The sequence below is a fragment of the Struthio camelus genome, chromosome 7, assembly GCF_040807025.1.
Source record: "Struthio camelus isolate bStrCam1 chromosome 7, bStrCam1.hap1, whole genome shotgun sequence".
Lineage (NCBI taxonomy): Eukaryota > Metazoa > Chordata > Aves > Struthioniformes > Struthionidae > Struthio > Struthio camelus.
The window spans coordinates 8,978,395-9,841,788 of record NC_090948.1 but is presented as its reverse complement, the minus strand read 5'-3'; the positions used below and the strand labels follow the sequence as shown (position 1 = coordinate 9,841,788).

General features: G+C 37.1%; 3 protein-coding genes and 1 long non-coding RNA gene across 7 annotated transcripts; 3 read left to right on the top strand and 1 right to left on the bottom strand.

The window, feature by feature from the left end:
- The first annotated feature begins 24,730 nt into the window (after window positions 1-24,730).
- Window positions 24,731-54,575, top strand: TRUB1 (TruB pseudouridine synthase family member 1). Its single transcript, XM_068951635.1, has 8 exons — window positions 24,731-24,948; window positions 26,159-26,254; window positions 30,217-30,272; window positions 44,152-44,233; window positions 49,938-50,010; window positions 51,268-51,407; window positions 52,538-52,594; window positions 54,026-54,575. Exons 1-8 carry the CDS (start codon window positions 24,789-24,791, stop codon window positions 54,238-54,240), a joined length of 879 nt encoding a protein of 292 aa, XP_068807736.1. The 5' UTR covers window positions 24,731-24,788; the 3' UTR covers window positions 54,241-54,575.
- Window positions 54,576-117,654: 63,079 nt separating this feature from the next.
- ATRNL1 (attractin like 1) lies at window positions 117,655-659,696 on the top strand. 4 transcript variants are annotated; one of them, XM_068951630.1, is made up of 30 exons: window positions 117,669-117,790; window positions 118,109-118,458; window positions 167,235-167,318; window positions 169,257-169,370; window positions 171,630-171,758; window positions 175,298-175,506; window positions 188,864-189,038; window positions 190,220-190,307; window positions 203,626-203,881; window positions 210,569-210,752; window positions 214,375-214,529; window positions 231,126-231,210; window positions 233,069-233,277; window positions 235,739-235,857; window positions 243,451-243,583; window positions 245,016-245,197; window positions 258,601-258,814; window positions 262,829-263,017; window positions 268,782-269,000; window positions 272,576-272,713; window positions 302,896-302,989; window positions 337,939-337,991; window positions 357,195-357,289; window positions 357,919-357,997; window positions 359,179-359,336; window positions 407,450-407,511; window positions 425,179-425,257; window positions 520,258-520,365; window positions 599,341-599,455; window positions 656,952-659,696. In XM_068951630.1, exons 2-30 carry the CDS (start codon window positions 118,175-118,177, stop codon window positions 657,074-657,076), a joined length of 4,134 nt encoding a protein of 1,377 aa, XP_068807731.1. In that variant the 5' UTR covers window positions 117,669-117,790; window positions 118,109-118,174; the 3' UTR covers window positions 657,077-659,696. The 4 variants fall into 4 exon arrangements, with proteins under 4 accessions (XP_068807733.1, XP_068807731.1, XP_068807732.1 ...); XM_068951632.1 differs by lacking the exons at window positions 599,341-599,455; window positions 656,952-659,696 and adding an exon at window positions 557,924-559,845 and having other exon boundaries at window positions 117,655-117,790; XM_068951631.1 differs by lacking the exon at window positions 520,258-520,365 and having other exon boundaries at window positions 656,952-659,235.
- Window positions 659,697-714,213: 54,517 nt separating this feature from the next.
- On the top strand, window positions 714,214-719,814 carry LOC104140090 (uncharacterized). Its single transcript, XR_693217.2, has 2 exons — window positions 714,214-714,328; window positions 718,482-719,814. It is a non-coding gene; the product is annotated as an uncharacterized lncRNA (long non-coding RNA).
- On the bottom strand, window positions 718,852-862,668 carry GFRA1 (GDNF family receptor alpha 1). Its single transcript, XM_009668622.2, is given in 10 exon segments — window positions 718,852-722,172; window positions 723,388-723,444; window positions 746,273-746,451; window positions 750,486-750,620; window positions 756,078-756,187; window positions 772,522-772,861; window positions 859,646-859,729; window positions 861,035-861,337; window positions 862,429-862,480; window positions 862,483-862,668. Coding segments are annotated over 10 exon segments (1,470 nt in total). The 5' UTR covers window positions 862,531-862,668; the 3' UTR covers window positions 718,852-722,010.
- Window positions 862,669-863,394: the final 726 nt, after the last annotated feature.

Genomic DNA, 863,394 nt, shown 5'->3' with positions numbered 1-863,394 from the left:
AGTAGCAGGTGGTACAGCTTGATTAGCTGGGCCCACGATCCCCCCCCACCCCACCCCCCCACTATGCTGAGCTACCTTGGAGAGAAGAAACAAATTACCAATTCCCTGAAACTTCATTATCCTTTACTTGAAAAACCCACTTCGACTTTGCTCATCTCCATATCTACAGGAAGCACCTGTCAAGTTTATATTTCTTAATTTGGGTTTATTTTCTCAGTCATGAATTTTTATTTCCTAAGGTTTTCAGAGACTCCAATTCTTGCTTGAGCAGCATGATTCTCAATACTGTGTTTATTTCCAGAATTTAATTTTCCTTAAGTTTCCTGTAAAAGAAAGAAATCTCCCTCCTGTTTATCCTGCCTTTTGAGACTCATATTGTCCCGCCTTGCTAATTCCATCCTTTCAAATCCCCTAGAATATTGTTCTTCTCGTCCTTCACCCCAGGAATTCTGCAGTCAACAGTTTGTTCAGCTCAGTAGGCAAAGATTGTTAAGGACAATATAGACAAAAGCAGAGCTGCTTCTCTCTGCACAGTCAGCTGCAGGATCTGCAAGGAAAATTGTATCTTCATAGCCAATGTGGCTGGGTTGATCAGAATGAAATACTGAACACATCATTGTAATTGATGGGAATTTCACCTTCAATAGAAACGATACAAGGTCTTCACTCTGCTTAGCAAACTCATTTCTTTGGGAAATAGGAATGAAAATTATTGGAGAAGAAAAAATGTGTTTGTGAGTCTCTTATGATGACTGAAGAAAACTGGATAGGTTGGTGGGTGTTTTGAAGAGGGATATTTAAGGCTGTTTCTTCTGTTGGTTTGAAGAACGTGCCTGTACAAATTGTGAACTGGAAACTGTTCTGAAATAGCTAAGAATTTTATTTGTTAATATATCAGCATACAGACAAAGAACCTGTACCCAAGAAATGTTCCAGGCAGGCATGAGACAACTTTCAGCTTGGACCAAGGGAAATTGGGATCTAATACTTACAGACTGGTGAATATCCAGGACAGGGATCTGAACTAGTATTTCCATCTGCTTATCTTTTGACCAAGAATCAAGGTCCTAGCTAACCTGGAATATTCTTGGAACATTAGGTAGCTGGATAGCAGGCATAGTTTGATAGCAGCATACAGTAAAACATAAACCAGGGAGAAGAGAAGCATGTTTTATTCTGATTGCTCAAAATTTTACTGTTTTGATGGTGCTTCTTTGTTTAAATAATACTTATCTAACACAAATTCCTGAGGAACCAAAGCCTGAAGAATCTGGGATCAAAAGATCTTTTGGCCATGTCTACATACGCAAAAAAATTGTCAATATCATGTAGGACAGCCATTTAAGCCAATGTTATTTAAGTATTACCCTCTGATGAACATATGCCAGAATACAAACAGCTGTCTGTGCTGTTGGTAAATAAGACCTTGTATTAAGGGCTAAGAATCCTGTGGTTCCAGTACTCTGACATTTCACTTAAATTTAGTAGTAGTAGTAGTATAGGGGGTAAATTGTACAACAAAATTGTACGATCTTTACTATGCAGTTTCTTGCTATATACGTAAAATATCTGCCTTACTGGAGTCACGATCTCAGCTTGGACAATTAAATAAGGAGTAGGTTTCATATCAGCCAACAAGTCACAATAAGGCTTGATGTTTTTAAGGTGGGGAATGAGCAGGAAAATAGGATTTATCAGACCTTATTTTTGCATTCTAAAAGATCAAGACAGCACAAACCCATTTTCTTTTCTTTTTAGAATTAATTCCAAATGCCAATTTTATCTACTAACATGATCTTAATTGCCAAATTTCTGAAAAAGGTTTGCCTTTTTGTTTGTAAATATCAGCCATACAGAATAACATATTTTAAGTATTTTAAAGAATACATGCCTTCCTATGATTAAATGTGATCTGTTCAACCCCTGAGACAGTACACAGCTTCAAAACTACTCTGACAGTTACGAAGTTTCTCAGTTGAAATTCTGACACGGAGAGTTCTGTCTGGTTCTGTCCAAGAAGGGAAAGCTGCAGCAAGAAAGTTTGTATCATTCATTCCTGAGGTGGAAAGTGCAAGTAAATTATAATTGGATAGTTCTGGATTATAGTATAATTGACACTGATTCACCAACAACCAAACAGGTACAACACAGTGCTGATATTTATGCAGTAAACCAGTATTTGCTTATTTAATTTTATTTCAGAAATGAGTAAAGGATGTAGAAACTGTTACTAGTTACAGCCAGCAGATGCAGTGGTTGATGCCATTTAAAGGAACATTTCATAGTTTTCTTGGTGTGCATAGTATTTTTTGCCCCGACATCACTGTGTCTTGTTCTGCTAATCCTTTATTTCTTCTCAATCACTTTGATTACTACGCACACGCTGTGGGGAGGTTGAATGTCTGAGCCATTTTGTTGGGTTTGTTGTTTTGAGAGACAGAGATGTTCGTTTCTTCGTATGACACCTGGATGACTTAGACTATTAGTAATGTCTGGAGCAAGTGAACTAGTGACATTTCATGACGAGTTTTCACATGTATGGTTGTAAAATGACAAGCTATCCCAGAGGGATTACCTGTATCAGGCATGTGCATTACAACTCCATTTAACTCTTTTTAAATACAGGTTGTACAGGTGCAACTCATCTTTTAGCTCCTTATGTATCTTCTTCAGGGGATTGACTTCTTATTCTTGACTGAGCTTTCTACAGAAACTTTTTACATTTAGCAGCTACATAAACAGTTATGAGGAACCCCTCAGAAATTGCTGCAACACTGCCCCCATGGTTTGTTATTTCAATGGAGAAGTCTGGACCTAAAAAGCAAGCTGATCCAGATGCCTGATGATAATCTTCTCCAGGTTCAAACTGAAATTTGATATGGAAAACTTATGCACCATAATGTCCCAAGGCCAGGATAATTTTTAATTCAACTATTACAGCAGCGAAAGACTCCACTTGATTAACCTAATTTTAGCTTCATATTTGTTCAACACCATTTATTTCAAAGGCTCCCTAAAAATTTATAAATATAGCTGAGAAGTCAGCAATCCTAAATGCAGGATTTTAATGAAGTCTCTTTCATTAACCCAGGTGAACAGGAAACTGTTCTGATGTTAGGTTGATCCTGCAGCCTACAGCTACCTTCCTTGGGCCGTGCTGGATTTTAGACGTATCAGAGTAGGATGGGAAGCAAATGCGAACCAGAAAAATAGCACAGTAATGTAACCATATAGGCCTATAATGTAGTATTGCCATTGCTAGTAACAGGCCATAAGCTCTGTGCTGAGTTTGCAAGGTGCCAGGACTGAGGCTTGTAGGGCTTGCTCTGTCTGATTTTTTATTGACCTGCCTACAGCTTCGTTTTAATTTGTTTTAGCTGTAACAGCAATTTTTCTTCCAACTAAGTGGCTATAGCTAATTTGCTTTACTTTGTTTATCATCCTAACGGTACTATCATAGTCTTATACTCTAATGTGATGATGTAGTATAGGGAAATGTAGGGCTGGTATGATAGCAGAGGCCTTGAGAAGCTGGGACACAGAATGTGACGTAGAGGAGTACGGGCATGGGATGGTAAGAGCTGGGGCACAGGCTTGGCACGAGAGACCCCATGGCTATCAACAACTCACCCATGGTTAGTTAAGAAATGCAGACCTGGAACTGGGCAAAACTGGGTTTAGGAGTAACAGGCAGAACAAAGAAATGGGATCTAGCATTTGTAAATGCACCTTATATAATAAATTCATATGTAATGCGGAGCTGCAGACCAATGAAAAAGGGGCAGAGATTTGAAAAGCATGGTAGCAAACATATAAAACTGACCCCAAGTGGAAGAAGAAACCATAAACATGACCATCATATTCCTGCTGTCGAAGGGATCCAGATCCTGATGACTTGCCATAACCTCTCCCCCCCACCCCATCAAACAGCAGAATGAGACCACCAAGCGTAGGAGCCAGAGGAGTAGGGGAAGGGGGAGCATAACCTCAGGAAACAAGATAGAAACTAAGCATGTATACAACAGTTTAAACTGTTCCATTATTATCCTTGACACTTGTTTGTGCATAAACATTCTTTTTCTTGTAACAATCTAATCTGGACTGATAATGATTCTTGAATTAGACTGTAAAAATTTTGATTATACTAGAAATAAATTAGTGGCTTTATAGATAGGATGTGTTTCCTCTTTGCCCCTGACAAAATTTTAGGCATAACAGTAACAAATATATTTTATATCTAGGAAAAAAAAGCAAATACCTGGGTCAAACACTCCAGGAACAGTTCATCCTCCTGCTACCAGGACTGTGACAAAGCGGAGATAAATGTTACGTTATCTATTTTTGTTCTTCATGCTGATATTCTCCAGACTGTGGAAAAGCTGCTTGCAAGTTTTCCTGAGTAAGAACAGTGGCATTTGATCTGAAATCAGTCTGGAACTGAGACCAGAAATATATATATAAGGCTGTTGGTGAATAGTATTTCTCAACATTTAAATGATGCTGAAGCCCCCACTTGGATACTTCAACCTGGTTCAGCCCCACCATCCCCATTAAAGAAACAAGAGCACATCTGAGTCCTGCCTCCAACCGTGCATTTTATAGCAAAAGCACTTATTCTTTGGTTTGAATCCAGACATTGCTACTCAAGTCAAATTCTACTCTGCAACTGCCTCCAGGCTTAACCAGAATAACAAATGACCACTATGACATTGGGGATGAACAGATTCCAAAAATAGACACACACAATTTCATTCGGATGCTTATCATTACTTAATCCAGCAACTAGTAGACATTAAAATTTAATTTTAGCAGAATGTATTTTTCTTTGAATTGGGTCCCAAAGAATTACATTCCCCAGTAATTTCATTGTTTCAGTGACAACCTACCCACACAATAATTATTCTTAAGGGGGCAATGTGCATGCACGAACTAAAGCATTCATCAGTGGGTACCATTCTTAACCATCCATTTTTCTCTTGATTTCCTGAATCACTGTTACAAAGCATTTCAAGGGAGCTGATGCTCATGCTTTAAAATCATTGTATTTCTCACCATCTATAAGCATATCTGAGCCAGAAATCATTAAGTGGCTGTAGCTGCTGCATCCTTCGGGGACAAAGTGTTCTAAAGAGCTAATGTTGCTCTTTCATTCGGAACCACAGAGAGCCATTCTCGCAGTAACTGGTGGTTGCTCTAGGGTAGAGGCTTGACAGGAGTCCTTTTTTAAGCCGAATGAATGTAACTGTTTATTTAAAGAAACAGAAACAGTGGCAGGTTTTAGTATGCACGTGTATGTATATATCTGTGTGTGTCTCGTATGCTCTCCCTCTCTAGATTGCACAAACTAATCCTACCTTAATAAATGAAAAAAATCTGTTATGGCCAGCCCTGGCGTTAAGAATAAGTAAAAAACAAAACCAAGCGATTCCTACAAAATCAAGATCAGTCATTTCAGCCTGAGTATCTCATGGTTTTCTAGAGTGAGCACACTTTGCCTTTTAATAGTATGGGGGATTTAAGCATGGGTGGGGAGAGAAGAGAAGGATATGAAGTGAATACGGAAGGTAAAGTGAAGGCATTAGGGTTAAAAAAGACAGAACAGATTAACTGCTTGCGAAGATGAACAAGGTTATAGTTTCACATTACAGTTCTTTTGGTGGCAAAGCTGATTTAAAAAGCTCTTGTTGAAAGAGATATTTAAATGAAAATATTTCACCGACCATCGCAACACAACCCTAAAAGTTCAACAGGCGCAGCCAAAGGTTATAAACTGAGGTGTGGAGGTGGAAGCGTGAACCAGGGTGGGAATGGGCTGGGATTTTCCAGTTGGCCTCACTGAGAAGAACTGAAATGGAGAACAAGCTCTGGAAAGGAAGGGTGGTCTCATGGTTGAATCATCATCCTGGGAGCTGGAAGAAGCTGCTTTCCGTCCCTGACTCTACTGCTAATGTGCTGTGCAGCCTGTAGCCTCAGTTACTCCAGAATGAGAGCAAAATCACTGAAAGCATCTTTTCAGAAGGCTGTGGTTATATCTCATTAGTGCAAGTTTAATGGAAATTGGTATCAAAACACAGCATTGTTATCAGTCCCTCTCATCCTTATAAGTGCCACTGCACAGGTAATTGTTGACTTTCAAAATTAGGTCTCTTCGTAGTGCTACTGAACACACATGCTTGCATCTTAGCAAAATGTTCTTTGTAAGGACTTTAGAGATCAAAGACAGTGTGGGCTTGATTGGAAACCAATTATCTACTGCTGCGCGGACCTTTGAAAAGTAACAGGATTTTTATTGCCTTTATCCTTTGATCCCCAAAACGAGCAATATAAAGATATGGAAGAACAGAACAAAAGAATAGATGTATTAAGCAAAGAGTGAAAAGGGAGACCAAGAATGTGCCTACAAGTTAGTTGGATAGATTAAAAAAAAAAAAATCAAGCTGATGGATTTAAAACCCCCTAAGAAGCTACAAACATAAGCAATGTATCTTTTGGCTCAATATCTTTCTAACTTGGAAAATTACTTGAACATAGGGCTGCAATATGGATTAACTGTAGCTCTCCACAGGAAGGATGATTTTTGCTCCGTATGCAGCTGGACTTCCAGAATTACTCATGGCACTTAAGGCACCATTACTGCAGTAACATGTTGTGTACCTTTGATCTCCATATTGCCTAATTCCTTTATCCTTTCTCCTATTCTTTTCCTGGTCCAGCTTCATAGTCCAGGGAGAATCCAATGCCATCAAAAGTGCTTTATAGTGCCAGCACTGACATGTTGTTTCTGCTGCTGCCAGAAGGCTATGGGCCAAGGGAAGGACCTGCAGGTCCATTCACTTCTGTAGCATTTCACCTACTCTCTGGTGCTGCTACTTTAATTTTAGTTTCACTGTCTGGGGTCAGTCCTTGCACTGAGGCAATTAACACTGAGCACCTGAAACTTGATAGGGATTTAAAGCAAAGGGTGAGTGTTTGCCACCTGGTGAGACAAGAAGGGAGGGGGCGGATGAATGAGCTGGACCTTTTCCTTCTTCATCCGGTGCACATTAGTGGATCAATGACTGAAATGGATGAGGGTGCTGCTGAAGTGTCACGGCAGTGTAATGATGTAGCTGCTATTAATGGCTAGAGCTCCAGCCGGAAATTATAGTGGAAGAACAGGAAAAAAAAATATTTCTAAGGGTGCTGAGTTGGTGATTTGAGGATTGCAATTTAGTGCTTGCTTTCATATCCCATAAAATGGCTACTGTGCTCATATTCAAAAGTTTGTCTGTTAGTTAAGGAAGGAATAGAGTCAATAAAGCATGTTTGATCACATTTCTCTTTCTATTCCATATCTAAGATATGACACAACCTTCAGTGATGGTGACTCTCCTTTAAATTGAGATCTATTTCAGGCTCTTTCTTTAGCATTTCTGTTTGCAGTGAGGAACTGTACCTTCACACTCTGGCTGTCTGGATTTAGAGCAGGCATGTACAAAATATTATAGTTTATATGGACTTGATATTCAAGATATTTCAAGATAATATTCCTATTACATTAAAATCAGTAGTAAAACTCTGTTTAACTTCAGGCAGCCTGAATCTAGACACTCAGAAAAATCAAAAAAACTAACCAAATCAAAACAAAAATTCCATAACAAAATCACCTTTTATTGCAAAATTGTTTAAGAGGACAAATCACCACTCTCAACTAAACCTATGACCCCCAAGAAGGCTGTACCCTTCCACTAGGGGTTTAAAGGATTCCAGGACCCAGTAATTCTTTTCCATATTGATTTTCTTTGGGTTTGTCCCCTTTTTCTACAATAATCAGACAGGTTAGAGTGAAGAGCATGAAGGGACAGAATTCCCTCCTCGCTCTGAAAACGATGCAAAGGAGTAATTATATGGTTACGATCTATTAAAAAAAGCAAATATACAGAAGTCCATAAGAAAGGCTGTAACAAAGAGGACGGCTTCCACTCACACCTTTCAGCTCTAATTTAATTTCTGCTGCCTGCTCTGAGGCTTCTCCCTTTGTTCTCCTGCTGCAGGAGGCTGCTGCAGTTGTTAACGAAGCTGCGGCTGCCCTTTCTGCAAGCTTGCAAGGGGAAAAGCATCCAGCATGGATTGTGTGAAACAACCTACCAGACACTTCAGAGGTTAATAACTGGGCCTGAAAAGCAGTTCCAGCTAAAACTGACAGCAGGCAGGCCTGCCAAGGAGAGGCGAATCCTGCCTTTTCCAAGCTTATATGGCACTGCTGGGGCACCGCTGGTCTCCACGTCCAGCCCTTTCTGCCTGTTCAACTAACTCTCCACACCTGCGTTTGTAGATGCTTCAATGCTCGGCAAAAAGGGTTTTCACTAATTTCCGACTCCTAACTTTTTTTGTGCCTCCTAAACAATGGAAACTGTACGGTAAGGCAGCTCAGGGTGAGCAACGAGAGGAGACCACGAGGTAAACAGAAGCGGATGATCAGGCATAAATATTTTAGAGAATTGTGTCAGTATAAAAGGCTTAGCTGCAGCTATTTGTCCTGAGGGGTTGTGTTGCAAGACCCTTTTACTCACTCCCCCCGTCTGCCTCCTTGGATGTCAAATGTGGAAAGATCCAAGTGAGTAATAATTTTCCCCTACAACTACAGGAGAAGTAGGAGAACAAGTATTTATGTTGCACTAGTAAAACAGTTCTTAAAATTATGCCTTGTCAGTGGCTAATTAAAGCTCACGCAGCCAGTTCATCATCAGTCAAAGGCTGCAAAACCTCCTCACTGCCAGTCAGTTATGCAGCTCTTACACCAGGCCCAGCGTACACCTCTGTTTTATCATAATTAAACTGGTTTCTGTGAGCCATATTAGCATCCATGTGCATGCTAGCCAGCAGTGCTTTATAATGCTAACTGGGACCTTAGCTGTTTGACCCTCTTCTAAGAGATTACCTCTCTGCAGTGAAGAGGCTTCACTGCAACTGGTATTTCTATATGTTATAGAAACAGTGCTGTAACGCTCTGCTCTAATGATCCAAAACATCAGATTCAGAGAATCACAGAACCACAGAATGGTTGAGGTTGGAAGGGGCCTCTGGAGATCATCTAGTCCAACCTCCCTGCTCAAGCAGGGTCCTCTAGAGCATATTGCCCAGGATCACATCCAGACGGGTTTTGAATATCTCCAGGGAAGGAGACTCCAGCACCTCTCTGGGCAACCTGTTCCAATGCTCTGTCACCCCCACAGGAAAGAAGTTTTTCCTCAGGTTCAGATGGAACTTCCTGTGGTTCAGTTTCTGCCCATTGCCTCTTGTCCTGTTGCTGGGCACGATGGAGAAGAGGCTGGCCTCATCCTCTTGACACCCCCCCCCCTTCAGATACTTATACACATTGATGAGATCGCCTCTCAGTCTTCTCTTCTCCAGACTGAACAGGCCCAGCTCTCGCAGCCTCTCTTCATAGGAGAGCAGCTCCAGCCCTCTAATCATCTTTGTAGCCCTCCGCTGGACTCTCTCCAGGAGTGCCATGTCTCTCTTGTACTGGGGAGCCCAGAACTGGACACAGTACTCCAGGTGAGGCCTCCCCAGGGCTGAGTAGAGGGGGAGGATCACCTCCCTCGACCTACTGGCAACACTCTGCCTGATGCACCCCAGGATACCATTGGCCTTCTTGGCCACAAAGTGTACTTCTGGTGTATCCTGGGGGTTTCTACTGTGCTGGCACAAGAGGTTGCTGTCCCCCACCCAGAGCAGAGGCAGCCGAAGGGGGAGATGCATCAACTTCTCACTTGCCCCAGTTCCCAGGCCCGCTACCACTCTAAATATCCTCTGGCATATTCTGCAGAGCTATTGCACAACGGTGTTGCACTGCAGGGCAGACAGCCTGAGTTTTCAATTTTTTGAGAAGATGAGAACCCCTTTGTTCTGGTTAATTTTAATGGGAGCTGAAATTCAAGCCCCCTTAAGCAGCCTATTTGTTCAAAATATCATCTTTATAAAGATTGATAAAGAACTTGCAAACTTACTGAAGATTATGAGCTGTGTCATGCAGCTATGCTTTACCTGAAAGTCACATTGAGCCCAAATGTTATTTACACAGAGGTATTTTTATGCTCTTCAAGAAGTGTGAGTAAGGATACATGCTAGTTTAGGAATTCTTTCTGCTGCCAAGTTCATGCAGTTGGACTGCCCTGTAAAGAAGGTTTTTCATTTAACATTTATGTTTTCAAAATGTGCATCTATCAGTTTGCCCGGAGGAAACAAAATGGAGCAAAAAAAAAAAAGAGTCTGGAAATGGAGAAAATAAGAGTTTTGGGTTCCTCAGAGGGTTTACAGGTTCTTTGCATGACCTTGAGAACTCAGATGCTCTCAGTGTCTCACAGTCCCACAGCCATTAGACAGAAAACCTCACTGTGTTCCTAGAGGGAAAAACATTGTCAGAATCACGATTCAGAAACTTTGCTGGTGAATGTGGGGCTTTATAGAGAAGCTTGGTAGTACAGTTAGTGTATGACTTTAGAGATTAGGAAGCAACCAGCTGTCCAGCAGACAGGATAACCAAAATTCCAGTCCAGACACAATCAACTAAAACACGCTACTGCCCTTCTCTTAAAGGTCTTGCTTCCATTGATTGACCAGTGTCTCCAAGCTGAATCTGATATTGAACAAGTCTGTGAAACCACTGCATGGAGGAAAATGTTCATTGGATTGCTGTGCTTATTGATAATTCTGTCTTCTGATTCTGGTTATACATCATGATACCGCTAAAGAGGATATGACAAAGTAAATCAAACTATACAAAAAGATACAATACAAGCCTGCCCAAAAAGTTTTTTTGCTTCCTTCCTCCCTCCCTGTCTCCCTCTCCTTCCTCCCTCCCTGTCTCCCTCCTTCTCTTTCTCTCTCCCTCTCCCACCTGAGTATATTCAAGATATATAATCAACATACTTTTAAACTTTTTTTGTGGGAGTTATATTCTTTACTTGCTGTATTCGGAGAAAATATATCCAGAATGTGGGTTTGTCAGACCCTTTACCTGGAAAAGAAATATTCTTCTTTGTTTTCACATATAATTTATGAAATTTTAATTATTAGTACAGACAATCCTGGACAAGCACTGTTTCTTCTTTTGGCCTTCGCTACTTAACATGGGAATTGGAAAAGTCAAGCCTAGTGAATTCAACAAGTTTTAACATAACTTAACTAGGGAAAAATACTCTTTGCATCATGTAACTCCGAGGGTTGTTTTCATCACACATAGAAAATCAATATTATCTGAAGCTGTAAGGAAAAATGCACAGAACCAACAAATTTGTCTTTGTTCCCATCCTCCAAAGGTCAGTTGTTAAGATGTGTCACAGTATTAAATTACTAGTGGAAAGGAACTGAAAATGCAAAAGAAAGTCTTGAAGAAAACCTAAACCAAAAACAAAAGACGACTTGAAGAATTCCAGGTCATTTTACTGTAGTTCTCAGAACATCCACTTGCTCTGTAAATATTGCTTAATTAAATGCACTTAGATTGGCAGCAATACTTAATTACAGCTGCATTACAACTGAATCATTACCTGCAATATTAATTCCCAGATACCACAGCAGAAGCAAACAAAATAGGAGCGGGTCTGAGTTTACATCCTGATCTAGAATTTATGATGCAGGTCCAAAAATATCTAGTCAAAGGACAATATCAATTTATTACAAGGTCATACAGACCTCTCTGCCTTGTTGATTCATGTTCCCTGCTGCTAGCTTTACTGAAGACCTTTGTAAAGACCAACTGTTTAGTCTGGAAGTCATGAAGAAGGAAGAAGCAGATATGGTTCCCTCTTCAAATTTTAGTTTCCTAGAGAAATCTGCTACTACATCAAATAGATATTTATCTTGGATGCTGAGGGAAGGAAAAGGCCGTTTTGGTGCATGTACCAGTAGCCGAACAGGAAATTTGAACTAACTACATAAAATGGACTTATGGTCTGTAGCAAATGAATGGCTGTCAATCACACAAAATTTCAGACTCTGCTAAACTAAATGGGTTTGTTTATGACTGTAATTATGTAGCCTTACAATGATAAGGTATTGCATATACATATCTTACTGTGTGCCAAGAACTGCTCTGCATAAGCCCAATAAATTTAATTACTAGAGGAAAAAAAACCCTTCATTTCATGATCTATCCACCCCTGCAGTGATTACTCAGGGGAAATTCCCACTGAAGCCAAGCAGATGGTTCTTACCTTGTTGTACACCCAGCTTATTTTCTTGTAAACTATAAAGTGTTTTATAATGCCATTTTTCTCTGGAGCTCTGGTATTTGGCAGACATTTTCCGACTGTGTGTGAATTCCTTTTTATTCTATATGTGAATGAGTTGTTTGGTGTTTTTTACCCCAAAGAACAAATCCCACTTCAGTTTCACTTGAATAAGGACATGAATTAGACAAGTATCTAGTCCAAATATGCTTTCAACAAGATGACTTTGTTGCTACGGAGTCAATAATCAGATTTAACGTCACCGAGCCACATTTTCTTTGGTGTATTTCCCAGAAACATCTGTATTGACTTCTTAAACACTTGTCTACAGACCAGTCTTGTGTACTTCTGCTTCCAAACAGTCCCTTACCCTCTTTTTGGATGAATAGATACGTTTTCAATAAACTTAAACAGGTGTCATTTCAATGAAGGAGCTGCCTGCTTTCTTTGTGCCTGCTGGTAACCTCCATTGGTCCTGACAGGAGGATGATATATGTTTGTGATATTCTCCAAGGTAAACTTTGTCCTTGTATCAGAAGCCAGCTCAAGCCCTACACGTTGTTCAAGGGCTTTATCCAGGACGGAGGTGTGGTATCTGATTGTTCTCAGCAGAAAGGTAAATTTCTGCTCTCTCTCCCTTCTCCTCAAAAAAATTCCAAGCTCAGAAGAAATATCACATAGGTTTTGGGAAAGTGATTTTGAAAATGATGACATCTCTCAATAAACTTTCATTTAAGTCAAATCTTTGTAAAACTAGATGTGCCCAGATTAAAGGATAAACCTAAATTGGCAGGTGCTAAACCTAAATTGGTCAGGGAATGGTATATACTTTATCTGATTTGAGACTATATAGCTCCAAGGAGTTCTTTAAAGAGAGATAAATCATTAATCCCCACAATCAGTTCAGAGCAGCCAGAAAAGAAGATAAAGTTCCAGTGTCTTTGTGCTGCACATACCTCCAGGCATCTTCTAACAGATTTCTCTCCAGCTTGAATTCAGCTCTCTACTTCAGAGTCAGAGACAGGGAGCGAAGCTGTGTTTGAAAGAAAAGAAAATAGTTGTAATCTCCCATGAGGTATAATTTAAAATTGACATTGTAGGAAAAAAACGTTATTTGCAAGCATGATGGCGTAATTTTTCTCTGATATCCATTAAGAGCGCACACAATACCTAGATGACTTAACCTGTGACCATTATTTATTGTAACCTGCTTTTTCCCAAGAGTTGATGTCTGAATTAGAATCTTCCATTTATTGCCAAGTGCACTTCTGGGAAGGGTGAATAGAACAGAGCCAGGCCTGGATCCTCAGGCAAGAAGCACATAGCAATCAAAAAAGGAAAGTAGAAAAGTAGCTGTAAATGTCCTCTTGCCCCTAAGCCTGGACTGGCTATATAAGGCAGAGCCCAGCAGAAATGAAAAGACCCTGCAGCCTGCTCGCTCCTTTAATAGTTTGCTTCAATCTCTCACTTTTTACCATGGAATAAAGAATCTCCTTGCAGTCTATAGGGGAAAAGGCATTTCCCCCAGGAATGACTCCAACGCACTGATTTATGCAATCCAGTGATTTGCCTCAGCATCTTTCATGCAGAGCTACTGTGACGATCAAAGCAAGTTCAATCAGCTCAGCATTTTATAAGTGTTTGCAGCCCCTTTTGCCTGCCTGTAACTGGTCAGGATGGCTCCTTCACTCTGGACAGCAATGATCCAAGGAAAATCAGTAATAGCTCCACGCTTTCCCCAAGCATGTTTTCACCCTCATCAGTCAATGGGAGGACAGATGGAAATACAAATTAGGAGTGGGAGATCCTGCCAACTCTCTATCCAGTAAAGGAAGGGCTCCTTAGGGAAGGTCATCCTTTCTATCTGTTTCCTACCCCATAAAACCTCTGAGATGGGCTCAGAGGATTTTCAAAGACGTCTAGGAACCTGACTCCCCCACAGACTTCGATACGTTGGAGAACCTGTGCCTGTGAACTGAAGCTCTGACTGCCACCATGGCCCAAGGCTGTTTCTCCGGCTGTCGGCTCCACGCACAAAGCGCAGTTGATTTTGGAAACATGTCAATGGTTTTATGACATGCACGTGTCTTCCTGTGAGCATCTATTCCGGCTCCACCATAGTTTTATACTGGTTGGACAAGGCAAAACTTTCCAGGGAAAAGCAAATGTACTGTAGCGCTGTCAGTGTCACTTTGGTGAAGAATTCAAGCAGAACACTGAATGTCATGAAAACCACAGTTTTCAGTGTTGAAGTGTACATTGAAGCTAAATCTTGATGAATTAAGTGCATGGAATGCTGCTGAAGATGAAAGCAGATCCTATTTTAGTCGTCTGAACCATTAAGCTGTATTTAAACTACTGAAGAAAAACGTCTCACAAGTCTTGTTCAATATAAGCTGCTATTCTAGTTTTTGTTTCTCCCCTACTTGATATCTCCTGCTCTCCAAATTCAGGGGGAAGCTATGGTGTTACTTAATGGGATTTACCTGAAGCTTTAAAACTGTACTCTGGTGCAGGCTGCGGGTGGCTGGGGGATAGGCACAGCTGCTCCCTGCCCAGCAGTGTATGGGGGAGCAGGCATCACTGTCGGAGGAACAGGGCAGGGGCTGCTACCCCACAAATTTGTCTCCACCAGGACTTGCATAAATCCAATTTAAGCTTTATTTTGAGGATTTAAGTAGGGAAAAGCCTTGCCCTTGTTTTCTGCACAAAAAGTAAATTTCTAGCAATTTAATCTGCCTGCCATGGAACACTCAAAATAACCATTTCATTACTGCCGAAAAATAGCATACATTTGATTAGCAAGTCACTGGTTTCTTTCAGAGTCCCTCTCTCTCATTGCCTATACTGAATGTGCAGGTTTCCCTACTAACTTTCTAAGTTGCCAGTGTTTGCAGTAGTTCATCTTTCCAATTTTTTCCTCCTTAAGCTTTTTCCACAGCTCCTTTGGACTGAAATAACTATAAGCTTCTTGCAGTTCATTCACTGGGGCTCTCACTTTGGCAGAGTGTCAGGCTGATGCCAGGACAGCCATGGCCATGAAGAATTTTTTTTTAAGGCTGTTTAGCTCTTACCATCTGTTCATTGGCTCAATTCTAAGAAATTTGGACCATGTTGCCTTCCCAAAGTTGTTTTTTTCCCCCTTGGACTGCTGTCAAACTATCCAATCTGTCTCTGTGAGTGTTCCAGTAAGACAACGTTTGAGATATGATAATATGCCTCTGACTCACAGATGTGTTATTTTATTTCTTAATAACAAATGGTGACAACAATGCATTATCATGCCTGTCACCTGAAAGGCAATGAGTACAAAAAGGTTCCAGACATTTAACAGGGAATTACTGTGTTTTAGACACAGTGGGACAGTATTTTCTATGCTATTTCCTCATTTACGACTTTTAGAACAATCCCAGGTTATTTTGTCAAGTCAAAGTGCAGGAAAGAGAAATTACTTTTTACGCTGTTGGTCTTCTGGACCAACAGGGCTTTCCACAGTGGGGCCATCTCACTGAGCAGGGCAGGTGGTGAAGAAGCAGCAGAGGTAGCTGCTCTCACTCTGTTTTTCTCTTGTTTGTGTATAATCTAGTTACACCCCACTTTTTTAACATTTATTTTCCTCTCAGATGTTTTAGACAGAGGTGATATTTCACTGACCCTTATGTACCCCTCCTCACGAGCCTGCTTTGCTCTATGTTGTTAGGCAGCAAGCTAATCTATAATAACACTTAGAGAGAAGTCTCAGAGCCAGTGTTTTGGGTACCTGTCCAGATTTGATGTTGTGCATATGTATAGACTGGGTTAAAGGTTTAAACTCAGAAGTAGCTTATGAACCATTCACTTGAGAACAACAAATTTTACTGGAAGATCTGATCAGATGACAGAATCTCCTTAACTGAAATTTCTGCTTTTATGAAACTTGGCTATTATCGAATCAAGCTGTATTTTGTGGTCCTGTTTTTTGTATTAAGATATGACTCTCAGAAGGGGACATTCCCATGAGGAATCTGAAAGTATAGTAGATCCTTCTGTTTTGGCACATAGATTATGAGCATGCCAACAGTTAAGATATGATTTTAGATTCTGCTTGATAGGCCACCTAGGCTTATAATGGACTTTTGACCTTTCAGGCATTATCTACTTTACACATTCTAAAAAAATACTCAACTGATAGTGTGTTTCTGGATGAAACTTATGCAAAAGAGACATTTAGTTTATATAATGAAACTATAACAATCTAAGAATGTGGGAGCACAGCTGGTTAATATAGGTGTCCTTGCCTAACTGACAGTTTTAAAAAATACTGTCTTAGCTAGAAAACACAATCACTACTTTAACAAAACTGATCTTCCCAGTCTTACTTGATGGCAAGGCTCACATTCTGCGTATACAGCTGAAGTCCAGCCATATTATCTTTCTTTTCAGCTGACTGCAGTACTTCTGCAGGGAATGATAATAAATTTGCAACAGATTAAAACTGTATGTTTTCAGTTTCAATAAAAAATAGTTAATTTTTTAAAGGGGGAATAACAACAAAGAGGCATAACTCAGGCAATATAGGATTTAGGTAAATTCAGGATTATGACAACCCTCTTGCCCTCAGTCAGTATCATGAATAATTTAGAGCCAAGTTTAGGGGCGCTCCAGCACTAAAGTATTGCATTATCAAATTTCTGTTGCTACTCTGAAGTGTAAGCAGCAAGCTTATTAAATATGAATGCAGTAATCAGACAAATTCTATGACTGTGCACGTGAGCGTCTCATTAATGTTTCACAAAGAAGTATCAAGAAAGACTAAATGACTGCACTGGATTTAAAAGTAATAACTGTACTCCAGGAACAAAGTAACTTAATGACCCTCCTGTGAACACAAGGACTTAAAGCAAAAGGATATTTCAGAAGTCATGGGCAAAACTCCGTAACTCAAGTAGATCGCCTTTCTATACCCCTGGTAACCTCCTGTGGATTCTCATCTGCCAAAACATCAGTGCAACAGTGCAATCCACTCAGTGTCTCATGTAAATGCTACATGATTATACACTGGTAGTCCTGGCCACCACAGGCTATCATAATCTAATTACAGCACAGGATGATCACTGTAAACTGTGTAGGGATGGCTTCTTAATAGGACACAGAATGTAGCTTCAAGCCAAGTTAGCAATTAGGGTAAGATTTTGAGCATCCTTTACCTCTCATTGACTTCAACAGAGAGCTCTCCTGGGATCAAGCTCTTCAGCTGTGTAAGCGAATACCCCTTCAAAGTGAACTTCTCAGCTAAAAGAAAAAAATATTTTGACTTTTTTTCAGGAAGGAGGAAAATATTCTTTATTTTATTTTATCTTGTTTTTTAGATTTGAGATTGGAAGTACTGATGTCCCTTTCACAGGTGGAGAATGTGAATCTAGATACCATGAATTGCACATTCTTCTCCTTAACAGCTTAAATAGAGGTTCAAATTAAAGGAAATCTGCTTAAAGTGGAAGCACCAGGACTGACTTTTAGGTGATATTGGATTTATCATTCTAGCAGATGGGGAAAATGCTTTTTTCTTGGTAAAAATATTTCTGATTAAACTTTGAATTATTTTTTCCCATAGTGATTACCAGAAAAAGTAAACTTCCTATTTCTCTCTCCATCTGTCTAGACTGTATCTTTACAAGTCCTGCAAGATGATACAGCCAATGAAAAAATTATAAAAATATATAAGAATCTGGGTGAAATGTCAAAAAACTGAAAAACGCTGGACTCCATTTTACCCTTTTGTATTTCAAAGAAGAAATCACAGGACTACACATGTGACAAACAAAAACATAGTCTTATTTTAGTGTTTTTCACCGTCCATGATCAAGATGTAAGAATGAGGTGGGATAACCCAGACAGAGTGAAATACTGGTCCAGGTATGTGAGTTGGTAAAAACATGTATTGCTTTGGTCAGAGACACAGTAGATATGGAACCCCATTTTAATGATCGCACCCCAGAATACAGAAGTGGAATGCTCACCATATTTGTGATCACTTTATTTTCAACAGGATATCTGTAAAATCAAACTCTTCCTTCTCTCTGCTATTTTAAGTCTGACTTTGTAAAAATAAAAAGTAGACATTATCAATTTGTTCTTACAGGTGGTAATTAGCATCTTTACAGACTCCAAAGCCTAAACAATTAGAAGCTGAATAATTTATGGTAAATGGAACATTTTCTATCAACAGTATTATAATGTGCATTAGAAAGACACTTTGCTGCCTGGAGCTGCTTGATTATTGACTCTGGAATTCTCATTAGCGATGCCATTGGCAGCTCTAGCCTGTGTGCAATGGCTACTTTTTATTTGTTTGCACTTCTGAATTAATTGGAACTCATCCAGGGCTACTTGCACTTCTTTAGGGTGTGATTCTGCCAATAAAAGAAGATGGAGGAGATGCGCTACTGCTGTTCTCATGCCAGTAGGTTATCTTCCAGGCAAAACCACAGTGGAATGGCTACTGTATCGTCCTGCAGGGACTGCAGCAGGCACTTCCTCAGCACCATTCTTAGGCCAATGGATAGCAAATCCACAACTTTGACCTTCTTGCCATGGGTATTTGCTTGGGCTGGTGAGGCTTACATGCCTCTCATGGCAAAGAAGGTGTTAAAGAGCAGTTGCAAGGGGTAAATGATTGAGAAGAAAATCAAGGTGGGGAGGGGGTGTCTTTGAAAAAGTTAGAGCCAAAAGGATTGAATCTTCTTAGGGAATAAAAGGAAGAAGAAGACTTGGAGAAAGACATTAGGTTAGAGGTAGGTTTAGAGAAAGCCTAGTTTCTGTCTGGGCAGGGGTATGACTGTTGTGGGGATGTCTCTAGTTAGAGGAGAGATTTCTTGATTGAGGTGATGTCTGGGAGGAGGTCCTCTACTTATATTCCCACTCTTCTTGGCATGCAGAACCTCAGATACTTAGCCGTTTCCCTTTGTAGGGCTTCCAGACAGCGTAAGGGGAGATAATATTTCCTTCTTCTTAGGAGGGTAGCGTAGACCAGAGAGCCTTTAAGAAATTGTTACATATTGGGCTGTAACTCCAAGACAAAGGAAACTCCCTGCACTCTTCATTCTTATGCTTTCCCTAAGCATTTGCCACTGACTCCCATTAGTGAGCTGGTGACCCAAACTGATTCAGCTGCTTGTGCAGAAGACAGCTGTGCCACCACTGCAGCTAGACCACCTTGCACCTAGCAGATCAGAAGGAGTGCTTTGGAAGAGAACTCTCATCTCCACTGATGAGGGCTTCATAGGCTTCAGCTTTCTTGCATCAAGAAAGTTGCAAAATATTTATTTAACTTGAGTTTAATGCTAGACATGAGTTTAATGCTAGAGGTTGAAGAGGGTTTTATTCTGTAGGCACAATCTGTGCCTTCATTCAAATGGGTAAGTGAAGAAATGAGGTGATTTGAGGTGTCAGAGCTCAGGTATTCTCTTTGCTGCACATCAGTCACAAACTATTAATCACAGTCTATAGGTATGCCCACAAGATGAGATCGAGTTTCTAAAGGGCTTATTATTAACACTTTTTTTCTGAATGTTGGAATTGTACAAAGCCAGATGAGAAAACAGGCATACATTTAAGTGACCCGTGAAGCTACAGACTTTTTTTTTCCTGTCTCCCAGTATCTTCAAATCAAGATGGAATGTTTTGCTAGAAAACACACTTGTTCAGCTCATATTGGTGAATTTAATATAGCAGTGGCATTTGCAACTTCTCAGATTTAATAGCATCTAGGCCCTTTTAGCCTCATGTTCTGAATTTACAGAGGGGCAATCTGCACTTGAATTGTACAGATAAACAATCCTCCATGTGCTGCACTCCTTCATGTGCACATTTGGTGATTCCTTCATTGTTCCTAATTAGGATGCAGATTCTTGGAAAATTACTTCTTTGACAGCAACTATAACAAGAAACTGTGCAAATTTAAATAAGAATGGAGAAACCCACCGAGAATTTTATTAGGAACAAAATAAAAGATCTGAAAAATGTGTTTTGCTCTTCTTCTCCTCAGCATCACTGAATCTTCTGATTCCAGAGGACTTGCCTAGTCCTCTGTCGTTACAGACCCAAGTGGGTACATATCAGAGATTAAAAGCAACTTCCCAGTCATTATTATTACTAGATCTGTCCTCACTTACTAACACAATATGTTTAGAAAAGCTCGTGAAGGAAAATTTTACATTGTGTGTGTATCATGTGTCTCCATAGCTCTACATCATTTGTGATTTACCAGCGGTCAGGACACATGGCTACTCTCTTTAGCTAACTGCATGAACTGGATTTCACGTTAAGAAGAGAAAACTAAAAACATTTGCATCGAACTACATTCTCTTCAGTTCAACTCTGACTGACGCTACCGCAAATCTGGATTAAATCAACCGAAATCAGTTGACCAAAACCTGTTCTTGCCTAAACTATTCTCAAGTAAAAATAATTCCTCTAATATCAGACGAGTCAGAAACAGAGAGGCAAGGGTATTTCTAAAAATAAACAAAAGCCTAAATGTTAAATCCACATTAGTGTAACCCTTAACTATCCATTTTCTTCTGAACAAATCACAAAAATCTGTTTATCAAATAATTATCAATATCAAATAATTTATCAAATAATTGCAATTTAAGAGGCTTTTTTCACGTGGAGACTGACTAATAAAAATTGCCAAATCTAATACTAGTGTGTGTCATGGCTAGTTTTATTTTTCCTTTGCTTGCAATAATTGACTTTTTTAAATTGCTGCCGTTCAACGAGATACTGCAGTACCTACTACCTGTGTTCCAGAGAACCTCTCAGGTACAATCAAGCATTTGCTTTGCGCTCATCTGAACTGGACTGAATGAACTAACAAGTTGAAGAGTTATTTACTCATTCCTTACTATCCAACCAGATGGAATAGTTGGAGGAAAAATAATTCTCTGTTCCTCAGGTTTGACAGCCTCTGATTAAGGGCCAATCCCACTAGCTGACAAGGGAATAGTTTACATGAACTAGGACTTGAACTTTCAAACAGCTGCACCTCTATTTTTTTGTTTACAGGAAGAACACGAGCCGCGATTGACCTCCTTACAATTATTTGCTGTGATTTGGACACAGGCAATAAAGCTGGAATCATAAAATGATTTGCTGAACACAAATACAGAAATGGCCTTCTGTTACTGAAGCTACTTTAAAAGTTGAAATATAGCATCATTTTCTTCTGCTTTGTGGTCTGTAAGCATTACTTCAGAAAAAGCCAGTCTGAAAGCCTACAAAGCAGCAACCACCATCCTGAAGAAGGTAATGTTGTATCTTTGCTCCACACACGCACGTAATGGATTTCTCCTCTCGTGCAACAGCATACATTTGCTACTTGCACACACCACAGACACCACCCATTAGCTCTTCTCTATAAAGCGTAATTGCACCAGATCCTCAGAGCATTAATTTGTGCACTTCCAGAGACCTCAGTGGAGGATTTGGTCTGTCTCTACTAGACCTACCAAGCTTCATGCATAAGGCAACAATGCCCTCTTAACCGTTTACTCAGCCCCTTTATTGAAGCTGCAAATAAAATCAGTAACCGTAATCATGCTTTTCGTTGTTGTGGATCCTGGCTGGCTAGGAATCGTTGGAGATAAACGTCTCATTTCAAATAGGCCACTGAGCAGACGGTAATGACTTTTAATCACTATCAACACGAGGCAAATCTCAAATAACACCCTTGAGATGAACAGTTTGGTACATCATTCCCAGCATTTTGAATGCTGAATAGCATTGCCCTATAAAGAGAGAATATGTGATTTATGTACTTACATCTACCTCTTGCTAACTAAAATACTGATAGTCATTGATGATTTTTCACATCTCTTGTTCTGGGCCCTTATCCAATGCCCACTGAAGTCGAAGCAACCTTTTTTTTTTCCCTAAGCCTTCAAAGAGTCCATCTGCTGCGATAACGAAGTGTTGTTTTTCAGTTGTTGATACAGAAGCTTGAGAGACCTGCAAGAACTTGCTGCTGGATACTAAAAATGAGAGTCAGCTGAAAACACTGTGCTTAAATGCAAAAAAAAATAAGCGTTTCGTAATTTGTGGAAACAATAGTGGGGCTCAGAAACTCACTTTCAGCTCATGTCCTATGTCTGTGTCAGGTTAATTGCTGCAGACAAATCATTTTAGATAAATCTCTGCTTAGGTCACTCCTTAACAGGCAAAGCAGGGAAGTTTTTCACAGGCCCCGTCTGCTGCCGCGCTACTGAAAAAGCTGAGGTGTTCTTTGCATTAATGACTTCTTTATGCTGATGGCGGTGCACTCATTTTTGTATAATCTCTCTCTGACCCTTCATAATGTTTTCCGAACAGTCTGATGACCTAATGTTAGTGCTAGGCAAGACTGTGTGACAGGTCGGCATTTCAGTCCTTCAATGGGAATCTCCTTTGTGGGAAGCTTAGTAGACTGTTTCTTAATAGTAATGTTTAAACAGTTTTGCCTGAGCTGTCTGACAGCACAATCTGTGCTTAAGTTCTTTTTTGCAGGGAATTTGTGAGAATTGTTTTCAGTTGGTTAGGTTAGCCTGACAAAACCGCAACAAAAACTCCATGACAGTTTACAATGTGTGTTCAATGCCTTGACTTAAGTTTTAATCTCATGGAAGTCAGCTGTGACTTTCCCACTGATGTTTTACCCAAGTTTGGCTTTGTCCTTTTGCTTCCTGGAAGAGGACGCTGACACCTTGCTTCCATGTCCTGCAATGATGGCGACGTGTACCAATCACCAGGAAAATTCACCCTCATAGCTTAACGTAGCAGCAAATATTTCTATAGCCAGATTACAGCTGTGTAAATGAGAACTAAGCAAAGAAGGTATACAATTAAAATCCTACCTGATAGTTCCCAGGGGGTTTATTTTTCCTAAGCTCGTCTGCAAAGCGCTGCATGGTATTTTCAAAGCAAAGGAGTCCTTTATTAAGGAAGGGTTAAGGGGAGGGGGAGTGTCCGTTGTTACTGAACGCTTGGGTTTTAATGAACCTGGCTGCACATACCTGGCCTGGAGAGAGGAGCTGGTGCTGCTCTTTAATGATGAGACCCCTTTGATAATACGAGCAAGAAGAGTGTAGGGGAGGTTGTCCAGCATTGCCAGCGGCAGGAAGCTGGTACTCATCTCATGAAAGCAGTGTTAGTTTGAAGCAGTGGGCCCATGGGAGGGGTGAGCATGCGCTGAGCAAGTTGCTGACGCTAGCACAGGCTGAAAAAGTACTTAAATACACATGGGCCTTGATCCTGCTCTAGGCAGAGAGAGCCATTGACTTCAGCTGGAAGATTTGCTTCTCTCAAGGTCTGGGAAGGACTGGGAACACACTTAGCCCTTAGCTAATCATGTATTTTTTTCTCAGTAACTGTCTTTTCATAGTTTCATCTGCAAGCTCTTAGCAATGAATAAATGAAATGAATGAATGAAACATCCCAGCTCTTGCTACCTTTCTCAAGTGTAGGCTGCTTAGCTGCCTCGCGAGTGTTGTCAGAGAAACAGGCGTACGCGTATGAGGCCTGAAGAGGAAAACCCAGGCGCCGTGCTTCTGTTCTGATTTACCTAGAGAGCCGGGAAATCTGGAAGAAGCCTACCTCAGCAATACTTTCTTACACGACACATACCAAGGCAGGAAGGCTAACGAACTGAGCGACTAGCCAGCAGAATATGAAGCTGTGCAATGAAGGTGCAATGACTAATGCTGTGGCGGGGGAGCGGGAGGGACAGCAGCTTTCCAAACCAGTTCATCAGGAAGCCATGCATCTTGCTGCTGATGCTGTAGGACAGGGTGAACACCGCACACAACCAGGAAGCGTACCGTACGTGCCCGAGCTTCCTAAGTATCACCCAGAAACGTGATAATCAAGCAGCCAGGGTCCTGTCAGATGACCCGAATCTCAAATCCAACCCTTGAGCCTGCTTGATAGTCTGTGAGGTTTTCTTCTCCGTGCTAAAGAGAGCGTGGCAGGGGTCTCAGCACATTTATTCTAACGCTGTATGTCTACTTTCTAATTGATTACCTCCAGCTGCTACAGAAGTCTAACAACTTTTATCTGAAACTTAGACCATAATCCTGCAAATTCTTACGTGTATGCTTAGCTGTAAGCAGAGATTACGAAGTCAGAAAGCTCTGCTTTCTGACCGTCATCCTCTGCGATCTGTCTTTGCGACACCGCCTAAGAGCTTCTCTCAGCTAATTCCTGCAGTTAAGCCCTTATTTCTGGGCGCGCTACAGCGCGTTTCAGAAAGACACCCGATTTCGATGGAGAACCGCGCCGGCTCCTTCCTTCATCCCCGTGAGGCCTGACCGACTCGCACAGCAGCTGATCTTCATTCTCATCAGAGTCGGATAAAAGTCGGTCCTCTGCCCACCCACCCCCTGTAAACCCCACCTCAGCGGCCCTGCCCGGCCCGGCCCGGCCCCCCTGAGGCGCCCCCCGCCCCAAGGCCCCCTCGCCCTGCCCGCCGTTGGACTACGTTTCCCAGCACCGCTTGGTGCCGGCGGGCCGGAAGGGGGGCGGGCGGTGGCGGCGGCGGCTCCCCGTGGCGGCGGGAGCATGGCCGGGCGGGAGCAGGAGGAGGAGGGCGGCGGCGGCAGTGTGTTGGGTAGAGCCGCCGACAGGCTCTTCTCGCTGAGCGGGCTGTTCGCCGTGTACAAGCCCAAGGGGCCCACCTCGGCCAGCGTGCTCAACCGCCTCAAGGAGAGGCTGCTGGCAGGTAGGCGGCGGGGCGGGGAAGGAGCCGCCGGTCAGGCGGTTTGGCGCTGACGCGGGGGGAGGCCGCGGGGGGAGCGGAGCGGAGCGGAGGGCGCCGGCGCTCCAGGGTCGGCGGTGCCGGCCGCGCCTCCCTCGGCCTTCAGGGAACCGCAGCCGGGCCGGCCGCGCTGGGGCGTGGGAGGCCGCAGCCAGGGTGCGGCCTGGGCACACGGCATGCAAAGGGTGTCTTATTTATTTTATTTTTTTGTTCCGAGTTGAAGGAAGCTTGGGTTGTCTGGTGTCAGCGGGGAAAAAAGTGTAATCGTCGCACAGATGCGGGGGAACGTGGTCCAGATCGTCTTCATAACCCAGCTGGGGACTTGAGCAGCTAATTTAGGTTTTAGGCACTGGCTGCCTGGGTGAAAACATAAGCTTTCAGGCTGGAGGGTGCTCGTTTAGGGTGATTCAGGGCTACTCCGTAGCGCCTGAGTTGGAGAGGCGCCGGCCGCAGCCCAGCGTTGTGGGGAAGCGACGGTGGCTTGGCGGGATCAGGTCCCGTTGTCTAACGTGGCGTTGGGAAAACACACACAGTAAAAAGCATAACCCAGGGATGATACAGCGTCATCGTAAAACATCAGAAATGGGGAGGGAGGCCTAGAATATTTTTCATACTTAGTACTAATAAATAAGGGGCTCCAGGGCCCGTTGAATTCACGGACTCATCAGCTGCATAAGAAATACAGTGAGTTGAGATGCTCTGACAGCAGCAAGCAACAAATCCCGTTTGTTGCACAGTTTCCACGGAGCTGCCTATATGCAAACAAACTTGGCCCATTACATGCAAGTAAATGCAACAAGAATGCTTGAATTATGTAGCTTAAGATTTCTATATGATTGTTTCGGGGACTTTGCTACTAGTTTGTGCACACCTTGTTAATGAAACTTCACAGGTGAACTATCTGCTGCAGTTCTGAAAGTAGTTTTCTCTGAGTATCTTTTTATAATGGTGCGTAAGACTTGATCGCAATCTACGTGAAAACAGTTTGAAAATTGTTTGAGGCTGGGAAAAGGTTTAGAAGAATCACTGTCTTATTCAGCACAGCAATTCCTGCACTACTAATTCATGGCTTAAATGATTTGTTTTCGTCTCTTTCAGTGATATGGAAATAAGCATTGTTTTTCCTGTGTTCTAAAGTTGTCCTGTAATGCTACCTTTCCATTTCTATTTGCAGAAGCTGGTGTGCAAGCAAATAGGAACAAAAGAAAGAAACAGATTTTGAAAATTGGACATGGCGGAACTTTGGATAGCGCAGCTACAGGAGTTCTGGGTAATGAAAATACAAATGCTGTTATAGAAAGATGACTTCAGCAAACATTTTCATGTCTACATGAAATCAGAGGTAGAGGAACGATGTGGGATGCACGTGGCTTTGGGGGAAGGAAGGGTTAGTGGGGGAAAGAGTAGTCGGAGGTAAACTTCCCCTATATATACTTTTACATGGATATAACGTTGCTGAATAGAAGGATTTTTTCACCTGCTTTCTCAAATAACCTGTGAATTGTCTACATGAAAATATAGAATCTTGTGTAGTGAACTCTAACTTCTACATTGCCTAAGAAATTGATGGTTTTGTTTAGCTGAACTGAGGATTTTCCAGTAATAACTTTGATTTTTCCAAAGTAGTTGTTAGTAAAAATAATGCATTTCTGGGGTTTTGAGGGAGTCTTTTGGTGTTATAATATTTTCCAAATAAAAGATGAGCAAGACCAATTCAGCTGCTACTTTTTTGAGGATCAGCACAGGTATAGGACAAGGGGATCCTGCCTTGTAAAAAGAGTCATCAAAAAGATTCTATTAATCTTTGTAATGATTTATCAGAGTCCTTTTTTTTTAAGAACAGGATATGTCAATTGCTTGGGTTGAAAACTTAGCTGTGGGCCTGATAATTGGCCTGGATTATGTCCATATCACACATTGTTACTGATAGTTTTGTTGATGAGTAATACAGAAACTACAGTTTGCTTTAATCCTAGCTTTGTTCTACTTGACTAAAATAAAATGGCCAATAATTTTTTTGGTAGTGGAATAATTTTTTTGGTACTGAAAGACAATGGATGCAACTATGAATATGCACTGGGAATAGAGTGACTGAGCTTTGATGTAATGACCTCTCGGGAAGAGCTGTACTTCAAGGGAATGTTATTTGCCGAGACTGTTGCTCGTAGAGGCCCGTATGCTGGTAACTGTCTTTCTCTACTGCCTGTGCATTTTGTAAAATATAACCTTTGTGGGCTGGAAGTAAGCACTAGCTCTTCCTCCAGTTTCCTGAACTGTGAGGCCACTCACTGGAGAGTGGATTGCTGAAGTGGACATTTTTCCTTTACACAGGTGTTCCCATTGAGCATGCTACTACTCATTGTGCGAAGTCAACAGCATTGATCCAGAGGAAAAGAAAAAGCATTCATACCTTTTAATTGCTTCTCCTATGGCTTTCTGATATCCAGTAGTCTCCAGGGCTAGCCCCTGTGGCATGAGGAAAAAGTACATGAGCTTGGTGTGCTTGGTAAAGACAGAAGTGCATCACCTTAATATGCTATGGATCGATCCAAAAAGGCACAGGATGTTTTGTTTCACTTCTATACAAAACAGAAAAATCAATGGTAGCTAGATTGGAAAAGACAAAACTGGAGAGGGGTGGAAAGGGGAATGTACTCAGATTTCTTAGGTTTCAGATAAAGTAATGAGGAGAGAGGGGAGGACATAATAGAAACAAGCTGTTCAGAAAATGTGTGCTGCTGCTTAGCATGGGGTGGTAGGGCAGGAAGCTTTCTTTCCTCATGCACAATAGCATAATCAAAATATTTGGTAAAACTTCTGACTGCTCTGTCTTGATCTTTACTGCTGTTTCTGAAATGTTATGTATTGCTGTAGTTCGTGCAAATCTCCAATTTTGTTCATGGGAGTTGGTTAATACCAAATTTTGCTAGTGCGCAAAGTGTACCACAAAAAGCTGGGCAGTGCTTTTTACTGGAAGATACACCTGTATGTTACTTTTTCTACTTAAAGCAAGTATAGATGAGGAAGGACCTTGGGGACAGAGGTCAGTGATCTGTGGCAAAGATGAAGTTTTGAATGGCATGTGGTCACCTGCAGTGGTGTGGGGGGAGCCTGGAGTGACTGCCAGATCTGAGAGATGAGATCTTTTGTCTTTGCCCCTCTGTGGCTTCTGTTGTACTTGGAAGGTGGTGGGAGCTGGGAGTTAACTACCACTTCTTACTGTGAAGTCTTCCATTTTAGATAGCAAAAGCAAGAAATAGTAGGTCAAATCTTCATGAATTGTTTCTTTTAATATCAGTCCAGGACTGTGGCTCTAGTTTAGAAATGTTTCTTGTTGTGTAATTGGAATTGTAAATGTTTTCCTTGTTTTGATATAGCAATAAACTGTGTCTCCCTAGTAAAAGAAAAGGTGAAAAACATCAAAATTTAGAGCTACTGGTGAAGTTGCTGAGGAGAGCTGTGATTGTGTCTTTGGGAGCAAGCACATATCTGTAATGTGTGTGTTACCTTGTGAAAGGAAGACTGGAGAATATAGTATCCCAGACTGGGAGTCCTCTGCCCTAGGAAGATCTAAAACCATTTATAAAAAGGCAGAGGTAAGTGAGTGATGGTATCTCCTTTGAAACTGAAGTAGCTGTTATGCAAACAAAGTAGAAAATGCCATTCACGAAGCAGTTTAGAGACTGGCAAATTAGAAGTGTAAAACTCAAACCGTACCGTCTCTATAGTCTGGCAAGGTTAGTTGATATCTCCTCTCCGTAGTACACAGGCTACACAAGCTAATGGTTAACAAGGGAAATTGTTAGTGTCTTGTTCACAAAAGCATTCAGTGTCTTTAAAATTATTCCATTGAATCTCCTGACACTCCAGCAAATTTCAGCTCACCAGTTATGTTGAAGTGTCAGTGATGTCATCCTGTTGCAAGGAAAGTGCTTGACTGTAAAGTTTCATCTGTGTTTATCTCCTTTTCTCAGCCTTGTTGTTGCCCTTTACTAGCTGCTGAATATGGCAAGAGCAGACTGAACTAAAGGCGCACAAAAGTGCAAGCACAAGGACATATGAGTGTAGAAACCCTAAAGGGATAAGTAATTGGGAGTAAGAAAAAGTCTGAGTGTTAGAATAAAGATCTAGAAGCATTAGTATTACAGCACAAGTGGTTATAAAGGATAAATATGTCTAAGGATTTGTTATCTGGTTTGCTTCTAGTACTGGTTCCTGGTTGACAAAAAGCTCATTTCCTACAAGCTGCCTTAACCTCTGTAATTTATTATTAAAGTCAAGGGCATGAGCTGTTGTATATTCCATGTTTTGTATGTAAAAGTAATTTCCTTCTGAAAATCAGCAAAGGGGAAGGCAAACCTGTATTATCCTAATAGTAGAATAATTTCAGAAATCACTTCCTCATTTCTCATTAGTGCTATGTCTTTGTGTGTGAGGTAATGGAAAATTCTACATTGAATTACTAGCATGGTGATATGTTCTTACCGATGTATGCAGTGACAGTGTATCTGACTTTTCATTGTTTCCCATCTTCCTCCTTCTGTTGTCGTTATTTCTTCTGATTGCTGTATGTGGGAGAAATCAGTGGAAAAGGCAATTCAAGGAAAACATCTTGTGAAAGGCTTTAAAGTAAAATCTTTTTTCCTGTTGCTTATATGAAAAGCTGTCTGGTGCTTTGCAGAATACTGATTTAAGATCAAAAATAAGTGATCTGTGCATACACATTAGTAGGAGGATTTGATATAAAAGATCTTTGCTGGAAACAGTGGGACCTTATGACTATTTTGCTTTCTTGCTATGGTCCTGATAAACTATTTCATTATGCTATCTTGGCTGTGTTACTCTTGGCCACTAATAACCTTTAAATGGGCCGTTTGGTTGCGGTGAAGGCTAGGTTCATTACTAGTGAGCCAAAGCCTTCATCATACCAGAAACAGGGTTAATTGCACTATCCATTTCTTTGATTAAAAGATAAATAAATCTAGGAGTGGAATTAAAGCTTTTTAACAATAGGTGAAGCTTATTTATCTTGTGCTTTAGACTTTTTTCTTTTGCTAATTTCATGTTTGAATACTGGAGATATATGAAGAGGGTCAATGCTTATGTTAGCAGAGCACAAAAGACCATACTTCTGACTAGCATAATATTTAATAGTGATTGATGTTGAATAAGGGAATTGCAAAGCTGGATTTAAAGTAGAATGCTGTGACATTTCTCTCTTTATCTTTACAGTGGTTGGTATTGGAAAAGGAACAAAAATGCTGAGAGCTATATTGGCAGGTTCCAAGGTAAGAAATGCTAAACTTGTTGTATTGTTGAAAGAAAAAAACCCAGAGAGTTGTATCATCATACAAGTGTCTCAGAAATTGAACATAATTAGTTTAAATATATACATTTAAACAGAAATTTGATATTAACATGTTGACATCCAGACTGTTCATTTAAAAAAATTGTTTCTCAAGATTCCTACTGAATGTTAATAAAGAACAAATTCCTGTTTTATAGGAAGATTTCTTTAACATTTCAGTGTTTACAATAAAAATGTAAAAATGGTCTTCATTCCTTTTCTTGCCTCTTAAATACCTCGATGTCTTATGAGTTACCTTTTAGAACACCTCATGTTTGAGATTGTAGAGCACCTGCCTAAGCGAGCCACAAATTGGAACAAAGGCATGGATAGGCACATGAAAGAAGCTGAAGTCTTGTGGCTGCATCAGATTATCCAGATTGGAGCCTTGATGGATAGGAATCTCATTCATTGCTGCTTTTGCCTAGTTGCACTACAGCTTTGACAGGTGAATGCACTCCAGATTGTAGGTACTGCATACACAAACAAGTGTGTGTGCTCCAAGAACAGTCTACCAGTGTTGATCCTTCCTCTGCAAGTAGAATCCTGCAGTTTTAGCCACTAATTTTAAATGAGAAGTTTAAGTAAGAATGGCAGGTGTAGGAATCAATTAAGCCTTCCAAATTTCATCTTATATTCAGAGAAAGTCAATACTGGACTCGCCAGGTTGACAGCTTTTTTAATGCATTTTATTCTACTTTTTCCTCATTTGTGTCTGATAAGAACCCTTAACCTATTTATAGGTGCTGAAGCAATAACTAGAGGTGGAATCTGATTGATAATCCTCAGTTTGACTCAAAGGAAAATAACGTGACAGGAAAGAATACCACCAGGAAAAAAAGCTGTAGCTGTAGGGTCTGATCCAAAGTTTATTTAGTCAAGTGTCAGTCTCTTTACTGACTCTAGTGGGTTTGCATTTGATGTATAGGACCACATTTCAGAGATATTTGAGAGCTGAAACATGCAGTAAGCTGCTGGAGCTGGATTTACAGTGGAATTGTAAGGAGTTAAATGAGACATCTAAAATGTTCAGAAGGGGTTTTGAGGACCTGCATGTTGAATTTTTCTTGCAAGTCATAGGTTTCTATCGATGGAATCTCATAAGTATCTGCATTTCTCCTATTGACAATGGACAAAACAGATTAATTTTAATCTGTGATTATAATAGATGATTGCATAGGAAAACCAAATCCAATTTCAGTCTTTGAAAATTCAAGCAAAAATTAGCAATTCAGCTAAAGTCACCTCCAGCTTTTCCCATCTAGTCTGACCAGTGCACTCTCCTCCCTGTGTCGCTGGGAGTTAGGAGACCAGAGCCCAAAAGTATCCAGGAGGAGCATGATGCAGCATTGAATGTTGCTTTCTCAGCAGCTTCTCCTCACCCTGTGCTGCTGAACACTTGATGAATTTAAACAGTCTGTTTAACTGGCGCTTTGATTATCTCTTCAACAGTTGTGCACAGAAGCACTTTTAAGCGTGAAACCCTTGCTCTTTTCTGTTGAAGGTGTATCGCTCTGCATAGAATACTTCAATACCAATTGCATTCAGGAGTTTCACAGAAGTTTTCATATGTTCCTACCCTCCAACATGTCTGCCCTAACCACTGGGATGGAGAGTTCTTCTGTCCCTGGCTTAGTTGATATTTCCATATGTCACTCCTGTTGTATCCTCCGACTTTTTTCTTCATAAGACAGCTGCCTAAACCAGGCCAATACTCTCTCTGGGAGAAGACTATAGCTGAGTTCTGGGGGGAGAAAGGTGCTGTTCTCCAGTTCTAGAGGTGAAGTTCCCAGCCCTCATTAGGAAATGATTATTTTGGCATTTAGCTTCTGGAAGCTCTAACCTTTTACCACCTGACATCTCCCTTTTAAGACCTTTTCAGTGAAGGGAAGGCATTGAGCCTTAGCTAAATGTAGCAAAACATGTGAATTTTTTTTTTAAATGATTTAAACACCAAAAGCAATTCGGGTATCTTGTAGGCTGATGTTCACAGTAGAAACAGCTATGATGGGAGTAGTAGTTTCTACCCTTTTGGTAGAAGAGAGCATGCACAAGCTCCTTGGTGACTTTACCATAAAGTCCAGCAGCCAGTGGGAGTCATATCTGGTCAAACTTTGTGCCTAGATAGCTCAAGAAGGCTTACAGCTGCTGCTGGCTGCTGTGGGGCAGGGGAGGAGGACACAGGAGAAGTGGACAATGAGAGGGCAGTAGGTAAGCTACTCCAGCTAGATCAATCAGCTCCCAATGATCTAAGATTGGTATAGGCTATGGGCCCATGATTCAATGAGGTGAGCAAAGGTACATCAGCTCTTCCACTGCAACTGTTTGTGTGCTCTGACCTTGCAGTGAATGCAAGGTAGCTTACACATCAGTGCCAGATGGCATGGCAGTCATGATCTTTCATTTGGAGCTTGTCTGTCTCTGCTTTCCTATTTTGTATTTATACTTTGATAAATTAGTCATGGTAACTTGAGAGGCTTAAATGAATTCAAGTGTCTGCCTTTGTTTTTGTTCTTTTGACCACACTGATGACAAAGCCTAGTAATGTAGTGAGAGATCTGGTATTGATAAGTCCATGACTGTCTAAATAGCACTGAATAGTTTTTTTACATCCCATGCTATGTGCTAGGAATTCAGACTCTTATCATCCACAATGGTAAAAAGAGAAGATAAAGTATACCCTAAAGAGTGCGATGGTTTTCCTGTGCTCTGTTAACTACTCTAAAGATTCAGCTGAACTGGCTGAGCTTCTCTGGTTAGAACCTGCTTTTTTGATTATGGGAACGTGTTTTGTAAAGAAGTAGTTCAGTCTATCATTGCTGGCAGCAGAGCTATGCTGAGTGGCCAAAACGTATGTTACTGCAGTAGATGCCATATGGCAGCTCTGTCAGATTGGACCGTTTCTGAATTTTTCCCAAACGTTGTGTGAAACTTTCCTCACACTGTGGCAGCTCTGAACATTATCACTTGATATGCAACTCATAAACATTTTACAGGAATGTTACTCCCTCATCGTAAGTCTAGTTCTCCACTGGTGCTCCATCGGTTTGACCTTCTTACGGATTAACTCAAAACAAATCGAATGTGTGGCCAAGGGCAGTACCTACTTAGTGTTCCAAATTTCTCATGGAATTCTTAATATTCATCCAGAAATAAAAATATGTGCAAGCTGGCTTAGGTTTTGTTTGTTTACTTTATTTTGTTTCAAATGCTCCAAGTGAGGGCGAGAATCCTGTTGGATGTGGAGCATTTAGTACATGCTCTGTAATAGAATCACTTTTCTTGCGTTCTGAGATTTTGTGCTTGGAATTCTTGCATTGCATTACTTTGAGAGAAATTCTATTTTCTTGTGCTTGTGAAATAAAAGTAGTAGAGCAAACGTTTCCTGCTTCACCATTAAAATGAGTATGATGGAGGCAGTCCAATTTTTATAATAAGTTGCTTCTGAAGGACTCAGACTAGTCCACTCACAAGCCTATCTGAAGCACAATGTGGAAGTGATGTTTTCGGGCAAACAGGTGAAAGGCTGTTAACTAGTAACACAGTTTCCAAAGGGGTAATCTTGTTTTCAAACCTCTCATCTTCAGTATGTGCTGTAATGTAGAAACTATGGAGGGAAAAGATCAGGGATTCATCAGAGAAGGAAGAAAAGGGCTAGGAGTAAGCAATGAAATTCTTCATTACTGTAATACTTTCCATCAGGAGGTGATGTCTTCCAACACATGCAGCCTTTACTTTTAGGTGGGATAGGACAGGGTAATTGAGATTTTCAGACTTTAGTTCCATGCTTAATTTGCAGTTTTTTAATGAAGTAAGATCTGGGTTCTCCCCAAGAGTTTCATTTGAGTCATTCAAGCGTGAATGAAGCTGGAACTCAGCCATCCATCAACCTGTGCTTGAAATCACTGGCTCCTGATGGGCTGCAAAGCTGGGCGTTTTGCTTTTATTTGAGGATGCAACTTCTTGTTATCGTCTGCTCTTAATCTGAAACCCCAGAAGCTCAGTGACTTATGGGGAATTGCCTGAGTACTTTGCATTAATTGCACAAACTTGGGCAGGGACTAGTTAAAATATTTGATCTCAGAAGTTGTGGCTTCTCCAGAGTAAGACACTGTCGAAAAAAACACCACTGGATAGAGTAAAATCCAGAGTCCAAATCATCCTGAACACTAGGGAGAAAGACATCATAGGCAGCAAAAAAAAAAAATACAGCGTAAGTGTCCTGATATGTGATGACTCCGATTTATTAAAATTGGAAAAAACCTGAGTTCATGTGAATTCTGAATGGGAAAGGGATACCAGTTCACTGATTAGGTCTCAAAACCTACCAGTTACACTTGTATTGCATGAAAATAGGGTATGCTTCAGAAGTAATTGGTTCAACATCCCTTATAACATGAATTTCTAATAGACCTGTAAGTTACTTGTTGCAGCGTGATTCCAGAATGTGTATATTGCAAAATTATTTCTCTGCAGTGTTGGCACCAGCTGCTGCAGAAATAGATGACCAAAAAGAAGCTTGTTTCTTTACCCTCCTGAGATTATCTTATTGTCCTAAGAGATTGGCCTTTAGTTTATATCACTTAACTTCTCAAGCATACAGGTTGCTAGCTTTCTCCATGAACTCATTTTATGAATTCTAAGTCCTTAGCTTCCATCTTTTGGCAGTGCGTTCAATGAATTAATAATGCATTAAAAAGAACATCTACAAGTCCTTTTAAGGAGCAGAACCAGTGAAACCTTTTTTCTGTGACTGTGTTTGCAGCTTGTTAAGCAGTATCTCGTGCGGACCAGTTGGTATTTATCTAGTCGTACAGCTGGGTTCCCTCTGAAGCCTTTTTCTTAGTGGAAGCTGTAATTGATTTATTTTCTCTCTCTCTCTTCGTTTCAGGAGGTTTGTAACAGCTCAGTATCTCTGAGAACTATCTTTCTCTCCCAAATTTAGTTAACATTAGCTAAGGATTTAGAAATAGAGAACGTTTGTGTGTGCACGTTAACGTGCATGTGTGGTGGTGTACGTGGTGTTTCATAGGGAAACCCTATTTTTTTTAAACTTCCCTTTTTTCCCTTTTAAAATGGATTTCAAAAGCAGTTTGTGCTCCAGTTCATATACTTAAATTATGAGAGCAAGAAAACTGAATCCTTGATTTTCTTTTTGAAGGATTCATTGTGGTGCGTGCTCTTACTTTTCATATTAAGAATTTGTCCGCGGTATCAGTAGCTGTATCTTGCATTCTTTTGGAGCTGGTAAAACCCAAACTACTTATTCATGCAGTGCATAGCAATATGTTCTGTTTTCTTTCTCATATTCTCATACTTTTAAACATTCTCTTGGCAGAGCAAGGTGTGTGGGTAGTGGTAATGCAATTGTTAGACTAACAATTGTATAGTAAGAAAAAATTAGACAGGCTTTTGGATATGCAAGACCTTTCTCAGGTTTAAAATAGCCATGGATTTTAAAGCTAAATGTAAGTTCAGATTTGTTTAGAGTTTAGTGAAGTAGATATCATTTAGACCACTTCTGAAAGAAAAAATATTAAATATTTGTGAAGAAAGGTACAACAACAGGACTGTGTCATTCTGTATGTTTGACAAGCTGACAAACGGTTTGCTGCATCCAGTAAAATCTTCCTCTTTCTGTGTATAGTCCCATGAGTGCTCTTTTAGTGACACCCTTCAAGACCAATGGAGGGATGAAGTACTGAAGTCTTCCCTCTAGGAAGTCCCTTTAACTACAACAATTATGGGTAGGCAGGCAGTAACGATAGGTAAGACCCCAAGACCCCAGGTCAGATGGGCCAGGTTTTATTATCCAATTAAATAAAACAGAGCAAGAAAAGAGTGCATCTTATATGGGGGTTGCTAGGTTCTTGTTCGCAACCTTGCTGGCCAGGCTTCAAGTCACAAGGCAAGCAGAATTGCTGTTACTTGCTTGATGATTCTTTGGTTCCCATCTTTCTTGCGTTCACCAATGTTTTTCGTTGGGCTTTTGCTTCCAAATAGTACTATTATCGTATCTGACTGTCTATACTTGTCTTGGAGGAATCCAACTAAAACTGTACTGTTTGCTCTTTAGCACTTTCCCTAGGAAAATTTTCACCTGCAACGTCTTGTTTGTCACACAGTTTGGGGTTTTTTGTTTTCTTTTTCTTCATTCTCCTGCCTATTTACTTACAGTCCCATCCACAATAACCAAGGGTCTGACTGAATTTGTTCCCCATTCTTACTGAGGTGGGAGAGGTAAGAAAAAAAGACAATGCAATTTGTGGCCTGCTCATTTAAGCAAAATGGAGTGTAGCTACACAAAAATCATTACTTTGTCTCTGTTCAAGCCCAGAGAAATTATTGTTCCCTTAAAAGGGAGGTGGGAGAGGAACGAAAGAGATAACCTTATCTCCTAGGGGAAAGAGAGCCTGGTAGGTTATACACTGTGGAATGTGGGGGGTTAGCGTGAGGTAGGATTACAGTGTGCCATAAATCCAATATATCGAGTCTGTTTTTTTCTGAACCTGGTGGAAGTACAAATTTTAGTTCACAGGCTTGTTTTGAAAGGTGCTTTATACGTTTCCCTTGAGGAACAGGACTGACAGATCAGAGATGGAGTGATTGTTTTGTGAGAGATGTTAATCCACAGGCAGATGGATGTTTCAGCCCTTACAGACACTCTTAACGTATAGTGATTGCTTAATTTCTCCCATTATTTACCATTTGGTGCACTCAATGAAGTATATTACATTCCTGAAGTACAGGTAAAGGATAGAGAGGTCTTGACTCTTCTGTTGTATGGTGTTACAATATATGCGCAAAAATATAAGGAAGTCTTATGTGAAAGATATTATAGAACTTGCCATACGTATTTTTGTAGCCCATAACAGCTATATCCAAGTGCCTACCACTAGAATACTGTTTGCTTTTTTTGACTGCTACTGAGCCCTGAGAAAGCTTTTGCAGAACCAGAACTTTCTATTATGATTCTAAGACCTCTTTCCCGAGCAGCAGTGGCCAGTTCAGAGGCAGTCACTGTTTATGTAAAGTTAGCGTTGTTTTTTATCCTATGTTACTTTGTTATTGACAATAAATTTCTTCCCTGAACATCTGAAGATAATTCACCAGAAATCAGTCGTTTGTGAAAATACTCTTGCCTTACTACTTTTTTGTCATGAGTAAAATGCTGATATAAAAGTAATGCTGGGAGACTGCATGAATTATGTTGTTTTTAATGTGCTTTGAGGATGTGTGGAAGGTGTTACCAGAACTTGAAGTGGTGTCTGTACAAACAAGATGCACTGAGAGAATGTTAAACCTGCACAGTAAAGGATGCAGAAATCAGGATGGGTTAAAGTGGTGGCTAGATTAATGCTCTTTTGAGCCCCTTACATGCGTACATACTGTGGGCTTCAAGTTCACATGGTATGCACTTTAAAACATTTGATGCCTATTTTTAATCTTATTTTTATTAGCAATTAAATCATAAAAACAGAAGAGGCTGATTAGAATACCTAGCCTTTTTCCTTCTCTACCCAGTACCCCACTAACGAAGTCGTGGAAGAATAGCAGTTACGTAGAATAGATATAAGCTTCTCTGCTACGGTGCCGTTAGTAAGCTGGTTTAATATGCTGTGTATTGCTCAAGTCTCTTTTATGCTAACCCGAGAGGCCTAATCTATTAATAGCTTGTCTTCATGCTCTATTAATATTCAGACTTTTATTTAAATATTGAAAATCTTGAGGAGACTGCACTTATTGTGCTGTATAAGCTCTTTCCTCCAAAAATGTAGACTATTTTGAGTGTGGATTTCTCTGTTCTTCCATTTATGAGGTCAGTATCTCCCTTTTTTCCCCTTGACTTTTCTATAATTGTACGTGTTTGTGCTACATATACAATTCTCTTGCACCTATTCAGAAAAAGTCCTTCAACGTTACAAGAAGGTGTTTTTGTCTAATTAAAAAATCACATGTGCGTGCATGCACGTGCGCACAGATGCAAAAAGATATTAACAGATTTGACCTATTCATTTTGCATTGTTTTCTGTAGTGCTCCTTTCTAGCAATTTGGAGATGCTTTTACCACTGCCTTTAGAATTTACTGCATCTTAGTGTTAGCAATGCCTTAGAGTTCAGCTCAAGGCTTTCTTTCAATTTTATGTTTGTATGAATTTGTCTGTATGATAAGTCTTACCCCCTCTGGAGGGACTTCTTATATTTCTGGGCAAAGATGTATCAATTTCTGTAAAACTCAGTTGCACAGATAGGAGCTGAGGAGGTTGTCTAGGTTTCTCTTGTATAATCGGTGGTGTGGGAGCTAGAGCGCAGAATGAGGGAACAGGCAGAGGAACAGGCATTGCAGCTGTAGAGGAAATACCTCTAATAGCCAAACTGAGAGATTTTGGTGAGTGTGGCAGGCTTCCACAGAGGGCAAGTATCTTGAAGATTTGAATGAAGAGACTTTTTACCAGCAGCTGCACGGTAGCCTGCAGCCGCTCTTGGATGTTGTGAGCCTGTGTTGTGTTTATCAGTGATGCATGGCTAAAGTGCAGCCGAGGGTGATCTAGAGTTGTTGGGATTTTTTTCCCCTCCCTCTCCTTTCCTCCCCTCCCACCGACACCAAAATTTAAACTGCCTGCAATTTTTAGCTGCTATCTGAAAGCTGCTCTTACTTCCAGATAAACTTTCTTGCGGGCTCCCCTATGGCAGGTGGTTCTAGTCCTTCACATTGAAAAATCTAGTCACCCCATATGTTTGAACTTTTAAATAGGAGGGGAGAAAATCCCGCTAGCCCTAGAGTAAAGATCAGATAGTTCTTCAGCAATGACAGTACAATTACAACATCTAGCAGTAAATAAAATTTAGTGCAGGCTTAGCACAAAGTCAGCTTTTTCTCTTAGGAGAAAAATGAACTGTAGAGAAGAGAAGTTGTAAAGTATCCGTATATTAAGAGGACATGTCTGGTGTGTGTTAATTTTGAACTTAATCCAGCATAAAATGCTCCTTCCCCACCCTCAGTTTACAGTCTTTAATTTTGCCTCTTTGTAAACTGCTTTTAAGAGATCAGGGCTCTTTGCTTTAAATATATTGGAATCTGCTTGGTGGGAGCCCTTTGTTTTGGAAAATACTCTCTCCCCCAGCTTACTTGTCTCCCTCTTATACTCTTCTTTGTGTCGGCAGATGATTAGCCTCCTGGAACCAGTTGGTAGCTGCTAATGTTCTGCAATGGCAAATAATATAAGTCACTTAAATATCAAATGCAAAGCATGTTAGTTGTGCTTTAGAAATCTTTTCACACAAACTGAATGTAATTTTAAAACGGTGTTTAAGGCCAGTTCTCCATATGAATGACCCAAGTCTACGGAAATACAACTACTTGCATCAAGCATACAAATTGAATGGTTATTAAGCACAGGAGCACCAATTCTGATCTGTGCTAGCGTGCTGTATGCTCGCTCCGATTTCTTTCAGGTTCCCTGAAGCATTTCGTTTTTTTGTGTTTCCTCAAACTTGTCAGGCACGTACAGGCATCGGTTTGCATAAGTTGACTTTCCGTTTCTATCAACTACGATTTCTTTCTTGACTTTCAATCTCTTGCACAGGGGACTGTAGCCTTTATTTGCTTTTACACTTCTGTGTTCATTTGCTGCTCTGGTTAGAAAATGGGTCATCCTTGGATGAACTCTTATGAACTGCGTCTTCCAAAGGGCTTGCTTTTCTGGGAAATTCTTGCAATGGGAGCCATCTTACGGTCTTCCTGACAGCTACTAATGACCTTATTTCTTAATTAATTGTGTCTCTGACTAATTAATTAATTGTGTCTCTTTTTCCTCAGTGTTGCTTTTCCATGTTTGAAAAAGCTTTTAGAGATGCAATAATTCAAGATTTCAAGGCTCTGGCTTCTTTCCAAACAAAACTTTGATATATTAACGATGAAAACTGAAGTTCCGTTCCATGATCGGTCTGGCATTTGCACTGATAAGTGGTGCAGACATACCTGGCAGTCAGCCCAGGGTCTTTAGCTACTGGGAGGCTGCCTGGGTGGGTTGTGCAGCTAATAGCTGTGCTGAGTGTAGAACTCCTCTTGGGAGAGGAGTCGTCCTGCTCCTCCCACAGTTAAATATATATACTGATAAAGTTTGTCTATACACTTTCCCTCTCATGCCAGCTAGTATCAGGATTTCTCTTAAATCAGATTTGAAAGCAAGAAGTCAAATGATGGTAATTCTCCTATTAAAACATTATTATAGTGATCATGTGGTTTATGTGGGAGGATTTTGACTGTGCCCTATGGGTTGAGACTCTAAAATAGCTCTTTCCAGGGTCTTTCATACTTATTAGTGTCTGTAGTTTGTTTCTTAGGGAGGGTCCTGTAATCCTATTTGCCTCTTTCGCCAGTACTGGCTTTTATGGCATGTGTCTTTCTGGTTACAGGTATGCTAGCAAATGTATGGCTACCAGAGCACTTCCCCATCTTTCTATTCTTGTTAAGGTTGCAGTCACCGTGCCTTTCAGTCTGGATGACAGTTTTCACTTTATCTCATTGACAGAGTGCAGTGATTTGTCACTCTAAAACGGTCTTCTTAAGGCGATCTCCTCATTGATGTGAGTGAAAGCGTTGATTACCCTGCGGGCTTCTGGTCACTTTGCTGCCTTTTGTTCCAGTTGCCCTAACATCAAGGGAATGGTTTTTTAGACAGCAGGGGATATGTAGCCATTCCCTAATGCAGGGTAGATAGTTCTGAGGCGGTCTATATGCCCTCAGGGTCATGCTGTTCTGTTATAACAACTGTGAAACTATGCTTTGGGACCATTTGGAAGACCATTAGAAGTTTGCAATGAATGCACAATGCTGTAGTGAATACAAGCTGTGACTGGGAATGCTTGACCTTAGCTTCTCATGGCCTACAATTGCACGTTGTGGAATTCCATAGGGAAGCTGAGGTGCTGGTTTTAATCTTTTAGTGGTTTGGATCCTGATCCCTTGAGATGAGTAGAGGGGCATGAACATAGGGGGCTATTGGGAGAGCGCTCTGAGCTGCTGATATTGGAACGTTTTCTGTTGCAGTCTGGATTTGTTAGGCTTTTCCACTACCTGCAACACCTACTACCTTGCTTTCTGTGTTTCAGGTTCGAGTGGGTTGAAGTCAGCATAGTTGTGAGCGGTTGCTGTCTGTGTTCCTGCAGTGATTGGCAATTTCAGAGTACAGGAAGAATGCCCCTACATGTATTTTGTAAAATTGGAAGAAATAAATGATTGGCAACAGAGGTGAGGAAAGGTCACCAAAGACTTAATAAATGACTCAGAATCCATTGGGTTCTTCTGAGGGCAGTGTGAGTTAGAGGCTAAGGAGAGGTAATGCTGAATTTTGACACAAATAAAATAAGAGAAACATGATTAAATCTGGGCTGTCATCTTATCTTCTGCAAGCTGCAGGTCCTGCCCACTAACAAAGGGGAAGTAAACCTATTTAAGTGGCTAGTAAGAATTATGATATATAATTGTAGATACCCAAGGGCACTTCAGAGGCTGATCATAAACCAACTGTAATTCTTTATTTCCTGGTCTCCTTCCTCTGGGTTATTGCATTTCTGGCTTAGGTCCTCTTTTGTGACTCTTTAAAGGCCCCTTTAAGGGGGAATTTGTGACTCATTTTTAAGGATGCTCTTTTTACATGTTAGATAGCTTTATGTGCTTTTAGCAGAAACTAAAGGGGAAGTCAGTTGTTCTGCATTGCGTTGTGTAGTCTGTATAGTCACTTATGCATGAACAAATGTCTGAGATATCCCTCCATTGCTGGAAGGTCAAACGTAACATGTCATTGTAACAGACCACCTGAAGCAAGGTAGCCCCAACTAGATTAAAAAATACATATAAATATATATATATATATATATTTATATGTGTGTGTGTATATATACATATATATGTATAAAATCATTCACACTAAAGTAGTATCAGCACTTCCATTTAGAAACCTCTGATTTTAAGAGATTTCAAGTTTCGAATTGGCAGATTTGAAGTTTTAATGAACTGCTAGGATCACTTGGTGTACTAGAATTATTAAGATCTGCTCACATGTTTCCTTTAACCTCTAGGTAAGTTACTGGATAGTGTCTATTTCTAGCTGGGCTATTAAATCTTAAGAGCTAGATCATTAAGTATGTCTCAAAGCAAGCAGTTTTAGGATCCTAAAAGCGATTAATATACTTTAAGGTTGATTTAGATACTGCTGTGGAGCAGCATTCATCCGTTCCTCCATTTTTTCCATGCATTCCAAAATACGTAAACTTAAAGAATTAATTTTAAAAAGCCTTATTTTGCAAGTAGAGACAGTTTTCAGGGGGTTCAGGCGCCTGCAGTGTTTAGCAAAACTGAAGTCTTGATGTGGTAAGCAAAGAATATAGCAATTTTTTTGTATTAAAGTCTGCTCTCCACTTCCTTTGCCTTTTGTTTGACTATTCCTGCGGCTTCAATTTCATGGCAGCTGCTTGAATAAATGCATCCGAGTGGCAGGTTGTCACACTGAACAAAATCAAGACTTCTCTTAGTAGTCCCGTTTTGCAGATGTGATTTATATGCCTATGCTGCTATTACTTGAGCTTATTCGTACTTGGTGAGTAGATCAAAAAGGAGGATGCTACTACTTATACCTATATGGATGTGTTGCATTAGAGGTTGCTCGACAAATTTATGAAAGATGCATCCTTTTATGTCAGTAGTTCCAATTTATATTGGCTTAGCTAGGAGTAAATTCAGTTAATCCTTACTGGGAATTAGGTATTTGGAATACCTTGATTTTTTTTTTCTTTCCTAAGGAACTGAAATATTTTACATTGAAGACCCCTGGACTTGCTGTAGGGCGAGTGAAATCTGGGATAGGCAGCAGGTCAAACTGCAGATTTTAATACCTGAAGGTATCTCTAAACCACTCCCAAATTCATACTATGGAGAGAATTTCCATGTGTTGGCTACCTAGTGGAAGCCACGAGGCAGCCAGTTCATGGGAAGGCTTCTGGCGGTTTCAGCAGGTTCTGGCTCATGCCCTCAGTCTGGTAGTACTTAGGGTGAAAAATGTGGGAAAGGAGGATGTCCTGTGAAATGCAGTAAGGACAAGAGCTACTAGCCTAGGAACAGGTTAACTCCTTCTTGCAAGCTACGAATACATATTCTGGGGAATTTTTTAGGGAAGAATTCTTTAGGAAGAGACCTTGAAACAAGCATTCTGAGAACCTGTCGCCAGCAGAGGTGTCACTAATCAGAGAGCAGATTAGTTTATGCTAATCACAGTGTCCTCACCAGATTCCAGATATTCAGAACTCCTTGTTTCTGCTTTTGGCTGTTGCATGTTGCTGCTTTTCATGGCTGAACTGTTGTTATACTTTGTCTTGCAAGTGGATGTTTTACTTTCACAGGTGAATTTGTTTCTTTCTGTTTTCTTTTTCTCTATTTTCTTTTTTGATTGTGAAGAAACAGAAAGTCTGCATGAAAGGCACTGTGTGCCTTGCTTAAACAGCAGCATACGACATCCTGCAGAGACTTTGATTTTGCCGCACTTTTTTCTTTATTGTATTGAAGTATTTGTAGTAAAATTTAGATACTGTGTTGCCTCTTTCTGGTGTTTCTAAAATGGAAGCTGTAGGCCCATGCAATGCTGGATTTAATTTATTCAGAGTTCCTTATCTTATCATCTATGCTTTTGCATATCCAAAGTTAATGGATTGGCCATTCAAATTAGACCAGGAAGAATACTCTGTGAAGTTTTTGCTCTTCTGCAGCCTTTTAAAAAATAATTTGAAAACTTAAGTCACTGATTTTTCTTTTTCCTTCTCAGAAATATACTGCCATTGGACGACTGGGCAAAGCTACTGATACATTAGATGCTACAGGAAAAGTAACTGAAGAAAAACCTTATGGTAACTGAAAATTGATCTATAGATCTGATCTAATTTGAAGGCAATAAGTGGTCTCTATTGCCAAAAGAGGAAATGTTGTGGACTCTGTGAATTAAATTTAAATGTCAAATCAAACTAAGGTTTTCACCTTCAACTTCAGTGCTCACGTGATTGGGTCCAGCTTTAGGTAATTAGGTCCAGTGCAAATGTTCGTATCTATTGAGAAAAATAAAACAAGCACTAGATGAGGAGAGAGAAAAGAGAATTGGGCGGGACTGTGTCATTCTGTATCTTTTAACAGGCTGACAAATGGTTTGCTGCATCCAGTAGAATCTTCCTCTTTCTGTGTGCAGTCCCATGAGAGCTCTTTTAGTGACACCCTCCAAGACCAATGGAGGGATAAAGTACTGAAGTCTTGCCTCCACGAAGTCCCTTTACCTACAGACCGGTCAGCATAAAATGTGGCTGACAAACTACTCTCTACAGATGTTCACCTACCAAATCTTGCTTGCGGGCTGTCCCCTAGCAACTTTAATAAATGAACTTTTCTGACCCACAGAGCATAGTGCAAGGGTTTAGTGCTTTAGAACTAATCCTGACTGTGGCTTTGTCAGAGTGGACGTTCCACAATACATTCAGAGCTGGCTTAAAGATACCCAAGAGTATCTTAGAAACAATATAGGACTAATTAGAGGCACAGCAAGCGTATTTGCCATTGGTTCTTTCACAAGCTGGGGAAAAAAAGTAATAAGTAACTGGTTGCTTAGCAACTCTTACAGGTCCTGTACTGTTTGTTGTACCTAGTAATAGGTACATTAAATGTATCATATTTTTTATAGTATTTTTATTATAAAATGGTAACCTGGATTGTTTTTTCCGTCATCTCCTTTCTTTTGCAGTCTTTCTTCTTGCACGAGGCATGCAAGTGCAAGTTTCTTTTCCACTTTAACTTGATGGATCATTCTAAATTGTATTATTTACTATGTGATATTACTCAGAGATCTTTGTTCAGTTGTTTCTATTTCAGGATCAAATTCCAAGTCTCTCTAAGCTTTCAAAGGACTGACCATCTGCATGGTATCAGAGTTGCTAATAGCCTACACTTGATGATCGGTCCCTGGCTTTGCATGCACCTCCCAGCATGTGGAATGCCATTGCTCTGCTACACTGACAGTTCGTTTTAGAATACTGGCAAATAAACTGTGAAATATCATTTCAAGTAGATACAGTAGCCATTATCAGACTAAGGTTTAAAGAACCCCCTGTTCCTGAAATACTAGTCTTGCTTTTTTTATTTTATATTGCTAACTGCAGAGAGAATTTGCAGTAGTTTTCAGAATAGTTTTCATGAGCATTTCTTTCAGTGGCAGCTCTTGTAATAGTAGTTACCACCTCTGCACCACCTCTTCTATTATGGTGGTATAGCTTTTTGTGAGACTGTATGGCAAGCAAGCTTTGGGAACTGATTTAGGTTAAAAATAACTGCTTTTGAATTGAGTCTTTTAAACTGAGATCAAGTTACGTGATCTAGTTCATGGTGCAGTCTGAAGAGCAGTACTGGCAATACCAGGGCAGTGCAGTGGGTGGGGGACAGAGTTTCCTTTTGCTGAGGCTGACTGCTGAAGGAAGTGCTTATGGAATTGGCCCCTGCCACTTTTCATATTGGTGCAAATCAGATTTAATTTTTTCAAAAAGAAGAAATAGAGAACACACATTCTCTTTCTCTTCATGTGTTTCCTTTCTTCCTCATCTTCTAACAGTGCAAGTATTTCCAGTCTTCTCCAAAACAGCTTGGTTTTGTGCTTGATTCTCTTGGTGACCCTCCCATCAGTAATACTAATTGATACTCTAAAGTGCTGGAATATACGCAGCAGATGTTTGAGCTGAATTTCAGCTTCCCTTTGATACCTAGAAGGATCCTTGGAGATGCTGAGCATCTGCTAAGGAATACAGAATCCTGCAGTGCCAGCAGAATCCAGGATTGGGCCTTAGTGCGGAGAAAGGGCAAGAAGACAGCTTGCAAGGTGTTTAAGTCCCTTCTTGAACAACCTCATTGGGTCCTGAGAGGAAAGTGTCTGCAGAAAGTTGCTCGTTAGATGAACCATAACGCAATAGAACATTTTAGTCCTCAAAGCATCTCCAGAGAGCAGTTTAGAAAGCAAGCTATTGTATACATATAAGTTACTTATAATGAAAGGATGTGTCGAAGAGGGCTGGTTGTCTTTAACTCCTCCCAACCTTTTGATAGTTTTTTTTGTTTGTGTCTTGGCAGAGGAAGAGCTTACATTTCCACATGAAATTAGCTTGTGGTTTCATACTGCTCCCAGGCTATCGGAGTGGATGATGTCTTTGGAAGCAGCTATGGTTTAGTGTTTCTCTGATGCTTTCTAGAGAACACTCTCTAAAATTTGTAGCCCTCTGTAACTATGCCCAGGAACGTGCATTCTGAAAACCATTTCCTCCCAGCTGCTTACAGGCTAAATCCAGGCATGGAGAAGAGAATTCATGAGGATTTTCTCCAGGCCTCTGCTGATTATGCTGAAATATGTGTTCAGTGGAGCTTCCTGAATAATTAAAAAAATGAGGTAGTCATTTCAACAGCCTGCTTATCTGCTTGCATGTAATTTATACTGCAGCATACTCAGTTGAGGTCAGCTGCTATAGTTCTGCGAAATTGTCATGGACAATTCTTGTAGTCTTGTTCTGTTTTGCTACAGTTCTTTAACAAGCATGGGACAACATCACTTTTGATGGAGGTTTCTTGAGGCCATGGCGCAATCGACACCTTTTGGTTCAGTAACTTTATTTAGCATTCTTCAGGTTTGTAGTAGGAAAATAAGTCAACAGTTATCTGCATTGAGACGCACAACTGTCCTTAAATTCTCGTGTTAGAAGCTAATAGGCTTATTCTGGATGTTTTTAGAAGAATTGGAGACCAGATGTTTTGGGTGCCATGGGATGCTGATAGGAATCGTCCATAGGAAGAAACCGACACGCTCCCGCTGTTGCTCTGAGGGCTTAGGAAGAGATTTAGAAAACATTGTGGAATTGCATATATTCCAAATAGTGTGTATGCAGAGCAGATGCAATAATTTGTTCTAAGCTAGGGCTGTCTGGCTGCTGGGTTGGAGGGTGAAAAAGCATTTTGGGATTGGATGCAGTTATCCAGTGGGCCGAATCTAGGTGGTCCTCACCACTGGAATCATTATGAAACAGGGTGGCAGTCTCCCAAGCCTTGCCCAGAAGGGCAAGGATCTGCAGTTTTAAGTCCAGCTTCTAGTAAAAATTTATGCTTTGTGGTATAGCTGATGAGGATGTTTGGTATTTATGATCAGGATATTGGGAGAAGTAGGCTATCCCTTGGTAGCAAGGGCAATAAGGATCTGTGACAGATGTCCCGCAGAAACCTCTCTCTACCCTTTGCTCTCAGGGAGTGGAGAAGGGGAGTCAAATTGGGAGAGAAAGTTTTGGAACTGTTAACACTAACCTTTGTAAGTATGTTTGTATCTCATGCTTTGTGGAGGACTGAGTCCAAATGCTGCCCTAAACTTATTGACTAGACAAGCTGTTAACCTGCTAACCCCAAGCCTTCGGCCAGGCAAGAGACCTCTGGGCCTAGGGCCAGAAGGAAGACTGTTTTTCTGGGCAAGACTGAATTCCCTCCCACCTGTAAGCATGGATGTAATGACAGCGGGAGCTGAAAGGCAGCAAAGAAAAGGAGAGAGTTGACAGTGCGAGCCGCGTGCTCTGCATAGCCAGGAGTCTGGTCTGAAGCCTGGGCCAAATATGCAATGTAGACTTAGTGAAACTATTTGGGACAGGATTAATAAGGCATTCTTGTCTGACTGAGAGCTGGATAAAAACACCAGCTTGTGTGTTGTTCGAGGAAAAGGCAGACTCTTAAATGCCACCCGTAAATGGAAAGGCACTGTATGCTGGAGGGGGCAGGGGGGAAAGGCATGTTTTCAGAATTTGTTACTAGCCAGCTTGAGCCATGAGATATGACAGAAGACAAATATGATTTATTCTGTATCTTAAACTCATCTATAAATATTTACTGTGATAACACACCACACAACCTTGTTTGTTAATGGCTTAATACATCACAGCTCACTTTTTTTTCCCTTAAATAGAGATTACCTTTAGCATGAGTGATTACCTCAGAGGCTAGATGTATCTTTTCATGTTAACCTCTAAATCAGGGGAATATGAGACCAGAGCAGGAACTGAACCCAGGTGTCTCATTTAATGCCCTAATACAGATTGAATGCATGGGGTGAAAACTGAAAGACACCTCCAAATGACAGGCGTGCTGAGATCTTACATACTGAATCTTGCCCTGAAGCAAACAGCCTTGCAAGAAGGTGACAGGATCACAAACGTGGGGTGGAGTCAAGCTAACTTTTTGCCATGTGATTTTTGTGTGGCACCTTGCTGGACTATAGTACTACACACAGCAAGACTGTGAAACAGCCATTGCAGAGGCACTTAGGAAGAAGCTCCAGGCTTACTATGAGAAAGATTTTGACATTTCTTCCCCATATTCTGATGTGCACTGTTCTTTCTCAGCATCCCTGACTGATTTATGAGCCTTGTGAGCTTGCTGTTAATGACACTTCTTCTTGAGACAGCTGCTAGGGAAAGACAGACCGGGCTGGGGACAGCATCTGCTCTTGAGGTTGCAAAGTGGGCTTTGTGAAAGTGAGATAACCACATTGCTGTCTTCAAAAGTTACCGTGGAAAGAACTCTTCCTTTTTACTTGCAGCATGCTTTGTGAGAGCTTCAAGTAAAAGACTGTACCAGGTAGAATAAAATATAACAATAAAATATAATAAGGGGTCAATAAATAAATTTTGTTTATGTTACAAGATGCTGTTGACTTCAGTAGGGTAATGCTAATCAAATATAACTTAGGAGAAATGGGACTCGTCAAATCCTAGTCAATCACTGAAGTGCATCATGGTTACGGATCCTCTGTTTGTGATCCCTAAACAAATTAGGGATGAATGTCATCTCTGAGTAGTATTTCAAGGGACCGACACAGTCACCTTAAGTTGCAGTTTTCTAATAGGGGGGGCATATGTGTGTGTTTGTGTTCTCTAAAGAGAGTAGATTGCGTAATGCAGATATTTCTTTAAAGGCTTTCTTCAATAAAATGGCCGTACTTAATATGTAACAATACCTTTATAAGCATCTGCAGGTTAGATATTTGGTAGCTAGGGAAATGCAATGTGCTGTTACGGATGCTGTCTTTACCAGAGGGGGAAAAATTACTTTTGTTCTCTAATAACCTGTGTATCTTTCTTTGCAGTTAGATCTTCTTAAAGAGAAGCTGCCAAGCTTAGATAAGCATTTTATTCTTTTTGGTCCTTAAACAAAAATTAGAATAGGACAACTTTTGTAGTTTTGCATCGTTCCCAGAAAAATGAATTTGCAGTCCCAGATGAGAGAAGTTGCAAAACAGAATTGTGTATTGGGAGATTTCTGCCCTTTTGGAGGTGTCCAGACAGTCTTAACCACCTTGGACAGCTTGTTTCACTCTTTTTTTTGCAATAACTCACACTCCTACCTACATTCTGTTCTTTCTTTCTTGTGGCGTTCTTCACTGAATCTAAATTCAAAGCAGAGGGACCTCTTTTTTGTATGTTTTTGCAGAACGCGGTTGATGTCATTAGTGCTATGTGAATAATCGCTGCTAACGTGCCTGTTGTTTTCTTTCTACAGATCAGATAACAAAAGGAGATCTTGAAAATGTGCTGCAAAAGTTCACAGGGGACATAATGCAGGTTCCTCCACTGTAAGTTCTACAGTATTCAGACACTCTCAGGAGCAGTGTTCAGCTGTCAGGACTTGCCAAGAGAAGTCAGTTCTGTCAGAAATAAAAAGGTACATTTTTGACAACAGGATAGATGCTAGGCAGACTTAGGAGTTTAACTTGACACATTTGTAGCTGCAGGTCATGCTGATTTGAACATCAGCGACAAATGGTCACTTGGAGTCTGTTTTGTTGGTAAAGTAGAACAGGAGTCTTAAACAGCTTTTGCAGGGCTTATGGGGTTCTGCCCTGTCTTCTAGTTAGAAGGGAAAGTCTTGAGACTTCAATTTTAGATGTGGGGTGGAGGGACGCTTTCTGACATCAGTGTAGATGTGCCTTAAATGGCTTTCAAATTCGTTTTCTAAAAACTCTGTGTATAAATGATCAGTGATTAAGCTTCCTTAGCTTAACAAATTTCTTCTAGTCAGGTGAGCCACAGTAAGTGGTGATGTGCAAGTGCTTAGCTTGTGACGGATGGCTTTTATGGTGATTTAAGCTAACATGCTTTCCTTTGCATTTGCAATGGGTCAGTTACTGTGGTTCCACTGTGAGTTCTGTAAGGTCAGTTATTTGGTAGGTATTCTGTTTCGTCTGACCTCCGTTGTATCCCTCAGGGAATTTGAATAAGACCTTCTTTTTTTTTTTTTTTTTCCCCCCCCCTATGGTCATCTTTCTTTCAGGGCCTGAGTTGGACCTTTGGATAAGGTCTCATGATATGTTTTTTTCATTTGATAGTGGTCCCCTAAACACTGTAGAACAAGGTTATGGTTCAGTCAGGGGAAGACTGCACTGAGTCAGTTAAAGACACAAGGCAGAGTTAGAGGAGGGAAGCTGCCTGAGCAACTTTCACCTCCCAGTGCTAACATAGCACTGAGACTCTGCGACTTGCGGACTTCTGAGAGGCAGTTTGTTAGCCACAGTTACAGGTGTTGTACCCCGATAGAGACCCTTTGCTTTCATAAACAACAAATCAAGTGATGAAACACTTGTAAATTGATACAGCAAGGAGTAAATACAGGACTGTCTCTTGTTTTCCAGTTTACCTAGCAAGTGGTGAATTAGATTATTCTGTCTTAAAGAGATTTCAGCAGCACTTGGTACGTTTTATTTTTCATGAGCTCTTGGAGAAGATCAGAAGGGCAAAAGGTATCCTATTGTAGTACAGCATTAACAGGATCTGGAGGATGGGAAGCTTGTTCTCTTGCAAATGTATGACATTTTTGTGCTCTGTTTGGTCAGCTATTCTGCTTTGAAGAAGGATGGACAAAGGCTATCCTCTCTCATGAAAAGAGGAGAAGCAGTTGAAGCAAAGCCTGCTCGGCCAGTAAGAGTGTACAGCCTCTCCCTCCAACACTTCCAGCCACCACTGTTCACACTGGGTAAAGGCCATAGAGTGATGCTCCCAGCTTGTTTGTTAGAGCTTATTTGCACTTGGAATTGGGACTGAGATAATGAAATGGGTTTTGTTTCCCTTAGCTACTTATTTTGGTGTGAGCCTACGTGCAGAGACTCCCACTCTGCAGTAAAAGCACTGTATTTTGGTTTTAAGTTAAGCTGATTATGTGTAATCTTTCTGTGAGGGAAAATTCTGAGAGGCTGGTCAGGGGGTTATTTGCATCTGTCCATGACTGCACAACCTCCAGCTCACTCCTCCTTTCTCAGGTCTGCTTACTTCACTTTACCCATTCTTTTGCTTGGATGCCCAAACCTACTGGTGTCTCTCCCAGGGTGCAGCAAGGGCCAGTGTGGGTTACTGTCAGAACTCTTTCTGTTTTGGGAAGGCAGGATCTTATCCTCCCTTTTGCCATACATGAAACTTGGGTAGTACATTAAGAAGCACATTAATAAATAAACAAAATGCTTTTATAAATGTTTGATGCTGCTGTGAGGTCAACATAATCTTATGCCTCGGGGAGCTACCCAGTTGGCCCTTCCATAGTTCTCTGGACTAGATGTTATGTGATGAGCAGGTATGAGTGAGAGAACTCAGTGCTGTGTTATTTCAGTCCTTATTTTGTGATGGGGTGACTAGCAGCTGATCAGTGGCAGAGGGGGAAGGGAAGAGCTGAGAGAGCAGGGAAAGTTAAAAGTGAATTTTAAAATGTCAGCAGCTTTTATTGGAGCAGCCGTTGCACTTTGTGCAATAATATCTTAAGTGTTGGTAGTCAGTTTAGGCTAGTACTTGAAATAACTTTTCACTGCTAGAAATATGAAACAACCTTTTGAAACTTCAAAATGAACAGGACTGAAACATTTATTCACATGCCACAGCAAGTACTTAATTTCTAGTGAGTTCAGTTGCCATTGTGTTTGCTTTCCCTCCTCTCTAGCTTAGCAGTCTCACCCACCCGTGTGTTACAGGATGAATAATTGATGTTGTATCCCATAAATATTTTATCACTGGGTTGTTTGCTTAGTGCATTTTTACATTTGTTTGGGAACATGGCTTCTATGTAAAGTAGATTTTATACTACGCTGGCAATTTACCATGTCACTGTTAACATTCCAGATGTTGAATGTGGTGGTGGCTTTTATGTCAGGAGCCTGGTCAGTGACATTGGCAAAGGTAGGCATGAAAAAAACATGACAGCTTAAGGAATGAATGTTTCTGTTAATAGAAAAATCATGTCACTTTCTATATCTCCAGCCACCAGACTTAGGTGCTATGTTGCAAAGTCGTACTCCTATCGTTTGTTCACTTGTTTCTATGTACTAGGGTATTTTCCTTTGGAATATGGGGTGATGAGAGTTAAATAATTGCCAGAGGACCCCGAGGAGGAGTAGAAGTGGGACATGTAATAGCACTGAGCAAGATAATACAAAGCAAGTTTTTAGATCTGGGGTTGGGTTTTTCTTTTCTCCTCCATATGTTAAAGCTAACTCAGAGCAAGGGTGAGAAGAGGGAAAAAGATACTGTCTTTTTAAACGTTGTTCATCACACTTTGAAAACAGATTGCGCAGAACATTATGATGCACATAATAAAACTGTCTGCTGGAAAGACTTCTCAATTTGTGATGTTTTTTCTAGTTTTTTCCTCTCTCCTTTCCCTGAACTGTGAGTGGTGTTGCTTTCCCACAGGGTTATTTGTCTTGTACCTTATATCTATCGAACTGCATAATGGAGAACAGACAGTCCATTAAAAATGTTTTTAATGATAGATTTGCAGATCAAAAAAACAAGTGATGTGGGGGAACCTCTGAATTTCAATGCTGTTCTTGGACTTGCCTAAGCACAAATATTCTTTCTGGTGCTGCGTTCTGAGCAATACTGGCTTGTGTTTAGTCCTTTAATGACAAACCAAGATAAAGTCTGTCCCCAGTTGGCCTCTTTTCAAAATAAATTTGAAGCGCAGTAAAAATCCTCCTACATTTGAGAGGATGGAAGAGAATATTTTAGTGTTAAATTCTAGGCCTCTGGGCTTTCAATTTAGCTCCAGGTGTTGTTATCTTTTGTAAGCCCTCATTATATAACTCCTTCCTACTGGCATTTATTTAACCCATCAGGAGATATGCTGGTTTTTTGATTCTTCCTCATCGCAGTTTATATTATCTTGATAGGTGGCACAGCATAAAAATGTCAAAAATCCCTTTTTGAAGGCAAGATATAAGCACTTAAGTGTGAAGGCCTCAGTCTGTGGGAAAATAGCTTATGGTCTTCTAAGTCACTTGTGAATACAGCATGCTCTGCTTTTATCTTATGTCATTACTTCTCTTTTTTTTTCTTTCTGATTTAAATCTGGAATACCTCCTGACAACTTTTTGTCAGATTTTCAACTTCATTATGCGGGAGATCTATTGAAATCAAAGGAAGAATTCCTTGCCTCAGATTTAAGATGATGTAAACGAGTGAAAAATCTTCATGAACTTCCTTCTCAAACTAAGCAGAGTAGCATTGAAGGCTACATGTAAAGATGTATACATACAAAGCATTTTAAATGAGTTCAAATAGACAGATTGGTCATTTACTTTTTTCTGAATCCTCTTCTCTTTGATACAGAACTCTCTACCTGTGCCAGTGTGCAAGAGCTGACCCGAACCAAACAGGGGCCATTTACGCTAGAGGAGCATGCACTTTATGAAGACAAATGGACAATTGATGAAATTGCACGATCCTTAGAGCATTGCATGTCTCTTCTCCCAGGAGAGCCATCTCATAAAAAATTTAAGACAGAGGCTCCTGGAGAAACCGCTGTGAGCTGTGAAGATAAGTGATAAGTTGGGTCAAGGAGAAAGACTGAATGATTGAGACATTTTAAGATTGGATTGGGATTGTCTTGCCTCTTGTGTGAATTTACAGGCCTGTACTGGGAGGGTGACAAACTGCAACGAAAGAAAAATGATTCCTTTCTTTTTTCCCCCTGAGCTAGACTATGCACCGAAAATATCCACTGCTTGCTGTTTCCTGATCTGCTTATTTCCCTTGTGGCCCACTGTAAATGGGTCAGCTACTAATGTCAAGTCGTCATAAACTCTTTAAAGAACCTGTGGGGTGCGAAAAGCTATGGCTTTTGTAACTAATTTGTCAATAAAAATTAAGATTTGCTAAACGTGCTCCAAAGAAGAATCTTTTTTTCTTTCTAGCTGCTAATCAAACCCTGAAATACCATGGTGACAAAACTCTTAGCTTGAAGGATGTATCTTGCTGTGCAGATATTTTTTTCGGTGAAGTGTTATCTAGAATGCATTAAACCTAGATGCTGAGATTTTAGATAAATCTGAAATGTTAGCATGAGTTAATATTTTGTAAGTATGAACAGTCCCTGATGATAATTTGATAACAAGGACTGAAGGATGCAGTCATCATTACAAGTATGCATAACTTATTCTGGTAGAACGCCCTAATCAATGACTATTGCTAATTTCAAGTATGGTTTACTGTTGTGCCCTTCATAGGACACATAAAAGTACATTTCATCATATGTGTAATGCTTGAAGTGTCTGCTGCAGATTGGGTAGAAGGTCAGTATGCTTCTGGGCTTTGAGTGGTTTAGTCCTGACTAGAAGTTGTGAAGGCAGCAGCGGCATCCACCGTTTCATCTTTGCTGAAACCATTTTAATTTGGTGGGTTAGGGAAGGCCTGTTCCACAGTTCATGCACTCAACTGAATTTGATTTCAGAGTAATTCCCACCACTGCTTCCCTTGGGATTTTTTTAGTGATTAAAAGATTGAGTTTGCTAAAAAGCACCCTAGTCATTTCTGCGTGTGTGGAAGGGACTATGCTAACAGAACTTCCATATTTGACCCCCTTCAAGAAGTTAGTGGATCTGCTTTCCTCCTGCTATAGTGGGGAATATGAGGGAATAATTTGAGCGTGTAAGTGATACCTGAGAGAAAGCCCTGCTTTTGAAATTGTGACTGATGCATCAGCAAAGTGGAATGGACTAGCTGCTGCTGCAGTTCTAGGGTGCTGCTAGCCGCCTGGCCTGCGGTGGCTTTGTACCACTTTTAGACCTTCGCTTTGTGGTTCTGGAGTAAAGAGTTTCTTATACTGAGTGACTGAAAGCTCTAAAGCCAAGAGTTTGTGGTTATACCAGGGTGTATCTGTTACAGAGGGACATGAACATTTCATTTAATGACTCTGTGTTAATGGACTTGCTACTTTCCTTGGTAAGTTATCTCGGTAGCTAATTACCTCCATTGTTTAAAAGACGTTATGTTTTATTCCCAACTTGAATCCGCACACACTGCGTTTTGTGTCTTTCTCTGCAAGATTCAAGCTGATTTGTGTGTGTGCTGGTATTATGTGAAATGATCAAGTTCCAACATTGCTTTCAATATTAGAAGTGAAATAAAACAAGTATCCTGAAGTTTCTCGTTGCAAGAAGCCTTTCCAGACTTTCTTATTTTATAGATAGCAAGTAAGAACTATAAAACTGAAGTCTGTATAACAGAGGATTTTTTTTGAGAGAGGATGGAGTTTGTTTTATTCTCCAGTAAGCAGTCAATTTTGTTTTTTTAATAATATGAAGAATGTAAAAAAAAAAAAAAAAAGTTGAAAATATCAGCAAGATGAAGTGTTAGAGCATTGTAGCAACAGCATGTTTATATGGAATGTGGATTAAGTGACTCTTGTAGACATTTCTGGTTTAGGAGATGGTGTTCAGTAGAACAGTGGGAGATTTTATTTGATTTTGAGGGGGCGGATGTTTTTTGGAACTTTGGATGGGAACAGAGAAGATTACTTTCTAAAGAAACCACATAAAACTGAAATTTTCATTTTCCAGTATATGTATCTTGAAAGATCAAAGACTTTGAAAGAAACTTAGCTTCTCTGATTGTCCAAATTTGGCTTTTTCCAAGAACCTAGTTGATGTTATCCCAGTGGTCTTCTACAATAAGAAGTTCTCTTTTTGTTCATTTATCCCGTTGGATATCTTTCTGCTCTCTTAAAAATAGCCCACTAGATATAATTCCACTAGTCTAGCTGTTACACCTACAGGGATTTGATTCTTTAAAAATTCCTGGAATTGAGAAATCTTTCTATTAATAGTGTACATTTGTGTACAGTGTGCTGTAAGTCTAGCACCTTTTTTCTCTCATTCTTTGTGCAGTGCTCACCATGGGTTTCTTGCTATTCCATATAAGACTGTCTAATTTTAAAAGAAGAATACTTCCATCAGCTTTTAAGTTAACTTGCCAGTACTCTGTTGTGATTATTGCTAACAGGTCTGTGATCCTGAGAAGAGAGGATCTGCTCCCTTGTCTAATCACTGGAGAGAAAATAAATGGAAATCAAAGGAAAGCATCCTGATGACATCAGCAAGTTTTGGTTTAGGCTGCAAGTCCCAACGCATATGGAAAGCACCAGGAGAAAAGAAGTGCGGTTGTCCATTTCCAAGAATCTGCATGTGGTGTGTGGATCATGCTATTAAAACTGGTGTCTTTCTCTCTGTTCCCATAAAACGTATTCCTGTGCAGCAAATGGGGAGACTTTCACCTGCTCTAGCTAGACTTACTGTCTGGAATTCTTCTCTTCCCTGACCATGGTTTCTGTCCCCTCCAGAAATAAAGGCAGAACTTATCTCAAATTAATGAACAGTTTCTCTCCAGATAAGTTATACTGAAGCTGCTTCTCCTACAAATTGTGTAGAAATAAGTTTGTTTGTTTGTAGTTGTAAATGGCTGCATAGCATGCAAAAAGTAAGGCAGAGAGCAGGTAACAGTCCTTAGAAGGTACAGTGCGAAGCATGCATTTGAGAAGGTTGTATTGATGGTAAAGGCATGAACAATTATGCAATAACACCTTATTAGTGTGACCACTGACAAGTGTCAGCATGATGGTATCCTCATTCTGGCCCTAAACAGTTGAGCTATCTTTTCACAAATTCAGACTCCCCTGGCTGCTTCCTAGTGTCCTTCCTAGATGCTCATCCTCACCTGCATGCCTTTTCCTAGATAATCCTGTGCTTTAATGGGTCTCTTCTCCTTGAGCCAAATAGTCCCAATGAATAGGGATTGGGGGAGTCAATTAAAAATCTGGGAAAAGCTCTTTTTGGGTATGTTTTAATGAGTATCTAACTCAGTATCTTGCAGCTTTCCAGGGCTGGAAGCAAGTGTTGTGTTTCCATGGGAATTTAGGAAAATACTCTAGTTGTAACTCCTGTATTCTTATTAACATGCATGTCCCTGAGATACAAGGCTTCAGAATTGTGATACATCTGTAGAAAAACTGATGTTTTTCCAGAAATAAATAACCTATAACCCTGGATCTTGTGACTTAGACTGTCGCACTATCTCTAGATTAAGGGCAATTTAGAGTGCGAAGAAAAGTATGTATATAATGCTTTTGACATTAGTAGAGGAGTTAGCACCAAGTGTCCAGCTGATACAGGTTTGGGGACAAAGCGTACTTCATAAGAATTTTATGCTGCTCTGGCCAGAAGATGTCTTTGATTTACCATTTAAAATGTCAATGATAGATGTGAAGATTTGTGTCATTTTAATGAACGTTGTTCTTGGGGAAAGTCCTAATGAAAAAGCTGGTCCTGCTTTTTGAGCGGAATATTGTCAGTCTTGCATTTGGTCTCATGATCTTTGGACCGTAGCAGTATGCTGCCATAGTCTGGCCCTGGCTCTGCCACCACCACTGGTGCTGCTTCGGTGGGATTGACACGGGCTTCATAATTTATCTCCTTCTAATGTCTCTGCTTGGCTGGGTCTCTTTCTTCTTTATTTAAATGGTAGTTTTCCCATGCGCTTCATAATTTATTTCAGCTGCCTGCACATTGAGAGATTTTTAAAAACATTTTTAAGGCAAAATCAATAGTTTTTTTATATTAGTCAAGCCTGAGCCATTAGTGAAATATTCTTAGATATTGATGAAGGCACTTCTAGAACTTAGCATCTTACTATGCAGTTCTGTTTTTGATTTATATGTTTTTATGAGAACATAAAGTTGAACTCCGAATAACTTCTGAAATTTTGGGATACTTTAAGAATTTTTTTTTTTTAGTGTAATGAATGGTGAAGTCACTGTTATGAGCATGAATGGCTCTAAGACATAAATGGCTAAGGTCATTCTGTGTGCTTGGTATAATCGAGGAATTGGTTGGCAGTAGTATTCATTTCATTAAAAAGGCCAGAGAGAGAGCGTGTGTGTGTGTGTGTGTCTCTTCGATATACGGCCAGAGGGAAGCCACATAGGCAGTGAATGGATTCAGCCAGCCTGAGCAAAATTACTGTCCCCACTAAAGAGCAGTCATTGTTTCTAGTTGTCATGTGTTTAAATTGGTTATTTTTGTGACCTCCTGATTAAGTAAATCACCAGTAGTTAAGTGCACCTCAGATGAGCAGGGTGAATGGTTATCATCTGAATGCTTATGTCTCCACTCTGGTCAGACAGCATGCCTTTTCTTGCTGTCTCTGAGATCAGCTACTAAAATCATGTAGGTATTAAGGATGGTTCTAGTGTTCAAGACCAGAAATGCTTAGTGAAAACAAGCCACTATATTGCAAAAAATATAGTGGCATATTTTTTCAATTTTTTTGGGCAGGGGGGAAGTGTTGAAGTCACTGCCATGGTTCAGAGAAACTGTGACTGTATGCGCCTGGAGAAAACGCTTGAAGATTTTTGTTATGGGCGGGAGTGTCTTGGACTTTATTCCTCCTTCCTCCTCAACTCTAGGTCAAAGAAGAAGAGTCAAGTGAAAGCAGCAGCCTCTCTCTGACTTTTCCATGTCACGTTGCCATGTGTGTTATGGAATGAAAATTTAGAACAACTTTGTGCTCAAACTTTGGGGCTGATGTGGCTTATCCCGGAAGTTAACAGTAGTTGAGAACAAGTAAGACGAGATGAGGAAATGGAATTTGTAGTATAAAAACACACAAGTATCTTTACAGCCTACAAAATAGCCTTCCTCTTACCAGAATTATTCATCTTTAATTGCAGCCCTGTGTGTGGCCTTTCCGTTTTCCAAGAGCTCCTCCTAAAATTCTCTCATTCTCTCCTTTGAATTCCTTTCCAGGTACATGCAGGCCTTGGAAAAGTGTGGAGCACAATGCTGTATACATTCTTGTGAGGAAAAAGTCCATAGCACTGAAAGTAGAACTGAAAAGGATTAGATACATTTAGCACATTCCTTACCCCTGCCCTTTTGGTAAGAAAGAAAAAGCCCTGGATACTTTTGTGTCATTTCTCTGGGACGTGGGATTATTTTAGGTATTTCAGAATTAAGTACTTGAAAGTCAGATCTGCAGCTGAGTGCATGCATTAAAAACAAAATACATCATTCCACAGATGTCACACTGTTTAGTGGCTTCAGAGCATGATTTTACAGCTTGGGGTGGCCGGGGGGCGGGGGAGAGAAAAGGAATGGCAAATGGTAAATGTGTAATTTCAGCTGTTACGATTTGAAATAGATGAACTGATTTTAGGTAATGTAGGAAAACACATTACGTATTATGAAAGCGAAAAGGTAAAGAAAAAGGATTTAATTTTTACTAGCCTTTCTGTTTTTTCGTGTGCATAAAACAACTAGCTTAAATATATCATCTCAAAGCTTAATAAGCTTTTATGTGGAAATGCGTAAGAAAGGTTGGTGCTCTTTCCTAATGTGAAAAGAAGCATTTATTTTCATTTCAGCAGTTAAAATGATAGCCTCCTATGATGCCCTTCAGAAGGCAGTAATGTTTCACTGTTTTGTTTGGCTTTTATTGAATTGCAGGAAATATTTAGTGTGACAATCTTTTTTGTTTGGTGCGTTCATATTAAATCATTTTTTTGCAGCTGGCTTTCCTAGGGGTCAACAAAATTGTTTAAGTTCTGCAGGCGCATAATACACATTAGCAGTGTAAATGGAATATTGTGTATGAACACTAAATATATTTAGAAAATAAGATTAATGCTCTGCTCTGCTGTGTTGCTTTGTATATACAATTTCTTCTAATTTGACTAAGAGCACTGGCAAACTCTGCTGACTTCTTGCAGGGGTGATTAATTTCACCTGGCTGCTGCTACTAATACAACAGCCATTACTGACTTCAACTTTTGTATTTACTAGTAATGATTCCTAGCGTAGTGCCCTGCACCTCTGCACGAGACTGTCCCCAGTAGAGCTAGCAGAAAAAAGTGTCTGCCTCATCTGTCGGGTTCGGAGACTGGTATATTGATGTAAATAAAGTGTTAATGGTAATTTGTTCAAATAAACTAGACGATGTGAGGAATAGCCTGTATGTCTCATCCTGTTGCCCAGCTAACCTCCAGCAAAACGGAGTGGGCAACAGGGGATGGTAATGTTGTAATACACCTCCCTCCAAGCAAGAATCGGTGGAAAATGTCAGCAAGGTACATAGCTAACTTAATGCCTGTGATTATTCCTCTTGACCTCGGTGAGAGGACTCCAGTGCTTTAATTAAGTATGCGTAAACTATTGCTTGCTGAACTAAGACCTTATGTATTTCACGTTCACCTATCTTGTGGCTTCTTCTCTTTTTTTTTTTTTTTTTTTTTTTTTAAGAGCAATGTGTTCTGATGGATTGAAAAAACTATATTTCATTTTACAAGAGGAAAATAAGATGGTCTAGGTGAAATAAATATTGATGGTGTGGCACAACGCTTAGAGTTGTTCTAATGAATATGTAACAGTTCTATTTTCTGCTTAAAAACAATCACACAAAAATTGTCAGGATAGAATTAGTGTTACTTTTTAAAAATTTGTTTACCTAGGAAATGCTTTTATTTCTCTAAAGAGTACTATTAAAGGATCTGCCAAACGGATAAACATTTTTAACTGTTTTGGTGATCTGTTTCTGGAGTTAGGAATGTGTAACTCTTACTGAATTGTATACCTTTTCTTTCCATCAGTTTTATCTGTCCTTCTCTGCGGTGCTGTGGATCTCAGTTATTACTGGAAAAGTATATTCATGCAATCTGAGTTGATATTCAGCTTTCTATCAATGGAAATACGGAGTACTCTCACTCTACCCCCCTGCATTAACAGATCCAGGGCTGGTCCTTCAGAATTGTACGGAGTCTAAGACTAGATAGCGCTTATAGATCACTTACTCTAACCTCCTGGACGAATTTAAAGGGCTGAGGTAAAATTTTTTTTTAATTTAAATCATTCCAAGAACAGACTATTGTATCACAGAGCAGGCAGTTACCATCATGCGATTCAAGGAGATGAAACGTATGTAGAGGCATGGAGCATGATCTATGGATGCAAAGAAAGAAATTCCCAGCAGGATACCCTTTCCCAGTTACATTCCCAATATTTTATATGAGGATCTAGATACTATGTCAGTACATCAAGTTTTCCCTCTCTGAGATCCTGCCCCCAGTGATGGGCAATCTCTAATGTTTGAGAGACAAGCAAATCCCTCAGTGCATGGTTGACCAAAAGTGCAAAACCCAACTCACCTGGCCCTCTGCAAGTCAAAAAGCCCCGAAGCATGTGTTAATATAGGACTGCAACTGGTGCGAATGTGTCGGGGGCAATCTGGGTGGTAGTTTCCACAGGAAGCAGGAGAATAACAAGAACTTTATGAATTTCAAGGCCAAAAGAGACTGCCGTTATCATGTGCACCCTGATCCTGAACGCAGCAAACCAGACAGTTTTTCCAAGGAACGTCTAGGAGAGCGTTCAGCCCTTGGGTCACAGGAGTGAAACTCCCGCTGTTCTGCTGTTTCAGAATGATTAAATAATCTTTCCATTTCCTCTTTGCTAAAGGAGTTCGTTGAGTCAGTTTTACTCTTGCTCTGCATGGCCTGTTTTTCAAGCCCTTCGATCAATTCTGTGTTTCTCCTTTGATTCCAAGCATTTTACTACATCTTCCTCGACACAAGAAGATCATGTATTATACGAGCTGCCTTGCAGATTGAGTGCTGGGGCAAGATCTGTTCCCTATTTTCGCTAGGTATTCTCTTGTTTTACATATCCCAGGGCTAGTTTTCTAGCAAGGGATTATCTAGCTGACTTATGATAAAAATATTCTCTGATTTCAAAGAGTTTATGATGAATTCCAACATTGAAAAATTCCCCCGTTTTCTATGACGGGTTTACGTGCTGCCTGTGGTTTGGAGAGCTCCTCTGACACTCCCTTTCAGTTTTCTAAGGTTTTCGGTTTGGGGAGGAAAAAAAGCAAGAAGAGGGAATATGTGGCACCACCTGTTTTGTTACAGGTGTACACTTTCAGTGTTCTCCTCTCTTCTGTGTAAGCTAAACCTGGCTGTGGGAGAAGGCATTCCACAGCCACGTCTCTCCTGGAGTGCCTTCCCAATCTCCCTGTGCGAGGAAAGGACAACGTTTCTGTAGTCAGCTCTGCAACATCTGTATGCAAGTTTGCTTTGCTTTGGAGTTGGACTGCCTTCCCCCAGGCCTCTCGCTCCTCAGTCCCTAAGAATCATTTATCTCTCGCTGCAGCCATCCAGTAGTTTCATAACGTGCCCAAGGCTATGAAACAAAGTTATAGTCTAGGGATGTTGCTAACTGAAGTCCTGAAGAGAGGAAAAAAATTGGCTGGAAGCAACTAACTGTGGAGTGAAAGAAACAACTGGGAATTCTTGGTAAATCAAGAAAAATGGCTGGTGTCTGAAAGCACTGTCTGGTATGGTGCGAAGCTGCAGAAAAATGTTCTTTCGTTTTCTGAGGAGTCTTTGTAGCACTGAACTTTGTTTGTTCTTAACAAGGTGGTGTCAAGTCCAGTTGCGGATTTGGGGAAGCTCAACTGATAAAGCTTGCCAGAAAGTAAAAAAGGTGCTGTAAGTATTTGTAAATCCTTGAATAAATGCAATAGGTAACCAGCAAATTTGAAATTAAAACTTATGTATTCCCGGTCACTCGCCAAGGACATCAGCTCCAAAATGAGTGAGTACCCTCTGGACTCTGCCTGTTTTTATGAAGTGCAGAGTAATTGCTCAAGATGGCGTGGGCGTTTTAGGGAAGAGAGCGGCTGAGAAGGAAAAAAAAATCTTCAGGCTTCATGTTAGTGTGTTTAATTCTTCAGTGAGGAAAATGGATTTTCAGTGTTCATTTTGAGATAAGGTCAACCGAGCAACTCTTTAATTATGTATAAGTCAAGCAGCATATTTCTCCTTCATCCTGGAGACTTACAGGACCCAGAAAGACCCGTGGACCTGTTGTCAAGGGAAGAACACACTTTATTTTGTGTTCCGCAAAACTGACAAAATTTCTGATGTGTGTCCAAAATGGAAAAAATTTTAGGCTGCGTTTCCCTTTACCTGAGTGTACTGACATAAGGGAACAAGGAGCTTTCTGATGTATCAACTTGATTCATTTCCCAGAACTTTTTCTCATTATGGAGGGTTACTTTACTGTACTTCAACGAAGCTAGAGCTCTCCCTTGCTCTCCTCGTAGCCTCAGGGCCGATATTCTTGCATGGCAGAAGTTTCCTTTGTTTTCAAAGGGAGTTCGATGCAGGCCTAGTTTATGGCCAGTCTCTCATAAGTTGTTGGAGTTATGCCATGGTTGCGCACCTTTTATATGCTAAAATTTAAAGATGAAAGCCAAATGTTGTCCAGGGTCACAGGATGTTAGTGAAAGTATTTGAAACCCATAACTTCTCTGAAGTGTTTTGGGTTATAGTGCTGTAGTTAGTGGCTAATGACGACAGGTATGTGGTTTGGTGGAACACCTCTATTAGTCTGATCAATTCATGTTCAAATCTGTGTTTTAAATACATTATTATAATATTTCTGTAGACTTGATCCTGTCAGCCTGCAATTAACTGAGAAACAGGAGTTACTGAACCTAAAATATGCATCTCACTGTCTGACTGCAGAAAAAGACTCTGTTCTTGCCTCCAGAAATGTTCAGCACGAGCATCTGACCTGATGATTGGATGGTATATAAGGAGAGCTTAAACCGAGCACAGCAGTTTTTGTTTGGATCAATATTAAAAGCCTCAAAAAGTGAATGTCAAGGAAGAATGTAAAAGGGGAAAAAATATTTATATTAGGACTGAAACCTTTGCTTTGGGAAACAAGCCGATCAGAGAGCTTTTCCAAAGCATATGTTAACGTATATTTGGAGAGGATGATTCTTAGATATGTTGTGGAAGTTTCTGGTTGTTTGCTTAGATGAACTGTTGGTCTGTAGGCCTGACTGCCAGCTAGCGGGTTGTTCCTAGCTGGGGTCTGGTGGAGTCATAAATGCTTAACTTGAATTTGGTGTTTCTGTTGTGCTGAGTTAGTCTGCCAGCTGGTCTGTCAAGGTTTCAGCCTGAGGTATCAAAGCTTGAAAGCTGCTATACAGCTAGTTGAATGCAAGTATTCAAAATTGACTCTGTAAGAAAGATGCAGCTTATCAAAGAGCACAAGATGTACTAGGCGTCAGGGTACCCAGAACAAAATTTGTGAGAAAGGAAAATTTAATTTTTGTTTAAAAAAAAAAAAATCTATTTAGCTGTAACTTATCTGACTTTGGATGGTCAAATTTGCACCAGTCTATGCAGTCTATTTTGGGTAGAAGGGAGGATAAAAAGAGAACCTGAAAATTCACAAAAGTTCTTCAGGCCCAAGCTATGATGCTTAATTGTATAAAGAACTGCAGTGCACTCAGTGTCATAAGCATCCATCCTATAAAGGCTCTTTTGAGTACTATTTAATACTCATCTGCTTAGCTGAGCTGAGTTTAGCAGCAAGTCACTGGGATCATGGCTCTTGTCACCAAGCTGAATTGTCACTGGCAGTATAATTTAGGATTCACGTGCATATGGTTATTGGAAATAAAAACTGCTATCTTAGGACAGGGAAGGGGCTTTGGGTCTCCTTTTTTTGTACAGGACTCATTTAAAGACATTTCTGGGTTTATAGTTTGGTAGTATATGCTTTAAAAAGAAAGCGTCCAGCCTGCATATGAGAAAGCCAAACTTGATCAGAACAGCACCTTTTCAAAGCATGCATACAGCTGTGCTCCCCTCACCCGTTAAGTAATTGTAAAATATCTGGATGTCAGTTCTTGTAGTTGGATCAATTTTGACCAATTCTGCTCAAAATTACCCATGTATAGTCTAAATATCTCCATTGACTTCAGTGACATTATTCCAGATTTATACTGGTGTGATTTAGAGCAGAAATCTGCTCCTGAGTATTTGGAGCCCCAAAGGCGTTCACTAAACCCATTTAAAAAAATGATGATGTCAAAGTTGAATTTCATTTGTCATCACCTCCCCTCTGCTTGCACCTAGTTATAAAGGAGGAATGCAAGAACACTATCCCATTAGTTGTAAGTTCAAAGAGAAAGCTCAGTGGCTTCCGGAATATCTTTCTAGCAGCAGTCTAATCTCTGCAGGTTACTGTTCAGAGTTATTTTAAATCAGGTTACGCGCAGTCTTCACTGGTTGGAAGTACCTGTTATCAGCAATCCCATTTAACTTACAACATTAAAGCATAACTGAGGATGTTATTTCAAAACAGAGTTTTCTGAAGCTCCGTTTCTGAGATGGATTTTGCTCTTTAACAAAGTCTTCCAATACAGTTAGCACTGACCTCTTTCCTATTTTCAATAAAAGTAAGGCTTAAATGGAAAGGCTCCAGTGTTCTTAAAATATTTCAGCTAAATAGTTTTTAATATTTCTGTGGTCCAAATTGCAGGAGAAATTTAAAAATCTGTCTTCTATTATTTTCTTTAAAGAGTACCACTTGCTAAGGAACAAATTATTCCCTAAGAAATTCCTTTTTCTCTGACTACTAAAGAAGTTCAGGCATAAAGGTCGTTCTCTATAACGTGACATATTCGTTTTGCACCTCTTACTTGGAGAAATAAAAATAATTTGCAAATGTTAATTAAGGATTCCAACCCAGTGAAGTGGTAAGACATCAACTGATTTTCTCTGGGAAAAAAGGATTTACGAGGTGGCTGGCAGATGAGAAGTATAGGGTCCTAGCAATAAGGTGCTTTACTGAGGATGATGGTCTTATCTGACCTAATCAATACCATTTCCCGTTCTGTTTCTTTGCCCTTCCTTTATCTGCCTGTCTGTTTAGTTTGAAGTGACTTGTGGCAAAAATATCTTCCTAATGTGCGCAGTAAAGCCTCCATTTCATTTTGGGTTTCTAAGTATGCCGTAACATAGATGGGTTTTTGCTTGTGGGTTCCCTTTGCCCAGTGTAGCTGCTGGGGGATCTAGAAAAAGTAATAACTTTTGGGCCAGCAAACCACAGGCTGAGTTTTGTGTCATGTCTACTGTACAAGTTAGAAGAAAAGCCAGACTGCAGTGCATGATGACACTGTGCTTTAGTGCTCTCTATATTGTGATGAGGGCATGGCAGAGGTTCTTCATACTCAGTTTTGATGTGAAACTTTCAGTTGTGAAAGATCAGTCTCCTTTTCATTTTTGAAGGTGAGCTGTATGTCAGGCAGAAATTAAAGTACCTTTACTTCTATCTACGTGCTGCTGTGAGCAGCTGGAGTGAGGTGCACTGATTTAAATCTGCAACTTCAGAAACTGTGGAAGAGTCTTCAACAGACTTCAAACAGCCTCAGCACCTGCAATTCGAAATCTTATTTGGATTCTTGTATTGTGCTTAATTGTTATCGTGTCTAATAAGCACTGAGAAATGGCCTATTTATGCTGTTTGCTGTTCTGTTTTATCAGTAGTCTAAGAAAAAGCTTGTGAACAGCGTGTGATTAGCAGGCAGTGAATTTTGCTGAGCAGGGAGGACGAATAGTGAGGGATTCTGTCATTTAAAAGTCAGGTCTCTTGTACCTGCACGTATCAGCTCTGCAATTACACCAGTGTAGCATGTACGTCTTTCTCCTGTGCTCTGTGAAATGGGGTTCTGGCTCTGATACTAATGAAGAATGGCACTAGTATATCATTTCAGAGGAATAGTAAGTGAATCACTGACATCTATAATGCAATCCTGATTAAACTGCAGATTTAAGTGAAACTTGGTATCGAGTCTGCAAAAGGAGCAGGTAGCTCTTCAGGCTGTCTGTGGTCTTGTCAACGCTCATGATTGCTGCTGCTGGTGTAGTGTAAATCCTGAATTGTGACAGCCTTAGGAGCCAGAGGGGTAACTGGGAGCCGAATGACGTTTCCTTTGCTCCATGCAGGGAATACAGCCAAGAGAAAGTGCCATCATGCACAGGCCAAAGGAAGGAGAAGCTCAAAGCTGCAAGTTCCAGGGGTGTCAAGTATCTCGGACAGGAAGACACAGTGATCAGTTCCCAGCCCCGAAGAGGAAACAGGGAACAGCTCTGTGAGCCAGCCCTTGCTCATACAGCTCCCGTTACCTTCATCATGCTGCCTGCTTGTCCAGATCTCTGCAATCAGCAAGGATAGCACAAAACGTGGAAGAAGGCGTTCATGAGCTGCAGGAGCTGTGATCTCCTGAAGCGTCAGGCTAAGTAAGAAAAGGTATAAGAGCTCTGAAAATGCACAGGTGTAGAAGGGTACATTTTGGAAGTGTTCAGTCAGCAGCCATTGCTTTCACCCAGCAGAACAAAGCAGAAACTACATGGCAGGAAACCTTCTTTGGTCCCTAACATCCTCATGGACTGATTTCTGGTGGGGTCTGACATGGGCTCCCTGAGGACCTTTTCCTCCTGCCTTCTCCCTATCACAGGCAGAGATTTAAGGCCTGTAAGAATTGTGTGTGTTATAATGGGGGACAATGCCAAAAATGCCTCCTAGATTCACTGCTAGGTTGCAGGAATGTGTTTTCTGCTAGGAAGATTAAAATTAGACTTTACAAATGACATCTGCAAGTAGAGTTCAAAGGTCAGTCTAGCTTAGATCTTTTAGATCTATTCCTAACATGCAGCTCTCTTAGCCTGCGCTCAGATGTGTGTGTGTGTGTGTGTGTTGGAGGAGGGGGTTGCATAATTACACTTGGTTTTAGGCCAACACAGTAGAAAAGAGAGAGAAGTCTGAGAGCATATGAATTGCTGAACATAAAACTTCTTTGCATTTTTCTTATGCCCATGAATGTGATACTGTTCTTGCAGCAATGTGAGTTGTATCATGTGAAGCTCAGATGATGAGACTAGATTTGGTGAAAGAGCATGTTTGTTTTTCATTTTACATAAGACTGGAACACAGCTAGACTGAGTTTCTTGTCTCCTCGTGCATGCTCATAAAGTGGAGACACTGACCTGTCGATTGTACCTGACGGGGCCATTACAATAAATCTTTTCTGTCAGTAAATACTGTATACTGGCCTAGTTTTCTCACAGCAGCTACACAGCATGGTACCAGCAGTGTAATTCAAATCTCAATTTAAGAATGTCTGCTGAAGTGCGAGTTGCGCTCTTATGTGCTGCTTATTCTCAAACATGTTAAATCAGTTATGAAAAAAAAAAAAAGGGTGGATGGAGAGACGGTGCAGTAATGTAATAGTAGTAGTGGAAAGCACAGTTTTCCTTCAGTCATCTATGAAAAAATGTGTTAAAAGATTCTGAAAGAGTGCTGAAAGCTTGATGTTATAGTACTTGGCTCCAAAATTTTAGAGGAGGAATGCTTGTCCATGAAGACATTGCCTGCATCTCAGAAGAGCCAGTGAGCTCAGTTATACCAGCAAAAAAATAATGAATTCTATATTCCTTGTATGTTCAAAATTATAGTTGGAAACCATCAGTAACCTTGGACCTTGGACTTCAAGTGATTAAGGTGGAAAAGCTTTCTGAATGCTTTTGAAAATCTCTAACATCAACCTCACAATCCTTTTAGTAACTGTTCCCAAGCACTACTTAACCTGTTTTGGGAATTACTACCTTTGACCATTTCTAAGGTGAATCTTGCAACAGGGCTTCCCCTCGGAGCACGTTTCCTCGTGAGCTCTGTTGCGGCAGTGTTATCTCCCTACCTCAGAACTTACTCCCTGAAGCACTTTCTGTTGCAATAGTTTATAGCTCTCTGCTTTGCTCTATCTCCCGGCACTGCTATTTCTAGATGCTTTTTTTTTTTTCTTCTGTCTTCACTTGGCACTATGTTCTGTCTCCAGTTTTTCATTGCTCTAATAGGTAATGGCCCTAACAGCTGTATTTTTCCTTTCCTGTATCTATTTTTGTGTTGCCTACTTTTCTTTTCACCTTAATGAGCACTAGACTCTACAGGTTTTCCAGCACAATGCTAGGTAATTGACAGGGATTCTCCAGCCTTTTCCTAATTTATACTGCCTTTTAGGTATATTATTGTTATTATTTGTTACTTAGTTTGCTTGATGGCAAGCTCTAAAATGAAAAATAGGGCTCCAGTTGTGATAGGCATTACACAAATAGATAATAGGAGAGAAAGACTTTGTTTCAGAGAACCTGGAACTTGACCGATGAAGGATGGGAGGAAAGATGGGGCAGAGAAGGATACAGTAATGACGGTTGGTGGTATCTAGGGAATTTCATGACATCCTGTCTAATACCTTTTGACGTTGTTTGCTGATTTACATAGCGCTCCAATCTCTGAGGAGTTAAAGCCAAAATAGTATATGTTGGAGAGGAAAATATGTTCTTAGAGTTGCCTTCCAATGTGCATCCATGTACGTACCTTGGAAAATGAGAAAATTAAGATAAGGTCATATTTAATTACTCTTCAAAGGGATTTTTTTCTGTTTCTTTATTACTGTCTCTCAGTAGCCATTCTTTGCTTTCTGCCTCAACATTACTTATGATCGCTATGCCACTAAAAGCCTATTGGGGACTAGGATCCCAAAGTGCTAGATGCTGGATAAACACAGAACAAAAATATGGTCCCTGCTCCAGAGGGCTCTTGGTGTAATGCCACCACTGGGCAATAGTTGGGTGCGCAAGGATAGGATGAGCCAGGGCAGGTTAGCAGGAGGTGGAAGTGATCTCAGGGCTCCAGTGGTCAAATGATTGTCACATTTTCTTTAGAAGTTCTAGTAAAGGCAATTTTCTGGAGCGTGTCGGGGGATATTGAGATATCTGTTACATGAATAGACATGCATGCATACGTATAGGGAGCTCCTTTCAAGCAGGAAGGAAGAATAAATGCTAAAAAGGTGATTTGGGTTCAAAAAACACCATGGAGCAGATTTGTGAAAGAAAGGTCTAGCCAACATTATTAAATAAAGCACCACCTCTGGCTCAGGAAGCTGCTGCACCACCATGTGCTGGAGGCTGGCAGTGCATCTAGGGAATTACAGCTATGCATCTGCCCAGGGTTTCCTAGGCGTCTGCTTTTGGTCGCAACCAGAAATATAATAGTGGGCTAGAAGGACCTTCTGTCTGACCTGATGCTGCTGCTTTTCCTCTCCTCTGAAGCCGAGAAGTTCTTGTTTGAAACCTTAACAAGTGGGTAATGGAGCCTGAGCTATGTGACGGAAGGGTTACCTTTCACATAGTATTTGAAAAGTAGGTTATTAGAGAGGGAATAAGTTCTGAAAGGCTTCCAGCCAAAGATAAGAGGTTTATTTGATGTGACAGCTGAGAACAAGTCAGCAATGGATGCAAAAAGTCATGGGGAAATGGTCATTGCAGCAACCTTCAGGGTAAATAGGAGTGGGACAAGCTCACAGGAATAAGGTCACAGGAAGGTACTTCAGGGTTTAGATGAGCATAAGAGGACTGTTTCGTAAGGATATTACTTACAAAGTAATTTGCATGATATAGACCTGGCCTGGCTGTCAATAAGAAAAGACTCAAAAGAAGGCAGCCAAATTACAACCATAATGCCTACCAGGGAAGCATTGGTGGTAGGCGCTGTGGCAAAGAGAGGAACTAGTGGGAGGGGCTTGTGAGGGGGAAATGCTGAGCTTTATTTTAGTTTAGTTAGGGGGGGTTGCTAATCCCCCCTAGCAACCCTAGGGGGATTGCTAGGTATCTGTGAGGCAATATCAGGCTGCGATTTTGCTTGAAAAAGGAGAGAGGTCTCAACTGGAGAGGCAAATCTGAAATGGTTGAAGAATTTGTCCTTTTTGCAGACAAAATTACCCAGAGATGAAGCACAGAGGGAAGCAGGGGACCAATAATAGCATTTCATGGTAACCCTCTTTTTGCTTTCTTTCCCTTCCAGTCCTGGAGAGGGAGATGAGCATCCTCCAGGAAAATATGCTGAAGGAGCAGTGAAAGGTTTAAAACAGAGAACTAAGAATACCCCTGTTCTCTTTTGTCCTTGTTTTCTTAATTTATTTGTATTTGTTTACAGTTCTTCCTTGCTAGCTCACTGCTTCTTCTGGGGGTTCCTATCTCTCTCTGAATGCTCTAGCTTCTAGCTCTGCCTTTATCTCTTTCCTTTCCTCTTGTCTCTTACCTTCTCCTTCTCCAGCTTCCACTTCTTTCCAGTCTCACTCTTCCTTCTTTGAATCTCTTCCTAGAGTTTTACCTTTATCCTACTTCTCCCTATTTGCGCTGCAGACTGGGCAAGGTGGTGGACCTTTCTTTAAGAGACTCTGGGTATTTTCCTTCAAAATTCCACTTCCTGTCCTGTGCCCTTCAGAGAGGTGTTTGTAAGGTTCCTTAGCTCAACTGATGCAAGGCAGTTTATGCCATTTAAGAGAGAGAGCTGTAGTCTTAAATTTTGAGTTAGAGATGCCAGCAGCGGTTACCAGGGAAACTTGACTTCTAAAATTACACTAGCAATGTCTTCTCTCAAATACTATATCGGATCTTCAGGAAATGCACCATCTGAACAGACACAGATTGAGAAAGTATCACAGTGGATGGTCACGGATGCTTTACCTACAAGTGAAATAAAGATCTCCCAAACCTAAGGATGATACAGGATCTCTAAGTAAGTCTCTAACCCTAAATCAAGAAAGTAGTATGAATGAGTTAAAAAGCATTGGTTTTGTAAAATGTCAATCAGACAATAGCTGTAATATCATTATACTTGTTAACTTTCAAAGCTGGTTTTCTGGTTTTATTTTTAAATACTAAGAAAAGAACACTTGTTCCCAAGAGGTAATTCACAAATATTGTGACTCCTGACGAGAAACTAACATGTGAAGTTACCCTGCTCTCCCCCACCCCTCCAAACAAGGTAAGGGTGAAGACATATAGTAATGCATATTTGAATACACGCTAATCAGAAAGAAAATTTGTGATTAAAGCAAATTTCAGAAGCCTGTACAATGGAGAGTTCAGATTGCACTGTAATAAACACCTAAACTAAATGCTCTAATGCTATCTCTGGCTTCAGAAGTCTGAGCCACAAGCTGCTGGAGGCTGCAATAATACTTTGATCAGCGCATATTTTCCCTGTCCTTGTTCTCTTTTTCAGCAATTGCTGCTGATCACTATCAGAGGATGGTCGAAGGCCTTTTACTGGGCTAGATGGTCTTTGGTTTGATCTGATGCAGCCAGACTTGTATCTCGACAAACTTGTGCCCTTCCTAGAACTGCCAGCGTGCCGCTCCTTGGGAGGCCTGTCCTTCCGTCCTGTGGTTGTACACCTGCTGGCCCGATGGAAATTTGTCCGTGCCTGGGGTTCCTAAGCACTGCTGAGGTACAAATAATAATTCCCACGTAATAGGTATCAGTTATGTGTATTTTATTATTGATTTCACTCATGCAAGTCTCTATTTTAAAATATGAGCTTTATACTGAGGAGAAAGATATACATCTTTATATACATATACATTTCACCTCATTAATTAAAATTAATGTTTGTACAGATGAGGCAACTTTACTTTGAAAATATATTGGCTGGCCAGGTAAGCCACATATGTTATCTGATAACAAATGTTATCGGATCAATCTCTTGATCCGATAACATTTGTGCAGAGTACAGTTGGGTTTTAATACATGTTAAAAATGTACCTCTTCTCCTTGCATGGTGCTAACTGCAGTGGGCTGATATATTAATAGGCTAACTTTTACTGTTACCGTGCAAGTGCTCTAAGAGCATAATCTAAACATAAGGAATGTGTATAGAAATATGCTATGTGTGTATCTTGTGACAGATAATTGGCCAACTTGAGAACTTTGGAATATACCGCTGTGAGAAGCTGACTGCTGTGCTGAATTTGAACTATGGAAAGGGTAGGTAATTAATCACTGTGTGATTAATCAAAAGCTCATTGTGTGCTGGATGCTATGCACGGAAAAAAAGGGGCTTAAGTAGCAAACTCCTATGGGGTTATGAGGAAGGTATTCTAGTTGCTGCAACATGAAAAACAATGACACTGAGAAGAAGAGGTGAACTATTGGTCTGACTTGGAATACTGCTGTGGGAGTAGCTGGTATTTTGCTTAACAAGAGCGTCTCCTAATATAGGAGAGTGGCTTTTCTTTTAAATCTTAGCAATCTTCAAAGATGATATCCACTCGAAATTATTAATAAAAAATTACCTCTATTTTAATTTCACCTCCGCAATATTTTGTTTCTTTTTGTTTTGACATGACAGGACCTACCGGCAGAGAGTGCTCAGGTAGGTCTAGTCTGGTGAGGTTGGCAGGAGGAAGTCTTCAAAGGTGAGTGCTGAGGTAGAGCAAAAGTAGCTTGCGGCCGCAGGAGTAGGTTCAGGAGTATGTGGTGACCTTCTGGTGTCACTTCTTTGTACTTCCTATTGTTTCACTAGGAATATATTTTTTTCTTAATGTGAGAAGCTAGTGTCCTGAAAACTTCAGTATTTTAAGTCACGTATGTGCTGAAGGGGTGATCCAGTATTTTTTTTTTCTGCAGCAGACAGCTTGTAATGGTACAATAGCTACCTTCCTCAAGAGCAGAACTGACACACCGATCAGCAGTTCTGACGTTTAATGAGATGTGTAACAGCTGGTCACTCTTTGAACCAACCAAGGACTGAGACATTAGGTTTGGGGCAAGGACAAAATAAAATTGTCCGTTCCACTGAGAAGCAAAACTGCACTTCAGGCACAGAAACAAAGAATAATTATCGCTGAGCTCCCAATAAACCCTACAGGAAATGGAAGGATGTTCATTATTAAGTGCACTTTTCTCACTCATTGGCTGTATTTTAGGTGTAGCTGTTTACAGTACTATGATGCATACAACAAACACATAAAGCTAATTTATAAAAGCTTGGAGATATTAACTTAAACCATACTTTTGTTCTTTAATCTTCACAAAAGTGTGAAGAAAAGACTGAAAAATTGTGGATGAGTGTATCGTAAGATCTTTCTGTTTCATTGGGGTTTCATTTAATGATCACTAGTGACTCAGTTTACGTACATTAAATATTTGTTTTTTTTCTGAAGAGCAGAATGGAGGCATGTGCTCACGTTCCTGCCAGATAACTAACGGGGTAACTGTGGATGTTTAGGGAGTTTTTGAAGGTGCAGATTTATCTGCAGTACTTATCTCATTAAGGATTTTACTGTTTGTATTCCAAGAGTCATGAATTCTCCAGCTGTGGTTGTGGCTTTGATAAATTATCATTTTGTATGCTTGAAACTTAACTTTATTATCTCCGAGTCACAAAAAATGGTCATTTTATGATTTTGTACATTTTTACAGCACAGATTTCTGTTCATTTACAGTGTTAGAAAAATGATAATTTTGGGAAATCAATCGGTTTGTAATAGTGGATCTGGCTGCAGGAACAAGACTATAAATCTGTGGGAGGTGTGTGATCTTACTACTCCTGTATTTCTTTATATTCCTATGCTTAGATAGAAATCTAAGAAATAGAAATATTTTTTTGTAGCTTCTGTGGCTGTATTCAAACTATGACCATTCTTCTGGCAGATGCAAATTTGCTTTGACTTTTCTTGAGCAGATCACATCTCAGGTGGTGACCAAGGGAATCCTTTTTTATCTGTGTTTGTTTATTTTTTATTTGAGTGTTCTGACATCAGAACCAACCTCCGTTTCATCTGTCCTTGGGATATTTTTGGGGGAAATCCCTCGTCTTTACAGAGTTAAATTCTGCCCAGCAAAGTTCCCTCGACCACTGAGGACATTAGAATTAGCTTTTAAGGTGGTGCTCAGCCTTTTTGAGGAAAGGTAAATTTCGAATTTGCGCTTCTTAGCAAGGCAACCTGAATGTTTCTGTGTTTATAACTGCAGAAAATTCCTCCCGAGTCTTGAGCGGATGCTATTGTGCCCGGGGTCTGAGCACAAGGGCATGAGAGTGAGGGAAGGGCGCTGAGCCGATGATATCAAAACCCAGGTAGGGACCCAGGTAAAGTGACCTGGAAGGTCCCTCTAATACCTCATCCTGCTAGCATTGAATTTAAGACTTTTTCCGTATCCTGTTTGGACTCCTTCCCCTGCAAGGACTAGGACTCCCGTCAAAGCTGCTTCCTCTGCCTGCCTTAGAGCCAGTCACGATGCCGGGAATTTCATTGGTTTTGTTGTCCTCTGCTGCCTACTCCCATGTTTTGCTGGGGGCACAGCTCCCCTCAGAGTAACCTCTTCTCCCCAGAGACCGCTCCTCTTCGTCACAGCTGAGCTGTGACACCAGGAGAAAGCAGCTGAGTTTGCATACAGTGTGCAGAGAAGGATCCTCCTGTCCAGGAAAACCTGGGCTCAGTGAATAAACCACATGCTTCTCCTTCTCAGGAGAGCTTTTTTCAATCTACTGTTTATTTTAAGTTCTGCCCCAGCTTCATTATAGGAGACTAAGCAAATAGCTTAGCTCTTTTCTTCAGCTTTCAGGTGGAAAATAATATCCAAATAGCACACAAGTGCTAAATCCCACACTTGCTACCAAAAAGCCCCGAGATATGGACATACTGAAATCTTTATAGGACGACTGTTTGTTAGAACTAGACTGTGCATTATTGATGTTGTCTCCTTTAGATACGCCCTCTTTGCCTCTCTAAAATGTTGTCAGGTAACCTAAACACCACTTTAAAATTTAAGCTAATGTTGCATTTTTAAAAGAATCTTCCCTAATAGAATTTTAAATAGAGATAAATGAGCATGTGACATGCTAAGTTTTTTTTAAGTTAATCCTAGTTGTTTCCTTAGAGTTATAACTGGTTCTTTTCCTTGGCACATTAACAATATGTATATATGGAGCACCCTAAGGAGGCCTCATAGCCAAAATATTTGAAGTTATGAAGGGTCGAAGCTGATGTTCTGAAAGCTCGGTTTGGAGTGACAGTAAGGGAATCCACAGTTAGTCGTTTCTAAGGTCAAACCGTGGCAGGTCACTGATTCCTCTGCGGCCCGGGAGAGTTCTGTTTAATGACGGCTGCTTTTGTATGGAAGAATAAAGAATTCAAGCTGGATTCTGTGCCACTTTTATCTTTAGAAATATTTAATATTTATAATATCAAAGTGAAATCTTCCTTAAGGTAATGACAGCTGGAATAATTTTAAATATTCCTGTAAGATGTAAGCTGTCAAATTGACGTACTGCTTTCGAGTATCGCTTTCTCCCTAACCTGCCCATCCCCCTCATTCTTTCTTGTTTTATCTGCCTTGAAGCTTTAAATTCACATAAATCTCTATCTTACCTATAAGGTTGCATACAAATTTTTAATGAAACAGATTATTTTCAGGTGGATTTTTTTTTTTTTGGCTACAGCTAAAGAACTGTTATTTATCTGAGCCAGTGAAGCGCTCCACATTTATGAGTTATGTCAGCTGTAAGAGCAAAATATTTCCTTTGTAACTACATTCTCTTAGATATCCTGTAGCTTATGTCCATCCACTTTCATATGCACTTATGAAATATAACATGGAAGGCTCAAACATCTAATTCAACCGAATCATTTGTTGTTCCTTTGATTAGTTTATTAGTTCATTTCTAGTGTAATATGATACGTAGACAGGATATCCAGCCTGAGTGTGTTCTGTTTCAACGTAATCTGCGGAATCAATAGATTCTATAAATAATTTTAAAGCTAAAGTACACGTCCATGGATCTACTGTCATTTGCCATTGCTTTTCACTGCCTGAATTATGAAACAGGTCTCGCTTACCATGCTTTTCTGAGTAGACTTAACTCATTTCAGTGTAAGTGCCTACAGGAAAGTTGTGAGTTGGTGCTAGGGAGGATTTTTGTTTGTCTACAGATAGTAAACAAATTGTCTTAGCTTGAGCAGTCCATTTATTTTGATCGATTCAGGTGAGTTTATGCATCTAAAAGTAAAGTTAAATTTATATAGATAGAATTGATAGATTTATTGTTACTGCTACATACATAGCTATATGGATATATGAAAATGAGCCACGAATAGTTAACAGAATGTTGCATACTGAAAAAAAAAATAGAGTAAACCCCGAAACTCCTTAACAAAACATTTAAAGATGGAGATCAAAACTGTTGTCCTCTCTGCCATGGTGCCCAGATGCAAACAAGGCCAGACTTACAATAACTAATACAATAACACAGCTGCAGGTTAGTACAAGGTACAATGTCATTTTTACTGTCTCAATCAACAAAGGAAATGCTAGCTTCAGTGAACTCAGTTTTAACTTGTGCATACATTTTTTTAAGAGTTTAAATCCTTTATTTGGTAAAGTACATGGATGTCGTGACAAACTTTGGCATACGTTTTAAAAAAAGAGTCCGGATCCCCACGCGCACTCCTCCTGCAGTAGCCACGATCGCAGGGCGCCGAAGCAGGGTGTCAGCAGCTGGCTGCCTAAACTCGAGCCCGGGGAAAACCCCAAGAACCTGATACAATTGTTCTTCTCTAGCTTGGCATTTACTGAGCCCACAGCAGGTCACAAATATTTATATCCTGGTATGGGCATTTCTGAGATGTGCCTTTGTATTTATGTTAGACAACAGAGTCAAGTTAATCCAAAATGCAGTTTCTAGCATGTTTCCACACTACAAAATCTAAGTAGTAAATGATGTTTCAGCTCCTGCAGTAGTATCACTGCAGTACTTGTAGCTCTGTTCTTTTAAGGACACAAACAATGTACTCTGACTGGAGAGAAGTAATATTTTTTTTAGATTTTAGACCAATGGATAGAGAAAGAAATAGATGGGATCGGAGGCCTGAAAGCTTGCTAGTTTTCTTTCCCATATCAGATAGCCTATCCCTTAGTCTCTAAAAATTCATGTTGAAGAAGGAGCAGAAACAGAAGAGCCCTGCTGTGCCTTAGAGGTAGGAAATGTGCACTCTGACAAACGCGTCTGCAGGAAGCCCTGGGAGTTTTGTCCTCCTTACGGGGGCGGTTCCTGTGCAGAAGGCTGGAGACCTAAGAGCATAATGTGACCCTATGTCTTTAGGAAATTAATTGTACTTCTTAGCTAATGCCTGAAAACTAAGCTATAATGATTCACTTCTGCAAAGTGAAAATGAAGGGTATATTAAAAACCCTTTTAATTCATTACTTCTAGGAAACCCAACATTTAGGCTGGTCCCACCACTGTAACACCTGTGTTCTAAAGCAGGTACATTTCCTAAATACAATATCTTTCATTTCTTTTCTCCTGGAAATTACAGATACATGTTAGTTTTGGAAAAATGTGTTATTTTATTGTGCTCAGCTTTTGGAAAAGATAATACATACAGTAGATTAAAGCTACTTTTTCTTGCCCCCCTCCCCCCTCCCCGCTTTTTTAAATGTTTGCTTAGAACATATCAACTCTCCTGTACTATGGCTTAATGGGTTTGTTTGTAAAGAGGTCAGAAAGAAATATCTTCTGATCAATTTTCAGAACTTATTTTTGTATCCTGCATGTACTATCTCATCTGAAATGATGGCATACATTTTTCATTCCGGTTTTTGGCTTATGCTCTTCCTGAAAGCAATGTTCTGCACTGCACATTGCTCTGTAATCTTCTTAAATCAGCATTTCACTTAGACTGTAAATAGAAATCCATTTGTGTAATTAATGATTTTGTTATTACAGGAAGATTTTTTTTTTAAATTCTCTTCTACATAGATGGCAAACATCCCATCTTTAGCCTGGAACTAGCCCACATAAAGTGTTTAAGTGGTCTGCTTTTTATTCAAGGCAAAGTCTTGAAAAGCCTTTCATGTAAGAAGCTAGGTTTTTAGACCTCGTACTTGGGAAAAGGATTCTTCTGAAACTGGAAGTCAAACAGCTGAGTAACCGTGTTTGCCCAAACCGGTGTCTCTGGGGGAGTAAGAATTCCACAGTCCCGTTAGTATTATTTAGGAGTTAATCCCAAAATCTAATGCATATACCAGCAATCAGTTAACACTTCTTACAAGGGCAGAAAAGCATAAGATGTAAAGCTCAGAAATGAATGCAAGGAGTGCAGAAGGAATTGGCAGCTGTCTCTTGGGAGAAAAAGAAAAGATATGGAAGAGATTATTGGAAAGTAAAAGGTAGTAATAACAGTGATCTCCAAAAGGAGCAGGTTTTTCCTGTCGAGCCACACTGAACATGAGAGCGCAACATTGGAAAGCACTTCTCATCAGTATGTGATCATAATTAAGAGACTATCTCTGAAGAATGGTTTATATTCCACTTTCCCTCTTTGTGTGAATCTCTTCCTGAGAGGAGAGCCTGCTCTGCTGCCGGTGAATGAGCGTGCAGCATCCTCCGTGCTCACCGTGGCACGCAGAACCTCATCAAACGTGGAATTCGGCTCTTTGGAGCAATAACCCAGCCAGGCTATTTAATAAGAAGAAATTTGCGTAGTTGCTGCTCTAAGGTATTTTTTCTTTCTTAGCCATCTCTAAAGCACTCTAGAATACCTTTAAATTGAGGTGGGAAAAGGTGAAAGAAACCGCTTATTGATAGGCTTTCATTGACAGCTTTAGCAAGACGGGAAATCCCTTCTTGTTCAGTTTTAAAAAGAAATCAATGCAGTTTCAGGAAGTACCATTTTTAATTATCTGCCTACTGTAGGGAAAAAGTATCTGTGGTTTTTTTCTCTTGGATCAGCCATAAAACTGATTGAAATATGTGTATTTTTCAGTACTTTGATATTTAATTTCTTTAGAATTCCCATGTCTGAATTTAAATTTTTTTTATTAAGAAGGATTCATCCCAAACCTTCAGTTAAAATGGAAAACCATACACTGAGGTAACCATCCTCTTTTATGGCTCTGTCTTGCCCTTTACAAAAGCCACCTTAAATTGGTTAGAACTGCCTGTGATTGCTCATCTTTTCTAGTCATTACTTTCTGCATGCGCATAACAGAAGAAAAGTCTTGTGCCAAAGAAGATTAATGAAAATCTACATTACACTTCATTCAAAGCATCTGCCTGCTTTGGAAGTCATGCACTAGCACACATACTAATTAGAGCAGAACAAAATATGCTTTTTTTCTTCTTTTGGGGTGGAAATTGAAAACCAAGAAGCTATTTTCTCCCTAATTTTTTAAATGGTCACACCAGCTGTGCACATTAAACATCTCATATGCAATGTATGTTTTGTAACTGAGACTGCTGCAGGGGTTAAATTAATAATTCCACTTTCTCAGAAAAAGCACAATATCACTATCGTCCTTGAAAAGGGAGAATTCTATTTTTCTATGAATGGAAAAGTCAAAATGATCAGTAAAATATATATGCACACTGAAGGAATCCACTAATGCTCTTGCCCATAATGCTATACGATAGATGCTGAATAAGGGAGAAAACGGATGGTACATAATGATTAATTTTTACAGTGGGAATAAAACACAGGTAATAATATACTGATTAACAAAGGGTGCAGTTGAGGAATTTCCTGAAATTATGGAATTAAATATAAGTTAATATGTGCCATTTCTAAACTGATTTGCCTGCTTCATGGCTGAAAGAGCCATGGGCGAAAGGCAGTTGAATTGATGTGAAAGCCAAGTTGTTTATCCAGTGCAAATGTTGCATGTAGACAAACCCTTCCTGCCCATTTGCAAGTGTGGTGACTGTAAGTTCTCCTTAGAGGCAAGGTAGATCGACGTCAGCCACGTACGCGTCCCTTGTCTGTTCCTTCAGGGCCACAGAATCTGAATTTCTAGGAAGAGAGGTTTGAGGCTCAGCAAAACTTGTCTCATCTGCAGGGCAGACTTGTCCTTGCCTGCTGGGCACGGCCTTGCGCTTGCTGAAGGCAGTGGTGAAATCCCATTGCAGCAGGACCAGGACCCAGGAGTAGAGGGGTCATAATAACCCACCTGCTAATTCCTATGGCACTTTGCAGTCACGCATCGGGAGTCAGCAGAGTTCCTCTGAATTTCCAGGAGTTCACCCTCTTGTCCTGTCAGGTGTTAATGGCTAAAAGTCATCAACGAACTAATTGCACATGATGGAAATGGAATGGCTGATTTTAGGCAGTCAGTATAATGTTCAAGGAGTAGGTTTCCGAATAAAAGACTCCCAAATGTATGTGCAAAAAGAGTGTGTAGCATAATTGCACTCCCAGGTGTCTGCTGCCAGGAGATGGATGTGCCTGAAAGAAAGAAAAGTTTACAGAGCTCTTCATCTTGCTTGCTACATGGCAGAATAACATCCTTCAGCCTGTAAAATTTTTGCCATCAAAAGGCTGTGAAATGCACAAAGAAATATGTTCTTCATACAATATTCAGGGTAGCTTTCCAATTACATACTTGGTAAATAGTATTTTTAGGTGTTTTGAAATGATGAGAACACAGGGGATGGCCAGTTTTCATTAGAATAAACTAGAATTTTCAGTAGAATACAAATTAATACTCTGACAGCACAGAAAATGGATAGTGGTTGAGGCATACAGTCATCCAGTTTTTCAGACAATGCAGCTACAGAAAAGGATGTTTCTGTCACTGAAATGTAGGTAGAGTGAAAAATCTGAGTACATTAGCTGTGTGGCTCCAATTCTCCAATTCTATATTGGCTTCCCACACCCTGTCAGTATTAGTGCTTTGGTAGCGAGCAAAGAATATAATACTGTTTTGAGCTTTTTATGTGATGATAAGTCTCTGGGCTCACTACTGCCTAACTTGCCACCACTGTGGTGAGATCAGCTGAATCTTAATTGCTCCGAGTTAGATTTCCTCCATTACTTAAGTAACTCCCTAACGTTCTGTGTTCCCCTTAGGGTTAAAGCTAATTTTCAAGGACTCATTTCAGTAAACTGTACACATATTTACTTAACATTACTGGGGGTGGTGTGTCACTACCTTTCTGCAGTTCTGTGGATCTTGAGGGCTGCAAGGAGATATCCCGATGGTGTTACACTTCAGGAAACTAATTCATAAGATTTTAGCTTGAAAAGTTGGAATAGATTCCATCACAAACATTCACAAAATATATGTCTATCTTGGGCATGTAAAACCAGGAGCTGGAAAATAAAAAAAACCTGAGATTTTGGATTGTCCGTCTTAGTGAAACCAAGTGTGAGAAACAATAAGGTTGATAGCTAGAAAGAAAGGGTGTGGGAGAGGAGCTAACACCAGAGAATGAGAACAAGTCTTTGAGATGAAGAGAACATAATAGCGGCTCAAGAGCAGATGAATATTCTCTTGCCCCAAGTATACCTAGATGGAAATTAAAAGTTTCCTCATGATTAAAAGAGTAAGGCTTTGCAAACAGTTTCATAATGGGAACAGCGAGGGGGAACTACCCAACAGATGTTAAGATGACAAATTTATTCAGAGATTATTATGGAATTTCCCCTGCAATTGCAGGCGTCTTAGGGCCAGCGATCCAAAAGACCCCTTTCACTCCTAGGTTTGCAATGAGCTTGCAAATGAGATCTCATGCAAATGTCAAAAGCAAAAGTGTATGCTGGAGGAGTCAGATCCTGAATTTAGGTAATGAGATATTTGCCAAGTTAAGGTAATTTACAGAAAACATGAAAGAAAAAAAGGAGAAAAAAAAAGACTTATTTTTTCAGCAGTGCCAATACAGGAAGCTTAAAATGATGCTAGAACCATTTATAACTTTCTGCACAGTATCTTCTTTATTTCCTCAGCTGCCACTTCGCACAGATACAAATAAGCTGTCCCTAATAAGCCTCCTGTTAATCAGCACTGCATTGATATGGGATGAAAATAGATTTATGTCTAAGAAGAGAGACACCTGGATGATACACTTAGAGGAGGAAGTTCAGTGTTCCCTTTAGCAGAGCTTGAGAGTTTGAAAAATAAGACTGTACTGAAGCGGCATCTTCATAATAGCATCTTCGGCTACTGCATTCACGGCATGAGCTTACAGGGCTTGAGAATTAAAAAAAAGATGTTGTTGTGTTTAGAAAGAGAAATTCATGAGGCTTTTTAGCATGCGGTTTAGAATTAGTCTTTTCCTCCACCCTGAATTTTGCCATTTACTGTTTATGAACATAAACAAGTACTCCATCACACTGATAAAATAACTCCTCCTTAAATTCATGCATTTTGTGACTGATTCTGAGCAAGGACAATCCTGCTTTGTGCTAACTGCCACTTTGGACTATGCGCTAATCTTCTGAAAAATTACAATAAGAACGAGTAAAGAATTAGTGTAAATGGGTCTGAAGAAGAGTCTCCTCTCGGAATCAAAAAACAGGATCCTCTCATAGTAAGTGGGCCCTTCAGAGGGAGCATCTCAGGCTATTAAACACTGATACTCTGTCTTGAACTCTCCCACTGCCGTGGGAAAAGGGATACAGATTCCCTGTAGTTTCAATATGTAAACATCACAGAAGCGCGTGATAATAAGTACGTGGAGAGACCTTTCAGTGGAGCTAAGGTAATGTTGGTAATGCATATTGGGTTGTTCTCTCATGTCTGTTTTCTTTTTATTGTTATAAACACACTCCTATCTATTCGTTGTGTCTTACGCTGTGTCTTTTTACTCTTCTCTTTCAGCTTCTGGTGCTTAGGGGATGAGAGCAGGTGGATGCCAAACCCTAGGTGATACAGGAAACGCTTCTCGATGAATGTTTTATCTGGTCGATCAATGAGTCTTAGAGCAACTGAGATAGGGGCCCTACTGCTTAGCCTTGCCTAGCATAAGCAGCACCCAAGCCTCTGGCCTTGCCCTGCTCCGTGTGCAGCTGATTTCACAACAGGCTGAGGTTGCTGTGAGGAACAGTTGTGTTTGGTAAACACGTCTCCAATGTGTCATGTAAAATCTGCTTAGAATTGGATATCTCTGCAGAATTTAGGCCTGTAAACCTGGAGGAGGCTGCTTAGGATAACAAATGCAGACTTAAATATTTAAACTTTTAAGTAGCTGAACTCTAGTAGGTAAATTTTAAGCCCCGTAAATCTGTTTGTTAGTCTGGGTACAAGGTAATGCTGTTATGCCAGAGCATTTTCCTTGTACTTCTAGCACAGTATTTTACTCCTGTCAAAATCAGTTTCCAAGTCTTTTAAATGTATTTGCTTACATTTCTCCATTAGGGATGCAAAGTCGTATAAAATAGGTCTCATCTCTGGAAAGGCAAACTGTAAAGGAAAGTAAGTGGGGTTTTTTAGTGTCTTCATAATATTTAAAGAATAATTGAAAAAGAAAAGTCTGTAGGGTTTATTAAAAGCTTTGGTTCTAACACAGGAATAGCAGAAATACCTTAAGCTAACTTACCTAGAAAATCCTGGTAGCATTAACTGTAGAAGTACTACTACAGATATAGCTTTATGCTTCATATGTAGACAGTTTCCAATTTTCTTTGCCCGTCGAAGACAACTAGCTAAGATTGAGCTCTTCATTGGAAACATGATGTCTGTGTGAATTGTTAGATTCAAGTTTTTCTTGTGTCCTTTCTTGCATGTTGTGGAGTTAGATAAGAATGAGCTGACCTGGTTTTGGCCAATAGTAGAAGAGTGGTCAAAAGTATAATTCTGCTGCAGAAACAGACACTTCCATTCAACTAGGAGCTTGGCTTCAAATTCTCACCTTTCTTACTACATAAATTTTTTCAATAACAGGATTAATTCACTGCTTTTAATCTTTGACATTCCTGTTTAGCATGTTAGTGTCATTTGCAACAGCTGATTTTTGGCTGACAATGCAATGACTCTGGTTAAAATGTCCAAGAATGAACAAATTGTAATTGTTTTTCTCTTTTCTGAAAAAATGAATCCTGTCATTAAAAAAAATGAATAAAATGAACATTAACTCAAAGACTTTTAGTAAAACAGTGTAAACTTGGAAATGCTGAAGACTCTGGTCCTTAGCTCCTACCTGCTTATGCACGTTGTGTAAGGAGTCTAAGAATGTTGCCTGCTGTTATAAATTTTACAACTAGTAGAATGCCTGAAAGTCAGTATTGCAACAACGAATCTGTGAGGCCTACGTATTTTCTTTTTTAAACGCATCCATCGATTGGCCAGTCATTCAAAGTTAGGAATTTAATGCCTGAGACAGCAGAGAATTTTGTTACCTCATGGTGCAGTCACACAGTCACAAAGACTAAAAAAGCCCAGTCCATTATGAGCCACTAAAATATCCCTTTATCTGGAAGAAGATGTAAAAACTGCTTTCTGTTTCTCCACACTCCTGCTGATGACTAAAATCAACCTAAACGGGTGCTTAACAGTACCTACTAAACCATTAAATTAATTAAACAGCCTTAGAACATTTGCTTTTCAGGAAAGCAATTTTTCTTTTATTTGTTTGCCATAAACACTCAGGAAACTGAGTAGAAATGATATATAATAATAACTCCCATGCTACTTGTGACTTTCAGCATGTTTTGGAGAAGCAGCTCCCACAGCGTTCTTGGCACACGCGTGTGCGTGCCTCTCTCTTTCTGTATGTGAGTATACACAGACACGCACACACACATATATATATATTTTTTTCATGAAAGTAATACTGGCAAAACAACTCCTGTCATCACAGAAATCAACAGCTGAGGAAGCCTGGAACTGCCAGTTACTTTGGTTACTACAATTTTCATACAACCTTTATCTTCTTTTTAAGGGAGCTGCAGGAAGAAAGTAAAACAGGAGAAAAGGTTGGCCTATGGAGAGAATAATAAGGAGTCTACTTATAGTGGTCCAAGTAAGGAAAAAAATCTAACTCAATACAGTCATCAAATATACTGAAGACAATGGGCGACAGGCAGTATTAATTCTTTGCTTATCTTTCAGTTTCTTTCAGTATGATACTCTAAAGATTTTGCGGACTCTAGGGAGTGAAGTCTTTCCACAGCCCGGGGAGTAGAAAGTCTCATTCTGCTAAGCACTGGAAGGCAAGCTGAGGACCTCAAATCTATCTCAGCACAGAGAATAATAACTAGATCTCTTGATCCACAATACCATATTTAAATTAACACTTTCTTCTTGTATGTCATACTGAAATTGGTGCTGCTCTAAATGCATGAGAAAAGTTAGATTTGTGACAGGAAGGTAAAGACCAGCAGAGGATTGTACCAACATAGATCAACTGGGTAGAAATCTGCAATGGTACAGAAACATCTTCAGGGATTTGGTTTCCCATTTTAAAAACCATATCTGAAATAGAACTGACAAATCTGGATTATTATGCAAAGGCTTTAATTTACTTTCTCTTTATATATTTTTGAAAATTGGTGCTTTTTTCTCGGTAAAGGTGATATATCTACTCATGTTTCCAGCCTTTTTGTACAATAAATCCCCTTAGTGCTTCCTTTTAGCCATTTCCGTAATTCTCATGGCTGTGGCTATGATTCTGACAGAAGCTTCAGTGGCAGATACACCTTTTGCCTCCATGAACAACATCTCTCCTAACAACTTTTACCTTCCTGCTTCGCTTTCTTCAAGAAAGTAAAATTTCAATTTCCTCTTTATAAGCATGTTATCTACAAGTAACCCATTATTTTTGCACTCTGTTCTTCAGCCTAGCATGACTTCCTTTTAAAAGCCTTATTTGACCAAGGACTGCAGGGCTGGGCCCTATATTCCCATCTTCTCGTCCAGTGAAATAGTAGTGCGCTCCTAATAAGTAGCATAATAGAATCATGCTGTTAGTCTGAATCCAGTGTGGATGTCCAAGTTAGTGTAAGAAATGCAAAATCCAGAAGCGAGGAGGACCAGTGCTCTCCATCCACATGGGTACACTCATTTTCACAAAAGAATGATTCCTAGTCAGCATCCAATTACAAGAGGAAAACTATAGCCAAACAACTATGCACAGATCCTTGCCAGTGTCAACATAAGTCATCCTTCTTATGATTTTTTGCATGCCACTTAGAGAAAGCCTCTGTCCCTTGCCAGAAATGATGTCATTCATTCCTAGAGATAACTAGGCTGTCCATGTGAATGCTTGGAATTCAATCCCTAGAGTATGGATAGTCTTCTGGATAAAGGTAATAGCAAGTCTGATTTAGGGAAGAAACAAAACAAAGCAAAAAAAAAAACAGAAGAAATACCTACTACTGATAAGAAGTTATTGAAAGCAAAGCCCTGGATGCCATGCCAGCTGGCATGCTGAATCATGGAGCAGATTTTCATCAAACAGGTTAGAATCTTTCTGAAGTGAGATGCAGGAACATATACTTTGGCTGAAATAATTAACCATCTAAAGCTTTGTATTGCATAACTACTTAGCTACAATTGATGAGTCAGTCCTGCTCACCCTAAAATCCTTTCAGTAGTTTGGATCCCCAAAAGTGGATCATTGAGAACTCAATGAAAAATGCTACATTTCTCTGTGTACACTAAGAAAAAATTTATTAACTTTTAAAAAGTGATGAACAGTTGAGTTCACACTAATTGTCTGTTACGTTGCAACTTACATTTATGAATTCCCACTGTAATACAAAAGCTGAAAGTATTTTTGCTTCAGCTGGTTAATGTATTCAGAGTCTTTTAACTACAGCTGGAAGTGATGAAAACATGTCATTTTTCTGACATGTATTCTCAACCAAGAACTCTTTACTTGTCTTTTGCAAGTACAATAGACTGTCTATAATAATATCTCAGATCTAGCCGTGGTATTTTTGAACCAGATGCTCATGTTAGTCATCAACTCTTGCCTTAGTAAGTAAGCCTTAGATACACCAATATCCCACTGAAGGCAGAGAGATTTTTCATGGCACAGGTGGACTCTAACATGAATGGGGGGTGCATTATCCAGTCCGTTGTGATCAGATCTATGCCCAAGGCAGAATATAAAACATTCCCAAAGAGCCTAGTGAAAGGAAATTGCAAAATTTCTCAAAAGTATATTTTGTAGGTAACATTCATAGTGCATTTGGGAGCGGTTACTGTAGTCTCCTCAGTTCTTCCAGTTTCTCTTCTTCACCACCAAAGAAATTTGTTTTGCGTCATGAACACATTTTTGTCTTTTTTTTTTTTTTTGCATGACAAGGAATAGTTTTTAGCTTTCTTTGCTGTTGCTTTGTTTTAATGTAACTGGAAACAAACAACGAGTGGAGAACTTCTCAGAGATCTTTCTTTAGCGTATGATCTCAAAACCTTTACCTTACAATTCTGTAGCTGTTCGTGCAATCCGCTGGAACACTTATATGTTTTAGAAATAATGACTTATTTAAAGCATTATGTTGGCATTGTGAAAGAGTAAAATGTAAAGATAAATAGTTATAGAGGTATGGGAGTTTTCACTCGCAAACAAAATGTTCAATGTATAAAGTCAAAACACAGTTTTTGTACCGATATGTATCTTTACCCATAGGTGCTGCGGCCCACACAGTTGTGCACAAGTGGATTGTACCCATCCTCTGCAGAAGGTCCTGAATTCCAGCTACCCTGTGATCTCCTTCTGCAAACGTTTTTGTTATGACCTTCGCATAACGTTCAACTCTGAGCTCCCTAGGCTAAATCAGCACAATCCTTCATCCGGATCCAAAAGTGCAACGTCTCTATGCCGTATAAAGTGCCCCAGGTACATGAATTCTGCAGTATTGTTTGAGAAATGGTTTGAATCGCCTCAGAAAGAAAGGATGTTACTGCAACAGACCGAGCTACTTTTGAGATCTTTTTCTGGCCTGCGTGGCTTCAGGACAGTTGTCTTGGTTACGGCTGTTAGAGGCTTAGCCAGTGTATTTTCAATAATTTGCCTTGGTTCCTGGAAATAGTGCTGCATATGACGTACATGTAAGGGAAGCGGTGTGGTGACTGTACCGTACTCTGATTATTTGAGCTATTGTCACGTTATCTTTCTCCTGTGAGCGTGAATTTACATTTCTGCAGGAACAGCAAAGACAAATTGCTTTCTAGAAACATTACCCTTCTAGCTGAGAGCACAATGAAATGATTCAATTCAGTCAAAAATAATGCTTTTTAGAAAGCAAGTTGACAAAATGGAAAGGGTTCAGTACAAGGCTAGAAAAATGATTCCCGGTTTTGAAAAACGGCCACATATTTAGAGGCTTAATTAGTTCACTCTTCTTTAAAAGAAAATTAAGAAATGATATGATCACAGACTATAAATACATATTTTGAGAGACTTCTGGTGACAGACAGCTTCTTTCTCTCACACACAGAGGCATAACAAGATCCAGCCAAGCTACTCAGTGCTGCCTAGGAATAAGATACACGTCTAATTAGGCAGATAACGGGCCAAAAGCAGAATGGATGCTTGAAATCTTTAAATCACGATCACTGAGTTGCTAGAGAGTGCAACCTAGCTCAACCACAGTTATGACTTGGTCCAGGCTAAAGGAAATTTGCCACCAGGGATATCCAAAAGATCAGACTGAAGGAGGAGCTATCATCACATAATGATTCTTTCTGCCCTTGTAACCTGTGAATGTACGCGAGGGCGATGGGTAGTACCGAACAGCGCTCATGGGGAATAGATGCTATTTTTACAGCCTACCGAAGACTTGAAGGCCAAAGTGAAATCCATAATGACTGCAATTAAACACAGCTGGCTTTTCAGGTGAGGCTTAGAGTAATCATACAAAGGTCGTTATTAATATCATTCAAACATAGCAGAAGATGTAAACTACCTCCGAACTGCCTCTGACAAAAATGGATTGCGAAACTTATCTTTCTCCCTGGTCAGTCTGGAAGTGGGGTTTTTTTGTTTGTTTGTTTTGTTTGTTTGTTTTTTACCAAACTATTTATTTGTTATTTAGGAACTAATTTAGAAATACAAGGCTCATTCCTACATATCTAAAATATTTTTTGGCAGTTTTAGGCATACAAATAAATTAGAATTAACTTGAGATTGTATCAGTGAAGATGTACACTTCTTTTAGCTAAAAAAAAAGATATCACTAAGTTCATTTTTCATTTACTTCAATAAAGTGAGCAAATACTGAAGTGAGATACATGGCAAAATTTGCAGGCAGTTAGACAAAGAAATCAAATATCCTTGAAAGTGTTATGTTGCACAGACTAAGGAGATAGAGCATGGCTATAATACAATATCACTGATTAAAAAAGGAAACTGAATTTACTTCTATTTTGAAATGCAAACCTTGCAGTCTTATTTATAGAGTTGCTTTACACTGTTTCATGCAGTTCACAAAATACTTTAAGTGAAACATTGTCTTAATTCGTTGTACAGAAGATGTTTCTATTCAGACACGTAGCAAAGATTATAATTATTAAAGCTTTCTCCTTCTCTATAGTTTGTGCTTCCATTCCATGGTTTTATATTGCTAGATACCCCTTTTCCTCCACCTTTTCTCCATAATTATGAAGCAGACACTGTATGAATCTTTGTTCATAGTGCAGGACCTATGTTGTCAGGGTCTGAGCCTCTTGCAGAGGATGATCTGTCTGCTGCGTTTCCACAAGGAACATGTAGGCAATTATTTTTAGGGAAGAGCTGACTTACAGTAAACACATCTCTTTTAATGGTGACAGACTTAGCTAAGGAGAGCAAAATAACAAATCTTATAGAAATAGAGAGCTGACCCTCCCTTATTGAAGTAAAAATCATTTCTGCCAAATACTAAGAAATTTGATGTCAAGAGAAAAAATCCCCAAACCCTGGAAGTTCTTTTCCATCTCTTGGATAATATTATTTTGCACTTACAGAGCTCTCTGTGTCTTCAAGGTGCAGAACAAATGTTTCCTAATTCTCCTAATAGTTCTGCGAAATAGGTAAGCATTATATAGGTGAAGCATCTGCTTCACAGATAGGCAAAGGAGGTACAGAGAGGCCAAACGATTTGTCTGAGACCATAGTGTGAGTCAATGTCAGAAACAGGAGCAGGACCAAGAAGTGCTTGGGAGTACATGCCCATACTGAAGCCACTCAACCACGCTATACCCATCATAAGAAAGTGGAATTAATTTTTTATATTCCTGTTTCTAAAGCAAGATTTTAGATTTTAGAAAAATTAAATATTTATTTCATTATGTATGACTTTATAAGCCTATAATTTATATCATCAGATATATTTATTGGCTTTATTTCCCTGCAGTAATTATATAGTCCTTGTTGATCTACTGTATCTGTCTGCCCAAAGAAATAACATTATTTGCCTATTATGTACTTAGGAATAGAGTAGAACAGTGTGCACATGAAAATTACACTGAGCTTCAATATTAAAATGAAGGGTTTTCTTTCTCCTAACTGCAGATTAAATATACTAAATTAATTTGCAACTACTTTGGTTTTCTAAGCATATTTAATCCTCTGATATTTATCAGGTTGGCAGCACTGTAGTCCTCTATTTACTTAAAATATTGAATATTTAAACTGCTGATATGCAGCAATGACACCAGCAGATTGCAAAGAATTTACAAACATTCATCGGTCTGCTTTTCGCAGGACAAAAAAAAGAAGCATCCACCGCCTCTGACTGGATGGTCATTCAGATGTGCTTTCAGGATATTGTGGTTGGCACTGGCTGGGAGAGAGCTATAAAGGCCTGAGACAGCAACTAGTAAGAGAGGTTTTCCTTTAGTCCCAGGAACCTTCTGCCTCAGAAACTCCTGAATTACTATACTGCTCACGGTATGATACTGAAGTCTGTACAGCCTGCATTGTAGCACTCTTATCTCTTCAAATGTGAAGTCTAAATTTCCAGTCCTTTTGTCCAGTCAGCCTCCAGATTCATTCCTCTCCCTGACTTGCTTTTTTATCAAAATGTCCTTTCCCAGAGCCACATGACTACCTGTATAAACATGCCTTCTTTTCCTATGCGGAAATGTGTCTCAGTCTCCTTAGCCAGCAAGCCTAAGGCTCCTCTAGTTTCACAGGCCAGTCTTGGGTCCCCATCATTTTTTCTGGGTGATGGTAGCCCCTGGTCCTCTACCATGGAAAAGCCGTGTTTCTGAGGGGCTGCACGTTTGGAACACCTTTGTTTGGTGGAGCCCAATTTCTAATGTAATATCTTGTTTTCCTCCTGTCGCTCCTCCTTTGTCCTTTGCAGAGCTTGATGGGAGCACCTCGTTCTGGTCTGACTCAAGGGCACAGGCCTGTAGAGCCAGCTTGCAACGCTGCAGACACTTCAGCTAAGATCCTCTGGACACAGAAGAAAACTTCTGAAGCCATCCTATTCAGACATTTCTCTGCCCATAGCAGGCCAGCATAGGAGCACTTCCTGCACCATGCAGCCTCCACCTCCAGTTTTTGTCTTTCTCTTACATGTTTTTTTTCCCCTTTACTCTTGGTACTTCCCATGTTTATCACTCTGACTGTGATTCTGAGAAAACTGGGGGAGGTTTTTGATAAATGCAGTTTTGCCTTCCCATCCGCTTCAATACTTAAAGTCCAGCCCAATCAATACTTCTATCTCATTCCAATAGTTACCTGCGACTCTGTGCATCCTCCTGACACAACCTGGCAGGCTGTTAAACCACATCTTCTTCTGTATAAACACTACAACTAGGAAAGCTGGGACTGCACGTTGAACACAGAAACCATGAAAATAGCCTCATATTTTCCACTAATGGACGCAGCATTTCCAACTGAAAAAAAAATTGTGAGCATTATTGTATTTTTCATTCCTGCATTATTATCCTCATGATAAAATTGGAGATTCTTGCAGGTGCATTCAGCTGGATAGTAAGAAGGAGAGACTTGCTGGGTATTTTTAAATAAACGTGTCTTTTAAAGGTTAAGTACAAATGAAAGAATGTAGCATTTTTTTGAACATTGTTCAATTACGCTAATCTTTTTCAAGATAGCATTAGTGTTATATAATTCAAGACAAACAACATATCAGACAAAAACAAAGATCAAGGGGGAGAAAAAAAAGGAACGACATAAAAGAATATATGCCCTATATAAATATAGGAGAAAAGGCAATGACAACTGAAAGATTGAATGGAATGGACTGCAAATTGAAATATTAGTTCTAATCCTACTTTCACTGCTTCTTTCTTTTTGGGTCTCAAGCTGGACTTAAGAACATCAGCCTGTGTCCAACTGCTACGCTAATTCTCTTCCTCTGCTCTCAACATTTCTGCTTAGCTTTACAAGGATCAGAACTAATCACTGAAGCAAGATAGTTTAATTGGTTTCCCTACCTTGACATGACCTTCAATATTCTGTACCTCTCCAGAAAGCCCAGGCACACAGATTAAAAAGAATTTGACCATAAGGCCACCAAGAAGGAAAAAAAAAAACTGCAAGAGAGGCAAGTCATGCAGAGTGCTAAGAGCTACCTGTCAAGGATTCTCAGTTTGTAGACACATTAATGATACTCTTTATTACCGCAGTAGGTGCAGCTAACTCTTGGCCACAGAAGTTAATGTGATACAGGAGTGAGCGGTAAGAAAAAGGTAGTTCCCCTTTTTCCTCAGCTATTAAACATAGGGGTATGGAGGTAGAAAAAGCAAAAGGGTAGGAGAAAGGAAACTGTTCATAGTACTCAATATTTCTCCACTTTACATGATCTTCTGTTTCTTTTAAAACAGGTAAGGTATAATGAACCTGTTTTTTTTTCTTTTGTCTTGCGTTATGTATTAAAGGCCATCTTATTCTAACTGCTGTAACAATCCTATCTTTCTTGTTTATAATGCAATTTGGTTGACAGTATGTCAGGGGTCTGAGGTTTGAATGCCTCATTGTAACTGGTTTGACAATCCTATCTTTCTTGCTTATAATGCAATTGGATTGACAGTAAGTCAGGGAATTGGGGGCTGGTTAGTTTGTTTGTTTTTCCCAGAATGAATATTTCTATCTAGGGCAAGACATCTATTCCTAAATAGCCTGGCAGATTATTTATACAGAATTCTAAAAGGCTGATATTCTTCAGCATTATTATTACAATAATATATTGCTTTGGTTTTGTATCAATTTCACTTTTAAAATTATGGCTTTCTGTCTTCTCTCTCTGCCAGTTGCTTCTCTATTTTTCATTAATATCATTCAAGCACTGTAGAGTTACTGTTTATATATTAGGAACTCTTATATCAGTTCTTGATAATTTCTCTTCTCACCAAGCATTCAGAAAAGCCATTACCTGTTCATGAAAACAACTTCCATAGAATATAATTAGGATGTTTAGGGAATTCATTTAACTTTTTTCAGTGGTTTCTCCTTTTCCATTATTGACTGTAGCTAGCCACTGGCATGATATCTTCTTTATTTTTGAGGGGAAGGAATTTTGGCACAATGTTGTTGATTAGTGTCATCTATAAAAAAATATACATTCTCTGACACTTGGCACACTAGCGCCTTCCACTAGTGACTCTCAAAGCCCAAACCAGCAGAGTTTGTAGTGATGTAGGATGCAAAGTAGATTGCAATGACCTTCTCTGAAACTTGGCCAGGAGTCCATGCAAACAAGGTCTACGAAAGATTCCCTCTGCAGTAGAATAACAACCCATCAGGATGCCTCCATGCCTTCCCTGCAACGTTCAAAGGCAGAACTAAAAGAGAGTGTGGAGAACTGCTGTCTCAGAAAGCATTTTTGCTTAGGACAAAATAGGCAGCAGATACTTGCATAATATTGTTGCTCTGTAGATTCAATCTTAGGTGCTCTAAACTGGATATATTTCATGAATGCAGTCAGCGTGGAGGTAGGTTAAAGGGTGGGGGAGAAGGGTTCATGGACAGGAAATCAATAATGGTGCAATTCCTAGGATGAGGCAGGAGATTTTGTAGCCACTTGTAAGTCCATTATACAAATCAGTTGTGGTGTCTGTGGTTCGCAGGTACTGCCTGCATTACAAAGGCCACGTTCTTCATGCCCCCAATGCACCCTCACAAGATGCATTTAATTAAAGAAGTAACAAAGTAAAGGTACAGAGAAATTCTATTTGTGGATGTTTTTGTAGAGCACCCATTAATTTTTTAAGTAAAAATATACAATTCATAGTAATTCTCTCTTGAAAGTTTAGCAACATTCGGTGGGCCCCTAACATGCCACATTCACATGAAAATGTTTTGTATACAGCTATTGAAAAGTTTTTTTCTAGTCTTTGACTAAATATTCCACTTGGAAATAGTTTCAAAATTCTTCATCAAGAATCCTGTCAGCTACAGCATTTAAATAGGCTTGGAGACTGTGATTGAACAAGCAGAAGTATAAATTGCACTTCAGCTACTGAGAAAGGAAAAGTATATCAGGCATGTTTGTGTCTAGGCTTGTTACCAAAGGAGAGAAGGATGAAAAAAAGTTTATGTTGGTACTGAAAAGACTTTAGACTGCAGAATTCGGATGAAAAAATATTCGGTAGAAAAGACACCTAAAATGAGAGCTAGAGGCACTAAGCCGGAAGATTGAAATTTAACACCTGTTCACAGTGGAGAAAAAAAATATTTATTCCTTGTTTTCCTGTCCAAATAAATTTCTTTCTGATGCTGTAATCTCATGCTGCTGCTCATCTCAACCTGTGACTTCCCTTGTTCCCGTTTACCTACTGAAAGTCACTGCAGCTAGTGGTACATTTAGTCAAAATCTCTCCCAAGATGATGTCAAGCAGGAAGCATTTTTCCCACCAGACACACAAAGATGTGAATTCTCCCAGTTAAACACCACCATTTTGAACAAGGAAGACCAGCACACTAAGAAAATCAAAGCAACCACAACTGAATTCCAAAGACTCGAGACTAAAATAATGCTGCACTGAGCTCTGTTTTCACATAGAGAGCTTTTGGCTTTAGGTATCCTAAATGCAACATGGTTTATATCTGGGTCAGGATCATAAAAATCTTGATAATGCTATCATTGTCTGGATTTTTTTGCCTGAACAAATGGCAAAGAATATCGCAACCACTGCTCCTGTAGTAGGGTGTACTACAGAATGGCTGTATTTTCTCACTCCTATTCCTTGGTTATTCAGCATTCAGATAGCGATATTCACTATTAACTTTTTAGTTAGCTACAGCTGGGCTGTTTGGGCCTTAATAGTGGCTAGCTATGGGATTGGGACAGATACAGTTGTTTTGTCCATCTTTCCAGATCCATATGACGTGGTTTCTACTCCATCAGTAGGAGCTGCTCTCTTCATGAACTGGAAGATAGAAGCATTTTATTTCTGGGTATGTTCTAAGCTGTGCTTTCACTAGTAGTTAAAATTCAAACATTCTGCTAATTATGAAAAAAAACATCAGCAAATAATGGGAAAATAGACCATTTTGTCCTTTGGGAGCGTATAACAAAAGATTATGGTGCAGGGAAGAAAGAAGCAAGATTAAAATTGAAGGCTCTGATTTTTTGAAATATGAACTCTCTCCAAGGTAACTATAGAAAAAAGGAGAAGAAAAATAAGCTTGTGGACACAGAGTAAAAGGAAAACATGGAAATCCAGCCTCCCACTTCAGTAGTCTACTTCGAGGGAATGTTACCTAAGGCAAATATACAAAGCAAATAGCAAAATATGCTTTTTGGTGGTGGTCGTCTATGTAGGAAACTGCCAAGCAGCTTCTCCCATTTTATTACATTTATTAGCATGTGCCTATTAGCAGTACTGTTGGTAACATTTACTTGTTTTTTCATACATCCAATTATCATTTCACACAGATAGTTTCACAGTTTCCAACAACGCGGAAATTCTCACATCTTCTTGTCCCAGCCCCATGTAAATAAAATGCAGATTCCAACCTGCCTTCTTTATCTAAAAAAATGAAGCTCATATGGTAAAATACTTTTCAGTGTTCAGTTCACAAGGAAGAGATTTTTTTTTTTAAATAGGTCATTCTGTTTTTTATATTAATTCTTCACTTTTAAGGGAGGAAAGAATACAGCTAGGCAGAAGAGACAATTTTCACTCTTTCCACCACTACTGGTGAAACATGCTTATGTTATATGAGTGAAAAAATTTACTTTCAGCTTTGATGGGTTATAAATAGAAGGCAGTGTAATTGTCTTGCAGGTCTCCTCCAAAGGAGAGGTTATTTGTGTGGATGAAGAAAATATTGGCATAAATTTTTTTTTTTAACTTAAATCTCAAAGTGACTGATGAAGTAATTCTGTCCTGTCAGCTCGTGCTCTGTCCTAGTAGTAACTTTATTTTTTTTTAAGAAGTTAAAAAAACCCAATACATAAAATACCTGAATTTGGGGAAAGTGCAGGAGTGTTTGACACTTTTTCAAGTTACATCAGACGGTAACGTTTTCAGACCTGCCATTCTCACAGAACCTGTTCAAGTATTTTGCTTTTCAGAGTACATCCCCAGTCTTACAGTACCTGAATACCTCACAGTTCACCTTGCTTGTTCTCCCAGTAGTTCCAAGAGATAGATATGTGCTATATTCCCATTTTACAGGCAGAAAGCTAAGGTTACCAGTCCACTGGACCACTGGATTTTTAGCAGGGCTTTGAGGCCAGGCCCTCTGACAGCATCTGCAACCTGTTTTGAGGAGCGCAGTCAATCTTAGACCAGAGCAAAGCAGCCAGTGCACTCTGGGGAGAAGAAAAGCACTGAAATCTCAGTAAGTTGTGAGACCACATCAGACCTCTGCTGATTCTTGGGATTCAGTTCAGATATGTTTTAGAAATAGCCAGGGAGATGGGAGGATTTGTCCAAGTTGGTCTAGAAAATGTGTGGCTCAGCCTGTTGGTTGAGGGTCTCAGTGTTAGACTTAGCGCTCCATCCTCCCTGTGCAGGGAGAAGTGGCTCCTGGAGCAGTTTCTCACTCCTGCACCATACCGAAACCTTCTGGCTGTGGACTGTAGAATTTTAGGGGCATTGTTAATACCCTTAACGAGGAATTAGCTTTATTTTTAAAAAAGTGTAATGTATGTCATATCAAACCCTGAACTATATCTACCTCAGAAATGCTAAGTTATGGGGCCCAGTGTTTTGGTGACAAATGGTTTAAAATCTAACAGCAATTCACAGCTCCAACATCAGCCAAAAATTTCTGTTTGGATTTTAATTCTTCTCCAGCTAAAGGATGACAGCATTGAAGATTAAAGCTTATTTTACTTCTCTTTAAGAGCTCAGCAAAGTGCAGATTTGAAACACAGAAACAGTTTGACCTTCATGTTAACCTGAATCTCTTTTCCTGTTTCTTCTTGAACATATTTTATTCTCTTTATGCACAATAGGGCTCTTTTTTCATGTGCTCTGCTGTTGAATGAAATGCCAGAAAGATGGAGTGTGCACTTTTACATCAAAGAAATGATGAAACCATAAAAACTCATTTCCCTTGCGACCTCCTAAACCGTTGTGAAGGAATTCAATGAGTCTGTTTGAAACAATGTGTCCCTTTAAATCCTGGTCACTTGTTTGTCTTGAAACATAAAACGACTATTTCATGTAGATCCCGATCCAAAGGCCACTGAAGTGAATGAGAAGATTCTTAGCTACTGTAGGGAGGTGTGGGTCAGATTTTTAAAGTATTTCACTAGGTAAAACTCAGGACAGACTGTTTCAAAAAGAACTAGTTATCGACTCAAAAAAATTGCCTAATCTTGTTTATCCAGTTATTTAAAAATGTTACCTTTAGATGGACAGCATTAAGCGAGCTCCTTTCTTACTGAGCAGAATGAATCTGACAAGGACAAGAAAAGTCAAACAGTAGTTAAATTCAGAAATATTGATTTACTTCAGTTTTTCTTATACATAAAGGTGATGTGCAGCAGAAAAACAAACACAGACACAAACTGTACAATTTAGATTCTCTTGGAGGGAAACCTTTCCTAGTTCTAAATATGAGTTTGGGGCAGTCATTTTCACTGCGAGGTCCTGAAAGATTTGTTAGTACTACAGTCCAATAAGTTGCTAGCAATGGTCTTGATTGGAGTGAAAAGCTATTGTAAAGCAATTAAGTTCCGACTATTAACAAAGCTCCCACAGGGAACATTAATTTTTAACAGTAGACAAAGACTGCATTATGAGATTCAAGTAAGGATATAACTGTGACTATACCGAAATACGAAAAACGCTGTGGATATTCCTTATCAATTTCCAAAAAAAGCTGTTCAAGTTCCAATTTAGGAAAGGATTTAAGCATATGCTGAACTTTCTTTCCTTTTAACTGGCTTTAAGTTAGGTTAAGCAAATTGTTAAGTTCTTTGCTTAATGAGGAGCAATTTAAGTATCTGCTTATAAACCACGTCTCAATTTCATTGAAGTCCACTGGTGTCTTTCTACTGAACTGGAGCCGTAATGACCCAACTTCCTGTAGTACTTTCTGGGTCTACCAACCAGAATATTCAAAAAGTGGGAAAAAAATGAGATGGATGAATAAAATATAAATGCAAAGTTATTGGGGCAGAGGGTAGAACTCTCTTTTCTATTATGTGAGATGTGGCCTCTGACTTTCTTTTCCCAGTTAAATCCCCATGAGTTCTGCATACAGATTAGAGGCAGACAATGATTTAAGGCTTTTGCTCAGAGTTCACAATCACAGAATTATTCTTCTTAAAGAAATATTTGATACGCTCACCCTTTGTTTTATTTGGCATTGTTTGTTGTTTTATTCTAAGCTGCATTTGTTGGTCTTAGGTGCTGATGTTTTTATACCAGAATATATAACTTTTTCATTAACTGGGATTTTACCTAGTTAAATACCTTTGTGTATGCATGTTGCTTTCCAGAAGTACGGCCTTCTGGTCTCTTTAATTACAGTTTACTTCTAACTCCAAAGACTTGTATTAATTTAAGCAGGTAATTTTATTATTAGTGATTTCTTACTCTACCTAGCTCAAGAAAAATGCAGACCTAGAAAAGACACTAAAACCTTTCTGAACGTTCCCAGAGGTTGAGACCATAATTCTTCCTCTTCTCCTCTCTTCTGTACATTGCAGACTCTTGTCACTCTTAGACTCATTTTCTGCTTGGTCAGTCTCTATGTCAAGTAAGAGACACTTTTATGATCCCTTGCTAGGATGGCAGAACAGTGGAAAAACATTGCTACCAGTAAGATGTGTAACTGTTTTCTAAGTGCTGGGGTGAGCCAAACGTCCATATCAAATCTTTTGCAAAGGCATCAAGCCAGTTTATCAGATTACTTTTTTTAATAATTTCCCTTGAGTTACTACCCAGCTATTTAGAAAATGTGTGGCTTTTTGGTGTCTGAAACTATTTTATCCAGCACTGAAGTCTCAGAATAGGGGATTTTTATGAAACAAGACTATGTGTCACAATCGGCAGTTCTTAGCGTTTTGATTAATTGCACGGTTATAGCAATTCTGTTGTTGAAGATATTTCAACCATCTTCTAAATTAATAGTTTTTTTTTCTGGCATCATAGTTCTGAGCCAACTGATTGTGCCAAGTTTTGTTCCACGCTACTGGTTCTGAAACTGTTGATGCAGCAGATGCAGGAATGCAGCTTCAGATCATCACGAAGGGACAAATGGGCAAATTTGCTCGGTGCTTCTGACTGTAGAGTTCCTCATGCCAAATGTTTATTGTCTGGCAGTCAGAGAGAAGTCGTCTAACTATACAGGTACTTTGCTTAAAAAAATTTCTTGTAAACTATATTAAAAATGGATATTTTAAACTATTACTTAAAACTCAGAGCTATTACAATTTTGGTTCCAAACCCAAAGAAAGCAGCTACCCATGTTCAATACCCATACCTCCTATGCTCTCTTGTGTTCGATACTCCAGAGCATGGAGAATCACTAGCTTCAGTGTTCTTTGAATCAGAGGAGAATAGCACTCTCGAAGGAAAAACTCTGTCTCCGAAAGATCCAATTTTCACTGTTAAATCGGTACGTCCCATTTTAAAAATCCTACGTGTGTAGTTTTTTAACCTTGCCATCTGAAAGAAGTATGTAACAAGTTCACATATTTCAATCTAAGAAAAATGGACAGACCTCCACATGATTAGAAAACCTGCTGTACAAACAGCTAACCCATTCAGACTTCCAGGAGTAATCTCATTGTAGCGATGCTTTCTGAGATACTTTGTTATTACAAAAATTGATGTTTTCCACCTGATAAAACATAAAACCTTTGATATTTTTATAATATGTGATAAAATAATAGGAATCATTGGGTTGCTACCCATTTCTCATTGTAATCCAATTTTTTGGGATAACATTTTTCAATAATTACATTTTTCAGACTAACAATGACTTTGAAGAAGGGGGAGAGGATCCACTTTCTGCAGCGATGTTGAGAAAAATTTGTTGCTGCTAATTACAAAATGCTTTGTGATGCCATTTTGACGAAAACTGAAGGTGAGAAACCTGACCATAGTTTAAGAGCCTTAGAGACAAAGTTCCTGTAGCTAACCACAAACTGAGATGAGCATATGAATTTCTACATCTCAAAACTGTGCTGCTGTGTAGAAGAACCATTTCTAGAAGTAAAAGGGCATTTGTCTCCAAAGTCTCTTCAGCCCGTGTGCCTAACTCCTCTGTTGTTCCAGTGACGTTTTGTTTCATCTTCTTACCAATTGATGTCCAGCATGAAATGAATTGAATACTAAATCCAGTGGCCAACGACTAGCTATTAACTAGTAGTATCTGGGTTGGATCTCCAGCGGTAGCATGTATCAGAGGTCAACTCCATGTGCTGTTACCAGGATAACAACTCAGAAGAATGAGCTATGCAGTCCTTGCAGAAGACAGTAACCCAGTTTGAGTACATTCTGTGTTTCCAGAATGTCGTAAGCTTTTGAAAATAAACAGTGAAAGTCCACTACAACAGTATTTCCTCTCCTGTTACAATGCAGCATGAGGGAATCTCAATGCTTATGCTTGTACTTTGTTGCTCTCTTCAATAAATACCTTTCTTGTGGAGAACATTTGTACTTGAGAACAGAGTCTTTGATTGCGAATGGACCAAAATTAGAAAAAGAAAGATACCTTCAGAAAGAATTGAAAAGCGTTTGCATATAGATGATCACCGTCATTCATGATGTCCTAATTTGTGCCTATGATTTAGCATGCTTATGATGATCCCAGGGCTGATTGCTATATTCATTTCAGGAAAATAATATAAATGTACTGATTTAGTGCATTACTCTTTTAAATCAGTCATAAGAAAAGATTTATCTCGGTTATCCTATGATAAAAATTATATTGCTCAATTTCATCATCTTTAGTGCATGCAGTAACACACAAAAATCACCTTGCGAAATACTTTATATCAAGGGAATTCCGGGCTACAATAAAGGAGTGCACATTGAAATTATGAAAAAGGTAATTTGAGGTGACTCACAACAGAATTAATTAATGTGTTTATGAATGCTAACATGTAAGTCTGTTACTCCGATATATGCTAATAAATTATGCACACATATAAACAGGGAGCATTCTTAACAATGAGGAGGAAGTTGTTTTGATGTTTAGGATGTGTCATAAATGGAAACAAATCTTTACCCGTGTTGCATTTATCACTGTTGGAATAAAAAAGATAATGTTAAGAGGGAAAGTTAAATAATAGGTTTTGTTTTGCCTTAGAATCAATTCTCTTTCAGTAAAATGGAATAACTGTGAAAGTGGCCTTTGGAACAGAGATACGTGAGGACTTGTAGAAACCAGTCAGAGGTCTAGAAAACATGAACTTGTACTCTTTTAAATTAAAGAAGACTAGGGCTAGATGACCTCTTTAATGTCCTTCCAGCTTTATATTTCTATAGTAATAAAAGCAACAGAAGGAGGATCACTGTATCCAAAGAAATAATCCTTCCTTTCAGAAAATGAATTTTTTTTTCTGTATAAATGTCAAACTGTGACCCATCCTACAGACATATAAAGAAATAAAGGGACATCAGTGTCCTTTCACTCCCAGAATGGACAGGAGAACAGCTTCCATGGAATGCCGAGATTTGGTTTACACTCGCGGGACGGTGGAGTGTTGATTAAACACTTGCACTTGTTAGAGTGCTCTTTGCATATTGTTTTGTTATTTTTTTATAAATATGTCACTGAAAGATCAGGTGATGCTTGGCACTATGTGATATCAATCCAGTAAATATATGACTTCTTTTACACTATGGGTGGTAAGCGTATTCACAAAAGTTTTCACAAGGAGCATTAGCCAACCTCGTCAGATCTTGAGAAAATAACTTTCTAGTAAGACTCTTAATCAATAATATAAATGAACTATATGCCATATGGCCATATACTTTTCATTGGGATGAAAAATGTTATCTTAGTTTATGAAAATTATCCTTATAAAATGGACATTACCCTTGCAATCAATCAGAAAAAAAGTGAAGGAAAGTGAATCCATTCAAAAAGATTATAAACTAATTGGGAAATTCTTCTGTGTTTGCTATTCTCCAGTTAGTCTGTGATAACTTTCTCAGGTCTTTTTGTTGCTCAGTTTCCAGCAGGACAGAAAGATGGCTTTTGCGGGGGGATGTTGCATACACAGTGTTGTAGGAATAGGTAGGCAGAGGAGGGCGAAGAGGAAGGAAGAAGATGGATGGAAGAGGGAATGCATTATAAAGGCTGTTCAAAATTCAGCGATGAAAGGTAGGCAAAGGCCTCCCTGCATAACTTGCTCACACAGAAAATCAGTGGTAGAATCAAGCAAGACTAGGACCAAAGTCTCCTAATACTTCATCTACTGCTTTACTCTCTGTCAGAGTTTCCCAAAAATAATCCTGCTTATGTTCAGTTATTCCTTGACCACGCTTACATGTAGGCTGCTCTGCCTCTGCCCCTTCATCCTGTCCAATGCAAAGACAGCAATGGAGAGTTAGCGCTACAGAAGGTTTTAAATAGATGCCTTTTTCAGACTGTGCTCAAATTTAGCTTATTTTCTTAATATAGCAAGAACACTGAGCATGTGAAAATGTTAATATTTTCAGTTGCTTAGATGAAGAAATAGTCCAAAGATATCTGATGCTATTTTTGAGAAATTATAGCAATGTACCTTGTCTTTCGGACAATTGCTGTAGAGACTTGTACAAATCTGGCATATTTGTGCTTATATGTTTTAATTTTGTTCTTTAGATTCTGCATGGGAAGGAGTTATTTTAAAAATTCATTATTATGTGATTGCAAGTTGGATGTGAGCCAACTAAATTTTTGAATTTAAAAGAAAATGCAGCATCAGCTTCTCTGGAGCCATAATGGAATGAAACCCTCCAAGCACTCGTTTAAAGGGCTTCTGATGTCTAGCGAAATTAGATGAGTTGTAAATCACTGAACTACCATATGTGGATTTGAAATGGAATATTTAATTCTGCAGAATCCAAACCCAAAGCTAAAGGGAAATTTAACTACATCAACGTAATATTTTGATGATGGAAGAAGTAATACTATTTTAAAGGTTTTATATTTAATTTAAAAAAATGTTTATTGGGGGAATCTCCACTGATCTCTATATTGCTACGTGGCATATAGGCAAATGCTTGAGGAATAAGAATAAGGCACAGTAATAACCTTCCTCCACTGAAGAGTTTCTAAGTGTTTTAAAAATATTAATAGAAAATTCTGATAGTAGAATCCTGATTATTATTATTATTATTTGTTTCCTTAGCTTTCTCCTGAGTGTCCTCTGCCCTTTGATACAGCTGTGTCTGAGGACACCTGCTATCACTCCTCAGTCATTCAAATACCAGAGTTGGTTCCACGGGGGAGGTAGAAGGGATCAGCGGCTAAGAAATATTCTTTCCTTTGAGTGTCCTCTTATTCAAAGTGCAGCTGAAAACTGCTGTTTTGTCAATAATAATAATAGTAGTGGCAGTAATTATTTCTACTCCTGTTGTATCCATTGACCCTTGTTGGGCTTGGGGGCTCACTATTCTGATGCCGTGCAAGTTACAAAGAAGGAATGTCTGGCCTGAGAAGTTTGCAAACTTAGACTGCAAACAGACGTCAGGATAGGGATGCTGGTGCATCATATGAACAAAGAAATGGAGAGACGGACCGGTCCCACTTTGTTATACACGAAGTAGGTGTTTCTTTTATTTTATCTTCTAAGTGTGTTCAGTTTGGATCCTTTGTGGCTCTATTTGAGCTATAACTTTATAAGATAATGTAGTCTGGTTTTACAGTATTTTAACTTGTCAGGCTGTGGTTCAGCCTTTAACTGAACTTTCAGGAGTAAAGGTGAGATGATGTTGTTTTGTCATTATTAGCATGATATCTAAATCCCTTTATGAAAGTAAGCAAGGAATTATTTCACCTACTGCAAAAATGTAACTGCCTCAACATGAAAACTTCAACCTGTTTAAACAGAAATGCATTTTTGTTCTCGTTTGTGTTGCAGATAAGAATGGAACACTCTTTTCTATAGAAATTTACTTCATTGTGAGGGGGTGAACTTTTCCAGAGGAATCACTTTTAAGACAAGAGACAGATTGTGTGAGAAACCTGGAATTGGAGGAAATCTTATGCAAAGTTTCAAATGTATTGAGTTAAGAATAAAGACATTCTTCAGAAAAGTAATGAGCTTTGAATGACTCGGGATATGCAGCACTGTGCTGGGAATAAGGCAGAGATTTGGTCCCTCCTCATTGTTCTCTGGAGTGGAGAAGCGAGGCAATGGGAGGATGCTGGGATCAAAGGATGGCTGGTAATTTATTTTGTGTCCTTTTCTACAGCTACTTTGATAGCCAGTATAAGCTGAAATGAATAACATTCGTTTCTTGAGCAAAATATGGTGCATTTGAAAACCAGCATTCAGATGTGCAATAATCCAGTCTGTCCTCCTTTGTGTTATCCAAAGCAGCAGTGTCTTCGGCTTGAGATAAGGGTAGGAAGACTGCTTAATTTCAAAGGTTTTCACTTTTATCTTAGACTGGGAAATCTGAATACTTTAATGGGTTTAGGTTTTTAATTTAATTCCAGGTTGCTCATCACTTCACCTTTCAGCTGGGCTATAGAGATAATTCAATCATATTTCCCTTGACAAGCCATCTGAATTACGCTTGTATTTCTATGCAGGTGTGAAATTCAGCAACCATAATAAGAGACTGATGAAAGACTCTCTTACCTTCCCTCCCTCTTTTTTTCTTTAATTTCGGGTCTGTTCTACTCTTGCTCCACAACATAGACCCCTTCCAGCACAACCACCTAAAAGACATGAAAATCTTTTGTGGCACTTTCACATAGACATAATGCCAAAAGATTTGGGTGTAAGGCCAGAGAGCAGTCGTAAGGCAAGAAAAGGACCTAAAATGAACAAAGAGCATATTTTGGGAGGTTGGGGAAGCGTGGGCTCTAGTTTTGCCCAGAGTTCAAATAATCCCCTCATCTGTTCACATACTTTCTGCCCTGCATAAAAATTCTTTTTCACAAAGACTCCTTCATTTTTGTCTGGGGTAGGTATGTTTCCCCTTGCTATCCAGCGCACAACCAGGCCTTAACTTGTAATCCAAATATGTGAACACTGAGGAGGATCCTCTGATCTGATTCTTGACCCCAAATGGGAGACCAAGAAAGAGACAAAAATAAGGTAGTCATTTCTTAAATTTATATTTTTCTATTAGACTTTACAATTTAATTTTGTGTGTGAAAGGTCTTCTCTTGTAGGTAACCCAACCAAATGCAAACATTTCACAGATTTCAGTGAATGCATGAGAAAATGAATGTTACGAATTTCCTCACTCAGATAAGGCCTGTCTTTTTAGTGCCGATCTGCCTTTTGAGATGGCTAAGCGTGAAAGAGTTTTTCTCCCACATTCATTTCATCTCTTCTGTTTTTATGCTAACCGTTAAGGTGAAAACAGTGATAGCTGCTCTGGAGTTAACCAGTGCCGCTCTACTAGAGTCCCCAGGTGCGAACTGCTACTGTCATTCCACAGAGACATTTCTGCCTTCTTTCCAATATACACGTAACTATACTACCAGCACTATCTTCTAGCTAAGAGGCAAATGGACATCAAAACTACATGAAATACTTTTCCCTCAAGGGGAAAAGTATTTCCCTAGCTCATAATACATGAGAAGTTTATTCTCTTTCATTGTAGGCCATACAAACTTGCTGAAAGCTCAGGATCTAAATCTTCTCTTTGCATGATATGCTGCCATTCGCCCGGTATAATTTTGCGACATTCTTCAGAGAGATGTGGGAAACCATTTCGCCCAAAATATTCACAAGGAACATCCGCATTATCTGTTATTTATAAAGCTGGCATTCATTATATACTTGGCAGGTGTTTCTACGCAACCCTGGACATCAAACAGCTACTTTATATATATATAAAGTTATTTTTCTTTCCCTATTGGAAAGAGTCCCTTTCAAATGGAGTAGTACCACCAGGATCCTTCTTCATATGGGCAGCTTCTAGAGTAAGGTGTGTACATAAGTGAGGGTATGCGAGTAAAAGAAAACCCCCAAACCCAGCCAAACAAAAAGCCTGGAATAATTAAAAAACTTAGAAAGTGTGCTAACGTGTTTGTGTGTGCGTGTGCGTACATTCACCTTGAGACCAAACATTGAACCATACAGTATTAGCACACTGTCAGACTATCACAGACTGCTTAGCGATATCGCTGATTGCTAGTGTCTTTGCGTGTCCTTTTGTAAAGCATTATCAACGCCAGCCCCCCCTCTTCACATGGGATTTCTGTACCGTGTGGCTTTGATTGAAGCACAGGTGTTAACAACAGAGTTGTATAAGAGCATATAATAAAATAACAAAAACAATAAATAGGACTTTTCTGTGGGTTTTTTGAAGTAATTCAGATAATACAAAATGAGAGTAGATTAGGCGGATGTGTGAAAGATCTTGAAGATCATTTATTTATACTCTTACTTACAAATAAAGGTAGACTGGTCTATTAAACAAAACCTCATGAACTTAAGAGAAACCCGTCTTTCTAATAAAATAAACACAGCATTCTGTCTTTAAGTGCTGTCAAGAGAATTTTATAAGCTCTGTTTTACTACGCTACGTTGTGCTTTAAGAGGGTGCACGCTTAAATTCTCCTCAAATAAAAGTGAATCAAGTATTCTGCATACTTTCCTTTAGTCTAGGATAGCTTCCAACTCCTCCTAGAGTAGTAAAAACACCTGGATTTTCCTAGGGTCAACACGGAAGATACATAAAAGGAGGAACAATTTTCAAAACCATAAAAAGACGGTATCAAAGTTGATGTAAACAAGAAAGGAAGTGAAACGATAAGGTCAGAATAAAAAAAAAAGTCAAAACATTGTAACTTCTCTTACATTAGGGTAGCTCTTCTGTCAGTAGATTATGTAGCCATAGTTTACGACAAATTATTTTAGGCAGTGTAATTAGACATTTGAATTATTTAAGCGGATGGAAAGTTGCTCAACCTAAATTATTATTTTCTCACTTTGTTTCCTGGTAAATGGCAAAACAGTCTTCCCATAGTCTGGAAAGGGAAGGGAAGGGAAGGGAAGGGAAGGGAAGGGAAGGGAAGGGAAGGGAAGGGAAGGGAAGGGAAGGGAAGGGAAGGGAAGGGAAGGGAAGGGAAGGGAAGGGAAGGGAAGGGAAGGGAAGGGAAGGGAAGGGAAGGGAAGGGAAGGGAAGGGAAGGGAAGGGAGAAAATGCAGAAGCACGAACTACAGTACACTTAATTATACTGTTGTGTTAAAAAGCTTTGTTGTGAAAATAAAATAAGAATACTCTGCTTCTATTATTCTATTATTAGACCTGCCTATTCTCATACTTTCTTATAGCCGAAGGTTATTTGTCCTCCTAGCAAAACAAAAGCATTCGCAGTTAGAGGCATACCTGATCCACAGTCTTACCTTTCATCATGTGATTCTTGATCTTGATACTGACACTCAGCTAATAACTTTTCCTGGCAATGATAAAGCCACAAATCTGGTCCAGGAGAGTTAGTCAAAATCGCATTGTATAACCTTGTTTGGAATTTCATTTTAATATTTAGTATGATGATGTGCAGCTCTGACAGAAGTAAACTGTGATACATGGAATTAATTTCAGCGGGCCAGATGGCCTCACAATGATGGTGGACAATTAAAGTCAACACGGCTGGGAAGGGCGCTGAGAAAATGGAACTGCTCTCTGTGTCTTTGCTTAAGGCTTGTGAAATCACTTTTGGAGGACTTGAAGAAATATAGTATCCATTTGAGATGGAGAATTTGGAGAGCAAAAAGGGTCAAAACCAAGGGATAAGCCATTGTAATGTGGCATAATCTTTGTAAGAAAAGCAGGGGTCTTCTGACTAGATACCAGGAGTTAGATATAGGAGTTATTACTATTTCCAGCACAGATCTGTCCTATTCAGACTAAATGTGAATATTATCTTGCCACTTGTGTCTCATTCGGTGCTTCAGCATTTTTTGTTTTATTCCTGCTTGCTTGTCCTGTTTCTGTATACTTATCATCAGTTTATGTGTCCTTCTTCCTACTTTGTATGTTTTTCTTTTTGATTCTCAGATCTGTCAAGAGTTCTCGATGCAATCAAGTTAATTTTTGCTAGGTTTCTAATCTTTCCTCCACGTTAGGATGGTTTGCTGTTGTGTCTTTATCTCCTACATTTCTTTATTCCTTATCTCTTCTCAGATACTTGCATTTCCCTGAGCTATTTGAAGTCCGTTGCCCTTATTTTGTTATTCACAATTTATAGGAAGAGTGGAAGACTTATCATTTTTATGATCTCTTTCACTTGAATTAACTTCCACTTTAAGATTCTCAACCACTTCCTCCTGACGAATTTGAATTAAATCTGAAATAACTACTTGCTGTGTAATTTCCTCCACCTCATGAAAGAAAAAGTGGTGCCTAGCACATTTGAAGAATTGAATATACCATCTATGTCCTGCTTTATTGCTTTTTCTGACAGAGCCCCGGGTAGTTATGCTCTCATCTAACCACTGCTGCTGTCAGTTAGGTGTTTCCATTTTCTGCCCCTTGGATGTCTCTGGTTGTTGCTATACTGAAGAAGCCTCCTGATTAGAAAAGCTTCAGTTTAAACCTGTCATCATGTACGTTTTATTCTTTTTTGCCCCATAGTTGAACTGGTCTTCAGCAAAGCTTCCCGTCACTTTTTCCTGGACTTTGGGACAAGTAAATATGCCCTTTACAAGCCACATCACCTGACTTTCTCCTCTGTCTGTTCTTTCAGAATATGCTATACAAATATTGTTCTATACAGAGTATTGTTATAGAGATGATTGTTCTAGAACAATATTCTAGTATTGCTATTTACCCAGCCGCAACTCTGCAAGGCCAGTTATGTCCCAGCAGGGTGTTAACCCGAGCGCCTGCTTGTTTCTCAGACAGCAAAACTTGTGGATCTGTGTCTCAGACGCTTGATGGGCTGCTCCTGCAGTCTCTCTTTCCTCTTGCAATATTTTTCTCCTCTCACCTCTCTCCCCATCACCTTGGCTTTGACCATGCATATTTTGAATCTTTACTCTGATATAGGAGAAGGAGGGATTTCCCCCCCCCCCCCTCTAAAGGCTGCAGTATATCTGTGACCTTTGAATACTAGTTCAAAGCTTCACTTATGAAGACCGACCTGCCAGGCTGGTGAGAACGGTCTTCTCAGCAGTCATGCTTGCAGACAGCCGTCCGGCATCGCAGGAAGCCAAAGCCCACCTCCCCAGCACCCGTGCAGCCCGGCGGTCCGCCCAGGCACGGTCGGGCCCTCCGCTCCTGGCTGCGGGCATCGACAAGGACAGCAGCTCTGCTCCTAGCTCCTTCAGCCGTGTATCACACACGGCGGCAGCACTAGTGCCCAAGTGGACCAACAGCAAGCGCTAAGTGTGAAGCTGTTTTGCTCTTTTGTGGCAATATCCGAGCGTGTGTCTGGGTACACGTAACACTCGTTACTTCAAGAAAGAAGATCGTTCTTAATAACGATTACTTCTACCACTATTCCAAGCTGCAGCTCGATGCGGAAGGTATTACTTTATATCTTCAGGAAAATTAATATCTTAAGTTAATTAAATGATTGCTTTTGTCATTGTCAAAACATTATATTTATACATGAGAATTATTTCTTCACATTAGGGAAAATAATTTCATTGAATTAATATAATTTGCCAATTAGATTCCTGGCATGTAATGCCTGTTTCAACGTTAATAAGAAGTAATATTGAGGGAAAAATTTAATCTATTCAATTCTTTTTTAACATCTGTATAGTTGACAAGACAGGGATCGAGGCGTGCACTGCCTCTCATTTTTACCAATTTTATGCAAATTAAAGAAAGAATAGGAGCATCACTTTATTGTATTATTCCATTATGCCTAACATAATTATTGTTTCAGTTTCCTTGTTGCAGCCTTGTTTTCACTTTCTTTGCATATCTCACTTTTCAAAGCTTAATAGCACAAACACTCGAGTATTAACTGAGAATATAAAGAAGCATACACAGGCTTTTAAGTACATAAGAGAGAACCTGTAGGAAAATTTACGAGGCTCCAAAAGCAGTAACTGGAAAGGAAATGAGATTTTTAGCAAAAGTGAATGATTTCTTTACAGTGCTCAAACAAAACATTGAAAAATTAAGTACTGTACAGGTTGTACTGTACAGCTTCGTTATAAGTAAAGTTTTTTTAAAAGAAAAAGTTATTAAACAACATGAGGAGATCAAATTGGAATGGATTCTCTCAGATTCAGCAGCATCACTCCAAAGGAGCTGAACAGTGCTATAAACGTTAGGAGGGGAATTTTATTAATCAGAATCCTGACTGTGCTGTTGATTTACCGGTTAATCAACATTTTACCAATTTTTTCCAAAGAGATGAAGTTTGTCAGTCTAAAAATACAGAATGAGCAGTCATGCTTTATTAGCCTTAGAAGCAACGTTATAGTACTTACAAAGCTCTTGGATAAAGTGTATGACGGGGAAAACCTACAAAACCTTTAATAACAGTAAATACAATCTTCCTACATCTTGAAAACAAAAGAAAAGAAAAAAGAAAAAAAGAGAAGCAATAGTTGAAAAGAGAAAATTGGAGCATATGGTTTGTTTTGATTTTCAGAATCTTTTAGTAAGGCTTTTTTTGATCTCATTCAGCAAACTAGCCTTACCCAGAAAAACAGGGACTCCTCTGCTAAATGGTGAAGGAGGATAAATCCTGGTAAGGTCAATAGAATTTCATTACAGACAAATGTATTTTTCAACATTTTGCTGAAACATGTAAATAAAAGGAACAAATAAATAAAGGCAACAGGAGTATGAATGCTAAAGATCATTTCCCGATTTGAAAAGGAAAGAGAGCAAATAACTAAAAGTAAATGCCATTTCAGTTAGAAAAAAAATCTAATAGATGTGTCCTTCTGGCATCGTTATGGGAACTGGATAAGTTCAGTATACCTACTAATGATGTGTAACAAGGGTTGAACTGAGAGATGCAGCTTTGCTGACAAGGAGAAAAATGCCTTAGTTTCGTCAAGATTAAGCCGAGTGTGAGAAACTCCAGGAGTAGCAGTGGGAATGAAATGCAGAAAAGTACTCAGCAAAGGGGACGTTTGCACTAGAAGATGTATCTGCTTCCCAAATAATTTGTAATATATTGCAGGATGCCTCAAGGTTTCAGTATGACCTGTGATTACATATCTACTCAGTAGAAAGCGTAGGCCAGACATCACAAAACCTTTTTTCGAAAAAAATCGAAGATGGTATTGAGAATCAATACAGCCTTTGTACCATATAAATACTACATTTTTCCATAAACTGATCATACTTGTTTTCTCACCTCTTCTCCACAGTTTATTGTTTTTAAAATTCATTCATAGATGAAAAGGTTATCAGGTATTGCTTGGCTTTTTAATTTTTAACATGTGTACAAAAAGTATATAAAAATATAAAATAACATTTTTACTGGGTCAGAGGACTTTGAGAGCAGACAGATGTTTCAAATAACTACAGCATCACTGTTAGTACTGCTGGAATTCAGGTCTTGTCCGGTCTCTATTTTTCTGAAGTCTCTTTCACTCGTTCTTTCACTCTTGATCCAAAGTCCACAATTTTAAAAATAAGTTTTTAAAAATGTAATCCCTTTTCCCCCCAGTGATAAAATTCTGCAAATGAACAGACATCTCTGTAAAAGTCTCACTTTTTCTTTACAGGATATATTTCACGCCTCAGCTTACGCACCTGTATAAAATACATAGCACTGACTCTAACTTTTTTTCTCCAAATATTGGCTTTTGATAAAACAACATAAACATCAATTTCCCTCTCTCCTGTCTGAGTTTTCTAAGCTTCCTACACCATTTACAATTATTACTGTATGGCATTTTGCTCTCCAACATTTACTGGAACGGATGACAAACCTGACCTGCTGTTGTTGCAAAATATCTGTGTAGGTGTTGAGAAAGATAAAATTCTCTATCAAAGTTTCCTGTTAGCTTAGACATAAGGGTTCAATGAGTCTTTTGCAAACTTTATTCTTTTCTAAATTAGCAATCTTTTCTAAATTAACAGTCTTGTTCTCAAGATTTGACTTTCTGGACAAGACAAATATGAATAGGTAAAATTGCAACATATACCATTCTCTTAGCATTAGAATCTGCTGAGTATGGAGAAGTTTGTTGTACTTCATGGAAGAGACTGACAGTTTTCATGTCAGAAAGAGCTACATGGGATGGTTTAAGGTGACTCGGTATCAGTCAATGGCAAGTTAGCATGGGGTTTAGGGAAGAAACCTTATTCTGTCCTCCGTCCAAGGTTTCCTGTGCATAATCAGTGTATTTGGAAATGAAAAAGGAAAGCCTATATCCAAGTTATATTTTTAAGGTTCAGTAATGAGCAGAATCTCTATAACAAAGCCTGTACCCTGCCCGGACGTGTTAAGTTAGAACAGATCTCGAAACTATACCAAATTATTCTGGGGCTATTACCTCCACTACAGCAATCTACATGCTAGTTCTACCAATAAATATATTGGTAAGGCCAGCTCAGATCTATATATCCCTGCCCAGAAGCAGTGCAGAGACTGGCTGCTTTTACTTAGTGTATCTGATAACGTGTGTCCCAAGGAGAAGGGAAAGGGCATGGACAACATTTGTTTCTCTTAATATCCTTGCAAAGAAGTCAACCACAAAGGGAATCTTTGTTCTCCCTCTTCTATGCAGGCAGTAATACTGTTCTCCTCAATATCATTGCAAAAACACACCTGCACTAAGCACCCTAAATAGAGCTAAGTATGGTAAAGGATAGATGTCCTCTGCAGTAAGGCTTAACTGATATCGGCCTGTAGGACAGGGCCAGCTGAGTAGGGGACTGCCTTCCTTTGCCCGCTCCACCCAGTCTCACTATCACAACTCTTTTAAAGCAAATAATGTAGACCTTTAAATATGCTTCAGGCTATTTTACTGCATGGACACCAATGTATCAGTCAGTACTTTTCGCTTTGTATATTAGTGCTTAGGTTTTGATAGTAATAGCTAAGAAGCCTTTGTACTTGTTGCCTTGTCTTTTTTCTTTGTATTTTATTTTCCTACTCTAACAGAGGTATGTTCCTGAGAGGCTTTGTTCAAAATGCCTTCTACATCCCAACTCTATTCTGTAACCTCATTATCTGTTCTTATTCAGTAACTTAAAACTGTTGATGACTTGTTCAAATGCTTTTAAGTTGTAAATTCTATCAAAGATGTTTTAGTATATTAGTCTTTCAAAAGTGTAAATGATTTTTATGTCAAGAACTGGAGGGATGAAAGGTGTAAAATGCTACGCGTCCAACTTCTCTCAGCCAGAGCTCTCTGCGCACTTTATCTCCGACACAAAAAAAATGCCATCAAATCAGCATACAAGAGAACCAGCGTCCACATTTGCACGCTATCCATCTCCCAAGGTTATGACATATCTAAGCGCTGATGTGACATAGAGCAGGCAAAAAGTTGGTGTTCCTGCATTTTTGTAGCTTGTTACTTTTTAGCCAGGCGATATCTGTCCAGCGTTTTCTCCTTGCTGTTCTCAAAAATCTAGAAACCTTTTTAGCTGCATTTAGGTCATGATCGTTTAGGCAGTACAAGTAGTGTCATACTACTCTGTGCACCTTTTGTAATTGTCTTAAACTTTTTCTGACGTGCTATTTCTGTTTTTCTTTCAGCTTTGACGAATTCTTACCTAAAAGCCTGCTTAGGCTCGTCCAATACAGGTTAGCATTTTTCTTTTATTTCCATTTTTTTCTTATTTGTGATTCAAGAAGAAATTTGGTATTTAATGGACAAATACACACTAATCATTGTGCTTTTGAACAGATCTCTTGCCTGGAAAAGCACTGCTGAGAACTTACCTTTGCTTTGTTAATTTTAAAAACTTAGGTGACTTCTGCAGATCTGAAGCAAAATGAGTATCAGTCTGTGAAAAAGATGAAGCAGGCTTTAATACTTTCTTGGTTGGTATAAAAGGAGGGAGAAAGTGGAGGAGGAATGTATCTCCCTCCTGTATTAAGCAAAAAGTGCTTAATGTGTTCTGAGATTAAAAAGTAGTCTTTGTATCTTGGAATATAATCTTAAGGTAACTGCATTTCTGGTCTCATAATGTTATTTAACAGAGGACAGTTGTTCAGCAGCCTTAATCACATGTAATATCGCACAATTAGCAGACTATTCAGCAAAAGCTTTGGCCTCAGCTTTTTGCATAAAATATAAAGCAGCACCACGATTTCCATTTCCCCTCGTTGCATGAACTCACCCATCATTTACAAGACACACGGAGTCTGATAGCTAAGAAACGAGTCTGATCCAGAACAATGAAATGATCTATCTAAGCTCAGTTAGGGGACGGTGTACAGACTCCTGGACTGAGGGTGGCTGTGGTTCTCCTGACACCCTCGAGTGAAACTCGACACGTCACTTTCCACGTCTGTTTTCCCCATGCACACTTCCACTGAGTCTCTCTATTAAGACCGTAAGCTCCTTAATGCACAGACTGTTTTTCTGTAATGTTTGTCTTGTGCTTAGCACTGAGATCTTGGTCAGAATCGAAGTCATACAAAAATACAAACAGTTACTGCTGGATTTTATGGTGCACCTTACTGCGGTGTAGATGTACCTTTACCTTTACTAGATGAGCCCTTTGAAATTCAGCTTAGATTTAATGCTGTGCCTGGGAAAAAAGACTAGTCTCTCAGGCTAAACCAAAAACAACCAAACAATCCCTCCCCATCCCCAAGAGCCTGGAGAAAGTTCAGTCTGGATCTAATTTTAGAATCGAACAAGGTGTCACTTAGACTTCTCTTTTCTGAAACAGTATTAGGAGACGAAATTAAATATCTATCCTTTCTCTTCTCGGAAGAGAGACGACATCATAAATTCTCAATCTTGGTGTTAAGAGAAGGTTTCAGAAGTTTTTATTTCTGTCATTGTCTTTATTGCAAGCAAGTAGCTCTCTTTTTTTTTTTTTGATTGTAAAATGAAACATTATTAAAGTTGAAAAAACCCACCTGTGTATGGCACATCTTGCCGGGGGGGGGTGGGGAGAAGGACATTTTAGGCCATTTTGTTAGAAAGATTATTTTTGTACACCTCTGCTGCTTATAAAGCCAAGGAGCTTTTGTTTCCGCGAGCCAAGCTGCGAGCGGAAGGCAGCGTCGTGATGTGTACTGCAAAAAGCGAGGACGGACAACATGTTAGGTAAGATGTGGGGCGGGCGGGGGGGGCTGCTAGTGCACCCCTCACCCCTCCTTAAAGAAAAAAAAACCCAACAAACCCTGAACTGACCCTCTCGGCTATAAACAAAGCGTGAAACTGCAAGGCGAGACAGGCGAGGCAGAGCGGTGCCGGTGCCGGTGCGGGGCCTCCGCGGGAGCGCGGCGGGCGCGGGGCCTCCGCGGGCTGCGCGGCGCCGTTCCGCCTCCCCCCCCCTCCCCCCGCCGTTTTTTAAGCGTGGTTGGTTGCGCGACATCTGCGTTGAAGCGCAGCCAGCAGCGCAGGTTGCTCTCGCTGGGCGCAGGGGAAGGGGCGGGAAGGCGCTGGTGGGCGCAGCAGTTGCTGGTGTGAAATCAGCCCCGGCGGCCCCTTCGCCTGCCGCGGGCGGCGGTGTCCATCGCCCCGCGGGTGGCGGTGGCGGGGGGGGGCCGGTCTCCACCCCCCCGCGGGTGGCGGGGGGGGCGGCGGTCTCCATCGGCGGCCGCGCTCCGGCTGCGGGCCGGGAGGGGCGGGTCCACACAGACCAAGGGGCGGGGGGGGGGGCATCGAACCGCCCAGACCAGAGAGGGGGATTACCGTTAGCCTTTAAAAATGGCTGCTTGGGAGCTGTCAGCTGGGGCACGGGGGGGTTGTTAATCCTTCTCTTCCACCCCATCTTCCCCGCGCTGGGGTCACTAACGGAGGCGTTAACGGCCCCCCCCCCCCCGCCCCGGCGCGGCTGGTGCGCGGTGCGGTGGCGGCTCCGGCCCCGCCGCCCTCGCTTCGCGTCTGACTGGCGAGAGGACGGCGGCGGCCGCCCCCGCCCCCCGCGCTCCTCCTCGCCGCTGCCTGCGTGTGCGCCGCGGGCAGAGGGACGACAAAGGAGGAGGGGAGGCCGGGTGACACGAGCAAGGGCTCTGTGTGTGGGTGCGTGCGTGAGCGCGGGGAGGGGAGGGGGGGCACCGCTTGCGAGGAGAAAACGCAAGGTCAAGAGGCAGTCCTCCTCCTCCTCTTCCTCCTCCTCCTCCATGGAAGAGGACGGGAGCAATGAGCCCTGAGGAGGAGGAAGACGAGAAGGGGCGGATGGCTGAGGGCTCCTAGTGCCGGGTTGCGCCTCGGGAGCGGCGAGGCGCGGGGGTTTGCAGGGGGACGGCGGAGGGGTCGGCGGGGGGAGGACGGGGAGGCAGGAAGGCGGCGGCGGCGGCGGCGGGTTTGAATCTGCCTGGCTGGATCGTGTCCCTCCAGGAGAGGCTGGCGGCGGCGGCGGCGGCGGCGGGAGCGGCGCTGCCATCGCTGCCGGCCGCGGCGAGCATGGAGGTGGGCAGCGCCGCGAGGAGAGCCGGGGCTGCCGCTGCGCCCCTGGGCGCCTGGAGACCTTTGCCCCCTTCCTGCTGCTGCTGCGTCTCCCCGCTCCTGGACGTGAACAGCTGGCTGCTCTTCTACGGCTTCTTGTACCTGGCCCTCTACGCCCAGGTGTCCCAGTCCAAGTCCTGCGACAAAATCTCCTGCTTCTCGGGTCACTGTGTCAACTCCACCTGCGTCTGCGACCAGGGCTGGGTGGGAGACCAGTGCCAGCACTGCCAGGGCAGGTTCAAGTAAGTTTCTGATCTTTACAATTCCCCTTTTTTCTTCTCTAGACCAGTGCTTGCCTTTTTTGTGTCATCATTAGTTGTGGGTGGGTTTTTTGTTGTTGTTGCTTTTTTTTTTTTCTGCTGTGTCTGCCGTGGTTTTGTTCGTGTGTGATGGAAGTATGTGACAAAAGTTAAGGATGAAATAGGCCTCTTCACCTCATGGTCCATCCCTCTGAAAAGAGAGGAAGTAGTCCTCAGATGGAAGAATGTACCTGGTGACTGACTTACACCCGAAAATAGGCTACCCCTCTTGATAGGAACTGAGAGGCAAGGAGAAATCGGCCTAACGCTGTGTCACTGCTGTCCCTTCTGGAAGTGTCATGGAAATGACATGTGTACTTCATGAGGTTGCCCAGTGAGCAAAACACATGAACGGATTTGAATTTCTTTTTCCTTCTGGAGACTGAAAGTCTCTTTCTCATTCCACTCTTTCTCCCTTTCTTGCAAGTGCCTTAACTAAGTGAGCGTTAGTCAGGCACGTTCAGGACAGCGTAGATGTATTTTTATAGCGTTATTGAGATGTGCATCACCAGTAATTAGGTTTGCAGGAGAAGACTATGGTGTAACTGTACAGCAATAACTTGTGAAATATTTTTGCGAAGGATTGAGCAGTTGGTGAAGGCAGAACTACCTAATTCTGGAAAGTGGATGTGGTACCAAGTTGTTGATCGGTGAGAGAGATGCACGCACTGATACTTGCTTTTCTCTGTGTAGTCCAACAGACTTGGTTTGTAGGTTTTTCTGCGTGTTTCAGACTTCAGTGTAAAGACTAGCAGTGAAGAACACTATTATAGGTAACGTTTTGCTGTTATTTCGCTATATAACCTTGGACAGGACACTTCATTTCATTCCCTTGTAAAATACCCCTTAAAAGCAGGAACTGTATTTCCTAAGTATGTTGCCATATCCAGCTGAAAAGTGCTATGATATCTAGCTAATAACAATGTATTAGTGGTGCTGTATTTTACAGAATTTAAATTCTGCTTTTGGAGAGTATTTTAATAGGTTAAAAATATCCATAATTATCCATTTTAAATTGTGTGCAAGTTCAAAGTTTTCTCTTTGTAGTACTACAATTAAGCTATATAACTTACATGTTTTTTATATGTAATTTGAGGTCACACTATCCCTAAACGAACAAAAAGTAAATAAAGGAATTTGGAAGGCTGGGGAGTTAAGGAGTAGTTAGCGGTCAGACATGTTAGTCAAAGTAATCTACATACAGTAAGAGAAGGAAGCAATTCTCTGGTAACCTCGTATTCAGTGGATTACTCTATCAATGAGATTACAATTGAGGTATTAAAGGCAATATAAGGCAAACATAATACATAGATATATTAAGACATCTTACCTATGTGTGAACTCGATAATGAGCTTTTAAAGTTGATTGTCTGTTCCCTGTGCGTATGGAGAATTTGGAGTTTGTCACAGATCTGTACTTTGGAACAATGGGCTAATTGCCATAAAGACTGTGAATGAGGAGAGGAGGCCTAGGTGAATCTTCTTTGTGCACGACGGTGTGCAGGAGACATGCTTGCAGAGCTAGTATTTCCTAGCTTTAAAGGGATTATTTGTATCCTTTACCTTGACAACAGTCACAACGCACCCCAATAGTGCGAGGGCTCAGGCAAATTTTAATCTCTTACATTTCAGAGCTTTTTGTGAATTAGTATTTTCTCTGAAGAACAGAGCTAGCTCTCCATGTCACCTAGAGCTGATGACAGAAGGATGCCTTTAGGCAGCCCTTAGAATTTCTGTGATGATTTGCTGTTAATACATTTTTGTTTACTATTTACATTGCTTGTATTTGTGAGGTTAGCTTAATGAGAGGAGGCACAGTGGTTACATTTTTCTCTGCTCACTTCTGATAGAATGCTAATAATCCATCTCCACCTAGAGGAAGTTTGGTCTGAGTGTTGAAAAGACACCTTTTCTGAGCTAAGCTAACGCAGTGTTTAATTGATGTGCCTTTAGGAGTTTTGGTGAAAACAAAATAGATTTCTCATTAACCTCTCTGCATTCTTTCGTGCTTATCTTTGATAATGATAGTGATGCTTGCATTACTCACAGAAGTAAGTCCCCCCCCACCCCCCCGTTATTTTTGGAGTTTTTTTTTCCCTAGAAGACATTTTCATAGTGATATCTTTGATAGGTCACCTTAAATCTTTATTCTACAAAACAAAATATACTCTACAATGAAAATAACCATTCTAAGACCTAACGCTTTACCAGTCTTGTGAATTGGGGGTAGTATTAAATATGCTAATATGTTAGAACACAAGCAGCAAATTAGAGTCATTGCATTTTGAATCTTGAAAATTCAGGTGGATGTCAAATGGCTGATCGGTCCAGTCCATGTATTTACAGAACAGTTGGAAAATGAATATTGGGCTACCCCAGAGGCCAGGTGACTAAAGACCTTTCTGACTTCAGCAGAGTATTGATAGTTTGACTTAACTAAAATGGAGCTTTTGCACATTGTTCCAATTGTCTGTGAAGCATGATTATGTGCTTTCTACACAAGTAGCCACGGTTGGATTTTTACAGCAGTGGTACTTGTGTTTGTCCAATTAGGTTGGATGTATATGATCTTGTGAGCAGTTGCTTCAGTCAGTAAGAATTATTATGGAGAATATTTCAGAAAAGCAGAAAGATTGATAAGTGTGTTTGGCTATTATAAACCCATTAACAATGAATCTATGGGTTAAATGTGACGTATATGAATGTTAATAACTTAACAGGACCTTGTATATTATTTCAAACACATCGTTGCACAGTTTAAGCAATTTGAAATGCTTGTGTGTGTCCATATTGGTAGGCAAAGTTAAAATGAACTTTTAATGGCCTAAATTTGACTGGTGTAAAGCCTGTTTTCTGTCACGTGATTTAGTTAAATAGTTATTTTCTCTCTTCTGGGAGTGAATGACTTGCATTAACAAACATCAGAAGAAACATTATCGTAAGAGAATTACCCTAACTAGGGGAAACATAATTCTTTAAATTCTTTTGTGAGATGTGCAGTATTTTTTATTTTGCTTTTATTTCTTTTCTAAAGTAAGATAAAACAGCATAGCAGAGACATCAAAAATGATTGCTCAATCTTAGTAAGCAGGTATCAAAATTAATTGATGATTCTGTGTAATCTTGCCTTTTTCCTGTAGAAAAACTACGGAGTGAGTAAGACTACCTCTCAAATGTTGCTTTGGAGTGGATGAAGGATGGATGGATGGGGAAAAATAAGTGAAAAGATTCTCAAGCATGATTTTATTACTTTTATTCATCACCTTATATATTTACTCCATATATTAAGTGTGAAGTATGTAATAACACATTATGTAAACAGTATAGCTTTGTTAGTGTTGCATTCACAGCCTTGTCTTTTTATAGAATGTTCTAGGACTCAACTCTGCCTGATGGTCAATTTTGTTTTCTGTTCTGAATGGATGTCTGACTGCAACTCTGATTTATTTTCATTTTTTTAACACTTTTTATTCTGCTCTGACAAAACGCAAAACACCTTGATGTAGAAGTAAAAAGGGAAATCCAGTTACTAAAAGAGGGGAAGAGAATTCTGTCTCTGCTTCCTGGAGATATGGTAAAAGGTACGAAAGCCAAAGGAAAAGCAGGTGCATCAAATGGCAGAGTTCCCAAGATGGGAACAGATAAAATTATGAGCATAAAAGCACAGTGTTCAGTTATATTTTCACTAGGTCATTCCACTTCACTCTGTTGTATTTATTTATTTAAAGCAGTAATGTTCTTCAGAAGTTTCTGTGACTAAACATGGCTGTCTCCAAGCAATAAAATCTTATCTATTGCTTGTATTTTATCTAGATCATTATAAACGCAAAAAATTCCTTCACTCTCTTCTCTATATATATATACACACACATACACACATATATACATACATACACACACACACACATATACATACACATAAATGTTTTTGGGGGGTGGGGGGGGTAATGAAAAATCTATGTTGTAAAACCAAATCGGAAGACACTTCTTGCAGATTTGAGCATGCTCTGAGGAATATGTAGAAGTGGTTGTTAGGGTTGGACACTTGAACTTCGAGCATGCAAAAACCTGCTAGTAGAATACTAGCAATTCCATTGTGTAAGCAGATCCAGTTTAAGGCTCTTCAGTATAAAGGAAAAAAACAAAAACAAAACTCCTAAAGAAAAAATCAACTATGTTAATTGCAAACCAGTGTTTAGTAGCCACTTAGTAGATGAGATCACCCTGAATTCTCAGGTCCACCAGAACAGCAATACTGTGTTCTGTAGTACCTGCCAGTTGAGATTCTCACGTTGCTGTGGCTTCTTTAGATGTTAAATGTCTTTACGTATTGTGGTCAACCCAAGCTCATAGGTCATACGCGCCTTCTGATTTTCTGTTGCCATTTTCTCTCTCGTGCCCTCTTTAATGAGGTCCAGTTTTTCTGGTGTAATGCTGGCTGTGGAAGTCTAAGCAAGAAATTTTGTTTTGTTGCTGGACAGTGACTAAGGCTTTAGTCTGACTTGGCTTTGTTTGAAGATTGTGCTTGCTAAACTTGTTGAACTTGCCGTCTACTTCTGACTCCTGTGCCTTTGCATGGTCTGCTGAAATGGCAGCACTTTGTCCCTCCAGGGCATGAGGATGAGAATCAGTGGTCCTTACAGGCCACAAGTGTTTACACCCATCTCTTCTTGGAGAAGATGAATTGCTGCTGCCTGAAGGGTAGTAGCGGAACTCTGTTGCTGATCGCTTCTCTCTCCCTTTTCACCTTCTGACCGAGAATCTTTCTGTGAAGTGAATCTTTCACTTCAGTCCACAAAGGACTTGGCTGCAGAATGCACTAGTCAAAAAGCGCAGACTTTAGTTCTAAAGTGGAACTATTTTCTTGTCTTTGAAAACTGCTGCATGCTGATAATAGTTTCTGTAAATTCTCTTGAATGATTTGATGAGCAAAAACCCAGAAACTTAACTGCGTTTCAGCTCTGGGAGTCCTAAGTATTGGAGGATTTGCAGGCAGGCCAAATAGCCTGCAGTGAACTGTAGCAACAGTGACTTGTAGAACAGCTAGCAGAAAACAGTGGGTGTTTGGTTACCAAGCCAGGTCAGGAAACCCTGTGATGTGATGGGAGTCAAAATCTAGTGGCTGCAGGTAGAAGCGTTTCATACCAAATAAGCTGAACATTTCCAATTAAGCTTTATTAAATTATAATGAAATATTATGTGCAGCACATGCTTTTTCTGACCCTGCTGCAGTGAATTTGTGTGAAAGAAAAGTGATGGCAACTGCTTTTTAGGGAGGGAGATGGCAAGGAAAATATTTCTACTGTACAAACAGTTCCCTCTTCAGTAAGTTGTATCTACAGCTATATAACACTTTGCCGTAACTTTCCTTTGCTATGAGATAGTCTTTCATGTTTTTGGAAGCTTGTCTGAGGTATTGGAAGGTATGTAAATAGTAGGTAGAGCTGAAATTGTTTGCCTTAACAAAAATAAGGTGACCTTTGCGTATGGAGCCCTAGGCATACATTCGTGAAAAATACGAGGATGCTCAAAGTTGCCTTAGTAGGCAACTATGTAGATAATTATAGTAATTAGCAGTGCTTTTGACACTACTGCACCTTTCTCTGCCCTGCCTTACAGGTGTGGGGTGACACTATCTTATGCAAAAATTCTAGTGGTAGTGTAGGAGCAACAGCTACTGCTCAGAAGAGCAAGTGTTCTTGTTAAACGTTTTCCCAAAGCCTGTCTTAACAGAAGATCATGAGTGCGGGAGAAAAATCCCTGATCTTGTGTATGGGCTCTTTTGTCCTAAAGACGTTTTATAACTTTTTTTAGTCTATATAGTGCCAATTTTGCAAATAACTGGTCACGTTGTGCTTTGTGTTTCTATGTAGAGGAGAAAACCTTTTCCTGTTAATCCCTTCCTTGTGCTGAAAGAGGGTCAGTGTTAAAAGCAGTGCTACTTACTTTCACGCTTTCCCTGTGGATCTCTTAACATGATCTCCACGTAATCCAGTGCTTATTTTGCAAAAGAGACTGATATTGGGAGAGTGGAAGTAGGGTTAACAGTTTCCATTATTTTCATGAATGTTGGGCAAAAATGATAATACAGTTTAGTACTTTCTTACATTATATCGTCTCAGGCTTACTCTGTGGACAGCGGAGTGGCTGAGGAGTGCAGTTCCTTGGCTGTGAGGTTTCAGAGGAGTTCTTTTTTTGGAAAGCCAGGTAGTAAGGGGTATGTCTTGGCAAAAAAAATGTGCTATATCTGCCCTTTATTGGAGGTGCCCATTCACTGTGGGCATCCCCAGAACACTCTTCCCTGACACTGTGATATTACAAAACCCCTATGACCTTATCCTTGCAATTTTTTTTCTTTTTAATACCCCTTTTAGTATGCGTGAGAGGTCTATTCCTGAAATAACTGTTTTATCTTTTTATAATAGGAAGATGGTAAGAGAACAGTAATCTGCCTTGGTAACACGAGCAGTTCTGGGTAGTTTTCTTTGACTACGTTTGGATTTGATTTTTGAGAATAGTCAAATCATGATTTTTTTCTTGTTAGAAATGCATTATAAAGTAGATGTGTAAAATCACAGCTAAAAGGCAGAAGCAAAACAGGGATTATTTTTAACTGTTTCTCACAACACCAGAACCTAGTGAAAGGACTAGTTGGTAAGCTTAAAATAACAATGGAAAATAGTGTGTGTGTGTTCGTTCGTTCTTCCCACAATACGTAATGAAATTATAGAGCTCATTGCCCCAGGATGTCAAAAGAAATATAAAGAGATTACGTAAACTCATTGCGATTAAGGCCGTGCTCCTCAAGGTTATGGCTCAATATTCAAGCTGGTGAAGGTAGGAGGACCGCTGTACTTGTCTTTAATCTTCTAATTTCAGTATTAATGGAACTTTACATATGTGATGTTGAGTTTACCTCTCCTATTTATGTGGCTAAACATACAAATGCATTGTTGTAAAATATGCCCTGTCTGAGAGATGATACTGCAGTTAAATTCTAGCATGTTTGTGTTAACAGTGCAAACTTAATGTAACATTATTTTGTTTTAAAAATCTGTAACAGCTTTCATTCTCCTCATCTGTAAATACATTATATAACCTTACATACATTCCTTCTTTGCTGGACAGATTATTCTGGTTTTGAAACTCCTTTAGTGACTAATCGTTTCAGACGCTCTGATTTCTCCTTCAATTGTTTCTGGTTTTCTCTGATAATTGGCTGTATTATTCTTTGTGTAGGTTGTTTGCCTAGAATATTTATAAAAAGTTCAACAGTCTAATGAAAGTTTAATTGTATTACATTAATGTCAGTAAAATATTATTTTGGTTATGTCCGTTTTTGCTAAGTGAACTTTACCAATTGTACTTTGGTCTCTGTGCTTGAAAAAACCTATTCTGTGATATACAATAGGCTGCTTTGTTTTCTGTGGTTGTGAGAAACACGTACATCTTTGTTCAGTCAGGTTCTGTGCTTGGGGACAAACAATGAAGCCAACTATCTTGGATTCTACTTGCTAACCCGTATCTGAGCAATGCTTATCAATCATAGCAAGCACGTTCAATAGATAGGCTTCACTGAAAAACTGTCTCCTCCTTTTTTTTCTTGTCAACACCTGTCTAACATTGTGCATTTTTTTAAAGCTTAATTTTATTAAGGAAATATGGCAGACACACAGACAGCAGTGTTAAAAGCCTGTCTTGTTTCTTCTGCTAGCACCTACCTTTGAACTTGTTCCTCAGTTACAGTTTTCATGAAGATGTGAGTCTGGGTAGAAGAGAGAGCCCCAAATGAGGGAAAAGCTGCCCATGAAATCGGTTGTGTTACTAGACCCCAGAGAATTTGGAGGAGAGAAGCAGACTGGCCTAACTGCAGAAAAGCTGCAGTCGGAGCTTCTGTGTTTTCAGATGTTAATCAGCCTTGAGATGCAGCACTACAGGGAAAGAGGTTTCATTATCATTGTATTCCATCTCAGAATGACTTTTTAAAAAAAAAAAAAAAAAAAGTATCCTTCAGGTTGGTGCAAGAAACTACCCCTTCCTCTAGCACTCTTTTGTACACTGGTTTGGTGTATGCAAGAGTATTAAAGAAAAAATTGTGGATGAAATTGCTCCTGTTAAGTTTTCTGAGTACATGAATGACAGGAAATGTCTAGTCTTTTAAAATACTGTCTCTAAAAAGTAGATGATATTCTCAAACAGTTATCCTTGCTTTTTTTTGATAACTTGCAGATAAGTACCAGTTGTCATATGCAATGATGCAGACTGCACAGGACAGGGGAGTACTTTTGAGTACTTTCCCCTCAGTTAATCTGCTTTATTGATTTGCTCATACTTTCTTCACAGCAACCTGGTATCAGCAGTCAAGCTGTTTGATTATCAAGCCTTGTCTTCAGATGTTTCCTATCGCATTTCTAAATTACCTCTTGCATGTTCTGCTTTCTTCTTCAAGGACCAAACAATTTCCTACACAAGAAACTTTAACGTTTAGATGTTAAAGGGGTCTCAAACGCTATTATTCCACAGAGTCCTTATTTTAGTCTTAAATTCTGAATTCTATTGTCTGCTAAAGGTGACACATGCATAGTGCCCTTAAACTGCAGACTGTAAACAGAAACAATACTGTGGTATAAGAAATAATCTCTAGAAAAAGGTACACTGTGTGTGTGTGTGTGGGGGGAAAATTGTGTAAGCACATACCTATTAAACTGTTGCTATTTCTAATACAAAGGGTGGAATCTCGAGTCAGGTTATCAGTTGCAAAACTGCCTTTGTTATCAATATGGTCTGTATCTAATGCAAGACTTCTTACACACAATTCCAATGAAGTCGATAGGAGTAATTATACAAAGATTTTATACCTGCAAATTGCATTTTTATAAGCCAGTATGTGAATACTGGTATAATTAAACTAGTGGAAACATCAGTGATTATACTATTATCTTTGTTCAAATACGATTTTTTTTGTTTTGTTTAGAATTGATTTTTAGTGGTGGTGCTGTGAAAAATATTTCTTCCAATATGAGTTATTGTCTCTGTGTTTATTCAAATCTTCAAATGCAGTGGTAGTTTATATGCTAGCAGAGGATTTTTAAATTTGTAAGAAATATATTTTATGAGACTCTTGTTTTGAAATGTAGAAGCATAAGCCATATGAGCCTACAAAACTCCTTGCAAAATAAACATAATCTCCGCTGAAAAAGTGCTTTCTGAAAGGAAAGCAGTTCTCTTGAAACTATGCTTAAAAATGATTTTAGGTTGTATTTTTGTTGTTGTTTAATAACACTTCACATATTTGAATGTTTTCCATGAGTTATCATAGACTAGAAATGATCTCTCTGATTAACTGTTTTCGCAGCTTGCATTAGGGAGGCTGTAGGATTGCTTTGAATTAATTCTTGTCTGAGTAGAATACATTTTAGAAAAGCATCCATTCATGTCTGAAAAATCTTCCAGTGATGGAAAGTCCATCACAGTCCTTCCTAAATTCTTCACTGGTTGGTTATGCTCTTGGGTATCTATATAAATAGATGGGATTATATATTTGATCTACTATTTCAAGAAAGTACCTCAACCTGTTTCTTGTCTGTTCTTGCGTTGTCCTATTTTCTAGTGTTTGGAGTTGTGTGTTCATTGAAGATAGGAGAGCCTTCAGTATGGCAGGTTCATGTTCCCTGTGTAGGCGAGAATATTGTCACCTTTTCTTCCCTGTCACTGAAGAAGCATGCTCCTTGAATTTTCTCAACGTAAAACAGACTTTCCCATCCTTTATTGTTTTCCTGGTTTTCAGCTTTCCCTATTTTATTAATATTTTTGAACTATGAATGCCAAAAGTAGATGCTTGTTTTTTGGTAACTGTTGTACTGGTGAAATACTGAAATAGAAGTAACCTCTCCTCCCTTGCAATAGCTAAGTCACCCTGTACGCAGCCCATTCCCCTGTGTAAGTCTGAAAACATCAATAGGCCGAATCCCTCTGCAATGTTAAGCAAAGAAACCTTGAATTCTGGAGTCTAGTTAGTTTTCAGACTAAGTGGCTCACTGCTGAACTAAGTAAGTGTGCGAACAGATGGCTCGTGACCCTGCCAGTCCTTTCAGATGTCACTGAAGCCTGTTTGCCTTTGCTGTATATATGCAAAGGACTCAGCTGAATTGAATGGATGCTTAATGCTGTCCATAAATGATACATAAATGTTAGCGCAAATTATAGCATTTAATATTTATTTTGTTTTTAATTTAAAACAAATTTGGCAAATACATAGTCTCTCACTGTGTTTCTCTTGCTTCCTTTAACCAAAAGTAAAGCATGATGATGATATTTTTGGCAGGAATTACCACAGTGCATGTCATCTTTTTAGAATGAGTACAAGTAGATTGCGAGATATCTGTCTGTCTGCCCATCACACTGCACTAGAAATTCATTTTAGTTATATCAAAATGTGGGCACAAAAGGCAGGAGTTAATACGAGATGCTACAATATATTGTTGGGATATTCTTGCGCGTATTCACTGAAGTGCTGGTGAAAAAGTTTAGTTGAGAACAATCCTAAGTAGAAAATCAAAGAAACACATTGGAAGAACTCATACAGTACTGAGGAATAACTTTCTTTCACTGTCTTGGAGAATATGTTACAAAATTTATATAAAAGGAACAAAGAATGATGATACCTAAAGGAAATTTGTGAAACTGATTTATATGGGTACTCCAGTGCACTGCAGCAGTTCACAGTAATAAAGAGACAATAGTAACCTATAGCCCAGTATACGCTCTCATGTGAGGTGAGCAGTAGGGATCTTTAAACTAGTATTATAGATTGCAGTATGTAGTATGAAAAGTCTCATGAGTAAACATGAGCTGCGTTGATTTTTAAAGCTCCATGTGGAATAAGACCCTGTTGAGAAATTGTAGCAGAACTGAGCTCAGTGCTGCCTATTACCTACAGTGTTTGTTCACAAGGTGCAAGAACTGCATTCGACTTTGAAGTCTCCTGCAGAGAGAAAAACCTAAAGCTTTTAGGCTTCTGAAGAGTAATGTAGCTACCAGCTCTCCAGAATATTTTCTAGGATAAACATCTTAAATTCTCTTGTTAGAGAAACAGCATTTCGCAGAACATAATTACATTGTAAAATCCCTATTCCGAAGTATAGAGCACAGGTCACTCATCTGGAAGACGTGGTTTCCAGGACCTGTTTGAATCAGTATTATGTATTACTTAGCTAAGGATAATAACCTGCAGCTAGTGATGGCAAAATGCCTACTTTGTTAATGCTAATGATGTGCAGCAATAAGCTAGCTATAGAGTATTTCCAAACTTTAAGCCCCTCTGGGCGTGCCTCAGAACTGTGATTTGGGCAGGAAATTTTGAAGCCAGGATACTCTAAGGTTACTTGGCAACTGAACAAGTATTGAAGTACTTACAGTTTGGATGCAGACAGCTAAAATGACACTTGAAAATCTAAATTCTTTTACAGATTTAGTCCGTAATTTCTGTGCTTCAGTGTCTCATCTATAAAAAAGGAAATACTTCCTAGTTTGTAAGGTTGAAGATTTGAGGTGATCCAGGACTGTAATGATGGGGCCAGCTAATGATGTAGATAGACTTTTAGAGGATCGAGAATGCATTTGTTCTTAGAACAGGATAAATAACATGCCATAAATCTCTGTCCAAACTGTACCATATATCTCAAAAAGATGAGTAAAACTACTTCATCATTAAGTCAAATGGACCTGAAATTTTCAAGTACTCTGTAATATTGGAGAATACTTGCAAAAATAGAACTTGTACATTGACTACGTCACTGATGAGCTTGTATCTCAGGAGGTACGCCCACCCACGAAGACCCAACTCCCTAGGCTTGAATTAAATGCTATAAACAAAATATAGTGACTTGCAATCATAAATAGTGCTACTTAACAAACATTTTAAACAGTTACTATTCTACCTATATGAATAAAATGGTCTATGTTAGTCATTAAATTATTCTGAATGTCGTAAAAACATGCATTCCCAATTTGTAGGATATCTGCATTATGTTATCTCAGGGCATGAGTCTGGTTTCACTGTCCATAATTAACAGATTTTTACTATAGACAAACAATTTTATTTTATATATAGATGTATGTTTTCTTCCATGTTTTTGAGTATTCATTTTTTCCTCTGTTAGCGCAAAGGCTAGTAAATTGCCTTCAATTAAAAAGTGGATAAAGTTGAGTATGTCCAGTAATTATTGGGCTGCAGGAGCTTGAATCAGAACACTTAGAAATACCACAAAAAGATCAAATCTAACTACTTAATCACCAGTCATGGCAGTAGAGTGTGAGCAGTATTGATCTTGGCCAAAAGCCTCGGAGGAGAGCTGCAGATAGTAATGTCTACCTTCTTCACAGAAGCTGTCTCTTCAAGATGTAAGAAAATCCTGAGGCATTGTCGAACATAAACAAATGTGCCTCCTTAATTTCTCCATCCAAGGAAAAAGAGGGAGAAATTAACTAGCCAAACAAAAACCCATAGAAACGTCATAGTGACGAGCTGTATGTTTAAAGTTTCTTTTTTTGTAATGAATACTAGTGGTGATTAAAATACAATAAACTTAATTTGCTTAATGTGCATCCCAAGTTTCAAAAATCTAGAAAATTTTGATTCCCTTTCGACTGTATTTAAAGAAATACTTGATAGTTCCAGCTTTAGTAGTAAAACTGTAATGCTGGTCAATCCAACTGGAGGATAACCTTTAATTGTTCTTTCTTGAATCTATCTTTTCTTGTATCTATCTTGAATCTAGAGTAAGCATGTGTGTGAAAAGTATGTACTTCTCATGGAGAAACGAAACCCAAAGAGCTTTTAAGAATGTTTATGTATGTGCAAGTACAGTTTGTTACGGATGTACTCTGGAGGATGCTTGATAATCAAACATATGCACGGTATATGCAAGAGGTCCCGAAGTATCAAAGTAGTTATGGGGAAGGGGGGAAATGAACTGTGTGTATTTCATAGGAAGTTTCATAAAATGCCTGTAGTTGAATTAAGCTGCATGCTTCTATAGTTTTCTCTCATATGTAGTAAATCTGTTTTGCTGGCTTCCAAAGTCATCTGAGGATCTTCTAAAGGATAATTTAACATGTCCAACAGGACCTGGAATGTACTCTTGAAAAAAGACAGGAGGTACTGGAATAGGCAAGCTGGCTTTGAAAACATACAAATTTGCATTTGTGCGCACAGATGTAATATAGTGTTAAGGCATATTTTTAAAATTTGAATGGCTGGATTCAGTCGGTCCTTTCTAGAGGAATTTTTGAATGATACAAATAAATGACTTAAATTGATGAAATCTTGTTTTCCGCTAATGAACTGCTGGGGGCCGTATTTGTCTTCCTGGTAGTTTTAGAACGAGTCTGTTAAGGTGTTGTTCCATGCTGAGAATATCTTTATTTTACAAACAATCCTCTCTGAGATTTAATTACAGAAGTGTTGTACTGAGAAGGTGTAATAATTAACTTATAAGGTGTTAACTTAAGGTGTCTTTTTAGTGGAGACTGTGGATCCAAATCTCTCTCCTTAAGTATGTTTTATGCATGTGAAGAAAGGGAAGTCGCAGATTCTGTTCAAGTAAATTCCCTGTCCTGTCTTAAAATATATTTAATTCATCCTTGTCAGTAGCCTAGTCAGAAAAACAAGTTGCCGTTATGAAATCTTGGGGAATGCTACTGTGTGTGGATGTAGAGGAGAAATTAGAATCTTTCTGCCAAATAGAATGGGCACTTGAAGGAGGAGGGGGAAAAAAAACCCAAACACACAAGTGACTAGACTACAGCATGCAACCGTTATTTTGGAAGAGCTGTTTTTGAATTTGTGCTAAAGAGAACAGATGCATTCAGAATGGATGTTGTTTTTATTGGTGGAAGGTTGAATCCTGAAAGATAAGAAAAAAACTTTGACTAAAGTTTCATGTAGGACTGGTTTGAAATATGAATATTCTCTATTTAAACACTTTTCTGTAGCCTTCTCTAACTGAGGCAACATACATGTGTCTGTCATTTAGTTTATCAAAACAATGTGAAGATGGGGATATCAGGGCTCCGGGGTACACGTAAAATGTAGGGAAAAAAATGGAGAAGGCTATTTAAGATAAATGCAGAAGAGCCCGTTCTGTTCTTCAGATCTTGTCGGTGTGTTTTCATACAGTTCAGATATCTGTAGTTCAAGAAGTGAACAGAAACAGAAAATTGCCATTCTTGTATCAGGTCATAAATTCCTCTGCTGATATTGATAGTGAATGCGTACATCGTCATAAAGCTACTTCTGCAACTGAAACAGAGGTGTCCACCAAGCAGCTAGAAAGAATTTCTTTTATTAATTCACTTTATACTCGCAATAAAATAGCAGTGTCTGCATTACTCAATAGTGGTATATGTATTTGTCAGAAATGTCTGAAGTTATTGGTGTCTTGGGAGACTTTTGTTTCTCGTCTGATCTTTTCTGTGATGTAGGTGTTGTTTAGGCATAACTTGATGCTTTAGGAATCAAGCAACCATCTGCTGTAGGTATCCAAAAACATTATCTAGGTGCATTTAGTTGTCTGGTTTAGTCATGCAAGGAGTTACAGGGGACCAAATCTGAAGCACAGATAATTTAACTGCTTATATGGCTGGTGGACCGAATTTGCAGGATCATACGAAGAAAAAGACCTTTTGTATTAAATAACTCGACAAACATATCTACTCAGCAGGTATAAGCAGTTAAAAGAAAGCATTAAAACAAAATGTTTTCTCATATGTAGAGGGCCATTCCTTATGGAAATAGATGGTGACTGAACATCTTCCAAAGATTTTTCAGCTTTTTGCATTGAAAAGAAGAGGTAGAAAAGAATTGAAGTCTATGAAGGCTAATAGATTTGATCAGCCTTCCCTTTTCACTTTATATAATAAAGCAAAACTTACACAAATCTGTACTTTGTATAGTGTAGATCTTGCTATCTGTATTCTGTAACTGAAGGAAGCAACAGTCCATTGTTCCCTTGAACGTTTCTGCAAACTGTCCTTGAAGTTGTGGAAATATCCTCTAGAACTTTGGTCTCTGCCATTTATCATGGAGGATGTCTCGGCTCCGAGGAATTTCATTCTGTTTTGAAAAATCCATTGAGGAGATTGCTTTGTTCAGCTCAAAGACTCATGAACTGCTTCACAGGAATCCTTTGAGTACTCCTGAAAGGCAGACCAAAATGGTTTCGAAGTCAAGAATATTCCCGTCTGTGCCTTTAGAAGAAGCTATAGTTTCTGATTCTGTTCTGGATCAAAACCTCAGGAAGGGCCTCTGGAGCACAAAGACTCCAACATGTTTGGCACCTGGATTATTTTCAGAGGGGTCTTCCACAAGGCGTATTCTTGATGAGAGAGAGAGGGGTGTGTGTGTGTGTGTGTGTATATATATATATATGTATATATATATATGTATATATAGCTATGAGTTTGTTTCCTCTCAAACCATCCCATTCTGCTTAGCACCATCATCTCTTTAACCTCCCCTTTTCAGGTTAGGCTCACTGCTAATACCCAGCATGACAGATAACATCATATCCATGAATCCTGCAGTTTGTATCAGCCTATGTCAGATCAGCAGATTCTCTTTTCCACTATATGTGAGCAAGAGAAGGATCTGCTTTTTTGTCCTGCTGTTTTTCAACTCAGAGTTTAGATTAAAACTCCATAATCAAACTAGTTGAAGTAATTAGGGGACTCAGACTGTCATGGCAGCAAAATCTCTTCTCTCTTAAGGCAGGTTTTGAACTATGATAGAATTCAATGGTCATCTAGAGTCTTGTAGATCTACTACAGTAAAATCCTGTGCAGAACTTCTAGGGCTGTATGAGTATATGCAGCTTTGATGCAGTCCACCAGGCAACATTTGAAAAGTCTGTGGGCCTTCCTTCATCTCACACAAGTGTCCTTTTGATTTATAAGTGAACTTTTCTCTAAAGGTAAGACTTTGTCTTTTTAGGGGGCAGACCTGTTCCATTTTTAAAATGGAACGTTACCTTCAGTTCTCCTTTCACATACCTATCAGTTGTAACAAATGCACTGCTCTTGCAGTGGACATCCTGTTTAGAGGTTCTGAGCAGTCTCCGACAGCAGAGTTTCACGTATGTTGTGGACCTGAGAGCTGAAAAGAATGTGCATGTTCATCTCTGTCCCATGTGAAGAATTATTGTGCTCAGATGATAACAGAGAAAACTGCTGCTGTGTTTCAGCCTGGGCAAGGTAGTAGAAGGTCAGGTGGGCTTTCTGTGTCTTTAAAAAAAACAACATTGCTCTAACCCCCCACCCCCCCCCAAACAAAGAGGGGGAAAAAAACCCTTAAACCTCCCAAACCAACATGTTTTCTGATTGGCTGTTTATTTTCCGATATGCTCTGCATTTTATGGATGCATGGAATCACTTCATGCTCTCAAATCACAGCTGGGAATTGTTTCGTATGAGGCCTTCACCTTTCAGTAATAGGGGCACCCTAAATTCGTTTATGGGATGCCACCAATAAACGTTAGCTGGATGGTGCCTATCATCTCTTTTAGATGTATTCCATACTGGAATAGACTGGTGTAGAACTTCCTTCTGATACTTCTTATCGTCCTTTCTAGGATAAGATAGCTTAAAGAAAAGGGGAAAAAAAAAATCCTAATGATTGCATTGGCCTAGCTAAGACAGTCATCCAGCTGGAGTACTTTCTGACTATCAGTGAGGAATCCAAGGCTGCTGGCTCTCCTTCCATACTGCCTATGTGAAATTCAGGTTTTGTGTGCCAACCCACCTTTGCTATATAATGACATGAATGCTGTACAGCTCTAGAGAAAACACTTTTCCTCCCGTCATTTCACTGTAATGGAAGTTCTTATTCAGTGTTTGGAAGTGCTCTCTGAGGTAATTTATGTGACTAAATAGATAGAGTTCTTGATCCAGTATTCCCAGTGATCTTTCTCTGCCATCCAACTCAGACCCTAATATTTTGGACTATCTAGGACACTGATACAAATTGTCCCTTTGTTTTTGCTTTGTATGTGTACACTTGTGAATTACTGATATAATCAGATGGTGCTTCCTGCTGGCTTAAAATGTCAGCCTGTTCCACAAAAATTGTGGAAAACAGACTGACTGAACTGTTTGTCCTTATGAAATGCACTGTTTCTCTCTGGAACTTAAATGGGTTTTTCCTTTGAACCATGAGCAACTTACTCCATCTTCTAATCGGTAATTAATTACTTTCAGGAGTTCCTTCTTGCAATTATTTCTTTACAATGTGCCCAGAATTCCTTTTCTGTGTAATTAATCCTCTACTTACAATGTTGTTTCTCCTCCTCCAGATCTGTTGGAGTCTGGCTTCTGAATTCTATTTAAGCTGTGTTTTCCCAAATATTGTACTTCTAGGGCTGAGGTAGGTCTTCACACCTGCAACATCAGCTCTCTTCTGTTGAAATGGTTCTTCAGACTCCACTGAGGTGATTAGTGGCAACCCATAAATGATTATGGGACACAGCTGCTGCCATTAAAAATTCTGTTACCCAGCTGGAGTAGACTCCATTTTAGCCTGACATACCTCCTGCTGAGAAGCGTTTCTGTTCCAAGAATTTTTGGAGCTTGACAATGATGTCAGTGGTGTCCAGGGCTAACGTGGCATTTAGTAGCATCCAACAGTTGTTTGCCCTGAAGATCCTGAAATCAGCCATGCAGATCATGAGTGGCTGAGGTTACAGTTTGGAAGCAATAAGAAACCTATATAAATGTATGCATAAACTGCTCCTCAGATTTCCCTGTATTTCCTGCAATATGCATAGTTCGCATGGGCACTTCCTTCTCAATCTCTTTTCTTTCCCTGATGCGTACTTTCAAAACGTCTGAGACCTTTGCCGTTGAAAAGGAACTGCAGTTGCATAGGGCACACCTGGCTTTTGTATGTTGAAGCAGCAGATGCAGGAGGATGAGATACAGGCATGTTCTGTGGGTAACTGCAAGGATTCAAAGTTCCCCAGTCTTTAATGAGAGCCCTATTTACACCCGCTCTGTGAATGTGCATATGGGCTATATGTTGAAGAACCTTTCCTTACCTGTATAAATAAGTAACTTGGCTTTGCCTTGTTCAGTATTTGAAGATGTTGGGGTTATGCTTCATTGAAGAAAAGATCTACAGAACTTACGTTGGTACTTTCAGGCAGTTATGTAAGTAACAGGTTTATGGTTAATGGTTAGTTAACAAAAATATTTTTATGTTTTTCACTCTACCTAAATTCTGCTCAGAAAACCAGTTCCTCACATGAATTCAAATCTAAATTAATGCATGTAAACAAGTTCCTATAGTTAGAAAGAAAGTAAAAAATGAAATTATCCTGATTATGGGACCATAGTCATTACATGAGACATGAATTAATGAAAGTATTTTTTTTCCTGTTCTAAAACGTCTTTCCTACCAAATCAAAAAGCGGTCTCAAAGAATGTCTGTTAAAATGTACTTTTCATACTAGTGCTTCTGAAGAAGCCTTATTTCAGGATTTAATCAAAAGTAAATTGATGATACACATCATGTAATGCTTCCCATTAGGTAAGAGGAAATGTTCACATACAGTTCACACGAGTTTTGGTGACAAAGCAAACGGGCAGATTCTTCCTGATGTCTGTTTCTATTTTTTCTGGTACCATGAATAGGAGCGCAGAGCCTATATTAAGGCAAATCTGTAGTTCTGAATATAAAAAGTACAAAGGGGTGCCAGGCAAACTGGCTAGGTTAATGGTAAATGACAGAACCTGCTTCAAATATGAAAAACCTAATGGGATATAAATTGGAGCCTAAAAAAATTAATGCTGCATATACATTCAGTTATTTATTTCTCTGCTAAACTGTAAATTGAAGGAAGTTATATCAAATGTTTCTGCTATAAACTTGTGTTTAGAGCATAGGCTTGATCGCTATATATTGTTGGTATGCTATAAATCAGCCAGTAGTTGTCAATTTTACTCTGTGTCTAACTTTTAGGAGTTTTCTAATTCAATGAAGTGGGGGCTAGGACTTCCTGAGCCTGGAGCTTTGGTAGTAAGGTGCTGTGGCAGACCTTGTGCTCCATTTAAAAAGTCGCAGTTTTGTTGGATTTGACTAACAAGTCAAGTAGCTTCCACTTTTCCATCTGCTTAAATGGGTTCTGAATTAGCCGTCTCATTCTTTAGCATCATATAGGCCAGGCTGTAATGGCTAATACTTGGTTGTGACTCTGCTTTGATTGCCTGGTCTCAGTTATTTGTCCTTTGCGGAAAACGTTTTAGTCTGTTTTACGTTCAGGTAGTTTAGATGCACAGCTTTATTTGCTTATCTGACATTCCTGTGGATAGATGATAACTTTCTCTCAGACAAACTGAGAAGTTTTTCATATTTGCAAGTAGCTCTGAAGCTTTATTTCTTTTTTTTAACCCATTCGAGCCTACTTTCAAAGCCTCGAGCCACATATATTCATAGGGAAGATTGCTTCCTTTTCATCTCTCCCCCCACACTGCCCCCCTTTCTAATTCTTGCATTGACAGTGTAAAAGATGCTTAGTGACCAATAGTCAGGAGAGAAGCACCTTCCTCAGGATTCAGTAGAGCCATGCCTGTAGTGTGAGAATCCACTGCTTTGTTCAGTGGTTGGAGTTAAAATGTATCATAGTTCTGTCAAAGATATCTGAAAAAGTTTAAGGCTGACAAGCTATCTAGGGTCCAATTTTTTTCCTTTTTATTTAATCCCTTGAGAGGGCCGTCATATTACTTGTATTGTCACAGTGTATTTCCAGCATGTTCTTCCTCCCACACTTTTGGTTGACATACATCTTTAATTGAGTTAAAACTGGAGTTGAGGCCTCTGCCTTTTCACCTCCATGCTTTCAGGAGATCATCTTTTGGTGGGAAATGAAAAATAGTTCTTAAACTGGTCCAGGAAGCTGTGGAGTCATGTGCAGTGGCCCATGGCAGTACAGTAAACAGTACACATGAGTTTGGTTTGTGAGAAGCACTGCATTTCATGTGAAAGTAAGATATGACTTATATTTTTTCTTTAAAAATAAGTGAACACTTCGAACTCGTGAGTAGTCAAAGACTGAACAGCCAGTTTTACGTGGCTAACTTGTCCCCTGATAAGAGATGCAAATGAGATTACTTTTTCTAATGAAATCACTTGGAGAACATGGAAGGTGGCATGTGCTGGGGCCTCCCTGAAGAAAGCCTCAGAAGGGCAGAACTTCTCTTGACTTCAGACGACAGGATTTTATTCAGAAGTCTACCTAATGTGTAGTGATGAAGAAGAAGAAGAGAAAACTGCTGGAGAAATGGACTCTCCATTTAAAGCATCTAAAGCAGTAAGGTGAAGCAGTAAACTCGATCAACTTGAAACTGTTATATAAATATTTTTGAAACTGTTATATAAATATTTTTCTTTCCCAATTAATTGCAGCAGGGATTCATCTTAGTGACTTATGAAAAACTCTTTTCATTTTGGACATGATGGTTCCATGCCATTGCTGTAACTTTGTGACAGAGCCAGAAATGCTGATGGATAGTTCATGGAGAGATTCTGCAGACATATTCATCATGAAGAACTCCCTATAAAGCTGTTATTTTATTAATTTACTAGGAATTAAGAAACATTAATTTTCACTCCCTTTAGAAGGGCTTAGTGGTGTGATGCAAAATGGATGTAGCTAGTTCAAAAAAGAAAAAATTTTTTTTCTGCTGAAAACATTCCCTAGGATGTTTCTAAATTTCAGTTCCTAAGGATCACTTCCAATAAACAGTGATTTGCAAGATATTTTGAATGATATTCTTCACGTATTTATTTGCCGTATCTGTTAATAGTATAATGTGCCAGATCATTTGCCCACAAATGCAGTTTCATTGTATGTTACGTTTTTCTTTGTTCTCTTTGTGCTTTGTAGCTTTGTAAAATTATTTGCTAACTGGAGTGGAAGTCATTCACTTGCCAGCAATGCAGCTAGCAAGGCAATAGACATTGTGTATTAATACTAGGACTACAGTGCTTTAGAAAGACCTTTTTTTTGGGGGGGTGACCTGGGAATTGGAAATTGAACTGCACAGTATGAATGTACCAACTTATTCACCCTGTGGAAAAAGTGCTGTTGGTTCTCTGACTTGAAGTTACGTTAGCACTGCAAACCTTCCATCATCCAGAGTAAGTGTTCCTAATCACTGTACTGCTGAGAAAAGAGTGGGGAGGAGGAGGAGGAAGGGTTTAATTTTTCACCTTATGTGCTCATATTCTAAAATAAAGTCACTGTCATTGGATTTCTGTGAGTTGTGTTCCCAGACTGCTTATTGGATCTTGGAGGTTTTTAAGCAGGCAGATTTATGTGCCAGGGTAGACATGACATACAACTTTGTTTAACAAGCAAATATGCCTTTTGAATACCTAGAAGCCCAGCTGTTGGAGGAAATCCACAAGCTGCGATGTGGAAAAAAAAATGAGGCAATCATGAAGATCAGCTGTCTCCAGGACTGGACAGCAATAGAACTGTTTTGAACTGGAATCTGAGGTTTCTCTTTCAGGCTACAAGCTACTTTCTCCTTCCTCTCCCCCCAACTTTCTGTCTGGTGTTACTGCTTTGGGTAGCTGAAACTGACTGACATGTCTGCAAAAGGATTATTCTGTGTTCTTTTCCTTGCTGACATTATTAACCATCCAATCTATGCTATTGTAGGGGCAAAGGCTTCAGTGGTTTGCAGAGACAAAAGCTTTGTGAGACCATAGTTTGGTGTTTCTGACTCCTTAATTACTGGAGTAAATGTAAAGGCTTGGCTAACCCAAAAGTGACGGACACATTTAGTTCCCCATTATTAGTTATGCCCAGACAAATTTTATATGGAGGGGGTTTTATATATGTTTATGTATGTATGTATGGGGGGGGGGGGAAGGCTGAAAACCCTGCAGACAACTCTAGCAGAAAAATCTGCAGCTTAAGCAGATATTTTCAAAAGAGTACCTTAATCACTTTGAATGGTTGATTTAGGTGAAGAATCTTGAATAAAACTTTTGTCTTATGCCACACTCCCAAACTCGGAATAAAATGACAGAAGGTTGCAACTCAAGTATGCCATAAATACTGTTCAAATTCTGACTGCGTGAAATTTTTGTGCTCTCTCCTTGATTAAATTTTTGTGCCAGTATAGTCTTTTAGCCAAAAATAGCTTCTCTATCTGGTTTTCCCTTTGCCTCCTTTGTATTTAGAGAGTGTGTCATATTTCCCCTTGGACTTCATTATGCTAGGATAAACAAAGTCTCCTCTTACAAGGCTCTTATTTCTTCTTTTCACTCTTGTAGCATTCTCTGTTCATGTTCCAGCCTAATTAATCTTTCCCATTCTGTTTCTAGATATGGTTTTGCCTGTTTCCTGTGCTGTGATATTATTTCTGCCTGATGTGTTCTGGAAATCCCGCATCTGATGCATCATCAGATCATTTCTCTTTCTCTGGCTGTATCCCATGGGTGGCATAGAGTCATTCCATCCTCTCTTTTCTTTTCCAGGGGACTAGAAGTTAGACTAATAGGCTCTATTAATTCTGAGCAATTCCTTCCCTTCTTGCCTTAAATTTAGGTACCATATTTGCAAGAATATGAAGAACAACGTAGCTATATTATAGTAAAGCGCCTACTGCTTCACTTGCAAGGTATCGTCTTGGGTCTTCTGTTTCCTAGTGCTTCGGAGTAGAGATTTTTAACTCTATTCCAGTAGGACATTAAGTTCTTTAAATTTTGTTGCTACTTAGGTTATGAGATATTATGATATTTAAGGTACTGGAGCATCTCTCCTATTTGAGGAAAGGCTGAGGGAGCTGGGCCTGTTCAGCCTGGAGAAGAGAAGACTGAGAGGAGATCTGATCAATGCGTACAGGTATCTGAAGGGAAGGTGTCAAGAGGATGGGGCCAGCCTATTTTCAGTGGTGCCCAGCGATAGGACGAAAGGCAACGGGCACAAACTGAAACGCAGCCAGTTCCGTCTGAACCTGAGGAAAACCCTCTTTCCTGTGAGGGTGACTGAGCACTGGAACAGGTTGCCCAGAGAGGTTGTGGAGCCTCCTTCCCTGGAGAAATTCAGCAGCTGTCTGGACACAATCCTGGGTAATGGGCTCTAGGTGACCCTGCTTGAGAAGGGGGGTTGGACTAGATGATCTCTAGAGGTCCCTTCCAACCCCAAACGTTTTGTGATTCTGTGATACTATCCAATTCTATGCACTCATTTCCATCAGCTGTCTTGCTTTTGCAAGATGGTATAGTAAATCATTATGCTGATTGAAAACTGAAGAACGTTTTGTTTGTCATATTTTATTTTGTTGCCTCTATGTCACAGTTGATTTTTTTTCTTATTATTTCATAAGTTTGTAATGGCAAACTCATCATATGTGCTCCATCAAACATCCCTAAGCTGAGAACAACAGTTTTTTAAAATTTGGACAAGATTTGATTCCTCTATGATTTCTAATGCCCTTATACCTTAAAGGCTTGTGTTTTTTGGAAAGATTTGTTACTAAAGTTCCAATATTTTATTTTTAGGGTTGATTAGGTAGTAGTCAGGTGTTAGCTAAGGTAGCGATCCCTTAAAGAAAAACTGGTATTAAAGAAAGGTAATGCTGCCAAAATCACCAATTATAATCACAGTATCCCACTCTTATCTTTTGAGACGTTGTCTTTAGATTTAAATAATTCCAAGACTTGTTTAGGGTTCTTTCTTTAGATATATATTTGATGATTTTTAGCCTCACTTGGAATTTGAACTATATTTTGATTTGTAACTTTTACTGCCACTGCACGAGGCACTTTTCCTGTCAGCTGTAGGATAAATAAAAGCACAAGGTTCATCTCCATCTTTCTATAAGTTGTTAATTACTTAAAATAAAAATTTAATTGTGCTGAATACTACCAGAAATACACACATGCCATAACGCTTCCCTGTTTGCTTCTTATCCATTACCTTTAATTAGGTAAAAGAAAATATGAAACATTTCATAAGACGTTGTGAAGTGAACAAACAGTAGCTGTCACTGGAAGAGCAGGTTCTAGCAGTCAATAACAAAGAAATAATATCTATTTATAACAGATAGTTTTATGATCTCATGGCCTGTATTTTGAAAAGGTGTGCAAGAAGATGAATTAGTTTTGCACTTGTCTAACTATTAAAAAAGCAACAATTTAATCAGTGTTGTTTGACTAATCTTCATTTCAGATTGCAGCTGGAGTGCTAATGAGTATGTACAGCTGTTTCGTTTTTCCATTAGATCCATACAGATACTGAAATTGATAGTGGTACACCGTGTGTGTGTGTGTATATATAAATATATATAAAAATGCTTTCATCTTCTCTTCATCTTCTCTATTTTTTCCCACACTTGAAAAATAGTAACTGATGGTAAACTTAAATAGAAATAGCTAAGAATGAAGGATGGTAAAAACTGACTTAAAAAGTGCTAATTAGTTTCACTTGGTGCTTAAAAAGTAATTAGCAATTTGCCCAATATAAAGAGCATTGCTGCTGTTCTATGGTCCAGTAATGGCCCTATTGTGAAGTACTTCAGGGCCTGTTGTGTTTGATTTAGTGTCTGATTGTTATGTTGCCAAAACAAGCATTTATATTGGAATCCTATGGTGGAGGAGAGGTTTATAATGAATGATATGATTTTTGCCAAATCCCTCCGTGAGTATGATAATGATGATTAAGCAGGTATTAAGCATAGGTATCTTTGGATCTAACAATACTGTTTACAAATAGCTGATTTTCATGAACACCACTCTCCTGAAAAAATATATATGAAAAGACAGTTGCATAATCTATCCTCGCCTCACTTTTAGATAGTTTAACTAGACAGTTTCTCAAGATATGTGGGAGTTGAACACAAAAGAACCTAATTAAAAAAGCCACTCTGCTCTATAAACCAAAGAAAATGGAAATTCTTGTATCAGTATAAATCTTAAATACAAACTAACACCACTTTTTAATGCATTTCTGTTGGTCTATATTCATATCTCTTATTTCTTCTCAAGAGCAGAGATGTAACTTCTAGAGAAAGAACTCCCCACTCACACTTGCAAGAAGAAAATAAATCAGCTTTGGAGTTTGTTTTTGTTGGAGCTGTTGATGTATTTACATGCTCAATAACTATGACATTGAGATTAGTGGATTAAAGGAATTTTGAGGGAATGGAGACACACAACTGGAAAAAACTGGCAGACATAGTAGATAAGATGGTAAGATTTAGAGTGTTTATACGGGGTTTCTCTATAGAAACTGTGTGATATGACTAAATGCGTTTGTAGGTTCACTGTCCATTATGTCCTTTGAGACACTTTACTGCACGTGAGTCTGCTAAGGGAGCTGTGATGGTTGAGAATGCAAGTACTGTTTTCTGTTCATACCAAGCCAGATACAAGCGCGACTTCATCTGTGTTTTGATGGCACTCTGTTGGCCCCTGACTTTGTCTAACGGAGTTTAATTCCGTGTCCTTCAGAGTCTCACAAAACTGTTCTGTTTTAGTGGATTCAGTACAATATTTAGCTGAGATGGCTGTAAAATCTGCTTCCAGATCAGACTCAATTTTTTTATCTTCTGTGCTGCTTCTGCCAATGAGGCAATATAGATGATTGTATGTTGGTGGTATGTTGCTGAATGGCAAAGTGAGGTGTCGTCAGTATCTCATACTTTGATCTCTGAAATGTTACTAAGGAGACATAATCCAAATAGGAGGCTTCAGAAGTGCTAGCTGATTGGAATGGGAAAGAGCAGTCGGGCCTCAAGATTCCAGGGATTAACAGATTGCCAGTCAGTCTTTGCTTCTATTCAGCAAAGATTTATGGTGAGCTTTTCCCAAGCTTTCTATCATCTGTTGTATCAAATTAAAAATTAAGACATTATCTGTTCTTTTTATCAGGTTTCTACAATAACAGAAATGGACAACAGCATTTGTTATGCAACTCTTCAGTAACTCCCATGTACGAAGACTTTTCCAAATTCTCCCTTTACCGTACTCCATAGTTTTTTCATGTACAGAGGTAGTTCTTCTGCATGACTATTCTGTTTCTTGGATAAGGACACAGAAGCTGCTTAATATCTTTTTAGACCAGCGAACTGACTGGTTCTGCCCAATTCACAGGAAAAGGGGGGGGGGTAAAAAAGTCACTGCCTTTGTTGATATCAAGTATTCATTCTTCTGCGTTCTAATGGAGTCAACTCCTTCTGTCTAGGGAACTACTTCTACTTGCTTCTTTTTCATCTAGAAGCCTAAGCAATCAGTACAGCAGCCTAATTCTAAGAATGCAGATTTATCAGTTTTGCCATTCAGCGGCAGCTGTCTTTCTAGATCCTTAAAGTGCCCCCACTGACTGGTCACAGATGAGTTTTTATGAAAGATCTGTTTTTGAAATGAGAAAAATCAAAGACTATGCAGACATATGGTATGATGAGTCAACATGTATTAGATCCTGTACTTGGCACATCTTTCCATGTTGACCCCTGCAGATCTTAGACAGGCCAAAAAGATCCCCTCTACGCAGCAGGTGTACAATGAGGCCGCTTTATCCTGACATAAACTATACCATCCATCTTCTAGCATCCGTCTTTTGACACTGCTGCTTTTCCAAAGAACTGTCTTTGAGGGTTTCTTCTGTAGTGCCTTCACTGTTCATTGTGCAGTTTCCTTGAAATTCCTCTCTTTCATGACAGAGGTTGACTCTAGACTCCAACTACTATTATTGCTCCTTCAGCAGCTTGTTGGATTGTATTACTTACTACTACTCTGAGGTTTACAAAAGAATGTAAATGGTTTGCTTCTTTCTTAACCATCATTCTCCATGTGCTTGTTTGTCTGCATACTCTTATCTCTTGCTCCTGATTTTAACAGATCCTTTTCCCAACTAAACCTATTTTATTGCTTCACTACTTTAAATTATCATGTCCATTCCTCTGTTAAGGTAAACAAGCACTTCTAAAAGTAGCTGGAACTCTAAAATATCTGACTAGTATACTTAGTATATTTACTGTCAATCTCTCAGATGCCATTAAGATAGTCCTAGAATAGCGTTTGTGGCAGCCTATGCCAGCAGCGCACATGCACCATGGAAAGGGCATGTTAGATAGCTGCAATATGCCCCTTACAGATTCCTGGAATGACCTGTAGGTTGCCTTGAGGGGTGAAAGGGTTTACAAAAGCCAGGGCACACAACGCTTAACAGTAAACAAACTTAATTCCTCTTCTAAAACACTTATTATATATGATACTATTTATATATATATGGAAATGCTATTAACAGAATTTCAAATCAAAATATAGTAAAGAAAGGGAAACCTTTATAAAGGGGAATAAGGTCGTGGACGGGGATTGATGCCCAGGCTACTGTTCGGCTGTGGCTAGAAGCGAACCGACACGAAACAGAGCTTTGGGGGGGGGGGGGGGGGAATATATCCCCAGGCGGAAGAAGCGGCACTTGCGTGCAGGGCCTCCCGGAATTATCCCTCCGCACGGGGTAATCTCCGTTCCCGGGGTCGGAGCAGCAGCTCCCTAGCGGGACTGCGACACGCGGCTGGGGGGAATAGCCCCATACAAAAGAAGCGGCACCTGTGTGCAGGGCCACCCGGAATGCCGCTCCGGACGGGGCGACGCCTCATTGTAGGAGTGGGGGGGGAGGGGAAATAAGCTTACGTTTAGCGAGACGCGGCGCTCCTCCCCGACGGGAGGGGCAGAGGTGCTGGGGGGGGGGGTCCCCCCGGTGTCCTCGCACGGCGTCCCGGCCGAGGGGGGGCGTTGGTGACAAAGTCCCGCGGAATAATCGCTTCCGCCGCTCCAGCGGGGGCCAGCCGCTGCAGCTGCTCGGCGTCTTCAGCCGGGGAAACGTGCCTACGGGGGGCGGCTGGGTCACTCCAGAGCTCCGACAGGAGCTGCCTCAGCCGCTTCTTCCCTTGGCGCCGTCGGTCTTCGGCGCTCTTCCACCTGTCTTCGTGATTTCAACCTCTTGTTATCTCCAACACGCACACGCGTGGCTTTGCCTGGGGTTTTTATAACTAGGCTAATCGGGTACGCCGTCACCCCAGGGCACTAACCTGACCGAGCACAACGTGCGCTTCCCATCCGGCCCTTTGCGTGCCGGCCGCCTTGCCAACCTTCCAGAAGGTTCCTCGGACTGCCCGCCCGCACCACCTGACCTGGGATGGCCAATCAATTTAAAAGTAGAGTGGCGGGAACCTCTTGGCGTCGTATCCGTTGCGCTCGAGGTTATAGAAAGGGGACGGTGACTGGTGGTTCCCCTTCTAGTCTGTTCCTATGCGGGGGGGGGGGGGGCAATGTTTGCCCCGTAAGTTAATGTAACTTTTGCACCTCTAAGGTTACAACCTAGGTATTTTATCGCCACGTTAAGCTGTTGTGAGTGAATCCGTAGTTCAGGAGTCAAAAATCTGCAAGCTGACATGGGAGAAACTGAAGTTTCTTCAGTTGTGTTTTTTTTTTTTTAAGCAAAACCTTCAAGAACTGTTAACCAATTCTAATGCTATGTTTCACAAAAACTGAAAGCCACGTGTGAAAATGATTTCGGGCAATCTGTTAACGTTACGATTAATTTTGAAGTTAGTGCGGCAGACAAATGAGTTGTGTATTTTTGCTGTCTTCAAGAATAGGGTATGCTGATACGTTCTTTCAGTGCTTTTGTTAAGTGTTTTTTTTTTACTGAATTTTTGAATTTCTGAATGTTAATGAGCTTCTGAAAGCTCATGTGCCTAAAAAACTGTGGTACTGAACACTCTTAATAAGCATACTCTCTGGAGCATGTCTTCTGACAACGAAAACATGACCTAATAGCTTCTACCAAGTACCTACCACTGCAGTACAGCATAATTTTCGTGGACCATAATATTTTAACATCTGGTGTATATTAGTACGTTTCCAGTTTCTGTAGCTAATTCTGGCCCAATTTGTATGTTTATCTCATAGTTTAAGTTTTATATCACAGTTGTATCGTGCCACGTTTAATACAACCATTGATCAATGTGTCAATGGAAAAGTGTTCTGAAAACATGACGTGGCGAACTGTTATTTGAACTGCATTACTTATGGGCTATATACTTTGTATGGAATTTTTGTCTCTAAGCTAATGTTTGTTTTCAGGATTTGACTCTTTGAGTTCACAATTCTTACAATAATTTTTTTAATATACTTTTGAATGCGCAAGAACAATTAATTCCCTGAATTCACTGTCAGGATATTTTTTGTTGTTGTTTAATGATCGTGTTTGACCGCTGAGTTGTTGCAGTGTTTTAGAACTTTAGTTTTAGATCATTAGAGAGGAACGTTTTAAAAATCTTTACAAGTCTCTACGACATGAATGCAGCTGACTTAGAATTTATGTATAATGTTTATTTTAAGAACTCTATGTGGAATAGGACACTATTCAACCTCATTCATCAGAGACATGGTTTTGCATTGTCCTCTTATCCATCACCAGGGGCTATTCACAACTGCTGAATTTTTTTAATGGAGACAATTATGAAAGGTAGCCTGTGTGCTAGCATATGTAACCATCCTTCTTTTTCTAATGGGATAGTAGGTGGCTACTCAGCGCTTCCTCGTGACTTATTCGTCTTGTCCCAGGGTGTTAAGTGCTTTACAGAAGATGGATGTTATTTCCTATCTTGAAGCTGGCAGAGGTAATTAACCTCATTTGGGCTGTTACCTTATCTAACACATACAGCGTATGTTATTGATCTCTTGTGTGGACTAGCTGCAGTGTGGAGTTGAGGAGATTCAGGCACAGAATGGGTAGAACAGGCCTGAAATGACTGTGCATAGCATATAAGAAATAGCTGGAGAAATAGAAGAATATGGGAAATTACCTATACAAATATATAATTATTCTCAAAGCTTACTGAACAACCAGGTTTTTTGTCTCTTATATATTGGCTGCTTAGTGGCTTAACTCTTCTGAAGATCTTTGCTTGCTTTCTTTGATATTTTCATTTGTTCAGCCACCTTCTTCATATTAGACAAATTTGTACGTTGACCTGATTTTTTTTTTTCTATTTTTCTCAGTTGCTGCCTAAACCTAAAACATCTTCATTTCCTCTTTTGGTATATGCAAAGTTTCGTATGTGTTGATACCACTCTTCCTAATGGAAGTGTTCAGAACTGTAACTCAAAAGTGTGAGAGCCCTTTCCGTGGGATTACAAAGCCAGGTTTTTCCCTGCCTGTCTTGCCCATAAGACCTAATCCGGTACACACGCAAACCCAAGCCAGAGGTAACACGATAAGAACATTGCTAGGGATGAAGAGAAGGATGGATGGATGTGTGCGTGGTAAGCTGACAGAAGAATATATGTTGAGGCTGGTGTTGTGTAGGCTGTCTGCAAGGAGAAGCTCTCTTACGCAAGTACTTGCCAAACTTCAGATGCTGCTTGTTTTCTATTGAAGTAGTGAGTCTGCTGTAATAACAAGGAATGTCAGTTCTTATTCCTACTCATTTGATTCCAGCTCGCTTTTTCCTATCATGGGTCTGGCATATAATACTAGCTAGGGTCCTGAGTTCATTTTAAGAGGATACAAAGGATATAATGGACAGGGGCTATGTTTGTACTGAAAAGTAGCGTGGTGCAACAGGGTCTGCAGAGCAAGGTGTTTGGTGCGCAGGCTGGACATTCATGCTCCACGGGTCTCCTGAAGGCTTTACTTACTGTCGCTCTAGTCTTCTCCAATGACCTGAATGCTTGTTTCGGTGGCTGAAGTGCATCTTCTAATTTAGCTTTGTCCAAAAGGAATTTGGTTTGTACATTCCAAGTCTGCTCTGGGAACCAGGATGTGGTTAGGTGGAGGCAGATAAGAGATTAATTTCAAAAGCGTGCTCTTGATTTGAACTAAAATGCTAATATAGATGAATGAATCACCTGAACTAAGCTGTTACTCCTGAACTCTGTTGACAGGTTTCCACTTTTTCTGTCACGTAGTTGTTTACAGACACTTGATACGCTTGAAGACGTGCTGACATTCCTGTATGATTAAATGATTAATTGATTAGCTCTAAATTTACAACAGCTCCCTTCTTAGAATATAAACTGTAATATAAACTTTTTTTTTTCTCTCAGATAATACAAGGATCGAGAGTGTTAGGGTGGGGCAGTTTTCCACTGGGAGTGGTGCTACTACTACTATTTCTACTTTTAGTTTGGACTATAAAAATATATGCTGCGTGTTAATATTCTAAAATATTTACATTTGAACAAGCAGATACTATATACTGGAAATATTCTGGAAATACTTGTATATTGTAAAACCACTGTAAGTATGATGATTGTTACTAAATATGAATCTAGAATGAGTTTTTATTATGTGAATAACAGATATATTCTACCATGTATTATTTTTGGTCATTAGTCTGTGAATGAAAGAAAAAGATAGAATATTTGCAAGTGTAGCAACAGGTAACTTTTGCAGAGTTATACCAAAGTAACTGAGACAAAGAATAGGTACATTTTATACTTGGTCAGATCTTCTAAAGTGTCTCCAGGTTTTAGAGATAGTATGAGGTATGTATTGAAATTCAATAAACACTTCTAAAAACGTCCATAAAGCTCATTTACCAACTGTAAGCTTTTTAAAGCAGACTTGTCAGTTTAAATTCCCTGAAAGTATCATATGTAACGTATGATATAGTTGTGCAGTATAATCTTATCTTTAGTAAATGGATTTGCAGCCTAAGAACTTCTATGAATTGGAACATTTCATTCAGGCTGATTCAAGAAAAAGCGTTTTAAAATGTAAAGGAGATTAAAAACTTGTGTTCTCAGTGATCTTGTGAGCAAATATTTGAATTATGTTCTGTCTAAATGCAAAAGCTGACGTTAGACTGGCAAGCCTAAGCGTTCAGGCTAAAGAAGCCGTTTCAATTTTGTGTATGCAGATAATTTTTAGACTTGGTGTTTAAGTATTTTATTAAGCTAATGACATGAGGAGGGAGAGGAAAAAGGAAAGAAATGAAACGAAGTCAAAGGAAAACAAACTGAACTAGAGTGTCCACCTTGATCAGGAGATGAACCTGGAATCCTATTGATCTGGACCTGACCCCAAACTCAGAGCGGCCAGGTGGTGGCACGTGCTAGATCAGAGGTGCCAACCTGTGGCACGCTGGCCACGTGCAGCTGGCTGGGTCTGGCTCCCCCCCCCCCCCTTTTCATCAGGGGAAAAGGGGCTCTGCTTCATTTTTTGTTAGATGGTATGTGGAGATGGGGCAAAATTTCCCCCTGAAAGATGGTGCCTTGCCTGTTTCACCTCTGCTTCTGGTAGAACGTTATAGAGAATGATCCGTATCTGGCTCCTACTCTTGGGAAGATAAATATAAAACAAAGCATAAATGAAGATGTGGGTCTTAGGAACAGTGGATAAAAGTGAGCAAATTCTAAATCAAAATAAAACTCTTCACAGAAGAAGTTTTTTTTTTTAATATGCTTGCTAATAATTATGTATATACTCAATATGTTTTGTTTGACTTACTTTATATAGTCATTGAAACTTTCTAAACTACCGCATGCTTTGATGGACACTTTTTTCCCTTTTGTTTTTCCCCCAAGTAAGTAGTTTATTAAAAAAAAAATTAACTTTAAACCCCAAGTCTTAAAAACTTTCTTCTCTTAAAGCAATGAATGAATGAAGTAGCAGCAGCTCACTACTTATATATTTTGCTGTGCTTTAAATTTCTAGTCTTCAAGTAATATTCCTCACTTTGATTTTTTTTTTTTTTGCCTTTACTTCTTTTAATAAAGAATATGGATCTGTAGAATTGTTTATTTCTTGAAGTTTTGAATAAAAGCTTGTTTCAGGGATGACTTAACAAGCCCTCTGACTCCTTAATAATCTTTTTAGGATGATAGTAATGCTTCAGCTTCCTCAGATAAAACAAACCAATGAAGTTGACTTTTGCTCTAACTAGAGCATGTTCCGATTTAATGACCTACTGACAGTGCTGTGCACAATACTGTCCTTGGAGAGTCGAGGTCAGGATTGACGGAGACTCACGTTAATGAGTTAAGAGGATCTTCTGGTGACCGTTCAAAGGCAGAAGATGCTCATGGCAACTGGGGGAATATACTTGGAAATTTGTCCATAAATATATCCTGAAAAAACATTTAATATATTTTGTACAGGAGAATATGCTGGGATATACTTTTCTTTTTAGCCTTTCTGTACTGGAATCTCTTTTGCTGTTGGAAGTGTTGCTGAACTGATGTTTATGTTACGTAAGGTCTAACAAAAAAAAGTACCGATAAAGAGAAACTTTAGATAAGTGTTTAGCAATTTATCAAAAACTGAGGATTAACTGTGGTCTGAGCTGTTGCTATCCTTTTTTCTGAAGCAGCGTTGTGTGTTGTTTTGTCCATAGCTCCCCTTGCACCTGTTTCAACTAATGAGTAATATTTTAGTTCAGGTGAGACCTGCAAGGTTTGAAAACCACTGTTCATATGTCAAAAGAAAATTGCATTATATTGCAAAAATATTGAAAAGGCCTAAGGTCAACTGAAAGCTTTAACTTTTCTTAAAAAGTTAAGTGTGATTTGTTTGTTATTTAGCTTGCATGAATTCATCCTCAGAATTATTTTCTTTAAAAGAGAAATTAATGTTATATTCATAAACATTGAATCAATTTTGCATCAGTCTTAGCTGATCGATATCGTTAGAGTTTCAGTTTCTGTGACTGTGTGATTTTATTTATTTATTTATTTTTATAGGAACTTTATCATTTGTTTGCATTTTATAAAATGGCTCGAAGTCCAAAAATCCAGAGGCAAATAAAAACAATACTAAGACTTGTTGTTAGGGGTTTCTTTTGGTCTGATTTCAAAATTCTTGATGAATGCTGCTTTTGGATTGTATTGATCGCTCAGAACCTTTTCTTTCAAGGAACGTTTGGCAAGCGTCCTTTTGTCCAACAAAAATTGAGAACGCTTGTTGCTGTGTTTCTGCTCCTCCTGAGGTTTAGAAGGAGAATTTTTTGTTAATTTGATGCCGGGTCCTTATTTTTATTTGCAGCTAATTTTTTTGAAAAGCAACAACAACCAAGCAAAAGAACATTTAGGAAAAGGAACTTTTTTTCTTTTTTGAAGATACTTGATGTAATTCAGTCATGCGTTCTATATTGCTTATGTCGGTGCATGCCTGTTTTCATGAGCACAGGACTGGGGAGGTGCTTAACAATTCAGTAAAATAGATAAGGTCAAGTAGTCAAGGGAAGTCATTACAGAAATTATTCAAACAAGATTGGTTTCAGCTGTCATCCTGGCTGCACTAAACGTCTTTTTTAAAGTAAATACTTCCCCCTTTAGATCTGTTGTCTCTTCTTTGCACAAAGCAGTGTACTTTTCCTGAATTTGCTGTGCGTTGTCGTTTGATTTAAACAAATCAAAGAAAGCAGTTATTACTATCTTTTTCTTATGTGTCTTTCGAAGGCCTTTTTGTAGCAGTTCTATCTATGGTATGAAATTTACTCTGAGCTTTACTGGCACCTGACTAAGTTGCCCTGGTCACCTCAGTCAACAAGATTATTCTTTTGATGTGTGGGAGGACACAGTTAAAAGACAGTTGAAACAAATGCTGACGGGCCTATTTAATGGCAGGTATATAAGTTGGTAGATGAAATAACAAAAGTTTAGCTTTTAAAATGATTGTCTTTCATTCTGTAGGTGAGTGTACACGGTCGCTGAGAGATGGGGAATTTTTACCATCAGCGGTGTCTGTAGAGGGTGTGCTTCTAGTATATCTCCTTTGGCATATGATTCATGAAATCGGAGGAGCAGCAGAGTGAATCCATCCCTCTCAGTCCGCGTAACTACTCAGCTGCATTGAAGCAATTCAGTGCACTAGTACTAGACCCAATTTCAGCGTGATGATTTGGCTTCTTTCTCCCTTTCCTCTACGTGCTCTCAACATACTGGCTCTCAGCTTTAGTGTATGGCTGTGATTCCAGCTGGTGTCAGGCGCAGACGCTGTGTAGCAGAAGTTCTCGTGTGAACAGGCATAGTTCCTGTTTATACTGCCGTGGTAGAGAGTGCGCGCTTGTTTGGACGCTATTCTGCTTTGTGCTGAAACTGAGTAAGAACAGATCATCAAGTTATTTCACAACACCAGCTTTGGAGGTGCTCCTTTAGCAGACATATGATAACAGCTGTCAAGTCTGACCTGACTTGATTTCTTGATGGACCTTTGTGTAAAGAGAAGGGGAACCATCATGTTCTAGAATTGACACTTATGAAAAATTAACCTTTCTAATTCTTACATACTTCTTTTTTTTAATGTGTAGAACTACACAGTACAGAGATGTCTTAGTTGCAGAGCATGCTTGTTCAGTGCCCAGCTTACATACAGCCTCTGGAGAGTAGTCCTTCAATTGCAGAGTACAGACTTGGGTTTTTGAAAGAGGCCTCTTGCTTTGGTGCTTTAAGGTTTGGGAATTGGTCTCCTGGAGTCCATAAGTGCCTTAGGAATCTATCAGGTAGAACGTGACAAAAATACCATAGCAACAAAGCAGGGATGGGTTTAAAATGGAAGCCATACCTAGGTGTGTGTTCATGCAGAAATATTTATTCCCCGTAACGAATAAAAGGTCATTTTAAATACCAAATTATGTCGTTGCTCTCCTTGTCAACGTTTTCTTTGTGATGTAGGTACATTGCACAGATATTTTTACTAATTTTTGTTTAGTTTGTCTTTTGTTAGGAGTTTCTCACCATTTATTTTTCATAGAGCTGTGAAAATTAAATGTTTCACAAGGGAACACTTGTACTCCTCTTTTGCCATTGACTGTTTTGTGCTTCCTGTAATAACTAGGGACTAGATAAATGTGATGACATTTAAAAAAAAAAAAAAAAGTTGTGCTAGAAGATGTGTTTTAGAATAGTGGAAAATCAGGCCAATTATCTTCCCAAAACATTGTCTTAGCAGATCTTATGCTAACTGTTCAATGAATGGGAAGCTAGTTGTATTTAGCTGAGTATCTGATGGATATAACGTGCAGCTGTGTGTGTATCTGTCATCTAACCCTTCTGATTACTGTTTCACACTCTCCACAAATCATTGCTTTTGGCGTCTAATTTCAATTGAAGGCTTGAAGTTAATTAATTTCAAGCTTGAAGTTATAACTGCTAACAAGTTTAGTGTTTGTAATTTTAAACTTTATTTCGGTGCTTCATTGCTTCAAATTGTTTGACATTTAAATACAGAAGAAATTACAGGCTACAGAAAATCCACAACATAAACCAACACTACTGAAATAGGGACAGTTATACTATGCTTCTGTAAAACCTGCAGCTGGAATAGTTAGGATTCAAAATATGTTTGTTCTTTTCTTGTGTTGTGATATCTCTTCATCCAATTCTAGAAGTAATATTGAAAGTTGCCAACAGTGTTACGATTACTCATGCAGTAAAAGTTCAAAAAAAAAAAAAAGATAAAAGTGAAATGACACCTGTCATAAATGATGCAGTCTGCACTGATGTATCCTTTTTGCTACTAGTAAGACTCTCTCACATCCCCAGCAGGGAGGCCCTGTCCTCATACCCCAGAGGCATGAACGCTGTTATATAAAATTAATATATAAAAACCATATGTTGTAATATATGTAAAATTTACTATATATAATATATATTATATAATTATATATGTATATGTATATATGTAATTATTTCAAAAACAGTATTTGAAGCCTAGTCAGCAAGCATTCATCAATCAATTAAGGTTTGAAAAGTACTATTCTGTTATCTCTGTCTGAGGTTATGCTCAGTACTGACAAGCTGAGGACAAAAGCAAGAGGGAACCAGTTCTGGAAATTCTGTTGTAACCTCTCGTGAAGAAGGTCTGCTGTGGGAGGTGGAAGCAGGAGGAAGGAGTGGTTGCAGTTTGCAAAAGCAGCTTTTTAGACTGAGGCTGCTTCACATAAATTTTTTTTTTCTTTATTATCGTATTGAAAAAGGAACACAAAATCATAAATACTATAAAATGAAATGAACTTCTGTTAGTGTGGTCTTAGAGATGCTAAGAGATATTGGATATGCTTTTTGTGTAGAAAGTTATTTTTTTGGTTTTATTTGTTTTTTGAGGGAAGCCAAAGTTTAACTCTGAAATTATCCAAATGTGGTAACATAGCTAATAGCAGCCGGTGCTTAAGATGTATGGTAGGAGGTAGTTTCCTTCTGGAAGTGTCCTTAACAAGCATATGGTTTGCTAGCTGGGCATCAATTGGTCTAAATGTCTGAAAGACAAAAATAGCTGCTTCCTCTTGAGAACAGGTGTTCATTAGAAATTTGTCTTAAATAGAAAATGAGAAATTTAGGAGTAGGTAACACACTGGATTAGAGCATTTGACTGTTACCCGAGGAAGCTTACGTTAAAACCCTAAACTAGGTAACAAGTGAAAATGAGGTTTATAATGATGTGCAGTGTAAAACTGTCAAGAGTTCATTTCCTTTTTGTCATCTACATTAATATGCATTGTCTATATGCTTTATTTTGTGTCCTACACTTTGGGACCCTGCAGCATTTTTGATTAACTATGGAAGTTGTATAAAAATACACATATATGGTTTCTTGGGCCATATATACACAGACTTTTGTGTGTATATTTACTTCTACAGTAAATCAAATTCAAAAGTAAGTTTATCCTTCGTTCTCGTTGATTTTATGATTAATTCAAAACCTGTGGACAATTTTACTTAGGATTGAAATCTATTTTTGGCAGCAGTGATGAAACAGAAAACATAAAACAATGTAAATAATTCATTAGAAAATACGCATAACCATGTCATTATAGCAGTGGAGGAATGCTTTGTAGGAAGTAAAGCTTAGGTAAAGAGCTCTACTGATAGCAGAAACCTGGTCTGTGATATTCATTTTTTTTAAAACAGTAGGCATAACATAAGATAGTATGTTACTTCTGGGTAATCTTGCAAAACAGTTCGCTCGTATTTGTTTAAATAAGTACTTTTCTAAATGAAATAATAAAAACTATTGCTATAATAGGAACAAAGTAAGTAATAGGACTGCTTCAGTATAGTAGAGTGTGTTCTTTGCTTCCATTATTCATTTATTTATTGTCTGGGCAGCTTTTGGCCATAAAAACAAGTCTCAGTTGAAAACAACGTTGTAAAATGTTAGAGCAATGGAGTGTCTTCCTGCTTCCTGCCAGATTTTTGTGTCATTTCCATTTACTTATAGCAATGGCTGTCAGATGTATCAATAAGAGAACTTTGGGGTTACTGTTGTTAATAGTCTACTGAGTTAAGAACGAATTAGTCAGAATTTCAAATATTTCAAACCAAAACCAATAGTACAAGGAGGATGAATTGGGTAGATTGCCTCTTACTCAAAACAGCAATTCTTACTATTTTTTAACGGCATTTTAATGTTTAAAACTCTATATCGGAAGTATCAGTCCTTGCTATATTGCCTTTTCTAGTTGAATGTTACATCTCTACTTACAGATAAGTGAAATAACAGTGATTTGTGGGTATATATGTCTTATTTTTCCATCAAGTGCTAGCCTGATTTTTTTTCTCAACTCTTAGTTTAAAACAGAGAGGCAGGCCTATTTATAGGCAGCATTTTGGATGACATCTATAGACTAACGTGGGCACTGCTAGCAGATGTTGTCCATCTCATATGATTTCACCCGATACAATATTAAAAGCAGGAGAGATGCGGTATATGTGTTAGTCCAGATAAGAGAGCAATGAAATTACATTTCTTAATGTTTTTCCAGATCAGTGGAGGATATTGTGCTATTTGTAGTATCTTTAAAGGGACTGATTTCAGAGTTGAGATGAAGAGGACCACTGCCAGCTGTGGAAAAAAAAAGGGCACGATTCAAACTGTTAATTGGTGTAGCAGTTCTACAAAAAGCATGCAGTTCACTGCTGAACTCAAAATTGGCTCAACTCCATTAAATTTGATAGAAACTTTCCATGAATGTGCTAAGTATAAACCTATCTGTGTAAAGCTGGATAGCATAAAACCTGGTTTAGTTGTTGATAATTTCTAAATGATTGTGAATGATACCATATGCAAAGTAGTAAACTGGAAGAGTTTGGAATTTTTAAAATATAACATACCCCTCCTCCCCTTTCCCTAGAAGGTTTTCGTTTAGAAAACATTTTCAGACTTCCTGTGAAACCTTCTGAAAACAGTTCTTCCATATTTCTGTAAAACATATGGACCTGGGTGTCTGTATGACTCATGGAGGCTGTAATCACTAAGAATCTATCTGTTATTGATACAGAATCAGAAACATTGAAGTGTTATAAAAATTTTAGAATTCCTAGTGGATATCTAATGTATTGAGTAGAGGTAGAACAGCAGCACAACAAGAGGTGAAAGTAGCAAGCAGTTTTCCTAAAGATAATTCTGGTACTTTGGTTTTTTTTTTTTTTTTTTTTTTAAAAAACATGTCTTTTTGTTACAGTATGTGTATATCTGTATTGAAAAAGGCTAACAATCCACTGAAGGACGATAATGCATTTTATGAGAGATTTCGGAGCTCCGAGCTGTTTTCCTTATAGCCTCTCTCTTCAGTCAACTTCCTGCTTGTGCTTGTCGGACTCTTCTGTAAAGTTTTGCTGTAATAAACTGTTTATCATGCTGGTTGCACTCTGCTACTCTCCTTCCTGTAGTGGTGTCTTGGCTGACCTGATTTTGTTAGACTTTTCTGTCTTTCTTGATTATTTTTTGGCTTTGAGCTCTCTCAAGTACCACCTCTTTTTGGAGAGGTTCCGTTATTCTAAATTCTGGGTTCATTTATTTAGCAATAAAAAATAAACAAATGCCTGATACCAGTAAAGAAAATGGCATGTTTCTTTACTCAGATCCAATGTCTTTTTTTTTTTTTAAATAGATCTGGCTCACATTTTAAAGAGTAGATGTATGTACTTGAAGATGACACTGAAGACAGAAGTTACTCTAACTTCTTCAAGACCGATACTATGAAGCTACACTTCAGTAGCTGTTATTTATCGAAATCATGCTGTTAAATCAAGCTGATAAATGAAAATAGTCTAGTTGTTTGTGCAGTGAAAATGGCTGCTATACCGCTCTTCACCTTATCTTTTGGCCTTTGCTCACCCAAAATTCTGGATTTCATTTTTTCAAAGAAACTTGAAATAGAACATTTTGATGTATGCTGTTACTGGGAATAAAAATCCCTCTGCACGCAGAAAAAGTTGAAAGCTCTTTCTGTATGTGTCAATATCTTTCCTCAATTGGACTTTATATTAGAACTGTGAGCAGGAGGAGATCCTAGTGTGTTTGCTTTTCTAATTTGAAGTGCTGATGCCTGGGAACCAGTTAGATTTCACCAGCAGACCAAGTTTGCACCATTTGCTAAATGGTTGAATGACTTGCACTGCAGTATTCATAACTAAATGCAGCTATCGTAATGATGGGTACTTTCTATCTGCATATATTTGTGTGAATTATTGTTAATACTTATGCTACTGCTTCATAAGATTCTGTGTATCACAACCCCAAAACTATTGACATATTTGAGTAATAATAGAAAAACTGCTGTTACAGAAAATGTGAGAAGTTTTAAGAACTTTATGATAAACACACAAATGGAATTTCATCTTCCCTGTGTAATCAATTGATTGAAGTAGAATTTCTCATGGTTTAGGATAGTATGCAATGTGACAAGGATTTACAGTCTTTTAAGTGAATAATTATAGAAGAAAGACAAAAATAGATTTTCCTATTGAAAAACTAATTTTAAATGGAACTTTAAAATGGGCTCCATTAAGTACATTAAATGATTCTGCTCTGGTTGCTGTGCTGGTCAGACTTCAGTTGGCGTAGTAGGTACTATTTCGAGACGCAGACAAACTGGAGAAATTCCAGAGGATCAGAAGGAGAACAAGAAGTCCAGAAAACAAGACACATAGGTAATGCTGGATTAAGTTGTTTAATTCAGAGTAGAGAAGCCTGAAGGTAGATGTATGTAGAAGTTAAGCAGAAAGAGGAAGGGAATAAGCTGTTTGCGAAATATGCTATGATTAGGTACAGAAGTAATAGGCTTAAGTTGAAGCATGAAAAAGTTAAGTTAGATATTAAAAGAAAAAGAAAAACTTTCTAACAATGTGGATAAGTCAGTGCTAAAATAGATTGCCGAAGAAGATTGTAAACTGCTGTCACTGGGATTATGGAGACCAGATTAGATAACAGTCAGGAATGGTTCCAGTATGGTTGATCCTATCTTGGGATAGGGAGTGTTGTTACACAGTCAATTTAATTTTGGTGGGGGGAGAGGGGAAATCAAGAACCACCTAATACTATACTAGTAGAAGAAAATCCTCAGTTTCATACGTTATTTCCACAGTGATCTTAATTTACAACAAAATAAATCCTAGATTACCTTTAATGTTCCTTTACTACTTTTATTTTCTCTATTTGGTTTGTTTTCCAAGTCTTCATATGTATGTGTCCACATTTGCTTGTTTCTAGTTACTTTTAATTCCTTTAAAAATTCCTTTTAAAGCCTCACAGGCACACATTGAAATATTCTATTCTAAATGACCTGAAAAGATCTATGTCCTATGGTTTTATATGTTATATAGCCTAAATAAGGAAGGAGGTTTTCTTCTTCAAATTTAAGTGAAAATATATTACTTTAAGATGTGTTTTGTAAGTGTACTGCGAGAGGAAGATCTACTTTTTAATGTAATATTCTTTCACTAGTTTTCAGAACGATTACAAAAAAGGAATATACAGTCGCTGCCATTCTCAGAAAGAGGAATGAAAGAAGCAAAATGCCGATTGAAGTTAAACTTTAGATGAATGTTTTGGAGTACTCAGAGATACTGTATCAGTGATAAATGTATTAAAAAAAGAAGAAGAAAATGAATTGTGTCACAGCAAAAGTGTTTATGCTTAAAATGCCAACTATATTTTCATAGGAAAAAAGTTGAAGTATTTTAGTTTTCATTTTACTCTTGCCTTTTTTTCATTATTTCAGAGCCTTTTTTTGTTTAACATGCAAGCAGGAACTGCATATTTGAAATAAGCAATAGGGACACTTTACAAAAAGAACTATTACTTTGTCAATAGATACAGTCGAACCTATTTAAGAGCATATTGGGCATACTTTTGATTAGCTGGCATGCTGCAAGTTCTTGTGAATTTTCTTACTGTTTCTAAATATCACACAGCATTTTTCTTTTAATGCAAAACTATTACAGTGAAATGTAGGAGCATGATTGGCATAGACAGATGTTTTATTAATGTATTCAATATTTATTGCATGTCATTAGCAGTTGAAGCAAAACTTGAACTGCGGTATGTTCAGGATGTTGTTAATACACACGGTGAAAAAATTAACTGACAACGAGGTTCTACGTTAAGTGTATAAATATAGTAAAATCAAATGCAAGTCCTTAGGATCTTTGTCAGGTACTGATCAATGCTTTATGCACTAGTTTATCTGAAGGGCATGAAATACAAGTTTTGTCTTCCCCCTACGTCATTAGAGTTACAATTTTGTCTTGGATTATCTGTTCTCAGTAACCCTTCATTTATGATCATACAGATGTTGATGCTTGCTATTTCATGCAGAGAAATTGTGTTACGTACATGGTGCTGGTGTTGCTGAGAACTCAGAAAAATAGAAAGAACAGTGTTTTCAGTGCTTGCTTTTTTGTGTGAGATATGCAATGGACGTTCCTGGACTTTAGGTGTACTCATGTAGTACATCACTTTCAGTGACTCCTACAGAGCATTTAATTACACCATCATGTATTGCCTAAGAGTTAAAAAGGTTAATTTTAAAGAAAGTGATACAGGCAGAAGACCCATTGCAAATGACGAAGGTCAAGACTATTTAATCTAGAGTAAGAGTATTAGTAATCAGAAGTAATGTGACTGTTTTTATTTATGTTGTGGAAGTGTCCATACGGTGGTAGGTAGTGATTTTATTTGTAGACTGTAGAGACTTTGTTCCACGATGCTTACAGTCTCATGGACAAGCAGTGGCTGCAAAAGTGGAAGGAAGGCTTTTGTATGTAGTGAAAAAGCTTTGTGCCTTACATAACTTCTATGACTTTATTTTTTTTCCATCTCTTCACACTCCATTTCTCTGCTCATGATTATTTGACTAGAAGGGCCCGATAGAAGTGTAGATCTTCAAGAAAGATTTAAGAGACAGTACAGTTGGTGGAGTGTGGATGCTTGATGTGTATGAACGGCAGCATGGAAGAAGCAAAAATAGAATGGCATGTGTATTTGATAGAAGGGATGGCTGGCAAGGAACAGGATTTTGATATACACTTTGCCTAATTGTTATGGAATTTGGCCGGGGGGGGGGGAGGGGGAAGGCTATTTAGAATAGGAAAGGCACAAGTCTTTTGGGGAAATTTTTTTTCCTGAAAAGGAAATCTGCTGCTTTGTGCGTAAAAACTCACGTGTTACAGACTAAGGTACAAATTTACTTCTCTTCCTTACGTACAATGTATCACTAACTGTTAAAAAGGTTAAACTGTTTAACTAGCTCTAATTGTAGAGCTAGTTGTTTCATCTCTAATTAAGTTTTCTGATATTTCTCCAATGATCTTAGTAAGAATTAGGGCTTTATATTTTATTATGTACTTTTTAAATGGATAAATTATGTTAAAGTCATAAAATTGAGCAGAATTCATGGAATTGTTTTTAAATGTCATTTTCTACTATTGAACATGTTCATATTTAATAAACTTGACTTGGGAGTATATATTTAATTTTAGCCAGTAGTATAATAATTTTTATTGTGTCAAATAAATCTTTATATATGACATTCATTAAGGAACCTAGGCAAAATTAGTGGAATGTTGATGTGGGTCGTAAAGTGAAACTTTATGGTTACTCATGCTCAGTTGCCAACTGATTCCTCTAACCTTTACTAAAACACCTTAGCTGATTGCATAGATTTGTTTACTAGATTATTATCAGTAGAAATCTGGCATTAAATGATGTAGAATGAATGAACCACTCCAAAACTTTCTTTTGTTCAACAGTGAATATTTACGATATTATGAATATGCCTTATGCTTTTTTTTTTTCTAATATAGCTATGTTATAATTCATCACTATCTGGTGAACTATCAAGGCAAGTTTGTGCTCTTCTTTCTTTTAGAAGTAATTATGATAAAAATTGGAGCTTCAGAAACTTTTAACTTTTATTTAAAGTCTCTGAAGTGGTAAATATATATAAAGTTCCCAATTTAAATTCTAACTCAATTATATTTACCATTGTATTATAACAGTGGTAATATTCCATTTAAATATAAATTCCTCCTCATTTCTCTTTCAGATGGCCAGTGCTGACTTTAGCCTTTAGCCCTTGCATTTCTCTTATGCTCTTATCTGCTGGATTAAACAAGCTGTAGTACCATAAATCTTTTGTATATGTTCTTACTAACTGGCTTGGGGAGTGGCTAATCTGTTACGGATACTTCTGGATATTAACTCTGTTGTACAGCATCCTGTCTTCTTTCTAGAACTTGGAAGTTCAGTTTAATTGAATATATGGAAGGGAAATGTTCCTTGGTATGTGCTTGTCATTCTGTAGAGATTTTTACTACAACTCTGCCACCTAATAAATCTTGCTGCTTATGTGAATACTGGCCTGCAGTTTAAAATGAAGGTATGCAACGTATGCTATTCTCCTGTGCACACCCTTCAGAAAGTAACAGTCTAGGTGTGGCAAACCTTTGGTGCTTAAGCAGGCCCCGCAAATTGCTCTTGATGTCTACTTTTCCTGAAGGTTTCTCAGACATCAGTAGGAGTGGGATGCTGTCTGTAGGCATTATTCTAGCTATGCCGCTTTCTGTGCTGCTGTCTTAATGGTGGTTGCATGGCCCTTCCTTTGCCAGTGACCAAACACCTCTTTCATGTAGCATAAACAGTTATGTGACAGTAAGTATATGCGCATCGTGTCTGTGCCCAGAGGGTGAATTTATACCTGGACTTGTGACTAAAGCACGTGCGGTCGTTTTGGCCAATGTAGATTTTAATTAGTTGACAGGGTCACTGTCAGTCACAGAGCAAAACCAAGTCCATGAATATTTGGCTTTATATCATGTAGAATATTGCCCTGATATGATTTGCTAAGAGGTTAGGTAAAGGTAATGCTGCTAATCTATGTGCTGTTGGTGAGATTTGGGATTTCGTAACATTTGGAAAGAAAAATGATACACTTGATATAACTCAGGAAACTTAAAGGCATAGCAAAACAGAGGGCTATTGCTTTGTTTTAAATAGAGTAGACCCTTTATCTCACCATTTTCCACAAACATCATTACAAAGCAGTGTCATGCTCTTATAATTATTACTATTTTTTTAGGGAAGTGAAATAGCTTCATCAAAGGTTATCTACTCTTGCTAAAGAAACTATTTATCAAAAAATCATCAGCCTAGTGAAAAGGGAAATTGTTGGCAATTTACTAATGCCAAAGGGCTGGTCTAATAAAAACAGCCCTTATAAGTCACCTTCATTACATTACATAGCTAGCAGGAAGATGGTGGTCATGAATGTGAATAAATGCCAGTGATATTTTGCACTTATTGCAGCAGCATAAATGTTCTGCGTCTTGGCTGTGTAAGACGACTTAACATTTGTGTCTAAACCATATGACAGCAGTAGAATTACATAAGTTATTTTGACTGGAGTTTTATGCAGTACAGCCTTTTCCACACAAAATTTATGAGCTCAAGGTAGTAAAAAAGCCCATACTCAAACATAAGATCTGATCCTGAAATCAGCTTTGCTTGAGGGTCTGCTAGGTTTCTGCTAGACGCTAAGCATTCATACTGGCTTGATCTCAGAATCAGTGATGCATGTCTTTGGTTACTAAATTATAGATTGGTATTACGTTCATCGTTGTCCAAACGTGTAAAACAGCAAGAAATACCTTTATAAGACCTATTTCTCCTGCATATAAACATGAAAGTATATCTTCAGGTAAAGCTGATAGTTCTCAGCAAAAAGAAGTATTGTAGAGTTTAAAAACTGCTTGTATTTCTGCTTTCTTCAAGCAAAAGTATTTTGCAGCCTGGCACTGATTCACACTGGAGTAACTGGCAGGAACGTGGTTCAGCCTTTCCCATTAGTATCATTTGCTCTTTTCCAATGAGCAGCAGGGGAGGCATGGGAGTTACCAGCCATGCCTCATATCTTGCATTGCTTTACTTTTGATGTGCACTAGCATTTGTATAGCACTCATTAAGAACCGTTGCTTCTCAGGAGTGGTGCACCATAGCATTCAGACCAACTCAATGTATTGGATTTTATTAGGGACATTTTCGTTCAGCTGTCAACTGGCTGAAGTATATTTATTTTTACCAGTCTGTCACTCATGTTACCAGCAGCATGTTATCTACTTTTCTGCCATTTTATTCAGACACACAAAATACCTTATCAGTACCCCTTCCATGCCTAAAAAATATTTCAAAGTGCAATCATTTGGACAGCTTCCCGCATTACAGACCTTTAACCAATCTCTTCAAAAAGGAATTAAATCCGAGAGAGGAATCTCCATTCGAACTACCAGCTATTAGAGCAGAGGGGCTTGTAGTATGCCTAACCAACTGCCTAGCAAGAATAAGCTTCAGTTTAAGGAGTTTGTGTTTTTACTTCATTTCTACACGTTTATGGTTTTGTGTTTGGAACTATAGACCTCTACTGAAAAGTATGCAATTAGTGTTTGATCTGAGTTAAAGTGTCAATAATTAATTTTGAGTAGACATGATAGTTAATTTTTTTTTTGATTGGTATAGACTGGGATACAGCTTTAAAGGTAGTAAGATAGCAGATATTAAATTCCAGGTCAGCTAGATTCCAAGAAAATTTAGCTGTGATTTGGTAGGCTTGCTCGGCATTCCCTCTGAGCTACTTATACCAAGTCTACTGTTTTGTAAAGAAAATTATTCTAATTATTCAGTGATACTTACTCTGAGTCATGCTGCAGGGAAAGAAACTAGCATTTCTGAGTGTGTATTTATATAATTAGTCATCATTGTTCTAACGTTTTAAAGAGTAGGATGGTCACTTTTCCCAGTAGAGGGTGATCACCAGAGGAGTGTATTGAGGCCTGAACTGCAGAACACATTCATAAATGATGTGGAAAATGTGGTGAATAGTGAAGTTACAGTGTGCTGAAGATATTTAACTATTTCAGAAGGCCATTATAGTAGTAGATGATAGAATTTCCTCTGCTGTTTTATCACTCAGTAGAGATTAATGTGAAGTAATGTGACATGAAAGGGAAAAAGATTCCTAATTTTACATATGTCGTAATGGATCATGAACTGTCTGTTACCATGCAGAAAAGAGAGTTATTGCAGCCAGTTCTGTTACAAATTTCAGCTTAGTAGTGATTGATAAGAGCAAATCAAATGTTAGGAAGGGAATGGAGACCAAAATGGAAATAATCATTATGTTACTGGACAGATTCTTGGTTCACTTGCAGCTTGAATCCTACGTGCTCATCTCTCTGTTGCATCTCAGAAAGGCTGCAGGAGAAGTAGAAAAGATGCATTAAATAAAGGCAGTGGGGTTGATCACAGTTAGTTATTCCATGTAAGAACAGCTGAGTGAGCTAGAATTTTTCAGGTTGGAATGTGGGCAGTGGGTAGAAGGGAGAGACGCGGTGCAGATCATTACATTTTCAGTGGGACAGAGAATGTGAACAGAGTGCTGTTGTTCCCCATTGCTTCCACTGTCAGACCTGAGGATGTCACGTGAAATTGTCGGGAGGTGCGCTAAAAGTAAAAACAATGAGATACCTTCATATGACATGTGAAATTCCTTGCTGCAGGAAATTCTGGATGCTTAAAGTTTACATGGATTTACATAAACAAATTCCTAGAAGAAGCGTTAACCCCAAATTAGTACAGAGACGCAACCTCTGGCTGAAACTGTCCCTGAGCTATAAGTCATTGAACGTATTGTAACGTTTTGGGGAGTATCTGTATCTACTTAAATTCCTCCCTGGAGCTGTAGGCCACTGTCAGAAACAGGATACTGGGATATGTGGGCATGTTGATCTGACCTTGTACAGCTGTTTGTATTCATTTTATTTAGTTTGTGTATTGTCCAGTGTTAGTCTGATTTCCCTCATCTCATCATCACTGACCAGGAATAAAAAAGGGAGAGCCTGGCGGATTTTGCTTGTTTAGATTTATAAGGTATCCATTTATTTCATTAGATATAGAACAGTTTCCGTGCTGCTGCTGCGGTCTACTTTTCAGAAGTAAGATGTAAATCAATGGCAAAAAACAAAGCAAACCAAAACAAACTCCTAAAACAAACATTTCCTCCCCTACAGCTTTGCATTTGTTTGGATCTATTTCATGTAAAGGAAAATTTAAATTATGAGTAGTTGTTTACTACTGAGGTAGAAAAATTACATGTATTATGTGATGGATGATTAGAGGAAAGAAAGCAAATCGATAATATAGAATAATCAAAGTTTTAGTTTTTATAAGCAGAAAGAAAACATGCAGGATGTAACACCTAACAAAAAATCTGAAAATACGCTTAACTCTTCCCTCGTCTCCAATTTTCTTCCTATCTAGAAAGAATCTATTAGCAACTTGATGATCTGTGTATTCTGTTGTGCTTAGAGAAATGTCTCTGGCTTATTGCAGCACTGTTTTTTGTTTTATTTTTTTCTCTTGTAGGTTAACAGAGCCTTCTGGATATTTAACAGATGGACCAATAAATTATAAATATAAAACTAAATGTACATGGTTAATTGAAGGATTGTAAGTATTTCTTTTGGAAGCTTAGTATTTCTTTTGTAGCTTTTGTGACTGTATCTGACAGTTTGCTGCTGTATATTCTAGAGATCTGAAGGAAGGACTTTGCTTTCGTAGATTTGCTAAAGTAATGTAAATGTAAAGTAATATAAGGAGAAATATTTTTTTTTTGGCTTCAATCCTTTAAAGGTAAAAAGAAGTTAAGGTAGGATTTTTCAGGATTGCTTAGAGTTGACTGAACTCCAATCTGATTCAAATTGCTGGCGAAACTCAGACTGACGCTGGAATTTGGCCAATTGACAAGCTCTCAGAATCCTATGATAGATTTTTTGCTGCCTGTTTGATAACACTTACATATGTCCCAAACGTGGTTACAAAATCCAGTTATTTGACTTGTTACCATTCTCTTCAGTGATGAATCAGCAGTGGCTTCAAGTACAGAGTATTTCCGGTCTAATGACAATTAGTTGGATACATGAGGTTTCAGTGTTTAAAAATTAAGGTGTTCTAGTTTCACATAGTAAAACTCCACTTTTAAAAAAGGCCTTTTGTCGCTCCTGGGAAGACGCCTACATGAAAATCTTTTAGCAGATTCACTGAAAGCTCTTGACGGTTCAGGTTCCCATCAGAGTTCCTTTTTAATAAAAAAAACAAATATAAACTACAACGAGATAACATTCAAAATGAGCAAAGCTCAGAATTGCAAGGTGAAGCAGATGAGTAAAAGGCTTGAATGCAAACCTGCCCCTGACTGCTGCCTGCCTTCAGCATGGGTACTGTTTCTGTCAAGTTTTTTGAGTCCAGCCTTCTGTCTGTTGCAGGCAGACATCTATTAGACAGCTGTCAAGTGGGGTCACGCTGCCGGCTCCTAGCTTGCCCACCCTCTCCCTCCCTCCTTTTTTTGGAGAAAGTTCTGCAGGGTTGTACATGGCCAACGGGTTTTTAGAAAGGGATTCTCCTTTTCCTTCCTTCTTTCCAGAAGGCTCAGCTGTGGTTCGGCGCTCAGCAGCAGTGACGAGGTAGATAGCTCTTCTCCACTGCCTTTACGCTGAAGCGCTTCGATACGATACACCCTGGAGCATGAAAACCAGAAACAAGCAAACTAAATGCTCCTACCATCTGACACACTGCTACAATATGCATCTCTAAGGAGAGCAGGAGACAGTAGAGGCAAGTTAGTCTTTTGTTGGAATGAGGGGTAGCAGTCCTTTCCTTTAACAGCACCGATTTACTGGTTTCTTACTGAGATCTGTTTGTTGCAGTTTGCTAAATTAGTCCTGAATAGGATTCATCTTGCCTAAGTTTTTCCTAGCAAATTATACGGTCATCCGTGCTGCAGAACTGCGCCATGAAACAGTAGCAAGCATGCAAAGACACATTTTGAAATGTTTTCAGACATATTTTCATACTTACTTAGATAGTAGTTTAGGCTTTGAAGTTGGGAAGAAATAGGGAAAAAAAAAACTTTTCAATTTCATCATTAATGTTGCTTGCTATTGTAAGTTTTACATTTTTTTAAGTTCTTAATTTCTTGTTCTCGGTCACTAGCACTAGCTAGAATAAGGATCTGTAGGTGATTGTTTTCTTTTGAAAGTGCCTTCAAACCTGATAGCTCTGACGTTGGAAAGTGAAAGTAATATAAATATGATATTAAAATGGGATATTTTAATGACTCCAAATTTGTGTTTTTGAACCCTGATAAAACCTTGTGAATTTAGTAAGTCTCTTGTTAATGGTGGGGTTTATTAGCCTTGGACTGCAAATGTTATTTTAAAAGTATTTTGAAATAAAATGAAATATAATCTGTGATGTTTTACTAGTGCTTAAATTGCTCTAATAAAGTTATGCTGGCATGATGTATTTTGTCAGAATTTCTGTACGTTATGAGCCTATAATTCTGCTAAGTAAAGTTTTACATCAGTATTCTCTTATTTCTTTTTTCAGTCCTAATGCAATACTAAGATTAAGATTTAATCACTTTGCTACAGAATGTAGTTGGGACCATATGTATGTATATGATGGAGATTCAATATATGCACCTTTAATAGCTGTATTTAGGTGAGTATTTATTTGTTAGCCCTTTGTTATCAGCAGTCATGTAGATGTATTTTTAGTTTGAGGGGAAAAAACGACATTAGAGCTTTTAGTTTGTTAGACAGTTTGCTTTCTTTTAGTAATATCAAGGGGACACGCATGTAAGTTCGTATCAGAACAAGTTGCATAACACTACTGGTTTTCATTAGGTGATCACTGCATTAAATCCCTTATGTGGCTTGTACTTAATGTTGACATTGCATGGAGAATTAATGCTCATAGATATGAAATCTCAAATTTGTTTCCCAGTAGGTTTTCAATATTGACTGTTAAGTTTTAATGTCAATGAAATGGGGCACTGGTCAGTAAAATCAGTCACTTATCCTATTTAAGGGAAAGTCACAATTTGCAACTCAGGCAATAAAGATACTGCACTATGTGTAAGTTTTATAAAGAATAACTCCTAAATTTATATGTGAAGCAACCTGTTAAGGGCATCTGATACAAAGGTTCTAGTTACAAAACACTAGTTTTGTAACATATATCCTTCAACTGCTAGACTGGCTATTGTTGTGACTAAATCTTAGTGGGTCGTACTCAGCTTTATCATATCAAATTCTTAAAAGTCCTGGAGGAGAGCTCAAATTTGCTATGAACTGAAATCGTGGACGTTCTTTTTGCTTGTTGTAATATCATTAAGTTATGAGAATTGTTACACAACTTGATCTTTTATTCAAATTAGTATTTGTTATATAGGATCACAGTATTACTTTATGCCAAGGTTTAGAAATAAACATAAAATCAGCAGCGTTAGGGAACAAGCGTAACTAGTACTGAATCATGACTAATTATTTGGCTTTCAAATGACAACAAACAATTAAGGCGAAGCATCGGGTCCATGCTCTAAAACATTGCATATATGTGAGAGGCAAAAAGCAGGACATGAGGACATGTGAATTTGTAACTTTTTTTCCTCCTCCATTTTTGGATATTGTTGAATCCAATTGGTGTATTCCTACCTTTCCATTAACATCTTAGGAGACATTCTAGAAAGAATATTCTATGCAAGTGGACTGTAGTTTATTAGACTTGTATAGAAAATAACCAAATATGTTTAATATTCTGTGCTTAGACCCTTGGAATGGAGGCACAAGGTCTTAAGCCGTTGAAATCAGTGGAAGTTTTTAGCTTTGCACTCAATAGGTATCCCAAGGTATATTAAGAAATGCAACAAAATACGTGTGTATGTTTACACATAGGTATATATGTGTATATATACATTTGCATGTGTACGCACGTGTCTATATACATACAAACACTATAAGTCAGGAGCCTGACTGCTAGTATAAACAGAAGAAAAGATGAGGTTTCTGAAACATCTCCTTCTCTTCCTCTGCTCATTACTTGAAATACCTTTTTTCAGTTTATTGTTTTTTTTTTTTAATATTTTTCCCCACTGTATTTTCTTTCTTTTGTGAAAATATTTGATATTTTGCTTTTCCCTCATAATTTTTAACACCTGGTTGGTCCCAGTGCTCTTCCTGTTTTGCAATAATCTTTTTCTTTCCATTTGTGATTAAAAATTATTAGATGATTATTCTGTTTGCCTTATTAAATATTTAAAAATTTCCCTGGGATTTCTTTAGCTTGTAGTTTACATTTGCCTTGTAGCACTGTTTTATGCAGATGATCCTTTTTCTCTGCTTCAATACGGTAGCGTACTGATTGTTTTCCCCATTTCAGTGTTTACTTCATGGAAAACACCCTTTAGAATTTTTTAAAAGTATTTTATTTTCCATTGGAAGTTACTGTTTTCATGGAAAGAAGCTAAGTATTAAAATTATTTTAAACACTGAAATTATAAGATAAAGGGAAAATTTTTAATGGTACAAATATCACGTGGAAATATAATTATTAATTTTGATAGACTGTGTGAGTTAAGCACTTAATTGTTTAAGCCTGAAGGTGGCACTATCCCCCCTTCCCCTGGCAGAATTAAAATAATTCATTTGAAAAATTACGTTGACATCACATGTGCCTAGTGTGAAATTTTGTATTACTGGTTGCTTGGTTGATTTCTGGCCTCTCCGTTTCCCCCAAAGCCCTACCTTACCTTGCAGAGGTGTGGGTAAGTTTTATATACATTGAATGCTTTTTAAAAAAGTTCTTAGTGAGATTTCTGAATAACGTTGTCTGTATAATTAAGAATCTGAATGCCTAACTCTTAATTTTCTTTTTTTTCCAGAGTGATTAAAAAGACATTATTCTCATTTTCTTTTCCAGTGGTCTAATAGTCCCTGAAGTGCGTGGAAATGAAACTGTTCCTGAAGTAGTTACTACATCTGGCTATGCATTGCTACACTTTTTTAGTGATGCTGCTTATAACTTAACTGGATTTAACATTTTTTACTCGTAAGTATTTTTAAAAATGTATTACTTCGTTAGTTAGCCCATCATCCTCTTTAGGAGGATGGCAAACCTAAGTAAAGTATTTATCTTCTAATTGTATTAATAGTGTCAAGGAGTTATGCCTTATAGTAAGTTTTTAGAACCAGGGCGTCAGAGTTCATTAATGAATTGTTGTTAACCTAGTGGTTTAAAATAAGATAAAGCACATTTTTCCCTGAGGCAATCCGCGTGTACATCCTAAGAGTATAGTTGTTCCCTGCCATATGGGACTAGAGAGCTTTCCCCTTCCAGTAGTTATCTAATGCGTATACTTGTCACGTGGAATCTGCCATCATCTCGTTTCCCTTCTCTTGAATTAGAGTGGTCTATTGCTGGATTTTTCTTGCTGAATATACCTTTATGGATTTCACCCAAATCCTCCTTTTATTCTTGTGCCAGCAAGGAGGGTTATATCTCATCTTCTTTTCTGTATTTCAGATACTTTCCTCTCTATTGTCCACCTCAACCTGCATTCGTAGTTTTTATCTGGACTGTTCTTTTAGTTTCTTTAACAACAAATTTTAATCTGGTGTAACTATACTTGCTTTCTTTCAATCTTTTTTTGTATGCCAGCAGCCCTAGAGATGCATCCAAAAGGCTTGTGCCTCTTTCTTCTTTTATGTACCATCTGTTGATTCCAACTTCTGTCTCATTTAGGAAGTGATTTGACACATCGTGTGGTATCTCATCCACAGTAGGTGGTTTGGTTCAAGAGAATTGCTTGGTCCTGTTGCCTTCTTCATGTGACAGTTTTTCCATGATTGTGGATATTCTTATTCCCTTTTTTGAATCCCTTTAGATTCCGAAATACTAATTTTTGGAATGTGGTAGCCGGCACTACACTTGCCATGTGGCAGCACATAAAATATTTTATGTCATACTCTTTATTCATTTAAAATCCTCACCTTCCTTTTTGGCCGTAGCTTTACTCTTAACATAGGTATTGCTTAGTTTTCTGTAGCAAAATTGCTTCTGTGATTTGCAGCACTTTTCCATCCTTATCCCAGATGATAAATAGCTATTCAGAGTTTGGGAATCCTCTCTAAATACATGGCATTGCAAGTGGCAGTCTGGAAAACTAGGTATTTTTATCTTCTTTCACCATGTTATTTCTTTTCAGTTGACATCAGTAAAATACAATCAGCTGAAAAACTTACCTTGGCTGTAGTTAGATACATTCCTCAGTTATTCCCGAAGCTTTTATTGCACTTTTTTGTTTGCCTTGGGAGTAAATGGCAATATGACATGGCATTCTTAAGGGATGAATGTGTGTGTTTTGCATTCTTTTATTAATTGGTAATGTAGTGCTTGCTATGTGTAATTACATGATTATTTTGGAAGATTTAAAATAACTGGAAAAACCTGCCAGGTTTAAAATCCCTTACGTGTGCAGGGGCATATAACTTAGGAAATCATACCTTCTCCATTTTTCTGTTTCTAATGTTCTAGTAAATACTAGTAAATTCTAGTAAATCTTTTTTTAAAAAAAGATTTTTAATGAGCCAACGAGAATTCTTTTTATGCTAAAAGAAATGCATATGCTTGCTTGTTATGGCTGCATTGTTTTGTCCGTTGTTCTAATCTGCTGTACTCTGCTTCTGTTGCCCTCTTTTCTTCCTTTGTTTGAAAGCAAGTGTCAAACGTTTTTTTGACTTCAGCTTTGACTTCGTTTTGGTGGACCATTCATGATGCCTTTATTTTGTGGAAGGCAGAAATGCAGCATCTGTGACTAAATGCCATGCTAACTGCAGAGACCAGTACTCTCTGAGGAAATCTTTGTGTTCCTAGGAGTCAGGCGTCCTGATTCCACCTTCACTGAATGCCTTTATCTCATTCTGTCTGAATCATTTAAAAAACTATTGAGGTATATTGGAAAGGGAGAATGTCCACTCTTAAGCTGGGTTTTCTCTTCCTAGAAAGACGTAAGTATTTGCCTGCCTTGCAGAACACACACTCTTGAGATATCCCAGTCTATGATGGTGATGTGAGAGGTTCAGCTGTGGTAATCAGTTGTTAATGCCAACAATGGTTTTAATGCCCCGTGTATACCAGACAACCCCTCTGCCCCCCAGGACGTTTCCCGTTCAGGAGAGGAATTCTCTTTTGTTAGAGTAACAGAAGCATTTCTCTGAGGTGAGTCCTTAGAAAGTGAAAATTTCTCTGAACTACGCTAGCACAACAACATGGGGCCGGAAGCCAGTTTTAAAACATTCCCTCCTCACTTTTTCAGCTCTTCCTTCCTTCCGTAAGAGCAAGAAAGATTTACAGTGGTGTCAGATGCTCACATTTACAGGCAGGTGGATGTCGATGCTCACATCTACAGGCAGTGGTTCGTGTTATCATTGTCAGGGGCTTTTAGTAACAGTTTATTCTGAGTTTCAAACAAATCCTTCCCTGTTTCAGGGATTTCAAATCCTTTTTGGATTTCATCAAGCATTTGCTTCCCGAGATTCACGTTCTGGTCGTAAAATCTCTTGGGCCCACAGTCCTCCTGTACTTCTGGAGCCAGTTTGCATAATTTTGCAGAGTTCGCTCTCCTGTGAGCTCGGTGTTCAGTAGGGTGGATCAAAGAAACGCTCAGTCCCATAACAGTCACAGACTTTTTCTCCCAGCTTAATCTTTCCTCTTTTAGCATTTTTCACTCTGTAGTAAAGAAGGCAAGGTTAAGGTGGCTCTATTATTAAGGACTCTAAGGCGGAAGTGCCATTTTTAGGTAGTCTCAGGGTATTTGCTATCTTGTGTACTTTCTCACTCTGTGTTTATTCTCCCTACATGTTAGGCAGCTTGTCTTGTTTTATGTAATGGGCCAAAGCCACTCAAGAAAACCCCTTAACTGCGTGTGTCTGATGGAGAGTTAAGAGACTGGGAATCTATCTTAACAGAGACACTTGCTCACTGTGTGACTGGTTGTGAACTGCCTGCAGCAGCGGGGCTGAACTGTGCTCGAATTCAAGCAACACCTTCACCTGCTGTGTAAAGAGCTTTTTCCTTAGGAGTTGCCGCTTGGCTCCCCATTCACACTTTGAAGCTACTTTGGAAGCCCATTAGTGGTCGTCTTTTGGAAAAGTACCTTTTATTCGATTGAGATTCCAATCCTCTTCTGTGTAAGTGGTATTCATGAGGGTTACTACTTGAAGTCACTTCCAGTGTGCATGTACATAAAGATAAGCATTTGAAGGGACTGACTAGAGATTACTTACAGTAGAACTCTCAGAAAATTTGATTGAGATGTTGCCTGTCCCTCTACTTATTGTCAATACTTCTTGTAAAGCAGATGTTTGTGATACTGACTGTGGCACAAACTTTGTGTGTAAGCCTGGTTTAGCTCCTGTTCAGCTCAGTTGTCTGTCTAATGATGATTGAACTTTCATTTTATCAGTATTTTAGAAAATTTTCAGCAAAAGGTGCTTTATCCAACAAATACTGTTGGAATAATATCAGAGAGAACCACTCTCATCCACTCTCAGTTTGTCATTTGCCTTATTTTACGTATTTTTTTGCAGAATTAATTCTTGTCCTAATAACTGCTCGGAACATGGGAAGTGTACAACCAGTGTGTCTGTTCCAAGCCGGGTGTACTGTGAGTGTGACAAATACTGGAAGGGAGAAGCCTGTGATATTCCGTATTGTAAAGCCAACTGTGGTAGTCCAGATCATGGATACTGTGATTTGACAGGCGAGAAGCTGTGTGTTTGCAATGATAGCTGGCAAGGTAAGGTTTTGTTATTTAGAATCAAGGTAATCTTTTTTTTTTTTTTTTTAAAGAGCACTTTTAGTGTGCCTTACCCAGTATGTCAATTAATGTCATTAAAAAGTAAACATAAATGAAAAAGTACTTTCTGAAGCAAATTTTCATATGGACTTAGACATGCTTCCTTTAATGAAATGAAGGGCTTTGCGTTCTGTTTAAAGATACTGCGGAAGTATCAGGTCCAGTCATTTTTGTGGAGGACATTCTTTTTTTGCATCATTGATTTGATATGTAATGGCAATAATTACTCAAAAATTAAGAGCTCTCACTCTAAAGACTGAGCTCTTCTGTAGCCTAATTTCTATTCTATTAATTTTTTAATTTCTAGGTAATTTGATCCCCCCTCCCCCCTTTCTGGCTGTCAGATCAGCCCTTATAAAATAAGTGCTTCATGAAATAAATATTCGCTATCTGATTTTACATAATTTGTTGCCTATTAGTTAGCCTCTTGATGAAAGAGGAAGGTAAGCTGTCTCGTATTGTGATGATACAGGAATGTGTATGTGAACAAATACTGTGGAAAAATGAATGTGCTGTGCTGTAAGCATGTATGCTGTAGTTATACTCCCAGGAACTTTTTTGTACCCGTACCATACATAACTGTTTCTTATTAAAAGTCTATTAATAAGCTCCTGAATGTTTATTGCACTTACTAAAATTGTACTAGATGCTTATGAATTCTTTTATCGTTTACCATTCATATTAAAAATCCCAATTGGATTAGCTTGCTACTTATTGAAATTGCCGTTTCTCTCCCAAAAGAAATACTGAAACCTCTCCAGATTACTTAGCTGATAACGCCCTCTTCCCATTCCTTTCTCCTCCTTCTTTTATTTTTATTGCTATTTATTTTTATGTGTTAAAGGAAATTAATTTTTTACTCCTGGCCAGACCTATTATACGAAAGAGAGCATGAGATTTAATAAATGTCTCTTGTTAATTAATTAAGTTGTTCCTTAAATGACAATCAGTCCACCATGGAAATCCACTAGAGGAAATGGATTAGCAGTAGGGTCACTGGAGGGAAGCAGTGGCAGACATCCTACTGAATCCTTAAAAACATCTCATGCTCGTAGTGCATTTAGAAACAGTAACAAAAACCTTGATAGGTCAATCTCTAGAATGAAGTTGTGAGCTGAGTTTGCAGCAAGAATATCACCTTTTCACTTGTGCATTGATTCTATGCCATTTCCAATTATTGCAAGTGAAACTACAAAACATCTCAAGTCTGTGGAACGATTTTTAAGATGGACCTTCATTACAGTCTTGAGTGGAACTTTTGAGCTGGAAAAACCCCCTCACTTTCGTTGTTAGTAACTTCTTTTAATATAGCGTTTCTGTATATACTAGTTTCCTATTCTTTCCTACGATAAGTAGGATTATAGAGAGCGAATATACTCAATTATTTCCTTATTTTTTCCCAAATCTACGTAACTTTCAAATAATATATTCCTTATTCTATGTCGGATGAGCTAGTTTGGGTGCATAGTTGATTTGTTTTCCAAAGGAAAAAAGCCCACAAAAACAAACAAACACCCCATGCACATACGCACTCCCCAAACTTTCAAACTTCCTGGAAGTTCTGTGGGAGGCTACTTGCTGTAGTGTTTTATTATGATTATTATTTTACATCTAAATGCTCTTCACAGTTCCTGAACTATTGTCATGAATGCTATCTTTTTCGAAGAGTTTTATGTTTCTTTTTGTTGCACATTTTGTTTCTTTGAGTATATTTAATCTATATGTATGGAAAAAGTTCTGTTATTGGACTATATTGATTAAAATGTTAAAAAACGTGGTTCAGGACATAAAAAGGCATTTCATATTGTACAATATACTTTTTTTTTATTTTGTATTTTTTTCACAATGGCGACATCTTGTGGATACTGTAGAAGGAACATCTCCCTTAAAGAAAATCTCACACCCGAAGTACTCTGAGAAAAGAGAGCATGGTATTCTTCAGGATAGAATAATGATTTTGAGTAAAAGATAGGTCTTCTGTAGATTATTATATGCAGTACGTTTTATGGACAAGGAAATTAGAGTGGTAAAAAACTCACAGTGAAATGTTTAAGCTTCGAAATCAAATAATTTATGTTCGTATTTTTATTCTTAGCACAAAAAACATTGATTTTATTATAGTAAAGATGACTGATATCAGAAATACCACTGGGCAGAAAATTTATTATTTCCTTGAAATCTGGTTAATACAAAATATTCAGACAACATAAAGGAGAGTGATATTTTTTCGGAAGAATGCTTCCTTTTAAGAGTACTCCTTATATTACACTGTTCTCCAGCTAATCCGTGCTGACATTATGAACTAGAATGGATTGATGCCTATTACTGTACATAATGGATGTAATTTTGGAAGAAAAAAGATGACTTAAAACTACCTATTTGCTATCTTTTTCTTTGCCAGATAAAGGCAAGAAAGAAATGGGGACTTGAGTGAAACAAAAGTATTGGTGCTTGCGGTATTTGACCTGTTTTCAGTTTAAAAGATTATAGGAAGATGTGACCATATGGTGAATCTGTTTGTGTTGCCGGCCAGTATCAATTCTATTTGATCTGGGAACACCGTGTCTCAGATGGATGCAGTCTCAGACTGCAAGTGAGCAGAGGAGACTTCAAAACAATTAATGCTGATTTCTATAACATTTTAAAAAACTGAGGATACTTTGAAGGATTCTTGACATAGTTCCACATTTTAAAAGGGTTAAGTGGACTATTTTTGCAAAAGCTGAAAATGTTACTAACTACTATCAATGTGTTGTACTTTTTAAAAATAACTTTACAGATCTTATTGATAGAGACATTATTTGGTTTCTTCAAGGAGCTTGACTTTATACCATGTAAAGGGAATAACTAGCCTGCCGCACATTAAATAGGTTAAAAACCGTTTCACGGAACGATCTCAAAATGTAGCGACCTGTAAAATATGCAGTAGCCCATTTCTTAGAGGATCTTCCAGTGACCAGGTTTTGTCCAGTGTTAACCAATATTTTTATAAAAAGTCTTGATTACTGCATATAACCTTTAGTGATAAAATTTTCAGGTGATAGTAAGGTTCACTGTGCAGTAAATAAAAAGGAAGAGGATGATTTCATTTTAGAGAGCTCTAAATTACCTAGATCAATAATCATAATTTTAAAAGTCACATTGATATTGCTCGATGTAAGGTAATAGATCCAGGAACAAAGACTGCAGGCTAAGCTGCAGAATAACAGGCTGGCTTATACAGTGGAGATAGAGAGTTAAAAGACTTGCATATCCTTACTGTATGTAATGACTTTAGCCTGAGTTTCTGTTGCAGCTCTGAACCTGAAGTGGTATCTTTAAATGTATGAAAAGAGGTATATCTAATAGAGAGCAAGTGACCCTTTCTCTGTGGCAGACATTTGTGAGATAATGTTGGAGTACAGTGTCCAGTATCAGGGATCAGCACTTTAAAGAGTATAAATAACAAGAGAATTCAAATTGGGCCTCGAAAAACCAGTGTATGTACTAGGAAACGATCTTGCAATTGGGCGATTAAAGAGTAGTTGCGGCTGTAAGGCTTTATCTTTAATGGGAATCCCCACTGAGAGCTACTGCATGGGCGCAGCCTACTTCATATTCCGGTTGGATGTGAGAATGATCTTGGTGCTGGCTCCATTTGCACTAGGTGCAGAAAGGGAAAAAAGAGTCAAAGGTTTTACTGAAGTTACCTATCAAAGAGAAACTTTATTGGTACTTTGATCATTGCGTGTCAGCCTCTTGTGAGGCTCAGAAGTGTGCCTTGAAGCAATTTGAGCAGTCACACCTATATTTTGGCCCACATCATGAGAAGGACTCAGAGCACATGAACTGCATTTCATCCTTTTAGATGAAACTGCACTAGAAGATGAGCTCAAGAGCTGCACATAACGCACAGCAGTCATAAGCGGGCGTTCAGTGCCAGGGATCAGATCTAGTCCAAAATCAAAACAACAACAAAAACTCTGAAATTTGTATAGTCAGATGTTACTCCCTACAGGTCTGCTCCTAGCAGATAGAGATGTGGCAAAAGACTGGAGTCTGAAATTACACAAATTTAACTTTGAAGTAAGTTTGTTAGCAGTTTGAGCAGCTCGTTTTTTATAGCAGCTCAACAGTGAAAAATGAGTAACTTTCTGCATGGAGAAAATGAAACAATGGACTTATAAAGGGAGCGCTTTGACTACTGCACTGTAAAAGTTCAAATATTTTCCTTAGTCACTGCTATGACACTTACTCAAACAGCATCTTGTGTATGGTCAGAACCACTATGTTAATGAGTGCCTATATTCAATTTAGATTACCTTGAATGGACTGTCTAGAATGGATGCTGTTTAAGTGGAAGGCTTTGAGGTCATACTCCCTTGTTTGGCCTGCCTCATTCTTAAAAATTGAGGTTTAGCAAATCTGCGTTTGTGTATATGGAGGTGATTTATTGAAAATAACCGAGAACGAGTGAGGTGTGAGCTCAGGCCGGGCAGTTGAAATGCAGTACTGAAAAAGAACTTGTGCCAAATGCCCAAAGGTCTGAAATCTGAGTTTTTGGCCTGCTGTGCCTGGATAGTCTTGAACAGCAAGTGCATAAGTAAGTGTTTTCAGAGAAGCAGATACATGAAGTAATATTCACTTTGGACAAACCTATTCTTGAAAGGGAAAAAAAACAGAAGCAGGTGTCTCATCACTCTCTTACCCTGTGATAACCCCCTCTTTCTGTAGTGGTTATCTGACAGGTTTTCGGTTGAACAAGTATCAGTTTGTTCAGAAGAAACTGCAGTTTTACAGTCTGTGAGATATCCTGTCAAATATATGTAAATATGCATATATTAAAACTATATACACACATATAGACACTCATCCAAGGAACTCTTTCCTCCCACAATGTAAAGTTAAAATTCCGTTTCTGCACTCAGTATTTATACATTTAATTATGAGTATCTCATAGAAGGAAAGGAATTTTTCTGGCTATCAATATATTTGAAAATTAGCTGTATAGACCTTTAAGGAAATTTTGACTGTTCAGAATTGATAGTAAAGAATATGCCTAAAATATGAATGGTTATTTCATATATACTGGAAACATGTTTTTCAGTCATATGTTTAGATTGAATTTAATCATTTCTCAAGCATCCCTGAAGGATTTTGTGCGATTTGTAAGCAAAATAGAGCTACTGTAATTAGAAATCTATTGTCTGAAAATTTTACATAAGAAAAATATTATTATTGCAAAAGAATGAACACTGCAGTTAAATAAAGAACCAACTTTGGTTTTAGATACCTTTTCCGTGTCTTTTGAAGATTAGTGAAAGCAGGTTTAGTAATATGTATTGAGTTCATTACAATAATTGGTTGGCTGTCCTAAAGAGGTAAATAATGCTATGCATATGCAGTTAGGGTGAGATATAGGAAGGAAGCCTCCTACTGCTTGTGAGTTTTAAAGAATGTGTATAAAATGCATGCATATAAATGTGGCAAGGCAGAACATGCAAGCACTTGATTCAACTAAGGAGCAAATGCAACACTATGTTCTGAATAGAAGAAGGGTATAAGTAGTGCTAATCTGCCTGATTAGAAAGGTTACTAAATTTAGCTAATTTTCTGTATCACCTGTATTTAAGAAATGGAGGAGAAGTGATTCAGGCAGGTCAAAAATGATTCAGGCAGCTCAACACTTGTTAGCGTGATTACAGCAGAATGTGAGGTTCTAAACTGTAATTTGAAGAAAGAAATAATTAAACATATGGTGTAATTGAATAGTGAAAAAAGATGAAATGTGGATTTATCAGTGTAGTTCATACTAAAATAATTTGTAGGAAAGCGGACAAGAACATGTGAAGTGTTTTATCTGAATTTCTGTATTTGATGATAGGAAATTATTATTAGAACTGCAGAAGTCAGGGAATAAATAAGGGAACAGCAAGGGGGAACAGCACTGGTTAATTGTGAAGTATCAGTGGGAGTGCTCAACAAGTAACTGTTAGGATGGGAAGATATAACACTGATCTTGACTGATTTTATTACATAATTTTAATTTTCCAGACACAAGACTTTGCTAATGAAATCTAGTGGAAAAAAGGGTGGGAGTTACTTCCAGTATAAAGTAGGACCAGAACATGCTACAGAAAAATCAAATGAGAGTTAGAGTAATGTGTATGGGTTGAAAGTACTTTAGTATAAATTGTAAATTCATACATTTAGGGACTAAGAATAGTAAGAATTTGTTTTATAAGCTGGGATGGAAGTGTGGAAGGTGATATAGAGAAGAAGACTTGTTTATGTATGTCAATTAGAATATGAACTGATTCATACTCCCAATTTCATATAGTCTATGAATGGTATAACTGTAGAATGCCAAGAGTCCTAGTAGGATGATCAGTCACGATATCTACAGTTAAAAAACAGGAAAATAATAGTAGTTTACTTCATTTTCATTACTACATTTTTAGGAATGCAAATTGAAACAGGCACAGAAGAGAATTATTAGGATGAACAGGGGTTATGGAAGATACTAACGGAACATGGCTTGTTCAAGATGGTGAAGGCTGTGAGAGTATATGACTACTTTTTATAAACAGTTGTCGGATGCATATACTTAAAGACAGATGAGCTACTTAAGTCAAAGGGTATCAACACCAGTAAAAGAACAGTTGGGGTAAAACTGTCATCAGTACATTTAGTTCGAAAACTGGAAGGCTTTAAACTATTAGAGCTATGAAGTTCTATAGAAGTCAGTAGCAGAAATCCTGGAGCTTCATATCCCACTAGCGTTAGCATGGAGTCTGAAAACTGCCTGTGTTCCTCTTGAAGTCCAACAGTTGTTGCCACCTACTGCTAATATGAATAAGCACTGTTTAATTTAGAGTATAAAAAGAAAAACTTTTATGTTTAATATTAGAAATCGACAAATTCCGTATGTACAGTCTACCAAAGAGTATTCTTGTGCTCGGTTATGAGCAACTAAGAAGGCTTTCTGTGCAGTATCCCTGGAAAGTACTACTTAGCTATTCCCCTCCTCCTGCTCAGTGCACACCTGTAGGACAGATCACTTCTGACACTGTTTCAGTGTCTGTCAGCTGTCAGTTTCTGCTGAGCCGAAAAGCTCAGCTGCTTGATAGCTTTTCTCTGTGTAGCTATTATTCCTTGCTGGTTTTGGTGTTGATGCCTTAGTCAAGCTGAGAGCTACCTGAAGGGCTGTGCTTTGTCATTAGACCCACATTCCAGGTGTCTGTGTTGCAGGGGAAAGAGGAGGAACCTGACCACTTCTGCCTCTAATCAGTCAGATGTTGCATAAGGCACAGATTGGAACTGCAGAGCACAGTGCTTTAAGGCCCTTCTGACCCCTGGCTTGGCAGCTATCCATGTGGCCAAGTCTGATCGCATAGATCCAGCTGCAGTGTTCCTGAAGGGCTGCTGTTCTAGGTTTATGCAGGACAGGTCAGCCAAGCATTTCTGGTGGGACTTGCATTTTCTTCTTTGTATTCCCCGTTCTCTACCCAGGCCCCTGGCCACTGTGGTATCTCACTTGGTAAGGGGATACTGTTCTTCACCCCATGAAAGTTTCTCTGATTCTGATCCACGTAGCTAAGCCTAACCATCTGCTAAAAGATTGCATCTCCCATGCCCTGCTGGCACTGGTTTACTGTGGAAAGTTATCGTTACAGGTAGTAATAACTGGTGTGGCTCGTTTGAAAGCCTATTTCTGCTGTTCATCTTCTGGCCCTTACACTGTTCACTGATAGTGTGTTGGCATTGTTGGGGTATGTTGGCAAGGGCTAACCCTAAATTCCTCTCTGTCCTTGTGTTTTGTGTTTCGCTATAGCATTTTCACTTCACTGGCAGGAGAAAGGTCGCTTTTAAAGAACAGGCAGAATGTGACAGAGAGACCCAGATCCATAGCCATTCTGAAGCTGATGACATTGTGCTTCCAGGAGAGTTGCCGTGGCGTTAGACTAGCCCCCTGTTCTTCCCTACCATTCTAGTTGCTCTTGAGTCCCGAAATCAAACAGTTAAAGGGTGGTGTCCAGAAGTCACACCAATGCCAGGTGGTGCAGTCCTTTTGGCTTACCCTGCCGATTCTCCCAGGCCAGTTCATCCTTGGATGATCCACTCTTTCCGCATATGGAAGGAAATAGGACTGCATGGTTGTGACCAGATGGTACTTAAAGAACTACGTAAGCATGTGTGTTAGAATTTCTGTATATTTCTTTCATGGAGGAAGCTGAGTCCTGTCACCACTTTCTACAGTGCTGCATTAGCTGAATACCCATTCAGGATCTCCCTGCCATTAAGTTTCCTCAGAGCAAACTTGTTTGCAGGAGGAAAAGAAATACTTACATTCTCTTTGGATATTGCAAAGGTCTTGTGGCAGTGTGTGAATAGACCCGCTATTGGAATGCTGGTAAGCTATATATCTTGAAGAATAGTTATTCTTAAAGTTTTTAATGTACATAGCAGCATTTTATTTTTTTTTATAGTTACCACCTTACCACTTCCTTGTGAGAAAGGTGATTTACTGCTTAGTAAAAGTTCCAACAATAAAAATTGTTATTGAAAGTGTATTCAGATACATTCTGTCTTCTCAAAAATGTTTTTCACTATCTAAAATTCATTATCGTACAAAGATTTTATTGGATACTTTAGAATAGTAATATGAGTTTGTATTTGTGGTAGTTGAAAAATTATGTTAAGGTGATAATTCCTGACTCAAATGCTCAGATGACGAACAAATATAGAATACATAATAATAACAGATACTTTATTTGAATGCATTGATTAGCTTGTATGAAAAACAGGACCTTAAAGCTTATATTCAACACATCAAAACTCTTTTTTTTTTTTTTTCCTTCTTTCCCCTGTGATCCCTAAGGAAAAGATTAGGGTCGAAGACAATAGATGATGTTTTCTCATTAGGTGGAAATTGATCTTATGACTGACTTGAACTGCTGGAACAGATTATTACTTTGGCAATTCATGAAACTCCTCAATAAATAGAAATTAGATTCCCTCTCTGGTGTTGTGTGAGTAAATTGCTATTTTAAACCTATAGAATTTTTTTCTACCTTTGAATATAACGTAATTGATTTCCGAATCAGGTTTGTAAAGTTGATGACTTTTTTAAAACCTCTTCTTTCTTCTGTGGATTGAGTGATGCATTAGGAAGGTAAGAAAGAAATCCAATCTTAAATAAATGGAGAAAAACCATATTTTCATAGAAAATAACACAGTTTTATTATCTTTGTTCTGCAGCTATCGTGCTGTCTTTTGCACAAAAGGCATGTATTTAGTGAATGTGATGTTTCCGAAGAGAAAATGTATTTATGCTGAAATAATGGAGATGTTTAATAGTATATGTATTTAGTTAGGAAAATACGTAAATGATATCAAAGTCCTATGTTTACCTTGTCAATATAAGGCTATAGCCACGCTAAAGCATCTCCTCTTTAAATGATATTTCAGTAGAAGTCCATGTTGTTCTGTTGCTTTATTTTGTTCAGTTATATCTTCTTTGTTTATACAGATTGATACGTACTGTGATAATTCAGTGAATGCTTTACGCTCTCACCAAAAGAGGCAATTCTGGCCACTCAGTCTTCCTCAGGTGTTGGTAGAACCATTTACATGTCTACACGGTGAAACAGGTGAGGAACACATCCAAACTAAAAGCTAGCTTGGCCAAAAATACAAGCTAGTTTTAGCCTGGATTCGTTCCCTCATCTGGTTCATTGTGCAGCCACAGGAGAACTGATGATGGTAGTGATGAAGACTAAGAGCAGGGAGTAGAGGGAGGCCAGGGGTGCTGCTTCTTGTGGTGATGTCAACTTATGTCACTTTAGAGCACATGTACATAATGCTCAGATATTACATGCTCTTTAAAAACAGTGTAGTACTTGGTGCTTTCAAGCTCCTGAGTTCAGGGGTGTGCCCTCAGAGTGTGTCCTGACTCATGTCGGAACAGGCCTGGGTGAACAGTGTGTGTTCTCCCTCTCTCACCGTTCCTGTCATTTAGTGTAGACCTACCAACAGTGAAGTGCTGAAGGTATAAGAAATTTATCTGTGACATTCTTTCAGTCACTGATCAGGTTAAAAAAATAGTTAAGATTTTTTTGCATTGTTAACTTACTGTTAAAACTTCTTGGTTGTCCTCATTTTAATACTTCCAATGACATCTAATCGTAGTGTACACAGGCATGATATTTTTGGATTTGCTCTTTGAATTTTTGGGGTACTGTGTCTCCAAAAATGAAAATCTCAAATCTATTGGCGGGTAGTTTGTGTGTTTTATTCATTTTCTGCCACTAGGGGGCACTTTTGACCACTAGATTTCTCTGCAAGAATGGTAACAAGAGGTAAAATACGTTTTCATTTTCTGACTGGAGGCGCTCATTCCACTAAGCTGAATTTCATATTTTTAAGTTCTTCATTACTCAAAGAGTACTTAATCAGCTGTTTATTTTTAAGCAATTTTAGATTTAAATGAAGTATTCCCTGCAGTGATTTATCAAACCAGAATCTTGTTGAGGTTACAATTCTATTACTGTTCCTATATTAATACTTAAAGAATAATATCCTGCGTTGTTCATACTTTCATTAGACTTCATTCAAATATCATTCATCTTTTCTGCGCAGAAATATATAACAAAAGATGATAATTGAGAGTCTCCATCATTTAAGGAATAAAAGGTTATTTGGATACAAGCAGACATCATTCTTCTGTAAAGCTGACAAATGGTTATGTACAAATGATCTGCGTGGTCATTGTGTATAAGGAGTCACTGTAACAAGTTCAAAACTGTAAAAACCAATTTTATACATTGGAAAAATCCTTTTTTTACTGAGGATAATTTGTTTTATAGTTAAGAACTTTATATAAATTACTTATACTAAAATGTCAGTTTGATTTGTTTTAAGAAATAAATGTTTTTTGCAGGGCTGAAGCTAGATTTTGATAGTATAGAGACATATCACCTCATTCTGCTTTTCTCTTATGAACCACGGTTTAAAATATAAATGAAAAAATGGACTTCAGGTCAAAACTTGCAACACAAGAAGATTGAATACATTTAGAATACTTTGAAATGTATAAAATGTACATTGATATGGATTAGAGGCTGAGCAAGAAAAGCGGCAGTTTTTTTGGTATAGCTTTCAAAATCACAGTACATTGTTTTATTGGAATATATTTATGCACAAGAGAGCACAATGTTTATTCATGTAAAGGAAAGGTTCCTCATACAGTACACAGATATAAATTATGTACTTGCATATGTTGTAGGTGATTGCTTTATTTGTACATAAAGAGCAGGCATAACATCAATTTACATGAATAAGCCAGTGTTCCTGTGAAATAATCCTTTAATGTTCATTCCTAAAATAAAAATGGAGATTTCAGGTAGTGTGCTGCCATACCTTTATCAATGTTGTCGTGCTAGATTACTCAAGACCTTGCTGTGAGATGAGATGCAACAAAAGTCTTATAGAAGTGAATAAGAGAGAAAGAGGCTGTTTTGAACTTTTGAAGTGTGTGTTTTCTTTGGATTTTGCAATGCTTAAAATTTTTGTCAGGATTACAACCTGACTTTTCATTCGAATTTTTGATGGTCTATCCAGAATAGAAATCTTAGAATCCTTAAGAAAGCATTGCTGTTTAGCCATGCTAGCTTCATCTTATCTTTACTTGGGCGTTTCTCAACAGGTGGTATGCATGGGCACTGTATCTCCCTGATACTGTCCTCAGTAACCTGCATGCATGCATGCATTAGTAAGAATCCAGTTCTCTCATTTGCCCCTTTTAGCGTCTTTTTAAATTGTTTTATCCCTTGCAATTATTTTATTCCTCATTTTTACATGACTGCTTCTTTTATGTTGAGTAGAACCGTAGTGGGTTTTCTGGCTCTTGTTACTCCTGTAGCATTACACTATTGTGCCAAAATGTTGTGAGAGAAAATAGAATTGGGTGTTAAGACAGCATTTTTTCCTTAAGAAACTGAGAATTCCTACAGTTTCTCCCTAACCCTATATGCCTCTGATTGAAGTAAATCCTTAAATTGTTGCCTGCTTTGCATTGTATGCACACTAGTTTTGTGTGCATGCGTGTGTGTGTGTGCGCATGCCCGCACTACTATTCTGTTCTTGAAGCTGTGCTCAGTGCCAGCCTGACTTCAACAACTATAATTTTCAGTAGTGTCAAGTGGCTTGAGTACAGGATTTATTACAGCTAGGCAGACTGAGAGGAACATATATTGCTTACTGTAAAAGCATCGAGTAATTTAGCAATCGTACAATACCTATCTGCCATCACTAATGATAAAGATTTCTGTTCCATGTGAACTAATGCTAAAACTAGAGCACATTGGTGTCCTAAAAAATTCAGTGTTTCCCATCCAGAAATAAAGCCAGTCAGTAATGTTATATGGTCACTGACAAGAGGCAAGTAGTGCATATACTGCCTTTTTTAGCAAAGTTCTAAATATATTCAGTTATTGAAATACTACAGTTGTAAAGTTCTTTTTAACATACAGAGTGCAAACTAATAATAAAGAGATCACATTTTGATTATTATAGACCAAATGAAAAAATAAATATTTCCGCTTCTCATGATTTTAATAAAATTATAATTAAAAAAGACACATTTCACTGACTTTTGCTGATTTGGCAAGAAATAAATGACTAAAAATATATTCCAAAATAATATGTAGTTGTTGGTCTTAGTAACTTTGTAGAATGTTCTACAAATTTTATAAAATTTTAACATTCAAAATCCTTCTATTTGTAAAGTAGTTTACACTGCATTTTCTTCTTGAAAGCCAATGCAGTATTGCATTGACAAAGGCCAAATTTTGATTCTCAAGATTTAATATACTGTAATCTATGTTGTAATGTAATTTTACTGTAATGTCATATACTTTGATATAAACGTACTCTGGTTAGTTCAAATGCAATATAGTTTTTCTCCAGAAGTAACGTGCAGTGTACATTTTGCTACGCGTTTTAGAGCTATACAGCATCTGAAAACGTGGTGCCTTATGCCTTTCTTTCAATTTGTGACTTGTACGGTGTGTTTTCTGAGAAGAATGCAGAAATGTATCATTATTATTTGAGCAGTCTTAACATTTTCAATTTCACTGACATCCCGTGTTGTCAAACTTTTTTCACTGAGCATCTGTTAAACATAAAAGTCTCTATTGTATTTTATCAAAATGAGCAATCCTGACATCTGTAATTAAGCCTCCCTTATTTCTCTTTTATTGGCTTTAACATCTTTGTGTAACAGATTGTACAAATTGCACATTTGTTTGTAAAACAGGTCCGGATTGTTCTTTGAATGTCCCTTCCACGGAGTCTTACTGGATTCTACCAAACGTAAAACCATTCAGCCCTTCTGTGGGCCGGGCTTCCCATAAGGCAGTTCTACATGGAAAATTTATGTGGGTGATTGGTGGATACACTTTTAACTACAGTTCATTCCAAATGGTGTTGAAGTAAGTGATTTCTCCTTTGTGATGTCCTTTTTGATACTGCTTAGGGAAACACTAATCTTGGTAGGGAGGTAGCATCTATTCTGCAACTTAATGGAAACTTTTATATTTTCATATTTTTCTATAGATTCTTCATTAATTTTCTTACTTTCTAGTTGTAATTTTCCTATAATAGAAGAAAGTTAAAATATGAGTAATACTGATGTAGATGTGATATTAGCCGGTAACCTCATGAGCTTCATGAAAACTATTGCTATTCTTTGCTGCAAAATATAAAAATAATTGTGGCAGTAAAACAGTGAAATAATTCAGTGTGTTGCTGTTTTCAAATAATACATCTAGGATGCTATTGGCAATTCTGAAGTTAATTTATAATTACAGGCGACTCATTTTTAATGCATGCATTTAGCCTGTGGTTGTCCTGCAGGGAGGGTTAGGTAGTTCATCCGTGTGCCATTGAGTTTACAGTGCCTCATGTTTGACAGGTTGTATGTGTATTTATTTGATCAGCTAATTAAAAACATAAAATTGAAACAACTGTAAATAACAGCTAGCTGATTTGTATGGTATTTTCAGTATATGCACAAGCCCTTAATGCGGAAAATGATCCAAGAATTAGGGTAGCATGTTTATTTTCCTTATTTTTGTCATCATCTTATTTTCTTATTTAACTTTGCAGCCATACAAAACAGTGTTGTCGTCTCTGGTGTTTCTGTTTCTATCTTGTCTTATTGTTGTTGCCTCTCTTCCATCTTGAAGTTGATGGAAATTAAAATCATGCAGCTGAGAAGGTGCTCAACAGTGTATTTTTATGCTAGTGCCAAAGATTGTAATGTAAGCAATTTAGTGTTTTTTTGTGTGTGTTTGGCTGATAATAGTGAGCTCAGTAATCTAATTTCATAACTTTCTTATAAATTTAGTGATTCTTTTTATTACAGTCTCATTTTCTGAAACTGTTAATGGGTCCTGGAAAGAGCTATTCCTGTTTTCTTGGATGACTATTTAGAACACTATTGTCACAATTGAAAGTGCTCATATTACTGTTGCTAACAAATTACCAGATGTCAGATAAAGCACAGTAACTCATCAAATGCGCACTCTTTGCGAAACGAAGTGGTTCAAACATGCAACAACCCCAGTTTCTGGGCACGTAGAAAACATTTACTTTTCTATTTCTCTTTTAGCTACAATTTGGAAAGCAGTATATGGAATGTAGTACCTGTATCCAAAGGGCCACTCCAGAGATATGGACACACTCTTGCTTTATATCAGGTTTGGACTCTTCAGCATCCTATTTAATTTCTTTGTGTGCACTGTTAAAAATCTTGAAATGGCTCATCATGAGCATAGATCTTAGAGGATGATGTGACTAGTAGGGACTTCTAGTCCCTAAACACTTTTGAGTCAGTGTTCTCTTCAGACCTTAAAAGATCTATTGCATGGTTTTTGGGGAAAGATTATAAGTCACTTTTCAGCTGACAATAAACCCTCAAAGCTGAACCCGCAAATAAAAGAGGTTTTATGTAATTGGAATTGTTGTGGTAAGCATCAGGGACCAGCAAGGGCCGTCCCTTCCTTAAGGGAAGGTGAGCCAGGAGCTGAGGGTGACCCAGCGTGGGCAGTGCCCTCACTGGCAGGTGCTGCCCCACAGGGTCTGAACCTAGCAGGCAGAGCTGGGTGCTGATGTGACAGGGTCCATCAACAGCCCCAGACTGATAGTCTTGCTTCTACAGATAATATGTAGTCTGCTAAGCTACTTTGTTGAGGGCACTTTCAAAGGCTTATTTCTTTAACTTTAAAAAGGGATTTTTATACTGATAGAATAGAAAGACAGGACTGACCTTTATGAAAACAGTTGCATTTTATTAATTAGTTAATATTTGGCTAGTGTTAATCTTCTTTCAGGAAGTGGAATTTTCAGTTGGTTGCATAATATACCTTCAGTAGGGAAGAACAAAGAAGACTCTACTGTAAAGTCAGACCAGAATGTCCATCTAGCCTAGTAACGTTTCTTGAAGAGTGGCTAACAGTGACTGCCTAGAGAAGAATATAAGAAAATGTGACAGTGATATTAAGAAGCTTCCTCAGAATGCTCTCCCATTCTGCAAATGGGATTTCTAAGCTAGGGTAGTATCTTTTCGTGGAAAGATCTTTGGCCTCCTGTTGACTATTTCAGCCTATTTTTAGCATCTGTGTCATCCTATGCCTAAGAATTCCAGGGTATTGTGTGAGGAAATATCACCTTTTAGGAAACTGCTACTTCCTGGTTTAATTTTGAAATTCCCTAATTCTTACACTACTTTCTATTCATTTTTTTCTCTATTGCCCATGATTTTGTGCAAGTCCATCATATCCTCTGTGTCATCTCTTTTTTGGGGGGGTAGAAAATTCCTTGTCTTTTTAATAATCCTGCAGAAGAAAGCTGTTTGATATCTTTGATAACAGTTATCTCACTGCTTCTACCTTTTCCAGTTCTATGATATCCCTTTTGAGATGCAGGGAATCACAGTGTTTGAGGTACTGGTACAACAGGGATTTAACATAATAACATAATTATGTCATAGATTTCATGGACTAAGCTTTTCCTAATAATTGTTAGCAGTATTTTCGCTTTTTTAAAAATGTGATATTGAGCTTCAAACTAGTATTTTCACAGAACTGTCAATTATAACCTCAAGTTCTCATTCCAGTCTATACAAAGCCATATGTACAAAGTTAAAATTATCTTATTCCAGTGTGCATCACTTCATGCTTATCAATTTGAACTTTTATTGATCCTTTTATTTGTCCTTTTATTATGCAGTTATTCAGTATTACGGGATTGTTTTGGAATTATTTGCTGTTGGTCGTTCTTAGCTATCTTGAGTAGCTTAGTATTGTCTACAAACCATGTCATTTATCTGCTCATACCAGTTACAGATTGTTTTTGAGTATGTTGAACAAATGAGTCCTAATTATAAATCTCTTTGGGACTCCATTGACGGCCTCTCTTCACTGTAAGACGTGACCATTTTTTCCTAGACTTCATTTAGTTATCCAGTTATTTAGCCATGTGATATTTGCTTTGTTTGTCCAAGAGCAGCTTAGTTTCTTTAGGAGATGAAAAAGGTTGTCAAGCACTTTTGAAAGCTCCAGGTATCAAACCAGACCTTTGATTGTTTCAGGAAACTCCAGTATTTGTGAGGTGTAACTTCCCTTTTCAAAAGCTGTTTGACTTTTCCCCAGTGTGTTTTAAGTTTTCATGGGTTCACTAGTTCTGACTAATTCTAAGTTTTATAACTTTGTACATGAGATACAAATAAGGTTTACTGGTTTGTAGTTTCTCCAGTCTCTCTTTGATTCCATTTTAAAAACTGGTAGCGGTTTTTTGGTACAAACACATTTTAAGGGGGGGGTATGTTGCTGATTATTTTGTCTTTTTTTTTTTTCCTTATTATTCTATTGGTACTAGAATGTAAATACTTCTGCAATGCCTTCTATGTTAAGAAAGATCTGCTGTGGAAATATGTGTGAGGTCTACCACAAAGAACTAAAAATGCAAAAATTAACTTTGTTGTATTGCTGTGGCCTAATCTTCTCAGAGTGCTCCTTCAAACTGTCTGTTGGCACCACGAGTTAGTTAGCTAGCTGTATTTCTAATGTGTTTGAAAAATGCTTTATTAGTAGTTTGTATACGTTTTGCAAGTAGCTTATCAAACTGTTTCTCGGCTTACTTTATACACCTTCACAATTTAATCTGCTGGAGTTTATGAACCTTTATTTTGAAGTATTTCTTCTTCGTTCTAACAGTTTCCATTATCCTCTTCTTAAATTGAGCTTGATTTATTTTGGTATTTCTGATGGGGAAATTTTGTGTGTTTTTTTTTTTTTTAATAATAGGAAGTATTCATGTGATCTGAGCAACATCCCTAAAATGTCTCCATGCTGTCATTAAAGATTTTATCCTTTTAGCTTTACTTTTTTTAGCTTCATTTTATGAGCAGTCTTATTTATATTTAGTATTCCTTTTTGAAGTCAAGTAGAATTGTAGGATGTGGGTGTTTTTTTTTTTTTTTTTCTTTTAGTGTCTTTTGGTCTTCCAGGAGTGTTAAATCTAAACGTTTTATAATTAACATTATAGAGCTGTTTTTCAGCAGTTGGGTAGAACTAGATTCTCTGCATGGCCCAGCATCAGCTCAAAAATACTTTTCTTCTCATCAGTTCTCTGGTTCATTACTATATGTTTTGTGTGTTTTTTGAGAGGTTAGAACTTTCTGACTGGTATTGTTGGTTATTACAGTTCTTGGGACCTTTTATTTGGGAAACATTCAAGTAATGTGTCATTTAGCAGTTCAGAATATAGACTAACAAAATAATTTAACCTTTTTTATTTGACAGTTCTAATAATTTTCTGAGATATTCCAGACTAAAGGCATTTTAGAGACATTTTAACCAGCAAATATAAATTAAAATGGACTTATGTCAATTCTCCAGAGGTCTTTTTGGACCTCAGTGAGGAAATGCAACTCGTTAATATTAATGAAAGTTACAAGCAAGGGTGTAGTTAAGGATGCATTGCTGTTGTGTAAGGAACACGTTAATTAGTAATTAGAATCCGCTAATAATGAACACAGGGCCATCATGTAAAATAAATAATTAAGTAATATGTTACTTATACTAGTGATTCTGTCAGATGGCAAAAACTGCAGGGGCTAAAAGGAGCTGATCATATAAGAAGAAGAACTTTCAAGTTGAAAACGTACAAGCTTTTAAAATAAGTTCTTAGGTTACATTATTAGGATAAAGTCTGATATTTGTCTTTTCAGATGCTCCGTCTCTTGAAAAACTGAAAAATAGTTTATTATGAAGAGCAGCAGAGCATCATATAATACCTAGAGATGGCAGTTTTGAGCTGTGTTTTATGCTGTATACTAGTCGTTGTGTAACGCTTTCTTTTTAGTTGAGAACAAAAATATCCACAGAGAAGAAATTAGATTAAGTTTTGGACTTGAGCTCCTGAGATTTCAAAGCCTTTCGCAAGACCAGAGTGAGTGCATAGAGCTAGTATTGCCTGATTGTGGTGCAAGGTAAATTGAAGCTATATAATTGACTCTGTGGAGAATGAAATAAGTTACTGTGCCCATTTCCCTCAGAAAGCTTCTTTAGTTAAAATTGAAGTACTGTACTTCTTTATTCTGAAGAAAAAAAGATCAGAAGACTCCCACTGATGTATAGTTATAACAAGTGACTAAGACTTTTTTATGCATTTATAGAGGAGAGGAGAGATATAAAGGTGTTCTTACTTTCAGACCAACTGTTATATAGTATTACCTTCAATGCCTCTTCAAACTGGTTATTGGAAAGGTGTTAGCTATCTCTGTTAGCCATTGGTTCTCCCATATCTCAAACATTATATGTAGTTCCAGGCATCTTAATACCAAAAAATATCGACATACTTTGAAAGAATTCATAGAAATAGATTATTAAGAGACTGGAGGAAATGGCTTCCGAGGTTTTTAAAGTTCTTACATATAGCTTTGCTAAACAGTGACTAGATAGGAAGTTAAATGTTTTCCTGTCTTATATTTTGAACACCACTGTAGTCCAGGAGAAAATTACTGGCTTTTACGATATATAGAAACAGACTGAAATGAATCCTTCTTTGATGAAGTAATACCTTTAACTACAGCCAGAAACAATTTTGAAATCAGTGGAAATAAAGAGGTAAAGTGCGACGGCTGTTGATGAGCTATGCCATCTGAGATATAAACTGCTGCAATATGTACTGTCTTGAACTTGAATCGGGTCCTGTTTGGAAGCTTGGGTTATAATACGCTCCTTTTGTAACTCAGCGTGTGTCTTACTCAGGTTCTTATTCAGTGCACATATAGTTCCACAATAAGCTAAGAATAATAAGGCAGACAGGGGAGGAAGACCTTTTTCTGAAGAAGATGTAATTACAATGAGGAGTGAGGTCTGCTTTCCATTCTGTCTACTCTGATCTGGTGGGAGGATTATGGGATCAAGTGGGGATGTTGATTATTCATTTTTGTACTTTTGATAGAAAAAAGAAATATTCCTGATGGTGTTAACATATTAAAGAAGTTAGTGGTCGGGGGAAAGGAGGAGGTTTTGGACGGTCCTAGCCCCGGTGCTACATATTAAATGCAAGAACTCATTTGTAGTGGAGGAGTTATTGTCAGATGGTTTCCTCAAGTCTTATGTTAACGTATGATAATTTCTAGTCTTACTGTAGTACATGGAGCAATAGGAGAGTTTACAATTGGCTTATCGTTGTAATGCCAATTTAGTATTATCTGATTTGAAAGTTTCACCAAATGCTGCAAGTTCTCTAGGTATTCTAAAGCTGTCATCCTGGTCTATCAATGAAAAATTTTCATCGTGGTTTTCTTGGAGGAATTGAGAGACAAAAGGAGCTGAGACTGTCATCAGAAATGGCTTCTCCCTGTCACTACCTGCTGTTGCTAATTACTGCCAAGAAACACTTGATACGATTTAAAAACTGGCTTTATACTTTGAATAGAATCCAGTTGTGCTGGATTAGTGTGGTCCTCTGTTATAGTGTCTGTAAAATGAGGATTCTTGGTGTTTATCAGGGATACCAAACAACATTTACGCTGATTGAGAATGTGTGTATGGTATCATTCACAAGGCTGTATCTTAATGCTTTTGTTTGTTTGCTCATTGTATTTACTCAGGAGTTCATGAGAACTACTCTCTGCATATATAACAAAAATTGCTTTAACTGGGCAGCAAGTCCTATTGCTTCAGCCGTAGGAACCTAGTCTGATTAAATAGATGAAGTATTGTGAGGAAAAGTAGTGAAATGTGAAGTTTTTTTATTTTTGTTTCTTTTTTGACTTTTTAAAATTCAACTAGTTGGTCTTATAGAGGGGAAAGGAATGGCATGAAGACTCAAGTAAGAGTCAGAGATGCTAAATTTTAGTTAACATAGGTATTTATTTGTATTTATGCAAAATTTTGAGAATGTTTGTGAAATGTCTAGGTATCTCATTTTTGGCTTCTCTTCCTGAAGGATGATGAGAAATTGTAGCGCAACAGAATTCATGAAGCTACAGTATGAAGGAGCAAGTCTGAAATAGGAATTGCAGTCTTTGTTACTGAAACAATTTAAGTGAGGGAATTGAATTCCACAGGCAAAATGAGGAATCTATTCTAATCTATCTGTTCCTGAGGTTCCTGATGGCAAACACTAAAGTGAAATACCAGGTTACAGTATCTTGCCTGATAATTTGTCCTGGAGAAATTTAGTATCTACTGTAGCTTATTGGCTGCAGCATACGGTCAGTGTTTGAGCCCTGTGGACACCAGTATGATCCTTTTCTTGAAAAGGATCAGTTGCTTTTTAGAGTTATCATTTGAGCCATTCTGCTGAAATATGGGAAAGGAGCCAAGTTTTTGTATTTTAATCATGTAATTCATCTTGAGAAATTCAAGGTACTATGTTTTATAAATATTCTTATCTTCTCACATCAAACTAATAATTCTATGTTCTGTATGTGCTTATAAAGGCTTTTATATTAATAGTTCCAAAACTTTAAGGTACTGTAGACTTTAATTTTTGACAAAAAGATTTGATGCAAAAATTCTCAGTTCATATACTGAAGGAAATATGTAAAACATGAAGGTTTTTTTTTTTGCACAAATAGAGTGTGATTATGCAGTAGATATTAGTTTAATTTTTCCTCCTCCTTCATTTTTTATTTTACTGTTCCTTAGAGATTATCAAAGAGGAAAAATTCGGGCTCTAGACAAGGGAAGCTAGGTAGAATTGAAGAGTGTTATTCTGCCAACATTTGAATGTGTAGTCACCTTGCACATAAATATATTTAGTGTCTGAATTAACATGTGTGTACATAATTGCCAGTTAAAATAATTCTTGTTTATTTTTATGTGGAGTACAGTGGCTGAACTACTATAATTTTTCATAAATTAGGTTGGTATTTGTTTTTCCAAATGAAGAAACTTACTACTTTAATAATTTTAAATGCACGTTTCTCCTTTTTTGTTATTTATACATATTCTGCACTGTATTCAGTCCTTACTGTAGCAGTTCAAACAGATTAATTTAGGAAATACGTTGACGATTCTGTGCAGTCTTAACATATTCGACATTTCCTTTAAGTATTTAAAAATATACTTTCACTATATACTTGACTTTCCTTCTCTAGTGAGTATGGGTAATTTTTACATGGTTGGGCCTTCTGTCCATGTTAGAGCCAAGCTGTTGGTCAAAAATATTCATATGCTTATATAGGGCTCTTAAACTTTGCAATGTCAAAAGTTGCAGAAGATGTGACACAAAATATTAAGTGTTGACAGATTAAATTCAGTTATCTACATTTATCTAATTATCCCCCTGCTGTACAGAGGAGTAAAGGAAATTGTATGAGGCAAATAATTCCTGGGAAGATGGTTTTCATTATAACTTCATAGAAAACTGCTATTAAACTTGCAGAAAGGGTGTGTCATTGAGGTGTGGTTGGTGGTGGTGGTTGTTGTCCACCAAAACCAAAAGAACGAAGGAACAAGGAATATACAACAAGGTAATTTCTCGTGGGAAGATGTTGCTTTATGTTTTATCTTCATGTATAGTCCTTAAGTTTCTGCATAAGCTACTTTTTCATTGTGTTGAACAGGCTTTGTCTTAACTTGCAGATAGTGAAATTATACCACGTATTAAGTTCTTGTTTCTATCGAAGATATGAGGCAGCTGGAGGTATAGGAGCAGGATGATTTACTGAATCTTTTCTGTACTTATTTGAAATATTAAGGGCAGCTGGCATCATGTACGTGTTGTAGATGTTTGTCAAGTATTTATTATAAATGCTGATTAATACTTATTAGATTATATAATTGTACTATCTATCTATAAATACTTACGACATTATCTAATTTGTTATTTTTGTATTGTAACTGCATACTTACATTTAGTTTGAGGAAAAATTCCAGATGTTTTTGAATCAAGTACAGGTTTGACCAAACTTTTAGAAATTTGAGGTAAGTCTTGTTAATATATGTAAATAAAACTGATTTATATACTAATATATAGGTACAGTCTAGGCAAGGCAAACATTGATAATTATAGTAGGAGAAATAAGGTTCCTTTTTTAAGCCATCATAATCTTATTTAATGTTAAATCTTGTCCAATTCATATTTTGGACAGACTGCCAAATATGAGGTTGGATTGGTTTTAATAACAATTCCCAGCATTTAATAACTGGACCTCCAAACATTTTAGGAAGAGACTCAAAAATCCCTTTGCCCTGCTGTTATTTCAGATAGGAATTAAGAGAGAGAGCTTGTTAGAAATTTTTTTCTTGTGTTTTCCTATGTTGCTTCTGTAGTTTATGTACTAAAATAAAGTTCTGTTCTTATAACTTTGAGTTAAAGTTGGGAATCTTCTAAGGCTTTGCTTCTTTTGTCAAAGGGAATGAGTTTGAGTATCAATTAACTGGCAATAAATCAGTTTTTCTTCACATGAGAAAAAAATTTCAAGTTATCACTTAATCAGCTTTTTCATGTTTGTTTGTTTATGTGTTTATTTTTCCCCTTGAAATGCCCCCAAAGTGGTGCAAAGCCTAATTTCTTCCTTTTGTGATTTCTCCTGTTGTTTTTCTGGAATCTAATTTATGGGTTGAATGATTCTTTATTTTCTCCAGTCTTGTTTCTTGTAGATGACAGATGTTCATGTGATTTGTGAGTGGCAAGTCTTCGGCCTTATTTTCAGGTATAGATTAGATATATGCAAGAATTAACACAAAAAACTGGTTTCCTTCTAGTAGATATGCTTTTTCATATAGCCGTGATACAGTTAAGAAATACAAAAGGAAAATTATATGGTTATTTTAATATGATTAATTTACTTCCAGTTCATTAGAAACAGATTATAAACTAAACGCCTTATTGCATTTCCTTACACTTTTTTGTAGGAGCTGCTAGATAAGACTTTTTTGGAATGTGGGCAGAATTTTAGATAACAATGTAGATTTTCCAGGTGCAGTGAGAGTAGCTGATAAGTATTGTTCTTTAGGGAAAAAAAGCACGTTTGCAAGATCTAAAAGAATAAAGACATGGTACGTTTCAGGGAAATCTTGAATTACTGTATATATATTAAATATTAAATCATTTTTAACAGTAACGTAGGGAGTTGGTAAGAGACCCCATCCAAGGTCAAAGGAAGTTATGGTTTTGGGTGTTTGGGATTTAATGTGAAGTATGTGGAAGAGTTGCCTTGTCTGCTATATAGTGTGTTCACTAGGACTTTTCAGACAAGTGGGTGCTTTTACTTGGTCTTTTGGTTATCTGCTGGATAACTTCCTTGCTTCAGTTTTTCTCACTGTAAAAGGCTCCTTTGTGAAGCTCTTTGAAGTCTGTTGATTAAAATTACTATGCAAGAGCTAGGTGATATTGTTGTGGGGGCATAATCTTCAGGAGGTTCTGAGTGCATAGCCTTAGAAATCAGAAGAATGTGAGAGAGCTGAACTAAAGCAGTACTATGCTCTCTGCAGGACTCAAGACAGGACAGGAGTTTTAGATGCCTTTTAAATATAAGGGGAAAGCAGGGGTCCTCAGTGTAGCAGAACATGTAGCTCCTTTCCAAGACATGTATGTAAGGCAGGGCAGGGCGCACTGAATTTGAATCTCTGAGAAAAAAAAATTAAGCCTGTCTGTTTACACTCTGGCAAACAACCTAAAACCTAGTTCACATTGTCACATTGTTTCTCAGTAAGAATGACGGGACTGGAAAAGTACTGTAAAAGTTACCATACAAAGTATGTCTTGATACAGTGATTGTAGACAACATCAATCAATTCATTAGTGCTGACACGAGCCATGTCTTCTTAATAGTAAGTTTTATTGCGGGACAATTTAATTGTAGCATACTATTACGTGCATATCTATTACTGAACAAAGTTAGGTGGTTAATAGTCTATGTCTCTTCTTGTTACGAAGTATGAATTTTGCCAGATACTGGCCAAATTTGTCTGGCTAAAGAAAAGATTAGGCAAAGGAAGGAAGCAGGTTCACTGGTTGACTTTGATTCATTTCATCAGGCGTTATTCCAGCTGGAAATGGGTCAAATGTTGATACACCTTCAAATCCTTTGCCACAAAAAGGAATGGGATGATCTTATTCAGTATGCTTGCTTCTCCCTCACCACGTACAAATTTGATCTGCCTTGGCATTGCTCTTTCCTGTAGGGTCAGAACATATAAAGAAGTTGATATTTTAGTAGTCTCCAGACCAAGCTTTAGCTGCCTGACTGAAATTGCGCTCTGATTATACTTCACAGTCTACTTCAGAACAAGAAGAGTTGTCAAGTGGCAATTAATTTTGCCTTTGTCAGCGACAACTAATGAAAGATGACAACATCCAAAGGAATTGCATCTTATTTTGGCAAAAAACCAAACTAAAACAGTTTCCTTCATCCTTCTAATTAATACTTACTAATAATTGAGGGCATATTTCAAAATAAGACTCCCTGTTATAGGGCAAAGCCGTAGAGAAGGACTTCTCAAGAAGGACCAGGAGGAGCTAAAATACAGCTTGGCTGACAGACAGGTACTGCTAGAACAGCATTCCAAGTATATCTTGAGTCGTTACCTGTGACAGCAATGACCATTATGGTATGACCACTATCACTGATGTTGTGGAAGATGTCTTTGTAGCTATTCTGGAAATTTGTCCTTTAAAAGCAACAAAATTTTTAGTAGTGGCTTAGGTCACTATTAGACAATGCATTGTTAAAAGCATATTTTGTTGGGATTATATATGTCAGTTGATATGATAACATAACATGATAGCAGGACAAAGTGATTATAGTATTCTCAGAAACACTTTCTGAAGGGGGAAGGGTTAGTCTTTGAGATTAACCTCAACTCTCTTATGATGGGCACAGTTAAAAAAATTTGGTGGAAAAATTTGGTGGGATTATTGGCATCTTGGAAGAACAGGTAGGCACCTACCAGTTTCTTTTTGGAGAAACTTAAATCTGGCATCAAGTCAGCTGATTTGATTCTTGAGAGGTTTACTTTTTTAATGTATCCTCTCTCTCTCTCTGGCCTTTTCAGGGAACTTTTTCATGAGGAGAATGAGACCAACAGTAGCTCCTTCTGTAGCTGGCAGCAATGGAAAAAGTGCTGCTGAAAATTCTAAGAGAAAAGTTTTCACCTTTTGCTGTTTGATAATTGTTGAAATAAATAAATACGTACATAGATGCATAAATAGCTATCTCAGTAATGTTATTTAATATTTTAACTCTGGATGTTTAACTTAGACTTTGTTATCCTTTGAAACACATAGACTTGTTTAGCGTTTTCATCCAACAAACACAATTTCTTAAGGCATACTCAGTGCGCCCTTACACAATCTGTGGATCTTCTCCAAGTTCTTTGAACTGATGTTATGTTCTATAGGAAAAGACTTTCCAGATATATGTAGTCCTGCATGACTGGATGAACTGGGGGGCTCTCTCAGAATTGGCTACAAATTCTGTTGCAGAATGTAAATATCTTTGGCTCATTCAGCCCCAGTTCAAAGAAAAGTTCATACTAGTCTCTAACAGAAAGTATCACTGCATAGGAGTAACTTTAAATTCCAAGTCAAGGAAGGCTTACCTGCTTCAAATGAAGTGGTGAAGATCTTGCGGAAATTTGTTTGTGCTCTTCAATACTTGTCAAACAGTTTAGTTGATCATTTACTAATTTTCATCTCTATCAGAGGGATGGGGAAATTTTTCATGTCGTCCTAGAATCTATGCATCTGTGAAAGTGGATGGTGTCTCAGTGATCTCTCAGTTAAAGAATTGCTTTGTGGTTCCTTAGAGCGCATTAATTTAGAACAGATGACTATCAGTGTCAGTTGCCTGAAAGTATAAATGCTCATCTCTGCAGATTATAGTCTGAGAAATGCTGATTTATTTGCTCTGCTTGGAGAAAACATGATTGCTTTTCAAACTTAATCTGAGGACGTTCAACATTCATTGACTTGCTGAAATACCTTGAAGCATTGAGACACAGAATCCTGCCATTGTAGGAGCCCTCTCTTCCTTGATATCTCAAATTATTAAGAATGTCAAACTACTTGAGGCACCATATCATACAGCTCCTTTCAAAAAATATATCAAGCCTTATCTCTAAAGAGGTTAAGTTTCTCTCCCTGGCTATTTTGATTGGCCAGTTGTTCCAGATTCTAATTTCTCTGAGAACTGGAAACTTCAAATTAATTTTCTAATATGTATTTATGACCTTATATACATTTTATTCTGGTACGAGCAGTGTCTGCTATTTTAATTAGCTCTTCTCCTTCACTGATGTTGGCCAAGCACCACAGGTATATAAACAGCATCATAACCCCCTGAAGCCTTTTATTTGCTGGACTAAAAAAGACTGTTCTTTTGCTGATTATGTATATTGTCTATTGTCTACCGTTTTTAGTTCATTTTTCCTGAAGTGCGTGACGCAAATTGCGTGCACTTTACATTTCTACTTAGATCCCATTGGCTCCTTGTATAGTTAAGATTGATATTTGCCCATGGTTGGCTCAGACACATATTAAACAGTTTCTTTATCTTCTTTTTTTCTGGGGCCCAGTAGTCCATGCCAAGTAAAACTTTGCTAACTGCGGTAAACCTGCAGCTTCTTTTTTGTTTTTTTTTAACCAGAAAAGATTGAATTCTAGGCTGTATTCTAGGGGTAAACCCTAGATTATTTCAATATATAGAAGACAACTGCCATCTCTACAAACGTGATATGAGTGGGGTGCAGAGTGTTTGTGGACCTGATGTGTCCTAACAAAGATGCATCAAGTATCGTTCTCAGAGGTGGAGGTAGTCTTTTCCACTGAGGATAATCTGTCCCTGAACAATGTGCCAATTTCTGAGGTCAACAAGTTTGAATTCATTCCATAATTTTATTCCTTTCTATGCCTTGATTTACTCCTCTGGGGGAAGTTTGAGCTTACATAGCAAAGTCGGCTTTCGATATTTAAGTAAATCATTCTTTAGTTATCATATGGCATTGCTGTTTGAGATACGTGGTCCATGAAGAGAGCAAAATCTGTTTTGCCTCCCCTTAGAAGATCTCAGGGTACTACTGCCCTATGGAATTTGATGTTAGCAAATGCACCTAAGAGGGTGCTGTACACACATTGTCCCTTTTCTTTAAGCTCTGGTTGTGAGGTTTAGCTTTGTTAGCTGTTCGTAAGGAAACAATATAAAATCCTTTTTATTCATTTTTTTTTAATAGAAAGCTGCATTATGAATTAGAAGAGCCAGGTAATTAAAGTTTTTCTGCTAGTAGTAATCTGGTTGAGATTCATTTTCATGGTTGGATTTATTTTTCTGTGAAGTAGTCTCCTTATCATCATTGTTGCTTTAGTTTAAATATCATTATCTGGGATTAAGTCTTGATACTGAGCTGATTAACGAAGTGTCAGTTAAATGTGAAGATTTATATCAGATTTTTCAGTTATGAAATATATAGCGCAGGATTATGCGGTTCAAATGTTATCTGTTTCTATAATCCAGCATTTCTCCCTCTCTCCTCTCCCTTCCAATTTTTACAGGAGGACATCTACATGTATGGAGGCAAAATTGAAACAAATAATGGGAATGTTACTGATGAGTTGTGGATTTTCAACATACACAGTCAAGCATGGAGTACCAGAACTCCTGCGGTACTTGTACATGGCCAGCAATATGCCGTGGAGGGTCATTCAGCACATATAGTAGAACTGGACAGCAGAGATGTGGTTATGATAATCATTTTTGGATACTCTGCCATATATGGTTATACAAGCATTGTGCAAGAATACTACATCAGTAAGTCACTTTCAACTTTCAAATTGTTTTTATTATTTACTAATAAAATTTGTTTTCCTGTTTTTTTTTTTTAATAACTGAAGGACACTTTTGTTGTTTTTAGAAAGATAACTATGATTTTGACCAAATAAATAGAATCTCATTTTGTTTTCTTTAAATTACGTAGATCAGATTTCTTGTTAATCAGCAGTATTTTGTACATGCTTGAAATATACTGGCTTTGGATTATCATGTTGATTGCTGTGGGCCTCTAAAGCAGGCAAAGGTTGAAACCAGAAATTCCATACAGTGGTTATTGTTATAAGAAAACTTGCTCATTTTTACCACAGAGTAGATGGAGTAGAAAAGATTAGAGGAAAAAAAAAGAGAAAAATGGAACACAACGTACAGTAGTCACTATAAGAATTTTCTCTTGCCTTTTTATCCTTATTTTCCATAGATTTGATCCAAATTTGTAACAGTTATTTAAACAATCACAAAATACATGCATGCAAAATAATATTTTTATGTTGAAGCATTGTACTTTTTTTGGAGTTGTTTCATTTTACCTTTTTTGTATGTATAGTACTGCATATGTGTATAAACACTGTATTTAGGTAGGTTTTTGGGGTGGGGAAATCCCTTCAAACCTTATGGTCAAAGAGTTCTTGTGCTTCCTGGCATATTACCTCTGTTGACAACATTAAAATTCGTAACAATGCTGAATAAGGAAAAAAGAGAATGGGAATAGAAGGAAGAGAGCCACAATACACTTTTTCCACGTTGATAAATTTCATAAAACTGCATGCAACTAACTTAAAAATTCAGTCTTCCCAGAATGATGTTTCTCTACAATATTTTAAGGTTTGTTAAGGCAAGGGATTAATGACCATTTCAAGAAAAAACTTTTTTCTTGAAGACTTATTTAAAAAAGAACAACAAAGAAAAGTTACTCTAGTATTCTGAGTGCTCGTTCATCTTAATGTCTATTAAAGCGTTGAATATCACATGCTTCTTACTTAGTCTGGAGTGGAAGTACCAAAATTGTTCTTAGGTATTATTCATTAGATTAATAGTGAAGAGGGAAGAAAAAAGGATGAAGAGCATACGATTCACTCTGCAATGTAAAATTTTCTCTCTCTGTGGAGTATTTTATTACTGACATTATAGTAATGTATAACTTGTTTCTATTTGAAAACTTTCTTAATATGTTAAGGCTATACTTCTGGAGGGTTATTAAAAATTAGACAGTTATCTATAACTAAGCATGTTTAAAAAAATCCAAACAAACAGAAAATCCTTTTCAATCAATGGCTGCAAGCTTTAAGTAGGAGAAAGCACATTTTACTCTGTTGGCAATTGCTGTGGATCTAAATTAATCTCAACTTTTTATGTCTCCTTTCCAACATAATAATTTTATTATATGCTAGTGAGAAGTTTAGTTTTTAGGAGAAAGTGTGCTTTATTATGGCATTAAATATAAAGTAAAATTGTAACAATATAGGATCTTTTTGTGGAAACCCATTGATTTCAGTGAATCTACTCATGTAATGAAGGATTATTGGCTCATGTAGTGCTTTGTAGAACATGGTCTATGTGCTGTAATTGGACAGTTTCCATGGTTGATAATTGTCGTGTTATGTTTAACCTCACTGACTCTCCCGCGTTCCCTTCCCCCAAGGTTAAATTAATTTTGTGGCAAATTTTCCTCAATTTTGTGCCAAGTGCAGCATTTATCTACAGTTTTGCAGCTATAGGATCATTTTTAACTATGAAATTCCGGGTGGTGGTTAAAATTATGAACAACTAGTTTTTTTGGAAGGTAGCAGCTGAGAATCCAAACTCGGAGGGCGCAGGAAGTGCTGGAAGTACTGCTGTGAACCCAACAGAATCATAGTTACAGAGTTATCAAGAAGGGCTTCTGATTTTGTACAAGGAAAAATTAGAGTCCCTTTGAGTCCCTCTCTCTGCTTGCTTTGAAAGCAAACACTGCTGTAACGTTTCACATTGTGCTACTTTATTCATTGGGAGTGTTACCAGCCATGGCTCTTACTTGTAATGAAGACTATTTTTCAAGCATTTACGTAGTTTCTTCCAGTAGGCATACTGGAAGAAACAGGCACAATGTAGAACATACCATTTCGTTCATATTAATTGAAACCTCTGTTGATCTACTCATGTTATGATATATGGAAATCTGGTGCTAAAGTCTGCTTGAGGTACTCTGACTCTGATTTCATCAGGCTTTACGTCAAGAACCACCTAAAGATATTTTAATTATTTCTGGACTCCCTAGCTTTTCACAGAAGTGTGGTGCTCTGCAGTTCTTTTTAACAAAGCGTGTTAATCTAGTGTGCATGGTCTAAAAATTTCTCTGACATTGTCAGACTAGTGAAGAAAGTGATTTCCATCAAAGTCAAATAGGTGGTAGAAAAATCTGACATGATCTGCGGCCAGATTTTCACCTTGTGAAAGCAAGGGAACTCATTTCTGCTCTAAAGGTATGGTGGTTGTTGCAAGAGCAAAGGAGCTTCCCATTGTCCTTTCTTGCTATGCCCAGAGTTATGGCTTTTGAGGAACCAATAAATCCTGGTGTGGGAATTATGTGAATTGTTTTACTAACTTGGACCATAAAGCTTTTCTGGGTTACTCCCCAGGGAAATTTATTTCCCTTTAGGCTAGCAATACCTCATAAACCTTCTGAAAATCGCAATGTGAGTCTGAAGGTGAATATAATATTAGTGGTGTTTTAGTTGAAGTTTCTAAAAGCCTTTCTAAAATTTTCTAAATTTACATTAATAAATGTAAATATTAAGAAAGTCTTTTTTTTTCTTTTGTCTTTCTTTTCTTTTTTTTGGAAGACAGATTTGTTTAGATTAGCAATGTATCACTTTCTTTTTTAGTCTTAAATTATTTTTACAGTTCCAGAAGTAGGTTGTAGGTTGCTTTTAAAAGAAATGTTTCCTTGAAGTAGCATTAAAAGAGATGATTCTATAATGTAACATGTACTTCCTCTTTTTTGTAAGCTAGCTGAAGCTTCATAGTAGCTAGAAAGAATTTAGTGTATTGTCAATGTAACGAAGTGAAGGTGGGAAATGAGCTTCTTGGATATTTTCTTCCTTTTACCCAATCTGTACTGTAGTAAGGGTCAGGCCAATGCATGTACCTTACCTTTGAATTTTAGTAGATTTATTATGGAATACAAAAATCTGCAATTTTTACAAAATTTTTTTGTTTACAGCATCACTGGAAGATAATTTCAGGACTTGTCATGTTAGTGGCTAGGTATCATCTAAATCCTAGCCCGCTTTTCTCAGTGGTTAGTTTATATCCATTTGTTTTCCAGGTTATGTACTGTTGCAGTGTATGCAGCTGATCTCCTTTCCTGGCATTTACTCTTTTTGCATATATTTATAGATACCAATCCACCTTTTTGCTAGACTAATTAAGGTAACCTCGCCTATTCCTCTGTCATGCTAATAGTTCACCTCTGCACCTCTTCCACAGTGAGTTCATCTTTCTTGAACGTGGATGCTTAGAAATGCCTGTGAGATATTTCAGGTGAGATTTCACCAGTGTCTGGCTAAATAACTGTTATCCTACTTTATTGAGAACACCTCACTTGAGATGTACAAAGATGACATTTGTAATACGACCATGAAAATGACATTAATGGCTCATAGAGTTTCTCCAGTGAAGTAGTGCACCTTCTTATTCTTCTCAGTCCTTACCAGCTGATGAGCTTCCATTTTATGGAAGTTCATAATCTTTGTGCTAATACTTATGCACAATAGCTTTAAGTTATTATTGAATTTTGATTGATTTTCCAGTAGCCAAGATCATCCAATGCACTCTGCATGTTACTCTGCTGCTTTTGTGAATTGATAGTGCCTAAACTTACGCCACCGTCATGTCTTAAATTTGTGATAGTGTTAAAAAAATGCAGTCATTCTTATCTGTGATCCTGTGTGAAGTCTCACTAGTAATCCCAGTGCCTTTCAGTATTGCTCATTGCTGCTTCTTTATCAGTGCTCAAATTGCCTTCAGTTATTATGGTTTATTTACTGATTTCCCATTGTGACATTATAGTTAAGGACATTGCTGAAGGCCAGAGGCTTGAGACTTTGTGTGCTCCCTTGTGTAGGTAGTTTGCTTTTAGGTAAGTGTAATGTAAACTGCTCGGTACACTTACATTGTCCTGTAAAGTATTTTCCCATTATTTAAACATACTTATTTTTACTTTTTTACACCTTTGTTCTTAACCTTTGCATATTTCTGAGGCTACATTAAGATTGGTAATTGTCCAGATCATATCTCTCCTCCCCTTTCTCTTTGCACTGTGGCTGCTATTCTTCAGTAATATCTACTGGGTTTTGCTTAAAATGCTTACTACTGGACCTGCAGTTTCTCATGCCGTGTGCATCAGAGGTTTGGAACGGAGCTATAGCTCTACCTGGAATACATCAAATGCCTTGAGTTCTGCTTCTGTAATTTCTTTTTCTACCTATTTCCATCCATCTACCTATTTCTGTTTATTTTATGATTAAATTTTTGCTTGATCATCACTCAGTTGGACCTGTAGTGCTTGATTCTGCTTGATGAAAGTATCCAGAATATTGCAGCATGTAACTTTGACCATGAGTTAATATGTGGCAGACCTAATTGTCTTAAGTCTTCACAGTAACTTGTCTAGAATTCTCTGGAAAATTGCCCCAATGTTGATGAACAATATTGTATTTATTGATAACATTCAAATTACAGGTGAAAAGTAAAAACAAGTCAAAGTGTAGTGGGTTTTTTTGTGTGTACGTGATTTTGAAAATTCATTTGACCATATTTTTACAATCTGTATTAGATTTATGAGATTTATACCTGAGAAATAAAAACAAAAACCATATGCAGAGCTATTTCTATAATAAAGCAGGAAGCTGGAGTAGTGATCTGTCAATTCTAGGCTAATTTGGGTTTTTAAGCTGTTGAGTTTGCAGGGTTTTACATGACTGATTTGGTCAATGAAGTAGTTCATCTGATCTCAACACAGAAAGTGGGATCTCTTTGGGTGCAGGCAGAGTTATGTAAATATCTCCACGAATAATTGAATTTGCCTAAAAAGAATTCAGTTTATTGATGAGTGAAGACCAATATCAGTGACTAGTTAAAATAAAAAAAAGGATCCTTCTGCATAGAAAAGTGTTTAAATTCAGACAGAAATGCTACAAAAACTGCCTTTTTTGTACCGAATATTTCAATATTCGAGATGCTGAAGAAATGCAAAAGAGAAAACAAAGTTACGTGTTTATACTGTGTTTTTCAGTGTCGAAGTTCAGGCAACTTAACAGAATTTTAGAATAGAAATAGAAATTATAATGCTCCTTTTGACTTTTGTTTCAAAGGGACGTCTCTGGATCTCTTTTCTCAAATGTAGTTAGCTATACATAGCATAGGTTCTTTATTATACAAGAAGGAACAGTCTTCCGCTATTTCGGCACAAGTCACGTAAAGTGATGTAATGTGCAATTTTACTGTAAAAGTATTCTAAATGCTATGCGAACAAGTGAAGTACAAATGCAAAATACTCTACTGTGCGTATAATCAACATCATCATATAAGTTTATGCAGATAAATAGTTTTTTTCCTGACGGGCATATATGCCAGTGTTTAGGACTGACCAATATTTAAAAAAAAAAAAAAAAAAAAAAGGAGTGGGGATGAGTTGGAGAGAGAAAGGTATATCAACAGGCCAACCCTCGTATTGTAGTAACACTATCGTATCGACACCAACCCTCTTACGTAAATTGTAAATTTTGATTATGCTGATTTCTACAGGAAATGCTTCCTTCTTGTGTGGCTCTTGAGGTGACTCATTATGTCATCAGTTGGGAAGACAGGGAGAAAATTGGAAATATGAGGGCCACAAGGAATGACAAATCACTTAACGTAGATTCATTTTATTCTTCAGTATGAGTGGTTATTGTGAATAGTTTTATTTAGTATCTCTTTATGGCTGTTAATGATGTTAATGATGTGATGCAAAAAGTGGATTTAAGTACAAGTGTACTTCTAAATGAGCTCCTATCATATTTATCCTTTTGGAAGTTTACAGCAACTGAATAGGTGTATTTGCAGTTTAATATATAATGAACAGTCATTGGAAACTGGTTTTAGTTTAATAGTTTTAATAGTTTACTAGCAAAATTTCTGTCTGTATCCAGCGTGTATTTTCAGCTATCTGAAGTTACATGTTTCTGTGAGATTACAGCTTGTAACAGTGCTATTTCAGCCATGCTTCTGTGAATGGCTCAATCACAACTGAGCACCGAGATTGTCTGTCCCTCCTGAGGGACAGAGTGAAGGTTGAGTGAGAATGCATCTTAATTCTTCATTTTCTATTTATCAGAAGATTTGGGTTTTTTTGTGCTTTTTTTGTGCATGTGTTGAATTTTGGAAGAGTATGAGATACTGTCTGGTACCTGTAACTCTTTATTAACATTGTATTTGTGATTTGATTAAGAATAGCGGATAACAGACTAGTAACGTTATCCAGTTGCAGATATTTTGATACATTAGTGTAAAATTATTCTTTAAAGGGAGTCCCTTGTCGTTGATGTATTTAGGTTTATAGCAATAATGACCTATTTTACATATTCTTCCAGTACTGTATGTTAGCAATACTGAGCCTTAAATCTGTGTTTTATACATCTATTTCAGGGTCTAATTCTTGGCTTGTACCAGAAACTAAAGGAGCAATTGTGCAAGGTGGATATGGTCATACAAGTGTCTATGATGAACTGACAAAATCTATTTATGTCCATGGTGGATACAAAGCATTACCTGGCAATAAATATGGATTGGTGGATGATCTTTACAGATATGAAGTTAACACTAGGACATGGTAAGTAGAGTTTGTAGTACAGGAAACTAAGTGAAAGAGCAAAAAAGAAAAATTATTTGTCATGGCAAAAAAAATGCAACTAAAAAGTAAGGTTCCAGTGAAATCACATAGGCAGCTCCATACTGTTTGCATGTTGCAGAACAGTGCATACTCTGCAACACAACAGGAAAATTGTTGTGAGAGAGTAGGCACTATCCAGCTCATTAGTGGAGCTACCCAGTGAAGGAGTGGCAGAGAGGAAGCTTGTTGCATGTTGTACAAATTAAGAAAAGATTCTCCTATCCACAGATAACCACTGTGCAAAAATCACAGAATCACAGAATGGCCAAGGTTGGAAGGGACCTCTGGAGATCATCTAATCCAACCCCCCTGCTCAAGCAGGGTCATCTAGAGCATATTGCCCAGGATTGCATCCATAACGTGTAGTGTTTCCATATGGTATGAAGATATGGCTTATGTGCACTTTTGTACATATTAAGATATAAACAAGCCTCAAAATCTTAGAACTCTGGAAAGACATTTTCACAAAAATATATGAAAAAAGAAGAAATTCCTCTTGCTTTTGGTATACGGATCCTTTGTTACTAACAGAATATATAAATATATTTTTGACAGCTTGGTGTTTCTATTTGTCAGTTTCATGTTCCTCAAATTTACTGTAATTTAGGAATGCTACTTAGTGTTATATATACAAACTGACCTTTAATTTTTCTTACCTTAGAGATGTTTTGAGATCAAGATATATCTCTCAGAACATTTTATTCTTGCAACTTAATATTTGCCTTGAGCACTAATGACCTAACTTTAAGCACCTAAGACTTATTCTCAAGTCAGATTATTGGAAATATGTGATTTTGATTTCACTGAGAGTTTTTATTTCAAATGCCACTGGCTCATGGCAGTTGGCGGCACGAATAGAAGCATTTTTCATTCCTTTTTATCTATTTTTAAATTGCTAGAATCACGATACTCTCTTATTATACTTACTAATAGCTTGTGGTATTTTTCTACTCTGGGAGCAGTGATATTGCATCTTTTGAAGGACAGTTCAATACAATGATTAATAACTCAGAATATTATTATTATTAGTTTAATAACTAATAGTGACTGTTTCTATCTGCTTATACTAGTAGGGCACTCTATGTCATGTAGAGCACTTGCATTTTATCTTCATTTCGTCAATATGCTTACAATAGTAGTCATTGTACTGTGGGACTGAAAACTGGCTGAGAGGACAGAGACGAATACACTCTATTACATGGAGTAAATGTAGGAAGATTTCATTACTATGATTATCTTATCAGTATTCAAAACATGCTTACTGAGCCAGCTCATTAGGAATTCCTCACTGCCTTGGTGCTATCTTCTGTGGTGGCAGAGGTGGAATCACAACGGCTACCTCTCTCTGTATAGGACTTGCTCCATTTCTCTCTCTCTCTTTCTCATGCTCAATCTGCTTTTCTCACGTGCTCTATTTCTCTTATCCGCTTCTGGGTGAATCTTGGGAAACAGTACTTGGGATCTTGGGAATCAGAGGAATGTAAATAAGCACACAACAGGCAAGAATCGGGAAAAAATCTGTAAAGAGTGGGGACCAGGGGTTGAGGCTGTGCAGTCAGTTGACAGGTGGAAGTCCAAAGAACAACTGGTGGGATTGCCAATATATTTGGCATGGAGAGAAGAGTGTCTTTAGTTTTTTCCCCCTGAAGGTGTATAGCATTTTAGTCCTTTAGTGAGCAAGAAGACTATTTGCAGAGAGCTGCATGGTGGGATAGTCAAGACAGTCTGGTATAGCGCTTAATATAAACTAGCAAGCAGGGAATTTAGAAAACTGGTACAGCAAAAGACTTGGGAGAAATGAATAGTCAACGCTTTTAAGGACAATATCTTTTCAGTATGTTATCACTTTTCACTCATAACAGTATTCCTCCATTACTAACTGAAAATAACTGTTAAAATAGTTCCTTGCTTTTTCTCTTGCTATTGCTATTTTTGTATAAGTATCATGATTTGAAACTAAATTTCATGTTCTCACAGCCAGGTACCATAACTATTCTTATACCAGGCTAATTCTTGTTTAGAAAAAGAACTTTATGTGGTGCTCTGTTTTCAAAGTATATTTATCAGAAGTAACAGCAAAAATCCACCCAATTTAAAAAACAAAAAAAGACAAAAAAAACCCCCACAGTATAGGGGGTTAAAAACATAAGCACATTGGACAAAGTGGGTGTGTTGGTGGCTTGAATGATTTATTGCTTTCTTTTTTTTTTTTTTTTAGGAGTAAAAGAAACATAATTGCTTAGTCTTTGGTGTTTCCATTGATGTTACTTTGTAGAGGGAGCAATATGTTTGAATAACAATATATGATCTCAGGTTTAGGGCCTTCCTCTCAGCTTATTTGAGCATACAAACCTCTTATCATTTTTGAAAATCTCTGTAGTTTATTAATTTATTGAGATCATTATATCAAAACAATGAGACAGTTTAAACTCCCCCACCCCCAAACCTTGAATAATGTGAAAATGTTGAACTGAATACTATCAGTGTGACTCAACAGAGACCAGTCAGGGGGAAACATAATCAAGTCAGGATGTTTATTATGGAAAATGAATGACAAAACAGTTTAATTGCATATGTAAGCAGTGTGTAATCACACAAGTGAAAGTGAGAATCTGATCGTGAACACTGTTTGATTAGTGAGATGAGTAGATGATTATTAGCTGAGGAATGTAAACAATAGTCTGCACTGTGGTCTAAGCAGCTCTCTACAAAGGTGTCTACAGTTGTTCTACTTGAATGATTCAAGTTGGAAAAAATACAAATGTTTACTCTCTCCCTTGGTGACATATATTTGCCATGACCAAATCGAGTGTATATTTTGTTCTTTTTGCTAGCTCCATATATGTCTGGTAGTAGACCAATCGAGTACAAATAGCCCTTGGCTGCTATTGGGCCCATGTCATTTCCCTGACACAAACAGACCACATGAAAAAGGATCAAAGACAAACGATACTCTATACATTGGTGGGTTGTTCTTTGAAGTGAAATTCTGGATGTTTGCATCTGGCAACCTGAGAACATCTACGAAGCAGGGCACATGTTTTCATCCTAACTAGAATGATGTCTGCTCTTTCTTTTCCATTTCTTTTCCAGGTCCGAGTGTCCCAATAAAAATGTTTCTCCTTTTCCAAAACTTTGCGTGGGCTAAGCATTCTTTCAGCCTTCTAAAAAATTTTATTACATTTATTGAGCAAAAATTATATAAGGGCTATATAAGAATAAGGATGAATATATACGGAGATTTTCATTTAATTTTCATTAACATTTACCACGTGATTAATCTCTTCTGAAGAACGTAAACCTGATGTTTATTTCAGATAAGCCATTTGACAAATAGATTTTTTTCACAGAAAGCTTAGCCTTTTAATTGGATGCTGAATATATATGACATGCAGAAATTCATAGTCTCAGAAACAGTCAGAATATATTCCATCATATTTATTGAATTGTTGCTTTAGTTTAGTGTTTTCCTTGTCTTAGATATTGTTTCTGTCTATAAAATTCTTCAGATATATATGACTTTTTACGTTAGTATGTATTGATTTATTCTCATATTTTGCAGGACTATTTTGAAAGAGAGTGGTTTTGCAAGGTATCTTCATTCAGCTGTCTTAATCAATGGAGCTATGCTCATTTTTGGTGGAAACACTCATAACGATACTTCCCTGAGTAATGGTGCAAAGTGTTTTTCTGCTGACTTTCTTGCGTACGATATAGGTAGGTATTGTATTTCCTTTGTATTTTTGATCACTGGAATTTTAAATACCAGTGTTACATTCTCAAGCCCTGCTAATGTGCTCCTTAAAAGTCTTGGTCACAAACATCTTACCAGAAGGGTGTTTGTAAGTTTCTTTGTTTAATTAAATATAGGCTTTTATTCCATAGTAGTTTGAAGATTTTGATTTGTGGGACAAAGCATACTGGCTAAAAATTACCAGTTTTGATCACTTTTCCATTTTCCTTATGCTGTCCTATAATATGAATAGCACACATATTATTAGAGAAATTGCAGCAATCAGTGCCTTTTAGTGTTATTAAAGAATATATTGAACAAAGAGCCTAGCAGTTGTTACCTCCAAGCGTGGATTTATTTTTTTCTCCTAAACATCTATATAGTACTAACAAAAGATATTGCTGGGATTTTGTGGAGGGGAAGAGGAACGTTTTATTCTATTCTGAATATAAATCCATTGCATTCTTTTGCTTTCCGTAACTGTTGTCAGCTTTTAATTATGAAACATTTCACCCTCTTTGGTAAACTAAGATGAATTATTTGTCTGGATGTAAGCCACTTACTGAAGTATAAGGCAGTGGCTTGATTGAAAGTCAATGGCATTTTGTTCAGATTTTCTACCTTTGCTTATTAGCTCAGATTTCTTGTTTCAGGATAAAAATTAAAAATGTTACACTAATTTTCTGAGTAGGGTTAATAGGAGAATTTAGGAAATGGATTTTCAGTGTCACGCTGACCCATGATTCTTGTCCTGATGAAAACGTGTAAAGCTGTTAATGGAGAAATAAGAGTCAGCTCACATGGAGAGAGGACAAGTAACTACTTTGCCATGATTGTTCTTATAACCGCTAAATTGCTATGATTTTATAGCTGCTTAATTGTCAGCATTGCTATTCCTTATTGCTGTTATTAGAGGCCATTCTTCACTGATAGCGAGTAAAAATGCACAGTGATTATTTGGCTGTAGGAAGGGGGAAGGCATATACGCAGTAGCCAACTAATCTCGATATTTAGTTTAAAAACTAAAAAAAATTATCACAGAAAATAAATGTTATCTTCTTGTCCAGAATCTCTGTGTTCGTATTGGGTATCATCCAGAAACTGGTGTCTGCTCCCAGGCACTAGTCTCTAATGTGACTTTATGTGTAGTGCTTAGATTGAGGCAATAAAAATTCGATATAAATATTTGTCTTATGCGTTTGAAAAGATAAGTAAGTGCATTTTTGGGCTAAGTGAAGACAGAAGTACTTACCCCTTTCTGTTGGTAGTTTTTATGTGATGAAAATGTTTTCAATGTATTATTCCCCTCTTATTGTTCAAAATTTTGTTCTTTTCTTGTATTCTCTATCTAATTTTTCCTTCCTTCCCTGTCAGGTTCTATCATTGCTCTGCATTCATGTTCCTAATGTTTCCTGTTTTTTTTTGTTTTGTTTTGGTTTGGTTTTTTTTTAACTTTCCTTGTTCTTTCACTCTTTAAAATAGGATACTACCTAATTTATGAATTTCTGGAGGATTTTCCTTAACTTAATCAGCATCATCCCTGTGAGGTAGAGCTGCCCCAAACTGAAGGGCTGAAACGTCTGCTTTCAGTATGGGACTTAAGGACATTACATTCATCTGTTTGGCCTGCCTTTCTCGTCTTTCCATCTCATTTTTAAATCCAGATTAGAACAGATTATTCTCTTTCTGGCTGTGCGTTCTTCCTCATCTTTTTTTATTGTCCCCTCTCAGATCCTCTTTAAAAATTGAGGTTCTCCCTGCTTATTTTCCCCTGACTTCTATTTCTGTCTTGGTTTAGTCAATTCCTTGAAGTCAGGGGCTCTCAAGTGCAAGACCAAGTGCAAGTTTTCATTCGTCGCTCAGTGCTTTTATCAGGTTGCCATGATGGGGGCTGAATTGAAGTCAGGGAGTGGAGAAGCCAGGGTAAGCATCAATTTGAAAGGCGAGATGAGAGTAGTCAGGTTGTGATGGTCAGGAAACTATGAAAGCTGGAGGTGCAACAAGCCAAAGAGTAGTCTGGAAATGCCGGAAGTCCACGCAGCAAGAAGCATGTGGGATGAGGAGGAGGCAAAACGGAGTCTGTAGAATCTGAAGAGAAATCCTGGGGGGAGTGATTGTGGTAGAAAGCTGGTTGTAGCTTGATTGCCTGAATAGAGATAGGTAGAGGTTGAGAGTAATGTGCATGGATTTTGCAGGATATCTTCCTTTGACTAGTTACTTTTTTCTTCTTTTTTCCCCCCTCTTCACGTGCATTTCAAATTAGAGTGCTAATCCCACCATCATGACAGAAATACTGAAATCTCATCAGTATAACTGCCCCGATACAGCCCTGTTTCAGGTGGAACGATGACCAATTCACAGTCTAGAATGAGAAGTTTTGCTGAGTGGGAGGAAATTTATAGGGGATGCATCCCATATAAAATAATGAGGTAACTACATGAAATGAATCAGGGCAATAATATAGTACAGAGCATGTTTGTATCATTATGTTAAGGATAAGCTGTGTTTCCATGGACAACAGCACAATGAAAATAGCTAAACTGTTTTTGCTGTGTTAATTTCATGGGCTGAAAGAAGTTTTAGGAGGATGGTGTGAAAAAAGCATATCTCTGAACCATCAAACCTGCTAGTATGCAGTCAAAATTCAGGATACATTTGTAGTGACTTGTGTTAAAGTAGAAATAAATATAAAATCCCCTAACTTTGCAGACAACAAGAGGCTGGGAGGAGGCTGGACTGTCGTGCAGGGAGAATGAGATGATTTTGAAAATGATAGTAGACATGAGATAACATTTAATACAACAAAATTCAAGTCATGCACTTAGGAACTGCTAAGAATTTTCTACTACAGAATGAGGGTACATTGCTGGAAGTGACATAGACTTGTTTTTCTGTGACTCAGGAGTGTCATATGGCAGTAAAAGTGGCCTATGCAGTCTTAATGAAAGAAAGAAGCATCAATACCATTCTCAAAACCCTGGATATTTGTATACAATTTTGGATGCAGACATTCAAGAAATATGAAGTCATACTGGACTGTTCTTGGGGAGTGATATTAAGCTGACTGGAGCATAAGGAGCCTTTGTGAGATAAGACCAAAAACGGATGTGGTACATTAATTTTGTAGAAGAGAGTCTGAGAGCAAAAAAGATTGTTGTTTATAAATATCTAATGAGAGTACACACTGGAGGAGAAGTGTTTAACCTAAAAGACAAAAATAATGGATGTAAGTGACTGAATGTAAGCTGTCACTCTACAGAATATTTCCAATCATTAGAGCTGTGTGATTATGGAAAAGTCTCCCTATAGGAATTGCAGAGGCAGTATATATATATATATATGTGTGTGTGTCTATATATATGTATATGTGTGTCTATATATATGTATATGTGTGTGTATATATATATATAAGGGATTGTAGTAAATCCATAAACTGCTTCCTATCCTGTTTGTCATTGTCGTTCTTACCATAAGCAGCTTTATCCCTTCCCTGCTGTTCATGCCCTTATTTTATGTATAGACTGTAAATATAAACACTCAGGTCATAGTTTAGCCAAAAAGCTCAGCCACTTGTCATGGGAACTAAGAAATGGGAAATGTGTCAGAGCAGTCTGGGAAAAAGACTCATTTTGTTGAGGATAGCTCCGGGATCTATTTTTGGCAAGCGTTTATCAGCTGACTACAGTTGTAGAAGGCAATAAGAAATGACCCTTTTTTGTAGGAGTAGCGGTTGGCTCTTTATGGCTTTGTATATCATTATCAACCATTTTGCATTTGCTCTCGAAAGAAAATAACTTGCACATTTAATACATGGAGTATATATGTGCTATTTCTTGCCAGTTTCAGTGAGCATCTAAATAAAGCCTTTTCATAACATGTCTAATTTTTTGACTGCATCCCCATATTACATATTCAGCAACTTCTTGTAAGAATCTGATAGTGCAAGCTATTATTTTGCTCTCATTTCAGTTTGCGTCTGGTTTTAACTTTAATGAAATAGAGCGCTCTCCTCACTTCGGAGAACAATATATTCCATACAAGCACATTTATGCTTGAGAAGCAGTTGTATGCATCCTGGGATCTGAATAAGTGTAACTTTCAGACTTTCACATACCAGGAATTTATTGTTCTATTTCATGAAAATATTTTACAATGTTTTTTGGTTTTTTTTGTTTGAGATGTAACAATATTTGTATTTTCTAATTAATTACAGTGTTTAATATATTTGTATTTTCTTGCAAGTTTCATTTTGCTTGCGTTAATCTGATGGAGTGCAAAAAAACCAGATGTAGTAATTCATTTTTTTTTTAAATTTCTATAAAGACTAGTTTGATACAAACTTAATTTCTGTGTTATTGATTTGACCAAATTATATATGCAGTCTTACAGCACACATCAGATAAAAACATACTTTTTCAGATAATAGTGAATACTTATTTTACTAAAAATGAGATAATTATGGAATGAGTATTTACAGAATTTTGTTTACATTACTTGCATCAGGAGGTTTTGAACAATGCTCGGAAGACAAAACATAGCATGTTATCAGTATCATGTTTCCTAGATAGGTTGCAAATGATGGCGTGTTGTGCTGTTTTGTAAAAAATGTGTGCTGTCTGGAAACAAGCTGAATCCTAGAGATAGAGCTTATACTGTTTATGTTCCAGTTGGTCTATAGAGTATTGTTGATTATATCTTTTATTATATGTGACATAGTTTTATGGATAGTTTACTTTAGCTTTTTATTATCTTCAAAAACACTTACTGTTTTTCATATTAATCTACAATAACTCTTTGGAGAGATTCATCTCAGTTAAGTTTAGCTGTGTAAGGTTTGTTTCTGATATGAACTGGTAGTCTAGACTCCTCCTTAGTCCCATTTACTAGAGGAGACCAGAGAGAGAGGTATTTCCAGAGAGCAATTCATTTTGTCTGTCTTAGGATATGTTCTCGCCCATGCCCAGAGTGCCGTTGCTGTCCAGGTAATGAACTTTGTCTGCATGCCTAAGTTTTAAACGACTGAACTTAGGTGTGATGAACCAAGAAAGAACTTAATTCAGTAAGTTTAAAAGCTTACTGTATGTCAATGTTTGTTACAGATGAAGACTGAGAAATCTGGAGATGTTATACAAATTGTTAAGTTGCCCTATTTTCATCATTCACTTAAATAGCAGTAAACACACTGATATAATGAGAAGTCTGCAGCATAAAATGGGCTTTAGAAACCTGGCCATTGCTATGATTTTTGCATTCCTCTGTTGTCTTGCCACTGGATTGGCCTCTGGGTTACTCTGTCAGTTCCTTAAAGATCCATAAATGATTATCCTCATAGAGCTAAGGGATAGCTGACTGTGCTGTTATTGCTTATGTTATGCTGAAAGAGGAAACTTGACAATGCGGTTAGGGCTTGCCACTGGGCTGTCTTGGATGCTGAGGTTGACCTGTTGTTTTCTAGTTGATGCTTTTCTTCATCTACTGTTCTTTAGGATGCCACCTACCTCTTCAGTACATAAAAAGAAGCTGAAAGGCCTCAACTGGTGCGATCATACCTATGATGACTGTAACGATCAATGTTCAAACTAGGATGTTTATTCATTTATTCTATTATAGCACTTTGAAAGATGCTTTAAAATAACAGTTGTCCCATTCAAAAAGGGGGATGAATAGTGTACGTAATGAAAATGTATATGTAATACTTATGCAAGTCTGTGCTCCATGACAGCTCTTTAGAAATCAGGCAGTTATGCAAAAGACAACGTGTGCATCATACATGCGTAGTAATGACAATTAAAAGTACAAATTGAGATGTAAGTGTTTGAAAATCAGGCCACATACTTGAAATTAATTAATAGGGATTTATCTTTCACAAATAAAACTTTGACTTATTCTTCAATCTTTGCTGTATAATTGGGAAAACATATCTGTTAAGATATATACCCCCACCTTTCCCAATTCCTTAGCACTATTATATGATACATAAAAGTTGCATACGTTTAGGAGACTGAGACATGGTAGAAAGAATTTAGGTAATCACCACTGACTTTAAATTCTACAAAGTGTTTAGTTATAAAATGGGCTATAGTGTAACCTGAATAGTCTGAAAACCATTATGGATTATGCTGGCTGCTAGTCACCTTGTGATATTGCCGTAGTCATGGAAAGACCTGCCAGAGCAAATAGCAAAACTCCGTGGTATTGCCCTGAAATACACCGGAAAGTATGTAGTGAATATTCAGTAGCCTTCTGTCTTCTGGGCTATACTAACAGACATTTTTATTAGGCCACAGTTATATCCAGCATATCTTAGTTATGGTAATCAGCATGTTGAAGGTTTGGAGCAAGAATTCTAGAGATAAAATTCTTTGTGTCTCTCTGTCCTCTCCTGTGCACTTGGAAGAAAAGAGGGGTACCCCATTCCAGCTTTAGTTCTTCACTTCTATCCTCGATCGGTGTACTTGGCATGAAGGTTTAAAGGGCACATCAAGTGTCCTTGTGCTGCCCTGTAATTAAAGTTACATTCTCTGTGCTGATGAAGGTATCATGTAAAACTGATTTGTATTAGCACACTGCCAGCATTACAGGAAAGGTACTCTCTCTCTAAACATATTTTAACTTTTCAAAACCAGCATGTTATTTGAAACAACAAATTTTCTCAAAGTATGGGAACAAAGGAATTGGCCAAAATAATTGGCATAAGTGATATGTAAATGGAGGGGATGAGTAGATGGAAGGCCATGTCCACCTGGGTTTTTCTGAAGGAGAGTTTTTAACCTGGGGAAACTGCTGAATGACTATTTTGTTTTTTTGTTTGTAATATGTATGTATTTGTGTATATATATATATATGTGTGTGTATGAAGGGAGGAAAATATTTTCATAGATACGTACAAATGTGCATATTGAACTTGTTTTCAGTCCAGCTGCAGATAAAACCTCTGAAGCTGTGCTCTGAAAGTTTGGGATAGATTTTTATGGGACTTGTTTGGGACTAATAAGAGCATTCTTTTTTTTTTTTAATTGTAAAACCATGATCTAGGAGCCCCATAAAAGCTTAGATCTTTTGAGTTTCTATCCCAATGAAAGCTTATGAAGTAAATTAGCTTTTATTTTGTGAGTACTTGGATTCTCTGCGAAGTTTGCAGAGACAAAATTGATTTGTTGTTGTTACAGAATCAGAATTTAAAACAGATTCTAAATACTGAGATTAGTTTTAAAAACAAAACAAAACAAAAAACTGAGGCTTTTTGAAAGTGTAAGGATTTTGATGTTGGCCCCGGGCCCCATGGTAGCATTAACAAATATTGGAATACAGCAGATGCTTTCACGCTCTCTCCTATTTGTAGCTGTATTTTCAGGCCTCTCTTTATCTATATAGGATCCTTATTAAAAAAATGCAATAATTTGTACATATAAGATGATATACTCTGCAAAGTTTCTCCGTCAAGTCTTGTTATATACTGGATTTCTGCTGACAGTTTAGTATTATTAATTAAATGAGATATAAATTTAGTTGCTTAGAAGAGACAATATTCATTGTAAAGTACTGAGATTCTTCCATGCTATTTAAATAAATATTAAAAACTTCTTTCCTGTCTGGAAAAAAAATTTAAGATAAACTCTTGAGACTAACTTTAGTTTCACTTATAATCAAACATATTGCTTATATTTCATAAGAAAATGAATGGTTAATTTGTAAATAATTACTTTGTAAAATACAATGTTTTACATCTATTCTTTATCATCAATAAAACTAGTAAATTTAAATGTGTCCATAAAATTGATTTAATACAAAAAATATATATTTTTCTAGCTCTCTCTCCTCTTAGAATTACAAATGGATTATCAATGTGCTATCACAAAGCAAATGTAAAAGAGACTGTGATAAATAAACTGTTATATGTTCCTGAGCACTTAAGCCGTAAACGTCGTTCTGGCGCAATCTCTTGTAGCAATTAGCTCTTTAACACTGTGGTATTAGAAGAGCAAAACCAGAATATTATAAAGCACTAATTACATCATTTAATAGTAAAGCTCAAGGTTGTTTTTTTTAATATCGCTTTATGAGTTATATATGTGGACTCTGTTGTAGATGTTAAATCTATAGTTAAAATTCAATTCATGCTGTTTCAGACAGGTTTGGCTTTATGTTTTGCTGCGAGTAAGGAAATTTTTATTATCTGAACAAGTGGAAATATTTATTCAACATGGAATGAATTAGAAAATAAGTTTTCTACTTGTACCAAACTTTTATGGTATTTCAGTTGTTTATGGTGTTTAATTTTTCAGTGTTTTGAAATACAGAACCAAAGAGAAGTAAAGTGTGTATCTGTACTACACTTCGTGAACCAAAATTTCTGGTTTTTGCCAAAGTTATTCTAACTTATTTTTACAAAAACTCTTATAACTTCAACAAGATAAAAGCCTGGCAAAAATTTTATCAGCAAGAAATATGATTTGATAGTAGAAGAAGGGCATACTGACGACATCTGTGATAACCTTGCTTTCATTATGCTTTATCGTTCCCAAAAATCCGGCAAAGTAAACGTTTAGAAACAACTGAGCAAAAAACTACCTCTCTATCTGCTCCTTTATTTATACTTCTAAGTAGAATTGTCATTCATATATCTGGTTACGTAGACAGGCTTGAAAGCTCAGCACAAGCAAAAAATGTCCTCTTTCCGTGAATATTCATTCCGAATGGCCCATACTCCTTTATGAAAGTGTTCCATGTTCCTAAGAGAATAATGGATCCAATACAGCAGCATGAAGTTGATTATATAAGTAAAAATATTTAATCAGATTAACTTATAAGTTCCTTCAGGCTCTAGTGGAAAGAGAGAAGAAAATTATATTATAGATTTCTTATGATTTCTTGATATGAGGAAAAATTTGTTTTCTTCATTGGACAATACACCATAGAGGTACCTAGAAAAAGGAAAACCTTTTTTCATTAAAGCTGGAAATACAATCAAGTTAAAGCAATGGTTAGACCTGAAAAGAAAGATTTGGTAGAGCAAAATTATAGGCCTTATTTTTCAGTGTGTTCAGCACATAATGGAATATTTTAAAATAGTTGCAAAAGATTTTAGTTAAAATCCTGGGTAACTTGTGGAGTATTTAACTCATACTTGCACACAGAAATTAGAATTGTTGACAAGGACCTTTAAACACCCTATTCACTTCATTTGATATGAGCAAGTTGTAAGTATGCGTTTAATCTGTTGCATTTCCTGTATTGAAAATAAATGATGTGTTATAGTCCTTAATGGTTGCCTAACATTTATATTCTAAACTAAGTAGTTTTATGCAATATATAAAAAGAGCGTGTTGAATTCCACATAATATGTAAGGTAGCACTGTTGATCTTACAGAGAGAATATAATTGAGCAGAATCAGTAAATTGGCATTTAAAATCTATTTAAATACTTCAAAATTGGGAAACTCTTTGATAATGTAAACATGCAATATGTAGTTTCTTGTATCTTTTCCTAAAGCATAGCTCCAAATGTGGTCAAGGAATTTGGTTATCACTGAGACCAACCTGCCAATGAATAAAATACAGATACAGTTGTGGAACCAACATATGGAACCTTGATCACCTCCCCCTTTTTTTTTTCTATGACTATCCTAGTAGCTACTAGCCTAGAGAGCGATGCTTCCTTTTACTTCTTATTTCTGACTATTTTTTCCCTCTTCTTTTCAATGGAATGGAGTAGTGAAGAGTTAGCTAGCTTGAACGTTTAGGGCACTTTACTTGGAGATGAAAGCTGTAGGTAGAAAATGAACCTTTCTCCTACATCCTGGGTCATTACACTAACTGCTATAAAATTACATAAAATAAGTCTTTTTTCTTTTCATATTTTAAAAGTGTGAACCTTTTCAGTTCTTTAAAAGAAATGAATGTGAGTACATCTTTTTCAGGAGAGAGTTCCATCTGCAAGTTCTGAGTGGACATGATGCCTCTGTTCAGACTTGAATGCAGTATTGGGGATTGCAGGGTGGAAGGGGGAAGAAGAGATTTAACTCAACTGCTCTTCTGTTCAATGCTTCCAGGTTTTTCTTCTCAGTTCCTATGGTGCTTTCTGCAAAGGGAACACTTCAGTTGTTTAATGTTTTCCTAAAACCATTACAAAAATTTTTTTTCTAGAAGATTTTGTAGTTTTGGAAGTGAGTTGTCAAGCTTTCCAGGGTCATTCCACAGTCTTTTTATTTGTAAACAGTGATTGAACTGGAGATATCTGTAATACATTTAGTAAATCAGATGAAGGAAAAAGGTGAATCATCATGTTTAAAGACAGCTGCCGGATGTAGGTATCTCTTAGGTTCTCATAAATCAAAATTTCAGTTGGAGGTATTTGGATGCTCAGCTGGTATAACTTTTGAAACTGCTTTATTGACTTAATTTAGACATCAGTATAACAGAAGTTTGTGAGCTTGTATTTACTGCAGTTTTGGTGTAATGTTTAAGTAATACACTGTGCAAAATCAAATGTGAATGGTAAGTGCAAATTTCATGCTGTCTTCCACATCTAGAAATGTTTTTAAAGGTGAGTTCAACCATATCTCTGAAAAGCACAAGTTACTCATGAAGAGACTTACAGGAGTAGCAAGACAGAGCCAGGATGCCATGTTTTGCCCTATTACTACTTCAGTCAAGTTTTAGTAAATATCATCTTAGTTTAATATTTTAAAGCAAATCTATATTTGAGTATTTTATTGATGTGACTGGCTTGATTAGAAGTGTGGTGATTTTTTTCTATAAAATCACACTGGGATACATCCTAGTGTTGTGTGAATATACTGTTCTGCTATAGCATATTCCTCTTGCCTTATTGTATACACTCTCATAGCATCTTTATATTGATTTAACTGGTCGTATTTTTAGTGATTTGAGTGAGAGAGCCTTAAGCGTCCACAGTGAAATCTCAGGCACTCATTCTCTATGTCCGTGCCTACCTTCTAGGCAGCCTGGATCCCTTTCCAAGTTTAAGCTACGTAAAATTTTTCTTCCTGTTGTAACATTGAAAACTTTTCTTTGAATTGCCTTGGTTATCTTCTCTGATACCAGTAATTCAACCTTGCCCTTAGGGTAGATGAGATGGGACAAGGTATAGGGTGCTAGGGAAGCCTATCCTCTTACAGTGGGTACCCTGGAGTACACTATACAGTGCAAAGTTCGTTTGGGGTTTTTTCTTTGCCAGCATTAGGTAGATCTTAAATCTGGTGCATTTTTCAGTTGTGCATCATCAAGTAAGTAATTTGTGTGGGTGGTGAATTTGTCTCAGAGCACTTTGGTATCACACTGTAGCCTTTTTATCTACACTAGGAAGGAGTACGAAAGTTTTTTCCTATAATGATAGAATGTGATAGAATTTGTTCTTGAGGATGAAGTCTTACCAATAGGACGAAAAGCCCCTGTATCCCTCCTTGTGCTTTTCAGTCACTAAAAATTGCGGTAATCAGTTTGAAATGAATAATATCACTCCTATATCTGCTTAATGGTAAAAAAAGGAAAAAAGTATACTTGTGTTTGCAGTATCTTATGCCGGTTTACATATGGAGACAATAGGAAATACAACCAATACTCTATCTTCCACTCACTAGCTATATAATATAACATAAGAGTGCATGGCATTTTAAAACAGAGGAAAATGTTATGTTCTTTATACCATGGAGCTTACCATCTTAATTAGACTTGATACCACAAAGATAACACACAAAAGGCTTTTACATTGATAAAACAGTGTTGAAAATCATGCTGCACTTACTATTTGCAACCTTCTTCTTGGATTTGTTCAGTAAACCTGAAAATTTAGCTACCTTGCCATGTTCAGAAGAAGTTTCAAGACGCCATATGAAAGCACTCTATTTGATTCTTTATTAAACAGAAAAAAAAATCTGTTAACTGTCTGCATTTCTTATCAACTAATCTGTATAGAGAAACACTGATCAGGAATTTGAAGCTCAGCAAAAGTATTTTTTTTTTCTTTGTACAATGCTCTCTGTTCAGTGTTCAGTAGTCATTGAGAAGGCTAAGAGGAGAAAACAGGGAAGGCTATTGGTAACATGCATCCCTCCTCCTTTTCCTCTTGTACTGTATTGAAAAGACTTACCAGTTTGACAAATATCATCAGCAAGCTAGGAATTACTATATCTCCAGCCCTCAGGAGTTTCTTATCTTAAAACCAGCCTTTATTAGGGGTTTGTGGCTTTGCTTCAGTGTTAAATCCTACTCTTTCTTTAAAAGTAGAAAACAAAAAACAACTAAATACAGGAAAACTGTGTATATTTGTTTAGATATTGGTACAAACACCAAAAATAATAGGTAGCGCTTCCTAGGTTGGATGAAAATTTATTGTTTGCATTTTTAAATTGTTTTAATTACTGTCAGTGATACAGGATCTCCACCCTGCTGCGTCTGTGAACATATACAGTGACTTCTAGCAACAAAAACTTGATTTTACAGTATAACAGAAAGATTTTGCTGACAGCTATAGTGTTAAAATGTGGCTTTTTATAGCTTTTAAGCGGAAGGATGTTCCTGAAATAGAAACTGAATTCATGATTATTCATCAGTTTTATTTTCCAATATATAATATTGTTCTTAGTCTGAAGTTCTTGTGTAATTCAAATACCACAAAGGCATCAAATGACAGTGATAACACTGTCACACTATTACACTAGGATACGGGGAATACCTGACTTCAATGTTATTCCTATCTTCATCTGAAACTTATGATCATAAGTAATAAATTGGTGATGCCCTAGTATTGTGATGGCTTCTGACTGAGCAGAGAAAATCAATAAGGAAAGCTTCTGATGTTTTCAGAGATGGAGTGTATTAGTAATATGCTGATACTATGGTAACATATTAACAGCAATAGTGATAGAAGAAGAAAGTTTAGGAAGAGGATAGATTTGGGAATGCATTGGTGCTATAAGGCAGTGAACAAAAACTTACTATATTTGCTTTTTCTTCAAAATAGTAAGTTCATTTGGAGTTGCCATCTGATGTTGAAATCATTGCCATTTAGACCATCTGTGTTACTCTGGTAATAATGTGCTTTTAGTATCTGTTCCCGATTTATAAATAGATGTAATTGATTTATCTGTCACAGTCACAGTCTTGCTCTGACTTTTTTTTATGGGCTCAACCTGTAGTTCTCTGTAAGCCTAAGTCAATGTAACTGCTTATTACTGCAATTTTTGCCCCTGGTTATGGTGTCCTGCCCCTTCTCATGTGCTGAGTCCACCCTTTCCTGACCTTGTAGTGTTTCAGCATGGTACGTTAACAGGAAACTAACTGCACGAAAAGCCACTGTGAATAATTTTCAGTACTGAAAGTGCCAGAACACCAGCAATGGAGGAGATGAACTATTCTGACAGTAGGAGCAAGAACAGGATCAGAGTCGCTAGCGGTTAGGTTGACTTAGGCTCTGTGCAACAGCAGCCTTGAGTGTAGTTTGTCCCTCTTGGACCTCCTAATATCCATTTTTGTTATTCTAAGCTTTATTTTTTTTTAATTTTGCTTAGATTTTCTTTTTTTAACCTTAAGCATACTGCCTTGGACTTTGTGGTCTCTGTGGATGATATTCCTTTAGTGTTTAATTGGATCAATAATGAATGTGAATTATTTCACCTTTTTTTTTTAATTTTGACATGCACAATGTTTACCTTATTTAGATGTAGTTGCATTAAAATTTTACAGGTAAATGAATTCAGCAGTAGAAAACTAGGTAAAAATCAACTTGCATAGTAATTGTAGTAAGCACTCTGGAGATGGTTAGGTTTCAGCTGTGCGCACTAAAATCTTGCTGTATTCCAGGAACCTTTTCTGACTGTTGATCTCTATAGGACACTTCTGCTTCTTCTGGTACTAACTCTCTAGCTGCACAGCTTCTACAGGCATATACTCCGTTTGCTTCTGTGAATTGCAGAGAATATGCTGAGCAAATAGGTCATTTTTATTGTGTCTTAGTGTGCAATTGATAATTTGCCACTACTTGAAATAAAAAGTGCTGTGTTGTTACTCTTCCAACCATGTTAAGGTTAAATGCAAGTAAGCGTTCATTCAGAATATCCAAAAGGACAATTTAATTACAAAAGACCTAAAAAGGGAAAGAAAAATCTGATTTATAGCCCTTTTATTTGGATTAAATTGGAGAGGTCCCTCTCCCTTTAACCCCTTTTTGACACTGGGTTTAATCCTTATCTTTGTGTGTATAGCAGGATTGTCTTAAATGAGAAAAGAACTATAATACCTTTTATGTATGACAGTCTAATTGAAATGGTAGTCTATTTTTAGTTAAAATATATACAGTTTTTTTGTTTGTTTTGCATAAATCAACTTATATGTAGATACTACTAAAACATCTGCAGAAGTTCTGTTTCAAGAAATAAGTAGTTCTGTTGATGTATCTCCTTGAAATTATGCAGTCCAGTAATCTCTCAGCAGCCAATCCTCCAATTTCCTACAAATGCTACGAAAATAAAAAGTCTTATTCTTTCACTGCACTTTCACCAATATATAGGATATGCTTCATTTTTGGCAAATGTATTTTTATGTTTGTGTGTGTGAAATCCTTTACTCTTTATAGACCTAGAAATAAATACCAATAAAAAAGATACTGTTCTTGTGTGCTGGTTTTCTTGTACCAAGTTTTCCCATGAGATTTGTTAAGGTATGACTATCCGAAGCTATGAATCTAAATCAGCCACCATATGAGGGCTTGGGATATGAATGAGGAAATAGTGGGCAGCTTGTTTGATGAAGAAAAGAGGTAGTGGACTTCCTGAGGCACCCTGGCCAGTGATGCAGGAAAAGCACCTGAGCCTTACCACTGTCCAGGGCCTATTCCACTGATGTTCCCCCAACATCCACAATCACTGGGGGATTAGAGGTGTTAGAAGGTGTATCTTTGCCTTTAGTATCTGTTTATAGACCTACAATCCATGAATTTATGTAATTCTTTTTGGACTTTCTGTGATCCTCTGCCTCTAAAACCTTCCTATGACAACAAAATCCAGAAATACACTGCCTGTCCTTTGGAAAAGTACTTTATCTGTTTTAAATCTCTTCTAGAGGTTTCATTGATTGCTCCCTAGCTCTGCTACCGTGGGATTTGATTATATGAAATCAATAAAGTTCAAGTAGAGAATAGTGGAGAAAGGACTAATAGTTCTTTAGAACTATCATCCCAGTTAAGTAAGACAGAAAAACACAACCAGACCAAAATCTGATGTGTAAATGCTCATACAGAATTGCTGAAAAAGAGCTGCTGGAGTGCTTAATTTGCTACTGATATAACCTTCATTCCAAAAATTTAGTGAAAGGAAGCTAACTGGTGATATCAAGAAATCAAACACAAGATAATGAGGTAGGTGATACTGCTGAAGGAGATGTTTGTCTTAAGACAGTTATAAAGAGAAGTAAATTTACTGTTGTAGATGTACCATGAAATACATTTGAACTGAAATTCTCTGACTAAAGTTAGTTTATATTACTGATCACTTGGTGAGGATGATGGCAGTGGTTGTCATGGGAGTTGAACAAGGTTGTGAAGGCAGAGAACAGCGTAATAACTTCTGCTAGTGTCCTCTAGACTTGATAAATGTCATGGTACTACGTGATGTTAAAGCCTAGGTTTTTAGTGATTGTAAATAACAGCTTCTTGGAACACCTACTCAGCAAACCCATCTAAAAGGAGCAACTACTGATATAACCCTGAGCAGCTGGACTACAGTTGTTAGTCATCCAGAACTAGTGACTACAATGTGCCCAAGTCCTGCAACTTCATTCCAGGAGCATAGAATAATCTGTATGCATGCTAATCCGTTCTTCCGAAATCCCTCAGTGACGTGAATTTAAAAAGGGGGCTTACATTAAATACATTAAATTTGGAGCTTGGTTGAAAAGAAATCAAAAGAACTACTAAAAATTATCAAATTACATTATGGGGTCTATTTAAAGACTTTACACTGAAGACTCGATAATGTGTGTATCACCAATAATGTGATATACATTGGTAAATGTATATCACAAATAAATAAAGACTCTGAAAAGGACCTTAAGCCCAATCAAACAGCATATTTTGACAGCAGAATAAAGCAGGTTATTAGGAGTAGAAAAAAACATCTTTAAAGATTGGAAATTGTGATGATATGAAATCAGGAAAAAAAAGTTGTCTGTCAAATCCTGATATTGGGAGAATTTTGCAGAGCAACTTAGTAAACAGCTAGAAGCTAATAATAATGATTTTGATTATGTCAGAATCAGAAATTGTATTTCAGAACTGGAACAGATGATGGAAGCGTGTAAGAACGTGTGAGGAAGTTGAGGAATATATCGTCTTGTCTTTACAGTGGAGATCACAGGGGTTATCTGCGTTGATCTGTTCTCCACAGTGTATCCATGAAAGAAAAGGAGGGTAAATAGGCCGTGAAGTTTGGCGCAGAATTATTCAGGATACTTAAAATGCAGAAGTCTGTAAAGTACCTTTTGTTAAAATACTTTTTGCATATATTTTGCTAAAATCTGACATTTTATTGTATGATATCGTATGCTTTCCTTTTGTCTTTCAGCTTGCGATGAATGGAAGATTTTACCAAAACCTAATCTCCATCGAGATGTAAACAGATTTGGTCACAGTGCTGTTGTCAGTAATGGGTAAATGAAGCACATTTTAAATTTTCCTGACCGTTTTTCTGAATCAAAAAACTGTGGCAACAATTACACCTCCATGAAGTGTGGCTTAATGTCATACAGCTGATGTAATTTATTAACATGAAGAATAGTGCTCAGAAGTGACTTTACAGATCTTAAATCATCATCAGTACAGCTAATCATCAATGTGACATGCCATGAAACGTGTTCAGAGGTTTTTCATATGAACCTTTTGGTGGATTTTTTCCTTGCTGTTGTAACTTACAGTGAGTTTGAAACTCTACGCTCCTCGCTTTCATATAATGGGCAAAATCTTTTTATAACATATTATGATTCCTTGCTGTTCTACAATCAGAATTAAAAACATCTAACTGAAATTTATCTAATGGAGGAAAAGCAAGATTTTAAAGATACTGATGCAGTCAATAATTATTATCAACGGCTTGCAGGAAAAAAAAAGTCTACCAGCCTCGGATTAGATTAAGCATATTGCTTAGCCTCTGTAAAATGTATCATACTTTCATGAAACTTGCTATGAGTAGAAGAGCTCAGTAAAACTTAATCTAGAAACGGGAGATGGGGTGGATCTGGAGTCTGCTGGATTTGATGGCTGAACTCTCTTGTTTCCCCCACAGCAACCCCCAAAAGATAAAATTGTATAACAAACATCACCTTTTCCATGTAAAAGGCGTAGAAAACTGAAAGCAGGTTTAAAAAAATTTCTATTGTTGGCTTGTGTGGGTTTTACTGGCTGCCAAATGGCCTAATCTATTACGTTTATGGTACTGTAAATGACTGTGCCTTAATGTCTACTACAGAACACGCCTCTTCTACATTATTAATTATTATAATAAGCTCAATATTTAAATATTTGCAGGTACCTGCATCTTCTACATATGAATATTATATGAGTCAAAAGTAAAGGAGATAGTATGTAGTACTACAAATAACAGATTTTAACAAAATTATTGGCAATAAGTTGCAACAGTTTACACAGAGTGCTTAAAATTCATCAATGAATAAATTACTTTATTAAGTGAAAATTGCTTAGAACGAAAGGATCCAGCAACTACTAGTTTTTGACAAATTCTGGTTTGTGTTATATTAAGACATTTAAGCTATGCTTGATGCTCCAAGAGCTATCATTTTCAATGAATTAGATTCAAGGTGAAAATATGTAAGTGTTTTTTACTTTATTATTAGTGGGCTTCTATCTACAAAATATATAATATGAGATACTCTCCAAAGGTTTTTGCTGTTGGTAGGATTAATTCTATTTTAAGAATATCTGATACAACAGATACACAGATTCTTTCTTAACATCTTTTAATTAGGGCTGTTCTTGATTTTAAATGAGCAGAGAAGGATAAGGGTAAGGTCTGTAGTCTAGTCTTCTATTTTTGATGTTAGCAAAAGATATCCATTTGCCAGTTGTTGTTTTCTATCTTAGGAATCTTCTTGAAGAAAAATGTTTTCACTGCAGCCCATTTAGTTGTGCTGTATGTGTTCTCATTACCTAATTCCAAAAACGAGTATTATTTCCTGCATAGCCTTTCTTTCTTCCTTTCAGATGTTTTCTGTGTGTCACTATAATAGGCACATATATGTTTTTACTAAACTTCAGCATGGAGGAGTATGTTGAAAAATTGAACCGCTCACAAAGTCATGATCAGCAAGAGCTGAAGGATGTTGTTGTATTATTATCTGTGTATATATATGTGTTTATATAGATACATAAAACACACACACACACACACACACACACACACTTATATGTTTTATTGTATACGGAGACAGCAAAAGAAACCAAGAAAGTCTATAGCTACAGTAACGGCTATATTTATGTGCTTTTTCCGAATAGGTCCATGTACGTATTTGGGGGGTTTTCAAGCGTTCTTTTGAATGACATCCTTGTGTACAAGCCTCCAAACTGTGAAGCATTCAGAGATGAAGAACTATGTAAAAATGCTCGTCCGGGGATAAGATGTCTGTGGAACAAGAAGCACTGTGAATCCTGGGAATCTGGACATGCTAATAACATCCTTAGAGCAAAATGTCCTAAAAAGACAGGTGCGTGAATTATCATGCACTAATATTTTTCCAGTAAATTCTAGTCTTATAGTATGAAATGTTGCAATGCCATGTAGGAATGAGAAAACAAAACCAGGTGTAACCAATGATTGGACTATTAAGGCAGTTCGTTTCTGGGAATATCTAGTGCAAATGATTTATGGATTGATTTTTTAAAAATCATTAAACTCTTAATTTTATTGAATTTTAAGTACAGAGAAGTAGATGCGAAAAAGCATGAGTTTAAGATGCTAGGGAGCAGGAAACATAGATGATTGAAGGACAAGAAGTCACTTCATTGATGGGCTAGAATGTAAAATGATTTTAGATTGAATTTGGCTCAGTGTGTTTGAAAGGTTAACAAAAGGGTAAGCTTTGAAATACTGTAAATGAATTAAATTTTCTATTTCTCCATCCTCTCCTGTTTTGTGATGTTAACAAATAAATAAATAAAAATCTTCAAATTGTTCCCAGTCCAAGAAATCATAATATCAGTCAGAGCACAGATGGACTTATAAAATGGTTTCTGGCATTGCAGTTGTATAGCACTGTCATATCTGTATGTACCAGTAACACAGAGGGGAAGTATCACTGCTTCAAGTAGATTACTAATACTCCTCTTTGATATGTATAGAAGACTACAATGCCTTCACAACTGTAAAAAAAAAAAAAAAAAACAAAACTTGAAACAAACAAACCCTTTGCTGCAGGGTGTCGAAATCAGTTAAAGTTTGTCTTGTGAAATTCTGTTTGTCGTAGTGATAGCTGTATTATTTGAAATGACAAATTGCTGTTTCAATCAACTGTTGCACCTTATTTCTAGAGTATTTTAGCTTGTCTAAAGTAGATTGCTTGTAAAAGTGCTGTTCTTATACTTTACATGAGCACAATATGCAACACTGCTACATATATCTGCTATTTTTTTCTGTGCATCTTTCCATGCAGCACGGTATATAATTGCTAACCAAACTTTAGCTGTATGCTAAATTTATGGACTATCATATTAGACTGCCAGTCTATTTTTAATGTTTGTTTAACAAATATTAGCTCTCCTCTTCATAGATATTTCCAGATGATTTTTCTGTTATTTTTCCATGATTTGTTTCTGAACTGGATATGAAGTTGCAAAGTTGGAAAAACATTACAGTGTGGATTACATAACAAAAACATTACCTAGCTGAAACTGTTTTCTGAAGAACTGCTCCTGTACAGTTTCATCAGATTTAGAGATCTGGAATCTAGGACATTTCAGCCCTTGAGTGTTTCTTCAAAATAATACAGATTAAGGATGATCTTATGAAAGGCTGATCATATCATCAGATATTTTTTAAAAAAGAGGGGAGAGGCAAAACAAACTACAGACAGGCTGAAGCAAAATAGAAAAATTAGGGCAATTTCTAAAATATGCAGTGGGATCTGCAGTGGGATCAAACTACACCTATATCAAAGCAGAGGAGGTAAGGTGTAAAAAATTCCAACTGTGAAGTTGTGTGGATCTACGAAAACCTTCAATAACTGGGCTGCACCACTTCACTTCTGCTGAATCCCTCCAATTTCTGATAGTAACATTCTGCCAAAAGCCGAATATTCATATATTCTTTTGCACAACCTGACTTGATTGTTTTGCTGGTTGAGAGCACCATGTGAGAAACTGCTGACAATCAAAACACAAATTCCAGTGGGTTTGCAGAAGAGCCGTTCTTGGATAGCGAGTCTTCCCTGGCAGTGGAATCTCTTAAACTTGCATTATCCCAGGACCAAAGAAGCCAAACTGCATAGCATTTAGAAAGAGAAGTCAATGTAGGAGATGGAAGACGTTCTCCTATATTGAACTGTGGTGATTTTTCAATTTTTATCTCCTTTTAACAGAAGTAAACATTTTTTGTCTCAAACTGTTTTAAATAACACAGATTTTAGTCTGAAGTCCAAAGTTTTTTCATAGAGAAAGGGCAGAGCACTGTAACTTACTAATCATTTTTAAGTTTATAAATTAATTTAGAAAGAGTTAAAATATTTATGTGTTGTTAGCAGTCATAGCATGTGTTTTTTGTTTTTGTTTTGTTTTTATTTTTATTTTTTTGTTTGTTTTTAACTTCTTTTACCATTACCTACCGGCATGGTGATCTTGTAGGTTTTTTGCAGAAACCTGCCTCTGAAGAAAATCTTTCTTTGTTAAAGGACTGAGCAAAGGATAGTTTAAGTTTAACTTGCTAAGTTTAACTTTTATACTGTACTAAATGAGTCTGTATGTTGCAAACCGGTGAGTGTTCCTTTAGTTGAATAAATGTTACTAAGTGAATACAATTGATTTCCTACAGTAACTTACAGCCTTTTAAATGGCCAGAATTCAAATAAAAGATATGACAGGAAGTATTCTAAGCAAGGGTATTCTAAGCAAGTAAAATGCAATGGTGTTCTCCTTCAATGTGATGTTTCTTTTTGATTTCCATTTGTATTGCAGCTCCTGCAGATGATAGATGTTACAGATATGCAGACTGTGCAAGCTGTACTGCCAATACGAACGGATGCCAGTGGTGTGATGACAAGAAGTGCATTTCAGCAAATAGTAACTGTAGCATGGTGAGTCCTTGCAAATCTATAATCATGGTATTAATATTGTTTCTTTTGTAGCTAAAACAATGGCTTCTTGCACAAAATGAAAAGGAGATGCACACCTAGCAGACTTTAATAGTAGCTTGTTTTGAACACAAACATAAACACACCAATATAGTATAACTATGTAAACGTTTTTGTTTTAAAAAAAAAACAGTCAAAGATACCCTGATACAGTGATTTATTATTCACAGCTCTGGGTGTTTCAGGATTTATTACTACCAGTTTGTTTATAAATTATATAATACTGTTCCAATGATCATCTCTAGACAAGTGAACCATAAACTTATCACATTGTGATACTTCACTGAATGTAAGAGTTGACCCACAGGAGTAAATACAAATAGCATTTGAGACTGCTGAGTATTGTGTCTTCTAAAGGGTAAAGTCATTACTTCCAGTGTCATTTGGTGAAGGTAAACATATTTCTAGTGAAATTAAAATCTAAGAAACTTACACCTGGCTCCTAAGAACTATTTTTTTTACAAGCTTGTATTTTATGAACATCTATTGACTCTATAATTAAAAATAAAAATACTTTAAAAGGAGAAAAAGCAAAAATTCTGACTAGCTTTAAAAATATATATATCACTGCAATTCTCTTTATTGCCCTACCTCTTACCACACAGGCAAATGCTATTGATAGGAAAGGAGTAAACTAGGTTTCCAGTGAAAGCAATTTTCTGGGTATTTTTGGCAAGAACAAATGGAAAAGTCAGTAGCTTACATAATTTATAAATATTGAGCTCAAACTTTTGATGGAATATGCAATCCTATAGATATGAAAAAGGATGTAGAACAAAATAAGCATATTTAGATTAATTTAACCTGTATGTAGAAGATAAAATGAATGAGAATTCTTCCTTTTCAACATTAGATCTCAAAGCGGATAATAGTGGATAATTTTTCAAATGGGGAAACTGAGACAATAAGCTGTTGAGTTTCCTGTCATCACACAGTTATTCAATAGCAGAACTGAATAAAAGTAGTCCTTTTTCCTTCTGACCTCCCTATTCTGTCAGTCGGTGTAAAGATATTCTGTCAGTATGATGATTGATTTATGTGATATACTTTATTTATTTGATATACCTGATTTATTTGGTATATAAGCTGTTTGTAATCTTAGCTCTTTGAGTATGGCCTAGGAACTTCTTTCTGAGCATCGTATGGTTATGGAGTCTTTTATTAATTTGGACCTTTCTGGCAGTCTTTGACATTGCAATACTGGTTTGTGAGCAGCACTTCAGAGCACTTAATATGCCTGCATATGTCTTCTCTGTAGTGACTTCCTGCCTTTAGTTTTATGTTCTTCATCAGCCAGGTCTTCTGTTGTCTTGGCTTTCTTGTTGCCTTTTGATTCCCTTTAGTTAATGATTTTTGTAATCTTTTCCCATCTGTTCCTCAGCACTTAGTTTTGGGTTCAGTCCCTCAGTCTATTAGTTGGTGCTCTCTATTTCCTTTTTATGTTGCGCCTTTTCACAGAATCACAGAATGGTTGAGGTTGGAAGGGACCTCTGGAGGTCATCTAGTCCAGCCCCCCTGCTCAGGCAGGGTTGTCTAGAACACATTGCCGAGGATTGAGTCCAGGCGTCTTTTGAATATCTCTAAGGATGGAGACTCCGCAACCTCTCTGGGTAACCTGTTCCAGTGCTCTGTCACCCTCACAGTAAAGTTTTCCTTTATATTCAGACAGAACTTCCTGTGTTTCAGTTTGTGCCTGTTGCCTCTTGTCGTGTCACTAGGCAGCACTGAGAAGAGTCTGGCCCCATCCTCTTGACACCTTCCCTTCAGATAGTTATACATATTGATCAGATCCCCTCTCAATCTTCTCTTCTCCAGGCTGAACAGGCCCAGCTCTCTCAACCTTTCACAGAATCACAGAATGGCCAAGGTTGGAAGGGACCTCTGAAGATCATCTAGTCCAACCTCCCTGCTCAAGCAGGGTCACCTGGAGCGTATTTCCCAGGATCACATCCAGGCAGGTTTTGAATATCTCCAGGGAAGGAGACTCCACTACCCCTCTGGGCAGCCTGTTCCAGTACTCTGTCACCCCCACAGGAAAGAAGTTTTTCCTCAGGTTCAGATGGAAGTTCCTGTGTTTCAGTTTCTGCCCATTGCCTCTTGTCCTGTCACTTGGCACCACGGAGAAGAGACTGGCTTCATCCTCTTGACACCCTCCCTTCAGATACTTGTAGACATTGATGAGATCGCCTCTCAGTCTTCTCTTCTCCAGGCTGGACAGGCCCAGCTCTCGCAGCCTTTCTCCATAGTAGAGCTGCTCCAGTCCCCTCATCATCTTTGTAGCCCTCCGCTGGACTCTCTCCAGTAGCGCCATGTCTCTCTTGTCCTGGGGAGCCCAGAATTGGACACAGTACTCCAGGGGAGGCCTCAGCAGGGCTGAGCAGAGGGGGAGGATCACTTCCCTCGACCTGCTGGCAACACTCTTCCTAATGCACCCCAGGATCCCATTGGCCTTCTTGGCCCCAAGGGCACATTGCTGGCTCATGCTTAACTTGTCCACCAGGACTCCCGGGTCCTTCCCTGCAGAGCTGCTTTCCAGCAGGTCAACCCGCAGCCTGTACTGGTGCCTGGGGTTATTCCTGCCTAGGTGCAGGACCCTGCACTTGCCTTTGTTGGACTTCAGGAGGTTCCTCTCTGCCCAGCTCTCCAGCCTGTCCAGGTCCCTCTGAATGGCAGCACAGTCTTCTGGTGTGTCAGCCACTCCCCCCAGTTTAGTATCATCAGCAACCTTGCTGAGGGTGCACTCTGTCCCTTCCTCCAGGTCATTGATGAAAAGGTTGAACAAGACTGGACCCAGGACTGACCCCTGGGAGACACCGCTAGCTACAGGCCTCCAACTAGACTCTGTGCTGCTGATCACAGCCCTCTGAGCTCGGCCATCCAGCCAGTTTTCAATCCACCTCACTGTCCGCTCATCTAGGCTGTACTTCATCAGCTTACCTAGGAGGCTGTTATGGAAGACAATGAGACCTTTACTTCAGGTTGAGACAGCAGTCCTGAAAGGCAAGCACTTAAGCAATTAGCAATAAATGGCTTCCTTCTCTGCTTACTTTCTTGTCTTAATACTCTCTAGTATGAATTGAAGCAGTCGCTGCAGATAAGAGTAACTGTAATCATATGCTCCATTGGTTATCTAGCTCTTTTGGTCTATAATCCTTCATTTTATATGAATTTTAACTGCCTACACTAGAAGTTTTTGAATGAAGTAATTTCATTTGAAATACTAATTATTTCCCTATTGCTTACAGAGAATATTTTGAAGTATTGAGATGCAGCAGTAGTATAATGTTAGACTTCACTCTAAAAATGTCTTCATTATTGATTTTGAGAGAAAAAATTTTCTTTTCAAAACTAATAGTCCTTGGAAAATATAGGAAAAACCTTTTCTTACAACATTTCAGCTTCTATTCTAGATCTTCACGTTGTTAGGCTTGTTAAAAAGCTACTCTTTTACTGTAACAAAACAGCAGACATAAGAGAGGCTGAATAAATTGAAAGCACCTAACCAGTTGGGATCAAGAACACCAGGCGGTAGCACATGGATGTAGTTCTTTTACAGTCAGCGTACCGGCTATATGACATGTTTTTTTTAAGTAGAGCACATGATTTTTTGCTTGGGGAGATGGTGATGGGAAGAGACATAGCTGAGGCACTCCTGCATCCAGTCAGTATTGCATTTTTGAAAGTCTCACTGTTTATGGCTGCAAAGGGCCACCTCTTCCATCTGTAACTGTGGCCAACCTGCACCCATATTTCCAGTACAGTTACCTGAATTTCTCATATGTCAGTCTCCACACATACAACACGATAAAGCCCCAGCTGGTGTATTTTAAATAAAGCACAAACTGCTATGTGAATTTAAATTATTTTATATATGAGCGTGGCAACATAAACTAAACCTTGTAGAACCTATAAAGGGTATGCTAAAGAGCATCTTTTGAGGAATAGAGGGTACTAGAGGATGCTCCAAAGAAAAGTATAATCCTACCTTTAAATTATACTTTTAACAATGACTTAAAGAGAGGAATCATTGTCTTTTTGTAATGTGTTTGCACAGCTTCCAGAAAGATGGCCTCCTGTTTCATGATGGGAGTCCTTAAATGCTGCAGTAATACTTAGTAGTAATAATAGCAATCTGCCTACAGTTGAGGAATTCAAAGAACAATCAAGGAGAGACTTTTTAAAGTTGTTGAAGGAATTATAAGTAGGATCATAATTACCATGGTGAAAAAGGAAAATTAAGACTAAGAGATACCCCGTAGTAAGATTTGGCAGTAGCTTCAGAGAAATAAAGGAAAATCTAATAGATAATCTATTAGAAAATTAGATTAGGAAAATCTATCAGATAAACTAGACAAAACATACAAGATTTTAGTGTTTTTCAGAAAAATCCAAAAGGAGGAGAGTAAGGTATGTCATTTATTATAAATTTCTGAAATTGTAAGGTAAAATAATCCAACACTTTCATTTTAAAAAGGATATGTAGAAAATCACTGCAGTTCATAAGTCTGTCTAACACCGTATCACAATCAGAACAAAGAAATCTAAGTAAATCAGACAGGATTAGTGAAGTAGGAAACTTTGTATGTAACATGATTCACTCACACTTTTGTGTGTAAACATTATAAATATCCTTCAGCAATATAAGACTTTGGTAACAGATGGACTGTCATATTTCTGAATTTCATTGGATTTGGTAGCTCATGTTATAACCTTAATGTTGTGTTAATATGAATCACCTATTGGATTAACATTTACATTGAACTAATGAGATTTTCAGGGAAGCAATGTTTAAACTGGATTTAAGGGAAATAAGTGCTGGGAATAAGGGAATACAACAGAAAACATTATTATAGAATAATCACTCTTACTTTGAATTTTATTTTAAACTTTAAATAACCTGTGCAAAACAAGCTTCGTATTTAGAAAGTAATAGAATGAATATCTTCGTTTAGTTAGAAAATTGCAATCTGTATGTAATATTACCATGGAATAAATCATTTTCAAAACAATCTAAATGCTTAAGGATTTTGACATTGTGATAATGATGTGTTAACAGCAAATATTATTTGAGGTATTGAAAATGAGCAGATGGTGCTTACTTGTAATCTAAAATTCGTTGTAAAGCATCTCTCAGGCAGTTTTGTGAATAACCAGTATGATTGAGTTTGTGCCAGAGGTTTTGTATGTATTACTGTTTGTATGTATTTATTGTCCTATTACTTTACAACATTTCCTTTGGCTTTGTTTCATACAGTTGTGTAGACTCCTTCTCCTAGAACAGCTTTGCTGCCTCTCTTCACTTCACATTAGCCTCTCTTATAGACCAGAAAGATAGTAGGTACCTTTCATAATATGCTCACTGATGGGCATCTTGTCCAATAAAGGCATCAAACGGGCCCCTAAACAGCAGTGTTCTCCAGCAGTAATGAAGCCGGTCTTATGTGAGAGGAAAATTCATTTTAACAATTGCGTTATTTCAGGACTTCCAAAAAAAAAAAAAAACCTACATAAAAAGAGGTTGGTTGTTTTCCCTCTTGACTGCAGTAGGTTGATGCACTATTATCATGATTCCTGTACCAAGATCTGTGTTAACTTATTATCGTATTGCTCCTTTAAATATACTTTATAGTATTCCAGAAGACGATATGTATTAGGAAGGAAAGGAGCTAAAATTGTCAAGTAAGCCATACATGTGCTACCTAAGTGCAATTCTTTTTGCTACCCAGCATGAATATCTTCTGTTGTTAGGGAGAGAAAATACTTGTAAAGTATTCTTTGGCAGTTGTATGATTTCTAACTTATGGGCTGGATACCTCTAGTTACACAACTGAAATCTGAAAAAATATTAGTAATTTAAAAAAATTGACAAAAGGGTATTTCTCTGGCATAAAATATATATGTAATTACTTATTTTCAGAAATTGATGTTTGACAGATTCATGAATTTATGCAAAACTTCAAGGTACCTGCAAACCTGGGCATGTTTTAAGACTTTGGGATATATCTTGATGCCACTGCAGTTGATGAGTTGATTAGCTCTGAATTTTAGCCAAGTAAACCATCCCCACACATTGGTTTTCTGTTTCAGATGAAATATATTTCTCTGCCGTTTGACATGCCTGTAACAACTCAACAACCCAAATATATGGGGTGAGCTAATATAAGAGTCAGAGCTGACTGAAGCCTGAGGCAGCCGTATTTCTGCATTTTTGTGTTATGTTTTCATGCCCTCCATGCCAATGTAATCTATGCTTAATTAATCTGGAATAGCTGAACTGGCCTTCACTTTTAAGTAAAATAGGGACTTTTAGTAAAATGCTTTGGTAAGCAGCTATAAATGTAACTCCTGTAAATTAAATGTCTTGTGCATTCTTGTATATCCTTGTATTATGCCACTCTGGATATCTCCTAAGGAAGAGGAAACAAGCCCTTTCCTTTCACCTAGACTGTGTACTTTGAGTTGGACTATGACAAATTTGACCACCATTGCGTATGGTCTTATATGGGTATTGTTTGGGGGGGGGGGGGGGGTGTCCTGCTGTGGAAGTATGTTTTAATATGAGTTTGTGTATTTTGGTGAGAATAACGATGCTTTGACTTTGCTTTAGGACTTATTTTTAATTATTACCTGCAAATGAAATTAGTTAAGACAGTCTAATGGGTAGATAGATGAATTGATTCATATTTTGGGCAGTTTATTAAATAAGATGTCAGTAATTATATCTCACCTTAAAAGTGCTACTTGAGGAATAAAAATGTTTTCAAAATGCCTAACTTAAAAAGCAATACTTAATTTTTCAGAAAAGAATCAGATAAATTCCTTCAGGGTTTACTACTTTTCTTATACACTAATATACCAAAGGAATACTGTTATCCTTGGTTTTATGTCACTGCTTGCCAAAATGGTACCCTGTAGATGCTGTGCATTTTATAGCAAGTATCTTAAATACAAGTTTGTAGTTAAAACTTTAAGATAAAATGACGAGAATTTTTGAAAAATCCTGAAAAGTATTTCTTGTGTTTTATAATCACTTGTCTGTAACTCCAATTTTACGTGATTCACTTAACTTAGGTAAAGCAATATAGTGCATTATCTTGCACCTTCTGTCAATGAAGTGTAGTTATTTTATGCCTTAATCTTGCTCTGTTTTTTATGATCTTTTTGATTGTTTTGCTTGATTAACCTACAAATAACTGGAGAATGAAATAATTTGGTGAGAGCATATCCCTGAACTATCTAAGAAATAAAGGTTTAGTTTAGTTGTTTAAGCTCTTCCTATACTCAATAGAGAGAAGTGACATCTTCAAAGTGCAATTCGTCCCATACAGATATATCCAAAGTCAGGATCGGATGAATTTTCCTTCAGAGATGCTCTCTACTGACTGAAATGAGAACCTAGACAAGGAGCTTAAATTAGACCTAACTTCTTGATGGCTCTGCTTTTCTGGGGGGAAACGTTGTGTGTTTCAGTTCTGACTTCTGGTTTGTTGGCAGTTTGACATACAGTATTCTGTTCTGTCTGTTTTGTTTTCATAGTCTGTTAAAAACTACACCAAATGTCATGTGAGAAATGAACAGATCTGCAATAAACTGACCAGCTGTAAAAGCTGCTCACTACACCTGAACTGCCAGTGGGACCAGCGGCAGCAAGAATGCCAGGCGTTACCTGGTAAGGGCTTTGGAATGGGGACTCTGCTTCTCTGCTTTTTATAATTGTTGTCAGAGCTGGATAAATCTCCTCCACTGTTGCCAAAGAACATTCATTCAACTAGAAGACTAGATTCCTTTTGCCCATGCTAGCTTTCCCCTCCTGAATATGCCTATACAGGTGAAGAGAGACGTAATTACATCACTAATTGGTATAGCTCTGCTACCTTTAATCTTGCTAGGATTAATATTAACAGAGGCATGATGGCATATGCGTACCTCTGCACAAGCTAGTGATGAGTTCTAGCCTGTGGGGAGGTCACTAAGTAAGGAGCTGAATTGTCATTCTGAATGCTTTACTGCTGTATATTCACTGGTACCGTTATTTTTGCTAGCTGGGGTTTTATCTTCCAGTGAAACAGCTGTACTTTAATTTTGCTATGCAGATAGGGCCCAAGGTCTGACTTCTGGATTGTCTAATGTTATTAGTACTATGAAAGCAGGGAATATAAAAATGCTGACATAAAATATTTTCAGAAGGTAAATGTTAATATTCTGAAATAATATTTACTCTGTAATTCATATGCATAACTACATATCTGCAATTAGATATCGGAACTGCCCCACCTGATCTTCTTGTCCAACTGAAGTTAATGAACCGAACTGGTTTTATGACAGCAGCTACCTGTAACAAGCAGTCTACAAATAGTTTCTCTGAAAAATTATTTCAAGAAATTATTCATTAAATAGCTTTAATAATTTTATTTTATGCAGTTTTAAATTACATCTGTGTAATCTGTGTAGAGATTAACTATAATTATTGCTATGAATTATTTAGTCCGTTTTTAAGTTATCTGCATCTGACTGATGCTGAAATATTTTGAAGAGGAAATGTTTCCTAAAATGTTGAGTTATCAGAATTTCCTATCATGCTGATTATGTTTATAGATAGACTAAAATATGTTTAAGCAGCGACAAGATAGATTTGTCTTCATTTAATTCTGGGAAATTTATTTTCAAATTTTTTGAAATTTACATAATGTTTAGATAAAGTGATTTCTTTATTTCCCTAGGATATCTATTGCAATAGCTGAAAGTTAAAGCTCTGCTAATTAGGTGCGTAATCTAGTCTTTAATGTTTAGTTTTGCTCAAATATGAATAGCAGAAATAGCGTAATAATATTATTAACCTGAAACTACATGTGTCTATTGAAGTGCGTCATAAATTGTTACAAGTTTCTTTTCATAAAACACTATTACTGTAATTAAATCATTCAAAGTAATATTACATGATATTTTAGAATTTTAGTGTGACATGAAAAGGGAAATTGAGTATTGGGATATATTTTGAATCATTGTCTGAACAAGATGAAATTCAGACTCAAGTTTTTTTTTTTTTTTAAGTTTTTAAATTTGTTTTCAAGTCAACTTTAATCATATACTTTTTATACTAGCTCATCTGTGTGGGGAAGGATGGAGTCATATTGGAGATGCCTGCCTCCGCATAAATTCTAGTCGTGAAAGCTATGACAATGCCAAACTATATTGCTACAATTTAAGTGGGAATCTTGCCTCGTTAACAACCTCAAAAGAAGTGGAATTTGTTCTGGATGAAATACAGAAGTATACACTTCAGGTAACTTTAATAACTGTAATTCATGCTTATGTGAATTAAATTTGCTGTGAGGAACCTGTTTTAAGGGTTTGTCCAAAGAAACAGAGGAAAATGAATACCATCATGAAGAGTTTAAAATATGTAATGTGCTGGCAAACATCTCTGATATCAGTAATGTAGAAGGTATTACAGAAACCTCCCATCTAAGGTTAAAGATACAGCAATTCTCAGACGTTTCTCCCTACTGATTTAACACTTACAGGTTACTGTTTACAGATTACTTTTAAGAGATGAAACAAGAGAATGTCTGGAACACTGATTTTGGAAATGCCAGTGCTTTTCCAACACACTGTGACAGAAGGAATGAAAACAAGACAAAATAATTTTCACTATAAGGAAGAAAAATTTCCTTGCTTTCACATTAGTATGTTAAACTGCTTACAGGATTGTTTTTGGGTGGTGAATAAGTTGGCTAATCTACAGAAAATTGAATTAACTGCTCATATGACATGATAAGACTTTCCTTTCTGTTTCAAATTGCTGATTTTAAAATGGAACTTCCTGTGCTCATGCTACAGACAATTTTATGTGATGCTTTTTAAAAAAAGGGGAGAGGCATTTTCTTCAAGTTTTCTTAAGGAACACTTGTTGAAATTGCAGCTATGTAAGGGAACTGCATTCTCTTCTCTTTGGTAATAGCTAGAAATGAGAGGTGTAGACCTTGCCATTAGTGGTATGATTGCAGATTTAAAAAAAAAAAAGTAGGGATAAACTCACCTGCCTGAAAAGGGGTGAAGACCGTTGTCATGAATGTAGCAGACCAAAATCTCTAGAAGTGAGTGACAAGGACTGTCATCTTAAAATTGCAACTTGTGTTTTTATCACTAGTGAAATAGATGCTTCTCACGACCCGATTTGGGGAGAGTTGCTAAAAAAATATATGATAGGTACAGCAAAGTTTTGTCCAATACCCTAAAGAAAACATTTCCTAATTTTAAAGTGGGTCTTTAAAGCCAGTGTACTGCAGTCGTAATGGCACTTTATGACTGAGAGCAACATATCCATACTGGAATTGTTAGATCTGTCCGTTGTCTTTGATGTGATTGACAATGGGGTATTATTTGTTGTGGCTGCAATGTCTTATGAGTAGATAGGAGCTGATTTAGACAGGATAGGAACTGATTTCAAGAAACTTAAAGCCTTTTGGAGCCCCAGACGTTTTTTCCATTTGAATGTTCTGCAATTTCCACTGCAAGTTTTTATGTTTAGTTAATGTTATTTGCGGTTCAGCGCAATGTCCACCACCATATGTCCACAGGTACATATGTATGTGCGTATGCATGCATACATGTGTGTGTATGTGTGTATCTATATATTTATATATAAAATAGACCCAGTTCATTTCTACTGTGAATGGAAGTCTGTTAGCTGAAGGGCCATGGATTAAAAAAAACAAGTACTTTCAGTCAGGTAGAGGATGCATAGAAAATAACTTGCTTTGAATTATATCAGCCCCTATAATGGAGGGGATTAGACAGGAGCTCTCTGATAGCAGTAGGGGAGGGAGTGAGGGAGAGGGTTAAAAACTCGCAAGTGCCTCTGACAAGTACAGCTGTCATCAGGAGATTCTTCGGGAATATTATCTATATTGATTTGTTAACTGTAGCACAGTGTTGTAATTACCTGTTCAAGGGTGGTCAGCTTCAGTTTTTTTAGCAGTTAAGCGTTCAGATTTTGATTGCTGTGTTGTTTAAACTGGTGGAAACCCTACCCACATCACTGATACATGTCCCCGTAGCGCATGCATGCGTGTTCAAAAGGTGTCAGGCCCCACAATGTACACACAGACAGAATGTCTTAATAGAATAAGAATCCATTACAAGAAAATCGGTTCATATTAGTAACCAACATTTTAAAGTGTAACTTTCAGGTTTGGAACATGCAGCGTTTCCTTGATTGTAGAACAAAAACAAATTTTTAAGTAGCTTAGCTTAGCTTTACAGTCACAGGATAAGAGAAGACAATTGTGAGTAATAATTAAAATTTATGTCAAGCCGGTAGATGATTTGCAAAGTTTTTATGTCATGTTGCAAATAAATCAAGACGGCTGCAAAAAATAGCAGTGTAAGATTACCTTTGTGGTACGCTAATATCGAATGCAAAATTTAAGGACATAAACTGTGAATCACAATATTCTGTGCTATCTTTTCTAGTGTTCCTTTTCAAGAAGGATGTGCAAATGCAGGTTGTACATCTAGGGATTTTTTTCAATTAATGTAGGACTCGGACAGAGCAAAATTATTTGTTTTGCTAGAAGCACCTATATTTTCTATTATTTGCTAATAAAGGACAGAGAAGTAGTCCTTCTGTGTCAGAAAATCTCTTTGGATATTGTACTTTCTGCAACCTTGGGACAAAATCCATTTTGTCCGCTTTTTGACACGAGATAATCTTTCCATTGAAATGGAAATAGCAGAATCACAAATGGCAATGATTTCTCTACTTATTTACTTTGCTTCATTTATTTATTTATTTATTTTTCCTGAACCCTGTAAAAGTACCCCACAGGACACCCTCAGATCTAAGAGCCTGTGACAGAGTATTGATATGGCAGTTATCTGACTGGCTTGAGATACAGATGAGAAGTGATTGTATTCAGAAGCTAGACTTGTGTTGTGTTTCAAAGCTTAGAGCTTCTACAAGGTGACATCCTGCTTAGCATGTCTTTATTTAAATGAAGTATGTCCTGAATCACTGTAATGCTATACATTTGAGATATTCTGCATGCAGTTTATACAATGGTAGACAAATGCATGCACTTTAAAAGCATATCTTGGATTAAATGTAGTTCATGTCATGTAGTTATCAGAATGTCTAATGAATTGTTGCTATGATCTATGCTGTTTTTCGGTTAGTTAAGAAAAAATTTCTTTCATTCCTATGCATCTGTCCCGTTGCATTTATGAGACAGCCTAAAGGTGTTATCAGGTGTCACAGAGGCTCTCTGAAATTTTGCTTGTTTTTCTCTTGTCTACCTTTTCCTCTCAAACTGCAATCATAATGACTTAGGGGGTGTGATTTCATTTTAGATGGCTTGCTTTGTTACAGATTAGCGTTGTGAAGTTCACAAATGTAGTTAGAAAAGCTCTAAGGTGTAAACTGTGCCTTAATCTGAATCTGAAGTATCTATGCTGGAGTTTGACTTCTGTGATTAATATCAAAGGCTTTAAAATCTTTTTCCCACATGAAACGAAAGCTTTTAGAATTAGTAGATGTGTCAGAATAACATTTGGAAATAAGAGTATGGGTCTATTTTTATCTCCACTTCATTTAATATTCTTGTACTGAGAAAAGAAAAAAAACTTTGACAGCTGTTGTGTGTGTTACAGACCATTAAAATAGTATCAATATACAGTACAGTCTGGATGGGCTTAGAAATTATTTGTTGTTTATAGAAACAATGTGGGACTTTGTAGATAATTTTCGAATATACAAAGTCCTTGTTTTGGGGCAAATTTAGGACCATTTCTTCATCAGGTTTAGAATAATACAAAACATTAATACTTTCGAGTGATTCAGAGAAAGGAGGCAGCTGCTTTCTCCACAGCCCGTTCAAAACTCATTGTGTATCAATGTTTTCTCTTAATTCCAATACTAACTTGGGAATCAATTGAATGTCTCCTTTTAAAAAGATAAGGAGAATGTTCATTTGGTACTAAAGAAGGGAACTAAATGAAGAAATTTGTGGTGTGAAGTCAAGGCACTGTTGTATTTGCATGTATGTTCTGAAATTATCCCCAATAATTTAACACCTAATATGTCTTTTTCACTGAAAATAAATTAAATTTATTAAGGGAATGCCAAAGTAAATAAAATGAATAGACTGCTTGTTCCCATACCAAGGCAAAAAAAAAGCTCGATATTTTTTATTTGACCGAGTCAGCAAAATATTGTGAAAGGGAAGATTTGAATTTTTCTGCAATGCAGGATAAAACAGTAGCAATATAAGGTTAATTAATAGCTTCTACAATATAAGGTTAATTGATATGTCCTACTAATATTCAGATTTGTATGCTCATTTAAAAATGCAATTACTTCTCTTGGGAGTTTGCTCACAACTGTGGGATTTAACTCCAAATAAAAATTTCCTTGCCATGGTACAATAAATTCTGAGAAGATTTAATTTTGTTACAGTAGGCAAAAAGAAAGACGAGAAAAATTTTGAACAATGTGTTTCATTATATAACTGCTTGCAGCTTTTCCTTTAACTCACTATTTTCGGAGTTAAGCATCCTTTAGTGATAGTCGTAGTTAATTAGAGTTTTGCATCATACCATTCTCCGCTGTCAGCGCAAAGTATTCCCGGAGGACTGTATGCCTTAATGGCAAAAGATTAGTTTTCACGTTTTTATCTAAGGTTCTCATGTTTGGTTGTTGTGAAGCTGACATCTCCTTTTTTTCTGAATTAGTCTTTCTATTACAGTTTCTCGCAGTCCCACTTTATTGCTGTATTTCAGCTATTTAGCTGTTTTCCTATGTTCAGGAAGTGAGGGCTTGACTCGCTTTGGATGACAGGGAAAAGAACCTGGGTTTCCAGAAGACTGGCCTCTATGAAGAGGATATTTAAATTGAAACTCCACAGGAATAATTACTTTTATTCTTTTCTGTAACTGGAAATTGGAAACGCTGCAGCTATCTCAAGTTGCCCAGTTTTACATAGCTTTTCATTACCGGCTCCACAACAAGGAAATATGAAAGCAGCAGCAGAATTAAGTATTGTTATGACTTAATACATCACCTCCACTAGTAGTTACATTTGGATTTCATCATTTCATTTGTGTCTAATGTTTAAATGGCTAATGTGTCTAATGTTTACATGGTTAATGTGTATAAGATGTTTAAATGGTTCTTGAAAAGTTCATTGGGGTTTGGTAGTAAGATACTATTGTGACAAACACATCAGAAAACGAGTCAGAAATATGCAGTAAGACACATTTAAAGCTATTTAAAATGTGAAAAAGAAAGGAATTTAAACAAATATAGGGAAAAATTTCTGAAAGAGAGATATGATTCTTCAGCAATTTGCATAGTTATCAAACAGAGGAGAATGATGAGCCTCAACAGTAACTGGCTATTCAGTAAAGGCAAACTTGCTCACTTCACTCATCTGCAAATTATTCAGTCCTCATTAAATTTGTGCTGAGGCATCAGTAGTGTCTGAAAAATGTCTCGTGACGATAAATGATGATATTTCCTGTAGATCTCAGAGCAACTTAGCCTGACTTAAATTTTCCATGAGTAAATATTGGAATTAACACCAAGTATCAGCTTTTTAGTTAAGGTTGCTCAATCTTCCTCTCTAACACAATTCTGTAATTACAGTACTTAAAAGATAATTATTACTACTTAAAATTTGATGATTTAGAATAAGACAAGGGCACTTTTTGGAAGTTATTGATCATTGATGTTTAAATAATTCCTGTAGTGGTTGACCTTAAGGCAAACTTTTAGCCAAGTAGGACCGTAGATGTAACTGCATACAGAATAACAGGAGACGTTCTATTAGTATGCATCATTTTGATCTTCTGTCACATGAAATTAAAGCCCTCTCAGCAATTTATCTTTGATTTTTAATAATTCCTAAATGTTCTCTAAGTACTATTAGTGTGGTTTACTCACTTAGAAGGGTTTTTGCCAACTTATTATCAGTGGTATAAAAGATTATTCTATTAAAATGGTTAAACCTTGACCAGTTGGATTTCAAGCACCAGTATATTGCGTGCTAAGACTAGCTATATGTTTTAAATACTGGCCTAGAAAGAAAACATGAAAAACATGTTTTAAAGAGTTCCAGATCTTAGATCACGTAGTGGATGGAATAAAGCTACGCAATAGCTCTTAAGACATGTTTGACTGCATGGGCAGGTCCAGGGCAAGGTTAATATTTTGTACGGCCCATTGCAAGCTTTCTTAAGTCAGATGAGAGCACAGCAGTATATTGCATTGGTTTTGTTTCATTGTAAAATTTTACTTTAATTTCTGCATGTTTTCTCCTCCTCCTCCTCCTCGTTGTTGTTCTTAACTGGGAATACTTCCTGGAATACTCTTGGAGAAAGCTTGGTTGTTGTTGATAATACTTTAAAATGAGTTGCAGATAATGTATAACCAGGATTTTCATATGTATATTTTGGAGCTTTGTTTTTTAAAAATTCTCCACTGAATCATTTGAAGATAGATATTATTTTTCAGAACATGGTGAGTGACAATATTCCAGAAAAAATTGTCTCAAATTGAAAAGTACAAGCACCTATGTTCCATAATGACTTTTAAAGAAATTCTGGCCTATACATATTGTATAAAAAGAGAAAAAGAGATTACAATTCATATTTGTTCCCATGGGCCACTGCTTCCTCCCTATCTTTTCCTTTTCCCACATGAAGGAAAATTAATTAAGGCAAAATTTTATAAACTACTCTGTTTCACATAGAAATCTGTAATGTAATAGAAACCATTTCTAAAGCCTGTGAAGAGTAATTATCTGTATTATACAGTCACAAAGCTATCGTTTGTTTTGGAGACTTTCTGTGGATGTATCACAACGTAGATGAAATACAGCATTTAGCTCTTTATGTTTTTACAACAATAGAACAAATGTTCGACATTGATGTCCAAAATAATGGTAAATCATTGTTTAAAATGATAACGGTATTTTAAAGTTACAAATTTTAGAGGCATAAATGGAAGATTGTTCCCTAGATACAGTTGTGAACCTTGGCTAAAAGAGTCACGTTATGATTCAAAGCAAATGGTTGGTCTATTGTCTATGGAAAATGGAAACTTTCCCATTACTTATTAATAGCAACCGTTAGCAGGTAGTAAGGGCCAAGTATTAGGCAAGTGAAGACATCAAATAAAGAAGTATTGTGATGGCTACTGTATAAAAATATAAAATGCTTTTATTTTAATTACTAAATAATTCCAATTACTAAGAGTTTTTTTTTTTACTGTTTAAGAAAATATTTATGAAACAAAACTTCTGCTAGCTAGAAAATAATTTCAATTGAAATAATTTTTGTTTTATAACGTCAACAAAGAAATTGTTGATACTACCTATCTCATTTTTCCTTAATAAAGGTAAAGTTGTAGAGCTTGATATTAATAGAACATGAGCAATATATTTTCCTGGCCTGTCTGTGTCTGTATGATTGTATCAGTGAAAGTATGCACTGTACCACTGAAACTCACTGGTCTGTCTTTGAATGCTTGTCCATATGTTTATAATTTCTGAGGGGACAGCCCCCTTGTATGCTACCTCTCTGTGAGACTGAAATCTTTCTGAATACCAATGTGTACTTTCACGCTGCATGCCCTATAGCACTTTGTTACCTCCAAATGACCATGATTTTTACGGAGTTTCTTAGTACTGGCAGCTGTAAGATGGAATCCCTATATTATTTTTTTGGTTTCTAAAGGAGTGAAGGTAGGTAAACTCCAAAGTTGAACTAGATTGTCCGTTGTTTTTTCCTGTAAGTTAGGGTATTACAGTGGACTTTGCTTCAAGAAAGTGTTGCACCTTCGCTGGAGACAGCAAGTGCTCCCTTCCTTTCCTCTCTCTTTGAGGAATCAGGAGGAACTAGCTCTGACAGAGAGTAACTAGCAGAAGGTTATCAGCCTTTCTGAAACCAAATAGGTTCTCTTAGGATGCAAGAGCTGTAATGGGTCCTGCTGAGCTTAGAGCTTAGTAAAGGCCTCCAGATGTCCTCTGAAGCTCAGGCATGTTTTTTGCCTCCTTTCTATTGCAACACATCATGATAAAGTATTTGACATTAAAAGAAAGTTGCAGTAATGATAAGACGATGGGAGGAGGCATGTACTTTTGGAATTACCGCTTACTTCTGTCTCCAGTGAACTGGCAATTCCAACAAGAGTGGACTTCTTTAAAGCAGCCAGGAAAACAGTGACACACTTTAGATACCAAAATAGTCAGCTTGAAAATGTGAGATAGACGCAGTGAAGTCATTTTTAGAAAAAAAAATCTGAGTACTTTTCCAGTCGCCCATCGTCTGTCTCCCTAGTAAAAAGGTAAGCTGCAGAACAACCCAGGACTGTACGACAAAAGTATCTTGAACTAGATTAGTTTCCTGAACTGGGTCACATCATTGTTTATTGAAAAGTTCTTGCACGTGTATGTGTTTGCATGCGTATTGGAGCTTTTCTTCTTCAAGTAGAATAGCAACTGATTCTGATTACATAGTTGCAGGCTGCCTTTTAACTCTTAATCAGAGCAGCTTACTAAATGGCAAATGCAGCCATGATAGATGTGTTTCTTGGTTGTGATTTTGGATATCTTGATGTATTCATCAAGGCCTCAAGAAAATCAATAGGACTCCCTGAGAACTTTCTTCACACTTATATAATGAGCAAAGATCACCTGGTTTGCCATGGAAGCAGTCCCTGAGAAGAAGAGTCTAGATATATTAGAGACTGAGTTCATATCAGCAAGTGTTTCTGTGAAGTGAAAAGTTGATTTTTACTGTATTTTTCACCCACTCTGATAATATTTTTTTCAAGAAGTCTGAAAACTGGAATCTGACATCCGTGAGTTCTGGCTATAGTGAACACTGCTATCTGTTCCTCTTCAGGAGCATCTTGGGCAAGACATTCAAGTAAAGGAATCGGTTTCCTACATCCATTTTGAATTCAATCAAGCAGCCATAGAGTTCAAGTGAAGGACGTTTACTTCTGTTTATTTCTTAAGACTGAAGAAGAAACTGGGTTGCCATCCAGTCCTTCAGTTGCTTCAAGTACTTTGTGACTCTTCACTATAATGACTGAACATGTCATCAGTTTGACAGATAAGGGTTAGTTCTTATGGTTTCTTTGGGGAGAAATTAGTTTGATTAGTTTGTCACAGCACAGTGGTGGCTGCAGGTGCCACTGGTAGAATTTCCTGAGTTCTCTATGCACTATATATTTTCCTCTGTTGGCTTTTGTGCGGCACAGTGGCAGTCATTTTTGCTGAGAAACCCTGGTGATACCAGCTCATTAGCTCTGCCATTACCAGTCGTCTTCAGCTGTAGTCTCCCACGTTGTGGAATTAATGCCACATAATTGAATATTTGCTTTAGGCATGTCCTTGGAGCGTTCTGGTGGCTTACTTGTCAGCTATTTACCATGTTTTAATCAAACATTATAAAAAATGCTTTAGATAATCTGTTTTTGGCATCCTAACCATGTGCCCAGAGCAGCATGAGCGAGCATGCAAGGGATTGCTTTGATGGTGTGTGCTTGATAGCATGCTAATCAGTGCTCAGGTTTGTGTTTTGATATTTCATGCCAGCAAAGAGCCGAAGATGGTACATATAGAATTTGAGATGTATGACTTGGTGACTATAAATTGTTCAGATACTGCAGCTATTAAGACTGATGATGACAGTTGTATGCTATGCATTATTTTTAGTTGAAGCTGTTCACTTCAGAGATGCTGCTTTTATCTCCTAAGGTTGCTCTGGCTTTCCTCATCCTTCCTGTGACTTTGTCATCAGTTAAGGGGTTCTGAGACACTCTGCTACTAGAATGGAAGAATTTCTTTCCAAATTACGGTACTGCCCAGTCAGTTTTCATCATCAGCCTGATGTGCTTTCATCATAGCTGGAGTAGGTTCTCTGTTTTCTTTATACTGGTGCGCAGGCCAAATTATTTGGCAGTGCCATCAGTCAGTACTCTGTTGAGTGTTCTCTTGGCTAGAATTCCTATACCCCAAAGTAGACATTTAGGGTTGATTTAGGTATGTACTGGTCATCAATTCATCTTGCATAAGCTCCTGACAGTTTTAAACGTGTCTGGTGTGCATGCTCGGTATTCTACATAAATATCTAAGGTTTTCTACTGCATATGAATCACAAACGTCTACAGCAATCTAGGCAACTAAACAACAAGCAGGGTCACTAATGTATTAGCTTCCACTGTCCGAGACATCTAAGTTGCAGTTTTACTGCTTGTGTCATATTCTTCCTAGTATCCAGAACCTGAGAGCCCACACAGACACCTCTGAAACTGGTCACCTGAAGTAGCAGTGCAGTTCCAAAGCCAGTACAGAAGTAAAACATGAGAGAGTGAGAGCTGACGTTTTTGCTCGATTTTCTTGTTGGTATTTGAGAGTTTCCCAGGGTGTATGACTGCTTATGGAACAGAAAATTTTTGTCATTTTCTGATTTATTTAAAGCTGTTCCTGCTCCTCTGTCTGCTAGATGCTATAGCATTTTTTGTTTGACTATACTCCCAAATGGTAGAAGAGAACAGAGAGAGGATATAGAGAGGCTCTTTTTGGGAGTTCAGGAATACCAATTTTCCTACTTTTTTTTTTTTTTTTAAAGTAATTACCAATTGTACTTCTGAAGTAAAATTATTAACCCTTCATATTTCAGTTGGGGGCTTATGAGGCAGGGGAAGAAGATGAGGACTGCTCTGATTAGATACAGATTTAGGATCCACAAAGGGCATTGCTGGGGTTCTTACACAGATTGCACATTGCACCTTTATATTAAGTCTTGTGAATGTAAGATGAATTTTTGGGCAAAGGCTTTTACTGTTTGGTTTCCTTGTATGTTACAGAAACCATGAAGATACATTGGAGATTTTTTAGCATTATGCTGAAAAGTTTCAGTAATTTCAACAGATATTTTTCATGGTTGGTTAAAAAATACAGCTAATGTATGAATTATGCGTATTTGTATGACACGTTTTGTTTGAGTGAAATTATGAATTCACTTTGCATTAATAATGCTTAAATAGATAGGAGAAGGTTTGCAAGTAAAGGTAATATATTTTATTAGTCCAACAGATATAGCTGGAAAATATGATTTGATCTAATAGATGTTATTGCTTCTCCTTATAAACCTTGACATATCTTTCTTTTTAGACCATCATGCAAAATATCAGTTGAATAAATATACATAGTTAAATAAAGGTGCGTACATGTAAATACCCAAAGTTTATTATAGTTCATATACAATTACTAGAGACATATTAGGATTGCATTTGCTCCTATATGCCAAGAAACTGTTTAGGCTTGCTGTGTTTTTCCAGTGAGCTGGGCAAACAGGAATGATTGCACAAGTGTCAGTGTGTTCAGGTCCAATGTAAGGATCAGCAATAACTGAAAATATATATAGCTATATCTATATATATTTTTCTAGGCTGCAATATATTTTATATGTAAGAAATATTTTAAATGATAAAAATAATGGATTAAAAAGAGTTTGTTATGTACAGCATTCAATATGCAACATGCTGTTCTAAACCTTTACTTGGAATGGTTCTTAAACTGATCTGGAAAATACATTGTTCATGTATAAAAATGGTAAAAATTAAAAGATACAGTGTTCCATATAATTTTCACATCGCTAATTTTAGATATTTGCTCTTTAAACTGTTCAAATTTAGATAAAATAAGAATTCTTTTGAAATATGTTTGTCTAATACAATTCATAATGGTATTGCATTTTGTTTCTGTAAATATTTAAACTTAAACTCTGTCTCTGGGAGCCTGATAGTTGGCAATGACCAGAAAAGGATGCCCCTGTGTATATGTGTATATCTGCTTGTATGTTCTTTATTAACTCAAAAACATTCTAAGCAGGAGCGCAGCACTCTTACTACACTAAATCTTAATACTTCTAAACTTAATTTAACAAATTTTGATTTTTTTCAATAAGAATAATCATAATGCTATCCTACCAGAAGTGTAATTAAGATATCTGTTGAAAGCCATGCAAATAATATAGTAAAAAATAAAAACAAAACCAATAAATCTAGCCCAGTCTATCCTGAGTTCCACTAGATCAAGAAATAATTTGGTATGTTTTTAATCACACATTATTAATAAAGGATAACTATTTACGATTACTGAGTGCATCTTAGCAGATCATCATTATTTCTAATAAATTCCTTTTTAAAAGTATAATATCTTATTATAATTCAAGAAACAAATAACAACGTTTTGTGAATATTGGAATATGTTTAAAGAAATGACCTAATCAGGGTAGAATTTTTATACAGCATGGGAGATATGAATCTCCAAAATGAAAACAGAGGCTGTAATACAGGATTGTTCTTATTTGTCTGTTTGTTAGATCAAAGTAGTAAAGAAGTATTAATTAAGGTGCAAGGTTTGGCACTATTAGAGATTTCTAGATAAACCATGCTGAGGTCTCTGAAAGATTTTAAGCCCTGGATTAAACCTGGCTGGCCAAAGACGTGAGATCAAGGATGAAAGACCTTTCTGAGAGAGGATGGCAGACTTCTGATTCACTTGTGGAAAAACCTCATGGCTCTTGCCGTATACTTCAGGTTCTCTTTAGTTGTATTATGGCTAATTTACCTCAAAGCTTTGGGCTGTAAATTAGATCTGTTGAACACCTAATTCACAAGCAGATCAACATCCCTACTTTGGAGCTGACAGCATCTGTCATTTGCATGGTCCGAATAGCTGTGTTACTTGGCTGTCTGATATCACCCCCACCTCCCACCCCATTACAGACCACAGTATCTCTGTATCTCTGTTCCCTAGATTTGAACTGGAGTTAATAAAAACTGCCTATGCACAGAGATTATGTAGGCAAAATGTTAATTTTCAGCATCTTGAGATTCTACAGTGATAGGAGCAAGAAGTGTATTTAGATTTAAAACAGGCACAGGCAAAAGACTTTGTTTCTCAAAATCTGCTTTTCTCTAGGTAATTGTAAAAATAAGATGAAATGATAAAAAAAGGGGGGAATTTGTGTGATGCAGTTTTACTGGTACATCCTAGCTATTTTTTGAGAATTAATGTTTTTTTAATTTGCTAAACGGGTTATTTGTAGCTTTAAATCAATAGTAATGGCACATCCTATGTATATTTACTGGCATTGGAATTGTGATTGTGCAAGCGTTTCATCTATGCCTCTCAGTTGCCAGTGTATTTTGATAAGTATTGCTAATACAGATTTTAGAGGATGGAATATTTGTCCTGTTTATTCTGAGCTTTGATTTCTGTGATGTGCTGCTGTGAACTTCCGTATTTATGTTACCCTTGTTGGCCTGCAATTAGTAATCTATACAGCAACTATTGGAAATAACACAATTTCATTATGAGCGTTCTGTCAGGTTTCTAGCTCTTTATCAATTAATATGAGTCAGAATTGACTTTAACTGATCAAAACAGACATATTTTAAATAGAGCTGAGCATACTTTTTTTTGGTTTTCAGCAAGATAGAACAATTAAGATAAAAACTATATGGACAATAACTGATGAGATAAGGGGAAAGTGTTGCTAATTCTCTCAAAAACTGAAACGTTTCCTTTTAGGCTATTTGAAATGTTTTAACAAAAAAGAAAAGGCAATTAATTAATTCTCTTATGTTTGTTTTGTTCTGTTTCGTAGAAAATTTCACCTTGGGTAGGTTTACGGAAGATCAACATCTCGTACTGGGGATGGGATGACATGTCTCCTTTTACAAATACGACTCTGCAGTGGCTTCCTGGAGAGCCAAACGACTCTGGCTTCTGTGCATACCTGGAAAGAGCAGAGGTGGCAGGTCTGAAAGCGAATCCATGTACTGCGATGGCAGATGGTCTTGTCTGTGAAAAACCTGTTGGTAAGCAATCTTTCTTAGCCACTTATTGTTACTATCGTGATTAGCCAGCTGTTTGGATTTTCATCTGGCTAAAAGGGATTTTGTACAATTTGGATTAAATTAGAAAAATAAGTTTTGCTTTATTTCTTGAAAAATATGGAACTTTTAATCTAGAAAACAAATCATATTCTTAAAGCAGCAAATATTTATTTATTAGTTAGCTTACATGGCTTAGTCTACATTTTACCAGAAGTCTTGTAGTTTGGTTTGAAGTCAGTAGTTGTCAGTGACATCAGTGACTCCAGCGTGAAAGATTCTGTGGAGATGGTCAACAAGGCTGATGCTGCAAAAACAAGTCGTCTTTCTGAATCTCACTGAACATCAGTGAACATTTTTACAATCTGGAAGACTGACAAAACTGAAATTCTTTCCATCTTTTTGGTTTGATGATGTGTAAAGATTACTGTGGCAGATATTGATTTGACACTTTTCAGTGCTTTACTGAGAAAGTGGAAAAGAGGTGACTAACTGGCATACTTCAGTGAGATGGTCCACTGTTGTCTACCAAAAGTTCTTTGTCTGAAAGCTAAGAATCTTATTGTGCTACCTTTTAGCTGTACCATTCTTGCATTAAAGGAGGGATGCTGAAAATTACAGGCTGAATTTCATCACATCATAAAACATAAAACTGGTTATACTCGGTCACACCAAAGGGTCTTCCCAGTGCAGCTATCCTATCTGTGGTGTAATTTGCAGTTTATATCTCAGGGGCAGATCTGGATTAATAAACACACCAAAATGGTGTGACTTCACTTTCTCTGAGAATATAATTGAAGATTAAATAGATTGCAGTTCATGATTTTGTCTGACTCACGACATTCCAACATTACGAAAGATTGTCCAGAACTAACTGTAATCATGCAGGTATTCCCATTATCTTCAACAGGCCTGCTCTTTCGTTGATGATTTAAGTAAATGATGTTGAAGAGTACAGAAGAGTACACACTATTTTGTGGAATTTCCAGAGTCTTACTTGACACTATGCTTACTCTAAGCTTCTGTTACGTACTTACTTGAAAAGTTCCTTGAATTAGGGAGAGTTTTTCTTTCAGTTTTCAGACTAGAATTATGAAGGTACAAGTAATTCTAGTTTAAACTAATGTGAAAAGAAAGTTATGTAATCTGGTGACTTGAGTCACATAGTTTAAACATGATCCCTTTAGAGTAAATGTAAATTTGCTGCTAGTGGTCTTTGGCAACTAATTTGATGACCTTAAATTGTTTTCCTTAACCCCGAAATGGAGCTGATAATACCTACATAATTATTACACCCAAAAGTTGAAAAGTGCTTTCAGAAGTAAAAGTTCTATGTAGGCTAACACACTGAGTAATATTTTTATAAATGCTTGTGTATTTGTGTGTGTATATACATAATTAAATATAGATATAGTTATGTATGTGCCTACATATATGTGTGTGTATATATATATATGTATAAGCACACATCCTTATGTTAGGTTTTATGGTGACGTTTTCATGGAAGCAGTGTTCAAAATAGTATCTAAAGGGGGCTAAGAAATGCAAGAATATTACTAACATCTACCTAAGTGCAGTTAAAACTTAATATTTTTCGCCCTTACTTTTATAAACAGGAAGAAAAACCCGATTATGTAATATGATTAGTAACAATACACTGTGATGTTATGATAATCTGCAGATAGAGATCAGCGATTGCTTTCAAAAGGGAGTAATTGTGATCCAGGTGGGCTCTCATTCCCCCCCCAACCATGATGCTATGTTTTCCTTAAAGAAGCTTAATGTTTATGGGCTGCTACCAAGTATCAGAGACTGAAGAAAGAAGTGGGAGCAAACCCTATGTAATCTCTCCAGTTTTCTTCTTTCCTTCTCTTAAAATTACTAAATCAACTTAAGCTACTATGTTAGCTGAATGTAATATCAGCCTCTCTTTTCAAGAATGGGAAAAAACAAAATCAAGAAAACCACCCAAATCCACAGGAGACTGCCATCCTTCATAAAGAGTGACTCCTTTAAACAGCCCGGCAGTGCATGCCCCTTTTATGAGTCCCCGAGGTCTGAGTTGGTAACCAGTGACGGCTGCTAGAGCAGTCATCACTCAGGGACACTATGAGCAGTCCTGCATAGGAGGCTAAATATGCTGTGTAATTGGGAGCTAGATTCTAGTGCTATCAGATCTACTTCATATTGTACATGGACCCACCAGGGGTCCGTTTAAGCTCCATTATCTGTTAGGTCACCAAAGTGTGTTGCTAGAGCTTTTAAAGGGTTTGCTCATAGTCCAGACTGCAAATACAAGGGACATCTGGTTATTATTTTTAAGAATTTTATAAAACTTTGCCTTCTCAGAGTTTCTTACAGCCTATTCTCTTTTTATCTGCCTTATTTCATTTGCTGATGAGAAGTAAATCTCAACTCTGATCAATCCGTGATAGTAGGCCTGTCATAACAGGTTATACTTTCAAAAGTACCATTTTCATGTTCTAGTTGTCCCATGATACTCTTCATAGCTGCGAGGCTGACCACATGAAGGTCTTTAAATTTCCCCTTCCCTTTTCAAAATTTTTGTCTGTTGTCTATGCAAACCTGGAAAACAGTTAGGTTGCTGTGCTGTAAGTTGAGACCATTGCCTTCTATCTGATGTCTTTGCTGTGAGGTTCAGTTGGAATTGTTTACTTGCATAGCTAAAGCATAATCTCACCAACCTGTTATTTTCTTATAAATAATTCCAAATAGTAATACGATCACAAAGTAAATATTGTACAGTTGTGGTTACTGCCATCTGTATTTCCTTTTTATTTCATCTTTCACAGTGTTGCAAAGTTAATAGATGTACTCATTTATCAGATGTTTCTCGGGAGAGTAAAGGATACATCCACAATGTAAGACAGATCTCAGAATGTTAAGAATATGCTAGGTGGAACACAAATGACACGTTTTTATAATGCATTATTTTTCAATTACATCAACATTATGTGCATCTGTTACCGATGTCTGTGTGTGTGTGTGTGTGTGTTTGTGTGTGTGTGTGTGTGTGTGTTTGTGTGTTTGTGTGTTTGTGTACTCGAATTGTTCCAGAGACTGCAGAAGCTGAAGTACTTCTGGCGTACAAGAGTACTTAAGTAATTCAATCAATTTTTTCTTAATAATAAACTAAAGCTTGAATATATGTAGAGTGGGTCAAATCCAGGAAAAGCCTTGGTTAAGTGATTTGGAATATTAGCAAAGATACTGCGTGTCTTGAGAACTTGGCTGGTTTTGAATGTGAATAAGTAGTATGCAAAAACCTAGCAGTAGATATAAGGGCTTAATTCCAACGTACTGCAAGGCCCTTGTTTAGTGGAAAATATAGCGCTATCTATGCTTTTGTGTTCCTGTATAAGAATTACTATATTCTTGTTTTTGCACACTTTACAGTTTTATTTGAAATCAAAGAATAATTCAAGAGTAGGGCATGGAAGTTCTGCATGAAAAAAATCTCGTGCACACGGAATAGTGTTTTGTTATCCCTTTGCGTGCCAGTGACTTTCTTATGTATGCTATAGGGCAAAATTCTAAGGGATAAATAAACCATAAGGAAAATATTTGTTGCTTAGACACTATTAAACTAACAAGAACAATAGACCAGAACTTTACTGTACCTATTATGGAAGTTTGAGACACATTTTATATCATGTGTGTGCAAGTAACTAAACTGGCATTACCAAGCATTGAATATTAAATTTACTGTCTCAGCGTGTAAGTAAAATTGCCATGATCACTTTTAAACGGACTCTTAGAGCTATAGTGTGGCTCAGGATGACTCATGAGAAGTGTTAGTAATTTCTATAAAAGCTTATTGTATTTGTATCATGAACCATAAACCAGGACTAACTATTCAGAACTAATTAAGGAAGCAATCACTTTCATTTTAGCAAGGATTTTGCTAATAGAGCGTATAATTAAAAAAAAAAATTGAACTTTTTTTCAAACTTAGAATTTTTTGTGGCTCTTTTCCAGTTAGTCCCAATCAGAATGCTAGACCCTGCAAAAAGCCATGCTCCCTGCGAACAACGTGTTCTAACTGCACAAGTAATGGTATGGAGTGTATGTGGTGCAGCAGTACAAAACGATGTGTTGACTCAAATGCCTATATAATCTCCTTCCCATATGGACAGTGTCTGGAATGGCAAACAGCCACATGTTCCCGTGAGTATCTTAATGAATGTTTATTCAATTAAATTTCACATTATATATTTTTTTCCACTTAGAACATTTATATGAATAGGATTTAGCACATTCACGAAAGATAAAAAAGATTTCAAATAAATGACTTTATATAGCTACTAATGTCAGCAGTCAATACTGTGTATGTATTATGTGGACACAGGTAAAGTACTGGCAATTATTTTGTAATGGAACATATTCAGTCTTTTAAAACAGCCAATAAAAAGTGGTTATTGTTTTCAAATATGGAAAAATATCATGGTTCTTTGCATGGCTAGTATTAGAATTTCAATCGATGTCTATGAATTGGAATGAAATACTGATAAAATTAGAGTAATAATATATAGGCCTTAGACTAATCAGAAATGTAGCTATTAAAAAAGATGAGCTGAATTCCTAGAGACTTAAGATTCTGATATTTTTTATCAAAAGATTCAAAGTAGTCCTTTTTTCTGGCTTGCAAAGATAAAATAATCTGCTACTAATAGTAGCAATAGTTGTGAAAATATCGTAATGCAGTTGCACAACAAATGATATTGGTCCTTTTTTCATGCTTGTTATTTGCAAATGCTGATTATTAATGCTTGCAGATTGTTTGCCCTCTGCACGGAATAGCAGGAATTCTGTTAGACTATCAGGCAGATGAAAGGAGATGGAGAATACTTTTGTCCTGTGTGACACTTGGTCAGGTTGTATTAATTTAGCAGATTGCTTACTTCTTCCTTTTGAAATAAAAGGCAGATGATTTCTTGTTTTGTCAAGCAGCAAAGATGCTCCTCAAACGTTTCCTTTTGGAAGCACTTTTTATCAGAAATCAGTCCAATGACTCTTGAGGAGAAGAATCCTTAATATGTCTTTCAGTGTACAATTCGCAATGTTACTTTTTCCCAAGTCTATGGCAACTAGACTTTGTTAAGTTCAGTGCCATGCAGTTCCAGCGTATATTGGTGCCATAATCCATACAGACGCTGAAGCAGGCTGCCTTGTGTCTTATATTCTTGTCTCAATTGTGGTTTATTTAGGAAAAAAAAATGTATGACGTTATCCTACAGAATACTACTTCTTAATATTTTCATTAATTACTGTCCTTAAAGACTTAAATAAAATATTTTCCACCTGTAAATGATTCCAATCCATTGGAACTTTTATTTGATGTTGATAGTTAATTGTGTCAGAAGATAGTAAGACTTAAAATTTAGAGGTGAAATGGACAGACCACCGTACGAATGATGCTTAGATTTTGAACGTTGCATACCTAATGGCAGCCTGAGCTTCATAATCCTGTTTTTGGGTTAGTGTATTATTTGTACATTATGCAGATTCTCTTTTTATGGGGAATACAAAAAATTATTTTTAATGTGTTTGTCATTTGTGTCAGGTCTGTAACAATTTTATATTAAATAAACCAACTGGGATTTGCTGTATGTCAATTCAGTATTATGTTAAGGGCAATTTTGTATAAAAATTCATTTTCTGTCCAACAAATGACAGATTTTTTTCAGAGTTTAAAGCAGTAAATATTTTGCATGTGAAACAAGAAAATGAATATCCAAATGAAACATGATTCAGATATTGTTTCAATCTAGATGACTTAAAAATTCTATTAGATAGATTTATCCTGACTGTTGATGAGGTAATAAGGTATTAGGTGCATTCTCTTGTCAAGGCATAGTGTTTGTGCTTATCTGAAGAATGGAATGTAGCCACATCTTTAAAAAAAAAAAAGAAAAAAACGTATATTTTTATTTTGTCATGACTGATATCTTAGTATGTGGATATTTTGCTGTGAATGAAAAAGAAACTTCACACAGGCATTCATGATTTAAAAGACAAAATATCACATAAAATGAGAACTTTATATTTATTTTCACAGCTTAGAAGGGAAATAAAGAACACTGTTGTACTGATGACATTTTGTCATTTTAATACCTACTTGCCAAAAAGTTGCATTCTGATCTTCCCCATGTTTTCCATCCACTACAATTTTATACTGAGTTGCTGGCAGTAGAACAATTTTGGACCACCTCTAGCATTTCAAGGCAAAGAAGTTTCTCCTTGAATAGCCCCTTCTGCTGCAAACAATAACTCCTCATTTTCAGGAGAAAGTTCTTTTCAGTTTTATAGCTCAATGCCACTGCACAGAATATCTGAGGATTTTCAGTTTTATTCTGTTTTCTCTTCCATGAAGATAGTGCAACTGAAGCATCAGATTTGTTTTCTTCTACCTGTAAAAATATCAGCTTGAAAATTGCATAGCTCATCTACTTTGCATTTCTGAAAGGGGAAGGAAGCCATTACAGAATGGTCTTTGGGTGTCTGCTACTTTTCTATTGTATTGAAAACCCAAAATCTGTATCATTGAGCTTCTGAACTGTAAGGCCTGGTTTTCTGCTGATCTGTGTCACGTGGTTAATTAGATTTGATTTCCAAGATCATTTGAGGTCCATTTTGTTTTTTCCTTTTTCCACGTTTGGGATGCTTATAAAATGTTTCCTCCCATTACAAAAGCTCATGCTGCAGCTTTCCTGGTTTTTAAAGTTCTTTCAAGATCTCGTTCTGAATACTGACTGCCTGTTTTCATGAAATCTGCAGATATCTTCAGACTACCGGAATATTTTACTTTGAATACTTTTACTAATTTAAAACAGTTTTAATAATTGCTGAGGTCAGGGTAGCTAGCTTTACTCTGCTGCCAATTTCTTTACTTAAAAATGAAACCATTCTGCTTAGCTTAACCTTTATAACGTGGATTCAAATATTGCAGTTCTAGCATCGAGTCCTCTAGCCAGCAGGGAATGCTAGTGGATATAGTGCTCTGGCTGCAGCTGAGCCACGTTAAGAGGTTACCATCCTCGTTTTCCGTGCTTATCACTGCAATCGCTGCCAGGGATGTATCTGATATATTGTCACTTCTTAGCACTATTTTTTCAGGATAAGCTGTGGGGTTAGGCTAGCCACTTCTAATAAGTAGGGTTTTTTTTTTTTAATTGAATCGTTGGAAGAAAGCTAGATTAGGAAGTGATGAGGTATACAGTTACGCTTCAACAAGTAGAAGTTCACGTTTGATAACCAAAAGAAGATGCTGCGGCAGTCAATATAAAATTGTCCAAACTGGAATCATAACCACAAATTTGACTTCAGTATAAGTGCCCCTAATCTAATAATCTATGTCTTTTACTGCATGATTAAATTAGTTCCTTAAATTGTCTTTACTCTGTTCTTATTTTTTAGTGGCCTCATTTTTTTTCTCTCTTTAGAGGGGTGTGTGTGTGTGCATACACATGCATGTGCGTGTACATATAGAGACACACACATATATAAATCATTAAAGAAACTTTTGCTGTTCGTTGTCATTTTATTTGTAAATTCTCCTTCTTCTCTTTTGACTATTTATATTCATGCTTAGGTTTCCTAGTGTTCAGATTGCACCTTCTTGTGTTTAGATCCTTGTTTCCAAACTCAGCTTCACTGCTTACCCAAAAATCCTTTTAAGGAGTCGGTTTAAGTCTAGAGTCTTTCCTGAAAGTTCTCCCATTATTTGCAGTAAATTTTATTTAATAATTTTTAAATTCTAGCTTAAGTTCTTAACAGGAACTATGCAATGTTGTGTTTACTAGCAGGACTCTATCATTTCACAGTTTGTCATTTTGAGAATCCTAAACACACATTTGAATTGATTTAAAATTATTTCACATGAGATTATTCAGCCTTATGTAGACCTTACCTTCTGTATCTGTTAGTCCGTAATTTTTTTCTTTTTGATTTTTCTATAGAAAAATTTGTTCCGTTATATTTCATATCTTTTTCCTAATTAGATTTTTAAAATCTATATGAAAATCCTGTGACAATTGTCATTGTTTATGATTTTTTTCCTGTTAAAAATTTTTTGTTGAAGATTTTAAAAATGTTAAAAGCACTCCAGTAACTGAGGAAGACTCGACCTTTATGGTTGTCCAAGTCTAATGCTGTTTGGTTTTGTGTTATGGCTAGATGGATGTGTCTCCCTTATGGACTGCAAAATTTTTTGCTCATTCTCTGAGACACGTGTGAGAGTGATCAGGCTTTGCTAATTGACTCATTCTGCATGTGTCTCAAAAATAGCAACTTTTATGGATGGCCTTTTCTGGATCTTTTTTGTTAGGTAAACCTAATCCTTTTTTTTCCCTCTGAAATCATTTTGATACAGAACTGAATGTTATCATTATGAAAACTTTTTATGTTATCGATAATTGAATATTTGCCATCAGTTCATTGTCCAAATTGTATATTCTCTTACAAAATTTACTATTGATTGTTACTTTTCCTATAAAAAGCATTTTACATAAGATAGTTTGTACATAACTAGCCAAGTATTTGCAATAAAAGTGTCATTGTTTTGAGTATGGGGGGGTGTGCGTGTGCATACACAGATATAACTCACAAGGCAGTAAAGGCTTCCTTTTCAAGCCGGCGTTATGAATTAGCACAGACTAAAATGTACTTCCTGTTGAACTTCATCTTTTTCCTAGTATTTGCCTGAGAATTACATTTTTAATGGGAAGAATATAAAAGAAATGAATCATCATGCTGTTCTAGCTTTACATGTAGACCTCTGCAAGATATTTTAAAGGTTTTAATTATGACAGTATAGTATCCTGTTGAGTGTCTTCCACAAGAAAATTTCAAAACACTTTGAAAGGAAGCTTCTTAGACTAATTCTGGCTTCCTGAACTTCATGTATACTTCTAAAATACATATTTCTAAGTGTCTGCGAAGTTGATGTGAGAAGAGACAGTGACCCGTTTTTCGAATGAGTCTGATGGTCATTTGATTGTGTTATAACATTTAATTTTTTAAAGGTGTTAGGCGTAGCAGAAAAAGCTCGTATAAGCCTGTGAATTCTTAATAATATTCCTAAATGTATGAAATCAGTAGTTCGTTATTATTAAGAGATGCTAGTAACTTCAGAGTATGAATTTTAATTGTTTCTAAACAAATTTGTTCAAATATGAGTTAGACTGTTTTTGTGAGAAACTATTTTAATAAAAAGGGTACAGTGGAAAATAGGTATTTGATTTTAGTGTGCAGGTAAATAAGAACTGACTTACTGTAACAGACAAGAGACTCTGAAGACAGTTTCATTAAAACGGGGTTGAATTATGATTTGTAGTTTAACAATCCTTTGCTGTAATGTTATATATTATACTGTCTTGTTTCAGAAGTTATGTTTCACAAGAATGAGTTATGTCTGTAGATGAATACTCAAAATATCAGATTCATCATAGAATCACTCATGCCAAATACATTTCTGGGTTTGAAATTGAATGGTCACAATTTTTTCTTTCTTCTTATTTAGATTATTGACCTAATCTAGAATACTAGAGTATTCCTGTTGGAAAGACTGTTTAAATGAGTAAAATTAAATGTAAATATATGCATCACATAAGCTATAAATATGTAAGCAGGAAATATAAACTGCAGCATGGAATTTGATGACAATGTGTAATAGTGCTTTTCTGCTTCATTATCTCAGGTTATCTGAAATCTTTGTTGCCTTAGGGTATAACCTGTTCATGCTTTGCTATCTTTGAAGTAATATAACTTTTTAAAGTAAGCGTGGAGATATTCTTACTAAAATATTATTGAAAATTTTAAATTTATACCGGGGAACAGCAATGTAAATAATTTCTTTCTCAGCTGTTGTAAAATCCTAGCATCTTATTAAAAAAACAAAACTGGCATTAATACTGCATTTTATGTAATAAAGCTCAAAACTGCTCTGGACTGAGGACCTGTGGGCAATGTTTGGAACAGCCTGGATGTGGATGGTGTAACGATCCCAGCAATACCGGGAAAGGACAATGTTTGGAAGGATCATCGAGAGGACCAATGAAGCCTGTTGGCATGCACTCCAGTGAAATGGTGCTTGATGCTAGTCTTTGTCCAAAAGAGAAAAGCTATGAGTGGTCTTTTATCCAATGTCCAGGTAAGATATGCCAATTTGTTTTGTCTTCCATCTTTTCTTTGTTTGAATAGCATGCCTAAAATTACAATATCAAATAGGAGTTACAGAGTATAGGATTTAAGTGTTCCTGAGTTTAGGCTCTCAAAGTTACCATAATTATTTTGAGTAATACAATTAGCATTTGCATAAGATACATGTTTTTCCAAATTATTTCCTAAATAAACAGTTTATTCTTTTGTTTCAATATCTAGTAAATACATGTTTAATTTTTGTGCAGATTCGTATGTGAAATTTAATGCAAATAGTTTAATGAAAACCTACTGCTTATTTGTAAGCAAGTTCTCATCCATTCTGTTCTTCTACTCTTTCAAGTCCAACAGTGTGAGTCAGCTTCAGCTTTCACTTTCTTCTAGCATCTATATCCATCACAGGAGAGTGCAGTTGGAGGGAGATTATCTATAGGCAATTGCTGATGGCCAGGAGCAGGAGCTTCATGCATCCCAGCTGAGCTCATAAAGTCCAGCTGGCTGTGAAAATGGATCACGAGGCTGCCAAATGTGTCAGCTGTGCCGCTAGTATAGCTTTTAGACATTTTTGGTAAAAGGTATGCTTTTGTAATCTCTAAAGTCTAATTTGAGGCATATTGATCTGATTATAGTATTTTAATTTTTAGGTTCGTTAGATAAATAAGCAAGACATCAGGTGCTCTAGCTTAGTGCAAACTGAGCTAGTACAGACTCCTAACATAGTGCAGTATGAAAATACTTAGATCCTGAAAGCAGTGTAGGTGCATCAGTGTAGTAGTGCAGCCAAGTGAAAAGCATACTGGTGAGTTTCACAGGCCTCCACACAGAATAAATGATACAATTTTAAAGACAGTTTGAAAAAGAGAGTTTTTTAGAATGAATAGCATAGTTGTGCTAAAGTGTTTTTTTCCAGCCAGTGTTCCTACTGCTGAAAAGTTTGGAAGCTGGAGCATCTCTGGGAACATAACTTTGGATACATGCTGAGATGTTTTTTTGTGCTTCTGGGTGCTTTACTCTTTTCATCAGAAAGACTGTTTTTTGTTTGTGTGTGTGTATGCATATATACATGTGTGTTTTTGTGCATAACTATATTATTTAGAGAGCAGAATCTCTAAAGAAAGTTTTATGTTGGTGACCCTTCTTAAATGAATGGGTAGATATTAGAATTTTTTTTTACAATTTGAAATAATGATGTTAAATGTAAACCTAAGTGAAAGCTGACAAATTATGTAAGTTAAAACCGAAAAATAACTGTCCTAAATCAAATAATACCATTAACCAAAAAAAAAAAAAAGCATTGCTAATATTTTCTGGAAAAAAAAATAGAATGATATTGCATTATGTTACATCATTTGTAAACTTCTGTACTTAATTTGAACATTAAAATGCAGATACTTCAGTGATAAGTGCATTGTTAGGCTTTTACAGGAATACACAGTGTCTGTCCCTGGTGAAATTGTAATGGACATATATCTTGATTTTTCCAAATATTTTTGAGTTAAAAGATTTCAGCACCTTATTTGTTTAATATTTACTCCTCATAGATAAAATCCTATATTCATTATACATTCTGACCAAGATTGCACTGAGGTTCCACTTTAGTTTTGAAGAACATTATTTTATGGGTTTGTTAAAAGAGGCAAATTGTACGTAAGTCATAGAATTGAATTTTCCTGTCAAAAGAAATTTTATTTTGATTGATATAGGCTGTAGGTTTTGTTCCTAGGCTTTTGTTTTCATTTTGTTAACAAAATAGCATCTTTAATGGATTATACTGGCACAGCTAATAATCTGAAAACATTCATTTGATGTGCTTGCAATATAATGGAGTTGATAATAAATCTATATGAACTTACTGAACAGTTTGTAATTTGGATGAAAATAAAAATAAATAATGGGATAAACCATTCATGTTTGTATATATGCGAGTTTTTCTTGTATTTCACATCCAGGTTCTTTGTGGCTTTAAAATGCCTCTGGGCAATTGTATTGGTAAATACTGTTTTAAATTCACTCTCATTTTCTGTCTGTTTAAATTTTTAAAACTATTATGCAACAGATAGCATGACGTGAGAAGGTCTGACAGGTTTTGAATGAAGCAAAATGTTTTTTTTCAACTACAGGCACTGAAAGAACAACAACTTATGTGTGTGGTATGAGCTGTGCACTTTATCTCTTGAGCTTGTAAAATGTTATTAATGATTCAGGCAACAAATCTGAAAAGGAAATAATTTGTACTGAACAACTATGCCTTTACAATTAAATAAGATTCTCTTGCAATTTGATTCTTCAGAAACATTTTAACAAACCTAAAGTAAGTTTATGCAAATGAAATCAATGCAGACTGGAGCTCAATGAAATATTTCACAAAATTAAATTAGGAAATTCTTTTAACTGGAGAAAGTAAAAATCCTAATTCCACAAAACTCAGGAATAAAGTGCAGAATTTTGTCCGTTTCTTACAGTTTTGAGGAAAATGTTTATTTTTGTGATTCGTCACAAGAGCAAATTATAAGCTTGCAAGGTTTAATGGTTTCAGAGACAAGCTTGGCAAAGACTGTAAATGTATTAAGTTACTAAATCTAAACTAGCCCTGAAAACTTTTAAATCATGCAGTGAGAACTACTTTTTTTCTGGACAAGAACCAGTCAGAGTGACATTTATATTAAAAATCCAAATTAAAAAGAAAAATAATGATTTTACTGAAATAGCTGTCCTCTGCCGAGTCTTAAACACCCTTCACTAACTAGTAAGGTTTTGACGTAATCTGACTTTTGGCAAGCTGTTGTAATTGACATATTGCTAATATGTTGAGCCCTATGGGTTTTCAGGTCCCATTCTATAGAGAGGTAAAAACTACTTTCAAAAATACTGTCTCTTGCTATTTTAGCCAAGTCCTGACAAAGGGATCAAATATTTTGGCAGAATTCATATGATTTTGCTGCAATAGTTACCAGTACTTTCTGTGAGTGTAGTGAAAACGGAGAGCGCTAGAGAGAGTAGAAGCGTTTTAGAAGATCAGCGGTTTCTACTATTGTTTCATTTGGGAAACAAATTCCTTTTAATTTCACCAGCCGTTGTGAGTAGGGACTGATGTGCTCCTGCTGTTGTTAAAACCCCTTAGTGCTCTTGGTTAATTTTTTTTTTTTTTTGGCATGGCCTCTCTCCCCAGTAGATACGTGGTTGTGTATGTGTTGTTGATTTTCTCCATTGCCGTAGCCTTGTAACACCTCACAGCAGACTGCATGTAGGCATGGGAATTTTCACTTAGTGTTGGTGACTTACTGCCAGTTAACAGGTTTCTTTAGTGACCAGACAGCTTTTTAAGTCTACGAGGACTGGATTCAATCAGTCACAATGGTGCTCAACCTCTGTGGTCTTTTGTGAATTAATGTCTTGTCTCAGTGCTATTTTAAATAGAGTCTGTGTCAAACTATAAATATATATGCTGGGCAGCAGTCAGGATCAAGCTCTTCAAAATTGCCTTCTGCAGCGAACTTTGTAATCATGTACAAATGATTTTATTTGCAAAAGCAGTTTAGTAATGGCTTTTTAAATGTTATCTTCTAGCTTGCCAGTGTAATGGCCACAGCACCTGCATCAACAGTAACGTTTGTGATCAGTGTAAAAACTTAACAACAGGAAAACAATGTGAAACATGCATGCCAGGATACTATGGGGATCCCACAAATGGAGGGCAGTGTACAGGTAAGTCGCTCTGCTGACAGAAAAGAATTTGGAATTACATTTTCTGTAATGTGAAATTAACTTCAGTGGTTAAACGTTGATTAGCTGCTGAAGATGCTCAGATTAAAAATCCAGATTAATTGTTTTAAGAGAACCTTTGCATTCCTAATTATCATTTGGCAGTTGTCATTTGATCTATACACACTAAGAATCTGTTCTAAACCTGCTGTTCCAGTTAGGCAAAGGAGGCAATATGGGAGCAACACATGATCAATCATGATATTTCACGGAGGTATTATTTCATTCCATATAAACCCTCCTTGCAAAAACAGTAAGAATGTTACTGCATTTATAAATGAAATTTAGTGAGTAGAATAGTGCCTGTTACCTACAGAGACCCCTATTTAAGTGATAATTTGCTTTCTATTCCTCTGTTTCTTTACTTGTTGCTTTGCTTTGCTAAGAATATGAATCCTAACAATGCTCTTCTCCCTCAGAGAAGTGTAATTCATTTGGAAAATAGTTTGCCTGTGTGATATTCATTCTAATGAATAAAACAGTTTTTACTTGTACAGTATCAGCTCTGAAAGTGGCTATGCAAAAAAAATGGCAAGGTACTGTGGCTAATGGCTAATCTGTTCATAGTTGTGTTGGCAATCATATCTGCAGCCTTAAAATTGTCTCCTCACATTGTTACTCAGAAAAGAACTTGAGTGAGAGAACAGACTTTTAAAATTAAATCTTGTATAAATGAGATGTCAGCGTGTACCGTAACACCATTAGTTTCATCTTTGCTATCCTGTTGAAAGCAACGTAGCTATAACTACTGTTGGTTTGTCTGTGAGATCACAGATAAAAGCACAGAGCATGAAAACTTTTTTTGCAAAACCTTCAGTTCTGGTGAGGATACATAAGAAGGAAACGACCTAATCTGATTTTAAAACTTGATTTACCGTCCTATTAATCAGCAAAAATAAGAGTAAAATAATCCTATTTGGCGTGATCATTGCAAGGTAGTAACTGTGCTGTTTTAACAACCTAACAGTATCCAGAAGAAGGTCACCCGAGTGTGTATATGGGGAGGATGCTGCTGTTCACTTTTTGAGAATCCATTTCCCAGTCTCACTGATGTTAAACCGTTTTTGGTCTCTCTGCGAAGGTCACAATGAATGGATCTTCACAATGAATAGAGTAAAAATAATTGTTCATTGCTCACAATGAGTGGAGCAAAAATAATTGTAAAATAAACCTTTTTTTAAAGTCCATTCAAGTTGTAATGTCTTACCATTGCAGTTTGAAGAGATTCCATGTGATATTACCATGCTCAGTTACCTCAGAAAAAGAGTGAATTTTTATAAGGAATACATGAACAGGAAGAATTAATATGAGATCTTAATTCTTTGAGCCTTTTCTTTCTAGAAGGGGCAGCTAGGTTTAAAAGTAGGACCTAGATAGCATAATACACTTAGTACATATAGTGTTTGTCTCCATGTATTACTTCCTTTAAAGGTTTAGGTCTCCTCAGAAATCTATGTAATCGTCTTTCATTAAGCTGCTGTGGGAAGATGGTCTAGACTGTCAAGTTGGTGGAGAAAGGTATCTCTTTCCAGGCGTTAGGGAGGCTTCTCATGAGCAGGAGAAAAATGGGGACAGGCTGTGACTCACCTAGAACCCATCATGAAAGACCTAATGGAGGTGGAAATAATAATATACTTTCAGGTGGAGAAAAATGATTTTTTTTGTCATTAAAACTTGCAATTTTAATAGGCTGCATATTCTTCTATTTTATAGCATATCAAAAACATTTTTGGCATGTTTTCATGTACCTGATGTCATCAAACTCTGTGAAAAATTATCACTGAAAGTGGCAGCACTGTGCTTTTATTCTGTTATTGGAGAGCTAAATGATTTCATCATGACCTGCTAGTTTGTTGCTAATTATGAGGTGGTATAAAGTAATGTGACTTATGTTGATATACAGTTGTAGCTTGCTGCTAGTTTACATATATGTTAATCTGTCTCCTATGCTGTTATTTAAACTTTTGTGTGTACTATGTTGCTGTTTTGAAAGAAGTGCTTTTGTATAAATACATGATGCTAGTTGAAAAATTATGAATTTAACAGATCAGTAAGTCTTATTCACGCACAGTTTGAACAGAAAAGTCCTGTACCCTGAGGATTGTTAAGTTACCATATTCTTAGTTTTGTAAGTGCTCCATTCATGAATTCTCCTTGATAAGAAAGTGAGAATGAAATCTAATATTCCACATGGTATTTTTATACTGCGGTAGGGCTGCTTTCTTACTTGCATGGATGATTTTAAAGTCAACAGTAACTCCTCCCCTGTGTCTAAATAGGGGGATATTTTCAATATGAAAAGCCAGCAAGATAGCTGAGCTTGAATCTAGAAGGCAGTGAGAAAAGTTTCTCCTGTGAATTTTTCTCCTCTGATATTGATGTTTCTTTAAGTGGACCTTTGCTTCTCAAGGAGTATTTATTCATTTAAAGGGTTCACTTCTTCCTCAGCGATTTAACATGCAGTAGTCATTATATGATGCTGCGCGTCTGGTATACTCGAGCACAATGTGTTGAAAGTGTGTTCAAGGGGATGGAAAGATTAATGTCTACCCCTATTGACAGTTGCACATTTTGCTGGTGCTTTATGAAGCTTTAAATAATTCTTAATAGATCTCTTATTTCATGAAGTTGACAAAAATGTTCTTTTGCTGTCTATAGCACCTTTGCGGCACAGTGATATATTACTATAGTTTTATTCTTCAGGGATACATCAGCTATCTAACCAAATACGTGTTCTATCACCTACTGAATTATGTGTAATGCAATAATGGCCAAAATCAATTTATAAGACCAGTAAAATTACACATTTTATGACCTGTTTTTTCAGCCCTAGTTGCATATTAGTGTAAGGGTTCATATTTTTATTGGTAGACATGATTTTAACAGCAGTTAGACTAAAGAATGCTTTAAAAATTAAAGATGATGCTAATAATTGTGAGGCCTTATTTGCATTCATGTATTCTATTATGTTGTATAGAGCCCATAAAAAAGTTTAAGCTGTTAAGCTATTTTGATGAATCTAGCCACTATGAACTGAAATTTTCTTCAGTATCATGAATGTTTTTTTCCTATGGTATTGGTGCCCAAATTGTGGTCCAGGGATTTCGGGGATCAATAGAGAATGGTCACATCACTTTTGTTTGAATTTAAGAGGACTTTGGAACCGTAGTGGAGGTCAGGACCCTTGTTTGTCAAGCAGTGTGCAAATCTAAAGAAAAAAATCTTTGTCCAGAGGGAGCTTTCCAAGTAATAAAGGAAGATGAGCACAGAAGTGGACCGTGTAAGTGGTAATAAGTGTTGTTTTAAAACATGATAATTTCTTAAAAATATGATGTTTTCCTTTTTTCCTTTCCTTTGTGTTAATGCTTTTGGTAACACTGAGGAAAAAAAATAGAAAATAGCTGCAAGTTGAAACAATAATTAAAGTTAAAGCGTAAGGAAAAAAGATACTACTGGAAGAAAGGGCAGCCTAGTCAGAAGCTGATTTTAAGTATGACTGAAATAGCTAGAAAATAAAAAAGGAAATGGCAGAGGACAGCCAATCAACAGAGTAAAAAAATACCATGAAGAACTGGAAAAAGTCATCTTCATAGACCTTACTTCTGTCACTTTTCTCTGCTGCTGCCAGCTGAGTTTCTGGCTGGATCATTTCAATGTTTTTTTCTCTTAGGCTCATCCTTCTGTAGGAGGGTTTGAGACTGCCTGAGCCTGTGGTACGTTTTTTCTTTTGAAATTAATTCTGAACTTGAAAGAGGATACAGTAGGGCATACGTTATGACTTCCAGACCAAGCTCCAGTTCTGTTTATCCCTTTTATCCGATTATTCTTTAGTAAAGAATGCATAAGCAGCCCTTGAGCTGGAGTACTAACTTCAGTGTTGTCGATTTGTTAGATATATTTAAGGGATCAAAACCACTAGTAATTTAAGCAGAATTAGGCACACTCCCACTCTTACTCTAAATTGTGGTGAAGTTTAGGTGATAGGGAGACACGGCTCAGTATTGTAGGCTTCTGAGCAGGTGAAGCCATCCAGAAGTAGAAACCTAGAAAGCTTTCTAGTCCAAAGTTTTAAAGAGAGAGAGAACAGGTATTCAGAATCACTGATTCATTGCCTAAATTCTGCTCGAGTCCCAGCTGAGATGCAATTTAGAAGGCGTGAACATTAAAATTCAGTAATAGCAAATTTATATTTAAATATTGATGGATTTTGGAAATGAGAGAGCTCTAGCTGAAGATGGGAACAGATACTGACTTCTCTGTTAGTGTTTCCTCTTAGTGTTATATTTTCTTCAAGGTCATCTTCTCTCATGTACCGCATATCTTGGGAAATGTGCAACAGTTATAAATTCTAGAACAAATAGAGTAAGACATGTACTACAGACTGCAGGATAAAATAACAGGAGAAAACAGTAGGGAAGATTACTTGGAACAATTCTGTACCATCTTAGCAAAATGTGTTAGCATTATTTTCAAACTCATTAATCATCTACTTAGTTGTCAGTGTTTAAAAAAAAAAAAAAAACTCTAGCTGCTTATCATCTTGTCATATTCTTTAAGCGAGCTATTTTTAAATTTACTCTTAAAATGTATGAGATGACAGGAGAGAATTCTTTAGAGTAACATACGACACATACTGTGAATGCATAATACATTTAATAATAAGATAACTTAAGCTCTCTGCTGTATTGACGTTTTTTTCCTAAAGTGATAACATCCCAGGCAATGTTCAGTTTTCCCATAATTACACTACCTTTGCTTTTGCTTTTCCAGTAGGAGTAAAACTGTGAGTATGAACACAGCAGGAACATTATTTTAACTCCCACAGCTCTCTGAGCAGCCTAAAAAGGCATGGTGCTTAAACACTGATGACCGTTCTGTAAAAGCTCTCCTACCTGGGAGGCTGTACAAGTGAGATTTTTAAGCAAATCTCTATTTATTGCTAGTATAGATCTGTCCGCTACTCTGCTATCTTTCAATTGGACATTTTTGACACCAAAGGCAACAGCGTTCCCCACATACACCAGAGTTTATAATCATTCTGTTCAAAAATGTTAACTTAATTGCTCATGGGAAACATTTATTTAATTATTTACCAGATAGTCTAATCTTGATGTTGTGTATTTTCACAGGATATAAATCAATATTCAAACTATTAGCAAAAGCAAACATGCTGCTAGTGAATGTGCATGTTGTGTGCCTCAAGTCAGTAGCATCTGCTAGAGCTAGGTGAGAGGTCTGGATGCCATTTGTGTTCCTCTAATATCTGGAGTATAAGGGTGATAAATCTGAGCTTTTCTGTTCTTTTGAAGCGTCTGTCTTAGGAGAAGCACCTTGTTCAGTGTCTACTTCTTTCTCACGTTTTATAACTCAATTATTTTACATTTATTTATATAAAGTGTGCATATAGCTATGATTATGTATATAAGCACACACCTACACGTAGTTCTCCCAGGGTTCATTCCACAAAAACTTGGGCTTCTAAGCATTAGGCACCCAACTTGTATATGTCTAAATTAAGTACCTCAAGAGGTTTAAAGAAAAAAAAAAAGTGATAGGCGTCATGAAAAGACTAAGATGTTAGACGAGGTTCTTTAAGTTTAAGGTACTTTGAGTAAGGTGAAATAGACCCAGGCATTATAAAAGTAGTTTCGTTATAATTTCTGATTATTTTTATTTCTGTTAGCCAAAAGAAGAAAAAAGGAAGTTAGTGACTTGTCTATACCCAAGATCCAGCCAAGACCAAGGTATATTCAGTAACAGAAGGAAAATTGATGGGTTTCAAATGCTGCTACTTAAAGAGTGTGATTATTCTGCTGAGCAGTTAACATCTGTGATGCATTTTTTGGTGAGAGAGGAGGCTGAGGAGTGGCATCAGTCGTTCCTTCTGGTATCTATGAAAGTGAGACATGAGATCGACGTTAATCTCAGCATGGTGGCTAACTGAAAATGGTGCCCCTGTTTTTTAGGTTCTAAAGATGTCTACTGGGTAGATTTACAGTTTTTTTTTCCCTCTGGAACTAACAGTTTACCCTTTCAGCAACAGTAACTTTCATAATATTAATGTTTTCATCGTAATGCCCCATGTAGGAATCAATGCTGACTTCCAGCCTCCCCAGAAGAACTGCCGCTGAAAGCTACCTTAAGCACCATCAAGTACAGAGCACTGTTCCCATAGTACAAGAAGGGCAGTCGGTGCTGGGTAACTTGGGGAAAAAAAGCAGTTTTGTTTACAAGGAGCCCATGTACATTACAGAGGGATTTTTGTAGGCAGTATATTTAAGAAACTTCGCAATTATTTCAAAATAATCCATAGTCTGATTTGTTAGAACACAGACATAATACACTTGAATAAGATTATCTGTAGAAAACTAGGAGAGGTGGACTCAAGAAAATGGATTGGAAACAGATCTACCTTTCACTACCTAGAGATTTTATTGTGGATGTCCTTTCTCGGTGTTCTTTCCAATCCAGCAAATTCTTGCAGTGTCCTAAGTTGTATTAAAAAAAAAAAAAAAAGGCCATATAATCCACACTACAGACCTCTTGGCTCTTCTCTGAGGAACCTCTTAGTTTCTCCTCATGCTTCAGGTTTTCTGCTTCCTGTCATTTTCTCTCTCAACCCAAACTGCTGCTCCCCAAAGATTTTAAAAAACTGTTCATAGTAACTCGTAGTATACAGGACAATGTACACAGGCAGTCTTTTCTCCGTGCTGCTGAGCTGTACTGTAATAGCAATAGCAATAAAATATATATTGTTATATATATAACCCTTGTATATTAAATTACAATACAGTTAATTATATAATTTTGCACATTATTGAAAGCAAACTTTCTTTTTATAAAAAAAAGTAAACAGCATGAAAAGGAAAGCAATTTATTTTTTGGGTTTCTCTTTTAAACTAGACTATGCTGTTGTCTATTTATTTGGTAGAAAGGTACCAAGTAGTTTCCTTTTAGTCTTATTTTTCTAGGGTTCAAAAAGTTATGCAAACAATGAGGGAAATAGAAAGCAGCAGTTTAAATTTTTTACATTGCATTTAAAAACTAAGTAGTGATAGTACTGAAGTTGGCTGTGTTTTAACATTGCTTAGGGCAAACGTAGAGAAGAATCAACCTAAATATTCTGAGTATAAATATCTTAAACTGTATTTGAGGCAGTAAATTTAAAAACAGAAAAAAATATCTCCCTAAGAATCATTTTATTTGGTAAATATCATAGCACCATGACACATATTTGAGTTTTAGTCTCAAAGCACCCATATGTGTGTATATTCATATGTGTGTGTGTATATATATATATATATACACACACATATATGTATGTACTTATATACTGCAATATATCATCCTACCAGAAATTGTACGATGCTACTCAAAGTAGGCAGATGACGTTGACCTGAGAAAAGATTTCTAGGAGGGAAAAAAAGGTCCTATATTTAAAACTTTATCCAGCAATCTTTTCAGCAACCTTTTACAAATAAAATTATTTTGTTCTGTAGCGATTCAGAATTTTATGACCTGATTCTACAACAATCCAAGGCCATCGTAAATATTTTCTGCTCCTAAAATGGGAACTGAAGATTCTGATACCTGTGAAGAACGTCCCAATACTGTTGCCTGTGAAAGACATATTAGTTACTTTTCAGGAATCAAGATGGCTGTGTAACAGAGGAATGTGTTCTCTTTAACAACACACTTGAGTATTCTGCAGTAATTTCTAGTTGTTGGACGTGGGTCATGCCAGCAGACTGAACAGTGAGAAAGTAATAATTGTTGCGTTTTAGATGAAATTTATAATCTCCTTTTGAAAAGGCTATTTTATTATCATCAGGTATGTTAGGCTGACCAGGAAGATTTGAAAACTGTGCCATACACTGAGGCATTAAAGACTAAAGGTTCAAAAGCTTCTGTTCTGCATGCCCTGTTATTTCAGAGGAATACAGTGTCTGTGATATGTTTGTATAGTACCTTTAGGCTCATCACAGGCTGGCTCCACACACCAGTCCTAAGGGAGGATAATGCCTATCTCAGAAAACCTCACAAGAGCTTTTCAGATTTGTTTTTATGTTACCACTAAGCTCACTTCTTATCAAATATTTATGGAGTGATCTGTAAGAAACTTCTCTACTGCCTTCATATCTTCATATGCAAAGTTGAAATAGTGTCTCATAAGGCCTTGATCTAAGTCTTTTTTTAAAATAGGATTGATTATGATGACCTCAACCAGTGTGAGTGTTCATGCTAACTTTTCTAGTTCTCTAATAACTTTTTTGATTCCTTCATTATAATATTTTATGATTCCATCTATGTTTCCTTAGAAATGAACACAAAACTGAACTAGATGCGTCTTACAAGTAACCTCTGAGAAACTCTGTAGAACAATTACTTCTCTGCTCCAGTAAGATGCTCTTTATCTTGTTTCACGCACTTGTATTTAGTTCCATCTCCTTTGCAAAACAGAGTTAAGAGTTGGAAGGGAGGAGACACGTTGCTATCTATGACTGGCTCTGCAATGTCATCAGTTTTGCCCTGACTTATATTGTGAAAGGCATGATCCAGTGCTTGGATTCCCCATACCTTTCTTGATATGCTGTAGTTATCCCTGCTTCCTCTGGGTTGCAGCTTGACTCACTCTAGCGCTAAGGCCATTCAAAATCTAAATCAAGTTGCAAATGCACCATTTATGTTACATGTTACTAAGGAAGTGGATTACACCTTCATTTTGAGGTCTGCAGTGGCAGCTAGTACATTTCGGTGTAGATTTCAAGCTGCTTTTGTACTCTGAATAATCCTCTTCCCTTGGAGGTTTTTTTTTTTTTTGTCTTATTCACTAAATTCTGGATTTATTTAACAGCTGGACATGTGGCAAAGCACACTTCAATCCCCAAAATGTATTCAGTGGTTTGAAAATTTGTAAACACTGGATGGACTATCATCTATTGACTGTTAAGAGAGGATCACAACATAGACTTCCTACTGTGAGATCCAGAAGAGCATTTGATGACTGAACTGACATGCAGCTCTGTCAAACATTGTGTGGCCAAATCAAAGAGACTAAGAAGAAAACACCTTCTGACCTAAGAGAGCCAAACTCTTACTTTTGAATCAATGAGTTTCGAAGTTTTTTTTTTTCTGGAATACTTACTGAGGCACCTAACAGTCTTTTCCTGCATGTGCCTAGCCACGGATTTTGCTAAACTGACTAATCAAGGCACTTATTTTTTGCCTGAACTGATTTGCTCCTCTGAAATTTGGCATTCTTTTGTCTGAAATTGGTGTGATATGCTTAGACTATAACCACGTATAACACCAGCATTGAGATCATCTGAGAGTGCATGACCTACCATTAACTTTATTTAGAACTAGGATGGTAGGAACAGCATTTACCTTTCATGTAAGTATTTCATTATTAGTGTGCTCATGCACCAAATGAAAGACCTAGAGTCCTTTCCCTCCTCAGAATCAAGGGGTTCAAACTGAGTCTCTTTGTAGGAGTGTATCCTGAATACTTGGTTATAGTCAGAGTAGACTAAACCATCAGACCTTTCACTGAAGCTGAGTTACTGTACAGTCAAGAAGCCTGGGCTCAGAAGGAAACAAAAGAGAAGACAGCTAGGAGTAGTCACAGGCATCAGTCAGATCCCTGAGACCACCAGAAGAAAGGTCTGCTAGTCATAGCATAGAGCTAGGAGAACTATTTTCACTCCCAATCCATTTTATTATTGTTGTTATTATTTTTTAAAATCCACTAGCTAATGTAAAAGGCAACAGCAGTCCTAGGGAGCAGTCTCTAGGCCACAGGTTTCTGGTTGTTAAGCTCCAAGTACCATCTTCACATGGGCAACCCACTCTAGAAAAAGATATACATAGCTCTTTAACATTTCCTACTGGCTTCCTTATTTTTTCCTCTACTCAGCCTGCTGAGTAGAAAAGTAGTATCTTTTAACTCTTTCCATTTGCTTTTTTGGGGAACTTAGGTGTCAAACTCAGAGGAGTGAATTCCATTGCCAGTGTTGCAAGCTTAAAATAGGTTTCATCACACAGAATGGTTTAGGTTGGAAGGCACTTCTGGAGATCATCTAGTCCAACCTCCCTGCTCAAGCAGGGTCACCTAGAGCATATTGCCCAGGATCACATCCAGGTGGGTTTTGAATATCTCCAGGGAAGGAGACTCCACTACCCCTCTGGGCAGCCTGTTCCAGTACTCTGTCACCCCCACAGGAAAGAAGTTTTTCCTCAGGTTCAGATGGAAGTTCCTGTGGTTCAGTTTCTGCCCATTGCCTCTTGTCCTGTCACTTGGCACCACGGAGAAGAGACTGGCTTCATCCTCTTGACACCCTCCCTTCAGATACTTGTAGACATTGATGAGATCGCCTCTCAGTCTTCTCTTCTCCAGGCTGGACAGGCCCAGCTCTCGCAGCCTTTCTTCATGAGCCTTTCTTCATGAGGGGACTGGGAGCTGCTCCAGTCCCCTCATCATCTTTGTAGCCCTCCGCTGGACTCTCTCCAGTAGCGCCATGTCTCTCTTGTCCTGGGGAGCCCAGAATTGGACACAGTACTCCAGGGGAGGCCTCAGCAGGGCTGAGTAGAAGGCATCATGCCTAATGCCTTAGTACCAAAACCTCATCTGCACTTGAAGCTTTCCTAGCTTCTGATATCCCTCACTGATAGCGCTTGCAACATGTGTTAATAGCAATTCTCTATGGAGAACAGTCATACGGACTGTCATTTTCATGAAAATATGTTGGAATTATTGTAATATGTAAGCTGTGTTAACCAAGGAAACATAAAAAATCCATGAGCTCCATAAAACCACACTATAAAGAAAGAATTAATTGATCATTTCTTATAACTACTGGAAAATTGCATGCTTGTAGTTGGAACAAAGTTATTAAAATAGACCTGGTTTTAACTACTGTATTCATTTTTTAATTTTTTTTAGCATTAAACTTTTCTGCTGTTCTGACCACAGTGTCCATGTTCACTAACATATTTTTCATTTAGTAACAGCTGGTTTAATAGCTGGTAGAAATAGTTTAAATAACACAAAAGCTGCTGCTCCTAGCTATTAATCTTCATTGAACAATGACCTAATGTTTTGCCCATATATCATGGATTATTTAAAAATGAAAGACAGATATTCACAGTTCAAATTAATATAACAAAATGCATTTCTAATGAGGAAGGTACAAATTTACCTTGAAGGTAAATAGAATATCTAAGTTCTGGCTTGAAGCAGGTATCAATTCTTCCTCCCCTTGAGTCTGACAATCACGTAAAAATTGCTTGTTATATTCAGGTTAAAAAATCAAGCTGGAGTACAACATTTAGTTTTGTAACAAATGGTGTATAGATTATTACTGAAAGACTTCTAAAAAGCACATTTTTAGATATTTTTATTATTTCTCTCTTGTATCTTAATTTTCAAAATGGGAAGGTGTGATGTGTTCAGCTGCAAGAGTCTAGCTAATACTTATAGGAGTCATAGAGTTTCTATAATCGTTCATGTCCCTAATGTTTTGTAGGTAGTGGTGTTATCAATGGCAAATTTTGCAGTAGATGTGTTTGTGCACACATGGCCATATGATATGGCAGAGAATAATAAGAATAATTTTGTAATATTAATATTTTAATAATAATATAAATTGTAATGTTAATAATATTGTAATAATAAGACAATATTGTACAAAACAAGAATGGTATAAAGCATTCTTTATCAAGATAGCACTAACAAGACAAGAGTACTTAGTTGTTAGAAGTTGTAAAACAGAAAAAATAGCCATTACCTTGTAAAGCAGCTTGTAACTTTCTTCTGCAGCGTCTTTTGTGTTTGGCCTGAGTTGTGACTTTGGGGATACTCAGGGAAGTCCTTCCTGAGGGCTACTGTGCCGGCGCAGTGCTTTCTCTTCTGGCGTGGTCTGGTTCCTGCCTTGGTGCTGCTTTTAGCATAAGAGAAAAATAGAACTTGGAAAGAATTTGCCGGGAGATACAGAGTTCTGGTGGGATCAGTTGCACTATGCGCAGGGTAATAGGCCCCTGTTTGTAACCATATTTTACTGTTCAGCATGCCTGTTCCTGTACATTCATCCTTGCTCTTCATGTGGCACAATGCCTGGAGTTTGGATGCTTTTGTTGAGTTGTCCATACAGGTCAGCACCTGCACTGTTGAGAAAAAACTGGCTATGAAAAAACACCATGTAGAGTTCATTTTATTAGTTTTCAGTAGTACTGTTAAAGTGATATGTAGGGTTTAACTTGCTATCAGGAAACAGGTAAGCTGGTGATTTCTGCTACTGTTGCAGATGGCTGAAAAATGGAGTCCTTGAGTCCTATGTCGGGTAAGACTAAGAATGAAGACAAAGATCTTTTAGCTTTTATCTGCAGTAAAAACTGACAGAAACTTAGAATTCATAAATGAACACAGTATCCTTGGCTATCAGTAGTATAAACATCAGAAAGCATTTTCTTCTCTATATACTTAAAGTAGAATTAAGAATGAACATGATTTCATAGGAGTTTTGATGCACTTAGAGAAGGACATGACAAATTGGGATAGAGTTTTTATGCAGCTTTTCTGTTTAGCAGTTGTAATGCCTAATAGGCAGAGAACTGCATTTATGGAATTTGCAGATGTTTTAAAGAGGATATTTTTTGCCCCCTGATCATTAGATGGCTAAAATTTTAGAGGAAACTTTGTATTGGTAAAATATGTTCTAGAAGCTTTTTTTCATAGTGATTTAGTCTGTGTAGTTAAAAATCAGTAGTATCTCTTCGTTTAGGCACTTTGTGATTATTTGCATAAATAACAGATAAACAGTTGATGAGAGATTTAAGTTACAGGTGCCAAGAATCTATATGAATAAAAGTATTTCAGATAAATAATAAATGTTGAGGATCAGCGCACAAACAGTACAGTATGCTCCATTTTTAGTGAACCAAACTTGCTTCGGGCATTGAAACATGAAGCTAAGTTAAAATTTTCCAGTTTTACTGTTTATTTTGTAATAAACAGTGAGTCAGTAATTCATAGTGAGAAACTCTGTGGTAAGAAGCTGAAATTTAAAATTATTCAGAAAAAGAAGAGCTCACGTACTGCTAAATTCCAACAGAAAGCGTAATTTTGTTTATCCTATCCAACCAAATAACTAAAGGTCTGGACAAATGAGAGGGCTATCAGGAAATCCCATTTTACAGTAGTAACGATTTTTCTTTCTTTCTTTTTTTTTTTTAATGTTAGACATAATGACACCAATTGCTAATTTTTATATAAAACCTTGTTATAGAATAAACATACTTTGTATTAGCTAAAACAGTGAAATGTGTTTTAAGTAGAAGATAGAAGGCTTCTTAGTTCATATGAAATACAAAGAAAAGAGGTCATTGCACAATACGTATTCAAAGAAACTCTATATTGCTTTTTGTAGCGCGCGTGTTAGCATAAGCCTTTTTAGAAGGCCTTTTTCTCCCCAAACATATTTTGAGGAAATTTGATTTGCTTTCTTTAGTGAATGCTGTTTACTGAACAGTATTCAAGGTAGTCTGAATAGCGAGTCAAGAAAATGCCTGTACTTGGGTTTAGTTTTGAATTTAAATTTAATTCAGTCCAAACAAAATATATTCCAAATAAGTCCCATACTACTAAAGCAGAGAAAAGGTGGGTTGACATCAGAAAGTTAACTGAGGAAGTTGAAAAAAGATATCTTTAACAAATGACTGACCCATTTTTTTTGGCTGCTGAAACAGTTGTTAATTTAGTGCTGAGCAAACTTTTCAGTATATTATTAATTGTTATGTGTGCATATCATTTTTTTGCTTTGTTGTAGATGAGCTGTATTATAAAGAAGTATGATTTCTAGCATAATTAATTGTAAATTAAAAGCAAAGAATCAGCTAAAAGTAGGAACCTTTTTATAGATAATGTTTGTTTTCCATAAACTACGTGGGCACAAAATAACCGTAGATAAAGGAGCTGGAGTTGTATTTGGAGCTGGAGTTGTATTTGAAGGGAAATGTCATTGTAAAATTATGTTTACAAATTTACAGTTTTCTGGGGAGGGAAAAAGAAACCTTTGAGTATAACATTCGCATGCTAAACTGCCAGAGAGAAGTTATTTTGGTGGCTGTGGGATTTCATAGGATTTTGATAGGATATTTGGCTTACTTGATCTTTTTGATAGCTTACCTTTATTGCCTGCAGAAGACATTTATAAGTCTTCTGAAAAGCACTGAAAAAAAAAAAAAAAGAAATTCTTCGCCAATATATGACTTCTTAACTTTGATTTTCCTTGCTAAATCAGAAGGCAAGATCTCACTGCAGAGTCATGTGATTTTAAGAATAGCAAGCATGGGAAAGTATTAGTCCATGTATCTGCTGAGGATTGCTGTTTAAAGAGTCAGTGTTTATGCAGAATTACCAACTGATTGTAATATTACAGTTTTCAGTATACTTCCACTAGGATATAACAAAATGGCCAGAATCTTCCTATGAATTGTTCGATATGTTGTGGTTTTATGGTCCTTTTTTTCTTGGATTAAATACAAATAAAACACAATCATCCAACCGTAACTTAATCTAATTTTACACATTGTCGTACATTTTTATAGGTACGATAACTTTTACTTTGCTGACTTCTATTATTTGAAGATCTTAAGCACAGTTTTGCTTAACGTAGCTGAGGGTAGTGGTGGCAGCGAATTTTATGTTTAAATTCATTATAAACAAGCTTTCTTACTTGATACTTCTGTAGAAAATTTATCCTGTTACAAATTCAATACTTTCATTCCTTCTATCTCCTCAGCTGTCTTTCAGAAATAGATACCAGAAATGTTGTTAGGTCTGAAATTGAAACAGTAAAGATATTTGATACATATAGCATAGAAGAGGTTACATATAGCGGTAATTTTTGTACTATTCTAAACTTTAGTTATGCAAATATATATATATACACACATACACACAAATATATATTTAAAAAGTATTTTAACATGCTTAAAATAAAGGATATATTTAATTTAAAAATCTACTTTAAATTGTTTTCTGAAGTGGTGCTGGAAGTAGAAATAAACTCATTAATATAAGGATATTCCTAGTCTTTTAAGACTGGAGAAAGAAAGAAAATCAGATGTGTAGTATTTCCATACATTTGCTGTTCTTCAAGATGTATTTGTTTCGATAAGATTAACATCAAGTGGAACCCAATCTCCAGGCTGGAAATTTGCCTGAAACTAGTCAGATCTAGTTAAAGCTTCATTGTGTATAGTTTTTGTAAAGACCCAATAAGATGCTTGATTATTTAGCAAAGAATGACTGTATGCTGGTAGTAAAACAAATAGCTCCCCCTTTCCAGTGACTTATAACTACTTGAAAGAAGAGTTTGCTAAAGAAATTCAAGGACAGAATTTCCTCTTATTTACACCACCAAAAATCAAAATTTGAAGTTAACTTATTATAGTTACAGCAGTGTAACATATATGTGTGTGGAAAATCCTTTCAACTACATTAGCAAAAGATGTGGGATGCTTTAATGTATCTATATGGCTACTTAATACTAATCTGGTCCTTAGGAGAGATACTGAAATATATTTTCACAATAATATATTAATAATTACTAAAATTTCCTCCTACTAAAACTAATGGTTTGGGGTATCTCAATTTTCTGAATTATTATAATTTTAAGAACCCTTACATTTAACAGTCCAAACTTAGAGTATCTAAACAGAAACTAGCTATGTGAATATTTTACTCAGTAACTTCCAGCATTTTCTATAGGTGTTCAATAACTTGAGATCCCTAGTAAATGCTTTATTCCCTGCTTGTTCTCTTGCTGTTGTGCAATGTTTTCCATTATCAGCTATACGATATCTCATTTTTTGAATCTTTTAAAAAAATGATTGTGAATCAGAAGACTTTCTTCTTTAGATTTTCTTTTTACTGTGATTCCGGTATTTTGTTTCAGGATCTACTTCTCTGGATTTTTAAATACAATCCAGAGGGCCAAATTCAATCTTTATGTAGCTGAGTGTAACTGTGTTTAATTTAGTGAAGAATATGGCTAACAGTGAACAGATAAAATCCTGACAAATATCTTTACATAAAAAAACAATTGCAGTCCAAAGATATTTTCCTCCAGAATTCTATAACTTGTTTTACTACCACCATAGTCAAAAGGTAAGAGTTAAATTCAGCCCAGTCTTGTGGTTCCTGACCATTAAGATTTTTTTTTTGAGTCTTAAGCTCGAGTAAAATAAGTTAATTGATGTTTCTCTGTGGCACCATTAAAGGAGATATTTCCCTGTGTAACAAATCTTTCTTTCTACCCAGCGCAAACACAATTTAATTCTGTAGCTATATATATTGTAACTAATTTCATCTACTAGTAATAGTTCTGTTGCTTACGCCTAATTCTTGTAGTATGTTGCTTTGCATAAATTTTTACTTCACTGTCCATAGCACAGCAAATTTCCTTCTGATTTACCCCAGTGGAATGAGAACAAGTCTTTGTTTTTTTCTAGGATAAGACAAACCTATTTCTGAAATTTTGCAAATGTATGATCAATGGATTTATTAAATGGATATTTAATAAATTAAATCTAAACTTTTTTTTAGATCTATGATGCAATGAAAGATATGTGAAATATTGAAAAAGAGAATATCAACAGCTTGTTCTATCTAAATCTGTTCAAGTAGCAGACATTTTGTGCTTATACAGCATCTTAGCATGAGAAATGAGAACTCAGGGGTCCTTTAGTTGATGATCACTTATTACTTCTATTGGCACAGCAGAGATCCAGCAGTTTGATTTATATTATATCCCTTTATATCTTTTGTGCTCATCTGATCCTTTCTCAAGGATTAATGATAATCTTTGAATTGCTTTTGTTGATGTTGTTGATCAAGCCCTCCTACATGTTATTGTGTAACCTAGTTTCTGGCAATGATAAAGGAGTTACTAGGCATTTTTATCTTTGTGTTTTTTACTTCTATGTAGTATAAATTTATTTTCTGGGATAAGGAATATTTATAAAGTGTAATTTTTTCATGTTGTCTTAGCTCTGTATCAGTATGTTAACCTTCCTGATGAAATTTGCAAAGTCACTGCTTTACAAAAGGTGTTCACAGGGGAGATGGTCAGAACATGATTTAAAACTTTCAGCTGTCCAGAAATGTGCTTTTACTGTTTAAGTCCTACCTCTTTTTACTTATTTCATAATAAAATAAGTGTGGGTGATTTAAGGAAACATACTTTACTTTGTATTGAAAGAAATTTCAACTGCTCACATAATTGCTGTTTCTTGGCTAGCCTCCAATTAAGAGCTGGCAGCTATAAGCTGAAGATGACAATTTCTTAAACCACTTTACTTGATCTTCAGATGAACATTTGAGTATACCCATAGTTTTGTTTTCGCAAAAGCAGAAAGAGTAGACATTGAAATTTGAAATTGTTAATCTACGGTTTTACAGATTCCTAGGTCGTGAGAAACTCTTATTCTCTCTCCTATTACTGTAAGCACTCACAGTTTCTGAATTATTCTCATAGTTTTGTATACAGAGACATCCGCAGTCAGTCATAAGCTCCAGCATCTATGCTTGTAATCCTTCCTCAGGAAAGCCTCTCAAATGTGTCTCTTGGCAGCCGATTAGTCTGACATGTAACATGTGGCATGATAGCTTCCATCATCTCCTGCAATTTTACAGCATAAGAGAGTTTAATTTCTTCTTTTATTATTGGCTATTTGCCCTTCAGATTACGCGTTCAGAGAGATATGCCAGAGCTTTCCAGCGTAACAGGAAAGTAGATACCTGTTTGAATCCCTATGCATGAAATATGCTACCAGAACACTAGAGAAGATTCAGGAGGTAGTACTTTGGCAGTAAAATGGTCATCCCTCTCCATAACGTGTCTCAGAAACCCCCTGCAGGCCTTTAAGAAAGTAGCTTTTGAGGTATCCTGCAAAATGTTTTGCAACTGATAGAATGAAGATTCTTGAAAAAAGTCTTTTGTAATGGCATTTCTGTTTGATTGCAGTTGATTCCACCTTCATTTTCTAAGTGGTAAATGCAATACATTTACAATGTCAGACCGCATTAGTTATTTAAGGGAAAAAAACTTCACTCACAGATGAATGCATTAAAAATCAGTAGTATTTTGTACCCCCTAATGGCTAACACAGGGAAATGATTTGCTGACTTTTTCACATTTTATGCCATTTTGTCTGATGAATTATATAAGACATTTCTCTTCTTTGGGCTTTTATCCTGAATGACCAAATACTTACAAATGGTTGCAATCACCAGTTGCTGATTTTAGTTGTTTTTCTCCTAGATTGGAATTCTTTTTTGACATTAAAAGCCACTGGGAATAGTTACTGAGTAGTTTAAATTGTTTTGCTTTTATACTGCCTTATAATAATCTTTGGGTTTTTTTTTTTCCTGTTATAATTTAGGAAGATTCATAATTAGAGAAAGGGGGAAAATTAGCAGTCTTGATGAAAGGAGATTTTTGGCTAAAATTTTCAAAATGACCAGTTGATAGTATACTTTCGTTTTTGGGAAACTAAAAAGACTCAGTTGTGAAAAAAGTGCTAAGTCTCTGGTGTGTGAAAAACAGTCTCCTTAAACACGTCTCATGTTGGGCATACAACAGTGAAGGCACCCCGAGTTGTAAATTTTTTTTTTTTTCCTCAAAACAAAATTTCAATCTTTCAGTCTTTACAATTGTATTTCGCCCTACAGGCACTGTCTCCTGCAATTACGTCTCTTTCAGGCAATTGTAATTGTATCTTGCATCTTCATGTGAAATGCTTCTTCACAAATGAAGAAACTAGAAGTAATTTAAGGAATAATATTTTAAATGTGATAAGCATATATAAGAAATGTCTCTCTAAATGCTTGCGTGCTTGAAGATGAAGTGTGCTACGTGTTAGATTTAGAGTTTAGTTTTTGACCTGAACTCACAAAACTCCCTGCTCAGCATAGTGCAAAATGGAATTTAAAGGTTATTTATTTTTTAATAACAGCTTATATTTTATTTACAAGTGAGAAGAACAAATGGCAAGAATGAAAAGCAAAACTGATATGTAGGAGGTGTTATATTTATCTCAAAATAAAGTACTTTGAATAGTGATTTCACCTGGAGTTTTTCAGTTGATATATTCATAGAAGCTGTAAAAGTTCCAGTTCTTCACACAGATTAACATGGAGAAAATAACGTTGATGATATTGTACTTCATGAGTTCTCACTGAGATTTTTTGACTTGGCACGTTTTAGTGTAATGTTTAGTAGAAAATATTGTTTGTGCAGATTAGGCCTGAACTATACCAAGAACAAACCATGAAAATCCTGTGCTATAATGTCAAGAATATATTAATTTAGTATTGCCATGAGAGAGTCTTGCACAGCAAGACTTTCAATTGCTTAAGATTCTGTTTGATTCAGACCAAGAAAAAAAATTAGTTTTTCCGTGTTAATCTTCTGTGTTGCGTTTTCATTATCTCCTGTATAAACAAAGTGATGGTTTTCAAAGCTGTATTTATAATATTAGTTGCTGATGATTAAAGACAGATTTAGTATGACTACTTGCGCTATAATTATTACAAAAAAAATAGTTGACTCAGAATGCACACTTTAAAAAGAAGAAATAATGAAATATAAACATTGCCAGGACTATGTTGCCCAAGTATAAAAGCAGATTGAGAATAAATGCAACTCTTTAAATGGAAAAGTTTGCAATAGGATTATCTTGCTATAACCAAAGTAGATTTTAATTCTTGTAACAGAAAACTAGCATGCTGCTTGTTTCCAGATAAAATATTTACCAGGTTAGGTTATATTAATAGCTAGGTTTGTTTGTTCAGTTTTTAAGAATAAATTTCCTACTTCCAGAACGTATATAACTTCAGAGTCCGAAATCTAAAGAAACTTCACTTGTGATTTCCAGATTATTTGTCCGTTTTTAGCTGTGACTTAGCATTGATTTTCAGAAAAAACTTATTACCTAACTATTTGGATATTCAAATGACCTCAGTAGGTTTAGGTCGTGTTCAGGTGAGATGGTAAAATTGTGTGTTGCAGTGAATTTAAATACTGGAAAAAAGTTAAAATGACATTCAGGCTTGGGTGAATTGCTCTTTCTGGAGGGGGGAATTGGCTTAGGACACAAGCATTCCTATAAACATGTTATTCTCTAAACATCTAAGGAAGGCCAGAGGGTAGGCTACCCCGCAGTCTGACATAACAGATTTGATGCATGTTAAACAAAATTGCCGTGCTGTGAACAGTGGCTGATTTTATAGAAATGGATATCTGGGTGAATGGACATACATGCAAGCACGTGTATCCAGCACAAATTTATATCCAGTATTGATTTGGGAAAATGACAATCCAATATTTTTGAATTTTTGAGATAGCTGATCTTGCTTTAAATGACATATATCTATTGTATATAGGATTTTGATGTTGCAGAGATCCTGCATATCCTAAATTTCGTATCCTATATGTAAATGCAAAAGCTGTATCCATGCCTTCTCCCTTTTCTTTCCTGTCAAGTATGAGGCCTCACAGGGCTTAGTACCGTGTCTATAGAAATAGACATGTTTTTTATCTGTTAACTGGTCTTAATGTAATTTTAAAAACATAAACATTGGTGTGAGACCAAAGGAAAAAAAGCTGATATTTAGCATAGTACTTACTATAGCAAATGTACTGCACCTTTTTGGTAGTACCTCTCCCATTCTGGAATACACAGAGAAATAAAGTGCAAAAATATCTTTTATATGTCTCTATAATGAGATTTTGATTTTGTAATTGTAATACGTTTTAGTATATAGCGGAAAGAGATGAATCTCTGAATGTATCAAATGTTCGATCAAATGAGACCAGTTTATTGTGAAGATTAATCATGTCACTATGAAGTGATAGCCCTGCATGTACCTTCCGGAGTGCTTACTAGAGGAATCTTTGCTCATATCATCTTTTTTTGAACACTCATTATTATTGCTTACTGCTTTGCGGAAGTTCTTTAGCTGTATTTTAATGCTACTCAATTAAGCAATATTGCAGAAGTGTTGTGGGCACATCTGTTTGCTTTCACAGCTCTATCTCAAAAGTTGAATTAATGTATTTCTTATAAAAATAGTTGAACGGTAAAAAAGTGTCAAGGCTTCCAGCTGATATACATTTCTAGGAAAATGAATGACTAGACTCTTGCGTAATATCAGTAATGCAAAAATCTCGCTCAGGAGGTCAATTCTTGTATGAATAGGCTAGTTAATGGACTGCTTAAGTGAACGGTTACAGTGATATTGAGCCTTACAGTGTTATATCCAATATGTGCTTATAATTGCTTTTTGTTACTTAGCCTAGCTGAATGACAAAGCCTATCTTCTTTTATTTATACAACTTATGCTTTACATATGATCATAATTAACAAAGTAGTACAGCTCAATATTTAATAGCAATGTCATACCCTTTCTTTAACAAAAAAAATCTGCAGGGTGACTAAAAGAAATTATCCATGTATAACTGCTGCTTTAATAATCTCCAAAGTAAACAAACATATTAAGTTAATTTGTAGTGAGCTCCATTTGAAAGAAAATTCCTTCTTGCAGCTATGTAGTGGAGATGGGGGCTGAGCAATAAATGTTCTTAGATTCAGTTGTCTAAAATGCATACTTCATGAAAATGGTGATGGGTGTACTTTTGTTGTCAGCATCAGCAAGATCATTTTATTTGCTGAGCCAGCAGCTCAGAAACAATCATGCTCTGGATTTATTATTTAATAAATTATATAGGGCTGTAATTTTGCAGCATGGATTTACTTTACTGGATTATATTGTTTTCATATAATCTTTCTGTTCCAATTACGATCTGCATGTTGTACAAAACAATAGTGTGAACTGCTATTTGCTTGAAATAGAGAAGAAGTTGCCAGGGTGTGTGGGGAGGGTGGAGGGGGAGGAGAGGAGGTATTGTGTTTTTCTTTGTTTTTTAAAGCTCTAATGTTGTGATTTCAGTTAACATGTAAAAATAAAATGACAAAAAGAGGCCAAAAATTATCTATTTGAAGCAGATTTGTTATTATTAACTATACTTTTTTGCATTTTTTAAATGTTTAATGATTGATAAAATGTTTGCATAGTTGCTAAGTATTTAAAATAACTGTTTAAACAAAAATGCATATGCATGATATAAGTCTAAGTTTGACAGGAGTGCAGTTCTTTTACTGTCAGAGCTTAAATCATAAAAATATCCATATCATTTGATGCATGCTTATTTTAAAGACAATTTCTTATGTTTTCAGCTAGAGAAATAGTACACCAAGTTTTTTAATGATGGAGTCAATAAAAATCTGCTAGACCCTAACAGTAATGTAGAAAGAATTGTGAAATTAGGCTGACTGCATTGTTTCTATCCAAACAAGCAACACAAAGTATGTATCTGCATGCAACAGTACAATAAGAGTAGATTTGTGGCATACACAATTTAGTAAAAGCATCTAACAGCCACACTAAACGTTTTAGGGATTTGACTTGGGACTAGCTCGAGTAGGATACCATAGACTGAACACCCGTAAGTGGCTGGAGTCCACGAGGTGAAATGCGTCTTCTGATTTGGTTTTGTTCTAATGGAGTCAAGTTTGTGGACTCCAAAACCACTGTATGATACAAACCAAAGCACGGTAAGAGGAGGATGACTGGGGGATTTGTTACAAAAGCCAACTAAAGATCTATGCTAAAATGCTTGACAAGAGCAGTATTGATGAGAAGATATTAACTTTAAATCTTGCCAGTCAACCTGGGAGATCTTTTCCAGCATATCTACAGAGGTTTGAGTTTCTAAGGTATGCCTATACTTAGATTATAAGGTGATTAGAACTCATTGAAACACAGCCTGGAGGCAATTTATACAATTTTGCCTGCTTAAGACTTGTGTTTTTCTTTTCCCTTTATATGATATGGGTGAATGACTGAGTGGCTCCAAAATACTGCATCTACAGATTCCAGTCTTTGTTGCAAAAAGATTTTTCATAGCTGACATAATTTTTTTTAAATATACAAATGTTAATTTTGGATTTTGATTTAAAGAATGTACACATATTTGGGTAGGAATTTGCAACCTGAAGTAAAATCTCCATCAAAACTGTACAATATCTTTCAAATCAAAATATATTTTTGTTTCTCTTCCGTATCAGAGTTTATCGCCTATAAAATTGTGACTGTTCTAATTCCCATCTTTTCTTGTCTCTTTAAGAGAAATACAAGCATAGGTACCAAATTTTTCTGTTTCATGGGCTGCAAATTTCTTTTGGAAGGTATAAGGCTAATACTAACTCTTGCCTAATAGAAGATTCTAAAATCCAGCAGACAAAGCTTGCGTTTATTTTGAGTCTTAAACTTAGCCTTATAATTTAAAAACTGTGTCAATTATGAAACAGAGGATGACAGATGTACTCCTTAACCCATGGAGAGAAAGGAGGCATGACGTACTATCAGTCCCGCTCATATCCTAGTGTATGGTTATATACACTGCAGTGAATTAACGTACTGTTAAAAATTGGCACCGTTGTGGGATGTAGATTCCTTTTTTTAAATGAGAAGAAAATTCTGTACGCTTCATTTTAATCAGTTGGTGTGCAGAGGTTCATGTGTGAATTTTGAGTATTGAATATGACTACAGCTAAATTAGGAGGTAGTAGAAAATGTGAGCAGAATTTAATAACGTTTCTAGAATGTGACTGTACGTTACATTGTTATAAAGTTAAAGCAAGATTTCAAGTTAGTCTCTGCCTTGATGAGTGTCAGGGCAGACTGAGAGAGGATTAGTATCATTGCAACCTCCTGAAAGTATTTGAGTGTGATATGCTGGAATATGTACTTAAAACAGTCGAGTCTGAATCTCTTGCACCCTTTTAGATAGTCACTTCTCTTCTGTAACAGTCTTATGCTATGGTACAAGTAACTATATAACTTGTACATAGTTACTCATCAAGAAATATAATGGTATTGGCAAGAGAAACTTGCCTCTAGATTTTTTTTAATGAGTATGTTTTTAATAAAGAAAAATTTCAAGTTTAGAAGACTTTCCCCTGCTGCGATTATAAGTAAGTGATGTTATATTTCCATAGCTACTCTCCTAAATGTGTTTTAGAGATGTAGTACAAGTTCCTCAAATGCTTCAGTGTGTGCCTCCCAGTGAAAGCAATATATGTTTTCCCATTAGCTTCAGTGAGACCGGACTTAGACCGCCACTGATACGTGGAAAAATCCCTTTCTGCCCATCTGGGTTGGGAAACAAAGGCCTTTGTGACCATCATCAGAACACTTCACTTGGACTCAATAGTTTCTAAGATAAGGATATTTGCTCTGTAAAAGGCTGCAGAGAGTTTTCTTCCTCCTCCTTGTTACCTATCCAAAAGCATAAAGATTGTTTTTTTTTCTTTAAATTCTCTTCGCTCAGCAGATCTGTGTATGTAGGTGTGTGTCATCCTCCTAATGTTAAGCCCACTGTCAGTGTCTCATCTGCTCTCCTAAATCGAATAATTCATATTAAGAATTAGACATATTATTTAAAGCATAATCATGACAGAGAATGCATTGCTGTCACCCTAACATCAATTGAGAGATATGGCAAGGCAAAAGATACACACTGTGCCTAATCAAACCACTAATGCCTTGCGGTTATCAAAAATCCGTACTGAAGCATAAGGGAACTAAATGAGAGAAGAGCAAATCAGTTCAAAGATGTGGAAACATGGTGAAATCATTAAGTGTGGCAGAAGTGGAAATTCCTTACTGGCCGAGAATCTCAATGGGATGGCTTAGCCAACTTTATTCAGAATCTTAGAAAATGCAGTATACAAATGCAAAATAACAGGTATGTTAATTAAGATGGGACAAACAGGCTCAGAAAATCAAAGGAGATAATGTGATCCTCCCACCATCCAGCCTTAAGTAGTATAAGCCTGGGATTTTCAGTCAGAAATCTCTGCTTGCTAGCATACAGTTCCATGAAAGCGCTTAAACCTTTTTTTTTTTTTTAAAGATACAAGAAAAAGAGAGAAGCATCTAAGACGTAAAGCATTAAGTAAGCTTTCATTTTAACAGCACCTCTTATTTCCTTTCCTTTAGCTTTAGGATGTTCTTACACAGTACATTGCTGTTAAATATTTCTTGAGACTAATATTAAAGATGATAACTGTCCTTTCTGGGAAGGAGAAAAAGGATAATTAATACAGGCTTTAGCTGCTGCTGCTGCCACTGCAATGAAAGACTTGTTCCCTGAAAACAAACGCATGGGGGTGGAAGTGGGCTGGGACCACCAAAAAATGGAAAATGCAAATTGTATTCCTTATGCTGATTTTTACCAGCTGAGAATAATAGACATTTTAAAATGTGGTTTTAAAAGACATTCTAAGATTTGGCATATTTCTAATAGCATTAGGCTGTGAAAGATACTGCTTTAGCTTTGATTTTAACTGTTGAGTTACAGTACCATCAGAAGAGAAACAAGTATTCCCTGACAGTAGTTAAACCAAGGGCAAAAAACAAGCAGTAGAAAAGAAAAAAAAAGAAATATGGAAACAGGAGTGTGGAAATATTGTGGTAACAGAGGAAGAATGTAAATCTCATGTTCCAAGTGATGCTCAAGTTACAAATAAGCATTAGATGTCTGATTATGTTATCTATTTTGATGGATGTCAACACCCTGACCTGGATCCCAGCACTATTTCCATTACTGAAGCCCAGAGACCCAAGAAATTATTGAAATGAGAGTTCTGGCATACTGGTTTTAGTCTGTTGATTTTGAGCTCCACAGTTATGTTGTTTAGCAATCACAAACAATGCAGTACAGAGTTGAATAAATTGGCTTTGCTGACTGGACTGTTTTTAGCTTTTATATCTTTAAAAAGAAGGTGTCTTTATGTATCTATAAGTTTTTTGTCTCAAACAACCAATACAATTGGCTTCTATACAATAAATAACCAAGAATCTTTGAAATAGTAGTTTTAGTGGTTGAAAGCTGAAACTCAAGCACTATTTCCTGATAAAAGATAACAGGAACATAGAATTTCTGGTAAGTAATTATCTTGCGTAGACATTTTCAGTATAAAGACTTAAGAGTCGTGAGCAAGGTTTTCTTTAATGACTCAGTATGATTATTACCACCAGTGCTATCATTTGAGATTCTCTAGATTCTCTCTGTTGCACTTAATTACTTTACCTTGAAATCAAATGTAGCTTTATGTTGCAGTTTATTGATTAGTAGATATAGTTCATATACAAAGCTCATAATTTCTTTCATGCTTTTCTGAAGCAGATCAGTGGAAAAAACCTACACAGGTGCACAAAGATATCATTATCCTCAAATTTTTTCCACTAAATGCCCTCTAATATCATGCTGCTTCTACCATTGCATTTGTGTGATATCATGCCCTCATAGCAGGGATTACTTATGCGTGTTTTGCTTGAGTTACTCCCCACACACTTGTCCAAAGTTTGGTAGGAATCTGTTGTCCATCATCAACAGAAATAAGCTTGCAAGTCTGAGACTGCAAGCACTGTTAAATGAAATTTGTCCAGAAGGAGAATTTTTAAATAAGTAAAGTAGATTAGCTCAAGTTATCCTTTTTTGAGGTATTATCCAGGAAACAGTTAAATTGCTAGGAGTTTGATCAATGACAGTAAAAATTGCTGTTCATCTTGTAATAGAAAACAATTAGCTGCTGAGCTAGTCAGAACTAGCGTTTTCATTTATAAGGAAACAAGATTCAGAATATTCTCTCCTTTCTTCACCTCTCCCACCATACTGACCATATAAGTCTGAGGGAAATAAGTTTCATGTAATTTTATGAAAATGTAGGTGGGGTAGAACAGCCCTGGTAGTGTTCTTGGTGGGAGTGTGAGATATGAACACACGTATAAGGGGTGAATGCACACCCTTACTGGTGTGCGTTAATGAATACACACAGATCAACCTTTAGATATGACTCTGTGGGGAAAATAAGCTCCATCAGCTGTTTTTTTTTATTTCATGATTCTTCAGGATAAAAATTGAAACCCTAGAGATAGGTGCAGAGTGTTGTGACTAAATCATGATGCAATTTATATGGAAGGAGGTACCTGTGTGACTGAAGAGGAGTGTGACTGTGGAGTCCTGCATGAGTGAGCATATCGTGCACTTCAGTGCAAAATGTAGGTACTGATTTGATTTAGGTGTCCCTAAGGATAAAGGGCACTGAAAAGTTGGCTTCATCAGTGACTGTCTGCACTGCATGTCTAAGTCATGTCTGAGCTGCCAAAGAAAATGGTTTTGCTCTTCCAAACAGTCTTCTATTACTATGTGTATTCACCATAAACTTTATTTTAACCTATTTTTTCCGAGAAGATCATACAGATGGTATCTTTAGGTATTTTTTTAATGCCTCATAGTATCTATATAAGCTTTTCCAGGTAAGAGTGCTCAAATAGTCATTCCATTAGTGTAGAGTGGAAAACATGAATGGATTAGGGAAACATAACTGATTGTAGAGGAGTAGCACTTCAATGAACATTTACTATGGAGTGTCAAGATCATAGCAAAATTATAAAATTTAGCCCTTTGTGGAAACTGTAGGTGTTTTTCAGAAATGTTACTACAAGGTGTGTTTTGAGAGAGAGAAACTTCACACATCACTATGTACTGTTTAGAAATTTCTGGTATGTGTCATTTCTCTCTGAGTTATTGCTCATATTCGTATTTATACTTTGATTCACAAATGGTGCAGGATTCATATGATGGAACACATTATATATTATAATTTCTTCCCAACTGTCCGGTGATAGGGGAGAACCTTGACAATGGATTTTAGTTCAACAGATAACTTTTTCCCTTACCTTTCTTTCTCTTCTGCTTTTAGGTTTATTTGCTTTAGTTCAGTTTTTACTGATTTTATTTTATATCTATTTCCGAGGTCCTTGATTCCTTTGGCTCATTAAGCTCCAGCATCTGTGCCGTGCCCTAGGGAATAAAGACTCTCCTTTTCACCAATTCCCAAAGCTAGGTTTTGGTTAGTTGTTTTTCTTTGAATGCTCGAGTTATGTTGAACTCAAATGTAGTTAACTCAAGAGTTGCACCTCTTCTTGGTACTGCAGAAGTTTATTACCTTGGAGTACCCAAGTACCAGAATTATTTCTCATAATAGTGTTGGTACTGACTTCTTAATGGGAGAAAGGCAATATTTACTCCTGATTGATTTATTTTACTAGCTAAGGAAACTGGCACATGCTGTGGCTCAGTATAGGCACAAAGGGACCCAGCTGTCCATCTGTACGGTTAGCACAGTTGCTCACTAATATTCAGGAAATGATATTTTCTTCTTGAGGCTCCTCTCATGCTATCAAATTCTTCCTTCAGTACCTATGTACATCTTGGACCTTGTACTTGTTCTACAAGTAGCTGTTGAGACAGTGGGGGCAGGTTCAGACCTTCTTCTACATCTGATAGGAAGACAGTAAAAAGTGTTTTGTTTCCTCCATGAGGATCAACAAAATTCATGTAATTTTTTTGGGTGTATTGTACTGGGCTGGCTTACCTCATATGTCATGCATTTCCACTGTGAATAGTAGTGACTGTGAATATCAAGACTTCACCCAGGGCACTGAGTTCTTCCTATAATCATTTGACTCCATTTTCCCTGGTGGTCACAGCTATGACCGGGGAGGAAAAGCAGCTCCGGAATAGTTCTCAAAAGGGAAGTCCTAGGTAGTTTGAATGTCTACTAAACATCTAGTAAGTATCCCTCCTTCAGCTACATCGGGCTAATGATCAAGCTCTTTTAAAATAAAACAGAGAATTCTTAGCATTGAAGTATTTTATCAATAATATCTAATGTATAGTTGTGATTCTAGTCTGGCTAATAAATGACTTTTTTTTCTTATTTGTCTTAGGCTGGAGCAAAGACAGTGTAGTGTGTATGGTATGGGACACTGCCACAGAAATGTTCTTTATGTATTATTCCTTATCTGTAGAATAGGGACACTAAAACTCAATCATTCTGTTAGAAATTAAAAGCAGTATTTTAATATTAGGATTAAAAAATGGAAAATAAACTTTTATTATGTATAGGTTACCACTTAGTATTACCTTAGTTCTAATTAAAACTTCAATGAAAGTATACCATGATCCTTGAGGCATGTTCAGAGCTGCTTAGTATTAAAGAAGGACTTTAAGCATGGTGTGAATATTAGCAGGTAATTATTCTGATGTGATGTGGGAGCTTATTGACCATTGATTTTTGTATACTTGGTTACAGAGGGAAGACTGCTGACAAAAGATAGCTATTCACATAAACATGGGAGGGAAAAGCAAAAAGAAGGGTCATGAATTTGGGACCTGAAAGATTGACTTGAAATGAGACTCAGTCAGGCATTGGCAGTGAACAGACCACTATGGAGGGATTTAGTTTAGCATGCCACTGAGCCTAAAAAGGAAGACAGTGGAGCAGGATGATGATAATGATGTTTCCATGATTCCCCTGCAGTTCAAATTTCAGGAGCTTTTCAAGATTCCTGTTTTTTGCTTCTACAATATTCTTCTTGTGGACTATGAGCAGAGTATTAACGGAGCCTTCATTCAAATGGCTTCAAGGCTTTCTTTTTGTTTTCTTTTGTCAAAAGTAACAGTTCCAATTACATTAGATATTTTACTAAATGTCTGCAATGTTTGTTTGACTTTCTTTTATTAGACATTTGAAACCAATGAAATTTTGCCATTTTTTCTACTGGTCGGGATATCACCTTATATAGGAAAGGGATATTGTTAATAATTTTGCATATCTCTTTCAGATACAAAGTTGCTTTAAAATGTAATGGATATTCTCAAACTACCATTATTTAAGGTGTCAATAATCTTTAGAGGAAATCTCCCTAATGAATCATTCAGACCACTGGTTTGTTAATTCTACAGAATATAAAATAAATGTGTTAGAGAAATTGCTTCAAAAAGGCTTTTAATTGGAATATTAATATTTTTTTAAACACAGGTGTATGTATTGCATTTAGGTTATAGGAATAATATCTATGAAAATTCCCTTAGTTATAAGCTATAATATGGATGAGTAAATCTTGTCTTTCCCTTTTGATTTTACAGCTTGCACGTGCAGTGGTCATGCAAATATTTGTCACATGCAAACAGGAAAATGTTTCTGTACAACTAAAGGAATCAAAGGAGACCAATGTCAACTGTGAGTACAATTAAATGTACCCTTACATTATTTTAATTTATGCCTAGTGGATAATCCTTTTCTCTGCCCCCCCCCCCCCCTTTTTTTTTTTTTAATTTTATGGCTGACCTGTGTGATGTTTCACTGCTGAATCTGGTGTCTCCTACATTTCTTAGGAAAGTTCAATATTATTTAGTCTTATCTTAAAGAATCACATTTTAAATATTAATGTCATTTCATAATGACTACAACTTTCAGAAATATCCTGTAAAAGGAAGTAGCTGGAGAATTACCTGTGGTGGTCTTTATCTGCTTTTTAGGATTGCAAGTTCAAAAATATCTGCAAAGTTGGGAATTAGTGGGTATATATGTCACATACGTTAGGTCAGAGACTACAACACTTAGATTTTTAGAGCTTTGGAAACATGTTAAGGTGGACGGTGTTTGAGACATTTGTCCACGTAATTAAATATTGAACTGAGGAGTGTATAGGCCTGTAGTCTCAGAAAGTACAGTTAGTGAATCTTGTTTTACACTAGAGTAGTGTATTCTTGACCAGGCCTTTAATATTAAAAGTGGTGATACTTTAACTGGGCTGTGAGGCATGCTGAAATAAACTATAAATTATACTAACTATTTTTTTTGCTAGATTCAAATTCTCCATTCTTCAAAAAGGAGAAATTCCTAAAGGGGAGACTAGATAGATTATAGTTTGCAAAAATTACAGGCTGTAGAAATTTAAAGAGTGAATGCTAAAAACAAATGATTCCATAATTCTAATCAGGAGAGATTCAGTTATGATTCCTTGTATTCCTATTTTTAACTTTATAAAATATAGAAATTTATGCCATTGATCATCTTCTGCATTTTTTTTTGAAGGAAAATAGATGCAGAAGGCCAATGTGAAATTAAGCTTTTGTTCTTTTCCAGAAAGGTTCTTTCCTTCTTTTTTCTTTCTCTTCTTTCCCTCTCTTATTGTCTTCTACTCCTTTATTATATGATGAATTGTATGATTTTCTTCTGGCAGGACAAAATAGCAGAAAATAATAGCATGTTATGTCTCCTTAGGACAGTGTTTTTATTTGTCTTAGATAACCCTTGCTCTAGGCGTTGAGCTCTATAAATAATAGATAATAAAAAATGTCTTTTCTCAAAAGGTATCATCTACCCTTTAAGAACATGAAATATATGCAAAGAAAAAATACAATAATTTTATCTACTGATTCATTTTTTCTTCTATTTGATATCCACACTGTATCTGTTGTTGTTAAAAAAGTGTTATCTATTGTTATGAAATCCCAAGAGTGGGATTCATCCAACCAAATTCAGAAGTTCAAAAAGTAACTGGTTATCTGAATTACTTTCCCATTCCCAGTTTATATAGTCAATCCTTCCAGGGCTTGATTCATCTCATCCTCCAGCAGAGGCATACAGTAGTTCAGATGTGTTGTACCTGCAGGTTCACATGTCTGCTTTATAAAGGAGGCCTGGGATGGTGAGCTCAGCTGTAGATGTATATGCTGCTGATGTCTAAATCTTTTGACATCTGATTGACATCTTACAACTTACTAATATTCCAAGTTCACGACACAGCTTATTTTTTCTGCATATCTAACACTGTAAATACAAAATACTGGGAAACCTGCTAGAAAGGCTAATGCTTATGTTGCGCCGGTTATGGTATTCCATTTGTTCATTTGCTTTCTTCTGTCAGTTCCTGCATGATTTTCACAATCAAGTCTATGGCTAGAAGTCTTTCAAAAGAATCAAAATCTTTCATTCTTTGCTTAAAGACACTACTGGGTTTGGCTTGTTTCGTTGGCAGCCGGTCCTTACACAATTCATAGAGTGCTGAGATATAATCTTGATAGCTGAAGACCGATATATTTCAGGAGATAAAAATGGATCTTTCTTTAAAAAGAGAGTCCACCTATGAAAATATAGCAGTCTTTTTCCTGGAGAAAAGCATCTTCAGCATTATTGGTTATTAAATATTATCTCAGCAGTAGAAGCTTCAGGGACCACAGCTAGAATTGCCTTTTCAAATAGAAGCAAAAGTCTTTATCAGTGGAGGAGCTTGTAACTTAAGCTGAGATGGAGCATAACAAACAGGAAGATGAAAAACAAGGAAACAGTGGAAGAGAAGTGCTTTTTCTAGTAGGAGAATTAACAGTCTAAAATTCAACTATGAATAGTCTTGTATTTAAAGATACCCCTTTTCGTTCATACCCTCCTGTACACTGCGTCCTCTGATAGGAACCTTCTTCCTTTCAGGATTATAGTTATTTTAAATAGTAACCAGACCCAAAATTATCTTAGCAATATCGATTGATTTCAACTGGAGAAAAGGCATAAATATAACTTACCCCTCGCTAGCAGGAAGAGGCCAAAAGGCTAATTAGCCTGATACAAGGCATATTCTTTGACTGACTGTATATGCAGATTCATCATTAATAGGAAAACATTGATGTGCTTAATGAACTGGCTTGAATCCTACCCTTAAGGCCTTGCTTGATAAGTAGAGACAAGCAACAAAAATATCTGGTGCAGTGTCTAGGTATATGTTATTTTTCATATTCACATGCAAAAACTATGCCCACAGGTATGCTGTTTCAATAGGATCTCTGGGTCCTTTTGTCTAGCCAATTGCTGACTCTCAGGATGAGACAGGAAGCAAAGACTGGCAGTAAATGTTGACTTTTTATCATGACAAAAGCCGAAGAGTGAGATTATCTTTAAGTTCCAAATTAAGTTTTCACTGGTAATCACAGTTACTTTTGCTCTTGTAGTGCCCAAACACTTAACCAGTTCTAGACGTTAATGGGTGGATGATTACCAGTGGATGGTAAGGGTATATGCTGATTTGATTTTGCCTGTTTATAAAGTTTACTCCCTTTACATCATAAGAATTAAACAACAGGAAGCAGATTCTTTGCTGATAATTCCAGTCCTCTATCAATTACCATTCAGCCCTTAGACACACTGTAGGACTTCTTCTCTTGTCTATATTTACCATGCTTGTTTTGCTATTGCATTCTCTTCCTCTTGTGTCTGACTTATTCTTGTATCTGTGTCTTGTTTTCTCTGGTCTAATTTGAAATTTTTGTTGCGTACACCCAGTTACACTCCTCAGTCACATCAGTTTGCTGTCCTGTGTTTATGTCTGCCATAAAGAAGTGTTTTATCGCATTGAGTAAACAAGAGGAGAAAAGGTGGTACTGGTGGTGGATTTTCCTGTGTTGGTCAAGAGATACTTCCACAAGATGGGAAAATGGCAATTTTAATTTTGACTTTTCCAGAATAAAATTAAAATTGAAGCTTCAGATTGAAAGTCTGTGATTTTGTCTCATGTAATACGTTCCTCTTTCTAGATTTTTACGTAGACCAAATGCTTTTCCAAGGCAGGCTGTGATATTAAAACATTTGATATGCCAAATGTTTTGTTTTGGATGAAATAAACTACGTAGAGTAGCAGTTTTCAAATTGTTTTTGACCATAACCACATTTCACATTATGAGCTTCACATCTGTTGAGTTCATAGACACAAATATTTGCATGCAAATTGACTTTCTGCTGTGAGTCCTTTCCTAACTCTGCATGGTCTTAGTTTGGAAGCCACTGTTCTTACATAAATAATTTAACAATTATGTATACACATACACTATATAGTTTATGACAAAACATCTAGAAAGAGACCAGTTCTAGTTATCTAGTTATAGACACTCTGAATGTATTGGGACACTATCTAGACTAAATTTCAGTACTAGAGACTCAGTTTGTTAAGGCTACTGGATTTCCTGAGGAAAGCGGATAATCACAGGAGAGTTTTGCAGAGAAGCCATTTAGAATTTTAGTACATACCATCAAACATCATACTTTGGACTTGTCATTGTACTCTGATGCTTAGTTTGGGAGAGTGATCCATTTCAGTCAAATGTTGCACTTGGAATACTTCCCTTGGAATATGAGGACATGAAGAATATCAAAAATAGGTCACTCCTGAGTCACTGAATCCAGGCGCTATTTCCATCTAATTTATAAACTTCGAATGTTAATTTGCTGAAATTCTTATTATATTTAAAAAATACTAAACTATTTTCTCTGTAAAAATTATCCTTTCATTCAAAACCTGTTTTGAACATGTCATAATGTATTGTCCAAGTTCATACATAGCTGTTATCTAGACAATAAGCATTATTGTAAATTGGCTAAATGCTTTACTTAAAATGTTTTACTTTATTACGTTCTGCATAAATCATCTGGAGCTTGATTCAAACAAAGTGTGAATACTCTTCTCCATAGCTCTTAATAAAAATTGTTTTTGCCACTCATTGGATAGGCTGTTGTGCACTCTCAGCAGCAAATCTATAACCCTGTGATTTCTACAATAAGGATTTCCATGAAAATTTCAAACTCTAGCTGTTCAGTATGAAAGTTAGATTTATATTCCTGTCAAGAATCCTATTGATTAGAAAGTCGTAGCTGCAGGGCTGTATGTTATTCCTCCCTCCGTCCCTCCCTCTCATGCCAGTGCAAACCATGCCTTGGGGGCAGAGGCTTTAGGAAATCAAGTAGACCTTATAACACACATTTTTTTCAAAGTGAGAGCTGTAACAATCAGCTAGAGAGAATGAGGGAGAGTGAGAGAGAGAATAAGTAGTTTCTCCTCTTGGGACATGCATGCTTTCTTCCTCACTAAGACTGTTTTCTTTTTTTCCTAGCTTAAAAACAACTAATGTTGTTTGTGCATTATTGGAGGTTGATTGTGAGTGTGTAGCGAGTTTTTTGTTTGTTTTGTTTTTGGGTGTTTTTAGGTATGCCAGTCTCACAGCTGCCTTTGTGAATTGTGCTGTTGCATACCACAAAGCACAATGCAGAGTGGCACTTCAAATTGCAATCAATGTTCTAAGGCAGTTTTAGTAAGGATAAATGTTTTTTTATAATGTATTTTAAATGAAGTATGTTAAAAAAAATTGAAAAAATAAGTATTTTTATTTACCTTTAAGTAGGTAGTTTCCATCAGTGAAAGCCTGTAGTATAGTAACTGATTAATATGCTTTGATTATTCAAGCTAACTCGATTGCAAGACATAAAAAGAGATATGTGGAAAAATACTTAGATTTTTTTCCCCTTAATTTTAATTATAAAATGTACTGTTAATGACAGGGAAAAAATATTGTCTTTAAACCTCTTTTTAAATGAAAACTAATACAATTTCATAGCTTATTTTCCAAATTGTTCAGTCTTTCCTGGACATGCTGAAACATTTGTTGCGCTGTGCTTCCCAGTTAGAACCATTGCTGGAGTCGTGGAGAAAGGAAATCATTCTCTCTCGCTGAGGACTTTCCACTAGAGGAGAATTTAGGCTATTGGACCTGTCCTGTTGGTAACGGTATCTTTGAATGATGGGCAGGGTAAATATGTGTGTCTGAGTTCCCAGGCATAAAATCAGAATAATCATTGTCTTACCTAACTGGGGAAGATATAAACTTTGAGAGCATCTGCTATGATGCATAAATAAGAACAACCCCAAAACCACAGAAGGGCTAGGTGTGAAGACTTTATAAAAAAGAAGGGCTAAGTCTGCACAATGAATGATGGAAACAAGGGAAAATATTGAATGTTTGTTCAGTTTGTGAGTACCAGCTATCCAATATACTATGAAAGACAGAAATGCAGTGGAAGAGAGTATGTGATCTTTAGTGATAGCGTAAACACTCCTTATATTTTAATTGTTTGATCATAGTAGTTTGATCATAATTTGATCATTTAGTCACTTGATCATAATTTTTTTAATGTAACTGTAAAAAGAGTGTATGTAACGGTATACAATGTATAGATCCAGGATTATTTTGGAATCAAAAAGTAATATTTTTCTCATTTTAATTCTGTTAAGTATTCAAACAATTTGTTAGTCATACTATTATTTCTTCTGAAGAGGCAAAAGAAATACTACTGCACTTATAAAAATATATCCTGCATATTTAATAAAATAATCAAAGTCTCCAAGCTTTATGTACAGATCTCTGCATTATTAAATAGCTTTTTAAGCTTTAATAGGCATTTATTGATAGTCTGATTTATATAAGAGTAAGATTTAAAAATATCCAACTATCCTCCCCTGTGTAGCCCCCTCCCCCCCGAATGGTATAATTCCTCTTCCGTATGGAAAGGCAGATAAAAAATAGACTGGCTTCTGAGTCAAATCCACCATTCTATTGGTAATATGGCAGCTTTATTTACATATAGCAGAGTGAATCTGGTTCCTTTTGCTTTCCTTCTGAGCTCAGCTTTGTGCTTTCCAGCAGGGGAGATATAGACAGCAATCATTTAAAAAAAATCACTTTATTAGAACTATCTTTATCAAAGAAAAGAAAAAATAATGCGAGACGTTCTAGTTGTTGAAAGTTTAATAGAACAGCTTCTAATGGAATCCAGTTAATACTAGTTAATGTGGTGATCACTGCTTTTCTGAAGTGAATGTAAGTTCGTAAGTATAATATTATATGATGGTCCAAAATACGAAAGGAAGCTGTGTTTTAATTTTATTCAATGTTTTCCTCTCGTATGATCATATTCCACTCTGTTATTTTTACATATTTGATAGAAAACACCCCGTGGCAATCACTCCTTGTTCCTGCTCAGTCCAGTTCTTGAGCTTTCCATTTAGCAGAAAACTTGCTATCCTTTGACTTGCGTATGCAAATTAGCTATTAGCATTATGCAAATTAGCTATTAGCTATTAGCAATGCAAATTAGCATTAGCTATGATGATTCAAGGAGAATTACAGCAAAATTTGGCAATTAGATTTAGGTGGACTTAGTGCCTGCATCTGTTTTTGTTTAACTTTCTGTACATTCTAGCTTGCTTCTATAAGGAGAGGTTCAAGCCTTCAACTAGTTCTTGAAAAGCTAGATTGTTAGGTTGCTAAGGAGAAAAATAAAAAAAAGCTCCCACTTTAACATTAAGTATCTGTTTTAAACATACTTATTTTCTTCTCTACATGTAGCAATTATTGTTAAATCTAACAGGGACCTGAGATATTTTATATTCTCTTTAAATTCATGTTTCTGGCATCGATCATTTTTGCTAAAATTGCTGCTTCCATTTTAAACAATACTTCTAAATATTGAAGCATCAGTATGTGACCTAAATGCACGCTAATAGCTTAAGCACTCGGAAGACAAATACAAAGAACTTTAAATATTTGAGGCAGTTTTTAATCTAAAATATGAGGAAAGATAAATCTCATGATTTGGAAGGGGCCTTGCACAGTATTTTTTGTATCAGTTTTAGCAGTATTGTATTTCTCTATCTATATTTCTGTAGATTTCTGCTACTGCAGTAGGCTCACTTTCCCTTCTTTGATATAATCAGTATATGATATGTAAAGTTCATGAAGCTCTCTGGGATCCTTTAGAATAACAGGCTTTCTGTAGATGTGAAACAACACTTTGCTGAAGAATTGTTACACTGCAAATCCCAAAGACTGTATTTTATTTGGAAAAGTGCCAGACTTTGTAAAAATGAAGAAGAGCTGGAATTTGAATGTCCTGTATTATTGCTAGGAAGCAGAGTTGTCAGAGAAGAGGAGAGAAGTAACTAGTGATTGGGGAGCAGCTACAAACACTTAGCTAAGAGCTTTGTACGTTGGTACTTTACTGTGGGTCATTACTGAAATGTGTTAAATATGGAGAACACTGTGATACTGGTATTGCAATGCAAAACTACTTATGTTAGCAAGATGTTTCTTGCCAAAAGCTGAATTAAAAATGGCAGATGTAATTTTCTTACATTTTACATTCTGATAAAATATACCTTTTATCTTTATGACTTCAGTACTAATTGCCTGGGAAAATGGGAACAGTTGGTGGGAGGAGGGTTCTGTTTTTTATGAGAACAAGGTCATTTTGTTCTTGACTTTTTTTTAAGTTAGACTTTTTCTTGAGTGATTGTATGTACATATATATGTAGGTAAGTCTTCTGCGTTGGCAAGCTTGTCAAAGCAGAATCTACTCACTGTTAGGCTTTGGTTGTTCTCTAAGGTCCTTTATATTCATGATTTCTTCTCCAGCCTACCTGCAAGAAAAGAAACTGCAGAGCAAAATAGACTTTCTTTACAACTTTGTGACCACTGCTGGCTGTAAAATAGGAATGCAAGCAGTGCACTTCTTGTGCCCAACTGGCTTATGTTAGTATACGTGCTGGATATAGATTTAAGTAATCCCTTTTTGATTTTGTTTTAAAAATATCTAGTGCTGTTTTTTTCTTTCATACTGAGTGAATCAAAATACTTTTTTTTTTTTAAATTTCTCCTGTGACGTGGTCATACCATGCCACTTGGTGACTGACATTTAAATAATCTATTTTGTTAGTGAGGGACATATCAATAAAAACACGGAGTAGGGAAGGATGCCTAACTCTTTCATAGGTGACATGCTTTGCATAAAATTTGAATTCTGGTGCTGAGGATTTGTCTGTTTGTACAGAAAACTTCTTTTATAAGAAGTGCTAGTACCTTTTAGTTCTAGGTAGTGTTGTAGTCATGATTGTCTAAGGTAAATGCTTGATTGTGTTATTCTTATTATAGTATAGCTGACAAGACTAGACAAGTTCACAAGTCCTTCTTTAGATCTGAAATAGAATTAGGAAGTTATAAATCTAAATACAATCTGAGGACACTTATTCTGCCTTTAATTGGGTATGTATCATCTGAGACTGAATTGGGATGCATTTAGGAGGGGAAGTGATGCTGATAGTTAATCTCCTACTTGAAAAAGAAGAAATCGTTATGAATCTGCAGCGTGTGCAACAGGGGAAAGGACAGGAAGGGAGATTATAACTGCCATAAAACTAGTTTGTTACTGAGTCAATGATTTTTGGTATCCAGTGATGTTGTGACCTTGCTTTCTGTGCTCATTTTTAACGAATGTTTTTTAGGTTCTGAGGCTATTCCCATACTACTGAAAATACGGCCATGGGCCAGATGGTTTGGGCTGGTTTTTCAAATTGCTAAGTGCTTTAAAGCAGACTTGCACATATCTGCATGGCATAGTACTTGGCCTTGGTTCTCGGATAGGCCTACAAGATATTGCTAAGACTTACAATTTATTTATTTATTTTTTTCCCCCCAGTTCAAACTGTTGTGAATGATATCAGAGCTGTGCTGCAGGCCACAAGTGTGTTGTTATTGTGTCATGGAACTGAAGGCGTGTGTTGCATCCTTTGGGAGTGGAATGAAATCTTCTGGGAATACTTGCTGGGCCATCCTGGAAATGCACTTTAGGGGTTAGTCACAATAGTTTCTAGGGCTTTTAAAAAGTAACATAAACTAAAATCAATATGAATAACTCTTATAAAGAAAGTGGGAGAGGTTTGTCCAGTTACATCATCTCTTGGCATTGCTTTTGTGAGAGGATGTAAAAGGATACTGGAGCATTTCTTGTGAGAAAAACAGCATAAAGTATTACTCAGGTTCCAGAAAAACTTGTAAGAGGCTGCTGATAGAAAAGCCCGCTGAAGCATGTTGGAGGACTGTGTAGGATGGAAAAAGCATGGAATCGGCCAAATCTGTTGCAATTTCATCTATATTGGTTTCGGAACAGTCTGTGGAATGACCTGTTCCCTGAACTCTGCTGGATGTTATTTTGGAGAGAGCTAGCTAGAGCAGGTTAAAGCAGAGCAGGAAGTAGTCTAACAGTGTAGCAGCGAGAATGATCAGAAGTCCAGTACTTGAGGTCATTACCTGGCCTTCTTTTTTAACAGTGTAGGCATAGCTGGAGAGACATTAAAGGTCTTTAGGGGTATTCATCCTAAACGTGAATAGTGATCTCTGCTGCAGCTGCTGCTGCTCTGAAAGTTGTAAGAGCCACTTCATGTAAATACCGATGTGTCTATTGGAAAGGCTCTTGGGTATGGAGCTAGTTCCATCTATTTTGTAAGTCTGGGAAAAAAAGTGTTTTTACTCTTTCCTTCTCATAGCTCACCCTATGGTCCAGTCAGAAGCTGTTGAGTGATCAGCTCTAGAAATGCTGCCCCTGGAGGCAACTGCCACATTTGTCCATAGCATACACTGCTCCACCAAAAATGTTTTACTTCATCCATTTGCTGCTTTGAAGGATGATGAATATATCTAAGCTATCTTGGACCTATGTTTGCTGTTAAAAATCCTCCTTGTCAATGATCTGACAGCCAACTAGGTAACTGTTCTACTGTTTAACTCTCCGTATACTCAAAAATATTAACTGATTTCTATTGTATTTCCCAATGTTGCATTTATTATAAGCAACAAATGTCTTAACATACCCCTTATGTACAAATATCTTAACACGTCAGCTAGAACAGTGCTTTTAGGATGGACTGGATCATGTATTGGATGTGTCTATCTAATTTAGTTGACATAAATAAAATCTTTCTGTAGATGACTAACCTGTCTTTTAGATGGTTAATATTAGTTGGAATGAATCCCGCTCTACGTCTGTCGTGACGTCCCAGCTCTGCATCCTTTTGGTTTAAATAATTTCCTAGTTCTCTTTTTCTTTGACTTTTTTCAAGAAACACCTTTGATTCAGTATCAAATAAACTCTTTCCTGCTTTAAGTCTGGTCTTCTAGCCTCTATGTAAGATGTATTTTAATCTTGTCTAATCATAGAATCACAGATTTGCTGAGTTTGGGAGGGGCCCTGGAGTTCATCTAGTTCAACCCTGCTCAAAGCAGGGTCAGCTAGACCAGGTTATTGAGGCCTGTGTCCAGTCGGGTTTTGAATATCTCCAAGAATGGACAATCCACAACCTCTCTGGGCAACCTGTTCTAGTGTTTGATCACTTTTAAAGTAGAAAAATATTTTCTTACATTTAAATGGAATTCTTTTATTTCAGTGTATGCCCATTGTCTCTTGTCCTTTCACTGGATATGACTGAGAGTGGTCTGGCTCTGCCTCCTTTACTCCTCCCATCATGTATTTATACATATTGATAAAATCCTCCCTCCACCTTTCTCTTTTTGAGGCTAAATAGACCCAGCTTTCTTAGCCTCTCCTCATACTATGGATGCTCCACTTAATCATCTAAATCATCTTTGTGGCCCTTTGCTGGATTTGCTTCTGTATATCTATGCCTTTCTTGTACTGGAACCCAGAGCTGGACCCAGCACTCCGGATGTGGCCTCACCAGTGCTAAAGTACAGGAAAAGGATCATCTCTATCAATCTGCTGGCAATGCTCTTTCTAATGCACCCCAGGATGCTGTTGGCTACCTTAGCTGCAAGAGCGTGTCACTGGCTCATCATCAGCACCCAGTCCAATTCCTCTGTTGAATACATATTATCTGTTGTGATTTTTTTTCCTAGCTTATTGTATGGTTACATCGGCCAACAATGGCGCTCTTTTTTTATGATCCTTTCAACTGTGAGTGAGATTTAAGGGGAAAGTTAGGGGTTGTTTGCCCAGTTAATATCATTTCACGATTAGCTTCATATAATTTCTTTAAATATTCTTACCATCTCTCCATTCACTTGTACTTTTTATATCAGGGTCCACGTGTTTTCAGTTTTACAGTTTGAGTTTCTGACTTAAAAACTCCAGCTGAATAACTTTATCATCTTAAATGATTTGTTTGAATCGATCTCTGTAGCGTTGCAATGCAATTCTTGGTGAATCATGTTGATTTACTCTTCTTGATCTTATCTGATGCACTTTCCCATTTATTTATTTAACCTTGCTTTGTCATTTGGTCTTGTTACCTGTCTGTGCTCAGTCATCATCTGAGATGATTTCTTATTTCCTAGTTATTTTATGATTTCATTCATTTGTCTTAGCAATCTCCATTTAATATTTGAATATTATGTTTCCCTCAACACTGACCATACCAGAAATCTGTTGTTGACGTTCTTTTACTGACAGATGAATATCCTATTAAACTTGAAACTCAGTAGACACAGGTCTGTATGCATCATCTTTGTTGTGATTTGTAAGCATTTGCGGAGCTGAGTTGCAAATACAGTAGGGCAAATTCTGGAACTGAACACCGGCACATAGTCGATCTGATTTCTTATTTAGTGATTTCTAACTGTACCTCTGTTGGTTATAAAAGGAAATGGTATGTTAGTGAAGATCATCATCTTTTCAGTATGGAATTCTACCACCCGCTTCAGTCTTCCCTCCTACTCTAAATGAACTGAATATTCCTTTGGTTTCTTCATTCTGCCCCAGTATGTCATTGGAATCACCAAAACTTATAAATACATCCAGTTTGAGTAGTATGCTAATTTACTCTTTTAACCATTAATGAAATTCTTTGTTCTTCTTTTCAAGCTGCTGTGTTTAGATTTTAAACTCCATCATGAACAAATGGTTCATGGGAGCCATAGTAATTCTCTCTTTCTAAATTGTAATGTACAGCATGGTATCTATGCATTACTGATGTAGGGTGCTTTTTAATACTCCTTATTAATGAACTTCTATGCCTGAATGTAATCAGGCACTGTGCCTGACCTAATCAATTTACCTCTTCCATGTTTACTATACCTAAAGTCAGCCATTCCAGCTCTTTTTCAGATAGTAGCAGCTTGTCCACCTGATGTCGTGTACATCTCACACCTGCTCAGTGAGTATTCTGACCTAATCATCCTTTCTGTCCAAAGAAACCTTATATATGCCTGAGTCGAGTAAGTAGTTTGGATCTGTAAATTCCATTCCCAAATCTAGGAGATTTTACAGTTAGCTAAGTAACTCTCCAGTTAAGTGTGTCCTTAGGCACCTAATGCAACCTATATACTGAAAAGGCAGTTGTGTAGTCATTCTGAATTTAGAAATTCTACTCTAGGAGCTGGGCACCTAATAATGTGATATTGAGATGAGAAGCATTACAGAAGATATGTATCTTTGTAGATCTGGGCTCTGATCCATTCACTTTTGATTCTTTCTTTTTTTTTTTTTCTGTTCCATTGTGTGCCTCTTAAGGAGAAAGTGAAGTGGAGTGTTCTCCCTTGTAGTTGCCCCTCTTTGAAGCCTGTTAAATTTCTGACTTTCTAACTCCTACAGATTTTTTTAAGCGTTAATATGATGTCTTTTTTTTTTTTTTTTCAAATCTAAAAGAAGTCTGTGCTTAGTCTTCCATTTCTTCTTAGCAGAAGCTTTATCCAACACCCTACTTCAAATTTTACAGTTATAACATTTGGGGCAGGAGAGACGGGAGAAAAAATAATATACGTTCCTAGTGAAGCATGAAGTTGTTTGGGGCTTCCTACTGCTTTGGTTAAAGATAAAGAGGATCTCTTTATAGAAGGCAAACAGAATCATTAATGGCTTTTCTGGCTACTCATCCTGCTGTCAGCAAGAACAACCCTTCTGCTTAATTGAGCCTGGTGAAACCAGTTATTTGAAGGAGCTCTACTTTAAAATTCTTCTATATATTGCTATATAGTAACTGATTAAATTCAATATATGCACTCCTCTGCATCGCTATTACTATTGCTGACTATTGCTACTAAAGTCAGCTTTGGGCAATTAACTGTGGAGCAGAAGGGAGGAAAATGATGGTCCCTTTGTGGAAGGAGAGCATTTAAGGAGAGCTTTTTCCAGTGATTTAAGAGTAAACACTTCTACAAAACTTTATGGAGGACAAAGCATTTTCAAGATGAGCAGAAAACAAAAGTTGCTAGTAGAGGTTTTCATGGACCCTTTATCTAGAACAAAGACTTTGACATATACGATTGTTTTTGGCTGCATGAAACACAAACACTGAAGTCTCCTTTATTATACGTACATATTTGACAAAGCAAGGCTATCAAAGTGTTTTTTAATATTCTGGAGTTCCTAAGGAGATCTTGGCTACCACATGAGGTACTGAACAGCCTTAAAAATGATTCATCAGAATTTTATATATTGTTATCAGCTCTAATGTGATGGAGCCAAAGAGCTTTCCTGACACGCCCCCATCCTTACCATTGCTCACAGTCCATATCAGGAACTTAGAGAATGGCAGTTTGTCAGTTGTAGGAAGAGAGGAAAAGATGAAGATGCGACAAAAAAGGGACTTATAGCAATATGATGATATTGGTATTGCCTGAATCAAAACTGTGTTTTAAAAAACTGCATGAAGTCATCAATTTTCAACTGTTTCATAAACAAACATGTTGTTTTATTGGCTGACAGTTTAGGATAAGATAAATCAGTCAAAGTTTTCAGAGCTATGACTGAAAAAAATTGAGACCGATACCAAATGGCAGCAGTGATAACAACAACAAAAAAGCTAATCAGGAGATAAGGCTATTTATCATGGTGAAACCTCTTCCAAATTCTGGGAGCCATATACCAAAATCTTCACATGGCGGAGAGTCATAAGCACATACTACTTGCCTAAAGGAGAGTGGAAAGTCTGTTCAAATTTCCAAGAAATCTTCCCCCTTCTCTTGACTTCCCAGGAATCCCGGCTCCTGCATTGCAAGATGAGATGTGCTGGGCATGCAGCTGCATCCAAAGATGTCCTACTGTCTTTGGCCTTAATGGCTTGCCTCCCACAGTGGGTTTTCCCAGCTGCATCTTGTGCCAGCATAATGCAACTGCTTATTACTTGCAAATAGACACCAATATGAAATGTTAAGCGTCAGATGCTGACAGAATATTTCGATTGTGAAATCAGGAGATAACTTAACTGTTTATGATCTTCTATGTATAGCTTCACTTTTCTTGCATAGCTTCTGCCAAGGATAATACAGATATTTAACATTTTCCATTAAAAGTGCTTAGAAATGTGCTAGTAAAAACACTTCACCAAATCCCCTCCTCTTAATCATTTGTAGTAACACTGTACTGGGGAGCTAGCAAGACTGCAGTATTTTATTAGAGAGCAAGGAGAATCAATCCATTTTCATTAGAAGATTAGCGATAGAAATAGGGTTTGGATTGGTCAAGTGCTAAAGAAGGTAGAGAGTTAAACAGTAAAAAGTGGTATAGTTTAGGTACAGGCATTCATTTCGGGATGCAATTATTTAAGGACTGATATTTCATTATATACTGTTAGACTTTAAATACTCTGCAACAGGAGCTATGGTTGTGAGAAAAACAAATAAGAATATATGCAACAGGTCTACTGAGTTTTGATATGGATGACATGACCTCTCATCTGAAGGTTATCTGTAAAAATGAGATGACTTCAAAGGAGCTCCAGCTGCTTCTGCACATAGTTAATTTTACATGTTGATGTAAATAATGACCTTTCTGAGGTTTGTGACAGTATTTATGATGAACTTGTTAAATAGTGTTGGATCCCTAAAAACCTTTTTTAAGGCTGTTTCTTCCTGAGCTGACAGCACTTATTGGGGCACAGAGCATCAGTTCCCAATAAAAGACAAATAGCATTTTTACTTTTAAAATGACTGAAAATATTTTTTCTTTCTGACTTTAAAGAAAAATCATTTTAAACGGGAATAAGCAGTCAATTCTTTGACCTGCTCTGTACTTAGTCTATCTGTATACTGTTAATATCTATCATTTTTGATCTGAGATATGTGATTAGATGTACTCTGAACTTTATTAGAATGATTTTTTGCCCTAACTTTAAAAAAGCGAAGTACATATAGGAACTACTTCAGTAACAATATGTGTTGGAGTATTATTAACTATTAACTATTATTAAAACCATTATTAAAATGAAATAAAAACATCAGGATACTGCCATCAAAATAATCTTTTCCCTTATTATTTCAGTATGTGAAAAATTCAAATTATATGCCCAATAGGAAGTGAGTAGAGATTTACCTTCATGAAACAAATTTCCTTACTAAGGGTTACTAATGTATCACACACCCCGTATTCATCGCAAGTTTTCCTTTTTAAGGAAGTTGTGGAAAGAATGTGAGCGTTTATAATGGAAATACTATTTTGAAACGGAATCTCTGTTAAGTTTGAGGTTTGAAAAGAACTTCAGATTGAATGATTTGAAATTGATTCTTATTTTATTAATTGTCAAGCAACTAACACTGTTTGCTATCCTAGTGTTATTCTTCCCTTTGAAAATGGTTTCACAGTACTAGAGTTAAGTGTTTGGTAGCTCTAAAGCTGTTGCCTTGCTGATGAGGCTTAATCCTGCAAACAGATCACATAATTTTCATCAGGACAAAGCAAAGGCTCACGGGACTACCTCTGCAAGTCTGTTGTCAGAGCTTATGCTATCCGAGTACATTGCAGTGGATTTATTTCTATACATAGCTCAATCATAAATTGCATGAGTTAATTTGCATTTGTTAATTTATGTTGAATGCAGAAATACTTAAAGCAGAAAGGAGAATATGTTGATAATAAACAGCAGGCCGGAGCAAATATTTTATCTTTTCAGATCAGAAGTGATCTGCATAAAAGTTGATATTTCAAAGGAAAAGATTTTCTAAGACAGACCTGTCCTGAACATCCAAATTCTTTCCTTATTTTGAGTGTTCAAGTTTAATGGTTTATATAGTAATCCAAAAATTTTATTCTTTAACAAAATGAATCCTATTTTCTTCTTAGTAGATCTACTGTGCTTGTGACTTTCTGCAGCTCTTGAAAATTACTTCAATATTCTCAATATTCTCAAATATTAACCTTCAAATAAAATTTTTATATTTTGCAGTACAGGTCCAAAATGTAATTTATGCCTGATAAGCTATTAGTATGGTAATTATTAATTGGTACAAGAGCTGTTACAGTTGAAATAAACATGTATTCTAATCAATTCTTCATCAAGCTATGGAAAGTATGTAGCAGTGGGAAAAAAATATCGGGGTGATAGCTCACACTAGTATGAAATTGAAATGGTTCTTTTTAATGTTGCTTGACATGTATTACTCAGTACTCAGCTTGCACAAAATACCATGTCCTATTTTTATTTTTAAATCTATTTTCAAAATCTTATAAATACAGTAAAAGAAATGAAACTGCATTGTGATGAAAACTTTATTGATAGATATATCTATCAGCTTTGACTTGTGATATTTATTAGTTTTATTCGCTAAGAAATGGAAAGAAAAAGTAGTTTTCATAAAGCAATAAGGAAATGCAAGTTCAGATAGGTACTGGTGATATTATTGTTTTGTTAGAAATCTCCTGGTGCTGAAAAGATTGCTTTTCTTCTCCTGTTATGGTCTCTAATAGAAATAAAATGCGTTTTCCATACTGCTGTTTTCATTTTCTGTTTTTATCTTTTAGTCAATTGTATACCTTTACATATAGATGAAAATTTAGCTGCAGTATTTATATTTCTGGTTGAAAACTTAGAACACTGTTTCAATTTGTTGCCAGTTATCATTAATTTTAAATTGTATCAGTAGTTGTCAAGAGTGTTAAAAGAGGTTTTTACATAAAGGATTCAAATCATTTAAATCAGACAGAACTAAGAAATATATTTTATGTTAAGAAATGGGAGTGAGAAATGCATTACTTTTCATTTCTGTTTAATCAAACTGCTGATAATTATATAGACTAAGCACATCAATTACACGGTGCTAAATCGTGCATAAAGTCCTCAATTTGGGGAGTCTTGCAGTTACAGCAAACTCTCATTCTTCTGCAGTTGCAGGCACCTATAAAGACATGTAGATTTTCTTATTTATATCTTCTTTCCACCTTAACTGCATATCTGCAATTGTTACAGAAGAGCCCATGTTCTCGTGCTTCCCCCATCCCAACGTCACCCAAGTAGTGCTTGCAAAGCTTTCTGCAACACTGTAACTTCTGCATTAATGATAGGCTAACCAAAATGATAAAGGTAATTATATACTCTTTTTATTCAGTGATGAAGGTAAAAGAGCACTGTATGCAACATTTTAAAGAACTGCTTAGAAGATAGTATATATTTAAATTGTAATTAAACTCACCTAACAAGTAACATAAAGGAAAAAACATGGGGGAAATGAAGACCAGGTTGTTTCAGAAATGGGATTAAAATTCATATTCTGTAGCTCATTTGTGAAATTCGATACTGTTATCTACAGTTATTCTTCCTTGCTGCAGACTTTTCTATTTAAGAGAAATATTTATTTCACACCTTTTTAAAGAGCTGTAAATAAACTACCTGAGATAATGAATTCTACAGATTGACCACATATAAGAATGTAAGTGTATATAAACACACTTTTTTCTTTGCCTTTTCATTCTTAGTACCAATTGTGTGAATGACAGAGTAAACAAAATATTGAAAGGCAGTAAGTTAAAATAAACAGTAGTAGTGAAAGTGTAATATTTTACTTTTTATAATATAACCTAACAAAAGGTGACACCAAGAGGTAAGTTCTCCCTAGTGTTTTGGGGGAAGAATAACTGATACAGCAACAATAAATAGCATAGACTCTGTCCTATCTAGACTTACCAGCTGAAAGGTAGTAATGTCTTAAAATTAGAAATGCTCCCTTATTCTTTTCTTCTTTTGTACTGACGAATCACCTTTAGAAAGTGTAAAATATAAATTAAGCTGCATAGCTTTTGCATGTCGTTTAATTCCTTTTTTTAAATAGCCCATATTTTGAGCTGCGTATTTATTTTGTGGAGCTATTCAAAAGTAAGTGGTATTTTTTTTATCTAGCTTACTAGATAATGTAGTTTGGGGAGCTTGATTACAAAGGCATAAATCAATCCAAGAGCCTTGATGATTTCCTAAACTTCAACAGTGAAGCCTGAGTGGTTTATTAGATTATCACTTCAGAGGACTGATTTACAGCTTTAGTTCTCCATTTCCATCTATTATTTTTATATTACAATGAAAAGATTATTTCAGCAGTGTAAAAGAAGTACAAAGTACCAGAAATCTAAATACATACTTCAGCTAGAAAAGGTATGTTTTAATAGTAGTAGGCATCTGATTTAGTACCAAAGCAAACTTTCAGTCAGTTCTGAAAATTTGAGCTGCCACAACACTTTTCTTTCATTCACAGTTGCACAGAACAGTGGTGCCTGGAAGCAAACAAGTACTAAATGCTCAGCTGATGTAACTGGTGATAGCTTCATTTGTTTTGAGCATTGTGACTGCTCACCTCAGCTGAGCATATTCTTCCTTTGTTTATTCTTAATCATTCTTAAATCATTCTTAGAAAGGATTTGCTGTTTTTGGAAAAACGGTATGAAACATGCCCAGAATATGCTTATCTTTCTCTCTTTCCAAAGAGAATTTTAAAATAATGGTCTACTAAGAATTTTATTTGAGCCTTTATGCTGAATTGAAACATAAGAAAATTGCCAAAACTGTAGACCGAAAGAGAGGGAGTTTACAAAGAATGTGCATGTGAGAATGGAACTTCACTGTTATAGTATCTTTACTATCCCATACCTTCTATAAATGGAAGTGAAAAACAGTAATTTCCTATAAGACATAGTAAGGCTTTGCATTTTTTGTCAATTTTGTTCAATATTACTTAAAATAAGAAGATACTGTTAGAAATAAAATAAATAATTTCACAGAGTATTTAAGAGATGCTCATTTTTGAAAAACCTAATTGTCCTCAAATGGTAAGCTTTATATAAGTTAAAGTTTTATTATGAGGAACTCTGCAGGGAAGACTGTTGACTAAAAGGTAATCTGTGGTTGAAAAGGGAAAACCAGAGAGTAATCATTTTTTATTTTAAGTAACAATGTTTTCAACTCGTAGATAAGATCACACAACCAAGACACTTACTTGACAAGGGGTAAAAATTTGTTTATTTGTTTGACATCGTTCTGGAGCTGTCTGCATGCTTTGAGGCAAAGTGTGTCAAGAAAATTTGTGGGCCAATTGCAGATAATGTAAAGGAAAGCAACAAGAATGATCAGAGGTCTGGAGCTGTGGAAAAAATTACAGAGTTTTTAAAGAAAATACTATGGGATGACAGTAGCAATTTGATACATATAAAAGGCTGATGGAAGGAAGGGAATAGTTTATTGTCTGTATTCTCAGTGGCAGGTGGAGGAGTAATGGGCTGAAATTGCATCAAGAAAGATTTCATTTGGCGAGAAAAATCTTTTCTAGGGCTAAGGATAGTGAAGTGCTAGAACTTTGGAAGTTGGAAACTTTCCAGTACTTAGAAATCTGGAAGAGGAGACTAGACAAATATTTCTCCAGAGTGACTAGGTACAGTTGACCCTGCTTTGAAGCAGAAAGATTAACTGGATGTTTAAAATATCCTTTCATCCCTTTTTTCTGTGGATTATGATGTCTTAAGGATTTCTTTAGGAATTCTGTGTTAAAGAGGGAGGCCAAACAGAAAGCAGTGGGATTGCCAAGCCAGCATATGAAATGTGTCCGAAGTGGCACAGTGTCACAGAAAAAAAGTTGTTGGACTGCTCATGGAAAAGTGACAAGAATTAAAGGGTAAAGGAACAGTCAGCTACACTAAAAGAGATTTATTAAATCAGATTTTATAAAGAAGGTTTTGGGCCTGGGAGTGAGTTCTTACAAGATCCAGAAGGCAATGAGGGCAGCAATTATGTTTGAACAGATGCTTCAAAATGAATTTCTAATCTTGTTCTCTTTTAGGTCATTTTATCCATTCTTACGTATAGTCTTGGTTTAATCGTAGATTTGGTCCCTGAATCATATAAGTACACGATAAAGCCCTGATACTTAAGTTTAAGTGTTTTAATGAACAGGGATGTTTTCCTGATTTGGTGCTCAGCGGGTACCATATGGGTTACTGTCACTTTTTCCAGCTCTTGGGAGGCTAATATTAAATTGCCATGTACAGAATGACAGCAACAGCTTCACAGAACTATTTCACAAATCTCTTCCCATCTTCTCTTGATATTGTGCCTCTCTTCCTTCATTCCTTTTCCTTCTCTTTATTATTATTTGTTGTTTTCTGAAGATGGTGTTCGGAGGTAAGATAAAGTTGAAGGTGACAAATGATGGTTTAAAGAAAACCCCTATCCTTATTGTTGAACAGAAAGATTGCGTCCTCTGTATTTATGAATAAAGGTCACAGCACATCTAAACAGCTGAACAACTTCACTGCTGTTTAGTGCTGTCCACACAAAAATAAAATACCTTTAAGATACAGAAGTGGTCATTCTGTAAATCCATGCTTTGGGGAATATAATCATTGTTTTTCCTTTTTCTTTTTTTTTTTTTCAAAAATAAAAAAGATAAAACATTTACTGTTGAATGTGCTTAGGATTTTTTCACCTTTTCCTGTTTTATTTAAACTACCATGACATTTATAAAATCAAACGCATTTTCCACCTCTGATTTAGGACGGAAAATAGATAAAAATTCATTATACTTTTTCTTAATGCTCTTGTCTTTTCATTATTGACCTTCATGAAACCTTTACTATACCATTATTTTGTTGCTTTTGTTCCCCTGAGTAAAAGCTTTTTTGAAAAATAGTTAACTGCATGATTTAATAAATGATTTAACATTTACCATTTGGAAGATTTGATTAAAGCTTTCTCTGTGATCAGTTTTGTAGAACTATCTCTGCCTGTTTTTCCTCATCTACTCAATGCCCGTAAATATTTCTATGCAGTTAAAGTTATATTAACGTTGCAGGTTGTTTTAGGACTTCCTTAGCTATTGTGAAACAGGATGTGGATTCTTCTAATTGAAATATTTGATTCCACACATACTCTATATCTGTTCTCAGGTTTTAATTTTCACACTAGGTTAATTTCTGCAACCTAGGGGCACCTCGTCAGTTGTTTTTAGTATGTTTGTATCATATAAAATTTTCTGCTACGCACAGATCATTTAAATACTGACAGTGAACTCTGATCCTTAAAATAAATTACAGTAGAAGTTCAACAAATGATGCTGCTTCTGTTGGGAAAAAAAGACTGAAAAAGATAGTGGCTTAATGTAGCTTTGCTAGAAAACTGGTAGAGGTTGAAATTATATTATTCCAACTAAAGGCAGGCCTGGAAACACAACAGAAGCATTGGATGGTACAACCCAAATATTAGTCTGATACCTCTTCTTCCTTGATAGTGGATATATCAGTCAATACCACTGGATGTATCCAGCTTTATCTGTTTATAAATAATACCTATTATGCATAAATTAGTTTTGGGAAACTGCTTACAATTAAAAACTTGATCTGAAAGCAGTAGAGAAAAAAACGCCTAGAAACATGAGAACAGTTAAAGATAAAACTGTGTTTAAAAATGATTTTTGTAAGCATTATTGTAATGAGGTGTATTTCTGACTTAAGTATTAATATTGGGACTATCAATAAAAAACCAACCAAACAAACAAAAAATCAAAAAACCAGAAACGTATTTGTTAAAGTGTTAAAAACATGGACCAAATTTTTGGACTGAAAGTTTATTATTCTTTGATTTAAACAAAATGACTTAGGACAGGTTTTCATGCCAGCATGCAGAACAAATTTAATTCAGGCACAGATGAAAGGCAGTTAATGTAATTGTAGCCTATTATCCTATGCAGGCTTGAGTTAAGAAGGAAACCAACAGACAGTTAGAAAAAGATGGATAGAAAATAGAAACGCTCAAGGCAGGTGAAATAGAGACTTGTGAAGGGATTATGCTGTAACTATCTCTGCATCAGTAATATCCCACCTCTATTGTGTGTTTGGATTACTGAACAGGATATTCCTTTGCCTCCTGAGCTGTCTTTATTTCCCTCTGACGTCAAAAAAGTCCTTGTTTGGTAATTTTCAGTACTCTCTAATCCTGATTTTTGTTTCCCTTAATCTACCACGTTTGTCAGTTCCAGGGAAGCACTAAAGCATTCTGTTACGGCGCTGGTTTTTCCCCCCCCTTTTTTTTCTTTCTTTGCAACCACACAGAGGCAAATGGATGGTCACTTAAATAATTAAATAAAATCTTAGATCTTAAGCAAGTTTATGGGGATCATTGCTAGCAAGCAAACATTATTTTTACTGGAGTATTTGATTAGAACAAAATTTGATAAAATTTTCAACAGTGAGAGTGATTGTTTTGTGTAGTAAGGCCCTTCAGGATTAGTATGTTTCAGGCCATTGGATTATTTTTTCAAAATTGCATTTTGACAATTTAACTGTATTAACTATGTATTTTAATATGCGATTTTCATTTTTTCAAGAGCTGGTATTTGTTCTTTTAGAATATATATCAAATTTTGCCTTTAAAGCTTTCAAAAATCAAGATAAGTATGTCTCTCTCCTCAGAATACCTATGGAAAGGTACAAAATTTTGGAGTACTTTGAGAAATGTTAATGACAAAAATATTTGGGCAGGTTTGTTGCACTTGTCATAGCACAAGAAGCAAAGAAAGTATCCTGTTTGCTGTAAAATAGCTAAGCATAGCTGGTCAATAGGAGTGTGTGTATATATGTGTGTATATATATATCCCAGGTAGTTCTAGCAATAGCTAATTTAAGCCTCTAGTGTTTTTTACATATATATAGTGTGTGTATACATATATGTGTGTGTGTGTGTATATAAATACAAATATAAAAAATATCTGTTGTTTCACAGACTTTTTGTTTAGGGATTGAGACTTTGATGTACACAGATCTGGATCTGTTTTTGATGAGTGTAGTCTTTAGCTTTATCAATCAATCGTTCCCAGCTGAGGTGCAGGAATTTTCAGATAAGTCGTACCACCAGGTCTGCAGTAATAGCTAATACACATTTTTTTTCTCGTTCTGTCATTGTTTAGGGTGAGATTTTGTGCCTGTTGTTTTGAATAATGCTTTATTCGGTGAATTGCCCTTTGAAAGTCATTGAGATTACTTACAGAGTTAAAGTCTCTATTCTGCTTGCTCCTGTGTGGAGAGCAATGCATTGCTTTTCACAGCAGTGCTCTAGAGCCTGCATATCAAAAACAACATAAACATAGTCTGAGTGAGACTGAGAGACCATGAATCCTGTCCTAAAATACTTCACAGTATCCCGTTGTGAGGGTGTGGTGTGATTTTAGTCAACTTTTTCTTCCTTTTTAAGGCTGTTTATTTTAACTTGGTCTGTTTAACTTGGTCATAAAGGTCTGTTAACATTTAAAGGTGTTAGCTGTCCAAGACTAGAAGTGTTGGCACATATACTATTGTTGTTATAGCATAGACAATAACATTTATTTATATGTCTTACCAAAGACTTGCCAAATTAGTATCAGTATAATCTCTGCCCCAGGATATTTACAAGATTATGAATGAATATGGACTAATGGAGATCAGGGATGTTTGTAGGAAGGACTGGTCAAAAGCAAACGTCTACTTATCTTAATACTTTTTCCAACCACCTATACTATTTTGTGTCCTTTTCTTAATAGACATTTCTCTATCTTTTGGACTAGTGTTCTTTTTTAATAAAGTCAAATAAAAGATGGCACAGGTTAGATGGGAATGGTATACTAAAAATGGTTTTGAAAGAGACAGACATGGTTACAGTAGAACAATGGTAGGCCGTAAGGCATTAATTTGATGGACTCTGCCATGCATGGGGCATGGAAGTGAGGAAAAAGAGAAAGAAAGGTTAATTTTAAGCAGGAACAGAACTTGTGAGAACAACTTATCAGATAGATTTATAGATATTGGAATGACCTGACAGATAAAAATAATGGTTTTAAAGGCCAGAAGAACCTAAAGAAGATAGGAGGCTGGAAACTGCCATACCTCCATATCTGATTTCTGATGACAGCTCTCCCATAGGTCATTTAAATGTTTTTGAAGGCTCACCATCCATTGTTGTTAAAGGAGGAGGTACAGTTCTCTGACAATTTCTGTAAAAGGAAACAAATATGGCAAGTTAAGCTTGCGAACATGTTTTCTGAATATCTGGTCAGAAGCTCTTTAGTCAGCTAGGAATATTTAAAGTATAATTTGAGAATATAATTTAATAACTAGCATTCTGGCCACCTTGTAGTAAGAGTGACAGCTTGTCAGTTGCTTTGTATAACATGCTTAAACCTTTGTAATATTTAAGTCTCATGTTCATATTATAATAAATTGCCATTAACCCATTAACACTATGTAAGATGCTGGTATGGGTAGAAGAGTAATTTGGATAATATCATTATTTTCTAAAACTTCCTATCACTGTCTGGCTTACAGTCCTAGAGAAAACTGTGATGTTCTGATTTATTCATACCTTTGTCTTCATTTTGAACTTATTATTCTTGAATGTTGGATATATAAATAACATTTGGACATGGATAGGCTGTGCTCTCTACTCCCAGATGGGCAATGCACTTTGACTCTGAGCAGTCATTTGCATCTTAGTCAGAATTTACTGTCCCCTTGAAAGTATTAACTGCCATGTTGTATAGATAAGTAACAAGAAAATGATCAAAGTTACCTTATATAATTTGAAGTGGAAAGAGAAAAAGTAACTTGTCTGTCTTCATACTTTATTCTGTTGATTATGGAAGTTATAGTTTACGTATCATAGTAAATAAATTTTTCTTGAATTGCCTCAAAATTAAAAAAAACTTAGGAGTCTTACATAAATTGTATTTTTGTTCTAAAAACCAAACCAAAAATCTTAAAAGCAAAGTAAAAGGAGTGTGAGGTGGAAGATCAGATTAAAACAGATGAGAACTCCGTACTGTAACACTGAACTTTCTGCGTGAAGATTGTAATTTTGTATTTCTTTAAAATCATTAGTCTTAGTCATTGACCACAATTTAAATTCATCAGTAAAAATAGTCATGTTAACACAAATATTTTTAAAAGAACAAAACTTAAGCTGTTGAATATGTAAATATACATTCTACAAGGGCATTAGTCAATGGCACATTTTTATAATTCAGGGATGACAGTAATAACAATGCAGTACAGTACTTGGGATTTAGTATAGTTCTTTTCACCTGTTCTGCTCACTCTAGGCGTTTATGCTGCCTTCACTCTGACTGTTAGGGTCTGTCAGACTGAGTTGCTGAAGTCCCACCTCTCAGACTTTTTGGGGACTGGATTTTGAATAAGCAAGATGAACAAACACCCTTGGAAACTCCAAGAAGTCATCAGCACCAGCCATGAATGATATCAGATATGGTCATATGGCAGAAATTATCTGTTATGTGTCCTTTGTTGTACGTATATGTATGTGTGGTTTTTTTTCCTCTACTCCTCCTCTTTCATTTTGAAATTAGTGGTAGAAGAGTTCATACTTATGAACATGAATTTTTTAAATGAAGTTGTCAATGCTATTTGAGCAGGGAGATTTTGAAATATGAAATATTTCGGTCATTTTAACCAAAGATCTATATTTCATATTTTCATGATTGTATGAATATTCTTTCCATGAAATCTTAGTGAAAATAAAGTCACTCTTCCACTGATGAAAGCTTTATATTACAAATAATTGAAAAGTCATGTATTTACAAAATGTTTAGGTTTAGGGATTCAGACTTGTGAATACTCTTTTGTTGAAATTAAGTTACTGAATTTTTATCTCTTAAAAATGTTTTATCTCTTAAAAGAATGAAATATATGTAAATTTTTGGAAGTGTTCATTGATTTTGCGAAATAAATTAATTTAGGAGGACGTGCATTTAGTTTAAGCAGTAATAAGTATTCGTAAATAGTGGATGATTCCTACTGTTACTTCTATCTAATTCTTCTAGCGAAAAGGATTGGCATAGTTCAGAAACCCCTGCTAATAGTTCTGGGAGACTTGGCCTGGTGCAGTGTAAACAGAGCATCTTGTTTTGAGCTGTCTTGGATATTTTTAACATTTATTTTCTAAGGGCTGGAACAGTGTCTGAAATATTCAGGTGTAGTGCAAGTTAAGAAGTGTGTCAGAATAGAAGGCTTATCATCTTAGAATACCTACACTGCTCTTCAGGAAGGAACAAAAGTGGTTTACATTGAAAACCTCATTGTTCAGATAATAAATCTCATTCCATGACATTATTTTTTGACAGTTTTTTTTCTTCTAGAAATGTTTTACAAAAATATGCTTTGAAGAGTTATCAAAACTTTTTCAACTATATTTATTTCAAAATTTATTATGCTTACCTAGAACTGATGATTACCCAAATGATTCATTTGCTAAGGTTGCAATATTTTCTCTGTGCATCTTGATTATAGTCATAATGCTAAAAGGGAAGAGAAACATTTGTATTCATTAAAATGTTCAATGCATTTCACAGGTATACATTTCTGAGATTCCACGATTTAAATTTGTTATCTAAAAATGTGATGAAATTAAATTTGGAAATCTTGAAAGTACTATGAAGAGTACTTTTCCAATCAGTAAATATTTACATCTCTCAGTGAGCTCCTTGCCTCAGCAGACCTCTCTACACTAATAGACTTTATTTGTCTACACTATTGTTTATATCATGGCTCCACTTAAAAAAAAAAAAAAAAGAAAAAAAAAGCAAGAGCTAAATTAGAAAAACAAAAAAAAAGTCTGACTTACATAACATAAAAATAATGAAAATATATCATATATTTAATGATGAGTGTTCTTAAAAAGATTCTTAGAAGTGAAAGCGCAAATTAGAATATACACATTCTGTCTTGGGGGAAAAAATCCATTGGAATAGTTGCAATATTTGTTAACAAGAATGCTACTGTAAGAAAATCTATTATGTTAGGCAGATTGTCTTGAATCTGTCCCAGATATTTTAGAGTTAGTTAAAAGTTCTTTCCTACTGAATAATTCCACACAACAGGAAAAAATTATGCTACCACCCTTTTTACCCTTTGGCTAGTGCTTTCTTCTTTGCTTGCTTTAGTGCTAGAAAACATGAGACAAATTGACTTTCTAACTGTAGAGCTAGCTTCCCTAGCAGGTAATTCAAAACTCTTTTTACAGCAACTGTTAGATTTTAGATTCTTTTATTAATTTATTTACTTTTTCTCTTTTTTGATTTGTTGGAAAAGGGAAGGATTTAAGAGATACAGTAGAAAGATGCTCAAGTGCTTCAACAGGGAGAATGTTGTTATACAAAGTTTGCAAAGGGAGAGACCCATGCTGACAAAGAGTTGGAGAACATCTTATATGATAATATAGTAGAGATTAAATTATTGCCACAGTAATATTTGATGATAATTTAATGGTAATGAGTAATATTTATTTTATTTAAAAATGTGTTGCAGGAGTTACAACACCTATTTAGATTACGTTTTAAAGGCATTTATTATTCTTTACATCTTCACAAGAAGTTGTAAGTAGTTAATCCTAAATGTTTTTTCTTCTCTTGCTGTTTGTCTAGTAAGAATAGAATAGGAAACTCTGAATTGATTGATATTACAAATATTTGTTACATAGGCAGTGAGCTAGATAATTAATCCTTATTTTTTGAAAAAGAAACATAAACTCATATGGAAGACTATGATATTAAGGTGATATATGTGGATTTTTTTTCCTTATTTGCTCTACTTATTAAAAGTACCCATAAATCATTACCTTTGAATAAAAGAATGGAAAACAAAATTTTATCTTACGAAGTATAAATTGAAGAATTTCTCACAAGAAAATAGGATTTTCCAAGCAAAATGCTAACTAGTGCTTTTTAGACCTTGTTCTTAAAGAAAGAATGTGCTTCATGGTACCGTTTTTCAGAGGAGCACTCAGGACAGGTAATACTCAGGTAATCCTGAGTAATTAGGATACTCAAGTAATAAGGGTTTTTATCTAAGCTGACAAGCTGTTTCTGTGTATATTTCCTCAAATACAAGGGAGTTTAGACCCAATGCAAAGTGGTTTTGTAGAGTCCTAAAGAGGGATCAAAAAGCCATGGGAAGCTGATATACTTTAAACTTTTTGGCAATTACGAGCATATTCCATGAGATTAGTTTTCATTACGGGGCAGAGTGGTTTTAATAAGTACATATTACAGAATTGCATACGTGTAACAGTGCAGGTTTGATTGTGGACATCTGAAGATGCAGCAACTGGCAAGAGGCTGCTTTCATCTGTTGTCTGAATAATCTCTTTTCTTGTTTTTATTTTAGTTTTTTTTAAGCTTTTTTTCCTGTTAGTAATTCTGTAAAGGTACATACATCATTGGAGGAGATAAACCCTTACAACAGTGTGAGAGATGTTGTAGAAAAAGCATTTTATATTTCAAATATGTCATTGCTATCATTAATTTATGAAGTCTTGTGTCTATGAAGAGAGAAAGGCAGACTAAAGATGGAGTTTAATAAGATGTTCCTACAGTGAAATAATGGTTATAATAGAAATAATAGTTCTGTACTATTTATAGAAATACTGAAATGTTGAAAATATTGTTGCTTGAGACCATTTTATGCTAGAAATAATATGCTGAGAACTTGTTTACTCTTCTGCAACTTGGATTTCAGTTTTATAATCAGTAATAGCTTTTTACTTTGCTGTTTTGTTTTTCAGGCATGTCTAGTTTAAGGGATGGATTTAAGTGAATCTAGCAAGTTCTAGCTAACTCTTACACCTGGCATACACCTATTAATTTTGGGGACAAGATATCCCTGTAAAGTGATGTATGCAGGTAAATTCTCAGGCTGCTTACAATCTGGGACATGAATGAATATCAGAGGAGTTGGGCTGTGTTTCTTCCTGGCTGCTAGAGACAATTTGAGGGAAGAGACTGCCAAAAAAGAGATTTTCTGTAGCAGGCATAAAGCAGTACTTTTAGGCAGGAAGGAAGGGACAGATAGACAGTTTGTGACTCTAGGTACTGCCAGGTCATCATAGTAGCTTATTCTTGGTGGAAAGTGTAATCCTGATATATTTCAGTATATTTTGTTCAGGTAAAGAAGGTGTCTCAATCTGGTTCACCCATCCCTGTAGGTACTGGGTTAAATTTCAGTTGTTAAACATTATCTTTAGGATAAGCATTTTATCCTAACTCTTGTGGGAGAAGAAGTGTACATATTTCTCTCCCACTTTGAAAGAACAAAGTTTCTGACAGGAGGTAAGTCTGTTTTTCCAAGTTCACCCATTACATATATAAATGTTTGTGTGCACCACTGCCAAACACGTGATCAGTCATGGAGAAAGAAAAGTGCCTCAGATAGGGGTAGGCCATGGGCATGAGATTTTTTGGATGAGAGTAAATAGTAACAGATCATTGGCATGTGAAATCAGTTTGGTCTCCAGTTCCTGAAGTTTAAGATATTCTTTGCCCAGGTGTTTCTGTTTGATAACTGTAGTTCAATTAATTCCTGTTTAGCAGAAGAGATGAAGGGATGACCTAGAGTTTATTAGAAAATCATACTTTATCTCTTAACCAATTTATCTTAATCAGGTAATACTAAGTTTATCCATTTATTTTTTTCTCCTGTAGCACAATGTACTATGTTGGAAATATTATTACTTCAAATAGCATTTAAAAACCTTGAAATAGTATTTGTTCTTTATCTGTCTGGGAAGATAGAATTGAATAGAATGAAAAAAATCTGGAAATAGAAAGTCTGCTTATGAATATGAGAAAATAAGAAAAAGTATTATTGGCTTAGGCCTTTCTTTTCTTTTTGTGAATTAAGGGAAGAGGAGGCAAATTAATATGCTGAAAAAACGTTGTCTCAAGACATCGCTATGTGCACTTAGAAGAAGAAACAAATAAATCATTTCCACACATTATTAAAAAGTCCTAACTGGAAACATAGATCCTAGAACCTTTTACCCTTTTAGGTTATCGTTAGCTTAAGAGATAGGCAGATCGTTCTTCATACCTACAGCAGAAAATTAGTTCATGACTGGAAGGAGCTTGGCACTGAGAGAAGTAAAAGTGTCCAATTTCTGCATTAGAAAAAAGTATGTATAATTATAGCTCAAGAAATTGAGCGAACTATCCATTATTAATGGAAAACGTTGGGACTGCAATGTCAATACAGTCAAGAAGCAGACTCTTAGCTGTAAGAGGGGTATATTTATGTATATAGATTGTTAGTCTGTGTATTTAATTGCAGCAAAATAATAATTATAGTAGTAGAAGAAAAACACAATAATAGTTAACAATTAAACAAACCTACTCTGTGAAATTCACAAAGCACTGCACAGAAAATTAAATGATTAAACCGCATTCATTTGGTCTGTGGTACCTATTTTTCATTAAATGTATCACCTGACCAAGGTTATCATATTGGAATCGTAGCACTTTAGCACAAGAACGATGCTACTTCTGATTCTTTTAAACATATTCTAGCTTCTAATACCTGCAACAGTCAACTTTCGGGCTGTAGCACAACTCTGCCTGTCATGAGGTTACTTAACAGTTATTGCTGTTGACTAAGTCTGCTCTTTCTTAATTGTTTTTGATATGGGTAATTTCATGGTTAGAAAAGATGGCTGTTCCTTGGTGGTTCCACGTAAAAGCTATTGAAACCAAACTTCAAGAACCTGGGGTTTTGTTCCCTTGCATCTGTGTACAAGTGTGAATTGGGATTCCATATATCAGTGACTCACTGTTCTGGAATAGGTAATAATCCAAGAGCAGTGTCTACTGAGGTCAGTGCTTTTATTCAAGAGTCACTACTTTTGAGTTGAAAATCTTTATTAGTTTCTGTGACATTACTTCCAAAATGTTATGAGCTACAGCCAATTACTATTACCTGTAGTTAGGCATATACCTCAACTAGTTTTGAAATAGCTAGATAGATACTTTTAGAATATCAAGACTTTCAAGACTTCCAAGTAGAGGAATCCAAGCAGGGTAAATACCCCTATGGGACTCTGAGCCCTCTGCTACCACTAAAGTGTATATTGCTAAAAGTGCCTCAGATATCTCAGGCAATCTAGAAAAGGGGTAGGCATAGCACAGGCATATTCCTAGTGCTGGGGAACAGCCAGTAGCAATGTTTCATAGTTCATTTATGATTCCACAGGCCTGAATATGCAGCTAAAGAAGTCTAATTTTAGCTTTAGGGACACAGTTGTTTGAACTTTGATTACCAGATGTCCCAAGTAACCATTCGGTTACGATTAAATAATGATTGTATTATGTTTTGGAGTATATTATGGACTATTCCACTATTTAAAACATCATGGCATCATACAGAGTGGAAAATTTGTCAGGAATGGAGCCAGGAGTATGGAAAGAAAATAGAAACCTATTCTGAAAGATCAGGAACTGAGACAGTTTGATCAGAAGCAGGAATCAAGCATGGAAGACCAGCAAGAGCAAGACCATTGACTGATCAGGAGGCAGAATGAAGAATAAAGGCTAAAACAAAGTAGAAGACTTGAATAGAAGATGAAATATATTCGAGTCACAAGACTGGAGTATGAAGAAACACAGCTGAAAAGCAAAAATACCCTAAAGAGTACTCTTACCCATCTAAAATCTGGGGCAAGCTACCATTCATGGCCCTGGAACTGCCTGTCAGGGTCATAAGCCTTTATTTATCAGGACCTGGATTTAGCTGCAATGCTGAGAACTCAGGCAAAATCAGTCAGATGTCTGACTGTGACCAGCTGCAGGTCAGAAGGAGGAACAGTTCTTCCTAATTCTGTAGAAATGGTCTATGTTAGTTTACATCTAACACAGTGTCTGATTTCACAGTGTCTGATGCACAAAATGTCAGTGTCTGAGGCACAAAATATGAAGTACAGGTCATAAATCTCCATTTGGTATAGCTGATAAGAAAGTACCAAGGCCAAAACAAGATACAACTGCCTCAGCAGGAAATCAGTTGAATAAAAGAATATCTTTTTTGATGGTGGTGTGATTTACTTTTTTTGTTGTTTTTGATCTTCCCTTCCCTTTGGCATTAGAAACAAACACACAGAGGAAAGAACAGCCATACTTAGGTTACTCTTTCCCCGATTCCTTCTTTGTTTCATTTCCTGTTTAAAGGAAGGGTATACCAAGTAGCATGGCAGCAGAAATGCAGAAAATCTTGCTTTTATGATCAAAGTTTAGATGAACTGTATAAGACAATTTCCACCTGATCAAATCTCAAGTCTAGAAGACTTGTAGATCTAGGCTGCTGTTATGTTCTGAAATTTTTATTTAGGTCTGAAGCTGAAGGGAGCTTGCTTAATGCCAGTAAACACAATAAGGTTAGATTTAGATATATTCCTCTACTTGCATCTTTCAAAGCTATTTTATGGTTGATATAGTGCACAAGATCATACACATTATGAAGCTTCAATAAAGAGTGATTTTAAACACACAAATTCTTGCAAAATAGGCCTTTCATGAAAGTTCTGTGAATCTTAATGTAGACATGTTGGACACATTTATGCTATTTGAAAAGAAAACCACAAATTACAGTTAAATTGATCATAAACATAGAAAATTTGGCAATTTAAGTATTTATTTATTTGGCCAGAACCTTTATTTTGAACTCTGAAGAAATACTAAAAACAATATGAAACTAGTTTAGTTTAGTAATTAAAAAAAATTGTATAAAAATACAGAGCAGAACAAACAAGCCCCTTACAAGAACTCTAATTCACGGGAAGAATCAACCACGAGTTTTTTTAGTGCCACTACTCATTATTTTCTCTGTGATATTTTGAAAAAAAAACTTAAGGAGCTTCTCTGCCTATTTTTCATAACAATGTGTGGTAGTAACCTAACATTAGGCTGGAAACTATTGAAGAGAACAATAGAAAAACAAAGGTGAATAAATTAACCTTTTTTGGCAGATGTTAATCCAGGGTAAATGTGGTGTTCTGCAGTCTGCAACTTATTAGGTGATTTGACATTGAAGCTATAAAGTTCTTCCATATTACTAAAAAATAAAATAAATACGAAAGATCGCCTTGCAATTCATGTTTCTGAAAGAGCACAAAGTAATCAAAAGGTAGTACAAGTTATTAACTGGAAAAATTCATAGGTAATGATAAACTTTCTTTTTGTGTTATGAACCGTTCTGTATATTTAATAGAAAATTATAATTTTGTTGGAGACTTCTGTGGAATAGCCCCAAAAACCAGAAGTAGGATAATCATTTTCCATTAAGGTCCATGAGACTTTTAGAGAAGTCTTATATAACTCAACTTGTTTGATGATTATGAAATTCTGACACTTATTCCATGTCTCTGAAAACAACTATATATTTTATAAATAAGACAAGTTATATTTATCCACTTCCCATCATGTATGTGTTTTGTCAGCTACAGCAGACTGGATAGAGGATACAGGACATTATATATTTGATCTACCTAGTGCCTTGTGCCTGGTCAATGCAGAGAAGCAACTGCTTCTGAAGTTCAGGGAAATGAAGTAGCTGAGACACTGTCCTGCTTATACTGCTACATGTATGGCTAATTTCTAACCCTAGAGCCAGTTTTTATGGCCTGGCTTGCAGCTACGTAGATTAGGATGAGGCCGCTTTAAGGCAGAGTGCACAGCAATTGGCTCTGAATCATGTCTAGGGCCTCTGTGGTGCCCTAAAGACATAATTATCATTAATACATGGGGCGGAGGGGGAGGTCTGGTGGGTCTCTTGATTGTTTGTTTTGGTGTGCGATGGGTTTTTTGTTTTGTTTGTTTTGCTTGTTTTTGTTTTGCAATTAAAGAGTTGGAGACAATATGAATGATATACTGCAGCCCACCAGAGTGGTGTTTGTGTAGCGTGAAATTGAGGGCAGATGTTCCATCCCTGAAGGAGTGGCGTGAGGACATGTGGAAGGTGTTGAGGATGCAAAGCCTGCTCTGGTAGTGTTTCAGGACTGTGTATGTTAGAGGGAGACTTATTTGGGAACAGATCTTGCAGTGGATGATTCCCCCGATCCTTGCTTTGCTGTCATCTTGGAGAGAGCCAAGGGGTGAGCAAAAACAGGCAGGAAGTAACCTGTCACTGAGGCAGAGGCAGCATGGGTAATCTAGTGCTTAACCTCACTGCCTGGATGCCTTTTACTTGGTAGTGTAGACATACCTCCCGAGGTTAGTCCTACTACAGGCACTCAATTCAAGCACATGACTGAAGTGCCTTATTCCAGAGCCTTAGCACTTTGGGTTTCCTTTATAAACGGGTGTCTCCAGAAAATAGTACATCCTAGTGAAAAACTATATCAAATACCTTTTAATTTCCAGTATTTGTGCTGCTAGTAATAAAACTCAAGCTATCTGGAGTAAATATTCTAGCTGCGTTTGTATTAAAAATATAATGTGTGTACTGAGATTTTTTTTTCTTTTTTTCCCCTGCAGCTGTGACTCTGAAAATAGGTATCTTGGAAATCCACTTAGGGGAACATGTTACTGTGAGTACTTATGTTTTTCACGTTCACTATTTGAGTGCCATTTACACATTATGTTATAATTTCATTTGCCCTGTAAAACAAACTGAATATTCTTCTGAGGAAATTCTGAACAGGGCAACTTTGAAAAATTAAATTGAAAAATAAAGCGCCCCTCTGGACTTCGCTTGGTCTCAGTTTGTCCACAAAGAAAGCACTAAAACCTACTGAAAGCTGATTCCTTATGCATATGCTAGAGTGAATGATCAAACCAGTGCATTACTCTCTGTATCTCAACATATGTGAACAAAGGGAATATGTAATTGTGTCATTGTGTAAAAGATAGAGTTTGTAATAGGGAAATAGAAATAGGCTACATGGCAATATTTCCTAGTGACATTCTGCATGGTTTAGCCAGTCAGTATGTGTCCCAGGAACGTGGTCCACAGCTGAACTCCAGTATATTATAAACTAATAAAGCACATGTGTTGCCCCATGTTCTTACTGTTGTAGTAAAGGTGCCGTAGGCAAAATGATTTTACAGCATTACCTTTCTGATAGTCATAGTGAAAGATGTGAAGGGATGGGAAGGGAATGCTTATTACCAATGTGCAGAAATCCCTTAGTGAGCTCTTTATTTGCTGTCCTAATATCAATGTTAAATAGTAATTTTATTCATCATTTAAAAAAGTACGTGAAGTTAGAGGGTGCTGTCTTTCCTCTTGTGACTGTTGTACATACCTTCTCAATGTCAGACAATTGGATCCGACTGTATGTTATTTCCTAATGCTATTCCCTATCTTGACCTTAAATTGTGTAAAGATGTATCTCTTAAAACGTTTTGATCTTTGGCCTTATTTTTTACCATTTCATTTTAGAGCATATACAAAAGTTTTGTTTAAGAGTCTCTTGATGGCATCATTTACTAATAATTTTTTTTTCCTTACTGATATATTTCATTTTTAACTGAAATGAGTTGCGTCTGCAAGGTATGTTTGACAAAATAAAATAGACATAGTCTGTGTTACGGATGCTGATAGAGCCCTAGGTCTAAAACATTCAATCCTTTGCCAATTAAAAAAAAAAAAAAAAGCATTTTTCCCACAATTTCAAGTGTAATACTTCAAGGTGGAAGTTCTTTTTTTAATATTGTGTTTCCAATATACTGTCAATATAGTTGACTGTTTTCATAAAATAGGCCTAACTGAATACTCCTTAAATCTATGTTCTGCAAAAACAGTTGATCGAATGAATTCAATTCGATGTGTTATATGTCTCTACAGTACATTTTTCTTACTTCAGAACAGAAATTCCAGTATTTAGAGGACTGGATTTTTATATGTATTCATTTCAGAAGTTATATAGATTCAAAGCTAGATAAGGAGTACATGAGAAGAGCATACTCTAAAGACTTAAAGTACTACATAGAATATTTTGAATATGTCTGTTAACGTTTGTTTTCTACTTTAAAAATAAATGCTATTAAATTTAAGAGGTGGAAATGAAATGACAGTAATGAGATTTGTAGACCTCAGGCACCTCCAAGAAATATCTTATTTTTTGCTATCATGTTGCAGGCTGGGTCTGTAAATCACGTCGGAGACAAATTGTACTATATTCAAGATAGCCTTTAACCCTTAACTCACTACTCTAATTTATCTTCTTTCAGATTTCAAAATATTTTAAAGATCTTGTTGTTTTGGTTTAATACATCTTCTTTTAATAATTTCAGTCATTACATGTTTAGCATATGACAAAATTTTCAGAGTTATCTTATCTGGAGGTAATCAGGAGCCTGCACTAATTTCAAATAATGGAATGTCTTATTTCTTATATTTAGTGGCTAATGCATCCTAATTGGAAATTATTCCTGTTAATTTGTGGATAACTGACAGACCTAAGATTTCAATGACAGTTGGTTATTGGCACTGTAGATCACCTGCTAAATAATGTATTAAAAATGTTTGTCATAGAGATGCCCAAATTTCTTAGCTATATAAGGACAAAGTAAGCAAGCTTATTTTGTAGTTTTAAAATATAACTTTACCACGAGCTATCATTTGTATAAGAAAATTTAAGATATGAAAGACACATGCATTTGAACAGTATTTTTCTATGTTCAATTTCACTCCTGTGGGAGGTAGTGATTAATCTAAATACAGATACTATGACAAAAGAATAAACTCAGATAGCAGTGATGTCATTGCATCCTAGAGGTGACAGAATGAGAGTATGAGAATGAGAACAAACCTCACACGCAGATCTAAAACTTAGGAAAATACTGAATATATAAGAACATATGAGCAAATGTGTGATGGTCTATATATTCTTCTATGATGTTGTCAGTAGTGACTGAAAATAAAAGCCTGGGGAAGAGTGTATTAACTGGACAAACACGCCATGATATTTCCCCCAAATAGTCTCTTTACATCCAGCAATTTGCAGCTCAGGAACTTTGTGGGAAGGATTTCCTGACCCAGAAACGTTTGATATATGTTTAGGAATACCAAAGAAAACCTTACAAAGGTTTCTTATAAATAACGAGGGAGAAAACGTAATTACAAAGGAAAGAGTTGCATGAATTTAAAAGCTACAGTTTTGCTATTTTATTTGTAATATTCCTGTAGGTCGGGTAAAAGTCTGCTGATAGGTTGTAGCTCTGTATGTCTATAGGAAAGTATGTATCCCTAGGCCTTTCTATTATAAGCTTATCTTTCAGTGAATGATCGTAAGTTGATTCAATCCATATAAATGAATTCTGAGTGGAGGCCAGAGATGGTTGTGCAGTTGACTTATGCATGTACAAAACCCGTAAATATAACATTTTGTCATGATGCATTTGTACGTGTCATTGTTATTGTTGTTCTTTGGTGCCTCAGCCAATGTGATGTATAACAGTGACACCTGGATAGCAACGTATGCATTCAAATTGCTGGATTAGTTCTTCACACGTCCACATTAGAAATACATTACTTTGAGAATCAGTGCTTCTGGATGCAAAGAAGCAGGCAGCCAAACCAGATGGTTTTGGACTGATTGGAAAGAATCACTGGGATGAATACCACTTTCATGATTCTGACTTGAGTTGTGTTCAGACACAACGCTTTAAGTCATAAATAGATAAATAGTTAAACCAGTGTTCTAGAAAAACTGAGTTTAAATTTACAATTCATGACAAGTTATTCTGTAAAGGATAGATTACAAGTTTTTGGGCTGCTTCAGCCCTGTTACCTACAAATTTTTTAGTGAATGGAACCTACTGATGCTTTCGTTTCCTTGTCATTCTGCATCCTGTGCCAACTTTCCCAACCCCTCTCCTCCTGAGGCTGTTACTGCTGATTTCTTGTTCATTTCTTACCTTCATATCTCTGGGACTGCAACTTTGTTTGTCTTCCATATACGATGCCACTGCTACTGCTTACCCCTTCCAAAGGGGTAAAGTGACAAAATATTTGTCACTTCTGAGAAAAAAAAAAAAAAAGTCATCCCTGAAGCCCAAGCAGATAAGCTCAGCAGTATTCAGCTTACGGTTTTCTCCAGGGTATGCTTCTGTTTAATATTGGGTTACGACACTGTGATGGCACACCTCACCAAATACTAGACTGCATACCGAACTGCACTGAGAGAGACGCACACATTTGCTTCCCTAATATTCCTCATTCCATACTGCTGCGTTCAGAAGAGAAGATACCCTATTTATGCCTTTGATTTTTTTCTTTTAAGAAAACATAGGTTTTACCTTTTCTGTGTGTATCAATCAGATCTTTCAGCGAATGATAACAGGTATAAAGATGCTTGTATGCTAGTAAAGAAACACAGATATGGATTAATAGCAGTTGAAACATGTAATGCAAACTGTTAGCAAGAGGAGACAATGTAATTTTTAAGGACTGTGCGTGTATGAACACATGCATGTATGTGCGTTTGTGGACTTAGTGCATGACAGCTTTTGATTTAAAAAGAAAAATAAAGTCAAATAAAAAGCGTACTACAGGTGGCCATAAAGCACTAGATGGCAGACTTGTTATACTTAGAAAAACATTAAACTCAAGAACATTCCAAGGAGAGTATTTCAGAAGATAAATAACAAATAGCACTTTTATTAAAATTGTTAACAGAGATTTTTCAGATATTTAAAAATTATGTTGAAACTTGAAGGGCAGAAGCAATCAATTTTTTCAGTAGGAAAGGTGTTTATTTTAGCTGAATTGTGAGATGTGTACCAGCAGTTAGATTCTTTGCTACTGGTCGTTAGAATTCCTGTTTCCTTTTGGGACAGCATTAGTTTACACTAAATACATACTGTAATTGTAAAACTATCGAGCTTGACTTAAAATAATGAGTTCCACCAGTTTATATCTAATGACGTTGATACAGATCGAGGCAATTTTTATTATTGTTCAATACAAACAATAATGACTGTCATTGTCTTTTTGAATATATAGAATTGTATGAATAAATGCTATTTTAAAAGAAACCTACTTAGTGTTTAAAGAGTCTAGTGGAACAAATTATAGTTTGAATCAGGCAATTCCAGGATGGTTTGAGGAAAGATTGGCCTCAGCAAACCCATGAAGTGGGAACATACAAAAAGCAACAAACACAGTCTTTACCCTGAGCTAAAATAATGACACAAACCAATCGTAGCCTTCCAGGGAATTAAAAAAAAAACAACAAAAAAAACCCACGCTCAGACTCCTAAGCACCTAGTAAAGTATTATGATCTCACCTTAGGCTTTGTGTATACGTTTGCCAAATGCTATGTTGACTTGAAGCATTTCTGGATGGGCTAAAGAAACTGTTGCTGCTGATCATCATCAGACTTTACTGTAATTTGGAGAACCTGTCCATGTATATACTTAATTTTTTATTATTGGGAATTTTCTTAGCAGGTCTATTTTAGAAAGCACAGTTTATTTTTAAAATGAAGCTTATTTCTCTCTGTGATGGCTTTTGTTGATGTAGCAGGGAATTTACTGGTTGGCATCCCCTTACAGATGCTATCAATGCAACATTTGTCAGGGAAAGTCATTTCAGGTTAGTGATTATTCATGTAGCTGTGCTACCTTTAGACAAAAGATGGCCACTACCCTGGACATGTAGCTTTCTAAGTCTAAAGTACAAAAGAGTAATAGATTATTACTAACATTATAAAGTATACAAGTAAAGAAAAGTCTGAATTAGTGGCCTTTATCCCCTGATAGGCCGTTCCATGGATCCCGTCGATATTATAAAACTATAAATTATGAAAATATATGATTGAGACAAGGAGTGGTGTGAGACATGAAAGAGGGAGACTCTATGGTATGGAGGATTCATTCAGAAGAAATACTTTTCATTGTAGGGGACTCTAGACCATGTGTGAAGCAGTTTGTGAAATGAAAAAAGCTGATCCAAACATCTGCATATACATATTTTATTATGTCTGCGTATCTCTTAGCTGGGAGTCACAGGGATGAGTACTTTAATAAATGCTTGCAATGTGATGTGCATGTGTTTGTTTCACTAACATGTCCTCTAAGATGCAACTGTCAGTCCTCAAACACCTGCAAGACCTTAGAGTACCCCAGGACTAGAATTGTAAGAAGCAAATGGAATACGAAAGGATCCATCATTTTCACTTTACTTATCTTCTGACAGTGAAGGGAAAAGCAGCTCTTTTGCCTTCATGATGATTTTACAGCATTGCTTCCAGTGCAGACTTTCCAGGGAAAAGAGAGAATCTTCCATCAGTGGGACTTCAAGGAAAGATCTATAGTGAAATCTTGAAGTAGAAAAAGATTCCTGACTTCAATAAGTACAGGATTTGTGGTTTGTAGAAGAATCTCTGTTGGTCCCTTTGACTGGGAGTTCTTAGATAAACTAACACATTATTACATGTCAGCTGTTGTGTTCTTCACCACTGGCAAATATAAAACAGTTAAAGATAGTGTAATCTCTTCCATTACTACAGGCTGAGCAGCTAATGCAACGGTCTAGTTAACCTAATGTACACTATTCAGATGTCTTGAGTCCTAAATTACTTAATCTTAGCACACACGTTTGTGAAAATCAGAAGAGCAGTCCTTCAGCAGTGCTAATTTCTACTTTATATTAGTGTTGTGAAACCCTTGCAGGGTATTTCAGTGAAGGGCTCTATGTGATCATTCAAATGAATTTGAGGGTCATTTCTGTTTTGAGATAACAGTAAAACCTTGGGTTATGTAAGCTTTAAGAAATCTTATATTAGGTTAAAATATGGACGTTGTCAACTTTTCTTCTCTCTGCCTGGCTAACTCAGCTCAATTTCAGTATATCGTAAAGTAGCCTGTAAGTCATTATTATTAATTTATTATCACTTTTCCTTAGTTTGTTTTAAAATATGTTCCAGGAATAGAACTCACTGGCAGCAAATTGTAATTGACTAGACTCTTGATATTATTGACATAAAATGGAAGAGCAAACTGAGGTCAAAAAGCAACAATGCACATCGTTAGCAAAATAGATGCAATAGCAAGCAAAACATTAAGGGAAAGTTGAAAAATATTTGTGCCGAGGAGTATGTATTGTCTACACTGGTAGAGAATTAAAATCTATGTATTTGCTGTCTCTAGATATTAATAAATAAAAATGCCTTGCTCTGTTATCCCCTTAACAAAATGTGATGATTATCAGAATAATTTTGGAAGAAAGACAAGCTATGCAGGATGTGGCCAGAAAATTCACGATATTGTAAAAATCTTACAATTTTCTCTTCAGTGAAATCATAATTATAGAACTCTACCTACTCTTGCAGAAATGCAACTGCTCCTGTACAGGTTTAGGAAAATATGACTAGACAGAGTATGAAATGTTAGAACTTTTCATGACATTAGAAATGGCTAATGGAAGAAAAGATGAAGGGAGGTGATTATTAAAATGAACAGGAGACTAAATGGTGGAAAAACAAAAATGAAATTCATCTAAGGAAGACAAAGTACAACTGCATCATGCAAATATGTCATTATCTTCATGCCCTTTATAAGGGATTGCCTACCACAATATATGTCCTGTGAAGATCAAGTACAGATGATATGTGTGATCAGTGGTTTTCAAATAAGGAGAACAAATAGACTGTCAAATAGTATTCACTACAGTTTGCTGGGTTTCTTTACATAATAAACCAGTTACTAGGAAAGGAGTGTCCAAAAGTTTGTGTCTGATATCCCTCAGAAAGTTGGAATAGGTTCTGTATTAAGCTAATCATCTGACAAAGCAAATGAGGAAGAGGTTTTTTCAGTCTGTGCATTTCAGTTAGCGGTACTTTCTTTCCATGGCCAAGAGAGTCATGAATTAATGATAACACAGCCATACCCAGTTCCTATTTTGTAGAAAAAAAGTAGTGCTAGGAAAATAGAATATTACTTTTAATGTTTGGTAGCTGTTTGAGGTAGAAATTAAGTGTTCCAAGCCAGTTTCAGAAACAAGTCAGTGAGCCCTGCCGTTGTGATTGACAGTCCATCTCCAATGCAAAGAATAAATCTTGTTTGAAGAGTAGGTGATTCCTTTGAGAAAACCAGCCTTTAGGGCCCTTTTTTGTTCCCTCTGTTATTTCTGTTTGCTTAGCTTAATCACGCAGTTGATTATTTTATGTGCTTAGCTGCCAGCCCTACAAACTAAACTTAAGAGGTGGGGCAAAAACCATAGTTCTATTTCTTCTCCTGTTTGTCAATCCATACTTTCTTCCCTAATAAGAGTTGAGGTATTTCCTCTTAACCAGTTTTAAAGGCTGTGTAGGCTAAATTAGGTAATAATACGTCTATGTAATCTCATTTTTAAATAAATGAAATTTAATATTTGTCAATATTTTTTGTTGAACTGGCACATAATTCTCTCAGCATGAATAAAAAGCAGTAAGAATGTTATTAAGGCAGCAGATTTTACTTTAAATACACTTGATGAGATTTTATATGAACAGGTGCTTGTGTTGCATCTTATTTTCAAAGCTGTAATGTAAAAACATTCTACTATCCATTGTGCAGGTATGGCACTTTAGCATAGCATATTTTTTACATTGCAAACATTTGTTGCAATTAATTACTTTAAAATACATGAGACTGCACACTGGAGTATACAAAATACATCATTCCTGTTCAGTATGAAGTACAGTTTTGCTGAAAGTGCTCTGGATTCATTTTCTATAAGAGATTTTAGTGCTCAGAACTAATACGTTAAATTTTTTGGAGGAATAGCAAAGAATATCAAAAAAGTTGAAACATCGCAACTTGAATTTGTATGATGTATTTTGTACAAATCAAGTGGAGTTGAGCAATATAGGTTAAGTTGTGACATTAGGACTATAGATTTAATGTTTCTTAAGCACAGTTCAACTAAACATGAAGGAAAAGATTTTGAAAATGTTGAGATATTAAATGGCACCTATATATTTGAGTATGTTTGTAGCCAATTTAAAAAATGCGTATATTCTATCTCTTTGTAATGTTTGATCAACCAGAGGTTGCTCCTTTAATTGCTGAGGTCTGTGTTTGAAATATTGAAGAGCTGGGATAAAAACTCTGCTAATAACTCAACTAGAAGTTATTGTGTGAAAATATGCATTATAATTTGCATGACTGCAGACTCTAAATTTTTATGAAAATTTGACCATATGCATGCACAAAAGTATACACAATTTTTAAAATAATATTTATATTTTTGCCATGTCGAGAGTAATTTCATGGACGTTGATTCATTTTAGAAATAAAAGTCAGGTTTTATCTCTATTTCTAAAAGGAGTCAAGGTACAATATTTATAAGGATTATACAGTAAACTGAACATTACAGGAACAGGATTGAAAATAACATTAAAATTTGACTTCTCTCACTAACTGCATGACAAGAAACATCCCTGCTTGGTAATAACATACGAATTCAAACAATAATTTAATATTGTTTCTTAGAAGTGCCATTTCAGTTGGCCGAACGAGCAAATCAGAGCTCTCGTCAATGTGCATAGGCTATGTGGCTAAGGAAAAAAATGAGAATCAAGTTAGAGAGCATTGATGCAATATATTGCAAAATTATGTTGCATAATAGAGTTATAGTATTGAATATTAGAGTTATGAAGCAGATGAAGCATCTAGATCATTATAAAGGAAATTTCTTGTAGGGATAAATTTGAATGTCTTCTGTAATATTTCATGGGATATTTTCTCTTGGTTTTGTTTGTGTTTTATTTGCTCCCAATTTTCTTACATTTGAAGACTATTATAAGGATTAAGATACTGTAAAAATTGTCCGTTGTGAGAAAACAGTCATTTACTGAAGAGTTTTTCATATCAACTGAAAAACACCTATACTTTTGACATAACATAATGCTAATGATACGAGTTTAAAAATGTTCCATAATAGGAAATATCTAAAACTTTTTTCTAAAATTGATTTTTAACAAACTGTTAAATAAGGGCACTGAAGTATTTTTATTTTTTTTGTTGTTGTTTTTACTAATATTTTACTCAGAATGCTCCAGTTCTTTGGTTTCCAAACTCTGTTTAATGGGCCATACTGTTGTGCAAAACTTGTAAATGGTCTGCAGCTGTTCATGGAACCTCATCAACAGCGTAGTGTTTTCAGTTAAAAGTTTGGTGAGAAATCTATGAAAACAGTTGAGATCTGGCTGTGGTTGTGGTTTAAAATTTCTACGAACCTCACCTTGAGACTATGTTTAACAGAGCCCAGGTAATCATAAATGTTCTTCAATTTTTAAATCTCCGCAGCAATTCTGTCATAACATTTACTTATCTCCATTTTTACTTTTAAGACAAGTACAGTGAGATGAACCTCACCTAACTAACTTTTTAAAACATAAACGTCCAGTCTTAATTAGTCTTCTAGGTCTTTCTATAGTCATTAGAGAGAATCAAGGGTAACTCATCCTACCTGTTGTTAATATCTGTCTTAGAAAGTGCTTGCTTGTCTTCAGTGTAGAGTGAGCCTAGACTATTAGTTTAGACCAGACATTCAACGTTTAGCTGAATTGAAGTTTAACGCAGTACCAATTTTTCTGTATATGGCTTCTCCTTACAATCAAAATTAACTAATTATTAGGCCTTTCCAAACAGAAGCCTTAGCATTCGACCTTTCATAAGGGGAAAGATTTCTGTAAAAAGAAGTTTACTTACCAAATTTGGTGATTATGACTCTAATCTCTGTGTCTTTTTGTAGTCCTTACAGCGTAGCACTTTTTTTTTTTTTAAAGTACACAAAATAAGCATTGATTTGTTGTTGCTGTTTGATTTTTAAAACTTTGAACTTGCATGAAATTCATTCTCACCTACTTTATCTTTAAATGGAATAAGAGGTATATAAATAGCAGTCATTGAAGGATTTTGAGATTCATTCCAAAATACAAGTTTTGCCAGTTTGTAATAAAGACCTCACAGTAAATGACTTTTTGTTTTATCACAGTGGGCAAATAATGTTGGACACCAGCATACTTGAATGTAACAATGAAAATGAGACAGTGGTAAATGAGACACAGTGAGCAGAGGAATGAATCAGGCACTGCTATGGAAGTTCAGAAATAATTATCCTCATTGAAAATAAGTCTGGTGGTAACCCCTAACTTCAGTACAGTACAAGCAGAATTTATTTTGATCACAAATGGATATGATTTATAGCATTTGATAGTGGAACTTGGTTTCAAAAGCTAGATTTTTGCAAAGAGAGGTGAATATGAATAGGACTATTCTCAACAAACTCCTGTAAGAACTACAGAACAGCAGCTGTAAAGAGCAGGAGAGAGAGACAAACTGCCTGTACAAGGAAGAGGTGAGAGTATAACTTTTAGAACCATCATGAATAGCGTTCTCTAAATAGAAAAGTGTGGGAAGACTTGACTGTGGTGGGTCTGATGTTACAGTCATGAGGGAGGTTCCTACCCTAACTTTAAAAGTGATTTCAAAAAGTAAAAATAGAACAGCACTATTCTGTGTGTGTTGGGGGGGGGGGGGGGGAGACTTCCCTCAGGGAAAAAAAAAAGGTTCTGTTCACAAGATTAGTTATGGTAATTCAGTCATACAGAGTTATGAAAATGTACCAACTCTGGCATGTAAATGTCTGAGTTTGACTTTTACTGTAATATAAATATTGAAATAATGTTACTGGTGGAAATATAGTTCCTTAACTGTGGTCTAAAAGTTCTTATTAATATATACATATTTATACGTAAGACCATCTATTTATTCAGTGACTTGAGGAGGCTTTCCACCTTTCTTTCTCTTACCCTTCTTTTGACTGTTAAACATTTTAATCTATTATATGATTAGCAGTCCTATTAGTGCGCCATCTCTTTCTTCAAGTTTACTGGCCACCTATTGTCAGTGCAAGCTGGCCATAAGAAATCCCTTTGAGCAAGGGCATGCTGGCATCTTTTGGTGTCCATTAGCCTAGTTTTCAGTTTAATTGTGAATATTAGTTATTAAAAAAAAAAACACGGGATAGAACACTTTAGTTGTTCTTTAGATAAAGATTGTGCGATCCTCACCTAAGTACATAAAACATGGTGGTAGTTAGGTTGTAATTAGGAGCTGGGCTATATTGTTAATGGATCTGGTAGCACGCTAACTTTAACTTTTGGGTTAAACATACTTCTCAGAGAGGACTTTTATGGGTATATGAAAAGCTTTAGTCTTGTGATTCAGTTTTAGAAATGTGTAATAAGAAATTACGAGACCGGATACATTGGAGAATGGCTAGCAGCTAAAGATTTGTATGTGTATGTTTGTTTTTGCTCCCTGTCTGGGCACTGGGATTCATTCTTTCCTTCCTGCTAGGAGAGAAGAAATCAACTGGATGCTCTATGGGGAAGATCTAGGTGAAAGAAGAAGTCAGCTCAGAAGTAGAGTAATTCTCTGGAATTTACTCCAGTGTGATTCTTGGTCATAATTAGACCCCCCTTATTGAACTAAGCTGTTTAGGCGATGGCTGCCAGTAAAGTGGAAGTATTGAGGTTGCTGATACAATCTCTTTTGATTTGCTTCTGTATTATGATATGTCTATGCAATTTTTAATAACATGACTACATATTATTTCCCAGGGATCTTTCCCTTTACAATGCACAGAATGGATCTTTTCGGAGAGATGAAGTAGTGATTCTGTAGTGAAGAGAAGAATGTATGTTTCTTTCCTATTTTCTTGCAGAAGTTGGGAGAATGTGAATAAGGGAATGAGCTGCAAAATAAGAGTGAGCATATGCAGTGCTATATAATTCCAAGTATTCTGAAAAATCAAACTCTATGTATTTCAAATTGGCTACTCATGATTAATGGATGTTTTTGTTCTTGGTCTCTGTTTCATTTCCTCTTCTGTAAAATGGGACTAATAAAGCCTCTTCATCTCACAGTAATGTTGTAACAAATTCATTAACTTTTCTGAAGAACTCAGAAAATGGTAGTGATGAATACTATAGAAAGGCCCATTAGAAATTAATTCTGTCTTTAGAAAGAGTTTGTGTAGTATGTAGTAAATGAGGCATAGGTCCAAAACTGAGTGCTGAACGTAAAACAGTGTTGAATAGCTGCCCATTAAGTGAGCACTCACCCAAATACAATTCACAGACAACCTTGATTGTAGTGCTTCATTTTACAACCTTAATATTCCTCTTTAACATACCCTTTTGTATGTAACATCACTAATTTAAACAAAAAACTTCTAATAGAAGTGTAGTATGTTTGTTTTTATAATAACCAGTAAAACTGTATATTTTTGGAGGATTATGTTGGCATTCAGAAATAATGAAGTAGAATTTCAAATCTCTGACGACTTCTGTTTAGCCTCTGATCTACTGGGGACATTCTGGAGTTTTGGAAAATGTGTTTTTCGGTTTTAATTTTTTAATACAAAAGCTCAACTATGAGAATAGGTGGGTTCCTTGTTGGATATATGCACAAAACTCCTTTAAACCGTATTAAAAGGCATGTGCTTTCATTAAAGAAAGAAAAAAGTTTCTTGAAAATTCACAGTAATGCCAGAATTAAACTATTACTTTTAAATTTATTTTCTCATTTAATTAAATGGCTTTCTTCACCTAATTATTGCTGTATTCTCACATGTGCTCATTACTGACATCTGGAATTGATTTTAATGACTCTTTTAACTGTGAAAGCAGTCCAGGTTTTTGAAAAATTCAAACTAGATATATGAAAAGACTTGGTAACTGTAAGTCGTTGTTATATTTAACCATTGATGTTATTGGGATGGTATTGCTGTCTTATGTCCAAATGTTCTTTTTCTATTTTATTCAATGATTCGTTAATACAAGAGGCAGTAACAAACCTGGGAACAGAAACCAGATGGTTAGGACTCCCCTCTCTTTGCTGAGTGCATATGCCAGTTGACTTCCTCTTGTCTCTTTCTGACTGTGTGAAAATTGATTTCTTTTTTTCCTGATGCTCTGAATCCTTCCGGTGCTTCTCCCTTACGTACAGTAAGGTGACAGAGACACGTGCCCTGATAGGCAAAAAGAGGAGGAGTTGGTCTTAATACTATCAAAAAGAAGAAGGCATGCAACACGTTTTCCTGGTGAATCCTCTGAAGAGGAGTCTATGACCACAGTGCTATGGCTACTGAAGTTAGTGCTGAACTCTTTAGTGCATATGCTTAGGGTACACTGGACTGGCTCTTTGGGGAGACTTAGACTCAAGAATACGTAGTCTCTGGGTTCAAAATACGCTGTGTAACAGGGGAATTAAGACCTGTGCTCCTGGTTCTTTGAGTTTGTGTAGGAGTTTTCTAGGTCCTCAGGAACTTTTTGGTGAAAATATAGTCATATAAAAGTTCAAGGGGTTTATAGATTGCACTCTAATATGTGGTTGTTTAAATTCTATCTGTCTTCCATTTGAGTCATCTTTGTACTCTATCAGATTTCAGCTGAAGGTCTGCGCTGCATATCTGATCCATTCAGATCCATTCAATGATCTAGACCCTGCAGTCATTTGTACCAGCCAAAGCAGGAAGGAACTATTGCTATTGTCATGCGATATTGTTTCACATTTGCTTTCCTATGCTAATGCATTTGTGAAGAGAAACTCTTTGCATTAGTTTTTTGAAGAATATTTATTTAAAATATATTAAGTGGAGAAATGTAAGCATGCAGGATACTGAGAGCAGAAAGAAAATCAAATGAAATGCTGCATATTAAGAATTTACTGAAACAACTTAAAATGAAGACTAAACTTCCTACTGCATAATATTTCCAATAGATTGGAGATATGTAGAAGAACAAGTAGTTGTTAAAGAACTGGTGTTTCATATAAACTCTTTTCAGTCAAATATTTCAAAATGGAAGTGCAAAACTCATTTTTTAACATTGATATCTGTCATTACATTTTTTTCCACAGTTAAAATATATACAGTGCTCAAGATAGTTGACTGCCTAGTCTCTTTAGAAAATCATTATAGTTAATTAACACTTTGTGAATGAAAAAGTGTGTTGAGAATTTAATTTAGATTGAGGAAATGTGTTTTGAACAAAGCTGGGATTCACAGTCTAGATAAAGGGTTTTTTTTCATTTTTATGTTTAATTTTTCAAATGCAAAATTATAGAATGTGGCTTTTTAAAAAATAAGTGGAATTAAAGAAAGCACACTTTTTTAAGTAAAACTGATTCAGTAGTTGCAATATGAATGCAATAGATTTCTTAATTTCAGTGTATCTGTGATCCATATTTTTTTCCTATTTGAAGCAGTCTGTTCTTATGAGTGTGTCTGTATAAACATAGACACTTTTGAAAAATCTTGTGCACGTAAAAGGTAAAAATGCTTATTGAAGGCTTGATCAAGGTTTACAGTAGAAACAAAAGTACATGCAGTAAAATGTCAGGCATCTCTAAATTCCTGGCTGTAACTCTATATATTAAAAAGATATGCTGAATATACTTTAAATGAATATTTAGCTATTTATTCATTCAACTATTCAGATTTGGTTATACTTTTATAATTAAATTTTACTTGAAATTTTGTATTTATTGACAGGATATGCTCTTTAGACTGAATGGGACTGTGAATTGGGGAATATGGTATGATGTACTGTATGCCTTCTTAGTTTATTTATGTGCAGTTACAATTATTAGCGTGCATTGTTTTTTATGGTTATGTTCAGGATGAGGCTTGGCAGTAGAAAGGAAAGCTGTTTGCTCTGCATGCTGCAGTCTGGAGAGGGTGAACCTCTTGTAGGAGATGGAGATGATTCAGCCCAGAGAGCTGCTGAATACCTGTGGAGGGAGAGTCTCCTGTGGTGTAGGGTGAAACAGGTGGAAAGAGGGGGAAAGGAGGGTGAGACGGACAGCAGTGGATGGGGCAGAGGCTTCTTTACAGTTCCTCTTTAATTTCTACTCTCATTTTGAATTTTCTCTTTTTTAAGTTGATTCTTCTAATCTGTTCTAATAAAGCCTAGATGTAATGTTTAAAAGCCTTCTAGGTATTTGAGGTGTTTGATACAAGGAGTGGGTACAAATCCTCCTCAAAGCTATGACTAATTAAGAGTATCCTTACTCTGCAAATAACCCTTCTTTCAGGCTGTGAGAGAAAAGAAACCTTTTCATAGTACTTTCACAGTCCACAGCAAGATGGCAAAGAGTGCTTGCTCAGTATCAGCTGTTTCATTCGCACCTGACTTCATTTGCGCTATTGAATCATATACCTACATTAGGCAATACTCTCTGCTGTGTTCAAATCATATTCACTCTAGGTAACTTCCCTGTACTCGAGCCATCTGTGTAGAGATGTGTAGTTCTGCTTTGTGCTTCCGCTCTATGGCCGTGATAGGTCTGATGAGTCTTCTGAGGTTTCTCTGGAAGTAAAACTTCATAATTTGTGTTTACTAGCACTAAGAAATGTGTTCTTTCTGAGTAGTTTAATGAAGATCTCGGTTTCCTATTTCGTAGGCCTGGCTTGGCATAAGTTAGAGGTCCTGTGGCATCTTTGAAGAATCAGGGCAAATTCAGTGTTCTAGCTGTCAGAACTCGTCCTGAATAAAACAAGCTGTATTGTTCAAGGCTGGCTGAGTACTGCAGGAGAGATAATGTCTGCTGTATAGGTTAATGTGGTGATTAATATAAATAGCTATTTTGTTTTTCGTGATTTGTTATTTCTACTATTTTGTAGGTAAATCCCAGGAAAAAAGGGGACATTTCTTCTAAACGGTTACAAACAGTGAAATTATAAGGCCTAGTTTAGATATCTGTTATTATTAGGAGTGGCTTCGCTGCACTCCTTGCTTGTGAAAAACAAGTTCATATATCCTTGGCTTTTATCAAGTAAATGAGAGTAGCCCAGCATTTGTAGAGCTGCTAACACTAGTGATCAGATATACAGCTAAAGGACACGTTTTCAACTTTAGAGTATAGTAGACAACGAGCAATCAAATAATGAAATAACTGAAGTATGTATATAACATAAATAAAAAGGGAAAACAGTTATTTTTTAAGATTAAATAACTTAAAAGATTTTTAAGCTGGTGTGCACAAAAGCTGTTCTGTCATGTGGTTGGGAGACAGAATTCCTTTGTCTATTCCCAGTTTTACCTTAGGTGATCTTAAGCACGTACAACTAACTGATGGTCTTCGGCTGACATTCTGCTTCTTTGTGAAGGCACAGTAAGAGGGTTGACTATTAGAGGATGACTGTGGCATTTTTAAACGATCATTTTCTCTTTATTCTGAGCAAATCAACAATACTTTGTCCTGAAGAGCTGTCTAAATGAGTGCATCTTGTGTGTAGTAGCCTGGGCAGTAGCCAGAACTCCCACGGGACTGCATGCTGTGGTGCTAGTCCACTGTACGTTTACAATTCTCTGCAAAGATTCCAGCAACAGAAGCATTTGTATTTCATGGGTCCCAAGCTGACCAGATCAGGGGATTTTAATATGTCTCTGCATTATTCCTAGCCTTTTAGGCACACTAATCATGATTATTAAAGGATTTCTTAACGCCTTTAACAGGCGTTAAACTCTACTTGCTGTCTTGTGCTGTCTTGCTCCCTTTAACTGTACTTCCACATGGCGATCATACTGTTAAATATGCAGATAGGGCATACTATTACTGATTCAGTCAATGAGACTGTATTAATTATTTTCACGTAGTTATAGAAGTGTAGAGTAATAACAATAAATAAATGGTTATTTTATTATTTATTGATCTTTCACCTTCGTAAGCTTGCAGATAGCTGATCAAAACTCATTATCTAAGAAATCCGTTGGATCAACTTATTCTTATTTATTTGAATAATGGAACTGTGGTGGTTGATAATAGAGAAAGTGGACTTCTCTGTTTCCAAGGTAGTGGTAGTTCTTTTCACGTAGCTTCTTTATTTCTGTAGTTTCTTGCCGCACCCAGGGTAAAAAGCACCATTTTATTTAATTATTAAGACAATACAGTGCGCTGTGTTCATACTTCATTGACCAGTAAGCTTTTTTTCTCCTGCTAGCTCAGGCCTCTCATAGGATACAATAAAGAATGTATTTTTTCAGGAGATGTGCTGCTGCAGGAAAGGTGATTGTCAGCAATACGCAGTCTACTGAGTCCAACAGAAGGCTGATATAGCTTTTTCCTGCTTTGACTTAATCTTGCACTGTTGTTACATTTACTAATTTTTGTGTTTATGTACACTTTTTTTTTTATTTGTGACACTGATCACGTGGTGTTGGTAGTTAGTAGAATGTCATTAGGAGAGGACTTAAAATGGGGCCTAGAAATTAGGTAGGGCACAGAGTCAAAGGTGACATGGGTATTACCATATTTTTACATATGCAAAATAATAAGCTGGACCGCTTACATCATGTTATATAAGGGACCTCCTTATTTCCTGTTATAAAGAAATACCAACATCTTTTGATCCCTTTAAGAACCACATTGGTCAAAGAGACAGAAGACGTAGTGTGCTAAGGCTGAAGATACCTGTCTCTGTGCAGCATGCTCAAACCTACCCCAACGACCTCAGGTTCCTAACTGACCATTACAAGGATTATTGATCTGCTATCACAATTTATATCCCTGAGGGCTTTGCCGATTCTGGACTGTCTGTTTCCAGTGAACGTTGCCCGCTGGAATTCTCCGTGGCCCCTCTTTGAGTTGCAGCAGAACTTCAAAAACAGTCATCATTAGTGACTGGGTTTTTTTCTCGTATTGTGGAGGTGGTGGAAAGCCGGTTCACACTGATAATTGCAATCTCCCAGAAAAGTTACTTTTCAGTAATTACTGCTGGTATGACCCAGCTAAGGCTCACTCCAGTTCCTCCAACTTTGGGAACACAGTAGGTTGGCTCAAAACCTATATCTTCCTACTTGTCCCAATCAATTTATGCTCCTTCCAGAAAAGGGTAAGCATGGTGTGAGGATGGCCTCTCTGCACCAAGGCCAGCTTTTGTTGGCCCTCAGGTGAGCGCTGTTAATGTTCAGTGACATAAATGGCATGAACAGGAGCTGCTTCGCAGACTTCATTCCTTTAATAGTCAAGAGATTTAAAGCAAAATTTGTAGAACAAATGACACTGGGAAGTGTCATCTTAAAGTCAATGCTAAACTGCTGCTTGTTTCTTTTGTATGAGAAATTTATATCATTTGCCACTTCTAAGACATTTTATAAGTCTGGTAGTTTGGAAAGGATGTGCTTGGTAGGCAAATAATTTCTATTTAAAATTTCACTGTGCCACTTTAGCAGTGTTAATTTCTATAGCATCAGGCCTTCGTACTATATTATTTTATTGTAGAAACAGCTTTGGTATTTTTTTCAAAACTTGAAAAGCTAGTAATGCTAAAATGTGTCATAGTAATGTAGCTACGTAAACCATTTATACAACACAGTAAAATGTTTAACAGTAATCCTAAAACATTTAAATGCATTTTGAACAGAATATTGAATAATTATTTCAACATAAAAATTAAGGAACTGATAATGCTCCAGGTACAACTGATACAGTATTTTGTAATAATTACTTAAAGAATGACTAATTCAAGTTATGTATAATAGCTGCTCTGTGATAGAATCTGTTTCTTAATTTAGTTTTTCTTTCATTTTTTTCTTATTGCTTGAAGACATTATATAGTGACAAATACTTACACAGTGAAATGCATATGAATGGCTCTACCTTTAGATGATGCTATGCTTTTTAAATTGAAAGTAAACAGTAAATTTGTAGGTGCTCACATAACATTTTTATTAATATGTATGCACTTGAATCTGTTTGTTTTTTTTACATTCTGTTTTGCCCACAGACAGCCTTTTGATTGATTACCAGTTTACCTTCAGCTTATTACAAGAGGATGATCGCCATCATACTGCTATAAACTTCATAGCAAATCCAGAACAGGTAAGAAAAGGTGGTTAATTTTAGACAAGTTTTGGAGAGCCGTGACCAAGATTTGCAATGTATTTTTGAGGTTTGTCAAGTGTCTGTAACGTATTAGAGCTGTTACAAATCTTCTTGGAAACATTGGAAAGTATTCCAGTGCATCCAGTGATAAAATCTACTTTTTCTTACCTTTCTAAATAGTATGTGTACCAACAAGTATCCCTAAAATATATCAGCTGGCTTGTTTTATTGTTGTTGCCAGGAATAATAAATTTTAGTAACTTCTGGAGATGAATTAAAGGAGAATAACCTTCAGTTACCAAATCTTTATTACCAGAATGAGAAAGATCATTTTCAAATTTTAATTAAAAAGTATCCTTATGCAGTGTATTTTTTAATTTTATAAAGAATCACAATCTGAAAAGATAGCTTGTACAGTTATATACTTATTTGTGCCCGGCCCTTAAGGAAGCAAAAGAGGGGTTTGCTTTTGGCTTCTGTAGACCAGAACATTCGTTTCTATTTATGTTTCAACTGAAAAAAGGAAGAAGATTAAAAGGCTGTGTTCGGTTATGTGCACTACAGCTATATTTAATACGTTATGATGTATTTTGTTAACTTTCCTTTATTTTTCCTTTTTTATCCAGTCAAATAAAAATTTGGATATATCAATTAATGCATCAAACAACTTTAACCTCAATATTACATGGTCTATTGGTTCTACGGGTAAGGTCACATTTTGGTGTGATGTCTTTCTTCCTATATGATCTTATGAGCCATCAAGCTATTTTAACATGACTGTCTCTTCATCGCTAATTTTGATAATAAAACTTTATAAAATGTATTCCTTTGCCATTATCATTATGCCATTATTAATTATATTATTTAAACCTCAGATGATAATTTGCAATCAGAACAAAGCTTCATTAATATGTTAACTTTCTCTCCTATTCAATTAAAATTACTTTGGTAGGAAAACCTTGTACTCTGTTTAAATTTTTAAAATGACAGCATTAAGAAATACTGTGATTTTAATTAAGATAAATTGCTTTCTTAACTACTGGAGAGACTGAGATTTTAATTTCTTTGTTTCAGTGTTCAAGCTAAAAATTTAATTATTAACCTTAACATTGATATCAAACAATGAAGTTCTTCTGTGTATGCTGATAAAAGGAGCTGCTTATCTATTTTTCTCCAACTTTGAACCCCATTACTCTTTTTGTTTTAATAAAAAGGAAGAAAAGCTTTATTTAGAAAGTTTCTCTGAATGGTTTCTGTTGACTTTCTGAAAATACATCCAAGGAGAAGCATGATGCTTAAAATGAAATTGTACTAAAAAAAAAGTACCTATTTTTTTTTAAATGGAGTCCTGCATAAACATCTATTTTAAGCATATTACCGTATCATTGCTAGCAAATTCTATTTATTTAAAATTAGCAATAAGTCATCAGTTCATTTGCAAAAATGATATATGTTTATTAGTTGTTATTCAAGCTTTCAAGAACAGTTGAAACACTATAGCAGTAATTTAAGATGTAGACAAATTAACTTTCCATGCTTTATTAACTTTTGATTTTTTACTGAAATGGAATCTAAATTACTACAGGAAACTGTATTAGCTGTTTAGCTAACTGGGATACATTTGCTATAAAAGTCCTGCGACTTCATCAATTTTATGATTTATTCATAATCTTTTGAAACCAGAGTAAGAGTTTTTGCAAAATCTCTATATGTACATGAAATGTACCTGATACACTATGGAAACCATAAGAAATTAATAATAAGGTTGTAGAATGAAGAACACAAAACTGATTTCAGAATCTAAGTTTCTCAGGCCTTTGTGACTATTAATAATAATTATAAATGTGTATATATTTATTTATATGTATGTGTATGTATATTTTTAGCTGGGACAATATCTGGAGAAGAGATTCCTGTTGTTTCTAAGACTAATATTAAGGAATACAGAGATAGCTTTTCCTGTGAAAAGTTTAACTTCCGGAGCAACCCAAACATCACTTTCTATGTTTATGTCAGCAATTTTTCCTGGCCAATTAAAATACAGGTTAGTAAGACCATTTAACCACTTTGTGCTCCTGAAAATGTTGACTTTTTAGCTGTATATTGAAATGAAAGTTTTCACTCATACAGTAAGTATGCAAATAACTATTATTTGTATGGTATATTTTCTGTGCATAAATGTTATATTATGACACTTATGTTTTTGTCAGTTGAGGTTATTGAACTCCTTTCTAAAATGAATCAGACTTTTGATCCTCAATTTTATATCTGAAGTTAGTTATTCAACATATATGTATACTCATATGTTAAGTATATCTGTGTATAGACACAATGTACTTTTTGTTAATCTTTAACTTTCTTAGTCTCTGATTTTCTTAAAGGTTGAATATCTGTATCATACTGCAGTTTAACAAACTTTGGAGCTAACACTGGGTGTATTTGGTTAGAATTTATATTCTTCTTTGACTTCATTGGAATCAATTTCACTAAGTATTTTCTGGAATAGATGAGATAATGCACAGTGGCAGATTCAGCAAAATCAGTGCAGCGATGTATTATGTTTTTACCAGAAGGTTCTGTAATACTCATAGCTGCTCATGGTATAGCTGCATTTGTAAGTACTGCGCATCCTTTGCCAATCAGGAGCACTTTATGTGGTTGAAAGGCTTTTGGCTATAGCTTTTTTAAAGAATTAATTTTTAAAAATTAAATTGTTAAAATAGCTTTCATATTCCCTTGTGATTTGTTCAGGAAGCCAGAGCAAGCTCAAAATCCTTTTTAGCACTCTACAGCCAGAAATCAAACAGGAACATGCTAACCATAGTTACAAATATTCCACACATTTCCAAGTGGGGGGAAAAAAAACTTTTGATTGCAAAATATAGAGCCTGTTCCATATATTTATATATGAGAAGTTTGTCTGCTGAGGAGCCTCTTCATTCAAGATCCTAGATTAAAACAGTCATCTTCATTCTCCAGAGTAACCTGGCAGAGAAGTATTACCCATATGTTGTTTTAGGTAAAGCTAGCCTTTTCTTAGTCGTACATGAGTGTTATATATGAATACAAGTGTTACACAGTTTCCAAAGATGAATTTATGGAACTTGTTAACTTTTATGCATGTGTTATTTTATATAAAGCTTCTCAAGGTTAGCTGCTTTTTTCGCTCTTCACCTGAACAATATTTTTCCATCCACTAATCCCCCTATCTTAGGAGAGGAAAATCTTCAATTGCCAAATGCGTCTTCCTAAACTACCCCTGAAGCAACTTAGGCTGTAAATGCATTACACACTGCTTTCTCCTTTCACCTTTTAGATCAGAAAATGCCTATATCTCAATAATATTTGTCTTACCATGATAATGTATTCCTGAGATGTGCAACTCTTGTCAGGTGTTTATAGTTTGCAACTCCTTACTGTACTGTTTCCAATGCAGCATAATACCTTAATGGAAAAAATTTTTAATGCTTGGTCACAGGAATCCTTGAACAATGATTAGATTCCTTTTAGATTTCTTTTTTTTTTAGTCACTCCTTTGATTCATTCTTATCTGCCACAGTTGTGCAGATTTTTATATTTACTTTTGAAGTGTATGGAAATTCATCAGTCTAGGCTGTTGTTTCTCAGAGATGATGATGCTTGAGTATTCCTGTCCTGTATTGAGCTTTCCTGTCCTGTTAATTTCTCATAAAATCTTCTTCCATCTAGAAATGAAGTGTCTTCCTATTTTACATGCAAGAAAATGGAATGCGAAGGTCCAATTCTGGAAACAGAGTTTCGGGGTGGTAATCTTGTCTCCTGCATTTTCCTTCCCAAGTCCACAAGTTTACTATTTAGCTCTCAACTTTTTCATACAGCGATTCATTCTACTCCAAGCAAATACCTGAAATTCACATTACCCATATAAAGTTCTCCATTGGACACACTTACAATAGATAAGATCTTTGATAAATGATAAATGGAGTGGGGAGCTTTTCAGAGAAAGCAAGTCTGTTTTTTACGCTAACTTTAAAAGGCCTTCCTGGGACTTAAGGAGAGGGAAGTTGCGGTTGGTCCCTATCCAGAGGCTGTAGTTTCCAAGGGTAGCCCTAAAGGGGCTCACAGTTCTAATGTCTATGATCTTGTACAAGTATGTATCTGAGAATACCGAATACCATATTTCATCTTCACAATATATAAAGATGGCTGAAATCAGTCTATTGTCATATCAAAGAGCTTCCAGATAAAGGATGATGATTCTTACAAAATTCATGTTATTGTTAAGGTGATGAAAGGACTCTTTGGGAGATTCAAGCTACTGATGGCAGAGTGGTGTTCCGCTTCAGAGTGAGGAACTCTTTTAGATGGTCTCTGACCGTAATCTAGACTATTCTAAAATTAAATTTCCAGGATTAGCCACCTTTGCCTTTCTGTGGTGATTAGACAGCTCTATATTCTAATGCAAAGTTTTGGATGCCACAAGGAGCTGGCCTATGTATAAATGCTCAGACACTGAATTGTTTGCAGTGTAGTCCTTTCCAATACGGTAGTCACACTGTTGATCAGATAACGCTAATTAAAAAATAGCGATATTTTGTATCAACTTGCCCCTAGGAAATTACTGCAGCTTCCTTGGGAGGTATTCTGTTCTTAGGAATAAGCAAGATAGCAACACTGATTTAGATACATGCCTTTAAACAATGCTTTAGTAAAGGACTATATGTTCGTTTCAGCAGATGTCTTACATTATTCAAATACATTCTGAGTACTAATCTCGTATATTCATATTATTCATTGTGACTTATCAAGAATAGAATATATGATGAATGAGTTCCTGAGGAAGCAGAAATAGTTAGCTCACTACCCTTGTTACTGATATTTCAAGCTGTGTTCTTCGTATGTAGTTCACCACTCTCTTTTTATGCCTGCTGTTATGTTGGCACTAGAGCTAAGATTACTCATGTCTTTCACTGGGAAGTTTTGGGTTTGGGTGCTGCATTACCACTCTCTTTTCTATGGTAGAAGGATTTGCAGTTCTCATTATAGAAGACATCTCATTTTACTGTCAAAATCATCTAAATTATCTCTATTTTTGTATCTGATTGTCTTCAGCATTTTCATATGCACAAGAAAAAGCCTACATCCCAGCGAGTGATTGTTTATTTGGATCAATAGCTCACAGTTGCTTCCTCAAGTACTTTTATTATGCGTGCTTCCTATTTTGCAAGTTTGAATACTATTTTTACTAATCTTAGTAAATCCCAAGTGGTTCTTACACAACATACCCTCTTTTGAAATGCATCTTTCCTGACTTTGAAAAAAAGGATATGTGATGAGTGTGTCCATATGGCAACTTCCTGCAAACATGTAACTCTTCTTCAGCAACTACCCCGTGACCTGTCACTGGTGAGCTTAATGACCTCCCAGTATAAGTTGTTCAGCACTGGGTAGCACTGAATTGCTTACCAAACACAGAAAGTAGGAGGAATTTGTAATGATTTCAGGTGAAGTCCTGCTCTCTTCATAAAATCGTACTCTAGATTCACATTACTCAGTGCCCCTCTTGCAATCGTATTGGTTATATCAGGCACACAGCTGGGTGCTCAATCAGTAGGAGGTCTCTAGAACTCTCATGAGAAAATGTTATATTTAGATTTCCTGTTACTGAAAGCATTTTATTTAGCTACAAGATCTTTTCTGCTTTCATGTCAAAGGAGAAGTAGAGCAGGTCAGCGCGGACAGTATGACAGTGAAGTTTCACACCAACAAATAGGATGGAACCCACTTGCTTTGGTTTTGCAAGGAAGCAGTTGATTCTTTGTGATTCATGTTTTTTGAATGGCATTTATCACATGGCAATACACATAATCACATGGCTAAGACAGACAACGTCTAGAAGACTAAATAAGCGGAAATACAACATAATTGCAAGAGTGGAAATTAAAAAAGATGGTGCTATATGGCATCTTCAACTTACAGCAGTTTCTAGAAGCAGACCTGTTAACAGGTGTTTTCACAGAAGCGGGTAGTACCTGTAATCTGACACACACATATGTTGGAAATTTTTTGTTGAATTATGGGCAGGGTTGTGCTACGTTTTTTTCTTCACTTGCTGTAATGCAGAAGTTGATTGGAAAGTAAGGATGAATACAGACAGCATAAGCTTAGCTGTCTCAGACTTCCATAGGTAACAGTAGTTTATGCATCTTCCGTGGTTTTCAGAGGAAATCGGTGTAAGATATCTTTGTTATTACAGGACCTAGTGCCCAAGTAAGGAGAGGATTTATCATCCAGGCTCACTGTTCCTACACTTGGCTGTCTAAGTTCTCGGACTAACAGATCTTTGACAGTCCCCACCTTTTAAATGTATTGTGTTTTATATCCCTGTTAAAAAGGATTCCGTCAGAAAATGCTTGAACAGGCTAGATTTCTGAATGGAATACATGGCAAAGCCCCATCACTTGTTTCTACTCATTTTTATTATATTTTGAGAGTAGTTGTAATTCAGACTTCACTGGTAATGGAATTTGAAGGCTGTAATATTTACTGAAAAGCAGTAACTCAACTGCAACCAGCACCTCAAATAACGGTCAGTGGTCCCTGAAGTAGTAAGTAATCATAAAGCCTGTGCTCCTGGCAGTTATGCAAATATTAGTAACAAAAGTAAAAACATGTTCTTCAGTCTCAGAAAACTAATTTTATAGCAAGGAATTTCTATCACTGAGGCGGTAACAGATGTTTTTCCTTCTTTCATCGTTTGCGACCATATTCTGCAAAGCAGCAAATGTGTATGTAGCACAAACAAATACCTTTAAAATGCTGTCTTGATTATCCATTTGATGTCCTCTGTCCCTAAGGAGAGCAATAACATTCCTGCCTCCTGATCAGCTGCCGTCATGCACCTATACCTCTTTATGCCTGTCAGACTTGTAAGTCTGATCTCAACTTGTGTCTCAGCAGCAAAATTTCCTCACAGTTTTAAAGCAGGACCTGTTGCCTTTGTGCAGGAAATATCATCACAGTTATAGTTCAGTAGTTTCCTACTTGCGCTGTCAGAGGTTGTCAGCTGTCAGTTATTAGCTCAGCTGTATCTAAAAATGATTCACACAGTAAGGCTCAGGGAAAAAAAACAGAATAAAAAGCAGGAGATAATAAGTATTCTACTAGTTATTTCTTTTCCTCTCTAGAGTAAACAAAAGGTTCAGAAATGTTTTAATTGGGAGGGTCAGTTTAAATTATGATTCTCAACCTCAACAGCAAAGCGCTCCCTGGCAAAATCAGATTGTATTTAAAAAAAAAAAAACAACCAAAAAAACCCTCCAAAACCACAACATTAATTTTTCATCATGAAGTAGTTCCTCTCTTACATGTTTCCATAGCGTAGAATAATTACTGTTACAATGAAGTTAGACGTGATGTTAGTGTACATTTAGAATGCCCAAAAGCGTTGGAAATAAATGAATTTAATTATTCTTAAAGAAACCTGCTGTATTATGCTTTAAAATGCTTTAGTAGCATATTCTTTAGTTCTTTTTTTCTGCACAGTTGTTTCTGAATAAAACCGTCTTCGGCACCCTGTGTGAGTTTCTATGTCAGGATAAAAGAATGAATTATGTTTACATTATATTTGTGTATAGCAAAGAGGACTGTTTACGTGTAAAGCTTAAACAATCAAAACAACTTCATATATAAATTTTCAAATTGGTGTTGTTGGTTTGTGTGCGTGTTTGTTTGGTTTTTTAAGAGAGGTAACCAGTATTCATTCAGCTTACTGGCTTCTGCTTCAGAATTGATTTTCTTTGCCTTGTGAATAGCCAACCTGTAGCAACTGAAGGAGTTTAATGTAAGTCAAGAAGCCCATCTACTCTTGTAATAAAATTTACTAAGTGTAGCATACTCTTATTTCAACTTTCTTTGATTTGGAATTCATTTTAAATTTTTAACAGTCATAAATGACATATACTGTTGTAAAAACTCCAAGAAATAAAAATTATCAGTAGCTGCCATTAGAATTGACAACAGTAACACAAACCTAATTACTAAATTAACAAAGAAAGATCAGAACTTTTAAGACCTTTCAGGATTTTTTAAAGGTCACGATTCTAGAATTTTTTGCTTGGAAAATGTGTGTATATCCACGTGTAGCTGTGCCTAGTACAGCACCTCCTCCTGTCAATGACTGCTTGCCTAAGTCTAATCACTATGATTTATAGTGAACGGTTGAATTTCTAAGTGCCTTAATGGTTTTCACAGAGGCTCCTGGGTAAATGCATATAGCTATGTGCGAAGACACTATAATTCTTGAAACACTGGACAGGGATTGATGATGAAGTGGATACATTAGCTTCTAAAATGACTTTGATGTTTTGTTAGAGTAAATATGAGATCCATCTCACAATGAGGTTTAAAAGTAGGCTATAAAGAACAAAAATCTAGGAAATCCACCATACTACTACTTAGATACAATTCTATAAGGAGCAGAGAATTCTTTTGAAGAACAGGAAAAGAGAATGGCTTCTCTGCGGTAAGGATGGGTTAGAGTTTAAAAATGACTGAGGTGTAGCCTAAAATGTCAATATATACTTAGCTTCAGTTTTCAGTAAGGATGGTGATATTGATCATAGTGTAAAGTCAGGATTGATAATAATGACATATGTTTGTGAAAATTACCCTCAACAGAGTTGGAAGCAAAACTCAAGGAGCTTAATGTACTCAGATTGTGCACCAGATAATATCCATCCTAGAATCTGAAGGAAGTGACATGTGAAATTGCAGGGTCAAAAGCAGGAGGATGGGACCATAAGACTGGAGAAAAACAAATGTAAGGTCTTTATCTGAAAATGGGGAAGAACTGATTGAGGTCACAACAGGCTTAGTAGTATGCTAAGTGCTTTGGAAGAGATTTTGAACTATTTCAACTATTATATTATTATAGTATTTAATATTTTGTGAGATATTTGCATTGACTATATGCACAAAGCTGACAGTAAGGGAATTCATTGATGAATGGAAGTGGATAAGGACCAAAGGACAATAGGAAAGCATTGTGCAAGGAAAGACTACTGGAGAAATTATAAAAAATTAGTCTTGGGGCTGAACTTGTTTAATACATTTTTTGATGACCTTAAGACAAATTATTGTATTTTAATAGTAGAACTTACCAGTTACATAAACTTAGCAGGCACCACCTCTTAGAAAGAAATATTGGAATTCCATTAAAAAGAATTAGATGAACTTAAAAACGAGAATTAAGGAAACTGGATGAAATTCCATTGTATAGGTGAAAAATGTTACCCTCATTAGAGGACTAATCGCAGAAACTGGAGTTGGAAGCAATTGAAGAGAAGGACTTGTATGTTCTAGTCAATCACAGGGTACTCTGAACTGGCAGAACAATACAGCCATACAAAAGGCAGATGCAACTGTAAAAATGTATGATTTTAGGAAGTTTGAAAATATTGGAATCATTAGTGCTGTTTTATAAGTCCCTGGAAGGCACCTCTTCTAGAATACATCACACAGTTTTGAACAACTTATTTTAGGAGAGCTGAACTCGCACTAGATATATTGCCAAGACAGACTGTTGTTAGAAAACAGTTGCGTTAAGTGAAGGAGTGCAAAATGATATCAAAACTGAAATAAATGGGACAATAGAATGGAGTTAAAGATTTGCCTCTTGGCATTTCCTTTCAATAGCAGGTTCAGTACTGAACTTCATTCTGTTTTTCAACACGTGAGGTACTATTATTAAAAGTTATATGTCTTAGGTACATTATTACAGGTGCATCTATTAAAAGTGTACTTACTGCATTAAATAAAGGAGATGAAAAGTGTTGCCCAAATGTGGACTGTTACAGTAATTATGATCACCTTTTTTTTTCTGATATAATCAAATATAATACCAGAAACTTAGAAGTTCTTGCTTTGAATTTTATAATTTGCAATCTGTAATTTATTTCCTTGTAGTTCCAAGACCAGTTGTTTCAAGAAAAAAACATAAGGCGGTTATATTCCCCAGAAACTTAAACAATGTGCCCAAATCCAATATAGCATTTTCCAAAATGAATTCCGAGGATATCCAAAAGTATTGCTAAAATTAGGGGGTGTTTTCTGATGATTTGATTATACCTATATTTCTTTAATACGTAATGATAGAGCTTTTAAAAATTGTCTTAAAATATGTTATAAATGTAAATGTATATTTCATTACTGCTACTGGTACATTTCTTTTTCCAGTCGCCTTAAAACACATTTAATATGAGTATCAAGAATAGCAGTAAATATTTTAAATAGTTCATGTAACTGTTATTCCTCGGGAAGCAGAAGCACTGTTCATAGTTCAGCTGATGATTTAAAGGAACCAAAACACCTAATTAAGAGATAATTAGTCCTTAGTGATGCATAGTGTTAATTGGTGTATAATTTGAATGTCTGAGATAAGAATCCCTGTAACTGATGTGCCAATTGTATAGTGTTTTCTTTTCCAAACAGACCACCGCACCGACTACTAGTAGCTGTATAATACAAAAGAGATGTATAGATACAGTATTTGCAAATAAAAATTATCTCTCAGTGATGTTAGCAAGTAGATATTGAGATTTTTTCCTGTAATTTTCATTTCCCTTATCTAATTAATTAAGTAAATTGTAGTTATAATGTTGAGAATGTAATTGAAAATATTGCTCAAAGATAGCTTTTATTTGTTTAGGACTTTTGATTAGCTATAGGAAAGTAAATCTGTTGCTCATCTTGGGATTTTTGTGGGGGGGCAGATGACATGGTATAGAAAACTTTTTTTTTTAATAATCTTTGAAGGATTTTTTTCTTGTCATTAAGGTTGTCCCTGAAGAAAACATCCATGCCTTGTTGAACCGCAAAAGCCTAGAAAGGTCATATGCAGCAGCTCCCACACAGTCAGAGTAATTTAAAAGTAAATGTTTGGCTCATAGGGAATCAGAAGGGAAATAGGAAGATGAGGGTAGGAAATAGATCTTTTCATCCTGTTTATCATGGCTGTCTCTTCTGGAAACCTTACTTGCCCATTCTAACAAGATTTTTACAGATAAATATGAACAACATGCAGGATTTCTGTTTCTCAGTTTTTTATTTAAATTTGGTTTTGTGCCAGCCTGGATCAAATCCAATTTTTTCAACATTTCATGTTAAAAAAAAACCTTTCAGTGTCCAAAATCAACTTCAAAATATCAACGTAAGATGTTTGTGAAATAGGACCCGCATATCTGCTGAGTAATGATGGCAGTCTTGTCAGTCTCGCCAGTATTATGGTGGCCATGAAACTGACAGGTATTTCAGATTTTCAAGTCAGAGTAGCTTCTAGCTTTCCTATTGTCTTCCAGCTACAGATATTTCCGCTGATTGGACTGCTCTGAACTGTCACTCAGACCTACAAGATATCTGGAGCAGCTGGATCCCTTGTCCAAAACCACACGCCAGAGCTCAGTGGTAGTCTGCATCATAGTATTGTCCCTCAGCGCCTACAAGTGGTCACTTGTTCCGTAACTTGAGGGCTCTAAATTTAGTAGCGCTCCTAGCACTACTGTCTCTAATCTTGGAAATGGTAGTCTCTAGCACTAGGTAAACTTTAGAACAATAACCAGAAATATGGGTCTGGGTTTTGTTTAGGACTGCAGAGCTTAATTCTTCAGGCTGTGGCAAACTAACTAGAAGCTCTAGGGATGCTTACAGCTGGGTTTGCTGTAGCTGTGAAACTCCCAGCTTTTCAAAACGTCTCAATCTGCAAAAGTTGAGGGAGTTCATCTTGAGGAGCTCCTCTAGAGCCATCAATGACCTTACCAACAATTTCTAGGAATCCTACCTTAGATTAAGCGAACGTTCAGACTTAAGAACTTTCTTGTACTGAATCAGCATTTCTGATGGGAATGCTAATTCCACAGTGTGGGAGAATATACGGATCAGGAGTTAAACTTTATATATGCTATTAGAAGAAAATCCCGCAGACTGGAAAATAGTTTTCTCATTTTAGGCCTATGGGGCCTGTTCTTAGGTATTTTTGTTGTGCTAAGGTTGTTTGTATAGACCTCTACCTTTTGCAAAGCTGGGGTATTAATTTTATAACCATGTGGTCAGTGTATTTCTCTCTATGATGAAACAGAATGAAAATATTAACCAGTGAGGTCCCTAGGTCTGCAGACAGTTCCTGACTGGGTAACTAACGTTCATATGATTTGAGCTGTACTTACCAGTCTGTGAAGATGTGAGGAAATCAAAGGCCGCAAATGTCATTCCTGAGGAATAACCAAAAAATAGCATAGGACTGAGCAGAATCACAAACTCTTTCCTTAGAAGGAAGACCAGCTCAGACCTGCAAACTTAGTTGTTAAGTGAGCAGATACTGGGGAGCTGTTGTGCACTTTGCCAGACTGTAGCCTGAATTTTCAGTCCTTTAGCCTGTGCAAAAGGAGGTTAGAGCTGTGATCCTGTTTGTTTTCATTATGAAATGTTGATAGTTTTTATTATGAAATGTTTTAAGGACTTCTAAATTGTGTTAGTGGTGTCATTTTTATAATCCCTCTTGAGTGCTTTGTTATCATGAAGCTAATTGCATATATTTTGAAGAAACAGAAAAGAAATAACTGTCTGTGTTAGACAAACATTGTATGCCTTCAGAGAGGTAATATAAACAACTCTCAAGCACAGATAGCCAGATAATCATATTAAACAAGTGGGTGGAGAGCTTGCAGGACATCTGCTTTTTTTAAAATCTGCCTATAAATACATTAGTTACTTGCCATTAGTTTTTCATGTAAGCATTTGATTTCATTGCTATCTTGGTGTTATATCTCATAGATGATAAATCCAGAAGGGACTACTGTGATTGTATAATCTGAAATGAGACATAAACCAAAGCATAGGCTTTCACAAATTAATTGTTGTTTGAGCTAGAACATATATTTCAAAAAAGATTCAGTCTTGGCTTAAGTATTTCTAGAAATGAGAAATGCTTGACTCTTGCTAAATAGTTCTGACTGTTAATTATTGACACTATTTAAAAACATGTGCCTCATTTTAAGTGTAGCTTTCCATGTGCTACGCTTGAAATACAGTTCTATGCTAGAAAGAAGAGCTTCCTGCTATACGGTATATACTGTTGTTGTAAATACTTCTCCTGACTCCGTCGATGACCTTTTATTCATTTTTCTCCAGTCTTACCGTCGTTCTTGTGGCTTCCCTCTGAACTCTCAAGTATTTCAGTATCCCTTGGGAACTGTGAATGCCAAAATTGGATATACTTTTTCAGGAGTGATTACATCTATTTCGGATACAGAGGTAGTGATGTGCTTGAGGGGGCAGAAAAAGAGAGCTTCACAGCAGCTCCCCCATGGGCCAGGCTATGCTGCTGAAGGAACTAGAGCAAACTTAGCAACCTTAACACTTCCTTTCCTGCTCTTTTTCTTGTGACTCCAAGCCAGGCTTTTCTTTACATTTGGTGTTTTCTTCTTTTGTACAGCCCAGGATTACCTTAGTCCTTTGGCCACAGTATTCCACTGGGAATTTATGATGACTGAGTCCAGAATAGAGTCTTTGAGTATAATCTTCATTCTTTGATCCCGTGTTTATGTCCTCATGTGTGTTTTTATTACTTTTATCTTTCCCTTATCCTTCTGTCCAGTTGGCTTGGTAAAAGTGACCTATTATTTTCACTTTCTTCCCTTGCATGTGCATCAGCACGCCATACAAAAAAAAAATTTTTTTTTTCTCATTATTGAAAGAAGTTTTACATAATAAAAGACAACGATAACAAGAATGTCACAGTGCCTTGCAAGACCCCTATTAGAAACACATTTGTACAATTGTGAATCTCTATTTGCAGCTGTTAAGTTTAATACGTGCCATATTGAATTTCTCAGGTTTAGGTGGAACTTCCTGTGGTTAAGTTTCTGCCCGTTGCCTCTTGTCCTGTCGCTGGGCACCGCAGAGAAGAGACTGGCCTCATCCTCTTGACGCTCCCCCTTCAGATACTTATACACGTTTATGAGCTCGCCTCTCCATCTTCTCTTCTCCAGACTGAACAGGCTCAGAATTTGTATTATTCTAGTTTCTCAAAGTGGTGCAGAACAGTTAATGCACTCTTTGGATGTATAAACATGAAAATATCAAGAAAGAGAAGAAATTCTGTTGTTTTTGTATTGCTAAGTATGTTGTTGGAAATGGATGAGGAAATGGTCTGTGTAGTCATGAATTGGAGAGTACCCATTTTGACCACGTGTCCTTTAAGTTAACAAAAGGAATTTGTAGAGCAATGTGCCATATAAATTTTGCTGTTCTATTCCTACATTATTATTTAACATTCTTGAACTTTATTGATTATTTTTCTGTTTTTCACTCTGTTACGCATTGAACATTCTTTGCATAAAACGGGGAAGGTGAACTTTTTGTGAACTTCTTTCCTCCTTTTTTTCCTCTTGTTTCATGAGGTTCTGCTTTTACTTTCCTAGCTACTTTTACTTTGGTTATTTTTGTTATTCATTACTGTGACAAGAAAAATACACAAGACTGACATTGTTACAGATTGCAGTCTTGTTAAATTGCCATATTAACTAGCAGTCCAGGTAGTGAAAAACCATTCAAGCTGTCAGATATTCTCAAATGAGTGAAATAAAAGCTGTTTGTATGTATATGGAAACATCATCATTACTCCTTTGTCTTGTAATAGCATCTTTTTGCAGGCTTTGAATTGTTTTCATTTAGGGTAATTTTATTTTTCTTTTATTCCCAGTGACAGTGTCTGAAAAATTCTCTGCTGTGTACATATGAATATTACAGAAATGACTAATTTTCAGTAATACAATTTTTGTATTAATTTAATAGTAATAATTAATAATAGGTTTCTTCATCAGATTAATATAGATATGGCACAGGATTTACCTGCTGTGCATATAGAAGTTATGAATCTGAGAACCACAGAATAGTTTAGGTTGGAAGAACCTCTGAAGTTCTCTAGTCCAATTCCCTTCTTAACGCAGGACCAACTTCAAAGCTAGATTAGATTGCTCAGATCCTTGCCCAGTCATTTTTCCGTATATCTATTCAAAATTTGTCATGTTGCAGTTTGTGTCCTTTGTATCTTATCCTTTTGTTTTGTACTTCTGAGTAGAGTCTGGCTGTATTTTTTCTAAAGCCGCCCATTAGGTAGTTGAAAACAGTGGTATATGCGCTTTGCCTTCTCTTCTTAAGGCTGAAGAAACCCCTACTGTTTTCACCCTTTCCTTGGATGTCATGTGCTCCAGCCCCCTAATCATCTTGGTTGCCCTCCACTTACTCCACTTGCCCTAAACTTGCTCCATTATGTCAGTGTCTTAAACTAGACACAGTACTTTAGATGCAGTCTCACAACTGCTAAATACAGGGGAATAATTTCAACCTGCTGGCTATATTCTTGCTAATGCAGACTAAGATGCAGTGGCCTTCACCGTGAGGGCACACTGCTGACTCGTGGTCAATCTGTTCTCCACCAGCACCTCCACATCCTTTCCTGCAGAGCTGTTTTCTACCCAGCTGGTCCACAGCCTTTATTGTTGTATGGAGTTACTCTGTCCCAGTTGTTAAGACTTTGCTTTTGCCTTTGCGGAACTTTGTGAGGTTTCTTTCTGTTTATTTTTCCAGCTGTTGAGATCCCTCTTACAGCAGCCTTGCCCTTCAGCTTGTTGACTGCTCTCCACAGTTTAATATCATCCACAAACTTGCCAAGCCTGCATTCCATCCCATCGTCCATGTCATTAATGAAAGCATTAAACAACATCAGCCTCAGCCCCTGAGGAATGCCACAAAGTAGCTAGTTGCCAGTTGGATTTTGAACTGTTGACTAGTGCTCGCTGAGCCCACCAGTCCATCCAGTTTTCTACCCACCTCATGGTCCATACTTTCTGTTCACGTCTCTCCAGTTTGGCTGCAAGGATGGCACAAGAAACTATGGCAAAAGCCTAGCCTAAAGTCAAGGTAAACAGCATTCAGAATTTTCCTCTTGTCCATTAAACTTGTCATCTCATGATAGAGAGCAGTCATGTTAGTCAGCTGTGATTTCTCCTTGGCAAATCGGTGTTGTCTGTTTCCAGTCCCCTTCTTGTTCTTCATGTGCCTCAACCTGACTTCTAATTGCTGCATAATCTTCTTAGGGAGTGAGCTGAAGATGCCTGGCCTGTAGTTTCCTGGATCCTCCTCCCTTATTCTTCTTGAAGATGGGTAGCCTCTGTCCTCTTCCACTTTCTGTGTGCTTTTTTGCATTTGAGCTTGGCCAGAGGTTTTCCATTTAGCCAAGCAGGCCTCCTGGCATACTTAGTTGACAAAGTACAGATCAGAATGGAACATTTTTGTACCTTGGGGAGTTTGTCCTCCAAGATCAACCAGCTTTCCTGGATCCTTTTGCCCTTCAGAGCAGTTTCCCACAGGATGCTGCATACCCAGTTCCCTGAACAAGCTGAAATATTACTGGTGTCCACACGGATGAGCAGCAAAGGGTGAGAGCTGAATGAGCCTCAGCACTCTCTTTGCAACCTCCTGGAAGCAGTCTTCGAGGCAATATGCACTTAGTCTTACCTCAGTGTGGGGTCAAGGCAGTTAGGATGTCATCATACAAGTATAGGAGCTGGAAAATGCTTCATGTCCCACTGTTTTGGTGTAGCCATATATTTGCGTATGGGACTATTCTTCTGAGAAATTACTGTAGAACCGCATCCAAAATTTAATCAGATAGAGCAGTATGCACTTCAACAGCCTAATTAGTATCTTTTTTTAGTAAAAAAAGAAAAAGGGAAAGAGAATCTGTTTGTGTGTTTTTTACAAATAGCTAAATATACCTAAAGGTGCTAGAGTAAGAAATAAAATTTCAAACAACTTTAAAATGCGCTTCAGTCCTAAGAGGAACAGGTGCAGACATACGAACCTTTTGACTATTTCAGAAATGCTATCAAATTACGAGTTATGAAATAATTTACTAACTGCTGATGAAACTGTTTATAACCGTTTATAAGCTACACAGGAGGTAAGCAGGAGTCTTGAAAAATGCTGTCAGTAAAATAGAACAAGCAACTCTGCTCCTTTTGAGAGTGGACCAATTTTTGTTTAAGTGTTCGGGAGGTTCTGTGAGCTGTCCTCGTAAGGTGACAACATTCTTCTTTTGAAGAAATTATTGCTAAAATTACAATTTGGTAGCCACTGGTTGTGTAGCAGTACTGTTTGCAATTACAAGGTAGCCCTACCTGTAAATTACTGCAATGCTTATGGTTATATGCTGGTCATGGTTCTATGTATGAGTATTAAATATTATGTGTATATGTATGTATGTGTGTAACGTATATAACATTATTTACATGGTTAGATAATTTTAAATATTATGTAAATGCTGACTTTAGAATGGAGGGAGCATCTTTTGTGGAGCTATGAGTTTAGGAATTAGAGTTTAGTCACCTCAGCCCATGTTTTGGTTTTCAGGACGTTGATTCTTGCTATCATCTGTCTGGTTGCCAGCAGTGAAATTTTATGCAATAGCCGGAAAGGATGGTTAGTATATCCCCTACAGGAAATGGCAGATGTTTTGCATTGTCTATTGCATCTTGGAGTTGAGATAGGAATCATTGAATTTGAAATTAGCTATTAGCAGTGAAAATTTATAGCAGTGTAGACTCAGTTTATATCCAAATATGCAAATAAGACGTTGTTGCTGTTGTCTCTTACCTAACGTATTAAACTGCAGCCAGTAAAGCTGGAAAGCTCTCTGAAACAAAGACAAGATTTCTACCTGAAATTTGTAACAAGGTCACTAAGTTATCTGAATGTTAAATTATTTTTTTAGGATGAACTATAGGTGATGCTGAGAGTATCTAATGTGTAAGTCACAGTAGCAACAAAAGACTGCAAGGACAGTACTATGAACTATTCATGAGTGCTGCTCAAAAGCAGTTCCATGATTATAGATGATAGATTAGATTATAGTCTAATGAAAAGATACAAAAGTAAGTAATGTATGCTACAGATAAACCAATAGTTAGTTGTAAGAAGTCCACAGTTGCAATCCAGAAAAGGCATCAGGACTTCATATGTTATGTTCTCCAATCTTATGCCCTGATGGCTACAGCACAAGGGTAAGACCTGAGAAGCAAAGAACACCTAAGTTATAATCTTGGTTTTGATGCTGTCTAGATCTGTAGAATCAGATAAGTCGCTTGGCTTCTCTCTGCATTTGTTTCTGTCTCTAAAAGGAAAATAGTTATCTTTTAATTTAATTAAATGGAGTTTTTAGGGCTTTTCTAAATGATAAGACACTCAGTAAAACTATGCAGTGTGTGCAGTTATATAACGCAGTTATTATTCCTTTTTGAAGTTTTCATGTAGTACTATGATTTTGAAAGTAAATGAGGAAAATATTTCTTAAAATATAAATCTGTCATGCATGCCAGTTTAGGCACAGCATTAATAGCAATGAGCTAAAACTATAGGTTATTCATTTATATTTTGCATTTTCTTGGTTGTTAAAAGCATGATTAAAATAAAAGACATTCAAAATTAAGGTCTAATTACTGTGCAGTAAACCGTGAGCTCAGTGAATTTAAAGAAGACATTAAAATCATCCCTGGAATTCAGTGCTCACTTTATCCAAAGTCCCTCTCTCCAAATCTTGAGATTATTATTTAAAATAATAAGTTGCATAATATTAAATGCAAGATAATTTAATTGGCTACTTGTCCAGCTGTTTAGATTTGGAGCTCCATGTTTTATCTTTTTATGTGCCTTGAAGCTAAAAGTATTACTTAAATGGCATCTGGGTAGTCTCCTTTTCTTGTAAGACAGAAGGAGATGTGGCTTTTGTAGATACTAATTCTAAAAATAATAAAATGTGTGAATAGTGTTTTCTAACAGAAATGTAGCTTTAAATTTTATCCTTTCAGAACTTAATTTTTCTCCATTGGAGTTACCATCTCTATGAGTGCTTCTTTCAAGACGTTAAGTCGCATATTATGTCTGGGTAGGTGAATTAACATGTAATGTTGGAAGTTGATATAATCAGATGTCTCTCTCCAAAGAACGCTTGTGAAACTTGCAACTTTAACTGTGGAGGGAACCGTGTACTGTTTGTAGTTGCAAAGGCACAACCATTGTACAGAGCGTAACTTTATGAAGTGTCTTTTCAAGTTTCTTTTCTACTGTTATCTTTCCTGTGTAGCACAATCACTGTTCTTTTTAAACTCATTATTTTTTTCCTTACTATTCTGATGATTATTTAAATATGTATTTCAGTGTTAAAAGTTTGATAATGGTTGTGTGTGCACAGTAGAGATTGAGAAGAAAAAGGATGAAGTGCATCTCTTCAGTACTTTCTACTAATAAAAAAGGGGAAACTGTAAAGCAGCATTGAAACTGGAATGTAAGGGTGGAAACTACAATGGTTTCTTGTTACTATTATATCTTACAGAGTTGGTGGGGACATGCCAATGGAGCAAGTGATTAAGTGTATATTTGAATGGTTTAAAAGGAATTTTTAGGCTCCACTTCCTCTCTGGGGATTTACTCTTGCAACATTCATTAACATGAACATGGTGTAACCTTATGGCTGCATTTGTGCCAAAGTGAGGGCATTCAGTGGCATTATATCAGCTCTTCAGTAAGAATATAGCAAAAGATATGCTTTCTGTCCTAAGTAAACAGGTATATTAGCACTCATGTGGTTAAGTCCCATGCACCTCAGTAAAAATAGATTTTTTCCTTAGCTGTTGCTTTCTCTTTAGGTATTAGAAAAAGGGAAAAGCTATTTAATTCACATCATACCTGTAATAACTACTCTAAGCTGATAATGCATTTTTTGTAAAATGATTACACTGATTTTTCTAAACTAATAACACTTCATTTATATTCTGCGAGTATTAACCACAGAACTGCATTTGTTTTGAAAATCCATTTTAAAGCTGTATTCATCTGCGGTGAGGCTGGTGGTGGTAAAAAATCAATTGCAGCTGTATTATTTGCAAAGTAATCAATTCACTTCTCTGTTCTAACTAGAAGAGGCAGCCTGAGGAGCTGGCAAAAATTACACTAATCCAATATGCTTGGATCTTGTCTTTGTTTCATTGTAAAGACTGATACCCATCTCTTCTCATCCAATTCCCTTGAATTTTATTCAGAGTTCATATAAATAAGGGCTACTTGAAAGCATCTTGAACATGGATATGAGTCAGCCTGTGTTTCTTTTTACTGTTCTTTGTCTTATTTTGTCTTATACTGGCTCTTCTTATAAACTGGATGTATTTAAATGGTATGCTCATCTTCTTTGTTAATTATTAGGAGCTGAGCAGTGTCTCAGATTACCTATTTAATTGAGAAGAGAAGCCTACAGTCACTTTTCAGTCCTCAGTTTTCACACCTACTAAGCATTATGCTGTCTAAGATATAATTCTATTATTAATCTTTTAACATTTTTACCTTATTTTTTACTGATGTGTGTAGTGATTTATAAAAAGTGAAATGCGACAAGTTTTATGTGCTGGGCTCGAAGTCTTGCAAATAAACATGGTATATTAAGGTACAATTATCAGTGGTCTTCTAAAATCTTAATGGCATAGACGTTCGATTGAGAAGGACCTTTTCCACCATCAGGCTGATGTTACCTGTTATTGGAGGCAAACGTGTTTTCATAAACTCATCAAGCTGTTTTAAAAACAGATTTCCTCACTATTTGAGCTTTGAATATGTTCATGAAAGTTCCTTTATTTCTAATCCAATGTAGTCATTCAGTTTATACATATTTGTTACTGTATACTTATTTTCTATGGCTTCAGTAGCTCTTTATTCATGCTGCTATTGTATTGGTGTATTAGTAATCATATACCTTATCAGCCTTTGATTTGCCCAGCTAAGCAAGCTCTATTCTTCACCTTTGGTAAGATTCATTTTCTGCTCCCCTTCCAGCCATCCTAGTGGTTCACCACTTTCCGTCTGAATCCATCTTTGAGCAGACTGACAGTTTGGTATACAGTTATTAGTCTGTCAAGACATCATTTTGCAGTTAGAAGATTAAATTGCATAGTAACATGGTTATCTTTACAATTTCTGTTACTCCATTAAGACTCCTCACATTCCATTTGTGTTTTTCTTTGTGCTTTATTTGTGCTTTGGTGTCATAGTTTGAGGAAATTGCTTTTTTGGTGATTATTCTACACCTGTTACTGTAACCAAATGGAAAAGAACCAGAACTTCTGATAAAATATTTTAACAGCCTAAGCATTTAACATGGAAAAAATAAACAAACTGATCTCATTTGAGATGATATTTTGATATTGTAGTATGATAGAATTTAATCTTTTCAATCAATGAAAATCAGTGTGCATAATTAAAATGTGTAGACTCCCTTATCTTACTTCACTCCTGAATTTTTACATGCTCAATCAGGTCGTCAAATGTAATTTAATCTGTGGGATGCTTTCACGTGTATTTTCATTCACAATGGTAAAATATATGATAGTACGATATGAAACTCTCAGTTTCTACTTAAGTTCACGTGCGTGCTCCCTCCATTTACATGAATACTGAATTCTTTGGGCTTCGTTCATTCTGAATGAACAGCTTCATTTTTTCTTTTTCTTTTTTACAAGATACTCTACTGCCTAAGTTCCTGTTCTTGTTTTTTAACCTGATTTTCATAATATTTAAACGTTAGCTTTTGTTTAACCTGGGTGACTGTGTTGAGATAAGCAAATTACAGAGGAGGGAATTTTTTTATCTCAGTATTTTCAGCTTAAATTGACAAACACACAAGATACAGTAGTGATGACTTACTTTACAAAAATATGATAGCAGCTGTGATAAGATTAACTGTGTTTTCCATCAGAAGAAATAGACTGATAACTGGTACATCATTGCAATAACATTTCTAGAGTTTATAGAGGATATATATACTAATTATATATAATATTAGTGTGATTTTAAAGGCTTTCAAAACTTAAAATATAGAGAAAGCAAGATGCTATTTGTCTTATCATAATAAGCAATATATTTTTAATATTCCATGGCTAAGCCCACACTTCCTGTGTTAATATTGTTCAAAAGGAAACTCTGGATACAAAGCAACGAACAAATGAAAAAGAATACAAAGACAAAATAGGATTAGTTACCTTGAAGAAAAATATTTTATATTAAGTTTGCAAAGCATTCATTTTGCTCTGCTCAGATTTTACTGCTTTCAACTTGAAAGTTCAGGGGATAGAAAAAGCTGGTAGGTCTAGAAGAAATGACTGGAGGAAATACTGAAATGATTTCACTGGTTAATCTAGTGATGGGATGATTTAAAGGAGTCAAGCTGGTAAAAATGTCTGACTGAGGATGGGGGGAGAGGGAAGAAAGAGAAGTAGAAGTAGTAATGGTCCAAAACATCAGTGATATTTAGGTTAGGCATGCTAATAGGAAAGCTGATGGGTAGTTTCTGAAATCTCTAAAATTAAAAGTTTTTGAAAGAAGTTACATAACCATCTATCTGGGTAGGGTTGCCCCTTCTTTGGGGAAGCAGACATGTCCCATCTGCTATACTTGCTGTGGTTTTATGATGTTTTCTGTGATATCGTTTTCTTGACACTCCATGTTTTTTTCTCTTATCAGGAGATAATTTATAACAACAAAAGTGAAATAACTCCCCTGGTGTCATCTTAATAAATGAATGAAATCAGCCTTCTCATGATATGACATCCACATGCCCTACTAGTCATTTTTAGGCCCCTGTAGAGGGAACATATTAATGCAGATGAAGAGTGTTTATAATTGGCTTTGAATTATAGAATATTATATATTATATTCTAGCTCCGCAAGGAATGGTAATACAATTGGTGCAATACATGCTCTTTAACTGAATTGACTTTTTTGCCCAGTCACTTAGGGAACAGATAAATTGCTACAACTTCCTGCTCTGAAAGTTTTTTATCTTTTATTTTAGGAATAGAAAGAAAGTAGGAGAAAAAACACATTCAGAATTGGTTAAATTCATCATGGAATTTTGTGTTTAGACTAATGAGTCCATTGAAGTCTGAGTTCTGTGAAATATTTTAGAAATTAATCAGTGTTTATTATTATTTTTGTTTCTGGTTTAATCACGTAGGTAAAATAAGTTTTTGTTTTCAGGATGCACCACTACTGGTAGAATATAACTGAGTGCTATGAGCTGTCCAACAACAAAGTTGCTACTTTTACCTGAAGACATTGTTAAAGATAATATTTTTCTTAACCTCATAAGCCACATATTAATGATGTTATTGTAACAGGTAGTTGACCTGCAGACACAATCTGAATGACATTTTATTATTAAGCGGAGATGAACTGGAGTTTCCGGAGTGATTATTTAATGAAATAAATACGAGAGGAAACATTATGGTTTTCAACCAAATTGATATTTCTGATTGGCCATTCAATTGCTAGTGTCCTGCCACCTCCTTCACTGATATCTTGCCTACTTCTCAAATTGTGTAAGACACAGTACATTTAATAGCTGAGTGGGTTTTTAAAGTCCTCTAGAAGTTTTGATGCCCATTTTCTGGAAATGTTTGCAGGTTAGGGCATCTGGATCCTGTGGATGTCTGTAGAAGCATCAGTGTTTAACTACCTTTGATTTTATCTCATAACCTGTAAAAAATAGGTCCTCTCCAGCTATTATAAAAGAAATTAAAAGGGCTTCTCTGCCTGAAGATATGTTCCATACTTTCGGGAAATGAGGGTGGGACCAGATGCTAAGCAAGCTTAAAGAGAAATAGATCATTTATTAGTGAAAACCTTTTATTCCTGAAACACATCAAAGCGGGCGGGGGGGGGGGGGAATAAAAGGAAGCAGAGAATATCTGTTGTGTTCCCATTGGAGAAATTCTTACAGTCACTTCATTTTTATCAGTTTCATGTTCCTTACTTAAGTCATTCAGTTCTGAGTTGTGGAGAGGGCACCCATTTATCCACTTGTACGATGGATCACCACTGTTTGCTTTGTAGAGCTGCCATAGGAGTTTTGGGGAGCTTTGTGGGGTTGTGTGCTGTGAAATGGATGTAAAATACCTTGTGTAGGTCCTTCAAACAGACACTTTCCAAAGTTCTTTGAGATCAAGAACACAGATCATGTTATTTTTGATACAGTTATAGTAGTTGGCAACAGCTTAAGTAAATGTAATTTAGAATTTTAATTAGGGCTGTACTTTTATTATCATTTAAGATATTTCAAGTGTAAAGGCATGTGTACTTGTGTGTTCTGCACTGCAAAGTAGTCAGAATGATTTATCAGTACTTCATAGTCATCAAGGAAGCTTTCAAAGTGAGGCTTAACCAATTTTAATTCTATGTTCTGCTTCCAAATTACTGTAATAATACGGTTCCAGATTACTCTGTACATTATTTCCGTCAATGAAGCATTCCGCTATTCAGAAGCAGAAAGGACAAAAGAATTTTCAGTGCTCATCACTCATTTAGTTTAATGTCTTCCAAAGTGTAGGTCTCTCTAATCATCTGGGGGAAAAAAGGTAGTTTAGAAGTTTAATTACTTTGTTTTCCTTTGAATCATCCCTTGTGTCTGCAAACACAGTATTAGTAATAGGTCTGGTTTTAGCATCATTACACTGCTTGTAGTTACATACCTACTTTTTCCTGTCTGATTATTATTATATTTACCATAGGTAAAACTCTCCTGAAGATATCGAGGTATGTTTATATTACATGCTAGAAGCCTTATTTCTTGATGTCTGTGATCTGAACCTCTTTTATCACATCACAGGTCTGCCTTTATTATTTTCCTGCCGTCAGATAAGCCTTTTTCTCTTCCTACAGTATTAGTCTCACCTTCTCTGTGTCCACTTTCCTTAAGATGTTCTCCAGTCACAGAAGCAATGGGGGAGGTAGGCATGGGCATTCAGATAGGGAGTGCCATTTATTAGTACTATTGTATTGATATGAATATCTGCCATGCAGTTCTACTTAAAGAGTACGAGCCATGAATGAAAACCATATTGTGATGGACGTATAAACAGAGAACAAAAGGAAATTACCTCGTCATTCTCAGATTTCTTCTATGTCATGAAATCCAGAATGGGTTTCGTGAGCTGCCATGGTGGTGGCTGTCATGTGTCACTGTTCAAGGTTGTGGCAAGTGCATCTTTGACAGTCGGAGGTGTAGTCTGTTCCTTTTTGGGTTCTGTTGGAATACTGTTGGATCTCTGGGTGTTTCCATTTCCCTTCCTTAACTTTTTATTTCATCCTCTTTAAATTTGTTTTAAGAAACATGTTATGCAAACCTTCTAATTCAACTTTAGAAAAAATTGCTGTATGTATTAAGCTCGATTTAGGACAAAATTTAGCCTTGGAATTGCTCAGATGTTGTCTTTTGTTGGTTTAGGGTTATTTTTTCATACCTGATAGGTACCTCCTTTTCAGCTCTCTATTACTAACTCAGTATTCCTGTGTCAATAAAAAGGTTTTCCTGTGGCTGGGGGCTGTGGTGAAGAGCCTGAATATTGCATATGGATTACTCACAAATTGTTTTATCACTATGCTCTTTATTTTTATTTTTTAATCAGCTAAACAAGATAGATTATATTTTGTGAAAGAATGAGTGTAGTTAGTAGAAAAAATGGTATGAAGTGTTACTGGTCTTTCTGTTCTCTAAGGAAAAAAGATAGGAAGTGTTTGTTCAGTTAGGAAAAGTTACACTTCATATAGTAGGAAACTTACAGGGCATTTTGAGGCAGTTTTAGAGATGCTTTTATTCTGACCTTGACTGAAACATCACTGCAAGAAAAATGAGCTTCATATGACATTACAACTTAGTTTACGGTTTAAAGCTGTTTTTCCTCATCATACTTACAGCCATAGCAATTCGCTGCAAAGCAGCATCAGTCTTCTGCAGTGGGAAACGTACTACTCTTTCTTTCACCGGAAATAGATTTCATTTGGTCACACAACAGTATTTAAGGCTAAGACTAAATTTTCACAAGTAGCACATCAGTATTCAAATGCACTTTTTCAACAATATTCATTCAATTTTATTTAATACCTTCTCCCTTTCTATTTAATTTTATTAGAAACAACGTAGGTCAGCAGGGAATCAGTGATTGGCACCGGAAGATGCTAAATTCAGAGGAGAAAAACTGAAGGGGAGATAGATATGTAAGGCAGAATATGGCCTATTGGTTGCATATTCCTAATGCCATTTATTTTCCATCTATATGTATTTTTCTTGATGTAATTCTTTTTTCCATACCAATATTTCCATATGTAAGTCTGAGATATTTCCGTGCCAGAGCTATATGTTGTTACAATCCTATTTTTCCTGAGATTAAATTCAAATTTGTCCATTTAGATGGTTTATTATGATACATTTTGTTAATAAAATCCTCATCTGTGGCATAATGTTTTGGGTTTTAGTGGATGCATTCTCCTGATTATTTTTACATGAGAGACAAATTCTTAGTTATGAATATTTCTTGACCAGTGATGAAACCTCGATGCACATACTGAGCTTTCAGCAGATTAAAATTTGAATACAGTTGAGAAAAGTCAACACAGTAGATGCATATTTATTTTTTTCCTTTTAGAGTCATCTATACAACACAGATTTTGTACTGTAATGTTATCACTAACACATTTGTCTATTTTATTGTATCATCCAATGACAATTAAATGGTATGGGAAAAAAAAAAAAGGAATAATCCTGTTACAACCCCTCCAACTGTCCCTTACACCTTTGCCACTTTTCTGATAAAATCCTTCACTTTTATTTTCATTTCAACAGATAAAGTAGTTATTTTCAAAGTGCTAGAAGTATATTGCAGATAAATGTCTCATGGCTCTAGGGCAAAATATTTTGCCAAACAGTAAGCAAAATAATGAAAGGAATTATATCCCTAAGCATCAAATGCTTTAATACACTTAGAAAAAATCTAGAAACTGAAAAAAATATGAATTGTACAGTACATATTTGTGTAAAAATATTTCATGATATCCCGGGGCAGTTTCTTTTCATGTATTTTGAATGCTATCATTGCAGTTTTTAATTTTTAGTGAATACTGCAAAATAATAATAAAAATTAAATTACTAGATTAAAAATTTTAATAGCCCTTTGTAGCTTAAGCATGAGTACAGCTATTTAAGTAACAATTGTCAGTAACCAGTCAATTTATCCTGGCTTTTTATTTGTGAAAATGTGTTAGATACAGCTTTTCATAGCTTAGGTTTTACTGTTGTTCACCTATCTTGAAATAAAGACCAGTAAGTGCAATATTGTGAGAAAAATATTATCAATTTGGCATATGTCAGCATTGCTCTTCAAAATGCCCTTTCACTGTGCTTTCACACAGTAGTAGTATGAGAAGATCACAGAAGCGAAAGATCACAGATTTCTAGAAGGTGGCTATGAATAACTCCCTAAAGATGCCAAAGTTTAAGCATATTCGCCAGTAGTTTCCTGCATCGTCCAGAGGTATCAAGGGTCTGGGGGAAACAAGAGGCTCCTCCGCCGTCTGTTGATAACCAGGAAGGCCCCTGGCAGGCAGCGAGAGCTGGAGCGCTCCCGTGGTCTCAGATGGTTCCCAAGGAGTTCGTTGCAGTGACAAGCCTCTGAAAAGTACTTTTACCCCCCGAATCCTTGCTATCTGATTCTGAATAGTCACAGCTAAGTAGTTCCTGTCCGTTATTTTCAAACCAGTTTGAGAAAATTATGAGTCGGCAACAAAAAACAGTTACACAAGAAAATGTCTATACTTGTAATGTACATTTATAAAGGGTCAGTGGGTATAAAAGTATAAGGTACTATTATACCATGTACCACGGTACCATGCTACTGTCACGTAAAGGGGAGCCCGCCGTGTTTTTCCAGAGACTGTTAATAAATAGAACTGTTTAGGGTTGAAACAATACGTGTTGTGTTTGAGAATGTTTGTTGATCTTTTGTGGAGCAATCTAGGAGCAAGTAGGGAAGGTATGTATTTCACATATATTGCAGCCCTCTGTATGCAAAATCGGTGACGAGATTAGGCACAGCGCTGTGATCCAGAAGTTTCTGTTGATTTGCTAATGTGATAAGCAGCAGGTCTCTGAAGTCTGTGTTTTCCACTGTCTTTCATTCAGGAGGTAATATTTACTTGTGAGAGTCATGCTTTGGTTCTGTCTTTGAATTCTGAGAAGCAGAAAGCAGAACCTGTTGGGGCTTTGTATGATATGTATGTTCCAATAACAATGTATGAATTGAGTACTACAAGATATTACCATCATGAAAACAAGACAATTTTTGCTGTTGTTTTCACGACACTAAGACATTCAGCTACAGATGAATAGCTTGTCCCTTTTTTTGGTCTCATTCTTTTCTAACTACAGTGGATCATTTTAATAGTAAGAATTAGTAAGAATTATCGTAATTCTTGAACCGTTTTCCAGCCAAAGGTGGGCGTCTGAAAACCTGTCCGTTTCAGCTGAATCTGAATTTTACTAATTGTTCTATAGGATAAATTTATAACTGAAGTAAATTCTGAATTATTCACCATTATATGAAAAAAGTTGGTGAAGGAATTTTTGCAAGTTAATCTTCCTGCAGAGTAGATTACAAGAACTGGGTTTAGCTTTTGGGCCACTGGTCTCTTTTATTTCAAAAAGCCCTCTATTTTCTAATCATTTGAATGATCCTCAACAGTTTGTTGATTGCTTTTATTCTCATTTAAATTTGGAGGTATTTTGTCTTTGTTTTGTTCTTCGTTTTATTTTTCTTTTAAAATTTTCTGCTCATGAAAAATTAAAAGATATTAAATGAAATATTTTGGAGAATAAAGTTTGAAGGTATATTTTATATCCACATTATGAGAAATGTATATTTCAAGCCTTAAGAGGCTGCATTTTTGAAGAGCAGTGGTTGTAGCTGTATATTTCACAGGGATAAGCCCGTGACAGGGGCCTGATTTATAAAATACATTAAAATGAGAGCATCTCTAGCTCAGTCACTTTTCAGAGAAAGATGTTTTTCTCTGTGCTAGAAAACTATGCTATTGAATTAATTGGCAGATTCCTGAGTGAGATTTTATTTTATGATTCCTAATACCTTCCAATTCTCTTTTTGAAAGAATAAAAAATGGAAAAAGGACCTACTGTAGCTTAAACTGTAGTAACTTAAGAAACTGAAGTCCTTAAGTACTTTATATTCTTATGCAATAGTCTGCTAATCAACATTTATACATCACAGCTAAAATTGAATTAAATTAGATTGAAACTAAATTACTAGGCCCTAAGTAAATTGGATTTGGTAATTCACTATTAAGTCAATCTGCAACTGATGTCATAATTTAGATTTGCTCCTTATGTGAGAACGATGCCAAGAATTATACCTCACTTTGCAGTTTCAATTTGTGAGCATGAATAGTAATCTACTTTTCTAATGATCAAACTTGAAGTACAAAACTAGTCTGACCAGATGTTAGTAATGAATATGTTAAGGTGCCATTACAGGTTTTTTATCTGATCTTTCCATGAAGTTGCAAGACAAGGTTGGGACTCATTGGCTCTCAAGAGTGATCTGAGTAAAGAGATGTGTTATGGTTTGTCGGTGTAAAACAGGGGAGAATCAAGATGCAGGAGAAATGTTGTAGAAGTTACATTTAGCTATATTTGTAATTGCTAGTTTTATATAAGCTAAACCCTCTCTTTTGAGCCTTAAGAAATTTTTAGCTTTTGACCACTAACCTGTTTAATCACCCTAATTTCTTGCAGAATATATGTGAAATTACTTTTATGGCAGGTGTTTGAGGATGCAGTCTATATCAACTCTTCTTTTTATTTTTCCATTTAACTTGCCCTTCTTTGAAGTATATTTCTTTTTTTGTAATCTTAGGAAGCAGTGTTTTTTTGACACATGATTTCCTACTCAGACATAAATCAGGATGCTCCTTTATTAGATATAAGCATGGCTTGCTATTTATGAAATCTCCTACATTTTTAGGGAAATTTCATAATATGCCACCTTACTATAAGTTGTTCTTCCCAGCTGGAACAACAGCCGTGGGTATGAAGCCACACAGTTGGGCAAAATAATGGCATAATTTTATGGCTTGATAATGGCACCATTAGCACAAGATATCACCTTTTTATAGATACTTATATTTTAAACCAGGCTCTACTATATGACATGTAAGTGCAGCATTGGAACTATCTTGAGAAATAAAAGTGTAGTTTCTTTTGCAATGAGTTAAATATTGTAACATCTACATACTGTTATCTTTATTCTATATAAAATGGTGAGCTGCTCCTTTAGATGTTTAACTGAAATATATGTAACCCAAGAATTTTGCATTTGAAATAGGTATTGGGGCATAAGATGATTCTTTACCAATCTAGTATGACTTTTACTCCCAAGCAGAAGGATGAAAGGTCTTATCTTGGCCAGTCCAAGACAGTTTCTCATTCTGCCAGTCTGATATAGCTGCTGAGCCTCTGGAAATTATATAAACTTTAACTTGAAAAGTCAGTTCCTGATTGTTCTGGAACTCAAGTCTAGCTAAGTTTCTACGTGGTTATCTGGTTACAGACTACAGCCTCATCTTCTGATTTAGATCTTACAGACTCTTAACTCACTAACCTGTGATGGCACATCTCCAATTTTCAATTCAGATATTATGGAAGATTTTCTCCTCTCCAAGACACAAGCCTTGTTAGCTAGTCAAGCTAGTCAAATTCAGAAAGGCTAAGTTTTCTAACAGAATTTCTGTTCTTTAGATTAGACTTTGAGTGTGGATGAACAACAAGTATTGAGGTCCGTGGAGAAGTAAACACTCATACTGCAGACCCTAAAAACCTGGCTTCCTCAATACTTGAGCAAATTTTTGGTAAGCCCTTTTAGCATTGCAGCTTCTCTTTTCTTTACTACAGAATCTTGTCTTCTGGTTCTCATCTTCTGAAGCTGCCAGTGAATGTCCATTGCGTAGTGTTTCACTCTCATCATCTTCAAGTCACTGCCACTCCCTAAGTTTTTCCTATCTCTTATCTGACAATTCAAAGCTTATTTTTATTCCTCTTCAAAATGCAATATAAGTGTATTAGTTATTACCTTCACTCATTCTTCTAAAATGATTGTGTTAGAGTATTCTATTTGAATTGCTGTTGATCAACAAATAAGTGAATTTTGATTCCTACTTTGGGTATTCTATTTGAATTGTTGTTGATCAACAAATAAGTGAATTTTGATTCCTAACAGTGAGCTAGTCGATATGCAGAGCCTCTGCTAACAGTTTGTGACTATCTCAGTTTATTTTGTCTTGACATTTGACTTCTGATCCCCAGTGTGCAATTTACAGTCTCTACTCTATCTTGAAAACAAACTGGAATTTGGAGTTACATATTAAGACATGCACAGATTAATGCTAATGCATCACAATCCCCAGCTGAGTATTACAAATTCAAGATAAAATGTACAGTGCAGCAAATAAGCTCAGGCTAAAAGGGTAAAAATATTGTGAAAAATGCAAACATTGCCTATTTCATTAGATTATACATTAGTTTTTTTTTTTTAAGGAGGTGTAATGTGCAATTTTATTTTTGATTAGATTTTAAAGTCATGTTGTTATCTGTTTGAAGTTACCTGTCCCAAGGTATACATGCATTGTTGCTTAGATATTCATTTTTGAAACTGTTGGGCAGTTTGTACTTTAAAATAAAAAATCACGGTCAAGATAAAAGGCATTGAAAACATTATGGAATGTGTATTAAGATTTTGGTTTGATTTGAGGGTTGAAACTTGCCTTTCAAATTAAGCAGAATCCTTACATTACAAAACCAACGTCTTTAAAAGATGTGTCAAATGAAATATTGGCATATAATAAATTATTGTAGAAAACAGATCATAATGTATCAGCATTCAATAAAGAAATAGTTGACCTGAAACTGTACTTGAGTTCTGAGATCTTTGATTCCTGTCAAGCTTTTAAGTTACAGCACAATGAATATTTGGAGAGCTTGAAGAGTCACTAAAATTTATGGATAAAATTCTAGTCGATAAGACTCAAAGGAAAATAAAGATAACTTCCTGTTTTGGGTTTAAGAAGACAGCATTGCAAATGTTATGGTAGAGATGTGGTTCACTGTAAAAATATTTTTGTCTTTGGCATTATGATTTTGTTTCACCACAAAGTAAAAGTTAATGACTGAAAATTAATATTAATAAACAAGTAAACATAAAAAATGAAAACAGAGCAATAGTTTGTCTTTTATGTAGTTTTGACTGATGGAAAAGATACAACAATGTTCAATGGTAATAGATCCATTGATTTTTAGTTTTGGAACACCTAAAATCTCTTTTTTAAGTAGGTTAATTTTTGAAAGGATATTAAGCAGAATTGAATAATTTATTCCTTTTTTCTATCGTTTAAAAATAAGAATGGAAATATATCAATTAAGAATGAATGAGCTTTTTTTTTTTTAAAGATCTTTCTGAAGAAGCTCTATAGCTTTAAAGTGTAAGGCTTATTGTTGTATATTAGCATTTTTTGGAAAATGAAGATCAGTGCGTATTTAAAAGACTAGAGTAGAAGAAGGCAAGATCTTGGCCTGTTATGGAAGAAAGTAATCCTTGTTCAGAGAATTTACAGCGTAAATACATTTAAAAAATTATGAATATGAAAATGCAACACAAAGTAGAAGAAGCTGATCAGCATAGTGGACAGTGATCTTTGTACATGAGCAATACATTTCTTCGAATTTCTCATTTCGCATTCCTTCTGAGTGATAGAATGTGTATTCTTGGTGCTTTGCCTTCTAGACATTTCAGTATTTAAGCTAAGTGAGACTTTCCTACCAGAAGAATGAAATTTTTGGTCAGATCTCAAAGTATTTATGTTTTTTGGTATTTTTTTTTTTAATCAGGCTTTGAGCTGGCACAAGACATTTTAAAATGCTAGCTGATGGAATTAACTTCTGTTTTCAGAAGAAACACAACTCAGACATGTAAAGGGATTTTTTTTTCCTTTTGTTATATTTAGTTTTAAAAATTGATGTATGTCATACCAGCGATTAATTGTGCCAGTGGTTTAAAATTTTATGGCTGTGACTTGCCTGAGGAACATATTGGTGACTGCCACTGCCGCCCCTTTTTTGGATTCTAATGCAGTACCTTCTTGAAAGTTTATGCTAGCAATAGCCTTATTAATAGATTTTCTGGTAGATCCAGTTGTAAGGATATTGATATCTGGGACATTTCAAGCAACCCATGTGTATGTGTGCATAGCATATATCAATCTCTATTATTTTTCATTACCATTCTGTATTGAATTTTGCAGCTATTGAATTTCTAAATTAAGTGCAAACAATTTTAATAATACAGTTAAGATTTTATGCGTACTAAGAGTCAGGAGATACAAAGATAGGCTTACCACAGCAATTTCAACGCTTTCTTCTTATTTTTAGCAGTATCTATCAGGATATTTTATTTTAATGGCTGTAGGTTTTGTATTTTTTATTTGCCTATAAAATTTTAGCTTGAATCCTGGCAAATGCAACTTCTGTCTGAGTTATAGTGTGAATGTTCTGTAGACGTTAGTAAACTAAACATCCTATGGAGTGCCTTTAAATGTAGAGACTCCACTTGATCACCATATTGTTCCCCACAGTCTTATTTTCTGATGTCTCATAAGTTTGAATGTCCTAATTTTGCTCCATGTAAAATTAGCCATGCCATCAAATTCGCATAATTCACGTAAAGGATGTATTTAACATTTGATTACTGTACACAGTTGTTATATTGTATAAAACTGAACTTTAAGAAATCCATAACCAAGGAACAGAAAAGGAATCAAAAGGATTCCATCAGATTTGTGGCCTCAATTGAATGTCATAAAATGTGATCTGTCTTCCAGCTTGTCTGTTAGCAAAAACAAACTTAACTGTTAGGTAGGTTAAAATTAAATGAATAGTATTTTATAGAGGTAGAATCATTGAATAGATATCATTTGAAAATGAGATATTTCAGCCCAAAAAACCTTAAAGTGTGCTCCACAAACTATAAGCAATACTGGTGTTTCAGCAATAGCATTTTGAGGTAAATATATTAAATTGTATCATAGTATTAAGCATTCAATGTCATTACCGGAAATAGGTTTTTTTTTTTTTCAGGAACTTTTGTTAAAAACAAGCTTGGAATGATCACTCCCTTTCTATCAAAATCTCAGTTGGTAATCCCTTTTTTTTAAGATATCAGTAGACACGCTCAAGACTTATTTTATGAAACTGCTTTGAAATCAGTAATAAACATAGGCATTATAAGTAGAGTGCATGAAAAAAATTTTAAGTATGGGGTGGATTAGATTTTTTTGTTTCTTTAAGTTAGCACTTTTAATGTGGATATGTCTGCACTTGTCACTTTTGAAAGGAAAGAAAATTAAATCTCTCAGAAATCCTTATGCTGTCTTATTTCCTGTTCTGACACAGGGGTCTAATGACATATACTAACGACCTGTGAGAAGGGAAATAATCATGAGTAATCACAGAATTACAGACGCATGGAAGTTGGAGGACACCTCTGGAGGTGGTGTGGTCCAAACATCTGCTCACCACAGGGTCAGATAGAGGAGGTTGCTCAGAACAGTGTCTTGTCGGATTTAGAATACCTCCAGGGCTGGAGACTCCGTAAGGTCTCTGGGCAGCCTGCTCCAGTGTTCAACCAACCTCACAGTAAAAAAAGTTTTTTCTTATGTTTAAATGGAATTTCCTGCATTTTTGCTTGATCTGATTTAGATTCAGATTTAAGGATCTGATTTAGATTCAGATTTAAGAATGCAAGTGGTATATAAAACAGTTTGACATACTATTTTTTAAAATGATTACTGAGAATGTATAAGCACTGAAAGTTGCTCATTTGTGAAGATGTCTTATAAGCTTTGAATATGGTCACAGGATTTATTTTCGTCAGAACTGTTTCCCAAAAGGATAATTCAAGACTTCAGTAAACAACATAAATCAGTATTAAGCCCTCTACAGATGCATAAAATAATTATAAAACAAACTCACAGCTAGATGGCAATTAAGATAAAGTATTAGTTCTTCTCAGAAATCATAAATATAAAAAACTAGAGAATATTTTGTATAAACGTGTTCATATCTTAGTGAAAACCACAGGCAAGTTCTCATTTAGACTAAAAGATGTGATACACTGACATAATCTTAGGAAATTCTGTATACATTTGGGAGAAAAGACTGCATTCAGTGCATTTAGTGGAAGATATCTTAGAGACTACTTCTGCAAAATTCTTGTCCCAGAAATTATTCTGAATATCTTTCTTGGATTCCTCTGAAGATGTTTGATACATAGAGCTGCTTGCAAGCAAGCTACCTTAAAAATCTGTACATGAGAAAAGTCCATCCTGTAGAGAGTAGACATTATAATTTTAATTTGGTAACTTCAAGCCAGTCAGAATTGTCTATTAAGGTATTTAGCTCTTTGGGGATGCCATCATTTGTTATTATTTGTTACTCAGTGCCCTGCTCAGTGAAACTCTCACAAAAGGCTGCCAGGGCTGTCACAGTGCAAAAATTGAAGCTTGTCAAATATGATTTTGTAGGAATGTTTTGGGGGAAAAATGCTTCTTCTATTTCTAAAACTTCCCAGGAAAGAATCTAGGTCACTGAACAGGTACCCCCAAAAGCAGATGTTAATCTTTCTGCCGTACGTTGATATGAAGTATTCGACATAAGAAGGAAAAAGACACTATCTGTGTCTTGACAGAGTTCAGGCCAGCATTATAATTATGTAGATCCCTGTAAAGTATTTTCCTTTACTCTCTAAAAGCATAAAGTGCCCTAACAGGAGAACGATGTGTTTATTTTCTTTGGATTTGGATTTCGTTGAAGCTGTTCTACAGCTGAATAGTTAATGATCTGTTCAGTTGCACGTAGCTGATCAAACAATTAGTGTTTCTGGAAAAGGTACTTGGGAGAACATGATTTTTAAAAAGTAAGAATAAAAACTCTAGTGCCAACAAATTGGTATTTTTTTTCCTTCTAAAGGGTTAAGATAGTTAAAATCGAAAGTAGGCAGGACTGAGTTCATGGTTATGATCGTTATGAGCTCCTATTCAGATTCTACTTAACTTGCAAGTCATTTATGTTAATTAAGTGCCTTACCATTTGTCCCTGAGGTAGAAGCAAGTTGTTCTAAACTGTGAAGGTTAGCCTCCAAAATCACAGTTCTCAGTGAATACATATCTGAAATATCACACTCCATTTCTACATTTCAGTTGTGGATCTTTCATTAAAAATCTCTTGGTTTCACAGAAATTACCATTGCCAGTACATATCAGTGTAGTCCATTGTATTATTCCCAAAATGCTAGCAGGGGTGGCAGCTCACCTTACAGGATGTTTTCTTGGAAAAATGTTTCAGTGGAATAGGTGTCTGTTCCTCACTTTGGTTTACATCTCTCTGCATCCATTTGAAAACTAATTACTCTTCCACCTTTCCCCAGGCAATTGCTGCATGTTATTTAAAAAAAAACTAACATCAAAGGTTCCTGCTTTCTAGCATTATAAATTTCTATGTATCTTTTTAAAAATACTTTCCTGGATCTGACAACATATTAGTCAACAATATGATACGTTGAATATATCAATGATATATCAGCCTGGTTCTACAGAACATGTTACTAGGTTGAGTAAAATCTAAGCTGTCAATTGTCTCTGCTTTTTTTCAAATTTATTATAGCCTGCAATATAATAAGAGTTTCAAATGATGGATAAAAATTAAATGAAAGAGTAAAATTAACATAACAAAATTGGATCATAATGTGTTCTGTTAATCCTCATCATTGACTTCTCATTTTATCTTGCAAAAGTCTCAGTTGTCAGTTTCTGGATTTTGATCACCTCTTTGAGGAAGAGCATTAAACTGATTTTCTTCCTTACCTGTTACATATTTTCCTTCTTAGTAGGCTTTTTTTTTTTTTTAGTTGGGGGGGGGGCGGGGAGCTGCGTCAATGAATTTTTCTGCTGAATGGGAATGGTTCCTTTTGGTTTTTTTACAGATTAAAGAGGAGTCACCAAGCACCACGCAAAAGATCAGAAAATGTAATTTCTATAAAGTGGTATTATATACATAAATCTTATGAAAGACACATACCTTTGGGATATCCTAGGCCATACGCTTCTGTGTAGTTCGTTACCCATGCTGATATAAACCTTTGATTCGTGGGTTAAAACCGGAGGCTGAGTAACCTCATAAATATGCTAATCTAGACTAATCAAGAAAAGTGCTATTGCAAATGGAAGATTTTTATTCCACAGTTCCAACAGCTTTATAGCATGCTCTACATTTATAACAATAAACTTTGGGAAATTACTCTCTTCATGTTTAAGAAAATGCTTTGCCCCGTTCTTGGCATCTCACTAATGATTTTTACATACATTAAGTTGAATGATATGATCTTTAAGCAAAATTCAGGGTATGTTTTGCCTTTTCTAACCAAGTATTCGATTTCTAAAATGCATAAAATGTTGCATAAGTTTTTAAATTCAGCTTATATCGCCCTATAAAAATTTTATTACCGTTTTTATTAAACTGGAGACCAACCAGTGAGTTAACTAGTAGACTGTCTGGCAAAACCAGCTGTACTGTGTGGCTAAGAAGTTAAAGGCTTAGAGGATTTTGCAAAACATCGTTTTTAGCAGCGCATTTTCCATGTATAGATTTTTTAGGTAAGATGAAAAATGTCTTCCATGTAGGAAGGAAGGAAGGAAAATAGTTTATTTTTCATGTTTATAAACTTTAGAAGACCAGAATTCTGCTTTTCTTTGATGATGTAATTTCTATATATTAATAAATTCTCATTGAATGTTGTATACAGAAATAGTTGTGTTAAAATAAGTATTTTTCAAGAAGCAACAACAGTTTTCTTTAGTTGATGTTTCAGCTCTCAGCTATGGCTATTGCAATACTAATTTTTACTTGCCCTATTTTGAGTAATCCCATTTCTGATTTTGTTTAAAGAAAATTCAGTTACTTAAAAAAGGAGGAAAAAAGTCAGTTCTTAATTCATTTATTCCTTAGTTCATATGAAATACCTGTCAAAAATAATTATTTTCCTAGTTTCTGTAATCAGTAATTACAATTTTTTATTAGCTGCCTGAAGGATTGGAATCTAAACACTGGGGATTTGAACAATACAGTTTATTAGGTTGGTGCTTGTAAGATTAACTATATAATGTAGACTTACCTCCTTGCATAAGTATCTGCTTTTTTTTTTTTTTTTAATATAAAATCAGGGTCCATTTTTTATAGTAAGCCAACATTTGCCCAGACAACTAATTCACTCTTCATAAAATAAGACTATATTTTAATTTTAGATTTAAATGTGACATTTTACAGAAACAATGCTATTAGCTTTTTCAAAACCAGAAAATAATTCAGTCTGTATTTTCACTTTGAATTCCTTCAGCCGCTTTAACTTGAAGCTCAGATACATTTTAAATACTTTTTGTGTGGTACAGTACCACCAGTTTAGATGTCCTATACAGAGCAACTTTGCTTCTGAACTCCAGTCTGCTTACTGGAGTCAAACTGAAATCCAGCCATTAAAGGTTAAAGGCAGGAATCAGCTGTTCTGTGGCCACTCTTTAAAGGAGCCTCCCAGCCCCCGCAGAAACCTCTCTTCTTGTTTTCTCATTTGATCTGATTTCTACTGCATTTTTTTGATCGTCTACAACAGTAAACAAATTACTATTGATTATTGATAAATAATGGAAGGCCGATTATACTGAGCAGTCTGGATTGCGTGGTAAATTAAACTCATTTGAACGATAGGCCTTTTAGCAGAGCCAAGTACAAGATCAGTAACTGTCTACAAGTTTGCTTAATTGCAACATTTTGGAGTTTGTGTATCTTTCCACAACAGTCCTTGCTTATGTCAGAGGAGCAGGATATATAGACTTAACACAGAGTTAAGGTATCTGCAGCTTTATGCTCGAGCTGTTAGTTTTCTCTCAAACTGTTAATTTTCTTCTGTAGGCTGTAAAGAGCAAGTAGGAGGTTTAATGTAATCATATTGCAGCCAGAGGCATATTGTAATAACAGACATGGGAATGACTACATAAGTAGGCCACTTTATGAGACATGTTGTGTCCCATAGAATTTTATTTTCTCTTTCCTTTACGCGCACTCTTCTCACAGGTTGCCTCTGCCCGGTCTGTGAGCATTTCCATTCAGAAGCGATGTGGGCAATTTCCTTCAGTATTAGCTGCTGCGAATTGTGCAAACTAAGGAACACAATAGACTGTTCTTGTCAGAGAGTCAGTATTCTGGATGTGCATATGCTGTAGGGTGGGATGGTGGTAAATGAAGATGATGTTGCAGGTCAAGGGTCAGTGAATGGTGATTTTAGGCAGTTCCGTGTTGGCGTATCAAGTGCAGGTAGGAGGCTAAGTGCAACTTGGGAATGCCAGATATTTGCGCTAGCTATTCTAACAGAAACATCTGTCCTAGTTAAGAAGATATTTTGTGTGTTTTCTAGCTGTACTTGCAGTGCTCTGTGTGATGTTTGCTAGAGAGAGTTGAGATCTTGCACTGCTGACTGATGTGGACAAAAACTTTGTATTTCTTGAATTTCAGAGATTTATTTAACTCCTGGTATAGGAAGGAATGCTTAGCTGCCCTCTGCACTATAGGATAACTGCTGTGAAGTGACTTGTTTGCGTTAATGAGATGTTCTCAGATTCATCAGACAACTTTATAAAGCGAAATATACCCTGCCACAGTAGCTCTCTGTGACACTGATTTCAACCTTCAGAAAGGTTTTTTTTTTACGAATCTATGCGAACTCTATAAAATATGTATTTTCAAGTTGCCTTCCTGTAATGTCAGTAATTACAGAACTGTGACCTAAACATTAGCTATTTAGTGGTGGTGAGTAGGTGTGTTCCTGAATATAAGAACCCTGGTCCAAATTATTCCAGCCTGCTTCTTGAATTCTTACTCCTAGACACAGCTTGATGGAGTAATATGACAGTAGTGTGCTGGCACCACCAGAGTTAAGCTTGTGACAGTAATTCCATGTTGACATTGATGAAAATGTCATAAGGGTCTTTTGTATGTGAGGACGTATCTTTTAGACTCTTTTGAAGAGAAAAGAGATAGCACTGCAGTTTTGCTAGGTTTTTAAGACAGTTATGTTACTATTTTTTATGCACTATTTTCTGTTGCACCATTTTTTCCTCAGAAACATATAGCACTTTGAGGAGTGAAATTAATCTGTGTGGGCAAATGGTTTGTGCAGAATCATCAATCGTGTATAAAGTTGAGGATTTTTTAAATAAATATAATTTACTATTTTGACTTACGGTAGTATTCTAGAACCGTATTAATCTACAAATTGTTTGAACAGGTTTCCGTATTATAGGCAGGGATTCATGATATTTTGCAAGCCTGTTGATCATGCTGGATGGGAATGAAAGTATATACTGCACCGAATACAAACAGTTTCTCACACACTTAGGCTGCACTATCACTAGCCTATGCTTGAGCTAATTCAGATTTGGCAGGAAAAGATCTAGATTTCATTGCCGGAATGGAGATTGCTTTTTGACTAGGAATGAGTCTGAACAGGACTTGGAGACATGGTAACTTGAACATGAGTTGGAAGGGTAGCACTGTGTATGCCAGAGGGCCGTGCAGTCTGTTTAGAACTTTCAAGATGAGCATGCTGTAGGCATTGTCTTATCGTTCGTGGGACCGTTATTGGTATCAGCTTGTACAGGTAGGAAAAGAAAAAAGTTTTGGAAAAAACTAGATATAGATACGTCAAGGATCTGAAAAGGATCAAGGATCTGTTTTACTTTGAAAGGTGTGAAAGTTAAACCTGTCTGTTCTTCAGAAGACCGAGATGGCTTGAAGCTGAGTGAGCAGGTTTGATATGTGAAACAGTGGAGCTTCAGTTCAGGTGGACTGAAGATTGGGCTAACTGAAACCTCATGAAGTCTGTCAAGGAGAAGTGCAAAGCCCTTGACCAGGGCGGAATTATCCAATGCCAACTTGAATATGAGCTAACAGTATGCTCTCATTTCAGATAAGGCAAAAAACATGTATGAGGCCTCATTAAGAGGACATTACTTCCTTCTAGTCAGCAACGGTGAGGCTGTACCTGGAATGCAGTGTCCAATTTTTGGTGTCCCCATTCAAAAAAGTATTGCAAAGCTGGAGAGGGTCCAGAGAAAGCATCATAAAAATGCTTATGGACCTGGAGCACATAACGTAGGGTGAGACTGAGCACCTTGGGCTTTTTCAGCCTGGCAAAGAGACTCCAATAATAGACTACACTACTTCTGGGGAAGTTACAGAGACGATAGAGCTAAACTCATCTCTATAATAGCAGGTGGTAAAATAGGGGGAAGTAGTCACAAGTTGCAGCTTGGGAGATTCAGCTTGGACATTAGAAAAAATTCATTATGCTAGTAGTGAGGCACTGAAACAAGTTCCACATAATGGTTTTGGAATCCCCATCCTTGGAGCTTTTCAAGACCTCTCTAGAAAAAGCTGTTGCGAATCTAGTGTTGACAGTGGTCTTGCTTCAGGTGGAAAGTTGAATGACATGAGCAGATGTTCCAGATGTTCCTTCCAATTACCATTTCTAAGATTCTGTGATGGTAGTTGAAGGGTTTAAATAATCTACGTCATAACAATATCTAATTGCTGAAAGCTGAAAAGTGAGAGAAATCAAGTTCTAGCAAGTAAAAAAATGCTTTTAAGTTTAGTTTGATCAACAAAACCATATCATCATGCAATGCTTCTGGCTTTCTCTTTGTATTAGAATTTAGGTATTAACATATTCAAAACTATTCTTGGATTTGTTTCATTCTGCCTGAGTCCATTCCCTTTGCTTCTATGCTTAATTTTCCTACCTGCTCATTTAATCTAACCTAGGGTCTTGAAGGTGTCGTCTAATGATTTGCTGTTTCACAGTGTGTTGGTGGGAAACCTAATCCTGTGGTTGGGGAACCCAAAGATTTATTTCTAAAATAACTTTCTGATACTGTAGGTCTTTGCTTCAATTACTTTTGATCTTTTTTTTATTTAAGTTTGAAACATGTCTTTTCTCCCCTGTGACTTTTAATTTTCTTTCACTCTCTCATTGACTTAAATACTTAATATTTCAATTTTTAATAATGTCTGTATTAATCATTACAAAGATATTTTACGTACTGCACTAAACTGCAAATTAGAAAACATTTTTTTCCCCCGTTTTTCTCCTTCGCTTCTTGGATGTTATTAACTGAGTATTTCTATCCGTGGTAAGTATTTGTACATATGTGTACACACGTGCTAACTTAAATATAGGAGCAAAATCAATGGGAGTGTGTGCATATCAATTTTAATAGGCGAAGTGTAAGGTGGGAAAAATTTCCGTTGTAAAATCCTTCATTAAGAATGTCATTCATCCCACTTGAAGACAAACCCAGATTGTTTTCCAGCCTTTCGTGATTTGGAATAGAGTAAATAATATCCTAAAATAATTATATTGTCTGAGAAAGAAAGGGTTGGGTGTTTGGATAATCTAGTGTATGCCATCATAAAAGATAGGACTTCAGCATGCGAAGCTACTCTCTAGAAGCTGTTTTTCAAATCTTAATGTGAAGACTTTGATCTTGAGTCTGCTTCTCTTGAAATTATTTTTATTTCTCTGGCTATGCTATCGATATGACAGTTTTACTGTAACTAGTTCGCATCTTCTGGGACGATTGTTTGTCAACACAGTACATTGGAGCACATTTTTTGTTGGCATCAGTACAGTGGAAAGCAGTAGGATTCTATCAGTAGGCACTTAACTCCATATTGATGTTCTGATCATTTCAACCCAGGAGGAGTAAGTATTTCTTTTTCCTATTTTAGTGTTATGTTACTTTGGAGAAATATCTGATTGGTACTCAGAAATTATGAATGAAATGTATCTCACCTTGCATTATTTATATATTCTAAGTTTAATATTAGATTAGCCTAAGCTAGTCATAGACTCCCTATGTAGTTTGTGAAGAGAAGTGGTCACACACATTTAGATATCTATTTTAGAGTCACTCATCTCTGAAGTGTCTTTCTATCTCTGCTGATTATTATAAACTAGCTGAGTATTTTTACCAGACTCTTAATTTCTGCATGGAAAAATTAGGAGACATATTCTTTCAAATGTTTTTCTCAAGTTCTAGAAAAGCCATTATTTAGAATGAATGTGTGTCACGTTTTTAGTCTGCATATTAAAGTGTTTAATGTTTTTCTAGACCGTACAAAAATCACTTGAATTCACTGGTGATAAATTTGTCCTTTTATTACCACATACTGTAGGGATTTTTGTTGTCCAAAGGAAAAGGAAATACATTTTGTGTTCAATATGTTGAATATTTCCATTGTGAAAAAGGCCAGAGTTTCCTACCATCTACCTTTCATTGATGCAGGTAACGTTCCTGTTAAATAGTCCAATTCCAATGTGAAAAAAATCTTTCCAAAAAAATTCTCTTTCTAAAAAAATAAACACATAAATGTTAAATAAAGTGTTAAATGAAAGTTTGCAGTCATGAATCTTATAACTAACCATGTAGTTACTAAGTTTAAAGATATCCATAGAGGTTTTTTTCACCGAATTTTTATGTAGTACAGAATAATGTCTTTAAAAACAGTATACTTGGATTTCTGCAGTCATGTTTCTGCATATTCTGCATCTAAGCTTCATTTTGTATAGCAAATAATAGATGAAAAATATTATTACCTCTCTACAATTTTCAACGTCGTGTTTCCAAATTATCACAGTATTTGACCTTTCCCATCTTTCCTACTAAAAACTTTATACACAAAATATGTTCTCATCTACCCCATTATTTTCCTCAGCTGTCTTTTAGATTTCTGTTGTCTAAAGTTGCTTCAGTCAAGAAGTTTTTCTTGAGAAAATGTAAAAGGGGATGGGCAACAAAATAAATTGATCTTCCTGTTTAGTCAGTTTCCACTTCTTCTCCTTTAGAACATACATAGTACCTGTGTACAACAATTTTATCCAGGAAGGAATTCAATTACAGTTCTCATGATAGCAAAGGAAGAAATAATTTTTTAGGGTTTAAGTATCCATATCAATACACTCCAGGCATTTTACTTTGGGTTACCTCTGACCATTTCATAGTATGTTTCGAGGTTTAGTAGTGAGACCATCTACCAAAGTTTTAGTGTGTATTTATTTTAGTTTATTTTATTTGTTCATTCTTAATAATAATTATTAACAGTGGAAGATGAAAGAATTTTATTAATGGAAGTTGAAAAGTAGTACTTGTTCACTGCCTGAGCAGGTAGAAGCTTATGTTAGTGGCTAACGCAGACTGGTCTGAAATGGAGCATAGATTAAAATTGCTTTTTTATACAGTATTTGAATATATGAACCATTCCATATATTGGGTTCATATCAACCACAAATGTGGAATTTTGATTCAGTGCACTCCTATTGTTGTGCCTAATTTTTCCTTTCGTTTTCCCGTTTGCTGTATTGGTTTCCAATTAGAATTGCACAGGCAGTTTCTTGATACCTGTTCACCTATTATTTTCAAACTAAAACACACAATTATTGTTTTCTAAGGCCAAACTTATTTCCATGTGTAAGGTGTGCCTAAGTTAGACTTTCAAGATATGTCTCTTTTGTAAACCACCACATAATTAAAAAAAGTGGGGGAGGGGAACAGCTCTTGACCTCTTGTTCTGTGGGACTGTATTACTGCTCTGTAAATGATCAAGATGGACACAACATGAACTGTTCGGAGCAGGGGAAAAAAATCTATTCCCAGAGACATTAACTTTTAGCGACTGGAAAAATGACATGTTCAAAAGTTGTTCCTGTTTCGACAACCACATTCCAAACATCATTACTCTGTGTAAAGTATGTTTCCTACATCAAGCATGTAACCAAAACTTTGTAAGAATTAAGAAATGCCGTATAGTAAAACATTAGTTGCGATACATCCTCATATACAGTGCTCTGTGACATATTCTGCTATTTTTGCGCAACTCAGAGAACTCCAAAGAAATAAACAATCTCTAAAATTCTCCACCAATTTTCCCCAGCAGGGCACAGCTCCAAGATAGCTGCTCTTGAATCCTCCTTTAAGAGACATATCAGGGGTCAAAATGGCTTGTTCTCCGATTATGTTCACCCAGTGATTCTTATGGGCTTCTTACAGGTTCTTCAAAGATGTACAGCTTTTTTCAAAGGCCTGAACCTGGCAGAGAAAAAAGACAGTCACATCACTGGTGCTTGTTGAAGCAATTACCGCAGCTCAGTCATTGCCCATCAGCTTTTTCTTCATGTAGCTTTCTCTCTTTTAAGATTGTAAACTGTAACAGATATATAACACATCTTCCTTTGTGAGCTCTGTACACTATCTTTGAGCTTTTATGACTGTGAATTTCAGAATGAATCTACTTTTATTCTGCATATACATTTGGTATTACTGTGATTTAATGGAATAAAAATGTAGTGTACTGTAAGATTGTACATGAAAATCAAATTTTGAATATTTTAATTCATGATCCAGGTAAAAACCCAGGATAGAAAAATCCATCGCTAGAGAAGCATATCTGATAATAATATGCTTAAAGTTAAAATGTCAAGATGAGAGTAGTAGGTAGAGGTTTGTATCTTTTATTAAGCTAGCTGGATAACTAGAAAAGTTAGGCAAGTTTTCAGACACACAAGCCCTTCTTCACGTCTGCTATAGAAGAATCAAACTTCAAAGCTAAATCCAGGTTGAAAGCAATTGCACACAGCGCATTTTTCATAAACAGTCAGTTAAGTTCTTACCTCTCAGTCCCTGTCCTCAAAAGAAACCAACAAAACTCCTTTGCAAGATGAACCTTGACATGAAATTCATAACTCTACTGCATATAACAAGCTATGACTTTAATAGAAGTATCAATTTTATGGCATTTTATAATTTCCTTACACACACTTATCTCTTCATGTTTCACAGGTTGTAAACTATCCATCTCTCTTTTTCCCTTGCACCTTACCTACCTTATCAACTCTTTTCCTTCCCTCAGTTATCATCCCCTCTACTCCACACAAGAAAAGTCTTTTATCTGATCTAATTTCCGTATTTAATTAAACTCTGAGCAATCTTGCCAAATTCAAGGGGAATTATTATTTCCTTTTCTAAGGAAAACAAAATTCAGCCAGTGCTACGAAATCATGTTAAAGATTTTGTGCATATCTTGAAGCTCTCTGGATATGGTTTCGTGATGTTTAGGGTACAGCTTTGGACCTCTATTGTGAAAATGGTAAATTCTAATTCATCTTAAAACATAGGCTTAATTTTTTTTCTATTTTTCTTTGCAGTCAGTAGCAAAGGATATAAGAAAAATAAGCATTTGCATTTCAGCAAAACCTCTTAAGTCATGTTGCAAAACAACAGTTGGTCTATAACAGTGTTGGATCATGAAGTCATCACCAGTGACTGAGCCATGAGCTCCCACTTTTAGCCCTGGTGAAACAAGGAAATGAACTTGAACTGTTGTAGTTGATGAGAGTTTTTCTATTGTTTTTTCCATGGGTGAGGACACTGTTCAATAACATTTATGACAGATAGTTATCTATAACCTTCCTTCAAAGAGTGCAATAGATCACGAAGGATAGTTAGCTAAATATATCTGTATCTATAGCAATATCTATATCTACCATATCTATGTCTATTCCTTCTAACTTCTCTTTTAAAAGCCTAATACTGATGAATGCAAGTATTAGCATCTACACCTGAAATCATATTGCCAGTAATATATTAGAGTGCTATAAGTAAATGTACTTCCATTTTTTGATGCGAGGCTGTTTAAAGCAGAGATGTAATTGTTCCCCATTTTTTCTAGGGAGCTAATTTTATCCTTGAAATTCTATTCGCTCATAAAGACTGTCGTTTGGCATAGATTAATATTTACTGCATGCCGTTTGGTAATTCTATTCTACAGGAAATGATGGAGATATGATGTAGAATTGAAGTTTCTTGTCTTTACACATGATATAAATTTAAGAGAACAGTTTGTACTATGTGGCTTTATCTTGATCCTCATTTATAAGAGAAGATAAAGTTAATACTCGTGGCACCCACAGGCTTATTAGACTTTTTTTGAAACTGAGGGCTACTTAGGCATGATGTATTGCAAACTACAAATGAACAAAAAAGCTGTTCATCTCTAATATCTTTATTTTAAGTCAAACGTTAAAGCCTGGGCAGAACGAATTTTCTTCGTCTTGTCTCTATGCCATCACAAAAAAAAAGACAATAGTACTCATATCTAGATGAAAATCTAGAATTATCGCTCTGTGGGTGAGGTTTAGGTTTGTGACATTTACTTGCACCTGCATGACCAACTCATAATTAAAATATGTACAATTTTGTTGTTAATATTCTGTTTTGAAATTAGTGGAAGACGTCCCATGGTACTGTTTGTTCCGAAAATACTGTAGTTCATTTGCTAAACATGGACTAAGAATCATAAGAAGATAATGTCTGATAACAGTTTAAAACTACTTTTGAAATGGAACTATATTTTCCTGGCCTTTATGATGACATTGCTACACAGTATGAGTATTATCCAAGAATATCTTGTACAACCAAACAAAATAATTCTTACAGCAGTTTTGTATTGATGTGCAGACATGAACTGCAGCAAAAGAACATAGCAATTCCTAATTTGCTTGAATGATAGAAGTTTTACAGGTGCAAGACATAAAATCATGAGGTTGCGTTCCTTTTGTAACTGTATCTGTAAAAAGCATCTATCCCATCTTGAGCTTAGAGATGTGCAAATTGTAAATTTAATCATTAATAGCCACATAAAATCATTAAATTGTTGTAAATCTGCTTACTTCATATTTACTGCATGGGTAAAAAGAGAAATAAAGGCACTAAGCTTTCTTAGAAAGATCTGATATAAAACTTTCCTTATAGGCTTATTATTTATATTCAGATTGCAATTTTTGATTGCAGGATTTTTCCTTGACAGTAATTGTTTCTGGACTGAAGGATGCTTTCGATGGATGCTGACACAGTAAATGAAAATAATTGTAGTAATGCAAAATATAAATGCTTCTTCAACAAAAGCAGCTTAGTAGTGTCATCAAAGATGAACTCTTTTGAAAATGCCTTATGTTTTGTCTCTTTGTATTAGTTCATCTTCTGAAATGTGATATTTGTAACAAATATTCTGGAAAAGGCAGCAGTTATTTTGAATGCTAAATATTATTTGAAAGGAATCCTCTCTGCATTTAAAGTACAGTTTGATCATAGGAAACTTATTGCTTTTCACTTCAGCTACTCCTAAAGAACTGTTTCTGTTTGGGGTGCACTTCATATTGGACCAACTAACTCTTCAGATCTTTATTCAGGTTTTATCCTTTTCTTTATAAAGGTTTCTTTTGGTATTAGCAGATATTTTGCCAATTTAGCCCACTCTGTAATTTCTCCCTGATTTTTTCTTATTTTTACTCTCTGCTCTCTCTAATTTTGGTACAGCATTCATCATGACAGTAAATTAAATTTTTGAGAATTTCATACTTCTACTTACATTGAGTGAATGTGAAAACATGTGTCAATTAAACTTGAATAGTGACTCAGAGGGAGCTCTTTCTCTCTCCTGCCTCATCCTGCATGGGCTTCAGTTTCTTTTCTTTCTGTAGGCAGGAATGTATTTTTTTCCTAATCCAAACATAGCAATCTACTTACGTTAGGTACATGGCCCTCCTCTCTCTAGAGAGGAGATAGATGATAGCACTTTAATGAGATTTTATGGGTAACGGGAGGAAAGTTTATCTCAAGGAGTTTACTACCCTAAATTACACTCAGATTCATTTATCAAGTATTTTTCTTGGTGTTATGGCCTGGGAAGTTTGAAATATCTCCTGCCTGTGCTCTGAGTTCTAGAGTTATTTACGTCACTTGCAATAGAAACATAGAGAAGAGAAAACAGAAACTACGTTTTAGAGATGTGTTTGCACGATGGTGCCCTGTATGCTTATTCCTGGTATGGTGCAACTTTCATGCTGTTCCTTGCTTAAACTAAGCAATGTTCTGACCTATGGTTTGGCTGTGTTTAGCTGGCACAAGGCACAGTAGCAACTTTATAAAACTAAAGTTTACATTATAGTTTTCCCCTAAAAGAGAATTCCTGAGTCTCATGAGTTACCGTTTTGAAAGTTCACAAATCAACAGTGAAAGGGAATCAGAGTAATTGGGTGTAGTGACTAGTCACGATCAGATATCAAATGCACAAAATCTATAAAATAAACAACAATTATTTGGATAGGCTAGGAATATATTTAGATAAACACTTCATGCAATTCAAAGTAGAAAATTCTGTATATCTTCATTTTGATAATTATACATTATGAACATTGAACAAGACAGGAACTTAGGAATATCTATAGAAATAACCTAAATATTAAGTACAGTCCTTAAGATCAGTATAAAAGTAACTGCAGGCTCTATTCCATGCAAATGTGAGTGTGTGTCTGTGTATGTATGCTGTCCTAGAGATAATTATTACATCTTTGCAAAAAATTATAGTAAAAAGTGGAACTAATGCATGTTTTTATGAGGTTTTAAAAATGTAATCAAAAATTTTTTTTTTATTTTATCTTTATAATAAGATAAAATATTCCTTTTGCTTGGAAATAGTTTCTTGTGTTATGCACCAGATTTATCTAACTTTTAAATTAATGCATGCATGCACTTTAAAAGGATGGAATTAAAATATTTTAAATGTATTAATTTTAAGCACGAAATGCTTTTGTTTGTCATTTTAAAAATCTTGTCTCAATATTCTAACTAAAATGGAAAATGATGATAGCTAAAATATATTGAGATTTCTTAAAAAGTTTATACCGATATGGTTTATAAATATTTTGTTCTTGATATTATTTATATCGAACAATAATTTTACGTAGATATTTCTGTTAACTTTACTACAATAGAAGGAATATATTCCATTGTTTATATTTTAACACAAAGACACAGAAGTTACTTACTCATCTCACTTTATGATAAATGCAGGTGTGTGCACACTGCACTGAAATACACTTGAAATAGCTCGTCCATAGAGCCGTTAAGCCCCAGCCTAAAAGCAATTGTTGATTCTGAAAATGTTATAATTTACTTTTATTTTATTTGCAGATTGCCTTCTCACAGCACAATACAATCATGGATCTCGTGCAGTTCTTTGTCACCTTCTTCAGGTAAATTGCCTTTTCTCCCTTCTGACAGAATCCATGCTAATTCTATTCCATCAAACCAATATCTTCTCCAGTTCCCTAATCTTTAAACTATGTTCACTAATTTGTACCAATGGAGGATCCAGTACTTTACCACAGGTGGTTCTTGGCTTTTGATATATTCAGTGGTACAGTCTTCACTTCATTTACTGCATAAAGCTTAGTCAGATGTGTACTTTACATTACAGTGTTTAAGAGAAGACAACCATGCTGATTTAAATGCAAGTAATTTATGTGTGAGAATTTTTAGTGAACTATTTTACAGAATTATTATAAATGATGTTTCTATTCAATAGCTTACTAACTTTATTTTTTTTTATAAACACAAAAAAATCATTACTAATGCTTTCATGAGTTAGAGATGAATTGTGAAAGGCAGTAAGTGATGCATGAGATTTGGTTGTGGCAGCAGTGCAGGAAATCTCTGGATCTGTAAATGGACATCTATTCTAGCATGTGAACAAAATTCCACTGAAAAACTTCTTAGAAGTTTAGCTGTCTTATAAATTGTCACAAACTTTAATATACATGCATTAGTGACAGTGCTTTGAAATCTTACTATAAAGATATTTGTCAATAACTGTAATGTGTGTGCAAATTGTGAACAGTGACAGACAATTATTGTTCTTCAGACTTTCTGGATTTCTAGAATTGCCATGTGTTTATTTCGCAATAAGTTCACAGTAGAACTTTTCTGTCTGCTTTAATCGCTGTGCTCTGAGGAACTGTACTTGAAGGATCAATGCTGTAAACAGATCCAGTTCTATTAATTATTGGCACCTAAAAGGGGGCAGAAATGAATGGGCCGTGAAGTCTTCCTTTCCCAATATATTGGCTAATGGAGAACAGTCTAACAGCTTACGCAAAGAATCCTATTACTCTTTTGCCACATGCTGAGCAATAAAATACTGGTTGCCTAAAGGTTGATCTAGTAGTTTGTTTTTCTGAGAAACCAAATCCAAGATCCAAAAAATGAGGAAGTTCAAGTGAACCTTAAGAATGAGAAGCTTTTATCACAGAAGACAAAGAGCTCTCTGCCCAGATCTGTTAGAGCAGAGGGATGCTGCAACAAGTAGCAGAGGTAGATGAGCAGGTGATTCATTTCTGCCCTACATCCTAAGGCTGGGTTAGAAAAGGTGAACAATTGCCTTAAATTATAGGGTCTGTGATGGTGAAGCCTTCTCTGTAAATGTATTGCATTAGCTTTCCTGGTGCAAGGGTGTGTTTGGTATGGTCTGTTCTGGGTAAATGCAAGCTCGTTGTGATCCTGATGAAAACAGAGCTCTGCTCTGCCTGAACTCTAAGCTAAGTGGAAGCCGAGGCCAGTGTTACACCCCTTACTGAGAGAAAGGGTATACTACCTGATGACTAGTGAACCATTAGCTTGAACTCAGCCCCAATGTAATTGTCCTACCAAAGCTTTCAGCAGACAGTCAGCTCCAGAAGACGAGCTTGCAGCTGTCTGCAGCATAATGTTTAAAAACAAGCTTAGGAAACCAGTTGCAGAAATATGTAATGTGTATATGTATATAAAAGTTTTTCAAGAAAGAAAACAGGAAATGCTGTGACTAGTGCATTGCAGTAATCCCAAGAAGAAGGTACAAAAGATGGAAATTTAGTGGCAGGGCATCCTCCAGAGACAGACACAAATTCAGCAAAGGTTTGATTCTTCTCTTTGATGTATATGGTGATAAATACAACGTCAATCAAAATATATTTTCAAATCTTTATGTAAAGTTGTATGGTAAACTCCTACAAATGAATTTTAAAAAGTTGAAACATTATTCGGAAACTTCACTCTGTTAGAGTGTAATTGTGTGGGATGTTTAGGGTCTTCCAGAGCTGAATATCACTTGGTAACTGGTTTAATCAGGAGTCCCTTTTGGATATTCGCAACACTGAAAGTGTAAGCAAAGTAGTAAACTGGAATAATAGCAGAAAGGGTGCTTTTGAGAACTGAATTGTATTTTCTAGAACTTCTCTCAAACGTCTTTGAGCTGTGTTCTCTGTGAGGATGTAAACAAAATCCTTTATCTATGTGTGTGGGTGAAAAAACAGTCTGACCAGTCTGAGGAGGCAACAGCCTCATGGTTAGAGTCTTCATCTCGGAGAAAGATTTATATTCTCTTTTGCTTGATTTCTCTCACTATGCAAATGCTGTTGCTCCTGTGTTATCAAACAGTAGACAAAAAGGAAAAGCTGTCTTTGACAACGCGTCTGTGTGGTTAGGTGTGACTAGGCCTGCCGGGGATTGAGCACTGCAAGGGCACGTTTCAGCACCTGCCCGTCTTGTGAGCGTGTTCTGGGTGGGAACTAGATGCTTGGCGGAGCATCTCAAGGTCTGAGGGGCACGGATATTATGCAGACGATGATGTTCATAGTATTGAAAAAGACTATTTACTTCCATTCTTTTTATCCTGGAGTGTTTCTTTGTATCTGCAAGTTCAGTGACCTTTTCTCTAAGGGTGGGAATGCAAATTGGTAAGGGTAGTGACAAATTTCTAAGTCTTATAGAAACTGTGGCATCTGTGTTGCTTTAGTCAATGCTTTCTAGCTGATGCCTTGAATACTTTTAGCCCTCGCACAGATTGAGAAGTGTGTGGCTTTTTTTTTTACATCTGCTCTGAAACAGTAAAGATCTCACTAGAAAATTTCACAAGCAGCAAATATAAACGACTTGCTTTTTATGCTGAAGAAATTCATCCCCACAGTTTATATATAAAGTCTATTCCTACATTACTCTGACCAGTAAAGCATTGGAATAAGCTAAGACTGGACTTTTTTTCTACACTGCTAAGTTACAAAGTAGTCTTCTGTGGGTACAAATCGTGCAGGAGTATATTGCTGTAGCTGAGTAGGTAGTCAAGACATTCTAGGCATTTGGTAATGGTATATGAAGTATCTGTAGTTTCTGAAAACACTATTTACTTTCTCTTTACGTCATATTTTATCGTGCATAAAAATTGACAGTGTTCGATATTTGTTATTTTCTATTATTTATGTTTTGCTTGAGTAAATCCAGAACTGAGAGCCAGGAAGCTCTTTAGTTCTAATCCTGCTTCTGACATTGACTCTGGGCAGATTGCAGCAATGTTTTCAATCTGTGCATCATTTACCTTTCATTCCGTTTGCATCAAACACACACGATACAAGGCGTGGATTAGAAAGCACACTGTTTTAGTTACATTGCTCAGTTTTACTGTATATTAGATAGAGGCAATATTTAGATACCACATTTTTACAGCACTTCACATGCAACTGATTATAAGTAGATGTGCTAATTGTGTTCTTTTTTCTGCAACAAAACAGCTAAGATGGTTGAGACTATTAAAAGGTAACTATTTTTAGTGTGAATAACATTATAGTTAGGAACTTATAACAGTACTCATGCATTTCTTGGAAACTTTTTTGTATATTAAGAATCTGAAATAGGGTTTCTGGTAAGAAATGTAGTTTTGTCTCCTATTCCTGCAGGCATGAAATTGATACAGTTGACAAAGGTTAATTATTATCATTTTTGTGGTAGGCAATGATATCCAGTGCTACTGTCATAACTGTTCCTTTTAAGCCTATTTCAAATGCATACAATAAGCCACTGCCTGATTGGGCAGTTGCTCTCACCATGCATCATCTTTTTGCTCTCAGAATGATTCCTTCCTTTGTGACTTGTTTAACTCTCGATGTGAAGCTGCCAAATGGCGATATTTATGACTGGCTAGTATGGTACACTTTAGTCTCTTTTATAACACTTCTCAGTAATACTATGAATTACAGAATTTCCAATTTATGATGAATGGAGTGACATTAAGAAGTATGGCTACTCAAACTGTTTGAAAATACTTTTTTTTTTTTACTTTTTAGAAATTCTAGGAAAAACATGGTCCTTTACAGTTGGGGGTACAGTCTTTTAGACAAATCATGCTGTGCGCACTACAAATGAGAGAAAAGAATATTCAAAATATGTCCAATACCCATTGCAGGTGGAAGGGAGGGGGCATTAAGTTAGGACAAGGATTAGTAGTATAAATTACAATAGGAAACAGCAGTTACTGAAGAACTAGATTTATCAACCTCATCTGGATCACTGTGTGCGCCAAAAAGTCATAACAATTATGCTACAATTATATGTCACACAATAGGAGTTGATGGGTTCGTTTCAGTGGGTTATATCAGAACTCGTGTTCTTGAGAGCTTCGGTACCTGAATCTGCCGTTGTTTGCATAAATGTGCAACAAGCCACTTCCTTAATACAAGTCTTCTCCTTACTAGCATTCTTTAGGGGGGCAAGCGGAAAGCAGGTGTTTTTGTTAAAAATAAGTACAATAAATTAGAGCAAGATTTTAGCATGCTTAGCTTTATGAGATGAAATATTGATCAATGTAATAAAGACAAAGTGCAATCTGTGAAGATCAGACCGTGTCCACCATGACTGAATTTTCAGAAAATACAGAGGTCTTATAAATCAAAATTATAACATTTCCTGCTAGCATGAAAATCAAGTTATCTTAGCAAAATGGATTTTACATTTGGGGGTAGAATAAAATTGATTTTTACTTAGTGAAGCATTAAACAGTTTTCACCTCACTTAAAAGCAAATAGTTGTTTGAATTCCGCTGGTATAAGCATGTCTATAGTGCAGTGGCTGATTTGAGGGTTTTTTTTGTTTAAAATGGTTGTTTTTGAATTATGGAGTATAGCTTTGTGTCTTCCTTTCTGTGAATCATCAGGAAATTTTTTCATCTCTGTATAGTTATTTGATTTATTCATATTTCCTGAGAAGACTTGGTACTAGCCTGTAGGCAAAGGAGATTCCCCAGTACCGCTGGATTGGTTGCTCCTTCATAACGTCATGTGAATCATTTAACCCCTTGTTGACTAGAACAATTTTCCATTATTTTCTCCTTGTTTTTCTTTCTGTGTTCATCCTTTGAGTCATTTGGAAGTGCGTTTGAGTGTACTAGTACTTGCCATATTTTGGGTTCAATATACTGTATTCCTCAAAGTACAGATTACTTGCTCAGCTTGATATCTGGAGGTGGCCTCTATACTTGCTTCATATACAGCAGGTTTGGGCTTTTTCTTGCTTTAAGTAGATGCATTTAAAATTTTGCATTTCTGGCATCATGTATGTGTCACACACAGACTGTGAGAACTGTTCGTTCTACCTGGTGAAATATTTAATCTCAGTTTTTGCTAACTCCATAAATAACTGAAAATAAGCAGAAATAAGTTCTGTAGTTGGATTAATTGCAGAGGGAATCAAGAACACATTTGAAATTCTGCCTTTTGTGGGTTGTTTTTTTCTCCTGTGGCTGAATGAGAAAGCTTGAGTATGAGACTGGCTGTTCAGAAATTCCCTTGGAACCAACAGGTTTGTTGATTTGACATAGAGACTAACAGGAGTAAGTGCTGATGACAGCTAAATTAAAGCTTAATGCATGATATTAAAGTAGCTTTGTGCAGAATGAGAACAGAGATACATGCATATACTAGGTTCTTAGATAGAACAGGTGGAATAAAAAGCTCTGTGTCCCATAATGCATGTTCATTATTTTTTCCCTAGTAGTACGATGCTTGAATTTAGTTGCAATGCTGTATCAATGCGCAAATAACGTTTGGGTGACAATTACAGAATTTGAACAAATTCTTTTTTTTTTTTTGTAAAAGAAAAAGAAAAGAAACTACTAATCTTAAATTCCTCTGTTCAGTCAGATCTCTGTTCAGATCAACCTATTTATGAAAGCAGAGAAATACTGAGTCATGGGAAGATAGGAAAGAGAGTACAAGAGTACATGAACTGTGGACTTCATATATATTAAAAATCTAATTACTTGCTCTTGAAAGAAGAATTCCGGATTCAAAGGAATTCATTTAATGACCTTTTTAAATGATAAAAACATTCCAGTAAAATTTCCCTATACCAAATGAAGAATTTTGCATGGAAGATTTTATTGTGTTTCTTGTGTGTTATTTTGTTGTTGGGTTTTGGGGGAGGGGGGGTAGAGGAGTCATTTTATCAACAGCAAGCAGAATTTTGAAAACTCCTCAATGGACTCCAAAGACTGCACTAAAACTCATACATTAAGGAATTGTTAAATCATTTGTTTATATTTTAATGTTTGAATTTAGTCTATATATGCAGCGCAGTCTGCTCTATTGGATAAGTGTTTTCTGTATGTTTTCGATATTTTTGTTATAATTTAGGAAAATACTGTTTCAAATTCATATTGATTTCCTCACATGTCTTATGCCAAAATTCTAAATATCAAGCTCTGGAGTTTAGTATTCTGTCTACAGTCAGATTACAGAACAATAATGATCCTTTTTTAGCCTGGAAATCTAAGAGTCTTTGCTCTACCTTAAGCAAACTTTCGTGATAATAGAGGTTTTAATAGTGTGAGCTATGACCTCTTTACGCTTACACCTTCAAGTATATTTACCTCTTTGGAAAAGCTCTTGGAAATGTTACATATTGAACATAGAAGTCCTTTAACGATTTATAGAACTTCCTGATTATATACAATTCTAACACTCTAAGCAATGCTGTCATTAAATAAGCATGGGTTGGTGGCTGCTTGAATGTGTTTTGTATTCCTGTGATTTGTTGGCAAATGATAGCATCTGCGCGAGAGAAGCAGTGCAGTGAAAGAGGAATGATGGGAAAGCAGAAAAATATGTGGTTGAAATACTGTGAATTTTTGGTTTGAAAGGCTGCTGAAATTTGACTTTGGTTGGCAGTCCTCCATCCCTGAATACACTAATTGGCTGTAATTCAAATTAATTAGACTTTTTTCCCCCTTAATTTAAATTCTCAAACAATTAGTATAAATCAGCAAAATCATTGCAAAATCTGAAGTGAAAGCATATTTATTTTTAAATATAAACAGTTTATTTCATTCCTAGTTCTTCTTGAAGTTATTGCAAAAAATATAAAATTCTCTATTTCATTATTTGTCTTCAAATGTAATGGACATCGATTTTTTTTTCTTTTCTTAGGTGTATTTTTTTTTATGTACAACATCACTTGGGAGAAATACAGAGTATTTCACCCATGAAGGGTAAAACCATAAAATTATATGAAATATATAAGTCTCTTCTATGAGTGAAAGAAACATAATCACACTCTATGGATGTGATGTTCTATTTATTCTATGGAGATTAATTTCAGTTTGTGTTAAATTAAACCTCTTTGATTGTAAATCTTTATTTGCTATTTCAAAGGGGTGAAAGGAAGAAGAGCTGAAAATTAAAGGTCGCATCTAGAGCTTTATTGCATAAAATATTACAGGTCCTTTAAATAGTTCGCTTTTGTTTGACATACTAATAGCAGATAGAAATAATTTGTAACTTAGTCTTCAAAATAACTTTCTGACTTACACTACACATTTTCCCTTCTTAGTTGCATACGAAGGCTGTTTATATAATTGACCATTCTTTTATAGGTTAGTATATTAGTGTCTGTTAAGGCTGCTGGTAGAGTTAATATTTATGAATGTATACATGAATTATTTATATATGTAAGAAAATATACACATATAGGCTGTATATGTTTGTTATACAGTTTATATATGCTGTTAATCATTTAAATTTTAATAATCATTTTGTTTAATAGAGATATACAAACCTAAATTTTCTGTGACAGTTAAGCCTAGGTATGTACTTGAAAAAATACCAAATATTTTATTTTTCATAGTCATCTTCCTACAAATACCAAAATCCCTGCTCAGACACATTTTTTTCTTCCTTATGTTCAAAAAGAGTTTTGGTATTTCATTGCACACCAAAACCCAGTAAACTTAGGCTTTGGTGGGGCAGTTGTCAGAGATAATTTTAAACTGTTATAGAATGTTATGCCTGGGGAAATAAAAGGATTAAGTTGCTTTTCTACATTCTCTATATATTAATATGCCGTTTCCACAAAGATGCAGTGGCTGTTCTTACTAATTAACTATTATGTAGTATATTGGTGATATTTCATTGATGTTGCTGACTTTAAGTAAAATATATTTTATATAAATACATTTGTTGCCATTAATATTTTATGCACCATGTTGTCAGTTATGCATTTAGTATTTAAATTGCAAAGCTTTATTAAAAGCATTTTTGATGTCTTAATATATTATTTTACTTAATTTTGTTCTTTTTCCTCAGCAAAATGATTTCAGTTACATTTTTAATAGTCATATTAAATGCACTCCTCTAGAGCTTTCTTACAGTGTATGGTTTTAGCAGTATTCCATTTCTAAGGCTCATTTCCCTTTCTTCCATGTATTTCTCTTAGCTTTTATAGACCAGTCCAAATGTCCTATGCCACAACAGCATCCAGTGATCCTAAGGAAACCGCTCAGAAAACTCTGTGGCACAGGGCTTTAATTTTACCATGATCTGCATTTTGGCTCCTCTGCAGGGCTGCATCTTTGCACTGCCAACACCAAACAGTCTCAAAACAGTGAGGCTGCTCCCATCAAAAACCTTTCCTGTAGCCAAGGGGCCACCTACAGGCAACACACCTCTTTTATTACAAGTGTTTCCAAAAGACATTACATTCTGCATGCAAAACAGCTGACCCAAACTGGAGAATCTCAGCCCGTGCATCTAATCCTTGGTTTATAATTTGTGTTTCACGTAGAGATTCACTGTGCTACCGAGTGTGAGTATTTGGGTGAACCAGTCCGTGAATACCTGTACAGTGCTGCCCTACTCAGTACAAAAGACTGTGTGTGACTCCATAAAGGAGAACTTATCTTCTCCATTATTTCTTTAGTCCTGTTTCCCAAGTATCGTCTCGTAAGCTTGCTGGACAAATTATAGCTAAAAAAAATTAGAGAAAACAATTTGCACTGGCATCAGGTCTCCTAGGCAGATGTATTTGATTAGAGGTGGTTTACATATTTTCTTTTCTTTTTTTTTTTTTTTAATGTTCATATTGCTATTTATTTAAAAAGCAAAACAAATTATCAGATTCTATAACTCCATTCTTCTCCCAGAGGTACACTCAGATGTACAGATATATGTGATACATTCACATATATTTCACACAGATATATGTAAATTTTTTTTTTTGAGTGGAGTCACAGTAGCTATACATATGCGTTCCAAGTGGCTGCAGTGCAGCTTCTAGGGTATTTTAGAAAATAGTGTCCATTGGGATCATTCACACTTATCTTGTAGAAGAAGTAGTGAGCTTGGAATACACATTTTCTGACTGATTTCTTGGTTGTTGTTTGACTGGGCAGCTGTTATTGCTTAGCAGTAGCTTGCCAGTTAGTTAATGAAAAACCCTGAGGAAAAAAACCCCACAAATTTCGCAACAGAATCCAGCTGTAGAGGACCAACAATATCATCTCATGATCACTGTCAGGTTAAAGTAGTTGAGGGAGTGCCTAAAAGCTAGTGCTACCCTACTGGAGTTGGAACAAATCGTTTGACTTTGCATTTCAGAGGACTGAGCACACCCATACAGTTAGTGACTGCTCCCAGCAGAGGGATGGGAAATCCCAGCTGAAGGGTAGAAACATCCAGTTGAAGGATGTGGTTTCTTTAAGGGCCTTTACCTTGATTACTTGTAAAAATATTTCAGTTACAAAGGCCATAAGCTAAAAGAAGTGATGCTTGCATCAGATAATGCTAAAGGATTTGAGATTCCACAACCACCAAAGTATTATTGATTCCAAAATGTCATGGATTTACAGAAAAGACACAGAGTTATAAAAATGTCATAGTTTTATGCAGGGTGGCATGAAATCTGCTTTCATATCTTCTTGCAGACCTAAATTTCTGACGACTTGTAGCAGAAATTTCGTTAGAACATTAATGGGCTGTGCAAGAGTGATAAGCTCCCTATTGTAAGTCAGGAGTAAATGTTTTCCAGGTCTAGTTCTAGAGTTGCTTCATGATAATATCTACGATATCTAGATTAGTATTATTGAAAGTCTTACCCACTGTCAATGTTTTTCCAGGTGTTTGTGGAGTCCAGTAGAGTCCAGTCCCATGGAGGATAGTTGGCACAGAAAAGCTACATACCATCAGTCTTACCTCATGGGTGAAATAACTATCACCTGTAACCAGTCATGAATTAGGCTTGTATCCTGGCCAGCTGCATTGTGTATCACCTGCCCAGAACTGTCTGTGCTAATTCCAGAAGAACAAAATATTCTCTGTGTTTTAGAGAAGGGACTCTTTTTAAACTTCAGGATTTTTCCACATATGTTCTTCCTCTGTCATTGTCTTATTAAAGTTATGAGATGTAAGCAGTCGCTGCCATTTTTGAAAAAATCACTTAAGATTTTTTATGCATGTCTGAGCGTACCTCCTATAGTGCACAGTCCAGTGATGCAATTATGTGACATCTTTAATGCTAGGCCGTGTCTGAGATTTTTGTTGGGCTATTTTCTTTAAAATAAGTTAAAATAGCCCTTTATTTTCCAGGTACTTTTTTTCATAAGACCAGGGAATAACATCCCTTCTGAGGACTTCTTATATGATCTTTGTGCCATAATCAATAACAGTAGTCCAAGATAAAAATAAATTTTTACCTTCATATCAGTCTACTCTGTGGCAGGTGAAATTCTGTGGAAAGATCTGTTGCTCTGATCTACCAACTTCTCTTTGCTTCATAAAAAAATCTAATCTCTCTGAATTCTAATGTACAGAGTAAAAGGAATTTGTTACATGAATTAAGAAAGAGGCTTTTTCCCTTCTAGCGCATTGTCTCTTGAGAGATTTCATTTAAAGTTCAGGATCATCAATGATCAGTGTCTCATCTACCAGGAGAAGATGATGCTTTGACAGATGCTTTCTGAACTGGATTTTTACTCAGCAACACAAGTGGTCTGCCAATGGCTCCATCTCAGCCTTTTCTTTTATTTTCTTCTAAGTGAGATAAACGCCAGTTACATCTTTTCCCAGCAGAAGAAATCAGTTTGTGTGTGATTCTAACTTAGAGGCAGCAATTGTGAAAATCAAAATTGCAGTATTTTCCTACACCAGGAGCAGAAAATTCTTTAGATGTGGTCTCCTGTTCTCCTAAATTAGAAGAACTATACTAATACAAGGTGGGAATCGTCACAGACGTTTGATGTTTTCCTGATGTACAACTTAAGTCTGTAGTGAAGATACTTGATAGTGATTGTGCTGGCATCAAAGAACGCTCTATTGAAATGTAGGAATCTGAAACCATTAAACCTGGTCTTTCAGGTTTAATGCGTTTTTGTACCTATTGAATACTCAAGTAAACAAAAAAAAAAAAAGCTGCTAGTTACCAGTTGCATTTCTTCTATATTCTGACCTCTATTGTATAAAATGTCAGCCTTTCTTCACCTTAGAATAACTTTATGTATTATAGTGTTTTCTCTACTAGCAGAGCTGCTCATAGCAGTTACTTTGTTGTGTGAACTGCAGAAAGGGAACATACATTTTCAATAGTCATATTTAAAAAGTATTACATACATTGAAGAACAGTGCTTTCTGCTAATTCCTCATATGTGTGTATATTTTTTGAGCCAGGAACTAAGGTGTAATGTTTGTAAACCTTTCTTTTAAAACCTCAGTCAGTAGTTTTATGAACTATATCTCTGTGCAGATGCTGTTCCACAGATCTAACAATGAGCTCCTTTACCTTGCATTCTCCCCAAACATGGTTCTGCCTCAGAGAACCAGATTAGTAGAAGGTCATATGTATTTCTTTTCCACTGTTCTGTTTTTATGGAGTTGGTAGCTGCAGACATATGATAAGTGAATTTTAGGAACAGTTTGTATGACTTTCATGGGTTTATATGATTTTCATGGTTTTTTTCATGGGTTGTATGGCTTTCATGGGTTTATATGATTTTCATGGTTTTTTTCATGGGTTGTATGACTTTCATGGGGAATAGGTTTAACATTTGTATAAGCTTTATTTATGGAAATAATCTATTTTCAGCCTTGCTTCCAAAAATAGCATTATAAGCACTGTAAATCTGGATAAGAATTGTCCATGTTGTGAGCTTCAAATGAACTTGAAGGTTGTTACTTAACTTTTCTGAATTCCACTTGAGAGACAAATAAATAATGAATACAAATTTGCATTTAAATGAATTTTGATGATACTTGCAGTTTTAGATACTGTTTTACATCATTTGCTTCATATTCATACCTTTCTTGTGCTTTGCAGTTGAAAGAGAGAACTGAGGGCCTGAGCCCTTTGTAGGGCTGTAGGATTCAGAAGTTCACAGGTGAATTAAGTCTTTCCTTCAGGCTCCTTTTTTTCATGGTGCAACTGTGGGGAAAGGCTGGGGAAGGCTATTGATTTGTTAAAACAATAGGGGCAGGAAAAACCTGGATTTGAATAGGAGATGGATCTAGGCTGATGTAAGAGAAAAAGTTAGTCCTGCCTGATTTAAATATAGACAACAGTAAAATCTGTGTTGCTGAAGAGGGAAAGATTGAGCAACTGTTAGCTGATTAGTTCCAGAAAACGGCATGGAGTGCAGTAGCTGCATGGAACTACTGGTACTTCTAGTGCTTCTCAGGAGTACTTCTCACTACTAGCAAAAATAAAAGAACAAAGTTCTTTAATCACATAAATGGTTATGGTTACTTAAAAGGTGGTATATTTCACTGGCTGTGACAGCAAGAGCTATCTTAAAGCAGGAAACAAATACAGTTGTCTGACATGTCTTAGCTGCCCAGGATCAGCTAAGATTTATTTGCCTGACCCCACACACTGCACTGCTATTGACTGGAAGTCGTACGTCCTACTCCATTGCTAGCCAGGAACTGCTTTCCCTCTCAGCCTCACATACTTTTAATTTGGAACCGTAACATCTCATTTCCAGAATAATTTAGGATTGCTAATCATTGAAATATTCCTATTTATAAGAATATTTGCCAAACCTGTGTGCAGAGCAGTTTAGTTAATCATTATAAGCATCAAAAATTTTATACTGCTTTCATATCAGATACCTAATATACTGTTTACATTACTTTCTACTTTGGATAATCCTGCTGAAATCTTTGGAGCTGCCTATCATGTGTGTATTAGTTAACACGAGTAAGGATGGCTGAATCAATCACATCATAATCGTGAACACAATATTCTTGTCAAGTACAATAGGACAAATCAATTGCTGTGACAATAATTGTTTTTCAGAGTCATGGTTTCAGAAAAAATAATTGTTCAATTATTTTTATTTCAGTATTGTACTTACTTTATAAAACAACAATTAAAATATGGTCTATTTGCCAATAAAAGAGAGCAAATAATATATCATTAGGAAAACAGTTCTTAGAAAAACAGTTTATGTGATCTGTTAGGAGACTTGTACAATGTCAATTTAAAAACGTTAACTTACATGAGACTCATTTTCTTCATTTGCATGTATCCACATTAAAAAGCGTTCTTTCAACAGCTTTTCTAGATTTTTTTTTACTATTATTTTTGGTTCATATTTAAAAAATTCCAGAGTTAGGATGAAAGGGAATTAATTAAATTGCATGAATACAATGATCATTGTTTAGGTTACTGTCTAGTGAAGAGTACATTTTCATACTGGTGGCAAAAATACTGAAATCAAGGGGCTTTGTTTGTGGGTCTATAGAGAACCGTTGTCTCACACAGCATAGCAAAGTCTAAGTAACTAAGCAGTAGTTTCCTTGATGGCCCAGCTCCCGTTTTCAAAAAAAACTTTGCCGGAGCTTTTAAAATATGTGCAAGTATACAAATACGCACTCAAGTGGGATTCCTGTATACCTAAATACCTTTATAAAAGTAATCTTTGGATGATTATGCTATGTCTCTGTTAGTAAGCAGTGTGGACAAATGGGAGATCTATAGAGTAGAACAGCTGGTGCTACAGACTTGACATCCACACTACACATGTTTCATTGCTTTTTCACTATGGACAAGCTCTATTCCTTATGCACTCCTTCCCTATGATGTTGTATCTTCATCATGTCTCAGTTCAACTCCCTGTAGTTTCAAAACTTCTACAACCGTTCCATTCCTCTAATCATCTTCTTTGTACTCCTTTATACCTATTTAATTCAACTTATCCTTTCTGAGATGAGCTGACGGGCCCTTCTGGCAGTCTTCAGGATACAGACATACCATGGATTTATGCACTGACATCCTATTGTTTTCTGTTTTGTTCTTTATTCTGTTTCTAATCTCTCGTAACATTCTATTTGCTGTTTTGACTGCCACTAAACGTTGAGCTGTTTTGTTCAAAGAACTATCTACAATGACTTCAAGACTGTTTTCTTGAGTGGTAATTGCTAATTTAGAACTGATCATTGTGTATTTATAGTTAGCGATTTTTTCCCCCATGCATATTGCTTTCAGTTTACTGGCACTGAATTTCATTCTCTTATTTTATTGCCCAGTCTCTCAATATCGTGAGATCCTTTGCAGTCAGCTTTAATTTTTATTGCCCTAAATAAACCACGGCTGTTATCTCACCACAGTCTGAAAACAGGTTAGTCTGACAAAAACCTATTTTCCATGTCTGTCTTTACTTCATTAGCATATTTTGAGATATTTTTCCCTGTAGTTTTTGATTAAAAAAACCTGATTGCTTGTGCAGAAAACAAAGGAGAAAGGTCAGGCATTTCATGTGTTTTTTTTCTGGCCAGCAAAAGATATATGAAAGTGTTAACTAAACAGTGGGCATTATCACCACTCTAATATCTAAGTGATTTATATTATTTATGGGTCTGTCTTCGGAATGCTTGTTTCTGATCTGGACTTTGCACATGAAGTAACAATATGTTTTGACTGATGACAGAAAAAGTGGACATCTGACCCACCTTTGTTAATGTACAGAGCGAAGGAGGAATTTTGGCTGAAATTTTGCAACCAGAACCTCAACTCTTTGTTCAAATAGCTCAAGAAAGTCATTCAAGAAGTTAATAAAGATAGAGAGGATTTTTTTTTGTAAAGGGATTCAATTCCTGGCCAAAACGAGGCTGTTGCACAATGCAAGCCTCTTAGTTTCCTGTAGCCGACTCTCTCAAATGTGTTCAACCTTTACAAATTCCAGGAACTCTGAGTTCATCATTCTAAACAGAATTGCTAAAGTTTCCCTAAATTATTATTTGGAAGGACTACGGGGGAGAAAAGTGAGCCTACGCTTACTTCGTGCACAACATGCTAATTTATAGCAACATACCAGTACTCTGGCGTTATCTTGCTCCTAAGCTTCTGTAGCAGTTACTGGCTAGATAGCACAGTGTGTGGGAAATATTACAGTTCCTGGGAAATATTATTTGTAAGCAGCTTTTGGTCTTAAAAGACGAAAAGGTGTTGCTGCAAAAGTGGATTATTCTGTTGGTCAGCAGAGGTTCTTTGTTATGCTTTTCCCTAGACACCAAATATAAACTCACAGTCAACTTGTGGTTGATTTCAAAGAAGATTGGAGAAAGGCAGACAGTCAAAGACAAATTTTAAAAAGTGGTATCAGTAAATCGACTCAAGTGATGTATTAAACAAAGTGGTGAATGTTCTTTGGTGGTCAGCTTCTGTCCTAACATACCATATTGTCTTAGATATTTTGTCATAAGAAACTCTTTTAGAAAGAAATACTATGTTAATAAAATGGTATATCAGTTAAAGTGTCCTTACTGCATTACTTCTTTTCAGTGAAGACCTGTGTAGAAAGATGATTTACAATGAGGTTCATAAACCTGTAAAAGGTTGAGATTTCTCTTCTGAATTCCCAAAGGCTCCTGAACCAGCACTTGCTCTCTCACTTCCTTTTATTATAGCTCATTAGCTCTCTCCTTCCACAGTTTTCTTTTGGCAGGATGAATCTCAGATATACTCAACTGCTCTGATCTGTTGATCAGAACCAGTCAAAGTTCCAGCTACCTTTGTTTTTTTGAAGGATCTGTGCCAAGAACCAGTGAAAACACAACGCGTTTTTCTAAGGTGGTTCTACAAAGACAGAGAGGGGGAACATATCTTCCTTTCCATAAAAATCCCTAAGTCCCAAAGAGCTTTAAAAAAACTCCAGAAAGAAATGCTGGTAGTTGATATTGATCATTAAGAAAAAGTCAAACTTTGCATTTAGAAACAGAACCCTTAACCATTTTTTCACTTCAGATTCAGGAAAATCAGCCTTCCTGTTGCTAAACAGCTAAGTTTGTTAAGTCAAAAACAAGCTGTTAATTTTAATTATATAATTGAGCTTTTTATGTCCAAAGTACTTTAGATATATGGTACTTTTATCTTTCAAACTTGGTGTCACTCTGGCAGGCTTTCTCAACGGTGTCCAAAGAAGTGGTAGATAACAGGAATTTAGAAAGCTGCTAGTGGAAAGCGTTAAATGAAGAAGATGCTGATAAAAATTTCTTTTACTTTAACCATCAAGTAGAACTTTTGTTATGGAGACTGAGTTTTGTACGCTCTCCGAGCAATGGTAGTTTTTGTTAAATATTCAGTGGCGCAGAGGATTCTGCTGTGCTTGCAGACCACGGAATGATTGGGTGCTTTCATTCCAGCTTCTGTCAAGCACGTTACCTTAATACCGTAAACTAGTTTCTAATAGACTCCGTATTATGGATTAATACTGAATGACACGAGCTACTGCTTCTGGAGATGTATCTTTTAGGCCATAATTTCAGTTCTGTTTACAGCACAATAAGGGAAAACAATGAATAATGATCATACTTTGCATTATGTACAACACTCAATTATATTACTTAAGGGAGTTCTTGGTAATTCCCATATAAGATAAAGAATACTTTTTTTTGGTAAAACCTTTAAGAATTATTACTATAGTTTAATAGATACAAGAGTTTATTAAATGCAAATGCTGTACTGCACACTGCGGATGTGCTAAGTTGATGCAAAGTTCTTCATACAGCTAGAAAATTCTTATATTTTTATGAAAACTGTCCAAATCACTTAAAAAACGTGCTAACCACTTACATTAGGTGCCAACTTTTAGAAGCTTTTTATTAGCATCCAGAAATTCACTAAAAGAGGTAGAGAGTCCAGTGATCTTTTTGCCAAAATCCTGGTGGACTGAATGTTACAAATATGAAATTATTGGATTAAGGGAGAAGGCATACGCTCCCATTATGAGCTGTGGAAGTGTAATCATTCTGATATATTTTTTTTCTATTTGTTTGGGTCTGTAACATGGTAATATTCTTTGGGATGTTTTTCCTGAGTGATTCACTATAGAAATAACCAATCTGATGAAACAGATCTATTGCCATGTGGCAACCTGATTCCTCAGACTGATTATACTCCCAGTCTGGTTATCATTCCTTTACCCCATACAGTTATTCAGAATTTATGAACAGGAGAGAAATATAAATTGGTATAATTTCTTGCTACAGTTCACCCTCTTTTTCCATCTGCTGAAACTGGAACATGCAGTGCATGTTTTTTGAGACTGTTGTAGGTGTAATGGAGACAGTAATAGCATTATATGGAGATAATCACAGCCTCAGAGGTGTGTATCCACTTTTGACTTTGATCTGGAGGGTTGATGGCTCTCTGTCATCCTGGCAGAGTTCAGTTCTTCTCTATTTATGTGTTTTTTACTATACTGAAATGTATTTTCTTTACCTATGTTACTCTAAAAACATGCGTTTTTTTCAGAGCATTATGTTATAATTACCTTTTTTTTTCCTTTGTCATTGCAGTTGTTTCTTATCCTTACTGCTGGTAGCTGCTGTCGTTTGGAAAATCAAACAAACCTGTTGGGCTTCTCGACGGAGAGAGGTATCAGTGACTTTAAGATTATTGTGGTGACTTTAACCTTTCAATAAATTGAGAGCTTTGATGAACAACCACACCTACCCTTTGTCCTGTATACACAATTTAAATCTCCCTCTAAACACACCACTTATTATCTGGAAATTTATGGAAGAAAGGAAGAAGAAAATCTTTTTCCTTTCCCTGTTAAAAAAGCAGAAAGCACAGAACTAAATTACAGAAAGGTACATTTTCTTTCTGGTGGAATATAATGCTCTCAAATACTCTCAAAATAGTATTGCAAAAACATTGGTAAGTAAAATGAACACAGAGAATCATAGTGTACCATCTCAAACTTGGAAGCTATTCAGTGCTCTTGTTATTTGCAACTGTTACTGCAGCCTTGTTGTTATAAGTACTCATTGAAACATACAGTAGGAGAGAGCCCTCTCTGCAAAGTGTTTTTAGGGTTTTTTTAATCTTTTTGGCAATTTTTTTAATTCTAGACAAAATGCTAGCTCTATTGATATGAGTAGTTTTGTCATTAAAACCATGGCACAATTGAAACTCTTCTGTAAATACTCATATACAAGGTCACCAAATGTGAATGCATGAGTTTACCGATTTAGGGGGAGTAGTCTGTTCTCTATCATTACTCTCTTAGATGTTTGAAAAATAGTATTTTTTTAATGTAGTCTCTAGGCATTTTGAAACATGTCCTCATGGGAAAGGTTTTTAGAAACTTTCCAAGTTTTATTTTCCTGATGTCATAGGAAGTATCTCTAAGGCTGTATGAAAGTGCATACAAACTGACTGATAAATACAACATAAATGGAAATAACTTTCTTTGGAAGAGCAAAATACTTGGAGGCTGACTTAAAATTTTCAGAGATCTATGATTCAGTGCTGATCCGTGGTTTTTCTTGACTATAGCTAGAGAAATTCAGTTGTCTCTCATTTGGAAATGTTTCTTATTTAGTTTCAAAATGATAGGAATATGTGTTTATACATATTTTAAATGAGGTATAAAACAGTACCTAGAGTATGGTAGTGGTATGAATTGTAAATGTTTAAGCAAATGGCCTTTATTTCCATTCCCTTGCTTCATGCACATCAATGCCAGTCATATGGAATATAAGTTTTTGAAAATGCTCCAAATAATGCTCTACTTTAATCTAGGCCAGGAGAAGTTGGTTTTGTAGGTAGCTCAAATTTTAAAGTTTTGGAATTTGTTGCAAGTAAATTATATAAATAACGCATTAATAGAAGGCCATTTATCATTGACAAGAATTCTGAAGTTCCTACTGCTAAAGCCCACCCGTTTAGACTGATGGGCTTTCCATTTTTTCATCATACTTCAAATACAGGAATGTTTGACTCTTTAGGTGCTACCTTCATTATGGACGTGACCTACAGTAAGACAAGAAATATAACAAAAAGATTAAAAAAAAATGGAAAACATTGTTAATAGCTATTCACCATTGTTGTTCATCTCAGTCTGTTTTCTGCAAGAGAAAGAGAACCTTACTATCAGTTCTTATGATCTTTTAGTTATGAATTTTATCAGGCTGTTGAGGTAAGCATATAATTTTTTGAAGTATTCATAGGCTTCTTCATGTAGTTGAAAATTCAGAACCTTGTCCTGTTTTGCCTTCTGACCTTAATGCCTGGCTAAACTGGGTCATTGCTGATTCCAGGTTGAATGTAGCGTGGTATCAATCCAGCTACTTGTAAAGCAAGAGGAAGTTGTTTGCATTATGTAGCAGGAATGTCTCCATTTTCCCACAAATTTAGAAATTTTCCCTCCAATTTCTTTCCTAATCCTTTGCCTATTGAACAAAGATTTGCCTTTGGCTGTTTAGAGCAGTCCCCAAATCTTGCTGAGTAGTTCACTTGAATTTAGGATCTATTATGTAAACATATAAGAAATTATTTCATATATATTTATATATCTGTAAGAAATTCAAAATTATTTCTTCCAACATACATTAACTGATGTTTGTCAATATTGAATTAAATTTCCCTTTACTCATAGCCACTTTCTTCCTATTTAATTAGTTGAAATAATTTTCCCCCGAGCTATGGACTTGGGTTTTGGTCAGTTATGGTTTTCATAACAACATTTTACTTCTCATCTTTCTCCTACCTAGATTGCTGCCTGTTAAGATATTCTCATCTAAGGCTTTTTGAACATCTACATTTATATTTTATATTTATATTTATATTTTAACTCACGGCTGAACTTCTCTTCTTCCTTCCTGCCTTCTGAAAAAAGCAAGAAATAGCAAATAGACTCTCTTTCACCTTATACCATCAAAGTTATTCACTTTGTGCATTGAAAGAAAATGGGAAGTATCATTTCTTTTATTTCATGATTCCAAAAAGATCGATGAAACATTGAACAGGAGGACATGAAGAACCTCTTGCCTGGCATCCCTTGACCCTCTAGTGGGTCAGCAGCGTTTAAAAAATGTTTATAGGGAAGGCTGAAGTAGGAGAGTGAAATATTGCTCATCTGAGAGAGCTTGCCCTTGAAAGGAATAATACAGTATATTACCAGGTGGTTTCCCAAGCATTTTCCTATGGCACTCTCCTGTTTGTGAAACAAACCTGAAGGAATTGGGAACATTCGCATGGGTATCAAACCCTAAAACTCTATTTGTAGAGCAGGGTAAAATTTACAGGTGTGTAGGAATAAACAGAGGGTGAGATGTATTTATTTGTCAAATAAATTAGAAGAGTTCCTAAGTATTAGAGGTTTAGGAGCAGCAAAGCATTTTTAGAACAGTCTTAAACTGCATAAAATGTTCAGATATGTACTCCACAAGTTTTAATCTTTCATCCTTATTTTCTGCCAAAACCTCACAAATCTTTCCACGAGTATGCTTCTTAGTGAAATTGCAGTTGTTAGCTCATTGGATGAAAAACTGAGAGCTGTCATTTTCTCCTAAAAGATTTGTGAAATGTCTCTCATATTTTATACCCAGAGTTCACCAAGAAGCATCTATGACATTTCAATCTGACCCTGTGTTTTCCTTCTTCATACAAAAAAAAGATATATCACGTGGATTCACTAAATAGGAAAATTGAAGAGAACATTTATTGTCCCTGCATCTTTCATATCCTAAGTATTCATTCAATCTTCTGTTGAGAAGGGATGTAAGATTATTTGTTCATAGATCATGCTACAGAAAAGCTTGACAGGACGCCTGCCAGTTTTGCAGTGGCTCAAAGGTTTTGTCCCATAAACTACTTCCAGTTGAAAGGCACCACACTGTTGATAGTATTTGCATCCAAAAGCTTTCCTATTAGTAGTGTATTGAACGTTTCTTTTTCCTCACAAGATTACACTGAGGTCACTCACAGAGCTCATGCAGGTGGGATTAGAAATCATGCAGCTTCTAGTTGAGGTATCTTAGCAAATACTTGTCCTTCATAAGGTGAAGGAGTTGCTGCTGAGATACCCTCTGTACTAGCTGTTCAGTTAGTTGTTTTAAAGAATTGTTACTTTTAATCTAGAAGCGTGCAATCACTGATATTGACATATCAAGTGATGTTTGCCGTCACTGACAGACATACCCTACCTCCCCACAAACACACACAAAATACACTCATGTGCCAGCACTTCTGTCTGTGTGTGTGTTGGTTCAGTCGATAAAGTTAAAATGCAATTGTACTTTGCTATGAAAATCTCTTTTTTACGTATTGTTATAATTACACACTACAAAGAGCTTATGTATCTTAAAAAGATGACTTAGAATCTTATTTTCTCATGTAATACACTATAAGTCTCTTGAGAAATGAGGAAATAATGCATGATTGCACATTTATGTAAAAATGTTTGAAAGCATGATATTATAAGTGTAGAATGCTTGCCTAACTTTAAAGGTTAATATCATTCCTTTATTAGAATTTTCATATTTATATATAGCATTTCATTATGCAGTCAGCTGTGCACCATTTGCCTGTCTGAAGAATAGCGTACACAGGCATAAAAATGAGATTGTAGAGAATACTTTCTTTATGCAGTGTGTGGGTGCCACACAACTTATTGCTTCATTTTATTAGATAAGCTTATGTTTGTTTAAAAAAATAACCTTTCTGGCCTTAATTTTAATATCAAGGTAGTTTTATTCTTGTGAATATTCGAAGATTGTTAAAAACACACAAATGAAACTGAAGTAGACTGCTTCTTAATAACAGTAACAATTCATATAATGGCTCTAAGCTCATTTCTATGGTAACCCTACTAAGAGCAAGAAAGTTGTTATGTCAATTGTACTAATGAATGTAGGCAATATATGAATTCCAGTTAGCACTATTTTACTGTATATTGTAAGGACACTTGAATTTTTAAAGTATTCCTGTTATAAAAGACAATAATGGCTTTTGATATATTTAATAAGCTTTATGGAACATGTTTAGCATAGGAAAATTAATATACATGTAACATGATGTATTCTTGAATATCAAACAAAGGAGCAAAAAGAATACTTTTATACATCTGTATATTTTAATATGGACAAGGGAACACCAGTGGCAGATGCAAAGAATTGAAGAAATATTCATACATATAATTAAAGTACCCAATTGCATAATGTTACTAATGGATATAGGTGTCTACAGGATTATACATTTTATATTTAAAAGTTGTGTACCTTTCATGGCACTTTTCTTTTTCTTTGTGGCTAAGTAACAAGCTTCTTGTTACTTAGCAAATATCTTACAAGTCTATATGTACTTACTCATAGACTGTGTGAGTAATCCCACTGAAGTCAAAGGAGCTATTCATAGGGCCAGAATCTCAACTTGTTATATTACTCTAGCTCTTTTGAAATCAATATAGCTGTGACTGCTTGATCAACTAAGGAGCTAGTTTCACTGAGGATAACTCAGACATTTATTTTAGGCTGATTTTTTCTGCATTCTCTCCAAACTAAAATTCAGGTTCCTCTCTGAATGAACCTCTCAAGTGACGTACCCAGTTAGCACATTAGACTTGTGTCAAGGCTCCCTCTGTGTTCAGTATAAAAGGCACCTCCAAAGGACAACTCATGTCATCCAAGTTTGGCAGTGTTCACTTTTGTATGTTGATTTACTTGTGTGGGACTAACTTCTTGTTGACTATATAAATAACCCTCATTTTGACTCAGTCAGAATTCCTATATTGAGAGTTAATTTTTCTATAATTGTGTAAAATTGGGGTTGTATTTATAATACTGTCATTTCCTAATAATAAGCACCTCATTAATTCCTATATTAGCACTGTTCACATCATGCTTGTTGCCTGTAAAGAAAAATATGGAATAGTACCAATGACATACTCAATATGTCATTGGAAAGAGTTATCCCTGGGGGGCAGGGAGATAAACAGAATTGTTCTAATACAGAAATCTAATTTAAAAAAATGCAGTTCCAAGACATTTCCATGAATAATATTCATATTATCAGGAGCATGGGATTGAAAGGCTCGCTGTTGACAGAGATGCCTGTCCTGCTATAGGCATTTATCCCAGGAACTAACCCTAGCTGTTTTGTGTCCACTATGCTTATGAATTGCCAGCGTTAGAGTGAGTTGACCATGACCTTAGTATGCACAGTTGACCCATGTCTTGGTTTTTGCGCCCCACCTGGTTCTAAGGTTCTAAGCCCTGGATTTTTCTGGTGGGGGGCGAGGGGAGAGGGGGGGAATGTTTGTTGTTGTTGTGTACTCTAGAACATGGCACATAAGGGCAAAGATGCACACAGTATGGACACATTATATGATCTCTGGATCTGCTGATTTGCCTCAAGAGAGAGCTCAGAGGTGGACTAATACACATGCAGAGTGGACAGCCAAAGGGCCAGTTATCATAAGCATTGCCCAACCCTGTTCCCTCCCTGCCTCGCATCTTGTGGTAGTCTCATGATCAGCGTTAATGTTTGGCACACCAGATGGGCTCTCAGGAGAGTGAAGTACCAGTTGTACAGAATGCACACTTTTCTACCTTTTAGTTCTAGTTCTAGCCAATTCTGAGGGCAAAATTTGAGGAGGAAGGTAGAGGAAAACCTGAGAAGCCAAGTTACCCATCAGGGAAAAACTTTTCTTTTTAAAAACTGCATGCAGCCACTGGAAATCGTGATGCATGGGATGAGTATATTGTAAGACAAAAAGTAATGATCTGGTTTCCTTTGAAAACCTTCACTTCAAGAAGTTTATCAGTTTCATCTTAAAGCCATCCTGTCTGAAGGAGTATTGAAGAACATTGTACAATACTTTCTCTTGTCTCTTAAAGTTGTCCTTCTTTAGAAATGATACAGGTATATCATTTTCTTATGTATTGTACTGCCAAATACTTTGGCAGTATAATCTTTTCTTTTCCTCTGTATTTCTCATTTGTTTGGGATTTTAAATTACTACTGAAAATATTTGTAGGGTGAACACAGTTAAAGAGCTGGCTTTTGCTTCACCTTTTCTGGTTACCAAGTTTGGAACAAAAACTAGTAAAACCAAATCAGCTATTCAAAGATGTTCAGCTGGGCTATGAAAATTTTCTCCTTGCTCAAGTTGGATGTGGGCCTGTTTTTCTCAAACGAAGCATGTATAGTAAGTACATACTAACATATTTTCTTATACGAGTGCATGTAAAAGATGTAGGAAATCAGTGTGTGCGTGTGTGCAGACAGAATACCCAGTTTTAGCTAACATAAGGCATTTATATAGGTTGCTAAGTGGTTGGTCTGTCTTTTCATTCCACAAAAGTTGAGAAGGTCATAGATGGCAATGGGTTTTGCAAGGAAAATTATGGGGGCTCCTTCTCTTAAAAACAAGAAAATTTAAATGAGGGGAAGCATAAAGTAAGAAGGTGTTTTAATTATATCTGTATATGGCCAGGAGAAGAAAAAGTCAATTCTTCATAATACATTACAATTACAGTTCATTCTTACATTTGCAGAGTGTCGTTAACCTAAAGGACCCCGAAAGGGGATAGTCAAAATAAATTAATTTCATTATATATGATTCCTGGGTCTACATATAGAAGGAGACTTGGATGTAGTTATTAATGATACTTTTTGTAGAAGTACTTTAATAGTTGTGGTATTCTATTCAATAGAATTTATTATCAAATTTAGGATTGATAAAGATTAGAATAAAATGCTACTGGAGATAATATTAGTGTTATAATAGACTCTATTAATTCCTGCTATCAGTCACACACCTGATTAAATCTTAGTAGGTGTACTAGGTTAAGCTTTCAGGCTAACAGGAAGGAAAAATTAAGATTCTCTAAGAGAAAGAGGGAACTGGACAAAGGAAAAGTTTGCCTGAGGCAACTGGCCTGAGGCAACTGGCAACTGGCTCTGGAACTTGGCAGAGCCTAAGGAGACATTAAGCTGCATGACCTGAGAGGTTTCCATGGGACTAGTTGTAAGCGTAGGAGCGTTAGGAGATTTTTTAGCACACTACCTGTCAGCAAAAAGCAGCAGACAGTGAGAAAGGCAGTCCTTACTGGGGCCCTGGGAAGAAGCCAGCTAGCTTCTTTTGAATCTCTGAGAAGAAAAACTGCCTGCTGCTATTTGTTTCCACAGAGTTAAGGGAAACAGGGTGTTGAATATGTTCTTTGTAAGTAAAGAGGATTGCACCAAAGCAGATGACTCATTTTTGTCTCTTACCAAAAACAAAAGAGCAGGTGTTGAATGCTGGCCCACAGTGGCAAGACTGTTCTTTACAGTGGTGTTTCCTCCGAGCTTGCAGTTAGGTGTCAGTTTTTTGTCCGCTACCCGCTATTCAAACAAGCAAACAAACAAACCTCACCCCCCTCAAAACCCTGTAAAAAGGAGTGAGCGGATTTAGGAACAAACAGCCAAAATGTTTAGAAACTTGGAAGAACTCTGCTGTGAGGTGGGTGAATAGATTTGAGGTAATTCACCTGGGACAGGGGAAGCAAAAAAGAAAGGGAAAGCCAGGACAGGGAGGAAGACATGTATAATTCCTCTCTCTTTCTCTCCTCCTCCTTTCTGCCTTTCCATAAAACCATGTTATTTACAATTGATTTTAATTGTGTCTTCTAAAAAATTATATTAATTCATGACGACAATTATTTTGGTTACTCATAATATACGGGACATTTGCTAGTAGTCTGTAGACAGCTGATGCCAATATGCTTGGACTTCTTTCACCAAGGAGAGCTGCTTTCACAAATATCCAGCTTGTTATTGTAAATACTTCAATATTTGCTTAGTTTTATAACTGTATGCAAGGAATGGTTGATGTTGCTACAGGAATGTTGGTAGCAAATCAGGGGATTTAAAAGGCAGTTCCTTCGCAGCGCAAGTTCTGAAAGGTTTTGAGAATCCCAGCAAAGTGAAATTGCTGCTGTTCAGAGAAAACGTCAGACAGTTTAACCATATGCTGGAGTATATGCAGTTTTGATGAGAAATAAATATGAAGCATTTGGATCATACTTGAAAAAATAAAATAGTATGATGTCAGTGTGATAGCATTATTTCATATCAAATAAATAACGAGTTTGGGGGTTTACCCTTTAGTATGACAATTCATTTAAGCAGAAATAGCATCAACAAAAATTCATTAATAGTATATCATTAATTCCTCTCCCAATTTCCCCCTTTTCAAGATTTAATTTTTTATTATGTTTTCCGTAAAATAGAATTCTGCTCAAGTGTGATCTTGCATTATTTCCAATTATTTCCTGTTACACTTCCACACTTGGTTGTATGGGTACACATACCGGAGGAAACACAGTTACGATCTTTATAGCTGCTAGAATAATTTAACATTTCATTTCCAAATAGTCTTTAAATTATCATCTCTACATGTGCTATAATTCTAACATTGGAGGAAATAGTAAATATTATATGTTCAGAATAAATAATAAGCAATTCTAAAAAACTAGCAAAATATGTCAAATATGTATTTTTCAGAGTTGATTTTTAGATGTATTTATATAGGTGTGCAATTGAATAGCAGTAAAGCGTGATTAATATCACGGCTAGATCTACTACAGAATGTTTATGTTTCACTTTAGCTCAGCATGGATAGTGAATGCCTTCTAAAGTAACCACGTTGCCTCTTTTCTTTCTTATAGTGAATGTTGATAAAATACACAATTATTTTTTTCTAGGGAAAAAAAGTTTTAAAGATGCTAAAGTAGTAACTTATACTTGGACTGTTCCTCACTAAGGTCAAAGCTTAATACATTTCACATGCAAAGGCAACGACCAGTGCAACTGGATGCCTGTGTATGTGGGGGGGTATGTGTGTATATATATATATATATATATATGTATATCTATATCTATATATATTTATACACATACATATATATACTTGTATATACATATGCATGTGTGTATATGCATATATTTCTAGAGGTACCCATAAATACAAAGTATACAGTAGAACTGCAGGCCTAAGAAAAGTCTTTAGAAGAAAGCTTAGGTAAACAACACATTCTGCAAAAACTTGAGAGCAGTTATTCTTTCTCAAGTATATAATGATACAATATTTATCCTTTCTGGAGCTATGGTTTTTATTACGCCTGCAGGTCACATACAATAGTTGAGAGTTAATGTGAGCTAATATAAATGAAGTTCATTATTTTTATTTTCAACTGATAATTAATAATTAACACACAACCTTTGACTTTCCTTTCATCTTCAAGTATTGACAGAAGTCACATAAAATCATACTATGTTTGGAAAGAGTTCTTTGAAATGCAAAATTTAATTAAAATTAATGTAATGTTATTTTAGGACAGTTGTGTAGTTGCAAAAATACTATAGGGAATATGAATATTTGAAGAGACCATTATTTTTATCCATCCTGTTCTTTATACACAAGTCATTTCTGGAAAACAGGGTGGTATTTTGGATGAAATTTGTTGAATTCAGTATACTGTTACAGGCAGTTAAATTATAACATCAGTAAATTACCCTAGACTGTTTTACTAATCGATTGAAACACATGTAGTTCATAAAAATGAAACCACAATAAACCTTGTAGGTTGAGCTTTTTCAGCTTTCCTATGCTCCTCAAAAATTTCAAAAATCCTAATTAATTAGGCTTATCATATCTAAATAGCTGTAGTTTCTTAGTCTTCGTATTTGTGCAGCCTCAATTCGAAAAACTGCTGTGGAGGAGGCAGGCAGGGAATACCATGTCCCACGCAGTAGAAACTTGGGTTTGAAAGACTCGTGTGCATATTGGTGTGCATAAGCAAATTGATTCACTGCTTTGGCCATCAATTTCCCCATCTGTAGAACTCAATCAGGTATATAGGTCATCTTTATATGCTTTTAACTAAAAATGCTGTTGGGTGAGGATTGTTGGGTGAAGGGGTCTCTTTTGCGTTCTTCCCCAATAATCCTGCTTATCCTTAAACAACTTATTTAGGCATGTGTCCGTTTAGACAGGAAGAGTGAGTGAAATAGACACTGAATTGTTTTTTTAATTATTGTCTGGGTGCATTGCTACTAACTAGATATACAAAAAGGTGTGAAATGCAGTCCATTATTTTAACGTATTATACTTAATAAATATTTCAGTATTTGATAAAATACTTTATGAAAGAATGAAGCGTTTAGTATGTGTTTCATTTTCAGCTTAATTAAAACCAATCACCCATTTCTCCGATTTTTGTGCTTTCTGACTGTGTACAAGACTGACTGTGCACTGCTCTTTACCTACCATAATCATCGATACCTTCACAAAGTAAGAATATTTCCAGAAAATAGTGGGAGCATGTTACAAAAATGCTATACAAAGGTACATAACCCAGAGGGTCCAAAATAGTATTGAGTCAGCATTCTGTGATAGTAATCCTAAGAAGTGTTCTGTAATCTATATATGTAATCTCAGAATTGTATTTTAGTCAAACTAAAGGAATTGCTGATAATATGAAGACTAACTGAATGAAATAGTGTGAACATGATATATACAGGAGAGAGACTGCTGATCTAGTGACCCTTCTAGCTTTGAATGACATGAATCATGTTAACACTTAGCTGTAGTTAATTTTTAAATGCAAAATTAATATACTTGCAGCGAAAAATGATGCCTAGAATTTTTTTTGGAGCTTGATTCTTTTAACTGGCATCTACAGGACTGGTATTTTGTTCGGATGCCTTAATGTGTACAGCTGCTTAGTGTGTACAATTCTGAATCTTGATGAATGCAAGTATCACACATTCTTCGCTTTAACTTAATGGTTTAGCAGTATCCATTAGTAGTATTCCTGAACTTGTCCTCTTTCCTGTTCACATGGAAAGCTGGTCCAAATTGTTAATGTTGTTAATGACTAAATCAACTGTGCATGAAATGTCCAAGTTTCACCTCTGGTTAGAGCATCAGGTGCTGTAAGCTCATGGAAAGATCCTGGGAAGCAATGAACAGAAATCATTTTTGTGGAAAGGGAGAAAAGGAGGAGCCAGAGAGTTATGGTCAGTAAATTCCCAAGAAACATACTTGAGCAAAAAATAATCTGTTTGTATGCACCTTTAAAATAGGAAGATTAAAAGCCTAGATGGATTTTCCGGAATCCAATCATATGAAAAGAGTATGCTTTTCTTCCAAGACAGGATAATAGTCCTTTTGAATGCAGGGGAAAGCATTTGATGTTTATACAGCTTGGCATTATAAAGGCTTTTAACAGGCTATCACATGATACTCTCGTAAGCTAGGTAAGAAAGCATTGTCATGATTAAATAGCTGTAGAATAGGTGCAAAATTGGTCAGAAAAACATACTTAGATGTTCGTTGTCATTGGAAGGAGGCATTAAGTACAGTTTCTGCAAGGATTTTTCATAGCTCTAGTACTTTTCAGTGTTTTTATTAATGGCCTGAATTATAAAATTAGAGAGTATATTTAATAAATTTGCAGGTTCTAGAAGAGGAGTTGCAAGTGTGTGTAGGCAGGATTAGAGTTTAAAATAATCTTTACAAATAGGAGAAGATGTCTGCTTTGCTGCATGCAAGCTTCTTTACCTGGTAGAAATAATATTCTTCACAGGAACAGCATGAGGAAAACTGAGTGCGTTACCATTCTTCACAATTGATCAATGGCTTAGAAAGGTTCACAAGCTGAACGTGAGTTGACAGCATTACCTAGTTACAGAAAGGGAATATATTACTGGGCAGGAGCAGTATCTGTAAGGCATCTAATTCTTTTGCTTTCCTGACCATTAGTATGACCTTAACTGGAGCACTTTATCCAGTTTGGAAGCTTCAGTTCAAAAAGGTTGTGGAGCATCTGGAAAAGTTAAGAGGGAGCAACTGAAAAATATGGTTGTATGGTGTAGAAAAAGAACACAAAGAGATATGGTTAACAGTGACTTGAAGCTCAGGGATAGAGCAATACATTTGCCATATCTGTAGAAGAAAGGTCAAAAAGTGAGACATTTGTATTGCAGCAAGGAATGTTCAGGTGACACTGAAAAATAAAAAAAAAACATGATAATGATAAACATAGTGAAGCACTTGGAGATTCTGGAGAGTCTGCATTTGGGAAGCCTTTCAGAATAAGGTGAACAAATACAGGCGAGGAATTTATAAAGATATAAATGTCTTTGGGTGAGGGATGTACTTAGATGGTCTCCTAAGGTGTCTTTTAACAATATGATCTTAAGATTTAAAATAAACAAGCACTTCATTTTGAAGTCAGCTAAAGGAATTTTGTACATAGCAGCGATATTTTTATTTAATACATCTCTACTATGAGGTGATGTGAAATTTCAGCAGCATACAGCTCATTTTAAAAATTATGTCCACCTTTCAAGTCAAGTAATCTCTAGTTCATGAGCCTTTTTTTTTTTTTTAACTCGGCACGACTAAACATCTTCTCACAGGTCCACATGTTCTGTTCTTACAGAATAACTGTGAAATGTTGAAGGTGCTGGTAAGTGCTGTAATGGTACCTACACTTCCTCATTAAAGACCATTTTAAAATCTACATGAATTTGATGTTTATACTTAGATTGCAAAATTGTGTCCCAAGTGATGATAAAGGCAAATAATTAGCCAGAAGTTCAGTTGTTTTTCCACTGAAGAGACTTTTAAGTGGCAGTATCATAACTAAATGCTTTCTTCTTTATAAATTTCTCATGCATAAATGCAGCCTTTGATGTTATTGATGTTACATGTCATGGTTAGAACTTTCAGAATCTCAGATATTAGAAAATTAGGGTCAAAACTAGCCCATCAGATTTCATACCTTTAGGTTCATATCAATAACTACTATTTGTATTTTTTGGTTTCATGATTTGAGCTGTATTATGATTCCTTGTCTGGCAAACCTAGCATACTGCAGTTTTGCTGACTTTGGTGTTTGAGTGGCAAGCAAGGTAGCTTATTTGGGATACAATTGAAAACCCTGTATAGATCAGAAGTTGAGCAGGATTTATTTTTTTCTGGAATACTTATTTTTGCAACTATTCTGGTTTTCTTCCAGCTGAACCAGTTTCGCCACTCTTAAAATACATGTACACATTTTTAACAATAGCACTATTTAGGATGCTCAGAATTCTTATCAAAGGTAGAAAAATACTGCATCTTTGTGAGTCATTATTTTTGCATTCCTGTGTCCAATGGCAGATGATTTATCTATCCTGCAGGTGAAGAATATATTATTTTTCCACTGCTTCAGAATGGCTAGTTATTTGCTAACATGCAGCTCACATAAATAAAGTGTACTTCCTTCCTTCATATAATTGATAATTTACATATAACCCTTGGCTTTTGTTTTATCTTGAATCATTGATATAAACTACATAAAATCAGACTAGTTGTGGAAAATGCAAAATCTAATTAAAATGAATATAGTTTATTTTAGGACATTTCTGCTGTTAAATGATGGTATTTGGGGCCTTGTCACTATTTGAGCATGCTATTATTTTTTTCCATGTTGTTCGTACCTGAAAAGTAGGGGAATGTTTTGGATAGAAAATCTGGATCAAGTGCAGCCTGACAGGAGAGCTAAACTATAGCCTTATTAAATTAAACTTCCAGTTGTTTTACCAATTGAAATGCATGCAATTAACAAATGAATGTGGTGCTTACTGTTTGATTCTTATTTTATTTTTCGTATATCTGCTTACAAAGCTGTTATTAATTGGAAATACTATTAGGGCATAGAAGCTATTACTAAGATTCTTTTTGACAAAGATATTTATCTACAAACTGAAAATCTCATGTTTAGTTGAAAGTAAGCCAGCTTCATATAGATTAAACTTTTTTGATGGAAGAGGCAAATATGTATATATTTCAAACATAAATAAGGTGATTTAGCTAGACGGCTAGCAAAATAGTATATAAAGAAATATAATCTAGCATACTAGCAATAAATAGGTTTTTCTAGTAGTTGATACAGTCAAAAATTCACTGTCAACCAGCATAAAGTTCTCATTCATAGCTAAGATTTAAGTAGAAGAGTTTATATCTCTCTTTTTGCTAGCATCTAGCTCAGGTCAATGTGATATCATAATTTTAAAAAGTTTCCACTATCTTTAAAGAATCATTCTCTAATCCAGATATTTTTCAGGATGCTATTTCTGCTACCAGTTTGATTATTAGCTTTACTTTTTCGTCACATCCCAGTTCTTAACCTCTGTAAGTGTCCTTTTACAGCTCAAACCTGCAGCCTTCCTGCATCCAGTACAGACATTCATAGTTATGGGATTCTTCGCTCCAGGAGTCCATTGCATAGTCTGAGAGGGAATGACTGTTTGCTTTGATTTCTTTTTTTAATTTCTTTCTTTTCTCCTTTGCCTTTTTCGGACATGGCTGTGGGATTCATCTATCTGAGAATATGATCTTTGCTTTTCTCCCCATAATGGAAATATGCCTCAGTCAACTAGTTGTTCTGCAGCACTTCCACACTATTTTGCTCAATGTCCTCCGTATGAGAAAGCTGTGCAAATGTTTACAAGGTATTTCTCTGCTCAGAGAGTTTCAGCTTCTTGTAGGCTTCGCCCCTCAGTGAGACTTGGGCTTCTGTTAGCAGTTTGGGTTGCAAATTCACTTCAGAAGCAGTATCTGCTGGCCTACTATCCACCAGTGGAAGAGCCTGCTTGAAGCTGCTGTCCATCAAAGATATATTAGTGGTACGGAAATCAGACACATTTTATACATTTCATATGAAAAGCGTTGATTTGGTTCACACATTTGTTCCTGTATGAAAATCCATTCCTATTTCACTCAGTGTCATTCTTTCCCCAGAGTTCATATTAAATGCTAGCTATATCTCCTGGACAGTGCCCTCTTATTGCTGTCATAATATAGATGGAATACTATAGATAGAATAAAGATTTTCAAACTATAGGTAAACAATTTTCTAAATAAAATACTAGTTATTGCCAGATACTTCTGGTCTTATGGGTATAAAATGGTGAGCAGAAGGTATATAGTCTTTCTGTGGTTTGTTATATGAATGTGGCACAAGTCAGTAACGAGCAAATTGGGAATATACAGGCATAACTACCTACATTTATTGCTTTTTGTAGTTCTTCTTGGAGACAGACGACAGTTTTGAACAGGTAAAATTGCTATAAGGGAAATCCTACAGCCGCTATTAACTCCTATAGAAGCTATTTACAGGTTTTTTACTACCTTTGGTGGGATTAAAGAATTACTCTTTAAAATTATTTGGGTTGCTCTAATCTATAGAGCGTTATAGCCCCGTCACGGCATTATATGTAAGCCTTTTAGGCTTCAAAGAAAGTTGAGATGCAAAAGTGCTGCAATATGGTGAAACGTGCATTGTGAATTACACATTGTAGCTGTTCTGTACCTACCTCTGATACGCTTTCCACCAGGTAGGTGTGGTTGCCTTGAAGAATCCAATACAGCTTGTAGTGCACACCTTTCCTAATCACTACTTTTATTTTAAACATGGGAAAAAACGTTCTAAAAACAAAATGCTGATTGGGGGAAGCTATTTTTATCTTTTATTTTTTTTAAGATTGACTTTAATTTTCCCACCTCAGTGTGCCATAAGATCCACTTTTGATCTTCATACATTCTTAAAACAATTAATCCAGTAGTTCAGTGAATAAAGGAAAAAGGTAAGAAAGTAAAATGGTTTATGAAAGACAGTGAATCAAATGATAACTTGTTTTTCTAGTCTGATTAAATTAGAACTATATTTCGGCTCAGAAAAATATTCTATAACCCCCACTCCCTGCATAAAAGTTTCTTAAATGGTGTTTGTGTGCTTTTGATATTAATGGGCAAATTTCTGAAGTTCTGGAGTCTTCCATTCCCATTTCAGCTATCGAGCATTTTTAATATGGCTCACTAATGTAGAGTTTCTTCTCCAAGATAAATGTTTGTTGAATCCCAAGTGAAGGTGCCTTTGAAGTTGAATGGCTGACACTTGTGATAACAATGAAGTAACCTGTGAAAATTGAAGTACATGTAATCATGTCTTGCAGCAGATTATTGTTATATTTATGCGAGGCCAACATACTTAGTACAAGTCTCTGAGGAGATTGTGTAGCTATATATATACATATGTATGTATGTATGTATTTGAACCTAGTGGTTAGGTAAGGAAAAAATACATCTTCCTGGTGTCTTGGGGAGTTATGATCATAGTTTTTTCAAACTGGAAACTCATCGTTAAAGGAGCAGCATTCTGTTTGGATTTCATTTTGTAATTTAATGGAAAAATACTTAAAGGCAGTATTAAGAAATTACACACTTATTTTCCTTGCATGATATTGGTGTCAAATGTTATTGTCCCAAAGTAAAAAGCAGTGTTGCTGCCTTGATACTCATACTTAAATTTAAAGAATTAATTCTGTTGCCTATGTGTGAGGAAAGGGATGTGCTTTAGCAGAATATGTGTAATCGTTGGAATAAACAGACAGCTTCTGGCACATACATATTCTTCTGAAACACAAGTGGCAACGTTAAAGGTAAAAAAAAGACTGAAGATGGTTGTTCTGAGTTTAGTTTGATTAATCAGGTAGACATTTAAGGGAAAAGATTAGAGGTACCCATGGAACAGAGGAGGATATTAGGAGAAGGTTGGGTGGGAAGTTAATTAGGCTCTTCAGGCCTGTTGATTTTTGCTTATGGGGCATGGAGGAGTTGGCAGAGGTAAGGTGCAGGCAAAATTTTGATGTGCCCTAAAGCCAGCTGCCGTAGTTAGTGCAATAGATTTATGATTTTTTATTCCTTTGTTCACTTCTTAAGACATTTTGTAGTGGTCTCCCTTGACAGTCAGTACTGATGGGTCAGAGAGAGATTGGCTGTTTTGTGGAAAGTGCTCTGTAACTGCTTAACTGGTGCTTTTGTCCTGTATCTGTATATGAATTGAATATATGTACATAGTGGCTAACAGGTTTCACCTATATAATTTTCCATGAAAGCAGTTGAGATGTTGGATGGAGGATGTTATATTCTTACATACACATCTGTAGGTTCAGTATATTGTGTGTGAGACATATTGTGGTGATTGCGATGCTATGTTGGTTATTTTGGCACCATCTAACATATCCAGGCATATTGCTTCCTGGGAGACTTGCTTTTGACTGCTGTTTGGGTCCTGTTTGAAGGCTGGGATGGAGAGTTTTCTTGAGGAAAAAAGTGAATTAGCATAATCATATTAAATTGGCAGCAGCAAGAGCAGGGCTGCTTCACAGGGGATGCAAGCTAGGAGCTGAGGGTGACCCAAAGCAGGCAGTGCCCTCACCGGTATGTGCTGCTCCACAGGATCTGAACCCAGTGGGCAGAGCTGGCTGCTGATGTGACGGGGGCTATCGACAGCCCCAGTCAAGGCAAGCGATGAACCAGGCTTGAGAGCCTTCCAGAGAGTCCAGAGAGGAGCTAAAGGAGATGGGGCCGGAGACAGGACTGGAGACAAGACATAGAGCATGGGTCCAAAACCTTCCAGGAGACTTTGCCAGGGTAATTAAGGCCTATTAGTGCCCTCAGGGCCCTTACATTTGCCCTGAAGGTTGCTTCTTTGATTTCAGACCAGAAGAGTGTGAGTTTTCAATTATATGTTGGTCAAAAATAATGCAACCTTTCTCTAGAAATCTTGCTTTATTTGCATCATCATGCTATAGCAATGCTTCTTTTCATGTTTAACTGTAATTCAGTTACACCTAATATTTTGTTATTCAAATATATGCATGCCTGCTGTATCTGATATTTATTCAGAGAGCTTCTAGAAGGAAAAAATAGCTATGGAAAAACTTTTTCATGAGAAGCCTCTCCAAATACATGGCAAGCTTTTTGGGTATCCTCATTTTCTTATACTATTAGTCAGAAAGCCAGAAAGCATACGAAGAGCATACGATGAACATATTAATCCATCTTATATCTTTCCTCTCTTGTGCTGCTGATTGTGATTGAGTATCTGTTATGTCTTTTTCCCCTATTCTCTTTCCCCCTCATGTCGTATACATCAGTTTCTCTTTTTTTGTTGTTCATTGTTATTTTTCTTTCATTCTATTTTGCTAGTACTTGAATACGTTCTTATGAAACACATCTCAGCTGCGTTGTGTTTTTGTTAAAATTGGCACTTCTAAAAGGTTAGGTTTCTGCCTTATGGCTTTTGTATTTGAACTCAATTGTCAAAATGATTTCTCTAGGCTGACAACTCTTCAAAGCAAGCATTGCTTTTGCCCAAGTATGTTGTGCTGTTGGTACATAATAATCATTAAAGATTGAACTACCTCTTGACTGTGAAAATCACCATACAAAAGGTTTATGAAGAAAGAAGGGACAGTGCAGCAAAGTGTAACAAAGAAGAGAGGATGCAGCAGTGAGATAGTATTGTCTTGTGACAGGAATGCACTTGCCACCCTGCCCAGGGCCAATGCAGGAAGGGAAATGGGAGGCTGAGGGCTCTTAGCCTCTCTCTAAACGTGCACATGAGCATCTAGGGCTCTTCTCATCCACAGTGCTGCCTAACAGTGATCGACTTAAGTGTTGAGTACAGCCACAAAGAATGGTACTTCTGAGTTTCAAGTTTCATTTACACTAAGCAGTCTGGGCAGGCCATGGTTTATTATCCACTCAAAAGCTGGACATGAAAGAAAATACAAAGAAATTTCAGTAGGGAGCGAGTTGTAGAATAATGTCCATTATATTATTTTATAACAGGGATATGAATGGCTTAAAAGCATATACTATCAAAAAGGTTACAAGGTACCAATAAAGCACAAACATCATAAGGTATCCTTCAGTGCATCTGTAAAGGATTACACCTTTAAATCTCCAGAAATATTTCATTTGCTGGAATAGCTGTCTGAAATAAAAGGAACAACTATTCAGATCCCCAGATGGTTATTTACATTTGACATTTTTTTTAATTTAAAAGTATCTACAAGCAGGATTTTATTAATGCTTTTAATTTAAAAAGTTGTCTCCTCATTATTGGTATATACAGCAGAATGGGAAGCAATGCAGAAATTGAAAAAGCAATCTGTAATTTATGACTTAAATAAGAAGAAACAGTTGCAATCTATTAACAAGAATTTCAGACACAGCCAGGAAGTTAAGATCATTTCTTTCAAGCCAGCTCATTTCTTGGCGGAGTATGGGTGAATGAGAAAGGTGAGAAAAGAGCTCCAAAGGCATAGGCTGAGGGGCTGCAAAAATACCAATAAATAATGTTTAAACTTTTACTTTGTGCCCTCTTGAACGAATTCAGCTCTTTGGGATATTAGTTGACTGCATCAGATGAGGAGGTAAATAAAGGACTGAAACGTGCACCCTCTTTCGCCCTCACCCTCAGAGATTTTTCTATTCCATACTGTCATTTATTTTTCTTGGGAAAGTGTATTAAGATTCAATACTGGGTTGAATTCTGAATTCAGTATCAAGGTTCCATTTCACTGCATATTATATCCAATAAATGTTCAATAGCTTAGGAGAGAGTCAGCTCCCTTTTCATATTAGATTTTAAAGTTGCCACTTGCTACTTTAGCTTTATTAATATTGTTTTCATTTTTGTGCGTGTTCTTATCCATTTTTTAATGAAATTGGGAGTGCAGGTCTGAAACACAACTTTATGGTAAGGGAGTTAAGTTCTGTGGCAAATTCTGCACCTATAGAGTAACAATTCCATCTATCAATATATCTAAAAAAATCAGAGTTTTTTCCTTAATAAAATTATTTAATTTTACAAATATAACCATATATGCTGTATTTTTTTATGTAATTGGCATGAATCCCTGTCATTTATATGTCACATTGAATTGCAGGATGCATCAAGAAAACAGGCAAAAATGCTCACTAGTCTTGCTTTATTTTTATATTTATTTATTATTCTCTTTGATTGAGAAGTTTTATCTGGTGATGCAGAGATTTTGAATCATTCCGTGATGCATCATGCGGACTTTCTCTTGTTTTTTTATTACACAGCATGTAAAAAAGAGTGCAAATGAAAGTTACCTGTGCAGCAGGCATTTTAAAACCTTAGGCAGTATTTCATGCTGTTCTATATTACTTTTGGCATGTGTTTCTTCTAATTTTAAACCTTTAGAATGAAGTCTTTGCATATTTGTCACATACTTCACAACTTTCAGATATTTTGAGGTACTTAACATTTTACATTCAGCACTAATTGACATTTTTCTTTTCATATGGAGGAATAGGCTTAGTCTTGTCAGATGATGTTTTGAGATTTGTCTCTTAACAGTGAATAGTTTTGGCTACACAGTCTTGAAACCGTGAAAACTTGGAGTCACTGAAGCCTAAAGACATGTTTATCCTTAAAGTGGGATGTATAAAAAGGAAGAAAAGAGACAATTTAGCCATAGTCCCCAGCCAATTTGCTTTGTAATCAGTGTTCAAGTCCCTTTACTTGCTTAGTTCCTTTTCTCAATTGCCCACAATTGGACCAAATTTGAGTTCCTTGTAGCAGAGAATTGTGTGTCATCCTCTTAGTCCAGAATTAAATCAAATCAACTTGAAAGGCCCTGATGACTTCATGAGATTTGGATTCTGTGCCAATATCTAGGCTAATGTCCTCATCACCTTTCACCTCAACACCAGACATACTTAAGATAGCAACACTATAAAAACAGAACACTGACATCATTAAAAATGATCACGTTATTCATTGTTAGGCAGGACAATAGTTGTTATAGTACTCTTCAAATAGTTGTTATAGTACTCTTCATACCTTTAATGTAGCTCAATAAAATGTCATCATCTAAGTTTCATAGAACGTACCTTAATAAGAGGTTTGTGAATAAGAACAATTCTAACGTAGCAGATGAGCACTGATACACAAGTAGCTCTTAGGTTTTTAGTTTGCAGGGGGAAGGTTGTTTATTTCAGGTGATTAGAAAAGCAAAAACGTGTTATGGCCTCGCTACAAAGTTAACAAAGCATTATATTGCCACCTGGCCATCTGTTGCGATAAAATGTTTGTTATTTTCAATAATGTTGCTCTGATTTTTTTTCAAATTTTTGAATCATGTATTATGTATTATACAAGGGCAGCATTTTCTCCAATGTATTTTAGTTGAAAACTTGCTGATTGTTTGTGCGTAGCTAAATACGTACCTTTCACTATTTGCTCACATAAGGTGACAGTTACATTTTATATGCACTTAGAATTCTTTTAGAGGCACCTACCATTTTTTCTCAATGCGATGTAAGGCAAACCTAAGCAGTTACATTTTCCAGGAATCAGATTATGTAGGCTCCCAGCCCAGATGCCTTGCCCGTTCTTTCATGCTCACACACGTACACTCTTACTGTCCCTGTGTCCCTCCCTAACTGGCATATGCTAATGTCATTGTCTCTTTGTTGATGTTGTTCTGTTAGTGGCTGTAGCATATACTCAGGTAAACTTAATTGCATCAGACTGATTCTACACTTTATTTATTTTTTATTAGTACTGTTGTAAACATAAGTAATTGGCTTATATATATATATATATGTGTATATGTATGTAAGGTGAGAGAGAGAGCATATTTCATGTGTTTCAAGACAGAACAACTTGTACCTATTCTTAGAGATAGATACACAGTATGTCAGTTTATCCTTGAAGATAATTCTATTGTCTTGAGTAGAGAAAAACTAAGGATTAATGTACCACTGTAAATCTATACATCTTGTGCTATTTTCTGTAGTTGTGATGATGAAAAGCATGCTTTAAATATCTGAAAAGAATGAAAAACTACGTTATGACTGTCCAAATTCTGGAGGCAAACCCAGTGTTTCCTCTTACTACCTACTGAGAGGAAATACTGCAAAGGGTCTATGCAAGAATTACACTCACTTTTTTCCCAGATCTGAACTCCTTTGTTTTTGAGGATTATACAAAGTGAACATATGTGGAATATTGCTACCAGCTTGCATTGTTTGATAAAACCAGACAGGCAGAAGAATGCTGGTGGCAGAAAGTCTAGGATACTGGTGTTTCTTCTGGGTAACACAAAATCTACCCATTTTGAGCAACAAATGCCAGTGAGATTATGACACAAGTTGTTGAATCAATGTATTTCATGTTTTTTAAGTATCAAAGGATAATACTAGGTGTATTTGGCAATACATTAAATGTTTCATTTCTATGACTTCCATAGATTTTAAGCAGTATATGCTTGTAGTAGAGATAAACAGAGAGATTTCCTTTTATAACAGAGCCAAAAAGAGGGCCTTTTTGCACAAAACATCTGATTTGTACTGAGTGGCTTTTATATGCTGGTAGACCGTTCCAGCTGTCTTGTAGCTTCCTGCAGAACAGCGGTGGTAAGGGTCAGGGTCTGTCAGTTCATACCTTTGCTATTCAGAAGACATGAGCTGGCATTATTAAGCAGGCTGTTAATGCCAGTCTCAAAATTCGTGGGGTTCCTGTCCCTCTGAGTGACTAACTCTGGAATATCACTAATGAACTATGGGAGGAACTACGACTACCTTAAAGAAATATTGTCTAACATATGACTTCAGAGAACATACTTATGAATTTTTGCCTGAGGAAATAGAGACTATGTGATCTTTCTCTTCCTCTCTGTACCCTCCTAACATTTGAAATCAGTTGGCTGGTGTTACCTTTACTGGAAAAGAAAAGGGAGAAATCTCAAAGACAGTTAACTTCTACAAGCATCAGGAAAATCAATAGCTGGATAGAGGACAGAGACGCATCCTGGTACTCTCGTTGAGGGAAAGACCAGCACACCTACACATATTCTCTTTGTCAATAACCAGCAAGCCAGTCTGTGCATAAATACTGCCTAAGCAAGACCCAGTGCCTAATCATAGACTGACAAAAAGACCACTAGGGAGCTTGTTATCCTTATGGGTAAAGGAAGGGGAAGAGATAAAGGACAAAAGACAAATCTAAAGGACAGAAAGTTTCGTTAGCTCTGCTTTAATATAATTCTTATGTTGCACCTTTTCTTCTCTGTCTAGGTTGCAGGATGTTTTTCATATAGGTTGTAGTTTGAATGTTGAAATGGCAAATTTCTCTAAGAAGAAATTATGTGGCTTGTGGTTTCATACAAATTCCTGAAGTGAAATAACAGGCCTTTTTAAGAGATTTTTAGTCAAACCCAGCCTTACAGCCTACAATGTGGTGACTTATGTATTTATGGTTTTGGCTTACAGTAAGTACAGGGGATTTGGAATGTGACAGCATCTTTTGCTTTGTATTTTGGGGTATTTTCCATTAATATACACCACAATTCTTCATCCGTTTTTAATGGAAATACATACTAAAATCACCATTTCATCTCATCATATTGGAGACATTATGATCTAGTTTACTTTGGGACTTCAAATGCTGTGAGTTGGTCTTAGCCTGCATTCCCTTGATGGTCTCAGTAGCCTTTTGCTGAAAGGCATTGTCAGCATCAAAGTCATTACAGAAAGTTTAACTTGCTGCTGTGATTTCCTTGCATGTAGCAAAGTTCTAGGACATCCTCTTGCTTATTCATCTGAGACATCCCTTATTGCTCTGAAAGATCAGAGAGAATCTGGAATTAAATCAAACTGCTGAGTAAACTGGCATAATATATTCTGGAAATACTTAGGGTGCTATGTAAATTCATCAGGTTCTGTTATCAAAATATTGTTGAGTGCTTTTCATTAATTTCACCTGTTCTGTTATAATAGAAACTATTTTTCACTAATGACCTCTGAAATTTTTCTTCCACAAGATATTAGAATGAAAATTCTATAGATACATTTTCTTTTCTAGCTAAAATGTATTTTAACTTAACAAAGAAAAAATTTGAATGAAGTATCTAAAATGAAATGCAAGACTCATAAATAATGCATATTTGTGTAATATGAACAGTGTAAGTGTAAACTTGTGCAACATTTAACTTTACCTTCAGGAATAAATACTTGTGAGGAAGCATCCAGTTTCAACTGAGTTAACTTTTTGTGTCAGTATCAAAGTACTATAGGAAAAAGCACAGTATTCAAAATTGTATTAGCAAATATTATTCGCTAAAAAGACAACCTTCAGCCCAGAGTAGAGCTGAACATCAAAGTATGAGTGTACTCTTGCATTTGTTGTTATCTGATGTGTGAGGCTCAGTGTTGCTGATATCTGGAATATTTCTCAATGTGTTTGTATAATGTCTTTCTCTCTCAGTTATTGATCGTACAGCCATTTGCCGTTGCAGTCAGCTTTTCCCAAATATTTGTAGCCTCGGTTTTAGTCTCTCTTCTTACACTGCAGCAATTTCATATTTGTTAGCATTTTCCTCAACAAGCAATAACTAGAAAAGAATCAACAGTTCAAGAGCAGAATGCAGACAACCACTAAATGGAACCGATGCACATCGAACATGTAGCTGAGGTTATTATTTTGGATTTAAGGGAAACTTAAGTGTGTGTTACTGCTCTCAGACCAGATCTGTAAGATAACAGAGTGACATTGGCACTGGCTGACAAAGAAGCTTCATACCTGCCTATGCAGTTAGGGGTAAAGTATAAGGAAGCATGTTTCAGTACAGTGAGGGTAGACAAAGAAAGTGTAGACATTCAAGAAACAATTCATATATATTGGCTGCTCTCCAGTATTCACTGAGGAGTCCTTTTTGCAGACATAGATTGTCCTTTTTTTCCATTAGGATCAATTTTGTGAGAGATAACCTATCTGGCTTTCCATTTGTTTTTAATAAAAAAAATTGTTTATCATAGTAGAAAATTTTATCACTTTGAGTCATTAGTGGGAAATTACATTGTATTAACCTGTTCCTTTAAATATAGTAGGACATTATCATTAATCTGCCTATCCCAATTATCTCTCTCTTAGTATCCATAATGACTATACAAATGAGTGCTTATAGCACTTGGCATGGTATAGGCTGTATATAGAATTTTTTGGATTCCTCACAATTTAAGATAATGATCTCTGTCCTAATGGCTAGAATACTTCATATCTGCAAGGATGTGAAGTAACCCAGTTTAATAGAATTTTGCAAGGTTTCAGTTTGTTTCACTATGACTACTTTTAAGTTTCTCTGAAAACTTAAGGTGGATTTTGCTTATTCAGCTACTTACTTTTTTCTGCCCCATTGCTGAAATCCCATGGGCCAGATCATCTACAAAAGCCCAGCAGCATAGCTGCTGTAATAACAAACACTTGGATTCCCCAGTCAGATTTTATTTTAAGTTACTGTGACACACTCTGCTCTTGAATAAATGTTTTATTTAAAAAGTGTAATTTGTACTGAAGTCTTTTATAACAGAGTCATTGAATAATCATAAGACAAGGCCCTGAACTACCAATAGAAAGGTCAAGAGAACATAGTCAATAATTATGTGATCGTGTTGCGACTTCAGGCAGCAGGCTTTTCTACATTGCCACTGTTTATCAGGCTTTTTTATGAGATGGACGGAATTGTAGCTGACACAGCGTGTGTGTTAGATCTCTGTCAGGGAGCTTTAACGCAGAAATGTATTCCAATAATGCGAAACGTAGCACTTAGGGAGTCAGAACAAATGAGTTCAGTTTCACCATTGTTGAACTGGAAGTGTGGACTGCAGCAGCCTTAAGAACCGATCTGAATTGCAAAGAGTCTGATTGTTAAATGATTACAATCATTTACTGCCATAGGCTATAAAAATTAAAAAGGTCTAAGTGCTTCTTTCAGACAGAGATGCAGGGACTAATTTTGCATGAATGCATATCCTAACAAGATTAGCTGGCTTATTCAGGCATATGAATTGCGCTTCTGTTCTTCGCGTTGGACAAGCTTGTATCATCAGAGCCACTCTGAGCTTACTGTGGTCTCAGCTAGGCCTGTATTTTCACTCTGTTTTCTCCCTCTATCTCACTGGTCTAATGCTGGACCACTGAAGCTATTTACATATGGACCTTCGGTATTTATGTCGCAGTTTGAGTTCTCAGTTTTCTATGCTTTTATTTCTTTATTTTTAACATATTTTCTTGTCTTAACAACTCTATGTAGAATGCAGAGTGATGGCGTAGTTTAGCAGTATGTGCTAACTACAGAATGGAAGTGATCCATTTTTTAACAGCATTTTCCTTGTTTCAGTGTCTGCTGTATTCTTGCAAGTTCGGTGGCGCTCTCAGGGTAGCCTCTGTTTCTGCAGCAGTTGTGCAAGGAACAAAGAATTCTTTTCCTGCCATGGAATTAAAGATTGATTTTTTTTTTATGTTGGCTAATCTATTGATGGTGAAACATTGAAAATAACTAAATTACTGCAAATATGAAAAAGTCAATTCTTCTGAAAATTCTTTTGCTTCCAAGATCAAACACAGTCTGCTTCTTTACGTTTTCTAAAGCAGTTTGGCTAAAAAACCACTAAAGGCATTAATACTTTTGTTATTTTAGGTGGACTAAAAAATCTGCACTATATTATGCATTATATTTTAAGGGAGCCAAAGAGAATTTTGTTTTAGACAGATTATTCTTTTTTTCCAGAAAACATTTTCAGAAAGTTAAGACTATATTAAAACATTAATTACAGTATACTACTAACAGGGGCATATTAGTGGTCTATCTGTGCTACTGCAGTTAACCATGTATCGCTGTTTCCATTCTAAGTGTTTATTTTCAGCTTCTGTAATTTAAACCTCACCTTTAAATTCGGGGCTAATACATGTTATGCGTTGTCTTAAAGGAAGTGCAAAATTAATATTTTTAACATAGCTTGAAAACACCCATTCATTTATTTTTAATAACTTGATTATTTTTAATAATCCAAAATCAGTAGTTTTACTGGGAACCAGTATTTTTTAATATCCCTTTCTGTAGTTTTCTGTTTTTACCAGATTGTGTACACTTACTTTCAGTATTATAATTGTGATAATTAACAGTACCATTTGTGAATATATGCTTAGCTTTAGTATCGAGAAGCTAAGCAGAGCTTCACTGAGATAGTTACTTTAGACATTTGTAAAACCAGGCAAATCATTTTCCAAACCACTCATGTTAACGTGTGTATGGATGGATGGATGCCCACATGTGCATTTTTCTACTGTTATAAAACTGCTTGTGTGTTGAATTGTGCTGTTTTCTCATTTTCCTTCCACATTTTTCAAGAAAAATGGCAAATAATTTGTTTACATTGTTTACAATTAAATCGACTTTAGAAGCAATGGAAAGACTGATAAAGCCTACTAACCTTGACTTTTATAAAAAAAAAAAAGAAGCTTATATCCTAGAAGAGAGTTTTTACTTTGTATGTTCATAATATGGCAATAACTTGATAACAGTTATTAATAATATTTATACTTCATAGTATTATATTAATTTTGCATTAGTTTCATCTGATTACATTTAATTGTGTTCCTTTGAATAATAATAGGAAACCTTGAATACTGTGGAAACCTCCTCTCTTTTGTGCTGTTTTTATTATTGCTGTTGACTCAGTTCCTCCTTTGTCATTTGGCCAGACCGTGGAAGTTTAAATCTTACATTTTGTACCTTAAAAGAAATATAAAGGAAGAAGCTGTCTTGATAGTGCAGGAGAAAATATAGAGGCAAACAAGTACGGTAAAAATACATGCGTACTGGAAACAGCATAATGAAAAAAGGGAGGACAATGATATTTGAGAGTTAGCGTTAAATCCACCTCCGAAAAATTGCTTTAGTTTTGGCTATCAGATACTTCTTTGCATCTAGCCAAATTGATGAAGTGGTCCTTGTAAATCCCTGGATGGACAGATTAATGGAGAGTGATGCAAAGCCCTTAATGATGTTTGACATATATTTCTATTTTATGGGAACATGGTTTACAGTGACATTGAACATCTTTTTCTGGATCTAGATAGGAAAGATTTTATACTCATCAGCACTTTGAGGAGCTGGTTCTCAACTAGTATCTTCTGCAGTATAACCCTCCCTATCAATTTGATCTTTGACAGTCAGGAAGTAGACTGGTTTATTAGTTGCATGGCAAGGTATTCATTCTATGGTACCTGTCATGTTCAATAACTTATGAAGCATGTAAAGAAGCGAATTTCAGGAAGGGATTTCTCAGGGACACCCACTGACTGGCAGTTCATCTGAGAACAGCCTTAGAGACTGACACTTGGAGCATCCCATCTCATTGCAGCTACTCTGATAGGTCCAGGAAGAGGCCTTTTACTTTTTGAACTATACAAATTATAACCAGCACCACCATGCTAGGGTATGGCACAGCATTGCCCACATTGCTGCTGTTCAATGCACCTGATGGTCAAAGCCTGAGTCATTTACGGTGAAGGAAGAGCAGCAAGAACAGAGGTACCATCTCTAATAGACGCTAGGACTGTTTTTCTTACCCTTGTACCGTGTGCGTACTTGCTCCCTCATAGCATCCTCACCCACTGTGGATTTTCCAAAAAGAAAAAAAAAAGAATATTCTATTTTATTTGCAGTTGACAGTAAATAAGTCATCATGAAAGCTGGAGATCAGACAGCTACAGTAAGAAACACATTTTATTAGTATTGGTGTAGCCTCCATGCTGACATAGATCTACTGATTTGAGACTGATTTGTTTTCTTTTTACAAAGCTGCAGTGTACCATACACGTCTTGCATGATAAAATATATCTCTGAATCTTTTGCCAGACTTAAGCAAATGCCCTATTACGACATTTTAAAGAAAATAAAAAGTTAGTTGCCCTATGTTGCTTCTTGTGACAAATTTAGATAATCCTCTGAAAGCCAGATTTTCAACAAATAAATATGTTAAATGGATACAAAAATATGTGGACTTTTCATGAAAGAAGTATTTAATAGTGAAGAGGGTTTGTTAAGAGGAGTGGCATTCAACTATGTGGAAATAATTTGTTTAGCAAGACAATAGCATTTGCTAATTAGCTGCTGTAAATATTCCAGTTACTTTTAGTTGTCTGTCTGCTTGCTTAGTAACATAAAGGCAACCACATTCAAAGTCCTAAATAACCAGCTGGCTGCTTTTCAAATGTGCAGGCTTTGAAATTGATTCGAAACTCCTTTGTGCAGTAAAACAAATGTAAATTGTTGACGTATTGATGACACTGCACATGCTGCATTTCTGTGAAAGAGCAGAATCAATTATTTTCCTTCCACAAAATGAATCACCAAGATGTAAACCTAAGCAAGATCTTCTCTGGCTTCAGTAGAAACATTAGATTAGTCAGTGTTTTTCCAGCAGTGACATTTATGATTCAGATTTTCTGTGAGCTGATTCATCTTGTTTCTCAAACATTACATTATTTCAACAATTTAGTGATAAATTTCTAATTCATATAATTAATGTAGAACACAGTTAGCTAAAAGTGTATTGCTTGTATTGATGTGCTTCAGTGGGTGAAGAACTGTCTTGGTTTTGGGAGCTTGAATACATATGTGGGCATACCTAGGTGGCTCAGACTAGGAAGTGTAACGGTGTGAGTAAACACCATCCTGTGTGGCCACATAAGACCACATGTTCTTATCATTACCTGTAAGAAGCAATCTGTGAGCGTGAGTTAGTCAGTAGTTCATTAAACAGTTGGACTGTTGGGTTTTTTTTAACCTGCTGTTTTTCTGGGTTTGACACTACAACTTCCTGATAAAAATGGGAAAATGGGAGTGAAATTCACCTTTGTGCAGAATGGTGTTATAGCCTTACCTGTGCCACTTTTCGTCTCCAAGCCTGTGCAACGTGTCTTTGGTATGCTGACCTTAGAGGTATTAATCAAAGTTTTCAAACAGTAGAGCTGTCACCTCCTGATGCTTATTAAGGATAGCTACCAGAATGCTTATCTAAATACCAGCTAGTTATTTCAGCCCATGTCATCTCCATATTGCTGAGCTATACTGTTATGGATGGCCCAGTTGTTAACTTCAAAGCTAACCGAGGCATGTCTGTATTACTTCAACGCGCTGTACCCTCAGCTGTTCTTTCAAGATATACTGTAAAGGTTGCATAGGTATTTGTGATTTACCCATCTGTATTTCTAAAGTGTGTCTAATGAAATTGTATGTGACCATAAATATTAGTAGTTTTCATTTTTATTTTTTTTATCTGTAGGTGTCCTTTTAGGCTTATCGGAAAGGAGGAACACTGAGAAAAGCAAAACATCTTCCTTTAAGAAAATTAGTCGAGGAGACAGTGAACATGTAATAGTGACTCTTTCTCCTATTTTTATGGCGTATCAGCAAGAGGCTGACTTGGCCTCAGCCCTTCATCCTTGGAGTGAAAAATATTGTTGTTCTTACACTGCTCAAAAACTCTTGTGCTAATTGTGTATTGTGATAATACAGACGATGTTCGATTTTACTTAAGTGATCTCAAACCTGTAGAAAGTTTTTGAACATACACTAATGCTAAGTATAGAATGTACGACATCAATTTTAAGTTGCCACCAGGTGACATATATTACAGTCACCATACTGCTGCCTTAAGTACACTGTAGTACAATAATTTCCCTCAAAGGTATAATGCAGTAGATGGTCAAACACAGATCTCAGCTATGTCTGAATCATTGAACTCTCAGTTATATCACTGCTGAGCTTGCTTCAGCACTAATACTTTGTGGTATATAAAGGAGAAGAATGAGCTTTCTCAGTAACTGCAGTCCGTGGGCTTTATTAGAACTTAAGTGTGCTATTAAAGATGTGAATATGCTTTACTGGTTTGGGATCACTTACGGTCTTTGTGCAGTGAGGAATGACTACAGAAGAGGAGGTGAAAAACCCTATATTAGTTCTTTATTCTCCTTCAGCTAATGGAGAAGCGTTAAGAAAGCTTCTCAGTCCTATGCCATGTTCTACCTGTCAGTCAGTTGGATGAGACAGAATCCACCACGACAGCATTTTTCCCTTTCTGCTAGCAACTGGGAGGGCACAGCAAAGAAAGGACCCTCTGAGAGAACTCATAATCCTGCAGTGTCTTCTCTTCATCTCTCACCCTCATTTAAACACATCTGTCATCTACATCCTAGGAAAAGATTTAGAGAGCTGAGAAGGCTGGAAGTATTATTTCTATTAATTATCACTAATAAAAACAATAGACTTCTTGGCTTCACTGTGCTAGACCTTGTTGTCTCTTACCATGTAGAAGCACGTAGTAGGAAACAGATTTTGCTTCCAAGTTATGTTTAAGGTCAGCTTGGAAAGGAAGAAAGAAAGGTTGAAAGAGAAAAAGTAGAAGTTTGTTTAGCATAAGCCTCCTGCTATTTATTTACATACCATATGCTTCCTCATGCACATTCACACTGGATGATTTTATTTGGATAGACAACTGAAACATCAAAAAAGTAACAACAGTGTTTGCACAGTTTGAGGCTCCTATTTCAGCAGCTTGCCATCCACTGCTAAGTTCACTTCTCAGCTGAGCCGTTTTGAATGCAATACAGAGAGGAGAGCTGGCACTTAGTTTCATTGTCACAATACTGGAAAACACCGTAATTCATAACTGTGCTCCTTTTCCTTCCTTTAAAGCAATTCTACAGCTTCCAATACCACCTGAAAAATATACTTTTGCAAATACTCTATCTGCTGACTGTCAGTAATAACTTCTGAACCTAGGCTCCCATTGCAACCAGATTACATGGACAGATAGTCCAAAAGTGTTCAGTTCCTGTGAAGTTGTCTGAAAATTGACAACTGTTTAGAGGAACGAGGCCCAGATTAGTGGCCTCGTTGAGAGCAAAGCCAAGATAGCTGAGCACTTAGCTGTTCCACACAGTAACCGACTACCTCATTAGGGGACATGTGCTAGCCAAACAATCAGCGTAACCACAACATCAGTCACACAATAAAACCACAAACCGGCTGCAGTACAAGCTGCTGTTTGCCCAGCTGAAGTGGTTGGGAACATAGGAGGGAGGAGAAGGAATTATCCTGGGAGATATTAGTGGTATAGAGAGGAGCTGAGGGTTTTGTGAGGGGCTTTACAGAGTGTAGAGATGTTGCTGGAAGGCCTGTGGATTTGAGGAACGCTTAAGAGTGATGAAACTATGGGGGATAAGAGAGAATTGCGAGCATCTGTTTGTCTATGTATCTTTCCTTCCCCCTACTTCCACTTCTGTTTCTTTGGAGACTGCCAGCAAGGGATGTTTTTGTATCTGTGCCTAAGAATTAACACGGTTGCATGGTGAGGCTTTGTGTTATAGGACTAAAGGCATTTACATCCAAAAGTTTTGATTTGTACCCCAAAGCATTCACATTTATAGTATGTCTATGGAAATGGACAATTTGGTTAAATTTCCAAATGTTCCTCCTACTTCTTTGAAAATACTTGAAGCAATGGTTAGTTTAGCGTAATAGACAACGTGTTTATTAACAAGGAAGTATTTAAAAATGTATGTGAGGGGAAGAGAACTACAGACTAGTTCTTTTTGTTGTATGAAGAAGGACAAGCTAGAGGGATGGAATGAGGTGAAGGGGAAAGAAGAGATGCTTTACACAGTAGCATTATTAAAGCATTAACAGCATATGCTGAGGTCAAAATGGGTACGTGATTAATGTCATTTTCCTGAAGTGGGGCCCAGTTCCCTGAAAGATGGAAAGCAAAGCTTTAGATACCCATTAAATCTATGAAAAGAAATACAGCTTCGCAAACGTTTGCCATTCAAAGTTTCAGTGCTGCATGTCAGCTGAAAATTAACATCATGCCAAGAAGAATGTTGCAAAATCAGCATCTCAGGGAATTCCTTAACGTATACTTAACTGAATAACCTGATTTCCATTCGAGTATACATTAATATGTTTTTCCTTGCATCACTGTGACTAGTACAAAATGGAGCTATCTATCTGTACTGTGATTCAAGTGCTTTAAATACGATTTCATAAATTAGCAATGTTTATACTGAGTGGCTAAGTGAATAAAACTTTGGCCTGCTGTACTGGAAATTGCGATTCTAATCGTAGCATTGCCAGAAGTGAACACAGTGAACCCAAAACTTTCCATTTCATAATGTAAGAGAAATGAGATCTCCTCAATATTAAGGACTCTAAGTGGACACAGTAATCAATACCAGTCAGTGGTAGAGTTGAGAGAACTCCTGTCCCCCCGCTGGTTGCCACCATGCCAAAGAGATGACAGTAATAGCTGCTATTATTGTTTCTAGAGACATAGTTCTGTGTCTGTGAGAGAAGCTGAGTAGATGCTTTGAGCATTCTCAGGCTTCAATTCAACAAAATATTGACAAATACATTTTAAATTCATCATTCTGCAACAAAGCTGGGAAAGACGTCCTTGTGTCCTGCTGAAGCTTATATGCAAAAGACCAGACTGTACCCACCTTATCACCTTATTGACCACTAATTTCCATCCAATTAAAATAAAAAAAAATCTTTGAAATAATGACTATGCTTACAGATATAACAACTAGCTCACCATCTAAACTGGACTATATGAATGTTACTAGTGTGCACACTTGCGTTGTATAGCTCAGGATGTTTTATAAGTATTTCATATTTCAGACACATACAGAAAAGGGCCCACTTTCCAACATGACAAAGAGGTTTGCAAGCATTTGAGTGAAATGACCTTCTATCTAACAATGCATTAAGTTTCATTTTGCAGGAAGTTAGAGTGCTTTTGTGACACGTGCATCCATGCAGTAAAACTGGCGCACTGAGAAATGCTTTATATGTTGGGTCAATGGTGGTGATCAAATTTAGGCACTTTATATTTCTTTGGGAAGATGAGCTTTTTCTTTTTTCCCTTTTAGCAAGATCTAGCTAACCTGAATTAATATAATGATATTCTTCCTACTGATATAGATTGAAATTCAGTTTGTATTGTAGAAATGTTTTGCAATTTGTCTTAAGTATTTTATTTCTTTGTCATGTAGAGATATATAAATGTATATAATGTTACTAACAGGAAATTCCATTGTTTTCGGTAGCTCTAGTTTAGCTAAACACTTCCAAGTTTTAGAATTGCTGGCTTAATGAGCAAATTTTATAGAATAGTTTGAGTAATAGAGATTAAATTAATTAGCTTTATTTTCATGCTTAAATATCTCTTTGTACTGAAACAGTAAGTCCATAAGAGTGTCAGGGAGCACCAAGAGTGGGCTGCTCAGCAAAGGTGTGCTGGACACCAAGGACAATGTAAGTAGTACCTGTACAAGAAGAGCAGAGCAGGGCTGGTGACACTAGCGAAGGTCACCCACCATATAGTGATTGCAAGACAAGCCCATAGTGACAAGACAAATCCAAGGTCAAGCCATGAAGTCAAGTCAGCAAGGTGAGGTCAGGATCAGCAAAGTACAAGACTAGGCATAGGCATACATAACAACATGGCTCAGGCAAGATCAAGGGCCGGAGTTTACTTACAGCTCTGAAGCCAAGGGGCAGAGGCGCCAGAGGAGGTGTCTCATACAGCTGTTTTCCAGCAGTCTGCTCCAAGGTCGTGTAGCTGCACCTTCTCGGAGCTGACCTTGAACACAGGCAGCTGAACCCCTAGGAGGAGGGCGGAAGAGGTCGCAGAGCCTCTTACGCTCAGGGGCCTGACATAAGGCTTAACACTACAGCTGGTGCAGCAACTACCTTAATGCAACAGCTGCTAGCCGGTTTTAAGTGTACTCTCAAAGAATGCACATTACTTTGTTAGATTAAAGTATGTAAAAGTATTGTTTCTTAATGAATCTTTATTAATAAGAACACATATCATAGACCATGTCTAAATTAGAAAGTAATTCAGCACCCTGGGAGTGTACTGGTAGATTGAAGCAGCTGAGGCTCCTACGTATCCATTATACCGAGTTCAGGAGTTTTCAGACTAGATTTGGTTTGCTTTCCCATACCGAACAGTCCCACCCTGTGTGCAGTTCAGAGTTTTCCAAAGGACCAGTCACAGTTCAGGACACTCACAGCAGGTTTTAGGACAGTCATAGTCCTTTTAGAGATTGAAACATTTGTGGTGCACACATGGAGCAGAGTTTCTGGTTTAGCTTCCTTCAAAAAGAGTTTAGAGCACTTCTGTGAACTAACTAAGGGCAGAAAGTGACTGGGAGATTAGCTTCTAAGCCACAATGCTGCTTTCTTTATATGTTCCTCTCTCTCTTTCCATCTTGCCAGCTTCTTTCTGCTCAAATTGTGTAGAAAGCTCTCCATCAGTTCCTTCCAAGGAACTTCAAAATTGGACATTAAGTAATAAATCTTGAAATTAATATCTATGTCTCTTTTAAGTTAGAAACTATTATCTGGGACATAAACTGTATTTCTGTATGTTTTTGTAGTTCTGACCACTCCTCTAACATTTGCTTAAGAGGTAATAATAATGATCAATATATACTGAGTTCTTTATAGCAAAAATGGTATGTTTCCTTTTTATGCTACTATATAAAATGTTTTGTATTAAAACTCATTTTACTATGAAAAAATACTGTAGATAAGTGCTGGCAAAATTCTTTTAAATCTTTTATTTTAGGTAATGGCAGAAAAAAAAGAGTCTTTACTTCAAACCTATTTTGTAAAAGGTTTGGGTATGTGCCTAATAAATTACTTCCTGGACTACCATCCTATATGCTTAGCCTCAGATTGCAAAGAATTTTGTCCTGAAGTTATAAACCCTTGGAAATAGGGGCATAAAAGAGTATCTAACAGACCATTAACTATAGGAGTAGTATCAAGCATATATGTCATACAGATTCTGCCTTTTAGAAAGTCTAAATATGCAGTGATGTGAATATTAAGTGTGACAGTCAAATATTTCTAACATGGGTGTTAGCTGGAATTAAACAGAAGAAAAATCTTTTTTTCCCCTACTTTGAGGGAAATACAACCCAAAAGCACATTAAAGATGCCTTGAAAATTAGCATTATGTTTTTGTTAGTTATGAAAGCTGAAAACTTAAATAAGGAATTAAATTATTGGAAAGGTACTGTTAAATATTTCCAGCTCTGAACAATTTAAATTAAGGTGTTGGATTTTTGAGCAGAAAAAATTAAGGACAACTTGTTTTTATATTTACCAAAATAGAATGCTATAACACACTTAGGATCCAGATCTTCTCCCTATCTGAAGACCTCTTGTCTGGAAGAAACACTCAGAAGTAAAAAGCAGGAATGCAAAATACTAACTGGAGCTTTCAAATGAACCTCAGATCACCTGTCATCTGTATCAGACTCCATCTTCTACTGCACTAAGTGGGGAAATAAAGTGGTCTCCATAAAAATGCCTCTAATATGGCAGTTTCAAGTATCATTAAGCTCTGTTCCATTTTATCTGCTTAAAGCAAACGTGATCTAATTACTAAGAATGTTGTTACAGACCAAACAGCCAAGCAAGTAGATTTGCCATAGCAGTTGGAAGTGTTCTGTGGCTAAACAGCAAGAAGTTCAACTCTGTTGATGTTCTGCTGCTATTTGTTGAATTACTACGCATTCACTCGACAAGTTTGTAACTTTCTCGTCTGGTGTTTAATCCAAAAAGAAAAGATAAGTAAGCAAATGAAAACCAGGCTGTCTTAACTGTCTGGTATATAGTTCTTCATCTCTTGTTGACTCAGTACTTAACTTTCCTGTAGGCACTATTAAACTGTAGGACACAAAGCACTTTAGAGCAGTAGATAGATATCATATCATTTTAGAGACAGAGATGTGACAGTAATAAGTGGTACATGAAGTGTCATCTACAGTGAGCAAGTTTAAGTCAGGATGTGGGTACTACACACACAACTTTATTTCCTTGTGTGGCCTCTGTGCTGCACTTTTTTACTTCCTCCTCTCCTCCTCCATGCTCTTTTGCTGTTCTGCTCTCTGCTTCTCTTTTGTTTTAACCTTCAGATTTACATCTACCTCTGTTTGTTCAAGTTGATAGATCCTGACCACTTTTGAATTCAGTATTAGCTTGCTAACTGCCTCAGTCCTTTACATTTGATTTAGTTGTCTCTCTGTTACTTTATTACTGGTATTTTTCCCATTTAATTTGCCAAAGTGTAAGGAAGGCTTAGTGAAAAAAGGGAAGAGGTTGGAAAGAACAGATGAAATAAAATGGACGTTCAAGAAGCCTGTAATAAAATATTGCTAATAAATATCCCTAGAGAAATCATTTTTGTCAAAGACATTAAGAAAAACCAGCCCGTTCTTCCCTTTCCCATATCCAGCTCAGCATTTTGAACAGATGTTAGTAAAAGCACTACATACCCTGAGTGGTATGAAATGTACCATGTTCTGGTGTGCTGGCTGAAGATGTTCATAATTTAATAAAACTGAACCAAATTTCTTAAAAGGTGAGCTGTTCTGCTATTGCCTCTTGGCAAGGTCTGTAAATCAGATTTAAGTTTGAAGGTTTTAGCTTCAGCATTTTTGAGTAAAAGGAAGGCAAAATGGTTGAATTAGAACCTTCAGGAAGTGTATCTCCTTTGATATACATAATGACCAAAGGAACAGCTTGACAGGTTTAGCTCAATTTTTTTCAAAACATTTCAGAAAATATAAGGAACCACGTCCCAAAAGAATTTTTTGGAGAAAGTTCTGGGTAAAACAAACTGGGATGACGTATAACATTTTGGCAAAATGTGCAGTATCGGATAGTAATAACTTACAGGAAACCATTTTAGACGAGATGTAACAGAAGTATATGTCTTTTAAGATTAATCTTTATTATTAGAATAATGAAAGACAATAAATCTAATAATGAAATAGTATTAATTAATAATTTTAAACAACCAAACTGTTTCCAATACTGATCAATTAAAGCAGCAACATAAAATATGTACCCATAGTTATTATCACTCCTGACTAATGCATTTGTAAGTATACCTATATGCACACACGGATGTGTTTATTTTAAAAAGTAAAATCATAAATGGAAGGCTTTTGGTAGCTCTTTTCTGACTTTGTATTTAGTATGCTAGCAGAGTGCTCGCTAATTCCTGGGCGTATTTCATACTATATTGCACAGCTGTATTTAGAACTTTTATTTCCTGAAATAAGTTGTGTTTTTCTATCTTTTTAAAAGTAAACATTGTTCTTGATCAAAGAAATACTCTATATTTCTCTCCTGCAGGAAAAGAAGCAGCTTTTAAGAGAATTTTGATTTCACCACGCACATATATAGCACATGCCTTGTTGGCTGTCAAAAAAGTTATAAAACGTAAGATTTTCATGTTATTGTGGCAACAGATTAGTGTTTTGCTTAAAGTACCAGAGCAGAAATTTCCTTCTGTTAAGATACAGAAGAGTAGGCAGCTACACACAGCAAAGCGTATATGTATTTGAACAGAGTGCTTGGATTTACAATACTATATTCACTGAATTAAATGCACACCCCTCAGAATGGTTAAAGAGGAATTTGAGGGTAAAGTTAGCCCTGGTGTGAAGATACAGTCCTCCTTTGTGTACTCATCATCTATTTAAGGTGCAGCACTTGAATGTATTTTTCTGATTTTAAAATGAATATTTAATTAAGTTACTTCAGAAATTAAATACTTACGGTTAGTGAGGAAAACTCAATTTGCAAAAGCCTCCTCCTGGAGGCTATTGTGACATTCCAGTCTTGACTCTTCATATGCAATTATTATGCAAATATCATTTCTACAGCAAAATGACCTTTGTCATGATTTGCTTTATAATGGAGCAAGGTTATTGAGTACTGTAGATTTTTAGGTTTTTTTTTTTTTGAAGAGGTTTCTATGACAATATTATATATAAGACACAATGACTAATTGCTAACAGAAAAAGCCTCTGCAATTGTAACTGATGGTTTTGTGCATTTGAAAATGTCAGGAAATAAGACATTTTAAAATCTTTAAAATGTATTCGTTCGTATTTCCTGAAGTATGGTTGCTATAGTTGGCAGCTCATCTTTTCCAGTAAATGTGAGAACTCTGATTGTGTCCAGCTTTTCTTTTCCAGCTGTCACTAGCAGAGTGTCATAATGTTTAGAGATGCGCTCTATACCTGTCAGAGTTTGTTACAGTTCAGTGATGCATGATGAAGTGTGAGGGACATAGTCTTCCTACACTACTAATGGTATAAATGCAATGATGATACTTCACAATGACTCCTTGTTCAAGGTCAGTACAAGGGAACTCATCTGTAGTGTTCAGCAACTCACTCATTAATTGTTGGCTTCCAGAATCCGAGTCCAACTTATTTAGCATGCCTATAATTTTATGTAAATAGTCCTGGGTATTTATGAGAAATACACCAAACTTTTATAAGTGTAATTTTTTCCTACAGTTTCTCTTTCAAAATGAACTGATTTAATCATCTAAAAATTATTTCTTTGTTCAAATCCTTTGAAATTAAATATGATAGCATTAAGCTTTTGCTATTTTACCTGAGGATTAGTCCTGCTGGTATTTGAAGATATAACTGAAGGGGTACCTCTGACTAAGACTTATTCTGGTAATTTTTATAACACCTTGAAAAATATTAAAACTTGCTAGCTAAGGGATTATTATAAGCATATAAGAATAATATACAACTAACTCATTAGTTTTATTCCTCTGTTTTGCTAAAATATGCAATTTTAGGGCTTTAACACCTCAGGTTTTCTTGGATTATTTTTTGAAAGCCATTTAAGCGTGTGCTAGTGCAAGTTATTCCGTTAGAGTATTTGCATGTAGTATTTTTCTAGTTGCTGATTATCTGTTAGGAATACTTGCTGATTTGCAGATGCTCTGTTATGGCGCTGTTGTCCTGAAACCTTTTTGCTCCTACACGTTTCCCTTGAAATCATAGAGCTGTAAAGGAGACATGACTAATTGCTTTATTAATGACATATTGAGGTGTTCTGATCCTTGGAGGGGCCTCTTTTTAATTATTATTTTAACGTGAATAAAGACAAACATATTTATTTCTATTTCCTCTTAAAGACCTACTGGTCCACAATAGAAGTTTGAGCAACATTTTATTTTTGAAATAATGCTGTTTAAATCACAGCATTCACACAGTAGAAAATAATGCCCTGTGCAAAACTGTTTCAGTTTTGAAAATCTGAGGGAAACTTTTTAGAAAACAAATCCTTAAATCACAAGAAGGATGAAAAAGTTTTGTGTATTTTCTGAGGAGTATACATCTTTGACAAGATGTGATGAAATTGTCTCAGCAAGTATGTGACTCATAATATAGCAGCAGTAGTGTTTGCCAAGCTCCTGGATAACATCTCTCCGAACTTGCAAATGAACTAGTAGAACGCAGGCACCAAGGTTTCACTGTGGTTGAGGTGGACGAGATGTTCTGAATGGAATTTCTGATACTGTGCATCCTTCTGACTCGCCAGTGTTGAACTCCATAGCATTTTGGGGGGCAGTGGAGGTTTGCGACTCTCCTGGTGTCTTTATTCATCATCTGTCTTTTCTCTGGTACTGCAAAATTTTAGAGGAAGATGACATCTCTTCTTGCACTGTGTTTTTAAACTGTACTGAATGTGAAGGGAGAGTGGGGCCAGACTGAAACTTCTAGGCAGATGCATAATACAAATGCAGTAAGAAATGTTTTATTTTAATCAAGTATTAGGACACAGCAATTTTCCATGTAGGAAATAAATATGTTTTCCCAAATCTGTTTCTAGCAGATAAATGGAGGGCATCTGTCTGATACTGGAGCTTATGTATCTTTGGAGGAAATGAGATGCTAGTGGCTATAACTATTCCATGCTGTTTGAGATAGCGTCCTAGTCAAATACTGCTGTTCCTTGTGATGACTTTTAGTGCAGTTGCTAATTTAAAAAGAGTCTACCTGACTCGTAAAAGTCAGCGGGTTGCGTGATCAGTTTTTTCTGAGCACCCATGTGTCCTTAGGTGTAACAGTTCTCAGCTCCTCTATGCCACTCTCTAGTCTCCAGTGCAATGTTGTATAAGAGAGAAGGACTTCAACTTCCAACAAAGGGTCCCTTCACAGGTCTTAAGATAAAAAAAATAGAAAGATCTGATGTGTCTCATCACTTCTTGCTTTTGTCACAGAAGGAATCATCGCCTGAAAGGGTAATAACCGTGACTGATACTTTGATATATCTTTGCTTTTGGTTGTAACATTATTTTTCAGTCCATTTACACATCAATGGGTGTTGGTATCAGAAGTTTCTGAATAGCTTAAAGTCATACTACAGAGATTAGTGCTCAGCTTAGAGTATAAAATTTGCTGAGGAACTAAAACTGCTTTAAGCCCTGGACACTTTACCCTTACCCTCAACATTTGTCATACTTATTGAAAAGCAACCTATTATCCATTACATATTTTTGCTATTTGAAGAGCTTTATGGGTGTGAACTGAAAGTTTATAATACTAGGCCTGAAACCTTGAGTCTTACAGTAAAACTCACAATCATTTAGAGAATATATCAGTATTACAGCATATATTACCTTACAAATACCTTTTGTTATAATCCATTAATGTATGCACCATGTTTTCTCCTTTCTCTAAACATTTATCTAAAATCTCTCTGGTTGGATAATAGTAAAGGGATCAACAAAAGAGAGACAAGAATTTGTTCAATGTTTGAAAAAAGTGCTTATACAGTAAGAAACTGAAGATCTCCATTTAGTTAACTTAGCAGAAAGAAGGTTAAGAGGTGATCTGCTCAGAGCTTATCTCTACCTCTTTAGGAAGAAAATTATTAGTTTTAAGGAGAGGTCTTTAATGTGCAAAATGTAATGAAATGGTCTAGCAAGACAAATGCAACATCTCTGAAGGTTTCAGGGCTTCTCCATCACCAAATAAATGTTGTGCCATTGATGCATAAACTACTGGGGTCAATTCTGTAAAGTATGTTACAGATCAAGTCGGTTTGGATTATCTTAATAGCTCCTTGCAGGCATTAGAATGTCACCTTCTCTGGAAGTATACATCATTCTTACTTTATGCACATACTGATGTATTCTTGCATTTTCTTAGTTTATGAGATCTAATGTGTCTCATCACAGGGTAGTAAAACTGCTAACAGGTCTGTACGATAGCTGTCATGGATTACGTGAAAATAATTGCAAGTACCAAATAACTGTGATTAGTTTGTATTCCTGTTTCATGTCTAAGTATGGTCAATACAAGCAGGTATTTTTTGTTACGCTGCCTCAATGTACCACATTATAATCTAATCTGTTTTAAACTTTAGAAACTTCTGTAGTCATATAGCTAAGGAAATTGTCTGAATATATTAGCAATAGATTGTCATTAGTTTGAGTCTGTCTGTTTTCAATGAGTGAAGTGTGTATTGACCACCAGGTTATGCGAGGAACAATTTCATTTTCACTAGTGTAACATAAAAGCCTGCCATGCTGTGACAATGGCTGATCCTATCCCATAAATTGTACTTAAATTTTTTCTCCCTCTGCTATGTTTAGGAGCAACTTAGACCTCTTGAGCGCTTGGAGATTTACACTGAAATTATTACCACCAAATAGTTTTTTTTTAAGCATAGATTGCAAATCTTTTAAAGCATTTATTAGAATCTGTGCCATATGCTGCAATTAACTTATCATTACTTGCAGCTGCCTTTTCCAGTGAAAAGATTAGAAGATTGGAATTAATAATCAGGAGACCTCAACACAGCTGTCAAAAAAGGCTTGGGATCAGTACAAGTAGTCTCAAGGGGCAGTTTGAAAGGGAGATTTGAACTGTGAACTTCTGTGTCAGAATTTAGATCGTCAAGGACCCTTGTAGGTCACACAACAAGGATAATGAGTGCCATATACTTAAATGATCTTGGACAAAAGTTTATTATATCTGCACAGTGAAATAGCCCAAATATGTCACAGTAGATTCATGATTATTACTGAAACAATGCATTAATGTTGGCAGTCACTTGAAATATGATATGTATATAATAGTTTCATTTAGTATCACTTAAAGGTCTCTACTGCAAAGAGGCATGACCTGTCACTGAGGTATGCTGCCATCACAAAATATGAGAGTTATCTCTTTTGTTTCACGAATTTCAGGTCATCATCTACTGTACAAAACAAAAGAATATGGGATAAGTTATAAAGAACTTAATTCACCGCTTTACTTCATTCACCGCTTTACGTCATTCACCACTTTACTGGGTGGCTGCTATTCTAGAAATTCAGGTGATTGTCCCCAAAATAAGTAACATTAGAGGATTAACTATAGTTTTTATTTTAATATAAACAAGTGACCATTTAACTCATAATGAAAAGAGAAAGTAGCTTTAAAGCTTCTTGCTTTTCTAATTCATTAACCTTTATATGATGGCCAAAGATACTGAAATTATATGATGGCCAAAGATACTGAAAGATGTGATTCACTTGAAGTAGCATCCTCAGATATGTATGTAGTTAATTCTGATGTTCTTAATTTAGAGGAGAAATGTAGAACACCAAAATAAGCAGAAATTCCCAAATTTGCTGTAAAACTGACAGTAATCAGTATAACCATCATTGCTTTCCTGGAAGAAAGCAGAAGTTGTCTTTTCTAGTCTTTATCTGCTGTTACCTTTGGAAAGAAACAATGGTTATGTTGCTGTGGAGCCAGCATGACATAGTTTTCAAGCTAACTTGCATGCCATTTCATGTTGGGAAGCTAGTGAGTGTCACCAGCTATCAGTAGGAATATAGGAAACGAGATTAGCGTCTCCATAAAATGCAGTAAATAACTTTGTAACTGATGCTGAGCAGACTGTGAGTTTTTATCTTACCATAAACTCTGTTAGCATCTGAAGTGACAGCAGTGATTTCAAGATCTCCAGTGCTACCGTTTTTAAGTCACTGCAGAAGAGAAACAAAGGAAGAAGGGAGCTATTCTTGGAAAAAAAATATATTTTGTTTATGTTTAAAAGAACAGATGCAGTTAATCTGATAGTGAAATTGAGATTTTATTTCCAAAACATATTCAGAAGTGTAGCCATATTGAGGAGACTGTATTGACTGTGTAGTTCAGGATGCAACAAAACAATGAAAGAAGAGTTTAATAAGGTGGAACTGATGGGGCGGACATTTGTATACCTCTGTGGGTATTGTTTAATTGTCCATGAGATTGAGTTGTTAAATAAGCAGACTAACAGGAACTGAGTAACATAAGAAAGAGAACTAATAAGAGATCACAAAAATAATTTTGTTTCTAATATGTAGTTCTTAATTACAGTGTTCTACACCCAATATTGTATGCTTGAAAGCTTACATTTCGTGTTTCTGTTGAAGGAAGCAAAATAAATGTTGTTTATCAATACCAGCATTTCAGAATTGTCAGGCACATACATTATGTAGTTGACTCTTAAAGACACATAAGAATTCGTGAATTAGTAGAAGTGCTGGTTGACATTGTTCGTACAGGTGGAAAGCGTAACGGAGAAAAGTTTGGGACATATTTGTGATCTCACTCCATGAATACACAGAATGAGTGGCTGACTGATAATTAGGGGTGCAGATCAGGAACGCATACCGTATTCATTTTTCATTCATGTATGATTGTCTTCCTTTGTGCCCGTTTGAAAGGTTATGATCCTGTTCCCAACCCCGACTGCTCATCACTGCCATCTGCTGAAGGTTATCATGCTCTCAACTATGCTGGATGAATTGCCAGGAATCACTTCTTAACCCATTTCAAACAAAATGGATAGCAAAGACATAGTATTTAAACTGTATAAAGTAACCAGGGGGAGAGGAAGAGGGGGTGGGAAGGGGGGTAAGGTAGGGATATAATCTTTTGCAAAAAGAATGACAATTAACTGGAAAAATCTGGAAAAAGATATGTGTCTACAGACTCTATTTCTGTTTATTCGGTTACTCCATCCAACTCAGCAACTCTGCAAGATGATCCAGTGGTACCTGGACAGCAGCAGGTTACTATATTAGGGGAAGTCTTTTCTATAACTAGGTTGGCACTGACCGATCTTCTACATACTGATGAGACCTTTTGCAGTGAGATGAGGGACAGGGTTCTCCACAAAGTTTTTGTGGGATGGTATAAATGTAGTGTGTGAAGGTGTAGGGGGTTTTCTGTTGTGAGAAAATGGCACCATAACTGAACTGAAATCTGATTCTTGCTTTGCCTTCATTATTTGCATGTAAATGAGATGAGTTAGGGAGACAGAAATGAAGACCAGCTTAACATTTGATTTATCTTACTTCCAAGCCAACTTCTTTGCTTTCTGCAGTCACCGCTGAAATTGAGATAATCAACAGTTTAAACAGAGAAGACAAGAATCATAGATCATTTTACAGGTTAGGAGTATTGTCTGATAGTTCATGACTTGTGTGAGGGGAATCTGCATGAATCGCATACAATGTGCACCTTAACTGGTCAGAGCCACTGCAGTGCAGTAAAGGAAATATAGTTCAATTTATATTGCATTGCTTTTAGTATTCTGATTTTTAACTTGAGATGCATATCTCTTGCATTACACAGTGCCATTGCAAAAAATATTTGTAAGTGAAAGTGGACATGGCAGATGACGAAGACAATTAGGAACACTGATATATTTATAATAAGCTTAGTCAGTGTAATATTTTATTCTTCATTGTGCATGTTTAGGAGTACAGAGAGTACACAGGCAGTGATACTGATTTCAGCCTAGGGTGATTTCTCTTTATATTGTGCAGATTCCAAAGAGCAAGGGTCGGATACATATCTTGTATGTGTCTCATCCAACATTTTTTCTCACGGAAGGTAGGTTTCTCTTTTTCCAAAGCTGTATTCTTTTGTGAAACTATTGTCTTTGACAACAGTTAAGGTAAGGCTTCCTTTCTAAAGGGACAGATGGGCTTCAGTACCCTTTTTCATAATTTTGATCAGTAGGATGTAAGTGACACCACTCAGCATCATGTGATCATTTTACTCTCCCTGAAAATAATTTTGTATCAGACTAAAGTTTTTTTTTTAAATATATATTCAGAGTTTTGAAGTGATGTACTATATAATAGAATATGTAGCAACTAATTTAAGTGAAGACATACTTGAAGAGCAGTGCTTCTCATTTAAGAGCTGGTCATGTCATGGGCTATGCATGGCTTTAAGGCTAGCTTCACCTCAGTGCTGGCTAGAAAAGGCTAAGTCCAGGTGAAGCAGCTAGTTGATGGGGCCTGACTGTTCAACTGTTGGGTGAAACTTCCAAGTTTTAGATTCATAATATGATTTTTTATTATTACTTACTACACCATTTGATGATTTGCTTCATCACTTCCAGCTGTACAGAATTAAACGTGCAGGTTGCCTAAAAGTGTACATCCTGACATCCTTGAGACTCAAAATCCTTGATATTTTATTTTGACGTGTCTTGCCTTCATTCCTGACATCTAGTATTCCACCAAATACTGCTGATGCTCGATGTGCATTTCTAAAGAGTATTCTATTCCAATTCCCAAAGCAGTTGGTGCATTCATAGGTTCATCTAATTTCTTAGAACCCTCTTCTCCCTGTTTGAAGCTTTCCTCTGTGATATGAGTTCTTCATTAATCTCTCTTCTTGCCTTACCAGTTTACTGAAAAACACAATCCTTCTGTCAGCATTAATTATCTGCCTCCACTTCTGATCGCTCCTCAGTTAATGTTATCAGTAAATATTATTTGTAAGCATAATCATAATGCTCATCTTTGGATTACTTGACCATTCCATTTAAGTTAACATGAATAAAGAAAGCTTGAAAGCACTAGGTGAAAAAAATCAAAATTGTTTCTCAAAAGCTTTTGGGGAATTTTTGCAAATAGCTAAACAATACAATAAAGCCAGATTGTATAGTGGTGATGGAATGGCGTTTTCCTGATGACTTTTTCACATGGCAAATGTATGAAACATTGCGGAATGTTGTTGCTATAATTCAGGCTGCACTAGGAGCAAACTGCAATGTAGTTGTTAGAAAGAATGTCTGAAAAGTAGTTCACTATGAAGAATTTATGTAGTGGTTGGTCCTTCATTGAATAGTGAAAGCAAGCAAGTATAAAAGATAATGACCTTCAGCTGAGATATCACTTGAACATAAAAAAGTATTCCCCTAGAACCAATGCCAAATAAACATTGGAAATGCAGATTAATGCACAGCTGATTTGATGAAATATTCTCTACTGCACTGTTTTATGGTGAAATGCATAAGATGCTTTAAGAAGTTGTACAGCATTTTAGGATTATGATAATAATTGACTTAAGATATCTATCATAAAAGTGACATTTCATTTGAATTAACACTTACAAGTTTCGTCACAAGTGTTCTTTTGTAAACCAACGTACAGTATACGTAATTTGATTTCTGGTAATCAAGAAAGCAGCTGTTTCATCAAATCATATTTGAAATCTGCCAGCATTAACAAGCATGCAGTAATAAACCTGCTCTCCAAGTAGAAATCCTGCAGGATTTAAGTTAAAAGGAAAACATCTTTAGTTTATCCCAAGGAGGGTCTGACTCATTGTCATTAGTATTTTACCAATGCACTGCAAAAGAGAAATTGATTCTTAATACTGCTAGTGGTGGACCCAAGGTGATTTAATGTGTAGGCATTGAACTTTGTCAGAATGAAGTTTAAGGTTCAGAATGTGATGGATTTAAATATCTGTGGTGCAGTAGGCAGACTGGTGATGTCAGTTAGCTTTGTTTGGACACAATATGAGATATGGGGAAGCATCCTATTATGAGAAGTTAGTTCTGTCTGTAGGGTCAGGAATGCTGGATGTGATGGCTTGTACTGTAACTCACTGTGAGACTTTGGGATTAAATTGAATTACAGTGCAAAGTTGTAGAATAAAATTTATTGTCTTAAAAATATTTCTGTGAAATACGTTTCCAAAGAAGAAGTGTAGAACACCAAAAAACAATTTTTAATTTTAATTTTTATAAGCCTACATCACAGACAAACAAAAATATGCAAAAGAATTCAGAACTGATTCCTTCTCATAACAGTAGTCAGTCACCAGTATTCAGTACAGTCAAATGAAAAGACAGCAGTTCTTCATCTATTAGAATCAGTTCATTAATTTATTAAAATCAGTCATATTTATTTTGCATAAATCAGATAAAATTGTGACTGAAAACTTTCATATGAATTTCTCTTGACAACTTTTTCTTCTGCAGTTAAGTATTGTACAATCTAAACACATTAGTAACAAAATGTAGTATTCAGGAAAGTCTTTCAAGGGACAAATTTTTTTTTTTTTTTTTACTTTTCATTTTTAGATGTATAGATTATATTACTATCATCCATTATCTAGGTTGCCCTGCCTGTATATTAGTGTGGATTCAATCTGTGGCTGAGGGTATGCAAGATATTATGAAGAAAAGAAACTTTATCTTTTTCTTAGCAGCCATTAATAGAGGTACACTTTAAATTGCAGCCAGGGCTCCAGAGGCACCTTGCTACTGATCTTCTTTGAGGGAAATATTGTATGTTGCTCTGGTCTTGCTCTTCTCCAAGTACTGCGTGTCACAAAAGTGCAAACTTCACTCTGCCTGGAGACATGTAGTGTTAATATAAGAGAAAGTTTCTTAATGGTAGAGTTTTACAGTAATACAGTAATAAATGCAACTGGGTTGTATATTAAGATTTTTGTAAGTCTGTGTCCCTATATGAAGGTATGTTGGTTTGAGAGTCTCTTGGCATAGTCTGGAAAGAGAAACTTGGATGAGAGAGGAAAAGAAGAATTACTAAATGTAACTAATGTAGCGCTGTAACTAACTTATTTATTTGCAGATTTACACGGTTGCTTACCTTTGTGGACAGTGATTATACCCATCATTTTAATGAGCATCACATATTAGGCTTGAAGATTTGGTAATTTTCCTACAAAATTAATGAAATGTTTTGTACCCCTGGCTTATGATGTAGTTGCTGATTATGTGATCTGAGAAAAAAACTACCCCAAATTCTGATGCAGATAAATAATGCAAGAAACTTGCATCAGATTTTGTAGTGATTACAATATGATTACTCCATTCTAATACATACAGACTCATACCCATTTAAGAGGGCTGGACCTACTTCAGGATTCAGTGGCAACAGTTAATCATTGAGTAGAAGTTTGAAAATATCGACATAAAACTGTAGTGTGGAATAAGTGATTATAGTCCCAGTAGGAAATAAGATGAAGTAGACAAGAATATGGCTACTACTACGTTCAGGAACAAATTTTGCAAGGTGGATAATGTGAAGAATGAAGAGTGAATTTGAAATGTTAGGGTGCTCGATGGCCTTGCAGGCTTCTGCTGGTGAACAATTCTTTGAAAGGTACATCCGTGTACCTTTGGTAATGTAAGAAAGTTAATCAGCACTTCAACCAGAAAGAATACCCCTGCCAGACTGCACGTTTACAATCCTGCACTGAGCGTTTTGGTACCGTGCCTGCTATTCATTTTTCTTACCGAATAGTCATTTTCCTTCCTTCCTTTCAACTTCACGTATTTTACATACTTTATTATCAATAAAAAGACTTTAAAAGGCTTTTAAAGCATTTTTTAAGGAATTTAATCTGAACATGAACATGAACATGCCCTTAAGACTTGTAAGTGAAAGAGGGCTAAAAAGAAGATAGTCTGAGTTCTCAGAAAATTATAACTGCTTCAAGAACGGATTCTAGTCAAGTCAGTGAACTGACAAATGACATTCCAGAATGAGATCATGGCATCCTCACAGGCTAGCCCTGAAAGTGATTTCTTTCTCTTTGTCTCTTGCTGCTGTTGAAATCTACATTTATCTTTACTCTGATCTCACTGGGAAAAAGATAAAGCTAGATAAGATATTGTATGTGTAGTTGCTATGCCAGCTCTACTTCCTGCATGGCTACTGGTCCCTTTTTTGACCAATGCATACTTGGTTTTCGGTCCATTGAAATAATATTAAAGATAAAACTATGAATGTGTGCAGTCTATGTATGTCACCATATGGCATATTTATTTATAATGAAGTCTCTAATGACTTCTCATAAGAATGAATTTCCCTGGTACCCAGACCTTACAATTTCAGTGGAAATTTCTGGGAATAGTCACTTCTCATTGTGTTCTATGTATGTTCTTGTTGATTGTCTAAGCCCTGAAGTTGATACAGTGTCTGTGGGTGAGGAACGTTTTACTGACTGTTATTAATGTTCTGAGAATGGCTGATGAAGAGGAAGGTTCTTGCACCTTTTGTAAAAACACCAGTCACTAAGTAGAAGCAGACTGCTATCTATCGCCAAAAGCAGTTGATGCTAGACTGTATATGTCTGTACAAAGGACAACATGGAATCCCACTGACCTGTTAAATTAGGCCATATTAGCTATCTGTTGAAAGCAATGTAGCTCTTGTGGTTCCTCACTGCAGTGAATTACTGGGCCAGAAAATTTAAAAAAAAAAAAAAAAGAGAGAGATGGAGGAGAGCAACCTTACATTTTGGTCCAAAAATGGACACAGTAGTCCAGATGTGGTATCATAAGATTTTTGGTATAGTTTTGCAATAGAGATACTTTACATTATTCTAGTAGAACTTCCCTCATTGTTCACTATTTGCTGGGAAGGTAAAAAGGCATAATAAAATTATACAACATTTAGGAACTGTACCATAGCCAGTGTCTTATGTTCATTTGAAACATCAGCTGTCTCAGTAACTAGAATTCTTAAGAGTTCACAGGAACGTGGCCCAAGCTGTTTGTTTTTGAACTATGTTCTTTTTAAGCATCTGTCTTTTAGTTAATTTTTTAAAAATTCCTCAGTATGTTCTGCTTGTATTCTGCATGTTTAGTTCCTCGTGAATATTTTTCTATCATTGATGAATGCATGACCCTTTAAAACTAAAAAAAAAATCTGGACATTTTCTATGTATAGAATATATAACTACATTTTTTTCCGTTACGATTAATTCTTTCTTACTGAGTTTGTTCCATAAAAATTGCAAATTGTTTTGTTTATTTTAAGACCCTTGGGATGTGAATTAGAGTTCCCATTTTCACCTCACTGAGTCTCCAGGGTAAAAAATACATAAAAAAGACTGGGAATTATGTGACAGCATAAACAATAGGCATTATGCTAAGGTGGTAGATAATTGTATGATTTTCATTATTTTAGAGTACAATGAGTTCTGTTACAGTATTTTAAAAGCATATTTTGGGAGCAGGCTGATATGTTTGCATCAAGTTATTCTATGAGTTGCTTCACTGATACCTTGTAGTTTGATTCATAGTTTGATTTATTACTGGAGAAGAGATACAGAAGCCCTATTTTGATGGAAATGCTGAAGAAAATTTGGCCTAGCTTTAAGATCACTAAAATATTATTCATTTAAGAGATTTGTGAGAATATTAGTTTCTCTAAAGAAAAATGAAATGAAAATATTCACAGAAAATGTATTTGTTTTACTTCCAGAACTTCAAAAAGTCACTATTTATATTGTTTAATAAACTGAGGAAAAATTCCCAGTTCCTTTTAGTTTCATTTTGGTTCTCTTTTTCTTTCTGCGAGGTTAAGGAGGAAAAGAGAAAAAAAATTAAAAAATAGAAAGAAGGCTACCACTCATGTATTTTTGCTGAAGAATACTGAGGAACTATGACAGATGGTGGGCAAGGAAAGAGATAACAGAGATGGGACAAAATGCAAATAATGTTTTTATCTACAGAGTTTAAATAAAATTAAAACTATTTCTTTTCCAATATTAAAAAAATTAATAAATAGAAATAGCTAACTTTTGATATTTGATTTCATTTTATATTTCTTACTATATAACTATGATGTAGCTTTTTGTTGACATAAAGGTTAACATTTGGAATGTCACTACCATACCTTTTGATATTACCCTACCAACATATTTCAGATTGCCATAATATACTTCATGTACTATTTTTAAATTCTAATGATGATATAGTGTATGCATATAATTATGTCTGTCATACAAAAAAGACTGTTTGTTCTCTCTTCCAAGTAAGTTGTAAGATCACATAGCTACTGAGAGTAAGAAAAATCAGAATTTTTTATGCCTCACTTTTCATGCAAATGTCTTAGAGTACTTAAAGCTGAGGAGTGTTATTCCTTTTTAACATCCGGAGAAAGTAAGGCCTGGGTTATTAAAGAACACGTTAACAGTTCACAGATTAAGTCTAGGCAGAGATGGGAGAAGACTGCTTCTGTATTTGCAATGTACTGTCAGCTCTGGCAAATGCCAGGTTTAGTGTATTCCTGTGACTAGGTTATTGCTAATGACATTTGAAACATAGATGTTAAATGAAAGTATAAAAAGGGCATAATAGTGATTTTGTCAGGAAAAAGTTATGCATAAAAACACTTTATATTTTTTATTGAAACAGTTCAGCTATTAAAACATATTTAACAAATCCAAATTTTTGATGGTATACCATAATTACCATCAACTTTTATTATCTTTGCCAAAGGATCATTTCTGTTCTCGGAATGACTTAACCTAGACAGATTTTTCCATTTCATGCAACACGAAAAGCAGTTCATTAGTTCCTATAGCAGTGCTTGTATTCAGTCAACCATATTAAGCAGCGACCTATTTACAGGATGGTTCAAAGGCTTAGAGATACATGTTTTTGAATTTAGATTGACTTCCACTGTGCTAGAGGTTAAGCTCGTTCTTTTATAACTCCTAAAAAATCATCTTGGAACAATGACTTTAATTGACAAGCAAATAGTATGTAGAAAGTTAGTAAGCAAAAAGTATGTAGAAAATTCATATAATTTATTACTCTATTAAGGGGAATGGAGTTACTTTTTCTATATTAACAAATCTTTAGCCATATTGTATTTTAGATTCAGTAATTAGGCTTTACTAGTTCATATTCTTCTAACAGAACTGAGTGAATGTTTGCTGTGAAATGCATATGTTAGCATTTTCAGAAACTATCATCTTTTTGCATAAGAAAAATGAATTAATTGTTTTGATGTTTATGTACAGTTGGTATCATGTTAGACTATACTGCATTTCCCTTTTTCTCTTATTGCATAGGAAGAAATTCTAGAGTAAATGGATGTATTTCTCATATACTTAAAGTAGTTATAATTCATTCTTTTGATCAAACTGATGATGAAAATTGGCTTTGTATTGCTGTTTGATGTTTATTTTCCAGGGAATAAAGTGCGAATGACTTCCTGATGATTTGCTTTTGATTTACATTGCATATTCAATATAATCACATTGACGATATGTTATAAGTTGTCTAGTTGCGTATCCTATTTACTGCTATGTGGCTATTTTAGAAGCTCATTTTTTCCTGTTTAGTTTATTTAATTTGAATAGAGTGATGCAAAATTGTCTATTCATCTTCTATATAGAGGATATATTTTGTCATTTATTGGAAAGGTAGATTATAAATGTGCAATCTTTCCAGACTGAGGAGTGTGCTCTTTATCCTAAGAATGGTGTAGACTCAAGGAGCTATCAGTGATTGAATTTTTTTCCTCTAGAATCTTACTCATTCTGAAATGTTCCCTGTTCATTTTAAAGTTAGATCATAATTCTACCTTTAGTGATTATCGTATTTCAAAATAGTTTTGCTTGGTTTGACTCCCTGAGAATTGTGTTCTTGCTTGTGTACGTTTTGCTTCTCTCTTTAAGAGAGAATGATAGGTTGTCTTTATCAGTAATTCATGTTCCAAATATCGTGTGTTGTTCAGGATCTAATACCTTTGGACTATATTATAAACACTAAAAAATCACAACACTAAATATGCAGATTTTTTGATGTTAATAAGACTCTTTTTTAAGTTTCTGTTTTTATCGCTATGTTTATTAAGGATATGATGATGAAGATGAATGTGTGACAGAGAACTTAGAATTGTTGGTAATTTCTATTTTCTAAAAGAGCGAAGAAAGACAGTCTGATGGCTTCATTTTCCCAATAATTCAGAATAATGAACATGAAAACCAGAAGCTGGTGACCATGACTAGCAAGGAATAGAAGGAGAAGTATAAACTGAACTTGTAAAATGATGGCTTTGGAGGCTAAAAAGTAGAAAAAGGCCTGGAGGTAATTAAAGAAACAGTTCTTATAGAGGGAAGGAAGACTCTTTTATTGCCAGAAAGATGCTACTATGAGAAATCTTAAGATAACCTCATTCTAGTATGATAATGAACTTAACACTAGCCAAGGATATCAAGCCAAATACGGAAATTGAGAAGAAAATTCCTTAGAGCCTGGAGGACTGTTCCTGTGCTCCAGGTCAGGTGTCCATTGCACCAAGCTCACAGGCCATTCGGACTGAAGGACCTGCTGAACTGTACTACAGCCTCTTTTCAGTCTCCTCCTAGGCTTTGTTTCCGTGTGGACCAAAGCCCTAGGTTGCTCTTAGATCCCTGTTTGGGATCAGAGAATGGCCTTCCTTGAAAGGTTTTCCATTTTTCTCTGTAACTAAGCAAAAAATGAGCCTACCCACTGAGGGGGAATACTTGCAAAGCATTTATGAGGCACAAAATTTTCCAAAGAGCTGACATTACTACTGACCTCAGGTCTTGTCTATCCTCAAAATGTCTTCTGCTTAATTATAGTTAAACCAGCAAAAATCCTACTGAAGATTCTGTTATACTGTTTCAGTGATAAAATGCTAATATCTTGTGAGCTGGCAAACCAAAATAAGCTATACCAATATAATTTGTCTTATGTAATGGTAGGAGTCTGACCTGCAATTTCTTGAAGTATAACTGTATTGTCAAAAAACCTTTCCTTTAAAATATAGCTGTGCCAGTAAACTTTGTAAGTGTAGATGGAATCTAAATTCCACCTAATACCTTTGGAAAATAGGCTTATAAGTAAGCTACTTAAATATTTCTGAAAAAGTTTTCCTAGTTCTGTGATACAATTTCTTCTATTTTAATTATTTTTCTATCTGCTCCAAATTAAAATGTTATGCGTGTTTGTGTGGTTTATGGCTTGTGGGCTAGGTTGCAGTATGAGGATATAATTCTTAAACTCTGAAAAAATGATTAGAAAGACTTGAGCAGACAGACGTGAGAGAGAGCTGGAGAGAGCTATGTTCTTTGTCCATCACCTAATACGACCAGAAGCAGCGAACCACAGTCTGGAAGTCATGTACTTGTATTGGCATTGCACTGTACCCAAACTGATAAACCCAGAGTTGGGCAGGCATGGTCTAAAGAGAGGTAAAAAGGTAAGAGATACAGTGGTGTCCTTTCTCATATGGTATTTATTCCAAGGATAGTACTGAAATAAGTAGAGATTTAATGTGAGAGAATGATAATGCTCTATATATGCATTTAGAGTAACTCAGCATCCCATAAAGAAACGTTAGGGTGATTCTAGCTATTTTACAGTCTTCCCTTGTAAGGGGCAGCACGTGAAGAATGCAACCTCAGGATCAGAAAAGAGAAAAATGTAACTCAGTCTTTGCTGTTTTTACCACTGGAGAAATAACTTGATTTAGATTTTTTTAGATTTTTTAGATTTTTGTTTTAGACACATTATCTGAACCTGTGGAAACCAAATGCATTTTAATACAGGCAAATGCAGAGTTCTTTATGAAGTTATACGTAAAATCATTGCACTGTAGGTATATGCGCTCTAAATACACTTGAACTAGAGAATTTTGCTACAGAACATCACTGTTGGCCTGGAGGTTGAACTGTGTTTGCTCTCATGCTCCCAGTTGTCCTGATTTCCTTTCAGTTTATTCTTGTTACGTGTGGCAAAAGGTATAGTTCCCCATTTGCATCCAGATTTCCCTTTCTTCTGTGAGCCAGGCAATATAAATAATTGTTACCAAAAATTATTTTCATATTTTTTCATACAGAACTTTCCTAAGGGAAAATGTTTTTTCTGTTTGATTTTCTGCATTTTCTTAGCTTTAATTATGCATAGCTCTCCAAGTTGCAAGCTGTATCTCCTGCAGAGCTGTTATATCTGCTAATGATGGGTACTCAAATTATTTGTTTTGTTTAGACCAGAAACATTTGAAAAGCAACCTTTCACTCTACAAGTCCTTATCTCACATGAAAAAAATCTGTGCAGATTTGTTAAGCAGTCACTTCTAAGAATATAATATATGCTCTTTTTCTGCCCTTGGCAAATCTCTGAAAAAGTCAAAAACTCCTCCAAGAGTCTAAATTGCCCTTTATAAGATTTCTTCAGAGAAAGGGGTGTCTCTTCCTCTTTCCTTAGAAGGGCCACAAAAGTACCAAAATACCTTCCAAAAACTGATGGGAAACCAGAGAAGGTTTTTTGATCTTCTCACAAATATGTCGTACAAACACCACTATATGTTTCATAAAACCTCGTAAGAATTACAATGCAAGTAATAACATCACTATAATAATTCATCAGAAGCATATTGTGAACGCTGGTTCAAGTGCCCCTTGTATCTCTATAATACTACATCACTGCCTTCTTACAGTATACTTTTGAGATTTTTTTTTCTCCCGGCAAGTGGAACATAATAGCTAGGACCATGCAGAACATCTGACAGATTTCCAACCCCTATCAGGTGTCATCCTCTTCCCACTGATAGGTGACAGTTGCATTATCCAGACACTTTTTACATTCCTGTCCTCTGAGGCTGTCCTCTGAAAGGAAATTATTTGAATATGGGCTTCTTTTGTAACTTCATCGGGATGTTCCTAACCTGTAAGACTGCAGATCTTTATTATGTACGTACCGTTATGCAGTGGTTCAAACTTCCATATTCAGAGCAGAGTTTGTTAGGGCAGTCCTCCATTTGGAGTTTCCACAGTCTGAAATTCTGCTATCCACAAAGCCTGCATCAGCAATATATGTAAAATATACAAACGAGAAGGAAGGGTTACATTTCCCTGCAATAGTTGGTGTTCTTTGAGATGTGATGCATCTAAATACATTCCGTTTGAGGCATATGTGTAACCAGTGCACTTGAGTTAGAACATTTGTTAGTAGTATTCTTGGGGTGGGACGTAAGCCTTGAATGTTCTTGTGCTGTCAGCTAGTAGCATAAAAGTATATGACTGTCTCAACTTCCACATATTTCCTAAGCAGTTGAAGTATTGCAGAAGACTACTCAGGAGATGCAAGGACTAAAGGCAATGAGTATAAAAACAGTATATTTATGGTTATGTTGGCCCATCGTGTATATTTTTAGTGTAGCGTAAGCTTTGTGTTGGAAAAAGATCTTTTTTTTTTTTCTTTTATAAACCTGAATGTCATACACCTAACTCTTCTCCTGCTCTCCTATAGGAAAAAAACAATGTGGTCATGTAACTAAAAATGCAGGATCAAGAACTAGGAACAACAGAGTACCCACCTCTCTCCTGTTCGCTATCCTTTACTTGATCTTGAGACTTGGACACATTCAAATGTTAGACCTTCTGCCTTCTCCATCCATATGCAGAATCACAGTGTCTAAAGCATGCTCACTAGAGAGAGAGATATTGTCCTCATTCCACTTCCTCTCAGCAAAGTTCATGCATCAGCTTTTATTGATTTATCTCTGAGATGTCTCACTGCCATAGTTTGGCCAGTAACATAGGGCTAGCTTTTTCTCTCTGCAGTTTTTTTTTCGTTCCTACTATGTGGGCCTAAGTGTTGCAATAATTTTGTTATTTTTTAGACAGAGTAACAGCAGGAGCTAGCAGTACTTTACCTCCTTAACAGTCAGTGCAGTGGTAAACTCACATGCCAGCTTATCCCATGCTAATTTTTCAGTGTAAAAAGCAACATCTTGCCATATCAGCAACATATCTGTGATCCTAATCACGTTTGTGGGGGTAAGCTATTGACCTCAAGAAAGATAAAAGAATCTGAACTTCAGTACTTCAGTATCACCGCTGGAGCAGTACTTTCAGTGTTTGCACCATTTGGTGCTGTGAGCAGTATGCTGCGTTAGGCACAAGTCAATAGTGTAAACAGAATATTGGCAACAGTTCATCCAGGTTGCCTTAGCATTGTGGTCTCCTTTATCTCTTTTGTTAGCAAAGGGTCTTCAAAAAGTAGATCTGGTCTTCAGATTCCCTAAGGCAGGTTTCTTCCCCTGAGCCTGCTTATCCAGATGATGTCCGAGACTTTCAGGAGCTTCGTCATTGTCTGGCTTGTAAATAGAGGACGTGCCTTTGGCGGTGGTCCAGGATAATTTATTCAGTTGTTTCACATCGTGTAGCCTGGGCATAAGGAGGAGGTGACTCCACCAATTGATGAAGACCCTAGCCTTATTGGCTGCTTGGCAATTTTTGTATTATAATAAAATAAAATAATTAAAGTATTTTAATTATAGTCCTCTTCAAAATGCTCTGCCTTGGCATATTTTTCCGATGATGCTCAACTGAACGAGCAAACCCAGAAAATATTCAGATATAAGTTTGTTAATAATTCATACATACATTTTAAATGCAGTTTGGAAAAGGTACAGAAATACAGGAAGTACCGAGCTCTTTTTTTTCCTTTTGAACAACCTGATTATATTGCATTTATTACATTTCAAGGATTTTTTTTGCCCAATTGTATTGTTTTCAGGATAATGAAGGCATTTGAGAATATCAGTGTTTATCTACAGATTATGCTGGAGTCTGTTGATTTCTTTTAATTACGACTAACTTAACATCACCAGGAAAAGTTGCGAAGGTGTTGAAAGATCTGAGAAGGTGCATTGCATGAGTTTGTGATAGTAATGAATATTTCTGTACTGAAGAGATTTTAAGAAATGTTAATATTTGGCATTTCATTTGGTTTCAGAGATCAGAAAGCAGGTAATTTGAGAGCTCCTTTCTTTTTCTTCCAAAAACGAGAAAACAAATGTAAATGATTTAAAAGCAATTAGTTTCATGCATATTGTCCTGGCAAACCGTTCCACGCCTTTCCTGTATGTAAATTTGGACGCAAATTTGATTCATCTAACTCATTGATGTGAAACAGGGGAAAACCAAGGCTGCCATTCTAAACTGATGTGGGTTATTTTCTATTCTAATTTTATTGTTATAAAAAAAAGACAATCTCATAATAAGTTTGAGTAAATAATCTAATAGCATCTCAAAATTATATTATTATTTATTCATGCTTAGTTAAATATTACTGTAACATGAAATAAATGATTATCTGCTTTGGATATAATTTCATAATAAGGCCTTTGAAGGTCGTTTGAACTACTGCACTAATTAATGTTTTATTTCCAGCCTTCCTTAATTATTCTTGCCAGATGGTCCTTTATTTATTTTATTGCTCCGAGTTTCCAGCTGAGGTTGTTTGATTGTTGAAGAAAAATATGCGATGGCACCATAAGATAACTGTAATTGAATTGTTAGGTATGTTAGAACATTCAAGCCTTCTGTCCCTGCTTTAGCCACATCTGGAAAATAAGTTTGTTAACAAAGTGCTTTGGCACCTCGTTGAATACTTGATGTGATATATGAAAATGTTTAGTGCAAACTCAATTAACATAAAAGCCTTCAGAAAAGTTAATTCTGGTAGCTTTTCATTCATTTATGAATTACAAAACCTTCTGGGTAAAATGCAAAAATGGGTAAATTACCAGGTGGTTGGTTTTGTTTGGGGCTTTGTTTGGTGGTGTTTGTTTGCATCTGACTTACTTTTCTCATACGCCGATAATATTGCTTTGGTATTTATAATATGGCATGTTTTACATTAGACAAAACAATGTAATGGTAGCTTAGCAATACTCATATCATTCGGATATTGTGTGGCTAGCTATGATAAATAATATATTAGGCGCACTATTCTGTAAAAGGGTTAAGCTCAGCACTGGGAGCTGCTAGATTTGGGACTAGGAATGCAAAGACAACTTTCCTGAAGAAACAGCATTTAGAGAATACTGATTGTTTTGTTTTAATCATCATCATTTGTATTATGCTAGTAAGTAAATATCCCACTTACTACTTTGAACATTTCATGGTACCAAGTTCTATATAGCAACACGGAATCACAAATGCTCTAAAAAACATAGAAGTAAGGGGACAAATGACATATGATAGTATATAAATATGTAATTTTGTTTCAGCTGTGAAAATGAAATACTACTATATCGCTCTCTTTAAACCATTTTTCTATAGTCACTGCAAGAAACATTCTTGGGAAATGGAGATGAGTTTACGGTCCTGAGAGGAACATGGAAGATGATATTGAATAAGTTGTATAGAGATGTGCATCAGGGATAGCTAAAAAGAAAGAGTTGAGGTGTTTGTGTAAGAAATTGGTTAATAGATAAACAAGAAAAGTATTGACACAAAGGTTCAAAATCAGAAAAGCAGAAAAAAACTGCTTTCTTATGTAGAAAATGAGAAATAAGAGATGTATTTTTGTCTCACTAATAGCTCTGTACCACAAGAGACTTAAGTAAAATCTAGTAGGGAAAAGGCAAATCAACCACGAGTTAGAAACTGGAAGGAAAAGGCTACCATGACAATGGAGAATAAGAGCCTGTGAATAAGAGTAGTCTTGCAGAAGATTACTTTTCTCTGTCTTTCTTATGTCTTGGTTTTATAAACACAACAGAAAATGTTCTGGAAGGAAACTGTCATTCTCTTGTTGAAAACAGCTCCAAGGGTTGAAAATCTGGAGATGTTATATAAAGTTTCACAGATCTATCATTTAAAAATTGTTGTAAAAATTGTTTTGTCTTGTTCAACTGTAGTATGTGTTTAACAGCTTAACGTATTTCCTTAGCAAATCCTCCTTTGCTTCCCACAGTTGGATTTCTTACTAGAAACTCAGTTTAGGTATTCAGAGAAATACTCTCCCTCAGCCTGTATTACACATGTGTCATCTTGGCTTGTGAGTACTCTGCATGTAAAACTCTCCTCAGATGTTATGGAAGATGGGAAGCAGCTGCTGTCTTTCAGAACACGAATGTAGTGCTTTAAATATACACTCTATCTGCCGTGGAGCAGGATGGGATCCTTACAATGGAGCCCATCACACAATGCAGATGTATCAAATTAAGACTCTACCCACTGGTTTTTGCTACTTCCTGCTTAATTCAAGCTCTTTGTGATTTGTTAACTCATTCGGCTTTAAAAACCGAATAAATATGCATTATCTGAATTGCTGCTCTGAAAATGGGACCCTGGAGTTAGTGGTGACATCTCTGCAGCAGTGGTGGAAGGAGTGAGCACTTCTGTCAGCTGCAGGAGATCTCTCCATTCATATTTAAATCTGGTGCTTGTGCTAAAACAGAAATGCAGACCATTCCCATGCTCTGCTCCTCTTCTACAATGTTAAGCATGCATGTCTCTGAATCACAGATAGAAAAGAGCAATGAATTTCTTTAATGTCCTTTTCTAATGGTGATCAGAAGCTGCTCTTAGCAACTGGTTGCCCAAATAAGAAAGATATATAATAGAAGCAAGAATACCAAGGTGGCTTCACCATAGTAATTTTTTAACTCTTGTCACTTCTTTTTACTCGTTCATCGTTTGTCTGCTTTCTCTTTCCCTCCTCCTCAGTATAAAACCAAATTTTCCCAGCAATGTGGCCTGGTATTTTTTAATCCACATTTTAGGATGGTATAGGAACAAGCACTTCCTTCATTGCTGTTCCCTCTTCCTCACTATTTAGTGTTGCGTGACAGTAAATCAAGCTTGCTGTCCCCGAGTTCCATAGCTGCCTTGTCATCAGTGTATTTAATTCTGCTGCTTTGGAGGCAGCGTCTTTTCTAAAGTCTGACAACAGGTTCTGCATTGCGCTGCTTCCACTTAGTGCAGCAGGAAGGAGGGCGGCCAGCTGTGAAAGGAGACAAATCACAATAGCAGTGAACTGACCTCTGACTTTCCTATCATATATAGGTGGGAGGTTGGTACAGGACAGTCTCTTATCACAGCAGGACATCCCAGTGTGAAATGCCAGCATGAAATGGCTAATTATCATGCTTTTTAAAGTTAAGAGTATGCTGTTAACTTTATATTTTGCTAAATTCACAATAGTAATACTGAGGCATGTGCAGAAAGAGATATTATCTTGCCAACATGACATTAAATTGTATAAGAGTAATTTAACTGCCTTGAATAACACTGGTTTTAGTACTCCCTCATTTTATAAGGATTTATAAAATTTCTGTGCAGGGAAAATTCCCCAAACGAAAGGTTAAGTGTTTTTTTAACCTTATTGTGTAAAATATCTAACTTCTTTGACGTTATACATGGCTTTTCTTGGTGTACAAGATCAATATTAGTGTTTCTTCTCGTCTACAGCGCAAGATATATTACCCAAGATACATGACATACTATCCAACCAAAGCACCCTCGGAGATTTGCAGGTGGTGTCAAGTTACAACTGTTTTTTCCCTGGAGGCTAAAATTGCCTAAACCTTGGCTCTCACTGTGCTGTTTTTTTCCTCATTATATATTTAAGAGAGTCAAATCATTCATCATTCTCAATTACTCAGATTACTCGGATATAATTCACTGCATGCAATGTGAGCCACAAACCAGATGCCTGGAAAATTCCTGCACTGACCAATAATCTTAGGTCCCAGTACACATTCTGTTTTTTATACAACAGTAACATGTTTATTTCCTATTGAATTATTTGCAGAAGATACATACCCAATCAAAGTTTAGTCAAACAGGTGGTTAACAGAATGGGACACAATCAGGGAGACGCAGAGCAATATAAACGTACTGAGCTCTGTTCATTTTAACAGTCTATGAAATGCCAATGGTGTATAAAAAGGAATAACTTGATTTTATTAAAGGGCAGGATCTGTCATGTGGGAACTTGTGGGTGCAAGTCATTTAAATGAATCTGTGTTAGTGGACTGGAAGTCCTACGCTGTAGGACAACGGCAGATATTACAGGATAAGTGCTTGTATTTTACGAATGTTTCAGCTTGCTTGTAGTCTCCTCTACTATTGCTGCGTAAAATCGTTCTCCGTTGTGTCACATGGTAAATTGATCAGAGCTAAGGTGCAAACATCATCCTAAAATAAAGTTCTACTTTTGGATGTTTCAGAACAACCTCCAAGTAAATAGACTATTTTAGTTCTGAATTTTTGATTGGACTTACCATGGTGTGCCAGACCTTCAGACTTTTTCTGCCAATTCTTGAATCATGCCAACAAATATAAGATACTAAAGGAATTTAAAGACCGTGACTTTTTTCCTAGAATTCTCACTTCTAAAAAATGTCAGAGCAAATGAAAAGCTAGGTTTAATATGACATGTTTTGGTTTCAAGCACTTTTGTTAAAAGCAAGGAAACCTTGGAAAAGAAAGATTAGAATCATAAGCACATTTCGGTGACATTCACAAACCAGAGAAGGAAGAGCTTTCATCCAGATGATGTACCTTTCTTAATTACTAGGGCACTTAAGTATATGTGAGATAAGAGACCACAGTTAGAATGATCCTTGTCTTACCTGGAGCAGAAAGTTAGAAATAACGTCTTCCATTTCCTAAAAGAGTGCCCGTACCATGAAGTTAGAGCACTCTGGAGTCTTGCACTCTCTGAGCCTCTCTTAACACCTCTGACTTTCTATAGGTAAAAATTAATTGGGCCAACAAATAGCAGAAATTGATGACTTATGCCCTCCACAGCTTGGAGAGACATTAGGTTCCTTTTCTTGCTTTGAAGACTATTTTAATTATAGATATGAATTGGAATAACTTTAACAGGAGAGAATGAAGGAGGTCTAAAGTTACCTTTTAGCCTAAAGGTCGAAACAGTAAATGGGGAAGTAGGAGGACATTCCTATTACCCAGCTGTTGGTTTCTATATAAGCAAGTTTTTTTTTTTAATGTTCACATACATGAGTTTGTCTCAACCTCCCTTTTTCTATGTATGGACCAAGTGAGAGAAATGAGCGCTGAAGTTCCTACAGAAAATCCCGTGTTAACTCAGATATTTGTTTCTTAGAAGGCAGTATAGCATTGACACTTTCAGTGACTACAGGTATTCTCTTAGCCAGAATGTTCACTGGCCACTTAGAGGTTAAAAGTAAAAACAAAGCTTCAGGATGCATTTTGATATATTTGCAATAAAAGGGAATATTTAAAATAGGTATTTTTTAAAAAGAAAGGTTTTATGGTAAATTCATAAACATGTATAACCTTGATGTAGCTGGCTGCTGTATGTGAAGAGAGTTAAATTAAACAGAAATTGAAGATCTGAGTTACTTTTTAACCTGACAGCATGTCATGTGACATGTGGGTTCAGTGTTTAGTTTCCAGTTGTCAGACACAGATGACTATTTGCAGACAGCCCTTGTTCCTTCTGGCCTGCATCACTTCTGTCATATGAGTGTGATGCTTTGAGTCTATTCAGTTAAATAAACTGTGTATGGAACAGCATAGGCTTCTCTCCCCCATCCTCTTACTGCAGACTGTCGGCATATTTTTCTGTCATGTTTACAGTAGGTCTTATTGTGTTTCCAAAAAGTCAGCAGGAAATACGAAGATGTAGATGCTGTCAGGACTGAATGGTGATGGCTTGGTAAAAATGATGAATCACAGCCCATGCAAATAGTGAAGCATGATATTAAAAAAAAAAAGAAAAGCTCAGGTTTTGGTTACTTTCACCACACCTTGCCAGTCTTTTCTCTCCCCTTGGTGACAGATTGTGTGTTTTACAAAAAGCATATTTTTACAATGCAATACAGAAATTTGTATATTGACTTTGATCTTACACAGATCAGATTTATACGTTAGTTGTCAACATTCAGTTACTTCACCAATTTGTACTTCACCAATGATAGCTAAGCAGAAATTTCTAATTCAGACTAAAATGTGAGGCTTTAGCATAAGCTGTGTTTGCAATCAGATGCTATAATAAATGAGTTTATGTATAAATATGAAGTTGACAAATGCATGTGTATATCTGATGATAACCTGCTTGTGTAATAATTTATGGTTTGACCAATAATATGTATAGTCTCTTTGTTAAAATAAAATTTCATAGTCTTACCAAACAATATATGCAAATACTTTTATTACTCTCAGTTGCTGGAGATGAAGCTTGTTTACATGTGATAGCTTTAGAGGGATTTTGAAGCTTCAGTTTGAGATCTTTTGGATCATTAATGCAATTCAAGTACTATATGACGATCAGTGTCTAAACAAAGTAGGTGTGAGTGTGAATCTTGCAAACAGATTTATTCAGTGCTACTGCTATGAACAATGTAAGAATCTTGGAATTCTTTTGTAGTACCCGCTTGTTTGACATCTCTGTGGTAGATCCCCTCTTTAGGGAAAGTGATAGACTATATGATGTCTCTTCCACTCTGTTTTTTTTTGTAATTTCTGTCAATCTATGTCAGATGTCCTTAGAAGAACAGGGACGTGAATCTTGTTCTGGAGCAGCGACCATCCACTGGACATAGCTTTAGTATTTATTTTTCCTGATCATCTGACTATAGTGCAGACTGCGTTACACTGAGTTGTTTAAATGGATGTTATTATATCTTTTTAGATTTTAGGGGTAATTTTGGAAGGTTTTTTTTGCACTTCAAAGGTTGCTCTTCCAAGGCTCCAATGGCACCTGTCATACAGAAAATATGATGTCATCAGGAAAGTGAGCAGGCAATACAGACTTCATCGTCATCAGTATGCAGGTGACGTGGGACTTTGTGATTAATTTTCCTTAAATTTTAATAATGAAAGGTCTCCTTTGTTTCTGCCTTCAGAGTCTCCATGAAATTGGTTTTGGATGACCATGAGCCGTTTAATGCTCCAGCTAGACAAAGTAGACACTGCTCATTTGGGAACATGAGATTCATTCTTATCTGAAGGGAGCTTGACCAAAGATTCTCTTTATTCACTGACATCCAGATGGGCTTGGTGAACAAGAATGCAGATTTTACATGCATTTGGTTTGACATCTAAAATTTTTTACGCTGGGATTTGTACTTTGCCACTTTAATCAAAGTTTGGGTAACTGCCAGTTTATATTATTGCAGTGACCTTATTTGTTGTTCTCCCTGAAGGCACAGAAAGTTCTTAGGTCTTGCAAAGGCATAGTACTGTCATGTGGCTGTTATGCAGGTTAAGGAAGCTGTCTTACATTGAGTCTTTAGGCAGTCCACTGGCTTTTCAATTGTTTGTGTAGCAGTTCAGGTGCCACAGTGGATCCTTAAGTCTTAGGTTCTTTTACCCACACAGAACTGTGTAGACAGCTGATCTAATTGGCTGCTCTTTAAATGTCTGCGGTTGGGCAGGTGGAGCGTTCTCAGTGGAAGAACAGTGATCTTCTAAGACATAAATCATAATTTCTCTCTTCTCTCATGAAGATAAAGCTATTTCTTCTTTTCCTTTACCTTAAAACTAAAAAGCTATACTTTCTTAAATGTTTTGTGTATATCCTGAAGTATCCTCTTAGGAAAAAAGGTCGTAACAGAACTGGTGGCTGTTGTTGTTTTTTTTTCCCTTTCTGAAAAATCTTAGTTATGTTTTACTGCAAAAGTTTTTTAAGATTTTTTTTTTTTTTTGCTGCCTTCAGCTTGGCAGCAGAATAGCTGGGAGGCAGCCTGAATTGCATTCTATAGTTCTAGTCAGCACCACATAGAAAGTGAGCACCCAGAGAGTGTGCAGATAATCTATTCTATCATTTGTATGTATTTTCCAAAGTTACGTGGAATAAATATTTCCCGATTGCAAATCACAACCTTTTTTCTCCAGAGCATATTCTATTTGAATGAGCACAATGTCTCTAAATATATGCTTCAGTTACAGTAGCGCCAGTCCCAAATCCATTCACATCGTTTTGGTCCAGTTGCTCGGAGCGTTTTACAAAGGCAGAAGAGAGAAAATTAGGTGGTCATATTATGTTGATAGTTTTTTTTCTCCAGGTAGTGTCTTGCAGTGCTCTTCCTTTTCGTGATCTGCTTCGGCTGCAGATGCGTGGGTAGCATTATAAAAATGGACGTAGTATTTTTTATTTTAGTTTACTTTTAAGATAGAGATCCCAGTTCAAGATGGTATTTTAAAGGAGATTTAACTTTAAGCAAACACAAAACATGCAGTTTCAGGCTTAAAATGCATGTAAGTTAAACATGCATGGACTTAAAGACATGAACACAATTTCTTTAGTGCACTGAGGGTATACTCTGCGGCATGGACACCAGTTACTGTGAAACTAATCATTTTAATTTCCCAGTACCTGCAAACCTGTATTTACATCAATATGTCATGCGTATATGTGGCAAATAGTAAAGCAAAGACAGTAACTGAGTTACTCATTTTAATAGCTACCTGCTAATTCCTGCCTGCTTTGTGTAGTATACATATATTTATACATATATTTGAAACAATATCTGAAATAGTTGTAAATTCAGGAGTGGGATTATTTTATTATAAGGCTATAGTTGTCTTCAATTTATGGAATTTGTCAGAAAAGGGGAAGATATCCACACTGCACAGTATGTTGGGAGGAATAGGCACTATAAAGAGTGTATACAAAATAGAGATGGAACTATGGACAGATAATTATTTTCCCTCATTGTGATAAGAGATGCAGTTCTAAGATAGATAAAAGTAATGGTAAAAAGATGTGTGAATACATTTTTACACTGCAATTTAATTTACAGTAGCCAAATATTAACTGTTGAATGAAAGTGGCACCACATAGATTTATCAGGTCAGGCAACAAAGTACATCAGAAATGATTTCTTCGAAGCTAATGGAATTTTTTTCTTGTATACTTGTGTATTAAAATCTTTCATTTAAAGTAGCCTACATTTCTGTATTGGTGTTGTTGTTCAGCCATGTGGTTTGAATGGTATCTTTAATATTTCCTTTTAATGTAAGTCAACATTTTCAAGAGAGGAGTTTTAGCCAAATGAAAATTTACAGAGGATTTACTTTACAAAATCATTACACTTAATGCTGAAAAGTATATGATATTTTTAATGTTTATTTTAATGTTTAATTTTGTAAATTATCTTATAACATGTGACAATACTATTTGATAAAAGGACTTGATAACATATCATTTTAATCATTGCAACACACCACATAATGGGATGGCATGCTCTGAGATAAGATACTACTGAAATACTTTTAAACATGTTTTAGATTTAATTATCAAGCTTTTCTTTGTTTTATTCTTGAAATTTCTAGTACTGACTGCAATTATCTCAGGGCCAGCACCGGATTGCCTTGGCTTCCGCCTAAATTATGCACGTCACATCACAAATTGTGTTCCTACCTCCAATGGTATTCCTGAGGTCAGGTGACTAGACTTCTCATATAGCTGAGCTGAGAGTGATGTGCCTTTGAATGGCAACCTGTAAAGCCCCCATGCTGAGCAGGGTTTAGCTCTGATTAGAGCTAGCCAAAAGGGAGGACTAGGCAGAGTTTAAACACATTAATCCCACACCTGGTTACCAGCCAGTTTTAAAACAGTGAGGAAACATAAGCTGCGGTAAAAGTATTTTGTTTTTTATGTAATACAAATCATTCTCATGATAGAATGACTGTGAGGTCAACTCATTTCTCCCTTGACAGAGCAATCATTAGTTACAGAAATCATTTTTGGTTTTATACAAACAACAGAAATAATTCAAAAGCAATCTTTAAAATATCTGATTAAATAAGGGTACTTTAGCCATTAAAATGTCTCCCGTTTACATCATACTTTGGAGAAATTCCTCAGCAAGGTTTCTAGCTTAATGAATTAGTTCAGAAAGTCTCTGGCTGTTTGTTATGGATGCTAGAATATGCATTTTTATTTAAGCACTCTGTAACTGGAAAAAGAAAGTATGCAGATGGGTTGTTTTTCTGGAATTTTACCAAACACAAGTACAATACCTACTGCTTCAAAAGACTATGCACAAAAGAAAATTTCTGTCTTTTTTTCATAGTCTGATAAGTAACCAAGTCCTATATTTTTTGGCCCATCATTAAGCTAGCAGGCTGATGGCTGATGCATTTACCCATGAAAATGAAATTTAATACATACATTTCCCCTATATATAACAGAGCATAAAAATATGATTCTAAAGTGAAAAATGCAGACAGCTGTTTTTATTCTCCATTTTGTATACCAATACGCATGCTAAGTGGGAGTATTTAGTCTTGCTGCTTTAAATTGCTATTTTGTGTTTGAATAAGGCTAGGGATGGATCTGTAGAACTTATATTCTAGCAAAGAGCAATATATTTTAAGTAGAGTAAGAACTCCTTACATGTATGTTGTTGAGGTTTTCATAATGTACAACAAGAAAATGTTAAAAAAGGGAAAGTTCTCTACCGTGGGAAACCGTAGCAGTTCCTCCTGAATGAGTCCTCAGTCACATCATTGTTCTACTTTAAATAATTTCTTTTCAACTCCACTTTATTGTGATGCCTGCATGATTCTTGATTGTGATAACGTTGATGATTTACTGAGACTAGTGTCCATTTGCTGACCATGACTGACCTACTTTTTGGTGCTCTCTATCATTTTGTATTCACCTGTTACCTTTGATTTCTGCACATATCGCAAGCTGTTTGGGATAGAACTAGTTTTTTTTTGTTTGTTTGTTTTGTGTCTATAAGCAGCTAGCATTGAGGAAACAAAGTTGGGGCTCGTAGGCTGGACCTCAAGGTCCTACCATTAGCTAGGTGCTGTAATTTACAGCAAAGTGCTTCACTATGAATATTTTATGTCACTGACATTTTATATTCGGAATCACAGTCCATCTAGTATGTTTCTTTTGTTTTCATTTACAAAATAATTCCAAAAAGTTTGTGTTGCTTACCAGACAGTTGTCGTTTTGTAACAATTGTTACAAAAGATAGTACGTATAGGTGCAGGTATGGAATAGGTACGAGTATTCATTTGTAAAGATAATCAGTTAGATTTCTGACCATGACATGATATTTAACATTGCTAAAAAGGGAAATTAAAACTAAAGAAAACAGATTCAATAAGGTCTTTATCTTTACAAGTTATTATGCAGCAGTGACATGAAATGTGAGTAGGATGCTAGACCCAAAGGTGTGTTATAGCAAAATACAGAGTTTCCATAATGCATATTAAAATGAGTGCTTTAGTATGACAGAAGTAGTACATTTTTGAAAATCATGGCTTCTTTAAAGCAAGCATATACACAGAACTGATGAAAACTTTCATTAAAGTTTGCGTTAACTGATTTCTTTATTTCCACATTCTATAGAGAACTTGATTTTCTAACTCTCTTTTTGTTGATTCTTCCACTCCTAAAAGAATGCAAAGGATTGTTTGGAAAAGCAGCTATAAGTAATCAAAATAATATAATTTAAGAGAAATTGATTAAGTATTATGTGAATGCCCTTAAAGTGTGTTTGTGGTTTTTTTTTTTTTCTGTTTGAAGATTCTGTTCTTTCTTTGCTATGAAATATTGGAAAAAAGGTGAGACAAAATACTTAAATATAGGTCATTCTTGTACTGTCCCTGAAAAAATGTTTGATAGCTGCATACAACAAAATTCACATTTGAGTATTGTCTGTAACTATCAAATGTTTTCGCAGGAGTGATGAAAGAACGGTTTATTTCAGTCTTTCTTTTTAGCGCTATTCACATAAAACGGTGTAATTGGAAGGCATAACATTTTTGTGATTCCATGAACTTGAACTTGACCTCTTGAGTTGGCTCTAGGACACAGTACTCATTTGTTTTGGTTGTCCTAACTCTACTAAATGATCTTACCAGCTATCTGATGATCAACTGAGACAATAAAATATTTTGGATTTTTGTATGATCAGTATGTATATTGCAAAGGAAAGCAACTGGCCCACAAACTCTTTCTACCTCATTCAAGCAAGAAATGCTACTGCATATGATTCTTAACCAGTAATTGAAGATAATGCAGCACTGCCTTGTTTGGGATAAGAATGCTTTGCTCATGTAAATGTATAAAGAGAATCATAAACCAGTTGGGCATAGGCATACATAAATAATTATATGAATACACAATGTATCATAAATGTTTGCAAACATATTATTTTAACCTTTTTTCGTGATCATCAAATATGTATAAAATTGTTTCTTGCTATCAGCAGACTTTGTATTTCAAAGAAATATATGTCAGCTCTCTCATTGGGGCATGGAAATGCACACTTTATCTTCATTTAAACTTATGGGAGAATTCACTTGATTTATCAGGTACATATAGCTGGTGGAAATTCCAGATGGTAAATGAAGGCAAAGCACATGATAGCAGAATGGGCTAGTAGAAATATGTGTTGCAAGGATTTTTGCTTTCATTTCCTCTTTTCAAGTAAAATCTCAGAGTGAAGGTCCATGCAAAAGTCCATACGAAAGGTTTGCCGGAGATTATAGCTTATGTCTGCGTCTGTATTCTGGCACTGTTTGTTCTTCACATCTCATCAATCTATCTTACTGAGCAGAATCCCAAGAATTACTGGTTGGTAATACACGTATTTAGAACTAGTCCCTTTAAATTGTGAATAGTGTTGGTTTTAATTAAAAGAAGAGTTAGAAACTTTTGTAGCTATATTTCTCCTGTTGGCTTGCTGTATTTTTAAACTTTACATCTAAGTAATGACTTTTAAAAATTTATTCTACAGCTTAGCATATGAAAAGGTACCTTTGCCTTTATTTAATGTTGTCAAACTTCAAATAAGATCATATGAAATCCTGTTAATCTGAGATTTAATAGGAGCACAGATGTCATTTTAAAAGTCTTCATACAAGGGAAGACATTTTGCACTTCCTTAAAATTCATATATTATATTAAAGTATTAGGAAATTGTCGGTTTTTAAATCAACTCTGGGAGTGGTTAGAGCCTGTACATGGTAATGAAGAGTTGTGACATACCTTTACAAGGATATTGTTGTTTAAAATAAAGTGTATCGTCCCTCAATATCAGCATTTTGTATAGTAATTCAACAACTAAATATATATTAATAGTCCTGCCACAAAAGTGAAACATTTAAATAATTTCATCTGTATTAAGTAAACTCCACCATGTATCATTTTCTTTATCATGCTCTCCGATATAAAGTAAATCCTGTGCACAGTTGTGTTTTATTCATTCTCCTTAGAGCTTCATTTCATGCATTTTTCATGAAATCATTAAGACTTTAATGTTTTCCTATCATAGATATTGAAGTTGGTTGCTGTAGTACTGTTTATATAGTCCTGTAGTATTATTTTAGCTCACTAAATAACTCTCCCTCAGGCAAGCAGGATCAGAGTACTTTGTGCCTTTAGATATTGTCAGCAACCAGGACAGTTGCTATTTGAATCTTTGCTAAGCTATGATTTATGCTGTTTTGCCTGAAGTCACACAGGATATCTCTGTCTCTTGAGACATAGGGAACTCCCTGATCACTTAGGACAATCTCTAAGTATAGTACTTTATAATTATTAGCATCTGCATACATTCACTTGGTATCAGTATCTGGAGTTTAGTAGTAGCATGATGAAGCTCTTTGTGATTTTCTATTTTTCCGTAATTGTTTGTTCCAATAAACTGGCTTTTGGTGGATAAAATGAACAATGAGATTCAGAAGTTAATGAGTCTAAAAGAACATCTGTTAAAAGGACCTTCATTGCCATACATTTTCAGGAAAATGAGAACATAAGGCAAGACAGAAGCTGATGAAGAGCCTGTTTGGCTTAAGTAAATGAATAATGTGGCCCAGGACAGAGGATGAGCTTTTCAATCGGATACTAATAAGCGTTGCATTGTTTTTGGCAGTTAACCCCAGATGTTAATCTGATGTCAACTGTATTGTTCTCTCCTTTTTTCATGCCAGTATAAATTATTCATCCTGGCAGAATCCACTTTCCTTTTATTTTTTGAAGGCACCAAAACAAATATATTTTATCTAGTAGGCTTAAAAAATACGTGTCCCTTCATTTAAAATGTAAAATGGTTTCCCGGCTAAAAGGAAGATACTTAAATCAACTTTATGCCATGCTGTAGAATACAGTGAATAAGCAAAGAACCATCGGTGCCTTTTGTATTAAGAAAAAGAAACCTCAAGGTTATTTGCATAATGTATCCTTTTATTTCTCCCTTTTTCCCTTTATGATCAACTTTGATAGTTAAAAATGCATTTTGTGTAAGTGGTGCTAGACACACAAAACAAGCTTTCACAGAACAAGCACTCTGAAATGAAGAAAAACAATTGTAACAATACTTTTCACACAGCAAAACCTAAAGCACATTTATTAATCACTCAGTCTGAGATTTACCATTTTGCAGCTAACGCTTTTAATCTGACGTGACAAACAACATAAAATGAAATAGAATTATGTCTCTAGACAGATGTGATATGTATAATGAAGAGACAAAAGACACTCTTGAAGATCTCATTGATGCTAGTTTTCTGTTATAAACCTGATTGACTTAAACATCTCTTTATTACCCCAGAGAAACTAAACTCCTGAAATTTTGCCAACTACTTTTTTTCCCAGATTAGACATTTTATGAGAAGTTTGATAGAACTAATACAGAGAGTTTTAAAATTGGAGCATTTTGAAGTGAGATTGTGGCTTATGTTTAAATCAGTCTGACGCTGGGGGAGATGAGGTGTAATGTTACCTTTGCACAGCTGAAAAAAAAAAATGCTCCTTTTCATAGCTTGGAGTAAGGAGACACCTAAAAATGTGTTTTGGGAAGCTTACGTGTGGTTGAAGATGGACAAAGTTGGTTGTAAGAATATAAAATAAAGCGTGTGTACATGTATATAAAGTTTGCATTTTTTGACTGCAGCTAGTTTTCTAAGATGGAAGGTGGTTTGGATATTGGGGGAAATGTGGCAAAGAAGAGGATAGGAAAGATACACAAGAGTGCAAAAAAGGAAAGCAAGTGACCTTGGGTCTGGGGAATCCTGGCTGAGGCAGGAGGAACAGCAATTCTGATCTTAAAATGGAAAGAGTTAGAAAGGCACCATTGTGTCCATGTGTAGCCATACATTCAGCTACCAGAGTCACTCCTGTGGGTTAGAAGGCAGAACGCTTATCATTTTCTGTTTAGATAAAAATCCTCCTGTCTCCTCTGGTATTCCTCAGCACCAGCTGCTTCCCTAGGATCTGATGGCCATTCTGACTTACTCCAACCTTGAAATCCAACCTTGAACAGCTTTCTATATCCATCTCTCAGGCCTGAAGATCCTTGTAATACTAAAAAAGCCGATGCGAGCACTTTCTTTTGTTGCCATTTGGTATAGTAAAATTTGTTCCCATTCGTTTTCAAGGTGGTTTGGCATATCCTGGCTCAGCGCTTATAATTTCTTTATGACCAGCCTGATCAATTTTGCTTCATTTTCAGAATTGAATATGTTCCTTGATATTGGAGGCATCAAACTTGCTTTCCAGGTCTGTACAGAGCAATTAAAATGAGAGTTTTCAGGCCAATTATTTCTTGATTTTTCTCTGCTCTGCTGAATAATAGACTCAGATGATATCACCCAGTGGTGGCATTATCACAGTGCACTGCACGTTCATTTTCGCTTACATATAATTATTAAATCTTAAAGTAATTTTAAAGATGAATTTTAAAACTATTATATGCACATGCTGAAAGAATGGTTGCTGTATTATTAAAATCATCAGTTTTCATACTAAATCCAGTTCTATCTTCTGTAGTTTTACAAATTTCTATTACTTTTGTAATTCTTGCAGATACAGTGTATTCCTATTTTACTCATAGGAAATTACTTAATAGGAATAATTACCATATAAGCAGTTTATTACTTGTTACAATTCATCTGGAGAATATGCATTAGGAAGCTTAAAGAAACATTGCCATTCACAATGAGGGAACAGAACAAGACCCCCAATGTTTTCATTTGTATGGGGAGTTACTTTTAAACCTCAGGATGTGCTTTAAAAATATTTCAGGAGTTTTTGAAATTTTGACAATCATCTCACCAGTTGCAAGGTGGTTGCGATTCCCTTCCCGAGATATTTACTCCTTTGGAAATGTGATCACTCATTTGTGAGAGAGTTCGAGTCCACGGTAATACTTAAAATTAATTAGTGATGGTTACCTGTTTAGCTATATCGTTGCAATAAATGCAATTAGTTTATAGCTCTTGTCAAGTGCTGTTTTAATTTAAAGTAATATCTACCTTATGTTATCAGTCAGTGTTTTCAAGAGATAATTTAAGTTTAGCATATCCTGATATGGAACTTGTGTCAATGTAATTTTATGATTATGTTCTTGGTAAATCAGTAAATTATTAATATCTACATAGATTATTATGTTTTCAATTTGGAGATATTCTTTAGAGACAGCAGGTAAAGATCTAGGAAAGGAGCGGGGGACAAAGATCGGTATTGCTCATCTTAAAACAAATAATGTTCTGATTTGCTACATTAAAACATTTCCAGATGTTCTAAATCTTTAGAGTAAGCATGAATTGGCACACACTATTGGGAGGAAAGAATTTTATTACTTCACAGTAATCACCTACCTCCTTTATTTTTGTGTCCTTAACTTCACAGAAGACATAAAGCTATAACTTCTTAGTTCTGAGCAGGCTTTTCTGTGTTCTCTACAAACAGGAAAAGTACGCTGAGCATCACTTGAATTCCTTTTTAACAACATTGTACCTCCAGCAAAACTTTATGTCCAGAAGTTAGCAATTTAACGGTACTTGTAATTACTACTTCTATTTTACTTTGAAATAAAGACAGCAGTTTTGTAATAATAGGAAAAAATATTCTTTATATGGATATTGGTAACTTATAATCTGTTGTTTGTCTGTGTGTATGTGTGTGTGTTTTGTTTGCATGTATTTTGTTTTGATGCTGCAGCCTTTTTTTTTCATAGTGGATCAAAATTCCCCATTGTAAATGATTCCATGATGGATGGTTCCATGGTGAGGCGTGACTCCGCTGACGTTAGTAGTAGTTCACCTGTTTATACCCAAAGAGAAATTTGTCCACTTAATGTCGGTTTATAGCAGTGTTCAATGTATCTGGTAATTGTGTTTTCTAAACACAGACTCAGAATTGTGATGGGGCTGCACTATATAGCTAAATGCTTTCTGGTTTTGGATGTCGCAATGCCTCATTCAGATTATCTTTCACACTTCATCAAAAACTAACAAATTAAAGTATAAACTCTTTGGACCATGAGGCCCCTTTTTTCTTTGTTTGTACAGCAACTAATGCAGGAAGTTCTGGCTCATGACTCTCTGGCTCTACACTGTATATAAAAATAATAATACAATTAAATGCAACTTCAAAGTGCAGATTAAATGCAATCAAGATCCATGGCAAAAGGCTTTGCCTCCATCAGATGTGTTGGGCAAAATGGTAGTTAATTTCATTTTATGAGATGTATTGTATTTCTCTTTCTTGAAATTTGCCTTCACATGTTCCTTCCTATTCTGCTGCTACCATGGAGGCAAGGCTAATGAAAAGAACAAATGATGTACAGTGAAAAGAACAAATGATGTACAGTGAAAAGAACATATGATATACCTCAGATGATTATTTATTTACAAATGTCTGAGCAAATAAAGTCTTTTACAAAGTCTTAGCAATAAATAGGGATTGCCCCACAATGTGTATGGTGCTGAGACACACCATGCATGTTACTCTCATTAAAGTTCTTTACATGACACCAGAATGTGAACGTATTTCCATTATTTCCCCCAACTTTTCAGCTTATTCCTCCTTGGCATGGGATCCATCACTTATGCCTTCTTCATGGCAGAGTTTGTCCACATTCCCAAACAAAGGCAGATAGAAATTAATTTGTTTCTCAGAGTCAGGGCTTTATCCAATCTCCAGCTTTGGCATAAAACTAGGTATATACATGCCAAAAAAAGGAGGCATTCAATTTGATTGTATCACTTTTGTCTGATAATACTCCATGTAGCCCTGTCCCTCAATAAATACGTAGACACTATTTTTAATTCTGTGACTAAAAGAACTGAAATAAATTGGAAGATTGTTATTTCTTGCCTCCATATAAAAACAAAGTCATTTTGCTATCCCCGCAAGCTGTGAATTCTGACATAACAGCCTTTACTTGTTGTGTTACTGTAGCAGCTGCGGTCTTGCTAGAAACATGTAGGATGCTGCTAGAAAGCGAAATCGAGCACTGAGACCTTTCTTTTTTAAGGACTTTGCTGTTGGTAGGATGCAAAATGGAAAAACTGAGATTATGAACCACTGGCTCAGAGATAATCAGAAGGCAGATCAAAAATTTGAAGAATAAATTGGAGAACAGCAGTGGTATGCTGTGCTGTTATCAAAAGCTGTGGACTCTGAATAAATGTTTCGCAGGATAATGTCAGAGGCAAGCATCATGTCATGTTTATGAACGTGTCGCATTTGGTTTTTCTATACAATAAGCGCTAGATTTTAAAAGCTTGTGTTTTTTTTTAAAAACATTGCAATATAAAAACTGGTGAATAGATATTTATTCATCCCATGATATTATGTTTGTCTTCTACTGAACATGTCCAGGGAAAATGGGACCAGCTTGTCTTGCATATTTGCACAGGAGACATTCTGTTCTTGTGTTAGTTGTGAGCTCATATCTGTGGCAATAAACGTATATCCGAAATCTTTGTTCTTCGGCTAAATTGCTTCTTAGCCCCTTTTTTGGCTTCACTCTCTATCTACTACTTTGATTTAATAAGGGACTTATTTGTGCATTTATTGCAGTCTTAATTTCTCTCAGCATTCTATTAAAACCCACATAATTTTTGCCCTACAGTTAAGAGGAAGCCAAATTAAATTTGGAGAGTTATTGCTCTACGTGCATGTGTATGTGCAGGCTGTGTGTTTGTGTATACATTGAGGCAATATTTACTACCATGGTATGCCTTGTGTATGAGTCCTGATGAAAGCTTTTCACTCCAGAAGTCACCTGTGCATTTGCAGTGTATTTACTTCCTGTTTGAGCATTATCCATGAAGAGGAAAAGTTTAGTATGAGTTTATTCTTTTTTTCTTCCACAGTAGTTGGAGGAAAATGATGATAAACTTTATTTTTCTCTTTTTGCTAGTCAAGCTGTTCTTATGTTGCTGACCAGATCTCCTTTTTTAATTTTTTTTTCCTCTTCTCCACGTATATTACCACCGTAGTGAAACAGTCAGCTCCCAAGGAGGTTCAGTTATAGGATGCTTTTCTTGCTGTCTGTCTTCCTAAAGAGTGGGAGTAGCTGGTGAACCACCCAAATACTGCCCAAATAGCTTAACACGTTCTCATTGCACTGCTCTTGCATCTACATCACAGCAGTGGGAGGGCATCAGGGAGTAAGAGAGGTGTAGGAGTGGGATTTTCCTCCCACCCATGCTTGGAAGTCAAAAACTCAGAGCAACTGATCTTTGGGGAAGGAAAGCAGAGAGAGCCCGCGCTCAGCAGGCTCTGCCATCTCTGAAAGGGTGCAGGCAAGGACAACCACGTCCCAAAACTGCCTTGTCTGAGGGAGGAAGGGAATGGGGGTCCCGGCAGAACACCAACTTACTATATTATCTGAACAAAAGGTAGGAAAGAAAGGGGACAGCGTTGGTTCCTGAGGGGAGAGGAGCAAAGGTTTCTGGGCTGCCAGAGCACCCTACTGCTGCAGCACTGTACCTGGGCAATACAACTGGGATCCATCCCCCACAGAGGTGAAAACTGAGTGCTCACTCCTAAAATTTATTTTCTCCTGGTAATTAGCTGAAAACCTTGTTTCTACTTACGAATTCTATTACATATAATATAAAATGCGTTTCAAAATGGCTACAAGAGAACTGGAGAGGAAGAATCTTGTAAACATTTTATATTCTGGCTTTTTTATGGCTTTTGTTTTGCAAAATATTCTTCTGATTATAATCTCATTCTCGGAAGTATTCCTCAATAATCTCGTTCATGGTAATGTTTCTCAATAAAGAAATGGGCACTTTTACACAGATAGTATGTGCTAGGTTTTATTCACAATAGTAATGAATTTCCTATTTCTCTATTTCCCTAGTGGCCTAGACCTTAAATATTTTTAAGTATTTCAGATATGTTTGTTTCTTTTGGCTGTATTGTAATTTTTATATAGTACAGTGTATCTCCATGACAGATTCAGTATGAATGAAAATAATAATAAGCCACAACAAACAACAAGTAGAACTGATTTTAATATCAAAAGTCAGTATGATCAGAAGTAAGGGGGAAATGCCAGACCTTGCCTAACCCACTTCATTATGCCTTGTTTTTACAGTGCTCTCACAACAGTAGGTGATCTTAAGCATCGTAATTAAATAATTATAACTCACAATGTTTTGCCTAAGTTTCAGCTTTTCCTGATGTCGCAAATAACGTTCCAAGTTCCATTTTTCATTAAAGAACATACTAGCCAAGCTGTGTATTATGCGCTGGCATTTTTAGGCTGACAGCCCACAATTGTCCGCAATATAAAGTTAAAAGAAAGACAACCCCCCCCAAACCACCTTTATGGAAAGTATGCAGATGTTCACACATCCGATACACAGTTTATGTCTGCAAACCTTTGCATTGAAGTTTCTTACATTTTTAGCAGAAATAGTGGTATGTCTGTAAGTAATGCCCAGTAGCGCAAGGTGTTTGTGGCAAGTTGGTAGGTAAGTTGTTTTGTTAATACTGCTAAAAAAGCTTCTGGACCTTTTACTGGAAGCTGCATGTAAGTGTCAGAAAAACAGTGTTCTGGATTCAACTATGTATATATAGTACCATTGTTGAAGGCATTCCTTTTAAACAAGTAAACCTACTTTCGAAAAATGCAGCTGATTGATACAGAACAGAATATCTGGTACACAATAAGATTTTGCATAGAGGTTTACTCTTCTGAAAATTAAATGTAATTTATGTCCAAGTGAGGTGGCATTGGATGTTCTTTTCCAAAACGGTAAACTGTAGATCCAGCCACTATTGTTGCACTTATTTTTTTCCCAAAATATATGACGTGCTCAGGGAGTGCTAGATCTCATCGCATCCCAGCTTGATTCTTCTGCACTGCTGGCAAGTTTGCCAGCGGCAGCTGAGGTGACATTTAGTAAGTTTGCTTCTGGGGAAGAAATGCCCAAGGAGAGGAAAGTATGAGAGCTGCTTTGCACAGCTGAGTCACAGCTGCACATCTGCAGTTCATGTGAAAGAGGGCCAACACTGTCTGGAAATACAAGATTAGCAAATTTCGTGGTATATTGGGTAGACTGGGTGTCACCTCTCATCCTAGTTATGACTTACTCTGAGTAGTTCAGCATTGTTTACATTGTGCATAACAGTTCACATTATGCTGTGATGTGTGTTTGGATCAAAAACATGTCCGAATGACTTCAAAATGTGTACAGAGAGAATAAAATCCTGGAAATGATGGAAGTGCTCCCAATGCTAACTGTTTATTATTTGTTACTAGAGCTAAACAATGTAGAATATTTTTCTTTTCAAAAAGTATTACTGTATCTAAATGTCAGCTTTCTGTGAGAGGAGAGATATTTCAGAGAAAATTTCCAACGAGTGAATGAAAAATGGAATTATTTTGTTTCAGGTCAGGTAAACATTGATCTCTGAAATGCTGCAGTACCTTGTGAGAACTGTAATTGCAGGTAACCTGAAGTGCCATTCTCCATCATCCATGTCCAGCTCCAGCCCTGGGTCACAGCCAGATCCAGCCCCTTCCTGTGGTTCAGGTGCCACAGTGCTGTGATGTGTAGAGCAAACATGATAGATTCCCTCCATAAGAAAGAACGCATTTCTAGCTAAGAACCACAGGTGCTGTCATACACTGGATCTCTGGAAAGCTTGACGTTACTAGCTAGTGTCATGCATCGCGTGAGAATGTGTTACATGGGTTAGCTTCCCACCATCTTAATGCTCCTTTGTGTCCTGATGACTGCTTCAGCACTTCTTTTTTCGGAAGAGAAAAGTGGCTACAAGTGTCTTCTTTTGCCCAGCAGACTGTTGCCAACGTGATTCTTGAGTTTATTTTCTAGTTGTATTACAAAGCCCTGTTCACTCAGCAGTGAAGATCTAATATGCACTGGAATTAAATAGAATAGTCAGTTATGTAAAAATTGGGACATCTGCATATCTGTAAATTATCTATATTCAATCTATGTCTTTGACTTACTAAAAAAACCCATGTTAAATATGTTAGACCTAACTCAGCATCTGAAACAACTCTTCTTCCACTGTGGGAAACAATAATCCTGATATGCTGCCATTCTTTCTTACATGTAGTTGCAGTAAATGCTGGTATAATTATTACATGAGCTAGTATGGCCTATGGTGCTCAACAGATCTAGGGGAGCTATTTTATTTTCAGCACTGAAAGAGAGACTGCATCTGATAATTCATTTTAAGGTACATTTTTTTAGAAATATTTGCCTTTGTCAGAAAACACATGAGGAATCTGATGCCGACCTACATAATACAGAAAAAAAATGCTCTCAGATTGCTTTAATTGGCGTAATCAGTCTAAATCCAAAGTGTATAGTAAATGGAGGATTGCATGTATCGGATATGATTGGTTCTACTTTTCAAAGAAAATAATTTTATCTGCAACATTTATTAATAATTAATTTATTTTTATTGGAAGAAATACCTTTTATAGCAGTTGCATTTGAGAAGTCATTTTTAAATATCATTGACATCTTGTTCCTTTAAACGTGCAGTGAATTAGGTCAAAATTTCCCTCAACGAAAGACTGAGAATTTTAGAAATGACTTTTGCCTGTAGGACAGGGATGAACGCCTGTTACTTTAAAGGGCAGTGAAATATAACTTCAAGCAATTCTTTACTATTCAAATCATAGGACTCTTTCACAAGAATTGAAATACAAGAGATTCAGAATGCTGATAAATTATAAAGTAGGGAAAATTCTTTTCAAACACTTTTTCAAAACTATTTGTTTTTCTAATAAGATTGTAGTCTCACGATTAATGGTTTGTACATAAAAGAGTATTCCTGTATGAAACTAAATTTACTAATGCTATATTTGCACACCCTCTGTGTTGGAGCATTTGCCAAAGCAATAAATGTTAAATAGCCATTTTACAATACTCAAAGAAGGTGAATTGTTGAACTTGTGAGTGTGGATATTGGCAACTGTAACCTGATTCTGAATCATATGTATCCAGTTAGAGAACAAAAATATTAAAACTTTTCCTACTTCAATTAAGTGTTTGTAACATATTGACGAAATAAACCGTGGGGATAATACCAGTCTTTGCATTTCAGACAAAGTCTGAAAAAATAATATTGTTAATTGCCAAATATAAAGAAACTATTTGTTAGGAGCAACTTACCCAGGTGCTGTAACACCCTCAAAAATGGCTATAAAGGACATAATGTAGTTAGAAGTATAGTATGGCAGTATATATTCTTAATTCACTAATGCTGATCTTAATCCACAGATTGTAGCTGTTCAGTCTTTCTTTGCCTGTAATGAAGGAATCTGGTTCTGCTGCTAGATTTTTCTGTCACCTTTTCCTAGTACAAGGATTACGGTTGCACATATGAAGAATCACAACTAATGCTAGTCTTCGAGATCCCTATCCCAGCAACACCAGACTAACTGTATTTATTACTGATTTCTGATTCTAAGCTGGGCTTTCCAAATTAGTATTCCATGCTGCACTCCTCCTACAGTTGTGGCATAAGGAATAATTATATGAAGCAGCCAAAACAAGATTTCCTGGTGGTTGGGAAGCTGCAAAACCCCATAGCTGCAAAACCCCATCAATCTTACAAGGTAAGGAAAAACATCTTTCTAGTTTCCTGAAGTGATTAGCTGAGGCCATTGGGACTCATTAGCAGTGTACCCAATTCCTAGTGCCAAATCTGAATAGTTTATCTTGAGCACTGAGGATATTGTTGGATACCAGTTATTAATTCCCATAGATACATGAAATCTGCAATGGAGACATCACCTAGTTTTTCCTGTTGTATTTTAATGGCTTTTGCACTCCACTTCTATGTAGGTGTGGCAGGGAAGGAGGAACGAATCCTTTCAGGTCGTCATGCCCCTCCAGTGCTCTTACGCTTTGCATATTTATAGTCATGCAGCTCTGCTTTCCATAGAGAAATCTGATCTCTGCTTCACAGGGGAAAGTTACCTCTTCCACAATGCCCTAGACTTGAAACAGTACAGAATCTAACAATTCAAGCGATCCTTAGCCATATGGGAGGAAGGGGAAAAGGATGCATCTCTGCAGAGATTAATTTCATCCTTAATATTTTGTGAATCATGTATTTGTAAAATCTTTCTGTTTAAATAGCAATATTTCATAACTTTTTGCACGTTAACAATCAAATGACCACCACAAACACCAGGCTGTCAGAGCCCTATGTAAGACAAAAACTTACGTTGTAGGGTTTGACCATTGTCTGCTTGCTACTCTCCTCCGCTCTAAATGAGTAGGGGAAATTAATTAGGCAAATCATAGTAGTCATGCTCTTTTTAAGAGGCCCCTGAGCGTGAGTCCTTACTTTGCATGCACTGTGATAAATATAGGTCTATTGAGAAAAATTGTTGAGGTGTGTGGCACCTTTGACTCATAGATCATATCTTTGTTTTCTTTTGTCTCCCACTTAGGGATGCCGTTGTTTTTTTTCTTGATTATAAATTTCAATTAATGAAATTCCAGCTGTCTCATACATTATGGTGGTGTAAATCTGAAAGCATTTAGCAGATGCCCACATAAAATCCATTAGCACACAGAGGTTCCCTGACATTTTAAACCAGTATGTCTCCAGCTGGAACAAATAACTGAAAACAAGTATACCTTTTGGAAAAATTTGTGCCTGTGTCTAATGCAGGTAAAAGATTCCCACATAGAAAGGGGCATATTGTGGAAGAATATCAAAATATTCTATGTCTTCCATTTTGCCAGAGGAAAGTCATTGATACATTTTGTTTGATTCATTTTTTCTTTATACAAACTATGTAAGATTGCATATTGCATAGGAAAAAAAGGAACCAATCAGCATTCAAAGTGAAAGACAATAATGTCTCTATCCAAGTTTCTACTTGCTTTTTATCAATTTTGAAGTCAAGGGAGGGTGTCTAAAAATTAGCAATTAGAAATTTACTCGTCCCTAAGCGTTTTAATCTGATACAGTTATTAAAACAAGTCAAAGATTGCCATTGGAAAGCCTACTAGTAGTTCACTATTTAAAATCTTTCCAGCAAAGTCAAACCGGAGGAGGAAGTAAAGGAATGGGAAAAGGAAATAAGAACTTGTGTTGCTTAAAGCTTGCCACATTTCCTTCAGAAGCAGGCCACGATAGAAGACAGAAAGTAGAAGAATTAATGCAGATGTACATAGAAACCGTGATGAAAGAATACAGAAATGCACTTTTTGAAGCCTGATTGTTCTGCTGACATAATCTTTGCAGTCTTTATTAATCTTTAAATGCCTAGTTTTTCTTGCCTGTATGAATAAGGTTTTTTTAGGAAACAAGGAAAACTATGCAGATGCTATGCAGAAAACTTCCTGTTTGTTATTTGGGTTTCTCTCTTATTATTTTTTGTGGTAAAAACCTGACTTTTAATCCATCTTGTGTGAATTCACCACTGTTTGGAGGGTCAGCATAAGGCTTAGTCTCCATTTCAGTACAAATAAGCCTCTGAATTATGATTTAAATGATGCATAGTGCTCATTATCATGCCTGCAGAAAAAGGATGAATTCTTTATAATAAAAAACTTTGTAAAGTGACAGCTATGTGAGGTTCTTCAGTGCTTTTCTGTGTTTCACCGTGATTTAAATTACTGCACTGCTAGTGTCCTCAAATAGCCATGGCAAATTCAAATTTAGTCTGTCAGTGAGAACGCAAATTCTAAGAATTTGTTGATAGTGATTTTTCTTTTAAAAATAGCTAACCTGTGTCCTAAGTACATGCAATTACGATGACATTCTGGTAGAGTACTTTTGTCTGTTTTAAGGATTTTAACTGCAAAGGAAAATCACTGTGTAAAGTAGTTGTGTATAAAATAGCATTTGTAAAAAGGCTGTGACTGGGGGACTGCTAAAAAGCGGTTTAGCTCATTGGTTCCTTAAATAAGAGTAAGGGTTATCAGATCAAACCAAATGAAAGAAACTAAACGTGGCTGGAGATTTTGACCCAGCTGAAGCTGCTGTCTGGGAAAGCCCATCATTCTTGCTAAGGGAAGCTTCTGAGCTTCCCTTTGACTGTGTCATTGCCACAAACCTGTACTTGGCTGTCCTTTCTGTTGTAAATTAGAATAGATGAAAGCTGTCGAGCCAAGCCAGTGATGGAGGCTAATTTGATGTGATATAATTGATGAACTCTAAATTGTCCCACTTCTCTCTCTTGAAACAGTCTGACTGGAGCTCAAAATGCCAGAGTACTTTGATTTACACTCTCTGTCGCTTTTATATTAAACGTATCAGTGTGGCAGCAGTGAGGGATTAACTCCTCCATAGTTTTTTTTCTAATCTGCAGACTAGGTATACACACTGTATGGTGCAATGCCTTGTAGAAACACTACTGTAAAGTTCAGTTTCCTTGTTATTACATTATTACCAAGATAAAGAGACCAAAAACTTGACTTTTGGTGCTGCAGATGTTACCAATATGGTTTCTTGCACTTAGCATTGTGCTTCTTATTCTAGACTGTAGGATCAGCACATTTAATGCTTGGGAGCCCTTTATTTTGGAACTTCTGATCTGGATTAAATATTTTAGGATATGAGACAAGTACTAGTCCCTTTAGTAGCAGTAGCTCACTAGGTAGATATTTGACCCTTAAATAATTCTCCATTAAAATATTGCAAACTTCAGACTTCCTTATTTCAGCTGTTCCCTGTCATTTTTCAAGATACTTGCAGTCAGAGTAAACTGCCTTGGTTTCTTGATTTCTTTCAAAGGGCAGGTATGTTCACTTGCCTTGCTTTCTTAGTTTTGCAGCAGAAGTGGAAAGCTTTGGAGTCACTATCTTGCTTAAGTATTCTGGAATTCACCCTTAAAACATGTAGTATTTTACATCTGCTAAGTCAGTTGTCTCAAACTTAATAACAAAATGAACAAATGAGAGCTGCTTTGATTCACATTATTACTCTGAACAGATAGCAGATCTGCATCCATTTCAAAGCTCTTCACTCCCCTGCAAAAAATGAGTTGGCAGTGGCCACATGCTGTTCCCAGTAGCAGTATGTGCCAAATTCCTGCTGACCTGAAAGTACTAGGTATGGTGAACATGTCTGTAAAGTCATACGCACTATAATAATAATGAAGAAGGAGGCATTTTACCTGTTGCAACTGGAAGTAACGCAGGCCTGGCTTTTGTAAAGGATTAAGAAGAGCTTTACTTGCCCAACATAGTAGCACAAACTGGCATGGCATGCATGCTTAGCTTCTACAGGCAAGGCTATACAGCTCCTTGCACTGAGGACCCATTTAGATAAGGGCAGTTTCATGGTGAGACAGGCTGGACTACTGGTAAGTGTGCCTCTCTTTGGTCGCCTTTGCAAAGCATCAGAAACAATGGTCATTTTGCTCGGTACTTTAAGAGCTGAAGTTTGAAAGCATTTGAAGGCATCATTCAGTTATGGCACATCACCAGTTTACCTTCCTTTATGGTAATGTTCTTTGTGGATTAAGTAGCTTCTGATGTACTGGTTTAGAATAGTTGTGCAATTGCTAATGATGCTGTTCTTAAAATGTTGCATTTACATTATGATCACATCAGTGTACAAATAATTTCAAATAATAGGTGATGATGCAGAATTGCAAGTAAAGATGAAGGCAAACTTCACTTTTATATGTACATGCCCCAGAGTTTTCCTGATCAATATTTTTATATCAATATATATAATTATAATATTTCACAATTTTCTAGCTTGTATTTTACAATTTTATTTTAAAAATATGAGAAGAAAATGATGAAGGATAAGTAACTAGGAGTTCACAGTTTATATTTATCTGAAAAATTATTGTTAAGATTTTGAGCATCTGAAATCACTATAGAGGTCCAAGTATGATGTAGAAATTTCGACTTTTTCTAAAATGGCATAGCTTCAAGGCAGTCATTATAGTTTGGGCCAAATGTTTTCAAATCTATTCACAGAGGAAACAAATTCAATGCCTACCATTTTTGTTGTCTTGCAGGTTAACGAATGCATAGGCATTATTTGCAAATAACAATGCACTTCTGCACTTAAACCTCTATTTAAGTAACAGTATGTACATTCCATCTTTCTGGCATTTTCTGTGCTAGGAAGAGTCAGTTTTAGAAAGTGCTTTACTTAAGACCTCTTTAAAAGGTTGTTAGTACCTACAGTGAAAAGGGAATACAATCTGAAGCAGTAATATGGAAAGATGGGTTAGAAAATACCTTTCAAATATTTTCAGATTGGATAACCTGGTGAAATTTATTCTAGGATATTTGGAGTACTGGCTAAAGCTCCGATGCAATCTCAGAGTCCGTAAGGGTCATCTTTGAGACTTTAACTAGGACAAGTGATGTTCAAGAAGACCGAAAAAGGACAATTGTAATTCCTATCTTTAAAAAGAGGGGGCAAAAAGAAGAGCTGGGTCAATTTGCTATTAATTCTTATGATAATACTGGAACAAATGATCATATGAATAATCTATAAGAGTTTAAAAGAAAGCAAAGATATGAGTAATATGAGTTATATGAGTAATTCAATAATATTTTTCAAGTATAAATCATATCAAACCAATCTAATTTCTTGATATGACAGAATGGCAGACCTTATAGATAGGCAGAAAGAGGTAAATGGCATACAGCTTGACTTTCGTAAGACTTTTGACGTATTGTTTCACATAAGATTCTTGTAAACAACCTAAGTAAACATGGTTAGGCCAAAATTACTGATGTTCGGATTATAATGTAAAACTATATTTTTAGAGTAGTTAATTATTTTAGAGTGGTTCACCGTGAAAAGAGAAAGGTGTATCAGCTAGGGTTCTGCTGAGATCTGATTCTGCTGTTGATCTAAGTGATGGAAGAGACTACGTTTATTACATATGTGAGAGTCACTGAAGTAAGAGAGACTGCAAATATTTTGTAGGAGAGAATTATAATATAGACAAAAGAAGACAAAAGAATCTGAAATAATTGGCTGGAATGCTGCAATTCTGCAATTCTGTAATTGGCAAAGACAAGGCTGTGCACTGAAGAAGGAATAGCCACCCACAGAAATGGGATGGGGAAATGGGCTTGTTAAGCGTATTTCAGAAAATGAGATAGGGTTATAAGGCATCAGAAGTGAATGTGAGTCATCATACTTGTGTTGTGGCAGAGATGCTGGCATAATATCATCAACAAAAAGATCTAAGGCCTGTAAAGTGACCCTTCTTTTCTGCTATATCCAGTTTGGGGATCCACTGTTCAAGGAGAATGTCAGGCAGTTGGAGAATGCGGAGGGGAACTGGAATTGAAAACTAGAGCAGGAGTGGTGAGATAATAGTGAAATACCTGGTTCTGTTTAAACTTGAGAAGGTTGAGAGGAAACTTCAAATTCATAAAGAGCTCCTGTAAACAAGAGAGTATTTTTTCTTAGTTGTAGACAGGGAAACGCTTCCCACTGTGGATGGGAGGCGAAGCAATTGGCTTAAATGTCAGCAGGGAGATTTAATTTAGATTTTAGGAAAGACCTTTCCAACATGGGGACAGTCAGGCACTCCAGATTTCTGGAGCACCTATGGAACCTCCATCACTGGCCCTTTTCAAGAGACTTGCACAACACGTGCTTGAAGGGTCATAATCAAAGTGCATCCTGCCTTGGTGATGGCATGGAGGTGGACAAGGGGGGGTCTCATGTGCTGCTGCTGTTTATCCCCATTTTGTTCTATTAGACAGTATTGGCTATCTTTAAACCTATCTGAATTGCCATGGAACTTTATTTCAGAGGTGGGGATAATCAGCTTGACATCTATTGATGGAAAAATCTATTGTCTAAGGTAAGTAACTAAAGCAGCTTGTAACTGTTGTGATAACAATGGATAATATTCATGGTGCCTCATTTCAAAAACAGTAGCTTAATAATATGGATTGGATACACTCTGATTTTGTTAATGTAAGGGAGTTTCATACTGTGTCTATTCCATTTATAAACATGGCACTTATGTTTAAAGTACTATACTAACAGCGTTAGCAATTCTTTAGAAGATATTTTCAAGCATTTATTTACGTGACACCATTCTAAACGAAAGGAAAGAGTTCCAAAGATTAGTTTGCATACTCTAAGATACTTGAATCTCTCTTTTATATTCTGAAATAATTAATTTTAACACATATTTTAATATATTCATTTATAAATACCTATCCTTGGGCAAACACAGTAGAATGTCTTATGTGGAAACATTTTAACATACATAATTAGTGGATCTTGTTCTCTTTTTCTGTGAACACAGAATTAGTTTACAGAGTAAGTATTTTTAGAAACTCTGTGAGTTGAAAATGGCTCTGCTAGCTAACAGCAAAATAATCATGGTTTGCTGAAAGGTTTTTTTTAAAAACCACTTGATTAGCAAGAAAAGCGCAGTTCTGGGGTTAGCAAGGCCTACAGAAAGACTTAAGTACCTCTTGAGGAACCTTTAAAATGATTATTGTTACAGAGCTATGTAAATGTGCAGCATGAATTCATAGTGCACTAAGTGCAATAGAAGATAATAGGATTAGGTCTCGTTTAGCACTTCTTAGATTTGAAGGCAGTGCATTGTGGTAGAGAATTGAATTTTGAGCTTATTATTGATTCTTAGCACCCAAAAGATCTTTCTATAGTAAATTAATTTTTAGGGGAAAATATCTGAAGGATTGATTAGAACCTTATTTTAACATGAGCCTCCAGCCATATATTATTGGCAAATAAGCATAAAACACTGCATTTCCATTGTAATCAGCTGCTTTTTATGCTGTCACTCTTTTAAGAATGGGAATTCTATTCCAGAACCAAAATGATCCTAAACCCGAAGTCACAGTAGATTCATATTTTGCTCTTTGCTTACTAATGTGCAGAACATTAAATGTCTGTTCCTTGGATCTAGCAACAAAATGACCTTTTCAGGGCTCATCCTTTTCTTCTCATTTTTGATTTGTTCAAAGGAAATTACAAACGACTGGTATTTGGTTTCCAAAAGGGATACATAAAAACTTGACCTTTTGGTACTGTTTTTTTTGGGGATGTGTACACTGTATTTTAAGTATGTCTTAGCTGTTGTTTGCTGGCCTATGTCTAGTTTAAATAACCCTTCATTTTATTCAGTGTAAAGCTAGGACCAGAAGTATAACTCCTCTCATTTTTTTTCCCATGACAGACCTTTACACACCCCTGAGATAATACTTTTCCTCAGGCAATTTTAAAAGAAAGTGGGGTGGAATAGGCTCTGATGTCTTAGGGACTTTCCATGTAGCCTGTTACACAGTGCAAATAGCATGTCATACCATCTCCATTGCTGTCATATCTAAGTGCCTACTTGAGTGCTCCCTTGTGTCAGTCCTCTTTCCATTTAACAGAGCGGGAAATGAGACACAGAAAAGGTAAGTGACCAGGGTTATTGAGGAAGCTTGTGAGAGAGAACAAATGAATCTGGACTGACAGACTACTGTCCTAGGCATGATTATTCCTGCTGTTTGGTTTCCTAAGCCAGCTTTTGTCCAGCTGCTTAAAGTCAATATATTTCCTGCAAAAAGTGAATGGTGAGCTTTACACATTTCTAGTGAAATCAGCTGATCTGGAAATTAACCAAGTCCAGTAGGCTATTCAATGAGTACATAAGAAATTCCTCTCATTTCCAGCTGAGTAAATTTAATTTGAAGAGATTTGTAACACCAATAGTTACAATGAGAAAAGTTATAGAGAAGGCAATCTTTGTCTCGTAGAAATTAAAGCAAATGATTAGATTGAGTTATCACTATGTATAATTCAGTTTACTGGAGAATGAGAATTTAAGATTTTTGAAGAGAATTAAGCTATATTTCTAACTAAAAGGCCTTTGGTCTCCAAGTCAGATGTGTGTGGTCATTTAAACCTATTTAAGTTACTGCTATTGATGAGATATGGCAATGAGAAACCTCAGAAAGTGTGGTGAATGATTGAATAGTGCTTACACAGACTGTTTTTGCGGGGCTGTACCAGTAAATTTATTTATTTATTTTTACCCTCAAAGTTTGTCAAATGCCATGTGATCAGAAGTTCGTCAGTGCACCTCTCCTTGATGTTTTGATATGTTTCTTATTGCAAAACACTTTTTTTTTAAAACTCGGATTTAACTCATGTCATTGTTAATGCTTTAGTCATAGCCTTTTTGTGTCATTCATAACAGCAGTTCACAGCACAGAAACAGGATATGAGGTGACAAGATTGTAACTGTAGACAAGTCAGAGATGGGTGATGAATAAGCAGAACAGGAGGTTCAGATTAGACATTTGGAAAAATGTCACTAGGAAGGTAGTACAACACTGGAACATGTTGCCAAGAAAGGTTGTAGAATTACCATTCTTGAAAGTTTAAAACAGTCATCTAGACAAAGCCATGAGTGACCTCATCTAGTGTTGGCAGTAGTCTGGCTTGAGGAAAGAAAAAATCCACAGCATGAAGGGAGAAAGCCTAGGCAGAATTCTGCTGCTGTTAAAATATCCTCTAAATAGTCATCCTTCCAATTGCCGTATCCTTCTTTATAATTGAAGCAAGGTACTGAGACTGCCTGCCTCTAAACAGCCAAAAAGAAAACTTTCTTGGTCTGGCTGTCAGAAGTCTTACTAACATCTTACCAGTGCTCGCCACCTGCTTATCCCTCTCCTAGCTGTCAATCTGTCCCGTGAATTTTGACATACACGCTTTTCTGTGTGTGCTTTATGGCACGCTCTTCAACAAGCACCTCGCTACCTGTCGCGGAGGAGCGGGGAGGGAGCGATGCACTTCACTCGTAAGAGAGAAGCGGGAGTATGTTTTATCGATATAAGATAGTGGTTTAGCAAAGATCAAAGGTAAATAAGACAGTGGTTTAATGAGATTCGATGGCAAGGTTCACTCGGTTATTTACTGTGTGGAGGACAGGGTCAGACAAAACTGTCAAGGAGACCCTCCCGTGGAGTCACGAGGTTCAGAATGGACCCCCTTGCTTTCTAAACTCCTTCTCAGAGGAGTCTAAGTGCAGCTGGATCCAATCTTACTCCCAGACTTGGTCAGTGGTTTATGTCAAAGGTCAAAGGATTACGTGCACAATCAGTCAAAGAGGTAACTTAGCAAAGTTTGCAAAGTTTCAGCATGCTGTTGGTGACTTACCAAGGATCTGTCACAGGCAAGGAATCTCTCGACCTCGAGGAGTAACCTTGAGAGGCGTCCCTGCTCAAGGGGAGATTCATCGCCGTGCAGCCAGCTGCTGTGCAGGACAGCTCGACGGGCTCTGGGCCGCCCCCTGTTTATGGGATAAGATGATTGACTCATAGTCATATTTGCATACCAGCCGTACCTAGTCCTTGGCTGTTGTGCTGTTATCTGTCTCCGCAGGTTCTGCTCTGAGGCGGACAGCCTGAGCACGGGGTGGGGGAAGCCAGGTCTTCCTGAGGGCTATTGTCCCAGCAGGGTTTCGGGTGAAAGGTCAGGTTGGGGTGGGGGAGTGGTGTTCACCGTCACGCTACAAATGGGCGAAACGATAGGAGCCAACCAGCAGCAGAATCTTTGAATTGATTTCCCTTTTCATCGTTTTATGGCACTGAAAAGGTCTCCTCCTTTTCAGCTATGCTAATCTATCGGTCTCTGAAGAGTATCTGTTACTGCCCAACAAAGACAAAGTACACGTGTTGTAGTTCCTTCGCGCTTTGCTTTTGCCCCAGTCTTGATACATGAAGAGTTGCAAATAGTGCAAGTTAGTGACTTTTTCCATGCACAAAACAGTTTTTAAACATCATAATATCTTACTGCCTTTCTCCTCATTCCCCCTTATTTCTCCTATTTCTGCACCTTACAGGGAACTTTAAAATGCTGAACAGAAAGAAGCAGTCTTTTGAACAGAGCACTTTGATGTGCAAGTGCTTAACGGCCAAATTCAGGAGCACTTCATGTGCAGCTGAACATTTCAAAATTCTCGTTCTTGTTTAAAGAGCTAATTAAGAATCTTTCTAGGACTTTTCTCAAATGATACAGTATCCAAATTACAGTATCCAAATTACTTTGTGAATGAAAAAATTTTACTGAACTCATGGCCAGGAGCAGAGGTGAAGAAAACGGCTAGTCTTAAAAAATACAGGCCATATGAAATACACATTTCTGCATAATCTCTATTAAGTAAATCTTTTAAATAATCATTTGTGCATTTGGAGCATAGGTTATTCTGCTCATTTAACTGTTTTCCCCAAGCAGCTCTGTTTGTTTAAAAAATAATGTTTGTTTTCCCATTAAAAAGTAAGCATTTACCAATAGTGACTTACAATACTGTAATGAGTTCCATATGGCAGGACTACTCTAATAACACTGTTTTCTTTTTTTTGTTGTTATTTTTGGAAGAAAAGGAGCTAGATATATTAATTTTAGCATCCAGTGACTCAGTAGTTTTATGCTTTAAGTTTTTGTGCTCTCTGTTAAGTTGTTGGTAATACTAGGGGGTCATAACAGTACTTTCTGGCTGTAAAATCTATTGATGCATAGTAAAAGAGTATACACAAACTGCCAGGTTTCTTTTTCAACTGAAGGATTAAAAACTGTTTTTAACTATCTGGATATTCAAATGGGGCTTTTGTTTATTCTGAATATAGAGCAAGTAGTTTCACCCATGGACTTATCAATTATTCGCTTCATATGATGTGGTGGGATCCCATTTGTGCAGGTGCTTACTGACAAATACATTGAATGTTTATAGAAAAGGGTATAAGGAATATGCTGGGAGGGAGTTAGGTGACTACTGTACTCTTTTGATTTTAGTGTTACTCATGCTATTTTAGATTTCTAAAGACAAACGCAAGTCAAGAAGGAATGCATGAGAATTTTACAAAATAAGCCTACTGCGTTATAACAGACTTTAAATCAAGAGTGTTTAATAATAAGCTGCGAGAAAATATTTGCTTGCATACCTTCTGTTATTTCAAAGGGTTTCAGTATGTCGCCATGCTAGCGTCATTGAAATTCTAAGACCAGCATCTACTGTTGTAAGCTTTCCAAAGAAATAACAGGGAGTAAAACCCTAGGAAAATGAAACTTAGATCTTCTCTAATAAAATATTTTTGCAAGCATTTGTCTTTTCAAGATGCTGTGACATCCTGTTCAGTTGAATGTTCAGCACATGACTTTAATTGCACAACTCATTCACTTTAAATATTTAATAATACCTTTATTAGCTGCACTGAACCAGTGAAGTAAGATCTGTAATATCTAGTGCTGGTCATCATTTTTATTCATCATGGTTTAATAAGCATTATAATTACAGACTGACGAAGACATATGAGTTAGCTTTGTGGTTTTGCTTGGGACTTCTGTGCACATTGGTGTGACTGGAAGGGATTATACAAGCTCTGTGAGCATAACTGAGCATATTTAAATACACTGATGCAGGCTTTCCAATACTGACACATTATTCTTCATATTTAAGTAACTGCAGAAAAGATGATAGTGCATAAAATTATGAGTCCTGACACTATTAACTCCATCTGACTTAGTACAGAAGTATGGAAATTTGAAGTGCACGTGTTCTTGGCAGGTATTTTAATGCATGCTTTTGCAGAATTAGACTTCAACTATTTTTACCAACCATTTCCCGTATCTGCTTCCAACTCACACAAATATCTAAGTTATTTTGAGTGCACAGTTAGTTAGGAGAGCTTTCATTTGCAGATTTTGTCTTGAGTTCAAGCTGAAAGGCCATTTGTAGATAACACAAGCCCTCCAGGTTCAGTCAAGTAAATATGGATGTGATAATTTATAATTTTAATATTATAAATATGTCTATTTGCATGCTATTTGCATTCTTATGTTTTAATGGGAGTTATGGTAGGATAGCCTAATATCTGTGCATTTTTTAATGTTTTGTTAAAACATCATTTTTTCCCCATCAGCAACTTATGCGAGAGCGACAGCAGATGGCCAGCCGCCCCTTTGCTTCTGTCGATGTAGCACTGGAAGTAGGAGCTGAGCAAACAGACTTTCTACGAGGGCCATTAGAGGTAGGAACAGTGGTGCTGACAAGGGACCATTGTGATTTGCGTATTTATATCACTAGTCTCATCTGCATCTGCTTCTGAAACCAAGCAGTGTCTGATTACCTGGAGCTGACAAGTCTCAGCTACATATGTTATGCCATTTTAAAGGCGCATAATTTTAGTAGTATGACATGAGCTGTAACAAAAGCCACTAGAGAATCTATTAGCCTCTGCTAGAGTGACAGTCAGCTCACCTGGCAGTGCTTTCTTGATGAATAAGAGCTGAAGGAATTTAAGGTACATGCATTAAGGAGGAAGCAAACCTCATGCTCACTCCTTTGAGTACACAGTGCCCCCTAGTTAACATCTATCTTAATTAACAGAGATTACAGCAACCAACCAAATAAATAAATAAAGCAGCTGTGAGTTGAATTTCAATGTTCTGTCTTATATGTACGGGTTTAAACAATAGAGAGTATACCCCTGCATATTTTCATTTGTGGATAATGGCTACGTTATTGCATTTTTTTATTGTAATTGCGGTACAATGAAAAAGAAATAATAGTAAGCAAGGAAATGTACTATTGGAATAGTGTAATAATGCATGAAATGCATTCTGGAAGTTTCACCTGCAAATAGGGAGAGAATTTCAATATGTGGATAATAATGAATATCTAATCTAGGTTGGACTTTTGATAGAACAGAATCCTCTATTCCTTTACTTTTATTTACAATATTATGTTTACAGTTATTACTTTATCTTATTTATGCTGGGACCTGGGAATGAGGTGTGATAGCTCTGAAATCTTTCCAGATTGTACTTTTCTTTTCGTTGCTGCCAATTCCTCTTAAATTCAAAGCTTCTCTTACTTTTCTCAATAGCCCTTTTCAGTGGAAGATTAAATGCACTCTATCAAATCTCTGAGGTTCATGGAGGAGTGAGCAATGTGAAAAACAGATTCACAGCAGAAAGAAAAAGAATCAACTCCTGAGTACTTATCAAATTGAGGCTCTCTGTCCTGCTACTGTATAGGAAGCAATCACAGTTGTTCTTGCTGACATAATTTAAATACTTGGAATAGATAGTGCATAAAAATGTCATATCTCTTTGAAGGAGCTTTGTTATTTTCTGACCAGATACTAGAATACTGAACCCCCATGTTCATCATCTTTCCGTCTCCCTTTATCTTGGAACAGAGAACCTCTCCAGCCCCCTAGACTGAGGACACAGAATACTGTAGTTAAAAGTAAACTTTTTTGCATGTAATTTCATTGTTTCTATGCTTCTACCTGAGAACATTTTCTTTGTTGTCTCTTCAGGGGGAGGCAGTGAGTGGGAGTTGAAGAGTCCAAACTCTAATTTTGCACATACTGATAATTTAGTTAAACTTTAGAAGTAAACATCACAAGTTAATTACCACATTTTCTTCTCTGGTACCTTTTATTTAGCAACTAAAATGTAGATGTGGAAATATTTTACTTATATTTTACAATTTTTATTAGCTTTTTCCTCCTAACCTAAGTATTTTCTAGTAATTGTTTAGTATTCTATATCTGTGATGTTTTTCCTAATTAATATACAGATGTACACAGAATGAAGACCACTCAGAGTTTCCTTGGCATTACGATACGCTGATCTATATCAAAAAAAAGCATTGTGCTCAAAAAAAAGCATTGTGCTGGAGATTAGATGCATGGGATTCCGTATTGATGGCCTTTGATGTATACTCTGTAAGAAAGAACTATATTAAACTTCTGTTTCAGGTCTATCTTGAATTTTCAAAAGAAGGACAATAAAAGTTATAGCTGCCATTCTATTTTTCATTCTTAGCTCTCTTTTGGCCTGAAGAGGATTTGGATCAAACATGCATTGCCTGGATGCAATGCCTAAATGCAAGGATGGCATGAAACTAGATAGGTAGCTATAACTTTATTTTATTGGATTAATGTAGAGTCACAAAATTATTTTCAGAATCCTGTGATAGCTGATGCCCATTGTGTTCATTGAAAGTTAAGAGATTTTTCAGTTAAAATGAGTAATGTGCAGTAACTTTCTTCAAAATGTTCCACTTGCATTGTAGGCGCCTTGCACTGACATACTAAGGGTTCCAGTTTTAATGGTGATGCATTAAATCCTCTCACCTCATACTTTCATTGATGTTCTGTGTTATTCACTGATGCTTTGGACCAGGTATAAAGTCAATGACATGGCTGGTATATTTTTATTTTCATTGTGATAACTCCAGCACTTCCAATGTCATTGTATTGATCCATGGGTCTTTTGAGCACAACATAATGTCAATATGTCGCATACGTTACTGCAAGTTTCCCGTTCAACGACACAGTAAGAATTCTGTTCATTAATGTCATCTGGCTTACAGGACAGTGATTATGTACAGTCAATGTTCTGTAATAATATTGATAGTCAGATACATGTCAACATTAGTATGACTATATATATGATAATTCTAGTATGCCATTTTTTGAGCTCTTGTTTTAGTATTTGAATTTAATTTTAAATATCCAGAACAACTGTTTTACTATAAGGTTTTAGACATTTTTTTCTCCAGTGTTTGGAAAGTATGGAAAATGGATACTGTGCTTAAAATGATTGATTAGTTTAGATAGTTACAATATAATTAATAATATTTGGTTTTATTTTCAATGAGCTGCAGTTGGCAACAGGTCAAAATAAACTCTTGAAAACTCTTGAAAATTCAGCACAGCTGAATCTCTTCTATTTTAGGCTCTCTTCCTATTTTTGAGCCTTTATCAGTCAGTCTATCTTCATTAATATTTTGGCAACAAAATGACAGTATCCTGATATTAAGACCTTCAAAATACATTAATCTGCATCATATTCTTCCTGTTTCCCACTGTCTCAGTAGGTTTTCGGGTATTGGCAGAAGTCTTTGCTTTTCCCAATTTAAACCATATCATTCATCTGTCTTTACTTCTTCAGGCTGCCTTCCTATGTAGCTGTAGAAACCCTAACATCCCATCCCTAGCAACTTCACATAGGTGCGGAAGCTTCACGTACATAGGGAAAGAAAACATCAGAATCTGCTTGTTCAGAGGGTTTGATGATACTATGATATTTTGTGGTAGTGTCACAATTTTGTCAGTACTAGAATCATGAAAAATTAAAATGGCATCATTGATAAATAGATATAACATTTCTTTCCATTCAGTGCTCTAAGTTTTAAAACATTTTTTATTCCTTTAATTTCCTTTTTCTAGACATCTAAGCTGTTTCCAGACCTGGGTGCTTTTTGCTGCTCAGTATATCCCAAAAGCGAGATCATTTAAATTATTTTCATATTCTGAGTCTGCTATAAGGCAATATTTTTCCCCAAATATAAATCCCTTTGGAAGATTCACTTCCACTATGCTGCCTACAGTCATTTTAGTTAATCTGTATGTTAACTGAAAAGAAATAAAAATGTTTGTTGCATCCTATTTGCCCTAACTTCTGAGTAGTTGTCTGCCCATTCACAGTCTATGAATCTTTTTGGAACAGGGACAAATTGTTTCTTCTTGTGAAATATCATGAGCAGTACTGTAAATTCTAATGTGTGGTCATGCTAAGTCTCTGAACAGCAGCATCTACTCTGCTATATCTGCTGGAAAAAAGACAGATGCGTTATTGCCTGCATAAGAACCAAGAACAGATTTGTTCCAGTGATGATCATACTTTTGATATCTGTACAGTATAACTTGATTTTTTTTTTTTTTTGCAAATTAATGTTCCTTAATAATTATTTCTACAGAAAAAAAACTCAGTAATCCTTTCTATCATTTTTTTCCATCGGGTTACTGCATTTCCTGTAGAATTGCCACAGATATTACAAATACTAGATCGTTCTGTTCTGACAAAGTAAGATGGTCTCCAGAATTTTGAATTTAAAATAAAATGTAGCCTTTTTTTCTCGAGTAAGCATTAATTAATATTTATAGTACATTAAATGTTATGAACTTCAGACACTTCTAGTAAGCATGAAACAAAGATCAGCCATTATTTTCCATTTATTGGAGCAGATTTGGAAGTGATTCCTCAAAACCAGTAGCTATCCCTATGCCAAAAATGGCTATTAAAAATCAGAGTGACTTATTAAAACACAGTAAAATACTGTACCAGAGGTTTGTGGGGCTTAGTTAGTTGAAGTTCATACTAATAAGCTGTGTTGCTGGTTTCTCCTGCCAATAAAGGGTCAGGACTTGTTAACTTGCTTTACAAATAAATTCAGTTAAGTTGAGTTCATTTTCTTGTTTAATTTGAATACTTTAATGAGTAAGTTTTGAAACTGCAATGTAATTATACTTCATTATTTTGTACCTGCTGAAAGCAGGTGTGCTTGTATGCTTTGTCAGCATTAAACTTGCTTTATTTTGATGACATAATGTCTAATATCAAAAAAGGCTCTTTCCAACTCTTTGTTACAGGTTATCTTATTGTCCTATGATATTCTCAGTTCCTAAATTTAGTCTTGGTCTCAGGGGCTAAATTGACTCCCATTGTAAGAGGGTGATATTTTATTGAGGATAATGATGAAGTTGTCTGAAGAACAACCATCCTGTTTTCAGTGACCATAAAGGCAATACATATTTGGCATCAGGAGCTCTCAAAGACCATTGTACCTGCACTTCTTGCTTACTTAAGAAGTCACGCGATACAGTTTTGAAAGTTGCAGATGTTGCTTACACAAGCTTATTGAGCCAGCTGAACTCTGGACACTTAAAAAAAAACCTTTTAACAGTATTTTTGTATAAAACACTAGAAGACCTGATTGTGCTTTATTGTTACGGTGGTACGAAGTATCTTGTGGGACAGCTAGACATTCTCCTGGGTGAGAGAAGGGTAGTTTTTCTGGCTAGTCTATCTACTGCATCAGGGTAAGTGCTGAGGAAGGTGCAGTGGCAGGTGCAGGATGCAGCTTGTGGGCTAGTACAGCCGTGGTAGTATAGAACAAATTGCAGGTTGTTCTGATGATTCCAGGGACTGCAAAAGCCCCAGCCTGACTCTGAAGAGCAGAAACACAGTGCAGATACACCTACCCTGTCAGTTCTTTCAAACGCCATTCAGAAACTAGGGTTGCAAAGATCCTGTTTGTATCTTACCCCAAGAAGCCTTTGGATGTCTCTATGAAGAGCTGTAGGTGTTTCCAGAACTCTCACCCATTAGTTAGAGTCTCATTTTATTTTCCTAACTAATTCTTTTCTTTCCTAGTGAAGTTTTTTGTTTGTTTGTTTTTGTTAATTCCATGTTAGGATTAACCAGCTGAATATTAAACTACTTATTCTTCTTTAGATTAATGTAATATTAAATACTGGCAGCGCAAGGACTTTGTAAAACGTGATCTAATTGCTGTTTACTTCCACATGAAGGCCTACTTGCACCGTCAGAGCTGTGTTCAGAGAGTTCATATAAGTGAGATTCAGGACCCTTGGTATCTACTCCTCTCACAGCTGGCTCTAACCTTAGTTTCTACACCCCATGATTCAAACAATTTGTAAACATCTGAAAGGAAACAAAGAGACTGGTAAGCGCTAACACATAATCATTGTCAAGAGACTATTTCAAACCAGTCTGAATTTTTTTTCTGTCAGAGTAACAGGGCCTATGGATAGGTTAGAAGTAGTGAGCATCTTAGTCGTTGACTTTCATCAGACTTTTGACAGATGATTTGACACATGATATCCTCAAGCAAACAAACTAGTAAAACTAGATCTAGATGAAACTACTGTGTGGGTGTGAAACTAGTTGAGAAACTACTCGAAGAAAAGCAGTCTGGTACACTGTCAAAATGCAAGTATGCCACTGAGAGGTTTTGAAGGGAGTTCTGCTGAAGTCAGTTGTGGGTCTAATTTTGATTAATGACCTAGCTGAAGGAATTGTGAATATTCTCATTGAATAGTAACAGTAAAAAAGAAGGAGATGCAAGAACGCTGAGGGGACAGGGCTGGAGCATAAAGTCACCTTGGCAAGTGGGAGAGATGGTCTGAAGCAATGAGATGCAATTCAACAAGCATTCATGCAAGCTAAGGCAGGAATAGTTAACTGCACAAATACAGGATGGGAAATGGCAAATGAAACCACAATTCTGAAACAAATTGCTGAGGACCGGAGTGGATCAGGAGCTTACTATGAGTCAGCAGTATGGTGTTTGTGCTTAAAATGAGAAAGTCTATCCTGGAATTTGTGAGCAGATGTATTGTCCATAAGATACATCTGTAAATCAAGTTCTGCTTGGCATTGGAAAGGCCTTAGCTAGGTACTGTGTCCAGTCTGTGGCACAGCAGCTCAAGGAGGACCAAATGAGGAGAATCTAGATGAGAACAATGTGAGCAATCAGAGACGTAGAAAATTCAGCTGCAAGGAAAACTCAAAGAAATTGGAGTAGACTATTGAAAAGAGTCAAATAATAACCTTCAAATATGCAAAAGGGTAGTAGCAATCAGGAGGGCAATAATCTTTTCTTTGTGTGCACTGTAGGCAGCAGAAGGTGTAATGGACTTAAATTGTAGCAGGGGAGGTTTAGGCTAGATATCAGGAAAAAACTGCTCATCATAAGAGTGAATCACTGGAAGCAATTGCCTGGGGAGGTGATGGAATGTCTTTTATTAGAAGCCTTTTAGAACAGGTCGCGCAAACATTTCTCAGGAACCACATACCCATAGCTGCATTAGCTTCTCTCCTTTCAGTTCTGTTTTTATTATTCTGATATTTATTATTCTGACTTCTAGCTCTTCCTTCTGCATACTGTCTCAGAATTTTCCATTTATGTTGTTTGAACACCTTGATTACCTTTGTTGCACTATTAGTTTTCTATTATAGTTTTCTATAGTTTTCCTGACGCTCCTCTTCACTTTTGCTGTTATCTTAATTGATTCACATCCTCAACTTTCCTGCAAGATCAGAAAATCTGAAGCCATCTCTGATCCCGTATGGGAAATCTAATAATAGTCTGAAAAATGCGGCATAGAATAAGCCATATTGTCTTTTAACATGGACCACAGTTATTTTGATTTTGTTTATCGCTAAAATATGTGCTAACACCTTAAAACTTGCTGCTGTCTTGACAGAATCCTTAACTGAGAGAAGTTTTAAAAATTCTAGATTGGTTCTGGTATGTAACAAGTTTCTAAACTTAGAGAAAGCACATTTTTAATCCCGTGGTCCTCTTGTTTGAATACTCATTTATGTTGTCTCAGTTTACCCTCTTGGCTAAAGATGCACTTTAAGAATGATTTAAACATGATGTAGAGGTGATTTGTATAGGCTGATCTCCTAATATTTCATGCTAACAAGAAGATAAAGCCTCTGCTTACTAGCTTATGAGCTATAGGATCTGTGAATCCTCAGTTAGTTCAGAAAATCTAATTTTGTTCAAGTTTTTTGATAGAAATGTATCCTTCCACTTCACAAAATTTATTTTGCACATGTGCTGCATAATCAGATGACTGCAGAAATGGCTTGGATAGAAATACACGATTTATGTTGAGCAGAGTTGCCAACAAATTTCATGCTCAATTGAAACAATTAGCAGAAACTTTGGCTGACTAACTAAATGTAGGTGTTTCAGCAGTATTGGCATGCTGTGAATAGTAATTGTTAAATTGTTCTATTATGCATAGTTGCAAATTGAAAGTATCAAAATACATATTCTGGTTGTTTTCAAGCAGAAGTGTTTAGCTGTGTCTGTAAATGTTATGAATAATGACATTGTACATGTCCTGTGTTCTTTAGGATTAATAGATACAATCTTACCAACATGTTATAAAATTCAGTGGATTCAAAGCAAAATGTATATGTATGTGTGTGCAGGATTATCTTTGAACAAGGCTTGTTTATGGGAATCTTGCCTTGGAATACAGCAAACTATGACAATGAGATTTATCCAGAACTGTTTAAACCGAACACACTAAAGTATGGAAATAATTACACTATCAGGATAATTAAAGAGCACATTGATTGAAATTCTTCTTGATTTGCTTTATTGGGCCTTTCTGTACCCCTGATGTGCACAGGCCATTCTCTAACAGGCTACTCTTTCATGCATTTTATTAGTATTTCTTTTTTTCTAGACCAAACGCTAATTCTCATCTTCAGAATAGGCTATTTCTCTCTTTAAAAGAAAACAAGGAGAGGAAAGAAATGGATATAGAAACTATAATCTCTCACCAGCCATTTCCCGTGTTTAGAGATGAAACTAGCTACTGTATTGTGGTGTTTGATATTTGGCTACTTATAGTTCTTATCTTTACCTCAGAGGCTTTAGCTGAATGCCATTGCCTTGCTACGTACTTCTGGTTCAATTCTTCTTGCCAGCAACAATACATATTGAAACTACAGTGGACAGGAGCTACTTTTCAATCACTCGCAGTTTTCTTGTGGTTTTGAAGTGATACACAAAAATGCAGTGCCTTTTATTTTTTTCACATAACTTTCCAACCTGCATTTTTTGGTAGATAATCTAATAGCTTATGTCAGTTTTCACTGGAGTTTATCAAACTAAATTTGAGTCTGAAGTGACTATGAATTCACTAGAATCCAGTCAGCCTGCAGTAGAGAGTAGATGACTGAACCTCATCTGAGCCCAAGAGCCATCCAATTTACTTATTTTCCAAGACTACCTGACCCACCAGGCACCTCCACACTTAGCCTATGGGCTCTCACTTTCACGGAGTTACTAGCTAAACTTTGCCTCCAGCTGTGGAAAAGATCGAAATACTAGGTCTGGTCAGGACTGCAACTAACTAAAATAATTTTGAAGGTGGCTACCTTTTGCAGAATATTGTAGTGAGTATAGCAGTTGTCCGTGAGGTAAGAAAGCACTGAGCCTGAGAGGGACTATATCTACATAGCCCTAGGCATCCTGCGTACATGCACACTTGATTTTTACAGAAAAGAATAGGTTAATCATGTGGATGGAAGGAAGAAAGAATAGAGGGAGTCTGACTACTCTAATGATTTGGACACTTATCTGGAAGGGGGCAGAACTGAGCTTTCCATGGTGTTCAGATATATTGTAAAACATTCCAGCAGGCAGGATCCAGAACTGTAGAGTATGCTCTTTCCAACTTGGTGTCTAACTTTGGCACTATATGCTGGTTTTTTTGGCATCATCACTCTTGAATTTCTGGTGGTAGAGCTGCTCAGTTTCAAGGAAAACTCCCCCTATGGAGTTCAGTGGAGCCCCCTCAGCGCTCTCATTACCTGCAACACTACCTGGAGCAGCGCTCTAACGTCTGTGCTACATTATGAATGGCAAGTGTCAGTCCTGCTCATTACATGCTTATCATTACAACTGGAGGAATATGAGTATGCTACCTACCATTTCTTCTTGTTCCCTGTGCTCTCAGTGGAAGAGTAGGGTGCATGTATTTTAGATTAATTTTGCCTCTGCGTATTTTGAGAGGCGGTTGCATTTCACACTGAATGTTTACAAAGTTATGAGAGTAATTGCAGGCAGACTAGACCACTTCTCTGGTATAAGGAACCCAAAATTTCAGAGAGGCCATGATGAGGCTGTGTATGTAAATTATAGGAGATGGATTCCATTTATTGGCTTTAACAAAGCAGAGGTAGAAGCACTGTATATGGTGTTACTTTTAGTAATAATCTCAACTTTTTTCTGTTACCTAAAATATCATAAAATTCTTAGAGGTTGAAAAATGCATCAGCCCAACCAAGATTTAGAGTCGAATAGTAGGTTTCTTGAAAGGTTCTGAAAGAGTTTTTCCTCCTTGTAAAATTGCTTCTGTAGAACAAAGGATTTATGAACTGTATGCTGTGGTAAAGCAGAAGTTACAAAGGCAGTTGGACTGCAGTGAAATCAGGAAGATCAGTTCAGTAATTTGTATCAGGGTCGTCTCTACAAGAGGAGCTCCTTTAAAAACTAAGCTGTGTTTGTGATATGTGAATGCTTCCAGTTATAAATATGATATATTTTACAAATCTATTAGAGTTTCCTATAACAAAGACTGTAAAACATTATTGCTCATTAGTGTGAAATGGTAAAGTTTTTAACAGATATATATAAAATAAAATTTTCTTTTTTTCATCTTTGGTACATATTCATCTTACTGGAATTTTATTTAAAATAGATTTTGACTTTCCAAGTGCTATTCCTCATGCTATGTCCTTGTCAACATGACCTTTTTCTTATCTTTATTATCCAGCTTATAGTAAGAATCTAGGAAGTTTAAAGAGATACTTGCTGTCAGCTTCTTGTCTCAAGTGTCCAGGCCTTTAAAAAAAGGTGTACACCTTTTGAACCAGCTGGAGTTAACAAATAAGGTTATTATTCAGTACTACAAACACCTTAATGGTTATTTAGCAGTAAAGCTATTGAGCTTTTGGAAAAGTAGACAATAACAATTTAGTTTATAATGGGCATTTTTAAAATTGTAGGCAACAGAAGAAATCAAAAGTACCCTTTTTATGAACACTATAATATGAGTTTATGTATAAAAAAGGAAAAAGCACTATCCAGTGACTCACAGATATCACACAGGTACAAACTCACAAGTATAAAACTTTATTTATAATCTCTATTAAACATACAAAGAAGAGCTGACACAACTTTGGCAATGAGGCCTAATCAGATCATTTACCTCTGGGCATATGGATGCATTAAAGTGCATATTTCATTGTTGCATGAAGAATATTTTCAAATAATGTTAAAAGAAAGATTATGTATTGTCGTTTTCTAATAAAAAAGGCCAGTGAAACAGCGTTAACTGAATATGAATAAAAAACCTCCAAAGCCTACTGCCCTGTACACCTGTGCAGCTTCAGGGCTTAATCATGAAGGGTAACATGTTATTTGAGTTACATTCTCCACTCGCTGATCTCAGGAGGATAGGGTTGCACACCAGGGCCAAATCCAGTACAATATACATCCACTAGGGCACAGTTAAAACTGGACTAATGAAATTGTTAGTGAGGTAGAGACATGGTTCCCCCAGAGTACCTGTCTTTTTCAGTCTCTTTCTTCCTGTATGCTGCTTCTGTCCAGCAGAGATGTTTCTCAACTTAGACAGTTACTTGTATTTGGTTGGCCTACTTGTAGAGTCACAGTTTGGTCCCTTGAACTTAACTCTGGTGGATTGTATTGAGGAGTAGTAGATGTGTTTGTGTGTTGTCAAATGCAGAATAATTGCAGAAGTACAGCAAAAATATTATTAAAAAAAACTTGTTTTGTCTCCTCCTGGTATAATTAAGAGGTAGAAGTTGTACTACTTAGTTTTCTTTCTCTCAAAATGTTTACAGCATAATTTTCTGTTCTGATAGGAAACTTCTGTGGGCAGTAGCTGTAGAAGTGAATGCAAAGCGCAATGTCATTGTGATCTAGCAACACTTTATACCCATTTTGCTGCTATTTTGCACAATAAATAGCTAAAGAAGATAGTAAATAAGCTTCTGAAATCTAGATATCTTCCTTATTTGTGCCTTTCTATTACTTTTTATTATATAGAGATGTAATATGTCAAGGTGAAAAGGGAGTTAGCAGAGAACTGAATGTAGCATATGAATAATATAGGACCTTGAAGGAAAGCAATAATTGATATTATTACAGGAAGATTGAGGCCACTTTGGGAGCAACAATTATATATCTATAAACATATATGCTTGCATAAAACTGCTTCTAAATCTCATCTAATGTGACCTCTTCACTGAATGAGTTATGTATTAGCAAAATTTGTGAGCAACCCAAACCATAATCCCCAAAGGCTAGACATAGTGCTGCAGTTTTCATATGCAGTGCATAAAGGCATTGATAGTCAAAACAGGCAATGGCGCAAAACCAGTTCATTTAGTGTAGGCAGTGTTCATGGAAGTTTGACGCTTATCCATGACGGATGAAATGTGGCTGTGATGCTTGGAAGACGACAACAGGAAGCTATTTTATGAGTCCTATCTAATAATCTAACAAATATCATTCAACTTTAAGAGCAAAAAAGTCAATATTAAATAGTAGTCCTAAAATGTAATCGTTATATTATCTTTCCTCATGGTTAAGCTGTTGTCAGTTCTTAGTACATAGTGATTCCATTTAATTTATTAAAATATAATATGAGGAGTTTTTTTGAAGCCTTTAGCACCAAGGCTTGGCTGGCAATTATGCAGCAGGCGTAGTCAGACTGGAAAGTAAGTACTGCACAAGTAGGTTCATTCATTCTGTTAATAATAGATTAAACCCTTCTGCCTTTTATCATTGTAATGAAACAGAACTTGATCTTCACTTCACTGCACCATGTGTAGGAGGTTTCATTTGTGTTTCGTTTGTTTATGTAGGTTCTTGTATGTGCTTATCACCATAATATCTGATTGCTTTCTGGCAGTGAGTGGAACGTCATTTGCTACTAGTGTCTGTCACATTTATTCTCTCATCCTATCTCCAAGAAGAAGAGTGTGTAACGTCATGCTTTGTTTTATTTGATGTGTACGTTTTGCTGTGCATTTATGTAAGAGAAAGTGAAGTCAGAGAAACCCGTTTACGGTTTTAGGCAAATGATGGGGAAGTCTGTGATAATCTGCAGACCAAGTAAGATTTCAATTCACATTATAGAGCTAATTCTAAGGAAGCTCTGTCTCCTGCAGTACTTGGAATTGGGTTTACTCCAAAAAGTTCCATTGTGCAGCATGAGGATCTTATCTTGAGGATAAGGGTCTGAAACCTTGAAGTTGACATATTCTTTAGAAAGGCAGCATAAAAAAGGGTAGGTCTGATATTTCTTCAGCAATATCTGCAATAGCCTTTGCTACTGAGGTATATTCTGTTGCTCTGTTCCAGATGGTGTTTCCAAAGTGCTGAAAACTTTATCTCCAAGTATGCTATAGAGCTGTAGTCTCTCTGAGAGGTGAAATGGTGCAAATAACTCATTATCTACCAGAATGTGGGGTGATAACCTTAAATCAACTGGGAAAGGCAGAAGGCATGATTCAGAGATGCTGCTTAATGAGAACTGGGACCAAATGGGAGATCCAACAACTCTTCTAAACAATATATTATGCAGATCAGTTTTAGGTATGTCTTCTGTGTAATTGCAGGGTCTTCAAAATGCTTTCCCCTGCTCAGCTATGCCTTGCCCAGGTTTAATTCTAACCAACTTTTCTTCATGAGTATGCAGATCTTAACCAAGCACTGGTCTGTTTCGGCATTATGGTCACTAAGATAGTAAAATGGTGAACAGTTGTGACAGATGAATGCAACTGTTTGTTAGCTGAGTACAGCACTAGAGATCGCGTCCTTTAACCAGCTGTTCAGGGGACTTTACGTTAATAGGACTGAAGAAGTGATCCTTATTAGGAGAGTTCATGTTAAGCGGTACTTACTGGGTTAAAATTGGACAATAAACCTAATCTGTAGAAACCAACAATCATCATACACAATTGCGTCACAGAATAATTTAGGTTGGAAGTCTTGAAGTCTTCTGGTCCAAATCTCTGCTTGAAGTCAGGGCAGCTTTGATAAGGTTGCTCAGAGCCCTGTCATGTGGTGCTTTGAATACCTCTAAGGTGGTGATTCCGTGGAGTCACTTGCCCCTGTTCAAATGTTTGACTACCCTTACTATGAAAAACCTTTTCCTAAAATCTACTGAGAATTTTACTTCTTTTAACTTGTTTCTGCTGCATCTTGTCACAGAATCACGGAATCACAGAATGGTTTAGGTTGGAAGGGACCTCTGGAGATCATCTAGTCCAACCTCCCTGCTCAAGCAGGGTCCTCTAGAACATATTGCCCAGGATCACATCCAGACGAGTTTTGAATATCTCCAGGGAAGGAGACTCCACAACCTCTCTGGGCAACCTGTTCCAATGCTCTGTCACTCTCACAGTAAAGAAGTTTTTTCTCAAGTTGTCTTATCACTTTGTCTCTCTGAGAAGAGCATAGCACAGCTGGAGTCAGCAGTAAGGTCCCACTTTAGCCATCTCCTCTTTAAGAGGGGTAAACCCCATTCTGTCAGCCTGTTCTACCTGCTAGGCCACCTAGCAAACCATATCTCACTGATTTGACTACAAAGATACCATGGGAGACTGGTTTTTAAAGCCTTGCTAAAGTCAAGGTTAACAGTATCCACTGCTGTCATCCCTTCCACTGAGCCAGTCATATCATCACCGAAGACAGTCAGGTTGGTGTGGCATGATATTATGTCCTTCATAAATCCATACTGGCTGTTCCAAATCACCTTCTTGTTCTTCATGTGCCTGAACATGGCTTCTAGGGGGATTTCCTCCACAGTCTTCCCAGGGAGCAAGTTTAGGCTAACCGACCTATATTTCTGCGACCCTTCCTTCTTGCCTTTCTTAAAGAGGGGTGTAATAGTTGCCTTTTTTCGGTCATCAGAAACCTCCCCCATTCCCCACAACCAATCAAAGATTACAGCATTTTCTCAGTGACGTTGGCTAGGTCCTTCAGCATCCAGTCTGGTCCTATGGACTTGTTTATATCCCAATTTGCTTCAGTGGTTCCCAGCTCAGTCTTTCTCTGCCATGGATGATACAGGGATACATGGATGATACATCCCAGACTCTGCCACAAGGATCTTGGATTTGGGAGACCTTACCAGTAAAGACCAAGGTAAGAAAGCAGGGAGTACCACAGCCTTCACTGTGCCCCATGTCACTAGGCTTCCTGCCCCACTGAATGGTGGGTCTACATTTTTCTTAAGCATTCTTTTCTCTTGCTGCTGATATACTTATAGAAGTCCTTCCTGTTTCTCTTCACTCCCTTGCTATTTTGAACTCCAGTTGAACTTTGGCTTTCCTAATTCCATCCCTCTGTGCTTGGACAGGGTCGTTATATGCCTCTGTACGTATTGCTGAAGTTATACTGAATCTGTGTGTTGGGGCACTCTCTACAAACTCAACCAGATGGATACCATTAGCAAAAAAATCCATGTTGCTCAGATTTTTCAGTTTTATTTGTGCATGGAAAAAGTTGGTTATAAATTTCTTGAATAAAATGGAGCAGCGGTCAGGTTAATGTAATCACAGAACTGCTGCTATAAAGGCACTTCCTTCAGTAGCAGTATCTATCAGTGGTTGTATGTTTTTTCCTTGGTGAGGCATATTTTTTTGTTTCACTTATTATGCGACAGTCCAGATTTTTTTCCTGGGTGTTTAGATTTCAGTAAGTACAACATGTACATCTGTATACTATGCACAATGGTTTTTAAAGAGTGTGTTTTAATATTGGCAGAGCATATGCAGTTACAAAACACTGTTGAGTTTGTATTTACCATTGGCTGTTATGTGGCAAGGTGAGGGTTTTATTTTTTGAGGATTTTTTCGTGGCTTGTGGTAAACAATATGTAGTACATAGGGCAACAAAGCAAAAAGGGTTAATGAAGTTTGTACTCACAGGCTTTTACCTACCCTACCTAATTAGCTTTGACCAATTAGCCAATTAGAAGCAGGAGCTGTGAAAGACTAGATACAAATAAATAGCAGATCTGCAGGCTGGCTTGTAAGGGTTGTAGAATTGTGTTGAGGGGGTATGTAGCCAACAGTTGGAGAATGCCTGACCACAGAAAGTGAGTGACTTGGAAAGTTGGTGAGCAACAGAAAGAAAAGTTTCTGTTCTGTCTTGTATAATATAAGATGCCTTGGCTGGAATCCAAAAAAGCAGGGACAAGGTGTCTTGTTTTTGGCTGTATCCTGCTGATTTGATGCTTTTTTTTTTTTCTTCTCTTTCTTTCTTCTTGGTAATATTGGTTAGAGTTTTCTTATTTGTGTGTGCTAACTATGCTTTAAGAGGCTTCCCTATCAGAAAGCATCTCTATCATACCTTGTGTTCTTATTTGCATGTTAGTACTTTTTTGCTAGTGTTTCCTTTAAAGCTTTCCAGGTAGCCTGGACAGATGTAATCTTTCTCCCTAGAATGTATTTTCTTCTTTACATCTTCAGGAAATAGGCTGGTAAGTCTTCCTAACTACATTAGTGTAGCTTTAATTCCTTAAATATATAATGCATCTCTGTTAGAATAGGTGTGTTAATTTGGCTAAATAAAAAAGTCCTTGCCCCATCATAAGGCATTGTTTTCCATCTCACTTCAGTTACTTACTGGTCCATCTCAGTGAGTAGTGTCTTGTGCTAGACCATGTTTTTTATGTTGATGTGTATATTAACAAACATCTGAACAGGACAAATTGTATGTATATCAGTTATATTTGTGTCTTATTGCTGGCTCTGTCTTGTGACCAGAGGTGATAGAATTAAGTACTTCTGAGCACTTTAGAATGAGTGAGCCCAAATACCTGTCTCCTAAGCACGGTAGAACACTAAGTTATACAAACAAAAGCCTATAATAAAAAGGCTGCTCTTTGTTGCCAAAGCAACAGAGGCTTTCCTGGACTCTGATAGAGCCCTTTGTTAGTAATGTTCTTCTGATCAGGTTTAGTCTTAGTAATTATTTTGCATTTGTTTTCACATAACTAGCATTTCTTTTCCTTTTTCAACTTTTCCAACAGAAAAGTTGCAGAGTAATGCCTGTCATTAACTATATTAGCATGTAATTGAGGACAATGTAATGTGGGTCCTAATTCTTCAAATACATTCACATGCTTGGCTATCTTTCCATGAGTAGTCCATCTGACTCCATTGCCGCTACTTACTTAATTTGAAGTATGTTCATAGAATTTGACAGGATCAATTTTACAGTCAGTTGCACTATACTGGAATTTACAAACAAAACCGCATGTGTGGTAATTATAGGTCTATCTTGGGACCAAACTCTGAGTAGTCCATATAAAGCAGCTGTGGGAAATGGTGAAGCAATTGTCTTTGAAAGTGAATCCTATGGTGTAAGTGTTTGCATGCAACTCTGTAGTAATAGCTTACATACGAATCCGTAAGTTGGGAAAGAATCATTAAGACTTACTAGTGCAGACCCCTGATTGACTTTTACAGATATTTTAATCTCTGTTGAATGTGATCATGAATGCACTGTGTGGTACCGTTGGTCCCCTTTTTCTCAGTTGGAAGCTTCAGTGAAGGAAGTGTATAATTGTGAGCTACATAGTGAATCTTTTAAAACTTATATTTAAAAATTCACTGTCAGCAGTTCATAAAGCAATCATAACCAATTTGAATACTATTCCCTCTGTCACATTGATTTCAACTGTCTTGTCTCTAACAAATGACAATTAGCCATATTTCAAGGAAAATATGAATTTTCCTGTATGTGGTGTGTTATATTTCATACAGTACTGACTACTAGAGATGAACTCTAATAGTACACTCCTTTATAAGCTCGTATATCATGGAATATAATATTAAAGTGATGCTTGTAAAGTTTGAACAAGGCAAAGGAAACTCTTGAAAATTCATGGCTTTAATGAGCAGTCAGAGTTAGTATTCCCTCTGATAAGGACTAGAGGAGTACTGATGGAAAGTAAAGAAAGCCTGTACCACCTCCTTGTTGTGTTTGTCTTCTCTCCTGCTAATAACAGAACAGTAATTCAGTTCACCTCTGGCAATTTCTGCAATGATGGATTAACTTTACCTTTTAAAGAGACTGCAAATAAAACAATTGTTTTCAAATATCTAAACTCTTTGCTGCTTATAAAACCTAGTGCATGTCAGTGACCCTATGACATGCTGAACTTGGAAAGAACCTATGCAGTTGGCATGAGGCTTCCCACATTGAGTGGAGATCCAATCTTTCTTTCCCTTTCAGGACTACAGCAGTCCAGGGTCCAGCAAATAGCTGATTAATACCATGAAGTATTTTGTCCCATCTGTAAAACCAGCTAGGAGACAGTAGCTGGTAAATGCAATTGATTCTATTTGCCTGCCATTAATCAGAGAGAGGGGAAAAAGCTTGTATGAGGAAAAACAGTGAGGAAGAGGATAATCAGTGAAAGCCACGAAGTTAAATCATTGCAGTAGCAGTAAGAAGTAGCATATCTATACAACTATTGCAAAGTAGCAAAAGGGAGGAAAATAAATCTACCTGCCCCTTTCTGTAGAGCATTCCTGTGTGATCACAAAATGTGCATAAGACAGGTGAGTCAGAAGCATGGTGCATTTTAGAGGGGGAGATGTTCTGATGGTAAGGCAGCTGTAGAACAACTGTCGTTACAGTGCTGGGAACATGGACACAAGTTGGTTGTCATATGGATGCAGTCTACTGCTATAAAGGGCAGTAATTCCAAAAGAATGGACATGAACTGGTCATGGCACTTGGTGCAGGTCCAGGGTACCATCTCTGTTGTCAATAAGATGTATGAGATACATTTATTCCTGGAAAAAAATGTAGTACTACCTTGTTTGAATTATGTTGATGTAAAAAAAATAACTTACAGTACACTTATCTTCCGGAGACTCGAGCTTAAAAACAGAATTAATACATACCTGACTATGTTCTATGGCATCTTACTAAAAATAGTCAAGCCTATGATTTTTAGCTATGATTCTTTAACAGTTTGTTTGCTAGGAATTTCACTCTTGCATATAATATAGGGGGAGAAATAACAGTATTTTTGTCATCCTGAAATCCCTTAATCTGTATTGATAAGACCTTGTTACAGATACCAAAGAGAAACAGAATAACATGTTAAATTTATCTTTAACTGATGTTTGCATAAAAATAATCTATGGGGTCTTTTCTAGGATTAGACACTACTTACTAAATTCCATGTGTTCATTTTTATATTTTCTTGATGAATCACCACAATACTGCTTAATACTGTCTACTGTTTTATATCTGTTTAAACAGATATTCTATTTAAAAAGATGATACATGGTTTTTAGCAGTGCTTTCAACAAACCCTTAGGTATTTATACGTGTGACTTCAGATTCAGATGATAGTGCAGAGGTGAATGTTACATAATGTGAGCACAGATCAAGTTTAAAAGGACTGATGTCAAAGGAATAAAATCTATTCTTTGTTGTAATGGAGTAAACACAGTCATTGTACGTTCCCTGTACAAAGTGACCTGTTGCTGAGTTTGCATGTTCAGAGACCTACACTCTGTTATCCTTGATGTTTCTTTCCTTATAACATGATATTGAGTTACAACTATACTAACAGGTAGCACAAAAGCTTTTAAGATGCTGGCAAGGCTCCAGGTTGTCTTTGTTAATTATGACACTTAAAAACAAGTGAGGTTATTCCAATATTATCTAACAGTCATTGTCATAATCTAAGTGCTATTTGTAGAGTATGGAATCATTCCTGAAGTGTGAATGTCCTTTTGCAGATATAGTCTTACATTATTTAAGTAGAAAACTTTATACAGTGTAGAAGAACCTCTGAAGGAAAGGAAATATTCTAGTAATTCAATATTTCAGTAGTGTTGTAGCTATTTGAAACAGTCTATTTGCAAACAGTGTTTATTTTCATCTTTAGGTATGAAAATGTTTGTTATCAGTAGGTGTTTATCCCACTTTATAATGAGGAAAACAGAAGAAAAATTACAAGCAAGCCCAGATTTACTACTTCTCTATCCAGTGTCCTACTCCGAAATGATGGGATTTATATTGGCCTTTTCTGTGTTCAGTCTAGTTATGACTTTCAGCATAACAGAAGTTGTGAAATATAACCCAGTAATTAACTACAGCTATTCCTAGAAATACAGAGCTTAACTAGCACTCATGCAGAAATGTGACCTCAATGTAAAAACACCAAATGAGGTGTTAGGAAGGATTTCTCCCAAGGGGTTTTGGTATTGTAATGCTCATTGTAGTACTTCATTTTTAGAGGCCTGACTCAGAATTGGATCCAGAGTCATGTGCAGTTTAGGTACTGCGATGCTGCTGTTAGCAGAAAACAAGCTATCCAACAGGGAATACTGAAAATGTGTGTTGCGTCTCCCTCTTCTTGGAAAGTACCTAAAATCAGGCTGCAGAAAGCTTCTTGAGTCAAATTAGGATTCACATCTAAAAGCGTTCTCCTGGAGTTAGGTGCTCATATTACTGCTCTCAAAAAGAGGTGATGCTGCTGCCTTTATTCTTTGTGCAGTAGTTCAGAGGTTAGAACAGTCAAGGAGAGTATAGGAGATGGGATTTACAGACCTTTGTCAGAAAATGGAGTCAAATAATAGCCTCTCGGTGACCTCAATGTTAGGCTGTGGGCTGGTCTTGTCAGCTCCTGCTGTGACTGTACCATTGTGAAGAGAAGAATTCTAAAGCAGCTTGGGGGAAATGTGATTCTAGCCTGTGACCCGAGTTGCTCTCCTGGGAGACGGAAGATATTAGTTTAGGTTTTCTAATCCCTGCATGAGGTGGTGTTAAAGCATTTAATCAAACTGTACTGTTGTAATATTTGCCTTGTAAACTGCTTTGGATCATGAAGTATCCTCTTTCCTTGGTAATGCTTTAACAATAGGTTGCAAAACTGTACTTCTTACTTCTGTACTTTTTCTAATTAACCTGGAACTATTTATTGTTCCACACAAAATTGAGCAGTTAAATGTTTGGTATTTCTGCATGTGCCTATGACACCCAAACACTGAGCCTTTTAACCCTGCTTAAATTGCAGTAAACTTTGGACATGTTTGAGTGTAACGCTGTGTATCCGTGGAACTTTACTAACAGATGTTATTGTCCTCAGACTGAGGTGCCAGTAAAATTAGGCAGGGTTTCTTGGGAAGCAGTGTTGTAGAAATAGATATCTAAATTCTAGGCAACCTTGCTTCAGTCAAAGTTGACCCTTTTGAATCTGGAGCTGCAGTCTTTCAGTGGTTTATTCTCTTCACCTTCTTTATGGATTCATTTAAAATAATGCATCAGCTTGAGCTCTGATAAATTTAAGAGCCATTTAAGGGGTTTTTTTTGGTGTTGTCTATTAAAGTAAAGTGCTCTCAAAGTCTCCTACCATTATTGGTACTTGTTGACTTTGATTAAATAACCTTTTAAAGTATATTCAGTAAAATAAATTGAGCTCTTCAAATTGTAAAGCATGTTTTTCCAGACTACAAATTGTTCTGGAGCTCTTTGAATGCTGTGCAATTCTCCAACTTTTATCGTCATGTTTTAGATACCAGGACTGGATCTAAAAGATGGGATCTGAAAGTTCTGAACTAGCATAATTCTGATGCTTAACACTTGATAAAGCTCTGGTCAAAAATGCCCATAATAACCTTACAAGTGTTATACAGAGACATCACTGCCGTCATCTTTTTGCTCTTCCTTCAGAACACTCACTGTTAATAGCTCTTCTGTATAACGTCATACTAGAAATTTGTGTTAGTTTTGTTACGGAGTGCCTTTTCAGATCTGCTGTTTCCCAAATCGTCCTTAAGTATGAATAACATTCTGTGTCCTAGGTTAGGGCCTTGCATTCAGCTGTATTATGATGCATACATCTTCCTTCCCGCTGTCTTACTACATAGTGTCTGTCAGTGTTTTGTCAGAAATTATTTACCAGTGTTACTTATTACCCTCTGAAAGCTTTATTAGAAATGCATTATTACCAGGTAGTTATTAAAGTAATGGATTATATGGAGTCAAATACCAGTTGGAAGATGCCAATAGGAATACTGGTTGATACTTTATTGCAAATACAATTTATTATAAGCTGCCTGTATTTTAATTAAATGCATACTATTACTGGGATCAGTCAATCCTCGTGTTGAACTAAAAGCAATATTTACTAATTGTTCTTCAAGTTCTGTGGTAATGTCTTGCAACTTTTTTGCTCTAATAGTCATATATATTTATTTTTGTTTGTTAGGATTTGAGATATGGTACTGTCTCTGAGAATGCATCTCCTTAACAGTTAAATGTAATAATAATAATAAAAATCATCCAAGCCATGCTTACAGACAGAAGGAGGCTGTTTAACATTTCTATTTTGATCTTCCTGTCTTGTTCTGTTGTATGTGCTATGGATATTTCTAACTTCTGACTTCAAACTATGAAGTGGGGCCATGCGTCTTTACAGAAAAGTTCTTTTGAACAATTTTTTAACAGTATTAACTGTATTTTACTACACTTACTATGAGATACCAGAAGGGTGGGGGGAAGTTTTTTGTCTACTATGCTATTGTATTGATCCAGTGCATATACCTAGTTTTTGAACTTTCTAGAGTGGTCAGAAAAAAATGATAAGATCCTGACCCAGAATATCTATTCCCCTTCCCTGTGCCCCTGCCTTTCACCAAGTGCTTCCTGACAGTGTTGAATAGCCATTTGACAGTATAGGTACATGCAGGTTAATAAACTTCAGTAATGAAACCAGATTAAGAAATTCCTATCTCTGATTGCCTCTCTGCTTGTGTCAGTACAACAGTTTGAATCAATACAGTGAAACAGATCACTATGAAAACCTCGTTCAAAAATAATCCTTTAAGCAAAGGGTTTTTTCTATCACTGCTGAAGGCTCTTTGAACATGGTCTGAAATTCTTCTATTTGATGGTGAATTCTGAATGGAAATTATAGAAATATGTTTTGGTTGAACCTCTGCAGTGCTAAGCCACACCTGCTCTTGAATCTGGCTTCTAATCAGATACTGGTAACCTGTTCTCACTCTGTATGCCAATAGCAGTTCAGGGTTTTCCAAAACGATTGCTGAAAAGCAAAGCAACTTTTACTCAGAAGCTGAGCGTCCTAAGCTGCTTCTGGAACAAGACAAGCAAGTGAGTTCCAGAAAATCCAGTTAAATGTTCTTAAGATGGGAAATAACAGATCTGCAGAAAAAAAGATGGTCAGTCTTCTTTTAAGTAAAATGTACTCTTCCTCTGACTCTAAGTTAAAGCTAAAATATTTCCTTGTGTACAATTTTGTGTAAAATCAAACAAATATATCATTGTAGTGATGGATATACGTTGTTATATTTTTAACTAGGTTGATCAATATCTGCGTTCCTCCTTCTGCAGCTTCCCTGAGGAAACTCTGTCCGTTAGCTTTAGGATAGGCTCAGTCAATGGATTCTTTTTTGCTAACAGAAATGGTCCATAGGAGCTCCCATGAGGAGAAAAGTCATGAGGCAAAAGACAGCCTTTTATGCTGTAAAAGAGAAGCTAGGAAGCAAGAGTCGGACCTATTTTTGAGGTGGCATTTCAAAGACTTTACTGTTGAACTTTCTTGTTTTAAATCAATTATTAAATTTGATTTAAATCAATTATTGTTAAAGCTGAAAATACTTTTGAAACCTTTTGGTTTATTGCTGCTTGTTTGCAAATATGGTTCATCTTTCTTGAAGTCAGATTATAGGAGAATATTAATATAGTTACTTTGAAAAACAAAATGATCTGCATAAACTAATGAACATACTGGATACTACTGTGAGTTAGTTCCAGTGACTCAGTGGTATGGTGGTAACCTTATGCTCACTGATATTTTATAGATTTGAACCAAAGTCAGTGGACTGTGTCAGGTACCTATTGTGAGCATGCTGTAACATGATCTGTTAAATAATGAGTAAGATTTAAGTCACAGAATGCCCAAGGTTGGAAGGGACTTCTGGAGATCATTTAGTCCAACCTCCCTGCTCAAGCAGGGTCCTCTAGAGCATATTGCCCAGGATCACATCCAGACAGGTTTTGAATATCTCCAGGGAAGGAGACTCCACAACCTCTCTGGGCAACCTGTTCCAGTGCTCAGTCACCCTCACAGTAAAGAAGTTTTTCCTCAGGTTCAGATGGACCTGTCTGTGTTTCTCAGATGGACCTGTCTGTGTTTCTCAGATGGACCTGTCTGTGTTTCTCAGATGGACCTGTCTGTGTTTCTCAGATGGACCTGTCTGTGTTTCTCAGATGGACCTGTCTGTGTTTCTCAGATGGACCTGTCTGTGTTTCTCAGATGGACCTGTCTGTGTTTCTCAGATGGACCTGTCTGTGTTTCTCAGATGGACCTGTCTGTGTTTCTCAGATGGACCTGTTGCCTCTTGTGCTATGCTGGACACCGCTGGGAAGAGTCTAGCTCCATCCTCTTGACACCTTCCTTTCAGATACTCTTACACATTGATAAGGTCCCCCCTGAAGAGGGGGGAGGTCTTGTCCAGGCTGAACAGGCCCAGCTCCCTCAGCCTTTCTTCATAGGAGAGATGCTCCAGTCCCCTCATCTTTGTAGCCCTCCGCTGGACTCTCTCCAGTAGCGCCATGTCTCTCTTGTCCTGGGGAGCCTGGAACTGGACACAGTACTCCAGGGGAGGCCTCCCCAGGGCTGAGGAGAGGGGCAGGATCACCTCCCTCCACCTGCTGGCAACACTCTGCCTAATGCAGCCCAGGATCCCATTGGTCCTCCTGGCCCCAAGGGCACATTGCTGGCTCATGCTTAACTTGTTGTCCACCAGGACTCCCAGGTCCTTTTCTGCAGAACTGCCTTCCAGCAGGTCAACCCTGTACTGGTGCCTGGGGTTATTCTTCCCCAGGTGCAGGGCCCTGCGCTTGCCTTTGAATTTCAGGAGGTTCCTCTCTGCCCATTTCTCCAGCCTGTCCAGGTCCCTCTGAATGGCAGCACAGCCTTCTGGTGTATCAGCCACTCCTCCGAGTTTAGCATCATCAGCAACCTTGCTGAGAGTGCACTCTGTGCCTTCCTCCAGGTCATTGATGAATACATTGAACAAGACTGGACCCAGGACTGACCCCTGGGGGACACCGCTAGCTACAGGCCTCCAACTAGACTCTGCGCCACTGATCGCAACCCTCTGAGCACTGCCATCCAGCCGGTTCTCAATCCACCTCACTGTCCGCTCATGTAACCCACACTTCCTGAGCTTACCTAGGAGGCTGTGAGGGGAGACGGCGTCAAAAGCCTTGCTGAGGTCAAGGTAGACAACATCCACTGCTCTGCCCTCATCTAGCCAGCCAGTCATTCCATCATAGAAGGCTATCAGGTTGGTCAAGCATGATTTCCCTTTGGTGAATCTGTGCTGACTACTCCTGATCACCTTCTTGTCCTCCATATGCTTAGTGATGACCTCCAGGATGCGCTGTTCAATCAGCTTTTCAGGGGTGGAGGTGAGGCAGCCAGGCCTGTAGTTCCCTGGCTCCTCCTTCTTGCCCTTTTTGAAGACTGGAGTGACACTGGCTTTCTTCCAGTCCTCAGCCACCTGTCCTGTTCTCCAGGACATTTCAAAGATGATGGAGTGGCCTAGCAATAGCATCTGTCAGCTCCCTCAGCACTTGTGGGTGCACAGGGCCCAGGGATTTGTGGATGTTAAATTTGGACAAATGATCTCCAACTGGATCCTCTTTGACCAAGGGAAAGTCTTCCAAGGGAAAGTCACCCCACACTCTCTCAGAATCTGACTCTGATTGTGCCTAGTTATAACAAGTGTTTCAATACCTCTGCAAACTAAAGGAAAGGGCTAATAGTTCACCAGTTTTCAGAAACTGCGAACTTGGAGAAACAGATCATAGTTGTAGATTGATATGCTTTATAGGTGTATAGCTTCAAGCATATTAATAAGATATTAAATTATATAATCTTAGTGGGTTGCTGTAATATAACTGCATATTTATACTTGGGCACAGTACTAATAGAAGTCCAGTGAATTTTGAACTTTGTGGAAGATAGAGGCAGTCAGTTTATGGACCAGTGAACAGTATCAACATTACTGAAGATTGGCCCAGAGACAGAATTCTAACAGTCTCCCTGTAAGAGTTAAAACTGTTTCTAGTTGACCCCTTCTAGGGACCAGTAAGGAACTGATTTTGATTGCTTTTCAAAGGCTCTAAGGTAATGGGTTTACTTAAAACTTCCAGCTTTCTACTTGGGGCATATTTTCCTAGGAAAACTGGATTATTTACTTAAAGACTTTTTGTTCCAGGGTAAAAGTAGGCAGAATGTGTATGCATTTTATTCTTTCAATCCCAATTTGTTCTGCTGGTTTGCTGAACACTGACTACTGTTTGCTGTGCTGATCTGCTGAATGATGATTGCTGTATGAAGACTGTATGGAAGAAGTATGGGCTATCCAAACAGTCCAGTGAATGGTCTCATTGCCGGTTCACAACTGAATTGGCAATTGTTTGGCAAGCTCTCATTGCACTAAAATATCTGATCCACTGATTCCTATCACTTACAAGGTTAAGTTTTGAAATTTAGGTGCATACTACAAAGAAATGGCTAATGTGACCCAGAAGCCTCTTGAAGCTTCATTCCAAGTTTCTTGAAATATATTAATTTTTTTACAGACAGTGCATATGACTTGATCATTTTCTTATATTGTGTATCAATAAATAATCCTTTTTTTAAACAGTAAAAGCTGAGAACTTGAAATATGCTGAAATAGTCCATGGGTTTTTTAGGCATACTGCAGTATATTCCTTTTCCAGTTTTGAAACAGAATTATTGAACAACAGTCAAAGCTTAAAAATTGTTTGAATGCTATTGAAAGCAAGTACATAACACATGCTTTGAAAAACTGTATCCAAACTTCTAATTGGATATAGAATAATGTTCTATTAGCCACTGTTAACTTATCTGAAGTTTGGATTATGAAAAGGAATGCCACAGTAAAATCTTATAGCTGACTATGCCTTGTATTTTAGCAGGGCAGAAGAACTCTTTCTTGACTTTGAACTTCTGCACATGGTGACTGTAATTCCAGTAATAACATAATCTAACAGATTTCAGAAATAGCCAGGATAAAGCCAAGGATGAACTGAACACCTCCCAAAACACAATTATTTATCCTTCCACTCTGCTTATGTACTAGAGAGCAGAATTCTGTTCTGTGCAATTTCTGTTCATTATCTGAACACCAGAACTGGCCAGATGTGCTGAAAAAAGTAGTAAATACCTCCAAGTGTGGTATAACTGCTAGCAGGCATGATCTAGGAGACCCCGCAAGGAGTTCTGGCTGAGTCAGCCAGCAGCAACGTTGGATGTTCTGCATCTTGCTCAATATATTGAAAGCTTAAGAGTCAAGTCTACTAATACAACAGTGAGGAGCATTTGTAACAAAACATGCTGCCAGGGCGAGGAAGGGGGATGTCTGAATGTTGAATACAGTTGCTAAATATTCTCCAAGTAATCAATGGCAAAACTGAGTTATAGGCTGCTTTAAATTATTTACTGAAGAACTTAAATTTGCAAGCTTATTGGAACAAGCTGCTGCTTTTAACAGCACTCAAGTTCTTGAAAATTCTATGCTAAAGTGAGTTATTACAAGTAAGTTAACTGTCTGAAATTAAATTAGATGATAAACAATCCATTTTTCTCCTCTAAATTGGCATTCATGACAACTGGTTTTAATATGCACCTGAACCCATTATTCTTGGCATTTTGTAAAGTGGCAATTGATAGCAATTTGTATTGACAGACTCTTATTGAATATAATTTCTCAACAGGAACCAGCTAATCAATTAATTAATCAGTGTTACTCAAGTTTGTTTTTATGTTGCTCCATCATTCAGAAAATTAACTGTTAACATTGTTTTCAATTAATACATCTTAACTATTTTAGTTTTCATTGGCTGAATTACCAATCTTAGACTAATTAAATAAGTGTTAAGCTTTCTGAATTACTAGCAAAACTGAAAATTAAATATGCTAAATTGCAAAACACAACAAATGGAAATCTAGTGCACTTGTCACTGTGCAATATTGTTTCAAAAGAATGCTCAGTCTTGCTTTCTCTGTTCAGAATTGCACAGATGCACATGGAAAGATTTAGCCACTTATGAAAGCACTTGAGGTAGTAGAATTATTGGAAATCTTATGAAGAAAAGCACCATCAAATCACCTACTTCTGAGGCTATCTAATAAATATTTACATCTTCCCTTACATTTAAACAAGGCTTTCTTAAAAGCTCAAATTGCAAATTGGTATCTCAGTCCTACAGCTACATTTTCCTGACAGATGCTGGCAGGATGTGGGCTCCACACTAGTGAATCTGCAGAGAATGCCAAGATTGATCAGTTTGGAGTTTTATTTAAGTCAGAGGGCTTTGCTGGAGTACAAGGGTATGCTCATCTGTCTCTAATTGCAATAATGGAACCTACAGTATATATTTTGTTGTATTGACATAAATTTAATTATATAGCATTAAAACCCTAAATTCCCTTAAATGGGCTCTTTCCTCAATAAATATGTATATGATTCCTGGCACAGAGCCTATTTTGGCATTCCTATTAAAAATTAGGAGATTTTTAATAGGAATGATCACCTGATCACCACTATTTGAATAGATAATGGTAACGTGAACTCTAAGAAATAGAGTGAACAAAAATGCAAAGTAATCTGATAATACTGACAAACATTCACCAACTCATACTCAAGCAAATGTTTTGAAATGTAAATTTAGATTGCATTTTGTTTGTCCTTTGAAATACTTGCATCTTCCTTTTTCTAACATAATGTAATAGAATAAAAGCTGCCAGTCATTCTGTAGCCCTAGATCATGTTTGCCAAGTGACAGTTTTAATAGAATAAGGATACATTAGAATTACATTAATCCAACTGTTTTGATTATCAAAAAGCATAATTATTGCTTTGTGAAGAGACAATAGATTTTTTTTTTGAATTTTTTTTGGCAAAACATCAAGTAATACAAGTAAAGCACCATGTCATGGCTAATCCCTTTATGGGTATATTCAAAGCCTGCTATGGCATGAGACCTTTGCTTATGCAGACCAAAACAGGAATAGCTGCCATCTACAAAAATTCTGTCCTCATTGTCTGTTCCTTGTTCTTCAGGGTTCTTATTGTCACTGAATATATTCTGGATTATTTTTTCCCCTTAAGGATTGGCTTGAAGCTGAAAAACATGAAATAAGTGAATCCCCTGAGCCTTCCACAGTTCAAAGTTACAGGGAGTGGAACTGGGTTTTTCTGAGTTCTCAGACACCTTAAACCAATGATGGCAAAGAAGAGGCAGAAGCAAATGAATCTGACAGATCTAATACCTTCTGTTTTCCTTTCTCTGTGCACTATCTGACTTGATTTCAAATATCCCCTTCCTTTCTGTCAGGAAGATGAGCTCTATGCTTGACCACTGCTCTTCAAAACCCTCTGTCATGTATTAAAAAGTCTACCTGCGCAGGGTATACTAAGGAAATTTACCTTCACCTCTTGGTAACCTGAATTGAAAGTAAGTAATTTTCTAGCCATGGTAAAGTGTTAATTAAAATAAGAGATGGGAATTAATTGCATCAACTCCATGGTAAACAATTCAAAGAAAATAGTTTAAAATAATGACACCTTGAGATACGACGGTGTCACTTTAAAAAAAAAAAATCATCACCATAATTACTTCTGTAATAAAAACAATTCAGTCTTCCAGGTGGGAAACCCAAGCAGAAATTAGAAGCAGAGGAGGAGCATGGGATTAACCATGTTAATATTGTTCACAATCTCTTTTCATGACCACGGGTTCCAATGACAAATTGAGTAGAGCGTGTAGTAGCCTAGAGATAGGTGCTGCACTTACAGACTTTGTAGCCACTGGTATCTAGAGAAAACTCAGTGGGTCTGTGGTTTGCATTTCCATGCATGGACAGAGCTGGGGGTCATATGAGTTACTCCAGGCGCTTTGTTGCAGTAAGCAATGACTTGCCTAACATCAGTGCATTCAATTTAAGCTCTCTTCCTTGTAGAGAGAGATTTGAACATGAAAACTTTCAGGTATGTCCACTCAGAAGTCCCTAGGCCAGACATTTGATTTTGGCAACTTCTGGGACAGAAGGGATGTGGATTTGAATTCTTTATGGCGGAAGAGGGAGTTGAACCTACACTCCCTACTACTTCTGTAAATACTGTGGCAATTAATCTGTTATAAGAGAGCTCTGATCCCTCCCTTCTCCTCTGTTTTCCTTATGGTCAGTGGAAGAGCCTGCCACATGTCTATCTTATAAAGAACCTAATCCTGCAAATGTGGCTTGGCACTGAAAGCATCTCCTTAAATGAGTTCCTTGGAGGGCTGTAGAACACTAATTTTGCACCTTAACTCATTTTAGCATGGAGAAAAACAGCTGTTCCTTAAAGCATAGATGACGTTGTACCTGGAAAGAAGTGGAATGTGGTCCTGATAAGAACTTCAAAAACTAGCGTTGGTCCTAACCAGATGGCAGTTGAGCAAGGATTATATATAAATATTATTCAGGCATCTAAATAAAAATGCAAGTAGTATTCTGATTCCTCAGCCATTGGTCCTAAGTGAATATTTTAAGGAACCTGATGAAAATTACAGTAGCTTACAGAGAGAGATGAAAACTGCTTTATTTGCTTACTAAATAACTGAATATAATGAAAGTTATTTTACTAAGAACATAAGACAGTGTTCATTTTATGAGTCATTGTTTCAGGGAGGTGTAAAGTACAGTGAAGTTGTCCAAATACTTTTCTGCTTTCTTTTTGTAAAACTGGCAGGAGTAGAAGCTGAAGAAGATTGTAGATCCAGCTATATGCCTGAATAATAATTGGAATGCTAGTTGTGCAGTCTCAGAAGGAAGCCCCTAACAGTTTTTTTTCTTTGTAATATGTTGCTGTCCTACCTCAAACAATTACAGTAAGTCGTATAATCTAAATTGCAACATGACCTATGGGGATGGGGGAGTCTTAACATAAAATCCTACTACAAAATTTCAGATACGTACTTCTCCTTGGACTTTTTTGACACAGAAGAGCCCAGATGCAATAAATCAGTTTAGATACCAGAGAACTTGATTGGGATGCTCAATTTTACTATAATAGCCTAATCTAAAACATTCAACCCTTCTCAGCTCTTCTATACTCTTCCAAAATTGTTCCTAACAAGAACAATCTTAAAAAATGGAGCATTTCAGACAGTTAATGATGCCATAGGTGCTCAAGATAACATTGTCTAAAGTAGCATGTGCTGCCTAAGCAGAAAGCTGGATTCAGTGGATAGGTGAATTGTATCTAAAGTTGTTCGCTAGCAGCTTGGAGAGATATGAAAAGAAAGATGCATTAGCCATTAGAAGAGCTTTGCAGTTAGACAAAGAACCAAAAGTTTAAGGAAAAAGACAACAAAAAAACCCTCCTTCATTTGTGAAAAGAAATGCAAAGTGAAAGAGAGGTTAGCCTAGTTTCAAAGTTCACTTCTGACATTTTTTTGCAGCAAGTTAAAATCCAGGGACTGAGTTTCCTTTTTTAAGCTTGATACCAATCTCCATGTTATTTTTTTGATATTTTATCAATACTTGTGTAGCTAAGTTTGTTTGAAGGTATTCCCACTTCCATCACTCCCCCGCCAACGTTTTCCTGCAAATATATGCTTGTCTTTAAATTTCAGATTTCAGTTGTGTAGTTCCATGCTGAAATACTTATGGTGCACAACTCAACTTGCTGTGAATCTTTGACTTGCTCTGTTGATAACCCTAGTTTAGTAGTGTAGCCATTAGTGATTTCTATGTAATTACATGGAAAGATAAAACAACAGGAAGAAAGATGATAGTTTCAGGCTTTGACTTTAGCATCCAAAGAGTTTGTATGTGAAATAAAACCACTGAAGCAAGATTTCTCTACTGATCTGGAAAGGAAAATGAAAATCCTATTTTTTTATTTTATATTTTTCCATACCACTTGTGTTCATTGTTACTATTTTAATCACTCTAAATGAACATTTCCCTCCCTTTTTGCAGAGAAGGGAAACAGGTATCTGAATGAGGAAATGGGGGTAAATCCTTCTCTATGTTTAAAACAAAACCTTTCCCTTGTGGAAAGAATAGCCCTAACTTGAAACAAAAATGCTGGCAATTTAGAACACAATATTCGTCTGCTTTCAGTAGACAGCCTAATCCAACTCCAGACTGCCAATGAGTATACCAAAGAATACCTTAAGGGTGTATCACTTCCCCTATTGGTGTCTTATCACAAAGTTTCTCTTTTTTTTGACGCTCAATTTTCACTTGACTTGAATGAAGAATGCCCCCCCCACCTGGCCTCCAGCAGTACTATATGAATATTAACTTTTTGTAACTGTAACACTGCCAGGCTATAGGACTACTTTCTTCCTCTTTTACATTGTGTCGTGTGACCTTTTGTTGATGTGCCAGTATAACTAATCATGTATAATTAAATCTCACGGCTGACAAAAAACTGCAGTGTTATATTTTCTTGTATTGGTCAGGGCCAATTCTCTGTAAATAAAGTCACTGTTCTGAATTTCTCTGCATTTAATCATCACCTATGTAGGTAAATAATGCTACTTCATCAAAAAGCTGGGCTTTTCCCCATTGCTGTAGTGTGCACACATAAACAGTGTCTTGTCTGTATCTTTTCTTTTTCAAATAGGCATTAGTTCATAAATAATCATTATAGAAGTCCTATCTTAACTTTCCTCTGTAAACAAACAACTCAAACTTTACTGCTAGATTAGTTCCTCAGATACTGCTAGATTAGTTCCTGAGATAATCCTCAACGAGGAGAAAACCATGCAAGTGGCAGTATAATACTTGAATTGCAAGTGCTAAAATACCATTAGGATCCAAAGGTTGGAAGTGGCCGCTGAAAGGTTAGGAGCACAGGGGAAGCAGGGCAAGTACTAGCAGCTGTCTGGATGAGAGGCTTTCGGTGCCTACCTACCTGCTCCTGTGTGTAAGTAAAGTGATTCTCATATTTGGCAAAAATGTAAGTCTCTTCTGGATGTCAGCATTTGACTTTTGGTATCTTTACTTTAAACCTTTCCAGTCAAGACTCATTTAGTGGAGGGAGTATGTATGTGTTTTCTTTTCCTTTAAAAGAAAACTACTACGCTTATCTCAAGGGAACTGTGGTGGAAGATGAGGCAAATGTGTTCCTTTCAACATATGGTTTACTTGTAAACTACCCTTATTCTTAAAAGATCATCTTGACTTTCTCAATTGGCTTCACTTTCATTCAAATTAAAAAAAAAAAAAAAAAAAACCTGTCTGTAACTAACTCACTCTTAGTTTTTTGATAAACTCATGCACTGTTGACACATCCTGTATTTCTAGCTTTCTCACTTTAAAATCAGCATTTCTCTTTTAAATCATTTAATGCTGTCCGTATGAAGACAAGGAGCTGAGAAGAGGGAACTACAGGTTTAATACAAAAAAACAAACCCCCTGCCTTCCCCCGTGCAAACGTGGACTTCATGAAAGTTGACTTTATTAGAGGTGGATACTGTGTGTCACAAGAGGTCTTTTAAAATAAAAGAATGTTATGCTGTATCCTGTACTTTGTGCAGAGCAAAATGTTGTACCTCTAAAAATGGAGAAGTAAATACAGCTGCAGAAATGTTAGATCTTAATGACATTGCTGAAAAGCTCTGTAATTGATACTTGCAAGATTATTGCAGATGTGCTAGACTCTTACAGTCACTGCCAGTCTGTTTGTGACCTGCTCAGATGCTAAGCAGAGTAATAAATACAATGTAACATCTCCCCTTGTAGAGTGGGGTGTAATCTAGTGAGTGAATGCAGTATTTTTGTACTTCTCAAATAAAACCAAGCAATATAATCTGACTACAAGTAAGATCTATGTTCCTATTCTGACAATAGCCCATGAAAGCATAAAAGCTTTTTATGGCAAGTATACTTAATTGGACTATTATAAAATCTTTATAGCAATCAACAGGCAATTCTGCCCTACATAAGTGGTGAAAAGCCTAAGTCAAGGCTCCAGGTCCACTATAAAATATTTTGTAGGTTCCTTAACTATTTCAACAAGGGTCCATTTGACCAACAGAGCACTGGAGTGTTTAAATCACTTAATGCCCATTATATGGGAGCAGTAATCCTGCTGGTCTTTCCATTAATATTTTTGCAACGAGGCTGATAATAGGAATTGTGCATTCTTTCCCTCACTTCCTCTCTATCTTTTTCAACACTGAAATTGAGATAGCATGCTGCATGCGCTTGCGAGTCATGGTGGGCGTATGGAGAGCAGATTTAGTGCCTGGAAGTTCAGTAGCATGAGCTTTGCAAATAATGTCACTTTTCTTGACATTATTTGCAAGATAACGCAAATATCTTTCAATATTTGCAAGATATTGCAAATATTTTTGGCCTTGTATCTTGTGAAAAAAGTAATTAAAGCCTATTCCTGCTGCAGCTCTTAAATATGACAACAGGCAAATGTCCCATCCCAGAGAATGCAAGAGTCAAAACAGGGCCCTAGAGCAGGTCAATTACTCCAATTATCTGGAATTTATGATGAAAAACAGCAGCAGCTTTCAGGAAATATGCATGAGTCTGGCATTTGCTTGATTAGTTATGACAGTCACTGCCAAATATCATGTCCCGTCAGGTTTTGTTGTTAGGGAAAAGCTTGTAACAGGTGGATTATTTTAGTTACCTGTGCTCCATCACGGGAGTACGGTGCAGTTCTCAGGAGATCTAACAGGCCAGCAATTGCTTGATTAAGTATGACATCACTGGCAAATATCACAAGGCAGCAAGTAATCACAGTAGAGCCAGAAAGAGAGTACATAGAGCAGATGGATTGTTTCAATTATTTGGGCCCCTTGATGAATAAGAACTTCAACTGCCATCAGCAGATCCTGTGGCAGGCTAGTAATAACTACTTTGCTATGACATCACTTTAAAATCTGATATGGCTTAAGCATTTCAACAGCTGTAAAGCTTAGATTTTTCATAGCATTGACTTGACCCACAGCTAGCTTTAACGCTGAGAACAGGATACTGAGAAAATAGTTTGTGAATGCTTCCAAGCACTTCATGGTATTTCACAGTACGGTATTTAGAAAGCACTGAACCAGCACCAGGCTCATTGTCAGAACAATTTTTTTCTATTGGCAAGGGAAAGCTAAGGTCTACCTATGACCAAGCGGCAGGACAAAAAAGCAATAGTTTTGATTTGTTTGAGTGATTTGGGAATGCCTGAGCATCCAGAAAATCATCCTTAATTGCATAATATAATAGATCTAAGATGTGATAGGCCTGAAACTTGTCAGAAAAAAAGACTTAAGAGCATGTTCTCTCATTTTGCCTCCATTCTTCCTCGAGGCTGCTGTTAAAACTAACAATCTACCTTAATTTTTCTTTTTATATTTATTTTGCTGTTAGAACAAGTTTATAATGTTTGTTTTTACAAGAAGATAGAGTCCCTTAAATCACTATTCCCTTTCAGCTAAAAGTTTTGTATTGACTCTGTTGCACAGAAATCTAGTTTACACATAAAAAGCCGAAGAACAGAGGACGCTACAAAGAATTAATAAAACTTTAAAGCCTAGAGTTGTTGTTTTACAAACCAAATCTCACCTGAGTTTTATCAAATTTAAAGTCGGAGATCAGCTTTGGACAGGCCCTGAAGGCAGAATAGAGAGTCAATGGGAAGCTTCTGTTTGAGCTATGTATGTTTTATTGACATCCTTCAAACACTAATGTTATAAAAGAGAAAGGATTTGATTTCTGAACCATGCAGTGTTTTAAACCCACCTCGTCACAGAATTCATAGAGAAATATTTCCTATAAGTATTTAACTCAGTTGTGTAAACGCAGCCTGGTCATGGGGATGGGTATCATTTATGTCAGAAGACAAGTGTCAAATGCATGTCTCCTGGTCAAAATCTTAATCCTTCCTCCTGTTAGATTGAAAAATTGGCTAGGACTGTAGAAGAAGAACACAGAAGGTGATTTTAACAGTATTAACTCTAGAAAATATAAAATAGCAATTAAAGGCTTTGTGGAGGTTACAAGATGGAGTAGAAAAACTTGTACCTTCCCCATCACAGCTCTGAGATCAATTAAGGAGAAGTATTGATTGCTTTCCGTCCTAGGAAAGAGTAATCCTCATTAGTATCCTTTATCTGACCTGTCCATTTCCCATTACAGAGAAGCAGCTTCTAATTCGAGATCAAGAAAGACTTTTGATAGAAATGAATCCCTCAGACTGATGAGGGAAAATTGAGCTTTTCATCCATTTGCTACTAGTTTGAAATCTGCAAAGTACCAAACACTTGACACTTGGTCATTTCAGTCCCAAATTGAATAGAAGTTCCTGTGAAAATGCTGCTGCCAGGTTTTACAACTTCAGTGTAATGAGTGATATTTTTATGGCATTTCTGTGACTGGTTGACACTCTTATTTTCCTTTTCATTTATTTTTTCTGTTCCTGTAAGCTTTTGATCATGCAGTTACTACTGCTAACCCAGAATAGTTCAAAATCAGTCATGGACTTAGGAAGCTGTTATTATGCTTTCTGCCCTTCTATTCAGATCAGGTTTATGTCTGTCTCTGAAAAGCTGTGAGTCAGAATGCTAATAGTTACTCAGCTTAAAAATCATAAGGCTTTAAAATATTAGGCTTGGATTATTATCCTTCCCATCTTTGATTCACTAGGTTAAGACAAGATCCTGTGTCATGCTTTTCTTGTAACCATCAGAGCGTGAAACTTTCTTTTTAGAGATGGGTTTTTTTACATACTTCTCTCAGAAGCTGCAGCTTTAATTAAAAATAAAAATCCTAATTATTTCAGCACTGTAATAAAATAATGAAGATTGGACAGCACTGCTTTTTTTTTTTTTTTTTTTAATAAAGCTGAAGATCAGCTCCATTCCTATTTAGTCATCTTACACTGTTGGAGCAAGGGAGGATTGTTCCCTTATTCTAGAAATAGTTTATCTATCTGAATCGGTCTTGAGAAACAATTGTTTGACAGGTAGGTATGAAATGGTAGAAGTCACACAGCATGCAAAAAGGTATTGAGATGATGAGAAATCGCTTATAATTTCTAAGGGGGAAGAGGGATGTGAAGAGTGCAAAATAACTGGCAAAGAACTGGAGGCAACTGTGGGGCACTTCATTGAAAAGGGATAGAAGAGTTGGAATTGGAGAGACAGTGGGCGCAAAAAGAGAACGGAAAGACTAAGATTATAAAGGGGCTTGTAGAACTAGGAAGAAAGGTGGTTCTGGCAGAGGCTACCAGAGGAGAAAAGGGAAATAAATTACTTGGTCGGATAAGGGAAAGGAGTAAATGAGTGGGTACCTCAGGGGAGATAGAAAAATGGAATAGAGAAAAGAAAGAATTGCAAAAGTTTAAAAAAAAAAAAAGGATACGAGACAAAAGAAAGTTAAGCAAGCTAGGTGAAGTAGAATAGTGATGGACAGGTTGGAGTGTGAGATTGGTTTGGAAACCAAAATTAGCTGACATTTTTTAGGTAGTTACAGATTGCAGTTGCAGGTTTTTTGTTTTTTTTTTTTACTTCCCGTTATAAACTGTTTTGAAGCATTCTCATTCACCGTTAAATAACTGGCTTATTTCCTCACAGAGATCTAACTCTGCTTGTCCCTTGTCAGTAAAGCAATTTCAGTAGATACAGTAACTTCATCAAATTCTAGAGAGCTTTTTATTCAAAGTATTTTATAGTACTGCAGTATACATGTAGCCTCTTTTGCCACAATTTTTATCACTTTAGAAATAATAGTCCAGGCAAGAATAGTATGTAGTGCTGTTCTTAACTGCTCTCAGTGCAAGGAAAAAATACTGTGTTCATATTTGTGAATTTCCGGAAAGTCTATTTCATCTCAGAAGCCATTATCTAAAAAACTGACAAAAAAATACTGTAGATGGAGCAATGATTCAATATGCTGTGGTTTTAATTGAAATATCTCTGAACCATTTACCATTTTGCACTTTTGACACAGTACTCTTATTCAGTGGTCCTAAAGATGAAACCATTGAGGACTGTATTTGAAGAAATGAAGACAGTCTTTATCGGTGTTCTTTTAGGATCCACCACAAGGACCGAATAGTGCTCCCAAAGAAATACATTTGGATGAAGATGATTGAACATGCAGATCCAAAGCCCCTTTAGGATATGGTGAACCTTTGGCCTTGGTTGAAGAATGTTCTTGGATGAAAGAGCTCCAGCTGAAAGACTTTGTCTTTGCCTTTTGCCTTGTAAATTGCAAATATATGAAAGACACAAAAGAAACAAAGATTTGCAGCTGAATTCTTACAGGGTACAGTTACAGAGGCTGACACTGGAATGCAGCCAGCCTGTCTCATTACCGTGGAATATCATATGCTTATACCCCTTACTGTTCCTCTCCAACTCCCAGAAAGCCTTGCTTATTTTTTTTATTCTAATTTTTCTTCTACTTTCTACCTGAACAGTGTATTTAGCATTAAATGGATAATTTCTGTAGTAACTGTGGCATCTCTGAGATTTTATGTATGTCATATGCAGATAAAAAGGTTTAAAAAAAAAAAAGAAGTTACGCTTGGTTCATCAGCTTATAATACCATGCCTGTGCCAGCAGCTGAATGACTAGTTAAATAATAATCTTAGTTTTTTCATAATAAATGACTTGCTTAAGTTTAAAGTGCCAAGAGTTCATTAACTGATTGAGTAAACTGACATTCGCAGTGTGGTCAGCCACGGCTACCCAGGCGTTCGAATGGATTTGTTGCTCTAACATATTGAACTATGTTAAGTCAGTATGAAGACATCTAGTGACTTGTAAATTCCCTTCCTGAATATTCAATATACTTGAAACTTGATTATATGTTCAACTACTCCACTCTTAGAAGTGTCTTTATTTTCACTTTTTATTATAAGATGCAGCTCTGCTAGACTGTTTTTGTTTAGAATCTTAGAATACCGTTTGAACCATAAATGTCATGTAACAGCGAATGCTAAGGCTGATCTTGGAGGCATACCTATATGTTTGATTTACCCAAGTTATTTATGAAGCTGTACCAGAGTTAAAGGCTAACTCTGTCTCTCCCTGAATCAATCCTCAAAGAGAAGCTTCATGATTTTCACTGTCCTGGGTAGAGTCCTGCAATTCTTCTGTCTTCATATTGACTTCTGCACTATAATATCTTTACTGTCAGCTGTACTTGTTTACTAGGTCTGCCAGAATTCAGGCATTTACGGTTTCTCTAATTTAAAATGTGACCACTAGTGTACATAGTCACCAGACAGACCTCTCAGAGGACTGACCTGCATATCAACCGTCTTATCCAAAAAAGCAGCATCCACCAGGGTAGTCTCTGTGAGCCTGTCCCTATCGCATGAGGGCACATTGGTCCACTTTCCCAGAGTCCCTCCACAACTTCTTGAGAAAGTTCTTCTTCAACAGCTGTGTCATCTTGTCCTCCCTGCCCTCTGCCCCACCCCCATCTGGTATGACAGACACAGTTGTAGAAGCTCTTTTCAGCCAATAATTAGACTTGGCTATCTAAATGATGGTGCTGTCTCTTAACAACCCTTAGCTTTTGACCTGAAGAAGACCTGGGAGACAATAACCTGTCTGGAATCAGTGGGTTTGCTTGCTTGTCCTTTCCCCTCATATCTCCCTCTCTCTCCTTCTTCCCCTTTTGCTCTGGCCTTAACTGATCATAAAAATTATGCATGACTATTGGAAGAACATCAGTTACTACAGTGGCTCTATGCTAGGTTGATTAGTATTAAAGAATTCACATTGAGGAAAAACATGTGTGTGCAAGACATTAATATGACTTGCTAACAATTGGTAAATTTGTATTGAGCCTACTAGAATGTGTGTATATATATATATAAATGGAAGCTGTAGCTAATGAACTTCAGATTTCTGGGTGATGGATAATTGAACTCTTTTATTTACTGTTGATCATTGATGTACTGATGCTGGTTTATTACTGCCCAAATAAAGGAAACCTTTTCCAATGCTTTGGTATTGAGTAGTGTTTATGGCAAGAGAGGCCCAGGGTATTTGACTGATAGGAGAGGAAAAGACAAAAGACTTGCTGGCTTGGCCAAAGCAATGTATTCCTATATTGATCATGCCCCAAAACAGGTCAAGCCAATCATGGGTTAACTGGGAAGAGCTCTTTAACTTAAAATTTTCCCTGCTCTCCCTTGGCCACCATTAAAATTGACCATCATGGTCAATTTTACATGATGCCTCTGTTCCGTGTTACACAACGTTCCTTTGTGGTGCCGCCCTCATTAAAATTGGGATTAAGTCTACTTTTGGGTCAGCAGAGAGTATTTATTGTTACTGCAGAGCAATTTTGCTCTACACTTGTATGTTCTAGACACTTTGCTAGTGGTACCAAACAACAAATTTGTCTGGTCTGGATGGGTCTGTTTTTTTCAGTCAAGCTTGGTGCTGTTTTGCTCTGGTGATAGAGCTAACATGCTGTAACTCTTGGAGCTGTTGCTGTTCCTAAAAGATGAATAGTGGATAAAGATTCAGGATTAGACTAAAGAATATTTTTCTTGTATTTTCCAGGAATTCCTCTTTTACCCATTTTTTTCAACCTAATGTTAAGCAGAGGTGACTGCCATGTTGGCAAATGCTCGTTGTCCCTCAACTCGGAAGATGCTGTGCATACTTGTCTCTTTGGTTGATGCTGTGGCGTTCTCTAACTTTGATAGAAATTCACTATGCTTGTTTGCTAATACTGTAATTACTTAATTAAAACCACTACAAATCTATGATCCAAAAGAGGAACTTTAGCAGGGTGATGCTTCTTGGTTTTAAAGCTCTGTTTGAATATTAACTTGTATTTCCCCTTTACTTGTACTTCTCCCTGGTATTTTTGCAAGTGTTTTAAGTTCTTTATTTTGATAATCCCTGATTGGTCTGTCTTATCTTAATGTGGAAAGGGCCTGAAATTGAACTTTTATTAGGCCCTCTTTCTTTTTGGTGTGTCTGTGAGGCGGGCTGGGAGGGGGCTCTCCTTCTGTCCTCTGGATTTAAACCTCTTAGTTTTTAGTTTCTTATGTGTGACTGAAAATTTTACTCTTCCACTTTGAACTGGGAGATGGAAGAATTCTGTTTTGCATTTAAGATCAGACCTGAACTCATCATCTTGTTAGAAACATTGAGCTCATTTTAAACAAGTTCATATGAGAGTTTCTTTTCACTTCTGTCCATTTTCTTTGTCAAAGAACAAGGTAAGGGATGACATATGTACAGCACACAGTATTGGGGATTCATTTATCATGGAGACAAAGTGTAAGAAGATCTTGAGGCTGAAACTGAAAGTCGGAAAATTCGGTCAGGAAATATGATGCACGTTTTAAAAGCCAAAGTATTTTATCATTGGAATGCGTCATTCAGGGAATATTATAGATTTTCCATTAGTTGAAGCCTTTGATCAAAACTGCATATCTTTCTAAAAGAAGAGCTACCTCAAGAGCAAGCAGCTGAGCCTGATGCAAGAATTACTGAGGGAAGTTTTTTGCTCCTTTTTATGCAGGAGGAGTCAGATATGGGCATAATATCAGGAATAATTATGAATAACAATGGTTATTGTGGAAAAGTAGACTAGACTTTTCCCACAAAAGTGGCACAAAGGAGAAAAATACAGTAAAAGGAGCCTAAACTAAATCCACCTCTTGTTGCCAGCATCAGAGAATGCATTAAGAAACATTAGTTAACTTTGTTTTGGGTAACTTTGTGTCCATGCATTCTCAGAACTTGGTGTATCAGGAGAGGGCCATAACCATTATGTCATGGTATATCTTGTGTAAGAGTATGATGTATCCCCTCATTTGAAGCTGGGGCCACTGTAGCTGCCAGTGGAAGTCTGACAAGAAGCAGAGCAGCAACAGAGATCCTTATGGTAGACTAGAGCATCAGAGATTACGGCACTGACCTTTGGTGGGAAAACCAAGGGTTCCTGCTTCTGGGACTGTTTTTGTTTTTTAGTTTCATTCAGTGACAGACAGAAGATATTGTATGATAGCGTAGCATACATGTTCCATGCAGTTCCTTGTTTCCTCTCAGCTGAATCAGGTTGCATTTTGTGCACACTCCTTTTTGGTCCTGTGATACTTGTGTTCATAGCTCCCCTGTGGCCTGGCAGTTCAGTGGAGAGTGCTTAGGAGCCTGGTGCCTAGCACATGCTAGTTGTGAGGTGGCAGCTCAGAGCTAAGTCTACACCAGTGACACCTGTGCTCCAAAAATGCTAAGTTGCCAGGATTTTCAACTGGGTACGTGAACCTTATGTTTCCCAGCAGTGCTCCGTAATCGCTAGAGAAAGGAAGACATCTAAATGAGGTGGAATGGATCATCCTCTGCAGTCTTCACCGGTCCTTCATTCTCCCAATTGATTTTATAGGGTATTGAGACACTTTAAGAGGCTTGACTATCTCCTTTCTTTTCCCTTTCCCCTTCCCCCAACCACCTTCCCCAAGACATCTGTGCCCAAATAAGGTCATATGATTTCTACCAGGTAGAATTCCACTATCCAATGAGTCCTGTTACAGGATTTATTCACAGCATCATCTTCATCACTACTGGATTACAAGGCACATTATAACATTGAACCCTGCATAAGCATAATGCTGGATGGAATAACTCCCTTTGGAAAATTTTGGGAATTTTGTTGGGGGATACAGTTAGTCTGTTATAGTTAGCCAGACTGCACAATTAATTCTGTAGACTTAATTTGTTATGAGTGCTTCATTCTGTACCATCGTATTTCTTTCAGTTGTTGTCCATCAGTCCTCAGATTTCTTGTTAGTAGTTTCATAGTTAGTGCCTTATCTGAGATGATTACTAGCAATTTCAAGTACTACAGAGCCTACTACTGTCAGAAATGTCAGATTATTGTATTTTTGATGGACACTCCTATTTCTTCCAGATACAGGGACACGCTTTAAGTAAATAAATTTCCAGTTGTTTCTGATATTTTCAGAGACTGCCTAGAGGTTTCTTCTGCTCTGGGTAGTAATTCCTTTTTATTCCAGAAGCCATGGGGTGGTCACTGGTCTCCCAGTTGTTACTAATCTTGCTTTTTTTCTGTATCTGATTACTATGCACAGACATGTAGAACAAGAAATTTCTCCAATGCCCAACCCGCTCTTGTATTTTTGGGAAGTTTAGGCTTTAGAAACAGACTCCCATATGGTATAAGAAGTATCGACATTTAGCCTTTTCCAGTGATAAGGCTGGTATCTGTTAATATCTGTGGGTCATTAATTCTTCCAAACAGTGCTATTACTTACACCTCACCTCCGTAGCTTCACTTTTTGCAGCAACAGTTGGATATAAAGAGAAATTAACAGATAATAATGTTATTTTTAATAATCTTTTTTTTCTCCTACATCTATCCAATTTTCCTTTGGAGAATGTGTTCAATCTTGGTTCCTTTTTTTTTCCCTCCTTCTCTTTTTTTTATTTTTTTTTGACTTTACTGTATTTTACCTTACTGTGAAAATCCCTTACTGCAAACCTGCTTGTGAATTAACTTTTATTGATAAATAAATAACATTCCGGCTTCTGATAGGTGGAGTCATTGTTTTTAGTAACTGCTCTTACTGCAGAATTTGGGAGAAGGCAGAGCTAGAGGGAAAAGAATCTTCAGAGAATAATTTTCCTTTAGGAGAATGATTTTCCTTCATCACAGTAATGGTTTTTTGAGATCCTCAAAGGGGCAATTTGCTCCTAGATACTTTTTGCAGGGAAAGTGTGAACCATAAAATGATCTTGACACTAGTACCAAACATGTAAGTTTTGCTGGTTTTGTTGTCCCTTTGTTCTGTTGTCCAATATGTACGTAGCTTGTCACAGACAACTTTGAAGTTGCATTCCTTTAGGGTGTATGAGTCAGTGCTCCCATTCTGAAAATAAATCTGTAATTCTTCTTTGTGTGTTGTGCTTCATAACAAGGCATGCTATCTACTTATTCTGAAAAATGTTGTATTTTGATACTTCCTCATTTATATGAACTTTTATATTCTGTTGCTCTTCAATAATGCTTCAAAAAGCTATAAGATTCAGAGCCTAACACCCGAGTTATTTCAGTTTTGTTCTTTTAACAATGATATTCTACCTTTCCTACTTAGTAGAAGTAAGACTTGAACCTTCTGACTTTACTGTTATATTTCATACAGATATATTATATATATATATATAAAAAGTACACTCTGTGCTATCTGGAAGCTTTGTATGGGGCTTTCAAGAGCTCTTTGAAGTTAGGTATCCAGAGTTGACTGGGAAAATCCTATGTCCACAGAAATTCTATCCCATAGCTTCCCTGGCAGTTTCTACTGAATTTTCAGAAATTACTCTAACAACTTTAGAAATAATTTTGAAAATTTTAATGTGAGATTTAAAAGAAAGATGTGTTGTTTTATGATCATTTTAGTTAGATATAGTACATACTTAGTGGATTTTCGTAGATATGATTATCTCTGAAAACAACATGTGAAGTGTTTTTAATGACCACAGATAAGGAGATTCTTCCAGAGAACATCATCTTCAGAATTCGTTCTTCACCTTGAGATCCAAACGTTTTCATGGCCCTAATTTTTCCCTGTTTTCTTCCTTCACCCCTCCAACCTCCAAGACTTCATCACCTTATCACAAGATATTTAATTTGTAAAAGTATCCACAAGAAGAAAAAAGGGCTAGAAGTGTTAGTCAAGTGATAGGCTTTATTTTGTACCAAGTCCCACAATTCAGATTTCAGATAGCAAAAAAAACCCAAAATGCGATGTAAGTTGTCAAAAAGCTGACACTCTAAATACCAGAAAATATTAACATCCATTGTCCACAAAAATAAAAAGTATGAATCACTCTGTCTCCATGACACATTTCAAAGCTGCTATAAGCAGCACAAATTATAGTGTGTTCGATGGTATCAGGGATAATAGTACTTGAGAGTTCCTCTCTGAGCACCCAGCATTACTACTAAAAGGGTTCAGTTCTCTTGGCTTGCAATATACAGCTGCAGAGAAAAGATTAAGGTTCTCTTCGGTCGTCTTTGCTAAAACTAAAAGCTGATACAAGGACAGAATTATTGTTAATAACTTCAATCAAAAGTAGCTTCATATTTTGTGCTACATTCTTACTGCAAAACAAAAATTATGTCTGTCTGTAAAATACTAATTTATTTTCTTAGTGTCGTACAGAATATTTCCAGTGTGCTCTCCCTTTGTTCACCAGTGAATGTCCTGTACAATCCTGTATTTTAATTTCATCCACTCTCAAGTTCCTCATAGGCAAATGAGGAATGCTTCCTATGCTGAACAGTCATGTCAGTCTGGAACAGAGGAGTTGGAAACGTGTCAGGAAAGGCTAAATATAAAAACCTTGCCTGTCTGAGTTGCTTATGAGGAATGAATCACACCTCACCTTCAATTTTTCTTGCATTGCCCTCAGCTGGTGGTCTCCTGTGCTACACAAGGAGAAACAGCTCTACTGACAACTGTAGGAGATGGATGTCTTTCTCCAAGTAGCCACTTGTAGGCACCCTCCTGTTTAGTTCCCATGGACAACAGTGAGAAATGGCAAGTACTTTCAGAGCAGTTCCTCAGCAGAATCTTTTTGATTGGAACATTATGATTTGGCCATACTGAAGAAAAAAATTCAGTTCAATTCAGGGATTTGTGTGGGGAAATGACTGCTGATTTTTGAAAAAGAAAACTATTTGGAAGTGAAGTATGCACAAGATTTGAAGTGTTTGAATTATACAGATTTTTGTGGGATCTGTGTTTTGTTCAGCCCATTCAAAGTCAAAGTCTAGATTTTTTTTTTATATATTAAAGGACTCAAATCGAATTCATTTTAACTCCTAAACTAGTTTTTGCATCTAAGCTCTGCTAACTAGCCTTTGCATCTAAATTCTGGGAAAATTCAGCTTTATTAGAAGAGAAAGCACTATGATATTAATCACGTAATTATTTGTTTTGTATTCATGTGTGTAAAGAAATTTATTTTCTGCTTTTAATGTCTAATTTTACCTTAACTGCAGAGATGCAGCTTCTGCCTGCAAAAAAGAAGTTTGATAGAAGGATCTCTGGGATGCTGGTTGTAAAATACCTGTTGTTAGTGGAGTTTAAAATGCAGCAGATAGATAGCAAGAGGAAGTAAGAGGGCACAGACACAAAGACATGGAGGTTAATATATTAACATACTTGGAAAGGAAATAAATTAATTGTAAATCAGGACAGAGACTTAAGATGCTTAGATGGCCTTACAGACAGTGTGCATCTTGGAGGACGACAAAGTGACTGTAAAAGCATTTGCTGAAAAGGCCTATTTTCTTTGAGGTTAACTGCAGTATTAAATTACAGATAAAACCTCGGCTCGGCTCGGCTCGGCTCGGCTCTGCTCTTCTCTTCTCTTCTCTTCTCTTTTGTATTTTGTTTAAGTTGTCTTCACCATTATAATGTCCCAGTTGCCTCCACCAGTTCATTATGGACTGCAAATACTATGTGACATGGAGTTTGTTCTTCTGACTCTGCACATATAAAGCAACAGAAAAGGCTGGCAAGCAGCAGATTCTGTTCAGCTTTGCATATCCACCAGCAGGACTGCTTCTCATATTCCAGTCCCTGATGCCTGTACAAACTTCTCAGAGTCGAGAGATCTTCAAGTGCCATTAGAGACAGAATTACAGAGAGCCCAGCTGAGTATGCAATTAGCTACAAACCCTTTCTTTGTAAACTAGTTAACTTGAAGATATTTGGTATGGATATGATTAAGGCAGAATAGGAGCTAATAAAATTCTTTTATCTTTTTGTTTGTTTTAGAATTTGAGGCCTGATGAGATCTTAGTCTTATCCAATAAGATCTACTTTAGTTCTTTTCCTCAGTGAAAGAGTAGAGGTTGGTGCTAGAGGTAATGCAGTGACATTAAAAGGTTAAATAAAGCTTTTTGGGAGGTAGGGGCATATGGACAAATAACATAAGCACTGCGATTTGAGACAGGTAAATAGTTTAGGTTTAAAATTATGCTGTAGAATATATAGTCTAGAACAAGCCCCAGTGTCAAAAGAACATATGAAGTGGTCTAATTTCTGTCATGATTTTGCATTATTTTTTAAACATAACATATATTTTTATTTTCAACACTGTGAAATTACTTTCAGAAATCCCTTGCAGTTTGGTGCTGTCCTCCCTAGTCCTCAGTATTTTATATACTTGAGTTGGCATTTTCTAACTATTTCTGTCATGAGATGGAGTTTTACAGTCATGGGTGCAAATAGGATTAGTGCTTGTAATAGCATTTTAGAGAGAGGCTTGCACTGGCAGCAAGCATGTTTGTGCAAAATGCTGATGACATAAGCAGCGTTTTGGATGATATGGTCTGAAAATGAAGTTGCTAAGAAATCTTCAAATCAAACACAGTTGTGTCCCAGGAGCAAGTCATTTGCTTCAGAAATTGTGCCCATCTCTTGCTGCACAGGCTTGGCAACCCACGCTCCCTCTGCTCTGCATTGTCTCATTAACATTGTTATTCAGGAGCCAGAGTCAAACACTTAACTGGGTAGCAGTCATGACTACTTGACACAACGTCAGTAAAATGCAATTTTTTTATAATTAGACTTTTGACAGGAAAAAGAGGAGGCCCAAAATGAGAAATTAGCTGTTTCCTGTACCTCTGTCATTGCCTACATTAGGCTTCACTGGTGCATTTGCATGATCTCATGGCAGCCCCTTCACAGCCACCTGGTCTCTGCCAGTTTTAAAGACAGTGAGGAAGTAAAAATAGGGGGTGAGGAGTTAGAAACATTGCTGGTTGGAGCAGTAGAGCTTTTAGTTTCTCTAATTGGAATTGAAACAGATCAGAGACAGAATGTTGTAACTCTGATATTGCTGAGAATTTGAGTTCATTAAAATAGTAAAACAGTGAAGTAAAACTTTCTTAAGTTTTCAGGTACAAAATTGTAATCAGTAGCCTGGTTTCTCTGTAGAACGACAGTGAAGCTTTATGTTGTCGAAGTTAAATCACTGAGTAAATTCTAGTGAGGGTCAGGGCCATAATAAATTTAAGTTCCTTTTTTTTTCTGTCTGTTGCTAGAAAAGAACTTATTTTCTCACTCCCAAAGCAAGACTCATCCTCAGCATCTTTAATCTGGAGCTCAGATTTCGGAGATCAATGATTTCTGCCTATGAGCAGACATCTGCCAGCAAACATCCATCTGGGACAGATATTGGTGCCACTTATGTCCCTAGTTTTAAGAAAGCAAAGTTACCCTGTGTCATTCTGGAAGGAGGCATTCATTAGAAACTGGCATGCCTGCATATAGTAATAATCCAATATAGAAGTCTGTATATAGGCTTTTCAGCAAGGTTTATTTAGTCTGCTACTGATAGTGCCCTCCAAATTTTGTCACCTGATAATTTTAAAAAAAATTAGACTCATTTATTAGTTTTTTCTCTTGCTACCCTTTCATGTCTTTGTGGCTAAGTAATTTTCTGAACTGTTGTTGTGTTTTGTCTGTATTATGATACACATTGCAGTCCTAAATGAAATTAAAATTCCCACTGAGCTACATACTGTGCAGACTTGTGGTAAGGAGAGTCCTTGCTCTGAAATGTTGGTTTTATAGTTGAATGGAAGTCAGTAAGGAAATAGAAGCACAGAGAGGTGAAGCTACTTGGCCAGGGTCACAGAACAAGTGAGTGGCAGAGCAGAGAGCTATGACCAGAATTTCCTGAGATTAATTCAGTTAGGTGAGCACTGAACTTAACTGTGGAATCTCTCTGATTTAGCAGAGATCTACTCAAAATAAAACAGTTTGCATCAGAGCAAAATATTGCCTCATTTTAAGGAAGAAAAAAGTTGAGAAGTAACCCCTTTGGTCCTTCTGTTCTCCAGTGTTCTTTCTCTACGTAAGATTCCCATATTGCTTCTCTGTGTAAAATTGCTTCATTCACATCTAAAGCTACAAAGTGGTTACAATAGTCTGCTTCTAACTTTTGTCCTGCACCCCTTGAGATTTACGGTGATTAGTGATAACTGTCATCTTATTTTCCTTCGAAGATCAGTGAAATGGATATAAAAGTGTATACTGTTCCTTCCTGCAACTCCTTTGAAAAAATTCCTACAAAATTACAAGTAATATATTCACACACTTTTCTATGTGTACTTTTCCTTCAAGTTTGAAACTTACACAAAAAACATTTAATTTCGTTGGAAGTGGGAACTGAATTTTGGTAGCTAGTAATTTCAGTCAATATTGCATCTTGGTAATGATTTTTGGGTGTAAGTGTCTGTTCTGCGCTTCAGACTATCACTACAGTCGATATGTGTGAACTTGTCCATTATTTGTTTTTATTATATTATTCTAACCTTAATGCTGAGTTCTAGCAGAATTCACTAATGCTACTAAAATACAGTATCTGTGTTCATTAATCTCCTTCTAATTCTGGTCACTCTCTTTTACTTGAATGGTCTGATTCAACATCTTTGTCTCTGACATCTTAAATCTTCAACATCACGTTATATTTGGACACAGCGTCAAGAAATTTTCTGCAGGTGACCGTAGGATCATTTTAGTCTTACTTTAGTACATGTATATGTCTAAATAGTGGCCAGATTAACTGAAGGGAAATAAATCTCAGTTTGAAAGGATTGTATCCGATTAGAATTGTTGTTACAGCAGACAAAGTAGGTGAAGTTTGAGTTGAAAAGTCCCTGTAACATAGGTTGTGCCAACCGAAAGCACAGCGTTTTGCACCTTCATCTCTCAACTGACAGAAGCCCAAACTGTGATCTATTAAAGCAAACCCCTGTTCTGTTCAGTCGTATGTCTTTAGAAAAAACGTGCAGTCGGATACACTTTGGGAAAACCATTGTGCTCAAGAGTGCAGTGAATCTGGACATGGATTTTTGTTTGAAATTGCTCCTGACCTGTAGATCCTGTCACTCTAAAGCCAAATCTTAATAAATCATGGAGGCAATTATTCATCTAATAAGTACAGACTTCCTTATTCAGCTAATAAGTACAGACAAAGTAATGCAATAGTCAAATGACAGTAGTGTCAGAATTCTCAGACCCTTGTTCTGCCATACTGATGCTTCAACAAAAAGTGAAAAGAAGTAAAGTTCAATAGATACTATGATACTTTTAAATCACTACTAATAAATTGGAGTTATCAGAATTGCTGGTTAAAAGATTACTTATGCTGATGAAAAAGGCTAGAAAAAATGCTTCAGTTCTATTCCTGTGGGTTCCTGCAAGTTTACCAGTAAACTTATGCGAACTGTTTCACTGACAGTGGGAAGTGAGTTAATCATTCATTAAAAATAAAATTAACCAATTTACAGAATTTTAAATACTGCATCCAGGATTGGATGTTTGATGAGACGTCCAATGGTGCCAATCTCTGCCACTGGCTATTCTTAGGTGGTATTATACTCTAAAATAAGGAACTGTAGAAAAACCTTCATTGTCACAGTTTTCAAGCAGAAAATACTCTCTGTGTATCTTTGACATTCTCCCATTAGAGCAGTGCATTCGGAAGTGTCACATTGACACTCTTAAAAATACTCCATGGAACTTTTCATATAGATTTCACTTTTCCCACTAAGAAACACACGCTCTCCTCTTTGTTCTAATTAGTGAATTTTTGAAGGATTCTGTAGAATCTCTGTAAGATGTCTTAAAAAAACCCCTTATATATACAGTGTGTGGAAGCATGAGGAATACAGCACTTATATTGTAAGAGAAACAATAGCTGATGCATGCTTATGCCAATTGGTAGCTTATATTTTCTAGGTTTTGCTAAAATTATTTATGTGTATGTCTAGATAGCAGATCAAAATACATATTCTGACTAAGCATGGGTACCTACTGCACCACTGCTATCAAGGGACCTGGAAGGCTTTGTCTGTGATTTGTGTTATAAAGCTCCATTATTTTGCCAGTGCGTTATGCTTCTAAAATGTTTACTTTTTTATTACGTATTTCAGTGCCCTCAGGTAAAAAGTGAGGCAAATTAGTAGATGTTTGCAGCATAGATAGTACAAAGCATCTGCATAGCTCTATGGAAACCCCACACAGCGTTCCTGAAATTTCATAGCATCATACTAACATCACTGTGGGAATCAACAGATGTAAATGGCAGCTCTGTAATTTCACCTTCCAACATAATATTCCCAGAACATCATAAAAATACAAAATGAATCTGTGCTAATAAATCTACAATATTATGTGTAGTTACATTTTCCTCACCTACCAGTGAGGACTTTTTTTTGCAAGGGGAATTTAAAGGTTGACGGAAAGAAGGTCAAATCATATATAGTCTTAATAAATGTAATTAAAAATAGGAAAATAAATCAGTTACATTTGAAGTTGCACTCTGAAACATTCTATTTGTTGTCTCGGGGTTAGTCGTATGGAAGTTACTGGAAAATGGGTTGGGAGTGATTCTTATTCTGATAGAAGTATATTAAAACCCACTAATATTTCATAATAGTAGCATAAGGGGGAAATAATTGACTGTCTCTTGTCATATGGGAATTACCTTATAATCTAACCAGAAATCAAATGTAATTACATTCATCTATATGAGATGTTTGCAGGTTGTCAGAAATTAAGTCATAGGAGAATAATGCTGGTTCATAAATCAGTAAATGAGATCAGATAAATAAATTGGTAATATCTTTTGTAAATGTGTGTAGAATGCTTTTGTTCTCTTTCTGGGCTGTCTCTCTCTCCTTTTTTTTTTTTGCCCTTTTAGAATTGGTCTTCCATTGGTTGAATGTTTAGCCAGAGGAATATATAAAATGTAGGATTTATGAGAGCTTCTGACATTTATGGTATTTTTGATTAACACTTTTATTAGACTTGTCTAAAAAATAATTCATTATTTCAGTTTTTCTTTGTAGTTCTCTAAAAAGCTGCCATTATCACCAAATAGATCAGGGCATGTAATAAAAGCCATACAGCCAGTAGTAGAACATGCTGTCATATTACCATTAAGGCTGTTCTGAGAGCCAAAATGTTGGAACTAAAAGTATTTTTAATGACTTGAAATTGCTTGAAGTGCTTTCTGAGAGTAGAATGGTGCTGATTTATTTATCTAGTGTACTTACCTAAATTAATTTGGATAGAACTACTTTGTTCTTAATCCTCTTGCAGTGAAATTTATGTTAATTTTTTTTGATGGTGCATCATTTTGTCTGAAGGATAGAGTTAAATGATACTGGTCTGAATATTGCCATTACATAAAAAATAGGTGAAACCAGCCAAAAAAGTGTTAAGGACGTCAATCTTACCTGGACTGTGGTAATAATTTTTAGAAGTGACCTTGCAGAAAATGCAACATTTCTGTAATATCTTTTTTTTTTTTTTTAATTAGTCTCTTAGCATGGCAACAGTCAGTAACACAAATGAATCAGAAAATATTTTAGGTAATTTTTTATCTGTTCTAGATGAACTGCCTTATTGTTCCATCTTTCTTTTTTTATTTTTGCTTTGACTCCTTTAGGTATCCAAGAATGGACAGCTCAGAATTGTGCCTGACCCTGATCCATAGGCTGAGCCAAATAGGATCCTTAATTCTGCCCCCCTTATTATTCTGTTACAGTTTCGTTCTCTAAAACTGGTTTTCATCTGTAGGTTATGTTTTGAGACTTGCTGAGAAAAACTGCTTTAACCTGCTGGGGACATATTGTAGATGTTGTAAATGAACAAGTTAAAGGACTGAATGTTTTTGATTTGTACCATTTTTCTGCTCACGGAAGAAGCAGACGGCTCAGCTGGGTTTATCTCCTCAGCAGCCATTTTTTGTCTTACCCTACGACATTGCTTCTTTCAGGATATTTGGTAGCTTAGTGTCCAAGCTTCTTCCTCATTAACCATTACTGTGCTACAGCTTGTCTTCATCAGTGAGCCATCTCCTATCGAGTCCTTTTCCTGTCGTCCTGCATAGCTCCCCCAGTGTGATTTTCCACAGCTCCCATCTACCTCATTTACTTTCTGTGACTGATCCTTCCTTCAGACTGATCCTACTTTCTCCTTCATTCTTTCTGAGCAACGCCTCATTAATGCCACACATCTTCTTTAGCTAGATCTTTGGTGCAATCATTGTAGTATCTGAATATCCTTCATGAACATTTGTCCTTTCACTGACAGGTTTACTTGCCAGTATATAGGGTCTTTTGGTTATATATCTACATATTTTGCTAGGTCTTGCTTTAGTAAGCCAGAGCAACCCACTGATTTAGACAAAGATTGAAAAGACTATTCTATTGACTGTTGATTATAGTTTGTGCGCTGCCAAGTGAAGACACTTTTTTCTCTTGGCAAAAATAGTTGCAAAATCCAGACTAGCTAGGATATTGTTTGTCAAAGTTTCTTGGCCCTGGAGAAATTGTGAAAGTGTCAAAAAAAATTTTACTTGATATTGAATATCAGTTTTGTCCTTCCTCTTTCACGATTTAAAAAGTGCAGGCAGAAATGCAACCCATATAAATATATATACATAGAGAGAGAGAGAGCATATAAAGGGTGTAAGTAGAAGGATCTGAAAGCATGCCTATAAACTTCTCATCACTGAATGAGTTTATGTTTATCTGATCTAGCTGTTTGATTTCTCTTAACTTTCTTCTCTTTCAATACATTAAGAATAGTAAGATTTGGAGAAAAAACAAATTATTTAAGATATATTTTTATCTCACCAAAGAAGAAAGAACTATGTAATTCTTCTTTTCTGACTCATGTAAATCAGTTCCTGAACACTTAGGGAAGGAAAGACATTAGCAATTAATTAGGATTAATTAGCAATTAATCCTAATTAATTAGAATTTTTTGGAGAATTTTTACAGATGTGGAATAGCTTCACTAGTTTGTTGAGAAACTGTTGTTTTCTTAAAGTATCTCCAAAATAACCAAAGTTGATTTAAATGATATGTTGGAAGATTTTTTTTTTGATTTTGAAAGCCTCACGGATTGTGATACCTTTCAGTTTCTACCTGTTGTGTTCTAACATTTCCCAGGCCAGTAAAAACTTTCAGTTATTATGGTAGGCTATGCTTAATTTGTTTCTCTACTTAAACATGTCTATATTATGCAACGTCTGCCAAATTAGCAGTTCCTAGGAACTTATTTCTGATTACAGAAGAGGAAGGATACACCTCAAGGCTGTGGGAGTGTAGTGTTTTATACTCTTTTGTGAGCAAGTAGCAACAGTTACTTTCGAGGTCTGTGATTTTTTTGTTTTTTTTCCATTGGTAAAGTTGACTTTTTCAGATTAAGGAAAATAAAGAACCAATATAATAAAATCTCCCTGAGAAGGAAATAGTAGTTATTTTCCCTGCAACACTCTTCCAGAGAAAACTGAGACAAGATGGTTAAGAGGTGGAGAAATGTATCCTGCCTACATAGAACGTAACTCATCAGCCAGTTATTCTCATAGTGTCTAGGAAAATAAAGGTTTCCTGGAGAAGCTATGTTAACACTTCTAAGAAACAAAACAAAACAGGCCAGCTGCCAGGCAAAAAAAAACCCCTGCTTCAGTCTGAAAAAGAAATGGCTCTCTTCAAGCTAAATACAGCTTGTAGGTAATCTATCTGATTAGGATAAACAGTTTGAGAGAGGTTAGCTGTGGGGAGGAGAGAGGCTAATTAGCGGAGGAATATGTAACGTGGTGTTCTCAGCTGGGCAGTGACACTCCTGGGTATTATAGTATTGTCAGCCGTCTGCACGAGGTCCTACCACTTCTACCCCTTTATCTGTACGCTTTTGCTTGTATCCCCCCAAACTGCCTGAGCAACCACCCTGCTAACTGCATCAGGAAGGTTATCCTGCCCTAAAAAGCCTCAAGCCCCTTTTGTTTTTCTGGTTTCTTTTTAAGCCAGGTCACTTCAGCGATCTTGCTCAGGGTATGACTCCACAAGTAGCTGTGCTGGGAAAACCAGAGGGATGTTGCGCTGTGATGCTGAGATGAGAAGATAACGTCTGTTCCCAGCCCAAGAACTGAGTCGTTAGTGCACAGGGGATATTGAAGTGTGTATAGTGATGTATACTGTGCTCTAATACTAAAATTAAGATCTTAGGACTACTTTCCTGTATGAAATCAGTTGCAGTAATTTTTACAGTGCAGTGCCATCAGCACACATGCTGTGCCACGGTACACGCTGCTGACTGGAATATACTTGAGCTTTAGTGTCAGAATTTCAGCACTTCTTGTTGAAAAGGTTTTCAGCAGTATCCTAAGGATCTTAGGAACTGAAGGCGTTTGGCAGGGGAGAAGAGGACTCCTTCAGGAGCTCAGGTGCAGTAAAGCAAAGGTGCCTATGAGGAACAAAAAAACCTGAAATTAATTTTGGCTAATGGTCTTTTGTACTATTTTAGGTATTTAGTATATCCTCTGCTCGTTACGAGATCTCCTCCATAAAAGAAAACAATCAAAAAGGCCTCATAATTGCTGTGCACTGTTACCACAGGTAACCATATAAATTATGCAAAGATTTGCTCATACACTACATTTCTTGCATCTGTTTGAGTGGAAGGAAGAAAGAGGGGCTAGAACTCCCAGAACAGAAGGAAACCAGCAGCAAAACTGAATAGCAGTCATTGATTACTCATCCCTTTTCATAAACAAACATGAATTAGGTGTAGTCAAGCTCATAGAATACGTTTCATAGCTCCACAGGAAAATTTGCTAAGAATACAATACTTTTTGTTGCTTTAGTTTCATATTTAGTGGCTTAGACTTTTTTTTTTTTAATTAAGGAAATTCTTAAGGATGCTGGCCGTCATGTGATCATGATAAGTGGTCTTTTGTTCCTCTTTTTTTTTTTTTTTTGTTTTTTCCTTACTTCAAACTCTGATCTGGTGTCTTTAGTTCAATCCTATATGCATTATTGTCTCTAATGTTGGCAGTAGCATCGGTTCTGTTTCTGTGAGTTAGCCTGCCAAAGCTCAGATGCTTTGTTATTACAGAGATTGGCAGATGGAGGTGCTAATAGCTAGAGACAAGGCTGGAGACAGAATTCTGCTCATGTCTTTTTTTAAAAAAAACAAAAAAGAAAAAAAAACCTCTAGCTGAGGACGAGGAGCAGGAGCTGGCAACAGGAGGACTGTTAATGCTGCCCAGGCAGCTTCTGTGACTGCAGGGGTAAACCGGGGGGGTTGCCTTGCATTTGCGTTAAACTTGCTTGTCAGTAATTTTGTGCCTCTTTGTCCCTGTGAGGGATTTTCTCCCTTCTCTGTAACCACTTCTTTTCCCTTTTCAAGGTTTAGGCTGTGATGCTGAAGGCTCAGTTCAATCTCTGCAGAGAGGTCATAGTAAGCATCACTTAACAGTTAAGAAGCACACCAAACTCATCTCGTGTTACAGAAATACTTTGTTTAGCATATAGAAAGCAGACATGACAGCGAAACTAACTACCTAAATATTTACTAATCAAAAGTGAAAGCCAGTCCACCTACGATAAGCAGTTTCTTTTGATCTTTCATGAAATCCAAGGTAGCAGGGGGAAAGTTTGTTTTTTCTTTTCCTTGCTTTTCAGTTAGAGGCATTAAGTTGTCTGAAGGAGTTGGAGGGGTGTCTCCATTTATACACAGGATACATACCAGTTTGCTTTCAAGTATTCTTTGTAGACGTGTTCACAGATGCAATTCACCGATATTCCCTAGTTTTTCTTTCATTTATAACATCAGTTGTTTCCAGCTTTCAAACTTACAATGAGTATTTTATATATTTAATTCCATTCAGAATTTACAAGACATTTGACATATTTGTTGAACCTTTTGATTGCCCTAGATTCTAAAAATCACTTTAATGATAACCTGCCCACTTTTAAGAAAATGTTCGGTATAAAGCAATGGATTTGTTATAACGTGAGATTATGTGCGTTTTTCCCAGCACGCTACCTACACACTTAACATTCTATGCCAAATGCAACTGTAAATTATCCTGTACAGTCTGCAGATATCGAGAACGTTTAAAAGTTTCTCATATTAGTGCATTTTAAGCTTTATTAACCATTATATATTATGAATGAAGTAGCTAGTGTGCCTTCTTGTTTTATTAATTGCAGGGTAATAATCTGCATGTAGGAATAAAGAAGAATCACGTAGCTAGCAGCTTCTACAAAACAGTAGCCTAGTTTAATTTGATGCTTCTGTATTGAACTGTGTATTTTATATACAAGTCCTTCATAAGAAGTGGTCAAGAGGTGAGTTGTTTTTTACTCAGAGGTTTTTGTGAAAAAATTCTTGAAAGGATATAGATTTTAATGCATAAATTTTGTAGAATGACTATTGAAGTTGAAACCTCATTTCAAGAAGCACTGGGCTTTGTTTAACTGTGTATTTTTAGTATCCAGAGTTACTGAACCAGACTTTGCTTAATTAATAACTATAGGATGTGAGGCAGTTCCAGTACTGCTTTTTCTATTAACTTACAATTTCCTTTAGGAAATGAATAAACTGGGGGGTGGGGGTTGTGGTATGGCTGCTGAGAATAAATGTGGTACCACTGTACATTGCCAAATTCATTTGAATGAGTTAACAAATATGGTTTATGAAATGAGTAAGTTTAATTCCGTAACTCATGCAACACATTTTGTAGGAAGAACAAGAACAGAATTTTTCAAGCCAAGTACCGTGTGAGATTAGGAAAGCCAAGAGATCATTTCTAAATGTTTCTAATGCTAAATTCCATTTAATAGTTTATCTGTATGAAAGCCATTTGCATAAGATATTGAAGCATATTTCACATATGATTCACTCGTTGCAGTGAAATCTCTTTTACCTCCATTGAATTTGTATGTTGACAGTGAAAGCAGTACCCTGAAATGCATAAGTTTTGGGCTAGATTTTGAAAAGTTACTTTTGTTTGGAACTGAAAAATCTAATATGCAAGTGTAAATTGCTGAAGTCTGTGGTGGTTTATTTCTGTCCCTGAAATTCAAGGATAGAGTTGTTGACTGTCATGGGAAAGGAGCTCCCTTTTAGAATTTTAAGAAGGAATTTGGTTTAGTATTGTGTAAACAATTATTCTCTTAAGAACTTGATAGTCTTTCTCATGAACATTTTAAACTAGGCCACCAAACTTAATTTTCTTAAAATGACTAATAAATGTATTTACTCGTCTCTACTATTTTTACTTTATCGTCATATTTAAGACTTCAGAAAATAGACACTCATGTGTCTATCACTTGCATTAAAACTAGAGAGAATAAACCTTAGTAAACATATTGTACATGGACAAAAAGGAAAGAAGGAAGATACTAATATTTTATATTATTTGATGAAGTGTGTAGTTGTAGTTGTACGTGTTTAAGTCACTATGGTATATTCTGAATCTGTGGTTTAAATGCTGTAGTTTCAGGAGAACACTTATTCACTGGAAATTTTTGTAGTTGCATCAAGCAATCCAGGGTAGGAGTTTTTTTAATTGAAATGTCATGGTTTCAATCATTATCAATTAGGAGGAATACCACTGAGGCAGCTGTGTAGTGTATTTGAACACCTCAAACGCTGTAAGTTATAAAAGTTTTTAATTTTCTATCTACGTTTATGGCTGGTATTGGTATTTTTAGGTATATTTGAATAGGAAATGACCGTACTGGTATTTCTGGAAAAAACAGCTCTTGAATGTATGCAGCGACTTTTACATAAATATTATTTAGTTTCTGGGTTTATATTGTGCATTCAGTAAATATATTATGATTGTTGTAACCAAAGGAATTATGATTAGGCAGCCATCAGAAGGAAAACTTAAGAGGAGCTTAACTATCTAACTTTTACTGCAGTAATTGATGGAACGCTAGTGGGCAATGTACTTCTCATTTGAAAAAAAACACAAAATAAGAAAAAGTAAATAATATATTATCCCTATATAATTATCAAGCTGTGGACTCTGAATGTATAGTATCTTGTGTATTACACTTGTTGCAGAATGAGTCTCAGTGTAGTTTCACTGTTGTTTAAAAAGCATTAATTAAGAAATCAGTGCTGCTTCCATTTTTTATTGTTAGAAACCTATAGTCAATGCCTGTATTTATAGTCTTTAATGTCATAGATTGATCCTTTAGGCGAGTACCAGGTTTAAAACATATTTGTCTTTTATTTAATTTTGTCTGTGTATAAGCATCTAGTCATTTGTGTATGTAAAATTATTTCTTGCTCTTGATTAACATGTGCTAGTGAGTTCATCTGAGTACTTGTTATTAAGCTACTTTAATAAAGTCACCTTTTAATTTCCTGAGTTAATTAAAGATTTCTGTTGTTTTTACAATCTCCCTAGTTGTATGATGGCAAGCAGAGTACCTTTTACTCATTTGGTTTCTTGTAATTTATCACGCTGTCAACTGAGTTGTTCAGTTATTACTTTACGTTTAAGTATTAGTAATGAGTGACGGAAACAAATGATGTTATAATAGCTAACATATTTGTAAATGGTATGAAAGGATTATCTGAAATTTATGCTGAACAGAGTCATTGAAATGAACAGTGATGCTACATCCGTTCAGCCTTTGTCAGGGGTGCAATATAATGAAAGTGTCAATTTAGATTAAATTTTGGCTAGTCCCCCATTGCTAACTGTACTTTTTATGTTCAGCCTTTGACTTCTATGGTCTGTAAATAATCAGGACTAGTGGAACTGTATCCCCCTCTAATTGTTTTGGGTGAAATGTTCTATTGACTAGTAGTGTGCTGGTTCATTATGCACCTGTATGGATCTCTACCTGAATGATAGGTCAAAAACTGACTACTGGTGACAGCTGGCAGGAAAAAATGACCTTAATTGAGTTATTTAAAAGTCATAATTTTATTTAAAAATTAGAGGTTGAAGCTGGGCCATTAAATGATTAAAATAATGTAAGTATCCAAAGGAAAGAGAGGAAAAAGGCTGATTCATATCCCAGTGTTTAAGCGTTCAGATAGGAATGAGAAACTGGATCCAGGATTCACACATTCTGGATGAGGACTTTAACTCCAAGGTTGTTATGCACAAGGCATAGCACATTGATTTTTAACATGACGGACACTTTTAGCAATTCAGGCCGGTATGGGGTTTAGATAGAATGGAGATGCCTCTCCTGCTAGACTCCACATTTCAGCTGAATATAGGTATATAGGAGCTCTTCTCTGTGCACATGGAGAGCTTGAGTGATTAGATGCTTTCTGGCCAAAATGAGAGATGCTCACTGAATTAATGGACCTTCCAAGGTAAAGCAGCATAAGAACATATGTAAGGAGATGATGTTGCTTAAATTACATGTCTAAATTCAGATGAGGTCTTATTTTAGGCATCAGGGAAACATGGTAGATCTAATCCTTGTAGTAGCAGCCTCCCACTCCTGGTAAGTGCGTTTATTAACATCCCTTAAAGTAGTATCTTACATGCAATCTATCCCACTTGTAATTAATTAATTAAATATTCATTGTCATTTAGTGGTTGAGCATTGTAGGGAGGTATGGCATGAAGTATGTAGTGTGAAGTATTGTGAGGTATGGCTTTGAGAGATGCTTGTTCAAGTCACTGTGTTTGAATGAACAGAGCAGGGACTTTTATCCTTATTTTTCACATTCTGAGTAGAAGCAGCAGTTTAATCATTTGTCCTTGCCTCTGTCCTCCTCTCTCTCACTCAATTCTCAAGACAAAAGCAATTTTTGGGTAGGAAATATTTTCTAATTTCTATTTCACGTGTCACACCACATACTTGTGATTATCTGCTTGCACATGAAAATTAACTGATTGGAAGAAAAGTCGTATGATTTCCACTGCAATATATAACATAATGAGATTGAATGTAGAGGTTATATATTCTACGTGCAGAGAGAGATGGCTTTCAACATTTTGAAATACTAAGCCAGGAATACCTAAAAGAATACTGCCATGCACTTCATTCTTCAGTTCTTTCTTAAGCAGGTACCAGAACAGTGTGAAAAGCAGGTCTCAAACCGGTAAAGCACTTCACCATAGGCTTAATCAGTGTCATACTGCTAGTCAATAAACCAGGTAAAATATTTACAAGCGGAGCCCTGAGGTGTTTTCCTGAGGTTTATAGAAGAGAAAATATATTGAAACAAGTTAAATTCACACTACATGCTATTGACTAAACCTTTTATCTCGTTTAAACAACTTTGCTAATATGCAATTTAATTTGGTTTTATCATGTGGCTACTTTTCTGCTAAACTGACTTTAATCAGGCATTCATATTCTTTTGCAGTCCCATGAAGAAAACATGTTTCCTGAAAAACACAGCTTCTGAAATGCCAATTATCAAATTTTTGGGTCGACTCAGAGCTGAGAACATCCTTTTCATAAAACTAAAGATAAAAAGTTATTTTCTCGATTTCTGAGAAGAAAAATGTGCAGCTCATAATAAATGAGGGCAAGGCACCATTTTCCTACAGACCACCATGCTGGTACAGTATCAAGTGGTTGAGTGGTCTTAGGTTCAGTGTAGCAGACACAGTTCAATCATTTGTTTCAATCTGGTAAGCTGGAATTAAGCTGTAATTAGCTGCATCAGTTCACTTTGTTTTTTCACTCTCAGACCTGACCATGTTATCCAGATATGAATTGCATGGCTGTAGTTTTTAGAATGACCTAGCTGCCACCTCTTTGATTTTAGTATTGATTATGAATAATTTAAAATGTATATCCTAAAGGTTTACAAACTGTATCCTATAAAGAACCTTACAGATCTAGAGATGGCTTAGAGACTTTTGTGAAGCAACATTAAACAATATTTATTTGATATTTAATATAATGAAAACACTTCTTTAATAGAGGAATAACCTTTGATTCACTCCTGAATGTTGCATAGCAAATATTTACCTATTGAATATATAATTATATTCCTATACATCAAGTAAATCTCATTAAAATAAGAAAATGTTAGGCTTTTTGAGAAAGTCTAATACAGCTTAGGAATATTTAAGCTATTTGGAATTTTTGGAAAAATTGCCATGACCAACTTAAAAAATTTTTATATAGCTTTTTTTTAGCCTGTATCCTTCGAAGTTCAAAAAACTGAGCATTTAAAAATTCTGTCCGTAATCACTACATCTAGCAGAGACATTGATGGTGAAGGCTTGATAGCATGTGACTTCAGTACTTTATGGAAATTATGGAAACTTGATGCCATCAAAGAAAAAAAAAAGGAACTAGGAATTTGTACTATTGAAAAAACCCAACCCTTTTTTATTAAATGTATATCAAATGGTAATAGCAGTCCCTGCAAATGAAATTACAAACACAGAAAATTTTGCAGAAACAGAACCCTCAGTACAGTCGGATGATTTAACTGTTTTTTTTCAACAACAAATCTTTAATACTACTCTTTCAGCTAGAAAAGCTATGTACACAAGTTCTATTTATACATATTTTTACGAGTAAATATTATAAAAATCTTACAGAATCACATGTAGTGCTGCTTTAGTTTTATACTGCTTTCTTTGAGTCTCATGCATATATGTACATATGAGAAGTAGTACAGTTTCCTATTTTTAAGCATTATACTGTTGATTTGATGAAAGCTAAGGCATTGGCTTTAGATCATAAGTATACAAAAAACAGTAAGGGAGGAAAAATTTCACATATCTTCTCTCAATTGCTTCTTTTTCTAAAATACATAATGGGTTTAGACTGTGTAATTGTGATGTTGCTTAGTGTTATGCCTTGTTCAGCGTGACTTGCATAAGCCCTGACATTCAAGAATAATATGGCCTTCCTAAAGTGATATTCATTGAATGTTTTCATCTTTTATATGTGTGTCTGAATAAGAGTTTGGGAGGACTGCATTACTCATAAATGAATAGTATGTGAGTTATATAGATCACACTAAACAAGCTTCAATAAAAACTCTATAGATCACGCTGACATACATTATGCAAATACCACATGTTTCACAGGAGAAAAAAAATAGAAGTGTTTAAAAACTGTAGTGTAAGATTAATTCTCATATTCTTATATGGAGTCAAATTCTTCATTTGTATGAGTCTAACTTTCAAGTCCTGAAACCATTGCTGTGCATCGCAGTGGAAAGCTGTGAATCTCCCAGTTTAGGTGGTCCAAACATTTAGTTTATAGCTCTTAGGATCATGAGAGAGCAGACCCCAAAATTCTCACGTATATTAATAGTATTTAGATTAATTCTAAATCTTAAGAACAGAAAAGTATCTTGGAATTTTGATTTAGAAATGATAACCACTATTTGAAATGTATTTTGATATTTTGAAAGTTAGACTAGGCCTCCAAAAGAGTGATTTTTCTTTTAGGTACAGAAGAGATGAACAGAGGTATGCAGCGAATTAGATATATCACAATAGATATCATAATGGCATGTGTAGCATAAAGGAAAACAGAACATTTCTGTAATGCAGTCATTTGTGTGTACATGTTAGTTGAAATGAAAGACACAGGTATGTGGCATATTTAAGAATTTTGGTGACAAATTTTTAGATGATTTGATGAGTTTCTGTTCTTTCAGAGGCTGGAAATTTGCAAAGAGAAAATACCTCATGTTATGCAATCTGTTGCAATCAATGGAAAATGGATGTGCTGTAACAAAGCTGCGTTCTGGAAGAGATCACTGAATGAGAGAAAAGTAAAAGTGTAGGATAAGAAAGATGCAAGTCCTCTGCGTCTCTCTCATTTTTCGTTCTGCTTTCCCCCTTTTTAGCTGATTCTCAACCTTTGGTGATTAACAAGTTAATTTTATTTCTTTACTTCCTTCTCATCTCCTAATGATCCTTCTCAGCTCCTAATGACTATGTGGTATGGATCTAATTACATACAAGTACCATCCAGAAACTACTTTTGACAATTGAAGAATTAAAGATCAAATGAAGCAGTTTCAAATATAAAAGAATCAAAATGATTCCTTGCTGAAATATTGGTGAAAAGCATAAAATATTATCACTGAAATACAATAAATTAAAATGTGACTATCTGCCTTTAAAGTCTTATCTGCCAAGTTACATGGATGCTATCATGTTTTCTAATCACATGACATGCTATGTAAAAGCAGTCAGTTCCATAAATGCATTTTGTGCAGATAGTCCAGTATTCATGGTCATCAGACAAAATATTCTTTATCGTGAGTTAACAGGAATGGAGGTAATACCTGTGATTTTTAATAGTTAAGTTCTGTACATAGTTATATTCAGATACTGAACAGAATGGGGAAGGATAAGAAATAGATATGACAGTAGAACTAGAAGCACTTCAGAGTGGCTTTAATCCCTCCCTTGTGATTGAGTGGCAACTGTAATCTGCTGTTGTGCAGTAAAAATGAATAATACATGTGGTGTCAGTAAGTTATCTGCTTGTAGGAGCAGAGAAGAAGGTTTCCTTTTCTGCCAGAAGTTGCTCTTCAGTGTAGATAGTTAGACTGTCTCTTGGCGCAAGCGTGAGCAGCCCTTAAGACAAGCTAGAGGCTGCACTCAACATGAAGTCTTGTGAGCAAGGAGCAAACGGGCCATAAGTGTTCAGTAGAACAGCATACTAGGAATGGGGTATATGTAAAAACGCAGTAGCGTAAATATACAGTGCCACGCATGTTACAGTAAAAAAAATCTATCTTGCACTAAGAAGACGCTCAAATGAACAGGTTCCCCAGGAGGCAGTGAGGAAAAAGATTTATTAGGGAAATTAGTTACCCTGCTTGAAGCTTTTCAGAGACTCCAGTGGTGACTGCAGAGTATAGAAAATACCATAGTATAGAATTAGGTAGAGGGGAGCTTTTGAAACAATATTAAAGGAAAATAAATAATAAAATTAGTGTTTGAAAGCTCTAGGAAATATTTAAGAACTTATCAGTGGATGAGCACTGGTGTTCTGGAGGACCAGGGTCTTTGCAAAGACTGAGAATAAAGTGCCTTTCTTCTGAAGAAAAAAAAAATCATTTTTATTTGGAGAAGTAATTTTATTTTCAAATACTATCTTTCTATTACTTTCATCATTGGAATGTATTATCTGGATTATCCTCACTTATTCTGTCTATGGAATGCATGACAACTCTTAGTATTGCTAAAGCACCAGACATCTGCAATCTTTGATGTTTTCTCATAATAACAATGTCATTGACTCAATTAGAGTGAATCCAGTGATGCACAATCTAGACTGAGTCACTTACCTTTTCCCAATTTTTTTCTGCATATTGAGAGAAGTCAAATATTTATAGTAGGATAGCATGGGAGCATAAGGCCTTTGCTAGCTCACAGTGAGTGGCTGAACTATCTTACTGAACAACAGTTTGTTTACAGATAGTTAATTAGGGACCTAACAGGATCTTTTAAATGGACAGATGCAAATTGATTAACATCTATATCCTTTACAAGAACAGTCATTAATAAGAAGCTCTTACAAGAAAACATAAAATGATATGTCCAATTAACATCAGCTTGCTCAGCAGTTCAGTGAAAATCAGGGAACTCTCAGACGACCAAAACCAGACAAATTGGAGGAAAATTATAACTATATAAAGAGGTATTTAATGTAGTCATGAACAATTTTTTTAAATGTATGAAAACGTGTAAAGATAAGACTCAATAATATAAAGATCAAATGGATGAAATGTTAATCCTCGAAGTTGAATTTATCCTTATGTATACATTCAGATACCTCCCATAACTGAAGGTTACAAAAAGATAAAATATTTCTTGAACGAAGGAAAATGCTCGTCTACCTTTCAAGTTACATTACTTATGGTAAATTCATAGAGGTTTGAATAAGGACAAAACCAATTGAAATGTGCAGGGCAAAGACTGCTTGAGCAAAAAGTGCTAGTTGATAAACAGACCAAAAAAAGATAGTGTTTGGAATTGCAAATTTCAACACATTCTGCAAAAACAACGGGTTTACAACAATCAGAACTGGAAGTCATCCAAAGATGTCACAGCAGAAGAATCAGGGATAAAGGAACTGAGGAGAGTAGAACACATTTTGGCATTTTGTGTTCAAACAGAACAAAAAGATGTCTATGAAATACTTAAGATATTGGTGGTTCTAGAACCTGTTAGTATAATTCATTTCAGTAGACATTTGGGGAATTAAGAGAAGCTGTTATGAATAGTGAACTATTATGTAACTGCATTAGGAACAAGTTTTCAAGAGGATTCCCTTTTTAAGGTCTTTGACATAATTTGTTATGTTTACGTTTTTGCTTCAATGTAACTTTCCAGAGAATTCTGATAGCACAAGTAGAAATTATCCTATGCACTTGTGTGTGTAGCATGTGTATGCATAAATGCACATGCTTTTTTTTTTTTTAATATCACACATCCTGTCTCTGTAGAATGCAGCTATAGAAAGGCTAAGTTGCTACACATGAAGGCAATATGGGTTTGGCTTGCTCTGGGCACATACAGAATGCTACTCTAAATCAATTTAGCTGTAAATGGGACCTTACTTGTTTAGGGAATAAGAGGTAGTCAGATATGTTGCTCGTTGTAATCCCTCAAATGCTGCTATCTACAGGAACTGGTGTGCATCGGCCACATCAGTCCCCGCTATCTATAACTTCTCCTCCATGGAGAAAGCATAAGCGACGTCACTGATGCACAGTATTAGTTGAGGTGTTCTGAGCGCTGAGCATAGGTAACTGCCTCTTAAAAGACAGCATGTATGTTCTCTGACCCTTCACCTTTCTCTAACTACAGCACTTAACTTTGTCTCTTTCCTTGCTGTGATGTTGGTTCATCAGGACATTTGCCCTGCATTAATTGCATTCTTTGTGTTCAGTCCCACACAATCACTTCTAAGTTGTATCTCTGCCTTCATAAAACGTGCCTAAAGTACTCTTGCTTTATCTGAGATCTGTTTCCAGAATATCCTTTGCTACACATTCCTCACACTTAAAGTATTGCGTAATGTTTTTTTTTTTTTTCCTTCACCATGCTGGTGCAGACCGCACAAATCACCACAATTAAGGAGTTGGTTAAAAAGTTTTAGTTATATTCTTTTATTTAGGACTTTTCTCACTCTAGCAGTACTGTGTGTTACAATAGATACCAGTAGCACATGTACTTCTGTGTATTCTTCTGGAAATCTAATTGTCCTTTGACTGTATCACTTTGTAAAACAAAAATATTTTTAAATAATAATGAAAGACAGGAATCGTAAGTGTTGCCTGAATCAATGCCAAGTTTTAAATTAAATTATAAGCCTTGAATTGAAGTACAGTTAGGAAAAAATGGTAATTGTCCCGCATCTCAAAAGCAGTTGAGAAGTTTTTGAAAGACTTGAGCAAAATTGTCCTGTTTGAACAGAAACTAAGCATAGAATTAAAGGAGATTATGAACATATGACAATAGCTTCAAAATAATAACAGCTTTGGAATTTTAATTATAGTAATCATAAGTTGCTAGCACACCTGTCTTGTACATCTCCATATTATGAAATATTAGCACTATTTTACCTTTTCTAAGGATTTCTCTGTGAAAGCAGATGGAAAGACCTCAGAGGAGGACTATTTCCAAATATCCATATGATGCATTCATTCTGTAACAAAATTACTCCCGGTGTACTTGCCTGGCCTTAAATACAGTTCTCCTCTCCACATGGTGTAATAACAAGACCTCTTTTACCTGCTTAACTTCTTGTAGAAGTTTGCCCTGTTATCTCCGTAGGGGTAGTTCGGTTGTAGCTGGAGAGAGAGGTGGTTTTAATAGCAGGCATGGACTGGGCTAAAGGGACTTAAGCTGCCCTTCCCACTGGCACAAGCTGGTGTGTTTCTGCGTCACCTGGCAGTGACGGCTGTGACCCTGCTGCTCCAGCACTCGTCCCAGGCACGCAGGAAGGGTCAGGAGTCTGTGGGAAGAGTCCCGCTGACTTCTCTGGAACCACGACTCAAATCTTTCCTTTTTTTTTCTGGTATATTTAAGGAATAAAGAAACAAATCTGAAAACTCGGTTATGATATATCAGGCCATTGAAAGATGCTTTCTGAGTGACGCACATGCGTCACAAAGTCTACCAAGAATGAAGAATGGTTTAATTGCTGAAGAGGCTGGGGCTGGCATTTAGTAACCGCTGCTGGTTTTGTGCTGTTGATCTAACCACAGGAATTAGCAGTGGGTTCCTGTTTTTCACTGTTGCTGAACAGGGAAGCACTGATTTGAGCGGCTGCCCACAGGAGGGGGGAAATGAAACAGGCTAGAGTGTTGAATGAGTACAGTGTGTGTCATTTTATGGCTGACTGGTATTGTGATACACTATCTTTTAAGACCTATAGAAGTCCTGTCTTGTAGTTAACTATTGAAAGCAAATAACCAGAAGGAAAGTATGCATGGCTGATAACTTATTGTGGGATGCAGTGTAATGCAGACTGCCTTAGTTACAATGGTAGCTAATAAAGGAATGTTTGTTTAGAATATTTTACAAAGCTTGGTTTCTATAGTAACAATCCTTATGAATACTTTCAACTTCAGAAATAACATCTGCTTGATGACTGATCTCAAATCTCAACTCTTATTTACTTAAATAAGATCCTACTCCTTCTGCTTATTGTATTAGCCAGTGGTGTTTCATATGGGGCATTTATTTCCATGGAAAGAGGAACAATGTTGTGGACTATAAGCCTGGGAAAGATGAGGGGAAAGGGAGAGAACAGGGAAGAGGAATCAGAAAAAGACGATTTTGTGAAATGCAAGGCTTGCCCCATTAATCTAATAGTAGTCATTTCTAAAAAAGTTAAAGGGTACTTATAATTTAAAAAGTAAATATATTCTGTCCCGTTGACTGAAGTACAGAATAAGCATTCCTTTGTTTTACTGTTGGCAATGGATTAAACTCTATTTAGAAAACTAGGGGAAGAGAAATCATTTGGTTAGAGATATGAAAAATATATGAGATTGAGTACAAAGCTTCACGGAATGTGAGGATTTGAAGCGAACTACAATGAAAAGTTCAGAGTGCTGGGGATTTTCAAGCAAACTTACTTTTTGAGAAAGATGGTCAGTTTGCAGTGAAAACGATCTGTCATTTGAAGAAATGTTCTAAGCATCATTGCTGGCAACTGTGGGGTTTTACAATGTGAAATTTAAGGTGAGGACATTTCATGAAACAAAATGACAAGCTTTCTCTACTTTCCTGGCTGTTGTTTTCATTAGTGGTGTCTGTATACTGCCTTCTTGAAGAAAATAAAACTATAAAATAATTACTCGTCCCTTGCTGTGTCCTAGGAAATGCGAATGGAACACAAGCACAAGCAGAACTGGACTATAGAAACGTATATCACACGCTAGCTACTCATTTTTGGTTAGGTCCAGCGGCTAAGCGTGCTTGGAATATAGTAGTTTTGAAAAAAATAACACTTTACTACAGTAATGTAGTATATTCTACTGCAATGTACTGTACATTCATGCAATAGATAAATGATATTATAAAGGAGCCTGATACAAATTTGATACCAGCCCCAAGTACCTGAAATTTCAGTGTAGTAATCCAAGTTCAGCAAATACTTTATACAGTAGATCTTTGCAGATTTAATAAAAATGATGCAGGTTTTATAATATTTCAAAGAATTGATCTTTGCATTTTTCCAATTTTATTATATTAAAAATACCTCAAATTTTTAAAAAGTATTCCATCAGTTATCATGTTAAGCTAACATGAGTAATGTACGTGAATAATTTCATTCATGTGAGTAATCCTGTTTGTTTTAATGAAACAGCTTCACCAAGCACTGATTCTCATGTGTCTATTTATGTGTAGGTTTAGATCCTGTAAGAGAAAGTCATTTCTTTTGCATTTTCAGCGAAGTTCCTAATATTTTTGTGACCACTATAAATACTGACAATCTTGACGGGTAGCAATGTTGGAAAGTAACATTTACTGGTAATACTTAAGTTTGAGTTTAGTTGCAGGATTTTTCAAGGAAGCTATTGGGAAATTAACAGTTTATTGTCAGATTTCGAGCTGGTATAAATCAGTTCTATTATAGTTCAGTTGTTATCTATATTTTGTGCTAATTTAGACAGCTGAGGATTATCTCATGGATATTTACGATTTGAATTCATAGAACTCAAGTGCAAAAATGTACCCAATTATGCTTTCAAGCTGGTGAATGGGCCAGAGGAGGTAAGGAAGGCTCTCAGGAGAGGAGAGCGAGAGATGCGTCTTGCGACATCTCTAAAAAGGTCTGGCTTCTGTTTTCACTGTCGGGTCAGACTGCCCTCTTGCTTTTCACCTCTTTGGCAGCTACTGCTGACGACACTGCTAGTCAGTTTAACCCACGCTGCTACTACTATCTAATGCAGCAAAATCCCCTTTGCTCCCATCACAAACTTTTTCTTTGTTTCCTTGAGACAGAGGAGTCTCTTCCTGTTCCTTCCTTCTGCTGCTGAAGCTGCTATGATCTCACCCACGATATCATACCATACATAGTCACTAGTATGAGAACTGCTATAGAATCATGAATCGTAAATAGCAAGATTATTTGTTTTAGAATATTTTTGGTCATGGTGTACACGTTTTATAGCTGTCCTTGGACAAGGACAATCCAGGTAAAAGCTACATCATAGTTCCAGACTTCTGGTTCGTGTCTTCCCTGCATTCAGTCGGCTGTGATCTGTGGAAGTTGTCATGATAGAAAGTCATTTGTTATTCTGGTGCCATTAGCATTTTTTCTGCATTAAGAATATTGCCAAGTTCTCAATTTAATCTCTTCTGCTGACAGTTAGTTTTCACAAAATGTCTTGATTTAGTTCTCTTTATTATTATTACAGTTCCAGGTATAAATGTTTTAATTTACTATTCACTAGACATATTGCATGTGACCAGGAGTGACAAAAGAACATTAAAAGACAGGACTGTAGAAAAGTGTGTTTTGGGTGACGTGATATGCTATATTTTCTTTCTCGTTTTGGAGGAAATACAAAAGCAGCCCAATAATTTCAGAGTGCTTGCCTACCGACCTTCTCCTCCCCCGCCCCCCCACCCCCAAGTCTGGCATAGATTCCTGAAATAATAGTCAAACCTTATTTCGGATGGTTCCAGGATGCTGCACGTCTTCAGGAGTGAGATCTGTGTGTTCACGTAAGGCACATACTGTTCAGGACTTTCTGTCCCACTGTAGCAACGGCAGATTGAAATTTGATGATCTATCCTGAGCAAAGGACCGAGTTTTTCTGCCTCATGACCGTTTCGGAAATCTGTAGCTGACTCGGTTTGCTTTTGCTCCCAAAGTAAGTAAACTGTGCTGTGCTTATCATTAGCACAGCATTCCCCTGTTGCCTTCCAGCACAGCCACCCACGTGAGCCTGCAAGATAAAGCAGAGTTTGTACTGCACCTAGTACTTCCTCTTTCCCACACGGAAAAAACAGTAGAGGCTTTGGAGGGACCATGTCCTCTTCTGCCAGGCACTCATCAGTAAAGTAACCTACTCTAAATATATGGGAGTGACAAGTTGGTCTTAGGTGATAGCCCCAAGTAATAGTAATAACAGTAATTTGTCAGCACTAAAATGTTAAGTTTTCATAGAAATTAGTCTTTCAGGTTGAATTGTGAAGGAATAACAAAATTCTCCCCTTATTTTTCATTTCTGTTCCTTGGAGATCCAATGGATGTACTCGTTTGGGAAACAAATGTCCATTAGCATCACTTTACTGCACAGCACCACTTTAACTTACAGAATTTGGAATGGCAAGAGGAAGAGTTTGCAGGAAAGTCTCTGGGGATACGTGATGCTTGGTATATGTCACAGACACAGGATCTCAGATGCTTTTCCCAACAGGATCTAGCTAACAGCTGCCAAGATAAATTTCTTTTCACTGACTGGACAGCAGTGTTGCCAGCCTTTAATCAGGCTGATACAGCTTAATAGGAGAATGTTCTGGAGGCTCTTGGGAACACATCTGGCAGTAACCCAGTGCAACTACAGCACCCGCCATCCTCTGGGAGTTGTGTCCAATATTTTCCAGATTGACCTGAAATTACCCTTACTCCTGGGCAAGATGTAAAAGTAAAGTCAAGTTTATTTAACATTATGAAGAGCTAGGAGACATACATGTGCGCATACATGGACACACAAAAAAAGAAAGGAAATGCAGCATGCCTTGCAGCTACCTAATATTTTGATTTAGCTTCAATGTCTTGTGTCCTATTCAGACGACCAGTTGTGAAAGTCAGACAAAGTGTACGATGATTTACAGTACTGTCAGAGTTCAGAGAAACCACAGTCTCTAGGCAGTGGGATGCCTGGCTGAACGCGAACCCTGACTTGGGATTCTTTCTGGAAACCCTGTTGAGAATAAATGCAACTGTAGCTGTTTCTTGTGGCTTAATCTTAATAATTCAGTTTTAATCAGGGTGCCAATTCATAACTCTCTTGCTAATGAAATGCTATCTGACGCAGCATTAGTTTTTGATAAGTTAAGGCCCTTTTAAAATGCAGTCTTTTTCTAGAAGAAGTGAGACAGCATAACTGACTTTGTTGCAAAAAATATAGTTCATGTAATAGTTTGGCTCTTCTAAGCAAGCATAAACCCTTTCAAATTAATACGTAATTTCAACATCAGTACATCACCTTTGGTAACTGACAGCCACATGCTAATGAGAAAGGCTGCATTCTTTTTTGCAACCTTATCATTAGGTATTGATATAGTTGAGATTTAAAGGTAAGACAATAAACGTAAGCATAACGATGCGTTTGGATCACTGCCACCATAATCACAGCTTGGTAGTCACAGAGCATTTTTTTATTGTTTAATTCTCACTCTTTTCCGTGTGGGAAATAGTTTGTCAATATGTTTTAAGAGCTCCATAAATATTTTGAAACAAGAAAATTAACTTGAGAATTATATTTTGGTGCAAAAGTGCTTTAGAAAGATCATTGACTATGAAAAAGCTCTCGTAAGCACTACAGTAATTTCTGTTAGGTGCCATTATATGTCTGTAATCCTATTGGCCTCCGCTCCATTACATACTATAGAAATTTTCAGAGAAAACTGGTGATTCTGAAGGTAAGGTAGTGGTGGTAGAACCCTAGGGATAAATCAGCACTGGCTGGATGACTCAGTTGCAGAAGCAAGGCCATGTCCTCCTCTAGTCTCTTTTAAGATAGGTGAAAAGAATTTTAAGATGCTCCAGAACATGTTCTCCTGCTTTTAGTGCTGTGGGAAAGTGGATAAATACCTCGTATGGGTTAGTTGGACCTAATTAATTAAAGTTATAAATCACTGAGAAATCCTCAGGCAAAAGAAGCTGCAGTGTAGAAGTGCAAAGTGTTGATGACGGGCTCTGTGCCATTCTTGGAGGTTAGGCTGAAGTAAAGTGTTCCACTCGCTAATTGCATGAGAGAGGAACTTTACGGAGTGGATTAAATGAAAATCATTAGTGGATGCTTATAATCACAGTAAAACTCTAGGGTCCTATGGAGGCTTGGTGTTTCCTATGCCAGCTGCAAAACAACATTCAGAACTCTGGCCTAGCTTAGGTTTTCTGTTGCACTATTTCCTGAAGTATATTTCTCCTGGCACTGGTGAAAGCCTTTTTTCCATTGCAGTCACACTAAGACTTAAATTAGTCATTGAATAAGTTTATAGAAAAGAATTGTCAAAACTTTTGGGTGGATACTTTTGGATACTCAAAAGTATGTTAATAAATGTTAATGTCTACCCAGTATTTAGAATAGCAATGTAGTATAACAGTAGTCTAAGAAAACAGAGCTACTGATTATAGTCTTTTTTTCTTTCTGAGACATCACCTTTGTTTCAGCATGGAGGAAAAAGTGCCGAGCTTCTCTTAGGGTAGCACTGAGTCTTTTACAGGCAAAAAGTCACTTGGTAAAAGAATAGGAAAACCACAATGATTCCTTCTTCCATGAAGAATGGAGCTACCTCTGTCTTCAATTGAGTTTTAAAAGAAGGTGGCCGTGACTGTATTGTAAAGCCTAATTTGGTACACGTGTTTTGAAAACACCTACCGAATCAAGCTCTGCATCCAAGTGAGCTGAAGGAACGTAAGTGAATCCTGAACAGGTGTAAAGGAGAGGTTAGGGTGTGTCTGGCCAGGTAGAGAAGAGCTTCACTGATTGGGAATATTTTAATATTGAAGCTAAGACATTTATGGGTTTTGATTATGTATATAAGTATCTAAAGTGGGCCAAAATCCAATTTAGGTACTCAAGTCCTTTTCTGAATCTGAGATTTGGTTATCACAAATGCATCAAAAAACCGGGGGAAAAAAACAATTCAGGAAAAGAACCTGAAGATAAGAGAAAATGATGTGAGTACTTGTAATATAAAAGTCTAAATGTTACCTTTCCTTCTTTTCTTTATTCCTTACCTCTTCAGAAAACACAGATAGCCTTTTATTTCTCATTTTCTTTTCTCTCCTCTAAAGTCTTGCACATTGAACTTCAGAAAGGTGGCTATTTACATTCTGAATATTAATCATGTTGTAATAGCATATTTGATTGCTTATTTGCCAAGCCATCCACCTTAGTTTGTTTGTAATTCACCAGATTTATTCAGTTTTAATGATATGATTAAAAACTAAGTTTAAATCATTATCATTTATTACTAAAAGAAAAAGAATAAGTCAAACTTTTTTAAAAAGAAGAGATGATGTTTTGTTTATAATGAATTCTCATAAGTAGTACTAAAACCATTTTTTTAAGGAAACATTAGTGATTAATGCATAGCTGTTTTCATTTTAATACTTGATTTATATATCAGATCTATATTTGTGCACACTGTCAAACTTTATTCTGTTCTTGTCAAAATACTTATTACTGCTGACAGGTGTAACATGCCCACATTAATCCTTAATTCCTTGATTCAATTTTCTAATTGCTTTTTTGGCATGAGATTGGAGCCATTTAGTCTTACGTGGTCTATTTGTCTTATGGTATAATAATGCACTTTTAAAAATTGGATGCACCTAGAATGCTGAACAGAAAAAAATATATATATTACTAAGTACTGAAAATCTGAAGTTCTGTAGCAGTTCAGTAAGATACCTCTTCTTGGAATACAGATTGATCCAAAACCTTTTACACTTTTCGTCTCCCTTGATTCATAATATTAAGAAATAGTTTCATTGATAGTCAGATAAGAAGAGATGCTAAAGTTTCAGTACATTTTCCCCCTAAGAGGTTCCAAGCTCTTATAGCAATCAATGAACAGCATCTTTCTCGTCATTATTTCCTCCCACTCTTCTTGCCTCTTTACTGCTGCTGTTTTTGTTGCCCATCCTGCCCAGTAAGGATGGCCAAATACAGCTTCTTTCTTTTTCCTGGGCTGGACTCTTAAAGCTGCTCATTCAGGTTATTCCTAAACTGCCAAATCGACACAATGTAAGATTGTTTGTTTTTGTTTTTTAATAAATTTAGCTTTTTAAACGAAATATAAACCTATTTTGCTACCTTCTTGTCATTATGAAGCAGATTGTGCTAAGTTACTCAGTTATAGGAACGGACCAGAGACGAATGAAGAATCTTCCCAAAGCTCATTAGTCCCTCTCAAGCTCATTCAGGCAACTGAACTTTAGCGAGACCTTTGTAGTACTTTCCAAAACTTTTCTTAGATAGAGAGCGCCTTTTCTCCGATAAAATGTAGGAAGACTTCTTCTTGTACTTGTTTTTGTGAATGAGTAAATGACTCTCTGAATTTACATTTAAAATTTGGATAAAGCTTTATTTTTTTCTTTTGCTCTCTGTTTTAATGCCTACTCTTTCTACTTAGTTCTTCTTTCTACTTCAGATTTGATTTTCTTTTTTCATTAGCAGTTATATTATCTGCTCTTTGACCTTTTTGTTCCTTTGTGGTTCCCTTCCACTTTCTCTTTCACCTTCCCATCTCTTGCTGTCTTAGTTTGTGCAAACAAGAGGAGTAGAAGGTTATGTAATAAGAGAAATGTTTGTTTATTGTGACTTTCACTGATAAAGTTTTATTAACTCTGTGATTGTCATTTGTGCTTTTTGGCAAAACATAATTCACTTCTTTCTGTACAAGGGGGAAAAAAAGACAATTCTAGCAAGTAAATCATGGTAGCTAAGTGCTTTGGGCAAGCAAACACGTACCTTATCTCTTCCAAAAAACCTGTGGAAAATACGTGATAAATGGCACATTTCAGCGAACATGTTATTACACTGTGAAATAACTTTGATACATGGTTATGTATTTATCTTTAAACAACTGACAAACCTCAGGGTATCTAAATTATCATCATTTGCTCTATGCTTCTGTGGTTTTTCGCTAGTGAATCTGAATGATATATGGTAAGATAATGCTTCTGCTCTTTTAGGCATAATGTTCTATGAAAAGCCATTAGTTTCAAAGCACAAACAGAAAATTCTTACTGTATCTGAGTTTTGGATGAGATCCTCTGAAAAAGTGTTTATCAAAAATATAATTTCCTCCAATTATGTTTTGAAAAGTATACGCTTTAAACAGACAAGGACAGGGCCTGTTAATGAAAGGTTTTACATTACACTGCAACAGAAAATATCATCATTTTGATTTATAGTCAAGTAATTATTCATCAAATTAAAAGGCATAATGGTAAATTTGTTCCTTTCAGTTGTGTGTCTGCATAAATAGTATTCTGAATTACCTTGTAAAATGAAGACTTCATTTTTCTTCTCTTTCTAAATAAAAAGGAGTCACAGCGTGTTTTATCTGCCTTTGTGACAAGTAGATCAGGGGAGATGACTTAAGTCCTCTGTTACTTGCATTAATAATACTAATTCTTTTAATTGCAAATGCTGTATAAGGATTCAGGAATATAGTGGAAGGCGGTCTGTGATCCCCTCTGGAGATGTATTTATCTGTAAAATCTCTGCATGTTACTAGTGACTGCACCTGAATCACTGAATAGCCACCTCCACCCTTTCCTCACTGGAGGTTAAGAGTACCCAGTCTGCTCTGTCCTCAGCTGCTGTTGCGAGAACTTGCCTAGAGCTGGGAAGACTATTTTGCGTTCAAGATGCAGGAGAAAGGCCAATGCAGTGTGAAGTAGGAACTAAAAGTTTGACTAAAAGTATGACTTCACACTTGTCTTCCGTGTGCTTCTTCTTTCCTTCTATGTGTCTCAGATCTCTGATCTGTCCACGAGCAGTGCCACATATATGCAGTGGTCGTATGACAGAGGGAGTGGTCTCTGGCTGCTAAGGTAGTGCAATGTATGGGGCCTTTCCTTCAACGAGTCTCCCTAGAAGGCATGATGTCCTCACATGTAGCAGTACTGTGTCTTCCATCCTGTGACCGTAAGCACAGGCACCACTTGGACTGAGATCTCATGCACTGAGAAGTAAGCAGAGAGGTCCGCGTCACAGACTGCTGTCAGTGCTGGTGTTGTGTTACTCTATGCCTACGCTTGTCTAATTATATTTAAACAGCATAGGGCACAGACTAGCTGCTAGTTTAAGTGATCCTATCAAGACCCTTTTTTGTACTAAACAGTGTGATCAGAAGAAATTACCATTATTTTTATGTTGTTTTTTACATTGCCCTTCAGCATATATAACTCAAAGAAATGTTGATAAGAAAACTTTCTCAGACTATTTCTTTTCCTGTAAGCCACAGGAGCTACTTTTGTGCGAGTGTAGACAATATTGCTAATATAGAAACGGTTCTTCTTGTCCCCCCCCGCCCCTTTTCTGCATTACTTCTGATACAGAAGCATATCACCCAGCACTGACTGGCCCCGTGATCACAGATCCATGGAAGTCAGTACATATGCGGTAGCTTACACAAGCTCAGAATCTGTTCTCTTTTATCCGTTGCTGCTGGCCAACATTAGGCCTTTGCATTGCAAAAGAAATACATTAAATGCTACAGATGCAGTGCACTCTGTTCAATCAGTATTTCTCATGTTGTTTGTTAAAAGGTGATTGTTATTAGTTGAAGGTCTTTGGGGTTTTAGCTTTTCTATTTCGTTGTTTGGTAAGGTTTTAATGACTTTAAATTGTCATTTGCTCTGTCAGGTCAATTATAGTTAGTGACGTTCTTCACCTAAGCTATTTTAATGCTATTGCCTCAAATGCGTCTACCAAAATGCATCTCAAATATAGCCATGTAGTAAAAATAAGTATACTTATCTATTGGCTGATTTTTTGTAGCATTCTCTGTATCCTCATTTTCACTGAGCACTAATAAATGGCAATTACTTGGAGACAGAAAAAAAGAAATTGATAATTGCTTTACATGATAGAAGAGCCTTTTTTTTCTTTTTATTGAGTACTTTGGAATGTATTTTTAACTTGGCTAAACTATCATTTTCTTAGCTTATTTGAATCAGTTGACGTTTATGTATACTTTGCATTTTGCATGTAAATGGAAAGTTTTATGGCTTTGAATTTTGAATCAAAACGCCAAACTTATTTTGCCTTGGAACATGATAGACATTATAAAAATTTGCAAACAAGAAAGAGAAACAAATGCTTATGCTGATTTTGACCTAATGCTTTCAGAAATAACTTCAGTTGACTCTCAAAAGTGAAAATCCTATCTCTTAGTGCACACAAAAGAGGGAAGCATTATAAATTCTAATATTAGAAACTTATATTCTATGGGTTTGTAGGCTGCTCTGCTTTCTTGCAGCTTCAAGGCTCCCGAGTCTCGGTAACTTGAGAACAGTATGGCAGCAACCATGTAGTCAAAACACAACTGCAACTTAAAAGGTTGATGTAGCTATAAGAGAGAGATGCGTTGTAACAGCCGATACCTACTGCCAGCAAAAATACTGTTATCATAGTTTTATGTGAGGCAAACTAAGTCACTAATTGAACGGGCAACATTTACAGGAAGATTCTATGTTTATTTAAATATAGTAAGAATGCATCTGTTGTCTGTGTATGCAAAAAATATTCAAGAAGGACCTGCCTTAAAGAGTTTATTTGCTTATCAGGGCAGATACAGAGAAGGCCACCTTACTGTTCAGGGAAACATAAAAAGGATTGAATATCTTTATATCTTTAGATATTTACTTACTACTGTGTGCATGTCCATCATTCATTTTGTCTGTGGTAATGATGAACAGTATTGTTTTACAGTGGTAAAAATGAATCTCTTCAAAAGATAGGAATAAAAGCCCCAAAGGTTGACTGGGTCTCATTTTATGTTTTTGACATTAAGAGGGCTAGGTAACAGATGGCTATTGGGACAAAAGTCTTTCACAGATTTTTCTTATCCATAGAATACAGGAAAACTATGCTACTCACAGATACCACTGTGTGTACCAAAAAAGTATTGCCATTTTCTAAGCTTAATAAGTTCATATCACTAAATTTAGCGAGCTATAAAACAGCAAGTATAATTTTGTTGTCTTTATGATCATTTCATTTTTTCTGTTTGATTAGGTTTGCTGCGTGGGCTGTTAAAGCCCATTTTTAAGTCAATTAACATGGGAAGGACAATCTGCTTAAATGTGAAGAACTAATTGGGAAAAATAGCTTTATACAGTTACAGTGATCCTTAAAATATATTAAAGAGATATAAGTAAAAATGTAATGGAAGTCTATCAGATATTACAGAAGTACGTTCCTTTTCCAGGGTGCTCCTAAACCAATTGCCATTGAGCCATGTTCAGGAAACAAAGCAGCAGTCCTCACAGTCTTTTTATGTCTACCAAGAGGATCATCAGGAGTCCCACCCCCGGGTCAGTCAGGTAAGGCTCTTGTCAATGATCATGTCTACCTTCATGCGATGCAGTCTGCTTGGGCAATCACACCCACGCAGAACCATTATTAGTAGCACAGCATATGACTACAAGGCGCTGCTTAGACAAGTTCCTTTTAAGTTCAGGGCCAGTAAAGAATTTTCAGTTGGAATTGAGTGTGGTATCCAAATAAAAAAAGTCCAGTGATCAAAATAGGCTGGTGTACCATGGCGTCTCATCAGCACTTCCTGAAGCAGTGTGCATGCATATCAACACACTTCAAACCTGTCTTCCAGGACTGTGCAGCCACAGAGGTGGGCTGCTTTTTTTTTTTCCCCCACCACTGACTTCTACAGTTCCGTTGCTGTAAATGATGCTGTATGGGGAGTACCAGTGAGCGTTTTCAATATAAGTTCGTGTTCAGTGCACCATCTTCTAGTGAAGTTCCTTTGCTCCAAGAGAAATGAATCCCAATGCTGTGCTGTTCAGGAAAGTGGAGTGCTTTGCCTTTTCGGATAAGTCTGTCAACACCTTTCAGTTACAATATTAACAATTTCCAGAATGCCTGTTGGATGAAATCTGGGATTGTTTGGATTAACAGGTCTGCTTCATTAGGAAGGTGTTCACTTTGTGAAGTATCCCAGCTCATTTTAAAGCAGTTACTGGGAGTACTTCTCAACTCTACCTTAGCTGATTTATGCTAGATTGTTGTAAAAATTATTACAGCCCTTCTCATAAAATATCTCCTAAACAGGAGGTATCTAAATATACTGTTTTAATCCTTTAAATAATATATATAACAATATGATGCAAAATGGTCGAGATAGCAAAGTTTAGACAGCAATCTGGCACTGTACAGATGAGCAGTTTGCTATTTCAGAATTCGCTGGGGCGGTTTCCAAAATGAACACCTTTCTAATGAATAGCAAGTTGTATGGTACGTGCCCAAAATACTCCGGTAAGCCAGGAAATATGCTTTAAGGGTAACTTTTATTATTAAGAGCCAAACAGATATCCTTTTAACCTTCAAAAATCCATTTAAGAGATTAAAAAGTATTGAGTAATGATGATGGGGGCAAACTTGGTGACTTATGTTGGAAACATGCTCAAATGAATGTTCTTTCTTCTCCTTTTGGCCCGATGACTATCTGTCATTTATTTGTTGCGGTTTTTCTCTGATTCCTAAGATGAGGATTTAGTTCTTAACATGCTGTTTATGGGTTAGAATATCATTTCCAGAAGTGCCATGAAAATAGAAGTGTTACTGATGCTTTGTCAAATACATTTCTTGGAAGAAATACATAAATGAAAGTGCTCTGAAGAGAGCAATGAAGGAGGAAAGATATCTGGAGTATTCCCTGTTCATGTTTTAAGGAAATGAAAAAATAACAAAGGTGTTTATCGTCTTACAACAAAGAAAAACATTATGAAAGGAAATTAAAAGTAATTGCTGAAATTGAAGCTTAAAATGTTTTTTCTGTTGTTTTCAAATCTACCTGCAGCGCATTTTTCTGAAGTAAACATGTTTTTGTCTAGTTATTTCATAAGCAGCTCTTATTTACTATTTACATTTTTTGAAAAGTAAATGTTGTGCTTTACTGTATGTAAGACATGGAGAGAATAAGGTTTTCCAAACAGGAACTGGGTTCAACAACAGAACAGAAGTGTCATTTTGAGTGTTTCTCACTAGGTCAGAGTATACACCTCTTTTTTTACATTCGTTACCTTCTTCTGTTTTGCTCTATTTTATTACTTTGCCTTCCGTTGGCTTCCCAGGCATATATTTCAAATCTTATTCCTACATTTCTTATTAAATCTATGCCAACCATTTAATGTTTAGAAATATCTAAAATTTTTTTGTCCCTTCAGTAGCTTTCATTTCGTTCAGGGTCAAAAGCAGAATGCTTGAGATGTGCAGCCATGCTGATTCAACCATTAGATTATATGACTGTAATCATTTTTCTTAAGTATAATGAATTTTGGTACTCATGGACTGCTTTCACTGTATGTAACCATGCATAGTCTAGAAGCTATTATACGAGTTTGTTGGCATACTTGTAGCTCTACTAATTCACTTGATTCCTATCCTGCAGCACTACCTGCTGCTTCTTTCCTGAGCTTCCTGGGAGCAGATGCTACCGGCTGTGCCGAGTTGTTTGAAATGATAGGGAAGCTCTGTGCTGCTGACATATGTTTGCTGTGTAGTTGGTTTCCCTTATGACCTAAGCTAGGTTAAAACAATGATATTTAAGTTGATGGAAAGAGTGTGTTCAGTAATTATGCCTTGCCAAGTAATTTTAGACAGCTGTATTATTTGCATATAACCATTTTGAAGCTCATTGGGATCATTCTAGGATAAAACTGACAGTGAATCAAACATATTTGTTTAAGTGATAAAATATGTCAATGATACTGATTCTCAGTTTAGAGAATGAGAGACAGTGGGTTTCATTTCTTCTACATGTGTGTGAGAAATACAAAGAGAAAATACATGTTCTGTTCTGCATACCATTCTCTCCAAAATACAAGAAAGCTAATTCTTTTCAAAGATAACTAGCCAAAACTTTTCTGAAATTGTTAGAGTGGTATCCCTATTTTTTTAAGGTCAGAATTTGATCAGAAGTGAATTTTACTTGTTTCTAAGCTTATCTTAACAAATATTTTGTTGAAAAGCTCTCTCTCTGAATATTTAAATAAGAATCCAATGTAAAGATAAGTCTATGAGCTGCATATGTTCTATACTTCACCTTTCTCAGCAGCTGGAAGAAAATTTGAGACTGCAGAGGGTGGGCTTTGGCCAAAGGCTATATAAGACAAAAAGTTCTCTAGGAGAGACCATATGTCTGAATGGAGAGCTGGGCGCTCTCTACTTCTTGCAGGAAATACTCAGAACTTTACAAAACAAGATTTCATACAGCGTTGTTTACATTTAAGTGGTAATCTTAAGATTATACAAATAACAGCTAAATTGGCACAATTAAAAAGTTTAAGATTAGGATGTGATTGAAGATTAGTCTTGTAAAGACAGTATTTATTGTGACACACACAAAAACACATAAAGACTTTTTCAGTGAAGTAACAATTTGTACAATTAAACATCCTGAAAATCAGGAAAGTGAATCAAGGTTAGTAATATATCAGGTAAGCTGTGATACAGTAGACCTTATATTTTATTTTAGATGTAAGTTTTGAAGAGGATCCTATCAATTTGATTATATACACCAAAAGTAAGAACTAATTTTTATAAGAAATTTTGCTTGGACTAAAGCAGTAATTAGAACCAAATTATAAGTCAGACTCATAAATGAAAAACATATTAAGGAAGATTAACTGTGATAAAAAATAAATTTCTCAATTTTAGATTGACTGATAGATCATGTGGTTTCCTCATTCTTCAGCTGTCTTCTTGCCTATGTTGTAATTTAGTAATCAGATCAGATTGAAATTCAAATGTTCATGAAAAAAACTACAATTCTCTGTGCAATGTATGTGTACAGTATACTATAAAAATCACTTGTTCAAGCACTTGTGGGCAGATTATAATATGCAACGCACATATGCCTTACAGATTTTATGACACATTGGAAGCTAGAGATCATCTACAATTGCTATAGTTTCTGATCTCATGCTTTAAATAGCTTAAAGTATTATTAATATCAAAGAAGATCTATTAATGAGAGCAGCTGCATCTGGCTTTCTAGAAAGGGCTAAATTATGTACCTCAAATGCAATGACCAAAACAAGCTGGACATAAAAAAAAAAATTGGAGGAACAAGAAGATGATGATACAAAAATTACTTAATGCAAAAAAAAAAAAAAAAAAGTAGTAGTAAAAGGTACCAAGAAATTACCAGTAGTGGAAAGATCGAGAATAACTCCTTCAAGGTTTACACACAGCTCTGGTGACATGTTGGGCAATACAGAAACAAACAATCTGGTAGTGTAATAAATTATACTTAAGAAAGAATTGTGATCTAGTCATTGTTATCACTAAAGCCAACTGGATCCCACACTTTCAGACATCAAGATACTGGGCAAAAAGTTTATAAAACTCTTATGATAAATGTTCGAATTCTTCTTGGAGAAGGCCAGTAAATGCTCTAAAGCACAAAGAGCAATGAGAAAACAAGGTAAGACTAGAGCATTTAAAAATAGTTTGGAGTCAAGGGATGCAATGTTAATTATTTATGTGTTGAAAGGCTTATAAGGAGAAATAAGATCTCCCTTTAGATCTACCAGCATTCTCGGAAAAATGCATAACTTTTAGGATTATGGTCCTCTCTTAGGTATGTGTAAAGATATGTTTACTTTTACACAGCAAAACTTCCCTATCTTCCAAACAATTGAAAGTGGTGAATGGAACATGCTATAAAGGTGCTTTTCTATAAGGATAATGAGCTGAGTGGTCTCTAGAGGTGCAAGTGTATGAGTGTCTCTCTTTCCATTAAACCATGGAGGACATTTAACTTCTAGATGGCTACAACTAAGTGAGATGAGATGAGATTAACTTGGTAGTTGAAAAAATAACGCATGCAGATTAAAATCAACAATTAAATAAAATAGTAATTAATAGACAACTTCAGTGGAAATAATTTTACAGTAGAAGTTGTGGAAAAATACTCTATTGCTACAACTGTAAAGAAAGATAGCATATTTCAAGTTCAGAGGCCTCTCCAGTAGTGCTGTCTGAAAGTTACTGTCCTATATCCTTGAATCAAAACAGAACTTCATATAAATCTGGCCACACTGACGGTGGCATTCAATCCTACTTAATCAACAAGCTACAGTAGGATCACAGAATCAATAAAATTACCATGCCATCTGCCTTCCCTGTATTCACCATCATAATGAATAACGACTCATTAGGTGTTCTACAAGACAATTAGCTCTGGACGGGGGTTTCAGTAACAAGGATTTCTTAGTTCTTTTCTTGTTTTTCTCTGATTAAAATACAAAAAAAATAAAGATAGTGCATATCATGAAAGTCGTTAACATAAATATGAAATAACTACTATTTTTGTAGGGTATTATACTTAATGATATGGCTCAAATGTTCTGAACTTTGGAAACAGAAGCGTAGGTTAGGGTTTTCTGAATGTTAAGGGAAAGAATACCCATTCTGATATATGGAAAGGGTACATATATGTACCTAACCCAGTATGCAGGGAAGTGGGAGTGGTAGACTTGCGCCGGGGAGCAGTTGGTCCCATGAATTGCTGCCAGCTACAAAAGCTAAATTTTTGCTAAATCACTTACAAAATAACCCATTTAAAGTCATTAGGGCTACAAGGAAGAATAAATATTTTCCTGGAGAAAAATATTAATTATGATATACTTCCATCATATCTTTAACTAAAACACACAGAAGATAGTAACTGCAACAGCATGTTTTACATGTCTTTGTACTGAATCTTTTATGGCCTTTCCTCATGTTGCAAGGTATTTACAGCAGCATAAATGAATATTAGAGAATTGAAGACGCAATTTTCAAATCAATGAAAAAAGAATAACAGAATATAAATGCAATTGTAGCAAGTGATATAAAGAGTAACATTTCACTAAGGGTCTGAGTGTGCCCATTTCTCATGTACTCAAAGGGAAAAGACATGAAAAGTACAGGGAGAGTGCCTGAATGTAATTCTGCATTAGCAGGTGTTGCCATGTGCCCACACTGAATCCTCCTACTTCCTAGCAGCAGTGAGGCTCAAGAGAGAAGCATGAACTTCAGAGGTTCATTTGCTTGCTAAGGACCACCTGAACCCCATGTCTCCTCAGGCACGCATGTTCTGCCACCGTATTTCACCTCTTTGTAGATCTTCCTGTATATTCAGGAAAAAGTAACAAAGGGCTTTGGGTTTCCTCCTGTTTAGTGCAGAGGACTAGGCCTGATCATTAATCTTATTTGTCCTTTGTGTGGTCTCTGTTGAAACTTGTATTGGAAAGCAATAACTCCTGAATTCAAGAGCTTTATCTATGATGTAATGTCAGGTATCTAGCAGACAGGAATGCTGGCAAGGTGTCTGTTTTGGAATGATGCTTACACTGTCAAGTATGTATTTCATGCTATATAAAATGTGGCATTAACTATTTATAGAGTATTGCACACAGCATTTTGAAGGCATGCGTGATCTAATATACACAGACAAAAGAGAAGCCTTCAACTGAAAAAAAGGGAACCAGGGAAGGAGGAAAGCTTTATCTAAAGGTATAAAGGTTATATGAAAAGATTCTTTTTCTTATTCCTTCATTTAGAAGCGGGGCTTCTAATTAGTCAGATATATGAGGAAAGCACACTTTACTCTGAGGGTGAAGAAAGACCATGAGTAGCGGTAGTTGGGAGGAGAACAGTGGGGAACAAGAAGAAATGGGAAAGTATTCATAACTAGTAGGTTGTTTAAACTCCTTAATGTATAAACAAGGAACTTAAATAGGATACTACAAAAGAGAAGATAATATCTATGAAAGGATTCAAGTTTAGATAAACAGAACAGAGTTCTACTTTCTCTTTCTTCCCAGCCACTTTGTTTATTATCCCATCAAAGTAATACCTGGGTCATCCTACAGGTGTATTAAAGTATACATACTTTTCTGCATCATTCTGTTGTTTGTTCTGTACCAGTCTACCTCTTTAGAATGAGTGTCTTCTCTCCTTCTTAAGGATGTAAGATTCTCTGTAGTTTTGGAGAGAGACCACTGGCTTATTTTGATTATTTTCTTATTTTACTGATGGAAGGTTTTATTGGTGCACCAAATGAAGAGAAATTCATATTTATAGTCTAACAATGACACTTAGGTGGGATAAAGGGACATGTTAGTAGGAAAGCATTATAAAAACATTGAGCAAAACCAACTTCACAATGCCACCCACGAGAAGGAAAATAAACCCATGAAAAATAACAATATTTCTCCTATGAAATTTTGAAGAAAAAAACTACTTGTCTTCTCTGAAGTGCCAACATGCAACTGGGAAAAAATCAAACTATATATTACACCAAAAAAACTGTACATACCTAAAATTTGTGTTAAGATACAGGGGTGAGTCAGGCACTTTATCTGGGCCAAAAGCCTACTAGGATGTACAGTGCCATATAACTTACCATTCCTGGAAAAAAAATCTCTCCAGAAAATATTATACATCTGTGAATGATGCTACCGTGATGGAAATTGCAATGACGATTCACTTCGCTCAGCTTGCAGGGGTGTGTGATCGTATTTATTTGACCAGCAGTTATACAGCTAAGATAGATTATTTTGAAAGTCTCTGTGAGGAACAGAATCTTTTGAAAGCCTACTTTTAATGTTTGGACTGTGTGAAGATAAGAGTTTAATCCATCTCTGTAATCTAAGGTATGCCTAGAACATTTAATAAAGAAATATAATTTTGGTAATTCCATTGAGGGAATTCTCTGTCTTAGCTACCAACACACTGCTAGTGAAATGCTCCACAATAAAAAAAATGTGTGAGGATATCGAAATGGTTTTTGTAAGAGTTTAATGACCGCAACTAAAACTAAAACCGTAATTATTTTAATAAGCAATGATTTCACTTTATGGATAGAGAGATCTGTTTATCAAGTGGTGTAGTCCCAAAAGAAGTAAAGTCTGGAGCTGCTCTTTTTAGTTAACTGGAGATGCTTAGCAAACAGCTCTATAAAATTCTGTGGAAACTGAAATCATCCATTCTTAACATGACTTCACTAAAGGAGTTGCTTTCTTTTAAATAGGAAGGCCTATTTTTGGTGTGACTATTTTCTGCTTAATTCCATTCTTCTGCGCTGCATCAAATGAGGGAGCAGACTGTGTTTATAGTATTGATACTGTGAAAAGAACACAGTGGTAAGTGGCAGATGGTGGTGATGCTTCCTTAAAAAATATTTATGGCAAGAGCTAAAAACAAAGTAGATCAAAGTAGCCAAACTCCCTCTCCCCTACCCCCAACAGTTATTTTTGCAACCTTCAGGGTTAAGTCTTTACCCAAAAAGCATTGAGGTTCTTAGCATAGTAAGCTGTTGTAAGATATGAAAAATGAGGTGGATATTGATTTTGTCTGGTTTTATTGTTAAGAATTTTAGGTGGTTCTGTTATAAATTAGTTTTTAAATCATTCTAGTTGTAGGACTTTGATTTCTTTATATTTCTGAAGAATTTATTTGGAAAGGACATAAACACTTTAATATGAAGAACAACATGCGGTATAATGTTAGCTATATGTCTTCCACAAATCCGGACAAAAGTAGCTTATTGATTGCCCGGTAAAAAGGCATACTGTATAGCTACCAATTGGAAAAAAAAAAAAAGGGGAGGAAGGGGGAGGAGGTAGACTTGGCTGTTTTACAATATTATCACTGGATTTCCTGCCCTAGAGGGACTCAATAAAATGAGACATATTGATAAAAACAGTTAGATACCATGAAGATTTCTTTGACAACTCGTTATTCATTGTTCAAACCAAAGCTGTCACTGTTCCTCCAGACTATTAGAAAGACAATTATTTTCCTTGTAGGGGCTTTTTCAACTTTACATGCATGAAGGAAGCTGAAAGAGTATCTGATGAGGCTGTACAGGTTTTGAACATTGTGAAATGTAAGCAGAGTCCTGCACAACTCGTTTGTGGAGACTGACTGAGCCCTTTTAGGGTTGGATCCAGACAGCAGTTTGGAGGTTTCCTCTCCACGCTCATCATGGGGGATACAGAAGCAATGGTCGAACCTCATAGTTCCAACCTTTTGGCTGTTAACAGAGGCAGTGGAACACAAACCTTTGAATTCAAAGGCTCTAAACTGGGAAGAGTCACTATCCTTTGACCGTCACCTGAAGTGCCCAGGAGTTTAAAGATTTGTAGGGCTGACACTTAGAATGGAGTCAGTAATCCCGACCTAGCTTGCAGGGGTCAATTTCACATAATCCCTCTTATCAGTTTTGCAAGGCGATAGGTGCCACACAGGCAAGCATGGGACTCAGGATGGTGTGGCCCATAGAAGAGGGGTTTGCTTTGGGGTGCTGCCCAAGAGTTAAGGAACCCTGGGTGTACCACAGCCAGAGACACCACGCTGTGGGATTACTGTAGCCCTCCAATGACCCTATGAGTGCTGAGCAAACCTAGTCAACAAAGGAGAAGTGATACTGCAGTCTCACACCGTAAGCATCTAGGTACTGTGGAACTTTGCAGTGAGTTATCGGTTGAACAAGCACACTGTTATCTCTTGAACATCCGTACTGATATCCATTGATATGTATACTGCTATCTGTTGAACATCCATACCGTTCTCTGTTGGCGTATGTACTGTTACTGACGGAGGCCACCTGTTCTGTTGGGTAACTGTGGTCGGGCATTGTTCCATTGGGTAATGAACCAAGCCCAGGAAGGATAAAAGAAAGCAAGCCACGTACCTCTGTGTTAGCTCGGGCTCAGCATCAGCTGGCCTGTGGACCCAACAACCCACCTATCAGTGAGGATGTCCCTGATGCCATTTGCCGGGGAGAACCTGAATCATCTTGGTGCATCTCGAGCACGGGGAGAACAATCTGGGGAAAACTATATCAGAGGGGTGGCCCATAAGGACAAGGAAAGGGCGAGAATGGTCATTGTACTGTGCATCTGAGAATGGTCATTGTATCATCCATGCATGGCTTACCCTTAGAGCTCTTATATATGTATTCTGTTTTTAGTTCTATTATAGTTCTAACTTTAATATACTTTTTTTTACTTGTAGATTGTTTAGTGTTAATTGTTTAGTGTTGTCCAGTGTCTGTCATATGTGTAGAACCACTTAGCTGTGATAAATTCTTGTACTTGACAAACGATGAGCTCGCGAGTTCAGTGCAACTAACCCCAGAATCTGAAAGAATCCCAAATGCCTCTCTATTGGTGTGTCACATAAGGTCACTATGTATTCTGTTCTCACTACTCAAGTTGGAAGGCTACTCTATTGCTCACAGCTGCAGTGTTAGAATACTTCTAATTTCCAAGTTAAATGTAGTCATAGACAACTATGTACATTTGTTCTGTGGAAGAGGATATTTATCTCAAATACCTATCTTCACCCTAACATCTATCACCCAGCAATATTTTCACACAGCAATCACGTCTCTTTTCCACCTTCATTTTTCGAGGCTACAGCAAATGTAGCCTCATCTAAGCAACATGTTCTTCAGCCTTCTGAACGCTGTTGTAGGAGTGTCCCAGTTTCAGCTTGAGTTCAGCTTTCTTTACCTTGCATAGCCAGATTGTACTCAGAATTCCATGTGAAGTCCTATCTGGCTTTGCACAGTGGCGCTAACATTTCCTTGCTGTATCCCCTTTAACATTTACTTTTTTAAAAACTGTACTCCCTTCCAACTCAGTCTTTCTATAGTCAACTTATGTCCATGCCCTTCTCCTCTTCCTCAAGCAATGAGGAGTTGAATAAGTTTCTGCTAGTTCTCAAAATACGTGACTTTGAATTTTGCATTGTTGAATTTGAGTGCATTTATATTCCTTAAGTTCTTGAGGTCATGCGTCCCTTTCTGTTTTATGTTCTTCTCCTTCTCTATATTGATGATACGTCCCAATTTTTGTTGTGATTAAATCTCAGCAGCCTACTCCTACCTTTGTGCTAAGCTTTTTAATGAAAATATTAAACAAGACTGGTCAAAAGATTGATTCTTGATACCATACTATATACCTTCATCAGCCTTCTCCTTCCTTTTCCAAACTAGCCTTTGTTTTCGCTCCCTTCTGGAATTGTTCATTTTCCGTAATCCCTCATCTTTTGTTTCCATTGATAATTTGCCACAGTCCCAGACAGCTTTCCGAAATCCAGATAATCTTCTGCATTTTTCTTATCTAGAAAATCTATCAAGTTAATCAGCCACAATCTTTGACAAAATGTTGATTCCTTTTGGCCTATTTTCCATTTACTTCTCTTTAATTATTCCTTCTTGCCAAGTTTAATGTAAGCATGGCATATAGTTGAGTATGATTAACAGGTCAGTAAATAGCTGAATAACTTCCTTTTTTCTTTCTTTAATCTAAACAATTTTTGGTACGAAATAAGCAGCATTTATTGTTCTCCATTTATATGTCACGGCATTTGACATGATGAATTTATTAAAGTTCCTTACTACCAGCCTTTGTTTTCTTGTATTCTTTCAGAACTCCATGATGGAAGTGTTCTGACTACCTTAATGTCAGTGCATAAAACTTGTGTTGTTTCTGTTGCCATATCTTCATTCTATTATCTATTTTATTTGTACTTTCTTTGAAAAACATCATCTTCCTTTTTGAAAACTGAGATGAAGAATTCTCTTAGTTCTGGGGTCATATCTAGAAAATATTTGATCTCTGTCTTGTTCTTGCTACATAATGAATCTTTTTTTTCCTCTCACTTTTTTATATAGTGAAAACTTTTAGATAGCTGTAGTAAACAATTGCAAGGTCTCACTCAGCTTGACTTTAGCTGATATTTTTTTCACTCTTACATTTCTTTACCTCTAAAACATGGCCTCCATTGTTGGTTTTTGTTTTTTTTTTTAGTTTTCTTAGGGTTTCTGAAATCAGAAAATGAGCGTACAATCATTCATTCAGAAGTTCATTGGCTTCCATATAGTGTAGTTATAATATATATGTTAGTAGTGAGGGAAGAGTCAAGGATTTTTATTAATAAATGTTTTGCAGATCAGTGACTATGCCTTCTCTCTTGATGTAGAAAGGGGCTGCTTCCTAGAGGTAATTTGGCTCTCAGAGGGTCTTGGCAAGGCTTGAGGGAGTAGCCACTACCTTGTACTTTCTACCTTTTTAAACGGCAAGGACTGCCTTAGGATTCAACAACGGGCCCTATGTGGAATGGTGGAGAACTCTCTCTTAATGCTTTGGCCTACTGGCAGCTCTAATTTCTTTGCCATAATCGCTTCCTCTAAACAAACTGGTAGCTTACAGAGGTTGGTCCTATTTTCTTCTTTAGACTGTGAAATCCTATAGTTGTATGACTGGATGCAGAGTTTTTTTCTTCTGGGTGTATGGTATCTCTTTTAAAATCTATGAGCACTGTGGCTTGTGACTAGTGCGTACAACATGGAGATTTGGCATAGGCTCACTTGACTAGTATCAAGCTAGTTCCCAGGCCACAAGGAGAAGTGGAAGTTCTATCTTGGCTATGTATCTATGTCTTTATCATTCAGACTCACAAAAAGCAGAAATAGTAATATAACTTTATTCACTAAAGAGCCAATGAACTGTTTACTCTTAAAACGTCTGGCCATCACAGTATAATATTCTTCGCTCTCCTGTTTTGGATAAAAGGTATGCAAATCAACATATATTTTTCCAGTGAGTTTCTTGTCTGCTCTATCCAGTGGTGAGAGAGTCCACAGGCTTAGCATGGTTTAGAGAGTAGGAGTGAAATTGATATAATGCAGAAAGAAAAGTAATTCATGAATGAAGAGAAGAAAACGTTCTGTAAAGTCAGGTCTTGAAATCTGACTTTTCCCCAGGCAAGCCCTTAGGTATTCTACAAGGATAAGCTTTCTGTAGCTGAAACCATTTGTAGTCTGCTTTTTCTTCTTTAGACATGAACTATACAGATCCTGTCAATGAAAAAAGGGACAGTTGTAAAAGCAACTAACAAATGTGAAGTTCTCAGAACTTTTTTCTCTCAGAACTTTTCTGAGAGAGAAATTATATATATGCTTCATATCAATTTTAAATAGAAATTCCATGGGAAAAAATCTACTTCCATTTCACTAGTATGATTTACTCCACACAAGTGGAAATATTAGGTGGTCAGATAATGCTATCAAGCAGTGTTTTGTTTTATAGATAAAACAAGCTTTTGATATTGACACAAAGACCCAGTGTTTCTTGTCCACTTTCTCAACAGTACAACATAAAAACATGAGAACTGCTGCCAAAAAAGGACCATTAAGATGAGCTGATGTTTTGAGGGTGCAGAACTTAGTACTATCTCTCATATCACAAATATGTGGTATTATGTTGTCTGCATTCAGTGTACAGGAATGTACAGATCCACCTTAACTATTTTCTGAGGGTCTTGCTTAGTCACATTCCTCCTGTAACACAAGCAGATAATTTTAATTTTGTACTGTTAAACTTTGAGGATCCACAACAGAGGTCTAGTTGAGTTGCAAAATTAGGTAAAGTGAATAAATCCTCATGCAAGTGACACATTGGATGATAAGTTCCTTTCCTGTTTGAGATTGGTGGTCTGCTTTTATATTCAGTCAACATATAGTAGGTGGAGCAGATGGCCTGTGGTTAAGTTAGAACCATAAACCTTTCAAGGATAAAGTTCGATATGATTCAAATCTTTCAGCGGGGGTCCCATCACCTATTCCTCCTTTTTCTAACTTTGAATTCATTGAAAAGAAGCACCTGTTGTATCAACAGAAGACAAATCTGTTCAAACCCACACCTAGGAAGACTTGCATTGAAAATTACCTTAATTCTTAGTCATCGCGTCATGGAAAGTTTCATTCATCACTGGGACAATGCAATTGCCCATAATCTACCTTCTCACGTTTATTTTGTCACACTCTTGGGCTAAGATGCTTCTACTGTCTATTTTTGGGATAAATCTATCCAAAATTATGCCAGTCAGATTTATCATTCTGTGGCATTTGATGGCATCCATCTGTTTATTTATGAAACCATTAAAGACTTATTGAGTTACTAGACTATGGAGAAAATAAATCGAGTTATCATCTAGAGTTAAATTCAGTCCTTGTAGCTGCTGTCTTTTCAGTCTGTGTGGTGCAAGTCAGTGTGATTTCAGAGTGCAGACCCAGACTTCAAGAATGCATTTACTTCACAGCCTTTTTATGCCATTTCAAGTGAATTTCTAATGCATGAGCAATTTGTGGTTCAGGAAAATGTTGACAGAAAGATGTCAGGGCTTTCTGTTGTTAGCAGTTTAAAAGCGTGATAGGGACAGTTCTGGCTGAAAGGTATCTCTTGAAAGTTTGGAGCTGCTCAATTTCCAGAATCTCTTTGTCTAACCCCTTTCAATCAATACTGTGCAAGTCCTGTAAGAAGCCAAATCTGAAACCGTATGCACACAGATAAATTACTATTACTATTATTATTATTAAGAAATAAAGCAAGTACAGCATTATAAGTATAAATGAACAGACATAAGATTTCAAATTCAAACCTTTCTGTTAATAACATTGAATAAAATACTTTGAAGAAAGACATCTTAATGCAGTACTTTTTCTTGTAATAAAACTGAGTTTGTAAACAGTGAACTGTCTTATCATGGGCGTTCTTCCTAGTTGTGGATCACTGTCCTTTGTCTGTGAAGGCACTAGAAATTGTTGTGAAGGAGCTGATTTGAGTCCAGCAAAGGTATTATCTCAAGTATTACACCACACAGGTGAGGTTGCATGGCTCCCATTTCTAGCTGGGTGCTAGAAGCAGCTTGCGTGCTTTTTTTGTGGTGCAGAGCCTGAGCTAATGAATGCTACCAGACCTAGTCTGCCTCAGCCTGGGTTCGGCTGTGGTGTCTTCATTCTCTCATAACCCACCATCTGAGTAAAGTCCCCACAGATAGCTGAGAACTGAAGATTAATTAGTTCATGATTGTTACAGAAGATCAGTTGTTAGTTATGCTGTCTTCCAGGTACTTAGTAGTTCTGGGTCAGTACTGGCTGTGCAAGACCTGGGCTGATTTCTTTATCTCTCTCCGCTGTAATTTTAACATCTAAGTACAGTGCTGTGTATACATATGCAACTAGCTAAACAGTGGGTTCATATGACGAAGTCTCCTTGGAACATGAAACAGAGGGAAAAGTGTAGAAACCACTGTATGCTGCTGTTTGGAATAAGTTTGAACGTAGCAAGGCTAAGTCAGAGCTCATACATCCTGGTGAACCATAACTGGCGGCAGAGCTGCTCAAGCTTTTCTCCAGAATGCACTGCTCTATATTCTGTAGTACCTGCACTAGCTGGGCTTCTCTAATATCAAGCCTATTCCAGCATGCAATTACCCTGGCTAAAAAGAGTTGAAACGTGATTTTTTTCTGATCTTCTTCACAAGCTACAGCAAAGACAAAGGTCTGTGGTAACAGCTAGAAGGGATAAGTTTAGACACACAGAATTAGCAAGTCCATAAAATGAAAACAGGCCAATATTAAAAAGATTATTTTTCCAAATTATCCAAACAAAAGTTCAAGGATCAAATAAATAGATAAAAGAGAAAATGAAGGTACGGGAGCAAATTTATAATGACGTTAAGATTTCTGTAAGTATTATTGGACCTGGCATTTAAGTCATACACCAAAATGCACAAATTCTTCCTACTGGAGGAGATGATGAGCTTGAAAGTGACTGAAAGCTAATAGATATGGATAAATGGCAGACAAAATAGTCCATCCAAAAGAGATGAATTTTAAACCAGCACCTGTAAACCATTAAAAAAAAAAACTTTTAAATAAAAGTAGTCTTTCTAAAATTTTTGGATCTGGATAATGCTAAAATTAAGTGAATTTTCAGATTGCTAAGCATGAAGCATGAATTTGAACAGTAGCAGAAAAACGACCAGTCTTGTCAGTTTAAGTCTTTCATTTCAATAAAGTTGTCTTAAGTGCTCAAAACATGCTAGCATGTAAATGAAAGATTACAAAGGAAATTACAATGGCAAACTATATTTAGGGCTGAGAGTGACTCAGTGTGACACAATCATGGAAAGTTTAGCATGACAGTTTATCTACCCTTTGCACCCTTTCTGTGCTTAATTCCTTCTATTTTTATATATATATATATTTGTACTTATAAGTCAGGATTGAATGATACACAATCTTGAGTATCTTCTGTGATGTACTCAGTGCTGTCCTCAGCATTCTTTGAATACTACTGACTATAAGGGGTATTAAAATACCTTGTACCTTGGCATAGGCCAAGCTCAGTAAGGCGGTATACTGCGATTCTGCATTGGGGAAATTGGTGATCAAAGGGTAAGCTCCTCATCCTTGTCTTCTGAGAGTAATATACCAGCATGTTGTGCCCATAACTGCAGTTCAAGGCTTCAGTACCTCTCACCTGTGGAAACATTTACAAGGGAGACGTGTCCCTGTTATCATCACTCAGAGCGCTTATCCAACCACATAACTGTTTCAGACCTGCGCTGTCCTTCCTCCTTAACGCTTCCCCGTCCTGCTCACTTGCTGCTGTGTCTTCCTCTGCATCTCACAACTGTAGTTCAAATTTATACAGCAGTGGGTTCAGCAGAGCTTGCTATTTAGTACAATAGTTTCACTGAGTAGACTTAAGCATGAAATTATTACATGGCTGACTGTAATTAATGATATAAAAAAGGGAGAACCAGCTTGTTGAGACTTGCATCTGCTGGAACTGGCATCTAATGCAGACTCTAGTCCTGGCTCTGTTATGGGCTTCCCATGTGTCTGTAGACAGATTATGTATTTTCTGTGTCCTCTGTAAAGTGCGAATGCTACTTTGTAGGGATGTTGTGGGAGTAAATGAATTAATGTCTGAGGTGTTCTCAGGTTCATTGTTGTAAGTGTAATAGAAAAACCTATAAATAATCATTCACACCATGGTTTAGTGCATAACATCATCCATTAATTTTCAGATGCCTGCATTGCCTCAGCAGGAAAGTCTAGGTCAAAGATGGAGTTAAGAACTCTTCTTCAGTATTTGTTGATGAATTTTCAGATGACTATCTCAAAATATGAAGTATTCTGTTCTTTTTAAGGGAGGTACAGACAAATCCATTATTCCTTCTGTAGACAAATGATCCGTGTCAAATATACTCATGCAGGAATCTTTGTCTGCAATAGAGAAATACTGATTAGTCATCATCAGGGAAAATAGATAAAGAAGCTTAGACAGCACATTGTGACTGCGAGTACCCTGTGGAGGTTTTTGTGGACTTATTTTGGTTACCTGCAAATGTATCAATATGCAAAAAGTGTAACAGGTTACACTACAAACTGTTAGAGCATAACATACTACATTCAAGCAGAGATTGCATCCTTTCATAAGGAAGTAGGAAAGTAATGCTGGTCATGAAGTGCAAAATGATCTAAGTGTAAATGAATTTGAAATAGAATTTTCTTTACAATTCTGAAGATTGCATTTATTAAATTCTAAATACCCATTATTGCAACAATATCCTTTTGATATTTTCCTCTTACATTTTTATAAGGAGAGGAAGAAAAGAATTTTTCTGTTTAGAAAACAGCAAAGCATGGCTGGCAGCAGAGCGTGAGCCAGCTCCTGAGCTGTATCAGAAGATTGTTCAGCCTGACATAGGAGAAGGGTTATATGTAGCTTTGTAGGTTCTGATAGATTGAAATCAAAATATTTCCTTAAAAAAAAAAAACTATTTTCTGATAACTTAAGAATATTTGCTCAGAAAAAATATTTATAATAGAGCAAGTTCTAATTTGCATGAATTAATGCATTAAGACCAGTTACTCTTCAGCCTAGGAAACGTTATTAGCTATCCGTTAAGTTCAGTTCAGAATGGAACCTAAAGAACAGTCCAAAAGCAGAGCATGCATCAAGTTTTCTCCCTTCTTTAAAGAGCTTGACCATGCAAGATGCTGAGCGTGATGAATGCAGCCCTTTACAAATGGCCACCATTTCTCCTTTCAGTTACTGGACATCCCAGTACTGGAAGTCCGACTTCTCGCTGCTAAAATGCACACAGTTCCACCTCAGCTTGTACTGGAGGAAATCTGGAACGCCATTGCAGAACAACTTTGAGAGCTCCCATTATTTTCAACAGGAGCGATGCCAAGCTGCTTTCAATGTTGATTACAAAATCATAAAAACATAAGGCTGGAAAGGACTTTTAGAGATCATCTAGTCCCCTCTCCAAGATGGTATCAGCTGCATGTAAACAATTCCTGGCAGATACTTGTCTAACCTGTTCGTAAAAACCTAGAAAAATGGAGTTTCTGCCTCTTGCCAAGGAAATTTATTCCAGTGCATTATTGTGCTTACTGTTAGAAAGTTTTTCCTAATAGTTCACCTAAATTTCCTCTGTTGCAGTTTAAGCCCATTACTACTTATAATGCCCAAAATGAGCATGGAGAAGAGATTATTCCCGTCCTTCCTCTTCTCTGCATCCTTTTATATTTTTATGTTTCCCCTCAATCATCTTTCTATATATTAAAATAATCCCAGTTCCTCCAAGCTAGTCAAGGTCATGTTTTCTGGACCTGATTGCTTTGTATTAGTCCTCTATATTATACCTATGCAAAGAGAGACACAATAGGACCAGAAGAATACTGAGGAGTGGAGGGGGAAGTAGAGTGTTTTAAGAAGGAATCTTCCTAAAATGATATTAAGCATTGGATATCGTTTTTACAAGGACACCAGCTTATCTTTCAGCCTTCTCTTCAATGTGTCCTTTTCATATGCACAAATTTCATCCTCCTTACACTGTTAATTATTGATGTCTGATACAGCTGAAGTCATTTGCTGAAAGGCTGGCATAGCTAGGCAGAGGTACATGATATGTGACGTTGTAATTATGAACTTGGGCAATATACAGAATCTAGAGAGTAATAAGAAAATCAAGGCTGTATTTGATCCAGATTTTCTACTTCCCAAATCTTAATTTTGCTAAGTGACTTGCAACTAAAAACAGAAAGTATACTCCACGCTTCTTTCAAGTTTGGCTATTTTTAGGACTTCCTGCAGAGATCTTGACCCTGGGCTTTAATTCCTTCTTCCCACAAAAAGGCCCATCTCTTTCCATACACAGTGGAGTCAATGATACATATCTGGTACAGTCAGCCAGCGGTGATCAGTTATTTCTTACTGCAGGGTTATGACACATTGCAGCAAGGTGCAATCAAATTCCATTTAATGAAAATGGAATTTGTCCTAGGAAGCATTTGTGACTTAGTTCCCAGAAAAAGTAATGCATGGCAACCTAGGATCTATGATGTGCATTTTGCTTACAAGGATGTGAAATTCATTTGCAAAGGAATTTGTAAATCACTCAAGTAATTTCTACCTGTGGTATAATATTTTCTCCTAAGACTCAGATATAGCTTTATAATCTGAAAACCTATTCTATCAGTATTGTGCTAAGAAAGTCTGTAATAAATTTTCACCAGTTGTTATTAGAAGACTATAGCTTTATTCAAATGATATTTCCCCAATATCATTTGGGGCTTTCTGTGGTATATCTCCATTGATCAAAACCAGTGTATGAAAAGAGATTTTTACAAAGCACCATTCTCCTGCATCTTCTTATTTATCTTTTCTTCAGTGGTAGGTACATGAAAATATCCCAGAAGCTGAAATGAAAAGTCAGAAACACTGTCACATGTAAATATTTAAGATTCAGTTTTTGCATTAGATTTTGAATTCATTGTTGCCAAATCCAACAGAGATAATTTTTCTATACCTGTGGAAGGCTACTTTGAACTTCTTCCCTGCTGTGGTGATCCCTAGGAGAAATACAAGGCACACGGGATTTTATATCACAAAGCAGACAAGTCCCTGCAATGGGCTAGCATGTGAACAGTGTAATAATCAACAAAAATAACCACAGTCACAGTCTATCCTACTTGGACAATATAGCTCCCATGATCAAATCATCAAATAGCGTGTATAAGAGCTAGCAACTATTGAAGATCACATCCTGACGTTATATACTACATAGAACTTGAGAAAGACCCGGTGCCCTTCTTCCTATTGGAGCTCAATGACACTGTCAAGTCTTTGCTCAACAGCTCCAAGGGATGCTGAACAGCCTTTCCCTATTCTCTAATCCCTCATTACATCCTCTCCAAAATTTCTAATTGTGAAAGTGCTAGCAAACCTGATCTGGTGTCCCTGACTGATTTCTACACAAAGCCTGTAGCTGCCACTGGTCCATTAAACTGGAAGACTAATATACAAATGGCAAATTTCTAGAATGCACAATCAACATGAAATAGTTCAGCCACTGGTCCATTAAACTGGAAGACTAATATACAAATGGCAAATTTCTAGAATGCACAATCAACATGAAATAGTTCAGCCACTGGTCCATTAAACTGGAAGACTAATATACAAATGGCAAATTTCTAGAATGCACAATCAACATGAAATAGTTCAGCCACTGGTCCATTAAACTGGAAGACTAATATACAAATGGCAAATTTCTAGAATGCACAATCAACATAAAATAGTTCAGCTTGAAAGTTATCTTGTATAGGAAACCCATAGAAGCACGTGTCTAGCTCCCCATTTCCAGACATTTAAAAATTAATCTATATCTAAGTCTTCAGATAACGGTACATCTGCTTCAGCAGGAACACTTATGGCATCTACTTTACCAAATGCCAAATAGGGCACTTCTAAAAGGAGATATGGTACATTTTAAAACTAACTTCCTTGAGTACTCATGTGCGAACTTACAATACGGAAAGAAAAGCTCCCACTGTACCACTATGCCATTACATACTGGCATTTATATGGAAACATATTATGCTGTCACAACCTCTAGATCATACCCTGAGACAAGTTTTCCCAGCCATCATTTTTCTGGTTTTCACATAACTTTCCTTCTTCCTCCCAAATTTACCAGTCTTATCAGCAGAAACAAATTTCCCATGAATCAGCAAACACTGAATAGAATCAAATATTGCAACAGCAACAAATGGTATGTGAAAAACTTGCCAATACCTCACCACAGTCACCACAGCAAGAGCCCCACTCTGTGTCATCAAATTCTATGTATCCTGTGCTTGTATAGCCTCAAATATAATACACCAAATGCATAGATCTGTAGATACATGCAGATGCAACTAAACAATCATTGTGCACCAGAATGAACTTAAAATCAGTGGACACCCAGCTACCCCTAAAATAATGTTTTACAAAACATTCCTTGTAGTTCTCAGTTCTGAATCATGTTAGTGTGAGTCAGTCTGAAGGAGAAGGGTAGTTCTGTCATCAATCCAGTGCTTCCACTGAATCCAGGATATTTAGCCACCTGTAAAGCTATAGAATTAATTTCCAGGCTCATCTTTTAAAGATGTTTCATGGGTTTACCTGCCTGTATTTTCTAGTCTCTATCAAGTGTTCTAGTAAAAGTCGATTCCCCTTCAAGCCGTGTATCTTTAGGTAACTGAGGGATGAAACATAGTTGTTATCACAGTAAAATTTTTATTTATTTGCATATTCACCGATAGCACAAAAATAGCATAACTGAATGCTTGGCATGCACACTGCTAAGAAAGTAATAACACAGCTATGTTTACAGAGAATCAATTCTAACCAAAATGTTTATATCTACGCAACGCTGCCTTTGTGGACAAATGATGCCGTATACTGAGATAAATTACTGCCTTTCACTTTCAAAAGTAAGATATGCTGTTATGACCACAATTTATCTATGGAACTTTCCCCACATAAGGAATTGTATCGCTATAGTGATAACGGTTGTGTTGGCATAATTAAAACAGTCTAGCTTTTTGAATAGACAAACCCTTAAAAAAGTCCCAAGAACTTCCCAAGACACACAATTTCTGTGAACACTCCTTCTAACCAGCACATAGGTTCTTTTTGGTGTTTGTTCCATGATTTGACTCCACCCATGTTTGCATGATATCTGCACCGTATTTGTTAACTTACGTTGCATTTCACGGGTGCTTTTGATAAAATACGATGTTCTCCTCTTTGAATTGTGTGCCTAATCACAAAAGCTACTAAGAATTCATTTATTTCCCCCTTTTTAAAAGCAGAAGAGACTTTGCTTCCCCAAATTAATTTTCTTTTGATTTCAACTTGCATGTCTGAATTTTAATGCTGCATTACTCTGAGAGCTAGCATTTCTGTTTATTCAGCTGAGCACTGGCAGCAGTGGTGCAAGTCTCCCGGCAGGGCTCACTGATCTGTCTGGTCCCTTTCTCTGAAGGAAGCTGTTTGCACTTATTCCTTAGTGCTCCTAGAGAAATTGCCAGCACATATGGAGATTAGTACTGGCTATTCAGAGTATTGGTCTTGTAATGATTTTTCTAGTAGAATAAAAGGAAAAAAATACCTCCTTCATGCCACAGAGAACACCAAAAAATAATCAGATGCTAGTAGTAATAATATCTACCTGTAGAGGAGGACCCTATCTGAGTAGTTAACCTGCTTCGTATTTGCATGATTGAATTAACCATAACCTGAAGCTATGAGGTCTTAACTATTTTTACTTTGTATTATTTATACCTTTTGGATTGCAATACAAGGGGGCACTGTACAAAGGGCCTATTGAAAAGTCAATTATGAGTAAAAGCCCCACCTTTAAAGCGGTGATTCTAAGTGTCCTCCGCAGCATAAGGGAAGAGTGTGGAATATTGATTCTCAAGAAATCATATATTAGAAAATGAAACAGCTTAAAAAAGGTGGGAGTGGTGCCTCATTGGCAATGCTTCATGAAGTGCATTGTGATCTTCTTTGCTTTCGGATGCCATTTATACCACAAATCTACTACTCTTTAATTGAAAAGCTGTTCTGTCGGATCTTGAAAAGGAAGCCTTCTTTCTGTTCAGAACATTTTCAGCATTCGAGGCCAAACAATTTGTGTAGAGGAATAAGTAGAAGATCTCTGTTGAAAGAAATAGCAGCAGAATATTCGTTATTGCATCTGGAAACTTACTTTAATATATTCTTTGTTTGGAAGCAAGGCTGTGAATTATGCACATTTCATGACCTGACCAGTCACAAATTAAAGAGTTGGCTGATTCTGTGTCTGTAGTTGTGTGCCTTTCTTGTAAACTCCAAGTATGCTGTAATATTATTTTGCCTGTCCCAGATTAGTAAGGTTGAAATGGAAAAAAATGAACCTGACTGAAGTTCTGAAGTTGCAGGTCTATTTGCAGTTTGTTTCTTTCTAGACATAGTTGAAACCAATTTTATTTCCTATTAGTGCAGAAGAAAAAAAGGCATTCATTTTTGTGCACGCTGACTCCACTATATACTATATATATATATACACTATATATATATATAGCATACTGTAGTTTGGCTTCTTGGATCGCTCACTGGCCGAATGAGATGACATCATTAGAAGAGGCCATAAAGTTAAACATCTGGTTTTGTAAGCTGGAATGCCAATACCGAGTCAGCTTCGTTAGAGTAGACAAACTCTTTTAGTTGTGATGTTGAACATGGGTGTGGTAGAAGTTAGGGTAAAAAGTAGTAGCATTTCTTTTCAAATTCACCATGATCTTCATATTGAAAAATAATTAACTGAGTGAAGAGTTCTAGTACTGTCCTACACTTAGAAATATCTTTCAAGCCAATACCTTCTCCATGTTAGGAACAACAAAAACAGAAACAGAAATGGAACGTGAAGTCAAGCTTAACAACACATTCCACTCTTTCATAAGCAACCTCATTTATTCATTGTCTGCATAGGAACTGGTCTGTTGATATCACAGCATAAAATATTGTGACTTCTTCTGGTCTTTTAGGACACTTCAAGGTGTGATTATGGAAAGTAACATTCAGGAGATTAAGTAAGTTATGACATATTTTTGGGAAATGGCAGGAAAATGATCACTTCTCTGAGGAGGTAGCTGTTGCTGTGAGAAAGCATCCCTACATGTACGGGAAAATGTAATTTACTATAATTGGTTTTTGGAAGGATTATTTTTATCATTTTTGTAGAAAAGACAAGAATCTTACAATGTTATTTGATGTTAGTTCTTTCCACATGTTGAACTGCCTTTACACATACCGTCAGATGTATTTTCTGGAGACTGTCATAGTCTCACATGGCTATAAGATAAAGAAATTTTTTTAGGTGAACTGGACTAATCCAAAAAGAGAGAGATGAAGTTTTAAGTCTTCTTAAGGAGAAGCTATATAAATAATTTCCATAGCCAGGTGCCATTCCTTATGTGCATTTTACTGAAAAAACCAAATAACCTACCCTATTTTAGAAATGTTGAGATTGTCAAAGATTGGGAATATTTTAAAGTGTGTGTGTGTGTGTGTGTGTGTGTGTGTGTGTGTGCGCATGCACATAGATAAAAAATTTATAAAATTTTGTGGTTGAGTCAGCTAAATCATAACACCTTTGGGAACCCTCTCTTTAGAAAACTCAAATCTGAAGACGGGCTCCTGTGTGAGAAAGTCTGTTTTCCAGCTATGGCAATTGATCAGCCTAATCTGTCTGTACAAATCCTGCCTTAATGTCATTCAATGATGTATTGCTTTGGTAGTCATTAAATATTGAACCTTGATTATGTAACTGATGCAGTACTTAGTTTTATTCAGTGTACACAGAAGACTCATACACTTGTCCAGTAAATTCTGTAATGGGCAGAAGAAAAAGAAACAGTGTATGGCACTGATATTTTAAATAGAAGCTATACAGAAGTGAAGTGCAGCTATGTGATAGTACAATTTGCAGGTCTTGTGAAAGCTACTGAAAAGAATACAGAACTACCTTAGTATTGCTTTGAACTTCTGAACTTAACTGTGGGAATTACTTTGAATATTGTAAATAATGAGGTTAACTGACTGCTTGTATTTACTTCTGCTCAAATTCTGATTCCTTAGAGACTAAGGAATTTGTTCTCAAATAATGTTGCTGACTTCAGTGGGGCTGAGTATAAGGCACTAATAATTATAAGTAAGGTTGTCTGGATTTGCAGCTAGCTATTGGAAGCAATGAACATGTTTAAATGCAACTGCTGTCAGATGGATGCCCACTTTATTATGTTTATAAACTCGTCTGTGAAGTGCTTGTGTAGTTATATATACAACATATATTTAGAGGAACCTAGGGCTATCTGCTAAGCTTCCCAGCGCATTCCAATATAAGATTTTTGCAAAAGAATATGATTATTTTTAAAAGGAATTCTAACACTTATTTTGTTTACATTAGGCTTTTGAAATTCAGTCAAGGAAAAGACCCATGAACTAAAGAAGTGCCATTTCTTTGTTCGCTGAATTCAGTCCAGTTGGTGGAATCATAAACCGTAAAACATTAGTTTTCTTTCTTTTAGCTGTATTTCTTAGGAAAAATTGGAAGCAGGCCAAATAATAACTGAACTTGAACATTTTTAAAGATTCAGGTTCACATTGCTGCCAAAGCAGCTGTAGCAGCACAGGCTGCACTATTTGAGCTGCTGAAGCAGTGGGAGGAAGAAGCAGACGCAGTCAAGGCTCTGCCGTCTGCAGCCATGCTCCTCTAGACCTGCCACAGAGCCTTATCATTTTGACCCATCTGGAGGGTCATAGAAAAGAAAATTTTTACCTATAGGGTTACTGTTGCCAGTTAGTGTATTTAATCCTGAACCTAAATTTCCTAAGAATTGTGTGATGAGGCTGATGCCTGGAATCGAATAGTAGGGCTTTGGGGAGTACATTGCGGTTAAGCTAGCAAACTTTGGAGATCTTTTCCTTTAAAACAAACAAAAAACAAAAGCCAGGAAATTGCTTTAAGTGTTGTTCTAAAAGGAAATCATTGAGACTGGAAAGCCAAGCTCTTGGAAGTAACAGTTTGCCAGATTTGCCTGTGCAGCCATTATTCTGTTCCCCTGGGTGAACGCATTGTGATACAGCCTTCAATAACATAATATCATTTTATGCTTCTACAGAACACCTGCAACATTCATTCCATAGGTTGAACATAAGAAAGGAGAAAATTATGTTTGTAGAAGCAGCTGCAATGTTTGAATGCTTGGCATTGCCACTTACATACATTTCAACATATTCTTCTGCGTGTGGATGCTCTTGGATGCATACATACTTAGAAAGATATATGCGTGTGTGTGTACACATGCACACACACCTATAATTGAGAAATGAGGAATATTTTGTTGCTGAACAAAAAGAAAGATCAGTGGCTCGGAAGGAGGATGCCGTAGGGCCAGCTTAAACATTTTAGTGCTGTAGAGGTATGATTTTAAGCCCTAGGTAAAAGCAGACTGAATATGTCATAGAGATGATTTGTCTTTGGATGATAGCAGCATCTCTCATAAAGCACTCCACTCAATCTGTGGAATGATATTAGTAGTGAATGTGGAGAATGCTCTTTTCCAGTAGCTTGAGGTGTACTTATACGAAGCTAGCTGGTGAGTGACACGGTAAATAAAATTCAGAGGAAAAATGATATACAGTTAAAGACATATTTTAGCAACAGTCAGTGCAGCAGCAAAGGCAAACAAAAATAGAGCCTTGCAGTAGATACACAAAAATAAGAAGAAAGAAGAAACAAATGCCTTCCTGAGCTAATGGTCTCTTGAATATTTTATCCATTATCCCAAATTAGACTAGGAAAGATCTATTTCACAGACAATTTTTATTCTTGTTAATTTCTTACTAAATCTTGTATATTTTTCACAGTACCTACATTTATTAGTAACAGAATTGTTCCATTTGAAGAAAAAATATGATACAGAAATTAACTGTGTGTAAGTCTGCCTCAGTACAGCATTATTTTACCATCTAGAGGGTTTAAACCATGTTTTGTTACTGCCTTCTGACACTAATTCTGGCACCAGAACCATATTACTCCCAATAGTGGATCTCCTTTCCTAACAGTAGATTTCTTAGCAAATGAAAAACCATTCAGTCATTTCTCTCTAATTATGCGTATCATTGGGAATGAATTGCCTGTTACAAAGATAATATTATGGAGAACAGTTAATTTGTTAAGTTGCTGCTTTTGAGCTTTAAGCGGTTGATGCAGCTGTTAATACAGAATTTTTGCCACCTGGACATAACATTATCATTTTGTTTTTAAATTCAGAAGCAACTAAGGCCATAGTACTGGCCTTAGCTCCTTTAGCATTCTACATGCTCAGGTAAAGAAATATGCCTATATATCCCTCATAATCCATACTTTAAGCTGCTTTGTCATTCTTTGGAGGGAAATCTGTGGCAATAAAAAATACTAAAATACCGAATTTTATTTCGGGGTTATTTGGTAATTTTCCTGCTACTACATTGTCCACATGTATGTGGCAACCCGGAATAACATAGTAGATTCATGGAGCTCTCTTGCCAAGTACAGTCTCTGTAGTAATTACATGCTTTTGTAGCTTACTTGACAATTGTGCTTAGGCGGCTTAAATGTAATTAATATGTAATCTTCACTTTGATTTTGAAAAGAGAAATTACCAGGTACTTACACTATGATTATTTCAGCATGCAATGCACACTTGCATTTTGTGGTCATAATACTGCAGGCTGCTGAGCGTCCTCAATTCCTGTTAAAGTGCGTTAGTGCTGAGTATGTCTGTGACCTCCTGGATGAGGTCCCATATCACTGAGGACTATATAGTGACTGTACGTAAAGTGTAATTTACAGCTGACGTCTGTATATAAATAATGTTGTTGCTTGTTAATGATATTATCTAAAATTCTGAGCTCAAGGACGTTTGTGATCACTGGTGATATGAAACTTTATTCACATGAAATCCTTCTTTTAGAGCTGAACTTTTGGATTTCCTTGTGTTCTTCTTTTATATCAATTCTTCAAGCTGCAAGATTTTAAAGAAGACTTGTATAAACAAGAGAGTTAAACACAGCTGTACACACATTATTCATTTGTATTGATCTGCAAATAATAAACTTAGAAAAAGGTGGACTGGTAATGAGTTGAGCATTCAGTTTGCCACATATGGCTTTAAGGATTTCTTTGAAAAAATAGACCTAGAAATCTGGAAACTGATCTAATTAGCAGTTGTAATGCTGCCACCTCTTCCATGTAATCAAATCAGCAAAAACTGACAATATGGAAGAGAGGTGCTTGAAGAAATCTAGGTTAGTGAGACCCATTAGTACTCTGGTCTCACAGGAGTACAGCTAAAATTTATTCCGTATTTTACTTTCATGAAAAAGTTAATTAAACTAATCAGCACTTTAAGAACAGTGAGAGAAATCCTGTCCCAAATTCTGCTCATCTATATGCAGGCAACCTTGAAAGTGGGACTGAGTATATAACCGTGCTGTATCCCTTGACAGAATCTCCAAGCAACTTCTAACAGCAGCTCGAAGAGGTGTGAACTTCCCCATTCATGCTGGTCAATTCCCCACGGACTCTGGGATTCTGCACGCGTGGAGTCTCGGTGTTACAAAATTTATCATTTGCAGCAGCCAGAAACACACACGTGGGGAATTTTCTCTTTGCTCTACTGAGATCTGCTCACAGTTCCTTCTTGATCTTTGTTTTCCCCCCAAAGTGGACATGTGGCTGGATTACCATGCGTATTGCTTGTGCAGTTCTGAGGATCTAGGTAGCAGGGCCTGGGGAGCTAGACTTGGAGTCCAGCCTGAGCAGGGAATGGATAGAAACCAAAGCATGAGCTGGTGAGCTAAGCGTTTTGCAGTGAGGATCAAATGGGCCAATAGTGCCAAGTAATTTAGTAGTGGTGAAATTTGATTCCACCATGCTGTGGTGTCTGAGAGGTGCTGTCTGTGTCAGGCGCTCCAGCTGGGTTGTCTGTGAGACTGCTTGCTTGTTTGTATTATTGTAGTGCTAAGAAGCCCTAATCATGGGGCATTATTTTAGTAGCTAAGTGAACTCAGAACAAAAAGACAGTTCCTCTACCGTACAGTTTATAATCTGAGTTTGAAACAAGAGACAGATGGGGCTAGCCAGATGGGGGAGCATAAGGAAGCAATGTGACAGTACTGGTCAGCCAGAAAGGCAGTATTCAAAGGAGAGCAGCAGTCCAACTGTGGGTTTTCTGTAAGCAACATATGAAGGAAGGGATTTGAAAGGAAGTAATTAAGATAGCTTTGCAGATGACTGTAGAGAACTCCTTCTAAGAATGAGGCAGCTTGATGTGGAAGGACTTTGGAAATAAAGCCAAAAACTTTTTAGGGGAAGGAAAAGAGGAAGCCAGTAGAAAGTGTATAGATAGTGTCAACATCACCAGAATTTCTAGATAACTACATTTTTTGCAGCAGCAGCATTCCGGATAGGTAGGAATGAGCTAAAATTGCGTATGTAAAAACTTAAACAAAAGGATGGTGCAGGAACTGAGGCAGATGCAACAGCTCCGTTTCTGTTTCCTAATGATGCTTCATCCACTGACTATTCATGCAGCTCTCCGCACCGTTCCCCCTCCAAGCTGTATTGCAAGATGAAAACTTGCATAATATTCCATCTTCTGAAATCAAGCTCAGAACTACTTGAGATAATATCTCTTTACAGCCTTTGAAAATTGCATCTCTTTTAAACAATGCGCTGAAAATTGGTTGCCTTTGATCCACTTTGTTTGTAAGTGTGGAGTCACCCTCCAAGGAGTTCTTCTCATATCACTGAAGGATTTCGCCTCCATCATATCAGCAAACACTTCTTGACCAACAACAGTTTGATGAGACTCAATTTTGAGCCTATGAAATCCTCTATTTGGCCGAGGAGGTTACTGCAAAATATTTCTCTGCTCCCAGAATTTAAAAACTATGGGAACAAAAGCCTAGATTTGGAAGTCAAATCTCTTATCTACAGCAAAGCAGAAAAGTAATCTCAGGATCATGTTTGATCGTACTGGACAATTGATAAACAATTTGACAGCGACTTCATCATATGGTTACTTTAAATATTATTTTATATGCAGATTGTATTTGGCAAATTACAGTTTCTCTTTAAAAATGATCTTTGGAAAATAATGCGTGATGTTCTAAAGAGCTGTGATTCTCATACACACACCCATAAATGCAAGATAATTGTGTACAGCTAGATGATGTTAACTGAGTTAGAAGTGTTTACCCTGAGATCTCTCCTTTTAGTATGTCTGTGTCCCATTGCTGTATTACTAAAGTTCTCTATACTTAAAATGACAATTGCTTGCAAAAATAATCTTTATGTTGGCTTCCAATTTTCATACTGTACATGTTTTATAGGGAAGCACTGAGTGTCTCTTAACAAAAAGAAATCCTTCCATATGGTGCCCTTCTTCCATTAAGTTGTATAATATGAACCCCAAAAAGCATTTTTAAGATAGTGTTATAGCTGAAATTAGGTTTTAATTGAGCTTAATTTGTAATTGCCTGAAGTAAGAACTGTATCTTTAATACTGTCTCTACAAGGCTGTTCCTATAGTTGTTCTTAACAAATACCATAACAAAATAACCAGGAGCTGTTTTACTTAACTTCAGTCGTCTAAAAGTTAAGTGTCTAATCTAAGCTGTTAAAGTTTCCCTGATAGTCAACAGAAAGAGAGAAGCACTTGCAACAACATTTTGTCCTATGCTATTACATGTGTTTACAATAAAATCGTCGTGTAAATCCTACACTTGAGGCGGACCTCTTCCTCAGATATCTACAGAGGGAGCCTAGATAATTACCTTAATCTAGTCAACTTGCTCTAGGCGGCTAAGGTTAGATGAAATTAAAAATAGCCTTTGAAACTGGGCTGACCTGTCTTTTATTTCAGACTGTCAGAGTACTGTGGTGCATGTCTTTGACCAGCAAGCTGGGATAGAATTTAAGGAGATTCTTCTGTATAGCATGCAGGGCAGGTATTAATTAACCTGGATGTTACACAGCCAAAGGATGGCCAGGCTTAGTAGTGACTACTGGTTTTAATAGGAAATCGTGGGGAAAAACTCCAGTGTCTGAGATCTGTAAGAGCAACATCATATATTGAGCGTTGTGTAAATAACTAATAATACCAAACACAATGATTCCTACATTCTGAAGAGACTTTGTTTAAAAGAGCACTATGTTTTTGCAAAGCTGGACTGTCTTCATGTCAGGATATGATGTGTCCTCATATCATATCACTTTATTTCAGGCCTGCGGACCTCACCTGTCTGCACACTCTGAGTGCACACTCAGAGCATTCTTCTGGGCAGTAGATCACTGCTGGCGTCTTATTGTGGCAGCATCTATTATGTTACAAACATGTTATCTGTTGAATGTAAATGGGCAATTTGAAAGAGCATTTCATCAGCTGTAGAATACTTAATTCTTAGCAGAGCTATTTACTGAATGCAGACACATTCGATTGATTGAGTGTGGGGGGCCATGATTCTGTCTTACCTGCTCCCATCCGTCACCTGTTTAACTGCTCGCTTTGTTTAAAAGTTGAGGGAGCCCTACTGCTTGAAGAACTTTTATGCAGTTTTCAAAGCCTATAAAAAGACCTTTTCATAAATCGTATTTTCAAAAGTGCTGCTTCAAGTGATTTGACACTTCTTCAAAAGTAAGATTAAGGTTTATATACTTGAAAATGATATCTCTAAGAAGTATGCAGTTTATATTTTATTCATTTTGATAGTTTATGTTATGATACATTTGACAGATCCTGAAAGACACTGTCAATTTTAAAGATATCACCAATAAACTTTTTTTAGTGAGGAAGATGTGCCCTGTAATGATCAGAAGCCGCTGTCTATGTAAAGACATTATATGAACTGAATGAAACTTTTTTATTTTTAAACAAACATTTTCATTGCATCGATTTGACCGGTGTTACATAATATATCCAAAAAAGGAACTAGGAAGGAGGTTTCTCACCTTGTTTTGATTTTGGGTGTATCAAATAAGTAAGTAGCATGGTCTCAGACATAGAACAGTGTATTTTGGATGCACGTCATTCATGGAACCATTCACATAGGGTAGGTAGAAGCTCCTGAGAAAGATTTCATTTCGTATTTCTAATCACTACAATGATTGCAATTGAAGTGAGAGGCAACAGTACATAACGGTGAATTATTGATTTAAAAAAACTAATCACTTTCTTTAACATCTTTAATCTAGCATCTCCATCCCATGCCTATGAATTAAACCTCAGTGTATTCTTGAGAACTAAGTAAATAAGAGAAATTATACTATTATTAATCTGTAAACTGGGAAAGTGAATATTATTCATAAAAAGATACCTAAAAATAGAAATTCAAATCAATAAGACACCTAAGTGACCTCAGATCAGACTTGTTCTGCCACCTGCAGCTTTCAGTGATCTCATATTTAGCCATACATGGAAGCGGCTTGGAAAGCATCCTGTATTTCTGTGCCAGAATAGAGATTTAGTACTTACCTAAAGAATCCAGATTTAATAGTGTAGATCACAGTCTGTCCTTGAGACAGAACATGTAGCAGGACTGGAAATAAGAATACTTTCCTAACGCCTAATCCGGTGCTTTATGTCTCTCCTTCTAGTCTCAATAGCCTTTGGAAAGGGATGTGACTGAATGTAAAAACAGCAGGAAGGGGAGCAGGAAAGAGGGAATAGGCAGGTCAGCTCAAGACACACCTTAGCCCTAGCTCTCAGCGAATGACATAGTTCTGAAAAATGCAGCTGGCTGACAGGAGTATGAATCTAATATTTTCATTTATTGGTTTGTCACAAGATAAAAGGAAATCTCTTTGATTAAAAGTGTGCTGGTAGATTTTTTTTTTTAAGATGACATCATGCTGCAACTGCTGCTACTGGTTCTCTAGCGCAATGTGAGAATGTCAGCAACTTCCCTTGATGCTTAAAGCTTTTTTCCAGATCAGGAATTGTTACCTTTATATAATAACAAACTCAACAGCGACTGCAGTGTCACTATAAAAATGCAATTACAGTGACAGGGCTTGAGAAATGGACCACCCATACCAGAGAAGAAAGTGAGATTCAGAGCCTGGTATTTTAAACAAAACGTCAAGTGTCTTCTGATATTTGACAAGCAATCAAAAAAAGTCAAAAAGTAAACTACAACAATACAATACCCTTGCAGCTGAGGAGCAGGAATTCTCTGAGATGATTATCTTAAATAAAAACAGGTATGAGAAAGTAATTTCCTCCACCCCTCTTTCGGACACATGGTACCTTTTTTCATTAATGTTTGTTCTGAAAATAATTGCAAAAATAAACACATATATATAATATATAGTTTTGATAGCTAGATACTACAGGTGACAGTGATTAGCACCATAGTGGTTGGCTAACTAGGCAGACAGAGAACCACATCCCCAGGTGGCAACGTTTGGGATTAACCTGTTGCCCTTAGTAGAGATTCATCCATTAATGCCAGCTAAGGATACGACCCATAGCTCTTCTGAATGCTTAAACATTATCTTTCGTAATAACATATATTGTGGAAGATTTTTTTCTCGTACTGGAACACATTTCAAGGGCAGTGTGCAAATTCATTGAGTTGAAAGTACAAATTAATCAGTGGTGCTATTTAAAAGAACATGTCTCACAGAAAAGTTCTATGAGATGAATTTTTTAGATGGAAAATATTGAAATGCAGTTACCTGGTGGGAAAGTTTAAACTTCACCCAGTCATTCTTCGCCCAGTTTGACTGGTGCGTTACAAGGTGAGAGTGAGCCCGGCAAGCAAGTATTGTGCGTGTACTGTGGTGCAGAGCAAGTGAGAATGCAGTGTAGGGATAAGAGACTACTTAAAATCCTGCTAAGCAGTTCTTCAGTTTTTGTTCTATTTACGCTAACTCATTCAGCAACCAGGGCACAGAAGGATTTTTCTTTTTCTTGTGAAGGAAGGGTAAGTCTGAAACTTCAGAAAAGTAATAGCGTGATTTTTTACTGAAACAGGAACCTGCTTGCTGCTGTTTGTCGAGCTTTCTTAGGCAGTGAGAATACAATATAGTTATTTTGCAGAATAATGCAAACTAGTTGTTTACAGGCATATTCTTAAACTAAGAAAAGATTTTTAGTGTTTTATATGTGTTAAAATGATTGCGATTCTGCCAGAGCATTTCTACAGGTGCAGTCTCCCTACCATCTTCTTTCGGCTCTCACTCTGTATCGTGTATATCCTCCTTCCCCACGCCTTCCTGTGAAATGTCACAAGACATTTATTATAACGTTCTCTTCTGGACAATAAAGACAATACTAGATTTGAGACATTTTTCTGGAGATAACCACTTAGTTACCTTAATCAGTATTTTTATTCAATTAATTGTCCCTGCTACAGGTCTTGATTTTGATATCTCTTCTAAGTGTCTCACTTTTGAAGGAAACTTCAAGTCCAACCCAATGGGAAGTTACTACCACACAGATTAGAGTTCTTACTTTTTTTTTTTTTTCTGGAGACAATGGGCTATATACTTGGGCAAAGTTATGGGCAGCCTCAGTGTGTAGACAAGCAGCATCTCATTTAAGTTTTGAAATGAGCAGTTTATAACTCTGTGAGTTTAAGGCAGGCAGTCTCTGGAATACTATCCTAAGAGGACTTATCCTTAGAAAATCCCCTTCTAGAAGACCTGCATCAGTGCAATGAGAGAGACCATGGTGAGTCTGTAAAAGCACGGGGAATTTCTGAATGACCTAAGGTTTGCTCTGTTAGTCTGCCAGTGTTAGGATTTCTTCTAGGCAATTCATGAAGTTCTGTTTGCATTTAGATATGCCTGATAGCAATAAACGATGATAGTACACTGTTCTACATACAGAGATCACCAAATTTGCTTTTTTTTCCTGATGTCAGATTTACATTTCTAATGTTATTTACGTTTCTAAAATAAAGTATGGGAAACGGTACACGTGAAATTATCTTAATGGTAAAAGCTGAAGTGTTTACAGACGATAAACCTAAGTATACTGTATAATTAAAACAATTATTTCATCAAAAGCTTCTTTTTAAATTGTTTTGCAATTAGTGCCATTGAAATGGCTCTATTATTTTACATGCATTTAATTTCTGTTTTGCTCTCTCCAAAGGACATTTTTCATGAAAGGCAAAACAATTTAACATCTATAATTATAGTTTAAACAATTAGGCATATGTGTGATCAAATTACAAATCTAAATTAAACATTACCATACCGGTACCAATGCATAGGAGAATGTACTGTGGTAAATAACTATGCTTAAGGTTAAGAAAATGTGGGTATATTTACACTGTTCTCCAGTTTCAGTGATATTTTATCATTGTACATCCCCAAGGAGCTACAAAAAGAATTTCCAACTCCTGACACATACCTTACAAGTGCTTACTGGATAGCACAATATTATTTTATATATTGTAGCAGTAATGGATCCCTTGTTATGGATCCATTTGTAATATTGATTTACCTTCAGTCAGATTTTTATAAAGACCTTCACTTCCTTTTAGCGTAGTTCCAGAGGATGTAGACACTGACCGAGGTATTAGCCTTAGTTTGTGAAAGACATTTGCAAAGAGAATTTTTGATTACGGCACAGTCCCATCAAGGCTGATGGAAAATTGGCTTGGAGCAAGTGTCTCCTATGCTTGAGGGTCATTCTGCAGTCCTAATGTTCAGTGTCCTAATCCCTGTGGGAAGATCGTCTCTTTCCACGTATATTTACGTAGGAAGGAAAAAATCATGTGGATCTACCTACTAGAAGTTTTTCCAGATTCTTCCATTAAGTACTAGATACTTCCCCCACTGGCATGCTGGGTCCATCTCTGGACCCAGCAATGCAACGTTGTGATTCTAGCAAGATGCCTGTGTTAAAGTTTAAGCATGCGAATGATGCACTGACTTAATGGTAAGCATCTGTGTACATATGTCCAGGAGGAGATTGTATATAACACTATAAATATGTTTAAATCAAGAGGAATGGAGTGCAACAGATAGGAGAATCATGTAGGCCCTATTCTTTTCATTCAGCACAGGAACACCCACCTCTCTTGCCCTTTTTTGATCTGGCATTTTGGGAGAAGGTTATTAGGATGTTCCTAGGAAGCAGCAGTTTCCCCTAGAGCTTCCTTTTCAAGAGCAGAAAGTGGAGTTCATCTGCTGGTGGCTCCACAGAGCACTGAGTCCAGCATTAAGTTTCACTGTATCTCTATCACTGGCTTCCAGGGAAAGCCAAGGAATGATCTAATAGAGATGAATCCAGATAATGGAGAATCATGCACTAAAGTCAGCCAATCCTTTCATACTAGAGATAGCAGAACCACAAAGAGAAGACCATTGGCTGAATAACTTCAAAATATAGTTAACAAAGATTTGTCATGGAGAAAACGTCTGAAAATAAGCAAGAACCACAGTGTACTATATGTTCACTGGTTAGCACTGAATTCCTGCACAGGCTTCATTAACATTAGCATAGATCACTGGTAAGATACCTCTGAAGGGCTACCGTTCTATTTTGTTTTCTTTTTCTTTTTTTTAAACAGTGCATTACAACTTCTGTTTGAGATCCTTTGATTGATGTACTTTCAGCCATAGCACCCAAAATCTAGGACAGCCTTTCTGGTGGCAATGGATAGTCTGCTTCTCTTTGCCCTGTGTTTTGTTTATACTTCAATTTTAACCCCTAGATTTGTCCCTGTTAAGGGACAAGGTTCATCAGGCCCAATTATGTAAAGCTTGCAGCACAACACGAAGAGCATTAGAAAATGCTATTGCAATGTAAACACGTAACTGAGATTCTTCAAAGCTTTGGTGACTGAAGTGCAAGGAGATGATGATCTGAAAATATTTGATATTTACAGCTTAATTTCAGATGGGATTTGTATTGACTTTTAGGGACTGACAAACACAAAACATGTAGATAATTTGAGGAGTCTGCATTTTTTTTCACCTCTAGAAGCTTATTTCATGTTTTTGTTTTCATGCAGTAAAAATGATATTTACCAGACAGTGTGGAAAATCATATTTTCTGATAATTTGGTTCATCCTGAAATTACTGAAATAGTTTTTGTGACTTTTTGACTTTGCAATGCTGATGGAATCAGTTGTCAGCAAATCATTACTGACGTGTTCATTTGGAATAATCTAAAAATATGTATTTTATTGACATTTAACAAACCACTTTGGCTTTTTTTGTAATTGCTCACAGCTGCATATATTTCTCCCAGTGCTTTAGTGCCATGGTTCCTCTGCTGCTGCTCTCTCCAAGCCTGATGGCCTTGCAGGATTTCTACTTGATTCCATATTTTCACAAAGTTTGAGACATGAATGGTTGATTTGTGTACTCTGATGACTGTTTATCAAAGACCCTTTAATTTCAGCTCATTTGAGTTTCCTGAGCTCAGAGTTTAGACCTGGATATTAAAGCTTTCCTGCTAATTGAATGAGCCCTTTTAAAACATGATATTTTCTTCCTAAGAACCTCTAAAATGTAGTCAAATTGTTTCCCTTTATCTGACTTTTGAATCGGAGAGCCTTTCCAAAGCCCCTGCTATGTTCTGTGTATCCCATGTGTTCTGATATGTGTAACTTCACATTTGGCTATAGTGGCAAATGAAGTGGAATTGTTTTCTTTAAATATGCCTCATTTACAAACCAATCAGTTTTTTTATATCAATGCCCTGAATGGGGAATATCTTTACTACTAATTACTGTTCTGTCTATCTCTATCTCATCCCCATATTTTACCAGAAAAATATTGTAAATATACTACAAAAACAAGACCTGCTAAGGAAATGTTGTGAAAAACCCTTGTTCAATAACAATTGCCTGTTGCTACTGTTTTTGCTGATACTTACTTTTATTGTTTCCTTCTTTAATCTCTTTTAGAGCAGTCCTGTAAAATCCCATGGTTTCACATAATCTGTGCGTATTACTTTAGATGTGTTACTAATCTGATCCTTTCTTAAAGCTTCTGTCAGAGGGAAATTCAGCCCACCTATGTTCTTGATTTCGCTTTGGACATGCCTCTTTCCACTGATTTTTTTCCAATTCGATGTGACACCTTCCAGATTTGGATGTCTCTGCTGGGTGCCTAAAGCAGATGGGATGAATGTGAGACCTTTGTCCCCATTACAAAGTCTCAATCTACCTTGACCTGATTGATATCTCTGGTTTAAGCAGTCAGTTCTCACACATGCAAAGCACCTCTCTCAATCTTCACTTCTTAATATTCATTCTCTCACCCTTCCAGCTTTGCACTTTCTCTCATTTCAGAATATTCCCCAGTTGCCTTCTGCTAAGCTTCTTTACGTCCTCCTTAAGCTCGATCGCTATGCCTTCCTGCCCTGCACTATTAGCTTATTTTGTCCCTGCCCTATCCTTCCTACTATGCCATAGTATATCTTCTCCATTGAATGTTTTGTTTATCCATCTGGGACAAAATACATCCTTCCTTTGTTTTTAAAGCACTGTACAAATTGGTATGTCTGTATATATTTCCATAATTATTATATTGCAATTTCAAATAACACTAAAAGTCTAATGTTTTTGTTGTGTTGTTCACAGAGATTCACATAGATTCTTATTTCTGCTTAACTAATGCTGTAGAGCTATATGTTGATCAGAAAGCTTTGTACTATAATTGAGTAGCAAATTACTATTTTTTCTCATGTGTTCAGTGAGCTGGCTTTGCAGATCGTTCAGCTCAATTCATTATGATCAAATGGAGAAGCATTTGTTTCAATAAGATTTTAATCTCTAAGGCTATCTTTTGCATCAGTGACTTTTCATTGTTAATTGCTTTCTTGTCCTCCGTTAAGGTGTGTTTGTTCTTGCAACTGTTTCATCCAAACTAAGGCTCCTTGTCCATTATATTTCACTGCAGACTACATATACATTTTTGAAGAGACTCCTTTCTACTATCTAGGTAACATAACCATTGTTGCCCTCTTAATCCAGCAGTGTCTTTTAATGTGTTTTTCTCTCTTGATGCTGCCAAAAGCTATACGGAGTCATCTCTCAAAGCAGTTTTAGAAATGTCCTGAATTTAATCCCAGATACATCAGAACACAGAATGTAGTTTTATTATTTTATAGCACCAATTAAAAAGGTACTTAGTCTAGGATGGATGTTTGTGAGTGAATTTCTATTGATATTAATGATTAAAAAGGATATGCACTGAACAGAGTACGCCCCAAATATTCTATAGTCATCTTACTGAAAATAATTTTCACTATAACTTTTTCTGAACCTTCTGCTACTTTAAACCCCAGAAACAGCACAGAAAGCATGGAATTCAAACAATTGTAAATATGCCCCCATTTTTTACATATTGAAATAATAAAATGAGTAGGTGAGTCAAAATGATTCTCTCTCTCTTTTCAAAAATCAAACAGATGTGAATTTATTATTTTAGCACAGCTGACAGAGAACATACAGAAGGAATTCAGTAATGAAAAGCATTTGGGGGATTTGACAGGTCCTGGCTGAAATGAAGTCCTATGAGACCAGCATTTGGAGGCAGAGGTGAAAGTAGAAATTGGTTTACCTGAAGATCTCTGTATATAGAATCTAAATTTTCAAGGGAGACTGCCTGCCAGTGTCAAGACTTATCTTTTGACACATCCAGCCCAAAATCCATCAAAATCTGGAAGCTTCTTGACTTTTTATTGTAACTACTGTACGTGTGATTTTTCTCAACAAAACTTTGTTGGTTCAGGTCCTGAAAGTTTCCCAGGAAATCTTGTGCTAATGTTATAAACTGTTCAAACTACAGATCGTTTTTACCTAGATATTCTCTGCTTAACTTTAGGTATACTATTTGTAAAGAGAACTAATTCTAATATTGCAAGTAACTGTATAAGTCATTGACAGGTGCATTTTACAGCTTATTCATATATTAGTTTTCATAATAATTTAGTCCACTTCTTTCTGGAAAAGTATTTTTATTAATACATTCGTCCTGCTCCACAGATCTATGCAGTATTTACTCTGACAGTTGTTAATGGATATAGTATTTTTTACTTCTGTTAGAACTGCAAGGCCAATATAGATAGGCATGAATGGAGCAGACTGTTCTTTCTCGTACATCGTTAATACAGCTGTTTACAAAGGTCTGCTTGGTAGCAGTGGTGTAACAGGATGTCAGAAATGTAATTTGAAGACTCTGAACTACACAGCGTAACTGAGAGCTGGCAAAGATTTGCAGAACTTATATTATCTGGTACGGTATTGCAGAAAAGAAAAATCCAGCTAAAATTTTCATTTTCAGCTTGACTTTGAAAGTTTGTGGGCTAAGGAGATCTTTGAGCATGTTTCTTTTAACATGGAAATTTAAGCGGAGAAAAGTTATTGAGATTGTAAGCCTATTGGGGCAGTGGTAATTTATTGCATCCAACACAGTGAGACTTGTATCCCTGAATGGGGCTGGTAGAGGTTACAGGCAGATGTGCGAGTAACAACAATAACAATTGCATTGAAGAAGAAAATGAAATTCTGCCATGCTATGGTAAAAAAGAGTTCTATCCATACATGCCGAAATACATAATATATATAGAACAGAGTTTTATACAGTTTTATATACTGTTTTAAGTGTATCTAACTTAGTAATTGAAATCTGTGTGCTAAAAATGGCTGCATTCTAGGAATTCTTCTCTGGCATCCAGAGCACGCACAGAATTATACCAGTATGAAATAATCCTGTGCTGGGGTCATTTTCATATATCTTTGGAAATAAGATCACTATTTATATATTTATTTAAAAGTGCAGTGTTTACTGGCTCGAAAAATTCAGCTGTATATTCTCAGGGCGCTAAAGGGCTAAGCCTTCAGGCCAAGGCCTGAAGCTTTCACGGCTGAGTCACGCAGTATGGCATGATGATGCACCATATTCATCCTGAATTGTGTAAACCAGAAGACGTTACTTGCATTTGAACGTACAAGCAACAAGGCATGTTAAGTCTTATGTTATCACCGAAATATTTTGTGCTAGCTTTTGAAAACATAACATATAAGTAAAATATTGAAAAGCACAATCTATCAGAGGTTAGAACTGCCACAGCATTCTGCAGGAGTTAAACGTAGATAAAAAGCGGAAGGTGTAATCTATAGCAAGGACTGGCAGATGAACTGCGTCTAAAACAAATAGGTTCTTCATGAAAATACTGTGACATCTATTTTCCATATTAAAAATTCAAATTCAAGTATTTAATGTCTCCTGCACATCTTTCTGCAATTCTGGGACTGATGCAGTTTTGCCCTTAGTCATTTGGGGATTGCTTTTCCATCTGCTTTGATCATGTTGTGCCTCTGCAATATTCCCACCAGTTATTCTGAGAATGCTGATAACTGAATCTTGCTTTATCTGCCTTAGAAAATGGAAAATCATATAGGAGTCTCTCCAATAAAACTGTGGATGAGTAAAATACAAACAAACAAAAGCTCTGCTTTTTAGCACCTTTAATGTAAATGCTGATATTTATGAGGATTTAACCAAAACTCAAAAAAACTGTAGCATAAACGTGTAGGATGGACAGCCAGTATCAAGCCTTTTCTTTCCTACATAAAGGAAAACATTTATCATTCCGGTAACACAAGGGAAAGAAAACAATGCCAATTCACAAACAAAACCTCTCTTGATTTAATGTGGTTGTTTTGTCCCCCATGATCCTAGAATGATAAATATTCTACCTTCTTTTGACAGTACCAGAAACACTTTCATGTGTGGAATAAAGGCTCATTCATTATATTCATATTGTATTTTTTCCTGATTGTTTTTCCAGGCTGTTTCAATATACAATGCACTGATGATAGTATCAGCTTTCTTGAACCATTCCAAAGCTCCACAAATATCCCTATGCTACCCATTTCTTTTTTTTGTGTGTGATTACATTTATTATTGTTATTTATATTCTCAAGGCTTTCAGAGGCCACACTGTGGCTTGGGGCCTCATAATATCAAGAGGTATACAAACATGTACTTAATCTAATATATTAACACTGGAATTGTGCATGCCATCCAACTGTACATGCTAGATGGTTAAGTTAAGCCAGCATGGTCCTTCCAGGCAGCCCTCAGACAAAGTCTGTTTTGCCTGCTACCTTTTCCCCCAAAGGAGAATGGAAGGGATGGCCCCACGGAGGGGACAGCCCTTTTCTCTGGAGACTTTCTGCACTATTTCTTCCTAAGTACTTGCTGTGAGAGGTCAGTGCTTATGGAATTTGCTCAGAATACAGTGGTCGTCCTAGGTGAAATATCTGAAGCTGCTTCCTCATCCCACCTAGCCAACAGCAATCCATTATGCTTCTGACTGAGTTACTGAAAGATTGTAATATTAAAGCATATCTTGATTTCAAAAAGTTCTTTTTTGCAGATAATCTCAGTACTTTGAGTAGGCTTGGGCCCTGATGGGATGCACCCACAAGTGCTAAGGGAGCTGACCAATGTCATTTCAGGGCCACTCCCCACTATCTTTGAAAGATCATGGTGATCAGGAGAGGCCCCTGAGGACTGGAAGAGAGCAAATGTAACTACCGTCTTCAAGAAGGGCAAGAAGGAAGATCTGGGAAACTACAAGCCAGTCAGCCTCACCTGGATCCCTGGGAACATGATGAAGTGACTAATCCTGGATACTGTTTCTAGACATGTGAAGGACAGAAAGATTATTGGGAGTAGTCAGCATGGATTTATGAAGGGGAAATCATGCTTAACCAACCTGATAACCCTCTATGGTGAGATGACTCGCATGGTGGATGTGGGGAGAGCAATGGAATTGTTTACCTTGAGTTTAGTAATGCTTTTAACACTGTCTCCCATAGCATCCTCATAGACAAACTGATGAAGTACAGGCTAGATAAGTGGTCAGTAAGGTGGATTGAAAACTGGGTAAACTGCTGAGCTCGGAGGGTTGTAATCAGTGGCGCAGCGTCCAACTAGAGACCAGTCACTAAGTGGAGTCCCATTGTGTCGATACTGGCGCCAATACTGTTTGACAGCTTCATTAATGACTTGGATGATGGGACCGAATGCACCCTCAGCAAGTTCACAGATGACACAAAACAGGGAGGTATGGCTGATACACCAGATAGTTGTGCTGCTAGTTAGAGGGACTTCAACAGGCTGGAGAAATGGGCAGAAAGGAACCTCATGAAGTTCAACAAATGGAAGGGCAAAATCCTGCATCTGGAGAAGGATAACCCCTTGAATCAGTGGAGGCTGGGGGGCCAATAAGCTCAAGACCAGCTTTTCAGAGAAGGACTCGGAGGTCCTGGTGGACAAGTTGAATATAAGCCAGTAATATGTGCTTTGTGGCAAAGGCGGCCAATGATATCCTGGGCTGCATTAGGAAGAGTGTTACCAAGAGGTGAAGGGAGGTGATTTTTCCCCTCTACTCAGTACCAGTGGGACCGTATCTGGAGTACTCTGTCCAGTTCAGGGCTCCCCAGTACAAGAAAGACTTTACTGGAGCAAGTCCAGTGAAGGGCCACAAAAGTGATTAAGGACCTGGAACGTCTCCTATATGAGGAGAGCCAGAGAGATGGGACTGTTCAGCCTAAAGAAGAGAATGCTCGGGGGGATCTTATTGATGCTTATAAATACCTGATGGGAGGATGTAAAGAAGACAGGGCGAGACTCTTCTCAGTGATGCCCAGTGAGAGGACGAGAGGCAACAGGCACAAACTGAAACACAGGAAATTCCACTTGAACGCAAGAAAGCACTTCTTTACTGTGAGGGTAATTGAACATTGGAACAGGTTGCCCGGCGAGGTTGTGGAGTTTTCATCCTTAGAACCTGATGGATGGAACATGGTGCTGGCCAGCCTGCTCTAGGTGACCCTGCTTGAGCAGGGGGAGAATTGGACCAGATGAGCGCCAGAGGTCCCTTCCAACCTCAACCATTCTGTGACTCTATTAAATTATTTTCAGTGGGGAATGCACAGAGGTAAAGTGCATTATATTTTAAGAAGAGCTCTCCTGACTTCAGTGTCATACCAAACCTTCTCTCTTTGAATGGTAGCGTTAGGAAACATAGTCGTTGAACTAAGCCTAGGGAAATAACCAAATCACTCATCTTATTAACATGAATTAGTTAATTTGTGTGTAGTGCTTTGAAGATAATAAGCTGTGTATCAGTGCTCAGTATTTTAATACAATTTTTCGTCACTGGGCACATCTCTTGTCTTCATAGCTGAACCACTGAGGAAAGGTCAGTAAGCACTGATTTTGTAAATGAAAGTTCTGCAATACAAGTTGGAAGTACTAGTATTTGGAAAAAGAAACGTGTGAAACTTCAACTTGTTTAAGTCAGGATTTCAGTATCGGGGGCAGATTTCTCCTACCTAGCCTTATGCCTCTTTATGAGTTCATATATGGTTAAGCATTTGTTTCACTAAAGGATCCTTAATGTCTGGGTCTGATGAAACTGTTGATATGGAATAGAAGAGACAAGTTTCAGAGTAATAGGTTGATTTTACTTGGGGAAGCAGAAGAGGAAAGATTAGGTAGCCAGATGAAAATGGAAAGACTGCATCCTGACTTCATCCTAGATGGAGCATGCAGTTCTCTAAATGAACGAACACACATACCTTCAGTCTGTGCTTTGGCCTTGGAGCACAGCAATGAAGTACTTCACTGCAAAGGTTGTTCCTTTAAGGAATTCCTGGAACTAGTTCTCTTCCCCTTGAATTTCATCTTAAAACACACGGCCTCAGCCTCTGCAGACCTTCATCAGCTACATGCAGATGTCTGACACTGGCGGAGAGACTAAATGCATTTTCAAAGGCATCCATTGGAATGGCACAGTTTCCATCCATTTTGCAGCGTGAGTAGTGAAATACAGCTAACATATCAAAGTGGAAAAATTGCATTAAAATGTGCACTAGTTAACACTCAGCTTTTAAAATCTTGAAAAAGAAATATTTTTCTTAAAGTGTTGCTCAAATCATGAAATAAGGTAGGTGATATTTAGATTGAGTGATCAAGTAGATTGTGAGTAAAGAAATAATTAGATCATAGATTAATCATAGAATAATAGATCATAGAATAATTAGATCAAATGTGAACAGTTATTTTTATCTCTCTTTGTTGATAGTAGAGGTGTGTATTTTTCCTGGAAAAAAGAATTGCCCGCTAAAATGAGAAGTCAGGGAAAGGACAAATGTAAGTGATTATTAAGATGCTTGCAGCTTTTAAAAACTGCCGTACCACCATCTCCTCAGACCGTTACAATTCAAAGAGATCAAAGTATATGGAGGGGAATTAAAGAAGTCTAAGTAACTATCACCAAATTCACAAAGAGAATTCCTGGTTATTGGAAGTCTACGTAGAGAAAAACAAGTGCTTAGTAAAGGCTGCTGGCACTTTAGTAGTTTGGAGACGCAAGCTTAATGGAACAAGAAGAGCAAAAATCAGAGTGGAAAATAGAGGGCTGTTGGGAGGAAAGGCAATGATAAATAATATAGGAAAAAGCCTAGAATCCTATATATTCCATTGTGATTATATCAAATGCTTGTCCAGACAAGACAGAACAAATAAATGCCAACCCATGTGTTCATGTATCTGAACACTAGCCTTGAGGAGTTTAAGATAAGTCTCTCTTTTCTCTGACCCTTGCCCTTTTTGGGGTAACGCTTTCTGTTATGGAACCTCACACATTACCAAATCCCATTCCCACTACTTTTTTTCCCCCTTACCTTTTAAGACAGAAATCATGAAATCTGATGACCCATCTGTTAGAATGCAGCTTGCCACTGATTACCTAGCATTTCCATTCTTTGTACCCAAGCTTGCAGCAGCCTTTGGTGAGCTGGTCCTAAGCAGGGACCGTGCTTTTCATTATCACCTTCTTTCCTATTCTGTATGAAAATCAACATTTGCCTATAGCTACTTCAGAGTCTCAAGTGTATGATGTTTAGTGGTATTGCTTTAAAGTTTTATATTTTATCTTTTATAACTTAGGATAATTATTTATAGTTGCAAATCATAATGTGGCAGTATTATGGGAAACAGAATGCTGGATTGCATTGCAAGGGGAAGAGCAGATTCAGGGTTTATTACATGATTATATTATAGAAGGCACTTCAGAGGCTATGGAAGAAAGCAGCTCAAATTGTAGCAGGTCTCAGAAGTTGGGATAGTAGAAAATAGATTTAATTCACAACACACTGTTGTGTCATTGGCACTATATATACAGCCATTAAAGTATAATTGAAATACCCATACCTGAAATCAGGAAATGGGAGAGAGCTGAAGCCAAGGTTTTCACATGTGATCAAAAAGCATATGGAAAAAAATATAGCGGGGGAAAGGTCAGCAGCTAAATAGGATGTAGAAGACAGTATAATTTTTGCTTTTAAAAAACAGATGGGAGATTTAGCAAAACTGCGGTGAGGGAATTTTAATGTCCTGCTGAAGGTTTGTTTCTCCTTCAGTGCATAGTAAAAACTTTTTGAAAGTGTGGAAGTACAACCTATGTTATAATTGCATCCTAGAAATACAAACCTGGTGTGGTACTTTATATAGTGCTTTACTTTTAAATAAAATATTGTAAAGAACAATGGAAAGACTTGCTCTAAATTTTGCTTGTTGGCACAGAGTCAAAGGACCATTCTGGCACTGGAATACTCTAAGGAAAATTATCTCTTACCACATCATCTTCTCCCTGGTTTCATTTCTGCCACTTTACTCCCAAGACTAGTGACAAGGACGGGCTGCTGTGATAGCTCTTTAGTACCTGAAGGTTTGTTTTCATTGAGGACATCTGGGAGCTGACTTTGCTGGGAAATCAACTATATGAGAAATTCCGGTCTGCATCTTTCACCTGGTCTCTACCTGAAACTTTCAAATCTGCCTAGTAACAAGAGTCTGATTCAACAGGAAGTGAGAAATTTTACCTTATTTTTTGATAAAATAGTTGCCCATCCCTCAAGCTGAGACTTACAAGACAGAAACAGTTCGCTGCTCTTACGTTGCTTATCTTACAGATGCAGCTCCTAAAAAGAGAAAGAGCTACTTGTTCGCTGCTGGTGTGCGGGTGCACATAGAGCTATGTAATGAACCACATCCCACTGTGACTCTATCTACTGTCAGTTGCAGTTTTCTAGTTTTTTTTCTCCAAACCAGGAAGTCTGCCCAGGGTGTTTAATATATTTTCAGTGATATACACTCCTGGTATTTAGCACCTCTTGCAATTTAAGGCATTTGTTCTACCTGTGTTTGTTACACAAACAGAAACCATGCTCTGCTACTATAACTTTTACTGATATTTATCTATATTGTCTGTTCAGGATCAACTGTATATAACCGGTTAAGAACACACTGTCTAAAACGGAATTCTTTTGCCTTACATATTGACAGCATTAACCAGGTTTGTTAGACCTGGTTCAGGTGTGTTATTTTGCTTGTTAAAGTTGTAATATAGCATATTCTGTGTAATATGGCAGATGATATAAATAAATGAGTAGCCATATAGCTTGCCAGTATATACTAGAATACCCTTTATAATTATTCTCTTCGTGCTGAACAGAATTCTGATAGAGCCATTTATATAAAATCTTTGTTCTTTTTTAATGATTTCATAGTTTTAGCTTTTCAGCCTTTTACCAAGCTTTCCTGCTAGAATTAATAAAAGTCAATGTTCTGTATAAACTTATATCAGCTTTGCTAGTGGATGCTAATGGAACCACCCAATACTGAGAGCAGGGCATTTGCTTTTTTTTTTTTTTCCTTTTCCCTTATTCTCAGGCATAAACAGGTACTGAAACTATATGAGCAGCTATATGTTAGAGAGGCTGGGGACTCTGAAGTTGTCATCGCAGTAATATTTCAAAGTATGTTTGAAAATTCTGGGCATGCTTTCTGTCCTGTGGACTTAATTCTATGTTATACTCCCCAGATCGTTTGTTTTGTCAGAGTGACTGTTAGCTGTGTAGCTAGGGATGTACTGAATGTCTAATTGTGGAAATCAGCAAAATACTGAAGAACTGGCATTGTTATTTGGCCAAAACCAAATTACAAGCCAAACAGTGGATAGAGCAATGATATATTGCAGCAGTGTGTTGGAAGTGGAAAACAATTTCAGTACTTAGTCAACCTCAGAGAGCAAAACTTATAAGTTAGAATACATTATGGGAAAAGTACTGCAGATAGAATACTTATGTCTGATGAAGCTAGAGTTGTATTGAATTTCTGATGCACTGTAATAATTTGTTTGTATGAACATATTCATCACGTCCCGGTTTAAATAAAATTTTTGACAGTGGAAAAAATCCCAACACCTGCAAAATAAAGGTGTAAAAGTGAGAAACAGGAACAAACAACATCGTTTGTTGCAGGTTGTCTTTGATCTTCTCCCTTAAAAGCAAAAGGTGCAGTAGGTAGTATTTGTTGCCTCCAGTGGGGACAGAATTGGCCCCTACTGGGCCCTTAAACCTATTGCCTTTAAGGTTGTGTGTTTTATTTTAAGCAGAAGAGAGGTCTGATATGAGAGAGGTATATTGCATAGTAGAGGAACAGCAGTGAGGGGAATAAAGAAAACTGTAAGGGTAGCAAAGCTGCAAATCTAAGAGTATTAGTTATCACCTGGATGGAACTTTAGGGAGGAGGACTAAATTTCACCTTGTGAGGTTAATCACTCTAGATTTCCTCTAGAGATAGGAAGAGACCTCCTTTAAATCACTTGCAGAGGCAAGATAGACCTCTCTAGAGGGAAACTAGCCTATGTGAATACTGTTCCCTTTTCTCTCCTAATCGTTCTCCTGATTGCTCCTGCCTTCTCTCTTTATCCCACTTTTTTATCCACACATATGCACACACACATGTGCAGTTATTCTGATTATTTAATTCCATCAGCTACATACACATAGAAAAATCTGAGTGCAGTTGCAGCCAGTTACAGTTGAAGGCCATCACATCCTGTGGAAATTCCAAGATACCTTTTCTTATCTTCTTGCAGCATGGGGTCAAAAAGCAAACTTTAAGGCATAGTATCTTTAATTTACTAATAAAAAAAGAAAAGAAATGATGGGACAGCACTATATTACTACAGTGTCTAGCACACTCGATTATAAGAATGATAAATCTCTGTCTAACAGGTGTTCTTCCTGTTCACAATGTTTAGTAAAGCTTTCATTTTCATCACAGTGGTTAGAGTATCCAGCCTATAGGAGTGTATTTGGGTAAAAAGCTTTTCAAATGTTCTATCTGAAGCTCTATGACTCACAAATGTTTACAGTATTCCTATCTCCACTTTGCTCTGTTTGGCATGCAGGATCCTAATAAAAGGAGATTACTGAAAGTAGAGACAATGAGTAAAACAATGCTGTACAAGTATTCTCAAGTGTACTGATCTGGAGGAGACCACTGAAACCCAAATGTTTCTAATTACTATGGATAGGTTCATAAACTGTCCCGACTGGGTCACAGCTGTGATTCTGGCTTCTAAGCAAAACCATTTATAATACCATTTGTATTTACCCAGGTATAACTAAAAGTAAGTGATAATAGTGCTTCTTCAGTACTGCAAGTAGATTTTTTTCTCTTCTACAGAAATGGCTCACAAGATCAAATTAGATTCTGGCATGATTAATGCATCACACTAAACTGTTGCAGAGCAGCAAATGAGTTTATAGTGATTTTCTTGAAAACAAATTAAACTGCTGCACAACAGCGCAAGAATAGAGATGTTTTTCAGAACGTATGGATAAATGATTCAACAGAAAGGAGTTGTAATCAAACTGAAAATTTAATAGTTTAGTTGAAAAAAATCCAAGTGCTTCAAACATTCCCGTCCATTATAGAAATCTGTGTAATTACTTGCATTTTAACACATGAAGTGTAATATGAAGTGGGAGTGCACCAAGGAATTAATCTGCATGAGTTTTGCACAAATTCTGAACAGATTATTCCTTTTAGGTCTCTTCAATATTCTTCACTTAAAAACAAAACCCTATTTCGCTAATAACTTAAAATAACAATTTTTATGAGTTGTGGGTGATTTTCATGTGTTCACTTGATAACTTGCTGAAAATGTTATGTATCCTATAACATTTACTTTTTTCCCCTAAAAATTTGAACATATATTGCTACCTGTTCAAGACTCCAACTTTATATTCAAGAAATGCATGACAGAGAATGTGTGGTTACATTCAAAATTATTCATGCAGTAATTACTTGTTCCTTATTTTTTAATGTAAAAAATAAAAATCTTTGCACACAGAACGCTGCCATCATTTTACATAAAATAAGGCATGCTGAGAAAGGCAGTGCAATAGTTAAGGGCATTGTCAGCTTTCTGTAACTACCATTTTTGGTCCAAGGTACAAAAATCGTGATAATGGAATAAAATCGTGGTCTGACAGAACAGATTACTTGACTGTAACTAGTGCCAAAGTTAAACATCTCAGATAAAAATATCAAGCAGCTTTAATTCTCCCAACTCTGCTATTCTGTGGGAAGAATATATTTCCTGACTAAACATAATGACTACTTTATTAATTGAAATTTAGTACGGATAGCTATTGCAGCTTTAGGAGCTATTACTAATCTTGTCTAAATTTAAGCATTCCCCAAGCCTATTTTAATATCTAAAGTGAGTCAATAAGAGGTTTGAGAAGAGTATTTATCTTCAGACCCACCAGTCAACAGTAATTCTTTTTCCTTCGGTCTTGGAGTCAGTCATACACATAATATCACTGTAAAAATCTGTATCAAGATTTCATCGGGAGCCCCAAGGAACAGAGACATAGGAAAAAATAATACACCTGGCAATCTTATTTAACCATCACAGCTTAAGGGGTGCTTTCTTTTTCAAATGTAAAGATTTTTTTTGGCAGTGTGGTGTGTCAGAGATCTCAGGGAAGTGTACATAGGTCAATTTCTTACTTTCTTTGTAGAAAATGCATGCATGCTACTTTAGTGGAAGTCTCTCTTCTATACATCTAGATTTGGGTTAGCCATCACCAACAGGTTAGGTTGCCTAAAACCTCATCTACAGACCAGTTTTATGTAATTTAGTTTTCATTTCCACAAGAGTTCGATTTCTTTGCATTCAAATACAATATTGCATATTTATCAGGACAATCTTTCATTCTACTTCACTGATGAAAACCTATGAAGAGCGTAGGAACGTCTCTAAGCAGTATTCTAGGGATCTAATCGTCAGTTCAAGCTCAAGGTGACTTAAAAGACAAAAAAGTCTGCCCTGCAGACCTTTTCCATTACTTTTCCTTGACTATCTGTGAATGACTCTCCTACCCCTGCTGTCCCTCTAGTCGTGCCTAAGCATATTCTTTGATTGTAATTCTTTTGTTTCCTCCTAGTTAGACTACTGGTTTGACAAATTCTGCCTCTACAGTCCTTCTAAAATGCTATCTGTAAGACAGAAATCCTTGCCCAGGCTGTCTTCAGCTTACTTCTGAATTACTGCCACGTTAAATTTTAAGTGTTGTCTTAACCACCTTTATTTCAGATCACTTTCCTGACTAGTTGGTTTTATCACAGAAATAATCTTTTAATAGCTCCACACACTTCCATTTTCTGTTGCCTCAAATATCATTATTCATCTTCAAGACCCTTCATGACTTATCATTCCCTGCCTGTCATCTCTTCTGCAGTTTCAAACGAGAAGTTACCTCCCACCTCTAATCAGCCATTAGCTATCTGCCTCACCTACTTGTTAAACAAGCACATTTCTGTTTCCCCCGTGCTGCCTTTCCCGAGCGAGGTGCGCCCGTCTGACTGATTGGGTCTTTTGCACATTTCTGACATTCTGATGATACAGTCCTGCTAAGTGCGATAATGTCATATTAGCTACTTTAAAAAATAATCAATAAAGCCTATGCTTCCTGTGTTACAGAACAGCTTGAGTTCAGAAAAGAGAATGGGAGAGAAAAGTTTCAGTTAATCAATGTTAGACTGCACTAGTCCCAACCTACTACCCCCGTGTCTCCAACACCTCACTGTCCCTTTTGCAGTGTAGTATTTGTTCATGCTGCTGAATGGACAAAAGGTATCCCAAAGCGCTTGAATAACTAGCCCAAATTGATGCAGATTAAGCTACTAGTACATGCGTTCAAATGCACCAGCTGTGCTGCAGGAAGTTAACGTGCAACCTGGTGTGTTGGTAGCCAAAGAGACCAAAAAGCGCACGCTGTCTCTTAGCCACTAGCGGACTGAATAGTTTAAAGGCACCAGATGTTGTACAGGCCCAGATTACAGACTAAACTAGAGATATCTCACACTAGAATGGAAGGGAAAACTGCCTATCCGTATACAAAAATCACTACAGGCCCCTCAGAGCACAAATATTTCACACAAATATGTAAGACCATTTCCTTTTCAAAACGAGAAAAATTGGGAAAGGCTGAACATTTTATAAAAGATCCTTTCTTGTATAGTCTGCATTCCCCACAAACTGACAGCAAGTAATTTATAAGTCTGTTCTGGGATAAGAGTTTCTTAGCCCCGTATAGATAAGTGTTATTACTAAATACCAAGGGCATGCCAGTTACATTATGAAAACAGATACAAAGAAGTGTGACATCTCCTCTTTACTAGTGTGTAGCTATTTAATTCCAGGCTATCATTATTTAGTTTATTTTTTTTATTCTTTAAGCTCTGTCTTGTATTTTACTTACTTCCTTAAGTTAAATGCGTAGGAAAAGAAAAACACCTCCTGGACTCCTGGCTGTCTTCCCATCTAACAAAATGTCCTCGCTGGAAAAAAAAATGATTGGGTTACTTGCCCAAAGTAATTTCCTAGTTAGTTTACTTTGTTTAATATATCCTTCTCATTCTAAGGATGGTGTCAACTTAAAATAAACATCCATGCACCAAACAGGAAGAGAGGCCCTTAAAATATACATCCATGCACCAAACAGGAAGAGAGGCCCATAAAAAGACTTTGTGATTTTGAGGTGCTGTCATCTTGTCCTTTTTAAAATTCTAATTCAAATCAAAACCCTTTAATTTGAAAGCTTATGTGTGTACTTTCTCTTCTTGGCAGTTGCTTATGGTTGTTCTGCTTTATGATTAAGTCCATGATGTCTGGATATTGTCTGGGCACACCTGCTAGATCAGGACCTTCAGATACAGGCACAGGATTCAACTCTTCCATAACTTGGAAGTGAACATAGCTCTAGTGTGAGATACAGCTCAAACAGAGCTCAGCCGCTGTGTATTACCTCCTGCCATGTACAGTATTGAACTTCAGATGACTCTCTTTTTATTTCTGGAAGGCAGGCACTTGAGTTTCAGGTTTGTACCTGGTTAGGAGAAGATTTTTGTGGCTCATTTTTTTAGATCCTGAATTCTGCTCTAGTTCCATTTTGTCTGCCTTTTGGATTTCTCCAGAAATGACTTGCTCTACAGCACAGGAGTCTCTAGCGCAAACAACATTCTGGACATGAAAATTAATCACAAATCAGTCAATTATCCTCTGTTTGAAAAGTGCTTGGTTAATGAGAAAACAGGACAAGTATGGGAAGTACGAGAGAATCTTGACAATTTTACCAAACTACTAAGCTGAATAAGAATATTCCTAGTGCAATTTCTCCTGGTAAGTGGGAGAGTTTGTTTAGTGGATACTCAGAAACACTTGTCTAGTAACCTTTCTGAAAGGCATGTTCCTCTGCCATTATAGCCACTATAGCTACAGTATATGTTTCCATTAAAGAATAAATGTATGCTGGCCTGGTGTGTATCCACAGAGGTTGAACTAAGTGTTTCATCAGATTAAAAGATTGCATTTTTAACATGGTATTTTGGTATATAAATATATAGTTAACATGCAAATACACACACACACACACACAATATACATTGTATATTTGTAAAAAAGGTCTTTGTAGATGTGAAATAATGATAAATGGCAGAACTCATAAAATTCCCCCATAATTACCAGTAGTTTTCTTGAGATCAGAATGAAACTGTCTTCCCTGTGTGCTATGGGCATCTTCATGAGCCAGTGATTTCCATCACCCACTAAGTATCTTTTCAAACTACTTAGATCCATTTGTACGGATATTAGTGGACATCGCATTTTCTGCAATGGAAAGGTTGAATAACAGATCCTTTACGATAGAAAGACTCTGTCCACTATTAGGTGAACGTGTGTGATAACGGTAATGAGTCTTTAAAGAAAAAACAAATGGAAGTGACACAAATACTGCTGGGTGCTAAAGGGTGAAGCTATTACTTTAATAGTATACAGCTTGCCCAGTCTTTTCTGCTTTAAGTCTCCTTGTATGGAAGCTGTCATTTTATATTCTTTGCTCCAGGTAACCTTAAGCACTGACTGTAATTTTGGTTAAAATATCAAACAAAATGAATTCATCTACCTAAGTTCTAGTTATTTTACTGTCTTAAGCATTCTAAATGTTCTGATTCCACATAACAACGAAAACATGTAGGATTCAATCAAATGAAGACGTTTATCCAAATGTTATCTCCCAATAACACATATTTAAATTGGAAAAGTGTTTCCAGTTACCTGCCTAACCATGAATCTCAGGTCATCCTTTGTTCCCTTACTTTTAACAAAAGGGAGAGTAAGAACTCAATGAATTTTTCATTAAAATGAACAATAGGAAAGACGACTTTAAATATGCAAGCCAGCATAGAAGACTAACTTTTTCAATGTTAGGGTTTTTCTACTTTGAGAGATAGTGTACCCTTACATCCGTTCAAATGTAGCTGTGTACAATCAGAGGGAAAACGTTTAAACATCCCAGCATGGGTATTTCCATTTAAATCTGATTACAGTGAAATAAAACTGTGGCTATTAAAGGTTTAGAAGAACTACAAATACAAGCAGTAAAAGAAGACAGTTAGTAAATGAGGTAGTAAAACATTTCAGCAGGGCAAACAGTTTATAGCACTCAGCCTTCCTGTAGCAGACTGTGCTATTCACTACAGACCCGTGCAGTGTTCCCTGAACTGCACTTAAACCTGCAATTAACCTTTCACGCCTAATGAAGCTGTTTTGCTGGAAAATTAAAATATATAGTACTGCCTGTTTTTACAGAGGCTGGGAGGAGAGCATCTCAAAATGAATGACTTTTTCAGATGCTTTTGTTCAAATGCAGAATTAAAGTGCTGTTTGTATATAAATCGGGAATGCACTTTTCAAGGCAATCTCATTTGATGCACTGTATTTTATTGCTGTACTTATTAATTGTTTTGCATAATTGGGAAAAAAAAAACTCACAAAAAACACTACCAAAAATTCACACACCAGTAATTTTATGATTAGGCAGTTACTTCCTGAGAATAAACTATTACCATTTAACTTCCATTAGGAAAGACAATAGTTCTGCTAAAGATAACCACATTCATATTGCTTTCTCTGGTATTCTTCTCATTGTGGATGCAATTCTCTCTTGCAAAAATATACTTTCCACATATGTATTTGATTGGGCTTGCTTCTTAATGATCTTTCCATACATATACATAAAACAAGCTAGAGATTGTTTTAGCTGCGCAGAACTAGGTCAGGTTATTTCTATAACATTTAGTAGAAAAGCAAACTAGACTTAAAAATAGGTCTGGCTCTGCAACTAGGCTTGAATATCCAGAAATTCGCCTGTTAGAGGAGACCCATTGATTCTCCGTGTGGGAAGCCTACAGATTCCAATTTTCCTCATGGCCACCTTGTTCAAGAGTCGGAAGCAACCAGAGATCATGGACTGGTTTGCAAATAACAGTTCAGATAGAGGATATATAAATGGCAGCATTCAGGGAAGGCAGGTAAATGAAATAAGTTATGAACCTCAGTTCATAAGAGATATCTAGTACTATGGGATTTACAATTCCAATTTTAATGGCTATGAACACATTAAAATTTGTTCTGAAGTAATGAAACTATAAAATAAAGTCCTTTTTTTCAATGAATATTTAAACTACAGCACTTTTATCAGATCTTCTGTTGTATTTTGATATAAATTTTGCTTGTCTGCAGAGTTTGTACATCAGCTTGACTTGGTAAATGAAATTCCTTTAGACGGCCAATCTGAAATAATGAATTGTTCCTCTAGTTAATTGTATTGCTTTGATAACAAGGAACTATTCTGGGCTTAGAGAACATAATAAATGAATTTCATCAGATGATTTGTGTGACATTTTGAAAAATGATCTTCTGGAGTGACCCAGTTTTAATGGAACTCTAACAGCATGCCAGCATGTCCTGGTATGCAGCATTAGAGCTGAAGGAAAAAGTTCTTCTTTTATGTTAATTGTTATGTAAAGTGGGGTTAGCATTATGCACCCAAGCATATTTTTAAAATATCTTACAAAAAAATTGGAAAATCTGTTTTTCTTATAATATATATTCCATTTAGCATACTTCCTAAGCCTAGTTGATAAAGACAGAATCACATGTAAGCAAGCATCAAAATGTTATTTAGTTTTTATCCTTGGATTCACTGATACAAGATATTGCTGATCTTTTAAAGGTGCCTCAAAGATACCTTTTAATTTCATTTATCAAATCCAATTTAAGGAATTGCTAGCTAATGCTGGGAAATGTATGTGTTTATGTGAGAAAAAAGACTTAATTAATCTTGGTTCTTACATATCTTGAAATGCAGCAATGATAGTTGTGCTTAGTGTTTTACAGTGTAGTGCTGTGCATCTTCAAAGAGCTCTATGTACATTAATTAATTCTTGCAGCATTTTTGTGAAGTACGAAAGATAATGTTACGGTTTGCATTAGCAGAGAGTTTCCAGGACAGTGGATACCTGAATCATATCAGACAATGTATCATATATTCAAGGAGAAGCCTATAGAAACACATGTAACTGAAAAACATTTTTGCAAAGTTTCTTAGTAGATAAAACTGTTGCAGTGAGGGAATGCATGAAAAATATAGCCTAAGTTGGATTCTGTACTGGAGAAAGTGAGTTCGATATTGGTTTGTGTTAAGAAAATATACACTGTCTGTTAAACATAGAGACAAATATTTTAAAAGATTTCATTGTGGAATAGGACTGTTGTTGGTGAGAGACTGACATGTATTGGGGTGTATGGAGAACCAGTACCATCTTTGCCTGCACTATGGCTATATGCAGATATGTTTTTGCGGATACGGCGCGCTCGATTTTTTTTTTGCAGTCATGGTGGAGCAGAACATTTGGATGATGTGAACAGTCCTAATCCATTTCTTTACAAAATCACCTATAGGAGTTTAAAAATTATTCCAAAGGACTACCATGGGTTAAGCATACTGTCAATCACAACATTTCAATTCAGAAGTCAGTAATTTCTAGCAAATATGCAGTAACAAGCAAATGGAAGAGTAAGTTCTTAAACTACTGATTTCTTATGCATATGTATCCACACCCTCTGTAATACTCTGTTACGATTACAACAGGTCATGAAATATCAACAACTTAACCAAAATTTGGAAAAGAGAAGAGTTTTGGTGAGTTGTCGATGCTTAGAGTTTATATGGGCCAATAGCATCATATTTCACTATTTGTTTGCAAGTCCACGCGTTCTGGAGTATTTGTATATCTTTTTATTTGTGTCAGTACTAATCTTTGCATATTCTAAAGTTAGCAAGGCACATACAAAGAGGCAAGGCAAAGAGAAACATTCAAGAGTGTAACTTTGTCTTAACTGGGGTGTCTATTTCTCTTTCATTTTCTGACTTGATAGCTCCATCCATTTCTAAATGCAATGTACAAACATCTAATACAAGAAAATCTGTGTCACAGAGAGCTTCTCATCCACATAGCCAAGAAAATGGTGATAAAGAGAGGTGAAGCTAAGGTCACACAGCTGATCAATAAGAGATTGAAATGGAACTAAATTCTCCTGATTCCCAGTCTAGTGTCTTAACTGCACTTTTTACTTCCTGCATTTCTTTACCATTATCAGGTAGAATTTTAGGAAGTGAGAACTTGACAGCTGTCTCAGAAGTAAGGCTGATGGTTTCTGGGAAAGTACAAAAACTGGACCTGAAAGGAACCCTCACACTGCTGTGGGAGTCTTCTCAGAAAAATAGGGCATTTAATTTTGTTTTTCCTTTATCTTCCAGGTCTTGCAATTGCAAGTGCGCTGATAGACATTTCACAACAGAAGCCTGCGGACTGTAAAGATAAGAGTTCAGGAGTCAGAAATCGAAAACATCACCTTTCAACACGTCAAGGAACTTGTGTCTGAGATCCAAAAACTGCAATTGTATATTCTGTAATGTTTTCTTTTTAAATGGCTTCCATTGAAAGCTATACTACAGCCTCAGTTTTTATGGAGGCAAACCTATGAATGAACGCATGAGGTAATGTGCTCCGTTACAGTCTCACTAGCAGCCTACTATACCCCAAAGCAGAACAAACTTATGGTAGGTGTGGGTATATTTGATGAGCTTTAAAAAAACAGTGGATTCTGATATCAGCAAAATATGAAATAAAATGCCTAGTATGCTTAATTCTGAACATATCAGAGCAGGAAAAATCCTTGAAAACAGCTAGGAAAAGCTGTACATTGTTTTGTAATGTAGAAGGAAATTATATAACTGAAAATTAAGTAAATTCCAGAAAACTAAAGAACATTTTGTATAGCTTAATGTAATAATGAGAATTGTACAGTTCTTTCCTTGTAATCAGCATTAAGATGTCTTTCCAGATTTAGGTGTTCTTTTATCATTGCCTCAAGTAGGTAGGCAGCTTTTGAATTTAGTAGGTATGTATAGCCGAGAACACTACACAGAATATTTAAATGATCATTTCATATAAAAGCTTGATTTGAGCATTTCATGTTTTTTTTTTCACCTTGCAAAAGGCTCAGAAATATAATCTGGGCTACAGCAGAATGATAGGTGGGCTTTCATGAATCTATTGGTAAGATTTTTTTTTTTTAATTCTGAATGAGATATTTTACAAAGAGTGCATGTCAGTCTTCCGTGCCAGCTAACTCATTACGAAAATTGATTGAGCATGGAAAAGCCTCTTCTGCAAACAAGTTTGCTGTTTTTTCCAAAGCCATCTCCAACACTGCAAATCTAAGGAGAGTTTAACTTACTGCTAATCTACAGTAATATACCTGGTCCCACTTCAATATTGAAATTTTCTAGTATCTGTAAATTGTCCTGACCTCTAAGAAGAAGAAATGAATCCCAATCAGCACTTTGACCCTTGTTTAATAATAGGGTATGATTTTCTGATGGTGTTTTTCTCCCAGCTGCAGAAATTCATCTCATCCTCGCTTTCACATCAGTTAAAGAATTATCCTGCATATCAAAAATGAAATAAATAAGCATTAAAAATCCAAGTTGCTTCCAACAGTGGTTCTCAAATCCAACATCCATTATGGGACTTTACACAATCAGTACTGAGCAACAAAAAGCAGATGAAAGAGTTTCCTTTCTATTGGACATTAGTCTTACAAACTTTTTGGGGCTTAGTCAACACAATAGAAAATCTAGCCAACGGCTTTAATGGCCCTCAATCTTTTTATTTACTCACGATTCATGAAAATACAAAAGATCAAGAGAATTCTAAGGGATAGGTAACAGACATGTCATAGTCTAATTTGCGCATTACACATTGCCAGCAGGATAATATGAAACCAGTAGTTTTATAAGATCTTTTGGAAAGGGTACTTTCTCAGCTCCAAATTTGCCACTGTGTACTGGTAAAGGAGAGTGATACAGAGGTATAAATGCCTCATGTAATAATAGACTTTTGGTAAATATGAAAGATATAAAAAGGTAATTGATGTTTACTATTATATCTGTATTTTTCGTTTGTTTTTTATTTCCAGAAGATGATGACATTTTACTGTTTATAGTTGACTACATAGTTACTTGCATGCCATGGTGGTGCAGTAGCAGTAATAAAGCCCTGTTGTGAGTTGTGTTTATTTCGTAATGCCATTCATACATAGAAGTACTCAGCTTAATTTGGATGAGGACTAAATGTACAAATAACTATAAAAAGGAACGATTGTACAGTATGTAGTTATATGTTATACAGGAATATTAGGTTGCATCTAACCATGACTGCTGTATTGTTTTGATAAATTATGCATTTATGAATTATGGTATAATTATTTCTTATGGCATGATTGTTTCCGTATTTTCATATCTTAAAATAAGATTATTATCCTAAAGTAATGCCATCACAATCTTGTGACTTTTATTGACTATTCTGACCTCAATCTCTTATATCTTCAAACTTAAATAATTCCTTTTTAAAGCTTCTGTTGGGAACTTTCAATCAATGCTGCTTAGTATTTTGGAAAAATGGTCTTTTGAAAATGACCCATTCTGTCAGTTTTAATGTTGGTCTGCTAAAATGAAAATAAACCAGTAGAATTGGTTTATATGATGAACGTGCTTAAGAAAAGGAAAGAACCGCTTGTCTGGAGTATTTTCCAAACTCTATTATCCTCAACCTAAACATTTCACATAAGATGTATACACTGTGCGTTTTGCCAATGTACCAGAGACCTCCATACACAGACAGATCATGTATTCTTGTAGAGCGGTCATTTTGACTGTACTTATCCAAAAAAGGATATGTGCGTCTGTATCTCAACAGGAGTTTGACGTGAGTTGAAAAGCAAATTTAAGTGTTAAAGGGATTAAAATATGGTATTGCAGCACTTGAGATGGGCAAATAGCTATCAGCCATTTTATTATGTTATCAATTAAAAATGTTACAAGAAAAGCATGCTTGTCATGGGAGCATTCAGCGTTTTCATTCACTCTAGGAATGTTTTTTCCTAATGTATCTTTCTTCTCCTGGGGTCCCCAATTGCATGAAAATTATTAAAGACATACAATAATAAAATAAACAAAGAGAAATACTTATAGAATTGTCACGTTTAAATACCAGAAGTTTGCCAACACGTCTCAAAACGAAGCTTCAGAGTAACTATTGCTGCTTTCTATTTTAAAGGTGTAAAAATAGTACAGTATGCCTGATAACTACATGCTGTCAGTTGTTGGCAAATGCTAACTTTTTAATAATGGCCACCGTACATCAAATGAGAGGTTTTATCAACTGTCACATTATGATCACTTCATGAGAAAGTCAATTTTGTTAAACCTTGTTCTCCAAGATTAACTTTTGAACTCTTTCTTAGAGTCAGAAAATGTTGACTGGCCTGTTTTAACCCTAATGTGATTTATGTTGGATGAAAAATAAACTGTTAAATGCTGTTCTGGAAAGTAACCCCCTAGTGAAATTTTGATTGTCAGGATTCCACCCTCACCCACTCAGTCTATTGATTCTGCTGAGGGAAATTCAGCAGCTCTGAATTACTGTTCAAAATATGAGGTAAACTATCCATGGTAGCATGGATTCACCAGTCCCTCAGTTCCTTTCTGAACATGTGTACTTACATAAAATCCTGAAACTACTTAAATATAATTTGAGCACATACATATACATAAGACTTCAGAACACTTGCTTTCAGTCACTGCATGTCTTCAAAATGTCATATAATGCTATTTTCTCTTACAAAAAAATACTTATCTGCATGCTGCCCCAATTAAATTGCATCTAAAACCTAAAGTCCAATTCTAGAAATGTTAAGATGTGAAGATACCGTTAACTAGGAAGGTTCAGATTCATCTAATTTTAAGATTTTTCTAGCTGATTGCTGTCTTTATAGGTTGAACCCCCTTCGGTCCTCCCAAATCAGAAACATTTGGAGAAGTTCACATCTGAATATTGACTTTTTATGTGTACTGCAGCAATAATTATTTTCTAAATAATTTAACCTAGAGAGCTGGAATCCTGATGGCAAGAATTTCAATTTGGGATCGCTTTAACAGATAGTCACTTCTCATGCATAATAATTTTGACAGTAGTCATCTAAATTACAAAATCCTTATGTACCTAATTTCAGCACCAGTTTTTTTTTAAAAAAGCATCTGAACAGTTTCTTGACAATAAAGAAAAAGTTTCTGTTAAAGGTATTTAACATTCCCTCTCGTTCTATTATGCAAAGGTGTCCTATCCAGATTGCTTGACGTTACTGTAAAAAATTAAATAAATTAACTTTAATTTTCCAGTCTGTAGGATGCAGCATTGCCTGAAAAAGCTGTAATTTTCCAATGCTTATTTCAGGTAGTCTCTACAGTATGGTACAGAATACCTAAGGAAATTTAGATGTTTGGAATAGTCTTGGTTCCACAGGCTTCAGCAGCAAACCCCTTCCTGTCTACAGCTGACCAGAATGTCACCTATTTCTTTCAACTGTACGTGCTTAAGTATTAACTAATCAGAACAAGGCTGTCAAAGCAGACCTTGTAGAATCTGTGGTTGCTTAATTCAGAGCCATATATTGTTTTAATTTCTTCTAATTTAGTATTATTTCACTTCCAAAATGTATCCTTATATTTCTATTTCATATGGCCAAATAGCTACAAATATTTCTGATGTAAAAATGAACATGGGAACAAAGTCCTGTATCTTTACTTGAAATTTTAGTGTCACCCCCAAATATTTGCTGTCCTTCAAGCAGAATGGTGACCTTGACCCCGGGCTGAGTTGTGTCTGGGTTAAAAACAAAACAAAACTCTTTTTGCACTACTTCAGTTGCATTCAAAACTTGCTTCTTTCTGAATTGAGAAAGCAAAGGTGGGAATTATGAGCAGCCAAAAAAAAAAACTCTTTGAAACACATAGGAAGCACGCACACACACATATGCATGTGTGCGCACACACACACACACACACACACACTCACTCACTCACTCACTCACTCACTCACTCACTCACTCACTCACTCACTTGTGTTATGTAGTTGGTTTCATGGCTGATCTAAATCAGAATATTTTCTGAGATTCCTCTCAAATTCTCGCATATTGCAGTGGATTGTCTAAATAATTTAATTGAAACAGTGACTATGTGTGTGCCAGTGGTTAATTCTGCAGAGATAAAGCCTCAAATGGCTTTATCCTTATCAGTGATGATGCAGAAACCTTATTTGACATACTGTATAGATAATACTATTTGGGGGATTTAACAATTTGCTGTCAGTATCTTCAGCACGTCCAAGACTGAGTACATACATGCCTTCCATCGTTGTGTGTCCTTTATTTTTTAGTATATTTTCCTGTAACGGTTTTTAAATGCTAAACTAATTATAATAATAATAAGGAAAGCTGGTATGAGTTTGAGGTTTGAGAGAGTTGTTACTCTTTAGTAACTGTTTAGCTTTTCTGTATTGGATGTTATCATCAAAACAATGCTTAGCTATGTCCTGTTACGATTTTAGCAAATGCATTTTTCCAAAAGTCTTTTTATTAGGCAATAAGCAAGAAAAGAAGGACATGGAGAGTTTCAGAAGTGCTTTGTTTTCTTTGATTCATTAATTTGAATAAAGGGCTGAAATTGATGAGATGATAGATCTTGGGTCTCTCCTAACATGCTCCAGACCTAGAAGATATCTTGATCATCTTATTCCACTGAAGGTCTGAGCATTTTTTTACATTATTTTCCAGGTCAGTATTTGTCAAAAATCATTGTTATGATGTGATTTTTACAGGTTAATGTGAAAAACAATTTTTCTTCAAGTGAATTCCTAAAGCTCTTTTAAGATATTCAATTATATAATATAAATAAAAATAAATATATTTATGGAACATAAAATAGTTTTGGGGGTAACTACTACAGATGTTTCCTATGACAGAACTCTACCCAAATAATCTGTGTCCTGAAAGTCTCCTCTGACAAATTAAATCTGTTATTGTTCCTGCAAGCCACCATTTTGTGTCTAATAGCACAAAAAGCCACATGGGAAGTGTAAAATTTTTCTAAATGTATTAATGTAGACAATTTTGATCTACCACTAAACAGTTGGTTGGAATTTGGCAAATCATTTTTCTACTTTAGGTTTCCTAACTGAATACTTGGGAATGATAAAATTAACTTTCCTAATAACACAGGAACATTGAAGACTGATTAATTAATTAATGTTTAGAGAACACTCAGAGCTCTTTAATAAACTACAAATAGCAGTCACTTTATGAATGCTAGCTGTATTTTAGCTATTAAGTTATTTAGTATTAATATCCTTGATAGTGCTAAATGTTGCAGTCTTCTATACCACAACTTGATGAATAATTAAAAAAAAAAGGAAACATTTGCTGACAGATATTAAATGGTTCATTCTCTACAGCTCTTCAAACAACAGCAATCTTTTATTGCCACATACTTTGCTCTCAATTTCTGCTATCAAGGTCATCATTTGCCTATTGTTGGTGAATCACGTAAGAGATACATACATAAGTTACTCAACTTACTATCATCTTTGGTTAATATCGGGTTTGCCAGATGTCTAATTTTACTGTATTTGTTCATTTTTCTCTCTCAAGTGTTCACTCTTTCTGCAACATCTTCTGCTTCATTCACAATTGTCCATACCATAGATTCTTCAATGTGCTCTGCTATTTTCATGGTCATTGTATTCTGAAAATGTTAGTAATTGCACCACTTTAACCATGCTGAAGAATACTGCGTATAGTACATTTCCATGCCTTAATCCCGACTTTATCATAAATGGGCCAGATTTTAGACCTAATTCATGCTCCATCATCTTCTTCATTGCCAATAGTGATTTTACCTTTCTAATAATATGAAGCGTTAAATCTTTCCAGTGTATCACAAAGGCCATGATATATAAGCTTTTTAAAAACTTAAAAATCTAGGTATACATTCTGATTATATTCTTAACAAGTATATCATTAAAATATTTAATATTTGGTAGAACTCTTTTTTCAAGAATCTCCACTGATTTTACTGGATTGTCTCTGCTTTATATATCTATCTATATATCTATATGTATAAAATAAAACTTTCTGAGAGAGCTTTATAGAATCTAATCAAAAGAGAGGCACCACACTAGCTTTTACACTCCATTTATGAAAACTGCCTTCCATTGCTCTAAAACTTCTTCAAATTTCTGAAATCAACAGAATTACTCTGTACAGCCTTTGACTTAACTTGTCTTCTCCTGCTCTTAATAATTTAATGGGAACCCTGTCAACACCTGGTGCTTAGCTCTTCCAAAGCTTCTAATTGCCTCTTGGATCTCCTCAGAACTGAGTTCCACAAACAGCTCAGCTGTATGAAAAATGACCCTTTGCTGTTCACCTTTATTGGTTTTATCATTAAGCAGCTCATTAAAGTACTCCCCTCTATCCCTCTGTAATTTCATTCTTTGAAAATAAGAGGTTTCCATTTTCATTGTTCATCAGATTTTCAAGAAATTGCTATCCTTTGCTCCACACACAGATTCTCCATTGAATGCTCTCAGATGTCAATGTTCCTGTTCTGCTCTGTCCTCTCCACTATGCCATTCAAATACTATCTTTTACATTGGCGTAATCTCTTGGCATTTTCTCTTGATTCAATATCATGAAACTGATGCAGGTTCAGAAGACATTCTGTCCTTTCTGCATGTTGAGCCTGATATTGCTTTCCAACTGCTTTTATCAGTCCATGTCACAGTCTTTGTTCTTGGAATTATTCTGCTATTTTCTCAAGCAGTTTTCTTACTATATTTCTGATCATCTTACACTTAGTATTGTATATTCACTTCATATAGGAATGTTCCAAAGCCTCAAAACTGTTCTTAACTGCTACTCAGTGATTCCTGTAGCCCTTAGAATTTTTACCTGTAGCACATATATTTAATTTGTCACTTTGCTGGGACAAGGGTATAACCTTTTAAAGTTGTAACCTCTCCTGCTATAGCCTTTTAAAGTTTTTATACCCTCCAAGTTGTTCCCATTCCCTGTGCTGCATTTTGGGTTCCTGTGGATTATAAGCAGTCGGAGTGTTTCACATTCTCATTTTACATCCTTTTCTTCCACCTCAGCAGTTTTATTCGGATTATCATTTCCGCTTTTCCAATACTTTTAAGTGTTTCCTAAACATCTTTGCTCCTAGGAGAAGAAAAGGCCTTCAAGTCCAAGCATTTATGCCTCGATTTGGCACCACTCCTGTAGCCTGCCCAGCTAGTTACTGTCAGCAGAGCTTTCAGAATCACGAGTGCACCCATGATGATCTACTATACTAGTGTCTAGAGAAACCCTAGCTAGAGCAAGTTTGCTAAACCATTACCAAACTTCTGTAGTACTCTGGATCTGGGGGTTGTTGTGTTTGGCTTTTTTTGGAGTTGGTGGGGGTGTTTTTGAGAAATTGAAGTATTTAAAAAGTAAATTTCTGCTGTGGACAGATGAACCATATTGCCGTATAGGTGTTCTCATTTTCTTGACAGCTGTTCTGTAGTCTGCTTTCTGCTGTGCCTCTGCAGGTCCCATGAAAGGAATGCCTGCTGCTTGATGATCTAAAGTTCTCTTCACTACTCAGCCACTGATATTATTAATGTTATACTAGGAATAATTTTATTCTATAAATTGATCCATTTTTCAAAAGGAGGCCTTTAACACGACGTGGCTTAAATGTGGCTCAAAAGTGAAGCATACAGAATATGTGCTGTACCCTGTCTTTGCTCAAGTTTCTCCATTACAGCAAACTTTCTTTGTTATAAAAATTACCAAGCCAAAAGGAGTGCTTTGAAGCTTTGTTGACTTCTGCCCGGTTTGGAAAACCTTGCTTTGATGGCAAATAACAGAAGTGCAAAGAATTCTTTATTTGTATTTCTGTGACAGTGCAATGTGCAAGTAGTAGTTTTTCAGTCTGGAAAGATCAACTTGTTTGATTTATAGTCTCTGTTTAAAATTGAAGGCCGACAGGAAAGCCATCGGTAGCTGCACTCATACAGATTATGATTTCAACAGCAAAAATGTCATCGCTATACTCTTAAGTAAAACTTAAACCGGTAAACGACTGGAGCTTTTACTTTCTGATTCCTCACTTGATTGTAAGAAGTATAATGTGCAGGCGAAGTTCTATTTCAGAGTAGTGGAGACAAAATAAGTGCTAAAACGCATTTGCCCAAGCAATACCTTTGTGTTCACAATATATGTGAACACATGTGAATATATGTGAATATATGTGATTATATCTCTCCTATAGAAGCGTTAGTTTGGATCAAGGTCCATGCTGTTGCTCGCAAACATATATATCTTTCTACATAAAGAAAGCAGTGTCTTTTGGAGGCTTCAGGGCTTATCTGACTTTTTTCCCCTTTCAGGTATAAAAAAACTATAGCTAAAAGGAGATTTGGCTTTATAAGTGGGTAAAAATAGAGGAAGAGATATGTAGATATTCTGAGTGGATTCCAGTGAAGATACAAAGATCTAAATTAGTTCTTGTAGAATATTAGATTCCAGCTTAATCTTACGCCTTTTGCAAACTAGCTTCCAAACAGAATTGCATCTACCTAGAAGATGCAACTGTCTTTCACTGACCCAATTCCCATTCTACCTGAGGAGTCTGTCTCTCTGGACTTTGTCAAAAGTGCACAAATGCAACTTGGGCTGAATTCAAACATGTATATTTGATATATGATGCCGAAAACCCTGTTCTGCTGCCTCAGGCAACCCAAATTATGGCTTTCTGTATGGTCCAGTTGCCCCAGACTTGATGGACCCAGGCAGTTCAGAGCCTAAAATGGATTATGTAAGTCCTCAGAGTGGGCTAATACAAGTTGTCTCCAACTAATTTAAGTTGTCTCTCAGAAAAGTGCCCTGGCTGGGAGCTACATTTTGTTTGGGACAGACTCATTCTCCATCTCTCCAGCTGAAGACAGGAATGTTGAAATGAGCTCTCGATATCAAACACGGAGAGCAGAGAGCAGAATTGCATTTTCTCTCCACTTCCCCCTCTACTTCTGAGGAATGGAGTAGCCGTGAGGATGGAAAGCCAACATCCCTAAGTTTTTTTCTAGTCCATCAAATCATCAGTTCCCTCTCCTGCACAGTGATACCGGCCATAGCAATCTAGGAGAAGAGCGAGCCCTAATGAAACCTGGAAAGCTTCAGGTATCCAGCCTGGGATGGAGATTCTTGGCTATGGACTGAAAATGATCCAGCAAAGTGGATTCAGCATTAAGAGGCTGGATTTGCTGCTCTTGTCCTTCAGAAGCCAGAGTACAAAAGGCCAGAAAATGACTTTCAGGTCAAGTTCATTAGCAGATCTAGGATCACCCTCTTGAGATATATCAGCAAAATTTCATTGACTACAGAGAAAGGGTAAAGGTTTATAGAAACTGGGAGCAAACTCAAAGCTTCCCTGTGGTGTGGAGACTTTATTTTTTTTAATTTATTACTCTAGTGTTTGTCCTTTATACTCTTTGGCATCATCTTGTTATGTTAAGTGTATATGCTGCATTACATCACTTCAGGGTCTTATATGCCAAAGATTTTAAGGATACACCTGTACAGCATATTATATTATGGTGTGGAGCACTGCAGCTAACTCTAGGTGAGTTAGTTTGGTTACCAGAAGGGCATAGTTGCATCAGCGCTGTATGCTCCCCCTACTAATATAGCCTGCTTCTCTGCAGAGCTAATTACCTGAGGGAGATCACAGGATACTAGCGAGCTTGTTCCCAGCTTGCTCAGGTAGTCCTGCACAGCATTTAATTTTGCTGTCTGGTTTTTACGTTAGCAACACTTGCTGCACTGGCCTTAAAGCCAAAGCAGTGCAAATAATGGACCCATATCCAGCAATATACTTAGTGCTATTGAGTGACTTTTTGCTGTGGGATTTCTTATATGAGCTGGTGGAGCAATACAAATGTTAAGCTGTTCTTATTAATAAGTATGTTGTGCCCTTGAAAAAGACAGTTATTACTTTTCCTTTAAAGGTTGGCAGTAACTGCACTGATCGGTGGAATCTGAGTCATAGCCTGAAAAAATTAATGCTTGGAAGAATGATGTAACAAAGAACAAGCAACCGAAGAGTAGTAAATATTCCTTGGATTTATTTTGAGCCAGATTTTATGAAACTTTTTTGCCTTTTTGTCTACTATTTCAAGCTGCAAAGTTATTCACTGTACATACACGTCTGACATTTTGTTAGGTGCTTCTAGGGCTGAAGTATTTTACTCAGAAGTATTTAAATTTGTATCAATAAAGAACAGCTTTCAGTCAATGTTGGCATATGCAAAGGAAATTGAAAGCTATGATCAACATAATAAACTGAAACATCTATCTCTTCCAGTCAGCCATTACCTCACAATTTTTTTCACTCCAGATAAACAATCTACAATGTGTTTACTGAGGCTTGTACTGATATCCCTCAACGGTATATGCAAGTCTACTTTTATTCCAGCAGACACAGAGATTAAGCCACAGTGCACAGTGCGTGCAAACCCCTTTGAAACCTAAGATTATTTGTTCTCTGACTGTTCTAAGGTAATTAAGGAGCATTGCATGTTTCTCAATTAATGATTCCGTATTCAACTGGGGATCTTTGATGCTAATTTGTTTTAATCAGGACAGAGGCTGCTAAAAAACTCTAAACAATTCAGTGAAGAGGAACTAGGAATTTTTAATCAAGTGGAAAAGATCTAAATGCTATGAGGGACACATCCATCATAAGTTTTCACTTCTTGTTCATTTAACTTTGTTCTTTCAGGTCTCATAAAACACTGCATTAATCAATGCAAGAAAGTTGGTTAAGATGAAGGAAATGCTGTTTGTTTCCTCTAGCTGTAGTGAGCTATGTGCAAAAAGTGGGGAGCTTGATCAGGAGCTATACTGTTGAAAACCTTCACCACAGGTTCTTAGTTACACACTGAAATTATAGGTTCGTATTTTGTCAAACATATGGAAAGTTATCAACTGCTGTAGTCTTAATGCTCTGAGGAGTCACTGGGAAAAACGTTGTTCTTTGTGGGAGATAGGATACTCTCCATTTAAATGTTAATTTCTGAATTATTTCAGTATCATCCTACATGCGTATGTTGAACAAAGTGACCTTCTGTACTATCAGTATTCTTCTGCACATGGAATTAGTATTTCATAAATTGCAGCCCATGTTCCATGAAATCGCATGGTTTCTGAGTACAGCATACACATTTGATAATATTTTATCCTTAAGTTCATTCCTGTATCGCACAGAGGCAAAAGCACTTCACAGTTCTGCTTCCCCCAGCTGCCTTTTCACAACAGCCTTTGTCTCGTCTGTTGTGCGTATAGGACCGACGTCCACCTGCTAATCCTCACGCAACTGACAGAGTAGGTCTATGAAGGCTACTTAAGACCAGAAATTAGATCTTTCTGTATAAGCAGGAATTCGGCACCTGATGAGATAAAGGCAGTTCTATGCAGGAGCACATTGCAGGTGCTAGAGAATTTCCAGATCAAAAGGAGAGGCATTTAATGGCATTCAGGTCTTTAGTGTTAGGAAACAGCTTTAGATTGTAAATTCGCATGTGACCCTCCAGCATCTTCACAAATACTGTTTTTAATACATAAATTCTTTTTTGGACATGTACCTAACTTCTAGTTCTGAATCTGTTCCTGAGGAAGTGCTGTGTACTGAGCTCTAAACAACACCAAAACTGTGTAGAAAGCCAAGAAGTCTAAGTGGCTTCCTGTCCCCTTTGCCCTTTTTTAATTAAGGGTGAACCGTTGTGTTCTTTTTGTATTTCAGGAGTCCAAATCAATGGGATAGTCCTTCTAATAAATTCCTAGTGACCTTTACTAAGGATGAGCTTCATGCTGTATAATATCAGAGAACTCTCACTTTTCCATAGGTTCTTAAAGTAAACTTAAGTACTGCACAGCTAAAAGAATAAAATAGAATTCTCTATGTTAAATAATTCCTGTACAAATGGAAGTACAGCTCTTTAAGAGTTTTCTGCAGAAGATGGGCTTTTTTCAATCAAAAGCTGTCCATACACTGTGAAACAGTTCAGAGGCTTGAACTTATGTTAATTAAAAGATAAACATTTTTCTATCTTCAGTGAGTACTCTGCTCTTTTCGACTTCAAGATGGCTCTCCCATGTGCAAAAAATGAGCTGTAATTATGCCCAGCTCAAGGCAATCCAAGGATCTAAAATATCCTGCCAACCAGTGTGTTCTCAATCTGCCTTGTTAGTTCACAAAATTGTTCATGTGCCTTTGCTACAGTCTCAAACCTGATAATGTCACATCATTGGGACAGGAAGCATTCTCTGATCTTATCTGAAGTGACACTTGCAATTTCAAGTTCTAGCTTGATGAGATCACATTGTCAGGGCTCCACGTAAGTGTGATCTTTTCTGATTTGCAATTGTATCTGTTTTGAATGATCTTTACACTGTTCAAGCAAAAACATATGATAATGTATTTTGTCAGATGCAAGGATAAGGAAAGGGTGAGTTCATGTTTCCACTTTTAGAAAATTCTGTTCAAGTGACTTAACTCACTCTATTTTCTTACCAGCTCCACCCCATCTGTCTAATTCTATTTGCACTTGGAAACTCTAGTACCTGTAAATTAGGAGCATGTCAAGATAGTGTATCCCCTTGATAAAATAGATGAGCCTTATTACCTTTAAACCTCTCTTAATTCCATGAAGCTCAGGGCTATAAAGTGGTTTGCACATATTACGATTGTTAAAATATATATTATGCCTTAAGTAAAAATATTTAACATAGTAAAAGCTCGTAAAGTTGAAGAATCCCTAAATGCCTACATTGTGTTATTGTCAGTAAGAAATCTGTAATATTTAAAGCCAGGAGACTCTGAAAAAGTCATATTTTAACATATTTTAACAGTGTTTTCCAAGTGTACGTGACAGCAAACCTCTGATATTTCTTATGCACTAGAAGTATAGCCTACCACACTTGGGTTTTTTTTTTATTTCCAGTTCTTCGGACAGATTACAAATGCTGTGTTTTCTCTTTTACCATATAGATTACTACATCCTGTAAAAGCAGGTAAAAATAGAAGAGGGAAGAGATATGGCATATGGCTAACCTATTAAGTTTTCAGGAGCTCCTAAACAAAACAAGGGTGGTAAGGAAAAGCACTTTTAGACCTTCAGCCACTATTTAATATACATTGTTACAAGTTCCCACATCGATGCGGGAAATCAAGACTAGAAGAGGGTTTTGACTTCTCTTTTAACAATAACGTGATAGCATGTTTGTCTGGATTATGGCATATAGATCATAGTAACCAGCAGGATAAACCATAGCTATTGGACTAGTTTAAGCCACTGCATAACCAAAAAGAGAGAAAATATTTATTTGTCCATTAAAAGTGCAGAAAATAGAAGACAAGAAGAGTCCAGAGTATTTGACCTACTTGAATAATAAGGTGAGACTGGAGTCTTGGTGCTGGAAGGCTGGCGGAGTGAAAATGGAAGGATTTTTTTGGCAAACAGCTTTGAAATTCATAGGAAACCTTTGCCAATTTTTTTTTTCCTCAGCCCATAAGAACATTATTCTGAAGTAGTCGTGTCTAAGCCAGAGGAAACAGACTTTCCAGTTTGTAACAGTTATTCTCATATTGCCATAATAATTGGATACACCCTACTGCAAGATTAGCTAAATATACAGTTTTGTTGTATATCACATACTGATGTATGACCCAGATAAATCACTAAAAATTAAACTTAAAGCATTGCATTGGGACTGACTAATCCTAGAGAAATACTATTTATTTAATAATGGATTCAAGCCCAAAATGCATTGTATAGGGAAGTGACAGTTCTGCCAAAACTCTACATAACTTGCAAGATGCAGGCTCATGTGAGATTACTGTGTGCCATGCTGACTAAGGAAAAAAAAGGACAGAATTAGGTTATTGTGCTGCTACCATATATATCAGGCTCATCCTGAAATGAGATGTGCATACAGTGCTACTTCTGCTCATCCCCTCCACAGTCAAAGTGATCGCCAAGTTCTGCTTGTATTTTGGGGGCAAAGTAGGCAGAAGCCTCTTACTCTGCATTACGTGGGATACTAAAAGTTATTTTATTACATATTTATCACAGAGCTACTCAGATTAATGCATTTGAAGAATAAATCTGTTTTGCATTATTTCTAAGGCATAGGTTTTCTTCTAGTTGCACAACATGGTTTTGTATATGCATTCCCATCCTAATGTTCAAGCATGGTAGTAGATGGCAACAAATCTGCTGCCTGCTCAACTAGATTTTTGTTTTTAAATAGCTTAACTACTTCACAGCCATTCTATAGTATACCTACAGCTTATTCCAAACCCCTTTGTAATTTGACTGAAAGATAGATTTCAAAAAAGTGCTGTGATTGAAACTCTGCGTGCTATGGCAACATTTGCAGTAATCTGCTCTTGGTATAATGCCAGTTAATCTTTAGCAATGAACTGGAAGAGAATACAAAATCTCTGCTGGTAAATATTGCAGATGACATAAAAATTAGTGGAGTGCTAAATAACAATGGGACAGATCATTTCTATATTCTGGATTTGGATCATTTCATCAGGTGAGCTCATCTGAACAATATGCATTTTAATACAGTCAAATGCAAAGTCATTTGCCTAGAAACAAAGAATTCCACTCACACTTACAGAATAGCAGGAAAGTGTGCTGAAATACAGTGACTCTGACAGGGACTTCTAGTTTGTGATAGGTAGTATCTGACTATAAACTCCCAGTTCAATATGATGGCTAAGAGAAAAACATTAGCTTTGAATGGGTAAGCAGTGAATACTGAGTCGGAGGGAGATGAGTTCATGCTATCACTGCGACAATTGCTGGTGTTTTCAGTCCAGATCTTGTTTTTACCCCTTAAGAAAAATCTTGAAAAATAGAAAAGGTTCAGAAAGGAACAAAAGAATAATTTTGAGCATGTGGACAAAAGTTGCAAGAATGTGTAATTTAAGAAAATTAATCATCTACTTCATTTGTCTAAGGGTAGGTTAACAAATGAATTCGTATCAGTCTCCAATAACTACATAAAACAGCTATTTTGTAGTTTTGGGGACCTGTGAGTCTATCACTGGAAAGTGCGACAGTATCCAGTGGATGGAAGCTGGAGCTAAACAAATATGGACTTAAAATAAACACACAAAGTTTTAAAACTGAGAGTAGTTGACTGCCAGAACAATTTACCTAGAATCAGAATGTATTTTCCCACTCTGATTTATGTTTTTGAAAAATATACTTTTGTTTAAACAGAAGTTAATTTAAAATAGATTATCGTAACAATCCCTTTGGTCATAAAATCCATTAAAGAGACATTACAAACTTCCAAATAAGACCCAGAATGCAGATTTTTGTCTGAAGAAGAGAATGTTTATAACATGAAAGGCCTGTAGGACTATGTGCATGATTTGTTTTAAGTCTCTAAGAGAAGTATTTAAAAGAAATAAGAAACCTTCAGTAATAGCTACAGCTCAAATATTAAGCATCTGAATTTAAAAAAGAAACCAGAAAAGCAGTGACACGAATTTCTGTTAACTGTCTAAGCTGTTCCAAAACGCCAAAGGAAAAAACAAACTGGATACGTAGGGCAGTAGGAATTGAATGTAGCAATAGCATAATTGCTTGTGATACCTCTTGTTTACTGCCCTTTTTGACTTGCCACTGACTTTCTCTTTTTCTACCACTGAGATGCAGCTGAGGATGTGACAGAAAACTTGCCATTAGACAAAGGAGTTCTGCTGTGACAGTTTTGGAAGTATTGGTATAGCTGCTCTACATTTCTGTGGCTTGTCATGTGAAAGAAATGAAGAAAAATATTAGCAAAGCATTAGAAAATGTTTGATTCTCTCCAGTAATGCACTGTAGTAAGTCTGCTTCCATTGCTGAAGACATACAAGGTAAAAGATATTAGCATGATAATGATACCAGGAAGGGTCAAAGGATGAAGAAGTAATGAGAATGAATATGTCAGAAGGATGAATAGGTGCGGTCATTAATCACAGTTGAAGAGGTAAAAATGTAGATTCTGGCAAGATTTAGAGGACAAGCAGAGGCTGAATATGATGCAACAGCTACAGGACAGACAAGAGTAGAACACATTTGGAGAAGGCAAGAGAGAAAAGAAATACTCTCCCTGTATGTAGCGTTTATTCTTTTTTACAGGGTAACACCTCATGCTGCTACAGTATGAGCTCCGGGACAGAAAAGGAAAGAGAGCTGCAAAAAGGCAGAGTGCTTTTGTCAACCAGCTATAGCTTTTCAGAAGCTGCTCACCTTAACTGGGTCAGGGTAGAGCTCTGTTTCAGAGAAAATGATGGTAAATGCAATGACTGAATTAATCATTTTTAGAAGTGTTTAAGTAAAGAAACTCAAGGGAATGAATTTCCTAGCCTCAAGAAAAGGAGCAGTGACAAGAGTGAGTCCTTCCTTTCACACCTCTCCTCTTGCCTTAGATGCTTATTGCATAGTACCATCACTAACATCACTAGGTAACAAGAAGGTGTATAAACTATGGGCAAGAATTTCAGCAGGGTACCGTCACAGCAGCCACACCACCTTAGTGATTGCACAAGCTGCTTTTATAGCTTTGTTGTGCATGAGACGCACCTAATAATTTTTCTGGATGAATACTAATAGGAATGTACTAATCCTAGAAATGCAAATGATGGACAAAGATAAGAAAATACGTATACATATTTTAATGGCAAGGTCTTGAGCACCGATGTAATATAAATAATTATCCAAATATCTTTGACATTCTGATCAAAGATACCCAACAGCAAAGAGTTCAGTTATTTAGTTTAAGCTCTTACATATCCATTAAGGTTCAAAGAAATCTTTCCTACTAGGATGAACAGAAGTGAGTTATTGATATAATTATATTTATGAGGAGAAAACTCTTAAAATACTAGTCTTACCAACTGATACTAGGAACCTATTTCCTTTCAATAGCCTATTATTCACCTTTTTGTATTTGCCAGGGCCTCAGTTCAGCAAAACATTTAAACGTTTGGGGTAACTTATTCAGCAAAACACCCAGTTTCATGCTTACCCATACGTCCAACTGACGTTAAGCACATACTTAAAGTTCAAACACGCAATTAAAGACTTAGCTGAACTGGAGACTAAGCTCTTTATAAAAGTTGGCTGCAAAGAGAAAATAAGAAGGGTTTCATTTCTACTTAGTTGCACTTTTCAGCTTAATTTGTGTTTAAACAGTGTTGAGTTAAAGAAATAGTTAATCCTAATTCTTCTTGAAACAGTCTCTACACTGAGCCAGCTGCAAAGTAAGACTGATTGGAAAATTAGAATCTTAGGACTGGCACATCAAGGGCTGTCAATTCTAGTCATCCAATTGCTGTATGCAACCGTGTTGCCTAACCCTTCATAGTTCTTCTTTGGGTCTAGCAGCCAGATAAATTTGCAACTGAGGAACCATTGTCTTCCCAGTAACGTGGTCCGAAACCATGTCTTTGGTGGAAGTTTATAAAAGCTGGTATTTCCAGAGAAGATGACACAGTCATGAAGGTAAATCAATGTAATATGCATTCTTAGACTTAGACTTAGATGCGAAGCAGAATCATCCTCATGGTTAGACAGTGTAGTTTATTTTTAAGAGGATTAAACTGTTGCTGCACTTCTTGTAAAAGTGTTTGGAAAAGATGGCAATTCTCCTTTACAAATGGTCACAGGCACTTTTCTCCTAAATCCTCTAAACCACAGATTGATATCTGAGCAGAAGTATGTGTTATCTTAAGGTTCAAACCTTTCTAATAACCGTTTTGATTACTGTTATTAATTTTTGTCACATATCATAGGTTAGGTTTAATTTCAGCTACAGGTCCTTTCTTGTAATAAACATTGTGAGTTGCATATGCTTATCTAATTTGACAAACAAATGGGTCCAAGAGGATCTTTACACTACAGCTGGATTCAGATAAATAGTCTTTTCAGCACTGCTGTGAGTACAAGTGACATTTTTGAACCAAAACTTAATAGAGAGAGACCGGAATAGCTGAGTCCTGATTTTTTGTGGAGATAAAATAAAACTTCAGTCTTCAGACAGTCCTATCATTGATTTTAGTCTTTTATCTCTCATGAAAGCATCCCCCTCAAAAATCATTTAGCTGTGGATTTAGCAAAACAGAAAGCAGATTTTGTCTGTCTTCGAGCCATCCTGGTAATATACTTATCTGCCTTTGTTAGCGCATATGGATACTAAGTATAGGAAGAAACCCACTTCTAAGCTTACTTAACCCGTTTCTTACCCTGACAGGAAAAAATATGTTTAGTATGTATCCTTGGCGAGCCACATAGAAAGAACTTGGTGATGGGAGCAAAACAGATGGCAAAAAAAAGGCAAGTGCAATAATAAGCAGAATTAAGGGTCCTGGCCCTCCCACAGTCCAAAACTTGGATTCCCAGCAGCTTCATGTGTCATTATAGCCTTACTGCTGGCCACATAATACAGTTCTTCCTTTCCTTCTGCCTTCCCTCCTCCTTACCTGTCAAGTTGGCTTGAACACAATGTGTTCTAGTTATTATAGAGGCTCTTGGTTGCCTATTTCCCACAGGTTGCTAGGACGCATCAAGCCCATAATGCTGTGGCAGGCCAGCATATAGGGCTGCCAATACTTAGAAGAGGCATGAGACCACCTGCAGCTGGAATGGAAAAGCCAGGTGAGGAAGAGCACTAGCTCTCCTGGCAGAGATGCCGTTGCATTCTTTCCTCTGCTGACACATATTTAGCTCTGTGGCCAGAAACCTTATCCTCAACAGAAGATCCTTGATGGTATTCTGGTGGAGGTTCTGTATGTTTCCTGGCATGCTGACCTTGCTGGTTCATCCCTCCTGCACTGTGACCTCCAGGATCCAACTATCACCTTGTCAGTCCACTTCACCAGCATGTGGAGGGTGCTGTGCTCTGTGAACCTGCTTATTACTTAGTATGCTGCTGAAGATGGATGATAACCTTCAGGCTGTGCAGACTCAGGAGAGGGCTGTGGAACAAGATTATCATCTTCAGATGAATCAAACAGCATTCTCTGCTTGGCAGGCAGAGTAGAGCGAGACCTAATTTACTCTTGCAGTCTAATCCCTAAAACATGGTCAAGAAGTACCACATCTGAGGCCATAGCCTAGGAGTATACCATATCTCTAGGCTGAGGACCCCTGTGGGTAGTGACAGTAAACATGTGAAGCTTGCATCTGGGCCTGATTCTACGGGTATTTCTGCATCCTTAGGCACCCCTTCACTTGTGCAATCAATCTTTCAGAGGAATATTCTTGGACCACAGACTGTAAGCTGCCAGTATGGCTGGCTTAGTAAGGTTAGTAAGCCCTCCTGTTATAAATGAGAGAAACATACGTCCTGTGTGTGCCATGGAGTGCACGAAGATGCATGCTAAGAATGGCATGGGGATTGCTTGTGCAAGCCCCTGTTACTGGGCCTTGTCATATCCATGGTGCTGGATGTCAGGCATGAAAGCTTTGAAGTATCGAGCATGTAGACTTCATACACAGGTGTTCTGGATCTCAGATCCTTCCCAGCGAGGGGCATACAGGCCAGAGTGCTTTCCAGAACCTCAGAGGGCCGTTGAACACCAAGACGGTGGAAAGTCAGAGGTCTCAACTACACAAGTAGGAGCACTGCAACAGAACAGCGTGGACAGTGCCAGTTAGCCCCTTCATTGCTATATGGGATTGTAGGTCTGTTCCTGCATGACATGACCAGCAGGAGTGGATGTTTAACGTGCAGACTTTGAAGATGCCTAGTTTCAGGCATGTGAGGAGAATCAAGTGATGAAATGAATTTATAGATACTTGGTATGATGACAAAGGAACAGTACAAAATCTTCCCTCTAATTCAAAGTGAACAGAGGAGTGAAGGAGGGAGAAAACAGAATTTGCTTGTGAATGCATAGGAAAACCCGAAACAAGTGTACCGGATGAAGGAACAGAGAATCTATTTGCATTAGCTCAGCTTGTGTGGTTATATTTGTCTAGTAATTGGGCAACTAAAACTTTTGGGAAATCTTTCCCTAAAAGTAAGTTAAATGAAAGGCAGCAGTTACAGAATGAGAGTGTGCAGAGAGAAAGAGGAAGGTAGAGACTGGGTGCTGGATTTCTGTGGAGCAAGGTGGGAAACTGCCACTCTATTTAAAAGTCTGATCCACTGCAGAAATTCACCACTGCTATTAAAAAAATGCAGTGGGGACCAAATTTAATTGTCTAGTTACCGAGGAAGTGAAAATGGTGACTCTATTGGAAAAAATGGTAATAGGTGATAGTTCACATTCATGACATACATAGACTTTTCTTTGATAAGGTCCTGATCCTCAAAGATGCTCTGTGCTAAGGCACTTTATCCAATGGGATTCCATATGGAAACAGACTGAAGGTGTTTGAGTTTTTCCGTGGTGATCTTTCATCTATGCTGTTATCATCAAGCAGGTGGTGCCTTGGTGATCTCTCAGTATGGTCTACTGTTGTAAAATCTCACCAGATGTGAGCACCTAGAGATGGCACGGAGGAGCCAGCTGGTAGAGTTGGCATATTAGCTTGTTTGCAAAAGGTGAAATTATGAGAAGGCTAAGTATTGTGTTCATCTTGATAAAAATTTGATAGCATATCATATGCTAATTGTAACAGAGCTCTTTTGCTGTCTCTCTGTGCATGCAGCTCTTAGAGTTGCAAGCCATCATATACAGCAACTCTCATCACAGTGCCTAGCAGCTGGTACAGCGAACAAAGAGGCTTACCTAGCATTTCTTGGTGCTGGGCACTGCTTTGGTGGCTGGAGAATGATTCAGTGTTTTTTGATCTCCCCATTGCTCGCTGGGGATATTGCTCTGTCCTGAGCTTAATCCCCAGCTTTCAGCGCTACAGTTCAGCTACCCTATATAAAGCTGCTAGGGCAGCTTGTGGTTGTAGCTCTGAACTATTACAGCCTCATGGGCTGAAGCTAACCTCCCAAATCACCTGTGGATGAGCCCAGTGGGAAGAGGGGAGATCCACAAAATACCCATGTTTCTCATGTCTCCCGTTTACGTGCAGAGTGTGAGGAGAGGGAGCAGTCAGAGCCGGGAGTACAGCCCTTCCTCCCCTCTTCACTGAGCACAGTGCCCATTCTATTTTTGTTGTTACTGTTTTATTTTTTCCCCTCAGCTAACCCCTAACAAAAAAATTAAAGAAGAGCTCTAAATCCTAGGGACAAGCCATTCTGCTCAGCGCTTTGTTGCAGCCCATGTTTGCCTAGTGCAGAAAAGCCTGTGTGCAGTGAGTTCAGCGCCTAAACTGTGTATAGCACGTGACAGATCTCAGAGCCATACGACGCTGAGTGATCATGTCGGGGATGTGAAAATAACAGTCCAGCAGTGTAGATGTCTGACAGTCAATACGTAACACCCAAACTGGTAGAAGAAGAGTCTATATGAAGGAAAGTCATATGTAAAAATTGTTTTTTTTTTTTTAAACTAGATATGCAGTTTCCATGGACACTCGTTTTCATCTTACGGTGTGTTTCCTTTTATTAAATATGCATAGCCAGGCTTGCTCAGGATGTGAAGTCTGGTGTTTGATTTTCTTTACGTTTTCACTAGGGAATTTACTAATAGCCAAGCAGATTTCTGAAGACGTTTAGGACAGTTTTACCTTCCCGCTACCAAAGATGGTTTAACCCTCAGGAAGCCAGACAGATATAAGGATGGCGCAAAGTATATAGGGAAGGCAAACTCCTGCCTGCAATGTGAAAGGTTCATCTTCTTCCAGCAAGGCCCTTTTCCCCACTGGGTCAGTCTTTTCTTTTAGCAGACTTTGTCACCATCTGTCCTTCTTTTTCTTGTCTTTTTCCTTAGCCCTCACAACAGCACATAGCTATTTCTGATAAAATCTGATCGCCATGGAAGATGTTGGCCATGGGACCTGAGTACATGCCGATGCATAGGGCAGAGGTGCAGGAAGCAAGAATGCCCAGTGCTTAAGGGAGTAGGATTTATGTTTGGTGTTTTATTGTTTTTGAGATGTCTTGGCTTAGAAGAAGGAACTTTAAAAAGAAAAAAGATCTCATCTGATTTTTAGGATAGCCTGGAAGGTACAATGATCCAAGGACAAGTATAATAATTTTCAGTTGGAACTGGAAAACAGAGTACCTGTCTTCTGGGCTTTTTTGGGCAAAATTGTCCAGAATAGCATATGAGAATTGGGTCCAGTCATCACACAAGGTCTATGTTGTTAATTTTTATGTGTTAGTATTCCAGTACACTTTCCTACATAAAAATTGGCCATTCCCAAGATTATTTGTAATAGGTTTATTACTGTGGTTTAGTGGTGATGACTAATTTTTGACAGGGAGTTCTTGGGATCTGGGCATGGCACAGGAATGAATCTGTGGAATCACTATATCATCACCGAAGATCAAGATCAGGCTGTGACAAGCCTGTTTTTATGTGCTTTTCTAAGGTGAAAGTGAGAGGCTAAGTAAGTCCTGCGTAGGCAATACTCTTAGGGAACAGACTGCTCTGCCACGGTGTCCTAATTCAGAAAGGCTAAGTAGTGAGTTAGAAACTGAACTTAATACAGTGTGTAATACGGAAAAGAAAAAGTGGGTGTCGAGGTGTTCTTTTTTGGAGTTTTCTTTTATTTTATTTCAGAATCATCTCCTTCTGCTTGCTCATAAGGAGTTAAAGGTTTCGGAATGTTTTGTAAAGTTTGTAGTTTTCCGTCGGCAGCAAGGAAGCAGTTCAGTATGCTGAATAGCTCCAACTTAAGGTACAGTACCCTTTTAAAAATTGACCTTTTTTTAGCTTATATCAGAGATGAGCAGTTGGGAAAAGTTGCCTTGCCCATATGGAAACTTGTTAGCACTGGTCTAACAAGTGGGGAAAGGCAAAGAAAAGCCAAAATACCAAATCAAAATTCATATGATAGCATTTTATATGCTTCTGTAAAGTTAAAGAAGATAGAGAAATGGTCGTGTTATTCCCTGCTTTTTTTATTTCAGATCCCTTCTTTAAACTCATTTCTTTTTTGATGCTCAGGAACAACAACTGGTGCCAGATTCAGCAAGTTTATTAAAAGCTATTGATCCCACACTGCTCCGTGTTCAGTGCCCCACCTGGTCATCTGGTTCAGACTCACACTGCTTGTTTACATTATTGCAACCTTCTGAAATGACAGAACATAAATTTCTCTGTCATGTTTAATGCTGAGAAGGCTGTCAGTGTCTCACTGATACGCTATTTAGAAGAGAGAAAGAGAAAAATGTGCTATTTAGAAGAGAGAAAGAGAAAAATGTAGAATTCTTCTATGAACTTCACTGTAATCTTCCTGTTAGAAAGAGAGAGAGCGTAGGATAGACTCCCTACAAATGTCATCCTTTATATCTGTTTCTGCTGCAAAGTCTTCTACCGGAAAACCCGTATGAAGTTTTTATCCATTGGCCCCTTCTTTATCAGGTTCATTTTATATTATCTTGGACACTGTGATGAACAGCAAACTACGAAAGCCAAGAAGTAGAGCAAAGTGCAGGTGGCTCAGAGGCTGATGTGGAAGGAGGTGACTCATTTGGCATTTCATCCTGATCAGATTACTACATTTAATTTAAACATTAGAATTTGATATCTACTGACACTTCTCATGGCAGACACAAGGAAAGGTGGATGTGGAGCAAATCTGCTGTACAGATCTTGTTTGAGATGCTGCAGGACAAAAAGAATTTTTTGCCATTCCTTTGCGTTGCAATATTGGCAAATATAAAATAATTGCTTTCTAGTACAGGTGCAAAGTCACTTGGATGTGACGAGGATATAAGTTACACTGAGTTCAGTGCATATCCTTTCCGGTAGTTGAGACCAGACTTGGAAGTGCATCTACTGAGACTGCGTAACTATATCTTCATGAAAGATATGAGCAAAGTGATCTAAGTTATATGAGGCAGGGGCAAATCCCTGTTGGTCTCAGTTCCTTCTCTTTTATATATCAAGTAGAGGATCCTGACTATTATTTTTGGTCTAATTTGTTGGATGGTTATGTGCCTTGAAGTCCTGCTATTAATCAGTGTTAGTTTATAGGCTGCATGTGAGTCGGGTAATTCTTCAATAAGGCAGAAATGGATTTTGCATGGAGAAACCCTGAATTCCTTGTCCTAGTGCTAGTGACTAGAGTACGAAAAGGACTTACAGATGTGTGTTTTATCCTTTTATCTGTACTTAGGTAAATACACACACTGATTGCTTACACTGCCTCAGGGATGCAGTATGCATCCTCCTTTCATCCTCACGCTCTCTTGAGGGATGCAGGGGATCAGTATTAGCATTGAACATCATTTCACTGAAATCCCTTTAAAGAAATTCTCTTAGCTGAAGCTCCACCAGTGATAAGGAATTCCAAAGGGCTAATGGCCCAGCATAGCTAGTGATAACCTGCCACCAAAGTACTAAGCAAGGCTTCAATTAGTGCAGCTCACTGCAGTGTGTTCAATTTGCGCTTAGTGTGGACTCAGTTTTGAGCCACTTTTCACACTAACTGTCTTTTCATGGAAGGCTAATAGTGAGCTACATTGCTTAAGGTACGTAGGCATTGTTAGATGTGTAGTTTTGATATTAACAGGTATTTGTATCCGTAAACCTACTCTTAAGAAGGTGGTCTGTGGTTTCCTCCAGCTGCCAGTGCTGTGTGTGATTAGTCATCCGTAATGTGAATTCTGCAGATTTATGTATTGCTCTTCTCCCATTATGTTCCTTCTCCATGAGGCAGCCTATCTCCTGCATCAGTAATGACCAGCTGCAAAGCCTCAGGGTTTTCTCCAGCTACTTTTAACTGATCTAGCACTTCTAATTTTTTCCGTGTTCTGCCCTTTCCTTGATTTGTAAATTCCCCAATGGCTTTAATCAAGCTGTGTTGAGCCTAGCAGCCCTAGCAAGTTTTATTTTGTTTTAATAAAAGGTGAGTTTGTTCCCCAGGCAGGTTCTGCCAGCTCAGTTTCAACTACTGCACATTTGTCTTTAAAAAGCGTGTCTCCCATCTCACTACCATGGGCAATACAATATCCTAGGTGAACTCCTGCAACCTACCCCTTCCCCTTCAGACAAAAAAGGACCTTTCCCTCTGACTTCACTGTGGTTAGTGTTTTCTTCATTCACAGCTTTGTTCCTTCAGGCTAATGGCAGCATGGGATTTACTGGTGTGGCTGATGTTCAACTCAGCTTCAGACTTCAAATGGCCACTTAGGCTCTTCAGAAATGTTCTAACTGTTGAGGGATTAGTATTCAAATAACAATAGTGTTCAAAGCTGCAAAGCCTAAGTTAAGCACCCCCAAGATGTCACTGCCTGTCTGCATTCTGAGACAGGCATTTTGTCAGGCATTTGAGCACAGCTGAGTGAAATGCTTCAAATAAATAGATTCACTGGAAAATTGCACCTAAAAGGAAGGAGTAAAAATACTTTTAATTTTGATCAATGCAAGTGATTGGATTTAGATAGGAGAATATTTTTGTTTTATTATTTCAAGCTCTTCTTGGTATATTACGTTTGCATCAGATCCTGATATTTATGAGCAGACACGGTAGTCATGGAACTGGAGGGCAGGCAAGGGGAATCCTAGGTAACTCATGAAGACCACGAAGAGGAAGTAATGTAGATCTTCTCAGCTCCTGAGTTTTTCTGCAACGAGTACCAGCATTCCCTCTAGGATATGTTGTTCCTTCTATCAAGGTTATTTTAAAAGGAGGCATTCTCAAACTTCTATAATATTTTTTCAAAGCTTCCAGCTATCAGGAAATTCAGAGGTATGGTTAAATTCATCACAAATGCTTCCAATATTTAGACACTGAAAGTGAGGAAATAGCTATTAAAAGCATCTCTGCAATGCATATAGTGCTATAGAGACAGAAGTGCAGTGAAAAGTCAAGGGCATGAGTGCACTATAAAGCTAAACAAATAACCCAGTTTCTTTTTCAGGCTGGCAGAGAAGCTGAAAGTGAAATACTGAACCAAATTACAAATTTTGATGGTTTCTCATACCTGAATGATAGATTTCAGTAATTTATACAATTCTGTTCAAAATAAACCAAAGCCATCATTTTTCAATGCTAGTTAGGGAAAGTAGGTGATAGTAAATTAAAAAAGATGGGAGGGCTGGGGAGTCCATCCTCCTTTCACTCAGTCATTGATTAGAGATCCTCACCATGAGATGGGAGACCCACATTCAGCTTCTTTCCCTGCCTGAGGGATGTCGAAAACACACCCACACTTCCCAGGAGAAATATCAGGCTGGGTTTTGCCCACTGTCACACACTGAACCTGTTCCCCTTCTGTAAAACATTTCCGTGTTCTAGGGAGGAAGGGGGAGCGTGTGAATCTCAGCTTAGCAGTTAGGATTTTCAACTGGGGCATGGAGCTGTGTCTCAGGCCTTGCTCTGATTGGAATATACTTAAACAGTGTTGGAGAAGAAATTACCTCGTGTCGCAGCAGGATGTATGAACCCTTAAAGCAAGGCCATGCCTTGCTTTAAGCTCAGTTTGGGCTCTGAATCAGATCCTACGCACACTTAGCTTAAATTTCACAATTCCAGATACGTGATTCAAGCAAGAAACTCCAGATTTCCTGCTGCTTGCTGTTCTCCAATGTCTTGCTAGGCATGAAGGCAGGGAAATAGGGGAACAGCTGCGGTGGTCTGTCTTGACTCTCAGCTGAAAAGACAACATGCAAATCCTGGCCGAACACGTGATGGCACACTTCTTTCTGTTGAGAGGAATTGGACTTAGGTAAAAATTAATTGAGTGGGTCTTTGTTAAACTGTTGCGTAAAAAGGTAACAAAACCATCCTGCTTCTCTTCTGAGAGCTCTGGCTTGATACTTTTTCTCAAATGAAACCATTAGGAAACGTGACCTGAATTCACGAATGATTTCTGGACAACTGAAAATGCATTTTTTGATGAGTTTACTATTGACTAAAAATATGTTTGCCCAGCACCACAGCAATATAAATAGCTTTTATCTCCATTACAAACAGACTCTTTTTTTTTTTTTTTTTCCTATCGGTGACGTTCTTCAAATCTCGCATCTCCATTACAAACAGGTTTGTTTTATCAGTGACTTACTTTAAATCTTGCAGTAGAGTTCTGCCAGCTCCAATTTTCTTTATAGCCAGACACAGGCCAAAGAAAAGGAGGTGTCATATAGTCAAAGCTGACCATGAGGAAAATAGTAGGCTAGGCAAGTTTTCTTTCCCAGTTCAGATTTTGTTCCTACAGAACAGAATTAGAGGGAGCTACTGGGGCAATTCCTGAGGCCTTCCAGACACTGTGGAGGGAGAACTGGGGCTACCGATTAAGACAGGGAGCCCTGCAAATCAGGTAGTGTATATGTGAGACAGAGAGGAGTCCGTGCCAAAGCTGCCATGCCGGGCTCCAACTCTAATGCTCCCTTTGCATGGACCACCAATTATACAAATGTCATTAGAGATAGGATTGAGTATGTCTGCATAAATAAACCTCCCAGGCCCAGATCGGGAAATTATTGCGCTTGCTTTCTGAAAAGAACAAAGATTAGTGGTGATGAAGCTGCACACTAAGCATTCGAGACATGAATGTATGAAGTCAATTATAAAAGGAAAGCTCTGTGGTGCACAAATAATTGGTACGACTACAGTGGCTCTTCCATGTGGAATATGTCCTCAGTGTATTACTGCAGCCTTCCTACGCTGCTAAAGAAAAATAAGTGATTAGAAAAAATAAATACACCTTACAGTGTAAGTATGAATGGAACAAAGATGGGGAGATAGGCGATTAGTAGTGGGGTATATATTAATTAATTTTGAAAACCCCAACTATGAATTTCCATTCTTTCAGATATTTTTGGTTCTTTTAAGTACAGCCAGAACTCAGAATCCACAGAGTTGTTAATGGCTGTGGTGATCATTAGTGCTAGGCACCCAGTGAGCGCTAGAAACAAATAAATCTGTAGTTTATGTTCAGAAGTGTTTACAATGTGAATTGAAATAGGGCACAGTGAGTGGAAATGATGAGCAAACAAAATATAAGAGAGAAGTTGTTAAGTCAGAGTTTTGGTAGCGCTCCAACACTTTGATGAGACTATTTTAAGTGCATATGTTGCTGTATTTTTGCTGCATCCTCCCTCTCCATCCACAATGCAGCTTCGCCAGAGATAGTACCCCTGGTTTTTCCTCACAAAATCTGAAGGGTATGAATTCACGAGAAGTAACATAAACTGTAACAATATCAAGCCTTCACATCTTTGAACTGGCTGATCCAGTTTAATCACTGAGGCCTTTTCAGGATATACACAGCCTGTCACAGAACAAGTCATTTCAAAAGCTCGTGAAGGGTTAATTCACCCTGAATTCCTCTCCTGGCAGCTTGGGAAGTCCAGCACACTCTCTTCCTTGTTTCATACGTCTCTTGAGTGCCTGATTTCCCTTTCATTGACCACTGTGGAAAGAGGGCTGCAGATAAGCAGATTCTTGAGGATGCTCCATGGGAATCCCCATCCCCATGGGAATGCCAGAAAGGCAGCACCAGAACTGTCTGTGAGAGTGCTCCAGCACAGAAGTAATGAGAATGCGCGGTGTCTTGAGAACTGCAGTGTAGACACTAGGCAACAAAGATGAATTACTGTGCCCCTCGTCCAGATGTCTCTAATTTCTGAAGAGGAAGATATTGCCACCATAGAACTGGAGGCTCTTCCACTGTGCCGTTCATGGAGTTCCATGTTTGGAACTGAGGCTTTCACTAGCTAGTAGATATTTTGGGGATATTGCAGTGCTAAGCAGAGCAATGCTTACTTACAGCTTAACTCAGTGCATATAAGTACATATCAGCCCACGGATAACATTGTTCCTTTGCATAAACAAGCACGCACAATCACGTGCCTCATGTTTTGTGTGTCTTGTTAATATGCTAAGTTTAAAACTGTTGTAGGATTCTAAACCTGGAAAGACTCATGTTTGCTCTTGTTTCAAGTGGCGAAGGAACAATAAAAGTGTTTACACAGTGCTCAGCATTCGGTATTAAAGTTGGTATTAAGTAGTATTCTGTATCTGGATGTTAGGCAACCCTCTCTACAGCTATTAGAATTAAAGTGGTCTAGAGTAATAAAGATAACAAGTTAAGCCAATATTAAAATAGATTCAAATGAAATTTCAAATGAACTCTATCTGTACACATAGCTGCTTGTACAGTGGATGTATATGGACTATCTGGCAAGTCTTTAGAGAATAAGGAAAATGGACATTGAATAACAAGATGGGATACATTTCGCAGATGTGGTGAGTTGTTAGTCTGTTACCTGAATGGCTTTCTCTCTCTTTCTCTCTGTTTTTAGGGTGTATACTTCTGTCCATTATGGCAGTTTTCAGTGGACTTTGAGAAGTCTCTGGCATGTCTTACTTTCTGGATTTCATTCATTACCTCTTCTTCCTTTCTCTAGTGGTGGGAGGGGGAGTTGTGTGGTATTCCAGGCTAGAAGGAGATGTTGGAACTTGAATGGCTGCAACAACATCTCCCATGTCACACATTTGTGACCTCTTCTATGGCTAAGGGTGGTAACTGCAGAGGAACACCGGGGCTCTTTTGCTACCACAGGAGCAGAACAGAGGCAGGCTGTGGGGTGCTAGCAAGGTATCCTGGCTCACAGGTAGCACGGCAGGCCTGCTTTTTGGGTTCCTCTGGTGTTTCTACTCAGTAAGAAGCACCTTTTCCTGAGCTGGCCTAGTACTGCAGAGGCAAGGAGAGGTTACGAACAGAAGTGTTAATTCTCCATACAACATGGAAGTAGCGTTCAATATTTTTCAGTTGCCAAGGAACAAAGTTTCTCCTAGGGGATAAAGAACAAATGGAGAAGCCAAAAATACTATTAGAAACTATTTGGCAATATACCATGTTGTTACTTTGTCTCAAGCCATCATTTTATGATCATCTTGATAAAGGTGCAGAGCACAGGATAAAATGATGGAGTGGGCCAGGAGCACAGATTATTTATTTCCTGTTCTATGTCACTGCTTTGCAGAGAGGATGTTCCTGTCAGAGGACGTATACACCGTTTTTTAAATTCTGTGTCAATCTTCTAAAGAAGATATCTGTTGAATATGGTCAAATTTGTCTTTGGAGTCTATCTATCACAGCAGAGAGAAAATCATTCATTTTTTAGATCTGCCAGTCAGAGCAGACCTCTGTCCTTACAGTGAGGAAAAATGGTAGGATCCATTCCTCTGTGACGAGTTATCCCCAAGGAAATGATGAAACTCATTGTTGACATGCTCTGCAGGAGAAACAGTGGTGTGCAATGATAGCAAAGAAAGGTGGAAAGAATCACTTTCTTGAAACAAAGAACAAGAATGAAGAAAACAGGATTATACCTAAAATTTTTGACCCATACTCTCCCTCATTGCTGGGAGAATTTTGCAACATCCCCAGAAATGCTGCAGCCCTCTCTTGTTTTCATTATTGTTAAGATTTAAAGAAATGGGGCACGGTTTCTCAAAGAGATCTCGTGATCTAGCTGATACTACAGACTGAAAAGGAGGAAATCTTCCTTGTTTGTCTCCCTGACATAGATTTTGGGCTTCCCAATCTCAGCAAGATGTTTGGGACAACACAGTGTATTTAAAAACTGAAAGAAAGAATGGATATTATGTCAAGTGGCAAAACGTAGGAGTAAAGAGATAGTGGCTATAGACTTTGGTGAAGATATAGGAAGGAGAAAAATAAAAAGAATGTTAATCAGGTTCTCATGCTTACAGTTTTATGGACTGTACAAGCTAAAAGATGTTTAATAGAATGGAAGAGCCATACCTTTGAAGCTGCTGTTGGAATGCATATTGCCTAATTGCTATCACTTAACAGGAAGACCCAGAATTTTGTAAAATTTTGCTGATGACCTTTAAATTGATAAAATATATATTCATTGTTATTTTGATAGAATAAAGTAATTAAAGCGGTAACCCTTCCAGTTTCAAGACAGAAGCCAGTCACTGAAGAGGTTAGGAAGAAATTTCAGCTAAAGCTCAGGGTTTTCAACAACGGTTTGCTCTTGAATACAGTTCTTTCTTCTCAGCTTGTGATTTTTCACTCATGTTCCCCATTGTACTCACATATTATCTGTTGTTTATTATCTTATTCAACTTTAATATGTTCTCCTTATCCTCCCCATGTACTGGGACTGTCAAACCATCCCTCTCCCACTTTTCTTGTCTTTTCTGTTGCTGTAGACACTATTTTCCACTCCCTCTGCTTTCTCTACTGTCAGAATTGTATATTGCTTCCTCCCTGCCTCTTGCTATAGACTATACAGGGGTACTATGTTTCAGAGCCCTAGTTACAAGGTGGGGGGGGGGGATAAAACAGATAATAGTGAAGAGACAAGCAGCAGCACCTATTTATAAGAGTCTGGAAAGCCCTTTCACGTAACCCATTGGAATGTCATACGTAATATTGTTGGCTTGGGAAGTTTACAGGTATTTGAGACAGAGCTATTGGTGCAACACCTTTATTACGGGAGGAAGCTTTAAGCCTTTTTAATAGGAAGGATCTAAAATTTATAATTTCAAGAATTTTCTAGCAAAATATGGGAACAATTATGACTAGAATTTTGGGGGAGGGGGGTAAGGGGAGGGTTGTGTTGCTTTTCCCAGCTGATTTTTTCAGGTTTGACTGTTGTTTTCTCCTCATTTGATTCATTCCCTTAATATTTCCCTTGAATGCACCTATAAAACTGTAGTTCTTAAGGCTGGCTAGCTATATAGATGTATTTAGATTTTTGACAACAGGTAATGCATCTTTAAATATTCTTAAGTGCACTAACGATAAGGATAGCTGAAACAGTGAGAGATCCTTTCTTTCATTGGTAAAATACTTCTGTGGGACAGTGCCATAGCCCTGGCTAGATTCCATCAGTCTCATCCTCCCTGGCTCATTGTCATGGGTTGCTAGTCTGGAACAAAGCTCTCAGACATATTGCAAGAAATAAAAAATCTTAGAGAGAAAGAAAGTTAATGACCATAGTCAGAACTATCAACATCAACCAAAGCCGAGGAAAGAGAACATGTGGCAGATATATGCACTGGGCTCCCTTTGTGACTCTTTGATCCTGTGCAGCTGTAGAACAATCAGCATAGCAACACCTCCTGTAAAACAGCTCAGTGGCTGTGCTAATTGCTAAACTGAGGAAAAACAGCATTAAATAACACCAGGGTGACCACACTGTTTCCTCCTTCAATCGCTGAACAACAGATCAAACACCAAGCTCTGCTCATGAAATGTAATGAGAAAAAACAAGAGACTTGGCACTTGCGCTGTACTTAGAGCCTGATTCTCATCTGAAACACACGGGGGAAGAGGCCAAGGACAGCTTGAAGGCATTTTTGTGTATTTGGGGGTCATCTCTGTGCTCCAGAATGGGTGCACATTCCTGATGAGTAGGCTTGGGGGCTGGAAGGAAACGAGTATCAGCAGACCCCTGAATGCCTGTTGGCTCCAGATTTCTTCCTATGAAGCAGCCAGCTCTCCAGGACAAGCCTTCTGTGCAGGGAGAGTTTTCTGGATAATGTTTTTCCCCTGCTTTAAGAAATTATTAGGTAGACAAAGAGACCAGCAAGGATTTTAGCATGCCTGAAGACTGGTAGATGCTGAATTGAGCTATATGGGAAACAAAAAAATAAGTAGAATGCCTGGCATGGCTGTGGATGCTTATTATTCAAAATACATTTTTTTTTCCTTTAAAAAATTAAGGTAGGTTTAACGCCCCAGGAGAGGGGGGTTACCTGGCTTACTTTCCCCCCCCTGCGATTGGTGTTACACTATTTGACATTTGCACATCTGAAGAAGGCAGACTTTTGTAAACTATAGTCATCATGGGTGTTTTCATTGTAAAGGTCTGAGGAAAGCAACAAGATGGAGATCAGTTTGCAGGTCTTACCTACGATAGCCCAGTTCATGTATTTTAAGCATTTCTTCCAGTGTAAGACAGTGATAAATCAGAAATCCCTACCCCAGTAAGTCTTGTTAGTAAAGCTGATACACAGTTAGCTGACAACTCTGACACATGGACTTTTAAACCTGTTCTCCAGAAGCCCTGCCTTCTGCCTACCTCCCACCCCATTGTTAGAAAGTATATCCATCATATTTTGCAGGGGATAGCTCAGATGCTATCTGCATGGCAGAAACAACATTTTCTGCATTAGCAACTCTCTACAGATAATGTCTTGAGGATTGAGAGAGGGAGATTAAGTCTGAATAAATATCCCACGATATTCCTGTTTAATCATTGTACTTAGAGGATGTCTAATCAGTCAAAGCAACAACTGTTAGTGACACACAGGTTTCGTAAAAATATATACTAAACTGAAGCAATAAGTCTTGTCCCTTTAAATTTACCTCAAGCCTGTAAGCTGTACCCCGACAGAACAAAACTGTGACTTTAGAAATAGAAGCTAATGACTCTAGTGAAGGAGCCATGTTGCTCAGGAATGGCAGATAGTAACTTTGGACATATCTACGTGGCTGGAAGAGTAAAGGAGGGAGGGAAAACTGTCCTCTGAGCAGATTAGTCTAGCATATAGCATACATTTGTGACCCGATCAGCTTCTGAGTTTGGGAGAGACTAAAGCTGTTAAACCCATACACCCAAATACATATGTTTTAGCCAGCAACCCCCTCCTTTCCTATGGAAATGCCAGGAGAATGGCAGGAAGGGAAGGACAGCATATTACTTCAGGCTTTGGAGAGACTAAAACTTCTCTGTGTCTTTGACTATGGGATTACAGTCCTTGGTAAAAGACTGGGAGATGACATCTGAGAGAAGGAGGAGGCAAATGGTGAGAAGGGGTTGGGAGAGGCGGGAGAAGCTGATCTGAAAATTTCTAGGACAGGCAGAGCAGATAGATCACTGACTTGCTGTTAAGTTGAGTGCACCATGACCAGTTCGGCTGAGGTGAGCGGGCACGTGCTCTGACAATGAAATTTGGCTCCTCTATCACACGAAATATTCTCTGGTTGCCGCCCCATAATTTAACAGCATGGCATTCTGCTTAGGACAGAGCAAGCTGTTCCGTAGCTTTAGCAACAGCGAGTACGTGTAGCTGTGACTTGTACGTTTTCACTGTAGCATATAACAGAAAGCCTCTCCCCTGTAAGCATTAGCAATGCAATTTCATAACTATCTGTTCAGACAGTGCACAGGAGCTTGAAAAACAACTTGAGACACTTTATTCCCTCTGGGAAATGCCATCTGAGAATATGTTAATCTGACAAATATGTGAAAGGCTGTCCCCTATTGGTGAACCATGAAGAATACCACCTTTTTTCTGTGTGAGCTGGGCTCCTCCCTGCCTGAACTGGAAAAATCCTTATCCTCTCATCAAACCAGACAGCTGAAAAGTAGAGAGACATTGTGCTGCCTCTTTTGCCTTACAATATGAATTTGATATTATCTGTACCACCTTTGACAATGCACTTTAAATTAATCAGAGAAATGTCTTATTTGATTATATTTAACCATGAACATTGATCAGTTGCATGCAATTTTGACTTCAGAGCTGCATATCCAAAGTCCTTTCTAAAAAGGGCAAAATGTTACCCAGAGATACATGGGAGCTTGTGTTATCTGAGACTCTGAAAAAAAAACTACTCAGGGGAAATGACTGTACATCTGGAAAATTAAGACTCATTTACTCTGAAACTAGAGATGGATAGGATCAAAAGAAAGATTCCTAAACCTTCAGTCCTTTGTCTATTGCATGTTTTCATTGCAGTTGTCTTGTTCGGCTTGCTTTAAGATTTTTTACGTTAATTTGTGCCAGACTAGAGACTCTGTCACATCTCTGATGAGACCACAGCAGGAACCGCTGTTCCCCAGCATTTCAAGTTGCACTGGAAGCACCTGACTTCCCTGCCTGTAGTCTGAGAAGAGCCATGAAAAGTCCTTTAGCCTCTTTTCAGGCTTCCTGTCTGCCGCAGGTGACTTGCTACGGCCCTATCTACCTTAGGAAGCAATTCAGTGTCCTTAGGACAGATCAGTAGATAGAGTGAGCTATGCTGAGGCCCCTATATCTACACATTATACAACTTGAGGCTTTTAGCTCCAACCCTCTGGCCCCCTAGAGCCTCTCTTCCCCATCAGAGATGTTGTTAAAACCTCTTTAAAGGACCAGTCACTGATGCAGACCATCATATCCCCATTAATGGTTTGTTCATATCTGGTACACACCAGGACTGGAGTTTCAGGTTTAGCTGTCTCTGAAAGGAACCTAGCTGCCATGCGCCCAGATTGCGCTGCAGACTGAACCGATACACAGCAATAGGCACAACCGCAGGATTTACTTCAGAACATTATCATTATGCTTCAGACACTGAAACATAATCATAATGCTTGTGAATATTTTGTGGGACGGCAGTGGAAAAGTTTACACTGTTATTGCTTGTGTCTTAAATAGACAGAGGTTGTCAGTTGGTCCTGGCACTTCTGCCCCTCTTTTCTGGGGAAGAGTAGATCTCTCAAAGTTGATCCTTCCCATGATGCTCAGATAGACCAGCACTTTTCACTAACAAAATTAATTAAAGACGGGCACTCAGAATTAAAAAAGGAAGAGAGAGTGAGAGAGAAGAAATGCTTGTTGTATTACAGTGAGTTGAAGGTCAAGATATATTTGCTCTAGTCTATAGTCTACACTTCATGTTATGTTATCATTCCCTCCTTACCTGTATAGGATTTGTGAACTCAAATAGCACAAGAGCTCAGGCAATCTTCTTTTCACTGTGGGAAGGTTAGTATTTTCATATTTCTCCTCACTTTCCCAAAGATAGGGGGCTTGAGTGTGGTGGGGCACATTTGCATGTCCTGTCAGGTTTTCCTGACTGTCACTCAGATTCATCATTCCTTCATAAAGCCAATATCTTTTCCTACCTCTCACCCCTAACCTTCCTGCTCTCCATATACCCTAGGGCCTTAGATGGCATTTCCCAGAGGGAATAGAGGTTCTCAAGTTGTTTTTCAAGAGCTTTTTTTTGAAGGAATTAATATTTCACCAGAGAGAGTGGGTGGGCGGAGGAGGGGGGGAATTAAATACAAAATCCACTTGATGATTGGGATTCTGTGGTGGGAGCAAAGGAGGAAAGCTTTGCAGGGAGTATTTTCAAGCTCTTAAGAGCATGTTTTTTGAAGTGCTGTTCTTAAGCATAAAACTGTTAATAATAAGAGCACAGTAGGGTAATATAAATGACACAAAAAACAGTCTTTCGTTGCAATGCTGAATGGTTTGTGGTTTAGTAGATTTCCATGATAAAAGTGACAAAGGAAAAAAAAAATTTCCTTCTCCAAAGTTACCATGCCTAGTAACATCTTTTGGTAATTAAAAGGTCTCAGCCTCCATTCCCTTCTGACATATGTTCTTATCCAATTAAAGTCCTCCTGCAGATCTGTAGGTCTATTGACAACTTGTTCCATGTCACTAAACTTGGTTTGCTGCCTTGCTACAGAAATAACAATGCATTGCCTTTTAAATGGTCTTAGCGTTAATAAGAGGCAGAAGGCATGGAGTATTGAAGGCTGCCAGACTCCTTTCTGGGATGTTCATTCAATCATTTATCTTTCTTTTTGTTTTCCCTTCCATCTTGTTCTGTGTCATTGGCAGGGCTTACATACCAGCACGAAAAGATTCAGTTCTCTTTTGCACCATAGGAAATCAATGTGGTTTTTTTTTTCCTCTTTTTCTCTTTTTGCCAATTTGCACTAGGCAGCTTGGAGAAGAGAGACTCTGAAGTGTGCATATTTGCCATGAAGGTACTTAGAGAGAAGCTGTTATCTAGACAGTGCAAGGGGAGGTGGGGAGGAAGAGGGAAAAAAACTGTGGGAAAGAGTAGCCAGTGGCCCTTAAAACTGAATGAGTCTGTAAAATTTTGATATAAAGAAGGCAATGCTTTTCTGTATAGAATACTATAAGCCCAATTCTAAAGTAAGGAATGAAACCCTCTCAAAGTAGACCTGTAGATAAGCTGTGCAAGCAGCATTAATGCTGCTTTCATTTCAGCTGCTGCCCACCAGCTGGTGCAGGCTATTTGTAAATCTGTGTACTCTGTTGAAAGTGAGGCAATGTTCCCCAGTAGCAATTCAGTCTTTTCCGCATACAAATAAGTGCATGGAATCCAAAAAAAAACCCTACCGACCTCCCTCTTCAACAAGAGCCTGAGGAGCAGAGTTCAAAATATAGAACAGAAATAACTCTAGTCGTGTCTTCCTCAAGTGTTCATTTGGTGGCAAAATCTGGGATAAAACCGTGTGGCTCTAAGGAGAAGAATATACATGATTGCAATGCCTATGAGAGGGCTTTGTGGTCACTTCCCATCTCTTTCACAGACTACATGAAAGGCTTGGGTGGGTAACTCTGGCACGGTTTCCCTGAGGCACTGAGGTACCTAACTCCCACTGAAATTATTGTAAGGGTCTTAAATAGCTTTCTGAGGAGCTGTGCCTTGTGTTATTATTGATACGTAAAAGAGAACTGATAGTACTTACTTAAAGGTTTTTTTTTTTTTTCATTTATGTATATTGACTGTCCAGATCCAAGTGTTCTTCACTGAATGAGCTTTTCCCATCTACATACAGAGCTTGGCACAAGGAGATCCCATCTTTAGGCACCGCAGTAGTATTAGTCATGGCTCTACTATAAGGACAGAAAAGCCTAAAGGGTCTTCAGGGCTTGAGCTGTCAGTATCTACTACAGCATTCACAGCAGAACACCTTCGCAATGCACATTGCTGCTGGATTCAGTCCTGGTCACAAGCGGGATAAAATAACTCTGGGTGGATCATCAGTGGTTCTGTAAAAGTGTATACTTGAAGGAAATAGTTGTGTCTTAATGCATGCAAGCCGCTCTAGGCCAATACACTCTGCAGTGTGAGAGAAAACACCTGGAATCATTGGTACCTTCATCTTTTTTTCTTCTCTTTGATTAAAAACGAGCCTTTGTCTTCTTTGTAAATATTTGTTATTGTGAGTTTACTGACTAGTGCATTTACAGCTGATTTAAGCCTCCACTTAAAACGTGGTGAGTTTAAATACTGATGTGAGGAGTGTAGCGGGATAAATAACCACATACTTGAGCAAATATTATTCATTTAGTCATTTCTTTTTCTACCACCAGTTTTATAGAGGGTTTTCTTTGTATGTGTATGTGTGGGTTTTTTTAAGTCTAATCCTTTCAGTCAGCGGTCTCAAGAGGAAAAGCTTCTGCTTCAGTTTGGTGTTGATGCTTGGTCGAGTCTTAAAGCTTCATGGTTTTTTGACACTGCACTGAATCTGAAGCTTTGATGTCTGAGACTGCTGCTTGCACAGAGTAAATCATATTTTAAAGTTTATCAGTACGAAGAGCATGCTGTCTCTCAGACATATACACGCATACATTCACACACAGCGCCTTTTCACTTCTTTTAACTACCTGGAAGTTTTCTTGGGATTAACTGATTCTTTCAGTTACTGTTCCCACATAGATGTTGCCAGCTTTAACTCAAAGCTTTCAGAATTTGTGGGCTAAGGTAATACATACTTGTGCTTACCTGTGGCAATTGAGAAGGGGCTAAAGAGAAAAAAAAAATTCTTTTCTCACTCCACTTCTGTAGCCACTGTGTGTGGTCCATGTTTTCTATATATTTTGATGCTTCTGAAACTGGTAACACTAAAGTGAAGGCTCCTAGACAGTTTCTGTGCATCAGCAGATACTTATGGCACTGACAGTGAAGGTTCACTCCCCTCTTAACAAAGCCATTAAATTATAAGCTTATTTCATGTAAACAAGTAGCTGCCATAGAGAACATTTGTGACTTCTGATGTACTGATGCAAACAAGACTGGCCTGCATGGGTCCCCAAGGAGCCTATTTCTCAGGTTGATACAATCACTGTGTAGCTCCTTTGTCTACCTGTTCTCTTTTGCCCTTTTGGCTGGGTTTAGGGAAATGTTTGTGCCGCCCCTCTGAAGTGTAGATTGCCACCGTTTGCGAAAGTCCGTGTCTGCCTTTGCAGGTTCACAGAGCACTTCGTGACATGGGATAGGTAGGATCAGCATCCAAACTCTGGGATAAACAGAATCAGCATCCTTATTATAGCTGTTCAGAGCATACAGATGACTGCTGGCAGCAAAGAGCCACCACTCCTCATATGAAGAGCACAGTCTCTGCTCTGTCACGCCAGTCTTCAAAAAGGGCAAGAAGGAGGAGCCAGGGAACTACAGGCCCGGCAGCCTCTCCTCCATCCCTGAAAAGCTGATTGAACAGCGCATCCTGGAGGTCATCACTAAGCATATGGAGGACAAGAAGGTGATCAGGAGTAGTCAGCACGGATTCACCAAAGGGAAATCATGCTTGACCAACCTGATAGCCTTCTATGATGGAATGACTGGCTGGCTAGATGAGGGCAGAGCAGTGGATGTTGTCTACCTTGACCTCAGCAAGGCTTTTGACGCTGTCTCCATCACAGCCTCCTAGGTAAGCTCAGGAACTGTGGGTTACATGAGCGGACAGTGAGGTGGATTGAGAACCGGCTGGATGGCAGTGCTCAGAGGGCTGTGATCAGTGGCGCAGAGTCTAGTTGGAGGCCTGTAGCTAGCGGTGTCCCCCAGGGGTCAGTCCTGGGTCCAGTCTTGTTCAATGTATTCATCAATGACCTAGAGGAAGGCACAGAGTGCACTCTCAGCAAGGTTGCTGATGATGCTAAACTCGGAGGAGTGGCTGATACACCAGAAGACTGTGCTGCCATTCAGAGGGACCTGGACAGGCTGGAGAAATGGGCAGAGAGGAATCTCATGGAATTCGACAAAGGCAAGTGCAGGTCCTGCACCTGGGGAGGAATAACTCCATGCACCAGTACAGGTTGGGGGTTGACCTGCTGGAAGGCAGTTCTGCAGAAAAGGACCTGGGAGTCCTGGTGGACAACAAGTTAAGCATGAGCCAGCAATGTGCCCTTGGGGCCAGGAGGACCAATGGGATCCTGGGCTGCATTAGGCAGAGTGTTGCCAGCAGGTGGAGGGAGGTGATCCTGCCCCTCTCCTCAGCCCTGGGGAGGCCTCCCCTGGAGTACTGTGTCCAGTTCCGGGCTCCCCAGGACAAGAGAGACATGGCACTACTGGAGAGAGTCCAGCGGAGGGTTTCCAAGATGATGAGGGGACTGGAGCACCTCTCCTATGAAGAAAGACTGCAAGAGCTGGGCCTGTCCAGCCTGGAGAAGAGAAGACTGAATTGACTGAATCTGATCAATGTCTACAAGTATCTGAAGGGAGGGTGTCAAGAGGATGGGCCCAGACTATTTTCAGTGGTGCCCAGCGACAGGACAAGAGGCAACGGGCACAAACTGAAACACAGGCAGTTCCATCTGAATATGAGGAAAAATTTCTTTGCTGTGAGGGTGACAGAGTACTGGACCAGGTTGCCCAGAGAGGTGGTGGAGTCTCCTTCGCTGGAGATATTCAAAACCCACCTGGACGCGATCCTGTGCAATGTGCTCCAGATGACCCTGCTTGAGTAAGGGGACTGGACTAGATGATCTCCTGAGGTCCCTTCCAACCTTGGCCATTCTGTGATTCTGTGATTTTGTGACATCGACCCCACAGCCCCTATTCTGTTATAGTCAATTTCTCTTTCACAAACGTCCTTACTAAAAGAAAGAGATTAAATAACTTGCCCATGTACATGTGCCTGTCTGTCAGATGTTAGCTTTCTAGCAAGCTATTCAAACCACTGGCCCTGCCTTTACAGTATCTCCTCATTTGCACCCATGTAAGTGAGAGCACAGTAGAGTACAAAAAGATTGCAGAAGATATAACTTAGTGCTAAATTTCTTGTCACCAAGTTGTAAGCCAAAGACCAGCACCTAACACAATTCAGTATTTCTGGCACTGAGGGCTAAATATGTTACTATTCAGATCAGTGTCTTTTGAGAAGACATTGAAGAGAGTGTATCACTGGGAAGAAAGCATATGAAGGAATCCCAGACGTGGGATTTTCTAATGATGGTGTGGGTTGAAGCACAGCCAGTCGATGTCTGAGAGGCCTAAGAGCTGTGAGGCAGTGACACTGGAGTGCCACAGCAGAGCTGAGAGATCAGAACACTGTTCCTAGCACAAGCAAAAATCTCTTAGCATAAAGTCAAATCTAATACAACATCACCTGCAGTTATGAAGGATAATGCACAGAATCTGCTGTTACAGGTGTTAATTGCAGGTGTGGCATTTCAGACATACCTAAAGAATGTAATATCTGTCAGTGGGACTTACGCTCCTAAATCCCATAAGCACTTTAAAAAGTCCTCACTAGCCCCTTCAGCCATAAAATTTACTAGTGCTAACGTCTCTTGAGTTCTTCTGCACCTACAGGGGAACATCTGAAATGTCTGAGGGCAGAAGAAACAGCAGAGGGTTTTCCTTCTCTTTTTATTTTTATCAGAACTCATTATTTATCAGTCATGCTTTATCAGTCAGCAACTATTGCCTGCAGTTGTTTCCTAGAGGGAAAAGCCAAGTATTCAGGCATTTTTCTCTCTTCCTTCAGAACAGCTGCACAGAGCTGAGATGAGTATACCTGAGTACCATACAAAACCTCCTCCACCTACATCATCTTGGCATTTTGCCTTCAGCTTCTATTTATCTTCCATGTACAGATTCTCTGAATGAAGAAAATTCTTCTAGAATTCATAATTCAAACTGTTGGGCCAGGATGTAACTGGAGAAAAGGAAAGAAAGGGCAGGTAAAAGGTGATTGTCTGTACACTGTGTTTCCTTAGCCGTCTATATAACCCTTTCCCATGGAAGTGTAAATGCCTTGGTAAAAAGGTCAAGATATTATTGCACTGGGCATGATTCAGACAATCTTTACTCAATTCCTGCTACTGACTCTTTGTAAAACCTAAGGTAGGTTCCTAATTGCTCTTCATCTTAGCTTTCTACCTGCAAAATCGGGGTAACAGTATTTCTTGTCCTTTCTCCTGTCTAGTCGAACTGTTAGCTCTTAAAAGCCTTGGTGTTAGGTATGGATGCAAAGACGTCACAGCCTTGGCTCACAAAGCGTAATAATCGGAATGTAAATATTTAAGACTGTGCCTGAGCCTGAAAAATCTGAAAGGAGCTGAAAAGGCACAGCTTCTTTGACCCCACTGTCACTGATTATTTGATTATTTATATTCTATGTGTGTCCATTACAATCCACATTCTTCAAATGGTAAACTAGGTATAAGCCCTTCTATAAAGAGCAGAGTGTTAGTGGTAATCTTAAGCCATCTTCAAACCACTGAAGCTAGGTGACAGGTTCTTTCCTAACTACAGCTTTGAGCTGTAGGCACTTTATTTAGGCATGTTTGTTCCTGGCTTATATTTATAACAAAGCACTGGACTAAAGAGATGATTGGCTGATCCAACATTAAATTCCCTGTCTTCCTCAAAGATAGTAAGAGAAAGTGTAGCAGAAAGAGGCATGCTATTTAAATTCACTGCAGCAACAGCAATAAAAAGTTTAAATGCCCCCACGAACCAGTGTCTTAATGTCTGTGGATATTAATATCTTAATATCACATCAGTGCTACTTCACTAACACTCCTGCTGTAACTGTGAGAAGCAATCAGGGAGACACAGGCTTCAGCAGCAAGGCTGGTGTATGATGCCTCCACCCCCCATCCCACCTACATTCATGCGGTTCAGCAACGCTCAGCTCTGTTCATATAACCACTTGTTATTAACAGTTATTTTCAAACCGATCAGTTCAGGAATCCAGGTGACCACTCAGCTCTACAAACAACTGTATGGCACAAATGAGGCATATCAAACCCTGAGGGGGTCAGGAGGGGGTGTGAAGAATGAGCCACCAGAGAGCAGGAACTTCTGAGGCTGGTTTTGCTGCTGAGCCAGGATGCAGTGCAATGAGCCAGGGTCTCATTGCACATAGCCTTGTGTCATCCTGTTAGCTGCATATGAATGAGTGAGTGTATGTGCTGTCCTAAAAAGCCGAATGTATAACAGATTCGGCTATTCAGGGCACAGCAATCCTTGGGAGCGTATCTGTGCTACTTGACTTAAATGTTCATCTCATTGTATCTAAGAGTTGAAGGCATCTCTAGGAAACACAAGACACCTGAACACATTATGAGAGTGGGGGTGATTGTACAGAGACCCTGCGAAGTCATAAATGAGGGAATCAAATAGAAAAGGAATAGGTTATTAGATTAGCTACTATGGGAAACAGATTCTTAAATGCTTTTCTTTTTCTTGTACTCTTTTTCAGAAGTTGAATGGGGATGATAGCTCTGATTCTGGCTTTTAACCAACAGTTTTAACAGTGACCTTACTGAAACAAAGCTGAACCTCAGAAGGCCTGAGTTACCAAAATTGACTCTAATTTGCACGCTTGTGCTTAAGCTTATGTGAGATAGGATCACAGCATTCAGTTCTCCAAATGGTAGACATTTTGATAGATGAAGATCACATCTTTTCAGATCTGTTTGTTCTGTAAGCACAGATAACTTGGCTGGGATTTGGGGCTGCTTTGAATCAGAATGAAGGCCTGAATGATGGAACCTCAGGTTCCACACTGAAAAAGAAGGAAACTACTGATAGCTACTGAGGCTGCGCCTATTGATCAACAGATTGGCCTATGTTAGCAAGCACTTTTTTAAATCAGAAAAAACCACACCTGGGGATACATGTTATCAAAATTTTGGTGGGGAGCAACTAATTTCACAAGGAGAACATTGCTGAATTTAATCTTCTCAGTAGGAATTGTAGAGATAGCCCCATTAGCAAGCTTCTATTGCTGCTTCTCTTTGCATTATTTTTCTTTTTCTTAATTGCAAAGTTTAAGATATCATTAAATTTCTTAGAAATTATACAGAGTTTTATGCCTATTTGTCTCTTTACTTCCATCAGTGAGGGTAGAAAGAATTTTCTGTTAGTTATCATTAAATCTAAGCTTCCAGGCCTGATTTGACTATCATGAATAATGTCACTTCCAAAATCTATTTGAAAATGATTATAGCCATTCAGAGATACGTTTTTCTTTGCGGAAAAAATCGGTGAGCTGACGAACAGCGCCCATGATATGCAATTGCATTCTCACGGATGGAACATGCAGCCTTAAAATAACAGAACCAAAGCCCGGGAGAAGGTGAAGCTGAAGAGAGCAGAGCAAGGCCTGGATTCTCAAAAGTGTCAAGTCATCTGAAACGTCTAGAAGAAAGTCTGGCTTTCAGCTAGCTTTGAACACCTAACCTCTGAAGATTAGAAGTGTTTAAGACATCTCAAGACCTACGCCAAAATCATCTTCACTTTGCTCACTGATTCTTCCCCTCTTTTTGGGCTGATGACTTTATTAGTCCCAAAGGTCGCTTATTAATGCGTTTCCATAGAGTGCCTGTACTCGTTTCCTCTTGCCTCATTTCCTGAGAGAGATGAACTACTTGGAATTCTTTTCTTTTTCCAAATTGAGAGTTCAAAGGGCGAATTTTTAATTAGCTATTCCTGATGAGTGGTTTCATTAAATGAACAGAAGGGAAATTGTTCTGGTAACCTTCTGTGTTTCAGAGGGATAGTGAATTTGCAACCTATGAACAAAAGAGGAGCCTCTCACAATATTGAGAACTTCCCAGAACTGTAATATGTTGCTTTCCACAGAATGGTCTGATGGTTTGGGCATACTACCACACTTGCACTTTGTTGAAATCAAGATAAGGCCCAATAATAAAGATTGGTGTAATAAAGCCCCTCCTTGTTCACCACGCGGATTGACCATTGCAGTTGCGCTAGTCACTGGAACTAAAACAATTTCTTCATGGAGGTAAGATTATAGACACAAAGCCGAAATCAGCACCGGATCTCAGAGCATCTCAAGTCATTAAGAGAATATTTATACCAAAAAAACACAGTTTTTGCATCAGTGGATATTTTTGAGTACCAAACATGTTAGTTACAGAGTTTCCAGTACAGGAGGTAGTCCCTACCAAGCTAATTGGAGTATAGCTGTTCTACAGTGATCTGAGCTGTGTTGATAAACACAGAGCGACCTGCTAAATGGCATCAGCCATGGTGTTGACAAGAGGCGTGTAGGTTCATGAAGATCATCAAATGATTATTTGGATTGATAAGATCAGATTTCGCCTACTGTATTCAGAAGACAGGACTAGCCTAGGAGGGTCTGTGGTGTAAAAATCTTAGAAGAAAGTACACCATCTGTTCACTAAGAGTCACTGGATGAGCCTCCAGAATGCCTGCAAACTTCTCTGAAACATCCAACAAGGGTTGCTGGTAATGGGTTTTAGTGAGTTAACCTTTTCTCTTTTCCTTTGCAAAAATGCTGTCATGCAATGTGAGTTATATGCTACCAGATAATTTTCCTGAAGTGATTACAGCATGCACCAATGATAGTTATGCTCTTTGTCTGGACTAGCATTTAGAATATGCTTTAAATGCATCTTCTGTAGGATGTAGCCGCTCAGGGAATCTTTCAGAGACAAAATGGACTGCAGACAATCCATCTCTTATATGTTGTCATGCAAAAGGAAACAGAACACATTAAGAACCAAGGCACAGTATTCTCGGTATGCATCTGAATTCTTTCTCCCATGAGAAGGCAGAAAGATAGTGGTCACAGTCTTGCTATAGATTGTATAGCGCTTACAACACTGATTAACACACACACTCTCACCAATTTCAGTGGGAATACAATGTGGTTTCTGTGAATTTTGAAACCCTCAGAACAGGAATTCATTGAGGGTTACCAGCTCAAGAATTGGCTTAAAATGAAACTATTGGGATGCTGGAAAAGTATTACAGAAAAATGTTACATACACTGTTCTACTTATGGACACGGGAACAGGAAAAAAAGAAATGGGTTTATTTCCACGGAAAAGGGAGACTAGGCTCTTGGCCCAATCCGTTATTAATTTTTAGGTACTAACAGCACAATTGCCATCATATCGCTACACAGAACACGCACAATATTGAGGAGTGTGTAAAAGACCCTCTTCACCCAGTATTGCTTGAAAATATTATTCATGAGCAATCTTTGGATAAATCTCTTTTGTTCTTGCTGGCTTTGTATCTTGTATTGCTTTCCCGAACTGTGGCCCAGCTTCAGCACAAGAGTACAGCACGTCCAGTCCTGGCTTTGCCTACAGCTCAGAGGTTCGGACTCCTCTGAAGGGGACAGTATGAATCTGAACTCCTTCGAGCAAAAAAGGGCCTAGAGTCTGGGTTTTTGCAGAGCTCTTTAATTAATAGGCATTAGCAGTAGGAGGCATCAGCAACAGAGCACTTGATACCAGTAGTATTTTCAGTTAAAGTGACAGCGGCTGCTTGTGCCTTATACTGAACTGAGAAGGTCTCAGTCTGTACGAGCTGTGGTTTGTGAATGGCCACATCTTTGCACCCCAGCAAGAATGTAGGATGAGGTGGGGTGTTCCCCGTGTATCCCTGAAGTGTGATAGCACTTTAGGTGAGAGGCAGGAACCTTCATGCTGAACCCAGGGTGACTCTGAGCATGCAAGAGTACCTCTGTTCAAATATTTAAAGAGCTCCAGAGTCCAACATGAAGGTGCTGATTGAATTAAGTCATCTTCAGGATTAGGCAGTGTGGAGAGCAAACACTGTACATCACCTTCTGAGAGATCGCTTCCTAATTATAATCTAATCCCATTTTAGACTGCTTGAAATTTTATTTCCTCATCCATAACATGGGTTTAACACATGACAGCTGGATATGACCCGAAGATAGTGGTATGCTTTGACAGCAATGAGAGCTTATAAATACCATAAATGAATATTTTAATGAGGTTTGATTGGAGTAACAGGTCAAGCCGAGTGCCTTTTTCTCAAGACAACAGCCTCTAAAGATCTTCCATAACCAAGAAAATTAGTCTTTTTCCCAAGGAACGTGTAGGAGTTCACATTTACTAACAAGCTGTCCTGTACTTTACTTGGTTTTGTTTTGGCATTGAACATTATAGTGCCATGTAAGTATTGGCGCATGGACTACAATGTTGCTGAAAGTACATAGCAGAACCTGACATTTCACCTAAAAATGTAAAAGAAATCCAAGAAGCCAGACCGTGATGGCTAGAAATGAAAGAAAATTAATTTTGGCAGCATTGTACTTGATTCATGGGTGGCATCTTGTTTAATTGCACTGATTTCATAGAGGGTCACTAGATCAAAGTTTGATAGAGCCTTCTCTTTGTTTTGCTTTTCAGCAAGAACCAATTCACCACGATCACATCTAAGGGAGTATCTGGGAGGAATCCTTTACATGTCGTGAAGGAAATGGTGGGGCCAAACCCACACAATGCAAAGGTACATGCATAAATATGGGTGGAGCAGTCCCACACTCTCACCTTTGTGAAATCGTTTCTTTTTTTTTCCCCCTCCCAACAAGAAGACTTGAGTGAGGGAGTAGTTGCATTAGCGGGAGAGAGCTAGTAGTGCCGGCTACTGTCTTTGGACTCCGGATCCCTTTCTCCTAAACTGAGGAAGTTATTCCAAGGTGTTTCAGTCCTCCTTTTCTCCATGAAACTGAAATCAAATGAGAGAAAAAAAATCCATGTTTCCTACACAAATTATTTCATCTGAATCCACTAATTATTATGGCATGTGGATATAGACTTTGACTAATCGCTACATAAGCTGTTAACATATTGGGAAATATGGCCATATCTACTCTTCAGCAAAATGTTTTTACTGTACAGAAGGAGGGACAAACATGAATTTGCACTGCATACAAGAGCAGTACGTACCTGTTTGCCCAGAGGGGGCAGAACACTTATTCCTTTCATGCATGCTTTGCCTTTCGGATTTATTTCATGTGCCTATACCTTCCTGTACTTGTGTTCCTTACTAATGGTTGGCGCAATAAAATGTTAATTTGTGGCAGGAGCAGGAAATGATAATTCTAAGCAAGAATGGAATATCATGGTGTAATATGACTTGAACTGTAAATTGCTACTTGAGGCTTGAATCCAATGGACTTTATTGGTTATAATTTGAGAAGGAACAAAACGCTCCGTTCTTTTTCTTTCTTTTCCCCCAGCTGTTTGAAGTATAATCTTTTGAAGCATCCTTTGCTATTTATTACAAAACCATCTGCAGAATAGAAATATTTAAGATCTACAAGGGAAAATGAATAGAAGTGGTCATTCTTTCTGGTTTGTCACTTGCTCTGGGCTTTCTGAGTTTTCCTTGCAGTGATACAGATAACGTGACTGTAATGTGCATATTTATGTCTGCATGCTTAGTACAAATTTCCAAGATGAAGACTGTGATTTTATTGTGCGTTATTTATAAAGTTCCTTCTAGGCGTAATGCTTGCTTCAAGTAACTGGTGAGTATTTGAACTGAATGTGGCTCATTCCACTTAACAACCCACTTTATATTTTTGTATACTGTCCACGCTAATGCTGTACCATGTCCACATCACACCAGGGTAAAGTTTAACTGCTCCATTACATTAACAGAAGATTTACCTTCCTTATGATAATACCTTTCTAATATTTTGTATTGAGTGTGCCACCTGAGATTCAGGGTTTCTTGTGCACAGTTGGTAGTTATTTCATCACTGAGATTTCACTCTGGAAACTCTGGAGTGTTCTCAGTTTTTCAAGTCAACAGTTGGATCATATTTATTTAGGTTTGGCTGTGCAAATGTATTGATTTGTAGCCAGTTATTGTTTTGTACCTTGTGTTTATGCGGCTCTAATAGACTGAAAGTGTTTCAAAACTGAAGGGAATTCAAATATAGAGCTTTTTCTCTGAGCAAGTATAGGGAATATTATCAACTTTAAATCTGCTTTAAAATGTGCATTTACAGCATTTACACTATTATTCTAAACTTACAGATACCTTGCCTTCCCATTATTGAGTGTAAACCTGTGACAATGGCAGACAGAAGCTGGCTTACAGAGAGGAAATAATGAAGCTGGCAACAAAACCCCTTGTCAAATGTGAAGTATGAGCTTTTAAATAAGCTCTCAGTTTGTCTTAGCATCACTTGCTTGGTCCAACAATGTAGCCTCCTAGCCAGAGGTGAGCATATGGTTGGTGACCACTTTCCATTAGAGAACATGTTTATGATCTCCTATTACATATGGATGAAAAGCAGTCCGTTGATCTGCCTTTTCCCTCAAACAGAGCGATCCTGGTCTACTTCTTTGAAAGATATGGGTGTGTCTTGTCCCCCCTCCACACTTAACACTAAGTTTCCAAGTCTAATTTAAGAGTTTTAACCCCTGTTCAGCCACTGCCAACCCTGCAAATGGGAGGGAGTTTGCATTTTCAGCCATCCCTAGGCACTGGAGCACTGTTTGTAGAGAAGCATGGGGCTCAAATCTTGACAGTGCTGAAAAATCTCGCTCTGGAGTTGACTTCAGCACTGTATATTTCTCCACCTGTTTTAGTTGCCCACTGAGCCAATGGGCATTTTCAGAGCCTGGCTACACAAACGTGTCATCGAGCAAGGCAGCCGCTGCATTGTAGCAGCACCAGTCACACTTACTAAGGAGTCTTGGCACCAATTAATGAATGAGGGAAAGGTGCTAATGATCCAATCACCTGCTTGCTGTCCAGTATACTTTCATCTTTACGCAGCAGATTTGATTACAGAAATTACTCTATGTTTTAACTTAACTCTATGTCCTTAAATGCATGGCTGGGCTTTCCTAGTAATCCTGTACAGTGCATGTATGCAGGGCACCACTCGAATGCTCCCTACAAATCCCCATAAAGCAATTACAGGCCTTTCTACATATTAAGCAATTGTCAATTTCAGGTGCAATTGAAGTAAAAATTACTTTCAATAAATACTTGGTTATGCTGACTTTTGCTGGTCATAATTCTCCCTACACTTTGTTGTTTCTTCAAATAAAAATTATTTTTCACTTGTGCCCTGGAATCTCAAGCTCATTTTTGATCCAACCTATCCTCAGAGAGTTATAAAACTCAGATGATATAACTGCACATTGCCTGGTAATGAACATAGTGAGAATCAACCCAGGAAGATGAAGGCAAGAGATATGAATTAATGTTTTAATAATCTTCCTTAGATTAGTATAAGTGGCCCAAGCCAGGCGGGGATCCCAGTAACTGCTGGTGAACACTGTGGCTTCTCCAGTAGGGAATGGTGTTGCTTTGTAACTCTCCAAGGACATAATACTCCAATATCTGCAAGGACAGATGGCCACGCAGCTACCAATGGTTATGACCTTGTCCCATCAGTATGGTGCAACTGTGTAGTCTGGAGAAAACTGCTATTTGCACAGCTTTTGTTGAAGATGCTAGGAGCTGGTTACATTATTTTCCCTTCTGTGCAATCCTGTGCTATGCAGGACAGTCTGTTCTTCTGACCCAGGGCACTTGCTGTTTTCTAATGGAGAGTGGGGACCAAAGCATTCTTCAATTTTTGGTAGACTAACATTAGATTTGAATTGAAGTAAACCAGCTGTTAATCATGCCTCTTGCTTCTACACTGATTTGATAAAGTACTTGTTGACGCAATATCTATGACTACGCCATGCTGATGTTAACCTTCTCCAGTACAGAAGTCAACCAGGACGAGACATTTTACAGACCCACACAATGCTATCTATCCTCCCCACCTACACTGTCAGCCAAGATCTGTTATAATTGCTCCATGGCTGAAATAACACAAAAAGCAGTATTTCATTCTTGCATTTTAGAATACAAAGAATCTTCAAAGTCAGTGCCAAGATTTTATGCTGACATCTCAAAATGGCAACCCTGAACACCGTAAAACTGTGTATCAGAGAGACTGGTTAGCCCAGTAAAAAGCCAGAGGCAAACAGTGGTTCATTTCTGGCGCAACACAAGCTGTAGGATTTCCCTGACCTCTTCTTTGAACACTGCTGTCCTCTGGGGGAAATATTTTGTCTGGATTTAAAGATTTTGTTCCATGATGGAGAACAAGCCTTGTTTATTTATTCCTATGTTTGTTTACCTTCTCTGCTAAAAATGTGATGATTTGCTACTCTAAACTGGTCTAGATTCAACAGCTGTCCATCTAATCTTGTTAGAGGTTTTATCTATCGGATGGAAAACTTTTTATTTATTTTGTCACTTCTATTCCTTATTAGATACTTATAGATAGAGCTCAAGACAGTACTTAGCCTTTTTTTTTTTTGTGCTAAGATTGCCCTGTTAGAGATTTACTATTAGTCATGCTTTTCACAGAAGTTTATAATCATGCTTATGGCTCTTCTTGGAACAATCTCCAATTTTGCAGCCCCACTTTGCTGAGGCTTACTGAAGAGGGACAGTGCTGACCCAGATGGCTTCCCAGCCAGGGCTCTCTAAACAGACAACACAACAAATTCCATTTCATGTAGGTTTTTTGCTACTGGTATAGCAACAAACTCTTAAAAAGGATTTACCTTACCTTATTTAAGGACCCAGTTGCTGCGAGGTGAGTGGAATGTCATAGAAATAGTGCTCAGTGAAGCCAGTGCAGCTCATTTGACTCTATTGCTCCATTTGGGTGCTCCAGAAAAATTTGGCCTCAGCGCAAGAGGGAGTACATCTGCAATGGCTCTTTCAGATATGGTCTTCTTGGCAAATTTCACTGCTATCAGTAAACTAGGAAACTGGAAATGGGGGAGAGTTAGAGGAGAAGCTCTTGTCACTGCCACCTCCTTTGTTTTCTTTAATATACCCTCCTGACATGTTCAGCCTTCGGACTTTTACCCTCCAAATAGTCGGCCACTGTTAGTCCACCTTATGTCCTGCTCCTCTTCTTAAGGAAGTCTTGTGGATGAGTGTTTAAAAAAGTCAGTTAACCAATAAAAACCTGAGCCAAGCTTCAAATGAGCATCTGGCTTTGGTTGTTTAGATGTGTCTGTGAGTAATGGCAGGCTAAGGGAAAGTCAAGCCAGTATTCAGACATTACTTTTTGGCAATGAGACTTGCTGTGTTATTTCTCTTCTGTATTAGCTGAAAGGGTCTGGCTTTTGTTTTTTAACCTTGTTGTTTCAATGCCAGAACAGTAGAATTATAACACAAGTTAAAACAATAGCTCTTAAAAGACCTCATGTTTTCTTTCGTCTCCTGTTTAGTAAGCAGCCTTGGTAGTGCCATTTCATATAAAGAACTGCAAAAGTCACAAGGTCCCGAAATACAGTAATTCCAGCAATGACAAAAAATGACCCACTTTGTCTTTTTATTGTCTATAAATGTGGCGAAAAAAGCTATTCCACAACCTCAGCTGTAACCAGTTAATTATTTTCTGTTGTTTTTCGTGGATGTTTTTTAACCAACATTAGGCAAAATGTACATCGTGGAACAAACCATCCATACAGTATATGCTATAATTACTGTTTAGCAATTTCACACTAGCAAAAATTTATTAAAACTTCACGACTCATTAATAGTAAGTGATCATAATCGCTTAATAGAAAAGGAAACTAAGCTAATGATAGAAGTGCTGATTAATGCTTTTGACCTTAAGACATGAAGTCAAGTGAAATTAATGTCACTGGGTGTTGAAAGTAAGGTTATTTTCAAGTGTAGATGGTCTGTAATCACAGGAAATATACCCCTACCGGAAAAATTTTATGTTCTTAAGCGTGAAAAAAATCCTTTTTTATACTGAGTAGCATTTTTAATAATCATCTCACCGCTACCTTTCAAGTAAGCACAAGATTGTCTCATTTATAATCAAAACTGGGAAAAATATAAATACACTATCAAAACATGCATATATATGGTCACGTCAGGAGGAAACCACACAGTAGTACTTAATGTGCCAGGAAACAGAGGCATTTTGTGGAGGTATTTATCTCTTTTTTGGTTTTATGAGATCAGGTTGAAACAGTATCCAAGAGAATAACACAGTTCAGCTCACCAGTCAGTTGCCTAATCAGGTATCAGATATTTGGGCACCAACAAACCTGACAGGACAACGGTTTCTACTGCCAGCTCTGTACCTGGAAATGCATCTTCCTTAGCTCAACATCTGGCTGCTTCTGATGCCCGCTGGGGCTGTACCAAGTGGTGGCATTTGAAGAGCAGCAGGCATAGGAATACACTAAGAGGGTCTTGTGACTTAGTGGGCTTTAAGTTCATTTGACATAAATCAAAGTCACAGAGGGAAGGACAATCCCTTTCTAATAATGTCACTCAATAGTTAGCCTAGCTACATTTGTATTAATAATAAAGCCCTAAGGTAGTGAGTTATTTACAGCCATTGATCTGTTCAAAATGCAGCACTATGGTATTGACCCATATTGTTTTGGAGACAGAAACAAGATAAATTATATTTATAGCCAGTAGATTCTGACCTCTAACAAACAGCAAATATTACTGGTTAGCCAGGTTAATACTAGATTTAAAGTCTTTTCAATCACAAAATGAAGCCAGCAATAGACTGCTGAGGTTTATCTTTTATTTTTATGCTTCTGAATCTATGTGTGTGTATGTGTGTATTTTGTGTCACACTTTTCCAACTGCCTCTCTGCAACATTTTTTGGTTAATGTCTCATTTGAAAGCAAGAGGAATGTGTCGCACTTGCAAACCCAGAGATAAATACCATCTGTTTAGCTAACCTCACTTAAAATGTTGGCGGGTTGTTCTTTTTTTAAAAATATGTATACAATAGCAGTTCAGAGGCTTGTATCCCAGCTCCTTCCAAAGCAACTGACTACCAGTCTTTACGCTGCAAAACATAAGTGTGTTTTTTATTAAGGATTGTGTGAATTAGGCTTTCTACCTCAAAGCAACATGTTCTCTCCCATACTCTTTGGAAGAAGAAAGAAAGAAAAAAAAAAACCCAACCCTCTGCACAATTACATTCTAGCAACATTTCCCAGACCCTATTTTAGCTTGTTTCTGGCTGTTGCTCTGCTGTTTTCTGTAATTAATATAGTTACAATTTTGGGCGATGCAGAATTAGGGGTGTAATTAGTATTCAGGTCCAAAAAAGACATGCATATCACCAAAATAATTGGGCTTTTTTTTTTAACCAAGAAATTGTTTCAGGAAATCATACTCCTCTGTCTCTGAATATAAAACAGAATCCAGCATGAAGCAGACAATAATACAGACAGTTTTTGATACCAACACACAGACTCTGTTCAAATGTTGGGGCTGACCAACTGCTTGGGTAAAGCGGTTTGGAGAGTTGTAGGAGTATGTTTGGAAAATTATGGTTTAGGGACAAATGGTTAAGACCACCTTTTAAAAGCAGTTAGACAGCTGAGACCCTGTACTAATTTAATGGCACACTGGAACTGCATGTCTATGAAAACTTCTAATGGCTAGTTGGCCAAATTTTGCCATCTGATCGTCTTACTTTGAGGATGACAATCCGCTTTATGCGTTTTACTTACCAAGGGGTCCTGTAATATGCCTCAGGATAACTCAACCAACTTACCTGAAATGCTTCTATAAACGTCATAAGTCTTATCACTAGACAACAATGTGACCTCACTAACAGTTCTACCAAAAAATCAGTCCAATTGCTAGGTGTGACAGGGGTTGTTTGTTTAACATGCAGGCCAGTGGGGAGCATATGCAGTTTCCCTGATGAGGACCTCATTCTCTCTGTCATGACAACAGACTGATGCTATCAGGCATCATTCTTTATTAATGGCATAATATATACATTATACATTTGGAAGAGAGCAATGGCACATTGGCTTCTGCTTGTGTGCCTTCCAGGCAGGCCCATGGTACTTACTCAGTTGGCATTTGCCTGGTAAAAACAGCCCTGTTGCCATTATCTCTAAACACAGAGGGAAGTTGTCAGAAGGAGGCTATGTGAGAATAATAACAATCAAATTTAAAAAAAAAAAAACCCAAACCAAACCCACAAAATGCACACAAAAGAACCCATCTGGTCGCGCATAGCTGGCTGCTCCATGGTGTCACATACAGCTTGGTTTCTTCTGTTCCTGGAAAGCTGCTGCTCAGCCAGCTAATCAGGGAGATGTACCTCTTAAACAGGGACTTCATTTCCGTCCCTCTCTCCTTATCCTCGTCTTTCACAGAGCTGGTGCTGTGACAGCACACAGAAAGAGGGAAAGCAGATAGAAGGAAAGCCTAGTGCTAAGCTGGGCTGTTCAAACATTTTGATTGTTTTTGTGCAGCCCATTCCCCAGCTTACATTTCTATCTTTTTGTATTTGAAATGGTTAAACCATTGGAGTTGGGCGCCTTGTGGGCTGAAGTATCTCCAACACCTTATGCATAGCACTGTAATAAACAGGACCAGAGTGACTCCTAAATCCAAGCAATCCAACAGGGGGCCAGGGAACCCAGGGACACCCCTGTTTTGACTCTGCTGCCTTCCCCTCTCACTCCCCAGACTGGGATGGGCTGAGCAGCAAACAATGCCGGACAACTAAACATCTCGTCCCGTATGCACGCTCCACGCAGCTCCAGTCTTCTAAAACTGACAAAACGTAAGAGGGAATATGCAGGATGGTGCCCTGCTGCTGTGCTGGCTGGGAGGCTGGTTTGACCCCTAAAAAGCAGCCCCTTTGTCTTGTATTAACCTGCCTTTCTCCTACTCTCCATCCTCGTGTATCCTGTCCCGTCCTCCCCCAACACCTTGCTCCTCCTCTCGGAGACAGCAGTAGTTGAAGCTTTCTGGTCTTAACATGGTAGGACACTGTGACGTGCCCTTTGCTATGTAGCAGTTTGTCGTAGGCAGGTGCAATTGCTCTTTGCACGTAATCTATTCACGTGTTAAGACTCAGTTTGAATATAAGTAAATGCTGAAATAATTTTCCTGGTTTCCAGTCATCAGCAAGAGCAAGTGCATCATGAAAGCTTGTTACTCCACCTTCGCTTTCGCCCACTCCAGCATGGTGTGTATTTCCTAAAACCCTCTCCTACAAGTCTTTTGTCTCCAAAGCTCTTGCAGCTCTTTTGCTCCCATTGTGTGGAAATAGGAGAAAGCCCTTTCTTTCTAGCTTGACAGGATGAAGGGTTGGATGGGTGGGGAGGCGTGTTTGCATGCCAGACAGTGAGCAAGTATGAATAGGGCCAGCTGGCTACTCTTGTGCCTATCTCTCTGTTATTTCCATCTGATATTCCCTGCTCATTGTAATTTTGCAGGCCACATTCAGTAGCACAAAAAGACTAGGGAGCAAGCGAATCCACTAATTTTTAAAGGGAAAAGCTTTATTTCTAATTTTCTTGGATAGTAGTAGAGGAGAAAACAACAGGGAACAATGAGATCAACCTTTAATAAGCTTGTTTCCCTTTTCCTTTCTTTTTTTGCCAGTTGAGCTTCCTTTCTTTTGCATAATTTGCATAACTCATAACAGGACCAAAAAAACAGGAAATTTTTCTCACAAAAACATGCTTTTTGATAAAAAAAAGAGAACAATGTTTATTGGGAGGGATTGTTTTCCGGATATGTACAACAGAAATGCAAGAGCATTATGCTAACAGAAAATGCCAAATATCATGAACTGACTTCCAAAGTGTGGACAGTCCAAAGAGCAATGTCCTTAGAGCAATGTCTAAGTCAACAGGAACAAGTGAACCGTGTTTTTATTTTTTTACAACGATTTACCAGCCATTATGACTGTGAGAAGACCTGACACGTAATAACCTGCAGTGAGATGTACAGAAATCCATAAGACAACACAGAATGTACACAAGGTAACTGTTTGTGTAAGAATTTCACCTAGAAAATGGAAGCCTGTTCTTGATGAGCAATTTTTTTTTTGGGGGGGGGGGGGGGGGGAGGGAAGGCAGGAAAATACTAACAGGGGAGATCCTCAATTCACAGTGACTGCCAGTCTTCCTAGGTCCAAATGCTACCAGTCACCTTATCTGCTTCCTTTCCTGCAACCTTCTATTAATCTCTTCATCATTGTGACGTAATAAAAATTACTTTTAACTGAACTTCCCCTTTGCTGCAGTTCTTGTCAGCTTGCACTTTAGAGAAAAAATGCCAAATTAGACATACCCTCAGGTGAAAGATACACACAGCTTCCCAGCATGAGCAGTATTAATCACAGCTAATCATTTCAGTACTAAGTAATGCTACACAAAACATCATACAAACCCTATTAAGCAAACTCAGTAGCAATAACTCTGGGGGAGGGGAGAACATGGAGATTAATAATTGCCAACAGTTAAGTTTCTCATGTGCTGTAGTGCTTTGAAGTTATTTCTTCCACTGCCTGCCTTTAGGATATATTTTTTCTTACCCAGAAACAGTGAAGGATATGAGGAACAGGGAAGATATTTGTTTTATGCTTTACTTTTACTGTGGCCTCTTCAGAAGGGGAGGCAACGTACTATTCAAGATATTTTTTTCTTTCAGTTGTTATCAGTACTTGCTTTTCTTTATAAGCAGTTTGTGATTTAGCTCAAACTGGGCTGTGTGCTCCTGCTCGAGAGATGCAATCCTTTGTTCATCTCTAACAATTGTTACAGCCTTCCCTGATTAACTTTCTCTTTAGGGTTAAAGTGTATGTTCTGCCCCAAAGCATGCAGAGGATGTCACTGCAAGTAAGCAGGTCTGGGGTGTGGGAAAGAGAGGCTGTGTGCGTTTTGGTTTGCATACTCTTAGGAGAACTGTGTCACCTCTCAAAAGGGAACGGCCTCCATGGGCAAATTCATGAAGTTCAAAGAAAAAGGCAAAAAGAAAATAAAGAGGGTTTCTCTATCTTTCTTCTACCCATTAGGACATACATTTCTGTTTCTTACCACTCTGCACTCTGCAGCATCTTCCGCTAAAATGGTGGCTCTATCAGCAATCATCTTGCATCTTCAGACTTTCTCCTGACTGCAGCAGAAGCGTTCCGATGGCTCATATATCTTATTTCATAGATATTCTCAGAAGCGGAGAGTGATGTTTTAATTTTGTTTTGAAAATTACTCTGTAGTTTCAGCAGGTTTGCTGGCTTCTGTGCTTGAAGGAATTTACATCTACCTAGAGCTCAGTAAATCTATGGGGGTTGGCTCTTCTACTTTTTAAGCCAAAGAACAAGGGCAGCGTGGAAAATCAGCTTCTTATTCTTGTGTGCAGCCTAGCTACGGTTTGAGCTAGCAAGACTGGAATGGCCTACTTCTCAGCTTGTATCTCTGAAAAGGCTTATTAGTGTGGTCTAAGCGATCATAGCACTGGCTAGACAGGCCTGAGTGAAAAAGTAGACACAAGACTAGGTAAGTACAGACCAGGTAGTGCCAGTCTACCTGCTCTTGTATTACCTGTGCATCTACAGTTGGTGAGGGTATTGCTACTCCCTGTTAGTGCCTACTGTGCCTATGTTAATGCAAGAGGGATAAAATGGCCAGTGACAAACAGACTAAGAGTACTGACATGAGAGGGACTTAAGTCACTAAGACTGGTACTGACAGCTGAGAGGCATTAGTCAAGCACACTTTGGTGCTTCCAAGCAGATCTGATAAATGAACTCAGGAAAAGAGGAAAAAATACTCTCTACACAAGAATAAACCAACAGAAGGGATAATACTGAGTATTTATGCAATTACAGCAGTGGATCTTTGAAAGTCTCCTGTTGTCAAAGGAATGTTTAGTTGAAAGAGCTATGAGAAATTTTGCATCATTAGTACTGGTGCTGAAAAACTGCATGACATAAGCCAGCAAACATGGGGAGTAGCATAATGCCAAGATGCCATCTCTAATTACCTACATTTATCTGTCATGTCAGTTCCCAGAATAAGCAGTTTGAGGAGGCCTGAAAACAAACTGGCCTCATTTATTGGATACCGAATGCCCCACACTCCTGCTCAGTTTCATAAGTACTGAAGGTGCTGGGCAGGGTATATCCTTCCATCCTATGTTTGTAGGAGAGAAGTCCATAAGGAAAGGGGTCAATTAAAGTGGTTTTTTATCAGGAGGAATTTGAAGAAGTATATAAGTATATAAGCCATTTTCTCCTGGATTCTAGGAAGTTCTCGTTCTGCGAGATTAAAAAGGAATGCAAAAGAACGAAAGTGTGTTGGAACTACTGAGAAGGGGGAAAAAATGAGGTGAGGGGAACCCTTGCTGAAATGGGACCATGTTTGGCTGCTGTAATCCAGGCACCAATTAACTCCAAGTGGCTGCATGAGAAAGTTCAGCTATTGGCACCCGGCAAAAGTAGAACAGCAGAAACTGCAGTTCTGGTCAAATATGCTCAGTGAACTTTAGAGACTAAAACCTTGGCTAGATGGTAACAAATTTTAATACCACACTCTGTACTGATGAGAAATGCTACTGAGAAATTGGTTGACCCTATGCTCTTTTAAACTTCAAACAGTCTCTAGGCTAAATCTTGAATTTCTTGCTCTGGCTTTCATGAAGGATAAAAGAGACTGAGCATCTGAAGGGGAGTTGCAGGATTTAGCTTCTGATTACTGGGCTGACCACATCAAATACGTATCTATGAAGTGTAAACTTTCCCTGAAGGCAAACAAGCCCAGATGAAGAAAACAGGGAACAAGGTTGTGTGAAAGTCGAGATAATATTGAGCTAAAAATCAGGAACTAACCACCCTCCCAGATTTTACCTCAAAACTGGACACATCAAAATTTCCCAATGAAACTTCTTACTCTTTAAAAAAAAACTATTTAGTGAGACTGTATCTGTTTGACTGAAATTCCAATGGGAAGATATATTAAAATATTTAAACACTTCTAAAAGACTGTGGAAGTTTGAATTTTCAATCCTTTTCCAGTATCAAAATAAATTTTAAACTCTATCTATGGAATTGAAACATCACATTTTGGCTTGTTCTAGTTAAACCAGTGCCAAATAGTGTTAATAGGACTTTGCAATTCACTCCCCCGTAAAGGTGCTGGTGGCTCAATAGAGACATACTCCAGAGCATGTTTTCTCAGAGGAGAGACTGTAATGAAAGAAAACACTGAGGCAAATCTGTAAAAAGGAAGTGGATTACTGTATAATAAGGAGAAAATGACCTTCTGAAGTTAAAGGAGAAGCTGAAGCAGCCAATAATTGAAATGTCATAAGAGGAACTGAGCTGGTAAGAAAAAGTAAATATTTAAAGATGAGAAATATTTAACAAGTCACTGGATTAATTTCTCTGCCAAGTTCATCAGAAGCATATTTCTGTCTGAGCTGATGTCATGGACAGGTAGAATCTGAATAACTTTATGGGTATAAAAAACTTTGGGAGCCCCAAGATGAATTTACCCTGGAAAATTTTACTGCAGATGTTCTATCAGTGAATGTATATTTTTCAGTAAGGTAGATGCACCATGATTTTGAATACAAACAACTGCATTTTATGCTAAGAAAGTTATAATTCCTGTACAAATGCCTGCTCATTCTTCCATCTTTCACTGCTTGCTCTAATGGAGCTGTTTTTAGCAGAAATTGGTTCTTTTTTTTTCAATGAATCCTAGTACTAAGTATGAGATACTCATGTCACTTGACATATACATGATTTATGTCCCTTCAGGGAGCTGTGCTGAGTTTTGTTCTTCTACCTCACTGGTTTCTCGCCATCTCTCCTCCATAGAAATATCTTTGCAATTAAGCCAACAATCAGAAATTAAGATTAAACTGAAATTTCAAGGTGATTCTTTCCCTGTTTTCTTCACATCCAGCCTAATTGCATGGCCTTAGCAAATGGTGCATTTTTTCACATTTTCAGTCTTCTAATTCAACATTCCTTAAATTATGAACAGCCCCATTTTCAAAAGGCTGGGTCTTATAGGATATAGCTTCATAAAAAAAGGGGGAAAAAAACTGGAAATAGGTCTCCGGACAGAATCGACGCAATGCTTTGAAATGATTAAGAATTTCAGTTTCTAATTCTTCCTAACGACACAGTGGGAATGAAACTGTTCAATGGAAAGTGGCCAGTACCCCAGTGAAGACAGATCGACAGCTCCTGCACAATGCTCCGTACCACCCTCTCCATTCTCTTGAAAACAGAAGGGACTCAGAGAGGAGTCAGCGAAATGAGGGTTGCACCCCTTATTACTGACCAAATCACTGCATGGACACTCCTGTAGGATTGCTGCACTTTGACGGATGTCATTGTCCACACAGGCTCTTCTTTGTTGCAGGGCTAGGGGAGGACCTTGTTATTATTTTTACTAATATCTGAAAGGATCATCTTCATCCCATGTACCTTTTGCATTGGAGCAGCTTGTGGAATTAATAGCTATGTTGAATAGTGCAAAACATTAGCCATATATTTCAGTTCAGTGTGAATTTAATCTTTTTGTGTACTAGAAACAGAGACAATATCAGGTTATTTAACATAGCAGTGCATACACACTCCTAATAATGCTAATGACAATGTCTGTTCCATTATGTTAAATGAAAAAGATGACTTGAAAATGTTTATGGTAGCCCGTGATTTAATTTAAACACAACTGAATTGGCTAGATTTACAATTTAAACAGCAGGTCATCTGTACGTACATCCTGTATTTGGACAGTTCCCATATTGTTGGTATATTGACAGAAGCAATGTACTAAGGGAATATATAAAAGCCAGTCCTAGCTTGTTCGCTCCTAGCGCTCGACACATGCAACTGTAGTGACTGGAAGGGGGCAAAATGATACAATTTGCATACTTCAGTACTGTAGCAAATGACTGCATTGACAAGGTCACCATGCTAAATTGACATCATCCTCACCAAATCCAGCTTCTAAAAATCCACCAATATTTCCACGGTGATGCCTGTAAGAACCTCATTAAGTGTTGGACTCTTTGGGGTTTTTTTTCCCCTCTTGCCTGTTTAATAAGCAATTTATTTTTTAATTAAGAATTCAGTATGCTTTTAATTTACACAGGAAAAAAAGCTTGAGTGCTATGTTTTGTTTGTGGTAACATGGCTAGTTGTATAAAATGCCATTTCTTTCTCTGCTATATACATAATTGTATTTCCAAAGGTAGCTCTCATTGAATCAGATAACTAGTAAATTCTTTTGTAATCAGAAGATAATTAGGTTGTTGTTTACAGCGTAAGTGATCAATAGCTTTTATTCTGGATCACACAGTGTCAAAGCTCTAATAATTGGTATAAAATGTAATAGAGATACTGCAATCAAAACAAATGTATAAAATCTTCAAAAAGGTATGTACTATACTAGGAGGTTATTAAAATTCCTGATACTGTTTAAAATGTTTAATATGATGAATACAAACGATATTTTAAAGAAAGCTTTGTGGATCAAAGATGGATTTAATAATTGTAATGTTTATGAATTTGTTTTGAAAATATTTTTAATTGGATAACGTCAGACTTCTGAATTATAGTGCTATGTTCATTAGCATTTCAATGGTTAGACTATCAACTCCTTTTGACATAAAAGAATTTGATTTATTTTTTAAATCATGAATCTCGTAATCTTTTCTGTTGTCACTAGTTTTCAGTAATTTGATTAGCTTCTACAAGAAGAGCAACAGGAACCACATGGGCTTTGCTGGTAATTACATGCTATACATTCCTTCTCCAAAAGCAGCTCTGATGCCTTTGAAAACAATTTTCAGTTTCTTATCAGCACAGAATTAAAGAATAATATTGTCTAATTTGTTATGTTCGATGGCACACAGTATCCTAGAACTCTGTCAAACACACAGTGCTTTGAAACCTATGTTATTATGTGACCATAATCAAGAGTACATAAGTGAATTTTAGAATTTCTGAAAGTGTTTATTAGCTTGAAGAAAAAGTTCAAAAGTTGAACTTGTCAATAGGTTTAATAATCTGTTAGTAAAATGTGCATTTTGCATACTCCCAAACTTCACTGCGGCTTATAAATCAGTAATTTGTTGTATATAGTTGCATTGTAAGTAACTGATAGGGACATTTCAAAGCAGGCCTGCACACAACCGTGTAAGTCTTAACATAAATCGGTAAATTTAACATGATGAACTCTTTGCCTTACAAAGTTATCTTCTGCTTTCAATACAAACAAAAACAGATTACTGTTGATCATTTGGACATAACTGCTTATAACAGTCACCATGCCATCACAGTAAGGTACAAAGACAGCCCTTAGGAGAAATGCTGCCTATTTGATGACATTTAAAGCTTTAAAGAACCCCTTGTAGATACTGCAGAAAATCATGAGCCAGCATACACTGTCAATGTCACTGAATGAAAATCAAAGTGATCAAACCACGTATACTGGCAACACTGCCATCCAAACTATTTACGGGATGGGTCTTGCAAACAGTTCATCATGTCAGCAACCCCACGGACTGTAGTAGGAATTACTAGTGTGAGAAAAGCTTGTCATGTGGGCGAGCATGTATGAATCTGCCTTGTAACTGGATTAATAATCCTTTTATGTTGATTTTAGCAGTTTAAGAAATAAAGCTCAACTTAAATGATAACCTACCTCTTTCCCTCTACACAGCTGTGATAGCAGAACTCAGGTATAAACACCTGCAACTTTTTGAGCTGACGTTATCATGTGTGTATGAGCAGATAATGCTGTTTTAGTAGAGCAAATAAAACTGTACGGCATTTTTATTAAACAAACAATAAAACAACTGGATTATATCATCACAATGGACGCATAGAAGACCAGTGACTGTACAGCTGAAACCCGGTAGCAAAATTTGTTTCTACTGCTTATCCTCAAATTTAAAGAAACATTATGAAGCTTTCACAATGGCGGTTTCTTGTTAATTTAAAGACGCTTCCCCCCTGTTAAGGCTAGATGATTATAATTAAAAAATAAATGTACTGTTAGAAAGATCTATGCAACACTATTTTTATGAAAATTTAACTGAAAAACATACATTATACCTGTATGCGACTTATAATGGCTTCTCAGCAGGGAACGCAGAATCACTTACAGTACATAAACATTTAAAGAGGAAAATGCTAACACATTGAAAGAGTTTAACATCAGTAGCAATTTATCAAATGAAGACGTTTCATCAAGTCCACTCTCTGGGAGAACATTCAATGTTAGACAAAAGCCTGGCCTCCTTGATAGTCTGAAGTTCAATCAATTTGAAAACCAAAACCATTCAATAAGATAAATAGGATCTTACGAAAACTGCCATCCTCCTTCTTAGGTAAGGGCCAGAATTAAAATAATAATCATTAAAATAATCCAACCAGGCCGCTTTACAGGCAAATTTACACACTGTCTCTTTAAAACACTGCATGCCCAAAAGCCTTTTTGGGTTTGGAACGTAGCACTGCACCAAGTATTTCACAAAGCCTCTAAATGACACAAGAAGCTTTTTTAGAGAGAGAAAAAAATTCCAGCTGACTGAAACTGTTCTAGCAGGAGTGCCTCAGCTTAGCTCCCAGACCTGGAATTCCAGATAAACAACATAGGACAGGAAACAGATTTTTTTTTTAATATGTCCCTTTGTAACGCAGCTACAAGATGACTGATGAACTTAGGAACAAACCGAGTGAGAGTGCAATTGTCATCAGAAGGAGCGGTGTGCTTAGAGAGAAGCTTGTAGGAAGAGCAAACGAATTCTCTGAAGATATGTGACTTGTGGAGACTCCTGCTGTGCTGTCTTTCCCAATAGCATTCTGCAAGACACAATACTTTCCTTGGTTACCATTACACATTTTCATTGCAAGTTATTGAAATCTATGTCATGACTTTCATTTTTTGTTTATATATTTCATGGCCAGATTGAAAGATATGAAAGGTATAAAACCTGGTATCAAAATGACAGCAGTTTCTAAATTATTTTTTTCTTGTATGGACAAAAACACCATTAACTTATAACACTAGTACAGTAAGATGCAAAAAGGGAAGAAAGTATTAAAAAAATCCTTGTCTAAGAGTGGGTCCATGTGTAAAACCTACTCTGGTTAAGTACAGTGGGTTTTTTTTGAGAGATCTGCATTTATCATGCCAGTTTATTTTAAAAAGCAGATGTTGCGAAACTACAACTTCTGTGTAGCCAACAGAACAACTTGTTTGATAACAAGTTAGTTCGGGATGTAAACAGATAAAATCTAGCTCATGGAATCAGAAAAGATTGATGTTTCTAGCCTGCAAAAAATGTTAAGCCCTTTTTTCCCTTAATTGCTGCATTTTTATAGGTCTGGTCTTCTTTGCTACTCATAATAGACCAGTGGCCATAGGCAAGCTTATATCGGCAGATTATAGTGAACTATCAAAGGAGCAGGTGTAACAGAAGTATTCTTCATTGCTTATTATCCCTAGTAAAAGGAACCAGGTATAATCACAGAATCAGAACAATTTAGACTGGAATGGACCTCTGAAGGTCATGTAGTCCAATCTGCTCCAAGCAAAGTTGCTCAACACTCTCAGCTCAGGATCTGAAAACCTCCAAGGATGTAGATTTCAGAGTTTCTCTGGACCCCGGTTCTAGTGTTTAATCACTCTCCTTAGGATTTTTTTTCTTTGTATCTCAAGAGATTGTCTTTTGCTGTAACTTTTGACTGTTGCCTCTTGTCCCTTCTTTATGAATCTCTGAAAAGAGTCTGGCTACATCTCCTCGGTATTCCCCTTTAGACAGCTGAAGCCCGCAGTGAGATCTGCCTTAGCCACCTCTTCTCTGTCCTAACCAAACCTAGCTTCCTCAGCCTCTCCTTGCGTGCCAAGAAGCTTCTATTCTGCATGGTGGGCAAGTATCTATGATGGGACTCAGCTCACAAAGAGGGGACAGGCCTCCCTCATGTCGGAGAGGCAACAGGCCGAGATTTAGTTTCAGGGTTTCATATTAAGGGGAGCTATCTGTGCTGTGAAATGTATAGGATCCACACTCTTACCTCATTAAGACAGAGCTCTGTGTCTATAGAGTCATTGGATTTCCGCTTCTTCTGTGCCTATGAATAAATGTAAAAGTTAGTCCCTGTACAATGATAAATATCGTATCACAAAAATTAGATAAATTCACATGGGATGTCATATTCCTATGACTTTGAGAGCATAGCACATTATCAGCAAATAAACTTTCTTAATGTATCAGCACATTTTCCAATAACATCCACGTTCTGATTTGAAATTTACAACAAAACCTTAAACAGTCAGTTAAGGATATGATGTACTCTGTAATTATAAAGATCAGTGCCATCAGCTGCACAGAACATGCTGTGGCCCCTTAAAAAACATGTTGCATCTTCATGAGAAGAAATGATATATGACAGTTAATAGTTACTGAAATATTACTGAATATTAACAATCTGCTCTATTCTTAAGTTTTATGAAAATATAGAACACTGGAATGTTTTATTCGTGATAATATTTGTAATTTATCCATGTGTTACTACGACAAATACAAATGTAATTTTAACATATTGCATGGCTGCCAGAGAGCCTCTTCTGGAAAGTTGCAAAAAGAACGCTTAATGTCTTTTAATATATCTATGTGTAAGTCAAATTGAGCAGTTTCTTTACATTATGTTCATAGATAATTATACATGGAATATTAGTAAATGCAGGAATATTTTAGATGATCAAAACCTACAAAAAATGTGATGCATCTTCAGCCATGTCTTATGACAAACATCTATCTGTTACTCTCACCGTGTGCTCTCACACACATTGACTCAAATAAGTAATGTTTCCGGTGGCAGCATCATAGATAATAAAAGCAATAGTATGCACTCTGTCTAGCATCATATGGTATTTAATAGTTCTATTGCTCCTGTGAACCTGACTGGGCTGGAACTTTTCTTCTGTTATACAATAGCAATATCTATCCCCATGGTGCTGACAATATCTCCAATAAATGTTGCTGAAGTTGATTTAAGTACTCTAGTGAATCTCAGTATCGTTTCTTTCTTCGTATACTTCAGAACCATAAACAGTGCTCTTCTATAGGAGCTACTTGTGGCAAATGTACAATCAAGTCTTATAAAAGAAGACTTGGATTTATACACCAAAACTACTGACAGGACTGAGCATGTCTGATATTTCCATTTGGAAGTTTTGTTGGACTTGCAATTTATTTCCTGCACAAAATGAGGATCTGAATCTCACTGTGTTATACAGACCAATGTTCCCCATACAGATATCTTATTTTATAGCTGTGAGTCTGCATATAAAATATTCTTCAACTGTAATTATTAATTTTAAGATTCAAATAAAGAAACTGAACTTCTCATTAGGAAACATATTCCCTGCCTCTCACGATATTTTAATGTTTATTTATTTTTATATTTATAAATAGACATATTACAGACAACTAAAAAACAGAAACAGCTGGAATTTAAGTGAGTGACAGCCTATCTATAGTAAGAATGCATAGATATATATGCTAGTTTTAAAAATATATGATAAAATAATAGCTCAATTCATTAGTAAACACCTTTCTTACAATCTGTCTCTTATACACCCTCTCTTCTAAATAGTACCATCAAGTTAGTCATAGTAAGCATAAATTTAGCTATCTAAATGGAAAAAGAAATGCCTGGAAGTAAATTTACTACAACAAGAAGCAACACAGTGAAGCATTCCTGCTTTTTTTTTCCTAAAGAGAAAGCTGTTTGTCCAGGTAACGAAACTCACGGCAACTAATGGCATCTCAGTAGATTTTACTTCCAACTGGCTGGCTACAAGGGAGAAGGGTAAAGAAAGACAATCCAAACTGGATGTCAGTCCTAATTTTCTTATAGCCTACATATCCACACTACACTGAACTGGAATCTGAGGCTTCAAAAGAGGTATGAGTAGATATTCAGATCTTGAAGTGTAAACTGTGAGGCCCGTACAAGTCTGGTGTTTTCTAGTTTGTCATTCAGTGTTAAACTTCCAAGTCCACCCAAGTTTCTATCTATTGGAAACATTACGCTCTGTTGCATGTGCCTGCCTAGGGCTCAGAACACTGTGCGAACTACAAGGCTAGCCTTGTTGGTCTGAACTTAACAGCAAAGTTAGAATTTATGCTCCTTCAGTGCTAAGTGTGTTCCTCAAATAAGAAAAGAGAAAAATGTCACCATTTTGTCTATATGCAAAGTCTTTCTTTACTTCATTCATTCTGATAGAGTGCAGCAACTAAAATACGTCTATCTTTTAGAGATCTATTTTAAGGGTAAAATCAATAGCTAGAACAAAATCAACATAAATAAGCACTTTTCAATAATTTTGGTCAACATTCCCTAGCTTTAATTTGGAAGGTACTATTTATCTGTATCCATATATTTAATGTAGTCATTCTAACAACAACACTTATTCATGTGTCCTCTATTATAGAATGCCCTTCTTTTTTAGGATTGAAAAGTAATTTTAATAATCAGGCAGGCTTTTCTCCCATGGAAAATGTTTTCCATTTAAAAATACAGCAAAAACGCAATCTCTTTTGGGGAGCGGGGAGAAGGTGGAGGGAAAAAGATTTTCAGAAAAAAAAATCACTTTGAGGATGAGATGAGGCATTATATGCCAAGTTTCAAATTGGAAGAGTACATTTTTACTGTTGAGTTATAAACCTGGAAAAACGGGCTATAATGGAAATGCTGGCATAGGCTGCACTACTATAATACAACAGTACATCACTAAATCACAAGTAATGGGGGGAAAAAAAACAACCTATGTGTAGAAGAAAGTGCTATAGAAAGCTTGTGTCCTGCAATTACAACCTAAGGGGAAAATTCTTCCTGCCCCATTCCCAGACACAAAGGGCTCTACATGTAGCAGAACTGCTGTATTTGTGCTTCAGGGTGAGTGAATGCCTTATCAGAGGTGAAAAATCACGGCTTGGATATTATGCCAATTGCTTTGGTGAAAGTATACCCGGATAGGGAGACACATATTTGAACTATGAAGGATATCCTGAGCCATCAGCTGTTTACCGTACATCTTCCATTATCTTAAAAAAAATTAAATTAACAGGAAGCTGTGCCCCTTACATACAGTTGCAGAAAATTCTGACAGGGAATATCAACTGCTCCATCAGCAAGGAAGAGAATTTGGGAAAAGAGAATTATATATTATGCAAGTCTTCAAAGATTCACCATCAGATACCCATCTCAGGTCTCCTGCATGTCTAATGTATAGGCAAGAAGGTATCTTCAGAAGGGCTGGAAGTAGCTATTTCCATAGGAGTATAATAGCACACACAAATGGCTAATAAGTCTGTATTCAAACTTTTCAATCTTAATATAAAGCTCTTATCTGCTGACAAGAAAATCTCCGGGAATTTCCTCATTAAATAAAACACAGGTAGGGTTGGGCTGAGTAAAAAAATAATTTAAAAACCAGTGAAAGAAAAGTGGCTTAAAATAACTTGTTAAACCTATGAAAAGAGGTATGAGATCTTTTCTACTGGGGTAAAATAACATCTGCTAATGACTTATACACTCAGCTGTGACATGCTGCTGACTGTAAAATGAAGTTTTGTCAGATGGGCTGACACTCACCCTAGCTTCGCAGGGAACTACAATTCAGCAACGTGAGCTACTCTGATGAAGCTGCCCCCATACTGCCAGCAATCTTGCACTCACTTAAGCTTTTATATTCTGTAAAAATGAACATCTGCTTTTACAGAGAATCTCATCACTGTAGTAGCAAAAGCAACAGATGATATTTAGAGACAAGCATATTCGTGCACCTCATGATGAGCTTCAGTATATTGCACAGTAGTCACACAAGCCTTATTTTAGCCTTGGCAACCTTTAGCTTTTAATATCCACACTAAAAGTATTTGACTTAGTCAAGGACTGGTGACAGACCAGCTGCATGCCCATCAAGAAAAAGCTCATGCCTAGAAAAAGATCTTGCTTGTTTTTCTCCCAGAAAGAAAGGAGAATCAGGACCAGCAGAGCAGTTAGTGGTTTGCCCAAAAGAGACAGGAATATTGCTTGTAGGGAGACTTCTCCTCCAGCCTTCCTTTAGGATTTATTTCAGATAGACTCTGTGGACCTCCCTGTTTTCCTCTAACCCCAAAGTCTTCAAAACGGGTTCATTCGTAAGTCCTTGCTCAAACACACCCTGGCGTCATCTCCTCTTTCCCTCCCTCTAATGATCATCACAAAATTCTCCCATTCCTAATAACACTCTGCTTCCCATCCCCCAAATTCCTTTACCTCCATCCTTTGCAGACCCAAGAGCCCTGGATTTGTTCCCCGGAAAGCTATCTTGCAATTATGAATCCAACTTCCACAAATCACAGCACTGTAGGGTTAATAAATGCATTAAACATTGCAACAGTATCTCACCAGGAGTCAGTATAGAATGCACATTATTTATGGTTTGTCATCCAGCGGTATGTTTTATGCATCCACTACAGCATGCCTATCTATGTTACTTGCAGTAAGTAAAAGGTCTGACTAGGGACTGTTCCAAACCGAGGTGAGCTTTAATTTGGAGGGAGGAGAGGGAAAGCACAGCATGTAAAGGGAACTGAATGCCTTGGGCCTGAATGCATACAGGCACAGAATGAGCACCTGAGCTCAGAAACCAGTCTCTCGCTGCTAGCTACACTCTTTGGGCTTTATGTACTTTATGGAACTCACTGCTTAGATATTACAGTTAGAGGTAACAGAAATACGGTTAAGATAAAAATCTGTTACGTGGGTTCTTTTCAGATAGTTTTAATGAGTGTGCCTTTGTCCTCTCCTGAGATGCCTGGTTAGTTATGCTCATATTAACAAGGTTTTCTGAAGAAGAAGGACAAATCGCCCAGAACACTTCCTTCAGATGACCACACTTCTGAAGTAGCTATAACAAATGAGGGTGCATGTTCTTCTTGTTCTTTTCTTCTGTTGATAAGAGAGATTTACTATGCAACTAGCCTGTTTTTCTAACAGTAGAGAATACCAACAATAAGCAGAGAAATACACAGACTGTAAAAATACAATCACTTTAACTCTTCTGCACTCACTAAGTGCTAGGTGCATCTATCACATCTGTCAATAGTAGCTTCTTATTAGCACAGCACAACCACGCCGTGCTGCACTGTAAATTACTTTCAACAGGGAAAACAAACAGAGTGCATGTCAGCGGCACAGGCCACTAAAATAAGGATCCAATTCAGCATAAAATAATTTTGAAGATTATACCACACAGCTAGGGTGCAAAGCTATTTAAGCCATAAAAACAACCAGCTTTGCACAATCTTAGAAGTCAAACCTTTTTTCCTGGTTCTTCTTTTTTCTTCCAGCTGAATCAGCCCTAGAGATGCAAGCTCGTGGCATGAAATTCTTGGTGGTCATTCTGCGTAAGGACACTATACTTCTGCTATCTCACTTTGTAAAGTAAATAAAAACAGAATTTTTTAAATTTACTTTCAGAAACAAGCATTACCAGAACACCGCTGCTATGAGTCTCCAAAGCTAGGTAGGTAAGACCCAGCATAGCAAGAATCAAATCACAAGTTTTTCACCTGGGAACACTAAATAAAACAAACCAGTTATTCCCTTGTGTCTAAATATGCATTGGGGAAACACACAAAGGGTTTTCAACTTTAGGCTGCAATGTACTGAAGTGAACAGTCTATCAGCCAGTCAGTTCACATCACATCATCTCCTAACACTAAGCTCTCATCCCCCAAAGCTCTGTACCTTTCTTGAACTTTCACAGTTTGTCCTACAATCTCCTACAAGGGTCTTGTTTGAATTCCCCCTGTAGCTTTGCCACAGCTGGGCACAGCAGCAGGACCCAGGCATCCCTGAGCACTGGATGATGCCACCACTGCCTTCAGGCCCTGCCACCCACCGCTTTGCCAGTTCAAGCATTCAGAAATAATGAGTCAGGCCTGATCTAAAGCCAACAGACAGCTGCTCAGTGGGCAGCACTACACAGCAACAGACTCATCTTAAGAAAGCTCTGGCTTTCTTAAGGGTACACACATTGCATGTAAAAAGAAGTCCTCTTACCCCTTGACACCAACAGATTCTTGCTGTTTTTGAGTGCTTTACCATCAGAAATAAGGTAATAAAGAACAGAGGGAATGTGAAAGCAAGGAGGTTTGTTTTCCGGTCAGGAAAGAAAAAAAGGTATGATGTCTCTCCTAAGAACATTTCCAAGCATTCGTTCAGGATAAAAGGGGGATGAAAAGAAAGGGCTTCACCCCTGGTTGTGTAAGAGGAATCCTCTGGGAAGCAGGGCTGGAATACGTATACATCCTTGTTCTGCTAAAATCAGTTTTCTCATTCTTCAGTCACTAGCACTAAGGATTAAATAAGGAGGGAGCTCTGTGGTCTCCTATTGGAGAGGCGACTCTGCTGCTCAGTTTCTGCAGGACTGGACCAGATGGGCTGGGAATGGTGTCTCTTCCCCAGACCAGGTGGATAAGTATGGATCAAATTAGCTATAGCTTAATAGGTAGCCAGTGCAGATACGTGGATCTCTTAATGGCTATGGTTGCAAACAGACTTAGCAGCAGACATCACCTTAGAAATAGGCCTAAGAGTCGATGAAGTCCACCCGAGGTAGAAGACCGCCTCCTCCCTCCAACCTCTTCAATTTTAAGATTAGAAAATTTGATTTGGAGAAGGGGAAGGCTGGAAGTAAGCCTCCCCAAAGGAGCAGAAACAAGTGTGGAAAAAGGAAAGATGATGACTCGTACTGTATAAATTATTGTTGGATCACTCCCAGATGAATTATGTCAATAATTAAGCCTCATCCCTCACTGCATTCACATGGCTGGGACAATGTGGCACAAAACCTGCCTAATAGCGCTCTTAAAGATTTCATAAAAAAACAGAACCTATCACAAATACCAAACTGATCAAAGAGCTTACAAGGACCAGACATAGAGATCTTCAAATATTTATTTCAAGCAATTAGTCTCCGAGTGAACACAGTACAAAATACGACACCCAGCCAAGTCAACTGAAGTGACTGACTTACCTTTCATGGTAGTACAGTAACAATTACAATTTTGTTTTCACATTCAGTCATTCATTATCTGAATAAAATGAATTTGTATAGTCCTAGATTCCAGCTTCCTATTTTTAGAGGATATTATGCAATGCTCCTAATATGGTCTTTTTATGGATTTGCCTCAGGCAAATATTTTTGCATTAAGAAGGGCAGAGGAGAAAACAGAATACTAAAAAGCATAGACAGAGTAAGTTTTGCTAGGTTAATATCTCAACGGCTTAAGCTGCCTAGTTTTCTTTTTTTTTTTTTTTTTTTCCTACAGCTATCCAATTGAAAAGCCATGTAATCCCGAGTCTAGTTGTTTCGGATTTTATTATTAAAACTCATTTCCCTAGTGACTTTCCACAACTATCAGCCAGTGACATACACCGCAATTACAGGTAGCATCTGGCTATTGTGCGCTGAACATCACTTAAAGAAAAGAAACATAAACACAAAGCCATTACACTTCCAGTTAAAAGACATACTCAGGTTTTTTAATCTTGAACAAAGGTAAACCACTGAAGAACTACAGATCCCACAACGCTTCCTCAGGCTGGAGTGTGTGCCCTTGCGTGTCCGAATATGCAAACAAAGTTGTTCTGTTTGGCAGGCAGGTAGGGTACTTACCTCCCCTATTAGACTAGGCTACCTGGTGCACTGGAGTGTGGAGTAAACATTCCTGAGCAGCTGTCAGCCGAGGCTACTGTGGGACCAGAAGCAGCTCAGCCAGAACAGCACAGGCCTGTATTGTGCTAATGAGCCTTGAAAAGAGACACCACACTAATGCAACTATATTGCTTCTACACCGCATTTAATATTTGCACGCGTACTGTCACAGGAAGCTGCTAGCTGGAGGGTTGCTGCACTGTGCTCCCCCATGCTGGCAGGCTTATACTAAGCATGTTACAAGCAAGTTCTTATTCACGTTCACCAGAAGATGTTAGGCTGGTGCACAGCCGGGACTCTCAGCTAAGACAAACTTGGGAGCCTCACAAGGCAAAGCAGATTTGCATGGAGAGAGCTCAGCGGGGAAGCGTTCATGGTGCTGGCTGTTTCAGTCAGCCTCATGAGACACCCAGCCCCGAGCTGTCAGTAGGTGGAGGAAACTAAGAAAACAAGGTCACGCATTGCCTCCACACTCCAGCAGCAGGACCACGGGTGCTGTCCTCTGGTTCTGCAGCTGGAAGGAAAGATCAGGCAAGCTTGCTTGAACACCAGTCTGCATAAGGCCTAGAGCGCTGAGCATTACAGGAAGCTTGCTTTTGTGCTATGCCAACCTTAAGCAACTGATATTATTGCTGGTTTCCTGAGCACTGCATTTACTCATAAATTTTAAAGGGAAGGGAAGAACCATAAACATCTGCTTTTAGTTAAAGTGACTAAAAACGCTCAGGATTTTTGTCTTTATTAACCATATGTGTATGTGCGTGTGCTGTGAGCACTGGCACAGTTACACACACAAAGAAAACACAGTGGTCAGCCTTAAAAAGGTTTAGAAAACGCTTCAGACAACAAGCCACTTTGCTGCAATTACAAGGAGATAAAAGGAAGGCTGCAGATATTATAGTAACCTTGGACGGAAAGGACGAAGAAATTAGCCAATTATTTGAGGTGCCCACCATGTAGCTAAGCCCTCCCATCCTCAGTTTTATTTACATATATTATTTCTAGTATATGAGTTTTCCTACATCTGTAGATGTGTGGCTATGCCTGTTACTAAGACCTATTGAATCATGACATGATTTAGAGATTTTTTTTTAAAGTAATTCAATCTCGAACAGCTGTGATTTGGAATAATCGGTCAATTTTGCATTTTTGGCTCCAAACAATCTGCTCTCCAGAAGTGCCACTGAAATAGAAATTTAAAGCATTTTCTCCCTGTTCTTCTAATGCTGTAGCTGAATTATGCAGGTGCACAGATCTATCCTCAGAACTGGCAAGGCTGAAATTTTAGTGAATTTTTTACATTACCTCAGAATCCACATTCCTTTTTAGCACTGAAAATACCATTCAGAATAAAAATACAAGAAAGAAGGTCATATTTAAAAAACATAATCAAGTTTATCAAGGTGGGACTATCATGAAAACAGGCTATGGCATACTGTGTTTTTGACAAACAGCTGTTCTGCAAGAATTCAGCCAGAGCCACACAAGTGGCATGGCTGAAGGAGAGAAAAATAAAGCCTTTTCTCTAAATAGTAGGGATGAAACCCTAACCTTAATTTGTAGATAGTAGAGGCCTTCCTCATATCCCTTATTTGCACACGAACAGTGCTCTCACCCACAAGTAAGCAGAGATACTCTTCTGTGAGAGGAGTCTGCAGAATCATGACTTTACTAGAAAGATGTCTTACTGTTTACTGGTCTGATCCCATTGCACCTACGGGAATTCTTCCACTGGCTATACTGCAGCTAGTGAAAATACAAAGTAACTGCCTGACATCATCTGTGTATATGGTCTCAAATTTGAGCTCACCAAGAAGTACTGAGAAACATTTTTCCATAACTGAAAGCGTTTCACAGAGACAAAAAATATTGAGAATGTTTAATGTTTAACAATTATAACCACATTAAAATAATTCTGAGCCTATAATCATCAGATCAGGCAAATAATTATCAGATTACCCAAAACTGTATTCACAGGATATAATCTGTTTTGTTTGAACACATAAATCATCCGCAGAAGGGACAGAGGCTTACATTCATGTCTACATTTAATAAACCAGAAAATGGAATTAGATGACTGCTAATAACGCAAGTGATCGAGATCAGCAGTATCATTTCAGGTAAATTTTGTAATGTTTCCATACTAGAATGGAATAAGGTTTTGAAGACTTATTTTGAATAGTTTTTCCACTTTCTGAAGGATTATACTGGGGCTGGGGCAGATCAGGGAGTTCAGGGTATTATTAATGGGATATACAGCTTTGTATTTTCAGGTAGCTAGTTTAATCTAACTCAGGTCAATACTGACAACTATTCAATAAGAATTTTTGAAATGGGCGGGCAGCTCTCAACTACTTCTCTTAGAGGACAGGTTCAGTCGAAAAAAATGGCACTAATTTGCCTGTCAGGCAGTATACTTCATTAACAGAGACTGAAGAATTAATGGGATATAGGTTTATAACATCACAGAGCACTTAGGATCTTTCCCTATATCTTTCATTTCCCTTTCTGTGAGATAAGCTGCTCTGTTAAAAAGGGAAAGTCTTCCCGTACCCTGGGATTTTCTAATTCCATGGCAAATCCTACAAGAGAAATTTTCAAGGTGCCCTGCGCTACCAAATTTTAACATGCTTTTGTGGGACCCAAGAGAGAGATTAGAAGGTTCCACCTAGAAAAAACATCTTAAGAGTGCTATCTAAAGAGGACCTTGATTAATGATGGTTGGCAGCAAATATTTCCCTGAATGCACAATATTTTTATTAATAGTTCTGGACTAAGCGGAGGTGAGTAGAAAACAGGTGGATGGTATTTTTTGTGATCTACCTATTCATACATCTAATACTTGCATGCATCAGCTTTGCCTGACTAGCAATATTCAGAGTCAATAAATTGTCATCGAGTCGTTTCCAGAAAGGGAGGTTCCAAAAAGATGCATCTGGACGTGAATTGACCACAGCAACAATATGACTTCCCGTATTACTCTGACCTCTAAAGATCACTATGTGGAAAGTTAAAATCAAGACAGCATTATTAGAGATGAGGGATGGGTATATTGTCTACACAGATTGTGTCTGTTGTCTATTACCATATGAATACTGTATAAGCAATGCAGACCATTTCTCTAATCAGCATTGATACTGCACTGGTGCATTTGGCTGTTTCAGTGAGAAGTGAAGTTGCGGGTTGAAGAGATGCCATGTTCACTGGCCCAGTTGGGATTAGCCTCTCTAGTATTTGAGAACAGCATCCTTAAAAGCGATCTAGGGTATCACTATGCTGCTCACAGTCACCACTCTAACAGCGTAGTACATAGTATTTCTGATATGCTGTGCATGGATGAATGTAATTGCGCTACAACAGGCTGTGTATGTAACAAAGGGCAACAGATGATGAATGAGGACTTTCAGCGCATATGAGCAGATGTGTCTCATGCTGAATAGGCTTGGAGATTGTTTGGAGTTGTAACTTTGGCAGTTGTTCTCTTCAAATGTTCATACACCAGAGTCCAGTCTCCCATTACGCTGACGTGTGCCAGCCTGGCTTGTATTTCAGGGGCTATGTAATGTGGACCCAGGGCTACCAGCTCAGCTCCCAAAGAATAGAGCTCTCTCACATAGGCCACTTATCAAAGAGCTGTCAAAATAAATACAAAATTGTTTCTCACCTGAAGGTACAAAGCCTTTGCTTAATTAATAATTCCTTAGTATCCTCATTGAGCTCATACACTGGGTATGATTTTATCTAAACCTTTTCAGTTGTGCCTATAACAATCTGAATTTCTCATCTGCCAGGAAGCATGGTTGAATCCTCAGGAATAATCAGGAAATCTTAATTACAAGTACTAGGGGTTAGACTGACTCTTGATGAGAGTATGATTCTGCAAAAAGTTGCAGGAATATGCCAAACTAATTAAGTTCCAAATCTGTATGAAAAAGGGACAACTCTTCCTTCTAAATTTGCATTTTTGACTTTTGAAATCGTATACAGGCAGTTCCCTAAATGAAAAAATCCCTGCATTTACCCTCAGAACCGGATAATTACAGTACTTGCGTGACTGAAGTGTGGAAAACACCATACTTCAATATCACAGAGCATTTATTCCCAAAGGTCTTCAAGAATTTAACTCAGATACAGGCAACCTTTTAGCACATCACCTTTTCTAGAGAAAGGCAACCCACGGTGAAAAACATACTAAACACTGTTGATCCAAACTTGTCTGATCAAACAAGCTTTTTGAGTGCATACATAGGATTTATGCAGACACAAATTTAGGATCAAGTTTTCACAGATAGTTGTAGCTGCTTTGCATTCATTTTTGTATGCTTAATTTCTATACCCACTTATACAACTTATTGCACAAATCAGCACTTATGGCTGCAGCTAGCTATATAGGGCCTACCTGGTACACCTCATACCTGCCGTGTACATTACAAATTTGAATGCACACATTTCACACCTAAGCGTGAATTCAGTACATGCAAATGTTTACACACATGCGGTAAGGCATATCTAGCCTTGAATTAGAGGCAAGTTGATGCTTCTGCAAATGTCAGTCTGGAAAAAAAACATACAGTGTAATGTCACGCTTAGTACATTACTGCCCTGAACACTTAATTCTGTTTTAAGAAAGACATGAGGGAGGATAATCCTGTAATTCTTTAGGATACATGCTAAGTGAACCTATGAAAAAATATCCTGCATTATGCACAACAGCCAGTCTGTTTATTCGTAGTTCATAGAACGAGCTAAGGACACAGGAGGGCTTAACCTGAGGTGGAATTATCAGGCCTGGTCCACTGATTAGAACTACAGTCTGGTGTGAAACTGCGAGGATATCATTCTCCAAAGTACAGACGCAAATAAACATTTTGAACTCCCATTGACTTTGAAAGCAAGGAACTGAAATGGGTGTCAGCTTCCTATGTTGCAGAACTCAACAGCAGGCTGAAAAATGTTGCCGAGTAAATGGCTGAAGGGTAATGCAGAGATCTATTATTCAGGTAAGGCAGCTGATTAAAAGTCATAGGGATAAAAGGTAAGAAGGGGATAAGAGATGTGATTTATTTCCAGTATTTGGTTATAAATGTGCACTGAAGACCTTAAGTAAAATAAACAGACAGGTTAAAAGCAGAATAAAACCATATTTATGTTCAGATCTTTTGTTATCATTAACGTTTTTTATTAAGAGTATATGTTAGCCAATTTGGTTAGACTGTGTTCCATTTTCTCTCCTATAAACTCAATTTGACTACTTGAAAGATTTAGGCATGCTAAGGAAAAGGTTCCAAACTTTAGCTCTTCAACTGTATGCTATTTTTGCAGCTACGCTACTTTGTCATCAGTGTACAGTTTACAGTGGTTACTTATTGTATTACTAGTTTCCTACGGGCTCTTCTGTATTGCATTTACTGCTGGTTACAAGGAAAAAAACTATTCCTAAAAAATCCTCCTTATTATTACTGCAATGCTTGTGAACATATCTGCCACATGATAAATGAGAGTCTGGTTAGTTTTTTTTTTTTTTTAAGAATATTTGTTTACAGGTTGTATAGAGAGATTAAAGGATGACGAACATAGAAGGAGTAACTGATAATTCTAACATACAGTTGGTGAGAATTACGATGCACTAACCTGTGGAGTTATATAAACAGAACCAGAATTTGATTAGGTCATGTGATTGTGTCAAATAAACATCTATCATCTAACATCTAAACATTTATCTGCATAAACATACTTCATGTATTTGGGCTCCTTGTGGGCAGAAGGCAGCAAAGCATCTTCTTAATCAAGGGTAAGGAAGCAGGATTGCTTCAGACTTTCTCCCAAGCCAACAAAGAGACGTACCCCAATCTCTTCCTGTATCCCAGTATGGCCATGACCTCCTGCCCCTTCCCCAGCCACCACTGTAGCTTTCAAAGCAGCTAAGCCAGTGATGGCACTGTGACGCCTCCTGTGCCACATGGGCACATCATCTCTTCTGCTTGGTCTTCTATGGCCTTTTTTTTTTTTTTTTTTTCTTTCCCCTTTTCCAGGATCTGCATTTAGCCGTTACATCAGACATGGGGAATACAGTAAAATTTATGCTGATGAATTTCATACCAGAATGATTCTATGAGTCAGTTGAGTGCACAAGATTAAAAAGAAGATCTGCAAGAAGAAAGGAGAGGGAAAAAAAAAAGGAAGGGACAGATAGAAAAGGGATCTAACAAAGACTAATTGTTAACTAGAAGTGACGTTTCGGAGACGGATTAGATAACCCTGTAAATTGAAACTAAAAGGCCCACAACTAACATCACATAAATAGACAGAACTAGTCTTGGTCATTGCTTCCCGAAAGGGAACGTTCCCCTCAGAGGAACACAGTGTATTTCTGGAGTTTCTTTTTTCACCAGTACGGAGGGGATCTGGAGCACAGCCACCGGTTTTAAAAAAGACATTCATGTTTACAGGTTCTTATATGTGTTTAAGGGAATCTATCTCTCTACATGTAGTGTGCTTTTCCTTGCTGATACTACAGGGAAAGTAATGTTGCCATGAGACTGAGGATGAACACAGCTGCAACATCCACTCCCTTAAATGGCATATTCTGCAAGAAGTATGCTGGAAATATGCTTAAACCTAATACTATATGATTCATCCCGGCACAAAGAAAGAGAATACAGCAAATGCCTTCAAAACCATTTTCATCTAGTGTGTAACATTAAGTCATCCTTTTGATTTTTCTTTAAGTACAATATCTGCACAGGAAGGCGTATGGATTTAGGCATTCCAAGAAAGCTTTTTAAATTCTGCAGTATTCACAATAATTGTTCAGCTAAAACCACCAACAAGTCATCTTGAACATCTGAAGTTATCAAGTAATAGACAATTAAACATGTGCATAAGACTCTACAGACTTGAGGCCTGGGCTGTACTGGGAAGAACTCTGCCAGATAACTGTTCAAGACCTACAATAACAGGGCAGGGGCTTCTACCCACTACCACCACAGGAACAGCAACAGAATAATAACACTGAATTACCAGCCCAATTTTTATCTTCTTTAAAATTATTTTGGACCACAAATACATCAAAATCATGAGTCAATGGTAGTCTCTGTTGAGGTGTAGCAGTTAGCATGAGTCAGGCCTTGTCAGCATACCGTTAGCACAAGCCCATAAACTTTAACTGACTTTTTGCTGTAGTAGAAGTAGATAAAATATGCTCAATCACTTGTCCCAAACAACAAAATAGTCAAATACAGCCAAACTAAGCAAGTCACCTGCTGATCATCAGGGAGTTCAAAACTGTCCGGAAGTGTCCACGACAGGCAGATTGCGAGCACCAACAACAGCGACAACATATTGTTTTCTCATAGAAAACAACAGCGCAATTTGAATGGAGTAGTCATCAGCAAGGCATACTCTAACCAATCCTGTAACTATGGACATTTAAGAATACTAGGGAACAGATATTTTGGGAAAAGACTCCAGGAAGGGCATCCCCTAAACCCTGCATCAGGATCTTCAATCGCTGTTTAAAGTGCTTTGGTATCCAAATTCATTTAGCGTCCACACTGTCATTTGGTCTGAAACCATGACAGTAGAAAACAAAATCATCAATATCCACTTCAATCATGGTGATTAAATACACATTTCACTTATAAAAATATCATGAAATTGGCAGCATCTTGAGCAAATTCCTTTGTCTTGTGAATAAAAACTCATTGCAAAAAATGGCAGAATCGATGAAGAAATATTTTATCTGTCAAATGTTGATCAATTCTGGCAATTATCAAGCTATTCTGATGCTTTAGGAAGAAACATCTCTGCATCAACAATTGTATCAATTATTTGAGATTATACCAGTCTTTTGCTTTGCCTTTCCTCATGTAGCTCTGTGTATATCCTTCCTGAGGATAATAACATAGTGCATTAACATAGTTTATAACACTAAAGTATTTATCGTTTGTAGAGCACTCAAACATACAGTGTGGTTTTCAGAATAAATAAAGGCTATGAGGTGTTAGCTTTACTGAAGTCAACTGTAATTCATTGAGGTTTTAAGGTCAGCAGTATCTTTCATGATCAGCCTGTAAAATCTCTAGTACGATAGGATTCTGCTCTATAAGTAGAACTACTGCAAATTATTTCAGGAAAAAAAAAACAAAAAAGAAGTACTAATGACTTCCAGGATTCTATTCTTGTTCACTGTTCCATTAGAAACATTGTTGCACCATCTTCTCTTGCCTGCATTTGCTTTGCAACAGCATCAGGTTGCTGGCATAACGGGAGTTACTTTTACTTACACAATTGTAAATGGAAGCAGAGTCATGGACAAAATAGAGTATTTGCTAACAACAAACAATGTGTTTAAAAAATCCCATTTTATCAGGTTCCATAAATGTACAATATGTTATGAACTACACTTCTAAAGACAATATGATTAAACCTCTACCACCACAATGCTATATTCTAGAATTTTTATTAGCAGTCATTATGCTTTAAAATTAGATTATAATGCTGTGCTCCATTTTACAGCTGTTTTTTTGCAGGCTGTAGCCAGCTACCTGTTATAAAAGTGAAGTATGTGATAGACTAGATATTTGATTGAAAACTGAAGTTGTCTGATGTTAGGCATACCTTTAATATGATGAAGAACCATATAAAGTAATAACATGGGCTATGAATAGCTTGATTTGGCTTGATGTGACGTGAATCAATTTTCTGATTCTGGTTTATTCTAGCGCTTTGTATTTTTGTGGGTATTTTTATAATAGGATACCGATGTGAAATGTAGAAACAACTGTGGCTTAGGGGAATACTGCAAATGCTACATCTGCTTTTAGTAGCAATAATTTGCAAAATTCTTTCTAAGAGTAAAAACTGTAATTTGTCCATAGAAATTTCAACTTTCTGTGAAGGTGTGCAGTACACTTTAATAAAATGGTATTTTTCTAAGTCATTAAGTTGGTTTTTAGGAACCTCACACTCACTTTCAATTGAACAATTATTAAACTATAAAACAAAATTGCATAATTCCTAAAACTGTAATCTGGAGTTTTACAGTCTGCTATAAAGCTTTGTATTATTATAATACACTAAAGATGTTTAGACTATTAAACTTTTGAAAATGAACTGCAAAATATTTTATCATTGACAAAATAATTCTAAAATATTATGCTCTCTCCAACAGTATATGTGTACCATATTTTGGTATAACGGGAAGTGTACTTACAAAAAAATATTATTTAAATTGTCAGTCTAATATGGAAGATATACCATTTTGCCATCTTTCAGTAACAGAAGTTTTTCAAACCTGACTTTCAACATATTGCAACATTAAGAATGTTTCACCAGAGACCTGATCATTAAATATAAGGTCCAGTTTTAAAGAGAGCTCTACATGCCAAAGAGACTGAATATTAACTGACGCACACCTGTGTAGCTGTGATGACAACAGAGCCATGCTGATTTGCACCATCTGAGAGTTTTCACCTGTATTTTACTCCACACAGATTTTAACAGAAGCTGCAAGCGGGCCCTATGTCCAAGCAGGAAACTAAACTAAGGCTGATAAACGAAAACTGTTTTCTACTGGCTACTAATGGCTGATGTCTCCCAGCAACACCGACACTAATATGACACATCATATTAGTGGCCAATAGGGTATGATACTTGGCTATATCCTCATACTGTTCCTCTGATGTCAAAAGAACTGAGAAATTAATCAGCTATATTAATCAGATCTTAACTTCAGCAGGATTTCAGCAAGCTTGAAAATTATCCATCTTGCTCGGTCCTGAAATTCTGTGGCAAAGGTAGTGGAGCGCACCACTGCAGTCTTGTTCCGAGTAGGAGCAGACTACGCTATCATACCCTAATATGGAGGTATGGATATGTTAACTGCAAACCAGCTTTTCCCCAGTGAGGTACCCCGTTTGGAACAGCAAAGCAGGAGGACTGCTGACCGCTTTCACACCTGGAAACTCCAAGATTGGCTGTACAGCCTGACAACCTAGACCTACCCCTCTCTTACTGCGACCTAACCTTCTTTAGCTGTGCCTGGAAGGTGCAAAAAGTGTGCCCTAAATACAGTCATGGGGAACCTTACACTCCTCAGAGCACATCTTCTTAAGACCCACTCTGTCATGGTGCTGAAGCAAATGAGGATTAATTTCACTGAAATCAATGCCAATGGAAAAAGCAGTCTCCAGTTTGGTGAAACACAGGATTTAGTTCAGTAGTCCCTGACTTAGAAGGGTAAGACTAGAGATGAAACTTTAAATTATCCCTAGCTGTTAAATGTTAATCTGAAAATGCAAAGCACACAAGAATTCTTTAGGTAAAACAACTGGTGCTGAGGCAAATTAAAAGACATTGCTTTTTTAGAAGAAAAGCTGCCAATAGGTACTCTGTAAATCAGTTGTGTCAGCAGGCTGTCCCCATTATGTCAGCTAATCTTGGAAATAGAGAAGGTAAATTTAAATCTTCTCATATGAAACATCTAATCAATGTTCTAAATTTGTTTCTCTTTTGTTTATTTATTTTGTTATTTGTTTTTACAGTTTGTTCTGGTACAGCGATAGGTGTTTAATACTTGTGCTCTGCTTTTGCCCCAGCTTGAAACTTTCTGAATAGGTGCAATGTCTGGTGGAAGGTGCCCAAATAAGAGTTCTCCTGAGCAACAGAGCTGGCTGGGCATTCAAAAGGAGAGCGCTTGTTTCCACAAAATGGAAAAGAAACAGAAAGATCACAGGCTAAGTGAGGGGACCAAGGAAAGAGGGTGTAAGTCATTTGGAATAGCTAGTACTGGTGCTATAAAGTTCTCTTTGTCTTTATTCCAGAGTACTGTCTCAGCTGTTGCACTAGTCCTTCATCAACAGCACACCTACATACTGCCTGTGTTTCCTATTTATGCTCACCCACCATCCAATTACCAGTCCATGAAGCTCTACCCCTGCTGTGACTTGATCCTCAGACTATTACATTGAAGCTTTTAACCCTCTCCTAACACCTACACATTAATTTATAATGGCAATATTTAGCATGCAGGTAGCTACATTAAGTAATTATAGACGATATTTCAAACACAGGATTAGTAGATCCTTACCCAGTGCTGAGAATCTGCAAAACTTAAACCTACAGTAAGCTAAAAGCACAGACATTTTCAGTCTGTGAATCATGTTTAAGTTCTTGTCGCCTCAGAGAACTGTGAGCCCTGACTCCTGTTTTTATCCTACGACTTGCCATAACAGATTTTTCTTAAAGTCCTGAAAAAGTCCTTAAAGCCCTTAAAGTCCTGAAATTATGTGAATTTGTGGGAATCTCAGCTTGCTTTGGAGGAAGGAAAAAAAAAAAGATTTCTGAAAAGAACAGTTTGAAATATGATCCACTTGTATTCTAAAGACTCATAAGTCATACAAGCAATAAAAACTCACAAATCATACAATCAAATAGAAAGGATTCACATATCTAAGTATCTAAATTTTTTTTTCCTCCGTGCTCTCCACAAAATATCCATGCACTTTAATTCCTATCTCATATCTTTTTTTATTTTTGCTGCTGAGAATACAAAAATATTCACATTCTGGACTAGCCTGCAAAGTATCCGCCTTCAGTCTAAAGGGTCATGCATCTCAGTTATATCTGTGCCCACTGCCCACACTTCTTCAGAAGCACCGAAACCTTAAACTCCCTGAATGCTGAATTAAGGTTTACTAGATCAAGACACCTATAATAAATCTGATACGAGAAAGTACAAATCTAGCTAGGGAACTGATAGATTTTGATGCACAAAGTTAGACTGAAACGTCCTTAACCACAGCAATTGCTATCATTTTGAGTCTTTGAGTGTCTAAATTATCATAGCAAACCTCATAAGAAAGCCTGCATTTTTTATTTCTCTATGATGATGCTGTAGTAACATTTGGTCTAATCTATTCTACTCCATCATTTTAATTTTATATTATTTCAGCTCCCTGCACCTCTCCAAAATGCAGAAACAGCAGTTCTCTCGAAAAATACTTTAGGGCAGTACATAGCCAAACTCATCATGGATCAAGCAGTGGTGGTAGGATGTAAGATTGAAACATCATAACCTTTTTGGACTGGAGCGCTGAATACAAGTTATGATTGAGAATGAAGGAGAAACAAAATGTCAGCTAAATAGAAAGCATTAGAGTACAGCTACCAGAGAAAAGATACGGATGACAATGGTTTAAAAAAATCTGTCTGTATAAGAACGACATTGTTGGTATTCACCTTTTTTCCATCTTTCTTTTTGTAAAAAATAGTTTACCAATTATTTTTATATACTGCTGATCATCCTTTGCATGGGGTTAAGCATCTGAAAAAATATTTGAATTTAGCGTTTTATATAAAGCTAACCATTGTTTACTCTTTGCCTGTCATTAGCAATCTTTCTTTAAAGTTTATAAAAATTTATAAAAGAGTTTATAAGACATTTCTTGATGTTAATCATTTTCCTGGAAAAGATGAAGTGCTGATTCAATTTGGGGATAGAAATAAGAGTATATTATATTACAGAAAGTAAGGCATATGTAAACGTAAAATAAGCATATATCAGAAATCAACATAGCTCTGCACCAATTCGAAATAGGAAAAATGAAAATGCCTGTCACAATGGTAATTTTAAATGAAGAACCACTTCTAAATGGTATCACAGAAGCAAAAATTATTTAAAAGTCCTTCAACAGGTATTTGAAATAAATACTGAATTCTGATGAACAGCAAGTATCATGTATTTTCTTTAAGCCTTCACAACCCTTCCAGATTCCCAAGTATGTATGTATGCAAGAAAACACAGCAACAACGATGAAACCATTAGTGTATTCTTGCTTTTCTTACACCATTCTGAACAAGCCAGAAAAAAATGTATCAAAAGTCGCTCCGTCAGTGACACTCTTGGCAGATTAGTTAATGCCTCAGGAGGTTAGTATTTGTTCATCGCTATGGCTATTTATATTCATCAATCACTTCCTGCTTTCTCCTCCCTTACTGTACATATTTCTATGCAATTTATACTAATCAATCACTTCCTGCTCTTTCCTCCCTTACCGTATTTTTCAAATCCGCTAACTAGGATATGCAGCCTTGAACCATCTCAACAATAATTTTCTTCTCCCCTGTCTGTCATTGTCTTTCTGTACTGAAACGAATGCTTTTAATTCTACTTTTCACAATATTTATAAGGGCTATATTCCCTTTTATGAAATCTTTCAGCCTAAATGCTAAGCATTGTTTGGCTCAATTTGTAAGTTATTTTTTGAAAAATGCAACAAAATATAGAAGATGTGTTCTTTGCATTCCAAACCGGACACAGGGAAGTAGCTCGCACCAGCATGTTGTACTTCACAAGAATAAAACTGCCTGATTCACATAACTTTGGTGACCTTGCAGTGCAGATATCTCTACAGCTTTTACAAACCAGCAGATCATTTATTTAAACCAAGTTGTTTTCCTCAGAGAGTCTTTATTTCTTGTGTTGTTACTTATCAAGTATATCAGGGGTACACTTGATGGCTTCAAATCAGTGCTGACAAACTGATGTCGATATGACTTTAAAATGCCAGAGGATCAGGAGTAAGGTGGGGAGGACAGGGACAGAATTTCATTCATTTTCAAAACACTAGGGCATATATTCAGGGTTGGAGAACATTTGCAAGTCAGACTGAAACCGATGGGATTTGTGATCACTCGTCATTCCTTCGGTTCATTATTTATCATGTGTACTTTGGTAGCATCTGGAGGCCTTATTCTATAAGGGACTACAAACACTGGAGGCAAACATGACTTCTGCCATGAAACAACTTTTTAATATAACATGAAGTGAATTAATAATATCCGATCAAGTTCTTGCTTTAAATAGATGTTCCAAGTTCCAGGTTGAAAAAGTTAAATTTCTTTTAGCCTATTCTTTTCTAGTTAAATGACTACTGCATATGGAAATACGGTGCCTACAACTATCACTCTCTCATCAATAACTTACAAAGCTTAATTGAGTATACAGTTACGCAAAAATAGAATCAAAATTAAACAACCTAAACTCAACACCATCTACCGCTAAACCCATATACTTTGTGACTCAGTAATGCCAGTGGGGAGTGTTAATTCATATGAAATTTGCCAATGTGGCATGCAAAGTAAATGAAAAAAAAGAATTAAGATGAGAGAGTGGTAAAGGAAAAATGAAGAAGTGAAATACATTTCTGAGATACATGAACTATCCCTTGAAGTGAATGTGGAAACTCTGATACTGTTTAACATCTAGAGTACAAAATCAAACGTTTTATAAGCAAGTGAAATGTGAATGTTATCTCACAAGAAGACAGTGAGTGTGGAAGCGTTTGCGAATCAAGGATAAAGGCATCTCAATACCAGATGAAACTTTTAAACCTTGAACTTTGAGACTTTCATTTGTACTATATAGCAATTGTCCTTCTGTAAGGACACAGCTAAAAATGGGCCAAACTGATCTACCTCTGACTTAATTTGGTATCTTTAAATGACCAGACAGTTTTATAATACAGGATTTTTCTACAACCTTAAGGCCTTGAGATGCTTTCAGTTTATACTTTCTTTTACCCCGTGCTCTTTCCTGCCTAGATTTTCCAGGCTTTCTAAGAGCTGTATTTACTACCTTCAGCAAGTGGCTAGCCTCTTTAATAACCAGAATCAATAACACACCGTAAATTGGCTGACTGAAGTGCCAAGGAATATGGCTGCAGCCATTGGCCAAAACTTCATCAAGACTTTGAGTCCAATTCAACAAAGTACCTGAGTCAGCACAGCTCTTATCTTTGTCCAGCTTCTCCACCATGTAGTTTGTAGCACATCATATTCCCCAACATCCACACCTACTCAGCCTAAATAAGTAGGTCTACTTGCACTAACATAACCAAGTAGCTGAAAGAAGGCAGCACGATATGCTAGCTCACATTAAGACATACCTTTGAATTTGGATTATGTAGGGGATTTATTTCATCTGACCTACACTGGCAGAGCTACGCTGCTTTGGAGAGTGCCATGTTCACATCCAAAACTATGATAACAGAATAAAAACTATGCCCTGTTTCTGAGCCATGGAGCCAATGCAATCCACTCTGAAATATGTATGTATGACTCCATATATGAATCTATGAAGAATTTCCTTCATGCACTGCGGCAATTACAGGGCTCTCTTACCTGCAAGTTTGCACATGCGGGTGAATCATTGTGAGTGGGTATTTCATTGTTGGTGGTCTCTGAACCCGTATTTTTAAGCCTGGAAGCTGTTGTAGTTGTAGCTGTAGTGGTCTGTACTGGTAGGATTGGCTGCCACACGTTCACATCAGTACCATTGCCAAAGGCCTGAATTGCATTTTCTGTAAAAACACATTACAGATGAATTTCTACTTATAAACAAACGGCAGAAAGCAGAACTGACTTTTTAAAAAAATCAATGCTAGAGAACAGGCAAATGGAATATTGTTCTTCCATGGAAAATGTTTATATATAAAATTTCAATTTTTATTCTGAAAAATAAATTAATTCTCAACACATCAGAAACATGAACCGGGAGGGTTCATAATTAATAATAACATACCTAATCTGATACAGCATCTCCTGTGTAATGTTCTCAGTTATTCCTGACAGAAGCTAAAAAACTTACTATAATCATATTTGCTACCATCTAAAAGCCCTAAAAATTTAGTTTTGAGATTTAAAATTTAGTTTGAATGTTATGTTCTAATTCAGACAAGTGATGATACATAGCTAACTACAAACAGAGAGCAGGCAAAGTATCAATTTCTACAGCTTGCTGTATTAAACCAATATGTCCATAGCTACAAAACTGTTTAACTAAGACAACCTTTTTCTTACACTTTTTAATCAAATTCTGCATAATTAGGTGAGGAAAGCGTGCTTCAGCTAAAACTTTAGAATAGAAAAGTTAAAAAGCTTATCACAGTTTCATGGGATTAAAGAGTGTGTTTATAGCGAGAGTAAATTGGTTGCTTTTTATAAACAAATAGAGAAATAGTTTCTAATCAGGTCTTTGGGGATTCAACACGGATTTAGGGATTTCTTATTTCAAATTCATTGTATAAGATATCAAACAATTTCACTGGGGACTAATATGTGGAAGTTATTAATACTACTTCTCATTGGCATTCCTTGCCTTATAAAATAATTTACATTTAATTCCCATCTGAGAAAGATGTATTTTATCCTAGTATTAGTACTTAGAATTCCAACAAGCACAGAGATGGATTTATAAAAGGCACCAGAATTAGTTAGGTTGATGGAGACAAAGTGGGAAGAATAGAGTGATATTTTTACCAGTTTTACCTCAAAAAGGCAACATACAAAGTAATGTATTCCACATACAGTATTCTTAAGTGTCTGAATGCCTTCCTAAATTAAATACTAACTGTTTCCATTATTGTAAGAATCACAGAAATATATACAGCTCTTCCACCTTTCTAAATAAAAGTGGTTTTATAATTAACACCTTTAATTGTTTCTTCACTGGTCTTATATTGTCATAATATTTTTTAAAATACATTCCTGACATATCCCTCAAATACCATCTGACTGTAAGCACATGCTTCAAATGTCTAACTGCTCTAATGAAGGGGTCTTTTCAATACTCTTTGCTAACTCATTGCTTTTCCTTCCGCTTGCCATTTCTTTTTACCTGCTGCAGTATAAAGCAGGGGTGAACAAATCCTTCAAAAATCATTTAGTATCTTAACTCCCATTCAGTTCAGCAGGAATTCTACGTAGGCAAGCATCTGTAGGATCAGGCTATAGGGATTAGAATAACTGAAAAATGAACACATTGTCAGGACGTTCGCTTTCGGAGTAACTACAAATCTTAAAATGGATTTCCAGAATTTGAAGTGCACCAAATCATATTTGTAGAGGCAGTAATTAGGATTACAGTAATATATTCAGAAAACTTGCATCTTCCAATAAACAGGAAAAAAGTGAAAGCCAGATAATGCATAGTCCCAAATTTTAGAGTGAAGTATATTTTATTTGCACCCTATTAGTCTGTTTTGCTGTAAAACTAAACCACTTTCACAGTTCTGAGCCAGCTTCACAGTTCTGATATAGGACCCATATTCTGCAAGCCCACATAGATACACGTTTTCAAAAATATGCAAATAGAAAAGCCAGGTGCCTCAGTACCCTGTTTAACTTTATTGGGATCAGTCACTAAAACAGACTGGAATTTTCACACGACCTTTCAAATTCAAAATTTCAACTTAACTTCTGTTGCAAAAGGCTTTTCTACTCCAGAGTGGACCTTCTGGGCAACAGCATACAGAGATGCAAGAAAGGCCAAGATTTCTGGTGTTTACATGAGACATGGGAGACTCAGGTTCATATTCCAGCGCCACATCTGGCACAGTATGAAAGTGCTCCTAGGTCTCCTCTTTCTAAGTCCCCTAACCCTCAGGCTTTAGTCTAGTCTAGAGTGCAGGTGTCTGTTGTCTGAGCTGCTTCACCTTGCATAAATAACCAAATAACTTCTGGAATAAATATTTAAGCTAGGTTTTCCACATCTTCTGTAAACGTCCTAAACCACTGGTTTATTTGCCAGTCTGAAGATGAACAACATTTTCGCAAAAAGAAAACAACGAGAAACTCCCAAAGGTGTCCGTTTCAGCCCACTGCGGAAGAGGATATTTTTTTGTCAAAAAAAAGTGTAGGGGGGATTTTAATCCCTCAGCCAATACACAAATGCCACTTTTTCCAGACACCGAAAGGTTATTAATGACAACAATAATAACAAAAAAAAATTGAATTTTTCCCCTTCTCTGTGAGGGAAATAACACTTTATTAAACCAGAAACACCTTTAACTTCTTCATGAATAAGAGGTGTCTCACAGCTAAGAGAACTATAATTTGTCTTGCAGCAACCTCTAAAGTCATTGATTTGTCTTCATTAAAGTAGCAAAAGAGAGGACAAAGGATCGGTGTGCCTTTAAGATCTAAAAGGAATCTGTAACATTATAGCAATTAATACATTCACAAATGAATAAAATCTGAAGTATCACACTACATAAAAAAGGCAGCACTGAGGAGGTCTGATGCTATATTCTTAACTGCTCTTTTATAAAATCACAGCCTGATTTTTTTTTTAATTAAATGATCTTGATTAATCTTTTCAGTCTTCCAAAGCCTACGAAATAGTTTTATAGATGGCAATTAAGGTCACTCACTTTTTGTCCACTTATCTCACCATGTTTTAACAAAAGTGCTGCTTGCTGAGAAACTATGAGCAGAGATTTTCAGACTATATCCTAAAATGCAGACTTAAGTCTGCATTAGCAGTAACATAAGTACACAGGACTGGATGGCACATTCTTGATCACTGAGTTCATTCTCTATTTTTGCGAAGAGTAACAATGTATGATTCCTCTCATAACCTGATGAAATCTGACTTTTAAAACAGTAAGAATTTTTCCCCTCAAAACTCCTGCTGGAAGCCTGTTTGGCAACTTTACTCTGATGGTTAAAAATTCTCCAATTTCAAGCCTAAATACGTGTGGCCAACATCTCTGTTTTTGATCTTGTGCCAACACTGTCCTATAGCTTAAGTAATTCTCTTCCCTCCCTTTGCTTGCCCCTCTAATGTCATTTCAGAGGACAATCATGCACCCTTTCAACTTTTGTTCTGCTAGGCTAGGGAAGCCAAGCTCTTTTGTTCTCCTCATTTATTTGAAATTAAAACTCTGGTGCACACTCCACATCATCCAATTAAGCTGCTCCAGGCAGACAGGAAATTTGAAAAGAGAACCTGCCAAAATCGACTCCACTGAGCTATTCTGAAATTTATAATAGCCTCTAATTTGGAAGTGAGTTTGACTGAAAAAAAAATCAATAAGTTAACAAAATCTTGAAACCAGGTATCATCAAGAGTCATGTGGAAAATAGGCACTTGAGTTCAAGAAGCCTAAAAAAATTGAAGCTTGGCCATAAATTACAAACACAATCCAATTTATACTTACCTACAGCAAATCCTTCATAAACTGCATGTCTCTTTTATATGAAGTTCTTAAACTGCACAAAAGGCTCTCAGGTGCTGCAATTTTTTGGTACAGATGCTGCCTGACTGCTAGGGTTAAAACATGATCTGTGATGCAAACATTTTTCTATATGATACACCTTTGTTATCTGGAATTTTTTCCAACAGCTTCTCATGTTCGTCATCTTAACCATAAACCATAGAATCAGGCATATTTGCTCAAGTTCTTTTAATTCTAATTCTTACATCTACAGCAGAATCATGCTTACAAAGTGCAGAGAGATTTCCTTGATGTATCACGACATACTTAAATGGTAAAACAATTCCAGATGAATATGATAAAATACATATAAAGACATCTTAAAATTTTGTACTCACTAAGGCATGTGTTGTCCTGGAAGAAATTCAAAAATTTCAGGCATTCGTCTATGTCATTACCGCTGTTGCTGCAGTCACACCATGGGGCAACGCTGAGACTACTCGAGTCTATGTAGTTTGGTGTCATCACTGTGCCTATTAATAAACAGGAAAGTACAGTACTGTGAGTAATCTTTGCAGTGAAATATTCTTTCTGTACTAAGAAGATAAGAAACAATAATTGGTAAGTCATGTATTCAGAGTTGTAATCACAAAACAGACCAATGGTAGGCTCTAAAACGTAGACTTAAAAGAGTTCCCAGCTCCCTCTGCCCTCTGCCCTCCAGTCCTGTAAACCCATTTGCTTCCATCAAAAAGGAAGGAGGGTTTATCCAGACAAGTTTATATGGCAATACCACATTAGAGCTGCATCAGCAGGGTTGAAAAGTGGAAAATTGAGGTATAGGGGTTGGAAGGATTGGGAGGGGTTAAGAACCTCTTAAAAGGGCTTTGCTGTCGAAGTAATCATATGTGGACTTGCATCCTGAGAGTGACACTGAATATAAATGTCCATTTTTCTTCCTTGCTTGTTTTTACTCTCGTTTTTCACCTAGTGGCAAATAAATGGTTGAAACTAAACCTGTAGACCTGAGCTTCCTCCCAGAGTCTGCAGTCAGCCTGAAAAAACAGTTCTGAAATGCAAGAACAAGTAGCCTGCTAGCCATACTGAGAAGAGTCCTAATACATCTTGAACGGGCTACGGTGATGAACAAAGCAAAAAAAAAAAAAAAAATCAGCATGTCTAAAAAGGTACAGGAGATTTTTTGTAGGTAACAAATTACTACTAATCTTGCTTTTAGTGTCACTACTTTTTTAGTACAGCAGTTGTTTCCTAAAAACTGTCAACAACTTATAACAGCAGCTTTTTTCTAGCTCTCTAACAAATCCTTGGTAAATACTCTCACATTTATATGCAACTCAAGTCTATCAAGAATTGGATGAAACCAAAGAATGCATTCTATGTTCAAAAAGAAATACAGGGAGTGTTCGCCACTGATCCAGATTAGGTAGCTGTTACATGATCAGCACTTAATCAAACCAGTAGTCTCAGTGAAGAAGTTGCCCTGATGGTGATTTCAAATTCTCCTAAAGACTGAGCAATATGAACCTTTATTTTATTTGTCTCATCAAGCAGGAAAAAGTAAACAGAAAGGGCAGGTACTCCAGAGTTGCACTGAGGACAGCATTTTCAGGAAACAAGGTCCTCGCTTGGTAATCTCTAGTTGTAGGACAGGTCATATATCAAGAGAAAATGCGACGACATCTCCTCAAACCTGACATCGAGTAGGAACATAGACTAGATGAAGGATAAATATTAGAGATTCAAAGTGTATACCGCAAGAGAAAATTTTGCCCATAGGTCCAGAGTTCAAGAGTCTTTAATACCACTAGGGAAAGGCTTATCCAATACTAAGCTAAAAGAAGAAACATTAGAAATAACACAAATCACAGAATGATGTCAAATAGCCTTGCAGTCACTAGGCACCACTGGGAACTGAACAAATCAGCATACAAACTCTTTCATATGTGAGGTGGGAGACAAAGGAGAACAGACGTTAAGGGCTGGTCTGAGAAAGGCAGAAATATATGTCAAAGTAAATGTAATGCAAATGTAGCCAGCAAAAGAATCTTTTTTCTTGTTTTGGGGTATTATTAAATTAGAATGCAATCCTATACCTTTATCTACTTGCAAATTTTAATAGACAGTTCCAGTAATAATTGTTCAAATTCTACATGAGACCAGCACATGAGTAAACAGCATAGTTGAAAATGTATTACATGGAGGTGAAGAATTTAGTAAAATATGCAAATATCACTTGCACCATTAACGAAAACTTGACAGTAGATAAATAAGAATGCTGTTAAATTAAAATAAAACAAAGGAAAATAAATATCCATTGTTTGTTCGATGGTTCAGCATGCTATTTCAACTATGTGACATTCATGACTTGAAAAGAAGCAGGTGAGGGAAAATGAAAAGCAAGAGGATTTTGCAAATGGAAAGAAAACAGTAAGTTTCCAAAAAAAAGGCTAAGTAGCAAATACTTAGTGAGGGTTTAAGAAAATAGAAAGGTATTGAGGAAGCTAAAACGGTCACTAGGACTTTCTCATCTCAAAGAGGTAATAAGGTCATTAAAATGGGTCTAGACAGAGACTAAAGGTGTAAGAGATACCAAGCTATGATTAGGGTTGATGAATACAAGAAAGACAGGACAAGGAATGTGTACACAGCACACAAATTGTACATCCAGCTAAAACACAGTGGCTGAAAGAGCAGCTAGTAGAAAATCAGTCTGCCATTTAAACCTGGGGGCAGAGGTGAACCCAAGCGGATTATATGCCTCGTTTCCTAGGGTGGATTTTCTTTTTTTTTTGGCCTGCAATATATGTGCGTGCATGTGTGTGATCGTGTGTGCGTGTGCACGCATGTCCACACACGTGTGTGTGTGTCCTCTGTGCGTGTGTTTGTATGCGTGTTTCCCCACTAGCTGGCATCTTGGAAATTCTACTGAAGAACCCTAACTAATCAGAGAAACCATAGTGGGTGGCAGTACAATGGGTGATACTAGGTTTATTCTGTTACCTACATCAAATAGTTCCCTAACGGTTTCGGTAGTAGGCAGTTAGGTCTCCACATTTTAGTCAACTGCAGAATTGACCTGAGGACAGCCAAGAGCTTGCTCAGATTAGGATCCATTAAGACTGAGGAGATGGATGGTGGGTCCAGGAAGGAGGGCATGTGACTGAAGTTCCTTGGACCCTCATGTGACACTGAACAAACGAAATTCAATGATAGGAACTGGCTGAAGACCAGCAAAGGCTGTCAAATGCAGTGAGCATCAATACCTGAATAACAAGAAAGTCAGCAGAGCAGGTAGTCCTTTTGCAGGCTGGAGGTAGGAAATAGCTTAGCAAGTACAGATTATCATAGAAACCATTGGACCCAGTCCTAAACATTGAGTACAGGATCGAGAAGTATGCACCCTGTTCTGCAGTTCCAATTTATCCACACAAATTCTCATGCAATTCCACAGAATACCAGGAAAACTAGATGGACTTTGCTGAAAACATGTGAGCATGTGTCAGCAAATGAATGTTAAAGGATATTTTGAAGTCATCAGTTACAGCAATAGAAAATTGATGTGGGAGTGCAGACAAGTCCAGATGGCCTAACTAGGCTGTAACCACTGCACAGGCTCTCAAACATGGGTATCTCCTGTTTTATTTTACATTTAATAATCTTTATCTTTTCCCTTTTCGTGATATCATTTAAAAATATTAATTAATCTTTATTACTATAACAAGGAGCCAAAAGTGATGCACTAAGTTTTTCCAAATTCCTGTAAAATAAACATATCTCCAAATTTATATATGTAACACTCAGATGCAAACCTTAAAACACACTATAGAGTCTATTCTCCATTTAACTGGGATAGCACCTCACCTACAAAAACTGTGCCTGACTCTATTCACACTTATGTCATTTATCTCAGGAAGGATTCCACTAAGTTCACTGAAATTAACTCTGATTTACATCAGTGCATGTGACAGCAGAATCATACCCTTCCACAGAAAATCTTCATTTTGCTGGACAAACTCTGTGGAGGTACAGTTTTTGTTACCTTTAAAGAAACACCTAAATGAAAAACATATTTGATCTTAATGAACTGTATTTTATCTTAACTAAACACCTGAACGTCCTGGAGCTCTTATGAATGAATGAACCTGTAACAGCTTGTTACCCACAGTCTGTCAACCTCTTCTTCCTGCATTTTTCTATATAGTAAGCAGTCAGTAGAAAGATTATACCTCTGATTTTGATCTCAGATAGCCTCTTACAAATTTGATGGGTCTTCACATAATTCATTTCAGTTTTATATCAGACTGATTTCAGAAGCAGGAGTTTACTGCTTCAGAACATGCAAGTTTTGTTTTGATACTTCTGTTGGTTTATCAAATTACTTCCAAGAGGTAAAAACTCTTGCAACACTAGTCAGTTCCCATCTCTTTTGTGTTATATGTCTGGGGACTGGGAGGAAAGAAGAAAACTGTTTATTTTTTCCATTGAAAATTATATCGCCTTTTGATTTCACTTCCTCTGGGATCCATCCCATGTCTCTGACATCTGAAAGTGTTTTGCAGCATGGTCATCCACAGGAACACAAAAACATCTAACTATATGAAGTGGCTCACCCTTAACATTAAATTAAAGAATGGATTCAATAAAATCCTCAGCAAAATTCACGAGGTCCAACAAGAACTTGTTGGCAGCTCTTACCCAGAAGTATCCATTAGTACCAGTTACTCTTTGCCAGCAACTAGAGTTTTTATTCTCATTGACTAGATCACATTTCCATGCTATTCAATTCTTTGAGAGTCTACTGAGATCCTGCCATAACTGTTCCTATGCTATACCCTCTGCATATTGTTTTAATCTGTTAATTCTCCAAAGCATGCCCTTTGAAACCATCATGCCTTGCTTTGCCAGTTGCTGCATGGATTCACCTCCCTTTTTAGATGCTACAGTAATAACAATAAGCCAGCGAATACAGCTTTCAATCATTTTTCAGCAAAAAAACACCTATTTTAGAAATATTTTATTTTGGATATGATCTCAAAAGAGATTGTTTTTAACAGCAGGATCTGCTTCAGGGGCTCAGCTGGGACCTTCACACCCAGCAGAAAGGGCTATTACTGCATTGCAGCACGTGCAGGCTGTAAGCTTAAAAACATCTTATCTGGTGGCCTTTTTAAAAATTTGTTTCAGAGTTTTGACATTCGCTTATTCTTCATTGCCCAGCCATGATGTTTCTACAGCAAGTTCACCTTTCTGAGATGATCTCTCTCATTCAGGAATCAAACACTGTGCGTGGCATATGGAATCTGACTTGCTTATAAGCATCCTTGTACTGGTTGACAGTCAGGCAGGTGATAGCAAGCAAAATGAAGTACACTGGAGAGGGAGAGCATTTCAGAAGATAAATTTGGTCTCAGTTAACCTCCATTGACAAGCATGTCAGAAAACACTTAGAAGAGACAGAAGGAGATCATGGAAAGCATAGCAGTTGGAAGCGAAACAGAACTGAGTTGGTTTATTGTCTCATTCCTCAAATGTCCTGCAAACTTTCCCTGAAGATCTCAAGAGGTATTTTGCTTGACCTTGAGATGACAGCTGCAAAAACAAGCAAGCACTCATTTCTTTTGTTCTTTTAAACATCTTACTTCTGGGCCCTGTCCACATTCAACCACTTTAATAAGGCTTGTTTTCTAAGCTTAACTTGTACTTGTTTCTCCATATTCAAGCACCTTTCTCTCCCTGTCCTCTAGCCTTAATTTGCTTGCAATCTACAAATTTACCCCAAGAATTTATGCAAGGTAAAACAAGGCTTACGCATTTAGGCCCACACAGTTGGAAAATTTAGCCCACAATCATATTGTACAACATGACCAAGAGTACTACCTTTCACTGGTTTTGATTCATGTGGGCCTTCAAAAGATTGTTTGGGTGTTTTTGTAGACCGATCAAGCCCCCACCCTTCCCTGTGTTCTTACCAATAAGCCCCGAGTAAGCGAGGAGGCAGTCAGCATAGTTCTCCTTCAGACAGCTACTAACAGACCGTGACTCAGGCTGGCAGTTTGTGAAAAAATCTGCAAGGCGAGATCTGCAACATGGTAAGAAAAAATGCACATCTTTAAAAATCAAGCCTGCAGGCATTCTTACCTTTCACACTCTTTTTCTCTTTGTACAGTGCTTAATATTCTTTACCTTAAATATATATTGGAAACTTTTCAATTGATGAGAGTCCCTTTTTAAGACCCATCTGTCTTTCCAGAATCCATTTTTGCAGTCAGAACTAAAAAGTGTGAGGAAAAAAGGACAGCAGAAAGGGACAGAACAACAGGGAAATGTATGTCCTTTACTAAAAGAAATGTTCTGCATTTTCATGCCAAGAAAAGACAAAGAGAGAATTTATCATAAGAGTGGTCATTTTGCCTGGATCTGAACTCTGACTGGAATCTGTTATTCTATATGAACAGAACACTGTATCTGCTGTTTTACTGATTACACAAAACCTTATGTTTGTGCTCATAGAGTCCCCTTACTACATGACTTGAGCCTGCTTTAGTACTGCCCTGGGTTTCCAGGGAATGGGCTTAGACTGCATTAGACTGCAGAACAAGCTGGCTGAACTGGGGTAGCTGGCAGATCCAGATGGCGTGATCTACAGAGCCCCCTGGAGCAACTGTACTGAGATCTATTTGTTCCTGTAAAATGTGCATTTACCAGAAGTCTGCAGTATTATGCCCACGGCTCAGAAGAAGGGAATGTGAGCTCTTTACTTAGTGAATGGCCATACGATCTTCACTCACCTCTGTCACCTAATCTCCGAGACGGAGAATCACTATTTACCTATGACTAAGATTGAAGCAGTATCACAATTAGCAGATTATTACTGCTTTGGAAATCAAAGACAAGGACTAGCAGCCAGGAACTCTTCACTTGCACTTTAGAGGCCACATAACAGTCCTATTCAGATCTACAGTAAAATTTGCGAGGCTTCACTGAGCTGCTTCCATATCATATGGCCAACCCTCCTGCCCATCTTGGCCTGCTCTCATCAGCTGTGCTAGTGCTTTCACTTACACTTGTATGCTTCTTGGAGCAATGACTTTTGTTTATTTTAAAAGTGTAATTTACACCTTTTATTCCATGAATAAAATTATTTAGTCTTCCTATTTTGACCTTCTCCTCTGTGAAACAGGGATGAAAAGGTTCTCTTGAACAAAACTACTCAGAGTGATGTTTCAGGATAAGGCATTTAATCTTTGGAAAGCCCTTTCAAAATTATAATAATACCACCTATGCTTTTCAGCACCAATCTAGCATTATGTAGATTTGCAATATAAATGCTCCTTCTTACTTTTGCAATGAAATACAAAAGTTAGTAGAACCAAGTGATTTCCACAGATTTACTTTATTTGTTGACATGCTCTAGAGACTAATTATTTTTGTTTGCCTCACAGTTTTACCTATCTCAGATGGGGAGTGGATGTACAGCATTAATTGGCCTGAAAGTACTGATAGGCAAACTTCAAAAGGTTCAAAGGCTTAGTCTCAGAAAGCATCTTATAAATAGACTATTCAAACTGCATCTGAATTTATCTAAGCTATTCTCACAACCTCCTTTTAGTCCCATCCTTCTCTTATTCTACAGTTTGACATCAGCAAAACTGCTTGTCTCCAAACCACAGTTAACAGTAAGCATTTCACTACTTCTCTTCCCTTATCAAGCCCTTTAACCCTGAGATGGTCATCGCTATGCACTAGTTGCCTTGTATAGCTTTAGAAAGTCAAGCTCTCTACAGATCCTTCAAGATGCCCTGTATGTACACATTCTAAATTTCCATAAAAGCTCATCCTTGTTGGTGAATATGTACTGTGCCTACCAGGGGACAGGCTGAGAAGAGATGGATTCCAAGGAACAGGAAGAGATAAATAGCACCATGAAGAGAATCTGGGTGAGGAAAACCCTTTGTCACTATGTTAATTTCTTCTCTTGCTCAATAATTAAGACAGCAACTGGGATCCAGACTTCTGAGCAACTGGGAAGACACTTTCTATGGCTTTACAAATTCTACAAATACCTAGAGGAAGCCTGTCTTAGGATGGAAGAGAGCATATTAAATCTATCTTGTATGAAACCTTTGCAATGGTAGAAAGAGCAAGACTGGTCTCATGCAGTACTTTTGTGTTTCTAAAACATAGTGGCTTCTCAGATTTAAATTTCATTATTTATATAAATTTGCAAAAACCTCAAATAAATCCTTTTGGAGCTTTCAAGACATAATTGATGTCTTGAAAATCCTGAAAACATTTTTGGCTATCATTTAATCATTCTTAATTGTCCAGTTCTCTGTTAGATTATTAGGTGCATTGGTTCAGATATCATTTAATATACTCTTCTCTCAATTTTTTTCAAGGACTGATAACCATGGATTAACATCAGCCATTTACTACACAGTCTGCTTAAAGAATTTATTTGCTGTAGTAAACCCTTAAGGACGCTAAGAATATCTCTTCTGATCCCTTTGGCGTACAGCTTGATTTCTACGTTAATTTCTGAAGAATTTTGGTGGTCATAAAGGTTAATGAACTTGACAGTGTTGCACATTTAAATTTTCATAAGCCAAATACAGTTCAGTCAGCTGTGGTCCAAACATTACTAGACATCATCTTACACTCCCTATCTCTAGTGAGTCTTCCAAAATTCATGCTATCAAAGTTCCTGCTCTCTCTTGAGCTGTTAACTACACCTAATATTTGTGTGGATTAACTTTCACTGGAGATATAAGACCAACAAATAAAATGGAGATAGATCTCCATCCCCCATAAAAAAGTCCATCAATTTCAGAGAAGGTCTGCTGATTAATGTTCACTTAAGATCCAGCCCCAAATATTGCCAGTAGAGTGACACTGATGAAAGTGTGCTCATCAGCAATAACAGAATAGTGGTATTGCTATTTATTTAGCGAGAGACAAACTAGCTTAATTAGGAACAGTAAAATCATTTCTTAAAGTATTCCATATGGTATTAAGAATCATTTAGACAGTAGAGACAAGCCTTTTAGGGATGATGATAAGAAACAACCAGACGATGGTGGTCCTATAAAAAATATGCATACCATGTTAACTTAGTGTTCCTTCAGCAGGAAGCAACTTGTGGGTAGTAACTTGCAGTTAAGTGTCCTGGACATTTTCCAGTCCTTGACTGAGCAGTTTGGTAAACTGAAGGACAAACAGAACTTGCAAACTGAGTGCCTGCAAGTGTGCATGATTTTACATGTGCAATGTACAAATATATACCTGTTTGCTAGGGGGACAGACACAGAGACACAGGCAGTAATATATTGCATATAACACGTAGCAGGACCAGATTTAAAAGAAACTATTAACCAATTTGTTATTCTGTGTAAGAAACACAAATTATCTTTGTGCATAACAGTATTAATGATTTTTTAACTTGCATTGCAAAAAAAAAAAAAAGAAAGAAAGAAAGAAAGAAAGAAAGAAATTGAAAAGAATCACTCAGAAATCTTCTTCCTGGAAGGAAAAAAGTTTCTCTTCTTTGTAGGGCCAACCCCCCTCCCCCCCGCCAAATTAAATGAGTTCTAACTTAGCCTTGGAAAATCTCCTTAAAGTTAACTGCAGATCTTATGGAAAGCTTACTTAAATATTCTGTATTTCACGAATTAAAAAAAAAAAAAAAAGAATACGCTTTTTGGTAAATTCAAAGAAAATCTGCTCAAATAGCACATAGTCTTTCTGAGAAAAAGAGAAAAGAATCCCAAACCAGCTATTCTCTAATGCTTTGTATTAGTACCAGTAAAATCATTTGTAAGAGTTAAAAATACAAAGAAAACAAAGCTAATTTGTTTTCTTTACGATATTGGCTCTTCAATTGGCTCTTTTTGATAAAAGCAGTATTGTGTTTAATCTGCATACAGTTTTTGAGAAAATTTAATTTTATATTAGCACCGTCTGATGTGTAGGCAACATTTATTAGGTTTCACTATTTTTTATTCTCAAAGTTTTATAAAAGTTCTTTGATGTTCTGAAAGTATCTTTGGTATTTATCAGCTCCACCTCTTTAAAGTTGGTTAATCAAACTTTGGTACTGGCTGCACAGAAATGCAGATTGCAATATTTAAAAATACAATCTTGGTGATGAATTGGCATTAAATTTCTAAAAATATATTTTTATTTTGGATCTGCTGTAAATCATGGTCTAAGCTCTACGAACCAAACACATGACACCTCTTCAAGAAGCACCCTTACTGCTGGCTAGCAGGCATTGACTTGTCTTACTGATTTTTTTTCTCCCTGTCTGCATGTATTTTGGGTTACTTTGTACACAGGGGTTGAGCCTCAGGAGAGAGAAATCTTCTCTCTTAGCCTTGCCCTCAGAGTGGTGGTAAGAGGGGTAGGTACGAAACTCTTCAGATTGAGAAACGTTGACTCTGGATTTGTGCTGACTGCATTCAACTATGCTATGAAGTCAAAGCGAGTGGTTGCAACTACTTGTCCTGTTGCTGAATGCAGGCAGCTACAGCTGCTGTCCTCTGCACTCCTGTCAGAGATGTTAGGTGAAGTTTGAACATACTGGCTACCCTCTCTCGTTGCATTGCTGTTTGTGTTTAGGTACCTATTTATGGCTCAGCAGCAGTAACACAACAGATATACAAATGCCAAAGCTGAGCGACTGGGGTGACTACACTAATTAGTCAAAGCTGCTCTAGCGTCTAGACACCATTTGGCAGACGCAGTATCGTCACGTAAGGAAAGTGCTGCATCAATATTCAAAACAGAAAAAAAGCATAAATCCGATGCTGACAAATTTCAGACTAAGTAAATGAGTATGTGTCATAGTGATAAATGACATCATTATAGAAAAAACAAGCCAAAAGTACTTGTTCTTCTTTTGTGAGGGTCAAATACAGTATCCTGCTCTGTAGCTACCAACAGCTCCCATATAGGAAGGGCGGTAATATTTCAAGCGGGAGGTATTGGGATGCAATAGTGGCAAGAGGGTTTGGTCTGTGCCCAAACTAACGGGTTCATTGGGGCAGGAGCTTTTCACTTTCCCTCTCTTTCATAAACACACAGTGAGTTGGCAGTGAAAAACAGAGGCAAAGGCTACAGACGAAACTCTATCAGACTATTCCAGCCAGTGAGCTGAAAAAAGCCTCTGAGCAGCTCCAGCCCAAGAGAGATGACCCTCCCAGCACCTGATAATTTAGACTTGACCCATCCATGAAGATACTTTTCATTAAAAGTCACTAGAGCTGCATAATACGAATATCAAATCTTCTTATTTGTGTACACAACCTATTGAGCAGCTGTGAGCAACTATGAATCTTGACAGCTTAGTCTTTTTTATATTGTCATTTTTACATATATTAATTAACCAGTAGCTTTCTTTCTTTTTCTTTTTTTTTTCCCTTGGAAAAACAGGTTAGTTTATCCCCCCCTTCACCCTGCCCAGCCCCAAGCCTCCATTTGAGCCCAGCCTGGGGCCACCAGTCCCTGGCCCACGATGCCGCAGCAGCGCCGGGTGCCAGCCCCAGCACGGCCCTGCACCTGCCTGGCCATGGGCCCCACCAACGTCGGGCCCCACGGCAGTGCCCAAAGCCCGGGGCTGGGGCTCCTCCCGGGGTCCTGTTCCCTCACGGGCAGTGGGACAAGCCTTGGCGGCGTGGGGTCCCTGCCCCACGGGAACCCGTGCCGCTGCCAGCTCCAGGGAGCCCCCGGGCACCCTGACACACAGTTCAGCATTTGTACTTTTTTTTCAGGTGAGAAGGAGGGTAAAAATTTAAAGATGTAATGACTGACCGTTTGGATCCCAAGACCTGACTACTGAAAGCAGTTTCCCTCACGTTAGCCATTACAAACCTTTTGCAACGCTGACAAGCACCATCACAGGCTCTCGGACACCAAACATCAGCTACTGGAAGAGAGAGGCTGGCTTTTATCTGGTCATGCTTCTGTTTCGCTATTTTAAATGACTTGTAGTTTAAACCCACGCAAATATGTGATTCTAGATTTATCTGCAGAAATTCTGCGGTTCATCTGGAAGTACAACAGAGTCAATCCTCAATTACATACAGGCAGCCCAAGCAGACTGTGAAACAACCGGATACAGAAACACACAGCGGAGACCACGCAGGATCAGTTCAGATGTCTCTTAGAATCAAGAATGCTCCGAGCATCGGCAAAGACACGACAGTCCACCAAGACTTACTTTTCCGGCTGGTGCTAAGCACCTGTACTTGACCAAACTGGCTTCTGCAAGGCTAGTTAACTGTCTGCACCATGTTCCCCATCACGTCTGATAGTGCATGTTATCCAGGCTTTTTACTTGCTAGAGGCATTTTAGACATCTAATACCCCAGATAACGGTAACTACGAGAAAGATAGACACGCAAAATAAAAATATTTCCATCTGTGCATATCTACATAATATTTTAAAATTAACAATACAAACATTGTATTCTATCTGTTTTGCTATTAACAAAACTCATTTTTCTCATAAGTGCTGTAAAATAAAAATATTTTATGTTTCACTACTGTATTTTATGCGAAGCAAAACAGAATAAGTTATATAGGATTTTCTCTTAATATTATCTTTTTCCCTTGCTCAGATTAACTGCTAGGGACACGTTTGATCCTTTCATACAATGTCTGCTACAGTAAATACAAAGAACTTACCAAAACACTAACCTCATAGTTTACCAATGTTAGGTAAAGCCTCTAAGTAACTCAAGATCATGCATTAGAGAAATTTTAGTTACTAGGTATCCTCTGGGTTTAAGGAAAACTACTAAACTCAAATGTGATTCTAAATCAGTATAATATGTTTGCAATTGGGTAACAAAAATATTTTTATACTACTGACCTTTTGTGCAATAAAACCAATTTTGAAAAATATGGTGCAAATCCTGAGCAAAAAGGTAATGCAATAAAGAATTAGAACAGTGATTTTATGATGCAGTGACACAAAACAGAATTTTCTCTTTCTGCTTTCAAAAAATTATCTCAGACCATATTTTAGAGGCCTGTTTGAGAGAACATCTGGAAAGCATTCCACAGGAAATCAAACCTATATTAAATATGTTTTGTGGGGCTCTGTTTCCTTGCATTGACTTTAAGCATGCATAATGCATTTCTGTCTTCTCAACTGCAAATAAAACACTTCTCTGAGAATCTCCTACAAAATGATAGACTGAACTGACAATCCATGATTTCTAGCAGGCGGTGCTAGTATGATTTTTATTTAGTCTATCCATCTCTAACAGAGCTCTCCAAAAACATGAACAAATCCACTAGCTACTTTCTGAGTACTATGAGTTTGTATATTTTCATTTTATTTCATTTCCTTTATGTTGTTTAATTTGGAGTTTCTAAATATAGATGACTGTCTATATTGACATCTAAATATAGATGACTGTATATGATGTCTAAAGACGTGCAAGTCTCAGAGTGTTTCTTGATAGAACGTTACACAGGAAAGAACCAGCCCATTACGGATACAGTTGTTCTCACTTCATTAACTGGGTAGACAAGAGTGTCTTTGAATTACAGCCTGGAAACCTCAGAAAATCATTGTCACTCAAAAAATAAGCCAAAGAAATTAGTGCCACTGCAATTCCTTGAGTGTGCCACTGGATGCTTAGGTATTTATTAACAACTATATCACGAGTGCGCACTGAAAAGATGCTGCACCAGGTACCCAGAAAAGACATCCACGACAATATTCTCTGTATCCACTTGAATAAACCATAACAGAATGCAGCTCGCTCAAGTGCAAGGCTGTAGTGGAGTTCAGAAGCAGAAAATAATCTAAAAAGGCCAATGCAAGCATTCAGGTTTTCTGTTGATCACAAAAGTATCTGCTGGCAAAGACATGATGGCACTAGATCATCAGGTTTCCTCAGATCGGTTAAGGGATTGTTTTTGCATCCTTGAGCGGCACTGTGATACGTGCAGTAGCATCCGTGAATGAAATAGTTCTGTGCCCTCGCCTGTTGTCAGAGACCTGGCTAAAGGAAAGAAAGGGTGCACAGGACGTTCTTGCACTCAGTTTTGCCGAGTCTGTGAGCAGCCAGCACAGCTGAAACTCATCCTCAAGCTACTCTAAGCTGTTCTTCAGGACTTGGACAACAGACAGCAGATCATAACCACAGCAGATAAAAGTAGATTACAGTTTCTTTTATGGGAAACTTTTTTCACGCACAAAACAGCCTCATCAAAAAGCAAGTCACAAAGTTCTGGCGCTGGCAACCCAATATAGCATTGATCTTACTCAATATACTTTACTTGCTTTTAGCAGATACATAAATGTATAATGCTACTAAGAAAAGCACTGATTTACAGTATACGATTGGAAAATAAACCGTTTTTACCAGTTAAGGATGATGTGGATTTCTTAAGAAGTTTTCTCTCTCCCCTGGCAAAAAAACCTGAACGCAGCTATTGAGGCTAAAAAAGCTGACAGCCTGTGATATAGCCAGATGTTTACAGAGGTTCCTCTGGAAGACATTGTCCATTTTAAAGAATGTTTTGCAATGCTTTATGCTGGCCAGTTACTGAGACATATCTCCAGCCTTTCACAATGCCTAATTAGAAAGGGGAGCATCAGAACTGAAAGGATAATCACTGTAAGCTGCACTCGCATCAGAACAAAAGAAAACAATTCAAATGATACGGTTAAGTTTGACTTTAGCAGAGGTCTAAGTCACATGTGCTTTATAATATAAAAGGCTGCTTTAATGGCTTATAGCATACGCTTGAACAAATAAAGTGTAAGCACAAATACAGGAATGTAAGGTCATACATTAATCTTAAATATGACCTCAGGCAGGGTCGCAGTAAGCTCACGCAGAAAATCTGTGTTCAACAATAAACAAATACCAGGAAGCTTTTTGTGTCGCTTATTTTAAAGTCAGCAGATAATCAAAGCATAGGAAACAACTACCTTCCGTGCCAAGAAGTCTTTGCAGATATGGGTACCTTTAAATCTGGCTTCCATTTAACAGTTAGTTACTCCATTAGTAACATGGTAGTGCGTAAAATATAACGAAAGCAATGCAATTTCTATTCAATAAACATTAAAATACTAAAATTCAAAAATATACGTGTAGGTGTCACTTGTTCTATTGAGAAACAAGGTACTATTTTTAGTTCCTGTGTTTACATTTTCTTGTAGCTATTTTAATAGATGAACTGCCACCAGAAATATTCTCTCACTGGGGCCTGATGTAGAGTGATATAAATAACCTTTACAAAGTCCAACATAATGGAATGGTAAAATCCGCTGACATTCTTTTAATTAGCACTGCCTGAAGATTTACCTACATAGAACAGGAATAGCTGAATTCATCTCTGGAATAAATCCACTGAAGTCACTGATGTCAGAGGAAGTACAGTGGGTATGGACTTGATATAATAGCTCTGTTACTCACATTAAATACACAGCAGCTTCTTGCCTGTAGTATATACGTGGTTTGAGGTAAATGAGAAAATATTTTGATTTGTTAAAGAAAATACTATTTCTTTGCCCCAGAAGCAACAAGTTAGCCAAATGTGACTACCAGATGGAATGAAAAGGCATCAAACCTTCTCTTCACTGGATTGAACAGATTAATGAGTGGAAACTATTCGTGCAAACATGTAGATGCTAAATTTCTGCTTTCACAAACTTCTATTAACAATTTAACAAAGTGGTGGTAGTACTACTCTTACTGGAACCCCATCCAGCAAAGCAATTAAGCGTTTGCTGAATCCTAAGAACATGAGAAGTTGAAAGTTTAGAAGCTCTACTAAAAAGTTCAGGTTCAAATTTAACCTTCATGGTTTTCGAAATTTTGACTAAACAGGATGAAACTGCTTCTGCAACATACGTAATTTAATATTCCCCCCAATGATAGAGGAACAAAACAAAATGAGCCAAACTGCTGTAACTTTCCTCCCTGGGTGGTGTTTCTAATCTGTAGTCTTCATATTTATTGTACTATGCAGGCAGTCTTCCTTTCCCACTTTGAATAAAAAAACAAGCTTTTTCAGACAGAATGATACATAAACAGATGATGGACCATATTTCGATGTTCTAAATCCCCTCAAGTTCCCAGAGCTAACGTTTTCTAGTGGCCGTGTGTACTTAGCCCACTGAATCATTTTGGGCATCAAGGGGCTGACGTGGAACGTAGGATGTCTAAATATCACCCATAAAAGTTTAATCATTTGTGTCCCAGTCTATGTTATGATTGCTGTATGTTCACACTCATAGATCATAGATATTTTACTCCCTCTTTCTACTTTGTAACTCTGTAGACAGGTAATAATGAATATTCAGTGCTACAGTTAGTTCTTAACAATAATCAGAAAGGGACAGCAGGACTTCAGCAACATCAGAAAGACTGCGAAAGCTATACCATGCAAAACATAAGATGCCTGAACCAAATAGCTCTGACAATGCTAAGGCACAACTTCTATCTTGTAGACAGAAGGGCACGAAAGAGCTTTCTCTTGGTTACTGGGTTTCAGGAATGAGCCAAGGCTCTAGCTGACTGAAAGGGATGCTGCTTTGAAAGTTTCAGGCTTGCCTGACAAAGGACCTCAGTGTAAAGATACTGTCTACTTACCGCTCCTTAAAGCATAAAGCGGGCATGTGTGAGGGTCTCTTGACTGTTAAAGCACAAAGCGATGTGAAAGTCTGGTGCAGGAACAAAGCTGAGCCACTTTTCTAATTACTATATCCTTGCTTGCTTCTCTGCTTCTTTAAGAAGAAGCAAGCTTTTAATCTTCAAGATTCTCTTAAGCAGAACACAGAGAGTAGAAATGAGTACTGGCCAAACAGACCTTGGCACCACAGAATGAGATCTATCTATACAGTAACGGGGACAAAGCTGTCTTGTGTTGCTGGGTGTTCTGATTTTTAGATTTCAGAGGGATTTATGGATATGCTTTAAGGAGGGACTGCTTGATTCAGTCTCAGTTTTATTCAGAGGAAAGAAATTTAAAATGACCTTTGTTTACTTGGAGGCGAGGGGGGTGGGGGGGGGCAAAATATAATACTACATCTATTTCAGTCTGCTAATGAAAAGCATCATGGTAATGAATCATGTAAGGGACTAGAAGGGAAGAAAATAATATCTGATATTGCAGCATTTTCCATCTTTATTTTGCCTTGAATTGAAAAGTTTTTGCTTATTTTGCAGAGATTGCATTCATCTTTTTTCCAGGCTAGCAATTCCCCACGCACATACTCTATTACACTATGATGCTTCCCCTGCAAAGCGCACCAGATTCTGTCCCATCTCCATCCAGATCTCATTTTAACTAAATTTTCTGAACTGTGATCATTCCTCACTATTAATTCATTAAAATGAATTCACATACTTGTTTTTCCTAAATAAATATGGTACCTCTAGTTATACATACATACATACATATATATATATATATATATATACACACATATAAACTGTGCTTCTCCAAACTAAGGCTATGCTCACAGAGATGAGATGAGATTGTTGGCATGCTGCAGTATATGGGCCAGAAGCTAGATTTGCCATCGTATGCCGCTCTTCCTCTCCGACTTGGTATTGTGCAGCCACAGGTCCTTCCTCACAAAGCCCTGATGTCGTGTGCAGTGAGGGGCAGAGAGGCTTTGTAGGTGGCCTGAGCTCAGGCTAACCCTGTTACACCGCCAGCTTCCTACCTCTAGTGCAGGGTGAGTCAGGTAGCACATGAGGTTTTTCGCCCACTCCTTGACTCAATATCCTGTGATACAATGTAGGCACAGCCTGCGTGTCTCTAGAAATCAAGAACGTCCTTGTTTCCATGTCCTTAACAGCATTACAAAAGCTATGTTGTTGTCCTGGTTTTGCATACCCACAGGAAAACAATCATCTGAAGGAGTTGCCAGACAGCTTTGAGTGCCAAACTGATACAAATACCCTTCAAGGATGCAACTCCAGCTCTGTTCTACCGACCTGTACAATGCTACTGTATCCTTCATGAAAATATCCGGTGAACATCCTTTTAACACCTTAAACTAGATCCAGCTTGAGACTGAGCAGTCAAGCTTGGTAGCCTGCCAACAGAACTGTAACCCATGTACGATACGAGGCCCAGAGAGGGAGGCAGCACCTGTTTTCCCTCTCATCTTCTGAATTACAGATGATCACTGGACTGTGGCAGGATATTACGGGAGGAAAAGAACAGCACGCAGAAGAGCAGGTGAGGAGAGACTGTAAGTGGCTGTAATAGAGCGAATTCAAATGTGGCAGAGAGGCAGTAAAAGTTAGATAGTGACTGGGAGATGTAGAAAGAGGAGCTGAAAGGATACTAAGCAAGAGGAGAGGCATGTGAGGAAAGCAAGGGAAGAAGTGAGAAAAATGAAAGAGAAGTCTAAGGAATAGAAAACTTCAGGCAAAAGGCGTATTTCTCCTCCTTTCCCCCACCCTCCAACCACCCACCCACCCACCCACCCACCCACACACCCCCCCTTTGGTGCACTCCTCCCTGCTACTTATTAACACTGTAATTGAAGACTGCTCCCTCCTAACATGAAATGCTGGGCTCCCCCTCTTCTAGAGCAGGCCAAAAGCATATTTAAAAAGTCTCATCACAAACTTGCCTACAATACTGAACTGCCCGCTCCTCCGAAATCTTATCCATGAGGGTGTACGGTTTGCAATCAATAATGGTATGTATTACAGGAACAATCCAAAAGTCTTACACAGAAAAGCCACTTTTATAAACAGGAACTGGTATAAAGCACTTGCAGATTTGCACATGCCTTACAGAAAACCTCTGTGTCTTATCAAAAGGCACAGAGATAGTGGTTCCCTTTCCATGGCAGATTATCACTAAAAATGTCCAACAGAATATAAAGAAGGAAAATTAATTTCTTAGCAAGTTTCTCACATTTTCAGAAAATACAGCAAGCAGCTGAGCTCATGTTCTAGCTTTTACTGTTCATGAATTCTTCTACATACTGATGGAAATGTTTGCATATCTGCACACGACTTTCTTATACCTGTAGATGCAGGTATCTTTCAGACAGAATTCAATGGGTGGTGGCAACAAAATTAAGACTTGATAGCATAGGTGACCAGATACTGTTGACAGCAGTATCTAAAAGTGTTTGTAAGAACGTGCCAACAGAAATAATTTATAAAAAATTTGGTTCTCCAAATACATAGTAGCAAAACTATCTTTACTGCGTTTTCAACGTAATGACCCCTCCACTGCAACCTAACAGGCTATTTCATTATTGTCCTTCAGACATCACATGGCAAAAAAGTTATTTTAATATATTATGCATCCATTTTATCTTTTCTGCAATACTCTCAAATGTGACACTGGAAAAACTGAAGCACATTGTCCTGCATTTAGAGCAGAACAGTGTTTTTAAAACACATCAGTTAACTTTGTGAAGTTTAAGTGGTGGCTGAAGCAATCAGAATAGGATGTTCCTCAGACATTTGACCTATTCCAAGATGACATAGTTTGTGAAAGTTTTTGACAGTACGCTGACTTTCCTTAGAAATTTTGTATTTATAATAAGAAAAAAGTCTAACTGCTTCTTTTTGGCTTTTTTTTTTTTTTCAGGTGGCATTGACAGGCATACCGGAGAGGTTCCACTGGGTACAGATTGAGATACAAGGAGAGGCAGCAGAAAAATGATAACAAAAATGAACCATTCAGTATTCTGAGGAAGTTTGAAAATTAGGACTGTTTATATAAGTCAGAACTTATCTGCATTTCTTGACATTTCTGGTCCCTTTTTCCCCCGATCAAGAGTTTATGTTATATAACAGCTGAATGAATGAATAAAAAGAAAAACAAGTCAGCAAAGTGTCCTACCGTCTCAGCAATGAGTTGGTGGTACCTGCAGTTTGGCTGAATTGCTTCCCTGTTCTAAACTCTGTTTCAAAAAGAGATTCAGTGATGTGTGCATCCAGGGCAAAGCTTTTAAAGAGCATCCAAAACTGAATGTTTAAATACATATTTGCATAGGCCTATGGGATATTTTATACATGAGTATGGGCAGATTTGAACCTTGCTTTCTGAGTAGGCAGCGTTCATGCGAGAGTGCTTTCAGAGACCCTTTAGATTTTGTCCCCCTTGACCCCATAACTAGCATTATGAAAAAGCTGTAACGGAAGTAATAGGCAAGCAAATAATAATTTCTAAATGACTGCATTTCACAGTAGTCAGAACATATTCCCAAATTATTCACTCATTTAGATATTCTTTCTGATTTCAAAATGAAATTGGAGTTATCAGAGTCAGAATTATATGCCTAGTGGCTACTCCTTTTCATCATTCTAAACATATCTGGAATTACTATGCAGCCTGACATTTATCAGTGCTAATACTCCTCCTCCCTTTCCTTCCTCCCCTCCTCAAGTCCCTGTTCTCCTGTAGACCAAGGGGAACAAATCACAGCTGACTCCCTGTGAGCGCATAGGTTGGAGTATCTCTGGTGCTGATTTCTCCTCTCCACGACAGCAGAGACAGAGGTACTAAATACACTAGCTGTTTAGACAACCTAGGAGGTATGAACGTCTACATAAGAAGACTCTTCACCACACATTACATTTATTTTATCTCCAGGTGTAGAACAGATGTGCTGCACTCTAATCCTGTTCCAACAAGCGTTTGCCCACCTTTTCCATTGTACCACTACTGTCCCTCTCCCTGACCGAGAGGGACATCATATCTTTGCCTCTCTCTCACCAAGCCATGACAGAGTCCAAACTATTTAAGATGGCATTTTGAACAAAAGAAACGATAGCAAGAACCTATAAAGAAATCCATTTTTGCCCCAGTGCCTGTTCTGTTGCAACTTTGGGCACCAGGAACAGGCATTTTACCAAGCTTGCCTCTGCAGCTTTGGAAGGGAAAAAACACAACATCAGTGCAAGACTCATAAAGTCTAATTAAATAAAATGACATTAAAAAATTAGCTGGTGAGGTAACGTTAGATCAAAGCTGACCAAAAGGAAATATAATCAAAAGAGAAGCAATGGCATTAATTTAACTAAAGAATTCCTGACACCACTGTACTTCCTGAATGTTAGGAAGAACTTTCCCTATAAAATCCTCTTCCCCATTTGATTGGCACTGCAACACTTTGACAGTTTTGCAGAATACACGGTAAAGATGCTGTCGTTCTGCTTCTTATTAGGCCATGCATATAGGGAAGACAACATATACAAGCAAAAAGACTAATGACACAACATGGAAATGGAAAACTTGTCGTTCTGAGACCCAGCTGAACATAAGCTTATATAAGCTGTGAAAGCATTATCCGTAAAGGTGCTGAATGCAACTCACTGGGCTCGAATGAAAACCCTCCACTGATTTAAGGCTGCACTAGTTTGTGTCGGCATGAAACTGGCTCCTGACTTCCCCTAAACCACAGCAGGTAGAGCTGCTCTCCTTCCACCTGTGAACAACACAGGCACATCCAAATGGCTATGGCTAAAAGTCTAAGATCAGGAGAGGAGACCTCATGTTCAAACCTCTAAATATTTTACAAGGCATGTGTATGTAACTGCTTATCAAGCTACGTACAAACGTAACTCATTTAACTATCCTTGACATATGAAAATAGTTTTTATTTCCTGCGTTGCTAATTCACAGAATGTGATAATCCACAATGAATTTACACATTAGAAACGAGCAAGATTCTTGGGTACAACTTCATTAATATGACATTAGCGCAAGAGCATTCTTATATAAACATACACCATGTTAAGTAGGAATAAAGCATTTCCTAAGGGCAGAGAGGGTTCTGCATGCCACTGAATAAGCATGGTATGACAACTCGTAGGGAACTTGTTAAAAGCAAAGGACCCAGTTTGTTCTGGAAAGCTGTGCTCTATGCAGCCTATCTCCTCCGGAATACACAGAGGAGGAAAAAGACTGGGAATTAGCTCACTGAATCAATGACCCTCCAGTTATATCAGCCTAGCACTTTTGACAGGGGAGGGGAAATAAAACAACCCCAAGCCTAAAACAGCTCTTACGACAGCAGAAGCTGGTCCACAGATGTGGACTCCTTTCCTTTCCATGAAGAAACCCGCCCCGACATTCTGAGATATCATTTCATGGAGATACATAGGAAAAGGTTTCCAATAAAAATCTGTAAGAAATGGATTTCTGTTTTGGTATCTTTCCTGGGAGTTTAAAGATTCTTCCATAGTGAGTGAGTAGCTGTGGACAGTTTTGGAGAAAGCACACACTACAGCCAGATGCAGGCTTTTGTTATTCTGTTAAGGATGTCAAAGGCCTTTGCTTTCTTCCCTAACTTGTCCTACTCCCTAGTGGATACTCTGACCCTCAGGTCCTGGCAATTCCAGCAGTACCAAAAGGTTCTTTCTGGTACCTCATTAGTCATTCCCCTGCCATGTGCTATCTTACCTGCAGATGTAATTCTTCTTGCAGGACTCTTGTAAATTCAGGCAGTTTGGTTTCTCCCTGTCCTCATATGAACACACAGGAACAATAGTCTGCCGTCTCCTTTCTGTACAGGCTACGTCTCGACAGGAGCAGAAGAGCATCCCGTAGCTGTGCTTTGGGGGAACTTTGTCAAAAAATAGCCGGAGGGCCTTATGACACTTCCGCTTGTTACAGATTTCATTAGACGTGCTGCTGGTGCAGGGGGTTATGTAAGCAGATCTGAACCTCTTGCAGGTATCATTTAGGTTACAAGCTTTTGCTGCATCCAAGCAATTGTTCCCCTTTGAAAGTACTGGCTCCACTAGAAAAAACAACACAACAGCAGTAAGAAACGTGTCACATTTATACTGTGCTTTGATGCTTGTGCTTATTTCACTGTTCATGAGATCCTGAGTATATATTTGTTACACCGAAAACCTCCAGCGCCAGAAACTGTGACCAGTGCTTATGTTTCTTTGGGTAAGGGTTTAACAAGCGAGCAAGAGCACAAGCATGCGTTAAGATCACAATGCTGGCAAAGGAACGCTGATTACACTAAGCAGGTTGTACTTTATTGTCTTTGCAGAAGACATGCAGGGTGAATATTGTGCAAGACTTGGCCCTGCTAGAAAGCTGTCAAAATCACTGTTAAGTTGGAAGGGATACACTTGGCTGATTGCTCAAGCACACAATGAAAAGACGAGTTCCTAACTGGTTTTGTAAACCAGTTACTTCGTGATTTCTTAATTTTTCCTTACACAGTAAAAATGATATCCTGAGTCTTCATCTAGTAGCATAACATTTAAATTTAATTTGTGTACTCTGCAGAATATAAAAGCCATATGCCTATTACTACAGCTTTTGAGGTACAAAGCAGCCCACACAGCTGGAAAGGTAAGCAGGTGCAGCCCCACAATTGTGAGCTAATGCCACCCAAAAGGCCTGTAAAATCCATGCTTTGTTCAAGATACTCTTGTAAGTCTACAGATATCACCTGAACCCTAGAAGTTTCATGAGGTTTACAAGCTTTGAAGAAGCTGGCATAGAATTAACAAGTCACTGTTAAAGAAATATATGAAAACAAGGAGTATTTCTCTCTTTTACACACACACACACACAGACAGAGGTGACACACTACAAGTGACAGGAAAAATATCCACATAAAAGCTAGGACTATAATTACAGATTTCGTTTTATAATACGTTACCCAGATATTCAATAAACAACATTTGCTTGAAAACAAAAACAACTCCTGTTAGGAGTGCAAAATTCAATCAAAAATAATCTTAATGCTGTTGTGGATATTGGGAATGGCAATGTCACAGATCCAAGAAAACACAGTAACTTCCTATTGCTACAGAATTCGCAAGCTGAACGAAACATCTTTCGCAAATATTTAAAACCCTGCAGCAACCTCCTAGAAGGGCAAGCCAGAGGAAAAACATTTCAAACAAGATCTACAGCTCTAACTTATTCCTAAGAAAAGCTTTTAATCTAAATCTTCCACCTTTTTCCAAAAACTCAGTCCAAGGCCCTTCTATAACTCAGCGTCCCTCCTCTCCATTCTTCTACCACTTTGCCTCACATTTCTAGATCAGGACGTCAACTTTTTCCCTTTTTCAAGGCAGAGAAAGGTGATGTGGCTTGGCCAGCACAGTGCCCAGAGGTACTGCAGTTGCTTGGACACTCAGTGCCCAAGGCTGGACCTGGACGCTAGCACACTATTAGCATTATACAGATATGACACCTGCTACTATCTCACATATCTCCAGAAATGACCCAAAGCATAAGTAACATGCATTAGATTTGTTTTTCACTCTAGCAATACGCCATAACTACATTCAGTGGGCTTGTATATTTAGCATGTGTGTATTTAACACTCATACTCTTAAGTCTTTCCTAATATCAGTTTCCTGCACAATAAACTGCAACTGTTTGCTTATCATCATAAACTACAAAACTGAAAAGATGCAACAGCTGACTATAAATTACCACAGCCAAGCATTTCTTATATTGGTTTACCACAGCACCAGATCCATAAGAAAAAGCGTATCCAAAATACATCACTCTCATACAGTTGTAACACTTACATAGAATGTTGCATTACATTAACACGTAACTATAATCTTAACTATGAACTCTGTAACACAGTATAGAGAATTATATGTTAAGTACAAATATAATTACTATGTATTCTGCAGGGCATGTAATTCTGTAATATATGAATAGTACGTACTAATTACTATATGATTACACAGTAATTACATGGTAATTTTGTGCATAGAAGACAACTGCTGAATTCTGCTCCTTAAAAAAATATTTCGTGGAGGAGCTCTAAAGAGGGCATGCCAACACAAACAGACATCAACTTACTGTATGATACATTATACAACACTCTTCACAAATAATCAAGAATCAATAAAGCAGGCTCTACAGCTCTTTGCTCAGATTCATGTTTTCCATGTTTTCCATCAAGGGTCCAAAATATAGTAAATGCTGCTACAGAAATAAAAAAGCACTGTGAATATGAATACCTTAAAAATCAAAAGTGATAGATAATGAATCTTTCTAAAAAATACAGCAAAAGGCAAAAATCAATGAAAACATAAACAGCAAAGAAAGTTATCTTGAAGGAAAATTACATTAGGTGCAAATTGTTCGTAAAACCACCTTGATGCTTCCATTCATTCATATCCTTTGTACAACTGATATCTACCCAAGGCTCACATCCCTCTACGTGTCACCTCTGAACTGAGACTGGGTTTTTTGTTTTTTGTTTTGTTTTGTTTTTTAAAGTACTTATGGCTGTAACTTGCTTAATTAAGCTATTTGCCACTTGCCTTTTCTATTTTGATACATATGTCTCCAGCAATTGACTCTGGCATGCTTATCACCGCATTACACAAAGTATTTCTACCTTTTAAAACCAAAAATAGCATACGGCGCATATAAGATCTGCATCAACTGCATTTGAATTAAATGACTGTCTAAACAAATCCTTCTCATTAAGTTAGCTTCTCTTAAGCTTCGAAATCATGTTTAAATGTAAAATTTACAAACCAGAACACACTTTATGCTTCAGTTTTTATTACAAAAGTACAATGTAACTATTCCAAAGTCCTGTGGCAAGTATAGCTAGGAACACTGAGAATGCTTTTGGGGATTACTTACACAGCAGTAATACATGATGTCAAAATTTCACCCCACTCCTCTTTTGCAAACCTTAAATTATTAAGATAGGCAGAAGTTTGGCTCTTGCTAGGTACTCACTACATTAAGAGCAAATGGAGCTAATCCAGAGCTACTTTTTCTGCCAGCATCCCTCTGAAAAGGTCTGTGTAACGAGATCTTTCTTCTGTTCCCTCCTCTCTTGGGGCACTTGGGTATAGAGTGGGGGCAGTCAGACCCAGCAGCCTGGCACAAGTAAAGATTCCTGCCCATCACCCCATCCAGTGTTTTTCTCTCCTAAGTCTGCTTTGCCTTGGACTCACTTTGCAATTCTCAGCCAAACCATGCAGCTCTCAGTTCCTGCCAAATTACTGCAGACTCTGAGGTAAGTTATTTCCAGTCAGTTGACAAGTGAGATCTTGTCCCTTTGTATGAGGCACTGGTTCCCACTTGCCGCTGCGGGCCCAGGAGAGCAGCTTGTGCAAAAACTGGGACACAGCCGATCATCAGAAGTGACCAGCAGCTGCAAGCTGCTCTGCCGCCATGGGCACTAGCCTGCTGTGGTGCAAGGCAGAGCCATCACATAATTTTTAGGAACTCAGCAGTAGCCAGGAGCTGCTGTCTCTGTGGGAAAGCAGCAGCTCCCATCAACTACAAAGTGAGGATTCCCCAAAACTTCCTTCTACCGGGCAGTTTGCTCTATAACACGCGCAGAAACTCCAGGACAACAACAATCAGCTGACTGATACTAACTTACCTCCATATGGATCACCAGCTCCCAGCTCCTCTACTGTGCATATAACACTTAAGTGCAAGGTGAGATGATTTTAGACCAATTTTACTCAAGAAAAACCAGGTCCTATATTGTAGTACAATTCCCCACCCTGGCTCACAATTTTTACCGCTGTAGCAGTTCTGGACTCAAGCTCCTGTTCAGCCTTGGGAAAACAGCAGAAAGGAGCCAGCCAGACACTTCATTCTTTTATCCAGAGATGTTTCTAAAGTTTTAACAGGGCTCCCTCTGCCCTGCATGATCTTCCCTGTGCTTCACTCTTTCATAGTCTCTTCACTTTCATCTTTCTTGGATTTCCATTTCATTTCTGCACCTACTAAGCCTTCTGGCTCTTTCTACAACTCCCGTTAACCCCATGGTTCACTAGAAGGGATTTTCAGAGGATCTCAGGAGCTTCTTAATCATGCACCTAATAGGTGGCAGGAGTGACTTGTTCTATAAGATTCATATTAAACTGCAATTTACATAAAAACAATTTATTGAGGTTGCCATTAAAATTACAATTACTATTTGGAAGTAGTTAGCATTAGTAGGCTTTCTAGGGTATTTAGTGCAGAGACTGCTGTAAAAAGAGCAGTAAATGTTAATGTGATGGAAGGTAAAATTGCAAAGCGATAGAGATGACCGCATGGGTATGCGCCTACTCCAACGCAGGTGCAGAATACTGCAAGTAGGAACCAAAGGCTGACCAGAGTAAGGAACACCTTGATCCTACTTGAATAGAAGTGCAGCTGTGGGCTTCACCGGAGTACTTGTGCTTTGTGACAAGGGCAAATAAAAAAAAAAAAATAAGGAGAATATGGGAAAGATTGTCATCTGCACCTAAATGGTTACAAATAAACTCCTATTTTCTTGGACAAAACAGAAATGCCTAAACTGATACTTTAGGTACCTGAGTACAAAGCTGTAGCATTTAAAATTTCTGGTCAGTCCTTCCCAGTGCTGGCTATGCAAGTCTTTGCAGGAACTTTAGGGACTACAAGTGCCTAAAGTTCTTCTCTGAATACACTCACAGATTCTGCTCTGAGTTGAGTGGATAAAGGCAATCTTCTGTCCAAGCCATATAGAGATCAAAACCTTTACAATGCTTAGTGTGAATCAACAGACATGATCTGGAAGTGTTCATCACTCAACTGTGATATCACCCAAGCAGAAAACCACAAGAGAGAGCATGATGCTTCAGCCCAAGATGAGAGCTCTCCTGGGTAGGCAGAATGCTGGGTTCTGGCCTTTGTCAGAAAAGAGAGTTATTTCTCTTATAAGAAAATGACTGGAAAGCAGGAAGACTACTGCCTTAATTTTAAGTCTACAGAGACATGATCCCACTTGCACTCTCTTCTAATCCCATAAACAATATCATCGCTTCTGTACCATAGCTCTTAGCGTTTCCTCCAGATCAGCTTACTTCCTACTCCAAAGGGCACTCTCCTAGGCCTTGGGAAACCTGCAGAGAGGTGCACAGAACACAGGCCTCCCACTTCCTGAGAGAGTGTGCTGATCACTAACTTAATGAATAAAGCACCACGATCTCTTCAGCTAGGTGCCCTTTAAAAGAAGAGTCCTGCTCAGTTCTTCCCAGCAGGTCTGTACTCCCAGGAGCATACACTGAATGCTGAGAGAACAAATGCTCCTGCCTGAGACTCTGAATTTGGCTTCTCAGGACCACAGACTTCCAACAAATCTCAGGTTTAGTATTCCTACTGTCTGCCTAGACATTGGTCACATAGGGGTTTGGTGGGTTCTTGTTTGTTTATTTGGGGGGGGAGGGAGTGGATCAGCATTTTATAAAGACTCTCAGTATTTTACTACAGATTTTAGATACCACCCAGGGGAAGGGGTTCCTAATTTTTAGGTGTCTAAATAAATCTTTTGGTCTATTCCTAGACGTGTAATTCTACTAAGAGAGCCACATGCCCTATGTGTTGTGCCTTGCAGTGTTCAAGTTCACCACTGGATCTGGGCTCTAACGCTTAGCAGGACTCTTGTCTCCATTCAGAGCTAGATCCTGCTACCATTAAAGCTGATCATTTGCTGGTGCATTTAATAGACACTGCAGATAAAGACTGTAAGAGCAAAGTCCTACAGCTGGATCTGCACTGATGAAAAAGGGGAGAGCAGATGTCACAGGATTTCCTTTGGTACTTTCAGTCTTCCTGGGGGAGGCAAGAGGAAAGGGTGAGAAGAAAATTCAGAAATGACTGCTTTAAGTTGGCTGAGGAACATCTAGTCTGACTTATGGGTTATGTAAGAGGAAAGTTTTGTAACCCTACTATGAACTGATCTAAAGTTTTGTTCTGTAACAGCGGAGATGGAGAGGAAACTCTTCTCTCTAGCATTAACAACTTTGTGGACTGCAGCTTATTTCATTCTATCTTCACTCACACAAATATGCTGATCTGCTACAAATATAACGAGAGCTTATGCCAGGGTCCCTAATTTTCTATGTGTAACTGAAGACTGCACTTTTGCACTATATTCATACCAGCACAGTTCAATCCATTGTATTCACTAAAGGTATTCTGAATTTTCAATAATACAAGTTACAAGAATTTGGTTCTTTAATGCTGCTTCTACTTCTGTCCAAGGTATCTCACACAGGAGGCAGAAATGTACAAATAAAATCAGAAGCTGCTAAACAAAGAAATTTCAAACTGCTGCTAACTAATCCAGTCACTGTTTCTCACATTACTGCACCAATGATTTCAATTCTACCCTAAAGGGTTTTAGGGTGCAAAGGTTCTTTTAATCTCTACTGCACTGGTATTCGGGATGAATTATGCCTAACTGGCATATACATATTCTTCTGGAGGAGAGATCTCCAGTCATTCCATATACAATTCACGCTCTGTACTGCATCAGAGACTGGTTTTGTGATGTGGAAGGCTATCACCACGGTTTCAGCTGAGTTCTAATTAATTTCCCCTGAAATATTCAAAGTGGATCTGTGTTACTGCATATGCTCCCCAGTTACACTGTTCAGTATTGTATTATTAGCTAAATACTAAGTCAACAGAATTAAGAATGAACTTGCACGCATAGAAATACAGAATAAACCTGTGAAAATACTCAAACCTACACAGTTGCCATGAGAAGTGATTTACTGCAGGCAAGTTCTCAAGACACAGTGAGGGACTGTTTACCAAAGTCATGCCAATTTACAGGGTAACTTTCAGCATTTCTTTTTATTACTGCAGAATTGAATTCACAACTTGTTTCCTCTTTTCCTCAGACTTGATTAATTACCATGTTAACATAACTACTGTTCTCTTGCTTATAATGGGCTCACTCTAAAGTGCTGCCCCAGCAAAATAAACCAAGAGAAAGCTTCTAGCTCTTCGCTCCAGCACTGCAAACCTTTCTAATCTCACTATTTTTCAAATTTATGTTCCATTCCAATAAAGCTTGTGTGAATATTATAGCAAATCAGATAATACAAGGTTATGACCCTTGTAATTGATCCTTCAAGGTTCTTTTTGCTTTTTTCCAGTTGACATGATAAAAATTACCTTTAAATGTGCTTGTTGACACTTGAGAATTCCCCTTGTTTGTCATATACACTGTTTCAGAGAGATTACGTTACATAACGATGTATTTTAGTGCTTTATTTCTTCTCTACCTACAACCCCATTAAGCTGTAAACCCCTGGGCGGTAAGACTACAAGTATCAAGGGGGCAATGCGCCCACACTGTTCAGAGGGAGGGTAGCTGCAGAAGGGATTATGTGAGGACACAGGGCTAAACATTAGCTACTATTTAAAAATATGAAAAATTTAAAAATATATCCAAATAAATAAAAGTGGCTTTAAAAAAGCCAGAAGTTAAATTTCCCTTTGTAGTAAACTATACAGACTATGTATGCTGGCACCAAAAATCAGTTACCTGTAGCAATGGTTTCGGCATCACATGACCACCGGAAAAAAGTGATTAATTGGACTGTCTCAGTAAGTGTGATCATTACACTTTTAATTAACCTTCTCAACCTCTTGCACCTTTTCATTTTGTTATACATTAGATTTTTGCGGTTTTCCAGTTATTATGCTTGACTAAGCTTAAAATAATGCAAAGTTCTGTTAGAAAGATAAGCAAAACAGTTCAAACAGCTCTTACCGTTCTTAGGGAGAACATACTGTTGATACTGTCATCATGAGGGTAGATATAAATCAGACGGAGGACAGACATTCTGAACTCTGTGGCTACGTTCCCACCTAATTTTTGTTTTGGCAGCCTACTGTTAGTTAATGGCTCCAGATACCAGGAAACTGGCTTTCGAACATTCTTTCTCAACCTAGTTATAATTACTCCATATAAATCATACAGTGATCAATTATAATAATCTTAGGTTCATCCATTATTTAAACTTAGCATTTGAATCTACACAGCAGGACTGCAGGAAATTCCAGAGTCTTCTCTCTGCTCACTAACAACTGCTTTACTCCTGAAGTAATGCCAATTACTGAAAAAAGGGGCCAGATATGCTCTTAGCTATGTCCTGGAAAACTGAAATAACCACAGATATCATCTGAGGAAAGATTTTTGGCCTCAAATAAATATATATTTTTCTAACCACACTAGCTTCCTGCTGTTGAAGTTAAAAATCACAGTGAGATTTTGCTTTCATTTACATTGGTGCACCAAAATCAGAGGAGTTCCTCTACAGCCACATGCTCTAAGGGCACACTATGTTTTTATTTTAAGGTGACCTATATCTCTCATTTGCATGCACATACAGACACCTTCATATACGTTCATGTATATGTACATAAACTATTTCAATACTATTTTGTTTCATGTCTCCTTTCATAAGAAAATGACTTACACATTTTTTACTTTGTACGAGAAATAATTCAAATGTTTTTGTCAAGTACTTAAGACTGATCTTAAAGATATCTGAGCTAAACACAATCAGAAAGCAAGTCTGATATAAAGAGGAGAGATACTGAAAGGAAATGAACTTTCACAAGGGCTGAAGAACAACATCCAAACCTTTTTCAGAAAACACTTTATAACTGAATTTAAATTAGTAATAGGAATTATTGGACAAATCATTTTAATAAACTATACGTTTTTGTGATTATACAAAATATTAAGTTCCTGATCACTACTTTTTTGCATCCTGCCCAGTTTCAGTCTCAGCCATACTTGCTATAAAATGTTAATACAGGGCCTGTTTTCAAGTCTAATATTTTGAAAATTTCTAACACATTTTTTCAGTGTTCTAACTGCAGGCCAAGAATTGTCTTGTGAATAAAGCAATTATTTTGCCTTCACACATTCAAAAATGCATTTATTTCTCAACATCAAAAGAAAGAGTAGTAGGTGTACCAAGGGGAAAGAGGTTGAAGGTTTGAATGTCTGCTACAACAGAAAAAGGTCTGAGAAAGCAGACACTTACACTGTAAATGTACAGGCAAATAGGTACAACTCCAACACTTTGAACCAAAATATAGATCCCTAAGTCCAGATTTGGGCATCACGTGAAATTTGTTTATGGACAAAATACAAGTAAGAGCTCAGCAAATGGCATATAAATAAAAAATAACTGGTAGAATTTTCAAAAATTCTTAAATAGAGGGGACTCTGACCCACAGTAACTCATTTTAGGAGATACAAAAGCTCTTCCTGATAGGTCTAGCTGAGAACTCCATTTAGGTCATCAGATAGACAGATGCACAGTGCAGGAATCAGAGAAATTCTCTGTGCTCCTCAGCGGGGCAGGAATTTTGGTCTGCCCAAATCCCTAAGAAACTACTAGCATTTAGATTCAAGCAGAGAAAGCCGATGATGAAGGAGAGCAGGAAGAAAATTCTAAAAGGAAAAAAACTCATGCATAATAAAGCTGATATTCATATTTGATCTTAGGACCATAAGGCTAGAAGGGGCTTCATAAAATAACCCATCCTCCTGTCCCAAAACAGGACCAACTGTAGCCAAAACAAATCCTGACTGATGATTCCTTGGAAGGCAAAAGTCCATGGGACCAGAAGGGATGCAAGTGAGAGTGCAGGAGGAGCTGGCTGGTCTCATTTTTGTAATGTTGTGGCTATCAGGGGAGCTTCATGATGATGGAAATACGGCAAATCACACCTATCTTCAAGAAGGGCAAATAGGAATGGCAGGTGGGTCAGCCTAACCTCAGTTGCAGGGATGGTTATGGAGTAAGCTGTCCTTAAAGCCATGCCCAGGCACACGAAAGACAAAAAGGTGATGAAAAACAGTTAACATGGATTTACCAAGGCCAAATCAAGCTGAATGCCTTCTGCAATTAGATGACTGGTTGAGTGGACAGAGGGAGAGCAGAGTGTCACATACTTCGACTTTAGTAAGGCTTTTGATAAAGTCTTCCATACGATCATTGTAGCCAAATTGAAAAGATATAGTTTAGACTGCAGTTTAGAGACTGCAGCATAGGTGGAGCTGGCCCAGTTTTGAATGGGACTGGATGACCTAGGGAGGGTCTCTTCCCACCTAAACTATCCTATGATTCTATGATCTAATCTGCTCTTCAATACCTCCAATGAAGAGCCCACAGCCTCTCTAGATAGCTATCCAGTGTTTCCCCATGCATCCTATTAACAGTTTTTCACGATATCTAATCTAAATATCATTTCCTACAATGGAATCCCACTAGTTCTTCCCTAACTCTACTCACTATCTCTTAGCAATGACTTTTTAACTTCTTGCAGATTGACCCCATCACTCCACTCTTCTTTTAAGCTATTGCTTTCCAATCTGTTCATTCTTTCCTCATAAGTCATGCTTTCTATATATCTAAGCTTAGGCTGTTTTATCCTCAGATTTGAAATAAAATGGAGATTACTGACATATCCACTGACTGAGAGCTACTGTACTAGTTGTACTCAGGAGATCACTACAGACAGACAAAACCTGTTAGTTCAAGAGTTGCTGAAGCATAACTTACTCCAGCCTCAAGCAATACCAGGGTAGGTAGGGATGGTTTATACGCACTGGCTGTCTACTGCAGGAGTATATATTAGCTTATCTATGACAGCAGCTTGCTCCTGATGGCTATAACCTGAAAAAAGGAGTCAAAGTACATAAAACCTTACCAGAAAAGTTATCCTGCCTATTCTACAGTATTACTCTTTTGGAAGGAATATCAAGGGAGGACAGATGGCTGGAGAAGTGATTGTGAATTGAATTCGAAAACAGCAACTGACAGGATAAATCAGGAAACAGTCAAAAGCAGGGAGTGGGAAAAAGATGTCCTCTCCAGTGTAACAACCAGAAAGCTCTACCTTCTCAAAAAGTCTTCTGCTATTCCTATCAGATAGACACAGAGGCCTCTATGGTCATGAGAAAAATGCATTAGCACAAGTAAAAGATGAGACAAAAATCATAGTGAAAGCAGCAGTAACAGAGATGGGGCAGACGCTGTAATAGTGGCAGCAGCAGTAGGGGTTGGACAAAGGTTGCCATCATGGCAGCAGAGAGAGCAATAGAGTCAGAGAACAGCAAGAGTCGCCGCAGCTGTAGAGGCACCAAATTATCCCCCTTCCACTACTGCTAGTAACAACTATTTGGGACAATTATCTGGCCTATCCACCAAACAGTAAGGGTCTCATTCCATTAATCCATCACCAGCTGCTCTTCTTTCCTATATCAGTTGGTCCCAATGCAACCCTGCTGAACAGAAATAAACACACCATGACGTGAAAACAGCAACCCTGGTAACTCAGTAAGCCGCACTCACTGTGTTGCTGCTCACTCCATCTTAAGACTCATTGCTGAGACTTCAAAAGCTGAGAATCAAGGAGAAATGTGCATTGAGGCAGATGCACTTAATGGAACAAGGGAAACATGCTACTTTAGAAATAAGTAACTTAAGTGATACTGAGTTGCAGACTTAGAAATGTTAATGATGGTCACTGTCCTACTGTGTGTGCAGAAGATAAAGCAGTACAAAATGAAGATAAGACAGTATTCATAGCGTATATCACTTACGTACATGCAATTGGGGGTTATTAATTTGAAATCAGTAAGTTATTTAATAGATTAGAAAACAACATTGCCTACTGTCTCCTCTAGATCCCTTTTACTCCCATTTATTTCACACAATACATGGGACACACAGGTTTTTATATTTTGTCTTCAGTGTTCTGCTCTTTGCTCTGTTCTCTACTGATTCTTTTCCTTGAACTAGTCTAGTTTACCTTTACCGTCTATCATTTTTCCACTTCTTTTTTCAGAACATGATAATGTATTTCCCCTCTTAAAACAGGAAAGCACGAAATCAAACCATTTTAACTTCACTGTTAACTTCACAGCCCTCATGCCCCACTGTGGATGGGCTGCCCCCATGTCTTAGCTGTGTTATTCAGTGTCTGGCCTGAAGCCCACTAAACACAGCTCTTTGACTTCCATTTGCTTCAATAAACTCTGGATCAAGGTTTTATGTCCTAATTCAGCCTGTGCTTTAGACCCATTTAAAGCAACTTAAGCAGTTTATTAAGTGCTATCATGAACTTGGCATCAGATTACACTATCCTTGGCTCCCTTTTTTACTCTAAAATACATATGGAAAACATGAGCTTCTACGTAGTGTACAAGTTTACAAATATGTGAATGCATACGTACACAGGAGTAAAAATAAATACAAGAGACAACTAGCACTGTACTCACATTAAAAGTAATTATTTCAATATTCAAGCACTAAAATAAAACTAAGTTAAATTACAACACCACTTATATTTAACTAGCCATTTTTTTTCAGAGTTGCTTCATATACACACATACACCCTACTGAATTGCAGCCAGCTCTGGAGTGGAGAGTTATAGTTATCCAGCATGAGTAATGCTGTACAAGAGGCACTGAAGGGGCAAGGAGAGGTGGTGAAGTGAGAGTGTATAATCTGTAGTTGAAACTATAATAATTCTTGAAATCAGGTTTGGTTTTTTGTTTTTTTTTTGTTTTTTTTTTTTTGTTTTTTTTAAGATTAACATTCCTGCTCAGGTAAAAAGAGTTACTGCCGCTTATTGAAAGCAAGAGACTGACAACAACACAACTGCCATCCTGCTGGGACACTTGTTCAGTATTGACTTAGATGGTTGTGAAATTAAGTAACAAGCCACCCAGATACACTTCTGAAACACTAACACCCCAGTGTAAGTATTAACAGTAGTACTGAATGTGTTCATGGTGGATCTGGCCAATACGGTGCTGCTGAGACAACAATTGTACAGTGTACACTAACTGGACACTGTAACTACAGTTACTCCACTGGCATATAACACAACAGATGGATCACTACAGGATGTGGTAACATGGAGACTACAGCTCCCTTAACTTCCTTGCATATACACCTCTCCACTTTATGACAGCTGCCCTGGCATTATGAGTTTTCACTGAAGCCATGAAGGATCGCTGGACGACTCTTGTCTCAAGATGCTTGGTATGGCTAATTTCTCTCTGCAAATTTTGATGTAAGCAACCAAACTGAGCAGAAAACTTTCTTCAGCTTCAGTTTCCCACTTTCTTCCACTCTCTTTTCCTTGAAGATGGAATTCAGTACAAACGTTGGGAAAATCCTGGTAGAAGGTTTAAGGTACTTAGATGCAGTGTCCCTCATGAACAGGCAGATGATCAGATATGCGAGCACTGGAAGCAGTATTGAATGCTTGGGTTTTTGTTTTTTTTTTTTCCTCACTCCCATTGGAGACAGGGCATTAACAGTACCCTATGTATATTTGTTCCTTTTTTCCAACTGTATTACCCTCTAAATTTAACATGCACCCTCATCCCTGTGGAAACCAAAAAAAGTTTGTTGAGATACCTAATGGCTAGTGTCAACAGCAGTATTTTTGCATTTGAATGCACTTACAAATGTATATATTTAGTTTAAAAAATGGTACCAGGATTAAAGCCTTGTGACGTAAACTAAACCTGCATCTTGAAGCTATTGCTGTTCTGAAACTATTGCTAGCTCTAGAAAAGAGATAAAAGAAAAAAGAAAAAGCCCAAACTCCCCAAACAAACCCAACACACACACACACACACACACAAGTATTGAGGAAAAAACAATCTCCAAATTCATCATATGTTGCATCCCACCACGCACACTAGGTACTGAATGTGCATTTCACCATCAGCGACAACTCTTACTCTCCAAGACCATGTACTTCTACTATAAGTGTAAATCCAGTGCAATAGTACAGTCTCTTCTGTAATTCAAGAGCAAGAGCGAGATTATGAACGCTACTGAAATCAATACAAAAACTTTAAATAAAATGAATCACTATTAGCTGTTAAAGCTAAAATGATGTAGAAAGGAGAGCTACCCGCAGTACAGTAGTGCACCAGTAAATAAATAAAGTACAAAAGGCCCACATATTTGACATTTGAAGAACAAAACTATCCACCAATGTCTTGGCACAGATCGATCAAACAGAATGCTACTGCTGAAAACCTAATAGTGGGATGGTAATAATGTAGCCATAAAACCTCTGCTCTATAATTGACTGCTTCCACTTCAAGCTAACATGTCTGAAAGAGTGACTAATGTTCACCTAAAGATTTCACTTGCGCTGAATGACAATCAGTTACACCTCACACTATTCTCTGCAGATTGCTTCTGTTGGATAATGGTCGGGGGAACATGAGCCAGAGGGGGAATAGTCCACTTAGATAAAGAAATTCATGTGAAAAATAGTATGATAATCGCAAAAGGAAATATAGTTTCTCCTCTGATTTTAAAATACAATGCAATACTCTGCTTCAAACAATGCATCCCTTTCCTGAAGCAGAAGCATCAGTAGTGACTCCATAAGTCACAGTAAGTTCTATATTTCAAATTGGTACTTAAAATCTTCAATAAGGAATAAAAAAATACACTGTACCCTTTCCAAAATTACAGTCTATATTCTTTGAATACAGAACATATTTCTGAGAATTTGCAAATAAATTACAAGTTTTGGTCAAATTTTGCTTTACTGTAGAGGGGAGAATAAAGGCATTCTGCTCAAAGTCAATAGAATTTATCAGTGTTATAAAAACAAAAAGAACTATACATTTCAATGACATGATCTGTCTTTACAACTCACTTCTGTGATCTTACAGAGCAAAATATCTTAAGAATAGCACTAGATAACACATAGCTTTTTGCTTTAATTCAGGAGACCAAGATGAATTTAAGCATATTTCTTATTTTCCAGAATGGAAGCCTATGTTAGAAAAATAATCAGTTTTGTACATTTTTGAGGCCAGAATAAGAAACTTAAATTTGCTTTGTAAGTTTCATTACAGATTTCATACATACATACATATATAGACACATACACACACACACATATAAAAAATATATATAAATTAAAATGTTTGGAACTCTGTAATGCACCATGAGTGTAAGTCAAATTGCTCTGTTGCCTTTGATATATACTTAAAAGTAATTGGCTAGTCTTAGTGATGTATTTTTAAAGAGCTACTTATTGATTAATAATGTTTCAGTATTAATATAACCACTTTGTGTGGATTAAGGAACATCAATAACAGAAACCCATATTTATCCACAAAATTAACTGGATATAGATCTGTTGCTTTAAGCCAAATGGGGTGTGTCCACTCATTATTTTACAAGAGGAATGAGACAACTCTTAGCAGTTAAAATTAAAGTCAAACTTGGTTTTACATTTTCGCTGCACACAATGGATACAGCTCATGCTTTTATGTTCTTGCAGGATGCACGAAGAAAGGATGCAAAAGCAAATTCTCACCGCCTGGAATCTGTGACACAGCAGTTTCACATAACAGGGCCTTCTGTGCAAATGCTGGACAAAATGAAATGTATAGTACAAACAGAGGGGTGTTTTCCTTTTTAATCCAGTTAAAAATGGATTAAACCAGTACATGATACTGTAATCTGATCCATATAGCCAGAGCTCTTACAGTCACACTCATCTCGCTGTTACCCAACAGGCTCCATAAGGACACAGAGGTCTGCTGATTTAAAGAGATATTTGAAAATAATACCCTGGCCTGTGAGCAGTGGGCCATCACATGACTATATAACTGAACACGAACTCACTTCTGCGGGTGAAACGCTCAAGGTTATCTACCTGGACTATAGTTCTGTGTATGTAAGCATGTGAGCAAAAAAGTCAGTTAAGTTGCACAAGAGGAAACGGCAGAAAAAATATTGCCCGGTCTTCTTCCTGTAAACAGTAATGAAAAAATTCAAAAAGGACCCTTTGTCAATTATGTTAAAGCGCAGCTAAAACCGGAATTGTGTTACGAAATCTTAAGGAGATTGGAGAAATTCAGTTCTGGAAGAGATTGTAAATGCTATTTTGTTCATCCTCCAGTGGTAAGCAAAGCTGAATCCATCTTTCGCAAAATATCTGTCTATGTTTCACAATGGAAGGGAGGCCACAACCTTCAGGGTATTAGCTCCAGCGCTTACTCTTTAAGTTAGATTTTTTTTTCCCCCTAATATGCTGCCTAAACACCAGGAACGACAGTTCGGACCAATTGACAAATACCTTGTCACTGAAGATATTAGACTGCTTTGACATCTGTTCTTGCTGAATGCACATTGACCCTCTTTACCACCTTACATCCTCTAGGTATTTTCAAATCAAGTTTTTTAATTCTTTGTTCTGTTATCTTCCTAAGCACTGACGTTGGGAACTGGACATAATTCCTTGGCCGCCCTTTCTTCTAAGTTTATTTTGTTGATGTATATATATGTATGTGTATGTGTATATATTATACATATACATGCATATGTGTATATATGTATACACACTTGTGTGTGTGTATTTTTTTAATAAGACAGGTACTATATTAGTCTTCCCGTGGCCCGCTGGGACCTCCCCTTTCTTCCACGAATTCTGAAAGACAACTGGCAATGGTGTAGTGATAACTTCCGCTTGTTCAAGTACTCCAGAGTGAATTTCATCATGCATTTGGAGCGTTTTCAGGCCATCAGAAGAAAAAAAGTAAATACTTGTGCATTTTTGTTAATTTTAATTCAATAAGCAATTTAACTTGAAAACAGAAATATAAATCAATTTACAATCTATTGTTTTATTTTACTATGTCACATGATGGCACACCACATGTTACGTGCCAAACATCTTAAACTGCCTTCCTAAATAATTTGCCAAGTTATGCTGAATACTTTTTAGATGATCATCTGCAAGTAGAAAATAGCATTTCTTAAAGTTAGCACTCTTTTTTCACCTCCAATATGCAAAGAGCATCAAGGAATAAATATACACAGGAAGTGAGGCACAATGTACTGATGGTCTTTGGTTGTGTTGTGCTACTCTGGAAAAGGAAAACAAACTTTCAACCCTAACTGTTCAGTCAAGCCAGATTTCTGCCAACTTTGTGTCACCAAAGTGGTGCACAGAAATAAAAGCATTCTGCTAAATCAGATCCTGAAATAGAATAAAGCTTGCACAAACTTTATTACTGTTGTTTTGTGTTTGATCAAACACATAAGTAGATAGCCTTTCCATAGAAATTAACTAAAGCCACCTACAGCAAAAATAGGATCTTCCAGTGTGCACTCACATTTCTAAAGCTCCGAAGCCCCAAGCTGTGATTAAACTGTCTTTATTCAAAACAGATCATAAGGCTACTAGAACAGGACAAGCTACCTGCCACTAGTTATCCCATAATTTCTCCTGAACTTGTACCCAGCCACCAGAATGAATAAAATAAGGCTCTCTTGAATCTCAAAAACATGAAATTACTCATTTCTCTCCATACTTTCCTGAGCAGGAACCTGGGCTATTTGATCTCTCCTCTGGTCAGCATATGGGCAAACTATCTGAGCTGGGACAATGGTGACTAGGGCTACTGCTACAGGGACATGTGATATGGCTAAAGAAACACAGCAAATCCAAATGGAGTCTCCAAAATGGCAAGGGAGACAGTACAAATAAAATCACTCACTGCCCAGAGTGAAGAGGGTATCTTAGTCACGACCTACAGCGCTACGTGGCTGTAGACACAGCATGTGAAGGACTTCCAAAATTTGTCCTTTTCAATTAGATCAGCAAAGAATTTCTTCACAGCGCCTGTCCTCAACTAAACAAGATGATTTGTTGAGCCTTAGGGATAATAAGGTCTACTCTATCTGTTCAGAAAAGAAGTGAAGTGACATCATCTGGACCAGAGGAGCTAACTCGTTAGCACCCCAAAAGCCTATCCCATAGAGCTGTCAGTCAGAGCCTGAGGAGCTCCAAAACTTCTCCCTTAGCCCTTTCCCTTCACTGCAAAATGGCCAGAAGCCAGTGAAGGCGCAGCACCAGGAGCATCAGCTTCCGTTTTTGAAGGGCTCCTGGAAGAGGAGTCAGTCTGCTCAGCATTTGGCCCTTGAGCCACGGAGAGCTGAAAAGGGATGGGATCAGGCAATACCACTTCAAATCAAATATAACGTGGGGACTTCAGATGGGGGGGGCCGTACCCATTATATGGTCCTCCAGCTGCAAAGCTTTGGAAAACCCTGCTATGAATGATGGAGATACAGTTCCTGGAATCAGCACTTTGTCCTTCCCTCTCGAGTAATTATTTTTCAATGCAAATTAAGGTGTTGGGATAGACACACTATATTAGAATGGCTCTTAGGAGAGCTCTTGTCTCCTCAGAGTTTGTAAAAGCTTAGAATAAGCTCAATAACAGAAGTATCTACTCCACATTGTAATAGCCTATGCCATCTTGTTTCCTCAGTTAGATCCCACAGGCTTCTAAGTACCAAGAGGAGGAAAGGGAAAATAAAGGAAGCACAGTTTATGATAAACCACAATTTACTGTGGATATGCATATTCTAAAAGTGCAGCTACTGCAGAAACAACACTGGATTAGCTGCTTCAAGAGCTGCCTTTAAAAAATTCCTATTTTATTTCTTTACTAAGAATAATTCTAAGGTCATTTTTGGTTTTTTTGAGAAGAATAAAATAGTCAATTTTGCTAGTTTGTCTTCATCCAAATATTTCTGTAATCCTCATTATTGGTTGGACTGTTGCTTTAAAAGCTCATCTCATATGTAAAATTTGCTACAGATGGGAAACTGCAAAGCACGTTGAGAAGAAGTAACACGGTACTATACCAAATGAAGTCTAACATTTTTTTGCTTGCCTTTCGGGGACCCAAGTGCTTTATATTTTGATACAATATTTTTATGCAATACAGAGTTCTAAGTCACAAGGACCTACCCAAATTCTAACAAGTTAAATAGATCCTTAAGAACCTATTCAGAAAACAAGCTAAGACACTAAGAAAAAAGCCATTAAACATGCAGAGAAAGCTTTTACCAGGGCAGAAGCATAGGTCAAATTGTGCAAAAAGGAAATGTAAGGAGCAGTTTAATGGCCTTAAATGCATCAGTATTTTTAAAGCATTTTTTTCCATATAAAAGGATGAACACAGTACCTAAAAGCTACTATATTTAACTAGACAACTGAGTGACCACTGTTGATTACTACCTTACTCCAGGCTCTAAGTTCATAACAAAAAAACTACTACTTCCTCGAAATCAACCCGCCAAAAGGCCTCCATATATTTAAAATACACATTTTTCTGAATTTTCACCCAAGATTCCTCATTGTCATTTTTGAGAAATGGTAGCAAATTATATAAGGATCTCTATCCATGGTTGAAAATACTTTTTGTATAACAATGAAGTCATGACTCTTTTCATTTCCGTAAATTCCATGAGAGCAAGAAATAGAAGCACAATAAAAATCTTTTTCATAACTGTTGATTAGAAAATATGGCCTGCAGAAAGTCTAGCTCTCATTGCACTTTGCACATTAAGAATCCAAATACGTTAGCAAAGCTGGGATTTTAACCCCCCACAGCTTTAGCACAAAGCAGCACATTAATAAGATACAATTTAGATTTGCATTTTTTAATAAGCAAGGGGATCAAAGAAAACTTGAGTGCTGAAGGGCTGTTAAACCATGTGCAAATTCAAACATCAAGGTATACTACAGAAGGAAGACACATTTGCACTGGAGTAAGAGTAGTGAGTTTTTCCAAAATTTATGGTGAATGAAATATTCTTTATGAACTCTATGCCTGCACCTAATAGGTCTGGGAGAGAAGCAGGTGCATTCAAGTTGCACCAAATATTTCTGTGATGTGCGTAATATTAATGGTTGATGACAAATCAGCAGGGATGGTGGCAGACCAGCAATGAAAGGATCCGTCTTTATAAATAAACTAATACTATTCTCATTAAAGACACTGGTGTGCTTCTACACGAGCGTATGAATATCTTAAACTACCATATAATTTTGTTCAGACATCAGGATGGTGCATCTCATTAAGGAGGCTACACTGCTGTGATCTTATGGGAGTAACTGCTAGTTAGTATTGCTACACTAACTACCACAGACTGAGAAAAAGACTGCTCATGATCTGCCTTTAAAAATGGCTACGTATGCACATCTTCAGTTCCCACGAGACGGCTGAGTTACCTCCCAAATGGCAGAATGTAAACCAGTACCGGCACTTCCGGCATTTGTTCACATCCAGGAAACCCGACAAGTACACAAAGGGGTACATGGTTGTTGAAAAGGGCACCAAGAAAACGAGGAGGAAATGGCTCTGACAGGCTAATGACAAACATTTTTTTCTGTAAAATTGTTTTACATTTTTTGAAGAATTGGGTTCAGAAGCTAAAGCTGCCTCCAGGCGTGACCAGCATTTACTCATCAGATCACCACAGGCCTCAGTGACCTTGGCAGCCTTACAAGGATCATATTTTTACATGGATGAACTGTTCCTGAACAATTTCTCCAAACAGGATTTCTATCAGTGTCAGGCACACTTATCGTCTCATTCTCCTTTTCTTTTCTTGATTAAACATATTTACTGTGGATGTTTAAAAGAGAAATAAGTCTTCACTAACATGCAGGTTTAATGAAAAGAAATCCATCAATCATAGAACTAACATAGTGTTTGCACCTATCACACTCTTCACTGTTCGCAAGCTTTGTTCTCTTCCTCTACCTTCTGTCTATCCCAGTGATTTACTTTGTAAGCTCATCAGGAGAGGGTTTATCTTGTACTCCATGGTTGTGTACTGCCTTGCAGAACGGGACCTCATTCCCAAACGGCTCTTGAACATTACTGTAATAAGCATGATTCATATGTGAATTATCTTCATTCTTACAAAGAGCATCAGAAGACAATATCTTCAGAAAGAATCGCTTTCCATACTTCAATGTCAGAGCAGAGCAATGGCATATACTTACTGCGATCGTCCAGTTCCAGGACTTTCTCATGAATGTTGAGGCTAAAATGCTCATCTCCACAACTGGAATATACAATGGACTATATTCTCTGCTTGCAATTAGCCTCATAAAAATCTAGAGTAACTTTATTACTACACTGGAAGATCTCAAATTCTGTCTTATGCTTTCTCTCACCTTCAAAAGAGACCAATACAGAAGAAGAAATCTAATCTACAGCTTTTTAAGAATCACATAGAAAAAAAATTTATTTATTCTTTTTCTTGATAAATAATGCATAACAGATATCTATAAATTAGGCCTGAGAAGTCTGTTCTAGCATCTGTGGAGTAGCCCCTATACAAACATACATACAGAGTTTACAAGCAGGAGTCCGGATCTAGTGCTTAATTACCAGTTCCTGTCTTGCCTTCCACGTCTACCAACAGTAAATTAATTGATACCATGCCACATACACACCTATCTTGCCACACTAACAGAGAGAAGGAAGGTAGAAAATGTCCTGTGAAGCAGCTGTTACTGGCTCCTGCTGGAAAAGGACAGACACTTCTGTTCTGATTCCCTACGGAAATCTTTCTATTCTTAAATTCTTCACAAGTGTATAAATCATAAGAGGCTGAACATGACCATCGCTCTGCATCTGAACATTATATATTCTTCTCTCTGTAATGGAAGATGAACTTGGATAAAAACACCAGAAAGCCTGATTCTGAAAACTTGCCTTAATTTTTGCTAGTTCTCAACAATACATTTATTAAGTGAGTTTTCAGTCACAGAAAAACAAGAACAAATGAATAAATCTGCTGCTCTGAAAGTAATACAAGAGTTAAATTTCTGGATTCAACAACAATTCATCTAGTGCCCTGTGAAAAATTTAAAGCTTGGCTGCTTGAATGCAAGATGGCACTAGTATCATATGGCACAGTAATCATGCTGGATACATACTTGAATTACTCATTGGGACAGATCCATCAAGCTTTACTAAGTTGGTAACAACAAATGGCTAAAAAGATCAACTTCGGTTTATGAATATGGACCACAGAAAGAAAGACAATAGCTGAAATAGCACTATAGCTGAAAGCAAGCACCAGACAATGAAATAAATTGGTGTTTGACCCAGTACTATTCAATATAATTTAAACATCTTGCAGTATGTACTGTTATATGTGTCTTATTTAAAAATTTTTTCATTTAGGTATTGAAACAATGTGGTATGATATTAATGCCAAATCCTAACGAAAGCATTTCTGGCTCAACCAAAAGGAAAAAAAAAATACACAAAATTCCAATTTTCTGTACAGCACTGTAACTGGATATTGCATTGATGTTGAACTGTAAACTAGCTAGAATAAAAGAATCACCCTTTTAATGAGGGTAATATATCATGACAATGTCAATTTGATTAATGTAATGGGGCCACATTTCAGAAAAAGGAAATTACAGGTCGTTAGGGTAAGTTTAAATTATGTTAAGGATTTGAATGATTTTCTTCATTTTGCTAAGAACTTATCAAATATTTCTCTTTGAATGCCCTATGTTTTGCTTTAAAATCTTACACCTTTTTTCTTGTCTCCAAGCAGATTATACTTTAACCCAGAATTTGACAGGCATGGTATGTAAAGCCTTGTCTGATTACACAGCATCTGGACTGATTAGAAAAGAAAAGAAAAAAATATCTGAGAATCTACCACGAGAAAAAACTTCTTTTTATTAATATAATTATATAAAACTCCCCCCCCAACAGTTTTTTACTAAACATACAGGATTTGTGCCTCGGAAACACAAACAAAAAATGGCAAGCAAGACAAGGTAAAAAAGTTCAAAGAACGGGAACAAAGATTTTGAAGGCAGAGGAGGCAGCTTAGGGAATGCACAGTATAAAAGAGCAAAAGGAAAAGCAAAACGGAAGCAATGTATAACATACAGAGGGGCAGCTGGAGCAGAATACGTACGTAGGGAAGAGCAAGAACACGGGAGGTTTTAAAGGTAGAGGCAAAGAGCCTGAATGAGATGTGGCAAAAGGTAAGGAGATCATCTAAGGAATGCACAAAGCTTTCAAAAACAAAGAAACTGCTAGGCTTCCAAAAAGGAATAATTTCATACACTTCCACTGACAGAGTTTGAAAAAAACAAAGTGAGTGAAGGAATGAGATTCTCCTTGTTACCGAGGACGGCAGAGAGCATGAGTGGAAGGATGTATAAACGGAGTGGAAGGATGGAGTCACCAGGAGCACAGAAGATGCCCCAGAAGAGAGTGACGTTTGGAGAAAGAGGGCACCAATTCATACACGTCTATGCAAGTATTTTCTTTTGGTGAGGGGAGAGAGGGCCTATTACTTTGTCTCAGCAAATACATTGGAGGGCATAAAGCAAGACTGCCAGAAAGTCATGGCCAGCTCTAGTTATCTTAAGCCACAGTACAAAAAAGGTGTGTCAGTTAAAACCAATTCAGATCATGTCATGTCTGCACGCTAAATGCCTCTGTGCTATCCTGCACTTGGAAAGCTGCTGCAGAGAGTGGCTGCCTTGCACGCTCTACCCCTTTTGCACACCATAAAGGGCATCTCCCAAATACACTCAGCTTTCATCATGAGGGCTTGGAATTTTGGAATCTTCCTATGGGATTATTTTGCCCCGTTATCCATAAATGTTGTTTTAAACTAACATTAAATCTTCTCTTTCTTCAAGTAACTGGAAAAAGACTAAGGAAATGTAGCAAGTTTCACTATGAATTTTTACAATGATTTTTTTTTGATTTGTCTTTGATTTGAAATAGGCAAATCATCATTCAAATCACCAGATCTAAACATAGCTTTTTATTTTTGTTGTTTGAGTAATGTTTTTTTTTTTTTAGTAACTACATGCCTCTTCCTACTATCACATGAATACCACACAAATATCAAAGAATTTATCATTTATCCTCCTAACGTCTCAGAGGGGCAACACTATAACTCCAATTTATAGGTATGGAATCTAGGCTCAGAAAAAACTACTTATGACTTGTTAGGAGCACACAAGAAATCTGTGTGTTAACAAGGGATTGAAGAGAAATCTTGAGCAGAATTTCAGATTCTCCAGTGATGTCTTAACCATAATATCATCTTTCCGTATAACATTTTGATATAGCCAAAGGTGCTAGTTAACATTGCAAATAAATGGATACAGGCATAGGCCTAAGCAGTATTACATAATGATTCTTCTGTGGGTCCCCAAATTCCAAATTCTAATTAAGCTTTTAAGGTAACTTTATGCATTGTTAGGAAATCTTTTTCATGCATTTCAGAGCAGAAAGCCTAACCAGTCTTGAATGATGTCCCAAGCCAATTTGAAATTTATATTTTCATCTAATTAGTGATTCATCACTCATATTCTAAGTCCTTACTCTGACAGACTTCTCAGTAACGTTTACAGAGGAAGCCAAGGTTAATTTTCTTGCGGCGCAGACAGTTGAAAAGGGTTCTTACCCCAATTCATTTTTTTCTTCTTAAAATGGCCATGATCGTTTTTCAGGAAATACATTTGAAAAGGCTGAACACTCTTCCACTGTCAGTGTTAAAACACTGATCCATAAGCAATAAACCAATACACAATATTATACAGCATGACAAGGACTACTGTAAGTCTACTTGTCCGTAAGAGTTATAACCTGAACAGGTTATAGATCAATGGCCAATGTACAGTTTAGAAAGCATTTACTCTCTTTAACCAATGCCTACAAATATTGGAAATGAAGCATACCAAAATCTTGAGTACTCTGATGTTTTGTACAAATATCAGGAGGCCACTTAGAAGAGTATTGCTGAAATATTGCTTAAAGAGTATCAAGATACTCAAAGTTCAGTAGCAGCTGGGAAAGCTATTTCAGTATCTTTGGACCCTACACAATTCATAAGAAGCTAATCAGATTCCTATTTGTCATCAATATTCTTCTACAGAAATATTCTTTAGCACACTATGCAGTACTCCACTTACTTTCTAGCATAGTCTTTCAAATATACTTACTCTTAAAACTAAGGAAAACCACTTTGTAGCTGGGACATGATAATGTCATGATAATAAGACTTTTCTATTCACGATCAAAACTCATAGTCACACAGCTAGCATCTATTTTTAAGACTGTTCACAGTTAAGCCACCTGTAAATCAGAAAAGAAAAAAAGAAACTTTGCTGGTCAAAGATTACAAATTTTCATCTCAAGGATATTTAACAGGTCGTGTTCTTTTTGTGCATAAATGCACGAATACATGGAGACACATACATGCTAGGCATACACTGTAAAGTAAAACTCAACCTACTGATGTCTAGTAATATTTCATAAGTACAGTATTAAGTGCAGTGAGACTTTACATTGTTCAGCTGCTACAGTAAGCAAGCTTATAATGCTGTTCTTCCATTACATCACGAGACTGTAAGCACTGAAACAGCAGTCTCTGCTGTAATGTGGAGTGCATAAAGAGGTTGACAGACAATGGGAGGGAGAGCATGAAAAATAGTAGTGGACATTTAGTACTGTATAAAAGAAAAAAGCCACTGGTCGTTTCCCAAGGGACGAGTCTATTTAACTGTCACATTTGGAATCCACTTTTATATATCATTAAGGGAGTTGGTTTTCAAAGAAAGGTCATAAATTAAAGTGTCCTGAAATCACTATGCAACACTGTTTACCTAGCAGAGTGGCTGCTGGTTTTTGCAGCTGTTTATTGGATACTATTGGCCACAAGAATCAGTACCCAAAGGGACGTTCACATGGATGCTCCCCTGCCCCAGGCTGTTCACAAAAGCAAAGAAGCTGAACACCAGCCAAAGAGTATGAAAAGCTCAGAGACAGTTTTAGAGCTATTAGTACAACAAGAAACTCCTGTGGGCCAAAAAGCCTACGTCAAAGTATTTCTTTTAAAGGATTCTCATCATGATAATGATGCTCCAGCCAAGTGGCTCGCTGAAAAAGCAGCAAAGGAAAACAGTAGGAATTTCACTGATGTAGTGTTTGAAAAATATCTCACATATAAAAAACATTCTGTTTTCAGAACATTCTGTTTTCTTCTGACAAAATACAGGACCTACTTTACTCAGGAAAAACTTTACTCAAAAAAGTCTACTAAAGACATTCAAGGTTAGTGGGAACTTTGAATTAGTAAAGGGGCTCAAGATTCAATCTACTTCTATTCATCTGTGCAGACATGCACTTCACACTGAATTTAAAAGCCCCCAAAACAAATGAACCTCATAGTTTTGGAAAGGTCAAAAGCACTCTGATTACCAACAGCATTGGTGAAGTGTTTTGGACTGCTACTGTAAACATCTTTAGCATAATGGTAAAGATGAAAAGATAGAGAGCGGCAGACAAGGTACAAAGAAAGACACTGTATTTCTCCCGCAAACGCATATGTGAATTCTGCATGTGCTAGTTTGCTTTGAGCTATGTTAGGTCATACTGTGTGACACATATTTGATTTGATATAAGGCTTAGAAAGACACACCTATCAAAATATGTTTATAAACTGCCTGCAGAATTAGTCAACTGCATTTTGCCTACATCTGAACTAGATGCAGGATATTTATTTGTGGACCCAAAGGTTAACTGCATTAAAGGAATGCTGCTGGATTCACTTTGTGCAGGAAACATAACTGGTGTTTATTCTATTGCCACCATATTAATCACTGTTTCGTTTGAATATGGAACTTGCGAATTAAGGATATTTCCATCAGCCTGTTAGAATAATGCAGTACAACATCTCTACTTAATTATTATTTTTAAATTATAATAAAGTAAAGAAAATATAAGACAAATGAAAAATAAAAATGCACTGGTCCATTTACATTTGTATACAGAACACAGCAATGAATAACGTTGATTGCCATTATAAAGTAACATTTACACTTGAGTAAATGAGGTGTTACACTCTACTGGAAGAACATAACTATGGTATTTTGGAGAGCACTGCTTAAAACAGCAGCAAACATAATTCATATTTAATAGAAATTCATATTTTTATTTCCATCTATCACTGCATGACTCTGTACAAACTCACTTTCATACAGGTGTTCCCAAGGAGAACATGTATGGGCTCTCACTCTGCTTACAGATTTCTTCTTTTACCTTCATGTCCTCAAAAAGGGGACAATCAGAAAAAGATACAAAAATTGGAAGTGACTATTCCTGCATAATGAATAGCCTCCCATCTTTGGTGTGGTATTCTCGCCTGGAATTTCTCCCATGCACCCAGGGACTCACAAACCCAACTGCATGCGGTATTCATAGAACGAAATGCAAGGCATTGCCTTTTTTGAGCTTAAGTTTTCAGGCTGCAAGGAGAAAACACGCTTCAGAGGTAAATTGTGATGGGTATGGGTGAACTGTCCAATTTTAATTTAGTTGATAGATTAGGTTGGATTTTTAATTCTCTGTTTATCTGCAGACAAAAGACTACATTCTTAAATACATGGCTGAACTGTTCAAGCGAAACAGATATCAAAATGCTAATTGAGTCTTCTCCCAGAAAGGTTCTGCTTAGGTCTGTGACAATACAAAAGGCCAGTTAACGTATGTAAGAAATTTTGTTTATTCCTTTCAAACCATATAGATAGGTTAATTAAAAATGCTCAAAGGATTTGGTTTCTGTGTTTCAAGCCTAGGGGTTCTTGGTGCAGTATTTAAACAGGTACATAATAGGGTAATGTAGGGAAAATAGATATGTATCCTGAAAAAGGTACTTTTAAAAGAAAATCAATATCCTAGGCAAGAGAAACGATGGAAATTATAATTGGTGTGTGCAAATAAGAGGGTATTTGGAATAAGAGCTAATATAAATTTGTTACATTTTGCAATCCAGTCCATTCTGAGACTTTAAACTTCAGCATCCTACAATGAACAGACAAAGATAAAAGAGCGGTATCATCAGAGGCCCGCACACAAAGACGGTTGTGAGAAGTCCTGCATCCTTTGCAGAGCGCACAGAGGCTGGCTTATTAGGGAGCAGAAGGCCAAAGGCAGAGTAGAGCTAGAGTCTCTCATTCTCTGATCCAGAGAACAAGTAATGCTTTTCCTAAGACGGTGAGTCTGGGTAATGCCCCTTTCGGAAGCTATCTGGCATAATTTAGGCACAGTCAGGACTGGAGTAAGTGCCATAAAAGGCACTGTACTGGCCAGACATATTACAGTTCTGACACTGAAACCAGCTCCAACAGAAGCTGGTCATTTCATATCCAGAAAAAGTCTTTTCAATGTAACGAAAGATTACTGGTTTTGACTTTCGTAATTATAAACATTTTTCTTTACTTGTATCCGGATCCAAAGTATTTGGGCTCCAAAGCTTGTGCAAACTTAGGCCCCGAAACTGCGTGTTGATACTTGGCTTGACTGAGGCCTTGGAGTTTAAGCCAATTTTTCTACGAGTCAGGAAAAAGAATCCCACAGATTTTAATGATAAAAACCCTGATGTGTCATTGACTTATATTTTCTGTTTTCTCACTGTTCTATAAAAAGCTGATAAATACTTCTATTGTTTAATCTAAGATGGGAAATATTTCTAGCTGGCATACTTGAAGCAAACAGAACTCTGTCCTCCAGAGAAGCAGCGAAAGATCAGCTTTAACCGCCAGAAAATTGTGGTTTCCTGCAGAACAATTTTAGGCAAGGGCCCCTGCACAGACAAATGGAGACAGCTTGTCAAAGCTCAAATATGAAACAACAAAGGCATACCTCCAGTGGTAGACACCCAAAACAAAGGGCATAAAGTTATTTGCAGGAAACCTAAGATACTACAGAATTAATTCTGTTAGAGTAACAGAGTCTTTCTACATCCCATGTTCCAAAATTCTGTTTTGCTGACAAAATAATTCTCAGTAATAGAAAAGAGGGACCTTAAATTTGTGTACAACATAGGTAAACTCTGAAGAATGTTTTGGGACGGAGTAACAGATGAGAGGCAAGCAGAGTAGTGAATGGCATATGTAAATGTATGTTGAACTAGTAATTACAGAAACAGAAGACAACGAACAGATAAGAGGCCCACAATTCAAATTGAATTATTTACAAAAGTATTCATACAATATGAGGAAGTACTGCTTTAAAGGCAAAAAAAAATTAAATGACTGATTTTACATGTTGAATGCTGATCATGTAAATATGATTTACAGAACACAGATCAAAAAAAAGTTATTAAAAATATCAGTTTTACCTCCCCTTCCCTACAGGTAGAGAGTTTTACTGCCTATTGCACACTTTTTTATCATTTCTCTGATTACATTTAAAAATTAAAAAAAAGAAAACAAGGGTAACTGATACTCCAGTAAATACAGACAAATTTACAACTTTAAGCTGGAAGCTGGTCTGAGCTGGAAGCTTTCTTTGGCAAGGGATGAATTACAACCACTAATTCCTTCAGAATGTAAGCTTTTACTAAAATGAAAAGCACATTAAGAGCAAAATGGAATACCATGTTACCTCATCTTACGCTTCTTTATAAAAGTAATGTTATTTTTAGAGATACTGAACGAAACTAGCTCCTCCTGAGTCACTGGTAGCTGGGGCAATGGGGCAACTCTGAAAATCACTTTGATTTGAGTACCTAGATAGTAATTGAAATGCCTACCTTTAGGTACACATTTGAAAAATCTGGCCACTGTTTCTTGGCTCTTCTGTTTACAGAGGCAATTTCCCAAAAGTGAATTGAATGTAAAGCAAATGTCTTCATGTCATTATCCTACTGAAGCTACTGAGGTGCAGGTGTGTGACAAAAAGAAAAAACAAAGACAAAAAACAATTGACAAAATAACACAGTCCCAACCTCTCAGCAGGTGCTTACAGCTTTGCCAAACTGGCAACAAATTAAAATCAGCAACACTCCTGTCGTAACATGGGAGCCATTAAGAAACATGCAGGGCTTCTGCAAAGCTTTCAAAAGTCATTGTCTTTGCCATGTTTCTGTAACCTGGGAAATCTAGGATTGGAAGCACAGCTTACAGAATCACAGAATCACACAGCACTGATGCCACTTCTAGGGAAGAAAACGCAGCAGAAGTGGAGTCAGAGGAACACTATAGTGCCCGAGACTCCACTCACCTTTCCAAACCCAAAAAATATAATAGTAGTGAGCACCAAGTAGTAGAGGAGATGTGACCTTTACATACGCCAGAAGGACTGGAGAAGAGGTAGAGATGGGAAGGGAGAGAAATAACATAATAAGGACACTTCTGGATTGTTTATGCAAATTCTCAGAAAGAAAAAGAAGAAAGCAGAAAGAAGATGCAGAAGCAGTGGAACTTATAAGAGATTTTACTAGTTAAAATCTTTTATGAAATCTAGACTTTCAAACCGAGCTCCAAAGCAAAAGCAGGTGAAAGCTCTCGGTGTTGAAAAGGAAAATTACGTTCCCTCTGAGATGTCAGAAAGTCAAACTTTTGGCCTTCCGTGTCTTTCCTTCAACTTTAAACGCTGTTTTCTGCTAGCAGCTTTCTAGAAACACCTTCTCAGAAATATTTCAAACGTATCTTTTAGCTGGAAACTAAGCACCTAATCCAAAGTTGTGAAGTTCCAAGCCCCTGCTCAGCTGCTGCCAGAGAAACAAAGTCCATAAGCACTTAGTTTACACCAGCAAAGGTTCCACGTGTTTGAGCTTAGACTTTGGACCAACCTGACAGTCATCCAATTGAATCATCAGAATCATCCAATTGAAATATTTCTGTGAAATGCAAAAGCCATCGTTGGAGCAGAACTGGAACTCTGTACTCTGCTTCCCCAAGAGAAGGCTAACCACTAGGTTACAGGATCATTATCACTCATACCTCTCACCTCTTCTGTATTGCAGGGCGTAAGTCCTTGTGTGGACATCGGGCCTAACACATTTTTCACATCTGACGTAACGCTAACGCATGTGTCCAAACCCATTTAAACAGTTTCCAACTAGGGGGAAAAAATGAAAAAAAAAAAAGTAAAAAAAAAGGAAAATGGGAAAAATCAAACAAAAAATGAAACAAGCAAGAAAGGAAATGGGAAGGAAAAACAGAAAAGGAAAAAAAAGAAAGGAAGAAGAAAAAAGGAAAAAAGAAAAATACAGAAGAGGATACTTGAACCTTGCAGAACTACCCTCCCCCTCAACTTCTTGAACTGTATCTATCATAGCACTGTCTCAACACTTGAGGGCACAGGAAAATCCTGATTAAATGGACAGGGCTTGGAGCAAATCCAAAAGATCAAAACCTCAAGCTTAGTTAAAAAGTACCTACTATTGTGTAGGATTTATTCTCAGTGCTATGTAGATCTTAAACTAAAATAAAGGCTTGTTCAAAAGAGAAGCAAAGACCTTATTTTTTGAGTACAAACTGTATGTGACTTTACTAGTACGAATTCTGTCAAGTGTTCCATAGAATAAATTTGCACACAGTTCAACATAACATGTGCACATTAAATAGGATTTGGCATTAAAAGACCCAGCGTTGAATGGAAATCGAAAATAAATGCCCACATTCTCCCCAGAAGACTATTCACCCCAAGGCCTTAGGCATTAATTTAAGTGAATGAGGAAGCCACTAGGGCAGCTGTCGGTAGCTTATTTGATTTGTGAATAAACAATGGCTTCATTTTAAATGCTATTTACTCCTACTCCATACTAATGTAAAAATCGAAAACACAAAAAAGAACTGACTATTTAAAAACACACATTTTTTCAAAAGTTTTTACCCGGAAAAGTTCTTCATTTCAACATGGTAGGAAAATAAAGTAGTAAGAACTTCTGTTGCATTATTAATTTTTAACTGCTACTAATGGTAAGAAGCCCTGAGGTTGCATCTTATAGTTAATTGATATTGTGCATTTGGCTGTATATTAATGAGAAGTTAGGGTATCATAGGTCATTCCAATAAAATCTTCGGGCTTGTCAGCTTGAATTATGTATCTTTACATCTGTAGAAAACAGTGGCAATATGATAATTACAGTAGTTGATACATGTTGTTAGAACTTGTTCGTACAATCAGGTACATCATGTCCAAAGTGCAGATGTCAATCCAGTCTGGCACTAATAATCCATCAAACAGATTATTAATTATGAACAGTTTCTATGAGAAGGGAAGCATTTAGCGACACAATGAATTTTCATACTGGAAGACGGTCATTTCTTCTTGATGTTATAAAGACTTAATTATAGCTCAAAAGCTACCATATCGCTGGTGCTAGAAGATGAAAATGAAGGCCTTTATCTTATATTTTCATACATCAAGTGCTGAATTTTACATGTAGGTGTGTAAAAAAATCAGTAGACGCTCAAGAATTTGCAGATACCCAGATATGAAATCTCGTGCAAGTATATTTAGGATTCACATGAAACTGCTTCGTATTATCAGGATTCATATTTATAGGTAGATTTTACCTTGTACATAATTCAGAGAGGATCTGTTTAGAAAGATGCCTTTTTATGGCCTTTCTCTAAGCGAACACATATGCTGAATACTTTCTGGTTTCCCAAGACAAAGGAACACAACTGCCCTCACCTAGGCTCACTTTCTATTTCACATATAGACATCTTATCCTACGATTAGATTCTTGTTTGAAATGCAATAGAGGTATGGGAGTCCAAGAGATGATGAGGAATTTACATAAAAGGAAAGAAAGTGTTTTAAACAATAAGTAAATTGTATCTGTTCATGAATGCAAATCTAAGTATAAAGCAAACTGAGTGCACAAGTTAAATATGCCCCTGTGCAACTAGCACTTACAACAGCTGATAACCAAAGATGAAACTGTCCTTGAAAGCATTACAGTGACAATCTATGGCTAAATTGTTCTTGAATGATTTCTCCCATATATATTAAGCACAAAAAGGCACATATATTAAGCACAAAAAGGTGTGTTTGCAACACACACCACACAAGTTCAGTCTTTTGGTTTTCCCTGGTAAACATGAGTATGCAGCATAGCAAAAGAAAAAAAAAAATCCTCCTACTGAGCAGTTCCCAGTCTGATCTCCCTTGCTAAGATGTAACTCTAGAACAACTCTGCTGAAATCCGTAAAGGCGCTCTGAATTTACACTCTATTAATAAGATCAGAATCTAGCCTTACATATGCAAATACATAGTTAATCTCTCAAAAGACCCGAGCCCACATGTACACTAAATATCAACAAGCATTTTTACCTTATTAATTTAAGTTCACGCTGGCTGTCCTGCACAAAATATCAGTGCTTAGGGAAAGAAAAAAGCACAAAGAAAAAGAGAGGGCAGCCACTCCTGTCCATGCACAACAAACCTGTCCAATACTCAGGACATTTCAGATTTTCCATCCGCGCGCAAGTCAATTGTGTAGCCTGTGCAGGGAGGGAAGCCGACTCTTCCCAGTGCTTGCTGTGCATGGCTATGTGAGACCTCATGTGCAGAACAGTTCCAGCTGGACTGCCAGATGTCTGAGATTTATGGACATATGGCAGCCTACACAGCAGCATCCACACTTTTAGGATATCCAGGAAACCCAGAAAAATCTGCTAAGTTCTTGAAATCTACATGGACAATAGGTCTGTGTGAAAAAAGCAATGTGTCCAGGAGAACGCAGATGAATGGTGGCACAGTAGGGATTCTCTCAGATTCTGAGAAGAGCCATAACCCTACTGTTTTTTCTTTCTGAGTTAAGAAGCAGAGCTCACCAGGTCAGGAAAGGGTATATTCAATATATGAAAAGTATACTGGCAGAGAGTATGTTTTGTCTAACGTTTAATACCTAACATATTCCTAAAGTATTGCTCAGGTAATTCAGTTTCACATTTTCTCCTTCATGGACAGAGGCACAAAGAAGCCCCAGCTGACCAGGTCACAGTTGGAGCAATGCGAGCTTTATGTTGTTATATCTACAGCAGGGGATAAACATAGGAAAAGAAAGCGGGTTGAGTTGCTCAAAAAATTTCTCTCATCTACAGAGTCAGGTCTACAATCAAACTACGCCTGTTACACAACGCTGCAGCACGTTATTTCTGTTGAGCCACATTAACCGTGCTCACGTTCTGCATCTGCAGCAAGCTTCAGGTAATGCAAATCACATCTGTTAACTCTGGGCTAGACTGAAGTCAATTACCTCGTTACGGCACAAGCCAGGAACTCCCAGAGAGAAGAGTCACAGCTCAGTTGATGCCTGCTAATGTCTGAACTGCAGCTTCTTGTGTCAGGCATCAGAGAAAGAGGAATCACAGCATGGCTGAGGAAGGAGTCTCCAGCAGCTCATCTCACTCACCAGAACAATGCTTTCAGAACATTTGTATTTGCATTTCTTATTTAGTTTCACAAGTGTTTAGGTTAAAAAATTTCTTCTGCTGTGTTCTTGGATTCCAAAAATTAAGCACTGAATCCATATCTCAGTACCTAAACAGAGCGGGTCTGTTCCTCAGTATCATCACAGCACTACACATTCAGCCAGTGCTTTTCAAGTTCAACTGCTCTTCCCCGCTCTCTCAAAAATTATTCATCTTTTTCCTCGCATAAAGAATGCTCAGATTAGTAAGACAAGGAAGAAATGCCCTTGTAAAAGAAAAAGGGAGGGACAGATAGGCAGACACCACACTCACTTAGGCCTAACAACAAGCCTTTTCATTAATTATCTTCCTAATGATAGTGTCTCGAACAATGCTGCAAAATTTCATTCAAAATCTAACTACTCACTGGGGGAAAAGTGCATTTTATCTTGTTCCCTCAAGAACTCTGAAACCATCTTCCTCATATTTATATTCTAATCTTTCTATGTTCACTTGTAAAAGCCGATAATTAGGAAAGCCTCTTTGATGGTCAGAAGCTGCACACTATTTCTGTGCGCCTGGTAACAGGATGAATCACTGACTGCACTAATCCTGTAATAGTGTTAAAGGTCCCATGTGACGGTTACTGTGAACACTAAACCTGCCCTATATTATGCTATTTCTCACTAATCCTAAGAAAATTAATGTTAATTTATCATGAAAAAAGGTTAATTACACATTTACTTCTGATTTAGGCACGTTAGACCAGACTCACAAATAACACAGTGTTGTGATTTTTTTTTTTTTTTAAAGGAGAATTTCTCCTTTAGCGTTCAAGCAGGGACTATATTCAGAAATGGTATGTAGGGTGGTGGTGGTGGGGACCCAGAGGCAGAACAATGACAAGGCCCAATGACAACTCTAATTAAGCTTCTGATCCAGTTTAAAAATACTTTAGCTTTTGTTCTTCACATAAGACTTGCAATATCTGTTTTATCTTTTCTGCTACTAGTTTTCTAGTACATGCTGAATGCCACGTTTGGTTCAGATAGTGGATTCAGGATATTTAATTTCCTTTTTGTTGCTTATTAAAGTATTAACTTATAGAATAAAATGTGTTCCCTCATGAAATACTTTAGTGTAATTAAATCACAGCATTTACTTAACATGAAAAAGCAACAACAACGCCCCCCCCCACTTACATTTTGAATGATTTATTAATATTAGCAGGATCTAATCCTTAAGTACAGTCTTGGCATTTTACTGGGGGTCAGGTAATAGCTGCAGTACATACTACAGAAACCAACTTTCAGAGATTGCTCGCTGTTCACCCAGTAACAGTGCAAGCCTGTAGTAACATGACATGGTTCAAAGAATTTCTGACAAAGGAAGAGATAAATTAATAGAAATAACTTTTGCTGAACTACACAATATATTAGTTCCAATACCAACGTAGCTAACTGCTTCTTGAACGATGACCACCTACTCTGGCAAAACTACACTGACATTCACTTTCTTCGTGGCGGATGGAAGTAGCATACTTTTTTTGAAATTAAACATTTAGACCGCTATTACATCCTCCACCAGGTCCTCATAACAAGGCACCCAAAAGGGACAATCTTTTCCCAAGAGCTAACTCAAAAACATATTTCATATAAGGTGGCTTTTTAAACAAGTGTTTTTAATAACCACTTTTGTCTAAGAGGAAATGGAACTTTTCACACTTTAGGAGTCACTTGTATGCTGTGAACGTGTCCCATAAAGGGTTTTTTTTCTCTCAGACTATCTGACCAGGCTCATTTATGACCAAATTCACATCCAGTTTAGGCAGGTGCAGTTACACTATCTATACCGTCTCATATTTTCTCAATTTGCCAATTGTCTTAACTACTGGAAGTAAAGGTGTTTAAAGCAATTACTTTGATTGAGGGCTATTTGCAGCATGGTTTCGATAGGCCACCTCCTAGTGAAAACAACAGAGCCTTGTTCCTTCAACGTGTGGGACACAAGATAAGTGTGTTTTTTTTTTTTTTTTAAATTCAACAAACAGTCGGTTTAACTACTGTTTTATTCACTGTACATTAAGCAACAGGCATGTCTTCTGAACGCCCTAGCGCAAGCTTCAATCTCACATTACCTCTGTATTTTTTTAAGCAGATCATTTTCCACACTAGGGCTGTCTTTAGGGCCCATGATATGGGGTGAAGAAGAAGGGGGTTATGACAAAGGGCTTAATTCACATGAGGCAGCTTACTTTAAGCAGAGACAAAGCTTTCCCTGAGCCTATCCCTTACAGCTGAGATGTGCTTCCTAAAATTATCCTTTGGTCCAGTGCTCTAGGCTCTTCTCTGTCCCACTACACAGAAGTATCTGCATATTCCTTAAATACTGCACAAGACGTGCAGTACTACACTGTATCTGTAAGGAGACGATACTGGTGGGTCACCCACTGCCTTCAGCCAAAACCAAGCAACAAAAGCAAGAATGCACATCACTAACATTTCTCAGTTGCAGAGGTTAAAATTAAATTGACCAGAAATAGAAGAAGTTAAGCAGACATCAACTATATCATTTGCATGTATTCCAGTGTTTTCTCTGGCAAACCTTAACTTCTACTACATCAGTGTTTATAGTTAAAGGTATGCATGTATAAAACAATGTGGGTGAGGCCAATTAATATTACTAAAGCAGCGTTTACATTTTTGCTTACTTTTATTCTAAATGTGTCACAGTAATATGTGATGAAAGACTGCTTCAAATTCAGCTGCTTTTCAGAAAAATTATACTGCCCAATTATTAACGGACAAGGTCTATCTAATTTCCTGCATCTTCCAAATAGCCTTTTAAAATCATTTTTCCGGCTTAATATCCTATAAATTTTTTGTTAGAAACATTCTTCAGTGTCTGTGATAGGAAAACTGTGCTGAAAATCAATAGTCTGCCTACTTTTGTGGCTGCAGTATGTTATATATCATAATCCTGTTTTATAAAGGTCTAAAATGAGCTAAAATAGATTTAATTTTAAGATTCAGAATTCAGACTAATAGGTTTTAATTTAAGAAAATATCTGTCACTGTGAATAGGCAAACAAATGGATTAGATTTTTCAGTTTTATTCCTTGGGCCATAAGTGTTAATCTCTCGGCAGAACCAACATAATATACCACTACAGATTATCAAAAATGACTACTCAGTGCTGTGAATTATTCATTTGAAAGGTTATGCACCCGTGATAATATAAATTATTTCAAAAAAAAATCATATAACATTTTAATAAGCTTTAAAAAATGGTTCCCCTCCCAACATTTAAACTAAAAATAATATGCAGTGTGTCTCCGAAGAAATTATGGATTTATTGGGTGTGTTCAGAAGTCCTGCCATAAGGTATCTAAGACTTCAAGGGAAACTGATCATCTAAATGCTCTTTAAGATGTCCTTGCTCAGTAAATTAAAGATGATACATGTACATTTCTCTCAAAGGCTTCTAAGCAAATTATTCCCATGCATGCAGAGCACTGGTAACTGTTTACGGTTTATGAGACAACCTAGGAATTTTTGTCTGTGCTGCAGAAGAAGGATCTCAAGGAGGAATACACAGGAAAAGCAAGCATATGTACCGACACAGCACTTTGGAGCAAGGCAAAGGAAGTTCACCTTCCATTAGCACCACTCAGTGCAGTACCTGAACTCAGTCCTATGTTGCAGTACATCTGCACTACTCACCCCAATGCAAATAATTATCGGAATGGGAAAGATTGGAATAGTCCTTTTTAAGATTCTGAAAGCATGGCCAGGGTTTTTAAGACATAGTGATTTGGGGTATCATATCTGTGAAAAAAGCTATAGACACTGCTGAAACGAGTCTGATTTTCTGAGTATTCATCCTTGGAAATTAAAGCCCTTTAAAAATATTTTTAAAAGGATACTCTAAAATTGAAACATAAAAAGTCTCTAGTCACCTTTTAAAAGCTTCATCTTCAGTTCCTACATCCACATCTTAATGTTGCCAGGTGACAGTTTTGATTTATTTTAGTTCAGAATATAAAATATGATCATAACTTAAAATTATTATATTTGAAAATAAAGTGGTTGAATCATGGAAGGAAAATTTGAAATTTCTTCATCTACTTGTTGATAGCACCCATCTGACATCTTTTTCTACTCACCCAAATGTAGTAATCTGAAGTTAGACCTGAGGAATGAATCCTACACATTGGACTGAATACTTTGTAGCAAAACCTAAGGATGCTTCTAAGCAGCAAGAATGGAATGACAGGATGTCCCAGTTGAGCTTCCATTATTTAAAACAGATTTTTCTTTCCTTTTTCCTGCAAATCAGAAACCAGCACTTTAACTACATGTGTAACGGAGAATTTTAACTCTTAAGGCATAGTACATACGACTTTTTTGTCTTCAGGCTTCACAATTACGATTTTGTAAGTATTCTACTTAGAATCCCCTTCCAAATTCCATAAGGGGTAAAGTTTTGATTCTTGTATTAAGTTAAGAACGTTCTTAGTAAAATCAGTATTGATGCTTCCTTGAGCAATTCCAAAGTCAGGCTCTTTGTTTTATTGCGTCCAAGGGCCCAGGTGTGGAACACACGCTGTTTGTTCTCCCAGGGATTCCACAGGTCAGCGCTCACTTTTTCCTACTTTTGCTTCCGTTGCTCTCCAGTGCAAAATCTCAGCCACTTCTCCTCCTTCCTGCTCCTTTCCCTGGGAGTTCATCTGCATGCACCTTCCAGCACCATTTTGACACTGATGAATCACCAATCTTCACTTGAATCTTTCATTTCCCGTCTATCCCATGCTATCTTGCTGCTTTGCCTGCTTCTCAAACACACAATTTCGATGTCAAACTCAGCCGCTTGAAAATTGAACTTCTTATCTTTTCTTCCAATTCTCACCTCCTTGCCATTACTGTTGACAATATCACTTTCTCAATTCTTAGATTTCAAATTTCATGGCCTATTCAACTCTTTTCTCTATCGCCTTGCCTGCTCAAACTGTCATCAAGTCCTATCAGTGCTTCTCTATGATATCTCCAGTATCCATGGTGTCCTTCCCAATCCGTCCATTAAAATCTTTGTCCAGGACTTGATCGTTACTTGCATCAGTTACAGCAAGTTCCTATTTAAGATCTTTTAGATCTGCTCCAGTACATCTAAAATACAGCTGCTAAAATAATTACCTTCCTGGCCTGCACTGACCATGCCACATGGTACCCATTACTCTCCATATCACGCTCAAGATCCTGATTCTTACTTCCAAAATCTTGCACTCTCTTAATTACTCTTTTCTATATTTTTTTCCTTTTCTACTCCTTTTCACTGCTTCCTGCAAATTGATTTACTATTCCTTCATTGGTTCCTGCCTCTCTCAAAATCTCATACATGCTGCCTCATTGCTAAATATACAAAATGTCTTTGTTTCTGCCCTTCTAAAACATAACTGTCAAGCTTAAAATTGTTTGCTTCCCCTCACCTGCAGTTATTTAGTATAACAACATTCATGCCTTTATTTTTAAGGGGAAAGTAGGCATCACAATTCAACCACTTTTCAGACTTTCTAGACTGTTTTTGCTCCTCCACCTGTTGAGTGTTCTCATCCCAAGGCTCTCCCATCTTTGTTGTCCAATTACTACATTTATAGATACGCTTGCAACTTCCTCAGGATAGAAATGATGGGCCAAATTATTTCCTAGGGTTGAAATTAGTACAAACAAATCATCTGACAAGAATGACAATATTGTAAAAGACTTTTTCTAAAAAAAAAAAAAAAAAAAAAAGCTATCCCTCCAACATCCCCAACATATGGGGAACATGAGAGTAGCCCTGATATGTAAAATAGATGGAAAAGATGTTCAGGTGTTCAGAAAATGTGGAAGTAAAGCCAATTTCTTAATTCATTCAATATATTTCTTATGCACAGAATACTCCGATGATTATACAGTTTCTCTGACACTGCCACGAGTAGGCCACAAATAGGTAGAATTTATAACAATCTTCATAAGTATTAGCTATGCAATTTCAGGATTCACGTCTTCTTTAAATTATCTAATTTATTTCTTTACATTTCCAGCTGTTATGAGAAGAATATACATTTCTTGCTCATTCTACAAATTATTCTTTCCTCCACTATTTCCAGGGCTTTTAGAATATATGTTAGCTCCTTCACGTATCTACTAAACTTTCCAAGAGATGCATGCAATTTTTGAAAGGAACATTATAAAGATACACGGAATTACAATTAAAGCACTGCACCACACTATTTAAAATATACCCATGACCTAATGATATCCAGGACCCAATGATCCAGAAGATCAGAATGAGATGCATCTTTCTACAACACCTCAGTACAACTTCAACTCTTTAGAAATGCCAGGTCCTTTCATAGGATATTATTTTATACTGTTAGTTTAAAGTTACTTCTTTTATCATTATTATCCTGTATATCTTTGTATACATTTTCAATTATGTACTTTTTTAAAAATCTATTTAATATTTAGGTCTATTTAAATCTATTAATATTTATATAGACCTTTTAGTTTTGTCTTCTCTACCCACTGTACGTCCATCATCTAGTCTTTGGTATGTTTTCTGCAGAGCAATTATAGCATGCTTTTGTGGAAAAGCATACCTCGTAATTATGCATACAAGACACCGGTACCTGACAAACTTGCATAATTCCTTCAAGCTACAGAAAGAACAGTGCCTCACTTATCATGATCAGTGTATTATTGGAGCAGGTGTACCAAGCAGATCAAATAGCCTCTGTTAGTATTTTCAAAAGAAATGCCATACGAGGAGAACAAAGTCAATTATTTAAAAAAAATCTGTAGGTTGACTTTTAACTTGGGGTTTCTATTGTAGTAAAATTTCCCTAAAAATACACTATTAAAGCTAAATCTGAATTTATGATGAACTATGTGAAAAGCATTATTTCATTGAAATAATTTGAACCATGTACATGAAAGCAGTACATGTTTATAGTCAGCATTTTAAAGAAAGCTGAATCAGAACAGCTTACTGTGTAAGCATACTCAGGGTAAACAGGTTCTTTGTCCACTTTATCCTACTAGTTCATTCAAAGCAGACTTGGAATTGAAAAAATTGAGAAAAACGTGTCTTCTTTTTAACAATCCATGAATACAGTGAGGTGCAAAAAATCTCCTCGCTCAAATCTCATAGGACATGGTAAACAGAAACGATCAGTTTAATTCACTGTATATTTCATTGCAAATCAATAATATTTAATGCTTACTAACAACTGAAAAAAATCAATCTTTCTTTACAAAAAACATGAAAAAATAAAAATGGTAAAGGAAGATCTAAATCAATTATGCAAATAGAGGCTACCTTTAAGCTGTGATTTAAATCAAGATTAGAATTGCTGACTTAAATTAATCCACTCTAGCCCAATGTAATATCATATTAACTTACATAGTGATGCATATGTTCAAAGTCCTTTATAAAGAGCTGCACATTAATTTTATCTGCAGAACAGCTGCAGTGGTTTTATTCCCGTGAAGCAGATGGAAAAACTGAGACGGGTATCAGTCAGCAAGTCAGTAGCTTATCTACAGCCTTGAGCTAACACCAACCAGCGCTGCCTTCCTTGAAGAAAAAGGGTGATGGCCATCAACCACCCTGCAGATTGTTCTTTGCCTGCATATTTGGACATTGCTTCTTAGCAGACAGTTGAAGGCTTGTGAAACCTGAACAATGACTACATGAACAGGTCAACTTCTATAGTATATAATCACCATCTTTCAAATAAATTATTTGGGCACGGACATGCAGTTATGCCAGAAACAGCCATAGTGACTTAATGGTCTACTATCCACAAGGCATTTGACATCATCCCTACAGAAGAAACGTTATAATGGATTAGGTGAGTGCTGCCAGTCCCCCCCTTTTATGTGAAATCATCCTTCACTAGTAATTCAAACTGAGCTCCACTGAAAAAGGCTCAGAGTCATCACCCAACCAATCACAGAAGCTCCACTATGGGGAAAGGTAACATCCAGCAAAGGAGAGGTTAAGAATAATTGAGCCCAGCAGTTTCATAGATTCACTGGTAACTTCGCAGGGGATCCCAGAGGTATCTCTAGCTACGCTTCTGACTGTTGTCACACCTTACTTGGGGCAAAAGATTTTCTGGAAAGGAACAAATCAGTATCATCACTGTTACTATAATCCATTTTACAAATTCAGCAGTATTTTCAAGCTTCTGATCAGCGCAGACAATACTGGAAGCTAGTATTTTTAGACCACTGCAGCAAGTAAAACTTTCTCAGAAATGACAGACACTTCTCCCAAAACCCAGCTCCACTGGAGCATGATAGTCCATGATGACAGAACAGATATAAATATAAATTTCAGTACTCTGGTCAGAAAACCTCTTTATATGACAAATGCAAAGAAAGCAATAAAACTTAAAGAAGCAGACTGCCCCTCAATCAAGTGTTTTACTATTTCAGAATTTCATAGGTAATCTGATGTTACAAATATTTAATTCAAAGGTTTTTATATAGCTACAAAGACTATTGAGCACTAAAGCAAGAGGACTAAACTAAAGGTGAAACAAAGTGATTACGGCAGTTGTGAACCAGCCCTCCATTTCTGACTGAGCTACTTTAGCAGCAGCACGTAATAGATTCCGATTAAGCCCTTTAAATTGAATTATAATGTGCTATTAGAAGACTACTCAATAAATATTTTTTCAAGGCCCACTAGCTAATTTTACCAGCATCCACTAATTTTTACCAAGGTCTGATCAGTAACCTTACCAAGGTCTTCTTGCAGGAAGCAATGAACCAGCTCCAACTTTACCAGGCCTACTAATAAAACCTTCAAACTGACTACAAAGCTCAGAGTTCTGTCAGTATATGGGATTTTCTGCCCATATAGCTGGTAAGAAATATGGGCTCTCCCATAGGAAAGTTCCAAACTTCATATACCTGAAACAAGGGAAAATTCCAGGCAAAATTTGCCTAGGTTCTGGATCTAGAACGAAGCTTCCCAGTTCAGTAGCCCTGCACTACTGCAAAGCTATTAGATGCCACAACAAACATTTAGAAACAGAGACATGAACAACTTGAGTAAGATTTCAAATCAGTTTATAGAGTGCTCCCACCAGTAGAAAGGGATTATCACAGAATACTGTTGCTCCTTTACTGCACAACAGATTTTGAGACACTGCATTCATTCATGTTTCTACTGGAAGAGATACAGACCACAAGTATTTTTTACTCTTACCACAAAATATAAGCAGGACTATCCATATTTACTAGAAATGGCAAAAACTGGAAAAAAAAAAAAAAGGGCACTCCAGCAGCTCTATCTTCACAAACCCTAGGTATGAAAGGACTGAGATTCCCTTAGAGACAGCAAACAGCTCTGTCCCTGACCTACAGGTCATGTTAACGCTTGGGAAAACAGAATGTTTCTTTTATGACACTCCTAACTGAGAAGATATTTTACTATTATATTCTAGTTTAACTTTACCTGTCCACCCTTGTCATAACAATCATCACAGATTTCTTAGTGTAGGCATCTCATTAATAAACATGCACATATATTCTCCTAAATGCTTCGAATAGCTAGTCTTGGTACTGAGAATCACGTAGCCAAGGCAGTACGAGCTTAGCAGTCCAAGAGTTTTTCCCAAGTTCCCAGTTGTATTTTTACAGTCTGCACTGCACTGCACGCTACTGAGGCTACACGGCGCACACATCCAAATTGAATTCAAATGCTTGTGCACTGAACGTCATGCGGACACACCCTATCCAAACCATGAGGTTTCTCAAATTAGAATATAAAGCAGTGCATGGTTATAGGGTAATTCAGGTGAGCCTGATCATAAAATCCCCTTAGCCTTATAACAGAGGTGATTCCTCAAACAGGTTTGTCTAGATAGAACACCAAAAAAAGCTGTTGTCTCTGAAAACCTATTGAGAAGACTTTACTTTTCCAACCCACTCAACTGTCATCCAAGTTTGTGGGTTTTTGGATGCTGTAGTCATCCTTTATGACTTCTATTGGGAGTACTCTTTGGGTCAGGCTCTTCAGAAGCATAGTTTAACATCACTGCTATCTGTTTTTAATTTTGTCTCTGAGAAATTTCATTTTAACTGGTAATGCTTCTCAGTATAGATAGATATCTGAATATGTTTTCGCATCTCCTTTGTTTTAACAGCATTTCTTTTCTATGTTGTTGTTTCACATGAAATAATAAGTAGCAGTTGTATTTTCTTACAGCTCATAAATATTTACAGTTGTGAATAACAAATACCTTTTTTTTTAATCCTTTCTCATATTCATATACAACACAGGAGGAAAAGGAAATTTACCCTCCAGAGCCCATGTGTGGGAGCGCATGTCTTGGCATTGTGTGTCACAGAATCATCCGAGACAAAAGGATATATATGTGTGTGTGCGTGTGTGTGTGCGTGTGTGTGTGCGTGTGTATGTATATATATGTATATGTATATACACACACACACAACCAACTACGACATCATGCACCTTTAATAATTTTCCTATAAATTCAGGCAGCTGGTCTTTGAATCAAGTTTTGAAATCCCATCAGTCTGGAGGAAGGAAGAATTTGGAGCAGGTGAATAAGTTGTACAGGGAATTTCTAAACTCCTCTACTGAATTATTGTTTCATTATTTTATAGTTCCATTAAAAAGAATTGGAACTGCTTAGTTTACATATTAAAATCAAATCTTTACATGATGGTTTACAGCAAGCTAAAATTTGTGCAGTCCCCAGATATTTACAGATAAAGACGGGCTGAGAAAATATCCCAGGTGACCTACACTTCTGTGTCAGTACATGATGAGACTAGTTCTCTCTCAAGGAGGGCTTTCTCAGTCTGCATGAGCAACCTGAGTAGCGTACAAGTGAATAGGGAACCAATTCATTCCTTGGAGAATTAGTGCTATACACTCTCCAAATCTTATTAAGTAAGGCAAACAGTTGCATTGAACACTAGCTATGAGCTTCCAAGTCACCTTTAGAGTAAACCCAGTATAGTTCAGTTGTTATTTTGTTATTGCAATAACAGAATGTGGGGTTCACATGGGTATAAATAACCCGGTTCACAGAAAAATGGCTACAGTTAGACTGAAAAAATACTGTTAGTAACTGGTTTTTAAGGGATACTGTTTACCAATTTAAATAGATGAACACATCCAAAACCACCTCCGAATTTTCCTCTTTCCAACATGAAGGATTCTCCAGCTATTATGTGCATCCCGAGATAAATGGTTTTATCTTCATTTACCCGAGTTAGTTAACTGTCATTCAGGTTTTGATCCTGTCTAGACAATGGGCAAGCAGACCTATGCATCATCATTTTTAAAGGATGAGCACTGCTTAGAATCACCCACACAATGCAATTTGCCTAAATCTTATCTCCCTCTTGCCCAGTTTTTTACACAGATGAATAAGAAGCCCACCAATGAATGATCACCACCCAGCTAAGCATTAAAGACGGACAAACAACTGTCCAGCACCATCCACTTACACATCTCTTGGAAGCATAGGGCAAATTCTCTCACCTGTTCCAGGTGGAGTCCATGGGCAGGTCACTAAGCACTGTCACAAAGCTGCTGTAAAGTTTATAATAGCTTTGCTTGAAATCTGTCCACTTGAATAATAACTTAGAAGAGGTTCTTTTCTATGAATAGTAGCTTTTAAAAGGAACAGAATCGACTTCCAAGCATGAATTTAAAGTAGTTTCATGCAACATGCCTGGCCCCGAATTAGCCTCCTAGGTTTGACAACTTCACCTGCACACTTCCGCATATGTAGAAATACTGTTCTCCCTTATTCCTTCAGTGAAAGGCACCAACAAAAACACTGAAGAACGTTATGCACAGAATGCTGGTGCATATAAAACGCATGCCTTGGAAGAACAGAGGAACTGCGCGTGTCCTCGTAAAAGACGGTTTGTAACTGAGTAGTTTTGCAAAGATACTGTCTTGATCTGCCAAGGAAAGAATACTGAAATGCAATGATATAGCAAGACTGTCCATCTTGTTTGCAATCATGAGGGTTACAGAGGTTTGATGATTTCGGGCAGTTCAGTTACTGACAGACCTAACCTCACTGTGCCCTTCATTGCGCCCACTTGTCCTAATAGATGAAGAGCTATGAGCTAAGAGGAACCTGTACGCTAAAAATCACCCATAAATGACTTGACCTTCTGAAGAGGCTTATATGCAAATACTCCTTTAAAATATTGAAGGAAACAATTTATTTTTCTACATTTTAAAACATATACTCCAAACTGTAAGACAACTGAGTATATTAACTAAACGTTACATGGAGAAGGCTGCTTTGCAGAAGATGTTAACTCAAGAGCTACCTTTCATAAAGGTATATTGGGTAAAAATATATCTTCGTAATTATAGCTATAGAAATTCTACCCTTACACTTTCTGATATTTTAAAAATGGCGTATAGACATCTTGAGGTGTCCAACTATGTTTGTACTCCAGGACAGATGAAATGTGATATGCGATTTTTTTTCCAAAGAGCAAAATAGCAAGAGAAGAAAAAAAAAGTGTTATTTCATATATAGATAGTGACAGTTTCTAATTATTGATGCATCACTAAGCAAGGTTTTGCTAACAGCTAAATGAGCTATTGCACTTACAAAATGAGGGCACGTGGCATATCTGATTAGTTTTACTTATAGGTCTATGATATTAGGTAATTCTAGAAGGCTGATATCTCTTTATCTTTGGAATAGTGTGCCACTTAAAGAAACAGTTGTATTAAATGCCATATTGTTTTCTACCCAATTATCTTTGGCGTTCAGCATGCAAATGGAAAAATGCTGAATGCCCATTTTAAGTCCTATATATCATCATCACAATTAATTGTAAGCAAACTTCTGCTTGTGTTTGTCACATACAGAACATAAGAGAAATTAACTATTCCTGGCAAATTAAGGTACAGTATTCCAAGAAATCTGCTTTTTGCAAACTAATGAAACAATTTTTAACAATTTTTATTACAAGCATCTGTGAGCTCTCACCAGGCAGCAGGAACAGACTTCTTTCTGCTTATATTGCTCAGTTCCAAGCTAATGTCCCTTAAAGCTGTTAGGCTGAAAGCCAATGCAAGATATATTCACAAAGAGACCTGACCCTTCTCCCTGCAACTAATAAAGTCTCCTGGAAGTTTTCAGTTAATAGTCTATGTGAGATTCTTATTAGTGAAACTTTGCCTTCTCCCCCAACCGTATTTGGTGAATTACACTCTTCAGATGGTACAAATTAAGCACAGGAACCGAACACACAGCGATATAAAAGAAACAGGCTGAAAGAAAACTCTCTAGCTACAAAATATTTGAAAAGTCTAATAAATAAATAAATAAATAAGTAAATAAATAAAATCTAAATCGAGAAGTCTCCTCTCCTTGACATTTATATTAAAAAATGGTTTTACGTTTCTGCTTACCAAAACTCAGGTCTTCTTCAGAGAATTTGGCTGCCTGTGAATTCTGTTCTTAATTTCTTTGTTCCCACACTTCACATACGTGAAGGGATATTTCTCTGAGTTGTTAAATAGTATATAAGCTCTTAGCCACTGAAATACCACAAGTGTGGGGGTTTGGGTTTTTTGTTTGTTCAGCTGTTTTTTAACCTGTATTACTTGCTAAGATTCAAACACCAGTCAACCAATGGCTTCTGTTATTGACTACCCTCTTTCCTGAGAAAATTTTGTGTTTCTGATACTGCAACCACAAAAAAAATTGGACAAACTTGCATCAGTAGCCTCAGTAAACAGACTGATGGAAGTTATTTGACTTTACCGTGGGTAAATTATGTGTAGCTGAGTCTCTGAGCACTGGAAACAGAAGTGGAAATAAAACCAAAGAAACCACAGGGTCAAGACTTCTAGAGCAGGAAGCCTAAAATTATGCTTCCTTGTCCGTATTTATATACTTAAGCAAACAGTACTTAGCTCTTCTGGAACAACTTTACTCTACACTTAAAAGTAATATAATTATATAACGTGGATTGCTCTGTTGGTGAATGGCCAAATTCAGAACTGAATCTAGGATTTCTGACTCCAAGGCCAATGCTCTGTCTGTGGAAAAACACTGGCTGAACAAGAATCATTTAATGCATGACTGAAAGTCCCTCTCATGGAAAAAGAGAAGATAGCAAAAAAAAAAAGAAAAAAAAAGAAAAAAAAAAAGAATTCAGTAGAGGAAAGATATGAAAATACAGGCTGCCTGAGTCAAGGTGATGCAACATGACAACAACTTGGAGGAGCGGACGAATTTCTAACACAAAGCATTATTTGCAGGTAAGATCTTTCTTCTGAATGTTGTCTCAGAGAAGATCTGCAAGAATATGGACACACATTCCTTGGGACAACGGGAACAATAAAAGTACTAACCTGCACGGTCTTCTCAGAAGCCATTACTTGTTACATGCTGCAGTTCAGAATACCTTATGCACGACAGAGTAACTGGTTATTTGTCAGGAGCTCAGAAACTGTGATTTTCTGAGTTGTGGATCAACCCATGACTGTATTTTTGTTATGTGCAAATTCTTGTGAAGTACTGTCAACAAGTCTCTCACCACAGATTTCAAATATATGGGATAACACAGCATGTTATGCAAATACCTGCTCATCTCTATCCATAAGTTATTACACAATGTGTATTGATGAAGAAATGCAGACCACACGGTAAGATAAATTCTAGCCAATTTTATTAATTTAAATCAAAGAGTAAGTTCCATCTAGCTACTGGAACAACTATACTTCACAGCAGAGATCAGCTAATGTGGACAACTTCACTTCCAAATTATTCGTCTGTCGGAAGTTTAGGACTGCAACTTTTAAGAATTAGGGCATACAGAACCGATGAGGTTTTATAGGTAACAAAGATGTACCCCAGGATATTTATGACTTGATCCTGAATATAATCTAGAGTCAGGATTAATTTAAGAGACCATTTATCTGATAGGTTAAAAACAAGTCCTTAGCCTACACTAAAGGATGAATGGATTCACAGAACCACAAATACGCAAAATTTTACAGGAAGCAGTGACATTACCACCTGAGTTCCTTGCACTAAGGTATATAAAGGGGTTCTAAATCAAACAACCAAACTCTGTTAAAGAGCAAATAGCTTGAGTACAATGAAGTAGAACCTATTCTCATAATGATCAAATTCTAACACTAAATGTTCTGAAAGGCACAAATGGCAATTAGGCATCTAAGTCCCCTGGGAGTCTTCAAAATTTCTCCTTCCATAATGAAATTTAGATGAGCCCAAAAGAAAAGGTACATGTTGCTATTTCATTTTTGCTACATCTTCATAAACATGGAACAAGCCAGATAAGAAAGTATTCTGATAAAACAGTGGAAAGGTGGAGGGAAAGTTAATTTTTGAAGTATATTCTCTTCCCATGTAGTAAAAGGGCAACTGTCTTGTGCAGAACAGTTTGGCACAAACATAGTAATTTCCGGATAGCTGCCAGTGCTAAGGTTGAAAAGCAACATTACAAGACTTCCATGATGACAGCCTACTGGGAGACATTTGTTGAAAATTGCTTTGCCTATCATTTAGTCAGCAAAGGAAAAAAAAAAAAAAGAGAGCATACAGTTCCAGTTATGTTAGAACTATGTTGAGTACGTATCTATAAATGATTCAAATTGTAAGCTTATAAAGCCCCCATACAGGTGCAATCAATGTAAAAGCCTAGTATTTCTGTTCTGTTCTTTTATATCGGAAAGCCCTAGGTATTTTCACCATATGCTGCTCCAATAAGTGTGTGTAATTATAAGGGAAGTATGATCTAAGATTTAGATTCAAGTTTCAAAAATTAAATTAAAATCACTTTTTTGACAACAGGCAATAAAGTTTTCACCAGCAACACTGTGAAGAAGTAGAAGCCTTAAATCTTGCAGCATCAAATACAACAACAAGCTTTAACTATACTCTTTTACTCTGTTGGAAATGACAACTTAGGCAGTGCAAGTACTAAACTGTAGTATTTTAACTGCACTATATATGACGGTCTTTGAAAGTCCACTAAATACATGCAAATCTTTTACAACAGTTTGAAAGAAAAAAGAATAAAGACTAAACCTCAAATTTTCAAAGAGGTCCATATAGACTTAATCATTTGGCTCTCATTTAAATGAATGGGATTTAATCAGCTACTTCCCAGAATACTGCTTCAAAAAAGCAGGGCTAAATGGTCAGAAGTTAATTTTTTTATATGGTTAAGAAATTAATATTCATATTTTAGAACAGCCTTTATTTCTATATTATCTGTTACTAACAAGAGAAACTAGAATTCTGATCTTTTCAAGGGTTGCTGTGTTTTGCTATCACTAGCGATTCAAGAAAATGCCAGCTTTTGTTTCCTTTTTTAAGAATTAGTCAGAATCTCCAAATGAAACTGGATTTAAAGTGACTCTACCGTGCAATCAATGGGCAAGAGTTTATATATATACCCCTTCATGCTACACTACACAGTTGGGTTTTTTTCTTTTTAGGCCAAACCTAAAGCAAAAAGCATGCGCTTTTGCAACAATCTCAGCAATATATTTGTTTACTTATCCATGACGTGTAGAAAGTGTGGGTTTTTTTTTAATAAACTTCCTACTTCTTTCTCAATAAACTATTTTTTTTTTCAGAGGAAAATCCATTCCTAAATCCACAGAGAATTCATAGATCTCTCACTAGCTCTCCACTTGTTAAATATTACTTCGGAAGTTTCTCTCAATGACTTACTTGCAGTAAAATAAAACAGTAAAAAGTGCTATTTGGTGTACATAAAGGATTAACTTATACTAGCTCGATTTTTCCTTGTCACAACTGGTAAGGGTCCAGTGCAACTCATTAAATCAAAGGAAAAACTGTTTAAACATAAGTCGGTCTCTAATCCCTAAACCACACCACCCATTTATACGTCATATTTTACATAAAGGAAGAAAGAAAAATCATTGTCTGATGCTGGAAACAGGTTTATATCTGTTCACACAGTGTACAAGAGTTTGTTGCTGTGTGGTGGCCTGTACCAAAAGCTTCTCTGTTAGAACTAGGAACCTCTCAGATTTTTACCTTACTGGTACAAACTACACGAATGGAGCTTAAAACCACAAGGTTCCCTAGGTCAGATTTACAGAAAACAAATGACAACACTGAGAAGTTTTGTGGAATTACTGCCGTTTGAAAATAGTTCTTCTTCCCAAGACTTGTAGTAATTATGCTCCTAGGAGGACCAGACACACAACAAACTTTTTGTGTCCATAATTGGGGGGGGGAAAAATTGTGCCTGCAACTCCAGAAATATTAATCTGGATTACGCTGAGTTCAAGTCACACTTTTTCATCAAATGTTTCTACTTCTAATTAGCTCATACACCAAAGTCCAAACTCAGCACACCACAAATACCTATAAATTTAGTGGTGTTTTATTCACTTTTACACAAAGCAATGTTCGCCCTAAATTTGACCTCTTTTATCATACCAACCAGCCTGTGACTATCAGCCTTTTTCAGTTCCATGAAAGCAAAGAAAAAAAAAAACCCAAAAATCAAATTTGTGTCAGCATCCACAGATTGGCCTGAAATACATACATAAAGAGACAGATACTACGTGAAACTCCCATTAAATCAAAGGGAAAACTAACCCTCAGATTTAACGTAGGGAAAAAAAAGGCAAAATTAGTTTTTTTACAAATAAACCCTGACATGGCAAGAAGTTAAAATCTAGCCTTCGTGGGTGACATGAAGCCATGACATTCCAAATAGAGAAGTGTATTTAAAGAGAAACAGAGAAATCTCCCTTTTTCAGCTTAGCATCAAACAAACGTAAGGTGAGAAGAATCTCTTGGGTCTTCGAAAGAATCATTTCTATCCCTCTGTGCACTTGTTAACTGTTCTACCTGGGTACCGTTACCTCCTTCCGCACAAAGGTGTGCTCTCCCATAAAGTATTTTCCAGACGGGTAAACTGATTTGGATAACACTAGTAATATGAAAATGTACAAACACAAGTGTATGTACATACATATACAACTTTTGAGTTACTTTGGGTAGGAATCTTTCTATTTAAAAAGGCAGACTGAGAAAGAAAAAAAGGTGAAGGAAGGAGAGATATAAGTAACGGTCAAAAGAGAGAATGTGTCAGGAAGGCACAAAAGGAAACGAGAACACAGCCATATCATAAAGTCGCTAGTCCAAAGTTTCAGAATTTGCAAATGTGCTCTCAGGATATTGTTAATGTTGCTGAAATTTATTATATGTGGAGGCTGCTGTGTCAAAAAACCCAGTCATACTCCTCTGAGGGAGGAAAGTTTAATGTAGAGATTAGATGGCCTTCACTCACCATATGTAATGTCACAGCAGCAGGGGAACAGCTGTGGAGCTACGACATATCTACTTCTGCTACGGAGATATTGTGCTGCAGTATTGGCCAATAATTCACGTGCTCGTAGGCTCGCCAACTGCTACTGCCAACCTTCTCAACATCTTCAACACACCACTGTGAAAATAGCTAGCATGGAAATTTCGGCTCTCTACTGTTTGCACCTATCCCATAAATCAAAGTACTCTAGTTGTGACGTTTTTCATACTTTCAACACTTGCACTCCAGTGAAAAGAGGGACTGGACTTGCTCCAAAGGATGTTACATCTATATGCTTTTAGAAGGACAAAGCAGATAACTACTATTTCACTCTGACTTCTAATCTTATAATGCTGCCACTTAAAGATAATAAAAATAGCCACATGTATGGCAACTGGAAAAGAACTCAAAATCCACTGACTATTGCATATACAGTGCTCATCGACCCCTTTTCTAATTTTCTGATTTCTGTGCTATCGTAATGCAGAAAGCACCTCAGAATAAATTCAGATTTTGCTTACAAAGCATATGCACACACATGTACAGAACCAAGCAGCCTGGTTATTTAGGCTTTTATACATCTATTATTACACTTCAGAAAACAGACTTCTGAACAGATTCTACAGTTGTCTAAACAGGAGACAGGGCAATGGGAAATGGTATCAAAATGCAATAGCACTTTTTCAGTGAACGTAAAATGGCATCTCGAACAAAGGTAGCTGTTTCAAACTTATGGTCCACGGGCTGCAACACTGAAGAATCAATCACAGGGAGTTTGAGAGGTTCATGAAAGGATTTTTGTGACAGTGTGGATGGCAGAATTTCATAACTGGAGAGCCACTGGACTATTATTTATATTCGCCAGTAAAACACACCACAAACACCATTAAAAATAAGAGCTGTAGAGACATCATACTACTTAAAAAAAAAAAAAAAAAAAAGGTAAACCATTGGTAGGGTAAAAATAAATAATTAGCAACAGAGAAAAGGGAATCCATTTATACTATACAAGTCAAATAATGATCAACTTTCAGTAAAATAAAATGCATCAAGTCAAAAACCTCCCTCATCAACTTTCAGATCCTTCAGGCCTTGTCTCAGTAAGGGCTCACTGCACCTTTCATGGGGCACTAGGCATAATCAGACTCCTCTATCACGATAAGAGTAGTAAGAGTCAAGATACAAGAAACTCCCATATGGAGTCAAGATACAAGAACTCACATATGGTGGCTCCCATGAAGAAAATCTGGGATATTTCAGTCTGCCAGACTGAAAAAAGAAAATCCAAGAAACTACAGATTTTTTCACGTAGACAAAGAGGTCTAGCTACAGCTCTAAGTAGGATTTCAACGAAACAATGGCAAATGCTGTTCAACATTCTGCTTCTCCAGCGGTACGAAGCGTAAAAACAGCCAAATGTATCCTTTTTACAACACAGCAGCAGAAGCTACTCCAGGGATGCGTTTGGACCACGGAGGGTTTCTTTGTTGAGTATTCAGGATCAAGTACAACGGCAAATTCTGGACCAGAGGGTACCAGGTGGTACCAGGCTGCTAGACAGCGAGGAGGAGCGCAGATGCCAAGCATCTCTGCATGTGGCCTGTCTGCTGGCCGTCTGAGAGGCATTACTCGCAGCCTCACAAACAGCATATTCCACATACTGGCCAGAGGGTGAATACTGCGTTGGTTACGGCAGCTGGGAAGGAGTGTGTGTAGAGGAGAAATAAAAAATGGGGAAACATGGCAGGACTCATTAGCCAAAAGAGATAAACACGCATACACAACACACACAAATAATCACTGCAGCTTCACAGCCTGTTGGAAAGCAGCACTATGATTTCTAGATCTTTCTGTCATATTCATAATACCCAGTAATAGACTTAATGAAAAAGATTAATTTTTAAAGTTTTTTTAAGGTTGCAATATTATCTGGGCTAAGAAGAACTAAAAAGCCCTTGCAAAGGACTACTGTAGGACTTATGCAAATATTTCCATCTGGGTTTAGAGTAAAAATCAAAGCCCTGAACCAACCAGCAGACACTGCTTCACGCACTGCTAATGAAGAGAAAATTCAATTCTACTGTTTGCTGAAATGAATACTAAACTTGTATTTCGATGTTTTACAAGAATATGATACTTGTGTAAAAAAAAATCAGAGATTTACATATAATCTCAGGAACACCGGCAACTTCTCATAGTCATTAAGGGCTAGATCATGGCTTTAGCCTGACACCTGAGTTAAGGATGCTGAGTAGCTGTGCTCCTACCTACTAACATTTGAAATTCAAACAGTAGTCAATTTGATGACTAGGTGCCAGTCGGCCCTCTTGCAGGGCCCCCTTCCCTGCTGAATGAATGACATACACATACAGAGTGGGGTACATTTCACACAAGCACAGCTTGTCCTATATCGTTATGCATGCTCCAGCACCTACCTGAACCCGTCAGCTTTTTCCTTGGCGGGAGGAAAGCAGTCGAGCTGAATGGAGCCCATACAGCCCTTGGGAGGGAAAGGAAGGGACAAGCTCCCTGTCACTGGCACAACTGATGAGCAAGCGCACGTTGCTCAAACAGCAGCCTGGAAGCAGACAGCAAGGGCAAGATTTGAAAAGGAGGAGGGGGAAATCTGTTGTCTCATACCGGTGATAGAAAAACTGAAAAAATGGTAGGATGATAGATGACTCATAAAAGTGTTAGACTACTGCCAAAAGTGGTAGATTTGGCAGCAGTGCAAGATACGCTGCCTCAGGAGAGTCACGCTTCAGCCCCTTACTCCTATGGGGAAGCAGGATGCGTGAGCTCTCAGCCAGGGCAGCTTCCTTCCGCCTCTCTGCCGGCTCAGTTGTGCTGCTGAATTTGCTCTCCCACAGCACCATGGAGATGCCAATAGCCTGTCTATTCCTGCTTAGTCCCAATGCTGATATAACACTTCAAGTAACAATTTGACACTAAATTAGTAAACGTATTCCTACTCTCCTGAGTTTGAAATGGTTTATAAATTCCATTTTTTTTCCTCTTGCCATGTTATTAAAACTCTGCTTTCCTTCCTCCCTCCTTCCCTAAAAACTTTTGTCTTAAATGCTTCATGTGTGGCATGTGGACTTGGGATTCCCCCCCGCAACTGTTCAATATAAATCAGACAGACACTTGGGAAATAAAGGACATCTGAAAAATGAGATGAGCTGAACTTCTGGAGACGTGCCAAATAAAACTTTAGACAAAATTAAGGCAGTAAATACGTATCAATTACTCTAGGGAAACTTTTTTAGAGTGTTTTAGCAAAGGTTATCTGTTCCCAATCCTTTCTACTCTAAACCATGAAACTGCCAAACCACAGTACTGTTCTGGCGTTTACCTATCCCTGCTCTACATACAATGTTAAAAATGGCCTTTCACTCATCGCAGGCAGACAACCAGCACAAACAGTCCTCCACTTCAGGTGCATACTTGTTGACTGCAAGAGACACCAACAACCTTATCCTTTCTTAACCTATAAAACACAGGTTACTGAAGCAACGATATTTCAGATCTGAATTACATTAGGAGACTCCTTGGAATCTCAGGTTCTGCATCTACTAAGTCTTTGGCATAGGTTGACAACAGAAATACTGATTCAGGTCAACATATTTATACTATATTTTTGTAATAGGTATTGTTTGGGCTACAGAACAGTACCAAAAAGAAAATAACAACAATGAAAAGCATTTTCTGTGGTACTTGGAGGCATAACTTTTTCAAGCAGAGGATCCTGAAATGGTATAAGCAAACGGTGTCCTCTGATACTCCGAAGACAGGTTTTAAAGTAAAAATAGACACCCAGATGGGTTGGTTCTTTTAAATCCTTCCATACAGAGTTAGCAGAAAGGAAGAGGAGGACACATCCAGAGTTGCAGTAGTAAGAGAAGTTCCATACAGCATTCAGACTCTGGGAAAGCACAACCCCTCTGGAAACCCTCATCAGCTTGAGGGCTATTGTACCAAAGCTCATTAACGAAATGGGTTTGCACATTCTGATCTGCTCACACAGCTTTCTGAAAAAATAAGCTAATTTAAGATTTCTTACTGGTGCTAGGAACTCACCTCTACAATTTTATTGCCTTCTCATACTAACTGTAAAGCAGAAACCAGTTACCAGCCCACAGCGGGCCCTGACTTCAGTGGCTGCAGTTAGAGAAAGTTCAGTCACTATCTTGTCTCTAAAACAAGAGTGAAGCAGATACTGCAACTGAAAGTGGAATATGCTCAACATTTCTAGACAACAGGAACATTACTATTATAATTCTGTAGCCTACAATGAACTTTAACATGCTTAAATTCTCTTGTTACTTCCATTTGCAGCCAGGGAGAGGTCTTTACATGGTGACCTTAGAGCTGCAGGTCTAGCCCTGAAAAGCTACAGTAAAGGTGATGCAACAAAGCCTGGGCAAACATCCTACAGGCCCAGATAAAACAATGAACAGGACTTCCTCCTATTTAACTTGTACCAAATGGCATGAGGAAGGGGAGAGACCAAATACTGCTGGCAGGACGAAGTACACCCTCATTATCACTGTTGAAATGAATTTAGGTTCAAACATCACTTCATCACTTAAAGCTGCATAGCATCATTAGCGCTTGCAGTTTATGCATGCAATGTGCGTGCACTGGGGTACCAGCTCTGCACAAGTTTTCACTTCTTTGGAGATTTCATCCCATATAAAAGTACTTTAGACACTTTACAAGGATTTTACTATTTCACTGAGAAATTTCAGACCTCTAAAATTTCAATTAACTTAGCAGAAACTTACCAAAGAAGGAAATAACAAGGATAGGAGGAATGGTAACACCAAAAAATCTTTACTACAAATTGAAAAAGACAATTAGCTATATCAGGAATCAGGGCTACATAACTGCACAGAGTAAATAGATATTGACAAATACAGGTAATTTTCAAAATGCCTGTTTCTCAGAAAGTCCTTCCCCAGTATGGGTTGAAAACAAACCACTTGCAAATTTCTGAACATCATGAAAGAAATAAAAAGGCATACCTGTCTGTGTCTCAAGACTGAAATTTTTTCAAAAATACTGGGTGTTCTGTCTGACATAGTTTGAAGAGCTCAGAAGAGGTATCAGCATACATACTACATGAGCGATTGTACCAAAACACAACACACAAACACACAACTGGAGTGAAACTTTTCAATTTCCATACGTCTTCAGAAGTAAAAATACGCCTTTTCTGTATTTTCGGAGTAAAGTTTTCAAAATAATACATACTGAAAATAGTAAGTTTCCCTAGTGAGTAAAAAGTCATCTTTCCTATCTGTGGTAACATCAAAGATTACACATCATGGCTGGAAGTTACATATCTGAAAGACATAATGATTTTTCTAAAGCAGTAAACCAAAAAAAGATCAGTTCTAGACCATTTTTGTGAACGAGACCTAAGTATACAAAACAAATACAGCCAGTACACTTTCAGTGCTACTTGATTCATTTTGCGTGTCAAAAACATTCTCTAATGATGTGTTTTTTTACATATACGTAAAAAAAATTGGAGTGTAACACCCTAAGTATAATTTAGGGTTATCTAGTGAACGTGCAGACCATTAGGATTCTGTTAAAGAGAACAAATAGGAGGTCTAAGACAACAATTTTTTCTTCAGCAGATTATGTGCAAACATTGCAGTATCCAAAAGGCTGGCTATGGATGACCCTTTCATACAAAGACAAGCTACAATCCCACTCTTCCCTGCTTTCTTAATACTTCTTTTCTGAGAAGTTCAAAAGTATTATGTAAAGAAATTGGATTCTAAATGGTACTACCAAACATCTAGCATGCTACTATATAACGTGCCATTCAGGAAGCAGTAGTATTTATGAAAACTTTTCAATTACACTCCCTGAACCTAAAACCAACTTTATTCAATCTTTGTTCAATATTCTAAGCAAAGACCGAATTCACATAGTGAAAGCAGTAAACTGTATAGCAAGACCAACAATTCTATCTGCCTTATTTCCAAAACCAGAAAAAAACTCTGAACAAAATATTTCTAGGCATTTTATACACGGACTCTTCAAGCATCGCTTTTAAATGTTTACATTATTTCAGTGTTCATAATATTAGTAACACCTCCCAGTAAGAAAAATGCCCTCATGTAATAACGTGAGCAAATATCAATATAACGTTAACTGCTTCGTTCTTTAAAAAAGGCTACTGGGTTTCCAATTCTGAGGAATTTTCGTAAGATTAGGCTTAGGAGCATATCATCGTTACTATCAAATCCTCTCAATAGTATAGCAAATTCTATAAAGCACGGCAAGCTATTTAGTAATAAACTTAAATTTTTTCTTTGCACTTCAGTGGTGCTCACAGATGAAATATTTAGATTTTATCATCCTAAATGCTAAAACTGTTGGGTGTTTTGCACACAGAAAGATTGTTTCACAATATAAATAGATATTAATGTTATCATGAGAAGTACAGTCTATATTTTTGCTTGTGATTATTTTTAATTTTTCTAAATTCTAAGTTCTAAAGCTGTCTAGACGCCTCAGGCCAAATAGGAAGGTTTCCAATAGATATGCATTGCCACAATAAATGCATCATTAAAAAAAGGCCTCATCCTCTTTTAAGCTTTGTTTGTTCAACCTCAACTAAACCCTCTAATACAACTTACAGTATGTTGGGTTATATGCATTACACAGAAAGTCTCTGTAGGAAAAAAAATGGTAATATAGGAGCCTCTGGAAATAAATAATGGATAGCCTACAGACAGTAAGCATCTTCTTTCCCATACCATATGCCCCCAGCAATCATTAATATGTCCTTATGTTCAAGAGAGAGACGGACAACTGTGCAAATAAACAAACTACTACAGACCGCATTTTCCACGGCTATATAAATGAAAAGTGTATTCACTATTTAATTAATTCAATTAACATACCAGTTTCCCAAATGTTTGGAAAAAATCAACATGCCTACAACTATTCCTTCTCATAGTTAGGTACTTCATTTATTAATCTTAAAAGAACATCAGAAAGGGATGTGATGGATCTGAAATAACAGTAGGGAGACACTAGCTTGGCGGACCAATTCTTTTCACTACAGCATATACCCTTCTTTGAAGCGTCTCAGAGACAAAGCAAATCAGTAAGAAGAGAAACATGAATCATCCTGCTTTCTGTGCCTCTTACCCACGCTGCGCTTGGAAAGCACAACAAAAAACATTCAAGCTCAATCTTATTTGATAAAATATTTCCTACTCACTGTGAGCAGGTACAGAGACTCCGTACAGCAGAAGGCAACAGAGAATACGACTCGTGAATTCTGAATGAAAGTTCTGAACCTCCCCTTTGCGGATGGGAAAACTTTCAGTGTCTTTTACCCACAAAGATTTGGACTTTTAACACAATCTGTTATTTGTCTGCAGAGTAATGCCATATTACAGCATACTGAGAATTTTGTATTACAACTAGATGTAATTTTAGAAAAACACAGTTTTGCTTTATTTAACAAATGCAATATACACGTATCCTCAAAGACAGTTGATTGATTGTTCATAAAATCATAGAATAATTCAGGTTGGAAGGGATCTCAGGAAGTCTCTATAGAACCTTTTGCACAAACAAGGGTCAGCTGTGGTATCACATCAAGTTGGTCGGGACGTTTTGAAAACCTCCAAGGATGGAGACTGGGCTGCCCGCTGTATGTGTCAGAAGCAGCTAGCAGGGAGGTAAGCAAATAGCTAACCAGTGCAACTGGCTTAACAAGCACCCTGCCATTGGGGAGCCAGGAGGTGTGCTGATAGCTGGGGAGCTGAATGTGGTCCTTTGCCAGCAAAGCATGCTTCCTTTTTGATGGCCAGATAGATCTTCCGTCCCTGGGAGATTCTGTTTTGTGTGTTCTAGGAGCACTAAGCGTCCTCTCACTCTTTCTTCTGTGTCAATCAGAAAGGCATTTGCTCTACATTGTCACCGGCCACCAGGCAGAAGGCAAAAATTTGCCTTTAAAAAAGGATAAGAGATTTGAACATAATCACCACTCACCCTACAAAAGTACATTTCTTCTTTTACAAAAATATCCTCCTATTTACAAGAACATCCTAAGAAGTCAGTTGTGACCAAATAAGAAAGGAGCCTTATGCAAGACCAATCTAGAATACAGCATTCTCTCTCTGTACCCTGCCTTGAGGCGGGCACTGAACTAGCTCCAATCCATAAAATTTTCTCCTTTGTCCTCATACAATAGTAATAGAAATAAAATCATTAAATCATTTAGGATTCATTTGTCCAAAGAGCCATCACTATCAATAAAGCTACTGGTCCAAAAACAAAGAGGAAAGTTTGAAAGCATAAGCACCAAGGGATCAAGTCATGTTGCACAGTCTAGCAACCAGCTGCAACTCACAATGAACTACACACCCTCTGTTCTACTGTAACATTAAAAAAACAAAACAAGGTAAACAAACAAAAAAGTACACCTCATTTTCTGTGTCCTAGACATGTATCCTCACAGTGAAGTCCGGAAGAGAAAGAAGGACCCAACTGACCTCAACCAGTTTGGTCAAAGAGAAGATTCCTCACCAATCTAAAAAAAAAAATCCCATGAGATGGGGAGATGCACATTTGGATACAAAGCGCTCTGTCTTAAGCCACAGGATACAAGAAGCTGGAGAAGCACAGGGAAAGAGTCACGTTGGATGGGAACATAACACAACCAGGTCATTTCCAGGTCAGGCTCTAGGATGCAGTGAACCCCAAAATGGCATATATACCAGTCTTTGTTCAGACAAACCAGAAGGAGATTCCTCTGTCTCCTCCTTCCATACTGAGACAGTATCTTCTTCCTCAACTAAGCAAAAGATATCCCTCCACCCCATAGAAAAGGGCAGATATATCAGAGAAAAGAATAAAACCTTTCTCTTCCTCCAAAGTAACTTGAAGGTCAAACAAAGCCTTCCCCTTGCATTTGGTCACTTCAAGAATCAATCTATTTTTAGCATTCACAAACTTCACAGTTCCTCGTGTTCTTTTTCAGAATCTGTGTAGTCCACACCATTCCTTACTTCCTCTATCATACAATTATTCTTATTCTCCTTTTATCTAAGCCAGAGTTTAGTCTATCACATGTGCCAAGTAAGCAAGCTGTGTCTATCTCTGGGTGAGTTGCTAATGCTAACTAACAGTAGGCAACAAAAGGAGAACTCCATCACTTTACTGATTGTCTCTACAAAAAGGCCAAAACTGGTTGATCATGAATGGTACAATTTTTATGTTTAAAGGCTGTCTCAGAATTAATCCTTATATTGCTCCTGCACGTAATCTGAGGGAAAACAGGAAAATATTGCTTAAATGTAGAAAGGGAAATATAATACACAACTTTTAAATTTATTTCAACCCCCCCCCCCACACACACACAGAATGATGATTTGATTGCAATTAGGGAAATCATCAAGAAAGGTAACAAAACAGGACAATAAAAACCCTTTAAGAATAAGCTGCATTCATTAGGATATTAATTTAATTAGTCCACTTAACCTGATGGTTAATCATATTACAGAGTGCAGGGATATAAAAGCTATAACTCAAGATAAAAAAGCCTCAAGATAAAAAAACTGCTTTTCATAGAATTAAGTGAAAGGTATTTCTAAAATAATAGCATAGGAGCATCAGCCTAATGCTTATTTTACACTTGAATACTTTCTAATATCCAGACAACCTCAGTGAGTAAACTGGTGCAGTTCATAAAACTAATTAAGAAGACAGGACAGAAAATCTAGACATCGTAAACATTTCAGGCAACTGTTAAAGCTTCTTTGCCCTTTTTTAATAGGTATGTTCAGCCATTTTTCTACCCACAAGAGCATTAAGAAAGAATATAGAACAACATGTATTTATCAGAAAAAATTAAAAAATATAAACACCAAAAGACAAGTGCTTCTTCTGTTAATTTTAAAAATTGAGATTTAGAAGGAAAGTTGCAGGACTACACAGCAAATGAAAAATCACCCTGCTGCAAATTATTTACACTAAAGCTTTATGGCGTTCTTGCTAGAAATTAGTTCCATTAAATGGAATTCATTGTTCGCGAGGTAATTTAAGGATGAGAGACAGGAAACTGTGAACAAGTTAAAATGATTTCTCTCATGCAGGGTCACGGGTGGTTACGATGCCTACCCAACTCACAAGAAGTGAAGATCAGCAGTTTGGTCGAGTTCTGATCCAGAGAATCGGTTCCTGCCTGCCCTGCTCCCTACTTCTGCCTGCTCTGAAAAGCAGCAGAACAAGCAGGTGAGCTGCAAAGCCACGTGGGTCAGTTCAGAGAGATATATGCCCTCAAGCAAAGGGATCTGCACTGTTACACACTGCTGCCCGCACCCCACTCAGTTTCCAACACACAGTTGCTTATGGTAGTTGCTTATACAAATAAAAATAGGTATCTATTTCTAGATATAAATACACAGAGAGAGAGAGAGAGAGAGACAGACAGACAGACAGAGAGAAAGTGTGTGCTGTCTATATTAAATACAGCATTGCACAATGAAAGTGAGAAAGAGCTCGCCTATGAACGCAGCACATTACTAACTGCATCACGGCTTAACTGGAACTTGCAGCCTGGAGGAAGAATTTCACTTCTCTCAACTGCTTCCTAAAGAGCAACACTAGACCAAAGCTCCACTGCCCTGCACAGAAGAAGTAAACTTATTTTCTAATACCACTCAGGGATCAGCCTTTGCAGAAAGTCAAAGTGTTAAGTATCTATATTTCTTTAAATATTTTATTTGGAAGAAAGCATGGGCATTCTAATATGCCACTCTCTTTATCAGAAATGTATTTTGAACAAAGAAAAGATGAAGCAGGATAGCTGAATGTGGATTTATTTAAAAGAAACAATATTAATGCTCCATCTCACCCTGCAGCATAAGTACTGCTGCAGAAAAGGAGTGATAAATACTTTGCCTATCAGTTGAGGTCTTCATACAAATTTAGAAAAGATGACTGCTCTATACTCACAGGTTATAACGGAGCCACTGGCGCGGCAGGGTTTCTTCACAAGGACACAACAAGTCAGCAGTAGAGTTAGGCCAGGCGCCAGGAAACAAGCCCCTTATTTCTTGCTTTAAACTTCAGAGCACAATTCTTGCTATTGCAGAATTTTCTGAAAAACTACCTTTGGGATGTAGCTTTAAAACAATCTATTTAGTCAGGTTGTACCTGGGAAAGTTTCCAATTGATACAGTTTACCAAAGTGACCCTGGATCGTGCTTCTGAATCTGCTTCTAATTTAGTACAGTTCCCTCACCAAAAAAAAAAAATAATAATAATAATACTGCCTAAGTATAGCAAGAGAGCTCTACAGTGTGCTCACAAATACTTCGATATCCTGAGATACAGACTGCTCTTGAAATGCAGAGTTCTGTCACTGTTATTTCTTAGCATAATTCACTCTGCTGCACTAGACTAAATAGAATCAAATATGCGCTTTTAAAAAACACACATAGTCAAAAAGCACACTGCTTTGTATTTACTGGGCTGCAAGTTTACAAACCAGTATCTGGGAATTTCAGTGTTTCCTAAATGTTTTTCTCCTGAGGAAGAGGCCTGTGTTTCATGGTAACACTACAATTTCTGGACAGAAAAATACAACTCCTTTCTCTAGGTCCTCAGGTCTTCTTTTTTTCTGCCTTGTGGAAACCAATTATGACAGTATTGTTCTGTTTTTGCTCCACTGAATTATCATGTTTTTGATACAAGCTGTAAAAAGATTTGCCATTTTTGCTGCTTTTGGACTCCCTTCACTTTTTATGATTAGGAACAAGCCTCTACTTGCGTTTTTCTTTACTTCGGTATCTATCCTTTCTCCAAGTAGTATGGACAATTGAAGATGTTTTCCACTATCTCAGTCCAATGTTGTCAGGACTCATTTTCTAGACATTTTGCTAGCATCCCTTCCAATTCACACAGTTCAGAATATCAGCCCCAGATCACCTCCCATTTTCAGTATAGTGCGAAACACAAGGCCAGTCTGCCATAGCTTTATCATTTCCTTCTTTAAATCTTTCAAGTATGATTCCCTATTACAAGGGCCGTGAATGCCCTCAAGGAATCAAGGAGAAAAGATATGACCAAAAAAAACCCAAAACCAAAAATCACATATACAGTGCTTTACAGCTTTGATTTGTTAACAGATTATATACGCATAAATAAAATAATAAAAATAGACTATCCAACTATTGAGGTATTTGTAATTCTTACAGAAGGCTTTTACTGCTACGGATCGTATTAAATTTATCAGAACAATACAATTCACTGTTGATGTTTTTAAGCATGCATGAAGTGCAATGTTCTTTTCTGTTCACAAACTAAAAGCCAAATTCATTCTGTTCACAAGCTAAAAGCCAAATTCAGGCATGTTATTAGTAAAAATATGCGAATACCACATTTTATATCCATTCAGAATTCCTTAAATTGAACCACTTTTTAATTCTAATACATTTAATTCAAGAATAATGAATTCAAGTACAAACATTTAGGCTGCATTATTAAAATCCCTAGGATATAAAAATATATTAAACACCCTCCTTATAGCAGTGACTGATGACTTATCTGAGTCTAACAAAGCAATATGGATTACTCTTTTTCCAAGTACCTTGACGAGGTCACTTGTTTGAGAGTTGAAATGTAAATTACTTACATTACTGCAGTACCCTAAAAAGTTTTCATTTTGTGGCTTAGTTCTCTTCCGGCTTTTCCTCCCTTCATCTGTGCCATTTTAGCATTGTGAAGTCAGAAATGTTTGCTTTCATAAAAAGAAATTTTAGGACAGAGCTGAGACAACAATCTGGAAAATAAGTTTTCTTTAGTGTAACAAATGCGGTCAGGTCTTCCCATTTCTGGTCTTTCAAGTTGATTTCCTCTCCCTTGCAGTACAGAACTTTATATTTATTAGCCGCTAATCTCCCTTTACTCCCCATGGCCACTGCTACTTTAATCTCTCAAGGTCATTGCATTTTGGCCTGACCACAAGAGCATTCTCTGCCCATCTGGTTTTGTGTCACCCACAAATTTGATCATTGTTGAAATTACATCAAAGAAATGCTCAACAAAGAAGATGTGAGGCAGCTGCACATCAGACAGAAAGGCAATAGTTTTCAGTCTCTGTCATGAAAAGAGCCTCTGTAAACGCAGCTATCCAGAAGAGTTAGACGCTACTTGAGAACCAGTAAAAAATTCACTAGTATGCAGATACAGCTCACCAGCATGGAGTGTCCTGCATACTATTGTTGGTCCACAAAAAAGACACATATTGTGAACAAGATCCTTCCCAAAAGACACCCTACTATACCGGATTTATGTTGCCAAAAAGAGATTATCAGCGTTTAATTATATTATACAATCTACAGTGTTATATCCCCTATAGAAATAAAAATACATACAACCACCCAAATAGATACAAATACACATTTGTAATAAAACCACCCTGTTCTAAGCACACTGCTCTATGGAACAGATATTCCTTCCACCCCCCCCCACCCACCCCCGCCCCCAAAATCTACAGGCCAGAAGAAAATACTTCTCTATTACACTTGGTATGTCTCAAGTCAGCAATATGTTCAAGTGGCTAAACTTGTAGACCTGTTTTCTAACTTTCTGACAAATGCTCTTTCAGCTGCATTTACCGGTCTGCTGATAATTAAATCATGTCTGTAAATTCCCTTCAGAGAATTCATGAGATATTTCAGAGATCTTATTTAATGTTTATAGCAAGTAAGGGCTGAATTCAAATAGGATGTTGAGTAAAGCTGACTGCACATACTATCTTGCTCCCACTTAGATTTTATTTCAGCATACTGTTTTAAAAATATAAAAGAATGCCAATAATCATTACTATGATAGTTCAGCACCAAAATATTGTCAAATGCAATAAAAGCTTAAACATTGACTCAGTTTCTAGAATTCTGGAGCACTGACTAGAATGCAGCTGAAGCAAATTCCTGTTGGCACGCTCCAGCCCTAATTAACATGCAGAAAGTTTTATTGGCATAAATGGTAACTGTACTAATAATGATTTTACATTTGTATCTCACTGTTTTTACAGAATGATCTTCAATATTTTACCAGAGACACACATGCAAAATGGGAGAATCAATTTCTGCATCACTGATACCCAGGCATTTTTGAACAGGATACAGGTGATCCAGTCCTGCTATGCAGCAACAAGCCTAAAAATGAAGATCACTGTACGAATTTGAATTTATCTATCAAAAGATAGAATGGAAATAGTTTACTTTGGACTTGACACCACAGCAGAGAATCCACAGCCCTGGGAAATACAAATTCATGGGAATTTTAGGAATTTTAGCAGAACTTATTAGAATTTAAAATTTATCTCTGTCAAATGGTGATAAAGGAATTCTCTGGCCAAACGTATCAGAAGATGCAGCTGGCTTCAGTAAGACTCTGGGAAGAAGATAACCCAATGATTTTTAAAGAGTTTTTTTTTCTCCCGTATGCTTTCACAGGCTTTCCTGACAAAGGAGATATCAAATACAGCAGCAAGTAGGCGTGAAGAATGAGAAAGCCATTCATTCCCCTGGGGTGCGAATAGCTGGGATTCATTCATTTTCCCCTGTATCTCTTTCCTAGGTGTTTACATCCTAGAACACATTACCTTTCCAAAACTCTGGAAACTCAAGCATTTATTCATAATGGCAATAATGATAATAAACTCAAAATACACTCAGTCAAGCCCTTTGGTTATGGCAATAGAATACTCACGCAGCTCCAAACACAAAAGATGTTGGCACTGGAAACAAAAACAGAGGGAAAGGAAAAGGAATGTAAACTATCCATGCACCTTTCCTTTGCTCCCTCTGTTTTCTAGTCAGTGTCAAAGCAATACTTATTTGAAATGAAATGCTTCCTAATATAATGCAGACACTAAATTCTCTAACTTAGAGCGAAAATTTTTGTTAAAGGCAGTTAAAAGTAAATAATTAAAAACTGCTATTTTATAAATCTTTCAGAGCAATTCTTTATTCCTGAAAGCAATATACTTTCCACCGTCAATGCCCTACAGACTATAACGTGCTCAATTTGTCCACATCAGTCAGGTTTTCATGGCTTTATATAGCAAGATAGAATACAGCGTAGTCAATGACACAGCAAGCAAGTCAAATGCTCGAGAAAAATGAGATTTGTCCAAAAGTGAGGATGAGGAAGTAAAAAGCAACAGAAAGTATTTCTAAAGCTTTTTGGTGAAAAATAAAGACATGACTTTGGAACTGAGTCGATGGACATTGACTGAGAAGGTCTGGTACTTTGAAAGAGAAGAATGTGAGAGTATTATAAATCTGATTTTGTCTATAGAAGTGATTACGCAGAGTAATAAAAATCGAGCACGCCATTGACGAGTTGTATTTAGCTTAATATAGAAGCAAACATGCTTTGAAACAGTGCAAAATAGCTGAAGGCTCAATATGATTGGCAAAAATATAATAATAATTGAAAGTCAATGAAGGAGGAAAATGCAATTGCCATATAAGTCACAGAAAGTGCATCTCTGTCTTTAACGTTTGCAAAGTTTAATCTAGAGTTTAATCAAAGTTTAATCAAGCCTGAACACTGAACTTTGTTCAGTGTCTGAACAAAGACACTGGAAGTGCTGAAGATTCCACTGTGAGAGTCAGTGGACGGGGCAGACGCCCGGGATGGTCTATGAAGGAAACCACTTACAGCACATCTTCCCCAGAATTAATCCACTCACTTCAGGGTTTCATGAAGAATTCTTCCTCCATCTGAGGCACCTTTTCTTCAATGAGTTAAATTTGGAATCATATGTCCACTACTAGACGATGGTTCCCGCAATATCTTTGTAGTACGTGATACTGCACTATTTTAAAATACTCCAAGCAGCGGTGGTTCCAAGCAAGTTCTTTAGTGAGTCTTCCCTCTTCTTTTCATTTACATCTCTTAACTAGTATAATCATGTTGCTCTCAATCCATATATTAAAAATAAAACCTCAGCATCATAGGGTGTGTCTATATAGCACAAATACAATTGAATGAGCTAATTTTGGTTCTGGATACAGTTTAGCTGCATTAGCACTTTGTTCTACTCAGGCTAATTAGTCCCACTGAGGAGATGCACTTCTCCCCACAGCCTGTGATTCAAATCTGACTTCTGATTACAACTTCAGTTATAGTTGAATAAATAATAAATAGGATGCTATATGCCACTAGAATTTTTTCAACCCATTTTTTCTAGAGAATTATTTTATTTAGACTCTAAATGGTAATTAACTTAGGAGTACACTCAGCAGTTGTAAAATTCATGCTGTTCTGCACTTGTAGAGGTACAAAAGGTCCCTTGTTTGCAGTACTATGCTGATTGATTCCTACGGTAGAGCTGTTGATTCTCTGCATGAGTTTTCTCAGATAACACATGGCCTTTTAAATATTGGTGCACTGCGTATTTATAAAGCATATATTTTCTACAGATAAGCTGGGCAAAGAAAGCTTATTGAACTTTGTAATTGAAATCAAATAGTGAAAAATGATCAAAGTTTTACACAACCATTTTTAAATGATGAGGGTGAGCGCTCTAATGACAAAAATGACCAGTATCAAAGAGAAATATATTTTAAATGACATTTAATTTAAATATTGGAGATTTGAGGTACTTTAAGAATGTATGAGCTTTATATTTGTGAAAAATATACCCAAATTTACTTTACCATATCAAAACCAATAATCTGATAAATACCTGTGATTTTTGTAGTATGATGGTCAACGGGGCCTGCACTACACCGCACCGCCAGTAGGCCAGCGCCTCAGCCATATGACCTCAGAACCTTCTAAGGTCTGTGCCCAGCATAGCTGCATATATGACCTCTAACTTTCATGCTTCCATGCAGAGATATCTGTGGAGCAGCAGTCACTCCCTCTCGTTTTCCTCATCATTCAAAACTTTTGTCAGCAGTGGACTTCAACTGATCAAAGTACAGAGGCCGCTGTAGGAGAGTTACCTTTCTTTATTTTGGGTATATGCCAGCATAAAGCCAAGTTAGGGAGACTGCTAAGCTGCAGTCTCTTCAGAGTGGCAGCATGAGAAGTGCCAACATTATAAATTAAAAAAGACAGGAATATTGCTTGCCAGCTCAGGATCTAGCAGCTAACCCCAATATATACAAGCCTGTTCCATACAGGAGCCTTCTAGCTTACATAAACTAGGCAGTTTTAAAAACAGGCCAAGAATTTTCTCAGAATCTGGCAAGGAAGGAAAATACAGCTGCTATCTGACTGAAGAGCTATAAACCGAGTTTTCCACATAAATAATTTTCCCCATCTGTAGTATTACATTTAGGGGAAAAACCTACGGCCGCCAATTCTGTTCTGCACAACAAAGACACCATCTTTATGAATGGACTTCATACAAGGTCTCAGTATGACTTGTTCCCTATGGAACAAGGCATACAGCTGTTACATCATAACTGGCCACAGCTTGCTGGCTCTCCTGAAGTGAATATCACTTTTAACAGTCAGGTGATGATCACAGGAGTCCTTAAAACACACAGAAGCTGGATGCTGAAGTGCCACAAAAAAGCATATTTTGTCACTAAAAGCTATGTGTGTTCTGAGTCTTCAAGAACTTCCAGCAGTATGAGTTAGAAGATCAGAAGGTAAAATATTGAACAGAGACACACAAATGTTACTATCAGAAGAACTTTGATCACTGTAAGAGAGGGTACGAAACATCCTATGTGTTGTAAATAATTACAGATCTTTAATATCAAGAGCTGTTCATATGGAAAATCTCTTGTCCTTGCAAGGAATTTTCCTGAGTCTGCATATTGTAGTCTCTTTACCTGGTTGCTCCAAGCAGAAAAGCAGTAGTGGTAATAACAAAATATTTATCAAGAAAGTGTCCTATTTTGTGGAAGAAATCTCTCTAGAGTATCTATGAGAGACATCAGACTATGGCATGAAAGCCCACATAAAAATTCCAAGGGCTTTTAACCCATATTTTTTATGGCCAATCAAAAATAAAATTGAGTATCAGACTAAAGGCATGAAAAATATTGTTTTTAATGTTTTGGAGCTCAGGAAAAATACCAGAGAGGGTAAAGTCTTTCCTCACATAACCTGAGAGATGGTAATTGCTATAGTCCTTTTACATGTCAATAAAGTAGGCACAAAACACACACACAGTTCCAAAAGATTGAATTAATCAAAAGACCTTGAGGTCACACGGACAAGGTGCATTTGCCATTTAGGATACACTCAACAAAGAAGCAACACTGTTAACAGTGGCTATATTCTGCAGCTTGCTTGGGAAAGTTTCATTGGATCTTAACAAAGATTTTATCTGAGGAAGGACTGAAAATCTGTGCAGTGCAGTTGATCCTGATCAAATTCTGACGCAAAACAACTGGAGACTCGTGGTAACTAAGGGCCTACAGTACTTAAAGAGACCATAAGAACAGAGGGTAAATGACTAAAAGTAAGAGAAAACACTCCTCTGTCGTTAAGCAGAAAACATGGCCTACAATAAACATTTGTCATAATTTAGTGCTATGAATACGGCTTCTCCAGAGTAAAAAAAAAATTATTTCCAGATGCAGAGACAAAATAGCAGAAAATGTGTTCTTCCCAGGTGTTTCCACCATATATGAACTAAAAACCAATGAGAAGCCACTTTCACAGGATCTCACCCCACCTGCGCATTTAAAAAATTCTGTAATTAACTGACATACTACTATAATTATTGCAACATGTATTCTTCACAGAACTGTGTGCCCCAATGAAATACCACACGTTCATGCATGCAAATATCACTTCTCTTCCTCTGCCAGGTGTCCTTTACGAATTACCATTTTGCTTGAAAAAAGGCTGTTATAATTAGACTGGTCCCCATAAAACCGAACTTCCCAGTGACACATCTCTAAGTTTTCCCTTCGTGGCCAGTTCACAATTAGTGACAATAGCAACAATCAGAATAATGTTTATGCTTCATTACATGTTAGGATTATTAGAGTATAACACTATACCAAAGTTTATGTAATTACACCATGTTAGAAAACAAACTGGTCGTTACTTTCTCTCCAGCATCAGAGGTGTTACACGTTCTCCTCTAGGAAGATGTAGCCAACTCTGAGTTTTGGTACCTAATGGAATAGCTTTTTGATACACATTAAAGGGGAACAGAAAATGATCAGTGGATTGTCTGCTTAAATTCATCTTTTACGCTAGCTGAAACTCTCCAATTTACAGTCTGATAAACTCTTTAGTTTTATCCAAGGACAAAATATTGTCTTCCTTCCTTCTATTACTCTGCCTCATTTCAGAGAGCATCTTTTTAAAAAGTATATTTCAATTGATTATTCAACATTTGCTAGTCACCAGTGAGGAAAAGAAACTGCTAGAGATACGCCTATTTAAATTCTAAGTACAGCATAAAAATTAATACGGTATGACAGTCACCACAGGATATATTCTCTGAACAGAAGAAGACAGATTTTCCTTATTAAGGAAATGCAACTTTGTTCTTCTTTGATAGTTTTATTAAATAAAAGCAGCCAGACTATCTGAAGTATGATTCATTTTATTAACTTCAATGAAATAAATGGGCTCTGAAAGCCAGATGTTACATAGGGACTGCTGCATATTTGTTTCCTACTAACACCTTTGAACTCATTTCACCGCGATGCAACAGGTGAGGATAGAAGAATTAGTACAATGAAATCAACCCTGATATAGCTTGCAATCCCACAGAGACAAACACTGCTTTAAGAATATTTGGCCTTACCCTATTATAGCTATCTTTAAAAATATGCTGACCTAATATCCTAGGGTATAAAGATACCACGCTGTATTACAGATGGGGAGATTGGGGTCTTTACAAATCAGATGCATAAACCAATATGTACATACACACGGATACCTTGTCTGTATGGTCCTTTCTAAAAAGCACTATGAAGTAAATCGGTGACCCTGCTGATACCAACTGTAAAGGTTTTGAAAACTCGTAACAAGTGAAAAAACAGTCTGAGAGAATGACCAATGTAAAGTATGGTCAGGACACTGGGATAACCACACCTGTTGGAATGAAAAAGCATGATTCGGGGGGAAAGGTCTGGAGGTTTACACAAGTAAGCTTCCAAACCTTTCTTTGAGTAAACTGCTGTTGAAGGGTTTATAAAAAGAAACTTTTCAGTCAGACAGGCCCAGAATTGGAGATGTATTTGTACCTTAACTTTGACTTCTTGTATAAATGTATTAGTCAGACTTTAAATACATCACCAAAGGTGATCTTAGACATCGGTACAACATTAAGTCATAACACATACTGGAAAAGGAGTGTTTGACTATAATTTCAAGTCTATGTCAGATGGGAATTGCACAAAAGAGAAAAAGCTAAAGTCATAAGTTTCCTGCCCTCCAAGCGCTTCTGTTTGCCAAATATACATTAGCTTAGCTTTTATATTTAATATGAAAAAAGCTTGAGTTCTGCCAGCACTTATTCACTGAGCTCTTAAAATGACAAAGAATAAAACTGTCAAAAGAATGAACTCAGTCGTATCTTCTACAAAACCGTGCAACTTTCAGAAATCTATGTTAACGTCTGGGTGTTACAGTGCGAAACAGATAAACACTCCATTTGCCACAAAACTTAACAGGATCCTCTACAACAAATACGTCAGCTCCACCTCTTCCAGCACGAGCACACCCTCCACCTTCCGTGCAGAACTCCAGCGGTTAAAGCAAGTTAGAGGTACACCGTACTGTACAGAAGAAATGTGAACAGCAGGAGTCCCCCAGTGGTAAAAATACCTCAAAGAAACTTTCTCCTCTTCCCAAACAGTTGTTGGCAGTTGGCCAAAACCTGAGCTTTTAAATAGCTGTAATGTAATTTACAGAAGTATTTTAATATTTTCTCCACTCTCTAAAAATAAATGTTTCAAATTATTACATTTACTGCACACAAATATTATGCATTTGAGAAATTAAGATCTTTAAAAAAACCTTCTGGCTTTTCTGCTCTAACTTCTAATAAAACATTCCTAACACACACAGTAATTTCTAGAGTTTTACAAAAACACTTTCCAATTACTGTATCATGTCACCCAACAAAAACTTACTACCTAGAACTGGATCACTGCACTCAACTAAGATCGGGGGAAAAAGATGATTTGTAAAGTCTGAAACACCAAGGTTTTCTGAATTTAAACATATTTCAACTAATATAAATCCTTTTAAAATGCTGAAAACCATGAGGAAGGAGAAGTAATAAACCTTAATCCTCTATGACATGCTCCTTGAGTCTCTGATCTTGTTCAACATGTAGCATTCACTCTGAGGAACATTATAAATTGTCACCCTAATCTATCAGTGACACCCTCCACCACAGAAGAAGTACAGCCTGCTGTGCAGATACAGGAGCTATCCTTTACAAGAAGCTCTTTACGTGTCTCCTATTCTGAGGACTGTAGCGGGTAGCAGCTCCTTTTCACCACAGTCCAGGTCCATAATCATTTATTATATTTCTCATTCTTGCTAAAGACAGAAACTAGTCACTTTAAGTATTCTACAAGCTTGAATATTGATTCTTACAAAGCAATCTTGAGTCCTTCAATTAGCACATATTACTGCTCAAGGGGAGCTAACAATTTGCTCTATTTTATTCCTTTCTGAGCAACATAATTCACTCTGTAACTTGTAAATTACATTTCTGTTCACAGTCTAGACTAGATACTGCATACCGCCTGCGTTACAGAAACCTGTGATTGTTTTCTGAAGATCCCACTGAGAACAGCTTTAGAGAAAAGACTGCCATTTATGAAATCAATTTCTTTTGCCTCAAGTTACTGTCCTAGGTATAGCCACTTATTGATTAACATTTAGATACGATTTTGCTTTTATTAAGATCTGTGCAGAATTAAATATATATTTAAATTGTCAAATTAATTTAAATAATAAGGAAAAGCAGTATATGCAATTGCAATGTTACAAATACAATTCTGAAAGGCAAAATAGAGTAACGTTTCTTATTTTCTCAGGTTTGCCAAGTATTGGTATGGGTAAGATTTTTAGGAGGACATTTTCTCCTTAAAGCAGGACCAAAAGTTCACAACATTTAAATCCCTGACTGAATGCAAATTAAGGTGATAACTCTCTTCTTAATAATATGAGGAATCTATAAGCTTAATTCCAATTAGCATAAATGAAAGCTAGTATCAGAGTATATAATTGTTGCACAGCAACACAGTACAAGCTCTAAATATGAGAACTTCACCAGTACAACTATTCTGTGTTTTGTTAAGTGAATGATTTTTAGGAGGCAATTAGGAACGCTGCAGAGTGGCTGCATAGAGCGGACTTCACAAAGCCCTCTCTTTTCAGGAGTATCCCTATAAAGGATGCTCATATACTGACACATTTTGCAATGAACTAAATAAATAAATAAATAAAACCCACCCATCACAATTATCCACTGTTTATGGCTGTGGTTATGCCATTAATGATGTCTTTAATGTATGGACACCTTCACCTTTTAGTCGCTCGTTCAAATACAGTCCAAGAGGGTAATCACCAAAAGTATTTATACAGCTGCACAGGGAGCTACACAGAACTAGTCAGGGAGCGTACATTAAGGGACAGATAGCCGAGCTACAGAAATCATCATTATAATGGTCACCTTTGTTGGCAGCTTCTGCAAGAAGGTCAAGGATTGAGTGGGGAATGAAAAATGAACTACCCTCTCATTTCTAGGAGTACTAGAGCCCTGCAGTGTCAGGTTGCTTTACTTAGCTCGTGCCAGACATGCTGTCGGAATGAAAGCTTGATATCATTTTAAGGACAGCGACGGCATTTTTCTCTGGTACCATTTTTCTTAAAATAGGTAAATTCTAAATTTTCTCTCATTTATACTTCTTAATCTTCCCATCGGTCTTGGGGAAAGATCAAGGGCATAGCGAGGTGAAAAGATATGTTTAGCAGTACAACAGAAATGTATTAAGAAGCTAACTGGAGCTCCAAGTCAGATTTAAATAATTCTTTGTTTCCTTAATTTAAAAGCATTGTATGCCTTTCTGCCTAAACATTACTGCAGTTAAGAGTTAAAATATTCACTTTCTACCCAACCCAGGAGAGAGCAGTCTAGACATTTTTAAACTGCACAAAAATTAAAAAAAAAAAAAAACAAGTACATCCTATGTCCAGCAATTCTAACACCAATTCATAGACCAAATTAAGTACACTTTAATGCACCACACTCCTTTGCAAGTCTCCTTTAATTTTCTACTGCGAAGGTGGAACATTTGGCAACAGGAAGAGACATCTCACACATCATTAGCCTTGGGGAATGTTTGCTTAGAAACACACACAATTTGACCTCTTGAAGGATCAAAGCAGTTTACTTCATCGGGTCATAAGTGTTATCAGAACACTGCAAGTTTTACAGTCTCCATTTCACTATTTAGAAGACTAAAATTAACTAAACGGGCTATCAGAGAAAGAAGTGACACATTTTCTTAGTCTATACGGATTAATTACAAAATGCCATAATTTTCAGGACTTTTCGTATGGGATTACTATGAGTAATCCTTATCTATGCAGTCCTTTAAAGAAATCTGACAAGCAGATTTCTTAATTTATAATAGAACTTCATATAATGCTGGCACCTTGCTCTCTTCAATCATGTCTTTTCCATGACTGTATGTGTGGAGAAGACTTCTTTGTCCGGGTCCTAATGGATAACATGATGTACATCCCATGGCCGTATAAAATGAAAAACAACAAAAATGATAATTTACTTTGTTGTCAGGTGCTGATTGTGTAGGTGTGAGGGAAGGCAAGTAAAGCTGCAAAGGACTGAGTTTTGATACAGTACTGTATTTAAATATTCTGTAGTTGAGATTTAATTGCACTTAATCTGCTCAATAAAATTATCTTCATTGTTATTAGTATCCCAGATTTGTGTTATTACATAATACTAACCTATCTTTTAAACAGACATTTTAATCTGCTGCTTAAATGTTCATTAATGCAAAGTCTCTTCTGTGCAGAATAGATTCCACTCCATTTGCAAGTGGAAAGCCTGGGGAAGTCTGAGTATTTGGACAGGAATTCTTTGAAATTACTACCAAAAGCTAGTATTGCCTTTCTTATTTTTTAAATTTATGGCCTTCCCAACAAAAAAAAAAAAAAGAGACAGTAAAATTTAAACAGTAATCCTACAAATATTCCATCTAAAAAAAAGATGTCTCTAAATAAAGTGCAATGTCATTTGTAAATGTTATTATTCAAATAACTCAAATGCAAAATATGTGTTAATACACAACAGCTTTTGGATAGATCCTTTTTTTCTTGTTTAATTTCTAAATCTGAATAAAAAATCTTCATGCCAGTTAACCTAAATGCATGAATTATTTCGCATTTTGAGAATCTTAAGATACTCAGTTACCTAATATAACTGTCAGCCATGAACTATACTCAATTATCTGTATTTTTAAGTCCACTGCATGTTTATTTGTCTCACATCCACAACACATTAGATGGTCTATTAGACTAGATAAGATGAGATATGCCACAGTCTAGCATTTAGTGATATGATAAGAATCATATATGGTTTTTTCAATCCTAGCTTTTCAGGAAAACAGGTAAATATTAGTCTCACCTCCACACCCTGCAGCTCTCAACAAGTTTTTAACTCATATGACATAAGCAAATTTGACAGAAGAATGAATATGAAGTTCTTACACATTTCATGAAAAACTACAGTTTTGCATAACTAGATGAGACCCAAATGAACACGCCTACTGAAGAAAAGGCAGGGCAGGTATTACTCTGGCACCGAGCCGTTCCAGGAGGGAGCAGGCGCCAGGCAGCCAGCACACACAATACACAGTCACCAGCACACGTGCAACCCGGAACCAGTCGCAGCACGCGCTGCCTCAAACAGGTAAGCAACGTGGGACAGAAATTAGGGAACGTGAAGAGGGAAGCATCTCTGGAAAGAACATGGTACAGAGAAAGGAAAAAGGAGCTCTATCTGTGCCAAGAGCAGGGGTGCATCCAGGAGATGGAGGACTCAAATTCATGGAAACTAGGCTGTATTAGCTCCATTATTCAGGAGCAATTTCTTTTATTAAAACACATTTCAAATCACATTCTCTTTATACGGTTAGTGAGAATCACTTGGAGAATCCTGGATAAAGCAGAGAGTTTAACGAAAGCTTTGAAAGAAGAGAGGAGGCGTTGCAGCACCCAAGGTACCAGATGATGGAGGTCAGGGAGGTGCTGGAGGGACAGAGAAAGAGAGAAAGGGTGGAGGAAAGGGGGAGGGAAGTGGAGGACCACAGGGCAAAGAGATCAGACAGGAGAACAAAGAGAAGCCTCTCATAGGAAGAAAAGGGAAGAACTACCATCAGATTTCTGAAGAGTGGCTGAGGTGGCAAGTAGAACTGCTCTATGATGAAGTGACAGAAAAGGACATGAGCAGCCTTATAGAAGGAAGATTTGATGGAGGCGTCTGGTTCAGATGGAGCAGAAAAATCAGGAATGTCTGTGGCGGTACTAACATGCATAAAAGACACGACAATATTAGTGAAAGGTATGCAAAGGCAGGAATGAGTTTTGGATAGCTGCTAGAGGAAGTGACAGTGGTAGCGACAGCCCGATTGTCAGGGCTTAAGTGTCAACAGCGGCATGGAGGCTGTAGGACGAACATGAGGCTGTCTGCTGCGGAAGAAGAGCAGGGAAACAGAGACTTCCAGTTTTGCTCAGCTGAGTTTTAGTATTGAATTTAGGGTGCAGAATTTAAAAGGAAGAGTGTGGAAGCATGAATACTTTTGAACCTTATCAGCTGCATGACAAAACTTTAATGAGACGACGCATTTTATGGGCACCAGACAGTGATAAAAATCATATAACCAGTGAATGCAGAAATTCATCTTTATTTATGGGTTTCTATTCAAATTGTTTGATATCTTCAGCTCTCTTTACAACCCATCATTTCTGCAAATTTCTATGCAGGAAGAGCTATCTCTATGTCATTACTTTGTGTCATGCACCTCTCATGTTAACTTTTAGGTTGAGTGCAGATTGTACTGGACTGTAGCCTGGCATTTTATAGAAATTCTTTCAATGCATGGTAGTAACTAAAGAACTATCCAGAAAATAACTTAATTGTGTTAATGTTCTAACCATACTGATAGCATTTTTGCTGCAGTAGTTTCATCCACAGAAAATGCAATGTCAAAATAAGACCAAAATATTAATATAAAATGAATTACAGAATTAGTTTCATAAACAAAAATGACTTCTACTTTATACTTCTAAAATCAGAGCTGTAAACATATTCCTTCCTCAGGTTAAAATAAAATAATACACAGGTTAAAATAAGAAATATTGGATCCTTGTCACAAGTAAGTTCTGCCATATGATTCAGGAATTCTTATCCTTTTTCATCAAACACAGGCACTTTACTCTTAGCATTTTTAGCATATTGTCAGCTCCTGACAGATACCACAGGCTCTTCCAACACTGTCAAAGTTATCCTTGAGAGTCAAACATAAGTAGGGTTATAAAGTTTTAAAATATTTTAAAATGTAAACAGCGAGAGTGAAAACAGCTGCCATAAACCGCACCTTGCTGTGCCATCAAGAGACAGAGAGCTGCAGGATGCTGCGCTTCTTGGCACTGCTCTCTTTGCATTTCACCAGGGGATACAGCTTACGGACAAGGCACTTCAGGAGCCCTCTGAAGACGACTGCCATAGAAATAAGCCTAATCAGTAAAGGTTTCCCTTCTGCACCAGTCCTCACGTCACCTTTATCACTGCAGTATTCCCAGCAGTACGCTCACATTGCAACTAAACTATGGCACGGGAAACAAATGCTTTTTCTCTCCCTCTCATCACGCCATGTCTTCAGCCAGCCTGCTCACGGGACCGCAGCCTCCGCTTGCTTACCCCTGCGGCACAGCAGAGCTCGTAGACACAAAAAGCTGAACTTCTTCGTGGGTTGTGTGTTCCTAAGGTCCCCCTGCAGTCCATGATCGTTTCTGCTAACGAAGCCCCTGAAACAGCTGTATTATGTAAATTTTGTAAACAGATTGTACTTCCCTCCTCGCAGAGGCTAGCAAGTACCCGAACTCTCCAAGTAACTCCATTGATATCACTGCCTGCGTGCTTTTGGCCCTACTTGAGATGAACAAGCACGGCACTTAGGCAAACCATAAAGCAGGCCTGTAATGATAAATAAAAGGATATAGAATTTGCTACTCAAAAGAGCGCACGCATTTGTTCATTTGACACATGCACCACACTGTAACTGAGCCTTGCTGGGGTATATACTTATTAAACGGATGGCAATTCCCCTCTCCTGCAAAGATGCTTCTCTACACAAAAAGACGATGTGATTTGCTTTGTATAGTATTATAGTGAATGCAAAACACCTAGCCATGTTTATTCAACTAGTCATCCCCCAACGCTTTCCTTTAAGACTGCAAGAAAATACTGCTCTCCAAGTTTCCTTTGAGACTCCTAAGTATTCTAACTGCTCCCAGCATTTTAAGGAGATGCTGAATTTTCATGCGTAAATGCTCTGTATTATATCATGAGATACTCCTTCCTTCCATAAAACAGATTGCATCTTAACTCCCATGCTGAAACGGGTTGACAAGCGCTGCCCAGATAGACTACTGGGGCAAGCAGAAACTCTACCCTTGCCCAAAGCTGTGCATTTAGAGACTTGAGGAACATAGACCTTTTCCTCTGTCTTACAGATCTTCAAGCAAAGCAATTAGCAAAAAGTTCCAGTAATCTCACCAAGAAACATGGAATAAGTTTATTTTCATATTCCGAGTTGGTGTTTAAAGGCCCTTCATGTGCCTCCTGAAATTAAAGTGAATACGCACTGCTTTTATAAACTGGTCAATCAGTTACTTCAGCAAGGCACTTATTTCCCATCCTGTAATCAGATTGAGCTTCCAGAAATGCAGAAAACAGGAAATTCAAAGACCAAGAGTCACCAAAGTGATTTCTTTTGTGTGAAGTCCGATCTGATTATGTAAATGCAGAAGTGGAAATCAGCAACTAGTATCTATGCATCCTTGATAACTTGTTATCTGATGGGAAGCTAGCCTAGCTGTCGCTGCAAAGAAGCGGACAGAAGTGTCACAGAGAACAAGCACTGTACACACTCATATTAAAGTTATTTTGTCAAACTATTTTCATTTTGTTAAATGCAACTAAACTAGATGTTTGCTTCTTTTCTTGCAACAGGCAAAGGGTCCCAAATTTTCACTGGAGACAAAAGAATCGGTTTAGATTTATAATTGTAAAAACTAGAACAGATTGGTCCAAGAACGATTACTCTGATTAATACACATATTATTTTACAAAGGAAAACATAACTGTGCATGTGACAATCTAGCATAGGCAAAATAACAATTCCTTTTTACTTTTCTGATACCAACAGGCTCAAGCACACATCAGAAAAATCAGAACTAAGCCAAAAAAATTACAACAGGAAACAGAATACATCATAACCAAATTAAAAAAAAAAAAAAGTTGATGTGTTATGCTTACTTCAGTGGGAACAGAATCAGATTGCAAGACTCCTATTAACTTAATAGGATCTGGTTTATTGTTTATGAAATTGGGTGAATGTGCAAGGTAACTAACATGAAATGTATCTTTTTTCTTAATTTAAAAAATGCAACAATATCAAAGGTAAGAGCTAATAAGAGCATTTTAAATTGATAAGAGAAATCAACATTTTAATAATATTTTGTAAATTAATTTGTCCTTGTAGAAATGTGGCGTATTAAATATCCTTACAAAATGTTTGAAAAGGGCATAGTGTTAAATTAGAAAAGTATATAGTATTTGCAATATATACATTTACTTAGGAACAGACACAGGATTAGAGGCATCAAGCTGTAGGAACTGGGGATGTTGCTCAGTATTAACTCACGGGAGAAGCCACTAACTCACATACCACAAACCCCAAAAGGAAAAAGCAGTGATCTGTTGGTTAGGGCAGAGATGCTAACTTACCTTTTTGATGAAAGAAAATGCTATATATGGATTTTATTTTTAAAAAAGTAATTCACCAAGTGGGGAAAAAGAAGCAAATGATCATTCAAGAGTCAGGTGCCTTCCACCCTGACCTCAATTCTTACATCAGTACAAGAATTGCACAAATGAATAGAGGAACCATATTCATTTCTTGATTAAAAGATTTCAGGGTAATAAAAGTTTGGGTAAAATGAATTCACTATGAGATGGTTTTCTAGTTCTGCACCTCCTGCTTTACAGAACTAGTAGAAAGCACAGGGATGGGCATGAGGAATCCTAAAAGGCCTTAAGCACAAAAATAAGCAATCCAAATTTTTCTGGATTCTGGGAATTCATTATGAAAAGCTCACCCTTCCTCCCTTGCCTTTGCTGGTAGCAACTATTCCAAACGAAACACTTCCAGTCCGTTCCCTGTGAGATCTCCAACCCATCTCTGGGAAAGATAAATAACAGGGAGGATCCCGAATAGCTGTCAGTACTCAGAGCAGGCTTTATGCTGGAGAGGGAGAAACTCTCCCAACACAAAATTTTGCCAAAGCTTGAGAAGTGTTTGCATACCAGAGTTCATTCTTTCTCAGTACCAACTTTCTTAATTGTGGAACCTGACAATATAGGAAGACTTCTAATAGCTCAGTCGCAGAAGGGGGAAAACTACTGACCCACTCTTTCCTTCTGAACAATGTAGAGATCCTAAAAGGAGACCCAGACTAATCACTATAAAATCCTTAAGTGTCTTCCAGAAACAGTGTGTATGAGACTGCCAAATTTAAATGTCACCAACACACCCACTCTTCCGAGAATTCCAGTCCTGCTATCTTTTTTTATAAACTTAATTTTTAAAATACAATAGAAGACCATCTTACTGACCATAATTATTTGTATTTGTACTTGTAGCTTCTTCAGTAAGTAAATCAAACATGCTAACTTCATAGGCAGCACTACGCATATTGTTCCAGCATGGAATTATATATTCCGGTAAGAACTCCTACATGCTGCCTACTAAACTCTTCTTTTTAATTAAGAAATTTACTCTTTTCTAAATACAAACTTCCATATACCTTCTGCAACAGAACATCTCCGGAGTTTTCATAGAGTAAACAGCCTCTGATGTGAAAGACAGAATTGGGGAAAACTCCCTTTGATATATAACTATACTAACCACTTTCTCTCTTATTTGTTGACGATATAACACTAACTTTGAGAAAAAATTTACTATATTAAAAAGAAGTATTGGCAAAATAATTAATTTCTAGTTGTCTCGCAATTTAACAAGACTTAACTAGCAGCATGTTACCAACTAATTCTCCACCGATTACCAGTAAATTCTCTGTGTTTTAAGAAATTTCTGATGTAGCATGTTATTCACGATTATGTCCAAATGCAATAGATGTAAAAGTAAAAAAATAAAAATAGGGTGTAAAAAGTGGAACAATAGTATAATTAACCTGTGATTAACTAGTTGACTTAAAAGCAAATTCATGGGTGGACAGCATTAGGTCAAAGCAAATTCATGGGTGGACAGCATTAGGTCATCCTAAATAAGTAGATCTAAGTAGTCTATACTTCCTTTTACTGTTAATTTTTCTATTAAAAAAAATAAAATTTCTATTTCTAATTTTTTTTACATCACTTCACAGATATGGCTTAAGGTATTTTAGTCTGCTTTAGTGACTCTCCATTCTGTGTTGAAATGAATGAGATTCCAAAATAAATGTTTCTGAAATATATTTCTGCACACATGAAACTGTAATTTTCAGAGAAGATATGTTCTTTTAATGTATGGAGATGACTACTACACTATATCAGCTAATATCAAAACGATAAGATACCTTCCAGTTGCAAGGCACAACGGCAATTACAATACAAATTTAAGAGGCAGACTGTTCCCTATGTAGTAAAAAGCTTTGGATAGCTTTAACAAGTGACAAACTCACTGAAGCATCTATCCTTAATTTGGTGTGAAATTCACCTCTAAGATCCAATCAAAAGTTTTGTATTTGCTGTAGTTGTGATGGAAGTGAATGACATTAAAGTGTTTTCACCTCTCAGAAGTAGTTAAGGTTTAAGCAGAAACAACCCTTTTAGCAAAATCTTAACATCAGAATATCTAGCTCAAATCTGCTGCTATCAGAAACACACTGGCAGGTCTGCAGTAATTTCAAGACCTACCTGCTAGCATGAAATTCATAACCTTGAGGCAGAAACTCCCTATCAGACATAACATTTCTAAAGACAAATCAGACATTTATATGTTTCCTCCCCGCCCCCCCCCCAAAAAAAAAAAAGGTATCCTGTCCTTCAATTAGGGAGGCTCACAGTCCTGGATTTAGCAAGGTGAAGTATCAAAAGACTAACAATAAAGAAGGAGCTGAATAATGAGCTTAGAGCGTAGATTGAAAGGACAGAAGACCAGGCCCTGAAAACACAGGAAACGTTATCATGACCAAATCAAACACAGAACTCACTTTCCCACTTTATCTGTCACTTTCTTTTTAGTGCATTTCTCCCTGCAAAATTAATAGAGATTGAAATGCAAAATTCATGCTTGTTACTATCTAAATACATGGTTATCTGGGTTTAACAGCTAACACTACAGTAAATGATTCTGTGTTTTTTTATTTTCTATGTTGTTGGACATCTTTTTAAAATTGTGTATTAAATAATTAGCTTTTCCTTCTAGTTCTAAACTAACTAGACCACTAGGCCCAGTATAACATAAACCACTATATAAATAAAAATAAATAAAATAAAAATAAAACAAAGCTTCACTTTAATTGCTTGACCACATCATGTATTTTCATTACCACAAGGGAAACTGGAGAGAAATAACAAATTCAGTAACAGGTTTAGCAATGTATTCCTGAGTTTTGTTTTAAGTCAATATATTATTGATACTTGAGCAAGTAATGAGAAAGCGGTAATCTATTTCATTAAAGGATGCAATTTTCAACATCTTTCAGTGAAGAACTAGACCAATATTAACCGCTTTTAAAAACCACCCTCCATTTCTTAGACTTACGTATGCTACATGTAGCACACAGACCAGTTGTCTTAGCCAAACTCTTTTGCTCTCCGTGTACAACAGAATTATTGTGATTTTCTATACTGCTTCAAAATCAAGACAAAATATAGCATATATCAAGCCTAATGTTTTGGCTAAGTCATACAGTACCATAGAATGTTCTTTTATGAGTCGCAAGGGTTAATCTCTGCTTTTAATTAAACCCAAGTAACTTTAATGAGAGTGAATACTGCAGCAACATCTATAAACAGCAATGACCGTATTAGCAGAAGAGGAGTTATGAAACTCCTGCCAACTGCCAACGCTGCTTGCACAATTTTTTTTTTTTTTTTTAAAGATTAAGATATAAAAATCTTGTAAAGTTCCACTGTTTGGGGTACTTGTAGATCCCTGAAAAAAATTAAGTCTAGGCAGCTCTAAAGAATGTAACATACAGTAGAATGTAACCATGATGATAGGAAAAATGCTTTTGCTAATGATTTTTTTCTGTTAGATACTACTATTTCCACATACTGGTGGTTTTCCTCTATATTACAACTTCTGTTTGTTGCTGTCTGTGAATCTAAAGCTGTCATCCCTGTAAATCTGAGACTTCCATCAAAGTGAACAGGAATTTGGGGTGCATTAGTAACACAGAATCAGTCCTAACCTATACACCAGCATCCTAAGTGGTAGGAATGACTGCACTTGTTGAACAAATACATATTATTTAATTGTTGCACAGAACAGGTGGAAAAATTTATTGCATTTTGAGATAATCACCTTACAAGTAAATGGGGAATCTGAAAATAATGACAGAAACGTAGAGCATACATAGGGTACTTCTATGACCATAGCACTGCTAAGGTAGCTTAGAATTTGGTCCTGGGAAGACTGACTGTAAACTTTAAGAAAATATCACGGAACTCTTTTGCATTCTTTTTGCTTGGTTTTGTATAGAGTTGGGTTGTTAGGATTGTTTAAGTAATAAAATAAAACACAACATTTCTTCGGAAATCAGTCTTTTTTCTCTGCTGTTCCCAACAGACTTGCTGACCAAACTTAAGATAATGCTTTCCAAAGATGCGTGTGATTTGGATCTGAAGTCACATGTTGAAAAGTGACTAAGGGGCTGATTTTCAAAGACATTAAGATACCTAAAGGTGCATTAAGCACTTAGAATTTTTTAAACTGTCTGGGCATCTAACGCCTATTTAAATCACTTAGTCCTTTCTGAAAATCCCAGTGGGCAGTTATCTACGTTTTATGTGTCTGTATATCTTTGAAAATCTGGCCCATTAAATACTTAACAACCTAAGTCCCCCTGACTTTCAGTGAGACTTAGGGTCCTAAAAAGCATAAGTACTTCTGAAAATTGGTCAAGTCACTCTCTTTGGTCTTTACTTCTTATTTCTGTTAAAGAGCAATCCAGTAATGCTCATCTGTAGCAATTTAGTTAACCGAAGGTTCAGGATGGTCAGACTTACATAAAAGATTGAACGTACATAGTGTAACTACATAATGAAGGTCCTGAGTACAGACTGCATCCTCACAAGCTTTCTGAAACCATAAAAAATATGAATCTAATCTATATAATGCCTGCCAGTGCCCAAAATTCATTGTTGCAACAAACGTGATCCAAAATGGGTTGAGTTCCCCCTCAAAAAACAAACTGCATATTCTAATTACCAAGCAAGTTCTGAAAGACAGCCACACAATAACAAAAAAATCCAGAGAAAAATGAGAAAGAGAAGGAACTAGTGAATAGGCTCTTTAAACAGCCAGCAGTTCCAAAAGAGACAAGCCTTAATTCTGAAATTTCTTTTCATAATATGAAACTATAAGACATTCTCTTATGCAAACATTTGAAAGATTATCTTCTGATCTCTTTTAATGTCAATGGGAGGTAACTTGCACTGACTATATTCCCAAAAAGGAACTGATTTGTAAATTAGAAACACAGGGAATCAGATTGCCACCTACAGGAAAATTTAGTGTTTATTGTCAAAAATAACTCAAAAAGAACACAAACTGCCATCCTGCCAAGACCTCTTTCAGTTTTAGTTATTCTTTCAAAACCAATTAGTATTTTCTTTTAATGCAACTATATCTTGAACCAAATCCAGAAAGCCAATAGCTTTTCCTTTTATTTAAAACAGTATTGCTCCATGAGCTAAGAATGTTCCATAGTTCAGCTTTAAAGCAGCAGACTGTAATCACATTTCAGTTAAAGAACTTTAAATCTGCTTACCTGATACCATTGGCGCTAGCCTGAATATGTCTGATAGTCTGCTGTTAACTGGTTCATAGGGGGAATCTTCAAGCAAATCATTTCCTAAAGACAACAAAGATTTGGATTCTTTTTACACAAGAATTGAGGACAGGATTTTGTTGTTTAGATCTGCTCTATAATGAAGTTACTCTGTAACAGTAAAGCTACTTTAATCTGTTTGTGTGGCTGTTTCTCCTCAAAGCACAACATATAGAAACACCTGAAAGAAACAAGTTGTTTATCCTTGTCACTATTTTCCCTCCTTCCTCCATGGATAAGGTCATAATCTGCAGAGACTGCTTCTAACATCACAGGGACTGTCTCATCTTAACATGCCAGCAGGAGAGAAGCAGTAGCAGGGATGTTCCTGTTCACTCATACTAATATTAGAGCTCTTATTTGGAGGAGCAGCCCAGGTAACAGCTGAAAACTAGCATCTTTGTAATAAAACATTCCTAACAAAATGCTGCAGGAAGGGAAATTAATTTAGGACGCAGAAAATGTCCAAGAAGAGTGATGTAATTTACTATGAAAGTCGGAACAAGGAGATATATTAACCTACTAAAGTGTTCCAACTGATGCCAGGATAAATGAACAGAAAGGCTTGGTTTCAGTGGAACAACATAGAAGCAGAAGCAGCTACAGCAAAGAGTTAAGGGGGGGGCCACACTGAAATGAAGGATTGCATCTTCAACTACAGAGGTTCTTGAACAATGCAAAACATGTCCAGAATGATACACTTCACATAAGGACCTGAACGTTCTCAGTAGGCTTTAGGAAATTTGGCAATGATATCAATGAGAACTGAAGTCCCAAGTCAGTCACTGCTAACTCGCACTTCTGCATGCTCTAGGAAGCACCAACTTCTTTTTTCTGTTTCTGCATGCCCCACGAATGTTGCTGGTTAATACAGGGAAAGAAAGAATAAACCTCTTAAAACAACGTTCCCCCTCTCTATATATTATTTAACTTTTAGCAAAGAGCTAAGGAACTAGTTTCGGTGCCCCGTGATCTGGTTAGATGAGTCCCAATTAAGGGGTTTAAAATGTTACTAGGAATATGTCTCCAAATGATTGGGTTTGGTGGCTTTTGCACTTGCTAAAGCCCTCATCTTTGACTTTGGCTTGGAAAGGTCAGATGGGTCCCCTAGAGGAAACCCTTATTGTGGATTTCCCAACAACAGGAGATGCAGCAGCAGCTGTTCCCGAGTTGGATGAAAGGTCCTCAGTTTGCAGCTGAGAGCACAATGTGAATTATGAGGTCAGACCCTCCGTTTAGTCTCTGTGGTGGTAGCTAGCTGCGGATGTGATGGGCTGGGAAATCACACTGCATTAGGGGAGTGTAATGTTCCCATGTTTTGCAACTTACCCTGTAAACTCTGGTACATGCTCCAGTAAATGCGCAGGCAGTTTTTCTCCTTCTTCATGCCCCTCTTGCAGCGGCAGTTGTACAGAGATTTCTGCTTTAGAGCTTCCATGGCGCTTTTGCATTCATCCTTTGCCTCCAGGCCTGTCGCCCGGCTGAAGTTGCTCTCTTTGCCGGCTACACACTGCCTCAGTGTCCTGTATTTAGTACTACAGCTCTGCTCCTTGAGACACTGATCGCTGGCTTTAACGCAGTCAAGGCGATCCCCTCCAGGCAGCCCGCTCACTTCTGCGGACAGAAGTACATCTAGAGAAAGGAGACACAAACCAACAAACTCTCTTTGAGCGGTGAGGCTGATTTAACTAGGGCTACAAGGCAGGCGTCTGGGAAGCACAAGGCACCTCCTAACACAGCTGCTCCCGCAGCCAGCCCCACAGGCAGCACCTTGCAAACCTCAGGGCTTCACGCTATATCTTAGGAAAAACACATGGGGTTTCCGTGGTCTTATAGTCAGATCCAGTTCAGTGGAAGCCCACAGGAACAGTACGTGTTAACCTCTATGGTTAAATTAAGACAAAACACAAAAAGGAAAGAAAATCCACAGGGGCTAACGTGCCCAACAAAATAAAGATTAATTGTTCCTTACATCCACTTTGGTGGAGCAAATAACCTTCCCACTCTGGGGTTTAACTGAGGGGTTAAATACTCGGACTCACTTTCCTCAAGTGCTTTGCTGTAATTTCAATTACATCCACGAACAACCCGCTCGGAGAGATAAGTATCCTCACTGATTGTTATTAGGCTCTTTTTACGTCAGACACTTTTTCATAGCTGTACCCATTTTTGCTTCTTCCACATATATCTTCAAAGGTGGAATTTATGACCCCCCCCCATTTCTCTCCACGTATGATGCTTTTCAGGAGAACAAAGCAAATTACAGTAATCCTCTCCTTTCCAATGTGCCCCCTGTCACGCTCTCTCAGACACACACAGATGGAAATGCAAACAAACATCTCCTGTGGAAGGGAAACCAGTGTCGGCTGCAAACCACTCGCAAGCGGGCAGGTTGCCAGGTTCAGGTGAAGATGTAATCCTTCAGCTGGCTCATGCCACCCTCCCTGAACAGCCTTATTTTATTAAAATGAAAAGTTTCCCTCTAACTTGCAGGAATCCAATTTAACAAGAAGCTACGCAAGCAAGCATCTAACTCCGTAGTCTCCCAGAGCCTGAAATGCAGACTGGGCTAAATGATGTGAGGCAGAGCCGTAAAAACTACTGGAAACTTCATCGTTCTGCCTAAACAATAGGCTGACAACCATCAGGCATCCGATCCCATAAACCCTATGTATTGCTCTATGAAGCGACATACAGAGAGAAATCAGATACCAGCAACTTACCCACTAAGGGTAAAACGAAGTACAAGATAGCGAGAAACATCTTGCTGTCTTCAGACGGTTTCCCCAAACGAGCTGGCGTGCCACAACAAAGAGGATCAGCATGTAGACATTCCAAAAACGCCGAGATCCAAAGACTCCAAGTTGGGGTCCACAAATTCCAGGAAAGCCCCCTCTCTCCTCTTCGCCGCTACCACCGCCAGTAGCTGGAGCGGAGATGCAAACGCTGAGCTTTTTCCCTTAGATTTCAGGTCTGAGCAACCTGAAAACACAAGCACTGACTTCAATGAGGGAGAGAGAGGCGCACGCACGGAGTATATGTGTGTGCGAGTGAGCAAGCGGGAGCGGGGCAGGAGCGCCGGTCGCCTCCTTGGGTGGGCAGCGCTTGTTCCCAGGGAGGGACCGGCAGCGCACGGGGGGGCACGAGAGCCGCGGCGCCCGCCCCCGGCCCCGCTGCCCGGCTTCCCCCGCAGCCAGGGCGAGGAGCAGCAGCAGCAGCAGCAGCAGCCCGCCCCGCCGCCGCTTACAACCCCCGCCGAGGCATGGTCTCCGCGCCCTCTTGGGGAATTACCCCTCCGCCCCCCTAAACCCGCGACTTGATTTGTTTGCAGCGGGGAGGCGGTGCGCGGGGCGCTCGCCGCCGCCTCCGCTGGCTCAGGGCGCGAGGGGCGGCCCGGCGGCGGGGGCAGGTGCTGCGCCGGCGGGGAAAGTTTGGCTGGGGAAAGCGGGGCGGGCGGCGGAGGGTGTGCGAGAGGCGCGGAGCCCAGGCGGGGGCGGCGGCTGCTGCGCCGCCGCGCTGCGCGGAGCAGGAGCGGCACCGGCCCGCACTTGGAGCGCCGAGTCCGGCCCGGCCCGGCCCGGCGGGAGGGTTTCCGAGCGGAAGGCGCCGCCAACTGACACTGAGTTACGGGAAAGGCGGTGGGTACCGCTGATCGCGCCTCGAGCAGGGAAAAAACCTCTCCCGTCCCT

What these genes read in the sequence shown, in the direction of transcription:
- ATRNL1 (XM_068951630.1), top strand. Translation starts at nt 118,175, where the DNA reads ATGGAGGTGGGCAGCGCCGCGAGGAGAGCCGGGGCTGCCGCTGCGCCC. An exon ending in ACATGGTTAATTGAAGGATT is followed by an intron (nt 167,319 to 169,256) that starts GTAAGTATTTCT and finishes TTCTTTTTTCAG; the next exon opens with TCCTAATGCAATACTAAGAT. An exon ending in AAAATGTCCTAAAAAGACAG is followed by an intron (nt 233,278 to 235,738) that starts GTGCGTGAATTA and finishes TTTGTATTGCAG; the next exon opens with CTCCTGCAGATGATAGATGT.
- TRUB1 (XM_068951635.1), top strand. Translation starts at nt 24,789, where the DNA reads ATGGCCGGGCGGGAGCAGGAGGAGGAGGGCGGCGGCGGCAGTGTGTTG. An exon ending in CAAGGAGAGGCTGCTGGCAG is followed by an intron (nt 24,949 to 26,158) that starts GTAGGCGGCGGG and finishes TTCTATTTGCAG; the next exon opens with AAGCTGGTGTGCAAGCAAAT. An exon ending in ATAATGCAGGTTCCTCCACT is followed by an intron (nt 50,011 to 51,267) that starts GTAAGTTCTACA and finishes CTGTTTGGTCAG; the next exon opens with CTATTCTGCTTTGAAGAAGG.